Source organism: Gallinula chloropus (genome assembly GCF_964237585.1).
Source record: "Gallinula chloropus genome assembly, chromosome: 4".
NCBI lineage: Eukaryota > Metazoa > Chordata > Aves > Gruiformes > Rallidae > Gallinula > Gallinula chloropus.
Genome location: NC_140088.1, coordinates 83,233,171 through 84,218,221, shown reverse-complemented (window position 1 = coordinate 84,218,221; position 985,051 = coordinate 83,233,171). Strand labels below are relative to the sequence as shown.

The 985,051-nt window shown below is 47.4% G+C and overlaps 15 protein-coding genes across 18 annotated transcripts; 7 read left to right on the top strand and 8 right to left on the bottom strand.

The window, feature by feature from the left end:
• Window positions 1-185,411: 185,411 nt before the first annotated feature.
• Window positions 185,412-213,555, bottom strand: ADAM33 (ADAM metallopeptidase domain 33; the record flags this gene model as incomplete). The annotated part of the gene is made up of 24 exons (XM_084263455.1): window positions 185,412-185,833; window positions 187,104-187,121; window positions 187,816-187,979; window positions 188,277-188,522; window positions 189,264-189,354; window positions 189,966-190,116; window positions 190,442-190,550; window positions 191,669-191,746; window positions 192,685-192,889; window positions 193,378-193,486; window positions 193,951-194,146; window positions 194,492-194,581; window positions 194,959-195,136; window positions 197,010-197,152; window positions 197,730-197,814; window positions 197,919-198,085; window positions 198,549-198,620; window positions 198,722-198,787; window positions 199,188-199,374; window positions 199,850-199,926; window positions 200,433-200,508; window positions 203,574-203,650; window positions 210,530-210,612; window positions 213,432-213,555. The coding sequence occupies 24 exons, from the start codon at window positions 213,553-213,555 to the stop codon at window positions 185,782-185,784; spliced, it is 2,844 nt and encodes a 947-aa protein (XP_084119581.1). The 3' UTR covers window positions 185,412-185,781.
• A 6,802-nt stretch (window positions 213,556-220,357) lies between these two features.
• On the bottom strand, window positions 220,358-291,712 carry ALMS1 (ALMS1 centrosome and basal body associated protein; the record flags this gene model as incomplete). Its single annotated transcript, XM_084263284.1, has 14 exons — window positions 220,358-220,825; window positions 225,461-225,560; window positions 229,159-229,222; window positions 229,416-229,599; window positions 230,663-230,907; window positions 232,628-232,807; window positions 234,182-234,296; window positions 238,328-238,762; window positions 244,026-244,171; window positions 245,988-246,023; window positions 247,144-247,678; window positions 257,050-257,180; window positions 260,770-260,908; window positions 291,653-291,712. 14 exons carry the CDS (start codon window positions 291,710-291,712, stop codon window positions 220,781-220,783), a joined length of 2,415 nt encoding a protein of 804 aa, XP_084119410.1. The 3' UTR covers window positions 220,358-220,780.
• Window positions 291,713-320,845: 29,133 nt separating this feature from the next.
• Window positions 320,846-322,814, top strand: EGR4 (early growth response 4; the record flags this gene model as incomplete). Its single annotated transcript, XM_084262717.1, has 2 exons — window positions 320,846-320,984; window positions 321,333-322,814. 2 exons carry the CDS (start codon window positions 320,846-320,848, stop codon window positions 322,658-322,660), a joined length of 1,467 nt encoding a protein of 488 aa, XP_084118843.1. The 3' UTR covers window positions 322,661-322,814.
• Window positions 322,815-328,880: 6,066 nt separating this feature from the next.
• Window positions 328,881-340,058, top strand: FBXO41 (F-box protein 41; the record flags this gene model as incomplete). The annotated part of the gene is made up of 12 exons (XM_084263351.1): window positions 328,881-329,602; window positions 332,019-332,229; window positions 332,599-332,678; window positions 332,819-333,129; window positions 333,260-333,504; window positions 333,930-334,045; window positions 334,401-334,553; window positions 336,524-336,619; window positions 337,452-337,570; window positions 337,794-337,952; window positions 338,699-338,814; window positions 339,996-340,058. The coding sequence occupies 12 exons, from the start codon at window positions 328,881-328,883 to the stop codon at window positions 340,056-340,058; spliced, it is 2,391 nt and encodes a 796-aa protein (XP_084119477.1).
• A 6,544-nt stretch (window positions 340,059-346,602) lies between these two features.
• CCT7 (chaperonin containing TCP1 subunit 7) lies at window positions 346,603-359,723 on the bottom strand. The gene is made up of 12 exons (XM_084263571.1): window positions 359,678-359,723; window positions 357,643-357,796; window positions 356,271-356,377; window positions 355,696-355,821; window positions 354,983-355,035; window positions 353,784-353,955; window positions 352,131-352,295; window positions 350,897-351,085; window positions 350,200-350,297; window positions 349,368-349,500; window positions 348,058-348,264; window positions 346,603-347,253 (listed from the first exon to the last, which is right to left on the bottom strand). Exons 1-12 carry the CDS (start codon window positions 359,681-359,683, stop codon window positions 347,029-347,031), a joined length of 1,635 nt encoding a protein of 544 aa, XP_084119697.1. The 5' UTR covers window positions 359,684-359,723; the 3' UTR covers window positions 346,603-347,028.
• A 441-nt stretch (window positions 359,724-360,164) lies between these two features.
• Window positions 360,165-363,115, top strand: PRADC1 (protease associated domain containing 1). Its single transcript, XM_084263877.1, has 5 exons — window positions 360,165-360,246; window positions 360,895-360,995; window positions 361,701-361,810; window positions 362,269-362,436; window positions 362,542-363,115. Exons 1-5 carry the CDS (start codon window positions 360,192-360,194, stop codon window positions 362,660-362,662), a joined length of 555 nt encoding a protein of 184 aa, XP_084120003.1. The 5' UTR covers window positions 360,165-360,191; the 3' UTR covers window positions 362,663-363,115.
• A 281-nt stretch (window positions 363,116-363,396) lies between these two features.
• On the bottom strand, window positions 363,397-371,602 carry SMYD5 (SMYD family member 5). The gene is made up of 13 exons (XM_084263876.1): window positions 371,492-371,602; window positions 371,177-371,285; window positions 370,074-370,213; window positions 369,745-369,866; window positions 368,967-369,036; window positions 368,434-368,538; window positions 367,934-367,996; window positions 367,641-367,711; window positions 367,242-367,348; window positions 366,651-366,707; window positions 365,726-365,820; window positions 365,406-365,476; window positions 363,397-364,850 (listed from the first exon to the last, which is right to left on the bottom strand). The coding sequence occupies exons 1-13, from the start codon at window positions 371,585-371,587 to the stop codon at window positions 364,712-364,714; spliced, it is 1,245 nt and encodes a 414-aa protein (XP_084120002.1). The 5' UTR covers window positions 371,588-371,602; the 3' UTR covers window positions 363,397-364,711.
• Window positions 371,603-374,801: 3,199 nt separating this feature from the next.
• LOC311191544 (homeobox protein not2-like) lies at window positions 374,802-375,876 on the bottom strand (the record flags this gene model as incomplete). Its single annotated transcript, XM_084263754.1, has 2 exons — window positions 374,802-374,960; window positions 375,745-375,876. The coding sequence occupies 2 exons, from the start codon at window positions 375,874-375,876 to the stop codon at window positions 374,802-374,804; spliced, it is 291 nt and encodes a 96-aa protein (XP_084119880.1).
• A 13,447-nt stretch (window positions 375,877-389,323) lies between these two features.
• LOC311191184 (uncharacterized protein) lies at window positions 389,324-391,527 on the bottom strand (the record flags this gene model as incomplete). The annotated part of the gene is made up of 3 exons (XM_084263283.1): window positions 389,324-389,554; window positions 390,032-390,216; window positions 391,293-391,527. 3 exons carry the CDS (start codon window positions 391,525-391,527, stop codon window positions 389,324-389,326), a joined length of 651 nt encoding a protein of 216 aa, XP_084119409.1.
• Window positions 391,528-400,924: 9,397 nt separating this feature from the next.
• RAB11FIP5 (RAB11 family interacting protein 5) lies at window positions 400,925-442,196 on the top strand (the record flags this gene model as incomplete). 2 transcript variants are annotated; one of them, XM_084262715.1, is made up of 6 exons in its annotated part: window positions 400,925-401,313; window positions 416,916-417,355; window positions 418,687-419,425; window positions 432,706-435,306; window positions 440,740-440,929; window positions 441,987-442,196. In XM_084262715.1, 6 exons carry the CDS (start codon window positions 400,925-400,927, stop codon window positions 442,194-442,196), a joined length of 4,569 nt encoding a protein of 1,522 aa, XP_084118841.1. The 2 variants fall into 2 exon arrangements, 1 of the variants encoding a protein (XP_084118841.1); XR_014617234.1 differs by lacking the exons at window positions 400,925-401,313; window positions 416,916-417,355; window positions 432,706-435,306; window positions 441,987-442,196 and having other exon boundaries at window positions 419,290-419,425; window positions 440,740-440,876.
• Window positions 442,197-450,502: 8,306 nt separating this feature from the next.
• SFXN5 (sideroflexin 5) lies at window positions 450,503-545,059 on the top strand (the record flags this gene model as incomplete). The annotated part of the gene is made up of 14 exons (XM_084263572.1): window positions 450,503-450,559; window positions 461,648-461,716; window positions 470,398-470,475; window positions 487,737-487,763; window positions 488,997-489,051; window positions 490,918-490,943; window positions 495,325-495,378; window positions 496,878-496,934; window positions 497,801-497,866; window positions 508,892-508,982; window positions 514,239-514,354; window positions 516,583-516,668; window positions 525,737-525,854; window positions 544,958-545,059. The coding sequence occupies 14 exons, from the start codon at window positions 450,503-450,505 to the stop codon at window positions 545,033-545,035; spliced, it is 978 nt and encodes a 325-aa protein (XP_084119698.1). The 3' UTR covers window positions 545,036-545,059.
• An 8,585-nt stretch (window positions 545,060-553,644) lies between these two features.
• Window positions 553,645-562,773, bottom strand: EMX1 (empty spiracles homeobox 1; the record flags this gene model as incomplete). Its single annotated transcript, XM_084262790.1, has 3 exons — window positions 553,645-553,812; window positions 559,811-559,995; window positions 562,413-562,773. The coding sequence occupies 3 exons, from the start codon at window positions 562,771-562,773 to the stop codon at window positions 553,645-553,647; spliced, it is 714 nt and encodes a 237-aa protein (XP_084118916.1).
• A 14,909-nt stretch (window positions 562,774-577,682) lies between these two features.
• Window positions 577,683-580,470, bottom strand: SPR (sepiapterin reductase; the record flags this gene model as incomplete). Its single annotated transcript, XM_084262866.1, has 3 exons — window positions 577,683-578,939; window positions 579,089-579,379; window positions 580,146-580,470. The coding sequence occupies 3 exons, from the start codon at window positions 580,468-580,470 to the stop codon at window positions 578,749-578,751; spliced, it is 807 nt and encodes a 268-aa protein (XP_084118992.1). The 3' UTR covers window positions 577,683-578,748.
• Window positions 580,471-593,100: 12,630 nt separating this feature from the next.
• On the top strand, window positions 593,101-894,049 carry EXOC6B (exocyst complex component 6B; the record flags this gene model as incomplete). Of its 2 annotated transcripts, XM_084263017.1 has the most annotated exons (22): window positions 593,101-593,213; window positions 643,511-643,676; window positions 651,416-651,463; window positions 653,611-653,701; window positions 653,808-653,853; window positions 658,045-658,249; window positions 740,792-740,968; window positions 750,096-750,164; window positions 776,027-776,110; window positions 776,273-776,319; window positions 777,498-777,618; window positions 780,020-780,091; window positions 780,514-780,611; window positions 781,490-781,595; window positions 782,571-782,680; window positions 789,128-789,239; window positions 792,234-792,368; window positions 793,459-793,638; window positions 813,319-813,460; window positions 826,231-826,304; window positions 888,881-888,993; window positions 893,923-894,049. In XM_084263017.1, 22 exons carry the CDS (start codon window positions 593,101-593,103, stop codon window positions 894,047-894,049), a joined length of 2,436 nt encoding a protein of 811 aa, XP_084119143.1. The 2 variants fall into 2 exon arrangements, with proteins under 2 accessions (XP_084119143.1, XP_084119144.1); XM_084263018.1 differs by lacking the exon at window positions 792,234-792,368.
• A 34,835-nt stretch (window positions 894,050-928,884) lies between these two features.
• CYP26B1 (cytochrome P450 family 26 subfamily B member 1) lies at window positions 928,885-948,439 on the top strand (the record flags this gene model as incomplete). 2 transcript variants are annotated; one of them, XM_084263461.1, is made up of 6 exons in its annotated part: window positions 928,885-929,088; window positions 931,301-931,525; window positions 944,477-944,752; window positions 945,775-945,930; window positions 946,823-947,104; window positions 948,047-948,439. In XM_084263461.1, the coding sequence occupies 6 exons, from the start codon at window positions 928,885-928,887 to the stop codon at window positions 948,437-948,439; spliced, it is 1,536 nt and encodes a 511-aa protein (XP_084119587.1). The 2 variants fall into 2 exon arrangements, with proteins under 2 accessions (XP_084119587.1, XP_084119588.1); XM_084263462.1 differs by lacking the exon at window positions 931,301-931,525.
• Window positions 948,440-985,051: the final 36,612 nt, after the last annotated feature.

Here is a 985,051-nt window from a genome sequence, read left to right as displayed (position 1 = left end):
CGCTTCCTCGGGGGGGTTTTAATTGTTTTATTCTCAATTATGATTTGGTTTTTAATTATTTTTTCTTCCCCTTTCCCCCCTCCTCCCGCCGCCTCTTTCGGCAGCAAACTTCTGTCCGCGGGGCGCAGGCTCCGCCGTGCCCGAGCGGCGGGGCAGCCCTCGCCGCCTTCCCCGGGCTGCCTCCGCCGTCGCCCCCGCCTCTCCGCGGCCGCGGCCCCGCGGGGAGGGGCTTGGCGGCCCGGCCCCGCTCCTCCCCGCCTCCCCGGCCCCGCATCCCTGTCCCCGGGGGGGAAGGAAGGGGCGTGTGGGGGTTGTGTGTGTGTTTGTGTCTTCCCCCAAACCGGAGCGGCTTGTGGATCTGTGCCTTGCGCCAGCCCCAAGCACGCCGGGGCATGTGCCCTTTCAGCCACCCTACGATGTCTTCTTTCTTCCCCCGGGGTCCCTGCATCCCGCACCACCATCACCACCACTCCACCCCTCCAACCCCCCATCCCTTTGCAGCCTCAGACAGGGTTCTCGCTCAGGACAGCAGCATCCCCATCCCTTTGAGACTTGTGTGCTGCTCGGGACTGTTCCTTAGCAGAGACACAGTCCTGAAGTCTTTTGGGCTGCATCCTGCCACTCCTTTCAGCCATGACACCTTCCATTAATCGCCTGCAACACAACCAAAAGACACCTCGAAAAAACACCTCTGCAATTCCGTTATGGGCTTCTATAAACCTCCACCCACGTCCCCACACCTCCTGCCCTACGGTGCACTGAGCCCATCCAGTCCCTGAAAGAGGTCCCTCACCACTGTCCCCTGGTGCTGCTCCCACCCCTGCTTTTAATCCCCACGTCCCAGCAGGTGACCCTCTTTTAGGAAGCCAAGCAGAAGTGCCTGGCTCCTTAATCTTTATGATGATGAGTGAGCATCGTTTTCCACTACCTCCATTTCATGCATGGAGAAGCTGAGACACAAAATGTGAAGTGATGTCTTCAGGTTGACCCAATAATTAACTGACCTACAGAGTAAGAAGCCTCATTCCTAAGTCAGTACCCTGTAAACACAGCCACCTCTCTTCCTCTGACTAATGCAGGCTTGTCCTTCCGAAGTTTTCTTTTTCTTCTCTTCTTTGCTTCTTTTTTCCCCTCTACTTCTCCTTTCTCTTTTTCTTCTCTCCATTTCTTTTTCTTCTCTCCATCTCCTCTCTTTCTCCTCTCCATCTCCACTTTCTCCTCTCCTTCTCCTCTTTTGACCTTCCTCCCCTCCTCCCCTGTCTCTCTTTTTTAACACATAGGCTCCTCTGATGATTCAGAGAAGCACTGGGCCACTTTTCCCACGGTGAAAGCTCAGGCAGTGCTTTTGAACATTTGCAGCAAGAGCTTTTCTCGACTGCTGGGTCAGGTGTTTTAGTTAAACAGGTATTTAAACACTTTGGGAAGGGTTTGTTTTTTTTCCTCTGGAGCTGTTCAGGGTTCTTAACTTGTGCTTCCTTGTGGCATCACCTCATTAATCCTCCAGCAAGTTCTCCTACAACACCAGAAGAATTGCACATTTTTATTTTTCATGAGCAAAACAGAGGAGGGAAATAATTCATACAGCCATTTGAAGGTGTTAGATATAAACCACAATGAAGTCAAGAAAATACTTCCTTTCCTTTTTTTTTTTTTTAAAACTTTTTTCCCCTCTTGGCAAATCAAAAGGGAAATGTGAGCCCTGGCCACCTTCTCCTTGTGAAAGTTTCTACTTTGTCCCAGCCTGGAGCTGTTCATTTTGTGAGTTTTCTAGTCCTCTGTCAGAATTGAAAAGTTGTAAATAAATGAATGTCTTTAATAACTGTATTTCACATCCGAAATGAGTATTTGCTGAGCTGCTCAGTGGGGAAAAAGAAAGTGTTAATAACCCCTCATTCAGAGGAAAAAAGCATTACTCTTGAGCTGCTTTTTTTTTTTCTTCTTAAAGAAGAGAATGATTATGTTTAAGCAAATTTCAAAATGAAATTGCAATGAGATGCAATTGAAACATCTAGCTGGGAAACTGGGGAAATGATTGGATTTTTCTGCTTATTATTATTTTTAATTATTTTGCGGGTTCTTTTTTAGTGTTCTATTTTTGAAGCAGCTCTTTGCCCAGGAAAAAAAAAAGTCACAGGAACATATGTGGGGTTTGGTAGGTTTTTAACAAATGAAAAAATATTTTCCTTGGAAAAAGTCTGCACTCCCTTCAGGAATGAGATATTCTGATGTGCTTGGACCAAAAGAGGTGACCCATCACCCTCTGAATTAAAAGATGGGATGGTTTCGCTTCAGCATCTCACCTCACACAAGGATGCTGAGAGCTGGGACTTGTTTCCCTTGGCAGGGTGTCTTGTCACCTTGTTGAGGTCTGAGCTGCAAGAAAACTTTCCTGTTGGTCAAATCAAGGAAGCTGAATCAGCCTCCTTCATCTGCAGAGCTGGAGCTGGAAGACCCAATGCAAAGGCAGCTTTGTTGTCCTGTTTTGGGTAAGGACAAGTTACAACCTCCCCCTCTCTTTGGGGGAAGCTGTCAAGGAATTGGTACAATGAAAATAACATTTTTTTCCTTAGTTTGAAGGAAGAAAAAAAAAATAGCAGGGTGTTTCAAGGATGAGGAAAGTCCAGACATAGATACCCCCCCACATTCCTCCGGATGGGACAGCATTTCCTGCCTTTTTTGTAAATGCTTTCATGGGAGGGGGGGAACTAGGCACTGGGAAAAGCCTCTCAGAGGAGGCATGCTGCAAATACTGTGAAGAGAGAGGGACCATTGTTCTTTGCTGCCTTATTTATCAGATTTAGGCTTTCTCCTAATCACCGTGTGGATGCTGAAATGAAGAGAGTTAAGTAAAAATCACTCCTTCCATGCACATGCACACACCCCTCCTGAAATTACCTGCTACATCACCTTACAAAGGAATCACCATATTGATCAGTCAGGTGTAAAGATATTCCATTGTTGCTCACAGAAGACCTGTCCCAAAAAGCTGCTCCCCAGAGCTCCAGACAACACATTTAGCAAAGGCAATGAAAGAAAGAATTGTTTGGATATGTCCATGGAGAAATCACTGGGCAGGGATGGCACAAAAAATATGCTGATTATGAGAAACTGTGAAAGTGAAACCAGTTACAATGGAAACTGGAACACAGCTTTGGTCTGTCTTCCTTGGGTAAGATTGCTGTGGAGGACCCTAGCATGCTTCTGTGGCAATAGATGGTCTCCTAATCTAAAAATAGTCATAGAAACAAGGGAAGAGAACCGTAGCTGTCTCTTTTTATGGATGGTGATGACTGAGTGATTAAGGGATTCATGCAAATTGGGAAATCTGAAAAACAGCCAGGACCATTCTAAAACATCCATCCATCCATCCATCCATCCATCCATCCATCCATCCATCCATCCATCCATCCATCCATCCATCCATCCCAGAACAGAACCCATCTACAAATATCTCCTGCTTCGAAACATCTCTCATGGAAAGGGCAGTAGATTCTTGGTCCATGACACACAGAGCAGGTAAGACAAACCACTTCCCAGGAGACACGGGGAGGGTTAGGCTGAGGAAGAAGCTGTCTGTTACAGTGGGGTGGGAAATGTGAACATCTGTGAAACCTGCTGCTGGGATGCACCAGGCAGGACAAGGTGGCATAGAAGCTCCATGTACTGACTATCTTGATCTCCAGAACTGGGAAGGACCAGAGTACTCCCTGCCCCAAGCATTTTTAGACCTCAATGTTTAGGACCATTTGGAAAAAATCTCAAAATTAGGACTAAAATAGGCTTAAAAAAAAAGAGGCAACATGCTTTCAGGTCAGCTCTGAAAGCTGCCTTGATGTGACTCCAAAAAAGCCTGCTCATGATGATATGATTGATAGGATTGTGTTAGAATTGCTCAAAGCCTCTGGAAACCCATCCAGCTTCACATTAGCTGTGTATAAACCAAATTACTGCACAAACCCACTCCTTCTTCACTTTAGCAATAGCCTGAGCTTCCAAACTGGATCCTATTTTGCCTCTTGGGGTCAAATCATATGGGCCTTAAGCAAAAGTTTGCTTGTGAAGAGAAATGAAGAAAGCAGAAAAAACCTGCAGAAAAAGACAGGAATACACTAACTGCTGTGCCACAGATGTCCAGAAACAGGAGCAAAAAGGATGAACTGTCACTCCTTCACCAGTAATATTTGGCAGTCCAGCCCAGGAAGAAAGTCCAGTGGAGGCAAATCCAGTTGGACAGCCCTAGGGAAGGAGGAGGGAGTGACGGGCATCAAAGAGAGATGAAGGCAGGTGAAACCTCATTCTATATAAACAAAAATGAGGAGGTCACTCAAAGAAGGCAGAGCCTTCACCCAAAGAAGGCAGAGACTCAGAGCCCAAGGGATGGCTGGCATCTTGACTTCAGACTCAAGAGAATGTTTCTGAGTCAGCTAGCATGGGATGCTCTGCAGTAGGATGGATACTGGACAGGTTCTCAGGTGACACTTCTCCCTATGCACATACACCTGTAGGACCCTCATCTGATGCCCTTCACAGGGACATTGTGGATCAGCAGGATTAATCTGCCATGGTTTGCAATTATTTTAAGGCTGACAAAGGGAGAAGGGAATCTGAGTGGTGTAGTGACCCCAGTCTACCTGTACTCTTCATGTCTTTGGTTTAGCATAGGATGGGAACGGTTGGGCTTGATGATCTTAAAGGTCTTTTCCAACCTTGTGATTCTGTGGTTCTGTGATGTCTATTCATGGGATATTTTGAAAAAAAACCCCACAGAAGATGGGCAGACATTATACAGTGAAATGAGGGAAGAGATTACGGCTGATATCCAGTTATATATTTTCCCATGATGAAGGTAAATTCCCTTGGGGAAAAAAAAATGACAGATTACCTTTGCTTTCAGTTGAGATGAACCATTCAACAGGGTGGCAAAAGCAAAAGGCACTGAGAAAGAAAACACTTGGAGAAACAAGAACTACAGGGAAGCTCTACCCTGAAGAGCACTGTAGCAGGACTGACTGCTCACCATCACCAGATATCCAAGGGCCAGCACACATCACTTCAGATCTGGAGACAAGGACATAAAAAAACCTCTATCAAGACAAGATGCAGCCTCTTGACCGGGGACCAGGAAAACCAGGATTTACATCTGATAGAGAGAGGTAAACCAAGAGACATCAGAGATGCATATTTCTACTCAAAACTTCACTAGGTTTTATAACAATATGAAGGGAGGGGGGCACTGAAGACAACAGGAAGGGGGCACTGAAGACAACAGGAAAGGGTAAGAGATTGTAGTTTGCAAACCTGGTGTTTTCTTGAATAAAATATACTTTTGTAGGAAAAATAATAGGCATGTGAAAAAGCTCCTTTCTTTGGGTTTTAAATGAGAAACTGATGCAGTGCCATGGGGAAACCTTGTTACTCCAGTGGGAGAAGATGGAATTTGATGAGGGAACCATATAAAAAATAAGGAAGTGGCTAAAGGGGAAATTATATTGAACAGTGCTGGATGGGGGAGTCCATCCATTAGTGGAGTTTCTCCTGGGTCTGTCTTGCCATTGATTTGTTTAAGGTTTGCAATAACAATTTTGTCCCTCAAGGTGGAAATGAAATGGTAATGAAGTCTGTTGATGGAACAAAGCTGAGAAACCTCCATGAAATGTAGGAGGAGCTGAATATCACAGAGAAGACCTCGAGAATAAGCAGAAACAGGATGAAACAGTACAGACTATAAAGTCATGAACCTGAAAGTAAAGGTTTCCTTAAACAGGGCACATGTTGAGCCATTTCTCTGTTGGAAATCATCCCAGCTTCACCCATGGCTATATAAACTGGTAATGGACATACACGTGTAGACTGAGGGGCAACATTTCTGGGTGCCTGACTAAGACCAGCCATTCAGCCCAGGTGAAAATGCTGGGGACACCACACCAAGGGTGTAGAAGGTGGCTCGAAGTGGCTCATGAGTATCTCAAAAATCAAACATCCTGCTGCTGGGGGCTTCATGCTCATCATACTCTCACCTCCCTTGCAAAGTGTGGGGGAGGAAGGACTATTTTGGGAAAAATCACTGGATTAGACAGACCCAACTGAGTGTTCTCCCTGCCAGGATGTGACACAGTGTCTGGTCCAGCTTCCGATTCCTGAGATGGAGCCACTTCTCCTAAATCCACTTAAGATGTGCAAACAGCCCTGTCAATAGCAGCTTGCCAAGCTGTGTGCTGAACTGTGGCTTTCTCTGGTCTGCAGTAGCCTTGGTAACTCTCAGGGAAAAAAAAATAACCTAATTTTCTCTTTCATCCATAAGCCGAACCCTTTAATTTGCTTTCAAGTGAATTAAACATAAGCCTCCATTTTTCTAATTCCTTTGTCCTAATTTAAAAGTACTGACATTTATCAAAGGAGTTTTCCAGATTTCCTGTTTTTAGCTCATTGTTTTAGTATTTTTTTTGAAATAAACCATGGATTGACATTTTTATTGCTGAAATGCTTTCCTTTCCTCCTCCTTTTCCTAATAACACGGTGATACCGCGTTCATTTCTAAACTTTCCCTAATGACAAGAAGTGCAGCCTGTGTCCTGCTGCATAATCAGGGTGACCATGTTTTATAATTGAGCTATACTGTAGTTGACTTGTGTAACACAAGATCTTTGAAGGCAAACAACCTCATTCAGGTGTCCTGAATGCCACCTTAGTCCTTTTAATATTCAACACGCTGAATGACCCACGGTTCATCCCATGGAATTGTTAGAGGCACCAGGTACTAGAGAACAACCACGATGCTATGAAAACAGCTCATATGCCAGCACTAGTTTCTTTGCATTTCCAGAAGCAGCAGCTGCCTGAATAACTTTCATCTTGCAGAGTGAGTTTGGTGTCCTTGATCCAGCTGCCCACCTTTTCTGAGAAAGGAATTTCTCTTGTTCAGTGTTTACACAATATTGCTCACGTTGAGGCTGTCTTGTCAGAGTTGGTATGAGCATAAACACAACATAATAAACAAACTTGGACAGAGAATCTTCTTACCTGTGGTTGGGGATCCTCTTGGAAAGTCTGTGCATTTGCTTTCCAGACTTGTTCTTCTTTCAGTAAATCATAGGGCTGGTGGAATGGTCTCAAAGCTGATGGACAGCCCTTGGGGACCAAAGTTCTCTATTTATCCATTGGCATGGAGGGTCGACACTGGAAATATTTCCCACATGGCTTTGCTAGTATGTCTCAGAGCTTTCTCAGAAGGACAAGAGGATGAAGTTCACCCACCTCTAGATGACAGCTCTTCTCCAGACAATTATTCTTCATTCCAGCACCAGGTTGTTTTTTCAGTGGTTCATGACAAATCTCTACTTTCCCTCAGAATTTTTGGTTGGATTTTCTTTTGCTGACAACAATAGCCATTCCACTATGAATTAAGTTCCCTAAGAGCACCTGATCTTCCATCAGTGTCAATTTTGAGCCTTGGCATTTGGGGAAATGACAGGAAGTTCTTAGAACTGGACTTAATTCAATATTTTTCATGATTTGGTCCAGTCAAGGTCAAATTCTGAAGCTCACACTTCAATGAAACTCTCACCTGCTTAGAAAGCTTCCTGTCTTTGCTTAAGGACTAAGACAATCACCATTATAATGAAGGCTATGTAATAATGGATTTATAGTTCCAATAGATGAGGCAGTAGGGATGTTCTAAGCTCAGGAAGGGGAATAGATACCAGCAGGAGATTGGTTGCATGAGGGGAAGAATTAATTTCAAAGCAAGTTTAAAGTACGATTTTCTTACCCTTTTGCTCAGACTTGGGAGCATCTATCATGGAAGCTTCTCCTTGGGACACTGTGTTATCTCTGGCCCAGAATCACAGAATCACAGAATCACAGAATCTTAGGGGTTGGAAGGGACCTCAAGAGATCATCGGGTCCAACCCCCCTGCCAAAGCAGGCTCGCTATCTCATATTACACAGATAGGCATCCAGACGAGACTTGAATATCTCCAGAGAAGGAGACTCAACCACCTCCCTGGGCAGCCTATTCCACTGCTCCGTCACCCTCACTGTGAAAAAGTTCTTCCGCATGTTGGTGCGGAACTTCCTATGCTCCAGCTTACAGCCATTGCCCCTAGTCCTGTCCCCACAGACCACTGAAAAGGGGCTGGCCAAATCCCCCTGCGTCCCAAGTCTAAGATATTTATAAACACTAATTAGGTCTCCCCTAAGCCTTCTTTTCTCCAGGCTGAACAGACCCAGCTTACTCAGCCTTTCCTCATATGGGAGATGTTCCAGGCCCCTAATCATCTTCGTGGCCCTTCTCTGGACTCTCTCCAGGAGATCCCTGTCTTTTTTATACCATGGAGCCCAGAACTGGACACAGTACTCCAGGTGGGGCCTGACCAACGCAGAGTAGAGGGGGAGGATCACTTCCTTCGACCTGCTGGACATACTCTTCCTGATGCATCCCAGGATCCCATTGGCTCTCTTCGCCACCAGTGCGCACTGCTGGCTCATAGCCAACCTGTCATCAACCAGGACCCCCAGGTCCTTCTCCACAGAGCTCCTTTCCAGCAGGTCATCCCCCAGCCTGTACTGATACAGTCGGTTGTTCCTCCCCAGGTGCAAGACTTTACACTTGCTCTTGTTGAACCTCATCTGGTTTCTCCCAGCCCAGCTCTCCAGCCTGTCAAGGTCTCGCTGGATGGCAGCGCAGTGTTCCTGCGTGTCAGCCAATCCTCCCAGCTTTGTATCATCGGCGTACTTGCTGAGGGTGGATGCTATACCCTCATCAAGATCGTCAATGAAGATATTAAACAGGACTGGACCCAACACCGAGCCCTGGGGAACACCACTAGTCACAGGCCTCCATTCAGATTCTACTCCACTGATCACGACCCTCTGAGCCCGGTCCGACAGCCAGTTCTTGACCCACCTCACTGTCCACTCATCTAACCCTTGTTCCCTCAGCTTCTCTATCAGGATGTCGTGGGAGACAGTATCGAAAGCTTTGCTAAAGTCAAGGTAGACGACATCCACTGCTCTCCCTCCGTCCACCCAGTTGGTGATGACATCGTAGAAGGCTATGAGATTGGTCGAGCACGATTTCCCCTTGGTGAATCCATGCTGACTACTCCTCATAACCTTCTTCTCTTCCAGTTGTTTGGAGATGGCATCCAAAACAAACTGTTCCATCACCTTTCCAGGGACAGAAATGAGGCTGACTGGCCTGTAGTTGCTGGGATCCTCCTTCTTGCCTTTTTTAAAGACTGGAGTCACATTGGCTATTCTCCAGTCTTCAGGCACTTCTCCTGTAGTCCAGGACCTATTGAAGATGATAGAGAGTGGCTCCGCAATCACCTCCGCCAGTTCTCTCAGCACACGTGGGTGTATCCCATCTGGACCCATGGATTTGTGTGCATCCAATCCTTTGAGTCGCTCCTGGACTACCCCTACCTCAACTAGAGGTGAGCCGTTCATTCCCCAACCACTGCTACTTTCGTCTGGTATCTGTGGGTCCCGAGAAGCCTTCGGAGTAAAGACCGAGGCAAAGGCGGCATTCAGTATCTCTACCTTCTCATCATCTCCCGTTACCAAGATACCCGCCTCATTTAACAAGGGACCTACATTATCCCTGGTTATCCTTTTACTATTCACATACCTGAAAAAACTCTTTTTATTATCTTTTATGTCCCTTGCCAGCTTAATTTCTAAGCAGGCTTTAGCCTAGAATGGGTGCTCCCTCACAGTCACCCCAGTTTCCCCATGGTGTCCAGCCTTGCACATAGTGCCTCCTGTTTTGGATGGAATGAGAAATGGAATTGGACCAGTATGCATAGGGATGAATTATAGTTAGAGAGTTGGTTAAGACCAGGAGTAAAGGCAGCTGCCCAGAGCCAGGATCTCACACCATAAAACAAACTGGAGAAATATGCTTCAGAGAAAACATAAGTGTTAAAAGTCACAAAATTCTCATAATTTCTTAATTTCCACTGGCAGTAACATGGGTTCAATCCTTCAGTGCAGAGAAATGGAAGAACAGCTGAGCACAGGACCTCTGATTACCAGAGCTCCAGCACAACTGAATCCATCTATGTTGCCTATTGCCAGGAACTGAAATCTAAAAGGAAAAAACATGCATGTTGTTTTTCAGACTCCTGTCCCTCATTCCCTGATGCACATTTTCTGTGGAAAAGCTTTGCAAATAGAATTTTTCTTTATGGCTTTGGAAAATACCCTTTTAAAAGTGAAGATTTCAGTCTCTTCTGGTGCCAATTAGGAATACAAGGTATTGGTGCCTTTGAAAATTGAGCCTGTTACTTAACTGTCTAAATACAGATTTAATTTTCCTCCTTTTGGCACCTAAGCTTGAAAATTTTCTTCTTGCAGATGAAAACAGAACATTATAGAAATTGAGCCTGTGCCATTTTTTTTTCCTGCTTTGTGAGGGATGAAAAAAAAATGAAGAGGATCCTTTATCAGTACCTGCACCTCTTTTATTCTAACCACTTTGAACCAAAACCTCTCACAGATATCAGTTCTGGACCATTCTGGATGTACCAAAAAGATGGAGGGTTTTTTCCTCAAAGCCAGAGTTAGACAACCCAGGGCAAGGGGGCAAGTGTTAGCTGAGCTGTTTCCTCCAGAGATCTCAATTGGGTTTTGCTGGGAAGGTAGCTTTCATATGGGGGAGACATTAAATCTTAGCAGAATCCTGTTAAAACACAGGGTGCTCTACAAAACAGTCTTTGAGAGGTCTGTGCTTCCCTAAGCCTTATTTTCCAGTGCACTTCAGTTCTGGGACTGTCACCTACTCAGCAGAGCTCCATCACCCTTCACAGTGACTGTGCTAGCAGCTGATGTGCTCCTTATAGCACTGGCTGGCACATCAAGTCTTGCAGCCAGCAGCAGCAGTCCACACATCACAACACAGCAACCAATTGAAGCCCAAGTCCTGCAAGCCATTCAGTGACACCTCCTCAGGGGCACGCAGCAGAGACAGAGCAATAGAGGTGGTTTCTCCATACCAGATCTCATAAAGCTCTTCCTGACATCTCCTACACTTGACAGCAAAATTCACTTGTGCCTCAGGAGAAACCGTGGGAGATGGTTCAGAAGAAGGGATCAGAGATGTACTTCTGCCTTTGGACCCAGGGTAAGACAATTTGTCCATGCAGTCCACCTTCCCCATCACTTTTCTCAGATCAGATTATCAGTTCTTTAGAGGAAGTTCTACCCATTTTTTCAATGATGTGCCTAAGAAGGTTTTAATACCAGTAGTAGTCTCTAAACACTCCTGGGATTTGACTAAGAAATAAATTGCAAAGTGGATTTCACATCTGCATCCCCTCAATCCTCCCTCTCCTGTGCAAAGTGCCTTCCCCAGGGTATTCATGGGGCACAGAGGTCCAGCTTCAGAAGCAGAGACTCACAGAATCTTTAAGGTTGCAAAAGACCTCTATGATCAGCAGCTGTCTGGCCAATACCACCGTGTCAACTAAACCAGGTCTTGTTGTGCCACATCTACATATTTTTTGACCACCTCCAGGGGTGGTGACTCCACCACCTCTCTGGGAAACCTGGTCCAATACCTGCTCTTTCAGTGAAGAAATTTTCCCTAGTATCCAATCTAAACCTTTCCCTGGTGCAGCTGGAGGCCATTTCCTCTTTATCTTATTGTGTGTTATTTGGAAGAAGAGACCACCCCCCACCTGGCTACAACCTCCTTCCAGAGAGTTGCAGAGAGGGATCAGGTCTCCCCTCAGCCTCCTCTTCTCCAGGCTAAACCACTCCAATTCCTTCAGCCACTCCCCATCAGACTTGTGCTGCATATCTTTCACCATTTCATTGCCCATCTCTGGATCCACTCCAGCACCTCAATGTCCTTGTAGTGAGGAGCCCAAAGCTGAACACAACACTCAAAGTGCAGCCTCACCAGTGCTGAATACAGGGGGGTGGTCGCTGCTCTGGTCCTGCTGGCCACACTATTGCTGATACAAGCCAGGGTGCTTGACCACCTGGGCACACTGCTGGCTCATGCCCAGCCAGCTGTCATCCAGCATCCCCAGGTCCTTTCCTGCCAGGCAGCTCTGCAGCCACCACTTCCTCAAACCTGTGGCTTTACCTGGGGCAGTGGTGACCCAAGTGCAGGACCCAGCATTTGGCATTGTTAAACTTCATACAGTTGGTCTTGACCCATGGATCCAGCCTGCCCAGATCCCTCTGTATGGCCTTCCTGCCCTCAAGCAGTTGGACACTACCACCCAATCTGGTGTCATTTGCAAACATACTAACAGTACACAATTCTCTCCTCCAGATCATTGATCCAGTCCACCTCCCCTTGGGGGCTGTCACCACAACTGCAGCTCCAGGGATTCTGTATGGTGGATGTTTCTTGGCAGCCAAGCTGTTTGCTTGAGTGAAACAGAATGAGCCATGGGGGACTGAGATCTGCATGTTAGAGAACTCAGAGGAAGATGTCTGTGACAGCTTTGGTGATAATGGGGAAAACAGAGTGGCCAGGGCTGCCTCTGGTAAATGTTTTCCCCAAGGAGTAACAGGCTGCTGTGTTAGTAGGTTTTATTTGGGTTTGTTTCCTGAGGGCTGATTTAGTGAAGAAAAGGAAATGCACGTGCAGAGGGAAATGCCTCTGCTGCAAGCATGGTGGGGAGGGAGGACAGGGTGGTCCTCAGAAGTGCTTCCACATTTCAGGTTAATTGAACAGGTCCAGGCAAGGGAACCTGCCAAAATCATTGATGAGCTGAGCTGAGCTGTGGGGTTCCTCTGAGGTTCCTCCCACACCAACAGCCCTCCAGCCAGGTGGCTCTTGGACCTCAGACCCCTTTTCACTACTTTTTATATAAAGATCTGTCCTCCAGTTGGCCCTTGGCACCTCTCAAAAAGTGCTGGCCTTGCTCTCACCACTACCCAGGGGAGCGAGCCAAACCAGCTCACACACATCAGAGACGGGGACAGTGAGAAGCAATAACAGGTTGGTGTTTTCTGTAATTTTCTCATCTTTCTTTTTCCCACTGCTTTCTCCTGCAGGAGGGGAGCAGAGAGAGGAGAAAAGGTAAAGTGAGAGACAAAGGGCAAGAGAAAAAGAAAAGACAGACATTTCCAAATGTGCCCTTTCCCATTTTCCCATACACTTATGATATCTACCCTCCCTCACCGCTCCCTCTCCCCCCTCCATCTCACTGTTGGTACCTCTTCCCAGCTGTGATTTCATGCCTTGAGGAGCACCCTTCCACCCAGCAGCTCTGCCCTGCATGTGCCACCTAACAAAATCTGTCTGTTTGTCCCCAGAGCCAAACCTTCGGCTTCTCATTCCCGATGAATTCACTGTAATTGCCATAATCTGCTGCCTATTAAATCTGATAGCTCTGTTATCACTGTTAATAACAACTAATTAGTGAGGCTGTCACAGGGAGTGGTTCTGTAAGGGGAGGTTTTCGTCCTTAACTTCACATAAAGGCTCTGTATTAAATCAGAGGAAGGCACGAGACTTCAAGGGCACTGTGGAATTTTTAATCCCTAGCAGTGAAACCAAAATGCTCCATCGTCTCATCCTGACAGGTTGGCTTCCCACATTCACCAAAACAAAACAAAAGAAGTTGCTGGAAAGGAGTTATCAAAACTCCTATAATGTAGGGAAGAAAAAAGAAAAAAAAAAAGGGAAGAAAAAATCCCCCAAAAAAACCCCAAAACCAAACCAAGTGCAAAAAAGCCTGCAGGGCAGGAAAATGGGAGCTGGGACAGAGAAAGTGGCAGGGTGCAAGCAGCTCTGGGGAGATGTGAGGCAGGAGGGGTCAGATGTCATTAGAATGTGGAATAAAATGGAAAGGGACTGTCTTCTCTTGACATTGTTGGAAGTACCAGCCCCCCCCATCCCCTCCACACCTCGAAAGATTTGTTGAGAGCCGACAAAGGTTGCAATGGAAGAGTGAAGGATGTTTTCAGTTTTGATGATGAAATGTGAACACTTTTCCCAGAGTCATTTTTTCCTTGAGAAAACCTGCTCAATAAAAAGAAAAAAATAACCTGCATTTCTCATTTCTAATTCCATGATTTCTTCCATGACCCCAAACATCCATAAACCAGAACCTAAGTAGCTGCTTTGTCTGGAGAAGGGAGATGTTGGAAAGGAGATGATTGCTCACCCCAAGCCCTGACGTGTGTGACTTTGCAATGGGATTGCCTGAGACCTCATTCAGGTTTCTGGTTTTGAGAAACACTCCCAGAGCTGCCACTGCAGGAATGGGGTTTGAGAAGATGAAGATGTTAACAGGAAAATGTAGCAAATAAATACACTCCTGAACACTTTTCATGTGAAAAAACCCCCATATTCAGGGTCTGTTTCACGTTACAGCTAGATGAGAAGTGAGCATCCCCTCCCACAAGCCATTTTTGAAGAAAGGTTAGCAAAAGAAAAGCCTTTCCATGCAGAATCAGGCCTCTTTGCTCCTTGGTAGAAACAATCCTCCATCATCCATCATAGGTGCTTACTGAGTGAAATTCCTACTTAAGAATAGCAACGACGACCTTAATCACTTTGGCAGGGAGTGCCTTTGCTTTCCAATATTTGATAGAAAAAAAAAATCACCCTCCAAATCTTTGCACAGTCTCCCTTTAATTAGAGCAGCAGCAATTTTGTGAGATGATGGATGGTCCCGTGATGACTTTGTTAAGGTGGCCTCACGCTGCTGCCAGGTTCAGGAGGTGAATCTGCCCGTTTGGTTTGTTTTACTGCTGCTGCCACTTCTGGGGTTCTGGCATCTGGTTTCATTTGTAAGACAAAAAAGGGCCAGTCCTAAAAGCTTCCTTAATGGATGCTTGGGACCTTGTAAAGGGAAATGGTTGTGTAAAAGATGCCACGAGGGACAAGCTTTTGGTTCTGTCCTTTAATCTTCCTCCTTTTCCTTTTCCCCTTAAAACTGCTGCTGGCAGGTCACCTGCAGCCAATATTCTCCCTCCCAAGTTGGAGGGGTAGCGATATCACATCCAGGAAGGTACATTTCCTAACGCTCAAAGCTCAAAGCTCAAATATCTGAACGAGATATACAGGTTCATCCCTTTGCTTTGGCACGCAGTGATTAATATCCTTGGAATTGTTCCTTCTGCTACCGCAGCCTGCCCCAGTTTCCCCAGTAATAAAAAATCAATAGTGCTTAGGAGAGGTTCCAGGGACTTAAGAATTATTTGAGGGTAAGAAGCCGTGCTTTTGCAGGAAAATGAAAACTTATCCTGTACAAAATGTCCTGTTGTTTTTGAATCCTTTGTCTTCCCAGGATTCATTGGAGATCTTCCTTTCACATGTCATTGCTGTCGACACATGCAGATGTTTGCGAAGGAGGCAGATGTTGGCAGCCTTCTCAGATGGTGAGCCAACTGGCAGCAAGGTGCCTCATTGCCTGGACTCTTCCTGACATACCTCAGTCTTGCCCTGGCTTGTCTTGGGGGGATGTTTGGTGGTATGTCTTCCCTGGTAAACATAGAAGATCACAGAATCACAGACAAGTGGGGGTTGGAAAGGACCTCTGGAGATCATCTAGTCCACCCCCCAACTCCTACCCCACTTCCCTCCAACCCCCTCACCCTGCACCCCACTGATAAGGATTGTACTCACAATACATGGCAGGCTGATTGCTGAAGACAGTCATTGAGATTTTCCTTAGCATCAGGGGAGAGAAACAGATGTTTTAGGGTGCAGATCTCCTTGTCCCAAGCCACATCTCTATGTCTGCTCATATGAACCATGCCTTCTTGGCTTCACTGAGTCTAAGGAGCCACGTCTGTGAATGCACTGCAGACATCCAAAGGCTGACGAGCCAAGCCTCATTCTCTGGGTCTGTAGCAGCAGCTAATCTCTATTACAAATTAATGCCACTTCTAGAGGACCATCAGACCACATAATGCAACATCACCCCCCACGTTCAATGTCCAGGGCTGTTTGTCCCTATCCTGCCAGGCAAATCCCACGGCAAAAGTTGTTTCTGAACTGTGACGCTTGTTCTGGTCCCAGCTTCAAAACACCACTGGGTCACTGAAAGAGTGAAAAAGGCTGTTGTGTGTCCTGTCCACACAAGGCTAAGAAAAAAAACATCGACTTCAACAGGAACAGGAATTAGCAGAGCCACAGCTCCACTGGTGCTGATTTACAGCCTGCATTTGTATACAGACTCCCCCTCCCTTCCCAAAAAACAGCAGACCAGATTGCTGTCTGAGATGCCAGAATGTAAATTAAGATCAGCTTCCACTGTGATGGAGTTTGCTGCCCCGAGCCCACGAGCCGATGTTTCAGCCCGCAGAGTTAACAGCCGCAGCCAGAACGCTGTTCCTCACACGGCAGCGGGGAAGGAGAGATCTCCCTGGGAAAAGAAACTTCTCCATCCTAATATGGCTAGATATATGCCTTCAATTGCAGACTACAAAGTGAGTGATTTTAGGTTCTGGGGTTTGATATCGTAATGTGCCCCATTTTCCATCTCTCAGGCATGAATAATGGAGCCTTGTGCCTGTGCGTGCCCCAGTCTTTCAGGACGCCGGCAAAGGAAGAGCGAATCTCCAGAGCTCTCCCATGACCGATCTCCTTTCATCTAATCCTGGGGCCAGGCAATTGCTAGAAATGAATTGCTAGAAATGCATTCTGTGGCCAGCAAAGAGCTTGGCTGTATTGCTGGCAGACAGGCTGGGCATGGAGCAGTGTGTAAGTGTAGGGAAGGAGCCATCCAGCTTCACTTCATCCAGCTGTATCTTGTCCAGCTTCACCCCACAGAGAAATCTGCCTGTGGGACTGTGCCTGGGTTTGCAACACACAGAAACACTGCATGTAAATCTGTGGAGGGGCTTGGCTGATGGTGCACACATCTACATGAGGTATTTGCTCTTTGGGAAGCACCAGGTGGATTGTGCAGGGATGAGACCATGGTTCTGCATTTGGATGTGTTCTGGGCTGTTCTGGAGCTTGATCCAGTTGCAATCCCATATCCAGTCTTTGAGATGGGTAGTGGGATGAGCAGGTTCTCAAGCTGGAACCCAAGATTCCTGAAACCCTGGAGTGTATCAGCCCCAAATGCGTCCTTTACAGGGGACAACTGTAACTTGTGAGTCCTGAAACATGTCACAATGACATGAGAACATGTATCAGAGAGCTCTACGCAATGGAGGTTTGAAGCTTGGTTGTCCCCTGTTTGCACAGTTGGCCACATTTCTCCAGCATCAGGGTGGAGGAGCATTGCAGCCTACATCTCAGCTGTGTACTGGGGAGAGATTTGTCTACTCTTTGACAAAGTCAAACAGCAAGGAACCAATCTCTGTTCTCATTTGGATTTCATTCTACACCTGAGGGCTTGCTAGGGTCAGTTCCCTGCCTGGCCTCAATGTTGCCTTCAGTCATTGCAGAGTTTGTCTGTCCTAGCAGCTTTGGCAAGGAGATGCTAAAGGAAACAAAGACCATCTTGAGCAGACAACCTTCTTGTGTACTTGTGTATGGTACTCTTGTCATGGGGCTTGTCCTCTCTCTTGCTAACCAGCAATGAAAAGTAACAAAACCCCTACTCTACTGCACAGGTTGGATTTGTCCTGATTGGATGTTCTGGTGTCTCTGATGCTTTTCAAATGCATTGCTGCATAGGAAGGAGGTGTTTCCAGCAGAATTCAGATCCACACTTCAAACTGAGTTACATTTCAAAGTGCTCAGATCTTGTTTGGATTACAAAGAATTTGGATCTGCCCTTGGCAGCCGTCTACACAGTTTGGAGAATCCAGAGCCAGATACTGGCACCGATTTTAAATCTACCTTTTTTCATGACTCTTCAGGGCCTTGATGTCAGTATCATCCATTGATTCATTATCTCAAATGATGTAAGTACAGCCCAGAGGCAGGTTTGAACTGAAACTTTTGAGACCACTTCCAAGTTTTCTGAGATTTTCCAAGACTTTGACCTTACCAGCCTTGAAGGTGAATGTGGCTGGCAAATGTTTTGTTCTTTCCTGAAAACAGAGATAAAATCAAAACAGAGAAGCTTCTGTTCTTTCAAGGATAAAAAAAAGTCAACCTTTCACTGAACTCAGAGTTTTGTGAGGTTTTGACAAAAAGCTTCCCCGAGTTCAGTCTTTGATGAGAGTTGTGGACACGTTCAAAGGGAACAGACGCTTCCCACAGACAAAAAAATAAATAAAATAAAATTGTTTCAATCACTTTTAAAAATGGTGTAATTGTAAACATTTTAACAGCTATCCCCTAGATGCAATGCCACTTTTTAATGCATTGGATCACCTTCTAGGAGAAATCCTGCCAAACTCTGCTTTTCTTAAATCCTTACTGTCTGGATTGCTTCATCCCTGAATCAGGTGATCGATGGATGTCATATCTACTTCCATTCACACTTAGGTAGCTGGTAGCATTACACACCATGATTGTTCCCTTTGTCACTTCATACTTTCTGCAAAGTCAATGGCCAAATATTTGTTCCTTTTCTGGTCTCTCATCTGACTAGATGGCCTCCCATCTGGGCTAAATATTTCTGCCATGGGGGGTGACCCCTCCTGGAAGATGACTCTTTTCCCTACCTCAGAAGGTACTTTCCAGTTTATTAGATAGGAACCTTCCATTTCATTAACCAGGAAGCTTTTGTGCCTTTTTTAAGCACCATAGGATCCCAGATCTTACTCTGCACCCTCCAATTAGTGTTTCCAATAACCACTCTGCTAGTGAGGGAAAGCATTCTTTTAAAGGCCTATATTGTCTCACATCTTCTCTCACAGCTTTTAAAATTGGGTGCTATTATGACTTTCCTCCAGGGAAGCATTTGAGGATATTCTTTGCTTCCAATCACAATTATAATATATCCCCTTGTAGTTCATCTCCCCACTGGGCTGGAGGATAGGAGTGCAGAAGCACGACTTCCTACCCCAGAGTTTCATCAGCCATGATAACTTTTTATCTACTCCAGGAAGCTGAACGGAAGCAGAGAAGGATGCCAGCAGAAGATCTGCAGTTATTTTTCCTCCCTTGTACTCCTGAAGATCCTTCTGTGGTTCAAAGGGAAAGGCACCTGGTTCTCCACCCAGCCCTCATGGGGCACCACTTATCAAAGAGCCCAAATCTCCAGCATCGTACTCTGGACTGATTGTGGTTTTTCTTCAAAGTGTCTGGTTCCTATCACAGGGGTCTTCCTTCTCCTTAATTTTGCCACTGGTTTTCCAGCCTTGTCAAGATGCATGCTCAGATGGAAAAGCCAGGAGATACCCCTATGTCCACTTAGCTCAGTATCCTATACAAACCATAATGTCTGGCCAAACTAAACCATGTGGCCTGTAGGCTTTGGTTTTCTTCCTGAAATAGGAAAGCCCTGGGTCAATGGTGACAATAACTCTCTTCTGTAAGATGGTTTAGGAGTCCCACATGTTCCATGGCAGCAGTTCCTAAGGATCCTGCCTGGAGTCATGTGTCAATGTGCATTTTCTAAGCTTTGTTGCATGAACAAAGTGTCTGGTTCCCTGTGGGGCTGTATGTCATGGTCAACTGATATTACTGTCTAAGAAGATAGTATCTGGTTTATTATTGCATTTTTTTTAACCATGCTGTGGAATGTGGGAAGATGTCTTTGTATTATACTGTCTTTTATCTAGAAAATGGTAAACTCACCTAAACTTTCCCAGGAAGGCAGTGCCTGCCACTTTCAGATTTCTCTTAACACAGTTTTCCAGTCCTTTTCCACCCCAGAGGCCAGGGTTGAGCTCAGAGCTATCACATTTGCAGGGCCAATCCACAGCTGTGCCAAGAGGCAGCCATGCCACGTTCAAGAGCTCCTGTGACCCAAGAGGAGAGTCCAGAGAAGCTCAGGGTGCATCCCATCTCAAAGCCACACTTTTTGTTTCCTCAAATTGTTGCAGGCATAATAATGGGAGCACTGTAAATTTCCAAGCCAGACCCTTTTGCAAATACATCTCCCACTTGTGTCTGTGTGGGGTTTCGTGTGATCTTTCCTCAACATCACCCTCATCCAATTTCCAGAGCTTGGAGGGTCTTCTTGCAGTCCCATCAGCCATACCATCCCCAGTGGAGGATGAGGACAAGGCAGCCTCCATCCTCTCCAAAAAACTTGGCTTTACCTCCACCACAGTCTCCATGAAAAGGGAGGAAGGACTCCTTTACTCCATCATGGTGTTGAAGGAGAAAGGTGTGCCACAATAAATGAGCTGCTTGTCCTGAAACTTTGGCAGCACCAGTCAACCCCAAATGACTCCCCCCTCTTATTTATCTGTATGTTATGCCATCTGATGCTCCATCTCCCTCCCTTCATTCCTGGGGCAGAATAAATCAGGATTCAGTGTTGTCTGTAGAATGAGAACCCCAGGCCTTGTTTCTCAGCTGTGTAAATGAATGTATATCCACCACACTCAGCGTGAGCACCAACCCTATTGTCCCCCCAGTCCATTTTGGCTCCTCTATGTAATGCTGTAAAATAAAGTGCACAGGCAAAAAAGATGTCTTTCTTTTTCTCCTCTTTTCCCCACAGACCTTACAGAAGAGCAATTTCCCCAAAGTGTTCTCCAGAAGCAGCATAAAGTGTGGCTTGATTAGTTTGCAAGCTGCTTTGCCTGTTATTTTTCGGTGGTGCAGCTGGGCAGAAATCAGGCTGAGAACAAGGGTGGGAAACTCTGCAGCTCACGGCCTCAGTGCTGAGAATTTCTGCTTGCTTAGCTGGTCTTTTGCCTCCAGAGATCCTCTTTTGCTGTGCTTTCCCTCTGTGTGTACAGAAGCAACTGTATCCTTAATGGGTTTTTGGTTTGGGGCTTGGATGGGGTTTTTTTTTTCCTTTTCTTTCTTTTTATACATTATGAAAGTGGTGTGTGGAGAGAGGGAGAGGTGTTGAGCACAGATTCAATGCAGAGTTGACATGAGGCAGAACAGAGTCTTCTCTCAGGAGAATACAAATGTGTCAGGAAAGGAAATCCCAGATTGTTTGAATTTCAGTGCTAACAGCCCCAAGATATGTCTGAGTCTTCAAGGGAGATTTACAGAGGAGATTTGCAATGGGGTGGCTGGAAATTTTCTCTTCCCACCTTCCCACTACCGCTGCTGAGAGCCACCAGCTCCCCATTTGTTTGATGGGGAAGAGTTTACACCATCATCTCACAACAGCAGCATGACAGATCCTGCTTTGGACCTGGTCCACATCTAGAAAACTGTCACAAAAAATCACCTCTGGTGTCAGCAGGGCATCTTGGACATCCTCATGCTTCTTGGGTCCTGAAAATAAAGTAACTGAGGTTTTGTGGAGCTCAGCACTGAAACCTGGCCTGTGCTGTGATATACTGAGCAAGGATGAAGCAAAGTCCAGGACCAGAAAAATCAATATAGCCTGGTTCTCTGGGGAGGACCCTAAAACACATCCTAAGTGCCTGAATACTAGTCTGGGCTGTGTTGTTGAACTGCATGAGCAGGAAAGTACAGAGGCTCAAGGTCATGAGATGTGAACACCTTTCCCCAGTCAATCACATCCCTCTGCAAGTAAATCCCTGTGTTTGAGAACAAAACTCACTTTCTCTCCTTGTTTACAACCATGGAGACCAGGACCTTCTTTCTCATGACATACTGGGTTTTTTCCTGGCTTTGTAATATATTTGAGGTGTCTTGCCTGCTGTGGATTTTTTGGTGTCTAGTACAGGAGCCTGTGTTTCACTCATCCTTTCTGAGTTTATGGGTCTCTGTCCCCAACCTTCCTGCTTTTCCCAAACTTTGTTAACTCTGAGAGCTCTCCCTCTGCTTTGAAGATGGTTGAAAATGATAAATTCAGGATCCAGGAGTTGTTGGGATGGAGGTAGAGAGAAGGAGGGAAAGGAAGACCTAGAAAAATGCACTTCTCTAAGAAAAAGGCTGTGGGTGTATCTGGCTGCAGCAGCCTGGAGTAGGCAACACAGAGGCATAGCAAAGCACAGGAAATCTTCACAGTTGACATGGGACCAGAATTCAGACATTTTGGCTGCTTTTTTGTAGCAATTTTGGATGTGGACTTCCCACCAGACTCTGGGCCAGACCCTGCAGGTCTCAGCAGGAAGCATAGACAGACCTGAGCCTATTTCAATAGAGACTGAATGTCCTTGGAGACACTGGGCACTGTGTTAGACACCCTCAGGGAGCAAACTCAGTTCCTTTTCTGTGCTCACTGCCCCCTTCCTGGGAGAGAAAAACAGGAGGATGAGATCAGATGAAGTGCTACGGGCAGAGGTGCTCTCAACAAAGAACTAATGTAAGCTGAGATCTTTTCTCCCCTGATGCTTCTTCTAGTGTGGGAAGTGAGTAAGCTGGCAGTGACATGATGTCACACTCATTAAAGTGCCCCCAAAGCTCCCTGCTCGTTGCTTTACCCTTTCCATGTCCAGCACCCTGCCACTGTGTTGTCTCCAGCTCTGCCCATCTTCTAAGGACTGACAGGCTTCCAGCTGAAGCTCCAGCAAGGCTGAGGACTGCCAGCATGCAGGAAGCTGTTGAGAAGTTCAGAAAGTTTTTTCTTCTTTTTTCTGGTATTTTTTTTTTACATTTTTTTCTTTTTCTCAAATCTGTATATACTGTCTGTAAGCACAGACTATTTATAATCAAGAGAAGGTACTCCACCCACGCTGCCGAGAGATACAGCATGGTTCAGAGCAAGGTTCAGAGCTTGGGAATCATGCTTCTTCAGGTCCCAGGTTTTACTGGAAAATCAATAAAAAAACCTGATGTAAGTCAATCCCAACTCTTTCCTTCTTCATTTTTGGAGAAGTGAAGGAAAAAAAACCCTACAAGACCTACTGTTTAGGGTCAAGCCAAAATATTTCCCTTGACCACCTAATTTAATTTTTCCCTTCATTTCGAAGTTATTAAAAATAAACAGGTCCATTCTGAGAGAAATTCCACTTTGAAATGACAAATAGAAGCTGAAAGGTTTTGCTTTGAAATCGCTCTGGTGTTTCTGATGTGAAACGTAAGACAGGTTTAAAAGAAACATTTTGACATTTCCCTTCCATCATCCCCATACTTTTCTTTTCAGCTGAAGCCACCGACTTCACTCACCCATATACTCAAATAACACACTGTCCCCAAACCTCCACTCTTAATTGAATTAATTCTTTGTGAAAAATGACTCACTGGGCTCTATACAACATTTGGTCCAAGCCAGTCAACAACTTTTTATTTCTGCTTTCTTCCTTTGTAGTTTTCTGATCATCCAGCAATGGTGAGTACAGTCATGATTGGGTGATTACAGCCCAAAATGAGAGGGAGAAGAGAGGAAATCACTCTCTTTCTGTGTGGGGAATGGGGGAAAAGAGGGGAGAAATGACATAAAAATCTTTCCTCAGTAAAACCCTCATGCAGTGACACGAGGACTGCAGAGCTTTGACCCATCAACATCACAGCACTCAGGTCTAGGAGCAGATGAGCAGCCAGATGCAGGTGGAGATCCAGAGCTGACCACCCTGGCTATTAGACCAACTGTGAGGAAGAAGAGAACAGTAAATTTTCCCAAGGGCTGTCTCAGGGGTAGGTTGTAAAGAGATATTTTTTGTTTCTTTGTGAAAAATCCTCTTTTTTAGCATCCCTCTTCAGCCAGCACTTCCACAGACCACAGTTTAAATTGGATAATCACCTGTGTTAAAGAAAGCCTTCCTCTTGTTACAAACCCTACATTATTCTACTGGTTTTCCTGCTCCTTACACACGTCTCTAACTGCATCAGAGAGAGAGGGCAGTGCATTCATTAGACACAGCTGCAAGGAGATCAAGAAGACATCATGATACACAACATCTACCCACGATGACAGTCTTGCACCTGGGAAGGAATAACTGTTTGTATCAGTACAGGCTGGGGGATGACCTGCTGGAGAGGAGCTCTGTGGAGAAGGACCTGGGGGTCCTGGTAGATGACAGGTTGGCCATGAGCCAGCAGTGTGCCCTGGAGGTTAAGAGAGCCAATGGGATCCTGGGGGGCATCAGGAGGAGTGTGGCCAGCAGGTCACAGGAGGTGATCCTCCCCCTCTACTCTACCCTGGTCAGGCCCCACCTGGAGTGTTGTGTCCAGTTCTGGGCTCCTTGGGATAAAAAAGACAGGGATCTCCTGGAGAGAGTCCAGAGGAGGCCACAGAGATGATTAGAGGAAAGGAGCATCTCCCCTGCTAGGAAAGGCTGAGTGAGCTGAGGCTGTTCAGCCTGGAGAAAAGAAGACTAAGGGGGGGACCTTATTCATGTTTATAAATATCTGAAGCAGGGGATGCAGGGGGAAATGGGCAGCCCCTTTTCAGTGCTCTATGGGGACAGGACAAGGGGCAATGGCTGCAAGTTGGAGCACAGGAAGTTCCACACCAACATGGGGAAGAACTTTTCCCCAGTGAGGGTGCCAGAGCCCTGGGACAGGCTGCCCAGGGGGTGTGGAGTCTCCATCTCTGGAGAGATTCCAGCCCCGTCTGGACGCCGCCCTGTGCAATATGAGCTGGGGAGCTGCTTTGGCAGGGGGGTTGGACCCGATGGGCTCTGGAGGTCGCTTCCAACCCCTATGATTCTGGGATTCAACCCCATGAGCACACACGCCTGTGCCGTGCCCCAGCATAATCCTCTCTAAGGGATTTTAGGTTGAAGTGTATTGCTATGAGGAAGAATTCTCCAGGAGCAGAAACTGATGTTTCCAAGGGCACGTGGAAGTGTCTCTTTGTCGGTCCTGACCCTGCAACAGCCACGGCTTTGCTCAGCTCTCACTTTAAATGAACTGTGATCAATTAAAAGCTCTGCTCACTGCTTATGCAAAGAGCATATAAATCTTCAGAGCCTGATTTTGCGTTTTTGGACTGCCTTCAGGAGACTGAAAATAAAGCCAGTGCCAATTCTAAATATTTCATGTCTCCATGTTCCTAAGCTCAAGCAAGTCTGATGACTTTGGTAAGCTGCAAGGAAACCAGAACAGAAATGTTGGAAAAAAAGAATTCACCTCTTATCACCTCTGAAAGGAAAATATTCCTTTTGTTTTTCTTCCTTTTTTAGGCAAATGTGGACTTTCAGGAGGACAAACTGAAGGGCTCCAATGTTGTTTGTTGTTAGGTTGCTGTTGAAATCCAGCTGTAATGACCCAAAGGAGCTTTTCACTCATCTGAAACTATTTCAGTCTAGAGAGAAGGTATCCCAGCAAGCTACTATGAAGCAGCTGCAAATTGGCTTTAAGAGGTGGGGGATAATATTCTTCTACCTGGCTGTGCATCTTCCCAACTGGTAGCTCCTCATTAACGATGGTGGGCAGAAAATATTAAACATGTGCTGCTTTTTTCTCTCCTGTGCCTCTTTCGAGGGTAAATGCAGGACCATGCTTTCCCAGGCTATCAATGTGGCACTTTGGAACATGTCCCACATTCACTTAAAATAAATAAATCTGTGTCAGACCAACTTTCTCATGCTAATCAAGTCACTGGAAACAGTGAGGACAAATGGTGGGGAGCCCTGCCCATGCTTATCAGGGAGGGAAAAGCACCCCTACTCCATCTAAGGCCAGATTCATAGCATGGTGCCTGCTCCCTTCCCTGAATTAGCACTGCTAGGTGCTCCAGGACCATGTTTAAAACAATCACAGGTCACTGACCAGGCAATTCTACCCTCAAACAAAAACTAGTTGTGGCTAGGGACTGAAACTTGATCTCACCACTGGGTTTGGAAGTGCAACCATGATTTTCTTCCATCTACCCTCCTCCTCTGTTGCAGGGGCACTGATGGCTGCATGGGCTGTTAGATCAGGCAGAGGATGACTCCCCTCCCTTTGTAGTTATGAACTTTTCTCCTGTAGCTAAGAAGGAAAGAATGCTCCTCTTCCTAGACCTTTACTTTGCTGCCACCTCTATCAATGAAAGCTGCTGGACTCAGGATGTAAGAACAGCAGCTCTAGCACCCTGTCTTCAGTGTAACTCTGCTGTCCAGAATCCTACCTGATAGTCCACCTAAGACAGTCAAGGAAAGTGGCTTGATTTACGTCAGGTGATAATCCAGTCTGGTGTCTAAAAGCAGAGGCAAAGTTCCAAAAAAACAGAGGTAGATGCCTGGAAAACTCATTAAAAGGCCTCAAAATACAATGGATAATGAATCCTCAGTGGGCTGTAATGTCTGTGTAACCCAGTGGGCAGCTGACACCATATTTATCTTCCAAATGTTACCTCTGGTCCCTTAAAACACATTATCAGAGCAGATCTGTGTTGCTGGAGGACTGGAAACATAAACACTCCAATTAAAATCTTTATCAGTCAGACAATGCCTGAGAATTAAAGTCCTGCGCCGAGCCTGTCCGTCTCCCACTGATGCCCCCTAAGATACACTGCTGGAAAAGCTTTGCAAAGTAGACTGGGGAAAACACCATCCTTTTGTTGCTTGCCAGCTAATTGTGGGTGGCTGCAGCTTTTTTTTGGTGGCTGCTGTTGTTATTATTGTGTTTTGGGTTTTTTTTTTTTTGTCTATCCCCCAGCATTGAAAATTCCTTAGTCACAGGGGTGTGAGGTTAAACGGCACCACTGCGTGCAAATCACATTTTATTTTAGGTTGCATAAGCTCCACAGAATTTCTGCCTAATGCTTTTGCATTCCCTCATGCCCTCTCCTCCTCCTTTCCATTATTCTTGTCAGCCTAACAACTAACAAGACTGATCTTGCTCACTGCTTTCTGATCCCTGCTCCCCCCTCCCAGCTCTGAGTTTACAGTAGTTTTTATTGTAATACAGCTGAATGGGAAAGATTCAAAGGCACAAAGGACCATGAGGGATTTGCTTCCCATCAGTGTCTGTTGAAGCACAGGTGTCTTTGTGCCCTTGAAATCTCACTAACACTGAGAAACTGTGGGATCTTACACTGATTTTCAATCTAGCCCTCACATTGCTCTTGTTCTACCTCCTACCAGCTTCCTTTTGGCACTCAGGTTCATTGGTCAAGGAGTATGGAAGTTAGAAGAGGTAACAGGTTCCCACCAGCTGGGAAGCTGACCTATGCTGCCTGTTTAATAGCGGAACATGTGGTCTTGGCTCTGTATTTTTATTCTTGTTCCTTATTTCACAAGCATCATAATGATGTTGGAGTGTCTTTCCTTCCTATTTACACTGTAATTATGGTCATTTGGATTCCCATCATTTGAAGTTTTTAAACTTTAAATCTCTAAGACTTGAAATCAGCGCACACAGCTCCATCCAAATCAGCTGCCCACCCTCCACTTCTGATCAAGGGAGCAAAATGGGTACTTCTAGGAATGACTCATCCCCTCCTAAGTAAATTTTTAAAAGAGACCAGATGGCTTGTATCCTGTTTGGCCCCATTGGCTACAAAGGGAGCCCAGGGCACTCGCTCCAGCAGAGACATCTACATTGCAGACCTGTCTACTTGGCCAGAGGAGCCCCACTGTAGACAACTGGTTCAAGAATGGTCATGTACACTGAGGGTGCTTAATATTAGGGAAGATTCAAGCAGAATTAGAGTTTCTGGGATGGACACTAGGTCAGATAAGGCCTACTAGTCTGCATTATAGGTGCCTTAAGAACAGTGATAACACTTCTTTCTGGATAGAAGACCCTTCAGCTATATTCTTGCCTAATGTCTTTGAGAAATCTGCTGTGCTCAAAAGATAAAGGCACAGCTCTGGGTAGGAAACCATGAGGTTTAATGAGGATGCAGGGTGATTTCTACAAGGAAGGAGATGTCAGGGGGAAGTGTTTCTATGGCATATCTCCTAATGGTTTGCTGGTTTTGGTTGTTCAGCTGCAGTTGCCAAAATATCTTGGGAACTGACTGGAGTTATTGTCCTTGAGTGAATTCCTGGACCTTGGGCTGTATTTCCTGCTCATGCCAGGCTGAGAAGTTGGTTATATTTAACACATGCTCAAAAAATACTAAGGAAGGGTGTTGATGTTCTGCCCAACTGTGATGCAGCATTGATGCTGGTGGGAGATGCTGGCTAATGGGACAGAAGTGAGAGCCTACCCTATACAAAGCACAAGGATGTTGAACATACAATACACTTCCAAAGAAGTCTATCCTATGGGCCAAAGTGTCAGACCCTCTCAGGGAACACTTTAACCAGGATCCAATTTTTTTAACACTTATTTTGACCTTGAGCAAACAGGATCAACATACCTCCTGGATTTTCCTGGTGTCCAGCCAGCTTGCTCAACACACACTTCAGGAAAACATTGTCTCCTCTCTAAAGTGATGGGCACCAACCAACATCCCTCCCCCTCCTCAGAGCATAAAAAAGGCTCAGAGACCTGAGCTTTTGTTTTTCAGCAGGAATAAATATTTAGCATAAATTGACCTGGGATTCTACAAACTGTGGAAATTCCCCTTTGGAAAATGTTCTTGAGGAAGCAAATTGGGGAGGGAGATGGATGGGAGAACAGTTAGAGGCCAACCACGCACTCTATCAACCCTAAACGAATGAGCTGTCACATGGATATATAGGGAGAGGGACACAGGTTAGTAAATTAAAGCCCTGACAGCTCTTGACTCCAATCCAACGTGCTAATTGGAAAGACTTCAACTGTTGCTGTCCCCAGAGACCTATACCTCAATCACAGGCCCACCCTCCCCAGGTCAGCCCAAAGAGCTGTTATCGTCTACTGCCCGGTCTTTTCCTGGAAGAGGCTCAGGAGTATGAGAACAGGAAAAAAAACCCTGTTTTCTTTAGTCTTGCATGGCTTTTCTGAGCTCTGCTGTGCCTGGGCAGGAGTGCACAGAGGACCTCCTGATCCTCACCTGGTGGCAAGTCAGTGTCTCAACCACCACAGAGTTGCTATCATCATCCAAGAAGTTGCTCCGTTTTGTGCAGATTGGAGACATTCTGGTGGTGGATCAGTCCTCATTAACGTAATAAACACTGAAATTTCACACTCTTAATTATGGCTGTAACTGATTCCACTATTATTGGTTAAGTACCAATTATGCAGATTTACAATAGCCTGTAGCATTGTCTATATCCAGCGTTTGATATCCTGAAATGACTTGTACAACACAGTATTAAGCATCAAGGGGTATCTGAGACACTCCTCTTCCTTGCTTAACTTGGTGGCAAATAACTTGATTACATGCAAGGAAAATCTGACTTTCTAATGGTGGCTACTTTGACTTTGCTGGTTGGATCCATCTCACCTTGGTTCATAAAATCCTCTGGTTCCCCTCATAGGATACTGAAATCTTTGATCCCCATTGGCTGTATTTCTGGGCAGCCACTTTCCCAACTGGTTTGTCTGTATCTAACTGCCACAGCTGGACCCAGAAACTTTATTACTCTTGCATTATCTTTAGTAGCATGAAACTACATCTTGCTCTCTCCTGTGGATTCTATATTAAAACTTGGCAACGTGCATTTTTTATTTCTTATCATAACATAAATGCACAGATGTTGACTTAGGGACAGGTGTTCTGAAGTTATTGGAAAGGCTGTCCTTCCCAGCAGGCAAAATGTGATCACCTCATTCAAAACTGGCCAAGTAATGTAGACAAATCCTCTACCTCTTCCAAGAGAGCCCCAAGAGCTACAGTTACCTCAAGAAACTAGGACCACAAGTGTTCCCCATGATCTAGTAGTAGCAATTGAAGAAAATATTCCTCTGAATGTCTGCTTCAGTTGAATACCCCTGAGAAATGTAAATTTTTCTCACCAAGCTATTGTAATTCCATCTTATTAAAAAATTTTTCCTGTGTCCTCTTAGAAAATCAGCCTTTTTGGTAAATCCCTCTTCATCTAAATTAGAGAGAGGAGAGACATTTTTGTTGCCATACAATAGGCTACAGAGACACGTGGACAATGCCACCACAGTGGGATGGAGGAGAGGAAGGTTTCCTGCAGGCATAGTTTTCAAACCATCCATTCAAATGTATTGTTGCCAAATAGCCGAGCTGCTCAGAAGTGCATTTGATGAATGGGTGACTGCACAGCTTGGATCTGCTATTTAGGGAGTGTGGAGTAAACACTGCTCCAGAGGAAGTCAGTGGGAGAGCATCTCTGTGAGGGTTCAAAGAGAAGGTGCATCTGGTGTATAACATCGGGATGGAGATAGCTAAAAAGGCAGTTAAATGCCACTGCACCATGTTCTGATCTCACATCAGTTTCACACAGCTGGATTCAGACTTTTTGAAAAAGTCTGGTAGTAAAGGGGGTGAAGGAAAGGAAAGGGGAGGTGAGCCCACTATTTGGGGTATCTCAGTGACCAAGCTGCAGAATAGCTGGGATCCTGGAAATGACCTCCAGCTGACAGCCCTTATGAAAACTATAATTAGACTAATAAAATAGAAGTAATCAAGGAACCCTCATTGCTCAGGAGTTTCCAAAAAGCCTATGAAATACCTTCATGAGGTAAAACATCTGTGAAGCTAATCCTGATTTGGATCTTGAAGTAGGAGAATCAGGTCCAGATCCTACAAAGCTGTGCTGTGTAGCTGTTGCCATCGCACATGTACCAACAGGAGGAAGGCAGATTCTCTGCGGGCTGGTCTCATCCTGGATCACACCCCCTTCTTGTCACAGCTCCCAACATGCCTTCCCAAGGATGGAAGCATCTCAGAATGGAGGTATTGGCTGCCTCTTAGTCCCTGAGCTCTTGCCATGGAGCCACGCAGCCTCTGGGTTCAATATGTGGCCAAGCTGTTGCTACCACATGATTCCAGGTGAAGACCCTGGCTCAGGTCTGAAAGCTGGGCAGCCCTCCCAGCTCAGCACTGCTCCAGAGGCGATTTGTTCTGCAGTGCTGAGAGCTTAGGCACGAGGCACGTCCCCACTCCCGAAACAGCCTGTCTGCTACTGTGCCTGGGACTTCACCCAAGCTGACCCTTGACTGAGTATTCACACTTGGCTTTTAATTACTGTTACAATTAGCATTGATTTCTTGGCTTCCTTTTAATGCAGCTTTGCAGGGAACAGAAGGACTGAAGCCACTGCTGTAAGCTCACTGTGGAGGAAGGGATATGCCCTTAAAGCCCACGATGACTGAATGGCAAGGGGAGAAAGTGAGCTGAGCTGAGAACCAACAAACATGAACATGTAAGAAATGCCAAGGATCCTGTACAGCACCTAGAGAGGAACACCAAAAGTGATTTGAAAGAAAGGTTATGGTCTCCTGAATGCAGCTAGGACCTGAATTAAATGCACCAGATCCATGGTGGAAAGCACTGTCCATTGCTTTCAAATGCCTATCCAATTCTGTGATGAGAAGCACTCAGGATTTCTTCCTTTCCCAGGAAAGACCAGCTCTTACCTCATGAGTTGTGAAGGTCTGATGTCCACAGGTCTCAGATGAGCTGCTGCTGCTGCTGCTACCAGAGTCTGCGAATATAAACAGGGCACATAAGAACTAGAAACCATACCAGCTCTCACCTTGCTCCAGTGATACCAGTTCCAGTATCGCTGATGTTTGCTAATCACTGATGAGCAAATAAAACATGGAATGATCCCAATCTTGATTTGAAGTTGACTACTTTCGTAGTCAACTGACTTGCGAAAGGCCTTGGGAACCTAAAATCTCCCCTGTTCCTCCCACAATAAATCTCATGCATGATTAAGGAATGCTGCTCTTTTCATACAAACCTGCTTCAAGACTCAGCTTTGGAAAGCCACCTGAGTTTGCAATAGGCAGTCAAGCAGTGATAATGCAGTTGTGCTCTTCCCAAGGCCTCCTTAAGGGCATGAAATTTGCATCATGACCCAAAACCATAGCACCATGGGAAACAGCAAAAGAGGATGGTCTTTGGCTATTTTTCTCTGCTTCCATGCTGAATGTCTTCCCAAACTTTCTGACAACTGTGCAGATCTTCTCTGCCATTAACCTGGGCTGCTCTTAGATAGCTCTTGCCAGACACAGTCCCACTGCTGAGGCAACAAAAGCTCCTGCAGAAGAATGCTGCCTTCTGCAAAGCCTGTCTCCCCCACAAAGCCCTGCAGAAGCTGTGTCCACATGCTTAAGGAGGTCTGAAGTTCTGGTTACACATCACTGTTGCCAGATCAGCCATTTAAAAATCATAGAGTCATAGAATGTGTTAGGTTGGAAGGGACTTTTAGAGGTCATCTAGTCAAACCCCCCTGCAGTGAGCAGAGATTTACACCACAGCACTCATGCAAAGAGCTTCAAAGTGAGTAGTGTTGTGGGTGATCTTTCAACTATCAGAATGTTTTTATCGGATCCCACCAGCACCTTTTTTTCTAGGCTTTAAGCACTGTTACTTCATCCAATACAGCCCATGCTCTTGGTCACGGGAGCCCAGACTCTTCCCCATCTCTTCACCATGATGGGTCTAGCTTTGAGACCTTACTGCCATTTGCTGGATGTGTATTCCAGCACACAAAGAGTTACTGTGCAACCAGGAAGTTTGTGGTGTGGCAAGGACATACAAGGAAAGCATTAATCACAAGGAAAAATGTGAGGAATGTCACCCTCTGTAAAATCAAGCCCTTGTTATCAGTTTGAAAGACTACTATTCTGGCACAGGCTGGGTTCGTTTCCCTCTCAGACCTCCATCAAGTCAGCACCACTGACATGAGGCATGATTTACCTTTCACTCCACAGACTTGGGACTTACATGGTCACTAGTCACCCTCTAATTACACTGACAGAGACCTCACTGCCTTGTCAAGCCCTACAGACCTCACAGAACCACAGGAATTTGGATTCCTAAAAATCAGGGTGACACCAAGAGAAAACACCCATGCTTGGGAAGACTGGGTATACCTAGAGTCTGAAGGGCAGAGAGACCATTAGCTCCATGGCTGGGATGGGAGAAGAGCAGGGCACAGCGATGGCAATAAGCTCAGTCAGGTTGTAGGGGAGTTGTTGAGGGAAGGAACAGAGTCTCCAAGGACAGGAAGGAAGGTTGCACCAGTAATGCTGCTCCTGAGTCAATCCCAAAACTTTCCTTTCCCTGAAATGCTAGCTGTTTTCCTATGCTGTATGTCACTTGAGATTATGGGCTGGTTAGACAGGAACATCCCTACAATGCAAGTAGCTTTTCATGGTCCTCTCAGTGAAAAAATATCCCTGAGAAACTTCCAGACATGTGGAGAACCTTCAAAGGGTCACCCCTGCATGTCCCTCCCACATGTTCACACACAGCTTCACATGTTCTCATCCTGAGTGTTTCAGCTTGCACCCAGTGAATTACCCTGTTTGGGCTCCTCTTCCTACTCCAAGTGTCACTGAAGGAGGCTCAGTATGAACATCTGAAACCAAAGTCTCCCTGTGCCCATGTTTCTCAGTCCTTGCAATTAGCTGAAGGGCAAAAAGTAGTTCCCTGTCTGGAAAGGTCCAAACCCCCGTAATTCCGGCTGAGCACCGAGCAAATGAACTGCTGTGACTCCTTCCCCCATTCACCATCAGATGGCAGAAGGAGCTTCTTACTCTCTGAGCTTTAAACTACAGCTCTCATGTCCCTTTACACCTAGAGGACTTGGAGAAGGGTTTCATTTGCTGGTGGAAATGCTTTTTCCTTGTGGTGAGTTTCACCCAGTTACATCATTTCTATAAAACATGGGTTATAGACCTGAGAATAAAGGCATTATGGAATTCAAATTGTGTCCCTTGTCTTCTTTGAAAGTTAGCTAGTCCTAGTTCATACGCAAAGAAGCTGAGACACAGATGGGCTTTCACCCAACCTAAGCCCTCACTCTCATCCCTGGGGCAATCCCCAAGATTATAAAAGTGTCAGCTTCACAGGGACTCCCAAGCACCCAAATATACTTTTCCCTGTTTCTGGTGTTGAATCACAGTTGGTACTTGGCCAAGGGAACAGTAATAATACATTCCACTGTCCATGTTTGCTTTGGAGCAGGGACTAGCAGCACCTCTACACCCAGAGAGAGTTCACAACATGAGCCAGGATCCAGCCCTGGATGCTGGACTGCATCTCCCTGCTCACAGGTGCTGGGACTTTGAAGAGAAGCAGCAAGAGGCAGGATCTAAAGGAAGAAAAGGAGGTGGTTCTTCATGCACACCACAAGCAGTGGTGGTCCTTGCTGCACTATGTGGTGCTCACTGAAAGCTTGCACCTGTTGAGAACTCAATTGGATGAGTTTATGGTGTGAAATCCAGGTCTATTGATTACACAGAGCCAGGAATTACTGCAGGTTGGGGGAGTATTGTGTGGTAGTGTCACTTACGTGGTCCAGTTCATATTCTCCACACAGATTCTGCTCTGGCTGCTCTGAGAATCAGGATAATGGGCTAAGCTGTAGGATAGCTCTTCTATATCTGTGATCCAAGGTTTTGGGTTGGGTTTTTTTAGTGTGGATTTAGGCAAAGCCAACTTTTTTTTTCTTTTTTCTTTTTTTTTTTTGTAACAGCAAGGACTTTTCCAGCCAGACACATGAGGGCAGAAATGCAGCATTACATTCTTCTATGGACCTGCAGTCATAGCCCCAGACTGATCACTTGAGGATTCCTGCACTTTTTAACAGGTGGCAGATAACAGCCACCTATTCCCTAGAGCAGTCTCCTTGAAATAACACTTTCAACACTTTATTTCAAATAACACCTTCACCCAAAATATATGTGAAGCTAGGAGCAAGGACATCATCTTCCAGGACTGAGAAGGGCTGAGACACCACACAGCCTGGTGGTGAAACCTCCATCCTTGGAGGTTTTCAAGACCAGATTGGACAAAGACCTGAGTAACCTGGCCTGATCTTGTATCTGACCCTCCTTTGAGCAGGAGGTTGGACTGGAAAAGACCTGAAGTCTTTCCCAGTCCAAATTAATCTGTGACCCCTTTAGGCTATGAATAGAAAGATGTAATGTGAACAAAAACCTCTCCATTGTATCTTGTAGCCTCATGGACACGGCTGATCCAACAGCCCAACCTTCTCTGTGGTGTGGATCTCTGAAAGATAGGGTGGCTCTCTACAGCATGGTTGTGAGGACCAAAGGGAAGTCAAACCTATCTACAGAGGCTTAACACTTTTTCCCAGGTGCTTCTTCTTGCTTCCCTGTCCCAAGCCACAACTATAACTACAAGCTGGAGGAACCTTTGCCTGCTTTACTTGCTCTGTTGGAGATATGTTGAGCCAAAATAAGAAATCTTTGCAGATCCATTGGCTTCTAGGCTGAGGGAGTTGAGGATGAATTTTACAGAACAACAGTGTGGTGGGAGAAGCTGAGTGGAGCTGGCTACTTTCCTTTTTCACTAACAACAGCAGTATAGCTGGAAGCATGCAAAGAATTTGAAGTGTGGATCCCAAAACTGTGCGTTTACTTAGAGGGTGAATATCATTGCAGATTTCTTTTGGAGAAGAACTTTGCACAGTCACTCCCTTGTGAGGGAGATTTTCACCAAAAAAAATGCAAGTGAAAAATCAAAGGGGCAAAGGCTTCTCTCCTCTGATTTGTCAAATGGAAGTGGTCTTGGAGCATTGCAAACCTGGTCAGTCTTTCCATGTTTCTTGTGTGGTATTGCAGACATTTTGATATTTATTTCAGTAAAGTGAAATTATAAAGAGAAAACCAAATTGACTGTGTGCATTTCCAAATTGTAATGCTTTAAACCTGCACAGATCTTACATACCCAGTGACCCCAAATGGCCACAAGCAGCTTTTACGTCTCATTGGGAATCACGGTGATTCAGAATTAAGAACATTTGATGACAACATTGATTTTAATAGCGTTTTGATGGAGAATAATCCAAACAAACCTTCTCATTTTGCACTGGCACTCATCTCCGGGTCTGCCAGTTACTCGTGGAAGTTACTCTTTTTGCCTCAACAGTAGCTCAAAGACCTGAGCTGCATTTTACCAGCCTGGAGACAATATTTTCTCTCATTGGATCCAAATGTTTTTCAATGTACTGCTTTCCTTGGCTCTGTTCAAGAGGACAACTGTCAAAACCAAGAAAATATTTCTTAAGGTAAAACTTCCCATTTTAAAACCCTCAATAATTAACTTTCCCTTCTGGTTTCTTCCCCAGTGCTGATCTAGTCACCCCCTTGCTTTACTGGGAAGAGCGGATGAGGTCGCAGTCCAATCTGAACGTAAATTCCCACCTCACACCTCTTGTATGTGAAGGAAATGACATATCCAGTGTAGTTCTTTGATCCCAGGGTAGCACAAATCCAACATCAGGACACAGCTTGTTCCTTGAAACTCGACTAAAACAATTATTACTGAAATGTTTCAGGCGTGATTCTTGTTGCTAAGCTCCAGAATCATGATGATTTCTTTGCTCAAATTTGCAGGATCATTTTCTTTCTTTCTTCTCTTTTTTTTTTTTTTTTTAACCTAAGCTGACATTCTTTCCTGTCTCAGGAGAAATTTCTGCATCGCAGTTAGAGCGGCAGCTGCAAGCTGCAAGCTGCACACGCAAAGGGACACTTCAGCAAATCAATCCTCTTTGCTTTTTAAAACAGGGCAATCACTTAACAAGGGAGACAGCAGGATGCGCCTTGAATGCCAGCCTGGTTTGGAAGGCAGCGGGGTTCAGCACTGGACTCTGCTGCTCAGACTCTGCATGACCCCATGGCACGTCACTTTGGACCTCATCCCCAGCTCTTTGTTGTTGGAAAGGTCTCCGTCCAGCAATTCCTCATCAAAGGGGTTCCATCACACTCTCAAGGAGCCCTGTTTTAGTCCCGGCAAAGAATCACAGAATCACAGAATCACAAGGTTGGAAAAGACCTTTCAGATCATCGAGTCCAACCATTCCCATCCTAAGCTAAACCATATCCCTAAGCACCTCATCTACCCCTTTTTTAAACACATCCAGGGAAGGTGACTCAGCCCCTCCCTGGGCACCCTGTTCCAGGCCCTGACAACTCTTTCAGTAAAAGATTTGTCTCTAATATCTAATCTGCCCCTGCCCTGGCCCAGCTTCTTGCCATTTCCCCTTGTCCCATCTCCTGTCCCCTGGCTGAAGAGACCATCGCCCACCTCTCTACACCCTCCCTTCAGGTAGTTGTAGGTGGTGATAAGGTCTCCCCTCAGTTTCCTCTTCTCCAGACTAAACATCCCCAGCTCCCTCAGCCCCTCCTCTTAGGATTTGCCCTCCAGCCCCTTCCCCAGCCTGGTTGCCATTCCCTGGCCTCACTCCAGGACCTCAATGTCCTTCTTATGGTGAGGAGCCCACAACTGGACACAGCACTCGAGGTGCAGCCTCACCAATGCTGAGTACAGGGGCACAATCACTCCCCAGACCTACTGGCCACACTATTTTTGATAGAAGCCAGGATGCCATTGGCCTTCCTGGCTGCCTGGGCACACTGCTGACATATTCAGTTGGCAAGCTCATGCTCATCCAGCAGCTCATGCGTTCCCCTCACTTCTGTACCAGGAGATCCCAGAGGGACGTCACTGTCACACAATAGTGCATTCAAAGGCTGCTGACCTTGGTCATACCTCAAGCAAATCAAACCAAATCTGCTAGCAGATGCTCTTCACAATTTTACTTCTGAGCAGGGGGATTCTGAAACACAGCAATCAGAGTCAAGTGATAAAGAACTTCATCTCATGCTCCCCATTTGAAGAGTGGAGAGGTACCATCCCAGAGACATAAGGTATTGTGGCCTGGCAAACCTCAGACGCGCCTCAGGCCATGCCTCACTCAGCCCAGCTTCCATCCATATGGATAAGACTGACCTCTCCCCTCAGACTAGACCATCCTTGTCTCCACTACATGGTGGAAACCATCTTAGGTCTGCACGAGGCCCTGAACCATGCCTGGAGTGGAAAGCTGACATACCTAGCAGTGGGGATCCTTGGGTAGGCCTGTGAAACAAGAACAGGATGCACCATGCAATAAGGCTGGTGGTCCTTGTTTTCAGAAACGCCTTCCTCTGAGGAGGAGGGTGTCTCCGTCCATTAGAAGAGCCCATATTAGATGGTCTATGCCAAATGGTGCTTAAAGATGTTTCTACCATTGTCTTGCTATGAACAGATGTAACTGGGAGAGAGGTTGACCTGACAGTGAGGTTGATCTTTCATCGTCTGTACAAGGGCGTGGGCATATCCATTAGAACAGCACAATGTTCTTCACTCCCTAAGTCTAAAACCACATTCCTAGGTGAGTGGGGAATTCCCTGGGCCTCCCTCCTGCCTGCAATTGCACCTCTTTAACAAACTGCTAGTAGGCATCCTTGCTCCAATGCTTTGGATGCTTCTAGACGTCCAGGGTAGGCTCACAGATGTAAGAAAGGATCATACGTGGATAGTCCACCTAGTCCTCTAGCCATCCAAAGCCAGAAAAGCAGCAGTTACCCCAACATAGAGAGTGTCTTTGAGATGTGTCCCTTTCAGTTGAAGCAGCCCGAAAGAAATCTGGCCAGGGTTGATTTACTGTCTTTTGCCTCAGAAGAGAAGTCTGGGAAACCCTACACTAAGGCAAGAATTAAACATCTGCCAGGCCATGAAGGATCCCATGAAGCCATCATCCTAGTCAGGTTGGGATGAGTATGGATCATTTCTAAACTTCCAAAAGGAACCAGTTCGGGCTTTTTTGTTTTAATTTGTGGACCTCCTTGGTTCAGCCACCCCCTTGGTAAGGTACGTGGTGTAGAAGGCACAGATGAAATCGTCTTGTTTGTGTTATAGTACTGATCACCTCACCAGCCCGAAGGCCAGGATTGTTCCAAGAGCACTGTGGGAATTAAGTATCCTTGAGAAATTCACATAAGCCTGGCCACGTTTCAATAAGATCTGGACTCCTATATTCCTTTGGTTCCCTTTGAAGATTTCAGCCTTTAACAAATTAATAACAACAGGGTGACAAACATAGCATTTTAAAGCACATTATGTCCAATCCTTAGCAGAAGTCACAGGATGTCTGTCACTTTGCAGCTGCTGAGGATCTGACCCAGAGACAATTTGCTTTGTTTGGGGAAAAATTCCTCCCCGAGCGTTTCAAAGAGGCGAGTGTTGGGCTTTAAATCCACCCAATTACCTCCAGTGCAAACGTCCTTCAACCCCACAGGAACATTAGAAAAAATGTAGGAAAAGTTCCCTAAGTCCAAAATGAATTTAAATAAGCCAAGTGTGGAGCAGCAGACTCATTAGTCTCAAAGCTCTGTGTTGCCTCTTCTTCCTGCCATGGCTTTGCACTTTCCAACAGCTGCTTCTGTCTGGGGAGACACCTCCCTTCCCAGCTGGGCAAGGGGATGGAAATTTGGACACCCATCCCTGCCTGTTCTGACCAGCACACTGTGCTGTAATTGCAATCTGCCATCTCAGGGCAACAGACAGATTTGTTTAAATAAAGACAGCCCCGAAAGCACCTGTCCCCAGATGAAAATGATTCTGTCTCCAAAGCCAGTATGAAAGGTGAAATTTGTGCCCGTGTCTGAGCTTTATTAAAAGCTACCCCAGACTCCCTCATATCATTATCAGAGCAGGTACCATTGCACTTTTCCTCCAGACAAATCAGTATTGCTTCAGGGCTAGAAATAGAAGCAGTTTGAGGGTTATGTAGACCAGTATTTGTGTAAGTTGCATGTACCTGAGAGTTAAAGGTGTGCTCACAGGCTGTTATTTTAGAACAGTCACTTCACAGTTTGCTTTGCTGACATGCTTTTATTCCATCTTCAGGGATTAAATCCTCACCATCTCTCTCTGTCTATTGATTCATCCCAGGAGGAATTGTTTCTGCAACCTTGCTGTGTACTTAAACTGGAGATGCCTTCATGTAGTAACCACTGACTCCTGTATTGAAGGGCAGAAGCTGATTACAAAGCCCAGGAGTGTGCCCTCCCAAGTGGTAGCTCCTCAAGGCACACTGGGGAAGGTCTTCCTCCAGCTCATGGCTTCCCAGTCACACTGCATGGTGTGATATGGAATCTTTGGTAGAGGAGTCATCTTCCCTGCGTCGCTGTTTAGTGCCTTTCTACCAACTTTACAGTGCCCATCCTTGACAAGTTTGAGCTGAACAAATGTGGTTTGCATCTGAAATGACACAGCAAATGCCCACTTGGATCATGGAGCATGTGACCCATGGTGCATGGTCCCTCAGCCCCCCAGAACAGCATGCAGGGGATGCTGCCTGGGAGCACAGTACAGGGCTCAAAAAACCAATAAAAACCCCCAAGTCCCCATTATTTCCTGTGAGGGAAATACCACCATCTCACCCTTCCAGGATGAGCCCTATAGCCCCCAAATGCTTTGTGATCCCATATTTGATCTCTGCTTCATAACTCTTCTCATCTTCTCCCTCTCTACTTCTCTCCCTTCTTTTCTCTTCTCACCCTGGTGGGGTTTTCTCTCTTCTCCCCTCCAATTTCCCCCTCATCTTCCCATGTCACATCTCATTTTGCCTCATAATTTTTTTGTCAAAAAATGGTGGCTAACCAGATAACTACTAAATAAAGCTGTTGACAAACACCTGCTGTCTTAGAGAGAGCAGAGAAACTTGCAAATATTTAAATCTACCCTTGAGCCAAAGAAAGGAAAAGAAAAATAAAGAGGAAAGAGGATGTTGTGGTGGTCAGACATCGATGCAGAATTACACACAGTTTCTGCAAGGGCTTGCTGCTGCATGATGCTGATGTGATGCTGAGGAGCTCAGGAAGTGTGGGTGAGTGCTGGCAGCTGGAGGACATGCCCACATGGGTAATTTGCTGCATCTGCATGTTTCTGATGAGGTCCTTGGCCTCTCATTTTCTTTTCCCATCTTCTCCCAGCCAGTGATGAAGGATGTATGTCATATACTGGCCCAGATGGAAAGTTTTCCCCAGGAGGGTCCATACTGGGAGCAGTGGGCGATGAGGATTTGATGCCGGGCACACAAATGCTGGGGATGTGACAGCTCCAGTCCCTGACATTTGGTACATTTAATAATGCCATTGCCCACCTCCAGCAAATGAGTCCTGGAGGAGCTGCAATTCTGATTGTCAGAGAGGGAGAGAAAGGGTAATTAAATGGCCCAGTGACAGGTAATGAGAAGGATGGAGCTGCATCTTTGCTGAAAGACCTGGTGCTCTCCAAGTCTCCGGCACACTCCCCCGTGCCTATGCAAGAATATCCCTCCACACCTCCCTCTCAGCCTGGGACCAGGACTGACCTTCTCCAGATACACAGACGGAATTGGACATCCTCAGCTCCCACTGCTGAAAGCATCAATTAGCGCTAATTGGACGGTGCTAGGGTGAGTGCACATAGTGGGGGAGGAAGGACAGGAACTTTAAGTCTTAGTAGGTTTCTTGCTTCTTTTGCTTGAAAATGCAGAAAGCTATGTGACAAATGCTTTCCCAGGCAAGTTCCAGCAGGACGTTTTCTCAGGATGGAGCCTTTATTCAAACCGTAAATAGAAAAATCCCCCAACGAGACACTGAGCGAAGTACCCACGGTCAGAGGAGACAGGATGGGAAACTCTGGAGTGCCAAAAATAAGTGAGAATCTCTTACATTAGATAACACAAGCTTTTATTGGTCCTGCAGTCTCATACGACTGGATTCCTCCCCTCTAGCATTTATGACAGCCCTGCTTTGTCTTCTCCTGCTGTCTTACATCTGAATGTCATTTCACTTCTAATGGTGAAGGGTATTAGAAATTTGAGTGAAAAGGACTTGCTTTGTGCGTTGTTGTTATTTTTACTGCCATCAGACAAGTGTTCTGACCTCTAGTGCTTCTACATTTTTATGATCACCTACACTGAAATCTCTCCAGATTTATGTACTGTAAATGGTAAGTGCTTTGTTCTTTAGATCAGGTGCCCAGGATCCAGATGGCCATGTTGTGATGGTCTGTAAAGTTTAAGGGCATTTGGGGAGCTAATAAGAACTTCCGTGCTGTTGCATTCAAAACTCTCCCAGTAGGTAACCTTCATGAACCTCCAGTTGCCAGATTTCATGGGGGTGATGCCTTCTTACATTGGATTTCAAACTTTCTAATATTTTAAGAAATAAGCTCAAGGTTCACAGAGGATGTCTGCTTGAAGATGCTACGGGGGCAGGTCTTGAGCTAGGCAGTTCATCCTTTATGTGGCATAAACAAGACGTTTCCAAAATGCATTTCATTCTCTGGTGGTGGAGTCTCAGTAGGAAGTGGAATGATGGCAGAGGTGACAGGGATGCTGAGCCAGAAATAGCTGAGAGATAAAACTCCTTGTTTTAAATCCATCTGTAATAGCAAAGACAAATTGCAAAGCTGCCTGGAAAAGCAGGAGGGTTATTGATAAAGAGGCGATAAGGGGGTTCTCAGAAACTGTGAACAGACACAGTATAAATCAACCACCCAGTTTTGTACTGCAGAGGATGCTAAGAAAAACCAGTAACAAATTCTTAAACTGGAAATTGCAGAATTTATGAAATAACAGAGGGACAACGATGTGTCCCATCCTAAAGCAAACAGGACAGTGCTAGGAAGGGCCTAATGCTGATGAAAGAGATCTACTTTCTCACTTGCTTTTCCTTTGGCCAGCTCAGGTGTTGTAGAAAGATGCTTCTCAACAGCTGTGAGAAGAGATACAGTATCATAGTGACAGGGATGTGCAGGAACAGCCCAACTGAGCTTCGCAGTTTCGCATGATCACATGAGTGGCACCCCCTTACAGGGAAGTGAAGAGAGGGAAAGGAATTCTAAAGCAAAAATAAAAATACAAAAGTAAATGTAAAAAGAAAAAGACAGTGACTGAAAATGAGAAGTGATGCTGGCAATTGTAGCTGTAACAACTAGAACAAATACTGAGAGAAATCCGTCCATACATAGTGGATAAAGAAAGGGGGGAAAGGCTCAAGCCCACAAGCATATGCCCAAATATATAAAGAGTAAATCTCAGCAGAGAAATTTGTTGCCTATTTTTAGCTGAAACTATTAGTGGATAAAGAGTTTCTGTTTGGATTTTAGTAAAACCCTTGCAACCCTGCTCTCTGAAGGAATTCAAATGCATGTTGCTTAGCCAGGCTGCACTGGAGGGAAACTGGGGTGTGAAATGTATTAACCATCTACGGAGACTTGCAGAGGCAGAATACAGCTCTGCCGTACTTAAGGTGGCGTAAATAGGAGAGCATGGGTGGAAATATAGTGAAGAGAGCTCAGCTGGACTTCAGAGGAAAAGGAAGATCTTCCAGGTTGGAGGAAAAAAAAAAGAGAAGTGGGAATCCAGTTCTTCTGGATAACTTCTGCTAAAGTACCAGAAAGACTACTATCTCTTCTCCAACCTTCAAGTCAACCCTTTCTTTACTTCAGTGCAGCTTTCTGTTCCTAATCACTATTTTAGCTTTTCCTTTCTTAATGTGGAGTCACGTTTTCCTGGTTTAACTAAAGCAAATCCCATGAGCCAAGCCTTGCTTTGCTTTGGAGCAGGAATCCTTCAGCTCTGCTCTCTGCACTCCTTCCCAGTCAGACTATGAGGCTACAGAACGGGATGTTACAAACCTTTAGGTGTATCCTCCAAGACCTGCTTGAGTGGCTTTAAGTGAGCTTTCTCAGCTTATACACCTGGCTGGCTTCAGGAAGGCTATTTCTGTCTGAGCACATCGGCCCGGGGCAGGGTAATGTTTTGTTTTGTGGTGTCTTACCCTATGAGCTGGGTTGAGTCTTCCAGGTAATGTCCTAGGTCTGGAGCTCCCATGAGTCCTGTCTGCCAGAACTGCACAAGTGTCTCAGATACCTCAGGGCTTCTCCAACAGCACCAGACACCTTTACAAGGTGAAACAAAGTGAACTCAAAGTTTGCTAATTTCTCTCTAGATGCCTCAGTCTCCTCCAACCTATAACAGGGACCTGGACACCTCATGTGTAGGCACTTGAATTTCAGTGTCAACACCTGCAAGGTGAATCCCACAGCTAGCACTGGAGAAGATGGATCCTCCTCTTACAGGACTTTTGAACTGGAGGTACCAGACCATACTCAGGTGCCATGATGCTCTGGACACGAGCTTCTACTTCTCTGGGTGGTCTTCTCAATACCCAGCATCCAAGTTCCTAGAAAAACTCACAAGGATTTCTACCACTTGTGGACCACGGCTTTTACCTTTGCTTCAAGCCAGTGTTGTGTTTCTTTAGGTGATTTTCCATGCCCCAGAGCAGTTGAGGGGCTGCAGCCCTTCCCAGCAGCTCTGCCTGCTACTCCAGGAAGAAGCTATGATGGAGTGCCACGGGGCACACGGAAAGATTAAAAGCAGAGGCTCCGACTCAGAGACGTTTTAAAAATGTGTGTGCTCAAGTAAAGGACTTTTTAATGTTTTAATAACAAATATTACAAGATATTTTTCTCCATGCCCAGTGCCTGCTGAGCCATCATGCTGAGCCTATATTTATGGCACTGTAAAGCACAATGAAGGCAACAGTGCTAGGAATACTAATAGCCTCAAGTTTATTACACTAAGGCTGAGTGCTTCATTTTAATTGCATGGAAACATTTAATTTGTTAGATGAGGTGTCATGTAGTTTTCCTCAGGCACCAGTAACTCATATCCACACTGGGACAATCTAACAATCTAGGGGAGGTTTTAAAATTAAATGGATTTTACTATTTCTTACCTCTTTGGTGTGTGCGGGTGGCCAGATTCTCCGGTCCTGTAGAGTTAAAGTATTTCTGCCTCTGTTTTAAGACTTGATTGGGGAAATCTATGTCTCCACAGCTGTCCAATGCCACCAGCCAGCGACCCTTTGCTGTAGCAATGGATGCAACAGGGGTTTTTTTTTGGGGGGGGGAGGTTCAAAGCACACCTGTCCAATGGATCAAAGGCACTGTCATGCTTCTCCTCAGCAGCACTCTCCATCATTTTTCTCATCATTTATAACGGCCACATTTGAGGAGTAAACTGAGCAGTAATGGGTTTATGCTCTGAAGTGATGCCAAACCAGAACATGTCAGAAAACAGGCACCTTATGGGGAAAAAACAAGTTTAAGGGGAAAAAAAATAAAAAGGCAGCTTGCCAGTGCGCCCCACGTGACAAAAGGGATGGAGCAGAGGAAAACCAAGGCCATTTGGAGACAAGCTGGGTCTGTCAAAATAATGATAACAGCTTCAGTTTCCTGCACAGCTCACACGTGCTCAGACAGCGATGATGAAGGTGGAATAAACGCCTGAGTCTGCAAGATTTCATTTACCTCTGGGGTTAGGGGACCTGTAGCTCACATTAGATTTTTTTGTCACCACATGCTGATCTAACACGTTTGGACATTGAAGTTAGAAAACTTCACGTTGGAAATGAAAGGTGATTTATTTTTTTTTTAACTGCACAGAGAAATAATGTCTGCAAAAGCTTTTGCAAAACCAGTGGTAAATACCTTATCACTCCAGGTTTTAAAGCGAGATAGGACTTCGTTCTAAGATATGCTGCAGTTCAGCTCTGACTTTATGGGCTCAATGCTGTCATGTCTCTGCTATAGAAGAATAATTCTCCCAGCAGGAATTACCAGGGAAGAGGAATATTATGCAGAAGAGGAGACTCTCTGGTGTCCTTAATACCCACATTATCTCCTTTGAGGCAACAAAGGAGATACCACAGCAATAAACAAACAGAGCGATGCATGTGCGATGTGAAGCCATGTGGTAATGATGAACATCCTGGCCAAGACCCACATCTTCCATCTACCTTAAGCCCCCTGGAAGCTGGGACTCACGTGTGGCAATAGTCACTGTCCCTGTGCACGGCCGACTACACCCGGTGTGACCGGCTGTCAGGAGATCCGAGGAGCGATGTGAGCAAGCGAGCACAGATGTCAGCATTCAAATCTACTGTGGGCTTTTACCTCCCTTAAATGTCACTGCTGAAGTTGTCACACTTCCTGAGCTCTCCCCTCCATCCAGCCAGCAGTGGAGGCTTTTTTGTAGGAGGTTTGTAGGAGGTGTCCAGGGGAAAACACAGTGCAGGGGGCCAGCGATGTAAAAGCAGGGGACTGCAAGAAAGATTTCCATCCCATTTTCATAATAACACAAAAGAAGGAAGTCTCAGGGTGGGGAATGATCTCCTGAGGGTGGATTTTTTTCCAAGAGGATGGATTTCTAGCAAGTGCTACAGTTAAGAGCCGAGAAAGGCTTTTTCATCAGCGTTTGCTGCAAATTTTTAAATGAACCTCTTCAAACGTGTCAGTGACTCTTTTCCAAGTGTGCATTTTCTGCAAATAGTCCTGGCACTGAGATTGTTGAGGCAACAGCTACAGAAATTGGCTGCGCCCAGCTGGCTTTCAAGAATGGTCACGGGGATGGAGTTTTGAATTGATTTATGAGGCTAAAAGAGGACCTGTATGTAAATGGCTATTGGATTTCAGTCGCTTGCTCCCACACTGAGAGCAATAGCTCATATTTAGTTAGCATACAGTTTCTAGGAACTTGCATTCAAATTCTGAAATTGTCCCAGAAACCTGACATTAAGTTTCTCATCTGACCAGAAGCACAACCTCTGTTACACCACCTCTCTGAATTAATGGCTATGGGTATTTCCACCTTGGCCCTGCAGTGACATTAGCACAGAAGCACCTTGCAGACATGAATAATTTCACCATTATCATCAAAGCAGTCCTTTCCACAGAAGGGAAGGTTGAGCTCAGATGTGGAACTAGTAGCCCAGAGGCTAGTGGCAGAGGTCAGCTGGAGATGCACTGTCCCACATAACTCTCTCGGAGGCCAGACCAACTCCTGAACCTCAGACCTGTCCCTGTTTCAAGACACTATCCTGCTCACAGGCTCCTTGCAAGTAACAGAAGGGATGAGAACGTTCACAATGTCATCAGTGAATAATTTTGAATAATTGGCAACCCTGGGAAAATCACAGGTCACTTGCAGAGAATTCATGAGTGGCCCAAAAAAACTGTAACAATTAATTCATGCCCAGACATCTATCACTGCTTTAGTTTCATTAAAATGAACACAAGGAGATTATATGTCCAAACAATGAATTTATCTTCATTGACAGCACAGAAAAATCTCAGTTTCCAACAATTTTGAATATCAGAGACCTGTAGAAAACTCTGACTCCATGAGTTATCATACTGACTAAACGGTCTGCTGTTGCCAAAAAAAGTGTTGTCTTATTTCTTCTCCTTGCACTTGTTCATGGCCACATGGTCTGACTGCTCTGACCGTGATGCTCATGGACTCTTCTGTGATCTGATTTGGCTCCTCAACATCGCAGAAAACTGATCCCAGGCAGGATGAGTGAACTTGATTGGCTTTCAGATGTTACATTTCCTTTGCTAAATAAAAGGATGCTACAGAACAAACACCATGTCCTGTCACTGCTGCTGTCCCAGATTTAGTTTTGGCCAGCTCAGGATATTGACCTGTGAGGAAATAATTGGGTAGAGTTCAGTGTGGTGTTCACTCCAACAAGCATCTTGGATAGGATGGCTTCCAGCCTACAAGCCCTGCAACACCATCCCTGAAGGCTTTGCATCCCCAAGTAATGCCTCAGGTCCTGTCAGGGTATGCAATGAAGTCAAGTATGTGGCAGCATGGTCCTCCTGTTATTCCACACATGGAGCTGGAAAAGACACATAAAGAGCAATGACACCATTGGTGCAGTGGGGTCCCAGCACAGTCAGTGCATGGCTGGTCTGTTCAGAAGAATTCTTAACCACTCCCAAAAATCTCAGGAATCTGGTTGAGCTCAGAATCACTCCCCTTTGGACCCAATTTGCAAGGTGAGTTGTGGTCAGGCTCTGAATGAACACAGGGACATTCTGGATGTGTCACCAGGTCAGGACACGAGTTCCACCAAATGCCTACAGGTTTTTACCTACAAGGTTTTCTGGAACATCATCTGACTGTGTATTTAAGAATCTAACTATGGGCATCTAATTTGGTAACTCTTGACCAATGGGCCATGCTGATTTGTCATTGTTCTCTTTTCTATTAGTGAATTTATAATAGGACAATAATTTGCCTCTCCATGTATACTCGAGGGGGGGGCGAGCACTCTCTTTTTTCCTTTTTAAGGAGAAGACAAAGGTACTTTGTGCCTGATTTGAATTTCAGACAAACATTTAACAGATCACTTTGCTTTCCCAAACGTACAGTGCAGCCTCTAAGAGCAAGCTAAATTGCTATAAATTAAAGTTAAATGTCAAAAAGGCAAAGATGTGCAGGAATGCAGGAGACAATCTCTGTGCAATTGGGGTTCTTACTGAGCTGCTTTTATCCACTTTGCTTGCATATTGTTAAGTGCTCTTCCTGGAAGGGGGAACTTTTTTTTTTTCTTTCCATTTTTAAATAAGTCCCAACCCCCTGTTCCACTGAAACAGATGTTATAATTTCTTATTTCCAAAGAATTATGATTGTCCACTCATTTTGCTTATCATTTCACTTGGGTTTTGCAGTCTGTTCTCAGAGAAATGCCATCCTTTTGATATAACCTGCTCGGTAAAAGGGAAATTAAGATGCCATTTCTACCTGTGCTGAGCAGTTGGCCTCTGTGGGAGGGAAGTAATGAAATCCCAGCTTCTTCTGTTACTTTAAAATAGAAAATATAAGGGGAAATGCAGTGTGAGCTATACTTGACAGACTAGAAAACATATATCAGTGTTTCAGTAGCTGAACCTCACTTATAAAAAAAAATACTTCTTTACTTCATGAGGTGAGACAGCTCTTGCCCTTTCTACTTTTGGCAGGACCTCCATCCCCAACCCCACAGTGTCCCTGCAGCATAAGCTGGAGGATGGGAAGATGCCTGAGCTGACTCCGCACAGACCAAGCAGGGCTGAGGACCTCCCTGCAAGCCTCATGGCTGGACATTATGCCATCTAAATGCTCCCCCTTGCCCTGCAAACCTCTGCATCTACAAAACCACCAGTACCTACACCTCCAAGGGATGCTTTTGAACTAGTTGTTTTCTTAGCAACACTGAGATCCTCACAGGGAGCTACTTGCTATAGAATGCAGTACACAAGTAGCACAGAAAAGTACATATTGTTAATTAGCCACATTTACCCCATTTGCGTCGGGGGACCTGCTTATCCTCCTAGCCTTGGGTGCAGTTTTGCCAGCAATGGGCTATCATCAGCCCACACCAGGGTGGAGTGTCTCAGTGAAACAGTGCTACCCTGTACAAAGCAGGCACAGCTTTTTTAGGACTCCTTCTCAACCAGTCCTACACCACTCCATTCCATGTTTTTTAGGGAACGCAGTTTTGATCCCCTTTGAGAACTGTGCAACCTGATGGGAGCTGGCACAGCCTCCATGGTTACTTGATATGTTCCTACAATGAACTTTTGATGTGACTTCTTTCATGCTGTGTCAAGCAGTGTTTAAGACATACATATATTATAGGTTGTAACTTCAATGGCCTTAGGTCATGACTTGGCAGAGCAGAGGGTTCCCATGAAACCTCTGTGACCAGTGCTGTTTGTTATTATCCTTGCTGCAAGGCAATATGCAGGTGACTTGGGTAGCCTGCACCCCCAAAGTTTCTCTGGAGCCCAGTTTGGCTCTGAGCTGGAGGGAATTAACCCTGAGACCAAGGGTTTTTATCCCTGGCTCATATATGGTTTGAGGCACTAGACCTCAAAGTTCACTCCACTGAGAGGATTTTAAGATTTAAGGGGTTTTTCCACCTGACTTTCTGGTGGCTCTCCCTCTAGTGCTTGTGCCATGGGGAAATACTTAGGGCTGAAGGCAACAGCACTCTAGATAGTGGGAAACTATTGCCACATTGCATGTCAAGAGGAAGCATGGCTGATTTGATCTATAACTGGGGATAGCCCTGCTTCCAGTGGAAGGTTGGACTAGAGACTTTCAGGCCCTGCTTTGAGCACTTTCTTATTCTGTGAATGCGTGTAGTTACCACTCTCCTAGTCCTCCCTTTGGCCAGTCTGCTCTTTGTACTGTTTGCCTGGTTGTGTCTACTGCATGATCTGTTCTTACAAAGCCTCAAAGTGGTCATAATGCTTATAGCTGCCAACCTCACCGTGCTAGGCATTCCTTTGTGATGAACTGACTATAGCATAGAGGGCTACCTCCAATTTAGCTGTCAAATGTCACTATAGTTAGTACATAACTAGTCAATGCAAACAGGAGAGTGCAGGCCATGATTACTCTGATTTAATACAGATGTCAAGTGGAGGATCTACCTTGTCCACTGACTGAACTGACTGGATTGTACTGATCATCATTAGACACATAATGTCTGTCTCATGTTTGGATACCTTGTACAGGAAGACTGGACCTCAATTCAAATGTCTGATCTTGCTGTTTAGTGATATTCCAGATATGCTAAGTCAGTGATGTCAACCACCAGAGTCTGGGTCATAAGAAGTACAAGAGACACACTAAATCCACGGGTTCACCTAGAGTCTAGAGGAGGTAGATCACCTCTAATGCCAGTGGACTGCTATATTAGGCCCCCTCAGCAAAGCCCTAGATGATTTAAAAGGTCCTTCTCAATAGAAAAGGTAGGGAGAAGCACCCATGAGCCCTGCTTTTTGCTAGTATCTTGTCTGTCTTCATTTGTAATATAACAGAGACACCAAAAGCTGCAGTGTCGTGCATTCCTCTCTACCCACATACCAGCAAGGAGCAAGATTTCTCCTTGCTAGGCAATAAAGTATATACTTACACTCTTTGTGATTGACATCACAGTTACCGTGTGCTAAAAGAGTGAATACTTGGGTAGCCACATGTCCTGTGAGCTTTCCCTGTCCCACCACTTTCCAAGCAGCCAGGAGCCAAGCAGAATAGACTGTACAAGGTTTCTGGAGTGAGTCAGGAGCTTGCCTGGGTGCAAGGCTGCTTATTTCCTGGAGAACACATACCAGCTCTATTTGAGATCTTGTGTGGATAGAGTCAAGGCAGAGGAAATGGGAGCCTTGTGTCAAAGTCACTTGCCACTGCTCATGAGGTTGCTGCGAGTCCTGAGTCTCATGCTACCAGAGTTAAAGCTATAACCAATAAAGTCACTGATAGGGCTTGTTGGTTTGGGCAGGTATGTCTGAAACCCCAAGGAAGAGCAACAGCTGTGGACTGAAGCCCTGTAAGGTGCGAGGTGTCATATTGGCTCTGGGACAGCACACATTTTGGATGGGATAAAAGCTTCCTGCCAGAATCTCGGATTGAGATACTATGGGTGGGAGGATTCCTCTCAACCGAGCATCCTGGATGTGTGCATAGTTCAGACTCATATCTGATAGATCTGTCTACATACATTTTCTGTGAAGGATGCAATTATTTTTCAGGCTGGCTTCCAAAGGAAATGATCCCTATATGCAACTGAAGTATCTGCCTGTCTGAAGACTGTCTTAGTCCTTCCTAACTTTTTAACTCACCTACAAATTTCATCCATTTTTTTCTGGCTCAAACATCTTAAGTGTCTGCAAAATTATGAAGAAATGCATCTGACTTAAATGCACTCTGGTCCTGTCATGGGGCACCACTAAATGCACCCTGGATTAGTGATCTTTGCACCTTCCCTTCACGTATTTGTACATATTAATAAGATGCCCTGAGCCTTCTCCAGCCTGAACAGCCCCAGCTCTCTCATAGCCTTTCTTCATAGCAGAGATGCTCCAAACCCTCCACCATTTTCATGGCCTTTGGCTGGACTATCTCCAGCCTGACCATGTCTTCCAATAGATATCTTCCAACCTTGCCTTCCCCTGGGGCTCTAGTGTTCCATACACATTTATTCCCCCACAAAAATTATGTAAGGTACAAGCCCCAGAGCCCAATGTCCTCTCCTGAGGAAGCAGCTGCTGCCTCAGTTTCTCCATTTAGTTATGCATGCATAGCCTTTTCCTCTGATGCAATAATTTGTTAATCATTTGAAACAGCCAAGAAGCCTCCTTCCTTGATAACCTTTACAAAACCCACAATCAAAATAAATAATGCTCTTTGACATTTTCTCACTCAGTTCCCTCCAAGCATCTTTAATCACTACACAGGGTTTGCTCCAAGTCCGACTTGGAGATGTGTTTAGTAATATTACCTTCAAGGTCTCTGTTTTGAGGTGGAGGTGGAAGTGTAGGGTTGTTGTATTTTTCTGCTGAGTTACATGGATCCTTACACCAGCAGTAGCCAAAATCTGGATGTTCAGAGACCTCTGACCTTCCTATGCAGTAGCCAAACTGAAAACAATGCAGAGAAAATTTGCTCCTGTGCACCAGCAGCAGAGGGTTGATTGATGGCCCATTCATCCATAAGCTGACGGCTCACAAATTTCAGGAATCACTGGCCCAAGAATTTTAGAGCCACAGGAGATGGTGACTGCATCCAAGTCACAAAAAGCAAAACAAAGACAACGACCCTGCTAACTCTCTGAGCTACTTCACCTAGAGGCATTCCTGCCAGGGTTATTCACAACAGCTATTCTCTTCTCCTGACCTGATAGAGCCTGGTGCTGCTTTCAGCACTTTGAGGCTTCATGTTTTTCATTACAGTATTCTCATTTTTGTTTTTCACTGGTTCCCCCAGAAACAAGAATAAATACAGTACTTCCTATATATACATATACATATATATATGTGTGTGTGTGTGTGTGTATATATATATATATGTGCACTCACATATATAAGTTACACTTCATAAAATTCCTAGAGAAGCCACTGGCAGGATTGATTGAAACAGGCAATTTCGTAGCGAGCTGCAAAGTTCTTCCCTGAATCAGTGAGTCATGATGCCCTATAAAACACACACTAAAACGTCATAATGACCTACCACTATTATTTCTTCCTTAAATCTTCACTGTGAGAAGAAAAGGACTTTGCAGAGCGAGGGCAGGAGGAACTGAGCTGACTGCAGCACAACCTGAGGTTCTCCATTGCTGACAGCACTGTGGGTTAGTGGTCAAGAGAAGACAGGACAGGTGTCTGTGGGGTCAGAAATCCCCAGATCTCTTGTTTGCGTTCCTAGGAATAGAACAAGTTGGATGTCAGCAGCATTAGACATTCAAGCTATAATTTAATTGGGTCAGAGGAAAGGTATGAGTGAAATAAATGTGCCTTTCTGCACCCAACTCACTGATGGGTTTTCTCACACTCATCTTCAGGAATATGTGCAAAAAGGCAGCATTTTTTTTTCTTTCTTTCCATTTTTCTAGGACCTTTCTCTACTTCCAAGCCTCCCACACTGCTGTTTCCTTTTTTAATGGATAATCATGACATAAAATGGAAGAAATCATATAAGCTTGAAGAAAAGAGGATTTCTGGGTGGATGGTTTGTTTATTTGCTTTTGGAAAAGAAATGATCAGAAATATTTTCCCAGAAAACAACATGTTTTGCTTGAAAAGACCTCTCCTCTTTGTGAAACATTTTATCATCAGTGTTGCTGCCAGTTCTAGGGTTTTGCTGCCAAATGAATCCTGAAGTGCAAGTGAACTTTGAACAAGTAATCTTAATTTTCTTTCTAGTGAGAACTCAGTAGAAATGGGATAACCACCAATTTATCATTGATTTTCTCTGAAATTAAGAAAGCTCAACCTTCACTTAAATGCCTTGAGGACCATCACACAGAATAACCTGGAGATTCTCATGGTCTGGGAACCATGATACCAATGGTGAAGGCAGCCTGAGGAAAGGTTGTGGGCTACTTCTGATGACCGTTTTACTGAAGAATTCATATCAAGAAGGATAGAAAAGCAGCAGGGTATAATCCATCTCTTCTTTCTATGTAACACTACCGTGCAAGTTCCTTCTTCCCATACACATCTTGTGAAAGACAACCAACAGGCAATGAGAAATTTCAGCCTGTTTTGGTCCAAAACTGGGAGCAAAGCTTTTAAATTTAACCGTGAAGCCCAGTTCATGAAACAAAATATGTGCAGAGACACAACTGCAAACACAAATTAAAAGGAGGTGATTTGCACCTTTGCCCCTGCCCTCGTGCCACACTGAGGGTGTTAAGGTTATAATATTTAGTGTTATAAAACTACTTTCCAGTGGGCTGCAGTGTCGCCTGCACAAGGATATACTCCATAAGCGCATCATGAGTCTTAGGGAAACATGTCCTCAGAGGAGCCCTGGTAAAGCATTGGGTTGTGTGGGCACCAACAGTGCTTTGGATGGTCTGGTCTTTTAGAAGCACGCCCTGCTCTACATGCATGATGGAGATCAGACACTGCATCATTTGGATTTTGGACCAAAGATTGCTCCTTTGCCCCATTTTATTAATTATATTGACATGTCCCACTGGATAATTTCTAATTCATACTTCCACCTATCTTCAGACACAAAGGCTGTTTTGACCATGAATTAGTTGAAGGATGTTATGCTCACTGGATCAGCATCGTGTTTTGAGCCAACAGGGACTGTCATCTATTTTAGGCTGCAATTAATTCCTCCCCCACAGTACTGATCACCTTGCACAGACTAGAGAAAGAGCCTTTTTTTGATGAGTTCAGTCTCCATTCCAAACTTTCTGAGGGCTTATGGGAGATCAGAGGAATGGTAACATAAGAAAGGCCTTACTGGGTCAAACCATATGCCTATTATGGTTTGAAAGTGTGGCTGCAAGCAGCTGCCAACTGAAGAGTTTAAGAACAACCACTTGCATCTTCCAGTTTTCAATCTTTCAAGGCTAAAGAACTTTCAGGACTAGGTGTGGTTTCTATGAGCTTTCATCAGATAGTTCTTTGATGTCCACTGTCCCTTGCAGCAAGGAGTTCCTCTGCTCCTCTTCCCATTGTGCAAAGAAAAAACTAATTTTGTGTTAATTTATTTTCTGAATCCATTTGTCATCAGTTCCCTTCAATGGTCCCTGTTTGATGTTCTGGAAGAGACAGGAAGGAATTAGCCAATCCTATTCATAGTTTCTGTGGTACCCATATTTTGACCTCCAGACTACATTATCCCTTCTCAAATGTCTCTTTTGCAAGGATAAATCCTGACCCTATCATCTTATTTCACTACTGAGTTACACCAGACTCATGCAGGTATCACATCATTGACTTGAGTAGTCATCTGAACTCAGCTATGGCAGTTATTCAGCAATAAGTAAAACACATGTTTCTGGATTATCTTGTGATGCTTCACTGATGTAAATATTTTTATTGACTTCTACTGGATCAATTTTTTATGTCTATATAGGGTTTTTTATAAACAAACACCAGAAAATTTAGTTGGGATTGACAACCTATATGTGTGGAGAGATACAGTAGCATAAATGTCATTGACATGAGGCACAAGGGCACCAAGCCAGAGGAAAGCCTTGTGATATGGAAAGTGAAAAGCATTTTTTAAAAGCTGGGGGTTTTGTATCTAGATGTTGACATGTCAGCATGAGAAAGCAGACTGAAATCCATGAAGGTATTCGTGATGCTGCCAGTTAACTGCATTTGTGAGCCCTCTGAAGGACTGAAGGCTCAGTTAGGAAAAGGAATTTAGGAATACAAATACATTTTTTTAAATATCTTTCTACTCTTTTTTTTTTCCCCAGGTAAGAAGGCTTTACTGTTTTGTTTATCTTGTTTTTGACCAAACTCTGGTTTTGTTGTGATCATTGCTGAACATCTTGAACTTCCTTTGATGAGATTGAAAAGCTATTTCAAAAAGGAGAAAAAAAAAGATGGAAAAACTTTCAAATGCTTTTTTTCTTTTTTTTTATGTCTGACTTTATTACATAGTAAACAAAGCAGATTTATTTCTGTGCACACCTGTATTATTTCTGAAGAGCTCTTGAGCATCTGTGAAATGAACAGATTGGCTCTTTTTTTTTTTTTTTAAATAAAAAAATCCCAAACAAACCTCGTAGAGCTCGAGGCTCCTCTGTGTCATCATCCACATCTCAGCAAAGTGAATGTAGCATCTCTGCTATTCAAATCCAATAGCTCTCCAAACCTCTTCTCCAGTGGTAGAAATGGCAACAGGAAATGTGAGCCAGGGATGAGTCTGTGTCTCAAGGCTTTTAATTATGTTAATAAGTAGTTCTGAGAACGGAGGACCTTATGAAGCTTGAGTAGACTCTCTGGTGTCTAATAGGGTGTTTTAGATCATCCTATGAGTTTCACTAATGAAAAGTCTTTCTGCTGCCCAGCTGTTTGTTTTCGTTAAGAGAGTTGAAAGTATTCATGGTTTAATATATTGAAGACAAATCATTTGATTTAAACTATCCAAATGATTCAAAATTTACTGTCAAAGAAAAAGGGTAGATGTGCAAACCAACACAGAGACAAATGAAGACAGCATAGCTGCCTGAGCTAAATGTGTTAAGGAAACCAGGCCCAAAACAGACAGATGCTGCTCCAGTGTAGGTAATGCACATGAACCTGAACCCCACAGTCAGCTTCCAAACTGCAGAGCATGACTTCACTGGCACATTGCCACGAGCTACACAAGTCTTCTCCCTGAAGAGAAGGACTTGGGGATGTTGGTTGACGAGAAGCTCAGCACTGGCAGCCCAGAAAGCCAACCGTGTCCTGGGCTGCATCCCCACCAGCATGACAGGCAGTTTGAGGGAGGGGATTCGGCCCCTCCGCTCTCAGGAGATCCCCCTACAGTGCTGCATCCAGCTCAGGGATCCCCAGGAAAAGAAGGACATAGAGAGGTTGGAGTGAGTCCAGAGGAAGCCATAGAGATGATCCCAGAGCTGAAGCACCTCTGCTATGGAGACAGGCTGAGAGAGCTGGGCTGGTTCAGCCTGGAGAAGAGAAGGCTCCAGGGAGACCTCAGAGCCCCTTCAAGTCCCTTAAGGGACACCAGGAAAGCTGGTGAGGGCTGGTGACAAGGGCAGGGAGGGACAGGACAAGGGGGAATGGCTTTCAGCTGCAGGAGGGCAGATGCAGAGGAGACATGAGGCAGAAATTCTTCCCAGGGAGGGTAGAGAGACCCTGGCACAGGTTGCCTTGGGAAGCTGTGGCTGCCCCTGGATCCCTGGCAGTGTTCAAGGCCAGGCTGGATGGGGCTTTGGACATCCTGGGCTAGAGGAGGGTTTCCCTGCCCATAGCAGGGGGTGGTACTGGGGGGTGTTTGAGGCACCTTCCCACCCTACCCAAACTAGTCTGGAGTTCTAGGTTCCCATGATTCTACATCAGCTTTCACATCTTATGATGCAAACCTTTCCAATCCCTCAACTACGGCTCTCGGCAAATGCAAGCAACAATATACATTGTCCATCTGGTGATGAAGCTCATTATGCCAGGGATCTACAGCAGAGAAGCTCTTTAGGGCAATGAATTTGCCCATCAGTAGTTTGGGTTAAGCTGTAGAGCATTATTTTCCCTCTCTCCTTGTATCCCCATCAAAGCTGCTGATTATGTTAAGGAAAGTGCTTTATTTAGACCCTTCCCAGGTCATTCTATGCCTCTGCAAAGGCAAATTCATGGCTGCTAGAATGATGATCCAGTGATCCAGCAAAGAGTTAAAGGACATGAAAGCCCTTCCAGAAGCAGCTTAGAGCACACAGGCAAAGCAATTGGGAAGCGGGCACATTACTGCCGCTGAATGAGTGACCCGTAACGTCATGATGACACATCACTATTGTTCCCTCGTAGAATATTTCCTTTAGGAGCAAAATGAGTGAGAAATGAGTTCCCAAATGATTGCTATCAAAAAAGAAAAAAAAGAAAAAAAGAAAAAGAAAAAGAAAAAAGAAAAAGTGAAAAAAAAAAAGGGGGAAAAAAAGGAGGGGGGAATAAAAGTGGGGGAAAAAAAGAGAAAGGCTTCATAGGCTAAGAGCAAATTACTCTGCAATTCAGAGAGTGATTTCATGGACATGCTGCAGGGATAATGTATTCTGAGTGGCTAGAATTTCATTTAATTCCACTTCATTGTTGAGCATCTTTTCCAGTGGTTTTATGACTGAACACTGTGTGCCCATTTTCCTTGTTCTTAATCTGTCTGTTTGACAGTCACTCTGGATATACAGTGTTCATGTTTATTTGCACGACGCCTCTTTACAGTGTATGTCCTGAGACAGAAGTGGTAAAAGGAAAATGTGCACAAATGAACCCTCATTTCACTCCAATTGCTGTTTAGGCTAGCAACTCAAGGGTTTTGTCTCTGCCGTGCATCCAGGGTAACAGATGCTGTCAGCCACTCATGGATCAATGAATTGATCTATTGATCTATTTCTCTATCTTGGGTAAATCCCTGGGATTTCCAGCAATAGCTGAGGGAAGCAGAAAGCTCTGTGAATCTCCCCTTAATCTCATGTGCCTTGGTCCAGAAGGAACTCCAGGACAGTCCCATGCCAAAATCAGGAATATCTCTCCATTCGCTATAGTTTCCCCACAAAGCTGCCTGAACCCTCAAGCACTTTGAGCAGATTAATAGTGAGATCTGATGTTCATTTGAAGCCTGAAAATCAGAATTAAATTCTGACAACACCAACCAAACACAAGCTATGACCAGAGGGATGCCACCAAGCTCTGTGCAGAGAGTTCTTTCTCAGCAGAGCTCTTTGAAAAAGCAAAGCAAGTAGAAAACACAAATGACTTCTTTTTTTTTCCACCCACACAAAGTTCAAAGCTCCCATTTGAGGGGCAAAGGTGCAAAAAAAAAAAAGAGACTGTGACTTAAACCTCCTTCCTGACACACCTGTTCTAAATACATCTTTTTCAGAAGCTCAGCTGTGTGTGCAGAAGGGGGATATTACATTGATAAAAAGCATTTTTCAAGGTGTTCTAGGTGCCAGCAGGCATCTCAACTTGGACCCAAAAATGTACGAAAACTTCCTGGAGGTCCCCAAACTGGTTTGTGCACAGGCTTTCCTAAAAGTCCAGCAGCTGTATAGTAAAACCCCTGCAAATTACTGCTCTGGGTGTGTTTCTCATATGGTTTCAGTTCTTTAATAATAATAATAATAATAATAATAATAATAATAATAATAATAATAATAATAATAATAATAATAATAATAATAAGGTGTCTTGCCTCTTGCCTTTTCTTGAAGGCAAGATGACCAGACAGAGCTCTGGTCCCCCCATTCCTCCTACTTGTTATTCAAAGATGATGATACACTTTTATCTGTAAGCTTTTAATCAGTTACAGCTTTCAATATAATTTCTTGGACCAGTTCTGGACCATTTATATTGGCCATAGTGCCACCAGCTGGAAACATGCAATTATTCCATTTTTTTACCCTTTCTGTTGTTTGGGTTTTTTTCTCTTCTCTCCCCATGGTGGCTGTATCAACCTGGCTTGCTTGGCAGTAGCAATGTGACAGCAAAATTGTCCTAAGTCATTTTTCTCTTGGATATGTTATGTCCTTGGAAGGTCTTTTTATTAGAGCAGAGGATGGAAACCTCCTGGAACACGTTAATTCCTGCTCAGGCAGGGGAAAAAAAAAATCACCTTTGGGAACTGACGTAACCCCTTCCTTCAGCTGTGAAGAGTGGTGGGTGGAGGGAAATGGTGTCACTGGTATTGGATCTTGCGTTCCCTCTGTGGGTAAATGGTTGCAGAGACGATGATGATTTGACCCTGAAGATGGTCAGATTTGGCTGGATGAGAGATTTTTGCAGCTAGGTGCAAGTGGGAATATTTTCAAGTGTTTTCTTGTGCAGCCCCATCTGCTCCGATCCACTGCTCTCTCTTGCTTTATAATTAGCGCTACCGCTGGCGCAAGGGCTGATTTGTCATTCTATCTTTATACAATTTCCAGCACAATGGAGCATTGATACAAGTCACACATAGATGCAAAACCACTATTTGCAGATAAAGAAAAAGGACAGCGTGGCCTAAAATCTCATTTTGGCCCAGTGGTGAAACTAAGGCAACAATTAGACATAAAAACACAATAGAGGAAAAGGAGAGCTAGGAAGATGTTAATTAGCAAAAATGAGATGCTATGAAATTGATGGAGTTGGTTAGGAAAGCCAAAGACACTAGGGAAAGTCTCAGGCTTGAAGAACTGTAGGGCATAGCAAAAACACATGGGATCTCCACAATGATATTTAGCTCATTGCTAGTTGAGGAGAAGCAAGTAATAACCTGCTCCCGGTCCCTCAAGATGCTCTCACCTTCCTCTTCCATTTTAAAAAATTAATATGAAAGAATTATTTGTATTTCATGAATATGATTAGTAATAATTATCAAGGAAGATATTAAGAAACTACTAGGAATGCATTTATTTAAAAAATGTTAGGTCATTATAATGCACTTAAAATGTTGGCTGAGAAGAAATCTGCACAAGCATGTGGTAAGCCCTGCACTGCTTAACATGAGCTTTTACTCAAAGTAAATATATTATTGGCCATGACAGGGATAGGAAGGATTTTAAACAGACAATTGCAAAGTTACCCATAGAGATTTAAGGAATGTAGACCATCCTAGGGAGTAGGGTTAAGGGGTCTTGCAAAGCAAGCGGCTCACCAGAAATTCCCACCATGGTGCTTTAACAAAGAGATGAACAGAGACCCTGAAGGAAACAAAGGAGTTGTAATTAGTAAAGGAGAAATATCTTCTGCTTCTATGTGAGACACCATCAAGACTGAGATGTGTAAACCAGCTGGTTGTGTGCTGTCAATTTTGAAAAGGAGTTTGGGGAAAGATCTGAAGAGAAGGAAAAATAATATAGTGTAAGAAAAATTACTTGAGAGCTGGAGAAAGTGCCGTGCACTGAGACTTTCTGCAATCCAATCTGCTTAGTTTATCAAAAAAAGAAGATAGAGAGGTGACTGATTTGATTAAGGTGTGTAAGTACTTTCATGGGGAGAAAATTGTGGTTAGCAAAGCAATCTTTAATCTTGTGGAGAAAGGTATATTTATGACTGGAAGTGGAATCCTGACATATTCAAATAGAAATAATTTTTAACAGAGTGATGGACCATCCGAACAAAGTGCCATGGAAAGCACTGCATCTCTGCTGCTGAAACCTTTCAAATCAAGACAGAATTTCTTTCTCAAAGAGGATGTCACATTCGTCTTACAGCTCCTAATATGCTGCTAGCCAACTAAGTTCAATAACAAATGAAAGGTCTATTTAAATATCCTTGATGTCTTCGGGCCTTGAAGTTGCTCCATCACCAGTGCAGTGCTCCAGAGTTTTGCTGTTTCACAGGCTTTTTAGTTTATCAGGTTTAGGTACAAATGTTCCCCAGTCACCACCCCTCCCAACCATCCCACCTGACCTCTTGCTGTCATATTAAATGGCTTTGGCAGAGCGCTGGACATCTCAACCGCCACTTCTGGACTCTGTGCCAGCTCACTGAGAGATGACCTACAGCATCTCAAATCACCCTCATGCTCTGGACTTTCTTTTAATACCTTTTTTCTTTCCTTCTGTTTACCATTTCTGGTTCTTTGGAGAGGGATCACTGTAAAAATCAACCTCTCACAGAGCACAAGAAAGCTGGTACACCTCACCCAACATGGTTTTCATCAATCCCATGATTTAGAAGGGAGCCTGTGAGTGTTTTTACTAGATTAAATGGCTTTGCTGGAAGTGCACTGAAGTGGCACATTTCCCAAGACATATATTATTAGTCAGTGTGAGCACAACATCTACCACAGCCTGGCTGCAGCTTCGAAGTCCTGCCATGACACAAACCAGAGTGGATATATGAAGGTCGTAAAGGGGAAACGCAGAAGAGCGAAACTCTTCCTGCCCAGATGACAGAGTTTTGAGGACACCTCAAAGGAAGTGGCAATTAAAAGAAAATATGTTTTGTGCCTCCCTGAATTCGAGGGAGATGCCTGCAGAGCATCCTGCCTTGCACGACGTGGCAGTCTGGGCTGACTCTTCCCTCGCCGCTTCACGATCTGCTCTTGGCAGCCCGCCTGGCACCAGGCTCCGGCAGCATCTCTGAGTGCTGATCTTCTGTCCCTTTGGAAAATGTTAAGGAGGCCTCTGGGGAGCGTCACCCCAACTGAACACCAAGGAGGCTTAATTGCAATACCAATGGTTAGCTGAGCCGCCAGCTGGGACTCAGCGCATGTTGTATCCACAATATGAAAGTCATGTCACTGAAGCAGAAAATAGGAATGTGTTGAGCCATCACGTGGCCTTCTATAAAGATAAAAGTGCTACCAGGGGTTTCTAGGCTATTTGTGTGCATCCCCTCATTTCCTAATTATTATATTTCCCCCCCAGCCCTTTTAGCAATTAATAAATAAATAAATGCATACATACATACATAAGCATTCCCATCCCTGTGATTATAGCTAGAGCTTCTATTTAGCCCACAGCCTTTCACTGGTATTCATAAGTCTCAGGCTGGCACCGGTGACTGTGATTTGAATTAGAAGGATGTAGCAGGGAATTTAAAATCAATGGGCCAGATCATTAGCTGGTGAGAGTCAGTGTGGACCAGTTGAAGCCAACAAAACTGAAATTATTTAGGTTAAGCAGGGATATCTGACTGTATGCATTGGAAACCCTGTCCAACTTGTCCTTACTCATACCTCCAAGCTCTTGCTATTTGCTATCCTCTGCAGAAAAAGAGGTTAATTATCATCATCTGGAAGCACTGGAGTGACATTAAGTAAAGGAGGATTTAGGAGATATGTCAGGAAGCGTTTTCTTGCTGAGCTCTCTGTTAGCGTAGTACATTCCCACAAGGAAGGTGAGGGGTGTCTGATCATTTGCAACACTCAGACTTGGGGTGTTCAAAGTGCTGGGAAAGATGCTATAAGGACCAGCACCCCTCCATCCTAGGAAAGAGATCTGAGATCTAACCAAGTGCCTCCAGTCATCTGATCCCCTGTTTCTGAGTGATCATGTTTCCCAATGAAAGTGCTAAGCAGGGCACAGGCTATCTGAATTATTATCCAAGCAAACACTCTCATTCTCAAAATCTGGGAAGTTTTCCAGCTTAATTAACATTAACATTTGTTTTCACTAAGCCGTCTGTCAATGTGCCACCAGAAGCACTAAATATGAGCTCTGAGTACACACACGGGTAGGTAGCAATTCAGGTGGAGCATGCAGTTTTATTTCCAAGCTTTGTTCCTTACAAGGTTCGTTATTTCTCAGGTCTGTAAATCATCCCCTCTTCGAACTGCAGAGCCCTTTCCCTTGACACACAGTCTCATTGAAAGCTAATGACCAAACATCGTGTTACATCCTCGGCTCATCTATACCCAGACATGAACCCTGATTGCCTTTTGCTGGTACTAATGTTGGTTGTAAGGGGAAGACCAAAAAAAATGATTTTAGAGTAGAATTGTGTCCCTGTTCCCCTCCACAGCTCCATTTAGATACAGTATCCTGCAAACACACAGGCACTAATTCTTCATCTTCTTTCCGTTTGGTGAGCTTGAGAATGATGGGCTCACAGAGGGGATGATGGGAGAGAGGTATAATCCACTGCAGAGGCCAGATTGTAGAATCTTAGGCTGGCTTGGGTGGGAAGGGACCTCAAAGTCCCCTTTGCTGCCTGGGCAGGGACACCCTCCTCTAGCCCAGGGTGCCCAAAGCCCCATCCAGCCTGGCCTTGAACACTGCCAGGGATCCAGAAGCAGCCACAGCTTCTCAGGGTAACCTGTGCCAGGGCCTCACCACCCTCCCTGGGAAGGATTTCTGCCCCATGTCTCCTCTCCATCTTCCCTCCTGCAGCTGGAAGCCATTCCCCTTGTCCTGTCCCTCCCTGCCCTTGTCACCAGCCCTCACCAGCTTTCCTGGAGCTCCTCAAGGGACTGGAAGGGGCTCTGAAGTCTCCTTGGAGCCTTCTCTTCTTCAGGCTGAACTAGCCCAGCTCTCTCAGGGTGTCTCCATAGCAGAGGTGCTTCAGCTCTGGGATCATCTTTGTGGCCTCCTCTGGACTCATTCCAATCTCTCCATGTCCTTCTTTTCCTGGGAACACCTGAGCTGGATGCAGCACTATAGGGGGATCTCACAGGAGCAGAATACATAACAGGTTGAGGAAAGGGGATACAGAGTGAGACAGATTGCAGTCGTGCAGGGTGGCACCCAGGATTTCCCATCTGAGCTGTACTGCACTGACCCAACTAGCTTTAAGCATGCATGACTGACACATAATAACACTGGTCTTACCATCCTAGAGAGTGTTGCAAATGTCATGGTTCTCCCCTGAATTAACTTCTCTCAGGGAAGTTGTATGAGACAAAGAGGTTCTTCCTCATCTCTGATCTTGCTGCATCTTCTGCTTTGCTCTCTTTAGAAGGAAGATCCATTTCTTCTGTCACCAGCAGCCTATAGGAGTTTCCTCTTACTGAGGTGCAAGGACTGATGCTTTGGAGCAGTCCCTGCTTCCACCGATCCCTAATCCTCATTCATCTAATTAAGGCACAGATCCTACAAGCACATATACAGCTCCCACAAGCATAACCACATGTCTGGTACATGATTTCAAGGACAGAGCTCTTCTGGCTCCTCAGAGTCAACCTTTCTATCCTGCTTGAACCTCTTATGTAGAAAAGGCCACAACAACTTGGTCCCATACATGCCTGTGCAAGAGTAAGGAGTTCATCTACAGAAACCAGGTGCATCTGGCCTGGGTTATCTTCAAGTAGACTCACCTAGGACAGGGTTCAATCAGAGGCATTGTACAGATTGAAATCTCTGAGTTTGCTGATGTATTTCTGTGTGGAGGAGATGACTCCCCTTGAGATCTTGTGCCTGGTGCAGAATTGGAAGTGGAGCTATCACTCCATCCTCTGCTTGGCAACAGAAGAAAAGGTTGGCATGGCAACCCTCTGCCAACAAGTAAAAGGTTGTTCTGAAGAGGACAGAGATCAACTGTTGTCATGTCCACTGAGAGAAGGACAAGAAGGACAGCAGCTTAATTTGAATTTTAAAAAAACCCCAAAACCAGGGGTGGGGAGGAAAACCATTTAACCACTCAATAGTGTAATGTAGCACCTGGCTTGTGGGGGAGGCCATGGCAGCCCCCTCACACTAAGGTTTGGCGAAAGCTGTCAAGGCTGCCCTAGATGCACTCAACCCTCTCCAGTGCAAAGCCTTGAATGGGGACATTTCTTGAAGCCATATCAGCTGCAGTCTTCAAGGACTCCTCAGGTGCTTGAGCTCTTCTTGGCTCTTCTCTGCTTCACATGAATGGACAAGAAGCTCGTTGTTTCCCAGTTTCTCCCTGCTTCTGTCATACTGCTGTCAGGTGCCATCAAATATCTGCGTCCGTGCATGTTGCATCCTGCTATAATGACATGCCTGGTCTTAAAACCCTGTTTCTAACTTTGTTTTTCAAATTCCTGATGAACAACTCTAAATGTTCCCCAATTTTCCTAGTTGAATTCACCTCATTTGCCAACTTCTAAACTGATTCAGGACCTGTCTCTCTTCTACCCTGTCATTCCTTCTTTCTCCTTCTCCACTGTGACTACTGACCCCAACTATAATCTGTGTCTGGCTGTTCCTGAAGCTTAAAATATTTCCACTTCACAGTGCCTGGTTTCTGAATGAGAAGTTCAGCTACATCTTTTGAGGATTCAGATAAGACATGAGAATCCAATACACACTTATGGAAGGGGAAACTTAGAGAAAATCAACCCTTTTATCAATCTATTTGGGATCTCAGTGGGTCCTGAGCCTACTTGGCCTCTGTCTTCTATGTAAAATGTCTGTACTGGACAACAGTTATGGAGAAAAAAATAGGGATCCCTTCACTGCAGCTGTAGAGTATCCTTGGTGCTGAATGCATTCTAGATGCTGCTGAAGAAACATGGAGAAACAGTGCAGGGACACTCCAGTAACTGACTTCAACCCAGCATATGCATTCCTTCTACCCTGCTCTGTGAGTCAAACTGCATGAAATGCACTCAACCTCCTAATTTGGCCTACTTACCCTTAAGCTGGGTTTTTCTGGACAGTAAGTTTTGAGTCTGCTACACCTATTCTTAGCCTGTTTCATATCTTCTGTTATATTATATATACCTGTTCTTTATCTTTGCCTGGTTAAAAAAGAGAAGCAGAGCCCACAAAACCACAAGACAGAATCTCAATCCTGCCACAAAATAAATAATAAAACCTCAAGCCTCTCTGATCCCAGCACAGAATCTCAGCCTGCTATAAACGCTGCTGGATTTAAATATCGAGTATGTTCAACGCATCAACAACAACAAAATATAATCCATGTTATTTCATATGACAATGCACAGAGTACAAAAATAGAAAGGCCCGCACCATTAAGCTTGCATCTCAAACTGCACTGAAATTATAATCAACAGCTTCTTCAGGGCAAAGAAAGACAAAACAAAGGAAGGCAGAAGGAAAAAAAAATAGAGAGAGCTTTTTCCATATCACTCAGATGAACCCAGTTCCCACCTTTTTCTGGCTCCCTGGACAAGTGCTCCAGTGTGGTCATCGACACCAGGTTTTGCTAAAATCTGGAGTTTTTACCAAAGCACTCTCCTTTTCCAGTACTGCCCTTGGAGCTGCAAGGCAGGATCCATCAGAAAAGTCCCTAGACCTCCTACTGCTCCACAGCCCTCCTTCCCTGTCCTGCCTCAGCTTCCTTGCAGTTTAGACAAGCCACAAGGAAAGGCAAGAGTGAATCCTATGTGGACCCATCAACGGATCAGAAAGATTCACTGTGGGAGACATTTGGACATGTTTAGGGTGGAGGAGCATGACCTGCAGTCCAGGTTCCTTGCTTTGCTTACTGCCCACTGAGCTCTCTCCTCTCTTGTTGAGGTCATAGTAACATGACATCAGTCCCTTTCGGATGCTTTGCAGTCAGATTTTTCAATATACACTGGAGCATCACACAAAATATTTTCATATTTATTTCCAGAACCGGTTGAGGTCACCATTTAAAAAGTCAAAATTATGTGGAAAGTCAACCAATGAACCAACAAGCATAATGTCAAAAAACACCAAATTTTATTAGTTTTTCCTGGCATGACCTCACCCCTGGGATGTAGAAATGGGAGCTCACTCCTCTGGGCAGGGAAAACAAGAAAAGTTTAGAAAAATCAGTCTCTCCAGTGCTCCTCTCTTTGGAGCATGTCTATGATCGCCAGGCTCCTTCAGGTTCCCCAGGTTCCCTGCAGCTACAGAATCTGATTTCTGTTATTACATTTTTTTTATCATTGATTTATGCAAATTAAATAGTAAGAAATACCAGCACTCCAGCCAAAAGGAGAAATGCTGGTTTTACAGGCTCAATATTTCACACAGATCATTCATTCTTCCTTGTGAGCAACTTCTTTTTTTTCCTCTCACATTATATTTTTACTGATAGCATTAAATGCTGGATGTAGGCAATATCTTTGATATATGGACAATTTACAACACACACAGAGAACCTTGACAGGATTCTTTTTCCCTTCTTTATCATCTTGTTCATAAATCACAGCTGCTCCAAAATGGGGGCTCAGCAATGAAAAATCAGGGCTGTGTTGGAGGGGTGAAAGCATGGTCTATCTGTAACACATGACCAGTCAAGCTACCTTTGATGCATATATCTCCTGAATGCACTAAGGCAGTTTACTTACAGCCTGAGAGTTGTAAATAGTCTCATAGGGCAGTTAATTTATGTATTTTTTTTTTCAGTGCCCTTCTGAGTGCTTTCTTATTTCAGGACAGCTTGGGAAGGGACAGGAGGGGGGAAAGCCAACAGGATGGATTGATACAACAACAGCAACACCAGCACAGACCAAAGGTTCGTCTAGCCCAACTGTAGGGTTACACAGCCCAGTGATGGCCAGAGGTTGCCACCCAAAGAGACCTCAGGAAGGCTATAACAGGCTTGGTGTACCTTGTTAGCCACCAGCAATGTGTCTCACAAATTGTTGGTCTTTTCACCATTGCTCTGGGAGAGTTGCAATGTATTGCAAGCCCACATCTTACATGTTCTGCCCACTCCATGCCACCACAGGGAAGGTTCCAGGCATGTTCTTCTGTATACCTGCTGCTGGGAGGAGCACAGCTGACAGCTTTCCATGGCACAGCAAGTGTTGTGGGGCTCCCTTGGTTTGCATGCAATGAGAGAGGGTTCGGTTCCTGAGTAGCTGTCATGACTCTTACGCGAGGAAGGAGATGACAACTTCTCCATCATTGCTGACAGTAGTCATACCAGCTGGACACAAATTTGAGTCTGGCTCTGAGATTTCTTTATTTTTTGTCCTTGCCAGTTGCCTGTGTAGAGTCCCCATGCCCTATTTTCCCCAACTCCCTTCAAATTCAAAACAGATGCCACCACCGTATTGAGAAAGTTGTTCTCTACTGTTGAAATCCATCAATAACATCCAGGGCTTCCCAAGTTCTGGGTGCTCCATACACTTGGATGAAGGCACCATATAATCACACAGGAGCCCTGGACAAAGAAAATATGACTTCCACAACCTGCTAACCCTGGGTTACAGGTTTAGGTCACAGGCTGTTTATAGAGGATCATTTCAGAGGACAGTGCTATTTGTGTTAGTGGTAAATTGTGTAGGAGCTGCATTAATCTTTACTCTTCATGCATCTGTAGTCATTTTTTGCTGGTTGTAAGCAGCATTTCTCTGTGTAATTGTATACTACTCCCTGGGGTCTGTTACCAACAGAACTTGAGTTTAAAATAGAGTTGTTAATCTGCTTCCCTTTTTTGTTTTTCAAGATATAGGTCAATGCACACCTGTTATAAAACATCTGTATGTAAAGTTACAGCAGCTACCTTCATGCTAGCTGAAGTCATGGTTCCTGCCTGGCTACTGGGCCCAGAGACCTCCTTTGCAGATCAAATCTTCAGGAAGACAGAGTCTCTCCACAGGTTGCTGGTTAGTGAAGATGCACTGGTTTCACCCAGCTAAGAGTTACGGTACTTAAACTGAATCCTAGAGCTGTGGTAAAAGAAGTTTCCTCTTTTGTTCCCTCCCCTTGTCCAATCTGCAGGGTCTGCTGCAACTCCTTTTGCCATCTTCTGCAGGGTGACCCGGAGTCTATCACCTTGTTGCCAATCTGAGCCTAGAGAAGGGCCACCCTCTCTGAGAACTTCACTCTTTGTCACCAGACTGTGCTAACAAAACATACTGCTTCTGTCTACAGACTTGGTCAAGTTTTTCTGTCATGACTGCAACAATGACCTGGCTCTCTTTTTGCCTATTCCTGATGCACATTTGAGTTTCTCTGGACATTTATTCGCTGCCTGTCCTTACCATGAGCCATGTGGAAGCATTTTTCAGCATGTGGAGTTAATGATCTGCCAATCCTCCTGGACTGGTGACAACTTTATGGGTTGCCCACAGTTGTGCAGGTGGACACAGCACAGCATAGCTAGTCTCTCCAGAGCTGTGATTTCTTTATAGTAGCATTATCAAGTTATGCCACAGTTATCTTCTTCCTGTAGGGATAACAGATTTTGAGCAAAGTCAGTAAGATATAATCTGTCTACACAGAGCTACTTGTATATATTGTCTGATTATGAACCTTCCACAGACTGGTCTTGTTTTCTTACAAGTCAAAGAATCAATCAATTAGGATGCAAAGAACCTCTTGAAATCATCTTGTCTACTTGTCCTGTTCAAGCAGAGTCACCAGCTTGGCCAGGACTGTGTCCAGTCATTTTTTTGAGTATCTCCACAGAGACTCCACAAGCTCTTTGGGCAACCTGCTCCAATGTTTCACCACCCTTAGAGTAAAAAAAACCTTTTCCTGCATTCCATGTTTTCCAGTTGACACCCATTTCCTCTTGGCTTGTCACTGGATGTCTTCACCAGCTATCATCAGGTATTTATACATATTGCCTGCATCATTCCATTTATGCACCATTTATGCACAAATGCCTCTGTCATTCATAATTCACTGTACATGAGCAGCACATTTCAGAAGAGATATGAAGGAAAACACTGGCCCAGACAACAGAGTTGACAGCAGTTGAATGAGATTTTCAAATCTGCTCAGAGATGGACAAACATATATGAACCCCATAAACAGCACCAGAAACATTGCTACCATTGTACCCATTTAATCCAACTACACATGTGTTTGAGAGGAGGTACATTTGAGCCCAGGATGTACCTTCCAACACCAATGATGATGATTTTTGGCAGAAGACATCCTGAAATGCAGGACCTGAGCTTAAGATCATAGAATCATAGAATGCATTAGGTTGGAAGAGACCTTTAAAGGTCATCTAGTCCACCCCCCCTTCAGTGAGCAGGGTCATCTTCACTAGACCAGGTCACTCAGAGCCCCATCAAGCCTGACCCTGAATATCTCCACCAATGGGGCCTCCACCACCTCTCTAGGAAACCTGTTCCAGTGATCCACCATGCTCATAGTGAAGAACCTTTTCCTAATATCCAAAATAAATCTCCCCTTTTCGAGTTCAAAACCATTATTTCTCGCCCTACTGCTACATGCCCTTGTGAACAGTCCTTCCCCAGCTTTCTTACAGGCACCTTTCAGGCCACTATAAGGTCCCACAGACCTTTCTCTTCTCCAGGCTGAAAAAGCCCAACTCCCTCAGCCTACCTTCATGGGAGAGGTGTTCCAGCCCTTTGATCATTTCTCTGGCCCTCCTCTGGACATGGTCCGACAGGCCAATGTCCTTCTTGTGTTGAGGGCTCCAAAGCTGGACACAGCACTCCAGGTGAAGTCTCACTAGAGCAGAGTAAAGGGGCAGAATCACCTCTCACAATCGGCTGGCCACACTTCTTTTGAAATGATGGATGCCATTGGCCTTCTGGGCTGCAGATTCACATTGTTGGCTCATGTTCAGCTTCTCATCCACGAGTGCTCTCCAGTCCTTTTTCTGGATACCAGAGATCTAGACAGGGTCGAGTCAAGGAAGTCATCATCTCAGCTTTACAAACCGTGTTCCCTCTAATGTTGCACTGTTTTTTCCTTCATGGTCATCCTCAGCTTTGTTTCCCCAGCTGTGATTCTGCTAAATCAGGGACAGTGGGACAGATTCAGCTTACTTGTCTGGGATCATAGTAGACCAAGCTGCTTCATCACCTGCTATCCACAAATGGGTTTTCCTGAGTCTGAGATCCCTAAATCCACTGTGTCAAAGCAGACAGGCTTAACATGGACCATGTATTTGAAAATTATCCTTCTGATGCTTTCCATGGCAAAGACCCTTTTTAATGTTTCATTTACAGATAACATATACTTTAGCACAGATCTCCCCTGAGCTGCAGACTGCAGTTGATCTTCAGTTTCTCCTGAACAAATATAACTACAAAAGAACAATAACTACAAGCCCTGATACCAATAAAAATATTGCCTAATTCTTTGATCCGTCTCACAGTCCCATCAGATGCTTTTGTTGCCCCTTTTTCCCGCAGAGCTAATGCTTTGGCATGAACCAGAGCCATAATTCATTTAAAAGTAAAAGGCCTTAATTTCATTAGTGCTAAACCCCTGGTAGAAGCAAGCCCAGTAGACAAAAGAGGAGTTGAGAATTGAGAAGCTGGAGATCAGCCTTTGTGGTGACTCATGGGACCCATGACAACCCATCAGCACACAATGAAATGTCACACCATGAAAAATCCTCATTGTCTGGCCATAAATCCTTTTCCCAGCTGGGCCGTCTCCTTGGCTTCTGCCCTGCTAAAGGCCACAGAGCTGCTCAGACTTGCTTGTAGAGGTCCCTGAACAATGTGGATTCCAGGAAGGGAGCTGAGAAGCAGAGTATTATCCAGACACAGAGGCAGAGCAGATGCCTGACTACATGATGTAACAGTGAGGAGGAGACAAGCGTGGTCTGTTCACCAGTTTCTTGTCTTCCATGACGAAGTGGAGTAGCTGCATTGTCAGCAACAGGAAGCTCCTGACGTTGGACCAGTTGCTATCATGTTGTTGGAGCACTTATGAAGGACAAGCAGACTCATGTCATTGCAGGGAAAGGAGATAGGCAGCAGTTACTGATTGCTTCCTGTAGATGCTGTAGGCACCAACCTATAAGCAGTAGGGAAGAAGGTCCCTCTCCAATGCTTCAGCTGCTGTCCGTGCAAGGCCTGTTTTGGATGGTGCAATCCCATGCTGAAACAGGCAAAGCTCTGCCTATTTTGGGGATTCCACTGGCTGGTTAGGAGTGGTTGGTGCTTAGGACTTGGGCCGGAATCATCTCCCCTAACTTTGGGCCCTCTGTCTAATCCAAGAAAGGAGAAGTGCCTCCTGAGGTTTTAGTTATCCCACTTGATCTATACCCAGTGGTCAAAGAGAAAGTGCAGACATCTGCTTTGGAATGCACACATGGCTTTTACACAACCAAAGGTAAAGGAAGTGAATCCTTCCTTGTGAAGTAGCTCTAGAAAGCAAGCAGTCTACAAGATCTACAAGATTAGTGGAGTCAAGCAGACCATGGTGTTTCTAGATCATGGATGTGGGCAGTTAGAGATGAAAGGAGAATGTAAGCATTTCTTATCTTAAATTTAGCTGTACCACATGACAACATGTGTGTCTCAGGAAAACTTCCACAAGGCATGTTGCCTTCACAGGCTGCCCGCAGTGAATGGGGTGCATGCATATGAAATGCCTTGTGCTGACAGAGACCATAAGAGCAGGTAAAACCTGGGTCAGACAGACCCTGCATATGGCCTAGGATAAACCTTCCATAACAGGCAACACCTTTGTTGCCTCTGATGTCAATTCAAGAAGGAATGTGGCCTTTTGCAGCCCATGTTGAGTCAAAACACAAAAGAAAATTTGGGAGTTGTTTTTCTATGCCAAAAGAAGGAGGACATTAGTCAGCAATGTGGTGTTAATATGGCCATTCTCCTCTTCAGAGCAAAGAGCAAGGTAAGCAGTGAAAGGGACAGTCACCTGGCAAGAGCTGAAATCTAACACAGACAAGAAGGGACCTCAGGTCCACTCCCTGCCTGGCAGAGCAGCATTTTAGAGCATTCATGGGTCTTTTTGAAATAATATAATTGGTTCAGATGTTGTCTCCCTGGCCACATAAAACAATCTCCTCCATGCAAGGATGTGCATTGAGACTGGACAGGTGTCCCCAAGCTATGCATTCATACTGGACAGATGGACAGCTACCTCCAGCCATACAGAGAAGCTGCTCTTGGCTTTGGTAGGCACCACTCCAAAGGGTGTGATAAACCACCTGCCAGGCTGTCAGCAAACCTGTTCTCTTTGTCATCCTGAACACTATTAGTGCATTTGCTGTGTGCAAAGAAAACTGTGTATGAAGTATAAGTTTGGTAAGGATTGTTACCACTGGGCAGCTGCAGTTAACAAGTTTGCTGCTTCTCCCATTGAAATCACCCAAAGATTTTCATTGACATTGTAGAAACCAATATCAGACCTTTTTTTCCCTTTGGATGGTTTGAACCCTACAAAAAGATGGGTTGTTCCACCCTACAGGGGTGGAACAGCCCTCAGTTACACAGCTGGGGTCCTGGAGAAGATTGCATTTCCATTTTATAGAGAAGCAATCCTAAAACAGTTCAGGGAACAACCAGAGAAGGGAATTCCCATCTCACCCCAGATGTTCCTCATAATCAGCCCTTGCTCTGGCTGGCTGGTTGCATTCAGCTGCCCAGGAGCAGTGTGTTTGGATGAAGATTGTGTTGTCCATCTGAATTCTTGGTAGCCAAAAAATTTTAGACATGTAGGACTGGACAGTATGATGGGATGACTTCCCCCTGGTACAATCTCCTGTCCTTGACTCTAGTAAGGGCAAATGTGGTCTATCTAATGATCTTAAGACAGGGCTCCTAGAAATACCCACAGCTGGATCCAGAGCTCTGACCTAAACAGAGCTGCTTCTTTTTTTATTATTATTATTCCATACAGCAAATAAAATTGATTTATTTTTCACAGCTTCCCACAGTGGAAAACCCACCACAGTCTACATTGAGTGGATAATTCTTGAAACTGGCCATGGATCTTTCATCCAAACAGGTTTCCCAGGAGGAATTTTTCATGCCATTTAAATTCAGTGTTGGAAAACTTTTGATTTATATGACACAATAATGAAATGTCTCATTTTGTGTCTGACCTTAATTATATTTTTGATATGAAATAATGACTTCATTGTGATTTTGGTCTCAAGTGACATTTTTTTCTTTCCTGTGGGCATTACATTAGGACCTCTGGACTTTAAGCTGAATTCTGAGCTGCCTTTGCTGAAGAATTTTGCCTCTCATAATGTGAAGGGCATCTCTTCGCTGCCTAAACTGCACGATGCACTGTGAGAATCATTGGCTGATCATGATATGGGAGGTATAGTTCAGCCAGGGAGTAAGGCAAATAACACATAGGTGGTAGTGGGCAAAATGTCACTACAGGAAATGTGTCAAAATGAGAAAACATTGATCAACAAAGGACATGACTTCCAGCAGAATATGGGAAACATGGGAATGAGCTCAAGATATGGCATATTTTAGTTTAGTGGGAGCTAGTAGTAATAGGTGAATGGTTGGACTGGATGATCTTTTAGGTCTTTTAGGTCTTTTCCAACCTTGATAATTCTGTGATTTCTGTGATTTCTGTGATTTCTTCTTGAAGTATATTGATTTGGGAATTTATTTAAGCACCTTTTGGGTTAAAATTCCTGAAGCCAAACAGTCAGGCATGTCTGGAACTCTTGGAATTAATTACTAGGCTGCAGAAAATTTTGCATTGTCAATGTTTGCAAGAAAAAAGCCAATGTTGGTATTTTAATGGGGAGGGGGACAAATTCTCCATTCTATTCTGCTGAAATTAGCCTTGTCATTTGAGTGCAGGATCCCTCAGTTAAGGGAAGAGGAGTTTTGTAACCAGTGGAGGTGGAATGTTGGAGCATCTGTTGCTAGCAGTTGCCCTTCCTCCACCCACTCCTTTTGTTATACCTCTGTCTCAGAAAATACACCACCTCACTCCAGCTTTCAGCCTGCGGATCTTGTTATCCTTTTGTGATACAAACTGAAGAGCTCTCTCATTTCAAATTACTGTTCCCAAGCAGGTACTTACAGACAATGAAAAATTACCCCTTAACCTTTTCTCAGTAACACCAGGCAGCATATGCCTCCCATCCTTAGACATGTGTCCTCCCCCTGCTCCTGCCATCCCAAACCCCAAACCTTCAGTTTTTCCTATGATTCTTCCCCGAACTCTCTCTAATTAAACAGCATCCTTCTGCAGCAGAGGCAAAGTGAACCAAACACAGGGGTGCAGAGGTACCCAGCCGATGCAAAGCCCCTGTCTCCACATGGGTGTTGCTGAGCTGACACACGCTCTGCTCCTTGTTGGCAGCAAGACATTGGCAAAGTGCTCTTGCTCATTGTGATTTCAATGCAGTTTGGCATAAAACCCTCCACAGTTCCTCTTTGAACCACACTAATCACTCCTTTCCCAAACATCTAACACACACACACACACACACACACACACACACTTTCATGAGGCATGCCCCCAAGGGAGACATTAACCATAATGACCCAAGGATGAGTGAGGAATTGTCCCAACACCAGGTTGGGAAAAGTTGTTTCTACTTCATGGCAAAACAGCTGAAGATCCCTAATTTCTAAGATATCCTGGGATTTTAACCCTCAGACACTATGTAAATGGAAGGGAGCCCTGTAAAGAGGTAGAGGTCCCCTCCCCTGTGATTATGGAGGCTGCAAAAACCTCAGCAGGTTTCAGCCCTGTCCAAAATAGCATGGAGCTATTTATAACATCCTGCTCTGGTAGTATGTCCTCTGTCTTTTTACTCATCCAGGCAAACATAGAAATGAGCCCACGTCAATCCTTCCAGCTGTTCCTCTGACATACCTGTTACTCACCTACCGCTACCAGGTACAGACAAGCAACATCCACCGGTACCTCATCAATCATCTCCAAATGACGCACCATAACATGTAGGAAGCTTAAAATCAGTGGTTGCCAGGAAGCAGTGTGCTGTTGGGGTAGATGAGACTGGTTTACTTTTTTCTATTACATCTGACAGCTGGACCAGGGCCAGGACAACGTGGTTTCATGATGCGTCTCTGAATTACAGTTGGACTGTACCATACTCCGTCAGTGTTACTTCTACCCACAAGACACTCAGAGGGAGGAGAAAGGTCTCTTTCATTCTGCGTGGGTATTGATCTGAGTGCACGGGACCCTTGGTGGGAAGGAAAAAAAGTGCTGGCATTTATGAAAGGAAAAGGGGCTGCATTGTAGCTGGTGGCTGGGAGAAGAAGAAAAGGCTGCTTGTCAAATTCAATGAGCGGTTTCATATGTAGGGAACTGTTTATGGCCCTTTCTAATTGCTGTAATATTCCTGCTGCAGCCACAACTCTTTTTCTAGCTGCTTCACTTGCTCTGACAAATCAGCTGCCAGGAGAAAAGAAAACAGTAAAGTAAATAATTTAAGCAATGAAAGGAAGGGTGACCAGTCCTGCTGATTTCTCAATCTCTGCTCCCTGCTTGCAGGAAGGTGTACAAATGACATGCAAGGACTAGCCATGCCCCATCAAGTATTGCCCTATTGACCTCTAGCTGTGGCCAATCTGCTACGTACACCTTGAGGGAAAGGCTGCCTCCTTTCATAAAATGCATCTTATAAATTGTGCTTTCTCATCCATAGGAGCTGGCACCAGATGCCCTCTTGAGTCCAGTTCTTTATTGAAGCGTGAGGGGCAGGTTGCCCCTGGTTAAACTTCAGAGCAGGAAACGTACTTTGGAGCATAAAGTTCAACATCACCTTGAATACCATGCACAATCTCAGAGGCAACGTCCTGATCCAATGCCTTTCTTTCAGAGCAGTTTTCACTGGGAATCTTGCTTTGTAGTTGGTTAGCAAAGGACCCGTGAACCTCACCTACAGCCAGACTAAGAGCTCTTCCAGCTGCACAGTTTTCCTGCTGTGCTCTTGCCATGACATGACACATGATTCCAGGGAGGAAAACCAAATTATCCTTCATAATCTCCAAGTGTTCACAAAATAATTCACAAGTCTAGGGGCTTGTTCTAGGTCTCTAAGGCTAGTTTTTGATAGTTTGGATATCAAGATTTGACAAAGTTCTAATTAGTTGGTGGGACTCATTCTCTTGGACTAGTGGTGTCCAAGACATGGATGGGTATCTACAAAAAATATATATGGATAGGTGTGATTGACATGCATGAATCTTTTCCTGGGACATCACACAGCCCTGGATGCTTAGCCTCCAGCAAACCAGCTTGAAACTGTGGAGCAGATGTCCTCCAGCATCAGTTTGACAATTACATCAGGCTACACCACCACAAAGTACTATTTCCACTCCCTGGTTAGGTAGTTGGAAAGGGGAAAAATAAATGTATTTCCTTGAATATACTTTAGTTCTCTCCAACATCTGGGGATTGTTGGGTGCCCAAGTATATCACCACTTTATCCTAAGGAAGAAAGCTCCTCAGCACTTGTGCCTGAGAAGAAAAATTGCAAGTTCATTTCTTTTTATACAAAAATGCACACAGGATTTGTTATATTGGTGGGTTGAAGGAGAAGAGCTCTCAGGAAGCACACACAGCACATTCATAATACTAAGCAGACTGACTGGAGTGCCTAGGTGGGAGTACAAATGCCTTTGAACTTACCTGGTTGCTAATGACATGTAGTTGGCCTATTGTGCTTAACTAGGCTATTGTCTGCAGATTGCTGCTAGTGGTCTTTTGTCATAGGCAGAAAAGTTAACCTGTCTTTTCCACAGAAAAAACACAAGTGCTGACACAATCTGCTGTCTCCATAGCACGAATCACAAGGGTTTGGCTGAACACATCCTTGCCACACGGAACGGAAAGAGCAGGAATAATTTCAATATACTCTAAGCATCCACTGAATTCTTATATCACGATCAATAGCTGCTGCCTTCTTCCTCCTCCTCCCTGTTTTGATGCCAAGGAGAGCTGGGTTAAGAAGTGGCTAAGCCTTTTGGGCAATCCCACCTGGAGAGCTGGTGAAGCAGCTGCTTCGTTCTGTAAAGGCTCTGAGATGCTCATCTCCCTGTGTTGGTGGGGTTTTTTTTTTCAAAGACCTGAGTTTTACATCATATCTGCATCACCCAATGAATGAATTCTTTGCTCCTTGGTCCCTTGGTGGTCCCCAGGGTACATATTTAGTCCATTCTCAGCTCCTTTCAGGAGTAAAAAAACTCAGGCACTAAATATGAGCACTCTTCTGGGCATATTTAACCCTGGGGAGAAAGTTTCATAAGCAGTAGGACCAGATCTCCAGTCATCAGCATCAAGATCTGGACCCCCTGAACTCCCTCTATGCCCATGCTTTCAGACAAGCAAAGCCTGTCTTCAGAGTCATGCAATAAGGCTGGTTACATCACAGGCAATGGGATTTTTTTTCAGGTTCTGTTGATCTGAGGTAATCAAAAATAATTGTGTGCTGGCTAGAGGGGCCTAGAGAAGAGGAACTACTCCAGGGGGTTAGCCTTAGCAGTGTGGACATGACCTGCTGGGCACCAGGTGGTTAGGACAGAGATTTCTCTCTGGTCTGACCATTTCAACACTTCTTGTTTATCTGTAGATTCTCCGGAGCAGCTTTCCTGCAGCACCCAGGAGTCCAAAGAGAGATGCCTGTAGAGATTCTCTAGAACAGGCATTTTGGCAAATCCCAGTAGGCATCTCTGCATCTTTAGGCACCTGAGTGCCTTTAGAAATCCTTGTTTCAGCCTCACCAGTGGAAAAGGAGTTCTGGCACCTCCAGACTACACCAAGTTGTGGGGATGATACATACGAGTTGTTCATACCTATGAGTTTCTTGCAGCTGGTTCAGAGCTGAAGATACAAGCTGTGCCCTTAGGGCAGTTCACTTGCTTTAATCTTTGTTCCTTCCCTCAAGCTGTCAACTGAGAAGTCACCTGGGATCCCCCAGCTATTTACTGTGGGACATTAGATACTGCTGGAAGATTTTCATGGGTGTTTGGATGGAAGGAGGGACTAGAGGCTGTGGATCCCCTGATACTAAACTACGGTGCCAGTGTTCCCTTCTGCCTATGTATATGGGGGTCTAGCTTGGATTATGGGCCACTCAGAAAATGGGCTTTGTCTGATTCCCTTTCAGGGAAAAGGTCCAAATGAAGGAGGAGAGCAGTCCTTCTCCCCACTCTTCATGCAGCAGCTTGTGAAATTGATTAGCAAACACATACTGAGAAGAAAATAGGAAGATTAAGCAATGGAATCACCGTTTCATGACAGAATGGTTGGCTTGATGAGGGGGAAAAGAAAAATTAAAAATTAGAGTCCGTCAGCGGCATGCTGTCTCCAGTGGAGTGTCAGAAGAGGGCTGAAAAACTAGGACAAAGACTGAGATTTAATGTTGTTGTCTCCAATGTACAAAGAGGCAGGGAAGTATGTTGCAATCTTCTCTGCAAATTCCAAGTGTCAGGTAAGCTATGGAAGAACAACACAGCAGAAGACATGTCTCCATGCCCTGAAACTGAGGATAGATGTCTTCCTCTCCAGGTCAGATGACTTCCTAGGATTGAGCTCCTGCCTGTAACTGGTTTTATAGTCTTTTCAGAGACCTGAGCTCTTGCCTTGTGGGGAGTAGGGTTCATGTCCCCCAGCCTGAGACGTGCAGACTGCAAATGTGACTTCCTAAGTTGATGGCTTTTGCCTCATCTGGCAGTTAGCAGCAAGAAATCCACACTGCCAGTGAGGGATCTGTTTCGGCTGATTTTGGTGGGATGAATCATGCCATAGAAGTGCTATTGACTATAAAGAGAGCTGAGGATGAATATTGCTAATGGAGATGTTGCTGTGAGTACTATGCAGTGTAAGGTCAAGAGAGAAGCAATCAGCATAAAGCATCTATTCTGCAAATGCTGGCTCCTTATTTCCCTATAGATAGAAATAACCTCTGGCATCCGTGGGATGTGATCATACATGCCATAGCCACCTCTTTCCCTTGCAGAGAGGCCAAGTCTGGCAATGCTTTGGAGTAGGTGACGTGAATTACTCCTGACAGTCATGACTGTGTTAGGCACAGGAGCAGCATGAGGATCTGGATCCCTCCAGAGCATCTGCTCTGTGTAGGGGTTTTCTTACAGGATGCAGCTCCTTTATCGCTGTCCTAATGCCATGAGAATGATAAGAGTAGCACAGATAAATTGCTACTGTGTGCCTGCTACTCCCTCTCATAGGGATGTCCCTCTTGGAAGGTTCCCAGAACCCAAGGACCAGCGAAGGCAAATCCCAGGGTGTCTGTGGTCTCTGCTGGAGCGATAGGAGGACATAAAGAGATGATTCTGTTGTGTCTTTGACACAGGGTGTGTGTCAAAAGGAAAAAAAAGGAAAAAAAAGATAAAAAAACCATAATAATCAGATGGGAGGAAGTCAATGCTCCCTGTCTTCCCGAAAATACCATTCTGCTGGAGAATGAAGAGAAGGATTGTTTGGGACCTCACAATCCAAAGCACTGGATGGAGTGTGGCACAAACAATCCTTTTAATACCAGACATGCCCTGGCCTGCTCACCCCTCTCTCCCAGTGCAGGGCTTGACATTTCAGGCCAGCCATGTGACGTGCTGCATGAGATCACTCTTCATCTGACCCAGAGCACTTGGTTAGAGAAATACTCACTCATCTCTGCCCAGGAACACTGCAGCGTTCTATTTTGTAAGGCATCAATTGCAACAAATTAGCTGCCAGTCACAGAGGGAAATACTGCTGCTAATGAAAACTTCCCATTTAGTGGTGCAAACCTCATCATTAATGTTATTTTTTTATTATTTTTAATTTATTGCTGTGAGGCATTGAGGTCAGGATCAGGATTTGGTTGTTTGACTTTCCAAAACACAGTCGTGAGTAACAACCCCTGCTTGGTCAAGCTTACATCCTTCATCTGCTCTGCCCAATGTTTCAAAGGTCGTGGGATCACATTGAGAAGATGAGCACAGACCTCCTTTTCCTTATGCTTTGTGGCAATTCTTTTTTCAGCCATGTGGTTGCATCCTCCGTGAGAGGTGGAAACTGCTCTGGCTGTAGTCCAGCCAGCTCTGCAATGGTCACCTCCAGACTCAAGCTGGCCAAGGGCTGTTGCCCAGAGTAGGAATAAAACTCAAGACTACTGAGTTATTTGATGTATTGTTTGCAGAAATTGCACCCATGGCCAACCAGAGCCAACAGGGCTGAGTTCTTGAAGGGCTGCAGCAACTCCAACAGAGTTGGGACCTCTTGTGCTAACATCCAAAACCTCATGCAACGTTCAGTCTTTGCACACTGGCTCCCTCCCACTTTCAGCCTTTCTCAGGTACAAACAATTCCCAGCACACATGGCTGGCCAATGCAGAGGAGAGTCTGTTGAATGACAATAAGCTTATTCTGAGGGATGGGTACTAAAATGTTGTCTTCTATGCCACATCTATGTCTTCCCAGTTCAAGGAGATGAAACCTCCCTCTTGACTCTAGAAAGAGAGGTGTTGTAATTTTAAGGAAGAACAAATAAAGAACACAATAGATTAAGAAAAGGAAACCCTAATGACATGTCAGGGTGTCACTGGTGGTGAGACACAAGCCACAGTTTCAATAAGCAAAGGACGAAACTAACAATACAAGAAGAAACTTTCCAAGTGAATTTGATGTCTGCTGCATTAATTCTCCATATTAATGCAGATGGTGAAGCTATAAACAATATTTACACCCTCACATCATTACCAGCCAACAATGATGGCCCATGGGAGCTCCAAATCAAACAAAGCCTCCCAGTGCTGATGTCTGTGGTGGCTGAAGAAAATCATTGCATTTGGTGGGGTGGAAAAAGGAATGAGAACTGGTGGCTAATGCAGTTTATTAGTGGGTTGGATCAGGTGAATGAGTATGAGGAAGATTTTCTGATGACATGTTCTTCACCCTAAAGATGATGTAGTTATTAAGGGCCCAGTTGGAAAAACTAACTTGAAGGTTCATCCATCCTGCAGTGGAACATCTTGTAGAAGAGGATGGCATACAATAAAGCAGTGGGAAAAAATGGCATTTCTATCCTGGCATAAATTCCCTATTTGCTGCTGTTCTCAGTCAGGATGCAAACCTGAAGTGCTAAAAAAAAAAATAATTAAAAAAAGGTAAACAAATCTCTTAATTACTTTTTTTTCCCTCCAGAAATTACAAAATGTTTCACCTCAGCCTCTCCAGTGAAGTGAAAAGAAGTGACATGCCAGAACTGATGCTCTGTGTTTGTTTGTTGAAATTATCCCAAACATCACTTCCTTCACACACCTGTCATGGGTTTAAGTCTGGATTTATTGGCCAAAGTGCTTTTTTTTAGGTCTACCTGTGGTTAAGTTCAGGTTACCTATACTGTCAGTTGCCTATATGAGTCAGTGGCTCAGATTTGCATGTGTGTGTGTGTCTATATGCAGGAGTGCAGGGAACACAGGTGATGTTCTGTCCCTGGGTGTATTGTACATGTATGTACCTTTTCCCATTGTTTTTCAGATTTGGGTCAGATCGAATCCAGGGCTTCCTCTGCTTGCATCCCAGGCAAACTCCTGTTGAAACAAAGGAGAATTTTGCAAGCTAAAATTGTTTTACAAAAGATAAGGGGGTTTGACTTCATTTCCTTTCCAGCTGTCCTGTCTGGCACCAGAGTGCTGCCAGCTCCAGCTGACAGCACAACATCAGCCTGAAACATCTGAAATACCAAAAGTTACTAAGAATTTCAGTCATTTTGTGTCCTTTTCTAAAGGGATTGCTACTAAAGACAGAGAAATAAAGTAGATCAAGTGACTGAAATGCCCTTTGGAGAGTAAATGAGGTATGTTGGCTTGTCGCTGTCTCTGATCACTTCTTGGACTATTAATGATCTTTCTTCCTCCAGGGAATTTACACACTACAGCAAATTGCTGGCAGTTCTCATATTTGCCACACTTGCTTTTTAATTTAGACTGAGCTATAAATATTTACCTCCTTTTTTATTCCATCTGAGGAACTTCCAGCTCTCTGGTTGTAGATGAAGCTGTTTATTCATAACAGCACAGTACAGTCAGGGCAGCCTCAGCTCACCAAGTCCAGTCCCTGGTTGGCCCAGGTGACCTCAGAGGCTGCTCAATTATCCCCTTGTCCTCATCCCAGCCAATGTTCTTGGCTGTATACCACATTCTTTGTCTTCCTAACACTCCAACCTCCTCTGCTCAGGGGAGGAGTTGCAACCTTGCTCCATCTTGGTCTCTGCTGCCCTACTCAGTATCTTCTTCCTCCAGCTGTTCACCTGGCTTTAAGTACCCCAGAGAGCAATGACATGACTATCAGTCAGTCCTGAGTGCATCTTTGGAAGTTGTGCAAGTCCTTTTTGGCATCACCAGGTGTTTCTGAGATGCCCAGGGACAGATACGAGACTGTCTATGTCTGAACAGTGGTGGATGAGACCAAGACATAAGGTTTGGCAGAGCTGTTCTCAAGCATCTTCATTCCCAGTCATGAAAACCATGGTGGTGGGAGGGCCAAGCCCTCCCACACTGTCTCACAGTGGAAGGTGACACGGTTTTGGGTGGACATTTTGTATCACTGGGCAATGCAGGGCCTGGCAAGGAATCATTTCTCTGAATAAAGTGCAAAACTGCAGCTTCTCCCTTTCTTGTGACTGCACCAGACACAGGTTGTCAGGACGTCAGATCATGCTGTCCAGCCTCATCTGGCCTGTGAATACAGAAGGGGTGGGAAGGAGCCATGACATTTCATTGCTGATAATGGGTGCTGGCTGTGATGAGCAGGACCCTGTTGGAGTAATCCACACTTAATGCAGAAGCCCCCTGTTCCATCATTGCATGGCTGTGTATGGGGAGGTAGGGCTGCAGTCTTGGGTCCCCAAAGCAAGGCTGGAGATGTTTGTAAACCACCACAGGATGGGATATACCAGACTGTAACTCATTGCTGAAGACTTGTGATCCTGGAGGCTGGTGCTACGAGGACAGGAGCTCAGCTCACACTGATGCTCAGCACCTGCAGGGCCTGTTCTGATGCCTGCCACAGCATCACCCAAGTTCTGGAGCCCACTTATTCTGGGTCTTGTGGACATATAAATTTGAGAAGGATGGAGGGGAAGTCGACAGTTGGAGGACCACCCAAGCATGCTTTTCCAAATGTCTCTGTTGTAACACAGTGGTGTGAAACAGCCTGTCTGCCTGGAGAGGCTGTAGGAGTTTGCAGGGAGGAAAAGGGAAGAGGGTAATGAAAGCAGCTCTTGGTAAGGCAGCACATGTGCGAATTTCAAATGTCTCCTTGTGCCTGCAGGGCTGGTATGCTGCTCATTGAACCAGGCTGCTAATTTCCAAATTGATACTTACTCTAATCCTGTCCCTGAAGGCGCCATTATGGTGCATTCAGTAATGGGCTATTATTTGGGCTTGTTGCAGGGGGGCAGGAGAAGGAAAGGAGGAGAGAGAGGTTTTTTGGAAAAGCAGGCTGATGTTGGAACAAATCAGCATCGAGATACTCCTTCCCCAATTTGCAAAGTGATTAGACTGCTTTAGAGCTATTCGCTCTCCTTTGGTTTGTCTACAGCCTTGTTTTGGGGAGGAATTTTATGGAATTTTACTGCCTCATATAACACTTATCCCCGGCAATCAATATTGATTTTAACATAACATTTTGTTTTAAGACTCCTTTTGTTGTTTTGCGTTCACTTGGCATGTTAATAAGGTTTATAAAATCCATGATATTTTCTCATTTCATGAAATCTTATTGGGATAATTACCTTGCTCTGTTGACAGATAGTTGTGCCTGAGTTATATAAAGAACACTACCCTTACCAGCTTTTCTTCTGTCTCTTGAAGAAAGCTTTCCTACTTCGACATACCTTGGGTGTATGAGTAAATAGAGTAAATAATTAAATATGAACAAATAATCATGGCATCCAGTGTAACCTTAGTTACTTTTCTGCCTCATGGAAAAGAAACCCCAAAATGCCACCCAATGCTTTCAGGTAGAGTGACCTTTACTGTAAATAGGAAACCAAAGAAATGAGAAAGAATAATGGCTAAACCTTCAGGACAGAGCATGCACTACATGTGTGCCTGTTCTACTCATCAACACCCAACAGAGTGAGACCAGCCCCTGAGAAAACTCTTCCCAATGGTAGCATTTTCACAAAATCATCTCTAGGAGTTTTGATCCTTCTGTTTTCAGGACATGCATGCTAGACAAAGCACTTTGATCCTATCTTTTCGTGCTCAGGCAGCAGCTTGGCTATGACTATAGTGATGTCTATTGTCGATTTTGGTATCACATCAGCCAAAGCCAGGTGAGGTGCCCCACCTCTACACTGTGCCGCTACCTCTTCTCCTGTGTGTGATACCAAGATGTTTCCCAGACTCCTTTTTAGTGCCTTACAGGAGTTGGACATGAAGCCTCATGTCACCTTCCAGGCAGTTGTAAGATTGTTGAAGTAAAGAACTGGGGTCCTGAGCTGTGTCTCTTTGAGACCTGCATATAAAGATACCCTTCAACCTCAAAGTAGGAGCAGGAAAGGATGGAAGATATGCACTGCATGTAGAGATCTGACCACTACAGTTAAACAGTTGTGAGGTGAGATGGAAAACCAAAAGGAGGACTGTATCTGACAGCCTTAAGGCTCACCCTAATTAACATTGTAGAAAGAGAGCTAGCTGCAGCCAGGAACTCAAGGAGCACCAAGCTTACAACACACTGTGACATGATGCATTAGTCAAACTCATAATTACTTTTTGTTTCCCCCCTTTCTCAGGGTTGATGCCTCCAGACAGTCATCTCCTTATGAATCAGACTAGCAAAGACACTGTTCCTGGGAATCTCTTCTGTGAATGTAGTGCACAGTAAAGGGGAGTGCTTCCTTTTCATCTTCTTGAGACCTTGCATCCCCTACAAATTACCCCTGCTATCTGTCACAGAGTACATTGAACCCATGGGCAGCCTTGTTTGCTGGGCTTGCAAAGCCACACAGTGAGGTAGAAATGCAATAGATAAAGCCATCCTGCTTGTGGACATTCCCCAGCAAACAGTACTTTCCTTAATCCCCCACAGGATGCTTTATTGTATATCTTTGCTTTAACTGGCCTTTCCCAGGCACTTGGGTCTCAGTTATTAAAAACAGACCACCGTTTAAGTGGATGGCCCCTGCACAAAAACAGCCGGTGTGAGACCAGGACTGAATACCACATAGCTCAAAGGTTTCCAGATGTTCCAAGGAAGACCTGAGCATTCCTCTGGGACTAGTCTTTGGAGACCTGGTGTCCCCTTGCCAAAGCTCTGATCTGCCCCTGTGGAGCGGGGTGCTACCAGCTGCAGTCAGAATAAAGCAGGCTGGATGCAAGTGCTGTATGTGTCACATGAACTTTGCAAGAGACTTGTGCTGGAAAAAAAAAAACAAACCACCTTAGGAAAGAGACAGCAAGGAGAAAGGCTGTGTGGATTTGTCTTACTTTAAAGAACATACCTGTCCTGACAGACTGATGTCTGAGCTGCAGGGGACTTACAGATGAACAGACACACAGCCATGGTGATTCAAACAAAAAAGCAATGCCATCACTTCCCTGGGACAGTCACCAGACCAGGAGTTCAAAGGTTCTCAGCTACGACAAGACTGTGCATTTTCTACCAGGGAAACAGCAATGTCCAAGAGGGAATAAAGGCTGAATTGTTGTTCCAAGAGGGCACATAAAAAGGGAGAACAAGTATCACTTCCCCCAACACTTGAAAGAGAGATGGGTCCTGGTGCCTTGTCTCAGGTCTCAGACAGGCAGCAGCCACAAGAGACTGAGTTTGTGTAGACACAAGACACCAAACACACACTAGATAGTCTAGGGAGAGGGAGAGAACAATTAAAGATGTCTCAAAGCGTCTCAGCTAGCATTAACCAGCTGAGAATCCAGCATCCAGTCCATCTGTCCGGGCCCCCTTGGGAATTAAAGGGGACTGATCAGCATGCAGATGATTTCAGCTTTTGAGCTTGCGTCAATATTAGCACGTGAAATGGACAGAACCCATTCTCTAGCCCTAGGGCAAAGCGGCATGACATGGCTCAGGACCACATGGCCAGACTCTACCTCCCTCCCTCCTTAAGAAAAAGTGTGGCTGTGTTAATTTGCCTTCTATGAAGACCTCGTGGCCTGTGGCGCTCCCCATACCTTTCCCTGTTGAGGCTCCACACTAGCTGGAGGGATCACTGAAAGAAGCTGACCCTGTTTGTTTTGCTATGTAGGACTGTCTCGCTTCCTGCAGAGCCTCAGTAGCTTGTACTAGACTCCTGCATTTCAAATGTGAGCAGTAGATATACTGAAAGTTCTCTTTTTCTCATTAATTGGGTCAGTTTGGATATTTAGCTGGGAGGTAAAATACCATATTTAGACATTGACTTTCAGCTTTCCTAGGCATAACAGGATCCTGGCACATCAGAGATGCCCTCTGTCTCACTGTGCATCATGTGAAACTCCTTGGAAAAAACCCAGGCTCCAGAGACTCTTAATAATTTTGATGGCTTTTGTCATCCCTGATTCATGAACCCTGGGACTGTGGGGGGGTCAAGACCCCATAGGTGGCCTTTTCCATCCATGTGTCCCAGCACTCTTAGGTGAACCATTGCAGAGCTCTCTTTGTTATGCCCAGTCAGATGGAAAGAGACACAGGACGCCACAAAGTTCTGACCAAGTACTTTAGGCTCTGTGCAATTTCTGAACACCTGGTCTTTTATTCACGGTGGACTGCAACCAGAACTAGAAATAACTCAAAGCTGCACAGCTGAGTGGAGGATTGTGTCCATCAGAGCCCATCACCACTCTTTTCTACAAAGCCAGGGCAGGGAAGCTTAGCACATCTTATGCAAAGGGCTTGACATGCCTGAGTAACCAGGAACCACCGACCCAGCCAACGTGCAACCCCACAGTATTGTTGGATTTGTTACCTTTGCCCACAGCTGGGACCTCTGGAGAGGAGTTTCTTTTAGCTGCATTTAAACAGGCACAGATGGCAAAGCCAGCTGCTTGTTCTTTTGTCCTCGTTGGCATTGCAGCAGCGGCTCTCAGTCGATTAACAGTTATTGCTGTATGGATGCTGGTTTTCTCAGGCTGACAGACCCCCTAACCATGTAACAGCCATGCCTGAGTTGGAGTAGAGCACCAGAGGCCAGATGAGAGATGGTTCTTGGATGGAAAATCCTTCAAAGTGCTCTGGGCTCTGGCAACAGCTGGTGGCTTCCATTGTTGATGTTTTCCAAACGATGGCAATACTGTAATTGGATGGGTTGTGACAATGGTTCACCAAGACTTCCCTTAGTGGGGAAGTAGAACAAGCAAGAGGGTCGTGTTACCTTGGTCCCACAGTCTCAGGTCCAGAGGGACCTCAACAGGCTGAACAAATGGGCCAACAGGAACCTCATGAAGTTCATCAAGGAGAAATCCAAAGTCCTACACCTGGAGAGGGACAACCTCAAGCACCAATATGTGCTGGGGCCACTCAGATGGAAAGCAACTTGGCAGAAAAAGGACCTGTTGGTCCTCTTGGACACCAAGTTGACCAGCAAAGAGGGTGAGTGAGTATTCTGGGTTGCATTAGACAAAGTCTTGTCAGCAGGTCAAGAGAGGTCATCCTTTCCCTCTGCTCAGTAATGGTGAGGCCACACTTGGAGTACTGTGTCCAGCGCTGGACTCCCCAGTACAAGAGAGACATGGACATACTGGAGGGAGTTCAACAAAGTCCACAGAGATGATGAAAGAACTGGAGCATCTTACATGTGAGGAAAGGCTGAGAGAGACAGGACTGGTCAGCTTGGAGAAGGGGATGATCGGTGTGATCTCATTAATGTAACCTGAAGTGAAGGTGTAAAAAGGATGGAGTCAGGCCCTTTCCAGGGATGCCCTGTGACAGGACCAAAGGCACAAAGTGAAGCACAGAAGTTTCCTTCTGAACATCAGGAGATACTTTTTTACTGTGAGAACTGGCTCAGATTACCTACAGAGGATGTGAGCTCTTCACTCATGGAGATATTTAAAAAGTATCTACACGTGCTCTTGGGTAACTGGGTCTAGGTAGGCCTGCTTGAGCAGAAGTTTGGACCAGATGACTTCCAGAGGTCCCTTCCAGCATCAACAATTCTACAAAGGACCAAAACGTCATTATCAAGCACAGTCTCACCAGTGGATCTGGGAAGTTCTAGGTCATCTCTTCCAGCCACATGTTGTGCTTTGAGAAGTAACCTTTTTTTGGTAACTTTAAGGAGAGTCAGGAGAGAGCAATGGCCAGAGGACACTCACACTGCATTATGAGTCAGCACTGAGGTTTTTCAGTCTTAACAAAGCTCAGTGTGTTTCAGAGGGTCAAGGGCTTGGGCCCATGATAACAACTTCCATAACATTTTCCAAATGCTATTATTCTGATGACAGTTGTGACAGAGGAGAGGAAGGCTACAGAGGAGTTGACTTACCAGGCTGTACCACAGTGGTCCTTGGAGAAAGTGAGAGGGATTAGACTTTCCTTAGAAAAGACAATTTGGGTGTGTCATAAATTTCATTAAGTCTTCCTTGTGGTCTGATTTTCATTATTTTGTCACACCCCAAAACAACCCTAAAACTATTTTGCATGGGGGTTTTGTGTGGTGTTTGTTTCTGGCTGTCTTGTGGAACAAAAGCTGGGGGTAAAAAACTAACTCAACTTGATGAAAAACACTCAGCTGGTAGATACCAAAAGCAAACTTTGCTGATATCTGGTGGCAATCCCTAGCATGCTGGAAGCTCCTTAGCTCAGTTGTGCGTCTGTGTAGCATAGAGGCACCCCCTGAACTCTGCGAAGAAGTCACCAAGCAAAGGTCAAAGACAACTCCAAAACATCCTCCACTAAATGTCACTGCATTCCTGCATGATGGCATTTTAATGAGTACCAACTGTTTGCTTTTTGTCAAGATTTCCAAATAAGTGAGGACAATATGACACTGGAAGGAAAAGAATCATATTTAGGCTGTTTCATAATGTCTATAAATCTTCCTCCCTCCAAAAGTTAATAACTGCAATTAGGAGGAAAAGGAGTCAGCTAAGCTCCAATAGCTGTCAGAAAAGTGTGCTGTAAACTTCCAGAGAATTTAAGGAGGTCTGTAAGTCACCACTAGCAGACACTCTGCTAAGGAAAGGGTTAACAGAAAGCCACAGGCACTGATTTTAATGTCCTATGTATTCACTTTTCTTTGTGCTTTGGAAGACTTTCCATACTGCAGACACCAGATTGGAAACCTTCTTGCTGAAGCCTGCCTGTCAGTATGCAGATAAGGGAAGCCCTCAGGAAGAGTCAACAATGGGTTGAGGGCTTGAGCCAGTACTCTCCTTGGCTTAAATGAGCAGCCCAGCTGGCTGACCTTTGGCAATGTCTTGTCCATAACCTGAAGGTCATCACCCACTCCCAACCTGTACAGATTTGTGAAACAATCTGCACCTACAAAGTTGGAAACGTGTCCTCATTCTTGGGTTTTGACACTCTGATGATTGAGTTTACCATTCTAATGGCTTCCCATAGCATTGCTCAGAGCAATATTCCAATGCTGTTGGCTAGGACAGTGGCTTCATGCATTTGGCATACTTGGTCATTTCCATCCAAGGCAGTAGCAGCATCAAAGCATCGTGTGTCCCTTGACAATACTGTCCCAGGACACTATGATTCTAACTTCACCCATTTTAGGGCAGTAAAGCACACACAGACACACTACAGAACCATACACCTATACCAACTCATGACATCCATCAAAGAGGCAAAGTCCTTTGCTCCACGATGGAACAACTTCTCTGTGCACCACAAGGCATCTGGATTTGATTTTTTCCTTACATTGTATGTGTGAGAGAGGAAAAGGTCACAAAGCAGTTGAGTGGCTTGCTGAAAGTCATGGTGTTCAAATGCTTAGCAGGGCCTTTTACCTGGCATCTAATTCCCAGTCCTGTACATTGCCCTCTTGAAAGGATGTAAAAAAATATCCAAGGTAAGAGGAGAAATCTAGGCAATGCATCTCTAGAATTTAAATCTAGCCCTAGGGCAATATAAGCAATTATTTAGCTACCTTGAAGGGACTGTGTGTTGTGAGGGACCCCACTGTATGTGGTAATTTGAGAGTCTTTCTTCCATACAGAGCTGGAGGAAAGCAGGGTTGTTTGAAACTCAGAACTCACAGCAGTCCAAGAGCAGATACCAGCCCAGCACCCACATCCAACCCAAACATAAGCCCACATCACAGTGAAAGTCTTTTCTACAGCCAGGAACTGAAACCATCTCCTCTCCCCTTAGAAACAAAGTGCAACAAAGCAAAACACCAAAAAAAAAAGTGCCCTCCCTCTTCTTGCAGTTGAAAATCTGCCAGTTTGTAAGTGCTAACTATGATTTCAATTTCTCTCTTCAGTGGATAGAAAGTGCTAATATTTTTGGCTCTATCCCAGCTGACCCGACCTCTCTGACATCCTACATCACATGAAAACCCTCCTGTAGATCTACACTGGCGATAGCGTCATAAAAAGCATAGAAGGGGAGGGAGATGAGGGACTGGGGAAGGAAGGGAAAGGAATGATTAAACAAAGCAATAGCCAGGCATCCACATAAAAATCTATCTAGGTGATGAAGCTGCAATAAATGTGGCACATCAGAGCTTTCGTATAAATGGTCAGGGTAAAATATATTTTTATATATATATGAAAGTGTAGTTTAAAAATTACTCTGAGCCCACATTCCCACCCCCACCAAAAGAAGAAAAAAAAAAGAGATGTCTGAAGCATAGCATGTTATTGATTTTTTATAGAAGTCAGGGCCAAATTTATTGGAGAGAAAGGTTCATTATTTAGTAATCCCACAGCACAATCTGCTCTGCTGGCCATTAACCCTCCACAGTTCCCATGATAAACTCCTTGTGAACTCTCTCCATGTGTTGCCTCAATGAACTGCAGATGAATTTTGCTGAGTGCTCGTTCAGCCTTGCCTGGATATTCATCATGCTTTTTGCTGATGCAGAGCTCAACTCTCCTGGGTACTGTAGCAGTGTCCATACCCACCTTGGCTCCCACACAATACCACTTCTGAGGCATCACTCTCCAAGCCCTCATCACTCATTTATCAACCCTCTGTGGGGCTCATCTGTGCTGACTAACAGCAGAAGACAATAAGGACTGAGCAACCACATATATATGCATTAAATTCACTGACTCCCTTACTTGTCCTACAATTCTTAATTCAGTAGCTATCAACGATTCACAAAGTATAAATACATAGGAAAAGGAGCTCTCTCACAAGCATCATGGCATCATTTGGGGTTGATGGTCATGTGTGAGTACATGTGCACAGTTAAACACAACCACACACAGTTCTGCATTAGTACCAGTTAATCTGAATATACACATCAACATGGAGCTCCATGATGTGGTGCTGTGACAGCCCTATGCAAGGACCTCAACGTTTGTCTGACCCAATTCTATCTATCAGGTAACGTGGGAAATGCTGTGCCACAAGAGTCAAGACAAAATAGTGGTAAATGCTCCTTTTCTTATTCAGCTGCCCAGGCAGAAACCTCTGCCCTGGGTAAAGGTTTGCTGGGAATAAGGCAGGAAGCAGAATTATAAAAAAAAAAGGTCTTGTGAAATTATGAGGGGAGGCGAAATAAATTTGCCTTGTATGTGAAATCTATCTTGGTAACTCATTTGATAGAGTAGATGAATTGCTCATCCGAGGCAGGTTGAAATACAGAGTGTGAAGGGAAGAAATAATTGAAACCAGCCATCGTAAACATCCAGGGTAAGGGAAATCATGCGTTCAGGAAAGGTCCTAATCATCTAGTGACCATGAGGCAGGTTACAAAACACAGGGCAGCATCATGGAAAAGGAACTATTGCTTCACTTACCACTTCAACTCTCGTAAATCAGTGCTCTTTCAGCATTCATGCTTCTCAGAGGCACCAGGCACTGATCCTTCTTGCACTGATATGATGCATTGGCTCGATGGAGAACATCTTGAGTTTCTTTGTCCCACAGATGGGGAACACAGCACTGATGAGGAGAATACACACAGGCGGACAGTCAAATTAATCATTGAGTTATAGCTAATCAGCTGAGATGCAGGTTACATTAGAACAAGAGCACGCACCAGTCAGTTATGGTGTCTCTGCTGATGGGTGGTAATTTATTAATTTGTGCTCATGGATTTTGGTGGGATGCTTTTCAGCAGTGCATCTAAGCAAAAGGAGCAACACTCAACCAGCACTAAGGTGCAGCATGGTTACTACACGTACACAAGCCCTGATTTGAGAGTGGCCCAGGAAATGTTTTTTATGGGAAGCTGGATAGTGTGTAACTCCTTACCCTGCCAATGCAGCAAGCAATTCCACCATGGTCTTAATGTGTGAAGACTTTGTCTTGGAGAAGGCTTTTCTTCCCTGCAGGCATTAGCTAACTAAGAGTTCCCCAATCACCTCCTGAGGGAGAAGTGGGAAAGACCAAGGCATGCTCCTCTAGCCCACCTGTCTGGCTGCTTTCTCCTTCTTCCACACTCACACAGTGGTTTGAATGGTCAACATTGCTGGTAAGTGATGAAGACCTGCAGGATGTCAGGCAAAGTCTTGGACCAGTCCCCAGCCTTGCAGGCTGTGGATGCTTTTTTCCTTTATATCTGTGGACCCTGTTCATCTGCTAGTAGGAGAACCCTCTAAGCTCCCCACAAAGACGGTGTTGACCTGCTTAGCAGAAACTCAAAGGCTCTTTTCTCAGCCGTGAGCTGTCCTGGGATCAGTCAATGGCATGTGCTTGTTGGGAAGCATAAAACCACCTGTATCCAAGCAGGACAAGGAAAGTTTATTACATGTTGTTACTGAGCTTGTGCTTTGTTAGGCACTATCAGATCACCTAAAGGTTCTTTGGATGATGTTATTCCCCAGTCCACCCATCTCCATGGACCTATAGGATATGCCACAAGGAAGAAGCAACAACTTGATCATAGTATTTCCAGAAAAAAAGTCTACAGTGAGAAGCAACATCACATGGTTCTGATAGGCAACCATAATCGAGTGATCAATTTGTTTTGCAAATAGTCTGCACCTTAAAAAATGCATTGTCTCCATTATCTCTGGAGACCTAGATGATCTTAAAGTCACATTTCTGAGGTGGTTCAGGTGTTTTCTTCCTGCACTGAGGAAGTTGAGGTTTGGGGCAGAAAGGGCAACAAAATCCCATTGATGGGGAACCTTCAGTCTGGGGACATGCATGTCACAATGTGAAGAAAATCTTCTAGATCTGGCCAATTGAATAGATTGAGAGGGTTTAAAAACCTCTTCTGTCTCCCTTATCCTTCCTGTCCCATGGCTGGTGTGGAGGGGAAGGGATCAAAACACAGCCAGAGGGAAACACCATCACCAAATAGCCTCTGTCCTTTAATAAAGCATCACGTCATGTGTGAAAACAAATCACTCTTCCCCAGGGTAATGAACTCACTTCCTAAGCACCTGCCAGGAGGTTTCTCAGGTTTAAAAAATAGCAGGGCTTGCTGTTTGGATGTTATTTATTTATGTGTTGGTTAATTCTGAGTCCTGTACACATATAAGAAAAGCCTCCGGGAAAAACTGGGTACGAACAGGTATTTCAGCAGCTCTCTGACAAGCTGGTGCTTTATGCAGCCAAAATTCACATGGAGGCAAAACTCCTTGGCAGAAATCAGCTCACATCATGCCTCCTGTGCATGGTGCCTTCAGATGGCTGCAAAACAAGGGGCAGGAGCGTCCAAGGGAGGAGGCCACATAGGACTGGGACCCTTCCTGCCCTGGTCCATCCAAGCAGCCATTTCCAACCTCCTCTTGTGCTGGGTGGGGGAATAACTGTAGGACCTGATGCCTACATGGGACTCTTCATGGCTGTAGAAATAATGAGCTCTCAGCTATAGTTTCTGGTTCAGATAAATCCAAGAAAGAACCAGGTATAACAAGTGAAGAGAAGTTCAGTCTGGCTATAAAAATGAATAGCACTGGGGTTGGGTTTTCCTAAAAGTAACATTTATTGTTGGCAGGGCTGTTGCTTATGCCTCAGCCTTGCCAAAGACATCTGGTCTTTTCCTCCCTGCTCATGGCACGGATACAGCCCTCTTCTCCAAAGGCTTGGATGCAGCCTTGGACCCGGGAGGCAACTCAGCATCTTAGGTGTGGTGGCTACTGAAAAAAGCCTTTGACATCAGCGAGGCTGGCACTCCAGCTGGACCAGGGCCCCGCTTCATATGCCCTGGCTTGACAAGTTAACAGAGCTTCTTGAATCTGCAGAGACACTCCAGACTTCCAGGACCTCACATTGCTTTATCCAGGTCACTTGCTTTTTAGGTCTGCCAGGGGCCAAAGCAGCTTTTCCTTTGCCTGCAAGTGCTGGCTGTGTTTGCAGTCATCTCCCAGAAGTAAAGAGAAAAGTTTTAAATCCTCTTTTTGCTTCCAGGTGGAACAAAAAAAGTTCTGAAAAGTACCCAGCACTTAGCAAAGGGTAGACAAACTTGGTTTATGAGGGGGAACTCTGGCTGATGAGGTTTTCAAATTAAAAACCTGTTTGCTTTTGGGACTTTTGGACCATAGCATCCAGTATCTGGAAGTGGATCCTGGGCACAATTTAAAGAGGAGTAAGACACACGTGTTTACCTAGAGGAAATATATTGTCATTGACCAAAATTATTGAGTACTATCTTAACATTTGTAGAACAAAATATGTCTTATTTGGTTAATCCACTCCAAGAGCCAATCTATTCCTCAAAGGAGATTTCTTTGTTTGCAGGTGTTCAGCCCCAAATCACAGATGTTAGTCAGCATGTTTGGTGAAAGCTACTTTCCCTTTCCCCCTTCCTGGGACACAACATTGTGCTTGTAGAAGCCTTTTACCAGCCCTTCAGCTTGGGTTAGATTTAAAGAATGAGCAAATCAACACACCCTTGTCTCACAGGAGCAGACTGTCAGCTTTTAAATCTTCTTCAACAGCAGCTAGGGAACTGAGATTAAATGGCATGAAAAGCCAAGATTTGTGGTGCTTGCAACATCAGTGATTTATGGTCCACAGACATAGAAAAAGACTCTTTTCCATCCCACTCCTTATTAAGCTCTTCCATTGACTGCTAGTTGCATTTTGTCTGGGAATTGCTCAGAATAAACATTTAAATCTCCAACAGCATATTGAATAACATCTTTCCAAGAAGTATAAATAAAACAGATCCATGTCTTCAGCCATCTGCATGCAATCACAGACTGCTTGTATATCAAGCTCTGGTCCAGTGAACTTCAAGAGGAAATGTTTTGGAGATGTGCATCAGACACAGAAGTTTCTCCACAACCTGTCTGTGCTGATATGAACTGGAGATTACAATGATGTCTTGTGGTTGATGCAAAAGCCATCATACCTTCGGGGGAAGAAAAGATGTGGCTGGAAGGCAAGTACCTGGCTGGGCATGGAGGAGGTTGTTTATTCATGGAGAAACAAAGGTTCAAAGAACATTTGTCTCCAGAGCCTTTCTAGAGATGGAGTTTGTTCTTTCACTGCAACTTTCACTCCAGAGAAGAATTGTTTCCTATATTTTACTTTCAGCTTATGTTCCCATGGCACCTAGATGATCCTGTCCCGACAGGGAAGCCCTCAATAGAGCTTCCAGCAGGACACATCCCCAGAGCAGAGTCATGGCCTCCAAGGACAAAGCATGAAGGCCCCCAGGGTTGCCTCAAATGCACTGGGCAGGCTCATCCTCAGAGTGCAAGCATCCTACAAGCAGCAGTCCTTCTTTCTCTTTCTCAGCTGCTTGCATCTTTAGTTTTAACTGCTTTTAACTCATCCTATACTTTGGTTTGCTGTCTGTGGCCTGCAGGTCTCTGAAGGCACCAGAAGTTATTTCAGAAGACAACTATAAATCCCATTTTATTGTCAGGAGTCTCTTACCTGTATTCACACAGCTTGGTAGGTTGTCTTCAACAGCAGCAAGGGGTGAATCAAAGAAGGCTTGTGAAGAAATTAGGGAATGACCATATCATATATTATGATGAAGCACCTTTTCAAGATGCATTCCATCAATTGTGTTTGGTGTCCAAAGAATCACTGTGAGAGGTGTTTTATGATTGTCTGCACAGGACAAAGAACATCTTGGTGGTTTATTCTGCCTCACACAGGTTAAAATACATCTCAGACATGATCCTGATTTCCAGCCCAGTAAACAACCATCAAAACACAGCCTCGTTCCAGCCCATCTTGAGGGACAGTCTACAGCAAAACACTCACCAGATGACTAATGCTTGTTCAGATGACTCCAACATTTTTCTTGACCTCTTTCTTAGACAGATAACTGAGAGGTATAATGACTGTATGAGAAGATCTTGGCAGAAGGATCCACTTGCAGCCCTCTCACCTAGATGCTGAAGAGGACAACAGAAGGTTCAAACCCCCTCATGGTGCTGTTACTAGGACTTTCAGCTCCTTGGAGAGGAGGAAATTGTCCTCTGATGTGTGAGATGGACATGCTGCAAAACGGGGCAGCTGTTCTCCAAACTAGCATGGGGCTGCTGTAAAAAAAATAGTTAAAAAATAAAAAGCTACAACTCAAGAGAAAAAATACACTATATTCAGTACACTTACACTGAAAATGCTCAGATGTACACTGTGTGGCACAGTATTTGCATCCACAGCCTTGGACCAACTGATGTTGGCTCATAAAGTGACTGAAAATCCCATAAAATGTCTTGAAATCATGTGTCATGGCTGTCAGGCAGATGAAAAGGCTTTCTGTCCTCCACCCAGCAAAGCTGTGCTGGGCAGCAACAAACACGGCAAATTTGGGCTACTCCAATGGGGGAGCACATAACACCATTTCTCACACTGGCAAGTCTGCTACTTATTGTGGGGACTAAAATAACATGGACACTGGTTTATGTGGCTGCTTGGAGATGGCTTGAAAATAATTTACAGATATATTTGTATACATTTCAGGAACAAATGGACAATCTAGAATGTTCCATGACAAAATTTCCATTTTTTTTTTTTCATCATAGGTTTTCTGTTGTCAACAGGCTGACTACGTGTGGGTGTGTGCTACAGAAAGAGAAAGGACAAAAATTGCTGTGCTTTCAGCAGTTTTTCCAAGTTTGTGATTTTCCATGGTTTATTTTCCTTTCATTTTGAGAAATCAGTCCTTGGGTTTGGAAAATGTACAGAAAAATAACTACTACACCTTTCCCATCTGAATTTTTTTTTTGGCTGAGAGTAGAATTGCAGTGCTGGACTTGATATGGGCTGTGATTGACTAGTCTGCATGGAGTATGGAGAGATAAAAGTATCTTCCTTCCAGTCCACCCACTGCAGGAAGTATCCAAGACCTTTATAACAAGGGAGAGGCCTCATGCCATTCACATAAGACTCTTGTTGCTATCTTGTCATCTGAAGATGAGTTCAAATAAACTTATTGCTTAAATTTTCTTGCATACAGTCCCCTTGATAACTCTTTTGTACTAGCAACCTTGTGAGCATAGTGACTTTGCAGGAGCTGACAGGACTCCACTGGTGCCTCTCTAAGAAAGTCCTTTGGAAAATAGTTCCAGGTCTCTGGTGGCTTCCACATGAGCATTTCCATGTCACTATCTCTATGGTTCAAGGAGGCAGTTAAGGAGATGAGTAATCTGCGTTTGCAATCACAATTTATTATAGATGGAGAGGGCTGGCGTAGAAGATGCTGACTGAAAACCACAGCAGTTGGCCTGAAAAGACATGATGATGATGAGGGGTTTCACAGACTCAAACAGCAAATGGCTTAGAATAATCTTTACATATCTCATATTGGAAAAATATTTGTCTGGTCTGATCTCCAGCTCCCAGAGATGGATTATACACACACACACACCACCACCCCCATTCTCTAAGAATTTTGTCTCAGCCCTCTACATTGTCTACTCTAAAGCTCCCAAATTAGTGTTTGTCTAAATACTTTGCCAAGAATGTTTCATGCCTCTGTAATATCTGGCTCCAATTCAGTCAAAAATATGATGTGAATAGCTTTTCTGATGATGTTATATTGTACACTTTCCTCCTCTTGTTGGACTGAATGAAGAAGCAAAGAGGAAATGGGGACTGGGGAAGAAAATGAAAGCAATGGAATACCTCCAAAACTCAAACCAAATCAAAATGTTTGGGTTTGAGTTCTGGGCATACATTCAGGATGGCTCTGATTTTAGTAAGATGGGGTGGCCCATTTCTATGTTTATTAGGATCACTACACTAATGAAGGCTTAAAGAGAAATGCCGCAAGAGCAAATGCTGGGAAAGTCTTTTATGTATCTAATGACACTTAATTTCCATCGTAAATGCCTAATGTTTAACGAGTATTTTATTCTTTCCCAATTTACATATTTATAGTTAACTTTTGTAGCTGTTCATGAGTAATTAGCCGTCTGTTTAGAAGGAGCCTATGAACTACACAACCACATGCTCGTGGTTTAGAAAAAAACTAAAGCCAACACAACAAAACAAACCTTGGGCACTTATTTTAAGGAAACATTTGATTGCAAGTAGTTGAAAGAAAACCAGGAAAAAAAGAGGAAGGGGTTACATAAGAGGTAAAACACAACAAGGGAAAAAAAGGGACAAAAAGATATTGAGTCTGAATCTGAAGGGATTTTCCCCAGTTGATAATATTTGCAAAAACTGAGAAATCTGGAATAATACTGGTCTCATGTCTGAGATTCATCACCTGTGCCATGGATATAAAACTTGTGGTCAACATTGAAACCTCACAAGGGGACTCAAAATTATGAAGAAAAGAAAGCTTTCTTCAGATACAGAAATTATTATGGAGCTAGAGGAGGGGTCTAGCTCCTGTTGCTGAGGGGAATGGTCCCGAACTGGCCAAACCGCTTCAAGGTACCAAGATCTGCTGGCTTTCATTCAACTATGTTCATGCAGCTTTGTTCAGAAAAAAAATGGGGAGAAACACTGGAATTCAAGGTGCAAATTCAAATCTCCTAAATTCAGAGAGTAAGAAGGTTCTTTGTCACTGGCCATACAGCCTTGCAAAAAATCATAAAATCTAGCCTTTCCATTTGTAATTGGTTAAGAACAAAAACTGAGTTATAAACAAGTGCAAAGAAGGTGCTTTGCAAAAATATTTGTGGAAATACACTCTGAATGTCAGTGCTGATCAGCAGCATTCATGGAAAGGCCAAGTCTGTGTCTAGGAATGGAATTGAGTTTCAAGGCAGATATTAACAAAGTCATTTGTTGTGCAAGCCCATAACCTTGCTTCCAAACACAATAATTGTGTGTTTAACCTTTATCTTGATAGCATAAACTAGTCATGCTCTTCTTTTTTCTCAAGAATTGCCTGTGGCTGAAGACTGTGGAAAATGGCAAATACAATTCATATATATATGTGTATAAAGTCTGGATGTTCATCTAGGCCAGGTATCCATCATTCAGCATAAGACCAATGAATCAGATTCCCCTTAACTCCCACTTATCATGACTGATATCAACAGATTCAGATTATAGTAATCCAGTTCACTGCATGAGCTCATGTTCCCCAGTGGACTAATTGAGTGTTGGTTTGTGTGTTAAGCCTCCCATCTGGATTAGTGTCATTACAGGTCTTATGGAACAAACAGCTCTGAGAGACTTGACACAACTGTCCTTGGGGGTATCTTGGGAAAAGGGCAAGAAAGACCATGCTGAGGCTCAATAGAACCCATAAAGGTATATTTTGTCTTTTCTCAAATTCTCCTCTTGATCAATTTGTTCAACCACTGCCACTTCTGGAGTGTACATTAACCCTGAGCAGGCACAGAGACTGCTTACTAAAGCACCTCAATTGCTCCAGGGGTTGGAAAACTTCTGTGCTTCCCAACACTCTTAGCAACCTTCATCATGAGATCTTGTGCACATTGGATCTGTTGAAGAGCTGAATTAAATCAACAAGAGCTTTTGTGTTCATTTGAATAAACCTTGTTATTTGCCCATGTTGTCCCTACTCCATCATTCCATCCCACATTTTCCATGGATGGAGAGTGCACAAGTGTTCAATTCTGACCTTTCAGGAGCTGTATGGACATCATGTTGAGTAGGTGGAGAGCAGCACTTACAAGAGGTCCTGATGGATGGGAGAGAGACAAACCTGGCAATAGGTCTCCACTCTTCCATGGGGTCTTCTTCTGAATAAAAGTCTCATCTCAAGTTCTCAAGAAATTCTCAAGAAATGTAAATGCATTGTGCTACATTTTCAATCCCTCCTCTAGTGCACCACGTCAGGGCAGTTGAGATTGTGAAGCCACTGACCTCTCAGATCTATGACTTCTTGTGTCTAAGCTCAGGTCTTTGGAATTCACAGCAAAAATAATATTCCAAATTCATCTAGCATTTGACCTAAATTCATCTAGCAGGGAGATTCAGCAGGCCTTTTTCCAATGGCCTGCAGCATGTTGTATTTTTAATATTTCTATTAGGCTCATGCCCCCACACAGTGACTAGATTTTCAAATCAGACACTTGGCAAAGTCCTGGTTAGCTGAAGCAGGAGGACACAGAGGCAGGAGCACCAGGATAGGTGCAATAGAGCACAAGACAGCTCACAAGGAAAGCTGAGTGGAAGTAAACAGAAAGCCCAACAGTATCCAGAATAATCAAGGACATCATCTAGTGACTTCTTATCACCACTGATCCTCCCTCCTTGGGCACTGGCCATATGAGGACATCACCAGAATCCATGCTACTTAGATGAAGACCGTTCAAGACAGAACTTCCACCATATCAAGCAGGGTCATGGTTGAGAAAATAGGGTCACAAAGAAGACCAAGCCATTTTTTTCAATGGACCTCCAGATTATAGCACCACTCAGAGAAAGAAAAGGAACATTTGCATCAGTAAAGGAGAAGAGCTCTTGGAAGTGACAGCATGCCACTCACATTTCTCAAACTTTTTAGTTTTTTGCATTCTGGGGTCTTTACTGGAGGCATTAAGTTGGTGACTTTATAAACATCTGAAAAGGAGAAGTTGAGGAAAGTACAAATGAGTTTCACCTCGGTTTTAATTACTATAATTTTCTCTTGTAACGGTAATTTCGGTAATTAATGGCTGCATTCTTCTATTGTTGCAGTATTTGGAGATGACACAAAATGAGCAAGTGTTTTTGTTTCAGTGACAAAAGGAGAAGATTAGCTGCTTGAATGCTGATAGGAAATGTTTGGTGGGAGGAATAAGCAAGGAAAGACTGATAACAAGTTTAGTGGTATTGTTTCCTTGCTGTATTATCTCTATTTTACTGGAAGGCAATTGCAGCAAATGCAATGATCTGATGGGATGCTGAAAAACTCTTTCTCCTCCAAGACCTCAGTGGCTTCAGTACCTGGATGGACACCTTAGGACAGCTACACCCATCACAAAATACACAAGAAGTGTTATCTCGATTGGGAGCACATCATGGGGCTCATTTAAAAGGTCTTAGATCAAACGAGCTCTTCCTAGATTTTACAACTGATCACTGAGGCTCTCCCTCTGCACCCCATTCCACTAGTGAAGAGTTTCTTCCTTCATGTTTCCACAGAAGATCCCCAGAAGGGCATGTGTTTTCCCTGTGGTTTCAACCAAAACCTGGCCAATAGGAATCTCAGCGCATGGTTTTATATGTTGGGGGTTTTTTTATTTCAAATTAAATCTTCACCATAGTTTGATAGTAGCAATCATCGTCATCATTGTCTCACATGTCACCTTCTTGCATTCCTACCCAGTGATGCAGGAGTTATACGCCCCATGGCAGCTATTGCTTCCCAAATGACACTTTCTGAAATGAGTTTCTGATACCAAGCCATGACTGAACAGGGAGGTGTCCCCTGTGCAGATGGCCTGGCTAGCATTGCTCACACAAGGACTGACTTCCTCTCTTCCCCATAGAGATCTGTAGTTACAAAGTCTTAATGAGCAGTTGGACCTTGCTGTCACCCCCTCTTCACAGGGTTATTTAGGTGAACAGCCAACTTGACAAGAGTTACCTTCTGCATTCAGCTGGCTGGAGGCATGCTAGATGTTTCCAATATAAATTAACTTGTCCCCAAAGATTATCTCATGACTTTGCTTTTGAGGCTAGAGGGCAGAGAGATAATGAAATCCAGACTTCACCTGCAACCTTCCGAGAAGGAAACAGCGATTTCATACATACCTGGTCCCAGAATGGGACCATCATCTCACAGAGGTCCCTCTGGAAGCATAATAAGATTTTCTGCATTTAATATATTCACCACCACATTTCACTGGGGGAGGCTGAGTTTCACCTCATGACAGTGATTCTTTCTTTTTCCCCTTTTTCCTTGCCAACTGATTTCTGTTTGTTCATCACCCTCCATTCGTGCTTTGCCAAGGAGGGAGGATGTTCATGACTGTGTGTCATTGCTGTTCCCACTCTGGGACTAGGGACTTGACTCAATGCTTTCTGTGCATTCCATTGATGCCACTTAAAACCAACTCCAGTAGCTTGCACTGCCAAACTACACCTGTCAGAAAGGTTATAAAAGCCCATCCAGATGTATGTGCCATGTTTTTGGCTCACTCTCCCCATCTTTTACTGCCATATGTTTGTTAGCTGCAGAACTGGGCAAGAGAAGTGTTTGAGCACTGCTTTAGCAACAGGGATTCTTTCCCAGGGCTCAGAGACTAGGCTCAGTCAGTGGCTAAGAAATCAAACCTGAGGAGTTCCCCACCTTAAAGACAGCCCCTTTGGCTTGCTTTTTAAAAGTTTAAAACCCTAAAAAATAAAGAGGCCAATCTATTCTGTCTCTTCTGCTAAGTGCTCCTTTCCTGTGCACAGTAGTCCCTACGGTGCAGCTGCTGGGATGGGAACATGTGAAGGCTTCTAGCCACGCCCATGCAAAATCAGCCTTTTTAATGCAAGCTGGTACTGGAGGTGGTTCAAGTCAGTATGACCTATCTTCCACCAAGGCAGGCAGGACCATGCACATGCTGCTGGTGCCCAGCTCACTCCCTCTGAACCGTGGTGCTCAGCCATTAAGCAGAAAGGTTTACCAAGATAAGTCTCTCCTTTACTGTAGGGAAAAGGATGCTTTTGTTCCAGCCTGCCACTTCTCTGCTTGTTGGCCAATCAAGCCAGGGACTGTTGTTTTCAGACATGTTTTTGCAGCATGGGAGGGCCCCAGGAACTATGTGGCATCCTAGCCATAGCAAATGGCACAAAGATGGGTTTGTGTTAGCTAATGAGAGATTTTCCTGATGTTGGACACTCTCCATTTCTGACTGGGCAACTCATCCTGGCTCCCAACAGTCATCTGCCAGGGCTGCCTCTTCCCATATTCACAGCTGGTTACTGTCACAGTGGAAAAAGCCCTCCAGTCCCATTTCATTCAGTTCCACCTTGTTTGCTGTAGTCACAGGCACTAGCCTTCCTCTTCCAAGGCAGCAACTGAGCTTTACTCTTCCAGAAACATGAAGCAGATGCATGGCTGAAGTGACAGTACGTGCTAGAAGAGCTGTGCTCCTGACTACAGTAGGATGTTTCTTTGCCTTTCCACAACCCTTGGTCCTAACTCCTCATTTTGAGACCAGTCAGGTGGAAATCAGTCATTAATTGTTGTCTTTTCTGCTGAAGATGGAGTTACATGAATCCAGCAAGAGGACATTGGCTTACACCAAAGGCAGAATTTGAAGTGAGAGGAAGGGACTGCACATGTTAACTACAGAGCAGATTTATTTCAAGTCCTTTCTGCACTATATGAAATTCTTTCTTCTTTCCCAAGGTTGTTCTCACCCTTGGACTGAGGATTTGGAAGTCTGAGCCAGAAGATGGAGATCATATTGAAGCCACTTACATATATTGCCTCTGGCTTTCCACTTCTGTTGTGTTTGCTCCATCCCTGTCAGGGATGAGCCTGAAGCCCTTGATTATATCTCACTCCACAGATATGAGGTCGTAGGCATTTCACAGAGGGATTTATAAGAGTGCACCCGTTGCATTGTTTTAATACAGCCAGATCTGGGGTAGAGCATATGTTTGGCAGCATCAGGGCATTGGGAAAGGACAGCGGGGAAGAAGGTGCCACATGTCTGTTTGTTAACAGTAGTGTTGGCTTACTTCTTTGCTTTCCTGACCTAGTTACTCCATCCTTCTCTGCATCATCCTACAAAAATATTTTGGAAGGGGCTTCATGTCCAACTGCCAAGTAAAGATCTGGCTCAGAGTATCGCCTTGGAGCCTGATGAGTGGGCAGAAGGGGGAGTGGGGCAGCTAACTGGGAAGAAGCAGGGAGCTTTGCAGAGGAAAGAGAGAAAGGAGTCCCCTAATCCATCTTCCCTCCACAGACCACATACTGACAGCCACCCAAGGAAGGTGCAAACACGATAGTGTTACTAGCATATGATTTGGGCGAAGGGACTCTGCCATCAACCCACTGTGCAGGACCTGGTATTACTGCAAGGAGACAGAACGTATGGCCAGACCAGTGTGAGAAAAGATCTTGTTTAAATAACTTATTCTTTCCCTTTCCTTTTTCAAGACCACTTTATATATACACATGAAATTATCTTACAGATCCAGCTTAGAGCACAGGGCCCTAAGAGTTCAGCCAGTGCAACAGGGGGTGAAGCCACAGAGTGGGGAAGAATAGGCGGTGCTGGCAGGGTGGACAAATCTCAAGCCATTTCCATCCTCACAATATGACAGTCATATTGCAGTCCCCATGGCAGGCATGGGAGAAAAAAAAAGTGTGGTTTAGACTAAGCTTTTAAAATCAAAATATGCAAAAAATAAAAAAAAAGAATTAAAAAGAAGCATTAAATTGTGGGTTGAACCAAACCTGGAATAAACCCTTTGTTTCCCTGTTTCAGCTTTTTCTAAAAATAGAGGCTAATAGAGGTTAATTTTGAAACATCACTTCAAACCTCCAAAAAGGAAGTATTTTGTGCTGAAATTGGCAATCAAAAACCATTTCACATCCTCTAAGAAAAAAAATCCCAAACTCTTTGTTATGTGCTTTTAACCAAAATGTTTTGCTAAGTCCAGCCAGAATGAGCAAGGATTTCTGGTCAGCCTGGATAGATTTATATCTTTTTTTTCCAGGGAGATAAAATAGTCTACCAAATGTATGCATTTATTTATTATGCATTTTGGCTGTAAATACAAATACTGCTTTATGCCCACAAAATGCACAAGCTATCATTTAAAAAAAATGTTTATATTAACACTGGAAGTTGGGCGTACTGCCTAGCAGAGAAAATAATGTCAATTACCCACACAAATAGCTTTCCAAATCTCTCAGTGCCTGCTTTCTGCATGAGCAGTTAGATTCATAGAAATTAGAGATGGGAAAAGATCTTATTAGCGTATCTCATCTACCTCACTGCTAGCAAAGGTTTGTCCCCTACTGTGTGTTTTCCAGTTAGGTTTGCCCAGCCTAGATTTAAAATGATGGGGGTCTCTAGGGTAGCCTGGCTTTATTTATATATATATATATATATGTATATATATATCTTCATTAGCAAGCAGAAATATTAAAATTCTGCTGTGGAAAACACTCACTTGGAGTCTGGTATCTGTACAAAAGTCTCTCATCTGTAGTCAACACGCAAGAACTGAGAGCAAGTGTTCCCCTGGGCTCTGCTCTGTGGAGGAAATGGGCCCTGGAGACGATGTTTCCATCACACCTTGTTGGCCTGGCAGCGCTGTGATGGACAGGGATGGAAGCTTGGTTAGTTGGGGTTGTTCCTCTTCCTCCAGCCTTTGCTCCCTCTGGATTACTCCGGTACTGACAAATTGTTTTCCCTCTGGTAGCCTGCAGAGCGGTTTCCATCCATGGGCTCCCTGACTGTGTCCCTGCCCAGCCATTATCTTGCAGCCCAGCTGGTTTTGTGGGCAGATGGGTGCTCTCTGACCGACATTGCTTTGGCATAGGCTGGATTCTATGACCTACTGAGTTCCCCAGGCGAGCTGTTCCCATGGTACATTGGCTTCCATGGGCACTGCGTCCAGGTGGAAAGCAAAAACGTCCAGAACAGGGCACACAACCTCCACCAGCACACAGGCCATCTTCAACATGAGAGACATGCAATTTCCAGGGGTCATCTGCATCTGCACTACCCACAGCTCTCTGAGTTCCTCTGCTCAGGAAGGCAATAACATGGATGAGAACAGCTCGAGTAGACTGCAAAGCTCTGGGAAGTCCCAAGTCAATCTCTTGGGCTACTTGTGTAGTTGCTCAGCAAAAGGGGATAATGCTCCTGTGGCTTTTCACAGCAGCTTTCAGCTGCTCCATGGGTTAGTTTCTGGTGTAAGTCCCTTGCTGGCATTCAGCCTAGGGTAGGAAGATTTATGCATATGGAAATATGGTCACCGCTGAGAAAGAAGGTTCCAGATCTGCGATGTGGCTGCAGCAGCTGCTGAAGGCTGCTCCATGCTGCATGTGGCACTAATTCCACAAACTCAGGTGGACACAGCAGCCCTGGTCCTTTTCCACCATGGAGTTTTCCACCCTACCATCCCTGCAAGCAAGACACTGCATGTTGCAACACCTGAGAGGGGAAAAAAACCCCCAAAACAACTACACCAGACCATAGTGCAGCCTCCTGGGACTTTCTTGTCCAAGATCAGCTCAGCAGGTGCCAAGTGGAGAAGAGGGAAAGTGTGCTAAAGCTTTGTTTACCCGCCAGCTCTCTCCAGATCTCAGCAATCAGCTTTTGAATTTGATAGCAACTGCATGCCTGTGGCTCACATCCAGCCAAAACAACTTTGACAGTGAAACCCTGTCATATTCTTTTTAAAGGTCACCATAAGCGAGCTGGGCTCTTTCTATCCACTTATCAGTTCTTTACTTAAACCAGCTTAAAGAGAAACTTCCCGTGGTGAATTATAGTCTAACAGCATGTTACTCTGTGATAAGCACAATCCATGGGACCTGAGACACTCTCTACTCCAGAATGTGCTGATTAGCAGCATGTCTCTTTGGTGAGGTGTGACGTTATCTGCCATAATCATAATGCACCTTCTCCTCCATCTAGAAACTGGGCACATAGGTAACTGCTGGAGCAAACTAAATTTCCTGGGCAGGATTTCTGGGCTTGGCCAAAATGTTTGGTAATTCCTTGCTGCTTTTAGGCAGGCACCTTTAGCAATACCTGTGTATTCTTCAAAGCATAGCTTGTTATCTCAGCCCTGACGATGCTCTGATGTGTCTGTGTGTGCCTTGCTCAGTATCCTCCAAGCTCAACATCAATTCATGTCACATGCAGGTCATGTCTTCTGTCCCACAGACAAAGCGTGGGGTCAGTTCAGCTATTAGCACTAATAAAACCCCAGCAGAATTGAACTCTCTTGGAAGTTGTTCTTCCAAACTCCCTGCTTTCAATGGTTGCAGACATTGCCAAACTTGACAGCTCAGCCTGAAATTTTTGGCATAGTGGGTATCCAGCCCAGGCTGTGTGGTCTTGGAAAGCTTTAACTGATATATGGCAGATATCTCTGGTTAGAGAACATCGGTGTTGTTAAAAACAGTATAAAACAGTGATCCTTCCCACATGGCGTGGGCAGGGATTCCCAGAGCACTTTTGGGAAGCAGGAAACTGGGTTTCACCAGCACCAAGGATGAAAATGCTTTGAAAACATGTAGGCTATGATTTGCTGCTGGCTCTCAGCACTATGGAAACAGCTGGCTTCAGACAGAGATGGATCTGCTACTCAGAAAGTGAACTATCTCTTACCCTTCCCTCCCACTCCCGTCCCCAGGGCATCTCAGCGCCAGCCAGAAATGACAGACTAGATTTCCAAGACACAGAAAAGCCCCAAAAGAGCATCACTAATGTAAGTAAGATGGTGACTTGCACCCAGAGGAACACAGGGCTGACCCATCACTCCCTAAGGAAAAACAGCCCTCTCTGCCTCTGCCTGTCTCTGCTGCTAAATCTGGGTCCCCAAAAGTGGCACCCTCATAGGAGGGGGGAGGTTGATAGAACCACATCTGATATAGTTTCTGCTTGGGAGGGCAACGGGATGATGCCTCCTTATTGCATTGCTGGAAATCCTCTAGGATACAATAATGTCCGTGTCCTATGGCTCAAGCAACGAGTTTTGTCTTCTCCCCAGACATCAGGCTATTCACACAAGAGGCAGTTTGTGCCTTTAGGCATCCTGAAGGCCCTGTTCATGCCAGGAAGAGTTTTGTCATAGAGATATACAAACAGGCCAGCTGTCCCCAGATCAGTTTCCAGACCACTGCAAGCTGGGTTGGGTGTCAGTCTGAGACCCTCCAGTTACAACATTTGTTCAGTTGAAAACCATGTCCTGTCACAGAGATGCCTTCTGCTCCAGGTTGAACCTCAAAAGCAAGATAGTGGCATGTCTTTTGCCAGTCTGTTAAGCAAAGGTAAGAAAGGAGCAGTTACATGGTTCCAGGGAGGCAATAATTTGTCATGTCCTTCAGAACTTCATCTCAAGCTTACTGCTTCCCCTATCTTTTGCTCCAAAAAGCATTCTCAGATCTCACACAATCAATGTCAGTTTGGGCTAATTCTGATGGTCCTGATAACATCACTCGAAGTTTGAATTCAGTGCAAGCAAGTCTTGCATGTCCTGCCTCCCCCACTCAGATGGGAGGACAAGAAACCCACCCTGGCAACAGTGCTCCTCTCAGCCTCTCTGAAACCATCTCACTAACACTCAAAAGATGACAAGTTGTCTATGCAAAGACTGGTGCAGTGTCACTGGGCAATTCTCTGTTAAAAAGATGCAGATTTCCATCATGTTAGTAAGTGTGGAGCAACAGTACAGGTCCTGTCACTCCAGGTTTTTGTGGATGCTGGTCCTCATCTGATCTAAGCTCGGTCCATAACAGGCACTGGCTATTGGAGGTGTTACTTGGCTTCTTCCATATCACACATCCCATTACCCTTCACACTTCTACAGACTGCTGCTTGTGGTCCTACATCACACAATGCTGCACAAGTCCGTACCTGACCTTCACCACAAGGAACATAACAGCTCCTGTCAAATGAGTCATCTGTTCTTAAAGCTTTTGTTACCAAAATACAGTGCAAGAATGACTGACATAAAACTGGAGTCCTTCCCTGGCCCCTTCACATGGTTGCAGTGTGCTTCACCTCCTGCCGTCAGGAAGCATCTCTGGGGCCCAAGGACTGTTCACTCTCCTGGAGCATTTGTTTCTTAACCTTGCTGAAGGCAGAGAGCCATGAGGCTTTAGTTGCCTCATCAGCAGAAGGGTGTTGGATCACCAGGGAGCAGAACCTGTGTAGATCTGATAACTGGGATATTTTAAATAAAAACCAGACCAAACTGGCTTGGTTCCCTGAAGCTCCAGCTCCCCTGCCCTGATCCTAAGTCCTTGTAACACCACCAATGCCCACTCAGCAAAGGCAGTATGTGTCCTTTCCTCCACATCACAGGCTTGGCTTAATCATGATCCAGCTCTTCTCAGAAGCATTAAAAGCCTGAACAGCCCCTGCATTCCAAAGCCAGAAATAAGTACAGCATATCTAATCCTAGGACCTATTCCAGGCTCCCTTTGTCACCTCTCTGCTGCGAAACCTTGGGGAAATAAGTCCTTTCCTCTCTCCCCTCAGCAACTACTCTGACACAGACAAACATTGGTTGGGGTTCTAGGGCTCTTCTGTGGGTAAATGGTGAGTCCCAGATCCCTCAAAAATGTTGATGAATTTAGCATGACCTTGAGGAATGAATCATATAGAGATTTTTCTCAGTGATGGAGCAGATGTTGCCATCAGCTGCAAGGTTACCTTTGCCTTTCTGAACGTCTCTGAATGCTCTATGTCTCTTTGACACCTTGGCAAGGCTGGAGAAGCAAGCATATCCCTTCCCACCTCCTGATCACCTGTCCCTAACATCTCAGTTATTTGCCATTGTTTATACTCCTCTCCAATTAATTCCTATCCCACACCTGGTTTCACTTATTAATTCTCTTGTAATAACTTACAGTCTTACTATAGCAACAGTAATTGGTCAAGGAATTCATGGATAGGGGCTTCTTTTTTAAAAAAAATAATTATTTTTATTACTTCTCTTTGTTTCCTATGATCTTGGTCTTGCTGTACCACCTCTCTGATGTAACCCAGGAGTGGATTTTCTCATTTCCAATCGCTTGCTTGAAGCCAAATTTCATAAGTCTGAGAAGGAAGATTAAAATTGTAATAATAGTAATAGTAGTAATAGTAGTAGTAGTAGTAGTAGTAGTAGTAGTAATAATAATAATAACAAGAAGAGTGGATAAAGATGAAACTGTAGCAGCCTGAAGGCAGATAAGTGATCATTAACACTAGCTAGCACTGAAAGCTAATGTCATGCCATGGATTGATTCAGAGGCTCATAAACATGAACATGCCCCATGGGGCTCTGGAGGGGTCGTTATTGAAGCCTCCAAATTTTAGGCACCTGAGCTCTTCTGCATAGTCGAGTCATCCAGGACCTGATGGGAGAAATTGTGAAGTGTCCAACCATCTGCTTCAAGAATTAGAAAATGGGGACTTGGCCCATGAGCTTTCCATTTGGATTCATACAGTAGAGGAGAACTGATGACTCCCAACCACCCAGTCATTCTCCAGTGCATCATCTTCCTTCAAAACATCTTCTAAATGTCCACACTGACCTGCAAGTCAAGGGACAAAATTCCAGCATGGAAATGTTTGCCATTAACCCACAAATGGAGTGAGACCCAGACCCAGGAGGCTTCTTGCATCTGACCACAACTCAGAAAAAACCTGTCCACAGCTCCTTCCAGATGCAGCACCTTTAAATGCCTTTCTGCAGCTGTGTTTGAGAGTTGTTGGACATCCTTTCCCCTGCTTCTTCCTGCAAGAGCTGCTAACAGGGTTAATGCCTGGGTGGAAAGGAGCCTGAGAACATTTCTGAGAATATCACAGGTACCTCTGTTTTTTATGACTTCTATTATTATGCCCATTATTCTGCTCAAATATGGTTATTGGCTCATTAGTATTTAAATCAGCTGATAATACGTGGAGAGATATTCCTTCTGACACAGGCTTTACAGCTGGTCTCTGTAGTGTGGAGGTTATAATGGTGCCAGTTGATGCCATTTATGTCAAACAAGCTTTGATTTTTAGCCTGCAGTAGTGATAGAGCAGGGCCATGCAATTTGGGGAGATTAGCATTTCGCCGTCCACAAAGGGAGGATTACAGAGCTTATTGTGGACTGCGAAAATGAGTTGTGAGGGAGCAACACCCGCTGGTTTGCTTGCTGTATGGACAATATTGCCCTGTGGCAGTGTCGAGGGAGGAGCAGGGGAGATGTGTTTTAAGCAGCTTTGATGGCTGCAGCATCCCGATTGCTGCCACCATGTAGGCTGAATAATGAGACGCAACTCACAGCTCACGTGGCAAAAAAACAAGGGGCTGTGAGGAGGGGAAGAAGCAGGATAAGGGGGGGGACAACAGAAAGTGGGGAGTTGGGGTTGGTTAGTAAAGGAAGAATCAGAGCTGGGGCAGACAAAGAAGGTGGTTGTTCTCTCCCTCCCCTTTACTTAGACATTTGCTTTGGCCCCTTGCAAGGAGAAAAGAAAACAGCACAATTACAGACTTACGTGTCCTTGGAGACCTTGCTTGTGATTTTGCCACCTTTTGCATGGACTTAGGAACTTTCAGGCCTTTGCTTTGGAGATTAAAAGTTAGCCCAGGTTTTTTTTCTACCTGGCAGGTAGTTGCAACCCCAGGTCCCTTCTTATTTAAGTGATGAATGCACACATGCGTACTGGAGGTATATAAATGTACAGATAAGATGTCTGGCTCTATCCAAGTCTGTCAAATACATGTTTTAGTTTAAGGATCCTTCTGGGGAAGATGGGGACTCTGTAAACTACACCTGGGGGACATCTCTTACCGAGTGCCACAATTCCAAATCCCATATTCATGGTACACTAAAGATGGGGGGTCTGTATTGCTCCCTATCTACCCTTCCCCAACCAGTCAAAGGAACTTGGGAATTTACATGGTTTCCAGGTGGATATTTGGCCCAGGAGGCTCAAACATCCAAAGACTGGATGACACAAAAGTTTTGAACTCACCCCAGAACTGAAGATGCCCATGGGTTCTCATTGAGGGAAGGGAGGGAGGGCGGGGGGTGTAACAGAGGAGAATTGCTGTGTTTTCTCCAGTGGTGTGGCTCCATGAGGGAAAAAAGAAAACTGGCAACAACACCAAAGAAAGAAAGAAAAAAAAAAGAAAGAAAACAAACCCCACACCTCTCAGAAATCCCAACCTCAAACCCTCTGTGCAATTCTTCATTTCAAAACACAAGCTTGTTGTTTTCTTGTGCAGCTCTCACCACGACTTAAACTCAACCATGTCAGGACAGTGAAGACCAGCAGTCTGAATGAGCTACCTCCTCTCAAAAAAAAACCTTTTTTAGTAAAATTAGTCTTAAGGACAGAGGACTATTCTGTTGCTGTCATCAGAGCCTGGAGGCATCATGCTTTTCCAGGCCTTGGCAGCAGAGAGCTGTGCTGCTGTGGTCACAGAACCACTTACACATCTTCATTTATTCTTGCAAGGAAAGGAGTTGTCACAACTAATTATAACTGTTGTGGAAGAGGTGTTCTGCAGCCACTGAAAACACTTTTGGAAAGAGCTTCCACACCAGGAAAGATGATCAGGTATCTGGGCATCTGCCAAAGGACTCAGGAGACAGATTTCTATATCCCAGACACCCTACAGCTTCCTTGGGCATCCTTGGCCAAGCCAGGTGCAGCCTGCCAATGGTGCTGAGCAATGTGCTTCCTCTTCACAACTTGGTCTGTGTCCCCTCAGCAACTTACTTACCAGTTTGTGAAATGGAAAAGGTGGTCTTCTGGTCTCCCAGGGCAGGAGATTTCCCATTTATTGCCAGGGAGACTTCCCACCCATCCTCTCCATTCTGCTGTTTGGTGGCCCTGCCCCAGGGGAGAAAGCCAGATCAAAGGGATGATCAATTCTCTTACCCCAGAATCCTGCCCAAAGCAGGGGTGGCACAGGGTTGAGTCTTCACCTCTTGATGATACTTGAGAGGGAAACAAGCACAGCCTCTTCCAAGCACCCTCCCCACTTCAAACAGTGGAGCAAACGCATCCCAGCCCTGGAGCAGCAGAAGGATGGTACCTACCTTGCACATTCAGCAGCTGTTTTTCCTGAGGCTGGAAGGCAGCTATCAGTCAAAATTAACACTGCATGAATGCCTGCAGTAAGGGTTTGTCACTCCTGAGCAGGACCGGAAAGGAGAAGAGTTAGCTGGAGAGGGAACAGCCTTATGTGGGGAATGAGGGCAAAAGGAGATTTTCATCTGTCTTCTTGGTTGGGGTTTGGGAGCATCTGTGTTTGAAACCCTGCCCTGCCATAGGTTTACTGCATTGGTGTGGACCAGAATCTTACAGCTAGATCGAGATCACGTAGATTCTGTTCCAGAGCATGAGACCCTACATGCTATGCCAGGAGATGTGAGGCATTTGTCCATCTGTCACCAAAATCAGGTATGAAACCCTTGAACACCACGGGAGGATTAGGCAGCAGCAATTCTTTATCACAGTGCTGGCTGCACGGGGGATCGCTCCACTTAACATGCATGCCTACGCTGCTTCTCCTCTAGTGTTTATACAAAAAGTTGTAAGATGGAACACTCACAGCTACAAGGTTCAGTTAGTAATTTACATGTAATTATAATACCTTATGATTCATTCCCGAGTGAGGGTCCTCATCTGAGCAGGGGTCTTTTTGACCTGTGGGCAGGTATTTTAGTGTTACAACGAAGTCAGTTCGCATAAGGACCTTTAACTTTCTACTTCTGGTGCCAAGTCCTTGATTGCATCAAGGGCAATTTAACCAAATCCATGATTCCAGGATACACATCCTGCTAGTTCAGGACTCAGTGTCCTAAGGATACTCAATTTATAGATTTTTTTTCAAGACTTTCTCTTTGATCCAGTTCCTCATGGCTACTCCCATTGCTTTGCAGTTATCTGGATTAGTTATTAACATATAATCTTAGGGTTACATGTTCCTTATAAATGTAAGACTATGGGCTATGGCTGCACATCCATGACACAGAGACCGCTGAGAGCAGGTCTTGCAGAGAGGTCTTCTGGGCATGGATGCACCCATGACACTTCTTTCTTGCTTCCTGACTTCCAAGTGCTTCATTCCAGTTCATATGTAGCTTGTTCTGCAAGGGACCCCTGCAAACTGAGGTGGGGACACCGTCTGCCCTCTCCTGCCAGCACAAGTACACTTTGCTCCCTATCTGCCCCATCATGCGACCAGCATGAGCACACCAGGGATTTTCACCTCTTGCTCCTCCTTAGGATCAGCACATCTCAAAGACCCTTGGTGACCTTCCCCATGGGCAGCCACCCTGTGCCAACCTGAGGTTGAGGACAAGGTGCTCTGCTAGACAAGGGGAGGAGGGGAAACTATATTTCCCTCACGAGGGAGTTAAATCTGAGTCACAATTTATGGTCTTGCATTATTGTCAAATAAAAAAAAAAAAGGATGGTGTTTCCACCACAAACAGACTCTATCCTTCTTTTGCACAGTGGGTCTGGTGCCATGCCCTCTTTCCTAAAGCATTGCTAGGGTCACATCATTCAGGATCTGGCTGACTCTGGATCCACCAAGAGTGGCCCTAGAGAAAGAAAACGAGGTCTCTCAGGGTGACCAACGTGAGAAGAGTTGGCTAGCTTCACTGCTGTTCCCTGCAGAGACAGTCCTCACCTCCTTGCCATCACCAGGCTAATGCTGTGCTGAGGGCACATCATCCCCAAGGTGCCACAAAATCTGTGTGAGCCAAGGCAGAGGCTGCAGGGCTGTTCTCATGGGAGCTGTGCTGCTTTGCTATGACAGGGAGGGGACAGAGACGCCTCTGATGCTTTGGGCTGCACAGAAAATCAGAGTAAGGGTTTCTCTGTGTTCTGTTCTTCAGACTAATGCATGAGGCTGAATCTCTCTCTCTTTTTTTTTTTTTTTTGTTTCTTTTCCATTTGAATCTGGTGATATTTTTTTCCCTTCTGAACTCAGCAGAACATGCTCCCCGCTTCGCTGCACGGCGGGATCGCAGCCCAACATTTCAAAGCTCTTTCCTCTCTCTGGACAGAGCCTTAGCAAACAATATTGATGATCTAAGTTTCTCTCCAAAACGAAAGAGGAATATGCTCCCTGGTGCTCTTGTGTACGGTGTGAAAGCGATACCCACAGAGAAGAGTTTGCAAATGAAAAGTGACAGTCACTTCCCACAATGGCATCGCTTCCCTAATCGCCTTCGGCAGCGCAGGCAGCAGCCCCCCTTCTGTTTCCCTTGCTTATTCTGCTAGGGCAGATGTGGCCCCACAGTCCTCTCATTTCCAAGGCTGGAGGAGGCCACTGGCATTTTGGGGTCTGAGACAGTACCTTGTGAATAGCACATTTTCCCTAGTAAAACCCTAGCCAGGGATGCTCAGTTTACATAACTTCACAGTAAGGGGGCACCCCACATCCAGAAAGAGAGTCACTGCTGGGTGATGTCCTCCACCACCCCCACTCCTTCCATCTTCTCCCATAGGGCTCCCTAGTCAAACCCTGCTGTGCACGGCGTGAAAGGCACATGTCAAATAAGGCAACAGGATATGGACGAGCAAAACCAATGTCTTAGAAGGTGCTTTCACCTCTCACCATGAGACTGGGTGTGCCTCCATCACCAAGCAGCAGAGATCTTCCTCCTGCCATGGATGGTGGCAGTTCTGGGCACATAAAAGGTAGAGGCCACAGCCACAGACCATGGCACATCCCCCTAAGGAGCTCTGGAGCTGAGCCACATTCTCCCTGCAGAGTGAAACATCACTGCATCAGTCAAAATGAGGAAAAATCCTCCAAAAACAACCCCAAACCTATGCCCAAAGCAAATCAGCAATCAGCTTTCAGGCAGGAAACCTATGCATTTTCATAAGAAAGGCTCCTGTTCCTCCTAATTCCTCGTGATTCTATTTGCAGCTTTTTCTATGCTGTGGGAAATAAGCTGTTCCATTTTAATTGGGAGAATCACAGCAATAACTTGTTTAAATGCGTTTTGGGCCCACCCAGAGTAAAACCCAAAGAATAGAACAAAATTCAAAATGCAGCATTACCCCTGCTCCTCCCTTCAAATCAGAGGGAGAAAAAAAAGAATCATTTCCAGATGCACAGTGATAGGATATTATTTTTTTTCCTATCTCAAAGGAAAGGTTTCATTTTGTTGCTTCCTCCCTCCCCCTCCCCGCCCCAACCCCCATTTTACTTATAATCACTGCATTTTGCTAACTTTTGAAATGGGGCAGCACTGGACAAAGAAAAATCAAAATATTCCATGTGACAAAATTATTAAAATTGAACTGCTGCAACTGTTCTACAGCAGAACAATTTTAAAAAGCAACACACCCCCCTCCCCCCCCCCCCCAAAAAAAAATCCTCTAAGTGGCTTTTGACCAAATGACTGGAAAATTAGTTCGCTCAGAGTTTCACTCAAGCCAAATTTGCATTTTCCAGTATAATAAACTATTTGACCAAACATCATTTCATGTGCTAGAGTGGCCTCTCTGCTACACATCAATAGGAAGGCTTTAGGAAGGCGTATGCCCAGCTGGATGCACTGTTAATGGGTCAATTTGCTGCTCATTTTCCATTATCATATGGTATGGGAGACAAGCTTCTCCATGTTAACTGGGAACCCTGCAGGGACAATGGGTTTCAATGGGTTTTATTCCCCCCACCATCCCTGAGCTTGCCTTTGCCTCCTGTTGTTCCAAGAAATCTTTCTGAGCTCACACTGCATGTGCTTATGTCCTCACAGGAGTTTGTGGGGGACAGGGTTGGTGCATCAGGGCTGAGGGTCTGCCACCTCACTTAACCTTGCAACCAGCCCACTCACAACCCACAGCAGCATCCAAAACCTTCCCTGCAGTCGCCTCTTCCCTTCTACCTCACATTTAGATCTCCTGAACATCCCATCTATCTCCACAGGGATGTCTATTTTCTCCTGGAAAAGGGCCAAGGAGCACACGGAAGGCTTGATGAACTTGGAGGAGGTGAGATGCTAGCCCAGGGGAGGGGTGGTGGAGTGGAGCTGCAGAGCAGGGCAGGGAGTTTCCCTTCAAGAGCCACAAGCTGCTGTCACCTCCAGCCTCTCACCCAGAGCAGGCGGGGTGGGTAAATGAGCTCATTTGCCAACAAGCAGGAGCTTTTGATTGCCCAGATTCGTACAGAAAGATAAAGTGGATAAAGTAATGGGTATTTACTCTTCTCTGCCTGTGTACACAACAGAATTGTGTTTCTTTTAATGGGAGCTCTACTCTAATTGCAGTCATTACCGAAGTGAGACTTTAAACTCAACACCATCTTTCTATTACCTCTGTGTGGAATGCCCTGCTTTTCTGGTCCGCTCTCTTCAATGTTCCCCTCCTTTGGCAGGATCTGAGCCACAGTCCTTATAACCCTCCCATAAAGAGGGCTTTTTTTGGCATCCCCTCTGAAGTCTCTCCAGAGCCAGACACGTTCTCGGCTCCCCAGGATCCAAAAGATCCTGGTGACGTGTCATTAATGGAGCTTGTCTACCCGCGGATCCAATTTTGTCTGCTCATCAATGCAGTCGGCATGTCGTGTGAACAGCATATGCCACAGCAGATGGCATGGACTCAATTCCAGTGAACAGCACTGGAGTGAAATCACTCATCTGCTCTCCCCTGCTTCGGATAGACCAGGGGTGCTGGCGGGAGAGAGGTCTGAGCTGAAAGCGGAGAAGGAGCGATGATGGAAAATGAGCTGAACTCTGGGTGGATCATCTCCACCTCCTGGATCCTGCGAAGGACCCACGGCCAATCAGGCCCTGATTCTGCTCTGCAGCAGGTCACCAGCTGCTGCACCACTCTCAGCAGTCAGCAGCAATTCCTTTTCTAATGGCCAACCCCACAGAGGGGGACCTTGAGGGCTCATGAAGGAGGTAGGTACGTGTTTAAACCCCAGCATGGGGCACAAGTTATTGTAGAGATTTTTTGTATTTCACCTTGTAACCTACTGTTGCCTTTCTTACTTGCTAATCTCTGCTCCTGCCTGCCCATGTTGTGTTGTCTCCAAGCTCCTTGGTTGTGCTTTCTCCATACTCTGCCTACATTACACTTGTAGAACTAAAGATTCCCTTGACCATGAGTCCTGCCTGAGAGCAGGCATTTTATGAGGTATCCCAGTTTCTCTCCTTCCTCTGCTTGCTGACTGGGTACCTGTGGGGTAGCTTGTGCTTATTGTTCTCCCACACTAGAGCTTTAAACACAAGCACAATCCTTTCCAGAGCTCAAACAGCTGTCATGTGCCCATGACCATCTATCTGGCTTTGTGGGAGAGCAGGAAGTAAGTTCAGTAGGTGGACATTGAAAACAAACTAATCAGCAGATGGAATAGGCCACTGAATTTTCTAAGTGTCCTCCTTGGATGACTGTGGGTGGTTTGGTCCTACCACCTCCTATGATCCAAAGTCATTGTCTGACTAAAAGTAGCACCTGGCAAATGTAATGGGCATGTAACAACTCTTTGGTGTAGCCATCAATGACCTGCCTCTGAGCACCTCAGAGCTTCCTCAGCCTTCATTTCTAGCAGTCCTTTGCCTCCAGTGCTGAAGAGTCAATCTGGTTTGAGCTTCATACCTACATACTGTCATACCAGGCTTTCTGCTGTCCCAAGTGGATGGTCTTCATTTGAAATGTAGTTTCCCAAGCAAAGCTTTCCCCTGAACTTTCTCCAATGAGCAGACTCACAGCACCTACCCAGCCCTTCAAGCGTTTCCTGCACTAGAGCACTACATCCATCCCCAACAGGCATATGCACTCCCACATGAAGCATAAATTCATCCCTGCATCCCATTGATTGGAAGCATTTCTGTTCTCCTGGTTTGAGCCTTTGTCCCAGCAACCTCTGTACCTCTGCAAAGATAAGCCTGGTGTTGCACAAGGGTTTCCTCTAACTCCAGTTGTCCCTTCTTCACTGACATACCACAGGAGATCGCACCAACTCTTACACCCCTGGTTGGTACTTCCATGTGCAGCTGAGAGAGAAGTAAGGATCTTGCTCCTAGAGCTTAGCCTACAGCAAAGCAAAGCTTTGTAAGTAAACTTTTCTCTGGTTCCTGGGTTTTGTGGAACAGATCATTAACATTCTCCACCATCCTGGTCAAAGCTTTGGATGGTGATCAGACAATAGTTCAATGCATTCAATTTACAATGCAATTACATTTTAATAAGTTGTGACCCTTGAGGCAGGACCTGCCACCTGTCAGCTGAGATCCAGCAGCTGACCTAATCTCAACCATGGATGGATGTGCTGCAGCTGAGTAGGTGGCAGTGTAGTAAAATATAATCTGTGGTAATTGTCCAGGCAGACCCTTGCTGTATGACCTTGGCAAGTAGTGAGAACCAGATGCCTCAATTTCCCCTTTGGTATAGTAGAGGTCTTATTCCTGGCCTCATGAAGATGCTGCAGAGCCTTGGGAAGTCCTTTGGCTTCCCTCACATCAGCTTGGCAGGGAAGTAAGGCTCTTTGGGGAAGGGAGAAAGTGAGCAAAAGCAAAACGTTATCTACCCTCCTCTCTCCCCACACTGAGCTGGGCTGAAAGCAGCTCCAAACAAGCTTTGCCCAACTCTGGCTGCAACAAAAAGGCTGCCACTTGCTGCATCCACTAAAAAAAGTAAAACTCATCCATAATCCCAGATGACAAATTCCAGAGAGGGTCAAATTCCTTTATGAGGACGAGATGAGAGGTTTTATGATCACACAGCCTTCTTATACCCATCTCCCTGTAGTGTCATATGCATCCTAAGAACCAATTTACTATGTATCTCACTCTCTCTCCAGCAACATTAGGAACAAAACAACTTATAAATATCCTTCCACAGCCCTAGCTCTTGTTTTTTCAGTAAACATTTGCTTAGTGGTATTCAGGGACCCAATCCTTGCAGAAGGGCCAAGGCATCCAAGCATCTGTGAGGAGATAAGTGGGTTTTTGTTGTCCTTTCCTGGGAATAAAGGCTCATTTTCTTTGTGATAGAAAAGGGTACAGTCTCCTGATCACGCTGGCTAGAGCAGGGATTACATGAGGTTTTTACTTTACTTTTCTCAAGTGACTTCCATTAGCAGAAGTGAAGAGTCTCTGGCTGAAAGGGAGAAGTCAAATCAGCGGGTCACAAGGGGATTGTCACCTGGAGACAACCCTCCCAGGCCTTTTTTTTTTCTAGCATCTGAGGGTTTGGGGTATTTAGGGGTTGTTTTTTTCTTAAACATGCATGGTGGGTTGTCTGTTCCTTGAGACAGCAGAGTGCATGTCACCTGGAAGAATACCACTGGGGCTGGGTTTAGACACTGTGCTTCGGTTGCTGCTGCAGTTGCAGTGACAGAGCAGCCTCTGCATTCACTGTTAGATGCTTCAGCGCCTATGAAAGTGGCAGCAGCACCCAGACAACCCTGTGACAGCTGGATCCATGCTGCTTAAGCACTGCACCCAAGGTAATGACCCCCTGAAGACATGGCTAATCAGCATGAGTACAGCAGCCTGCAAAACGAGGGGGCTCTGCCTTGTCACGGAGCTGGCAGCTCCACTCCACATCTCCCTGTTGGTGCTTTCCAAGGGAGCTGAGGGTTGCCTACCACAGGCTGTGGAAAGCCTGTCCCTGAAGATCCCAACAGCCTGTGTTTAGGGGAGATCTTGCATAAGAGGGTGGGTGTGGAATAGGACCTTTTTGCATAAAAAACTTTCCCTTTAGGGACTTTCCAAGCCAGATTTTATTCACTGTGCTGTTTTCCACTGCTCTTGAGCATTATTCTTCCCTGGATGTCTTCAGCCCATAGGAAGCAGCACTGCTAAGCTGTTTAGACACTGGAAGCTGCTATGTCAGAACATCTTTGATGTAATCCCTGACTATGGATGTGTAGGGGGTTGTTACAACAGGCTCCAGGGGACTATGTGGTGGAAGGTAATAAGGAGGTTTTTTCCTTTCCAGTCTCTTAAGAAGAGGATAGGTGACCCAGAGTCAAACACGACCATCCCAAAACACTTCAATGCAGCAAATTCAGTTAATCTGTGAACCAGCCACAAAGTCAATGCTCAGAAAGGAGCACGAGCAAAAGCAAGAGCCAGGTGGAAGAGCACTGGAGCGTCTTTCATCCCAGAGACCTTTATTTGAATCATTCAGCCTGTCACGGTTTCACCCCAGCTGGCAACTGAGCACCACACAGCCGCTCTGTCACTCTGCCACAGTGGGACTGGGGAGAGACAATCAGAAGAGTGGAAGTCAGAAAGCTCCTGGGTTGAGATAAAAATGGTTTAATAGCCAGAGCAAAAGCCACACAGAAGCAAAGCAAACCAAGGAGTTCATTCCCCACTCCCCATGGCAGGCAGGTGTCAGCCATCCCCAGGGCAGCAGGGCTCTATCACGTGTTTATGGGGGCTTGGGAAGACAAACACCACCACTCCAAACGCCCCCTCCTTCCTTCTCCCCCTAGTTTTATTGGTGAGGGTGATGCCATGTGTGATGTCCCTTTGGTCCAGTCTGACTCCCAGCCCCAGCCCACTCACTGGTGGGGTGTGAGGAGCAGAACAGCCCTTGGCTCTGTGTGAGCACAGCTCAGCAGGAACAAAACCCTCCCTGTGTTACCAGTACAAATCCAAAACATCCCAGTACCAGGGACTGTGCAGGAAATTAACTCTATCCCAGCCAAAGCAGCCCCACACTTGGAGCTTGCCAGCTAGTTTGCCTTGAAAGGGGAACAAACGGTACATGGGGAAAGGGGGTTCTTCAGAATCACAGAATCACAAGGTTGGAAAAGACCTTTGAAGATCATCGAGTCCAACCATTCCCATCCTATGCTAAACCATATCCCTAAGTACCTCATCTACCCTTTTTTAAACACACCCAGGGAAGGTGACTCAACCTTGGATGTCTTTTGCCAGGAGGGAGCTTCAAACAATAAACTCTGAGCTCTTAAACTGGCCTGGATACATTTCACTTGCCTTCTGTATTCCCTCCCTTTGGCCTTTGGCTTTATTTATTTGTTTTCTCTCCCCTCTTCCTTTCTTGTAGTGATCTCAGTCTCCTCTTTCTTCCTTTTCTTCCTTCTTTTCTAATTCATGCTTTCAGAGACATCCTTTGCAGAAAGGAAGGGGAGAGAGGAGACAATCCCATGGAAACTTTCCTCTTCTTTATTTTCAGTCTTGTTCAGAAAAACCGGGGTGGAGGAGAGAGAAAAAAAAACAGACAGTGTTAAAAACCCTGGAAATATGCTCCTGCTGCTTTCCTGAATGTCAGGGGAGCGTTATCTGGCCTTGCATGCAAGGAAGGAGAACTTGCGCCTTGTGAAGTGTAATAAGGAACACAGAGCCTAATGGAAAAATCATTTGCTTGTGGCATTTAATTAAATATGTAAATTTATGAATGGCCCTGAAATCATCAAATGAAAAGGCAGAGCTGTCGTGAATTTTGATTTGATTTCCTCCACGGGCTTTCCCTCCATCATCCCTCACTCCCTTTCCCTGTAATCAAAGAGGTGGCCCGCGGGGATGGCTGGGTTGCTGCCAGGCCTGTCCTCAGGGTTTCCCCAGGAGTGACGCACACGCAAGGTGGTTGGTTTTATTCCCTGCACATCCACCTCTGCTCCAAGGAGATGGCAGATGGGTACATGTTTTTATTGCTGCAGGAGATCCAATGCACAGAGCATGAAGACACAAGTGGTTCTCAGCACCTGGTCCTGGAGCTTGGTGGGGTGGCACCATGTCCCTGGTGATCTGATACAAGAACCAGTCACTCACAATTTTGGTGTCCACAAACCTGCCTTCCACAAACCCACTCTGCATCTGGAGAACCAGCATTGCCTTGTGCCCTCTGCTATTCCTTGCTTCACCTCCTCCTTGGTGCTGGTCCCCCAGCACAGCCATGTAGAAGAAAGCCCTCTAGTGAAAGGGTTCCAGTCCCTTGCTCTGCTCCAAAATCTAACTGAAACTTGAAGGTACCAGGACTCACATCTTTTAGTGCTACCATGGCCTCAGGACTTCAGACATGGTGAACCCACAGTTTCATCCTTTTCCTATGGATTCAGAGATTTAGGACATTGGCATTTGTGGCATTGCATGCATTTCTCTAGGAGCCCCTTCTTACTTCAGTATGAATCACTGGTCACCCTCCACCCATCCGTTTTCAGAGATGAGATGCCCAGGAATGTGACTTTCTCAGACCAAACCTACTAAACTGGCCTTTTTTGACTTTTAGCTGGCAAGGCCAAATCTGGAGCTGCCTCCACCTTCCCACACCCAGCTCAGCTTTTAGCTTTGACACATGTTCTATAGGGTTTAGAATGAACAGATTCTGCTGATCCTTTTACCTGTGTGCAGGTCCAGTTTTTGTGGTGCATCAAAGGCCCTTTCTCAGCCCCAATCTAGTGACAGCTCATGTTTATTTCTGACCTGTTCTCTGCCAAGCAGCTGCAAGGGGTGTTTGGGTGGCAGGGCAGAATTGCTGTTCCTCAGCCCACTGTGATCACCAGCCTGCTTCATAGGGCCCATGCAGGCAGGGGTGCTGAATTTGTGTCAGTAATACCAGCCAAAACTGGAGAGGGCAGAGCCAAAAATGAGTATTGAGCTTCAGAGGAAAGAAAAACATAGAAAAGGAAAAAAAAAAGGTAAAAGAAGGTGGAGTTTGTGCTGAAAAGGCCATGACTGGATGTTTGTAAGATTGAAGCTACCTCCATGATGACATGGCCACAGCTTTTCCCATCACAGCGAACCTTGCAGAGGGCACAGAGGTCTGAGACTTTCTATGATTTTAGATGAATGGAGAGAAGGATGTGCCTGTAAGGTGGCCTCATTCCCCCAGACACCCCAAAGGCACCTGCATCACCACCACAGTGCCACCTCTGCCTGTGGAATGTGAGCCAGCAGACAAAAAACTACTGAGATTTGAGCAAGTTTATTTTGAAAGACCTCAGTGTTTCATTAAAATCCATTGCACTTTCAGCAAAGTGGTTGCAGGATATCCCTGCAATGAGTCCATCAGGATTTCCACCAGCTCCATGCTCTCCTCTCTATAGCTACAATTCCAAACCCAGACTGGGTGGTCACTTCACAAGACCTACCCCATGTTTCCAGGGAGTAGAACTGAGCTCCTTGTTTGCATACATGTTTTGGAAAGGTTGGACATCTTGTGCTGCTTTAGATCTGGGGTGAACAGGTCTTGAGGTACAAGATCTGTCTCCATTTGCCTCTGACAGCTGCGACATTATGTGAGCACAACCCCCAGAGTGAGAGATGCACCCAGCTCTCCACTCACAGCTCCTTGCAGGAGATGCTGGGAGTGCATTGCCAGCTCCCCAGGTACGCCACCAATTATCCATTCACTTTATTTATCTGTCTGTCTGAAGTGGGGAGAAGAAATCTGTCGTGTGTCATGCAGGGACACATTTATCCTGCAGAGATGCTGCACTGATACACTTGGAAAACAGCAAGCGGTGAAGGGGTGTCCTTTCTTTCAGCCCACTCCTAGCGCTGGTTCTCTGAAGAGATCAGGGACAGCTCCAGCTGTGCAAATGAAATTCAAGAGACTTAATAACATTTTAATGCATGCTCTTAGCATTGAGGGTTGGGTTTTTTTCCCCCCTTCTTGCTTTCCCTTTGATGGTTATAAATGGAGGGGATGTCATTTGCTTGTACAGCTGCAAGGCCGGGTCTTTGGAGAAGGTAGGGAGGATGAGGGGGGTGATTTTATCAAGAACTTGAAAGAAGGCATAAAACAGTAATATGCAGGTGTGCTGATTTCCCAGAGAGCTCTAATCAGCTAATAATCTAATCTGTCAGCCTCTCTCAGCAGTGATAAAAGTCTTCATGGCTCCTGGGATGAAACTGCACTGCCCATTATAGCCGATACGACGTTGCGCTGTTTGGGTTACTGCTGGAGAAGACAGAAACCTGGTCATGAACATCTGTCAAGGAGCTTCCAGTGGGGAATTGTCCACCCAAGGCCTTTATCTTCACATGGTCATGATCTCCAGAAGACATGAAAACCTGTTGAGGCTACAGGAAATGGCTCTGAAGGAGAGCTTGCTCTTTGGCTACGGGAGAGCCAACATCCAGCACCCAGATACTCCCAGGGAGTTGCAGTGCCCCTGAGTTGGTCATCAAGACTGAAAACCCCAGCCTGTGGAGTTCAAAGTCTCACCAAGTGGTGCCTCCCTGTGGTGGCTGATGATCTTTACTGTTGTCCTGTCCAATAGAAGAACTTTCAGGAACTCCAGAGATGTTCACTACGTTCTTGATGGAACAGCCAGGGAGGATGTACAGTTTTTGCAGTCTTTCTTTTGATGAGCACAGAATCATAGAAGGATTGGACTCACTGGTGATATATCCACAGCCACTCATGCTACATTGGCTTCATTATTACCTTATGGATGTCAGGTCAACAGTGCTCAGTGCTAGCTGTCTTAGGATGAAGCATGGGTTCTTAGACTGCTAGCCAAGGCACAGCATTACATGGTCACTTTGTTTACCATGAGTTTTTTCCTCTATAAGCTGTTCATTCCCCATGGAAGAGGAAAAGTAGATTAAGCTGGCAATGGAAAAATGACATAGGAAGATTCCTGGATGCACCTATAGCTGTGGCATCCACGTCTGCTTTTGTCCGTTCCACCCTAGGCAGACAAACCCACAGCTCCCAGAGTGGTGCTGAGCTTCCAGCCTTTCCACCCAATGCACCTGAGGCTGTGGTACCTGTACAGCCTCTCAGATCTAGACACAGAGCACTGAGAGAGGAGCTGGAGTTTTGCTGTGCTTCTTAGTTTGGAGAGTGCAAATCCTCTTTGGACACAGATGTGGGATATAGGCATACTTCAGCCTGGTTTTAAACTGGCTACAGACAGCAGAGCATAGCCAGTAGACCTGTCAGCTCTCCAGGGATCTCTGATCATGAAAGACAGCAAAGTTTTATGAACAAATTTAATTCCTCTCCATAATACAGACCAGACCCTTCCAACTGAACTAAATGGAGTATCTCTGCAGGCCTGTGTCTAGTACATCACGTTAGAAGAATTTCTCTACCTTTTAGATACCACTGACCCCCATGCAAACACACATTTTTCCCTGCATGAGGCTCTTTGAGAGTACATGTTATGTATTATTATATCCCCTTATCCAAATAAAATGCCTTCACTCAGTCAGGCCCATCTTCTCTCCCCTGCACAGTTCATTTTCCAGGCCTCTTGCTGGTTCTGTTTGTTTGGGGAACTGCTGGGTGGTGCCGTCAGGGAAAAGCAACACCACCCACCTTCCACAGACTCAGTAGAAGAGCCCTGAAAATGTGAGCAGCCAGGACAGCCTGCCAGGAAGGGCCTTTGTTTGACTTTGCAGCTGGATCTCTGAATTGCTCTAAGTTCAGCCCAGGAACTGGCTCACAACATTCCTATGTGTTACTGCTTTACTGCTCCTGCCTTGCTCTTTTCACATTTGGGAGCTGCTGCACCTAATGTGTGGGTCTGACCCCAGAGAAATTCTGTGGGGTGTGTTGAAGCTGAAGAAAAACTCAGAACTTTACTGAAGCAAGGTGTGAACATATAGAGCATCTTCATCTCTCTGTTTGGAGCAGCATCTCCCACCAAAACATGCAGGACGTTTGAGAAATCCAAGTACTTTGCAGTCAGGGGATCTCATGGGATCCACCCCAGCCTGTAAAACCCAGCCTGGGGGAAGTCAGGGAGAGCGTGTTAATAAGCTAAGTGACTCCAGGCTTATCCTCAGGGTAAGAATTAAGCTTTAGTCTAGGCTCAGTATTGGACAAATGGCTCCACACAGCTTGCCAGCCCAGCAGCAATGCCCTGCCTGCCTGCCAGGCACCTTGGTGACCTACACCTGCATTGTCTCTGCACCACGTGCTTCCCATCTAAAACCCACCTCACTTATTCTCAGCTTTTCTTCCTTTCCCATAGAGTCCCTCCTGCTTTCCTTCAGCTGCTCTTTCAGTTGCTCTCAGAGGTGTGGAGCAAGGGAGACGGGCACAGTTTAAGGAGTTTCTGTCCGTGACCCTGAGAGAAGTTGGAAGTGGTGATGCATGGAGCACAGCAGGACCTGACAGCCCCACCACAGACTGTAACTTTGGTGTCTAGTTTGATATTGCTGGCATTTCTAGAAGGGATTCTAAAGCCAGGAGAGATGGGAGCAGGAAGGTTTGGGGTGGCAGTGGTGAAGGTCGAGGTCTGGAAGGCACCAAGTCACCTCAAGGAGGTATTTGGGGCAACCACTGCTGTGGCTGCAGCTGCAAAGGTACACAGAGGGAGTGGGCTGAGGAGGAAGACAGGTGGTGGGGCTGAAGAAACCCCTGGTGCAGTGTCATCCTCCTCAAAACCTCCTCTGCCAGCCTCAATCCAGCTCTCTTCAGCCTTCAGAAGGACTCCATGTGGAAAGAAATAAGCTGTGCCAGTTTTTTCCCTTTTACTTTCCCAGCTTTCATCCAATGCTGTCAGGGCTGGCTTGGAGCTCCAGCCTCTTCCCAAAATGAGAATAAGTGTGATGCCACATTCTGAGCTGCTGAGAACTAGTTCTTTCTTCCTCCTGGACTGCCTTTCTCCTAGCTAAGTTTAGCTTAATGTCTACTAAATGTTATAGATGCTTCCCTGAGAGTTTTGGGAACCTAAGCCCCATCCATTCTCTGGGATTTAGGGCAATTAATGTTAAATATCTGAACAGTTTCCTGGTTGCTGAACAGTTTTGCTGCCACTCTTATCCACTCTTCTTCTAAAGCCACTTCTGAAGCCACCAAGAGCTGCAGGTTTTCAAGGTGGTCCCCTAATTTTGGAACCCAAGCTACACTGGAGAAGAGGAGGCTGAGGGGAGACCTTATCACCACCTACAGCTACCTGAAGGGAGGGTGTAGAGAGGTGGGCGATGGTCTCTTCAGCCAGGGGACAGGAGATGGGACAAGGGGAAATGGCAAGAAGCTGGGCCAGGGCAGGGGCAGATTAGATATTAGAGACAAATCTTTCACTGAAAGAGTTGTCAGGGCCTGGAACAGGCTGCCCAGGGAGGGGCTGAGTCACCTTTCCTGGATGTGTTTAAAAAAGGGTAGATGAGGTACTTAGGGATATGGTTTGGCTTAGGATGGGAATGGTTGGACTTGATGATCTTAAAGGTCTTTTCCAACCTTGTGATTCTGTGATTCTGTGGGAAAAAAAAACCCGAAACTAATCACTGTTTGGGTATTTTTTAATCTCTTTCTCTCCAAAAAAAGCTTTCACTGCTTCCAGCAAAGAGAAGGTGGCAGAGGGTTTCTAATTCTAAAGCTGTCAGCTCATTTGTTTCTGTGGCAGCTGGAGCAAGCCAAAACCACGAGGCTCTGGAAATCGGTGTGTCTGAAAGCTGTGCTTGAGCCAGCAGTTTTTATCTGGCTGATAATATTTATAATTGGTTGACCTTTATTAGAGGGAGGGGGAAAAAATCAGAAAGTTGAAATTCTTGTCTGGAGATTTTAATTCTCTCATGTACAAGGCATTCTTCCCTCATGCTTTTATTTTTCTCTTTTCTGTGACCAGCATCATGAATTTCACTGTGTCTTTCTTGAGTGGAGCTGTCTTATGAAATTCCTGCTTGTCTTTCAGTGGGGCACACGGGCACCAGCTTGTTCTTGCAATGGCTCTTGTTCGTTCCATTGATGCTCAGATAGGACCACATTGAAGTGGTTGTTTGGAGAGGAAAAACTCACATTTCATCGTTCCCTAGGGCTAGAAGTGTCCATCAGACCAAACTTCAGTCATGGACCCGCACATCTGGTGAGTGGGGCAGCACAGACCCAGTGGCTGGGGAGACGAAGAAGGTTCCACCTCTGTAGAGACTGGACTGTGGACAGCAGTCTTCTTGAGACTACCTCAAGGGTCCCAATCCTCTCATTTAGACCTCATTCTTGCATCCATGAAATGGTGATGAACTCATAGCATGCTGGGACAGCTGGAGCTTTAGCCCTCAGACCCACACCTCCCCAAGAAACCTGCCCACAGCAGCCAGCTCATGTTTTCCTTTGACTGGTGATGCCTGGATTCCTAGCACAGAGGGAGGTCACCAAAGGCCTGGAGGTCTCAGTGGACACGATTCCCAGACCTCATCCAATATTCCCAGAGCCTGAGGCATACTCCAATGGTGTCTGGCTCTCTAGGCAGGACATTCAGCAGCTTGGGGGATTAGACAGCAAAACTCCAAAGGAAAGATCAGGGACAGACTCCACAACCAACTGGTAGCAGCTCCATGTCCTGGTAGCTCAAGACTTTAGAGGTCAGCAAACCAAAGCTCAAGCTCTCCTGTAAAACCCACAATATTGGCCTTTCAGAGTAACTCAAGCTTCTAAGACGACTCAGTGCAACAGGGTTTTCCTCTCTTTCTGTTCAGTTTGCACCTTGTGATCCTCTTGCTGAAGTGTGAAAGCCTGCAAGGGACCTCCAGCCCAGAGATGAGAAGAGCTGGTGGAGGAGACTGACAAACTCTGCGCCCTGCTTTTCTGCAACCTGAGCTTGTCAGGTGAGGTGAGTTCAAAGCCCACAGCATCTGTTCTGCACCGAGCAGGATGAGCTGCAGGAGTCCTCACTCACCGTCCCAGGAGTCAGAGTGCATTGTCACGGAGGGGAATGGGGCCAGCGCTGCCCAAGCTGGGTCAGGGAGGGATGGGAATCAAAGGATGCTGTGAGCTGGGGAGTCTGGCAGGCATGAAAGCATCCCTTTGAAGAGTATATTTAGGACTTCAAGGATGCCTGGTGTGCTGGTCTCCTTAGCAACAAAGCATCCTTTGCCCCCAGAGAGGACAAAGCCGAGGACTCACCGCACATGCCGTCCTGTGTGCCAGGAACAAGGTAGATGGGTGACCTTGTCCCTGCCTGACTCCTGTCAGCCACAGAGGTGCCTTCCCTCTCCAGATCCCAAACTGCAAATGACACAGAAAGAAACAGAATGGCCACAGTGAAGTACTGGGTTTAGCTAAACATTTTCTTGAGCCAAAACACTGGAAAGGTATGTGGAGAGCCCTCATCCAAACCAATGGGTTCTTCACCCCATATTCCAGTTAGTGAACACCAGCTTTGCAAGCCTTTTCCTCCCTTCTGCTTCTCTGGTGGGTGGCTCCACTCAGAAGACATAGTCAGAGCAAAGCTCACCTCTCCCCTATCTCCATCTGCTGCCAGCAGGGAGATCACTGGGCTTGCTGGGCCACCAGACAAGCTTTACCTGGGCAAGCCCAAAGCCTCCAGAGTTGACCTTGACTTAGCTGGCAGCTAGCAGGCTCAGAGCACAGTGGTTGACTCTTTTCAGTATCCTGGAACCCTTTTGGATGAGATTTTGGGGCTGGTAATTTGTTCTCTCCTTATAGACATAATTCTTTTTTTGAAGGAGCTGAAAGGAGTTGAGGGAGAACTTTTCTTCCCAGAAATCAAGCTGACAATTGTAGGATGCAGTCTGACCCAGGTGATGAGGTTTGTTCTTCATCCCCTGACCTGAAACCCAGACCTATGTCTGGTAGACAGATGCTGTCTGACTGTTTGTAAAGCTGCCAAGATGGACAGACCACCAAGAACAGAGTAGAGGAGACAGTTTATCTGTTGATCCCTATCACTGCAGGGTCCAGGTCTTCAGCTGGTCATCAATGTCCCTCCTATCTACACATTGCTCAGACCAAGGGATATCAGTACCTCCCACTGACCAGGAAATAACCCCTCAAAGGAAAATCAGTCTCCAGGAAGGGGTATGCTGCCACCATGTAGATCAGACACAGTGACTGTCCACAAGGATCAAGTTCGTTATGAGTCCAAAAGCATCTCCCTCCTGAGACAGAGGAAAAATCCCCTGGTAGCTGCAAAACCAACCAAAGGAGGCAACTCTTCCCTCATTACCCAAGTGAGCTGTGAACTCCCTGACACAGGAGACTGCAGATGCTATAGCAGTGGTTCAGAAAGGGCCCAGAAGGAAATGCATCAAGAGCTATTAAATACAAAAAGGCCATCTCTGTCTCTGAAGGGAAGGCTGAAGGTGGCTACTAAGCATGACAATCCTTTCATAGCAAGGAGCTGAGGTGTCTCTGAACATACTCTGAGTCTAGCACAGCAACCCTAAATGTCGTTCTCTGCTTGTTTTAAGCTTCCTCCTTATTCATCTGCTGGTCAGAGGCTCTGCTCTGGAGGCACCTTTGACTGACCCCGAAGGGCTGTTTCACATTCTGTGATTCACTTTCTCAGAGCCCCCCAAATCAATTAAGTAAGAGGATGAAAGCAGGAGAAGCTCTCGGGTGGATCCAGGCTGACCACAAAGCTACCTGTCACGCTGGTTACTGGTGCCTGGGAAAGGCTGGTCATCCTCCACCATGCACTTTGCTGGTCATTATAAAGCCTGCATTTGCTCCAAGGACTGCTTGCTCTTCTCCAGCCTGGAAAAACCATTGTGGTGGGAAGCAAAGGTCAGTGAAGTCCTTCTATCTTCTTGTCTTGCCCCATTCCTACCCAAGCCTCTTCTAGGTACCAGCAAGGACTCATATGGGCTAATTAAACACCAGTTTATTCTTTATCACCGCTTGTCTCTGTCAATGACAGCAGCAGCCTGTGACGGCACAGACTGGGTCACTCTTAATTAGCCATGAGATGAAGTGATAACCTTGAAGGCCATGGCAGACCTAAGCAAGGCTAATACTCCCTGTCAAACCTGCAGCATTTCAAAGGCTGACAGCTGAGATGTGCATGAACGAGGGAAATCAAACCTACTTACTGAGGTCCTGCAACATCTCAGGAGCAGGGAGAGATTATGGAAGGGAGAAGAATGTGCAGCATGATGCCCAGTTCTCTAAAGCAGGGCAAGCTTTGCCTTTGAGCCATCACTGTGAACAGATGTGCAAACAGCTGGCACCAGGCTGATGGGGCAGCTGGGGGAAGGGAACAAAGTGGGACTCCCACCACCCAGCAATAAATGAAGTCTGTCAATTTGAGGCTTTGCCTCACTGGCTCAGAAGCAGCTGTGGGTGGGGTGAGATGAACAATCACACACAGACACATGGAGGATAATCCCCAACACTGGTTTCCTATGGAAAGCAAGCTGTGACAGCTCCAAGTCAAACTGGCTCTGCCTGAGTTCCCACTGCCACAGGAACAGAGCCATGTCCCCACCAGACACTCAGCAGCCCCAAATCCTTCCATTCCCAGCTCAGCCTCTCACTCTGGGAATGGCAGTTCAGCCAGGGATGCCTCTGCTTCACTGCCCTGATGGACAGTCAAGCGGCTCTTTTGGCCTGAGAGCAGGAGATGCCTCCATGAGGATGCTGCTTTAGCACTGTTAAAAAGCATCTGTAAATTCTTGTTGAGCTTAGCAAGCCTTTTTTGCAGGGTCCTGAGCAGACCTCTTGCTGTCCTGGTTCATGAGACTAGCCATGGAAATCGCAGCCACTTCCAGAGACAGCTGTTGAAACTTGCCTCTGGCCATCCTTCTGCTGCTTCCCTCTGTCCTCACAGCCAAATTGCTTCACTGGTACCTCCTTCTGCTTCTCTCACGTGGGGACCTGAATCCCACATGTGAGCTGGGCTCCAGCCTGTCACAGCATCCTCACCTCAAAGTGGAAAGTAGACCGTGACCGTATCTTTTTGGCTCCAGAGCACACACCTGTTTGTTTGCTTCCAGCTCCTTCCCCAAGATCCTGATTTCATATCCACCCACAAATGCCTAGAGCAGCAACATGAAGCACCTGAAGGAGGAATCGCTGTCCTGCATGGTGCAGAGCCAGAGCAGTGTCCCCTTGCTCCAGGCCCAAGCTCTTCCCACAGGCTCTGGCAGCTCAGCAGCACTGAGCCAACCCCAGTGACCATAATGGGAAATAACAAACCAGAACCTGGATGAGGCACATCTTCCTCTGCAAGTCTTCTGATGTTGGGAAATCCAGTGTCCACAAACACAGACCTTGACAAAGCATCTGATGCAAATAGAGCATTTTCCACCTGCCACACCTATGGCATGCAACTAGGATGGCTATTTTAAACTTTAAGGATGCCACCTTTGTACACACACATGAAGACACATAGGCAGGCCCATGACAGCCTCTCCTTTCTCCTGGGCAACTCCATCTGGTTTCATTCATTGGAAACCAGTGTGATGCATAATGTCTTGCCAACCTGGGAGAGATCAGTCTACAATGAGAGGGGAGTAGGGGGCAGCACAGGAGTGTGATGTGCTGTGACAGCTGAGCTAAGAGACAAATTTCCATCCCCACATGGTGCTAAAGAAGGGATCAGGAGCTGGTGCCCACAGATGATTCAGTCTGCTAGGCTGTGCCTCCTGTACACAACCAAGATCCTTATGGACTGGCAGGTGCCACATTCAGCTCAGTTTTCATCATCCAGTTCCACCCCATCCCTTGCAGCTATTCCTGTATGACAGACATATTTACAGCCTTTCATCCATGGTCACATATCCAGGGTGAGGCCATGGGAACATCTTCCAGAATGTTCAGCTCCTGGTATGATTTTGTGTTGTTCCAGCTATCACCCTCCCTGCCAATCCCCTGGTATGCCTGAAACTGCCACAGATGTTCCTCCCCATGGAGGAAGAGATTGCAGTCTCCTTTTTAAAGACATTAAAGATCCCCCTGAAGGAGGACTGCCTTGTGAGAGCAAGACCTTATTATACTTCTGCATTTAAGGAGATGCAAAACAGAAATATAGTCATATTAAAGGACTTTTCCAAAGTGCAAATTGGATGGTCCTAGGAGAACTAGAAATGAGCCCCAAACGTGTGAATTACAGCTCTAACAGTAGCTAGTCCTGGTCAATTGGTGCTTTCACTGCATGAAGCATGCTGTACCCTAGAGAGTCAGACCAGCAGTTCAGTGTCTTGCCTCTCATGGCACCAATGACAGATGCAGTTTAGTGAAATGATGTGAACCAGCATCCTTTTTGTCAATTCTTCTCCCATATTCCTCCAACATTCCCATTTGTTCTATTGCAGATGTTAAGGGGACATCTCTGCCCTTCCTGTATCTCTGCTTATGGACCTGCTGCCCATGAAATTATCAAATACCTTGTGGGTTTGGATGTGCCACATTCCTGACCACGCAGGAAGGAATCTGGGGCATAATCTGGGACTGCAGTGCCAGCCTGGACCAGTCTCTATCCACCAAGCCAGCAGTGTGTTGGGCACTGTGCTCTTCTCACACCCCACAGCAAAGCCCAACAGCAGCTTTCCCTACACAAGCACCTGCAGACCCCTGGTAGACAGAATCCAGCATTTCAACACAGTATATTCCACCTAAATCAATGGTTTTGTCTCTTCTTCTGTGCAGACTTGTACCCTAACCAGGAGCAAATGCTGTTTGTTTACCACATGCTACTTTTCATTTCAAATCAGATCTTATAAACCACTTGGGAGGACAGGGGCAGTTTAAGGCAGGGACTCTGCAATTTACTGGCCTCCTCTGATCATCCCAAAAGTAGAGAGGGGAGGAAAACCCCTCTGCTTGCTGTGCTGCCACTCCAAAGCATTTCCACTACTTCCTAATCACTGCTAATGACTGTCAGGGATGGCTGTGACTGACAAGTGTCACTATCTCTATTCTCACTCCCAAAATCACCAGGACAAATACTATCTGTCTGTCTTACAGCTCTACCCACGTTACCACTTCTCCTGGAGCTGTTAGGAAGCCTGGTCCATCTCAGTCACCACAGGCTGTAAGATGGAGCATTGTGCAGCTCTGCCATTAAGAGGATTAAATGTCTCTATTCACAAAGCAAACAAACTTGCTGATGCTGGGATTAACTGAGGGAAGCCAAGGGACTGAAACAGTTAAGTGAGGGCAGGGGGGTTGTTCCAGGGGTTAATCCGTTTGGGGCTCTGCCAAGTAAATACATGGCCCCAACATTTGACATCTTCCAGACGTGCCTAGTGAGTGGGGAAAGGCAGCAGCACCCCAGCCCTTCCTGCTCCTGGCTCCCAGCACATCTCCTGTGTGTCCAAGCACGTCATGCCACCATCAGGATGCCAGTGTGGTTTCTGATGGAAAACATGTATGGGAAATGCTTTCACACTGACTTGCAGGTGTGAGCTCCTTGGCCCTGCAGAGCCATGAACTCAGACTCATGAGCTGGTTTTGATCCCTATGGGTGGGTCATGGCTGATTCAGCCTCTCCATAGTAGGTCCTTTTCCTGTTGACAAAGACAAAGAGGGATCACATCCAGGCTCCACACTGTTCTGAGTGCAGTCCATCTGCAGGGTAAGACATAGTGGTGTTTAGCAGAGACAGAGGTTGGCATGGGGTTGATGTGTGCCCAGAAAGGGTAGGGCTGAGACCTGCTGCCTTCCCCAGGAAAGGCCCCAGCCAGCTGCTTCTGCACAAACTTCCCTGCAAACATCTGCACAGTCACTGCATGCCAAATCCAGCCAGAAACCAAAGCGGGATGGTGTTCCCCATGGGAATGTCCCACCCTCTGATAAAATGCTTGGCTTCACATCAGGCAGCTCTCCCAGCCATCCCCAGGATGTTCACCTCTGCCAGATGGATCTCTGGAGGGGGGGTAGCTCTTCTGTTTTCCAACTTCTATGACTAAGGTCTTTTTTTCCAATAAAACAAATGCACAAGAGGTCTCAGTATCCACTTCCCAAAACCAACAACATGTGTGAATCACCAGCATTCAGCCTGAAACGTGGCTTTTGTGCAAAAGGGGTGTTGGAACCCACCAGCTCCCAATGCTCTGACAGTGGCAGGAGATGGTGGAAAGCAACTCACATTTCAACAAACCCCCAGACTTCCATCTTCCTTATTGTATTATTATTTTTATCATTGTTATGATTGTAAATAAAAAAGCAAAAGCCCACTCTGGGTCTTACAGGGGTGAGCATCAATTCCTTGTAGAAGCTGTAGGAAGCTGGGGTGGTCATGTAAGAACTGGCACAGGCAATCATAGAATCATCACAGAACGCTTTGGGTTGGAAAGGACTTCAAAGATCCACCCCCCCCACACACACCATGATCCTCCCATGCTGTCACCCCATTCTGAGAACACCTAGCTGGAGATGGTTCAGAGTATGGAAGGAGCCTTTTCTCACTTCATGGGCAGTTTGCAGCCAGAACAAGCCCTGAGAGGAAGTCCAGCTGGAAACACACCGTGTCTCCTGTCTCTACCTCCCAGCAAGTGGCAGGTCTGTGGTGGAGCTGGGAATGGGTTCAAGGTGTCTGCCCCTATCGTGGAGCTTGTGGAGGACGGGGGTGAAGGTGAAGGGCTGTGTTTGATGGGTGCAGCCGCCTGCAGAGCAGCGGTGGGGTCTGCTCTTGACACACAGAGGGGAAGGTTGGGTGCCAGAGCCACCAACCTGAGGCAAAGCAAGTGAGGGATTCAAATGTTTAAGAGATTTTCTGCAAAGGTTTTCACTTCAATTGACCTTTAAAAAGCCAGTTCTGTTGCTTTTGTAGTGAAAGCTGATCAGTGGGGGACATTGTTAGCACTTTTTCTTTATTCCTTTTTTTTTTACCCCCCAGTTTTCCAAAATGACAGTAAACTCTCTAATCCTGGCTTTACTTAACTACCTGGGAGAAACAGGTTAGCAGCTCAGGAGTTTCTTTCATGCATGTGCTCTTGACCCAGCTTGCTTCCATCCCCTTGGACCAACAGAGCTTCAAACACAGACTCCTCAGCCAGTGTCCCTTCCTCACCAGCAGACCACATGCCATGATCATGTCCAGCACTGGCTGGCTCCCAAACCACCACCCCTGAAGCACATGCCCTCCATGAATCACTCAGCTCCTCACCAGGATCCAAAACCACTATCTTGCCAGACAGGTTCAATACAGTGCCAGGACCTGTGTCCTGGTGATGGTAGCATTGCTCCTCAGAGGAGTGGGTTGAAGGGCAGGAGCAACTGATGCCTCTTGATCAAGAATTTAATGTACTTCTCACTTGCAGAATATTAAAATGTGATAGCCCAGTATATGGGACCCAGAGGCTTTACTGCCATTCACAGATTCACAGAATTTTAAGAGTTGGAAGGGACCTCCAGAGTTCATTGAGTCCAACCCACTTGCCCAATCAGGTTCCCTAGAATCATCTCTGCCAGGGCTTCTACAAATGAACTTGCTGGTTCCCCCAGTATTTAAGTACAGTGGTGGCATTAGCTATTGTATTTCAAGTAACAGAAGGACCACCACATCTTCCATCTTTTGCTCTTTGTACTCAGATAACAACCTGTTGGTCTTGAAAATTCACCTCCACACCCATCACCTCCCCTGCCTCTTGCAACATTCTGGTGGCATGAACCATCTCTTGGCTGATGGAGGTCTCTCTGCAAAATTCTCCTTGTAGCATCATCCAGCATGGTTCTGTAGGGTTCAAAACAAAATTGGCACTAGGGCTCTGGTTGAGACCTCTATAGCTGAGGTTAACTGCACCCTGAGGATGGTGCAAGGCATCTGGCAGCATTGTGGTGTTGATCTGAGCCATGGGAGATGCCAGCTCATAGGTACTTAGAAATTTCAGGGGTGTTCAAGCTGAGTTCTTGCCTAATGGCATAAGTCCTTCACCCAGGTGGCTGCAAGTAGTTGGTGGTCACAACTTGTGGAACTTGTATCCCTTTTCAAAGGACTACTCTGGTTTTGTGACAGCACCAGGTCCCCTACTTTGGGTAAAGATAAGATGTGATCTTACTGTTGATGAGGGAGGATATAGAACAGCAGCAAAATCAAGGTAAAACATGGGTTCACCCAGCCCAACGGCCAACAGCTGCTGCCAAAGGAAGAGCATGAAAACCAGCCAACACATACTGATCATCTCTGGATTAATCTTCCCACTCTCTGCATCTCAGGCTCTCCACAGAAACAATGCTTTCATTCAATTTACCACATAAGATACTTTTTCTTCCTTGGTTTTTCTCCCAGTTACTCCTGTGTAACCTCTCGTTATCCACAACATCCTGCAGGAAAGAGTCACCAACTTAACAACCTGTTGCACAGGCCCCCATGCTCTGTCTATGTGAAGGCCATCACCTGTTACATCCTGGTTCTCATCCTGGAGAAGACCCTGAACTGTCAGTGTTATACATCTTTAATGCATGCATCATGATTTCACAGACCACCTTCCTGGTCAGTACAGCCTGTGTGTGTTTGTATGTATATTTATGTATAAAAAGGGCAGGAAAGGTTCCTCCCTTACAGCCTAAAGTGCTCCAAAAATAGCTACTCCCATCCTACTGGCTTGTTCACTTTGTACCTCTGCTAATGAATTAAAGCTTTCACAGACTAAAAGGGCAGAAGTGTTGCCACCAAGTAAATTACCTTAACTTCCCCAGCTGAGAGGCAGTGTAAAGAGAGCACAAAGAACAGGTGAACTGTGGAAAATCATGCAAAAGATGTATTGATTTATTATTTTTTTTAATTCTTCTTCCCACCTCCCAGCTGGTGCCAAAGAGGAGATAAGAACTACCAGGACTTCTAAGGGGGATGAGTCATCTTCTTTCAAGCCCCTGTGACTTGACTTTAAAAAGTCAATGAAGGAAAAGCTTCAGTGAAGTGAAAACTAGAGTCAATGGAAGAGAAACCTTCACTAAGACAAAACTGGAAGATCCACCAACCCAGTGCAAAGGAGGAATTATCCAAGGAGGGTCTGTTAATGGGAGCAGGAAGGAGATGTTTTGTGTGCAGTAGTTTGAAACCTGTGTCTGCCCCAGAGTGCTGCTCCAACCTTGGGCTAGCCTGGTGGGATGAGGCATCCCTTTACCACCCTGTAATCTTGTATTCCTGCAGCCTGAAAGGATGGGCCATGAACTAAAGCCCCAGACAACTCAACTCCTCCTGAGCAGGACCCGGATGATTTCTTTACTAGCTGCAAATGGAAAATGCCCACAGCATGTTCTCTATGGGGAAGCAGCTACCCCAGCCCAGGCATCCCCTGCGAGGTAGAAAGAGCCTTGGGCAAGGATGCTACATGCCTTGTGTCAGGGGGAAAAAAAGAAGGGAGGTGACTAAGAAATCTGTAGGTCATTTCACCTAACAAGAGGAGTTTGAAACGATTTCCAGGCCAGAGAGCTTGTGAAAGAAGCTGCCAGCAGAGAGGACACAGAAAGGGCATTTGTTCCCTTTGCCTTCATCCTCCATCGCTTCAAAGCCTCCCAATCATCAGCTCAGTGGCATGCCTGACTCACAGGAGGCTTCAAGGAGGCATTTTTCCCTCTCTGAGGGCTCTGGTGACTCATGGGGGCCTTCAAGCACACTGGCTTCCTGCCCTGCTTTGGCCCTTGGGAAGGGCAAGGGAAGGATGCTGCCTTCAGCCTTCATTCCCCATGCTGCCCTGGTCCACACATTACATGGTGACCTTCTTGCTTTGGATCATCCTGTTGCCAATTCCTCCTGAGTCTCATCTTGTTTCCTTCAACAGCTGCCCAAAGCAGCAAAGTGCTAGACACGATCGATCCTTGCTCAACATCACCCGACCCTCTGTTGTACCACTGGCAGTTGGACCATGGCTCCTTGTCAGCTGCCCTTGGCTTTCTTAGCCCTGTAGCCTTCTGGTTTCATGGGGTTCAGCATGTCTTTGCTGCTGGATTTTTGCCTGTATGTATATAAGTATGTACACTGTGAGACAGACAGCTCCAGGTATGGGATGATGTGACATTTCCACCTCTGCCCGAGCATCACAGAATAACAGACTGTATTAGGTTGGAAGGGACCTTTAAAGACCATCTAGTCCAACACCCTGCAGTGAGCAGGGACAGCTATAACTAGATCAGGTTTCTCAGAGCTTCATCAAGCCTGACCTTGAATGTCTCCAGGGATGGGGCCTCCACCAATTCTCTGGGCAGCCTGTGCCAGTGTCTCATCACACTCACAGTGAAGAACTTCTTCCTTATGTCTAATCTAGACCTACCCTGCTCTAGTTTAAAACCAACTCCCCTACTCCTATTGCTACCTGCCTTTACAAACAGTCCTTCCCCAGCTTTCCTGTATGTCCCTTCAGGTACTGTCAGGGGCTCTAAGATCTTCCCACAGCCTTCTCTTCTCCAGGCTGAACCAGTCAAACTCTCTCAGTCTGTCTTCGTAGGAGAGATGCTCCAGCCCTTGGATCATCCTCTTGGCCTCCTCTGGACCTGCTCCAAGAGATCCATGTCCTTGTTGTGCTGAGAGCTCCAGAGCTGGATGCAGCACTGCAGGTGGGGTCTCACCAGAGCAGAGTAGAGGGGGAGAATCACCTTTCTAGGTCTGTTGTGCATCACTTCAAGTAATCAAGCTTCCCAGGTGCTCCCCAAGTAAACTTGATGGCTTTGTCTGTCCTTGTGCAGGATGTAGCACCAGAATTTCTCTACCATACACTGTCCAAAACCTGCTGAGGGCACTGAGTCCCAGACCCAGCAGGGCAATTATAAGATATCCACTGAAAATTAAGAATCTCTCTCATACACAGGCATGTCAACATTTTAGGCTGTGGTTTTGGGGAAGGCTCCAATCCATTTCTGAAGCTCAGTACTGAAATCCCCATGCAGGCGACAGCTGAGATGGCCTCAGGGACTGATCCTGTCCCCCAGGTTAGCTATCTAAATAAAATACACTGAACCAGAGCTTTAATCACAGATTTCCTAGCAGTGCTCATTATCACAGCATCAGAGTATGTCACAACCCATTAATTAACTAATCTTTGCATCCTTTGAGTACATTATCCCTACTTACAAATGGAGAATTGAGGTTAAGAGAGCTTAAAACCAGAAGTTTCCAGGAATGCTTATTGCTCCATATCACACATGATGTAGAGCTGCCAGCACTGGCAGAGATTGAGCGATGCAAAGCGAAGGCAGCGCCTCTTTCCACCCTTTGTGGTACCAATTATTGTATTTCCCATTTCTCTGCTTTTCCATTTTCTTTCTGACCTCCTTTCCCATCCATCTCTTTGCCTGCATTAGTTCTCTTAGAAGAAAATACTTCCTGCCTCCTGCATCCTTATGGCGTTTGTGGACTTCAAGCTTGTGTTGAAATACAGAATGTGGCAGGTCCTGGTTGATCCAGGTCCACCAGTGGTCATAGGTGGATACATGCCAGCCTGGGGCAGCCCACAGCCACGTGGGCAATGGACTTCACCATCTTCAGACCTTCATTACCATTCCTTGCCCCTGGGCCTGATGTCTCATCAGCAGGCTGGTTTCTGAAAGGCAAAATTTGCCTCCTTGCAGACTTCATGGAGAGCTACTACTAGCTTAGGAAAAGCAGTCAGAGAGCCAGTAGTGCCATCTCCCCATAAATGCCATGAATACAAGCATGAACCTCTTTATGCCTGCCTGTTTGTGCATACCATCTGCCACACTCCCATGTCAGAGAAGTCCTACAGAGGAGTAATGCCTTTGGCAGTGAAATGAGACCCCCAACTGCTGCATATCAAGAGAGCTGCTCCAAGCTGCCCCCGTTTATCTGAGCAACCCTTCCCCAGGTGATTTTACATCCCATGAAGGTGGCGTTATCCAACAGCAATCATCAGCTATACAGCTTCAATTGACTAAGAAATGGAGAAATTCCCAAATGGGAGTGCAATCTGTGAAGCACTTTTTGATGGATGTTTAATGTGAATATTGACTATCTGGGCTTTTCTGTCTAATAAGTGGAGTGGATTTATGTGAAGGCTCATTGTTCAGCTTTCGGTGTCATCAGGCAGCTCTGTTTTGATTATGGTGATTTATTCTGCTCTGCTGCACTATCTGTAACAGCTTATAACTGATTCAATTCCCTATTACCTCCTCCCTTGAAAAAAAAAAAAAAACCCAACCCAGCAGCATTTGGGACTTCACAGATTTTTCAGAAAAGCATGAAAAAAATCCATTGTGATAATTTTCTCTGCTGGTCAGCCTAGCCCATGAGCTTTGTGCACTAATTCCCACCTCAGATCCAATAACTGTGATCAAAGGAGAATTCTTCCTTTTGAAACACAGCCTGCCTCGGTACAAATATCAGTAGTGATGAAGAATGCAACACAGCCTTTGTCTTCTGCTCTTAGGATCAATTATCCTCATCGTTAAAGAAGAAAAAAAGAAAAAAATACCTTTTTTTCTGGCCTGATTTGTCTAGTTCAAACTTCCAGCCACTCACTCCTGTTTTACTTTTGTCTGCAGGACCAGAAAGCCTCTCTCATTGATTTCTGTTCTCCTCACAGACATCCATGGGCTGGCATAAAGTCACTCCTTAATCCTCTCTTTGTTAAACTAAACACAGTGAGATCCTGGAGCTTCTCACAATAAGCAGGTTCCCAATCCTTTAAGCATGTTCTTGGCTCTCTTTTGAACCTTCTCCAGTCAACTGCTGATCCCAGTCTGGACAAAGTCTTCCTGCAGGTTTTGCAGCGCTGCCAGAAGCAGAGGTGATACATACAGCCTCCTCTTTCCCACTGAAACCTACATTGTTTGTAAGGCCAAGGATGGCATAAGCCTATTTAGCCCCAGGCAGATAAAGCCCCGTCCAACTGCCTATTGTGTCTTTTAGGTCTTTTGCAGCCTCTGCTTCTTGGAAAATGGTCTGGCACTCTGTCAGTATGGACCTGGAGCTTGGATCCTCTCCAGACCCTCAGCAGATCTGGTACCCAGTACATCAGTTTGTGATGAGTGGCTGTATTGTGTTCTGGTCTCTCTATAGGTGCTGTGTGGGCTACGTCTGCCAAGACATTTAGCTGTCTTTCCAGATCCAGAAGTGCCCATATCTCTAACCTGGAGTCCCACATTTGGATTCTACTCCTCCATGGCCAGCAGCAAAGACCACAGCCCTGACACAGCACCCAGTGCTGTGCAGACAAGCACACCAACCCAGACCGAGTCCCACGCAGGGGCACCTCCTCAAAAAAGTCCATACAAAAATCAAGTGAGAAGTAGCCACCACATAATTCCTCTTAGCCAGCAAGTTAAACTGGCTGCACACAAGCCCTCTCACCATTTCACCCTCGCCCCTGCCACCCCAGCCCTGGCAACACTATAGACAGGGAGTTAAACCTCTTGCAAAACTGCCCTTCCTTGCCAAGCCTGGATCAACCAGGCAGTGAGTGACAGTGTTCCCATTCAGCTGTCACATGCCAGATGAGACCATCTTCTGAAACACTGCCAGAGAGCTTTTTTTTTTAAGGGTTCAAGTGCTTTAAAACCTTGGTACACATTTGGTATTGTCATATTTTAAAAGGCCATCAGCAATGCAGGTCAGAGGTTCACTGTGGTTGTAGAGGAGGCCAGGGAATTTTTGATGCAGGAATATCACTTCTTGTATGGTCTAGCTTAGCAAGAAGTCTGGACATCAGCCTGTGGCTCATAAAATGGAGACTCAAACCTACCTGAGAGCAGAGAGAGCACTCAGCCTACTTTTGCCTGTTGTTGCCTACAGAGGTGGTTCCCAGATGTCCAGTCTGTTATCCTTGCATTTATTTCTTAGTCCAGAATCAGTGGCAAGCCAGCAGGTATCTCATTACCAGAATCCATCTGTCTGCCACCTTAAAATACTGTTACTCTTGCCTTCTTCCTGTCTTCTAGAAGCTTCAAGACTTAAGGACAACCAGCTCAAAAGTGAGGGCTCACTTGATCAATTTTTTGCCTCCCAAAAGTCCAGAATACAGTTTAAACTGGTGTGAACTCCCTCTCTAGTCACTGGATGGAGGTCAGCACCTTGAGGAGAGATTGGTAAGGCTGGGTGAGATGAGGTCGGGTCTGGGAATCATCCTGCCTAACACCTTTAAAACTCATCGAGCAATGTTCCTCAACAGCTGGTAGGTACAAGGTACCTTCACCAGCAGATTAAATCTCTGACTCATTTCACTTCCCAAGCCTCTGCTTGGGCAGGACTCATTTCCCCATCTATTGCAGATGAGGCAGTCAGGCCCTTGGAAATCAGTCTTCCCAAGGAAGCATCCTTCAATCACTAGACTTGGGAAGAAGTTTCAAAACTTGGCTCTGTCTCAGGCTGCCCATGTGATTTTTTAACAAGTAAGATCAGGATAGAAATTTCAAAGAGCTCATTTCTTGTTAGAAACCCAAAAAAAAAAACCCAAAGTGCCAGATTTGTTCCTGACCACAAGGCATCTGGCAACTCCCACTGTGACATGAAGAGCCAGATCTTCAAACAGGCTGGTTGAAATCCAGCTTTTATTCACCCCAGGGCTTCTCTTTTTTCATCCAAAAGGAGAATGCTGCCTCAGATCACCGAGGTGTTTCAAGGCCAGACTCGTTAATGTCCATGAGCAGCATGTCATTGAAGGAAGGAAAGGCAGATAAGATGTTTGGCTGGACAGACTGGGTCATTTCCTACTTCTCTGTTACAGTCCTTGTAGAGATGGCAGAAGGATTTTGCTCTGAGCAAGAAATATTCCTCACAACATCTTTCCTCTCAAGGTCTGCACGAACTTGGCAATGCCATGACAAGTCCTCTCCTGGGCACAATCCCAGCGTCCAGCCCCTTATGGCTTCCCAAATCAGGCAGACTTTCCATGCATTTAACAACTCTCACTGCATCTTTTCTCAAGAAACATCTCTAGTTTTCCTCCCCTGATAACTTTTGTCAAGCACCATGCTGAAAGTAAAGGAGGTCTGGTGCACTAGGACCTGCTACATGGAGACATTCTGGTCTTGCTTGTGGCAAAAATGTCATGAGCTAGCCAGCTCCAGGGAACCCTTGGCCACCACAGCATATCAAGGCCATTCCTCTCACTGAACAGGATGGGAAGAGAAAAGAACCTGTCTTAGAAAACAAAAAGTTGCCTTGTAATGCTCCCATTAAGCTAGAGGTTGATGGAAGGCAATCAAAAATCACTTGGTTTCAAGTATCTGATTATGAATTGTGATTTGACCAGTGAAGAGCTGCTTTAATAAATTTTTAAACAGTTGTTGAGGAGACCAAAGGGTTGATCTGTGCTGTGTAAACAGATTTGATGCACAGAGCAAGCACAAATACATACAGTTTAGGCTGCTTGACACTTTCCACTACAAGAGCTTATTTGCAGCAACATAACTTTGCAAAACTAAAACCAGATAGTCTGAAATTTTCTATGCAGGATGCTTTACCTCAGATTGACCTCACCTACAGAAATTGTTCATCTGTTTCCAAGAATAAGGTTAAGGGAATATCTATTGATTCACCTGTATTCATCAATTTGTGGTAAGGCTTTTGTTCTGGAAATCCTCTTGCTGTGGTACCCTGCAATAGGGAATAAACGGGAAAAGCAGTCTGTGATCAGCAGTTAAGAGTTTGCACTGTATGTCTTGGGGTGGGGGGGATGCAGAATACACAGCCAGCCTTGCAGGCAGCAGTTCCCTGCTTTGTGGTTTACAGATTTAGCACCATTTCATCTGGTGCTTACGTCAGGTTTGATTTTTGTCAGGAGAGAGGTGGAAGGGGAAAGGAAGGAGTCCTGTGTAACACAAGAGCCCTCCTGCTGATGTCAGTGTCAGGACCTACAGGGACTGCTCTACCCCTGACCTCTGATGGAATTTACCTCTTCAGATAAAATCTTAGTCCTTTGTTTTGGCAAGTCTAAAATTACTTGCTGGCTTTAACTTCTTTGGATGTGCTGGGGGGTCAGAAAGTTACACAGCACAGGGAGCCAAGTACCCACCATGTGCTTGGCAGCAGCTCAGGATGGGGTTTGGTGACAAACCTGAGCTGAGATGTCCACACTGGCAGCACTGCTTGCCCCAACCTGCCCAAAAAGCCTGGTTGGTGCCCCCTTTTTAGCCCAACAGCTTGGCCACCTCTAGTCATAGTGCTGTTTTGATGGTGTTATACCTTTCCTGCTGGTCAGGTCCTAAATACCAGCCTGGCTTTGGCCCTTCCATACTCTCTGCACACACAATTCTGAACAAGAAACCCTGCTGCTGGTTTTCTCCCTGCACTCCCTGCTTTTTTGACTCATTCTAACTTTCTGCAGCACTTCAACTTCTGGTTTTGCACATCAGCAGCCGTTTCCCAACCTGCTAAACAAGGGCAATGAGTTTTGCCAAGTTTCTGCTGAACTGTTCTCTTCATCCTGCCACTCACACCACCCATATTTATGCTGCAAAGGGGAGAGGCAGGCAGGGTTTTAATGGAAGCAGCCTCTAATCTGTCTGCATGAGGATTTCCAGCTCTGTACTATTCAGCAGTGTGGCTTTCCCTACCACGGGCAGCCCAGTACTCAGCACCTCCCACGCAGAGGCTGAAAGCCAGTATAACTCTTCCAGACGGCCAAATGCCAAGAAATGGGGCATTTGTAATGGGAACAGAGAGGAAAAACTGCTCCTGTCAGAAACAATCCAGCTGCCCTTCCCATCATCAGCCTAGCAAGGACTTCAGCAGCAAAATGAAGGTAGGTGCCCAGAATGAAGTCACCGGTGATGCCTTGCCACAGGTAATTCTCTGTGTATTACTCAGCAGTGACAAAGATCTCACAAAAGGACAGCAGAGCCCAGCTCAAGGTGCTGTGGGTTAATCCATGGTGGCTCGGGAGCATGGTCTTCCCTGGGACTGAGGCAGGACAAGGCAGCATGCTGATGCTACCTCTGTGTACCAGGAAATGGAGACGCTGGTGATGCATGAGTTGGATTTTCAGCTGCGAATGCCTGAAATCAGTGGAAGATGTTTGGTCCAGAATGATCCACTGGCTACCTACTCTGTGTCCCTGATGACACAGGGACCAAACCCCCAACCCCTTATGTGTTCAGCCTCCCAAGTGGAGTTCATCACATCCTCTCTGTCCTTGGGGGTGCCCAGATCAGCTTGGAGTTGGCACACCTTTGCAATGGGTGAGGGAAGAGGGACCCATGGGGCTGAGCCTATCAGGTGCCTACCTGCAGCTACTGTAAAAGTCCCATTAGCTTCCATGGATTAGCCCTACTCCATGTCCTTTGTGTGAGCATCAAATATCTTCACAAGTTCCTGTAGCAGCCTTCAGAATTTCCCAGAGAACTACCCAGGCTATAAACCCAGAAAAAAGCCAGAGACATCTCCAGCCAGTAAGCTAGCAGCATCCACTTTTGATTCTCACAGTAACCTGGACTATCTGCCCTTTGAATGTCACCAAACTCAGCTAATTCTCTAAATTCCAAATTGCTGGATGCTTGGACAGCCTTTGAGGACACACCACTTCTCACCAGCCCTGTTCTGCAAGCCTTTTCAGAGCATCAGCCATCCACTTGGGACAGTGGGTAGGCAGGCTGTTTGGTGTGACCCAGGACACTCATCCTCATGAGAGGCAAGCATAGAACTCCTCTTGTGCCCAAAATGCCCAACCAGCCCACCTATGGAGGAACCTTTGTTACAGGGCAGCTCCACAGGCTTGGGCAAGTAGCTGGGGATTTGGGATGTTATTCAGAAGAAAGCTTTTCAGGTTTTTTTTCCCTGCTATCACACATTACAGCTAATTCAGCAGTACTTTTTCCCATGAAGCACTTACAAAACCAGCAATGACAAAAGATATCCCAACCCAGCCATTTCAAAATCCTGCGCTCTCCCTGCTATTAAATAAATGTCTGAAAGGTCTGAATTGCATGAAGTAAAGAGAATATGGAGACCAGATCCTGGGGTGGCATCCCACCAAGGGAATCAAATGACTCTCACTGATTTTTAGCCCAACCAAACACCTTTAAAACTCAGCAGAGAAGATTGCATTGCTATTGATCAGATACCAGCTATCACCAACGCAGGGGGAGATTTGTGCTTCTTAGGATGCAATAGAACAGACTCCCAGGCCCTGCTGAGAGAAACAGCAATTTAATAAGTGTTGAAACATGCTGTCCACTGAAAGGAAATGGAATAATCATGCAGACTGTTGAGAAGCAGGACATGATTCCTACAGAGGGGAGGTTTCTTTGTAAGAAGAGGATTAGCAGCCAGAGTCCGAATCCCAGCGGCTGGGCTTTGGACCAGTAGCCCCTGTCTTTCACAAATCTCCCTGTAATGGAGAAGGAGTCACTTAAAATAACATTAGGGCAGCAGCATCCACACCAATTTGCCTGATAAAGCCTTTATCCTAATCTTAATAGGAGCTGACAATTGTTGTCATCATGAGTTAGCAGCTCTGAGCTGCAGCCCAAGACCTGCTGAAAGGACTAAGCCACAGCTCCTGGAGGGTTTTATACTGTGTTGGCAGTATGTACAAAATTCAGACTGAGGGCCCAAGTAATTTCTCTCTTTCTCCAGTGTCTGGCTTTTGTGAAGTCCCTGGCAGCATGGAGAGGCTGCAGATGAGACCTTGCCAAGCTCACCTACTCCTGCAACTGCCTGTACACCAGCACCAAGACACAGAGCTCTGGAGAAAAGTTTGGGTGCCAGGCTATGCATAGCCAGAAAAATCATCCAGGAGTCTTCTGGGACTTCTTTGGCACCAAAACAGCATTCAACAGGGACAGGGAAGGCTTGAGGGAGAGCCAAATCTAGCTGGTATGGTGGTGGATGAAGCCGAATCCCTGGGGCCAGAAAGAAGACACAGGGAAACTGGGTGGCTCATGCTCCATGAATTAACCTCTCCAGGCATAATGATGTGAACCACTAGTCTGTGCATGTTCTCTTATCACCATCGTTCCTGTCTCACAGCTCTGGTAATTCAGATATTTACAACACATGTACCCATTTATCCCAGCTGCCTTTCTGGGCTGCAATTCATCTTCGTGCAGGTAGACATCTGAAAGTAGGTCATGTTAATCTGAATGTGGACAGATGAATCCTACCCTAAGTGACAACTTCTGTCGTGTGCAATTCACCCTCCTCCCCTTTTTGTCTCAAGCAAAGTGTGTGGATCCAGCAGACAGTGTGATGCTGCAGGAATTGTTTAGTTCTTTGTTTTGGGCGGGTTTCTTTGCTTGTCACTATGGATGTCATAGACAGGGATCTGCACCAGGAAAGTGTGCTGCCTGATGTTGACAGGCCACAAAAACATCCCTCTCCTACTGTATTTTCAGCCAAACTGAAAGCTTGACTGAGGGTGGCTTTCAAAAGACTTTGAGGGCACTTTAAGCTCTGCAGTTTCAGCAGACTTCTGCCCTACACAGTCCTGGATGTACCTATCTGAGGGCTGGTAAGAGACCTGATGTGTCGATATCTCAGCTGAGAAGACCTAGACCAGTTTGGTCTTACTAATTCTGGCCTGGGAGTCCTACAGGGATTTATCAAGTGTCACATCAGGCTATTTTATTTTCCCATCATATATCCCTGCTGGAAGGGCAGGAATTTGGGAGGTTGTGGGCAGGACCCAGGAAATGGAGAGACCACATACCCTGCCCCAGCCCTCCTTCACAGGTCTTAGTGGCAGACTGTCCTGGGGGACACTAAACACAAGAGGGGAATGATTTTTTCCCCCATCCCTCACAGAAGAGGTGCTGATTTTTGAGTCGAAAGCTCCCATGCCCAGTTCCCAAGATGACAGGTAAGCAGACTGCCAGACACCTTCCACACTTCCTTGCTTCTCACCTCTGTACAGGACTGGCAAAATGCTCAGGGAAGATGCAGCATTACTCTCATTGCCCTCTTAAAAACACCTTTGGTGGCAAAGATTTCTGCTATGTTTTGTCCTCTCTTGAAAGCTTAATTTTTCCTCCTTTTCAGGACAAAAAAATAAACCCCAAAACAACCCAATTTGATATTTTTTTGCTGTGACATTTCCAGGCATTTTCCTGCCTATGAAAACTGAAATCTGACCAGCAGAGATTTAATTGTCTTAGTGGGCAGGTCTGATGTAAAGGCCTGAACGGTCTTCACACTGTGCTTCAAAGGGCTTTGTGGGGGGCACCGTGAGCTTTGCAGAGGGTACTTAAGAGCTTAGTGCTCACTACCCTATTACTGTAGCAAGGGGCAACATCTGGCTTTGCATCACAGCCTGCTCAGAAAACTTCTCCAGGTTCATTTTCTTTTCTTTCTCTGAATTGCTCCCTGAAATCCTTGGTGGTAGGTGCTGTGCAGGACACAGGCGTTATTGAGCTTCAGGATTTTATGGCAACTGCTTTCTGCCTCTGCCCAGCACACAGTTTCTGCTCTTATTAAGGTATTTCTCTAATTGCAGAAATAAACTATTATCACATACATCCTCTTCAAACTGCATAAATGAGACATGATACTGCTGCAACTCCCTTGCTTCCAAACCCATATAAGTGTAGCAGAGGAGCACTTGCATCCTAAAAAGGACTTTTTAATAAAAAAAAACCCTCAAGTTGATTCTGTGCTGGGGAAGACAGTGCCACCAGAGTAAAAACAAGCAGCAGTTTGACCCATCCTCCTCTCCCAAATCACCACCTCTAGGTTGAGCATCTTTTTTAGCAAGGTCCTGATTGTGTGCTTCTGATCAGCCTGCTCATGTTTAAGGGGCTTGAGGTCTTGCTTTTCAGCTTGCCTCCATAACAACAAGAGTTTCTACAAATTAGTTTTAGAAAGGGGAGAAGAAAAATTAGCATAAATCCTGCAAGTCCTGGAACTGGGGCTTTAAAAGTGTCCCACCTGTAATATTTCAGTGCCCTGCTGAAATATTTGTGATAAACTGTACTGCCAGCTGAGGGACTGTTAGAAGTTCCTTATGTCCAACACAACTTTCACATCACCCAGTTTAACATGGGTGATCTCTGCCTCATGACTGTGTACAGACAGGTTTGCCACAAGCCCTTGAATTTGGAGAACAGATTGTTCCAGCTAAAACACACAGCCTTAGTACATTGCACCAGTACCTCCCCCACTTTCCATGTGCCTCACAGCATCCTTCCATATACCCCTCTGGTCAGTACCTGGCCAAGTGGGACACACACACTGTGCTTTCTCCCAGAGGCCATGTTTTCCTTACAATTTTTAATTACAGTTCTAAAGCAACTGTAGGAGTGTTGTGGTGTCCAGATGGCTGGGTGGGCTGCTCCTCCCACCTGCCAGGGATGGATGGACATGGATCTGCAGAGTAGCAGAGTGACCCTGGCACTTCCTTGGAGCCTGATGCACCACTCTTTGCTTCCTGGTGTTGGGGGCTTTACCATAACCATGCAGCTACTGACCAGCCATGGCTGAAGATTGCAGTTCACAGCATCAGATCAGGTAAGACACATCTCCATACCTTCCCACCACGTCTCCACCCTGACACAAGCACACGTCCTGCTGTGCAGCAAGGGATGCCAGGTGTTGCAGATGGCTTATTGAAGGCATTTGCCAACCCTTGGAGGGCAGGAGGGAACAACTCAAGGCAGGGAAATCTGTGCATGCTCACAGATTTTATACTGGGCTGGCAGAGCTCACAGCCAGGATGACACCCAAGGGAGAAGGAGGGTGGGCAGGGATATAAATGCTTTGCTCCAGATCATGCTCTGTTTTGGTAACTGAGTAATTACTAATTTGGTAATTGGTAATTAAAACCAGCTGATGGAGGCACATCTTTTTTGGCAGCTTTCTGTGTATGTATAGGAGAGGTAGGACAGAGCTTGGGAAGCCTTGATTACCACTGTGGTTATTAAGAGTAATGCTGCTTTTTAAGCATCCTCCTGCAAGATACCAGATTTTCCAGCCCACAGCCCTTTGCTGGACAGGTGGGGTGGTCTAAAATGAACTCAGCACATGAAAAAGAGATTCAAAGCCCTTGACTGACCTCAGCTTGTGCTGACAGATGGGAAACACTTGCCAGGAAGGTGTGGTGCCCAAGAGATTGGTGCAATCTCTTTGTACCTATCAGTGGCCCAAAAGGAAACCCCAAGGCCTCATCAGTGATGTCTATAGAAGAAACATGACCCTGGCAGAAGATATTGCTGACACAAGGCAGCCCAGTTGATACAGTGAGAATGACACAAGCAACCGGTGAACATGGTAACACCATGCAAAGTGCAATCAGTCCAGAGGCTCATGGTGTGATGATGGTGTGGGGCTGAGATGCATCAGCCAGGGATTTTTGCAAGGAGAGGGCAAAGTATCACATCTGTACGTAGCAGTAGGGCCACTGTGACTGGGGCACTGCGACTTATTCTGATATTTACATTGAAAACACAAACAGAGGGACAGATGAATGATTGGAAAGTCTGAGTTAACCCAAGAGGACCTGGGAGTTCAAGTTTCTTTGTTATGAAAGAGGAAGACCAAGGGGTGGCTGGAGCAAAGTCTGCAAGACCCCTCATTAAGTGTAGAAATCCAGTATCACTTGTCAGTCTGTCAGACAAAGGGATAACAAGATCCCGAGGCTGTAAGTTGAAGAAGGACAAAAATCAAACAAGAAATTACCTCCAGTTGCTCTTTCACTAGGAAGGGTAAATAAAAGTGGAACTATTTCTCAATGGCTGCACAGTGTTGCCCATTGCTGGGAAAGACTTTAAAAGCAGTCCTATGTGGGTTCTGTTCTTCTCCCAAGAATCTGCTCTCATCCCATTAAATAGGAGGGGGACAAAGCCTTTCCAACCTAACAAATCTCTGAAGTCTGCATGTGAGCTACAGGGCAGTTTCCACATCCCCTGAAAAACCCATGAAGGGAGGGAGCAAGAAATTGCTCCCTTTGGTCCCTTCATTTCTTTTGTGGGATGGAGATGCACTGAGCACATACCCCCTGTTCCTGGGCTGCTGGTTAGTTGTGCTTATGTTCATCCCTCTTGGGGAAGAGCTTGTAACCCTTCCCTGGTCCCACTGGGGCATTGTTGGGAAATTCAGAAGCAGGCAGTGCCACCTTGGGAAATCCAGAGAGGAGAAGGCAAGTAGCTCTTCTTGCCTTGCAATCCATATAAGGATCATCAGGTGGGGGAAACACTTTCCTTTCCCAAATCTCCTCATGCTTTTCTGAAGGTGGGGGAGTTAGACAACACCCTCTTCTCTCTCTAATAACAAGGGGGACAACCCAGGAGACTGCACAAGGCTCAGCACAGCAAAGGGAAATCAGTGTTTGTGGGATGCAGGTGCCTAGGAATCAGCCTGTCACAGCCCTGGGCTGTGAGGTGCTTTCCCATGAAGGAGAATGTATTTCTGTGTCTTTGATTAGCAATAATGATGAAAATGTACAGTAAAAAAAAAAAAAAACAAAAAAGAAATAAAAAAAAAGAGAATGAAAACACAGCAGCCCTTAAAATCAATGAGCCATAAAAGAGGTGATGATCATTTCCAGAGAAGTTTCAAATATTTAATTAGAACAAACTGTGGGGAGGAGGGGGGGAAGGTAAAAATCAAACACCTGTCTGGCTTCCAGACCAGCCCTCAGTGCCATTGCTCCCCACCACTGGGGACAAAAATAACATGTTTCTCTCCAAGGGGGTGAGGATAAGAGGAATGACACAGGCTCCAGGTCCCCATATCAGCTTCTCTCTGCAGGGAACATGGTGAAGAAGAGACCCCAGAGTGGTTTTTCAGCAAATGGTGGTGAGGGGCTGGAACAGGCTGCCCAGAGAGGGGGTGGGTGCCCCATCCCTGGAGGTGTTCAGGGCCAGGTTGGATGGGGCCCTGGGCAACCTTGTGTAGCTCCAGGCCTGGAGGTTGGTGGCCCAGCCTGTAGCAGGGAGGTTGGAACTCTGTGATCCTTGGGGTCCCTTCCAACCCAGACCAGTCTGGGATTCTGTGATTCTATGATGTGACTTGGGTCAGGACTAAGTTGGGGAGACCAGGACTGCTCTTTGATCTCTGCAAGGGTACCGGATAACACCACCACAGGGGACCAACCCTGTCCTTCATGTAATTGATCTGCTGAAGCACTAAAGCCTTTTTGCCATACTTCTGTCTGTGTTGCATTTTTAATCTCTCTCAGCTCACCCAGAATGGTACCCAGCCTATGAGATGGCCAAAGAATAGCATCTGGATTCTTGCATTGGTCCTTGACCTAATTTCAGATCCACTCCAACTAGTCGAGCAAAAACATGACACTCAACCACTTTCCACCTTCTTGGGTTAGTGGATGGGGTACTGCCTGGTCCCTTCTCACCCTATGAGGAAATTCCTTTCTGGCTGGTGAAGACCAGCACTACCAGCAAAAAGGTGCTGACACAATTTTTAAGAACCAGGGGCCTTCAGTAAATCATCTGCAGTGGGTACAGGACCTGGTTGTATTGCTTAGAGTTCTCATCCACAATGTTTTTCACTGAGCTGGTCTAAGAAGTAGGTCAGGACTTGTCTAAGGTCAGATAAATCACCTACCAGAGATGCCAGTCACTCTCTGTTGCCCAACTGTGCAATCTAGATGGCTGTCCTATATCAGATCCATGTGTAGACTGTTAACATTAGACAAGACAAATTGAACCCCAAGGCCTGGAAATGTTTTTTTACATCATCCCACAGATGGTATGAGCTACTGCTCAACTCATAGCCCGTCCCCAGGTCATGATGAATTTTGGCAGCTCTGTGATTGGTCACATCCTGCCTCCTTGCCGTGACCCCAGAAGCAATCCTGAGCAGATCAGTGCTCCTCTATCCCTGCTTGCTTTTAAGGCAAATAAAAAGAAAAGCCCAGGTGCCCATTATTGGAAGCCCAGCCCCAGCCCCCACCAGATCTCAGCACCCTGCCTTCTCATTAACAGCTTGGACATCTCCGGAGAGCTTTTTAAATGCAATTTATTTTCCTTTCAGATGAACACAGGTCTGAATATGGGAACAAGAGGAGGAGGGTGGGAGCGAGCAAGGGGTGTACTCTGCAAGCAAATTCCCATTGGCTCTGGTCGTTATGTTGAATTGGGCTGTATCTCTCACATCTGATTAGATTGTGTTGTCCTTTTTTATCTCCCTGATCTAAGCTATGATTCTTCTGGTTTTATGTGACATTTCCTTGGCAATATAATTGCTTGGATTATATATTCAGAATGTTTCCCAAACCATAAAACATCCAGATTGCAAAGGGTATTTATTTGCACAGTTATGTTTTGCTTTGCTTTTTTGTTGTTGTTGTTGGTTTTGGGGTGTTTTTTTTTAATGTTGTTTTTTGTGTGTGTGCTGATGCTGCTTGTAAAGAGGATCCATCAGGCTTTTTGCATTAAAATGTACTTAAATTTAGAGCAAGGCTATCTGCATCGTAGTTGGGGAAGGATGGGACTCCCCAGTTTCAAGAACTGTGTCTCTTCTGTTGACCTGATGTCAGGGCAGACTAAATCCATTAAGTCTTTTAGGTCAACAAAGGTTTAGGGGAGGCAAGAACCTCCCCCAGAATGATGCTATCGACCCTTGATTTTGCTGGGAAAACTCTCCACTGTATCATCGCCTGTACAAACCATGGTTGCTGGGAACAGTGATTAAAGACAGCGATCAGGGCCTGATGTTTTTCAAGCTGTAAAAAGACCCATTAGTTACACAGGGGGCTGAACTGGGAGCAGAGAAGCCAGTATCCCAGTTAAGTCCCTCTCCAGTTGTGAATATGCCTGCAAGTCTGGGCACAGACAGTGACAAACCAAATCCTTCCATACTCTGAGCTGGAAACAAACCTAGAGCCCAGGCCTTCCACCCAGAAGATCTCATCCACTGCACAGGTTCATCTAGTTTCATCCAGTGCCTTGACCATGAGACAGACACACTGCCTAGGGAGAACAAGAGGACAGGGATGAGGAAACCTTTCTCCTCTCTTCCTCTGTATCAGAGCACCCATCACTACTCACATAGTTGAATGTGCTTCAGGTTGTAATGGGATCTTAAAATCCCTCTGGCCTTCAAGAACCAGCTGCCCCAGAGGGCTAAGGGATTGTGCCTGTTATCAGAGGGTTTTCTTCCACATTTATCTTCTTCCCTGATGGCACTGTCTCATCCCTTCCTTCCACTTCCTCAGAATAGGAGTCAGCCCTACAGCAACTTAACTATACCCATCTCTGACCCTTTCCAAGCCACCCTGGCCCGACCAACTCCACATTCAAGGTTGTTCAAGCCTTGCACAGCCCTCGCAGTTCCTGCAGTCCAGTCCTGACTGCTGGATTGCTAGAATATTTCATGGCTCTAGAAGCTAACTTTTACTCTAATATTTCCCATCAGCACATGAATCACGTTCTCCTCTTCTCCAGGTGGCCCACCCCTTTCATTGTCAGCCTTGTCCAAAGGGCCTTGCATGTCAGAGGCTATTAAAAGCAGATAATAATGACACAGATGCTGACAAGTAGAGATCATGGGTCAGCTCTTCAGCTCTGTCAATAGATTTACTCTTGGAACATGGATAGAGTTACACTTCACTATATCAGCTGAGACCTCCAACAAACTCCTAATCTACAGCTTTTATTTCATTAGAAGTTTTCTTCCAAGACCCTCTCTTCTTGCACACATTTTTAACCTCAGACACCCTACCCCACAAGGCCAGTGGTGGACTGCTTAGTTAACTGACCAGCAGAGTTGGGATTTGATGACTGACTCACTGTGGGAAATGATTAGGAAAAGCTTTTTAGTCCTACCAAATGGATGAGCTGAAGCAAGCCTGGCCCACAAGAACCTCGAGGTAAAGATTGATGCTGGAGGTCCAGCATCATGCAGAAAGGATGCTCAGCTGCAGGAACCCACCAGGTGAGGGCTGTCTTGATGACATACATATTTGAACCTGGTGACCCATGATAAGCCAACACAAAGGTTGGCAGAAGATCAGACAGGGAAGGTTCTATCAGGAGAATCATGGACCCAAATGGACTAAGTCCCCACACAATGCTGCTCACTCAGACTTGCAGACCCCAGGGCCAAATATTGCCCCATGAAAAACACCTGACACATCTCTCCATCAACCTGACCCCATCCCACTAAACCTGGTCACATAATCTCACCTCAGTTTCATCCATTATCAGCAGGGGCTGAGTCCTATTAAAGAGCAACTCTGGGCTTGCACACGTGTGTGTGTGTGTGTGTGTGCTCAGAAGATAAATATAATCACTGGGGCTGATTGATTGACTAATAAACTCCTTTCTAGAGTCTGCTGATTATTCCTATGGAGGCGAAACCATGCTGATGAATTAGCAATGGCTTATTAGAGCAGTCCTGTGTCCTGTCTGCAGGGCTAATTTTCCTGCTGAGGTAACATGTGTTTACCAAGCCAAATATTCCACTGTCTTATCTTTGTCTCCTTGTTTGCAAGAAAATAATTCAACGCTTCTCCACCATACTGTGGTCATGGATAGGGGAATGATTGAAAGGCTGAGCTGGCTTGACAGACTGGGGAAAGAGGTTGTGTAAAGAATTGCATCTAAGCTCAAACACTAGACACCTATTAAATAAACCAATAACAAAGACACACCAGCTCCCACAAAGCTCGAGTGCCATCTTTGGCTCTTGTGTTTACCAAGAGGACATGTAGGTCAGAGGTGTCACCTGGGCATTTGATGCACAGGCAAGGAAGGATGACGGCAGAAGAAGGATGCTTAATTCAGGTGCCAAGGCTGTTGGCAGCCCTGTGACACAGCTAAGGGAACCAAGAACAGGATTCATACATAGGTGAGCCTTTGGGACCAACACAAGTAACATTTTCTTCTGAAAACAGCAGGCTCATACAACTACATACCTCTGCTCTAGGATGATGAGATGGATGGACTGCAGGCAACCAGCCATGAGTGGACAGGAGCAGAATGACTGGCAGGACAAGGCTGGGTAGGGAAGGAACTAATTTGGGAGTGTACAGAATCCATGTGGAGTCAAGCAAAACAACAGGGCAAAGCCCACATCTCCCAAGTTCCTGGTTGCACACAAGCTTGAAGTGGATTTTCTGCTCCAGGACTGAGCACCCCCCTCTCCATTCCCAGGCATGAGCAAACCAGGGGAAATTCAAACACTCTCCTTTGGAAAGACAATTTTTTCTGAGACGTGTCTGGCTCTGAGCTCACTACAGTGGAACTGTTTAATGGATGTTGTGGGTGACTTATTGAGAGATATTTCACAGAGGGGTTTTTTTTCCCCCCTCTCAACAAATTCTCTGCCTTTGTAAGGTCCTAAGTCAGTGCTGAAGCCATTCAGTCTCTTTTCTTGTCTTTCCAAAGTATGTTGAAAGCTTTTCAGGCTGCATCCCTCTCAATCTCAATTCTGCCATTGGTGTTGCCATGCTTGAATGGGCTGTGGCATGTGTGACCACCTGGACCTATCCTCAGTCAAGCAGTTACTTGTGATGGGGGCAGACTCAATGGCTCAGACCACCTATGGTCTGGCATGTGTCTAAGTGCCAAATTCCCCCCTGGCATTTTCCCACAGCCCAATTTCTCAGCTCTGGAGTCAGAGGAGGGTTCCCAAAGCAGGCGGAGAGATCAGAAGACAAAGGATAGAAAATATGATGTGGAGGATAGCTGTATAATCCCACTTGGATCTACCTGGGCTGGCTGTGTGAAAGGACCAGGGATCCAGGATGCCCCAAGCACTGGGCCAGGGGTTGCACCCTCCCCCCACCATCCCATGACCATGACAACATTTGCATTTAGATGGGAACAGCTACGAACTCAAATGGCCTTTTGTCACCACACAGCTGCTACACACTGCTGCTCCTTGATGCAAAAAGGTCCCTTATGGTTGTTACACATCAGAGCCCTGCAGTCCTTTGGTGTCTTCCCTCATTCATCTGAATAAAAACGCTGGGTGGAAATGCCAGAAAGCAGAAAGATTTCCCTGTGGAGTCCTCCCATCGGTCTGTCATCCTTACAGCACTACACCTGCCAACACACCACACTGCACTGGAGAGACTACTCACAGGCTCAGACACCTAAACATAAGCATTTCTGTGTCACCTGGGTGCTTGACTCCGTTGCCTGAACTTGACACATGACATGAAAGATGCTGTAGGTTATCCATAGGGTCACCTTGCTACAAAAGTACAAGTCTTCTGTGGTCTGCAAGCTCCGTGAAGGCATTTCAGACACCTCTGGTCATCTCAAATGCCACTAGATAGCTGTCTTTAGAAAAAAAGCAAGTCAAACCCCTAAAAAATAAACACTTGAGCTTGGAAAGAAATTCAGCTGAGCCTGTGCCTGCTCCAGAGGGAACCAAACTGCTCTCCAGACACCTCGGACTATGCTTAGTACTTCTGCCAAATTACAACATAAGCTCTGTGCCTTGCTCCTAGGAGACATCTTCAAGTAAGTAGCTAAAGCCAGCGTGTGAATATGAAGCTGAACCTCTCCTGGAGTGTCTTTTGGCATTAAAAAAAGGAAATATTATTGGTCTAATGATGGTATAGCAGCAGAAACAGTCTTTTCTGGGAAGTGGGGTGACACTTTGTGGAGACAAAGCCCCCAGAAAGTGCAGACCTGATCTCCCTAACCATCACATCACTCCCTTGATGTCAGTGGCCATGATTTCACATTCACCCACTGTGTTGTCCAGAGGTTTCCAACGAGCAATGTGACTCAACAGGACTTCAGGTTTATTGCCCTCACAAAAGAAAAATCCAAACAACACAACCCACAACACTGATTCACTGAAACTGAAGTGTTTTGCTGAAACACAGTGGTTTGGGGGAGGTCAGTGACTCACAGGTATGTGGGAGCTCAGGCTGCCCACTCTGGGAGCTGGGGCTGGGATAAAAGTTAAACATCTAACACAGACCCATGAACCCTGAGCATCCCCAGTGGCTGTGAAACAAATCTTTCCCCTGGTGAATTCAGGAGGTTTGCATCTCCAACTCAGAGGCAGCAAAGAGGTGGGCTAGCTTAGCAGAGCAAATATTCAAGATACCTGGGCCTTGGGTGATGAGAATCAGGGATTACTTACAAAACTGTAATAAAGTTCTCATCTGACAGTTGAGATTTCTACATATGCAAGTGCAGCTGAAATCATTCTGATCTGGGATGCCTTTCCTTCCTGGAAACTCGAACATTTGTAATGGAAGACTTCCCCTCTCTGGGAAGTGACCCCCTGCCCCTTAAAAACAAACTATTTGTTTACCAACCTGATTTTAGAACTGATGTTAGCCAGTCCTGCTCTCTTGGCAGGGATGGCTTTTTCCCCCTCAATGGTGAAATTGCATGTGAATGCTGAATTTTCCAGTTAACTGAGCGAGCTAAGCACTGGCAACTCAACGGGCCCCTGTAAGGTACATACGCTTTGCTCTGCTTCCCATCAAGGGCTCTAGATCAGAATGCTCACAAGGAAAAGACAAAAAAAGAAAGAAAAATAAAAAGATATTTGCTCTAACTTGCAGGGTCATTTCCTGGAGGTCTCTGAAATCCTTTCCAGCTTATTTTCCTCTGCATCTTGGGGGTTATCACAGGATACCCTAGAAGTAGTGATGCCTCTGGGAGTGGTGGGTTTGAGGTAAAAAAGGGCTCAAACAGAGCTGGAAGGAGCAGAGGTGATGGGAAATGGGATCCTTCTTCAGTGTCAAACACTTGGAAATGGCCATTCTGGGATGGCAAAATTCAGCCTTTCCTGGGAATCTTGAAGTCCCGGGTCAGGTTTGGTAGTCAAAGTGCAATGGTGGCAGCCTTGGCTACAGGAGGGGTGTATGGCAAGCTCAGGGTTCTGACCTGAAATGGTGTAAACCTGGAAAACCCCTTTCCTGCACAACCAAACCACCCCAAAGCCAACCCCATCCCAATGAGAGCTTCAGTCTCGATGGTTGGGGCTTTCCCACCAGGAAAAGGCAGTCCATCAGCTCTACAGTACAAAACCCCTCATCTCCAAGGTGAAGTGTAATTGAGGGCCAGCTCCTTCGCTGGTATAAAGCATTGTGGCTCCACCAACACCCAGCAGCAGAAAGCCGGTGGGACAATGCCAATTTAGAGCCAGCAGGAAGCTGGCCCTGTACCCAAACATGCATTAAATCTCCATTTGGGCGATAGGATTTTATTTAACATATGCTCCTCATTGACACAGTTTGTTTTATGTGAAAAAGGATTCGCATTAGGAGCATTGGTGAGAGCAGCAGATGGATGTAAACAGCAGGCTCAGCAATGGGGCTGCCTCCCCCGTGCTGAAGGGGACAGGACTGGTGAAGTCCCTGGGCTGAATGCAGCTCTGTATATTTGCAGACAGGGCTTGCTTTCTCCTCCAGGTTTGGGACTGAGTTGCCAGTCAAAACACCAGTCAGGTGTGACTTCCACTGTCATTATTAGCGCAGGAAATTCCTTCCCTTTTCACAAAATAAAACATTATTCCCCCCTGTTTGAGCAGGGGCTTTGCAGGACCTCTCCTACCCATGGCTGAAAGCCAGGGATGGAAAGTCCACATGCTCCACCTTCATGGGTTCAGGCTGTCTTTATAACAGACAGGGACTGATTTCCAGCCTGCTATTTTTAGCCCAAATTTTAAGGCCCAAAGAAGAGTTCTTCTTGAAATGCTCCACCTGTTTCCCAAGGCATTTCTCTGTGTCCTTATGGCCACTAAACCCCAAGATTTTAGCCATTTCCAGGTCTCCCCAGTTCCTTTCCTCCCTCATACTGGTTATTTCCGAAACTAACTCTATTTTACCCCTTCCCCATCTTCCCTGTCACCCAGTACCTTTTCTTTCACCACTCCTAACTTGGACATCCCCCCCCAATTCTTTCTTCCTCTTCCCTTGCAAGGGTTAAGAAACAAACCACCTCCAGGCAGCCCAGCCACTTACTCCCAGAAACCTGTTCAAGTGGGACCTGCTGCCAATGCCGGAACATATTTGTATCCCACTGTTCCCAGCCATGTGGCAGGTGATTCTTAGTCACAATGAATTTTCTTTGCTCCTGCAGGACTGTCATCTAGTGTTTACTCCAGGACCGCAGGAAAAGTCGCTGGTCTGAGGCAAGGCTTGAACATGGGAACTACTCATTTACCGTCTTGCACAGGGTGTCATAATTTTATTAAAACCCAGACAAGCCTGACACCTTGATGACAGAATATAATTTGCCTAACCAAATGCCTTGACACCAAAAATTAGGCTAAATTGCATTATTTTAAAGGAGCAGATGGGGATGCTGAGCATTTACCCAGGGAAAAGCTTAGGTTGCCACAGTCCATTACTGCCACAGCATGGCAGGGTACCTAATGGCCTCCATTAGTGAGCGTAGAGCAGAAACCACAGGTAAAAGTCCATCCCTGGGTGGTCATGTTCCTTTTCAAGAAATAGCTTTGCTCCTCCCCAAACACAGCAGGCCTGGGTAGAAGATCAGGTTTATAGTCAGGATGTGAAAGGAAGAGAATAAGGGGTTAAGACATGACCTATGTGGTACTGCTCCTTCCTATCTACATCAGTCCTGTGACTGGAAGTGTCAGAGATGACTTCTTGGCCAGCTGTATCTTCTAAAACCTCTTGCAACTAGTTCCAACAATGGGCAGAATGAAATCCAGGCTATGTTAACCCATGTCTTTCACTGGAAAGCAAATTTGCCACAACTCAGATCCCTCTAGTGGCACTTTTCTGAATGCTTTTCAAATATTCAATGTGCTTTTTGAATCAAGGACTCCATATTCATCCAGTTATGTCAACAGTTTTGGTGAAGGATGGCATGTTCAATCTTCTGGATACTCTTGATACCAATCCAAAGTTCCTCAGGACTTGCTTCCCCCATCAGTGAGCTGAAACACCATCAGCTAGAAGTCTCTGGAAAAATAAAGCAACCCAGAAAACCTAGGGCAATTTCTAGAAATGCAAACCTAAGCTCAAATTTGAGTAGATTGGACAATTTCTGCACACTTTCAAAGCAGATATGTAAGGAGTGTTTAGGAAACAGTTGGGGAGAAATGAATCGAGAGGAGGACAACAACAACAACAACAGCAACAACAACAACAAAAGAAGATGTAGATGTGAGAAAAAAAAAATACCCAACCCCACAAAACTTGGTGTGCTGGAAACAGCAGTGGTTTAGCTGGAAAGAGACCCCCCAGGAGAGCAAACAGATGATGTTGGAGGGGAGGAATCAACATCAGAGAAAAAAAATATAGCAAAGGGACTGAGCTGGGGAAAGCGAGTGAGAGCCACAAAACAAGCAGAGAGAACACAAAGCAATCATTAATTAGAGGAGGAAAAAGAAATAATGTGCAACAAATTGCAGAGAGCATTGGCAATTAGCGGCAAGGAATCCATTCCCTTCTGCACACAATAGACGCCAGATAAGAACATCCATTTCAGGATGTTTTGCTCAAGTATTGCTGGAGGGCAAGTAGCTAATACCAGTTCAGGCATTTGTGCTGCCTGTGTGCAAAGGGAGGAAAGATTTGTCATGAGAGGGAACAGCTGGTTGGGGTGGGGGAGAACCCAGAGAGATTGAAAAAGTCTGGGTGATAAAGGATGTAAGAAAAGCATTCCTGTTTGGTAACACTCTGAGTAAGCTGGAGTATGTTTTTAAGACCCACCACACCACGCCCTTGCTTCCTCAATGGGGATCACACCCAGAGCTGATGCTAGGTGTCCCTAAACTTGCCTTGGCATCTACAGCAGTGACCCTCATTTCCTTGAACCATCCACAGTTAGTTACCCATATTTCCTCCATTGACTCCTTAAATAACTTAAGTGCTTTGTGCTGGAAAGCTCTACAGAGATTGAAGGAACCAATTCTCCACCCCAATGCCTCTTGAACCAATCCAGGGTACGTTTCATGGATACAGAGATCTGTCCAGGTCCATGACTCAGCATGAACAAGCCACCAATGTTCCCCAGCAGCAGAAATCAGCACACCCTAAATTAACATGTGCAAGACCAGTTACCACAATAGCTCAATTAGTTTTGAGTGTGTAGCAAGGTCTTGCTCTGTCCAAGTTTTGCAGAAGACTCCCAGCTCCATCAGTCATTGTGGCCTGCAATGAAAGGTGGACATGATGGAAAGGATGTTTCTGCACTTCCTGCTTAGCAAAGGGATTGCCAAGTTACAGGTCAGGATGTGAGTGTGGACAATCAAGTATGGCTCACCCCCCACTCACTGCAGGTGGGATTTAATTAACTGAACTCAATGCCCACATTTAGATGTTGCCATGCAGGTATCCAAGGGACTGAGTATCTACTGCAGACTTTGGAGCCCCAGCCAACGCAGTCGAGAGATCCTGGAGTGCCATTCTGTTGACAGCTCTACTGTTGGGGACTTGAGTGGCTCTGTAAATCTCCAGATCTGTTTAAATAGGACACAGTTGGGTGCCTACCTAGAGTAGATGGAGGCCAGGCAGGATGCCCTGGGGTATTCAATGGTGGTAGAAATGTTCAGACAGCTGAACCGAGCACTAAATAAGCTCCCTCCCCACCCAGGGCAACCAGTGCTGGTCTTGGATGTTCTATCTTCCCTACAGCACCTCCTCTAAAATGAGTAACCTCGAAGGAAGTGACTGGCTTTCATGGCTGAAGAGCTGTCATGGGGCTCAAGAGGTAACAGGGGCATAAAGAATGGGGGACACATCAGCCAGGTCCCACATGCCAGAGAGTTTGGTAACCCTGAAGCCAGTAGGAAAGGTCAAACTCATTCAGTGCTCCTCCCAGACCTGCTGTCCTCTCCAGGGCAGACATCACTATTAAGAGAAACAAATAATCCACCTCCCTACTTTTACACTCCACAACTCTCAGTTGGATTCAGCATGTTAAACACCACTGAAAGCCATGCAGGCTCTGGAAAAGCCACATAAACCCTTGCCCTGAATAAAGGCAGGAGAGCAAGCACAGGGATGAGAGGTCTCATTAAGGTGATTTGTCAAACATCGTTGAAGACATCACTGCTGCAGTATTGGAAGACAATATCAGTCTGTCATTTTTTCAAACAACATTTCAGAAGGTTTCATCTGTGATCTGAGTGGTTGAAGCAAAGGGTTGTGGAATGAGAGGAAGGAAGGAAGGAAAAACAGAGTCTGGAGCACAAACCAGTAAGAGAATAGGCAAGAAAGCAATGCCATAGGTAGAAACCATTTCAGCTTGGAAACACACCATGGGACAGGCTGTTATGATTTACAATGGGTAGGCCACAAAAGAATGCAATGCACAGAAATGACCTAAGGACCATCAGTGAATGTCTTCTTAAAATAGACATAGGTACCCACAATGTTTTTTTCCTTCAGATTTTAAGGGTCTTTTTCACTAGCTTTAAACAGTGCAGGCACACGCCACAGCACAACCTTTAGCTCCTGCAGTGCTAAAGGCAACCAAACCAAACAAATCAAGCAATCCCTTTGAAACCCATTGGTTTGGGATATAACTGAGTACAGTATTTATCCTCCAAAACAGGAAGAGGGAAGAACAAGCAAAGGGAAAGAAGTGGACACAGGATTTGTTCGTTTGGTAGATCCAAAGAGGATTTCAGATGCAAATACATGGGTGTTCAAAAATTAACATCTCACTCTGTGTTTTCTTGGGAGAGTTCTCCTATTTCATCTTTTCTTATTCTCGTTCTGGGGAATAATGAAACACCCAGGAAAACCCTTGCATTTCAATTACGTGTCCCATCCTTTTCATTTTCAAAAAATAACCCAAGTTTTCAAAAGTTAAAACTGAGGAGAATTCAATCCAAGCCGAACCGAAGAACACGTATTATTTCATTTCTAAATTTCTTGGCAAAAAATCAACTCTTTCCATTTCAAATTTAATTCTACTTTTGTATCAGTATTATTCTGGGGAGAAAGTGTTTGGCAACTAGAGTTTTGTCAAACAGCCCCTGCCACTGGGAAATTATTCCTTTTGCGTAGCAAGAGGAGCACGCCAACACTGAGAAAACCTCCCACGTTAGATATTAGAAAATTAACCTCATGCATGTACTAGATATCTGGTTACCATGCATCTTTCCCCCTCTTTTCTTGAATTTTTTCAACTCCTCTATCAGAGATGCCATTCACTTTTCAGCTGAATATTTCATTCAGGAGCATTGGATTCTTTTTTTGGATAAAGAGATGTCACTGCCTCCTATCAGCAGTAATTAAAGTCATATGATGCAGCCTTCAGCATCACAGGTGATGAGCAGTTCGTGGCTGTTGCTGATGGGTAACAAATTCTTTCAGGGAGGGAGCTGACAGTCACTGTACTGACATATACCACCACCAGCTCCCAGATCCTCCCAGGATGGAGAGGCCACTGGGACCTACCACCATGTTGTTCACGGGATGGAGCAACTCATTCGCTTCAGCAGGAGACGTTGATGCTGGAGCTGGCAATGCAACCTGGCTTACTAAGGTCACCCTCAGCCCCAGGGCCATTGTTCCCCAACCCCAACCTCCTTCACTTAGGACTGAGTACAGAAAAGCTCTGCTTTTTTCTTGTTCCAAGGTCCTGTGACCTTCCAGCTCTGTCTCCCTGACCTTCCACTCTGGACACCTCATGCATCCCCATCCAACACAACCCATCGCCCCCTGCCCAGGTTGCTTGTCCCATCGCTCTAGCTCTGTATTGGAGACATCTAAAAATATCTGACCTATAACATATATACAAAATCATAGAATTACAGAATCTTTAAGTTTGGAAAAGACCTGTAAGATCAAGTCCAACAATCAACCCCACACCACCATGCCCCCTAAACCATGTTCCAAAGTGAATATATAGGACAGATATATATAAGCTTAATTGCCTTACATACTTATGCAGAAGAGAAGGTGGCTGTGACACCCAGCCACTTCACCACAGCTCAGCCCACTTTTTCTGCAAGTCCCCAAAACACCATGTCAAAAGGAAACCTAGGCCCCCCAAAATGTTCCTCACACTGAGATCCCATCCTTCCTCCCTCCTGCTGTAGCCAAACAACTCCAGCACTCAGAAACAGATAGACCTTATCTTCACCCATATCCTGCTCCTGTTGACAGCATAGACCTGCCTTAGGTATGTCCCCAGGTCATGGTAAGGTCTGCTTTTGATGTGAAGGCACGTGAGACTCCTCATCCCCAGGAAACTGAGGGGAAGGAGATGAAGTGACATATCTGCGTCACCCAGCAAACTACATATTGCCACCCCAGCCCTGCCTCCAGAGCTAAGACACACGTCAGAGCATGGAGGCCAAGCAGCAGAGATGGCAGTTCTCATTTTCATTCTAGTTCGCTTCAGCATCCTCAAGCAGCACAGCCACACACAGGCACTGATAGTGGATTTCATACAAAGTAATCAGAATGCAATAATATTCTCCCCAGTAACCGTCCTGGCAGAAGCCTGGGAGATGTTGACATTATTTGCATCTTTATTGTTCCTGAGCAGTAGAGCAATGATGTTGCCGTGTTTTGACTAAATAGATGAAGAGAGATGTTTTGTTGCTTCCTTGAGTGTGGAGAGATTAAGCCCAATTACACATTCGCTCCATATCCCCCCGTTCACACATCGAGATTCCGCCTTCGCCCAAATTGCAGAACCGCCCTGTGAGTTATTTAAGGAGGGCACTAGCAGAGAGAGAGCATCATCTGCATGAAATGGAGAGGAATGCCAACCACCAAGGAGGATTATAACGATTTGGTCTAGATAGGTTGAGAGTGGTGCTTCACAGGAGGTTCGTGCCATCCCAGGAGGTCCCGTGGTCCTGGTCCCAAGCCCATCACAAGTTCAGCATGAGCTCACCCGGTCTTTGGGAGGCCAGCTGAGGGAGCTTGCATGGCTCATTGCAACACCTTTTGCACTGCTGGAGAAGAGAGGACACCCTCTTGTACCCAAGCTGCAGGAGCATCCAAGCGGGGCCCTCAGGATTCCCTGAGCCACTGTCCCATGGAGGTCACGCGTGGGCCTGCAGCATGGCTGCGTCTACAGCACTTCCAGAGAGGACGTGGCAAAAACAGGAGCAGGACTGGTCACCAGGTCTGCTGCCTCTCAGTCCAGAGGGAACCACAGTCCAGCACACACCCTGGGCAGACCAAACCCCTCCTTCCATGATTGGAGAGAGCTTTACAGAGCAAATCCCATCCTTCCTTCCCCCCTTTTTTGCTGCGCATGTCCTCAGACAACCCAGACCTCTGCAGTTCCCTTGCCAAGGAGAAAATTACGATGTCATTTTGGCTGTCAGGCTTCAGGCTTGGCATTGGCAAGTGGCCAGAGGAGGAGGAGGAGGAGGAGGAGGAGGAGGAAGGGTAGGGGGAGCAGGGAGGAGAGGGTGAAGGGAGAGAAGAGGGAGGTGAGCACAGGTTTGTGCAGTAAAGTGGGCGACAGCTGCTACTGCAAAATACAAATGGCAAGGGGCCAGCATGAAGGATAGATGTTGCTCTCTGCCCTTCCCACCTGGAGAAAAGAGGGACTTGTTGGTTGAGGGTCTGGAAGAGAAAATTAAAGTCCAGGTGGCGAGGTTGACAGAAGGCAGCCCACAGTAACTGGGCAAAGGTGCCACTTGGCCTTCATGAGCTTCCTAAGAAAATTATCCATCCTTTGCTACCCTCAAATCTAGTTTTGGGGTTGCTCAGCAGTTAAGTTGGCATCTATCCGCATGCAGCCTAAAGATGGGGCTGCTGGTAGGATCATCCTGGGCTCAGGAAACTGATTACCACCCTGTATGACACCTCTCCATGTTTCTCTAACCCTCCTGGTCAGGCATTTGTGCACTATGGGTCATGCCTCAGACAACACAGATTAAGAGCACAGAAAATACCAAGGGATGGTGCAAACTGGGATGATGACTCCTCATCCTGACCTTTGCAGGGGCTGAGGTACAGTGGTGCAGAGGACCTCCCTTGCTAACCTTTTCCTCCATCTCTCTGCTGATGCCTGACCAAAAACACCTTCCTTACAGTCCCTATAAGCTTCCCCTCCGGCAGCTGCATCTCCCTGGCCTTGCTGAATAGAAATTACTCGTTCTGCCATGTAAACAGTTTTCTCCCACCCACACATCATGAATCTCTCTTACTCTGAGCAGGGTAGAGTACAGTCCCACTTCTTTCCAGCCTTACGGGTGATTTATTTAAGCCCCTGTCACCCCACCAGGAAAGAGGCTTTGCTAAGGCTTAACATATGGCAACAGCTGCTCCTTTTTCCACATTTAGTCTTCTCCTTCCACAATTTGCCCTGCAAGGCTCTCTCCATCCCTCTCTTTGTGTCTTCCAAAGGCTTTCAACTTACAGGTTCCCCGAGGACCTGTGTTTTTCTAGGGATTTGCTCAAGAGGCCCAAGAAAAGTTGGTTTTACTGGAAGGGCCTCATGGGTTTGCCTTTTTATTGTAGCATATTGGAGATTCACAAAGAAAAGGGTTCAGAACCACAGGTGTAAATGATTCCTTCTTGTCTTCTTTCATATACTTCAAAAAATCCAGGTGAAAAGTGAAGTTTCCTGAAGCCATCACAGGGTCCAGCTGCACTCACTTGTCCACAGACAGGTTCACCTTGTCCTCATCCTTCAGGTATCAGCTTGGCCTCTCTCCCTTCCTCTGCCACCATGGTACCCCAGGGAGGTAGGAAATAAAATTCATGTGTCTTCCCCGTGGTACTTCCTCCTGAATATGGTCTGGAGTCACATCCCACCCTTTTTCAAACATCCTGCATAACAATAAGAAACTACATTTTCCATTTGAAAGCTGGTTTTATCTGCTGTGTCCACTCCTTGGTCTGTCCTGACAGGAGAAGTCAAAGACAATTAAGGGTAGTTAATGGCCGTTCAGGCAGTGTGGCCACATGCTGCCATGGTTACTTCATTTTTCTCTCTCCACCTTGGAGGAACTGAGCTGTCACCAATTAGCACTCCTTTTCGCACACTTCCCCCCAGTTTCAGTAAGAGCAGGAACAGACACTGTTGGGTTTGATTTTCCTTTTCAAAGAAAGAATCTGCTAAACTCTCCCAATCACAGACACATCCACAGCTTAGCAAGTTGATCCAATTTTCCCCAAATGGGGCTGAAATTGAAAAGAGAAGTTCACCATCACTTAGCAAGGAGGTACAAAGTCAAGGACCAGCTTCCAGCTTTACTTCCCCACTGCATCAGCTTCTTCATAATTAAAAATAACAGCAGGATGATACTTGTGGGATGGCTTTGGCTTTGGGCCCTCCAAGGGTCTCCATTCATCAAGCAATGTGTTCACTCATAGGGGAGAACCCAGCACCGACATGAATCTGGTGAGGGGCCTGGAAGTGCAGTGGTGATCACTTGATCCAGCTCAGTTGGGGTGACTGCAGTTATATCCTTCCACAGCAGAGGGGAAAATCAGGGACAGGCATATGATGCCCTGTAACAACTCACCCTGCAGGATGGAAGGATTTGAAGAATGGATGGATGGTGAGAAATACAATTTTTTGGAGCACAGAGTAAATTTGACTCACTGTCAGCTTTGGCCATGGGGTGTATGTAGCATCTCTAAAGTTAATGGTAACTGGAAGTTTTCTTCCTTTGGTCCAGTCCCTGAAGAATAACCAGGAGATCAGCCCTAAGCAAGGAGCACTGCAATTTTCTACTCCCATCACCACCACCTCCTCCCAGGATTTGGGAAGGCTTTTAAACAGTCCATTTTTGTCATTAGCCACCAAGAAAGAAAGGTTAGTTGCTCCTCTCCCTGGGTTGCCACTGCTTGAAGGCTGCACAGGGAGGCAGCAGGCACAAAGCCACCATTGACAGTAGCTGCTTTCAAGTGCCACTGCAGCTCAGTGAAAACTGGGCAATGAGACTCACTAATTAGACAGGCAGTTAACTTAAAACCCCCCCACCACCCTGCTTTGTCAGGATGCTTTTTTCCTCTCCGTAGGTGAAGCTCATCCCCAGTGTAAAAGCCTACATCAGGTCTTTGGACAATTTCAACCTGAATTTGAAGGCATAACAAGTACACCAGCTGGTGTGGATTTCCTTTTCTTATCTCCCAGTTTACTAACCCCTTTCCACCTCAGCCAGACCTCTTGCCTCTGCCCTACCATTGCACCCCACCCGACAGTGAATTTTTAAACAGCTATCCCTTTCGATCCAAGGGACAACCACATGCTTCCACTCACTAATGGTTTTGAGTGTGCAAAACCCAGACTGAAAGTTCCCCCTCTCTGGAGTGGGAGTTTTGTGCTTGTGAATCTTAATCTTACTAAGACTCAGTTTTCAGACTTCACGAGGTTTTTAGAGCCTCTGTTTATGATTTCCCTGATGGAGAAGAGCCCCATGCATTCCCCATGCAGACACCGGCATGGGTAGACCTCTCAGCCTATCTCCTCACCTGGCTGGTCTTCTGTACAACTCCAGGGTGGTGTCCACTTATCTCTTCAGCTCTGTCTTCTTCTGAGACCAATCCCAGCAGCAAGTCCAAAGCTGGAACTGGGTTAGACATGCTTACCTACCTGTAATATCACAGAAGCACAGAATGGTTCTTGGGTTGGAAGGGACCTCAGAGCCCATCTAGTTCCAAGCCCCCCCACCATGGGCAGGAACACTCTATACTAGAACGGGGCACCCAAAGCTCCATCCAACCTGGCCTTGAACTTCCAGTGATCCAGGGGTAGACACAGCTTCAATTTGAGGCCTTACAATGGTTTCCTGACTCCATATACTTGATTTGAGTGATGCACATGTATTTCTGCCTCATGAGTTCGAATTCTCTCCTTTTCAAACATCTCCTGTAGCAACAACAGCAAGGCAACCAGGGAAATATGCCCTGTGGCCCCTGTGATCCAGCACGGCCAGACGCCAGCCACCTCCAAACCCTTGGTGTGACACCTCCCACAAGATGCAGCAAGGATGTCTGCCCACCCACCTGCTTGCCAGGGAGTTACAGCATTGCAGTGTCCTATATTTTAGGCTATTGATTTCACAGAGTCACTACTGCACCTACTTGACTGCCAAGATAACTCTCAGCTTCAGGTATCAAGTGCATCAATACCTCAGCTGAGCTGTCTGTGCTCCTGGGGTCATTACTGAAAAGCATCCAGCATGGTTTATCTCAAGCTTTGGTGGACTGAACCAAGGAAAAATAACCACAGACTTGCCTGTTTCTCCCAGGTTGAGATTAATGGGCTCATGACTCCTTGACCTGCTGGAGACAGCAAAAGCAACCACCCACCCATGATCCTGGTTGAAGACACCCCAGAAGAAAGATCTCTCCTTGCATTACAGCTCACCTTCTCCTCATCTCTGGAAAGATATGGCAACAGGAGAACTCCCAAGGCTTTAACACCATCAGTTTGTGGCACAACTAAATCTGTCCCCACCAGACACATCTGTATATCAGTAGGAACCAATGGGATTTAGGTGCATTGGTAAAATCACATCCTTTTTCTTTCTGAACAAAGTTGGGGGGAGGGGGGGCTGTTGTTACCAAAGATTTTTCTTCTGATTATCTTCCAATATGATGTTCTTCAAAATCCATAGGCTACCCTGGGAAAAGTATGCTGAATCTTACTGAATTTGAGTATCAAGCACCTTGCCCCAGGGGACTAACCCTGCTCATGTCTCTAGAAAGCTGGCTTAGTTAACACCAAACAGATCAGAAAATCCATCCCTGCTCAAACAAGGCTTGAACAGCAGCATTTCTTGGTGACGTCGGGGACGGTGATCGTGGGGCAGGAGGGTGGTGAGAAAAGCTCTGTGATTAAGTGATTGAACTGAAGAAAAACATTCTTTTGGACCTATCTGAAAGGTATACTTTTCAATTTTTCACTGGCAAATCATTTGAGCAAAATAAGCCCATTTTGTTTACTTGGGAACTTCTTTCCATTTAAAGTAAATACTTCTGTGTTTTAAGCTGAAGTGAAACAAGTGGTGAAATATTGTTTCAAACGGAGACATCAAACTGTTTGGGAGGGAAAAAAAAATAAATTGAAGCTTTTCTTTTTCAAAATTGTCTGTTTTGGTTATTTCAACCCAAAGAAAGAGCCAAGATTGATAGAAAACCACAGCGTGTTGCAGGTGACCTGAAAGTGTATCTTTCAGCGTAAAAAGTTCCAGGTGAAAATGTTTTCCTGGCTTCAGCAACAATGGATTCATGAGCAGAATTAGGATTTAAAGCTTGGGCCACAAAGTTTAATCCACCTCTCCCTCCTCCCTCCATCCCAAACCCTCCTAAACTCAGTGAAATCTGCTTTGTGAACACAACCTGGGATGGAGGAGAAGGGGAGGGGGGAGCAGAGGATTCTGCAGGGGAACTACAAGAGCAGCAGTAGCAGGTTCTGGCAGCCACTTCACTTGAAAATGAGAAAGCAGGCAGTGTAAGACCATGACAATTAGATCCTGAGCAACACAGACCTTTCCAAAAAGTGAAAGACAGCAGGGGGAATTAACGGGCATAAATGCAACCCAGTAATTAATTGATAAATGGCATTAGAGAGTTTTCTGAAGAGGAAGACTACAACGTGACTTATCTTCCCAAAAGCAGAAGACAATTTCTCCCTCCTTTCACCTTGCAGATAAGGACACAGAACAGGGATCTTTCAGTTTTGAAGCTTAAGAGGAATCTGGAAGCTGAAGACAAAAGAGAAAGGGAAAAGCCCCAAGTGGTAGGAGGGAACAACACTCTCCTTACTGACCGAGCTGCTGAGGCTGCTGAAGAGCAGCCTGCAACTAATCACCACCAAGTCATTCCTCCTGCAAGGGTGGGAGCAAAGTCAGGAGTAAAATGGGAGCAGGAGCAAAGTGAGTCCTGCTGCAAATACCTTGCAGGGAAGAGGGGAAGCCAGGGGCTGGGCTGGTCCACAGCTTTCTGCACCAAGCCCTTCCCCTTCCCCACCAGGAGACGGGGCAGGTCTGCAGTGTGGGACCCCTTCTGTTGGCTGCAGCTGCAACTTCCCAGCCAGCGCCTGAAGCGTGTGCATTGTCCCCCTTGGACAAGACAAAGCCCAGCTGTCAGCTCTCTGTCTCCTTCCCTTGCTGCCTCCATGCCAGCTCTATGGTCTCATCTGTGCTTCACCCCAGCCAAGACGCTCAAGCCAGTGTCCCCACAGCTAATCTGCACCACCTCCTGAGACATCCTGCAAGCAGCTCCATCACTGCAGGTGCCCAACCGTGCAGCAATGATTTTTTCAAGGCTGAATATGCCTAATAAGTGAGACACTTCCCTCCTGCCCTGCTAGACACTTACATTGAATCCCTAGATGGCATTAACTGATAGATGGAAATGCATAAATTTCAATGTCTAAGCGGAGCTGTCTGTGCTCTTGTCACAGCCAGCAGGGACCAAAGGTTCTTTTACCTAAAATCAGGGATCTTGTGTCATCTAAGATGCCCAAAGGTATGAAAGACACCCGTATCCTTCTGGAGAAGCACGTGGAGGACACATGAGTTATACCAGGGTATCAACGTAAGACCCAGATGACCAGTCTCAGGAGACTCCAGCTTCTCAATAGAGAATGGCTATCCCCATCAGTCATTTTAATGTGTGCTGAACAGTAATTCCCATCCATGTGTGCTCCATGAGTTACCCAGCTTCCTTCAAACGAAGGGCCAGCTTAGTTTAAGAAGGAAAGGCAAAATTTGGGCAGAGCAGTAGGAGAAATGGAGCCACTCTTGTTGACAGTCGACCCAAATGCAGTGAGGAGGCACAGATATTTGCTGGGTTCCTCCCAGCCTCAGGGGCAGGAGGGTAAGAGTATGGTGAGGCCACACCAGCTGGGTCAGCAGGCATGGAACAAGAGCCAAATTCCCTGAACAGCTGTACGTATCGTGGTCCAGCTCTGTGCTTTGTGCAAAAGCCCACGGAGGCAGCTCTGCACCACTTCATAAACCACCTTCAGACTGGTCCAGGAGTAAAATCATTTGCTGCCACGGAGTCATCCCAGCAGAGAATTTGGTCCAGTGATTTCAGCAGAGTGGCCAGATGAGACCCAAAGCTTGGTGATTTCCTAGCAGCTTCCAGAACCATCTGTAGGGTATCTCAGACTCTGTCCCTTAAAATACTCTTTTGCACAAGGCAAAGCACAAGCATGAGGGTTGCTGTGTCTTGAGGGTCCGTTCTGCTTGACGTACACAGTTGAGGTGTCTGGCTACTCCTGCCTGTAATTGAGGTCCTCTGCCAATCCTGCAGGCTGTACTCACGTAGGGCTCCCTCATGAAGCATGCAAGCTGCTTCTCTGTCCCTTGAAAGCAAGGTAGAACTGTGAGGTGGCAGAATGCATGCCCAGGTATTGATCCTACATGGACAATAGGATTTATTTAGGGCATATTTCTGGCCCTGGGAACTAGGAGGGCTTTGGCTTTCCCAACCCAAGCACCATCTCTAGTACCATGAACTGCTAATGGTGAAGTAAGGTCTGTGACTGGAAATGCATCGAGTATTTACCAAACACCCTGACTCTTCCCAGAGCAGTTCCCCCATTACCAGTCCTGCTGGGTAGCCTGCAGACTGACCATCTCAGCAGCTATTCATTCTTGTCATGAAAACAGGTGTAATCTCAAGACAACGTGCCAAGCCAATTCAGCAGAAACTTGTACAATTGCCCTGAGCAGAATCAATAGCCACCACCCCCCCCAGCTTCATCGCTGGAGCAGGTCACCCACTTATCAAGGGAGAGCTGAAATCTTTCATAAGACACTTGTGGCTGTGCTGTCCTTGCAATGGCTTTCCTGAACTCTGTCCAAAGCAGAGACATGTCATTTAGACTCTATTAAAACAAAGGTGCACGTCCGCAGGCACGGGAAGAGAAGGAGGGAAGAGAAGAGAAGAGAAGGACGGAGCTGGATGTCCTTGAGGTCATGTAATCTAACAAATCACAGAGAAGCCATTAGCACCACGAAATGACAGGAGGCAAAACAAGGCAGAACGTTAAGCGCCCCGGCGCTACCAAATCCATCAGCTGCCCCCGCGATTCTGATGGTGTGTCGGTGCAGCGTATAATCATCAAAATTGGTATTCTGCTGCAAATCATCCATCTCCTGCTTTCATCCAGCCTGAGTTTTGCTAGTCATTAGGGATCAAGGAGAAAGTACGGAGTCCACCTCGTATCATTGTTTGCGCAAAGCCTGCCCAGCCCTCCCTCGTCAGCAGAGCGAGCACGCAGGCTCCTAAATGCAGTAACTCCTGTTGTGTGCTTGTGAGGAGGGGAAATAGCCAGGAGAGAGGCTTAATCAGCCCTGGAGTCATGGAGACTTCAATTGGGATGTTATTTTGGAGGTGGAGTGTGGCAAAACCAGCGAAGCACTAGACCTTCAAGGCCTCCGGGCTGGGTTGGTGTTTGGGAGAGCCCTTGTGTCATTTGCAGAACTGTGATGGTAAAAAAGTGAATCATCACCATCAGAGCCAGACCAACCCAAGCCAAAAGGTGGTATAACACTCATACACACACACGCACATACAGCTGTCACACTGAGGGCAGCCTTGAGGAGTTTCACGGGAGTAGGACTGGCTCTTACTCAGCATGGGACTGGTCTCTCCATCATAGATCAGGTTTTATAAGACTTCCTTTTTGAGACTGTCAGCACTGACCAGACACTAAGTGCACTCACTGCTGGCTTTTTCCTGGAAGAAGGAAAGGCTCTGAGCAGGCACTGCAGACAGCTATGGTCCTTTCCAACCAGCATCTCTGTGATTCTTGGGAATGAATTAAACTCACATTCTGCAAACCAAGAGAGGACCTTGTCCCACTTGGAGGTTCAGAGAGCTTTGCAGCAATAGGGCATCTCCATCAGAGGTGGCATCTGTCCTGAGGTGATTGCCAGAAACCCCAAGGTCATTTCCTGGCTCTCAAGGAGACACCAGAATTGCAAGCTCTACTTGAGTGACATCCAAAGACCTCTGCTTTCTGCAGAGCTAGCAAGGTCCAGGTAGCAGAGATCAGACCAGGTGTGAAGATACCAAGACAATTTCACAGACAAAAGGGTCAGCAGATCTCATATCTTCTTGCACCAACCCTTTGTCTGAAAGGTGTTGAGTATCCAGCACACGAGCAACCAAAAGAGTGGTCGTACCACTCTTACCTGTGCTCCTCCATCCTCATCCCTGCCACAAGACATTCCCAGTGTGCTGCAGGTCAACTGAACAGGACAGAGTCATTTGGATGTTTGGGATGGCCCAGTTTCTGCTCTGCAAGCCCTGGAAAAGATCCTGACCTCCTGCTGAAAATACAGCAAGAGCTTAATTTAGCTGTACTCAAGGGTCTATTCTCCAACAAGAGAGAGCAGAGAAGAAGAGCAGCCATTTCCCACCCCAGAAAACAATGTGTCTTTTGAAGTTTAATGGAGAAACTTCTCCAGCCAATTGTCTAGAGGGTTTTTTTTTTTAAGTATCGTGCATGTCAGTCAGTGCCAAGGATTTCAAAGTGTGTCATCCCTGATTTTCTTTTGTCATTAACTGCCAGGTTTGGGGGGTGGTTCAGAGCTGCGCCGGAGGAAGATGGGAGGCAAAGCTGACTTGATTAAGACTGTGTTTTGAAACCTTTCTGCATCTTGTTTAAATTGATTTTCTTCTACTTCTGCTCTAAAAGGGGAAGGGAGGAAAAAAAAAAAACCTAAAATAAAAGAAGCTCCATCCAAGGGAACATCAAAGGGAACGGAGCTATTTTCACTGCCGCTATAAAAACGAAAAGCATGTGAAGTCCAAACTGCACCACTGATGCTAATACAGTACCCAAGAACAGAGCCCTGTGGAGACAAAGCACAGGAAGGGACAATAATACCTTCAGTCTGTCCTGAGCTGCTTGCAGTACAAAAGCTTCACGTGTGTAAAACCCTCCTGAGAAGGACACTGTCGAGGAGAGTGTGGGGAGAAAATCATGGCAGGAATGATGGGAAACAAAAAGAATGATTAAACTTTGCCTTCCAGTCCTGTTTTTTCTTTCTGGAAAGGGCAGGCAGGGGGGACAAAACCCAACAAAACAAAGCAGGATTTAAATATATATATAAATATATATATAAATATATAAATATAAAAAACATATAAATATATATATAAAATATATCTATATAAAATATAGATAAATATATATTTTAAATATATATTTATATAAATATATAGATTTATATAAATATAAATATATATATTTATATATATATTCTTCCTCAGGAGAAAATTAGGCTGCTTATCCAAACCGTGGTTCACTTTGGAGTCACTAAGCAAAGCCAGCAGAATGGCTTGGCAGATTGGACTCTGGCCTTTGGGCACCTCAAGAACTATTAGGTATATGGTGGTTGCTTTACTTTAATGGAGACCAAATACCTCCTGTCACATGTTCCCTGGATGACACCTGTGCCTCTGTGTTTGACCTGATGTACATACTCAGCTCAGGTCCTGCCCCAACACTCACATGTACAGCTGGAGATGTTTCCACAGTAGGAACAGTCTTGATTGGGGCCACCATGGGAGAGCAGGTCTCAGGTGCTGAAGACCCTCTTTGCCAGTCCCACCATGGTAGGTCCTGTCCTGCAGCTATAAGCTCTGCCTTGCCCTCCTCTTTGTGCTTTCTGCCCTTCTTCATATTAGCAGAAGCTTGCTGTGAATCCAAAAGGGTGAATTCACACTTTCCTAGAAAATGAGTCCAAAGGCTGTATCAAGTTGGTCCAGCTGGGAATGGGACTCCTCACCTAGACATTCAGAAGTACCTCTGAGATCAGTCCTGTCTAAGGTAACTTGAGAACCCTCTTCTTCTGTCTTCATCCTTGCCTACCAACCACAGCCAGAGCAGGAGAGCCAAAACTGGACCATCCTTTGGTTGAAGAGAGCCACAGAGATGAAATACATTCCTTCTTAGCCTAGACCCCAAAGCTGTGCCTGTACCCATGAGCTGAGCTCAAGCTGCTGAATTGTTAGTCCTTCCTGGCACGTGTTTGGCCTTAGCACAAAGCACTGTGTGATTCTTGCACGGGTCAGACACTTACGTGGCCCATGAGTCATCCCAGCAGACAGTTTGCTGATGGCCACTTCGTTCTGAAGTTAGGAGAATGTAATAACACAGATGGAAGATTGCTCTGTGCTGTTGGCCTCAGGACCCCCAAAACATTCCCAAGCACATTTTAGTCTACAAGCACAGACATGGCCAAAGCTCCTTGCTCTGCAAGCCTAAGGATGACAAAGTGCATGAAGTCCCTCTGTCAGGAGGCTATTTCAGACTGAAACAGCTTCTTCATTTACTTTTATGCAAACCCAATGAAGATAAAATGATCTTGTTATGACAAAAGTTTCATCTTATACCTATTTCTTTAAAGCACCTTTGGGTACCAAAGAAGTGGCAGTAAGAGCAATAAACGGCTTTCTGCCCCTTGGGCACGTGTCCCACCAGCTTACCCTGTCCAGGCTGATGAGCAACGTCCTGACCTTCAGCACTTTGTTCCACGCAAACTCAACCATTCTCCTGGGACCTGTCAGCCCTGTTCAGCCCCTGGCTAGTGGTGATTATCCTCTGCAAGCATCTTGTAGCATATCCTCAGTGGCCACAAAAGACCTCTTAGATGTGTTTCTTGGGGCAGTAATTTGGTGCCTCTCTGCTGATTAGACCAGAACATCTCCTCCTTCACTTACACATCTCATCTGTTGACAAGAGCTGGACACCTGGGTCTCATGCAGCACATCTCAAGCCACACTGCAGTGTTTTCACCCCCATTTCTATCTTCTCAAACTTCCTAATTTTACTTCCTTGGGATGGTTTGGTTTGATTGCCTGAGCTGAAAATCCAGGACCAAAACAGGCATGTGGCACTGGCTCTCTGATATCTAGGTACAGCCCTACCTCCACTCACTGATGCTCTTCAGACCACGGTGGGCAGCAGAAGCATTGCACTGAGATGCCACATCATCATGAAGCCACATGGCAGGGCTTCTCCACAGCTCCAAATGTTGTCCAGACTTGCACTGATTTCCTCATTTATTTCTCTGAGTTCAAGGAGTTAAAGCAGAGAGGAAAGTTGGAGAGGAACAGCCGCACCTTGCTTTGCCACCGCTGACACCAAAGCACTCCACCTCCAAGCTCGCTTTGTACTTCACAGTGCTGGGACTTGAAAGACACTCACTCCTTTAAGAAATCCTTGGAAATTAAGGAGATAAGACATCAGCTTTAGGCAACACTTCAGTGACAGCACTCAACAGGACCTCAGTCTGTAGCATGTGTGTGTGTGTGTGTGTGTGTGTATAATATTATCCATTTATTTCTCTCCTTCTCTCTGTATATAGAGCTGTTGATGCAGGGAATTAAAATCAAGCTGGGCTTTATACTTTCATTTTTAATGGCACCATTCTTGGCTCCAAGGAGAGAGCTATCAGCCCCCAAACGGCAGGAACAGGCTCTGCCAAAGACAAATAAAGCAAAAGGGAAGGAAAGGCACTGGAAGATGATGAATGGTTCAACTTCCTCAGCTGCAGGAGCTCTTCATTAACAGCTTCACTGCCTTGATTTTTTTTCTTTGCCTTTTTTTTTTCCTTCCCTTTGGCTTTGTGCATGTGTGTGTCTGCCCACAGCTCGCTCTGCCCACCAGCGTGTTGCCTGTCTGCAGCTGGTCCCTGTTGAGGTGTCCAGCCCTGTCCCTCATCTCTCCCAGCCCAGGACACAGCATTGAATGAAACAAAAACCGATGGGTTTACATTTTACAGTGTCACCTCATGTCACATCCTAGGGGACAGAGCCTGCCTGGTCCCAGGACACCCACAAAGAACTCGGTGCAGATTTGATACACCTTGAATTTCAAGCTCCAGGGAGCCAAGGAGGACACTTCTTGTCCCAAGGTGACAAGGTGTGCACCAGAACTGCATCCTCCCCCCCATTTCTGAAGCTTGCTGGAAGCCATTCAGTCTCTGGAGAGTCTCCCCTGTCCTCTTCATTGCTTGGTCCTTCCTCCACATCCCACTTCACACCTTAGAAACTCCTGCAGAGCCCATGCAGGCCAGATATCCATAGAGCTGCTGTGGGTTAGGATCTGGCCCCTTGTTCTGGCTCCTGCACCCCAGGGTGACCAGGCAGGATGGGGCACAGGTGGCACAGATGAAGAAACAGTGAGACCAGTTCACAAACTGAGGAAAACCAAGGCACAGGAACAGATGCAATGTCTTGCCCCAAGGTGAGGCCATGCCAGCTTCAACCCCCTGAAATGACTAGGCAATTGCAGTCCTGGGTGCCTTTGCAGCCTGGGCAAGCTTCTGCTCCACAGCGAGAAGCAGCCAATCCCAATGAGGCCATTAAGGTGCTGGAGCATCTCTTCTGAGGCCAGGCATCCACAGAGCATGGTGTTTTCTTCCCAGTGAGCTACATCAGTCCTGCCTCAAATGCAGGACCTAACCCAGGCCCGGTGTCTTGGCCAGGTCTGCCTGTGACCAATAGTCTCAGGGTAGAGTTGACAGCATTGAGATGAGGCCAGCTGTAGTCTCCCCACCACTGCCACTCAAGCTGTTTCCCCCATGGTGTCACATCTCCTCAGCCACATGCAGGACCAGACCGGTCCCAGAGTTATGGCTGTTTAGTTTCAAGGAGCCCACTGTGTTAAAAGGAAGCCTGGGAGATGTTAAAACACATCTAACAAGTTCTAACAAGTCACAGATTAACTCATCTGTAAAGCTCAAAGAAGGAGACCCAGATGGAGAGCTGCACATCTCCTGTGTGGGCAAGTGTGCACACACACACACACTCCTACACACCCTAAGCAGCCCCACTAAGAGTGAGTGTCTAGAAAACCCTAAGACCCCTATTAATTTCATAGCAGGCTAGATCACAAGCTCTTGGGTTTGCTTTTTGCAAAGTACCTGATGTGCAGGGACTTCAAAAGTATTTGAAAGAATGCTGATGGCATGAGACACAGCAAAAGAAGAGCAGCTGGGCAGAGAAAGAGACACCACTGGAAATGCCTCACCAAAGTTACCACAGACTTAACCTCTCCCTCATTTCTTTTGCACAAGACCTGGAGCATCTTGAGGCAGGAGGAAGATGGAGACTGTTAGATCAGAGAGAATGTCTGTACCATGGGGAGGAAAGCACAGGAAGATGCTGTGTGGTGTCAGCTCTCCATTACTGAAAGGCTGAAGAATGTAAGTGCAATTAAATGGGGAAAGAGCAAAGAGCTGGCACCAGGCTCCTCCAGGGACAAGGTGGCTTTCAGGTTAAATTCTGAAAGGAGCTGGGCTTTGCTCCACCTGTCTTCTGAAACTGTCTGGACCTGGTTGCTTTTAAAAATTAGCCAACAGACTAGATGGACCAAGGGGCTGGGTCCATCCTAGCTTTCAAGATGTTGCTGGGAATTAAAGGCATGGTTGCTCCCTCCAGCATGTGCAATGTAAGGCTGTTCAATTTGATACAGCAGCTTTCCCCTGAGCTAGCCAGGAGGTTTTCATCTTCCTCATTTCAATCTCACAAATTCTGCCACATGTTAAGCACAAGTGCCCCTGGATAGATGAAAAATGACATCTCAAACCACCAGTGAACCATTAGCCTGAGCCTCTCAGCCTCAGCCCTTGATCAAGACCTCACTGGAGGTGGAGAGTTTCAGCACACATCTCCATAATCACAGTCTCAGGTTCATCCTTACCTGTCCAGAGGGGAAACAGTGAGGTCCAACCTCCCAGGAGATGCAGCATTCTCTGGACACACCCAAGATCAAGGCCAGAAAATGTAGATGGGCTAAAACAGGTTACACCACTCAGCATACTCACCATGGTGCTGGTCTCCACCTCAAAGTATGTTCAGGGACAGTGTATGTGAATTTGAGGTGTACATGATACATGAGTTTGCCTATACAGCAGCAGAGCTGGAACAAGGTCCCAGAAACACTGAGGTGGTGAAGGTAAAAGTGGTCTGATCCTCTGTCCCACACCCATTCCTGAAAGACATTTAAGCACCAGATGGGACCGTGATGCATGTCCCAGTGCCTCCAGGTTTCAGTGAAATGAGCCAGGAGCTTTCCTCTTTCCTCTTCACCAAACACACGCTGTCTGAGCAAGGCTCCATCAGTCAAGAAGGTGCCTTTGATGCTGAATACTTGCTACAGTAAAGGGCTGTGTTTTTTCAGCTCTCCTGCTGTTATTTTCCAAAGGTACCCAAACCAGCATTGGACCCCTTTACAAAGGGGAAAGCTCTGTTTAGATGTACTTCAGGCTCAACTAGTCATCAGAGGCACTTGGCAGCTTTCATGCCCAGCACACAATTTCAAGGGTTTTGCAGATGATGGACCAGAGAAGAGCAAGAAGAGCCACAATTCAGGATCTGGTCCCTCGAAATCCCAGCAGCAATTCAAAGACAAGGCTGAGCAGAGGATTTCATGGTCAACTGCTGCCATCTAGTGTCACCCGGACACCAAAAAGCCCGCCCTAGATTCATCACTTTCTCTAACCAGGCCTCAAGTCCCACCTGTCCCATGGACTACAGGTCACATCTTACATTTGTGGGTGCATCAGGATGGACATCACCCATCTGCACTCCCTGTGGCCAAATCAGGATCAGGTTAGATAGAACCAGCAAACAGACCGCTGTGTATGACCCCTAAATTACAACAAACACACACACACACACACATGCACCCCCCCCATACCACTTGCTGGTATAAGTTGGTTTGGTCTGGGCATGTGAACTGGGAGGGCTGTACTCAGCATTGCTGCTCTTGCCTAGGGAAAAGGGATGTGATGGGCCATTCTGCATCATGGGGCAACCAGCCTGCCTCAATAAACGTCTGCTGGTGCATCTGAGGACACCTCCCAGGCAGAGACAGGGTCTTTGAGAAGTGCAAAAACATCATTATTGCCTACCTACTTTGCTGCTGAGCAGAGCCCTAGACCAGCACAGCCTAGCAGGATCCCCAAGACCAGAAATTGGCAGTTCTATCAATTCCTTTCCAACCTCAATAGCTTGAATTTAGCTTCCAAATGTGCATGTCCTGGTTCTGCACTGCCTGTGAATTTGGGGTGGGTGGAGATAGAGAGCCATCTCTCTCCACTGGCAACAGGAGATGAAGGGAAGTGTGATGGCCAGGTAGGTGACATTAATGGGCAAGAATCCAAGCCCAGGGATGCTGCCTCACTTTGCCATTAAACTAAATGGTCCAACTCATCGAGAAGTTTTTCCAACCACTTCATCACCCTGGGAAGTGTTCAGGGCCAGTTCATTTATCCTGTCCTCTGTAGGGCACCTGAGGATCATCTCAAGAGGTCCCTTTGAACCTTAACGATCTCTGATTCTGTGACTTGTTACCAGGGTAAAAGGAGACACTACATCCTACATCCACCAACCAAGAAAGATGTGGAGGCACCAGAAATGCTTCAGGGAAGATCCATGTGCATGAACAAAGACTTCAAAAACGAAACCTGATCAGAAGAGAGCAAGGACAGCTTTGGTTAGGGTGGCCTTAACCATAACCTGCAAGAGCCTGTTTCATAGCACTGGGAATAATAAAACACCAGAACCATTTCCTGAGGGTTGCCCCAAGCCTACATTGTGAACAGCCTCTTGTATTTTGTGTATTGTGCTGGGCACATCTCAAAAAGGTTTGTCCTAGGTCAGATGGGATCTACCCCAGGGTAGCTGACATGTCACACACAGCTGAACGAAACAATCCCAGGTTTAAGGGCTAACAGAAGGGGCTCCAGGGATATGTTTGTGGTAGGAGACCCAGAGTCCTTTGTGCCTAAAGGATAAGGGCACTTCTCAGCAAGAAAGGAGCCAGAGGAGCCAAGGGATGGTACAAAGCTTTTGTTCTCATTTCAGACCCTGACAGAGCTGCATGTCAAGTCATAGGAAAGTAGCACGGTATAACACTGTGCAGGTCATCAGCACCGTTCATGTGAGGACTGTAAAGCCCCTTCAAGACACCAGTTTGTCAAACCTCACACCACTCCTGTGAGGTAGGTATTAACCCCCATTTTACAGACAGGGGAACTGAGGCACAGAGAAATGCAACGGCTCTGCCAAGGCCTTTGGGCAAGCCAGTGACACAGGCAGGAGGTGTTTCTGCTCTTCTTCCCGGCTTGTGGCTCCTTCCCCCTTTGGACAGCAGAGTGTTAGCAGCTCACAGAGCCACTGCTGGGCTTGCCCCATGAGCAGGGAACATGCAATGTTTATGGAGGGCTCCTGAGCCCCTCCAACCTTGGTAACCAGTTGCCACCAGCACTTCAGACTTTAAACCAGTTCCCAGACAGGTTCTCCTTCCACGTACAACCCCAGGATTGTCACTGGTTTTTCCTTGTGCAATCAGGCAGGAGGCAAGGAGGAACCTGTGGTCTTGAATCCTTCAGGAAAATGTCCCAGCACTGTATGGCACAGTCCAAACTGGAAACCACTTTTCTTGGATGGCAAATGTCTCCCCGGAGACAATGCCCAGCATTGAACTCTGGTGGCAGTGAGTGGTGGGGGGGGTCTCACCAGGCCTGGAGGAGAAGGAGGAGGTAGCTAGAAGGATATTACACGACTTCCACTGACACTGTTGTCAGCATCTTTCATAAGTGTTGGATGTTCACTTGACCCCAGGACACCCCATCCCAGCCCATGTGCAATGTCAAGAAGAAACTAAAGCTGGGGGATAAACTGACCAGGAAGCGATGCCAGGAGCTGTGGTAGAGCCCCCATCATGGTAACCCCACTGCCAGCCCACCACAACCCTTCGTTATGTCATGGTACCAATTTCCCCTTCTGTCCCCCACCACTACAGTTTTTTTTTTGCTGAATACATATTCTGTCTTATAAAAATAGTCCTCTGGTATCAAAAGACAAATAAAACTAGAGAGAAATAATATAAGACCCCTGTGGCCAGCAGCAGTGCAAATGAGGAGAGCCAGCTCAGGAAGGATGGGCTTAAGGTGTCCTTGGTTTGTCACTTCTTCAAGGGGGAGGAGGTTGATTGGATTTTGATGGCTGGGACTGGCCTAGAGTGAGAAGAAAGAGGAGAAAACTCATTCAAGCGCTGAGACCAAGCATCCACCACCTCCACCACAACCATCCTTCCACAGCTTGGGGATGACAGACTAGTTGTTGTCCCTGAGACCAGAGGGACTCTGGGACTGTCATGATCACCCACATCCTCTCTCAAAAACACAACCATAAATTGTATGAAACACTTTGAGGTGTTTTCCTTCAGTGTATGCAGAGCCCACCAAAGTACGTGGTGGCACCAGGCAGTAAGCACCAGTGAGAACTGGGAGCCCTCCAGCTTGTTCCCCAAGGGTTTACTACTCTTGGCTTCCCAAAGCACTACCAAGCTACCCAGCTACTTCTTGTGCACTACAAAGGGACATCACCAAATCAACCAACCCAGTATGGAACTGGAAATTCACTAAATCTTTCACTTCATCCATCCAGGAAACACATCAGTTCCTGTCCCTCTCTTAGCACATTGGTGGTGTCAAGTAATGAATCAGGACTGGGACACAGACACATCCTGCTCCCTGGCACAAGTCTGTCCCCGACAGTCAACACTGACATAGGGATCATTTCAGGAGAAGATGGGCAGGCATTGCTCCTGGAGGGCAGCCAGGACAAAACCATGCTGTTGTGGAAGTGAGCAAAGTTTGTCTACTGGGATGTGCCAAATCTGTCTCTTTCAAGACCACAGAAAGGCTTGTCTCATCCACGAGAAGAGATGAGCTATAGGGATTGAGTTACACTGAGAAATTTTGGGACATATTCAGCCTCCTTGTGGTGGCAACTACAAAAACACAGGAACCTAAAATGGCCCAAGAGGGTCAAAGCAGTAATTAGCAAAGCAGACTATGTGGGGATGAGCACCAAGTTCAATCCAGAATGGTGCCTTCTCTCCATGGCTGGATACAGCCCACAAGCCTGTCTAGAAGAAGCGGATGCAGGTGTGATCCCCTGAGGCTCCACTGACCTACTGCCAGATGGTTTAGCAACACAGAAGGAGCTGAGAGTAGTAGAAAGATTGCAAAAGATTTGGACTGAATCTCCCAGTTCCAAACTGGAAAACCTGTGTCCTCCATTTCCTTGGACACTGGTGCCCAAGCCCTGCTACTCTTTGGGTATGCAGAGGGTTTATGTCCTGCTCATCTAAAAGCCTCTGGGAAGGGGTACATTTAATCCCCAGTCCCTTGGGTCCCAGCCTCGTGCTTAACCAAAGGCCATGCCCCACAAGCAGCAAAGACCACCACCCTCCAGCCCTGCACAGTGTTTGTGACTCACCTTTGAGGTGGCATCAGTCTGTAGGGAGGAAAAAGGACAGATCATCAATGTACATGCCTTCACCCCACTACCCACCAGCAGCTCACCAACAGCCTTCTCCGTGTTCTAGGACGGGGGCCATAAGCATCCCCAAATGACAGCATCTCCCATAACCCATCAGGACCCTGTAAGCCCTAAAGTCCCAACCTTGGTCAGCACTGGCCAAACCCTTCCAGGTGGAGGCATGGCTGCAGATCCCAGTATCCCACAGGTCAGGTGAGCAGGCTTTTCTCCTGCACCATGCAAGAGGGAGCATGGGCACAGGGCTCTTTATGTATATAGGGTCCCCATCTGGACAAATGCTTTTGTTGTTGCCTACAGGTAGCAGGACTTGGGACACTCTGATTTCCTTTCTACCTGTCTCTGCTGCCCCAAGATGTCCTGTATCAAAGGTTCCCATTGCCCTAGAGGCCGGTTACCCCCAATTTAGTAGCTTCAAAGTCCTCTGTCCACTTGGCATTCCTCCTGCTCCTCAGTGGCCTGACCTGTGTACATCAGCCATAACTGGGAGGAGGGGAAACCCAGGTCACAGTGAAGACACCATGAGGGGTAGACCAGAGCACACCAAAGTGGTATTTGGGACCCAGATATGACCTGTAAGAACCCCCAACTATGTTCACCTGAAGGAACCGCAGCAGTGGTGGGAAGTAGCTCAACTCATCTCTCAACTTACTTTAATGGCCTCGTAGGGTGGCTTATGGCATTTTTACCCGATGCCTTGAAGTTGGTAGGAGGGACCATGACCAGCAGGGTCTGTCCATGTGCAGGAGGCAGCTCTTTGGCCAGAATAGGACTTCCAGGCAGAGGTCGACGGGGAGGCTGGTGCTTTGGGGCGATCTGAGATCACAATGTGGATGGAGAGAGAAGACACCCTTAGAGCAGCATCCAATGACCTCCTACAAACTTCTGCCCCTGCTGCAGAGCTGAGATGCTTCAAAGCATATAACAACACCCAAACTACCTTAAAATATTATCTTTATCTAAGGAGTCTTCCTCAGTATTGCAACAGATAAATCTCTTAGGATGTTATGACAGCTCCTTAATAGAGCCCAACTCAAAAGAGCCACAGTCATGCAAAACCCATGGAATTTTGATGAGTCTGAAAGGAAAGCAGAGCCAACCAGCAAAGCTCACCTGTGGGGTCCTCACTGGGCTGCAGGGAAGAGGTTTCTTGGGAGGCGGCAGCTTAGCCTGGGAGACGACCGTTTTGGTGGGGACCATGGGTGATTTGCTGAGTGGTGGAGGTGGCCTGGCAGGCTTGGGGTCTCTTGGGCGTGGAGGGATGGAGTGGGGAGCCGGGCGAAGAGGGTGGACAACGTTGACAGGCTGAGAGCCGGGCTGGTGAGGGCTGGGTTTGTGGGGGAATGTAGCCTGTGTTGCCTGCAGGGAGCAGAAAAGCAGAAGTATGGAGAAAATCCTTTGGTCCATTTTCCTGAGGGCTAAAAAGCTGATGTCCCCCTCAGGGGTTGGGCCCTAGGGAGTCACAGGAGAAGCACTGGGCATTTATTCCACTCTCTTGGACCAGCACTTTTACCATCCCACCTAAAATTGGAACACATTTGCTCCTCGCTCCTCACACACGTGGCTGAGAAAGGTGCTGGGCTCAGGAGATCTGGACCAGGGCCAGCTCTGGTGAATCCATACCACATTTCCACCAGACTGATTTACAGAGGTGGCAGACATAATCCCTTCTGCCTCAGTCTCAGCCACTGTGGCCATGCTCAAAAAGACCATCACTTTCTACCAAAAATTCAACCCCGGGCTCACTCACCCTAAGGTCACCAGGGCTGATGCAACCAGAAGCATCTGCTTCCCCAGAGACCCAGGACAAAATTTGGGCATTGCAAAGCCCCTGCTAAGTTTTGCCATGGATGGGCAATTTCCCAGCAGAGGCTTCTGGCAATCACTGGGGTCTTTTTGAGCAGGCAGAGCTCAACACACTCACTTTTAGGAGGGACATGTACTATGACCAAGGGCTGACACAGTACAAAACCAGCACAGAAAACCCGTTGCTTGCCCAATTGCTAGAGGGAGATGTGATCACCCAAAAGTCCCAAGGGGTGAAAACAAACCTGGAAAGTGCTTAATTATTATTTCCTTTATTAGTTAATTATTACTTACTTTATTAGTGTGGCTGGAGGTGGAAACGTTCCGCAAGGTGAACGCAGCTTTGGAATGGCCATCGGTTGACTTCCGACTGAAGGTCTTGTTTCTGCCCAGAATCACAAACAGAAGTCACAGATGGCAAAAATAAAGCACCCATTTTTGCAACAGTTGCCTCCCAAAATGCTGTGTGTCAGCAAGATCCTGTCTCTGTCAACAGTTTGTTAACAGACAGTCTTGCAGTGCTGGGTGAGCAGGGATGACAAATCTGTCTTGAGATACTGAGGGTAATGAAGGAGGTTGGCTGGTTCTGGATTTTTTTCTCAAATTACTGCAGGGGAATGTGTGTGCCTGTATCTGTACTGGGAGGGGAAATAATATCTAAACTCAGTGCAACTTTAGAGTCCTTCCAGCCACCTCCTAAGAGTAGATGTCAAGAAAGCTCCTTGGTACCAGACTGCCTTCATCATCTCTGGGGTTGTCCTGTTCAACTGATTGTTCCTGTCCTCTGCTCATGGGAGAGCTGAGAGCCTCAGATTGTTCAGGAGAGGGCTCTTCACATCTCAACCAAGTCTCATAGCAGTTTGAAACAGACCTTGTGCACCACCAGCTCCTCTACAACAGCCCCTACCAGGCTGGATGCTGCTAGTAACAAGGAAACAAGGTTTCAGAATCTCACTGGATCCTCAAGAGAGGAGGCATTTAGCACACATCACCCACCTATATGTCTCCTGGCTCCTCCTCCTCATCTCCTTTATAAATTTGTTCAGGAGCGAGTTCTCCCGCCGGTAACAAAAGTAGATACTCATCACCAGCAGCGGGAGGAAGAGCAGGAAGATGAGTAGAAGGGTTATTAAGATGGCTTCATAATCTGGAAAGGAAAGCACAAAGATGAGTGTGGAGCTGGGAGAGCCAGCAACCTCCAGCTTTACTTGATGGGAACATCAGTCCCATCTGCCCAGGCACCTAGGCTAGAGACATCATTGATGACCACACATCCAAAAAGGCAGCAGTAGCATCTGGTGGCCTCTGCTGAAAACAGATGGTCACCAAGCAACCAGAGCTGGGCACGGTCTGCCTGAACAGACCTGACCGAGAACACCTGGGAGCAGAGCTGTCAGCAGCTTTATCTCCCCGTCTCCCCTCTTGTGGCACCGCTCCAGTCACGAGGCACCAGACAAGAAGTCAGGACTCACTGTCACGCTGCACCGGTCCACTGTCCACGCTGCCGCCCAAGCCTGGCTTCTCGCAGTAGGGGGGAGCCCAGCCGGCATCGCAGTGGCAGTTCTTGTTGCTGTTGCAGACCTGCAGAGAGAGGAGAGTTGGGAGACCACAAGGGATGCATGGAAATGATGGTCTGTACATTGGGGATGAAGGAGCTTAACCCCTGCCAACATTCACCCCTGGAACAGCACTCAGATCACAGAATCACAGAATCACAGGGGTTGGAAGGGACCTCCAGAGCTCATGGGGTCCAACCCCCCTGCCAAAGCAGCTCCCCAGCTCATATTGCACAGGGCAGCGTCCAGACGGGGCTGGAATCTCTCCAGAGATGGAGACTCCACACCCCCTGGGCAGCCTGTCCCAGGGCTCCCTCACCCTCACTGGGGAAAAGTTCTTCCCCTGTTGGTGTGGAACTTCCTGTGCTCCAACTTGCAGCCATTGCCCCTTGTCCTTTCCCCATAGAGCACTGAAAAGGGGCTGGCTGATTCCCCCTGCATCCCATCCTTCAGATATTTATAAACATTAATAAGGTCCCCCCTTAGGCTTCTTTCCTCTAGGCAGAACAGCCCCAGTTCACTCAGCCTTTCCTCACAGGGGAGATGCTCCAGGCCCTTCATCATCTCCGTAGCCTCCTCTGGACTCTCTCCAGGAGATCCCTGTCTTTTTTATCCCAGAGAGCCCAGAACTGGACACAACACTCCAGGTGGGGCCTGACCAGGGCAGAGTAGAGGGGGAGGATCACCTCCTGTGACCTGCTGGCCACACTCCTCCTGATGCACCCCAGGATCCCATTGGCTCTCTCAGCCCCCAGGGCACACTGCTGGCTCATGGCAACCCTGTCGTCTACCAGGACTCCCAGGTCCATGCCTGTGTTGCACTCAAATCTGTGAGTTCAACAGCATTTCTTCTTGCTTATACTTTCATTCCCCTGCTCTCTGCAGAAGACTTAAGGACCTTAAAGTATCTTCCACTCTCAGCTCTGACGCCGCTCGACTCGACAAGCCTGGTGCCCTTAATACTTTGTGTTAGGCTGGAAATTCATTAAACATCTTCCCCTTGATGTTCTGAGAGCACGAGAGAGTTAGGAAAAGCAGATGCCCACTGTATTGCAGGGGTCATCCCTGTGGGAGCCACTTGGCTTTGCTGAAGTATCTGTGCTCATCTCAGAAGCTTGCTGTAGGTCACAGCCAAGAACTCACCCCATGGCTGTTGCACCGGGAAACGCACTTTTCCAGCTCAAAAAGGGAGGCATTCTGGCACCGGCGATCTTTGCAAACCTGAGAGAGAGCCAAGAAGCTGAAGTTAGGGAAAGCCTGAGAGAGGGGAGACAGTGATCTTCTGGCTTCACAGAGGGGAGTCCTCTGGAAGGATGTTGTCCGTTGGAAAATGAAGGTCAGTTAAACTGTACAGTTCCAGGTCAAGGCAATTCACTCCAATTCTCAGCACAGCCCAGGAAACCTCTGCCATTACCCCCATCCAGCACAGCTCATCAAAGACAAGTCACCACCACTCCCCCTCCCCTCCTCTGACAACCCATCTGGCAGCTCCTGGAGAAGGCATTTGCCATCTGGTCCTAAAAGGTAGGCACCAGCCAAAAAAAACAACACTGGATTTCAAAACCAGCCATCCTTTCTCATGAAAATTGTTGACATTCTGGCCTTCCATCCAAAACTGGGTTGAAATTTTTTACAGTTAAAATGCCAAACAGCAAAGGCTGTATCTCCCCAGCCAGCTCTTCTGGCATGCAGCCCTGCTACCATGTTGTCAACCAGGCTTCTGCCCTTTCTCAACTGAACTGACCCTCTGTAAAGCACTTAGAGATCTGGGGGCTGTAAAAAACCCTAATGTTCAGTTAGCAGCATCTGTTTGGATCTGTCGTCGTGATTCCTAACACAGCCTTCCCCTGGGGAACAGTTTACTTATAGGAGAAAGCCTCATCCATCAACATGCTGCAGCATGCAATTCTTGCTGGGGTTGCTCCACTATGCATTAAATCAGTAAAGCATGGAGGCCAAAGAGAAGAATTTGGTGGCCTATACACAAGGACCTGGTGATGTCCAGAAATACCCTGGTCGAGATGTCACTGAGGCAACTGCCAAGTGTGGGGTGAACCACATCCCATGGCCCAGCTGCAATGCAGAGAAGAGCCAAAGTCTACGAGAGCCAATGAGCTGATCTCCTGGAGGACATCCCAACCCCAGGGAGAGGTACTCACCATCCCATCTCCACACTTTGTCCCTGTCATCACCAGCCCAGGGTCAGAGAGGTCTTCCTCATCATCCTTTGCCGTGTACATGTAGGTGCCTCGGCACTTCACCTCCCGCCCATTGAAGCGGATGGTTGTGTCGATGGAGACGGTGTTGGTCCCCTGGGGCTTCTTGGCTGAGCTCTGGCACTGGATCTTGCCACACATAGCATCCCTAGGAGCAGGTGAGAGCAGGAGATGTAGGAAACAGTCACCTCACCCCTCCTGCCCCATCACCCTCTGCCCTGATTCCTGCTGCCTCACCTCCCTCTGAATTTATGGCCGTGTCATGTTGTGATGGGACAGGTTCAGACAGGGCTTGGGTAAAACATGGACAGTGTAGAGGGAGTGGAGGGAACAGGCAGGGAGGGACCTTCTAAGTATATATGGGTATAACTGGGGATACTGGAAAGCACATGCTCTCTAAATAGCATCTCCTGCAGATGCTGCCTTTGCTTTTCCCTTCAGGCTGGTCTGAGAGGTGATCCACTGTGGTACAGTCTCCAAGCAGTGATGAGGACTGATCCCAGGAAGGACCTGGTGGCTCCCTCAGCGCTGGGGTAGGACCCTTCCAGTCCCTTCACAGGGGTGGGCAAAAGGAGGTGGGGAAGTGGGTGTGGGAGGAGGAGATGGGGCACCCGTGGGTGTCAGCACTGCACCTACCTCTTCTCACATTTCACATAGTGCCCTTGGCTGTCTTTGCCACAGTTGCCATAGGTGTTGCCAGCCATGTTCACATCCTGGAAACAGGCATCTGGGGCCGGCCAGGCGCCTGCCGGGAGGAGGAAAGTTCCAGCATGGGATGGAGAAAGCAGCCAGCAAGGAGAAATACCAAATCTGGGAGCAGGAACTGGATGCTCATGGAGAAAACACCATGGAAAAGTCTCCCAGAGAGCTGCTACTGCAGATGCCAGGTCCTTGGGGTAGCAGCACCACTGTGCAAACAGGGACCCATCTGCTCTGCCCAGGGTAGGGTGGGTGTACATGGGCACCATAGCCAGCAAGCAGACAGAGGACAGCAAATGACCAGGTCCCTGTGAGCGCTGAGAACCTCCATCCCTCCATGCCAGCCCCACAGATATTGACCTCAACCCTGGATGGGGACAGTACAACCCCTACAAACCCATGGGAAGGGGGCACAGGCACCTCTCCTACAGGCACAGCGCTGAGACCTGATGTGGCTCCTGCTCTGGAGAGGGGTGGCAAGGAGACAGGGCTGGGGCTGGTGGGACTCACCCGGTCCCCAGAGCTGGATGCACTGCTGGTGGTGGGTCATGCACATGCCGTTGCTGCAGTAAGCCTCGCCGTAGGCACAGGATGAGCCATCCAGCAGGTACACGTTGGCTGGGCAGTAGGGTGAGGCCCCTGTGCAGTATTCAGGAAGGTCACAGGATCCTGCTGCCTCCCTACAGATTGTCCCAGCCACCTTCAGCTGCCACAGGAGGAGAGAGAAACGTCAGCACTGAACAGCAGCAAAGGGGCCAAGCCAGGATCACTGCTGCCTCCCAGTACAGCTTGGGGCAATAAAGCATCTGTAACATCCCCTGTGGGGCTATGTGGGGGTGTCAAGCCAAATTCCTGCACTGGAGCCCAGCCACAGTGCAGCCAGCAGAGACTCCCCTCTGCAGGCACGAGTTTACACATAACCCTCCTCATTTGGCATCTGGTAAGGGGGCTGACCTCAGGGACATGTCAGTCCTGGGAGGAGGGGGGTGGGGGCTGTATCCCCCTGCATAGCCCAGGGGTAGGCAAGTAGGCATCAGGGTGGGGGGCTTACCTTGCAGTTCTGGCAGCAGTCGCCGTGGGCACACTGGGCCCCCGCCTTCAGCGTGCAGTTGTGTGCATTGCAGCAGGGGTTGGTGCACTCCTGTGTGGGGAGAAGGCACCACCAAGGTCAGTGAGTCCACCCCTCCTCGGTTGCTCCCCCCCCAGCCCCTCCTCCAATCAACAGAGCACTGCTCTTCTCACTTTTTACTGGTGAGGTAAAGTGAGGTATGGGGTGGAGGGGTGCAGAAGACCTGAGCACTCCAGGGCAAAGTCAAGAAGAAATCCAGGACTAAGTTAGATGGATTTAGGAAAGGTGGGACTGTGAAGAGCCCTTGTGATGGAGTCCCTGCCTTGAGCAGCAAACCCCTTTCCCTCAGAAATACCCTTTCTCCACGTGGTCCACATCCCACCACCCAGCAGCTGAGCTGAGCTACAAAAGCTCCTTGCAGGAAAGAGCTGCAGCACCCAGCACCGTACCTCTACCTCCCCACAGTCACAGTCTTCTCCTTCTTCCAGAAAGCCATTGCCACATTTCCGTCCCACCACCAGGTCCTTGGTGTCAGGCAGGTTGAAGAGACACATGCCACCTCCCTTCTGGAAGTAGTTCTCCAGCTGCCTCTTGCTGCAGGAGCTGAACACTCGAGGGAAGGGGTGTCTGCGCAGGGGACAGATGGGGAGGGATGGGAACCGGGGCGATCGGGACCAGGAGAAGGTGGAAAACCACAGTCAGAGCTGGGAAATAAGGACAGGGGCGAAGTGGCACAAACCCTTCCAAAAGCAGAAGCCACCATCAGTCAGATGCATCCAGACCATGAACATCCCCCACCCCAACCTGCACGGCTGAGCATCAGATTGACAACCAGGGGACACCACAGTAAATCTAAATACTTTCCAGTATGGGATGGGGTGGACAAGCAGAGCTACTATACACCACCCCCAGACCATCAACAGGAAACCTCATGGAGCCTGGAAACCACATGGTCTGAACCTCAGAGCTCAGGGAACATCCACGCTTGCAGGCTCTGCCAGCTCAATGCTGCTGTTGTCAGCCCTGTGCACCTGAGACACCACATACCCATCCTGACCACAAGGCCAGTCTCTACATCTGCAGTGACTGTGCCTGCTACCACTGACAGGAAAAACCTGTTTGGGGCCATGGTTCTTCTCTAGTTTTGTGTAAGTTTGCAGGGGGTTTTGCATGACATTAGGGAGGAAGCAAAGCCACAGAGCTGGGTGTCAGCTCTGCATTTCAGTGCTGATTTCAGTTCCTCCTACTACAAAAAAAGAAATAAAAATGGTTTATTTCATATTAGAAGATCCCATTTCTGAGACGTCACAGGTGGCTTCTGCTAAAAGCAGTTCTGAAGCCTGAGGGATATCTCTGGAGCTGTGGGCAAAGTGTAAGACCAAGTAAATTACAGGGAGGTGATCAAGTAAGTACACCCATAAGCCAGCACACAAATGTGCAAACAGGGACAGGCTGAAGACAGCCAAAGATACGTTCCCTGCCCATGGAGGGGAAAGATACTTCAGCAAAAGTAAGGGAAAAAATCAGAGGGAGATGTCAGCTGGAGGAGTTTTGCCTGGGGGGGTCAGCAGGGGCACGGCTGAGCTACAGCATCTGCTGCTGTTTTGCACCAGTGCATGCAGCTTCAGTAGGTGGGGAAGGCTCACTAATTAATAGGATAATTAAACAAACGAGTGCACAACTGCCTTGCCTTGGGAAGGCAGCACTCCTCCCTACTGCCTAGGCAGAGACTAAACCCCATGGGGTCAGCACAGCAGTGGGACAGCCCCGAGAGCCAGGGGAACACAAACTGGGGACACCCTGGCACCACACCACGGTTTTAGTGGTGGGAAGAGTGGGTGTGTTCAAATAACAGGGACTGAAGAGCTGCCTTTCCACAGTGCAGGGCAGCCTGAGATCACTGTATGGTTGGAAAACCCAGCAGAAGGACTTTAGGAAGGGAAGTGGAACTAACTGGCTGAGTTTCATGTGGCTGTGGGCTGAACTGAACTGAAGAGTGAAAGCATAGGAAAACCAACCCTGGCGGGATGCCAGACAGCATCCCACAACCAAATTTAGTGGGTTGGGGTGAAGGGTGTGTGATCTCACCCCACTGCAGCTCTGCAGTGCTGTGAGTCCCCACTGGCACGGATGGGGACTGGGCACCCCCTGGCCTTCCAACTTCACAATGAAGATTAATTTCACCATGCTGAGGTGTGGGTTAGCACAGGCAAATGCCTTGGATTCCCATCATGTGTCCAGCAGATAACACCCCTTCTCTTCCATCCTTAGCTCTTTCAGGATGGAGCTGCTACCCCCCTGCTACCCCTCAGAGACCACCAGCCCTGCCTGCTCCCAGGGATGTACCTGCTCCAGCGAATTGGGATGTGCGGGGCAAATAGGGATGAGGGCAACCAGGGATAGGACCCCTTCCCCACTACCCAGCCCACCCAGCTACAAACAGCATCCACAACCTGCTGGGGGGTCTTAGAGGCTGCATCCCATCCATACTGCCACTTACCCAGTGGCTGCTGCCATGACACAGCCACCTTGCTCCGGGGTAGCCTCCACGCAGCAGCCTGTGCTGTCGTGGCTCATGCCAAAGTTGTGGCCAATTTCATGGGCCATGGTGGCAGCTGCTCCAATGGGCTGCTCTGAGTGGTCCTGCAAAAGGACAGGGGATGCATCAGCACAGCAGCCAGGAGAGATGGAGAGTGCTGATCCCACAGAAGGGGCTGGGGCTGGGGTGATGGAGGGACCACAACATCCCTGGGATTGTATCTGCATCCCATGGAAGGGACAGAGGAAGATTTATGGCAGAAATAGGGTTTGGTCTCCTGAAAGTCCCACATGGACCTGTTGGGAAGCATTTTGGTGGGAGCCATCCGCTGGAAACCTGGGGCCTTGGAAGCACATCCCAAAAACCAGAAACCCCAGTGCCCCCAACCACCACCCTGCCTAGAGACCACAAGTCACCAGGGTCACCATCACCTCATCAGGAGGAGAAGAGTCACCTGCAAGGTGGGGGGTGTACATGGGGTGGGAGACCTTTAAAGCAGGTCTTCCTCAACCTCCTTAGTACTTGACCAGCATCTGAGAGGGGTCAGGGGCTAATCAGCATTATCGTTTGCCCTAAGGCTGCACCCCAGGACCAACCCCAGATGGCTGGTCTACCAAGCCCAGCAAGAAAGGGTGGCAGTGGGGTCCCCTAGCCTGGGAGGCGCAGCAGGGACCATCTTACCACACTGACACCTCCGGAGTTATCCGCGCTGCACATCCCCTCCAGCGGGGCCATGCCGATGGTCGTCCCCCTGAACGTCTTCCCTCTGCCCAGGAAGGAAAACCAAGGGGCAGTTAGCAGACATGGGGTGGTCTGGAGACCCTGGGAGCCCCCCTGCCCCAACATGTCGGGGTGCATTTGGGTGCTCACGTCAGCAGCTGGGCGTTGTCATGCTTCTTGCGTGACTTCAGCGCCTTCTTCCACTGCAGGAAGGACCAGAGTGTGGCATTGGCATCGCTGGTGACTTCGCACTGGTCCCGCTCTGTCCACACCTCCAGGCCGATCAGGGCCACCTTGATATTCAGAGACCTGTAAAACTGCAGGGAGAGGACAGAGATGGAGGGGATGGGGACTAGCATTCCCTGTACATCCTCCTGCCACAGCTTTGCATCTGGAGGGTCTCCAGCTTTCCCTCCAGCTGGGTGACTCAGGGACACATTTGTCCCAAATCCACCTGCAAGCATGAGCTCTATAGGCACAGAAGCCAGCCAGGGTGGCAGCTGGACAACACCTAAGTACGTCCCTGCTCTTGTGGAGGATGCCAGCATTGATCCCCATTGGTCAGTGAAGATGGCCCCAGGGCACCCTCACAGCCAGTGGGTGGCAAAGCACTTTCCACTACATGCTCACATCTGCCACCTACAGTCCCAGCCATGGTGACATGGGGACAGTCTCTGAAGGATACTGCCAGGCTGGCACCGGGCTCAGCTGCTTTCACAAGCATCAGGAACAATGAGGGTAGTGGCAAGGGACCAGCAGGTCCCTCTCACCAGCCATTACCTTGTCCACGTAGTTTGCGATCTCCACGATGCGCTGCTTGGTGTGGCCCAGGTTGTGGTTCTGGTTCCTGTACTGCAGAGAGATGGGGATGGGGAAGGGTCACCAGAGGAAGAGCAGGGAGGGAGACAGAGAAGGGTCCTGGATTTTCATAAAGGGACCAGGTTTCTGCTCACCAGTGTGTGATCAGCAACGATGAAGAGCTCCATGTACTTCATGGTCCTCCAGGCATCTCTCTTTGCCTGCAAGACAGACAGCAAGGCTCAGAGGAACAAAGAAGTGGCCAGCCCACCACTCTGGGCATCTCAGGCTTCCCTGACACCACAGAACTCTCAGGAGGGGAAACTGAGGCATGAGGCAACAAAGAAAACCTGAGTGGCTACAGTCACCCAACATCACCTCATATCATGTCCCACTCTCTATGACCCAGCACCGGTACCCACCCCATGCATCCTCCCTTCAAGCTCTGCTGCCCAAACTCAAACCAGGTAAGCTGCCCATCCAGGGCAGATGTCCTACCCTGCCCAGATGCCAGGCTGATGGGCACTCTGCACAAGCTGCAGGCTATTTAGCAGGGGTGCAGACAGCCTCACTCCCCTCCCTCTGCCCCTGCATGAGCCCAGGACTCCAGGAGGGATTTACCCGGTCGTGCACTGGCTGGAAGAGCCGAGCGATGTCAGCAATGGTGCTCCCAAAACCGTCACCGTGGCCGCAGGTCCCAGCTTGGATGGGCAAGTGCTCTGCTCGGTGGATGATGTGGTGGCCCGGCCCAGGGGTCCCCAGGGGTTTCAGGTAGTAGCTCGTGTTGCTGCTCAGCACTATCAGGCCCCTGGCAATGGAGAGCAGCCCCCAATGGTTCCAGCTCCCCCAGCCCTCGCTGAGACCCCACAAACTCACTGCACCTCAGCTTGGTCCATACCCGGGGTGAGGGCAGAGACAAGAGATGGTGTCTCTGTCAGTACAGGCCAATACATCCTTAGCACTGAACCCTCGGTGCCAGCCAGACCACACAGACACAGGACAGCAGCCAGTGGTTGCAAAGCTCAGCTCGCAGGTACCTGCTGCAGGGTGCAGGATCGTGCCTCCTCCAGAGACAGATTTCCTTGAAGGCAGCTCATGCTGCCAGAAAAACGGCCTCTCACCCCCCTGCCCACCCCCATGAAGAATGGGAGAAGGGGAGCCATGGAAAACCAGCCCCATGAAGCACCTAGAAGGGGGCTTGTAGGAACACTGGTGCAGGCAACAGCCAGGTCCTTTCCCCTCTTTGTCAGCCCCACAAGCCCCTGACCCACACGTCTCCGTACCGTACTCCTGAGCAGGTGCTGAGGACAACCCAGGAGCCCCCGTAGCCCTGGACATGCCCATGGTAGTGGCAGTGGTCCTGGGAGAGAGACAACAGAGACCTCAGTTAGACACCACACGCAGGGCTGGGCAGTGACAAACCCCACACTCTCAGCCCAAAAAACCACCCGTTCTGCACTTCCCAGCCTGGTGAGTGGGACGGACAGACGGGATGGACAGAGCCCAGGGGCTGGACGGACAGACGGAGCCCAGGGGCTGCTGGCGCTGGTGGTTCAGCCCAGGACACGGCCAAGCCCCTCGCCGGGCTCGGCAGGCTGGAAGGGTGACAAATGGCCGGTGGGGTGACGCCGGGGAGAGGGAGAGCTGCCCGAGCCCGGCGCTGCTCGTGTTTATTTCCTGAGGTGTTGTACCGCGGCCAAGAGATACAGGAGCCGCGTGCTGCCGCATTCCTCCCGCGACAGGCGCCGGGGATGCTGCCAGCGAAAACACCACACCCCATCCTGCTGGGGTTCTGGACAAGGCACCCCGAAAAATGGAGATGAGCTAGGCCTGCCCCCCCACACACACCCCCTCCCCAGCACCCACCGTGTGGTTGGGAGCCACCGTCACCGGCCGCCCGTCCGTGGTGTAGTGTGTCTCGGTGTAGCCCGGCGCCAGCAGCCTGTGGAGAGAGGAGAGGGGTGAGGACTCCCGGGCTGCTCCTGGCACAGGGACATGCCCAAGCCTCTGTCACCAGCTCTGGGCAGTCGTGGGCTGAGCTGTCTGCATGGTCCCCTTTTCACAGCCCCCTCCTCCTTCTCTTTGCAAAGCTGGCAGTGTGGCCGTCACCGCTGCATCAGGGCTGGCCCCTGAGCAGAGATTGCCAGCGGGTACATGAATCACCATCCAACATCCCACTTTGATGCACTTTGAGGCTGTCCATATTGCTTTGGGGTCCTCCTGGTTTGGGTCAGGTGACCCACGTGAGGGAAGCCTGGCTGCTGACCCACCCTTGCCTCAGGGGCCACCTCGCCACTGCCATGGACAAGCAGCCTGGCAGGGGGACACTTCTCCATAGGGACCAACCCCCCTGTGGAACTCCCAGAGACCCCAGGGAGCAGGGTGTATCCTGATGGGCAAAGAAGGGGTTGACCCCACACTTGGAGTCCAGCCGAGGACGCAGGAGCTTTGGAGTCTCTGACCTTGATCACATCACTTCACCTCTCCCACAGCACAGCAAGGGTGATGCTTCTGACACAGCACCCCAGCAACAGTGCCAGGAGTCCCACCCCCTCTGCCTTCACCCCATGTGCCTCAGCTTCCCCCCAGCTGCTGGCTATCCCCTACTGAGGCCAGTCCTGGAGCCACCTGTGACAGCCCCATCCCGTGCTGAACAACAGCTCCCTGATGTGGGGAAGAGCCAGATCCCAGTTTGCAACCAGTAAGCGCACAGGGCTCAGGGAGCAGACAGGGGCACTGAGACTGAAATCACCCCACAAGGTGGTGGGAAAGAAGAGGAGGGGACAAAGGGTTTTCCCACCATCCAAATCTGTGCCACCCTGCCCAGATGCCACAGTGATGGGCACACCACCGTGAGCTTGGAGCTGCCGTGGGGGTGGCAGGTCCCCCATGAGAAGGGCAGCTTGCACACAGAGGTCTTGGCCACCTGGAGAAGGACAAAGAAAGGCTGGGTTCTCCCTCTCTGACTGTCTGGCCCTCAGCTCGTGGGGTTTGGCCCCATCCCAGGGGTTTATTCTGCTGCAGAAGAAAACAACCGAGCGGTCGGCCCCAGAATAGCCCTCCCGCCTCTTAGTTTCTATTTTGCAACCAGTTTGGCCCCAAAAATGTCGCTGTGGGCATGTTCCTGTCTTCCCAGCCCATCTGTGAGTGGGTGCCTGGCACCAGGAACTCCACTTACATCAGAGAAAGGAGACAGGAGCTCACCCTGGGTCCTGGAAAAAGGGACCCACGGGCTGCCTGGCAAGGCAAGTGCCCGGCCAGCACAAGGGTGGGCAGACAGGCAGCTGCCCACACAGGAAGGGGACAGGGATGGGGACGAGTCAGCTGAGGACAGCAGAGCTACAAAAGCCTCCACACCATTTCTGAGGAATAGGAGGAACTGGGAAGGTTGAGACAACACCCCCTGAACCAGGAGCACAGTGAATCCCATCCAGGGCCACAGTGAGTCCCAGCACAGCTCAGACCACTGGGATGTCCTCTCCAGGGCAGGCCAAGGACCAAGAGCCCCAGGGAAAGAAGGGCAAGGAGATGGGTATTCTCCTCCAGCACAAGGGCAGGACACCACAAGGGATGGTTCTGGGGACCAACCACATCCCAGTACAAGAAGAAAGAAGATTTGAGGTCTGGCATGGCCTCACTGGCCCATGAGCTAGCAGGGCTGAGGTGGCCCTGTCAGCTGGCACAAGACAGCAGTGTAGATAGCCAGGACAGAATTGATCCAACCAGTAGACACAACCAGCAGGTACAGCCAGTCTTGGGTGCTAAGGACTATCCTGGGTGCCATATGGACTGCCTTTGGTGGCACAGATGCTCTTCGCTGCTATGGACTGCCTTGGGGGCCACACATGGTCCTGGGTGCCATGGAAGTTCTTGGTTGCCATGTCTTGGGTGTCAAGGACTGTCCTGGGTGTCATGGGTAGTCCTGAGTCCCACAGATGCTCTTGGATGCCACATATTATCCTGGGTGCCATGGATGATCTTGAGTGCCATGGACTATCTTGGGTGCCACAGACTGTCCCATGTGCCTTGGATCCTCTTTGATGCTATGGAAAGTCCTGGGTGCTACAGGTGGTCCTAGGTGCCACGGACAGTCCTGTATGAGAACACCCCAAGTTCTCTTTCCCACACACCAAAGGACCTGCTGGGACCTGCTGCCTGGCATCAGGGTTGTTCATGGTGGTGGCTTTTGTACCCAAACCGCAGCAAGAAGAGGGTTCTGCCAGGCACAAGCCTCCCACAGCTGCTGGTGAGAAGCAGAAGTGGAAGCAGAAGCTGGTCCTGCAGAGATCAGCATTCTGCCCTACTCCACCATGGGGCCACCGGGCATCAGGAGGGACCAAAACCCACAAAGGAACATATGCCATGAGGTCCTGGGGAGAGGGGCAAAGAGAGCAGGGCAGGAGATGCAGACAATTGCTCTCCCTGCTCCAGCACAAGGGGACTCCAGGCTGGATGAGTGGCATGTGGGACAGATGCTGCTGGCACCGGCATTCAAGCCAAACCAAAGGAGAAACCCAGAAAGGGTTGAGCAAGGCTACAAGGCAAGGACACCCAGGAACAGTGCCAAGCTGCCAACCCCAAGAGCAGCCCAGCAGGAGAGCAGCAGGGGTTTCCAAATCACTGCCAGAAGTCACCATGTGATACCTCCAAAGACCTCACAGGATCAGCCCCACCAGCAGCGTGGCAGCCCAAGAGCACCCCCATCCCACTGAGCCTCTGCCTGGCACATCCCCGTGCTCTAAGCACCCCACACCACCTCTACCCACACTGGATCCTGCTCTGCAGCGTTGAGCCAAAGCTGTTTGTCGTGTGGCATGACTGTGAGCAGTGGAAAAAGGGAACATTTCAGCCCAAACTGCTACATCAGCCGCAGCAGGCAGGAAGCCACGCCTGGCTGTCCCTTCCTCTGCAGGCAGGAGAGCTGGGAGAGGGTGGCTGGGATACTACTGCTCCAGGTGGGACCATGCCAGGGGCACCCCACACCCCTTCCCCAGCTCCAACACTTACTGATTCCTCTCCAGCACCAGGATGAGCTCTCTGCCCTCGGCCATCACAGCCACCTTTGCCTGGGCAGGCGCTGGCACCTATGGAGAAAGCAAAGGAGAGGAGGGGTTAGAAAAGACAGACCTGCTTTTCCAACTCCAAAAAAGCAGCAGGAGCAGCAAGAGCATAGTGTCTCAGGACAGGGGTGGTGGCCAGAAAGCCCCTGAGCATCTCCAGCTCCTCTTCAGAGGACATCCCACTCTGAATCACACCACCTCTCACCTCCAGAAAGCTCAGCCCCTCGATTCAAGCTGCCAATGGACAGTGGGGCACCCTGCCCTGTTCCCACCAGACACCATCTCCTCTGCCCATCCCTGTCCTCAGCACCTTCCTCTGCTCCCCAGCTCGGGGCGCATCCCAGATCCTTCTCCATGGATCCACTCCACCTACTCCACCCCCTGCTACAAGCCCATGGAAGGTGAGAAATAAACCCTCCTGCTCCATTTCCCAGGAATAGCAGCAGATACATGAGGATTCACACCAGGATTCACCCTGCCAGAGCTGGGGGAAAACCAAACCCCAACTCTGCTGGCAGCTCCCCCAGCAAACAGCAGCAAGAGAGAACCAATGTGGGGTACGGGATCAGGAGCACCATCCTGAGCACCCCAACATCCTCTCCCACCAGAGAGAGCTGCTCCAGCAGAGCACTCCATATCACCCTGGCTCCATCCCACTGGAGATCCGGAGCTGGACACTGCAGAGATTGGTCCCTGGGTGGGTTGGCACCTGCGTGCACCCCTGTGGGGTATGGAAATAGGGAGCCACCAGCCAGGCACTGGATAGCTGCACTGCCAAAAACACACCCCCCCTGGCAGGATGGGGAGGAGAATGGGGGCAGAGAGGAGAACGGTCCAGAGTCATCCCCAAACCACATGCCCTTTCCCCACTCATGGTATGGAATACCCCTTTGGGTCACCGTCCTGCCTGTGTGTTGGGTGGTCGTGTACCCCCACACACACACACTCCTTACCCCTCCCTCCCCCAAGCTTCTGGTGAGGATTAACCCTATCCACGCTGAACCCAGGACACCCGGGATGTAGCTGGTCAACTCCCTCCCTTTTGGGGGGCGGGGGGAAGGGGGTGCTGTGTGTGTGTGTTAAAGGGGAACCCTATGTAGGCACCCCCACCAGCATGGCTCATCCACATGTGACACGACGGGCTGGAGCCCTAAGTGCTGCCCTCCCCTGGTGTCCCCACACCCTGTCCCCAACTCCAGAGCATCGCTCTGCCTCTGTTTATGGTCCATGGGCCATGGCTGACTGTCTCCCTTGCTCAGTCCCTCCTCATCCATGGTGGAGTCAGAGAGCCCAACGGTTTGCCAGCCCTCAGACCTGAGGCTTCCCCAGCTCTGGAGGGAAAGAGGAGAGGAAGGATCTGTCCCCTCAGGGCTCTGCCTTGGGCTGCTTTTAGCATCAGGGATTTGCAGCCAGTCAGCAGGAATGCAGCAGGGTGCAATTCCCAGCCTGGGCTAAAACAGAGGCCAAATCCTGCTGTCCCCTCTCATCCCTATGGACACAGCCAGCGAGGCTTTGCTCCTTTTGCAACCTTGCCTCCTCCACCATGCCCTGGGTACCCAGGGCCACCATCCTGGGGACCATCATGCTTACAAGGGGCATGGTGGGACAAAGCATTTCAGGGTTCCACCACTGCTGCTGCATCCCAGGACACGGGGCTTGTGCTCCCAGGATCAGTGTTCCTGTAGATTGCCCCCAAATTGAGCCCTAGGGATGGAGAAGCCCCATTAAGCTGCTCAAACTGGCCTTGGGGATGCTTCTGGTCCCAGGGAGACCTGGGGATCTGAGCCCTTATGGCCCCATTTCCCCAGGACAGCAGCGCAGGGACATGGTGACGGAGCCGGGTTGGCCAAATCCACCCCCAACCCCCCCCCAAACCCGCCCTCCTCTTCCAACACTGTCTTCCCAGCTCCAAAAAAGGAGAGCAGACACAGTGCTTTAAAATAAAAACAACGGCAAAGCGAGGGGAGCCTGAGGCCCCAGCGCTTCCCAGCGAGCCCCTTCGGCACAGCCACGGGCCCAGGCCCGGCCAGGGGCCCTGCGCCATGTGGGGAGGAGGAAGCCCGGGGCAGAGGGCTCCCCTCCTTCAGCAGTGGTGGGAATGGGCTGTATTTTTAGAACATGATCTTATCCAAACATCAACTCCTTGGCCAAACATGGTCTGGACATTTTTCTTGCCGTTTCCCTTCTTTCCCCTGCCTCACACTCCCCATTTTTCAAGCCTGTTTCTCCCCCTCTCTCTGCTCTCCCCTAATGCCCTCTCCCCACAGCCCATCTCCTCTTCTCCTCCTCCCGCTCCACGTCCCTGCCAGCTCCTTCCCAGCTTTGAATTCCCCAGCAATTACTCCCTGCCTTGACTTAAGGGCCTTTCCTGGCAAAATGCTCTTTCCCAGCTGCAGTCTTAAAGGGCCACGTGTGTGCACAGGGTTATCCCAGCACTCACAGCTCCCCCCATGCGAGCACCATCCCATCTCCCAGGCTCACCAAAAGACCAGAGAACAAACCACCAGTGAAGGGATCTGTGTCTGAGCCCTGCCAGGTGATGCCCTGCAAGCTCTGCCCTACCCCGTGCCTCAGTTTCTCCTGAGAGCACAGGGAAAGGTGACAGGAGCAGGGGCTGACTCTGGTTTCAGCTGGGATGGGAGGAAAACAGCTCAGCACCCAAAGGAAGAAATAAATAGCAGTAAAAAAATAAGGGAGAAGGAGGGTGTGAGCACCACAGGAGCCTGGCAGGAGTCAAATAACCGGTCTAAGGCCAGGAAAGGTCATTGCATCAATTAACCGCTGATAATTTTGCCTTGAGCCTAACCAGCAGGCTACTGGGTCCCCAAGAGCTGCCTGCCAAGACATTGTGCCCCAGGAATCAGCAGGGATCAGCATCTTCCTGAGTTCTGGCATCATCCCAGGCTCCAGCATCACCCTGAGCTCCAGCACCACCCTGGGCTCCAGTAACAGCCAGGCTCCAGCACCACATCAGACTCCATCAGCATGCCAGGCTCCAGCACCTTTCTGGTCTCCAGCATTTTCCTCCCTGACCAAAACACCACCACCCTGTTTCTCCAGCAGGAAAGGACACAGCAGTCCCTTCCACAGGCTACAGGAACCATCTTCCCTGGGACCTGGCTGGATGTGGAGGCGGTGGCCCCTCTTCAGGACACCCCAGCAAAGCCAGTCCCACGAGGAGCTGGGCTGGGAGAGGCGAAGAGCAGCTGGGATGAGTCTGCCCTGGCTGGGACCCAGCCCCTGAGCAGCCCAGAAGACCCACTGGGCTGAGCTCAAGTCTTATTTTTCTTTTTCAATCCACTGACCAGAAGAAAACACAGTGATGTTTGCAGAGGAGCTGAGGCCAAGGGCTTTGTGTTGCTTTTTGAAGGGTAAGGTGATCTTTGTTCCCTCACAGCTCCTGGCCATCCACCTAGCCCAGGCTCCCTCCTCCTCCACCCTTGCTGGAAAGCTCCCACTGCCCCACAGAACAGCTCACCCAGGGGGTGGGCTCAGAGAGCTCTGAGCTCCTTGGGAAAATCACTAGTGAAGCCAAAATCCAAAAGCCACGTTCAGGCAGGTCCCACAAACCCCGTTTCCTAAATAAGCACAGGCAAGCCTGGATGCAATGAGGGAGACAGGGATCAGAGTTACCAGGAGGTGGTCCATAGAGGATTTGGGGATGGGTTTTGCAGCTGGAGTATCATTGCTGAGTCAGGTCCTCTCCCCAGGCAGCTGGATCCCAGGAGCAGAGATGGGAACTGAAGAGAGCAGCTTGGGGACTGCACTGCCTTATCTTAAATGCACATGGGGCTGGGGATCTGAGACCTTCAAGGATGAGCCTGTCAGTCCAGCTGCTCACTAGAAAAGCATCCTGGGGACAGGCTGCTCCAGGGGAGTTGGGGAAACCAGGACAATCCAGGCCTTGGAGACAGAGGCAGGATTTTGGTCATGTTGAAGCAAACTTGGCTCAGGGACCATGTCAGGGTTGGCTCAGTTCTGCCACACGTTGCCAAGGGAAAAGGGCTTCCCTGCAGGAAACAGATTGCAGGAGTGCATGTCCTCAGCACCTGCAACTCGCCCCAAACCACAGGTCCCCTCCCTTCCTCCACCCAGAGCAGGGCTGTGACCCCAGAGGGATGTGATGCTCCCAGGGAGGGCCCAGCACTGCAGGGAGGGGCATGGTACTGCACAGCAGGGATGCTGCTCCACCATGTTTGTCAGAGAATGAAGGAAGCAGCCACATCCCAGCACAGACACTGGCAGCTCCAGGGACTCAGCAGATGATCACAGGGTGTGTGGGGAAGGATGCTGCACTGGTGCCAAGGTGTGTTCCTGGACAGTGATGGGGTGCCAGGAGACACCTGGAGAGAGGCTGAAGGGCACTTCTGCCTCAGTCTTTGAGAGTTATAGAATCACAGAACCCCAGACCGGTTTGGGTGGGAAGGGACCTCAAAGCCCCCACCAGTGCCACCCTGTCACTGGCAGGGACACCCTCCACTAGCCCAGGGTGCCCAAAGCCCCATCCAGCCTGGCCTTGAACCCTGCCAGGGACCCAGGGGCAGCCACAGCTGCTCTGGGCAGCCTGTGCCAGTGCCTCCCCACCCTCACACTAAAACATTTCTTCCCTACACCCAACCTAACCCCCTTGGCAGTTTAAAACCACCACAGGGATGAACCATGCTTGGGAAAAAGCCATTACAAAGGCAAGAAGTAGGGCAGGGAATGCCACTGGCAGCACCAGGTGGGTCCCCAGGGAGCTCCCTAGGGCTGGAAAAGTCCGCTGGCAGCTCTGGCAGCCTTCATGCTGTGCCCAAGCCTGGCAGAGGGTGCAGGGAGAGGAAGATGCCAGCAACAGCAGGGCAGGATCCCACCCCAAGCCAGCAGCCATGAGGGAGCTGTTTGCAATCAGGGTCCCCACGACCTCCTGCCCAGCCTCTCCAAAATCACTTCCATGTGTGCCAGGAGCAGAGAAGCCTGCAGGGAGCTCAGCCCCAAACAATAGGAGAAAGGAGGGTGGAGAAGGGGGAAGCAGGGTCCAGCCCCCCCCTCTAAGCCCGCCCACGATGGGACCACAGGGCCACCACCAGCATCCTCCTCTTCCCACTGGTTCAACCTTGCTCCTCCAGGAAGTGGGAAAGGAGACAGGGTGATGTTGCTATGGGACTGAGGCACAGGCCACCCCCACAGCATCCTGACAGTGGAAGAGCAGCCCCCTGGGAAGGGACAGAGGAGCCTCATAGGGGTCACCATGCTCGAACCCATCCTTGCACATGCTCAGATGTTGTCTCATCTCAGGCTCCCACCCCAAAAGCCAGCTGTGCCTGGACAAACAGAGCAGGCTGGTGGCAACCACGCAGCCAAATTTATTTCCAGGATCTTTGCTAGAGGGCAGGAGGAGACAGGGCGTGGATAGGGAGGACTAAATTGGTCCTAAAAATACACAGGTCAGCAGTACCAGGACAAAACAAGCCAGTCTGGGACCACGACTGCAGGTGGGGAGCCCACTAGCCCCTACCCCATCCTTTCTCTGGCTGCCACCATCCTTCCCCCACTCCTGGCTGCGACCACCCTCCCTCTCACCGCCTTCCCCCCCTGCAAGGAACAGGAGCCTCCTTGTTTCGGGCTGGCTGGAGCCAGCCCAGCCAGAGCAATGGCAGGAAACACACCAGGACCTGGCCCAGCTGGTGGCCATCCCAGCCCCACCAGCCCCAGGGTCTCCCAGTGACTGGCAGACCCCCTGCACACCCTGGATCTGCCCCCACCCCGCAGCCTGTTAGTGAGAACATAAATAAACCTCCCGCTGCCACACGTCCCCATCTGAAGTGCCCTCCAACCTAAATATAGACAGATCCAGGGCCACTAGAAAGGGAGGGGACATTTCTGGGGGCTGACCACAGCATCCCAAACACAACAGCTATTTCAGCTATCAGAGAATCACAATTCCCAGCAGCCTGGGATGATGGGAGCGACGCTCCCGATTGCCCTGGGGAAAAGGCATTGTCCAGCCCCTTGGAGGAGGGAGGGCAACAGAAATCCACCCTCAGCTTTCACTGCCAGGAAGTGGGGATGACTTTTCCCCTCCGTATCTCCTGCCTGGACCAAGGAGGTGTCACTTAGAGGCATCTTGGGTAGCTTCAAAGCTGCATCCTCAGCCCCTGCTCCAGGGAGATGCCACTAGAGAAGGTCACTTCCCAGCACTGCATCTTCTCAGTAGTGAATCTGCTCAGCTCCAAAACAGAACCATTTCCCACAACTATCCACACTGGTGCTTGTGCTGAGAAGCTATTCGATCTGCCTCAAAGGAGACCACAGCCCCTGAGACCCTCCCAGCTGCTGGGTACAAGGACCAGCTGCTGTGACCGACAGGCAGCTGTGGAACCAGTTGACCCCAGAGCTGGGCAAGGCGCCAAACCCAGGCAAGGGTCACCACAGGCATCTCATAAAGTGGATTTGGAGATGGCTGGGGCAGAGGAAGGGTGTGATGGCCAGCAGAGCAGCCCCAGGAAGAGCCGTCCTCTCTGCCACGCAGCCCATGCCTAGCTCCTCTGCAGGAGAACATCACTCCTAACTACCACAGCACTTTCCTGCTAGCAAATACTGTTGGTCAGTCTGTCTGTCCTGTCCAAACCATCAGGCTGATGAATTACCTCCACCTCCTCTCTCCAAAGCAACCAACTCCTTTCCTCTCTTGGTCATCCTTCCTACGGCCCAACGCTTAGGACCACGTTTAATTAGTTCACTGTCCAACCCTCTGCTCTCCCTGTTCATCACCCAAAGGGGATAATGGGTCCTCCTGCAAACTCAACAACCTGCTCCTGGGTCCTGCAAACTCCACATCTCCATCGAAGCCCCACCACAAAGACCTCCAGGCGAAGGACCCGGCCGTGCAGTACTGGGGAGAGGAGCCACCTCTGCCCTTACCTTCTCATCCAGGCTGACAGCTCGTCTGGCACGGCCCCTGAGGAGCCAGTGTGGGGTGACCTGTTCTCCATGGGATGGTGGCCCTGGGAAAGAGAAGACGTGGTGAGCACACAAAGAGGCCTCTCAAGTTCCTGAGAGTGGGAGCATCTCTGCAGCCACGTCAAGAGAGAAATGGAGGGAAGGGACAGAGCTGAGGACTCTGGTCAACATCCAGAGCCACCTCTTAGGTGTTTCTTGGGAAGAACACCAGCAGAAAACCAAACCATTGCCCCTCCACAGGCCAGCACCCACATCCCTGACCCAACATTGCTCCTGGAGGCTTCCTAGGGGCATTGCTGCCCACCCAGGTCCCAAAGCAATGGCCTAAATTTCCTGAAACCCACCCTTGAGAAGCAGCTGGTAGATGGGTGGCACCACCCTGGCCCTGCTCACATCCCAGCCATCACCAACCAGCCCCAGCAAACCCCTACAAGCAGCAGGGTGAGGGCAGGGGCTGCGCAGGCAGCAGCACATCCTCCTGCCCACTCCACCTCTCCCCACTCACCCAAACAGCAGTTGGGGTTGGGGTTTTTTTTCTATATTTTTGGCTTTATGCTCTGACACCATCGACTGTCATCATTTAGGGGATGGGGAAGCGTGGTGCCATCACCCAGAAATGGAGCCGTCATCTTTCCAGGCAGAACTGGGCTGGAGCAGGGAGCAGAGAAGCTAAAATAGCTGCAGCACATTATGGGTTTCTCTGAGCCATCCCAACTCCCCCGGGCAGAGCAGCACAAGCAATTCCTTGGCTCGGTTAGAGACGGGCAGACTTTCTAAGATGTTTTTCCTCCTGAACAATGTGGCTGGATTTGATTGCAGCAGGGTGAGCAGCTACTGATGACTTAAGCCCAGGCAACACCAAGGGCAAAACAATGAAATCCAAAGATGCTGAGGAGAGGGGATGAGATCTAGCAACAGTGTCAAGGGCTGGACCACCTTGCCAAGCCAAATGTTGTCAGTGAAAGCTCAAATCTTGTAACCTTCCCCAGCAAAGGGCGAAGTTATTTACTAAGGGAGTGGAATAACAGGGCTTACAGCTTTAGAATTTTATATCCTTGTTTTGGTTCCCCGTGCAACGAGCTGGGGGGTTTGGCTGGAGGAATGATGAAGTTATTGAAATGAAAAAAAATTTTAAAAAGGAATAGAAAAAAAAAAAACCCATGAAGTTACTGGTCAGGAACTGCAGATTGAGTGTTTAAAGTGATGGAGCTCCTCAACCCAGCCCATCTACCCCATGAGGCCCCAGGACATGCCTGGCACTATCACACAGTGGCATTTAATCAGCCTTCATTATATACAGCATTTAATCAGATTCCAGGAATAACTGCAGATAAGGTGGTGGCACGATCCCAGCTCTTTTCTCCTCACCTCCTCCAACAGCATTGGCGAGGACCTCCAACTCCCCAACCATATATAAGCCTCATTTTCCACTGGGGAAACTGAGGCACAGCCACCACACAGTCAGTGGCCAAGCGTGGGCAGCTCTGGCTGGGTTTGCTGCCTTCCCGTTTCAGAGAAAGGGGTAAAATAAAAAGCCCCTGATTTTTCTTCTCTGGCTGCCATGGAGGGAGAAGGGCAGAGAGACCCTGCAGCTCCCAGCTCGCTGGAAGCTCCTCTTTCTCCCATGTTGTCTAGGGAGAGGATGAGACACGAGGGGCGGCTGATCTGCAGGGATCTCTGGACTGGGCTTCAGGCCACATCATAAAACCCTCTTGGTTATTATATTAAGCTTTGTGCTGTTTTGACTATAGCTCTCGCTGGGAATCTGAGACTGAGCATGAGATGGAGCCTTAAAAATCTAAGTCAAATAAACCCACACAGAGCACAGGAGGGGTTTCCCATGAATACCCACCCCCCCCCTCCTTCTTTTTTCCCTAGAAAACACACTCATTCTCGGCCCTGTCTGGGAAATGCTGTGTCGGGAGCGGCGTTGCTTTGGCATCTGGGGTGTTTGCACCACTGCAGCTGGGCAGCCCTGCATTTTGGGGGATGCCCAAGCCCAAAAATGAGCCCTGCATTGGCAGCTTTCCCATCTGATCCCCCTCTCCTCTTCAACCCAAACAGAGGGCTCTGGTTCCCCCCACCCTTCCCGTCCCTCTCCCAAGCACGCAGCCCGCACGGGGCTCTCGGAGTTGCTGGAAAACTTCTCAGCAGCAGCAGGGAACTCAGCAAAGCTCAAGTCAAAAATGTACTAACAGAGAGAGTGCTTTGTGGAGGGGGAAGCATCAGCTCTGGCTTCCTGGGGGGGCCGTGGAAGGAATTAGGAATGGAGAAGAGAAACTACAAGAGGCTGAACCCAACCTGGCAACCCCTCTGCTCCTCCTGTTTGGAAAGCCATAGGAACCTCTAGGGAAACTAATGCATTTCCTCAACAACTGAAAAAGCCAAGTTTCACCCCAAAACACACGTTAGGAGTGCAAACCGCCCTCAGTCCCTTTCAAGGTGCCGCCACCCGGAGCTGGGACGTTGTGGGGACCCAAGGGAGGCAGGGGATGGGGAGACAAGGGGTGCCTGCTGTTCGGGGCGGGGGGGGGGGGCAGCTGGCCCCAGCTCTCCCATCCCAACCAGACCATATAGAGTCATAGCGCAGAGTCTAGCCGGCCTGGCCCAGGCAGTGCTGGGATGGGGCTGGGGGGGCCCCACAGAGAGGGGAGATTTGGGGGACACATCCCCAGCAGGACAATGGGGCTAAAAGGAGGGAGCACTGCCCACAACTTACTCAGCTCCAAGCCCAACAACGCGACAACTCCAGACCCGCACCCCCTCTTTTCCCGCATACTCCGGGGTCCCATCACCACCATCCCTCTCCCCGCAGGCTGAACCTGGGGTGCGCCTCTCCCTCGCCCTCCCCCCTGCCCCTTACCTCGCGGTCCAGAAGCATCCCCCCGTCCGGGAAGCAGCAGCAGCAACCCCAGAAAGATGCGGCTCCCCGATAAGTTACCACAGCCCCCCTGGCCGCAGCGCTTGCGGGGGGCCCGCCCGGCCATGCCGGCTCTCCCCGGGGCTGTCACCGCCTCTGCTCGCCGCCGCCGGCCCTGCCCTCCCCTCTTATGCTGTCGGATCCCCTCCCCTCCGTCCGGCTTCCCCCCGCCAGCTCCATTCACTCGCCCCAGCCGGCCCCGCTCGCCCGCGGCCGGAGCCCCCTTTTCCCAGGCGCCCGGCTGGATGCTGGGCTGGGCGGCGGGAGGGGGCGGCTGGAGGGAGGGGGCCGGCATTGTTCGCCTTTATTTATTGCTGTATTTCTTGGCCCCGGCCGGGCCGCTTAATGAAAACCAGATCGCAGGAGAAGGCGGCTGCTCCCAGGCTCCCCCCGCCGAGGCATCCCGCCGCAGCCGGGGGGGGACGGGCGGGGGACGGGCAAGGGGGTGCTGAGAGGCTGCCTGCGCAGGGCGGAGAGGAGGCAGTTAAAACAACGCCCTGCATCCCATCGGGGCAAGGGCGCAGGGATGTCTCTGCAGCCCTGGCTGCAGGCCGCAGGCATTAATTAAGATGATTTTCTAAGGGGAGATGGGCGCCATCGGGGCGCAGAGCGTGGCACCCCGCTCAGTCTCCTGCCTGCACACACACACCGTGCCCTCCCCTGCTCTGCTTCGGCCCCACTGAGCCCTTTTCTGGGATCATCCAACTCTCCTCCTGAGGCCCAAGGCCAGGATTCATCAATAGTTAACAAAGCACTAGCGTTAATTGATAGTATAATTAGCAATTAATGCTTTACAACTGATTCTACTCTAAAAGTGGGGACAGCTGCAAGGCAAGAGTGCTTTACAGACTCCTGGGCATGCCTGCCCAAGGTGACAGCTCAGGAGAGGAAGGGACGGGGGACTGGTCTTGGGTTCCCAGCACAACAGGCAAATGTAAATGGCAGGAGCATGGTTGGAGCCCTCCTGGCACTCAAAGGTGCATTGATGTCCAGTTACCAGGGCCTAGGGATGCAACCAGCAGATGTAAACATCTGGACACTGTTAGTGAGTCTTGCCCCTTAGCCTCAGATGCAGCATTTCTCAGGTGGGTTAATGGCATTTAGGAACACCTCACTCCCACCACAAGCTCTCCCAAGCATCTTACACCCTGAGTCAAGCTCTGCAAAGCACCAGGAAGGACTCTGTTAGTTTCCAGGTGGTCACCATGGAGGGGCTGTGCAGGTCCCATCACCTCCAAGAGAGGACAATTGCTGAAAAAAAACCTCCAAAAGTCACTGCAAAGAATAAACCTGGGCAAGCATGGCAAGAAACAGAAGGCATTGTCCTCAGACCCGGGCAGCTCCATGGAAGCTCAGCAAAGCAGTTGTAAATCAGCAGCCTGGCACACAACTAGGAGAGGTTCAAACGGGTGTCAGGGCTTTCAGCCATCAGGAAACCATCAGCAGCAAGGGCATGAGGCTGCGCAGAGCTGCAGAAGGCTGCAAATGTCTTTCCAAGAAAGGGCAGTGGGTGGCCAGGACTGCTGCAGAGGGGTGAGCCAGAGGCTGGGATAGAGTCGGGACCGTAAGCCAGAGGAAACCCTGGGCAGCAGTCAGGCTCCACTCTTCCCCAGCAGCCCCTCACCCCAGCATAGTTTCACTGTTACTACACGTTATGTGACGTTTTTCCTCATTCCTTCACTTTCTCATCCAGTGTGAACTGCTCACAGCCTTGGGGGAAGGTGAAGGCAGAAGGCTCTCTGCTTCCCTAAGCGTAACGGTTGGCCACGAAGTACGTGGACCTACACAGGGCCGGGGATTGCAACGGCTGGTGGTTATCCAGAGCAGCTTATAAATGGCTGTTTTGTGCAAAGGAACAGGCGCTCCTCCCCGGTCTGCAGCCTCAATCACTTGATATCTCTGCTGACAAAAGCCTACAGAGGCAGTGGCACCCAACCATGGTCTGCAGCTGGGTCACGCAGCCTGGCAGCTGAGGTTGGGGATTTCTACAGCCCAACGTAAGCCAGGAGCAGCACATGTGAAGCAGGGGCAGGGGATCACTCACAGCCACGGAATTAAAGACAAGGAGAGCCCCTTGGTGTCTATTTTCAGCACACTCCTCTCCTTCCAGGCACTCCTTCTTCATAGGCACAAAGGAGGCAACCAGCACAGAGTCACACAAGCACAGATGTGTTCAGAAGATCCCAGGCACCCACAGTTTGGGTCTTCCACCATGGCGTTGGCAGCATGAACAGCCTTAGCCTGTTAGGAGTCCTTCTGCAAAGGACAGGGACTGATGTAACACAGCAGAACAGCTCTATACCGTTCATAACCTGGCAGACGAAAGAGCAATGTCTCCCTAGACCCAATTTCACATAATCTCCTATTAAAATGACAGTTTGCACACAAGGATCTGAATTCCTGTGGCCTCACACACAGGCATTTTTAGGAGGCCATGGAGCGTAGCTGGCACACCACCTCCTCCAGATCCAACAGGCGAGTCTTGGAGTCCAGGGGACTTACTCTTCTCTGGAGCAAGGCCATTCAGAGATGACTCAACGACCTGGCAGAGGCCAGCAGCCAGCCCCCAGCAGCAGTGATTCACGGGATGTACAGATTCAGTGGGTAGAGGTAGCAGCACAACCACAAGGAAAATGGGCCAGGCTCTCATTCACATCATTAACACAAGCTTGAAGCTGCTTCCAACAAAGCTAGAGACAGGCCTGCAGCACGTGGGGGCATGAGTAAAATCAGATTGCATTTTTTAAAAAAGCATTCTCTTCTCCCCTATCAAGACTTCTTACAACTGTCCTCATCACCGTGGAATCTGAGTGCCTTCCAGAAGTGTATTAATCAACATGGCTTTCATTTGTCACGCCGAGGTCATTCACCCTCCCAGAGGGTCTAATTTGGCCTGGAGAAGTCAGTTTATCTGCTGATGTAGGGAGAAAATTATTAATAAAAAGTTTGACTTTCAAACCTTGCTTGTGTGGAAGAACCGTGCCTTTTCCATTTAGAGCAGGTCAGCTGAATTCCTTCCTCCAGCCTACAAGGAGCGTGTCCAATGACTTCACGTTACGCTTTTAAGCTTGACAGCAGTACAGCCGCCCAGCTGGCCAACTAATAAATACAGCATCAAGGAAGCAGTATATTAAGATCTTCCTTACCAAATTAAAGTTTGATCTGGACTAATGAACAGCCATTCAGGAAGTATTTTCTTCATTAGGCTGTTGTTTCAGGAAAAGTGAATTAAGAACCAGGATGCTCTCACAGACAAGCAGAAGCGATTAGCTTACCTGCTTCTGCAAGGGGGAAACCTCCTACTTCGGTGTCCTCCTCTTCAAAGTCATTCAGTTGTGTTCCTCAAGAGGTACAGCCACTAACAGATTTACCACTGACAAAGGCAGACAGCAAAGTCCTTCAGGGAAGCAGTCCTCCAAGGGTCAAATGCTCTGGGCCAAGGCATATCTAGACAAATGTACAGTTACATGACTGTATTCCATGAGGAATTTCCTTTTTCCAAGTAAATTGTGCACTTCAACTATTTATTTTATTTTACATCACCCTTGCAATTGGTTTCCATGGCAGTCTTTCCAGCTACCAGCAATGAGAGAACACATCCCAGACAGCATCCACTTAAGCTCCTCAGGCGTTACCCCATAACTGCCTGATGCAACAGACCTCTAACTTGAGACTGGTTCTTCATAAGGAGGACTCCAAAAAACCCATCATGAACCAAGAGACTTACATGTTACTGTAAAAGGTCCACTGGGACAGAATATCAAAGGTAGAACTAGCAGAAATGATCACAAGGGGGGAAATGGAAGGTGTTTCTGAAGGGCAAGCAAGCCTCTTGTTTTAAAATATGGAACCTTTCAAAGCACAAGGTGGCTTTTTTACACCCCTTTGCTGCTTCCTTGCCTTGTCCACCTCTACCCACGCATCCATCAGGATTACACTTCAAGCTCAGTTTGTAGACAGTATATCAACAGGCAAGCCAAAGCCAAAGACCAGTCACTGTATTTGATGAACAAATGAACAGTGTTCAAAGCTGCTTTCTGTTTCTACAGACAACTTACTGTCTTTCCCCTTTCACAGTTCTTGTGATAGCAGCTACGATGCTGGCCTCTCAGTGAGGCTCAACCATGCATTTAGCACCCATGCAATAATCATGGTGAGGGGTGAGCACGGCAAACACTGAGTAAAGAACATTTCTGATTAAGAATGAACAAAAGCCTGCTCCCATAGGGTTAAAAAAGAGAGTCTGCTTTCTCTAAACTTCCCAAGATTTGCAGAATTTACCCTAAAAGCCTTGGTGCAGCAGTGGATTAAGGAGAGATGACTCCACTCCGGAATCAACACAAGCATAATTTCCTGAATTTTTTGGAAAGGAGAGCTTTGCACATTGGAACCAATGACTCCAAATGTCAACAATCTCCTCTCAGAGAGTTATAAACATTGGATGCTTCACACCAAGCAGGAGCTGTATCTGACCTGATGACAACGAAAAATGTTGGTGGAATGGGTATGAGTCAGCTTCACTAGTATGCCTCATGATGAAATCAAGAGGACGGGTGATAACACTGACAGAGTTCAGGTCTGAGGAGGAGATCTGTCTCCTTCCAACCTGGCCACACAGGACTTAATTTCTCTTGATTTCATCTGGAACTGTAGGTGCTCAGTCTGCTGGGGAGAAATGTCAAGCCACCTCACACTGTTTGCTTCACGATGTTTCAGAAAGCAGAGTGTAAACTCTCTGAGCAGCCCCAGACCAGCATAAAACACCCAGGCACAATCTTCAGATCACACATCCTGATACATGATGAACAGAGAATCATCAGCACAAGCAAACGCTTCTTTCTCCCTTAGCAAAGGAAACCTGCTACAGCATTACTACCCAGTGAGAAGCTGCAGCTACTCCTCCCTCCATCTCTCTGGCTGCATATCTAACAACTCACAGAATGACAGCAACCACTGACTACCAAAGGTAAGCAAAGTAAAACATTAAAAAAAGCACGTTTAAGAAGCTTTAAAAGAGCACTCACTGAGGCAAGATCACATCATGACTCCAACACAACTGAATTTCTAAGGAAATTTGAAAGGAAAAAGTCTGTTTGTGTGTGTCAGAACCACAAGGCAAATCTCTGTACCAGCAAGTTTTAGCACCTTCTGCAGCACACACAGCTGCTTTCCAGCACCACAAGAGCAAAAGCAAAGCAGCAACTCACAAGCAAATTCATCCCAAGGAAGGGAAAGCAGAAGGAATAGGTAAAACCAAATTTTGAAAAGTGGATTGGTCACAAGAGGTAAGCCATCCCCTGGGCCCATTTACCACAGCGAGGTGACACTGTATTATTTTTAACCTGTGCTCTTAACCTCAGATTTCTAGAACATACGTGGGCTTCTGACATGCTAGACCACAGGTTGGTGGTTTGGTCCTTTGCATGCTATTCTGGTAAGAGCAGATAAATTAAGAATCTTACACTTAGGTATTTTCATACTTAACTCTAGGGTAGAATATAACAACTGCTTTAACAGCACAGAATCACAAGGTTGGAAAAGACCTTTAAAGATGATCAAGTCCAACCATTCCCATCCTAAGCTAAACCACATCCCTAAGTACCTCATCTACCCTTTTTTTAAGCACATCCAGGGAAGGTGACTCAGCCCCTCCCTGGGCAGCCTGTTCCAGGCCCTGACAACTCTTTTAGGGAAGAGATTTTTCCTAACATCTAATCTGCCCCTGCCCTGGCCCAGCTTCTTGCCATTTCCCCTTGTCCCATCTCCTGTCACCTGGCTGAAGAGACCATCGCCCACCTCTCTACAACCTCCCTTCAGGTAGCTGTAGGTGGTGATAAGGTCTCCCCTCAGCCTCCTCTTCTCCAGACTAAACATCCCCAGCTCCCTCAGCCGCTCCTCAGAGGATTTGCCCTCCAGCCCCTTCCCCAGCCTGGCTGCCCTTCTTTGGACTCGCTCCAGGACCTCAATGTCCTTCTTATGGTGAGGAGCCCAGAACTGGACCCAGCACTCGAGGTGCAGCCTCACCAATGCCGAGTACAGGGCCACAATCACCTCCCCACACTATTTTTGATAGAAGCCAGGATGCCATTGGCTTTCCTGGCCACGTGGTACCACAAGCACAGGATGCTGTTTGAAAAACACGACACCAAATCTTTATGCAGTGTAATTTAGTGTAGCTCTACTGACCTTCAAGGGAATCACATTGTTTTATTTGATTCACTACATCCCAATGTGAAGTCCAGGGGTTACTGGCAGAGCAGGACCATCGCCACTGCTGGATGGCTTAGCCAAGGCGTGAAACAACGTCTGTGAAGTTCTTAGCCAAGAGATAAAAGTGTCTGAGCTGTGCCTCATCCTCTGCAGAACCTGCATACCGTTAGAGAATTTCCTTGCACCAGTTAATGCATTCACATAAGAGGAAACCACTGTTCACACCCACTTCAGGTTTCCTCAGGTGTCTTCCTGTTTATACACAATATGAGCTGTGACTGGCAAACGAGATTTCATCTTTTGCCTCTGTGATGGTAGTCAAGTGTACCATCAACTGTCCTGTCAGCATGCAAGCACCTAACCAAGTGAAGGAGACTCTCCCCAGTGAGGCTTGAAGCTTCCCAACATCCTAAAGAAAGTGCTCTGATCAGACTCATGTGGCTCATACAGAGAGCGCAAAGCAAGCACAAGGTCAGTGGAGTCACTATGCTCCCATTCTTTCCCTGCCAGTAACACCCAGTTTGAACAGCCATTCTGGTTGTATATTCTTAAGTTCAGTGCTGGGTAGAGTAAGAGGTGCTTACAGCCAGGTTTCTTCAGATGATGTCCATACAGACAGTGAAGATACATTTCACAACTGCTGCAATAATTACTACAAACTGACTGGGTGTTTTTTATTCAAGGGGTTTTTGCAGTACAAAACATTGCAAGTAGATTTTCTACATCGAGATAGGAAATAAGAATTTGAAAATCATCGTTAAAAACAATTTAAAATAAATAACGTAAAACTGCTATTCCAACCAGGTAATTATAAATATATTATGGACTAGGTACTTCCAAATTATGTTTACTTTTGAGGTCCATAAGACCAGTACAAAAACTACTTCTTTACAAATCTGTAATTCATATCAAATCATTGATTCCTAAATATGGCAAATTATATTAGTACAAAAATGACACAAGTGAATACCACAAAACATACTCTGCACAAGGATTTACTGTATTATCTTTTTAACATCACATTCCCCTTTATGCTGGACGTTTGCTAAGCACAGTACAACCTTCATGTGAACAGATCTGCATCAGTTCCAAGGCACCTTCCTCCCTAAGACACGGTTGGTGATTTTCTGAAAGAGAAAAATAAAGCAAGAGAGATGAGTATTATTTGTATGAGGTTTAACAATGCCAAGTGTTGAGGCCTGCATCTGGGTCACAACCACCCCAGGCAGTGCCACAGGCTTGGGGCAGAGTGGCTGGAAAGCTGCCCAGCAGAAAAGGACCTGGGAGTATTGGTCACCAGCCAGCTGGACACGAGCCAGCAGCGTGCCCAGGTGGCCCAGCCTGTATCAGCACGAGTGTGGCCAGCAGGTCCAGGGCAGTGACCATACCCCTGCAGTGGCCACTGGTGAGGCTGCACCTCAAGTGTTGTGTTCAGGCGTGGGCCCCTCACTACAGGAAAGACACTGAGATGCTGGAGCAGGTTCAGAGACTGAGTGGTGCAAACACTGGGTGGTTCCATCCCACAAAGAAAGCAGACAAGTTAGTGAAAAACAAAGACCAAACCCCACCAATCTGAAGACAGTTCCAAAACCACACTGGACTGCATCTCTGAAGTACTGCTAATGCTGACTCTGTTATGCTGCTCTTCCCCATGCACCTTCTAGTGTGACCCCTTCTTATGGCGATGGGCAATCCACAGAATGAAACTCCACATCATTCTGCTAGCTCAGCCAGCAGATCACTGACATCCCCAAGCACAGAATATGTATGACATGGCTTTACAGGAGTGTACAACGAAGTAAGAGCTTTGAGCAACTCATCTGTTACTAACAGAAGTGGGAACAATACAGCCATTACCTGATGAGACATTTTGCATCACACAAATGCATCACACAGCTCAGCTCTTTATACACACACAGAGGCAGTGTATGTATAAATTACATATACTCTATACAGTGTACATCCCAATACAGAATATACTCTGCTTCCATACACACACATAAAAAGCAAAGCTGCTGATGTGAACCAGCATGGTTTCTGTCCCTAGTACTTCAGGAAGCCTCAGAATGAAGGGTTCACAATACTTCACACCACAAAACCTTTCACAGCCTTACAAGCTCCTTTGCAACCTAACAAGCAGACCCAGCTTGCTCCACACCCAGGAAGCACCTGCAGAACAAAAAAAACCCTGAAACGTTGCTGACAGTAAGGAAAAAGTGTAACCAACGGCAGGAATAACAAAGAAACAAACAAATGACTGTAAAGCAGCAAAGTGCAATTTAGTTTTACACCTCTAGAAGCACTGTGCTTTTCCCGTTGGGGTAGTGACACCGTGTGGCCCCTGTCTTGCATAGGCTCTAAAGGATGTAGCCCACCCAGAAATAAAAGTGTGCAATGCTCCCAAATACCACTATCTTTTTTTCTTTTCTAAGGGGTAGAGGGAAGTACATAACTTAGTAACTTTGCTATCCCCTTTATGGAGGTTTCTCACATGGTCCCAATTTAGAAAAGTTACAGACTCACTCCATCTAATGGAAAAGCCTCAGTAATGGAACAAATTTGTATCTGATAAACTTGCCTGATTAATTTCCAATTCACTGGGGTTGAAAGAGTTCTGAGTTATGCTGCCTTCACATCACAGATCTGTCCCAACTATACAGCTTTCAAAATTAAAGGGCAGGCACCATTCCCTTATCTGACTTGTATAATTTTATGCTCCATTTGAAATCAAAAGTACAAAAGAGCTGCGATACTGGGACAGAACATCAGCCCAGACCCACGTGCATCATGCAATAAAAACAACTTTGCCATCTTCACCTTACAAACTGTTAAATATCTTTATTAAGGATGCCTGTGCAACCCCCAGTCACTTTCTAGCACAGGAATTTTGGGAAGTTTCCAGTTATCTATGAGCCCATACAGGTTCCTCCCAAGGATCCCATCCTCAGTCAGTGCTAACAGAACTGTTACTTCATTTTCTCCTCACCTCCCACTGCAGCACCTAAATGCCTTGAAACAAGCCCTGGCAGCCCTTACTTTTCAGATACCCTGTGTGAGCATTTTCACTTGTACTTTGCAAAAGGTAAGTAAATTTTGTTCACATACATTCCCTAATTCAGGGCTTTATTTTAAGCCAAATAAAGTGTTTCATCTCACCACTCAACCTGGACACTAAGATCATTATTCTTGGTTCCCAACAGCTAATGATGTGAGAGAGACTGCCTCCAGAGAGCAGTATGTCCTACACAGTAGCTGCTGTTGCTCACACTGGAAACATGCAGTTTTGTCTGTCTTATTTTCCTCCCTGCAAGGCATTTCTAAGAAGCTGGTGTTCATTTTTCTTCTGAAGCATCAGCTCATAAAATACATCAAGATGCAGTTCCACCTAACATGCCTTTAAATTCCAGGGTGAGGACGCTTCAGCAGACACTTGCCTGTGTCTATACAGACTGAATTGTGTGGACATGTTTAATTCATTGCTTCCTTGCCCAAATTTTAACAATCTCTAACACATAAGCCTTCAACACCCTGTAGAAAAGGCACACACATGTACTGCTGGATAATCCCATCCCCAGAGCCAGCTGTACTGCTGTTTGTGAGGCGTACACCTCATTTTACTTTCCCCTGTCTACTCCTTCGGTATCGGTGTCAGAAACAGAAGCAACCAGTGTCCCAGCACCATGTAGTAAACCCAGGATATAAGCACACTTTGCTACTACAACAAAGGGTTCAGCTCCATGTGCTGGGAGAGAGCAGAATGCTCATTTAAATGATGCAACCAGGGACTACATGCAGTTTTAGCCTAGCTTTTGTACCAGCTGCTTTCTTCCCCTAATACTGTGTCATCTTTGGAGCTGTTCCACAAAATCTGTGGTTCTTTTTATCAAGCACAATCAGATCCGCTCAGAAACCGATGCCCTCAGCAACACACAAACCAAATTCTAAGCAAGCCATTCACTGTTATTTGCAGCTACTCTCTGGAGCTATTCTGCATCACCAAAGCAGACACAAAGGTGACAATATTTCCTGCAGTAAATCATCAGCCCTCTTCCAGTCAAAACCACACTCACATACAAAACTTCTGAGCCGATTTCCTCTCTGCCTCCAGCTGACTGTGCTATTTCAAGCCAACAACTGCCAGCATTCATTAACTCCTGAGACCTTAGTGGACTGGCATTGGAGATTCTGAGAAAAAAATGTGTCCCAACTACTCTGCAAAAGCATCGCATCAAATTCCGGTAATTCTGGTGGTAAGTACCCACAATCAGATTAGGAAGGTATTCTGGATAATGCATTGTGTTACAAGCCCTGACTTTTAAAATCCAATTACTGCAGTTCCCAACACATAACTAACCCTATTATTCCAGCTCTGGTAGGATAACTCAGAGGGGAAAGAGTTGCAAGGCTAAAAGTAACATGCAACCTTAAGATCCAGAGGGGAAGAGAAAATTATTTTAACTTTTTATCCTGAAATCACTGAGGTTTATAAGACAGTTTCTTGCCTGCTGCCCAAGTTCTCCAGAAGGCCCTTTTATGGTCTATGGGTTAAAGAACAAGGAGGGAAGTCAGGTTAGGACCTCAGTGTACTGCAATCTGTTATTTCTGATAAGTTCTTATTAAGTCTTAAGAGAATGCTTATGCATATTGATGCCTAAAACAGCTCCTTCTCAGAGGGGGCAAACGGGCCTCCTGTTTTATCAGGACACATCACATCACTCTGTATAAACTGATACTGCTTGCAACACAGAAATATTAGATAATTAGATGCAAGCACATGGGAGGGCATAGGGACAGAAAACTCTCCTCCTTGTTACTTAGTGTGCTTACAGGTGAGACTCTAGCACAGGGTTCTTCTATCTTTCTAATATTAATTAAACCAGTGCTTTGTGTCTGTCTGATAAACACGTTACACAACTTGGACAGCCAGGAGGAAGAGGATTAGCGGTAGCTGTTAGCTGGGACAGAAGCAGCATACAACAGATTCTTAGAGTAACCCAGCAAAATGGGCCACACTCACTCCTCCTCCTGCTCACCAAAATCCTGGAGTCCTCAACTCCACTTTTGCTCTGTTGCTGGTTGCAGAACAGAAACTGTTCTCAAACTGCTGGAGAAGTGTTTGTGGTTTCAAGTTACTCACACTCATGTTTAGGAATACTGGTTTATTCTACAGCTTGCCAGAGGAGATGTTAGCCTGATCAATGCCTGTGTGCTAATACCATGCTATCAGCTTAACAAACTGTTAATGATGCAATCCACAGCCCTTTAAATTCACAGATTACTACCAGGACTCCCAATTCTCCACTGGACCAAAATTAAGAATGACAGCCCCAGGCTTTGTTAACCACAGTTGCAAAGTTAGCTGTGAATTGTGTAAGCTAAACCCACCTACAGCAAGGGTACATTAGAGCAAGACCAGCAGCCATGGAATACCTTCTTTAAAATCACTCCAGAATCCCGGTGTTCTGCACCCAAGACTGCACAAGACATTTTTTATATGATTTAATCAAGACTGTGCTTTTTATTTCCCATACATCATGTGTAGGTGAGGGATTTCATGTTAGGAAGGGGAATTTTTTTGTTCCACATTTTGCTAGGCTCAACTGCTTTGACTCCAATTAAATGCCAATATATCCTAACTACCTAGAAGTTGCAAAATACCACCACACAATTAATATTTAGTACATATTACAATAATGCTTGTGACCTGGAGGTCAAAAGAGGCCCAAGGTGTTGCAGTATAAAGAGCTGAGCAGAACACCCACCGTTTTGTAGAGCTGGGCTTTCAGGCGGTACGAGTTGTATTCCATTTTTCTCTTCTCTTCCTCTTGCTTCTTCTGCACCTCTGGCAGCTGCTCATAGATCCTGAAGAATAAATGCAAAAAGTCAGAAATAGGAACTTAGAAGGAATTTATTCATATATTAAAAAAACCCCAAAATAAATTCCTCTGTTTTATCTTCACATTCTGCTAAAGGCTACTGGCCAACCACAACACAGGAAAATAGATTTGGGGGTCACTAGTATCACACAGGGACATGTGGAATATATAGCAGTTGTGATACTGGAAATTCCCACATCCCATAATGCCTTGCCCTTACAAGCAGCACCTTCCTAAAAGCAATATTTATGACATTAAAATGACCACAGAGCTGAGATGCTTATCCAGCTGCAAAAAGCCCCGTTTAGAGACTGCTTCAGGCTGCCACTGCCTTTGCATAATTGCTGTTGGCACTTTATCTATCTACATTCAACTCCCATTATCTGACAATACATGAGCACGCTCCATGTTGGACACTGCAGATCAATACAGCCCACAAGCCAGGAGGGGCACCTTTGGCAGCTGTCTTAGTGCTAATTCCAGCAGGAAAAGAAGGAATACTTCAGCCCAACACGAGAAGTGAGGGAGGCAAACACGGGGTGCATCAGTTCGCACCCATTTGCTATTTAGTCAGTACATGTTGGGTGCCACTTCCATCTTTGAAAGGAGAAAAGGGCAAGAAGTTAACTGGAAAATAAAAAGTAGGAAGCTGTACTAAGCTTCTACTAAGTAGACAGAATCAAGAAAGAAAAAATCAAATCTAAATCTCAATTAGCACTGAATTGTATCTCCTAACTATCTCCTCATTCACCAGCATCAGCTAGGGAGAGCCATGTATATTGGAGCTTCTACAGTCCTCATACAAATCTGTTCACCAGTCCAGACTGCAGTGGAATTGATGAGTGAGCAAACATACTCTAATAACAAACACCAAGGAAAAAAAAAGTCACTGTGGATCCCTATTTTCCTGTCTGCAGCTGCTCTTAGAGGACAACTTTTCTAAAATGTCCCTACCCTCATCACTGCTCCAGAAAAGAGGAAATACATCACATTTTGATGTGTATTTTACTCCCCTAATGCTTTGCTGGAAGGCAGCAGAGAATGGTAGCTCTATGCATGTATTACTGGATGGGAGGAGGGATGCCTCCAAGATTTGGGGTTTTGCTTTATTGCCTTCTCACCACTGCAGAGTCACAGAATGGTTTGGGTTAGAAGGGACCTTAAAGATTATTCTCTGAAGGCTTTTGCCACTTTTGAAAGACCAAGTTTCACTCATCACAAAAAAATCCCACCATAAAGATGTTTAGAACAAAAAAGTGGGCAATGCAGAACCATAGGCAAATTAACTGGCAATTGTTTTCATTACCTCTAGCTAATTTGCCGTGAGAATTCCATTTATATCCTCCCAGAGACAAAGAAAAAGCTGCTGCACTCATTATAGGTGTGGATTGCAAAAGAATGGTACAGAATAAATTACTTCTCGGCTCCAACTGCGAGCTGGAGTATGACAGCAGCAGGAACAAAAAGTCCCCAAGTGTGACTGCCTGAAGGAGTCTCCATACAAGTCCTGATGACTCCAGAGATTATGAAATCAGAGTTTGAGATACATGGATGTCACCATCCAAGCCACCTGAACCCAAATCTTTCTGCTTCAGCTAAGACACATGGATATGCATTCCTTGGGGAACGGGCATTTTACCATCTTGTCAACTTCTGCCACCTCTCTGTTAATGCCCCAAAAATCCTGTGAAATGCCAAAGGCTTTAGACACAAAATGTTATTTTTGAACTCTCCCAGCACATATAGCAAGGGGTCTATTTCATATATTGCATGTTCCAGTAGATATTTTGTGGAATCATGGAGTGACTGAGGCTGGGAAGGACCTCTGCAGGTCACCTGGTCCAACCTGCTGCCTGCAGCAGGGCTAAAGTCAAGGCTAGATCAGGCTGACCAGGCCTCATCCCATCAACTTGTGACTATTCCCATGGACAGAGATTTGACCACCTCTGTGGGCCCTGGTCCAGCACATCACCAGCCTCCTCCTGAAAAACAGATTTCACTGTCTCCAGTTAGAATCTCCTTATCATCACAAGATCTCCATCACTGCTTGTTCACTCACTGGGCACCTCCAAAAAGAGTCTCTCTTTACCTTCTCCAAATCCATCACCTGGCAGAAAGGCACCACTGCCAGAACCTCACCTTCAGCCTCCTCCTCCTCCCCAGGCCAGAAAAAGTCAGCCTCCACAGCTTCTCCTCATGCACCATCTCCTCCAGCCCCATCTTGGTGGCTCCCACCAGACTTAGGCCACTTTGCTGACCTGTCTCTTGTCCTCACAGCCCCGAAGAGGAGAGAGGATCCAGCTGTGGCCCCACGAGTGCCAAGCAGAGGGAATATTACCTTCCCTTCTCCTGTAGGAAATGCACTATGTGGCTGGCCTTCAGCCCTGCAAGAGCACACTGCCAACTAACATTCAACCTGATGGCCACCAGCTGTCAGGCCCGAGGCCCTTTCCAGAAGGGTCACTCCACAGGCAGTCTGTCCTCAGACACTGCCAAGGTGGGTGTGCTTGTAGGAGGTTCTGTCCCAAGGAGAGACCTGGTATTTGTCACTGTTGAACTTTATGACATTACTCTTGGCCCTTTTCTCCAGCCTGCAGAGAGCTCTGCAAAAGACAGGACTGCTCTCCAGCACACTGGTCCTCACAGTTTGGTGTCACCTGCAAACATGTTGAGACACACTCCATCCCATTGCTACTGCTGATGAAGATGCTGTGAAACAGTCCTGGCCCACAGCTTTCTCCTTTTCACACAGCACAAACCCTTCCCTTCAGGTAGCATGTACAGTCCAAAATCTCAGCACAACAAGGCACTTGCATCCCAACCACTTAAACAACCTTTCCCTCAGGATACACTCATGACCTTTGTTTTTCTTTACTCTAAATAACTTAATATCACTGTATTTTTATGGAACTGTACAAGTTATTAAGCAACTTCCTGAGCATTTATGCTGTTTTTCAACTTGTACTCTTCCAAACCACCTCCTCTTGACCCCACTGCTGCTTCAGAATCTAGCTGTAATGAACTCCATTTTTCATTATACCTTCACAGGCTCTCTCTGTAGCACAGCTATTCCAATGTTTAGGACATTGTTAGCATGCTGTGCATTTTATATATTAATTACTTGAGTGAAAAATTTGGCAAATCTATCAGGGTGTGGTTTTCTTCAAGGGTAAAAGCCTCCATATTCTTTTGAAGGTGTTTATTTCTTACATCAAGCTATTTTTGACTGGTGAAATGATGCCTCACTTCCTGCACTACTGACCTAGTTTGTTAATGTTTAAAACTACACAGATGCTCCAGCAGCCCACATCTGACATCTCCTCTCCTTTCAGAGTCCAGCACTGCAGTTTGCTGTAGTGCTTGGATGGCAGATCCTGCTCAGGGTTAGCTACAGAAATCATTTTTCCCAAATTATCCTGTTTCTCAGATTTTCTGAATAGGTGCTTTCTTCCTCTGGTAAGGTGCCTATATCTCACAGTTACCCCCAACAGCCAATTCTTTGGCTGCAGATAGGATTCACCCCTCTTTTCCACCCAGTTACTCAGATCACCGACCTACTTAAAACAAAGTTTCCTAAACCTTACCGTTTAGACCTCTGAAACATTTCACTCTTCGGAATTGTTCTTCTCTTTTCTCTAACCAGAAACCCTAAATGGAAAATTTTGAGATAAAAGAACAATGAAGAAGTCTGCTTCTCACAAAGAATACCACTGCAGCAACTTGACTCCTTTATAAATGATGGATTCTTGTAGAATAATGTTAAATAATTCTAACAGTTTTATTGAACACACACTTAAGTATAAATTCCTGTAGAACATAAAGAGCAGAGCCATGAAGGTACCTCTGTCAGCCAGCATGTGACTTGCACTCCTGTAGCCCTTTCTTTTCTCTGGAGGATTAAACAGCTCCTCTCGCTCAGACTGCAGTACGCTCTGTATCCTCCTTTCCTCCATCACAAGTTTCAGATGCTTCACACGCTCTCCAGAGCGCGAGATGAAATCAGGGCGATGCACTGCCAGAGCTTCCTAAGATGGGATGACACCAGACAAAGGCTGAAGTGGTCAGACTGTCTCCCTACAGCTGGAAGTGAGTAATCAAAATAACTAAAGACCACAGCATGGGAAAAAAAAAGATCCCATCAAAGTAGTGTTTTGTACAGCATACAAAATCTCATATCCTCAGTGCTGGGTAGATCCTCAGAGATCCTTGACAAACTGGTCAACAGCCAGAAAGCTAACTGACCAGAAAGAAAAACAAAAATGCTAAAATAATTAGCATAACTGTCACAAACCTCCAAGCAGCAACTTTAACAAAGTTGAGCTCATGGGACAGATTATTCTGTGAGTTATTACAGCCTCCCTTGCTATATAAATCAGCAGACACTTCAATATTAGCAATTCATTTTGGATCAGAAGTGACATTTCAAAAGCCATCTCCTGATATCTGTTTGCCACACTTCAGTTTCCATCACAGGGGTGTCTCTGATCGAAGGAGCAAATGCAAATTAACTTAATTTCCAAAGCATATCTGAATTGGCTCTTCCTAAATCAGATTTCACTTGCTGCACACAAACCTTTTCAAAAATATTTCATACCTTCCATCTGTATTTTTACACAGATATTAAGTGATTGCACCTGTATATACTGTACATGCATGTGTACACATATATACATATATGTACTGTTTGCTCTGTATGAATTAGAGCTTATTTTAATCACATACTAGGTACTTCTCACAGCATTACTTCTGCATGGAAGTAAGTATGACTTGATGTCACCTCAGCTCAAATCCCGCTAGTTCCTGAAGCCAAATGATTTAAGCCTTAAAATACGAGGTCATTTCAAACCTATTAGTATACTGTGGAAAGCCAGATTACCATAACCAAACAGGACTGACAAATTCCTTGGTGGTCTTGGTTATTTTTTGTTTTTCAAGCAGCACTGATCTGGAACACATTGATTTCTACTGATTATAAAGGTGAAATAACAGACCAAAACAAAGGAACAAATCTGTGTTTCTCCAAGATTAAGCATTACTCCTGAAATCCCACAGATATCCCAGCAGCCTTACAGCAGAGCATGTTGTTACCTGTAGTGTGAGCTTCACAAATGGCCGGGAGGACCTGATCTCAGCATCTCTTTCTGGAACCACTGGCTGAGTAACGTTGTTGCGCTGCCGCTCCTGCCAGTTCTTCTCTCGGAGAGGCTCCCTCCAAGGCTTGTGACTGGTAAGTGGTTCAAACCAAGATGGACCAGGACCAGTAAAGGCACTGGAATGGTTTTCTTTCCTAGATTCAGATTTCAAGTCTTCTGCTTGGACAAACCATGAAAGCCCTGTTTAAAGGCCACAGAAGAGAATAAGGATTTGTAGACAATACATGTGTCTATTTTCTATCCCCACCTACAGCCCGTTATGTCTGTGCTGGCTTTGGCTGGGATAGAGTTAATTTCCTGCACAGTCCCTGGTACTGGAATGGTTTGGATTTGTGCTGCTAACACAGGGAGGGTTTTGTTCCTGCTGAGCTGTGCTCACACAAAGCCAAGGGCTGTTCTGCTCCTCACACCCCACCAGTGAGTGGGCTGGGGGTGGGACTCAGACTGGACCAAAGGGACATCACACATGGCATCACCCTCACCAATAAAACTAGGGGGAGGAGGAAGCAGGGGACGTTTGGAGTGGTGGTGTTTGTCTTCCCAAGCCCCCATTAACACAGTGATAGAGCCCTGCTGCCCTGGGGATGGCTGACACCTGTCTGCCATGGGGAGTGGGGAATGAACTCCTTGGTATGCTTTGCTTCTGCGTGGCTTTTGCCCTGGCTATTAAACTGTTTTTATCTCAACCCAAAATGTCTCTCACTTTTACCCTTCCAATTCTCACCCCCACTGAGGGGGAACTGAGCAAGCAGCTGCACAGGCCTTAGTTGATGGCTGAGGTTAAGCCACAACAATGCCCAAGGTTTGAGCTAAATCCTGGCCTAAAACTGCAATAAAAACTCACTTTGGTTTAATAACAGTGGGACTCTGTATCAGAACTCCTCTGCCAAGTGTCAGAAACCCAGCAAATCTTTATCAACACTTTTTAAAAAGGACAAAATGGCTGAACTTTGCAAGTTCCTCTCTTTATGGAAAGAATAGTTATGTATCAGTAATTACATATTTTTAAGGAGCCTCTGTGCTGTCCCAAGCCCTATGGCTTTTTATAGATATTTCTGAAGATCAGATGTTTTACTTCTTCCACTTGTTAGATATGTATACAAGAATTAGATTACTCACAGTTTACATACATAATGGGATGTGACTACATCAGCCTGTGCTCTGAGCAGTTATCGTACATTTTCTAAATTAAACTGGTATGAGAAAGATTTGTCACTACAACAATGATGACTAAGGAAAACATTTTTAAACATTTAATCATGACATTGTGAAGACTGATGGGAAACTTAAAAAAAAAATTCAGGAGGTTACACCATCAGCCTGAAAATTCAACTCTAGCTAAAAGAGGGGGACTAGTCAGTCAAGTTCTTTTGGTACCACAGTCTTCCCTCCTTCAAGGTACTCCTGAAAAACTACTTGTTCTTTGAAGCCTCAGTACATGAAACAGTGAGTACAACTTCCAGTGACCATTTACACAGAGCCTAAAAAGAGTCTTTTATACACTGAAAATCCAAGTTAAGTGTCGACATGATTCCCATTTCATTCATTTTTCCTTGCCTTTCACCACCTCCTATTTACAAGCTTTAGTGAACAGGTTGCACCTAACAACCTGATTGAAAATGCCATCATAATAGAGTGCTAGAGAGCTCACTTGACACAGTGGTTTTGTTTAAAATTCATTGATTAAAAACAGAGTCAGGAACTGTCTGTACTAGTGACAGACTACTTTATGTCCTAGCTAATCCTCCCCATGTACTTTGCTGGTCGCTGGTCAGATGTACAGCTTTTCTGCTCTGCAGAGAAAGTGCATTTTGGACTGACTGACCTTGTGGTAAATGCAGCCTTCTTTTCATCCTTTTCTCTGCAAAAAAAAAATCACCTGGCTGTTCCTTCTGCTTACCCTTGCTTCCTGCTGCCTGATGATCTGTGACCATACCATCTGACTCTCCAAAAATACCAGCAACACAATGCCAGGGTTCCTGTGGTCGTTGATTTGGCTGGCTAGATCTTGGGGTAGGGAAAGTCACACCAACATCTCGAGTGTTTTTCTTAGTGGCACTGTTCACAATCTCCAAGTCTCCTGTAGTTGAAAATGAAGCAGTAACATCTTACACCAGTGCAGACTGAAATACTTAAATATCAGCCTGTGACATGTACAGTTCAGGGAACAACCTTCAATTTCTATTTTGAAGCTGACAGACCACGTTCTTTGCCCCTCCTTCAGAAGGCAAACTCCCATGCCCACTTTAAATACAAGTACAGCTTACAGTGACTCTGGATTGCTATTATACAATAATCTAAGTAAAATTCAAGTAGTGTAAACCAAATATCCTAAGCATGCATATATATATATGTATATATATGCACACATATATATGTGTGTGCTGAGTTGATTCTATATGCACATATATATATATGCATATGTATATATGTACTGAGTTGATTCTCACAGAATCACAAGGTTGGAAAAGACCTTTGAAGATTACCAAGTCCAACCATTCCCATCCTGTGCTAACCCATACCCCTAAGTGCCTCATCTCTGAACAACCAGCTCCAAATCTGCTGCTGGAAGTCAATGGCAGGTCAACAGACAGCTTTACATTTTGGACAATAGAGCAGCAGGTTTTCTGGACCTGTCACTTTACCCAGCACATCCCATCCCAAGCTATGCTTTAGCTATAGAAGACTGGCTTGCTTGCAGCAATACAAATATTTAACAGTAACACCACCACAAATATTTAACAGAAACATACCACAAGGAAGGTGTCAACTAACATTCAAAAAGTTGTGAGATTGAAAACAAGCCATGAAAATACTTTTCTGATTTGTTCCACTCATGTTAAAAAAAAAACAAACACACAAACCACATTAATAAACAAATATTTGACAGGCCTGATTAAGAAAACAAAGCCAGTTACTCAATCAGATGATGGGAACTTGGCATGTAAATGAAATCAATGAAGACAGTGGTAATTGACACCAAAAAAACCCCAAATGCAGAACTGCGCCAGTCCAGGATCAGCTTGTGTTTTAAATAGAATATAACATCCAAAATATTACCAAGAATATGAAATGCTACAGTTGCCTTCTGAAATAGCATATGCCTACAAAATACGTTCTGTGAGTAGCAGATGTCTTGTGGAGAAAACAATATAAGTATAAAAAAATACAGTTAGTCGACCTTTACTATTAAAAAGGATCAAATGCTTAGGTTAATAAAACCTCCAAGTAAAAAGACTGGCTACTACTCAAACAGGCCAAGAAAGGCAATGAAATGGCTCTTTTTAATTAGAACATAACATCTCTCTCTGAAAGCAGCTGAAGTGAATTTGAAGAATGCTGCGTGTACACACCCATCGCCAGAAACATGCTACAGACTTTGGAGAATGGTTTCCAGAGAGATGAAAGACAGAAGCAAATACAGAAAAGACAAGGCTGGAATTCAACAACTCACCTGCTTGGATACCTTTGTTCAGCATCCGTGTCCGTCGCTTGTTACTAAGAGCAGGGCTTGGCCCCCAGGAGCTGCTGCTTGAGGAAGCTGAGTCTGATGAAAGGGAGATTGCATTCTAGAGAAAGACAAAAAAAAACCCCACATGGAAGAGAGCAGCAATTCCTGAAATACTAGCCAAAGTGAACAGAAAGCAGGTTTTAAAGAGAAAAAACACATTACAGTCATCAGTCTACTTGTTGTACCTTGATTGTATTGGTATTTAGATGTTTATCACAGGTTGATCAGTATCTCATTGCTAGGACACAACAGTCAACCTCCACTTTATCCTCGTGCACCAATGCACTTTTTGCAGCCTGTTCTAGCAAGAGCACACAGTTTCTGTGGGCAAAAGCCTCCCCACGATCAGATTCTGTTCAGTGCTCAGCATCTTCCAATTCATGTGTCCAAAGTTCACAAGCCAAAGCAGCCTGTCAAGGCAGCTTTATAAAAACCCTCTGCTGTGGGGTGAGACCATTTGTTGGCTGCACTTTCATGAGACTGCAAAGTGTGACGTGTTTCTGCTTTGGAAAGAAGGAGAATAAATATCTGAACTGAATGCTGCATCCCTACCCTCACAAACCAAAAGCCTTTCAAGGCTGCTGGGTTTGCTGGTCTTGGAAGATTAACACGTTGATTTGTAAAGTCACGTTGATCTCCAGTTCTTTACTACTGGCATGGAAGAGTCAAGTCCTTTCAGAACAGGGAAGTTGTCTCACCCTGTGATCCTCATTACATAAAGTTCTCCCAGTAGAGAAAGCTAATCTCAGTTAAGAAAAAGGAGACTCAAGGTAGGATCACAGCTTGAACAAAACCCTAGTTTCACATCTTCACCATTCACACAAACAGAAGTTCCAGCTGCAGGGATGCAAGCAGCACAACTTTGTTATAATGGATTCATTTAATTTTATGAAATATTATAACTTTACAGCCACTTAAAAAGATATAGACTCTGTAAATGCAATGCAAGTAGTCCACAAGCATTCTAGTTATACAAAATACAGAGAAGGTAAGTCCTCTATTAACAGCAATTAACTGACAGTGCTTCCCCAGGCTTCCCCAGTGCAGCACAGACCAACTGCCACAGCTCTGCTGAATTTAATTTTTAATTATGAAACAGATTTCTTTTTTTTTCCTTGATCATAGCAATTAGTATCCTATTAGTAACTCATAACACTAGCCATGACGGAAATGAACAGAGGCTTTTTTATCACCTTTTTATTGAACCTCTGCAATCACCACTTCAATGCACAACAATTTCATTTCAATGCTAAAAGGAGGCAATTCTTACTCTCAAGCATACTGCCAAGAAATGTTTTTTAAATGTTTCATAAAGCTATTTCAGCTCTAGTAGAGCACACTAGACAGATGTAGTAGATATGTATCTTCTTTCAGAGAACAGAAGTAAATTTGAATATGTGCTCAAGCAAAAGGGAAGACAGTATAAAGTAAGGATAACAACACCCCAGATAAGCTATTTACATGCACATGTATATCAGCTCACAGAAATAAATGTAAGTGGCCATTCAATCCTGAATATTGACATGCATATTCCTATTTGGACTAGAACAGGCAGTGCAGTGCTTTCAAAGCCCTTCTGCAGTTGAATAGCACAACCTTTAGCTCTGTACCTGCTACCAGATGGCTGCTTGAAGAGCGCTTTAGAAATAACAAACTGGAATAGATAAAAACCTTCTGGGATGGGCTCAGCATCTATAAATAAAAAAAAGCTGTAACCAAGTTTTCTGAAAGCTGAGCTGACAATAGGCTCTCATGAAAAACACTGAGCTACAAAACGCAGCACTTGCCTGAAAGATTTGTACAGGAGTCTCTCTAGGAGTAGGGCTCCTGCTATAAATAAGTATCTGTCTCTGAACCACAGATATTTGCAACCCAGAAAAAAAATAAAAATCTTGATTTCTTTTCTGCCAAGCATGACAGAAATTACCAGCATTTGGATTTTTAAGTGAAGCTTACCATTTTGCCATCAATTTTCCCTCACTCCTTCTTTGAGATGGGTCATGTGTCTCTCTATATGTATTTTTTAAATGAACACTGCACCAGCAGATAGAAGATACCACTTCCTAAAGCCACATGGGTTCAACATAACATCAAGCACCAGGATCAGCAAGCCTTTATTCTCCTGTACGTATTACTGCAGCCTGTTGTCTCCTGAGCAACTGTGACAGGCATAGGGCTAGATGTTGTTTTTAAGATCCAAATAGACATTGAAAGATTAGTCTTATGAACAGAACATTGGATCAAATGATCTCCTAAATCACAGAATCACAAGGATTGGAAGGACCCTCAAGAGCTCATGGGGTCCAACCCCCCTGCCAAAGCAGCTCCCCAGCTCATATTGCACAGGGCGGCGTCCAGATGGGGCTGGAATCTCTCCAGAGATGGAGACTCCACATCCCCTGGGCAGCCTGTCCCAGGGCTCCCTCACCCTCACTGGGGAAAAGTTCTTCCCCATGTTGCTGTGGAACTTCCTGTGCTCCAACTTGCAGCCATTGCCCCTTGTCCTGTCCCCACAGAGCACTGAAAAGGGGCTGGCTGATTCCCCCTGCATCCCATCCTTCAGATATTTATAAACATTAATAAGGTCCCCCCTTAGTCTTCTTTTCTCTGGGCTGAACAGTCCCAGCTCACTCAGCCTTTCCTCACAGGGGAGATGCTCCAGGCCCTTCATCATCTCCATAGCCTCCTCTGGACTCTCTCCAGGAGATCCCTGTCTTTTTTATCCCAGGGAGCCCAGAACTGGACACAACACTCCAGGTGGGGCCTGACCAGGGCAGAGTAGAGGGGGAGGATCCCCTCCTGTGACCTGCTGGCCACACTCCTCTGGATGCCCCCCTGGGATCCCATTGTCTCTCTCAGCCCCCAGGGCACACTGCTGGCTCATGGCCACCCTGTCATCTACCAGGACCCCCAGGTACTTCTCTGCAGAGCTCCTCTCCAGCAGGTCATCCCCCAGCCTGTACTGACTCAAGCACTAATTGTGAAAGAAATGTTGGATCCTAATTTCATGGTTATATGGGCATGGTTATATTTCCTAATGATGGAAAGTTTATGACAGTTTTATTTTACCTTTAAATAAATGTTATTACTATTAATATCATCGTTTTTAAACCATTCTTAGTCTTGGGAAACAGCCTGTTTCTCCCACAAATACACATTCACCAGCTTACTTGACACACAGGGTTATTTTGCATTGTTTCTATTAAAAAACCCTAACTCATTTCAATGAAATCTATTTAGCAGAGATGACAGTACAGATGTCTTCTGGCAATATGAAAATCCCCCCTCAGACATATTTCTCATTTTTTCTTGTAATTTTCAGCATTACTGTACATTAGAGACCGCCAAAGGTCTGTAATTTCTTACTATATTCACCATATCCATGCAAAGACCCCCTTTCAATAAATTAATCTTCATTTCTGAAGGGCAATGGCCAAATTCAACTTAAGTAATCAGAAAGATTTTCTCCACTTTAAACCAGCTTTACTCCAGACTTTTCATCTAGAATCCTTAGGGATGAGACTCGGTCTTAATATGCCTAAACTGCCTAAATTTCTAAATACAGAACTTGAAGAGGCTTACAACCAACACTCAGCAAGGCAAAATAATTCTGACATTATATAAAGAGTAAAAAAACTCAAATAATAATGACAGTTTTTATGAAACTGTATTTATCACTGGCCAGAGATATTCAGGTAGCAGTATGTAGGCTGTTCAAAAGACACAAACTCAACCTACCACCACTGTTTTCAGCATTTTTAAAGCACAGAACCTGCTGGTAACAAGAAATCAGATACAGCAGGAACTTGTTTCCCAAGACAAATAAAGGAAAAGAAAAAAAGACAAGTGGGAACAAAGGGAAAGAAAGCACAATTGATGTTTTCAGATATTTTGATCTCGTCTTTATTCCTGGAAAGGCAGAGAGACTTGTTTGAGCTGCTCAGATCAAAGACAGATGCCTACCATATAAACAAGACACTGAGAAATTTTAAAAGATTCTCCAAATATCTGACTCTACTACTGTAGAGCAGTTTAAAAGTTTCTATGAGGATTAGTTACAATTGTCTTTTGGTTCAACTGACCACATACCTGGATCTCTTTCCTCTTCCTGTGTCTCTCAGAAGTAACCTTTGGATATTCTACATCTGCTGCTTTGCCACTTCCCTTGTCCTGCTTTCCAGAGCGATTTTTTTGGTGGTCAATGGTACAGTAAAGCTGTGAGAGTCTTGGTGACACCCACACTCTTTCATGCCCAAAAGCCCGGATCAGCCTGGCAGTGTCAATGGTGGAAATGGAACTGCTCATCTCAGTCTGAGTAGCAGTTTCCATCTCTGTTTGGGTCACTACATCTGATTCAGAGGTGGTGGAACTGATGGTGGTGCCATGACCTCCACTAAGCCTGGTGTCTGAGGAAGTGTCACTAGGAGTTTCCAAGTATGGCTGGTGTGCCAAACTCTTCTTTGTGTGGCAGATCATTTTTTCTCCTGACCTATTTTTCCTGAGCTCAACAAAGCTGGTTTTACCCTGAGTGACACCATGTGCTGCATTAGACTCAAAGGTACTTTCAGACACGCTCTTTTCCAGCAATCTTATTTTCTCCTGCTCTCTTCCCTTAGGTTTTTTTCCAGAAACATCCTTTTCAAATTTTGTGGGTATCAGTGTATGCCTAATGGGATTCTGAAGGACCCTGGCCAATCGATCAAGGCGTTCAACAAGGGTCAGCTCACTGTTACTCCTACAGCCATGGTGCTGATGTCTTTTCTGGCATTCCAAAAACTTAATCCAAAGTTCATCTAAGCTGCTGCTGGACCTGGTCCTCCGTTCTGGTGGCAGGTCTTTCTCCACATTCTCATTAAGGCAGGTGGTTTGGCTACAGGGAAGGGGGTAACTTCTAGCTGCCTTTTGTTCTGCTTCTCTTCTGCTGTGTTGAAGTAGCTCATTCCCTGAGATTCCATTCCCCAAAGACTTGTTAACATTTGGATCCTGGTGCCTGCTGTAATCTGCTTCAGCAGTGAGTGGAAAGAATTCCTTTTCACCATCTCTATGATTAACACAAGAGACATGTTGATGACGATGTGCTTTCTTCCAGTTCTGCAGGAGAGTCCTTGGGGAAGGTCTAGCCTGTCCATTCCCAGAAGTGCCTTCTGACAGCTCGCTGTTAGACAGGTAGTAGCTCTCACACATGGGCACTGGATGGTGCAGGTAGAACCGTGAAGATCTGAAGGCTGAATGAGTGGTTTTTACAGACTTCAAGGGACCTGCATGTTCTAGAAGAGAAGAAAACACTTTTAAGTGTTGTTTCTTTACAGGGAAGCAAGTAGCAAACAGCACATCTGAAATAGGATGGTTTTCATCCTAACACTTTCCAATCATTTCAAAGGATCAAAAGCAGGGATCATTGTACCCATTCCCAAAATGCAACAGAATCAGAAATGAAGTTTCAGCATTATTAAAATTAAATGGAATCACAAACTCTTTTGGATGGGAAGGTACCTCAAAGCACACACACACACACCCCCCCCCACCCAGTGCCAAGCGCTGGACAGGGGACACCCTCCACTGGGCCCAGGGTGCCCAAAGCCCCATCCAGCCTGGCATTGAACCCTGCCAGGGATCCAGGGGCAGCCACAGCTGCTCTGGGCAGCCTGTGCCAGGGCCTCCCCACCCTCCCTGGGAAGAATTTCTGCTCCACATTAAAACTGCATCTGCCCTCCTGCAGCTGAAGGCCATTCCCCTTGTCCTGTCCCTCCCTGCCCTTGTCACCAGCCCCTCTCCAGCTTTTCTGGAGCCTCTCAAGGAACTGGAAGGGGCTCTGAGGTCTCTCTGAGCCTTCGCCAGGCTGAACCACCCAAAGTCTCCCAGCCTGTCTCCACAGCAGAGGTACTCCAGCCCTCTGTGCATCTTTGTGGTGTCCTCTGCACATCTTTGTGGTGTCCTCTACACTTATATCAATAATATTTTCTATCATTTGCAACTCAGAATCCAAGAGGATATTTAACAGAATCTGAAGGAGGAATACACCACAGGTATACAGCACCAGACCAAAATATGTACTGAGTATTATGTTTATGGAAACTCATGCCAGGCAGCCACAGCTCATTTTGCATTTTATTTAGGCAAATACCATGGGAATGTAGATGTCCCCTAAGGCTATGCCTAAACATTATCTCTTACCTAACTCAGAACAGCACTATATATAAAGACAGCCAACACCACTTCCTGTACAGCTCCTAGAAACATCTCTAATAGCACACCAGGATGCAGCCATACTTTGCTTTCAAGCTCCAATACCACAGTTGAATTCAAAGCAGCAGTGAAGTTCCCCCAGAATATACTATCTGAAATTATGAAGGGCTATGTGCAGAAATCCAATTATAAACTCATTTAGTAATAGGTGTGCATTAAGTATGCATGCAGCAGGTACTAGCAGGAATATATTGCAAAATAATTTTAACACCTCTTGTAATATTTTGGGGCTTTTTTTTAAATCAAATTTTAAGAAGTAAAAATGTGCTTCATGTTATGTTATTTGTGTAATGGACTGAATTATCCAATGATCCATGAAAGCAGAAATTAGATTATAGATGAGACTGTCAGAAGGATTTCCCAAGTCTCTATACTTCCATGCCATTTTAACCAAGTATGTCATTTAAAGATGCCTTGCAGAGTAGTACTGGCTTTAATACAAATACAGTCACTCCAAAAAAGGCACAGCCCATTTACTAATGGTAACAGCAATGACAAGGTAACGGGGATCTGTCAGCAAATGCACATCAAGGTCATTTAATGTCAGGAATCACACTTATAAAAGTTTTACTCTAGGTTTCACAGAATCACAAGGTTGGAAAAGACCTTTGAAGATCATCAAGTCCAACCATTCCCATCCTAAGCTAAACCACATCCCTAAGTACCTCATCTACCCTTTTTTAAACACATCCAGGGAAGGTGACTCAGCCCCTCCCTGGGCAGCCTGTTCCAGGCCCTGACAACTCTTTCAGTGAAAGATTTGTCTCTAATATCTAATCTGCCCCTGCCCTGGGGCAGCTTCTTGCTCTTTCCCCTTGTCAAATGTTTCCAACATTCCTCTCAAATTCGTGGGGCTTTTTTGTTTGCATTTTGTTGTCCTGTTTTAAGCAGTCTTGCTTCCCATGACTGTGATCTATTGATGAGAACAGGTCTGGAAATCAGGTCTTCCTTTCTTCATTTGATAAATCCACAACCAAGCCTCTCTCTACCCCAGGAGGAAAATACCTGCCTACCTCATCAAGAATCACCAGCTATGTTTTTATAAAACCTCAGATCCTTCACCTGGGAAAAGCCATGCAAGACAAGCTCAGGACAGGTTAACAGTGGCATGAATTCATACTTTTAACACTGCCTCATAAACCCTAATTTCATTTAGTCCCTTGTTTTCCTTACCTTTTATACATCTCTTCCCTTCCCAGCACAGAGACACTTCAGTGCAATATCAAGACAGTGAACAGCCTAACCAGACCCATTCTTAAACTCTGAAATTGGAGGAATCTGTCCTTCCATACAAGGTCAATGTTTATATACTCATGTAAGAGCATTTCTCCACATCCTCCTGACAAATGAGATCAGGCTTGGTAATACTATGCAGGATTTTTGCTATTTCTTTTTTTTTTAAGTCACCAACAAATTGAAAGGAATACAAACATGGCAAAAAAAAAAACCCAACCCAAAAATAAATTTAGAGAGAGAAACTTTTTTTAAAAATACCTAACTTGCATAATTTAAACTCTAGACAAGCTCTGTGGGTAATCTTTTATTAGACCATCTAAAAATATAGTTGAAGAAGTCAGAGAATATTTTAGACATGCAAGCCTTTCTTCAGAAAGCTTGTGTAAACTTCCAACTGCACTGGCTAGTTTAAGAAACAATCCTTTCTACTTGCAGTTCCTGTCCTGTGCCGTTAGACCACCACAGCTTCAGAAAAATACTGTTAGATAAGTTCATATTAATACTTGTGTTTCCCTTTCATTTGTCACCCAGGCTCTTCAGCCAGACAGCTATCCCCTTGATCTCTGCTCCAATGTGACATTTTGTTCGTTACTGCAGGTTCTTGCTTGGAGAACTCACTTCTATACACACACTCTTTCTTCAGCTCTACCACCATGACCCACCAGGACAACTCTCTTGAGTTACAGTGTATGAAGAAAAGCTTTTTTTCTGTCTTACTTGACTTGTTTCTGTATCCTTATGATTTATATAAATGCTCACAGAGAATTCTTTATTCCATTAGAAAAAACTAGGTTAAGACAACATTGTCTTTATTGTTGCAGTACTTCAACTCTTGGCCCTAAATACACTTAACAAAAAAGTAAAATGAACATAAAATTATGAAGCTCAGTATGTCTTAGGCAATCAATTTAAATTATCTTCTGGAAATAAACAAGATGTCTCCATGCTGAAGAGAAAACCTTCAAAGAAAACCCCTTTTGGGGGGTTGATTAAAATAATCAGAAGGAATCTCTATCAATACCTCAGCTCAGCTCTGTTGGGTGAACTTACCACAACAATATTGAGCTGCCTGCTTAAAAAGGACAATAACCACTCTGAGGGACTTCATAATAAACTGTTCATTAAATGTCTTCATATAACAAGTTTACATGATACTAAGAAAAACCAACGGGCTCCCAAAAACCATGTATATGTGACTGCCTAGAAGAGAGCAGGAACTCTCCAATTCAGAACCCAGTACACTGTTCATGTTTCAGGTCCCATCCCTCGTTAACAGCCACAATTCTATTACCTCCTTGCAATTTGCTCACTCTCTTTAATACAGCACATTACAAAACACTGTAGCATGCAGTAAACTGCTTCCCTGAGGAAGTAATAGCTGCATTTAGGGAAGATGGGAACCACCCAGTAATCTTCTGTTTGCTGTTACCTCTGTCCAGGAACAAGATGCAATTCTCAAGAACAAAATTCTTCATCCCTACTCAGACTCAAGAAGTTTATCAGCTCCTCAAAATCATTGAGGGAGGCTTTGTACAAAACCAATGTGCACTGGGATTAATTTTAGCTAGTGTCATGAGATACAGTGACAAAATCATCAGTTAGCACAGTGTAATTTCATTTTGTCAGCATTGTCAAGGAATAAAGGCTTAAAATAGGCTACTCTAGGAGTAAAGCCTGACCTTCATACCTCAGAGCATCATCCAACAAGGTTAATAGAGGGGAGGAAGAAAAATAAGTACGTCAAATGGAATTAAAATTCAATTAAATACCAACATGACAGAGATACTTTACATGACATCATAAGACATCAGTGTGTTTGCATGCAGGAACACAACCTCAATCCAGTATATACAGAACCAACCCACCTGCTTTTATCTACCAGGGAATTTCTGGCATTTTCTACCTCCTTTCTACATTTCTACATTTTTCAGCACTTAAAGATTTTGCATTTCACAAACTTAAAATTGCCTTTAAATTTTTTTTTAAAAACCCTACTAAAACCCCAACAAATAAAGTGAAGCCCACAGTCAAACCAGCCTCAATATCTTACAAAGGCTCCATGAGCACTGGGACTCTGCAATGTTAGCAAAGACTCGGCCAGGTAATTGGGTAGATGGGGAGAAGCAGAAAGAAGAGAAAAATGAGTCAAATTCAGCATCTTCAGGCAGACTATCAGCAATATTATGAGACCAGAAAACATAGATCCTGAAATATAATTCTTCTGCTCAACTCTCATGTGCACAGAAACACACGTGAAATTAAAACACAGGATTTAACTACCTGGGGAAGTTTCCAGTGGTATCACTTGCTCCTCAGCCCAGGCTAGCTTGGGCTTGGACCTCTCACTGTAGATTCCACCTTTTTGCTTGAGAGCCATACTGTCTGGAGGATTAGCATCCCTTATACCAAGCACATTTGACGGGAACTTTGGAAGAGCAGCATCATTTGACCCTGCAGAGAAAAAGAGCCGTCATTTGTGAATAAAGAGGAAGCAGGAAAAATAGATAAAGAAATATCACAACAAAGACAAGGTCTGAAAGCAAGCCTGTTACCCAAGTATCACCAACCAACTGCCACAATCCCAAGTGACCAGTTCTAGTGACTAAAACGGGATAGAATTTTTTCCACATATTTCTGATAAGGTTCTTCCCCAAGAGGGAAATAAATTTTACCTCTTCTGCTAATGAGCAGAGAAGAATACAAGAAAATGAGTATTAGACATATCTGCTAAGAAGTCAAACCCTGGACTTGGAATGTCCAGACTCACTCCTGTTCACATTAAAATTCCAGACATTTTCACAGACTGATGTAAATACAGATTTTCCGAGCTCAGAATAGCAATGGAGAAAAACTGGAAGACTAGAGTAGGTCTGTATAACCTCTAAACAAGAATCCAAGACAACAGCAGCAGAGTTCTCTTGCTATCATATCACTGCCTCCTTGTGTTAGAGCCCTAAAATAGCCCCCAACTGATTTATCCCTCCTTGTCAGCACCACCTGGTTACATTCAGTGGACTTACTCAACTCTGTTTCCTTCAGCAAGTGGCTCATGAGTTAAGAATGCTGGGAGTTTGGAAAACAAGACATGTTTTTTAACTCTGCTGTACATTTTGTACAACCTTGTGCTGCCTCCTATGCATACTGAATTTTTATATCTAGCATGGTAGCTCCTGAAATTCAACAGACTTGCATTACATTTGCTTCTCTCATTCTGACCATACTACAACAGACAGACTGGAACACGGTAATGAGTGGAGATGCAGAAACAACTACAAGCACAATTTGTGGCTACAATGAGTAACCTGTGCACTTACTGTCACTGTTCTATCAACCTACTCCCCTGAGGCACACCTGTCAGGAGCTGGACATCTCTGTAACATTAATAAGCTTTGTCTACAAATAACTCTGGACGTCAAAAAGCTCTGACTGAACACGATCTGCACATCAGACCCATAATGCTTAAGTGATGCATTCATTACATACAGGAGAGAACTGGAAAATAACAGCAGGCAAAGCAAAAGAAGTTGATGAATCACAGACCATCCCTTCCTCTGGTAAATGAGAAGTGTGGTGGTTTTTTCTGGGAGATGGCAGGACGTGGGGAAGAGATGGTTATATATTTTAAACCACAGTTACGAATTGCATTGTTTATAGCAAAGCTTTCCACACTGGAATCCCCAAGAAAGAAATTCACTGCTGGGTAAGCTGTTCTCTGAGATGTGTGTTGTATTATGCAGGTATTTCAGAAAGCATACATCCCAAATTAATAAAAAAAAAAAAGGAGGGGGGAGAATGTACACACATACGGGAACTAAAAAGAAGAGAACTGGCAGAGATAAGAACGAGTCCAAACCTGATGAGTAATTCCCAGAGGGAAGCAAAGAATTATCAAGCTGCAAAACATTGAGCCTTGTTTCTTTTTGTTGTCAGATGGCACACAAACACCCCTTCATCAAAACAACTGAAACCATAGCCTTAAGTCAGGACTCATACATCTTTGTATTACAAAGTGTGAACACAAAGACATCTTTCCCTTAAAATCAATGTGCTCACTCTAAACTGGTGGGAAAGAAGAGTTCTGAGCTCAACTGAGACAATTCTGCAAAGGAAACATTTATTGTGATCCATGAACTACAACCATCATTTTGTGTTTCAAAGAACTACGACAAACAAGTACCTGAGCAAGAACTCTCAACTGTGGTTTCTGACCCAACTGGAGAAATTTTGGATCCTGCCTTTAGATAAGGAACGTAATACATCCCAGTACTTCCAGAAGGTTTATATGGCAGCAGCAAGGGCTGATCTGTGGGGATGGAAGACAAAGCAATTAATAGACGTCAGCCTTTAATCCTTCTCAGGACCCAAGGAGACTGCTGAAGTTCAGTGTGATAAACCTGGAGAGAGCACTTACTCTTTAGGAAAAGAAACTGCAATGATTAATTATTTAATACTCACCTAATGCTTAAAGGTTGGTTGTTACTTAGCCAGTAAAAACAATTGACTTACCTATTCAATATTAAACTTGTGACTAAGAGCGACAAACACTGACTTACAGAAGTTACTCACATACCCAAATAGATCCCAGCTGACCCATGTTTCATGAAACCATTTTAAATGAGGACAGATATCTATCTCAATTCAATAAAAACAGTGTGCTGCCATCATAGAATTTCAGAAAATGTTTGGGCCAGAACATTAGCTGACAGCTAATAGCAAAGAGAAGAGGTGATCAGACTGCTGACGGGGGTTTTTTTTGGGGGGTTGGGGTTTTTTTTGGCACTCTGATACAATAAAAGGATCTGCTTTCTCAACTTATAAACACCTTGCAAAGAGATACAAAGCCTGGAGGCCACAAAAAAAATCATGAAAGCTACACAAGTGTACGCACTTCAGTAGTGTAAGACACCACTGCAGGAAACCTCTGCACAGCATTCACATCCTTTCACTGATGGATTTGAGTGCCCTCCGTGCTTTTTTATTCTACAGAAAACTGATTTGCATGTTCTCCTCTTAGCTCTTCTACTGCCTTAAATAGAGTACCCCAGTAATCACCTACATCTCTTGATAAACTCTACCCACTGAACCAAATCAAGTTACCTAGAAACAAATGAGTGAAATTTTTCTTGAACCAGATTTGTACCCAACAAATTCAGTTCCAGAAAGACCTGAACTGAACTACAATTGTATTTATATGACTCCCAACCCACAAGACAGCAGAGTATAAGTTTAAGGGTTGGGCGATTTTCTTCCCCCCTTATAAGCAACTTCAAATATCAAAATCATCTCAAGAATGTTACAGCCACAAAAAAAGGAGGGCTTGGTTTTGGTTTTTTAATACCTATAAATATCTTGAACTTGAATTGACTAAACATCTACATGTAAGATTAGATTAACATCTACATATAAGACACTAATTTGCTCACCACCCTGCATTGGGAAAGAGGAAATCTTGTTAAGAGACAAAGTTGTGCCGCTGGGAAGTTCATGTGCTTTCTGGAGAGATGACTGGTGAACATCATTTTCACTGCCTTGTGAATTAACATAGATTTCTGCTGAAAAGGTTGTTTTTTCAGGACTTTCTGTTGTTATCTGTGTGGCAGCATCAGAAGTACTCTTCCCAGCTTTTGCAGGAACTACAGAGTTGAAGGTATTCTTCAGGTTACACCCCCCTGCACCCAGCACAGTATCTTGGGGTCTCTCACTGCTTTGCAGAGGCAGCTCTTGCCCTGCTGTGCTTGTAACAGAGGAAGGTACTAGGCAGGGATCTGCTGAAGGCACTGGGAAAGATGGAGGTCTTTGATCTTGTGGAATAAAGTCAGCAGCTGATAATTTAGAGACAGCTTCTATTACAGTTTCAGCAGGTTTTGAAGACACTGCTTGAGTACTAGATTCGGGTTTATCCCGCGATCTCATCACATTTTCAGTGTTCAAGTCACTGTGCAGCTCTGAGTTATTACACTTTGAGGAAAGAGTTATGTGGACACAAGACAGGACTTTCTTAGTTGGTGATAAGGGGGATACAACTGTGGTGGATAAAACCTCATCCATAGATGAATGGTGAGACGTACCAATTTGCTCTCTCATAACCTTTTTCTGAATGACAGGTACTTCATCAGAAGGACTTTTCTTCTCTTCTTCCAACAACTTAATATCACCCTTCAGCAGATCAGTTTGTATAGCTGGACCAGAACCTTCTAAGTTCTCACACAATCGGATGTGTCTGGGTGGGCTCCTTTTGTCCTGCTGGCAAGAGCTTAGAGAATGGGGTTCATTAAATCTGTTTGTTTCTTGACTGAATTTTATCTCACAGTCAAACCCCACGAGTCTGGCACTATGCCTGCCCAATTCAGTCACATCAGAATTTTTTGCACTAAGGGTCTGTCTCTTATCAGCATGGATGCTTACAGAATCCTGATCTGACAAACAGTCTGTTTCTTGATAAGCTCCAACTCTTTTACTGTCAGCAGAGACACGATGAAACCTGTCTTTCTCAGCAGTAAAAGAAATCTCATTAGACACTGAGCCAGCAATCATTGGACTTGAAGGAGAGGTCTTCGATCCTTCCCAGCGTTGTCTGTCATGGGTCCCTTCCTCAGTGCTACCTAAGTCCACCTCCAAAGGCATTATACCATCAAGACCATCTCTAGTAGGGCTGCTGCTGAGTACCATGGAAGTCAATGGTGACTGCAAGCGTTTTCGGGATGAAAAGGTGATGGAAGTAATTTGCTTAGCCATCTCATCAGAACCCCCTTCCATAGACAGCCTCTTCTGAGCCCGTACATGGTTTTCTTCTGCTGCAGACCTGTCTCTCTCCCTCTGCATTGGTGGTTGAAGTTCAACACCACCACCTGAATGACTTGTTGCAATTGTCCGATGTTGGTTCCAGAGAGGCGTTTGAGCAGTACTCCAAGACTGAGACTCTGTATCCTTCAGCAGGCAACAATCAGAAGGATCAGCTCTATGTAATGGCATGGCTTGTTGTAAGCTTGACTCTAGAAGCTCCTTAGGCTTGACTGCTTCTGTTTGCCTGTTGGTTTGAAATCTTTTGTCACTCCAAGTTTTGAAGTGCTCTGTGTCCTGTTCCTGATGGTGGCTATGAACAGGAGCAGCTTCCAAACTGCACCGTCGTGAATCCTGAAGAACACAGAAGAATTCACACAGGTTAGATGGACAACTTCCTGCCCTTGCCAAAATCTGGATTGTACAATTCAAAGACAGACTAGCTCTGTCAGTAATCAAGAGTCTGTCATCAGCAGTGAGCACATGCTTTCCCTGGAACTCATCTGCTAATGGAACTAATTAAAAATCTGTCACGTTTTAAAGTGTCAGCAAATTAACTAAGGTGGTTCTGTTGCTGTAACAAACAGCAGCAGTGACATCTAGAATAGAAATCTTTAGCTTTGTGACCTGTAAAGTTGTAACTCTCCTACTTGAGTGGAGTGGTAAATACTGACATCACTCCTCTCTCTGGAAGACAAGACTAAAACTTTGTTCCTTTCTATCAGTTGGCTTCACACACAGTTGGACATTGATCAGAAACATGGTTCATAATGCACTAGGGATAATTACTATCATTTGCATTAATATTTATTCATTAAATTCAAAGAGATTTAGGAAGACAAATACACAACCTGTTTAAATGTTGGGATTTCAGGGATAATTTTATTAATTAAAACAACAGCCAATTAGTCACACAAAGCCACAGAAACACTTCAGTTGGAAGAGAGCTCCTAGAAGTCTCCAATCCCACTTCTTGCCCAAAGTAGGGCTAACTTCAACATGGAAACAGGCTGCTCCAGTCCTTGATGGTGATCTTGTATACAACTTAACTACTTGTGGTCCATAAATTACTAATGAAAGGCATCCCTTCAGAGCTCCACAGAACAATAAGACAATGCAGAAACCCACATTTACTCAATTAAATCCTCAAACTTTAACCAAGTATGTAAAGTTCTGGCAACCTCCAAGAAATCAAGTAGCAGATACACATTAAAACTCTTCTGGTTTGGGACCAGTGTCCAACCAATCTCCACACTATCAAAGCACTACACTACATGGCATTTTAGAGTACAGGAACACTTCTGCATCTGACATTTTTCTGTGCCATAACCGTCACCACATGAAAGAACCTGATATAAAAGGTTTTCCCTTGCTCTTGAGTTGTTTGACTCCAGTGTTTATGAAGCAGAACTAAAAGGAACTCAGTTATGTGGGAACAAGTGGAAAGAAAGCTGTTCTTTACAAAGCATAAGAGAAAATAGTTAATTAAAAAGCTTTCATTTTCCGTAACTGATATTTCTCTTTTCCCCCTAAAACAAGCACTCCAATTTCCCTCTCAGACAAGAACTGTAATAAATCTTCTTATTTTCATGGTCACCACCTACTCCTGACAATAATTTAAAAATGACTGAAAAAAAATCAGAGCTTTGATCTCCTCTTTAAGGTAAATAACTTGCAAAAGCTTCCCAGTTCTTGGGTGTAAACCATTTTCACTCTCCCACTGCAACAGGTACGATGGTTTGGAAAGCTGGGTGACAATGCTGCAAAAAAAGAGAAGGTATTTCTAGCAATAGGTAAAACACTATTCCCACCAAAACAAAAAGGTTCAGTGCCAGCTGCCTTTGCCCATAAGATCTCTTTTAAAATAAGTTACAATTACACCTTGGTCTGATTATGCAAATGGTCCCACATCTGTATCACCCCCCAGGCTCACTCTAGGACCCTGCTATTTGTCTACACACACTCAGGCATCTCTGGAATGTATTTTACACACCAGTATAAAAATGCTGCATCTTAAATTACCTGCCTGTGGTCATTTAGGAACCTGAAACTAATAATTTACTTCAGCACTAACTTTTTTCCTGGTTTCTTTGCCTGATTTCACTAACCATTCCCATTTCCAGTATGGTCTCTGGTCCTCATTACTTCACCTTCTCCTGTACCTCAAAAGCCCTATTTCATCACAAAAAAAAGTCCCAACAGCAATTTATCATAGTAGGTAAATAAAATTATAGGAATAGAGGCTATAGGCTCTCAGCAGAATCACACCCTACTCTCTTTGCCTACTCAGACTGGTGTTGCCTTTTGGCTGCCTATTCATGAGACACATTACTGACACTGCAAGCTCCTGGAAGATTCCCAGAGCTGCAGTCCCTGCTCACTAGGGAACCTACACTTTCTTCTGGCATCTCAAACTGTAACCTAATTTCTGAACACACCTTTTGTAGACAAAGGACTAAGGATAGAGATAAAAGGTACAAAGGGTTCAACAAAAGGTTTTAGTTGCTTGCCAAACCAAGAAGAAATAAATATGTCTAAATCTTCAGTGAAGTTTGGGTTTTCCAAGCATTTTTTTCAACTTATTACAAACAGCAGATACTAATTGTTTGCAGAGATTTACTGAGAACAAGATGACAGGCAAACAAAATGCCATCCTCTCACTGACAGGCTCACCACCCTCATCTGCCTGCTTTCTCCAGCTTCCTGTGCATGTGGAAGGATCAGGACGCAGGGCTGGATGGATAGGATGGATAGGACCTTTGCTTCCAAGAGTTCTCTCATTACAGCAGAACTCCCAAACACTGACAGTTGATCTTAGCAGCAACTTACCTGCCTGGTGTAAGGAGAAGGCAGTTTGGAAGAAAAGAAATGCAAATACCTCTAGACCAAAGATCACACTACAAACAAGTGAATAAAACATCACACTCCCTGGTGCATGCAGAAAGGCTGTTACTCTAACAGCACAAAGAGCCAGCCTTGAAAGCACAACTGGGAAGACCTTAAGCTACTGCTCATGGTAATTTATTACTGTCAGTATTGATCAAAAAGCTGCAACAGGTTTTTCCCTGAAGCAAATTAAGACAACTACTCACCTGATGTGTTAACACTGCACCTCCAACAAGGGGCAATAACAAATCAAGAGAAACACTAACCTTTGGAAGTAGCTGTATTGATTCCAGAGGAATAAACGTTTATCTATGGGCTGAGATTCCCTTCACTTAGATAACACACTAACTAAACCAGGCATCATACTGTTAGATCCACTCCTGACACAGAATACCACACCACACTTCACACACCATGCTAGAAAGCAGCTCCCTCTTACATTACTTCACCCCGGCTCTTTGTGACGGGTCAGTTTAGCATCAGAGGCAGAATCATGGGCAGTGAACACTGGAAATGGAGAAAAAACAAATTACCTCATCAGCATCCAAAACCTTACCTCAAAATCATTAGAGCTCACCTTAGTGCATGTGAGATTGCAAGCCACCAGCATTCTCTAGAGAGAATTTAAGTGTGGAGAGAATTTAAGTGTGGACACCCTTTTATTAATTTATCAGTATCTGCAACCCCTGAATTAATGTGTCATTAAAAATTACAATACTTTCATTGAGGTGCAGGCAGCAAACCTGAGATAAATGTACTGTCATGCACATGGGCCAGATAAGCTTATTTCAAATAGAAATAGAAATCTAGACCCTACTTATTTTTCCTACTGATTGGAACAACTGTGAAAACAGCAGAATCTACTTAACAAAGTGCAATGCAGGTCCCTGGGTGATTACATCCTCAGCAGCTACTTGGAATTTGGAAATAAAAATCAGTCCAAAACATTTCTGGTGTAAATCACAAAGTGTAAACAGATATTCCACAACAGATTTTTTTAATCCTTTCCACATCCCAGATGTCATTAGCAGGAAGCTCTTTCAGCAAGGTCTGGGTTATTATTCCAAAGCAGTACTTTTCTGTGGCCTTATCTATTCTCAGCCAGTAAACCAATTTATTTGGCTTCCTGCATTTCCTATTGCTACAGGGGACAACAAGGGACTGCAGATGAATGCAAGGACACAGAGCAGTCCTGTGCTGGGACAGGGAGGGTCCCAAGACCATCTCTTTCCTACACCATGTACCAGTTCAATGGCCTGAAGTAATACACAGCAACTCCTACTACTGAAAGCAAGCACAGAAGTTGCTATAAACTCATCTTCCCAAGCCGTTCACATGTTTTATTGTGCTTGTTATGTGTCATCTTTCCAAAAAAGATCTGTATGGCATATGATCCACAAGAGATTGCAGTGCAAATTTATAGCTACAACTCCGTGAACTTCCTGAAGAAGTGAGAAAGTACAAGGAGTGGAAAAATACAGCACAGAGTGGAAGAATACAGTATATAAAAGGGAGAATGCTCTTGGGTAAGTCAAGAGATAGCTTGCTGGCACCCATAAAAAATACAGGTGGGGTAAGAAGGTCCTCACTTTAGAAAGAAAATTGTTAAAATTAATATGCTAAATCTTGACTTACATCTATCTCAACTGGGGAACCAAAACAAATGTGCACGTGCAAACAGCACACGAAGGATAAACCTGACAGACAACGTTCCTGGAACAGAAGACCACCTATAATTCTTTGGATTTTCCCTGTTATTGTTGAAATTCTTCTTATCTGGAAAGACTCTAGTGGTTCCAGTGGAAGATCAGCAATTTTCTTAAGAATCCAAACAAATTTCATCTCGTTCTATGGAATATCTTGGCAACCCTCTGCCTCCCTTCATCACAAACAAGTTTCCAGAAGAGCGCCAACAGCTCATCATAAGTTTCATAAGACCCACGTTTGGACAATCTGAAACGTAAGTTTTCTTACCCACATTTATGAAACATTAGCAGTTAATAAATCCACAGCCTTTGTCTCCCTTTCCTCCTAAAGAAGCCAAATGCACTGGATATTTTCTTTCCAGGAATAGCCAATTAAGACCTTTGGGAAGAGTCATTATCAAATGGAGTCAGTATGAAGTTCCAAAAGAAAAACCTCTATGTCAAAAGTTCACCTTTGCAATCTATTCCTAAGCACTTCCACCAAGTTTTAGCCTTTATTGTAGACCTTAACAGTGTGAGTAGACTATTTCTCTCCTTGAGCAATGGAAGAGCTATTAAATCACCAGGAAGAGTCCATGAATTGAGGGTACGTAAGATTTGTCAATTTTACAGCAGAGAAAGCAAAGAAAATAAAATTCCAAGTTACACTGATGAGTATTTTTTGCTATTAGAGATACATCTTCAAAATTACATGTTCATATTGAATGTTCTCTTTTTGGGGGGACGTTTCAGCTGAGTACACGTTTGGAGCCCGTTTACGTGCATATGTCCCAATCACCTCCTTAAACACTCTGCTCAGCTAGAACTTGAGAAATCATTATGATGCTTCTTTTTTAGAGCGTCTGTTAACACATCACCAGTGACAAACAGCTATCAAACAGATATCTGACTATCTCAAAAAGATGGAACGATCTTCAGAAGTAAAAGATCGCTGAGAAGAGCTCTCCCAAGCTGTCCTGCTCTTCAATTGCATTTTCTTTGCTTTTTATAGACAAGCTTCACATGCTTCCTGTGGGAAACAATAACATATCACAGTAGTACATTTTATTTCTTGAGTTGTCACCTACAACAACGAGAGGCAGAGCCTAAGGTTTCTAAAAAGAACACTCATCATGAGCCTGCATCAGTAGCACTAAATAAAGATGACGGTCTGACGAAAGAATTGTTTGCAGGGGTGCTAGGAACAGTTTGTCGCTCTCAGTCTTTAAAGTTTAGTAGAAGGGAAATATCTTCTCATAATCTTTGTTCCATTCTTTAAAGTCAGCACATAGCCAGCTCTGCTCTGCAAATTCAATGGGTGTTTTACAGAACAGTTTCCATTAAATTTATAGTAGATTACTGTCACCAATAAAACTGACTGCAATTTTTTCAGTTAGCTTTCAGCAATCTGTATTTTTCAATGATATATTATTGTGCTTGGAGGGAAAAATACATTTATCTTAAGTACAACAAGACCAAAAACCCAGCCACCTTCTTCCTGCAAATTCAAACTATTTTTTAATCTCAAGTTACAGTCATTGTAGAGCAAAAATACTTTAAAGATCAAAGTAGAAAGCGTTGCAGTTGACCTAAAGCAATTTCTTGGAGTCTTGGTTTACAAAACTATAATTCATTTTTTTCTTATTTTAAATTGGGATAAACAATTCATGGCTGACACTGAATCACTTGGTTCTGGTCTGTAACAAGTTAATGTTGGGGACAAAGCTGTGATCTAATAGAACTTAAAAGTTGGGGAAAAAACAGCTTCAGGGCCTCTACTTTTTGAGGAGTACATGGAAGCAAAAATGTATTTGTGGTTTTGGGTTGGTTTTTTTTTAGAATTGTCTGAAATTCAAAAGAATAAAATCATTCAAATGTAGGGTTTTTTCAGGCTCTCCAAAGATAACATCAAAACATGAATAACTGAGAAGCTTAGTCTGATGGTTTTTGTCTGTATTATCAACATTGTTCGTGCCCAAGGAATTACAAACACAAACACAGCCTACTCTTAAAACACTATTTTTCCTTCTTGCTGATGCAAGGGTTTTAATTAAAACAAACAAGACCCTGATGTTTTTCCTGGGAGGCAAGCAGTCTACAGGAAGAAAGAAAAAAGAAAAAAGGAAGCTACTGCTATATGTTATAGCTAAGGGCATTTATCTGAAACACCAGATTTAGGACAGATAATTCCTGTATTTTCAATTGTAAATTTTCTACATTCTCCTCAAGCTGCTCCATTCTTTAGCTCTGCCTAAGAGACATGGAGAAAATCTCTCTTCTCAGCATGGAGAACCCTGAGTTCTCCAGGCCAGAGACATGAATCCACCTCCTTCTCGTTATACAAACATCTCCACATTTTTCCACTCTGTTCTTTCAATAATCAAAATAGTCTCTATGAATAGTGCACTATCTTGGGACACACAGACAGCCCCTAGAAATCATGACATAATTAGACTGGACACCAGATGAATGTTGAAAATGGCTATTTAAAGTCAAACTGAAGGCAACATTCTCCTGCTTGGACCAATTCCCATTCGGACACACTACATGTTAATACACAAACTAGAAATGCTCCAGAGGAGCATGCAAAACAGAACAATTCAATGTCAAGTTTACACACAAAAATAAAGCTGTAGAAGCTCATCTAGTCTATATCCCTGCCCCAAATCAACAATAACCACACTCAGATTATTCTTTACAGATACTTGCTCAGGCTCCTCTTCTGTCAGGCAGAGAAAGACATGGGGGTGTTGGGCGACTGCAGGAGCCAGCAGTGTGCCCAGGTGGCCAGGAAAGCCAATGGCATCCTGGCTTGTGTCAGAAATAGTGTGGCCAGTAGGTCTGGGGAGGTGATTGTGCCCCTGTACTCGGCATTGGTGAGGCTGCACCTCGAGTGCTGGGTCCAGTTCTGTACTCCTCACCATAAGAAGGACATTGAGATCCATGAGCAAGTGCAGAGAAGGGCAACCAGGCTGGGGAAGGGGCTGGAGGGCAAATCCTATGAGAAGCAGCTGAGGGAGCTGGGGATGTTTAGTCTGGAGAAGAGGAGGCTGTGGTGAGACCTTATCACCATCTACGACTACCTGAAGGGTGTAGAGAGGTGGGTGATGGTCTCTTCATCCAGGAGATGGGACAAGGGGAAATGGCAAGAAGCTGGGCCAGGGCAGGGGCAGATTAGATATTAGAAAAAAATCTTTTACTGAAAGAGTTGTCAGGGCCTGGAACAGGCTGCCCAGGGATGTGGTTGAGTCACCTTCCCTGGATGTGTTTAAAAAAGGGTACATGAGGTACTAAGGGATATGGTTTAGCTTAGGATGGGAATGATTGGACTTGATGATCTTCAAAGGTCTTTTCCAACCTTGTGATTCTGTGAAATACTATGATTAACACTCCATAATCTTCCTCTCCTCATCCTTACCATTAAGGAGTTCCTTTTCTAATAGGATTCTCCCTCACATTTGAAGCCCATTACCTTTCATGTAGTCAACACAAAAGAACAATTTGCTCCCATCTTCCCTGAAGCATCCTTACAAAAATAAATATCATGCTCTTTTATAAATAATAAATAACACAAGGGAAGTAACCCACCAAATATTGCTCTCACCCAGATGATACTGCATTGTACAGTAAACACCACCAATTCTCCCATCGCATCACCACTGACCACATCACTCTCCTTCGTACCTTCAGTCACCCCACGCACCCAAGATATCTAATGATTGCTTGGAATGATACAAAACCAAAAAACCCACAAAGCATGTGCCATGGCTGCTCCTAAAATGTGTAGGAACTGACTGGTGGAAATGCTTGTTTCTGCCTAAACAGAGCTCTCAGTAGTTTGCACCCCCCCTCTCCCTGTCTAGCCACCGATCTTCAAAAATACTGCAGGAATATAATTCATCATTTTAAGATCACAAGCAAGACATTAGCATTTATCCCCTAATTTTCTCTAGAGCAGCTGGTTTGCCTCTTTTGTACCTTGGCTAGTACAGATTTCTTCACACTCAGAAGCAGCTCTGTCTTTATTTCCTCTATTCTTCGTTGGTCCTCTTCATTCAGATCTGACACAGATTCCTGAGATCGGCTGGCAAGTTTTAGTTTCACCCATGCTAGACAAAGGACATAAAGCAGAAAGCAGTTCCCTTTCTGTTTTTTCACATCACATACAATAACAGTTTTATAATGTAACATCAAAACTCTGCTACACATTTCTAGCTATCAGGACTGAGGGAACAAAGACATCTATCAAATGCCAGAGCTGAGAGACTGACCAGGAATACAAAAATGGGCATTTTGAACATTTCTTTGGAGAGATGGCTCCAGACTCCACTGCCTGGTTCTGTCATCTTGACAGTCTGTGACTCAAGTCATAGAATCATAGAATGGTCTGCGTTGGAAGGGACCCCAAAGATCACAGAGTTCCAACCCCCCTGCCACAGGCAGGGCCACCAACCTCCAGGCCTGGAGCTACACAAGTCAACAGATGCTTTTCCACATTACCCCTTCCCTAACTCTCAACCTAGCCTGATGAGGACAAAACAGTTTCTCATGTCAATTTTAGGCAAAAGAAGGTACTCAAACTGGAAAAGTCCAATTGTATCATACTATATAACTTGACTAAAAAACATTGATCATTTAAGCACTGACCCATTAAATCTTATCTAATATAATCTAAATTTTAAAATCAGGGAAACAGCCTCAAGCCCTCTTATATCCATAGCCCTTATTTCAAAGCAAACCCTTAAACATATAGCTAAACACCGATTTGCCATTCTAACTTAACACTTGATAAAAACACAACTGAGACATGCTATTACCTCGTGCTTTCCTCTCCTCTTCATCTGCACTCTTCAGCATTTGTGTTGCCTGTATCACAGGTGATCCATTTCTCAGAAGGCTTTTGACACGGGCAGCTAGTGAACTTCCACTGCTACTGTCACCGCTCTCTTGCATGCTTCCTGTCTTACTTCTCACTGCACCAGGTTTAGACCACACTCTCTGGAAGCCTCCTGCAACATCAGTGACACTGCTTAGAGGCTCTGAGGAAGAAGGATTCCCCAACTCTGAAGCTTTTCCAGCGCTGACTTCACTACTTCCATTGCTTTGTGCAAGACCCACAAAGCCAGGTTGATTTCTATCTGTAGTTGCACTACTACAGCCTTCTGGCTCACACCTTCCTACAGACTTTCCTGTCCGAAACTCTTTGGTCCTTTCCTTCATCACATCTTCAGTGTTGTGCAAACTGACTTCAGAACAGTTTTCCCATCTCAAACTGCCTGTGTTATACCTCACAGGCCCTACTACTGACCCATCCTCTAGCCTACTTCTTTGGGTCGTAGTTTGATCCCGTGACAGTATCTTCTGAAACTGAGGGATGGTGCTTTTTACTGAACTGGAATCTTCAGGGCCATTCTCCATTCTCAGCAGCGCTGGGGAAAACTCACCACTTTCTCTAGAAGAGGCAGTGGAAAGGACAGGTTCACACCACCTGCCAGCTATATCCTCTGCCTCTGCCAAAAGCTTATGGATTTCTCGCAGTGCACCAGATCCAATCAAAGAATCGCTTTCTTGACCCTTACTTCTCCTACTACCTGCACCTGAAGTTTGTGATCCTCTGTCAACTTCCACTTCATCTTTAACTCCAGCCAAAGAACTGGCAGGCCATCCCTGCAAGCTGCTATTCACATCATCTGACTCCTTTCTAGCTAGCAGATCCTGAATGCTTTTTGCAAGAAGCACATGATCCCCTCTGTCAGAATGGCCATCAGGTGAAACAGTCTCCAGCTGCTGGTTTGGTTCAGCTGGTTTGGAGACAGCTGAACACTTGTCCTCCCATTGTGTGGAAAGCGGAGCCACTCTCTCCAGTTGGTGGTATGACATACTGCACTGACTCACTGGTTTGTCTCCAAAAGATCTTGAGAAGCTGGGAGAGAGTTCACGGGGTGACAGAGTATCAAACCCAACTTCTGAATCCATTGGTATGGACATACTGAGAGTGGAAGTGCCAGAGTTAAAACTTGTTTGTTCAATTTCAACTGCTGACAGCAATTCACCTACAAGGAAACAGAAGGTTCATCAAGTCTGGGGCTTCAGAAAACAGCTGCATCACTGAAGACAACTTTTTCTTGCGCTAGAGGGTTTGTAAACGACAGAAGAATTCATATATTAGAAAACATCTAGGAAGCTGGGTGAGGCTTGAACTAAAGACTTCCGTAAGAACTGTCTTCTGAAAGAAGTCTCTTAGGCCATGTTGGATAAATACAGAATGTCAAAGAAACTACAGAACTTGACTGAAATAACTCACTTTTAAATAATTGTTAGAAATCTAGTTTAAGCACATGTTCTTCTATAAATAACACAGTGGTGATGAATGTCCAAGTGAACACTAAAAGTATCCTTGTAAAAAACAGGAGAGCTCTAGGGCAGCATTTCCAAAACATCCCTTTGGAAAAAGACAAAAGACACAGTACAGATGAGCTCATTTCCCAGCAGCTGGCTGGAAAGGTCCAAAAGCAGACAGGGTGCACTTTTAGTATTTGGACAGATAACATCTAATTGCTTTTAGTAAAAAAAAAATGTGCCAAACATAAGTGCAAATGCTGTTCTTAAATCCATGCTGGCAGGTACACAGCAGTGAAGAGCCAGTTCATAACTAGGCCTGCCAACAACTACTTTACTGTTTTCAAATGCATTTCTGTTTCATGGCCCAACCACTGATATTTTCAAGTACACTGAGTAGTCCAGAGCCCAGCTGAACACTAACACTGCTGAGGGTGACTCTGTCCCATACCAATTGCCAAGTTGCTTTAGTTTCCTGGTCTCCCACAATGCTAAAAGAACTACAAAACAAAATTACTACAAACAAACAAAAAGAAACTAACAAGCAAACCCAACAGGCATAAGAAGAGGTGCACTGAATCACTTCTGGTTAGAAAGACAGGTCAGAGCAGGGTTTTTGAAGTCACAGCCATTCAAAGGGTTAGACAGGTGCTTGTTGTGAAGGGCCTTCAGATCTGCTCTTGCCCACTGGGTACAAGATACAAATGCCAAAACTGAATATAAGGAAAATACACGTTTGAAGTAGCTGCAATGCACATTTTCACATTTTAATGACCTACTACATGGCCATGCCACTGAAGAACATCTTAACCCTGAATCCACCCTGTTCCTCACACAGCAATGAGTCAACACTTAAAGGAGTATTTTTTTTTATGTTGAGACAGATCAATTCAGGAACTGATCTGAGCAGTTATAAAATGTGTATGACTGCCACACTGAACACAGCAAGAAGTCTCAGAAAGAAAGAAAACAAGACATTTCTCTCACAGGAAGCAAAAACAAAAAATCTGGTAACATTTCTTTAGCTGTGAGATACAAAGTGTTTCCTTCTTAAGAATTCTTGTAAAATCCTTAAAAAAAAGACTGTAACATATAAAATGCCACCACACGGGGTAGAAGGATGCCACATAGCCATGATTCCTTAGTGAGAAGGCATGTTTTCAAAGGTTTTAAAGCTTATTTTTTAATGCCAAGCACTTCACATTTGAGATGGGAGAAGATCAACTCATATGAATGAAACAGAGCGCTGCACAAGAGGAAACACACTTGAGTCTACCAGGCCAAGAGCAACCTCACAGGTGAGCCTGAGCTTCTGTGCTCTCTCAGGCTTGACCAGCACAAGGTCTTCCTTCCCCATACCTTGTGGCTGTGGAACAGTCCTCATCAGCGTTCTAAGCTCTGATGGGGAAAACTCAACTTCCCTGATGGGTCCTCGGGGTACAAACGGCGTCAGGATAGTTCCAGGTGACTGATCAATGCCCAGGTTGCGAAGATAGATCTGGGAAAAGAAGAAGTAAGTAACATACAGCACTCTCACAGGGCATCAATGGATCCTCAAGTCACATGTTTTAGGTCTTGCTTTAGGACATCTTGAGCCTCACAACTAAACAAACAAACAAAAAAAATATCACACTCAAGACCTGAAATCCTGCAATACACTGGAGAAAAACACACTAAGGATGAGGCCAGCTCTCCCTCTACAACATCCAGGAGACTATCACAGTTCAGATACACATGGCATCATTCCCTGTATTAGTAAATTTTGAAATCTGATGGAATCTCATGGAGGTAAGACCCTACCAACGACCATATAGGATCTCCACAGAAAACAATTTCTTCCCTTTTAATAGAACTTCTAAGTTTACATGCAGATGCTATATGCAGGGAGGAGGAAAAAAAAAAAGAAAAAACCAACAAAGTTTGCCTTGACTTAATCACTTGTAGGGGCAACCATTTCAACTTATCTATGCTACATCCTAAACCAGCCAAAAAAGTTAAATAAATCACCTTACAGATCACAGCCAACTCTATTTCCTTTGATTTTATTGTAAACCTCCATATTAATAGCCATATATGTGACCTAATCTCCTTTCCTTTGTCAGTGATTTATGAGACCAGCGTTCTTCACAACTAAGTCTGGGGAACACACCTAATTATAGTAATTAAAAAAGGAGGTAACAGACAACCTTTACATCTCATTAATCTAAAATATCCTCCCTACAACACCGATATTTGTTTCAACATGTATTTGCAGAGACAACTCAGAAGAGAGTGCTTCTAAAACACAGTTCCAATAACCTAATGATTATAGGAGTCATCTCATGCGAGGAACAGCCACTTACTCAGAAGATAATTACATGTTTATCATTAACATAAATCTGCATTTAATTTTCTCTAACACTCAACAGCTATTAGAATAGTTAACATGACTGCCACAATCTGCCCTCCACTCTTACCAACCATCCTGAAACAGAGATGGGAGGAAAGGAATCTGCATTTGCCAAACAAGATATAGAGGAGTAAAGGTACACTGAGGCTCCCAACACCCTTTATGAGCAACATACAAGGAATCAAGAATTTGTGTCTTAGATACTGGAACGAAGTGAACAAGCAAAAAAGAGTATTTATAGGAAAAGAAAGCAATTTGATTTGCCAAGGAGTTCTGTGTTGATTTTGCTATTATTGCAGATCCGTGGGTGTGTGAAGTTCATCTCTCTTCTGCAGCCTAGCATTTCCTTAGTCAGCAGTTGAGCCTCAACCTCATGTTTGGATAATTATAACCTGATATTTTGAAAGAATCTGTAAGATCAGAAATGGCTCACCAATGCTCTGCTAAAATAGCTATATCCAATTTGTTTACAAGTCCTACCAAACACTTTTCATCACTAACACTATGACCTCTTCCTGTGTCCTTTATGTTCTACCACCATTAGCCAGTCTTTAAATTTCTTGTATATTGCTACCAGGATACTACTATCTATAGCTGATACAAACAAAAGCCTTTTCCATATCCAATCCTTCCTTTGCCCACATTAAATATTATTTAAAAGTTATTTCTGTCACTCTGAATTTAAGTAAGCTGAATTTCATCCACCAGTAGCACAGACCAGGATAAAACTATTTCCTTTAGTCCATAGTGTTGTAGACCCTACCAGAGTCTCCTAAAGAACAGCAAGGAAACAAAAAAGGGGGGATAACTCTGAAACTAGTTTAAAATTAGTATCAGTTAAGAAGGATCTTTTAAGATTATTTGCTTAGGCTTACATGAAACTAATATTTCTACAACATGAACTACTGCATGACTTGTTCCTAGTATGATTGGATATTGGAAACTAACTGTAAGCATGCTAGTGTTTCACTGCTTTGACACCTTCTGTACCCCATCCCACTCACTCTATGACAGCCAAGCGTACTCTGATCTCCTCATAACCCAAAGGTAAAGAAGAGTTAGAAATATTTGTTAGGAACTAACTTACTGGGATCCTTTCTTCAATATTAAGCTCTTCTTTCTCTGGAGTTCCCAAAGAAGTTGCTCCAACGGGGATGAAGTCACCATCTTTTCCAACAGTGAAGAAGTGCCTGGAAACCACTGAAGAGCACCCTGCCGAGCCCAAGCCCTCCTGACTACTTTCCCCAGAACTAACAGGAAGATTCAAACTATCTGGAGAAAAATCACCAAAATCATCCATGCTGACATGGCCAAGAGGAATATTTAAGTTGTGAGACTGTCGTTTATTTTCAAGAACATCACGATTCTTCTGGTCATCAGCTGGACAGTTTCTATCATCTCTAAGGAGCTGAGCAACTCCTTCACCAGAAACTAAAATATTTTGTTCTGAACTTTGACCTGCACTATTATTTTCTGGATCTTCCTCACTAGATCCAGAAACACTCTCAGCTGGAAACTTTTGTATCGTGGAGCATCCTGAACTATTTTCAGATATTCCTAAAACATTATTTTTTTCTTCTAGAGGCTGCAGTTCCTCTGTCAAGTTTGCTGGTGAAGTAGCTTCAACCAAGGATGTGTTCTGACTGGAAAGATTTACCGTGTTGTCAGACTGAGATCTAGTAAGAGGGTGCATAAGCAGGAAGTTTTTGTTATGAACAGGCAAATTTCCCAGGGAACCTGTCTCTCTAGAGGAAGCAGCAACACAGTCTTTGAGGTCTCCACTGCTTTTTTGTATTGACAAAACATTGTTTGTAGAACCAGCAGTCGCACTGTAGGCTTTCCTTCTAGGAGAAGCTCCACCTGGGTCACATGAAGTCAATGCATAATGTAGCCCCTCTGGCTGGCTCACGTTCCAGGCCCCTACCTTCTCCATGAAGCTCAGTGATGGGAGAGATTGAATTCTTCCAGTGTGGGGATATTTCAGTTTTAAGGACTCAAAATGTTCATTGTTTTCTTTCTGAGCACACCGGAGTGAACGTTGCTTCTCTACAGAGACCGGTGTAGTAGCAGATGAGTTCCCTGAAGTTTCCTCATTTAAGCATGAAGGAGAGGCTTGATTATCTGATTTGAACACAAGGACACCAAGTTCTTCTGCCTTAGCACTTTTTTTTAGAAAAATCCCTGGAGTAGACTGATACTTTGGATGAGCTAAGAGTCCAGAGAATGAGCCATCGCCCAAAAGAAGATTAAATGAAGGGGAAATGCCTGTCACTTTATGTCCCCTTTCTATGGAAAAATCTGAAATAGTGAATTCATTCCTGCTTCCTCCAGGTTCTGCCCCCACTGGGGTATTCTCACCACACAAAGGATTTTCTATGTCAGTCACAACTAGTTGTTCAGGTGCACAATCACTGGTGCTTGTCACAGCGGGGATAAACACCTCTTTCTCAGATCCCACTGCAGGAGACAGTTGTTTCTGCTGATGATCTAGGGAAGCTCCCTGGAATTCCTCAGTAACACCCACAAACTTCAAGCTTTCAGAGCCATTCAAATCCTCCCTGTGCTCCTTCAACAGTTTGGCTATTTCAGAAATCTTTGCAGAAACACCACCTCGTTCATCTGAGTTTTTACAACTGTCTGTCCTCAAATCATCAGGTAAATTATTAGACAAACTAAACTTGGGAACCTTCTTTTCTTTTTCCAGCTCTTCCAGCTGCCTCACGCATCCTTCTGACTCACTCTCAGCCATTTTTACCTTTTCCTTTTGCACCCCTCTCTCACTTTTGTCCAAATTATCTGTCAGTGCTGTTTTACAAGAGGAATTTTCTGCAGATGAGAACTCATCATGCCTCAGTAACCCTTCTTCTTTCTCCGAAAGCTCAAAACCAGTAGGTGGTACATTGCTGTCAGGGGAGAAATGTTCCTCTTTCACAGACGTCCTGCAGGTCTGCTTTGCAAGAGAAGCTTCAATTTGCTTCAGACTATTTCCCTTGGTTAGCTTTTCCTCTGACGTGGAGCTTGCTAAATTGCCACTCATTTGAGGAGTCGACACCTTCTCATTAGTATCATTTTCAGTGTCTTCGTTTGCCTCCTTGTTCACACGTAGTTTTCCAGAGAAAGAGGTTTGCTGAGACAAACCAGTACTACAAGTGGCATCACAGAGTTCCACGTGTCCGAACGAAAGGGGATGCTGTGACAAAGCAAAGCAGTCACTGGGTGCATTAAAAGGAAATTCTGAGTCTGGCGCTGACACAGCTTCACAGACGGGCAATGAATGTTCTTCTGACACACCAGAAACATCAGGGACTCCTCTGTAAGAGGCAAGGAAAGCAAGTGAATTTCTCATTATACTTTTGACTTCAGCATCCACATTCGCTGCTTCAATAGAAGCAGCAAAGGTAGAACTGCACTCAACCAATTAACTGCAGTTCAGCAACACACACATAAAAACACCCCTAAACAGGCCAGAAGGTAAAGAAATGTAAAGCAAGTCCAAGCAACATCAAAAAGCCCTACTGCCTGAATATCAGTTTCTAGTCACTATGTCAGTATTTTTCCATCAATGTAGGGTTTCATTATTTTTTACTAAAAGGGTGTTTATTAGTTAAGCTTTATTTTACATTTAAGTAAAACATAAGAGTTGCTTACACACATATACAAATTTGCATCTGGTTTAGGGTTGGGTGTTTTTTTTGAGGGTGGGGGGTGCTTGTTTTGTTTTTTTAATATAAATCACCCACTTTGGTTTCACTCTATCAATTATTTCTTTAAAGGAAATCAGAATCATAGAATGGGTTGGGAGTGACCTCAAAAATCATCTAGTTCCAAACCCCTGCCATGGGCAGGGACACTTTATAAAATAAGGCAGCACTAATTTCCTATGGAATTCAAATATTTTTATTGTAGAGTTTGAGTTAATAGTGAAATCACAGGATCACATTAAGAAACAAATCTGTCTTGTCACACACACAAAAAAAAAAATACAAGGAAGCCCAAACATCGAGAACACTGTGAACAGGTTCTTACTTTTTTCTTTTTCCCCTTTTTTACAGATTCATAGAATAGTTTGGGTGGGAAGGGACCTCAGAGCTCCTCCCAGTACCTCCACCCTGCCATGGGAAGAGACACGCTCCACTAGGCCGAGGGTGCCCAAAGCCCCATCCAGCCTGGTCTTGAACCCTGCCAGGGATCCAGGGGCAGCCATAGCTTCTCTGTACAGCCTGTGCCAGGGCCTCTCCGCCCTCTCCAGGAACGAATTCTGCCCCACATCTCCTCTCCATCTGCCCTCCTGCAGCTGAAGGCCATTCCCCTTGTCCTGTCCCTCCCTGCCCTTGTCACCAGCCCCTCTCCAGCTTTCCTGGAGCCCCTCAAGGGACTGGAAGGGGCTCTGCGGTCTCCCTGGAGCTTTCTCTTCTCCAGGCTGAACCACCCCAACTCTCTCAGTCTGTCTCCAGAGCAGAAGTGCTCCAGCCCTAAGATCATCTCCATGGCCTTCTCTGGACTTGCTCCAACACCTCTGCGTCCTTCTCGTCCTAGGTACCCCAGAGCTGGACACAGCACTGCAAAGGTGCTTTCACCAGAGCAGAGGGGCAGAATCCCCTCTCTTGACCTGGTGATCACACTGGTTTTGATACAGCCCCAGGACACAGCCAGCTTTCTGGGCTGCCAGCGTACATTGCTGGGTCATATTGAGCTTTTCACCAATCAACACCCCCAGGTCCTTCTCCTCAGGGCTGTTCTCCACCCATTCCTCACCCAACCCCATTGTGCTTGTGATTACCCCATCCCAGGTACAGGACCTTGCACTTGGCCTTGCTGAACTTCATGCAGTTCTCATGGGCCCACCTAGCTCACCACTCATCACTTGTCTCAGTAAAAGGCAGAGGATTTTTTGCCTTCTTTGCATAAAAGGAATCATTTGTCAGGCCTTGAAATGAAGGCTCAGAGAAAGACTTTTACCAAATTAATTTATGTATTCATGCTTTATATTAAAATACTACAGATAACATAGATGACTCCAGTATATACAGCCCACAGTATTATATTCAAGTATTCCTATATTTACCACTGCAAATACAAGTTGTATCTGATTTTTATCCCCCAAAGTTGACATTTATTTCAGTCTAAGAAAATAAAAAGCTGTCTCAAAGGGCAGAGCTGCTCATTTTCCCATTTTCTTCAGGGACATCAGGATGACAACTTCAGAAGAGGTTTGTTTTGGTTTTTTTCTGGTTCAAACTCTTTTGAAGGCACAATAAAAACATGAATAGAACTCTGGCAATGCTTTGTCTGTAAGTAAAGCAAAGAGTAACCCACACCTTTGTCTTTTTTCTGTGGCTACTGATCTGTAATTATCTATGAAATGTAGGACAATTGATGGCCAGTAAGGAAAAAAGGTTTGTATTCTGATATCAGGTAATTTTATCCTACCTTAAGGGAATGAAACCCATTTCTAATTGCTGAAGAACCAACCCATCTGGAAATCTCTGGCCTTGCGTTGGATACATCAGCAGCGGAAGACAGGAAGAGGACTGACTGTCCTGAGTATCTGTTAAAAATAACAATAACACAGTAACAAAAGCTTGCCAGGCAATCTCTCTTCAAACTGCCCTGCCAACAAATACAGCCTTCAAAATCCAAAACCATGCCAACCGCAGTGACAATGATGTAATCCCATCGTTTCAAGCCTCTGCTGAAACATGTTCCCTCATGTATTAAACTCTTCTTGCTTATCACATATCAAATGCAGGTTTCTTTCAATGCCATGTGACAGGGACATCTCTAACCTACCCTCTTATCCTTAATCTTCTTGCGCACGTCGCTGTCATTTTCCGCTTATTAGTCAGCGCCCCCCTCATCATTTCCATGCAGCCTGTACCCACCAGAGAAGGTCCACAAGGCTTTTACCCAGCTCACCATTTACTTCTTTAGAAAACAAGCCTTTTCTCCTTTTTTCTATAAATTTTGGTTATGCTGCATAGGGGTTTTTCTTTCAGGTTTCAAGATGTGAGCAGTAATAACACTTAAGACACTACAATTATACTAGAACCACTGCCTGCTACTGTAGTAACAAGTTGTAGTTTCCATCATGCATTTCCCTGTTCTTTGAGGTAGTTGGCACTGCTTTTTTCAGTTCAGCGCTTCCAAAAATGAAGAGGAATGTTTTACTACAAGAGTAAGGACAACTAGAAGCCAGTATCCAAGAAGTATAAATGACTACATACATGTTTAATGGATGCAAAAAACATTACTTCCAATACTTTGATGCTTTTCATCAAGAGCATGATTTCAGAACCAAAATTTCCATTCATTTAATTTAGGTTCATTAGTTTTCAACCCTCTCAGACAAGCTATACTCTGTATCACTTAGAAGCTTAATCATATCAGATAAGATGACTATTACATACAAAGAATCAAGTTTACATTGCATCAGCTTTATCTTGAGGCTTTCCACAGCCTGCATTACATCACCTGATGAGTGGTATCCGACCACAACATGACCTTTCTGATTCACTTTTAATTCAATACTTCCAATTAACATTTTACAATTACTTAGAATTCTATGTAGTGAGAGGATAATTATATGGATAGAAATAATTCTGTATCTCACAGCAAAGCTGGCTCAAGATTTGGATGCCCCCTAGTCCCACCCCATCAGCAGCTAGAAAAATAGTAATGATTGCTATATGGTTTCAAAGATTCCCTCCTATCTCAACAGCTGTCTCCACCACATGGCCAGCCTAATGTCTCCTTAGAGGAAGCCAAATTTATACTTTAGCATCTGTAGTACAGATGGCACAAACATGCTAGAGAAATTTAAGTGGGGAGTCTTTGTTTTTCTAGCACCCAGTACCTCTTCAAAGCTAAACTCTCCCCATTACTTTACTAGATAAATGCATGGCACTAGTCGCCACTCCATTTCATTTTCATCTTAACTATTTGCAATACCAAGAGTGAATGAAGAGTAAAAAAGCCACCTGCTTTTTCTGGAAATGAATAGGAAAGGAAGTTATACACTTCTTCAAAAATAAGTATGAATAGCTACTCCTGAGAAACAAGACAAGAGGCCCCAATGCAGACTGTTAAGCACCTGTGCAAAGCTGGATGAAAAAGCATCACTACTACATGTGGAAGTGTTAAAAACAAAAGCAGAGGAGAAAATGGCAGCATCAGCACAGAGGGAGAAGGAGCCAAGAAAATAAGGAACAAGGTCAGAGATGTCTCATAATATAACAGCACCTCAGGGCTCTGCTGTACTGTAGGGCACAACCAAGACTGTGGTCTAATGTACCAGACTGATTGGTACTTATGTGATTTTAAACACAATTTGAATCACAATTTAAAGTCGTGGGACAGGAAACTAATCTAATTCATTGTAATCTCCTCAGCATTTTTTAAAATGTACTTTACAGAAAACAGAGGCTTGCTTTCAGTGGCTGATACTGACAGAGCCAAACACAGCTTGTGCATTAGATTTCTTATTCCCAGCCACTAACTGGGAATAGACAGCATTTACAATGTGTTTACTCAAACACTGATTCTGTTTTAGTGTACATTCACACTCAAGCAATTTTTTTGTTGTTCTACTTGAAAATATTGAGTACACTAATCATAGTTAGCTTAGATACAGATTTGCACTGAAGATCCAAACCCACATATTTTGGCTTGTATCAAAAACAGCGTGGCCAGTGGGTCTACAGAAGTGATTGTGCCCCTGTACTCAGCGTTGGTGAAGCTGCACCTCGAGTGCTGGGTCCAGTTCTGGGCTCCTCACCATAAGAAGGACATTGAGGTCCTTGAAGGAGTCCAGAGAAGGGCAACCAGGCTGGGGAAGAAGCTGGAGGGCAAATCCTATGAGGAGCGGCTGAGGGAGCTGGGGATGTTCAGCCTGGAGAAGAGGAGGCTGAGGGGAGACCTTATCACCACCTACAGCTACCTGAAGGGAGGTTGTAGAGAGGTGGGCGATGGTCTCTTCAGCCAGGGGACAGGAGATGGGACAAGGGGAAATGGCAAGAAGCTGGGCCAGGGCAGGGGCAGATTAGGTATTAGAGACAAATCTTTTACTGAAAGAGTTGTTGGGGCCTGGAACAGGCTGCCCAGGGAGGTGGCAGATACACCTTCCCTGGATGTGTTTAAAAAAAGGGTAGATGAGGTGCTTAGGGATCTGGTTTAGCTTAGGAGGGGAATGGTTGGACTTGATGATCTTCAAAGGTTTTTTCCAACCTTGTGATTCTGTGATATTTTAATAAATATTAACCCAGCTGTAGCCTAAATTATCTTACTTGTGTTACATGTACTTTCCCCCCCAAAAAAAATCTTGTTTTACACGCAAAGTTGTATTAGTGAACAAAGACAATAGTAATTGCAGTTATTGAATTAGACTTGTCATTTCACATCATGTTATACTTCATGTTTTCAGAACTGGCATCTCATTTTTATTCATACAATAGAAGACAAAAATAAGCTTTCCTGATTTTCAGCTTAACTTCTTCACTTAGAATGAAAATGTGTTTTCATGCTAAACCAAAAGTCAGGAGTGATTAAAGAAAAAGCTTCTCCACACAATAAAGACTGAGTGTACCGTCTTTGTAAATGAAAAAAACAAAAAAAGACTGAGGGAGGGAACCAAAAAGCAATTGAGGAATAAAAAGCTGTCACGTGCTGTCAAAAATAGATCTTGCCAAACAGTTTTAATGTATCTACACAGGTATTGATGAAAATAAATAGGCACATACACACACACAAGTCACAACATTTGGCTGGTATGTCAATGCTTTAAAGATAAGACTATTATCAACATAAATTGAGGTACCACTCAGCATTTGTATCAAGAAAGTCGATGCAGCACTCAAACAGATGAACAATAATGTAGCATTGTCCAAGCAGAATTATAAACAGGAAATCCTCACTGTGTGGGTACGTATCTAGCCAGTCCCTTCAAGAGCCATTCTTGCCCTATTTGAGCCTTCAGAAATCCTTATTTTCTTACAGAGAGGGCACAGAGATGAGGCAGGTATTTGCCAAGCAATAAAAACCCACTGCACTGACAAAGGGCAGTCTGGGCCACCCAGTATCACAGCATAGCAAAGGATACAAGTTTTAGTACAAGAGGAGTCCAGCCACATGCTGCTAGCGGGAACAAAGCACCCCACCAACAAATCCAAGAGAGTCAAAGACTGAAAGCAACAACTCTGATGAGGACTCCCTGCCCAGGGGAGTTGTGGAGTCTCCTTCTCTGGAGATATTCAAGATCCATCTGGACACCGACCTGTGCGACCTGTCCTAGGGAGCTGCTTTGGCAGGGGGGTTGGACCCCATGATCTCTTGAGGTCCCTTCCAACCCCTGTGATTCTGTGACTTCGGGTTGTGACTAAGCAAGCACTGACAGGAGACCAGTGCAATACTGTAACCAAAATGACACATATATCTAGAAAGAACAGCAAATAAGTAGTAACAAGGACTATTCTTTCCAATCTTTTACTGAAACTACTATTGAAACTTGCAGTTCTGATGAATGTAACTCCACCTTCATTAGCATCACAGGAGGATCAGAGAACAGCTAAAAAAGTTTGGAGAAACACAAGAGCCTCCTGGGATTGGATCTGTTTAGCATAATCAAAGATAAGATTGAGGGAAACTCAAGTACATTTGTATACATGTATGTGAAACCAGAAATTCGGTCACTAATAGCATTTCAGTTCAAATAAAATACAACACAAATACAATGCAAAACACTGAAGCTATGCAAACCCAGGTGACAAAGAAGAGACTTCCAATTGCATCACTACGACACAACATAGATGCTCTCCACAAAACCTGCAAGTGAGTTTAAATAGATCATTAATAGCTTCAACAGTTATTTGAGCAGCACAAGTAAGTCCTGCTTCAATTCTATCTTCCCTTCCTCCTCAGCCTCCTAGATGCAGTCATGAAGAACCCATCTCCACTTGAAATAGAAAGACTATACCTCAACAAGAGGGGACAGACCCAGCGGCTCCCTCTCAGCCTAGAGATGTGTTTCCCCCTCTTCCTTTTGCACAGGTAAGAGAACTCTGACCCCAGTGAAGTGTAACGATCTCTATTTCCAACCCTACTGCTCTATTTCAGTCTCAACAGCAAGCTGATCTGATGCACCAATTCACAAAGTGGGTTTAGCAGAGGGAATGCAGCTGGAATAGTTCTGCAGAACAAGGAAAAGGCAGATTCCTCCTTTTCTGTAGCAATCTTTAGCTGAGTAAATACACTGCAAAACTGTACCCTCAGACTAGACTGCATTTTGGACAGTCTTGCTCCCTCAGCTGCTTTGAGGAACATTCTGTTTTTGCCGTGTATCAGAGATCTGCCTTAGGCTGACAGTACCCTACCTTCCCCAGAGCTTTCCAGTTGGAGGAACTGTGGTGGTGAGCACTGACTTGAAGCAGCACATGACTGACAAGGCCAGGAAAGAAGTACAAACCCTCTCTTCCCGCTTGCCCCCTGCAGCAACCTGCTGAGATGATCTATAAAAGCACCTTTATGGAGCTCAACTGACAACATTTAACTGAGGCTACAAAATCAGTTTTTACCTACATATAATATAAAACTCAAACCATGTCACATGTTCGACCTCCTCTGGCTTTTTTGAATGTTTTCTAGTCTTACAGCACATGAACTCCAATGCTTTCTGTAACTGATTTTCTTCAGGAGGCAGAAAGATCACCGCTATCATATCTTGGATGCTTAGGATGATTTAGGGGCCCGTTACACTCAGACATAACCTGGGTTTTACAGGCAGAGAAGCAGGTGCTCGATGCTTAAAGCAGCAAGTGACGTCAGTACAACACACTTCCAGCATCTTGTGTCAAAACAGTAATTCTTCCCGCTGTCGCTCTGAAGGTCAAAAGCTTCCTCACAGTTGAATTCACCGAGCAAGCAAAGCTGGGCATGCTACTTTGTCTTACAGCCTGCTGACAATTCTGAATGCCAGAGTCAAATTGCCATTTGTGGGAGATAAAAAAAGGCAAAACAAAAACAAAACCTTCTTGGCTTTGTCAATCTGTTCCACAATGTAACAGGAGCGATTTCAATACAACTGTCATTGTGATTCCCTGCACCCCGAAAATTAAATTCAAAACACTTTTTGGAGAGAAGGAGGAATAAATTAGTTTTATAGCTTATGTTTCTTCCTTCTCTCTCACCTTTCCTCCCATATCTGGAGATTTAAGTACATATACAAAAAGGCTATAGCTGCTCTCAGTCACTAGAGAGCAACAAGTAAAACACCATCAAGAAACAGAATTCTTACAGCCTTGTATCGTATTAAAAATCCTTATGCTTTCTCAGTTCTCAACTCTAAGTCTAGTTGCACTTAAAAACTAAACTTTGACAAATACCAGGAATATTTTCATGATGAAATGCCTTCTAGTTTTGCAAACCACAACAATGGGGACAAAATGCTGTAAAATACACTAAATACAACGATCCTGTACAGAGGATGCAGGCAAAAACAAAGCATGCCTAATCTACCATGTCCTCCTCCTTTTTGTCTTAAACCTGAATTTCCTAGGTGGCAAAACAAAAAGGGGGTGGGGGGATTATTCAATATTAACCAATTCCAGCTAGACAGCAACTCACTGTGATGCACACATGGCTTTTAATTACAAAGCTGTCTGTGGCCCCAAACACAAGATAGCCAAGAGTGCTTTTTGTTTCAAAAAGAAGAAAATCTCAGAAGTAGCTCCAAATCCACAGCAGCCAGCAATTAATTCAGCCATACCAAGCTCCTCTGCCTGTGGTGTTGTGCTAGAATAAAACCTCACTTCATCTTCCTAATGTGCTGTCAAAATCAAAAAAGGCTTTAGGCAGCAAGGGACAGAGCTTAGTGTTCAGCATAGACTAAAAGCAACATATTAATACAGGCAAATGTTTGAGATTCCCAGTAGATTCTCTCAAGTTTCTAGGAAATAAACACACACAAAAAAGTGGTGGTCCATCCTTTAATGCTTTTGTATCACACACAGGATGTCAGAAGTTTCCTTCAGCAGATGTATTACCTCTGCCAAAGCTAACCTCATTGCAGATTCTCCCTTTACAGATAGAAGTCATCTTCTGTCTCATTTTCCTTCACAGAAATCCATGTATATTCACCACCATAAAGTTAAGAGAGTACTATACACAAGAGAATCACTGAACAAGTAAAACAAGAGGTTCAGGCAGAGAAACAGATTTTTTTCTGAACCAGATAATCCAAGTTACCAAAATTAAATTCAGTCTTTGAAGAAAGTATAAGAGCTGACAGAAGACACAGCTCCAGCCACGCACTGAGACCTGGAGTGGAAGGCACGGAGGGACTCAGTATGAACCAGAACCTCTGGATCCAGATCCACCAGACACCGACGTTCTCTCTCCTCCCCTCACAGGCTCCTTCATAAAGGATGGTTCAAAGCATTATCAAAACAATCACCAAAACTGATGAAAATGAGCAAGAGCTGTATATTGCAATAACAACTGAATTCACAAACCCTGTGGGAGTTGCCATGAATGTTTACCAGGCTCTTCCCCAATGAAGTTTCAACTCCATCTCCTTAAGCTGTTGTTTAACTTCAGAACAATAAATACACCACACAAAAAAAAAAACCTAACCCAAAAAGCAACCTACATACAAGTGATTATGCAAGCAGGTATAAGAACAGCAAATTGCAAGTGGAACTTGCAGTAGCTGGAAGTAAAACAGGTTTACTTAAAAATATCAAAAGTAATCATGTTATTTGCCTATAATAATTTTGTTTGTGCAAAAACCCAGCCCCATGGTGTACTGAAACCAGCATTAGCAGCAGCTTTATTCAGCAATTTCAGTTCCATCCTGGAAAAGTGAGTCACAAACCTAACAACCCAAAAGGCAGGGTAACACTTGATTCTGCAGAGTGATCCTCTAAGGGATATCAATACAAAAAGACACACTCTGGGCTTGGTAACAGCACTGTTAATTTATGCGTTTCCAAGGAAATGTGTGCAAGCACATACATATAAGGAGTCTAGGGGGGGTGTCATGAAAGTAAAAAAGAAAGGAAAGCAAGTGTTATCAGCTGTTAACAATGACATAACAGTAAGCTACAGAATAAATATACTGAGGCTTGCACAGGAAAAATTAACCATTCGATTGGAACTGAGCCAGAACTAACTCTGAAAGTCAGAAGTCAGCATACTGACCCTGATGTTAGAACTAGCATTTGTTTCCAGTACATAGCCCACTAGACTGTGTGGTTGTAATTGTACCTGTGATCCTCTTGAAGGGACCTCTAAGTATTTTTTGCCAGTAGTAAACAGCAAATACGATAAGCAAGATTAGAGGGGCCCTGCCTCCAGCCAGGTGGAGGAAAGGGACAATTGGATCTATTGGACTGTGTGGATGCAATTGCCTGGCACTTCAGATCCACACATCTACCAAGGGTTGGTAGACACCAGTGCCCAGTGTACCTTAACGTCACCCAACTATGAATGGTCAGAGCCCATCTACATTTCTGGAATGACAGGGTGATCCCATGCAGTTGGCTCTACTAGAAGCTGAAGTGAGTCTAACTGGGAATGACTGGGAAAAACACCCCATTGTGACTGGCCCAGAGGCTCCATGCATCCTGGACATAGACTTCCTCCAGAGAGGATACTTCAAAGACCCAAAGGGTATCAGTGGGCTTTTGGGATAGCTGCCTTAGAGACAAAGGAAACTGAACAACTGTGTCTTTTGCTATGACTCTTGGAGGACCCTTCTGTTGTGGAGCTGAAAGGTTGAAGAACAGTGGGTACCAACTGCTACCATGAGGGAGCACAGATGACAACACTGCACCAACAGACCCCCTGACTCCCATTCAGAAACCGATTCATTGGCTGAAGAGTCAGGGAGGGACTGATAGGACCCGCTCACCCTCCAACAGTTCAACCTGGTCAGTGCAGAAGTCCAAGGGAGAGTTGGCCTGGCTAGACCACTTGGGGAGAAAAAAAAAAAAAAAACCAAAACAGAGCTGGTGCTTGTGAGTGCAATAGTAAAAGTGGGTAAATATCAACTTACTTAGACGTTTGTAAGTAATTCCCACCTTCCCCTTCCATGTAGTCTTTGTTACACTAACTTCCTACATAAGCAAATCCCTTTATCTGGATAGTTTGGGTTAAATCTTGCAGTAGTACAGTACTTCTAGCTACAGTTCCTCAGTTTTTCCTCTTATCTGAAAAGGAATACATATACTGGTTAACTAAAGAGCGGTAACGCTGACACCTTTAAAGGACAGCTGAAAAGCTTTTAAAATTGTAATTGGAGATTATTTTGTCTATAAAGAAATCCTCAAGAAGCAGTAGACAGGACTTTGAATCTATGAGAAAGGGGAACAAGCATGTACAACTTCTTATCATCTTTCCATGTTTTCTATCAATACTATTATATTGACTTTACTATTACACCTGCTGTTTTGAAATTAACACAGATTTCTGACTAACAAATCAATAAAGATTTTAAGGACACAGGGGACTATAACCTCACCTAGACAGAGCCCCAAAAATTTCTAGAGTAGGTCATATGTTAAGAGGTCCATGGAAAGTGCACACAAGCCCTCTATCTCATTTTGAAAGGTGGCTTTGACAATAAAACTACACAGAATGTTCACTAAAAGATGCCAAAACCAGGTGAGGGATTGATCTAAAAGGAAAAATAAAGTGCTAATTGTTTAGCAGTTAAACAAACAGCAACTTGGAACATACCCAGCAGCAGACCAGGTGCTGTACCTCCAGCAGACTGCCTTCTCGATGGTTCTGCTGAAGACAACACTCCCTCCTCCAGTGTAGGGAACTCTGACAGGTCATTTCTACTGCAAGTCAGGCCAAGCTTTGTCTCTGAGGCAGCAGTTAAATGGGTGGCATCCACCTCTGCTGGAAGTTCATACCATGACTCAACTCCCTAAGAACAGAAAGAGAAGAGAAAAAAGTGTTCAAGAATCAAGCAAGCTTTATAAGACATATTTCCAAAGGAAGTAAAGACTACATTGCAAAACAACGGAATTATTGCTTCTAAATTGTATTTCCTATACAAATACTCAGGTTTTAATGTAAAAGAATTATGACACACTGTGGACCAGTGAAGTCCACAGTCATTTCTCACCACTGCCTAAATTTTGTCATTGTTCACTATCTGATCCCCAACCTTTCAGAGCTCAGTTTCTGATCAGCAATCTCTCAGACGTTTTCCAACCCAGAATGAAATCTCTCACTTGTAGAAAGAAAAATATTGATAAGGACAAATGTTTCAGTAAGATGGCTAGGTCAGTCTAATTCCTGACACTGCATAGTAAAAATGGTTTGCGTTGTACAACTGGGGAGTAACAAGCAGAACAGGTTCTCATTTCTCTTTAAACAAAGTTTCTAGTTACTGAAATTCTGAGTTCACAGATAATGCCTGCCAACTCTTTGGTATGTATTTATGAAAAAGACTTTCAGTTCATGTTCAAATGGAAAGGAGCATCTTTAGCTCATATAATTCATTAAAAGAATTTGCATTGGGATTACTGGGAAAATAATTAAGCAGATAAATTTTAATTCTAGAAAAAGCACAGACCAGTCTTCAGTGCAGAGAATTCAGAATATCCAGCTTTTATATGGCAAACCATTATCATCAGCATATACAGCTTATAATTGCATACATGTTAATAGAAGTAAGCAAGTGTCCCAGTGAATTGGTGGAAGCACAGTACTCCTGAGTAAGTGCAAGCTCTTCTACATTTTGAAACACAAGTAAGGTATTAACAGCTACTTTTCACATCAGAATTTTGCTGTATGAACTATAATTTTTGCACAAGGTTCTAACAATAATTTAGAAATAGCTTTTTTATCAACTCAGTCTTTACAAAATACCTGTGTTGCTCTCTGCTAACGTGCAGATTGGCTACTTTGAGGAAGAGAGACTTGAAAATTCAAAAGACAGTAGCAGGATGAGGACTGTAGCCAATTAGAAACTGAATACAGACCAAAGAAGAAAATGCCAAACTGGAAAATATACCAGGTTTACAAACAGAAAACAGGAAGGAGGTGGAAGAGAGAGGGAAGAACAATAAATAGAACCACAGACCTACTAGGGATTCAGTTTTGAATGATAAATGACAAAAAGGTTTGTAGCACTTGTAGCACAAGACTAGATCAGATGCCTTGTCAGAGTTTATAACAATCCTACTTTTCTGCAGTTCCAAGATACAGAAACACAGACCATTATGAGGACAGAAGAAGACGACTAAATTACAGAGGTAAAGGACTTTATATTCTTTTCAAAAAGGCAAAGTACAAATACCAAAGTAATGGCAGTTTTTTGACGTATTGCTTCTCCTAGGGAGATCCCACTGGTAACTGATGCCTGGGTTTCGCTACTGCTGCGGCTTAGGGATTCCTCTTCCCAGCCACGGTGAGGTGGAGTTGCTGCAATAGGCTAAAAGAAACAAGACTTATTTTAAAACAAAAAAAATAAACATATACAAATATTGAAATGCCAAGAAATTAAGTAATGGACAGTGAAATACATAAAATACTCAAACCAGAGTGCAAATACATGCCCAGAGCCACAAGTGAGGCATCTACCTCAACGTACTTAAACAGTGACCTAAATTCCATTCAGAGTCCCAAAATTGAACAAAAAGGGACTGGTTCATTTGCCACTTTAGATCCCAAAAAACAGTGAGCATGATTTTCTGCACATTAGCCAATCATCATTCAGACCAGAAATCTCTCATTTCAACATATGTACACACAATTATGAGTAAATCACAAAATACCACAAAGACTCATCACCAGATAAAAGCCAGATCCAGGTTCTGGCTTTTATCCTGTCTGGTTTGTTACCAGTGGTTGTTAGGGCTTTTAATAGGCTGGGGGGTGGTGGTGTTTAACATTTATTATTTTACTAAAATACAGAAGTTCTTTTACTTATACCAACGTCATAAACTACATTTTAAACTGCATCTTATGTAAATAGCTTAAGGCAAGCCTTGGCTGATTTCATGAATTGAAGTTAAATTGGACATCTGCCTAGAAAAGCAGCTGTAACATTTTTTTCCCACGAGGTAACAGAGGAAGCTGTTCTACAGTCAGAATGCAATTTCTTTTCCACAGTATCCCATGTCTGAGGTCACAGCGACTACAACAGCTTTCCCCAGACAAGGCAGGCAGACAGGTTCAAACACAATAGCATATAGTTGTGAAAAGACATTTTCTGGAATACTAAAATTCAGACCAAACAAAATTGTTTCAGGGAAGTAGTTGTCAGCTTACAAAAATAAAAAAAAAAAACACAAACACCCCCCACAACCCAAAAGCCATGACACAAGAGACCAGCAAGTAATATTATTATTAACACAGCAATTTATCATGATGCCTCAAATAGAAGGCAGCCATCAAGCCTCCAACAGAAAAAGAACTTGTAGCTCACTCACCTCTTTAATACCCCTTCCTGCCCTCATCCTTTTCCTTATGTCAACTCTAGTTCCAATTTAACTCACTAATTTATTTCTTTTTTAAAGTCAAGCTGGCCTTGGAGGTATTTTTAGTGACCAAGCCAGCAAACAGTGAGATCTGAAGAATACTGCAGTGAGCACAAGCAGCAGCAAGAAGCAGCTCCCTGCCACCTACTCCTGTACCGTGAATTATACATCTGCTCTCTGCTGGTATCAGGGTGTCACGAGAATTAGGACAACCCATAACGTGGGTAAGTGATGTGTGAAGGGCAAAAGTGAGAGGTGACAGACTGAGAAAAGGAGAGGGTCAATAGAGAGAAGCAAATCATTTCCCAGAAGCCTGCCTTCTGCATGAATTATTATAATACTGTTGGACACATGCCTGAGTTATGAAGTTCTCCAGTGACAACTGTCTGGTTGTTGTTTTTTTTATTTTTTTAAAGATATTTCCTGATAAATTGGAGTAATTATTCATTTGGAAATTTCCATTCAGCAGCATATACTTACCTTGATCACAGAATCCCAGAATGTGTTAGGTTGGAAGGGACCTTTAAAGATCATCTAGTCCAACACCCTGCAGTGAGCAGGGACACTTTAATATACAACCTAAAACCTTTTTGAGTTTAACACCATCACCCCTCATCCTATCACTCCATGCCCTTGGGAACAGTTCTTCCCCAGCTTTCCTACAGGCACCTTTCAGGGACTGAAAGCGACTCTAAGGTCCCGCCTGGAGAAGAGAAGGCTCCGGGGGAACCAGCTCAACTCCCCCAGCCTGGCTTCACAGCAGAGGTGCTCCAGCCCTTGGATCATTTTTGTGGCTTCCTCTGGACATGCTCCAACAGGTCCACGTCCTCCTTGTGCTGAGGGCTCCAGAGCTGGACACAGCGCTGCAGGTGGGGTCTCCCCAGAGCAGAGCAGAGTCGAGGGGCAGAATCCCCTCTCTCCATCTGCTGGCCACACTCCTGGGGATGCAGCCCAGGATGCCACTGGCCTTCTGGGCTGCAGATGCACATTGGTGGCTCATGTCCAGCTTCTCATCCACAAGTCCCCCCAAGTCCTTTTCATAGAATCACAGAATCACAAGGTTGGAAGAGACCTTTGAAGATCATCAAGTCCAACCACTCCCATCCTAAGCTAAACCATATCCCTAAGTACCTCATCTACCCCTTTTTTAAACACACCCAGGGAAGGTGACTCAGCCCCTCCCTGGGCAGCCTGTTCCAGGCCCTGACAACTCTTTCAGTGAAAGATTTTTTTTCTAATATCCAATCTAAACCTGCCCTGGCCCAGCTTCTTGCCATTTCCCCTTGTTCTATCTTCTGTCATGGAAGATGACAGAAGGACTGTGATGGACTGTCTATCACAAAAAAAAGCAAGCCATGAGAGTTTTCAAAAAGACATTAATTAAATTCTAAGCAAAGAGTTCAGACACAAAGTTAAAGTCCAAAACACAAACCTATTTCAATATAGAAGGAACACATAAAATTCAGCATTTGAAATTGTTTCTTTAAATGTGAATATTACCTACTAGCTTAGCTACACTGACACCTGAATAACTTTCACTTTATGTACTGAAAAGCTAGAAAGGATGTGAATAAAAGCTTACTTCTTTTTTCATTTATTACAAGACTGCTAAGCCCATACTGGAATTTAAGAAAGGTAACTTGACTACCTATGGCACTTCAGTTGAATGTGGCTCTTCCATAAAACACAGCAACAGCTTCAATATATCTACAAGAAATAAATTACAGCCATCACAATTGAACCTTTATCCATCTCTTATGTTCCTAAAAAGCCATTAATTCTGCCACAGAGACAACAGATTTACAAATTTCAAATATAAACTGAGGAAAACCTCAATTCTGACTCCCCTGTAGTGGCAGTAGTCACTACCTGGTGGCTGGACTGCCACTAACAGAGGGTTTGGGTCTTCCCTCTAATTCCCAAGCACTGAAAAGCTTACTTTCACCCCTACTAAACCTGAGGACATGCAGAGCTGAAGACAGGCTGGACTTCTCTTGCCTTTAAAGAGTATTTGATCAGGGCACTGCCAAGACCCACTGGCAAAGACAGACTCCAGTTAGCTTCAGTCCATGTTCTGCCTACGAACAACAGGTAACCCTTAAACTCTTCCCTGGAAAAAACAGCCCACTTCACTTTTAAGATGGATTTCCAAGTCAGCCTTTTTCCTTCTACCTCTTAAATGCCAAGGTTTTCCTCCAAAATAAGCCAGTTGCTGAAATGTCCAATTACAAAGTGAAGAACATTATTGAGGTCGCACCTCTGCGTTTTTCAGGCACAGTTACAAGAAACTCAACTCTACAAGGCAACCTCACAAATCTCAGCTTTTGGAAGGACGACAATTTCCAGACTTTCAGTACCATATGCCATCCTAAATCCTTCCAAAAAATAGCATCACTTCAATAAAAACACTGTGTAGCTTTCTATACAGGTCAGCACTGTCAAGTAAATTACTTGGTACAGCAAAAATATTTTTGTCTAAAAAGCCATAGCACTCAAAAGGAAGGTACTCATCATTTGTAAATCACAACTATGAGACTAGGACTCAACCAGACAGAAACTGCTCTTCCAAATTAATTCCCTGCACAAAATAAGTTTGTTTGGGCTCTGTGTTGGAACTAAAGACAATAATTGTAGCCTGTATGCATATATTAAATCCCTATTTCACTCCCCTAGTTCCTATTGTTCATACTAATAAAGTCATTAAAAGAAGCAGTACTGAAGTGTACGTGACCATATCTGTGAAGGCAAAGCATTCCAGTAGCTATTTGGCAATTCAATTAAGGCCTATTACTGAAAATTTGGTTTTACAACATGCATCTTCAGAAAAGGGCAATTTTATTAATCCAACTGGAAGTTAACAGTGTTTGGTATTGGAAATAAATAGCATTAGGCAAGAGACCCATACTGTGATTAGAAAACTAATTCCCCAAAAAAGGTATTGATTTTATTTAGATATTCTGAGCATAGCTAATTAAGTGAGTGTTGTAGAGGATATTAGAGTGGATGACTAATGACAGCATTCAAGATGCAAACAATGAACAAAGGACTAAACGACTGAACCACGTGTTTTATTCTTTATTCTCCTCTTTAAAATGACCTTCTTCAGCCTATGGTGAGCAATTCCTCTCAAAAGCATTTAATTAATTGTATACCTGTCAGCCACAAATTGAAAACCTTTTTTCTATGCTGTAGCATACTTCCCTCACTCTACCCATAAGTGTGCCAGATGAACCACTTTGGATGGGGAGAATTCTTCAGTTCCCTAAGCCTACTGATCAACTCACTTTCAGAGAAAGAGAAAGAAAAAGGTTGACTAGGAACCTAACAAAAATATGACCAAGACAATTTCATTAAACCTTATAGCAGAGCTTTCAATTTGGCCCTTTTTTCATACAGTTACAAAATACCTGTAATGACATATTCTTTGTCATCACACTCAAGAAAAAACACAGAACCCCAGACTGGTTTGGGTGGGGACCTCAAAGCCCATCCATTTCCACCCCCTGCCATGGGCAGGGACACCCTCCAGAAGCCCAGAGCACCCAAAGTCCCATCCAGCCCAGCCTTGAACCCTGCCAGGGACCCACCCTGTGGGGCAACCACAGCTTCTCTGGGCAGCCTGTGTCAGGGCCTCACTGGGACCATTTTTTCCTTATATATAATCTAAATCTACTCTCCTTCAGCTTAAGTAGCACAACATACATCATCTGAACAAGTTTCTTCCACCTGTAATTTGGTATCTTAATCTTTTACAAAAATATCTATTATAGAATAAAGAAAGCACAATTCACATTCAACTGAAGTCAGCCAGAATCTTTCTTGGAGAGTGTGTTTAACTTCATCACCTCTTGGGCAAACAGGGCTAAAATGAGAATGTAGAAGGATAAATTACAACTTTGCAGAAATTTCTTTCCCAGAAGTACTTCCTCGTCCCAAACTCTCCTTTACCACTAACAGTTTTCAAACCCCATTCACTCCACATTACAACTTGGAATAGGTTCAACCAGTCTTATTCTGGGAAAACAGAGCCAGAGATGTATCATATGCAGGCTTTCTCAAGAAGAAATTGGTGGAGAAATGCTAATGAGTTATGATGCAATTACTACAAATAGCAATATTCTAGAAGATTCAGACTACAATTATATTCAGAGCTACCAAAAGCACAAACACTCAGTCACCCAGAAGAGCGGAAAGCAAAGTAGCATTAGTATTGCTAATAGTCCTTACATAGCACCTTCCATGCAAAGGCCCAGGAACGTTTCATAAACACTGATTCACAGCACTGCTTTAGGATGTACATGCTAAATATTTATCCTCCTTTTTCTAGGCACAGAGAACTTAGTGTACAACAACACAGTAGATCAGCTGCGGATTCCCCAAGTAGCCTGATCTGACCACACAACACTGCAAGCATCTCTTATTTGATGCTCTTATGTATCATCTTTCCTTGCCTACAGTTTGAAAGTCAAGAAGTGGTAAACCTACAGCATCACAAGCCAAGAAGATTAAAGCATGAATGAGAACATGATGATATTAAACAAATATTTGTATCACAATTAGATATGATACCCTCTATCTACGTTAATATTTCATGTAAGTGACGGCTGTCATTGTCACAGTGATTCTATAGCACCATGAACAGTGGTCTGCACTGTGGCAGGCTGTGAAATAAAGTGTCAGAACTGTAGAAGATATTTACAGAGTGAATTCCTGCTAAAACGTAATTCAGATGATTTTGCAGTGGGCACCTTCCTCATATAAACATTTTTTGTTGTTGTTTAAGCAAGCAGAGAAAAATACAATGACAGAAAAGCAAGAAACAGAAATATTTAAGTCTCCCAACTCCATCCAGTTTACCAGTTTTGATTTCCAGACCATCTTGTGTTAATGTTTCTTATCAAAATGCCCAGGTGATCAATCGCTCTGCAAAGCTATTAAGGGGTGGGAGAACGAGAGAGAATATTTGAATTGGGGGTGGTAGAAGGGAGATGAAGCAGGACCCCCAAGAAGGAATATACTTATAATTAGTCAGGACTTCTCCACTGAAACATGCTCCTCAGAAAACATCAAACAAATCTCATGTGAAAGAAAAAAAGACACATCAATGACTGACTCTCTCCCAAGGCAGCAATCATCCTGAACAGACACCAAAAAAACCAAGAGCTCTACACATCAAGAACCAATCCTACCACCTCACCTTCAGAGGAGCCCACCTTGCAAAGTGAAACCAAGGCATTTACCCATTCCAATACTGCTATTTCAGCAGTTCAGCTCTTGCACATCATCATCAGAACCAGGTCCATTTCTCTCAAGCTGTATTAGCTGTAACAATGCATTTTATAAAATCTTCCCAGAAAAAAACTAACATTTATTGGGAGTTTGCTCTTTCAACATTTCCTTCAAAGAAAACAAAATTTACACAACTTTGCATATCCAAACGTTATGCTCTGAAATCAAAGAGAATCAAAGGCAATCATGCTTGATATACTTAAGTAACAGGAGGCCTTTCAGGAAAAGTTCATCACTTCCTCAAGTCAGGTTCTTCCCACGCAAGTAAGATTCTCCTGCTAGCACCTGAGCCAGATCTGTGTCTTCACCTGACAAATGCTCCAGCTCCCCATGGCAGGGCTGAAGGCCCACACACTCATCAGCTGTAGTTCTCAGGCTTGCATACGTAAGGCTGTGCTGTGCATTTAACACTGCTCTTTAAAGGAACCTGACATGGCATTAACAAAACACCATCAAGGAAATAATCTCCTTTTCAAAGACAGCCAAGTCACCAGGACCTCATGGCTTAGAGGCTGGAAGGAAAGAGCACGTTCTGTCTCATTATTTCATTTTTAATCCTCATGTTAAAGGAGCAATATTAAAGAAACAGCACAATGGAAGAGATCTGTCACATATTAGCACTGTGCATACCAAGGCACAGGGTATATAACAAAGCCATGGCAAGCAAAGAATAAATTAGGATCTAGGAAATTAGTGTAATCATTTCTGAGGGCTTCCATATAATTAAACTCAAATGAAGAAAATTTAACAAGGTTTTTCTTCCTGAAATGCAATACAACAAAAATTAGCTTTTGCTGCTAAATACATAATGAGAGGAAAAGACAAAAATAAAGCTGAACAACTACAACCACCCCCAGACAACACAGTGCCATTAACTTAAATGGTAGGAACAGCAGATCCCATTTGGCATTCAACTGATGCTGCATTTGAAAGAAAGAAAATTGAACATTTCTTAGTTGTGAGCCACTGAAAGTTCAAATATCCAGGCTTAGCAACCCTTACTTTATTCTGACCTACAGACCACTGGAAATATCCAACAGAACATAACACAGAAAAAGATCTAGAGAGATACAGAAAATAGAACTACCTAGATGAGTAATTCTAACAATCTGATCTTCCCAAAACATCAGAAATACACTGTAATTTCTTCCAAAGATTTTACTCATCTCATTTCTCCCTCCTACAATACATAGAACCACAGAACAGTTTGGGTAGGAAGAAAAGTCTCCACTTTACAAACCCCAGGGACATTTGCTGAGTAACTGGACCCAAAGGGTACAAGACTGAAATCCCCTCACTAGAAGTTTCTTCAGAACTGCACAACTTGTACTACGTACTACAAGATTCTTAGGTTTATTCGTCCATTAGTTCAAGTGGTAATAAAGTTTAAAAAGCTATTTAAAAATTACAACAATACTTAAATCAAGCTTTCTAGCCTGTAGCATGACTTGGACCCCAGCCTGGGTTTCTCTTGCATCAAAGGCGTGAGCTCCCTCCCAGCGCCTGCAAGGACAGTGCAGTGCAGGCCTCATGCCACTTGGAGTCAGCAACCCACTGCTGCAGGGCAATGTCTTCCCAGCTGTGGGGAAGGAACAAGAGAACATGGAGAAACAGGAACATATTTACCTGCTAAAACGTGGCACTGACCACTGCCTCCCCCAAGATTAAACAGACAGTTTTGCCAGGACAAGGACATAGGTCACACCACCTTATTACCTGTACCTGCTCATTTCATGCCACAGCCAGCAGCTGGTAAAGAACAACCAAAGAAAAGCAAAGCAACTGCCATGCAAAAGCACTTCAGAGGCTACATGCAAACTCAGGCCTTCCTTGATGCTACATAAATGCCACTGTATTTCACAATAACCCAATAATTTAACTTCTCATGGCTTTATAGTATCAACCCTACTCTGTGTGTTGGAACACAAACAAACAAAAAAAAGCCCCATTCAAATGCAGAATAAGCCTTTAGCTCAGAGATTCTTCTTTGGCCAGAAATCCAGTACTGCAAGTTCAATGAAAATGGGTAAAATTTAACTCCAGCTATTGAAATCAGTAACAAAATTCTCATTGTCCAGAAACAGTTCAGCACTAGAAGTTCATCTACGATCCTACCAGTAAGTAATTTCAAAAATATGATTCAGAAAAACATAATGATCTGGTACTGTCAGGTGTGAGAAACACAAATAATTTGTGTTTTAAATAATTTAAGTTGCACCTTGTTTTTTCAACACAGACTGGCAGGACTTTCCTGACCCACACCATTCCCTCCTGGCATGAAGGCAGCACCAACCAGTACATCAGGCACTGTGTAAATTCTGAACTGTTCTATTACATCTGTGCAGTGAGTGTTGGGCTTTCAAATTGGCCACTGGGACAGGCTGCCCGGGGGGCTGAATATCTTCTCTGGAGATATTCAAGACCCATCTGGACACCTACCTGTGCAACCTGTGCTAGGGAACCTGCTTTGGCAGGGGGGTTGGACTTGATGATCTCTTGATGTTCCATCCAACCCCTACAATTCTGTGATTCTGTGAATGGCCAAGAGATCAGAACCAGAGCAGCAGATCTCAAATACAAGAAAGGAAGATTCGTGACATGGTAAACTGGAGGGGATGAGCTGAAGGAGTCCCAGAAAGGCAACGTGCATATTTACACAACAGACACTGACATTGCAAAGATCGCTACAGCATCATTTTGAATCTTCTAAAAACAGTAGTTCCCACTGACAAGTTTATAACATCAATAGCGTTATGAAGCGTCCTAAAATGACAAGTGGAAAATTAATCATTGCTGATCTGCAACAAGACTGTCTATTTTTTGCTCAGTTTCCTACGAAAGTGAGGCTGCCAAGGCTGACAGAACTCTGTTCAGTCACACCTCAGCCGTGGGCACTGAAAGGCAAGCTGAAAGCTGATTACTGTAATACACCTTAATGCCTGAAGCACAAGTTTTATTCATGTAATCACCCTGTAACTTATGTTGGAAGGACCTCTGGAGGTCAACTGGTCCAACCTCCTGCCTGGAAAAGGGCTAAAGGCTAGATCAGGCTGATCAGGCCTCATCCCATCACCTTGTGACTAGTCCCATGGACAGAGATTTGACCACCTCTGTGGGCCCTGGTCCAGCACATCACCAGCCTCCTCCTGAAAAACAGATTTCACTGTCTCCAGTTAGAATTTCTCCTTATTACCACACCACCGCCGCTGCTCGTCCTCTCACTGGGCACCTCCAAGAACAGTCTTCCTCTGGCTTCTTCAAATCCCCTGCCCAGCAGAGAAGCATCACTGCCATATCCTCACCTTCAGCCTCCTCATGTCAGACAAAGTCATCTTCCACAGCCTGTGTCTGTCCTGGGGGCCTCCACCAGATTCAGGCCAATTTACTGACCTCTCTGAATGGCAGGTTCTTGTCAGTTAACTCAGCCAATAGCTAAAACAATTACACAGCCACTCACTCACTGTTCCTCACCAAGGGGACAGAGGAGAGAACAAGGGGACAAAAAAGAAGTCAGACTCATGGGTTGAGATAAAAGCAGTTTAATAGGACAGAAAATAATAATAATAAATAGAATTTACAAAACAAGTGATGCACAACACGGTTGCTCACCACTCACTGACCAATGCCCAGCTATTTCCTGAGCCAGGACACTGCAGGGACATCTACCCCCTAGCTTATATACTGAGCACATCCCATGGTATGGAATATCCCTTTGGCCAGTGTGGGTCAGCTTCCTGTCCGTGTGCCATCCCAGCTTCTTCCACAGCTGCCACGGGAGGCTCACACCTCCTGGAAGGGCCTGGGAAGCCAAAAAGTCCTTAACTGTTAGCATTGCTTGGCAACAGCTACATTAGTGTGTTATCAACATTCTTTTCATACTACATCCAAAATGCAGCACTATACATGCTGCCAGGAACAAAATTAACTCTTCAGACTTGTGCTAGAGAGCATAACAACAACCTTTCTGCAGTTATCACAAATATCCCCTGGTCATCACAGAGATGACAAAGAGGGATCTCATGACCACAGCCAGCTCCAGCACCACCCTCAGACACACCCTGTCCAGCCATATAGACTTGAGTATGTATGTCCCCTTTATCTCAGCAGTCAGTTTCTTGAGCTCAGAACTAATTATTTTGAGTTTCACAGAATAGCTCAGTTGGAAGAGACCTCGAAAGATCACCAGGGCCAAGCCCTGATGGGAAAAGGAACCATGATGAGAGCCTAATTTCCAATTATAAGAACATACCAAATTCCTAATGTGTAAACACTGCTACAGCCACTTCAGCACTCTAACAGCTATTATTCAAAACTATCAACTTTTCTCCAAGCATCAACTCATTCTCTACTCATTGAAAAAAAAAGACAAAATTTAGTTTCACACAAGGCAGTTTATCCATCATCATATTTTCATTCCTGTGCAAAAAAAATCCTCAACTGCTTCCTTTCTAAATCATAACTCCACTGTGAACAGTCAACATGCATTCCTGAATGCTTCTACATAATGAGAAGGTCAACTATTTCCTTACATTCTCAGTTTTGGACAACTGAAAAAGTACCAACTATCCCCTGATTTTTAATTATTATTTGTTTTGCTTAGATCATACTTACAAGAGCTACAATTTCTATGGTACTGTCCTGAGTTTTATGAAAACATTCATTCCTTTATATTTATCACAGTAAGTTACCCGTGAAATAAAAGGTACCTCTTTCAGTAGGTGCCTTAGTTTGATGTTTCAACTTAGCTTTAAAAAAAGAAAAAGAAGAAAACAAGTTATTAATGTTGGACTTCCTGGAGTGTAGACATCAATTTGCAGTATTTACGAATGACAACCAAAAACTTGATCCTCAAGGATCTCATTTGTAATACTTATGCTTAACTAAACGTAGAATTAAGAAGTCTGCAAGTCAGGGCTTAAATCATCCTTGTAATAAAAAATAAAATAAGGAGAAAACAAATAGCCTGAACAGTAAAAAACCAGCATTAATTTGATTACAGAATTTCTTCTCACTCTTACAGTCTGATGCCAGAAGTTCCATAATGCCTTGAAGCTATCAGAAACTGGCACTTCGGCTGGCAGACACAGTCCCAGTCTCTCTTCAGTAAGCAAAAAATTCAGGTAGAAGTTGATTAGATGTTTCTTAAGCCAATTAAACCACAGTTAACAGTCCACTGCCCAGCTGCACTGGTTTGCTGTCTATTGGAGTATGTGACAAAACAGCAGAGAGGCAACAAGAAGTAACTAGAGCACAGGTCACCTCTTTTGATGGGGCTTGCCAATTTATATGGCACTGGTGAAATTAGTCTTGCATGTTACTAACACAGGCTTTCAGTGTTATTCCCTCTTCACCAATTTAAATTGCAGCTAAATAATTCCCTGCAACAGAACTAGACCATAAAGGTGTAAGAGTAGCCATACTACAACAGACATATCTGCCTGGCCTACTGTGTATCTGCACCTGCATCCCCTTGACCCAGAAGAACAGCAGTAGACTAGCAACAAGCTTGGCTCAGTTCCATCTGGTATTCCCAGAGCTGAGCTTTGGTTGTCAGAGCAGCAATTAAACCACAGTGCAAAACAAACACAGAGAAGGAGGGAACAGCCACTGCAGAACAACAAAACTTGACACCCAAAAAGGAGTAAAATAAACTGACCTGTGATGAATACCTGGAAGGTAAAACAAGAGGCAGGAGGCAAGTTCACTGATCTGTAACATCACGTACAATTTAGAATCATAAATTTAACTGAGAAATTTGTTTTTAAACCAACATTCAAATGAACTTTGTTTCTACTTAAAAATGCACAAGAATACACAGTAGTGCAAGAACTGTCCCTTTTACTCTGAGTCCAGTGAAAGCATATGGCGAAGGTCCTTCAGCAGGATGCTTTTGGAAACTCAATTAAGGCTATGGAGAGTCCTCATATCCACGTTTGTTAAGGCCAGACTTGCCTTGAACATGTCATATTTACTCACATGCCTGTTTCCTGTCTTTGTTTTAGTTTCTGTTATTTTTCCTGATAAGACTGAAACTTATAACAATCCATGGTTCTTCTCAGTGAAGATCTGTAAAAGTTGACACAGCATCTACCACCAGTCACCATTTGGTTCTTTGCCCCTTCGAGTTCCTTCAAGAGCACTGGGATGAAGCTCTGGAGTGATCAGTGATCCTTTAACTTTTTGTTTTGGGTTGTCATCTTGTACCCCTCCTAATGCAGAATTGCACACGTGATATCTACAAACATCTCCAGACCCAAGTGTCCAGCATCAAACGCTCAAATGCCCTGGACAAAGACGCCTCCCAACAGTTTGCACGAGCCAGAATTTGTGCAGGTTCTATAAGCTCTTTATGCTTCTCTAAACCACCATGAGAAGGGGAAGACAGTTAGAACCATGGGCCTGAACAGTGCAGTATCACAGAAAGGATGCTTCCCAGTGCTATCACAAGCTCAGGAAGATAAGATCCCTGAACACAGTGGCTGCAGCATGTGATGGGACACCCGTGTTCTCCAGAAATCTCCTCTTCCTCTGGCTCCAGCACTGATATGAGGACAGCAAAGTGCACACAGCCACATATGAACCCTCCCAGGGAAGGACTGGTCTCCTTGGGGCCACTCCAGTCCCACTGGCTCCAACTTCCCAGCAGGGTTAGCGACCAAGCCAACTGCACCAGTCAAGCCAACCACACCCACCCCTCTCCAAGGCAAAGTAAACACAAAGGAAAGAGGACAATTACATACACACACCCTTCCCAGCAGAAGAGGGGGAATCAGACCAGTTACAGCCCCCCCCACCCCCCATTTTCTCTGAGGCAGGAGAAGAGGGGCTGGGGGGGCTCAGGTCAGTTGCATCCTCCCTCTTTCTGGGCCAGTGACAGCCCCTTCGCGGGGCAGCAGGCGAAGCCAAGCCTGTTTCCACACACATAAGGAGAGAAAGGGAAGCAGGAGTGAGCCAGCTGGTCACAGCCCACTCCCAAGGCCGGGGACAAGCTGAAGGGCTGCTCAGTGCAGCCACCGGCGACCTACCGCGCTACCCCAAAGGCCGCCTGCCCGAGCCCCTCCGCACAGCCCGTACTCACGGGAACCTCCTCGTTCTCCTCGTCGTCCTCCTTCTTCTCCTCCTCTTCTCCCGGCTCCATGTCAGCAGCCCCCTCCCCGCCACAGACGCCGTCCTGGGACCGCGGGTCGCCACAAGACCGCCCCGCGCTGCCGCGCACGCTCCGGCGCCCGGCGGGCCCGCCCCGTCGTTAAGCACTCGCTCCCGCCCCGCGCATGCGCGGGATCCGCCCCCCCTCCCCCCGCCCTCCCCCGGCACGCGCCGCGAGTGGCCGTTTGGCTGGGCGGGGCGGGGACCGCCGAGCGGCGGCTGCGGGAGCGCGCGCGCGCCGCTGTTTTGGCGGGCAGAGCGGCGCCCGGTACCCGGATGGAGGGTTGGGAGGTGGGGAGTGTGTTGTCACGCAAAGCAGTCCGCAGTCCCCAGCCTTCCCCTTGCGGCACTCAGAGCCTCCCGCTGGGTCACAGTTGTCGGGAAGTAGGTGCACACTGAGGGGAAATTTCCATAAATGAGAGGGTTTTTTTAAGTCAATGTGGCGGTTGCCTTATTTTCTTGTGATAGGGAACCATTTCCCCTTTGTTTCTGTGCCCGTCCACTTGCAGCGAGGCAATACGTGATCATTGCGAGCTCTGGGACCTGGTGATCAACGTATGTTAAAATCCGTCAACAGACATTTTGAGGTAGCATAGCTGTTACTAGGGAATGACATGAGGTTTCCTAAGTGAAAAGTGCATTCAGTTTACTGAAAAGCTCTCTTACAAAAGAGGTTATCCACAACAGTCCATTGGAACCATATTCCCAGTCAGCTTAAAGAAAGGACGGGCATTGAGTTTTGGGGAAAGATACTCTGCAAGGGCCCCTTTAGACCTGGGTAATCAGGATCCCCCAAATTGTTCATTCCTTCCTTTTGGGTGCCACAAAGGAAATAGAAGCTCTGTCAGCCACAATGTTCTCTCCAAGGCATTGAGTACAAGCACTCACTATAACGGCATTTCATGTTTCAGCTGGGCAAGGAAGGAATTTCCTTTTAAAAGTGCAGTGGTCCAGCTATATTTTATTTACTTGTTTTCCTCTAAAGCACCAAGAACAGGTGACAGTTGAAGCCGGAGCAGAAGACGCAGCTCATTGATCTGGTACGGTACCAACAGTCCTTCCCCCCATGGCTCCAGAGATCCAGAGGAGTGAGAAGAGTCTCCAGGGTCATTGACTGCAGCTTCACGATCTGTGTTTCACTGACAGAACATCATTTAATATTTCATAAAGCTATTGAGCCCCCTCTCAAAAGCAATTAAGCTTTTCTGGTGTTGGTATAAGCAATATATCCAGCCATCCGTATGAATATAGCTCCACTGTCCGCCTCTCTACATGTAGGACAATAAATAACTGCACCAGTTTGTATTCTCTTCCTAAGCTGAAGCAGGCTGAAAAATACAAGCGCCTCCGTAACGATTTCTCTTCCCTGAGTTATTTATTCTCCTCACAGCAGTTATCTGCCATGTATCCAACACAACATCTCCCAAAAGGGAGCGGCTGCTCGCTGATTCTGCAGCAAGTCGGGTGTTATTTTTCAGCCCTAGATGAATGCTGAAGTACATCAAGGCAAACATTCCTTAAAATAATTAAAGTGCCGATTAGAAAATGCAGCTTTATATCCGAACCCGCTTCCTATGACAAATGCAAATATATTTGCTGGCCTAGGCCTACCCTAGTCCTCATTTGTACACAACCCCAAAAATCATCATCACCTGACAGTTTACAGGTGAGGCTTAAGTACAACAAATATCATCTGCAAGAAGCTGAGACTCCGCTGCTTTCCCTGGGAAGTGCAAGGAGTAGCCTGCTTAATTCCCGTGCCATTTTCCCCTAATTACAGCGGTGCAAGGGAGAGCAGGATTTGGCCCATGCGTTGTAGCACTAATAACAGTTCCAAATGTCATCTGTGAGAAAGCTTGCCATTTGCTTTTTTTCTCTGCTGCAAGTGACTGAAGGGCTCCTCTTGTCATACAATACAGGAATTCTGTCATTCCCTTTTATTTTTAGCAGAGCGATTCACAGGCAGAGAGGGGAGGAGGAAGGGTTTTCTGAATGTTTATCGCTTACACATCATACAGGAAGCTGTTCACATTCTTTATTAATTTTTCTAACAATATCCAGAGACTTACTCAGTCTGAGATGTAATATGCTAAAATCCTTTCCAATAAAATGTCACTTGAAAGTAAAATGGCAGAGGAATTTTAAAAAAGGCCATCACTGTGGAAGGTTATCAGTGAGAGCTGGACCCGACCAGCCCTGCCTGGCTTGGATTCCCCCAAAACTCTGTAAAGGGCTTTTAAAGGTGAAATACAAGGTATGGAAATGCAGTGATCGATTAATGTGCTAATTCCAGGGGAGAATATAAAAGACAGGTGTCCCTCATGACTGCAGATATCTCGGAAAAAAGGAGTATTTAAAAAAATCAGGACCTGGCTTATGCTGATGACGTGTTAATTGCAAAGCTTTTGACGTAGGGATTCTTTCTATCTAGCACAAAAGCGCCCAGGCAGCGGAGAGCTCTGGATGTGACCTCAGTCAAATACATGAAATAAAAGCAGATAGACAGTAACGTGAATACTGCAACCTGTTAATTAGGAGTCTCTGTCCCTTACCACAGCTGATGGTCCCAGGCAGCCTTTGAGGACAATCTGCAAATGGCTGTGATATCCCCAGCGACTGCACTTCTAAACACACCTCTTGGCACACCAGCAGAATATTAAACTGGTTTTTTTCAATGTGTTGCTGAAGCTCTAATTGAGTTCTCAGGCTGTTGGATTTGGATTCACAGAGGTGGTTGGAAACTCGCTGTGATCTGGTCAACAGGAATCCTTAGCTGGCTCAGAAAGTCTCAGCTATTGCAGTGTTTGGGCATTTCAGTTTTGGGGATCTCAGAATCACAGAATCACAAGGTTGGAAAAGACCTTTGAAAATCATCAAGTCCAACCATTCCCATCCTAAGTTAAACCACATCCCTAAGTACCTCATCTACCCTTTTTTTTAAACACATCCAGGGAAGGTGACTCAGCCCCCTCCCTGGGCAGCCTGTTCCAGGCCCCAACAACTCTTTCAAGAACACTTAAGACCTGACGGAGCCGTCTCCACTCTGTCTTTTTCCTGTTTTGTGACTGAAACAAATGTTGAAAAAATTTAGTGTAGCATGAGAGACCTGGGTGATCTCTACATCAAGTCTTGGTTAAACAAAAATGAGAGGAGAAAAGCAAGGAAGTGAAGATAAAGTCAGTGGGCAGAAGGGCAGGCAGCCAGGAGAAAGAGAGTTGCTCGTACACGAGAAGGCTGATTAGGTGGTTCAGTTGAGTGAAGAGCTGTGGGAGAGCTCCATGAAAAGAAATGTCTATGTATTCGTGCAAGGGAAGGTGGTCAAACTGCAGGTGCAGGACATGAAACCAGGCGTTATGATAATTATGATAATAATGAGCTTCTGAGCTCGTGATTGAAGCACAGACAACAAAGAGGCAGCATTGTTCCGGGAAGATACAAACACACGTATGAAGGAAGAAGCTGCACTACCTGCTGTGGTTTACTGGGCTGGAGAAGTAGGTGCTGCAGTGGGTGGAACAAAACTGCCGTAGGTCAGTGTGAGTTTCAGGAGCACTGAGAGGAGTTTTCTTCTTGGTATTGGCAGTAGCACTAGCAATCTGCCATAGTTACTGAGATACTGACGGAGAAAGCCGGAGGGTTTATTAGTTGATTCTGTTTAAATTAGATTGAGGGATAAACAGAATCTGGGCTTAACTGCTGTTTCCGATCTCAGAAGAGCAAATCAGGATTAAACTGAGAAAACTGTTAGTGAGCTAAAATGATCTGAGGAATTTGGGCCCAGCATCACTCCAGAAAACCTCAGGCACCTAACTGGGGTGTCCAAGTTGAAATGACGGTTCCCTCACAGTCCCTAACAAGGTGTAAAATCCCAGACTGCTTTGGGTGGGAAGAGACCTCAAAATCCCCCCAGTGCTCCCCCTGCTATGGGCAGAGACACCCTCCACTAGCCCAGGTTGCCCAAAGCCCCATCCAGCCTGACCTTGAACCCTACTAGGAATCCAGGGGCAGCCACAGCTTCTCTGGGCAGCCTATGCTAGGGCCTCACCACCCTCGTCTTAAAATATGGTTCAGCATGCCTATGATCCAGTCTCTGAGGGTACGTGGTTCCTTCCAGTGACGACAGAAAGTGCCTAGGATAACTAAACACCTAAGCTAGGTACTCTGGTAAGATGCTCAAAATTAGGTTAAACAGACCCAAGTTTTGAGGACCTGATCATGGAGAAAGCTTGAAAATTCTGTCAGTGGTGTGTGAGTTGTTTAAAGTTTTATTCCATAGACAGGAGGCAAAACCCTGCATCGAAAGGCTCTGGACCCAGGTGACAAACTACCTCAGAGAGGGTACTGAGAATCAGCAGGGACCCTAAGGGAGTGATCAAGAGCACTCGTCACCAAAGAAAGCTTTATCTCGGGGGTGAGAAAGCCTAGGATGCAAGTAGGAGTGTGAAAGGGAAAGCTGGGATGAGAAAAGGAACCCAGATTTCGAGCAAAACCATTTTAGTCCACCTTTCTCCAGTGCCCCAAAGCAGGCTGATGCCACTGCTGCAACGCGTGCCGCTCATTGACACCCCAACCGCCAAGCAGACAGTGCAGCTCCTGCAAGTATCGCAGTCAGGGATTCGGGACTGATGTCTTGACTCACATCTTATGCAATCCTTCTCCTCACCAGGAAGCGAGAAAGAACCTATTAAATCTGCCCACACAGCGCCTCTAATGCCTGAGCTGAAAATGGTAGGAAATTATGATAGATGTATGGAGCTCTTCCCCAGGTTTCAGGCAAATCAGGGGAAAGTTCCTTCGGAAAAAAAATCTACAACTAATTATGGATCTTCCAGCTGCGATAATGTTTGGAGGTCTAAGTCTTCTTTTAATTAAATCAGAGGTTTACGACTGAACGCTTCCATTTCTGGTAGGAGTCTGTAGGGAGTAGCCTTTGAATTGGTAAATCAGCTGCCTGAATAAAACACTTGTCAAGCTAAAACGTTACGTTCTTTGAGTTATGTGCTAAGATTAAACAAGAAAATAAATAAGTGAATTTAGCGGGGATGAAAAATGACAAACTGGCAGTGCTGGAAACTGGAGTCTTTCTTTTACCCACAGGATCAGAATAGCTCCTGCAGTACACTCTCTGTCTGTGCCATCCCATCAGCAAGCTTCTGGTCTGGCAGTGGAATCATTTGCACACCATCACCCATTCAGACCTTCTTTTCTGTGCTGCAAGAGGCTGTCAGAAACACATTAATTTCTGCTTATTATCCTGGTGGCTTTTAGACTTTATGGACCTGGTTGTGCCAGGGCTACCTAGTTCTTCAGACTGATCTCCCTGATAGCATACGGAGTAGCATCAGGGATCTGAGGCTGTGCCTGCGGAAGCCAAGGCATCTGGTTTATGCTTGAAATATTGAGGAGGGTATTGAAGTTTCCCATCTGTTTCCTTCCATAGCATACTCTTAAGTCCTTCCACCACAACAATGCCCTCATATGTTGGCATCCAGGGTATCGGAGTTACAGACCGAGAATGGAGTTTGATTGACAGATTAAAAAAAAAAATCTAAGCTTAAGTCTCTACACAGACGTTTCTACATGTGAATTGTGGGGTATAACCCCTCTGCAATCAGCAGCAATGTGGGATGGGATCCAGTTGCAGCATCTGAATCCCATCTGAGATACTTCCACACCTGCCTGGAGCTGACTGGGGAAGACCCTCACTCTTCTGCAATAACAACTTGCGGTGATTCTTCAGGCATTCAGCTGCCAAAATGTGGGTATCTGCTCTGGGCCAGTTGAATCACTCCTACACTTTACTAAGCTCAAGTCTTACCTACCCACAGACATCCAGTGCCACCTGAGATGTAGTAGGGTGCCCAAGACAGAGCTGATAAATCCGACACCAGACTTATGGGAGACCTATGCCCTCATGGAAATGGAGATGTGATACTGCTGGGCATCTCAGGTAGCACTCGATGCCCATGTTTGGGCAACAGAATTGATTTCAATTGACTGTAAAGGGAGCTTAGACACCTCTTTCAGATGCAGGTGTTCACGTGTTCGTGTTCGCATGCTTCTCTTTCAGAAGCCTTGGTCTTGTGCTTGCAACTCTTAGTCAGCTGTCACACTCTGGAGAGGAGCCACTCAGTACTCACCAGGACTATTCTCTCTGATGGCATTTTCAAGCAACCTGCTCTCTTTCTGCATTGACCATAAACCCACTGACAGTTTTTCCATGACATCCAGATGACCACTATTGATTAATCATCTTCTGTTCTCAGCCATTTCACCTCCATATTGTCTCCACGTTTCAGTCTCTTCTGTCTTTGACTCCTCTGCCATTCTTTCCCACTGCAAGCTGTCCCAGTCTTAGCTCTTCCCTGATACCAGTTCTCTGCTCAGGGTTTGGGGTGGATAGGCAGTCATCTAAAGCTATATTCCTACAGTGAAGACTTCTAATCTGAACTCAGGTGTGTAAGCTCCCTTTATAATCCATAGGGAAAAATCATACTCTTTTAGGGCATGAGTCAGCTGATCTGTTTTAGATCTCTATTTTAGGATGAGATGAAGCATGCCCTCAGAGTTTCTCTTCTTCTGTGTTCACCTTAAAGAGAACCCAGGGTGACTTACCTAAATGGAGCTGTCTGTGCTATGAAAGTCTATCTTTGGTCTGATGAATTGAAACAATGAAGAGCAAGGGTGACTTCATCCATTATATATTCATTCTTTTGAGTGGATTCACTCGATCTCAAGTTCTGGTACCTGGTTAATACACTATTAGACTCTGGCACTGTTCAGTCCTTGAGTTCCCTTTCTTCTTTGCTCTGCTTCTTTCCCAGGACAGGATCTTGCCTAATATTCCCAAGAATTTATGGATAATGTATGTTGCGACCCTACCTCCATGCTTCCCTGCCCTTCATCTGCCATTCTTTCTTTTCCTCCATTGTCATAGATGTAGGAGTTTCTTGACTGTCTCCATGCTTCCCTCAAATATCTCGTGATGTCCCTTTTCACTCCCTCTTATCCCATCCCCTACTCTCTCCTTACACCCTCATTCCTGATTGCTAATTTCTCCTTACAGTAAAATCACGCATTAAGTTCTGTCATCTCCAGAAACTCTCTCTCTGAACCCATTTGCCACCTTCACTCCTGCCACACCTTGCCTTCTCTCTCCACATCTAAGCTCATTGAACACACTGAGCAGTTGCTGCCATGGATTCATAGACTAGTTCAGGGCTGGAAGGGACTTAGCAGACATGAAAAGATCAGGTTGCCTAGGAACAAAATCACCTTGTCCAGTAAACTTCTGAGTATCTCCAAGGATGGACATACCAAGCCTGTATTGGATTCTTCCAGTGTCCATCCCTTTTAATACTTAAGAAGTGTTCATTCCATAGTCCCTCTTGACTTCTTTAAAGTTAAATCTCAAAACCAACACTTCATCCTCTCCTCCTTGACCTGTTAATCAATGCCAGCAGTTACACTGATCTTGCTGAAGTCTTGTCCTGCTCAAGCATCTTCCTATTTCTTCAGTGGATCCTTCAGTATAAACTTCAGAGAGTATTTCTCTTCCTACTCCCAGACTCTGTGTAGATCTCACAGGGGAGGCGCATATATATATATATGTACACACACACACAAGGAGGCCATACAGCACACAGCATATATGTGTGTCTCCCCCCTCCCTGTGTGCTGTATGGCCTCCTTGTTACACCTCCTCTGGGAGAATCTCTAGACACAAACCCAGGTACTGCCTCTGTGCAGGCACAGCCCTTCTCCACCTGCCCACCTCAGCCTGGAGCAGAAGCCCAGCACATGTTTTGTATCCTCACATTACAGATGTCAGTTCAAGCTCCGAATAGCTTCTGCCAGCCCTCCTCTGCTCTTTTTATTAGGCTACCACTCAGACCTTTCATATAGGCCCCATCTTTGCTTCGACTTTCTCTTGGTCCCTTCACTTGAGCTGTCTACATCTGTCTGACTCCACCTGAAGGCTCGGCAATGCAGCCACCCACTCCCAACCATCTCCCATCCCAAATGCTGCAATATCCCCTTCTCTGGACTTCACAGCCTATCCTCACCTTGTACTTACTCAAGGGTCAGCTGCAAAACCTAACATTCCACTTCTGTTGCCCCATATCCTCTGGTTCCTCCCTCTCCAACGCCTCAAACTCAAAAGCTTGCTCTTCAATTCCAAGATCCTTTGTAGTTACGCTGGGCGCGTCCCTCACCTTCCATCAGCATGAGGACACCAGCTCCCTCCGGCAGCAGTGCCAGCCTTTATTACCTCTGTGCTAGTGTGTAGAGAAGCACCTTCATTGCTCATTTTGCTGTGATTCCTGCAAAAAGCTGCCTAGCAGACTACTGGGGTGCTGAGCTGACTTCCTGTCATGCTGGCTGACATTGTATCATTGTTTTCTTGCTTTCCTCCATCTGTCTGTTTCCATCTGTTGTATCTTGCCTTATCCTTAGACCGTAGCCTTTGCGAGACGGAGACTGTCCTTTTTATTTCTGTGTCTGTGCAAGGCGTGGTGCAGGGTGGCCCTTGTCTGTGAGCAGGGCTGAAAGGCATTTCATGGTAAAGGTGTGATAAAGTAATAGCTTCTTTTACTGAACCCCCAGCAATGGGTGCCTAGCCTTGGACTCTCACAAGAAAGAGGAGAGGTCTTGAATTTGTATGACACTTGACCTCACTGAATCCTCTTCATGGCTACTGTGAGGCTACCTCAGCTTTAACCATCTGATCATCCTTAAATTACTTATGTTATAATTATAAACCTCCAAAGTAAGACTAATAACATGCAACTGTAGTTCATTTTCAGACTTGGCTAAGGAAAGGATGTAACCAGACTGAGCAATTTTAATTTAAGCAAATTAAGGATTTAAATTTAGCACGGGAACTAAAATGCTACGAATCATAAACCATCACCTCATGTTAACTGCACGATGTTGTATTGCACCCTTATTGGTTTCTGACCAGTCTAAAATCATCGTTACAGTATTAGTCATGCACCAAACATCTGGGAACTTACAAGGCTTAACATTTTGTTTCTTTCTTACTTCCTGGAAAGGGCTTGGTTTTTTTTCTTTTGTTACTTTACTATTAAAGTACAGTACAGTACTATTCTTGGATGAAAACCTTTAAAAGTAACAGAGTTTTTATACTTTATAAAAATAAGACACCTACATGAGAAGCTGCCTATTTAAATGCTCATTCTTCAGTTTAATATTGAGTACCAGAAGCAGCAAAAGATTTTGCTCTTAATCACATTAATGAAGTTGATTATTTTCGGAATACATGCTGCCAAGCAGGTTATCTATTTTAGAATGTAATAGCATCATAAATTAAATGTAGCAATTAAAAGAAAATGTGCAGCAAATAACAAATATATGAAAGTTTTAACAGATGGGGTGGTTGGACGGGAGGAGAACAGTATAAAGGCAATCTAGTCCCAAGCACGTGTTTTATGGGATCCAGTTGTCCCAGTTGGTCATTCCCAGTACAGTCAAGACAGAAGCAGGATTTTCTTGAACAGAAATTAGAATCATTTTAGCAGCTGATGTTTTCTCCCCAGGCACTCTTTTATTCTTCTTTTTTTTTAAGCCTTCATATGCACCCCAGAAGTTTTCTAACCCTGGAGACAGAATCACTCTCGGCAAATAGAGTAATAAAATAAAATAATTATTTCTTGTCATTTTAGAAGCCCCAGCCAGAAACAAAGTGCTAAGGCACTGTCCAAGCGGAGAAAGGAGATCTTTGCTATACAGATCTACCCACCAAAGTCTGAGACAAGAAGTAATGACAATTACTAAGACCACACTGAGGTTGGCAGTCATCTCTTTGGGGGCTTTGGCTGTTGAAAAGTCCTGTGAACCTTTGCTTCATCACCGACCGACTGGAAGGACCTTCCTCTGGAGTTCCCACCATGAGAGCAGTTGCAAGCTCTTCCCAATCATCCCTACAAACTCTACCCCCAGCTCGTCTTTGCAACAGGCCACCTGTGCATTGGAGACAACAGGTTCTTATAGAGGATGGAGCAGAGCATGATGACTTGGAGCCTCGCCTGTGCTGCTTCCCATCGTGCATGAGCCTGCCTTGAAAAACACGCACCAGTTGGTAACTCTCTGGAAGGACAGTGCCAGTGACTTCCCAACATGTCAAGAAGATAAGAGAGAAAATCAGCCTTCACCATCACAGCAGTTTGACAATTCTAATGAAAAACAATTACTGCTGAGGAATAGTAAATGTTTCCCATTGGCAGGTTTCCTTCTCGCAGCCCACAGCTTCCTGTCAGGGTGGCAGCCACTTGCTTTGCCTAAGCTGAGAGCCAGCCATGGTGCAGGAAATGATATTCAGGTCTCAGCTATCATCAGTTCTAAATCATTTGTGCCTGTTACAACCCACAGATGGATTCTGGATAATTTTACAACATGGTCTCTTCTCTGCCTGGGAAGAGCTCACTTACTCATCTGTGCCATTGAGAGCCATCCGGTGATGCAACGTTCAGCACGCTGTCCATTTAGACTGCATTAGGACTGCCAGCCTCGAGCTGGAGGGTGATAAAAGAAAGATGAGATGAAGTGGTGTGAAGGATGATTGATAAAAATATAATTCCACTGATAATTCCATCTGTCAGTCTAATAGCCCGCTCGTAATGTTTTTTTAATAATAATAACTTGTGCTTACATAACAACTCCTATATGTGGCTTTTTTAGCAGTTTGTAAGTATTAATTAAAGCCCGAAACAGCCGTGCGAGGCAGGTGGGATTTCACATCGAGTATCGCTATCATCACTCCCTCATTCCACAGGCAGAAGCGCTGCAGGCAAAACTCAGTTTGCTCCGCAGGAACTCGTTCCTCTCTGCAATATGCAGAGATGCGGGCAGGGAGCAAGGCGAGGTGAGCAGGCGGAAGGGTTTGGGCCACCTCTTGCCAGCACCACTTCACTCAGTTCTCTGGGGAGAATCTCTACTTTTGTGGAGCAGTATAAGCTGGGCAGAGCTGTGGTTGCTGCTCTGACCTTCAGAATGGTCTTCATCTCACTTCAAGCTCAGCTTCTGCTGCTCTGGGTAGCCACCTGTGTCATCTGTGTCTAAAGACAGTGCTGGCAACTGGTAAGAAGTGTGGGTGATAAACCTGTAGCCAACCCAGAAGAGTGGTGTGTCTTTATAGGCACCCCTGAGTTACAGGTAACCTGCCTCCCCACTGGCATCCTCCGAGACAGGCAAGAAACATCCAGCTGGCCCTGGGGTGGGTGCTTAGACAATCGTCTATCTGTGACTGCCATGCACTTGATTTACATGTCCTGTAAATCCTCACTTGCAGTCCCTGGACTTCCTGTTGTGATTTAGAAATCATGATATGTCACATTATCTGAATCTGTCCTTCATTATTATTCTTTTTTGGCTATTATTGCTGATATTGTTATTTGGCTCCTGGCTGTAGCCCAACAAAGAAATCCCCTTGGGCTCCAGGCTACAGAAGCACAGCTCCAAGGCATTTGATGTAAGCTGAAAGAAAATAGGTATGTAGGATGACTCCATTTGACTTATCTACACATGGGTGCCCACTTATTTGACTGGCATCCAAGCTCCCACATAGTCAATGGAGATCAGGAAATGGAGCCTAAGGAGTGATTCCCATCCCCACGAATGGGTGCTTTTTTGTGTTCTGCTCTTCTTTATATCATTTGAGCAGATCAGGGATGTGTGGGACCACAGGCACAAAGCCTGTTTATACCAGCACAGAACTTCTACTTGCTTACTGAACTGAATGTCTACCACGTGTTCTTTCCCAGGCTTTAAGTTGTAAATTTCAGTTTCAACAACAAAATGAAAACCCACAATGCAGCCTTGGGAGGGGTCACACATCCACTTACATTATGGGGTGGGGGGTTTGTCGCCTCCTTGTTTATATCCCAGAAAGCCTGGCACAGAGATTAAATGTATAGCCCATCCCCACCTATTGACCCTCGCTTTCCTGGTGAATCATGCTACCTCAGGTCCCCACTACCTCAACCTTTCCATGTTCTCCCCAGCTCCTTTCAATATAGAAACAAATCTAAAATGGTGATTGATTTTAGAAGTGCATTTTATTCCCTTTGCTGCCTGTTTGGATGTTACCAGGCTGGTATTTCACACACACACACGCATCGTCAGAGCCTGTTACCAAGAAAGCATGACGTTGACTTTTGTCTGGCAGGTCATTTCTTGTGTGGGGGTTTATGAATCAACACTTCAGAGGTGTAAGATGTCCATCCTAATTCCGTGAGCTATCTCCGACATCTATGAGCCTGGCTTCCTTGGAAACAAGGCATAGGTGACTGTGCATGCATCTGTCTGTCTGTCATCTTCCTGATTTTAATGAAATAACGTAGTAACTGGCTGATAGCCGCTGGGCAGCTTCGAACAAGTGTTGGGAATGTCCCAACCCTGGAAGGAATTTTATAGAGTCTTTTAATAAAGTGCTACAAGACACCAAGAGACCCAATTAAGAGCTACAGCTCTGTGGGAAATCAGGTGCCCACCTTGTTCATTTGGGTGGTTCATCACACTTCATCGGCAAAGCTCACCATATGTGAAGGCCTCACTTTCCCTCTGTTATACTCAACTCTGAGTAAACTTGAGTTACCTGTGAGGCAAAGAAGCCAAGTAATGCTCTGTGCCCCACTGTAGCTCTCTCCCTCCTGTCTGCACACAGTTGTCTATGCTTAGTGTTAGGTGTTGGGCAAACCCCTTTCCAGAAGGAGAGCCTTTGCACCTTTCTGAAGGATCAGTTCATGCTCTCCAAGGAGAATATGAGGCCAAATAGCCAGCTGCCTCCTCAGCAGATACCCCAAACAGGGCTCATCCCATGCTGAAACAGCCATTCATCCTGGGCCATTGCTGCAGTGGGAAAGAAGAGGTGGGAGAGCTTGGTGTGCGTAAGGTTCATTTTTAGCTTCCTTCAGTGTCCGGTGCAGGGGGTTCGGTGATCTACAGTTGCTTGTCATATCTCAGAGGGAAGGGCTTTTTCATGGATTTAGATTCAGAAATGCTTGGGCTGAGGACTCAGGGGAACCCACCTGAAGGCACTGATGTGTTGAGCAAGACACATTCCTCTTTGCCAACTTGCCTTTCTTAGAGGTACTCTTTGTCTGAGCTCAGACACAGGCTACCACCCTGTCCCATCTGTGACCCGCCTGTACTGACGCTACTCTCATCTTCCAGAGTTTTCTTTCTTTGAGAAGTTCCCCCTTCCACCTCCATGTCCTTCTCAGCTTCTCTTCCATTACATTACCCTTTTCCCTACTTGTTTTTCTGTTTCTCCTTGACATGCCCACAATATGCCAACACTAACTTCTTGATCTCTCACAGTGACTAACGCTTCCATTTTGCCAACCCTTCTGAATCATTCTGGCTGGTTCAGCACATATCCACAGAACTGACACACATCATTATTCTTGGACACAAAATGATATGATGGAATTGCATCCCCTCAGGTTGCTTTTCTAGTTGCCGCTTTTGGCTACAGGATCACCAGGAATTTGCATGCAGAAAAAAAGATATGGTAGCCAATGTGTTGTGGGTGTGTTACAGCTTGCAGTAATTTTATCAGCATGATTTCTGTGTCTTTCCATCTGTGAAGCAAGATGCCCTTGGCCTGTAATACTTGTCATCAACTCAGCTTAGATTTTAGAAGCTCCTTTGAAAAGGTGTGCAGCACAAGTTCAAGATTTTCTGTTGCCAGAAGGACCAGGGCAGTGACTGTCCCCCTGAACTGGGCACTGGTGAGGCTGCACCTCGAGTGTTGTGTTCAGGTTTGGGGCCACCTCACTACAAGGACATTGAGGGGCTGGAGTGTGTCCAGAGATGGGCAACAGAGTGGTGAAAGGTCTGGAGCATAAAGTCTGGTGAGGAGCAGCTGAGGGAACTGAGCTTGTTTAGTCTGGAGATGAGGAGGCTGAGAGGAGACCTGATCACTCTCTACAACTACAGCTGCGTGAAAGGAGGTTGTAGCCAGGTGGGGGTTGGTCTCTTCTCCTAACAAGTAATAGGACAAGAGGAAATGGCCTCAAATTGCACCAAGGGAGGTTTAGATTGGAGATTAAGGAAAATTCCTTCATGAAAAGGGTTGTCAAGCACTGGAACAGGCTGCCTGTGGAAGTGGTGGAGTCACCATCCTTGGAGTATTTAAAAGACCTGTAGACATGGTGCTTGGGGACATGGTTTAGTGGTTGGACTTGGGAGTGTGAGGGAAATGGTTGGACCTGATGATTTTAGATGTCTTTTCTATGACTCTAAGAGGTAAGACTGCACACAGAGCAGGCAAAAAGTAAGTGAACTGGTATTCCATTTTCCCAAGGATGGTCTTGCCGGTGTGGAAACCAAATGTTTGAAGTTTGGTTTGTTTCATGGATACAGAGCTAAAGAAACTGTTGCTGTAGATAGCATGAACAGTCCACTGCTGGTTCCTCTCGCTCCAGCTGCTCTGTTCATCCAGGCAGCCCAGCTTTCCCCATCTCCAACACCCGCTTTCAGTTGCTCAGAACTTTTGCCAAACTGTAATTGTTTGGACAAGAATTTTCTGGGACAAATGTCCCTCTCCAGCTGAGATTTTGTGTAAAGTTTCAGATGAAACCGTCCTGTGGTTTTCAGGAATGCAGGAGGAGAAAAATAATGATGCTTTGTCAGATTAGAAAATGTTTTGGAGTGTTACAAAATGTGTTATAAAATGATCAAGGAGATACCCATCCCAGGAAAATCACAGAATGACAAGGTTGGAAAAGACCTTTAAAGATCATCAAGTCCAACCATTCCCATCCTAAGCTAAACCATATCCCTAAGCACCTCATCTACCCTTTTTTTAAACACATCCAGGGAAGGTGACTCAGCCCCTCCCTGGGCAGCCTGTTCCAGGCCCTGACAACTCTTTCAATAAATTTTTTTTCTAATATCTAATCTGCCCCTGCCCTGGCCCAGCTTCTTGCCATTTCCCCTTGTCCCATCTCCTGTCACCTGGCTGAAGAGACCATCGCCCACCTGTCTACACCCTCCCTTCAGGTAGTTGTAGGTGGTGATAAGGTCTCCCCTCAGCCTCCTCTTCTCCAGGCTAAACACCTCAACCACTCCTCATAGGATTTGCCCTCCAGCCCCTTCCCCAGCCTGATTGCCCTTCTCTGGACTCGCTCCAGGACCTCAATGTCCTTCTTATGGTGAGGAGCCCAGAACTGGACACAGCACTCGAGGTGCAGCCTCACCAATGCCGAGTACAGGGGCACAATCACCTCCCTAAAAAAATATCCACCTGAACATGCTCATTTCACATTTGAAAGATCTGGCTTTTTTCTTTGTGTTCAGTGACCTTTATGACAAATTTGCAGGCATGTTCTGTGAACATGGATGAGTCCATCTCAGCCCTCCACAGCTCCTAAATGTGAGCAGCATATGCACTGCTGCCTGCCCCTACAGCACATGCGACATATGTTCGGAATATAGGAGCTCAGGAGAACTTTCTCGGCTGGTGCCAAGTATAATATGGGCAAGAACTGACATGAGTAGCAGGATTCCGTCTGCCTCTTCCCCGGGCACCATGGAGGTGTGAGGTATGTGTTTCTCATGCAGGAGGACCAAAGGAGAAAGGGAAGAGAGGAAAGGGAAGATGAGCTGGTCAGAAAGTGCGTAGGTAATAGAAAAAACTGGGACAGGAAGCAGGAGCATTGGTGTCATGAGAAGGTGTCCTGCTTAAGCTCCACCTGCCACTCCAGGAGGGTCCAGGTTCTTCTGCAGAACATCTGTCATTTCTGGAGGTGCCAGGAGACACCACCAGTAACTCCACACGCTGACGTTTGGGCAGGTTAGTCCTTCTCCAGGAGCAAGCAGCTCAAGTGCATGAGTCACAAAGGAGGTATGGCTCACTGTAGCCTCATCCTTGACACAGCTACTTTGGGGACCAGCACCTCAAGGCGTGCTGTACCAGTTTTAACATGGTCTCATGTCACCCTGCAGAGGACCTCACAGGTGACCTTACTTCTGGCATTCCCAGGTCGGGACAATCTGTTCTCCAAGGTCACGTGCTGCACATGCAGCAGGCAGAGCGTGTTTGCATCGCTGGAGGAAACATCTCTGTGAAGGGTGGAATAAGAGGATTGGAAGCACTTAATGTATGCGCTGCCTACTTTCCCTTCCAAATTCCCCTGCTCTAACGAGTGCTGGGGGTGATGATGAAAAGCGAGCACGGGCTTTCTGGCAAAGAGCAGATAGGATTTTGAACATCGCTGGGGAGCTGAAGCCTCAGCTTTCAGTCTTCTCTGGAAGAGTAATTCAACACCAGCCAATTCCATGAGTCAGCTCCTGGGTTAGTGTCAGTTGGTTGGCTCCAGTGACTGCCTTGGCCCCGTGATTCAATGGAAATCGAAATGCAGTGCCTGTTTTTCATGAACTTAAACATGACAAAGGAGAAGCGAAACCTGACAGTCAGAAACAAACATTCCAGGGCTCAGTTCAGGCAAGAGCCTGACATTTGCAAACCAGCAAGGTGCTTTATTTAACACATCAGAAAAGTATCAAATATTATTAATCACCTTATTCCATGACTGCAAAGGAAGCTGGAGCAATGAAAGGTTATAATCACTGAAGATAACAAGGGAAAAGTGTCTCTGATGTAATACATCTTCAAAGCTTTTTGCCATGGCAAAGTCACAGCAGTGCCAGTGAATCGTGGCCTCATTTCATCTCCTGGAAACAACAGACATGTTTCTTTCTCTGAAACCTTTGAGCTTCCAGTACTTTGTGGTTTTTTAGACCTTTTACTATCACTATTTGAAGGTGAAATCTAAAAGAGGTGGGGGGACATATAAAGAAAATGTCACATGGAACTTAAAATAGAAAATATTAGCTCATTCCATACCAAAGCTAGTGGTGTTTCAGAGCTAAGAGTAAATATTGAGAGCCTGGATTATGCCTAGGACACATCAGGAAATTGCTGTTTCCTGAGAAATCACCTTTATTTGTTTCATCAGGAGAGGAGGAATGGAGAATTCAGACCAAACAGTGATGAAATAAACAAATTTGTATATAGCATCTGTGTATGTCTCTGTGTACGTAAAGTCTGAGGCTGGGACGAAACCTTCAAGAAATGTTGGCACCTTTGAAGTCCACAGCAAAATTCCCACCAGCAGGTTCCTACAGAAACCAGATCTCACTCTTCAAATCCTTTTATAGTTGCAGCTCTGCAGGTGCCTGCCTGCATGCAAGACCTCAGGCAGAGGGTTTTCACCTCATAGTCCCTTCTGAAACACTTCTCAGGCATTAATGAACTAAATGGCACAATATTCCCCTCTGATAGTTCAATCCCCTGGGGCTGCCTAGCAATCACTTCATCCTCTCTACGTTGCAGTAAGCAGGAACATTTCCTAGCCCAGTCTCAGGGGCAGCGTAGGGCTGTAGCTCTGCTCTTTCCTCCTTGAATTTATTAACACAGGAAACAACAGTCAAATGAAGCTTCTTGGTTTTGGCTCCTCTCTGAGTTAGCACAGGTTGGGAGCTGGGCCAGGGACTGTTCCCAGGAGGCAGCTTGCAGGAATCCCCCCTGTTTGGAAGAGTAAGGAGTTTATTAACCAGCTGGCCTCGGTGCCCAAGTTCCCAGGCAAGTTTAAATTCACAAATGTGTGTCATACGAGTTGCCTTTGGAGTCCCCGAGCCTCAGCCAGCTGGACTGGGTAACCTCATGGCTGTGGAACACCTACGTGCACCCATACAGTGCATAACCAGGTCTTTTCCCATTGGGAAATCAAGGTGTGATCAAGGCACAAAATGAACCTGGTCTAATTAGCAGAGACTGAAAGGCTGCAGAGGGAGTGGAGTCCTGACCTGCTGGGAGAGGGATGCACCCCAGCCAACTTCAGGCAATTACATGTTTGATTGGGAGCTCAAATCTCACTACTCTGCCTGTAGGAAAAGCTGCTAATTCCAGGTGACGATTCACAGTGCCCAAATTTGCAGCTGAACTAACTGGATTTGTTATTTTATTTTATCATGGGATCATGATCCCCCACCCCAGTCCTTTCTGCAGTAGCCAGGCTCAGGGAATGAAGAGGACAAGAGGAGTAGGTCAGTGATCACTCAGGGTTCACCGTGATTTGGAGCTGGGATGGACCCAGGCTGGGAGAGACCAGACCCAGCCTGGGAGAGACCAGACCCAGGACTTACAGAGGCTTTCCCAGTTAAAACATCCCCTCTGTTAGGCACATGGGTGCTGTCCAAACCTAGATACTTCCAGTCACAGCGGTCAGAGGCAAGTGTGAGCAAGGCCCAAAGACCCAAAAGCAGAAGGCAAATATTTAAAAAAAAAAAAAAGAAAGAAAGAAAAAAGAACAAGAAATCAACACTTTATCTCCATACACAGATCTAGCAGCCCAGGGAGTCGCCTTTGAGTTTCCTGAACCTTTTTGGGTCTGTAGTTCTGACTGTGTCCTTATCTCTGGGTATTTTTCCTGGCTGCATGGGAATGGTTATTTCTCACAGGGACTCATTGATTTGGTGATTTTTTTTTTTCCAGGCAGAGCTTTAAAGGGAGAGCACAGAAGGAGGTCATCCAGCTTCAGGAATGTCTCCACTCAGGATCATCGCTTTGTATTTGTATTTATCTACTGCCCCACGGTTCCTTGAAGCAGACTCAGCTCCTTCTTCTGCTTATTTTTAGTTGTGAACTGGAGCAGTGAAGGAGAAATCAGTATGAGCTGAGCCTGCATCTGTCATCACTAGCTGTCACAACACCAGAGACACCGTGTCCGTCCCTTGACTTGCCTCCAGTGATTACATCCCACTTTCCTTTAAAAACCCCCAAAACCCAAGGAGATCTCTCAAACGAGGAAGTTTACACCATCAACAGGCGACAGCATTATTCCTGCCATCATTAAATTAGCATCAGGTTCCCTTGTCAGGGTGTTTCTATGGAGACATTGCTCTGTCCTGGCAGGCAGTTTATCCTTCCTGCTGGTTGTATTTATTCCTGTTTGTCAGTGAGGCTTGCTCTGTCCCCTCGGAGTAACGCAGGACTCCCACTGGCCCTGTCCAGCAGAGCTCTGGGCACTGAGAGGAGGCACAATGCTGTTTTCTACTAACACTTTATTTGAGAGATTGAGTCTTTGCATCTGCTGGCCAAGTTGGCCAAGAGAAGAGTTCTCAAAGATCAGCTGGCTGCAGACATGTCCCATAGCAGAGTTACATTTGGTTCTGCGCTGGATGAGTCGGGGCTGAGGGGAGAAGGGGTAGGTGAGTTGTTTGGGATGGTTGGACTTGTCCCATAGGCTGCTTGTGGGATGCCCCTGCTCCAAGCCAACCCAGGAATGTCTCCTCTCAGGATCACTTTGTATTTGTATTTATCTACTGCCCCATGAGCTTTGTGGATGCACACTCTGCCAGCAACTGCCCTCAAACCACGCTGTTACATCTCAGTTTTAGATCAGTTGTTGGGGCCACCATTAAATAGACCGTTCTGTTCCCTGTGGCTTCTTGACAGAGACGGGAGGAGTATTTACTGACGTAAAGGTGTGAGTGCACAGGGCTGACAGATGCTGTCTCCATCTGCCTGTCCATCTCCCTCCACTGCAGACACCCTTCATCTGGGTGAGGGGAATGAGCAGGGAGTGGAGGCAAGGGTGGGCGCACACCGTTGAGTCAGGAGATGTCCATTCAGGAGTACAACTGGTGGGCAAACATAATATTCAGAGTCCAGGATGTGAGCAACTTTGAAAGAAGCTCTCCATGATGTCCTCATCCTGCAGGCTTCTGCATCAAGGTTGGATGAACCAAATCCAAGGGAATGAAAAGACCATCCTTTCATTTCAGAGAGGAGCTCTAAAGAAACCCTGTGAAACCATCCCAAGATGCTTCAACTTTCAACTGCTGCCCCCCACCTTCCAGATCAGAATCATGCTCATACATGGCTTCCCCACCATGTTACTTAATGATCTGTTCCCAGCTCTGGCTGGACCTAGTAAAAAGGTGACTCGTGGCCCAGAAAACACAGGTCAGCCACTGGCACAGGGTTCTCATCTGTGCTCTGCATCCAAAAATTTCCAGGTTCCTCTAGAAGGAGCTGCTGTGGCTTTCTGCTGTCTCCTGCAGAAAGTCTTTTCCCAGCCATCTGTTTGAGTGCAGATACAGCCAGACACAAGGCAAACGGTTTATTCTCCTCAAGACACTCTGGTACACCTTGTCCACATTGTTCACTGATGGTTCAAGCCTTGGATTGGAGAATTACCCTCTTCACAGAGACAAGCAGGACTCAAAGTGGATGATGCAGATCCTGCCAAGTGTGTGACCTCAGCAGGAGGTGCTGGACTGTCACAGAACAACCCAGGGAGGTTCCTTCCTCCTGCACACAGCCATGGGATGGTGCTGGAGCAGGAACACAGGGTTGGTCACTCTGAGGCAACCTGAAGACCAGTCTGGCCAAGTACTACGTCCCTTGAGAGTGACCACTGATGGATGCCTAGAGGAAGGTACAAGTGGACATCCATCCACCTGAGCCCGTATTCCCTTTGCATGTCCTTCCCAGTTCTGGCAGCTTGTGGCAACTGACTGCAAAATGCAACTTAAGACATTTTTAAGAGTGGGTAAAATCCATGTTGTCTTGCCATATTTTGGGGTAAAAAAAGCACTCTAGCACATACATTTCAGAGCAGCCCTTTTCCCATTTATCCCTGAGGTGGGCAGCCTGATTCCTGCACGTGAGATGGCAAATTGTTCTCCTCTCACAGCTGAACTATGGAATAGATATAACTTGTATTAATTTACATATCATACTATATTTAATAGTTTTTCTAATTATATGCCGAGAGACCAGAGCAGTTAATTTGAAGGCTTCCATGAATTTCCAAGCGCTTACAACCTTTGGCATGAATATCATTAAGCTTTATTAGCATAATTAATACTAATGGCAAAAAAAAAGGACTGCTATCATTTCACTCGTGCCTTTGGAATAGGAGTCGAGATCACGATACTGTAACCACAAGCAACAAATCAGAGCTTGATAGATGGATTTGCCTCCGTTAGCAGCTGACGGTGACAGCCTTTAAATTTACTTGGGAGGAAGACTTGATGGCAGAGAAAGCTGACTTCAGAGGCTGATGCTTTTATTTCATGGAGAAGAGAGTTAATAAATCTTCCTGCTGCTCTGATTAATGATTCTGGAGAGCATCTCTCCGGATTCTTGGAAACTTTCCTGAAAAGGAGCAGTGAGCTGGTCAAGGAAGCAAATAATGCTCACAAATGAAAAGCTGGCAGATAAATTCATCTCCGAGCCAGCACTGGGCTGGGGGTGGGTGGATGGGGTGGGGGGGTGTCCCTCTTATCCATCAGAGGGGTAAGTAATTGAGCACAGTTCATGGCCACAGTTTGCAATAGGTGGTCAGAGGAGTAACACAGGCTGCAGGCAGCATGGATTTCACTCTGATCTCTGCAACAGGCTCTCTGCAAGGTCCTTGGCCAAGTCACTTAGCTTGCACTGGCGGGTACAGAACCAGTCCCTTTCACTCCGAGTCTCTTCAGGAAGCGCCCTGCCTGTTCCCAGGGTTGACCCCAGTTCCCAGTAATCCCTGTGGGCATTGGGAAACCGGGTCTCGAAACTGGCCGTCTGCCTGCGGAAGGAGGGATGGGTGGAGGCGAAGCAACCTTGAGGCATTCTTCCTTTCCCCAGGCAAGGAAACACGCTCCTCCCTCTCCAGCCAGCTTACCTTTTCTTCTCAAAAGCAGTTTTATTCTAATGGTTTGTTAATTAATGCCTTTATCTGATGGCAGGGCAGCTCTCTTTCAGGTTGATGACACTGGAGGTAAAGGGACCGAGGTTCGTTTCCGTCTCATTCAGGGCACGGTCCCAGCACACCTCCGCTGTATCACTTGCGAAGCCGGAGCCCCGAGGCAGCTGGGAGCCCTGCCAGTCTCTGCTTGCCCTAACGAAACCTTCCCTGGGCTGTGGGACCACGGTGAGACAAGCAGGAGGGGCCTAGAGAAGACAAACAACCCTCTTGGTTTTCATCTGGGTTGGGGATTGAGATGTCCTGCAGCCCAGCGATGCTCTGGGCTCGTTTCAGAGCTGGAGCTCCCACTCAAAGCCCCCTAGAAACCAAAAAAAAAATGAAGCCCAAATGTTTTGCTTCAGGCTTTTTCTAAATAAAACAGTCTGAACGTTTGGTTTAAAGAATGCTTTACTTTAAAAAGGATACATAGTTGTTTTGGAGGTGATTAAAACCAGTGCAAGAATGAGTGGAGAAAGACTTGCTTGGTGCTCAATGAATCATTTCATTCAAACTGGAAGGCAGGCCTGCTTGGAAATGTTCGCAGCTTCACAGTCAATACATCAAGGCAGACAGACTCTTAGGGAAAAAAAAATAGGAATTTGGAAAGAAGTTGAGAAAATTGTCCCCTCCTGCTGTATTACTTTGTTACAGCCAAACCCTTGTGTCCCCGACAGCCCCGGCCTCAGCCCTGTGCTTACACTGAGCCTGATGAGTCTTCCTGCCCCTGACCAGTGCGTGCAAAAGCACAGGTAAAAATACTGTGATTAGGGCACGTGATGAAGGGGAGAAGAGAAACCACCTCTGCTCTCCACCGGCTTCTTCAAGCACTCACAGGATTAGCGCTGTGCCTTTAGTGTTGGGTTTGGGTTTGTTATTCGGGGGGCAGGGGGGAGCAGGAATGAGATTGTTTCTGACTCCAGCCTATTTTTAGGAGGTGCTGTGATCGCAGGCTCTGCAGCAACCTCTCTGCTTTGGCGAGCTGCTCTGCTGTCCCCACATGCAGTCACTCCCTGGCTGTCATTGCCCTCGGCTACACTGCAGGTAGACACCAAATTCCAGGGATTTTACCCCAAAGCTCAGCTGCTTTGTGACACAAAAAAAAGCAAGGATGCCAGAGAAGCATTCCATAGATTTTTCAGGACAGGAAGAGCTGGCATCACTAGCTGAGCACACAGAGAATGTGGTGATGTGCAGCAACATAAAACCTGGAGCGAGATAGCCATCCGCTCTGACCTCCCGCTGTGCCCAGGCTCTGAAATTCCAGCCAGCGACTCCTCCCTCCTGCTTGGTAATTAAAAACAAAAAATAAATATCCCCTTTTGACAGGCACTTCACAGAGCTTCATGTGCTGCATAAATCTGCTGAGGCTTCCTGGGCACGCCTGGGGGAAAAGATGCTCTTTGGCAAAGGTCCTTGGAGCATCCCTTCGCTGCCGCAGCCGGGGCTGGCAGCATGGCTGGGGGGTGGTGGTGGTCTCCTTCTTGACCTCTCTGGGTTGTCTCCTCTGTCACACGAGTATCCTTTCCACCGCACCAGGAATAGGTACGCGGCGGAGCCGGCGCCACTGGTCGCGTGCCAGTTGCCATGGAAATGCAGAGCGATGTATTCTAGAAGTTTTCCTGGAAGGGGAGGTGGTTGGAGTGATGAGGAGGGGGAGATGGAGGGCAAAGAGATGGGATCCAGCGGCTGGGCTGTGACACACTGATGTGCTCTATCCAGTGGCTGTCCCAGGAGGAATCATTGCTGCATCGCATCGTGCCATCCACTCCTCTGTGAACTCCATTGCCAGCTTCAAGAGTTTGGGATGCTGCTCCCTTCTCCATCTCAGAGGCCCAGTGGAGGGAGTTTGGGTGGTTTATCAAAGAATCTGGGCTTTGTGTTTGGCTTTTGGAGCATTTTTTTTGGTAGGGGGATGTCACAGAATGTAATTTGGGGGTTTTCATGGAGCTCAGAGTGGTACTGGCAGCTCCTGCACACCGAGATGGCATCTTGTGAGCTGTGGTTGCTGTGGAGACAGCTGCCCCTTTGGGTGCCCACCTCAGTCCCTTCCACAGGGGGAAGCAGCAGCCCTTCCCAGGGGGATTTATTAAAAAAACAGCCAATTCTCTCTGCTGCTAAGCCCCATCTGCAGTGCAAACCTGAGCAACAAGCAGAAGATCCAAGGCTGTAAGAGATGGAAATGCTGGGGAGCAACAGGAGACAAGCACTGCTGCAGGGCTGGTGTCTTTTCCAGAGCTTCCAGGGGGAAAAAAAACCCCACGAACACTTTTGAATCACAGAAGCATCGTCTTGAATACTGAGGATCAGCAGCTCAGAGTCAACGAAGCCACTTTCTCACCCATGAGAAAAGCCTTTGTAAGAGGTTAGCATTACTGCAGGGAATTTCCCAGCTCTACCCATCACCACAGAGAGGTTTTGGTCACCAGCACACCCGTTAGCTCAGAGGCTTTTCTGGAGCTGCATGTGCAGAGGCAGTGGTCACTCTCCAAACTAACAGAAAAAGAGATTTCTTTGCCTAAAAAGTGAGCTTGTCTCACAGCACAGAGGGTTCTACGGGTTCAGAAAGGAGTCAGAGAGTGGAGAAATCCCCTGAGCACTGTTAAATATAGGGCATCAGGTCGAATGCAGAAGATGCATGAGCCATGAATACTTGGGGCTTGGAGAAGACACTTGGACATGGCACTTTTCCACAGAGATCTGTCAGTTTTGGGCACACGGGCCCAAGTTTGGCTGCCAAAGCAGTATTTCCATGAACAAATACTCAGCCCATCCTTTTGGAAAAATGAATTCCAGCATCAGATCAGCGTTGACCATCTCTGCCCTTACCAGCCTCTTCTTGCCCAGCCTGTGTGTTGTGGTGGGGAAGGTGCCTCCCAGACCTTCCCCCAGCTCCTTGCTGTCATGTGATGAGGCAAGGCAGGACGAAGAGGATGGTTCACCTCCTTTCAACTGCAACTTGTCCCTTAAATAGTGCTGTGAATTCCAGAAAAATCCAGCCCTACATCAAAATCTCCCCAGACTGCCCTACATCAAAATCTCCCCAGACTATCAGGAAGACCAGAGACCAAGCCCTCAAAGATGAAAACCAAGGGGAAAATCATGAGACAAAGCCAAGAATTAAGGCTTCATTTCCATGCTAAAACCCCAACTGGGAGGACAGACTGGGAAACTGGGGAGAAAGGAAGGCTGAAAGTGCATTGCAATGGACTGCACGCAGTATGGTGGGACAGTGACCCCTGGGACCAAGCTGGCCCCCGGCTCTACAGGGGAAACATCTGGGTGGATCAGCAGGAGCCAGGGAGGAGCTCACCAAGCAAGCTCTAGCCCTGGCTGGCAGCGGCAGGCAAGCACCTGGGGACATTGGCCCGTGCCAGCCAGTTCCAGATGGCAGGTGACCGGGGGAGTCCCGGGCTGGCAGCCTGTTCGCTGCGGCAGGCTGGGAGGGATTCAGTCCTGGGCGAGCTTGGGGGCAGGTTTGGGGCTGAGCAGCCTGCACCCTGCCAGAAAGCTCAGAGACACCTTCCAGGCTCCTGGCATTGCCAGAGCAGAACCACTCCTTCCTTTGGAGGCCTCATTTGCTGCCCCAAAGATGCTCCCACTGCACAGAGGGTGCAGAGAGGGTGCCCGAAGCCCTTCGGCGTGGGTGAACTGCTGCTGCGACATGCCCAGCAGACACACACAGCACTGCCACAGCACCTTTCCAAACCGCCTCAGCTCTTAAAAACCTTCAGCAAAGCTTCCCACAGCATCTCAGGGACCGAAGAAACAGAGAGAGAGGACCCAAAAACTAGGGCAGAGCCTGAGCTGCGGCACCTCCCCGGGGTTCCCGCCTGTGGCAAGGGGAGGGGTGGGGGGGACCTGGCTGCCTCATGGATTTCCTCCCTGTATTTTGATGATGACACGTTTCACTCCAGGAAGGCTATCCCGCCTCCTTGCCAGCCAAGTGTCCCTTCTGGGCAGGGAAATGCTGTGCCAGCACCCGGGCCTGGAGCTTGGCTTCGGTCAGGGTCACGTTTTCCCATTACCTCATGAGTCGTGTCACCTCCACAGTCGGAGCTAACACTACCACGCTCCTCCCATGGAAACTACGATCCAAGAGGGTCACTTCAGACTGGGTTTTTTTTTAATAGAAGTTGGGCTTCTGCTTAAAAGAAAAAAGCATTCATCCAGAGGAGGAGGACACATCAGGCAGCACCTATACAGCCAGCCCTGTACAGTCAGCAGGACTCTCCCAAGCACATATAAACTACACAATATTTGTTCATTTTCTTCTTTGGGGAACTGAAATGTCACCACTATTTTAGGACCACCTCTGAGGATGGAGAAAGGTTCAAGAGAGCTGGCAGTATCAGGGGACCTTCCCGTGGCACATTAGGCTGTCGTCATTTAAAAGGTGGGACAGTTTTTTCCACCTCCAGGAGGAAAGGAGAGCTGCTGGTCCTGGCAGCAGTTGTCCCTGGGATGTGCGCAGCAGCAGGCAAGAATGAGGATCGGGACTCCAGCTCAGAGACTGAGTTCTGTACGCATCCTAAAGCTCATCCTGGTTAAAATATGGCACAGCAAATAAAATAAGAGCCACCGAAGTCAGATGGGTCCATCTAACGCAGCCAAAGACAGGTGAAGAGGCAAGGAGAGGTAAAGAAGAGACCCCAAGGCCCATCCCTGGGTCATATCCCACCCTATGCAGCAGGTTGGGGTTGTATTCAGTAGCCACAGATGGACTATTTTGAATCTTTTTTATCATCTTGGTCCCTGTAATGCCCTGGAGCACTGAGTTTCAGTTTCATCGATCACTGTGGGGCTAAGTATTGCTTTTGGTTTGCCTGCAACCCACTTTCTGGACGTTGCACTGGGCTTCCCCCAGCTCCTGTGAAATGAGAAATGGTGAATAATTGGATCCCACTCACCATTTCCACACTCTGATAATTTTCTGGATCTCTCTTCATCCTCTCCTTTATTTCCAGCCCGAACCTTACAGCTCATTCCCTGACACTCCCTGAATCACCAGCCGGGCTTAATGCTTCTTTGCACCTCTTCGCCAGCGATCTCGGTGCATTTTGTGGTGCCGACGATGAGCAGCCTGCCCCCAACGTGGGGAAGTGCTGCTAGACACGTTTCAGAGTCACTTGCCCAAGGTAAGGCAGTGAGTCATTCCTGGAGACAGGAATAGCACCAGAGCAGGGTCCTGCTTCAGCTGCTGCGCCCCGGCTCGAGCATCACTTGGCCCCATGGATGTGGATGTGGGCACTGCTGCACAGCCCCAGCAGATCCTTCCCCTCCCCATCCAAGCTGTCTCTGTTGGGTGCTGGTGGTGATCCGCTCCCCAAAGCATTGCCACTCATCCAGGATTAGCTCCAAATGGGTGTTGGGAATATGGAAAACTCAACCAAACTTAGTCTGGAGAAGAGGAGGCTGAGGGGAGACCTTATCACCACCTACAGCTACCTGAAGGGAGGTTGTAGAGAGGTGGGCGATGGTCTCTTCAGCCAGGGGACAGGAGATGGGACAAGGGGAAATGGCAAGAAGCTGGGCCAGGGCAGGGGCAGATTAGATATTAGAGACAAATCTTTTACTGAAAGAGTTGTTGGGCCCTGGAACAGGCTGCCCAGGGAGGGGCTGAGTCACCTTCCCTGGATGTGTTTAAAAAAGGGTAGATAAGGTACTTAGAGATATGGTTTAGCACAGCACAGGAAATGGTTGGTCTTGATGATCTTAAAGGTCTTTTCCAACCTTGTGATTCTGTGAAACAACCAAACAGGGAAAGCAACAGCCTCCAGCATTGCTTCACTGGAGGCTTCACCACAGCCTCCAGCCTTGCTTCACTGGAGGCTTCACCCCACTGCAGCAGCTGGAGGGCGTCAAGAGGATGCTCAGGGCACTGTGGCAGGGGTGGAAGCACAGCCAGGATCCTTAGGAATCACTGCTTGTGTTGGTTCCACCCTTAAAACATTCCCTGTCAAAGAGCTGGTGGCATTTGCAGTACAGATCTGCCCTCTCCCAGCACAAACCCATGCCCACCGCACGCCAGCCTGGGTGGGAGCCATGAACTCGGATGACTGAAGCGCGGTGAGGGAGCTGGCCGCAGCGTGTGCCTCCTCTCTTTGGCCGTTTGCTCGGTCGCAGGAGGAGCCGGCATCCACTTCAGGGCTCCTCCGAGTCAGAGCAAACACCTCACGCCAGCAGAAAGTCTTGCAAAATCCGGCACGGGAAGGAGGGGAGGGGCGGGGAGGGGAGGGGGGAATAGCGAACCCAGCACCTTTCACGCTTCTAGAAGGAACAAGAGCAACAAAAGGCATTCACGGGGGGAAAAAAATAGCATAAGGCGAATAAGAGCCTGGGGAGATGTAAATCTGGGAGAACAGCAGCCCACGTTGGGAAGGGAGCCAAAGCCCCAGTGCATTGCTGCGGCGCAAGGGCCAGAACCCGAGGGGTGCCCAGTTTCCTTCCTTTCCCCCCCCATCCCTCTCTCACACACACACACACCCCTCCCCAGCCGTGGGAACTGCAGGGGCAAAGCTGCAGCTGAAGGAAGGCAAAGGCTGCGTGCAGCACGCCTGTTCTTGCACACGCGTGTGTGCACATGCATGTGGATGGGTGTGCTGGTGCAGAAGGTGTGATGGGGGGGTGGGGGGGGCTATGCGGGCAGGATTGCAGGGGGCTGCGGGGTTGGGGGGAGGGGGGGGTTGGTGTTGTGCACACAGAGCAGCAGCAGCCATGGGCCCTGCAGCGATTTGTTAAAAATATCGCGATTATTAGTTAAAAAGAGAGAGATGGAAGGGGGAAAAAAAAACAGAGGGAGAGAAAAGGGGGAGGGGAAGGGAGGGGGAGGGGGAGGGAGGGGGCAGCGCGTCACGGGAGAGATTTCCTTATTGGGACTCCCTAGCCTACATCCTGAGTCCATATATGGGCATTTACGTCACGGCAGCCTCACTGGGGACTCCAGAAATGGCTGCGGCGGAAGGTCGGAGCAGCCCCGCTGCAGCTATAAAGGGGGCGGCGGGGAGGGAGAGCCGGGCGTCCGCACGGGCTGCCGCTGCTGCCTGTCCCTGCCTGCGCCCCCTCCCCCTGGGACCTGCCCCCCCCACCCCAGCCCCCCACACCGGGGCACAGCACCCTCCGGATCGCTCCCGGCACCCAGCCCGAGCATCCCCCGGAGCATCCCCCATCACCCTGGTACCTAACCCCAGCATTTCCCGGTCCGGTCCGGGCATCCCGCAGCATCCCCCGGTCTGGTCCGGGCACCTCGCAGCATTCCCCGGACATCTCCGGGTATCCCTCAGCATCCCCCGGCTCTTTCCCCGGCATCTCCCGGTCCGCCCCAGCCCGGTCCCGCCGCTCCGGCCGTGCCTCCCGCTGAGATGCTCAACGTTATGGATTTCTCCTGCCCGGACCCGCTTTACTCCAAGTACGAGGAGAGCTGCGAGATGAAACCCGGGGACCTGCAGGGCTTGGGGCAGCCTGAGCAGCAACTTCTGGGAGAGGCCGATTTCCTCGGAGGTAAGGGCAGGGGAGAGCTGGGCAGGGATGAGGGACCCCGCTGGGAGCCAGAGCTGCCGCCAGGAATCGGGCATTTTTCCCTCCTCTGCTCCCAGCCCCTGGCTGGGGGTTCAACAGGCCCCTGCTAGCCCATGGTGGGGATCCTGGGGGTCCATCTGGGGAAGGGGGGTGTCGCCCAGGGCTCCCTGTGCGGTCTCGGGGACCCGGCTAGGACGGGGACCTCGCAGTGACGCAATATCAGCCTCCCGCTGTTCCCCCTGTATCCCGCCCCCCTCAACCTCCCCCTCCCCCCCCCCCTTCAATCAGATCCCTTCATACCTCTAACCTCCGTCCCTTCTGTCTCCCCAGGTGAGCTGCTGGGCACCCCGGTGAGCAGCGGGGCGGTGGATTACTCCCTCCTGGGCAGCCAGCCCTCCCCTTCGCTCAGCTACACCGGCAGCTTCTTCATCAAGGCGGTACCGGAGCATCCCCAGGACCAGGAATCCCTCTTCAACCTGATGTCAGGCATCCTGGGCATCTCCCCCTTCGCCTCCTCCGAGGGCCACCAAAGGCACATGGATGCTCTTTACCCCTGTCCCGAGGCAGCTCAGAGCCAGATGGACCTTTACACCGCCTGCCAGCCCGAAATGAATGGACCCACCCAGGCCCCCTTCCCGGAGCAGGGCTACGGCAGCTTTCCCACGGCGGAGGGTGCTCAACCCCTCCCAGCACAGCCCACCTTAGGAAACACCTCCCAGTGCTTCTTCCAGCCCAAGCTCCTGGACAACAAGCAGGACGTCAAGCTGCCCTCTGGTTCCCCACCCCTGGACAAATTTAAAGCCTCCTGTGCCCAGTGGGAGCCCGTCACCCAGCATCAGGCCTACCTGCCTGCCAGCTACCCTTCTCCCGAAGCCTTTCCATCTGGGGAGGGCGGCCAGGGGCTGTTCCACCCACTGGGCTCCAAGATGGAGAGCGTCTTGTCCGTCAGCTGCCAGTCGGAGCTCAGCAGCCTGGCAGAGGACGCTGCCTGCTTTGGCACCCATCTGGGCTTCAGCTGCGAGCCAGAGAACTTCCCGCCCCGCGGGGACTTCGCCGACACCAAGATCCACAACCTTCCTCCTCCCTTAATGCCAGAGTTCGACGCCTCCTTGGCCCAGCCTGAAGTCCTGCCGGGTCTGATGAGCTCTGCCGACCTCCTCCATCCTCACCCTTCACCTTCTGTCCCCCCCACGGACTTTTTGGGCCACCCCACTTCTTCCTCCATCCCTTCCCTGCTTCCCACCAACCCTCCTGCCTTGGCTGAGCCCAAGAAGAAGACCCGCCGGACCAAGTGCTCTTCCAAATGCTTCTGCCCGAAACCCCACGAGAAGGCTTTCGCCTGCCCGGTGGAGAACTGCATCCGGAGCTTCGCCCGCTCCGACGAGCTCAACAGGCACCTCCGCATCCACACGGGCCACAAACCTTTCCAGTGCCGCATTTGCCTGAGGAACTTCAGCCGCAGCGACCACCTCACCACCCACATCCGCACCCACACCGGCGAGAAGCCCTTCTCCTGCGACACCTGCGGCCGCCGCTTCGCCAGGAGCGACGAGAAGAAGCGCCACAGCAAGGTTCACCTGAAGCAGAAAGCCCGGACGGAGGAGAAGCTCAAAGGTTTGGGGTTCTTCTCAGTGGGTCTCTCCTTCGGGACGCTGTGAAACCCCAACCTGAACGCTGGGAGATGACGTTTCCCGAGGTCCCCCGAGCATCTCATGGGAGAGCTCCGGGTGGGAATATCCTCCTAGGGTGGCCCTGGAGAAGATGACAGCAGATCGAGGTGTGTGTGTGTGTGCCAGGGAGGAGAAGGGCACGTGGGACGAGGAGGCGATGCCGCGGCGCTGGACCGCTCGCTGTGGGAGGTGGGACATGGCAGCTCCGGCCGCCCGGAGCCATCTCCAAACTGCAGGGACTGAGTCATTTTATAGCTCCTGTTCCAAGGAGGGGAAGGAAACCCGTGTACAGGAAGAAATCCCCACTGAGGTGGGGTTATTCTACATCCCCAAACCCATGGACGGACACCCCGTGTTCGTAGAGACCCGGCTGTGGTTCCACCTGCCAGCACTTTACATGATGCTTCCAAACTGGTCATTTACTGGGTGGCACAGCCAGGGCTGCAGCTGCACCGGTCCTTTCTCCTGAAGGAGAGAGATGCCACCGGGCTCCGGCAACCGGTGCGTAACAGTCCCTTTGGAAAGGTGATGATGATGTTGTTGTTGTTATTATTATTATTTTCCTGTTTGTATTAAAAAAAAAACCCAAAACCAAACCTAAAACTGAAAAAAAACCCCAAACCTGCCAGAAACATTTGCAAATTGTGTCTATTTTTGTAATTAAAGATTTGAGCTGATCTCAGACCTCGCCGGGGTTGTGCTCTGCTTTCAGACCCATGCTGCAGCTGCCACCAGTGGTGTTTCTGTCGTGTCTCTGGCCTCTAGCTGCTGTGTACAGGGGGGAAAGATGCTTAAATAATTAGCAGGGAGAGGAAAATCAATCACTGCCGCAGTGAGGCTCCTCCTAAGCCCCCAGGGTGGGTGGCTTGTGCTGGGAGAAGGATCTTGACCTGGGACAGAGCAGGGAACGGGGCCCGGCTCCCCACTAGTGAGTTTCCCCTCCCCAAGAAGGGGGACATGGCTCTGGGTTTATTCTGGTGGGGCCAAGCCCTGGAGGGATCTGCCTTACTTGGACCCAGAGCCGAAGGGTTCACTGTGGGCACCCCAAAGCCCAGCCCAAACCCTCATCCCCACCCTGGGCTCCTCATCCCCCCTATGGGGTGTGGATGCACCACCAAAGAAACAAGGTGAAATACAGCCCTGGTCCCCATCTCCAACCTGGCACAGCCCCAGGGCTGGAGGAGATCCAGGCACCATCAGGCAGAGGCAGGCAGGCAGGATGTGGCCCCCTGTGAAGCCGGTGGGGGGCGGGGGCTGTTTTCTCCCTCCCTTTCAGCATTTCAGACGGCCAAGAGATGCCGTTTCCGTTCTCTTGGGACCAGCCAGCAGCCGGGTGGCTCAGGAGAAGATTTTGCAGTCTGAGCATCCCTCCTCCAGCAGTTAAAAGTCCACCAAAACCACATCTCCCCAAAACTGCATCCTCCTGACAGGAGATGCTCTCTCAGATGGGGCATGGCAGTCTTCGGTTTTCCTTAATCAGGAGGAGAAGGTTCCTGTGGGAATGGAGGGAGCTGGGCAGTGGGGACAGGGCAGCACATCCCCAGCTCAGGGCTCGGGGATCGTCCTCGATGCTCAGGAGTTTTGGGGATTATTGGGCTTTTTTACTTGCAGATGGGGAAACTGAGGCAGGGAAGGGGTGCTGAACATGGCTGCAAGATTTCTGCCCTCCACCAGTGCTGCAGAGGGGGAATCTGCTCCCAACTGTATGATGGAGGAGAGAGGTTTCCCTCTCCCTTGTTCGCCCACCCCATCCTTTGCTGACATGTGGGCTGGAGCATCCCAGGGTCAAACCCCAGTTATTCCATTATCCCAACAAAATCCTCTGCCCCACCCTGAGCTTGCCATGCGGTGGTAGGACCCCTTGGAGGTGGGGTGGGAAGTTGGGCAAGGGGATTGGGGTCCCTGAGGACCCCTGGCAGGCATGGGGTCGGGCAAAGGGACAGAAGGAAAGCTGCTTGAGGGGAAAACCCTGTATGTCCCCTCCAGACCTGTGCTCACACCTCTGATGGCACCCAAGGGAGCTTGTGCCCCTCTGGTGGGTACCCACGGCTGCTGGCCCCAGGAGCTGAACTATCCTATGGGGAAGGCGTGAGGGGGGGGAGGTTGATGGGGGGTAAGGGGTGCTGATCCTGAGCTAGCACCACTCTTTTGGGGGCAGATTGCCCCAGGCAGCAGAAAAAAAACCCTTTTCTTCTGGGAGGACACCCCAGATACCCTTAGCAAGGACCTCAGCACCCAGGGTTGCATCAGGAAGCAGCATCTTTTGGGCACCTCTCCACAGCTCTTCGATGGGCACTGAACTGTCCCCCCTGCACCACTGGCCATGTGTGATGCACGAAGGCTTTATGAACGCCCCTCCAAAAGCTCTGAGGAAGCACCCAAGCTTGAGCTTTCACCTTCTGCTCCCTCAGCCAGCGCTGCCAAGGGAAGATGGGAGGGATGGGGCACCCAGCTGGGCATCTGGGTGCATCAGCTTCAGGGGTGGGATGGGACTGAACACACGTGCTTGTGTTTGTAGGACAGGAGAAGCAGTTGCACCCCAAAACCTGGGGTTACTCAGGGATGGGGCAACCATTCACCTCCCAGCCAGCAGCAACCTGGCCCCAGCGCTGCCATCTTGCCCCATGTCCACATGACAGACATGGGAAACACATCAGTGTTGATGTCTTTGGTGCTGGGGATCAAGCCAGGGTGCCCAAGGACCAGCTGGGGACCAAGGTGAGGTGCTCAAGGACCAGACTAGGGCCAAGCCAGGGACCAAAACAGGATGCTTTGGGATTCCCTGGGGACCAAGTCAGGAACTAAGCTGGGCTGTTCAGGGGCTGTGTCAGGACCTTGCAAGGATGGGTCCAGACAGGAGAGGGAAAGAGCGATGTGGGTGTCCACGGTTGGCTGTGCACCCCACGGCAGCTGCCCTGCCCCCCATCCCCTCATCCCCAGGGAGATGCTCCAGGGTGATCCCAGCTGGGAATGTGCCAGGGGCAGAGGCTTTGCTGGTGGGGGGGGGACAGGAGTGGCACTGGGGGGGCTGGGGAGATGCAGGATGAGGCCGGCGGGCTGCCGCATGGCAGCAAGGCCCGGCGGAGGGCCCGCGGTGTTCGTGGGGAGACAGGCAGAGGGAGCTGTGAAGGAGGAAAGCGGCGGAGAGAAACAGTCCGGGCTCTGGCTGCAAAGGAGGAGGAGGAGGAGGCGGCTGCTAGCGCTCGCCCTCCCTCCCTCCTTCCCTCCATCCATCCCTCCCTCCCTCGTCCCTGCCTTCGCCATGCACAGCCCCCCCTGAGCCCCGCCGTCCCCAGGGTGCCCGGCAACCCTCGCCCTCCCGCTACTCCACCGGGGCCTTCAGCCTCTGCTCCTTTTCTCCTCCTCCTCCCCCGCCCGCAGCCACCACCCTCCTTCCTTCCCCAGGGCCTGCCTGGCATGGAGGTGCTGGCCGCAGGGAGCCGGATGCTTCCCGCGGCTCCTGCCTCCTCCCCGGGCTGCATCCCTCCTGCCCGGCATCCCTCCTCCCCGACAAAGCCCTGAGCCGCTCAGCAACCGCCTCCTTTGTGCACCGGAGCGGGTGTGCGTGCTCCATCACACCCCCCACCCCCCCACCCACCACCCCACCCCCCCGTAGCCCCCCGGCTCGCTCCGCGCGGCGGGGCCGGTGGCGGCCGGCGGGGAGGCGGGAGAGATGCCCTGGGCGGAGGAGCCAAGAGCGGGAGGTCGGCGGCGAGAAGCAGGTACGGGGCGAAGCGGGATGCTGCGCTGGGAGGGGGTGGCTTGTCCCCAGGCTGCTCCTCGCCCCCGAGGGAGCTGGGGCGGGGGGACACACACACACACAGCGGGGACAAAGCCACTGAGGGAGGTGAGGAGGGACCCGCTGCTCCATGCTCCGGGTGTTGGGGAGGGGGGGGGGGCTAGATGCACCCCGGCTTTTCATGCCTGCCTTTCACAATTCACCCCCCCATCCCTCCCCCCCGGAACCTCATCCCCAACCACCCTCGCCCACCGCGGTGCCCCCACCCTGCTCCTTCCCTCCCCGCTGCCATTGCAACCTCAGCCGTGGAAGGATGGGGACCAGCGGGCGAGCGGCGCCGGCAGCATCCCACACCCCGGCAGCAACCGCCACCCCTCTTCTGCATCCTCCCCTTCAACCAGGCAGCTGAAACGCCTTTTTATTATTGTGATTATTATTATTATTGGGGGGAAGAGGGGGGGAGAAAAAATGTTAAACAATGTGAAGAAAGGATCCATGATGAATCGCAGGTAGCGGCACCGGAGCACCCGGGGATGGATTTCTCCCGCTGCTGCAGTCTCCCGGCTTCAGCTGCCTCTGGGCTTTATTAGCGCGGCCGCCGTAGTCATGACTTTGCTAATAATTCCCTTAAATCCTGGTCGTTGTTAGGGGAGCGGCAGGGAGGAGAGGTTTGCTGGCCCAGGGTAGGACCTGCCCAGGAGAGGGATCGGGCGATGCGTGCATTCAGACCCCGCCTGGGCCAGATCCTGCCTTGGCTTGTGGTTGGGAAACACAGAGCGCGGCCGATCGGGTACCCTGGGAGATGCAGGCAGGGATCCAGGCCTGAGGTAGGGGTGGCACGATGCTGTGGCCCCCATCCCCACGGTGGAAAAGCGCTATCTCATTCCATCGGCAGCAGCCGAAGTTGCCGGTGGTGCTTTGTGTTCACCAGGTCTTGGCTGGTGCTGGTGGTTGCCCATGTGAGGGTGCGTTTTGTAACCACCCCAAACACAGCCAGGCAGCTCCAGAAAGCCTCCCCACATCTTTTTTTCTACCTTTATTTTTTCTCCCCCACATGGATTTCTTCCCTTCACTGATTTTTCCCTAAAAAAAAATGGTTTCCCAAACCTCGTGGCCTGGTTGTTCCCTGGGAGGGGGGTGGGGGTGTTGAGCTGCAGGGGATGCTGCTGCCGTGGGAACAAGCACAGTTGGAGGGCTCGGTAGTGTTTTGGTGCTCACCAAAGGTTGTGGGGTGCAACAAGGGGCTCAGAGGGTCTTCAGGGTGGTGGGAAGAGCCCTCCTCTGTAGGGTGTTGCAGGGGGGTGAGCAAGTGGTGCTTTAGGATGAAAGCAGCACAAAAATGTGTCCCCTGATGGGTGCTTATGCTCCCCAGGCTGGAGGAGCCCACGAGGACCTCCCAGGCTTATCCCATTTCACAAGGGTGGGGTTCCCCCTTGCTCCCTGATGTCCTGGAGGGTTTTGTGAGTGGGGGATAAATCAGGACCCCACAGGGACCCTCATTTGCCTGGTCGTGGGAAGCCACTGTGTGACCCTGGGACAGCACAGCATGGGTGTCCCACAGCCCTGGACAGGATCAGTGATGAGACCTGATAGCTGGGGTGGTAATGAATCCTGCTGCGAGGCTGCACAGGCTGATCTAGCCTGGAAGCTGGGTCACCCTTTGCTTTGAGGAGGTGGTTCCCAGCCCCAGCATCAGACACAGGGATGCTCCTGAGGCCTGGAGACCCCTGGCACTGCAGGGTCACACTGCACGGTGTCTAGGCAAGAAAGCACACGGGTCACCCCTCTGTGGCCAGCTCAGGGCGGATGGGCAGAGACTTACCATGGGATGTCCACCTGCCCAACAGTTGTACTCCTCTCAAATGGCTGTGAATGTTCTGGATGGTTGTGCACTTTCCCAATGGTTGTGCACCTTCCCAAGGGGTGGGAGACCTTCCCAATGCTTACAGATCTTCCCAAGGGTTGTGGGAGCTTCCCAAGGCTCATGGATATTCACCAAGATTTGTGCATCTTGCTAAGGGTTTAGCATCTTGTCAAAGGTTGGGACTCTTCCTAAAGGCTGTGAAGCTTCCCAAAGCTTATGGGTCTTCCCAAGGGTTGTGCACATTCCCAAGGGTTGCGGAGTGTCCCAAGGGTTGTGCATGAGTGGGAGGAACATGGGAGGAGAGGATGGAAGCAGAGAGGGGACCAAGAAGAAGGATCACAGAGGGACTTCAGGGGGCTCACCCTTCCTGTATCACTAACTCCCCTATCTTTTCCAGTGCTTGGCACCAGCCGATGCTGACATCCCCCCCAGAATTGCTGGACCCCCCCACTTCCATCCCAGGGCTCCCACCCCGCCATGACCTGGCAAAGCCACAGCCCCATCGCCCAGGGCTCCCCAACCCATCCCGTGCACCCCTGGTCCATCCATCCCGCGCCATGAGCGGGGCCGTGCGTTTCCCCTGCATCGGGGCGTGTAGCTGAGGGATGGCCTCGCTGGACCTGCCCTACCGGTGCCCGAGGTGCGGGGAGCACAAGCGCTTCCGCAGCCTCTCCTCGCTGCGGGCGCACCTGGAGTACAACCACACCTATGAGACCCTCTACGTCCTCTCCAAGACCAACAGCATCTGCGATGCTGCCGTCTTCCCCCTGGCCACCGACGGGGCCCTGCTGACGCCGGCCGCCCGGCGGGACTACTTTGAGAGCACCTCCTTCCAAGGCAAGGACCAGCGCTTCTCCTGCGACCTCGTCCCTGCCGAGGAGCTGGAGCCAGCCCCATCCTCCTCCCCCTCGCCCCGCTATGTCCACGAGATCGAGATCCCCCTGACGGAGATCTTCACCCGGGGCAAAGCCGTGGCGCCGGCCCCCGCGCCGCCGGCCACCATGGACGCTGCCTACGAGGAAGGCTTGGCCCGCCTGAAGATCCGCGCCTTTGAGAAGCTGGAAGTGGACAAGCGGCTGGAGAAGCTGACGGAGGAGGTGGAGCAGAAGATCGCCTCACAGGTGGGCCGGCTCCAGGTGGAGCTGGACCGCAAGAGCTCGGAGCTGGAGAAGGCCAAGCAGGAGAGCTTGAGGCTCAGCCGGGAGAAGCAGGAGCTGGAGGACCGGGCGTCCGAACTGTCCCGCCAGGTGGATGTCAGCGTGGAGATGCTGGCCTCTCTCAAGCAGGACCTCGTGCAGAAGGAGCAGGAGCTCACCCGCAAGCAACAGTGAGTCCTTTGCCCCCTCTTCTGGCTGCAGGGTGGGGGGAATCTGTTCCTGATAGCAAGCCCCAGGACCCAGCACCCAACACCATCACCACACCCTCAGACCAAGTGTTAGGGCACAATCCCCCTGGCAGTGCCCATTAGCATCATCACTTGTCAGGTTTTCCCTCTCCTCTCATGTGGGCAGACCTTGTGCCAGAGCCACTGGTGCCCCCAGGACACCAACAGGCTGTGGATGCACATAGCCATCCTGCTGTCCTGCCAAGGAACACGGTGGTGGCCATGCTGCTGCAGCCCATCTCTAACGGCAGAGTGTCCCCCAAAATCAGACCTGGGCCACCCCCTCTGGCTCCACATTTGAATCATCCAGCCCTCTACAACCCGAGCAATCCATTGACCTGCCCAGTGGTCATAAACGTGAGTGAAGCCAGTTTGGCCATGCCTAATTCAGGGGTTTAGTCCCAGGAGGAGGGTGGTATAGCCCAAGCAGTATGACTTCCATCTGCTGTTAGGCCTGTGGCCCTGTCATCTTCATCTTCATCCCATATTCCCCACTCAATGCCCCTTTCTCATCACAGCACTGCTCCTGAGTTTCCTGCCAGTCGAGCATGGAATCATTTTGCCAGTCAATATCCCTCAAGCAAAGTAGACCTTCTTCCTCAGGAGTTTCTTAGCAAAGCTGGAGACCACTATTGAGCCCAGAAAATCAGCAAGGAGCAGGATAATGGGGAGAAGCCATGGTTGTGCTGGGAGCACTGGTGAGATTCCTCAAGGATCTGTCTTGATCCCCACCATCCTCAGCACAGTCAATAATGAATTTGACTCCAAAACAATGACTGCAGCTCAGAAACAAAGTTCACAGGATTTGCTGGTGGTGGGGATGGTTCTGGGGTGAGGAGCGAGATGATGCTGTGGCTAGATAAGGGCAACACCTCTTGGTTTGGATGCATGTGTATGGGGCAGGCAATGGGGAGGTTTAGGGGCTGCCATCAGTGGGCTTGTTGGGTCATCTTGGAGGTGTGTGGTGGCAGGATGAGGACCATCTGGAGATGAGCCTGGGAGAGATGTGAGAGAGGGCAGTCAGAGGGTGACTGATGGTCAAGCACATCTTGTTCCATCCTGGACAGAGCCTGGACACTGGTGCCACCTAAGAAACTGGGTTTATACCCCAAAACTACCTCCTGGACCTCCCTTTCCTTAAAGAAACCCTTCTGCCCCTTGACTGTCCCTATCAGTCCCCAGACTCCTCTGGCCAGAGCAACAAAACCCCTTGCCAGGTTGCAAAGGAAGCACATGAGGGGCAGATGGAGAGAGATCTTTTTTTTCCCCTAGATGTGGGGAAATCATTTCCACCCCTTCCCTGAGAAGGAAGCTTTACCCAGGACCTTTCCCAGCCCTGCCAGCTCTGGAACCCCACGGGGTGGTTGTCCCCACAGGAGGTGTTTTGCTCCTGGGCTCCATTTGCTTTGCTGGGGGTGATTTTCCACCCGGCGGATGGGAATGAGAGAGGTGCCGATAACCATCAGCATCACCTTACAGCTGCCCTGCCAGCGCCCCATCTGCCTTCCAAATCTCCTGGGTCCCAGGAGCCTTCCCAAATCGTTACCGGGGAGCTCCCAGGCTGGTGCCTGTGTGTGTTGGGGTGTACACCTCTAGTTGTGCTTTTCATGGTGCTGGTGCACACGCGGGTGGCTCTGGCTCTGCTGCAGGTGTGTGGTCACGGGCCACACGTGTCTGCAGGGCCCCGTGTGCAGGGCCCAGGCTTTGGGAAGCGGATGAGGCCGGTAGGCAGGGGTGTGCCTGGGCACACAGGTGTGTGGGGTGGGACAGGGCCTCCTTGGGTCGCTGAGCCACCAGCACGCTCCACCCAAAGCCAGACTCATTTTTGGGGATGATGTTCCCTAGTGCCTGATAATTAATGTGTTAATGAGGGAGGCAGGGCCCTGTCACCACTGGGCTTAATGGGGTACAGGGCTGAGCAGGGTTTAAGGACTTCAAGCTGCCCTTAAGGTCTTCCCTTTAAGTCTGCCTCAGATGAGGCAGGGTACCACTGCCCCCTCCTCCATCATCGTGCCACATCACCGTCCTCCTCCTCCCTCCATTCCATTGCGCTCAGGGGCCTGACTTCAGTCCGAAGAGCAATGTACACCCCAAAGAAGGTGCTGGGGGATGTCATCCCTCACAAAACAAGGTGGCCACATCCACCCTGCATGCCCAGCGCACCCTTTGGTCCTCGCTTTGCCCCAGGAGCCATCTGGGCTGGCACAGACCCAAATCTGGTCAATGATGGAATGGTCTGGATGCACACAAGCATCTTTGCCACCACCACCACCCCCAGCTTGCAGACAGGGATGAAGGTGCTTAACAGGGGATGGGGTGGGAAAGGATCCAGATGTCACCCACTGGTCCCTCCATGCAGGGAGGTGCTGCAGATCGACCAGTTCCTGAAGGAGACCGCTGCCCGAGAGGCCAACGCCAAGGTCCGCCTGCAGCACTTCATCGAGGAGCTGCTGGACCGGGCGGACCGGGCTGAGAAGCAGCTCCAGATCATCAGCAGCAGCTGCGGCACCACCCCAAACGGCAGCCTGGGACGCTGCGGCACGCCGGGGGCCAAGGCTGCCGGACGACCGGTACCTCTACGGGCACAGGCACGGGCACCCCAGCGCCTCTGGGCACGCGTCCATGTGGCTTCTTTGATGGCTGCAGAGGGTTGAGCAGAGAGGTGTAGGGAACCCCATCTTGTTCCTGTGGGGAAATGGGTTAATCCAGGGTGTGGCGGGGGAAATCCCAAAGAGAAGTTGCTTCTTGGTGGGTCTGTACTTCCATGGCAAGCATGAACAAGGTGCTGGGTGATGCTGGAGATGCTCTTCTGCACCTTGTTTACTCCAAAATGCAGCTGGTGCTGGGGGTGGGGGTGGTATCAGGGTCAACCCCCTTGGCTGCACCACCCACATTTTGGGTTTTGCCACGTTGGCACCTCTTGTCCCATCTCCCTGCAGAGAGACCGGCACCCAGGGCCAGGGGCAGCCGTACATGGTCCCTACGGAGTGTCCAACCAGCGCTCCTCCTCCAGCACCGGGTGAGTCCCCTATCCACACCGCTGGGTTAGGATTTTAATGGGATGCTCATTTTTGAAGGGGGTGGGGGGGAGCAAAGGGCTGATGGGGAGGGGGACACACAACCAGCGAGTGCTGAGTATTCCCACCCCCACCCCCCCAGTGCCTCAAGCCGGGCAAAGGCTGTGTCGCAGAGCTCAGGCTGCTACGACAGCGACAGCGCAGAGCCGTGCCCCACCGACGACACTGCCGACGGCCACCCCTACTCGGCACGGGACGGTGCCCGGGGCTCGGGGCTGCGCCGACAAGCCATCCAAAACTGGCACCGCCGGCCCTACCGCAACAGCACCGAGGGGGAGGAGGGCGACGTGTCCGACGTGGGTTCCCGAACCACCGAGTCAGAGGCCGAGGGCTGGGAGCCGGAGGCACCAGGATCTGCCGCATCCCGACCCACCGGCAGCTGCCGGCTGACGGGTGAGACCGCACCGGGCTCTTCGGATGGGGAGGGAGGACGGGGAGGATGGAAGGTGGGGGATGGGGATGGCATCCCTTCCCCGCTGACCTCCTCGGCCGCCAGTGACAACTGACGATGGGTGTCCCACAGCCAGGACCGAGGGGCCTGGGGGCAGCAAGGCAGGACGGCTGGAGAGGGGCAGCCCCGGCCACTCCAGCGAGGTGATCAGCCCCGAGATCCTCAAGATGAGGGCAGCTCTCTTCTGCATCTTCACCTACCTGGACACCAAGACCCTGCTGCGGGCGGCCGAGGTGTGCAAGGACTGGAAGTTCGTGGCCCGGCACCCGGCCGTGTGGACACGGGTGCTGCTGGAGAACGCCAGGGTGTCCTCCAAGGTACCAGGGATGGGGATTGGCACTGTTTGGGGTGAGACATGACTTCCAGAACAGTGATGTCCAAGCAGCTTGCTTGTGCTGACTGTCACGCCGCCATGGTCGTGGGAAGGAGGGTGCACACAGTTGTGTGCTCACACAAGCAGCCCGATGCACTGCACGTTCACAGGTGCATGCTCTGGGCATGAGCTCACATGTGCACAAGTTCTCATGTGCTTTTGTGATCACACACGTTTTTGTTGCCCACACTCTTGCATGACCTTGTATGGGCATTTTCACATATTTATGGGGGGTGTGTGCATGCCAAAATGCCTCTCTGTGTGTGCAGTGTGTGCACAGATGTGCCCAGGACAACCAAGGATGGGTAGCATGCAGCATGCTGTAAGCATCCCTCCTTGGTGATGGCCACCCCTGTCCCCCCCTCCCAGTTCCTGGCCATGCTGTCTCAGTGGTGCACCCAGATGCACTCCCTCACCCTCCAAAACCTCAAGCCACGGCAGCGAGGGAAGAAGGAGAGCAAGGAGGACTACATGAAGAGCACACGGTGAGTCCCCACGCCCCAGGCACCCTCCTCCCTTTGCCAGCACTGCTGGTCCTCGGGGATGACAGTGCTCTGTGAGTGCCAACATCGTTTCCACTGATGGGCCTTCATTGCACACTGGCTTCTGCTGTGGTTTTTGGGCATTCAAGACCTGTCTGGACACCTATCTGTGCAATATGAGCTGGGGAGCTGCTTTGGCAGGGGGGTTGGACCTGATGATCTCCTAAGGTTCCTTCCAACCCCTATGACTCTGTGATTCTGGAGCCACAGCCTCCCATGGGACATGTCACCCTCCTGGGGTGGCCCTAGGGTGGCCATGAAGGGTGTCAATGCCTGACTCTGCCTCCATCCCTGGCAGGGGCTGCCTGGAAGCTGGGCTGGAGTCCCTGCTGAAGGCGACGGGCAGCAACCTCCTCATCCTCCGCATCTCTCACTGCCCCAACGTGCTGACAGACCGCTCGCTGTGGCTGGCCAGCTGCTACTGCCGGGCCCTGCAGGCTGTCACTTACCGGTAAGGATGGCCCCTGGCACCCCCCTGTGCCCACGGGGACCGTGTGGTTCACTGGCTGGGGGAAGGCTGGGAACATCCATGGGATGTGCTGGGACTCCCTCGTGCTCATCCCCATTCCTTGTCAGAACACAGTCCATCCAGCCAGGTGCAAATGACCCACATGTTTCCAGCCCAGTGGCAGCCCGTGCCCAGTGTGCCCAGTACAAGCTGTCCTTGAATCTCTCGTTCTCTTCTGGTGTGTTCCCATGCAGATGTTTCCCTTCCAGCTCCATTCCCACCATCCTGTTACCAATCTCACCCCAGCTGGAGGCATGAACAGGGTCTTGGTATGGGGAACGCTTCTTTGTATTACAGAAGGGTTAAGAAGAGGTGTACCGACCCCAGGGTCTACTGAGGGGCCACCTGACTGTCATCCCCTGAAGAAGGCTTCTAACAGGGAGAAAGGACCTCAGGATCCCTCTTGTCATGGGAGGGAAGAACAGCTGCCACAGGTGTATGTCCTGGATGGTGTACGTCCTGGAGGAGGTCACAGGTCCTGGAGGAGATCACTGACTGCCCCTTGGTCTTGGCCACCTTTCAAAGAGGCTCTGCATCCCATGGAGACAGGATTTAGCTTTCCTATGCTCTCAAGAAAGATGATCCTTGCTCTGCTGCACCCTGCAGACAGCCACTTCAGCCTTCTTTCAGCTTCACCTGCAGATGATGGGTGTTGTCATCCAGCACAGGATGGAGAGTCCTTCATGTTGGAAAGCAGAATCAGCCAGCTCCTCCACACTGGACCAAGTGAGCTTGGACAGGACTCTGATCCCCCACCACAAGGCAGCCTGGTGCTGCTGGGTTTCACCCAAAGACTTCTCCATCAGCCCTTCTGAGGGCATTAGAGCAAGCCCAGGCGTTCCTGTCACATCGCTAACCTGTGACTCTGAGTCATGCTCTAATTAACCCGCTGCGCTCGCAAGGGCTCTTGGCAGGCATCTTCAGTGGAAACATGTGAAATGCTCAAGATAACACCCATCACTTATTTTTAGGCTTGCCTGAAGTTTTGAAGTAGGTCGTTTAGAGGTAGGAAATGCAGCCTTGGTCTTCAGGAGGGAGCCCAGTGTGGTGAAATGGCCAGGGGCCTCTATTTGGGCTGGTAGAGTCAGGATGATGCTGTCTGATGTCTCCCCTCCATTGACTCAGCAAAAGCTCCTCCGAGCCAGTGTCACAGAAGTTGGGTGGTGGGCAGTGTGGCTGCACCCCACCAGTGCCATGACTCACAAATAAACCTACACCTCTGCTCTGCCCCTGCACCAATCCAGCAGCATGCCATGAGGTCTGCTTTGGTACCTCTAAAAAGACCAAGGAGAAGCCTGCAGCAAACATCTTCGGTGGCATTTATCCAACAGGCATCTACAGATGTGGTAGCACAACTCCAGAGCTAGTACAGAGGCCACAGAGCAGCCACTTCCCTTGGCTGGAGGTTACGTCGCATCAGCTGAAACATCTTTACCTTCACCATCCAGGCTGGGCAGGTGGCAAGTGAAACCAACCCAATGGGATCTGCAGGGACGTTGCATTTGTTCTGCAAGTGTACACTGCCTGGTGGTCTTAGTTCAACCACTTGCCACCTTTGCACTTGGAAGACTTCTGCCTTCACCTTCAACCATCAATCTCACCTTCAGCCACCAATCTCACCTTCAGCCTTACCTCCAAACTCACCTTCAGTCTCACCTTCAGCCTCACCTTCTGTCATTTCTCTCAACTTCACACATCTGTAGGCACAATTCCAGATAGAAATGCCCTCAGCCCTCCTGCATGGGTTGGTGTTGGGGCTGTCTGGTTCATGGGGAGTTCGTGGGCTATAAATGATGACCAGATTTGTACCTCCAGGTCCAGAGAGATGTAGCAGCAATGGGGACTGCAGGCACAGCCTCTGGGGCAGCATCACTGCTGGAGGGGTCCATCATGTGTCCTCTGTGTTGTTCCAGGAGCTCTACGGACCCTGTGGGTCATGAAGTCATCTGGGCCCTTGGAGCAGGTTGCAGGGACATCATATCCCTCCAGGTTGCACCTCTGCATCCATGGTAAGAGCCACACTAGGACAAGACCAGGCTGAGTCTGGGGCATTGCTGGGCTGGAAAGAAATTGGGTGCTAGATCCAGATTTGCTTGGGGTGGGTCCTTGTGAGATGAGTAGCAATTCTGGGGGCCAGTTTGGGAGAGGGGGAGCTCATCCATATCCCTCCCTGTGAAGGCTGGGAGCTGTTTGGTGTAGGTATCTCCCTGCTGAGTTGTGAATGTTTCCTGGGAAGCTGCTAACATCAGAGATGAAAGGGGAGCCATGATGGGTCTGGTAGGTGACACTGAACATCAAACACTTGTCTAAGCTCCTCACTGTTCGTACAGCAGCAGCCCTGAAGGGCCTGGATGACTTCAAAAGGGTGCTGAGTCACTGCTTAGGGAGATGACTGCAGTTGCTCTTGTTTTGGAAAAGCATTTTGGGGGCATGAAGATGCTGATGGTTCCTCACTCCGCAGCAGCTGGGTGCTCAGGAGTTCATGGCTCATAGAGTGGGTCACTTGGCTCCTCAGCTCTGTACCATGGGACATGACCAGGAGGCACCTGGGCATTTCTTCTTGCCCTGGGAGGTTTGTTGCAATGTCTTGTGTCCCACCAGAGCTGGAGGGTTTGGGGCAGACAGACTCTACTGAGCACACAGATACTCCCTTCTTGGTTGCAGCACAACCCATGGTGGAGGCATCTGCTCTGGAGACACCTCCTTCCAGTGTGGGGACCCCTGGGTTGGTGGGGTGAGAGAGGTACCATCCCCACACCACTCATGGGACTGGTGGTGGGTGGGTGGGGGTGTGAACTTCTCTGCCAGCCCTCCCCATCTCTTTGTTCTTCATCTCCCCAGCCAGCAGCCCACCCGTTTCAGCAACCGCTGCCTTCAGATGATAGGACGGTGCTGGCCACACCTGAGGGCACTGGGCATTGGAGGAGCCGGCTGCGGCGTCCAGGGACTGGCATCCTTAGGTAGGCAGCTCTCCTCTGATGGGACAGCAGGGGACCTGGCTGGAGGCAGGGTACACCCCTAGGAGAAGCCCCACGGGCATCTCAATGGCAACGCTCACTCCAAGGACCATGGGTGCACCTTGCCCCTCCTTTCTGCCACCCATCCCTCCTGCCACCTCATTCCCATCGGTTGGCCTCACCCCACCCCTGTGGGGCACTGACAGCAGGTGCTCTGTCCTTCCAGCCCGAAACTGCATGCGGCTTCAGGTCCTGGAGCTGGACCATGTGGCGGAGATCAACCAGGAGGTTGCAGCAGAGGTTTGTCGAGAGGGGCTGAAGGGGCTGGAGATGCTAGTGCTGACCTCCACACCGGTCACCCCCAAAGCCCTGCTGCACTTCAACAGTGAGTAGCAATGCCAGGGGAGACTGCATATAACATCATACATTGACCAAAAGGCCACCAGATATCCAGATCCATGAACCAGGCTCTGCCTTCCAGCCCCACCCACAGGAACCCATTGCCAACACTGGAAGGTGCAGGAAGGTCCATGGTCCAGGTTTCTGAAAGGGGATCCAACAACTCCTATGTCAAGGGTGGGTTAAGAAGAGCTGATCTTGCCTTGGGCCATAGGAAGGATGGAGACCTTCCCTCCATGCTCCTCTCAGTGTAATCAAGGCCTCAATGTCTGTGGTTCACCTCAGGTTCACCCTGGTGTATCTGAGTTTGGAGTCACACCATTTACTGAAGCCATTTGCCAGGACAGGAGCACTGGGGAAAAAGAGATTTGCAGAAGGGTCTGTTTGTGGTGCCATTCCTGGTAGTCATGGTACATGTAACTATGGTTGGACTTGCTGGGAGCCCACCTGTCTGTGTAGAAGAGTAGAAACCCACCTGTCTGTGTAGAAGAGTAAGTGTTTTCTGAATAAGACTGCTGAATTGGATGGGACAGCTGGGAGCCATCTCCCAGACTGCCATCTTCCCTACAGATGACTTGGTCACCAAGACCAAGTCTCCTCCATTTTCATCATGAGGTTTCTCCAAATGCTTCAGTCTTTGAGGAGCACTGGGTGGGTTTTGGGTCCATCCTAGCTGTGGGAGGCTATTTGCTCCCCAGGTATGGCGATGCCAAGCGATATCTCTGCCCCCAGGTGTGTGCCGGAACCTGAAGTCCATTGTCGTGCAGGTGGGCATTGTGGACTACTTCAAGGAGCCCCACAGCCCTGAAGCCAAGAAGATGTTTGAAGAAATGGTGAACAAACTCCAGGTAAAGTGTGCCATGCCCAGGTCACCCATGTGTCCCCAGCCTTGTGTCCCCACGGGGTCTGAGAACAAACTCTTGCCCACCACTGAAGCTCCTCAGCAGAGAGGAATGAGACATGAGGAAAGAATTCTTCCCCAAAAGGCCTGTTGGGCATTGGGACAGGCTGCCCAGGGAGGTGGGGGAGTCACTGACCCTGGATGAGTTTAAAAGATGGATAGATGAGGAGCTCAGGGATATGGTTCAGTAGAGGACAGGTGGGGTTGGACTCGATGATCTCAAAGGTCTTTTCCAACCTTGTGATTCAGTGAATTTTAGCTCACTAGGGACATCCTGAAGGCTCATTGTCCTTCAGACACACACGTTCCACAGGCTGAAAGAAGATCTAATGCTGTGATTCCTCCTCGTTGCTTTAACCAGGACCATTCCTCTTTGGGCCTCTTCATTTGGGATCGAAAAGGGCTGTTGCCTCCTTTGCAGGGCCACTTACTTGCTGGACACTGTGAAGCCACTTAAAATCCACCCATGAAAGCAGAGCAGAAATAGGGTTAATTTCACTTAGGCTGAGATGATTATCTTCTGATGCTCAGCAGGGCTTGGGCTGTCCTTGATCTGTCCAGGATCTCCAAGGCAAGCATCTCTATCCAAGTCCAAGGGGAAAAACAGGTGCCTCCATTTCACTTTATCCTCTGTTGACTTCATCCTGCAGCAGGTTGGGCTCCCACGGGGGCATGAGGTGAAAATCCCATGAGATGCAAAGCAGGACTTGGGGCCAAAGGTCCACCAGTGAGGTTGGATGGAGTCAGGTGGCTCATGCAGTTCCTTCTGCACCACCAAGCCCTGGCAAGGGACAGTGATACAGACCCACATCCACCTCCAGCCTGAGGCTCACCTTCAGCCCAGAGCCATTTCAGAAGGGCTTTCCTCGCGTGGCCGCCCACCACCCTGCTTAGCAAACCCCACCTGCCCCTGCAGGCTGATGTCACCTACCCCCAACTACTTCTGTCCTCTGGAAACAGCATTTTTAACCAAGCAGAAACCAAATCCAAAGCTAGCTTCAAGGGCATGGGATGAAGAGGCCTTCCCATGGGGGGAATTCAAGATGTCCTCTCCTCTCTCTTGGTCAGCCTGTGAGGCAACAAGCCAGCTAGGCCCTGCACTGCCCAGGCTCTCTGCTTCTCTTCCAGGCCCTGAGGAAGAGACCCGGCTTCTCCAAGATTTTACACATCAAGGTGGAAGGAGGCTGTTAGACCTTCAGGGAACTACAAAGCACATTCCTTCCTCCTCTGCCTGCCGGGCCCGGAGGCCCCGTGAAACCAAACCCACCGTCCGCCTCTCATCTGTTGCCGGGCCTGGAGCACGGAGACACCGGCCCTTGCACAAAGAACCCCCAGACTCTTGCAGGCCTTAGTGACTGGCAGCCGGAGCTCATCCCCGGGGCCAGCTCGCGGGCGAGAAGGTGCTACTTAAGGAGATCTTTCAGTTGCCTGAAGAGGCAGGGCTACACTCTTTCCCAGGAGGGAGGATGTCTTGGAACCCCCTGAGGCTGCTCGTTGCCAAGGATCCTTGTTTGGGGAATGTCTTTTCCTTCAAACTCTTCTTCTGGGTTGTTAGGGGAGGTGGTGCCATTTGGTGGGGTGGAGGATGAGGAGGGTTCAGCCTGTCTCTGTGGGCTCGTTGCGGAGCGCTGGGCTCGGCGCTGTTGCATCATGGCTGGACCATCCCCATCCTCTCTGTGGGCTGGTGGAGGAGGGGTGGGAAAGGGCCATTCCTCCAAAAGAATTGGTGCCCAGCATTCCCATGGGGTTTCTGCTTGTTTTCATTTCACTTGTTTGATAGAGGGGCACCCAAACCCGGGTAAATACTTCCCAGAAACCAGCAGCCACGACAGCACAAGCCCGGATGGCAGAGCCACATCTTGGGGGCTGTGGGAGCCAGAGGACACCAGGAGAGATGGTTACTCTTCCAGAGGTTTACAGCATCACCTGTTCTCCACCCAAACCTTCCAGCAAGGCAATAAACCATCTCCAGACTCTTTGTCCATCAGGAAACACGGGTCATGCTTCTGCTCCCACCAACATCCATCATCTGCTCAGGCTTCCTCCAGAGCAGCTTGTCCCATGCCGAGAGGGGGACTGGCACAGGGCACCCATGGTTGCCATCTCATCACCTTCCCAAGCAGCCTGAAGGAGAAGCCCTGACCATATTGTCCTGAAATATAAAGCTGCTGGTGAAAACACCAACACAACTGCCCTGGTAGATCCTGCATCTATGGCCACGGCCCTTTTTTATAAATTCTGCTTTTTTCTTCTGCCTGCAAGATCATCACCACCCCCAAAAGCCCTTCTTTTTCCAAAGGAAAAGGCCTCTGAAAGGCATCCAGCAGGGTTGAGCATCCTCCACCTGGGGAGAAGGTGCCAGGAGGCACCCATGCCATGTAGGACACCCATCACAGCACTGCCAGCAGCAGGGACACACTGGCCTTAACCACAGCCTCCTGCCACCCTGAGCCCCACCCAGATGTGCTTGGATCCGACATGCTGAGCTGAGAGGAGCCAACTGGGAACAGCAGAGTTTGGGGGAGTTGTCCTCTGGGCCATCACTGGAGGTTTCAGTGTCTGTTGGTCAGTGTGGCTGACAGGAGACAGCCCTTTCCAGGGCATCTCCCCTTCCTCAAGCCCTCCCAGGGTGATGGGCTGCTACGGAGCACCCCCCAGGAGGAAGAAGGCTGCAGACCCATCCTGGCACCACCTTCCTCATCCACATCTTGAGAGATGCAGACCTCATCCAGGGCGTCCCAGCATGCTGACAGCCCACAGGGACCCCAACAGAAAATAAAATCTATTCTAAATTGCTGAAGCTGATGATGGGCTGGAGGAAGTTCCTAGGTCTCCAACCCTAGAAGGAACCTCAGGAGACCATTTCAACCACCCTCATCCCATCTCTCTACACTGTCTCCTCCAAAGCAGGGTTTGGATTTTTGGGCCATAATCCCCCATTGAAAGCACCTCTGTTCCCCTGCTGACTGCAGCTTTCCAGGAGAAGGCTGTTCCTTGTATGCACAAAATGTGGGAACCCCCAAAAAAAATGCCTGCAAGAAACTACTACATCCCACCATGCCCCCCATGGGCAATACTGGACAAGCTCCAAGGCACTGGAGATGAGCTTCCTGCTGTGCCCACCATGGGTTTACCTCCATCTAGGGGAGGCTGGGACATGTAATCTAGGGGCAAGAGGAGCAAGGGATGCCCCAACCAGCAAAAAAAAACCCCACCCAGCAAAGATACAACAACCCCCCCCCATGGCTGCCATCCCACAAGTGTGGTCCCAGCAGAGATGTCATCATTGGAAACAGCTCAGAGACTCATGAAATTCCCATTTAAAAAGAGAAAAGAAAAAAAAAAGTAAGTATTTATTTCTATAAAGAAAAGAAGGAGAAAAAAAACAAAGATTTTAAAGGCAAATTATATACTCAGCATGTTTATACACTCTATGCTTAAAGACTATCGTGGTGGAGAGTCGTGACTGAAGACTGAAGGTGGCTGCTCCGGGTTTGCTGCGTGTTCGTGCCCAGCCCCTCACCTGGCTCCTCCAGGTCATGGGGAAAGCAAGGAGGGGGATGGAAAGCAGGGAGAGATGTCGAAGACTCTGGATGAAACCTTCTGTGCTTACCAGTGGGGCCGGAGCAGCTGCTGGTGCCATCGGTGGCCGTGTCTGCTGGTGGCCGCAGCGGCATGGAGCATGGATGGGTGGGTGACGTCCCCATCCTCGTCCCCCCACTGTGGTACAGGTTTTGTGAGTCACAGCAGGACAACCTCACCCGAATTTGGTGCTTCAGTGCATCGCCAGGACCAGACCAAACCATCCACCTCCCCTTGGGGCATTCCCAAAAAGTCCAACTTCTGGCTTAGCAAAGCCAGGTTTGCCACAGAAATCCTGGGATGACCTGGAGCGGGTTCAAGGACTGGAAGATGGAAAGTGGGGGGGGGGGGAGGGTTCCCCCGTTTTGACTGGAATTGTATTGGGTCTCTGCCTTCTCCTCCTCCTCTTCCTCAGCTGGGGATGAAGGTGGCTGGCACAGTGACACAGGCTTGGTGGTAATGAGAGCCCCATGTCCCCCTGGCCCTCCCGGTGGCTCCTAATTGCCTAAGTTGTTAATGGCAATGAGCTCATTAACAGCTCTGTATTTCTTCTGCTGAAATGTCATATTGATGGTTTCCCTGCTGCTTCCCCTCCCCACCCTCCAGCACGTGGCCCCGTTGGCTCCTCCGCAAACCCCCATCACCCACCCCCATCCCTGTGGGATGCTCAGGCGACGCTGCCTGTGGCTGTGGGACTCACTGCATTGGGCATAGGGTTTCAACTCCCATTTCCTCCAAAAAAAACCCCTAATGGAGGTGCACAGAAATACCAAATTCCCTGGGAAAACCTTGAAATCACACAGTGTGCTTAGGTGCTGGTAGGGAGGGGACAGCTGCAGCATGAGCTCAACCTCATACTAGACCCTAGAGAAGCCCCAGCAGGGCTCTGCAATGACAATCCCCAGCAAAAGCCAGGGTGCAGCCACTCAACCTGGGAGGAGCATCAGCAGTGAGGAGCTTTCCTTTGGGGTTATGGTGATGGCCACACCAGGCAGGGGCTGGATGGACAGTGCTGAGGGTTCCCACAGGACCAGTTTTGGGGGGATTTATTCCTTTTCTAGTGTTTGCCCAAAGTTTCCCCATGGCCAACGCTCACAACATTCCTCTTTTCTTGAATTTGGGTGCTGGTCAGGGATCTCAAGAGGAACAACACCAGCAAAGCCAGCTCGGGGGCCAAATTTATCCCAAATCCATGTTTTTCTGTCTCCCTTGCATGTTGGATTTTGCTCATTGCATCACCCATTGGTCTGAGTCCCCAGGAACTGGGGGATGCTCCAGGGACCCGCTGCCTCCTCCTGCCTTCATCCCTGAGCCCCCAGCTCAGGGGGAGGGGGGGCCCAAGGACATAAGGTCTTGAGGAAAAGGAGAACCCTCAGGTTGGCTCCATCCACAGAGATTTTTAAAGCTCCTTATCAAACAATTAAGTCCACAAAACCAACCCAGAACAACCAACTAGCCCACCTCTTGCTGTGTGTCGTGGTCTCAGCTGCCACCTGAGGCACAACCACGGCTGGGTCTTGGCCAGTTTGTCAGGATCCTCCAAAAGGTTCTGAATTTGGTTAAAACAGAACAAACCCCAAACAAACCAAACCCCCAAGCCCCCTGGAAGTTGTTGATAGAGGCTCTTAAAGCAGTCAGGTATCATTTTCTCTTGGCTCTTAAGAGGAACCCACCCCAGGAGCTGGCACACAGCCTCAACCTCTCATTTTGGGCTGAAAACCTGCAGGTTCGGGTGGAGCGAAAGCATTTGGGAAACGGTGCCAAATGACAAAAGGCTTTAAAAAACCCCCACAAAACAACAACCAAAACCCCAACCCAACAGGGATCAGGGAGATTTCAGCAGCTGGAGATGGGTTGTTGTGACTGAAGCATCGCAAGGCGAGCAGTGGCGATGTGTGACCTTCACCCCTGTGGTGGGTGAAACCGTCCCTCCTGCCCTGAAGAAAAGCTGCTGCACACCCTTCCCTGGTGTGCAGAGACAAGGAGAGGAAGGAAAACTGCCTGAAAGCAGGGAAAAATGGGATTTTCTGTCCAGCCTCGGGATTGAGCCCCGTGGAAAGCGGGAGGGGACGACGAGGCGGGCTGGGGCCGGTGACAAGCAGGTGCAATGGTGCGGGAGGGAGGGATGGCTTTAGGGAAGTGAGAGGGGTAATGCACACTTGCTAAGAGATAATCAGAGGATGTACTCCCCCTGGGGAGAGAAATATATATCCATATAGATATATATATAACTGGGATTTGCAATCGTGTCCCTGAAACAGGCGTTTGCTCCAGCAGCAGCTCAGCCCTGGGTGAGCGGATTCCGAGTGGCTCTGTACAGCGACCTCCCCCCTCCCGGAAGGTAGTGAGTTTGTCTCCCGAGTTATTTTTTTAAATCTCTATAAATTTAGGTCTATTTTAGTCTTTTTTGCAGCGATGTGCCAGTGTCTGGAGAACCAAACAGCCCTTTTCCCTCCCCTCCCCACCCTACTCCCACCCCACGGTCCCTTGATGCTAAACCGGGTCCTCGATGCTTTGTCGGCCAGAGGATGCTGCCCTGGAGGCGGGAGGGAGGAGCGGAGGGGATGGGGTGGGGGGGTCAGGGGGAGGCTCGGGGTGCTTTTGTCGGTAGCAGGGTACAACGGCAGCTGGGGAGAGGGGGTGATGGAGGGAGGGGTTGCCCCTCAGCCGTGGGAGACCGTGGTTTTAGCACTTTGGTTGGTACTATCACCTGTAGACGCACTTTGATGTTGTTGCTTTGAAACTTTGCCGAGTGTAAACAATGTGTATTTAAAGAATTACAAAAAAAAACCTCAAAAAAAGGTGTGCAAAGAGCTATTTTATGATTGGGTGTCAAATAAAGACTCTTAAGATTCAGGTGGGGCTTTCACTCGCCTGGGCAACCAGCTCCAGCACTGAACCAGTGAGACCAGTTGCTGTATGGAGTTGACTGGAAGCATCCCTACCCTGCAAGCATGAGGGTTCGGGCACATGGTCGCCTCCTTTCAGCCCCACGGGGCACAAAGCGGGGTACAGGGACATGGGGGAGCAGCCTCCACTGGGTGTTGGCTGCATAGGAGCACTGGGGAGCCCAGAGGCAGCAGCAGGCAAAGGGAGAGCTCACAGCAGCAGCAAGATGAGATCTCGCATCACTGCAGAGCAGAAAGTCACTGTTTAACAGCCACAGCCAATGATGTCTGAACAGATGTGGAAGGAAAAAAGGCAACTGCTGGTGGAGGATCCTCAGTTCCTAGATTGCAGCCCCAGGAAGCTGGGGAGTGAAAGGCTGGAGTGTCATGGAGGAGCTGGGAACTGAGCTTCCTGGGGCTGTCCAGGGCACGGGGGACAGGATTGCAGGAAGAGCTGTCCCCCTCTGGCTCCCGGCAGCTGGAAGGGGAACCCTCAGCCCCCACTATGCGATCTGCAGGAGCAGCTGCCTGCAGAGGATCAGCTTTCACCTCAAAACACCACTAAAGAACATGGTCTTTACAGGAAAGCTGTAACCACTCACTTTCCTCCACACTGCTCACACTCTGAAAAATCACACCTCGACAAGAGACAATGGGTGATGAAGGGTGACAAGGGTCACACTAAGGGAGGTGCCAGATGCCTCTAACAGGGCTGGTACCAGCTGTTGTGTGACAGCACTTTAATGCAGGGCACAGAAACAACACCTTCTGTGGTGTAACAGACCACTAATGTGCCCAATTACAGGCATCTCAAAGGGCTGATACCAGACACCACCACATTTCTTCCACCACCTTCCTTCAACACTCCAACTCCCCAGACCCACATCTCCCCCAGGGTTTTCATGCCAGTGATGCCCCAAGCGCCAGTGTCTGTTCCTGAAGCACCACCAGCCCCCCACAGCTGGAGATGTCAGACACTGTTGCTGCCCTGAACAAAACCATGAGCGAACAAGATGTAAATGGCCCATGAAGCCAAAGCAGGTGGAAATGCCACTAAGCAAGACCAGAGAGCACCAAGAGAGGTACCAAGCATGGAAGCTGCCTGTCTTGGAAGCAGAGGGAACTGGGGGGCAGTGGGAACCAGCCCTGCTTCCCAGCACAGCGCCCGCTTTAAAACAGGGACAAACCCATTTTGACAGTTTAAGGTCAGGAGTTACCACCCTGCCGAACAAAACCAAGCAGCAGAGAACAGAGGAACATCCCAGTTTGCCACTGGAACAATCATCCTTTTATTGTGTGGGAGCCTGGGTTCAAAAACCCTGGCAGAAACATAATTAAAAAACAAAAAAAACCCCAGAAGTATAAATACAAACCGACCCCACATGCCTGTTGTGCCACCTGCCAGCGCTGGAGAGGGCTCTGACAGCTCAGCTTCCAAGGGGAAGGATGAGGCAAGCCTAAGGGGATCAGTGCTGTGTAGGAAATGTTGGGGCAGGGCATCTCCCAGGAGGCAGCCACTGAGGAGGCCAAGATTTGACTCTAATTAAACAAGGCCAGTGGTTGCCTGAAAGGCCTTGAAACAGCCATCTGGTCAAGGGCCCGTTAATTAAGCTAGAAATCAATTCTTTTTCCACTTTGTACGTCGGAGGAGCACACCAGCCCCTGTCACAGCGCCGCCAGGGCGTGGGGTCTCAGTGGTTGTGGGGTCTGCCTCGGCCCCGGCCCCGCCCACCGGGTGCAGCATCCACGGTGGAACGAGGGTTCTTGATGGTTTCATCCACAGACACAATGAGGCAGGCGGCCTCGGAGGCGGCCGTCAGCGCGTTGATGCGCACGATGGCCGGTTCCCACACGCAGGCCTCGAAGTTATCGGCGATATCCTCATTGTTCACGTCCACGCCGTACCACATGCCTCCCTGGGGAGAGAAGAGGGAAGAGGGTCTTTGTGAAAGGGCTGGTCAGGTCTTTGGGGCCAGCACCCTGGGAAACAGACAAATGCTCTGGGAGAGGCAGACTGGGCCTTGCTGTATGAAGGAGGAGGGAAGCGCAGAGGGTAAAACCCTGCCAAACCCCAAAAGGGTTTGCTGTCAAACAGCGCCAGCAAAGCCTCATCAGACAGGCTGGAAGCCTTGCAGGGCCCCATCACTCCCCTACCACACCCCCATTTTTTACAACCCAAGATACAGCCTCTCATTTCAGGGTTATTTCCCTTAACCCCACAGTCATTAGCAGGATGAAACACTGTGTGGGTGACCCTACAAAGAGGCAGCCGCTTCCTAGAGAAGCCAAGGAGCAACCTCCAACTGCCCGTGCACACGTGCTCCACAAGACCCAAAACAATCACAAGCCATAAGGAGCTTCAGCCTGCAGCTCCTCTGGAAAACACAGAGGCTTGGCCAACTTCTATACTCTAATTACTTTAATGTTTAATATAGAATCCTCCCTCCTGACAAATGATAACAGTTTTAAAAGCAAATCCAAACTCTCAGCTCTCCAAGTCACCCGACAGCTGCGATCAAAGGGAAAACAGATCCTATTTCCTTTTATAGAAGCCTGCACCAAGCCCACACTTGATCTGGAAACAAACCACAGCATTTAACCAAAGGGCACAAGCCTAACATGGGCTTAGCCTGACTACACCGGATCCATTGGGCTCTAGGAAGAACAGGAGGAGCTCACAGGCTCCTGGTTCTCCAGTGGGATCAGAGGCAGGCACCCACCTGTGCGTGTTTGGCTCGGAGCTTGTTCAGGATGTTGGTGGCATCGAAGCCAGCGTTGTCGCAGAGCTGTCGGGGAATGATCTCGAGGGCTTTAGCATAAGCACCTATCAGCAGCTGCTGCTTGCCAGGAATGGTCCTGGAATAGTCCCGGAGGTACTTGGAAAGCTCCATCTCTATCGCACCACCGCCAGCAACTACAGAGTCATTCTGGAAGAAAAGGGGGAAAAACTCTCACTCTTGTTCCAGGAAGGGAAAAGTCTCCTTTCCTGCAAGTGTTGCATGTCAGGGTGATGCAGACACAGCAGGCCTGAGGGAGCTACAGCCCAGGTGGCTGCTGTCCCTGGGAGTGCCTGCCAGCTTGACTGGGAGCATGACAAACAGGCCAGAAACCTCCAGTGGCAGTTGCCAGCAGCTCTTTTGAGTGATGTGCACAATAGAGGGGTGGTTTGGGGATGCTGTACCAGAGGAGGGACAGCAAAACACAGTCCCCAGCACAGATTGCTTCTGTAAAAAATTCAAAACTGAAGATATTTGCAGCACCATTTAGCAGCCAAGTTCTGTTATTGCCCCCCCCCTCCCTATTTGCTTCAGTAGGGAGAGCAGGATGTTCTCTCTGAAAGCAAAACAGTTCCAAAAAATCCTGACATGCTTCTTCCCATCCCCTCAGGGCACTCAGCCTCAAAGCTGTTTTTAACCAGCAACCACCACATTAACACGTTATTATGCATAACCCAGAAACACCCGCAGTCAGGCAGCATCTATCACAGGGGACCAGCAACTCCACAAGCAGAACTCATGCTCACACATGCCTCAGACTTCTCTCCTGGTGCTCCTTCACAGCCAAGGGACAGTTACCCCTCCCACTGGTCACCAAGAGGGGCCAAGTGGCTTTACGAGGTGCTGACAGGCACATGAGATCAACCTCACTGTTCAAATCTATTGAAGACCTACTCCAAACACCCAAAATCTCACGTTCTCTTTAGGATGGGGGTGTTTACAGAACCCACCACAACCTGAGAAGCATGAGTTATGACCGTACTGAGAAGGCAAAAACCAAACATGCCTGAGAAGCACCTGACACCGCTGCAATGACAGTGCTGCTTTGGCCACAGAACAGCACTCAAGTTAGTCAATCAGACACTGCCTGTCTGTGCACTCAGCTCTACTGGCTGAGAGCTCCCAGCCTCTCCCAAGAGGCCTGAGCCAAACACTGGTGTGTGAAAAGGTTTCTAGAAAGAGTTACAGTGGTGCCAGGTTGGATCAGAAACCCAGGGCCAATGTGACAGGGAGGTGTCTCCACTGGTCCTCACCTTGATGGCTCTCCTCACGATCATGATGGCATCGTGCAGGGAGCGTTCCGTCTCCTCCATGAACTGCTCCGCGCCCCCTCGCAGGATTATCGTGCAGGTCTTTGCCTTCGGGCAGCCTGTGAAGAAGTTATACCTGCCAAGCACCACACAAGAGGGGTTAAGGCCACAGAGAAGCAGTGCTACTGCTGAGCAGGCTTTCCACAGACAAAACAGTAGAGGAACAGAGCTCTTCACAGGCCAGGTGCACACCTGCAACTGCCTCACTCTACACAGTGTCCCCATCAGAGCCTGAGCCAAGACGAACCAGAGCCAGGCAATATACAAGCGAAATTCAAGCTGACCCAGGAAAATCCACTCTCCTCCTGTTGCCAGGGCCTCACACTAAAGTGGTGCTCTCCTTTTCACCTGGCAGGAGCACAGCAGATGTCAGTGGACAGCCCCAAAGAGGATTTCTCCTCTAGTGATGGCAAGAACCCCACTATAAAGTACCCAGCTTCATCTGCACCAACACTGAAGCATCACTCTGGGATATCAGACAAGTGCCACAACCACCCCCAAAAGGTGCTGCTTTTGAGCAACAAATAGGAGTATGTCAGTCTGCTTTCTGCCAGGCACTGGGGAATAAATAGGTATTTTTAAAAGTATATAAAAGAGGGAAGATTTGGATGAAAGTTTACTCTTGCCCCCTCCCACAGCAGCAATAACACAATCTTGTTTTCACAACATCAACTTGAAAGATGCTCAAACCTGCCAATGCTCAGACACTAACTTTCCAGATTGTAAGTACCTGAGTGCTTACACAGGACCACAGGTTCACAGCTGGTGTACTTACCTCTCTCCCCCAATCTGAGTCTCCTCAAAGAGTTCACATCTGCCCAGAACATCGTCTGACAGGGCGTTGACACTAGTCTGAATGGAACCGCCGCAGGCCTGCAGAGGAAGGAGATAAAGCACAGCATCACCAGCACTGACAAACAAGACAAATTTGCCCAGCAGGTTCCCACTGTTCAGAGACAAACCAGGCTCTTAGCTGATGCAAAACCACCCCGCAGGCCAGATTCAGGAAAATAAAAAACCCTTCTACTTTCCTCCCATCTCATGCATGTAGACAGGCTACCAACATCAGAAATAATCCTCGACAGCAAAACAAGATTATGCTTCTCTAAGTGCTGACTCACAGGCTCTGGAGTCCAGCAGCTACCAAAAGGAAGCTTAGAAAAAAAACCCAGTCAGGGTGGAGAGGCAAGAGCCAGGGGAAGTAAACCTCTACCAACACTGGGTACAGAGCCTAATGTGTAACAGCATCAGAGAAGCAAAAAAAGCAGTGGAAATACAATTAGTGTGGGATTGTGTGTTTCACCAAGGAACAGCTTCATCAGCATACAGCAATTAACACAACCACCACACTGACAAGAAGTTGTAAGGAACAGTGTGTTCAGTCACAGACTGTTGCCCTGTTTTGGGACTGACCAGCCTGGCAGTGTTAAGGACCAAATCAGAAGTCTTCATTCTGGACCAAGGCAGCTCACCATCATAGTCCGCTTGAGATCTTCTTCTGGGACACGGCCAGCACAAAACATGTCTCGATCTGCAAAGTACTGAGTAGCCACATCACCAATAGGGAGCTTGGACAAGACAACTTTGGCTCCTGACTTGTGGATTTTGTCTAGTTTGTCATACAAGATGCTCCACTCGGCATCCACAATGGCCTGGTAATCCTAGGAGGGACAGGGAGAGAAAGGGGAGAGCGCTCAGGTTACAAAGGATCACAGTCACCATCCCACAGCTCCAGGAAAGGGAGAGCTCTTCTCAAGCAAAGGCAGCAGTGCTGCCAGGCAGCTGCTTTCCAAGACTTGCAGGTGATTTTAGGTCACCCCATTTTATGCCAGAGTCACATCTGTTAAAATGCTTCCAGCAGCAAAACCGAGCTGATGAACTGACAGAGAGGGAGCAACAGCTCAAGAGAGCACAAGGAGGAAGGAGGGATTACACCGATGTCTGAGGTGTCTGCAGAACTGTGTGTGCATGCTGGGGGGAGAGACAGGCTGTATCTGTCACAGGAAAACCACAGTCCTGAGAAGCCTTGTGCTTTACCAGCATGCCCAGGCCTGACAAGCCCCACACACAAGCCTGCCATGTTGTAGCTCTCAGAGAAACACAGCCAGACAGCTTCCAACAGCACAGGGCAACACCACACACAGCAGCCAACTGCAACAGAAGAGATCACTGCGTTCACCACAGCAGAGAGTAACTTTAAGGAAGCAACTGCTGAGATCTCACTGGGGCCAAGCCCCCTAAAGCAAAGCAGCCACAGGTCTTGGGTTACCACAATTACACAGGAACCAAATGCATACATCACAGTACTTTCCAAGGTGTCAGAGAACAACCGTGTTTCAGAAAGGTGTTTTAACAAGATGGAAAGAGAACTGCTGTCTGAATGGCTACCTCACTTAAACACACAGAGGCTCTTTCAGCACCTAAAGCACTGCTTTAAGCTTTCCCTGCATGCAAGGCCACTCGTTAGGCACAAAGAAGTCACCAATGAAGCACAATGACCAAGCAGAAACACACCCTAAACCTGCTGCAATTTCAAGTCTGCCATACCCTTCTCCCCAGCTGGGCAGCATGACCCATCAGCTATTTTCAGGGAGGCAGGGGGGAAGGATGTGCAGAAGGCAATTCCATCTATCCAACCAGCTCTCAAGCAGCCACAATGTCTTGCAGGCACAAGGAAGCAGGCCAGGCTCTGCTCTCAGCTCTTACCTCCACTGTGTTTACTCTGACTTCAGCATTGTCCTTCTCAGCTTTGAGCTCCAGCTCCACATTCAGCAGGGCTATCTTGGGTGACTGGTACTTCTTGGGCTGCATTTCAAACCCAGCATAAGAGAAGGTCTTCTTAAAGGCAACTCCGGCCACCAGCTGAGAGTCCTTGAAGACAGAGGGTTGTGTTAGGTTCAGCCTCACAAGGTTTTTCTCAACAGGGTTAATCACTCCCACAGGAAAGTCCCTGCTTTCTGAGTCCTCATTTACAAAGCATTCACCAACAGCCCTCTCCTTTGGTTAACCCACTTTTAGAGAAGATAAGCAGCAAATATTTTCTCTCTATTCACACAGCCAGCTGCTATCACTTCCTTTCTACCCAAGATGCCACAGCAAAAGATGCTATACACAATCTGAAGATCAAGGGATGGAGCAATCTGTTCTCTCTCTGATGTCTTTCCCATTTCTCCCTTTGAAGATGGATACTTCTCATCCACCACCCCACATTCGAGAGGGGGTGGTTTGCCCTGGTTTGTTCTTTCCAAGCTCCATCACCAGCTGGGGGACTGGTTTGCAGCAGGCTTGCCCTGCCCAACACTGCCCCCTTAAGTGAACTTCTCGACTGGGAGAAAAATCAGCAGCTAAACCTCCTTCCCCTTAAGAATCTAACCACCCACTGCAGACTGGGCTCTGCCCAGCAACAGAGGCCCAGTGGGAACCTGTCCCTCCTGAGCTAGGACAAGCACAGACTTTCTCTGCTCTAGCTGACAAGGTGAGATGACCCAGGATCTCTCACACACCAACACTGAAAATTATTGCACTGATTTATTTGCCTCATCCTCACACAGGTCTCTGAGGAGTCTGACAGCAGGATACAAGGGCAAAACAATATGGAGAGATGCGTTTATCCAGAACAGGAGACACCACCCTCCCCAGGGGACCAATTTCTACAAGCTTCAGAATACCAGCAGGCCCAGACACCACAAAAAACAGATGCTGAAACGTTCCTAATTCACTAAATTAGTTGTCTGGGCAAGATAATGGTGTAATTATACTGTCTCTTCTCAATGAAAATGCTCACACAGAGTGTTTACAGACAGTAACAGTCACAGAATTGTAATTCACAGAGACTGTGGTGGGCTTTACTTTTCAGCTGAAGGGTCCCAGTTAACAGGTCAGACCTACACAGGATACAGGAGAGCATGGACACACCAGCCCAAGAACAACCCTCTACCACACACCTGCCCACCCAGACTGGCTCCTTTGCAACATTTTCTCTGCATTTTTTCCCAACCTGGTACTCCTACATTCAACCACTGCTGTGCTGCTTTTGGTTCAAGAAGTAAAAAAGAGTCCTCACACAAAAAAAGTCATCATCTGCAGACATATAAATGGAATTTGTATCAGTAACAACACTCACAGCAAAGGGCAGTGAGATCAGAGAGTGTTTGGCTCAATAAAACAGATCCTCTAACTACAGAAGAGAAATCCAGCCCTGCTTGCTATGCTTCTTCCTCACATCAACAGCTCTGTTTCACTTTGGTAATTCCCAAACAGGCACAATCAAGCTGGGCTGCACTTCTGCTCGAGTCAAGCCATGAAGGAGCTGTGAGCACTGCCTCCTATCCTAGCAGGACAGGATCTGACACAACTTACTTCCAAAGCACCTCCTTGCACCTTCTTTATTCCAATCATTTTGAGTTGTAACAAGTCATCTAACATCATGACAGCATCTACGACCATCTTGGAGAAGAACTCCTTGCTCTGGGAGATGAGCTTAGAGCTCAGGGCTGTGGCTGCACACTTCTCCAGCAGGCTTCTCTGCTCCCTGCAAGGAATGACAAAACAAAGCCTGGTTTGTTTACTTGTTCTTTTCACAAGCTCCTAAAACATCATGCCTGGTGGGATTAATCCACTCTGGTAGAGGCAAAGATCAGCTCCCTTCTGTTAATGGGGAAAGGTGGCACACAGATGCCCAAGCCCAGACTAGCCAAGCATGACTCTCCCATTTAGAGCCCAAGCAGTGGACCAGCACTGAGACCAGGGCAGTTGGCTTTTAGACACAGCAGTCCTGAGCAAAACCAGCAGGGCTCAGCATCCCTTCCTTCACCCAAAGGCAGAAGGAGGCTTCTTTAATCCCTCTCCAAGTAGCAGAGTCTCTAAAATGTTCATTCAGGTAACACATGCCCTAACAGATGGGATGATGGAAGAGACTCCAGGGAAATAAGGATCCGACTCCCAGGCTCTGCCACCCCAGTTACTGCTGACCATGGGAGCTGCTATTTCCCACTACAGGACAGCAAAAAACTCACCACTCTGTCTTGGAGATGGTTAAGCAACTTGAAATCTTACTGCAGGTAGTAGTAAGGTCAGATCAAATAGACAAGTTCAAAATGCATGGAGAAAATGAACTCTGGGATTCTCACCTCCATTGAAGGGATGGTTTCCTTGCTGCTATCAGCTATCTAATGTCACCTATTCAACAGCTAAAGAGTAATCTGACTTCCAGAGAAGCACTAAGCATTTTACACTGTCACTGATGGCAGCAAAAGGTGCAAGTCTCCACCACCACTGAAAAATTTAATCAGGACACTTATTTTAGTACCTAGCTTCCTCCATGTACACTGGAAGAAACCAGCCTATATTCTTCACTGCAGCCCAAGTGAGTGCACAGCATCTCCCCCAGAGGAGCAGGAAATTCCAACAAAACCTCGAGAATAACCCTGGTGTGGGGCCACAGCTGCTTGAGCCAACCTCAAGACCCCAGCCAGAGCCACAGCAGGAGTCAGTAATACCCTTGCACCAGCTAAGTGAAGCCCAGCTAGACAACCAGGTCATCTGTAAGGGAAACTTACTCTTTATCTTCCTTCTTCACTGTAACAGCAATGTCTTTTATCTTGTTTACAGCCTGTCAAAACACAAGCCAACAGCTGGATTAATGATTCATGCTCACAAGCTGATCAGATCTTCATCTTTTCTCTTTGTATTTTATGTTACTTTTTATTCCCTACTTCAATGTCAGTCAAGTTTCAAGCATTTAAGCTATTCCACCTCTTCTAGCAGAGTAATTCTAAGAAACACACCAACCTAAGATGTAGAGGACTGGGAAGAGGCTTAGAGCTGCTCCACTGCATTCAACAGATATCTGGGGAACCAACAGGCTACTGAAGGAGTTCACCTCCAGAGAAGGTTCAGGTTAAGAGGACTGATCAATACACTTCACAAGACATAATGCTTACCAAGAAGTAGATGAAATGAAGAGAATGGGAAATTAATTTTCCCATTTATTCTTCCTTGGAGCAAAACCAAGGGAAGCAATAGTGCTCAAGAGGTACTGGCTGGTAGTAACAGCTCACTGGCACCAGAAAGGCAGCTGGTGTTTGCAGTAAGACATTATGAGACCTCTACTGTTCACTCCTCAAGCCCATCCTTACTGAATTTCACCTGAAGTGTGTTACTGTTATGGCTCAGAACTGCTCCACCAGATGCTCTGGGGAGAGCCCAGCAAACCCCTCAGACCTGCAGCAGCAGCTGAGCCCTCCCTCGGTCACAAGCAGTGCTGCCTTACCAGCTGCGTGGCTGTGCGGAAGGCACGGATGATGATCTGAGGATGGAGGCCTTCCTCCACGTGGGGCTTCACCTGCTTCAGGAACTCAGCAGCAAGCAGAGTTACAGATGTGGTACCATCACCAACCTGCACGGAGGGGAAACACTGTGTCATTCACACACCATGGAGCTGCTGTGATAGCGGCTTCAAAGCCACACAAGGGCTTAAAGAGGCAACCAGATTTCACAGCTGTGTCTGTTCACAGATTTGCAGCTGGATTCTTAAGTGATTAAAAAGGACTGGGGTCAGATTAAAACCCATTTGAGAGTGAAGGCTCATTTCCCAGTCACCTACAGTCACAAAATGTGACCTTTGTGTCTTTGCAATTTCCAAACTCCCCACCAGCTCTGGCTGAAACGGCGTAAGAGATTGGCAAGTTATCAGCAAAGAGAAGGCATCAATAAAGAAACCAGAACAAATGCCAGCACTCCATGAGGTATTCCCACCCATTAACACAAACTCCACAGAACCACTGACCAGAGCAAACCTACTGCTGCATTTTAACCCCTCTGAGCTGAGCCAGGTTGATGTCCTACCTCTGCATCTTGAGATTTGGCGATGTCCACTAACGTCTTCGCAGCCGGGTGGACGACATCAAGGAGCTTCAGGATGGTGGCCCCATCATTAGAGATGGTGGCTTTGCCTAGGGTTGAGGTAGAAATGGAAGTCAAGCTCGACTGCCAAGCAAAGCCCTGGTCACTGTGAAAGGCACCCAACATGCCAGGGAGCTTTTCAGACCTGGGAGAGGCATTAACACAATAGGAACTGCAGACCAGTCAGCCTCACTGTGCTTCACCGTGTCACCTTTCAAGACACAGGTGGCTCCAACTTATTATGCTGCAGTGTTCCCCACTCAAGCCCTGGTCCTGCTTCACTGTGAGTTTTGTCATGTCTGAACCACCACCCTATGCACAGGGGGAGCCCAGAATAGCTGTTTCGGAGGGTGTCTCAGCAGGTGCCTCCATTCCCTATCAACAGATCTTTTTAGTCTGGCTTTGGAGCAGATTAAGTGAAGTCAACATGAGTTCAGATCAACTTTCCAGATCAATCTCAGTTAACAGGGGCTTTCAATTAGTTAAATTTCCCTTTTTCTTCTCAAAAGCCTTCCCAGACAGATAAAATCAGATATTCTAGGCTGACATTCACATGAAGAAAGAGACTAGAAATCGAGAGAGAGAGAGACTAGAAATCAAGAGAGAGACTAGAAATCAATCATATTAGCTGTTAGGTAAATTTACATACAATTCTCCTTTTTAATAGAAGTTATTACAGTTCCTCCTAGTAAAAAAGAGGATAAAGACAAGACTAAGACCTTCTACTCCACCCTTCAGTACGAGCGATAAAAAACAAATACAGGTGACTTCATATGAGTCTTTTCAGAGGAGGGGGGCACACCTCATCCCTAAATCACACCCTAAAAAACTCCATCAACCCAGTAACATCCACTGGCTTCAAGCTCAGTCACAAATGCTGAGTAACTCTACACATACTGTGAGCCTCACTTAAAAAAAACCCAAAACTGAATAGAGAAGGTGAGGGAACGCTGAAGACCAGGTTCAAGGCACACGTTCTCCTTTCTGGCATGGACCTACTCTTACATAGTCCCATGAACCCTGGATCTACCTGTGCTCACCACAAAGACCACAGCTGCCTTAACTCAGGCTGGCAGGCAGCGAACAGGCAGTTCCTCAGGTGGGTCTGACAATTCTCTTCAACAGCACAGGGCAGAGTCACAGTGTTAAACTGAGCCAGAAACTGAACCTCTACTGTGACAGTTCAGTATGGAGGAAGTTGAAGTCTGCGTGTATGCAACTGCTGGCTCTAACTGAGAGACACAAACTGCCCTTCAAGATTATTTCTGAGTGACTTTTCCACGTGGCTGTGAGGGGCCCACTGCCCAGCGCTTACCCCGGTCATCCACAATGAGCTTGTCCATGCCCCGAGGCCCCAGGGTGGTGCGCACGGCTTCTGCGATCACCTGGCAGGCATTGATGTTACTGACGAGCTGAGGGATCCCCTGCGAGGTGTCCGTGCCCTCCTTCAGCAGGATAACCGGTGTTGGCTGAGGAGAGAGAACCCACAGAACCATTACTCCAGTCCCAACAGCCTGCAGACAACCTGCAGTTAACTCCTCAGCAAACTACCATCACAGACAACAAAAGCCCAAGACCAAAACCTGAGGCCTCAGTAAAATCCCCCAGCCAGCAGTGTGCCCTGGGGGCTGAGAGAGCCAATGGGATCCTGGGGGGCATCCGGAGGAGTGTGGCCAGCAGGTCAAATGAGGTGATTCTCCCCCTCTACTCTGCCCTGCTCAGGCCCCACCTGGAGTATTGTGTCCAGTTCTGGGCTCCCTGGGATAAAAAAGACAGGGATCTCCTGGAGAGAGTCCGGAGGAGGCTACGGAGATGATGAAGGGCCTGGAGCATCTCCCCTGTGAGGAAAGGCTGAGTGAGCTGGGGCTGTTCAGCCCAGAGAAAAGAAGACTGAGGGGGGACCTAATCAAAGTTTATAAATATCTTAAGGATGGGATGCAGGGGGAAATGGGCAGCCCCTTTTCAGTGCTCTGTGGGGACAGGACAAGGGGCAATGGCTGCAAGTTGGAGCACAGGAAGTTCCACACCAACATGGGGAAGAACTTTTCCCCAGTGAGGGTGCCAGAGCCCTGGGACAGGCTGCCCAGGGGGTGTGGAGTCTCCTTCTCTGGAGAGATTCCAGCCCCGTCTGGACGCCTGAGTGATATGTCCTAGGGAGCTGCTTTGGCAGGGGGGTTGGACCCGATGATCTCTCGAGGTCCCTTCCAACCCCTACGATTCTGTGATTCTGATTCACACAACCTAACTGCTTTGTCTCCCCCAGTGTAACTGGAATTCACCCAAGTGCCTCCAGTACACACTCTGGGACCATACTGCAACCGTCCCCAAAAGAAGTGGGATTCCTCTGCCAAGCCAGCAAACTTCTCATTTCGATGCCAGACCGGAGAAGGCAGCACACACAGGAGTTACTAAGACAGCACAGAGAGCTGCAACTGTAGCACTGGGTTTCTTTTACTATGCAGTAAGATGTCCAGCAGAAGAGGTGCAGCGTCCAGCCTCAGATCAGTGTCCAAGCTGCTCCGAGGATGACAATTGCTGGAAGGCGCTTTTACAGCGAGATGGTTACACCTGCCTGGCAGCAAACTGTGCTCAGGCTCAGAGGGTACCCCAGACAGGGGTTTCTCGCTGCCCAGGGCGTGTGGCAGCCCTTTTCGGAAGGCAAGCATGCCTTGCGGGCAAAGCTCACGCAAAGTCCCCACACAGCCAAAGCTCGGGAGGCACCTAAACAGCCACCTGCGGGCAAAGAGCGACATGATACGCCGGCTGCTGCGCTGCGGCGGGCCGGTGTGCGCGGGAGCGCGGCCTGAGCATCACCGCGCGGCTCCCTACACGCCGGGGAAGACTGTGTGGAGGAAGCCGTGCCGAGTTCCCCCACGCCCACCTCGGCTGGGAACCCAACGGAGGAGAAGCCCTGGCGTCCCCGAGGAAGCCGGGGCAGCGGCACACGCCTGCCCGCTCCCGAACGCGGGGCCCCGAGCTGCGGAGCGCCGGAGTCCAAAGGCGGGGCGGAGCGGGGGGCTGTGCTGGGCCGTGCGGCTGACGGGCCGCGGCGGAGGGCGCGGGCCGGGGCTCCAGGAGAGCCAGGCAACTCCCAGCACGCACCGCTCCCACCCAGCGCCTCTCGCCCGGGTCCGGGACTCCAGCGGGAGCCGGAGCCCGTCTTGCCGCCTCACGCCCCTGCAGGCCTCTGCGGCAGGGCGGCCTCTGCCATTCCCGCCCCAGCCCGACCGCGCACCGGGCCCGCCACAACCACGCCGAACGCGGCCCCTGGAAGGCGGCGGAGGCCGAGCGGGCCGCTCCCCGGGCGGCGGGGCGCGGCAGCGGCGAGGATGGCGGCGGATGCCACTCACCATCATCCTGGCGGCGCTCCCGGCTGCTGCCCGCTCAGACAGAGACCACCCCACAATGCACCGCGCCCGCCGAGAAGCTTCCCCGGGGCGGGAGGGGAGGTGCCCGTTGCTAGGAGACCGCTCTGTGGTATGGCCGGACAGAGCGGCCCCCGCGAGGCGCTCTTCCTTCCCGAACAACCACAGAGAGAGGCAGGGAGGTGCAGCCGGCCCGGGTGGGCGGCTCGCCGCCTGCCAGGGGACGAAGCGGGCAACGGGTCTCAGAGCGCACCGGATTGGACGGTGGCGCGTTATTTGGCAGGGCCGGCCGAGGGTACACCGAGACCCCGCCGGCCCGGGAACGGCCCCCGAACTGACATTCACCCCGGCGCTGCGCAGGCCTCCGCACCGTCCCGCCTCCGTGTCTCAGAAGATTGATGGCGGCTCCGACCAATAGGAAGACGCGGAGCGGAGGCGCAGCCAATGGGCGGCCGGCGAGCCGGGCGGGGCGGGGCGGCTGGCGGCGCCGGTCGCAGCCATGCTCCGCCGGTCGCTGTGGCTCTGCCTCTGCCTCTGCTCCTGCCCGGCCCGCGGTGAGTGCGAGCGGCCGCTCCGGCCTCGGCACCCCGTCCGGCCGCTCTTCCGTCCCGCCGTGCAGCCCGGCCCGTTCCCCCGGCGGCAGCGCGCTGGGGTGCATTGCCCCTCCCTGCAGCCGGGCCCCCCCCACCCCCCCACCCCGGTGCGGCGGCGTTTCCCCTCGCGATCCCGGGGCGGCTTCCCCCGGGGCGGCCCGGCCTGGCTGCGGCTCCGCGTCCAGCACCGGGTGCGTTTCCCCCCGGGGCGCTGCGAGTCAGCCCCGGCCTGGGCTCGTTCCCCCTCTCTGTGCACGCCGGCCCCATTCTGTTAACCCCATCCAGCGCCTGGCCCCGGGTGCGGTGCCTCGCAGGACGCCTCATTCCCAGCAGGATTCCCCCCTGCGCACCCCAGTCAGGCGCCGGGCACTACCAGTCCCCCCGTGATCCGGCTGCATTGCCCCCATCCCGCAGCGCACCCCAATCCCAGTGCCCTTCTCCCGCCCACCCAAGCGGAACCTGGCGTTTTGGGCCCTTTGCCCCAGCTCCCCAGGTGTGTTCCTCTCAGCACACGGTGCAGGCCAGGGGCAATGGTTGCACGTTTTCCCTCTTTTCAGGAATTTTCCCTTGTGTTGTCTCTGCCTCTCACCTCTCTCTCTGCACACCCAGGTTTGCGCATCCACGAGTACTTGTACTTCCAAGTGCTGAGCCCTGGGGACATCCGCTACATCTTCACTGCCACTCCAGCCAAGGACTTTGGTGGTGTGTTTGTAAGTATTAAGAACTGAAGTCGTGTTGCCACCCCCTCTGCCCTCATCCTACTGTTTGTCCATTGTGACACCAGGTGATTTGAAGCTTTTTATAAAAACAGAGCTAATATCTCTTCTGTGAACCTTCCCTTAGGAAGGCAGCATGCGTTGGTCCCTACCCTTGGCCTCAGCAGGTTTTTGGAGGGGGAATTTGGCCCCACGTGTTCAGGGAGCATGCGCCCCACTGTTTCCTCCTTTGAGGGCTGAAGTGGGCACAGCCATGTCCCAGGAGGGCTGGTTGGTCTCCTGTGGGGAGCAGCAGAGATAAATCGACCTATCTGCAGATGTAAGACCTTTCCCTGAATAAACCCAGGGTGGGGATGGGGGTGCAGCAGCCTATGTGCTAGAAAGCACGTGGGATGTCAAGCAGCAAAGACACTTTGTGCCTCTGCACGTGTTCCCGAGGAGGACCTGTATGTATAGGTGGTGTCATGCCTCAGTTTCTCCTCCCCACAGTGACAGCAAGAGCTAGGAAGCTGTTGAATGAGCTCAGGATAGCTTGGCAGAGGCTGGACAGGGACAACCCAGGGTTCTAAATCTCCCCAAAAGCACACCCCACACAGGGATGAGCAGCGCACAGGACAGTGGGGGCGTCCTTGGAGTGGCTGGGGATGGGAAATGGCCCCAAAACCCCCTCTCTCACTCCTGCCTGTCTCCTCCTCGGAGAACACAAGGTACGACCAGATCCACCTGGTCCCAGCGGATCCCCCCGAAGCCTGCGGAGAGCTGAACAATGGTGTCTTCATCCAGGACCAGATTGCTTTGGTGGAGAGAGGGTACGTCTGGCATCACAGGAACTGTTGGGGGAGGTGGGGGTGACCCTCAGGCAGGAGGGGAGCTGCTGCGCTGCAGAGGGTGACAAATGCCATGGCCACGTTTCACTGTCGCCTCCAGCTTCTTCCCCAGGACTTGATCTCATCATGTACAGGGAAAACATGACAGTGCTCCTACGCCACAGCCTTTCACGTTGTGTCTCGTAGAAACCAGCCTGCACTAAGTTGGAAAAAGGCCTCCTTTAAATTTTATTTCATTTTTTCTTAAGAGAGAGTGGCAGAGTGTGGGCTGCCTGTGCCTAAAATACAGGCTGAAAGAGGAGCAGGGGTTGAGAGAGGGAAGGAGCTGGGAAGACAGCCCTTGGTTTGGGCAGCTCCAGGCAAACTCTGGCACTTTGCATGTTTTGTACCTGCTGAGGATCTGTCTGCAGCCACCAAAACATTGTCACTCTTTGCCCCAGGGGCTGCTCATTCCTGTCAAAGACACGCATCATCCAGGAGCATGGTGGCCGGGCTGTGATCATCGCCGACAACGCCTACGATAACGACAGCTTTTACATCGAGATGATCCAGGACAGCACCAGGAGGACAGCCGACATCCCCGCGCTCTTCCTGCTGGGCAGGGACGGGTAGGTGCCTTGGCCAAGAGCTGTCTCATCTTCCCGAGCTTGTGGGAAGAGGGCAAGGGACAGCCTTGTCTCCCCAAAACACAGGACGCTTCTTTATCCTTCCAGGTACATGATCAGACGCTCCCTAGAGCAGCACGGGCTCCCCTGGGCTGTCATCTCCATTCCTGTCAATGTCACCAGCATCCCCACGTACGAAATGATGCAGCCCCCTTGGACCTTCTGGTAGCAGCTGGAAGCTGTGGCAGATTGAGGACTTCATGGTGGATTCCAGGAGCTGGCCACAGGAACCAGGTTTAAGGAAAGGGTCCCAACGCACTCCAGATCCCACCGGATTCAGCAACAGGGAAGATCTTTCTGCTGCCACTGGTGTGCGGCTAAAGGGCAACCACCAGCACCTGTGGAGGGAACCTCGATCCTGGCACCAAGCACCCTTTGTAGTGACTTTCTGGGAGGGAGGTGATGGCCCTGAGCAGGCCAGTGCTTCCCTGAGAAACATTTTAACCACGTGTGAAAAACCACCAGTAACTTGTGCTGCTGGTTTAAGGGGATGCAGAGTTACACAGCTGCGGTCCGCCGGGGCTGGGTGGGAGGATGAGGTAGAGGCTTGGTTTGTGCTATCAGGGCTCATCCTACTTCTGTATATTTTTGTCTGAGCTAATGAAGTCTGAACAAATTTTAAGGGAGTGTCCCTTTTTCTTCCTTCCTAAAGGTGCCTCCTGCAGCCAGGGCCCCTACACAGCATGGAGAGGTCAAGCACTGGGGCAGCAAGAGGCTCTTGGGACAACACTGCCTCTGGCCTAAGGTCAGACCCAGAGCCCAGAAGGACCTTGCTGGGCACCTATTCCCTCATCCCCAGGACTCCCTGAGGATCAGCCCCCCCATCACAACCCTTTCTCTGCATTTCTCCCCGCCTCCCACAGTTTACCAGTACAAAACAACACAGCCTACTTCTCACCAGTCTGGATTTATTATGAACACTGAAGGGCAGGCAGCCCCAGGGCGGCTGGGTGGAGAGCAGTGGGGCGCAGGGCTGGTGGTGACAGTAGTGTCAGAGGTGCCCATCTACAGTGTGGCCCTCGGTCCCACAATGCAGCTGTCGTGGGCTCAAAGGAAGCGGCAGTAGGAAAACAGCTCCCCCAAAAATCCAGGGGAGGAGGAAAATACCTCAGGTGCATCCCCACCCTGCTGCCTGTCTTGTTAGGAGCCATCTTCTCCCTCCAGCTGTGTGGGACGCAGATGGGGACAGCCCTCAAGGGTGGCTGGCAGCATGGGATGGATGGCAGTACTCAGCTGCCGGTGACATCTCCATGGTGGGGGTGCAGGGAAGCACAGTACAACGCTACATCCCTAAGCCACAGCAGCTCCCTCTCGGGTGCATCCTCCTGCCCAAGCAGCCGGACAGCCCAGTGGGATGGCTGGCTCCCTGCAAAACCTAAAACATCTTTTGGGTTTTGGATGGTAACTCAGCTTACACAACACTAGCCTGTGTCAGTTCCGGGCTGGCAGCAGCCTGTCCGTTCCACTTCCCCAAACAGCCCAGCAATCACTGCATGGGACTTTGCATTGTGTAAAGGACAGGGCTGAGGTGGGAGGAAGGTGCCTGCCAGTGTTGGCTCTGCTCTTCCCGCTGGACTTGGGCATCTGAGCCACCCATAAAGGTGTCTTTCCCACCTGCAAAATCATTTTGCCCCTTGCTGCTCGCCGAGCCAAGGCATGGGATGGAGTAATTATACAAGGACCCCAGCTCCTTAGTGTGTAGATAGTGCTAATATAGACATTAAATAGTACCCCTCGTGCACACACGTACACACACACACGTTCCCCTCGTCCCTGTGGGGTAGGAAAGGACATGCTCCCCCGCATCCACGGCCAGCACAGACACGGCAGAGCAGCCTTGGAGGCGGCCACAAGGCAACCACTGTGGTGTCCCAGGGGCTGGCTGGACCCTGCTCTTCTCCAGCCTCCCCTGCAAGCACCAGCCAGCCCCTCTGGGACCAGGACGCAGCAAGGGGCCAACGGCCTGTCACAAGTGTCCTCCCTGTAGAGGGAGGACGAGGACAGCCCGACACATGCACACACACACACACATGGACAGGTGGGAGCAGGGCCTGCCTCCGGCTCCCCCACTGCCCTGCTCAGCCAGATCTTCACACCCACCACCGACACGTGGCCTCCCACCCGACCCCACAACACAACCCTGTTTCTAGTATTAAAGCTGCTGCCTGTCAGAGGAACCCCCTCATCCCTTTCCCTTCCCTCTCGCCCGGGGCCAGGATCAAACATCAGTCATCTCATCCTCCAGCTCAGCATCATCCGTCTCCCCTTCACCCTCCTCCTCTTCGTCTGATGTCACGTCGGCATCGTCGGCTTGCACTAGGCACTTGGGACACGAGCAGGTAAACAAGTAGTTCTCCCTAGAAGAAGAGGAAGCAGAAGGAGGAGTGATGGCATCAAGACAGGCACAACCCCAACACTGCTGCTGGGCAAGGGGTCAGGGACAGAGCAGGCAGGAAAGGGCTCAATATGTGTAACTCAGAGTTTGGGGGTTTAATCATGCTGGCTCAGGTGGCACTGAGGTAGTTAAGTGGAGAGAGGGATTTCTTGGCCCTGCAGGGGTGATGAGGCACTGGGATGATGCCCATCAGCAAGAACCTCCACCCTTGAAGGGCAGAGAAGGAAAAGGAAGGTGGATGGGGAGAGGAAGCCCAAATCCTCGGTCCCTGAGGCTACAACACACAAGAAGGGACCACAAGGGGCTCAAAGCACCAAAAGATCCACATGCTACATGTACACCCTGCCACAAGGCCCCAAAGAACCCCCCGTGCTGCGTGTACCTCCTGCCATGAGCACACCAGCCCACGCACAGCCACACACCAGGACATGCACCAGGCCCTGAGGTGGGGACCCAGACTGACTGAGGGTGCAGAGGGGTGCCACATCCCCCCCAGGTTCCTCCAAGCAGCCCCTACCTGAGTATCTTGTTGCGGCTGTGTCTGCTCCGCTCCCTCTGACAACAGTCTAAATAACTGATGCAGATTTCCTGTGAGCAAAGACAAACAGGTTGGGCTGAGCATTGCTTCCCATGGCCCCAAAGCCATCATTTGTACCAGTCCCTCTCGGTCAGCCAGAAACACGGGGTCTGGCAGCCCCTGCATGGGATGAGGCATGAATTCCTCTGCCAGGACAATGTAAGAAACAGGAGGTACAGAGCTGGGGTCAGTGGGGGATGTAGGGGACACAAGAACCCTCTGCCAAGGTGTGATGCCACCCCCGAGCCCTGCTGTCTCACCTCTCCTGCTTCAATGTCCTCCAGAGCCGTCAGGTGCAGGAGGAAGTTGTTTTCTGGGAAAGATGTCTCAGCATTGGGAATGCAGCTGTGGTTACCTACAGGGAAGACAAGCGGTGGCTGTGAGGGCCTCTCCAGAGCAGGCAGAGGCAGTGTGAGAAATCCCACACAGCCCTTCAGTGTGGCCTGGACATATGAGAGCCAGTACCAACTGGGAAGGCCACAGCCTGGCTAAGGCAGCACAATGTTGCAGCCACCCAAGCAGCCTCAGGGACACCAGCAAGACACCCTCCATTCCTGCTGGGAACTGCGGGGTCCAGCAGAACAGGGTGCAGGGCCAAGGCTCCCTCAGGCCCACAAAAACCACTCAGAGAGCACAAGCTGTCCTGGACAATAGCCAGGGATGCACAGCACCACCTCTGCCTTCAGGTGCTGAAGGAAGGATGCACAGGGCAGCACTTATTCCCCACTTCCCAGCTCTCCCAGCAGCCATTCCCAGGCCCTGCTCATCCCCAGTCTGCTGTTAAAACTTTGGAGTGAAAGACGACAGCTCCAGGTGCTGGGACATCCTCTCCTCCATCCCCATGGCCCAGCCAAGAAAGGATCCCTCCCTTAATGGTTTGTTCAGTGCTGCTTCACACAGACACGACTGTAGAACGGTCTCTTTGGTAACTGCACACATGGCTCCCAGAGCCTGCGTTACATCCCAGTTCACTCAAGCCAGGACTGACCATTACACAGCTAGGTGAGGTGCCAGGAGACCCCCAAGAGAGCAGCCAGGCCTCAGGGCAGCACCCATCCCATCCCATCCACATACAGGAAGCACAAACTCCTTTCTCCAGAAGCTTTTAGGAAGAAATGAGCCAGTCTAACCCAGGACATCCCACTCCTCACTACTAGTTCCCCTCCCAGGCCTTGTGTTACTTACAGCAGCTCTGCAGCACGTAGAGACCCGATCCCTCGCAGTTGAGGAACTCTCCTGACTCTGCAGCACAGAGAGGGGGTTAGAGCTTTGCACGGGCCGGTCTGGCTCCTCCACACACCCAGCCAGCACTGCTCAGGGGGCTGGGGGTACAAGGGTGGTTTCCAAAGCACACTCCCCTCCCCACTGGGAAGGGATAGAAGCACATGAAGGTTTGCACACCCCCAGCTCAAGTGTGCTCCCAGCGGCCTGTGTCCGTGCTCACACTGCTACCTCAAGTAAGTGATAAACACATCTTTGAGTGTTCAGTGTCAATGGGACTCTTCTGCACAGGATCCCTCCAGATCAACCCTCCAGCCATCCCAACCTGCCACAGGTCATGCTGCCCACAAACCTGCACTTGGCCCACCCACACACAGTAAGCCAAAGACAGCAGACATGGTTCACAGGGACATGGCTAAGTGGGATTTCCCAGTCCCCAGCAGGAACCTCACCTGGTCCCTGAATGCTAGGAGGAGTCTCCAGCAGCAAAACCCTCTCTCTAAATCCTGCCAACAGCACTGCCTGACACTGCCCACAGTCACTTCAGAGCCTCACCCTTCTCAATGTCCTTGTAGAGCTGGTCGATGAAGGCGTCCAGCTCCTCTCGCTGCAGCATGGGGAGATCCAGTGCATCGCAAGCATGCACCCACTGGCTCAGAGAGCTGTCAGGAAGCAGACAGACACCATCACAGTCCCACAGTGCTGCTGTGAGCACACAGTGGGACCTGGCAGGGGGGAATCTAAGGGTTAAACTCAGTGGCTCAGGGTGGCCGAGGTCTGGCAGAGGGATGCAAAAGGGTTGGACACAGGCAAGGTGGAGGTGTGTTTAGAAGGTCGCCTCTCAATCCCCCTCTCTTACATCTCAACCCAGGCCAACGTGGATTTGCAGACTGCACATTCCCTCCATGCCACACCTCTGCTGCCCTGCAAGGAGCACCCAGACAACCCCATTACCTTGTTCCTATGCCTTGGCCATTCGTCCCAACGAGGGCAAAGAGGGATCGAAAGCCTTCTGGAGTGAACCACTGCAGAAGGGAGATGAGAAAGCAGCTAAGCCCAGGCCAGCCCAAGGCAGCACCCCACTCCGCAAGCATCTCAAATCCCACAGGGAGTTTTGGGAGAAGCAAGGAATGGGCAGAGACCATGGGGAAGCCCTGGCATTTGGGGCAGACATGACCCAGTGGGGCTGGTGCTGAGCAGAGGGTCCTGCCACACTGCTGAAGTAGTCAAGAGGCAGCTCAACTCACCCTGCTGAGATGTTCATCATAAAGGGCTTCAGTGAAGAGCAACCGCAGCAGCTCCAGTTGGCCCTGGCAGGATACAGCAACACCATCAGGCTGGGAGACACTGCTGGGAGTCACAGCCAGGCTGATGGCCAAGGCCAGCACTGGCTAGAAGGCTCAGGAGTCAGGCTCCTCATCCTTCCCTGCAAGGCTGGAAGCTGCTGCCCTCAGAGCAGCGACAGCCACTCATTTTAGCAGCAAAAGCCACCTACTCAGCAGCTAAATATCACCCTGTCCCATCCCACAGCGGAAACATCTCCACCACAGGATTGAGCAGCATGTCCCACTAAAGCAGCACAAGCCCAAAGCCCTCCAAGCAACCCATTTCCTCTCTGTCAGGTCAGCCAGCCCCTAAGGGGATTTCCAATGTCTCCCATCCCAGCTGTAACAGGGTCTCTGTGTGGGGTCACAGACACAGGCAGGGAGAAGGCAAGCTCAGGGATCCAACACATCCAGGCTCTTACCTTAAATTTGTCCCCCAGCAGCTTGTGCACAATCTCCTCTTCCTCATTTGCTGTCTTATTGCAGAACTGGGAGAAGGCTTTGATCCACCACTCCTTGTCTTTCGCCTGACAATGGAATCAAGCAAAAGTGTTGCACCAACACTGCTCCCCTCCCCTGCCAGGAGAGAGGGAGGAGAGGACAAGCCCCACTGAGCTCAGAGGTATCCAGCCTGCTATCAGGAACCACCAGAAGCAGTTGCATGGTGGTAGTTTATTGTCTGAATAAACACTGAGGAAACCAGATCAAAGAAACAGAGCCAAAGGAAAGGTTCAGTTCTGGCTAACTATTTTGGTACAGAAAAAACAACCTGCTTGGCTCAGGACATAGGAACCTCCTCTGCTGCCTGCTGTCTCCATGACCAGGGACCACCAGATGGTGAAATCTATTCAAGCAGGACCCCACCAGTCACTGGAGATCAGTCCCTAGGAATAACAGCCAGAAAGGGATGAGGAAACCACACACCAGCAGCTGTGGCTCCAAACTGCAGACATACCTGTTTGACAGTGGCGACCATGCGGGCCATCAGCATGATGCTGGAAGTCTCTGGTGGATAATGCATGTTTCTGGGGGATAAGAACGAAGAAAAAAATGTGAGCAGATCCGTGCTGGTATGGAAACAAAAAGCTGGAGGGAGGCAGAGGCAGCTGCCATCCATGTGGCCAGGCCCACACTCAACTGTCACACTGGAGCAGCCACCACAGCATCACTGATCCAGCACTGCTCATTGTGAGAAGCAGCCTGCACCCACCTGCCTGCTCTAGACATACAAATAATCCCCCCACCATCCTCCTGAAGTACAGCCTGGGTCTCACACAAAGCCCAGGACTGTGGTGAGAGCTGGGATTTGTGATGAGCTTTGGGTCAGGGACATTGCTTCTCCCCTCTGCACCCATTTTGCCATCTGTAAGCAGGGGCAGCAGTTTATGTACCCGCAGGGGTGCTGTGAGGAGGATCTCCCAGAGGCTGGAGATCCACAGGACCACTATAAAACTGCAGGAATGAGGGATGTGCAGTTCAGTGCTTTCTAGCTCTTTACCAGGAGAAAAACAAGAACTGCTCTGCTGTGTGTCCAAACCCTCGTGCTGCCAACACAAATCACCTGCTGCCCAACAAGCAGGTAGAGCCAGGCAGCATCCCACAGCCACCACCACCCTCCAGCCACCCCATGCAGGGATGCAAAGCAAAGGCAGTTCTCAGCACTGGTCCCAGGCAGCATCACCCAGCCCAGGAGAGCCACCTGTGGAGCAACGGGCAGGTGGTTGGTGCCCTACCTCCATGCTTCCTGCAGCTTGTTGAGGGGGTGCGTGGGGTCATCACGGGACGGGCCAAGGCAGAGGACCTGGTGGTACTGCTCCAAAGCGGCCTGCCTGCATTCAGCACTGCAGTACATCACCTAGAGCACAGCACCCAGCATTGGCTATGGTAGCAGGAAAAGGGGGTCCTAGGCCCATCTGTGTCCCCTCCCCATCCGCGTGAGCCTCAGCTCCTTAGCCATCACGATGCAGAAGGAAAAGGCAGAGACACCCATTCCAGGGCAGCGCAAGTGCCTGCTGTAAAGGAGTCAGCAACCCCAACAAGGTCCCTCCCAGCAGCTCCATACCTGGCACCGGGGACACTGCTGGTGCAGGTCTTTCCGGATGCTGCACTGCTCTGGGTGAGGCAGCACCAGCGAGCTCTTCCCCAGCAGCCGCTGGGCATTTTCCTCTGCTGTCTCCAAAGCTCGCAGGCAGTGATCGCAGGCTGTGGGGAAGACAAGATGGACAGATGCCACAGAGAGACCAAAGACTTAGAAAAGGAGCCAGAACTGGTCTCTTACTGTTCCTACCACTGGAAAGACGCTTTCTGCTGCAATTTAACCCCCTGCCCAGCCTTCATCTGCTGCCCTGTAATGCTGGGAAGCATTTAAAGGGCCACACAATTGGAAGCATCCCCACCTCACTGAATTGTGACAGAGCTCTGCGAACAGCAGAGTCTAGGCAGACCAAAACAAAGTTTAAAATCCTGCTCTTATAATCCTCATTTTTTATTCTGATGCCCCTGGAGACTGCTAGCACCTGTACCCCCAGAATGGTGAGGTGGGGACAGAACCCACACCACTAAAATAAACCAGGGTTCCCCTCACAGACAGGGCCCCAAGGGTGGCATACGGTGGCAGGAAGGGATTCGACTTTTTAAAAGAGCAGATAATGGCAGGACAAGGGGGAATGGACTAAAGCTAAAGGAGGGAAGGTTTAGATTAGATATTAGGGGGAAGTTTTTTACAGAAAGAGTGGTGAGGTGCTGGAACAGGCTGCCCTGAGAGGTAGTGGATTCCCCGTCCCTGGAGGTATTCAAGGCCAGGTTGGATGGGGCCCTGGGCAGCCTTGTGTAGCTCCAGGCCTGGAGGTTGGTGTCCCTGCCTGTGGCAGGGGGGTTGGAGCTCTATGATCCTTGGGGTCCCTTCCAACCCAGACCAGTCTATGATTCTATGATTCTATGATTCTCTCCTCCAGGCTTGATGGAAGTCACCATCCCTCAAACAACCCCGACGTCTCCAACTCGTCAACAGTTTGCTCAAGGCAGAGGCAGAAACAGCAGCAGGGCCACCCTCATGTGCCACACTACGACACTCCCAAACCCTCTCCTTGAAAACCCGGCAGTGCCTTCGAGACCCCACAGTCACCTCAGCGGGGTGATGGGGCCGTGCCACCGCCAGCCGCTCACCTCGGTAGTTGTACAGGGCGTTCCAGAGGAATTGGGACGACACCACCGGCCTCTCCACGAAGACGGTCTCCCCTTTGCGGATGTTCTTGGTGGCGAACAAGCCTTTCCCCTGCCGAGGGAGAGGCGTGGGGCAGGGGACGCACCGAAGGCGACAACCCACCCAGGGGCTGAGGGTACATCATCCCCCCCCACTCAGACCGAGGGGAGGCTGGTCGGCTTTTACCTCCCTTTCCCCCTTAAAATCGGCTCTGTCGCAGCGTGAGGGAAGGGAGGGACCCCCGCCGCGGGGGCACTGGCCGGCACCGCCGGACTCACCTTGGCGCTGCTGATGAACCGCGCCTCCGCTGCGGCCCCGGCCCCGCCGCGGCCCCCCAGCACGGCGCCGCACACGTCCCCCGCCGCGGCGGCCATCTTCGGGCGGCGACTTCCCTGCTCTGACCCGCTGGGGGCGGGCAGCGCCTCTTCCTCTTCCTCCTCCTTCTCCTCCTCCTCCTCCGCCTTCCTCACCCACCGCGAAGCACGAAGATGGCTACTGCACCCACGGCCCAGGGTCCGCGGTCATCACCACCCCCCCCCTCAAGCCCCGGAGCGGCTGGGGGCCGGCAGCCATCTTAGCCCTCCCCTCAGCCCACCGCCACTCTCCAAAAACACCGCCAAAGGCCCCGAAACAGGGCTGTGATGCTTCCACAACCACACAGAAAAAAAACCAGGAGTTTCACTGCCTCTCTCTTATTCATTATTATTTTTTAACGGTACATCCGGGGGGGGATAGTCTTTATATCCCTTTCAGGTGGGACTGCTAGGTGCCCCTTCACAGGGTGAAGAGACAGTCTCCAGCTGCCTTGTGCACCCAAAACTCATCCAGCTTTCAAAGAAAAAAACCCCTTGAACCACAGCAACGTGCTCCCTGCACACTCACTGCCTCCTGCTAGGCTGTCTGCAAAAGCCTAAAACCCACAAAAACGCGTGTTGAGTTGTATTTACTAATTCACACTGGCGCAACCAATGCCGTTATGTATGACTCGGTCCCGCTCTTCGGCAACCAGGTGGCTGAAGTCGATTCTGGGAATGTGGGACGATTTCATAGTCAGGGCGGTTTGGGATATTTTAGAGTCACTAGATGTCACTGTCGGCTCGTGGTGGGGACTCGACACCAGGCGGTAACGCTGCGCTGGGTGGAACATTGGATCGGGCCACTTCCATGCCCAGGCCAGCAGCCCAAGCTGGAGCATGGCCACAGCGCTGGACACCTCCCCGGCCACCCAGCCAGTGACAAGGGACAGACAAACTGCCAGGGACAGCTTCCCCATCTGTATTTCAGGGTCTGGCCCCAGTGAACCCAGCAGGAGGCTATGCAGGGACCTGCTCCGCCATGCAATGCCCATATGAGTGGTCTACAAAGACCTAGACACAGGTGGAGCAATGCTACCTCATGACTCCTATTTCAATTGCATCCTCATACTAATAGTAGAAAGAGTAGTCATCATGGTAGTAACAGCTTTAAACATCCTGTTTGTCCAAGATTTCACTACTAAGTGGTGAGGCGTTTCATCCATCAAACACCAGCTTGAGTTGTGGCTCCAGCCAGCAACACTTCAAAGCGTCCATCATGTCTCTGTACCGGGCCTGGTGCTCACATTAACGTGAAGTATTTGCAAAGCTGGGCCAGGATTGCTTTTGCTTCTGTTTGCAGAGCACAGGGGAACCTTGTCCTGGGCTTCAGTGTGCTGAAGTAGCATCAGAGCAGGGGTTGCACAGGTTTGGCCACATCTGCCTACAGTCAGAGGTTCTCAGGGAGCAGCTGAGCATCGTAGGTTAACCAGATATTACATTTCCTAAAGTAAATGTCTCTGCAGGAACTGGCCCAGAGATAGTAACTCGTGTTACGTACTTTAACCTACGATAATGGAGCTATCAATTTCCAAAACCACTTATTTTTTAGCATTTATTGTGTCCAAAAGCTTGTAAAGACAAAAAAAACACCCCCAACCCCACAACAAAAAACAACCCACACTTTTTTGTGGGTTGTTTTTAAATAATTTAAATTGAAAATTGAAGAGAATAGTTGGAAATGTGTTTCCCTCCTGATTTTTTGACCTAGGTTTTCAGCTGATCTGTTTAAAAGCTGCTTTTGCTCCATTCCAGATGTTAAAGCTTGAGATGAGCACACACGTTTACCAACAAACACACAAGTGTTGAGGGGGGAAAAAACCCAAAACTGCTTTCACATTTGTATTGTCATGTCAGGAATGAACAATCACCCTTTCAAGAAGAAATCATGGTTTTCTGACTTCTGTTGGAAAACAGACTTTACTTTTTGACAACAGGGGTATTACTAGAAGGAGGAAAAGGTGCAATTCTTTTATTTTTTTAAACCCCATTTCCTCAGAAAACTGTACCCAGCAAAAATGATGGATGAGCCATTACTGGCAGCATGTGGGCCAAGAAGCCATTGATTTTTTGAAACAAAGGAGCCCAACACTCCCCTCCTCTCCCACCCCCAGCCAGTCCCGTGTCTTTTAAAAACACACTAGATTTCAATTAAAAAGCAAAGCAAATAAATAAGCAACATTTATTAAGGAGGGGGAAAAGTTATTTCTATAAATAACAGTATTAAAGTGATACACAGTGTTCTGGGTCAGAAAGGGACACAATAAGTTATCCTGAGCTGACAGGACATTGTGCCTGGTATCCTGGCAGACCTTGAAAGCCGAGGTGACAGCCTGAGCCCTGCCAGCCTGGCCTAAAAGCCCTGAGCTGCCAACATGGCTTCCCATGGCACCTGGATGTATAATGAGGAGAGAACATAGCGACTGCTATGGGTCAGGCCAGGACCAGCACATCTGGATGAGGGGCAGGGGGTCATCTGAAGCACTAGAGCTGTTGGGAAAGCTGCTGTAACAGCCCCAATCCCCTCAGCTGACCCGAGTACCCCATTCCCTGCTGCAGCAGCATTGGCAAAGTAAGGCAATGGCAGAGGACCCAGACGCCCACCAGGTTCTGCCCTCTGGGTCTGAGAAGCCAAAACAAAGGCACAAAACCATCAAGGCACAGGATGAGAGAAGGAGGGGCAGAATCAGACCCTGTTCATCTTATTGCAAGAGCAATGATACATTCTGTGAGGGGGAGCAAAGGGCTTTCCAATTTTCTTTTTTTTGTTGGGAGTCAGATTGACCAGGAAAAACAATCAGGACTGATTCTTCTCCCAGAGCAGGTCTCTCTCTTAGGAGCATACAGCCACATGCAAGTTGACCCAATGTACAAGCCTCCTTATGCTCACAGCCAGCAGAGACACATTGTCTGACCATCAGCCCAGCCTCTCTGCTGCAAACTGTCTTGTGTATCCTGCTGCTTCAGGAGCAAACAGGAGATCACATGCCTTGCCACAGCTACGGCACCAGCAAGGACAACAACAGGCCTGGGGATGAAGCCCCAGGAATTACAGCACCGAACAATGTTTGGGGGGTTCCTCCCAGCCAGCTGCAGTTTAGTCCTGTAGCTCAAATTCATAGACTGAGGGTGGAATGTCTCGCTTGGACCAAGGCAGCGCAGACGTGTCTGCATCCCCAGAATCTCCATCCAGCAAACACGGCTCAAAAACCAATCTTATCTTTGAACAAGCTGTTCAAAGCTCAACGTCCACAGTGTCCTCCTCACGGTCCTTCATGTCTGTTGAGTCTGCAGTGGCAGGCTGTATCACCCCAAACTGCGACAGCTTTGCCGCCTTCTGCTCCATGCTCTGCTTCCTCCATTTGATCCTCCGGTTCTGGAACCAGACTTTAACCTAGCAGGGAAATGGCACAGTGGTGAGCATTGCCGTGTGGTTTTGAGCCAGATGTCCCCAAAAAGCAGTTTCTGTAAGAGATAGACGTGCCCTTCTCTGCTGGGGTGACAGTGCGTGTCAGCAGGAGGTGACACTGTGGGAGAAAGGACATGGGGAGAGGGGGTTGCAGCTCCACAGAGGAGGTTCTGGCCAGGAGGAGTCACTGAACTCACCCATCCTCAAGACTATGGCTGGTCTCCATGGGCAGGATGAGACACCCACCTGCCCCTGTGCTGTTCACACCCTGCCTGACCCCCCAGAACCGCTCTTGCATTGCTCTCCCTTCTTCCCAACCAAATTTGGATCCCACCATAGATCATGCCACTCCTCCTTTCCACAATAAATAAGCAGCTTGCAGTGGGAGGGGCAGAAAGATACTGTGAACAGCAGAAAAAAATGTGACCCAGTGTCATAAAGAGACACTTAAAACCATAAACTGCCTCCAGAAGATCACAATGTAGATGCATTAGTCCAACTTAGCTTGAACTCTTAAAGCAAGCAGGACTGTGCTCCTAAAATGCTTTTTGTTCCACTTCCTGGATTAAGGAAAGGATGTTCTTACTCATAAGCCATGCAAACCAATCCTGCATCCCTCCATGCACACGGCTTCAATGTCTTCTTGCAGGAGGGAGTCCCACAGGGCACGTCCTCCTCCTGTTGCCCTTCATGGCACGGGGAATCGCCACAGACTGAACCCAGACACTGGATCTATGCCACTGTTCCCAGCTCCCCCGTTGTTTCTTACCTGAGTCTCTGTGAGGTGCAGAGTTGCAGCCAGGTCTACTCGCTCCGTGCCCACCATGTACTGCTGCTTGAGGAACTCTTGCTCCAGCCGCTCCAGCTGCTCTGGTTTGAAAACTGTGCGGACCCTCTTCATCTTGCAGGGGCCCCCAGACCTCCAAGGCACAGCAGGGCCCAGTGAGTTGGCCCCTACACAGTGAGACAACTCCAGACCTGCAAGAGAAGCGACAGTTAAAGGGGTCTGCATGTTTTGAGGCTGTTCCTCCAGCCCTGTTGATGTGCCAAACCGAGCTTGCTTCAGCTGCAGCTGAAATCCAAGGGGGCTGGAAGGAAGCAACACCAAAAAGAAAAGCAAGGATGTTCCTACCCTGTCCCTACCTAGATAGTCTCACAAAAAGTTGGGCCAGATGATGTTTTGAGGTCCTTACCAACCTATTCTATGATTCTACACATGGGCATGACCTCAGACAGCCCTGGATGTGCAGTCAGACCCAAAGAAGCCAGCATTTGATGAGGAGAGTAGGGTTTGACCTCCATCTGTACAGGACCCTTGAAACAGAGTAAGAAAGTCCATCTAGAGCTGCTGAATGCAAAAACTCCACCTCCATCTAGACAAGCTCCTAATGAAATATCTGAAGGTTGGGCAAGTTCACCCCATGCTGGGCCCTGCTTTTACCCTTCCCTTGGCACCCACAGTCAGCCCACGTCCAGAAGAACACTGAAGCTGTCAGACTGGCTTGGTGAAGAGTCACCAGCCCTCATGCAGGTCCTCATCCTGGACCTTAGGTCTTTGGTCTCAGTGGGTTCAACCCATCCATCCAGTTCCTTGTGTGCAGAGGCTTCAGCAGGGCTGACAAGTGGGTCTGATCCATCTCAGATATAGTGGCCTGATGATAACCACAATTACCTAATTAACACATGATACACCAGGACCAGCTAGCTATGCTGCCTCTGGTTTCTAAGAGCCCTCACTCATCCTGCCAGCAGAGACTCTGATGCAGTCACATCTCCATGTGGCTCTGCAGTTATGACATGCACAGAAACATGAGCACAGACTGCACATCCGAGTGTGAAGTGCTGGGTGGACAGTTGGGCCCCTCCTGCTTGATGTCAGAAGCTTCTGGATCAGGGACCCAGCTCCTGTTCTAAGCCCCAGAAAAACTCCAAGCCATGGGACCTATCTACACCTCCACGTATCAGTGTATGGTCAAGGTATTAGGAACCAGATGATGCCTCTGATGGTACCACAGCTTCTGTCTGGCCAACACCCAGGCTCACAGTTAACTTCAACAGTGCGACACCAGTATGACCAATGGAATTTACCTGGGTGGAAGGCATTGCACCACATGCAGTAGGTGTTTGCAGGACCAGGCCATGAGTGCTCTCCACCCACCCTTGCTGTTCTGAAATCTCAGCCCCAGGCCACGCATTCTGTCTGAGATGAGCAGATCAGCAGGGATCAACTTGCCCTGGGATCAGCAGAGGTCCCTCAGCCGCAGCCATCGCACACCGACACCCAGGTACAGCAGCAGCAGCCACGTGGGAAGTTGGACTGTTGGGATACATCTCAGCAAGCCAAGTTTCCTTAAGCTTTATGGAAATACTTGACATAATGACACTGATTGACACCCACTACTTATGTCTCCTTTCCTGACTGATGTCATGCTCTCCAGGCACAAACAGGCACCTTGACCTACTTCCTTTCATTAATTGGGTGCAAGCTCTGCGCGTGTTTAAGGAGTTGTGGGATGGAGACCTGACAGCTTAACAGCTGTAATCACACTTAAAACTGTTTTCATCATTAAAATAATTTCACCTGTCACTCCTTCCCTCCCCCCCCCAACATTTCAATACCTGGATAATAGCAAGTATCATTTCAAAGATGAAATACTGTGTGGAAATAGCTCTGCCAATTGTTTAACTCTATTTTCATACCTGTGCATTCGATGCAATACCTAGATTAACACAACGATGCAGGTGCTGTCTTTATAAGACATTCAAGATATTAAATTGTAATTGCTAAGTAAGGGGGGGTGTTAAAAACAGTATCAAGTGTAGCAAATATTTTTAGTATCTGGATATTGTAAGGATTGGGGTCAAATCAAGAGTTCCCAGTGAAAGTGAAGTATGTTCTTGGCTCCAGGTTTTGCCGGGGCGACAGCAAGATCTGGCTCTGAATGTTAAGAGATCCTTAAATTTCAAGACAAGTCTGAGGCACTTGGTTAAAGCAAACGAGCTCGTTCTGCTTATACCAAGTTACAGCCCCCCTCGGTGAAAACACGGGGAGCCCGGTGTGTTAGCTGACATCACCCATCACCCACTGGGTACATTTTACCCACGGATCATCCAACAAAAAAAATCCCCTTTTTCCTTGGGTGCTTTTGCACTAAAACTCTGTACAGGTTTTGGGGCCGGGTGATGCCAAACACCCAGCAGCTTGATTTCTGGGAGGGCGGCTGTGGGAGACGGGAGGAGCCCACACACAACAGCAGAGGGGTGCTGGCGTGGTGAGAAACTACGTCTTGGGGGATGAAGCTTGGTGAAATCGCCCCAGGTTTTCGCGGGCACGCTGAAAGCACCGGCATGGTACGGGGAGAGAGAACCAAATGCCCGTGCGTGCAGAGCAGCCCCTGGAAGCGCCAGCCCGGACACGGGGGACTGTCCTTGCCCGGAAACCTTCGGCTACAGCCGAGCCTGAAGGATGCAAGTCATGTCACCTGGGTCCGGCTTCACCCCCTCGCGTTTAACGTTGGCGGCAAATGGCTTAATGTTAATTATCGATCGCTACAGAGGGGAAAGCGACCAGTAGGAAATTCGTCCCTCTCCATTCCCCGCAGCCCCAGGCCAACCCTGCACCCCGGGCTTGGGCGAGAGGCTGCAGGATGTGTGGGGAAAGAAAAATAAAAGGGGGAGGGATTTTTGGTCCCCTATTACCCCCCCCCCGCGTGACCCCCGCCCCACGCCCGGCTGGAAGGTCCCGCACCCCCTGCTCCGACCACAACAGCCACGCTCCCTGCCCGCCCGACACGGTCCCACGTCCCCCCCCCACACACCCACCCACCCGTGACAGACGGGAGCATCCCCGCACCCTCCCCCGCTCACCTGTACCACCCCGCCCGGCCGCGGCACAGCCCCAGCCCCAGCCCCAGGCGCCTGGCAGCGGCACCAGAGCCGCTCCGGGGCCCGGCCCCGCCGCGGACCAGCGCGGGGGCAGCGGAGCGGAGGCGGCGGCGGGGCCGCGGCGCGGCGGCTCCCGGGCGAGGAGCGCTTCGATGTGGAAGGGGGTCTTGGGGGGCGGTGGAGGGTCGGGCCGAGGGCGCGGCGGGCTGTGCAGCATGGCCGGACCGGTGTGGCGACCGCTGGCCCCCGCCGGCTTATATGGAGAGCGCGGTGGGCTGGGATGAGCCGCGCTCCTATGCAAAGCGGCGGGCGGGCGGGGGGCTGCCCCCACCTCCGCTGGCCTGCAGCGGCACCCCCCACGGACACCCCTTCGTCCCCACCGACACCCCCAGGGACTTCTCTCCTTCCAGGCCAGCTCCTCCACTGATGCTCCTCCTGACACCCCCACGGACACCCTTCCTTCCTTGCCAGCTCCTCCACTGACCCTCACCGGGACACCCGCATCTTTCCCTTCGGGCACCCATGCTCCTTCCCCATGCCAACACCTGCTCCATCCCTGTAAACATCCACACTGACACCCACTCCTTCCCCACAGGCACCCATGCTGACACCCACTTCTTCCTCTTCCCCACAGACACCTACACCAACACTCAAAAACCAGGCAAATGCACCTCCACATTGACACCCGTTCCTTTCCCACAGACACCCACACCACTCCTTCTTCTCAGACCCCTACTCCTACTCCATGGACTCCTACACTGACACCCACTCCAGACAGACACCCCCATGGACCTTCCACTACCTTCCCCATGGCCAGCTACACTTTTCCCTCCACAACCTCGCTGGCACCTTCAGCTTCCCACAACAGACACCCGCATGAACACATACAGCACCCAACCCCCCTGGCACCCATGTAGATACCTGCACCTTCCCCCACTGACACCCAACCCCCCTGACACCCCCACCTTACCCCCAGGCCTCACAGGCTCACCTTCCCCACCACCTCCCATCTCCCAGCTGCACTCCTCAGGCCAGCCTAACCCTACCCACAGTCCCAGTACCCTGGGACTGGCTGTGCGAGCCTGTCCTGCCGACATACCCAGGGGAACAACGTGTCTGCATGTACCTGCTCGGGTGTGTGGGAGGCTGTACTCATGTCTGGGATATGGGAAAAACACATCAGGAGTTTGCACAGGCTGAGGAAATTTAACTGTCTATTTTGAGTGGTGTGCCTGTATGATACCCCCAAAGCTGTGCACACACGTGATGTGCCTGTATGATACCCCCAAAGCTGTGCACACACATGATGTGCCTGTACCTGTATGATACCCCAGGAGCTGTACACACACATAATGTGCCTGTACCTGTGTGATACCCCTGGAGCTGTGCACACACATGATGTGCCTATACCTGTGTGATACCCCGGAGCTGTGCACACATTCCTGCTCTGATGGCACAGACACCTTGCCCAGTTGCGAGTGTACTCAGCAAACACAGCGCTGGGGATTCGCAGCCCCCCACACACACAACACGAACGTTCCTGCTCTCACCTCTCTGCAAGCACCAAATTTGCACTGAAAATTCACTCTGGTGTATGCAAACACAGAGAAATTCCCAGACCCGAGTCTCCAGGTTAATAAGCACGGAGCAAAAATCCCCTGTGGCTTAATAACCGGGCACAAAACATCTCTGCATGGACGGGGAGGCCATCCATAGCCAGCAAACCCTGCCTTGAATCGAGGAGTCGTGCAGTTTTCACACCATTAAAGTTTTCTTTTCCACCGCTTGAGCTGTAGAAATAGATCTCGTTATAAACGAGAATCTCTATATTTTTAAGCATTTCAAAGCAAATGGAAATTATGGGAATGCATGGGCAGGATTATCCCGCTCCCGAGGAGGCACCCTGGTGATGGTTACGGGAACCTTGGGGAAGAGGATGCCCCCAGGAGACAAAAGAGTCCCTCAAGTTTGCCTTTAAAATACCTTTTTTTTTGTTTTTTTCCCCTGCCGTTTAGCATCCTGTCTTCCACGGCAGCTTCAAAATAAGTGAATAAATACAGCTGCTGCTTTATTGCTCCTTATCCAAACAGCCAGCCCCAATCCCGCCGCCGCGTAACTATGTGCTTAATTGAAATCACACGTTCAAAGCTGGGCAAGTGCCGAAGCCTCCACACCACCACCCCCAGACCCCCTCTCCATTCCGTCCCCCCCCCCCAAAAAAAGGCTGCCACCGAGAAAAAAAAATCCGGCGATCTTTGCAGCTTCTGGCTCTGCTGGCTCAGAGGTTGTGGGGATTAGAATATGGGTGTCGTTGTACGAGTTTAGGATTTGCTTTATTAAAAGCCTGTTAAATCTCTTAATGACTTTTCCTCTTTATAATAAATCGTGGCTGCCGCTGTAATCCCGCGGCAGAGGTGTCGGAGATGCTGCGGTTATTAAGGGGGCAGGGTTTATGTTGTGCTCGGTGTGAGCTGTCTGTGGGGCGGGGGGTTATGGTGAGGTGCTGTTGGCAGGATGGATAGATGGACAGACGGATGGACAGTGAGCCGGAGGGACCAGCAAAAGCCCCGACTGACTTCTCCCTTTGGCTTCTCCCGCTGCCTAATGACGCGCGTCCTGTTTCCTATTAGTACTGTGTGCTCAGCTAATGCATTTCGGTTCGAAAGCTGGAAATTTTCACTCGCTGGTAATGACTTGGGAAATATAGCACCCAGCAGCCAGGCAGAGGGGGGCTCGGCCCCACCACCACCCCCCCCCGCCCACATCAGGTTGAACCACCCGCTCCATCCCCACCCCATCTGCTCCAGCAAAGGAGCTGGGCAGGGGAGATGAAAGGATGGACCCTGACCCCCTTTTTTTTGGGGGGGGGAGGGGGTGTGTTCGTGTGCGGGGGCTTTTTTATTTATTTTATTCCAGTTTGGTGGTAAATAAAAGGAGAAGGGGGCTTTCTTAAGGGGGTAAAAAAAAATAATCCCAACAACAAAACAACAACCCAAAAAAAGCCCCTAGCCCTTTGTAAACATCGCCCCTGAGCAAAGGGAAGGGGGTGAAAAGCATTTCCTGATAACTCCATTAAAGAATGAGCCTGCATTAACATTCCAAGTACCTCGACAAGAGATGAAAGTGGGGAACTTGAGCTCAGCCTCTCCTTGCTCCAGATGTTATTATGGGCTCCCTGAAAGGTTTTTTATTTCTTTTTTTGCAAAGAGACAAAGATGTTGCCTACTTCAAACGGGGCTAATTGATGCTAATGACTATCAGATAGAGTGGGGGCCCTTATTCCCCCCTGCAAAAGGGAAAGAGAGAGCGCATTTTACAATCCCCTCATAGAAAACGCCCCACTCTTCAAACCAGGTTGCTGCTTTGGGGATTTTTGTTTCTCTCTGGCCGCTGCTTTTTCTCCTCCCTCCACTCCCTCCTCCCACCCCCCTCCTCTTTTCTGACCCCCTTCTTCTGGGCACCCCGCAGCTCTCACTTGTTTGCCCATGAGAAATTTCACACCTCGCCTCCATTGGTGGGGAAGAACCTGGTTCCAATTCCATCCCTCTCCAAGCCTCAAAACCAGCCCAGCGGGCGAAAGAAGTGGCGGAAATTTCCCCAAATCCACAGCAAGCACACGCGAAAACGTGATGGGGGTTTTGTGCATCCGTAATCCGGGGCGTGAGTCCTTCTGCAAGTGGGAAAGCATCTTTGTCAACCGAGAGCATCCTTTCAGTCGCATCTTATTAGGGAGAAGATGGGTCCCAGGGCTTCTGTCACTGATTAGACAGGCGTGTGCTTGTGCTCATTAGGATAACTAGCCCAGCACCACTAACCTAAGGAGTCTGAAATCACAAGATCATGCTTTTTACTCTTAAAAAAACCCCTAAAATTGGCTTAAAAATGGGGTGCTGAACACCAACTTTAGTGTTTAGCTTTCAGGCAATTTTTTCCCAGCCATTTGTCCTATGATAATCCATAATAATAATCTATAATAAAAAGGCAATAGGGAAATGTCCCCCAAATCACCCGGCTTGTGGAGGCCGGTGATTTACCCTTCCCAAACCAGATCCCACCGAATCCCATGGGGAGAGGGGAACAGGGCTTCATCTTTGCTGCAAAAAGAGGAGCCTGGGCTTTCTGTCCATAGGATAACTGATGCGTGTTCGTTCCTCCCAGGGTCCCATTAACAGACCCGAACCGGGGTGAGGACAGGAGTGGTGGCACGGCACTGTCAGCACTTTTGAGGGGATTACACAGCAATGGGAGCCCCGTTTGCAGGCGGCAGGAGCAGCCAGGCAGCTCCATCTATCCCCTTATGAGACCCCAGCACAGGGGCGGCCAGTGGCTCCCGAGAAATGCTGCTCCTGAGACCGTGGTTGCTTTTCAGACGAGCAGTTTGGCACACTCCTCAGTTTGATCTGCTGCCCAAGCACTGGACAGGCTGTGAAAGCCTGTAGCAGCGTGGGGTGGGCATGAGGGCTTGGGAACATCAAGTTTCTTCCGAGATGGGTATGTCTGTGGAGGAGCTAGCCCCGCTCCCCTCTCCTCTCCATCCCTGTCGCCTTACTCCAGCTCCGGCTTGGCAGACCTCTCGGGGAGCTGGTTCGACATCTTGGAGCAATGGAAAACTCGCCCCGCAAAATGCGGGGCCCTTGCTTGCAGCTCAGGGGTGCGGGCAGAGGGAAGGTTGCGCGGGGGAAGGGGAAGGCAGAGAGCAGCATCCTTCTCTCCCCCCAGACCCAGACAGCCAATACACACTCCAGCCGCCCCTCAGACACTGGTGCCGGCTGCATTGTCAGGTTAATTTGGGATAATGGCCTGCAAAGCACCTCAGCCCCATCCAGGTCTCATTAGCACTTGATAATATCAAGCATCCTGAGGAATTGCGACTCGTCGCTCTTCTCCCCAGGGCAAGGAGCTCTGCAGGCAACCAGGGCAGGGTGTCCCTGGGGATTAGGACAGAACCTGCTTCTCCTCTTACTCTCCTGCCAAGCTTCTGGGGCGAAGCACCTTTCCCCCCGCCACAGCCTCGGGGCTTTCCTGATATTTCCAGGCAAGATCCGAGTTAAATCCAGACCGCAGTGAGAATTCCACCCGGGCTTTTTCGTGGGGAGATCTTGTCCCTAATCCAAACGGGGCTGTTCCTCGATGTCACATCTGGCCTCATATCTCAGCCAGATGTGAAACGAGTGAGCAGAACCTGCTGCAACTCACCATCATCACCCTCCCCGGCTGCTGGGAGGCTGTCTGCCTGTCTGGGGCCCCTCTAAATACCGCAGGGGTTGAGTCCACGATGGGGAGGCACCCAAACGAAATCTGGGTTATCATCCCCTACCAAAATCTGGGTAAACACCCCTCACAAATAGAAACAACAAAAAAAAGAAAATTAAAATAAGGTAATGTCCTGCAAGGCCTTGGAGGATGCTCCACGGTCAAGCACAGACCTGAGCGCCGCGTTCACCTTGTTCACAGGGATTGCAATTGTGGGTACTTGAGAGCATCTCGACACCGTACATTTAAAATTAATTGGGAATTATAAACAAACTAAGCATTGCGGCAACCTTGGTACAGTCCTGAGTGCACGATCAGCCCGCTGCTCCCTTCAATTATCTTTTTTTCCCCCCACATTGTTCTCTCCTAATGAGGAGACTAATGACCAAAGGATGGTTCATAAGTGGTTCCCAGACTCTCCTTGCCCAGGGCAAACACCGTCCACAATAGGATCACAAATTGTAGGGAGAAGCCCCGGCTGATCACATCAGAAACGGTGCGGGGATTTATCTCTCTGCCTTAACAATAACAGTATGTTCTTAATCGCCACTCCAAAGGGACAGCTAGCAGGGGATCTGCCCGGCCTCATCATTAAAAGCTGGCAGCATCTTTGCTAGCGCTGCCCCTTTGTTCATCTTTCATTATTCCAATGCTCCGGCCCCCGTTAATTCCTCTCCATCTTATTAAATCAATAGAGATGGAGTGGGGGAAGGATGAGGCAGAGCGAGGGTCAGATCCGGCTCGGCTCTCCGCAGGGGTGCTGAGTGGGAGCGGTATCAGACCCGGCCCGGATAGGCATGAGTCGAGCTGATACCACGCGTGTCCAAGGCTGTGTTTGCCCAGTTCCTGCAGATGGGGAAACTGAGGCACGATAGCATCACAGCTGAAGCCCCAGGAGGAGGTTTTGGCAGAACTGGGGAGCGCTCTATCTGACTGCCAGTCCTGCACCTCCCCTCGAGATCCCCTCAATCATCCCATACCATCAGGGCTCACCTGATTTCATGACTTAAGCAACTTTTTCAAATAAAATCACACCGTTGCAGAGGGTGTCCAGTGCAAGGACCCCAGGACACCCCCAGAGAAAGCCCAACCCAACCATGCCAGGGCAGCAGTGACATAGGGCCAGGGGATTTTGTGCCACAAACCAAAAGGAAGAGACGGTGCCATTTTCATACTTTTCTTTCTCATTTTCTTAACAGCTCCTTGCACCAAAATGAAGCGAACTGGCCCTGCCATGTGTGTGGCTGGGAGCAGAGCCGGGAAGGGATTTCCTCCCAGTCTTCCCACTGTAGAGACTGGGATGGGAAGCGAGGAAGGAGCTGGAAGCAGGGGAGCCTGTGGGGTGAGCACCAGCAGCTGTTTAAAACCTGATGTGCCTCATGGCCAACACAGACAGAGGATGACAGAGTTCCTGAAAGAGACCCCAAACCTCCCATCCAGCCCTACGCAGGATTAGGCACGGCACTGCTTGCTGCTTGCTCCCCCTCCAACGGTGCTGAGCTCAGGGTCATGCTCCACAGCCCCATGCTTCTTGTTGCCAGTGATTCAATGAAATCATCGGGTAAATACCTTTAGAACCTGAGGTTTTTAAACCCGGAGCTTTTGGCCACTGCAAAGCTCAACTAAGGAGACTCCTCCTTAGTTTCCTCACCACATTTCCAGGCAGGTCACCCTGTTTCACCTGTATTTTCATGCAGCCAAGAGCTACTTCCCAGCTGAGAGTTTAATGCAAAGGAGCTGTGCCTTTGGGGTTTCTTTTGGATGAGTGAGGCAGCTCAAGGCAAATTCATCCCAGAAGGACTGCAAAGGATGGGATATTGTGATGTTTCCCCCCATTAGTCACGATGTCTTTTTTAATTTCCACTGAAACCGGCAGCGTGGAGCTGGTGAAACCGCCTGGCAGCCTCGGGAAGCTTTATTTGATGTTTCAATCGGGAATTAAAGGGGAGGGAGAAGCAGGGGGAAATGCTCCCTGACCATTTAACAAGATTACATGATGAGACGGAGCCTGGAAACACGCACGGCCGACCCCGGCGCCCCCGTGTCCTGGCTCGGGCTTTGCCTTGAACCTCTGTTCCCGGCAGATTGCCCGACCCGGCATCCCAGCCTGTTTTCGGCACAGGGTAATCCCATTTAGCAACACACATTCCCCCCCCTTCCCTCCCCCTCCCGTCCCCCCAAACAGAGAGCTCGAGGGGGCAATCAGCTGAGGAGGATGGGGCGGCCAGCTCGGAGAAGGGCTGTAAAAGGTTCCTGAGAAAGCAGTTGGGGGGGGGGGAGGGACTGGGGGGGCTGTAGGAGTCCTGCTGCTTCAGCATCCTAACGCCCCATCCTGCAGACTTCTCCGGGCCTGGGTAAACGTGACTCCTGCAAACAAATCACGTCCGTCGCCATGTGCTCAGCAGGAGTAATCCTGGCAGGAAGGAGGGCAGAGAGGGGGACAGGGAGGACACACGCTTATCCCTTCTCCTATCTTTCTATCCCATCCCATTTACCACGCCACCCATTTGCACCTATTCGACAGTGCCCTGCACTCCTCCCCAATCATCCACTCATCCATTTATCCACATGTTCACCTGGGCAAATAGCCCACCTTAATGCACCCACCCACCGTCTCCTAACCAACCTGTCCTCCTACAAACCACCCATTTATCTCCAGATTTGCTGAGGAAAGCTCAGCACTGCATCTTTAGCACACAACCTTTACCCTCTTAATAAAGCTGCTTAATTCTCACTTCCTCATAATTATCTTTCACTGAAAAACATCTTGCTTTTTTTTTCAGACAGGTGAAAGAAACGCTGTCATCAAGACAGCAGTGTGATAGGTGGCATTGGAAAGGGATTAGTGGATATTTTGGGATGCATGTGAGGTCTGGGTAAGGAAATTCCACTCGTAGTCTGCACAGGCTTTCCTGGGGGATGAGAGAAGCCAAGGCTCTGCCCTAGGTGGGTTGTTCCAAACCAAGACCATGCCAAACTCGTGGAGCATCTCTGTCCCTTATTTTCCACAGTGCCAAATAGCTGTGCCTTGGTTTGATCCCAGTCCATGGGTCGAGCTTCCAGGAGCTGGCTGAGCTGACAGACCTCCTTCCCAGACTAGAGAGGGAGATGTCTTCAATGGGAGAAGGAAACTGCATTTCTACCCCCTTGCTGGGATGCCAGGGCTGGCAGGGCATAAAATGACCCACCTGAATCCAGCTTCTCTGCAAATCCTGAATTCGGTCCCATTATCAGGGGAAGACCAAGGTGTTTGGCTTTTCTCATCCCACATGAGCAGTAATCATCTGCTTTGTCCTGAAGATAAGGTCCCTTCCCCACCCAAAGGAACCTGCAAACTTCCTCCCCAGGAGGGAGGAAGACAGGGGACAGACAGCCTTCCCACCCTGGCACTTGGCTGTCCCCCTGGCAGGTAGAAGAGGGCACCCTGGCATCCTGAGCCCTGGGCAGTCCCAGGGTCCAGCCACCCCCTCAAGGATCATCACCCAGCATGAGACAAACCTCCTGGTCAGCCCAAGGTGCCAGAGGGATGAGTGTGGTTTAATTCATCTCATGAAAAGCCACCTTTTGACAAACTCGATCAAGCCTGGCAGTTTTAATTAAAGTAATTTCTGCCTGCAGAGGGGTCTGAGCCTGGGCAGACCCTGCAGGAGCATCCCTTGGAGTAGGGACAGGTCCCCTGCTGCCCACCCCAGAGGAGCCCAGCACTATGGAGAGGCCAAATCCTGCCCGAGGCTGAGCGCTTCCAGCCCCCAGGGGATTAAAGGTGTCCTGAGAACAACTTAACTCTGGCAATCAGCTCGGCCCCTGGCTGGGCGATATTAAAACATCCCTGTTGTCTCGGGGGCGATTGCAATAAACCCACCGGCATGTGAGATTAGCGGGTTAAACCCGGCGGCGCAGGCTCAGCTCTCAGCAGACAGGGGAAGACGTTAGCACAGTTTGGGCTCTTTGAGACGTGCTGGCTAATCCTGGCTCTGAAAACAGCCGGGACAAAGGGCAGCTTCCCTCACATCGTCCCCTTCTCCTGGCACCATCCTCTTCCCTGTGCATTGTCCCCTTCTCCTGTTGTCCCCTTTTCCTTGCATTGTCCCTCTGCTTGTACCATCCTCTTTTCCCTGTAGTCTCCTTCTCATATTGCCCCCTTCTCCTTCCGCTGTCCCCCTGTCTTGCAGTCTCACTCTCCATGCACCATCCTCTTCTCCTACCCCCTTCTTGCATTGTCTCACTCTCCTTGCACCATCCCGTTCTCAGTTGTCCCCCTTCTCTTTGCATTGTCCCCCCTCTCCTTGCATTGTCTCCCTTCTCTTTGGCTCATCCCCCTCTCCCTTTCTACTTCCATCAGGTTTCACACCAGCTCAAATAAACCCTCCATCTGGGTCCATCTTCCCTCAGCCCCAAGCCCAGGCCACCAGCAAGAGATAGTGCTGCTCCCGTGAGCACTCAGGCATCCTGTGGTGCTCTTGTCTACGGGCCACTGATACCTGCTTGCTTTGCATCCTTGCAAGGAGCTCTCCAGCTCCCCATAGAGTCCACCCCTTGGCTCATCCCCAGGTCCATGTCCAGCCCAAACCTGCTGGATGCGAAACCTCTACATCTGCCTAGGGCAGGACCCAGTGATTATAACTAAAACCTGGCAAATCCTTGTCCAGATGAGGTGCCCAGCCCAAAGTTACAGCCAGCTCTGCTCTCCAGGTAAATTTTCCCTGTTTTTCTCAAACTTTCCTGGCTCTGAAAGCCCAAGAGAGCTGAATGCCATCACTGGGTTGGGAGGTGTGCGCTGTGGGTTACAGTGAAGATACTACTGGCAGGAAGGAAGGTGGATGGACGATGAAATGGAGGTACTCAACAAGGACCTGGGCTCTGTGAAGGTCCTGAACTCCTTTAGAGCACAGGGAGGTGTCCAAGCACCCAGAGCCTTTGCAATGCACCAGGCTATGGGGCAAAGTGTGTGTGTGGGGTGCAGGTGGTCTCCGCCTCCCCCAGACCTCCAGGGTTTGCTCCCATGAAGAAACCCCTGCTGAATGCTTGCTGCCATTGCAGGCAGATGGTCTTGTACCTCTTCCCCCTGCAAAGACCAGCCCAAGAGTTGTATAAATAATTTATTTCCACCCTGCAAAAGCAGCTGGTGCCCAGTATATATTAGATACCCTCACCCTCAGCTATGATACATTCCTATAATACACCTGTAAAACGCAGCCCGGAGGGGCAGTTCAGCAGCTCTTTGCCACAGTCTGTGCAGGTGCTGTCCCTGAGCATGGGGCTGTGTCCTCCTGGCTGTCCTCAGACTCTGCTGTGAAGTCCTTGTCCTCCTCGCTGTGGTGGCTCTGTGAGTCAGGGCTCCTCTGCATGGGGGTCAAACCCATTTTGGCTAGTTTGGCTTGTTGCTGTTCCAGGCTTTGTTTCCTCCACTTGATCCTCCGGTTTTGGAACCAGACTTTCACCTTAGGAAGAAATAAAAGCTTGGCTTTCAAACCCAGCTTCTGCATGGACCATGATCTGCTGAACCCCCATGCCTCAGTCAGCACCCAGACCCTACACACACCTTTAAATGTCCCCAGCCTCACACATGCCCCAGCTGGCCAGGACAGAGGTCCCCTGCCACATTCTGTCCCATGTCAGATGGAAAACTGTCTCAGGCGATCCAGGACCTGAACCTGGTGAGCTGGGACCTGCCTGTGGTGGAGAAGATCTAGCTTTAAGCTGAACATAAGTTCATCCCCTCCAAGTGGCCTTGGGAGTCTCCCAATCTGTGATCCTCCAGCTTTTTAGTGTAAACTATCAGCAATTATTACCCAGCATGGCTCCTGCCCCAGACTGAGGGATATGGCCTAGGTCCTACCCAGCGTCAATACAGGTTTGGGAACCTCCCTGGACCTGCTGGTGGGGGGCAGGTGAAGGTGGAGCATGGTGGAGCTTACCTGCTCTTCAGTGAGGTGCAGAGAAGAGGCGAGCAGGCACCTCTCTGTGCCCACCATGTACTGCTGTCGTGCAAACTCCTTCTCCAGCCGGGCCAGCTGGTCGCTGGTGAAGATGGTCCGGACTCGCTTGGCTTTGCCGATCTTGGCTTTGAAGACAGGGAAGCAGAACTTGGAGACTGTGAAGCCTGGAGTTGAGGGAAAGAGGTGGGATCAGGGTGGAAAGTAGGCCTTGGAGGGGTCTCGTTTGGAATGCAGTTCTCCCATGGAAGGTCCTTCCTTAAGAGAGGCAAAAGGATCTTCCCATTTGGAGGTGCCCCCTTTGGTAAGGCAGAAAGCGTCCCTTTGGAGAGGTGGGAGAGGGTCTTTCATTTAGAGGATCTCCTTGGAGAGGGGAACACAGGTCCCTCTTGGAGATAATCCCTTTAGAGAGGATCAGTATTAAGAGATGGTAGGTGTCCTCCTGAGAGAGGCCAGAGGGTCCCATTTGGAGGGGCAGAAAGGGTCCTTGTTGGAGAGATCCTCTTGGGAAGAGGAGGAGGAAGAGGACATACTCTCTTCCCGTAGAGATCCTCTTGAAAGAGAGGTCCTCCGTTTGGACAGGTGGCCAATGGCCTCCCCTTGGAGAGATGGAAGGAGGTCCACTATTTGGGGGTGTCCCTAGAGAGGATGGCATGGGTCCCCTTGGAAGAGATTCCCTTTGAAGGGGCCTCCCAGGAGGTATGGGTCCCCTACTTGGAGAGGTGAAAGGAGATCCCCATTTGGAGACATCCTCGTGGCAGAAGTGGACAGGGCCCTCCCTAGAAGAAGTCCTCTTGAGAGGGATCCCACAGGAGAAGTGGGCAAGGGTGTGTCGTCCCTGTGTCATCCCCCCCCCCGGATCAGATGGAAAGAGGTCCCCCATTTGAGACATTCCCATGGGATAAGGGGAGAGTGCTCCTCCTGGAAGAGATCCCTGTTTTAGGGGAGGGGTTCCCTTGGAGATGAAAGGAGATCCCCATTTGGAGACATCCTCACGAGGGAAGCAGGCAGCACCCTCCAGAAGAGGTCCCATTGATTGGGGAACCCCATTTGAAGAGGGGGCAGAAGATTCCCCCATCCCCACCCTGCCACCCCCCGCCTCGTTAGAGGGACAGGAGATTCCACCCTTTGGAAACCTCCAACGGGAGAGGTGGGGGTGGGTGCCCGTAGCAGAGACCCCCCCCTCCGGAGGTGCCCCCCCATCTGGGGGCTTCCATCTGGGGAGCTCCCGGGGCGGTGGTACCTGTTGCCCCCAGCCGGGCGGCCCAGGCGGGCGGGACCCCGCAGCAGCCGGCGCAGCGGGGCCGGGGGGCGTCGGGCGGCGGCGGCGGCAGGACCCGGGATGCTGCGGCGGGGCCGGGAGCCAGGAGGGGCTCCCAGAGCGGCGGCGGGGGCGGCGGGGAGGCGCGTCCCAGCAGCGCCGCGATCGTGAAAGCCTGGCCGGGCCGGGCGGGGGGCGGCGGGGCCGGAGCCGGCATGGCGGGGTCCGCTCGGGGCCGCGCCGGCCGCCTTTATACAGCCGCCCCGACCGGCCCCCGCGGGACTCCCGTCCGTCCCATGAAGACCGCGGGGGGCGGAGGGGACGGGGCGGGGTGGGACCGGTGACGGTAGCAAGGTCACAACCGCCCCCATCCTCTGCCACTGCCTCTCAGAGCATCCTTGGTCCTGTCCATTCACCGGTGGCATCGTCCTGAGTTCTGCTAGGGTGGGTGAAGGGGGGCAGGGGTCCCAGGTCCCCTCTGTGTCCCTCTGCCCTCGATGGGGATGTCCCCCCACGCCGGTGTCCCCCTGTCCTCCACTGGTGTATGTGTGTCCCCACCTGCCCCTGAAGTGGAGACCCCCATGTCTTCCCCCAGGGTGGAGACCCCCCCCATGTGTCCTCCCCAGAGTGGCTTTGGCTCTGCAATACTCGGGCAAGAATACCACAGGACAGCCAGTGTCACCCCAAGGCCACCAGAGCCCCCAGGGGAGCTCAGGATCCCCCATGGAATTCTGAGTCCATCACGCTGACACCCCCCCCAACACTGCATGGCTGCTTTTTAGGATGCTCAGAGGCAGTGGTGGTGGTGGTGGGGGGGGGCTGTCTCTGCACCACCTAGTTCACCCCTCTCTGCTGATGGGATTCAGATGGTCATTAGGGTCTGAGATTCTTAAAATCGTGCAGCTTTTCCTAATGAGCTGGGAAAAGTCACACCTCGGGCCCGGCGCGGCGGGGGGACCAGCCCCGGTCAAAGGACTCACTGGGGCTTGGGGGTTTATGGGGAGGAAATGGGGCGTGGGGGCGTTGGGGGGACGGGGTCTACATCTGCACTGCAGTAGCTCCCCCTCATTTGGCTTTCACGTGATCCCTCAGGACCCAACACACATGTGTGTGCAGCCCCCCAAGCTAGGGACCCCCCCACCCCCTCACCAAGGGATCGTTCTGACACTGAAAAAGTCATTACAGGGCTGTGGCCAAGGGGAGCATCCTCTGCTCCACAGCTGCATGGCCACCTCTGCCATGAGGATGGGGACCCCCCTTCCTGGTTCCATGGTATTGGGGCACATCCAAGCCTGGTACTGGCAGGTGAAGGATCCCCTGAGGTGTCTTTATGTTAAAAACCTCTACAAAGCCCACAGTGGGCACCATGGCGGTGGTGATGTCACACTCCCTGACTTATCATGGGGACGTCAGCCCGCAAAGCGCTGTGGTGGGGGCAAATAAAGGCCCTGGGAGGGGGCAAAGATGAAAGGGCAGCAGATTTGGTATTATTAGTTCTTAATTACAGTCTTGAAAAGGTGGAGATAAAAAGGCAGGAGGCTCTCCGTGGGCTCGGGATGTTTGGTTAGAGGGTACTTTCCCTTTCTTTATTCCCTTTTTCCTCTCTGATGGAGCTCAGCAAACAGCTGTGGGTGGCCCCAGGATGGGGTGGGGGGGGGATGTGTGGGGTGTGCCTGACAATCCTGTGCTGGATGGGATGCTAAAGGCATCCATGGGCTTGGGTTCCAAGTGATTTGGGGCCAAAATGGGGATACTGGCTTTGGAAACAGCCAGGTGGGAAAACCCTGATCTGGAGAGCTGGGGAGTGTTGGTGATTCAAAGGGTGTGTGTGTGTGTGTGTGTGTGTGTGAGATGCTGTGCAGGCAAGGAGCATGGGAGGGTTGGAATTTGTGGATTTGCCACCCACAAACTGAGCATCTCCTTTCACCAGGTCGGAGACCTGGACCCAGGGATGGTTCCTGCCTAATTTTGAGGTAAATTTGCCCCAAGGCTCCAGCTCCTGAGCTAATTAATAACAATGCTGCTCATTAGTCAGTGGTTGGGCTGTCTGGGCAGGGTGTGGATTGTTCGTCTGCAGAGGAGTGGGGCCCCCAGAGTCACACCCCCCCCCCCCCCCACCCCCTTCCCCAGACAGCCTCAGGGGTGATCCCAGAGCCCCACCTTGGCCTTGTGTCCATCCCCTGTCTTGCAGCATCCCTCTATCTGGCTGTTGTCTGTCCGTCTGTCCCAGCTCTCAGCCTTTCACCCACAAAATCCCTTTGCCTCTGATTACTGATACGCCGAGCTGATCCTTTGCTGAGGGATGGGGTGGGGGCTGCAAGCCCCCGAAAATTTGCAGCTAAAAGGAGGATTTTCTACCAATTCAGCTGAAATTACTGGAAAAAAGCAAAGTGTTTGGACACCCGCTGCCATCAAGTGGCTGAGGAGGATCCAGGCCTGACCCTCAGTCCCTTGGATCATTTTATCCAAATCCTAGTTTCCCCCCCAATTAAATCAACTCTTTCTTTCCTATTATTAAAGGTCTTGCCACTTGGATTTGGGATGCAGAGTGAAGCCCTCCCTTAAGCATCCTAAGATATGCGGCTCCGCTGCTTCTCTCGATAGACTTGACCCAGCTCTAGGGAGGTTTCCTCAAGCAGGACTTGTAGGTGCACTGTAGGTCACTGCAGGGAAAAAACCACCAAAACAGAAAGAAAAAGATCTTTATTTAAACCCTCTGAGTGGTTGACCCAGGGAACTCCTTGGCCCAGGAGCTCTTGGAGCTTTAACAGAGGAGTTTCTGCATATAATAAGATCCCTAGATGTATGGTACAGGCTGAAATACACCGTGCCCCACACTGAGGGAGTCGTGCAGGAGAGTTGGACATCTCAGGGCTGAGATGGGTCCCTTTGGGACTGGGATGAGTCTGCCCTCTGGTTGACACGTGGGATATGGAACTGGAGCATGAGGGATATGCCTCCTTTAAAGGTTTTGTACCTTTCCATGAACCTAAAGGGAAACTGGCCATTGTTTTGGGTTTTTTTAAAAACAATTTTCCTTATTTCTGTTTCTTTTTAGGGCTGGGGCTCATGGGGTTAGTGGCTGAGGACAATTCCTGCCCTGCCCTGTTCACACCGGTTCAGTCCCACTCCATACCAGAGCTTTTTTGCATGTTGGCAGTGGCAATGAAGCTGCTCCCAGTGAAACATCTGCTGCTCAGAGCATCTGGGACCAATTCCCAAAGGCACCTGAAGTCCTGAACATCTCTGTCCCCCCCAGACTCAAGAGCACATCCCCGTTAGTGGGGATCCCAGTTAGCGAGCACCACTGGTAACGAATGTATCAGTTAACAGGCATCCCAGTTAGTGAGTATCCCAGTTAGTGGAGATCCCAGTCACCGGGCTCCTGGTTAGCAATTAGTGCTAATCAGTGCGGGTCCCAGTTAGGGAGCATCCCCTTTATCAGTAAGCCCAGTTAACAAGCATCCCAGTTAGCACAATTCCAGTCGGCAGACTACCAGCTAAAGAGGTAGTCTTTACCATTACCAACCATCCCAATTAGCAAGCTGCTAATTAGTGGGGATACCAATTAGCGTGGGCCCTACTGAGTGTATTGCTACTCATCACCGATCCCGGGTATTGGGGATCTCCGTTGGAAAAGCCTCCCAGTTAGCAAAGCATCCCAGTTAGCGAGCTCCCAGTTGGTGAGGGACGCAGTTGGGAGGTACCGCAGCGCGCAGGGTCCCAGCCGGGCTCCCGGCGAGCGGCTCCGGGCCGGGCCGTTCCCCCGCCGACCGGCAGAGGCCACTGCCCGACCGCGCTGCGCCCCGGCGGGACCGCGGGGACGGCGGGACGGGACACGCCGGGATGTGGGAAACCGGGACGGGACACACTGGGGAAGGAAAAACAGGGGAGGGACACACCTGAATGGGACATACACTCCAGGGCTGTGACGCACCAGACTGGGAAGCACTGGGAAGGGACACCCGGGGCTGGGACGCGCCAGGTTTGTACACACTGAACAATGGGATGTGTCCAGATGAGACACAAGATGGGACACAAAAGGGATCCCAGACTGGTTTGGGTGGGAAGGGACCTCAAAGCCCCGACCTAACCCCTCCCCAGTGCCACCCCTCACCATGGGCAAGGGACAACCTCCACCAGCCCAGGATGCTCAAAGCCCCATCCAGCCTGGCCTTGAACCCTGCCAGGGATCCAGGGGCAGCCACAGCTGCTCTGGGCAGCCTGTGCCAGGGGCTCGCAACCCTCCCCAGGAAGGATTTCTGCCCCACATCCCCTCTGCACCTGCCCTCCTGCAGCTGAAGGTCATTCCCCTTGTCCTGTCCCTGCCTGTCCTTGCTACCAGCCCCTCTCCAGCTTTCCTGAAGCCCCTCAAGGGACTGGAAGGGGCTCTGAGGTCTCCCCAGAACCTTCTCTTCTCTACCCCAGGCTGGGACACAGCAGGTTGGAACACATTGGGGCTGGCACAGTCCAGAGTCAGGAGGTTTCTCCCAAGATGCTGAGTAGATAAAGGGGGTCTGAGTGGAGGGGGCAGTCTGTCTCCCCTTCATGCATGGGTGCCACCGTTGGTAATGAGAGCTCTGGCTTAATTTTCAGGTGGTACAGTGGTGCTGAGGAGAAAGCCAAGCACAGTCCCACCATGCATCCAAGCAAGCCAAGGGCCGACCAAGGACATCACCACCCTGCTGTGCCCCAGACCACGGGTGCATCTTGGGGTTAAAATCTGCCCTAGAACTTGATCCAAGCTGCTTCACTTCAGTCAAGCTGCGTGGGCAATGGGCTAGTGGAGGGTGTCTCTGCCCATGGTTTATCATTCATCTTGGGAAGGAAAATAGGAGAAATGATTTGCTTTGAAGTCCCTTCTCACCCAAACCAATCTGGGATGATCCTGTGATGCTGTGGACTATGTGGGGATGACTCCATCCACAACATCCCACTTGGTGACCTGGCCCAATTCAGCCCATCGCTAACCAGGAGAACATACGTGGTCTCCAACCAGCCCCCAAACTGCATTAATTGGCCCTAAAAGGCACACCCCCAGGCAGCACTGTAAGGCTGGGCCTGTCCCAAGCAACAGCATCAAGTGGGGGCAATGGGAATGTTGAGGTTTGTCCTTCCCCATATGCTGGCTGTGGGGGCAGCTGGGTCAAACATGCTCCACGACAACATCTCCCCTCTGATACACCCCAAACTGGAACCTGTTTTGGGGGGGTTTGCAGCATCCTCAGGCCCACCAGCATCTCTTTTACGCTACCATCTGCCCCCCAAAATCCGGGAGTAACTCAGAACCCCCCCCCCCATCCATCTGCCCAGACGGGGAAAGTCAAAAGCGGTGTCATTGCCAAATCCAGAGGCACCCGTGGAATTGATGGCGAGGGATTTCCACCTTTATTTGTCAACAAGGCTTGCTGGCCTCCCCCCCAACCCCGCAAAGCCCCGTTAATCTCCGATACAATTGCAGTTTGCTGTGCAAACAGCTTTGGGGAGGGCCAGCTTGGGGTTTGCATGAGAAATGTGTCATTTGGGGGCGGCAGGCAGCCTTGTGGGTAAGCCAGCGAGTGAATCGCAGCATCTCTAACGCCGGATTGAAACGATTCCGAAGCAATTGCCCTTCAATAACTCTAATCCTCGGCCATGAATGGGGGTTTTTAACTCCTGGCCATTATTCCCACCTTATTATCTATTGATTGACTTTTAGAAAGGGTAATAATGTAAATAGATTGATGCTCTGAATCTCCCTCGCTCCAGATCAAATGGAGCCGACGGTGGTTTTTGCCGTGCGGGATCCGGTGGATAAAGCCCTGAGCAGTGATTTTTGCCCTCTGAAGCGGGGATAGGGGTGAAGAGGTGATGGGGGGCAAAGAGGTGGGGAGAAGGGAAGCGGGGCGGGGGAGTGGGGTGGAGGTGGGAGCAGGGAGCAGCAGCCCCCATCCCTTCCCTCTCTGCCGAACAATCAGAATAAAAGCAAATTATTCCTCCTATTTTCCTTCCCGAGATGAACGATAAACTGTCCATCCCCGAAACGAAACTGATAAAGCCTCTAATTTTACTGGAAGGCCTAAAAATGCCATTTCTACGCAAAACAGGGCGCCACTCTCATCCCCCACCAGCCTTTGATAACTGTTGGGTTTTTTTCCTTCAATTTTTTTTTCCTTTTTCGTTTTTTTTTTTGGCCTTTTTATTTTTTTCCTCCTTGGGTTTTGCAGGGGAAATGCCCCCGGAGCTACAAACAATGCACAATAAAGCAAAATAATATTTTAGTCAAAATAGGCAGACGGCGCTTGCAGCCAACTTTCAAATTAGCATTTTGAGGGCAAATATGCAGACAATTTGAGATAATGAGGCCTGATTATTCAATCCAATGAATGTTAAATAGGCAGCGAGGGCGCCCACGTCTTATCTCCCCCGCTTTCGATTTATTTTAGTTTAGTTTAGTTTTAATCGTTTCCCATTTGAACTCTTTATTTGTCTTGGCTCCATCCCTTCCCCCCGCACCCCTCACTCCACCCCCCTCCCCATTCCCGGGCATCCCTGTGCTGCCAGCCTGGATTTTGCAGCAGGAAATCGCCGGCATGGAGCCACCATCCCCTTTGCAAACCAGTTTTGGGGAGCGTTTTGTAGCTCATCACCCCAAAATATTGAAGCCTGGGGAGGGGTGTGGTTGCTGCTGTCAGACCTGGTCCATGTGTCTGTCTCAAACCAGGGGATGTTTGGGGGATATGTTAACAGTGGTGTGAATATGGCAGGGATGTGCATCACCAGCGCAGAGATTTGGGGTGATGCATCCCCAGGGCTGGCTCATCCTTCACCCCCCCATCTGGTTGTGGAGGCGATGGGGTGGCTGCTCCCACCCTGGGGTCTCAGCACCCATCATAAAATGAATACAAAGAGCAAAACAACCCGAGCCCCCAGAGATGGGGTTGTGATGATCCCAGCACCCACTGTCAGCCCAAAGCAAAGCCTGGCTCAGCATCACCCTGTCCTGCAGCCCCCACGAAATTCCAACAGGATTTTGCTTCACTCTTGTGGAAATGAGATTTATTTGCAAGCCCAACGAGGTGCATCCCCAGTCCCTGAGCAGGGAAGGGGCAGCCCCAGGCTGGGGAGCTGCTGGGGTGGGTGCTGCCAGGGCCACCCCCAAGGAGAGTGGCATTTTGCACCAAAAGTGTGTGTGTGTGTGTGGAGGGTGGGGTGGGGGGGGAAGCAAAATCATGTCATGAACATTGTTTCACCAGCCAGGTGAGAGCCCTTGGTGAGGATGCCGTTGCAATGACATTTAGGAGAGCAGCAGGGTGAGCTGGGGTGGGTGCATGGCTGCTGCAGGGGTGGGGGAAGCAAAAATTAAAAGTTAAAGGAAAAAGGAAGGTTGAAGGAAAAAACCAAAGTCGAAGGAAGAATTTAAATTGAAGCAAAAAAAAATTAAAGTTGGGGCAGAAGTTGAAGGAAAACTGAACCCAACCCACACTCGCCAGGGATGGGGTGAGAGGCAGCAGTGAAGCAGGGATGCAGCCCCTGTGCTGCTGTGGAGCTCTGTTCTGCCTGGGAGTCAAGAAAAGATTAAAAAATAAGAAATAAATCATTGATTTCAGGGGTAATTAACCCCCTTTTTTAATGCCTAAAATGCAAAGGTGGCGGTGAAATCAAAGAGATGAATAAATAAGAGCTGGGAAACTGAGCAGGGTGGGGAAGGTGAAGGAAGGGGGAAAAAATACCCCACCCCAATTATGGGGGCAAGGAAGGAAAGCAGCAGAGAGGAGGAGGAACAATGAGAGAGGAGATAATCAGAAAACAATAAAAGAAAAAAAAGGGGGGGGGGAGAAACAATCAAAAGAAGGCAAAATAAAAAGCAGATGCTGAGGAGGGATAAGAGGTGGCTGGTGGAGAGGGGCCGGGCACCGGACCGGAGGGATAATTGGATTTCGGTTCGTCTCCGGGGCGATAAGAAATTCCCTGTGTTGTTGGGGGATTTTTTTTTTTTGCTATATGAAGCACATTTTAATGTGAGATTTGAATACAGCCAGGGCAGCGCATCCCACCTGAGAACATATGGGATGCTTGGGGGGGGGTTTACCCCGTTTTCCCCCAGTTTATGCACTTGCAGGGAGCTTTTTTGGGGAAGAACTCGGCTGTTCCCACACTCAGTGGCTTCGGGCTCGTTAGCAGCATTTTGGGGAGAGGGAGAGTGGTGCAAACCCCCTTTTGGGAGAGGGGATGCAGCTCCCCTCCAAAAACCCAGGCTGTAGCAAATCCCAAAGGGGCCGTTGCACCCATAAAATGCCCCACTACCCCGATGGGACACCCCGTGACCCCGCGGCCGAGTGGAACGGACGGCCCTGTGCCCCAGGGGAGGGGACCTGGGGCAGAAGGAGGCAAGAAACAACCAAATTGCTGCCGATTTGGTACCGGAGATGGGAGCGATAGAGCAGAGCAAGCCCCAGCCCACCATTAACCGAGGTGGCCCTGAACGCCCCTTATCTCGCTGACATCAAAACCCCGGGGCCCAGGTCGTAACCCAGCTGTGAGCACCCGAAATGCCAGCAGAGAGTACAGCGAGCCCCAGCACGGCTTCTTTGGCGTGACCTTGCTTGAGGGGCCGGGGAATGTCGGGTTTGGGCGCGTAAGGAGTGATTAGGGTCAGTGGAGTGGGTTTTAATTGCTTATTAGGGCTGGGGCCCCGTCGGGGACACTGACGTCCCCCTGCCCTGCGCCGTGTGGGAAACGCGGCCGAAGCTGGGGACGGGACGAGGCGCGTGGCTGGGTGCCGCCATGGCCCCCAGGGGATAATCCCGGGCTGGACGGCGGGAATCATCTGGTCCTGGGAATCTTTTCCCTCCCTGTGTCGGTGGCCAAGGGCAAGGTGTGGGTGCTGCGGATGCTGTGCCGGGGTACTCCCCTCCCCGCTCCCCCCCCCCACAACCCCGGTGCCGGGGCCACGGGCCCGGAGCTGGGGGACGGGAAGGAATTAGGAAAGCACTGGGAGGGGGGGACAGGGTGGGCGGGTCACACAGGCGCGTTCCCCCTCTTCCCAGCGCGACAGGGCGCACCGGGGGACATATCGCGACAGTCGGGGGTAGCCGGCCCATCGCGGCTTCGCGGCGGCCCAGCTCGCTGCGTGTGCAGCCCCACCGCCCCCCGCTCCCCGCTCCCCGCCCGTGTCTGGCCCGGCGCAGGAACGGAACGGTGCCGGGCTCGGGACACACCCGACCCGGAGCGGCGGGCGGTGCGCTCCCCGCAGCTCCCCCGCACGCCTCTCCCCCGGTACACGGTGCACGCCCCTCCCAGGGTACCCGCCCAGCCCCCGTTACCCCCCTGGCCGCTGCACGCCCCACCCCGTTGCACGCCCACCCGGTGCCCCCCCCCCCCCCCCCCCGCTCCCTGCGCCCGCCGCTGCCCCGCCCCCTCAGCCCCTCCGTGCCGGCGGGGCGGGGCCGCGGGGCGCGGGGCGGGGCCACGGGGGGCGCGGGGCGGGGCGGCCGGTGGGGCTCGCGCTGCGGGCCGGCTGCGGCAACGGCGGAGGAGCGAGGCCCGGCCCGGTTCGGCTCCGCCCCGCCCGGTTCTGTCCGGCCGAGTCCAGCCCGGCCCGGCCCGGCCCGGCCTCTCCTCAGCGTCCCGCCATGGCGCTGCTGCGGGCGGCCGCGCTTCCCGCCGAGGGGTCTCCGGCCTGGCTGCCCACCCACGTCCAGGTGACGGTGGTGCGGGCCCGCGGGCTGCGGTGCAAGGGCGGCGGCAAGCCGGGCACCGCCGACGCCTACACCATCATCCAGCTGGGCCGCGAGAAGTACAGCACCTCGGTGGCCGAGAAGAGCACCGGCAGCCCCGAGTGGCGGGAGGAGTGCGCCTTCGAGCTGCCCCCCGAGCTGGGGGGTGCCCCGGCAGGCCCGGCCCTCGGTGGCCTGGTGCTCACCGTCATGCACCGGGCCCTGGTGGGCATGGACCGCTTCCTGGGCCAGGCCACCGTGCCCCTGGAGCCCGCCCTGCAGCAGGGCCGAGCGCCCGACGAGCGGTGAGTGGGTCCCGCTGGGCATCACTGGTCACGCCTGGGGGCAGAGCAAGGGGAGAGGCCTCCTGGGGTGGGTGTTGTGGGGTCCCTGCGTAGCCCCGAGGCGTCGAGGGTCCTTGTGAGCCCCAGGAAGGGTGTCGCGGTGGATGTGAGGGTGGCACAGGGTCCCTGCGTGCCCTGGGAATGGTGGCACTGGGAATTGTGGGGGCTGTGTGTGCCTCAGGAAGAGCACTGCAGGGGATGGGGTGTGGCAGGGTTTGTGCCTGCCTCAGGAACGGCCTTGAGGGAGATGGGGTGTTGCAAGGGCTGTGGACACCCTAGGGAGGGTGTCACAGGGTGTCGTGGAGTTCGGGCATGGCCCTGGAAGGGCTTGGCAGGAGGTCATCCGCCATCACAGGGGCCGCGCGTGCTGCAAGGAGGGTGTCATGGGTGACAGGCAATCCAGGGGTTCACGTGTGCCTTGGGAAGGGTGTCACAGAGGGTAGGGTGGCCTGGGGTCCCTGTGCGACCCAGGAAGGGCGTTGCAGGGTACAGGGTATCACAGGGCCTGTGGATGATCCATGAAGGGCATCATGGGGGATAGGGCGTCATGTGTGCTCCAGGAAGGGTGTTGTGGAGGATGGGGTGTCTCAGGGTCCCTCTATTCCCTTTGGGAGTCATGCAGGACAAGGTATCACAGGATCCTTCCTGGATCCTTCCTCCCCCTGGTCAGGGGTCCCAGTGGACAGAGCGCTGCAAGGCCCCTCCACATCCCAGGAGTGTCCCTCAGGGTCTGTTACTCCTGGGAAACCACAGCAATGTCGTGGTGGCTTGTCCTTCCGATGGCTGCTGTGGCTTTGCATCCCCCACCGGCTCCATGGGGCCATCAGTGTGACCTCATTTGTCACGCTGCTGCTGCAGGAGGGTCCCGCAGTTCGGGGGGCTGAGCCCTACCCTTGTGTTGCCTCCTGTATAAATCCCTGCGTGTCAGGGATGTGCTGTTCTTCCTCCTTCACCCAGAAGGGCGTAAAACAATAACGATGTTTTCTAGCCCTTGCCAGGCAGAGAAATGCAGGAATGTGGATGAAATTCCTTTAGGGAAGAAAGGTTTTTCTGAGCTTTGCTCCATGCAGACCTGGCTGGGTTGCTGCATGCCTCCAGGAGCATCCCCTCTGCTTGCTGGCTCCCCAGACCCCAAGAATTTGGCTGGCTCGTTGCCCGAAGCTGCAGGCACAGAGAGGAGCCTCCCTCACCCTCCTACTCAGGAGAGGTGGCAGAGGGAGCACCCCAGTTTGGCAGACAGTTCAGCCTTGCTCCTGGAGAGCAGAATTAGCCCAAAAAGGTGTCAGAAAAAAACTTTTCCCGTGGACAAACATGGCTCGTTTGTTTCTGCAGCCTGTGGAGGCTTCTGCTTGCCCTCAGATGGGAGCGTGGGCACAGAGGAAAAGTGACTAACCCTGGAGTTAGTGTCTGAGTGTTTCCCCCCCAGCGTTTGTTTTGCTTTTATTAGCGCTGCCTGGAGAATGGGCGGCGTTGGAGGAGCTGAATCGGAATCCTTTGGGCCTAATTCAAACCAGCATCGTGCGTGGACTTCAGAGCGAGGGAGCCCGTTGGGTGTGTCGGGAGAGACGTGTTGTTTTGGCAGGGGAGGATGTGAAATAACTTTCCATCCTCTTTGTGGCTTGGGGAGCGATCCCCGCGCCGGGAGCTGGCGGGGGTAGGAGCTTGAGGAGAGCTGCAGTTCTGTTAGCAGGAGTTTTCTCAAGCTGTGCAAAGCAGGGCCCTGTGACTGCCCCACGAAGGTTTCAGGAGGCCAAGCTCGTCTCATCTCAAAGGTCTCAGCGTCAGGGGCTGTTAATCCCATGGGTGCAACGTCCAGGGCGGCTCGACCCCGTGCTGCCTTGTCACAACTGCCGATAACCTCAGTGGCACAGCCTGAGGAGTGGATCTGGGCTGTGAGGCAGATCCCCAGGATTTTTGCTGTCTCTGTCCCTTCCTGTAGCTTTGCTTGCATAAGGAAAATCGACTTCCTCTCATGCTGTTTAGGATCTCAGGAGCTTTCAAGGCTCTTTTCCTTTGCTCGTGGCCGCCGGTGATGGAAGCAAGCACAGAAAATGTGATAGAGAGCTCAAACCCTGTGCCCTAAGCATCTCTGGTCGCTTGAACCCCAGAGTTGGAAGGTGTCTTGATGGTGGGTGGCAGGTCTGCAACGTGGAAAGGGCTCCAGTTATTTCTGGAGGTGGGTGGTCCCAAAGGCCAGAGCGTGTTTAGCCAGCTGGGAGAAAGGTTTCGGGGGGGGAACCCCAGGGGTCTGACTCTGTGAGACAGCTCCACATAAGCTTCCAACTGATTTGGTTCAGCCCTGTTGCAAACAACTTGGTTCAGGAAGAAATTTTGGTCCCAGATTAAAAAATAAGAAAACAAACTTTAGTCGTCCCCCCCACCCACCCTCCTCCAGGACTGCATCACGGTGTGCCCAGGCCTGTGCAGCCGAGATAACCGCTGGCCCCCAAACAAGGATGTTGAGTCTCTGCTAGATGCTGCTTTTCAGGACCCCATCTGTGGTCCTCGCTCCTGGGCAGAATGCTGCTGCCAGCTGGAATGGGATTCTGCTTCAAAAGAAGGCCTTGATTGTCAGCGTGTTGACCTTGCTCTCGTTTTCCTGCTGATGCTTGTTGTACGGAAACGTTACCGGGGATGGGTTTTATACTTGTTTCCAGCTTAATGGAAAATGTTCCGTCAAACTTGGCCTCTTCTCTAGGAACGAGCCCTCAGCTGGCATCCGGGGGGTGTTTATGAGCTGCCTTGTTCACCCACACGTCCCTGTCATTTCAGTGTTTTCTCAAAATCAACTCTTGGAGTTGCACGAGAGCAGCCTGAGAGCTCTCACAACCTTTTTGGGTATCCCAAGGCTTGTCCCACGCTCAGTGAGCTCTGAGGCTTGGGGTTGGCAAGCAAAGCAGCTGTGCTGAGCATCATTTCTCCCTTTCCACTTGGGCTGTGTAGTGCTTTTATTCCCCTCCCCTCCAATTTTTCACTGCCCTGCTGAGCTTGATGTGCATCTCCAGACTCAATACCTTCTGCATCAAAAAACCGCCGTGCCGTGGCCCTGCCTGGGTGGGATGCTCTTGGTCCATTGCTTCTCCCTCCTGTGACCTTGTCCCTGTAGTTCTCTGTCCTCTCTCACTGTTTCAGAGCCCAAAGTCCAGCGCTGTCAGCAGGACAAAACCGTGCAACAAAATACTTGTGCATGGGCATGGTGACTGTCACCACATCTGACTGTAACAGTCTGCTGGGGGGTCCTTCAGTGCTGCTGGCTTGGCACAGGCACGTGTGGGGAGCCGTCGTCCTTCAGTGGAGCGGTCAGTTCCTCCAAAACAAGGGCTGAGCCCAGCAGATGAGGGTTTTTTTTTCCTGTACTCTCAAGGCAACTATCGCTTCTGCTTCCTGACATCCAGGAAATGCTGTTGCAGTCCCCTGCGGGGGCTCATCCTGCCTTCCCTACGGCGTGGCAGCAAGCCGGGGCAGGGGGAGTAACGTCCACATCCACCACTGCCAAAAGAGCGTTGGGGAAGGGTGGAAATGCCTCTGGCTAGATGAGAGCTTCATTCCAACACCCACTGGGCTGTATTTTCCCCTTGGCTGTTGTGGTCTGGTGGGTGGGTGGCATGGTGGTGCTTGGCGTTGCGGAGGACAGGAGGTGTGCAGTAATGCCTGGTGGCGTTGGACCTTGGCAGAGAGGGATGGTGGGCACCTGTAGTTTCCTAGGCTGGGCAAAAAAACCCAACACCCCTAATTGCCATTTCCTCCTCTCTCCCCCTTTGAAATACGGTTTTCATTTGTTCTCTTTCCTCACAGCCCCATGGCAAAGGGGGAAGGTTAAAGCTCTGAGCCTTCTGAGGTGCTGCTGGAGCTCGATCTTGGGAGAGCAAAATTCAGGGCTTTGCAGCACGGGGATCCTGTGGGCAATGGGACAGTAAGTGCAGCAGAGGAGTTGTGATTCCTGGCTCTGGTGTTTTCTTGCAGTGACTTGCAGTTGCGTGCAGGCTGCTGCCTTGGCCAGGGAGCAGCAGCAGCAGCGAGTGGCCTTTGGTGTCCCTGCGACAGGGAACTGGTCTTGCGGAGTCGTAACCAGTGCTAAATTAGCCCAGCTCCAAATTCCCCAAAGCTCTACCTGCCACTTGTTCCTTATACTGGTTCCTGTCCTTCCCCAGCTGCAGAGGGGTCTGGGCTTGCATGCAGCCCTTTCCCCAGGCAGCTGCAGGATCTCCGCCCTGGCAGCAGGAAGGAGACGCTCTCCTTCCCCCTCTCCATCAGTGAAGAAACTACTTGGGTTACAAAACCTTTCCTCTGGGTGCTAAACCAACCAAACAACTGCCCTCAGCCATCACCCTCCCTTGTTAAATTAAAATCAGTGGAGATCATTAGCGGCAGAGCACGTGCATGTGGCCTGCAGGCTCCTGGCTGGGACATCTCTCTGGGATGGTTTGTGCTCGTTGCCATTCCTGCCATGGCCTTGGCTTCTGGCTGCATCTCCTTGAGGAGATGTTTGCATGTAGGGTCAGGGCTCACCTTCTGTTCCCTATCGGACGTGAGCTGAGGCCAGATTGCTGCAGCCGTGTCCTCTGCACAGCTGTCCTTAAGCCTAGGAGGTGAAGAGACCTTGCAGCAGGATGGAGAGGAAATAGCTGCTCTGTGATGGCATTGGGATGGAAAGTTAATATGAGGGGAAACAGAACCCTCTTCCCTGGGGGCTCTGATTGGAGGAGCCTGGCAAGGCTGGTGAAGGTCTTCAGGGTAGCTGAGAGCAGAGGTGAAGCTCCTTGGAGGCTCTGAGCTGTGATGAAATCCTTGTTTTGAGGCTGGAAGGGCAGCTCTGAGGGGTTATTGCATCTCAGCCAAGCCAGGAAATGCCTTGCTGTGTTGAAATGCCACTGAGCAGGGAGAGGAGAGGGTTAGTCCTGCCAAAAAGCAGGTTGAGATGCTGTCTGTGCTGCTGGAGGAAAGATTGGGCAGGAGGCAGCCAGGCCTTGGGGTCAGGTCCTTGGTGGCCAGCTTGTCCCAGACAGATATTTGCCTCTAGCTGGCAGCCCAGGGGAGAGCATCACCAGGGTGGTGAGGTGATGTTGCTGCTTACAAAATAGTGATGGGGCTTAATCTTGCTTTTACCTGCCCAGTTAAGCCCCTTCTCACCCATTTGCCAGCACCGGTTTAAGGCCCTTGCTCTGTTCTGCTCTGGGAAGGCTCTGGGTTGGCTTTCTAAAGGTGTTTGATCCCAGCTTTGCAAGCCTGGGATCACTGGGTTAGGACTGTTGGTGGCCAAGAGGGCTGGCCCATCACCCTCTATCATCTTAAAACTGCAGATTCAGGTTTCTTTCTCTGTTTCACTCTAATGTCCAGAGCCCTCACTGCCTCCAGCTGTCTTTGCCCCTTAGAAGCTGCAGAAAAACCCCACAGCCAGCTCAGAAAATACCTTGAACCTGTTGGTACAAAGCTCTAGATGCGGATGGAGATGGTGCTATTGCACGTGTTGAGTTGAGGCAGCACTCATGCCATGCTTTGGGAGCCTCACTGCCTTGGTTTGTCTTTTCCAAGGTGATTCCCTCCTGTCCTTGCAGAGTCTGGCAAAATATTTCTTGCCAGTCCTCCTTCTCTGGCTGCCAGAAAGACAGGGTGGGCTCTGTTTTCTGCTTCTCTTGCCCTCTGAGGGGATGTGTCATCACGCTGGGCTGATAAAATGACAAAAGCAGCATCCTCAGCAGGATGGGAGCTTTGGGGAGGGGGGGTGTTCTTTGTGGTTCCTGGGGAGATCCACTCAACAGTAGCATTGCCCCAGAGGAGGGCACCTGTGGGCACCCTCACCTGCATCCCTGCAGCGTGGCCCCTTGGAGCGATGTGTTGCAGCTTGGGGCTCTGATGGAGACACCCCTCTGCTTTGTCACTGTCACAGAAGGAGAACATCTATTGGGGTGCAGGGTGTGGCTGTGCCATGGCTGCTGCCAGGGCACAGCCTGGACTGGGTTATTCTGCCTGTCCACTGCAGCCAGCTTGTGAACACGTTCATGTAGGAGACCATCTTCCTGCACGAAGGGAAGATGGGCTCCTTGTCCCCAATGCTGCCATGAGCTCCAGGTGCTCTGGTGTTACCTGGCCTGTTGAAACCCTCTTGCTCTGGCTGCTGCTCCGTTGCAGGCATGCTGGCCTGGGCTGCTGCCTCTGCACGGGGCTTGCTTGGCAACTGGAGTCCAAAAAAGACTTTGTGCCCCTTCTGCATGTGGCCAGTTGAGTGAAAATGGCTTTGAAACCTTTGTCACCACTTCTCTTCACACCTTGGGGCTTGTTGAAGCCTGTGTGAATAACTACCACGGAAATCAGCTTTCCTTGTCAGAAGCTTGGCTGGGGACCTGGGGTTTGGGTTTCCAGCAGGACAGTCTGTCCAGCCTGGCTGGGGTTTGGGAGCAGCATCCCACAGCCTTCCCAGCTGTGCATTTCCAGCACATGGGTCTCTTTGCCAGTGAGTCCACAGAGGATAAAGCTGTGTGTAATTAGAGAAACCTGCTGCTGGGCTTAAGATTTATTCCTTTCTCTTTTTTCCCCCCTTTTGGTGTGTGTGACTCATGCCTGAGAGCCACTTGCAGCGTCTGTTGATGCGATGAATGAACAGTCAACATGTGACCTGTTGCCAGATTGGGTGTAGCCAGTATTTTAAGCTGCATGGAGCCCTTGGGGTTGTTTTCCCCCTTGGAGGTGATGCCTGGGGAAGCCTGAATCAAAACTCAATAGCCTTGGTTTTTATGAAGCAGGTATCCCTTATTGCAGCACCAGGCACACAGGGGATCGCTCCTCCAAATGTGTGTGCCCATTAAAGCCAAATTTCTCATATTTATACAGATTAACCATACAAAGTCATTATAATATCTAATAAAAGGCAGGGTTATGCAAATTATTTCCAGAAAGACATTTACATTTGTCCAGCAGGGACAGGGAGATGATTGTCCCTCTCTACTCTGTACTTGTGAGGCCCCATCTGGAGTCCTGTGTCCAGGTCTGGGGCCCCCAATGCAAGAAAGATGTGGGACTGTTGGAGAGGGTTCAGAGGAGCCACAAAGATGATGAGAGGTCTGGAGCACCTCCCCTGCGAAGAGAGGCTGAGGGAGCTGGGCTGGTTCAGCGTGGAGAAGAGAAGGCTGCGGGGGGACCTCATTGCAGCCTTCCAGTGCCTGAAGGGAGCAGAGAAACAGGAGGGGAATCAGCTTTTTAAAAGGGTAGATAATGGCAGGACAAGGGGGAATGGACTAAAGCTAAAGGAGGGAAGGTTTAGATTAGATATTAGGGGGAAGTTTTTTCCAGAGAGAGTGGTGAGGGGCTGGAACAGGCTGCCCAGAGAGGTGGTGGATGCCCCGTCCCTGGAGGTGTTCAAGGCCAGGTTGGATGGGGCCCTGGGCAACCTTGTGTAGCTCCAGGCCTGGAGGTTGGTGTCCCTGCCTGTGGCAGGGGGGTTGGAGCTCTATGATCCTTGGGGTCCCTTCCAACCCAGACCAGTCTGGGATTCTGTGATTCTACATTAACTCTCCCAGGTAGAGCGTGCGCAGTGACACTCAGGGGGTCTTCCCGTGGTCTTCAGGGATGGAGGCTGGACGTCTTCCTCTCTCTCAGCACATGTTCTTTACGTTTCTTCTCTGTGGTTATCTGAGCTCAAAACCACATTCCTTTTAGCTGAAAACAAGATATACTGTCTCTTAATTGGTCGTCAGTCTCATTATTTATGACTCCCCTATCTCCTCCTGTGGCACTGTTATGGCTGAGTTTTGTAGCTGCTTTCACGAAGCAGCTCACACAGTTACAGCCATATTCCAAAACAAATATATTCTTAAAATACACAAATTAAAGTTCTATTAATTGTCTCAAGCTACATCTACATCAATCTATTCAGCATTATTATATTTCATTGAAGCAGAGGACAGGCACTGCATTCCCAAGCCTTGCATAGCCTCTAGATACTGGGTTCTCCGTGCAAGCCCTGCTGTGATGCTCTTCCCAGCTGGAAGTAGAAAAGGATTTACAGCAAAAACGGGTTTCTCCTGCCTGTCCTGATGTTGAGCTGTGCATTAAGTAGCTCCCCAGAAGCAGATGCAGTGGGGGAACCTGCAGAGCAGCTCCTTGGTGTCAGTTGTGCTTCGCAATCCTGCCGAGTCAGCTCTGGGCTGCTTTTTCTTTTTAACCTTTTTTCGGTGCCCTTGGTTTCCCACACAGTGAGCAGGTTGCTGGATCACCAGTGCTGCCTCTTCTCCCATCCTCACACAGGGACCTTGTGTCTGAGCCTTGCTGTGCCTGGGCAGCGCTGGCCTGGCAGTTCAGGTCATTTGGTGACCACAAATGTGGTTTATTGGCTCATTCACAACTCAGAGGATACAAACCTTGGATGCTCTGGAGCGTAAGCAGATAAATATAGCTGAGGAGATCGCTTTCTGTCTCCTGCTATTACTATCTTCTCTTCATTCATAAATGTTTTATGCTGTTTTACAGCTCCTTAAATCTTCCCTCCTTTCCTTTTCCTACCTGCTCATCCTGTGCTAGAGAGGGGAAAGCCTCTGATCTTAGCCTAAATTGATTTGCAATGAAGTTACCCGCCCTTGCTGTCATGCCAGCATTGTCCTGGTGGTTGATAGCTCTTCTCCATCCCTGATGTCTGTTCTGCTCTTGAACCCACTCCCATCCATGCTGTCACATACCTCTTGTTGCCTCTGTACAGGCAGATTTTGAGGCAGTCCCCCCATAGCCAAGGGGAAGATGCCAGGCAGCCCGGTCCTGTGGGGTACTGCTCTGTTTTTTCCCCTGTTTTTCATGTTGCCTTGCAGGTTTGCAGGTTGTTTCCTGTCATTGAGACCCACTGGAGTGACAGCATCTCTGTTCCTGGCCTGTGAGTCATGGGACAAGCCCTTTGGCAGGGCAGGGATGGGATGGCTTCTCCATCCCAGCACAGGTGGTGGGATTTACTCATGTGGGTTTCACATGGGCTGCAGCAATACATCACATGGAGCACCAGCGCTTGTGCCCTTTGCCACATACAGCTCCTGCTCTTTGTTTCTGACTCTCCTGAGAGCTGAGTTGCTTGTGTCAAAGCCATTAGAAGAGCAGGGTTGAGTTGCTTCATTAGCAGTGAGCTGAATTACCTAACAAATTGGGGCGGGGGGGGTGGTGTTGGTTGGTTCAGGTTTGTTTTCAAACACTTCTCAGAGGAATATTTGGGGAGATGAACTTCTTCCCACCTCAGCTGCTTGAGCCCTTTCCTCCCCTCTCCACAGGGGGAATCAGCCTGTGTTTATTTTCCATCTGGGCTTTTAGTAGCTTGCAGGGATCACCTTGCAAACTGGGCCATTCCAACCCAACACGGAGTGAACCTGCGCTGCGGAACAGCTTCTCGGCCCTGGCAGGGAGGGGGAAGCGGTGGCAGAAACACGAAGCCAGACAAAAAGCAGAACACTCCCCAGGGCTGAGTTGTTTTCCACCCCTATGCTTCCCTTCTCAGCTAGGTGAGCTTCCTCCTGTGCGTGCTTCCTCCTCAGGGCTGCTTCAGCTCTTGCTGAAATGCCTCTGCTGCCTGTGCCATGCCTGTCGAGGGGGGGGCTGTGCCAAGATGGGCTGTGTCCCTTCTGCCAGCGTGTGTCTTTTCCCTGGGCTGCCTTTTCTGCACTCTGTTCTGCTCGTTTTGCTGCTGTAGGGACCCAAGTAGTCTTTAATTAAGGACTTGTGGCTCTTCTCATAAGCAGGGAAGCCCTTGTTGCAGGGGTGCATTGGCAGTAAATGACAGGCTGGTGTGGTCAGGGAGGAGGTATTGGCTCCGTGTTGGGCTGTCTCTTGTTCTGTACTGCAGCTCAGGTGGGTGGGTTGTGTGGGGCCAGGGTGTCCTGGGGACCTTTAAGGTCCCTTCCAACCTAGCTCAATCCCCAGTTCTATAAATTCAAGGTTTGAGGTAAGCCATGGCCACCTTCACTGGGAGACTTCTGGGAAGCCACTGAAGTGCTCTAGAAATGCTCCAGCTGTGTCCCAGTGATTTAACCATCCGAGGAAGCTCTCTTGAACCTGCACTGGGAGTGAAACTGGAGAATCATTGCTGAATGATTCTAGTGTACCTAGGGCACGTTGGACAGGTCTGTCGTGGTGAGGTAGGTCTGGCTGAGCTGGATGATGGAAGAAAACCTCATCGAGACCCCAATCAGACCCAAGGGAGAATGTGGGTGGTCCTTTTGCTTGGAAGGACCCACATCCTCCCCAAAAGTAGGGCAGAATGGTGCCCTGACAGTGCACGCAGCATCTGTGAGAGCCACATTGCACCCACAGCCCTGCTTGCCTGATCTCATCCCAGTGTCACAACTGTAGTAGTCCTATACCAGTGACATAAGCTGGCATCACTGTGGGGTTAACAACCTGCAAAGTTGTGGATGGGATGGGGGCTTGGGATTTGTGCTGAAGGAGTTGCTTGGTCAGGAGGGGGTCGTGGAAGGGACAAAGTGACAGAAAGTCAGATGTCAGTTTCCCCTGGGATCCCCTGTGCCTTTCTGTTAAGGGTTGGCTCTGTGTCTCCCATGTCATCTCAGCAGCTTGGCTTCCCATCAGGGGAGGTGCTGGGACAGCCCACCCACGTAGGGAGGAAAAACTGCCCAAGCACCTTCCTTGCTGTGCTTTGAACACCCAACACAAGGTCTCCAGAAGCGGAGGCTCCCCTTGCACCCCATAAATTGTCACCTGCAGCCTGACAGAAGATGAAGAGCAGAGGGGGGGGGGCAGTGTGAACTGGGTGCTGACCCTGAGCAAATCCATCCTGTCAGCATCCTCCATGGGGCTGCTTTCCCTCCTTTAACAAACAGCTCCTATGCTCTTCTTTCCATGCCAGGCTGGGTTTTATTTTTTTCCCCCTTTGCTCATCACTAGTTGGCATTCTGGGATGGGATGTTCCTGGAGGAAAACACGTGGGTTTTGGGGGCCTGGAGCTACAGAAGCGCATTTTGCTCTGCTCTCTGTGCCTCCCTTGCTGCTCCAATTGATCCTGGCAACAGCAAATGTAAAAATAGATGCCAGGTGCTTTCTCCCTCTGCTCCCAAACCTGCCTTTTGGCGGCCGTGCAGCACGGCTCACCGTTCCCCTTGCCTTGGTGGAGGCGAGTGGGAGGAGAGAGGAGACTTTTCCACAGGAAAGGGTTTTACTGCAACTGTCTGGAGGCAGTTTGGACGTGCTGATGAAACGCGGTGACCTAAATGAGCATGCACAGCCAGGCAGGGGGGGCTGGGGAGCTCTCCTGCCCTACATCAGCACTCACAAGCAGCGCTGCTGCAGCGTCTCCCTTCCCCGGAGCTGCCCGAGACCTCATAGAGGCCTCTGGCTGTTTCCCCTTTCCAGGGCATCTGCAGTGAGTTTTCAGTTTGAGGTTTCCTTTTCCCTTCCTGTCCTTATGTGCTGGGGTAGTTTGGTGTTTCCTTCCCCCTGCCTGCCCCTTCCCTGACACAGCATCTGTGGATGGTGGATCCCAGCGTGATGCTGGGAGAAGCCCTTTGGCTTTTGGGGTGATGTGCACCCAGCGTGGTGCTGTGCTGCAGGCAGGTACCTGATGTGCAGAGGTGCTGGATGTTTGGGGCATAAGAGGGAAGAATATGGTTTGTTGTTCTTTTTTTTAATTAGCAAAACTAATTGAACCTTCAGCTTGTGTCTTCAAGCTGGCTTGAGCTGCATTCCCTGGATGCTGGAGAGATCTCTGAGCAAACTTGGCTCTTTGAGGGTGTCTCAGCAGAAGCATTAACTTGCAGTAGCTGATGGGTCTAAAGGAGCAGATCTCCACGGAGCAGAAGGGCGTTACAGCAGGACCAGCAGGCTGGGAAGCTGGAGGTTTCATCCTCCTGCTCCATGTTTGGGTGGAGACCTGTGTTAGGTTGTAGGGAGCAAGGGAAGGAGCACAGGCTGGGCACGGAGCACATCTTAGCCAGGAGCTGTCCTCACTGACCCCACCAGCTCTGGCACTGGGACAAGAAAGCCTCTTTAATGTAACATTTTTTAACTAGTAAAAGCCATGTTAGACTGTGGCCCCTCCAAACCTTGCTAAGACAGCAGCCCAGGAGTAGGTGGCCAGAGCTGACTGGCTTGTACTGGGTGTCCTGTGCAGCGAGGAGCCCAACCTGAGCTGCACTGAGTAGCACCTTCCTCAAGAGAGGCCTCTAAAACCCCCCCCTGAAGCAGGTCCCTGCATCCTTGCAGACCTGTTCCCCCAGTGCTGGATGTGCTCATCACGTCTTCCTCCAGCTCCTTGGTGTCAGCACCTCTTCCTCAGTCCGATTAACATAACCCAGTTAAATTCAGAGCAATTGTTCTGAGCCTGCAGCTTGCAGCTGCTCTTTTAGACCTGGGAAAGGGTTTCTGTGGGCAGAAGCTGGTTTGTTTTTCTGGGTGTATCATCTAGTCCCATAAGAAAAACTGTGTCCTGCTCTGAGGCTTGGGTATGTGTGGCCCTAATCCAGAAACCCCTTCACCCAGGGTTTCCTCTCTGGGGGCAGCTCATGTAAGAAATGTGGGAAAGCGAGGGGTCTGGGATGGGCTTGATAGTGAGAAGATGCTGTGGGAGTTTGTGTTTAGCTGGGCTGGGACTTGGAAACCCACCCCCAATCCTTCTCTCCTGCTGCATCTCAGACGAGGCAGTGTTTGCTCCTCCTGTTTCCACTGGAACTGATTCATTAAAAAAAAAAACCCTACAAACCTGACATGGAACAACTTAATCCTCACAAACACTCATCTTGTGCCATAAACTTAGAGCTCAGCCTAAAAATAACTGTTCCCTGTTTGAGGTGTAGTCCCAACTGCTGATTAGGTTTTGTGAACCAAAAATAGCTCCTCAATCCAGCGCCAGTGTAAGCAGAGGTTTTTCCTTGAACAGGATGCTTTCTGGAAGCAGATCAGGTCTGAAGGCTTGTTCTGTCACAGGCAGCACCACCAAACCCCCAAATTAATGTTAATGACTGCAACATTATAAGCAGTGGGACAGGAGATGCTGAGAGCATCTCTGAGCTGAGCCAGTGCAGGGCTCTTATGGACTGGTACATCTCATCCTTAAGCTGTGCCTTATGTTGTTCCACCCAGATTTTCTTTTTCTTTTTGTTTTTCCACAGGATGACTAAGATAGAAAAAATACTTAGGAGATTTTTTTTTTTTTTTCTTCCTTTTTCCTTTTCTTGCTGAATGATTCAGCCCCCAAATCTCTCCTCTCCCAGCTGGCAGGCTGCTGCAGCCCTTCCCTCTTGAATTTCTTCCAGGTCTTGCATCAAACAGAGCAACGTAATATTTGATGTGCTGTGGCCACAGCCTGTTCCAAGCAGCCTTTTCCTCACTGCTCCTACGGGAATAGTCTGCCTGACTCACCTGCTCCTACTCCCTGCAGTGGATCAGCCTTTTTGGGTGTCTCTTTGCAGCTGATGACTCACTGGAAGGGGTTAATGCTGTGCTTTTTTTTTTCCCCTGAATGCCTGGATATCTTCAGACTTGCCTGGGGACTGAAAATTTTGTGGTGGGCGTCGTATGGGAGCTGGATAAGCGAGTGGTAGGAGTTGGAATGGGTTTGCTGGGGATTTAACCCAGTGTCTGAGCCCAGCAAAGCCCCAAGCACTGTCCCTTCTGCATCTTTACTGCTTCCAGCAGTACACTGCTGTTATTTTTCCTGGCATCCCAGTAGGGAATAAAGGGGTTTATGCCCCCTTCATGAGGTACAGGGTAGCTTTCCCAGGCTTTTCAGCTCTTCCCTGTGTCCAAGATGCAGTAACTCCCCCAGCAGTAATTCAGGAACTTCTGGAGGATGGGATTCAGGTTTTTTCCTCACACTGGTGATTTCAGCATGGTCCCACCCATCTCCATCCCTTCCCTTCCCATTTTCCTTCTCTTTCTTCTGTTTTTTCTTTTTTTTTCCCTTCTTTTTGATGACTTCACTTTTCAAGTGGGTGTAAAACACTGCCAGGACTTTGATTTTTCTGGGAAATCATTGGGAAATTGTTAACCCAAGTGTAGAAATTTCTTCCAACTGCTGTTGCTGCCTGCTTCACTTGTGAAGCATGTCAGAGAGAAATAGTCTGTCCTGAACATACAGATCTCCTTGTACCTTCTTAAGGGGAATTTTAATACTTTGATTTGGGGGGGGATCAGGGTTGCAAGGGCAGTGACTGTGCTGGACACCCACTTGTCCTGCTATAATCACCTCAGGACTGGGGGGAAAAATGGAAGATGGGACTCTAGTGGGAGGAGAAGGGAGTGAAGGACCGGTGGTTGGCAGTAGTTTTGGGGAAGAAATGGTTCTCTCGTGGCCCATGTTTTGTGCTGCCTGGTTGGAACGTGGTACTGCTGTGAAATGGAAAACTAAGTGTCTCCAGGCATCTTTCACTTCAGTGTCCTCTCATTCACTGTTCATTCCAGCAGGCAGGAGACAAGTCTCCTCTCCCAGTACATACCAGGGGCTGCTCCATGCCCTACCAGTGCACAGGCTGCTCCCTGCAGAGCAGTTGAGCCCTCAGTGGAGGTTGGGAGTTTCTTTCCCCTTCTACATTGAATATTTGAGAGGCTTTTCCTGTGCTCTTTCCATCTCTGTGTGCAAAGCTACGGAGCAAAGTCTGTGCTGTGGGTTTTGTTTGGGGCAGAGCAGTTGGGACCATCCCTCAGGAATGTGCTGCAGAGATGGTTGAAGGTTTTGAGCTGGTGGATACAGCCAGTGTCTCCTTTGGGAGCTCTCACCAGCCTCAGTGGCTGGTGCTGGGCTTTGGTGATTGATGTGAGGGGTGTTAAAATAAAATCCTGTTCCCTCTTCAGCTCAGGCTTCTGGTTGCCTCAAATTTTACAGACAGTAAAGCAGATTTAAGGGATTTGGAGGAGGGGAAGGGGATGGGTGTATGTTTGCTGCATCCTGCACTATTACTGATCACATCAGGTCATGGCAGATCCCAAAGACTGCTGTCAGCAGGCTGTGGGGATGCAGATATTTCCCAGAAATCCAGCAATCTGTGAATGGTTGGGTTGGGTAGGTGATGCACACCAGCTCCTCCTGCCTGTAAAGAACTCCCAGGATATAGCAATGTAGCATCCTCTAAATGCTTGATGGAAGGACACTTCAGCATCTTTATTTAGGGCAAAGCATAGAGGGTCTGGCACAAAGTTATTGTAACGAACACTGTTCAGTGCCTTTGCCACTGTGGTGCTGTGCTGACTGGAAAGGGTTTGTTCTGAGTCACCAGCTCTTAAATATTTAAGACATAAGCACAAAACATCATCTGTTTTTAAACATGGCTTTACTGACCATACAAAAATTGGCCACCAGTAACTTCCCCCTGCAAAACACACAGCAGCATCTGATGCCAGGGTGAGCAAGATGGTGTTTTCCAGAGTATTTAGGGGAAGTGCTTTAGGGCAGAGCTCTTACAAAGTTGCTGTTGTTCAGGGAGAGGTCTGGCTCTGTGTGGCACCTCCGTGTTGGGTGTTTGCCTGTCTCTGCCTTGTGTGGTGGGTGGCACCTGGGGTACTTGTGCTAGCTCCTACCCAGCAGCATCCTCCCCGAGGTCCTCTGGGCTCTTGGAAGTGACAAAGGGACCTTTCCTTTCTGCCTCCAGGTGGCACAAGCTCCACTCCAAGGCTGGGAAGAAAGAGAAGGAGCGTGGTGAGATCCTGGTGAGCATCCAGTTCACACGCAACAGCCTCACAGCCAGCATGTTTGACCTGTCCATGAAAGACAAGCCACGGTCACCCTTTGGCAAGCTGAAGGACAAGGTGAAGGGCAAGAAGAAATATGACTTGGAGTCGGCCTCTGCCATCATCCCCAGCAGCATGGGCGCCCTCGACATGGAGGATGAGTATGACCTTGGGGGTAAGAAGTCCAAAGTCAAGGGCTTCTTCTTGAAGAACAAACTGCGCAAGTCATCCCTGACGCAATCCAACACCTCGCTGGGATCTGACAGCACCATCTCTTCTGCCAGTTTGGTCTTGGCTGCAAATGCTCCTGAGGTAACCAAGTCCCCAAGCAGACACAGCAGCCTGTCCACCGAACGCTCTGGTAAGAGGATAACGGGTTTAATCCCACCCACACCCCCTTCCCTCACTTCTTTTCTTTGTAAGGGGCTGTTGGGGCTTTCCTGTTAACTAATTGCCTGCCCAAGAAGCAGTGTCCTGCCCAAACCCTCTGAGCCCAGCCTGCTGGAAGGGATGTGCTTGCCAGAACAGGAGCCTGTATACAAACAGCCTGACTTACCGCTGATGCCGCATGTGCTCCCTGCAGCACATCATGAGCTGATGGGCTGCAGGGGTTCTTTAGGACCGTTTCTTCCCTGCCCCCTAAAAGCAGATCACTAACCCTGGCTGGTAGCCCTTGGGAGAGGGCTGGGTGAAGCAGAACACACTGCTGCTGCTGTGCTGCTGCCTGGCTGTCTAATGAGCCGCCTCCGGCTTGGAGGCAAAGCTGAAAGGGTGAGCGGTTTGTGGTGATTAAAGCAATCTGAGCTCTTGGCCCGCGGAGAGCGGCGATTTGCAAACAAAAAGGGCCCTTGTAGTGAATTAATTCTTGCTGTCCCTTGAAAACAAAATATATAATTAAATGGTTTAATTGGCTGGAGACAGCAAATTCCCATGTTGGGTGGGAGACCGTGGGTATGTGCTGCTTCTCACTGTGCTGGTGAAGCTGCTGGCATGATGCCTCTCGGGTTTTGCTGGGTGATGTTCTTGTGTGTGGCTGTAGAGCGAGCGGTGGCACCGTTCTGGCCCCATCATCCTCGTGTCACAGTGAAGTTGACAGCATCTCTGGCTGGCAGGGGAGAGCAGCTGCATGACACCCAAAATCCAGGCAGTCCTTCTTGCCAGGATCTCCACCGTAGCCCAGAAATCTGCTGAGCATTAGCAGTAGCCACAGGGTCAGGCAGTGGGAGAGAGAAGGTGGTGCTGGATCCTCCTGGTTTATATCACACAAAGCAGCAGCCTGACCTGTCAGAGCAGAGCTCAGAGGCCTGTCATCTTTCTTTCCATGCATGCTCTTAAATCACATGGAAGCATAAACCCTTTGAGTAGCTTCTCTGTAGTTTCCTGCACTTCTTATTGGTTTCAGATCCTCTCAGACAAGGGGGTGGTTTTCTGCAGACTCCTCTCTGGATCTTGCAGTGGGAGGTGATGTGCTTGGGGAGGATATCGTATAGCTTGTACAGCCACATACCTGTGACCATGCTTTGCATTTCTAGTGATTTAATTAGGATCTGGTAGAGCCTGGGAGGGAGAAAGCTGGTATGATTTCACAGGTCTCCTTAGTGTTTGCAAGTAGAAGATAACGATACTTGTCATACCTCTGCCTGTTACACAGATGGCCTCACCTCTGTTTTGCATTTCATTTCCTCCCCCCAGTGAAAGATTTCCTGCCATCCCCAAAGCTGACCCACAAGAGAGCATTCAGCGACGATGTCTCCCAAGTCAGCCCGGTCCTGGAGCCAAAAGCAATCCAAAACCTGAAGCCAAAGAATGACCCCGTGTCCCGGTCTTCCCTCTGCATCAACGGGAGCCACGTTTACAGCGACGAGCCTGCACCGAAGAGCCCTGTGTCTGTCCCACAGGGTTCTGTGCCACTGGCTGTGCCCAGCATCCCCAGGCGGCAGGAGGAGGGTTTCGGCTTCACTCCCCTCCATCCTGACTCCCACGAGGTGCCTTGGGGGGTCAGCAGCTTTGAGAGGACACAGCAGAGAGACGAGCCCAGGTTCATCCCATCTCCTCCCAGCTTGGCTTTGCAGGAAGAGCTGAAGGTCTCCACGAAAGCCGTCACTCTCAGCAACCACCTGGGCAGAGCCAAGATGGAAGAAAACAGTCGTTTAGAGAACAAGCCGACTCAAGCAGCAACACCCATGGTCTTCTCCACGGAGGTGACAAAGGACAAACAACCTGAAGAAACAAGGAAGGAAGACAGGAAAGCCAAGGGAGGCCTCTTCCACCATGGGGGCAACAAGAGCGACGTGGGGAGCAAAGGCCTTGGGGAGAAAGTGGGATCCTCCCACAGCTCCTCCATCCACGCGACAGCAGGGGGAGAGGAGAGGAATAAAAGCGGTGGCTGGTTTGGTTCAAGGGAGCCCAAAGATTCCCCTCAGAAACCCAGGTCAGTGAAATGGGTGTGTTGACATCTCGGTTGTTAACTAGCTGCCCCAGCCTCTCTCTTCAAGGGCTGTGCAGATAAACGCTCTCCAGCGTCAGCGGAGGACCCATCCCAAGATGACAGTGGAGGAAATGCTTACTTGGTCTTAAATGTCTAAAAGGAGGGTGATTTTGCCTGGAATCTCCCCTGGCTTCTGCCACAAACCAACTCCATTTTCCCTCCTGGGCTGTGTTTCCTCATTGGGGAAAGGTGGCAAATCCCCTTTATGGAGAGGGAGAAGATTCCCTCTGCAGAGGTGAGACTCAGCACAGTCTTGCCAAATGTTTCTGTGGCCTCCAAGTAAAGAACCTTTATGCTTTAATTAGCTAAAAAAGCTTCCCTGGCAGTCAGGGTAGAATGTGGGACACAGTGACATGTCATTGGATTTTTTTATTAACCTCCCACCCCCTCTATGTCACTAGTCTGGCCTAAGGGTGAGGTTCTTGAGGTGATATTAGTATTTCTGAGGTAACTAACCCCAGCCCTACTCTTGCGTCTTCCCATCCCACCCCAGCCTTCCCTCCTCCCAATTCTCAACCTCTGATTGTTCTTGCTTTATGTGATGATTCATCCCTCCAAATCCTCAGCACTGTACTTGTGGCACACAAAACGTGGTGGTTGTGCTGTTTCTGCACGGGCTTTGTCACGACAGCACCTCACCCATGTCCATCCCTGTAGCCCTGGCAGCTGAGCTGAGGGTCCGAAGGTCGACTGAGAGCCCAGTGTGGTGTTATCTTGCTCAGCAAGAGAGAAAACAGAGTTAAAAGCAGCCAGAGAAAATAACCAGCAGTTGAGAGCTGGTTGAATCTGGAGCGTTGATTTATTGAAGGGATTTTCTAATCTGGGCTGACTTTAACCTAATTTGTTAAGCAGAAGGATTTTAATTCAGTCTAAGCCTCCCTTAATGAGGAGGGCACTCACAGTTTACTCAGCCTACCCAGATTCCTACATGGGTTGAACTGCTTTTAGTGTGTTGTGCAGACGTGAGCGAGGGGCTGAGCACATTGCTCGGTGTGGCTTCAGAACAGGGGCAGCCTCCAAAGTTCTCCTTGGCTCACCTCACAAGAAGATGTGCTCCTAGTGGTCTTTAAGGCCAAAGAGGGGCAAGGACTTGGTACCACCCTGCTTCACAAGAATGGAAAGCCACGTGTCCTTGTCCTGCATGCCTTGAGAGGAGAATGTTGCTGTCTGCACGACAGGAGAGGAGCCACAGGGTCCGGTAAGGCTTGATCCTGCCACTGTCAGCTCTCCCAGCTTCATGGGCAGAGCTGGGGACACCGAGGCAGGCAGGAGCTGCATTAGGAATACCCAGAGCTCTTTACCCCAAAGCCTTTTGTTGGGGAGTGAAGCCAGGTTTGCACAGGGGAGGCAATGGGGAAGGGAAGGACCAGGCAGGATGTGGTGTTTCTGTCCTTGAGCTGCTCCAGCAGCAGGAGAGATGAACCTGAGCTCCTGGGACTGCTGAGACTGCCGTTCCTACTTTCACTGGAACCCCAGTAGTTGTCTGGTGTCACGTCCCAGCGTGAGGTTTGTTTCTGGATGGGCTAAAGGATTCGTGTCTCTGAATGCTGTGTTTGAGGCTCTCTTAATTTATTTTTTTAAAAATTTGTGATGATAAATCTGCTGTTTGAGTCCTGGAGTAGAAAGGGCAGAGTATGAAAATACCCCACATTAAAAATCCTGTGTTCAGGCAGTGGCTCCACGAGCTGCCTGAGCCAGGCAGCGGAGTAGTGTGTGAGCCTGTGATGTACGTGTGTGGTGGGATGGGACATGCCCTCTGCATCTGCCTTTTCTTGGACACAGGGGTGAGGAACTCGTGGGTTTACGCCTGCTGACCCGGGCGTGAGTTACACCCTGACGTGTGAGCCCTGCCCTCCTTGTTCCTCTGACAGATGCTGCTGTCTTCAGGGCAGCATGTCTGATCCTGCTGTGAATTGACTCCCAAATGCCTGTAACATCCAACCCACTGGCCAGTCACCCTGAGTGCAGAGGTGCCCTTAAATGCTGCTGGTTGCTAACAACCCTCTGGGTTTTTTTGTTTTTCATTTTAATGACAGCTGCTGGACCCACTCCCAGCCTTTTCTTCTCCCACAGGGTTTTCACTCTCTGGTTTTTGAGGGTGTTTTATATCTACTTCAGTGCTCACAGTGTAATTTCAAGCGAAGCTGAAGCTGAGCTTTGCTTAGAGTCGGTTTGCTGTGGTTGTCTTGTAAGTAGGAACTGGGATGAACCATGCAACAACTCCTCTGGCTGGGGTTTTCTTTCCCAAAAATAGGAATCACTTTGAAGCAGCACAGGCTGGAGAGAGCAAACTCAAGAGAGGCACCACTGGGGTGTTTATAAGCATCTGAATGGGCTTTGGTTGCAGTTTGAGATTTGAAAATGGGAAGTAATGAGCTTAAACTGAAGCAAGGGAGATTTAAAGTGGACGTTATGAGAAGTCTCAGATGGAGGATGGCAGAGTGCTGGAGCTGCCTGGTTTGAGGGAGAAGGCCAGTGTATCAGGCTTCAGGGACTAGCATAGATGAGCATCTTTGGGGAGCATTACAAGAAGGATTTATCCTGGCTAGTGGCCCAGGTTGGGCAGTGGGAGACTGTATGGCTTTTCCATTGTTGTGGATTTGCCCCCAGTGGGGAGCTGAGCACCCTGCAGCCACTCTCTCTGGGGCAGGGGGGAAGAGCAAGAGGGCAAACCACACAGGTTGGGAAAAGGACAGTTTACTGGGACAGCAGAGAGAGAAATAACAATAATAGAACTTTAATAGCAAAATCTACAAAACTGGTGACACACGATGCAGTTCCTCACTGAACTGCACAACTCAGACTGTACAGCTGAGCCTTTCTGTCCCCAGACACTGTGTGTCCTGGATCTGAGCATTCCTCCCCACCAGCCCCACTTGATGTTGAGCATGACACAATTGGTATGGAATACCCTCTTTTTACCAGTTTGGGTTACCTGTCCTGGCTGTGTCCCCTCCCAGCTTCCTGAGTGCTACCCCCCTTCTCATTAGCAGGGCAGCATGAACAAGTGAAAAGTCCTTGAGACTGCTTGGCAACAACTTAAAACATCAAGGTGGTGTCAGCACTGCTCTCATCCCAACTCACAAACAGCATTACACTGGCTGCTAGAAAGAAAATTAACTCTATCCTAGCCAAAACCAGGACATCCACCATCACAGGGAGATGGACTGTCTAGTATGACTTTCCTGGTTCATCACTTCTTTTTGACCATTAATGACAATGTCATTACTTATTCCAATTACACCAGAGCTCTAATTTTTCTGATTTTATTCTTCTTCCTTACACAAAATACCCTTGTGGACTATGCTACTGATTCCAGTCCAAGCTGTTGAAGAGCTTATTAGGTGTTGATGGTGTCAGGTTGAATCAGGTGGTCTGGTGCCACCTCTGTTGTGACAACCAGCTGTGTATGGACTCCAGCATATGCAACTGAAAAGTTTGCAGTGCTTATCTGTGAGTATTTTATGGGTGTCCATTTAAAGCTGGAGGAGCTGTGTAACTTCTAGACCTGAAAGCATATAAACTTTTCCTTTGTAGAGAGAACCAGTTTTTGAATCCAGCAGTTTTAAGTCGTTGACTTACCTGCAGAAAGTATTTTTTGCCCTCCTGCTCTCCTGATTTTGGAAATCCAGCTTTGGGGCTTTTGTCAGCTGAGCAAGCAGCATCTTCTCACCCTTTTTTCCCCACCATGGATAGGTCAAGTTTCACCTGGAGGTGAACATGGGGAAAGAGCAGTCAGTCACCTTTGCACAACCAAAAAACTCAACCTGTAATTAGTTAAAAGGTCTGTAATTAGAAAGATGCTTTACAGTTAAGGTTTAAATTAGCCTGTAGCTAAAATGAGTTTGGCACAGCTTGTCTTTAACCACTTGCTCTTGCAAAACCATACCCTTTCTAAAAGAAGGAAGCTGCTGACCTTCAGCTGGTTTTAACTTCAGCTTTCTAAAAAGGTTTTCCCTTCTGTTGTGGGTGGTTTTTGCTGACCCAGTGTCGTGGTTTATCCCCAGATGGCAACTAAGCACCATGCAGCTGCTTGCTCACTCCAGGTGGGATGGGGGAGAGAATGGGAAGAGTGAAAGAGAGGAAACTCCAGAGTTGAGATCCAAATAGACAATCCTTTGATACAACATGCAGATATCACTCCCTTGGTCTGTAGACCACCCCTGTGAAATGTCTGTAAAAGGTCCATAAATGTGTTCAAAACGTCCACAGAGTTCATTTAGCCTTTGACTTTGGGCTCCAGCTGCTGTGGTGATCGCTCAGGACAGAAGAGGTGGTGTGTTGCATGGAGGTAATAGCACCAAAGCCAGCTCAGGTCAGGTTACCTCTGCACATGCTCTGCTTGGAAGGTTTGTGTTCCAGCAGTTTGGGTGGTTCCTGCTGTAGTAATCCCCATAACATGCAACTCAGATCATGGATTATTTTCACCTGGGATTAAATTCCTTTGAGGTACACATTGGACTCCTCCATCCTCCTGCATTACCCACCAAGTGCACCCAGGTCCTTGAGCAAAAACAATCCCATGAATAGGTTTTCCTTTTCCTGAGGAAGGAGTAACCCAGACTGTTTCTCCCAGCAAGTTCCTTGGATGTACTGTGGGGATCCTGCCTGGTCCACCATCTCATTGTGGTGATGCTCTGCTGTGGCCCAGTTCTTGGGTAGATGGGTGTCTACATGATGTACTTTCACACCCAGCTTCTCCAGCAATGCCTTGCTATAATCATCAGCCTGGATGGGTTTGCCTCTGCGCTGCCAGTTGCTCTGTTTCTCTTGCTGTAACCACCCCACAGAGCACTGGCCACCGTCCAGGAGTCAGTAGAGAGATGGAGCGTTGGCCACTTTTCTCGTTCAGCAGTGTCTAAAGCCAGCTGGATGGCTTTCACCTCTTCAGACTGGCTCAATTCACCTCTTTCAGCAGCTTCTGCAACTCATCCTGTGGGACTCCATACAGCAGCTTTCCACCTCTGATGTTTTCTCACAGTGTGACAGGGCCCATCTGTAAGCAGGGCACATTGCTTCTCATTTTCTGATAGCTTACTATACAGAGGGGCTTCTTCACATAGGTGTCCCCTCCTCTGGTGGCACTCAGAAGTTTCAGCCCTCTGGCCAGTCCATGATCACTTCCAGAATGGGGTTTCCCATTCAAGCTCCCTGTGTGACCAGTGTGACCCACTTACTCCATGTAGCACCAGTTGCATGATGTATAAAGGGGATGCTCCCTTTGAACATCCAGCCCAGCATCAGTAGCTGGGACTGGCCCATGGTATCCTGCAGAACAATCTCCTGTTTAACTTGTTCAAAGGCTTAATGCTGCTCAGGACCCCATTCTTATCAGTTGTTCTTATCACAGAATCATTAAGGTTGGAAGAGACCTCTAAGATCATCCAGTGCAACCATCAACCCAACACCACCATGCCCACTACACAGTGTCCCAGAGGGCCACATCTGCATGGTTTTTGAACACCTCCAGGGACAGTGACTCCACCATTTCCCTGTGCAGCCTGTTCCAGTGCTTGACAGCCCTTTGGGTGAAGAATTTTTCCCTAATATCCAATCTAAACCTCCCCAGTGTAACTTGAGGTCTCTTGTCCCATCACTTGTTACTTAGGAGAAGAGACCAACCCCCACCTGGCTACAAACTCCTTCCAGGTAGCTGGAGAGAGCAATCAGGTCTCTCCTCAGCCTCCTCTCCTCTAGGCTGAACCACCTCAGTACCCTCAGTTTCTCCTCACCAGACTTGTGCTCCAGACCCTTCAACACTTTGTTGCCCTTCTCTGGACATGCTCCAGCCCCTCAGTGTCCTCCTTGTAGTGAGGGGCCCTCACCTTCTTCCAGGTCACTCAATAGAGAGGGCTTAAGGTCAGACTGTAACGTGGAATATGCATTCTCCACAAACCCACTTGTGTTTCTTTTTGCCAGTCGGTGGAGACAGCTGCTGTTTTCTTGACCACATCCACTGGGATACCATGACACCCATCTTGCTGTTTGATTCCTAAAACCTGTACAGGTCCTTTGACCTCACTTTGTTTTATAGCAAAACCAGTTTTCAAAACAATCTGGATTCTTCTTCTTCTTCCCTTCTGAAATGCTTCCTCCTCTTTGTTGTCCCACACAGTGATGTCATCAAGGTAGTGCAGGTGTTCAGGAGCATCACCTTGTTCCAGAGGAGCTTGGATCAGTCCATGGCAAATGGGCTGTGTTTCCCTGTTGATTCCAGGGGTGCTGGACACACCACCAGGTGAAAGCAAACTGTGCCCCACGCTCTGCTGCCAGGGGCATCGGGGGAAACGTATTGGTACTACCAGCTGTGGTGTAACATTTGGCAGCCTTGGACTCCAGTTGGTTTTGAAGCCTCAGCACATGCAGCATTGGCACTGTGACTTCATTCAGGCCTGGACAGTCCCACTGTTACCCTCTGGTCTCTGTTAGATTTTCCCAACTGTTAACAGACATAAATCCCTTGTAATATGTTCTGGTTGATCTGTTGTTACCTCAGACCCTTTGTGCCCTGGGTTGGTGCCCAAAAGGACTGATGTGGTTTAACCCCAGTGAACAACTAAGCCCTACACAGCTGCTCACTGCCCCCCTCAGGGGGTTGAGGGGGAAATCAGAAGTGAGGAGGCTTCTGGCTTGAGGTAGAACCAGTTTAACAGCGAAAGCCACACACAAGGAAAGCAAACCAAGGAGTTCATTCCCCATTCCCCATGGCAGGCAGGTGTCAGCCATCCCCAGGGTAGCAGGGCTCTATCACACATTAATGGGGGCTTGGGAAGACAAACACCACCACTCCAAACGCCCCCCACTTCCTCCTCCCCCTAGTTTTATTGCTGAGGGTGATGCCATGTGTGATGTCCCTTTGGTCCAGTCTGAGTCCCACCCCCAGCCCACTCACTGGTGGGGTGTGAGGAGCAGAACAGCCCTTGGCTCTGTGTGAGCACAGCTCAGCAGGAACAAAACCCTCCCTGTGTTACCAGCACAAATCCAAACCATCCCAGTACCAGGGACTGTGCAGGAAATTAACTCTATCCCAGCCAAAGCCAGCACATGCAGCAGCAAACACACGTGAGCTGGCACTGCCCTGCGAGCTGCAAATCCCCTCACTCTCTTACCCAGGGAGAGGGCTCCACTCCTCTGCCATCAGCCCTTACTCACATGTAGGCTGGCTGATTCTTGAAGAAGCAGGTCCCACAGGCTGTGCTTTCTCTCCAGCTTTGCTAATCCCTGGCAACTACTGGGTCTTTGATACTGGTTTGAATAGAAGCAGTAGGAAGATAACGTGTGCTCTTTGGAGACCTGAATAAAAGACTGTTTGAGGTTTGTTGTTTTTAAGGTTGTGTGGTCAAGGGTTGTATGTAAGGAAGAAGCTCAGCAGGTTTATTTGAGGCAAGGCCTGGGGGTAAAACAATTGGTTTAACTATTTTCAGGGTTTTCTACAATGTTATCAGAGCTCCACAGGTCCTGCTTCCTGCAGCGTGAATTGGGATGATAAAGTGGGGCTACATCTCTTGCCTGGCAATGGGAAAAAATGAGAAATCATGCTCTGTCTTGTAAAAATAATTGCAGTCACACCATTTTATAGGTCAGAGCCCCTTCCCTCTGTCGCTGCTTTCATGGAGGGGAAATGTAAAACCATTCCCTGCCTTGGTTGTCGCTCCTCTTCCCATAGTCTGTAGCCTTATATCCAGCATTGAGACCAAATATTGACTCAAATTCCTCACTCTTCAACATGTTCTCCTAAAATATATATTTCCTAAATGCTGGAAAAGGAAAGAAGGTTCTGTAAGGATTGGAGCACAGTCCTTGGGCAGGCTGGCAGTGAGGAGCAGCACAAGTGGACCAGGTGAGTTTGTTGGTGGGATTGAACACCCATGTGTGTGACAGCCCCTTCAAAGCACCATCAATGGGACTTTTGGAGCAGAACCTGGCAGGCTGCAGAGTTTGATGAAGGGGAACACCGTGCTGTGAGAGCCAGGGCATTGCAGGTGACAGTGACACCACAGAGGAGTCTGTCCCAGGAGCAGTCAGGGTCATGTATCAGTGTGAGCTGCAGAGCTGCACGCCTGCTTTGGATGAGTCACAGGGTAAAAACGATCAGGGATGGAACTGGATGTTTTCCTTCTGGCACTGAGGGGTGCATGGAGCCTACAAGGGTGAAAGATGACCCTTAAAATGCCTCTGCCCCTTCTTTTGTCTGCTGAGCCTGAGTTTCCCAGGAATGGACGTGAAGGATGGTGACTCGAATCCTAAGCTGGCACCAGCTCCGTGCTGGTTAGATGAATCCTTTGTAGCTGTCCAGGTAGAGCATCCCCCCAATCCCACCCCTAGAAGTGGGTATTGGGGTCAGCACTTTACATCAACCTGGCTCTTCCTGCCCAGATCCTATCCTGTGATTTTTGGTTTTGTTTGGTTTGGGGTTTTTTTAATTCTTGTGCTTTGGGGGCAAACCTCTCAAAACAGACAAGTCCTGCTTTAAACTGGGGTGATGGGACATGTGAGGACCAAGGGGAAAGAAGAGATAGCAAAATCCCTTGATCTCACCTCCGAATTTGCTATTTAAAAGCAACATTTGTGTGTATCCTGTGACTCCTTCCCACTTGGGTTCCCACCCTCTACAAAAATGTCCCAGGCAGCTGTACCCATGTCTTCTTCCCAGCTCTTTCCTGCACCAATCCTGCTGTGCCAGCCTTGCTTATGTTGGTGGGAGGAAATTCCTCATCCCTGCCAGGCTTTGAAGCTGCTGCAGGGACCTCCAGCACCCTGGTCCTGCTGGTTTTCCACCCTCCCTGGCTCACTCACTCTCACCGAGCCCAGTCTGTCTGCTTCTCTATGGAGAAATGGTGCAAAACCCAGCTTATAAATGGAAAGGTCACAGTGCTTCCCTGGATCCAGCCCTCTTAGGAGGGATTTTCCACTTGAGCTTCAGCACAGCTCAAACCTGGGTGCATTATGGTTGGATTTGAGCCTTCCCCTCCCCAACCCTGGGCTTTTTCAGCGCATGTGCTGTTTTATATTCACAGTGCAGAGTTACCCACCCTCTTGCAGATGGGCTGCGATGGCTGGGGACGGTGCTCTGTGACTGCAGAGCTGGGGTGGCTGCCTGAAATTCAGGGGGGGGTGTGGAAATAATCTCCCTGCATTAAACAGGCTGTTTCAAATAGACATTCCATCAGGGGGTTGCTCAGCAAGATTTTTTTGGGGTTGTTTTTTTTTCTTTCTCTGCTGAGAGGCTAAAACGCGTCTGGGAAGCTCTGCCAAACAAATAAATGAGGGCAGAAAGGTACCAGCTATTTATTTTGGCTGGCAGAGCTGTGTGCTGGGCTATGGGAGGAGGAGGAGGAGGGTGAGTCAGCGTTTCAGAACAGCAGAGAGCTTCAATCGGGCTGCTGCAAGCGGAGGTTTCCCTCTAGAGGAATACACCATCCTCGGCTCCTTGTTTTGTTGAGCACTTCCAGCATCCTTCATCCAAGAGAGGAAAGGGTTGGGTTTTTTTTTTTGTGGGGTGGGAGAGCAGGGCTCTGCTGCCAGGACTTTGCAGCTGAGAGGGGTTTGTGCAGCCCCCCAGCAAGATCCAGTGAGTCCCAGCAGGAACAGGGATGGGCAGTGAAGCTTCAGTAGGGGGATTTGGAGGAAGAAAACTGTAATCCAGCAAAACAAGGTGGATTTCAGTTTTGTCACATCTTTAGCTTGGCTCTTGCTGCACAAGCTGGGAGGGGATGATATGGGACCACTGCCTGGCAGGGGAGAGATTTGGGTCCTACTGTACTGGAGGGAGCAGCTGCATCGCTTCTGTTTTGCTTCCCTCCAGGAAAAGGTTCAGTGATTTGGGGAAGGAAGACATGGGCATCTTGGGTGGATTCAAAGAGATCTTGAAGCTGTTTCTCCACCCATAGGGGTGAGGTCAGTGCAATTCAGGGCACTGCTCACCCACCACATCTGCCAGGCCTAGTAGCTGCTCTATCATCAGCCATCCCCTGGGGAAGGCACTTCAACCAGTCTTCTGGCAGCTGTGAAGGTCGTTAGCAGCAAGCACTCATTAGGAGCCTGAAGCTGATTAATGCTCTGTAGCCATTTAGAGCTAGAGCCCAGCAGAGCTGGCTGGATCAGGTCTTGGTTGCTCTTACTCAGCACTAAATACTGTTTAAACAGAGTTGTGAATGAGGGATCTTAATGTGGACCAAAGTATTAAAGGAAGTGCTAGTGAGGAGCAATTGCTGGAGCAAGCAGAGGTAGGTGCTGTTTGCAGTTACCCTAAGACTGGGGTGGTTTAAGTTAGACCTTGTTGCCTTCTCCTTCTAGCTGGAAAGGAAAATATGTCATGTTTTGCCCTGTTCTACCACAGATAAAACCCACTTGTGCATCTTGTGAACTGTCCTGACTTCAGTCATGGGCAGCTGTGCTGTTCTGGAGGCCTTAAATTTGATGATGATTAGGGAAAAAAAACTTAATTTGCAGCAAGTGGCAGTGAACAGGAGCCTGTTCTCCAGTGTGTCTGTTCAGTTGAGGAGCCTGGAGCCTCCCCAGCAGCTGCAGGCTTTTGTCAGCACCTTCTGCCTTCAGAAAAGCAGGAGAATTGAGGGACTCTGTTAGTAGAAGCCACGGCCGTGAGGCTTTCAGGATGGCAAACACCAAATAGGGCTGAGATGGGCTGCCTCATCTCCTTGCACAAATACTCATGTGCTGCACTGCTGCTGTGTCATGGATGGTCTTTTACAGGATGAAGATGCCCTGTGGATGGTCTGGAGTGGGTCTTGTGCCGGAGGCAGGGTTCAGGTGCAGAGCACCCCAGCCACATGCCCATCCCCAGGTCTCAGCGTGCCTGGAGAGGTTAGCACCCAAGCAGAGGGCGGCTGCTGGTCTCTGTGGGGTGATTTGTGCCTAAAGGTCCATCACCTTCTCCACCAGCTTCTCCCATCACTTCTCCTGGAGTTTTTCTGTGCTCACCAAGAGCTCAAAGCAGCGGGGAGGAGCTGGGCTGCTCAGAGCTCCCTTCTGTGGAGGTGTGTGCACGGCCGCTGCAACGGGCTTCCCGCGCTGCTGCCCACGGGTGGGCTGAGCGGCGAGAGGGTGCGGAGCAGCGTGGCTGGGCTGTGCAGGGATGGGGATGGGCACCTGCACCGTGGTCACTGCTGCTTAGGGACAGCAGGAGAGGGCACCCACACGCTGTGTCTGCCTGCAGCACCAAGTGAGCTGCAGGTTTGAGTGGAAATGAAGGGGTTTGGGTGGTTTTTTTGTGCCTGTATTACTGGGTTCTGGTAGGATCTGGTGTGGTGTCTGATGGGTGCTGGAGTTGAGGCCGTTGCACTTGGCTGCTTGCTACATGTTGACTCCCTAAAAACTGGGGATGGAGGGGACTTTGGTGGTGTTGATTGCACAAACAGGCACCTTTCCAAGGCTGTGCTCAGAAAGTGACACTTGAGAGCAGCTTTGAAGCTGCCAGGAGTGGGGAGAAGTTGGTCCTATGCCGCTGCTGCAGCGTGCACAGGTTTCTGCCTGTCTGTGCATCGCTCCTTTGCTGGCGCCTAAGCCAGCCTGCTTTAAGAGCAACCAATGCCGACTGCATCTTCACACATCGTTAACTTTTGCCTCAAGGTGGCATTTTTGCGCTTTAAAACGTGTCTAAAGCTTTTTGTGACACTCAGAATAACAGATGAAAATCATTGTCCAAGCAACTTTCCCATTTGACAGCGCAGTGAGTGTCATCTTCTGGTTCTGCCTGTGATCCCTACCAGCAACTCAGGTGAGGCAGGGAAACACTCTGATGCAGCCCCAGGACATACCCTGTGCGTTTTTGGCAAGGTAGTTACTTTATTCATTCCTCATTAAACTTTGATTTGCCCAGTGCTGGCTGATCAATGTCTGTATTTCTCCCAAACCAAGGCTGGGGTCTCTGTGAAGCTCAGCTGTTGTGGCCAATGCAGAAGGAAGTAATCCTGCCAGTTTGGTTATGGGGCAGTGCAGCTGCATGTGCTGAGTGCCCCCATCCTGGGGACAGGGTTTTTCTTGGCAGGGGTGAGTCAAGGGGACAGGGAGGAGGGAGCCAGAGCACCGTTTGGGGCACAGGATGTCCAGACCTCACCCTTTGTGATGTGAAAACCTTCAAGATGGCCAGTTCCGACCTGTCAAGTCTTCCTCAGGGGTGGTGATGCTCATTGCTGGAGGAGTTGCCAAAGGAAGATCAATGAAATCCTAAATGTTGGTGTAGTCCCCTTAAAAAAGCAGCAAAGAATTGACTGTCGAACTCGGGGCGAAGTGCAGGAGGAGTCTGACAGCCTGAAGTCAGGATGTGCTGAGTCCCTTCCCTCCTTTACGGGGTTGCCAGTGGGGGTTCAGACATCTCAGGACCTCAGGCCAGAAGTGATGTGACGAAGGGCACATGAGGAGGCTGGGCAGAGTCAAGAGCTGAGCCAGGGCCACATCCTGGCCACATGCTCCTGCTCGGCTCTTGTTCTTCAGCTGCCAGCAGCCCTGCTACCCTCCCTCCTATGTGAGAGGGAGCACTGAGTCCACTGTCATCCTGACGTGTTGCCAAACAAATAACAAGGTACTGGGGTAAACTGGGAAAGACTCACTCCTTACTGGCTCAGGTAATCCTGATCTGAGTGCTCAGCCTGGCTCCTCATGTGCAGCCTGTCCTGGCCGTGCACTGGCACTGAGCTGAGTCCTTGGGCTGCAGGTGGTGGGAAAAACCTCTCGGGCTCCTGAGTCTTTGGGCTTGGTAAGGCAGAGAGGGGAAAATCAGAGGATTATTCTAGAAGAAGGGCTGCCCTTTGCTTTTTATTGTGCATGCCCTTTCCACGCCTTGACTCCATAATCATTGCTCTGCCTAACAAGAGAGACGAGTCCGTATTTGGTCATTGCATTGCTTTGAACTGAAGCGTTTGGAGTGTGTGTGTGGTGTATGCTTACAGCACTGTCACGGCATTAACCAGGAGGACTGTTTTGTCTTCCCTCCACAGCCTGGAAGTGTCTCCTCAGGTAGAAACCAGCTCAGATGCTCCTTCTCATTTTCCTCCCTGCTCCCCTGCTCAGTTTCCTCCTGCCGCTGTAGCCCATCTCACTAGCATGCCAAGCTCTAACCTCTCTCCCGCTATTGGAGACAGTCAGTCCGGATGCTTGTCCCCTACCAACCCCTTCCTCAACTCCCTGCAGAGCAATCCCTTCTTTGAGGACCTCCTCGCTGACCAGGTACTAAATTCTCCTTCACCTACTCACTTTTTCTCTAGTTTCCCGTCTGGGCCGCATGCTTCAACAGAGGTCGCTGGGAACTCTTATTCCTCTGAGGATTGCAGTCCCTCTGCCTCCCTAAGACATACAGACCCGGAGAGGGAGTCTCCAGCCAAAACCGTTGGTGTCCCCGTTCCAGAAACTACTCCCCCATCACAAGGAGACCTTCCTCCTCTGGATGAGAAACCTGCCGTCCCTCCTCCTCTCTCGGAGTGGGATGACACCTTCGATGCCTTTGCGACCAGCAGGCTCAAACCAGAGCTGAAGAAGGAGAACTTCTTTGCTTCGGTGGTGGCAGAGGGCATGGCTTTCATTGACGATCCTGATGCAGCCAGCCCAACAGAAATACTGGCAGAGCCAGCTCCTGAGAAGGGGGCAAAGATACTTGAAAAGGCTGATTCACAAATCAGCAGTGAAGTGCCCACAGCTCTACGGTCTTGGACGAATTTCTCCAGTTTAGATGTGGGGGCAAACTTGGTGAGCACAACCCAGGAAGCAACCGTGATAGAAGATGTGCTGAGCCCTGTGTCTGTGGGGTCGATGGGAAGGAGGAGGAAAAGCAGCACGCCTGCGATTTGGACAGCTGCGTTTGCATCAGGAAATCCAGGGGAAAAAGAGACTTCAACACTGCTAACTGCTGAAAACAGCGCTAGGGAGGAAGGGGACAGTAATGAAGAGGAGGTCTCTAGCACAGGGACAAACGGCTGGATGACCATAGCCACTGAAACCACTCCTGACCCATCAGAGAGTACCCAGAGCGTGGCAGAGCAGGAGCGCCTGGGTCAGGAGAGCGCGTTCAGCCCGCGGCCGGCCTTCCTCAGCGAGGGCACCTTCGAAGCAAAGAGTGGATCTCACGCTGCTGCTTGCGTGCTGCCCAGAAGCACCTTCGCTCCTGAGCTCGCCTCTGACACGCTGCCAGGCAGCAACGTGGTGGCCATGCCCCCACAGGTGCTCGCAGATGTGGCAGCACGACGGTTCCCTGTGGCTCCTGAGCCAGGGACAGACCCCCAGGGTGCTGGGAGCGAGGAGGAAACATTTGACATACGGACTTCAGTCTACCGGCTCCAGGCCAGCATGCGGCTGGAGGCCAGCGAGAGCCGTGTGAAACTCAGCTCTGACATTTGTGAGAGTCATGTCGTCCTCTCTCCATGGACGGGTACCCAAGAGAGGGAGGAGGTGGCAGACAGCTCAACCACGCCACCCCCCAAACCTCCAAGGTGGTTTACAGCTGCGGGCAGTGGGGGAGATGGTGAGGAGGATGCTCGTGACCCACAGCTGAGGCAGGACGGCAGTGAGGGGCGACGAGAAGACACGGAGGGTCTGAAGGCAGATGTGGAGCTTCCAAGGAGCAGTCTGAGCAGCGAGCCCTCTGTCCTGGCATCTCCCATCCCACCTGCACTGGGAGTGGATGCAGCTGAAGCTGGGAGCAAGTTCCCAGGCTCGCGGGATGCTGAATCTGTTGCTGTGGACTCAGTAGCTGATTTGGAGGCGAGAGCTAGCGAGCTGGGGAAAAAAGAGACCTCTGTGGGGGAAGACTGCTCAGAGATGAGTAAGACAGATGCGGCTGAGCAGTTTGAGACTTGCCCAACAAAGTTGTCCCTGGATGAACTAAGCCAGCCAGGTGCTGAGGAAAGCTGGAGTCAGCCAGGTTTATCTCCTCTGATAGGGGCTGCAGATGATGCCAAGTGGGAGACAGCTTCTCAACAGGAGCCGTTCCCTGAGGAGCCCAGTACGTCGAGACTAAACCCACCTTCCCAGCTAGACTCAGGCCAGCTGGAAAGCTTCTGGACAGCTCTGGAAGAGCAGGAGGCAGACGGCCATCCCATGGGTCTCAGCCTGGCAGTGCGACCCCAAAGGTTAGCGCTTGGGGAGAGCCCACCCCAGCTGGAGCTGGCACGGGGTGGTGGTGAGGGACAGCACAGGCCAGTGGCCAGCCCCACTGGGCAAGAGGACGGCCAGCCTGAGCCTTGTGCCCCTGTGGCAGTGACCAGCCCTCCTTGGGAGGCAGAGCAGGGCAGACCCCCTGCCACTGAGCCTGAGGGGCCGTGGCTCCGATGCTCAGCAGACAGCAGGATAGACTTCAAGAAGGCCGATTTCTGGAAGCCAGATAGGGTGGAGGAGAGGCACGAACAGGACTCTTCAGCCTTGCGAAATCCCTTTGCTCCAGCATTTAGCCCAAATTCCCCAAGCAATCCCTTTGTGGAGAAGCCACCACACTCCCTCCCTGTTCAAGCTGTGCTGCCCAAAAGGCTTGGTCATGGAGGCTTCAGCTTTGCCAACCTCCACCAGGAAGCCCTTGGGCAAGGCTTCCAACCCACTAACCTCCCCGGGGACCCGCTAGGCAAGCCTCCTTTCCTGCATGACATCCAGCCTTTGGCCTTCTCCACCCCTTTCCTTGTGGCTGCAACTAACCCTAAACAGTTTGATTTCCCTTCCCCTGTTGCGTGCCCCGCGAGCAGCGGGGTCCCTGCCGCGACCAGCCACGCAGCCGCCCAGCCCTGCCCTTTGCCGCAGTCCGGTGACACACAAGCTTCAGCGCTCGTGGTTTTGCCCAGGGAGACACAGCCAGCTGAGAAGCCCTTTTTCCAGCAGACGACCAGGTGAGCACTCTGGGGAAGGCGAAGGGATGTGTTATTTGGTAGGGGTGAACCCTGTCTCCCTTCTGCTCTTATTGGGGGGCCGATAAATGGACCCTGGCTCAGTGTCAGCAGCTCATGGTTGACTCCAAGGAGGCTCCAAGTTGCTGCAGGTCCTCTTCCCTCACCTTCCCATGGTCCCAGAGAGTCCAGCTGGAGCAGCTTGAAGCCTCGGCTCTCTCGGATCATAGCAGGGAATGGCCACTGGTGTCCTGTGTTTGCCCTACACGGGGGAAACGGTCTGATGCATCCAAGACCTGCCCTGGCTGAAAATTCAGCCATACCAGAACTGCATCTGCATGTCACTCGGTGCTGATTTTGGGCTACATCATCTTCCCTGTGCTTGCAAAATAGGTGCCTTTTCCATATCTGCCGGGAGAGTTTCCAGCCGTTTATGCTCTCCTGACTTCCCTCATGGCATGTACGCAGCTCTGCCCCTTCCCTTTTCATTAATTCAGCTTTGGTTTCTTTCCTTTTTAAATGACCATCAGGTACTAAAATCCTTCTTCTCTCCATAGCAAAAAAAAACACCCCAAAAGCCCCAGGGTATTGTCACCAGGGTGGTGGCAAAATGCTGTTCTTCCCTCTCCCCTGCTGAGATGGCCATTGGTTATGAAGCAAGTGGGACTTTGCCTTGAGGAGAATGGGAATGGGAAGGGGGGTACGTGGTGGTGCATTGGAGGAAAGAAGGGGGCATTCCTCCTCCTAGGTCAGCATTGGGCTTGTAGAAATGCTGTGAAGCAGAGAGAGATGCTGGGTTTAGGGCATGGCACCTCTCTGCACAGGGCATCAAGGATCACGCTCTTAGGGTTTATGTGGGGACCTGGATCTTCTAGCAGTGATTTAGTTGATCAGCCTCACTTCTGCAACAGAAGGAAAATGGAGCTTCTGGGGGGAACTGAAATGATAAAATCCCATTTAGCCCCAAAATACTACGTCAAGTTCCCTGGGATAGAGAGGGCAGGAGGATAGGGATGGCAGACGTTAGCAGAGCTCCAACCCTTCTGTGGGGGATCCCTCCTTGACTTGAGTGTGGGCTTGACATGTATCATTCTTAATTGGATTGTTTGTCCTCCAACAGATAAACTTGTTAAACTCTGCAGATAAAAGGTATACAGAAACCTACTGATTTTGGTGGCTTGATATGTTTCATGGAAAGAGAAGTGTCCTGCGACCCCAAAGGGTAAAATCAGTCAATGAGAGTGTAGTCCCAGGGCTCTTGTTGTTAGCAGTGTGTGCTCATGGTCATCTTTGGACTCTGTGCATCTATCCAAGGCTTGGCTGGTTCATGGGAGGAATGTAGGTTTGGATTGAGGAGCTGGTTGTCATGTCAGTGCTGGCCTCTGTCATGAGACACATCTGAAGTCCTTGAACATCTCTGCTCTGGTTTCTCTACCTGTAAAAAATGGATGTTTTGAATACTTGCTGCTGTGATTGAAGAACCTCTGAAGAGTTACTGAGGTCTCTGTGGAAACCTCTGAGGATCTGCACTGCTTTATAAGGTTGGGGAGATAGGACTAATTGACATGACAGGAGAGGTGAAAGGGCCCTTTATGGGGTCCCTGTGGTGATGCTTGCTTTTCCTAGAGTCATCTGTTAAGCTGGTCAGAGGCAGGTAGACAAGAAAGGATGTGGAAGGAAAAAGGAAAGGCTTCAAACTTAGAACTGGCATGAAGGCTCATCCAGGACCAAAGCATCTTTCTCTTCCATCAGACAGAGGAGGAGCTGGTACCTGCTGTGGATTATGGAGTTGGGTGTGCTGGGCTATGTGCCCTCCTGTGGAGTGAGGGGAACTGCACATAGGGACCCAGGTGGCCAGAGTGGCTGGTCATCTTGTTCAGGATGGCAAGTTGAATGGTTGATCTGTGCCACCAGCACTGTCTGCCCAGTCTGGCTGGGTCACAGTCTGGTCACCGGGAGCTTGGAGGCTCTGTCCTGGTACAGCTTCTGGTGTGCCACATTTAAAGATGCAGCTGGGGATTCAGAGACCAGAAGAATGTCTTGGGATTGCTTTTGCAGATCCTTCTCTGCTCTCCAAGCTGTCTCCAACTGTTGCTGCTGGGATAAGGTGGGTGCTTGGAGGCTGCAACACTCAAGTGTATGGAGGGTCCCCTTTCTGCCCTTCAGGGAAGGGTGGGATGGTGCCTTCATGACTGGGAAGGTGTCCCTTGTCACATCCCCTGGTACAGGTGGGACCTGAAGGACAGCCCATGACAGTGTTCTGGGGCTCCACAGCCGTGGAGGAGCCCAGCAGCTGTGCAGTTCCTTACCCACTGATCAGAAACCCAGCTTTGTGACTCACAGCATGACATGGCACTTGTAGGTGACAAAGTTGGGGATGTCACAGGTGCCAAGGTGGTATTGGCACACGCTGCTTTGTGCCCTAATGATGTCAGGAGTTCAGCAGAATCATCCTCTTCTGAAAAGGAGGTTTCAGGTTAAATTGCATGCCAGTCTCTGTGATCTCAGTGTATTCCTTGTGGGGCCCTTGGAGCTCAGAAGCCATGTCCACAGATAGACGTGGGTGAAGAGTTGCTGATCCTGAGTCATTCCCTTCCCCCTGCTCCACACAGGTCTGGCCTTCAGGTGCTGTGTGGTGCTGCAGGCACAGCAGCTCACCCACAAGAGACTGATTTCCTTGGACTTGTTGTCTTGTCTGTAAGAAGCATTTTAATGGGTTGATAAAGACTTCATTTCCCAGGTGTTGAAGGTGAATCTCCACAGTTTGTCACTGTGCTCAGCAGTGACCTCAGGAGCATTGGTGAGAGCTGTGCTGGGACACAAAAAGGCTTGCTTAGAGAGAGGGACCAGGGCTGTGCCACCATCACCCCAAGATGTTCTATCTCCAGTGTGTTAACCTTCATCACAGACTGAGGTCCACTGGGAGATGCAGTAGTGGATGGGGCAGGCTGTTGGTGTGAGCAGGTAACTCTACTCTGAAGTTCATGTTCATCAACCAAGCAGGTGGAAACAGGTCTGACTTTTCTGAAGTCCTGGTGGATCAGCTGATGTTGGCTATGAAGTGTGAAGCTATCTCTGCTCTCCTGGAAGTACCTGATGCCAACCATCCCTGGGCAGGATGCAGGTGGAGGAGCACCTCCTGCTTTCAGATCCTCTCAGAATGACAAGCTGAGGGGCAGAGCCCCTGCTGTGCTCAACAGGAGCCTCACACACACTACCCTCTCAGCAGGAAGGAATGGGATAATGACTTCTTTTTTTAAATACCTTTTCCAGCTCTGCAGAAATTCCTGTGTTCCCACTGGCATGGGGACAAGTGGGAAATGTCCCCCTGCTTTCAAAATGTATCCAAGCTATCCCACTGGCATCCCAAGGCTCTTGCTGGTTTCTGTTCTGTAGGGTGGCCCTGGTAAGTTTGGTCCAAAAGAGCTTTAAAATGGTTTGAGTGTTGGTGGCAGGTGGCCATTGCCCTGCAGGCCTGTTTCTTAGGGGTGTCAGTCTCCTGCTTCTGTAGCCATTCTCTGGTCTTGGTCTGGGGGATGCATGAGGCAACGGCAGTATTTGGGGCTGCTTGTCTTCAGATCTGGCTGTGGTGAGCAGTCCTGATGGCCATCTGCCACTCTCCTTCCCAGACACTGTGTTCTGAGGAACAGTGCAAGTGGTAGCAGAGCTGTCCTCCCCACATCCTGCAGTGAACCCCACTCGTTTTGGGGCTAGGCAGGAGGTTCAAGCAAGCAAAGTCATTACCTCTGTGTTTTAAAGGACGTGGGAATGAGCAGTTTTTCAGGATCTGGTCCAGTTCACCCTTACCTCATCTTACATCATAACAGAGAACTGCTCAGCTTCTTGTTGTGCAGTGTCATGGTGTTTGCAGCTCAGCTGGTGAAGGGTGGAGAGTGCTCCAGGCTGACTGGTGACTTCTCCAACCCTGGTGCTGTCAGTGGGTTCCCACTCAGATTTGTGGGTCCCACTCCATCCTTTCAAGCTGTTTGGGAATCCTTGGCTGCATGCTTGGACAGTTCTGACAAGGGATGTTGATCCCTTGGTTTGGTGGAGGTGGTCAGTGGCTGCCATTGCTGTCCTGTCCTAGCAGATGGATGACAGGAGGCATCATCGTGGTTGAAGAGGTGCAGTGTCGGCACAGCAGGGAAAGTGCTTGGTACATCCTGATCCTGTCACCACCAACAAGGCATGAGGACACCAGCCTTGAGGATTTGGGCCATCCACCTGATGCCTTCCATGGTGCTACCTTTCTCCCCAGCCTCACCCATCATCTCTAACCAGGAGCAGGGTTGAAAGCCACCTCCTCGGCTTCCAAAAAGCAAATAAAGCACAGTTGAGCAGTTACAGCACAAGCTGGACTTGAGAGGGGGTCTGTCCCAGCCCAGCTAGCAGCTCAAAGACTGACTGTGGGTCCTTCTACCACAGCCCATCCTAGCAAAGCCCCGAGGTCTTCATTGGTAAAGAGATACTATGCTTTGGCTGCCTTGCTTGGGAGCTCTTGCAAGCAAGACGTCCTCCTTCCCCTGCAGTGGTGTTTGGACCTGCAGCAGGTGGGATTTTCACACTTTGTAGGGTGACAGCTGCATCTGATGAGTGCAGAGGCTCTGCAGAGCTCCTGGGTAGATTTTGGAGATCTTTTCATCCCAAATGTGTTGTACTGGTCTGCCCATTCCTTGCAGGATGGTAGAGTCAGGTCACTTCTCTTTCCATCATGCTGAAAAGCAAACTGGTTTTGTTCAGCCCAGAAACAATCTTTTGGTAAAGAGTGAGGCAAAAAGAAATGGAAGTGGAATTCCCCCTAACTGACAGAGGTGCATTCAGACACCCATCTTCTGCCCTCCCCTTTAGCTAGTGGAGAGGGACGAATCCTGTGGGGTCTTCCAGGCAGGCAGAGTCTGGGCAGGAGGTTGGGCTGAGGCAGTGCAGGAAATGATGCACCGTAGTGCAGGAGCATCCCTGAAGCATCAGTGGTGACTCGAGACAATGATCTGGGGGCTCTTGTGCAGCAAAATGCCCCCCTGGGCAGTGGATGTGGCAGCCCCCAATTACATTGGACCTGGGTTACATTCCCTGGGTTGTGCCAACATCTGGCAGCTGGGAGCTTGGACCCATAGCACTCTCAGTGTGGACAGAGCACTGAGTATGGTTGTGAGAAGCTGTTCTGTATCTCTGCCAAACACATGTCCTGGGGCTCCTTATCTCATCTTGGGGTGGCAGCAGTGGTGGAGAGCACTGGGGTGCCTGCTCTGAAGGACGCCTGCTCTCCCCTCAGAGCTGGCAAGCTTTGAGCAACGCAGACACAAGATGATTTAGCTGTGTGGAGGTGACTAAATTTGATAAGCGGATCCCATCCCCATAAAACTCGTAGGGAGAGGCAGCAGTGTCACTCCCCAGCTCAGCAGGGTGTTAACTGTCCAACCTTCTTGTTCTCCTTAGTCCTCATCCAGTGAAGCCCATCAGCACTGCAGTGCAGGAGGTCTCCAGCGAGAAGAAGCAGCAGCACAGGTCCCCCCTGACGACTGCTCTGAGCAACGGGCTGGAGAAGCTGAAGACGGTCACCACAAGCAGCGTCCAGCCTGTGGCCCCGTCCTCTCACCTGGAGAAAACAGACTCAAAGATGTTAAAGGTAGGATCCTGCCACTGAGGTGAGAGCTGCGTTCCCACCTGCTCGAGATGTTGTGCAGTAGGTGACAAGAGGTACAGGAACCTGATGCTGGAGGAGGTCCTGCCAGGGTGTGAGCAGAACCATGTGTATTTACCCCCTTGATTCTGGTTCCAGCCTCCCGCTGGCCTTCCTCTGTGACCTGGCCTCTGGACCTTCTCATCTCACCGTTGTTCTCTCCTTGCTTGTGTGGTTATCTGCAAGGTATGGGAGGTGGGGGATGTGATAGCAGCCTGATTGAAGGCCTGAAGGGGTGGGGTTTTTTTCTCCTGACACAGACAGAGGGAAGGTGCTTCCTGGAGCCTTGCCCGGATGCCACTTGCCTGGCTGTATTTTAAATTCTGGCACTTTGGGGCAAGCAAAACACCTGTGGGATATGTCTGAGGGTACAATCTCATGGGCTTGCCTTCTCCTTCCCTTCTTCTACTTCTGCTCCTCAACTTGACATGTAAAATGCTGCTGCTGGGCTTCACCTGAGTGGACTCCCCCAGGGCTCTCATCCTCTGGGAGCTACTGAGGTCTGGTCTTCCAGCTCTTAATTTTCTTCTGCTGTTCTCTAGGCCTGCTGCTGGGGGACCAGGGAATGGGGAAGCCTTGGAGAGGTGGAGTAGCTAAGGCTGGGCTAACAGGCTCTCTTGTGCCCATGCCCTTAGTTTCTAACTGCTGGGCAAAAGAGTTTTGACACAGTTTTTGGGGTAAACCAGTTAAATGATTCACTTAGCTGGTGGAAGTGCTGAGCAGTCACCTCTTGCTGTATGGAGAGGGCTGCCTTGGCCTGGGTGTCTGGGCAGTTGTTCTGTCTCCAGCACTTCTGGGTGACTGGCATGTGGGAAGACTGTAAAGCTCTGTAAAGACAGGATGTGATAGCTGCACAGTGGCCCAGGCTCATCGGGCCAGGTCTGGAAAGCAGATGGATATAGAAAATACTGGCTGCTTTGGTTGTTGCTGCTCCTTGCAAATGCTGAAGGGAGCAGGGGTTTTCATTTGATTTGCTGAATGTTCCTCTTGGTTTCTACCACAGGATTCCACTGTACTGGACCAGTCAGCCAAGTATTATCACTTGACCCACGATGAACTCATCCAGCTCCTGCTGCAGAGAGAGAAGGAGCTGAGCAAGAAGGAGGAGCACATCCAGGAACTGGAGAACTACATTGACCAGCTGCTGGTGCGCATCATGGAACAGTCTCCCACGCTCCTCCAGATCCCACTGGGGGAAAGCAAGTCCAAGTAACCTCTCCCCAGAGACCAGTATCACCTGCCTAGAGCACTTCTCCAATACACACGCTGCAAGCATCCCTGCACTCCCCCCTCCTCTTACAAGAGGGCTCCAGTGGCTTCTGTTTGCAGAGTTTAGCAGGAAAGGTTATCTGCTCCTCCCCAGTCCAAGCTTATCCCAGCTCTGGCTCCAGGGAGCTATGGGGTGGTGGGCTGTCACCCACCCGCCCTGTGGGGAGGAGCTGAGTCCTCCAGCAGAGGCAGATGCCTCCTGATGTTCCTGTTGTTGTGACCAAGCAGCATCTTCTCAGGCACTCATCCTACCAATGATTTAAGCGCTCCATGGACATTTGAGGGCTGGAAACCAACCATCTCACACATGCCTTCATCCAGCTCCTGCTGCTCTTCTGCCTGCACTCTTCCACATCTCCTTTCTCTGAAGTGGTGTACCCTGGCTGGTGAATGGTGTTCAGTTGGTTGACGACATCAGGGATCCTTAAACTCAGTAAGGACCGGTGTGTTACTGTCTGCTGAGCCTGCTCAGCAGGGCAGCCAGGGGAAGGGGATGCTCTCAGATGCCTCTTTCCCTGGCTGCCCCATATGTTGTATCCCCAAAAGAAGGGTCTCTGCTTGAAGAGCCAGCTCTGCGTTGTGCCAGTACCTGACCATATGGGAGATGCTCCCCAAAGTGACAGCACCGGCATCAGAGGCCTTAAAGGACTTGAACTGACATCACCACCAGACCATGAGCAGTGTTGTTTCCTTTGATGTGTGTGCACAGAGCTGTGATGCTGCCTCAGTTACCCAGCCCTAAACTGATCTCACAGCATGGGAGAAGGACCAGCGATGCTCCGTGCACCATCAGTACTGCACGCCTCCCAACCCATCCCAGGCTGGCTGGCACCAGCGTGCCCTGAGCAGGGGGACTCCTCTATGTATAAATCACAGCTGAATTTTCTACTCAGCATTACACTCTCCTGCATCCACAGGACTCGCTTGCCACTGGCAGCCCTCCACTATTGCCTTTGTATTGCCTTTCCCCACCCAGCAGGAAAACGCCACTGGGACCGAAGCTCGTGTGCAGAGAAGGGATCTGACCACCCAGCCACCTCTATGCATGACATCCTGCCAGGTCAGGCCCTCCAGTCGTGCTCTGCTAGCAGCTCAGTAAGCCTCGCAGATCGCCCTCAAGCCAGTGTTAGTACCACACACCGCTCCAACCGTATCGCGTCAGCGCTCCAGCGCCGGGTCTCTGGCGGCCTGGGCACACCCGTAGGCGTTGTAGGTCAGCTCTCTGGGGAGCTGAATGCTTCTCCCTGCTCACTGTTGAGTGACTGTCTAAAGGCTTCTGAGATACACCTGGTGTAACAACCATACGGTGTTAGCCTGAGGCTGGTGAGCCATGCTCCCAGCCGCACCGGAGTACAGCACAGCTTTTGATTTGGAGATGCTATGGAAAGGTGTAGAAAGGATGTTGCTCCCTCTCTTGTTCTGCCAGGATTTTGGCTAGAGAAGGTGCTCGTGCAGGCAGAGGGTTAGTCAGTGTGGAACTTGAACTGTCTTTGATGTGAAGGCATCTTCTCTCTCCTGGAGGTCTCCCAAAGTTACTGGATTCTTTTAAAGCCTTCGTGTTCTTTTCTCCTTACTTGTTTCAATGTTCACCATGACTTTGAAAAACCGTGCCTTTTGCAATAGAACAATAGCAGTTTCCTACCAAAAAAAGGCTCTGGAATTCCATTCTCAGTTGAGCACAGCCCGTTGCAGGCAGCCTTCTCTTCCCTTTGCCTGCTGATCTGAACTAGGTGAGTTTATTTCCAACCACAGGCTGCAGAGCCTTCCCACCCCTGTGTGTGGGTCGCTTGTGGTCTTTGGCAGGAGTTTTGCTCGGTCAGCTCACATGGTGTGGAAGGTAGAGATACTGAGATGACACTGGGGGATGAGCAGGCCAAATGTTTCAAGACAAAATGCATCTGGATGAAGTCAGCATTGGGTCAGGCTCAGTCTGAGGTCGGGGTAGGTTGTTGGGGTAAGAGGTATTGGATGGAAAGGAGATTTGGTGGTGTTGTCTTTGATAGCATTTGTCCTATCTAGCCCATAGAGCATCGTAGGAGGAGAGTTTGTTACCTTGGAAGATACTGTCTACGAGCCTTTAGCTCCTACCTGCCTTTGCCCCTTGTAGGAAGTAATCTGGGGTTTTGCACTTCTCTGCCTGCATCTTTGTGTTCCTCCTCCCTCTGTGTGTCTCAGCTGCGGGGACTTTGTTTCTGCTCTAAGTTGTGAAGGTCTGAGGGAAGGTGTTTCCTTACAGAAAAGCACCAGAAACCTCTCTCTGCCTATGTAATCAAAAAATCCTGTGGCCTGAGAGCTGGGTTCCCATTCTGGGTGGATATCTCTGGTGGAAAGGCTCTTCCCTTTTACCTGACAACATGCAGGGATAGTTAGAAAGCAGTCTGGCATCAGAAGAGCATCGGGGAGGAGGGCTGGGAGCAGGGGCAGCCCCGCCATGGGGCAGGGATGCCGGGTAGGGGTGCTGAGCGGTGGAGGTTTATGTCAGTTGGGCACAGAGCCACAGTCTCCCATGAGAGGCAGGGACCTGTGCTGGCTTTCTGCCCCTGAAAAACAGCAGCTTCCTGGGACTTCTTCCCCATCAGCGAGCGGTGTTGTAGGTGCTCCCCACACACAAGTGCCAATGTTTATACGGACCTCGCTGCCCCTCCTCTTCCATCACGTCTCACCGCCTCTCGAACCCCCCTCTGCCTTAGTCAGCTCTGCCTTTTTCCCCCCCACACACACCTCCAAAGCTTGAATGTTTTGCACTTTATATATTCAAGTTAATCTCAGAGCTACATCAGGCTGTATCAGGTGTACGGCCTTTTCAGCAATACGTGTTTCCTCCCGTGATCCACCTCCATCGCAGCGGAGCAACACCCTCCCTGCGCTGCCTTCCGCAGCAGGGGCCGTGCTGTCTCAGATGAGGCTGGAGCAAGCAGGGCTAAAACGTTCCTGCCTTTACTTGGTGACAGCAGCACGTGTCCAAAGGCTGGGGCAGTGGTACAGCACGGGCACCTTGGCATCACCTGTGAGATGGGGGTTTTGGAAAGACTAAGCCATGGCAACAGCCAAGGCTGCCCTGATGTTTCATGTCTGTCCTCGAGCATTTAGAAGTCCAGAGGTATCTACAAATGATGACTTGTGTTTAGGAAAAGGCATCTTAAAGCTGCTGCTGTCTTTGTTCTCTGTTTTCCCTCCCTCCTGTCCTGCAAAGTTTGGGTTTTTCTCACCCACCTCAGTTTTCACTCTCTGCATTAAAGCAAACCAGCTTTGCTGCACCATGCAGCAGCACTGAAGCCAGAGGCTGTAGAATATGTTTTTGTTGAAACCTCTAAGTTACCAGAGAGAAATGGTTTTGAGGTCTAAGATGTTCTCTCATAGAAGGGGGATGAGAAAAAGAATCAGGGGGGGTGAAACAGTCTCAAGTGACTTATGTTGTTATTTCGGGCTTTATTTGCAGGCAGGGAGGGGAGCAGTTCCTCTCAGTGTGCAGGGTAACAGCACGAGGTCTGTCGCTCTTTGCTGAACCGAGCAGCCAAAACAGTTTGAATGGGCTGGCAGCAGCTTTTTGTTCTGTTTTAAACGTTAAGCTTTACCCTGGTTTGCCTCCCCATCCTTCCCTTTCCACCCTCAAGCTGTTTCACAAGGTCTTCCGCAGGGTGCTGTTGCTCACAGCTGCGCTCTGCTTTAGTTGTCAGCCCGCAACTGGGTTTCTTGCTTTTAAAGAACTCTGGTCAAGTGATTTATTTCTGCCTTGACTGGCCCTTCTGGCTCAGTGTTATGGGCCAGAAGAACCACCAAGATAGATCTTTAAAACTGGAACAAACCTGAAGGGATGTGGATATCGAAGTGTCGTGTAGACTCAGCCTTACGAAATGTCTGTGAAGAAACCACCGTGTGTTTCGTGTTGTAAACGTGGGGTGGAAAAAAAACCCATCCCAAAAACAGGGGAGAGAGGCATTGGGGGTTTTTGGAGTTGTTGATTTCCCTGTACTTGGTGTATGCAGGAATTGGGTTCTGTGTGTTTCATGTTTTAATAGTTGCAACTGATGTTTATAAAGAGCTTGTTATTTACGTTTTAAGCACTTTAAAAAAAAATAATAAAAGTTGTTCAAGCTGTTCCTAGATACTTCTGATTTATTGACAACAGCGTCTGTGCTGATAGCACTTGGACAGTGAGTGACATTTATCTGTTTATTTTCTGAAGCAGGATGAGGGTGGCCAACTCCTCCGGCAGCTTTCCCAGCATCGTTAAAGGTCCCCGCGCACCCGCCGCCGCGCGGGGCCTGGGGAGGAAACCTGGTGCTGCTTCCCAATGGAGCGGGCAGCCCTTACCCCCCATCTCAGTGGGCATGAAGCATTTGTGTTCTCCCCTTCTGTGCAGCAGCTCTTGCTTGGTGCAGTACTGAGCCCCAGCCAGGACCTTTGTGTCCCACCTACTTTGTGTTCCACAGCTCAGATGTTCCCCTTCTCAAGGCCTCCTTCCTTCTCCATTCATGCCTTTTTCCTTCCAAAAAACTAACTCCCCTTAAGCTTGGGTAGATGACTTTGCTGCTCCAACAGAAGAGTTTTCCTTAGCTCTAATCCTGGTTTATTTTTTCTTCCAGGCTGTTACAGAGGTCAGCACCTGTCTGGGGGGATCATGTTAGCCCCGAGAGCCTGGATGGGTGCGGTGGGGGGTGTGTGGAAATGTTTGGCACGCTGCTCCACAGGATCAGGGCGCTGAACTGTGACCCTCCGAAATATTATCCGAAGAAAAGGCAGCCTGGTGTGGGTTCCCCTGGCTGCAGGGGGTAGAGTGCAGTGTAGCCTCCCAGAAGGAAGCTGGGTGTAAAAAGAAAAAAAGAGAAAAAACAACAAAAAAGGGATTTTAAGACCTTTTTAGTGCTGCTAAAACTCCTGGATGCGATCGCATCGGGTGTCTCTCCCTGCTTGAAAGCTCGAGCACAGGCTTGGGACTGATGCGAATCGCTCGGTCCCTGCAGGAAGAGCTGGCTGGGTTTGTTGCTCCAAGCCTGAATTTTGCTGCCCGACACAAGTTCTTCTTAAAATCTGGCTTTGCAGATGGAAGCCGACAAGAAATGTTCCTGTGACTTTCTCTCCGAGCCAGCAAGGCAACCCAGCCCTGCAGCCAGCTGTCACGGGTGGGGTGGCCGTCTGAGACCCCCCTAACTCTCCCTCGGTTTCTAGGGGAGTTATCTTGATGTATGGGGGGGCTGTACCTCACCAAAATGGAAAGAAACATCAGTGTGGACTTAACAGTCGTTGATCTGGGGAAGTAAAACTTCCCCCCCCCCCCCCCCCCTTCCCCTTTCTTCCCCAAACCAGGGAAATGCGAGTTGTCAGTCTAAATGGATCTGGTTAGATTGATATCAGCCAAAGAATTGATATTCTTTCTGGTATTTAACCAAAAAAGTGATAGTCTTATGTCACTCCAAATGGGGTTTTAGATAAACAGATTCTCTCCCCTCTGTTGTTACAAAACATTTAGTGTGTCAACATTAGGGATTGTATCAATTATCTGGCTCTAGCTGTAAGGGGAGGGAGGGGGATTTCCCTCGTGTAGAGATGGAGAGATTTGGGTTATCATCCATATTTATGGAGAGCTCTAATGATTGTGCTGCGTTTACTTTTGCAAAGTACAAGATGAAACCTTTAGAAAAAGAAGAGTTGCTTTGCAAAGCATTAGTCAGTCACAGCAAGCCACTTCTATTTTTCCTTTCAAGACCACGTTAAGGGCTCCAAGCAGCCTTAGACCCTGCCTAGAAGAAAGCAAACCCCCGAACAACACACTGTTCTTTGGGATAAAGGCTGACTGCATACTGCACGTGGAGGGGTAAGAAGGGCAGTGGTATAACGTAGCTGGGAGTGCTGTGGTTGTGCTGGGGGCAGGGGTCTCAAAAGGAGGTTTAAGCCATGTGAAACCCAGCCCTGGTTGCGCAGTGCTCTGCACTGCAGCTGCTGTTAAAGCAAGCCAGCTGTCTGCTCTGAGGATGCAGCTTGCTCTGAGGATGCAGCTTGCTCTGGTTAGCAGGGTTTGTTGTTGGGCCAGATCTCTGCTCATCTCCTGGCTGTTCCTGAGGAGGGTCGAGTTTTCATGCCCGTGTACGAGAAGGCAGGGAGAGGGCAGAAGGAGAGGCGATGGCAGGGAGACGGCAGCCTCTCACCCTGAGGGAGTGGAGTGGTGCTGCGCAGGGAGGAACAACTTGGTTTTAACTGTGTATCTAACAAAACCAAGAAAAATGAGAATTTGTCAGTTTTCTGTTTGACCGTGAGCTTTGGGGTGCTGTGTTAGTGTCTGATCCCAGGGCGGGGTAGAGCTCTGGCAAAGCACGATTCACCTCTTCCCAGGTAACCCAAGTGACACCACTGGGCTCCTCATGAAGAAGAAGGGGATGAGGATGTAAACCAGGCGGTGGCCTGCGCCAGGCAGGGCAGCAGCACAACAGCACAGGGCTCAGGGGAAGGCTCGAGGTCCCTGCCTGGGCTCGCAGAGCCCCTCACCAAGCTGCGATGGGCTAATGGCTTTGGACGCAACTGGAGGTGTTACACTTGTGTCAGGCTCTGCGTTGGGACCCTTTTCTGTCCTTTTTCTACCTAAAGCTGCAGGAGATTTGAGATTCAGTGGAGGATCAGCAGTGAGTTAGCCTAAAAGCAGAAATCAGTTTTGCAGGTGGAAAGAGAGCGGAAAAAAGCCCCACAGCATCACCACATCTGTGAAGCAGAGCAGCAGCATCCCCCAGCAAAACATAGTGATGTTCCTATTTCTCCCTGTACAGCAAAAAAACCCCAAGGGATTAATTTTTTTTTTTTCCAGGTATAATTCTTCCTCAGATGGCAAATCTATTTCTGACCTGCTCTGCGATTTGTTGCCTTCTGCTACGCCGAGCCTTCCTCTTCAACAGCCTGCCTTTTCCCTGCTTCCTCCTCATCTCCAGTCTATTTGCTGGCCCTTTGCTCTTCCTCGGAGAATTGATCCTAATCCTCCAAACAATTTCACAGGCATTTGAAGGGCCAGACATTTCTTATTCCACTAATCTAGAGAAGAGGATTCTGGAGATCGCTCCCTTCGCACCCGTCCTGCCCCCAGCCCCGCATGACCTTGCCTTTACCTCCACAAATCCTAACACCGAGGAAGCGGACAAATCGAGCCTGTGCCAAAGTAAACTTATTATTTCCAGGCTTCCTATTCTTTATTCTTAATCCAGTATTTTAAAGGTCAATAGCAATTGTTAGGCTCCCTTCAAAGTAAGAATATCTGTTTCCACAAGGAAATGATCACATTTGAGGTTTTTTTTTCAGAAGCTTTGGAGCTTTTGCCTTTCAACCTGTTACAGTTTAGTGGATTTTGGAATAGAGGCTGTTCTGGTTCTGGCCAGGCCAGGGTTAACCTCCCCAATCAGGCAGCACAGGTGAGCTGAGTGTTGTTTTCCACACCACCTGACATCACTTCCCCAAAAAAGCAGCTGGTTGGGGAAGAATGAGGCTGGAAAGAGTGACTCCCATGGTGATGACCATGGTGGAGCGGGTGTCCCACATCATGTTCCCATGTGTCCTCTTGTCACTGCCCGTGTTCTGGCTGCTGTGTTGGTGCCTCAGAGGAATCGGCCTTAGTGCTGGGGAAAGGAAGGACATTTTGGGGCGAGCTGCATTGGCAGGCACAAGGTGTGGCGGGAAGAACAGCGTGGTGGCCTCAGACACCTCTGTGAGTTGTTGAATGGAACCCTTATTTCACAAGGAGCTCAGCAGGGGTGGAGCGGCAGGGGAAGCCCGGCAGACGCCGCGCACAGCCCTGAGGCAGCACACAGCGCCCTGTGCGGCAGCTGCAGGGGTGCCTGGCTCTCCCCAACCCTTCTGCCTGCTCCCTTGGGGCCACACGCTCCCCTCGAGCACGGGGACCCAGCCGAGGAGACCCTCCCTCCTCATCCCCTTCCCCGCTGCCCCCGGCCTCGGGCTCCCCTCGGCTTCCCGCCAAACCACGTTTCCCGTCGTGCCCCGCGCCCGGCCCCGCCGCGAACTCCATTTCCCATGCTGCCCCGCTCCCTCCCATTGGCTGCCGGGGGCTCGGCCGCTCTGTCCCAGCGGCCCCCTTCGCCCCGGCCCCTCGGACTCCGCCTTCCGCGAGGCGCCGGGCGGCGGCGGACTACATTTCCCGGCGGGGCCCGCGCGGAGCTGCGGTGGGCTGCGGCCAATCAGCGCGGCGGCGCCGCAAGGGGCGGGCCCGGCGGCGGGGGAGGCTGTTTAAAGTGGCGCTTGCGGCGCGCGAAGGGGATGGCGGAACCGGCGGACTACCCCCCGTTCCAGCTGGGGAAGCCCCGCTTCGAGCAGGTACCGCCGGGGGCGGGAGGGGAGGGGGGAAACAAACGACAGGGACCGGCGGCGGGAGCTGTCCCCTCACCCCACGCACGGCGTCGTGCCGTGTTTCGCCCCCCCCCCCCTCCCCGCTTCTCCCCTGAGGAGAGATTCCCCCCCCCCCTTCGCTCTGCGCTCCCTCCGCCCTCTCCCAGGGCTGCGCGCTGATTGGTGCACAGCCCCCCTGCCGTTGGGCCTCGCAGCTGTCGCTCAGAGCCGCCGCCCCCCGCCTCGCGGCGGCTCCCGCGGCGGGCGGTGATTGGCGCGTCCCGCCGTGCCCCTGTGGCTTGGGGCTGGTGGGGGGGAGCTGAGGGGGAGCGAGAGAGAGGCCTGTAGCTCTCAGGCCGCGGGTTCGAGCCCCGTGACCCCCGCCGAGTGCGGCGGGGTTGGGATGGGAGTCCCGGGTGCCGGCGCTCGGGGCGGCTTCGTCCTTTCTGCCCGCTCTGACAGTGTGAGGGCTGGGGCTTGGCCTGGCAGGTCAAGGTCGCAGGGGAGCGGGCTGTCCGTGCGGGGGGTGGCTGGGCTGATGCTGGTGCAGTGGTGGGGTGGCTGCTGAGGAATCGCGCTTTGGGCCCCACAGGGGATGCAAGGGAGCCGCCCCATCCTCCTACTGATGACTGGGGAATGGTGAGGAAGGCCTTGGAGCGGCCCATCCCTGCTGCTGCCCTCCGCAGCCTCCGCTCGTGAGCTGTTGTCCATGGGGTCCCTGACAAAGATGCTCTTCCTTCTCGTGGGGCTGTGTCAGGCTTCCAATACAGCTGACAAGGCTCATACAACCTGTGTCAGTTGCTCTTGAGGTGGGCAGGACCCAGCTGGAGCGGGTGAGCCACTGTAATTATCGATCAGGGATGAGCAGGGGGAATCTGCTCATTAATGGGGGTGTGTGTGTGTGTGTGTGTGTGTCTCCACTATTGGGGCGATCTCCCCACCATCCACACAAAGTCTGTATGGTCCTGCTCTTTGCCACCCATCTTGCTTCCTAATGGCAGCTCGCAGAGCTTGGCCTGGCCGAAGCCCCTGGTTGGGTTGCTGAGAAGTCCGGTTGCAGTTTCCCATGGGGAGGCCAGCTCTCGGCTGCTGGATCTGCCTGTCTCTTTCCCCGCTGCCTTATCCCTGTTTGGGCGGTCGTGGCACAACCTCCTCAGAGCTGCAGATCCCCCGCAGCTCGGAAGGGATGACTTCCCCGCACCGGGAGCCTGCTCAGCTGCGTGAGCTGAGGGATGCTCAGGCTGGGGAGACGGAGCTTTTTAATAAGGAGAGGAGGAGGAGGAGGAGACACTACTCCCTTCTAGACACCACAGATGATTCGAGGCACACTTGGCAGCGAGTCAGGCACAGAATCGGTGCGTTCTGTTCATTAAGGAGCGACTGTCACTTGTAGCAACATTTAGAAAATGTTTCGAGGGGTATGGCAGGATGTTAATGATTGCCTGTGCCTGAGACGTCCTCTCTCCTTGCTGCCATCCGTGGGAGATGAGCTGGGTGCCTTTACGCTGCAGCCAGGGTCTGGGGTGAGGGCTGGCCAGTGATGAACGCAGCCTTGGACCGGAGTGGTTTGGGGGTGCTTTGATGGAGGGACAAACTGAGCAGTGGAACTCATTCTCTTTCTCTGCCATGGTGGTTTTATTCCTTTCCTGTAAAGTTTTCTGCAAAGCAGCATGGAGGTCTGGTGAGAGCTGATGATGGATGAGTCATGGTGCCCATGGCCTGCCAGCTCTTGCCTTGCACTCCCCTCCTTTCTCCTGCTTCGTCTACAGCATGGCTGGATGGCCCAGGTTGGGATCCAGCAGTGTTGTGGGGTCACAGAGCAAGAGAGTTTGGAGTGTTGGTTGGGTTAGGGCACCCAGTCGGATCCTGTGGTCTGCTCTGCCCCATCTGCAGCCATGAGCCCACTCCCATCACACGACCCAGCAGAGCTCAGGCCCCTCATCTCTAGATCAGACAGTTAATGGTCATTTATTTCCCCCATCTTGACCTTGGTGTTTGCTACCAAACTTCAGTCCCCAGTGCTGGGGAAGATCTCCTCCTCCTTGAGCTCAAGGGAGGGATTTGCAGACCTTAAACACCTGAGCCCGTTTGTGTCAGCTGTTCAGTGCTTTTCCCAGTAACTCTCTGCCTTTCCCTTCTTTCAGTGTCCTGTTGCAGGGGTTTTATCTGTTTAGAAGATCTGGGCTTTAGCTATCCAGCCAACAAAGGATGCCTTACTTGTTTGGGAAAGGATTAGTGAGGCTTGGGGTGGTTGTTTAAATTCTAGGCTAGCCCTGTGGGATGACAGCATTTACTTTTTTCCTCTGAAATGCTGGTTGGGAGCAGGTCTGGGGCTGCTTAAGGGGAGATGCGGCTAAAACTGGGGCCAGGAAAGATGCGGGGAGGGAAAACAAGGAAAAGTTGTGTGTTAAGAACAAAAACCTTGGAGAGTGAACTCGGCTGCCTGGGGATTTGCTTCAGAGCGGACACAGTGGCTTCTTTCCCCTGCTGTGACCCACAGCCCCCCAAAAGCATCTGAGCAAAACTTAGGACAGTGGGTGGAAGGTGTCCAGCCCCAGCACCACCTCCGGAGGTTACTTTAGGTCCCTTCTTCCCATCCCTTGTTTTGCAGCTCACTTGGTTTTTCTTGATCTTCGAGCAAGTGGCATTCTGTTGAGTCACCTTTTTTAATTTTTTCTTTCTTTTTGTTTTCTTTCTTTGCTGGAAAGAGCCTCTGCCTCCCGATGGAAACGGGCTATTTTTAGGTAAAAGAAGAAATGAGGACGTTAAGCTCCAGAATGCATGATAAGGGCTTAATTTCCTAATGAGTCCTTCTAATTTGTTAGTCATACTCTTTTTTTTTTTTTTTTTTACCTTTTTCCTTCTTTTTTTTTTCTTTCTCCTTTTTTCTCTAAGGATTTGCAAGTGCTCCTCCTTCACGAGCCAGAGCATTGAATGTCTCTACCCAGATCTCTGGAGTCTTTGCCTCTATCCCAGGCATTTACCCTAGGTGGGAGGAAACCTTTCCAGCAAGGGTTGTAAATAAGGTGTGGGTGCTGCTGTTTGCTAACCAGAGGTGTTGACTGGTGGAGGAAGATAGCACCAGTTAAACCTCAGTGTTTTTATTGGGGTCAGCCTGCTGAAAAGTAAAGCTAGGGCAGGAGGACTGTGAGCACTCCAGGCTGAAGTGGAAGGTGGTCATCTCAACAAGAAGAAATCATGAGTGTGTCTTGTCCTCTCTGCTAAGTAGGAAATAATAATAATAATCATGATGATGTCACAGATTTTAGGGAAAGGAGAGGGGGAAAAGAGATAATAAACCCAAACCAGAACCATAAATGCCTTTTCTATCCCTTGAACAGCTCAGTGAGTATGTAGGGTCACGGAGTACATGATGTGCTTGGGATGTTTTATTCTGTTGGCTGAACATGGCATTTCTATACTGTGATGCTACCAGCAGTGTTAGAGATGTGCTGGCGTCAGAGCTTGACCTTGCAGATATTTTAAATGTAGGAACTCAGCATATGCTAATCTCAAGAAATGGTTTACAAGGACATTAGTGCTAACACTGATTATTTTCTGCTCTCTGTATGCCTTAATCTGGTAAATTTAAAGCACAACCAGAGTTTATTACCCTCCCATAGCAAAACCACGTCTCCCGTGTCTGAGGGAAGCCTTGCAATAACACACAGAGATAAAGATGCTGTTGATTTGATATGCCTCTTGGGAGCTTAGAGGCTTGCTACTCACATACTGAAAAGCCAGAACCCCTGGTACAGAGAGGAGGAACCAGAGCTGTATCCTACACAGTGTAAAGTTAATGCTGAAGTTTCTCGGTGTAATGTTAGTTTCCATTTAAAGAAAGAGAGAATGAAACCCCTCTCCAAAGGGCCAGCATTATGGAGAAGGGGTTTCTTTTAAAAGGTTGTGGAAGGATTTTTATTTTTAAGGTTGTTTTGCAACTGCTTTAAGTCTTGTGTATGTGCAGGTTCAGCCCAGTGTCTACAAAGTGCTTGGGGTGAGGCTGGCATATAGTGAACGGTGTTTGTGGCCACCCAAGGCAGCTTTCACAGCCCTGAAGATGGGCTGAGCCTGTTTGTCCCGTGTGCTCTATCACGTCCCACGAACACAGCACGTGTGTAAAGATGGATTGCAGAGGAGAAGAGGAAATGCAGACACCTTTGGGTTTGATGTTTACCTGTTAACTTCACAGAACCTGCTAAAAAAGCCATCCCTTGGCTTGTCTTGCATCTCCATCAGCCAGAATTGGATTTTAAACAGGGAGTGGGTTTGTTTGCATCTTCTGCTACAAGTTGTCAACCCCTACTACTCCACATAATTCCCATGAAAGGTGTCCAAGTCATGCCCCATCTGGGTTCACGAGCAGATCTGTCTCTGTGGGTAACCAGAGTTGAGATGCTGGAGCTACTCCTGTGCACGCTCTTGGCCATTTCTTATGGTAAAGTCAAACTGCAAATATCTCAGGGCTGAGAGTCTGTAGCTTTAACCTACGTTTGTAGTTGGGGTGGACCATGAGCATGTGTGCAGTCACACAGCTCCTCCAGTGCCCAGCCAGACCTTGCCAGAGCCCCATAGCTCAATGGCTTGAATTTTCTTAATTTTGCTTGGTTTAACTTAAATCTCTTCCTAATTAATTTAAAGCTGACATAAGCCTGATTTTTAGCTCAACCCTCCCCCTCCCCCCCGAAGTCAGCATGCCTTTTGCTCAGGCTTAATTAAATTCTTTTTAAAATACCACTGTAATTAAATTGGTCAGAAGTTGTGCCTGTCTCCCCCTTCTCCCCAGTGCACACTGGGGAGGAACACTCGCCTCTTTGAAGGCGATAAAGCCAAGTGATCGCACGTGGCCACTTACCTGTCTCTCACCTCCCCTCTCCAAATTTCTTGAGCCTGTGAGGAGGAGTAGTTTCCTTCTAGTTCTTGTCTTGGAGTCAGCTGGATCTTGCACAGCCACTTACGTAGTCCTGTGCTCCCTATGAACCGCTCTGCCATGTAAGGGAATTAATATTCTCAGCCGCTTCGCAGAACTTCATCTTGTTTGCAGGCTGGTGAGAAGTGGTCCCAAAATAGCCATGATTAATCACAGGAAATGGGTGTTATTCAGGTTGTTGGGGTTGTTTTTTTCTCTTTCTTTTCCAGATTACTGTTTACTACAACAGATGTCACAGGAATAAAATGGCAAAAAAAGAAAAAAGACCACGGGTGGATATTTGGGAGCTGAAGGTCAAACTTCTGGGTGCCTAGCAGGTTCCATTCTTTGCATGATATATGACATCCAGAGCTGGAAATGATCCTGTTGGAAAGGAACCATCCTGAATTCTCACTTAAATCTGCCATTGCTTGACTGCAGTGTGCTGTAGGGCTGCACTGTGCTGGTGCACTGGAAGGTGCCCGGCTCTTCCTGTGTCCTGGGGCTTGATCCTCTTATCCCGCTCATTCCTCCTAACAACTGTTGGTCTGCTGGATGGATGCAGGGTTGGTGTGTACAGCTCAGTCCCTGGTTTCCCCTTGCTTATTGATAATGGGCATGGAGTGATGGAGAAAGGATGGAGGAGAAAGGGTCAGAAAGTGGCATGGGAAAAGAAAGAGTAGTTGATGTGTGATGTGCAGTGAAAGAAGACATGCTAGAGCAATGAATAACACTTTCAGCACTGAAATGGCATCTAAAAGGCAAATAAAATCAAATTCCTTCCTCTTAGAATTTGTAATAATGGATTAAGAGGTGTCAGAGCCTGGGTCGAGGCAGTGGCTGGCAGGAGAAGGGCTGAGCAGCGCCTTGGCTGGCCAAGCTGCAGGGATAACAGCATGCTCCAGCTTCAGGACTCACAGAAAGCAGTTCCCTAAGTATAAGGATTTACAGTATGGGCTGTGGGCATGTACTTACCACAGTGCTGCTGTCCTGGCACCCCGGGGGTTTGCTGGAGCACTGCTTTGCTGAGGGCACTGCAGGCTGCTTGCTTCACCCTAAAGCCCTTTCACCAACAGAGCTTAAAAAGAAAGTGTCCATAACCAGGGGAAGTACATGCTTGTTGGCAGAGGCAGAACATGGAGCAGTTGCAGAAGGAAAGTATGAAACCCTGAAACTGCAGTGTTGTGAGGTCGGTCTCTTCCCAAGGCTGAGACTTTTGAGGAGGCATCTCTTTGTGGGAGTAACCCCAGTATGATGTGGCAGTGGCTTGTCTGATTTTAAATAGCAGGGTTTTTTGATGATGAAAAGAAAGGAATAAGAAAAAAATGTCTCTTAACTTGTTTCTGGATTTCTTTCTTTCTGTGTTTTTAAGTTAACTTCTTCACTGGGGCTTCTCCATTGACCTTAGAGCCAAAAGGTCCTCTAAGAAAACAGAGCTTTACCTGGCTCTTTGAGGGGCAGCAAAGACAACTGGTAGTGTGCAATGCATTCATGTGGTGCTGGAAAACAATTTGGGAGCTGAATGTATTTTTAAGCTGAAAGAATTTTGTTATGTTCTTCTTTCTTTCTTGCTGCTTTTATGCACAATTAAACATGATAGTCCAACACCCAGAGTGCTGCAGTGCTCAGTAAAGCCTGAGTGGAATTGAGGAGTGTAATTGTCAGTGTGTAAATGAAAATAAAGGTGTTCAGGTCTGTCCCTGGGGTAAGTCCTCCTAGCCCCACTGTGACTTTAGTTTGTAGAGCCAGAGAATCCCTTAGAATCATAGAATGCAATGGGTATTTTTTGCTTGGGGATTTAGAGTCGTTAATACACTTCTGCTTCAGAGGGCTGAGCAGTGAAATACTCAGTGGTGATGTTTGGATGCAGCCTCAAGAAAACAGCTTTGCTCTTGGTTTGAATTTGGTTCCAATGTATGTGTTCCTTGGAGAAAGCACAGAAAGAGAACTTGTGCTGTGGGAAAAACGAGGTTCTCAGTCATTAGAGTTTAAATAAAAACCAATGGAACTTGTTCAAACTCGTACTCCTCTACTTCTTTGTGGGCTGGTGGGTTTGTTTCTTTCTCATGACGCAAGATGCGGCACCCTTGATTGACTTCAAGATGGTTTAGATGTAGAAGTGGGGACTTCCACCCATTCCAGTCTGCCCCTTGTCTGGCTTTGATGTTGCTCTTCCCTGCCCAAGGCTGAGCTTTATTTGGTTTTCCCCTAGGTTTTTTTTGATTGCAAGAGAGAGCCCAGCTTGCACGTGCATGAGAGAGAGAAGCAGGATGGGGAAAGTGCTTTTTTACCAGTTAAAATGTTGTGTTGCTTTGTTGTTTGTTTGTTTTTCCCAGTTGCTTGATTAACAAAGCTGCTCTCTTTAAAATCTTGGCCTGGATAGGGAGATGAATGAGGTTTAATGCAGTTGCAGCATTTGAAGAAACTTGGACTGGAGGCAGGAGAGTGAGAAGTTTGTTAGTGGCTTGTCAACTGTTGGGCTGCCCCTTGGTGCTGGGGAGGGATGTTGAGCTGACCTTTGAGCATACTAAGCTGATCAGGATGTGTTAAAGGATAACACACTGTCGTGGGGCAGGGCTGCAGCTCACCCTGTTTCTTGGGATCTGGGAAAGAGCAGTTAGACTTTGGCTTCAATCACAGCGACGGAGATTGAGCCTCAGGGTGACAACAACCCTTCTGCTGTAAAGGTTGGGTAATCTCCCTTCGTGGGAGACTTTTATAAGAGGGTTTTTTGGTTTCCAGGCAGCTCATAAGAGCAACAAGGAGAAGCATGTTGATGTAATTGCGTTTTAGAGAGCGTGTGGTAATGCAAAAAGAAAGTGGAAACCACAGCCGATGAGTTGGGTCTTGTTGCCTGTCTGTGGGGAGGGAGGATGGGCTCAAGCTCAGGTCTGCACACCTCTTTGTGCATCCCAGAGGGTCACAGATGTTCTTGAGAACTGGCTTCAGCCAAGGGAAGTACATGTGTGCTGTAGCAAGAGGGTCATTTCTTGGGCTTTCTTTTTTTTAAAGCAGGGGTGAAAGAAGCGAGCACTGAGATAGCCCTGTCTGCTGGCAGACAAGCTGTTGGTCTTCATGACCTGGCATTACAAAATGCCTTATGGTATCTGAGGAAAGGGTGCTTTGGCCATCATCTCCTAGCAAGCCCGTAGCACTGTGCCTGATGTTCATCTGTATTAATCTTCTGGGTTCCATGCCTAGCCTGTGTACTCAGATTCTTTTTCTCTTTCCCTGCCCCAGAAAGAAGGCTTGGAGGACAAAGTGGTTTGACTTCTTGGAGAAATCTTTTAGAAAGCCCCAAGACTTTTTCATGCACCTTTTTTTTTCCCCTTTTTTTTTTAAATTTTCATGAGGCTGGAAAAGCACAAAAGCACTTCTTTCTTCCCTTACTGGGTCAAGGTATTTCTGGTTGGTTTTGTGGGCACGTGTACTTAAAGATACAAACGTTGGCCATGAGCACGTGAAGGAATTGGTCAGCATCTCTGCATGGTGGAATTACCTTCTTTAATTTCTATTTCTTTTGCTCTGGGCCTTACTGTGCAGTTCCTTGGGAGCCAGGCTCTTGTCCTGACCTCACTTGAACAGCTCTGCCCTTGCCTTGGGCTTATCCGACTGCAGAACCAATGGGGTCAGGCAGCACCCATCACCACCACCGAAAATGAACCCCTCCTTTAAGGATCAGACTTCTGGCACTCTTAGCTCCCCATCAGACAGTTGCAGCATTGGGTGAGCGTCAGGGCTGGCTCAGGGCAGGAGAGGTGTGGGAACAGGGATGGGTTTGAGCTGCTGAAACATGTTTGTCTTAGCTGGGTGTCGCGGAGGTTGAACCAGGCAAGGAGCAGAGCAGGAGGTCGGTGCTGTACCTCAACCAACCAACCAACAACCCAGAGCTACAGGACAGGCTTCTTAAAAGCCTCCCCAGCTTTGCAAACTTCAATCTGTACTTCTCAAATAAGGTTTATATTGTGCACATCTGAACTCAGGGTCTCATCCCCCCCCTTCCTTGTGCCTTGTACTGTCATTTACACCTTCGTGAAGTGGATGTAAACCACCAGTGTTCTACTTAATTCTATTTCATGGTGCTTTTCTCACTGCAAAATGCATAGCACGCTGATAAAGGCAGTGGAGAAGTCGAGACCACTGAAATTTCAAAATCATCCCTCCCCCCCCCCTTTCTATTCTTGTTTAAACCATGTACATAACAACTGCTCTGAATTCTCTCAGCGCTGAGCGAGTGCAGCAGGACGGGCAGTGGGAGAGGGACCACGGTACGTGGGAGAGCTCAGGATAACGTGATGAGGGACCCAGTGAGTCATACCTTAGTCACGTCACTCCCTGCACCACTGGCAAGTGCTGGGCAGTAGCGATGGGACACACACACACACACACACACACACACACACACAGTGGCATCTGCAGAGATCTTTATACTGAAAATAAAAGGAAGGCAGCAAAATGTCAAGCTCGCAAAAGCTAGAAGGCACCACCAGAATTTGTGTTAATTAAATCAACGCTAATTAAAAAAACATTGGGCTTTTTTTTTTTCTTTTAGGAAGTTAGGTGAAGCTGTTTTGTTTAGTTGTGGGGTTTGCTTTTTAAAATTCTTTTAGTGCAGGATGTGGAAAAACAACAGCAGAGTTTTATATGCAGCTGAAAACGGGGTGTTGCAACGTGAGGTGGTGGACAGCAAGGTGGCCTGAGACTGCCTTTGGAGAGGGATTTCTGCCTGAGTAAGTAGGCAGGATTACTGGTAGTTCTCTGTGCTCGATGGATTCGGCAGAAAAGAACCAGCATGCTTCATAAAATTATGCCAGGCTGTGATTAAATGCCATTCTCACTGCTGCATCCATATCCCAGTCCTTTATTTATAGCACACTTCTGCATTACCAACACAAAAAGAGATTTGCTTGCATGTACGTGGCTGGAGAGCACCCAGGGCAGAAGGGTCTCCACACTGAAGAGGTCTGTGACCCGTGTTCTTCCTGCATCCGTGATGGGCTGCACATCCCTGGTGCAAATTCTGCTGGGCAGAAGGTGCTGGGGGGAGAGCAGGTGCTGGACTGGGCTGGCCTGTGGCCATCTGGCCTTGCTGATGTCCAGATGAAGGGTTTGGCTGGGCATAGGCAGCTCTGGCTCCCAGCCTGCATCTGCATCCTGATGAAAGAATCCAGACTGATGCTCGAGCGATGACGTACGTGTATCCTGACTGCTTTTAGTGTATCAGTATTTCATGGTGCTTTGGGCTCGCCTAAACTGAGTTTTTATAATTTTTTTCTTCTCTAAATACTGAGTCAAACCTGCTCCTTTCCTGGGGGAGCTGCCCATGATCTTCCCAGCCTATTCCACAGACCCCTTCCCCTTGCAGACTCTGTTCCCAGTTCTCTGGATCCCTTCTGGTCCTTCAGACACTTTTACTGCTCCCTGCAAAGGCATCTTCACCAGCCTTTGCACAGTGTTACCCCTACACAAGCACATCTAGAGTGGATTTTTCCAAATGTGCCACCAAGAACTAATCCAAACAGTAAAGTTACTGTTTCTTTTACATATCTTACAGTTCACAGTCTGTCTTACCTTTCTCATCCTTCCTGTCAAGGAGGAAACTACTTGTTCTCCTGTTGAGATTTTTAAACTCTTTTTAGAGCATTTGGAAATACAGTTTCACATACCTTCTATTATTTTTCCCCCCCAGCAGTGTATAGATGCAGGAGTTTCTTCATGCTAGTATCTCCCCAAAGTCAGGGAGCCTGTGGTGCTGCTGGTCCCATGTTAGTGGGGATGAGGACAAGCATCCCAGGGATGGTGTTAAAGACATTGCAGGGTGGGAATTCCTTCAACAGCATCTCTCAGCCTAGGAGGTCTGGACCTGTATGTTGAGTTTTTGTGGTCAAAAGCGTGGGGGGGATAAAAGTAAAGGATATTTTAGCAGCTTGACAGTAATAAAGCATCTATATTGGTATCCTGTTAATGGCAATGCTGCTATTATCAGGGTCTGAGTCCTCATCTTTTCCTTTCAGACTTTCTATCACAAATTACTGGTGAAATAACTTCTATATTACTTCTTTTTAGTTGCTATTTAGTTCTGCAGAGGAAATAAAACATTTCTCTGCAGCCAGTGAAAGGCAGTTTCTAACTGAACACATTTTGTTTCTTTCCTTCTTGTCTTCCAGACTTCATTTTATGGCAGATTCAGGCACTTCTTGGACATCATTGATCCACGCACTCTCTTTGTAACTGAGGTAATGTACACATGCCTTGTTTTTTCAAAGTACTGTTTATTAGGCAGGATTTGAATTAAAAACAATTTCTTCTGTGAATGGCAGAAGTAATGAAGCCAGGCTTCCAGTGGTTTTGTGTCTCACAGTTGATTGACTGCCCAGCTGAGCTCTGTTAAATCATAGCAGAAGACCTTAATTTTTATTAGACATCAGTGAATCCACTCCTGTCAGTCTCCCATCTCCCTCTAAGAACTTGTGAGACCCTGATCTGGTTTCAGTCAAACTTGCCAGTGATGCTTTCTTCCCAGCAGGAAAATTCCCCCAAGAAATTGTAGATGGGTGAGTAGATGAGAGAGCAAATACTAATGCTTTGTGGAGGAAATGAGCTGCAGTAGGAGCTGAGTGTGCTTGCACTGCAGCTTTTCAGTGGCAGCACTCCAGGAGACCTTTTCTGAATGAGGAGTTGTAGTTTCTCCTGTATGTAACAGGCTTTTGGGTTTCTGGCCCATTTATGTCTCACTTAACGTTGTCCAGCATTACTGCCTTTCCCTGCTTTCAGAAAGTGTTGAGCTAGTAGTTGTAGGGAATCCTTTAGAAGAAATATTTCTACTGGTGATCTTAAATTCTGCCCACTGGCCAGAAAACTTGAGATTTAACTTCCAATGCAGGGCAGCTGCCTTTTCCACATGGTGTAACTTCATTTTTCCAGACATGTTTTGATGAGGTTCTTAGAAGGTGAGGCTTGGGGGGTGAAGAGCAAAATCTGAGTGGCCCACTTTTATTCCAGAAACAGCTGTGAAGATCATAGAACGGTTTGGGTGGGAAGGGACCTCAAAGTCACCCCTAGCCCCACCCCTTCCATGGGCAAGGACACCCTCCACTAGCCCAGGATGCCCAAAGCCCCATCCAGCCTGGCCTTGAACCCTGCCAGGGATCCAGGGGCAGCCACAGTTTCTCTGGGCAACCTGTGCCAGGGCCTCCCCACCCTCCCTGGGAAGGATTTCTGCCCCAGATCTCCTCTCCATCTGCCCTCCTCCAGCTGAAGGCCATTCCCCTTGTCCTGCCCCTCCATGCCTTTGTCACCAGCCCCTCTCCAGCCCTCAAGGGACGGGAAGGACCTTGAATTTCTCCCCAGATCTGCAAGCCTTGAGCAATTCTGTATCCAAAACTGAACCTCAACAAGTGAGGGTGGTTTGGCATCCTTCTATGGGATCTAGTAAACATACCTCTGAACTTCATGGTCTTCAGGGATGGCTTGGTGGCTGTCCAAGGAAGGAAATGCCCTCTATCCATTTTCTTTGGGTGCTTGGGTTCTAAGATAGTGATGCTTCAGTAGACCTTCTGCCATGCATTTTGTGAAGTCTACATGAACTCTCTTTCCCTAGAGGAGTGTCTTGGCAAAATAGATATGAACACCTGGGGTCACAGGAAGGACTTCTCCAAGCACAAAAGTGGCTTTGTTGATTGACCCACTTGCTGTGCTCTGTGCATTGGATCTTGTGCTTTATAACCCTTTGTATATATGTGAAACTAAAGGCTCTTTGGTTTCACTTGATAATTTAGGTGGCAAATTAAGATCTAGAAAGGGTTTGATGAGAAAGCAGCCGTTTATGGAGAGCTCCTTCCCGCTGACAGATGGCTGCATCTTTCAGGCCCAGGGTTCCTGGGGAACAAATAAATTGCTGTTTGTCTTGGAGGAGCTCTCTAGCAAATGAAAAAAAAAATGAAAGAAGTAGATAAATGAGCCTGTAATGAGAATAGATGTTAATCCCATGGAAAATGCAATAACATTTTTTTTTCCTACATCCTTTTTTTAATTCCTGAGCGTTACATCATTGCATCCTACTGGTGGCTGTTTCTGGAGGAAGGACGACATGATCCCTCTGAGTGTGTGGGGGGAGGGGAATCAAGCTTAGTGATATCAAGTATAATTAGTCTCAGTGACAGTCCTCTCTTACTCATTTATTTTTTTCACAATAAAGCCGATTCTTACCACAATTAAAAACTTCCACGTCTTTTAGAGGTTCTGGAGTGTTAATCCTCAAAGGATGCATACCGAGTATGGGATTATGTTTGGGCTGTACTTTGCAGCCTGTGAGCCCTCAGAAAGAAAGTGTGTGCTTGTGTCAGCAATGTGGTGGGGGAATTGGAAGCCAGTCACTCCAGTTTTAGCTTTAGTGGGTTCTGATAGAATAATTTTCTGTATCTAACCTACCTCCCAATTTTCCTTACTTTCTGAGTACGTACGATATTGGAACAAGGCACCCACCTTGTGTCAATATTGCATGTAACCTTTAAAGAGAGGGTTCTCTTGTGTGCCAATTCATATAATTACTGGCTTTCTAATGAAATGATTTGGTTTTTGCAGCTGCAAATTTGCAAACTCTTCCAATAAGCAGGAAATGCATCGTTTTGGAGGTCAAGCCCAACAAAGTCCTGTTGCTGAGACCATGAGAAACCCCTCAGTGGGTGTAATGCCTGGTTTTGATAATGTGTGAGGTTAAAATGATTGGAATAATACTTTTAATTGCTCTGTAATTAAGGTCCATCGGGAGAAGCAGTAGGGACCAGCAGATATTTTTGTAAGGCTAACTTATCCCATCTGACATTAGCCTGGACAGACTGTTAACGCTCTGTGGGAAGCTTTTCATGGAGAAAGCCGTGGACCTGAAAATAATTCAAAGGAAAAGTGAAACAAGAATTAAACTGAGCTCAGAGGGGCTGTATGTTATCTGCTTTTGCTTTATCTCATTGTTCAAAGCATAGAACTACACAGCGCTGAGCATCTTGCATTCCCATATTTGGGTTTAAAATGGAAGCAGGATTAGATGTATGTTATTTATATGAACGATACCTTCTTACTCAGCAGATTGACTGTCTGTGTTTATTCAGTGTCACATCTGCTGGCTCTACTTGAACAAAAAGTTTCTGGCTCCTGTTGTCTGTCACTGTAGATCCAATACAATAGGGCCAGCTGGAGTCAAGTCTGCCGTATGTATCATCCGTGGAGTAGTGAGACAGAATGGGAAACTGTTGAGTCGCTGATGGCAGAGCACAGCTGGATTTCCCTACCCCACGTTGGAGTTGTGGTGCTGGGGCCAGAAGATTCTTGCTGTGGATCACGTGCCAGCACCTCACCGGTGGTCCGAACTGGAAAGCAGTGAAACCCGCAGGCACGCAGCAGACCATCGCTGGCCTAATGCCCCCTTGAAACCCTGCTACCAGCCCTGCATGAGCAGTGTGAGGTGTAAACTGTCCCAGTGTGCCCTGTCCCACCAGGGGATTTCTGTCTTAAAAGCCTCGAATGCAAAACTTGACTCTTCCTCTGTTGATTCTGTAACAGTAATGTTGTGCTACTGGCATAATGACTGTTATTACGGTCTGTATGTGCACATATGGGTTTCTGGAGACAGCTCTAAGCCATGTGCAGGCATCTCTTTGAGATCCAAGAGAAGACAAGGCACAGATCTTTGAGACAGAAACGGCGTGCCCTTGAGCAATGAGGACAAGGTGAAAAGTCGGTGCAAAAGCTCACGTGCTGGAGGGAGGCGTCTGATGGCTGTAGATGTGTGTGGTCATTTATGGGACCCAACACAGTTGTCCTCTATCACAGCAGGGTGCTGGAATGATGGCTGTGAGGGACTCAGCGCCAACCAAGGATTTCTGTAGGTGGAATCAGCTCAGTGGCATGTGGGCTACTGTCCTGCTGGCTTCTCTGGTTTTGTTCTTTTTCCTCCTTCCTTTGGCATGCCAATCAAAGCCCCTAATAATGAGATCTTTCAGCAGCTCTTTCTACAAAGACTGAAACATTCACTGAGGTAGTCCTGCAAGTACACTCCAGGTAACGACCTTCTGAGTCAGTGCCTGTTGGCCTGGGTCAGGGCAGACAGTTTACATTAGCTCTGCACTAAAACCTATGGACTAATTCTAAGCCAGTTCAACCAAACTGAGACAGGTACTGGATTTTGGCCATGTCCCCTGCTCATGCGGCTTGTACCATGCAGCAGAACGTTCTTCCTCTCTTCAGAGTGCCTGCAGACAGCTGTCCTGGCTCATGGTATCTCCCAAACTGTGACCAGGAATCCCTTAATGGAGAGCTGGATCACAGAATCATAGACTCACAGAATCTTTTAAGTTTGTAAAAGACCTCTGAGATCATGAAGTCCAACTGTCTGTTGAACACCACCATGTCAACTAAACCATGTCTTGGAGTGCTATGTCTACATGTTTTTTGAATACCTCAGGGATGGTGACTCCACCACCTCTCTGGGCAGCCTGTTCCAGTGCCTTTCAGTGAAGAAATTTTTCCTCATATCCAATCTAAAGCTCCCTTGATGCAACTTTAGACCATTTCCTCTAGTCCTGCTGCTTGTTACTTCTGAGAAGAGACCAACCCACACCTCACTACACCCTCCTTTCGGGTAGCTGTAGAGAACCTTCAGGTCTCAGCCTCCTCCAGGCTAAGGATGGTCTGAGTCAAAACTGTGCCAGAGATCATGCTGTTGCAGGCTCATACTCGGGCTCTGACTTGTTTAATAGTACAACCACGACCATAAAACCCAGGCTTAGGGAGCAGTGGCAGCATACCTCTCACAGGCTTAGTGAACTGAGCTGTAGTTCAAAACCTGGGTGTTTTCCAGCTGAATTCAGCTTTTTTTCCCAAAGCCTTCTCGTTGGGTGTTGTGTTTCCCAGGTGGATGTGGCTTAGGCTGCTGTGGTAGAGCACCACGTGTAGAGTTTGTGTTTCTGAATCACCGAGCCTGGTAGATCCCTGGTGTTGCTTCTGGGCTTAGGTTTGTCAGAACATCCTCCGGGTGCAGATGGTCTGTCTAGCACCCTATTGTGAGAGCTGAGACCCCATCACCCACCACTAGAAGTGCTCTAGTTTCTACAAGGAAAGAGGTATGAAAGAAATGATAGATAGTAGTAAAAACTGTGGTTGCATTTCTTTTTCTTCTCCCCTCTCCACACCCCCCCACGTTGCTGTAAAGTCATGACACTTCTTCCCACAGGCAGTGGTAGAGAAATCAAGCAACAATAGATAGTGCAGCAGTAGCACAACCTTGTAGACAGACCTCATGTGGGTTTTTTTCCCCCTGCTAAAATGGCAGTGAAGTCTAATCTTCCACGTTATCAACTCTCTGAGCAGTGCTGTGTCGTGCTAAAAGCCAGGGAGCGGAGCTGGTTGGCATCTGGAGCTCTTGCACACTGTAAAGTTACTCCTGATTTGTTTGGAGGCTCTGGTTAAAAGAGGGCATTTGACTTCTCTAGAAGGGATATGAAGCAACTGTGTACTGTCACTGACAGAGTTCTGAGGCTGTGGGTCGTTCCCTAAACCTACCTGAAGGCCTCCAAGCCATGTGAAAGGCGCCTTAGTGTGGCCCTTGTGCTTTAACACTTTTGTTCGCTTTCTGTCCCGCTCTTTTTTGTCAACCTCGGGAACCATCAGCAGCCTTGGTCTGGGACTCTTTTTTCCTTGAGAAAGTTCCCTTCTCTTCCCTCAGAGCTGAAAGAGGAAATTCATGAAGACTGCAATTTTAAAAGCAAAACTGGGCTTTTTTGTTTTCTGTTTGTTACCATACTAAATAAGATGGGATCTGGCCAGGGTTGTTATAGTAACTACTAAGATTTCCTCAAGAGAAGGAGAAAAAAATAGAACACAGACCCATTCATCTATTACTTCCAGTTTTTCATTCAGAGTTACATGCTGTTCTGTGGAGATAATTTGCAAGACACACGGTGTAGGTAATTTCAGTGACAAAAACACATACCAATAATGAGCACAAATGGCTCTCCAGAATGTTGTGCTGGCACTCCTGGGTTATTTTCTAGCTTTGGAAGCAAGAAGGGTTGTCTTCCCTGGATCTGCAGTCATCAGTCATTCATCTGTCTGGCTTTTCACCTCTGGTTTACTGGGCTGTCGTACAATTATATTTTATTGATACTCAGGCTAGGTGATAGCTTTTTCCTAATATATTTTTTTAAACAACTGTGAGGTCAATAGGACAAGGAGCTATCAAGAACAACTTAAAGAGGTTGGGATTTTGTGTTATTAGTTTTCTTCACAAGTTGGAAACGCCAGAAACAGCCTAAAAATTGTATTTGTCTCTCATGCTCCCAGTGCTTCTTACTTTCTGGTGATGAGCCAACACTTTTAACTGATTTTTCTTAAAGTTGGTCCTTCCAACTACAAAGCCCTGAGGGTCTTGAAGAGCTCTGAGCCTGCCCAGAAGAGCATGTCCAAGTGCCTGTGCCACTGGATCTCACCCTGTGTGCTCGTTTCTTAGGGTCAGTTTTTCTTCTGCATGACATCCTCAGCCCTTGAGCACATAATCACCACAAAACATTATCCTGACTCATAGCTCTTCCTTTTTGTCCAAAGTCAGGAGGACTTGGCTTAAATAATAAGGACTTGTTTCTCTGTCTTGGATATTGGATTGACATGGAAAACTATGACCAGTGACTGGCTTTATCCATTGAAGTGTTCAGGATGTGGGTTCTTATGCTCCTTGCAGGGAAGGGCTCATGTATTCCCTGTATCACATGCATATTAAATTTTATTAAGAGAGGGTTAAATTTTTAGACAGATTTATCGTGCATATGCGCAAGGGAAGGGGTCTAAGAGTTGAGACACAAGTTTTTGTTGCTATATACAGCTGAGAGCTTCAGCTGGTAACGCTGACCTGGGCACTAGTGCCCAGCACGAACAACCCCCATCTCTGAGCCCACATTTTGCAAGAGTATGTAGGGTTTTTTTTTTTGCAGAGGTCATTCCTGTTGATGCCAAGCCTCATTTGGTGTCTTTGAACAGCCTCCACTTCCTCTGAGTAGCTGCTAATCAGTGCAAGAATATATAAAATATATAAAATGTATAAAATACCAGGGCTGGAATATAATGTGGTGATGGCAGTGTGAGCTCAGTCAGTGTAAAAACGGCCGTGGATCCGATCCCAACCTGCTCCCTCTGCAAAGTGAAGGAATTGCCACTATTCCATTTGTCTTCTGTGTTGAATGTTTTAAGGACAATAGTCATTCATTAATTGCTGCTTTCAGGTTGGCGTAACTGCTGGCGCTTCCAAGGAAACAACAAAGTACTCTTTGATGTTTGCATGAAAGGGAGAAAAGTAGTTTCCCTGCTGCCAATCCCATGGCCATGAGCTCGTAATGAGCTCAGGGACACTCGCCTTATTTACTTGGAGGGTTGTGAGAGCGGGGCACGCGGTGACGACAAGGAGCCTTGACACGGTTACGCTAAAACCAGGGGACTTTAGATGAGCTGCAGTCACACTACATGTTATTTCAGACAAAATCTTCTGTATTTATGAAATGTCCTCCAGCACTCATATCAGAAAAGCTGCCAAAGCAACAAAGCCAGTGCAAAAATGTCAAACTGCAGTCGCTGTTACTCATCTGGATGGCAGATAACCTGCAGGAGGCTTTTGAGAATGTTTGATGACTGATTTGTTTTGCTTCAGAGCCATAACTTGGTGATCTGGTGCTTTCTGCAGGCTTGGATGAGCAGATTTAACCCCACCAAAGCAGCTCTTTGTATCCCGACTTGTTCCTCTTTAGCTTGGACTAATCAAAGACTCTTTCTGCCTGGCTACTTCTGCCCTGTGGGGTTTTTATTTTAAGGAATATATATATTTTATACAGAATGCATTTATATATGCAATAGAAAATACAGTGGCTACATATGCATGCTATATATTTTTTCTTCAAATTGTTATATGTGTAGTTCTCAAAAGTATTATATGTCTATATATTTCTTCAACTGAAAACACTTTTTAATGTGTGTATATATATATGAATAACTTGTGGAAGTAAACATGATCTGACAGGCATCTTAGCTTGTATCAACAACAATGTGGCCAGTAGGTCTAGGGAGGTAATTGTGCCCCTGTATTTGGCATTGGTGAGGCTACACCTCGAGTGCTGTGTCCAGTTCTGGGCTCCTCACCATAAGAAGGACATTGAGGTCCTGGAGCGAGTCCAGAGAAGGGCAGCCAGGCTGGGGAAGGGGCTGGAGGGCAAATCCTATGAGGAGCGGCTGGGGGAGCTGGGGATGTTTACTCTGGAGGAGGCTGAGGGGAGACCTTATCCCCACCTACAGCTACCTGAAGGGAGGTTGTAGAGAGGTGGGCGATGGTCTCTTCAGCCAGGGGACAGGAGATGGGACAAGGGGAAATGGCAAGAAGCTGGGCCAGGGCAGGGGCAGATTAGATATTAGAGACAAATCTTTCACTGAAAGAGTTGTCAGGGCCTGGAACAGGCTGCCCAGGGAGGGGCTGAGTCACCTTCCCTGGATGTGCTTAAAAAAAGGGTAGATGAGGTACTTAGGGATATGGTTTAGCTTAGGATGGGAATGGTTGGACTTGATGATCTTAAAGGTCTTTTCCAACCTTGTGATTCTGTGATTCTATGAAGTTTTTATGATGTCTTCTACAATGCACTGCGAGGGGGAGTTTTATGTATTTTCTGTTGTTTCCTCCTTCATGCTGCTTCCTGGAGACAGCAGGGCTGTGCCAACCAGCAAAACAAGTGTCCATGCATCCTTTTTTCTTTTAATATCATGCAGGTAAAATGCCACAGCACAAAAGAAGGTATAATTCTAGAGCTTGATTTCATCACCTTCAGCAAAAAAAAACCCCTCAGCACAGGACAAGCATTGCAGACCATGTTTCCTCCTGTTCTCTTTGCAGAGTCGTCTGAAGGAAGCCGTGCAGTTGTTGGAGGATTACAAACATGGGACTTTGCCCCCAGGAGTCACCAACAAAGAGGTAAGAGGGAAAAGAACCCCTTTTGTTAAATTTCTACTTCTTCCTGCTGTCTAAAGGAGAGAGGGTGAGGGGGCAGTTTAGGGTGTACATACAGTAAATGCACCACCACAGGGGGTGGGTGTTTTTGTGTTTCTACTGGTAAAATCCCATACCGATGCTCTTCAGCTGTTTCTGACATCTGTAGTGTTGCTCCTGGACCTTTGTGGCTCAAACACCAGTGTCCTCCAGCGAGTTTGGATGGTTGTGATGTTCCCACCTTCTAAATGTCAGACTGGAGAATAAATGTTATGAGGAGTGGCTGAGGGAACCAGGGTTGTTTAGTCTGGAGAAGAGGAGGTTGAGGGGAGATCTAGTTGCTCTCTACAATTGCATGAAAGGAAATTGTGGAGAGGCAGGAACTGACCTGTTCTCCCTGGTGGCAAGTGATAGGACAAGAAGAAATACTAGGGGAGTTTTAGATTGGATATTAGGAAAAACTTCTTCATGTTGAGGGTTGTCAGGCATTAGAACAGGCTGCCCAGGGAAGTGGTAGAGTCTCCATCCCTGGACATATTTTAAAGACAGTTAGATGTGGTGCTGAGGGACATAGTTTAGTAGTGACTGGCACATGTAGGGTGATGGTTGGACTTGATTTAAAGGGTCCCTTCCAACCAAGACAATTCTGTTGATTGGACATGATGCAGCACTCAATCTTTGATTAGATAGCTTTGAACTTTCTAGAGCATATGTATCGAGATAAAATGCCAGTGCAGCTTGCTGGAAGCAACCCTTAACCTCCGTTTTCATGGAGCCAGTAGCCATGTGACTGCAAGTTCTAGCAGGGGACTTGCAATACAAACCTGCAAGGTGTTTTTATTTACAGTAAGTAGAAAGTTTGCAGTTTCTGACCTGCACAGTTACCGATTACCTTTGGCCAGTGCTATTGCTTCTCTTTCCCTTGCAAAGCATGCTTGTACAATTCAAAGGGAAAAAAAGAGAAAAAAGTAATGTTCTGGGGGTTTTTTTTTAGCTGCAGGAAACCTTGCTGTCAGTCCTGTAGGTTCTTGTACCAGCAACTGTGATGCATCAGCCCCCGCTCCTACTCTGTTCCTGTTGGTTATAATATTTGCCATTTCTTCACAGAAATAAATATTGTTTGGGCTATGTAGAACCCTCTGGGTGTCCTGATGTTGTAATTATACCATCACTAGTGGTAGTTTTTGCTGGTGGATGTTCTTACTGTTAGGATGGAAGCTGAAGGAGGTTGTGGAAGCCTCACCAAGGTGAAGGGCTTAGCAGGGCTTAGGCAGTTGCTGAGAAAAGAGTCGTTCTTGGTAGAGCTTGATTCTGCTTTGGGGTGGACTGGGTGATCTCTCCAGGACCCCATCAGTCATGTCTTCTGGACTTTTGTCTGATATTCATCTATATGAATGCATGAAACTTGTGAAAGCAAAATATTACAGAGGGGATAGACTGTTTTGGGGGCCTTTTACCTCCCAATCAGTAGCATGAAACAAAAATCACCAATTTTTTTCCCCTGTGAGCGTTATCTCAAACTCCTTTCCATATCTGTCCATGTGTGAACACCTGACCATAACACCACCACGGGGGCTTTTTGGAATCCCTGTTTGCTCATCTAGCACAAAAGCCTTCAGTCCTATGTAATTTAATGTAATATAAAGAACAGCATGAGTTTGATTGGCAGACCTGCTTCAGGAGCTACAAGCAGCACCCGTGCCAAAGGACTAGTGCACCTCCCAAGTAAACAGGGATGGAAATGGTAGAGAGCCCTTCTCCCACGCCCTGGAGGTCAAATAACCTTTTATTATTTGGTTTTTTTTTCCCCTGTTCACGTGTGTGATGATTTCTTCTCATCAAAGCCAAGTGTAGCAGGTAAATGAGGAAAATTAAAATTTGCATTCACTTTAGAAAGCGGGGACTTGTGTGGTAGGTAGAGAGACATGGCTTCAACAAAAAATAAAGGAGAAATAGCCCCTCCCTGTGTGATGTGTGGTACCAGGCATTGCTCTCCTGGTCTTTTGATGTCACTGCATTCTTTCAACCGTAATCTGATGGTAAGAAAAAAGAAACCAGGGTTGAGGGAAGGAGAAAAGCAGAGAATGATGCAGCAGCAGATGACTCAGTTCCCATCTGCTTACAGGCAGATGAAATACAAGTCATTTGCTGTGGTACACCACGCAGACTTTTGACCTACATTTTGGATTTGGGGAGTGACAAACCTGGGATATACCCTGGGTTCACTCAGAACTGCACTGAGAGAGAGCAAACAAAAGTACCCTGTTTGTGGTTTCCCTCAGTCACGACAACGTGTGCCAGACATGGACCTTGTTATGCAAGCTGGAAGATTCTGAGTGCAAAATAAAGGTGTGGGGCAGAGGAGGAGAGAGGAAATTATGCCAAAAAAGCCTTTCCTAGAGAAATGTTAGCCCATCAGTGTGAGAAATAGTATTTTTGTAGTAAAATTGCGACACGATTCACTTTGATCATGGTGTCAATTATTTTAGGTGGGTTTATGTAGCTTTGCTGACTTAAGGATAAAATTCCTCTCCCAGGAGGAGCCTGGGGTGGAATTGCAGCATGTGCTCGTTACTGTCTTTAGCCATGCTTTGGTGCATTGATTAAACCAAACTGCAGGGAGAGGTGAACAAGCTCCAGCTAGGTCCCCAGAAAGACTATGAGACTTGAATGTTCACCCAGGATAGCACAACCACTCTGAAAAGGTGGAAAGGACCTGAAAGCAGATGATGATCAGTGTGCCCAGGCTGCAGTGGGGTGGGAGCAACCACAATTACAAAGCAGCCTTGTTAACCTGGAGAAAGGATTCATGAAGCCAGCAGTTACAGAATCATAGAATTATAAAATCTTTAAGGTTGGAAAAGACCTTTAAGATCATCAGTTCCAACCATCTGTTCAATACCATCATGTCAACTAAACTGTGTCCTGGACTGCCAGGTCTGCATGTTTTTTTGAACACCTCCATGGATGATGAGCCCACCACCTCTCTGAGCAGCCTGTTCCAGTGCCTGACCACTCTTCCAGTGAAGAAAGTTTTCCTAATATCCAATCTAAACCTCCCCTGATGCAACTTGAGACCATTTCCTCTCATCCTATTGCTAGTTACTTTGGAAAAGAGACCAACCCGCACCTCACTACTCCCTCCTTTTGGGTAGTTGTAGAGAGTGATCAGGTCTCCCCTCAGCCTCCTCCAGACTAAACAACACCAGTTCCTTCAGCTGCTCCTCATAAAACTTGTGCTTCAGGTGCTTCTTTACTCCTGGAGCTGGCTGGTCTGAGACAGGAGGTAAATTGAGCAAGAAAGTCTCAAATGCTGTTTGGCAGTCTTATGGTCCAGCTGGGTGAAGGTGAATGGGAACTTCTAACTGGGTTAATTGGGAGCTTCTCATGGCATGATCGGCTGGCCAGCTCTTGGGCCATGTGTCATTCCTTGAGAGACATCTGAAAACCCTGAGTCCCCTTTGTCTGAGTGCTCTTCTCCCAAGTGTGCCTTTCAGTGGACTTGAATAAACTACTTGCCTGGTAGTGTTAGTTGTTTCCATCCCCTGGGGCACCTTCTTGTCGGGCAGCTCAGCTGGTATCATTCTGCCTTTGCGTCTGCTGCTGTGCTGCCATCACAAAATGATGATGAACTTTCAGCTTGGACAGCAATGGACATTTCTCCCAAAGAACTAAACAGCCCAGATGATCTGTATGGAAATAGTGTTTCATTGACTGCTGAGGTTGTAGTGACATCAGCCGTTGGGTACTTCTCGTATTGATTAGCCAGATACTCTCCTTTCCTTCTCTTAGACAGAGGGGAAGATCTGCTAGTAACTGTGATGGGAACAGGGCTGTGGTTGCTGTCTCTGTGTGGAGGATGTAAGGCTGGGTGCTGCTCTCAGTGTGTGCCTCAGAGGTTGCACCCCAAGCATCTGGGTGGAGGGGAGCGTGCAGGGGGATCTGGGTAGCTGGCAAGCTTGCCAGTGCCGAATTAAACACAAGTGTGCCAGATACATACAGCTGTAATGTCTCACTAATTACTGGTGCATTTGCAGAACATATGACATGCCAGTTGATCGCTTTGGGGGAGGGGAAGCATCTCACTTCCATAGGTATCACCCCAAATTTTCTACTGGTGAACCAAAGGCACCTGGAGAATTCATTTTTGCTTTCCTCAAGATGTGATGTACCATTTTGGGGGCTTTTCCTGTGCATCAGGATCTGCAGAATGGCCCCTGGCTACAAAGCACTAACAATTTGCAGTTGTTCCAGTGCTAATTTGGGAAAGGGATTCGATGCTGCTCTGGAGAGGTGCCTGCTTTGAGGCTCGTGTCTATGGGTTGACGTTGGAAGAAAAGGCTGAGCTGTCTTGATGTTTTACGTAGTTGATAACTGAGTGTCACACACACCTCTGCTGCACTGATGAAGTTGCCACATGCTGGCTGAGAGGCAATTTGATTTTTGGCTGGGTTTTTTTTTTTAATTTTTACCTCTCTCTGACTGTGAACAGAGCTAAATGTCTTCACTGTGGGCAAGAAGCATATATTGGAGCAGTGACTTGACTCATCTGATGTGGTAACGCCATTGTATCTCAGAGAGGCTAATTTGCTATGGTTGCTCAATGAAAAGGCTGGTAGAACTTCAGGTGATGCTCGAGAGAGAAGCATTCAACTTAATCTTCTTTTTTTTAGAGCCAATTCAGATTTAGTTATAGACTCTCTTGGAGATGCAATTGCTACCCTTATAGCAGGCTCTTTGAGCATCGATTGGGTACAGCGTGTGCTTAGAAGAGATGCCTGAATGGTCTTCTAGGCTTCATAATCGGAATTAAAATCGTGATCACCTTAGAAGCCTTTAAAAATAACAGTTTGGGCAGAGTTTTAATGCATTAGCTTTCTAAGACACACACACACACGCACCACACCACCCTCCCAAATATCAGCTTGGAGATCAAGAAGACAAGTTGTTTTGACAGAGTTGTTTCACTAATCTCCTGACTGATCCACTTTTGTGGTACTGTGTGTTTGACAGTGTTCAAATTCCTTTTTTTTTTTTGCTTTCCCCCCTCATTCAGAAATTCATGGTTCTCATGAAGGATGGCAGGCAGTAGCTGAAAGCATAACAACAGCTCAGCACAATCTATATCGCTTGCTGAAATGGTTTCACCACGTGAAAAATGGAAAATATAAAAGCCTAAAGCTATGTAACGTCAAGTATCTCCTCCACACTTATCTTCTTGACAGGGCTCTTGTAGAGCGTGTCTTTCTATTCTGCATTTTCAGAGCAGATTTTTCAAAATGAGCTGAAACAGAACAATTATGGACTATATAAAGGGAAAAAAAACCCTCTGAAGAACCATAATCGTACTTTGCTCCAGTTCCCCATGACCATCCCTAAGCCAGCTTCTAGAATAAATGCTCCAGTTTCTCTCTCTGAGATGATTCATGGACATGTACACAGCCAACATCTACATCTCTTCCACTTCCAGGTCTCTCACACTCATCCAATAGCTCTTGTACTTTCTCTTGAAGTGACTTCACCAATTGGGAAAATGACCATTAACTCAAGGTGGTAAAAACCTATTTCTCAGGCATCATTAGCAAAAATGAAGAATTGATCTCTCAAATGTCAATAGCTGCTAGACTGCTGATAGCTTTTTATTGAGGGGAAGCTATAGGGCTTTTTCCTACATTAGAAAAATGTTTTAAACCTAAGATTTGTATCTTAGATATATCAATTATGTACTCAGCAAAACAGAGAACAAATAGCTGCTTGATAAGTATTTTATTCGGTGCTACGTGTTTGAGCAAGAAAATGTGTCCCAGTCTCATCTTCTTCAGCTTTGCTTGCTTACCAGAGTTTTTCTTTGAATGTTTGAGAGCCAGACTTCGGTTTTATTATATATGAAAACTTAGGCTTTGATAGATATGAAGCTGAGTGTTCCAAATTCCACTCATTAAAACCCCAACAAGCAAAACCATGCCATGTAGTGGAAGAAACCCCACATTGTAATTAAGCTCCCCCCCTCCCCGCCCTGGCTTTTACAATTTCATAATTTTTCTCAAAAATCAAAAGATATAATTGGTAATGCACCCATTTGAGGTATATTTCTGGTCTTTTGGTTGTTTGGATTAGATATTAGATATTTAAAGAGGATTGGAGAACATGCTTGGAGAACAAATGCCCTGAAAGCTTTGGAGAGTTTTGGTCTCATGGTGGGAGGCCTCGAGTGGTTGCATGTCTTGGCGTTGGGTCATTGATCTCCATGGATCCAGAGGTGTCTGATGGAGGAAACAGTTGTTTCTTATAATAGCTTAGAAGTACAAAATCTTGCTCTGAAAACTTGAAGAGAACTGGTGAGTTTAGTCAACTTCCTATTGCTTGGTTCTTTTCGGTGACTACGCCCATCAAGGTCCTTCGTTTGGCTCTTTCTCCAGAGGGTAAGTGCATTCAAAGTGCTGACGGCATGTATCCCCTTTCATCTCCCCATCCCAGAGGGAGCCAAGAACCAGTAGGATCCTTAGAAGAAGGGGAAAAATCAGAAATGTGTGGGTTTCATATTGATGGGAGAAAGCGGTTCAGTTGTCATCCATGTCCCATCTTTGCCAGCTCCCCACGTACTGTCGTGTTCTTGCCCTTCAATGAGGATTCCTTCCTCTTCATTCATATGCTCTTTGCACTTTGTCCTTCTCGTTGAAGTGGTCCCTTGTGACACTTAAGCAACCCTTTTAGCTTGCATTCCTTACAGACTGCAAGAGAGAAACGTGGTAAAAGGCCCACTGCTGCCAGCCATTTTTAATGGCGGTTTCCACCAGCGGCTCCCAGGGTTGGCAGGATCCGGCCCTTCGCACGAAGCTCCGGTGGCTGGTGCGATCTGCGAGTGGGTAGGTGAAAATGACACACACAAGTGCACTGGAAGCCAATTTGCAGCAGAAGGTATAGACTGTAACATATCCAATTCTAAACAGGGCAGGCAATTCCCCAAACTGCCTCCTGGAGGGAATCTCCGCTGGAGTAAAAAGGTTTCATTTGAGGGAATACTTTCTCCTATAAAAACAGGGGTGGTAAAATATCAGCCTGATAAACAAGGACGAAGAGCCAGCTTGCTGAAAAGCAGACGTTTTCTCTAGCTCGGGAGTGTCAAGTGCTGAGGTTTAGCCTCAAACCAAAAGGCTGCACCAACTGCAGGGCATAATGATGTGGCTTTTGTCCTTTATCCTCAGGCTTCTTTCACTAATTTGTAGGATTGCATCTGTGTCCTCTGTGTGTGTGAGTCCCTTTCCCAACCTGTCCAACAGACCAGCACAGATTGGAGGAACAGATTGATGCTGGCATGTCAGCAGTGGTAAAAGTTAAGAGAAGCAGCACTCGGCGGCTATCAGACACGGAGAGATTTAAATTGCTCCCGGTTTACGACACAGCTGCTTTTCACTGTGTGATTTTGTATGTGTGTGTGTGTGTGTGTGTGTGCTCAGCACTGCAGACATGTGCATGGCAGAAAAACCCTCTGAAACATCAATGAACGTCAGATGTGGACCGAGATTTTGAGGCACCGAAGATCTGCCTTGGAAAGGCTGCAGTGAGGTGTCAGTGCTGGGCAGATTTTATTAGGAACTTCAGGCTGCTTCTGTCCCAAAGCACTTTATACTTTGATTTTCTTTGCTAGAATTCCCTGCAGTAATTCAGTGCTTGAACTACGCTGCTGGCATGCCCAGCACAATGTGTCCTTTCTGTTGTGTGTGGAATTGGTTTTGCCTTTGAAATTGGGGTAGAAATAGCTGCTAAGCTAGGAGCCTCATAACACTTGCTCATCAGCTTAATATCGTAGCAACTGTCCAGTCTGGAGCGATATTAGGCTGATGAGCAAGTTAAGATCAGACCCCTGATTTGCCTCATTTGTAGATTCATTCCACTCTGTCCTAAAAACTTTGTATCTAAATAAGAAGTCGAATACGGTCTTAAGAAATACAGCGTTGAAGGTTCATTGTACTCTTCTACCTCTCTTCAGTCCCAATCTCATGCTGGGACCCCAGTTTCTCCCCGTGGTCCTGCCAGCAGAGAGAGGTAAAGAGCCACAGAATAGCAGAAGTGTCTGAGGGCGCTTCATGTGCACTGAACAAGGACTCTGAGGAGTGAGTGATGCTTTTTCTCTGCAAGGTTTTATTTTTTTTTAATGCCAGCATGGGCCAAATAAGAGGTTTAAAAACCTGTTAACTAAATGCATCCCTTGGACATATGCAGCCGTTAGTCTTACAGAGATGACTCTGTCCTTAAATGTGCACCCACAATCAAGATGGCACCTATTAAATTTCTCATTCCTTGAACTCTATATGTGAACCAGTGCAAATTTGTTCTGTGCCCAGCATATTGCAAGGGAAAGTGCGATGCCATGGCAGCCTGAGCTGATCTAAGTCAGCAGTGCCATGTCTCTGCCTCCTCTCCTCCCGGCCATGTGTTCCCACCTCCTTGCTGGCTTGCACTGGAACAGCTGGTTCAGAGAGCTGATCTTAATAAAAACTAAAGCTCCCTTCCCCCATCCCCAAAATGCTCCAATTTTTTGACTTGAGCAGCTCTCTGTCTGCTCAGTGTTGTCTGTACAGTGTAGGGGATGGAGTAGATGCCTAGGATGGAGAGGGACGGTGGGGCTGTGGTACCATCAACATATATCAGCTTGAGCTGCTGAAGATAAGTCTGTGATGGAGGTAGGAAATTAATCCAGGCTTTCATAAGAACAAAACTAAACATCTTGAGCTGTGGACCTTTTGCTCACTGAAAGTCCTTGCAGCTCCAAGATACCTGGTGTTTAGATTTTTTGATCCATCTGGAGCTTCCTCTTGGACTACTGTAGGATTGTAGGCTAAGTCAGGCTGGAGGGGACCTCAGGAGATCATCTAGTCCAATATAGGTCCTGGAATTTGCTGTTGGAAATCTTTCTGTTCGTGTGACTTCATGTTTGCTTACATGTGATGGTTAAGAGGTGTAAATACCTGTTTGTTAGAGACCAGGACAGTAGCGAGACAGCTCTATTACCTGATCTTGTAGCCTTAGAAACTCCACCCTGAAAGCTTCACCCCTTCAGCAGAAGGAGTGGTTGGAGAAAAATAAAAGTAAAAATAACCCCTGAAGTGAATAATCTGTAGGGAGAGGGGGGAAAAAAAAATGCAGCTTTTTGAAATTGTCCCTTGGAGACAGACACTTGCTATTCTCCAGCCAGCCCCTTCCTGCGCGCGTTGGCGGAGCATGAACTGTGGTGTGTCAGTTGTGACTTCTCACTCTTCAGCCTTTCCAAATGCAGTTTTGGCAACTTGCTGTTTTGAAACTGTTTCATTTCTTCCCCATTAGTATCAGTGAAGTGAAAAGAGGCTCACCGGCTTAATGGGCATATATTTATTACTGTGTTCTTCCTTCAATCATGTTAGCAGCGGGAAGAGCCGCTCATGCTGTCCCAGACACAGCAGAGAACAATGAATCTATCAGAGTCTAAACAGCATCCCTTTTGGACAATAATAGCTTTTCTTAACAGTGTTGATGAAGAGCGAAGAGGTCCATTTGCAGTAAACTGTACTTTTTTTTCTTTCCACCCCTCCTCTGGTCTCTTGCGGGATGCGGTAACAAACGTAGAAATATCACTTGTCCTGCTGCTTCCTTTTCTTCAGAGAAAGCAGCCTGTTTGCTGAACTTGGAGCTTCTCTCTTCCATGATCTAAATATTCTCTGTGCTGCTAAGGTGGTCTAAAATGGGTCAGGCACTTTAGGTATCATTGCCAGAGTGTTAGAGGGCAAAAGGCACTTAGGGAGTTTGGGCAGAAGTGGTGTAGGTTGACACACCTTAAAGAAACCATGCTAAAAGCTATTGTGGATGCTCTTGGTTACAAACTGGCTGTGCTTCATCTCATCATATGAGGATTAAGAGAGTTTATCTAGTCATGTCTCGATTACAAATCAGATTAGTTTTGCAAGCACTGTGTGGATTAAAGAAGATGAAACGAATCTGATCTTGAGCAACCTAGCTGGATTAGCAAGCCTGGTTTCCAAAGCTGTGTTTTAAGCCACGCAGTGGCATCTAAGTCCTTCTCCAACCCTGCTGCAAGTAGTGGTTTTCAGTGGGTGTTGCTTATTCTGCTTAAGTCTTTCCAGTAGAACTCTGTGAGGATTAATTAGTTAATGTTTATTGAGTCCTGTGAAGCTGCAAAGTGTTATTTAAGTACTGTCTTTTTATATCAGTCAGGACGTGGTTCTGGTTCCACCTACACTTGGTTTTGTATCTGTGTTAATCCATGTATTTCAGTGGAATTGCTCGTGGTTTCCAGTCCGGCTCCCAAGGCCGAGGCGCTTGCCTTGCCATGCTGCCATATAGGAAGGTATCTCAACTGATGCAGCTTTGTGATTCCACAGAGGAGCAGCAGCAGCTCGTGGTACTGTGACTCAACACGATGCTTAGGACAAGGAAGGAGTTTTCCATTGGCACCAAGAGCTTTTGGTGCCTCTTGCTAACATATTTCAGTGCCAGATGCAGGGCAGAAGATGTGTAACTACCCTTTGTAGCATGGGTACCCCGTGCATCAGGTCCTTTGAGCTTTATCTCCCTAGAGCTAAAGCCTGTTGAAGATGAAGATTTTCAGGAGCAGGGTTGTAAAGGGTCCATTGGTGAGATGTCCTACTGCAGAGCAAGTGTAGACAGTGGTTTGTGTTACCTTGTTTTTCTGTTAGTTATTAAAGCCAGAGATCAGATTTCATGTAAAATCACGGGTAAGGTTGGGCACATCAAGTTTACAGACATTCAGGTGACATGAACTGTGGAACCAAAAGGTCTGGCATTCCACCATGGTAAATCTATAAATCTTGGTAGAGCTATTCAGCCCTATCCAAATGCTTTGGCTGGAGCTCCTGATGTGTGTTTGTCTCTATGTGAAGTATCGCTTTTCAGGAAGTGGGATTTTGGGACTGAAGCTGAGGAGAAGTGGGAGAAAGCCGTGCAAAGCATGAGTGTTCACACTCCTGGGGGAGAAAGCACTGGTGGAGAACGAAGCAGAACACATCGTAGCACTGTTGGGCTGCATCAAACTGCCTTGAGTTTGGCGCTGGTGTTTAGTTTTAGTGGAATGATAAAAATAGGTCGATACTTACTTGTTTTCATGTTGCATGCTGAGAGGTTCTGGGGGTGCTACTTGGAGTGGACTGAGCACTATACATGTCTTTAAGAACAAAGAAAACAGTAGAGAGAAATGTGGTGATGTAAGAGAGGATGATGTGTTGGAGAGTGCAGTGCGGTGGGAGATCTTCATCTGTAACCACGTAAACTTAAAACCAATACAAAAATCTCAGAGGCATGGTGAAATAAAAGTGAAATAATATCAATGAGAAGCACCTGTTGTCTGGCATGGACCTCCTGTTTCAGCAAGTGGGGCTTCGGCAGTGAAGCTGTGGATGAATGTTCTTCTCTAGCAGCAGTTTCTGCAGACTCTACCTTCTTACCAAAAGGGCTGTGAGGAGCATAGAATCACAGAACCTTTAAGGTTAGAAAAGACCACTGAGATCATCAAGTCCAACTGCCTGTCAACTAAACCGTGGCCTGGAGTGCTACGTCTACACATTTTTTGAACATCTTCAGGGATGGTCACTCCACCACCTCTCTGGGCGGCCTGTTCCAGTGCCTGACCCCTCTTTCAGTGAAGAGAATTTCCCTAATCTCCAATCCAAACCTCCCTTGATGCAACTTGAGACCATTTCGTCTCATCCTATTGCTAGTTACTTGGGAGAAAGCACCAACTCCTACCTGACTACAACCTCCTTCCAGATTGCTGTAGAGAGTGATCAGGTCTCCCCCTCAGCCTCCTCTTCTCCAGACTAAACAACCCCAGTTCCTTCAGCTGCTCCTCATAACACTTGTGCTCCAAATCCTTCACCAGCTTCATTGCCCTTTGAGCAGTTTCAAATGGAAATGCCCCATGGTACTGCTGGCAAAAGGGATTGTGTGAGTATTGCAGTATGTTCAGTCTTATAATGAAGATTAATATGAGATAACCCTGCTGATGGGAGCTGCTACTGAGTGCTTCTGGTTCAAGCTGGTGGCCCTTGGGAAGGACCAGGTCTTCCTACCTAGATTTGTGGGATGTCTGGAAAAGATGTAGTGCTTAAGTCCAGGATTCCTAAATGTTCTAATGTAAAACCTTCAACTTTCATCAAATTCCTATTGAAATCCAAAGAAACCTCGACTCTACAAGCTGTGCTGAAGTCAGTACATGCTACGGGTGCTTGACGCTTTGGGATGTTTTTACACCTCAAACCAAACTTAATTTGAGATGGTACTAATCATATAGGTCCCATCTTAAAGTCAATGGAGAGAAGCAAGGAATGTTGGAGTGCAGGTTGTCCAGCCTGTACCGATCATCTAGTTGTGATGAGTTGAACTGCCTGTTTTCTGTGTGTGGACATAAAGAAAGGGCAGCGAATTTGCTGCGCTAGGTATTTCTTATGCTGTAGATGCCTGTTAGAGGGGACGTGTCCCACCTCCAGTGTCTTACTCTGGCCATTTGACTACTGGTTATGGTGTCTAGATTGAAGTTAAAACTTACTCAGAGTCATCACGATCACTTGACACTAATGTGATACCACATCCCTGTTGTTGGTCTGAAGTGTTCCTTGGAGAAGTTTCACCTTCTGAGCAAGGTTTTCTTTTTCTTTCTTTCTTTTATCTCCTTCTTTTCTTCCCCTGATTTTTATATGATTTAAACAATTGGGATTATCAGAAAGCCCAGCTGGTTTTGGAGGTTGTCCTTCCGAATGACCACACAAGAAAACAACTTGCTCGTCTTCGGAATGAGCTTTGCTGCATCACACATTCTGCTTCTGACGCCCAGTGTTTGGAATTCAGTGTGGGATGGATAATCCAAGCTTTGCTTTAATAAACCTTGCAGCTCCTAGAGTGTGAAGCTACTGGCAATTTCTGATGGGGTGCAAACTCCAGCCTGTTACCTTATTAAAATCAAGATTTTGTGGGTGCAGGCAGGGTCTTGTGAAAGGGTGAGAACCTCCCTGACAGAGTGGGAGGGGGACGAACAGGTTTTGAGATGGAACACTGTCTCCACTTGAGTGGACAGATGAAATAATTAACTAAAAATACTCCTCCTTCTGAGGATTTCCTCTTCAACTTTGTCTTTACTAGGGGAGTTTTGCAAACTATGTGAGTGATGACAGTGCAAAGTCTAACTCAGGCAAACCACTTAGTCTTTGCAGACCTTGAACTTCTGTGTTTTACACCTAGGGCTCATCTACCAAGTGACTCTTCATTAGCTCTTTGAAAATAACCATGCCTTGTCATTATTCATGGTTAATCAGTACAGGCTTTTCTTCATAGTTCTTCCTGGTGTGGTATATCCAGAGCACGCACCCATGGGTTTAAGATAATTTCAATGTCTTCTACTGCACTGTGCAAGCGACTTGGATCTTGTTGGTGCATATGGTCGAGGGAAGGAAGCATTGGAGCATCTACTGCAGATTCCACCTTTGTGTCTCCACTTACTGTAGGGAGGTGGTTGCTGGCAACACAAGGGAGTAGGTGGTGTGAATCTGTCCATGCTCTCCTGACCTTAGACACCTGAGGCCAGCTTCAACGAGGTAGTTGGTGGTCTGGATACAGCCAACCGCCCTTATGTAGGGTGGAACAGGCCACTTGTGTTAGCAGTGTTGGAGTAAACAAGGGTGAATCGTTTGTGAACTAGGTGTAACTTTTTACAGAGGGGGAAAAAAACCCCACAACAATCCTAACTTTGAGTCCAGAACTATGAAATCTCATTGTATTTAATAGGAGGGAAGTTAATGTTTTAAGAATAACTGGTACCCTTTGTACTGTTCTTGCAGTGGCAGGTGTTAGCTAATAGATTTGGGCTGGATACGTTCCTTAAATAAATACTTTTTTTTTGAAAGCTATCTCCAAGCTGCGATTCTGCTGCTAAATAAGGAATGCTAATGAATGTCCTGTCAACCAAAGATCATATCTATTCCCCAAGAGTTATTCCAGTCTCTAGCTCCTTACCGCAGCTTTGGTTCTTTTCAGATCGTGGCAGCCTTTGATACCCTTCCTTAAAAGTCATTAGCACGTAATGTTTCTGCCTAACTGAGTTCAGTTCCTGAGTTTAGGGTTTTAAAGCTCTCTGCTGTAGGTGGTGAGGAAAGGGACGAGTATCTCTTCCTTGGGAAAAATTTAGTAAAAGCAGAGTCCTGGGAAGGACTCATGGATGTTTTGTCCATGAATCTGGTGTGCTGGGAGTGCTTGGGAATGATCCTGGACCTGATTCCTCCATGACCATGAAGGACATCTCCATGAAGCAGAGCCTGATCAGTCCTGGTGGAAGGTTGCAATGTCCACAGGCTGGAGAAACTCATCCACTACTGACTGCTTAGTGAAACATGTCAATAGTGCTCCAACTCTCCTGCCCTCTTGATTTCTAAGTTTCTTTGGTGTGAACCCATGTATGAGTTTTGCCACCACTTAAATTTGCACCCAAATTTAAGTGGTGGCAAAACTCCTTTGTGCCTTTAAGCAAGTAGTATACTGCAAAGCAGATGTAAAGGAAGATCAGAGGAGGTTGGTGGCCTTGCCTGTGACAGGGGGGTTGGAACTCTATGATCCTTGGGGTCCCTTCCAACCCATGGCATTCTATGATTCTATGATCATCTATTACAGAAGGCCCACCCAGTATAGGCTGACTATATTTAGAGATCACAGACCTAGATGTAACAAATTGAGCACGAACCTGGAGTCATTCCCTGTGTTCCAGTGAAGGAGAAAGATGCTTTGGATTCACGCTAGCGTAAATGAGATCAAAATCTGGCTGCTTCTTGAAGGTGGCCGGAGAGAGCGTGAATGAAATCCCCAGCAAAAAGAGAGACTTGCTCTCAGAAACGAGCCCCCCAGCTGGCAAGACTCGTTGGAGTACTGGAGCTATTGAAAAATGCTGCAGACAGAAAATGAATTAGAGGATAAAAAAAAGTGAAAATGAGCTGGCAGAATCTTTAGGTGACTCATCAGGTGCATCTTGTAAAGTCTCTTTCTGAGAAGTAATGAAATCGCATGTTCTAACAATATTTGCACTGCAGCAGGGAAATGCATAAATATTGGGATCAATTAATGAAATTAGATAATTTGACCAAAAAAGCCATAGCGCTGGCTCAGAAACCATACCTCTTCCTTTTTGCTAGTCTTGGTGCTTGCAGTTGGAGACAAAAATCCCATGGTTTCGTTTCACATCTAAGGTACACGAGACCTGGGCAGCCACAGGGTTAGTGGCTTTGGGTAGTCACCTGCAGCTCAAGGACCTCCACTTTCACCCCATGGAAGTTCTTGAGCTGGTGGGTAGGCAGATGGAGAGAAGCCCTGGCAGCTGCCTGGGCATCGTGCAACCTCCCACCCTTTGGATTTTAGATTTGGTGAGGGTAGACACATCACATCCCATCCAACCACAGAGACTGTCTCTTGGTGTCCTTCAACCTCTATTTTCCAACTGTGAAATGGGGAATAGTGGTTTTCCTTAACAATGGAAGTTTTCCTCAGGAAAGAGCCCTGTGGATCTGTGCATCAGCTGGTGACATTTAGATAGTCCAGTAACTCATCACACGTGGTGGAGTTCATCTTGGAGCTTCTGTTCTGGAGAGAGAGAGAGCTGAATTTGGAGTGAAACACTGGGTTGCTGGTATCAGTGGGCCAACAGTATTTTAATGGACCTATATTTGGGGAAGACACTTAACTGTGGCTGTAGAAGAATGGCAGAACAGGGCTCAATTTATGCCATAATGATAATAAAATCTTAAGCATGAATGCCCGGATTGTAGAATGTGTGCACAGCGCTTGGGTAGGTATTCTGGTGGGTAACTGTGAGCTCTCCAAGCCAAAAGAGCTATCGCTGCCTTTGGATCTATCAACAGCAAGAGCAGAACTCATCAGGTTAGCCTACCCTTGGTTTGGCACCAGTACAACTGTTGTTGGAATAATTTGTCTGGTTTCTGGCGTCCTCGATTCAAAGAGGATGTTGACAAATTGGAAAGATGTAAAAGAGCCACAAGGGTGGTTAAAAGATTGGCAAACGTGCCTTGCCAATGAAACAGCCAGTCTCTTGGCTCAGCTGAATTTTGTATTTTATATTTTTAATTTTTTAAAATTTTTTTTAAATATTTTTTTTTTAGTTCAAGTGAAGGTTAAAGGGTGGCTTTAGCAGCTCCAAGTACCTGCGTGAAGAACAAAAATAGACAGTGCTAGAGGCTGTCAGACAGAGGTGTAACACAAGCTGCTGCCTTGAAGTCGAAGCCAGACTTGAGCTGAACAGAACAGTTTTTAATAGTAAAAGCGATGATCTGTTGTGATATTTTACAGGAGCCCTGGTTTTTCATCCATCTCTAGAATTACATACATCAAAAATCGGGTTTTTTTTGGTTGGTGGTGGGATTATCATTTGCATTTAGGTGTAATTAATGAAGGAAAGCCCTCTGGCTTTATTAAATGGGGCAAACGATGGGTTTATGTATATGCCAGAGCATCTCTTGATGTTGTGCCACCTACTCATTGGCTCTACCTAAACCTTACTTAGGATGGTTGTTCTCCTATGCTCATGGATCTCCCCTGGCTGAGCCTGATTTGAGGCATTTCAATGCTGCTGAATTGCAGTCAGTAAATAACAGTAGGTGCCCATGAGAGTTTTAAATGAGGCTTCTTTTTTCTTAAAATGCTTGCTCTTCACAAGCATTTTTTGGTGCAAATGTTTCCCTTCTAGTGAAAAATGAAGAAACCAGTGGCTGGTTTATTCTGAATCCAGGTTTTATTTGAAGAAGTACTTCTTTTCTTTCCCTGCAGGGCTTGCTCCACCTTTGTTCCCCAGCAAGCCTCGATTTCTGCAGGAAGCTGGTCTGAGGAGAGGCTGTGCTAAATTTACCTTGAGATTTATCTGCAACAGGGTTGCTGAGATAATTCTCCATTTGTAAAGCTTATAGCAGAGCATGAAGTCTGGCTGTTGTTATTCTTTCTTAACCATTCAAGATAAGAAAGAATATCTTCCTGCCTTGCTGGTCTCACTGGACATGCAGATTTGGAGAGGAGCTCAGTGCCTGTAAAGGATCTTTAAATACAACCTGGAAAGATGCAGGAAATGAGTCTGTTTAAAAGCAGTTCCCTCCGTTCATTTACTACAGCAGCTGAAAGATGAATGTTTGTGGTTTGGTATAAAACTACACTGCTTGTTTTCTTAAATGCAATGTTCTCTTTTATTTTTCTAGCTGTGGGGAGCTCAAAAAATCAAACAGGTAATCCGCTTTTAAAAATATTTTATTATTCTTTTCAACTATTGCTGCTTTTTTCCCCTTTTTTTCCCCTGAGCAATGCTGTCCTCTTCTCCATTATTGACTTTGCCAGTTGCTGTTTTGTCTTGCCACAGAAATGTAAATGCAGAGAACACTGTTGCCACCGAAGAGTCTGATTTTGTGTGTGTGTGTGTGTGTATTTATATATTTTGATGTCTTCATTTTCTCCTTCCTGTCTAGTCAAGAGATTTCTTGTCTCCAGTCTTTTGAAAATAGTTTGACAGTTCTTTGGTAAGGCTTGTAACTGTGTCGTACCTTCCTCCTCTGCAGCCCCACAGCACTTGGGGATTGATCTTTCAGCCCCAGCTGGTTGATGCCAGGGCAACCTCCTGGGCTCCTTGTAAACTTTGGTAAAAATGGGCCAAGTGAGCTTCATTTTCTGCTTATTGGTAAAGCAGATTTAGGATTCCATGGAGGCTGGGCTGTCCACAGCAGCCAGCGTTGGCCGAGAAGCTGTGGATACATGTAAAGGTTGAATTATCTGGAAAAAACAAATCCCATGGCACGTGAGGGGATTTGGTTTTATTTGACAACTGGATCTGACTGTGCCTGCACTTCTTTTATCCCAACTCAGCCAGATCCTGAAGCAGCGTTTCAGGTCTCCTGTGATGTGGCTTGTGCAGAGACACCAGTGAATAGGGAAGATGTTCCTCTGTCTGATCCCGTCCGCTATGACTAAGCCACACAAGTCCTTAAGAGGGTCTCTTGTGATCTGTTCACTTCACGACTGGCATGAAGTGATTTAGAGCCTTGTTCCCTTCCAAGCAGGCAGTCCTGCCCTCACTGTCTCTCTGCTCCAGTGAGGGCCCTTCCCCCTCCCCTTCCCTTTCCCCTTCCCTTTCCCTTTTTCCCCTTCCCCTTCCCCAAGAATGAGCCACTTTCTGTATTTCAGATTAAACTATTTACTTCTAAATTATTGATTTATGTTGAATTATTTCAGGAGAAAGGGCAATTTATTATTTAGGGGAAAGCAGTGGGAGGAGGGGGTTTGTGGAGGTTGATGAGCAATAACTGCCCCTGATCTGAGCTGCAGAGGCAAGGAAGGTGCAGAGACACCCAGACTCCCCTGTACTCTCTGGTGAGAGGTGCTTTTTATGGTGGCTGGGTGCTGGCTTCACTGTGTCTTGCCAACTGCTGCCGTGCCTTCACCATGTCTGTTTGCTCACTGTTTTACAGGCCATCATCCATCCCGACACCAACGAGACCATCTTCATGCCTTTCCGAATGTCAGGTACAGTGTGTCCCAATCCTTAATTTTACTGGGGATTTGTACATTTTATTTTCTCCTGAGTTTTCAATTGCAATTTGTAATTGTTTAAACCAAGAGGGGGAAGTGACTTAAGTGCTTCAGTCCCTTTGCAGTGAAGGAGAATTAGGATCCTAAATGTCTGTGTGAGGTCTAGTGCTTAAGATTCTCCCCAGATATCTTAATGTGGAGTCAAGCTAGTATCCTCTCTGGCATTTTTGAGATAGCCATCACTATGATAGGCATTTTAACCTTGTAGTAGACAATGAAGCTTGATGTGCAATGAGCACCTTAGAGTTTTACTCTTCCAGAGAGAGTGGGATGAGCCCTATTTTTCCGTGTGCAGTGGTATCTAAAGAGCCATGGCATTGGCAGCCCAGGAAGGATCAACTTATCTGTGACTGAACTGGCTTAATTGTTAAATTTCAGGTTGTCCCTCTGTCATGCACAGATCCACAGCTACCTCTGCTGTGGGTTGAATAGCAGCTCTCCCTCAGTCCTTTCCCAAAGGATCTATTTAAGTATATTGGACCTTTTCCATATTTTTGGGGGGAACATCTTCACCTGAATGCTGGGCACGGGGGAAAAATAACAGGGTTGGTGGGTTTTGTTCTCCATTTCTTTGAAGAAGGGTGATTTTGAGGGTGAGGTGGAGAGGGAAAAAAGCCAGGATCCACTCCCTTGCTGCCTTGTTCTGTAATTCTTTTTTTTTTTTTAAGATGTTTCTTCCTCTCAGGTCTCTGCCCTTTCCAACTGAAAATTGGATCCATGAGGCTTAATTCAGTAATGTTGGTAAAATGCTCTGAGACCTTCTAGTGGAAGTCATAGAGATGAATTATAATTAGCACAGAAATTGGCAGACTTAGCAAGGGAAAAATGTGAAGCATTTGATTTTTGTGGCGCTCAATAGGATTTGGGGTAACGGCTTATCTCTAATATAGAGATAACTTAGACCTATGATCAAAATAGTCACTCTCACCTCCATGATGAGAATATGCTTTCTTCAGCTTATACCCTGTTCTTTTTTCTACTGACCTCCAAATAATGAGCTCTCCTCATAGAAAATGACTACTGGAGAGGTTGATAAAGCAGGTGGTGTAAGAGGAAGGTCCCACTTAGGGTGACACGGTCCTGCTCCTTAACTGTAGCTTGAGAGATGGCTTCATGAGCATCTTCAGCGTGGTAACCTGGTAGGACCAGGCTCTCCAAGAGGGGAACGGGCACAAAAAGATGGAGAGCTTTCTCCTGGGTTAGCAAGGGTAGGTTGTAGGAGGGTCTGATGAGCAACAGAGCTGGCACGAGGGAGGGAACAGATTGCATGACTGAGCCTGGGAAGGGGGAGGGCAGGATCTCCCCCTTTCTGTGGCAGCGAGCCACTAGGTCATCTCAGCACCACTGCGGCAGCATCCAGCTCCGCCTAGTCTGGACCGAGCAGCTCTTGGTCTGAGCTGTCATCCCTTTGCTTCTGCTGGTTTGAGTTTCTGCTGGCTGCCTAGCCTGGCTCAACAACACGATGCCCTCGTAACACATACTGGCATAGACTGGGTTTACTGGAGTAAAATATTAGAAGTTTCAGGCAGCTTCTTAGACCACAAACCCAAGGAAAGCAAATAGAGGGTGGAAAGGAGATCAGGCAGAAATCAGAAACCTCCTCTGGTTGATGCTTGGTGCATCAGGGGTAGGTCCACAGATGTTCCCACCATGGTATGGAGCTCGTGGATGTGAGTATAGCCCATCCTGCCACGTGTGGCTTCTAGCCTAAACTGAGAGATGTCTTAGATGTCATTGTTTTCCCATCCCCAAACTGTGTATTGCAATTCACGCATCTCTTTTTTCTTTCTTGTTTAATAGGTTACATTCCCTTTGGAACACCCATCGTAAGTATTTTAACATCTCTCCCCGCTTTGTTTGCGAGTACCAAGAGATGCATTTTTTAGCACTTACAGACAATTCTCCAAATTCCACCTTACCGCCGCGCGAGGCGTTCGCACAGGGTTCCCACCTTTCCCCTGGCACGTTAGAGAGGGCTTCATTACGTAAAACCTGCCCTGTGGACATTGTGCCTGAGGTTATTTATCTATTTAACATCCTTCTCCCAGCATCTTGCAACATCTTCAGCCTTATCTTTCCCTCCTGGAAAGGGGGAAACCAAGATGAGCTCATTGCCTGCAAAATGCAACATAGAGTCATATAGAATGCTTTGGGTTGGAAGGGACTGCAAAGATCATCTATTTCCAACGCCACTGCCATGGGCAGGGACAGTGTCCTCAACTCTCAGATTTGATCTTTGGATGCTTCACACCCCCCCACCCTTCCATTTACATGCTTTGCAAGTCGTTTCCTAAACGTGAGGAGCTACAGCACGGTGAGGCTGGTGTCGTGCGCTCTAGTCTTTGATTAATTAAGGCGGCGAGTGCTTTCCGTGGAGTCATTGCTGAGGGTGTTTTAGTTTGTGCTTGTGATCGTGCAATTTGTAAGCATTTGGGTGCTCTAGACAGCAGAAGCTGGAAGGGAGATAATTCTGCCTGTCTTCCTTAGCGCTGAAACTTCAGCTCCTCTTCAGGATTGGGAACGATTAATTAACCCCATTTTGTGAATGGGGAAACCGAGGCACGGAGTTTTGCCCTGAGTTGCTTCCAGAAGGGTTGTCGCTCCTCCCAGCCACCAGCTCCCTGCTCAGCACACTACATCACATGTATTAAAATGGTTGAAGGAGCAAAATCTGCTAAATTTAATCTTCCTAAACCCAATAGACCGGGGCATAGCACTTGCTTAAAGGTAACAATTCTTTCCCCAGTGGGGATGGCAAGGTTGCTAGCACCTAAAAGCAGCAATCATCACGGCTCTTACTATTTGTTGTCGTGGGTAAGGGTTTGGTGGTAACTTTGTGTGGGGCATTTTAAAAGAAAAGGTTAAACAAAAATGAGTTAACGATCAATTTGACAATGAAATCGGCCCCAATCCAGAGCTGTCAGAGGAGCCGAGAGCTGTCAGATGAGCCCAATTTCACTAGCTGTAAAGGATAAACTGGAACCTCTTGTCATTTAAAAAAAAAAAAAAAGAAGAAAAAAAAAAAAAGAAGAAGGAAAAAAAACCCAAACGTTTCAAATGTTAAAATTAAAATGTAACATTTATGCCAATCGATCTGTGAAATTTAGTGACAAAATTGGCAGCCTGCTCTAGCATAAAAACAGTTTGAGTCTTGCATTTCACATAGGGGGGATGGGATTTCCTCAAGAGAGACTTAATGTGCCTGCGGTGGGCTCTGGCTGAGCGAGCGCGGCCGTCCTCGCCCGCAAAGCCGGGCCGGCGTGCCATTGCAGCCACGCTAATTGTCCCCACGTTTGGGGGTCAATTAAACACCCTGTGTGGGTACCGGCAGCGAGGCGATCAGATTATGTATGAGCAGGTTTACTGCCTCTCAGTCAATACACGATGCTGCCTATAGACATGTTGGGTTTGGTTTTTTTCCCCCTATACCTAATGCAAAATAATTCAGCATGGTTTTGCTCATTGTGGAAGAGATTAAGGTCTGGCTGAAAAGAATCGTTCCTTTTCTGGACGAAGCAGTTCCTCCCCTGACAGGACCAAATCCTGCAGCTGTTTGTTCTTTCCCTGAGTTGCAATCGTTTGCTTCTCTTTTTAGCCTCCGTCCTTTCCCTGCTCAGGTTTATGGCTTGACCCCAGAATTGGCTCAAGTGGCAGAGTGAGGACAGGATGGAGGATGTGGAAGTGTAGGCAGAGTTTGTGTTTGCCCACCTTGACCTCAGCCTGGGATGGAGCAAATCCAGCTGCTGGCATTATCTCTCTTCGCTGTCAGGGTGAGACGTACAGGGCGGCTGCTGGGCTGCAGCCTTTTACCCTGGGCTTGTGTTTCATCCCAGGGGCAAAAGGCTCCAAGGAGGAAGATTTATCTGCGTTTAGGAAATTCAGCCCAAGCCATGGGTAATGAGGATGGAGCAGAAGCCATGCCACTGTTCCCAGCTGCCACCCACAACTTTAAGCACCTCATTTTCTCCAGCCCTTTAGAAATCAGAGAGTCTTGGTGGGGTTTCAAAGTGCACAGAGAAGACCCGGGAGTTGATGTGGGGTTGCAGACGACTCTCTTGCTGATGCCTAAGGCAGGGCTTGGGGCTTGCAAGAGGGAGCACTCATAATGCAAATGTGCCATGAGGCTGCTCAGAGCCAGCAGATGTCCAAGCAGTGGCTTTAGTCTGGCTTTGAGGCCACAAAGGTCCTTTCACACCTGATAGGCAATTAAATTTTGTAGCTGGTACTTTTCTAGTGTTTAGAAGCTTTTTTTATTTTGTTTTCCTTCTTAGTTATTTTTTCCCCTGACAGTAATTAAAAGTGAAACTGTACATTTCTTGACAGACTCTTGCACATATGGAGAGTTTGCATTTAAACGTGCCTCTTTCAGTCATACAGATTTTGGGTGCTCTTTTTTTTTATTTATTTATTTTCCTCTCATTTTTTCTCGGCGCTCGGCTTCAGCTGACAATGTAAGTAGCTGCCTTGCAGTCTTCCCCCCCCACTTCTCCTCCAAGAGCCTCATTAGACCGCTGGCTTCAGGGCCAGAAGTCAGTCCTGGGGTGAAGGAGGTTTATCGCCTATTGAATCCGTTTGGTTAAGAGCGGCGGTGGATTAATTAATGACAAGATCCCCATACTGAATGGAAGCGGTAAATTAGTGTAACTTGCACAGGCTGGCGCTCGGCCAGCGTACGAAGTAGCTGTAACTTCACGAAAGGCTGTAGGAGGAAAAGCTGGAGGAGGAGGAGGAAGAGAAAGGAAAGATGATGTAAATGAAATCAGGCCTCCCAACCCTATTACCCTTTTGTTTGTTGTTATTTCTCTCATGTCCTGAAGCGTAGAAGTTGCCTCCTCTTCAACTGATGCTGCTGCAGATGTGCAGGGATGGCTTTAGCTTATCCCTCCTTGCGGCAGGCTCTCTGCTCTATCAGGGAAGTTTGCTTCCTTCTGAGCTGCTGGAGGAATAAACTTAGAGAAAATGGGGCAGAGGAGAGTCTGAGTTTGTTAAGAAACTCAGAGCCTTTTTGCCCAGATGCCTTGGAAAATGTTTCAGTTCACACGAGTGTTTGAAAAGTCTTTAGAAGTAAAAGGAGTTGTTTAGTCTTTATACTCTTAACAAAGGCACCAGGCTGGTTTTGCAGCAAGAAGACCATCTTTTTCAGAAACTGTCAGGCATTTGAGGTGCAGGAGGGGAGATGACAAGCGATGTTAGGAAGTGTCTCATCTTGCCTGTTTCTTCCCCAAGAACTCATCTCCCTGCCCATGTTTGCTGGGTTTATTGTGAAGAGTTACCTTGCTTTGCATCCCTTTCCTCTTATGGTTTAAGAGGAAAGATTGCCACAAAACGAGATAGGAAGGAGTCTGGTAGTGCTGTGTTGTGTGTAAGAAATGGAGATGTTGAAGAAATGCACAGGGTGTGCCTGTGTGCTGTATTGAGGCATGTCCCAAGGATGCTCTCAGGGCTGTGCAGGCAACATACACGTGTGTGACCTGAGGTGCTGTGATGGCTGACCTTGTACAGCCCATGGCATCTCAGATTCACGCAGCAGTAGGCAGCACCTCACCAGATGTGCTGGGACAGGCTACTGTAAACCTCTGGGAGATGGTGATTGTCAGCCTGAGCTCATAACCCAAGCAGGAGTTTTCACAGCTCGGAGTATGACACATCAACAATTCTCTTTTCTTAAAACAAAACTCAGGCTCCCAAACAGGAGCACATGTGCTTCCAGGTGGCACTCCTGTCTTCAGATGTTCAGATCGGATTTCTTTCTTGTGCTTGAAAGGGAGAATGTGCCAAAGGAAAATAAGAAAACCCCCCTTCACTGCCAATAGTAGCAACTTTGAACTCTTGCATTCATGCAATGTTTGTGTTATAAATCAGAAATACCTGGATTAAACAATCAATTACATTTTAATTAACCAATCTTTGGATGGTATATGCTGCCAGACTCTTTTCAAGGTATGTTGCAAGCAATAATTGAAGATGCAAAGCCTTCATGGGCAGCTACCTTACTCTGTTTCACCACTGGAAAATTGAGAGAAGCTCAAGAAGCTTTGTAGAAGCTTGGAAATTGTCAGGAAGCTCAAGAACTATAATGAAATAAACCCACAAAAGAGGTTAATTTGTTCAAGTCATTAGAAAGAAGCTTGCTGTTTGCATGCCTAGAAGAACACCAAGAGCAAAGCAACAACACATTTACTGATAAGAAAATCTCTTCTCTTGCAGGTTGTTGGTCTTCTCCTGCCCAACCAGACACTGGCATCCACGGTGTTTTGGCAGGTAACACTGGTCGGAATGGGTGGAGAATGTGATGGAAAGGAAAGCAGCAGTTGACTTGTGTCTTGAGGACAAACTGATGCATGTGGCATTTCTGTGCTGGCAGTGCATTGGGTAATGGAGAGGTGATGTGGCTGGGTATAATTAGGGAATGGTTTGGTAGGTCTGGAAGGGGCTAATATTGGGTCTTCTTTTCAGCACCCAGCTATTTATGCCATCTCAAGGGAGATGCAAAATAGACCAGCATCTCAAAGAAGACCCATCATCTAGAGGTGTAAATCACAGAATCACAAAATGATCAGGGCTGGAAGGGACCTCTGGAGATCATCTAGTCCACCTGCTACAGCAGGATCATCTAGAGCACAATGATGCACAGTGTGCACTTCCATGAAGATGTAAACCCTTAAGCTCATACATCTGATGTTTTGGAGACAGCCTGTCAGGTTGTTGGGATCTTCCTTGGTGAATACCCATTGGAAGTGCAGTGTGTGCACAGGGCTGGGGGCAGGGGGAGGCCCCATGCCCAGGAATTTCAGAGGTAGCTGTGCTGTGCAAAGGCAGGGACCTCTGTGTTCAATGTGCTAAAAAACAACCCACCCAAACCTCACATCTGGAAAATTGAGGCAGATTTCCAGCACATACTGGCAAACTGAGTTTGTATTTAGTTTTTTCTTCTAAGAATTATTTAAAGAACACAAAGAGAGCAAGGTTTGCTAGGTCCAAAGCTCCAGGCTAGAGACCTGGTCCATAGGAAAAACATGCTCTTGGAGTGTGAACTTGGCAACAACTGGGCCAGTCCCTGCATTTTAGTGCCTTGCTTCACTCTCCTGACCCTTACTTCATTCCTCCTCATCCATCTTAGCTCTGGCCACTGTTGGAGAGGAGTCCAGGTCTCACACTAGGAACATGGTGTTTTGGGGATGAAATCTACAGCTTTCTTTACATTGCCAGTAGTTGCTGCAGGTAAAACCTGCAGTGCCACACTGCTTTAGTGACAAATTGTGCTCCAAAAAGTTGAGGACAGAAATACCAGTTCAGTGTCATCTGTCAGCTTATCTCCTGTTCCTCAGCTGAAGCCTCCAGTGACCCTCTGTTTGAGAACTGTGAAGTTTAATAAGTGACTGACACAATGGCTGCTGGGTTTATGCTTCTTCCTAACAGCATCATGGATTTGGTGCTGATGAAAACAAAGACTACCAGCACTGAGGTGTTGTGTGGAGGTGGATTGGGCTGGTAGAAGAGTTGTACATTGGGTGTACCAGGAAGCAGAACTGCCCTTTGGGCACTGGGTGCCTTGGAATTCCTATCCCTCTCTTTGAAGGGCATTAAATCAGATGTGGGGCGTGCACGAGCCTTTGAAAAGAGGTGACGAGTTGCAAAGGGAGATGATTTTTCCTGCAGCGCTCCCATGTTTGTCGATGATTTTCTGGGGGGTGTTTTTTTTTTTCTCCCAGTCTTTGTGAAGTTCTGTTTATGCCTGTCTCTTCTTGTTTCCTCTTCAGTGGTTGAATCAGAGCCACAACGCCTGCGTCAACTATGCAAACCGCAACGCGACAAAGGTGAGGAGACCCAACATATGTGGCGTGCGCAGCGCCTCAGGTCTGTTTTGACACGGAGACATAATTCCTGTCTCTTTGCTGTTAATAGAAACTCCAGGGTCGGTGCTGTGATGATGAATTTAGAGATTGGCCGTTCTCCTGGTGTAGGCTTCCATTTTCAATCTCGGCTGCAAACGGCGTGAGGAGCTCAGAATCACTCGAGGCACATAAGTAACGCTCAGTGCCTTTGAGCTGAACCCAGTGTAGAGTTCTAACTGGTACGAGCGGGTTTGATTTGAGATGTAAATGAGCACAAACCAAACTGGAATCTGGGGTTTTGGAGAGCAGGAGGCAGCTCCGTGCTCATGCTGCCGTCTCCTGAGGACTTTACGGGTGCTACCAGCACTGGTGCCAGAAAGCGGTTGGGCTGTTGGGTCTCTTCCTTCGCTTTAGCCTTCATTCATCCTGTGTTGGGATGTGGGAAGTTCAGGATGGGAAGCTGAGTTGGAAACCATCCAGCTCATTGAGATAACATGTCAAAGACAAATATTTAATGTGGAGAGTTTGGGGTTCATCGCTAGGGTGTAAGAATGCTAATTTTGTACCATTTGCTGAATTTCATTCGCATACTTCCTTTAAGCTGCTATTATTATAATTTTCTGATGCCAATTAATTTTCCATTCCCTTTAACCTTGCTCGTGAGGCTACAATTTTCCTTGCTTTTGCCGCTGCTAGACGACAGACCATGTGTCACAGAACAATATGACAAACCTGTCTCTGGTTTAAAACAAATAAACCGAAAACAAAACAAACAAAAAAAGCTCGGTTGCATTTTTAATAACCAGAAGTTTGTTTATTGAAAATATGTTTTGTTTTTCTTTCCAAAGCCTTCTCCGACATCCAAGTTCATCCAGGGCTACTTGGGAGCTGTCATAAGTGCTGTCTCAATAGCAGTGGGTAACGCTTTATATCTATATATTTCCCGACAAAGTAACTGCTCCCTTGCAGTAGTACCACAGTGCTTTTGAGATGTTTGTTTGAATTGCCAAGCGTGTTTATCTCTTAATTGACAGAATTCAGTCTACATAACCAGGGAATATTTTAACCATGAGGTGTCTCTGTCCGTGCATGCCCAAACTTTCCGACAGAAGGAGACTTTCTACCGCTAATTGCTTCCAGCTTATCCTGCTTTGTGCATGGCCTGGGTCCCTGCAGTGTGGCTTTGCTGCTGGCAACAGTGTTCAAGTCATATCTGAAGTAATCTGTAAACAAGGAGCTTTTAAAGTTGCTAGAATTGTGACCTCATGGTGCAGGCATCAGGCTCTTAGTACTCAGATTCCCCAGAAGCACAACTTGACATCATTAGTCACGTCAGCTAATTCCCAAGGAGATGGGTACATTTTTCAGGAGCAACTTACAGAAGTTATTTCTGATGTTGGGTTTTCAAATAAGCCTCTGAAATGTGCAGTTGTGCCTTTTCTGCTGGAACATGAAAGACCCCACAGCAGTTTGTATTTTTTTTAACTTTGGCTAAGACTTTTGCCCTTTTTCTCAAGCCACAGACATCCTTTCCCAGCTTTTTTTTCTGCAAATAAACTGCCCTGTGCTCACCATGCCATGTGTACCAGGTTCCTCTCAGGGAACTCACCTTCAGGGGAAAAAAGCTGCATAGGCTTATTTAATCTTTTTTTTAAAGGTAAAATATTTGTCTAGAACAGGCATTATGAGAAGTATGGAGGCAGGAGCTCCTGCCTGGGAACTGAGGACAGTAAACAGTCTGCACAAAGTTTATCTCCATGTTCTGCAGCTGCCTGACAGCTTTGCACCACTGGTAGCAAAGGGTGTAGAGTCAGTGCCTTGCAGGTTCGAGTGGGCACTGTGCTTCTGCTTGACAGTATTTTGTGTCTCTGGCTCTGTGATGCCTGTGTTACCTCTTCACTGCTGGGTGAGCCCATGGAACTTGTAGGTGCATCTTCAGCAGGAGCCCTGGTGCCTGGTTGGCTTGCACACCTCGGCTGTCCGTCACAGGGACAGCTTCAAAAGCACCATGAGGAAAGAGGACGCTATGGTATTCTGTACTTACAGCATTACAAACTTGTGGAAGAGGAAATCTTCCCTCAGCAGGTGTTGCTGCCTTCTTGTGTCAGTGCCACCATGGCCCCACCAGCCTGGGCTTCTGCTGGGATGTCCTTAGCATGTGCGAAGAGTACAGTGAGCTCTCTAATAGCAGTGGTTTTGTAGCTCTGGTGCACTGAGGGGCAGGATATTGTTATGAGGAAGTGGGAGCCTTTCCTTAGATCTATCGATGTACTTGGGGGAGTGGGGAAGGGCTTTCATGGATACTTTCTTCTTCCTGATGTTGGAAGGTCTCCTTCCAAAGTGGAGCACACTGCGGCACACAGGGTATGTGAGAAGTGAGAGAAGTTGCTTAAGACACCAATGTCCCCATGCAGACAAGCAGCTGGGGACACTACTGATGTGTGTATTACCACAGAATAGCTCATGTCCTTATAACCCATAGCACCACTTACTGCGTGCTCAATTTCTACATAGAGCAGCCTAGAGAAAACCCTGCTGAGCCAACAGCATTTTTATATTGTAAATATCTGGATTAATAGCCAGGATCTCCTTGAGGAGTTTGTTGCTTTGAGGTTTTCATTGGTTGTTTTGTTTTTCAAATGATGATGACAGATAATATAGAAACAGCCCTGAGGTTCATTCTGTTGAATTGTAAGGCCTCAGCCCTCATTAACTGATCTCTGCTGTCAGTTAGCAACAAATCACCTCCCAGTGTGAGCCTATTAGGACCAGATGACCTGAAAACAAGTGCCACTGCCTCCAGTGGTCTGCTGAGACCCGGTATTAATTAAAACGAGCCCCTTCCATGTTTGCAGTTGGCGAGCGGCGCAGGGAGAAGGCTCACAAAACAGCAGATCACTTGACTCGTGATTGTGCTTCCCATCGTCTTCACCCTCCGTGTCTTTTATCTAATGAGCAGGACAAACAAACTGCTTTCTCACATGAAAGGAAAGAGCAGATTTTGGCTTTGTGCTTCTTGCAATTAATCTTTGCAAATCACCCGATTCCTTTCCCATGGCAGAGAGAGGGGAACTGCTGTCAGCGAGAGGCAGCGCTTCTCTGGCACATCCAGTGCTACACACGGGACTCCTGATTTGCAGCCCTTCAGGATGAGGATTTTTTGAGGAACCAATATCCTTTTTTACAATTTTTTTGAGCATTTCAATATTTTGTCCCCAATATTCCTTCCCCCTGCCCACCTACTCCCAGCTCAATACAAGTCACAGTGTAGCTTCAGGTGAGGAAAGCAGTGGCAGGCCCAGAACTTCCTCTCTTCTCCCGTGTGGTACTCAGCTGAAGAAGTCACTTGAAGGAAGGCTAGAAAAGACACCAGAAAGGATAATTTTAAGACTAAGTGTGGGGAAAGAGTTGAAAAGACTGATAGAACAGATCTCTTGCATCTCTAAATTCTTATGTAATTCTTCTGCACCATCTCTACTGCTGGCACATGCCGAGACCTGGGCCTACCCGCTCCGCACGTGTGTGTGACGTCTCCCAGCTTGTCTTGCAGCAGACAGTACGTTTAGAGGAGTCTGATTTACCATGAAGTAGCCTAGATTTCTGTTTCTCCTTCTGTGATTGTAGTTTATTTTTAATGCACGCTTCATACAGCAGCCTCCTTCCTGCCTTTTCTTTTGATTGCTTGCATTTTACTGCTTTTCGGAATGCTGAGCAGTAATTGTTGTATTTTTATAAAAAAAACCAATTAAAATTCCTGTGATTAGGCCTTATTTTCTGATATCTGGCCGCTGTTCATGATGGTGGTGTACGAAGCGCAATTAGTACCAGTTGGTTTTCCTAAGCAAGGCAAACAAGGGCAGGGAGTAGTAAAAGGACTTGAGAGAGACCAAGGGTATTTTAAATGTTGGGGGTGTTTTTTCCCCCAAAAGAGCTATGCTGATTGCAGAGCCTGTAGTAACACAGGAACCCTTTCCAGCAGACACACATGGACATGCACCCTCTTGCTCTCTGCTAGTTTTGTCATGCTTTTAAAATGTTAAAAAAGTCACCTAATCACACTGAGCTTATTGTTGTAACTGCTTTATACATACAAGTAGGTTTTTGAATCCAAACTCAATTTGCCACTGTACTGTTAATCCCTTCCAGCACTGGGATCAGCCCTATCAGTACGTTGGCCTTAGACTGTAACTTCAGTTTGACATCAGAAGGGATTCCTAGAGCTGCAATTAGAAGCCTGCAAATTAAACCAGTTCAGGACAAGGGCTGTGAGCAGGTGCTCTCTGATTTCTGGGTTGTCACTGGTGCTGAGACCTGCAGCCTGGAGACCCAGTGGGGTTAGCCTAGGGCTTCCCTGGCTTGGAGCCTGTAGTGGTGAGGCATTGGGTCGCCCCATACACTCCCCTTGAAGCATCTCATGGCACTGGTGGTGTTGTCACTGGTTTCTGTAGTCTTTGGACCAGAGCTTTATACACATCATGCTTTTAGTTTCTGCATCATAGCTTCAGGTTCTGCCAAAGCTGGCTCCAAATATTGCCCCTTGTGATACTGAAGACCCTGTGTGACATCTCCAAAGGGTTTATCTCTTCTGCCAGTATGATTTGGCTGTGTATCTGACATCTCCCAGTAGCAGAGTGCTGTCACTCATCTCAGTGCCCAGGTGATTAGCTTGTTGTCCATCTGTTGTCCACCTCTTGTACCCTGGAGGTGCCACATACGTCGGTGCTGCTGGCATTGTCCTCCCCTGTTGACAGGATGGGCTCTAATTAGACTGCAGAGAGTCTGGCAGGCATAAAGAGTGTCTTACATATATAGATGTCTGTAACTTAACCAGGGAATGTCTATTGTCACCACCTAGGCTTCTGATAGGGGTTTTATTCTCCCCTGATGAACACGTATTTGAGATCAAGCACCTCTTAAGTGGAGGGACAGTGGGGTTTTCCCCGGTTAGTGGAGTAGCTGGATTCCCTCCTTCCCCTTTCAGATATACTGGGGTTTGCAACTTCTAACAAGGTTTTTTATTAAGTGCAAGTTTGGGGTTTATGGTCTTGTCAGCATAGAGGCAAATAAATATGTTGTTCTCACTTAGCAACCTGAGCTAAATTCTGACAAAAGTAGGTGTTTTGTCTTCTTTTGTATAAAAGACAGAGATGCAATGTCACGTAACCATGACTGCCAGCCAGGCTGCATATTTTGTAGTGATCTGTACAGTTAAAATGTACCTTCCCAGATCTTGAATGTGTCCTTTTGGCTCACCTTATTGGGTAAATCTGGGTTAAAAAAGTCAGGTGATTAATGCCATTAATAACTTTGGTGCTATCAGCTACTAATGACTCACCTTGGAGTCACTGCCGGTTGCAGCGTACAGGGGGTGTTTCGAGCAGCTCTTCACAGACAGATCCAGGCCTTTTAATTTTAACGGTGCCTCCTTGCTTCCTGACCCTAAATCCTGACTCCAAACAAGCTGGTAGAGGTAGGGAACCAATGCCAGAGTGGTTTAGCTGGGCATGTTGTGTGGGAACCCCTGCAGATCTCTGGGGTGCTCCTGGAAGGTCGGACTTGGCTCTCAGCTCTGTTGCACAGTTGGGAAGTGGAGACAAGCTATATGACTTGGTGTTGGGACCAATGTAGGAAGCTCTCCAGAGCAGAAACTCAAACTTAGACACTCCAGCACTCAAATTCCTGCTCTTGCAGTGGGAAATTACTCCTCTCTGGTGTGGGTGTCTTAGTAAGTCATCTTGGGGCAGCTTTATTCTGTATAGAAGCCTTGGTGAGGTTGCTTCCAGGAAAATTCAGCTTTCTGGAGACTCTTATAGTTGCTGTAGGGTTTCTACAGAGCTGGACTCTTGAGTTTTGTGGGTGTATTCCCACAGGATTTGTAGATTATAATCCGTGCAGGAATCTCAGCCACAGTTGGAACTGGTCGAGCACAGAGGTTACACAAAAATTGTAACTCCTACATTTTTTATTTCACTTTTTCAGAAAAAAATAAATAAGCTGTGTAGGAGTCCATCAGCAAAACCTAGTGTGGGTCTGAGAGATCAGATGAAAGCAGAGGCTGCCTCTGCACAAATGGACACAGCAAAAATGATGTTTTCAAGCAAGATGGATTCCATGTGTTATGTGTCCATCCCCTCCCAAAGTTAGCATTTTGCAAAATCGAAGTGTGCGTTGTCTTGAAAACATCCCTTACAACCCCAGGCAACCTCACAACCACATAGGATTTCAGCAGAAAGATCTTTTCCTTCTCCTAAGGAAGCTGAGAGGTGAAGTCTGTTTAAGCCTGAGATGATGGCTGTAAAATAACGCTGGCATTGTAAAGGCTGCATCACAGGTGGCTTTGGCCATACCTGCCCTTGCAGCCTGGACTCCCACAGCACAGTGGACTGTGCCGCTGGAACCATTTACAAGGATGCTTGGGCTCTGATATACAGGTTTACAAATCTTCTGATTTTGGGGAGTGAGAGTAACAAAAAGTTATGTTTACAGCTCTGTGCTTTAAAATAAAGCCAGGTAATGTTTGAGGGTGTCTAACCAGAGCTCGAAGGAGACTCTAAGGTATTTAATTAGATGAATTAGAGCTGAGCTGGCTCATTACACCTATAAAATTAGTGAGAGGAAAAAATAAGATCTTGATTTTTTTCCCCCTGCCCCATGTTCAGGAAGGGTGGGAGCTTGTTGGGCCAAGTTTTCAGTGCCATTGGTGCTGCCAGACATGGGTTGTTCATCCTTCCCCACTCCCATCGCACACTTAACTCACACACACACACACACACACACACACACAGAGACACACATGCAATTTTTCACTCTCCTCTCTAGGTGGAGGTGCCCCTGTGGATTTTTCTAATCCCAGCTCCTTCTTCTTGATAATTGTTTGTGAGCCGTGTGGAGCGGCTGCATTGACAGCCTGTGAATTTGGTGTGATGCCCGTAATCAGCTTGTGAGACGGCGCGGGGAGGCCACCCACTGCCCTCAGGACTATCCGCCACTTAGGGCGGTAAAGAAACACTTAGAAGCCAAAGGAAGTCGGTGGGAAGCAGGGAGAGGGATGGGAGGGGATGGAGCGTGGCCCGGTGCCTCCTTGGAGATGAACGGTTGTGGGGTGCCAGGAGCAGGAGATTGGGTGGGGGGGGAAGCTAGGAATAAACTTCTGATTGCTGCTTAAAGTTTATAAATGAAGCTGTGCCCGGCTCTAACACCTGGATACCTGTGCTCAGTAGCTCCTGTTCCTGCACCTCCTCTTTAATGACCCACAGATACTGAGTCCAGATACCAGATAAGCATGGTATCATCAGTCAGCCTGGAAACCCAGCCTGGTGTTTCCTCCATCAGCCTGTAAATCCTTGCAGCTGTAGCAGCCATTTCCCAAAGGTGCAGCCTTAAGGCTTTGATGTAAGGGAAGCAAAAACATGGTATGGTCTGGGGAGGCACCCAGTGCCTGTCACCCTGAAAGCCTCTGGGCTTAGGCAAGCTCTAGGTCCTTGTCAACTGCCTCCTTCCAAATTCCTTGCTCTTCTCTGCAGCGTTTTTGCTTTTGTTTCATTGGTGTGTCTGTTTTTCATCTGTGCCCTTTCCTTCTGCCCCAGCCCAGCCCCAGGTGTGGTGTTGCCTTTTTAAAGGATCCAGATGCCTGGAAAACTTGATGTTAAAGCGACAACGTCTTGGGCACACAACCCTGACATCCTCCTTTCTTCATCATCTGCCAAATCAAGTTTGTCTAATTATCAGCATTAATTCCCTGTTTCCCACTCATACTTCTCCTGGAATCTTGCTTGTTTTTCAAGACTACACCATTTTCTTCCGTTGAAGCACCCAACTGTGGGGCTACTATGGTCATCATCCCTTCTGCAGTCATCTTGGTGTGACTCAAGTTACCTCCTTTCCTTACTCCTGCTCCTCTCTAACTTCCTTCCCTTCTCAGATTGTTATTGCTTTCCCTTCCCTTATACTCCTCCATGCTGTTCTCCTTGACTTGGTAAAGCTCCAGTTGGTAAACAGCCCAGTTTTCCATCTCTCTGCCTCCATCTTCACCTCTCAGCCCTAATGAATGATTTTTTTCCTTCCTTTTCCTAATGCTCTTTTCTTCAGTTTGGCTGTATGGGACTCATCAGATCCAATTAGTGTTTCATTTCAGCAATCTGGTGATTTGGGAGCTGAGGAATAAGTTTCTTTGGAGCCAGTCCCTTCTTCCAAGTTGACTTACTAGGTCAGTTGGAACAGCCAGCTCCAACTGCCATGGTCAGGGTTGCCCCAGCGCTGCTGGAACCCAGGAAAGTTGAATCCCTTAAATCAGCAGAGATCTCACCAACATGGTTAGTGAAGGCTAGAGAGCTGTTCAGCAACATTTAGGTGGTGGCATCTACCAAACTATTCCCAGCTTGCTCACTGGGATCCTAATATTCCTTTTATTTTATAAAACTTCGTGCTTAAAATTAAGTGAAATAACTTCTTGAACTGTGGGTGTATTTACTGCTCTGGAACTGGTTTAGGGAGGTAGTAGGGTTAGACCTGTATCAAATGGCTTGAGGCTTGATCGTTGCCAACTTCAGGCATTTAAAAAGCATCCCTCAGGCTTCAAAAATCCTAATAGTCATAAGGGAAAATTATAAAAAAGCAAGATTTTTTTTTTCCCCAAAATTCCTGTCCTTCTAAAATTCATGTCTTGGTGGATGTGAGTCCAGAACTTTTTGAGAAAAGAAGGAAAAGGGATCAGAAATACTAGGTTATTATTACACAGTCGTTTGGTGACGGTGTCTGGTGCTAATGGCTTCAAGTAGGGCAACACTGAAAACTGTCCTTCTGCTGACATAATGTTGTTGATGCTGAAAACAAGACTGGCAGCAGAATAAATAGCAGGAATTCTTGGCACTTGAAGAAGAGGAAAGGAGGAAGGGCAGAGTGCTGCCCGAGGCATGGTAGAGCCCCAAGTAAGGTTGCTGCCCCATTGCCCTGTTCGGCTGGGTTTCATGTTGCAGGACATCAGGAGTTGTGATGTCATGTATCCCCCATGCCCAGCTTGTCAGGGTGCTTTGTCAGCCAGATCAAAGAAGTGCTCTGGAGGAGGAAATCTCACAAAATAGACAGTTAGGGGAAAAAAACGTCTGGATTTGTCCCCTAATCTAGGTCCCAGTGCAGGAATATCCCTAACCAGTACTGCACTGGAACCAGTATGGCAAATCCACACCCAGCGCTCACAGCTGCAAGGAGGAGCACTTGTCTTGCCAGAGTTGAGACATCACTAGCATAGATATCTTCATCTCAGTTGTGTTCCTGGACTCCTTTGATTGTCAGCAGAGACAAATGGGCACTGTTGGGGATGTTTCACATGAGCACCCACAAGCGTCTGTCTTGGGAGGAGAATAAACCCCCTTAAAAAGGCTCATTCCTCTGTGCTGGGCTGCAAAGGCCCATCTGGAGGTACCACATTGGGTGTGATGATTCCCACCTGACTCTGTTACGTGTTTCTACAGCACCAGTGTTGTAGATCTCAGATCTGTGACTCAGGCTGTAGGCAGGGTGATGATAATAATAATACTCCTGCAGTTGTCAGGGATGAATTTGCCTCAATAGTCAGTGTTCTTTGGCCACCCCCTAGGAATTAAACTCATTAAGCTTTACTTGTTGATGGCCCTTTTGCTTACGGTGGCCTGAGCTTGAAGAGTACCTGCTTGTGGATGCCCTCTTTGACCTGTTTACCCTCATCCCACTTTGTGACCTGCAGGAAAGAGTTCGCAGATTGGCTAAAGCAATTTCAAAACTGTAAAAAACAATCCCTCATTAGTTTCCTAAATCTAGTCCTCGTGTTGGGAATTTGGAAGATTGGATTTAAATCTATAGCAACATTTAATTTCATATTCACAGCGGGGTGGTTGCTGTAAGTGGAGGAGCGAGTTCATCTGCAGCAACAAATTGAATCTGAAAGTAAAATGCTTTTATTACCACTAGCCTCACAGCAGTGTCTCTCCCAGGCTCTGCTGCATCTTTTCTGTTTCAAAAGCTGCTGCTCTTCCACTTTGTGGTCAAATCCTTCCATCAAACCTACAGTCAGAGGCTGGAAACCCAACCAAATTTGTTATCTATGCAGATGAACTGTATCCAGGCTCTAAGTAACCCAAATCCATGGGGCAGCACCAGCTCAGCCAGGCTTAAGGCTGTCTTAGCTTCATTCTTAGAGCCACCTGTTTTACACGGCTTCAGTTTCTGGAAGCATTCAGGTTTTGTAAATACACATCCCAGCACTTGGAAAATGAAAGAAAAAAATAATTATTCAGTCATTTTTAAGGATGAAGAAGTTGAAGGCAAAACCCTCGCTCTTGCCCTGACTAAGAAGAGCTGTTGTGGCTCTGTTGGGCTCAGCACTCAAGAGTTGTGGTGGCTGAGGAGGAGAGGAAGGGTTCCTGATGAAAGCCTCCTGGGGCTCTGGAAATGCATCATTGGGTTTTGAAAGCCCCCACTCTGCTTATGCAGGGCTTACCCAGCAGTTGTGCTTCTCAACATCTTCCTCTCAGCCTCCAAAAAGACGAGATGCGCTGCGGGTGCATGTATAATGTAGCAGCTTGCAAAGTATGTTCTCCCATGCTTTTTTTTTTTTGGCTTTTTTTTTTTTCTTTAAAGCCCCCAAATCAGTATTTGCTGGCAGGTTTTTGGCTTTGGCTGGTTTTTGTGGTTTCTGTGGGGGTTTTTTTTATAATTTTGCTGCATTTTTGGCTGAAAACCTTTTGGCCAGGCATTGCACAAGACTTCCATTTTCGGCCCTAAAATTCCCAGTTTGGGGCTGTTGGGTTTTGTTTGCACGTTTGGCTTTTTTTTTGGATGGAAAAAGAGAAAATATTGTGAGGGAGAGTAATTTGAAGACAGAAGTCATTCCCTGCGAATAGGTTTTGTTTAATTAATAACCCCAGTTTCTGCTTGAAACAATTTTTGATGGAAATTCTCTGACTATCACTACTATCCAACCACGCAGAGGCTGACGAGGCAGCGACTGTCCTCCGTGCTGTTTATATTAACATAGGCAATGATTTAGATCCCTGCAAAACTCTGGAGAGCTCTGCATTATTCAAGTGTTGGAGGAGGCAACAAAAAAAACCCGATCCATGGTTATAATAAACTGCCTGCTATCTCTTGTTTCTATTAATAGCTTCTTTATAGCCCAAATGTTTGCATTGGAGTGGGGTGGTGTAGTTTGCACAGGCCCTGGGAAGACAAATGAGTTGTGTTGGGCTGCTGATATTTGGCTTTTTCTTAGCTGGGTGAGGACTCCCAGTGATTTTTTTCTAGATGGGGAAAATACCAGTGAACTGGGTAAAAATGCAGCCAGGGGCATTTCCAGAAGGACTGAATGGCACTGCAGTGGTTTCCAGCTTGTCTTTTAGTTGGGAAGGGTTTGAACCCAATGGTTACATTCAACCTTTCATTTAAATCCAACAGGTGAATTCACAGAATCACAGAATCAGAATCACAAGGTTGGAAAAGACCTTTGAAGACCATCAAGTCCAACCGTTCCCATCCCATGCTAAACCATATCCCTAAGTACCTCATCAACCCTTTTCTTGAACACATCCAGGGAAGGTGACTCAACCACATCCCTGGGCAGCCTGTTCCAGGCCCTGACAACTCTTTCAGTTGAGTTCAACTCTTCATTTAAACTCACTGATTCAGTTCAACTCAATGGATGAGTTCAACCCTCAACTTAAACTCAGCAGTTGGGTTCAGCCCTTCATTTAAACCCAACAGTTGGGTTGAACCCAACACATCTAAACCCTGCAGTGAGGGTGGCATTTAGTTCTCAAACACTTCTGCATGGGGAAAGACTCCAGTCTGTCCCCATGAAGAACTCTGCGGCTATCTGCAAGTTGTGGCATCTGCCCTGCTCCTTGTAGCTAAATGTTTCTGCTTCTCTGTTGTTTGATTTGTTTTGGTTTGTTTTTCTCTGTTCAAAGGTGGGCCTTAATGTTCTGATTCAGAGAGCAAACAAGTTTACCCCCGCCACTCGTCTCCTGATCCAGAGGTTTGTGCCATTCCCGGCTGTCGGTAAGAAATGACACCTTTTCTTTGTATTAAAGGCATTGGCTGTAAAACTTCTGGTAGCTAAAAGCCTCTGGGATGGACACCTAATTCCTGCCTTCCTGCTTTATGCCATCACTGCCATGTCCCCTCTGCAGAGGGTCCCTGAGTCGGTGCAGACAGTGACAGGATTGTGCAAAGCAGCATTTCAGCAGGGAGGTGATGCAAAGCTCCTGGCGGAAGCAGCTCACAAGGCTTCATCAAGCTGCACTTTCCACTCTCAAGCAGTTTAAAAAATGGTCGTTGTGGACTGGTCCATGACTATCCACATTCAAGAGCATTTAATTTGCAAGATCTGGTTTGACTCATGTCAGACCCCAATCTTCAAATTAGCAGTAGTCCTAAGATATTTTTTTTAATAATAAAAATATAATTAAATGCTCCTACTCTGAATATACAGATTTATAAGAGTCACTGATTATAAAAAAAGACCTAAGTGTGTGAAGAATTAAGGCTGCCTCTGACTTGTTGGAACACAAAATAAACCCTTCAGCATTTTATCAGCTAACTGCCTGGTGTTTGAGGGAGGGGATGTGCTGGACACTCAGCCTTTGCTGAAGCCTGTAGTTAGAACATTTAGCAAACAAGAAGTAATTTTATCTGGGAAAAAAAATCACCAGCAGCATTATGGTAATTGCTTATATAAGCTTATTTATTTATAAAGATGGTGCAAAAATTGTCCAGGCATGGAGAAAATTGGTAAGTAAAGGGGATTTGCTCACTGTTACAGGTCCTTTCTCAGCTGTCTTAATGCAAAACTTTCCTTGAAGCTTTTTCCTTTGCTGTGCAAGTGCAAAGGAAAAAGCTTCTCTCAAGGATGCTGAGCCTCTTTATCTAGCTCCTGCTTTCACAGTTTCTCTGATCTTTCTTCTCCTTTTACTACTGAAGGCTCGTTGCTTTGACCCTCCAGCCTTCAGTTTCTGAGCTGGGTTGGGGTTTTTTTTTTTCCCCCTTTCTGCCAGAAAACAGGTGTTTGCCCTTCCTGCAAAGCAGGGGGTGACAGGCATCTGTAGGTTCCACTTGATTCTCTTTCTGAGCACTTTGTTTGTACGTAGGGGATCTGTGGACATTGTTATTGCTTTCCTGGAATTCTCCTGGAATATGTTCATAGAGGCTTTCAGCTTTCTTTTGATTTTTATAACCAGGAGGGCAGTAGAGGTGAGTGCAAGAGCCAGGAGGCAGCTCCGAGGCTGGGTTTGAGTCAGAGATGCACGCGGGAAGTCTTTGCCGCTGGGTTGATCTATTTTCATTCCAAGGTGTAAGGAGAAAGAGGTTACACTTGTGTCAGCATTGATTGAGGACCCATAATTAAATCGTTTAGCCTGTAATTAATTCTCTAGTTCTTATTTTATTTGTGTACTGTCATGCTTCATTATGTGCCAGGACATCAGGAGCCCTCCCACTAATTGCTGTTTTGTGGTTTTGAAAGCTGCAAGTTACTGGTTTGCAGACCTGGGCAAACTGTTTAATTAAGATGCGTCTTCCCGATGCTTTTGAACTGCCAGCCCCCAGCAGAAGGGTAGAACTTTTACCTTTTCTATGTGAAAAGCCAGGGGCAGGTGAAAAGCTCTTGCTCCACTAGTATTAAACTGTTTTCCTTGCCTCCCTCTCCCACCGACTTTGGCTGAGCTGTACTGGTTGATAGCAGCTGGAAAACTAGAGATATGGATCACAGCTTTATGGTCTCCCATCCCAAGGGGGCATGAGAGGTGGAGACTTGGGCAAGTGCATCTACTGCTCAGTTGAAAGACAGACAAAGACCCTGAAAAGGTGGCAGTAGGAGTCTGGTAAAGCCCTGGAAAGCTGAGATAGGCACTGGGAAAACTGATCTGTGGGACTTACAGCCCTCAGAGATGCTCCACATGTTGTATCTGTCTTTGCCCAATAAACTAAGCCATATGCTGCCTATAGGGTATATTTAACACAAGTAGTTCCTCCTTGAAATCCACCTTCACAGTGGGACCCCAAGACAAGTACAGGCCATGGGGATGTATCTGCAGGGGCCTTCAGACTCCACTTGTGACAACACAGACCACAGGCAGTTAGGAAAGTACCCTGGTAGCTAATGCAAGCTCTGTGTGGCTCTGATCCCCACATCATGGCTGGTGGCACTGGAGCAGAGTGCCAGGAGGTCGGGCTGTGCTGTCATTCTCTGCCAAAATTAATTTGTAGTAGCTGAAAATCTCAAGTTGTTCAAAATATCCTCCCCAGCCCTGGGGGATGGGTCCAGGAAACCAACCCAGGTAGAACACATCATGGAAATGGCCAAGGCTCTGTATTGCCTGAGGCTGGCTTGATGTAAAAGGGGGTTGTGCTTGATGTTGGCCACCCTGCACCATCATCTGGGTGATGAAGTTGTTGTCTGTGAAGGTTTTTGGTGCAGGAGAAGGGAAGGAGTGTGTCAGCACTGTCTTGTGGAGAGCCATGAATCCCAAATTTGAGCGAGAAGGGGCTTGACCCTTTCTCAGAGATGTAGGTGATGAAGTGTATCAATGCCAAGGGTTATTGCAAGGAACACAATATACCTGCTTCTTCCCAGGTACTGGCTGTGGATTGCTGTCTTGAAGGTAAGGGGTGTCACTGGCATTGGTGTGCTTTACACCAGAGAGATGTATGTGGCTAAAAACCCACAGAAGACCCCAAAGGCTGCATCCCAAACCTCGTATGAAGGAAGTTAAAGCTGGTGGAAAGACACCCATTGGAGGGCAGGGAGGTGAGGAGCATGAAGGATTTCTTCTCCTTGACCTTGTACATTGTTAAATGTGTTTAGGTGGCACATGGTCGTATTTAGCATGTGGAGAGCACCCTGGGTTAGAATACACACACACACACACACACACACACACAGAAATAGAGTAGGGGGCTGCTTTTGTATGTGGACCCAGCTTCCACTAAGTATTTTTACAGAAGTAGTTTCCAGGCTATTATCACAATTTCTTTCCACCTCCTGAAAATCAAATTGTTTATACATTTCTCTATTTATTTCTCATTCCCTCTGTGTGTGAGATGTCCATAAGATCCATTTTTCCCCATAATTTGCAGCATTTTCTGCTTCCTTGGAAAGCAGAGCAAAAGCAACTGACAGTTGCTTGTCTCAGACGGATGGGCTGGGTTCAGGTTTTGAATTTGGGACTTGGTCAGTGAAACCTTAACAGGTTCCATGAAACCCTGGGGTTCTAATGGAGAAGCATCTAGCTGTGGTGGGAGCTTCAGACCTGAACACCCCATCATAAGTCTCGCAAAAACCTTGTGCTGGTGCATCCTGGCTTGGGCAGAACATCTCTGCTGGCGTGATTTGTTTATGTTCAGTCTTGACTGAAAGCTAGAAGGACAGTGTTAGAATCACAGAATCACAAGTTTGGAAAAGACCTTTAAGATCATCAAGTCCAACCATTCCCATCCTAAGCTAAACCATATCCCTAAGCAACTCATCTACCCTTTTTTTTTGACACATCCAGGGAAGGTGATTCAGCCCCTCCCTGGGCAGCCTGTTCCAGGCCCTGACAACTCTTTCAGTGAAAGATTTGTCTCTAATATCTAATCTGCCCCTGCCCTGGCCCAGCTTCTTGCCATTTCCCCTTGTTCCATCTCCTGCCCCCTGGCTGAAGAGACCATCGCCCACCTCTCTACACCCTCCCTTCAGGTAGTTGTAGGTGGTGAGAAGGTCTCCCCTCAGCCTCCTCTTCTCCAGACTAAACACCCCCAGCTCCCTCAGCTGCTCCTCATAGGATTTGCCCTCCAGCCCCTTCCCCAGCCTGGTTGCCCTTCTCTGGACTCCTTCAAGGATCTCAATGTCCTTGAAAAAAGGAAAAAAAGAAAAAAAAGAGGAAAAAAAAAATCAGAAAAGGGGGGAAAAAAGAGGGTCTAAACTTGCTTTAAATGAAATGCCTGGGTTCTTTCAGATCTTGGATTAAGGAGCTGTTATCTGTGGCAACACAGATATTTTGATAGATGGGAAGAGTGGTCCGGTAGTTTGAATATTAAAGAGAGAGACAGAGTGTGCGTGTGTGTATGTTCCTCTTCTTCTTGAGTGTAAGGAGCATTTGTCACCACAAATCATCTTTGATTGCAGAGAGCTGCATTCGTATAGGGCTCACCCACCCACCACCCTCAAAAAATTAGACATTTGTTATATGACATGAATTGAGATTAATTAGCGAATATTAACCCATCAAGCAGTACAGAAACACATTTTTGGAAAGCAGTGGTACTGTGCAGCAACAGTGGGTTTGTGTTAGTTCTGGTTGGAAAGTTTGCAACAAAATGTGGTGGTGGGGGGGTTGCTGGAAAATGCCAGTTTATCAAAACCAAAACTTTTACAGGAATTAGAAGCTGTTCTTTGGAAAAATATAAGAAGTGCCTGTGCCCCGGAGAGGAGCTGTGCCTACCAAGGATGTTTCTCAACACAAACCCACCCCCACCTCCACCATGAATGCAGGGCTGTGGTTTGTGAAACGTCAGTGGTGAACCAGAGTCCTCTAAAGTGCTGCTGGTTTGTTTTGCAGTTTGGAAAAATATTGTTAGAGCAAACAAGTGGGTCTCTAACAGAAAATAATTCCACAGAGCCATTTTTCCCACTAAAGCATGTAAAATAAGGGCAAATAGTCTGCAGGACACGTACTAATGGAATATTGGTCCATGGAAACAACCCAACCTTGTCTTATTTGATTAGAAAAACAATTTATCCTCCTTGAGAGCTCAGATCTAGGCTGTCCTTCATAGCACAGTGAAGTGTCTTGCAGCGTATTTCCATCATACCTTTTCAAATCCGTTATATTTAAGGAAGAATTTGTCATCTGGCTTAGTAAGGGCAGTTAAGACCAGCTCTGGGATGTGCCATCAGAAGAGGCAGCTGTCAATCACTTCTGCCTGGTGGCACTACTACTGGCAGCCCAGTGCAAGGATCTGCCTTGACTTAGTAGATTGGGTGAAGCATCTCTGTGGGAGCTGGGAGCATGTGTGAACACCAACATCTGGAAATGCTGCTACGTCTTTGCATCAATAGCTTCCTGGTTGTGGAAGCAGATCCCTTTGCAAGTAAAAGGAAATGACCTGGTTATTACTCTCCTCTTAAGAATCACACCTTTGTCTTGGTATAAGAGTGGTTCCTGGGCTTGCAGAAACTTCGTGGCAGGTTGGTGCAAGCAGAGGTGAAGGGCTGTGACGGCAAACATTTGGTATTGACCAGGGTCATAGCTAATCATCTGCTTTTCTCATCCTCAGCTAGTGCCAATATCTGCAATGTTGTCCTGATGAGGCACACGGAGCTGGAAGAAGGAATTGATGTTTTGGACAGTAATGGAAACATTGTCGGGTCTTCCAGAATCGCTGCCAAACACGTATGTACCTGTGATGTTCCGGGTGAACACTTGGATGAGCTTGCACACAACTGGCCTTCAGGCTTTATGAATCCCACAGCAGTAGGAATCAATGACTTGAAAGACCTAGAAATAGATGAGCTCTACCCATCATGCAGGAAAAATGAAGTGGCAAAACTCAACGTCTGCTTTATATCCACACATGCAGTTGCACAGCCACAAAAGGGAAGGTTGAGTCACCTTCCCTGGATGTGTTTAAAAAAAGGGTAGATGAGGTACTTAGGGACATGGTTTAGCTTAAGATGGGAATGGTTGGACTTGGTGATCTTAAAGGTCTTTTCCAACCTTGTGATTCTGTGAAAACCGCGTGTGCTGATGGATGCAGGCTCATGTCATGCAGGTGAATTCGGTGGCTGACCTTGATGGTTTGGAAGGGTGCAGGTTGGCATCAGGAAGACCCAGAACAACTGATACATTCACAGCCTTAGGATTTCTTTGTGGAAACTTGTAAGCAGTTCGCGTTGAATACGAAGGAAAGATAACTTACACCTTTTTCTAAATGAGGAAGACTTCATTTTCGAGCTGAGGAGCTTTTTAACCCTTACCATGTCAAAGCTGCATTAACAATTGCCATCCAAAGCTTTGTGAGGGTAGCCAGATGTCTCTATCCTCATCCTAACACCTGGTTTGCTTTTTCCCCTGTAACCTTCTACTCTCTGCCATCTGCCTGCAATTATTCCCTTTGCTTCCCTTCTTACATAGTTTTGTCTTCTGAGCATCATCTGATTGTCTGAGGCATGTTGTTTCCAAGTGGGCTTTAATCTGAAATGTAAAGCATGTACTGAAGCACACGCCCAGGCAGAGGAGTTAATAATATAATGCTTGGCATTTCTCTCGCTCCTTCTGTCCAAGGCTCTTAAGGCACTTCATAGACAGCAATTAATGTACAGATTTACAGTCCTAGGCAAGAAATGGGAGATCTCTAATACATCTCCATATTGTTGTTTAACAGGGATCTTAAAACAATCTGTTGAAGGGCTTGGAGATACTTATTTGAGTCAGTTTTCCTCACTTGCATTAACTGCCTTCAGGCCCCAGCTTCTCTTCTCCATCCTAATGGTCGAGGTGGAGGCAGAGAACATAGAAAATACGTATTAAAAGTGAAGGTACTGTGGGTGTGATTTAGGTGGAGTTTAAACAACAAATTTGGGACTTCTGAGAACTTTTGCTCAGCTGCCATTTAATCCCAATGCTTCTTCCTGAATCATTTAGTACTGGCTTTTGTCATGTAAAATTTAGCAGACCCCTTGCATGATGTATCACCTTTCTGAGACCTCCTCCCGTTTGGAAGGAGTGAGTACACCCAAGCCTACCTATATACATAAGTCCAGTCCATCAAAAATCTATAGTATCTTCTGCCTGGGTCTGCCATGCATGGTCACAGTGCTTGGGGCATCCCAGGTGGGTGCTGGCAAAAGTAGTTGGAAGAGATACATGAAGACACGGTGGTGCTTAAACACCTTGCTAAGCATCTATGATCTTCTCTAGGTCTCATTTCAGGGTAATTTATATGCATCATGCTCCCAAGCTGTTCTCTTTGCTGCTTCCCAGTGAATTTTGCCAGTGAGAAAGCACCAGTGGAGGGACAACTGTAGCTCTGTGGCTGGGTGTCTTCCTGGGAGAGGAGAGCCCTGTGTGTTGCCATACATTGCAGCAAACCACTAGCGATTAACAAATAGAAACCACTCTTGGAGCAGTTGATAAGGCACTGTGTTCCCCCAGCATGTATGTGATATTGAAAGTCAGTTAAGAGAGGAAGTGTTGAAGCTGCTGCTCAGTCCTTATGGAGGTATTTCACCTTACAGCATCTTTCAGGCTGCTGTTTTGCCTCTCTTTCTTCCTGCAGGCAGCACTAACATGTTTGCATAGGAATCTGACAAGCTGTTGGAGCACCGTTGGTCACTCAGAGTGAAATCATGGAAGCTATCAGGTGTTTCCATTTATTCCACTGGACTTGTGACCAACCACGGGGTCCAGCCCATTGTTTGTAGCCATGGGGCCAAAAATAGGTTGTATACAAATAGTTGATAGCTAAGTTGAAAGTGTGTGTTGATACATTCATTCACATATGCAATAGAAGAAAGGCCAGCCAAACCGCTCTGTGCCCATGCCTTGGTTGCTCAGTGCAGGTGCCTCCTAAGATTGGGTTTAAATGTCTGGGATTTGTTTGTTTGTTTTTCCCTTTCCAGGCACTGCTAGAAACAGCCCTGACTAGAGTGGTCCTGCCAATGCCTATACTGGTTCTACCTCCAATTATTATGTCCATACTGGAAAAGTAAGTGTTGGGTACTACGGGGAGCTGGGGTTGCGGAGGGGGTGGGTTCAAGGGGATGGGAGAAAAGATCCTCAGTAGGTGCTAATCATTGATATTTCTTAGCATTGATCCATGAAAGACCTTTTTTGCTTATTAAAATATTCATGTTCCATAATTTTTGACCATTGTAGGCAGTTAAAGTGTTATATTGATGTGTTTATATATTGATATGGGTATTTTAAACAATTTTTGGAGATCCCAGCAGTTTGACTAACCCTATTCTGTAGGTCAGCATGAGCCAAAACTCTCAGAATTCGGTGGAAGAATGTTCATAACTTTTCAGTCCACCCTTCAGCCAACATTAGAGCTGCCATATGGGGTCGGGCTAAAGGTCTTGGCTCATGTTCTACCAGCAGTCGGGACTGTAGGAACTTGCTGATCACTCACCACATCCAGACTGCCTTGGACTTGCTTGTGCCCTGTTTGAACTCACTTGTACTTTCTTTCAGTAATACCCTGTAGCTTTGACTTCTCCAGGAGAATGTTTCATATATTTTGCAGAAATTTGCTTTCCATCACTGTTTAAGCCAGAATCTCTCCTGGCAGACGTCTCCATTGAGCCTCAGTGTTAGGAGAGCTGGCAGGAAAGGGCAGAGTTATTATTTCATGTCCAATTGTCTCCTAACAGAGTTCTTAATAGCAAAAAAACCCTAAACTGCCCTATCCAATGGCTGCAATTCCACATTGGTTTCTAACACCTCTGCTTTTTCTTCTGCCCAGAGGTACTGTGAGCCTGTTTGGAGCTGTTGGATGCCTGTGGCTCCTTAGGACACACATGAGCTACTCATTCGGATCACCTTCCCCACCTCTGGAGACTGATTAGTGCGTTGAAAGATGGGGTTGCTAAAGGGCTTGCTACCTTTGTCCAGACAGCCAAGCTGGAAGCACTCTTTAAACAAATCTGTTGATAATGGCTGCTCTAAAGCACTCCACCGACAAAGTAAATAGCAATTAGTATGATTAGGGATTGACCCATAGCTTTGGTTAGCCTTGTTTACCTTTGTAGAAACACCCCTGGGCAATTTTCTCTCCTCAACGGAAGGATCCGGGCTGCTTCTGTGACTTTGGAGTCAACTTTTTAACATCTAAATTTCAAAAACAGCTACAGTCTGGTATCCCTGTAGAACCTCGAGGGTCTCACCAGGCTTGCTTCTTCCCATGGCTTGGGTGTGGGTAGAAACAGGGCAATAAACTCTGTTTAGGGACCCGTGAAGTAAACTCTTTTAGCCCTTTTTGGCTGAAATATATTGCTTTTCCTCTCTTTTTCAAAGGGATTTTGGTGGTTCCCTGCTGCGGGGCACAGTCTTGGTAACACTTTCTGCAAGCCACTGTTTGGAGATGGATGCTGGAGACAAACGTGGACATGGGGTAGATTCCAGTCCCCCTAATTTTGTGCAGAGCATGTGATTTTCACTGCACAGTCCTCTTTGATGAAAGGTCTGCAGCCTCTTCCCTGCTCCAAGACCCCCTGTCACCCACATGGTCCTCCAGCCCATGATCTACCTGCAGGAGATGTGCTTAGGAGTAACCATCTCTTACTCTGGAGTACATACCTCACTCTGGAGTCCCTTTCTCAGGGCTTACTCAAAGTTCTGTGTAAGAACAGGGATTGTCACTTCTCTTTGTACCCTGGTGTCTTGGCAGCTTCCCTGCTTCAGATTCAGACGCGTGATTCTAGCCTTTATAATCCCATCAAAGCTGCTTTGCTGTTGTCAGCCGAGAGGACTTCTGTTTTCATCTGTCCACATGCCAGACACTTCAGAAATGCCACCGATTTGTGATGTTCTTACTACAGAGCTCTTTCTTTTTGCCTGTCACACAGAGGCATTGCAGCAAAGGGGCTCTGTGCGTGGCTGTTGGTTTAACAGGGGCACTGGTGCCTCTCTAACCCTGCTTTGGTGATGAGCTCATCCAGGAGGGATCACCTCAGAGGACAAATGATTTTATCCCTGTAATGCAGAGGATCTTTGCCATTCTGATTGTCAGCATGGATGGACAAAAGTCATTATGTGCAAAAATTCAAAGTTTACAGAAAGCTGGTGTATAAATTACTGTCTCCAACAGGAAGCACCAAGGATCATCATGGGTCTTGCTAAGCACCCAAAAGCTAAAACAAATAGTAAAGCTCACTTCATACTTGGGGTAACATAACTTCTTGTATTGGTGGAATGAGTTTTACTACATGCACCAGTGCTCTGCACAAGGCTTACCAATACTGATTTTATCTGTCAAGCAAAGTGGACATACAGGAGACTGTCTTCAAAAAAAACCATCATTTTAATTACTAGGAAGACTTAATTCAGGTTTGTGGGAAAATATTTTCCTTCCCACCACCCCCAAATGAAACTCAGTAGATATAAAAATACCTGGGCACTGCTTTTGTCTGCCTAAATTCCCCTTAAAGCTTTGTGCCTACAGTTTCATTTTCCATTGGGTATCTTCGTATCGTCTTTGGATGGGGGCCTGTGAGTGAGAAGGAGCAGGGGCAGAGAGTGGGGTGCAGTATGGCCATGCAGCTAGAAGTGGTGGTGGTATCAGTGTAGGACACAGAAGCATCACCCTGACGTGGGGAGTATCCCTTTCCATAGCTGAGGGATTTGCAGTCCAGGCCTTGACTCACAGACCTTTCAAAGTGGTGACTGAAGGACACGCTTGGAGGTGGGACCTCATTTTGGAAAAACAGCCTTGGAGCATTTGGTGACAAGTTGTAACTTCTTCAGTTTAGTAGACCTTTAGTTAGACTAGGGTGTTTTTAACGGGAGCCACATCAAGGCAAGCATTATCAATTTATTTATAGAAAGCTTACAGTGTCTATAAATGAGAAAGACGAGAGTGACGGCTTCTTATTTGGAGGCTGGAGAGCTGGAATCAGAAGGTGCAATCTGGATCCTCTACTAAGTTTTCTGCATTCGGGGTTGTGGCGAAGGGGGAGCACGATTCTTCTGCCTCGCATTTCAATCTGGGTGGTGCAAGTGGGTGACAGTGCTGCTGTTGGGTGGGAATTGCACCCCCCCCACCCCCACCCAGGAGCAAGCTACGTGCTCCCAGCAGCGGTTTTCAGATTCATAGAAAACTGACTCCCTCATTTTCATCTCAGTATTTGAAAAGTTTATTTTAAGTGGCCAGTTCCCGGTCGTCGTCTTTCCACTTGGATCCAGGTCTTTCCTCTCTCTCAGCCATCTCTCCATCTGCATGTTTTAACTCCTCCAGCTGCCTCTCTCGTCTCTTGTGCCATTTTTTTCAGCTCTCTTGGCTTCTCTCATCTCTTTGCCTGCTGTGTATTTTAACTCCCAGGGCCGCCTTCTCTGCTCTCCAAGTAATTCAATGTTACCTCCCACTGCTGAGCTCCGCAGCTCGCCATTCTTTCCCCATGTTTCATGCATTTCCTGCTGCTTGGACGCTCTGTTGAAGCAGCTAACATATAGAATCAATGTTTATTTTGAGACTGCATATGCCATGCGGGGAACACGGTGTCAGTTATTTTGTGCAGATGTATTCTCATTTAAGTTTTATAAATAATATCTATGTTGGCAACTTTAATACGGAAAAATATTGGTTTCACATCGTCTATTGAGACAAAGACGACTCAGCTATGGGATGTAGCTGACTCTGGAACAGACAATGGAAGGCCCAGGGAGGTGGTTGAGTCACCTTCCCTGGATCTGTTTAAAAAAGGGGTAGATGAGGTACTTAGGGATATGGTTTAGCTTAGGATGGGAGTGGTTGGACTTGATGATCTTAAAGGTCTTTTCCAACCTTGTGATTCTGTGAAACTTTGTTATTACCTCCACAGCGTGGATGTGAGGGGACAACTACATCCACTGCATGAAGTTGGACTGTTAGTCCCTCAGACCATTCCCTTTATTCAGATGCTCCTGTGAATCCTTTCATCTGGTAGTTAGGGTGAAATCTGGGAAACAGTGCTGGTTTTTTCCAGAAAGCATGAGACTTCTCCAGTAGTCTTTCTCCAACTCCCAACTCCTTGCAGAGCTGAAGCCACAGCTGGTCTATGAGTAGACCATCTAGGTCTGTGTATAAGTGCAAACTCAGGTTCCCCCATAGGCTGAGCTCTGTGGTGAGAGACCTGTAAACCCAGTGCTTCATGCAGTGGACAAGTAGACCACAGCTTATTCCACCAGTCTTGGACACTTTGAACTATTAGCTGGCAATGGAGAGTGAAGAATGGAAGAATGTAAGCTCCTCTTATCTCCTTATCCTAAAGCCTCTTCTCTGCCTCACAGTACAAGCCACCTCAGAGGGTCTGAAGCACAACAGAAGGTCTGAGGATGGGCTCCAAGAGCCCTTGTATGTCAGGCTTGACAAGAGGAGACCCTGGAGCTGACTGTGCAGCATTGATGAAGGGGAGAGAAAGCTGGAACTGTGGGCAATGGGCAAGAGCTGAGAGAGAAGTGAGGAGCAGAATAGTTATGTCTATGGAAAAGGAATGTTTCTACTCTTTCTTTATTTCTGCACCATCTGATCCTGTGTCCAGCATACCAGCATCTTCACGCAGCAGTTAACAGGGCTGTTTTCCTGTAAAGCTCATACAGTGAGGATGCTCCCAAACTGGATCAGCATTACAGAGCTGCTCTGTCTTAGCTAAGTGAGCCTAACCATGAAAAATGGATTATCTTGATGGATAGCCAGTGCTCAGCCCATGTTTTTCTGATGCTGGAAGGGAGTTTTCAGCTGCTTAAACTGTGTTTTTCACTGCAGAAGTGTGTGTGAGGCAGGAGGCCCTCCTGGACTTTGTGTTGGTGGCCTTTAGCTGGAGATATTCTCCTTCTGACAGCGTGTGCTGAACGTCTCCTGCAGGTGCTCTTCTTCCCCTGAAGTGCAAAGTCTCTCCGTCCAGCTAAACCCTCGCTGAAGTTTGTTTTAAACTAAACAGCTGCCAGCAGTGACACCTTAAACTGCTGTGGCTGTTTCTAGAGTAAACATTGAAACTGCTCCTTTAATTATGTCAATCAAGCATAAAAATTCCCCCAGCCTCCCTCTGTTTGAATCTGCTTCGTCCTCTGGAGGGGGCACTGGGTCTGTAGCCAAGAGCAGGAGATGCTCCTTGGCAAGGACAGTGGTGGCCTGGCTGGACAGGACAGCAGATAGAGCTACAGGTTGCTGGAAGAGTTTGGGATTCCCAAAATGACCCCAAAAGCTGAGAAAAGCTCAGAAACACCTTCTGCAGATAGCAGAGACTTAATGGGCTCTCTGAAGCAGAGATGTGGTTCAGTGCCTGCTCTGGGAGGTCCTCAGCAGAACTGGGATCTGGGGTAGGACAACAAGCCACTCCCAAGTTCGTTTGCACATCAGCAGGGTGCTTCAAGCCCCAGGCTCTGAGGAACCTGGGGTGCCTCAGGATACCCAGAGCTTCAGCCTCCAGCACTTTTCTTACCCCCGCCGGCTTCCTCAGTGTCTTGCAATGTATGTATTAGCTTTGAACCTGTTTATACCAAACACTACAGAAACCCCACAGAATCTGTCAGCTGGGAGACTTTGGTTAACTCCTGTCATATTTAGTTTAGCATCTGACACCTCCTTCTAGACAAATACAGCTCTGGTTCACTGAACCTGATAACTCCTTTTTAGTACAGCAACTGACTTCCATATGGAATAAATTACAGTACCTCTTGAAAAACGCCAGAGGCAGCTGCCAAATTATGCAAAATTTAAACCACTAATGAACAATGTGATGAAAGTTGAATGAAGGTGTATTTACAAGATCTACAACACACTGTCTCTGCGGAGCAGATGTACTGTCTGTACAAGTATGTGTGTGTCTGTGTGTGTACCTACGTACATGCACGCTCATGCATATTGAAATGTTATCCCTGAGGTCTAGCTGGTTTAGGTATATCTGTTAGCACTGAGCACTACCTAGGATCAGGGAGCCAGAAGCTCCCCAGTGTGTTACTGCCTTTTCTCTGTCTGCCAGGCAAATTTTAGGAAAGGGAATTGCAGAAGGAATAGGAGTTGGGGGGTTGAAAGGGAGGTAAAGAAACAAATCTTTTTAAAAAAAACCCCAAAACCAAAACACCCCCAATAAAAAAAGGAAAGGAAAAAATAGAAAGAAGAGGGAAGTACTACAAGAACACATGTTCTTTGCCACCCAAAGGCTGGTGTGTAAACACGGATCACTGATACTAGCAAGGCAGAGTGTTGGTGACAAAAATTTGGCTTATGAAATGGTAGCAATGAGGGATGTGTATTGTGGTCTTCCTGCAGATTCCTAATGTGAGACCTGCTCTCAGTGCAAACTTTTCAACCCTATGTTGTCTAATCTGAGCACCAAGGGTTAGTTCACCAGAACCTGGCTGGTCCTGGTCTGTGTACATGGTGACAGTCTGTAAATCGGCCCTTCTCATAGGAGAGTAGCTTCAAGTACTTCTGCAGAATTACTGGTTGGGTGAGATGCTCTTTGCTCTTGTGACTATAGCAGCCTGCTTCAGAAGATGCCAATGGCAAAGTTGGGCTGTCAGGAGGATTAAAAGCCCAGACCTCTACTTCCCTGGTCGAACCCCTTGGCAGAATGCACATGACACTGTTGTAAACTGATCACTCTTCAACGAAAGGATATTCATTTTATTTATTTTTAATCTGCTATAATACTCTGCACTTAAACTCTTTGACAACATTTAATCATTCACTTTGGATGGGGGGCTAAGGGGTGAAAAGAGGGGTTTGATTGCTTTTGACAGCTAACAAAATGCAGTGAGCAATATTTAAGTTAATATTCTTCTGAGATCTGTGTTGAGAGCAAAGATCCCAGGGACAGAAGAAGACTGGACCTCTCGACTAATTATGAGTCATTTATTCTGAACCACACAAATTTTAGAATCTGAATCCCAATTAAGACATTACACTACATGTGTTAATTAGTCCCCTCTCCTTTTTAAATCGAGCCATAACTCTTCTTAATTAGGAGGTTAGCCATTGTAATTTGAACTGGTCTGAGTTTGAAGCACTCCTGGAAGTCACACCTGAGGGCTGTACCGGGGATCATTTTAAATTGGTTGGGTTTTTACTTGGGTGATTACAAGGTCCCCGACAGGGCAGTAATTAAAGAGGGTGCAGCTTCCAAATTAAGGTGTCAGGGGTGGTATAAGCAGTGATGTCTTGGTTCTAAACTGTGCTCCAGGGATGCTGGTCATATGATTTTCTCAGCGAGGGCTCTCATGGATCATGACAGCTTAAGCAGGAGACTAAATCAGTTCCAGCAGTTGCCCCTCTGCATCCCAGGGACTAGTTATCACAGCTCATTGATGGCAATGCTTGAACAGTGCATTTGTTAAAGAGCCTGGAGCAAAGTAACCTGCTTTCCTGACTCAGACACAACATTTGTGGACTTCTGCAGGAGTCTCTTAGGTTAGATCGTGCTCTATGCAGAATGAAGCAGCTAAATATTGGAGAACAGAAGCTTAGTTTTCACAGCACAAATTGATAGGATCAACTCTGTCTCGATAGCTTATTAGTGAGGAGCTGAGATATTGGAGGAGTTAAAGCTCTGGATCTTGTTTTCCTTCCCCACTTCCCCCAAACCTTCTCAAGATGAAGACAGCTTTTAGCAAGCTTTGCTAGCGAAGGGTGAAGAGTCTGAATGTTCAGACACACAGACAACGTACAGCAGGGTAACAAGTTCCCACACATCAGCTGCTCCGTTATAATTCATCAGGTGCGTGTTTGTAGCCTGCAGGAAACGTGGAGTAGATGGGGGTTGAGGTAATCTGTTATCTTGCATTGGCTGCAGGCACGGGCTGCACGGGTAGATGTGCCTGTGAAAACACTTGTGCCAGTGCCAGAGCAGGCTAGCAGCATGCCCTGATGTGGGAAGGGTTGCCTGTCTTGGTTTTGATGGGCACCTTGTGAATGGTGCACATCAGGATCAAAATGCTTTTTTAACCCCCTGGTGATGGTGACCACAGTGATGTTCAGCAGTTAGTGTAATCTGTTTGCACCTGTTGACCAAAAGAGAGCTCCTCTGTTATCACCCTGGTGGAAAGGCATTAGCTAGCAGGTCTTAGCTCATGTTCAATGGCAGGATGCCATGAGTCAAGGGCACCCTCAAGATCTGGATGGACAGAGGAGAGATGCACGTTGGGACTAAGGCCATAGTGATGACCTAGTAGCCAATCTGCTGACTCTACATTGCTAATATGCACTGAATATTCAAACAAAACTCACCATCAGGTTGCTGGTTTATATTCCCAGTTGGTTTCGATTGGAAGAAAAAAGTTGAATGGCAGATGTCATTTTGGTGTAAATAGCTCCAGAACAAACCCCTCAAGAATTAACATTCTTCCCCTTAACATTTGTAAACTGTCTGAGGTCCTGTATCCTGGAGTATACTTAACATACCACCTTCTACCAGCAAAATGTTGTCCCCCTCGTTTGGTGTTAATTGCATCAGAAGGGTCACTTGATGAGTCATTATCAGAATCTGACCTTGCACTGTTTGCTGTTAACAAATCTTGAACTCATAAATATCCCTTGAGGACAGCAAGTGTTAAAAAATCCTTATCACCCACTCTGCAGATGTTTGATTTTTTACAAATTAGGGTATTGTCAAGTTCATGATTTTATTAACCCATTAACAAAGTTGTGTGTCTTTTTCAGTACTTGCAAAGTTCACAGTACCTCTCAATAATCTAATTTCCTTCTGCTCACTCAACATAGTCTCCAAAGCTTTAATGTGGGTGACACCTATGTGTCCAGATGACCTTGGGTGCTGTTTACTCCAGTGTGTTGCGGTTTGAAATTGAGAGGGGGAGTGTGTGAAGTGATCCTGCTGTAATTTAGGAGTAGTGAGCAGTTAGGTTGGCGTGGACTGTGTGTAACCCCAGCAGGTGCAGGAGCACAGTGTACAGGGCTCGGGATCTTTTGTGGGTGAACTTGATGATGATGTATGAAGAAGGAACCTAGACCAGTTAGGGAGAAGAAGACCAGTGGATCTGGTTGAGCACCAGTGTCTGGTTTGATGATGGCATCCACTCATCTTGCCTACAAAATGGTCTAACAGAGCCTTTTCTTTCCAGAACGTCGCTCCTGAGGTCCCGTCCCCGGATGATTCTCCCAGTCCAAAGCCTTGTGTGCCTCGCTGCCTTTGGCCTGGCCCTTCCCTTGGCCATCAGCCTCTTCCCGCAGATGTCTGAGGTCAGTACATGTCTGGTCACTGCAGTGGGATATCTCAGGGACTTACCAATGCCACTGCTTCTTGGCCTTCCTGGGTAATAGTCTCACTCCTATGAGGCCTCCACCATTCTTGGATGAAGTTGGTTGCTGTCTTCTTCACTTTAACAACTGGAGAGTCACTGGGCAGGTGATGATTCTGTCTGTCTCTCATATGTTTGATGTGGATGTACTCTCCCAGATGCATGCTAGTAAAGCACAGATTAATATCACATGGCTTTTCCATACTTCTAACCAGTGTTTGGACCATGTGGTGGGATGTACCTTCCAAGCGAACAGAGGAAGAACTGAGCAGAGGAAGCTTTGTTCCACCTGGAAAACACACCTTTTACAGACAAGGGATGCGATCCTCCTCCCTTTCATTGCACCCATTGTTCTCTCAAGGAGGTGGTCTTCTCCAGGCCTCTCCCTTGTGAAAGATATTTAGTAATCAAAGAGATCAGGAGGACACCCAGGTTGGAATAAGGCGGGTTTTGGAATGTGTGAGAATAATCTGCTTGATCACCAGTCAGAGGAGGGTGTCAGCTAGCACAGTGGGTATGCTGTCCCTCTTTAATGATAGCCAGGTCAGGTCTGGTCAGACCACAAGTCAAGAGGTGATGGTGTTTCTGGCTGATGACTTCTGATCTAAGACTCCACCTGGGTTTGTCCTGTCTTGCTGCGGATGTGAGCTTAGTCAGAGCTGAGCTTCACAGAGGAGAACACAGTTCAGCTCTCCCTCTCCCATGACAGTGGTGTTTCCTTGGTGTTAACATAGTGACAAGTCTTTGTCAGCTAAGCAAAGAGCCTGGGATATATGTTTGATGTGGATGTACTTTCCCAGAGCTTCTTTCAGGGTTTCTGCCTTTTCATCTTCTAGCCTGGGGGGTGAACAGAAGAAAACTTGCCAAGAAAACGGGCAGAATGACTAACAAACTCACTCATACCCAAGTTAGTTGAACAAATTCCAAAGGTGTATTTATTTGTAAGTCATTATTTTTGACTGTTGGGTGTTTGGAGCTTATAGATCTGCAGAGTGTAAAGTTGTACATTTGCAGGGAAGGTCACTGTGATGAAGTGATAAAACCTATATTGAACTGAGTGAGGGATTTACTGGGGTTCTTTTTGTGTCATCTAGAACAGTTGACCAGAAACCGGTGTATCACAGTCTCTACTGGTTAATACATTTTTGGTTTGGTCTGGATGGGTTTATCCATGACTTCTAGCCAGGGAATCTCGTTGTACACTTCTCTGCTAGACTGAAAAACGTGTTACAATTTTTTTGTTGTCCTTTGAGCTGTTTACAGGCTGAGATAAAACTGTCCCTTAATCTTCTCTTTAAAAACCGGAATATATCTCAATCTTGGAGTCTCTTACTAAAAGACGTGTTTTCTGAAGCTTTAATGATTCATATGGCTCTTTCCTTAAACTTTTTCTAATTAGTCAACATCCTTTTTGGAGCAGTTCCATAAGAACCAGACACAGTATTCCAGTAAGAAGTTGCACAAGTACCAGTTGCAAGAGCAATGTGATTTGCCTGCTTTTACTTGAATTCATACATCCACAGAGCATGTTAGTCATTTTGGCATGTGCTCAACCTTAGCTCTTCGTCCATCAAATTTTTGCTGTCATCCTAAGTTCTGCTCAGAGGTTTTGGTTGTGAAAGGCTGAGGAGGAGTATTTCCAAATTTTGCACCTCTTCAAGGTACATCCTGAGTATGTTTCAAGTTCCTGTTGGAAGGAGACTTGGACATTGGAGCATCCCTTATGCTCCTATTTCCAGGGAAAGGAGCTTCTCTCACCAGCAGGTAGCCTTGACCTTTCTTTCATGGGAGGTCTTCTTTCTAGATAATCAGGGAAACAAGACCACAGGAGTTACCACCGACCACATTTACCCCAGTGGTGACATTGCCACCGTTCCCCCAGAAGGGTACCCCATGCCATAGGTACACTATTTGCATCCAGAGGCAATTTTATGTTTTACCTTAGTACTTTTCACATTGACTTCTTTCCCACATATCTAGAGGTCTCTGTATCAGTGACCAGGGCTCTTGATTAATTGCCACTTTGATTAATTACCAGACTTTGTGTCGTCTCAAGCCTGATGTGGAGATAGTTGTGTATTTTCTCCCTTTTGCTGGTGACACCCACATTTGATAGCGTTGGCCAAACCTAACCATTCTTTCAACAGAGACAGGAAGTTCACCCTAAAATTTTATTTTGAAATGTAGCATTTTGCAGATTTCCAGGAGTTTCAGCAGGCATGGCTTAGCCTGGGCTTCTCTGAAATACCAAGTGCCTGCTAAGGTCAGTGGGAACTCAAGTTTTGATACCAGAATGTGAGGCATTCAAAGTATGACACTTAAGGCTCTACAGAAATAATTATTCATTGCCATAGTTTCTTTATCTAAAAAGCCAAGCTCACAAGGTCTTTTTGCCTTTTGTATTTTAGCTTTACGGGTGACAGATAATTTGTAACGTATAGTATCTGATATTGCAGCATGAAAAAATTGTGTTGATGCTAACAGCTGAATGAATTCTAGCCCACAAGGAGAATTAAGGTCTGGCTTCCTTCAGAGGATATTCGAATTGCAGGCATCAGGCAATACTGAAACCATACAGCATCACTTGAAAATGACCTTCTAAAAGCAGATGAAATGTTATCTGCAGTGTAAACATGAATCAGCGCTGATTAGTAGATCAAACAGAATGACGTGCTCTCTGCCCACGCTCCATGTCAATGAAAAGACACCATTACAGCTGGTGGTATAGCTCATTACCTACTGGGCTCTCTGCTCCAATCAACTGGAGTTAGCTCCATGCACACAGCTGGAACTCACATCTGTTGACTCCAAGGAATTGGATTCTCCAGAGCAGCCTAGTCTGATCAGTCTTCCAGTTACATTTGCATTCATTATAACTCTGTGTGTGTGTGGAAAGGGTGTTCCTCCTGTTCTGCAAAATCTCGTCAGTGGTGACTGTGAGGATGCTCAAGTGAGCAGGGCAAGTGATTTATCTGAAACAATCTCTCCAGAGCCATTCCTTCATAGTTTTGGATAGGAAATCTGAGTTTCCTTGCAAAGAGCATTTCTCAGAATGGGTGACTTCTTGGTCACTCATCACTGGTCCATGAACTCGTCGGATAACTAAGTTAATAGACTGTGAGTGTTTGAACATTGACCTCTCTTTGTATGTGAATGCATGTGCCTTATATGTATGCATGTGTCTATATGCATGTGTGTATTATTTGCTTTGTCTCATAACCACAGTAGGTGAAGCAGTGATGAACATAACACGGCTGAGATGATGCTGTTGTAATGAGCACTACCCAGGGAGTAAATTATTAACAACAAGATGTAATAGGTGTGTTCTGTTCCAAAAATATGATTATGGTCTGGGAAGCAACCCTTTCAGGAATTGTAAATGAGCCAAATTCTGCCCTTAATCACACATTCACAGTCCTTCTTCTTTAGTCAGAGAGCAAACACAGAAGCTGATGTGTTATTTAAGCGCTTGGTTTAGCATGGGAGCTTGACTTGGCCGCCTTTGATCCACTCTTCTAAAGGGACTCAAACTTACAATTAGTCTTCAAGCAGAATTGAAGCCTGGCAATAGATTTAATGTGCTAGATAAATGCAGCCACCTTATCACATCAGCTGTAGCTGCTTCAGAGTTATACCTGTTGTAAAGTAACATAAGAGAAAACAGTGTTCAGCTTAGGTTGGATACAGAAACACCAGTATCAGGTGAATGATAATTCTGGAGCTGAACAACTTTCTTGTGCTGGGGAGGATAATGCATCCAGATCTTCTCTTGGGTCAGTATTTAGTCTACCTACGACCTTATGCCTTCCTTCATTTTGTACAGATGGAATCCACTTTGAAGTCTGCAGGAGTGCTCCACAATTACAACTTGTTTCTAGATGTTATGGTTCTGAAGATCACCTTATAACAATAAAACCCCAATGTCAGCCAGAAAGACATGGGTTCTTGCAACTAAGCGTGCTTAAGCTGCTGAGAAAGACACTTTTCATCCCAATACAGTGTTAACTCCGGTACCTAAATGCATCAATATGCATTAAGTAATTCACTGCTGTTAAGTTTAGGAGAAACATCTAGTTAATGCATTTAGCCCACAACCTCCCATGCCCCCCGGGGAATCTCTTTTCTAACCGCCTATCCTACAGCATCCCCACTGACAACTCCTACTCAGCTATGCATTGCCAATAGAAACAGCTGTGACAGTTCCAAACTGAAAATGGGACTTGTGCAAATGAAATTCAGTGTAGCAGCAAAAGAACTAACCATGGGGTTGCTCCACTGATTTTCCACCCTTTGGTCCCTGCTCATCCAGATCATTCATTTTTTTCAGCATCCAAGAGGATGCTGTTGAACTTCCAGGGTGCTGCGAACCCACCGAAACTTGCCTCATCCCATGCCCGGTGTGCTGGATTGTGCTGATAAAGGACAAACCCAGGTGAGAAATGGAGCTGAAACTAGAGCTGATGGCAGAGAAAACCCTTTCACCAGTCATAATACACATGCCCTCACCACAGGTTAAGTTTAAAGGACCTTGGTTGCTGGTTGGGGCAAAACAAGCCATCTTCCGGAATTAGGCTGATTTCAGCTGAAAGCCTTTTCTTAAAAATAATCTTCCTTTTGGATCTCCAGGACAAGGGGAATAAACAGCCTAAAATCCAAGGCTGAGCTATTGTTTTCCAATCTGTTTTAGCCTTCATCTTGTTGGCAGGCTGCTTTAGAAAAGCAAAAGGTTAATGAGCCAATGTGCAGTGGGATTATTGCAGTAAAGATGACAGTGAACCAGTAATTACTAATTAGATGCAGTTTAACAGGAGGAACAAGTGAAATCTCCTCTTCACCAACTGTCAATAATTAGCAGATTTGGTGAGGTTGAAATGTGTCCACAGTTAAAAGGCTGATTTTTTAATGAAATGGCACTTGACAAAAGAGCTGTATGGAGGTCACAGCCATAGCCCTCGAGACGCTTCCCTATACCATACTTAGGAGGGAAATCAGATGCAAGACAGCAGGGGGTCCCCATGAAACCATTTCTCCCTTGGGATTACATTGCACGGGGGGAGGGGAGCAGGAGGGATTCTCTGCAGTAATTTTGTCCAACTTGGATGAGAAGCAAAGGAAAGGATTTGCCAGCTGCCATGGGGAAAAAAATGTTTGAGAAGTGAGAAGTTCTGTGGTATTTCTTTGCTTCTGGGTCTGAGGAACAGCTTCCCAAGAGTCTGGTAACCTGAGCCTGCTGGTCAATCTACCCTTGGGATGGAGGTTGATCTTGGAAGGAGCTCCTTTTAGAAAAGAAGTGGCACAAGGTCCTTAAGAACAGGCAGGAGGCTGGAAGCTCAGTGGGTTGTGTCTCCCAAAGATGGTAAAAGATGCAAGCTGTGCCCCAGAGCATTGGTTTCACACTGACACACAGGTGATGCTCCATCGCTGACTTCTGTAACATTAAGAATTTCACCTGAGGTTCCTCTCCTACGTACTGACCTGGTTTCTTCTGGCAAAGTGGCTGTTGACATAGGCAAGGGCATCTTTATTTTCCACATGAACCTAAAAGAGGTGAACTGTGTGAGCTTCATTAATGTCTGTGAACCTTTTTACTTGAGGAGAAAACCCTGGGAATTATGTGATACTGAGTCTTTGAATGCTGATGTGGTTCAAGTAGGGCAGGAAAGAAAAGCTATGGGATTTGGAAATGTCTTGAGCCCGAAGGATGGTGCTTAACAAGGTGTTTTTTGGTAAGGATGGATACATTCCTGTCAGAGGTTGGAGGACCCCTTTCATAGCACAGTCCTGTGCCTGAAAGGGAAAGTGATAGGAGAGGAGGTGTTGTTTGGGGAACAGCCATGACTACACACGAAGGTTGGAAACGGTTGCACAAAACTCAAATATAAGTTGCTGACCTCTCTTTTACAAGAAATAGTAGCCCAAGGAAGTCATAAACTAAGTCTATACTTGTGAACCCAACAGGGCCCAAGCACAAGCTGGGTTACTGACCCATGGTGTCCAGCTGTATGGATGTGAGCTGTGCCATACCAGTTGTCCCCTGCATCTGAGACTGGCTTCTGGTTCATGTTCTTTCACACAGCTGTAGCCTTGCCTGTACCACTGCAAGTACTCAGGAAGTTGTGTTGTGATAATTTTAGTTGGGGACCTCTCTAGGTTAATTTGATTTATGACTTACAGGACTTATTTGAGCTGAGCTTTGTCATCAGAAGACCATAAGTCTTCCATTACAAGACTGTTACGTCTTCCTGCACCATGACAGGACCATGCCCAGCTGTGCAGTGGAAAGGCAAAGATCTCTTCAGCCTTTGGTTTCAGTGTCTGAAACTGTTGCACACACTAAGGGTGCATCTGTCCTGTACCTCTGCCCTTGCTGTCAGCCTGAGCATGGACCTGAAATCTGGAGACCAAAGGCCTTGGTCATCAGCTCGTTTTGTGACAAATCCTTCCCTGCTTCAAATCAAATGACAACCCTGGCCATGAATCTTCCTGAAGTCACCAGAGGAGCGGTACTGGGACCAGTCCTCAGTACTCAGCCATGATTTCAGCCCTGGGCAGTAGCTTGTGCAGAGATGGGTCCTTAGTCATGGGGCACAACAGGATCCTCACCTGCATGTCTCAGGAAGGCTATGGCACTGTAACTGCAAACTGCTGAGTGGGAAAGGTTGGTCAGAGACTGCACACTGAGGGTCAGTAGTGCTCAGTCACTCTGTGCTAACCAGCCAGGTTTTTTGCAAGGTTTCATTCTCCCTTGGTTTGAGGCAGGATTGCTTCTACCATTTGCTTCTCTGACATCTCCCTTCCTTCCCTGCTCTCACTAGCCCCCTCTGGTTGAGAGCATCAAGAAAAGAAGACAATGTGTTTCCCCTTAGCCCCCCCTTCTCAGCCCCTAGCTCAGGTTTTCCTTCACCTGTGTCAGCTGTCAGGGCAGGGTTTGCAGACCTTGTGTTTCCCAAGGAGCCAGACTTCACACACTGCTTCCCCCTTGGCCCTACCCTTTGGCTTTCCCTTTACACCTCCACTGCTCTCCCCCTCGCCCCCCTTGGCAGCCTGGCATCTGCAGAACACCTTTCCTGTCAAAGCAACCAGGAAAAAAGATAATAATCACAGTAGCTTGTTTCCTGTGCCACAGATTCCCTGAATTCCCTCAATAATTCTTCCTTTCCTTTTAATTGGGTTGCACAGGAAAGCTGCTGCTCAGGAGCCTGCTGGTACAGAGGAGTCTCTTTGTGACTGGAAGTACTTAGGTGCCCTACGATGGTTTGGCTGGGTTGGAGGTTGTTCTTAGGCTTGCAGAGAGACACGCTGGGAGCTAGAAAGGTCTTTCCAGAGGATGGTGACAAGCTCTTGTCTTTAACTATTGCAGTAATGGTTGGTGTTATTCCTGCACTATATAAATGCCCATGGACTCTTCCCAACCCATCATAGCTTCTGTCAGGAGCAACCTGGGCTAGTGGAGGGTGTCTTTGTCCATGGCAAGGGGATTGGCACTAGATGGGCTTTGAGGTCCCTTCCAACAAAAACCAGTCTGGGATTCTATGAGTTGCCCTTAGCTGCAGAGATCTGCCCTGGTTCCTGTCCCATCTTGAGTTTCTGTCTCTCTGCCATTGTCTCCAGTGTGACAGAGACAGAAAGAAGCCCAGAGCTTTTGCTATATTTGCTTTGGAGTTTGCTTGCAAGGTCAGACCCACCCTCCATACTGGAAGTTTCCAAGTCAGAGTGGCAGGAAAGATTTTGGGGAGGTCAGGCATATTCAGGACAAGGACAGAGGCAGGATCACATGCTCCAAACCCCCTTTTTGAGCACATCTCCCAGGTGAAGGTATTCATAAACACACGAGGATGCTTCAGGCTTACTAGTCCTCTCCTCTGCTTCCAGTGGTGCTTTAGCCTGAGTTGCAACCAACAGCCACAAGCCCTTTCCTGCTTCAGAAAGGGCTTCAGTTCAGTGGTTGATGTTTCTGCAGAGAGCTTCTAAAACCAAAACAGACCAGAATTTCCAAATTCTACATGACCATGACATCCTTCTCCCCGTGCCCAGGTCATTAAAAGACCCACATTCTCATTACTGTGTTGTAACTCCCCATCGCTACTACACTGGGAGGTCTCAGTCACTTCTTCTGGGAGCAAATGTAATGTCCTTCTTTCCAAGAGGCAAAGAAGGATCTGGACTTCAGGGGCATCAGCTCCACCATCGCTCTTTGCAAGCCTGTAGGAAAGGTGAGGGTGGTTAGATTTACAACTGCTCGGCCTGTTTGCACCTCGCGGTGTAGTTATTAGGCTCAATGACATCTCTCCTCTGGGGAAGGTCATGAGTGAGCAGTGCCCTGATTGATTTGGAGCCTGTGTCTTTGTTCTCAGGTTCCCCTGTCCGAGAGGCTTTGATTTGTGACGGAGCTGGTTTTTGAAGTCTGCTCCTGAGAGTGGTCCTTTGTTTCATGACCAGCGCTCGCAGGAGCCAAAGGTGGTGAAAACTTTACAGGATCTGGCCCTAAAATCCTAACCTGGACCAGCAGAGCTTGTTCCTGCTGGGAAGCAATGCCTTGAACCAAACTGTTATTTGTGGTCATTTGAGGTGGGTGTGGGAGAAAGGACCCCTTTGTACTGCCCAGGGGCTTCAGCAGCGGTGTCAGACAGGATCTGGTTTCATGTTTATATCTCTGTCCCTGGGATACAGGTTCAAGTATGTAAACTATCTATCGTGCAAGCACAGGCTCCTGCAGGTGTGTGGGTGCTACTGGGCATAAAAAAACATTCCTGACACCGTCTCTTTTGAGGAGTCTTCACCTCCTGATGGCTATAAGCCATTAGGAGTCAAAAGAAAGAGCTGACATCCGACAACTCCGGATAAACAGCTAAACATTAACCCTTAAAGTGGCTGGAAAAACATACTTAAAAGGCACTTTGTGGAAAGAAGCCATTTTTTTCCAGGCCTGTTAATTGCTGTCTTTCTTCAGGACACCTTTCAGCAGCACCTACAGTAAACAGCATGGCTCCTCCTGAAGCACTTCCCCCAAGGATTCCTGCCCTGCTTGCCAGGTAGCCTGCGGAGATGGTTGTCCCCATCTCCTGCCCTGTGCAGTCCTTCAGGTCTTTGGTTTTGCTTGTTTCTTCTTGGCCTGACAGCCAAGATCTTTCCTCTCTTTCTGCCACCCCAAGCTGAAAACTTGGTCCCATTTCTTGGTCACCAACACACTCTTTATTTGGTACAACCAGGTTCAGCCCCAGCGTTTCCCTGACTGTTGCCTGGCTTACTCCTCTCTCACTGCACAGGGTTGGATACATCCTTTGTGGTGCTCACTCCAAGCAAGACATTAAGTATAGAAGCTAAAGAAGGCGGCCAGTTGTCCAGACTTGCCTGCTGTAAGCATGCTTGCTTACTGCAGAGTGCTGTTGTTAATCATATTTCCCAAGCACAGGTATTTATAATTATCTATAGCTGCTTTTTAAATCATTTGGATCTAGCAGGCTGTTCCTAGTGAGGCTGTTGGTCCTTCCAGAGAAGGAAATATGATGGAGGTTGGGATCCTGAAGGAACTTGCTTAGCTTCTAGAAAGCAACAAGGGCATCCCTAAATCCTACAGTGCTCATAGTGCTCTTCCTCTGTAATAGCTAGAGAATTGCAGGGTTTCACACGCTCACCAAACAGCAACAAATGCTCTTTTCCTTGACAGAACTGCTGGAGGGATTCTATCAGAAAGGACCTAATAGTTTGTTTTCATCAAAAGGGAAAGTTGCTACATTCATAATGTCAGTATTCAAAAGGGTTTTTTTTTTTCTTCCAAAGGGAGAGAGATGACTGATTCTTTTTGTGAATGTCTTTTGTTCCAGTAAAGAGCAGGAACCCTCAACTCTGCAACTTTGGTGTTCTCAGGATCGTATTTTTGGTGGGTTACTGACTTTTCTACCCATCAGTTGGCTTGAATGTTCCCCAATGAAGTCTACATCATGTGATGTGAGGCTTCTCTCGTGAGGCCAGGAAGAAGTTTCTTTTGCCCTGCACACTGTAGACTGACTGCCCTGTGCAGGCAATTTTGGGAGAAAGTCCTCTCCCAAAGAAGGGTCCTTACCTCACAAAGCCAGATGGCCTGAGATCAGAAAACACGTACTTCTGCTGTGGTACCATCCACCTTTCCAGAGCTCCTGTAGAAATTAATTTAGTGTGGAAAACCCAGAGTTTACCTCATGAGCACTTATCTCCTATACATGAGCAGACCAACTTCTCCAGAGTAAGGGAGAAAAGGCATCTTAGCCCCTGCAAAGGCCTTTTGTGTGGTTCTTCATGTCATGGAAGACACATCATACTGTGGTCTTAGCTTCTCTCCATCACAAGTTCACTTCAAGTCTTTGTTCAGCCTCGTGCCTGGCCTTCTAAATTTCTGTACACGGGTGGTGAGTTGGTGTTACTTGTGTCTTAGCCCTTGGTGCTTTGCAAAGCATTGCAGAACAAGGTGCCCTGCTAACTGGGGATGGAGGCTGGAACCTCCTGGATAGCAGCCACTGGGTAAAAGGCAGGAAAACCCTTCATCTTCTTGTTAGAGAGAACTGGAAATGTCTCTTTTCTCTGGAAGACAGACAGAAAGAACTTACTTTTTTAATCTTGCTGTTTGAAACCTTATGGTTTCAGAGCCTTCATTTGGTTTTGAGGGTTTTTTTTTAAATACTTCAGGTTTCTGGTGCTGTGGACAACCCCCCCATTTTCCCAGAAGACTCAAACCCACAATTTTGCAGTGGGAGACAGTGTCATGCGGAGGGTTTTGGGTGGTGGGGTGTTGGCATTTCAATCTATTGATAGAGCTGGAAGACTTGAGAGGGTCTGAGAGCCAACTGAGCCCAAACCCAGCTCCTAGGAGTAGCTTTCGTTCATCTCACCACGTCTGTTCATCACTGATGTCATCTTGAGACACTAGAAGAGGGACTGGAAGGTTAGAGATGGTATTGTAGTGGTGGAGTGGTTCTAGGCAGGGAATGAACACGGGGGTCAGAGCACAGGAGTGAAATGCGTCCGCTGAGCCGCTCTGCTGCAGGACAGGCAGGGACACGCCGAGCAATTGAAGCTACCTTGCAGCCCTAGGTGCCTGCTGTCATATATTATTATCCCACCTGCTGACACTGTTACCATCAGTCATTTCTAGAGCACCGGAAACAAGCGTGCTGCTGGGCAAGGGGAGCTCATTGCCACGTGAGGAGTTGTGCTCTGCTCCAGCCCAGTTGGGCAACAGCCTCAAATGCCACATTTTTCTTCTTCCCAGCTGATAACAATGATTTTTTTTTTTTGGTATTATTTTTCTTTAGAGAAGCCCCGATACACTAATTTGCAACTTCTGAAGCTGAAGTTAAAAACAACCCTTAATGATGATGCCCCATCCCTGGAAACATTCAGGTTCTGAGCAACCTGATCTAGTTGAAGATGTTCCTGCTCGTTGCAGGAGGTTGGAACAGATGACCTTCAAGGTCCCTTCCAACCCAAACTATTCTGTCATTCTATCAAGCAGTTGTCCCATAAATGACCCATAAATCCTGCAAACTCTTCTTCTCTGCTTTGGGGCAGTCAGTTGTTCCCATTTAAGGTGAGGGCAGAACCATCTTAAGCCTTGCAGCTGTCTCAAAAGCAATGACACATCCCTATACAAACATCTGTTGAGCAAGAGGAATATTCCTGCTTGTCTCGATACGGAAACTTGATGGCACCCAAGGTGCTGCTGACACTTTGCAGTTCGTGCTTTGCTAAAAGCAGTGACGTTTGCAGGGGACGGTGCAGAGGTGTCAGCAGATGTGATAGGGTGTGAATAGCTTGTGGCACTAACACCGTCACTGATATACTTTATATATAACGGATGTCATAGCCGGGTGTGCGTGGTGCCACAGTCAGACCTTTTCCAGCCTGGCCTGAGAAGAGCTTCTGTTTCCTGCCCTGTCCTGCAAACAGCTGGAGGTGGATGCTGGTGGTCAAAGCCTCCATGGCAGAAACCACGAAAAGCTTCTGAAATGGACAGCCCTCAATAGCCAGAACAGCCAAATATTTCTCTTTTCCTCCTTTTTGTTGTATGTGCTGGCCATGGGTCCTGTCAGAGACAATGGATCTCATGTTCTTATCTGCTTATTCCTGAGCTGTCCTCAGGAATCTGCTACTGGCTTTGCTATGCTTTCAAGCACATAAGAGAGCATCCACTTACTCCATGCGTGGGTCTGCTCTCCTGGCATGGCACATTGGGGCTTTAGTTGTATCCATGGCTGTAGGCTCTGATTGCTTGGGTTTGGGTAGGCCTCATCAGAAATACAAGCCTGGCACTAACAGTAGTGGTTGTCTTGGTGCAGGAGTACGTGGCAGATTTTAATCTGTTTCCTATGTAGGGGTGCAGAGCACCAAAGAGTTTTAATGGATCTGCATGTGCAGCAGCTTCCAGTCCTCAGTCTCTTCTCCTTCCAAAGCCACCATGTTCTCAGAACATCTTCTGGTGGTCTCTTCTTTGCCCCAGACCACACCGTTGCATGCTGCAGGTTGTGTGGACCTCTGCAGTGCTCTGCATGCAGCATGCCCAGGCTCTGCCCAACAGGCAAGGCTGCTTCTTTGGCTCAGCCTCAGCTGGAAAAGCACATCTGCCCTACTCCATGTGGTGGGGTGGCCAGGGAGGGTTGCAGGCTCTCAGGGAATGTCATTCCCTGGGTGCAGTTGCATACCTTGTCGTGTCAGACAAAAGGAGAGGATCAAAGCTTGGATGGCAAGAAAGGAGGCTCTAAGCCCTCACTGTGCTCGGTGCCTCTGTGACAGCAGGTGCACAGTTCTTTGATCCCTGTGTTTTGGGGGGGTCTGTCCTCCCCTCCCTGTACCAACCCCAAAGTTGGCATTTTAGGGGGAAAGTGAATGGTGACAAACCCTTGAGTGGGCTCCCACTGAACCATGGGGCTCTGGCTAGTGGGGGCCGGATTCAAACACATTGTGACCAGTGACGGCTGGAGGGGCAGTGGTGGCTTCCCAGCCTCTGGTTACATCTACTTGACACCTTAGCCATCATCAAGTATGGAAACTGAATCAAATAACTTGTTTCCATGTTTTTGAGGAAAGCGTTTTGACCAGATAAGGTGGTTTTTATGAAAACTGAGCATTTCTTTAAAAGGGTGGGGTCTAAAAGACTTGAGAGAAGCAAAAAATGAAGAGAACTGTACAGTCAAATCTTAAGTTCAATTTTTGTTTTATTATTTCTTGTAAGGAAAACATAACAAAATTCAAGTTTATCTCAAAATTGGTTTTGCCAGCTTTGTGATTTGGCCAGCAAAATGAGTATCAGCTATTTATGAAGTTATTTGTTGCCATGTACATTGGTCATGAGACTGTCTTTCAACCAGCGTGTCCAGTTTTGGGGTACAGGGGATTTTTTAACTATGTAGAAAAATATGCAAATGGTCAGAAAAAAGCTTTAACACCAGTATTTCAACAAGTAATTGGTCTTGCAAAGAAGCATCATATAGATAAATCTATAAAATCGAATGAAGGTGATTTAATAATCTTTGAAACATTTGTGGGAATAAAATTTCTGGCAGAGCAGAGCTCCTCAGTGCAGCAGGTAGATGAATGGAAAGCTGGAAGTCTGGATTTAGAAAAACACAAACTGTGTGGAGGGCTGGTGCCCTTTAAAGTGGGAATCTGAGAGGTCTGGTAGATGCACTGTGGCTTGGACTCCTTAACCAGAGCTGGGTATCTTTTGAAAAACGCCTTCTGTGATTTAACCAGAAGGTTTTTGTATGAGATGGGGCACCTCCTGAATTCTCTCACCTGTCAGGTCACCTTCGGTTGGCCATAGGTCCACAGCATTTCCAAGAGATGCTCCCGAGCAATCACTGATTTGCTCTTCTCATTCCTTAGTGAGTGGATGCATGGAGAGCATTTTAAATTTTTTTGGTGTCTGGGAAAAAAGCTTTGGAAAGAGTTTATGTGAACAGAGGAGGAAAAAAATCTCGCTGTCTTTAAATCATTCAGTATACATTTTCCAATTTTGGAAAGCCTTATAAAATTAAGCATGGGTTCAGATTTGTGATTTTGGCCTATCAGCATCCTTTCAGCTACTGTCAATTAAAAGAAGAAAAGAAGATCTGATATATCTGAAAGAAGAAAGTTTAGGCAGTCTTGCCATGGGAACAAGACCATCGAACACCCAATCAAGTTGAGTTTTGACCCCAAGATGAGCACGCTAAAACAAATTTAATGAGCTTCTGCTCCCCAGCAGAGTTGCATTAGGTGACCACAGGTTGAAGATGAAAGGAAGTCTTGGTAGACCTGTACAGAGGTGCTTTCACATCGTGGCTGTACCAAGCCACAAGCAGAGGTACCTGGTGACCCCAGCATGGCTGGTGAGCAGTAGCTTATTTATCCAGGGAAAAACATGATCTTTTTTTGATCGTGTCTGCAGACACTGAGGACAAAGAAGAATGAGTTAGCGGTGCTGGATGTGCAAAGCCACCAGCATGGAAGCAGCAGCTACTGGTCCTTCATGGTGCTTCATGGTCCCATTTATTAACCGTAGACCTTTCTGCACCTCACTGAGCTTCGCTAGGGCTCGGTTCTCTGGGTGCTGCCCTCAGACATTACTCTGATGTCTCATGGCCCTGGGGGAGGGACAGGAAAGGGCTGCTGGAAGGACCAGGAGAGCCCTCCTGGGCTCTGAACCAGGGCCACCACCCAGCCACCTTGCTGGCACTGCTGAGGCAGCAGCAGAAGATGCGGTGGCCACCCTGATCCTCCCTTCCCCCACCTGCCGGTGCAGCATCCGTCAGTCCGTATGACCCTCCCCCTACCAAAATTGGCTGCTTTCTTCATTCTTCTCCCCCCACCCTCCCCTTTTTTTTTTTTTTTTTTTTTGGCTGAGTGATGAGCTGTATGCCAAATCCATCTGCTCCTGTCTCCCCTAGCTGCCTTCCATATCATTACAGGATCCCTGGCAGCGAGCCTAGACCTATCTCTCTCCCTGCACTCTTAGGAGCACATTCCTTTCTACACCTTTTCCCGAGCTGGGATAGAAATGAGTATCAACCCCAAACAAAAAGCATCTGCTTTCTGCCTGCTTCTGCTTCACCGGACGCGCATGTACGCTACACCCGTGTCAGCAGCGAATGCAAAACACACACAACCCCCCACCTCGCCGCCCCGCATCCAACATGGGCTGACGAAACTTTGGGCGCCGGGAGCCTGCCTCACACCCTCTCCCTCTCCCGTCTCCGCAGCACCAGCTGTGACCACCGCACCATTTGTTCCTCCAGCCCACGCCAGCACTCGGAGCCAGTTCTTTATCACCCCAATTAGCCTTGTCTGTGCTGATGAGAGGAGAGAGGCTTCCACTGCAAGGCAGAGACAGGGGGAAGAGAGCTGGCGCGCGGTGGGCACGGCGAGAGGCGATTCCCTTCGTGGTGGCTTTGTTCCCCGGGAGGGATGGATTTCACTGGGTCAGGAGCACCGCTGAAAACAGCAGCGCTGTCATCCCACCTGCATTACCTGGGTGATGCTGGTTTATAAACAGTTGATTGAATAGGGTCAGGGGAGAGACAGTTTCTTGGGGTTTTTTCCCCTTTTTTCTTCATGCACTTGATTATCTGCTAGAGGGAAGAGGAGTGTCCTCCAGTCACACCAGCTCCCGGGTGTTGCGCGGGCCTTGGTTAGCACTGGCCACAGTTCTGAATGAGCCTGGAGATGCACCTTGGCTGTGTCCCCAGGGAAGATCATGATCCCTGCATCTATAGCAAAGTTCCTGGCAGCCTCACAAGGGGCTGAAGCAATTCCTCTTTTTCCCCACTGCCTCATCATAATGTCTCCTGTGCTGGTATCTCATGATATCAAGTGGTCGTTGCTGCACTGATATTCATGCACCCATCAGCCTGAAAGCCTGTTTTCCCCCCACCAAACCTTGTAGCACTCTTTAGGAGTGGTACTTCTACATCATGCTTCCCTGAGTGTTGGTTGTGACCTTGCATCCCTTCTGGAGTTCTTTTCTCCCAGATTCATTGCTGAAGATCCTTTACTGGTAGGCAACTTGGTGCTATCATTCTGGAGCCAGGAAGGCAATCGATCTATCCTTTCCCTTGGCACAAGTAGATCTACCCCATCAGGATGAAGAGGATGAACACAATTCAAACCCAGTCCCATAGTGGGCACGCAGTTTAGGAGGACAAAGTTGCCCCATATGGAGTGGGCAGGTCCCATCAGTGTAGTCCCAACAGGATAGATCCTATTCCTCAGAGCACCCTCCCATGGCAGTGCTCCCTGTTAGAAAGGTTCCCAGCCTGTGCATGATGAAGAAAGAGCTTTCTGAGGGGGAGGGGTCTTCTTTGAATCTGAAACACAAGAAACTTGGCAAGAAACTCTGTGGTGTCCAGATCTATTTGTTATGCCATGTCTAGTGAATGGTTGGCTGAGCAGGTCCAGGGTGCTGAGCAGCTAGAGTAGCAGTCTACACCAAAACAGGTGAACTTCCACTTTTCAAGAAAACCCCCTGAGAGATTCAGAGTAGAACCAATACACAATAAGGTTGTGTCTTAATGTTGTCTTAATATCTGTAGCCCACCACCCAAATGCTTCTCCCTGTTCTGCATCTGACTTCCCAGTGAGAGGAGTATGTTACTCCTGATGCATTTCCAAACGGCTTTGCCAAGCGCTGCTGTGGAGTACGTCCCTCCTGTACCTGCCTCCTCAGTGTGGATGTACTCCTTGGAGCTCCTGTACCTGAAGCTCTAGAGCAGTTTTTAGATATCTGCTTTATTAAAATCACTGAGAAGGAAATGTGCAGACATTGCTCCAGTTCAACCAGCAAATTGATTTCACATCTTCCCAGGCTTCAGAAAGGGGCTTAAGCGAGCTCTGTAATACACAGCTCTCTTCTGTCTCCTTCCACCAAGACAAGATTCATTCTGCTTAAGCTGTTCTTGATGGATTTCACGAAATTTGTGCTGAAAAATTCCCACCACCGAGACACCACACCTTCCCCATGTATTTGATGGCAACACTTTGCTCCTTCCCACTAGGATACTCTTCCTGCTGTTCAGCTTGGATCATACCCGACGCTTCTTGAATTGTGTCCCAAGAGAGGATGAACAAAACATCACTCCTTTCTTCTGTGCCACAGCCTCTTGCACACGCAAATACCACTGTGCCTGCTTTAAACTTCTTCTCTTCTAGACTCAGCACATCCAAGTCCTCAGTGTTTCCCCGTAGCTCTTGCTTTCAGACCACTAATGTGGGGTCCGCCGAGGTAGACGTGGCTTTCCTTGGAGCTCCCACCTCCTCCTTGGAGCTTCTCCTTGGAGAGGAAAGGACTGTTGCTGGCTCCCCATTAGCTTTCTGCAGAGGTGTCCCAGTAGTAGGTTGGTTTTTGCTCCATCCGAGCTGCCCCATATCCCCAAGTCCTACTGACAGCACCGTAGATGGTCAGAGTTGAACCACCCGATCCCAGGTCGTTCTAAAGCACTGCCCACCTGGATATTTTCATACCAGAGGGTGAAACCAGCCGTGGAGCTTTTCTTTCTGTCTCTGGGAGCAAAGTAAGAAAACAATGGGAAGAAAAGCTGCGTCAGAGCCAGGCGGATCGGAGTTAATCCTCCCTCAAAATGGATCCCGTCAGCGCCGGTGTACGTGAGAATCGCCTCCCCTGCACCTTTGCTGGGTACTCTTCCCAGCACAATGCTTCACTTTGTGTTTCAGCACAGAAAGAAATGGTGAAGTTGCTAATAATGGCACTAAAAGAAAATATGCTACATCTGTTATGGATAGCAGTACAAAATTAGCTGATCACACCTCTGACACCCAAGATGTCTTCACTTAAAATACTCGTTGGCTTACTTTACATAATTTGCTGATTATATTTAAAAGAAATACAATTTTGCAATTACTGTTCTTTCTGGTGTGCTATCTATGCATCATTTTCTTTTTATGTTTATATATTTCTCCTTCATTAGTGCAGTCTGAAGGGTGATTAGATCCCTTCAAACATTTTACAGAGGTTAAACGTTGATTAAGATTTAATTATTACTGTAAATAGCTTGGAATGACATATGGTGCAAAAACCTGACATATGTGCATTTGAATAAATGAAGTGCTATTTCCCATGATGCTTCAGTAGCTGTTTAACAGCTTTGCTGAAGGGTTATGTTGCACCTCATGTTAAGATTGCTTTGATGTTATATTTTGTTGGGTTTTTGCAGCTGAAAGCTAAGAACAGTTTTTCCAGTTTTTAAAAACATTGAATATTTTAAATACCTAAATTGTTTTGCACAAATTTTTGCTAATTTGTCTAACTAGGTTAAACATTTTCAAAAGCATTTCGATTTTAACGTGGGTTCCTAGCATTGTGTCAGCAACAGCATCAATTCAATGTATAGGATTTCTAAAAGTCTGGTCTTGCAAAGTGCCCTGTCCCGGTTGGGAGCGGGATCTTTCCTTGCTGCAGGATCTGGGACCACCACGGATCCCTCACGGGGATGCAAAGGTTTGGAGTTATTTCAGAGCAAGGGAAAGCTTCTTGCAAAGCTGGTGAAAAGGAAAGAAATTAGGAAAGGGATGGAGATTTTATAGAGGTGGAGAGAGGGGTAGGTAGATTTTAGCTGTGATCCATCCTCGTTGGAGCATATAGAGCCCTGGTCCAGGAGGTAAATGAAGTTGTGTTGTCCCCATGTGTCACCAAGCAGCCCATGGTTTTGCTGGGACCCAGCTTTGGGGACTGGATTCCTTCTAGCATCATGCAGGGGGACCTTGGCTGTGGGAACAGGAAGGGATCTCTCCTGGAAAACGAGGGGCGGGATCCGTTCGGTTCGCAGAGACACCCTGTAATCCACTGAATCTCGCAAGGCAGCGGGCGCGCATCATGTCATGTCATACAAGTCAATCCAGGCAGGGCTGTCCTGAGCCTTGAGCAGAGCAAAGCACACTAAAACGACATGGAAAAGGCATGACTGACATTGTATTACTGACATTTTATACTTCTCCACATTCATTTATTGATCTGTCCAGCTCCTGCTGCAGCACGACGTGGTACCAATTCTGATCTCGCCCCCTCTTGTGATTTTGCAGATCGAGACATCGCGGCTGGAGCCAGAGATCGCGATGGCCACCACCAGTAAGACTGTCATCTACAATAAAGGATTGTAAGTGGAAGCAGACAACCTCAGCCCGGAAGATCTGGGGAGGGAAAGGGGGAAACTCGAGATCCTGACTGAGAGAAAGAAAACAACAACAAGAGACAACAAATAATAGACCTCAGCGATAGTGAAGTATTTACCGCTCCCGGTGACCTGGGAGTAAATTAACACTTTCAGAGAACTGACACCTCACACCAGTCAAAAAGATTAATATTAAAAGTTTTAAATTAGCAACGGGAGCAGCAACAACAAGAGTTACATCCAAACACTTTAGAGAAGTAGCTAAAGAATAATTTCAGAACTTAACTAGCACTGCATGGAGGGATGTTTAGTGGCGTGTTTACATGGCTATACCTAACTACATGAAAGTAGGCTTCACCCAGCAAATTTTGTTTGCAACGTGAATTAAATCTCCACACTGATGCTGCACAAAAATAACTCTGTAGAGATGAACGGGTGCGTGAATGGGAGGCACTTGGTAGGGTGTTTGGTAAATGTCCTGTATCGATTTCATGGCCATCCTGCCCCAGTGATCATGCACAAAGCAGCCTTCCATGGTTCTGACCTGCAACGTCAGCACAACGAAGGTCGTGGCCTCTGTGCCCTTCCTCCTTCTGCAGATGGTCCTGGTGACATCCTGCCATTCATTGCACTTGCAGGACTTGGTGTCATGGGAGCCCATCACCGGGTGTATCTGCAAGGGCTTTTGCCTGGGGTTCAAGATACTGGAAAGCCAACGTGCCCATACCTTGAGTAGGAAGGAACCTTATAGCAAAAATACATCAGTCCGCTCTTTTCCACATGAAAAACGCAGTTTGTCCCACCTAACATAGACCCTTCTAAGAGTAAAGCTGTTAAAGTAATTGGTTAAGTGATGTGTTGTGGATAAGTTGTCTGAGGACATGATGTACATTAACATCTGGTGAGCCCTGAAGTGGTCAGGCAGTTGGACTAGATGATCACTGCAGAGCCTTTTGAACTGGAACTTTTCTCTTTTCTCTTTTCTCTTCTCTTCTCTTCTCTTCTCTTCTCTTCTCTTCTCTTCTCTTCTCTTCTCTTCTCTTCTCTTCTCTTCTCTTCTCTTCTCTTCTCTTCTCTTCTCTTCTCTTCTCTTCTCTTCTCTTCTCTTCCTCTTCCTCTTCCTCTTCCTCTTCCTCTTCCTCTTCCTCTTCCTTTTTTCTCTCTTTTCTCTTTTACCTCTTTCCTCTTCTCTCCCCTTCTCCCCCCTTCTTTCCCCTTCTCCCCCCTTCTTTCCCCTTCTCCCCCCTTCTTTCCCCTTCCCTTCCCTTCCCTTCCCTTCCCTTCCCTTCCCTTCCCTTCCCTTCCCTTCCCTTCCCTTCCCTTCCCTTCCCTTCCCTTCCCTTCCCTTCCCTTCCCTTCCCTTCCCTTCCCTTCCCTTCCCTTCCCTTCCCTTCCCTTCCCTTCCCTTCCCTTCCCTTCCCTTCCCTTCCCTTCCCTTCCCTTCCCTTCCCTTCCCTTCCCTTCCCTTCCCTTCCTTCCCTCTTTATTTTTTTTTCTCATCTCCATCATCTGTCTTCTTTGTCTCCTTCTCCTCCCTGTTCTTTCCCACACCCTCAGACTGGCCAGCACCATCCAAAGCCTCCTGGCAGTGCATGGGAGGATCCAAAGCAGAAAGCAGTGGGTGTCAGGACAACTTTGCCTGTCAGCCATGCCAAACTGATGGCTTTGCAAGAGTAGTGAACTGCCCTCTGGAGATGGGTGTCTGTCTGTCTGTCTGTCTTTTGAACTATTCCACTTTGGGGTGCTCAAAGTAAGGTGGGGCAAGTGCCCCCTACACTGCACTGAATCCTGCCTTTGCATGGGTTTGGGGCTACAATTTGGCTTTCTGGTAGCTTGTACCCAAGGGTAAAGCCTGAGTGACTCCCTGGGGACCAGAGGAGTTAATGCAGATTCTGAATGTGGCCAGCAGCAGAAGACCATGCCAACAGCAAGGTCTGCCTCTGGAATCGTTGTAGGGATGGAGCTGTGGTGGTGATGGACACAGCCACAGCACAGGCTGTCGTACTTCAGATGCCAGTTCGCTGGGGTCTTTGGGAAGGAGGGTGGGAGGGGAAGAGAAACCAAATCACCACTGACACAGAATGTATTTGGAAGTTTTACTGCAATGCTTGAAGTCGGGAGGCCTGAGCCCCCTGTGTGCTCCTCTACTGCTGGCTGCTCCCATTCCCCACTGGAGTCAGACCAGTAGGAACTGGAATCACACAATGGTCAGGCTGGCTCAGGAAGACTGATTGTGTCCCCACACTAATGTGAATCAGAATAATTGCACAAAACAAATCAATTTTGTGGATCTACATGCCAGCATGCAGGGGAGGAGAGGCTGACTCTGGGCTCTCCATAGCTGCTATTGACGGGCCAGCTCCTGGTCCCTGACACTGGTGGAAACACGGAGTGGGTCCAGTTACACTCATTGGACCCCTTTGGATTTACACCAGAGTAAGGGACTGAATTTGACCCAGTGAAGTTCTTCTAATGCACTAGATGAGATGAATGTACATTCCGGAGGAAGTCAGGCCACCCCATCTGCTCCAGTTGGGGTTTGTAGAGGCTACAAGGAGGTGGCATCTATCCTATGGACATTTCCATAGGCATCTGCCCCACAGGCAGCGCAGCGCAGAATCAGGTCCCATGGTTTGCCCTGGGGGTGAGTAACTCCCTGTGGCAGTGGAAGAGGGAATCAGGCCCCTCCAGTCCTGGGAAGGGGAGTGGGGATGCTGGCAATCCCTGAACAGCAGCCTGCCGACAGGAACCGCCACAGCAAGGCTTCGGAGAGCCAGCTGGGATGAGCTGTGTGCCTGAACAAGGGCAGGACATGGGAGGAGATGAGGACCGGTGTCGGATGCTGAGGGTACAGGTACCCCCTTATCAAGGGGAAAAAGCTACTCTGAGCCTAAAACTTCAGTTTACAGCTCTGCTGAGCCCGCAGGAGTTAGGAGCCAAGCCACGTCGTGTTGCACGGAGGCACAACTTGCCTTCTTCCTCCTCCTGAATGGAAATGCAAGGCTGAGACAGAAACAGCCTCTTGTGTTGACAGCGAGAAGCCTCCTGGCTCTGTCGTCTGTCTGGGTGGATCGTTTCCCCTTCCCTGGTGGGTTTTTGTCACTGCCTGAACCATTCTGCTGCAAAGCTTGTTCATCCCAGGCTTTTCTCTGGGGAGGGAGGAGAGGAAGACGTGGCGGAGACTGCCCTTTGCCTCCAGGTTTTGGAGAGGTGGAGCAAGGAGGGGGACAGCGATTTGGTTTTGCCTCATGACCGCCAATCCAAGATCTCGGTGGCTGGGAGCTCCGGCTACCTGCCGGGCCCGCAGATAGAGCGAGGAATTCGCAGCAGAGGCAAGGAGTCAGGGCTTCACTTGCTGTATTCCTTTAGAGGAGGGACCCAAGGAAAAGCACGGATTGAGCAAGTTCTGCCTCGGGAATGATTCCCAGTCTCCCCCATGATGTAGTGAGTACAGATGCTTTCCCTGCACACACATCACCTGCAGAGTTTCAGCTGCACGAGCTGCTAATTAGCAGGGGATGCTCATCATGTTAATCCAGCGATGCTCGATAAAAACCGTGTTGGTTTGGAGGAGGACAGACTTGGGGCTTTTTAAGCCACGTGGCTCCTGTAAATCACAGGGGCCTGATCCTGCTGGAGCGGCGAGGACCAGCTTGGGGGATGTCAGAGGAGTGGCGCTGCGAGATTATGGCTCGGCTGAAAAGCAGCTGCACAGTCGAGCAAGTGACAATCAAACGGTCTAAATGAGTCTGGATTTATCATCTCCCCGTACAAACCCCGTCAAACTTGTTTCGCTTTATGTGTCATGAAAATGGGTCTCAGTCAACTCGGCAGAGCTTGTGCTGAGAAGTAAATACATCTTGGGGTCCTGAGTCAGGCGTTTGTTCGCTGGTGTTTATCCCGCAGAGCCGATCGCAGCCTCTGGCAGGTTGGCGGCAACATTTGCTCTCGCATTTTGTCCAAGCGCAGCGCAAAATGTTGTGCCCTCCCCACCCCACCACCCCCACGAAGCACTGGGAAGATGCTCCTGCTTGGAGCTGGGAAGGGAGAGCCACCACCTCATGGGGTTCAGTTCCCTTTTCTAATGTCTTCTGAAAACATCTGTGGGTCTTGCATTGTTGAGGTAGTTCTGGCAGCAGCGGTGCCCAAGAGTTTGGAGACCTGAGTTCTTGAGCCCACCTCTCCCAAACCCACGTGTGTCCCCTTCCTCCCAGCAGTCAGGACGGTGGAAACCTGTCTTTGCTGCTCTTCCCCTCACTGTCCCCTGGCTCAGTGGTGAGCAGGGCAAGGTGCCTGTATGAGTAGAACATTTTTTGGTAGACCCGTGGTCCCAAAGTCTTGAGGAACACAAGATCTCCGTGCCCCCACTGAAGCCAGCTGATGTGGCTCAGCTTCAGAGCCCATCACTCTCCAAACACAGGGGTGTTGAGATGCGATAAAAGCAGCAGGATGGCTCAGCAGGCACAAACCTGACCCTTACAGGTCTTCAAAGACCGTTTCACTTGCAAGCAGCTCAAGGTTGGGCTCCCTCATGCAGCAGTTCCAGGACCGGTTGCTGCCAGCCATGGTGGGATTGCCAGCGAGCACCAAAATACCACGCTCAGCTCTTCCTACAGCATCAGAAATGAAAAGCATGGAGCGGGGAAGGCAGTAGCACATTAGTACTGTTTATTAGGACAGCAAATTGTGCCAGAAAAGACTACACACAACAGCTAATGATAACATTATGCACATTCACTTAATAGCTAATTAATCTCTCCGACTTTCCTAATGTACAAAAAGGAGCCTTCGGTTTGTGAGAACAACCCAACCATTTGCATTTCTTATTTCCTATAATTGGGGAAGTGGAAGAAATGGGGAGCGAGAAACCCACCACACACATCAAGTTGTTCACCTCACCAGATAATAATAATGAGATGATCATCTCCTGTAGTATTTAATTAGAAATGTTGCAGTTAATTGATTTCTTGGATATGTTAATTAAGAAATAATGAGGACCAGGTTGCAGCAAAAGGTGCCAGCAAGAAGTTTGGAGTCCCTCCTGGAAGATGTGTCTGTTGGCCGCTCTCGAAGCCAGCTGGAGGACAAACAGGGGACAGCCCTGGGGTTGTGTCACCCATGTCCTGAACCCACCTTTAAGCTTGGGCACAGCTCAGTGCCTTCCATTTTGGCTTGTTGCTCATTTTCCTGCTCTGCGTCCTTGCACATGCCCAGTGCTCGGCTGGCCACGCAGCAGGTTGCCCCATTTGCTGCCCATCCAGCGCCAGACATCACTGGGATGTGGGATGACCTGGCAGATGCTGGACCCTGCCACCCTGGGACAAGCATTGCTGGTAGATCTCAGGGCTATACCGATGCCACGTAGCCAAGAGATGTAGGTGTCCTTCTGCCTTGGTTGGCTCCTCTTGAAGGGCTGTGATGGAGATCCGGAGCCTGGGATGACCTTCAGCCACGCAGAGGGAGTACAGCTGCTGCCAGGACATTCCAGCAGGACCCCAGTGGCCTTTGAGCAAAGATTTTTAGGGTACAAATGAGCTAACCTGAGCCAACCTGAGAAGCTGGCCTGGCTCTGAGAGCGTTCCCAGTGTTGGTGTGCAGATGGTGGAGGCTTGAAGTGGTCCTGATGGTGGTAGATACCCCCACCCCGGGTATCTCCCCGGGTCGCTTTAGGAAACGCCCACTTCTGGCTTTCCCCCCCCCTTTTTTATGGCTTGTTCTGCACCCAGCACCCTCAGCTGCCCCTTCTCATGCAGTCACCCTCCGGAACCTGATCTGAATGCACCTTATAAATGCGTCGATGGCAAGTCCCTTGGGACGGGGCAAGGAGGTCACCCGCCAGCACCGGCACGTCTTCCAGCGGTCCCTCCGCCGGACAACCGCGGGTGTATGTACCCCTGTCTGTCTCCCACAGGTACCCCTGTCTCCCACAGGTACCCCTGCCACCCACGGGCACCCTGCCACGCGCCCCTGTCTCTTTTTAACCTTCTCGATAGCGTGACCGACCGCGACACTTTGTGTAACACTCGGATGCGTCCGGAATAAAAGCGTTTCAAGACTCGGCGGCGTGGTGCGGCCCCTGCGCGGACATCCCATGCGGGGGGCGAGGCGGGTGGTGGGGCTGGAGGGCTGGGCTGGAAAGGGGAATTTCCTAGGGGAGAAGCTGCCAGGGATGGGGCTTTTCACCTGCTGCATGAGGGGACATGGGGAGGGGGCTTTCCCAACAGCAGGAATTCTATTTGTGTGCGTGTGTATATATAATATATACTATACCATATACACTACGTACATATACACTATGCACATATATACATAGACAGTATATAATACATATATATTACATGATATATAGATAATATATCATGTAATATATATAGATAATATATGTATTTTATTTCTAATATGTGTTATCATGTAATTAATATATGATGTATGGTCTGGAATATATATATCAAATATACATATAATATATGTATATAATATATATATAATATATGTTATATTTGGGTTCAGAGGAGGCCACGAAGATGATTAAAGGGCTGTTGCACCTCCCCGATGAAAAGAGGCTGAGGGAGCTGGGCTTGTTCAGCCTAGAGAAGAGAAGGCTGTGGGGGGACCTCATTGCAGCCTCCCAGTCCCTGAAGGGAGCAGAGAAACAGGAGGGGAATCAACTTTTTAAAAGGGTAGATAATGGCAGGACAAGGGGGGATGGAACAAAGCTAAAGGAGGGAAGGTTTAAATTAGATATTAGGGGGAAGTTCTTTACAGAGAGAGTGGTGAGGGGCTGGAACAGGCTGCCCAGATAGGGGGTGGATGCCCCGTCCCTGGAGGTGTTCTAGGCCAGGTTGGATGGGGCCCTGGGCAACCTTGTGTAGCTCCAGGCCTGGAGGTTGGTGGCCCTGCCTGTGGCAGGGGGGGTTGGAGCTCTGTGATCCTTGGGGTCCCTTCCAACCCAGACTATTCTATGATTCTGTGATTCTATAACACATCATGTATAGAATGTATAACAGGGAATAATATGGAATATATAATACAGAATACAGATATAGCACAGGTATAGTATATATAGTATATAAGTACATAGTAATTATGCATATAGTATATATATAATCTATAATATATAATGTATACTATGTAAATATAAATATATATAGTATACAGTATAAAATACAATACATATACATATTATATACACAAATATATGTGTATATAGTGTGCATGCATATACACGTATGTGTATAGTGTATGTATATAATTAGTATATTTGTGTGTGTGTGTGAATGTACTCTTTCTTTTATATATATATAATCACAGAACCCCAAACTGGTTTGAGTGGGAAGGGCCCTCAGAGCCCCCCAGTGCCCCCCCCACCATGGGCAGGGACAGTCTCCACTAGCCCAGGGTGCCCAAAGCCCCATCCAGCCTGGCCTTGAGCCCTGCCAGGGATCCAGGGGCAGCCCCCACTTCCTCAAACAACCTGAAGACAGTGTGATATGGGAAGGATGCCTGACCCATGTCCTGTGAGACCCCCTGGCCAAGCCCCTCACTGCTGGGGTCCCTTTGCTAGCACCAGCACCCCACATCTGAGGGCTCTCCAGAGGGGACCATTCCCTGGGGAGCAGGAGGGATGCAGAGCCCTTTGGTTCCTGCCTTTCCCCGACATTCAATCCCTGGCCAGGTGTGAAGCTGTCGGCCCCGAAGCCGCCGCATACCTCTCATACCTGTGACCACCCCAGCAGTGGGCCCACTCTGCTGGGGACCCCCAAGGGAGACCCCCTTCATCACAGCCATCTTCATCACCCCAACTCCCACTGCGGCGGTACCACCAAACTCTCCTGGCTCCATTGCTCCCATGGAACCCGTCCCTCCCTGGTGACAACCAGTCTTCCCCCCCAGCCCCAGCCAGGACATCGGCATCCCCACAGCTGTTCAGCCAGCAATGGGAGAGGTCTCCTTGCCCCCCTCCCTGCCTTCCATGGAGGCAATCAGACAAGTTTCCAGCGCATTTTGCTCTTTATTACCACGCAGTAACACACACTACAGCTGCTGACTACCTACGACAGGGAACGCACGCACACAGGCACAAAAATAAATGAATAAATTAAAATAAAACTGTGTAAAAAAACCCAAATAACGGAGGAAAGGAGGGAGGCTGGGGGGGGGGGTGGGGGGGTGGGGAGAGAGGGGGGAGGGAAGCGGAAAATAAAAGGAAAATGAAGAAGGGGTTGGGTACATTGAGCTTCTAGGTAGGACGTTTTTATTTGATCTCATGGCTGACGGACGGCTTCCAGCGCGGAGGAGGATGCGCGGTCGTGTCCCGGGGCCGCAGGCACCCTGGCAGCCTCCTCTTCCTCCTCGGCTTGGCGGCGGGAGCTTCCCGAAAAGCACCTCCGAGGGACACCCCGGGCTGCGGGGGAGGGGGGACGGGGTGCAGGTCCCCCCCGGTCAGGCTGGGCGCCCCGGAGGAAAGGCAGCGGGCGGCAGGTGGCGGCGCTGGCTTCGGCGACGTCCCTAGAGTTCATTTGGGGATGCCGCCTGTGTCCCCCCCTTCCTCCCCCGGGTTCCTCTCCATGGTGGCTGCACCAGGAGCCTGTCCCTGCCTTAGTCGTTGGAGGTGACGTCGATGTCTTCTCCGCTCGACTGCTTGGTGGCGAGGCGCCATCGGTTGATGTGGTGGGAGCCTTTCTTCTTCTGATCCGAGTCGGGTCCTTCCTCCTCCAGCTTCTGCCGTTTGTATTTCGTCCTCCTGTTCTGGAACCACACTTTCACCTGGGGGAGAGGGAGAGATGGGTGCTCATGGTGGGGGGTCCTGGCACAGCCGGCCCTGGCAAAGGATGGTGTTGCAGCCAGGCAACAATGCAGTTTCCCTCAGAGATCAGCGACAAGAAGTCCCTGTCCCCCCCTCCCCCAGGAGAGCCCCCGTGGCCACCCTGCCCTGCCTCAGTTTCCCTTCTGTCTGCGGCAAGGTGGGATGGAGGGGGATACAAACACAGGAGGGTGGAGGGTGCAGCATGCTGCTACCTCCCAGCTCTGCTCCTGGCCTTGTAGAAACTCAAATGGGTGAAGGACACTCAGTCACACCTCAGACACGGGGCTGGCCGGCGCACAGGACTGTCCTTACAGCCCCCTAACCCGGTGCCCATCACCTTGGTGCCTGGCCTATGCCCTGACTGTCACAGCATGACAGGAGCAGCTAAACCCAGCACCCAGCTAAACCCACACCTCCAGTGTGTATCCCAGGGCCAGAGTGGCATCATTAGGCTTGGACCGTACTGTACATAACCAGGTAACTAATTATAGATGGATTGTAATTACAATTATGGATCATTAATTCACCACATCCCAGTTTAAGGAAACCTTTTCCACCATGACAGTGGCCAAACACTGTTGTAGGAGCCCAAAGAGGCAGCGAGGTCTCCACCCTTGGAGATAATGCCTTCCCTGCCTGCCCAAGGCCCCGAGCATCCAGCGCTGGGAGCACGGCCCGTGGTTGGGGCTGGACACAGCAGCACGGACATGGTGGTTGGTTTGGGATGCTGAAAGCACCCACCTGGTCAGCGGTGTGGGATGCTGTGGGCACCCAGGTGGCTGGTGCAGGACGCCGGGCAGCCAGGGATAGGGGATGCTGCAGGTGGGGTGCAGGATGATGCAGGTGGGGGTGTGGGATGCTGCAGGCAGCAGCCTTGGATGCTGCACTGGGGGGCTGTGAGATGTTGTGGGCAGCTGCATGGCATGCTGCAAACAGGGGTGCAGGACGCCGCAGGCAGGGATGCAGGATGCCGCAAACAGGGATGCAGGGATGCCGCAGATAGGGATGCAGGACGCCGCAGGCAGGGATGCAGGGATGCCCGGCTTCCCAGGCCCGCAGGACACTAGGTGCCGCTGCTCGGCCGCCGCTGCCAGCCCAGCCCAGGCCAGGCTGAAGCGTTCACCCATTCCCAGGTGGTGCGGTGCCTGCAGCCCTCCAACAGCCAGTGCCGCCCCGCATCCCTCGCGCCTGTCACCCCCTTTCCCCCTTCTCGTTCAGCATGAATTGCCGGCACTGCCTGCGTTCTGAGAGCCTTTCACACCTCGCTGCATTCCCCGGGCGAGCAAAACCCTTGCAGGGTGCTGCACAGCCGGTGCCATACGAGCCCTTGACTTTAAGGCATGCTTAGGCTATTGAAACAGCTGCTTTATGGCCCCGGTACATATTATAACCCCCCCGCCCTGGACTCAAACCATTTGCTTTCCTAGCTTTGGGGCATTTCTGGAACAATACCGAGCTGGTGCCTTTCATTCAACAACTGCAAAGCACTTTGCAAACTTTAATTAAAGCTCTTGGCCCTCTGGGAGCAGGGAAGTTGCCTTATCCCTAAATTATAGAAGGGGAAACTAAGGCATAAAGCAATTAAGATGTTTGAGCAAGGCTCTGTGGAAATCAGGGGTGGGTGTGAAGCAGCTCCCACACGAAAAGCCTTTCCGCCCCAGCTGGTTCAAGGCTGAGAGGCACAGCCAGGTACAGCTGTCTTCTGCAGGATGAGTCTCCCCTGCACTTCCTACCTGGTTCAGGTGCGGGAATGGGGATGTTTCCAGGCTGGATGGGCTCCCTGACCCCTTCAATACTGTCTCTCTTGCTCCAACAAGCCAGAAGCCACAAGGAGAGAAGTGTGAGAACCTCGCAGTGGGCAACGGGGGGATAAGCTGCCCCCTACGATGCCTCATCCTGACTCCAAGAGTAATTGGTTTAAACCCCCAAGCTCAGGGGGTTTTATCCCTTCCCAAACCCTCACTGCATTAACTGTTGTCATGCCGGGTGTTTGTGCATCCGGCCGGTGTGATGCTCCCAGGGTCACTGCCAACCCATTCCCTGGGACTGGCCCCCCTCTCACCAGCATCCCTGTGCTCCTGCTGCGGGATGGGGATGGTCTGTGGATGGCTCCTGTGTCCTGGTCCTGCCACTACACACAGCTCCCATCCACGGCTTTGCCTGCACACTCGATGTGCTCCCACCCGTGCAACAGCCTGTGGGGTCATTGCAGCCACTGAGAAATCACTCTCTGCTTCAGGGATGCCCACAGCACCCCGGGAAGCTGCTCTGGCTGAAGGTGACACTGCCACCACCAAGCTGAGGACAGTTAAAATCCAGTAGCTTTACGTGCAGCTCCCCTGCACAACGGCCCGGTGAGCCAAACCCTGCTGAAGGCTGAGGGCACCAGGATGGCTCTGGGTGGTGGCTGAGAGGAACCAGCTCCACCATCACTTCAGGCCAGACACGGTGACACTGCTTGGGCTGTGTTGTCACCCAAATGTGCCCCCACCTCAGCAGGCAGCAGAGCTCCCCTGGGCATCAGCTCTGCATCCTCACCTATGCCTGCACTCCCAGGCAGCCGCTTTCTTCTCAAAACACCCCAAAACTTTTAAGAACTTGTTTCTGGGGACAGTCCACAGCCAGGGACCACTTCCAGCCCTGGCAGAGCACAGGGTGACCTGGTTTTGCAGCATGGCCGCTCTCCGGCTGTATCTGCGATGCGCATCTTTCTCCTCCTGTGAGTCCCAGGCATTTGCTCAGTTAATTATTACTGCTCTGACCAGCGTGGCTGCAATGCCCAGCTGGCCCCGACCCACAGGCTGCTGCACCTCCATCCCTGCGCTCACGATGCTGGGAGGGGATGGGGGGATATCCCGTGTCTCCCTAATCTCCCCGATCCCCCCACTCAGCAGGACTCAGTGTGAGGCCCTTTGCTTTGGGATGGCAGATTCAAGACCCTGAGTGGGTTTTGCTCCATGTAGTGCCCGGGGTGGTGGGGAGGCTCTGCCCAGACAGCCAGGCTGCGTCGTGCAAAATTAACTCACGGGAATTATTTCCCAGCCCAGCACATTTCCCCAGGAGGTGACGCGACCTGACGCCACCAGCAACGGGCACAGCAGTGCGACCTCCTATGATGCCCGGCCCAGCATGATTGCAGCACACAGCTTGGTACCCCAACCTCCTCCCTGCTCCCCACCTACCCAGTACACGCATCCCACCCCCGGCACACCAGCCCCAGTGCACCCACGCTGCCTGGCACCCCCGCGGCACGCCGACCACGGGGCTCATGATGCCATTCGGCTCAAATACACCATATCCCCCTCACATCATCCCCCCACAGAGCCCTCCCTACGCACACTCCAGCCTCATGCCACTCACTAAATGCTTGCATTTGCTTCAGGACCCCGCACTGCTGCTGGATTGTCTCCCATTCCCTTGTATTATTATTTATTTTTGGTGGTGTTGCACGGGCCTGTATTAACCCCACAAACGCAGCATCCCGGTAGGAGAAAGGATGGGAAGGGGTTAAACATCTCCACCCTTCCCCACCCTATATCCCAAGGCATTTCCTGATGCTGGGCAGGTTCCCTTCCCCTTTTCACCTTCCCCCTGGGCTGCTCCAGGTGTTGCTCCCTGGCTGGGGGACCCTGAGACCGCACAGCCCAAAGGGCAAAACTCCCTTTTCTAGGGAAAAAAATCAGCTGGGAGACAGGGCCAGGCACAGCCACCACCAGCAGCCCCTCCAAAAATAATAAAACCCACTAGAGAATAATAAAACACACCCAGGCATGGGTTTGGACATGGGGCTGGGTGTCTGCCACGGGTGAAAACACACCTGGCTCACCCCGCATCACACCGGGGATGTGTGTCACCGAGAGCACAGGGGGTGGTTTTCCACAGGAGGTTTGTGCATATATAAGATTCATCACTGCAGTAGTAGTAGCAGCAATAATAATAGTAATAATAACAATAATAATCATAATAATGATGTGACACCAACAATAATAACAACACCTGGTTTTGGCACATCCACGGGTCAGGCTGGCTTTCCCACCCTGCCAGTCCTGGTCCTTTGATGCCCATCCCATATGGCATCCTTCTCCTTGTTGGGGTTATTTCCTTTCAGGTAATTAAAAGAAGATTTTTTTAATTTTTAAGGTCCTTTTTTTTTTTTAAAACAATGAAGCCGAAGGGGAAAGAATCTTTCCTGACACCCCACAGGTCTCCCTGCAGACCTCTGCCGCTGCTGGTCCGGATGCTCTTTTCTCGCCCGCAGTGCCCGGCTGGAGCCGTGGGGCTACGGGAAGGATGGAACCAGCCCCGGCCTCCCAAACGCCTCCTGCTGGGACCTGCACTCGCTCCCTGCCCGTAAGTGATGAGTTGCCAAGCGGCTGCAGCAGCTTTCCAGACCCATGGAAATACCACACAACAAAATGCGCTGCAGTGCATTAAAAAATCAAAATATCTCTGTTGCTGCTCTCCATTTCTAAATGCTCAGCCAGGTTTGGGGATGGATGCCTCTGCTTTCCCCCCCCGCCAAAAATTGCATTACTGCGTTTAAACTCAGGGCAACGATGCAAAATCTGAGCTCCCCCTCGGGCATCTCGCAGCTGCCCTTTCCGCCCGGGCAAGTTGCTGTTTGTTCTTTGACCTTTTGGTTGTTTTTCATGGTTTGTTGTTGTTTGGGTTTTGGGGGGTTTGGGGTTGGGGTTGGGGTGGGTTTTTTTGTTTGTTTATTTTGTTTTTTTCCTTTAACATCATTTTCATCCCAGAAAGGTGACAGATGCAGCAAGGAAAGGACCTGAGCTGGGGTGGCAGCTATTGCTCCCTGAGAGCTGCAGGACTTGTTGGGGAAGGTGGGGAGAAAGGGAGGATGGAGGTGTCAGGATAGCATCAGCGTACAAACGGCCTCTGGATTTTGTGAGCTCGGTCCATCCTCCCTGATACCCGCAACTTTCAGTTCCCTCCTGTCCCCATGACAGTGACATTTTCCTCCCAGTAACCTCCCTCTCACAGAGATGCATTTGGGGGTTTTGCTTGGCAGAGTCTGGGGAAGGTTGAGCCGGTCTGGTACCAGGAAAACCCACAGCTCCAGCTGTATTTTCCAATTGAATTAAAGGATATAAATTCAATTAATTCAGAATATAGGCCAAATTACCTAAGCAGAATTTGGAGAAAACTTTCTCCATCGACTCAGTTTCTGAATATGACTGGAAATAGCATCCCTTTGCCCAGAGCATTTGTCAACAGCTGCTCTCCAGGACATGAGGCTTGGACACACACACACAGAGATGCTCAGCTCCGACCTCCCTGTTTTCTCCCAGCACCGTACACTCCGCTGTTTCCTTTCATCCCCACGGTCCTCCTGGGCCTTGTCATTTCTAAATGCCTGTGAAATATCCTTTCTAAAAAAATCAGAAAGTTGCAGCTGAAATAAATGCCCTGCATCAGACACCCATCTTTGCACCCACCCTGATTTTAGGGCACCGCGGCGTTTGTGCACGACACCAAAGCAGCACAAATTGAGGCGCGTTTTTGCAGCTCTCCAAGCAAGGATATCATGCTGCTGCTCTGGTTTTAACTGGATTTTAAAAGCCATATATTGCTCTCAGGGAAAAAAAAACCAACCCCAAACAAACAAGAAATACCACTGGAAAACCGCTCTGGAGAGTGGCACGACGCGAGACCTGCATTCCCAGACACGAGCCCTGGCAAGGCTGACCGACCGCAAGGACCAAACACTGCAGCAAGATAAAAAAGCCCAAAGCCATCCTTGAGCCCAAGAGAATCTGCACTGTTTGGCCACCGTTTCCACACGGGATTCCTGGACAAACCCAGCTGGGATTTTGCAAAGCGCAGCCCCCGGCCCTGCCATGGGGTCGGTGCTGTCTCTGCCGCCCAGTGCTGAGCTGGTTCCACCGGCGGATGGGCAGATGGACGGTGGGACTGGCGGCTGTGAGGTGGGCAGAAGAGTACCTGGGTCTCGGAGAGGCTGAGGCTGCTGGCCAGCTGCTTGCGCTCGGCGCCCACCACGTAGTGGTTCTTCTCAAAGGCCCGTTCCAGCCGCAAGAGCTGCGACGGAGAGAAGGCGGTGCGGATGCGCTTGGGTTTCCGGGCGAAGGGGCCGTGGAGGAGCAGGCTCTCCTGGGACACCTCGCTCCCTGCGGACAGAGAGAGGAGTCATGGTCCTGTGCTGGCACCCCTGGTCCCCCTGCAGCTCCCTCTCTGTGGGACTGGGGGGTGTTGGGGAGGCCAGAGAGGATAGCTAAGGGAGGACTGGGGGGCCCTGGGCATTTTGCTGATCCAAACTTGCTGCATTCATCCCCCCCCCAGACACCGCAGTGCCGTGGCCATGCTCCCTCCCTGTCTGTCCTCATTCGCGTGGTGGGGTTGGACACAGGGCAACCGGAGGGGAAGGGAAAGGAGGGATAATGAAGGAGAGGGAGAGGGGGCAGGCAGAGAAAAAACAAAGAGTAAGAAAGGATAAAAAATAGGAGATGGCAAGTGACAGGGGAAAAAGGAGACAGAAAGGGGAAAGTGAGAAAGAAAGGTAAGAAAGGAAAGAAAGGGGGGGAAGGAAAAAGAGAGAAAGAAAAGAAAAGAAAAGAAAAGAAAAGAAAAGAAAAGAAAAGAAAAGAAAAGAAAAGAAAAGAAAAGAAAAGAAAAGAAAAGAAAAGAAAAGAAAAGAAAAGAAAAGAAAAGAAAAGAAAAGAAAAGAAAAGAAAAGAAAAGAAAAGAAAAGAAAAGAAAAGAAAAGAAAAGAGAGAAAAAGAGAAAAAGAAGAGGTAGAAATAAACGAAAGAAAGAGCGGCAGAAAAGCCGAAGAAAGGCGGGCAGGGAAGAGGGAATGCAGGGTCAAGCAGGGCAGGCAGCTGGAGGGGCTGGGAGCGGCGCAGGCAGCGCAGTCCCGGAGCTGCTCCAGGACGGGCCGGTCCCGGGATGGGCCCGGTCGGGGCGGCGGGGGCCGGGCCGGAGCCGTGTCCCAGCGGGCCGGTGCCCCCGGGCGCCGCCGGTAACGGCCTCAATCACCGGCCGAGCTGCCGTAGCCCGGAGCCAGGCGAGGGGTTGGTGCTGAGCAGATAACCCTAATCTGGGTCCTCCGGCCCGGCCCGGCCCCCGGGACCCCCCGGGCACCGCGGCGGGGCAGCGGGGCCAGCGAAGGGACAGGGGAAGGACGGGCATGGAGAGGAAAGAAAATGGGAAAGGAGAAACGAAAGAAGGAAACGAAAAAGGAAAAAGAGGGAAAAGGAAAGGAAAGGAAAGGAAAGGAAAGGAAAGGAAAGGAAAGGAAAGGAAAGGAAAGGAAAGGAAAGGAAAGGAAAGGAAAGGAAAGGAAAGGAAAGGAAAGGAAAGGAAAGGAAAGGAAAGGAAAGGAAAGGAAAGGAAAGGAAAGGAAAGGAAAGGAAAGGAAAGGAAAGGAAAGGAAAGGAAAGGAAAATACAACAGAGAAAAAGAAAAAGAAAAAGAAAAAGAAAAAGAAAAAGGAAAAAGAAAAAGAGAAAGAAAAAAGAAAAAGAAAAAGAGAAAGAGAAAGAAAAAAAATAGGAAGAAAGAAAGAAAGAGAAAGAGAGAGAGAAAGAGAAAGAGAGAAAGAGAGAGAGAAAGAAAGAGAGAAAGAAAGAGAGAAAGAAAGAAAGAGAAAGAAAGAAAGAAAGAAAGAAAGAAAGAAAGAAAGAAAGAAAGAAAGAAAGAAAGAAAGAAAGAAAGAAAGAAAGAAAGAAAGAAAGAAAGAAAGAAAGAAAGAAAGAAAGAAAGAAAGAAAGAAAGAAAGAAAGAAAGAAAGAAAGAAAGAAAGAAAGAAAGAAAGAAAGAAAGAAAGAAAGAAAGAAAGAAAGAAAGAAGAGAAAAGAAAAAATGTAAAGGAAAGGAAAAGGAAAAAAAAAAACAAAAGGAAAGAAAAGAAAATAAAAGAACGAAAAGCAATTCTGTACAATCAGTAAGAGTGCTGCCGTGCAGTCGAGATCCACCGCATCTTCCCCGTCGTTCCCGAGCAGGCGAAACCCAAACTCCCGGCTCCGCCAGCCGCGGGGCCGCATAGGGAGCCGGCAGCGCCGGTCCCGTCCCCGGGAGCCCCGTGATGCCCGGCCGGGACCCCGCGACGGCCGAGGCGGAGCTGCCGCGGGGCTGCCCCGGCCACCCCCCGCCCATCCCCCGCCCGCGGACGGCGGCGATGCCCGGGCGCGGCACCGGCACCGGGGCTGCGGGGCGGCCGCACGCCGGCTCCAGGGCTGCGGCTGCGAGAGCGCACCGGCACCGGGCGTGCAAACGCGCCGAGCACCGGGTGTGCAAATGCATCGGCGCTGGGGCGTGCAAAGGCGCCCCGGCACCGGTGTGCAAGTGCGCTGGGCGCCGGTGTGTAACGGCAGCCGGCGCCGGTGTGTAAACCCCCGGAGCACCGGCCGTGCGTGCAGGCACCGAGCAACAGGTTTTGCCTCCGGGTCTCCCTCGGCCTCCCCGGTTAACGGGCCCCGGTGCCGGGCAGGGCGGGCAGCAGCCCTCGCTCCGCGCCTCTCCGCGCCCTCTCCGCGCCCCGGGAGGACCGAGCCCCGGTCCCGGTTTGGCGCTGCCCGCAGCTCACCTTGGAAGCGGTGCCCGAAGAAGCGGTTCCGCAGCACCCAGGGGTAGAAGTTCAGCGGGTCGCGGTGTTGCGGCCCGAAGAAGGAGTGGGGGTGCGGCAGCGCCGAGCCCCCCAGCTGGTGCGGACCGACGGGCAGCGCCGGGTGCCCCACGGCCTCGGGGAAGACGAGCTCGGCGCTGCCGTAGAGAGCCCGACCGGCGGCGGCAGCGCCCTGGAAGCCGGGGGCGAAGGCGGCGGCGTCGGCGGCGGGGCCGGGGTAGCCGAGGGCGGCGGGACGCGGGGGGTCCTCGGGGCTGAGGTGGGTGTCCTTGCCCACCAGAGACTCGATGGTGAAGCAGCGCTTCGCAGACGGCTGGAACATGGTTTGAGCCGAGAGGGAGGGGAGGGGGGGCCGGAGCGGGGCTGTTCCTCCGGGTGCGTGTGTGTGTGTGTGTGTGTGTGCGTGTGCAAGAAACCTCCCCCTGGGCAGCGCACACACACACGCGCGCACACACACACACACACACACACACACACACACACGCCCGGTCGCCCACCCGCGGGCGCCCACGCACCCGCAGAGCCCCGGGCAGCCGGTACAAATACGGCCGGTACCTGGCGGGGCCCGGAGGAGGGGGCGGCCTCACCTGCTCGGGCCGGGGCCGGGGCCGGGCGGGCAGGGGGAGGCAGGGGCAGGCAGGGGGAGGTAGGGCAGGCAGGGGGAGGCAGAGGAGGCAGAGAGCGCCCGAAAAACTGGACTGGAGCCGCTCCCGCAGGCGCGCCGCGAAGTTGTGGGAGAGGGGCTCCGGCTGCGGGTTTGGTTTTTTTCTTCTTAAAAAAAATGTTAAATTTTTTTTTTTTTAAAAAATCCCCTCTCTTTTTTTTTCCTTTCTTTCTCTTTTATTTTTTGCTTTCTTTTTTTTTCTCCCCTCTTTTTTTTTTCGCTTTTTAATTAAATAATAAAAAAAAATAACATCCGCAGCGACGGTGTGTAACTCCGCGGCTCGGGGAGCTGCGGGCCGGGTGGGAGGGAGCGAGAGGAGGTGAAATCCTCCCCCGCGCCCCACCGCAGCTCCCCGCCTCCCGCGCAAGCTCCGCTCCCCTCCGCGTACCCCCTCACCCCTCTCCAAGGCAGGACCTTGCCCCCGGACAGAAGCCCGCTCTTCCCACGGGTCCGATCATGCCCTGGAAAAGGAAAAAAATAAATTAATTTAAAAAAACCCAAAAAACCCAAACCAAATAAGTCGCGATTTCGGTTGGGTTTTCCCCGGCGCGCCGGGGGAGAGGGATGCGCGGGGTGCGCAGCCCCTACGCGGGCCGGTCCCGAGTTCACTCCGCAGTTTGGCTCTGCTCTGAGTTTTGTTGGCCCGCGGAGGCGGGGGCCAGCCCTCCCCTCCCTCACAAAAGGGGTTGAAAGTCTATTTTCCACTTGGCTGGGTTGAAATACTCCGCGCGGGCACCCGCGGATCCTTCCCCCCGAGGAGAGCAGAGCGCTGTTGCGCGCCCGCGGGCTTTCCGCGGACACGCTCCCGCAAGAAGCGGGGATGGGGATGAGGTGGGGGGGGGAAGAAAAAACCCCAAACGTGAATCCCCACAGAAATTAAAAGCCTAAAAACGAGGCGAGCGCGTCGCCAGAGCCCTTTTATTTGTATTTTTAATTTTTATTTCCGACGGAGAGGAGAAATAATCTACGTGTAAAATATATAAACCATAGATTTATATAAAATATGGAAAACAAGAAGCGGGGCTAGGGCAGCCGGCTGGCCGAGAGGGCACCCGGGCGCGAAGCGGGGCGCACCAGCGGAGGGAAGGGGAAGGGAAGAGGGATGCGGGGATAGCGCTCGTCTCAGGCGCGGAAGCCGTGCCCGGCTCCGGACCATTGGTGGAATTTAACTTAAATCAATTGATTATCATTTAATTCAATTCAATTTAATTTAATATATATATTTTTCTGGCTCTTTTCTTTGCTCCCCAGCCCGGGCCGGGGGTGGGCGAGGCGGGGGCGCGGACCTTCCGTCCCCGTTCTCCCGCAACCTCCCGTTGGGGCCGGGCGGTGGCAGAGCCGCGGGCCGCGGAGCTCTGCGCGGGGCAGGGATTTCGTTTCGTGCGGATCTCGCCGGCTTTCAGCATCTTCTGCGGGGGGAAAAAGAAAAAGCCGGCCGGGCGCTGGCTGCTCGCTGCAGGAATCCCCGCCGCAGCATCACCCCTCCGCGCCCCATCTCTGCAGGAGCCTTTTTTTTGGAGGGGGAACTGCTTTGATTTGGGGGATAAATCGCCTTCTCGGAAAATTACAAACCTTTAAGCTGATTTATTCTTTTTTTTTATTATTCCCCCTATTCGCCCCGGTGCTTTTCAGTCCCGGCTCGGTGTCCAGGCGAGGCTCCCTGGATGCTCCGGAGGAAGCCAGAGCTCTTTGGGAGCCGGGAAGCTGCTACGCTGAAACCAGGAGAGAAACCCAAATTTATCTTCACATTTCTTTTTCCCCCTGCCGCTCCCAGGCCTGCTCCCACCTCCAGGATAATTCAGGCAGGACCTTTATCCCCCCGTGGGAATAAATCCCAGCCCCCCAGGCGGGTGCCTTGCTCCAGCCCCCAGTGTCCCCAGCTTATTAGGAGGAAAACTTTAGCGCCTGCATCCCCGGGAGGAGGTGATCTGGGAGCAGCCAGCCTTCCCGCTGGATTTCTGGCCAGAAGGAGCTCTGGGTGGAGGAGAAAGACATTTTCTTTCTAACGAAAGAGCGGCAGAGCGTGCCAGCGCAGCAGAGGGACGTGGCCGGCAGCAGTGGTGGGCAGGCAGGGCTGGGCAAGGGGGGTGCTGCACCAGGATTAGAGGGTGCTGGTGGGGGAAAAAGGAGGATCTGATGCTTGTTAAAATACAATAGTGAGGAATTTCCAAAGAGCAAACGAAAGGGGAAAGAAGGAGAGGGCGAGGGGGACAGGACAGGCACCAAAAACTGGCCTTGGGGTTGGGGGTAGACAGTCTGCTCCGGGGGTGCTTGGGGACGGGCAGATGGGCAGCGGGTCCATCCCCGTCCATCTACATCCCCCTGCCCTAGCCACTGCTCCACTGCTTGCCTGCCTGGGCTCAAATCCCTGCCTGCACCCTTTCCTCTCTCCACAGCAGCCCGGCAGGAGCAGGAAGGCTTCCCCGGGGCTGGACCCGGCACACTGCAGCAGGTGCAGCCCGTCCACCCGCCTTGTTAATCTGTAACACGTCGGCCTCCAGCATCAAAGGGCAGAATGTGGAAAATCAGGCCCCGGCCCCGGAGCGTGGCCACAGGCACAGCTTGCCGGGATGTTAAAAGTTGACCAGACTTCAAAGTGCTGGATCATTTCCTCCTAACCTCTCCCACCTGCTCTTCCCATGGGCTCAGCTCCTTGTCTGGCCTGCATTTCTTCTCCTCATCCTTCAAGTGTGGCCCCAAAGTGAAGAAGGGAGGAATGGGACTGTATTTTGGGCTGGGGGCATAAGGAGCTCCCAGGCTTCTCCCCCTTTCCTGCTTCTTCAGGTTTTGTTTATTTTATTTCGCTCAGTTCAGGGATATGCTGGATGGAATAAACTGACCCTACACAACCCAGTGGGCTTTAGTGACTTATTCATCTCATCTCCCCCAGTATCCCTTTTCTCAGGTGTTTTTGTCAACTGGTCCTTCAGTGGTGGATGGGTGGGTGGGTGGATGGAAGGATGGATGGATGGATGGATGGATGGATGGATGGATGGATGGATGGATAGAGAAGAGATGGGAATGGTGGAGATGATGGTAAATATGTCCATGGGACTGGATGGATGTGAGTTAGCTGTAGTCTGTGCAGTCAGGCTGATGTTGAGAGAGCATGTCACCACCAAGTCTGGGAATGGGAAGCCACCATAGCTGTGGGCTGGAAGAGGTCAGTCCAGCAAGAGGAAATGCTGCCAGGTCCTCACCTACCTACATAATGGTCACACTGGCTTTTCCATGAGATCTGCATCCACCCTCTCCAATCCAGTATCCAATCCAGTATGGTCTGACTGCTATGTTGGTACAGAAACCCTGGGTTCTGGGTTGATGGGTCCTGATGGGCTTCCAACAGACCCAAACTGGGAGATGAGGTGTGAGAGGCACAAAAGCCAAAGGGCTTGTGCAAAACCACACAGAAGCTGATGAGAAAAGATCCCCCCAACCCATGTCCTTCTCATGCCTTGTCTCCTGTGTTGGGTGAGCTCTCAGAGGTGAGACATCCTGAAGGGCATTTGATGTGGACACAGCTGTGGCTTTGGTGGCTTGCACTTGCAAAGCAAACAGGGTCTTGCATCCATCTCCTTGTAGACACTTAAAACCCCAGCTCTTGAAAGAGTCATCTCCAAAGTCTGAAACATCTCCAGATGATCATGTGGGTGCACATAGCCTTCACTAAGCTTTTCAGAAAGCTGCAGCACCCTTGGCCATCTGTGAAAATGCCCATCCTGCTGTTGAGGCTGCACCTGCACCTGGGACCGAGATTGCTCTGGTCATTTCTGCTGGGAAAGGTGGTGCTACAGGACTGTGGGTGTGAGGAAAGTCATTGCAACTTGTTAGTTGAAAGTGATGTGCAGAGGTTGGGCACTTGGGGACCTTTCCCCTGACCTTGTGCCTGACCTTGGGGACCCAATTTTCCCTGTTATGTCCTGAGTGAGTGGGGTGATGGACTGGTTCTCCCACACCAAAGCCCATGGAGAGCAATGGCACTGAAACATGGAGGTTTTGGGCAGGGGCACTGAAATACACAGGTTTTGGGCAGCATCTGCATCTCCTGCTTGTGACAGGACTTGTCAGAGCAGCGCTGATGCTTCAGGCACCAGCAGCATGCCCAGCTCCACAGGTGGCATCACCTGCCATGCCTACCTAAGGGATGCGGTTCTCCTTGGGGACCTGCTGAGGTGACAGCAGGTAGGGTATCAGGGGACAGAGCTGGGAGCATCCTGGCAGTCTCCAAGTCCTTCTTCACAGCAAGAGGTGCAATCCTGCTTCCCCAGCCACCAGGAGCAAACTGAAGCTCCTGATCTTGATTTGTCATCCTGGTCCCTGGGGTGGCAGCAGAGGTGGATGCATTGTTCTTCCATGTCCTGCCTGGGAGCAGACATCCTCATCATCTCTGATAGCAGACTTTGAACATCCTTAGGATGCCTGGCCAGGAGGTCTGTCCTTTAGTACTGTGATTTCTGCAGACATTTTTGAGACTATACTATAGACATCTGAAAGAAGAGCCCAGCTGCAGTGTTAGGCTTCAGCCAGCTCTTCCCACTGGTTCTGGGGGTGAAGTCTGGTCTCCCATTTGATGCCCCACCACGTACCTTGCTTCAAGGGTATAAGATGTTGCCCTTAAAAATCCTTTTCCATGCACAGCAGTGTCATCACTGCAGCAAAATTGTCTTTCTAGGAGAGCTTGGGGAATTTTGATACAGGAAATTACACCTCCAGCCCCACGGAGGGTGTGAGTCCTCCCTCAGACGGTGCTGAACTGTGACACACCCCAACATCAGACCCCCCCCAGGCTCAAGTCGGTTTATTCCCCATGGGCAAAGACAGCAAGATCCCCTGCACCATCACAGGGGTAGGGAATGGTGTGGAGACTTTAGTGCCACATCAGGGAGAGGAGCCTTCTTCACTGGTATGCTGGGAGAGTCCCCCCCCAAAAAAACCCTGCAGGGACTGCGCAGCGTTATATTAGGGGAGACCGGCAGACTTGGCTCCCACTTACCTCCGCAACATACTGTTAAATGGCATCAAGACGGTGTATCAGCCACTTACATATGTTGCTTATAGACGCCAAACTTATTAACACAATAAAACTGCTGCTAAGAAGCTTTCCTGCCTCCTTTTCCACGCAGAGAGCATCAGTGTTGGAAGCACCTAGCCGCTTCGTATGGAAACACCCAGGGTTGCCTTTCATATGGCACCCAGGAAAATAAATACATGACTCACCCAGGGTCCCCCTTCCAGTGCTTGTGGACCTTGGCTGAGAGGACAGGGAGCTGGGGACACCTCAGAGTGGAGGGTGTTGAAGCCAGTCTCGGGGTGAAGCCCTCCCACCCCAACCGGGAGCCTGTCCGGAGGCAGAGTACCTTTTTTGGGGGGAGGGGGGGCTTGCAGGGTGCTGCTGGGTGGGCTGGGCTGCTGGTGGTTCCCTCCGATGCACAGCGCTCTGAATCAATGAATCTTCCTCCCGCTTTGCTTTGTGGTCGGAGGGGGACCCTGGGTGAGTCAGATATTTATTTTCCTGGGTGCCATATGAAAGGCAGCCCCGGGTGTTTCCATACGAGGAAGGTAGGTGCTTCCAACACTGACATTCTCCAGGAGAAAAATAGGCAGGAAAGCTTCTTAGCAGCAGTTTTATTGTGTTAATAAGTTTGGCGTCTATAAGCAACATATGTAAATGACTGATATACTGTCTTGATGCCATTTAACATTATGTTGCGGAGGTGAGCGGGAGCCAAGTCTGCAGCATTCCGACTAATACGTGAGGAGCTGCCAATTCTGGTGGGTTTTTTCCCTTCTTCCTTTCCCCCTTTAAAGAAAAAACCCAATAAATAACTGAACAAGTTAGCAATCTGCACGTGCCAAAATAATGACTCGGACCCTTCCGTCTCCCTTCCTTGGAAAATGGGTAAATATTGTGTTCATTTAGCCCCCGGCAGCAGCTCGAGTCTCTCGAGCTGGGGATGGAAAATCCCAGCTCCTCGGGTATCCTGGTCCCCATGGTTGGGGATGGGGAGAGGGGACGGTGAGGAGAGAGGGGAGCCGGTGCCAAATGTGGCCATGGCTGTTGGTAGAGGAGATGCCAATGTCTCTGCATTTCCCCCTTCCCTGGCAAAGGGGGAGGGGGGAAAAAAAGACAAGGGGAAGGGAAAAAAAAATAAATATAAAATGCTGTGAGTTTCTCCCTCTTGCAAGTAATTTTCAGTTAATTTATGTTGAATCAATGGTTCCTTGCAGTCATATGGATGGCAGGCTCCCAGCCATTATTAGTGTAAACAGATTTGTGAGCAGTATATTTAGCTGTTCCATATTGCTTTTAGGAAATGTGCACATTTCAATGGCGTATACTTAGAGAGGGCCATACCCTGCCACCACTCTGCAGGTGGGGACCGTGCTCTTACCGAGGTGCCTGTGCTCCCGGCCTCCTCTTCCTCACCTGAGAGGAAGCCTCAAGCTGGTGTGAGGGGGTTCGGTTGCCCTTTGAGGCAGCAGGAACCATCGGCTCCTGTACGTCCCGTCTGTATTTCACCTGGAATAAACCCCCCTGCAACACTGGGGTTTTACTGGTGGGGATGGTGTGGCTGAGGATGCACCTTGAGACCATACTGGGATGCAGGAGGCATGTTACCTAGGGACAACATCAGGATGTAGGTGGCACATCTGCCAGCCACACCGTGGGTGTGGGGTCCAGCAGCTGCATCCCTACCTTGTGGGGAGGGATCTGGTCACCCCATCCTCTGCCTGAGTGGCCAGTTTAAGGGAAGTTGCTGTGCTGCAGAGAAGTGTCAATCTTAAAAGGGTGGGGGCCAAAACGTGCTAAAATAGAAATCCCTGGGTATCAGCAGAAGGGGTGCAAAAGCCCAGCCAGCAGCACTGTGAGGAGCCCCCCAAGTGCAGCGGGATGGATTCTGTCCCAGAGCATCTTTCTGCAACCCCCACTTTTTCTAGGCCCTCCTGCCACCGAGGGATGCTCAGAAGGAGCAAGCAGGATCATGTCCTTTCCTACATCCCCGCCAGCTTCCCCTGCTCCCTCCATGCCACGTGCGTGCCTCGCCCACCACCAAAATAACCCAGCAATGCCGAATCCGGAACCCGCTGCTGGTTCACACGTGCCAGGGTGGCACAAAGCGTGGGTGCGGCCCCTCCACCAAGGAACCAGGGCAGGATACAGCCCGGGGGGCTTCTGCTATTTTAATTTTTCCTGTCGGCTTTGCCTGCGTGCCCGAAAATAGCTGCCGCGAGCGGGCTGGCACGGGCGGTGCGGAGCATTGCCAGGCTCCAGCGGCACGGCGGTGGCGGTGAAAGGATTTGGGCAATGCCTCACCATGGCTACCCGGGCCGGGGAGAAGTATGTCGGCTGGGGAGGGAGGGTGCCGGCCCCTTTCATGGAGGAGAAAGCCGCGACATCAGGGCTCTGTTGTTGGATGTCACCGTCTCCCTCCCGCCAGTGTGAAAAATCAATTAGGAAGAATTAGCAACGTGTCAACGGGTGTTGCGCGGGGAGAATTACCGGCCCCATTCTGCACACCGCTTACCAGGGTTCACCCTGGAGTAGGTGTCAGTGTGCCACCTCTCACCCGGCCATCCCCACTGTCCTGGAACTATTACAACCCCAAAAGCACGACACCCAGGCGTCCAGGGTGCTCACATCCAGAATGGGTGCCTCTCTGAGCCTGGGGAGATGCGCGGCACCTCAGCACTCCCTGCCTCAGTTTCCCCATCCCTGTCATGGGGCTTGGCGGGACTGCAGACCCCACCCTTTGGCCCAAGACCCCACTGGAGCCCATCCCTGTGGCTTCGGGACTGCAAGTGGTTCAGAGGGAGTGTAACTTGCCCCATGCTGCCACTTCGCTCTTCCCTCCTCTTTCTGCATGTGTGTGTATATGTATAAATAAGAAGGGGGAAAAAAAATCCCAAACTCTGATTAAAATCGCTTTTTTTATTCACCTGCCCATCTTTCCTCTGTCTCCATCTCCCATTCTATCCAAACTCATAATTAATCGCTCAAGGCAAAAGTAATGAATGTTAATTGGCCATCTGTACAAAGACTAATTAAAATCTACCATGCTGGGGATTAAAACATACCTATAGCAACTGCCTGAATTGAGAATGAGACAGAGGAGAGATTGAGAAAACAGCTGAAAGGCTTGTGCAAAACGCAATCTCGCTTAGGTGTGAGATGAGTTGCAACTCAGAGATCTGAGATGCTTTATTATTAAATTAAAAAAAAAAAAAAAGGGGTGGGGGGTGGGGTGGGGAAGAAACTTCTGAGCTGAGCCGGGAGATGGTTTAATGGGAAGAAAGGCCGCGGGAGATTTCAAAGGCGAAGCGGCACCCTTTGGACCCCAACATTTCGGGGCTGGGTTGGATGAGGATAATAGCAGCCCGCTCCCCTCCCCACTGGTAGAAAATATTTCGTGGTGGTTTTGGCTTCTTAGGGTTTCTGAGTGTGAAGAAATCATGTTGGACATTGGGCAGCTGCTGGGCTGGAGTGGGGAAAGACGGATCCCCTGGATTTGAAGTTTGGGATGGAGCGTGCGGTCTGGTTGAGGGTATCAGCGCCCAGTCAGGCGCTGGTGCAGTGGGGTCTGCATCCTGCTCTGCCCTGAAGCCACGTCGTGCCCTCAGCTGCTCCACTCCGCTCCCAACCCCTTCTTTGTCCTAAATCCTTGGCTTTTCAGGCTGGCCAGCTCTTTGTTGCAGGGAGAGTTTAAGAATTGGAGGAATAGTGCAAAACGAATAAGCCAGCGTTAATTATACACGGGGCCACTTCTCCTCCTCCTCCTCCTCGACACAGCCCTGATGAGCCCCTGGCCCCTGTGCAAACACCCCCTGACCCACCCTGTGCTGTGCATCAGGGCCAACACGGAGCCTGGATCCATCCTACCCAGCTGAGGTGTCCCCTCCAGCTCTGGTGACATGGCTGGAGGTGGCAGGAGGTGCATGGGATGGATGCTGATCAGAGCATGGCAAGGAGGCTGGATCCGAATGGGTTCCCCCAGACTCAGGACAGCTCTGTCTCATGCAAATTGACATTTTTTATTTATTTAAAAGAAAAAAAAAAAGAAAAGAAAAAAAAAGAAGAAGAAAAAAGTGCTTTTCCTCCAGCCAAAGGTGGGAGTGTGTTTCAGCTAGAAATCCCCAACCTGCAGCTCCATCGCCTCGTGTTCCCGAGCAGCTCAAGGCCAGGGCTGTCCCACTCACCAGCTCTAGTGTCACCCAACAACCTGGTTTTTGAATCCCGGGTCCCCAGCTTTTTCTCCCAGAGGCAGCCCACTGCATCTCCATACCCTTGCAATGCCGGCGACCGCTGCAGAGCATCCTGCCCAGGGGTTTATTTGGGGTTCACAGCAGGGGTGTGATGGGGAAGCAGTGGGGGGAGCTGGGCATCCCCCCCACCCCCCCGCCTCCCGAGTGTGCTGGTACTTTCCAGCCTTGCTGGAAGCACCCGGGCTCGGCTCTGCTCTTGTTTTCTCAGATTCGGCTGTGTTTACTCCCAACACGAGTGACCGCCGTGGCCCTATTACAGGAGCGGCTGACAGCTCGGCTGACAAGTGTGCTCGCGGCAGGAATGTGAATGCGGCTCCCGGCCTCGACGCGGTGCCTCGGCGGCAGCTTTGCCTGCGGTGGCGTGGGCAGGGTGAGGCCCCTCTGCCGGCTGGGGTGATGCGAGACCCCCAGGGAAGGAGCTGCTCTGGGTTCCCCACGGGATCCTGCATGGCACTGGGTGCTGCGAGCGATGGTTGCTGCGTGACTCAACTTGTCCTTTCTGGTCTAAACTCCCGTGCTGAGCATCTGCCAGAGTCCCCAGCCATCCTCAAGGGAAGGACCAGGATCTGTCGGGATCATTCAGCGCTGAGCCATCGACACAGGAGGTTTTTAAAAGCCACATGGAGGATGACGGGCAGCAATGGTAGTGCAGGATGGATGCTTTGATCTGCACTGACAGCACCGCTGAAGGAAAGGGAGACAGGGAGCACCCAGGTTTGGGACTGGCCAGTGTCCCCAGATCCCAGGGGAGCCACAGGGGGCAGCTCAGCACTCAATGTTAAGGGAAGGATGCTTGAAATACACCAGGCTGCATCCTATGCAGGCCGGCAGCAAACACGACACAATCTGCCTTTGGGGTGGTGCCTAAAAAAATGGCATTAAACCTCTTATTTCTGGCAGCTCCTTCCCACTGGGCTGGAGGTGGCTGTGGGTCTGCAGGGCCCGATTTGACAGCTGGTCAATTCAGTGGGTGCAAGGTAGTGACAGGAATAATGCCCAAGTCAGGGATCTGACTGGTCCCAGCTTAGTGCCCAGCCTAGTGAGACTGGGCCCACGCTGGATAAAGATGGTTTAATTAATCACAGATCATTTCTGCAATGCCCCCCCATTAACCTCCATAGCAGACTAAATAATAACTCATTAAAGGCATTTGAAGCTCAAAGGAACAGGACAGTTTACCAGAAAACCCACTGCTCTTTGGCTCTAAACTGGGTTAATCTGTCATCTCTCCTTGCTGGACCAAGGGGTCCCTTGTTACACATTAAATAGCTACACCAGGGAACATGGCCAGCATGGAGTTGGTCCTTCTCCTTTCTTAATGCTAAGGCCACCAAAAGCAGGGGACAGCACAGAGGGGAGAAGAATAAAAGCAGGTGAGCAGGCTGAGAGTGAGGAGTGTGAAGGGTTACAGAGAGGAAGATGTGCAAGTAAGTGTTCAGTCTCTTGGAGAAGAGTCGGTGAGAAACATGCCAGCTCAGCAGAAAGATGTTTGTTGTTCTAACCCTCTGGGGCTCGGTGAACATCCACCAAATCCTACCAACAGCCCTGAGAAGACCCTGCAAAGCTCCTGACTTGTCGCATAGAGAGCTGGGAGGCTTTGGGATGGCTGGTTATGTGTCCTGGAGACATGGAGTTAATACAGCAGGTGCCTAGAATGGAGGGGGAACCACCCTATCCCAGGCATCCCCCATATTGACTCCATGACATGGGTGTCTCAGGGGCCTCTGCACACAAGATGGGGGGTCCCTGGGTGAGAAGCGTGGGCACTGCCAGACCTTTCCCCCTCTTTGGGAACACCTTTGCCAGAGGAACAGCTCATTCACCTTTGGCCTCGTGGCCAGAGGCAGCTGCTTGTTTGTGAGCAAGGGGCTTGCTGGGCACTCAGCGTCCTGGCTGAAAGGTCCATACTCAGCACTTCTGGCCACCGGATGGGAAAATAAAGGTCTCCCTTCTGCTGAGAAACCTTTAATAAGGGGCAGAGGAACCTAGCTGCAGCCTATGGCCACACTGAGCCAGGGGCAGCCCAGGGCAGTAGCCAAGATTTGGGAGGTCGTTGGGTGCATGCTGGTTTTAATTTGTGAGGCTTTGAGGGGGATTTAGGGGTCTCACCCTCACCACTGTTCCAGGGACCCGGTGATACACATGGAAACAAAACCCCAGCAGTAACTTTGACTCCTTTATAACCCAGTTCCATGCATTTCACCATGGGCACAAAGAGCACAGTGTCTCCTGGCATGGGGAGGTGGCTGGGGCCTGTCCCCTGGGGACCTGGGACCTGTCACTCAGGCCATGTCACCCCTGAGCACCTCACATATGCTGCCCTTCATGCCCTAAACTAGTTTCAAGGCCATGTTGGGGGGGGGGGGGGGGTTCTGTCATGCTTTAATAGGAACCTCACACAGGGAGGCATCTGCACAGCTTGTGCCCCAGCTCTGTCTCTTCCCTGTTTACCAGGGCTCAGGGAGACATCAGACCTTCACCAACATCCATCCGTTACAGAAACGAGCCAGGAAGGGCTCAGAAAAATGGGGGGGAAAGGGGGAAAACACCCAGAACAGTATTTTGCTGCATGAGACAGGCAGGGGAGGCTGGTAGGGCCCCCCCCCACTGTGCTAGGCAGGACTTTGGATTTGACAAGCCCCACTTTACCCCTGCCAGGGAGAACAGAGCCTGGGGCTCCTGTCTGGGATGCAGGAGGTGATGGCTCCCTTTGGGGTGACTCCCTTCAGCTGCAGGGTTCACGTTTATCCTGGGGGGAGAGAACTGCCCAAATATTGGGGTTCCCCATAGGGTCGGGTACTTTAGCCCCATCGGACACACTCTGCCAGGTGGGCTGTGAGCTTGTATCTTGGAAATCAGGAGAGCTCAAAACTTCTTTTAAATACCCTTTTTCCTCCTTAATTGCGATTCTGGACACAGAGCCTTAATGAAACAAAATATCAGTCATCGTAGGGAGCTGTGATGAGACAGGGCAGAGGCGGGAGGGGACCCCGAATTTGCATCCCGCTCCAACCGCACGGAACTGCCCGATGCGGTCCCACCGCCCAGGCTCCCCGCGCCGCCGTTACCCGGTCTCGGCACGCCCTCAGCTGGTCACAGGCACCGGTAAGAAAGGGAAAGGGGAAAAAAATAGTTCTATCCTTCTGCCATTGCATCTCACAGCACCCATGGGTGCACGGGTGTCAGCTGGACTTACGGGGCACAAGAACACAGGGGATGCTGGTAGCCAGGGGATGCCCTGAAAGCACCACTGGCATTTCTACTTGGTCAGGGGATGTTGGTACCCAAGGGATGCCCTGAAAGCACCACTGGCATTTCTCCCTGGTCAGGGGATGCTGGTACCCAAGGGATGCCCTGAAAGCACCACTGGCATTTCTACCTGGTCAAGGGATGTTGGTACCCAAGGGATGCCCTGAAAGCACCACTGGCATTTCTACCTGGTCAGGGGATGCCCTGAAAGCACCACTGGCATTTCTCCCCAGGCAGAGCTCTCTGCTCCTGGGGCAGGAGTCACAAGCTTATCGTGTCCTTGGGGAGGTTACAGAGCGATGTCAAACACTTAAACCTACATATAGTGAGTCAAAGAGGATGAAACCCCTGAAAAGAAAACTTCCAGGCTACAGCTCAGAGCAGTCAAGTGAGGAGTGACTCTGCTGAGGCAAACTTACTCCACTGAAGTGCTAGCATGAGGTTGCTTCACCAGTAAAACTCAGCAGTGAGCTGCAGCACACTGATGTAGCCATAGGACTCACTCTTGGCATGTGCTGATGTTGGTAACAGTTTTCCTCTTCAAGCAGACAGAGTTTCTGATTTTTGCTCCTGCTGCTCCTTGGCACCAGGAAAGAGTGGAAAGTAACCCAGGTCCCAGCACAAGACAGATATGGACCTGTTAGAGCAGGTTCAGTGGAGGCTGTGGAGATGATGCAAGGGCTGGAGCACCTCTGCTCTGAAGACAGGCTGAGAGAGTTGGGCTGGCTCAGTCTGGAGAAGAGAAGGCTGTGGGGAGACCTGAGCACCTTCCAGTCCCTCCAGGGGCACCAGGAAAGCTGGAGAGGGGCTGGTGACATGGGCAGGGAGGGACAAGACAAGGGGAATGGCCTTCAGCTGCAGGAGGGCAGATGGAGAGGAGATGGGAGGCAGAAACCCTTCCTGGGGAGCGTGGGGAGGCCCTGGCACAGGCTGCCCAGAGCAGCTGTGGCTGCCCCTGGATCTCTGGCAGGATTCAAGGCCAGGCTGGATGGGGCTTTGGGCACCCTGGGCTAGTGGAAGCTGTCCCTGACCATGGCAGAGGGTGGCAATAGGGGGACACTTTGAGGTCCCTTCCCACCCAAACCATGCTATGAATCAAATCCAGCAATTCACACATTAACATTGTGTGTAGCAAGACACAAGCACCCCACTATTTAAAGCCAGTGTTCCCTGCCTACATACACTCCCGGGTGGGAGAAGTTTGGTTTGAAGTGTCCAGTTCCAAGTGGTGCCTCTGTGTTACCCCAACCCCTCATATGCAGATGCCCCTAAAGACACAGAGGTGTTGATACAGCCCCAGACACCTGAGGGTGGTCAGACTTCACAGTCCAGAAATACACCTTTCCTCTGGGCTATCCCAGTTTTTAATGCCAAAGAACCCATCTGCATCTCCCACCTCACTAGTACCAGGTGGCCCTGTGCCTAGGGCAGCCCTGTCCCCCACTACCAACCCAGCACACTTCCTGAGATTTGAGGCTCCTTGAGCCTTTCTGGGGCAGGGAAGGAGCTTATCTACCTTCAGCCAGCCCCTCACAAGTCAGGGTCCAAGCCTCTATCAAAGCAGGTCCTGGCACCCCCAGCTCTGAGCACTGGGGTTATTTTTCAGAGTGCCAGGTCACAAACCCCAATTTCTGCCCAAGAGGGGATGGGACAAGCCCACACAGCTACAACGTTGGCAGCAGCAGGTCTGTCCAGGCTTCACAGATCACATTCAACACCTCAACCACGAGGTGCTAAACCCCCAAAAAGCCACCCCATCACCAGGGTAACAAGCAGCACAGGGGGGTTTTGCCAATGACTTTCACAGGCATAGACAGAAGATGAAGCCAAAGAGCAGACTCACTAGACCTTGCTAGAAAGGGTTAGGTTTGGGGTTTTTTTTTGAGCTGTGCAGGATTAAATTAACACAGAGTTAATGAAGTAATTCAGGGAAGAACAGGACTCCAGGTGGGCACATGTGGTGCCTTGTTGGATGAAGACAACACTTAACCCAGGCTCCCTCCTTCCACCCACCCAAAAATTTACCCATTTTTAAAGATGCAGCAGTAGACCTGGACTAGACATGAAACTTTTAATGACGGTAGATCCAAGCAGAGAAAGTTTGAATGACAGGGTTGAGACAACTGCAGGAAACCTGTTCTCACCGAGCACAGGGAGATGCCACACATTTCCAGGGCACACAGGTGGTGCCACTGTGCTTCACAGCAGCTCTTCCACATCAACGCATGCTTCAGATCAGCTGCTTTCTAGATGGGCACAACTTTAAAGGCCCATCCCTCCTGAAACCTGATGAAAAAGTAAGGATAAACACCCATAAAAATGAAAAGAACCCAGGGGGAATTGGTCCCAGACCCTGCAAACAAGAGCATGGCATGAACTCAGGGCTGAGGTGTGCATGTAACCCATGCTGCTTGTGCACACCAACCTAAATATTCATTCATATTCCCTTGCCAGCTCCCCCTCCTGGTGATTTGTGGAAAAAAAACTGCAACAAGAACAGGCTTTCCATCTTAAGGCACAAAACTCACAGAGAAAACAATCCCAGAGCTGTGGGAGCCTAGACAAGCCACTGGTGAGACGGGGATGGAATGGGAAGGCAGGGCTTTGAAGTGACAGCCACCACCTCCAGCCCCAGGAATGGCTCTTTCAGTCTTTGGTGACTTGCTGAGCATGCAGCTCCTGTGGGGCAAAGGGCACAAACATGGGAACACTCAGCTCTAAACTGACTGCTGGCTTCTCTGAGACCTTCTGGGGTGGCTTTCTGACCTGGTCTCAGACGCCTCGGTACCTTCTTGGCTCACACACGCTCAGGAGAGCTTTAAGAATTCCACACTTGTGTCCTTGAAAAAGGTCACCTCTGCTCCCCCATGCTGAGCAGCTGAGAAATCCCCACTCCTGACAGCAGGTGCCCGGGAGGGCGCAACAGCTACAGCACATCAAAGCAAAAACTTCCCTCCATCCCCACTGGGGCACTAGGGGTATTTATAAGGCACCCAGAGGTCTTCTCTTAAAAAACCAGACAGCTCCCAGGACTCAAACACAGTCTTGAAAGACACTCAAGGCTGCCAAGCCATGGCTCAGCAGAAAGGAAAGCAGGAAGGCAAAGGGGGAGGTGAGAACAACTCAGATGTCATAGAAATCCACATGGGCACCAGAGCAGAAGGTGTCCTCTTCCAGGAGATTCACCAGCTTCTGGGCTGACACGGTACAGTCTATCAGCTGCTTGTTCTCCTGCAGACTTTGGAAATATTGACGCATCTCAGCATCTCCAGTCTTAGTCCGGGCCAAGAGCTGCATGTCTGTGTCCATAGGACCTGGAGAAAGAGCAACCAAAAAGAAATCACACGCTGAGAAAGCAAAACCTGGGGCTCATTTTCCCTCTGCACCTGGCTGAGCTGCAAGAATCTTTCCTCCACAAAGCCAAGGAGAGAATTTATAGCAACTAGTGAGCAACCTTCCTCACCTGGGGCATAGTTGAGCACACGGACATCAGGCTCCTCCAGTGCCAGCACCCGGAACATCATGTCCCGGGAAGCCTTCCCGCTGCAGTAGAGCGTCCAGTTCTTGAAGGGCTTCATGGCACAGAGTGAGGAGATGTTCACCACTGTCTTCCTCGAGCTGGGCCGCTTCCCAAAAGCTTGCAGGGCGGTAGAGGTGAGGCAAAGCGCCGAGGTGACGTTGAAGGCAAAGTAGCTGTTGACCTCCTCTGGGCTGGTGAGGTCGAGGAAGGATTTGGAGATGTCTCCCAGGGAGCCTGGGGAGGATAAAGGAGTTTAGGGTAGTTAAAGATATATTCAGCAACATGGCAGATCCCTTTTGTTCCTACATGTCCACGTGCAGCACTCTTACAGACAAGAGCGATTGGCTTTGATGGCCCAGCCTCTAGCAGGGTCTTACAGCAGAGTGAGGAGCTCAGCACAGCCCAGCTCTGCACAACCCAGCTCTGCTCATCGCCTGTGGCTGCCCTCTGAACCAACAGTGATGACATGGGACACAGACCTGCCCTGCCAAAACAAACAGCTCCCAACCTCCAGCCTGAAGCCCCACGTCCCCATGGGCCACCACGTGCTCTCCCATACCTGGAGCCAGAGGCACCACTCCTGTAGCACCTACTGGAACACCTCGTGTCATTTCGGGTGGGAAGAAGGCAGACGTTAAAGCCTGCAACAGACGCACCCACAAAGCCGGGCGAGGTGCTCTGACGGCTCCTACTGGGGGAGCATCGTGGCAAGAGGGCGCGGGGCTGCAGCAGGGTGCCCAGCTGGCCCTGCACCTCCACTGAGAGGCACAACGCCGCGAGAAACAAAGCGCTGCGGGCCCAGCAGCAACCCGCCCCGGGCTGCTCCCCGGGCTCGTTACTTCTGTAAGCCCCGGGCAGGGCACAGCCCCCACGGTCTATGCGCTGGCACCTGATCAAGCCTCGGCCCATCGGCTGCAGAACCAAGGGGAAGGCTCTCTGGGGCTGAACCCCGCTCTCCCGGGGAGGGGACGGGGATTGCCGGTGCGGCCACGGTTATTACCAGCGTTGTTGACGAGGAGAAGGCGGCCGGCGGAGGCGGCGGGCAGGACCTCCCGCAGGGCGGCAGCCGCCCGCCGCAGCCCCTCCTCGCAGCCCAGGTCGGCGGCCACACATTCCACCCGCAGCCCGGTGCCGCCGCCCCGCAGCTCGGCCGCCAGCTCGGCCAGCGGAGCCGCCGACCGCGCCACCAGCAGCAGCACCGAGCCCTGCCCGAGCCGCGGGGCCAGCAGCCGCGCCAGGCTGCGCCCGAAGCCGCGGGAGGCGCCAGTCAACACGCAGGCGGTGGCGCCCCAGGGCCCGGACACCGGCTGCGACGCCGACTCCATCCCGAGCCCGGCCGGAAGAGCCGCACCGCGTGACTCGCCCCATTTATTCCCACCCCCCCCCACCGCCGCTTTGTGAATGGCCGCTGGGAACGCGCCGACACCGCGGCTGGATCCTGATTGGTCGCCGCCGTCGGCGCGGGCCGCTGACGTATGCTGGTGGGCGTGGCCGGAGCGGGGCGGTCGGGCCTCCGGCTGCTGCCCCGGGGCATCGCCGCCCGGTTCGGGGCCGGGGGCCGGGGCACGCTGCGCTCTGCCCCGCCTGCAGCGTGTCCCGCACGGCGGCTGCCCGGGGCTGCCTCAGGGGGTGTGTAACGCGGTTGTGCTGTCGCGCGTGTTCCAGCCTGGATGTAAATCACGGAATCGTCACCAGGGATCCAGGGGCAGCCACAGCTTCTCCGGGCAGCCTCTGCCAGGGCCTCCCCACCCTGCCCGGGAAGGATTTCTGCCCCACATCTCCTCTCCATCTGCCCTCCTGCAGCTGAAGGCCGTTCCCCTTGTCCCGTCCCTCCCTGCCCTTGTCACCAGCCCCTCTCCTGCTTTCCTGGAGCCCCTCGAGTGAGTGGAAGGGGCTCTGAGCTCTCCCTGGAGCTTTCTCTTCTCCAGGCTGAACCAGCCCAACTCTCTCAGTCTGTCTCCAGAACAGAGCTGCTCCAGTCTTCAGATCATTTCTGTGGCTTCCTCTGGGCGCTCTCCAACAGCTCTGCATCCTCCTTTTCCTCGGGACCCCTGAGCTGGATGCAACATTGCAGGGGGTGTCCCCAGAGCAGAGCAGAGGGGCAGAATCCCCTTAACCTGCTGGTCATGCTGCTGGGGATGCAGCCCAGGACACGGTTGGCTTTCTGGGCTGCCAGCACACACTGATGGGTCATGGTTGAATTTTGTATCAATCAACACCCCCACATCCTTCTCAGGGCTGCTCTTCATCCATTCCCCTGGCATCCTGTGGATGTGCAGGGGCTTGCCCTGCCCATGTGCAGGACCTTGGACTTGTTGAACTTCATGTGATTCACACAGTCCCACCTCTCAACCTGTCCAAATCCCTCTGATGACATCCCTTCCCTCCAGCACGCCAACCACATCACTCAGCTTGGTGCCAGCAGAAAACAGAGGGTGTACTTGATCCCACTGTCCATGCCTTCAACAAAGATGTTGAAGATCACCAGTCACAGTTAAACAGTGCTGGTCCCTTCCCTTGTAAGAGTATGTGTGTCCCCAGCACCTCCTCAGCCTCAGAGCTTTGCTGGCTGCCACTACTACAACCTTCCTCCTGGAAGGCACGCTGGCAAAGCCTTTGCACACCTCCTTCCCCTGCAGTCTCTGCTTTTGGCAGTTAGATCTGGTGGTTCATTAGGTTGCCAAATAACATTAGAGCCCTAAACCCCCTTCAACAAAACACCTTGGTGCAGGAACGTGCAGAGAGCTTTCAAAGAGGGTTTTTGCAAGGGGTGCCTGGTTACTGGGGAATTAGCTGGCAGTTGGGCTTGGCTTCCCAGCTGTTACATCCTGAGGACAGATGGACCCCTGCGGTGCGTGAGCAGGTAATGAAGTGGGGGTTCACTCTCCTGGGCTGAAACCATGCAGCGTTCTAATAAAGCATTAAAAATTCATAGTATGGCAAGAACCCAAGGGTGATATTTGTTTTGCTAAAGCAAATCTTACACATTCAGTAAAATAAAGCTCGTCACACACACAAAATAAAAAGGCAGCAAACGAGTATTTTTTTCACAAGTAGCTTCTTAATAGCAGAACTTGCTTTAGTGACTGCCAGTTCCCCCCTTCCCAGTGTGGCAGCTCTGATCTCCTGCATCCATCATGCTACTTGCCCTGGTTCCCAACTACACCCTGTCCCATGTACCTGTACTCAAAGCAGAACTAGGCCAGCTGGAAATGACCATTGTTTTGGCTGGACTTTCCTCCCAGCAGACCATTTCCTCTGCCTGACCTGTTACCACGCTGCACCAAAGGGTGTAGGAGTGAAGGTCTGGGAAGTGGGGTTTTTAAGCTGATAGAAGTTGTTTGTGCTAATAATATTCAGTAAAAGTAAAAAACCAGAGGGAGGGACTGGTGACTGAATCAGCCCAGAGCTGATCTGTAAGTTACCTCCTGATATCTCCATCTCTCCTTTGCGCTCCTCAGGAAACAAACAGCTTCGTGCCAAGGACCCACCTTGCCCTGTGCAAATTTAGGCAAATTGAGGGTGAAGTGATGTATGTTTTTGGCTCCTTGTCATTGCAGCCTCAGCAAAACGACTTCCCGAGCTGGCGGTGCTGCTCTTGCACAGATGACCTGTGAAACCACCTAACCTCCTGGTGTGTCTGAGCCCCAGACAGCTACAGCTGCCTGTAGAAAAAGAACAAAAGCTCATTGTATTTTCTATCACCGCCCACTCCTTGGGGAAGCCCCACTGCTGTGTTTGCTGCTCTGGCTCAGACACATCATTTACTGAGGCCAGACGCTGTGGTTGGCTTGAGCAGGTGGACTTGTTATCTGTGACTTCATCGGTGCCAGTAACATCATCAGCATTCCCCATCCCAAGGGAGCAACCCTTCTCCTCCCCCCCCTCCCCATCCAATTATTAATTGTAGTAAAATTTTGCACAGCAACTGGATTTTTGCAGCATTCTTGCTGCTTCTCTATCGATGCAGATGTCCCTGGAATCAGTCATGCTGGAGTTACTCATCTATGATGCCAGATGATGCTGGGAGGGTTTCAGAGATGTGTCAGAGGGGCTGCGTTGCTCATGTTATCTTGGCTATCCTGGGGTATCCTTTATCCTTCACAGACAGCTCTAAGTTTTCAAGAAGCAAAGCCCTTCTCTCCAGGGATGGTCTGTCCTTTAGTTCTACACAAGCATGAACAATACCAAAGTCTCCACTAAAATTCCACTACCTGATTACATTACAGAGCATAAAGTGAACTAATATATAGACATGAACACGTAGCAACTGGCTGAGATAATAGGTAGGGAAGGGAGTTTTCATGACCCATGGGAGCTATGAAATACCCCCTCAGATCAATTCGTTTCTCATTCCCTGGGTTCCTTTTTCAGTTGGTTGTTTTGAGGATTTGTTGAATTTCACTGACCCCAAGTAGGGGCTTGTGGGGTGACGTGGTGTGAGTTGAAAGCAAGAGAAGAAGAAAGTAAGATGAAAACAAGAAGGTTCTGGCAAATCCGTGAGCAAAATCTGATTTATGGCCCAATTTGTTAAGACTGTATCCAAGATGTATTCCTCTGGACTGTGTCCTGATGGACAGAGTGGATGGTGGAGACCCTCCATAAGCAGCTTGGTGAGGGTGAGCATGATGTTGGGAGCTCTGCTTGCTTAGTTATAAAGGTTAAACTTTATTCCTGGTGTTCCTATGATCTTACACTAGATGCCTTCTGTCTCCTGAGACAGCAGCTTGCTTCTTCCACTGGATTTTCACTCAACACAATCATGCTGGTAGTGACTATTCCACTTTTCTCAGAGAATGTTAGATCCTAAGCATTGCTAGCAATTTCAGAGCCTGCTGGGATCTCACATGTTGTGTGTTTAAGGGCAGGAAGGTACCAACACTCCATATCCTTCCCTGACCACCCTGAGGTGCTGCTGGGAGAGCAGCTCTGGGGTAAAAGGAGATGGTTTGCAGTTTTGCAGTAAGGGTAGGGAACTTCTCATCAGGAGTTTTGGACAAACAACAAATCCAGTAAAGGATGTAGATAGTGCCCTGGGACATACTCTTCTTCCCCATTTTATTTGGGCTGCTCTGGTGCTCAGGAATATGTTTTAAAATAGAAATGTTTGCTGTTGGCTGGGGATTTGGATAGTACCTCAAGAAATACAACACAAAGCACTGACTGCATGGAATAAGGCAGGCAGAACGGGCTGTGCATGGCAGAAAGGTGATCGCTGGGCTCTCAGAAGGGATCTAAGTTGGGCTGAGAAGGTGGTAGAGCTGGGAAAGCCCCTGAGCGTGACCTATTGTATAGGTGTGACTATACCAGTTAGTGAAAGCGTTTTCCTGAGCAGCATTAGGTGAATGCTGAGGGGAAACCACATGCTCCAGGGAGGGTTTTTCTCCTGAGCAATATGAACATCACCTCCTCTCCAGATGAGCAGGGAGGTGCTGGAGGATGAGCAGGTTGTCACAGACCCTCCCAGGGCATCAGGAGCAGCTCAGATGAGGTCTCAGCATGCATGCTAGGACCTCACCCTGGCAGCAGGAGGGTTGGAACTCTTTGCAGGATGTTGGTTGGGAAGATGAAGTCATACACCAGAACCAGGGAGATCGATGGCCATTCTCTTAAAAGATGGCAGATACTCTGCTTCCCTCCCACCCCATGCACTGGGCCTCTTGGTCTTCACAAGGCAGTAGGATCCAAATGAAGGCAGCAGGATCCAGATGAAGCTGGATCCAAAGAGCAAGCATCACGAAATCACACACACCATGAAGCCCCCAGCTCTTCATCCCCCAGCTTTAGGGCTTCCTTCCCTCGCAGCTCAGGCTGTAGTTGAGAGAACCATCACTAGGTGTCAGCGACATTTAAATTCTGGAGGGTGCTGTGGACAACCCCAGAAACCCGGGGCCCCAGGAGGGCAGCAGGGTGTGTGCTGGAGGCTTCGCTCCTGGGCAGCGCAGTGCAGGGAGAGCCAGAGTCACTGCTGCAAGCCAGCAGGGATATGCCAGGGGAACAGATTTCTTTTGGTGCTTTTGATTTTAAATAGCTACTGGGGTATTATCAGAATTGCCCAAATTTTCCATCACTTGAGATTGTACCTATTGGATTTGCCTGGAGAAGCCACCCAAGCCACGTTTTTGTTGTGGCACGGATCCCGTTGGCACTGGGCTATTGTGTGTGTGATTGTAATGCTCAGTGAGGGGCATAACAGGGCTCTCCCCAATCCAGGGAAAGGCAGGAGGACTTCCAGGGGGGAAACCCACCCCACATGCTGCAGAGGTGGTGGGAATGCCATGGAGCTGGTACTCCCAAGCAGCAGCTGCCGTAACACTGCCAGGGCTCACGCGTGTTGGAGAGGAAGTGCTGAATTCCTTCTGCAAAGGACTCTTAACAATTGCTTTCAGGAAAAGCCCTGGGTATTTCTGCTCTGCGTTACCACCCAAGAAGGGCAGGGCTCAAAGCCATACAAGGTGGCCCAGGGCTGTAGTCATCATCACCATGATGACCCACGGGCTGCTGGAAGGGAGGACTGTGGTTTCGCTCCTGGGCTCTGCTTGTTGTTTTTAGTAGCCCAAAGGCCACCCCAACTCTGGGATCTCATCGTTCAGAAGCTAATTGTGTGACCTCCTGAGGACAAGATGCCTCAGATGACAGGAGATTGCTTGCCCCATACAGTTGTGCTGCTATTTGGCTGGGTTTCACACCAGCAAGGAAAATGAGGATGTGCTGAGCAGCACAGCGGGAACCTCACTCCTGCAGCTATCCAGGGATCACGCAGAGAAGAAATACCCTCTCATTATGGGCTAGGTGGTAGAGTCTCCCTCCTACTCATAAATGATGCTCCCTTCTGCTGCTGGCATGGGTGAGCCATGGCAGAGGGCAGAACTCAACGCTCACTACGGTGCGACGTACGTGGAACGAAAATATATCACACACTGCTTGAGCCTAAGGGTCAATGTGTTTGTCCTTCTGCTTCTAAACAAAGACAGGGAGACCAGCCCTTTCCTTCTCTGCGCTGCTCCCTGCCAGCACGGGCTTCCCAGGTTCAGCTATACAGTCCAGAGCTAAGGAGAAGCTGAAGTGGGGACCCACCTCTTCAGGCTTCAAACCTTGTCAAGGTGAATTGGCAGGGCTTTGGTCATCCCAGTGCAGCTTGCCAAAAGATTTTCACTCCAGCATTTTGAGCAGTGATCCCTGTCCCTATATTTAATTAATCCAGAAACTCAGGCTTGAAAAGTCCTCCAAAAAGGTTGAAAGCCAGAACTTCATAGCTCAAGTCCATCCCTCCAGTGTTTCAGTCTGATGGAGCTATTAATTCAGAAAACAAGGTATAATGAAAGGCACAAGAAAATGAGAGTCATGATTAGAAGTGCCAAGGTATGTCTCAGGCAGGGATTTGTGAAGCAGCATGGTAATATTAGAGAGGCTTTAACATTTATTTCCATCCTGGAATGTAAAGCAGAGCAGGATTTTAAGCACGGAGCCTAGTGGCTGGAAAAGGGAGATTTATCCTCAGGAAATATCTTGTGGAAGACTGGATTATTTTGTGGTTATTGATATGTGCAGATGAATGCACCCAGGGGCAATAAAACACACCGAGGCAGGTCTAGACAAGGGCACCTGCCCGAGAGCAGCAGGACCACAGTGGAATCATCGTACTGAGCCTCTGGCAAACTGGTCTGGTGGTTGCTGCTGCTGCTGTGGGTGGCATCAAAGTGTGTGGGATGGTGGCAATCAGTGCAGAGGGAGCTGGGGCCCTTCTGGAGAAGTGGCAGCTGCTGACAGCCCTTCTCCCTTCTCCCACCCTCCATACAACCAGGAGCACAGCCAGCCTGGCTCCCCGTGGCTCCTTGCTTCCTCTGGTTCTCCCTCCCAGCTGCAGCCCTTTCCCCTTCGCCCCACGAAAGGGCAGCCAAGTCCCAAGCTCTCTCCTCCCTTGAAAGGGCAAGATTGCATTTCAGGGGTGCACGGGGGGGTATGTACTTTCAGTTGGTATTGTGTGACAAAAACACGGATGGCAGCTGAGGGAGGGGGGTAAATGAAATGCAGGCACCTCTCTGGGCAGCAGAGATTTATTTATTGCCTTGGGGTTGAAGCAGAGAGTGCTAAAGGTCAGCCTTTAAGAAGGAAACCAGGCTGCTGCACCCCCAGAGCAAACAGGACTGGCTGACTTGTGTGGTTAGTCAGCACCCACACTGCTCCTGCTGCTTTAGCCAATACCCTGTGCCTTTCCTTGTCTGGCTTCAAGAGGTTGGGTAGGAGAAAGCCAATGATGAGGACTCCCAGCCTACCTGAGAGAGGTGTCATGGCCAAAGGGGTTTGGTGAAGGTGGAAGGAGCAGGTGGAGGCTGGGGATGCAGGAGGTGAACATGGAGGCAACTAACAGGGGCTTCACCATGCCAGTCCATACCCCAGAGACAGGAACCTGCTTGAGATTATTTGAGTGTCTAACGATGTGTGTGTGTGTTTGTGGCGGAAGCATCTAGCCTTGTTTGTTCTTTTATTTCTACTTTTAATTCCTGGGTCTGTTTGTGAGCCCCCCTCATTACACAGTGAAACGTTTTCCTGAGTAACACTGGTGAGACCAAATATAAGAGTAGCTTGGCATTGTGCCTGCCCAGCGTTGTTTGAATGTAGGTGTGGTGAGAAGAGCACGGAGCTGACTGGAAGGGGAGAAGCCAGCAGCAAGAGGGGGGAGTGGGTAAGGAGGCAGAGTGTCCTGGTTTTGGGCAGGAGATGTAACAGCCCAGAATGAAAACCCCAAATAGGCACAATCAGAATGAGATTGTTAGGTTAAAGAAAAGACATGAATTCTAATGGTGGTATCACTGTGTTGAGCTGGCAGAATTAAAGCTGGTCCTGAATTTGGGAAGATCCCAGGTGCCACAGTAATTTGTAGGCAGTGATGGTATCATTTGAGCAGTGATGGAATGACTGAGCCCTTGCAGGCAGAGGCAAACTGTTGAACCTGCAGCCCCAGGAAACCTGCACATGAGGCTATGTGAAGGCTGCTCAAGGTTTCTGACCTGTTACCTTGATTTTTAAGGAAGTTTTGGACCACTGGAAAGCACTAATGAGAGCTCAGTAATTAAAAGGGAGAGTTTTTAAAGCTCCATCAGGCTGTCAGTCCCATAAAAATAATTATATGGAACTTCATTAGTAGGACATTGAGGGAGTGTAGAAGAGTTAACATCAGCCAGCGTGGTTTTAAGGGAAACAGAATCTGTCAGGCAAACTTGATATCATTTTTCAGTGAGATTATGAGCTGGCAACAGACATCTTTGATGCATTTGTGTTGGTACTGCATGGTGATTTGATTAATAAGTGAGAACAATACGAATTCAGCGGGTTTATGTCAGTGACTGGCAAGAATAAATAGCAAGAATAAATAAACCTCTTGTGGACAGGCTTTCAAATGGTACAAAGTTTGTGTGGCAGCCAATAATAAGGGCAAGTCCCAGGCTGCTTGGTAAGCCAGATGCAAGCAATGAATATTCATGTGAAGGTGACCAAATGCCATGTGTCTAGGGACAAAGAATGTGGCTTTTCTTACAGAATGGAAAGTTTCATCCTAGATGGCAGTGACCTGAAAAGAATTGAAGGTGACAGTGGGTAATCAGCTGGACATCAGCCTTGGTGTGACCCTGCGGCCAAGGGGACTGGCTGATGGTGCCTGTGATGCTACCAACAAAGCCTTGAGGAGGAGCAGATGGATTATGTTCTCTGTGCACCACAGCCACTGCCGTATCCACTTCTGGCACCCACAGACTAAGGGAAATCTTGAAATAGTGTAGGGTTTTGGTTTTTTTTGCGGGGGGAAAAATACTGGAAAAGGTGCCTTCGAGTGGAAGGCTCCAAGAACTTTGTTCAGTTGATCAAAGAAGAGGTTGGGTGATCCCAGAGCTTAGGACCATACATGAACACTATAAATGTGGTAACAGCAGATTTGTGACTTTACCAGGCATCACAAACCAAACAGAGAGATCTGCAGCTGAAAGGAAGTTGGAGGGTGGGTGGGATTTGCTATGGCATCACAAACATCACCAAGTTTTCCTCTTAAAAATGTGCACAGACTTCACCATAGCTTTAGAAGCCAGTTGACACATGGAAAATATATGGTTGGTGCTCCTTGAAAGATCCTCCTATTTGATGTGAATATTTATGACTCCATGGAAATGGTTTTGGTGCTCTTCTCCCCATGAGAAAAATGTGATGTTTTGGCGGACACATTTTTTAAAAATACTATTTATTTTGATTCCATTCAAACCTAAAGTCTTCTTTTTAGTCAGACTGTTGGAGTGCCTCACAGCACCTGCCCACGTTGCTCTGTGGAGGTTTATGCTCTGCTTTTCTTCAGGATGTGGTCTTGCTGGATGAGTCACACCATGCTCCATGTGTTGGTCTCCTCTTCTTGCTGGAACACTACACTGCAGTGTTGAAAAAAGTAGTCCTCATTCTTTCTGGTGCTGCAGGGGAGTGAGACTAAAGTAAGACTAAAGGCAACATCAGAATTTGATGACTACTTGATATTTAAGTTCCCTTCTCTATGTTTAACCCCCATGTATTCCAAGCAATGTCCTCATACCAGAGAAAGCTAAACCCTGTATCCGAGACCCTTATTTGTGATAATACCATTGTCTAACTAAGTGTTCAGGAGGACACCTGGCATCAGTGGCACTTGTAGCAGTTCTCATCTGGTAACTAAAACCAGTGAGGATTGTTGCCAGCCACTCACTCTTTGACTGCTGGTTTTTAATCCTGTTTCTAAAGCTCAGCGAAGACAATGTGCTAGTTACCACTGGCTTCAGGACTACTGGCTCAGTCCCCAACAGCACAAGCCCCTACTAATTTGAAGGAAAACAGTAATAATCTTAGCCACTAACAGCAGTAGACGGTGGTATCTATGGATTTTTACATAGTTTTTACTGGAGCTGGGTATGTATCACACACTGAGCAGTGCATTATGTATTTCCCGTAGCCACAGGCAGCTCATTTCAACAGTCTGAAGGCCAAAGCACTTGAAATCACAAATTATCTGCTCCTTGCAGCAGCCCTCACAGTGTTTTCCCATGTGGGACCGCCCCTGTAAGCTGCTGTGCTGGAAGCACCAGACTTCTGCTGCGGATGCCCTGGCTTGCCTGCAGCACTGGCCTCTGCAGAGCAACTGAGGAGGCAGGGACAAGATCACAAAATCATAGAATCACAGGGGTTGGAAGGGACCTTCAGAGATCATGGGGTCCAACCCCCCTGCCAAAGCAGCTCCCCAGCTCATATTGCACAGGGCGGCGTCCAGACGGGGCTGGAATCTCTCCAGAGATGGAGACTCCACACCCCCTGGTGTGCCTGTCCCAGGGCTCTGGCACCCTCACTGGGGAAAAGTTCTTCCCCATGTTGGTGTGGAACTTCCTGTGCTCCAACTTGCAGCCATTGCCCCTTGTCCTGTCCCCACAGAGCACTGAAAAGGGGCTGCCCATTTCTCCCTGTGTCCCAAAGATGCACAGTGCTTCCTCCCAGTACAGCTCCTGACCCAGCCCTGTCGGAAGGCAGTGCCAGGCTGCTGGGCTCAGAAACTGCCCTGCTATTTTTATCCCCTTTCCTTCCACTGTTGATGTGTCTCTTTGCTTCTTGGTCCTCGGAATGCTTCTATCAGATCTCCATGGTGATTGCTGTCGGAGGACAGATTTCCTCACTGGTGTTAACACATCCCAAGCGACATCCATCTGGTCTTGCTCGACACCGTGTTTGGCAACCACAGGCATGGTGTACAAGGGCTGGTGAACTTCATGTGAACTAATGAAGGTTTTGTGAGGCTGTCCTTGTCCCTTCTGCATTGTTCCAGTCATGGTGCATTGTGTTTTGGGAAGTTTTTTTTATCCCCTTCTCATTTAATTAAGTGATGATACAGGGATATTCAGATCAGCAGCCTTCAGCCTTAGGAGGTAGTGGTGAAGGAAGCCAGAGGTGTGCTTGCACACCTCTTACTGTAGTTTATTTATATCTCAGAAGATGAAACAGCAAAAGCAGAAACACTCAGTGGTATGCATAGTCTGGTCTTGGTCTTGCTCTTCATCCCAGCAGCTGTGGCCCTCCCCACCATGCCTATGTCTGAGCGTGGGATCTCCATGCAAGGACAGCTCCACCACACCAGTAATACATAGCTGGGAACGGGACCCTGCCAGTGCCATTTTCACTACACAAAATAATAACAATAATAACCATCTGCTTCCAAAGGAGGGAGCTGTATGGACACCTGCAGCGTTAAACCTCAAGAAGACCTTGACTTTCGAGCATGTCTCTGGGAGCTGGTGCTGTTTTCTGAAGGAAGCTTCGCTGTGTCCTTGGGTGAAGATGTTTCTTGGGTTGTGTAACTGGAGGGGGGGGATGTGTTGCAACACAGCAGCTGGTGGGACGTTCTAGGATCAAGCTGAAAACTGGTTTGATGTCAGCAGGAAGCTTTATTTGGGACCACACACAACAGCATCTTTGCAGGGTGGGGGTGATATTTTTCATCGGGCTGATGGACAGAATGATGCTGGAGAAGTAGAGGTTCATGAGGCAGGGGGATGTCTCTGTTTGGGGCAGTGACACACGTTTCTTTTCCTTGTGGAAAGACCTGGGGGAGTTTTTTGACAGCCAGGTGAATATGAGCCAGTGGTGTGCCCAGGTGGTCAAGAAGACCAACAGCATCCTGGCTCGTATCAGCACTAGTGTGGCCAGCAGGACCAGGGCAGTGACCATCCCCTCTGAGTACTGTGTAAGGAGGACACTGAGCTGCTGGAGCAGGTCCAGAATTGGGGAATGAATTGGTAAAGGGTCTGGACCATTGGTCTGGTGATGAGCCGCTGAGGGAACTGAGGTTGTTTAGCCTGGAGAAAAGGAAGCTGACAAGAGACCTTCTTCCTCTCCACAACTGCCTGGAAGGTCTCTTCTCCCAAGTGACAAGTGATAGGACAAGAGGAAATGTCCTTAAGTTTCGTCAGGGGAGGTTAGGTTCGTAATTAGGGAAAAAGTCTTCACCCAAAGGGTTGTCAAACACTGGGCCAGGCTGCCCTGGGAGGTGGTGGAGTCACCATCCCTGGACTATTTATAAGATTAGACATGGCACTTTGGGATGTGGTTTAGCAGATATGAAGGTGTTGGGCTGACTGTTGGACTTCATGATTTCAGAGGTCTTTCCAACCTAAAAGATTCTGCAATTCTATGACTCTATTCTCTGATTCCTGCTGGGACCACAACAATGTCACTGCCATGGGGCTGTGTACAGGCTGCCCAGAGAGGTGGTGGATTCCCCGTCCCTGGAGGTGTTCAAGGCCAGGTTGGATGGGGCCCTGGGCAGCCTTGTGTAGCTCCAGGCCTGGAGGTTGGTGGCCCTGCCTGTGGCAGGGGGGTTGGAGCTCTGTGATCCTTGGGGTCCCTTCCAACCCAGACCAGTCTGTGATTCTATGATTCTACCCTCCCAGGGGAGCACGTGGGGTCACTGCCATGGGACAGCTTACTCTCATGGGTAAACTGCCACGGGGCTGTGTCCCTGGAGGCGGATGCCGTGGTGGCTGTGTCTCCTCAGAGGAGGACATCAGGTCACTGCCACAGGACTGCGTCCCCTCCTGGCAGAGGGACGTGGGGATCCCGCTACGGGGCTGTGCCCCTCAGGGACGCGTCAAAACCACGGAGGGGGGAGGTCGGCAGCCGCTACCAGGGCAGACACCTCCCCTCCGGGCAGCCGGGACCATAAGCGCCACCGCCCCTCCGACGACAGAGCCTCCGGGGCCGCTCCCCGCCGCCGGGCTCTCCCCGCCCCTCGGCAGCCGGGCGTCTCGCCGCGCCGGCGCCCTCCGCCCGCACTACATTTCCCGGCGTGCCGGGCGCGGTGGGGCTGGGTCGGGCTCCACGGAACGGAGCGGGCGGCCCCGGCGGTGGTGCTGCCCGGGGTGAGGAGGGCCGGGCAGGGCAGGTGTGGTCGGCGCAGCCCTATGGATCGGGGAAAGATGGCGGAGCTGGAGAGCCTGGAGACGGCGGCGGAGCACGAGCGGATCCTGCGGGAGATCGAGAGCACCGACACGGCCTGCATCGGCCCCACGCTCAGGTGCGGCTGGGGCGGGGCGGCGGGAGCCGGGGCGGCCAGCCCGGGGTGGGGGGCTTGGGCCGGCTTCTCCCTGCAGCCCCCGTTTCCAGAAACTTTGGCGAAATGAGGAAGCGTTGATGATTATGGTTGGCGTTTTATAACGGCCGCGTCCGAGAAGTGCCCGCAGCCCCCTCGCATCCCCCTGCCCGGCTCTCCCGGCAGGGCTGCGAGGAGCTCCCCGCCGGGTACGGTGGAAGCGCCGTGCTGTGCGGGACGAGCCTCGGCCTGTGCCCGGCCCCGGCTGTGCACCCTGGGCCTGGGCCGTGGGGCGGCTTCTCCCGCCGTGTCAGCTCCGGCGGCGGGCGCTGCCCCTCCGGTCAGATCCTGCGCGGGGGCCTGTGCCTCATCAGCCCCTCGGGGCTCCCGCTGTCGCCTTCCCACACGGGGTAACTGCTGAAGAGGGGAGGGAAGGGCATGTTCCTGCCCCTTAGCTGGGGATCTGTCAAAGTTATCCTTGCAAACCATTGCCTTGCCCTTCTTGGCGATTCTATTTCACAACCACACCCCCCCCCCCCCCCCCAACACCCTCCCCCCCTCCGGTTAATTGTGAAGCCGTGGCTATGGGTACAATTACCGTCCTGACGATGATATGAGTTAATGCCTCTGTTTGCTTAATGGATCCTTTGTTCTCCTATTAAGCATCTTTTCCCAGTGGTTCTTGCAGTATCCTTCAGCTGGGAGAACCCGGTGCTGCTTCATCCGCGTTAACAGCTGAGCTCTCCTCCTGCCCGAGGAGCGCAGATGGGCACGGAGCTGCGTGCCCAGGAGTGCTGCCCGTTCGATTTGCCTTGCTCTCCCTTCTGCGAGCCTGGTGTCTTTCTTTCAGCCTTTTAGGTATTTCTTTGAGATGCTGGTGAGGGTTTTGCAGCAGCGGCTTCTGCTGTGTTGTTAAGGTGAGCGGTGCGGTAGCTGGCTATTGAACAGAAGCTTGTGTCTCAGGAGAAATCACCTGATTCTTTTTTAAAAAAAACCCCAACATTTAGATAAATTATATGCATCTAAACCTGTCCTTGTTACCCAGACCATGTAGTGTTAGCATCGGTGTCCTGTAATGGATTTGGTTCCATGTAATGGGTTTGGTGAACTGAGATGCCTCATCCGTCCTTTCCCCTCTTTGTAGTAAAATGTAAGTTCCCCAAAGAACTTTGTATCAAAGCCAAAGTGTGTTACTCCCAACCCTGAACACAAGCATGTGTGTTGTCCCCTGGAAGGTTGATGGGGCAAATGGGTAGAGGCTATTTATAGCTCATTGTAACCAAATTGATCGGGCTGAGAGCTCGGGAAAGGTAGAGGTGTGTTACCAGAAATACTTGGCTTCAAAATCTAAATAGTGGCACTACTGCAGCCTTAAGTTTGGTGCCAAGCTTTGCTGCTTTCCATGGCAAGGAGAACGCAGTGCCCTTTCCTGGGGCAGCACAGCTGGTTTCACTGTCTTCTTTCAGCTGCTTTGCATCAGCCCAGGAGCTGCTGAACTGGAAATCACGGTGCCAGGTGGGAGCATTTGTTTATAAACAGGAGCCTCCAAAGTATTGCCTTTAGTTTCTTGTCAATGTTTTAAGTTTTACGGAGTCAGTGTTTTAAAGGACTTGTGTGACTGTCTTTGAAAATAAATGGGTTTAAGCCGTTTGACTTGTAGTGACACCGCAGTGCGGGCTCAGCCTTAAGATGGAAAAGCTTTATGTTTGTGGAGCAATAGGACATGGGGTTTGGCTTGCTTATTTGTTTGGGGTTTTTTGGGGGTTTTTCTTTGACTTTTTGCAGTCCTTAAGTTTCTCCTGTGAAACCTTTTAAAGGTAAACTGCATGGTGGGGGGATGCTAAGATTAAGATTTATTAACAAAACTGAAAGAACTGGTTTGAATGTCTGGGAACTGCCAGAGTGATGAGTGTGGGTGTTTTTTTTCCATTTCATAGAACTAAGTGCAGTTGATCTTGTTTCTTAATATTAAGCTTAGATGAGGAGTTGAGCTTAATGTCTATCTTTGCATACCTCCAGAAGAAATACTAATAAGCATTTGGGCAAAAAAAGGTTTGTGCTTTGCTAGCTTTTTAAAATGGGAGAGGAAAAAAAAAAAAAACCCTCAAAGGTGACTCACTTTTTGTAGGCATCATGGAAGAAATGTGGCTTCAGGAGCCAGGCTGGCTTCCCTTCTAGGAACAGCAGTCCCAGAATATAGTTCAGAAATAGGTTGGGTGTTGGGCTGCTGGGCTTCTGCTGCTGGCCAGGGCTTGTTTGGAGATTCATGTTTTTATCAGTTTCTGCCTCAGCAGAGTGAGATATTCAGATTACAGGTGCTCTGTGTTGTCCTGTGGAGTGCTCAAGGCTGAAATGCTATTATCAAAAGGTGATGGAGGGGTTAAGATGTTACATTTAAGGTTCAGCTAATTCATCTGTCTGGGTGGGTTTGTGTCCCACCCATCAGGCAGAGCGTTTTCTGTTAGGAAAATAGCAAGTGTAGTAATTCTTGCCCTGGGGCAGGGGAAGGACGAGATGCCTTCTTGAAGTCCCTTCCAGCTCTATTTTTCTGTTCTGTTCTCCCTGTGACTTTGGGAGTCAGCGACATGGGCCGGGACTGCATTGTGCCGGGCGCTGTGCAGATGTGGGACAAGTCCTGCCCCTCCTCAAGGAGAGGGATTTCATTCGAAATATAAAACGGGAGACGAGGGCATGCGAGGAAGCCTTGCAACAGCCTTGCTCTGTGTGACGAGCCGTGCCCCTCTCATGTCTTGCTACGTTGGTGGCTCTGATGCCATCGAGGTCTCTTCTCTTTTTTTAATTCCTAACAGTGAATGTCATTGTATTTGAAGGAGGACACCGAGCAAGCTCAGTGAGTCTTCATGGGCATCCCTTCGCGTCTACGATGCTCCTGGAATCAAAATAATCCACTTCAGGATGTCTTTCCTGCTATTCAGCCTCTACTAATTATATCCATTGCTCCTAATTCCACTTCCTTCTGCTGTTCTAGTTCTTTTTTTTCTCTCTCTCAAGTTACACTTCATGATTTTGCAGGGTATTTTTGGATCTCCTCTCTGTATCTAGGTTTCTAAGAATTGCTTAGTTCTGCAGGATCAGATAACATTCCAGAGGAAAAGAAACTCTTTCTTGCTTAAACCCACCTCATGGTTAAGCTGTGACACACGCCTGCTCTAATTTTTAATATGCTTGATTGACTGATCAAGTTTATCCCTTTTTGGTGAGCTTTCTGTCAACTTCAGCTTTTATTTGGTTGCTTTTTAAGTGATGAGAAGGTAGTGATGGACTGTAATATTCTAGCCATGATCACTGGAAATGAGTGAGGATAGATGACTCCGTGGTTTCTATTCGAAGTTGCTCTTAGGGAAAAGAGTAGTCACTCTGCAAGCTTGTACAGCATCTGCTTGTCCTGAAATACTTTGGTTTTGATGTGTAGAGATTATTTATTGTGTGGCTGATGCTGCCTTACTTTCTTCTATAATTCACTTATTTTTTCCCTTTGACTTCCCCCTAGCTCTTTGCATGAAATGCCCTGTGTTTTTGTGCTGTGCTCCCAGACTATAAAATGATATTGACAAAACGGGTACAGAATGGCAGGAGAAAAGGTGGGATGATCCTGTAGGACATCCCATAAATGCGGGCTGTATAACTTCACCTGCTTTTCCCTCCGCTCAGCCTGTTGTCTAAGGATGGATCTGAGTGATTATCTGGATTGTCAGTCACTTTAAGGTCTCTGTTTCTGCCTGCGGACGTCTTGTGCTGTGCTGCTGTGTCCTTTAACACCAGGTGTCCTCTCACGGTTTAAAACACAGGCTTGTGTTTTCAAATCCCTTCTTCTAGCTTATACAGCTGGAGCTGTGGAGGTCTGTTGCTCTTGAAAACCCTTTTCCTGCTCTCAAGCTGCATTTGTAGGTTTTTTTTTAAATCGGTGGAGGCTTTTTAAACAGTGTTTGATAAATTAAGAAAGACCTGCCTGGCCAACTAGATGTAGTTACAGTATTCCTGCCGTCTCCTTGCTGCTTTAGAGGAGATAAAATTACATTGATACCGTAGCAGTCTCCTGGAGAGATTGGAGAAGCTCTCTTTCCCTCCCTCCCCTCCTCCCAATGTTGGAATGGGAATTATACTTAACACAGAGTGACTTTTCTTGGGAGCACATCTGTTTGTAGCTGTGGATCGTGCTCCTCATCGCTGGGTCTGCACCTTTGCGCTTGGTGGTTCTCCTGCAGTTCGGGGTGCAGGGAAGCATCAAGACTTCCAAGTGATTGTTCTCTCTCCGGCTGCCTGATTTCATGGGTTGTTGTTCTGCCAGCTTCTGGTTCATCTGCACGTTATATCATCAGCCTTTCTTCTTTTTTTGGATATATATTTGCTTTCTAGATTGTTCATTAGGGGTTGAGGTTCTCAGTGATGTTGGGACTAGTACTTACAAGTGCTCCTTGAGAAAACTAAGAAGTAACTCGGACAGCAAGTCATCATCCAGTTTGGGCTTTTATATAGAAACATATTCTTAATAGGAGCTTTGTATATGTCTGCTAATTATTGGAGAGATTACAATGCTGTTTAACTGAAGAATGAAAGGAACAACACTTGATAGGGAGGTGTTTCTACTAAGCTGCTCTTGACTGAGATTAAAGTAGGACTGTAAGTAAGCTCTGCTACTGAAATCCTTTATCAGCTCTTCCATGACTATGCCTGGGATAAGTGTTTCTCTGGCTGACCTAGAACTACCTGTCCAATCTATTTACCATCCTGGCAGCCTGCTGTGTTTATCCCCTGCCTGTAACCTGCCCCTGTGCCCAGATTCATCTTTAATAATGGAGCCAGAGGTTCACAGCTGTGGTGGTTTTTAGGATTCCGGGTCTTCTGGCTTGAATGCTCAAGAAATAATGTTCTCATTTGGGACTAATGGATATAATTAACTTTATCTCCCATAGGGACATCGCCTTAAGTTTTTCTTGGTGCCCTCAGGCTCTGTCTGGCTGTATGGAGAGAGTGTTGAAACTCTTGAGCTTGATGTCTGGGAAACAGAAGTCTTATTGCTGCAGCCTGTCTTGTTGGCATTGGTTGGTGCTACCTGGTTCAGGCTAGAACAATGTGACAGAGCAAATAGCAGCAGCTTGTCTGACACCCCAACACCTGAGCCTGATCTGGAAGGATGATGTTCTCTGGTTTATTTTCTAGAGCTTCAAATGGAGTTGGGCTGGAACCATTACAGTTGTGTTCCTGTGTCATTCAGGTTTCTGGTTCTGAACTTGGAAAATTTGGGCTTTGCTTGTTGATGTAAAATTACGCTCTGTGGCAAACCTGGTTGGAAAATGGATCTGGAGAGGAAAAATAAACCGGTTAAAAAATACTTTGGTGTAATACACCCCTGCTTCAAAGTGTTTTGCTGTGTGGCAGCACAAATACTGTTTCCAGCCCAGGGATGAGGTGTTGTGGGGGGGTGGGAGTAAAGAACTTGGTGGTGGCAAAAGTCACCTTCAGTGTTGCCAGACTTCTAAAAGCTCAGTGAGTTTGTCTAACTGGATGCTCACCTGCTGTGTCCTACTGATGTGAGCTTGGTCAAGCTGCCTGCAGTTAAGCATGTGTTGCCTCTCTCAGTTGGGGCTGTGGGGTGTATTTTGATCATAGAATCATAGGGGGTTGAAAGGGACCTCTAGAGATCATTGGGTCCACTCCCCCTGCCAAAGCAGCTCCCCAGCTCATATTGCACAGGTCTGTGTCCAGGCAGGTCTTGAATCTCTCCAGAGCAGGAGACTCCACATCCCCTGGGCAGCCTGTCCCAGGGCTCTGGCACCCTCACTGGGGAAAAGTTCTTCCCCATGTTGGTGTGGAACTTCCTGTGCTCCAACTTGCAGCCATTGCCCCTTGTCCTGTCCCCACAGAGCACTGAAAAGGGGCTGCCCATTTCCCCCTGCATCCCATCCTTAAGATGAGCCTGTATTGGCTTAAGCGTTTTCCCAATCTTCCGTTTGCTCCTTCCAAATGCTGGTGTGGCACAGCATTTGTGTGGGTGCTGGAACACAACCCTTCCCTTTCTTCCCTTTCTTCGCTTTTTTTTTTCCCAGCTGGATCTATTCACCCCCACTTCATCTTGGGCTTGTTTTGTGGCTTCCCAGTGTCTAGACTGGCACAGGGGATTTGGTGGTGGGGTACTGGGTCAGGGGGCCAGCTGTACTATTAGCCATCTGACATCCATGAACTTGGATTATTCCTCTTCCATGAGCTGCCTGCAGTCTCTGTATCTGGTAGAGACTGTTTTACCTGGTTGAGGAGCGTAACTGGTTTACAGTGGGTTGGATGAGCATGGAAACAGCAGTTGGAGTCTTCTGGGTTGGGTGCTAAGAATGAAGGCTGGCCAAGCTGGTCCTAATCTTTGCTCCAGTGGGTGAGATGAGGATAACTGTCTGTGTTACAGATGTGAAGCAAGGAGTAATGACAGGCGGCTGGCATAACAGCTTCTCTATTTGTATTTTGAAGTGGAGGAGGGAAGATGGTTCAGTGTCCTGATTGTTCTTGGGACTACCTTTACTGGGGCTGTGATTGCTGCAGTTTGTCCTTCATCAGGGTCTGCCTTGGGTGAGGAGAGAGGAAGGAGACCCTGGATTAGCTTCAGAAGGAAGTGGACCTTTTCTTGAATGTGCTGGGGTGGGCTGAGAAGCACCTTGTCAAGGTCCCACGCACAGTATGAACTGAAGAGGATCTGAAAATCATACACAGTACCTGTAAAAATCCCCAGAGGCTGAATACTGAGAGAGCTTACATGTAACAGAGCTAAAACTATACTGAGGTGTTGTCCTGGTGTTGTGCTGTGTGCCACGCTTCGCCTTGGCTCCACAAGTCCCATCTCTGAGCTCCATCCCTTGCTTTACATAGAGGAATTTGTGAAATGCCAGCTGCCATGAAGAAATAGCACAGGCCATCTAGATGCTAACTGTTGGCCACAGAGCTTGCTCAGGAAGCTGCTTGTAACAACTGTAAATTGTCTGCTAATAAAAGCCTCGCAGGATCTTTTGAAGCATCTTTCAGCCCATTCTCCTGCCACCCAGACAGGAAAACTGCAATCTCCTGAAAATGAGCCTGGTCCTCTGTTCATATGTACATAATTAAGCGTCTTTTAAAAGGCAGTTCATTGCAATACTGTTTGAATTATATTAGCATTCCCTTCTGGTCAGGCTGGTGCTGTTCAGCTCCAAGTTTTCTGTTGCAGAGGAAAAAGTATGAGCAGCTTCTCCAGTGAAGTAATTTGCTATCAGCATTCCTGCTCTGCCTGGAGATGGGCTGGTGTAGAGCATCGGTGAGATCTGCCTGAAGGTACGCTTTACTTATCTCAGCTTTTATGGATCCTTTCATGTTTACAGTGCTGAGGTTCTGCAAACAACTTTGAGAGGGTGAATCCTTGTAATTCCTGTAACCCTTTTTATTTTGGTCTGCACCCTGATGCAATCTGAAGAGAACAGCTTGCAAGAACCTACCGCTCAATTATTTATAGACCGTGTTTTCTTGGTTTTTCTCACAGAAGTACGTTCCTTTCTGGAATTTAATGAATCACTGTCAAAAGACAGATTATCAAATGCCTGTTCCTATTCTGTGGGATGTGGTCATGTGTCTGGGCTCTGAGTAGCTCGCTGAATCTATTTTCCTGCTTACCCTCCAAGCACGTAGTCTGCAATAGCAGTGTGTGAGGTAGTAAGTTAAAAGGGGATATTTCCCTTAAATCTTTAGGGAAAGGCGGCTCTGTTGATCTGTCTTGGTGTCTTTTGGAGTTGTCACTGCATATGACTTAGCAGTATTTCATCTCGAGCTGGCAGCTGAGCTCATCCCTAGAGCTCTCTGCTGTCCTGCCTGGAGGGGACTGCAGAAACATAGTAGTTTGGAGGCTCCAGTGATCACCTCTCTAGGCAGAGTCCTGTGGCTTTTAAAAATGTACCTCCACTGTCCTTTGTCAAACTCTTTCTGATTCTGCTTCTAATGGTTTAAAGGAATCTGTCTTTTTTATATATACAATATAAATGAAATGGACATTTATTCCATGGCTGCATGATCTGAATAATACTGCCTTTCTTTTTCCCAAAGGAAAATGAACACAACTTTGAGGGGGGGAAAAAGCCCCCCAAACCTGAAATAACTGGGGTTGCTTAATTCAGAGAAGGCAACACGAGCACACAATTCATCTTCAGATGCAGAATAGATTGCTCAGAAGATGAAGTAAAGCTGCTCTTTCATGACTGTGTGGGCTGTGGGAGCTGGACTATGATTGCAGCAGTGGGGATTTAGGATAGATGCAAGGGAATGCTTCCGAACTGATAGTTGAGAAAGTCATAAAATATTTCTACTGGTCGCATGAAAAGCTTTTCTTCTTCATCTTCTGGTCTCTGAGGGTAGAGAGGAGTGGGTGCTTATCAAATGAGACACAGCAAATAGAGACACATGATTCTAGTGTCTTGCAGCCTGCATTTCAGAGACTTTGGGCACAGATTGTACCAGCATTTCTCTGAGAGCTTCCCGTAGATCTCCTCTCCATGATGGTCTCATCGGTGTTTTAGACTGCTAATGCTCTCACTTAGAAACAGTTTGCAGTGAGTTCTGCAGTTTAATTGTGCATTGTGTTATTCCTTTAGGGTTTAAAATTGGGGTGTGTTTTTGTTAGGGCAAGGTTTAGGCTGTACAAATGATTACAATAAATAGTAATTTTTTATGCATGTTCCAAGCTGAAGGTTCTTAATTTCTGGTAAAGCTGTTTTGAATTGCTCATTATCCTGGCTGCATTTTTTGGTATCTTTCCTCATGTAGCTATTGCTTTTTTTGCAATGATGCTGGAAAGATCAGAGCTGCACCTAGTGTTCAAGATGCAGATTCATGCCTTGAGATGTTAAATGGCACAGTTGATGCTTTATCCTTTATTTTCTCTCTGTTTCTTGCAGTCTTAGTGCTCTAAGCCAACTCTTCTGACTGTACAGCCACAATAAATGCTGGTGTCTCTACTCATCAGAGCTAGTTTATTCTGAGTCTCTTGCTGTCAGTGTACAGGGAGGGGTTTGTCCCCTCTTCCTCCCCTGCAAGTGTTCTGCTTTATAGTGCTGACACTGGGAGTTATTTGTCATTTCATCACCTGATACTTGGTGCTGTAAGATCCTTCGCAGCTTTTTGTTTTGGAGCTAGTCCAAGTGAATAGTTCTGTGTCCTCTACAAAATGTCATCTTGATATTCATCCCCGTCTCTAAACCACTGTGAAACTCACTGGACTAGAGGAACATTGACCCTCTGTTTTTCCTTTGAATTTTCACAATGTTTGTAACTTTGGAGTGGGTAAGATTGACCAGATGCCCTTTGTTAACAGGTCTGGCTCCTTCAAAGAGCACTAGGGAACAAGGTGTGTGAATGCCACCAAAAGAAGCTGTTGTCTCCTCTGCTGTATTGTACTACTTACATGTTTGCAAAGTATTTAATAAAAAAAGACTTTGCCCAGTCAGGGTTAGTGCTCCACAGTTTGCAGGACTCTTTATGTGCTGCTGAAGCCACTAAAAAGATCGATAATCACCTCTTCCATCTGCCACTTCCTCAGGGTAACCACAGTATTAGTGATAGGTTATTGCCAGCCTGATGTTTGTGGCCCAGCAGTTTGATGAGCAAACATAAGTGTTTGTTTTACTGAGCTAGTCTAAGCATCTTCTGTTACCATCTTGGACTGTGGCAGCAAGGCAAGTTTCAGGGTGGAAGCTCCTCAGCCCCATCAGTGGTGCCAGCAAAACCATTTCTCCAGCCTTTCTACTACAGAAAAGTTTTTCTGAAAACCTCACACTCCTTCTGGTGTTTGCAGAAGCTACTAGTTTTTTTCATGTATTAACTCATTAGCTATTCACTTGGGTCTTTTCTTTTTTTCCCATTGTTCTGGTTCTGCCCAGGCCAGAATCAACCTCCCCAAGCAGCCAGCCCAGGTGAGCTGAGTTAGCCCAGGTGAGCTGAGTTAGCCCAGGTGAGCTGAGTTAGGCTGGGCTGTTCTCCACACCACCTGACACCACTCCCCCATAAAAGCAGCTGGGTGGGGAAGGGTATGGGCTTGTTGCCTCCAGAACAGTCTGAGTGTGGCCAGGGCATCGGGTCGGTCAGTCCTTGCTGTCGGGCAGCACTCTGTGATCATCAGGTCAGTAAGGTACTCTTGTGTTAGCACTGGGTGTGAGTATAATTGGCCATTACTGTTCTACATTCCCAGTGATTCTTGTCAGTAACCTGTCCTTATCCCAACCCACAGAGGCTCTCTCTGTCTTTTGAGGGAGTGGTGCGTGTTGCTCAGCCACTCTCTGGGGCCGAACCACTGTGCCCGTAGACTGCTTTGCATGTGCACTTAGCTTACTGGGATCTGTGCTCTTTAATTTTCCAGGGTTGGAAAATTTTTCTTCTATTCCTTGAAATTCTCCTCTGCCCCTGTTTAACCTTGGTGGCTGGGGGTGTGTGTGTGCCCCCAGTTTAAGGCCATTTTGTGTAGTTAGTATACCACTGCCTTTGAGTGCATAAATGTGTTTTAAGCAGTTTCACTGCCACCCACGAGCATTTAATATTTCTAACTGTTCCTTTTCAACTTCCTTTTTGGGCAGGGAAGAAATGAAGCAGCACACTGTTTTTCTTCTTCATAGTGATATGTGATGGTAATGTTTTTCATCCTGCTCCCACAAAGGTGCTTGATTCATGTGTTTTACCCCAACTGTTGCAGAGTGCCCATCGTTCATTCTGAGTGCTTCAAAGTGTTGCGGCAGAAGTACTTTCTTCTCTAGGTTGTCCTGACACTCTGCTATCAAAATCCTTGGCAAACTTAAAACATTAATCTTATTATGGCTCCCTCATTTGCCTACAGAGTGTTTTATCTGAAGGGTTTGTAAAACAGGGTACAAATATGTCTGTTAGTAGCAGGCTAGGGAAGGCTGACCTTGTGATGGGGACCGAAGTGGAGTTGCTGGCTTCTGGAAATCCCTTCCCCTGTGAATCAGTAAGGTGATTGACTTTGATCCATGAGCAATGAGTCTGGTCCAAGAGCAGCAGCTAGGCTGGCCTTGATGTCCTTTCAGTAATAGGTCATGTCATGCAATATGCTCCTCTGCTCAGCACAGGTTCAGTATGGTAGTTTTTGGGGGCAAGTCATTATGTCTCTAGCTTCCTCCTGAAGCTTTGCTTGCTCTGTACAGATCAGCTACCTTGTGTGTGTGACATTCAGGGTGTTTCAAGAGTTGAGGAGCCACTAGAACAGCACTTCTCAGGAGCATGCTGCCATTGGAGTGGATCCTTCAGCCTGGCTTTGGCTGCCATCCTTCCCCAGCCCTTGTGAGAGTGGTGAGCCTTGTGCTGAGCTAATGGTGTAGCTGGATGCCGTCTTGTCAAGGTGGTCCCATCTCCAGTGTTGTAGGGTAGTGGCCACAGCTCTTTGAAAAATGTAAAAGCAGGAGTTCAGGCTGTTTGTTTTCCTGTGGCTGTACCTTAGGAAGCACCATCCTTTAGTAAAATTTCTAGGCATAGTTTTAGGTGATGATAAAGAATTGTTTCTCTCTAATACCAAGCCTGTTTTCCAGGTGCTGCTTGCTGAAGTGAGGATGCATGGTGTGCCTGTCTGCAGGAACTTCCTCTCTCTGTTTCTGAATCTGTTTTGGTTTTGAAAATTAGTGTATGGATAATTAGCTGTCCTGCTGGGCTGGCCTTAGGGCTGTTAATTTTCTCAGGCAAGGTACACACACTCACACTGGTTTGTACTCTTCTGGTCACTTAGATACAAAGGGGCTGAGCAGTGTTAGCTGGGGCAGAGCAGCAGGTGAGCAAATCTTCACTATCTGCTGCTTCTCAGCCAGACCTATTAAGAAAGCTAAGGTTGAAGCTAGTTATAATCTTGTTTTTTGAGGTGAACCAGCGCCTCTGGGATTGTAAACTGCAGGCAGCAGTGATGGAAAGGGCCAGACAGATCTGTGAAGGTGACTGTTTTCTTCCTGAAATCCCTGTGCACACAAGGGTTTTGTTTAGCACCCCATTATCTGACCATTTTTTTTTAATAACTTGCTTCTGGCCTGAGCATGGTTTTGGGCTTTTGGTGATTTGTCATTTTTCCTTTTTTTTTTTTCCCTTTTATATCCATCCAAGAGGAAGAGAAAGGGAATTAGATGAGTGTCAGTGTTGTGAATGTGCCCAGCATTGTCACTGGTGTGGCAGAAGCACGTGGAATGAGGGCACCCTGTGCTCGGGGGAGGCTTCTAAGTGTGCTCTGACCTGTCTGCCTGACACCCCTGTGTCAGAACAGGACTGTCACCGAGCTGATTTCAGTTTGCTTGGCCCGTGCTGGGTGTGGTGACATGTCCTGCACAATAGATAGCTGTGCTGTGAGGGCACATGTCCTTGCATGCCCTGGCTGGGAGAGGAAGAAGCCTGAGGATCTGCCCTTGTGTGTATTAATAGATGAGGATTTAGCTCAGCCGTTGTGCGATGAGCTGTGCCTTGGGTGTCTTAGACACATCAGCAGCCAATGTCACAGCACAATGAAGTGTTTCCTGTCCTCTTGAAAATCCAGAGCTGACGTAGGGGACCAAAGCATGGTTGATGCTGCTCATTTTGGACATACTGTCCTTGAGCCCTTGTGTCAAGAGGGTGAGGATGCTGGTAGAGCTGCAGTAACTTCATCCCTCCTCTGCCTAGGCCAGCACACTTAATGATTCATGTGTGTCCCAGAGTAGCTTTTTTTTTCTCCATTTCAGTATTTAAATAATTCCCTGCTTCCTTTTCTGCCACAAATAAAGCTCCAGAAGTCTCTCCCAAGCTGCAAGCTGGCTGCACTCCCCCCGTGCAGTACCTTCTGTGAATGTCAGGGCTGAGAACACTGACGCAGCAGAGCAGGGTGTGTGGCTGTGGCTGATACTTAGCTCTGTGTTTGCTTAGAGTTTCAGCCCTGCAAGAGCAAGCAAATGGGATCTCCTCCTTAAAATCTGCCAGTGATGTGAAAATATTTGCTAGGTCTTCTATAAAAGGTTGACTCAGAAGCCAAGGGTTTTGGTTGAGATTTTTTTCTTTTTTTTCTTCCCCCTTTTATGGCCATCCAAGAGGAACCAAAAGGGAAAAGATAAATGCCAGGAGTATATTTTTTTCTCATTTTTGCAGAGTAATGAAGAGCTCAGAAGTAAGAAGTTGCTGGAAGTGCAGTGGCAGCTTTTGGTATCTTTTTGTGTGATGGAAATGGTTGTAGACTTTCTTTTCAGGCTCATGTCTCAAAGCTCAAGTTGATGTGAACTTTCTTAGTAGATAAATGTACCAGAAGATGGTGCCCCTTGCCAGACTGTTTTCCAGATACCACCATTCCTAAGCTGCCTTGTGCTTTCCTTCTGTGTGGATGGTTATTAGAGGTTAGAGGGAGTACAGATGGTTGAACCATCTCATGGATCAGTTTCCTTCTTTGGCCAGTTTGGAGAGAATTGGACACAAAAGTTACAATGTGACTTTCAAGAAGGGCATAGTTTCTCTATTGGAAGCTATTAAATATTTAGATATATTTTTCAGCTTGCCTTTTCCTCTCAGTGAACTTAATCTGATGTTTCTTTTATAAGCTGGGATGGTGAAGCTGAGCTGGGTGGCACATGTGGGTGTGAAGACAACTGGAGCTTGTACCCTGCAGTGGGAAACTGCTGGAGGACGTGGAGCTGGTGATATGGGTATGATTGTGTGTGAGTAGGAAAGGTTTGTCCAGGGCTGGGGCAAGGTCTGGGAGTGGAGAACTGGTGTGGGTTGTGGGATATTGGGTGAGTGATCTGGTCTCAGGGTGGGAATGGAAGAAGCTGTTGGCTTTTAAATTCAGAACAAATTTACACATGGCCTTGGCTTAGATATCAGCTTTGTAGTATCTTCCTTCATGAGTGAGGAGTTAACCTTCATTAGAAATAGAAACTCCATGCTCAGCTGCTTTGGTGAGGATGTGTGATCCTAGATTAACCCTTAAAGGATATGGACCTCATTGCTAATCACTTGAGAGGAGTCTGGAGATCTGCTGACTGTGAAATCTTTCTGAATCTTCTGGAGCCATTTTTCTCTGTTCAGTCAGTTTCCATTTGTTCAGAATGAGGTGTGAGTGTGGAGACTTTCTGGCTCTGTGGCTTCAAGGATGAAGTACAATGTGTTTATGGGGCTTTTTAATGTTAGAATCACCTTCCCATGCAGGAAAGACACAGGACTGGGAACAAAGCATGTTCCACTGGAGCCAAAAACCCCAAAGGGGGGACCGAGAGCCCTGCTGTGCACTGTCATAAGGACAGTCTCTGTGCTGATGGACAGAGACAAAGACTTTGGTGTCTTGTGATTTTTTTCTTGTGTATATTAAAGTATTTTTAAGTTTAATGCCACACTTCTGAAGCAGTGGAAAAACATGTAATTGGTAGGTGATGTCCATGTTCTCTCATAAAGAACTGAGATCAGTCTTGTCCTGGTACTTGGCCAAGCAACTTTTAGCTGAAGCATCTTTCCTGGAAAGCTGTCTCGCCTTGGAAAGGTGCAGCCTGTGTTACTGGTTTGTCTTCTGCCTTGGGTGCTCTCACAGGAATTCCATCCTTCAGTTTTAGGTGGAGTCCTTGGGAAGTGTTACATGTTAGTGGACCTCCTTTACATCAGGGAAACCCCAGTTGGAGCTTTTCCTTGGACTGTGCCCTTCCACGCAGGACTACATCAAACTTCTTTTTGGCCTTTCAAAATGTAAAGGGGCTTATGTGAAAGGTGAGAGATAAGAAAGAAGAGTGTGGTCAGCAGGTTGAGGGAGGTTCTCCTTTCCCTCTCCTCTGCCCTGGTGAGGCCACAGCTGGAGTATCCAGCTGGACATGATCCTGTATAACCTGCTCAAGGTGATCCTGCTTTGGTGGGGAGTGGGACTAGATGACCTCCAGAAGTCCATTCCAAACCTCTACTGTTCTGTGAGAGACTTTTTGCCAGGGCCTGTAGTGCCTGGTCAAAGGGAATGGCCTTCAGCTGCAGGAGGGCAGATGGAGAGGAGATGACACATAGAAATCCTTCCTGAGGAGGGTGGGGAGGCCCTGGCACACGTTGCCTGGAGAAGCTGTGGCTGCCCCTGGATCCCTAGCAGGGTTCAAGGCCAGGCTGGATGGGGCTTTGGGCACCCTGGGATAGTTGAGAGTGACCCTGCCTATGGCAAGGGGTGGCACTGGGAGGGCTTTGGGCTCCCTTCCCACCCAAACAGTGCTGTGAGTCCTTGAAACACAGCAGTAGAAGCTAAAGCCACGTAGTGGTGGTTGTCTTTGTGCTTGCTCCTCTTGAGCTGGTCACACAGCCAGACCACAGCAGTTTATGGTTTCAGTAAGATGTTACTTTGCTGCACAAACTGGCAGTGCTGTAGCTGGGTTAGGAAGTGTGTGTGGTATTGGCCTGAATAGAGGGGGATGTTTGTTTGGCACAAGAAAAACTGTCTTGTACTTGTGGTCTTTGCTGCAGGTGTGGATTTATCTCAAGGTCCCTGGGAGTCTGTGTGACACCCTCCAGTGACCAAAAATGCCTGTTGTGGTGGTCAAGACTTCTTCCTAACACAGGCAGGATAAAAATAAAATAATAAATAACTGGTGCAACTGTTTTGTTCATAAGTCAAAGCAGGCTTGGGGCTGTGCAGTACTTGTGCCTAGATGGTTCCTTGGTGTCTGCCTGCTCCTGTCTGCTAGCAATATTTTTGTAGTGAAATTATGTTATGAGGTACAAGGTTTTGCTTTTGAATTTATCCATTGATCAAAAAAACCAACCCCAAACCACCAAACAACTTCCCTCTGTGTACTCTGTGATGTGTTGGTCTGGCTTGTTTGCTTCTTGGTTCGGAAGCAGCAACTAAAAATGACCATCACTTGTTGGTACCCTGCCATGAATTGTTGCGTGCCAGACAGCCTTGCGTGCGCTTTAGTTTGGAGAGAATTCCAAAATAGGTGCTGGAAAGGAACTTGATACATGACACATCCAGGGATTGCAGTAAAATGTCAGGGGTGTTTGTGTTTTTATAAAAAGCCTCAAATACCACCGAGCGTCTTAAGGGGAGTTAACTCTTTGGCCACAAATAGCTGTAACAGGAAAAAACCCATCAGCTCTTTTATTATCACTTCATGGACCTGCTGCCCGTTTATTTGTCTGCACTTAATCTTCATTTGTCTATTTGTTTGTTTTTTATTGTTTAACTACATGAAAGCCTGAAGTTAATAACAAAGTATTCTCTCCTGGGAAGCGCGGTCTAATTTCACTCCTCTCTGATTCTCCCATATAACAGAAATCTGTGTTTGCCATTCCTGAAGGGATCTCTGTGTCTTGTCCAGGACAGGACTTCAGTTCTGCAGGTTAAAAGTACAATCACAGTTTCTTTTTTTTTTTATACTTGGACTGTTTTTAGTGCTGATGCTCAGATGTGGGTCTGGTACAGATTCATCAAAGTGTACTACGCAGGATGCTCAGACTCTGAGATTGACTAATCCAAGTTGGGCTAATTAGGCAGTGCTTTCATTTTTATTGGAAACTGGAATGAGAATAAATGACAAGTTAGAAGGGCAAAATAAGAGCACTTAGGTGTTGTGAGTGCCTGCTATGCTGATTGACTCTACTTGGTCTTTAAGAGATAAAGGTAACAAAACCATATTTAATTACACGTGGTAAAACTGTAGTGCAGAGGCTGCCAGCAGTGGTGAGGGCAGAAAAATAAATGGAAGCTGGAAATAAAAGCAGGAAGTGCAAGTTGAGATTCAACCTGGCTCAACCCAAGTCAGGTTTATTTGAAAAATAACTTGCCTTTGAGCGTCTGGCAGTGTACACAGAAATTATTCTCTTCTTGACAGGGAGTTTTTAATCCAAAACAAAGAGCCTTGGTGGGAACAGACTACTTGAAAGTTACTGCCAGTGGGAATTTCTGGTAGAAAACCAGTTGCTTTTGTGCTTGCACCCTCTGTAGCTGGTGGTGTGTACTGGGTCTAAGGACGAGCAGTGTGTCCGTGGGCTGTGTGGCTCAGTGTGCTCAGAGCTGCCTCTTGCTTTGTGGGGCAGGCAGGAGGCTTGGAGGAGAGGACTAGAGGAGAAGGGAAGGCAGTGCTGAAAGGTGGGGTGGGGAAGAGGTCCAGTTGAAGGAAACCATCCTCAGAGATTGAGATTCTTTTATCGTTTCACCTGCTGGCTGAATGCCACAAAGTTTCCAGCCCCCCCCCCAAATGCTGGTAACTATTTCCTTGTGCTTCCAGGTCTTGCCTGAGAAGATGCTTCCTATGAGCTCCACACGTGAGCTGAACCTCAGCGATGGAGTTTGTGATGAGAGCAGTGAGACAGGCCCAGCCTCCCAAAGCAACAAAATGTGAAGCTGAGGGAGCAGAAGCAAGCTCCAACTCCTGTTCAGATTGAATTGCCCCCAGCTTAGTTTATCTTTTCTCTATGTGTGGTACACATGCATAAATTCAAACACAGGTGTGCTCTGCTAGAAGGCTCTACCTTTTTTCATGTTGGAATGGGATAAACTCGTCTGAGTTACAGGTCATGAGGTGAGGCTGTAAGGAGCAATCCTGCAAAGGCCAGTTCAAAAGTCAGGGTGCTTGCATCCTCCTGCATAATCTATGTGACGTTTAGGAGTGCTTTAAGAGGTCTTTTTTCATTTCTGATGTCTGTGACTTGGTCTTCCTGGGGGACCACCCCCTTCCACAGGGCTTGCAACAGCTGCTCTGCTGAATGAATTGACAGATGCAACACTCTCCTCTCCCCAAACAGTGCAAATATCCCCATTTTGTTTCTCAGGAGGGCTAGCTAAGTGTGTGAAGAGTCATGGGACTACCAAGTATCATTGAATGGTGTAGGTTGGAAGGGACCCCAAGGATCATCGTCACAAGCCAGTTATCCCTGTGGTAACTTTTTCTGGCTTTCTGAGTGTCAGAAGATCTTGAGGTCCTGCTTTCATGGTCTGTATCCAAACTGAAAATCAAGATCTCTGAAGCATTTCTTCAGTTGTTGCATATCAACATATTTTCTTTCAGTCCTCTGTATGAGTTTGATGAAGGTTTGGTCCCTGCAGTCTGCAACCCTCTCCTTGTCTAAATGCAACCAGGCAGGGACTGTGCAGATGCTCCAGCCTCACCGCATCGGTGCAAAGACTGAAGACAGTCCCAGGGGTGCTGGTAACAGTTTTGGTTGGTCTGAAATCACCAGCAATTACCCTGTCCAGCAAGGGGGTTTTGTGACCAGACCATCTGGGGACTGGACTGAAAACCTAATAAACCATGTGATAACTGCTCTCACACATGAAACATGTGAGCCCAGTCAGGAAAGCAGCTCATGTCCTATTTTCAGTTGAGGGAACTGTTGCCCAAGTATGGCATTCTCAATAAAATCTGGTTTTTTCAGTATTTCCTTCTTGATTTTCTTTTGTCTGTAACCCTTGGCCACTGCTTGTAGTATGTGAACGGGGTGTTTGCATCCAGTCCTTCAGCTGGTATCACTGTAGTGCACTGGATGTTATGCTCTTCCAGCAGGAGCACATTACTGTGTGTCAAAGCTTTAGTGTTTTATACTGTGTCTGCTCAGAAAAGGTACAATAAAGGAGCAATTTGTTTAATTTTGGTGCGTGTTTGGCCAGGAGTTTGAGTAGAAGCTAGATCTCCTAGGTGGGGAGAAATAATACAAACAGATAAATTCTCATCCAGAAGTTGAAAAATGCCATGAGAAAAAACAGCATCTTAGTGTTGGCAGAGATGCAGAATAAAAATGAGCTGGGTTTAGGGTAATTGTATTTTGGAATGTTTTCTCTGAAATGTCTCTCTTTTTTTAAGTTTTAATATGAGATTTATGGTCTGCTTGCCCACTGTCTGGCAGGAGGGAAAGAAGTAGGTGTGTTTCTGGAAGCTTGCAGGCTGGTCTGCGTGTTCATTCTGGCAAGGTTGGTAATTACTGGGCTGTTAATTTGCCACTGAAGCAGAGCAAAAAGAACGTTCAAAGCTAAAGCAGTTCTGCTTGGGAGGTGTCACAGGGACGTCTAGGTGGGTACTTGGGACCCTGTGCTTACAACAAGCCCTCCCAAATCTGTCTGTTGTGGGACTTTTTTGTACTGTCTAGCATCTCTGTGGTCTGTGTACAAGATGAGATGGACTGAGTCTTCTGTGCTGTGGCACATGAAAGCTGTTTCATGTTCTGAAACCTTTCTGGAGCCAATTGGTTTGACACCACTAAACCAAAAGTTGAGACTGGTAGTGGAACAATTTACTGGATCATAAGGACAAACAAGTTACTCTTATTTGTTGTTGTTGTTGTTGGTTTTTTTTAAGTGCATTTACATCTTTCAGATAATGAGGCATTACAAGTATTTCCCTGTTCCTGGTGGATTGTTTCCTCTCCTGTTAATAGGATTTGGACACAACAGGAACTGTTTGATTCTGGCATCATGACTCATGGCCTCCCTCTGCTATCTAGCTGTATATATGGTTAAGGAGTTGCTGCAAGCCCTTCATGTGAATCCATCTCCTCCCTCTTTCCCCTTCTCTTTCCTGTGTGATAGCAGTTTTGGTTTTTTCTTGAGGTTGTGGTAGAGATGATTCATTACATTAATCCATAGTGTAACCTCCTTGTTCATCCTGTTGCTTGTTTAATGCAGACACAGGTTTTACACCCTCTTAAAGTCCTGTGGCTTCCAGCTGTTAGATACAAACTTCCTAACTACGTGTGTGTGTGTGCATGTGTGCATATATGTGTTTTGACCTTTGCAAGCCCTGCAGAGGCTGGCCCTGCTCTTGGCTCCAGAGCTGTTCTTTCCCTATGTGAAATTTTCATAGACTGTCTGTTACTCTGAAGTTCTCCCCAGCCTTGTTTTCAGGCTGGAGCACAAGCTGGAAGGCTGTTTTTCACATAGACAGACTTTCTGCTGCTCTTTAATGAGCTCTTGGCATGCTTTTTTTGAGTCTCCTTAATGTGGATTATATTTTTAGTGCAGCTCATGCTTGAAGTACCTACAGCCACGTAAAGATAATTCCTCAGTCGTGAGCTTTGCTGTCTGAACTAGCTGAAAATAGCTGTTCCCAAGGGGTGGGTGGAGGAGCCCATGTGTGTGAGCGGCCAGCTCCATGCAACTGCCCCAGTGACCTGTGTCTCCATTCACTTGCATGTTTGGGAACTATGTGGGGAAAGATGATAAGGGGAGTTTGAAGTTTCTTTGGCTTTCTCTTCCCAGCATCCCCACCCCCCCCAACCCCGTCCTCGCTCCCCATACCTGGGGTGGAGAAGGCAGGCTAGGAAAATCCAGGGATCATCCGGGGACCTGATTCAGGTTTAAAGCTCCTTGATTTTATTGCTGAGTGTCTGATGTGTGTATACCATACCATCTCTCCCTGAGCCACATTGGGGTTACACATCTGTCCTATGGCACAGGGAGGGGTGGGATTTGCTGTAGCTAGTGCCTCTCTACTACCTCATATGGCCATAGGTAGGTTTGATTGGCAGACTGCCTCACTGGGATGTCAGTCCAAACCCAAGGTCTCCAGGAAAAATAGGACCTGCAGTAATTTGTCTTCAGTTGGCATCAAACAGATCTTAGCTAAGCCAGCGTGTCTGTTTAAAGCTTCCTGTAGCTAAAGGCTGCAAGGCACACATTTCAACTTGCTTTCTCATGTGGAGTGTGCGAGCCTGAGTGGCCACTGCCACAGGGCAGGTGAGAGGGACAAGTCCCTCCACAAGTTGAGAAGGTGGGACTCATAAATAGTTGATTGTCCCGATCTAATCGTGAGCCCTATTTTTACACATCCTGTGCCGTGTGTGGTTTTTTAAATCACACTGGTGTGCTGGTGTTTTTCCCCTTGCCCACTTCCCAAACAGGAAAAGTCAGAGCTTTATTTTTTCCTCTCAAGGAAGACATCTAAACTGCTGCTTAATGACACCCATATTTTGACGAGCTGAAGGTGTAAGTGTATGAGAGATGGGATTTAGCTCTCTAATCCCATGTAGGATGGGGCTTAGAGAAATCTCTTCTGCAAGATGCAGTTCATGAAACTCTGTCAGTGGCTGCTGACTGCCAACACCTTTGCCACGTGTTGGCTCTGAGGTGAAGTAACTTTGCAAGCTCATCTTTCTGAGGAAAATACCTTGGCATAAGAGGGTTCACTTGCTGCATAGGGTGATGACATTTGTCTGGCAAACTGCTCTTCTGTTGGGGCACTGCTGGGTTATCACAACAAAAATCATTCTTGCCCAAAAGCGTCCTGAACCAAATGTGTGAAAGGTGTGTTGGGAGGTGATAGAGCCAGAGAGCACCCCTTGCCTTTTGCTTTCCTGCCAAAAACCTCAATAGAGTTGCAAACTTTATTTACATCTCGCTGAGGAAATGGTTTGTGTGCCCCCTGTGCAGGCTGGGTTAGGTATTTGTGGATGTAGTACCTTCAGAATGATGCTGTCTGCTTTGGGAATCACTGAGCTGCTCTATAGCCTGTGTTTATGACTGAGATCTGATGGCCACGATAGCCCTTCCTGGCCTGGAAACGCCTGGGTCTGGTGATAACGAGCAGCTCGGCAGCCCCGGGGCTGATGAGCAGATTTAAGAGCACAGCACTGCACAGGGTCCATGGTGGAACTGCTCATCGCTGGAGGCAAAGCTCCCTGCAACATAGAAGAGCTTCGTGCAGAATTTCTTTGTTTTCTATGTGTGTGGGGTATTTTTTTCTTAATTTTCCCTTTGGGGACACAGAGGTCCTTTGAAGCAAATTGGCTTCAGGCCTGAGACATTACATGTTGCCTTTTTAAAATTCCTTTTGCACTATCAGTTGGACACAGCATCCTTTGCTTCCTGTCCTAAATAGCTGCAGAGAGTTGCTTTGTTCTGCCTTTCGCGATTGCTGTCCTCTGAGCAGCACATGGAGGCTGAAAACTCTCTAGGAACCCTTGAGAGGTGCTCTCTGTTGTTTGGGGTGCTTAGTGTCACTCTGTGAAATGAACTCAGGATGTTTAGAGTTACTCTATTAACTGTACTTGAGGGAAAAAAATTGCTGCTGGTGTTTTGACATAACTTGGTGGTTTTGAAATCTCTTGCTGGGGTTTTACATCTGTGCAGGCTCAGAGTGATGAGCAAGTGGTGCTTCTTCCTCTGTGATGCTTGTTGTATAAAGTCTGAGCGTGGGTCTGGCTTAATTTTCCACCTCTTGTCACGTGCTGGGGAGCTGTGGGTGGATTTGCAGCCTTTGGATTGTTGCTCTGTGTGGAAGAGTGATGCCTGGGAAAGCTGGAATCAAAACTCAGTAGCCTGTGTGACTATGAAGCAGGTATCCCTTATTGCAGTGCTGGGCACACAGGGGATGGCTCCTTCAAATGTGTGTGCCCATTAAAGACAAATTTCTCATTTATACAGATTATATATATTAGTTATAATTTCTAAGAAAAGGCACAGTTATGCAAATTGTTTTCAGGAAGTCATTTACATTAACTCCTCACAGATAGAGCATGCTCAGTGACACTCAGGGGGGTCTTCTGGTCTTTAGGGATGAAGGCTGGATGTCTTCCTCTCTCTCAGTGCATGCTCCTTATGCTTTTCTCTATAGTTACCAAAACACATTCCTGCACAAACTAGTTAGGAACCCCTTTTAGCTGAAAACCAGATATACTCTGTCTCTTAATTGGTCGTTGGTCTCATTATTTATGACTCCCCAATTTTCACTTTCTTTACCTTTAAGGTTGTTGCACTGTTATGGCTAAATTTTGTAGCCACTTTCTTGAAGCAGCTCACACAGTTACAGCCATATTCTGCTAAAATCCAAACCAAATCTATTCTTAAAAACATGAAAATTCTTATATTAAAGTTATATTAATTGTCTCTTAAGCTACATCTACATCAGTCTATTCAGCATTATTACATTTCATTGAATCATAGAATGGTCTGGGTTGGAAGGGACCCCAAGGATCACAGAGTTCCAACCCCCCTGCCACAGGCAGGGACACCAACCTCCAGGCCTGGAGCTACACAAGGTTGCCCAGGGCTTCATCCAGCCTGGCCCTGAACATGTCCAGGGACTCTTGAATCAAGAGGCCTTTCATAACTTTTGTTTCCTTATGTTTCTGGAATAAATTTTATGAGATAAATATTTCAACAGCCTTCAGAGGTCCGGAAAAAATAAATCCCTCAATAAGTCTCCATTATCTTTGCTGTGCATGAGATACTTATATTAGTTGCTGATGTTAAATATGGATATTTAAATTTTATTTCGCTGTTTTTCTCCCTGGCTCCTGGAAGGCTGCACTGCAGCATTGAAAGAGGTGACCCCAGTGTGGTAGCTGACCCATCAGTGGTTGCAAATCCTCCTTTTCCACAACTGTCTGGAAATGATGTGCTGGGCTCTTCCCTTTCCCAAAATGTGGCTTTGGCTCCAGGTCTTTTCCTTGTAGGCAGCAAAGGCAGATTTCCCTTTGGGGTGTTGTCTGTGGGAGCCTGGCCTGCTTTACTTGACTTTCTAAAGCCACAGTGCAGTCTGACTCAGCTGTGGAGAGGAGGGAAGCTTACGGAGTTTTGGGCTTGCTGCTGTGTGGTCCTGGATGCTGCTTGATTCAGCAGAACCCCAGGACTTGCTGCTCTCCTGACCAAGCATTGCCTGGCTTACAACCATTCAGATAGTGCTGTTCAAGGTGGGTTGGACCAAAGTTTTGTGGCTGTATTAAGCCTCCCATCCTAAGTAGTTGAGCCATTGCCAGTGTTATAAGCTTGCTTGTTTCATTTTTTTTAAAGGTGAATTTATCTACTCTGACTTTTGTACTATACAGATCATAAATTCATGAGTCAAGACTGTGACCTTCATCTGAGCCAGAGTACAACTTTAAGTTGAGATTAGGTGTATTTGTAAAAGATGCTGTGATGGAAAGTTTGTCTTGATTCTTTATTATCAACAAATTACTCTTCCTGCCTTGTTTCTAATGGGAATTTGCCTAGTTCTGTTCCTGGGTAGACTGAGTCCTGCCACTGGAAGCACTCCCATTGAGTAATATTAGTGATTAAATAGTAAATTATCTTAACAGATCAAGTTACTCTACGCATAGACTCCTTTATTTTTCTCTTCAAACCAAATAGATGGTATTTCTTAGGTCTCTTAGGTCACTTGGAGGGTATTTTATCAAAGCCTTAAATCAGTGTTTCTGATCCTGTTTCAACTTCTCTCTCCAGTTTTTTGAGTAAATGTTGCACCAGTCAGTGCCACCATACAAACGTTAACCAGCAGAGACATACTGTTTTAGGCTGTGTTCATGGCATGAGTGTTAGTCTTGAATGGAAATCAAAAGCAGCTCGTTATAAGCAAAGGTGGTTACACTGATCTTCTGAGGTGATTTACATATACTCATAGAATCATCTGGGTGGGAAGGGGCCTCAAAGCCCTCCACTTCCAGTAGCCTTCCCTGCCATGGGCAGAGACACCCTCCACTAGCCCAGGGTGGCCACCAAAGCCCCATCCAGCCTGGCCTTGAACCCTGCCAGGGATGCAGGGGCAGCCACAGCTGCTCCAGGCAGCCTGTGCCAGGGCCTCACCACCCTCCCCACAAAGGATTTCTGCCCCACATCTCCTCTCTATCTGCCCTCCTCCATTCTATGATTCTATGATTCCTGCAGCTGAAGGCCATTCCCCTTGGCCTGTTCCTCCCTGCCCTTGTCACCAGCCCCTCTCCAGCTTTTCTTGAAGCTCCTTGAGAGCTTCAAAGGTTCTCAAAGGTCTCCTTGGAGCCGCCTCATCTCCAGGATGAAGTCTCCCTGCAACTCTCTCCTCCTGTTTTCATAGGAGAGGTACTCAGCTGTTGATTGATGAGAAGCTCAGCATGACCCATCAGTGTGTGCTTGGTAGCCCAGAAAGCCAACCCTGCCCTAGGCTGCATCCCCAGCAGTGTGACCAGCAGGGTGAGGGAGGGGATTCTGCCCCTCTGCTCTGGGACAGGGAAGCCCCTGCAGTGCTGCATCCAGCTCGGGTGTTCCCAGGACAAGGAGGATGTGGAGCTGTTAGAGTGGGTCCAGAGGAGGCCATGGAGATGACCTGAGGGCCAGAGCACCTCTGCTGTGCGACACTGGAACAGGTTACCCAGAGCAGTTGTGGCTGCCCCTGGATCCCTGGCAGTATTCAAGGCCAGGCTGGATGGGGCTTTGGGCACCCTGGGCTAGTGGAGGGTGTCCCTGCCCCTGGCAGGGGGAGCACTTGGGGGGCTTGGAGGTCCCTTCCCACCAGTCTGGGATTTCTAACAAAAACAAAACCTAGTGTTTCAGTATTGATCTTGTTAGCATCACGTGCAGCACTCTGCATGCACCTCGCTTTTTAAACTCAACATTCCCTCCCTATTCATACTGTGCCCTGTTTTCTGTCTATCAAATGTGCCAGTGCACTGCATTGTATTAAATTTATTTTTTGTAGTTCTGTGTTCCCAAATTGTTTCTGAGCAGCTAAAAGCGACCTGCATTCCCATGGAGCTCACGCTATTAAAGCTTTCATACACTTCCTGAGCACCAGTGCACTGAGCAGTCAGTCTCTGCTGTGGTAAAGCCAATTTGTCCTGATGGGGTTTTTGTTTTTGCTTGCACAAGATAGTTTTATTTTTCTGGCTGCCCTGCCTGCTGGATGGCTCTGGAGATGAATGTCTGTGGTGGGTTCTGTCCGACGTTGAGAACAAGCTCGCTTTGTGTTTTTGGTTTTAACTTTCAGCATGGGCTTTTAATTAAGATTTCATGCAGCTATAATGTAGAAGGCTGTCTAGTCTAATAACAACAGAGATAAATTTGAGGTAAGATCTTTCATGGTTTTGAGACCAGTGCTTCTCAGTAGGTCCTTTTAACCAACTAGTAAATACTTCTTTCTTGGCTGTCTGGCACAAGTGGAAACATCTCAGATGTTTTCTGAAATAGGCTATATTTTAAAAACACTCAAGCTTGCTTTTTATTTTTTTAAAAACTTCCCCCCCCCCCCCCCTTTTATCCAGTTCAGGCTAGTAATTCCTCAAAATCAAGAGGTGCTCTGGGAAAAGCAGTAATAAATGTTGATGTGGTTCCCACAGGTTCTCATTATGGCTGTATTCTGCAGAGAATGCTCAAACATTCTGGTAATGGGTGCAAATGAAAAGCAGTAACTCTCTGAATTGCCCACAGGGCAGCAAGTAACAGGAGGGTAATCAAGGCTGGCTGTAGCAGAGGAGTTTCCTCCACTGTGCAGCAGGTGAGTGCTCAGCTCTGGCTCCAGGCAAGGGGAGAACCGTCCTTCACTCCAGCTGGACCCAGGGATGGATGAGGTCCTGAGTCTCCACATCCCAGGACTGCTTTTGTATACTGAATGAAGACACTTTGGGTAATCTGGTACCCTGGTGTTGTGATTGACACATTATTAACTCTGTGCAGTTTTAATTGGATTGTGGATTTGTCTTGTCATCCTTTGGCTTGGCAGAGGGTGAGCTGGGGCTGCCAGGCTTGGTGTGCTCAGGGTTGGCTTTCACTTGGTTTTCCCAGGTGCTGAGTGGTAAACCCCAGTTCTGGAGCTGGTTCCTTGCTGCTCTGACCTAGTCCTCTGAGGTGAAGTCTGAAGAGCAGCAGTCAGCCAGGATCTAAGAGCACTGATGTGCATATTGGCATCTTTCAAGCTCCAGGCTCCCAGGATGAATAACTGGTGCCAGTATTTTGTCACCAGCTGATGTTGGTGGATTTGTGTCTTTTCAGAGTTGCTTGTTTAGGTCGCGTGTGACCGAACCTATGAAAAAGGCTGTGCTTGTAGATGTCTGTTGCTGCAGTTTGGATGCAGGAATATTATGATCTGGGAGACAGTTATTTTCTGTTGTTCATATGCAAAGCCTGTATGTAGATGTAGACTTTCCTTTATGATGTAGACTCTTTCTGATTTGCAAATCTGGTTTGGTCATATGAAAATTAAGGATTTTCCTTTAGTGCCATCAAGTGGCAGACTACAGTATTGTTACTTGGTGGAGATGATTCTCTGGAGTAGAGGCTGCAGTTAGGAAACAAGTTACTTTGCTTAAGGGTGCTGTGAGATTACTTAGGATGTGCCTTGTGTTGGGAAAGGTACAACAGGGGATGTCAGGAATAGCTTTACCTCATCAAAGAGCGAGGCTACTGAGGATCTAATGGATTGCCTTTTATTTTCCTCTCCTTCCTGCCCTGCTGATTTAATCTCAGTTGGATTTTACATGGTTTACATTGCTTGCTCCTAAGGAGCCTCTGGACACTTGATTCTTACATTAACTTTGAAGAACCACTTGGATGTTTGAGCAGTGAGTAGGAAGGACGAGTAGTGCTCAGTAGCACAGACTGAACCCAGCAGTGCTGAGGATGAAGGATATGGCCACACATGCCATGTTTTACCCTACAGAGGACATCCCAGATTCTGAACCTTTTGTTTTTTTCCACTCTGTGAAACTACCTCAATATATAAAAGCACTGCTGGAAGCAGCAAAGCTCACTTATTCCACAGGAGGGCTGAAGGCAGGATTTGCAGGGTACATTTGCCACTGAGTAAATTTGATTTTGCTGCTTCTAATAAAGCAAACCCATGTTTTCTAATCCCAGTTCTCTTAATTTGAAGGTATGGGCTTGTTGCAAAGCATAGTTTTTGGTTGTTGGGAGCGTTATTAGCTGAATATGTGCTTTCACTGAGGCTTTCTTGTTGATCCTTCCCCTATTTCTTCTTGCTCTAATGAGCTGAAACGGATGCACAGGTTGCACCTTAATAAGTGGAGGTGATGTTTTAAGCCTCAATGGTATATTATCAATTGTTGGAGTGTGGCCTGATAGTATGAAAGGTGTGTTGCAAGTGCCCAGCTTTCCCTTGGTGGTGCGACACTGATTGTGGGATCAGACTTGGGCTGGGGACAGTCCCTGAGCACTACCTACCTCATCCTTTGCAGTGCTGACCTCCAGCCTGGCCGATCACGAAGTGTTGCTGGAAAGTAACTCACTTCTAGGCACAGATGCCAGACTTCACATGTCAAATCCTGAGGAGGATTCCAGGAGAGGGTTAGCAAAATTTAAGGTGCTGAAAAATCCTTTTTTCTTTTTTTCCTTAACTCTGAACTGTGGAAGTGGCTGAGTTGTTTTTATAGGTGTAAAATGAGAAACGTCGTAAGGGGAAAGAGAACCACCTGGAAGCAGATACTTGATTGTATAAAGCTTCAGCCCCAAGTACTATTTCTATATAATGCAAGACCAGTTAAGAGTGCAGGGGTGGTCCATATGTTTCCCAGAGAGCAGAGCAGCAGGTACTTCAAGTATAACTTCAAGAGTATAATTTTGTCCTGGTTCTGGTTACTCATGTATACGTTCTCCTGCTTCAAATCCTCAAGAGATCCAGGATCTTCCTGAGCTGGAGCTATTCCATTTGAGTCTGTGTTTACTGTCCATGGATTATAAGCAAAGGACTGTTCAACACAGAGCTGTTGCTGAAGGGATGCTCAGCAGCTCTAGGACAAGCAGGACCATTAGTTTCAGTTGTGTAGCCTTTGTGATGAATATTTACCCTAAGGGGTCAGCCAAAAAACTCACACACAAGTGGGACTCTGCTACTTGGAAGCTGTATTCCCCAGAATGGCATTGAAAACCCCAAAAAATTACTCCCTGGCCCCTCAGCCCCACCTGGCAGTCCAGGTTCCCTTCCTCCTGTGAAGAGAGAGAGGCTTAAACATATGAATGTCAGCACTTGACCTCATCCACTGGTTTCAGAATAACCTAATTAGCCTTAATCCGCTTACGGCTTGAACTGTGCACCAGCGTCGTGATCCTGAGATGGATCAGGTTTGATGTTCACCTTGCCTATGAGTTTCCCTCTGCTAAACCCATGTACTTTGTGCTTCCACCCCTCACAGCAGCCATGGCCATGCTGGCTTGGGCAGGTTGGCAGGTTTGGAGCAGTGTGGTCCTTCCTGTCTGGGCCAGGATGGGAAAGTGCAGTGTATGTATTCTGATGCATGGTTATCATAGTGCCTGAGGAGGATTAGTTAAGACTCCATCAATTGCTAAATAGGATTTTTGGACAAGAGAGCCTTTCCCTGATGCAGAAATGCTTGCTTGCTGCTGGAGTACCACTTGTTTTTTTGGCAAATAAAGCAGTTTAAAGATGTCATGACTTAATACCTTCAGTTTTCAGGTAAAACCCGTTGCTGCTTTGCCTTGTGTCCCTTGAGGCTGGGCTCGTGTGGGGCCTGTTTAGTTTATACAGCAGCTGAAATAAAAGGCTGTTCTGCCTCTGAGTGGGAAGGCTGAAGAGCAATGCAGAGCGTGGGGTGCTTGGTTTGCCACCGAAGTGGGTCTGGTCTTTGCCCAGGAGCTGCAGCGTGTTCCTGTGCTGCCATCTGGAGTGTGCAGAGCGTGTGTCCGGCCTTGCTCGCAGCCTGGGCCCTGCGCTTGCACACCCGCCATTGCGCTTGCACGCTTGCCTAGGCCTACCCATGGCCTGGGAACTCCGTGCTGCTTTCTGCTGGCTGGTGCTTTCGGTGGTAAATGTTCCTGAGTGGGAGCAAATGGTTTGAGATCCCAAACACCCTCTTGGGGAAAAGGGAAGTTGCTTCTGGTGGCTGGAAATACAGTTAGAAAATGCAAAATAGACTGCATCTTAATGCTGTTGGGAGCAATAGTCATGTATTTCTCTTAAACGTTTCTGTGGTACATGGAATTGTGTATCCCAAACCACCCCTCAGATTTAGGGAGCAGGTTATGGCACTGCATGTACCTTTATTTCCTCATGGAATAGGGGACGAACTCCCAGGTGCCAGTTCCTATACTTCTGTGCAGAGATGGGTACAAGATTTAGGGACATGGTACCTGTTGGTTTATCTGCCTGACCACTTGTTTTCCCTCATCTTCCATCCTTTTTCTAGGTAAAAATAAGTTTCCAGTGATACCGATGTGTTTTAACTGCGAAATCTACTGTTTAAATTGTTTAAAGGTCCTGACTCTGCTAGCCCTGTCCCTTGCCTCCCTTTGAAGCTAGTGGAGTGCTGCTCCAGGACTAAGCTCAGCCTGTGCCCTCAGACTGCCAGGCTTCAGTAGTATCAACTGCTGACAGATTAACCACCTCCTTGATTTAAGAAGTAGCCGATTTGGTTTAATTGCAGTACACAGCCTTAAAATGAGAAATGTTTCACATCTGAGCTTCGGTTTGGCTTTCTCCAACAGCATGTTCAGGATGGCTTTAGCTGTGAAGGGACAAGAAGGGAAATGAGATTTTCTTGATAGTTCAGGAACAGATAATAGTGTGCTCCCTTCATTGTGTCTGCTGTACTTTCAGGTGGGGATCTGTAAAGTTTGGCTTGGGTGGTGCTGAGTTTTGCTTTGGTTATCTGTTACTTTTGCCTATCTGCCAGGAGTTCAGGAAGACCTTAAATTGCAGCTCTTTCACCTTTGCCCACAGAAGTGAGGTGTTGTTCCCCACCCCCAGCTTTCTTGCTGCAGTTTTGGGACTGTTGGTGGTGGGCTTTTCCTCCCCAGTGGGATTGCTTTCTTTCTGTACTCTATTTGCTACCCATTCCCCCTAGTTCAACGTTGCCAAACTCATAGCTTTATTGGCCTTTGAGTAAGCACCTGGATCTGCTCAGGTCCTCTAATATTAACCTTCTTAAGAAAAGGTAAGGTTTTCAAATCACAAGGGGAAAAAAAAGAGGTTGTGGGGGAGAAGAAACACCACGTTAAATTAATTAGATTAAAAACTGGCCTAATTACTGCCTTTAAATAGATTAAGGCAACTAAGAAAGACATCAGACAAGCTGGATGAAGTCAAGTTCACAAGCAGGGACATGTAGGATGTAAAAGGCAGCAGCAAAGCTTGGTTGAGACCTTTGTGGTTCTATTTAGTGTGGCAATGAATGCTGCCCAGTCCCCAGGTTGCCTGGGAAGCATTCCCCACCTGTCCAGTGTCTGGCTGCTCCTTGCCATAGGTATCCAGCTCTGGTCTGCCTTGCCAAGCTGCTGAACCAGGAATCTTAATAAAGCAGCATGAAGGTCTGCTGTATTAGAGGCAGTAAACATGGTGAGTGATAGTTGTATTCTTAAAATTTTGGGGACCCACCGTGGCTGTTGTCAGGTGTCGTGTGTCCTCCTTTCCTTGTGCATGCAGAGCTGTGACAGCCCAAGTGATCCAGCCTGTACAAACAGGAGTCACCATCCCTTTGCTCATCTCAGAGGGAACCATGGCCTGGTGGGAATGACCCACTTTGGCCCTTATTTCCATATAGATGTTAACAAATGTGTTTGCCCAACATGTGGCTTAGTGTTTCGGAGGTTCTCATCAGCGCAGTCACTGTCTGTATGCTGAAGCTGTGCTCTCAGGGTTCTCCTAAGGAGAAGCTTGGAAATTCTTCTAAAATAACCCCCTAAAATTAGTAAGTATGGAGTGAAGCCCTTCTGGTGGGAGTTACTTGTTGCCTTGGTGTTTGGGTGCTCTCTACAGCATCTGCCTCTTGGATGCTGAGCATCCACAGCTGCCTGGACATCGATCGGATCCTGTTACCTCATCTGGGAGTAGTGAGCGTAGGAGGGGAAAAATAGTCTTATGGCCTCATTATACGTGGGTCAAGTGCCACTTAAGGCTTGCTGTGCTTTGAAACGACTTCATGCTCTGTGAATGAAAGTATATTTAAACTGAAATGTGTGCTCAGCTCAACTTGAAGCCTAAACAAGCACATATCCTGCTTCTCACTGCGATTTTTGTGAAGTGGATTCAGAACAAATGTTATTTCTCCCCAACCCAGCAGAGACAGCTTGTTTTTGTGCATGACTGAGAGCTCCCTTCTCTGGTAACTATGTGGGATTGCTGCTGCTGTAGCTTTTTTAGCTCCAAACTGCTCACTTTCTTGTAAAACAATTTTTCATGTATTTGCAGTGATCAGACAAGGTTGATATATGCTGTTGAGTCATCAGCGCTTTTAAAAGCCACAGGATGAACAGATCCCTCACTACAAGACTGATTGTGCTGTTCTGCTTAGATGTTTACATGTAAATATTAAGTCATTTTCCTAATTTTTCCTATCCTGTCATGCTGTTATTGTAGTAATTAAAGTAACAAAGACCAGCATCCTTAAACAACTTGCTGTAAAGCAATGGTGCTGCTTGATGTCTTTCCTCCCCAAAACTCTTGGTTAAAAGTATAAGTCTTCTTTGCACGTCACAAACTGCTTGGTTGCCAGTGAAGAAAAAGCCCAACCTGAAGTTAACTCAAAGGCATAGTAATGAGTGTGGTTATTTGAAATGGAGAAATGTCTTGAGCGGAGGAGGAGGAGGGTGAGAGTGTGACTCAGCTCCACAGTGACAATTGCCATCAGATGGTGATGGGTGGTGGTGGATGAGTGCGTTCAGCTCCTGAGCAACCATTGCAGTTGGGAGCACACGAGGGAATTTCCCTGCTGCTGAAAACAATTGCTGGCAACTGGCTCCTGCAAACAGGGGAAGAAGAAAGGATGAAACCCTTTGAACAACTTGGGCTTAGGGGTGTTTTTGTGCTGTTGAGGGGGTGTGTGTGGCCCTGTATGTCTCCAGGGTCATTCCTCCATCAGTTTTATAGTGCACTTTAGTCTTGCACAAGGGCACTTGCACCTTTACCTGTGCTGATGGCAGCTGACAATGGTGATCTTTTAGTTAGTGAATCTGCCCAGGCAGCTTGTGCTTGCTACAAAAGCACCACTTTTAGCAATAAGTATTTGGGCAACTTGTCTGTGTGTTGTGGCTGGCTGTCCCCTATTTCAAAGCTGCTTTCACTGTTGCTTGGAGGCTGTTTATGTTTGGGGATAGAAGTGGAATGAAGATCGTAGTCATGGCATGGTTTGGGTGATAAGGGAGCTCAGAGCCCACCAAGTCTCACCTTAGGCAGAGACACCTTTCACTACCCCAGGCTGCCCAAAACCCCATCCAGCCTGGCCTTGAATGCAGATGATGAGATTATGGGGGAGAAGGAACTTCTTATAAGAGATGTTGGAGACTGAATGGCAGAAGCAGTCTGGGATAAACTCCTTGTTTGCTATTCCCTCCTTTTGAGGGGCTTGCATAGCTCAAGCATGCAATATGTATCACAGCTGGTGGATGCAGCAGCTTGTGCTGCTCCAACATCATCATGCTCCAATTCTTCATGCTTGATGCTGGCAAGTTTTCTGACTTGCTATGGAGGCTGGAATAACTGGGTGCTGAGTATCTGTGTTTCTTAGGTGCATTGGAGGAGAACTGGCTTGGGTTATGATCGGAAATTTTAGGTGCCTTCATGTGGTGAAGTTAAAGCTTCTTTGGCTTTGCTTTGCTCTTGGGGAGAGGCCTGGTGTCTGGAAACACTTTCTTTTTGGTGCAGCTGTGGCTGTTGTGTGGCCACAGGCATTGTGCTTCATTCTGCTGTGCCTGTATTTGCCAGGCTGTCAGATATGCACAATAATTCCCTTCAAAGGGAAGTGGGGGCAGGTTAGTGTTTGTAAGGTGTTCTGGTGGCTTCTGATGAGAGATAGTATTTAAGGGTAAGTGGTTGGCTCAAGTTCTTACTTTAACATACACATGATTCAAGGAGGATTGCGCTGGTCCCAAAATAAACACAAACACTCAGAGATATCCTTCATAATGTCATACTTCCAGGAATGCTGTAGAATGCCGGCCTTGGATGTGCCTTGACAAGCAGGAACCAAAGCTACCCGGCTGCCATCCTCACTGTCAGTGCAGTAAAGGGCGTGTAAAAATAAGCTGAGCTTATTCAACCAGGAGGTGATGCGCTATTTCCAAATTGCTTTTGGTAATTCTGCTCTTCAGGTTTCAGTTGTCTGAGTGAATTTTCCTCTTGCTGATTCTGTGTCTGGCTTCGGCTCTTACGAAACCCGCTGCAGTTGGAGTCTGGATTGCGCATCAGCGTGAAATGCTTGGCTTCGGCCTCTCCGCGTGTAGAGTTCAACGCGAGGCCTTCCAGATAATGGAGCTGGCCTCCCTTGAGCTGCCTTCGCGCTGCAGAGCGTATTACATACACATTGTTTGACAGTTGCTGTGCTTTTGGGGGAAAAAGCTAAACCTCAGTGCAGTTCAGCCCTCGCAACACAGGGTGGCGGTGCCACTTAAAGGTCTGGTCGCCTGGAGGTTGGGATATAATCTCAGTGTTTAGTTTCCTGTCGTCAGGACTGTGTCCCTTTTGGCTCTTAATTACCTTACTCTGTGCGTCTACTTCTTCACAAGCCCCCTCCTCTGTGGTCTGTAAAGCACAAGCTACTGGTTAGCGTTTGTGGAAGAACTGGTGAGAAAGCTTGAACATTAGCAGTCGTCTCGTGGCCTAAGGAGCCCCCAGAACTTCAGGCAGTAGTTAAATCGCCCCCATACCTGGCACATGCAAGTTCACCTTCTCTGTCCCTTAATCCATGTTTTTGGTCTTCCTCTTGACTTAAATCTGCTTTCCAGACTCTGCTGGCTGAACAACTTTAGTTGACTATGTGTTGGCATGGCCAAAACTTTGCATGGTTCTGCCTCTGAGGCGTGTGTGCTTCTGTGTGTGTAGCTTGTTTTAAACAAGCTCTGCCCTAAGAACAACCTTATTTCCCACACTTTCCAGTGTGTCCCAACCTCACTCCAGTTCTCCTATTGTCTTGTCTTCGTCTCTGTGACCCAGAGCTGTCGTGACTCCTAAACCGCATTGCCTTAGAGCCCTTTCAGGGATCACACAAGTTCAGGAGTAAAATGCTTCTTGGTGTCTCTTCTCAGTAGTCTATAGCCCTCAGTAATTGGGGACATCTATGGGCCATCTCTGTTGCTTACTTGGCTTTGGTAAGGTCAGCTTTGGTGTTGGCAGAGGGTTCTTCCTTCCAGCTCCTGGCCCAGAGCCGCTGTTCTGTTTAGTGTCTGGTGTGTTAAGCTCTTGTCAGCACATCTTGCATGGGATTTGTTTTCTTTGTGTTGCTCTTTGATAAATAGTAGAGCGTGCTCCTGCATGACTGGTTCACCCCTTCCTACACTGCTGACCCCGTGGCCTTTCTTCTGGGTGTCCTCTGCAGCTTGTGTGTCAGTTGACTTGCAGGTCTCCGTGTGGAACTAATCCATGTCCTCCGCTATAGAAACATCTTGTATCCTGTAGCTCTCTCCTGAAGTAAAGCGTGGCAGGAGAACAGCTATCCCAGCCCAGCTTTTCCAGGCTCAGAGGACTTGTCTGACTCGGCTGAGTCCGTTCGAATCATTTATCAGTCTGTGACCAGACAAGCAGGAGGAGTTGGAGAAGTGCCTACGCGATCTCTCTCGGGCAAGGTTGAATCTATCTTGTTTTGAAAGGCAAGCCAGCCTGTGAAAATCAACACTGCAGAAGAATTGCTGACAAAACTACCTCCCACTGCGTGTTTGTTTTTTTGTCTGCTCGTGGTGGTCACTTGAAGTAATCCTTCTGTGAAGCCTTTATATAGGGTACATAGGGAGCCTGGATTACTGACCTCCTCTATAAAGCTGTATACCAAACCCACAGGATGTCTGGTTCCAAGGGAAAATACATTACAGGATGGTATCTGTGAGGCATTCAGGAAACATCTTAATTTATTTTTTCAGTTCTTTAACTGAACTGTAACATGCTAGTAGGCAAGTTACTCGTGATCCTGTTACCCAGCTCTGTGGAGCTCTCCCTCGTGTTGGAGTTGCAAAGCCTTTGTGTAATAAGGGTCAAATAAGTGCATGAAATACTGAAGGTGAAGACAGTCTTCCAGTGTAAGCTTTCTGTTAGAGAAGTTCTTATCAGTGGCATGATGAGAAATCACTTCCCAGTGACTGAATGTCTTCTGATGTTTTATTGTGCTAAAATGTTATAGCTCAGGCATGAATAAGTGAACTATATGCCAGAATAAACAAAACTACATCTCATCACCCCTTGCTGCAGTTCCTTCCAAGTGGTTAAAGGCAGTAATATTAGCTCTTTCCTCCTGTGTTAGAGGAGGTGTGACCTGCCTAGACCCGGGGACTGTAGACGCTTGTGTGAAGAAAATGTAGGAAGCCTGAAGTTTGTGACAGTCCCAAAGGTGCAGCAGGTTTTGTGGTTATCTCTCTGTGGTCATAGGAGGTGTGCCAAGAGAGGTGAAGGATGCCAGTACCAGTTCTGTTGCTATCCTGTTTACCTCCCCTTAGGTGGTGCCTCTCTGATTGTTCATGTTGCAAGATGATATAGTGGTGAAGATAATGCCCTTTAGCCTGTGTTCCCAAAGTGGTTCCTAAACTGAATCTGGTCTTGATGCCTCTGGGTCCCCCCTACTTGGGTTTGGCTGCCTTTGGACAGGAATTACCTGAACTAGTTAATCTTAATTTCTGGTGTCTGTGATGATTAGTAATGGCATCCTCATCCTCCTGTAGTATAAACTAGTGTTTTGTAGATGTGATTGTAAGATGTGATATGTATCTTTGAGGCATAGATAATGTGACTGAGATAACTTGGGGTATTGTTGCCTGGGGGGCTTTCCTGGCACTTAGGAATAAAGGAATAAGGCACTCAATTTACTTCAGCCAGTTATTCTTCTTTCTCCTTGAAACAATCCTATCATGACCATTAGAAGTAGCTTTCTCATTATATTGCATTAAATTTTCATATAATTTTTCAAGATACAGCCATTAAAATGCCAGACTGATTAGAAACATTTTCTATTTCAATCTTAGAAGTAATATTTTACTTCAACAACTTCATTTCTCTTTGGCAGTATTTCTTCTTGGATAAGAATCTGAAGGAATCTCTGTTAAACGGTGATGTTTCATCATCAGCTGAACAATTTGCTGGGACCCTTTGAATGATGAAATGTTTTTCTTTGGAGCTTTTTTGAGGTGTGGAGAGAAAGAAATGCCTGGTGACTTATCTCTGATGAAATAGTCACAGAATCATGGCATACTTGAGGTTGACTGGGACCTCTGGAGATCATCTAGTCCCACTTCCCTGTTCAAGGAAGGACCATGGCCAGTGTGGTTTTGGGGATGGAGGCTTTGTAGCCTCTCTGGGAAATCTATTCCAGAATTGGTTGACACTTGTGCGAACATGAGTCAACGGTGTGCCCAGGTGGCCAAGAAGGCCAATAGCATCCTGGCTTGCATCAGGAATAGTATAGTCAGCAGGACCAGGGAGGTGATTGTTCCCCTGTACTCAGCTCTGTCAAGGCCAAACCTCGAATACTGAGCTCAGTTTTGGGTCCCTTGCTACAAGAAAGACATAGAGGCCCTGGAACATGTCTAGAGAAGGGCAGTGGAGCTGGTGAAGTGTCTGGAACACAAGTCCAGACTTGTGTCTGAGAGAACTGGGACTTTAGCCTGGAGAAGAGGTGGCTCAGGGGAGACCTTATTGCTTGTGAGCTACCTGAAAGGAGGTTGTGGTGAGCTGGGAGTCAGCCTCTTCTTGCAGATAAGTAGCGACCAGACAAGATGGAATGGCTACAAGTTGCACCAGGGGAGGTTCAGGTTAGAAATGAGGAGAAACCTCTTCTCAGAAAGAGTGGTCAGGAATTGGAACAGGTTGCCCAGGGAGGCAGTGGAGTCACTGTCCCTTGGGGTACGCAGGGAAAGGCTGGATGAGATACTTAAGGACATGGCTTAGTTAGTAATATAGGTGGTGGGGGATGGTTTGACCAGATGATCTTGGAGGGCTTTTCCAACCTTAATGATTCTGTGTTTGATCACCTTCACAGTAAAAAAGCGGGGGTTTATTATGGTTTTTTACCTTCTCCGGTTTAATGGAATTTTCCATGTGTTGCTGCTTGTCCTGTCAGTGGACACCAAGTAGAAGAGTCTGTCTCTGTCTTTTTACCCTCCTAGGTAGAACAATCCTTGCCTTGTCAATTCCAGGCAGAACAATCCCAGCTCTCTCCGCCTTCCCTTGCATGAGGGATGCTCCAGTTGCTTTATCACATTAGTGGCCCTGGACACTCTCCAGTAGTTGTGTATTTCCCTTGTAGTGGGGAGCCCAGACTAGGACCCAGCTCACCAGTGCTGATCAGAGGGGAGGGATTGCCTTGCTTGACCTGCTGTTTAATGATTTTCCTAACACAGTCTGGGAGTCTGTTGGCTGCCTCTGCTGCAGTGGCACAGTGCTGACTCGTCGTCATCTTGGTGGCCAGCAGGACATCGAGGTCATTTTCTGCAGAGCTGCTTTCTAGGTGGTCAGGCCCAGCATGTACAAGTTGTTCCTCTCCAGGGGCAGGACGTGGCCTTTGTTGAACTTGGGGGTTGGAACTAGATGATCTCTGAGTCCTGTTTTATGGTTCTGTGAACTCTGTGAGGTTCCTGTTGGGCCATTTCTCCAGCCTGCCCAGGTCCCTGTGAATAGCAGCACACTCCTCTGCTCTGTCAGTCGCTCCTCCTGGTTTTGTATCCTTTGCAAACTCATTGAGGGTGCAATCTGTCTCCACATCCCTGTCATTAATGAGGAGTTTAAACAGTATTGGACCCAGTCTTGACCCTTCTCTAGATCTTCTTTGTTGTGTTCCAAAACATCTGAGCTGCAGTTTCTGCTCTTTCCTAATTTGGGTAAGCTGTACAGTTTTGTCCTGGTAAAGAGAGGACTGTATGTACCCTTTTGCATGGCAAGATGTATTTAAGGAGGTACTGCATGATGTATCTGTGTGCTGCAGGCTGTAAATTTTCACTCTTACACCTGTGTTGAGTAAGACAACACACCTGGTTAGTGCATGTTACGCTGAGCAGTGGCCAGCTTGGAAGGTACTGGATGGAGAGGTTGACTTAGCTTCCCTTCCTGGTTCTTAGCAATGGCTCTGAAAGCATGCAAATATAAATTCAAAGCAGAAAGGAGGCATAATATTTATCTGGTTTAACAGCATAAAAATCACTGTCATCTTAAGATTTTCTTCACTGAATTAAACAGCTCCTTGGGGCAGTTCTTCTAAAAAGGATATACTCACACCTTGTAATTGAATTGCCTCTCAGTCTCCCTCTGAACAAACTGAGAGGCCTTTCAATGGCCTGCCACATCTGAGGCTCTTTGTCCAGTCCTCAGTCTTTTGTAGTTGTGGTTCTTTTGGTGTGCTCTGGGACTGGTGTAGTACTGGGACTTGCTTATTCGATGCTCTGGTGTTGACATTTCCTTCACATCTGATTTCCAGATAAAGGTAAACCACATCATCATGGATTCAGATACATTGTTTTCCCCCTTTAGAAATCCATGATTCACTAAAGGTCAGAGTGAGAATCAGCCAGAGACAGAATGCAGATGACTCCATTGAGCTTTCTGTCTCTCGTTATAAATAGTACATCTGATACACATCTTCTCTGTTACTCTGAGTGTGCCCTCTCCCCCTCCAGCCTCTGCCTGTCGCAGAGGATTAGACGTGCTGGAACGCCATTGCAGACAGAGCAGAAGGGAGATTAGAACACTTGTGGTGGGCTTTACGTCCACATCCTCCGATTCTTGTGGGTTTGGGTCTGCCCCCTTATTTCCACACTCTTCCTAACGATAGTGCATATGGTATAAACGTTCAGAAACTGCCTGCAAAGTAAGTGTGACTAGGGTGCCTCGTTAAGAGTCCTTCCTTTTTTTAAACAGCGTTGTTTACAGGCATTGTAAAGATGATTCATCTCTGTCTTAATGTTAACCAGCTTGGATGGGATGAAATTTATCTCGCTTGGTTCTAGCGAGCATTCCTATCCTACACATGGTGTGAATCAACTGTCCTTCCAACTTGAAAGAGCTTGAGAGAGTAGGGCCTGCTGACGCATCGCTTTTGTTCTTGGGGGAATTGTTTCCATTGTGCTCACAAAAAGAGGAGGGAAGTTGAAAGCTCCGCTCGTGGCCAGCTCTCTCCATACTTGCCTCGGTTGGGGGCATTCGTGTTTGTTGTAGCTGTTCTGGCTTCCCTGGCTCTGGGTTGTTCCTTACGTTTCCTGGCTCATCTGGAGGCCGAACGCTAATTTGTTCAAGCTCTCTCTCTCTCTCTCTCTCTCTTAATGTCTTTTATGGTCTGAATTTCATTATTTTTTTTAATAGGGACATTATAACCAAGACGTTCCATTATATTTTCAATTAGGGTAATTGTTCTTCGTTTCCTTCAGAATCTTGTCTGGCAGAGAATAACAACATTCCGCCCCGGAGATGGCTGTGGCTTTATGGTGCCTCTATTTTTCCAGGAATGTATAGTCTAAAAGTGCTTTGCTGTCATGAGCATGTACTTCAGATGGCTTTAGAGTATTTTATAACTAAAGACCCGATCTTGTGCAAATGAAGGAAATGGGAGTTTGTCTGTTGCCATCAGTGAAAGTTGAGTTGGGTTCTTTGAAACCCTTGTAAAAACTTGGAAGGATTTAGTACCCGGGGTCAGAGACACGGTTTCTTTCAGCTTCAGGGCTTAGTACAGCTTTGGTTAAAATCGGGTGGTATCCAAAGAGCTTCAGCTATTCTGTAGGTTGGACCCCTTGAAAACAGGGCTTCAGGGGGTCTTAAGAAGCTTGTCTGAGGAGGTGTTTGGTCTCTCCAGCAGCAAATGCATCAAAGCTGCTGCTGCTCAATGTTTTTCTTACTCTTGGAAATGACCAATTTAAATAGCCTCCATAACATGCCCTGATGATCCTTTTTGGTCTTCTGCCACTCTTACAGTTAGAAGACTTTGTCTGACGTTTAACCTCATTCTCCTATGCAATTTAAGGCCATTACTATTTTTCCTTTCCTTGATAGACACGAAACTTCGCATGGGAATGAGAGTCTGGGCCTCCTCTGGTAGTCATACATGCCTGATGTTGCCTTTTTAATTCAGCTTTCTTCCCTGAGGATGTTGCTGCTGTTGTGCCTTGTGTCCTCCAGATGAGTTTGCCAGGGTAGGCATCTACAGTTAGAAAGAGGATGGGCTTTCAACGACAGCACTGCAGTTACGAAGTGAGCAGCAGTTTGGGGATGAAGTGAAGATTTGTTGCCAAGGAGGGGTTTAGTCATCCAGAACATGGCATTGGAGTCTCAAACCTCAACCTTCAGTCAGTTGAGACAAGAGGCTTTAGGCAGGGTTAATGACATTCTTCTACAGAGGTCTTCTGGTTGGTTTTGTTGGAGTTCAGCATGCTGCTCTTGTTGAGCATGCCCAGCTCAGCAGGACTAGCTCAGCTATTTCTGGTTTTGATAGCAAACCCATGCCAGAGATTGAGCTCCCAAGTCCCAGTAGATATTCTCTGAGCTTCTGTGTCTGGATTCTCCTCTTTAAGCTAGTTCTGACCTGTTGTATTGCCTTAAAGTCATATCACTTCCCTCCTCAATTGAAACACAATCTGTTAAATACCTTTTGGATGAAGCTTTTGCGAAACTTAATTGAAAATTCATCATCATTTTGAGACTCCTGTGCATCACTTATGTCTTATTTTGACTGTGTAGGTCCTGGGGATGTTGTGGAGTGTATACATGGATAAATGAAAATAACAGAGAACTTCAAGAGCAGAGCAAAATGCAATTCTTATCTTTTGGGGAAGCCCCTTCGTGCATATCCATCCAGTCAGATTGATTTCTGTGCATGTCTCCTACAGAACCCCTCTCTTTTGGCATGTAACTGGGTTTGTGATCTGAGTTTTTTTCAAACTGAACAACAAAGGGCTTCTCATTCTTAAACTGAGCTAACACAACTAGGGAGCAACATAGCACTCAGTACCTGTTTCTGTGGCCGCTTGCAACGCTGCAGTATATTTTGTATGGCCACCAGTGGCCCCTTTATACAAAACCACTGGTGCTTTGTAGGTCCTGTGCCAGGCTGATGTGCCCTAGGCGGGTGTCCCAGAGGGAGTTAGGCATCAATGCTTAGCCTGAAGCCTACGTGTTGTATAATCTGAGACTTGCATGTGAGTATCAGAAAGCAATTATTATGCTGTGAGTGAAAATGAGCCTCCTCAAGCTTGGACTGTGCTGATGGGAGAAACTGGATCTTGTCATTGCCAGAAGTCCCTGTTACATAAAGTTTCCTTCTGGAGCCATGTGTGTAATGCTTCCTAATGTGGCTTCATTGAACTGATCAAGGTTACAAGGAAGTTTAGAAGCAGCCTCATTCTGTTTGGGGTGCTAATGGTGTGGGAGAGGGTTGGAGGGTTGAAGGGGGAAGGCAGTAGTTGTTGGTGGGGCTGGAGTGCAGGAGCTGGCAGAGAGCTTTTCCCCACTGACAAAGCTGTGTGTGGAGTGTGGATCTGCTGCTGAAAGTCAGGAACTCCTCAACACAATGAACTGGCAGCGAAGAGCTGACTTGTGCCATCTCCGTCAACTTCTGCCTGCGAGTGAGACCTTGAGTTGACCTTGATAATGAACCACGCTCTTCTGCAAGAGGCAAGGAGCTGGAGGCTGGTGCTGCTGAGCACATCATGCTGCCAGGCAAGGGATGCCTGTGCCAAGTGCTGTTTTGTTGTAGGCTGTACTGTACACCCGCAGAGGGTGATGGAAGCAGCAAAGCTGCTGCTTTGATCTGAAAGCCCGTGGGCAATGCGTAAGGCTGTGTGTCATGCTCATGGTGTTGCCCCCCTGGCTTGCGGAGACGCCGGTACGCACGCTTTGAGCGTGGAAGTTATCAATCAGGCTGCTGTCAGCCTGAGTGTGCTTTGTGTGGTTTTTCTAATGCAGTGTTTTTAACATCATGCCTGTCTCGAGGATTTGTTGTGCCTCTGTTGGATGTTATGACAACATTGCTTCACAGCAGAAAGGAGGGTCCAAGACTTAAAGCCCAGAATGCACCAGAAAAAAAAGGGGGGGGGAAGAGAAAAATCAGCATGTTTAAACAATGCATAAAGCAACAAAATGAACTTTGTTAGTAGGAAAAAACTTTTATTGGACAATAACACAGCAAGTACAGGCATTAAAAGTTTTCTGTGGTAATCTAATCGGCTTTTATAGATGTAATGGCTAAAATATTAATTCCGTAAAGTTTATAAAAATAAAGTTCTATTATCAGTAATCTGTTTTGTGGATGCTTTGGGAGGGTGCCTTTCTTCTTCACTGTCAAGCATTCATTTTCTCCTCTTTCTTGTGCTGCTGGTGGGGTAAGTACCACAGCGAGAGCAGAGTGGTGTCCAGTAGACAGTGGTTGTCTCCAAAAGCAGATAGTCTTTATCCTTCAGTGCTTGGGGAGTGGCCAAACTGCAGTCCTGTGTATCCTCTCTGAAAAAGGTGGGACAAGGTGTGTGGTGTTAAACTTGATGTCCTAGCTTTTACACTGATCAGTGAGAGGGTATTAAAAGGGGCAGTTTGCACCAAAAAATATTGGTGTCTTGTATTTAGTTCTTCCCCTCTCTTCTTCCTCCAGCAATCTATAGTTATGTACTGAAACACAGAAGTTGACCATTTCTGGAGTTTGGTGGTGGCTCAGTAGGGTGATTTGTGCCTTGTCCTGGAATTCAGGTCTTCAGGTTTTTAATCACTACACTACACAACATAGTCATGTTCTGTAAGTAGAGCACCTGGCCTCAGGTGTGACTAGAGCTTGTGTATGGTGTGGTGCTGAGAAAATATATTTTAGATTACAGCATTTTCAGATGATGAGGATTTTGCTTATTAGTATTATTCCTACTTGGTTTTCACACAATGCTCCTTTAATTTCTGTTTTATGATCTTATACCCATAGATTTGCTGTGGTGTCTTCCAGGGCACTGCTGTAGCAGGTATGTTCACATCTGTGTGATAAATCCTGACTTAATTTGGTGTTTTCTCAGGCTGCTTGGCTATCTTCTGTTCATGTCTGGAATGTATGGTGTATTTCTCTGCCCTAAAAATACCTGGGTGATGCTGAAACTGTGTTGTATGAGGAAGATGGAGGTTGCAATGACTGAGGCTCCGGGCTGTGCTCTGCTCAAGTTTGTCACAGTTCAGTGTGGAGTAGGGATAGGAGCTGAGGCTCTGTGAGTTTTGAATGGCTTGACCCTACTTTAAAAAAAGAAATAAAAATGATGGCCAGAAGGTATTTTAGCCATTGCTGAACTGCTCTGCTGCTCCAGACTGGTACTGCCTGAGGTTCTGCAGCACATTCTCCCTGAAGGAACATCAAATCTTTTCTCTACCTCTCAACAAACATCTGTTCGGTCTATTTTTAAACTCTGATGAATGAGCTTTCCAGTGTCCTAGTGTGCAAAAACGGATTTGCAAATTGATCTGCTCTCTTGTCTTGAGCTCTGTGGAGCTCCTCGCCTTTGTCCCTCTTTAACGTAGTAGAGGACTTCTTTTTCCATGGCTCTGAGCTCCCTGTGTCCTCACCAGTCCTTTATGTTTCAGTCGAAACCCAAGTGCTCTTCATGGACCAATAAATAAGGTGCCATGGTAAGTGGCTTGTGTGGAGTTGTCAGTCTTTTGTGCCTCTCCCCTGATCCCATTGTACTTGTGCTGCTGATTTCTGACCCTTCTGTAGACTTCTGCCTGCCTTTACTGACCTTCATTATTCTTGATTTAGAATTGTTTTGATTGGAAAAGACCTTTAAGATCATTGACTGCAACTATTAACCCAGCACTGCCAAGTCCACCACTAAACCATGTCCCTCAGCGTTACATCTACACATCTTTTAAACACCCCCAGGGATGGTGACTCCACTGCTTTTCCTGGGCAGCCTGGTCCAGTGCTTGACAACCCTTTGGGTGAAGAAATTCTCCCTAATATCCAAACTAAATCTCCCCAGCACAACTTGAGGCCATTTCCTCTTGTCCTGTCTCTTCTTGCTTGGGAGAAGAGACCAACCCCCACCTGGCTACAACTTTTTCCAGGTAGTTGTAGAGATCAGGTCTTCCCTCAGCCTCTTACTCTCCAGGCTAAAGCAGCCCAGTTCCTTCAGCTGCTCCTCACCAGACTTGTGCTCCAGACCCTTCACAACTCTCTTGCCCATCTTTGGACCTGGTCCAGCACCTCAATGAAAAATTCTGGAAACACTTCCAGTTTCTTGAGGTCTTTGGCTGCCACTTTCCAGAAGGCTTGCAACTCCCTCCACTTTGGTGTTACCAACATATTTCGAAAGTACAGCTTGCATGATATTTTCCAATTTGCTAATAAAACCACTGAAGAAAACCAGGCCCAGAACAAATGCATGTGGAAGCTCTGTTGAAAAGCTCCTTCTGGTTGAGACCAGTCATTGACAAGTAACATGGTTTTTAGGATGGGTTTTGTGTAGCACACACATGTGGTTTATAGTCACTTCTTGTGCAGCGTTTTTCGTGGAGTGCTTGTGAGAATACCCGCTGGGGCCATGGCAGGACCTTGCTGAAATCAAGGTGTTCCCAGCTATGAAACCAGTGTTATCCTGCCAAATAGTGTAGTGGTGCTTTTCAGAAACTGCTTTGTCTTCTACTCCAGACTCTTTTGATAATGGGATATTGCTGATAGATTGCTGGATTTTAGCGATAGGAATGATGTCTGTAGCAAACTGAAAATATGATGGTGGTGTGTGTGGGATAAGTGGGTCTGGGGGGGAAAGTGTTTTCAAGTATAAGAATGAAAATTCTTATTTGAATTTGAGTAAACATGTTATACTTCTCTAAAGTGGAAAAAAAAATAGCTTTTTCCTGTGTAGTTGTGATATAAGTGTAAACCAACATGGGTGATAGAGCAAGACAGAGTGGATTCATTCTGCTGGTTAAACAGAGTTTAAAAAGAAGCCAGTTCTACACTTGCTCTTCCACTGAGATAACTTCAGGTGTAAAACTCTGAGTAAGTGGGGTGTCTTCGGAGTACATCTTGCTAATTCTGTGTCTCAGTATAGGGACAAACTCTGCCAACCTTGAAGCAACGAACTCTGACAGTTGGATATTAAACAGGTATTCGCCTTGCAAACTTACTTTGACCTTTTTTCCTTGGAGCTCTTGCACCACTCTTGAAACTGGGTTTTTTTTTCGTATTGCTCAGTAGTTAATTTGTTTATTACAAAAGTTAGAATAAGATTAAACAAACTGCTAATGCTTTTATGTAGCTTAATGAGAAGAAAATGTTTCTGAGGGATTAAAACCACTACAGAAGTTTTAAAGGGGGGAAAAAAATAAAATTGAAGTCCACAACAGACTCAGGAATTTGTTCCACTTATTAATTGAAAACAAAAGCAAGTCACTTCTGTTCCACTGTCCCCAGAATGTCCTCCTTGCATTGTTCCAGATCTCTTTCATTTCACCCCCAGAGATTTCCCTCTGTTCTTTCAGCTGAATTTATTTAGGTTACTTCTGGGTCCCTGTCCTGCAGGCAGCTCTTGTAGAGAATGAAGCTGCAGGGTCAGCCTTGTGGCTTGGCCCTCTCCGAGACTGCCTGAAGCCCTCTTGTTGAGCATGAGGCATAGGAAGGACCTGCAAAGCTAGTTCCTAAATACTTCCTAGAATTAATTTATACATGTGTAATAGCTTTAAACTCATCTGGTTTTTTTTCAGTGTGTATATAAGCTCCTCTGGCGTTTTTTCAGTGTGTATATGGTGTCTGGTACAGGACCAGCTAGATGAAGTGTTTGTAGCATAGCTGGAGTGAATGTGGGTGATGTTGGTGCTTGGTGGCAGGACCCACGGACCTCTGACCCTGTATTAAGGAGACTTGTGGAGAGACAGCATGCTCAGTCTTTCCCAAACCTCTGCTTTGTCCCTACTTTTTTGCTTTTTGTGGGTGATGAAGTGATTGAGAATGCAGTAGGTATGAATAAGGGTGTTGAGTACAGGCAGCTGAGTGGGACTCTGGGATGTGAGGGGCAGGATGAGGGTGTGAAAGGTTCACCATCGACTTGGTGCTTTTGATTTGAGCTGCTGCTTGCTTTCTGCTGCTGGGGAAATTGAAAAGGTGCCCGAGCATCGTCTGTGCCCCGAGTCCTTGTCTGTGGCATCCCCCTCATTAATGGTTAGGGCACCCACTGAGGGTGAGGTTTGGTTGCCCCTGTTTTGGTGGATAAAATCTCAAGGTTGCAGATGGGAACTCCTGATGCAGCTGCCTGTTAACAGCTTTCCTGGAAAGATTTTTCCAGCTGACCTTTTGAAACGAGAAAAAGTGGATTTTTTTTTTCTTTAATGAATGCAGAAATTGTGAAACTCAACAATAGAATCCAAAAGCTTCTTAAAAATCATCTTAAATGGCTTTGTTTAGTGAGTGTACTTTAAAAAACGTAAACCAGACCGATCTGTCACTGGGCAGTCTTCAGTCAGAGAATTACAGCCTGCTCCAGAGTTAGAAGATAAGTGTGTGTGGGGCAGGCTGCTCTCTTTCAGACTTCTTTAATCAAAAAGCTTTTTGTGGGGGGAGACTTATTACTAAAGCTATCTGACCAGCAATTTTTTATAGCAAAGGAAAAACCCAAACAAAAGCAGCCTCGAGGATCATTTTCTGTAGCACTGTCACAGTGCCTTGTTGTTTACAACCAAGAGAATGAAAAGCCCCAACCAATTCAGACTTTTAAATTTTTTTTTGTTTGTTTTTCTTGCTTTATTTTGGCATCTTGGGCTGTTGTGATTATTAGCAGGTATAAGTATACAGGCAAGGCTTTCTAGTTTTTTTTCTAGTTCTTTTTTTTTTTTTCTCCTGTCTTCTGAATGACTTCAGGTCAACTAACAGAAAATCTGGATCAGGTCATAATTAGTGTCTGAACTAGGACTGATGTTCTAAGAGAAGAGTGTATGTGCAGAAAAAATGAGTTGGGGGGAGTAGTTGGGCAGACCTGTAGATGCAGAGCAAGGTAATGGGTGTCAGGCAGGTTTGGTAGGCAAGGAGTGGGAATTATTTTGCCTCAGGTGTGGTGAGCACAGAAAGGAAGAAATACAGTTGAGTGGGTCGTGTGAGAACCAGAATTGGACTTGAGAAAGCTGGCCATTGCTGGCTAGCCAACTGCAAAATGTCACAGCTGCAGGGTCACAGGGATGGCTTTGCAAGAGTGATGCTAGGAAATGGCAGAAAAAGCTGAGGAAGGTGGATCTCTACCAGAGACAGGGGAACAAAGATGATGATGGCAGAGTCTGGGACTTGAGGGGTGTTTTAATTTGTTCTTCATGCAAACTGAATCCCTTTGAGCTGAGAGGCACTGCAGAGCCACTGTGATCTGCTTACACGGTGATATTCAAGAGCAAGATCTTGACATCACATAACTTTGGAGTTGACGTGCCTCAACTTTAGAGAGCCTTGGGGTTTGGTCCGGGCCTGTTTGTGTGTTAGAGGGAGGATGGGAGTTAAGGGTGCTGGGTCTGAGTTTCAGGGAGGGTTGTGGATGAACAGAAGACTTCAAAGGGGAGATAAAGACTTTGTTTAATTTTCAATTTAAAGCTGACCCCTGAGATGCTGGACTTTCATTGCTGCCTGTCACCACCTATTTTTTTTTACACTGTAGTTTGACTTGGGGGGGCAAAAAGGAGAGGAAAAAAGACAAGGATTTTAATCATCAGACCCTTGTCTTAAGTTATCCATCTCCAAAGGAACCTTTGCCTGGAGTTTGTATGTCACTTCAAGATTTCCCCCCTCTTGTTGATAAATGTCTGTGAACGCTGATATGTTTTTCCTTTGAATACCCGTGTGTGTGTTTGGTACCCGTAAGTACTGTGTGGCTGTGGTGAGGGGGGGTCTTCTTAATTTATACTTGAATGAAAACACAATTTGCCTAACTTCTTGAAGTTTGAGAGCTGGTCAGAGCAGAGGTGCGGGGCTGTTCCGGGAGCCCCTGCGAGGAGGCTGTGCAGCACTAGATGGCACTGTGTCCCCAACTTTCACGCTTAACCAGCAAAACCCCACTCAGCTGGTGGGAAAACCCACTGGCGTCGTGCTAGTGGTGGCATTCCTACTGTTTTAGGAAGTTACGTCCCTTTTTTCACCTTCAGCAGCAAACAGCTTCTACCTTGCAATAAAGAAGGCACCACGGTCAGCTTTGGAGACCTCTACTCTTGGGGACTGCATTATTTTACCTAGAGTTTTAAATAGGCTTAATAAAGGTTTGACATTCTTGTTTTTTGCCATTAAAAATGGTTTATGGAAACTAGTAATTCAGTTTGCTAGGGTAGGTTTGAAAGAATCATGATCAAATAGATTTCTTCTAGCTTTTAATTGTGTCTTGGTATCCTTTTTTAGTTACTATTTGAGACCTGTGGGTTGTGGAGGTGGGATTCTCCAGAATGACTTGTGAGCACAGCTCCCACCAAAGGATCACATCATTTTCTGCAGGCAGAAAAATTTCATGTGTCCAGTTGGATTTGTCTGGTTCTGGTGTTTTCTGAAGTGTTGCTTGTCACTGCTGTGATTAGTAACTTTTATTTTTTAATTCTAATAGAATGTTGCAGCTCTGTCATTCCCCATCTTTTATCTCCAATTGCCGTGTGGAGTCCAGTGTGTAATTAATTTCGCCTTACTCTCTGACACAGTACAAGCTCTGACTCCATAAAGCTCGCTGCATACTTAATTTCTTTGTTTTGATTGGGAGAGAGTTGAGTTTGAGGAGTCAGCACTGCTCCTCAAACTGCTAAAACTTCACAGAGACAAGTCTAAGGGTGGGATTTCCTCACTCCCTAGAAAAATATCTGTTTACTATAAAAACCCAAGAAAGCAACCCCCTGAAAATGCCATACCATTTCAGTGTGATGCAATCCTTCTGCTTTCTAGAACAGCTCTTGCTTGGTGTGTAGTCATGATCTCCTGCTTTTGCACAGCAGCTCTTTCTGTGGATGAGGGAGTCGCCTTCTGGGCCATCTTACACGATTGGAAACAATCATCGTTACTGGCCAGCATGTGTTGGTAATGGACGGAACAAAAAGTGTTTTAACGTGGCAATTCAAGTCTCTCTTCCCAGTTGGATCCAATCTAAGACAATATAATGATAGATATTTCCTTTTTTTTAAAACCTCCAACCTTAAATTTAACTCTGACATTTTTGGTTGGTTGTAGCAAAGATAACTCATTGCCTACAGCTTACACTGCAGTCTTGGATTGGCATGTCCCCATCAGTTTGGGTGTCTTCATCTGCACTGTCCTTTTAGCAACAGGGCTGGCAAAATTAGAGGTGAGCTGGAAAATTGATTTTGGCAGCTGTAGAGGTGATACTTTTCCATTGTAGCTTTTGCTCTTGAGACCCAAGGAACATCCAGAAAATGATCCAAGAAGAGTGCTGAGTGTTGCAGCATGAGATAGCAGGTAGTGATCAGAGGTGGCTGAGCTCAAAGGCTTTGTTTTGGAACATTCAGTGCAGGGTTGGCCACGTTGTGATCTCTGAGGGAACATCAACCTGATGTTTGTGTGGAAAAGAGGGGGGAAAAAAAGAGCTGGGATAGAAGGATTTTCAAACCTGAGTTTCGTGGCTGATGTATGCAAGGAAAAAGCAGAACTGTACTTTTATCACAGGAGGTTTTTTAAAACCTCATATTTTGGCTATTTCTTGGTAGTAAGGCCAGTAACAGATATTGAAATCTTGACTAATGGTGGCATCTTCTTTCCAGGTCTGTCTATGATGGAGAAGAACACAGTCGTTTTATGGAGAAACTGGAAGCGCGAATCCGAAACCACGATCGTGAGATTGAGAAAATGTGCAACTTCCACTACCAGGGCTTTGTGGACTCCATCACAGAGCTGCTGAAAGTTAGAGGGGAAGCTCAAAAACTGAAGGTAAGAAAAGGCCACCTAGATATCTAGATGGAGGTGGCCCTGCTTGAGCGGGGATGCTTTGAATCAGGTGACCTCAGGTTGGACCTTTCATCCTCAGCCACTCTGGGATTCTGTGAAACCATGTGAATGTCTCCCCATTTGGTCTACAGCATCTCTTCTTTATTTAAAAATGTAAAAATTAAATACACTTATCTTCATTCTTCTTGTAGCAGTAGGTTAGCCATTTGATGTTTGACAGTAATTGGGCAAACTCGAACAGCGTGGTACATTAAAAGCACAAGAAAGCTTAAAGCTAAACCTGTTTCCCATTAGGAAATGGGCTTTTCTTGCTGTACCTCATACCAATTTCTTAAGCAAAAATAATCTCTATAGTCAGAAGTGTGTCTGCTCTAGCAGCATCTGCTCCAGTGCCCTGTCTGACATTGAGTTCTCATTACAGGTAGAGTTGTGGCTGAGACAAAGCAACAGATCAGATTGCAGTCAGGAGGTGTCTGCCCAGTGTTGGCAAGTGAAATGTTAATATTTCAAAAACAAATGAAGATCAGAGCATTTTAAGATGTTCAGGTGTAAGCAGGAACAGTAGTGAGAAATAACTACTAATTTCACAAATAATGAAAGGCAGTGTAAACAAACACATAGCTTTATTCTTTTTCAGTAGCATCTCCAGGTTTGGTTGGCTTAACTATAGAAGATAAACTGGTTGGAGCTGGGAATGGAGAAAGTAAAACAGCTGCAGCTAGGAATGGGCTTTCCAAGCATTGTGGCATTTAAAACTGTGCAGAAAGATGAGAGGAAGGTGGAATTTACCTATTTATTGAAAAACTGTGTTTAGTAGTATGTGAAGAAAGCCATTTGTAGGTTCAGAATATGGATAAGTGGTGGGAAGGAAACTAAACAAATTTCTGGGGAGAAAAAGAACCTAAAGGTCAGAGGCCTTCCTATGTGTAGGGGTCAGGTGGGCTGGTAGCTGAAGCTTGGCTTTTTATGCCTTACAATATGAGTATTCCACAATTTGGGGCATATAAAAAAGCCCAGGAGTGACTCAGTCAGTGTCAGAAGACTTTCATTTTCCTATGTGAATTAGAAAAGGGGCTCTGCAGCAAGGTGTGACCTTGATTTGAAAAGCAAAAGCAACCTTCCAGAACAGCCACTGAGTTGTGTGGCACCCAGAAAGGTATGGGCTGTCTCTGAAGAGCAGCATAGCAAGTCCTTCCCACTGAGTGGAGCTTGACCTGTTGAGAGAGACTTTCCTGGGACTCTAGGGGTGTGGGAGACCCGTTCAGTGGGCATTCAGAAAGATGAAGTTATAAATACAGTGTGTGTGGGGGAATAAATCTCAGGAAAGTAAGTTTTCTGGAGAAGAAGGCAGAACTCTAAACCTTCATAGTGCTGACTGCTGCTCTTCATGCATGTATTCATTCATTTATTCATTCAAAGCTACCTCTGGCACTTCCTAGCAGGCATCCAGCTTTACACAGACAGGTCTCCATTCAAAACGATGTGTCCTTGCAGGGACACCTTCATGGCAGGGGTGTCCTGACACCAGGAGCACCCATATCATTCCAATAACACTTTCCACAGCAAGGATTCATCCGGCAGTTGATTGCAGGATAAGGAAATACCATGAAAGAAGCTTGCTTTTTTCTCTCTCTTTTTTTTTTTAAGCTATTGTTTCTAGCCAAGAATTCCACATTGTTTGTTTGCAAAGGCTTGTTGCTGTTTCCCATTCTACAAACAGCTACTTTGGTGGTGGCACACTGTGAAGTCCATCTTTGTACCCTCAGGATCTCTCTTGATTTCCATTACTTATGTGATCTATAAAACGGCACATGGGAAAAATACACACAGAAACTCATTTGGGAAGTACTGAGCCCTCTTTGTAAGGGTTTCCCCAGGGAAACATCCATGGGTCCGGTGGTGAGAGTGTGTTTTGTTCCAGTTATTCATTCTCTTTTTGATCCTGATCTTTTTCTCAATGGCACTGGTCTTTGAACATACGTGCAAGCAGCTATGAAATAAACACCCTCGCTTCTGCCTCTCTAGTGTGTGTCTTCACTTGTGTGCTTCCTTCTAGCTTTGGGGTGTTTAGCAGAAATACCAGTGTTCACTGTTTTTAAGGGTGCACATGCTAAATATGAGGTGGGTGCACCATGTCTTCCCTCTGTACTATGACACTGTATTTCGGGTGGCACCAAGTCAGCTTCAAACCCTATCAGGACTGTCTGGCTAAACTTAGTCTTGCTTTTTTTTTCCCCCCCCTGAAAAGAACTAGCATTGAATCAGGAGCTTTATCTTCTCCATCAGTGGCAGATCTCCTGCGCAGTGAATTTCTGCACTAGGCAGCGTTGTGTTGTTTTTCAAGAGATGATGGGTCCGATTTAATTATCTATATATGGATTAAAAAGTAAGTTAATTGAAAGTATGTGGGATACATTTTCAAAAAGACATGTCCTTAATTTGGGTGGTATTTAAGCCATAATATTTTTTTAAACTAAAAATTTTTCCCCTTTTTGTTACTATGTAGCTTCAGCATGGCAATGCTCTTCATTTTTCCTTGAAAACCATGTAAGAAATCAAAATCTTGTTGCTTTGGGTTTTTTGGGGTTGGTTTTTTTTTTTGGGTGTGTTACTTCAGCACTTTGGCTGTGCAGTACAAGACACAATTCTGCCTCGTTAGGAAATGAGCAGGGTTGTGTTGGCCTGCTCTCAAACCAGTAAATGCACAGTACTACTGGTTTTGGGAAACCATGTACCGGTCTGGCTGTTCCATCTCATAAAGGTTCCAGTGGAAATTAAAAAGTCAGAGATAGATTATATGTTAGGATAGTTCAACTTGGAAAACCTGACTTGAAGTGCTGAGGGAAGGGACCACAGAGTCACAGGGCTTGTGGCAGCCTCAAGAGATCACCTAGTTTATCTTCTTATTTCTCTTAAACAAGTTCTTCAGATGTGTCATTCCTGATGTAGATTTTAATCTAACATCTTCTATAATGTTGGCCCTCACCCACAAACTGCTCTCCTTTCTCTGGGAAACTCAGGTGACATAGTTGAAAAGTCTTTTTTTAGGTCATCTACTTTTTGAGCTGTCAGGCACAAAAGTATTCCTTCTTGGTTTTGCAGCAGCCTTCTACAGGCTGGGGGTTGTAGGAAAGTTCTTCTCTGGTCTTGTCCTCTGTAAGATCTGTAGCCCCAGTCCATCGTGAAGGGTCGTGCCTTCCAGGTATGTCACCACTTTGACTTTCCTACCCCAAAGCCCTTCCAGTTGATGGGGTCTGGGGTGGTTTTTTTGTGATAAAAGTGTTTTCTAGGGTGGGACAGGCAATCAGTCACCAGTGAAATGGTGTAGAAGGGTTATTTCAGGTGAGTTGTAGGCTTTTGTTCGTGCATGCTCCTGTGACACTTGTGTTGTTGGTGACACCATAGCACTGTCTGTCTTCAGTTTGATGTCCTGCCATCATTGGGTCTGTTTTTGAAGTGCTACTGTTGACTTGTCCTGTTTGGCAGAGATCACCAGTCACATCAAAGTTTAGCACTACTTACAGGCCACTGTTGAATAGCAATTAATAATAAAAAAAGGCTTTTACTTGAAAACACACCATCAATTCTCATCTCTTCCAAGATGCACAGGACTGTTCTGTGCACTTGTAGGATCCATGTAGTTATGATTACCTGTGTGTGTGGGAGAAGATGGATAGGAAGCAATTTTTATTGCTTAGTGCATTCAGGTTAAAGTAGATGGAATAAAACTGAGGCAGCTGGCTTAAAGTGAAGGGAAGCTCACCAAACTGGGGGATCTCCCTGCCCTGGGGTGTGGAGATACCCTAAGAATGTAAGAGCTGTACAGTGCATTGCTGTAGGGGCTGGATAAATGGAGGGAGAATGGCTGCTTGGGTGGATAAAGAACCCAGATTTTGGGTGCACCCTTCAGACTGGGAAGTTCATAAGTTGCTGACTTGAAGGATTGCTCCACAGTCACCCTCTGCTGTTTAGGGAGGGTGAAAATCAGCAGTAGGGGGTGGTTTTGGATGGAGGATGGAGTCAGCACAGCTATGCAGGGTCACGGTGGTGCCCTTTGGGTCCATTCCCAGGATTCCTCTCTGGCGCCCTTTGCTCCTCTCTCTCATCACACTGACACTCTCTAAATGATAGCAGTGTGATGGTTAAACCCCCCCCCCCAAACCCAAGCCCTGCTTTGTACCACATGTTCTCTACAGAGATGAATGAACTAACGACTTGAGCATCCCCCAAGTGCCTCGTGTGATCCCATCATCTTGTTCTTCACGTGTGCCCACCTGTTGTCTGTGTGTCCCCCCCCCCCACCCCCTTGCTGTGTGTCTGTCTTGGATTATCAGATCTCTTCTTCTGAAAAGCTTCAGTGTGTCTGCAGAGAGTCTGTATAAATAATCATCTCTATGTAAATAATCATCTCTCCTTTTTTTTTAATGTATGGATATAGACCTTAAGAAGAAAACAAAACACCTCCCCACCCCCTGAAAGCCCTTGGTGTGCGAGGGCAGAATATATTCTTACTCTTTGCTTTAGCTGGGATTGATATGTAATTTTAATAGAAGACTAGTACAGCCTTGGCATTATTTTAGGAGCAGTTTTAAATTACCCTACACGGGTTCTTTTTTCCTGGTGGGATTTTCAGGATATAAGCAAATAAAATAATCTTTGGAAGAGATGCTGTGCTCCTGCTCATAAAATCTCAATACATCATAAAGGAAATGAGCAGTTTTTGCACAGGGCAAGCAGCCAGGAGAGCTGAAGCTACTGCAGAAGGGGGAGCAATGTGATGCAGATGCTGTAGAGAAGTTGTGTGCGGGGAGATCATGGGATGACTCCTCTTCTTACATCATGGTAGGCTTGAAAGTCAGCGTGGCCAGTGTTAAACCAAAAGGAAGCCTGTGAAGCTGGATGGCTCTGCTTGTCAAAGCAACACCAACCTCTCTGTGTGAGACCTCCTGTGGAAATTTGGACCAGTCTGGGAGATCATTGTGGCCCAGTATCTTTCAGTAGTCAGCAAGAAGCAAATTGGATCCTGAATCAATTTTGTAAGCATTAAACCAAAACTCCCCTCCTGTCTGAACTGGTTGCCTCATAGTGAGCTCAAAAAGGAAAGAGGCAGCTGTCTTATCTTCAGAGCCCACATCAAAACTTGCCCTGCTCTGCTGTGACTGCTGCTCTGTGCACCATCCACGCTTTGTTTGATAATTGGAGAGCATCAGCCTGTCTTCCTTTGCTAGTGATAAATTAATTAGAAATTCAGCTTGTTTCTGCAATTGCTGAAAAATATCAGGGAAGCAAAGGTCAGAAGTTGGTTTGTGTAATCTTAATGCTGCTGAATACACTTTGAGAGCTCAGTGTTGCAGCTCGTGCTGTTGTCCAAGTGCTGTTACTCGTTTTGCTTATAGAATGAATAGAACTTGTGAAACACACAGGAACTTAGTTCATAAAACTTGATGATGCCGGCTGAAATCCAGCAGCAGCTTCCACTGTACAGTCAGCCTGAGTAAAAGGAGAAACCTTTGAGACATCTTACAGAGACAAGCCTGGAAATGAATATTTACAACTTTAGTAGCTGTGAAAGAGAGGATTCTATGGGAAAAAAAAAAAAGGAGTTTTATGGCATGTGTCATGGTTCAAGCCAGCAGACAGCTAAAACAACCCACACTCCTCACACAGTGGGGAAGACAGTTGGAAAAAGGAAAATTCATGGGCTGAGATAAAGTCAGTTTAACAGGACAGAAAAGGAAGAGAATAATGATGATAAAAGAGTGTGCAAGACCAGTGATCCACAGCACAGTTCCTCACCCCCCGCAGACCACTGCTGCCCAGCCAGTTCTTAAGCCCCAACCCTTTTCTAAACCCCTGGCCAGCTTCACCCAGGTGATACTTGAACATGAAGTTGTATGCCACAGAACATCCCCCTGGGATCAGCTGTGCCCTGGCTGTGCCCCCTCCTGTCTTCTCACAGAATCACAGATCTGTTGGGGCTGAAAGGGACCTCTGGAGATCATCAGGTCCATCCCCCCTGCCAGAGCAGGATCACCTTGAACAGGCTGCACTTGGCAGCGTCCAGGTGGGTTTTGAATGTCTCCAGAGATGGAGACTCCACAGCCTCTCTGGGCAGCCTCTCCCAGGGCTCTACCACCCTCCCAGTAAAGAGATTCCTTCTCATGTTTGAGTGACACTTCCTATATTCAAGTTTGTGCCTGTGGCCTCTTGTCCTAGTCCTGGGAACCACTGAAAAGAGACTGACCCCATCCTCCTGACACCCACCCCTCAAGTATTTATAAGCACTGATAAGATCCCCCCTCGGTTTTCTCTAGGCTAAAACATCCCAAGTCCCTCAGAGGGATGTTATAGTCCCCTTGTCATCTCCATAGCCCTTTTTTGTACCATCTCCAGTTGCTGCCTGTCCTTAACCCAGGAAGCCCAGCACTGCACTCAGTATTCCTGATGAGGCCTCACCAGGGCAGAGTAGAGGGGGAGGAGAACCTCCCTCAACCTGCTGGCCATGCTTTTCTTGATAGCCCCCCAGAATGCCTGGGGTGCACCCCAGGCTTCTTGCTGGTGGGGGCAGTACATGAAGCTGAAAAATCCTTGCCTTGGTGTGAAAATTACCTAGCAATAACCAAAATACTGGTGTGTTACCAACACTATTCTCATCCTAATTCCAAAGCACAGCATCCTAACAGCTACTAGAAAGAAAAGGAATTGAATCCCAGCTGAAACCAGGGCAGTGTGTGTCATGTTAATCTGACTGATGTGAGGCACGAGCAGCCCTTCTCTGATGGTACTTACCTTTGTAATTGGCTACTTCTGCTAAAGACCTGAAGCTGGGCATGTTGACTTGAAAGTTTGTGTAATTGTTTTTCCAGCTGTCCCAGTTGGTTTGTAGAAGATGGTATCTCTGTTTACAAACCTTCTCCTGTCTGAACTTGAAGGAGTGTTCAGGAGAATTCCCAAAGTCATCTTTCTGCTTGTTGTCTAAATAATCTGTAAGCTGCTGCTTTTCTGTTCCCATGACTCTAAAAATTAACTTTGTGTGATTTTACTGAGTCAAATTGATGCCTGAGGCTGTAAAGAGCTGAACTGCTGTGATCTTGCTAGTCCAGGGAACCTGCAGGTTTGGAAACTGGGAAAATATTGAACTGAGAACCCCAGCTTGATAGGATAATGCAAAAAGATGGTTTAGTAAATAAAATACTTACTCTTTTTAAAATAAAGGGATATGGGAGTCAGAAGGAGGGATCCAGTGGGAGATGCATCTGAAGATCTAAAATAAAATGTTTGAACTTCATGTGTAAAGCCCACGTCTAAGAGCTCATACTATGATAGTGAGGAGTTAAAACTGAGTTATTACCTACTTGGTCTTGGGGAGGGGAGATTTCCTTCTGTGACACTGATGTCCCACCTCTTCCACTCGCATAAGAAGAGCTTTTAAGATGAGAAGCCATGTGACTATCTGCTACAAAACGGGATCTGTTGAGACTGCAGGTTTTGAGGATGCCATACCACAGGACTACCTCCTGTTGCTTCTTACTTTGCTCTAGAAGCAGGGAAGGAGATCCTTGGTAATTGCTGCGTCGCTGTTGGCATCCCATGTACCAGATTAAATCAACTAATAAACAGTTTTATGCAGGAGATTGTGAAAAGTGGTGGTGAAAAACATTGTTTCAATTTACATGTAGATGTGACTTGTGTCTCTTTCTCTTTCTTCCCTGTCCCCACAGAATCAAGTGACAGATACCAACCGAAAGCTGCAGAATGAAGGGAAAGAAGTGAGTGATACATTCATTCATTCTGTCTTGTCTTTGCTTTTCCATTTAGCTGTGGCAAATTAGGCTGAGCATCAAAACCTGCTCAGAATTCACTGGTAACATTGCACAGTGTTGGTATTAAAGAGTACATGGACTCTCTTTCCTGTAGCTTGGGTTCCTGAATGAAAGGTGAGTTGTGTAAGTGGTGGGGAAGTGATCTTTTTCTTTTTTCTTTCTATTTTTTACTGCTTGTGCATTGAAAGCTATTCAAAGGCAAAGCCTGGGAAGCTTGAGGGATTTGAATCAACAGTAATCAAGTTGTAGGCTTGCTCCTGCAGCCCTGAGTGGTGAGAATGGGATCTTTCATAACAATGCTGCATCCCCAGCAGTGTGACCAGCAGGTTGAGGGAAGGGATTCTGCCCCTCTGCTCTGCGACAGAGAAGCCCCTGCAGTGCTGCATCTAGCTTGGGGGATCCCAGGACAAGAAAAACATGGAGCTGTTGGAGTAAGTCCAGAGGAAGGTATGGAGATGCTCCGAGGGCTGGAGCAGCTTGGCTCTGGAGACAGGCTGAGAGTGTTGGGGTGGTTCAGCCTGGAGAAGGCTGTGGGGAGACCTTTCACCCCTTCCAGTCCCTCAAGGGGCTCCAGGAAAGCTGGAGAGGGGCTGCTGACAAGGGCAGGGAATGACAGGACAAGGGGAGTGGCCTTTAGCTGCAGGAGGACAGATGCAGAGGAGATGGGAGACAGAAATCCTTCCCGGGGAGGGTTGTGAGGCCCTGGCACAGGCTGCCCAGAGAAATTGTGACTGCTCCTGGGTATTTGACAGTGTTCAAGGGCCGGCTGGATGGGGCTTTGGGCACTCTGGGCTAGTGGAGGGTGTCCCTGACCATGGTGGGGGTGGCACTGGGGAAGCTTTAAGGTCCTTTTCCACCCAAACCAGTCTCTGATGCTTCAAATATGAGCTGGAGTGCCTGGCCTCTGCTTCCCAGTGCAGTACAGCAGTAACTGAAGTCAGGGTGGTTTTTGAACTGCATGGCTGGGGACATCAAGGCATAGACAGAAAAGAATTGATTAAGCATGTCTTGGTTACAAGGTGCCTCTGACTGCATTCATCTTCCTGCCCCTTCACATAAGGGAATATTTGCAGACTGGGGACACTGCATAACTGGAGGTGTTAATTCTTGAGGGTTTTCAGGTGCCCAAGATGGGGATGTGTGAGACATCCTAGGAATGGTCCTTCCTGTATTGCTCTACACATATTCCCTGTAAATCTTGTACTCTCTGCACCCTTTCTGTTTTACTGCTTAACCAGGCTGTCACACACCCAGACCTCATTTTGTAACACAGGTGTTATTCTCTGTCAGCTGTGTTTTGTTTGAAAAACAAACTAGAAAATCCCCACCTTGGCCTGTGTCAGAACAATTATTCTAACACAGATTAAAGATAAAAATGCCCTTTGGGGAGGAGGTGTTGCAGCTTCTCTCCTGAGTCAAAGAAACCTCTGTGTTACCTTGAACAGAGGATTCACCTCCAAGTGTAGAAGAACCTGGAAGACTTTGCAGACTAGGAGTGGAGATAAGTCCCATACTCTAGAGGACAGAGCCATGACCTGTCCCTTTTGAAAAGAAGAAACCAAAGGGTTTACTCTTGTAGGCAATGGCCTGTCCTTGTTTTGCCCTTGTCCAGCTGCACAGGTTTTTCTGTTGGAAGCTGAACATTTACAGGTCCCTGTTAGTTTGTGATGGTAAGAATGCCCCTGGGAGCAAGGGGCCACATCTTATCTTTGAGAGGAACTAGAAAAGAGAAGCTTGAGGAGGGTACAGGGAAGAGATCAATAAAATGGGAAGGGGTTAAATAACTTTTGGAATCTGTAGGATGCACTACAAGGCTGGTGTTTTGATGGCTTTGGTTTTGCTGCTTGCTTATTTGAAATAGGCTAGGGAGTGCTGCTGCTACTCAACTGAACAACCCTGGAGCTGCCTGTCCTCCCTCTTTCTGCAACACTCTGCAGTGCTTGCCGAGCTCTCTGCTTATCAGAGTAGGCTTTGTTGTCAGCCTACTGTTTGAATGGTTGTGACAAGTGCAAAGTGGTTTATATCTTCTCTGGTCTGTTTACTATTCTTAGTGAACCTTTCTTTATTGTTTGTGTGTTTTTTCCTTGCTGAAGCTGATACTAGCAATGGAAGAGCTGAAGCAATGCCGATTACAACAGAGGAATATTTCAGCGACGGTTGATAAGCTGACACTGTGTCTTCCTGGTGAGGAATCTGAAATTGCTCTTTATTTGTACAGCTGTTTATTTTAATTCACTTCTCTGCTTTGTGCTTGTCTCTCAATGCTTGTGTGTTTTCCTTCTCTTTCCAGTCCTGGAGATGTACAGCAAACTACGAGAGCAAATGAAATCTAAAAGGTAAATTTTGTATAGGTTGGTGTTTGTGTTGGAAGAGTTGCAAAGCACCTGTTTGGTGATGAATAAATTAAAGAGGTTCTTAAGACTTAAAGATCAGCCTTTCTAGTTAACCTGAGTCCTGGCTGGTATCTTCACAGTCTGTGGTAGAGCCTAAAGCTCCAGTTATGTTTTGTTGGGCTTTTTGATTATGGTGGATGTTCCCTTTTTCTCCTGGAAGCTCACTGTTGTCATGCATGCAATCAAGGTATGACCTGGTATTTAAATGTTACTAACTAAATGTTATTCTGTGAATGTTGTGATACAAACCCTGATATAACTTGAGATAATCTGATGAATGGAAGCCAAGCACCTGGGAAATGCGATGTGTGATGAGGGGTGTTGGTGAGAGGGCATATCCACAGAATCACAGAGCTGTAGGGGTCTGAAGGGACCTCCAGAGATTGTAGAGTCCAACACCCCTACCAAAGCAGGTTCCCTAGGACAGGTTGCACAGGTATGACTTGTTTTGTGGCAGAAGTGGAAACAGTTGTTCAGAAGAGTGAGTTGATCTAAAAGGGCTTTGTGGCTCAGAAGTCACGAGCTGTAAATCTGGGATCTTTCCTACTCTGCATCTGTTGTGATGCTGAAGGGTGAAACCATGGTCCAGAATACTTGTGTGCCTGGGATCCTGGGGGATGGCTTGTTTTAAGGACCTGGGGGAGCTTTGGAGGCATGTTGGAGCTGTGGGGGTGGCAAATTGGGAGAAGAGCAGCTGCTGGAAGGAGGGCAGCCAAACATGACACAGGGAGAGCAGTTGGATCCGATGCCTGGCCTGTGCCTGCCATCCATCAGAGAAACAATACAGAAGAAACCAGATGTTTTGAACAAGGTGATAACTAATTGGATGGGTGTATTTTTACACTTCTCCTCCTGCCTCCCCTGATCTCTGTGGTCCCTGGACCCAGGAGGCTTGGATAAACAGATAGGCATTGCTCCTGGAAGCTGGGCTGGCCAGAGGTGTCAGAGCCAGCCGCAAAGCTCGCTCTTTCTCAGGATGCCTCAGCACAGAGCAGGGCAGCCTGTAGTTTGTCCAACTGTTTTCACTCTGTTTATAGGAACAGTGAGGGGCTTATCCGTTGACAGATGTGGGGTGGGGAACTGGAGCTGATCACAGCGGTGGGAACTTCTGAAGGGAATCCACATGCTGCTCCATTCCCTCGCTCTGGAGAGCGTTGCCCGGGCCTCCTTCTAAGAATTGCATCTTGCCCCCCCTCCCCTTTGGATTGCTTCATTTTGAAACAAATAGAAGTTGAAAACCACATTTAAGGAAAATAAGAACCTTGTCTTTGCCCCCCCTCTTCTTTCTTTGTCTGGATTTGATGGCTTCATTCACCAAATGCAGCACAGCATATTAAGTGTTTTTGTGTCTGCACCCAGTCTGGTTGATGTATCATTTCATTCTAGCCAGCAAAGGGCCTGGTTACTAGTGTGAGCCTTGGGGTTTGGGTACAGAGTCTCAGAGGAGTGATAGGTTTTGCCTTCTGGATGAATAAACAGCTCTCCCAAGGTAGACTAAGTGAATTATAACCTGTTAGCTGTAGCTGTCAACTGAAGGTGGGGAGCAAAGCACGGTCCAACCCTGGAGGCGTGACTGCAGCCAGCAGAGAGAAGAGATGGAGAGAAATGTTTCATCTGTTGTTGTCCAGAATTTAAGGAAGGGACAGAAAGAGCTTTTCCCCAATAACTGGGGCAGTGTGGCTGCTTTTTGGAGAGCCATGAGAGAGCCCCCCAGCTTTCTGCAGGACTCTGGAGGGATGTTTTCTTTACTTTTTTCTGGTGTTTTCTTTTTTTACACTGTGTCACTTGCCAGAGCCACATGGTCTCCATGGTAAGAATTGAGAATGCTTCATACTCCTTGTAGGCAGAAAGCTTCTGTGGAGCTGTACCCACACAATCAGGCCCTGGGTATTTTCATCTTGTGCCAAGAACAGTGCTGAGCTTTCCTCTGCCCCCATGTGTTTTACAGTCTGTGTTCAGCAGGCAGATGAGGATCCCACTGATGACACCCCCCTTCCCCACAGCCACCTTTTTGCTGGTTCTAGTTAAATAAACAATGCCCGAAAATACACCCACCCCCCTGCAGCGTGCATTTATTCCTCTGGTTTAGTTTCTGGCTTTCTGTGCACTCCTTAAGTTGCTCTCCAGAGACGTTTGCATTTTATTGCAAATAGTTTTTCATACCCCAGCATGGTGTAAACACCAGCTGGGTTACAGGGTTAATCTGTTTGACTGCTGGTGTTGGGAAGAGGACAGGCCACTTCTGGTTAAAATAACTTCCCTGTGGACCTGTGTGGAGTTCAGGCAGGAATTAGTTTGAATGGAGATGTGAGTGTCAGGCTGTTTCCCCTCCTCCTGGTGGTGCTAATATGGTTCTTACAACTAAAAGCTTTTTCTCCCCCTTAAAATTCGGTGTACATGGCAGGTGCTTGTTGGCAGCCCGAACCATGGGTGTAGGCAGCTGAAGTTGCCTTAATCCACCCTAGAGGTGACTGTGACCTGGTATTAGTCTGAAATGTATTTTTCTAGACCCTGCTAATGCTTCCTAGGTGGTTCCCTGATAATTATTTTTTAACCTTTACCCAGCACTGTGGTCAGACCAGGAGGAGGACAGTCTTGCCTTTTACATCAGTGCTATTTGAGGGGGGATGGAGGGGCTCTGAATTCCAGTAAATAGGCAAATCCTATGGCTTCTCACTTCACAAAGGGAAAAGAGGAGGGGTGTTTAAGAAAAATGATTTGCTTAGAATAATTTCCCATTTAGCATCTTCTCCAAGGCTGTGAAGGTTGCTTTTTATGCAGAAAGGTAGGATAAAATTTACAGTACTTTCCCTAAAGCCATTGGGCACAACCAAAGTATAAAGGCACACATTGTGCACAGGGGAAGAAACGTTGGGGTTCTCAGAGCTGAAAACTTGATCTTAACTGATTTCCCAACTCTTTAAAAAACAGGCAGCAACCATAGAATTTTATTTTTAACATTGTAAAGGTCACATACCCCAGTGGTACAGCAGGAGTTGCTGGAGAGCCAGGGGCTTTGAAGAACACATATCTGTTGGACCCCTCATCTGGGGGTTGTTTCCTGGTGGTTTTCACCTCTATCTAAAGAAAAAAGTACTTTGTTTTTAATGGCGTTGAGCAGTGTTCAAAGAGCTGGGGGTGAAGGTGGGGGTCTGAGTCTTGGTGTGCATGGGGAAAGTCAGGGACCTCTTGTGTTTGGGATCTGTGCAGCAGAGTAATGAGTATCTGTGCTTGTAGCACATACTGGATATTAACCAGTGTCAGACAGTAGATCATCAGTCTGTGGTGTGTTACTGTATATTCCTGTCTCCATGCTTCTCTAGGGCTTGCTGAATCTGGCAGCCCCATGGAGGCAAATTCCAGTGCCTGGGTCCAAGCAGGAGGGAAGCTGAGTGCCTGCTCCAAGCAGGGATGTATACACCAGCCCACACAAACAGGCACCCTCCTATACACATGGCTGGTTGCACAGATCAAGAGGCAGAAACACTCTGCACTTGACAGCAGCCTCATTCTGTCCCCCTCTGTGGTCAGGATGAAGGTGATGTGCACCTTCATGCACCCAGAATTGAGTCCTGCACCCAGGAAAACAGTTAGAGATGCAATCCCAAAATGCTCTTCCCTTGCATCCTGTAATACCTGACATAGACCCCTTGGAGTCCCTCTCACCTCAATGGGTGTCACCTCCATCCACGGGGCTGGATGCTCTCCTGGGGAGACCAGTGCATGATCTTTCTGGGGTTCCTCCAGGAGCCTCCGTGCTCCTCCATGTGCCTGAGCTGAGCTTTTTCCTCCTGTGACCTAACGGTACTGGTGGTGGCTGCCAGCTTTTCCTTTGCTCTCTGATATGATGCCCTAAATGGCTTCAGCATGGGGGAGAGCTGCCACTGAGCTTAACTGATGCTGGTCACTTGTGACAGGTCAGAGCTCTGAGTAAAGAGCTGCTGCCTGTCTTTGTGTTCCTCTGCTTCTCTGTTTCAAAAAGAAAATGATGCTTTTATGGATGCTAAAGTCTGTGCTTCCTTGGACAGAGCTGAGATTCTTGGATATATCAAATTATTGACAGTTAATAGACATTTTAGAGGGGAAGCAGGATGGAAATAGCCTTTCTTTCTGTACATGCCTTGCTTTCCCCAGACACTACCCTGCGCTGAAGACCCTGGAGCACCTTGAACACACGTACCTGCCCCAAGTGAGCCACTACCGCTTCTGCAAGATCATGGTGGATAATATTCCCAAGCTGCGTGAGGAGATCAAAGAAGTTTCCATGTCAGACCTCAAGGATTTCCTGGAGAGCATCCGTAAGCACTCTGACAAGATTGGAGAGACAGCAATGAAACAGGTAGGATGACTTCTGTGTGCACACACGTGGATGCTTTTTGGGAGAAGGAAGATGGTTCACAGTCATGTTACAAAGCAAGTTCTGCTTTTGCCATCCCAAGGCAGTAAGCTTAGCTTTAAATATTGCACTAGCTTTGTTGTGATGTGAGGCAATGATTCTTCATGTTGTGGTGGATATTAGAATTTATCTTCTGGTTTTTATACTGTTGAAAAGCAACGGACCTTTTTTGTTGTCTTCTGCAGTCAGGGTGTGTAACTTGTATTTTCCACTTAGCAGGACAGGAGCATTTGTGCTGCTGTGCCTGGTGGCATCTGGAGGACCTGGAGACAACAGTGTTGATTTCCCAGGTTTAGGGTAAAGCAGGAGAAATTTGTGCACTGACCAAGTTAATTTCTTTTGCACCTTTAAACTGATTTTCAAATCCTGGGTAAGCTTCCATTGTCGTTTGTGTGCATCTGATGTCTGTAAGAGATGAACCTGACTAACTGAACCATCCCTGTGTGGGTATTAAAGCAGGATTGCCTTTTCCCTCTCTTCTTTAATGTTCTAGTTTTGAATTTCAACACAGTTTTTCTTATCACAGCAGGGGAGCATTGCTCACAGTGGCTCTTAAAAAGAACTTTGTTACTTTGATGAAATTCAAATCCACTAGTAATGAAACGTTACCTCTCGTGAGCAGTAGGCTACATCCTCCAATAGTGATTGATGGGTTGGACATGTTGATTTGTGGGAAGGACCCTGGCTATAGATTTTTTCACGAGATCTTGCTGTTATTTATGGTTAGAGGCACAGGCAAGTTCAAATTTCTGTCTTACAAATACCATCTTTCTGTGAAATGGTCTAGCTTGAGGATTTCTATTAATTAATTAATAATATATCCTCTGCCTTACTGTCTTCTTGTCGACTTCTTGGTGTTTTGGGAAAACAAACTAAGCTTTATGTTGTGCAGTAGAGCTGTGGAGATGTGCCATGCATCAACCCAAAGCAGGCTTTCTGAACCAGCAGAAAGCACGCTGTGACCTGGAGGTCCTGTTGTGGAGCCAGATGTGCGTGGTGGCGATGTTGGGGAAGGCTCTGGGTGCTGAACTTACCTGATATGGAGGTTTCTAGATCAGTAATTGTTTACAAAAACATCTATGAGCATTACAACAGCCAAACTGCTTAAAAGATTCTTTCTTTGTTCCTGTGGCTGGAAAGGAATGGGGGTTTCATTGGTTTTTTGGTGCCTAATTGATGCAGCAAGTACACTACTCTGAATAGCTGCTTCATATCCTATTAAGGATATTTACCAGTTAGAGACTTAAGAGGATGCACATGTTACATCCCTGTAGTTTCCAGCTTTGTCATCATGATGCTGGGGGGTATTTAAACCTCCTGGCACTGTGCCTGATGGCTCAGATGGGTAGGGAGAGATGTGCATGTCCAGCCACATGTCCTTGGCAGCATAGGCTGGGAAGTTGCCCATCGTTTCCAACATCTTTCTTTGCTGTCTTCAGTCTGAGGTATTTTTTTGAGCTCTGTCTGTTCTGTTCCTTTCAGTTCCACAGTGCACTTACATACTTCTTGTTTGAATCACAGAACATTTGGGTTGGAAAAGACCTTGAAGGTCATCTACTCCAACCATTAACTTAGCAATGCCAAGTCCACCTCTGAGCCATGTCACCAACACCTCCAGGGATGATGTTTCCACCACTTCCCTGGGCAGCCTGTTCCAGTGCTTGACAGCTCTTTGGGGGAAGACATTCTTGTGACCCTCCCTCCTGTCCCTTCTCCTCCTAGGGAGAACTCAATACCCTGCCTGATGTTCTATTGATTCTTCATCTCTTTCTCTAAAGAAATCTGGCTCTTTACAGCAAAGCTAAAATCAGGAGAGGCACTGGAGGAGGCTGTAGGGACTGTCTGCTCCCACCCATCCCAATACAATAACTGCAAAAGAAAGCAGCAGGGCCAGGTATGTTGGAAGTAAGGGGGGGGGTGTGTGGAAGTTAGTTCTTCATTTTGTGGGTGATGGACCCATGGAGCTCCTTGTGCACAATTTTCCATGCCTTCAAGGACAAACTGACAAAGTGCTTGTGCTGGGTTGTCTCTGGGTTGCTGAGTAGATTGTTTGGATTCCAGAAGTACCTGATCTGACAGCAGTGAGAAGCTGGGGGAAGACCTGGGAGGAGGAACTGTAGTTACTCACTGTTTTCATCGTCCTTTGGTGGAGTTGGGTGTTTGATTTTTGTAATATTGGATTATCTAAGCTCCACCTGTGAGCCAGTGAGCAGCTGTGCATCTGAACAAAACTCCAAAGAGTGTTTTCTTCCTTCCAACTCTCCTACTTTTTCCTCTCGGTGTGTTAGGCTCTTTCTCATCACCTTTGTCCCTCAGTGCCAAGGTTTTGAACTTCCCTGGAGCTCATTTTGTTCTCCAGCTCCAGAAAGCCTCTCAACCAGTGCTGCAGCCCCTACTTTGACCTGAGCTGAGCACTCTGTTCCTTTTCCTTTCTCCTTTTCCTACCTTATACACTGGAAAACGTTTGTTCCCACCTTCTGCTCAGACCTGGCTATTTTGGACTTGAAAGTTTTCTAAGCTGAGGTTTCTGGGTTGGAGTAATTTTTTTTTCCCCTTTTGCCTGTTTAAGTTGCAAGGATCTGTAATGGGTGTGTCGGAGCTTCAGCATTCCCATGTGTCCAACAGAAAAGTACTCAGGTGGAAAGGATGGGGGTTTTTTTTCTTTCCACCTAGAGGCTAATTGAGCTGTTGCAAGGGAGTGTCAAAACAAAATGGACCAAGAGGGTAACATTAGATGTTTTTAGCTTGCCTACAGATGATACAGTGAAATGTCCATCTTAAGCCTCCTCCAAATCTTATAAGCCCAGACTGGCTTGAGTGGGAAGGGACCTCAAGACCCCTGTATTCTCACCCCTTGCTATGGGCAGGGACACCCTCTGCTAGCCCAGGGTGTCCAAAGTCCCATCCAGCCTGGCCTTGAACCCTGCCAGGGATGCAGGGGCAGCCACAGCTGCTCTGGGCAGCCTGTGCCAAGGTCTCAGCCACCTCCCCGGGAAGGATTTCTGTTCCACATCTCCTCTGCATCTGCCTTCCTGCAGCTGAAGGCCATTCCCCTTGGCCTGTCCCTCCCTGCCCTTGTCACCAGCCCCTCTCCAGCTTCCCTGGAGCCCCTTGAGGGACTGTAAGGGACTGAAAGGTCTCCCCACAGCCTTCTCTTCTCCAGGCTGAACCACCCCAGCTCTCTTAGCCTGTCTCCAGAGCAGAGGTGTTCCAGCCTTCAGAGCATCTCTGTGGCCTCCTCTGGATTTACTCCAACAACTCTGTGTCCTCCTTGTCCTGGGGACTCCCAAGCTGGATGCAGCACTGCAGGGTCTTCTCTCTTCCAGAGCAGAGCAGAGGGGCAGAATCCCCTCCCTCGGCCTTCTGGTCACACTGTTGGGGATGCAGCCTAGGGCAGGGTTGGCTTTCTGGCCTCCAGCGCACATTGCTGGGTCAGTCTAAGCTTCTTGCCCTCCAGCACCCTTAAGTCCTTCTCCTCAGGGCTGCTTTCCATCCATTCTCCACCCAGCCTGTACCGATACTGGGGACCACCCCAACCCATGAGCAGGACCTTGCATGAGGCCTTCTTGAACCTCATGTGGTTCACATGGGCCCACCTCTCAAGCCTGTCCAGATCCTCCTGGACGACATCCCTTTCCTCCAGTGCAGAGAAGAGGTTCCTTCACCCATCGTGTGCAGAGTTACCTATGATGTTGGTCTCAATGGCTTTCCAGCAGTAAAGGTGTGGAGCTTCCCACACGGTGGCTAGGGGAAGGAAGGTCAACTTGCCACTTCCACTTGCAAGAGCTGAGTTGAAAGTGATGCCAGAGGAAGCAGCACACTAGGTTTGCTCCTGCAAAATGTATCACGGGTTCCTTCACCAAGGAGGAGCACTGAGAAGCTTTCAGAGCCTCCCGTTGCGTGGGGGGTCACTTCACAAACGTTTTGTCAAGAGCAAAGGGCAGGATTTCCCCTGCCAGAATTATCAGTATCACTTTGTGCAGCGCTGGGCCTTTTTTCCTCAGTCTGTTGGCCATGATTGATAGCTGCTCTGGAACGGAGCAGAGCTGGCAGGAGGCCTGGGAGAGTCAGGGAATTGCGATTGGCAGCTAAATGCATTCGGTTTAAATTAGCATCATATAAATTCTTTTTCAAATTGTTTGATTTCACCAGCGGGAATGGAAGAGGGCTTGATACAATGGGGAAAGGAAACCCTGTTTTTGTAACGTTACAAATCTGAGGCTGATGATGACAAGAGCTGAAAATTTCATTTTGTGATAATCAGAAGGATCTGTCTTGGAGCGCTCGGAGCCGTTGCTGCGTTTCTGGCCCTCGGTCAAGGATGCGGGGAGCTTGCTGGCCCCTCTCTTGGAGAGGAAGCCCGTGGTGGGATGAAGTCAAGTGAGACGTTCCTGGGGTCACCCGTATGCAGGAGCTGGAGGGATCTCACAGCACGTGGAGAAACCTTATAGTCTCCCTGTACAAATGATGAGCTTTCATTGACTCCTTTCTTTGTCCTTTTTCCCCCCCCCCCTTTTTTTTTTTTTAAATCTGAATTTTATTACCTGTGGTTCTGGGGGAATTTTCTCCTTCCAGATATTGTTCTTAATTGGATAGTGCTTGAGCAGATGAAAGTAGCTCTGAGCATTTGAACTCCTTTTGGACTTTGGCCCTGTGAACCTGTGTGTATGTGTTGTGTGGTTGGTTTTTGGTATTTTTCTTTCTAAAAATCTGAATTTTGGGCTTGCCAGGAATGAATTACATCTTATTAACGCTTGCTGATATCCGGTATGTGGTTTTATTATCTAGCTTAATGTCCAAAATATGCACAGCATGTGGAGGAGGTCACTTAGGATGGTGCTGCATGCAAAGCCTCCAGGGTGAGTGCAGTGAATGCTGCTGTGCTGGAGGCCAAGAACAACCCATCCGAAAGCCATTATCGGATCAAGTTTGTCAGGACAGCCAAGATGTTTGAATACATGGAGACAAACCAGCACTTGTGTTGTGCTTTTCTTTTTTTTTTCCTTCTCTTTTAGCATCACTTGGATGCACTGTGAGAGCTGATTGCTTAATAGGTAGTGATCTAGTACGAGTTTGAATGGGTTGGTATTTTGGCTCTGCTTCTTTTTTTTTTTTTAGGGTGATGTTTACTCTTCTTGTCAACAGATCCTGGTGTCTCTGTCGTTTCTGAAGTGTATGTGAGGTTTGTATAAGTCTGTTTTCCCACAGTGGCAGAAAATATCACCTTGGTGATGTGAGCGTGTATGTGCACTTAAAAAAAATGAGGCAAAACGTCGCACAACGATGTGCACAGCTACATTGCTGATCTGGTTGTGGTAGGAAGGTGGTTCTGACTATCAGCTGGAGAAGGTGAAGCACTACAGAGTGTGGATTAACAGCAGCTCTGTAGAGGGACAATGACATCTCTGAAATCAGTGCTGTAGATCTGGGGTCTGGATGACTTCCCTCACTACGCATGCAGGTCAGACCTGTGGGTCAGTGCCAACACATCCACTGGTGTACAGCAGTCCTGGCTTAGTTTCCAGCACACCTCCTCTCCCATGTAACGGGGCCTCTTGTGCTCTTGGGACAAAGACACCTAAACAGGATTCGGGTATGTGCAGCCACCATGGTGCCAATATGCTTTTCTACAGCATAGAAATTTCCAGTGGCTCAGGATCCAAATGCAGCTGGCCTTGGACAGGGGAAAAAAAAATCTTATGGATGAGAAGTGGAGAAGATTTACTTCTCCCCTTCCTCCCCAATTACTTGAACTGGAAATGACAGCTGCTAATAGGCATCCCCCATGACTGCGGGGATGCTGTGCCGCACGATTACGCAGCTGTGCCAAGGCTGTTGAGCACCCAGCTGTGTGCTTCAATATTTTAGGTATGTTTGTCTGGATTTAAAGTTAATTCTGACCTTGAGTTGCCTGGATTTATGATGATTGGTTTGGGGATGCGAGTTTCTTTGCATCGTTTGCTCTGTGCTACCGGTTTGCTCTTACTGTCTGTAAGAGCATCTCAATGTGCTTTTTTACAAGGAATAAAGAGAGGTAGCTACATGTTGGTCATGAGTCCTGAGTGTCTGTCTGTTGGGTGTTTTAAATACTTTTAAAAGTCATTTTGAATACGTTGGTATTGTAATAAAAATTCCACCATGTAATTTTTAAAGGATTAAATTGAAAGCTTGCATTTTTATTTCTTTTTTTAAAGAAAAAATGTGGCTTGAGTGGAAGCTGCCCTGCCTGCTTCTCTGCACAATGGCCATGGAAAAAAACTGGGTGTGCTCCACTTGCCAGCACCTGGAGCCTGTTTCCTTGGCTTGCCCCAAGTGCGGTTTCAAGCACTTCCCTTGGTTTTTGGATCCCTGAGTGCTATTTCGCAACAGCAGATACTGTCCTGCCCAGCAGTGCTTGGTTTGCACCTCTGTTGCCCTCCCTGAAGCTTATCCTTTTGACTTCTTTTGGGATTTTTCTGAAAGGATGATGGTAGTGGTGGGATTACATGGGCAGTGGAGAGTTAGAGGGTGTGTCTGCACCCCAGAAACATGTGAGAAACGTGGGGCTGCTGTAGGAATCTTACAGAATCAAGGTGGGTGAAGCGGGGGTGGTGGGTGGCGTGGAAAGCAGCAGATTGCTCATTCTGCAGAGGCTGCACATCGTGGCAAATGCACCCTGGTTGTGTGGAATTGCTTTGCTGGTGATCCCTGTCCAGAAAGGTGAGGTGAGGCTGGTCCCTGTGCCCTGTGCTGGGCGATCTCCTGCTATCAGCAGGTCCTTGGGAGGGACTGTGTCTCTCCCAGTCAGCATGGGCTCTGGCACCTGCTCCTTACACGCAGGGATCTCCTCTTGCAGGTGGCTTTAACTGAGCTGCAGAAACACAAGGTGTTCTCTTGAGCAGCTTATTTGAAATGATGGTGATAAGTAGAGACGTGGCATGTGATGATGTCAGGGCTACTGGGAAACCCTGTCCCCTCCCTGTGCTTCATTTTAAATGCAAACACATGCCCCTCACCTCAAGCCACATGAGCAAGCGGTTCCCTGCGCGGCAGGGGACAGAAGGACACTTTCTCAGTCCTCAGATGCTGCCCGGTGGCCTTTTGATGGCCTGAAAAGATATTTAAAAATGCAGTTTGTATGGTGTTCTTAATTATCCTCATTCCTGACATTTCTTAACTCTTATGTAATCTTCTGCAGTGCACATGGAAATTGCTTTTGCTTTGTGTGTGTATTGTAGAGCAAATTTTGCTGCCTTTCTCTGGATGTGCCATGCAGGGAATGTCCTTCTGCTGGGTGTCAGTGCTCCTGCAGCCCTTGATACCTTCCCAAGGTCACAGGAGCCCCGTTTAAGACTTCTTCAGCCCCTGCCACGTGGACTGGATCTGCTGGTGCCAAGTCTGAGCTTACACATAGTGTTTGGAAGATCCCCTTGTCCGCTTGCTCTGCAGGGGCTGTATTTTATCGCCATGCCCCAGGACTTCCAAAACCACTCTTGCATCTGAACTCCCCACTGGTTTAAGTGGTGTCTCAAATTCCACAGCTTTTCTTTAACAAGCACAAAAAGTAAAAAAATAATGTTGTTCATTAAAAGCAAGGAAATTTATAGGCTCGGATGCAGGCAGGAGAGCCTTCTGGAAAGGTCAGTGGTGGCTGGGTACACAGTGGCTGTTTACACAAGAGAGTGGGGATAAAGGAGATGGGTTTTTCCCCTTCTGGCCAGGTTTGTAAAGCAGAAACTTATTTTCCAGTAAAATTTAGTAACGAAACCTTCATAATCTGTAATACTGCTGCCTGTCTACTACTTATATTAAAGTATTATGAAAGGAAATACATCTTCTGGGGCTGTTTAGATGAGAAATCTGATGGCCAGCCACAGTCTCAGCTTGCAGGTCTTGAGGAAGAGACTGCAAAGGGCATAGACCACTTGGAGCGGGTATAGAGAAGGCCACGAGGGTGATTCAAAGGCTGGAGCATCTCTCCTACAAAGACAGGCTGAGAGAGTTGGGGTTGTTCAGCCTGGAGAAGAGGAGGCTCTAGGGAGACCTTGGGACCCCCATGAGTGCCTTAAGAGGCCTACAGGAAAGTGGAGAGGGATGTTTGTAAGGGCAGGTAGCGATAGGTTGAGGGGCAATGGATTTAAACTGGAGCAGGGGAGGTTTAGATTAGGCATTAGGAAGAAGCTCTTCACTGTGAGTGTGATGAGACATTGGCACAGGCTGCCTAGAGAGTTGTTGGAAGCCTCCTCCCTGGAGATATCCGAGGTCAGGCTTGATGAAGCTCTGAGCGTCCTCATCTAGCTATAGCTGTCCCTGCTCACTGCAAGGGGGTTGGACTAGATGGCCTTTAAAGGTCCCTGCCAACTGAATGCAGTCTGTGATTTGGTGATTATTGATTAATGGGTTATTGAAGAGGGTGTTGTTGTTAGACCTGCATGAGCTCTGAGAGGCATGTAAGTGCCTTGGTAAAAATGCTTGTCCAAAGTTTCTAATGTGTTTACACCTGCTGTCCTCTCCTTGCCAGGAAAGAGATGTTTGAACAGCCATGACTTCTCTTGGTTGTTTATTCTCACCATCCTTTGCTTGACTGTCTTTGAAAACTGGTAAAAATATTTTCTTTTTTTGCACTGGATTAAAATTGCAGCCTTTAATACTCCCTAATAACTCTCTGCTTTTTCATTAAGACTGGGCACTGAAAGCTGTTGAACACTGTCTCAATGGTGAGTGGGCTAATCACTTGACACTTGCTGTTTAATTTGGAGGCTTTGAGACAAATCCTTGTGAAGTGCCTACATTTGTTGACTCAATCTCATCCTCTCCTCGCTTGACTCAGTGACAACCATGATGGCTTTTGAAGATGAGATGTGAGATTTCCCAATGCCATTTAGGTAGAGCCAGTGTGCCAGCTTTGTGTGCTGGTTTCCTGCTGTCTTTCATGCTCTGCTTTGCATGTTCAGGCTGGAGCTCACCTGCAGGCACCGGAGTGGTACCCAGTGAGGTCTCTCATGCCATAGGATGTTTTGCTGCTTCAGCAGGGATGAAAACGAGGGAAAGAAGGAAGAGGAGGAGATGCAAATGGTTTTGAGAACTGGAAATGGTTTTTTTTTTTTTTTTTGAAGTGGCTCCTGAAGGGAATTGTCAAGCCAGGAGCTTGAGGTTAAATGTGATCCCTTGGCTTCCCAGCGGGCGTGGGAACGGAGAGGCTGTGGCAGCCGGACAAGTTTGGGTTTAGCGTCTTGGGTCAGGGTGGATGGGGCAGCCGCTTGATGGGAAAAGCAGACGAAGGCATCGCTGAGAACGTCTGTAGGGGTGGACTGGAGGCCAACGGTGCATATGGGCCACGCTGGGGAGGTGGTGATTAGGGGTATGTGCAGATGTAAGCATGTTTCTGTTCCCCAGTGCACGTTGTTTGAGGTCTTTGTACTTCCTTCTGCTTAACTCTCCTTCTTCCCACATCACATAATTTGAGTGCAAATGTGCTTATTATCATAAAAGAACTTTTTATTCTATCGTTTCCTGGCTTTCTGGGGAAGGTTTCTCTGTTTATTTAAGAGGAATTCTGTGCCTTTAAGTCTGCATTTAAAATTTATACTCCATAGGAACTTTATTAATAAATGGGTATTCCTCTGAATTCTTTTTATGACCTCAAAAATGAAACTGCTAAATCATGAGCCTTTTTTATTTCAGCATATGCATGACTAATGGCCACAGGGACCGCGGTATCCCCAGTAGCGTATCCAGCATGTTCTGTGGACGTGGCTGCATCATAAAATCAAAAGTTTAACTACAGGGCAGCCATATGCTGGACCAGCTTTTTGTGTGGTTGCCTTTCAGACCCTTTTAAACTTGGAAATTATTGAAAGAAATCCTTTATCTTCCAGCTGTCGTGATAGACAGTGTCATTCACAAGACTTTAAAAAGCCTGGGGAAAGGCAGTGCTGAGTGGAGGCACAAGCACCCCCTGCCCCTTCTTTTGAGCTGTTCGTAACTGCTGTTACACTTCTCCTGTTGTAGCTGGGGAAAGAGGTGCCGTTAAATTATTCATCCTGGACTGCAGGCGTTCAGCGCTGTAATTTTTCCCTGGTTCTGCCTCTACTGGTTTTAATTATGTAGACTGTTAAGTTGTTTAAAGGAAGGCGCTGCCTGGTGCACCGGTCTCCCGCAGACGTGCCAGCTTTGGAGGTGAGACAGCGCGGATAGACCTCAGACTCATAAACCGGGTTGCGTGCCTGCTTTGGCGTACCACGTGTGGGAAAGGATGTGGAGGAGCATGGGGGTCTGGACAGGATGGCCGTGTCGGGAGAGGTGATGGAAATAAGGCTTGCTCAAAAAAAAAAAAAAGTGCTGAGAATTGCTCCCATCAGGATGCTGCTGCCCGGGATGATAAATTCTTCAGTTTTCATTTGGATGTCTCGGGCTTATTGTAATGTAGCTAATAAACCTTTTAAATTAACTGATTTTTTCCTTATTTTTTCTTTGTAAAAATTCCTTGAGTGGTTTTGGTAACGGATTCTTGTGCTGCTCGCAGGGTGGTTTGTTCTCTCTGTGCTTCCTCCAGCTGGTGAATACTGTTGCCCTGTGGTTGGCCAACGGATGTGGGAGAGAAGCCGAGGAGGTTTTGGGAGCCGGGGTGCTCCTGGTGTAACACAGCCACGTAAGAGTCTTCACAGACCTTCACCTGATGATGCAAACCAGTTTGTGGATGTGGCAAATTGTTAATACCGCTGTCAAAATCATATCAGCACTTGGTCCAGGGTAAAAGCCTGTCTTGCTGGGACTTGATCTTCCATGCTTGTGAGCGCTGTGGCCCTTTCAGTGCCAGCACCAGTTCTTGGAAACAGCCACTGCCAGTTTAGTCAGGATTTTTATTATTCTTATTTTACCCAGGTGAAGTTTTCATATCTACTATTTGCAAGAAGCATAATGCCTCTTGCTGCATGTCACAGGTTGCACAAACCACCCCTTTAGAGGGATGTTATTGCCATGTAATTTCTAGGGAGCTTTGGGAACAGCAGCCGTGGCTTTTCAGCTGATGGGCTGTGACCGATTCGCGAGCGACGGGGAAGGGAACGGCTCCTGTGAAACGATGTCAGGTCACCGGGGAGTTCTGGTCTCTGGGTTGCTAATGAGATGAAAATGGGTTAGCATTAGTAGGGCTATATTATTTTACAGTAGGGGTACAATGGCTTAGTTTTCAGGGAGAGGACTCGAGAGCTGTGCTGTGCAGTGTGCCCTTTGTATGACACTCCGGTACAAATTGCAAACGGGTGTATGCAGAAATCACCGAGTGAAATCCTTCAGCAACCCAAGACTTCTCTTACTTCTCTTTCCTTGTTTTTTTTTAAAAAACTCCAAGCTCTGTTGACAGTCTCAGGTCATTTAAGCCTCTCGACATACTCTTCTAATTCGCATATATAGCAAATTTAGAACAGCTTTCATTTGTGGGGAAAAACGCACTTAAGTTACTCCAGGACAGCTCAGCTTTGTTTCTCTTGCCTGTCTCCTCCTTGAGTTGGGCAAGTTGCTGGGGGTGGGCAGGGAGGGGATGGCTCAGACACACCATTGCATTTATTTAACTTCAGGGGTCTCCATCTGCTGTGATCTGAACACGGTTCATCACTGCAGATGGAGAATCCCATATTTGCACTGTTGACATATTTCAAAGGCTCGATTTTTGTGAGGGGGGGAAAAAAAACATGGCACCTTAAAAATAAAGGGGACTCTCAGTTGCCTCACTGTCATTTGTAATTATTTTTTTTAAGGACCCAGCAGTATTTTGATGTTTGTGTAGTAAGTCCAGATGTTCTACTAAAGAAAAAAAACCACCCGTGTTTTCCAGGGAATCCATGACTTCAGGATTTGGCTTCTGGGGCACTTGCTGCTCAGACTAGATTTTCAAAGGGGATAGTGCTGAATCCCTAAGCAAGATTTAGCTGTCATTGATGGCTTATTTTGGGTGGAAAATGCAGCAGTTAAATAATCTCTTTGCACTGTTGGGAATGGAAACTAAAGACACAACACGTGTCTGCTTCAGACCCTCGAGACTGGAAAGAGAATGAGGGAGAATATGGTTTTCTTTCTCCTTGCCAGTTTGATGGCACTTTAAACCAGGAAAATATATTCCCCTGATATCCAAGTGGGTTTTTTTTTTAAACAGAATGGAGAACCTAGTGCTGGTAGTTATGTTTAGACATAGGCACTCCAAGGAGAATCGTGGTTTCGTTGTCACAGACTGGGGAAAAATGTCAATTTAAGGGCTGTAGCATTGCATGAGAATTGCAGCAGACAGTCTGCTCACCCTAGTCAGCTGGTCTGGGAAGGGAAACCTCCATGCAAATCATTGCAAGTCCTTTCTCCAAGTTGCTGGCTGTGGTGAGTGTAGGGCCGTGGCTGTAATAAATACCATTGAAGAGCTGGGGAAGAGGTAATTTTGATGCTGTTGGTGTGTTTGAGGAGGCTTGCTAACTTCTGGCAATGGAAGATGCAGTGTGTAGAATCATAGAATTGAGTCTAACCATTACCTTAACCTGCCAAACACCACTAAACAATGTGCCTCAGCTCCACATCTAACTGCCTTTTAAATACCTCCAGGGATGGAGACTCCACCGCTTCCCTGGGCAGCCTGGTCCAGTGCCTGATAACCCTCTCTGAAGAAGTTTTTCCTAATGTCCAGTCTAAACCTCTCCTGGCATAACTTGATGCTGTTTCCTCTTGTCCCATCACTTGTCATTAGGGAGATCTCAGTCTATGACAAGATGACCTGCTTAGTGGACAAAGGAAAAGCTATGGATGTTGTCTATCTGGATTTTGACACTGTTTCCCACATCATTCTCCTAGAGAAACTGGCTGCTCTTGGCTTAGGCAGGTGCACTCTTCACTGGGTAAAACAACTGGCTGGATGGCTGGGTCCGGAGAGTGGAGTGGTGGTGAATGGAGTTACTTCCAGTTGGTGGCCAGTCACCAGTGGTGTTCCTCAGGGCTCTGTGCTGGGGCCAGTTCTCTTAATATCTTTATGGACCATAGTAAATTAAAAAAAAATCTGCTGGAAATAGCTGATTTTTGTATTATTGTTTTCTACTGTGCAAATAGGATAGAAGTAAATCACACCAGTGCTCATAAAAGACAGCTTGTGATAATCTTTGCATGGGAACTGAACTCAGGCTGGGCATCACATTGTGGGTTTCAAACACACCTGAGTGGTTTGTGTCACTGGGATTGATGGTGGGAGACCTCTGGCCCCTCAAGAATTCCAGAGACTGTGGTTTATCTGCCAGCTCACTTACCAAAGACTGAGCTGGCACAGATAGGGAGAGCAGTGTTAGTTTTGTGTTATTCTCATAAAATTGCAATTCGTGCACGAGTGGGTGGCACATACTGAAGCAGGTGCTTGGCAGGCACCCAGGTGCTGTGCAGAGGGTGCATGTGTAAGGCTGAGGGTACCCGTATTTGGGTGAGAATGGGGACCTCCCCCTTACCTTGAAATAAATAATGAAAGCTGTGGCATGTGGTGCTAAAACAGGAGTGCAGCAGCCTGGTTTTGTCCCTTCTCCTGGTGACTTGCCTGGCTGTTGAACTTTTTTTCTTGCAGCTGGATGTGCATTGTATGTAATGTGCAAAAGGGTCAGGGAGGAGGGGGGGAAAGCCCCCACCTGACCTTAAATTGTTCTGTTTTTGTCAACCTTGAAGCCTGAAACATCAGAGGAATGTGGGTGCTATGTGTGTCCTGATGCTTTCATCCCGTGCCTGGGTAGCAGGCTGTGTGGGACATCTCCCTTCTGCAGGAAGGTGGAAAATGGGCTTCAAGCTCGTGGAAGTGTCTGAGGGATGTGGATGCTTGATGGTAACTGCCTTTCCAGCCATAACTCACTGCAATTGAATGGCTGCTTGTTGCATCAGCTGCCTGGGGTCCTGCCTGTGGCTGCTTGGGACATTTGACTGGGCTTCAGGGCTTGTTTTAAGATGGGTAATGGGGACAGGGAGGGTAAATGTGGCTGCTTTGCAAGCCACTTTGGTTTCCAACAGCCCTAATTCTTAGTCTAATCCCAGAAGGACAATACAGATTGCAGGTCTGAATTAATTCACCCTTGAGAGGCCCAGCTGCATTTCTGTAACTGTTGTAGGGTGAGTTTCCCAGCCTGTTGCATCTGATGGTTGTCTGAGCTTGCTGTGGATCCTGGCTTTCAGCTTTTCCTCCCTCACTTGTAACTTCTGCCATCAGTGAGAATTTGTAGTAGGAAACCCACAGCAGTAGCAGTTTAGCCTGAAAGACAGATGAATAAATTCCTTGGCTTTGCAATTACTTTAACATGGAGAAAGCAATGCCTTCCCTTCTGCTGTGCCTCAGACGGCTGCTTTTTAGCATCCCCACGGCTGGAAGAAGCTGTAGGAAGAGATGTGTGGGTTTGTCTGCAACGTTCGGCTGCTCTGGTGCCACCATCCCTGCTGGGATGAGGAAGACCAATGCAACTTGGCACTTCTCTGAAGAATTATTCTCTCTGCTTGACATGGGAATAACTGAGTGGGAGCATCGTGCCATCCTGCTGAAGAAGCTGAGCCAGAGCTTGTGTTTGAGGCCAGGTGCTGCTGCTGGCATCAGGCACAGGGGTTGCGGTCCTGCTTCTGAGCAGGGACCTGCCCCTCAGCTGACAGATGGGAGGAGGCTGCAGAAAGGCAGTAGCAAGCAGGTTGTCCAGGGGTTTATGCAGTTGTAGTGGAGTCCTCTTTGTAATCACTTTTCGAGAGCAGGATTTAGCTTAGCTGTGCTGACCCCATAGGAGCTGGTTTGGAAATCGTGGTGAGCTGAACCCCCTGTGTGTGTCTGTCCTCCTCTTCCTTCCAGTTCCATTAAAATCTTAATAGTGACAGTGATTCTTGCACTTCCTAATCCTTCCTTCCTTCCTTCCTACCTTCCTAGTGCTTTGCCTGTGGCAGTCAGGCGAGGGAGGTGTGTGCCATCCCCCACAGCCAGATGCTCTTACATGGGTCGACTCAGAGGTCTGGGATTTGAGATAAGATGCTTGTGGCTCTGGTGGAGCTGGAAGGATGCCGCTGGTTACGAGGTGCAAACAACCTTAGTCCTCCTTCCAAGGCAGAGAGGGAGGCAGCAGATGCTGATGCTCCTTTTCATTGCTAACCTTTTTTTTTTTAAAAAAAATAAAATAAAATATATGTTTTTTCAGCCCCTCTTAACGCTGTTTGTAGTTCTGCTAAGTCATAAAACAAGCACACTGGGAGTTCTCCTTATAAGCAGACAGCAGTATAAACAAACACCCCATACCGTTCGCCTGGCTCTCCAGCCTTGAGGAGTCTTGTTTTCAGCTCTGACCCCACAACCTTTCCTCTGGTTGGCAGCGTGCTGGCGTTGACAGTTGGAATGGTTCAGCCAGAGTTGAAAGATAATTGCTGGAGGAGCAGCGGCCGGGATGGTATGCGTTATTCAGCAGGACCCCCTTGAGGCGAAGCTTTGAATCTGGTGCATGTTTCAAAGCATGTGTTAAACTCGATGTGATACTGATTAAAAGGGAGGGCTTCGGGGTGAATTGGCCAGGGCCCTGCGATCGCATCTGCCAAATGACATGCGAAGAAATGTCTCGCTGCAGCACAGGGTTTGAGGACTTGTCTCGGCACAATCAGGCTCTGAACGGAGGGAAGCCTTGCTGGGGCGTTCTTCCTATATAGTTGCACACACACGAGCGCTTATAGGTCCTGTGTGAGCCCCTCTGCTCATATGGTATTTTCATTTCGAGCCTTTTTAGTTGCAAACCCATATGGAAATAATACTGCCTCCCCCTGCCCTGTCATGTCCTTCAACTTTGTGTTTCCACAGAGCAGATGGAAAAAAGCGAGGGAGTAAATGAAGGCAGGTAACTGCCAGCCCCTGGCTCGGCTGAGCGAGCGGGATGCACTGCGCAGCAACGCTGGGTGCCCTGTGACTGCGGGCAGCAGGCAATGAGCTCTGACAGCACCAGCCTTAGGGAGGATGTAGCTTAGTATATTATCTGATACAGGTTTTTATCTGTCCATCTCAGAGGTGCTCTGATAACCTTTCTGAGCACCTCATGGAGAGCTGACTTTATTTTGTAGAATCCCTGACTGGTTTGGGTGGGAAGGGATCTCAAGGCCTCCCCAGTGTCACATCTGCCAGGAGCAGGGACACTCTCTGCCTAGTCCAGGGTGCCCAAAGCCCCATCCAGCCTGGCCTTGAACCCTGCCAGGGATCCAGGGGAAGTCACAGGTGCTCTGGGCAACCTGTGCCAGGGCCTCCCTGACCTCCCTGGGAAGGATTTCTGCATCACATCTCCTCTGCATCTGCCCTTCTGCAGCTGAAGGTCATTCCCTTTGGCCTGTCCCTCCCTGTCGTTGTCACAAGTCCCTCTCCAGCTTTTCTGGAGCCCCTTGAGGGACCAAAGGTCCTATATTTTCAAGAAGACACTGGGTTACAGGACATTAACTTGGACCGAGTTTACCCATGCCTTAAGTTGCAGAATTGGGAAGAAAAATGTGGACCTGAGATGTTTTCTTCCTATTCCTGCTATTTTATGCATCTTTGTGTGTGCACAGCACATGAAACTCAGTAATTAGCTAAAAACCACTCAAAAAATAGATATTCTAGATCATTAGTGGGAGCAGCCTGGTGGAACCTTTTTGACATAAGCTCTCTGGGGTGCATGAATTTCCTGTGGTTCTGCCAAGTGTGCAGAACTTCAGCCGAAGTGGTAGGAGAGTGCGAGGAGCCTTCCAGTGCCTCAGGCAAGTTTTGGGAAGGGTTTAGGAAGCAATTGTGTGTGTGAGAAACCAAAGATACTGTGGAAATGAAGAGGAAAACCCATGAAATTGAGCGTGTCAGAATGTGTTTCTCATCTGCGATGCATTGGGTTGGTGATAAAGTGCCCATAGATTTTTGGGGCACCATCTGCTGCCCTCTGTATGTGATGAAGTAGGCAAAGATGTGCCAGTAGATGCTATTGCTTAAAATGTTTCTCTAAATCAGAGAGGTCAAGGGAGTTGCCTCTAGTGAACCTTACAGTACTTTTGTGTTCAGGTAAAACTTGCTTTCCAGCTGCTTTTCCATTTGTACACTGATTAACATACATCCTATGCCAGCTTGCTCCTTTGTTTGCCTGTTAAAAATAAACAGAGCCTTCCTTTTCGGAGCATCTTCTGCTCCAGGGTTGTGTGTTTGGTTTCTTTTTGTTGTTGTTCTTTTTTAGCTCCCAATAGCTTTTTCTGAAGCAGTTCAGAAACTGTTCCCCTTTGGCATTTAGGCGTCAGTGTTTCCAGTCAGTGATAGAAACGCTTTCCAGTAAGAACAAACGCCGAGTGTTTGGGGGTTGCTGGAGATTGTCAGCATCTTCAGTGCCTAGTCCTTGGGTATTTCTGGTGATAGCTGCTTTGGACATCCCTATTGTTGTGACTTTGAGCAACTGTGTCATTCTCCTAAAGGAGAAGATTGCCAAGAAGTTTTAGAAAGGCCCAGATTACGGAAAGGATGGGCAGTTATAGTCAGTAACAGTTTTTACCCTGTGAGTTGTGTTGGAGTTGTTTAAGATGGGGTTGTATAAAATGGGGTGTGCGAACACCCGCTGATGTGGCACATTAAGTGGAACTGTATTTATTCTTCAAATAACTTGTTATCCCTCCTGTTAACTTCTCCTCTGCCAGCCAATACAATCTTCTGTGTTGGCTGATGCATCTGTGAATGTTCATGTCTTCTGGTTTCTTCTTGTTTCCAGCACTGTTTTTCTTTATTTCTTTCCAGCAGAATGCTGATCAGCTTTTTGCTATCCTTTTTTTTTTATGCTTTGCCTACTTCTAGCCTGTTTTGTTTCTTTTTGGCCGTGTTTCATTAACATTTGCAGAATTAATTGCTGTCTTGTCGTCTTCACAACAGAGAACTTGATGAACTTAGTGGTGGTGAAAGCGTGACGGCAATGTGAATCTTCTATTTCTGTACTTTGGTTAACTTTATTCTGCTGTGTCCACAACTGGAGAGGGCTGACATCTGCCTGTGAAGCTACTGAGGACTGCTCAACCTCCCAGGTGTATTTCTCTTTTGGCAGCAAGTGCTGGTTTGTCTCCTGTTTTGTGGTTGACTACAGCTGAGAAGATGGCCACATCAACTCTCTGTGCACCTGGTGGTAGCCTAATTTAATGCTACATTGTGCTCAGCACTCTCCTTCCACCCTACAACATCCTAATTTAATGCTGCGTTGTCCTCAGCACTCTCCTTCCACCCTACAGCATTGCAGATGTTGTGTAGAGGAAGAAAATAGCAACAACAACAAAAAAAATTCATGAGTTTTGGGCCAACCTACATGGTGATCATCTGGGCACAAGGACTGTCCTTGTTTTGCACGCTGGGCAGTGTGTGTGGTGTCTCTTCCCTGCCCTTCCAGGTCACAGCCTGTTTGCAAGGTCTGTCTGGTCTGTCACAGGTTATTCTGTGGCAGTTGGTTGAGGAAAACTGCTGACCTTGCATTAACTCACTGATGTGCGTGAGCCTCGTGATCCATAGATCCCTGTCTTGTCATGCACTGGATCAGAGCCAGATCCCTATCTTGGGGATGCTCCAAGAAAACGGTGTAGCCATTCTATTTTGTACCTGTGTCTCTGAATCACACAGAATCACAAGGTTGGGAAAGACCTTTAAGATCAAGTCCAACCATTCCCATCCTAAGCTAAACGATATCCCTAAGTACCTCATCTACCCTTTTTTTAGACACATCCAGGCAAGGTGACTCAGCCCCTCCCTGGGCAGCCTGTTCCAGGCCCTGACAATTCTTTCAGTAAAAAATGTTTTTCTAACATCTAATCTGCCCCTGCCCTGGCCCAGCTTCTTGCCATTTCCCCTTGTCCCAATCCTGTCACGTGGCTAAAGAGACCATCACCCACGTCTCTACAACCTCCCTTCAGGTAGTTGTAGGTGGTGATAAGGTCTCCCCTCAGCCTCCTCTTCTCCAGACTAAACATCCCCAGCTCCCTCAGCCGTTCCTCATAGGATTCGCCCTCCAGCCCCTGAAATGTTGTGTGTGGGGGGTGTTGAGGCATATTTAACATGTAGACCTGTGGCTGCCTTACATGGGAGCTCTGTGGAGCATCCTGCTGCTGCTGTTCTCCATCAGCCTCTCATATGAACTTCCCAGAAGCCCCTTGGCAGAGTAAAAGCCAAGATGCTTTCTGTTACTTGAAATATTTTCCTTATAAAATGCTGGCAAGTGTAGTGACACAAGTGGACCATTGAAATGTTAATGAACAGATTTGTAGGGAAAGGGAATTCACGTCCTCTGGATCAAAGGAATTTGTTGTATATTGATTTGACGTATTTACAAGTTCAAATGCTTTCTGAATGTCTTCTTGTACTGTTTCTCTGTTAGCAACGAACGTGAATGTTTTTAATAGCCTTTTATTTGTAACAAAGGCAGCAGAAATGTTTTCTGGGTTACTTCAGAGTCGGTGGCATTCCCTTCAAGCGGTCTCTGGCCTTGGAGGTCGAGTTAACCCCTTAGCATCCGATAGGATTGCACCCACCACCAGACATGTAATATCTAGAAGCACTTGGCACCGGCTGCAAGAAATCTGGTTTAGTTCTTGAGCCCAATATTTGACATGCAATTAAAAGGCTATGAGCTTTGCTAACTCTTATAAATTTCTTTTGCAAGTGTGGCTGTTAAAGTCCAGTTTTATTAGCCACCTGTGCGCGCTTTATTTTTTAAATAGGGACGTTGGCCCCGTAAATCTGACTTTTTAAAATTTAATGCATCAGATGTTATTGAAGTATCTTTACAGCACTGTGCTGTTGTTGCAGCTGCAGCTTTGATAGCTTATATTTGCAGCTACTGCGGATCTAATTTTGTAGGTGAGCGTGTGTGGGGGGCAGAGCATCCCAAACAGAAATGCGTTTTGTGATAACTCGTGGTGAAGTATCTACAGGCAGACCTGGACAAGGCATGGTGTTGAAGCATGAAGGCATCCCCTGAGTTTCAGGAACTGTACACAAATTGAGGGTTGGAGCAGCCTTTACCCCTTGAACTGAGCTGTTTTCAGACATCTCATAGCCTGGAACAAACCCAAACCAAGCCTCTGTGATGATGTAGTCCCATTTGTTGCAATGAAACTTCAACTAAGGTGATCTCCAGGGAATGGAAGATTATTTTGGTTGAAAGGGACATCCAGGGAGGTTTCTAGTCCAAACTCCTGTTCAAAACAGGTCAGGCTTTTAGGTCAGGCCAGGTATCTCAGGGTTTTATCTTGAAAACCTCAGAGGGTGGAGGCTACAGAAACTCTTGGCAATATAATTATTATATTCAGTAAGAACCACTCTTGTTTTGTTTATGGTTGTCATCTTCTCAATGACATTTTTACAGGGATTGAATGGGGCAGTCAGGTCACCCTGAAGCCTTCTCCAGGCTGCCTAGGCCTGGCTCCCCCAGGGGTGTGCTCCAGCCCCTGACCATGTTAGTGGTCTCCACCCAACACATCTGATTGATGTCATCCTTGTTCCAGGGGTTGCCCAACTGGGCATGCTCTTCACCGATGCAGTGTAATGAGCACTGAGGTCCTTGATTGGGGTGACTAGGACCTTCTGGTGATGTTTCCAAGAAATGTATTGTGTAGCTGCTGCCCCTGGCTCTGAGTCCCCACTCAAGGGATACTCAGGGTTTTGTTATGCTTTTAGTATTTTCTCAGCTTTTGGTGCAGTTAGCTTTGTCTTCTTGCTCTTTTGGCATTAACAGCTTGTAGACTGAGGAGTTTTTGAGTGCTTGGGGAACATGTGAATGTAGGAGACTCCATGTGAACCTCATGCAGGACAGGTACTTTGCTTCGTGCTGCTGGGGTGAAGCTCATGTGAAGCACTGGGACTTGCCTGCCACCATCACTGTCAAGGATGAGGGACACATGGTGAGGAACTTATTAGCAAGAGTGATGGAAATCACATTTGCTCATCCCATGAGCTTTGTGTGCTGAGCCTCAGAAGGCATCCTTACATGATATCATTGTCCTGGAATGCAAATTTACCCAATCCAGTGAGACTTGGATCAGCTCTCCCTCTGGCACAAACAATAAAAATCGGTCTCCTGTGGAGAGATAATGGGATTTATTGTGGGTGCATGTGGCCCAGGTCTGGTCTTTGCTCGCCTGTTTTATGGAAACCTCTCAAATGTAAGAGCAGTACCAGGTGTCCTGAGGCATTCAGTCTTAATTCTAAACTTTTCTGTGGTTCTGTGGCCAAGGACTGGACACCACACTGGGGACAATCTCATAAGCATCATTTTTATATAATAAAGCACAGGTAACTGCATTCTGCATTGTCTTCTGCTGCTGTCCACGTATGATGTGGCACTTAGGGCAGATTTTTGCAGACCAGCGCAGATCTTTGAGTCATTTTGAGGTGTGTATATATATATTTTAAATATAAATAAAGACATGACTAGTTTGGTGTTGCAGCTGACTTGGATGTTTTTTGTCGTACTTTTAAAAGCATGGTGGCTCCTGTCTAGTAGTGCTTTTACAGGGCTTTATTATCTAAGCTGTCTCTCCATAGTTTGTTTCATATATATATATATATTAAGCAGCTTGCTTTTTTGGGGGAGTTTTTCCTCAGAACTACAAATTTTGGGTATCACATCCTCTTCTCTTCCCATACCAGTAATAAAACCCGCTTGTGTGATGTGGTTTTTAAATACTAATAATTTCTTCTTAGTCAGAGACCTTCTGTATGAAGCATCAACCAGGCTGGGGAAAATTAGCTTTTTTGCCTTATAAACCCCTGTGAACAGTTGTTGCTGATAGAAATGTTGACAGACCCCCTTGCTTGGCGGTCTGCGCGGTGCCACTGGAATGAGATGTCGATAGTCTGTGTATGGGTGGGACAGCTTGTATACAGCTGAGCCTTGCAGTCTTTATCACAAACAAGTCTTTGGAAGCGTTCAGTGATTTTTATCCCTCCCCTCTGCCCACCACCCCCCCCCCCCCCAAAGTATTTATTTGCGTTTTTCCCTTCGAAGCCGAATTCTTGTCATTTGCTACTTCTGGATCCAGTGATTTCTGATAGACTTAAAAAATAATAATAATAATAGAAAAAAATTCCCTGTGTAGATTAAGCTGCTGAAATGCCTGCAAGGCATTGTTTATAGGTCCATGTTCTTTCTTTGGTGAGAGAAAGTGAGTACTTTAATGTCTTCCATATTTTGCAAATCTCTCCAGCTTGGATACAAAGTGCTGTGGCATTTGAAGATGCTTTTTGCTGCTTTTAGGGAGAGACTGATGGAAGTGTTGGCAGACACAGCTGTGATTCTGCCTCTTAAGGTAAGTGTAACGTGTCTGAAAGGTCCAAGAGCAGCCCTGTTGGAAGCTAGAAGACCTTAGAGCTGCAGAAGGTGCTGTAGATGAGTTATGCTCTGGAAGGAGTGTTTCTTTGGGTGAATGGTGGGTGAGGAAGAACAAGCTTTGCAGCCTGGCCAGGCACCAGGAGACCAGCTATTTCTGAAGCCTTAGAAACATTCTCCAGCTCTACTTTACCTTATAGAGCTCTACTGCAGTGTGCAGATCACTGGTGCTCCAGCTATAACCTTTGGAAATCTCCACGGGCAAGTAGGAAACACGTGCTACAGTGGAGCTGCTGGTAACGTCTTGTCAGGCCTCAGATTTGCCCTGTGAATGGAGACTTCTTGAGCATCTCATCCTTGGATCTCTATAAGTTTTCTCTGTTGCTGAAGGTCATGGTGTAATTAAAGTTTCTGGCCACTTAAAATTTCAAAGTGGATGGTGGTTGAAGGTGAATTTTTAACCTTCTCTGCAGAGCCTTGGAAGTGAAACTGCCATTTATCGACCTCTTAGAAGATCACCACTCCTACTGTTTATTTAGCTGTCCTCCTACAGCCAACTGAAGTGCTATTTTGGAACAGAGGCCACCTTAGTTGCTGTCCTCTCATCCTTTCTTCTTCATCATCCCCCTGGCACCTACAAGAAGCCAGTCTTTGAGGGCCACATCAGTATCCTTTGTGGTCAGGTGTGCTAATACGACATTGACCTGGTGGGTTACTCATATACCATTTGGGTTTTTTCTAACCCTGTGGAATATTTTGGCTTTGGTCATAGTCTTTTTTGTGGGAAACAAATGAGGTAATGATAATATTGACCTCCTAATAGCCCCTTTCCTTGTTTTTCCACTTAATTGGATGCTATGTAGTGGCCGTAGGCTACAGATGATAAAGGGAATCCAGCGTTTGCTTCCTTTTTGCATCCATTTGGTTCTCTCTTTAATGACTTTGCTTGGCAGTGAGGTGAGATTGGGATATGAGAAAGCCTGGTCAGTGGCAGAGGAGTGGCAGGTGATTAATGGCAGAGATTTGGTAAAGGTATAGTGGACCACAATGGCTCGAGAATAGTTTAAGGTCTGATTTTTTTATTGTTGTCAATTGACAATTTTTTTTCTTTCTATCTGACCTATTCTCTACACAGAGAGAGACAGAGGAAGAGTTTGAAGAGAAGTGGCAGGTGATAAATTCTGTGTTTTGCTGTTCTGTGTTTCTTTGCTTTAGGAAACCTGAGGAAGGATTCTTTATAGTCTAAGCATGTGTCTTAGTGTGTGTAGGTTGGACTTAGTGTGTGGTTCCCCCTTACAGAGTGCTTCTGGTGGGCACTGGTTTATCTCAAGGCCATTCTGGGTCATTGGAGAGTAGTAGGTAATTCCATGAACAGAATCATAGAACCATTGGAAAAGACCTTTAAGGTCATCACCTCTAACCATCTGTCCAGTACTGCTGTGTCAACTAAGCCATGTCCTGGGGTGCCATGTCTACACATTTTTCAAACAGCTCTAGGACTGGTGGCTCCACCACCTCCCTGGGCAGCCTGTTCCAATGCCTGACCACCCTTTCAGTGAAGAAATTTTCCCTAATATCCAATCCAAACCTTCCCTGGCACAACTTAAGGCCATTTCCTCTTGTCCTGTTGCTTGTTACTTGGGACAAGAGACCAATCCCCCACCTGACGACAACCTCCTTCAAGGCAGTTGGAGAGTGTGATCAAATTTCCCCTTAGCCTCCTCTTCTCCAGACTAAACCACCTCAGTTCCCTCAGCTGCTCCTCACCAGACGTGTGCTTCAGACCCTTTACAAGCTTTGTTGCCTGTCTCTGGACATGCTCCAGCCCCTCAATGTCCTCCCTGTAGTGAGGGGCCCAAGACAAGCACAAGGTGGGTCGAGTTCCTTAATGGTCAGTAAATGAGCATTGATTTCTTTAGTCACTTTGAATCCTGCAGGTACTCAGACACGATGGCTAGCCTCCTGGAGAACTATCATCTCCCATGCTCTGCTGATGCCTTGCTGTCTTACCATGGACAAGTAGCCAGCATCCAGAAGCTCAGAAGGATGTCATGGTCCGATGTGCAGATGAGGAGCTGATGTGATTTCAGTGTTCGTAATGTCTCCAAAGCCAATGCAGATGGAGGCTATGTAAGGATTTAAAAGAGTCTGTTGACAGAACTTCTCTGTCAGATTTACATAGCAGTTATGTAGCTCCAGAATAATGAAGACAGCTCGTAAATTAAAATATACCTGTCACTTACCATATCTGCATGCAAGTACGTATCAGCTCCTGGTGAACCTCCCTTCAATGCAGCTGTTATATAAGAGTTGATCTAAGGATTCTTGTGTGGGTTTGGGTTCACTCCATAGTGTGTTTCTGTGCACAGCACAGGTGTGTTCTGTGCAGTATGTGTGCTGCCACTACAGGGACAGAAATGATCTCAGTGAGAAGCATTTGGTTTTATAACAGTCTTTAGGCTTTATTTCTATGTGCTGTAGAGGTGCTTTTTTATTTCAAGTTTCAGGGAACTCCCATTACACCAATAAAGAAAAAAATTTCTTTTTAACTGGTGATCACTTTATGGAATAACAGAAGGAAAATCTGGAGAAAGGCAACATGTAGGGTTGTGTCTGGAACTGAGGCTGAAATTGTAAGAGCTGCTGTAATAGCAGCTTTGGGAAAGGATTTTGCAATAATGGCTCTTTTGGAATTCAGATTTCTGGTTAATTTTCTGTAAATGTGACAGTTGTACATACAAGTTCAGCCTTGTAGCATCCAGTACCTGGACAAGGGGGTGGGGGAGTAGGTATGGGAGAGGTGAGGAGTTCCACAGCTAATTTCCCATTGGACTGGATCCTAAAGAAAAACCCCTTTGAATTAAGGAAATCCCTTTTTGGCTAATTTGCCTTGAGCAGAAATGTGAGGGCACTCCAGGATTGTGTGGCTCAGAGTTCTTCTTACCCACCGAGGGGTCTCTGCAGATTATTTATGCTCCTAGTCAAGAATCTTGGGTTTGTATAGCCCAGTAAACTAACATGGTAACACTTCCTTTATATTTTACATTCTAGAAATCACCAGTCTGAAATCCTCTCGTTAAGAAATTCCACTTGAGAGAAGTACAGGAGTTACCAGAGCTAGAACCAACCCACTCTGAGCTTGTGGTCTTGTGACAGTGCCTGGAGCTGTTCCCACAAAGTGCTTTGACCTTGTTCCTGTGATGAAGAAGAGTGATTAGATAGATGAATTTTGGCCCAAAAATATGTCTCTGGCAAAGCAAGTAAACATTGTTCCCATCACAGATGAGGATGTCCTGCTGTAGGACTTCAGAGTCTACACAGAGCATTAATGAGGATCCAGCTGCTGTAAAAGCACACAGGGTGGGTTTTTCTTTGGGGTGATAATTAGCTCTGCTAATCATACCCGATTCTTCAGACTTTCCGAGTCAGCTTTGTGCAGGTAGCCAGATGCTGATTGCTGTTGACTTCTGATCCCATAAAACCTTGATCAAACAGCTGGAAACAATTGAAAGAAAGTCCATGTTCTTTTGTTTAACGAGACAAAGCCTATTGTGTGTTAGAGCAGCACATGAAGGATGGTTTCTGCTCTACTGTACCCAGGGACAAAGGGCTGAGCACTTCATTTGAAAAATTACTTTCCCAGACAAAAGAACAAACCATTGAACCAAATGTGACGTGCAAGTTGAAATTGTTCTCTGGTATGCAGGGGATCCAGCCTACGACATTTTGCTGACATCTGCATCCAACAGGGTAATGCTTGAATAGGTACTGAAAGTGCTTTTCTCTAAGGAAAGTACTTTGTGCTGTTGGAGCCATCCTTTTAGTGCCTGCTTGAAAGGTATGCTCCGGGTGCACGGTGCCCAGCTATCCTTTTGGGAGGAACAGTGTGAGCTGTAATATGCTAAAAATTAGCAGTGTGTTCCTCTCTGCTCTGAGTCAGGGAGCAGAGCAAATGCCTGTCAGAGAGGTTTCCCATTTTTGGATCTCCTTAAAAAAAAAAAAAAAAGCCTAGAAATAAAAATGAATAAAAAAGGCATGTCTGCATCTCTGCCCTTTACTTGTTCTCTGCTTGCACAAAGCTGCTTTGCCTGCAGGAGCATTGTGCTTGTCCCATTTTGCCCAACATATTTCTGCAGGATTCACCTCTTTTTGCATGCTAACTATTTTGATACTCCTTTGCATCTCTCCCAAAGCTCTTGTTTTCACCAGGAATCCTTCCTAAATTGATCTTGTTGCTGGCAGTGTCCTTTCTTTGTCCTGTACAGCATCCAGACCTTATGTGTGGGACATGGAAAGAAGGTCATAGAGGTGTCTGTCTGTCTTCTGAGTCACTTGGTGGACCCACTTTCTACCTGGAACCAGGCAGCTCCATTACCAGGATGCTGTTTCTCAGTGGTGGGATGTGATCTGGCTGGGCCATAACACCATAAGGTCAGAACCGTGCATCTTCTGGGGTGAACAGAGTGAACACAGGAATCTGGAGCCATCCATGTGACTTTCTGAGTTTCCTTGTACTGAGATGTAGACTTCTGGGCACTTAAGACTCCAAGGTTTTGGGTGACATCGTGTTTGGCCTCCCCTAAGAAACACCTTTTGATCCCTGTTTTGCTATGGGAATCCCATACTTTGTAGGCTGGACGGCCGTCACAGCCATACGATTCTTTGATTCTTAAGTGCATTTAGGGAGTGAAAAAACCACAATTTCACCAGAAACTTGCATTTGTGCTGAGATGTAACTGGAAGAGAAGGGGCTGTGATGAAGTTCTGCTGTGGGGACTTTGCTAGGGAAGAGGTTGTATAAAAGCAGAGCGTGAGACTGCCACTGTGCATTATTAATTTGGTGTGCGCACGCTCTTGGGTTTGAAGGGCAGAGTTACACTTCCAGCATTTTTGCTCTTTTGCTCTGACTTTACTAGTCCCAGTGTTTGACAGGCTGATCTGAGGCTTTAGCTCTTGGAAACCACTTCAATGGCTCCTGTGAGCTATAAAGATTATCTAAGTAAGGGCTCAAGGAACTCTCAAACTTGAGCAATCAATCCCTTATGTAGCCTTTCACTGGAGATGGAGGACTAAAGCCTTCCCTTCACTGACTTCTCAGAGTGAACCAAACTATTTTTAATTTTTTTTAAAAACCATTCTTTAAGCTGTTATTCCTTTTAAGTTAAGGGCCTAGTGAAGGGGGCAGGGGATGGAAAGCCTCAAGACCTGGAACTGGAGGCAAACACAGGCTTTGTATATGAGACACAATATGTCTGATGAACTCGACTGCCTTGCTCGTAGGTTTTACACCCATCTGACGGCTGTTTTTTTTATCGTGGTTTTTCTTCCCCTCCTTGTGTTTCCGGGATGTCAGCTCATTTCTCTCTTGTTTTCCCAAACTCGTCAAGGAGCATTCCTCTAACCTTGGCTCCCATGGTTTTGGCTGTTGCAAAACGAGGGAGCAGCCGTGGCAGAGGGGGCCAGAGGTCTCTTAATTGCAGCTTCCACTGGTCATAAGCTTCATATTAAGATAAGCTGCAAAAAACTGTTGTTATTTATATTCCAAAAACGTGTTTTATCAGCCAAGTTATTTGGAGCTGTTAACTGCAGGGACAGTGTGGAGTACCAAGGGGAGGGGAGGTCTTTCTTGCTGTTATACACTTGCTGTGCTCATGAGCACAGAAGGCAGGAAAGCACGAAAGCCAAGAGTGCATCTGCTGGGGCAAGGGCTCTTCTGCTGAGTGCAGAATGCAAATTTTGCAATCAAATGACTTTGGTGGCTTTTGGAGTCACTTGTAAAGCTGTTGCATGTGATTCACAGAAATTTGGGTTGGAAGGGACCTCTGGAGATTATATAGTCTACCCTCCTGCCAGAGCAGGATCACCTTGAGCAGGCTGCACTTGGCAGCATCCAGGTGGGTTTTGAATGTCTCCAGGGATGGAGACTCTGCAGCCTCTCTGGGCAGCCTGTCCCAGTGCTCTGCCACCCTCCCAGGAAAGAGATGCCTTCTCAGGTTTAGGTGGAATTTCCTATATTCAAGTTTGTGCCCATGACCTCTTGTACTGTCCCTGGAAACCACTGAAAAGAGACTGACCCCATCCTCCTGGCACCCACCCCTCAAGTATTTATAAGCATTGCTAAGTTCCCCCCCTCAGTGTTCTCTAGGATAGAAGGTCCCAAGTCCCTCAACCTCTCTTTCTAAGAGAGATGTTCTACTCCCCTCATCATCTCCACAGCCCTTTTCTGTTAACCCTCTCCAGTAGCTGCCTGTCCTCCTTGACCCAGGAAGCCCAGCACTGCACTCAATATTCGTGATGAGGCCTCACCAGGGCAGAGCAGAGGGGGAGGAGAACCTCCCTCGACCTGCTGGCCATGCTTTTCTTGATACACCCTGGGGTGCCACTGGCTTTCTTGGCCATGAGGGCACACTGCTGGCTCATGGTCAGCCTCTTGTCCACCAGGACTCCCAGGTCTTTTTCCATAGAGCTGCTTCCAAGCAGGACAACCCCTACTTTGTACTGGTGCATGGGGTTATTCTTCCTTAGGGGCAGGAGCCTACACTTGTCCTTGTTGAATGTCATCAGAGCACTCTCTGCCCAACTCTCCAGCCTGTCCAGATCTGGCTGGACGGCAGCACAGGCTTCTGGTGTGTCAGCCATTCCTCCCAGTTTGGTATCATCACAGACTGGCTGAGGGCACACTCTGTCCCTTCATCCAAGTCATTGATGAGTATGTTGAACAGTGCCAGAGCCAGGACTGACCCCTGAGGAACACCACTTGTTACAGGCCTCCAACTAGACTATGTGCCACTGATCACCACCCTCTGGGCTCTGTCTTTAAGCCAAAACCAGTTTGGCCATGTTTCAATTCTTGGAAGGCTTAATTGCAAGGAATAAATGGAGATGGGTACCCAAGGAGAGCCTTTGGCAGTGCTGTAGCTGCCACGAAAAGCTGCAGAGTAAGTTTGTGTTATTGGAGGCTGGAGAACCCGTGGGCTGGGATCTCTGCCGTTACGCTGCTGGGACTTGTCCTGCTTAGAGACCAAAATCCATAAGCTGTGACACTAAAATCCTTTAGAAACTGTCTCACTAGCTCTGATAGTCACCACATTCCTTGCCTATTTTTTCATCCTTATTAATTTCTTTAGAGACTTCTTAGAGATTTCATTTCTGAAGGAGGCGGTTTGATATCTCTTCCACGTTTCCCTTACTTTGGCATGTCTTGTGTCTTCTCCGTGACCTTGCTGCAGTAACACATCCTTTCCACGTTTCTGCAGAGAACAGAGGCCACCACTTTCCTGTTTAGATGATGGAGGTGAAAAAAAGCTTTATAAGAGCATTTTTACCCATTAAGCCTCAACTAATTGGTGAGGGGCAGTGTTTTGTAGTGCCTGGCTAAATCTGTTTCAGGACTGTGCCCAGGAGTGTGTTTATTTTTTAAATTTTCTTATATTTGGGGAGTTCTGATCCATGGAAAAACAAACTAATGAAAGTGGGGGTTTTTTTCTTTTATAATTTTTTTTCTTCTTTCTCTCATAAATTAAAAACATTCACTTTCAGAATAATTTTTTTTTTCAAAGTTAAAGGCAAAATTATGGCATTTATTATCTTGAATTTCCATGACTAGTTAATTTTGACTGTGTGTGGGTGGCTAAATAATCCTTCTGTTTCCGAAATCTTCCTGAGGAATTCTTTGTTACTGCAGGGAGACAGACACCCACTGTGGAAAGTTGAAATGGTCAACCTAAACTCTTCCCTGATGCTGGGCGCTGGGTTGGCTGCAGGGATGGCAGATAATAAGTATTTACCAAAGGGGTTTTTCATTTCCAGCGTGTTAATTCTCATCAGGGCTACATGTCTGCTCATGTTTCCAACTTTCCCGGGGAGGGAAGGGAGAGACACGTGCTGGGGATGCTGCTTTTGTAGGGTCAAGGCTCCTTCCTGCTTTATGGTGACAGTAGAGAGCGTCTTCTCTGCAGGTGGTGGTGGAAGAACCACTTGTAGAAACCTGCAGAAATCCCTACCAACCCGTGCAAGCCTATTTTGAATCATTTTTCTCTGGTTGCAACCTGAATGGCTTGTATTTTCCAGATTTATTGCTTTCTCCTGGTAATTGGATTTAGATTTTTATCCAGAGCCCGAAGGAGTTGCTTAGCTCTTTGCTGATCTCCGCTCCTCTCTGCAGCAGACCTGGTAGCAGTTGGGTAGCAGGACAACGATGCTGTTAGGAGGCACAGTCCTTTTGCTGTCCTCCCCCAGAGCAAAGGTTTGGAGGGAGACCAGAGGTGAAGAAGTGTGAAATTCCTCCCTGGAGACCGGGAGAGCCACTGTAAGGTCATGATGGCTGAAACCAAGCTGGAGGGACAGCGGCCACTGGCCACCCAGACAGCATCCTGATAGCACGATCTGAATGGGGGCTTGAAGCACGCTGCAGCCTGATTTGGAGGCAGCTTCGAGCCATTTAATTGTTTTGATTTTTCTGTTAAGGGGTGGGTGGGGTGGGGGCAAGTGCCATCCTTTATTTGGGAGTTCATTCTGGCTAAAACAATAGCGCTGGGGAAGGCGAGCTCTCCAGCCTTCTGCGCGGTCCTTTTGAAAAACCCAGGGCTTTTAGGAGTTTAACGTTATGAATACCTTGGGCTCAGTGGCATATGCAGAACAAATGTGAATCAAACACAAAAATAATTCCTTCAAGAATTTTATTTATTGATGTGGTAGCGCAATACTACACTGTTTACAATAGAGAGTTAAGTGGGATTTTGCGTTTGCTGGGAAGTTGACAGCTTGCGGTCCCAAGCAAAATTTCTGCCTTTTGTGGGATGAAAGAAGAAAAGCTATGTTCTTGAAATGGTTATTTATAAATGATTTGAAAGTTTGTTCCCTTTCCAGGCAGGGGAGAGCCTGCCAGGATTGCGGTTACTGCAATGGTGAAATTTTGGATGTGAAAAAAAAATCACAGAAGTCTGTTTGCATTAGAATAACAAGATAAAGAACCTCGTGGAGGCTTGCGGGGGGACTCAAATGAAATGCAGTTGTGAACAGATTTCTCTTGCTCCCTTTCTCACGGGTAAGACGTTGGGGATCTCAAACTGAGTCTTTGAGCAGAGGAATCGCTGGAGGAACAGAAATGTTTGGGGATGCAGAGCTTGGCCACGGCTTTGGGAAGGAGACAGGAGATGCCGGCAGGAAACCTGAGCAGGGCAAACCAGTGGAAATGGCCGTTTTCTTCTCTTTTCAGGTTACTTTGCAGGCACTGCAGTCTCAATTCTGTTCCAGCCTATGTGGTTTTCTCTCCTGTCTCCTTGGTCACCCTTGGTGTTTGCTTGCTGGCTTCCAGCCCACTTGGCCATGCTTGGAGGTGGTACGTGTGAACGTGCAGTGCTGGCACTCGGGGCACAGGGATGACATCTGTGCCTGAAAGGAAACACTGATTGATTGATCTTTCATTCTGTGTTGGAGTCTTTTGGTGTAGTGCAAATTCGATGGAGAAAGAGAGCTGCTGGGCAGTGGTTGCTGCCTTCTTTATAAGACTGGGCATGGGGAATAGTGTGCACTGTGGGAAATCAGCTGCTGCTGCTGTCACATCCAGAACAGCTCCCCATGCCCAGTGTGTCCCCTTACCTACTCTGCCATGATAAACCTGATCCTGCTATGGCATCAGTGAAGTTAACCCCACTTTTGGCTCATGATGCAATGCAGAAGAATAAAAGCCTGGGTTATCTCTGAGGGCATTGGTAGGGAATGACCTGTGATAACATGGACATGTGTGGAGCTCCCTTTGTGGTGTAAGGGCTGTGGAAAAGGGCTGAGTGGGTTGAGGAACAGTTTATTGGCAATCAGTGGTTTTATGCAGGAAGCGTTTTGCTTTCGTCCAGCTGTTGAAGGAGTAGGTGGCCTCCTCCAGATGTTCATGCTACAAGAGACAAACCTAAAGGTGAACTATATTTTTGTGTTCAGTACATACCATGTGTTAATTCTTCAAGGTGCTGTGGTTTGCATTTGTAATGCTGACAGTCAGGAGCTGGATCCCACTGAATGGGAACGTGCTTGCTCTGTGGCAGAGATCCCTGCCTGAGATAGAGCAGGGAGCAGCAAAATCCCATAAGCCTGGGCAGAGTTTTGACTAATTTTTGGAGTTTGTGGCTTGTCCAAGTGTTTGGACTTGGCAGAGAGGTCATGGTGTTGGTTTGCTGCCCTTGGTACTTTTTTCTTCTGAAGCATTAATAATTATGCCCTCTTAGAGGGTGGCATGATTATTTTTCTCGTGGGTGGCTCTCAAAGCTCAGGTGGGTTTCAACACCAATTTCTCACAGTATGTAAAGGCTTTTGCAGCTTTTAGTTTACAAATGAAACATTATCTGCTCCTTAGTCCTCTGGTGCACGTCAGCCATGATGTCCCAGGAGACGACCCAGATGCCTGCATGAAGGTGCAGCTTTCCACCCACAAGCTGGAGCCCCGTCAGCTTGGTGGGATGAAGGGGGACACATCTGTCTCCCCGATGTTGCAGTGTGGGGGGTGTCAGCCTTCCTGGAAAGCTCCTCCTCACTCTGCTCATGTCTGCATTCAGAGTAGACTGAGATGGGTTTGTTTCTGGTGCTGATTGGGGTTTTTGGATCACCAGACCTAACGGAAAAGCTGCTGACCCCAGCCCAACTGGGCTGTTTATTTGCTGCTGTTTTGCTTTAGGCTGTGTGAGTTTGGGTTGGTTTTTTTTTTTTTTCTGTTCTTTTCCCCTGGATCTGTTTTGTTAGAAGCCTTGAGACTTGTATAAAATACAATGAAATGAGGAAAACCCTACTTGAAAAGAGGAGGAAAGGGTTGAGGTTTGGGTCCTGTGTGTGCCACTGCCCTCTCCTGGGGAGTGCTTTGCTGCTCAGCAGCATGCTGGACTTGCTTGGATCTTGCATAAATTGCTACTGAATATTGGGATATTTGACCAAAAAGCCTCTTATTGTGGCGTTTCCTATCTCTGACTGCCTTGATCTCAGTGGGAGGTGTGACCGGTGCCAAGAGGACTTCATGGTGGCAGGCTTGGTGGAGCAGCACTGGCATCTGCCTTTTCTGCCCATACTGTTCCCAGCTATGGGATTGCCTGGGCCAACGTGGTGTGTCCCCCAACCTGCTCCCCCCCCATGCTTGCTTTCCTGGGATTAGGCTGCTCCTCTCCCCTAGCCCCTTCCTCTTGGTGGGTGCTGAGCATCTCTGCTGGTGGCAATGCAGGCAGGGACAGAGGGCAGCACGTGCTGGGGCTGGCAGCACTGTATGGATGAGCTGGGTGCCACAAGCAGGATCACAGGGCTCCTCAGCGCCTATGTGTGTGTGATGGCATCCGGAAACCTTCCTTGTATTTGGATGCTGCCCTATCCAAGCATCACCGTGGCTTGTCTGAACTGACATCACTCATCACTAGAGTCTCCTCTTGCTCAGAGCAGGAGGAGCCCCTCATTTCCTTGCTGCCATGTGTGTCTCTGGGGGCATGTTGAACGAGCAGCGAGGCGGGCAGCGCGACTTCCAAGTGGCATGGGTTTGTTTTAAGTTGTGCAAGAAAGCAGCGGAGTCGGGTGCCAAATATTTGTTTACTTCTTTTAAGATCTAACATAATGAGTTTGTTTACAAGGCTTCAGATAGACCAGAAGGAACCCATCTGATTATTTGGAGAACATAATCTCTCAAACCATGTCTTACACAACAGAATGACACAGGTAGCTTTTGCACCCTGGGTTTTTTTTTTTATTTTTAATTTTTATTTTATTAAACCTTAGTCTTCCAGTCCCTAAGAATAATTGTGTTGTCTCATCATTTGTTGCTGATTCTCTCTCTAATTCTTGTGGATTGTTTTAAGTGCATAGTTTGTGTCAGTGCTCTGTGTTGTGGTGAACCAGGTTAGACCTTAGTAACAGTACATGTGCGGTCACTGAGCTGAACAACCTGTGAAATGGGTTCACAGTCTGGGCCAGGTGTGGAGAAAAAGGGCTTTGGACAGGTTCAAGGTCAAGAGCTGCTGTGAGTAGAGGTCCTTGTGTTTTCTTTTAAATGCTGAAGTGTGTAACTGAATTGAAAACCCAAACCTGTTCCCTGTAATTTGGGCTGTTGTATCATTGGGTAGAGTGAGCATGAAAATCACCCTTTCTGCTCTTCATACAGGAATATATATTGTGTTTCGTATTTAAAACATAAGGACACCAGGGATGTGCTGCTGGCAGTAACTGCATCTTTGCTCCCAGTTTCTGATCACTGCCTGACTGTGGTTTCAACAGAAGCTATAAAAATCCTTATAAAAGCCAGGTAGAGGATAATCCTTGTGAGTACTGAAACGGTTTTCAGCCCTGATGTTCTCACATCTCCTAAGTTGTCTGCATACAACTGGATTCCCCTGTCATACACACTTCCCTGAAATCTTTTTAAGGATTTATTTCCATCAAGTAAAACTGAGTGAGTCTGCAATGTGTAGCTTGTTGTGTATTTTATTATAATAATTTATTTTAAAAAATTAATGTCTGTTTGTAAGGGCAGGTAGCGATAGGATGAGGGGCAGTGGTTTTAAACTGGAGCAGGGGAGGTTTAGATTAGACATAAGGAAGAAGCTCTTCGCTCTGAGGGTGGTGAGACACTGGCACAGGTTCCCCAGAGAGTTGGTGGAGGCCCCATCCCTGGAGACATCCAAGGTCAGGCTTGATGAAGCTTTGAGTGTCCTCATCTAGCTAAAGGTGTCCCTGCTCACTTCAGGGGGAGTTGGACTAGGTGGCCTTTAAATGTCCCTGTCAACCCAATGCAGTCTGTGATTCTGTGAAACTTCTTCTGTTTGTAAAGAATTTGACACCTCTCAGATTAAGGGAAAACTGTCCTTGAGTTTGGGGAATTTGGAAGTTACTTTAACTCCTGCTGTGTTTATATTGGTGCCCATCCTGGATTTTGTAGGGTGCTTTGGCCATCTCCATTCTTCTATATCTGGGGCCAGATATTGCCAGTATTATTAGATCCATGGGATAAGATGGACACCTGTCCTTTGGTATTTTTTAGGGTCTTGTCTTACACTTCTCACTTGCCTCCTGGAACCAAGCAGTGCTTCTTGCATGGTCTCTACTACAGCTGCTGGCTTGGGTGCATGGAAGAATATGTCTCCTCCTCCCTCCTGACTGAGGTTGCCCCTGTCTTCCTTGGGAGTGTGTCAGAATGGAGTTGTGGTGTGTGTGTCTTCACTGGGGAATCTGTCCTTTGCTGATCATACCTTGTACAGTGGTGGATTAGAGTAGGTCACCTATAGACCTCAACGCTCCTATGATCTGTGGTTTGCAGGAGAGCATTATGGGTGGTTTGTCCCTCTGCTGATGGGCAATGGATGGGTTAGACCATGTGGCACTTGGTGGAAAGGGCTGGACTGCACAGGGCATCATACAGGAGATCCGAGGGTGTTGTGATGGGGTTGGCAGCTGCTTGGTATCACATTCGTGGAGACTTAGGATCCTACCATATTGTCTTTGCATGTCCTGTGGCTGCTTTCTGAAGACAGTGTGTGTTGGGAGGAAGAGATTCCACTGCCAAACCCTGCAGACCCTGGGTCCAGAAGAATCTTGAGTTGATAGACATCTTTGAAATGCAGCTATTGCAAGACACTGAAGCACTCCTGCCCGTTGTTGTCTTGCACTCTGTTTATCCCTTTCCCGTGGCTTTTAAAAACTCATCATCTCATTAAACTGTCTGACCCTTTACTTCTCCCTTGTTCTGTTCTTCTTTCAGTCCTCATGGGAGGAAGCTGGAAAGCCAATCTTTTGACTTTTTATCATGTTACTTCACTGATTATTGTTTATTTCTCTTTATTTTTTTTGCTTGTTAATGTTTCCTTATTGCAGCTGCCTCTTAAATGCAGAAAGTTTCTTTAAGCCTTTAAATTCCTAATTGGTGGCAGGGTTCTGCTGCTATAAACTGTTGTTCTGGGGGAGCTGGCCAGTGTCCCGACGGTAGTGCAAAACTTGACTTTAGAAGAGTTGGAATTATGAACAGAGACTTCCCTGATATTTATGAGACTTCCCTGGTATTTATGAGATGAAAGCACTTTTTTTTTGGGGGGGGGGAGGGGAGAGTTTGCTTAAGTGATGGGAGACTAGAGATTAGTATTTACCACTCATCCTGTATTGAATTGTTAAGATTATAAACCAGAAAATATTCATAGATGTCCTTGTGTTTCTGGTGGTCTGTGCTGAGTCAGCAGAGGTAGAGGTGGGTGCTGTGTGAAGGTGCCGGTTTGAAGAGCACCTTTGAAGACGTTTCCATCAGGAACCAGCTGCTGACCTGAAGGATCAGGACATCCCCTCTCCTGGGGAGTTTGATTTAGTTTCAAACAAAGCAACACGTGGTGGGAAACGCTGAGACAGAGAGGGAGGTGGCAGTAATGTCAAACCGGATTAGTTACGCGGACACCTCTCGGCTGCTCCAGTTTCTTTTTTAGGAGCCAATGTCTGTTTCTGTTTTTAATAATCCCTCCTATTGCATAACTTGAAATGTTTTCCTGTTTTGATGTCTATTAAAATTATAAATTGCAGAAAACGACCCGGTGCAGCAGTTTGTGCGCAGAGCACAAACCTCCTTCCAGTTACGTAACTGCACATAGTTATAGGTAAAATCACTCAACTGTTCTGGGTTTCTGTGTTCCCAGCAGGATTTGCCAAGGAGAGGCAAGGAGAGGTGGCAGACAGGGGAATGAGGAGTCTTTATTTAGGGAGGGAAAGGTCAAGGGAAGACGGCAGAAAGGAGGCCAGAACAGAAGAAACCACGGCGGAGTAAAGTAAAATAAGGAGGAAGGCTGCCGTATGTTTTTAGGGAGCTGGTGCCAAACCCCAGTGTCTGTATCACCTTTGTTGGAAGCCAAGAGAATCTGTGTTATAAATGAAAAACATTGATGCTGTCTTTATGTTTGTCTTGGGAAAGCAATCCAAGAAAGGTTCGTTATTGTACCTTCTGTCTTGCACCCTGCTGCTTCTGATGACTTTTAGTAGCTCAGACCTTATACCTCCGGCTTGGAAAGCAACTTCATCTCTGGCTTTCCTGGGGATTTTAACCATCTTAATTCCTCTTCCCCCCTGCCCCTCTCTTTACACCACTTTTTTCTTATACCTTTAAAAATTCTTACTGCAGTCTTGCAGCAAGAATTGAATTTAAATTGTAACTTTTAACCTTCTTGGAGGTGGACCAGGCAGCTGTTAATATTTACTACGGCTGTGTCTGCAGCAAATGTTGCTGCAGAAATTTCTGTAGCATTTTTTGTTATCTCCTGTGGTGATCAAACTTTGCACTGGAGTAGAGGCAGGATGCTCACACACTTTTCCAGCAGGCTCTGCAGTGGGGCTGTGCCCTTCAGCACAGTAAAGTAGTTTCCTAATGTCTTTGGCTACATCTACAAGACCACAGGTCTCAGCATTTTTGTAGAGGATCTTCCCATCTCAGGAGCTGCAGAAGTGGTGCAGAACCTCTTTAGAGTTTACACTGCAGGTTTGAAAATGGACTTTTCTGAGCAGAGCACTGCTGAAGACAGTGAGACCATAAAGACTCTCTTGGAAGACTGAGACCTAGCAGCCTGGCATGGTGCTACAGGAGGAATATCCTACTGCTCTTTGGTTCTGAACCTGCAACATCCATGGCCTTGTAATCTTGCTGAGGGGAGATTTGTGGCTTGAGCATTTATTGGGAACCTGGTATGTGGGTGATGACAGCTGTGGAGGATTATATTGGAGGGACTTGAGAATTTTAAAACAGCTTTGACAAAAATGTGTGGCCAGAGAAAAGGCCCTCACATCCTCCTGCAGCCTTGTTGCTCAGCATTTATCCCTTTTAGTATTCCAAAAGGATAAAAAAAAGAAGCTGTTCATTTAATTTCCTTCCTTTGAAGAGCCAAAAACAACAGTGTAAAACCAGACACATGTCAGGAAAGAAGTCTTTTCAACCCCTTGCCCCCCTCTAGGAAAGACGTGATTGCTGACATTTTCCTTTGGGTTTCTGCTGTTAACCTAGCTAATCCTAAACAAGAGCAAAATTAACAAATTAACCTCAGGACATGTTATACACATGTGTCTTACCATTGGGGAAATAGAAGGCATTCTCTGCAGAAGTGCTATTTTGAAGAGCAGCATGCAGAGTGACACAGCTGGGGAAAAGTTGTTCTTTGCTGGCTGGGGTGGGCAAGCTGGCAGTGATAAGTTGTCAGGAGGCATGTGGGAAGTTTGCCTTCAACTGGACCCAAGTGCTCCTCATGATGGCTGTTTTTCCTCTCATGACCCTCTTGACCCTCCTTTGTGATCCCTCAACTTCTCCATGGAAATTACAGCCATGGTGAGTGTCTTGGGACATTGTTGGCTGTTGCCTGAACCGTTGAAGTGAAGCTGAAGAGGACAGGATGGTTAAGAACATGGAAGTGCAACCACATGGGCTTGCTGGCTTGATGTGGGCATCACCACTGGAAAGAAGTGGTGGTACCTTTGTCCTTCTATTTGTTCCCCTTGTGTTATGTCGTTGTGGGTAAATCAAGTGAATTTGACTAAAAATGGACTTGGGGAGGAGGAAGCTCACTATGAATTAGGTGGTGTCTTTGGTCAGGTTCATCATGTGAAGCTGCCCAGCTTTGGTGGGAGTGGAGGGATCCCCACTGCTCTGGTTTGGGTTTTTTTTGACTTTCAAGCTGAAGCCTGAGCAACCACTGATCTGTCTGGGGCGTGTGGTCAAGTCTGGAAATGTCCTTCCAAAACCCTGCCTTTCCCACAGAGCATTTCTACCCTTGGATTGTCTTCTGTTGGCAATGATAGGTGATTTTTTGTTTTAAAATCAAGCCTGTCTTTGGAAGTAGTAAGAGTTTTTGGGCTACCAGGCAATGTGTCAGAAGGCTTGGAAGAAGGGAAGAAGTCTGTAGCAATGTATTGTGAGTGTCTAGGGACATTATATAAGTGCTTGAACTCTTGATCGATGAGTTGCTTCCTTTTTTCTCTGTGTTTTGGGAGCTTAAAAATGATTGGGGAAGGGCAAAACCAGCATGTGAGCATGGAATTGCTAAGATGAGTAATTGGGAAGGAATAACTTCAGTGATTACTGATCTTACAGAATGATTAGGCTTGCTTTTATGGCAGAACATGTTGTGACTTGTCTTAGAGAAAGGAAACCGTGTAAGTCTTCTCTTCTCACCTAGGTGGAACCAGGAGTGTAGGGCTGTGCAGCAACACCCGCTTCACAGTCCTGAGCCAAGTGCTGTGCTTAGTCTGCCAGTGAAATTAATTATATTTAGTCCTGCAAATTTGAAGGCAAGAGTAGAGTCTGTGCTTAAGCTACGACTCCACTGTCACCAGGAGGCTTTTATAAAAAGCTTAATGTTTCCAACATTTGTTGTGTGGACCTTAAGTCAGGGTAAGTAGCGTGATGTGGATGGTCTTTGAGAAAGCTGGTTTTGTCCATAAATAATGGGCAAATAAATAATGGTTTTATTTCAAGAGTTCCAGTTTGCTGATGCCTTCTTAGATATTAGACCTGTGAACTGCTGCATCCAAACCTTCATGTTTTCTGGAAGCCAGTGGTGGTGCTTCTGAAGTTGGGGAGCCTGGGCATGAGAGACTGAAAAAAAAAAAAGTTAAAAATTAATCTCAGATCAATTCAACCTTTGCAGAATTCACTTGTACAGAATAAATACCTGTAAATCCCCTCAGATTCCTGAAAAGGAGTCGCCATTGTCCAAAAATTAAATGAATGTCTGAATCATACAGGATAAACTGGGACTAGTTCAGCTGAACAAATAATGCTTCTCTATAAAACGCAGTGCAATAACATGCAGAGGATTGGAAAAACATGTCAGTGACCAAGAAAAATACTATTGCATCCATATTAATTTTTCATTTTTAGTTAGAAGAGAAACTGTAAGTCACTATTAAACTGTATTTCAAAACTTTATATTCTTTTTAATGCCTTGATACAGCAAACCATGACTATTTAGGAAAGTGCTTCAGCATGCTTAAGTCACCTTTCAGGGAAATTAAGCCCGTGCTTTGAGTTGAATTTGCTCTGAAGCGAATTGCTGATTCCAACATCCCAAATTACTGAGGCTTGCTGGAAAATAGCTTAAATTTGGCAATAGCTTGAAATTTTGTTTTAGAAAACAGTAAGAGCAGCAGAAATATTTCCACTCTGTTCTTAAAATATGGAAGAATATTGTTTTATAGAGAGCTTTTATTGCATTGTCTGCAGCCTGAGAAAATCCAGAACAGCAAAATCACAAATAAGCAGCATCCATGTAGCTCGCTAGCAGTTGGGTTTTTATAATTCTTCATGTCAGTCTCAGCATAATATATAGAGTGCACACAGTATGGTTTTAAAAACAAGGTCCCTCGCAGCTTTAAATAATTATTGGGGGGGGAAAAAAATTCCACAAAAAAAGAGAAATTAAACTGACTTTCTTCCATCTCACTCAGTCTGTGTGCTCGCTTGCTGTCCCTGGGCGGGCAGCGGGGATCAGTGGTGCAGGGTGCGTTACTGAGGACGAAGCTCTCGCTCCGCTCTTCTTGCCCAGGATTAAAGTATTCAAGCTTCCCTAGTGGGTTTTTCCTCACTTAAAAATAAATAAATAAATAAATGAAACAATTTCTCTGTAATAGGGACTTGTTTACAGGAACCCTGCGTGGGAGACTTCGGGGCTCTAATTCGGGCTGTCAGAAGATGGGAAGCATCGGCGTTTGCAGTGGGGTTGGGAGCAGCGAGAGCCTGGAGGTCCTCTGGTCGAAGATTGAAACGTTGCAGAACTGTTGAGAAGCTTTGAGGGGAGAGGAATTGATGAGAAATTTTTGGAGATTTGGGGAGGGGAGTGTTTAGTGGATGGGTTTGATGGGTTTTATTGTGCTGAGCTCCCTAGGTCTGCTAGCAGGAGTCCACTTGGCAGTGTAGGGGGCAGAGGCAGAGCTGCAGGATGCTGGCAGCGGGTGAGTCTCCTGCTGCCTCAAATTCCCTCCAGGATTTTCCTGCCTTGACAGTGGCCGATGGCCCAAGTCTCTGTGCTGCCGAGATGTGTCTGGAGGGAGAGTTCAAACCCTTGATTCCCATCTGGTTCGGTGGCAGGGGACCCGGAGCAGAGGGTTGAACCACTCATGGGAGTGGTAATGAGATCTGGGTTCATCGGTCCTGCTCCTGCCTTTCAGACTGGCTCACCAAAGGGGTTCTGTCAAGGCAGCACACTGGATCATCCAGGGGCGATGGCCCCATCTGGGACACGCAGCTGGTATGCAGTGAGAATCTTAGGTTTTGGAGCAGTGTCAGGGCTTAGTGGTGCCTCTGCCTTTGACCTGGGATGAGGGGCGAAAATCTTCTGCAGGGAAAACAGAATCAGGGCTGCTCCCTGTTCCTCAGCATTGAGTGTGGCACACAGGATCTATCCCAGAGCAGCCAGAGTGCATGCACACAGGCACTTCTCAGGGCTGCTGTGGGAGAAAGCACCCCTCCAGATTGCCCTTGAAGAAGCATCTTTATGTATTTATGGAGCCACACACAGACCAGCAAAGAGCCTTTTCTTGGCGGTGCTGAGGGCTTGGTTGTCTGCAGCTGTCATAGCAATAAGCATTGTTGTCCCTTAATCTCTGTTCTCTGGAAATGCACAAGCAGAGATACCGAGTTCATCGTACCAAACCCAAATGTCAGGGTTTTGCTCGCTGTTCCCACAGTCTCTGCTGCCTCTGGCTACAAAGTGATGAGCGAGACAGTAGCCTTGCTGTGAAAGAGCACCAAGGTGTTGAGCAGATTTCTGGCACTCTGCTTCTTTCCAGGCTGCTTGGCTGCCTTTCTTAGTCAAAAGGTTTGTGGGTTTTATTTTGCACCCCCCAGTCCATTCCAGGCATGTGTCTGAACTCAACTTGATATTGCTCCCGCCAGCAAATGTTACTGTGTTCCCAATTGCTTGGGAATTTGGTATTTATCAGTCGTGGACATGTTTATCTTGCTCTTTATCTAGACAGCACATAGGTGACTGCGTCCTCTCCTTCTCTGCAGCTGTCACATGGAAGACTAGCAGTAGAGGAGCTCTCCATCCTGTAAGACGAAGTATCTTCTTAAATCTCAAGCATCTTGGCTTTGCAAACATGAGTGAGTGAGAGATCCAGCAGCTGAGCTTCTTAACTACAAACCTTTCCTGCCCTAGGAGCTCTCTAGAATTGTTCTCTCATGGGGTGATGGGAAGCTTGGGCAGGTGGGCTTTTTTCCTGGGGACTTCAGGAGAGCTTTGCATGGCTTGAATTTGCCTGCAAGCCTCCTGGTTATAGACAGACAACCTAAAAACCACTGGAGATGGTTGGTAAAGAGATGTTTTAACGTGGCTGCAAACAGACCTGAACAAAATGAAGTCAAGGCGCTCTGGGAGGGTGTTAATTTGGGTGTGCTGGGGAAAGCACTTTGCAGCTCGTGATTTCTGCAGGGGTCTGGAGCCATAGCTCGCTCTCACGTGAAGCAGCTTCTGGGAATGCAGAGATATGAAAGCTGCCGTCCAACATCTACATCAGATTGCAATAAATTTTTATTCCTCCTCCTATTTCTCACTTCTGAAGTTGGGAACAAAAACAACTTTGTATAAATTATGTTCCTAAAGGAGACTTAACTTCCTACTTTGCTATTTATAGATGGCTCTTTCTTCATGCATATGGATAGCAGCTTTATTTCCTCATCTTCAGTAGCTTCTGTTTGATCTCGTGGGTGCTCCTTGTGCATCTTCAAGGAATGCAGCTGAATATTTTATCCGTTCAAGACTCTGAGCAGAAAGTTTAAAATTGGAGTACCTTAGATACATGTGTATATGAGGCTTCAGAAGTTCAGGGTCTACATGGAAGACTAGTGCCAACTGGTTTTGTCGTTGTCTTCAAAGAACATTAAGGACCCAGAAGGCTGATCGTGAAAGGGTAGGAATAATCCCAGTAGTATTGGAGCCGGTTGGGAATGTTCACTTCCCACCATAAAATATGTTTCTCCGTGCTACGGATTGAAACCAGTTTGGATATTCCTGTTACCCTCAGCATATTTCACCCTCGTATCCATCGGTGCAGCTTGGGATTTTTTCTTTCCCCCAACTAATTGACCAAAACCCAACTAAATTTGGTTTGAATCTTCACAGCTGTAGTGACACAGGCTGAGTGACCTCATTGCCAGATGCCAGCTTGGAAGAACAGTAGACTCATACAGGGCTTGGCTTAGTCTGGAAGATGATGCCATGGATATTTGTTGGCTTTGAACAGCAGTGTTCATTTTTTGGGTAACTTCTGTCCTGCTGGTGACTGACTGATGTAATGGCATTTGGGTATTTGTGTACAAGGACAAGTTAGGCATTCTAGAGGGAAACTCCTCTCCTGCAATGAATGGAGCTCCAGCCCTTGCTCACCTGATACTTGCCCTTCACTGCCTCTGTCCCAGGGTGTATCATCTGGGTTCTTGCCATAGACCGAATGTCTTTGCAGCACGCTTGAGGCCAGATGAATTCGAAACCGATGTTGCAGAAGAAATAACCTCTCCCAGGGGCCAGGGAAAGGAATCAGCCTTGTTGGCCATTTGATCTTTTTGCTGACATCTAGGAGAAATGTGGAACAGCTTGGATCCCCTCCTAGAGCAGAACGGTGTGTCCAGCCAAAGGGTTGAGCCTGCAATACCCCGTTAGCGTGCTCAAGAAGATTTGGGAAATGTTTCCCTACCCAACGACTGTTATTATCACCTCTCAGGCATTAAAACTTCCTCATGCTTCTCAGTTTTACCCAGACTGAACTCTTGCAGGAGGGATTGGTTTCCTTCCCATGCTAGGGGAGGTCTCCTGATGATTTCCTTGTCAGTGAAGAGGTGGTTTTATGATTTGAAGCTTTTCTAGATCATTATATCATTATTTTTTAAAGAAACAAAGACGATACTTCTGTCAGCAATTATAGTGTCAGCTTCCAGCATGTATTTGGAAAATAGTCCATCTGTTGTTAAAATGTCATCAGAACCTGGTCTGTGGGAGCACTGGCTGGCTCAGAGCAAGGAAGCTGCATCTCTGATGCCATCCAGCACAGCTCTACGTGTTCATCTGCTGGACACGTGTGCCTAAATTCAGAGAAAACTGCCCCAAGTAGGAATGATAGTTTTTTCAGCAGAAGCCTCGTTGATACCTTAATGCCTTGAGGGAGATGCTTGCCCTGGAGTATCTTGCTTTGGACTCCTGCACTCAAGGACAGATTCTCTGTCGAACAGTAAAAGAGTGAAAAAAATTGACATTTTATTTCTTCAGATAAAGCCCTTGATGGAGAAGGTTCTTTTTATGTAGATCAGAGATGACCCCAAGACCTTTGGTTTCTTTCATTAAGAGAATTCCCTTGTTGTGTGGTGCAGTGGGTTGTTACAGCTTTTCTTTTGTGTGTCTCATGAACACTGTGCTTGAGGGAAGTAGATTTAATCTAACTCAGTGGAATGGAGCTGTGTTGATTCTTTCCCCATCAACAATGTGTGGATTTGATGTGGTCTGTAGGCTGCCGAGAGGATGAGGTGACAGTGCTCTGACTTGGTGAACAAAAGGTACGTTTTTGGAGATGGGAGCTGTGCTTTGTGGGGCAGCCCCTGCATGTGGAGATATGGGGACCTTTGGGGGTTTGAAGTGTGTCTTTCTACTGTGGTTTTCTGTGAGCTCATTGGCTTCTGTGATTTTTTTCAACTTTCATAGACTTCAAGATAGACTCCATCTCTGAGAAGAGGAATAAAAAGTGGAACGGTTTGATCTAAAATTGAAACATTTTGCAGAGCCTAATTAAACAAAGTCATGATTATTATGTAAAACCCTGTCGCAGGCCTTCAAACAACTTCTTAAATACCAGCTTCACTTGAGAGCCGTGCCTAATCACCCCTTGAAAGGAGCAGGGAGCGATGGGTGTTGAAAGGCAACGGCTCGAGCTTGGCGAGGGAACCCAGCGACCACAAGTGTTGAAATTTGCACGGAACACGAGGAGGGCTTTGATCAAAACACAGCCCAAATTTCTACAGCTTGGGTCTCGACCAAGAGCACTAAGCTAGCAACAGTGAAAGAAGGTTTTGGAGAGACTTCAGAGGTTACAACGGCAGTGTCGCAGCCTGTAATCTCAATAGAAAACTGGCTCGATGTAATTAACAACATAGCAATGTAATCCATGTCAGGACAATCCCTTCCCTCTCCTCCTGAGAACCTCTGGGTTCTTTGGGTTCTTTAGTTTCTTCCAAACTGGGTCACACGTTGAACACAGAAGAAGAGGTTGAGATGTGGCCAGGGGAATGTGGAAAGGATTTTGGCCTGAGCTTTCCGGATGGAAGATCTTGACATACCCGTAATTTTCTCCTAAGAAAGATGGTGTGGATTAAAGGGAAATAAATGTCATTTTAAGTGCCCTGCACTTTTTTGAGACAGACTTGAGATGGTGCTCTGAACTTGGTACAGATTGACGAGAGCTGAAAGAGCAAGTAATAAAGTATTTTGCAGCTGCACCAGTGGCTGCTTGGATTAATTGATAGAACCAAGTACGTAAAAGTGATGATCAAGTCTTGATTCTAATTCATCATGCTCTTTAGTTGAGGTAGCATGGCTTTTCAAGGAGTGACACTCAGCCCCGTTAGGTAACCTACAGCAAGATTTCAGAGATGTAAAGTCCAGTCCTTTGATCTGCTGTTACCTGCTGCTCAAGTGGACTGTAAATAGGATTAGCAATAGATAAACATTAGAAAAATGATGGGTGGCTAAAGAAACATCAGTTTATTCCTGAGGCTGGGCCCAGGGCATGTGACGGTGGGGAAACAGCTGGGCTTGGGCCACCTCATCGTGAGAGATAACTGCTGTGCTTATGCTGAAGCTCATAGAATCCCAGACTGGTTTAGGTGGGAAGTTCCATTCAGCCTGGCTTTGAACACTGCCAGGAATCGAGGGGGCAGCCACAGCTTCTCTGGGTAGCCTGTGTCAGGGCCTCACCACCTTCACAGGGAAGGATATATTTCCTGATGTCTAATCTAAATCCTCCCCTCCTTTAGTTTAAAACGCATTACCACTCATGCTGTCTCTACACTCCATGAGAAACAGTCCTCTCCAGCTTTCCTGGAGCCCCTAGAGGGACTGGAAGGGGCTCAGGGGTCTCTTCGCACTCTTCACTAGGCTGAGCCAGCCCAACTCTCTCAGCCTGTCTCCAGAGCAGAAGTGCTCCAGCCCTCAGATCATCTCCGTGGCCTCCTCTTGACTTGCTTTAGCAGCCCGTGTCCTCCTTGTCCTGCACAGCCCCAAGCTGGACGCAGCATTACCAGGGGCTCTCCCTAGAGCAGAACCAAGGGGCAGAGTCCACCCCCGCAGACCTGCTGGCCAAGGGCACTGTTGGATTTCTGGGCTGCCAGTGCATGTTGCTGGGTCATATTGAGGTTTACATCAAGCAACACCCACAAGTCAGAGTTGAAGGGATGACAGCCATTGGCTAAGCATCTCCTAGCTGTGACTGCAGCAGTTGGCTGCACTCAAGGACAGTCCTTCTGCATTGCCCTGAGCAGAGCTTTAAGTAAGTGGTGCAGAGCTTTTCTCCTGGTGGCTCTGGCAGCTGTGGGACTGGAAGGCCTTTGCACCCTCAGCTGAGAAATATTTCTCTGCTGGTGAATTTGCTGACACAAGATGTAAGAGAAGTGAGTGTGTGGGTAGTGACTCCAGCACCAAATGCTTTGCTTGAGTAGGTGGTGGGGTGGTTCTCCCCCTGCCCATGTTTTAACTGTTTTGAGGGTGTAAAAAGTCATGCTTATAATGGCCTTCATATTTCTGAAACAGGTATTCAGGCTTTTAGACTCTAAGAAGTTAATGTTTAGTGTTCAGCAGACAGACCTATCTAGTGGTTGTGCTGTGCCCACTGACTCAGGAGAAGCATAGACTATGCAATCAGTAAATTATCCACGTGAGCTTTCTCTGCAGCTGCAGAAAGGAACATTTAATTAATACTGAAGCAATTATCTTGACAAGTAAGTCAAACTCAGAACAATAACATTTTCCCAGTTACTGTGTGGTAGCCAGATGGTAATGCAGACTGTTATTAAGGGCTTGGCTTGCCATTCTTGAGGTTACTGGCAGGTAATCAGTATATTTTTCCTATTTGGGGGTTTGGATTTCAGTGTTCTGGGAATTAGGCCCACTGGGATGTCCAGTAGATGTTTCAGTGTGAATGGAAGAGGTTTTTTTTATTCCTGCTAGGAAATAGTTCTTCCTGTTGCCAGATACCAGGATGCAAATAGAAATCGATGTGCCATGGGGTCTGTTTGGCAACAGATGGAACACTAAACCAGGCAGGAAGCTTTCCAGTAGTTAGGCTCTCATGATTTGGTAAAACATGCTGTGTTGGTAACCTCACTGCTGCCTTCCACTATTCCTGCTGCTTTTGGTTACCTCTCCCTGTGCACAAGCCTGCCATGCTGGTAGCTGTTGACAGTGGTGATCTATGCTGGGTTCAAAAGGTGGGTCTGATGTGCTGAGGATCTGTGGTGTCCAAAACCTGAGGTAATAAGTTGCAGATGGTGAATGAAATCTTGTCCTGCCAATGTCCCTCATCTTCTGTGTACATTGCAGCTTGCATCTGAAGCTTTTTTCTTTTCCTTCTCTGGCATGTTGATTCTTGGTGAGGAATTGTTCACAGGGACCTAATGAAAAGTTCCTCTGTGGGTCTGTGGTGTTGGACCTGTGAAGGCAGAAACTGCTGGTAGAGCAAACCCACAGGGACTGTTGTAAATGGGAAAGCCAAAGGAAGCTACTCCAGGGGTGACGTGGGGGTTGTGGATGTGAGCACGGTGGCAAGAGTGGGAATTAGTCAGCTGTGGTTATAAGCAAGCACCAGATGCAAAATCTAATGGCTGGAGAAGCAATGAAAGAACAAAATTTGGTCCCTGGCACGGCCAGGAAGGTCCAACAACCATGGCCCACACTTTAGTACCTCCTTATGGGAGAAATACAGGAGGAATACTCTGTTGGGCAGAGGCTATGTCTCTGTGCTACTGGTTGTGTGAGGCCTTTGTTCAAAGCTTGGTGTAAGCAAGGTGAACCTTTCCCATGTCAAAATTTTTGTCAGTGTTTGCCCCAATAGGCTGAGGCAAACAATAGGTTCTTCCTGGGTAGTGGGAGAAAGAACTTCAAGGCTGGTCCCTGCTGCTGGAGCACTGGGTATCCATAGACAGTTTGGGCTTTTTTTCTCCAAAGAGCATGATGCAGATGGGAATGAGGAGAGGAGGGAGGGAGCTGCCATGTGCTCAGATGGGTGATGGCTGCCTGTGTCTCATGGCAGCTTAGTGGTGGTACCAGTTCATCCATGTGTTCTGCCTGTGCTTGGTGCCTTTTCAGCAGGCTTTACTCCGTTTCCTGACTTTCCTGCTTGATGATGGGACACCACAAGTAAAAGGTGCTTCTTTTTCTTTCCTATCCACTGTGTTCTGTCTCCCTGGGATTTGTCTTTGACCCAGCAGAACCCTTCAGGAACAACCTGAACATGGCAAGAGTTGCAGGGTCTGTGAACCCCTCTCTGATCTACCTGAGTGCTCTCCAGTGAAATTCTCATGCGTCAGATTCCTGGTGGGGGTAGGCCAGATGGTGGATCTTGTTTAAATGAAAGCACTGGAAAATACCCAATGTCCAGTTTAGCTTGCAAAATTATAGCAAATTGCCTTTTTTTGTTGTTGTTGTTTCCCCACTTTGCCTTTTCTTCTTCCTCCTCTGTTCCCCCTTCCCTGAAGTCTGATTTTAATACAGGACTTTAATGAGTGTTGAAATTTTGAGCACTAAGGAGATGCCCTTTAGTGTTCTGAAGTATTTTTTTCTGTTAGAATAGCCCCCAGATTTTAGGAAGGGAGGTGTGCTGGAGGTTTGTAATAATCTGTCTTTTACTGTGCACGTATTAGTGCTGATGGTAGGATAGAATCCCTCAGTTGGAGCACTACAAAGCCTGGTGATGGGACCAGACCTTCCAGAGCAGCCTTTTGAGATCTGGGAAAGAGCTTCTGTTGGGAGGATTCAACCTCTGGCACATGTAACTTGGCAGGATTTTGAGACTGGGATCCTGTTTGCTGATTAAATCACAGTCACTGCTTGGGAGAGCTTTGTTCATCCACACATTTGAATAAAATACCTACTTTATTTCTCTCAATGACCCATGACGACCTTAGAGACTCTTGAGAAGTGTTTAAAATGGAAGCACCAAGAGTTATTTTTACCAGTAAATCTTAGTAATTACTTGTCCACATCTGATGCACTCCTCATTTTCCCAGTGATCAAACTGGGCAGACAAAAAGAGTTTTGTATTTGTAGCTGAGTCTTAGAGCATCTCTGTCTTTTGTCTACAGCTTTGAGGTCAGTCAGTCAGGGTAAAATGAAATAGTGATACCATGTCTAAGGATGTGTCTCTAGGGAGTCATTGCTATGTGAGTTTTTATTTAAGCCCTCAAAGTGTAAACTGACAGCTTGGGGCTCCTCTGCTAAGGCTGTACAGGAGTTTTTAATGGCTTGGTATCTTCAAAAGACTTCTCATGGTCTATCAGTGCTCAGAAACAACTCTACTCTGCTGTAAGTGCTCTGAACTTCATCTTCTCTGAGACTCCTGTGCATGTACATACCCTAGGATGGCCAGACAGCCACCAGATGAGACCTGTTGTAGTATTTGAAGACTGTCATCTTTGTGGAAGTCTAAGGTTCAGGAACTAGGTGATAGGAAGTGGGATGAAATCACTGCAAGTTACTTTTTGGTTGAGTTGCAAAAATGGCATCTGGCAGAGCCACCTCTTGTGTAGCTTGTGAAAGCAGCTCCATCCATAACAGGTCAGTTATTTTGTTCTGCATTTGTTGTATGTTTTGTGGTTAGCTGTTTGTCTTCCCTCTCTTTCCCTTCAATTTGTGCTTTAAATCAAAGATCCCAGCACTGTGGTTGCAGGGTTTGGGGAAGGACTAGATAGATAGTATAAAGGATGTTTCTGTGTTGCATCTCCTCTTGGTTGTTCTCTCCAGAGAAAACCCGTGCCTTGAAATTCCTCAGACAAAAATGAGTGAAATGGGTGATTATAGCCTCTTGACTCCCATGCACACTGCAAGGGCAGGGTCCCATAAGTGAAATGATTTTTATGCAATCATTTTCTCTGGAGGTAGTTGAATGTTTGCTTGTTAGAAGGGTCAGAGCAGTCATGGCACCTGTATTTCACTCCTCTGCTTCATTCATTTCCCTGACCAGTCCCTGGAGTGTTAGTATTGGATGTTTATTATCTGAATAGATGTTGATAGAATCATAAAATGGCCTGGGTTGGAAGGGACCCCAAGGGTCACAGAGCTCCACCCCCCCTGCCACAGGCAGGGCCACCAACCTCCAGGCCTGGAGCTACACAAGGTTGCCCAGGGCCCCATCCAACCTGGCCTTGAACACCTCCAGGGACGGGGCACCCACCCCCTCTCTGGGCAGCCTGTTCCAGCCCCTCCCCACTCTCTCTGTAAAAAACTTCCCCCTAATATCTAATATAAACCTTCCTTCCTTTAGTTGTAATCCATTCCCCTTGTCCTGCCATTATCTACCCTTATAAAAAGCTGATTCTCCTCCTGTTTCTCTGCTCCTTTTAGGTACTGGAAGGCTGCAATGAGGTTGCAATGAGGTTCCCCCACAGCCTTCTCTTCTCTAGGCTGAACAAGGACTGGGTACAGTTAATGCTACATATAATAGTGTAGGTATGACATTTATGTGATGGACAGATGACCACTGGCTGTGATTAGTGCACTGCCACTGATGCTTGCAATAGTTATGTATTAACTAATACAGCAGTGAGTGATTTTGATGATGTGCAGATATTAGGTGCCACTTGGCTGCCATTGCTACGACTAATGAGGAAAAAGGAAGAATAACCTATATCCAAAGTGAGCTTCTGTTGGGGAGGGGTCATAAGCACCTGGGACCTGTTTAGGAGCTGAAGGCAGCAGTGCTTGAAAAGTGATGTCTTACTGTAGAAACTGGCATGGCAATGAGCAGTGTCTGTGCTGGATGCCCTCTTCTTTGTAGCAGTTTGGAGCCAGCTTCTCCAGCATCCTGCAGAATTGCACCTTGGATGTGAATTTTACGCTGGGAAAGCCCAGAATTGGCAGAGTTGGAAGGTGCAGAGCAGCAGGAAATGGTACTTGGGGGGGTGGGACACCAAAGGGAACCTAAGGAAAATAATTAGGAATAGCTATTTAAAATCAAAACAAACAAAAAAAAAACCTGCCACGTGGACAAGTGCTGGAGTTGGGATACTTCAAATGTTTGAAGGTAAAATTAGCTGTATTGAAATTCTGTAGTGTTTGAGCCACAATTGCCTTGCAGATGGCTCCATCAGGCAGTGGATGCGAAGAGAAAGTTCTGAGGGAAATTGTGGGTTTTTTCCCTTGTTCTGGGGTTTCTAGCTATACCTTTGACTTTCACACATCTTTCTGTTTTTCTTTGACCAAAATGATTTATTTATAGGGTTGGCCTAACTTGCTAACATTTGTAGATGACTGGCATTATTCCACTATAGATTAAAACTTGATGTATTTAATGTCCTTCTGTCTAACTGTGCCCTTGTGTGCTGTGATTCCTTAACATCAACAGTCATTTTGGGTAGACAGATAGGAGATTTGAGATTGTAATAACCACTACTGACATTACATTCTTCTCTGTATTTGGAGGGAAGCACCAATGTGACTCAGAAATAAGAGAATTTGTCTCGTGGCCACTAAAGACCTGTTGATACTTATCAATTTAATTTGTCTCTTCCTAAATTACCATCCAAATATTTGCTTTCTGGCTGGCAGAATTTATGGTGTGGTGAGTAGGGACAAGAAACAGCCTGGGGAAATGCAAAGCTTCCAAACTGTAGAAGGTAAAGGTTACTCATACCAGGTTCAGAAATGTTTTCTACATCTGGCATAAAAGATGGCAATAATATAATCTCTAGAAATACTGTCTTAGGTTGCCAGGCATATAGAAGTGCTCTTGAAGATTCCAAAAATCAGGCAGAACTGAAAACTCATTAATTTCTTCTTGAATAGGCTTCCAGGTCCTGAAGACCGGCGGTGGCTCCGATGTCAGTGGTGCTGAGTTGAGCCCCATTTTGCTGTGGGTTGTAGCAAAGGACCTGCTTTCTCTCTGTGTAGTCACTTTGTCTTCAGCCATTGGACCTGGGTGTAGGTTTACAGGGTAAGGTTTAGTACTTCAGTGGGTTTGTTGTTAAAGATTCAGGAGCACCTTGCCAAGGGGTGCGCTCGCTCCAGAGAGTCCTGTGCTTAATATACAAACCTTAATGGTGTTACTAAAGGTTTTTTATTTATTGGCTGTGAGGTTGAAGCTCCTGATGGCGGTGTAGCCCAGTGAGCAAGGAATGAGGATAATTAGCAGGAAACTATTATGTGGCCTTCAGCAAAACGACTCTCCCTTCTTGGCTGGAAGAGAGAAATTGCAGAGTAAGCGTTTTCCTGTATGGAGGCTGCTGGCGTGTGTGCGAAGGGGTGGGTGTGCAGGAGCTGCCTTAACTGGACATGACTCAAAAGTCCTTCTGGACCTTTAGGCTTGTTGCTTTTTCTTTCATTCTAGTGAGCCACAGTAAGTAGTGATGTGACACAGGGCGTGTTTATTGCTTCCATAAGACAACTGTAAACTACTTGAGCAAAAAAGTGATGTTCGACTGAAACGTCTAATGTAGGAGGTGGCCTGGGGTCCTGCATATCCCAGCATATCCCAGCAGCAAGCAGGGGAGATGTGGCACTTGAGAGGGACTGGAAAAGAAGTATCAGATTGTCACCAATACTTGATGTATCTGCTATCTTGGAAGAGCACCAGGAATTAAAAAAAAAAACCCTGATCAGACAATAGGGTTTGTTTCAGATGAATATCTGAGTTCTTTTAAGGGGTAAAGTTCTGTTCTTGATTTTATTAATTGCATGTCATTAATATGTTGCAAATCAGAAGTCTAGTCTGGCAGGTGCTCCTTGTGTCTTGTGACTCTTCATCTTTTCTCTCTCTTCATTTCACTGTGTGTAGGAGGGTTTTTCTGGTTTATTTGCTGCTAGGAATATTTCCTGACACACAGTCTGAGTGCAGCATTCAGCACTTCAGCTCTCTCTTAAGGCACCCTTAAAGAAAACCCAACCAAAAGCCAATAACCCCCAACACTCTTATTTGAAATACATTCCTGCACTGTTCTGATTAGACATCGTGGTCTACTTGATTTCTAGATATTTGTTTTACTCTTACAACCAATATTACTCCTGTGTGGTTTAGTCTGGGTGATCCTGCTCTGGCAGGGGGGTTGGACTAGATGATCTTCTGAGGTCCTTTTTCACTCCTAACGTTCTGTGGTTCTGTGATTAGACAGAGTTAGGAATTCTTGATTTTGTCTAACAAGTTTTCTTCTTCCCAGTCTTCTTGTATTAATTATAGGTAGTAACTTTTTAATTGTAGGTAGTAACTTTTAAGTTCGCTGCAGCTCATTTTACTAAAAATCGTGGTAGAAAAATAATCCCCTTTCACCTTAGGAGGAGGAGTAATGTAAGAGAGTGTGGAAATAAAATTGAATAAAAACTTTGAAGGCCATCCAGGATGCAGAGAAGGGTTAGTTTCTTTGAAGATGTGGAAAATTACAGTTTAACTGGAAGCCTCAGTGAAAACCAGTTGGAAAGTTTTGTTTATCAGAAGTGCTGACCAAAAGTGAACTGCAGGTCAGGTTGCTGAATGCTGGGTGGTAGCTCCCGAAAATCGTAGAATCACAATCATAGGGGTTGGAAGGGACCTCCAGAGCTCTTCGGGTCCAGTCCCCCTGCCAAAGCAGCTCCCCAGCTCATACTGTACAGGTCGGCGTCCAGATGGGGCTGGAATATCTCCAGAGATGGAGACTCCACAACCCCCCTGGGCAGCCTGTCCCAGGGCTCTGGCACCCTCACTGGGGAAAAGTTCTTCCCCATGTTGGTGTGGAACTTCCTGTGCTCCAACTTGCAGCCATTGCCCCTTGTCCTGTCCCCACAGAGCACTGAAAAGGGGCTGGCCATTTCCCCCTGCATCCCATCCTTCAGATATTTATAAACATTAATAGGGTCCCCTCTTAGTCTTCTTTTCTCCAGGCTGAACAGTCCCAGCTCACTCAGCCTTTCCTCACAGGAAAATCATGCAGCAGGATTAGTGGCAGAATTGAGTTGGAAGCTTCACTTTTGATGAGTTTTGGTGGGGGCTCTGTTTGTATTGTGCAGATATATGGGAGTGTGGATGTGATTGGTGATATGTGAAATATATTCTCAACACATGCTTGGGAAAAATCATCCAGACTTAACGTGAAGCAGAGGTGTGTGATTTGGGGGTGTCTTCTAACTTGGAGATATGGAAAGAAGGAAACTGAGCAGGGAAAATAAAAATTGATTTCTTGTTAACCTGAGGTGCATTCTGTGTACAAGATATTAAGCTGTCTGAAAACTGTGAGCACTTTTTCAAAGGTTATTGATTGGGTGCAATTATATTTTATGGTTATTCTTTCCTTTAATGATGGATATAGCCTTGTCCACTTCCCATAGTCATACTCATCTAGAGTCTCTTGAGGCTCAGGAAGATCTTCATGTGTGTCTCCTTTTGGGTTTAGGCTTGGTGGTGTTTGTTTTTGCTGCATCTTCTCTATAAAACTATAGGATTGCTTAGTTCACGTTCAGCTCATTTTCCCCTTCTTAAATGTTTTGTTGTGATGGCTAATCTGCTGCTCATTTTACTGTAAGAAAGAACATCTTCTGCAGATTGGTAATCTTTCACATGACATGGTTATTAAAGCCTTCTGGTCATGTATAGCTCTTAAATGTCTTGCTTGTGATAGAATGACTGATGGAGAGCAATTTTCAGCCAGGTTTGATTATCCTTGTAGCTTTGAAGAACCTGACAGACAAGTTGATGTGAGCTGCAAAAGGGCACAGTAGACTTGTTTTATAGATATGCTGTGGAAAGGGTGGAAGTTTGCTACCAAGGGTCTTTTGGAGAAGTCCCTGGGTATGTAGGGTGTCTGGGTAGGATGGAGGAAAGAAAAAACTTTGAGATAAAATCAATTCCAGTGAACCTCAGGGTGTCCTAAAGGAATGAGCTTGCTTATGGCCAAAATTCATAGGGGAATGGAGCGACCTAGGGTTTTTTCTCTGAAAAATGAGAGGACAACACCTCTGCTTGAAGTGTTATCTTTGTTATCTTCTAAATAAAAATGCCTTGCGGGACATGGAATAGTACAGTTCAGGCAAAAATTGCGAGCGAGCCACACCATGGGAATCACTGAACATGCTTGTGGCAAGTGTTAAGCTTTATTTCACTGAAAAAGCATTACTTTATGTAACACAGTATTTGCCTTTGTGGAACACAAGGGGTTTTATACAGAGGTTGTCCTAACATTGCTAGAGGTATTCACGACTTTTGCTGTATGGCTTGTTCTACAAAGATGTGACAGTTTGAACCTTCGTGGGGGTAAGGGTTAGGAAACAGGAACTTAATATCTTTAATTTATAAAAGAAGAGGATTGCAACCTCTACTTTTCTGGATGTCTGTTAGGAAATGCTGATAGTAGTTACTGCTCTAATGTAAGCAGCCAAAGGTTTGATAAGATGCAATGATAAAGTTCAAAGCTGGGTAAAAGACATGGGAGTGGAGGTAGTAAAATACTGGAAGAATCCATCAAGATCTGTGGTGGACATTGCATCATCCCTGGAAAACCTTTAAAATCAGAATGACCTGCTTTTTCTAAAAGCTTTATGTTCTAGTTCAACCACAGCGACTGACCTTGACGTTGGTGCTAATTAGTGGATGACTCCTCATCTCTATTGTTCCAGGTGTCGGACTACCTGATGACTGTGATGTCTTAAAATTTCAGATTCATTCTTCATGTTTTATTTTCATGTGGCAAAGACCAAATTAAACAAGAAAAAAAAAAAAGAGAAAAAAAGAGAAGAGTTTAAAGAAAAAGTAAGTTGAGCACAGCTGTGGCAGCCAAGGATTTTGGTATTCTGATTTTGACTGATAGTGCTCGTTGTGTGGCCTTGAGCAGCTTATTGACCCACGTGTGCCTCAGTTTGCCAATTTGTCCGATACGGATAACTTCACTCACCTAATAGGATGATGGCACCTTTTTAACGTGCTGTTAATGTAAATGTGGCATAATTACGACCTTTTTACTGCTGTTTTGTTTATGACAAAGGAGAATATTTGTATTTAGAGTAGATGCCCATTTTCCAGACCTGCTTCATTTAACTCCTGGGAGATGTTTTGACTCTTCAAAAGCGGATTTTTCTTGACTTGGGGCCACCGCTGTGGTACTCTGTCCCGCCAAGTTCAATGTTCTTCTGGATAGAATAAAATGTGTTTATGGATTTTGATGAAACTTGAAAATTCTTGGATTGTTAAACTTGCTGTGTTACGGGAAAATGAATTGAGTTCTGACTCATGGAGAAGGACTGACCTGGGGGGAAAAAGGGCAGCACTGTACATGCCATGGTTTGGCTTACCAGGAAAGCATTTCTTTGCTTGTTTCTGGCATATGTTTATTCTTGTCATTACCATTGCCTGGTAGCAGGTATCATGTGGTACCATTAAGGATGAGACATGGTCTTGGTGTCCCTCTCTGAATGTTCACTCTTTATTAATATATATATGCACATTTTTTCACCCCAAACCAAGAAATTCCAGCCTTAAGGGTTATCCGCTTGTTCTCAGCCCAAAGGTGTTTGGGGAACACAAAGGACAACAGTTTGCTTGAAGGACAACAGGTTCTTTTCTATACAAAAAATTAATTTTAAGCAAGAAGATTGCCATTTACATTTAAATGTTTAGGAAATCCGAAAGACCAACAGACCAAACCCATACAATTCACAGGGGGTGTTGACTCATCTCCGGATATATTTGCTAAAGGTGGTAAAAAACCCTAAAGGTCCAATGCTGTTGATTTTCTCATCCCCCAGGCTTTGGAAGTCTGGCATTTCTGGAGTTGTAGTTGAACGTTTTGAAGTTTTAGCTAACACAGCTCCTAAGAGAAATTCCCCCCGTGCTCCATCTCCCATTGGGTCCATGCGCTGTGCTGATCCCATTCTGGTGGCCCATGTTTTTGGTAATTTGTGGGTAGGTGCTAATGGATTTCCATGGTCCTTGTAGGGCTGGGCAGCTCGTTCTGTCTCTTCTAACCCTTCAGCTGTCATAGCTCTCCACCAGCCATTTCCTGGACGCTTGGGTTGTGCTCTGCTGTCGTCTCTCCTGACTGCAGCTCCTTCAGCTTATGCTGCTTTCACTGCTCTGGTGCCTTTCTGTCCACTCCCAACCTTTCAGTCTTTCCCAGATGTGTCCCCTATATACCCTTCCAGGTATATTAGTTGTGCATTTTACTTCCCTTAAAATTTGTTGTCTTCTCTTGTGCAAATACCTTAATCCAGTGTTGTTGACAGGTTTCTGTGCTGTTTACTTCGACTCTTACAGAATATTTGTTGCCTGTCTGCTCTCTGTCTTCTGTGCTTTGTTGTTATTTCCTCTTTTTTTTTAATGTTTGTTCCCTTCATTTCCTCAAGGATTGCAGATACAATCAGTGGAAAATAATTGCCAAGATATTCTTCAGTCTTCTGCTCTCTCCAAACATTAAGGTACTTTGCACTTGATGTGTCTATTCCCTTAATCACTCTCCTTGATAATAACACGGACCCAATTTCTAGTCTACCTTTGGCTTTCTTGGAAGTATTCGGATTGACTTTGTGGCGCTAAACTGCAAACCTGAATTCCCTGGCTGAGTACTTACAGCACACTAACCTTTGCTGCAGTGGAAGAAATCGGTCAAGTTCTGCTTCCCAATGGAAAAACCTCCCACATTTTTCAGTCGGATCATCTGCTGGGGTATGAAACCAGAGCAGTTTTTCACCAACCTTCTTGAATTTGGACACCAGAACTAAATCCAGTATCTCAGGAGAAGTTATGACACTATTTCCATGCTTGCACATCTGAATTGTGCTTTCTGTTGAGCTGGAAACGTCTCGCTATCCTGCCTGCCGTTTCACTGTGCAGCAGTGCAAGAGGAGGGTTTTGCACAGCTGTGCTATGATGACCTTCCCTTAGCAGTGCAATCCAATTGTACATTTCCACAGGAAAAATCTCTTCCTTTCACTAGAGGGGCAATCCCTTGGACTGTTTTACCCTTAATGTGCTTTAAATAAAAAATAAATCATTGATAAACTGAACCAGCCATTAATATCTTTGATTCCTCTAGCTTCCCGTATCAGCTCTCTACACATCCTAATACCAGATCTTTGTTTTTCAGCATGAGCTTTTCTCTTTATTTCATTTGTCATGTTCTCCCCCTCCTTACTTCCCCCCCTGCCTTTATAGCCTCCTTAACTTCCGTCTGAGCCAGGTTGCCTTTTAACTAGCATGGCTGCCTTTTTCAGTTGTGGGATTGTGGCTTTTGGAGCATCTAGTTAAAATGTTCTTAAACAATTTTCAATTAGTCTTCATATTTTTCTGATTACATTCTTTTTCCCAACTGATTTGGCTCCTAATTGTTTTCAGCTTGATGAAACTGGCCCTTTTTAAAAGCGTGTGCATATTTATGTGTGCATGTATACATATGTGTATGAGTGTACTATTGCTTGTGCTATTTTATTCCTAATTTAGATGGGGTTTGAATGCATATAGAACTTTGATCTCATCATGGTGCTTTGCATTTTAGCTGTCAAAAAAGTGGGATAAAACATGGCTGTTGCTTAAAAGGTCTTTCCAAGTGAGCACTAGCACAGGGGATACTGTTTTAGGGGTTTATTGGCATTTAGTGGACAGTGTTTCTGTAGTGATGGGACATCATTTTTCAGCCCTTTGATGTCTGAACAACCTCAGCTCCTGCTGAATTTAGCGTGTGGTGTGTTACATCCCCAAGGTTAGTGCCACCTTAGCTCGGGAGTGATTTAATAAGATAAATGCTGCCTTCACATCAGCGTTGGAGGTGAATTCCCAGGTGAGACAGGAGAAAATGGTGTTGCCTTGTGTGTGCTCTGCAAAGGGGGTGGAGGAAGGACTGCCTGTAGTGGGAAGGTGGAAATTTCGTGTGACTGAACTGGAAAAATGGAGGAAAGCCCGTGTTAGTGTAGAATATCAAACAATGTGACTGCAGGCTGGTCCCAAGTTCAGTTAGGGTTGCTTGGAGATCCTTTCTGTTACCTTCACAGCAACATGAAACCATACTGGGATAATGTCTGTGTTAGAGCGAGCACGAGAGGGCTGCTACACTGAACATGAGGCAAGGAAACCCTACAAGAGAACCAGCATGCAACAACCATGCATGGGAGAAGGACCTGAACCTGTCTTCCACCAGCACAGCCCTAGTGACATGTCCTGTGCTGGGAGCCGATGAGACGTCCTGCACAGGGCCAGCATCTCTCCCCAGAGCTGTGCACTGTGGATAACTCTTTGGCTGGACCAAGCCTGCAGCGCTGGGGATGCATTTGGAGGCTCTGATGGGAGGGCCCGTCCCAGATTACCCCCCAGCTGACCTTTTTCTTGAGCTGGATGGAAATGATCAGCGCTACGAATGTAAATGATCAGCAGTTGGGCTCCATCTGCAGCTGGTTAATTACCCGTTCACACAATATGTTGTTAGGGGTCATCTGGTTCCAGTTTCACCATAAACAGAAGTAAATGTTGAGAACATACTTTTCTACATCCAGTTTCACTTGTTGTGGATACTTGAAATAGTTTGCAACCCACATCTTTTGGTTTTTGAGGAGGGCTTTTGGCCAGGGCGCCCTGTGACCATTTCAGATTTTTTTTTTTTTTCTTTAAAAAGTGCCCTGGAGGTTGCATTGTAGGGAATTTCCTTATGCAAAACATAAAAGTGCTGTTTTTTTTTTTAAAAAAATCATAACCATATTTTTCATTAAAATCAGTTGGAGTCCCAATAAACAATCGACTCAGAAAATTTTCCAAATGTTTGCTGCAGCGCTGTTTCTATTTTTAATTATTATTTTTTTTTTTTTTTGAAAAGTGTTTTTCTTCAAAACACAGCTTGGCTTACAATTTAAAGAAGTGATCTAGTAAATTAGAAAAAATGCCCATGTATATAGCTCTTTATTGCAATATAATTCAAACCTACTGCATGTTTGAACGTAAGAATACTTCTGTAGCAGTGTCCGATGATTTCTGCCATTTGGCTTATCGTGAGAACGTCTTTTTTTGTTACCAACCCTTCTCAAAGACTCTTTCAGTGTGTTTATACGTTTGTTTTATAGAAATTGAGAACTGTGTGCCTATGGAGATGTTGAAAACTTTGCATAGTAACTGTGAGGCACAGAAATGCCAGGCTCCTAGGCACTAAGGCACGGTTTCTACCCTGCATCAGTCTTCGTTATTGTTGTTTTCAGACCTTACTCAGAGTTTTATTGTTTCCTTGTTACCTGGTACAAGATTTACTTGCTGTCATTAAAAAAACCCCTGAACAACTCACAAATAAACAATGGAAAATCCAAGTTTGGCATCAAAAGTTGTCACATCTGCTTTATACAGAACACGAAGTGATATCTTTGTAAAATATTTAGGGTTAAATTTTTTTACTGCAAGCTGGAAGTTGAAGAGTATTCTGAGATGTTCTGGCACTGCTTTTGTAAAATGCCAAGTGTCTGATGGAAATACACCTTTCTAGAAAGAACCAGGTGCTGGGAGAAAAAGCCATAGTGATGTGGGACCTCTCCCTGCTGGAAAGGAAAATGGGGTGAGAAGAGGAAATTGGGAGTTTACCCATTTTTGCTCTGCTTTAGCCTTCCCTACCAGTCATTGCTGCATCTGCTCAGCTCAGGATCTGAGCCAGGAAACCTATTTGAACTGATCAAACCCCTGCAGCAGCCAGCTTGGACGGTTAGATGTCCAGCTTCTACCAGATGTATGGGATGTAGAGGTTGAATAGGAGGAGTTACTTGACAGGGGTCTGTTAAAGATAGCAGCTGAGCTTGTGGATTTGTTAATTTTTATTATCTCTGCCCACCGAACACCTTGGCAGTGCCTAATAATGGGTCTACTTTTGGGTGTGAAGCTTCTGTTGCCTGCTTGTTTCACATGGTTCAAATCATCCTGTGTAACCAAGCAAACGGTTGCTGTGCTTCTGGCTTTTGGCTTAGCAAAGTGGAGTGTGCCCAAGCCCAAGGAATTCATGGAGCTAGTGCCCAGTGCTGGAGTTTGGTAATTTTCACCATAAAAATATTGCCTTCTTGCATCTTGCCTTCAAAGGCAAGGAAAAGAGGGAAAGTGAGTTTGCTGAAGTAGTTTCCGTGTTGCTCAAAGCCTGTTGTGCTTGCAGTGATTAATGGAAACCATGAGTGCTGGTGAGATAAATCCACATAATGATTTTGCTTTTCATGTGTTCCAGGGTAATTTCTGCTGCAGGACTTGTTTGAAAGCGATATAAAATGTCTTGTTTTCCATGGCCTCATGGACATTCAGTGGTAGTGTGCAGCAGATGCAGTATGTGCAGATAAGGATGTGAAATTTCTGCTTCATGTTAACGCGTTTTCAGGTTTCTTGAGGGACATGAACAACAAAGTGAAGTTCCTGGTCTGAGTCCTCAGCTGAATACAACACATGTCAACTTGTGGTTAGGGCTTCTTGCTTAAGAATGATGCCTTTAATCTACTTAGTGTGTGTAAGTATCAACAGATCCTTAACATCCCTTTGAATGGGGTCCAGCAGAATCCATTTTGGTTTTCTGCTGAGGACCAAACACCTTTTGTGATAGGAAATTTCTTGGGTGGGTTTGAATACACTATGCATAACTTCCCATACCTCACAATGCCCAGTCTTGCTAGTGGCCAGTAGGTCTTCTTGGAGTTTTCCTACTTCCTGAGCTAGGTAGAGGACCTTAAGCATTGAAGTAGCACCAGGCTAAGCTGCCTCTGGCTGTAAATGGGTGGAAGGAATTTTGCCCTTGTCCTTTCTGTTCCAAAGACAATTGCTTTTCTTGGGCGATCCTGCTAAGCAGCTTATCTTCCTCCCAGCTCTGTAAGTCCTGGCACTGAGAGTTTTCACTGGACCTCCCACAAGGATGGCTGTTGTGTCACAGCCACTGAAATGCCTTTCTTGGTGGGTCCATTCAGAAGATGAATGGTTTTCTGAAGTTTGCGTGAGCAATAGTTGGGTGACTTGTTAGACTCTGAACTGCCTTAACTTCTTCCCCTTTCCTTTTATTGTTTTTTCTTTAAAGCCTTTACAGTGGGCAATCTTGACAAAGCTAGGAAAGAAATCTCTGCCGAAAGCCCTTCAGAGAACAGAGATTCATTTTGCTAAAAGGGCTTGGGAGGAACCTGAGATGGCTTTTCTGTCAAGATTGGTATCTCTTTCAACACATCTTCATTACTTGTTGCTGAGTTCTTAATCATGCTTTGCTGAGGAGGCTAAACAATTTTGTAAGAACATCATGATGCTCAGTATCCATTTCACATTTTTGCTATTGACTTCTGTAGAGGATAAGCATCCATCAAGAGAACTAGAATTTGTCATTGTTTCATGAAAAAGGCAGTAGCATTGTTAAAGCCTGATGGGAACCCATTGGTACTAAGAGCCTCCAGGGATAAATGCAAATTTATATTGGCTTTTAAGACAGACATAGCCCAGAAGTCCCTTTTAAATCAGAAGATGGAAAGATTGTTTTATCTATGGTAACTTTTTGCAGAAGACCTACAAAGCTAATATGTGAGCCACAGCTTGTCTGTATCTGGGGTTAGTGTCTGTAGTCACTTGTTTTCTATGGCTTTGTGATGGAGGTGGAGGGTCTATCTTAAGACGTGGGTACTAGGGGCCTTTAGTTGGTATGATTGGTCATTTTGAATGGCAGTTGCCACCTTTTCTGGAGGGAGGGCTGAGAAGAGTTTTGTATTGCTATTGAGAAAGCATATTGGTCCCAGATACGGTGGCCTTAGGATTATGGGGAAAAAAGACTTTCTTTATGGTAGAAGCAAATTGCAAAGAATTGCTTCATCGGTCATCCCATGAGAGGCTGGCTTGGGGCATGGGAATGGTTTTGGTCATGGACCAGATATAATACCCCAACTATGTTCCTTCTCCTGCTTCAAGATCTGTTCTTAATACAGATCCACAGAACTTGTTTACCAAAGTCACAGCTTGTGTTTAACAGAGGACACTGCCCTGTAAAGTCCTGGTATCCCATCAGACTTGTGTTCCACTTTGCCCATAGCAGGGCAAATACCAGTTCTGAAATTTCACTGTAAAGAGGATCAGGCCATTGTATCCTCATAAATAAGTATTTTTCCCAAATATTCAGGAAGTCATCTTCTCTGGAGCATAAAATTGCAGTATCTACTCAGACATTAAGTTGACCATCTTTCTATGGGGCTCCTGAAGTCCTGGAATAAATGGATGATGTTTGGGCATTCCTTCTGAGGGAGACTGCTGTAGCACTGGGGTTATGGATGAGTCCCTGTTGCACTCTTTCTTCTGGCATTCACTGCTCAGTGTTGCTTAGGTCTTGCCCAGTTTTTTTCATCTTTCAGTACAAAATTCTGATGTTGTGTTCACAGACCTTGCGTCGGCTCCTCAGCTCAGCTTGCCTGTCCCTCCTGTCTTTTCTTTCCTTGTAGAAAGCAGTGCTTATGTTGGTGGTCCATTTGTCTTCCTGAACTATAGTTATCATTCCAGGCTTTCCCGGTGATCTTCTGGAACCAGCCTGTTGACATGTGATGTGTGGGTTCACTTAGCACCACTTAAAATTTCCAGTTGTTTGCAGCCTATCTCTCTTGAGTAGCTCAGTTTTGTGTCTTATAGTGGGCAGTAGCCCTGGTCAGTGAAACTTGCTTTAAATTGGGCTGTTGCCTTTACCCTTGAGGAGAATTTATTGATAACTTCCCACAGTAGCACCTCATAAGCACGAGGGCTCTCGTTTTTCCTTCTGTTTCACATTTAGCATGCTGGAATAGAAATTTCCTTCCCCCAATTAGGAGAGCAGCCAACTTCCTTTTTGCACATTGCGTTGCAGCATCTCTCAAGGTTATTTTTAAAACCTTGTTTTACTCTGGCTCTTGGCTGGCAGGAGGTGATTGCTGACTCCAGGCTGGGCAGTGCAGGAGCTGCAATTGAGAGACAGAAGTCCTGCCTGGTGTCTGACATACCTGCTTGGAAGAAAGCCTTCCACATCACTTGGGACTAGTGAGGGGACTGAGTCCTCTTTTGTCTATCCAATTTGTTACAAGACTTTAATCCCCTATTGAATTAGGTGGTGTTTCATCCCGTCCCCGTGTCCCAGGAGTCACATTTTTGCATAACTGATCAAGCCCAGCCAAGACCAATGCTGCTAAATGGCTGAAGGACATGAAGAAGTTTGGATGAGGTAACATACATGGCCTAATTATCTGATTCACAGGTCTAGTTCTAGTTTTGGTCTTCTAACAGCATAAGATGAGGGTATGCAGTTGGGTCGCCTGCTAGGTGGACTGATCCTATGTTTGTGCATTGTGTTACTTTAATCAGTCTTGTTAATGCATGTGGCCATCAGCATTTAAACTTGTGTGTGCAAAACACTAAGAATCATAGAATCATAGGGGTTGGAAGGAACCTTGAGAGATCATCGGGTCCAACCCCCAAGAAATGGCTTTAGAATTTAAAAAAAACTTTATTTGGTTCAGTCAAAACTTGGACTTTTGTCTTTGGAATCATTTGGCTTTTCCATTTGTAAATTAATTGGCCAGTAGTATTTTTCAGGTAAGCGAGCTGCAGGAACTTTTTTGTTGGTGTATGTCATCCTACGTGCTGGGTGGTTCTCCTCTTGGCTCAACAAAATAGCCCGTGGCCCAGTCATGGGGATCTTCCTGCAATGAGGGTGAGCTGCAAACCTCTCCTTACAAGGGTAGATCTCTGAATTCTGGTATGTGAAATTGTTTTCAAAACAAATTACGTGTGACTGCCCTAAACACTGAAAATAAGTGTTGGAAGAAGAGATTTCTTTGAGATGTTTTAGGTAAAGGTTTCTGTGTTAAGGTTTTGAGAAAGCTTTCCTTTTTCTAATGTCTGTCTGTCTGGAAGGAATAAACTGGTGCAACAAATCACCCTTCCAACCCAAACCATTCTGTGATTCTGTGAAAGCAAGGTATTCTTGAACATACTAAAAACAGTGAGGTTAGTGGATTTGATTGCCTCATGCCTTTAGATAATACCAGGGTGAGGGAAAATCCCGTGCTATTGAGTATTGGCTGGGACATTTTTAGCCGTAGAAAGAATGTAGAATCCAGTTAGAGGATTGTTTCTTCTCCTTCTCCCTTTTGTCCCACCAGCTGAAGAAATGCTCACGTTTTGCATTCTTCTCTCTGTGGGTAACTGTCTAGAAAAGTCCTGACTACTAACAAGACAAGGCTGATTTTGAATTCTTTTTTCCTTATTTCATTATAACATTTCACCCTGAACTGTGAAAATCGTAAGACTTCCTCATCTGAGGCTTCAGAAGCTTTTTGCTTGTAATAAAAAATTGCTAATCTAGGAGACAAGTCTGTCTCTCTTCAGGCTTAATGATTTACTGCTTTGCATTAGTCCTTTGTCCTGATGGGAAAGCAAATCCCTGCTTCCCTTTCCGTTGCTGGAGTGAATGCTCACTATAATACATTAATAGCCACCTCTTATGCTGCAAACTCTTATTTTTTTTCCTGTAATGCAATGCTGTACTCTTATTTCAGTAGTGCAGCCTTGTGGTTCTGTAAATCATCAAGTTGATGTCAAGAAAAATGTCTGAAAGTAATTCAGGGCTCTCAGTACCATCACTCAGGTCATTAATTTGAGTAATTTTCCATTTTGGTGGAAATGCCTTAGGACTGAGGTAGCTGTTGTGCAGGTACCTGGTGTGGATTTGGGATGGGATGGCAAGTATCTCCAGGGATGCAAAGCCTTCTGGCAGGTATAATCAGCCACAGTTCCCCAGCACCCAAGGGAGAGTGTTTGGCTCACTGTACTAGGAGGTGGTGTAGAAGATGAAAAAGGAGGGTCCAGAGACCTTGAAGTCACCTCTGGAAGCCCCAAGGTTGTTTCAGGGTAAGAACTGATCTCTGAACTGTGGCAGATCTAACCTAATAAGACTTTTACTTTTTGAGCCCTGAAACATCATGAAGTGCTTGAAGTCTTCTACAGAATTATGCAGGTTACACTTCCCTTCATCTTTCTCCACTCTCCTAAGGAGGACTAAACTGAACATCTCTTTACCATTCCTTGCTCTTTCTTTCCTGGGGGGCAAGAGCAGAGCCTGAGCCTAGTTTCCAATGTGAACTTGGGAAATCCATATTTTGTGTGTAAGGTGCTTTCTTCTGAAGTTAAGTGTATGCAAAAGGCTACCCAAGGTGTATGGTTCAACTTAATGAAAAAAGAATCGGTGTAGAAATCACCCCAGTCTTTCTGGGCGTATTTCTGTAGCGTGATGCTAACTTTTATAATGTGTTTTTAAAACCTTGCTGGAAAAAAAGGAAAAGAATCAGACTTTTTACTAGCTGCACGCTAAGTTAACTTTGGGTTGAGGAGTACTTCAATTAGCAGAGCAGTAACTGAAGTCAGCGTCTGCATCCTTTGAGTTGGACAGAGTTTGAGTCTTTCACTTAATCATTTATAACTAATTGCAGTAGTTCTACAAAGTCAACGCGAATTTGGAGTGTGCTTATACTAAGCAAGAAATTAGCAGCATATTTTTGCTGTTTTTCAGTGTCTCCCATTGCAGCTGGGCTCAGATGTACTTCTTTTTTCATTAGAGTTGGACTTGCAAGCCTGCTTCAGGAGCTGGAAGTCAAGCTCTGTGAGCTCTTAAGCTTTATGGTTGGTAGTGATGCATTATGCAGGGAGAGGCAAATTTTACTTTATTTTTCCTCAGTGTTCTTCTGTGATCGCAGAGAACCTGTGATTCAGCTCACTGGGTAATTAAAATATGAGGGAGGGAGTTTTGTATGAACTCTGTAGCATAAGACTGGCAGGGCTGTTGAGGTTTCTAAGATAAGATAACCTCTGGAGCACCCAAATGTCCATCACCTTAAATGAGAAGTAATTCAGCAAAAAGACTTGAATGCAGCCATGGATCTGGCCTTTAAGTGGCGTACAAGGCTTTAGGATGAAACTTTATTTAATATTTCTTCAGTGATTTCTATTGAAGTACCTCCAAAGTGTTTTAAGAACAACACTATTAAGAGTTTGGGAGAGTTTCCACTTGACTTGGAAAGGGAAAAAAAGGCAGTTTGGAATTTATTTGGAGGATGAGCAGGTTCCAGATTCTTGAAGATTTTCTGATTATTTGCAGCAGCAAATCTTTGGGGCTGTTCTAATGCGGGCTCTGCCAGTCACTGCGCTAGTAGAAAAATAAAGGTTCTTTTGAGGTGTGATTTTCCTTTGCATCCACCCTTGGGACCTCTGGGCATCCTACCCATGTCTAGTGCTGCTGCACATGGGTGAGGAAGGCAAAAAGGTTTCTTCCTGGGTTTTGGGAGGGTTGCCCACAGTTCTGTCTCCCATCATTTTTCTTGCTCAACTGTCCTGATTGCATTAAAAAAAAAAAAATCCAGTTTTGTGGTTCTGAGATGAACATGAGAAACTGCCCTGTTTTAAGGGAACAAAATCTGTAACAAAATGAGGGAGCTAAGAGAAGCGTTCTCTTTTCTTCCAATAAGTAAATGAAAATTAGAAGACTAGACATGACTTGGAAATTCATTTGAGCTCAGGTTCCTCGTTTCCCTCCCCATTGCACAAAGCTCTAACCAGTAGCTTAGTTGTTGGTTTTACTGGTTTTGGAAAATGTAGCTCAGATATTGTAGCACATTCATATAGGTCCTGGTCCTGTCTTGTAAAAATGTATGTACATCCTGGATCAGGAAAGGAAAGGCAAAGCTGAGTTGGAAATCAGTTGTAGGCTCAGATGTTACAGCCACACTGAAAACTCATGGTCCAGGGAGTGTTTTGAAAGAAAAACATGTGCTGGCAATGCCTTTCTTTTTTTGGCATTTGATCCATGCCCCAGTGCTGGAACTGATGACACGCTTCTGCCCCATGCAGACCGTTGTTCTCAAAGATGTTCCTATAAATAACCCTATGGCCACGTTGTCATCCTCTACTACCCCGACCAGTCCCGTGGAGTTACTCAGTCCCATGTGCAGACCAGATTGGTTCTGTGGTGAGGAAGGTTTCCCAGCAGCTTCTGAGGTTGTGAAGTCCCCAAAGGAGAGCAATGGCCAAGTCAGCCATGAGCTGAAGCACAGCTAAACCTGCTTCCCTGGCTGCTCCGGTGCTCGTTGTCCAGACTCTTCCTTGTTGCTGTTGGAGCTGTTGATCAGCAAATTCAGTTGGGTTTTCAGTAGCACAAAGTTTTACTGATGCTGGAAGAAAACGGTAACGGTTGGTTGTGTTGACTTCTAGCGACTTTTTCTTAATCTAATGTGTTCCCTGTGATGTGCAGTTATGTTTTGTTTCCTAACCTTATAATTCATGGAGATCCCTCCCTACTATTAGCTTGGTTCCAGGCTGTACCAGTACCTCACTTGAGCACTTTGGGGGTCACATTCACACCTTATGAAAAGCAGGTGCAACCCTGTTAACTCCAGATGGAGGCATAATGGTTGAAAACCTATTGCATTTTGTCTTTCAGCTTCCCTTAGCAACCTCATATTGGAGCTAGATGATAATATCCACCAAAAAATGTTTTTCCCCTCTTTTTATCGATAGCAGTGGAATTCGTTACCTGTGAAAGAGTGATGAGTCAATTAAGCTGTGTGTTGCTGAGGTATGAAAACAATGCCACACATATACCAGTTGCTGGGGACTAAGGGAAGACCTCCCAGCTCAATTGAGAGGCGCTTTTTCTTTTAAAAGGTATATAAATTAAAATTGGAAAGGGCTGGAGGGAAGGTGTGAGATTTTTCTTGTGTTTTTTCTTTTTTCAGAGTTATGTTTTTTATCCTTAATAGATTTATAATATGCAGGTCCCTTTATTTGTTTCTATAAAATTAACTAGTAAATTTAAAATGGAAAAAGGCTAGCAATAGGAACCAGGCCTTCTCTGCCAACACTGAAATGTTGCTATATTTATGAAAGGTAGACAAGGGCATTTTTCCTCCTGCCAGGTTTTATGCTGGAGTGCCACATGTTGGAAGGTTATAAAACTTTTACTAACGAGAAGTTGGAGGAATGCTAACTTTCTAATTGCCCCCCTCCCCTTTTTTTTTTTCTTTTCTTTTTTTTTTTTTTTGGTACAAGCTGCTGTTTATTTTGGTCTTTTAAAAAAAAATGTGATTGTAATTTTGAAGTCTGTGAGTTTTAAATGTAGGACAAGCGAGGCCTGGCAGTGTGAGAAGGTTGCCCTATCTGGTGGCCAGAAGAAGAACTTGTAGGTAGCAGTGCCTACTCTTGCTCTGCTGATTCTGATGCCCTGGAAAAACTCCTGAAGCATTTCAGTCCTGCAAATCCTGTCCCTTTCAGTGTTTGGGGTTCTTTGTCACTGAGATTTAAGTTTTTGGGTAGTTTTTTTTTCAGCAAGGATTTCTTTACCACGTTCATAAAACAGTGACAGCATGTTCCTGCAGGGAGACCCATTGGTGTCTTTGGATGAAACCCCTACCTAAACATTGATATATTACTGGCAGTGTGTGTTATATTAGACATCACAGACTCACAGAATCACAGGGGTTGGAAGGGACCTCCAGAGCTCATGGGGTCCAACCCCCCTGCCAAAGCAGCTCCCCAGCTCATATTGCACAGGGCAGCGTCCAGACGGGGCTGGAATCTCTCCAGAGCAGGAGACTCCACACCCCCTGGGCAGCCTGTCCCAGGGCTCTGGCACCCTCACTGGGGAAAAGTTCTTCCCCATGTTGGTGTGGAACTTCCTGTGCTCCAACTTGCAGCCATTGCCCCTTGTCCTGTCCCCACAGAGCACTGAAAAGGGGCTGGCCATTTCCCCCTGCATCCCATGCTTAAGATATTTATAAACATTATTAAGGTACCCCCTTAGTCTTCTTTCCTCTGGGCTGAACAGCCCCAGCTCACTGAGTCTTTCCTTACAGGGGAGATGCTCCAGGCCCTTCATCATCTTCCTAACCCTCCTCTGGACTCTTTCCAGGACATCTCTGTCTTTTTTATACATAGGTTTCCATAGCATTTTCTTGAGAACAGGTTTTTAGGGAAGAGTGATTAAATTAAATGGATTAGTTGACTGTAATGGTCGAAAAGGGATTAAAGTGCAAAAGAGCTTCATGGAAGCTTATGGGAGTTGTTTGGTGCTTGAGGGATTGAAGCTTGTTTGTGTGGAAATGGTGGTTGCCTATTCCAGCTCATTTTAATGTGTGCTTCCCTCCCTCTCTCTCTTCTTTTTTCTCATTGTCATGTTTTGCTATTACTTCCATGCTGTTGGAAGTGTGGCAGTGGTGAAATGGTTTGAAATTTCAGTCTTTAAATCTAAACCATCATAAAGAGCTTTATGAGGGTAAGAAATGACGCCCTGGAAACTGGGTGTTTTCTTTTTCTTCGTGAATATTCTTAAAAAAATGTATTTGGTGGTGGGGGGGAGAAGCAAAATTAGAGCTTTGAAAAAATGCCTCCAGGTTGGGCTCCTCTCTTGTGCACCACATGTTGCTCTGAAGGAAGTTTGTCACCAAAGAGTCCTAATGATTTATAAACCCCAATGATGACTTCAGTGAATTCAGCTGAAATTCAACAGAACATCCTTTTCCAGCGCTGTGTCTGCAGGCAAGATGGGCTAGTGTCATACATCACATCGTCTTTGGCAGGTACTTTGGCCAAAATTTTTAATCCAGAAGAGGGGATTATTCTAATCCTTACTAAGGTACCCTAATGAAAACAACCTGTTTGGAAAGTATGTAACACTTGTGAATGCCGTTAATGTCAATTTAGGATATTAACATCCAAGCTCCCATTTAGGATCCTTGTTCAGGGAATTCAGAGAAAGAACTAAACATGTGGCTTTGAAGATGTCTAGATCAAAAAAACCCACTCCTGGCCTTACAAAAGTGGTATGGTTGTTATAATGATTGCACACAAAGTGAGATTACAGGTTTCCAAGCCAGCAGTGTATTTGCTTGGCAAATTCCTGTGCCAGTGTTGCAGTGATGACTTCTAGGTGACCACGGTCTTCTCATAGCTCTTCTTTTGCTCTGTGTTGTCCTGGTAGTGAGCACTGCTGTGTAAAGGCACAGCGTGCAATACTAAAAACATTTATTCTATGAAACATGCATTTAATTTGTGTAAATACTTTGTGTGAGATCATACTTTCTGAATTTATAAGCAGAAGTTATGAAGTAATACATAATGGGAACAAAAGATGCCTATACAGCTCTAGTGAGTGACGGCGCTGAGCTTTTCCACCTCTTGCTTTTTCGCTGGGATGTTGAGGACGAGCATGTTTTGATTGAGAGGAGCTGTTGTGCTACAGGGGATGTTATTGAGGCCTGCCAGTCTGGAAGAGCTGATGGCTCTGGGGATTGGAATGGCTTGTTGTGTATATTGTTCCTTTTGAAACGAAGAGTAGAAAGCCAGCACTATCAGCCTCCCGTCTTCCAGCTGCAGCTGACTCCTTGTTTAAGATGGAAACATCAATTGTATTGAGGTCAAAGACTTATTTGTAGGATTATTTTTTTTTTGAATGGTTGAGCCAAACGTTATGTAAATTGTTAGCAAAGTGGTAGGATCATACTGCAGCGTTGATGCCGTTGTCCTGACCGGTGACTTGCAAAATTATATCGGACCTTAAAATAGATGGGATTCAGACTAGTGTCTGATCAAATGTTATCTATGCCTAATACTCATCTCTTTTTAAGCACTGAAAAAAACCTGTACCTATAGGGGTAAGATCCTGGCTTTATCAGGGCAACAGGGGGGCTTTTTTTGAGTTTAACGAGGCCAGGATTGTCACTGTGTGGTTTGGGCTCAAGCAGGTGTTGGTCAAGTACAGACATTGAACAATAGGTTGTGGGGTTAAGGGCAGGGAAGAAGAAAATAGGATGTGTAGCAGTTTTGGGTCTCTAGCCCTAGCTGCCAAGTTCTCTGCAGTTTCCATGTTAGCCTTTAGAGGGCAGATCACGTCCAGTAAATACATTTAGGGCTTTGCCTGATTTTTCTGGTTGTGAATTCTGAAAATTTAGAGATAGATTTTTTTTTTTAAATGCTTAATTTTAATTAATTCAGAAATAGCTTCTGATGTTTTAACAGATCAGTGTTATGTCAACTTACGGAAGCGAGATGAGATCAGGTTTTGATTTATCTGTGTATTTACAGTCTTTCTAGTTTCAGTGCTTAAAACATTGTGATACAAGCAAAATAGTACTTATCGATGTGGGGAAAAAACCTCCTTGGGAACATACTGTGGTAGAGAAGAGTTATGCAATATGTTGACTAAATTCATTTTTATGTTAAAAAAAGACCACAAAAACTCATTTGTGTTTGGAAAGTGGGGTTTAGAGAGCAATACTGTGTGATGAATGTGTAATTCCATTCCTTTCTCCTGTAATATCTTCTCTAAATCCCCAAGCCTCATGCCCAGCAGTCTTACCATAGAAGCGTAGAATGGTTTGGGTTGGAAGGGACCTTAAAGATCATTATTTTTGGTGAACAACTGCTTAGAAAAAAGTTGTTTATCAACAGAATATTCTGCAGTGTCAGAGGAAATCTATGTGAAATGAAGGAAGCCAAATGAAATTGAAGCTGTTCTGTAAAGTTGTTTTCAGCAAAACTTTTCATATGGAGATTAGATACCCCTTATAGTCATCATGCTTGGAGAAACAGTGGCTATTTAATTCTCTGATTAATTAAAACCAGAAATAACAAAATAATGTTTTGCTTTCTTCTGCTACTATCCTAAAGCTCGTGGATCAGGGAGAAAACGATTATGCTTGGAAAAGCCATTTAGTTCTTAACAAGAAAATCTAGTCTTCCATGGCTCAGCCCTCTTGGCATCTGCTTTGTGGGTTTCTCATCAAAAAAACCATAGGGGTTATTCCTAGATATAATGAAATATTCTTTGTTCCAAGAAGGATTTATGCGCTCTCCCTCCCTCCCTGCCTCCCTCCCTTTCTCTCTGTTGGCTTTTTTTTTGGTATTTTTAAAACATCTTCCAAAAGTGGAGGTGCTGCTGCTTCGTGTGTTCCTCAAGAGATATGAACTAGATAGTAGGAGTTTCTTTAGGTTTTGGGGTTTAGTCTTTAACTTCTGTGACTGTTCTTCTCTCTTGCCATTTAACTCTTTGATATGTTGGTACATAGCTCTGAAGTTGTCCTTATAACACTGCCCACTGAAGTGCACAGCGGTTTGGGTAAGCACTTTTAGCCTACCCCTGGAAAGACATTCCTCCATCATAAAAACAGGATGGTAAGGCTCTCAAGACGTCTTCTACTCCAGCAGGATCTTTCTAGACATGACTGATGTTACTGAGCCCATCTTTAGCATGCAGTCTTTGAAGATGTTCTTAGGTCTCTGGTGATGGAGCGTGTCCTGTTAGGTGGTTCATTTGCTGTCCCTAATGCTTCTGCCCCATCTAACCCAGCTCTCATCTTGGCTTGATACCTTACATGGGCATGAAGTTCAGTGCCCGTAAGAGTCTGTGAAAGTGCCTTTGGGTGCATCTCAGAACAGATGAGTCATCAGTGCTGCTGCCTTGGATGGCATTTCTTTGAACTGTTGCCAAAAATGTCTTAGTACAGATTGAGACTCATCGAATAAGGCTGGAAGAGAAGATCTGTGCCATTGCTTGAGTTGGTGGAAGGCTGTCCTGCTTCTTTGATGCAGTTGAGGACCAGCTGTGGAACCTGTTATCTCAGATTATCAGTACAGAATGCTTTCTGATTGCAGATCTGGATGGCAAGTTAGATCCTAAGGGTATCTGCTGTGCAGATCTTCTCAGATCTGATTGAAAAGATTTAACAAGCTGCCTTGCAAAAGAGCAAAACCAAAAGTTTTGTCCTGGACTCGCCACTCAGGGCTTTATCCTTGTATTTAGATGAATCTCTGTGTGTTCCAGGATAATCAGGACCATCTAAGATAGGTGCTTTGAACATTGCTGGTTTCTCAGAATCTTGAAAAAAAAAAACAAGAACCAAAACCAGACTGATATGTGGAAACAAAAGCAGAATCTTGAAAGGAAACTTATCGCCAAAATGCTTGACAAGGCCCAGAGAGAGGGTGTGTGAAACAGCAGTTTGGGAACTCCCACAGAGAATGAAATACAAGGGTTTAATCTGAGGCCAGGCTACGAAGGCTAGTGCTCTTTTTTCACTGTGTAACTTTTTGAGGGTCAGTGTAGTCAAGATAAGTAAAAGTGGAGCAGAAACTCAAGCACCAATGAGCTATAATCCTTGTTTGCTGTCCTGGATGAGGGAGGAATCCATCCTTGGCTGCAATTCTTGACATGTAAGATGGGGCTGTTAAGCAGCATGGTCCTTAGTTATATCAGTAGCTTTAAATGGCTTGAACCCCCTGGAGAGTGGGAAGGGAAAAAGAGTAAAACCATTGAGAAACTTTGGAAACAGTGTAAGGAAACTTTTTCATTTGCCTTACTGTGGTTTCTGAGGGTGCGTGAGGGCCCTGTAGCGTGTCAGACCTTGGGCAGTGGTACCTCCAAGCTGAAGCAGCAGTCGTAAGCACTCTCTAATTGTTTTTCCAGAATTACCTATGGATCAAACCCTGAAAAGCTTCACAGTCCAACACACCTTCAACCTTTTGTGAGATCTAATCCACAACTTCTTTTTACTCTTTAAGTTGCCATAGGTGTGATAGGTGCATCTTCCTTGGGCAAGGTCGGAGGTTTAGGACAACAGCTGGAGAGTTGCCCAAGTCGATTGGAAGAGAGGTGAGGATTGGCGTGCAGTCACTTGCTGCTGGAGCTGCCTGCAGGCTTCAGTTATTGAGCTGGGAATATTCTTATGTTAGGGGCTGGAGACCTCTTTGAGCTGAGCATGCTCAGATGGAGGAGGATATTGCCTTGGCTGCTTGCTGCAAGCTCCCCAGTGCTTCGCTGTGGTTCTCTTTAATGGAAACACTGGGCCAGGGCAAGCGTGGGACATGATGTGTGTTAAAGTCAAAGCCTGAGACTGTCCCTTTACTTTGTCCCTCCCTTCTCCATCTGCATCCTCTTCTGATATTAGTCTCTGTGAAAGTAAGCCTTTGGTCTGGATTTTTCTTTTTTAATAGTTTCAGTGAAAAAAACACCCTATTACCTCCGTCATGCCCTGATCATCAGAGGACGTGTTGAAACAAACCCTTGCTTAGAAAATAATTACTAGTCCCTGATGCCTGAGAGAGTTCTTAAAGCTGAGGCTTGGTCCTGTAAGGTTGTGTGTGCCTGAGTCATTCTGGGATAGGGAGGGTGAGAACTGGACCCTCTCACCTGTGACTGGTTTTGGTTGCAATTACCTTGCTGCTCCCTCTCTTACTCGGCAGGGTTTGGTTCAGTTGCAATTAGGCTAACGAGAGGTTAAACCAAAGTGTGGGAGTTTCCACTTGGGCTTTGAGTCATAATTAAGTCTCGTCAGGGAGAGAGATGCCTCTTCAATGTTGTATGAAAAGGCAGCATTGAAAAAAAAAACCCCAACATCAGAGCGTGGTTTATAGCGCTGCGTATAGCAGGAGATTTTGTATGAAGGCACTCAGCATTTAAAAAGGAATTTTAAATTGTTGGTAAAAGTTAATCAAAGAATATTCATCCCATTGCTTAACAGTGAGCAGTAAACTACCTCAGCCTGGCTCGTGAAGTGCTTGGGACTGATTAAACAGAGGCCCAAGCTGTGGAGCTGTCAGGGCCACGGTCTTTTAATGTGTTTGAAATACTCTGTAGAACACCCGTCCTCCTACTGCTTTTAGTCCACTTATCTAATTTTCAGCTTCTTCACTCTGTGTAAATGTGATAAATAAACTTTGTAATCTTGTAACTGAGCTACTTTTGATGCCTGCCTGCAGCTATCTTGTTCTTGAGGCTAGATCACACAGAAGTGTAAATCAACACTTTGCTCAATAAAGGACTTCTTAAAAAATGGCTTTTGGTCATTTATTGTACAGCTGACCTGGAGGACTTGGTTGCCTAAGTCTTTTTATCAGTGCTAATGTGATAAACTTCTTTTTACAGCTCCTAGGAACAGAGAGTCTTGATCATTCCTTTCTCAAAGTACTGTACTGCAGGAGCTTCCCAAAGAACAGTTGAGGTTTAATGGGTTTTGTATAAAATGCTGAATTAACCAAGTTACTCTAAGGATATAAATAATACTGACCTCATCTTGTGGGTGAGGAAGAGGAGCAAGAGTATAGAGACGAGGATAAGTCACTGGGTGATGGCAAAAGCAAAGGGAGAATTGCATGTTCCCCAATGCACACTTGATGCTAGAATTTTATCTTTGAGCAAAATTGATATTTGGCAATATCAGTATCATGAGCTGCATTTTAGCACCAGTGGGCTAGGAGTAAGTCATTTTTAAGGAGCAGGAGTGGGAGCAAAGTCTGCGCAGAGTGTTGTGGACAGCAAACTTGTTGAATGCTGCATTTCTGAGCTTATTTGTTTTAATGACCAGGAATGGAGTTTAAAAATAAAATAAATCAGACTCTTGGGCCCCATTTCCTGTGCTGATGGTGAACTTTGTCAGACAAACCTCCGACAAATTGTTTTCTCTGATAACCAGTTAACACCGAGAAAGGAGATAGGCAAAAAAACTCTTATCATCTTGACAAGCAACGGGTATTTTGTTAAAACTCAAACCAGAAGCTGTGTCAGTGTGTTGAGTTTACACCTTGCAATAATAATCCATGCTTTTATCTGATTGGAGGGGGATTTTATAACTTTCAAATGGGTCTTTGGCAGGGAGCCAGCCCTACTGTCATTTTTTATTAACTTTCTTTTTTTTTTGCTTCCCCTGTAGCCAGTCTACTTTTTTTTTTGAGGGAATATTATTTGAGGAATATATATCCCATTCCTAGGGATATTGGGAAACAATATTTTTAAGTTCTGTGTCTCAGCCCATTAGAGGGGTCTATAAAACAATTGCCGCAGCAAATGCACAGTAACTAATCAAAACCACCAAAGCTAACCACGGCAGCACTTTATTCCCTTTAAATCATCAAACCTTTTTATTTTCTCCCCTGTACCTTATCTACTGTCTCATCAGGAAAGAGCTAATTAGATTCTTCTTAAAAAGTAAATATTGTCAGTTCACTGGTGGGTGGAGGTGACGGGAGGTAAGACACGCTCACACATTGGCAAACCAATGTGGAAAACAAAGTAAAGTTATAAAAACCCTATAAAAAGCTACTTGAGTTTTAAAGGCGCTCGTTCCCAGTGTAGGTGGTATAACAACTTTCCCTGATGGTGAGTATGGCTTCTGTAGGCAGGTCTTGGAGCTCTGCTACTCCATGTCATTCCCTCTGCAGGTTGGGGTTGCGTGTTTGGGACCATGTTTGCTTGATCATAAGCAGTCAAGTTACTTTGAAAAACTGAACTATGAAAAATTCAGCTACTACTTGTTACTGGTGTTTTAAGCCAATACATTTAATTTCTCATGCAGAAAGTTGTGTCTGCGTGCTTGGTTGGTTAAGTTTGCTTGGTTGAGTTGCGATGGGTGGTGGATGGGGAGTCACAGTTCTAAAGTTTGTGGCATCCATGTCAGGATGGACTTGTGTTGAGGACTTGTACTTAGGACCCTTCTATGACAATCTTGAAAGGAAAACCCCTACAGCTGTGTCCTGCAAGGTTGAGCACTTGGAGGAGTGGCACACAGGTAGGATAAAACAAGCAGATGGCTGGGGAGAGAAAACATTTAGTAAAGGTAAAAGTGCTTTTTTTCCCTTGTTCCTTCAGTGCTCTGTTTCTCAAGGAAAAGCAGCAAAGGAGATCAGTTTTTCTGGTTGCATTCAGCCAAAAAAACCCAACAACTTCTCAGCTGTGGAGATGGTCTCCTAGACTGCCTGATGGCCAACCTCGGTCTGCTTGTGACAGCAAACACAGGTCACAGACCCAAAAGCTGAAGGTGTAAAGCTGCCTTTGCTTCTCATATCAACCAGCCTGGAAATAGCGTTGCTGTCAGGGGGACTGGGGTTTCTGCCATGTCAGAGCAGCATAGGGTGTTCTGTGCTGCAAGGAGGCTGCCAGACACGTGGATGAAGAAAGTAGCTGTTCTTGGAGGGAGTTTCAGCTACGTGAACCAAACGCTTTGTGTGTTATGGCTAAATGTAACGTTAGCTACGAACAGACGCTCGGTTTCTTACCCTTTTTTTTATTGTCACATTAAACAGAGAGTCAAAAGATTGATAGTCTTGTATAATAGAGGCAATTTTACAGAATAATACAAAAATGCACTTGCTTTCATGTAAACCACACCAAAAGGTAAGGGGATTTTCTGTTTGATTTTTGTCCCTCGAGGGCTTTTCGCCTCCCCCGTAGGCCCAGGTCCCTCCGTTTTCAGAGGGCACGCTGGAGTGTCGCCTGCACTTTGATGTGGTTTCTAAAGTGTGCCTCTTCATTGGGCTCCCTACAGATGCCTTTATGTGAAACAGAACATTAAAATCCAAATGTGCCTGCTCTGCAGGTCATTTTTCATCCTTTATGTGCGACGTCAAATCCATTGCAGAGTTGTTCTGCTGCACCCCCGGCCTGAGAAGGTGCGGGTAACGAGATGGGGGTAGGAGCGGGGAGTTCCTTGGCGGTTAAGCCCAAATTTCTCCGTAGTTGCTTCCTCTGGGCCTCTCCCCAGCTCTCTCTTTCTCTCAAGGTGAAACTGAAACCTCAGTGACTTCACCCAAGCCTGCCGAAGTTAAAGAAAATTTGATATTTCTCACTTATAGGTCACTTCAGTCCAGATTGTTTCCTGCCAAGAGTGGGGGCAGGGGAAATGCCCTCCTGTTAATGGAAAAGCAATTACTGTTTTTTCTGGCGTGGATGTTGCGTCGTTCAGCGTAACACCTAGGTTATGGGCTCTGCTCATATCACACCGACTCCTCAGGCTCCCAGCTGGCTGTTGATGGGCTGTGCCCATCGTGCAACGAAGCAGCGGCTGTGTGAGATGGGGTTACATGTTTTGAGGTGCACCAGTGTGCTGGAAGGGAATAAACTTAGACTGGGTTACTGTGGGGTCATTTGTCCGTCTTTAAGGTCAAAATCCATGGAAGCTGTCATCTAATTTAGAACTTCCCCCTCTACCTCCCAAATTCCTAAAGGTAAACATAGCTCTCAGTGGGCTGAAAACCTTTTGAGCCATTGGGAGCATCTCTCTGTCTGCTTTTTGATGATGTCTGGGAGGTGGTATATAAATTTTTTCCCTCTTTTTTTTTTCTTTTTAATTTTAAATTTTATTTTTTCCTAGTGGGTACCTGGACTTCAGGTCAAAATTCCTTTGTCTATAAACTACAGATTATTTGCATTAAAAGTATGCAAAATGTAGTGTTTGAATTTGGATATCAAGCTCCTTGGCCTAGAGTGGTGACCTTTTTCTAGGATAGATTTTCTTGACTGGGTTTTTTTTCAATACCAGTATTTATCAGGTCTTACCATTATTTAATTTGGATCATATCCCTATTGACATCTGTTCAATAGATAAACCATGTACTCCTGTGCCTCTCTTGTGAAAGAAGCTGAAACTGAAGGAAAACATCACAATCTCTTGTTTGAAAAGAGATGGGGGGTGAATTGTCTTCTGGGAACTAGCCTACGAGGTCTTCTGTTGAGACTAATTCTGTGTTCAGCCTAAAATATTGAATGTTACATGCTTAGGGCTTCAGCAATGAAGTTCAGAGCCAGCAACAGCATCCTTAAGCTTTTTAGCCCAGATTTTTCCTCTCCCATGACCGTTTTTTCTGCTGTGATCTTGCTACGCCCTGTTTAATGATCCATTTCAAGAACAATGTTTTATCCAAAAGTTTGCATTTTCCCATTCTTTGATTTCTTCCCTTTCCAGAGGAAGAAAGATTACATAAATTTGAGAGATTTTAATGAGTACACTGGGCTTGCTTTTGGTGTAATTTACAGTGGATTCACTGTTATAACTTCACTGTGCTTCAGTTGAGTAACTTATGTCATAAATGGGCGTATCTGAGAGTGGAATCGAGCCTCGAATTTCTTTGTTGTGTGGGCTTCAGAACGACCAAACGCTCACTCCCCTTTTTTGAAGTCCTAATTCTCTTTATATGATGTTGCAATGTCTTTCTATAGCGTTGTGCCTCTGAAGTTTGAGATTTCTAATGCAAAAAATACCACTTTTCCCCCAACTGCTTCAAGTACTGATGTTGCTAGCAAAATTTGTCTTCAGCAGTGTTCACACATAACATTTCCTGTGGCTTTGCTGAAAAAAAATCACTATTGTTGAGATTCATCCCATAAGAGATCTTTTTAATAAGCTTGGTTGGTACTTCTCTTGCTCAGCTATTCTCTTGTAAGAGTGCTTGTAGTCAACGTCAAGGATACTACTGCTTTCCAACCGCTAGAGGTCAAGATTGTGCTATGACATAGCACGGGGCTGCACCTCATGTAATGAACTCCAGTTCCTGGTGCGACCACGTCCAGATAACTTAATTATCAATTGTCGTGTTTGATAATTAAGATGAAATGGATGGTATGTGCACAGTGTGAAGGGCACTTTGCATTCTGCAAGGGTAGAGCCTGCTGGATGTTGCAAAGTTTGGGATATCCGTATCATGCCTGGTTTTTAATATTCTTCAGATCTAGAAACTCCCCAAGTGATCAGTCTCTTACGGGGTCTTTCTTCAAAAGGGAGTTGAGATATGACTGGCTGTCAAAATAAAACTTGCTCGTAAATTACTTTAGTGTGATACTAATAGTTTTAAGTGTTGAAATAATTGTGAAGCTTTGCACTCTAGACAGAGCTTTCTGCAGTTCAGGTAAGAAAAGTAACCAGTTGGGTGATTTTTTAAATAGGTTCCACTTGTTTTAATTCTCTGTTGTTTTTCTAGCACAGTTGGTTTCACTGACAACAGTATCTTCAGTATGGTTTTGACTATTTCTTGCTTCTAAAGACAGACTGTCATGTTGCCGTGAGGCAAGGCATGGTCCCTCTCACCACCTTGTTTGTCTCCGGTTGTAAGGGAGCAGTAAAATACTGAGAGGCAGGTTTGATTTGGGTTGTACGACTAATTGCTAGGAACAGAGTTTATATTAATAACTGAAATATATTAAAAACTCATTACTTTTTAAAAAGAAGCCTGCCATCTAAAATAACACTTTTAGAGAGACATCTGGATGATTTCCATACACCTTTTTTTCTTATATATAAAAATTTATAGAAAAAATACAAGGCAGGGAGGTTCCTATAAAGCTGTGTGTATATATCCACATAAAGTTCAGGTTTTCAGAGTGTTTAGTTTCTGGTTACACCAGAGCATAAGCCCACATGTGCACAACCATTGCATTCATTGGCTTAGTGTTTTCCCCTTGTTTTGGCCATGATTTGGCACTTGTGTGAACAGTGTCTCTGCGTCCTTCAGTGTGAAGTTCTTGGTTAACTCTGTTGAACAGTTGGGGCCAAGCTATTGTCAAATACTGTGCTAGGTAACAAAGAGGAAACCAAGTGAGTTTTTGCAGCATAGCACATGCATTAACCTCCACTGCAAACAAACTCCAAAGCCCCAGGAACATGTACAAGGGTACAGGAGAGCTCCATTGAGTCCATATGTTCTGTTCCCTGAATCGTGTGGTGCTTCTCCCAGTGAGCAAATTTTGGTTCAGTACCTTTTACAGCTCATTCTGTACATCAGCAACGTACAATTAAGCTCTCCTGGGGTACCACAAAAATGCTTTCAGGAACCTCTGGGGTCCAGATGTGGAATGTTTTGTGCTGACATGGGTTGAAAAGAGGAACAAATCCAACAGTTAAGTACGTCCTTTAATTTAGCCTGTGACAGTCACCACATGGCCTATGGACTAATATTTCTGCATCTGTGCTGTAAATAGATCAATATGGGAGTATGATGGGTTTGGCAGTTTGATTTGTGAAGAGTCAGAATATTGTTTGTATTGTTGCATAATCCCTGGAATGGTTTTGAAATGAATCTTCTGTTTCTTTGGAATATCTGGGTTAGGAAAACCATAACATTTCTAAGTTCCATTAAGCGTGTGTTTTATTTTGTCTCATTTGTCGTATTTCATGACTGATTCCATCTTTTGGCTGGGGAAAAAAAAAAGTATAAAATCTGAAGATGCTATTGTAAAAGGTGGAATCTGTTTTGTTTTTTTTTTTTTCCTTAGGCACAGCAGCAAAGAAACCTGGACACTATTGTATCACAGCATCCCAGGATAAGCGGGGGGAAGAAGTCCAAGAAAGAAGTCTGCGCAAGCTCAGATCTGGAGGTAAAAAACACTAGCCCCATGTCTGAGCAGGATTCGGGTATCCTGGATGTTGAAGATGAGGATGAGGATGAAGAGGTAACTGTATAACATCAAATCCAGGAGACTGGGCAGTTTGGGGGTGATCAGTAGTGTCTCAAACAGTGTTTGCACCTTGCTTTTGTGTTGCTGTGCAGTGTGTCATAAATCTGTAGAGTAGGTTGTACAACACGGGATGTGCTTCACTATTGGGTTGTTCTGCTCTCTTGTCCCTATTCTTATTTGCAGGTTCAGCAGAAGGGTCAAGTATTGTGTGAGACCTGAACAGCCCAGGTCTTTTGTCCCCGAAGGTCAAGTGTTGCACTTCTGTGCTTACTTGGGAAGGCAGTTTGGCATCTGTCCTTCATTTTTTTTTAAAAAAAAAGATAATTTGCTGCAGGACACACAAGATACTTAGCCTTTTTATAGGACATGTTTCTAGGTGGCACATACTTTGTGTTGAAAAGGATTGCATCGGGACAGAATTTTCTAAATGCAGTTTTAATTCCTTGATGTGCTCCCTTCTTTTTGTCTCCTTTGCTGCTGCTGCTTCTGCAGACCAGCAGTCTTGTTAGCAATCTTGTCTTTACTAACCACAAAGCGTAACCTTGCTGATAGTGTTGGTGGTTCTTTGCTCCCTGTGCTACAGGGTAGCACGTGGAGTGGAACATCTTTGATTTGCGGTGCTTTAAGGCTCCCTCTGTGTTTCAGGAAAGCTTGGAGATACCTACTTGGAGTGTAGGTCATGAGCTGCTGAGCTTTCTGGTGTATTCATTTCTCATGATGCAGTCTTGCGTTGGACCATTCGGCAAGTCTTACCTGCCATGCTGGATGCTCTTACTGCTGAAGCCTCTCTTAAATCAAGAAAATGATATTTTCAGCTGCAACCTGCAATGGAATTGGGTAGTGTCTGTTGCCCTGACCTTGACAGTCCGTGACCAGCAAGAGAAGAGGATTAAGAACAAGTTTAAGTAGTGTGGATGGGTCAAGTGGTTCTGTGCCTGTGCTTTGCCTTTTTTCCCCCTGCACAGTTCAATTCTCTTCATCTCTGCTGCACTTCCAAAGCAGTCCAAAGAGATCACGCTTACTTCACAGGGACCAGACCGTAGGGTATGACCTAGAGCCCCCAGTGCTACACTGAGCCAACTGGGCAGGCTGTTTACTCCTGCATCGAAATGGAAATAGAGCAGAAGTTCAACAGAAGAAAAATGAGTGGGAAGGGCACCTTTTGTGAAAACAAACATTGATTTGAATAGACCTATTTTTGTATTTCCCTGTTAAAAAAAGACAAACTTGGTCCTTCAGTAGTTTGCATTCCAGCTCACTCAAAACCTCTCATGTGCTGGTGAATAAGTGCTTGCAAAACCAGGAGGCAGCGTGGAAGGTGGTGATACTTGGGTTGTGTGTGGAGTTTGAGTCAACTGGAGTGAGGAATTGGAATCGAATTTCGGTGGGAATTAAAGGGTACAAGGAAGAGTGTAAGGAACACACTGGAGGGAGAATTTAAAGAGTAATTTGTATAGAGCAGTTGAGGAAATCTCTTAATTGCGTCCATCGGACTGGTTCAGCTCCTCTTGAGACCCGTGCGGGTGCGGGAGGGCCAGGCTGGCAGCCAGCGCTGGAGCCTGGGGGGCTCTGGCCGGAGGGGCCGGGGGCGGCGGCGGGGCCGGGCCGGGCCGGGCAGCCGTGGCGGCCGCTGTCCGTGGTGATGAAACGGGGCGCGGCGGAGCGGCACCCGCAGGAGCCCCCGCGGCTTCGGGAGCCCTGTGTGGCACCGGCTTCTCTGCGTGGTGTTCCCAGGGCTGGCTTGGGGGGGTGAAAGGGAAGGAGGGAGCTTTGAGGCCTGGTGAGTTTCGCTCATCCCCAGGATCCTGCCTCTGGGGAGGGGGGGTGTGGGGTGTGTGTCTTTTCCTTTTGGGAAAGAAAATGTGTTTGTTGGTGCAAATGGTTCTCTGCTCTGGAAATAGAACCATCACATTCTTGGGCCCCTTGCTACAAGAAGGACATTGAGGTGCTGGAACATGTCCAGAGATGGGCAACAAAGTGGTAAAGGGTCTGGAGCACAAGTCTGGTGAGGAGCAGGCTGGGGTGATGTAGCCTGGAGAAGAGGAGTCTGAGCTGACCTGACCACTCTCTACAACTGCCTGGAAGGAGGTTGTAGCCAGGTGAGGGTTGGTCTCATCTCCAAAGTAACAAGCTGTTGGACAAGAGGAGGCCAAGTTATGCCAGAGGAGGTTTGGGTTAGGTGCTAGGGAAAATATCTTCACCCAAAGGGTTGTCAAGCACTGGACCAGGCTGCCCAGGGCGGTGGTGAAGTTGCCATCCCTTTTTACAAGATGTGTAAATGTGATGCTTAGGGATGTGGGTGAGTGGTGGAGTTGGCAGTGTGAGCGTAATGGTTGGACTTGATGATCTTAAATGGCTTTTCCTAGCAAAATTATTCTATGATTCTATATCCAAAGGGGTGTCTGGTTTGTGTAGTGGTGGAGAGCCCCCACCCAGAGTCTCACTCATCCCCTATACCCCAGAAGAATTGAGGACAGAGTGTGAAGGGCAAACGCAAGAAAACTCATGGGTTGAGGTAAAGACAGTTTAGTAAGTAAAGGGGTAGAAAAAACCCGTCCCACCAAGCAATGCAAAGGCAATCGCTGTCTGAGCAACTTCTGCTTTTGAGAAAAGCCTCCAGCTCCAGTTTCATTGCTGAGCATGGTGTTACACAGTATGGAGTATCTCTGGTCAGTTTGGGTCAGCTGTCCCTGCAATGTCCCCTCTCAGCCTCTTGCTCAGCGCCTACCTACTTTCTGGGGGTGCAGAGTGAGTAGCAGAGAAAGGTCGTGATGCTGTGTAAGCACTGTTCAGCAGTAGCTACAGGTGTGTTACCATGCTGGTCCAGTCACACATCCAAACCGTAGCACCATATAGGCTGCAATAAAGGAAATGAACCCCATCCCACCCAAAACCAGTACAATGGGTAAAGTGTTAATGGGAGGTTCTTTGGTAAGGGATCTGTAAAGTTACAGGCCAACTGCAGAATTGTTTTTCTTCTGGTGGAATTCTTTCTCCTTATGATTATCTTCTCTCTGCAGGAATTTCCGTCCAAAATGATTCTGTGGTGTAGTCACCTTCCCTGGAGATATTTAAAATGCACATAGCTGCAGTGCTTAGGGACATGGTTTAGTAGTGGACTTGGCAGTGCTAGGGTAATGGTTGGACTTGGTGATCTAAAAAGTCTTTTCCTACCAAAACAATTTTCTGATTCTACTGTTATCACAGACTTTGAGTCTCTAAGGTTAATCCTAATTGCTTAAAATTGTTAGTGTTAAGTGCCCTAAGTGCAGGTGACCCTCATCTCCTTTCCTGCACTGCTTCCATGTTCTGGAGCAATGGAAAATGGACAGTGCTACAACAAGTGGACCCATGCAATTTGCTGTGCTCTGCCCCTCACCAAGATTACTGAGGGTTTACACTTCTCTAGTCAACATAGAATACTGATAACAAAACCTGGAAAAAGAAAAGTGACTCTTGTTAGAACAAAGTCACAGGGAAATAAATGATCCTGAAGCATCTGAAGACTGCACTGATGGTAGTTTCTGCTCTTGACCTGTCACAGCCAATAAAGCCAACCAGTAACTGCAGGTTTCTGTTTAGAAGGCAGCCAGTGATGACTGCTTGAATATGTGAAGGGAGGAGTGAAGGCCACCTTGCACCCAGTTCTGCACGGAATTGAAACAGTCCTATGTAGTTCTGATTAAGTTTGGGCAGCAGAGCTCCTGATCCTGGTGCATAGGTGAGAAGAAGTGAGGTAAATGCATTTATATTCATCTTCCTCTAGGAAATGTTTGAGGCCTTTTAGCAGGTGGTGCTACTGAGTTCACCCAGGCTGGATGAACAGTTCTCCTCCTTACACATAAGGAGCAGTCCCTTCGCCCCATGGTTCCTCTACCGTGCAGAGCAATCCCTTCACCCCTGCAGTAAAATTTATAGGAAAAGCTTTGAAAGGGAAGAAAAAGCCCAAGAGTTTTGCTTGTACTTTTGCATCTATTCCAGTGTAGATCATTCTGCCTCGTGGAGTTGAAGGAGCTCTGCCAGCAGCCTTCAGGAGGACAAATACAAGATGTGGTTCCCCACTCCTTTAGCATTCTCCAGTTTGGAGGCATTATGGTCTAGACTTAAGTGCAGATACCTCACTGAGGAGGAAGCTTCCACTAGAATCAGAGTGAGGGAGAGGATGCAGCAGTGAAGTGAGCTGGGAGAAGGCTCAAATCCAGTTTTTATGAATGTCGAGTTGCAGAAGGAGAATTGGCGTTTCACAGTGAGCAGCTCCACAGTCTGTTCAGCTTGTGCCAGCTGTTCCCTTTGTAGTAAAAAGCATCCAGAAAACTACAAAGCCTGTCCAGATTCTTTTAGTTTTCAGTGACTTTTCTTTTGCAATCTTGTTGAATACAGCAGGCCCAACTTGCCTGCGTCATGCCTTATTTCTTTCTGTCCTCAGAAAAGACTAATCAGGTGTCTGTGAAGTGGTTGGGTTGAATTGGACTCCCTGGTCCTTCTTTGTATGAGAAGGGGAAATGTTAAGGATGAACACTATGCTTCAGAATAACAGCCACTCAACTGTCTTTGAAGAACAAGTCAACAAATTCCAGACAGGTTTTTTTATTTGGAGAAGGATTTTGGCACTCAGGACATCAGCAGGTGTGAGGTATAGCCAAAATTTATCACACTTCTGGCATTCTTTCAGGTTGACCTGGCTGCAGGAGTAAGCTGTGATTCTCTAAGTGAATGTGATAGATTTCTTACAAAGTTTTGGGAGCTAGAGCTGAGACCCCAGAGAGTTCTCTTGACTTTCCCTGATAAATGGCTCTGTTAGATGCCATTGACCTCCACCTTTTGTTTGCTTCTACTAGTCATTGTGCAAGGAACATCTTGGCCACTGAGTGAAGCCTCTCTATTTCCAGACAGAGCGGTCTCCCTGTTGTCCACAACATGAGCCAGTGAAATCAGTTTGCAGAACCATCCTTCCACTTCCAATATCACAATATCCTGAGCATCTTCCTGACTGTGCAAATGCATTCAGGCTTTTTTCCCTAAGGTTAAGCTGTGGGACACTCTGGGGCAGTCAAAGAACATCAAGACCATACAAGATGTAGCAGATCTACAGCACAGTTTGTTCTGTACCTCCGTTCAGTGTAGGGTAAAGTGTTTCATGGCTGCTGGTACCTGAAGAAATATGTGATTTGTTGAATCACAGAAGGGTTTGGGTTGGAAGGGGCATTTAAAGGTTATATAGCCCAAGTCCCTGCAGGGAGCAGGAACATCTTCGACAAGGTCAGATTGCTCAGAGCCCCATCAAACCTGACCTTGAATGTTTACACTGTATTTCCCGTCTCTCTGGGCAACCACCTCTCCACACTCATCACAAAATATTTCTTCCTTACATCTAGACTGAGTCTCCCCACTGTTTAAGACCATTGCTACATACCCTACTAAAAAGTCTGCTCCCATCTTTCTTATAAGACCCCTTTATGGCTACAATAAGGTCTTCCCGAAGCCTTCTGTTCTCCAGGCTGAACATCCCCAACTCTCTCAGCCTTTCCTCACAGCAGAGGTACTCCAGCTCTTTGACCATTTCCATGTTCTCCCCTGGACCATCTCCCACAGCTCCATGTCTTTCCTGTGCTGAGGACTCCAGAGCTGGATGCAGTGCAGACCCAACACTACTTTTAGCAGTCAAGTTTTACTTCTTAAGTTGAATGGCGTCTGCAACACGTCTGTCATGTGAGGACACCCCGTCTGCTCAGTGTCCTCTACTGGACTTGAGCTCTGCATCAGCACATCCATTTATGTGGATCAGTGAGCCTATGAGATGGTTCATAAAATGTGTCTCTTGAATTCCTTGTGTTTAAGTCTGGAGTTTTTCCCTCAGTGACAGACAGGCACGTGTATCTGTGCTTATGTCATGTCTTTACATCAAAAACCAACAAGGATCAGAGAGTCAAGCCTTGTATCACAAATCTTTCTGAAGCCAGATCAGAGCATCCCTTAACTCTGTGCCAATCTTGTGTTGGTGGCAGCTACCATTGAACAATTCCCTTGAAAACTTGGCTTCCATGGGTTAAATTTTCTCCAGTCAGTGTTTAACCCAAATGAAAATGTCCTTGCAAAAAGAGGAGGTTTGGCTGTTGACAGAGACTGACAGGTCTGCCTCTGCTCCCAGCACCGGGAACGTGCTGGTTGCAGGGTTTGAGAATGAAGGTTGTGAAGCTGATGTTTTGTGGACTGGGAAAATTTTGGACAAGATGAATAAATTCTTTGTTCTGCAAATCAAAAGGGGGAAAAAAAAAAGATTCAGCTGAAGGGGAAATGTCAGGGGAGTAATCAGTCTTGTTGTTGAGGCGGCTCTAGTTCTCATTTCATCATCAAGTTTCAAAAACCAAAGATTTATTTATTTTTGGGGCACTGGTAGTGCAGCTTTGGCTAAGAAAAATCAAGTCACTGCTAAAGGGGATGTGCTAAGCTTGAATTTTTAGCTGTATCAAAATATTAGAGAAATACCTAAATATGTAAATATTAGATAAGTTTAAATTGTATGACATGTTAAACTAGCCACTGAGCTAATTTCATGTGTTCTGTATGTTCAGAGCCTGTATCAGTCTGGAAAGGTTTCAAATGATAGGATTATTATTTCTTCTGTTGTAGGGCTAGATGTGGAAGAGGTGGTCTGCTCTTTTCCTTAAAATATAGCATAGGTTTATACCCTGCAGAAAATCCAAACACAGTTTTGGGTCCGTGTCTTTCTGTCCACAAAAAAATTCACTTGAGGTCCAGGACTTGAGCTTCCACATCTGATAGTGTTCTACCTAGATGAAGAATTTTAAAGCTGTTCCTGGCTCAGAGATGCTAACTCTGGTGAATAGTCCAGCATTTTAGGGTTGGTTTTTTTTTTTTGGTGAGTGTGTGTGGGCTTAAAAGTTTTCACAGAAGATCAGAGACTGTGAAAATGCTGCAGTCTGCTTTGAAAGAATTTCTCTGGGGGAGTAAACTCCGTTTTTTTGGCAATATCCCGATTTCACAAATCTTTATCAGAAATATTTCTCAGTGGACCATGTTCAACTAGTGCCCCAAATCCAAGAGGAGCAAAACCGTTTGATCCTGAATTGAAATTCATAGAAAAACATCGCCTGCTTTGATGATGATGTGAAGGGATGACAGATTTCTCCTCCCTTAGAAAAACACAGGGTGGACTCCGGTCCATTCAGCCCAGCTTCCCCACGCTGATGGTGGTCGCCGGAGGATGGCTGGGTTGAGCGAGTACCGATGCTTCCCTGTCTGCTTTGGGGCTCTCCAGCAGTCGTTTTTTTTGCAATGGGGGATTTCTGAGCCAGAAGCATTTTACTGTTTTACCAACTGGAGACCAATTACACTTAATGCTGGAGGGATACAGCAAGGCAAAGTCTGTATCCACAAAAGCTGAAATCTGGATTTGGGAGCTATTTAGGGAGCATTAGAAGGCCCGGGAGACTACAAATGGAAAATAAATGACCAGGAAGACATGATAAAATTGGCATTAACACAATAAAACTGCTGCCTAGTGTTTGCAGTTGTCAAATATGGGCTTATAAAAAGCAAAAACCAGAGATATTATTGAGACTGGAGAGCTGTGCTTCACAGCTGCTCGCCCTTGGTTCAGCTCAAACCCTTCTGCTGGGGCATGTTGAACATCTGGGTTCAATGAGGACAGGGTCACACAGGTGATGCCAGTGCTTGGAAACCTTCCCCTGTCCCAATGGTCCAACTGTGCCCGTCTGTAATTGCTGCTCAAATGGCACGATGCAGCGCTCAGCGCAAGGGAGGGCAGGAAAGCCCAGCAAGATGGATGAGTAGACCCCAATAAAACTCCTTCTGATGAGCCAGCCAGCTGCTTCCCCTCCCTTGCACCACCAGCTTGGGACTGTCAAGAATTTTTGGGTCTTGGAGCGAGGCTGGATGTGCAGGGTGGGATGCTCCTATGCCGTGTGTTGCCGCTCTGGTTGTAGCTTCTTTCATTGTTTCAGCTCTTAGCAAGAACCTTGAGGATGGAGTTTCTTTGCACGGAGGAGAGTCTTTAACAGCTCCAGTTCCACATGATGCACAAGGCTGTTTAACAAAATCCCCTGTTTTCCATTTCCAGCCCATAACTTCTGACCTTGCTTTAGATGAGGAGGACCACTTGCCCCAGGCGCTTTGGGAAGCATTGGTTGAGGCTTGCAAGCCCTCATCCAGCTAGAAACTTTGCTCTTCTTCATCCTACCTCCTTTTTAGCAGAAATGCCTCTTAAGCTTAATTAAAAAGATAGAAAATAAACATGTTTCCCAGGCCTGTCCATTCGTCCCTTTCATCTTTCTCCCCTTTTTTCCACCACATGTCAACAGAACACTCCCCTCCTCTCTGGATTTTGGGGGAGAAGGAGGGTTGCCTTAGCTTTAAGCCTTGGCCAACAAACTTAATACTGTGTTGGCTTGAACATATCTGAAGGACACAAGCTTCTTGTATGCAAATTTCTTCTCTGATCTTCCTTCTCGCCTTCCCTCCCTCTGTCCCACCCTTCAAAAATGTGCTTCCTTGTCCCTGTGCAAGACTCACTATGTTGTTGAAAGGTGCTGGAGCCTGTGTGGGGTATGTTGTTTAAGAAAAAAGAAATAAAGAGAATTTATGCTTTTAAACAAATCAAACTAGAAATCTAGAGAATAAGGGGTTTTTTTGGTTTTGGCTTTTTTTTCCCCCCTCTTGTTTCCCCCCTGCTGTTGCATAAGTACCAGAACGGCTGTGCCACAATGCTTAAACTTGTATTTAAACCTATGGTCTAAATTAAAACTCTGCTGAGCTGGCTGAGAGAGGGCTGAATGCTGTGATGTGATTTCTGAGAGGAGTGCAGATGGAGCGAGAGCGATATTCAATGAAATATCCTAAAATCTGTGAATTTTAAAAACCTGTAAATATACTCTGATGTAGGTAGATACTGATGATCAGTCTGTTCCATACCTGAAGTCTCAGTGTCACTCTGTTGAACCTGCATGCACTGGAGTTGCACTTACCTATGTTATATATTATATGTCTCTCTATTTTTTATATATATATATATAAATATAGAAGAGATTTGTGCTTGCCTTTGTGTTCTACGTATTTCTCACTGATCTCCTGCTGTTTTCAGGTACCTGGAGCACAGGACTTGGTGGACTTCTCACCAGTTTATCGATGCCTGCATATATATTCTGTCCTGGTAAGTAAATGTGCTGCCCCTGAGACTGGTGCTGATGCTGGGCTGTGGTTTAAAGATGATGGGGTGCTGCTCCTGCTGCTGGAAGGAGCTGGTTGCAAAACATTTAGTAACGCTTACCTAGGTAGGAAGTACGTTACCTGAAGTAGAAAGTAGGCCATTGCTGGATGGGTTTGGGTAAAAACTACCCAGTTATTTCATGCAGGTCACAGAAATATAAAGGGATTTATTTTCTCCAACTGTCACAGATTCTTGGTTTATAATATACATGTTTTCCTCCAAAAAGTCTTTGACTACAGTAGCTTCATTATTCCATACAAATGGAGGAGTTTGGGGGGTGGAGGGTGGGGTGGCAGTGGGATTGGTTTTAATTGCAATGTTTGCTGTGTTCAGGAGAACTTTGCTGGTCTTCAGACATTGTTTGGCAGAGGCAGTTTTGTTGCTGGGCCACCAAATCCACCATTTGACTGTATCCCTCCCAGTTTCCCCGTAGTTAGGCTTCGCAGGCACTGACAAGTCGGGCCAAACTATAAAACTAGTTTGAGCTGAAACTACACAAGTGTTTAGTTATTGGCTAAAATGTGCTGCTCTGAACTGCACTGTCAGGTTCTTGAGAACTTGTCAAGAGAGCTCCCAGCTCTGCAGATATAGGCTGCTGGCTGAGCTGAGTTTTCTCCTAGGCGTTAGGAGTAAGGTATTGATTTTTCCCGTATTTATTTATAATGAGGGCAGATAAGATGCTCTTTGTAGCTTATCCTTCAACCTTTAATTTCCATGATGCTTCAAGCAGCATACGACCAAACCTTGCAAGTGTGGACCCAAAGAACCTGCGGTGGATGCATCCATTCTTTAATGTCCTTTGGAGAGAGGGAGCTTTCGGAGGGCTCTTCTCCTGTGGTTGAGCAATCTGAAGCCCAGGCAGCAGATGAAAGGAGCACACTGTTCACAGCTTTCCTCCCTTTCCACGGTGGAGCCGGGCTTGAGAGAGAGAATTGTTTTTAAGGCGCTTCTGAAGCCAGTTCCTTCAGCAGTACATACGAATGAATTTGCGAAAGGAAAAGAATTGTCATAGAAAACATTTATATAAAATCTTTTTTGTGCCCTCATCTGTTAATAATTATGCAATTTGGCTCCATTGCCATGATATTTTATTGGAATGAAAAAGTTAGCCTACCCAAAATGTGTTACTCTGTTTATCTTGGACAAAACCCTCCTCCTCAAACCTGGCGCTGGGAGCCCGTTTCAGGGAGTGTGCTAATTGAAGATTACAACTGGTCTGAAACACTTTGTGGATTTCAGTGTGTCACTTTATTTGGAGAAACTTCAATGAATAATATGTATAATGAAAACAGGATTAGGAATCCTATTTGTGTAGCTTATGTACATTTGTTTAATGCGGGTGTATTTATTGTGTATTTATACATAAAGGGTGAGGAGCTTTGAGTGGTAGATAGAAGAGTTCTGCACATTTGAAATGGTTTGGTTTCTGTGTTGGGGCTTTTGTTGTCTCGTTGCTTTGCTTTTTCATTGGAAATAGCAGTGGACTCCTGAAGCATAGTAGGGAGATGCTGTTTCTAGAAGACAGGTTTCTTCACTCTGAGGGTGATGAGACACTGGCACAGGCTGCCCAGAGAGGTGATAGAGCCCCCATACCTGGAGACATTCAAGGTCAGGCTTGATGAAGCTTTGAGCCACCTAATCTAGTTGAAGGTGTCCCTGCTCACTGAAGGGGAATTGGACTCGATGGCCTTTAAAGATACCTTCCAACCATTCTGTGATTCATGGCTAGCATGCTGAGGTGGATCCAGATGGGATTGTCTTCTGCTGGGAATAGTACTTCTACGGTGGACTTGGTGATAGTAGCATTAGACCTGGTGCAGGGGCTTCATGGTGGTAGGTTAGTTAGCATCCTCTGGCCCCATCCTGAGCTGAGATTGTTTGGTCCTTCTCCCCCTGCTCCTTCTCTTATTTCAGCCAAAAGCCCTAGTAAGGAGAAAAAGTAGACAGCAGAGCTCTAAAGAAGGTGTGTTGGTGATATAGAAGCAAGAGAACAAGGTAACCAAGCATAGTAAAGGCTCCTCAAAAGAAAATTGCCCTTTTCTTGACCCGTGATTGGAGCCTGCCCTGGCTTTCTAGGCCCAACATGAGTTGAACAATGTCAGAGATCCAGCAAGCGTCGAGGGAAACGGCCACATCAGTGTCAGACGGAAGGATCATAATGTAATAGTTACCAAAAAATCCTAATATTTGTCATTTACAATAGCGTTATCTAAATGCTTGGCCTGCAGTTAAAAAGGCCCACGTTGAATAAACATTGAGATATTTATTATTTTTAGTGAAATCGACCTTCCAGTCACCTCGGTTTTATGGCTGTGCTGCTTATAAATTCCCAAAGGATTATTTGAAAAATCCTACTCATATCTGCCAGCCTTATCAGCAGGGCAGAAGTTCACATATTGTACCGGGAGGTCAGCCTTCGGTCATGGTCTTACAGAGGGGGCCAGGCACCTGTAAATCCTTCCTTCAGCAACCAAGGCGAAGTACAATATCAAACAGGCAAGGAGACTTTTCCAGGAAACGCTGAACTTTCTCAGGAAGGGCAGAGGAGGGGGAAAGAAAGTGAAGGAAGGTCAGGCGGGGGTTAATTGAGAGTTGGACCTTGGCATGGTGGCGGCTCTGGGAGGACATGCTCTGCTTGGGATGCTTTATGGGACTATTCATCGAGCAATTCCTTTTCTTGTGAGAAACGGCCTGGCTGAGAGTGTTTTGAGGAAGAACTGGGTGTAAGGGAGGTTTTGGATTTCTGCAGCTATTGAACAAAACATCACCAGGATGTTTTGTGTGTTATATGTAGAGATGTATGTATGGATAAGCCGTCTCTGCTCAAATAACCCCTTGATTTGAGATTTGGGTTTATGTTCCTAGGACAAGTCCTTACCCTGCCTGTGGTTTCTGCATGCAGCAAATATGCTCCAAATTGCATGAAAAAAGGCTTTTCAGCTGACGGGTTCGGTTGCAAGTTGGTAGGAATGGGTAACCACTGAGCAACCTCAGTGTCTCAGTGGGAATCCTGGTAGTGTCAGACTAATGCATACTGTCCTTTTCCTAGGAAAATTAAAAAAACCCAACCCAAACCACCAACAGCCACTAGCTGGAGCCGTGGATATGGTGGTTATTCAGCTGTTGTGAGCGTTGTGTAAAAGCATTAATGGGGGGGAGGCAGCAGCAGAGCCAGGAGACATGAGTTTTGGGGCCCATCCTGGTCTCCCTGGTCAGTTGGCCGAAGTCTGTGCCTAGGCTTAGCTGGTCTTAAGCACTTGGATTCTGTTGAGCAGTGTTGTGCTATTTAAGGACATTCATCTGCAGCGTGGTTAGTCTGCTAGGGTGTTGGTATTAGGTTATATCTTTTCCTTGAGTTAATAGAGAAGTTTGTTGAAAATTCTAATATTATTATATAAAGAAGAAACAAGAGTATTTCAGAGAAGTGATTTTGCCATTGACTTTTTTATCTTTTATGTTGTCTTTGACCAAAGTCTATGTAATGCTCGAGTTGCTTTGATCGATATCCAAAATAAATTAGGAAAGGTGAGGTTTGGGCCAGATGGTTTATCTGCCGGAGCATCTGAACAGCTGTTGGGAGCCTTGTATTTCAAGGCCAAGACATGGAATTGCTTTGCTTTACATAACATAAAATGAAAAGCAGTTTTTGTTTTATGTTTCCCGTAAGCTGCAGCAAGGCAGAAAGCAAAGGGTGAACGAAGAGCAGAAAGGAATTACCAAAAAAACCCCCAATAATCTGAGGAGTTTGCACAGAGGGTGCTCCCAAGAAGTTGTCTCAAAAGCAGCTGACCGTGATTTAAGTCTCTTAAGCTCCTGTTGCCTGTTAGTACTCATTTAGGGTTTGCCTTAGCTAGGTGGGTTTTTTTAGCTTTATGCTAATTGGTTACCAATTACTTTGAGGTTCTTAACATGTTCATGAAGACACTGGTATTGACACTCCCAGCTCTTTGATCCGAGCTACAAAGGGGTCATTTTAGGGTAAAGAACAAGTGTCCAAAAAAAAAAAAAGAAGAAAAAGAGAGCAGATTCTGATGTAAATATGGTCTTAAAACTGTAGCTGCCTCCTTGTTGGTGAAGTATTTCTGGAGAATCCCTGAGCTGGATAATTTAGATAAATAGCAGTTGACAGGTATTTACTATAAATTTGTCGTATCTCGCCACTGACGTTTTTATCTGCTGCATGGCTTTTACTCCAACCCTCTGTAGCCCTAAAGCTGCTTTGATGCACAACATACATTAGGAAAAGTAAAAAAAAAAAAAGGTAAAGCAAATAATAAAACCCCCACTTTAGTAAAAATAATCAATGTATCAATGTCTTTGGATTTCTCTATTAAAATGCACCCATTGTGCGTGCACAGTATCCACTGTGCTATCCAAGGTTTTAGCTTGCCTGTTTCAGTGAGGAATATAATGTTTTGTGTCTCCTAGCTGTGAGGAGCCTTGGGAGGAGAAACAAGGGTTTATTTTTGTTTATCACTCAAATTGCTACCTTGTGATTACAGAAGCGGACGGCGGTGGGGGGGGGATTCGTTGGCTCAGGGGTTCGAGGTGAACTGTGGGGTTGAGGATGGGAAACACCACCTTGTATCTCCAAGCCGAGCAGATTCCGCTTGAAGTGGGAGATGCCTCAAATCGGATCATTCGTCTCCTCCCAGCCCTCTGCTTAAAGAATTTTTGTATTATTATGACTTGGGTTTTTTTTAATTCTCCTTAGAAGTGTGCTAGCAATTGTGCTGCCTGCATTAATCCTCCTTTTTCTGCCCTTGAGGGCTAATAAATTGGCAGGCTGGCTGCTCATCCGCTTGCCGTGTTGGCTGTGACGCAGCCGGTCGGTTTTGCCCCCTCCCCACCTCTCTAGGGGGGCTCCAGCATTTCTTTGGTAGCGGGGCGAAACAATTGAAGTTCTTCTTTCAAGGGATGAGAAAGGCTCTTATAGGAACCACAATTCAAATAATAAGAGCTACCCAACCCTCTCTTTCATATGAAAACGTCTCTTTTCTCTTTGTAACCCTAGTTGTTTCTTTTATTTGATACTGAAACACAAACTGTACCATGGAAAGTCTGTGGTTTACTTCTATTTTTGAGATCAGGGTTGTAAAGTTTTTCCTTGCTGTCCTTGGGAACTTCAAAACTTTTCTTTTTTTTTTTTCTTATTTGGGGTGGGGGCAGTGGAAAAAATTTCCTTCTGCAGTCTCTGGTAACTCCTTGTTCATCTCAGACACTTTGCAGATTGTCCCATCGTTGTGTCCTGGCATATCTCACTGTCTGCTGACTTGGCTGACCCACTGGTGCCTGGTGGAGTTAGATAGCTATAAACACAGCACTGAGATCATAGGGAAAGGCTGAGGGTGAGACACTTTGTGCACTGGATTGATAAGGACACAGGAAAAGCCATTAGAGTGAACTGGTGTCAGTGACCTGTGATAACCATTCTGTACTACGTGCTAATGGACCCTGGGTAGTGTGTCTGTCTGTAGTGGCAATAGATTTAACTTTTGTAATTGTCATATTGCTCTTTTAACCCTGTGACCTTATTACCCATGAGAAAACCACTTGGCTTCGATCAAAGAAGCAGCAAAGAAATCAGTGTTCATTCTGAGCTGGCTAGATATGATCACAGGCAGCCTTGATTCTTAAAATATTCAGCTTGGAAAACAGACATGTTAGGGGGGAGGGGAAAAAAACAAAAAAGAGGGAGGTTTACTACAATAGCCCGGATGCAGACTTCTTGTCACCTGAGGTTAGGAACAGCAGCCCAGCTTTCCCAGGGCTTTGCAAGACCCTGCACAGTCACTCACTGGAAATAGAGTGATAGTTTACATTTAATACTGATTTTCATTCAATCCTGTTCCCTGCTCTTAGTGCCTAATGTAAGAGGCTGACTCTCAGTCCTGACCATGGGAAACATGTTGCACCCATTCAGTCTCTCATCAAATCACTCCGGCTGGAAGGGACCTGAAGTGGCCTCTGGCCCAACCTCCTGCCCAGAGTAGCTGCAACTCTGACATAGAACTAGGTTACTTGGGTCTGTACCCAGTCCTGAAAACCTCTCAAGACCAAGACTGCAGAATCTTTCAGAGCAGCTTATTCTGCTCCACGACCTCCTTGTAGCTATTGAAGGTGACTGGTAGGTTCCCCTGAAGCAGTCACTCCTCCAGACTGAACAAGCTTCACTAACCTGCTGTGGGGCAAGTGTTCCAGCCCCAACTGACTTGGTGGCCTCCAGTGAACTCTCTCTGGTTTATTGGTGTCTTTCCTGTATTTGGGAGGCCCAAAACTGGATGCAGGGTATAGATATAGTCTTAACAACTGCTGCGTAGAGGGGGATAATCGCTTCCCTCAATCTACTGGCTTTACTCCCATTAATACAGCCCAGGAGGCTGTTGGCTGCCTCTGCTGCCAGGGCAGACGGCTGGCCCATGTTCAGCTTGCTGCCTGCCAAGGCTCTTGGTCCTTATCCGCAGAGCTTCTCCCCAGGCAGTCAGTCCCCAGCCTGTGGTGTTGTTGCAAGGGGTTCTTCCTTCCCAGGTGCAGGACTTGGCATCTCTCCTTCCTTGTTTTCATCAGGTTGTTGTCAGCCCATTCCCCCAGCCTGTTGAGACCCTCTGAATGGTGGCGCTGCTCTTGAGTGTCCTAACTTTTCCCTGCAATTTGATGTCCTCAGCAAAGTGTAGGCGTGTGCTCTGTTGCCTCTTCATTGTCACTGTTGTTAATCAGGACAGATCCCAGGAAGACCCTGTGGTGGTCCTTACTTGTTGGGTACAAGTTGTTAATCATGATCTGCAACCAACCAATTTTTACCCATCCAGTTCATCACTCAGTCAGTCTGGGTGATCCAAACTGAGATGCAGGAATAGTGTGGAAGAACATGTCAAAAGCCTTGCTAAAGGCTAGTTAGTGACACCCACCGCTTTCCCCTTGTCCATGAATCCTGTCATGCTGTTGTGGAAAGCAATCAGGTTGTTGGCTACTCCTTGTTAAATTCATGCTGCTTGTCCCCAGTCCCTTTCTCCTCCATATTCTTGGAATGTATTCCAGGAGAACTGGGTTCATAGCATCCCCAGGGGCTGAAACAAGGTTGAGTGTGCTGTGTGGTTCCTCAGAACATCTTTTCAGCCTTTATTACAACATTTACTACCTTCTACTTGTTTGGAGTATTTATTTTTTTTAAAGTATTTTAACTACTGCAGGTCCTTGGGTTCTAGGGATGTCTAAGACTGATTTTTTAATGCAATATTCACCTTGAGTGGTGCAGGATACAGGCCAGCTGAAGGACCCTAAAAGACCAACATCAGTATTTGTACTGTGTAAGTGTGGCAAGTGCTTGTCCTAGATTTCCTCTGTTTCTGGGTGCTGGGGCTCAGAAGTGTCCCAGGAATGTGTGGAAAAAGCCTCAGCTACCCTGGAGAACTTTGTGGAAGTGTCCAGAAGCAGTGATATCTCAAAAATAACAAGTCATAGAGACAGAAGTGCACAGATTTTGCAAAGACCTTTGAGTTTTCTAAGGTAAAACTCAGTTATAACAGAAAGGGAAGTATCTAAAAACCATTCTCATTACATCTTTTCTCATCCTCTGATTACGCTATAGATTTAAAATTATTTAGACTGGAAGAGACTGATGGAGGACTTGGTCCAGCACTTCACTTAGGGCTAAATCTGAAGTTATATTGGGGGTCTCTGAGCCTTGTCCAGTTGACTTTTGAGGATATCCAAGGGTCAAAACTTCCCAGGCTCTCTGGGTCCTTGTTCCAGTGTTTGACCACCCTTACTGTATGACTTTCTTCCTGTTAAATTAATTTGAATATTTTTTGTATTTTTTTATGTTGCCTTTTGTTTTGCTGTGCACTTCCAGTACCAGATTTGCTTCTCTGTCCTTCTCCTTCCCCTTCCCCACTCTTCCTCGTGTGTCATGTGCTGCAGCTCCATCAATTACATTGGTGGCCACTGCTGGCCTTGCTTCAATGTGTAGTACACCAGGATCTCTACACCTGATCTTCTGTAACACATGTTTAGAGCCTTTCTTCCATTGCAACTGGATTTTAAGTGACACTGTTCCATTGGACAGGTGCTACTCTTCAGTATTTAGGACTTATTTTTGCTCCTAAAAATAAATAAATGGTGCTCTCAGTGCCAGTTGATAGAGACAAGTGAAAGATACTGCAACATAACATAACCCACTGGCTCTTGTGAACCAGATCCAGATTATCTTGACTATTCCCAAAATCAGAGGGAGAACAGAGTCCCAGGAACCCCTCCTAGAAGTGAAGAGTCTTGCCTGGGAGCTGCCTGTGTGGCAGTGTCTCCCCATACCATGCATGGAAATCACTGCAAAGTACAAAGATGTGTGTGGAAGCAAAGTTGTGAGCTATACCAGCCCTGTCTTTAAGTTGTAAAGTATTTTAGTCACCCTGGGCTTCAAAGTGGATCTCAGCTGAGTAAGTGTAGGGTGTGGACTCTCAAAGACCACTAGGAAAAGAGGCATTAGGAGGATCCTCCTGCACAAGGGCTGCTGAGCTATTTGTGTTAGTGAGGCTGTGTATTTTATGCAGAAATTAATCCCCAGGGAATTATCATGTGCTGACCAGAAACTTTGCATTTCATTTTTCTTTTTAAAGAGGAGAGTGTGTTTGTGGGGGAGGAGGGGGGCTGTAAAATAATAAGCCACCGTGTTTTATGCAGCTCAGAAAATGGCTTGGTGCACAGCTGCGGCTGCTGTTTTCCTGCTCTGGACGTTGTTTCTCATCTTAAAGGCCTATATGCAGAGTATCTGGGAAATGATTGCCATCCTGTTTTCAATAAAACCCTCTTTTTATGGAGGGTCTTGAGTTGGCTGGACATTAATTCTCGATCTGTTTACAAATATTTGTGCAGGAAAGGGCGAGCAGTGTTCAGGACGGGCCGTATGACGCATATACTCCCTGTTTCAGTCCTTTGTTCAGGAAAGTGTGGAAACAAGGCAGCCGTGGCACAATGAACAAACGCTGCCCTCGCATTCCAGGAGCGCGGCGCGGGAGCCGGTTGCTGCGGGGCAGCCGTAGTCTCACAGTGGGAAGATGAGAAGCTCACAGACCGCCATCCCAATACAAAAAAAAAAGAAAGTTGTTTCAGCTTGGAGATCAACAGCCAGCTTGGGTTGTATTTTATGAAGGGTGTTGGAAAAGCTCAGATTCAGGGGGTTGATAATTGCTGTATACAAAAGCAGGGAGATGCGCAACATGTTCAGAAGGTGAGCGTTGGTTGCCCTCAGAGAGCTTTTTCCTTGGCTCTGCTCTCCTCAGTGCCTTGGAATGAGAAGTTTGGCTTTTGAGAATAATGGTGTCTCATCTCTTTTATCTTTTGAAGCTGGTACCTGGAGGTCTGGATGACTGACGATCTTCTAGTTTCCTCACTCTGCGGAGAGTTAATCATCTACTCACAGACACTGAGCAACCCGCAAGAGCTGTTTTGAGAGCAGGGATTTGCCTCTTGCCTTTAAATCTTCTTTCCTGGCTTTACTACCTCCAGTTTATCTTGCCCCAGCCACGGTTGTACAGTGTTGAAATCCCTTGGTACCTTCCAGGAGAGAAAAAAAATTGTAAGGAATAACGTGGTCTAAAATGTGCCTGTTCCTTTTTGTTATTATTTCAAGTATTAACCAGAGGACATCCATGGAGCTATATAGCAAACTCTTTATTGTACTTATAGCTTGGGTGTGCCACAGAGCATGTTTTCTACAGCTGCTCTGGATAGGAAGCGTCATGATATTATTGTGTATAGACCCTATAATTAAACAGTGCACATGGACTCAGCCGGGTGGCCACATGTATTGGTCATTGGCAGTACATTGGCAATGGCATATATCATCACCCTCTAGGGAAGCTGCTGTTGTGTCCACCTTCCCAGCATCACACACAGAGGTTGCAGGGGACCTCTGAAGATTGCTCTGTCCAGCTACCCACTGAAGCAGGGTCAGCTATCATGGTGTTGCTCCGGACCATGTACAGTTGGGATAGAGACTCCACAGCTGCTCTGGGCAGCATATTCCAGTGTTTGATCACCCTCACAGTAAAAAATGTTTCCTTACGTTCAATGGAAATTGCTGTTTTTCAGTTGGTCTTGTCACCAGGGATCTGGCTCCTACCCTTTGAGATCTTGATAGCACTTTGCTGGGCTTGCACTGGTGTTGTCAGTCTCTGTTGTGCCAGAGATCCCAGACCTGGACCTGGCTGTGTCCCACCAGTGCTGAGCAGAGGGGAAGGATCATCTCAGCCAAACATGGCCCAGCACTCAGTTGTCTGCCTTTGCTGCAAGGGCATGGTGCTGGCTCATAGTCAACTTGGTCATGGCTTATGGTCAACTTAATGTCCACCAGGACCTCCAGGTCCTTTACTGCCAAGCTACTTCACAGTTTGTACTGGTGCCTGGGGCCGTTCCTCCCCAGGTGGCAGGACTTGGCCTTCATTGGACTCCATGAGGTTCCTGTTGGGCCATTTCTCCAGCCTACCCAGGTCCCTCTGAATGGCAGTGCACCCTTCTGGTCTGTCTGTGTCTCCCTCTGGTTTTGTCACCCGCATTTTGAGGGAGTAGAAGAACCAAAGGCATATTTCACCCAACAGCCCCTCCACGGATGGTGGGTAGGAAGGAGCTCTTCTGCTCAAATGAGCTGAGGGCTGGTGCTCATGCTTACATCTCCTTGTGTGAGACAGCTGTTTTGCTGCCTGATCATTTTGGTTTCTAGACTTAGCTGGTTCTATAAGCCCATAATTATTACATACGTGTTGGCTTAGGTGGATAGAGCTGAGAACTGGTTGACCAGAGGTCACGCTGGTCCACTTCTGGTTGGGATTACACTGTACAGCATCCTGCCTGCATGTTTGAATTAGGTTTATGTGGAGCTTTGCTTTGAAGGGCAAAAAAGTAGCTGTCAAATGTGGAAATGGGCTGTTAGGACATGACTTTTTTCCCAGTACAGAGGGTGTAGCTAGTGCTGGATGTGCTGCTCCTTGGCAGAGCTTGGATCTGAAAGTCTATTTATTAGCCTGTCTTGGTTTTATTTCTCTGTGCTCCCTGATGATTCCCTCACATTCTGTGATAGAAGAACAAAAAAAACCCACCAAATATGCAAATGTAATTTTCCAACCCAAACATTTTACAGCAGAGATTTAGGAGTGAGTTGCACTTTTCAGTTGAAATGTGGTGTTCAGGACTGATGCGTTGCTGCTCCTTCCCAAGTGCCAGCTTGGATTGGAGGAGGAGGAGAGTGAAGAGCTTTGAACTCAGATCATCTATGGGTGCAGTACTGTCTCCTCTATGAAAATGTCCCATTAAAGGAATTTTTTCCCCTGTGTGTCTCTGTAGTTGATACAGACCCTGTCTGCCAGTGATGATTAGCTCTCTGGTAGAAGACACATGGCTTAAAACCCACATTATTAAGCAGGTTGTGAAAAATGAGTGATATTTGTTGCAAACTGCACTCAGTAGATTTTGCCTCCTGTCCTTTCACCTTTTTCTTCCCCTTGCCTCTTTTGCCCCCCTCCAGACCTGTCCTTCATCTTTCCCAAGGACTCAACTCTGTGCTCATCTTAACTTGAGGGCTTTTTTCCTTAATGGATGGGACCCCTGACAAGAGCTGATTAACTACTGGGGATGCATCCTTCCTTGTAAACCTTGTGACTGGTTTCCACCGTTTCCTTCCTTCCTTGAGACAGGAGAGCAAGCTTTCTTCTATGTACAGACAGTTCCCTCCCAGAGGTTTTATGCACAGTGGCCTCACGTGGAAGACTCTGTGGGCTTGTCCTGAATATATTCTTTTCCCTGGCATCTCATTCATTATAAAGTCTTAATGAATTTTAAATATATTATGTAAAGAGCACGTGGTTAGAAACCATCTCTTTTCATTTTTACACTGGGAAGTGTTGGCTTGTGCTTTTCTTTGCAGGGAGGGTGGATTGGAAGTGAGTGGAGGAGAAAGGCATGTCTCCGTGCGCTTAACCTTGCAGGTCACCTGGAACGGGAGGAGATCGCCAAAAATGCAACCTGAAAATGTTTAGCTGCTGCTGTTTATAATGAGGAAATATCTGTCTACATCATCGCTTTGTAACTTTTCAAAAGTATGACTTAAAAAGGAGGGGGGGGCTGGGGGGTGGGGTGGGTGGAGAGGGAGCTGTGCCGCTGTATTTTCCAGAATGAGAAACACAGGCTACTTGTTCAGTCGATTCAGTTTAGGTCAAATGTAGTTATGAAAAACAGATGATTGCTGGTGATCAAGCTGTACTTTGACAAATATCCCATTGTTTGAGCGTGCAGTGATTTCTTCAGAGCGTTACCTGGTGCGGGGCTTGGCGATTGCCTTCCTCCAGCTCGGAGCCTGTCAGCGACACGGGGCTTGGTGTTCCAGACCCAAGGGTTTGGCTTTGGAGGAGGAGGGAGGGATAGCACAGAAAGAAAGGCTCCATGCAAAACGGGTGAAGTTTCCACACTCTGGCTATTAAAATATGAGCTTACTTGGGGCTCTCAAAAAGGCTTGAATGGAGCCTTCCTTTGTACGTATTGTATCCTACGCTGCAGAGCAAAGGTGTGTTTGGGGGGATGTGGATATCTGAGAGAAGCACTATAATGTTAGTGTGTCTTAGCCCTGTGTTACTTTCATTTATTACATAGTCTTTCATGGTTTCCCCTAGAAAATATTCACCTACAAATTGTATCTGTGGGACAAGAAGCCTGTTATTTCTGTTTCAGTGTCAGGGCTACTCGGAGCCAAGATAAACATATGTGTCCCTGTGTGCGTCTGACACAGGGAAAGGCTGAGCCCTGCTCAGACACTTGCTGGGTTTTATGCTCATCAGCTTTGGAGCAGAGTGATGGTGCTTTGGTGGAATTCCTCTGCAAGGTGGCTTTCCTTAATCTGAAATGTCAAAATGTCTCATATTCTGTGAGTGTATTTTCAAATTTATAAGGTTGAAAAGCAATGTGGACATATGTAGGCTACATGATTGTTTTTGGGTGGGTGATGCAAAGGCTGTGAAGTACTCAGGAAATTTGTAATCCTTTCTAGGAACTTTGTCTGAAATCAGTATACCTTGGCTTGGGAAGCCATTCATGTCTGGGATGCAAGGGGCTAATTCTGGGTAACTTCAACTCAGACAACTTGGGGGACAAACTTTTTGTTCTGTGTCTTGCGGCATTTTGCACCACCTAAAAGGTTCAGAAGAAATCATCGCCCTTCTCTCAAGTTGGTTTCATGATCCAGCATGGACCAGCTTGTGTCCGTGAGGATACTGGGGAGGAGATTGGGGTGACCAGTGTGTGAGCCAGGTGGATTGGATGTGCAGGACCTATATGCAGATGGCTGGGAAGTCTAAAAGCAGAAATAGAATATTCTGCTGTAGGATGGTAAAAAGCCTTTTCGTGGTGAGAGAAGATCTATTGTGTGTCTGTCCTTGGGGAAATTACAGGAGATATACTATTAGACACTGGGAAGAGTGAAGGGGTAGGTTTATGTATGATCCTGGTTGTTGGCATAACTTTTAGAAATGCACACTGTTACTTGAAGTATTTTATCTTCTGAAAACAAAATCAAAGCTCTTAAAAATATGGAAAAACGGTTTGTGCTTGGCTTCGTATTGGTGTCATTGATCCTGAGGTATGAACACACGTTGGATCCTCTGGTGCACTGCTACCACTCAGAGATAAACTTTTGATTATTAATTATGGGAAGAGATTAGACTTTCCAACAAATCTTAATTTGTGCTTGCTACTTTCTATTCCTTTGGATCAGCATTCGCTCCGAGGAACTGTGAAAGCTTGAGCTGTCATCTCAGAAAAGTTTAATGTCCTTCTCACCTTTTACAGCTCTGCGTGCTCTGTGCTTCACTTCATTTGTCAGACACAGCAACTCCAGATTGGAGGAGTACTTCTTTCTAGCTATTAAGTAGAATTCTAAAGATCAGAAAAGGCCCCCAAAGGAAATATTTTAAAGTATTTGAGTCTTGTGTTCCTTCTGGATGAACATCTCTCTCTTTAATATCAAGAATTGATTTGATAAACACAAACCCACGGTTTTAAAAGGTTGACCATGTGTTCAGTGTTTCTACAGGCAAACCGACTCTCTGTAACTGGGGTGGTGTGATGTTAAATGGTATGTTGGACTGAGGCAGCAGTCTTTGGCTTGGTCTAATTTAAGGGAAAGTTGTGGTACCCAGCCTGGGCTAAGCAGAATGACAAAACAAATGAATTCTGAATTAATGTAGTCAACCAGTAAGTACATTTTGGGATTTTAAATAAAAAGGACATTGAATCCAGGTGGACTCTGGTCAGCAGAATCCTCCCCTTGCACCCGTAAAGGTGAGGAGCATTTCTGCCTATCTTGTATTTTCCTGTGTGAAAGAGTTTTGCATTTCCTTGGAGAGCTTCTGTCCTAGTACTTGTCCAAGAAACTGCTTCACCTCAGGAAACTGAAGAGTCACAGGATCTGTTGCTGTATTTGAAATGTGAAATTTCTAATTTAAAACTTTGATCAAGCCAGGGAGGAGAGGCAGGTCTTAACATCCCCATTCTCTCCCCTGGTTGCTGTCCACTGTCTTTTCTGCTTTCAAAGCAAGCGATGAATATACATGTGAAAATGCTTTTTCTCATGGAAAGTCTTCCTCAGCTTGTGCAGAGGTTAAATTCTTAACAGGGGAATAATTTTCAAGGGGAGATGCTGTCCCTCTTCCCCTTGCAAAGCTCACTAAAAGCTATGATGCTATGGGAAATGTGAAATGAGTTGCTGAAGGCAAGTTCTTGACACAAGCGTGCTTGAAACCAGGCGTGCTGGTAGTGATTTTGCTTTAAAATTTATTTGCAGGAAAGAATCCATCTATTTTCTACAAGGATATTTGTTCTCTCTATCTTCTTCAATAGACTTGCTGCGGGGTTTGTGCATGGAGCATCAGTTCTTCATCTGATCCTTCCCCTCTGCTTGTGTTTGGGAAGGGATGAGGTTTTGAGTGGGTGTAATTCCTTCCAGAACTGCATTTTGCAGCCTGACAGACCTCTGCAAAGAGTCTGCTGGCTGCAGAAATAAACTTTACTGGTGGGAGAGGGAGATCCGATGCATAGATAGAGCCAAGTTGTTGATGCCTTCTTTGTCCCGTAGCTTTAGGAGGAGACATTTTTCTGTGTGCTCCCTCCAGCCTGTTGAGTGCTTTGAAGATAAGAAGACCTGAGCCCCAATTCTCTGTGGTTAGCTGCGGCACGGGGGAGGCTTTGGCTGTGCTGATCGCCTGTGTTGCCACAATGACCCCCAGATTTGGGCTTGCTTGCAGGGTTTTGGTGGCTTTTGGCCATGCAGCACAAGTCACTTCATTCAGCTTTGTCATGCAAGCTGGTTAAGTTCAGATTTTATTTAGTTATCTGTATCACCCACCTGAACCCTGGGCAGGGAGGACATGAGGTGTTTGCTGATGGCTCTTAGTCTCTGCTGTGTGCCTGCATGGAACACCTCATGCCTTTGGTCTTGTAAAGGGTTTGAGAGTTACTATGTTTTTCTGATCTTTTTATGATTTGAATGAGGTTAAAATACTTGTGGCTGCTTGGCAGAACAGAGGTTACTGCTTTTTTAAACCCGTGAGTTCCTGATTTTTTCTGGTTATACCAGTGTAGGTAAACATGGATGAGGTGAGAGAACTTAGGGCATTTGTAAAAATATACCTGTTGTGGGAAGAAGCTGGCTTTTCTGATCCAGACAGAGGTGATGTTCATCTCTGGACTTCTGTCGATTCAGCTGAGCCTGTTGCATCCCTATGAGCTGCCAGGCTCTTTTGGGATGGAAACTCCTCCTTTTGCAAGTGTGGCCCCGCCGTTTGTCATCCGGGGTCAGAGGTTTCGAAAACCAGTAGTCAATTAAAGCTTTATTAGATGTAGTTAGTAATGCTCTGAAAGGAGCCAGCCAAACTAAGGCCACTAATAAAGGCCCTTTGTTAAGGTATTTAATAAATTAACACTCTGCTGTGGCGGGGAGGGTGGGAGGCGATTACAAAAGCCAGGCTCGTTAATCAGCATGTTTACCCTCTTCAAACACCCGGGCTGTGCAGCTCCCTAATCTTTACCCACCAGATTTGTTGGGAGCTGTGCGGGCAGCTGCCGGCCCGGGGACGGGAAGCGCCTCCGTGGGTCACGCCTGGGCCATGGCGCAGAGGACGCGCCAAGACAAACACGGGTTACCAGGGCCATCGCGCTAATCACCGGAGCCCCGTGCTAAACAGGGACAGTCCTCGATGTGGGACCGTGATGACAAAGCAGTGGGGTTCCTTAAAACACCACTGTTTGTCTCATCCCTACTCTGCTCATCTTCAGATAGTATTTGTTTAACAAACCATCCAGCGCATCATGCTGGCTGTGCTGCCGAGCTCGAACATTAGAGGGCATCTCCTCCTCACTCTTCTTTATTTTCTCCTCCTTTTTTTTTGGTGTGTTTTGTTTTAGTGCAGCTTAATCTATAGGGCTGTCTTTAAAAAGCAAATAGAGCATTTGACCTGCTGTGCAAATTAGCCATATGGTGAAGTGTAATATCCCGCTGACCCTCATTACCGTGCAGTATGAAAAGCTCTCCCCTTTTCACAAGCAAGCATATTAAAGTGGCCTTTTCAGCATTTTCTTCCATATAAAACTGTCTTCACTCCCGTGGCCAAGCAGTTAAAAGGGAACTCCAGCTGCAGCCAGGAGGGTGAAATTAAAGGCTTTACCCCCGTCTAAATGGAAAATAGATATTACTTCCTATAGACAAGGCTGGGGAACAATGCTGCGCCGCCGGCTCCGGCGGTGGTATGGGGTTGGGGGGGTGGGGGAATGGCCTTATTTTCTGGGAGGAAGGAGCCTGGCTCCTTTGAGAGAGGAGCTGTTGGGCGTCTGCTGTGGAGGAACGGGGAAAAAGGGAGAAATCTTACCTATTTTCCTCTGGAGTTAACTATTTCATGGCCAAGTTGGTGGGAAGCAATGAAGAGCTGTGCCAGGACCTGCTGTGGGACCCAAAGTTTTCTCAAGGACAAGTGGTAGTTCTTGTCCTGCTTTGTATCAGTGTTAAAGGAGATCCATGTGCATCTTCACCCTGTAGACAATTAGCTTTAAAACCAGTTCTCTGATGCACTGATGCCCAAATATTGCTTGTTTGCCAGACTGGGGCTGGCTGGGAGCTCACCTGGATCTCCAGAGGGATCAGGAGGATATTTCTCTCCCATCATCTTCATCTCAGCTGATGGAGATGGCCCAGGTAGCACTGCTAGCGTCTGCTAACCGCTGGTTGGTGGAGCAGGAGGGAGGTAACTTTATCTGTTAGACCCAGACTTCAGGCTTTGCTTTCTTCTTGCTTTTGCTTTGTAAATTTCTTTTTTCCTTCCAAACTTTGCTTTAAATGAACTTACCATACCAGTGATGGGGGAGAGGGAAGGAAGCACTAGAGCTCTTATGGACCCTTCTGGTTGACCCTTCTTGTGGCTCTCGCTAGTTCTGGGTAGAGTTTCTTTCAGCTGACTAGCTGAAGACCTTGGTACTATGTGATCTCTGGAGCATTCCTTTCCTTTGGGATGCCCTTTTGTCATGCTCCTTGGGCTTCTTCCACTTTGCTAGGTCTCAATTTATTTATTTTTTTAAGTGCTTGAGTACAAGTCTGTTAAGCCAGGCAGTTCCTATCAGTGCACTGTTGTTAGATACAAACCCTGAAGCATCTGAAACATGAAATTCACTTTGAAATTTGGGATTTAGCAACTTAAAGAAGAAATGGGATACTGTCTTCCATCTGGGGTACATGTTGGAGACAGGACTGGGTGGAGCAGAGATCAAGGATTTGGGCTGAACTGGTAAGAAGGAGATGGCTCAGTGCATGTGTGTCCATGGCAGGTAGAGATGCACAGCGTAGGGAGATACTGCCCAGCAAAGCAACACAGAAAATTACTGCAGCCAGGATGATGGAGGCACCCCTGGTCAAGACAAGGTGGGGCTGTGCCCGTTCTCCACTTGCATGTGCTTGTTTAGCCGTACAGGACACGTGGAGGTGAGCGTGGCCTCTTGTGAGCATGCAGGGCTTTGCAGACCTGGGAGGGAGAGGCTCACCTCAAAAGCGGCACTTGCCGTACCACCACTCTCTCTTCCCCCCACGCAGTTTTCTGGTTAGCTTTATCTTTTTGTTTTCAGTATCTAGGTGGTGTTTACAGTCAACAAGTGGTTCCACAGGGCTGAGCTGGAGCCTCCCTTTTGATCCTGATTCAGCAAAGTGCTTACATACTCCGTGCTGAGCACCTGCATGCTACCTGTGTTGCCTCCCTGATGTTATTTGGGAATATTTAAATTTTTAAAGTTAAGTATCAGCCTAAGAGTTGGACTTTTGTGTTTCCTTGGTGGCTACTGGTGTTCTCTTGTCTTCAGAGATTTTTCAGGGCACGTTAAATTTATTTTCTAAGCTCCGTCTCTTACAACTTACCTTTCACTAGTGTATGAGCTCCTGTAGGTTTCTTTACGTGCTGGACAATCACAGCTCCTTAAAACAGACTGCCCCTTTTAGGTAATTTTTGGGGTAAAAAGTAGTTATTTTCAGGATTTTGACACTTTTGTGCTGCATCCAAACCACTGCAGTGAGCAGTTGAGGCACTGGGGCAGGGACTGGATGTGTGGGTCTGGTGTTGGGTAAGCCCATGCAACTCTGGGGTTACAAGAGTGGAGTAGAAATGGGATCCCATCCAGTGTCTCTTCAGCACTGATACAATGCTGAGGGTTGTTTGGCACTTGTAGGCAAATTAAAATGAAACACTATCTATAGGTGCCGTTTCAGCCAGGTGAGGGGTGACACATCACAGCACTCTTGCTCAGTGACGTGGAGGAAAAGGAATATACTGTTACTTGTTGAAATGAGACTGAGATTGGCTAAACTCTGAATATAACCAACCCCCTGCCCTGAAATGGGACTTCTGGCCCTAGTTCTGGCCTTTCCTCCTCACAGAACATGACATATGGGAAATGGCTGGTGATCAGGATATCTGGAGCCCAGGCTGGGAAATAAACCGTGGAAAAAATATCTGGAGGCTTCAAAATATCTGCATAGTCTGTAAAGTGTGTTTCTCACAGGATAGGGTCATCCAGGTGGGAAGGGAGCTCCAGAGTCTAACCTCCTGCTCACAGTGAGGCAGCTGTGAAATCAGACCAGGTTTCTCAGGGCTTTATCCAGTCTGTTCTTGAAAGCTTCCAAGAACAGAGACTGTGAAACACATCTATGCACCTTTCTGCTGCCTGACAGTTCTTGTGAAAAACCTTTTTGTTACAACCACTCAAAATGCCACTGTTTCATTTCTATCTGTTGTCTCATGCTGTGTACCAGTGTGAAGAGTTGGCCTGGCTTCATCTTCTCAGTGACCTCCTTGTAGATAGTAGGGTTAGATCTCCAGATGCTTCTGGCTGCCTTTGCTGTGAGGATGCTGGTGTATGCCCAGCGTGCTGTCTACCAAAACTCATGGTTCTTGCCCACAGAGGTGCTCCCAGAGCAGTGGTTCTTGGTCTGTGTTGCTACAGAGTTCAGGGGTTCTTCCTTCTCATATGCCATGTTTGACATTTGTCCATATTGAATTTCGTCATGTTCATGATGGCCCATTGCTCCAGCAGGCCAGGACCCCTCCAGATGAAGGCAGGTAGCCCTGTCTTTGAGTGTATTGTGTTTTCCTCCAATCTGGGATCACCTGCAAAGTGGATGAGACCAGATCTATTGCCTCCTCCAGGTCATCGATGAAGGTGTTAAGCAAGGCGTGTCCCTGAACCCCTGCTGTCATAATCTACTTGTTGTGGGCCTCCATGTACAGCACGAACTGCTAACTCACAACCTGCTGAACCCAACCAGCCATATGCACATTGAGCTGATCAGTCTTCCACTTGGGTACAATGTTTTAGAGTTTGGGAGCTCCACAGGAAACTCTCTGTGTGACAAAGAAATCATTTGAAGCCAGACTTTAATAGGTGGTGAATACTGGTCTGGTTTTGGGAAACAGTTGTGCAAGCCCCTGAGATGGTCTCTATAGTAGTGGAGTTGTGCTTTAGTGAGATGCAGTGTGAGCCTTTCTTAAAGGTGAGAGAATTCCCAAAATGTGTGCCTCAGAGTTTTTGTGGACTAAAGTCAAAGGAGGGTGAAGAGCCAGTGAAGGGCAGAGATAAATCTAAGAGAAGCCTAGATCATGCAGCAGCTAGTGGTAACACATTAGTAAATAATACATATAAAATTATATATATTGTGTATATGTGTTATATATAATATCATAGCACATCACCTTACAGTCATTGTACTGATATTTTCATGTAAGAGCTCAGAAGATAACACTCAATTTTAGTGAATGGATTAATGATGTTGCAAGTACAAAGTCCTTCAGATGGCTCAGCCAATGATGTCACCATAGGAGCGATGGGTTATTGATGGCATGTGCTACCCACTAGTATACAGCTAGTAAATTATCATTACATGAAGTTCATGGGGTGCATTTCTACTGCCAGGTAAGCAGAAACATAGTAATCCAGAATATTGTCATCTACATGTCCTGGATCCACAAAGTCCTGTTTTACCAGACATTTTAATTATTTGCTGAGGACAACAGCAGAATAAACGTTAGAGCATGCTTTTCCTAACATAATTCACAGTTTGATTTGCTTTCAGCTCTCTGCTGCTCCTGAATTACGAAACTTTTTTGCTTCTTTTCAGCTGTTGTTTTTTGCATTCTTGTGATTATATTCTGTGTTCCCTTATGTGGTGTTCATCTACAATCTTAATTATCTGCCGCTCATTGCCAACTCTGTGAACTCTGAAGCTAATTTGAGAAACTTCTGCCCAGTAATTTTAAAAATATGAGGCATTATTGAGGGTTTTTCCTGGACCAGTGATTAAGATAAATGTGTAGTTTGGGAGCATAGTTTTGGACTTTCCTGGTTGCTTGAAAAGATTGAGAATTGGGTGGAACCTATTCTGATTCGATCTGAATAGATGGATAAGAAAGGGACCTTGTCCTCTCTCCACCATTTGATTTCCCTTAGTTGTGGGTTGAGCTTGCAAGAAACCCAGAAGGTACAAGGATGCTGCTTTTCTGACAATATGTATTAGCAGTGTCTTGCTTCTGCAGAAGATCAGTGGTGGATTTGGAAGTTCATGAGAGGTTGGGGCTGGGAATTGGGAAAGTAGCCTTTCCCAGGTGGTGTCTTCATTCTTGGACCTGCTGTGTGTGCAATCTGGGTTTTGTTGAGAAAGCATCACAGATGTACCACATCTTTACAGAGTAAAGCCTTGAGAAAAGAAGGCTAAGAGGGGATCTTATTAATGTTTATAAATACCTCAAGTGTGGGACACAGGGGGAGGTGGCCAGCCTCTTTTCTATGGTCTGTGGAGACAGGACAAGGGGCAGTGGCTTCAAGTTGAAGCACAGGAAGTTCTGCATCAACATGTGGAAGAACTTTTTCACCGTGAGGGTGACAGAGCCCTGGGACAGGCTGCCCAGGGAGGGTGTGGACTCTCCTTCTCTGGAGATATTCAAGACCCATCTGGATGCTGATCTGTGTGATATGTCCTAGGGAACCTGCTTTGGCAGGGGGGTTGGACCTGATGATCTCTCAAGGTCCCTTCCAACCCCTGTGATTCTGTGAAAACAGCTGCTTTTAGGAGAAAGGAAAGGAAAAAGTTGGAGTGGTTACCACTGAGGCGATGAGAGCAGAAATAGGGTGTGTGTGCACAGGTCTGCTCTCAGCTTACGTGTTCTGGTCTCTTATGTCATTGAAGTGTTGGTTGATGAGCTGGTGTTCAGCTTGGATGCCTTGCCATGCTGAAGCACTCAGGAAGTTTTGAAGTAGATCTTATATTCATTCAGGCAGCTTGCTGTCCAGACGGGGGTGAGCATACCTCCCTGGATCAGGAGGCTCACCCTGGACGGCCTGAGTGATGCTCACAAAATCACTTCTCTTGTGTGCAGCATTTAGGTCCCAAAATACTGTCTTTGGAAACGGGAGGTAAGGAAGAGATTGGTGAAGTGTGAAAAACCACTAGGCTTGGGGCTGGGAGAGAATGGGATTGAAGTATAAATACTGTGCAGTGTTTCAGATGAGCAGTCTATGAAACATGGTGTCTTGTATTCTGCTCTGGGTTCTTTTTTGGTGTGGTTTCTTTCTGTTTGTTTGTTTCTTTGCCTTTTACCCAGAGGAAAACACTATTAAAAAATAGAGTACAGAGGAGTAATATTATCTGAAGACCTGATAAGTTGAATAGTCTTAAATAGGTCTGATGGAGGAAGCTGGGTGGTCTAAGCTGAAACTGCCACCAAGGGGAAGAAGGACTTCCTGGCTACTACTCAAGGGATGAAAAGGTATAGGGAGATGCTGGAGGGATGCAACTATAAGGATGAATCTGTGAGCAGGGAAAATGTGGATAGAGAGATTTTTTTGGTTGAGAATTTTTTTGTTTGAGTAGCCTCTCATGAGAGAGTCCATAGTTCTTGAAGCAGTCAAAAAAGGCTCAGGGACGAAACCCAAGGAACAGTGCATTGGGAGGGAGATGTTTTAGGTCAAATCGGCAGTTCTCTGGGCCTTAAATTTGGGAACTGTGAAAATGTGAATATAATCTCATATTTTTGGGGGGAATGTTTTCAAAAGTGTTTGCTTTTCCTTCTCTTCTACTACAGTTAAAGCCATGTTGGGTTGGAAGAAGGACGATCTGGCATCTAAAACCTTCTGAGCTCCCTGTGAGGTTGAATCATTGAAAGGAAGGCTTTAGAGTCAATCCTTCTGCAATATCTCCAGCCCAGCTCAAATCACTCTTGCTTTTTGTGTATGTGGAAAACATTTTTTTACATTTGAAAGTGCAATCCCCAATAATTCAATTTTCAGAGAATATTATGAAGTTGATCCAGATGCTTCATCCTCCTCAAAGCCATTGGTAAAATAGGGATAGAAACTGGGCTTGTGGTTTGTCCCCAGTGGTGAAGGAGCTTGAATGGTGGGATCAGGGATTTTGGCTCTTAACTGTAGGAACACATGCTTCCTGCAGACCTGTCCACCACGAGCTGGTGGCTTCTGCCTCTCCCAGCACATGGTGACCTCCAGCATCCTGAGGAGCTGGTGAGAAAGTTGACATATCAAATGGAGAATCTTTTTAATGAGGTGAATGGCTGCAGGATGAGGCATGCAGCATTGCAGAGTGATGGAAGAGTTGTGCTAGAAGCAGAGCTGCATGTGAGAAAACTTGGTGTTTCTTTCCCAAAGAAATGCATGGCAAGGGTGGGGTGAGCAGGGAGGATCTCTTCTCCGAGCTTGGTTCAGAGGGATGAGGGAAAGTGATTTCAGCTGCACTGAATGGCTGTGGTGTAGTCTTAGCAGAAATCTTCAAAATCTGATATTAAAAGTGCTGATTGGTTTCAGACCGGCCTCCTCCTCCTGATGAACTTCTTTCCAAGTTTCCAGTAAATCTTCAAGGTCACCACAAAATCTGGCCTGTGTAGCTTGGGGAGATGGAGCTTATGTGTGTTCAGTAACAGGGAATTAATTACCCACCGACTTCCATATGATGTTGGAAAAAGCTAAACGCAATGGTTGGCGTGAACGACCGACCACCACGGCGGCAGCTGTGCTGGAGGTTGTGGCTCAACATCAGTTTGCTCTTGCCTCTGATGGTGCCAAACATAAATTTATTAAAGCAACGGGGGGGAAAACACCTTTAGTTTTGAATTTACACCACAAATTCATTGGTAACAGTGGGCTGCTCTAAGTTAGTGAGTAGCTTTGCTCGGAGATCTCAGTGATGTGACGAAAGATGAGTTGCTGTCACAGTCAGGATAGAGATGATCCAGGGTTTTTTGAGCTACTTGTGTAGGTTTTGAGAGATCCTGCACAGCAGGATTTAACAACTATTTAAATCCAGAACCATCAGTGGTGAGGTGGTAGCAGGACAGCCTGTTTTGTCTTGGTTCTCCTGTGGCAGTCTCAAAATCAAAAGGAGATGGGTACCACCAGCATCCTGAGAAGCACCACCTCCCAGGCCTGGGAGACAAGCTTGAAGGGAGGTCAGTGCTCCTTGCTTGTACATCCTCTGAAGGGGGCTGGTGCTTAGCTTGATAAAAATTTTAATAATTCTCCCTCTTCTGGGCCTGACCTGTAGATCACTGATTTATGGCTTATGACCCTTCCTTTTCCGGGGGGGAGAAACTTTTGAGAGCATTGAGAAAACATGATGTGGAAATGCTGGTTCCCAGATAGTTTCTGTTTCTGAAAAGCTTCCTTGAAATACCAGAATACTTGCAGGTTCAAGATGATGCTTAGCTCAGTTGCAGGGGAGAGGCTTGGGTGTATACCTGATCTGGGTTTGTCCCTTGCTGGGGCATTGGCACTGCTGATGGCTGGGTGGATGTGCCAAGAGCTGCTCATCCTATGCACCCCGATCAGCTCAGATATAAAGTACAATTCAGAGACAAAATCCACAACATAAATCTGCATAAGCTTTGCAATGAATGTGTATGATTGTGAGAAGGTTTTTTGATTGAGTTTAGCATCGTTGGGAAGGGCAGGACTGGGTGGGAATGCTCCTGGGCACGTTGACAAGGCTCAATTTGTGCATCAGCTTTGAGCTTCAGCTTGGAGAGGGCAAGGAGCAAGTCAGGCTACAACTCCTCAAGGGTTCATTGCAGACATTTCATAAGGCACCTTAAGTTGAGGGCATCCTAAGGCAGCCTGGTTGTATAATGCCATAGTAGCTGGAGAATCATTAAATTAGCATCAAGTTCTTCTTTTAATTAATTTATTTTTTTGTAGTAGAGAAGGTTGACAGCTGGTGCCTTGCTGAGGTGAGACTTGTTGTTGTGCATTGTTTGTTTTGTGAATTCCAAATGAGATTTTTTTTAATTTTCTTTTTTATTTTTTTGGCTTGGAACAGTTCAAAGCAAGACCTTGTCCCTTCTCTGAAGTGTTTATAATCTAGTTTCAGACATAAAACAGCACGGGCGTGGAGGAGGGAGGAACAGGCAAGGATGAAACAGCAGGGTTTTACATAGCCTAGGGGACCAGGGCAGGAGGCCGACATCTGAACGCTTCGGCAGGTCGGTGGCATTTGAGGATCCTCATGGGTTTGTTGCCTGGGTGGGGATGCTCAGATGCAGCCTGGCTTGGCAAAACAAGCCACCTACGGACGGAGCCCCCTGAGGTTCAGGTCCCTGCCGCAGTGCCCAGTGTGGGTGGGTGATGCCCTGTGCAGGAGAGCTTGGCTTTCAGGACTAACCATCTCTTCTCTAGGAGTTCAGACCCACATTAAAATTGGGACAAAATGAGCTGAAAACCCTATTTCAGTTTTCCTACCTATATGGACTGGTGTCAGAAATTGTTAACAATCCACACGAGCTCGTTCTTCTGGAATTCCCTGATGTTTGTGGCTTCGTGTCACTCTGTGCCCATGAATCAGTGGAAGAATTTCTGGCATTGCCTGTCCCCTCTTTCTTTTTGATAACACCAGGAAATTGGTTGGTTTGCTTCCCCCATGTTAAATAAATCTGATGTTTGTCCATGTTATGGTCTGGTAAAGATGCTGGTTGTGCACCTCTATGATACTGTGATACTGGAAAATGGCTACAGAAGAGTTTGTCTGATAGAATTGTTTTTTTGACTCAGCATTTGGAGTAAAATTTCTTTATCTTCTGATATTTGGATTGCATTTTGCAGGAAAGCATTGCACAGCTGTGCTGGAGGAACATGAGATTTGCATCTCAAATGCAGCACGTTGCTGGTTAACAGCAAATGCAGTTAACATTTATTGCAAACCCTTATAATTACTTGAATTAATCTTTTCTGTTTTCCAGGGTGCCCGAGAAACCTTTGAGAACTACTACAGGAAGCAGAGGAGAAAACAAGCCAGATTGGTCCTGCAACCTCCATCAAACATGGTACGATGGTCCTCCCCTTGCCATGCCCAAGCTTGCTCTGCCGGTAAAGGAGTGGAAGGTTATCTCTGGGCGCACTGTTGTGGGTGGGTGGTCTCTTCATTTATTTCCAGTTGCCCTTGGTCACCTTTGTTTTAATCTTTGCTCGTTTTTTCTTTGTTGCAGCACGAAACTTTAGATGGCTACAGGAAGTATTTTAATCAAATTGTAGGGTATGTATTGTTTTTATAGACATCCTTGCTAAATATGTGTGTGCTGTGGTGTTGAGGAGAAAGAGAGAGAGAGGAGGGAATGTTGATCTTTTTGAGGGTCCTTTAAAAGGAACCAAACCAGGAAAATAAAGAAAGGTGGCTTGGGCTTTTAAAGTGTTTTAGAGTGCATTTTGTACATCCATGAACTTTGCCGTGTCACTGGTGGGAGCACAGAGGAACCTGCCAGCTCTTGTACCAGCAAGCACATTTCTGGGAATTTCAGGATAAATAATCTTTGTGGACTATGTGTATCTACTTGCCCTGCTAATGAGATGAATAGGCCCTCTGCCTTAATTATTATTTAATATTTGGTAATTATTCTTTGATTATTTTCCTGGTAAAGGAGGTGATTCTCAAGCCTGTATTCCTATGAGCTTCTGACTATTGCACTGAGATTTGACAAGAGTCTTCCAGAACCAGCTGAGCTCTAAGAGCAGGCAACTCAAGACCTCTAATCTTCCAAACATGGGGCATGATGTTGAAATTCCTTCTGCTAACGTTAATAATTTCAATATCTAATTGTGACCATCACGAATGCAATGTGTGCTGCTTGCCTTCTCATGCAGCTCCATGCTCCTGGGCTGGATTTCCCTGACAAAACACAACTGAGATTTTGCTCATTGCTGTTTAAAATGTACAGTGCCATGCTCACTCCCTGAAAAATACAGTTTCTTTTTGGCCAGTGTGTTTGATAACTGGAGAGTGGAGTGAACTGATTGCCTTTAAATGGTGGTAGGCACATAGTGTCTCTGGGTGCACGAGAGTGCTTTTCCCTGCAGTTAACCAATTGTAGTGCAATTGCTGCTGGCTGGAGCAGAGTTTAATTGATAGTTGTTGTGCAAATAACGGGGTGGAGAACTTTGAGAGGGGAAATTCTGCCTTTGTACATACACAAGGTTGCAACAGTGCTTTAGCTCACTTCTATAATGCACTGAAACATCATATAAAATACTGGGATATTAGAAATACATGAATAAAGAGCTTAGCATTGGCTATTTTTGATATAGGTATCTGAGCTTGTTCTGGAGATCTGTGGATATGCAGATGTCATGTATCCCTCACTCGGTGTTTACAGATCCCTTTTGATGTCTCAAAACCTGTAACTTTTGATAACAGTGCCATTTTCTCCTCTCCATTAGGTTTTTTGTAGTTGAAGATCACATCTTGCATACAACGCAGGGCTTGGTAAATAGAGCCTATATTGATGAGCTGTGGGAGATGGCGTTATCAAAAACTATTGCGGCACTAAGAACACATTCAGTAAGTAAAAGCCCCAGATTGCTCAGCTGTTGCTTGAGTATGACTTGACATACTGGCTTTTACAGCTGTAATCTTTGTTTTCCCTCTTTTCCAATGGCCATGTTTAAAACAATCACATGAAAATGCACAGCAGTTTCCCCAAAAGCTTTCTCCAGCTTTTCTGGCCTCTTGATACACTGTGTTTCCCCGTCTCCCTAATATTTTGGGGGACTGAAGAGAAGAAGATAGCAGTTCGGTATTTTTGCTGTTGCTTTGCTGATCACTTTTTGAAAAACACCAGCAGAGGGAGTCGGTTTGTCCTGGAAAACTGGGGGGAAAAAAGCTTCACTTTGGCACACCGAAGTATGACCCTGTTTGATATTCAACAAATACGCTGTAAAGTTCATGGCAGAGAATGGGCTGCTATCAAACTGCAAATCATTCGTGGATAAAAAGACACTAAATAGATTTCTTTTTCTTTAGTACTGAAAGAAATATGGGAAAATTGTTGCTTCAGTATTCTTCTTCTTGAGCAAAAATACCCAAAGCCAGTTGCAAAGAAATTACTTCCCCCCCCCTCCCATATTTCTGTGACCTGATATAATGTTGTGCTTGTTCAGCTGGGATCACTGCAGTTTTTTGAAAGCTCTGCTGGTTAAAGGGATGGAAAAAATTGCATTTGACCCTAAAAGGAAAGGCATTAATGACCTGCCACAAGTCCATCTTCAAATTGTTGGGCCGTTTTCTCTGGGAAAACCAAAATATTAAATCACTGATATCCTAGTACTGCTCCTGGAAGGCAGTGCCATCCGAAAGCACAAGGATGCAGCAGGGTGGTGTCAGTGCAGGCATGCTTCTGCTGTGATGCCACACGTGCATGATGGTCCTATAGTGATAACGGTGTCACTGCCCTTTGCTGAGAAAACCCTCAAATTTCTGTCTGAAGACAGAACATGCTGCTCGCTCCAAAGTACGCAGAGTTGTACACTTACATGCCAGAGACTTAAGTCTTGGCTGGTCCCTCATTGGTATGAGGGACCTCCAAGGTTTCCCCCAGCACTCTGTCTCCATCCAGCAAGGCAGTTGTGTGGAAAGCTGGTGCCTTTCACTTAAACTTCTGTGTTATGGATGGGAATAAACACAGAGAGGTACACCCCACGAGGTTGTAAACCTGTGTTTATTTTCTTTTCAAGTGGGGTTTTTGGCTAGGTGAAAGCCATGAGAGTAAGCCAGGTACAAACATGGGGTTTTTCAATTTTGCCAGCTTTGTTGCCGTGATAAGTTGTTTTAAGTGATGCCAAACTTAACGCGTGAAGTAGCTGCCAAGCGAGGGTTGTTGGGGTGGTTTTATTTTTCAGTAATCATGAAAATGTTACCTGAATTCTCAACACTCTTACTGTGGTCGTCACTGTCATCTCTAAGCACTGCTCAGCCTACAGGTCCCATCCCACAGTGCCATTGAGACTTGATGGAGGGCTCTCACGTCGGTGAGGCTGTTTCAGTTCTTCCCGTTTAGCCAAACTTATCCCTGGATTGTCTTCCTTGCTGCAGACAGGGACATCTTTTATCACTTCTGATAGCTTTAGGGCATTATCTTTCTTTCTGACTTTATTTTTTGGACAGTGAAATGGAAAATGTGTCTCTTCCAGTCTTTCACATTGATTAATGGAGTCATTCCTCTTTGAGTTTCCAGTGAGCTTTAAATCTGTTTCTCTTTCCAGCTTATGATCACTGATTCTATATTTGGTAAGAATCTGTCTGAAACTTTACATATTTCAGGATAGGGAGATTGTCTGCTGTGTCCAGAGAGTGCACGAAGCCTGTGGGTGACGTGAGGTGGCTCTGGGGGGACGACCGGTGCTGTCACTGGGCTGAGTTGTATCTTTAGGGTTTTGAGCAGTGCCCTGACCAGCAATAAATACTCGTTGTGTAGCTCTGACCGCTAACTTTGCTGAAATATAGGTATGCAGTGTGTTTTTCCTCAGCCTGAACCACTTAGCAATGCAGCCTTCGCGCGGGGCTTGGGGATGCCTCTCTGCGATGCTTCATTACCGTCAGACACAACACACTAAATATTAAATGAGAGGCGCTGCTGTCGTCTTGGTATGACAGCACGCTGATTTGCTTCATCTCCTCTCGCTTCCCCAGCAGCTCCTGGGTAATCTTAGAGACACTTCAGGTATCTTGAGAGCAACTGAAATCCTTATTCATCATGGAGAGCCTCAAGAGCAGCGTGTTATGAGGGGAGATACCCTTATCAGTGTGCCTTCCCTTTCCCTGTTCAGCGTTAGGGCATGGGCTGACTGCACAGCGTGCCTGTGCAGTTATTATCACTCAGTTGATAATGCACTAAGGCTGAGGGCAATATTTTTTCTGTGTGCTGCAGTTAAGACCGTGTTTTAATTTCCCCCTTTCTTTGCAGTCCTACTGCTCGGACCCGAGCCTGGTGTTAGACTTGAAGAACCTCATTGTCCTCTTTGCAGATACACTCCAGGTAGGTGACTGCCAGTGACTGCTCTTGAACTCACTCAGTGGTCGCACTGCTTGCAGATCACATCCATCAGCAGGGTTAAAGGGCTGATGTGGGCTCACTGTGGCAGCCCAGCTTCTTTTTTCACATTGCAGCACCCTTGTTGGCTCTGCATGTGGGGTGGCCAGCCTGCAGGCAAGGACTAAACCTTGGCTGCCTTCCCAAGTCCTTGTGCTTCCTGCCTGCACCCAGCCTTTAATGGCCCTTGATGTTGCCACCTCAGTAAATCACTGCCTAAACCTCCCCGCCAGCACCACGCACCTCTGCAGTGGTGGCAGGGGAAAATTTGCCCCCATCCTCCCCATTAAATAGAGAAAATAATCTTCAGTTGCCTGTTGGTGACTTTTTCCTGCCTGAAGTTGCTGTCTTTCCCCACCCTGCTGCAGGGATATGGCTTCCCGGTGAACCAGCTCTTTGACATGCTGCTGGAGATCCAAGACCAGTATAGTGAAACCCTGCTGAAGAAGTGGTCAGGAGTTTTCAGGTAAGAAGCAATTTAAGTGAGCTCATGAGACATTCCTTACAGAGTAGCTGAGACATTAGTAGCAAGCTCGTGTTTAAAATGCAGGCAACAATAAGCTTCATACTGTGCTCTCCTTGGATCAGAGTGAGACAATGTAAATAGAGTTGTGAAGATGCTGTGTGTGGTGAGAACTGCACAATAAATTGCTGTAGGCCAGAGGTTTTACAGCCCAGAGGGACAAGGTTGTGGTTTCATTATGGAGCTTGCTTTGATAGGTGGAAGGATGCAAAAATCTGGTGCTGCAGTAGCTTTCCTGTGCCCTCGCTCCAGCACTGAGCCATGTGTGCCTTGGGACATGGGTGGCATATCCTGATGCTGCTGTTATAGGTACACCTGTGAGCTGAGCAGTTGCCTGCAGGTAGGGCACACGATACCTTATCCAGCATCTCATGCTGCACTTAGGAGCCACCAGCTCATGCTGCCATGGTCCTCCAGGATATCCCAGGAAGATTGAGGTGTTTCAGAGCATGGAGCATTGGAAAGAGGTGCTGGAGGATTGAGAGTGCCCTGGTAACTCAGCCTTGATCTTCCTGGAGTCAGGCAGGACCAGAGCTCACTTGGACTTTACCAGGGCCTGCTGCTGAAGCTCCCCCTTGCTACACCTTGGTTGTGCCTTTATGCACACTGAAGACTTGAAGCTGGGAGAGCTCCTTGTGCCTAGCCACAGGAAGGATGATTTCAACAGTCACAAATCCAGGAGGAACTTTATCCCCATGAGATCAAGTCTTTGACTGGCACCTCCTTCTTAAGAGCTTCCCAAATGAGCAGTAAATCTGCAAAGTTGTGGTTGGTCTGTTGGCATAGAGCTGTCTTTCTAACTTTCTTTTTTTTTTGCTTAGAAATATACTTGATTCAGATAACTACAGTCCCATCCCAGTGACAAATGAAGAAGTTTATAAGAAAATAGTTGGACAGTTCCCATTCCAGGATGCAGAACTTGAAAAGGTAATCTGGAAATGGGGAAAGCAACACAGCGTGTCTGCTGGTGCAAGAAACCCCTGCACCCTTGTTAGTGGTACTGAGAACTGCAAATGAAAGGGTCCACAAAAGCCCAAAACAACCACCAAATCCGCCCCCTTCCCCCTGAACCAAGTAATCATCAGAAAAAAGCAAAACAGGGGAAAGAACAAATATATTTTCCACGCATTACATTTCTCCTTGCATGGATAAGTGGTATCTCTTGACTTTTGTAGAAGTATGTAGCCAAATTTGACCTAGCCAGTGTCCCTTAAAAGCCTGTTTGGTCTTCTACTCCACATCTGGCATCCAGTGAGCTCTGAGCGTGGTGAACTTAACTGGGACTGGGGTGGGGATTTCAATCCAAGTCAAGTGTTTAGATTTCAGAAAGCCTGTGTCCTTCCCCCACTACTATACTTGAGGGGTCCATCTTCTTACTAGGAATGTTCTGTGCTCCCAGCCACATGTGTGCTAAGGATAAAAACTAACTAGGAAAAAATTTGGTAGAGGACATCTGTTTCCTCTTGGCTGTTGTGAGCAAGTGTTCACCTTGGGCACCAGCTGTGGGAGGTGACCCAGCAAAACACTTTGTGAATGGTGGGAGATAAAAGTAAAAAAATTCTCCAGTGGGTTTTTTTTTTTTTCCATATGAGTTAAGGAATAGGGAGAGGGAATGAGGGTTGTGTTGTGCTGCCTGCTCCCTCCTAGCTGCAGGTTTCCTTCCAGCCAGTTTCAGACTCCAAATCCCTTATGCACCCGTGTGCTGTTTGTACGTGATTATCTGGTCTTTCACTTGGCTGTAATGTTTGTGTAATATACAATAATTGCTGGCTTGTTGTTTCATTGCTGGATTTAGCTAAATACTAGAATTAATTTAACTGCTTGGAACACGTTGCTGGAAAGCGGTCGTCACTCCTGTTAAATATCTGCTCTCTGATTTGAAGTCTCTCCTGTATTTTACAGCAACCCTTTCCAAAGAAGTTCCCCTTTTCTGAGTTTGTGCCTAAAGTTTACAATCAGATTAAGGAATTCATCTATGCCTGTCTGAAGTTTTCTGAAGACCTTCATCTGAGGTAGGGAATGAGTCTGCTGGTGGTTGTAATATAGAGGATTTGTCTGCACTGAAAGATCTGAATGGGATTAAAATATGAATTCTCTTCTTCCACCCTCCGTGCTTGGATTATACTCTGTCTAAACTGGAGGTGGCTGGTGGTCTCCTTGGAGTGGTGGCATCCTTTGTGTACAAAGGGCTGGTCAAGTCCTTAAAAAGAGCTGCCTCACAGAGGGAAAGACCATGATAGCTGTATAAAAAGTGAGGGGGCTGTTTCATCTAAGGAGTCACATGTACTAAATAGTTGAATCTGGTTGTCTCAAGAAAGACAGTGATGCTCATTTGTCATCAGGTCAGTACCTGATGTCACATCTACTGGAATTTCACTGGAACAGGCTGCCCAGGTGAGTTGTGGAGTCTCCTTCTCTGGGGATACTCAAGACCCATCTGGACGCCTATCTGTGTGAACCTGCTTTGGTAGGGGGGTTGGACCCAATGATCTCTGGAAGTCCCTTCCAACCCCTACAATTCTGTGAATCTACAACCTCCACGTGGCCTCTCAGAACTGTCCTTCAAGGAGCACGTTGGTGGGAAAACTCTTGAGGTTTTGATTTGCCCTGTATGTTAATGAGTTTCAGCTTCTGGTTTAGGGGGTTTGTTTTTCTTATTTCCCATGAGAGTTTAAATACAAATAATGTGATTTTTAAAAAATTATTTTTAAAGTCTCCAAAATATTCCATGTGTTTACCCTCCCTTCTCCATCCCAAGGTGCCCTGATCCTGCTTTTGTGCATGTATATGTGTTTGTGATTAAAAAACAACTATATTTGCCAGGAACTGCAAGTTGGTGCTTTTTATTTTTGCACCCAGTAATGTCTTCAACTTGGTAAAGATATATAAATGCATGAAGAGACTTTTACTGGAAGGAGGGATCCTTCTTCCCTGCCACTTGCAGCACCGTAATAGTGAGAGGTTGGACAGGGGTGGGGGGAATAGGATTCCCCCCCATCTTGGCAGCTTCATATCCTGACACTGGGCATTGCCCCAGTGCTGATGTGAAGATCACCAGATGTTTCACTGCCTGCACAAGGCTCTTCAGGGTTTTAATTCTGCTCCTTTGTGCAGGGTTTAATAATCTGGAGAGGCACTTTATCTCCATCTTCTGCTAGAAGACGTGGTAGCTCTTTGGTTGATGTGGCAGCGCAGGACGTTTCTCACCCCACGTTTAATCTCAGCCTTCCACTGGTGGCAGGTTGTTCTCTTTGGTGGCTCCCAGGGCTCTTAACCTGTGGGTCACCATTAAACATCTCGGTTTCTAAAGCCGACGGAGTGGTCTGATTTCACATGGATGCTGGTTTCACCAAACCCCTCCGTTGGCACTTCCCTTGCGAATTTTGTGCCCCTCACCATTATGGAGATTATTGGGTTTGTCAGGGAAGGGAAGAAAAGTGTCCCCTTGGGTCCCTCCTCAGGGGTCCCCCCGGACACGTTATTAAAATTCCTTTCGACATTGGATTTTCCAGCCCTTTTTGAGGAGCAGCGTTGGGCTGGGGGAAGGGAACTGAGCTCTTGGCTTTTCTAGCTAAACATTTGGAATATTTCTCTGAAAACCCCTGTTGACACTTTCTTCATTTCACCCTGACAGCTTGAATTAGGTTTTATTAGGAAGCTTGGCTACAAAGCCGGCAGCAAGTTTTCTTTCTCTTCTCTTTCTTTTTCTTCTTTGGTTGTCATTTACCTTGCACCCTGGAGTGATTGGGGTCAGCCCGTCAGTCATGGGAGGCCTGAAGGTCATGACTACTGCTATGGGATACGGGACATCAGCTGTCATTAACCCAGACAGCTCGCTTAAATACTCTGCAGTCTTTTCCTGAAGAACAGAGCCCTGTGGCAGAAAAATTTAACTTGTTTTCTTTTTTTTTCTCCTAATTATTTTTTTTTAACTAGCTTCTTGTATTTGTTGGACGGGTGTGTTTTCCTTTATATTGCTATGCTTGTGAAAGTTATTTTGCTTTTCAAGTATTTGAAGAAAATTTGGAGCTTACTATGCATTTATAGGGGTTGTGGTGTTTTTTTTTTTGTTTGTTTGGCTCTATTAATTTGCTCAGGAGAAAGAAAAGCTCGTTTATATTTTCATCAGTTCTGCCTTTGTTAAAAAGTGTGTATTTAAGCTCATTGAGGAGATGTCTTTAAAAGTGTCCACTCACTGGAAGGCTTCCACTGGCTCTGGTGGAATTTCCCATTTGAAAGATAGGGAATATCTTTGGAAAACAGTGAGTGGAAGGCTGAGATGTCAGTTCTAATCTACCAGGACTTTTGACTGTTTGGATTTGGGTTTTTTTTTTTTCCAAACAAAGCACCCATCCTGAAAGCACTTGGGATACAATTTTCCAAGTGCTAAAAATAATTTCAGTACATGAAAATTATTAAAAATAAAGTAAAATAAAAACAAATCAGAGGCTTGGATAGTCAAATCAGGTTGAACCTTTGGACACCTGCTTTAGGAGAGAGGAGATAAATGGGATTTCTTTGATAGCTCGTGTTGTTGCGTGTGTGTTACCTAGAGGTCTGTGGTTGTAGTCCAAGCCTGGTAATGAAGTTGGTAGATCAGATTGACATCAGACATGTGTCGTGAGCAGCCCACATTAAAAAACACTCAACATTTGGCAGGATTTGTTTTCTTCTTGCATATTGAGAACTGGGGTGTGACCTTGCTGTACAGCCAAGACTCAACCTCTACTTCATAGTCAAAAGTTGGCGTCATACAACTGATTGGCACCATTTCTCTTTGTTAACAGACCCCACTGGTCTGGACACTGCGATGAGCTGTTGGTGGGAGCTACTACTTGGCTCATCATTTGAACGGTGAGAGTGCTGGGCAAGGTAACAGCTAATGCCCATCGCCACCCTCACTTACCTCTTCTCTTGCAACAAGGAAGATTTGGGGAATCACGGTCCAGCACCTGGTCAAATCCTGCCTGATCTTTTTTTCCCCAAAAAATGTTTCCATTTTTTCCCCTCAGCCTGTGGACCTCATGGGAGATGTTGCAGATCCTCCTGCTCCAATGGAATCCAACCACAGGGGTTACCAAGCTGCTTGACCCACCATGTAACTCAAGTTACAACCTGATTTTCTAGCTTACACAGATAAAATGAGAAGAGGAAACCTTTGTAACTGGTGCTTGTACACAGAGACAGCTCAGTTAGAAGTGCTTTGAAGAAGCAAAAGCAGCTTGGAAGTGCTAAGCAGTATTATTAAGCACTACTTGTTTATTATGCCCTGGAGGCCATCACGCTTGAGATGTTCCTGCAGCTGAAGTGAGCGATTAAAGCAACCCCTCAGTTTGCAAAGCATTTGGTGATATGGCAACCTTGTGCCGTCAGCACTGGCTGCAGCGTCGGGCAGAGGCCAGCAGCATCCCGCTCCTGCCAACAGCATGACTGTCTTGGGGCGTACACGCAGCCAGACAGTAACTGGTTTGTTTAATTTTGACGCCCTGATGACAGGTTGACATTTGAATGAAAAAAAAAACCCACGAGCTTTTCCAGTGCGACCTCATTGGCTGCTGTGTTGGTTTAGTGGGAAAAGCTGACACCATGTCCAAAGCCCCGTGTTTTTCATCTGAGCTTTCTGGGTTCCACTAGATGCTGGAAGCTCCAGTCACCAGTTCCTCTTTCAACTTTAGCTGTTCTGTACCTCCACCATCCCTAGGGATGGGCTCTGTGACTCCTTATGTTTTTCATTTCAGGATTTCCCAGGACAAATCCCCAAAGTGCTTGTACAAAGATACAGTGTTGTAGACTGTATGTTCCCTAGACAATTATTTCTTTCCCCCTCTGTGTGTGGTTCCAGCCCTTGCTGTCCCCCCAACCCTCTTCCCCAGTTCCCACACCACTGGCAGCAGCAGGCAGCTGCTGCCCCTGCTGTAATGGGGTTTCTTTATACCACCCCTTTGCTTTAAATCTCCTTTTTACCATCTGTAGATCATCACAGGGTTAGATTTTATTGCACCTGCTGTATTTAACCATGTTATTGTCAGGTGGAGGGGCCTGAGGACAAACTGGTTCTTCCTGGGGGATTGATGAGACCTTCTCACTCTCTACAACTACCTGAAATGAGGGAGTAGTGAGATGTGGATTGGTCTCTTTTCCAAATTAACTAGCAATAGGAAAAGAGGAAATGGTCTCAAGTTGCATCAGGGGAGGTTTAGAATGGATATTAAGGAAAAATTGTTCACTGGAAGAGTGGTCAGGCATTGGAACAGGCTGCCCAGGGAGAGGTGGTGGAGTCATGGTCCCTGGAGGTGTTCAGAAAACCTGTAGACATGACACTCCAGTATGTGGTGGTAATGGACAGATGATTGGACTTCATGGTCTTAGATATCATCTTGATGATTCTCTGGAAGGTGTGGAGGTGGATGTGTTGTGCATACATGTGTGCTGGGTTTGGGTTGTTTTTTTTTTAAATCTTTAAGTAAAACGGTATTTGAGGATCCCAAGCATGGTACAAAGACCAGGGGAAATAATTAGCTGGCTTCTTTTCCCCACACATGTTGATTTCTGCTCCACACTTTTAAAAACCCTGATGCATCACCTTGGACCTCACAACCAAACTCTGCGAGAAGGCACCAAAGGGACCACCTGGGATGTGGAGTGGGCTAGCCCCAGTCATCATTAACACAAGATGTGCTTCCCCACTAAGTGGGAGGAAAGTAAATTTGGAGGGATTAGCAGTGATTATCTAGAAGAGACCTACACCAAGACTTTAGTTGATGACATTGAATTTAAATTATCCTGCCAAGCTGCTGGTCCTCCTTGTGACCAAATAGGAAGGGGACACTGGTCAGCCTTTGGCAGGCATGTAGTTCAGAAAAGCAGATTTCTGAACATCAGGGAAAAGGAAATATTAGAGGGACCTGTTGAGGAGCTCAGCCACTTGGACGTACAGGGAGTTGTGCAGCTGGGTTTTCCTTGGGAAAGCTGCATCAAGGCACGGCTTTCTCAGCCTCTCAGAAATACAAGCATGGCTTTGCTCAGAGATGCAAGAAGAGAGAAATATTTGCTGCTTCTCTTGGGAATTTGGGAGATTTCAGTGCAACTCTCTTGTAGCAGTGCTAGAAAAGTCCTGAATTTATTTAAAAATGGAGTTGATGAAAGCTTCAGAGTGCTTGGGGAAGATGAGCAGGTCCAGGAGGCTGCTGTGGCTGCAGGGTTGTGGTTGGAGAAAGCTCAGTCTTGTTTTTCCAAGCATCAGGCACTGATGGACCAGTGTCTCAGTGCATCTGCTCTAATGTTAAATACATAAATCAGGGAGGCATGAGCTGGGCAAGGGCTGGCAGCACCCATCCCTGCACCAGCAGACACCCCAATAGCAGCCTCTGACATCTCCCATCTCACACACCAGCAGTAACTGCAGGGTACTGCAGGGTTTGCTTTGGCTTCTCATGTCCAACCCTGCTTTGTCATCTGGCCCTTTTGTCAAGTAAAACAGGAGAAGGAGCAAAAGGTCACAAGCTTGATTTACAGGGGAGCCTTAAAGTTATTAATGCTTCTCAGCTTTCCAGTTGGAAATTCTCTTTGCCCTCAGCTGCCTGTCACTGTGCTGCCAGAGATAAAGCCCCGTGGTGTCAGGGCTAATGCAGGGCCAACAACAGATCAAAGGAGCCTGTGCTGGGGTGGGTTTCCAAAACCTCCTTCAGAAAGAAGAGGTTGCACCTTGCTGGTGTGCATGTTGGAGGGGCAGCAAAGACCTGTGAGCATGTTGGAAAAACCTCCAGTCTGATGTAATTAAAGAAAAAGCCATGAGAAGGCTGGTGGGGGTGGTTGTGGGGTTGGTTTGAGCTTTTCCCCCCCCCCATTGCATGTCTTTGATGTCTTTCTCCTTGCGTACCTGTGGTGATTTGACCCTGGCTGGAGGCCAGATGCCCACTGAAGTTGCTCTATCGCTCCCCTTTTCAGCTGGCCAGGGGAGAAAATATATATTGAGAGGCTCAGGAGTTGAGATAAGGACAAGGAGCCATCACTCTGCAATTGGTGTCATGGGCAAAACAGACTCAACACAGAATAAAGGAAAGAAAACTCTCCTTTACCACACTACACTGCACACACAGTGACACCAGAGTCGGGTAATGAGAAGTGTCACCAGATCTTAAAGCACCACTGTGGCACAGGGATGGGCAGGGAATGGGGGTTTTGGTCAGCTCCTCATGAGTTTTTTTCCTTCTTAACTGGTGGGGTGTGGGGGGGCATTCCTCACACCCTTCCCCTGCTGCACTGTGGGGTCCCACCTATGGGAGACAGTCCTCCATGAACTTTTCCATGAGCCCTTTCCCAAGAGGCTTCAGCTCTTCACCAACTGCCACACTATGGTTCCTTTCCAAGGGGTGCAGGAGACTGGGCGATGAGGGCTCCGAGTGATTTTCCTTTCTTAGAACGCTTTGCCAATCTCTCTTTTAAATTCTACTTTCCAGCTCCACTGAAGTTGATGATATGATTAGAAAATCTACGAATCTGCTGCTGACCAGGACGCTGAGTAACTGTTTACAGAATGTCATTAAGAGGAAAAATGTCGGGCTGACAGAGGTAGGTCGTGGTTTTGAGGAGACCTGTTCCCAGGGCAGGGTGATGGAAGGGGCTTTGTCCCTTGGAGCTCCTTACATCATCTTCAGAGATGCTGGCTTGGAGCATTATTATAAAATAATTGGTTGGAAAACAATAATGGAACCATGCAAGAAAAAAAAGTGTTGTATTTTTGGAGATAGGAAGCTTGTAATGTGTCCTGCTCTCTGGACACTGTAAATGCCCTTTGGAGGGGAGCTTTGGAGAGTTTGGTGCATTTACAGCAGTGTGTGTTTACCTATGAAGCTTCCTCAGCCCTTTATCTCACAGTCTGGAATCTCTGTGCTCCCTGGGGGCAAATTCCTCTTCCCTCCTGCTCCTCTCAAGGCTCTCTCCACATACAGGAATGCAACAGGATCCCTGCATTGTCCACCCCCCAAAATTATCTTTTTTGAAACGTTCCCACAGAGTGATGGAGCGTAGGAAGGGCATATTTGAGCGTGATGGTCCCCTCAGCTGCTTTTGCCCAGTTTAGGCAGTGGAGATGTTCCTTGGCTCTTCCACGTTGAGTGAAGGTGATGCCTTTCTTTGGGCAGAGAGGGGCTGCTTCTGTGTTTCAGAGCTGAAGAGGATTTGTGCAAGGAAAGCATATGCAGTACAAGTTTAAAATAAAGGTGTAGTATGTCCTGAAGCTGGTGTACATCTCTGAATCTTTTATCATATTTTCACCCTCATGTTCTTTACCACCTACCAAGTGCCTACCTCTCCAGTTATCTCTACCATCATTTTCTTCTAATTTGGTTGAAAAAAACCCAGGACTTTGAGCATCTTCACCCCCTCCCACCCCTTTTCTTTGTGTAACCATTGACCTGTTTGTCCAAGTGGAAGCACACTGCATTTTTCTCCAAAATTTCTCAAGTCCTTCCCACTTTAAAAGACGTTGGTGTGACTGCATGGAGCACAGGACTTAGAGGAGGCGTTGAAGAGTCTGAGATCATATGTAGGCAGGGGCCTGGCATCAAAAGTGATCGCAAAAGGTATTTAAGTACCTTGCATAACTATCACTTCCCAGGTTTAATTTGTGCACAAAACAACACTGTCTGTTTCTGGCCACTCCAGATGTCATCTTCCAAGTGGTGGAAAAGGCTCTGTGCCAGCCTTTCTGGTCTGGTAGCCTCTCTGCTTTTCATCGCTGTTTTCTGAGGCTGCCTCTTAGCAGTGAATTTTCAAGTTGGTTACCAAGTCTGCTCCAGATAATCATGATGTTTGGAAGATGCTGCTGTTTTTTTTTTTCATTTGAATACCCCAACAAGAAGATCTTACCCTCTGAGTTCAGGAGAAGATCAGAACTTGAAGAAGCCAGCGAGGGAGCAGAAAAGCTCAGAAGGTGTGGTGGAAGAGAATCAAAGCAGCCATGGCCTTCAAGTTCGATATCTGAGCAGGGAAGAGGTTTAGGAGGAATTTTGCACAGTTGGAAATACCTAATATTTAATTAACTTGAAGCTATAGGAAAACAGATCATGGTCATGATGTCACAGCTGTCTGACAGAGAAAAGGAAACACATGAGTGCTTGTTTGAAGGCAAAATTCAAGAATGGAATTAACCCAAGGAATTTAGAAGTGAGAAATCACACCCCACCCCACATCCCCACCCCCCACCCATGTTATCTTCATAATACGTTTTAGGGACAAAACAAGAGGAGTTCAGATAAGATGGAATTTGATTTCTTTAGAACAAAAATGTGACTGAAATCACAGAAGCATTGGATGGAAGTGACCTCTGGAGGTAGCTAGCCCAGCTTTGCAGTGAAAGTGGGATTATTACTTGCTCAGATTACGTCAACCATTGCTTTCTTTGTCTGAGTTTTAATTTCTTCAAAACACAGATTCCACAGCTTCTCCAGGGACCCTGTTCCAGTTCTGCACTACCTTCCTAATGACTCTTTTGCTTCCAATATCCAAGATGAACGTCCCAAACTCTGACCATCGCCTCTTCTCATGTCATATGGCACTAACATTGGTTGGGTGCTATAGTATTTGTGGAATTCCCTCAGTATTTCTGTGCCTGCAACACTCAATTTGGTGATTAATCCATCTCACTCAGAAGATTTGTGAGTGTTTCCATGTAATTTTGTTGTGACTGCAGTGTCACAATTAAATTGTAGCAGTTAAATTGTATCAGTCTGGAGCACTGTAATGCCTTCTGTGTCTGTAAGAGAACTGTTTTGGCATAACAGCTGAACTAGATGTTATTTGGAAAGGTTTTGTTATAGCTTATGTTGCACCCTGAAAACATTTGTGTCAGTCTGCTTGGAAAGAAAGGGGATATACTTATGGAATTCATGGTTCTTCCAAGTCAGTGATCCTAAAAGTCGGGATTGGTTTGCTCTGGATTGTAAATGTTCGTGTTGGTTGACATTAGCAGAGGCTTTTAACTCTGCAGTTGCCCTTAATGTCCTGAAATGGTGCTATGTGAAGGCAGCTGAGAAGTCAGCATTAAGAAAATTGCAGATAGTGGTGGGTATGGTAATCAAACAGATACCCAGGTGAGATCTGCTGTTCACCCACACCACCCGCAGGAAAGTAAAGCCTTGTGGTTTCTTTGTTACATGCTTTTGGATGATGCTGTTTGGTGTCACTCAAGATACCGGTTACTTAGGGTTCATTAGCAGACAGAATACTCATGACTTGACATGGCATTTTTTGGTAAGCCTGTTGTGTTTGAACTGCATTGAAACTAGCCCTGACTGACAGCTGAATGTAGGAAAGTCATTACAAAAAAAAAATCTTCTGTAGTATTAGCGGCTGTCATGGGAAATGCTTTTCCCCCAAAATTATCTTTTATTTAAGTTTCTGATGCTGTTAAAGGAGGAGAGCTTTTGAGTGTGTAGGGAAGCTTACTATGTTTTTACAATGTCAGCTTTTCATGTCAGAAGTTCTTAGGAATTGGCATCCATTTACCTGGCACATCCCTGGTGTCAGGAACATGATGGTTGAATACCTTTTTTGCCTTTGCAGCTTGTACAGATTATTATAAATACGACCCATTTGGAGAAATCCTGCAAGTTCCTAGAGGAATTCATAACCAATATCACTAATGTACTTCCAGAAACTGTGCACACTACGAAACTCTATGGGACCACGACCTTCAAGGTGAGAAGGCTGGTAGATCCACCTCTAGGGAGTTGCTCTTGATGCTTGTTGGAGAATATCTGCTTTCAAAGTGTGTGTGTGTGTGGATGTAGGGAGCTAAACTGAGCTGACAGGTAATTTTATCATATCCTGGGAAGCTTACACCATCGGACTAGATTCTGGGTTTGTCCCAGGGAGCATGAGCCTTTGTAGCCCTAATTTACAGGCTGTGACTATGGCACTTATTATGTAAAGGATTAAGCAAAAGTCTGATTTGAAAAAAAATTTTAAATGAATTTTTATTTTGCTGTTTGAGCACTGTACAGCGTTACACATGTCTGGCCATGAATGCAAGCTCTCCTCTTTCACCCAAGAGGAGAATAGATTTTTCAGAACCTGTATTTCTGTATCTTTCCACTCCTTTTAGCATTATCCCCTAGAATCAGGGCTGGCAGAAACTGCTAGACTTCCTAGTCTTTAAATCTTTAAATCATAACCCAGGAATGTGCACCCAGATACTTGGTATGAAATCTTAAGGCCATAATTGGGTCAACTGGGGGTTGCCTGAATTGTGTCCTGCAGCCGATGGGAAGGAGATGGGAACAGCACTGAGGACTTGAGTGACAGTAGGGGATTGGTTGGGTGGGATTTGCCCTTGGGATAACTCAGAAGGAAACTAAGACACCAGGTCCTCAGGGAAGTCCGTTCATTGTCCCTGCTGATATCACCTACCTATTTGGCCAAAGGGAGAGTTTTCCAACCCTTATTCTGTCAGGGAGGCTCTTCTGTGCCTCATACCTCCACACAGTTTGGTTGATCTCAACCGTTTTTAATATGGGACGTTCTGCTTCCATCTCTTTCTCTCTCTCTTCCATCCTGTACTAGATTTGTCCTCCTGGTCCCAGGTTGCATTAAAAGCAGAGACCAGCTTGATCTTGTCTACCACTGTCCTGGTGGCATGTGTCCCACCAGTCTGAGCTAACCTGAAGCTGTAGCAGCCATGTAGTTGCCTACAGGCACTTTTCCCTGCGCTGCTTTTGGGGCTAAAAGTTACTTGTGTAGACTTGTGGTGTGGAGAATCCATCCCAGGTAACGTTGTCGTGTTTCCCAGGACGCCCGCCATGCTGCTGAGGAGGAGATTTACACTAACTTGAACCAGAAGATAGACCAGTTCTTGCAGCTGGCAGACTACGACTGGATGGCCATGGAGCCAGGCAGCAAGGCCAGTGACTACCTTGTAGATCTCATTGGCTTTCTACGCAGCACGTTTGCCGTGTTCACCCACCTCCCGGTAAGAGACCCCCACTGATTTGCTTTCTTTTTCTGTCTGGTGAGCACATGGGCATCTGATGGTGCTGTTGAAGCTCACAGTTGCTCAGACTTTATGGAAGTGGGGCCTTGTACTGTTGAGTGTTACAAAACAGTTTGCTTTATAAATTAATGTCTTATTTCATGTATTGCCAGCAGTTGGGCTTCAGCGAGAGTGTCTCTAAGTATTTGCAAGTCTACTTATACAAGAATGAGGGAAGTATTGCAATCCACCATGTAGAAGTGGGATCATAACTCAGTAGCCACCTATATTTTTGATATATTAACTTTCAGCTTAATGGGCATTCAAGATTTTTTTCAGAGAGGTCCCAGTATCAGAGTGTCTGTTATTTAAATGCAGACACATTTCCAAATGTTTGTCAAGTCACTGGGTGCCTTACATCAAAATACTGCTCTGCGTTGGAAGGTAGCATATGTTTCTTTCTTTTCTCTGCTGTCTAAAATATGCCTCTGTTTATGCTGTTATTGCAATCAAAGTGTGTTTTATGTTGTTTTTTGCAGTTGGCTGAGTCGTGTCCCATTGAATAGGAAAAATATAATCATGAGGGAGTTTTATTTTTTTGCTCAAACAGCTTTTTTTTTCCCCCTTTAAATAAGATTTGTTCTGAGGTGTCTGGTTATATACTTACAGGTATCTTCAATCAGCAGGTATTTTGAAATAGTAAATCCACTGAATGCTCTATTTGTCCTAACAGCAATTTCAGATCTTTCTTCCTTACTGGACTGTTATTTGTTGTTAGTGGGTGCTCAGGGTTATAGTACACTGGTGGCACCTTTCACAAGCTTGGATGTAAACAGGAAGTCAAGACTAATTGTACACAATGGCAGTTTCCTTAACTCCATTCTGCCTGTTTACGCTGCTGTGATTGCTCTTCTGGAAGGATGTTCAAGCACTTCAGAGCTGTTTTGGGAGGCGTGACAGCCCCAAAGCTTTAGTCTTCTGCGTGGCTCATGCCTTGGGCCTTCACTATAATGGCAGGAAGGTTTGGTAGTGGGAACATTAGGACTGATCTGCTGTGGATGGAGAAGCCACCAACAGACAAGTGAAAATGGTTTTCCCAGTTCTCTGTACCTGGAGGTGCTGTTGAGGAGAAGGTTCTGTCTTGGTTCAGCTGTTACTGGAACGAACTTCTAAATAAAGCATTGCCTCCTGTGCAGAGAGGTTAAAAGGGCAAAGCATCCCCTCTGTTGGCAGCCCTGAGCAGCGAGGCTGGTAACCATGTGCACTGCATGGGGTAGATGCCCTCTGGACTTGGGAGGTACTTGGAGATGGCTGGACTCCTCAAGTACTGGCTTTCTCCTAAAACAAAGGAGATGTAGCAGCACCAGTATGGGCTGTTACCGGGAAACCACTTCTGCAACTCATATTGGGAGTACTTATGCAAGAAAGTAACGGAGTTTGACAGGGAGATTGGTCTCTGCACCAGAGCATGAAGCATGGCTAGCAAGAGAGATGAGGATGGGGAGAGATGCCCACAATGATTTATGAGATGCACCTTAAGTGATTTATCTTCCTTAAATATTAATATTTCCCTTTTGAATGAATCAAAATTGGTTTGGGGACTAAGAGGGCAGCTACTTGGTCTAAAAAGGACCAAAATAGATTTAAGCAGCCTTTGTCTTCCAGACTGGATTAGGAAGAACCCAGCTGAGAAGAAGGCTGGCTGCAGTTTGCTGTGGTGGAGGTGTTTGCTAACAAGCTGGTGCTGTTCAACCAGCACATGTGTAGCACCTTATCTTGAAAGCATTGCAGGGCTATGATCCTTCCAACAGCCCTGCAAGATAGGGGAGGCAAGTCAATCACATGCTGTGATCTGATTTGTGAAGCTGTGAATCTGGTTAAAAGGTTTGTAGGAGACATAGGTCTGGGATTTTCCTTTAGAGGAGGGCTGTGAAGATGCTGTCATTGAATGTTGCTGGTGGGGTCCTCACATACCCTTGCAAGCAGTGGTGGGTGAGACCAAGGTCAGAAAAAAGTCAGGGTACATCATAAAGGCACACAGATTCCTTGGTGGCTCTAATGGTTTGTTCTTGTGGGCCTCAAGAGCTGCTTTTTTTTCTTCTTCAGTGGCTTATTTAGAAAAACACAAAAGGTTTCACTTTACTAAATGAAGTGTAGATGAGGCATGTAGAAGCCCACATCTGCCTCAATTAATGCAGCAGAATGACATAGATGTTCATGAGAGCACCCAGGATGTGGGATGAGCTTCATTTGTAAAAGGAAAGAATGAGAGGGATTCAAGAGGGAAAGGTACTATCTCCCAAAATTGTGAATTTTAAGTAAGAGGATGTTGCAGGCTTGCAGGGTAGAGCTCTCTGAATCCAGCCCAAATTACTAGCACCATAGCATTATGATTTGCCCCATTTGAAATGGGTTTGCAGCCTTTTCCAGGTATAAAATAAAGGATTTCCACACTGTGAGTATCTCATGAGGAAAAGCAAGTGACTCTGCACCATCCTGGGAAAATGGAGCATCTTCTTGTCCCTAGAAGTGGTCTCCATGTGACGTGGTCCCTTGCTGTTCTCATGTCCTTACCTGGTTTGGAAATGCCCCTGCCTCCCAGAGCGGGTATCTTCATGTTGACTGAATTTGCATGATTTTAAAAGAAGGGAGAAGCTCTCTCCTAGGATCTGAACTTGCAGCAGGGTTGTTGTTTTTTTTTTGTGGAACAAAAGAGATGACTAAGTGGCAGGAGCACAGCTACTCACCTGCCTTTTGTCACGACAGTAATAACACTGAGAAAAACCTTCACCTGATGATCAAAGAAACTCAGCCTGGGCATGTTGCCGGTTACTGTGCTAAAATTACACCAACAAAAAGCTCTGTCCTGTAATAAAACGGAGCCGAAAGTCCTGAGCCTGCAAAAATGCAGGGTGTGAGTAATCCCATTGTCTCAGATGGGGCTGCTCATCTGCAGGAAACCTTTCTGGGGTCAAGGCTCCAGCTTGCTGCAAGGCAGATCTTAACGGCCTTGAAGGGTCCGGTTGAGTCAAGTCAAAGTTTGGAAGAGGGGTTGAAGAGGTGCAGAGATGCTGAGTGAGCTAAAAGGTGTCTGTAAGCCAAGATTCAGGCATGAGTATTTGTGCTTCCCATTTTGGATACACGAGGCTGAAATTTTATTGTATTTATTGGGGGGAATCTCAGAATGGTTGAGGTTGGAAGGGACCTCTGGAGGTCATTGGATCATAGAATGGTTTGGGTAGAAAGGGGACATCTTCAAGTAGACCAGGTTGCTCAGAACCCTGTCCAACCTGACTGTGAATGTTTCCAGGGATGGGGCATCTACCCCCTCTCTAGGCAAAGAGGTCATCTGGTCCAACCTCCCCTGCACAAGCAGGAAAAGTAACCCAAATCAAAGCTAGTCCTGGCTCATGGAGTTGCATAAAGAGTCTCCACTTTCTCTAGGGTCCAAGCAGGAGTTGCAATCCCTAATTTTTCCTTTAGAGCATCAGAGTAGATATTGTGGGACATGATGGAAACCACTTTGTAATCGATCTGTCTTCTCCAGCTTTGCTTTGGGACACCCTGCCCCTGGCTGCAAAGACACATTGGGTACAGTGTGTGTGTGGGGGGCTGAAGTTCCCAGTGAAATTATTTGGGTTTTGGTGCATACTGCCACTGCACAAAACTTTCATGGTGGTTTAGACCCACAGTTTGAAAATTCTCTGCTAAGTGCCCAAAACGTCTCAAAGCAAATAAGATGCTGGTGGAAATCAAAGCATAATTAACATTTGGCTTCAAGGCTGCCCTCTTCCTGCACTAACCAGGGAGAGCCAGTTACTGCTGCTGCTGAGCTTATTAACACGGGATGCTTGGGCCTCCTTTAAAAGAAGTTTGGGGTTTTTTAAGGAAAAAAAAAAAGAAGTCAACTTTAAAAAAGAATTTTAGGAAAAGGGAAAAAAAAAAGGTGGTTTCTGGTTTTCAGCAAGTAAAGAGCCATGGCCTCAAAAATTAACAATTCCAGCATAATACTTTTAAAAGAATGACTGAAAAAGCCTTTTGTCTTTGATGGCTGATTGTTGTTTTTATTTCTTGTTAGACAAGTTAATGTAAATCGCATTGACAGGGCTACTCCAAACACACTGATTTGTTGACATTAAGCTTCTCAAAGATGGAGGGTTGTGTCAACACCTACAGTGAACTGTCAGGTTAACAAAGCAAGGATGTTTTCTTGGGGGAGGGGAGCCGAGTTGGGGGAAAGGGGGGTTGTTTTGTTTTTATTTTAAGTTTCCTTTAATCCTCTGTTAGTCTTGTATCTTGATAACCTCCTTTGGAAGGTAATCAGGGCAGGTCAAGAGGTGATGCTGACCTGGGAAGGGGAAGCAATCTTTCAGCGATCGAACAAACTCTAACCTCTGCCGACTTGAGCAGTTCAGCATGAACTCTCTGCAAAAGGGGGTTTGGGTTGGGTTTTTTTTTTCCCTTTTGTGCTTATTTTTGCCAGATGGCAGGCACAGATTTCAGCTGGAGCTGCGTGAATGCTGCAGCCTCTCTGCCTGCAATGTTTTTTGCCTTATTCACCATATTGGCATCTCTTCCCAGTTGCAAATAAATACATCGGCCACGGCAGCTCTTACTTTGGTAGAAACAGCTTTGGTGGTGTTTATTTTCTTTTTAAAGAGAATGATTACCTATGTTTTCATTTAAAAAGCCAAATCCCTCTGTAATATTTTAAAAGCCAAGGCACTGTGCATGGAAGTAAAATGCCTTGAACTTTGCACCAACCACAGCCTTGACCACGTTGGGAGGGACCCAAGTGGAAAATAACCATCATGAAAACATCATATGAGCACCAAAGACACCTTCTTTAGATTTATACAAGCTCTCTCTGTGCTTTGACAGTGTCCCCTTGCCCTCAGAAGAGCTGAGTAAGTTTTGTTTGAGCTGATCCCTGCGAGGGTTTGATATCCATCACCTCCATCTTACAGGTGGGGAAGCTGAGGATGTGGATGTTGACTTGCAGAGCATACTTAATAGCAATAAAACTGGTGTTGAGGCATTTCTATTTCCTCCTCATCCTCCTTAAACCAGGTTCAAGGAACCTACGTTTTGTTTTTCTAATACTCTGCTAACTGCTGAGCAGCCAGTGCCTCAGTTGGAGCATTGATGGGTAGTAGGGACCTATGGGCGATGACCGATTTGTACCTCTCTGCCTTTCTCGCTTGTTGCTTTGCTCTCTTCTGCATTTGACTTTAAACTCCCTGTATTGTCCTCTGTAGGGGGATGTAGATGTCCACTCTACAATGTCGGTGAGTACAAGACTGCGTGTCACACGCGTTTGGTCTGCTCTGCTTGCACCTCAAATGTTAGAGGGTGAGTTGAAACAGAAAAGGTCCTTAGACTCGGAAAGGAGGAAAGGAAAAGACTTAAGTAGAAGTTTAAATCATTAAGACAGAGACCAGCAGAAAGGGCTTCCTTCCAGACAGGTCACCCACAGATGCCCTGTTGCAGTAGCCTTACTAAATTGTTGCTTTTAAAGCACATTGCATTTAACTGGCTCCTTTTAATCCCCCATGCATCCCTGAATGTGTGGGGAATTAGGAGAAATGCCTGTCATTAGGGAAAGCATGATGGGACCTTCAACCATTGCATGAAAGAGAAAAGATCTTTGTAAAATGCCCCCTTGCTCCCTCTGTTTTTTTTCAGACAAGTCCCCCATGGGGATTTCTGCCTGATGTTCCTCCTGGTCTAAGTGCTTTGACCCAGGGCTTGGACCACTAAGCCTTCCCTCTGGCTAGAGTGGTAGAATAATATTTTCTCCAGAAAATCACGTGGGTTCTTGACGTTTTCTCTCGTCCTCTTTGGATTAGAGCAGTTAGCACAAAGAAAGCGAAGGAGACCTTTTGGACCTGCCTTCTGTTTCAACAAACCCCTCTAATTGTTGTCATTTCTGCCTGTTTCATGTGTGGGAGAGAAAAGCTGCAGCGTTTCAGTGGATAGATCGCAAACAAAGTGCTCTCCAGGCACCTTGTTTCCTCTATTCCCATGTCTGAAAGCCAAGGCACGTGCCAGGAAAAGCGTGCCTCCTTTTTTTTTTGTCAGTGCAGCCCTGCTCGACGCAGTTGTGCAGTGTGAGATGTGGCCGGCGCAGAGGCGTAGCCTCTACCCCAGCTTCTGCTTTTCTGCCTTTAATCCATGCTCTTCGTTTTAATGCTGAGCTGCCACGGTAGTATTGATATTTCACGCCGCGGTTGGGTGCTTGTACCCCTTTTCCTGGAAACTGAGCATAGCTAAGCCTTGAGTATTTGCAGGCTCTGGGCACCTGGGGGTTTCTAAGTCAACATCGAGGTCTCAAATCAACGCCAGCTTCTGGAAAGAAAGAGCCTTGTTAAAGCAATTTGAGGCCAGCTTCCATCAAAGCTGTGGCTGGGTTGCTGGCAGAGCTGCCGACGCTGCCCGCGCTGCCGGGGAGCAGGCAGGGATGCTTTGGGCATCCCCCCGCGGCTGCGGGTTTCCAGGAGCGGTGTTGAATGTCGACCATCCCGCGTGGTGTCCTCAGGGCGTACCCTAAGAGAGACAGATGCAAAATGTGGTATTGCCTCTGGCTTTGCAAGACTTTCAACCATTTAGAAGCCAGATGTATTTATTTCTCTAATTGAATCCAGTGCCTAGACAGCTATGGAGTCAGCTTCCTATGGAGAGGGGTGCATTAGTTTAATTAAGGTAAATCAATGAAAAATAATACCTGGAGGTCCCCTGGAAAGGGTCAGGAATGGAGTAATCCCTTTATATGGTGGGACTTTGCTAGCCTGCTCTTAGTTGGTTTTGTTCTTAACTGCAACAGATTCTAATTTTCCTTTTAACCCTTCTAATTTTCTGTTCTCTAGGTAGTTGGTATTAATTGGTGGAAATAAATCACTAATCTGTGTGTCTAAAAGATTGAAAAATAAAAGTCTGGTTGCACAAAATAACAGGACAAAGGAGTAATTGTAAAGGAGTTTAAAACGGGCGGTGGGAAGTTGTTGTGGCTAATCCTGGATGTTCCTTGCTGTTGTAGGTACAGACACACAGTTTTTTAAAGAAAAAAAACTAAAGGCAAGTTGCTAGGAGTGCAGACATGGACAGGACAGCATCCAAAATCCTCCCTGTATAGTCCTTGGGGGGCTTCCTCTGCTCTCCAGAGGTGATCCCAGTCTCTGGGGGGGTTGTTTGGATCAGCTTGCCCTGCAGGTTGGGCAAAATACCCTTAAACTGCGGGTGCTTTGGTGGGGAGAAGATGGGCTGGTTACTGGAGCAACGCTTGCATGGCTGTGTGGTCCCGTGCTGCCCGCCTTGCTGTGGTCTGGGGGTTGTGCTTTACTCTCCTGGTCTTCTCAAGCATCTCCAAAATCCTGAATACTTCCCAAAACGAAAGGCTCGAACCAAGAAATAATGGTTGCTTTAAAGCAAGGAGCAAAACATTCAAATACAGTGGATTTAGCTTTGTTGGCTGGAGAGAAGGCTGACCTCTGATTAACCCAGGAGCGCTAGTTAACTCGAATCCGGGTAAGCCAAGTTATCTTGTAATTACATGGTTTCTTGTCTGCTTTCAGCACTTTGAAAATTAATTGAAGCTAAAATGCCCAGTCCCATAAATCCTTTAAACCAGGGTGTGCACGCTTCCCTAGGTACTGCTTCCCTTTGTGTAGTCACTTTGGCATGTCTGGCTTATTTTACAAACTTAGATTTATAAAGCTATTTTGTGCTTACTTTTGCATGCACGTACATTCACAAAGAATCAGATGTGTGGTACAGGGAATTTGGCAGCAGAAAATCCATCCTCAGCGTAAGAAATCCAAATGTGCCTGCTGCTTCCTGCACCAAAGCCCCAGCCTGTACCTTCCAAAAACCCAAACAGAAGTTAAAGGGGGGGGGTTTATTGGCTTTTCTTTTCCCCCTGTAGCGATTTTAAGTGAAACAATAGACTTTGCAGTTATATATTTCCTCTTATTTCATCCACTGGCAACCTGAAATCTTGTAAGGCTTCTCTTAACTTGTGAACGTGCAAAGGAACACCGGTGAAGACCACATCTGCTCCCAAAACTCCCAGATATCTTTCTTAACTTGCCCATGGGAGGAGACCCACCTGCCCTAGAGGAGCCCAACCTGTCCATGCAATGTCCTTTGGGGTCCCTGTGAAGAAATCACTCCAATTGAGGTTGCGTGGAGAAGCACTGGGAGCTCGTGCCCATCATTCGGAGCCGAGAGCCCCCTGTGCATGGTTGAGTGCTGTTGGTATGGTTGAAGTAGCTGCAGATACATGTCATTCATGACTGTCATAGGGATGTCTTCACAGGGAAGGGGGTGTCTTCACAGGGAAGACACCTCTATGACCCATGTTCCCTTGGGTCTTGGAGCCTAGGTTAGATGTAAGAGCAAGAGAGTGCAGGAAAAGCATTTAAAAGTGCAGAACCATATGGATTTCTCGTGATTGCTGTGGCCTTTCTTGATCACCTTCATGAGTGGCAGTAAATAACGACAACCCGATGGGTTAATTAAAAAGCAAGGTAACGGTAATTTCTACAGCTTTCCCCATCTATCATTTTTGTCCCTCTTGTTTCTCAGCTATGACATCTAAATATGGGAAATGGAAATTTAATGTATGATTAAGTTTTTGGAAGAGTGGAAAAGGAGCTGGAGTTTCATAGACCAGCTTGTGTTGGTCATTCAGTAATCAGCACTGCTTGGAAAAAAAAATAAATCGTCCAAGTTGGGCGTTGATGGCTCATGGGGTAGAAATGGAGTGGGTGGCTGGCTTTTTTTTTAAGTTTGGTTTTGTTTTGAGCTCATCCTTTTTTCCAGTCTGTTCAACATCTGGGCTTTAAGTCATGTATTAGTTACGTTTCCAACACGCAGCCGTACGTCACGGCAACGTGCCGACCCTTCCTTTGGCATCTCAGGGGGATTCAGGAGCATCTGTGTGTGTGAAGGGAGAAAAACCCCTTGGTGTTGGTGTGCTGTGCTCTCCAAGTTTCGAGATCTTTCTCCTTATAATTATAATTGGATGTTATAAGTAAAAAATTATACAGCAAGGGTGAAGCAATTCAGTTCACTCCCTTTAAGTCTTCCTCCTGCTGTAAGTGGCAGATGCTTTGCCCTGATAAATCAGCAGAAGGAAGTGTGGTTCTAGCTCTTCATCTGCTAGGGGAAAAAATGGAAAAAAGAAATAAAAGATCTGCCTTTAATCAACTTTTTGTTTCCAAAATGGCAGCTGCTTTGTATTTAATGGAAAATCAGGCTCTTCCCAATGGAAAGAATGTTATTCCCAAAGCGAATACAAAAGAAAATAAAAGCCACAAAAGAGGAGGATGAAATGTGTATTTTTATTTTTTTGGGGGGGTTGGTTTTTTTTAGTCTTTTTTTTTTGGTTCTCGTTCGTTCCAGTTGTGGAGCCGTGAGCTTCGATCATGGTCAGGCCACGGCTCTGGTTTGTGTCAAGTAGCTCAGAGAGTCTCAGACCGTGGACACAGGGACTGGGAGAGAGCATTGCTCTCTGTTAGGAGGCACAAATAAGAAAAATTAGGGGTACTTCATGCTTCTTGTGTGTGTAGAGGGACCCATTAAGCACAGGTTTGTTCTGGGTTTAATTTCTTTGCAGACGGAGGCGTCTCCAGTGTTGGAGTACCACGTTCTTCCTTTGACGCCTCTTGTTACAGAGCCTTGGCATGTTCTCAGAAGTGAATGATCTCCATGGAGAGATGAGCATGAGAGGAGGAGAAAATTGAGGAACATCAAGCCCATGTCTTGTCCAAGCCCACCCAATAGGTCCACATGTCGCTGTCCTCTCCCAAGGGTTGCTGTGAATCTACAGCAACATCCTTTCTTAGTCTGCTGCTTGTGTTTACTTGCAATATTTGCATTTAAATGTCAAAAAACAACAACTCAGTGCTGGTGGGGAGGCTGCCGAGCTGCTGACCGAGGCAAGTCAGCCATGGTGTGGAAATACCCTCTGGGGCAAGGAGAAGCAGTTTGAGCTGTGTTGCCATGTCCATGTATTTTGGGTTTTGGGGGGGGGGTTTGTAGCTGCTTCCTTGCTGGCCCCTGCCTCTCCCTGTCTTGTGATGCTGCTTCTCTGCACAAGAAGGCAGCACAGGCATTTGCAGTGCAGCTTGTAGCAGCGTGAAATGTTAAGAGAGCAGGTAGATAGGACTTCTTTAGCTTTTATTGCTTGAAAAAAGGGTGGTGTAAAGAAAGCAGAAGGCAGCAGATGTGGAATGGGAGTCTGGTGCTATGGGCTGAACCTCCAGGTTGATGGGAGAATTGGGGTCAGGTGGTTATTTGATTAATGAGAGTGTCTGCAGTTAAATCAGGTGGCTAACAAGGATAAAGCATGTAATTCCTAGTGTTTCTCAAAGCATAATACCATCATATGCCTGACCCAGACTGACAGGAGTGCTTCCCCACCCGTGTCCAGTGTGAAGGTCCTTACATACATCTCTGAAGCATCTCAGGAGTCCTGACAACAGCTGGATGCTCCAACACGGGCACTGCTTATTGAGGTGCACCAGACTCCCCACACAACTGTTTCCATGCTATAGACTTTAAAAAGGTGGCTAATTAAAAATGTCTTGCCATGCATTTGGATGGTGTGCAGAGAAAAACATGAGGGTCTTGGAATCCTCTATTTTTATTGAGGTTTTCTGCATATGTGCATATCTAAGACACCCCCCCTCCAGCAGCTTTCAAGTTTGCCACAAACTACTGAACATCTACAAAAAGACTTCTGCCTGATTGTGTGTTGGTGTGCCCCCATAAGGCTTCAGAGAAACTGTCCAGTGCTCAGCTGCAACAGCTGCATCCCGAGGTACTTCCCTTCACCACCCCCTGCCCTTCCTCCTGTTTATTTATTTTCCTATTTTTTTTTAAAAAAAAAAGTAGATGTTGCTTGTTGACTCTGACAGCACAGTCAGAGCAAGGGGAAAATCTTGTGTTCCTGTGAGTGCTTTTATCGTGGGTCCTGTTCCAGCCTGGATCCTGTGATAATGTGTGGTTACAAAATCCTTGAGTTGTGCTTTTGCTGTTGGATGTATTTGCTTGTGCTTGTAAGCAAATAGATGTGTCAAGACTCCTTGATGCCTGCATAGGAAAAACCTTGCCATAGAACTGGTTACTCCACACATCAAGTGTCATGTGGTGAAGGACCTAAAAAAACCCCAAATGAAACAAAAATCAGAATAAAATAACATTATCAAAACAAGCCAAGGACTTTGAGATCTGCCTGTGGGAGCTGGTTGTGACCATCACCCCCTGATGTCATTACTGCTGTGCTGCTCTGTGTTTGAGCCTTGAGACTCCCACCAGCTCCAGCCAAAATAGCCTCCAGCTGCTGACCTTGGGCATCTTCGACACAACCAAACTGTTACAGTTTTTCCTCTCTTATTGGAATGTGAGGGGTTTTGTATCAGGCTGCAGTGGTTGGCGTAACTGTCTGGTTTATTTTTTGTGTGGTGAGGATAATTGCTGTATTTGCCTTTTTTCCCCTCTTTTTTTTATTTGTCTGGTTGCATCTAAGCTTCTGTTGGGAGCTCAGCGTTGCCATGTGTTTGTCTTGGTGCTGTTTCTGTGACAGCTTGTTTTCCCTTTAATGCTCAAAATAGAATATAAAGTGGTAAATGTTGACTTCTGAAAATGACACCCCACTGATTTTTTTCAATACCTCTGGAAGACAGCCACTTAAACATGGGCTTGTGCTCAGCTTTTGCATGGTTCTGAAAGCAATCCTGCTTTGGTCAGATGATGGTGGCCTTCCAGGTTGGTTGGAGCAACTGCTCTTTTTTACTCTCTAGATGCTGTCAGCTTTCCAGATGAGTGGGCTTTTGCACGAGACAAATTTAACTCTAAATTGTATGAGCTGGCATTGCTTTAAGGTGTTGCTCCTCATAGGTTTGCTCTAGGGAACCTGAGATACTTCAGTGGTGGAAGGCTGTCTCTTGAGCCAAACAATTGTGTGACAGGAATGGTCCAAGCCATGGGAAGATCAAAATCCCAGTTTCACTTGGAAAAAGGTGTGACAGCACTTCAGTGGTGATAATCTGTTTAAATTGTGGATTTGCTATTGGAAGTGAATCTTAGGGACTAAAACTTGTCCTGCTCCCAGCCCAAGTAATCAGGTATAGAGGGAAGAGAGCAATGCCTGCATGTCACTCTGTGCAGAGCATCCATCCTTCTTCTAAACCTGTTGTTCATTGGGTTGTTTCTGGGGCAGATCCTGGGGAGAAAGAGGTTTGTCTTGCTCCTGGTAAAGCAGGGTGTAGGTGCCTGACCTATTCATTCACTGTGAGGAGCAGGATTAATTTTGTGGCTGTGGCTGTTGACATGAAGGTGATGTCTGTGACTGTTCCGGTCAGTCCCTGCTGTACCTTCAATCAGAAATGCCTTCCTCAAACGTATGTGCTGTCATTGCTGCTCCTTTCATAAGTCTGAGCATCAGGATTCCTTTAGCTTTGTAACTGCTAAGTAATGCCAACCTGATGGGGGTCCGAGACCTTGAAGCATCCCTCTCCCCAACAGACATTGCTCTGTGTTCAGGAGCTCTGGCCCACAAACGTTGCTCATCACCAACCTTATCTTGTTGAATGGAAGCTTTCTTCTTCTTTACCTTGGCAAATTTGAAACCTCCTTGTTGCTTGGGGCCAGTCACCTTTTTCCAAGTCCAGCAGTCGACCTACTGGCTTCAGTGTTTAACTCCTGGGAAGACTTCACAGAGGCAGAGGGTCTCTTCAGAGACCAGTCTGCTCAGGGTGGGTATTGCTGCGACAGCCTGCAGCCTTGGGTAATGCAGAGAGCGATGCCTCTTCTTGACTATCTGTTTTGCTTGGGGCTTTCACGTGTTGCTCTTGGACTACTTAACCCTGGACACACTTGTTTTTATTTGCAGGATGTTGGGTGCAGATCCACAACTTTTTTTTCTTTCTATTTTTAATAGTAAGAAACCCCCAACAAATCAAACCCAGTACCCCAAACCTAAGAAAAAACTCAACGCCCCACCCCAAACCCCACTTTGTAAAATCTGAAAATGGATTTCAAGGCAATTAATGGGGTTTTTTTAAGTAAACCTCTTAAAGCAATCAGCCTACTCATTGTACATTTGTTTTCACTCTTTGGGAAATGTTAATGTATCTGGGTTTCTGCCATCTTTAATGACTGCAGAACAATTGTTTCAAAAACAAAACACAACAAAAAGCAATTTAAGAAATGCATCAGGGTGGTGTTAAGAACCTGTTAAATCAGGATGGCATGGGCAACCCAGGAAAGTTTCCTCTTCAGACTTAGCAGAGCTGATTTACTGATTTTGCCAGTGATTTAGTGAGCTTTGGGGCTGTGGTGCTTCTGGCAGCAAGGACAGTCCAGAGGGATCCTGGGGGTCTGAAGTCTTCATCCATGTCTGCACAGAAAGTATCTGCTGAGATTGATGGCAGTTTTATGTCGCCAAACAACTGCTCATTATTACAGCATCACGTTTCCTTCTTCTGCAAAATACTCCACCAGTATTGCTTTATGAATTAGAAATGTCAGCAAAATCAATGCTGAAGTTGTTGGGGCAACTTGTGGTGTTTATAGAAGAGGGGACATTCAATATTGAGGAATTCACATTTTTTGGCCCACTTTTCTGTTGTATGAAGACTCTGGATTTGTGTATCTCAATACACTGAATCACATCAATCCCAAGCTTGTTCCTGATTGAAAAAGAAATTCTGTTATTAGCAAAAAATATAGTTGGAAATTTTGAGACCATCTGAAACCTGTCAGGCTTTGTTTTTCATGGAAATGCTGCATTAATTCTGTGTTGAGTTGGTGGAGGTGGTCTTGGTGCTGCAGCACGACTTTTGTTTGCATTTCAGTGACCACATTGCACCTAATTTTGGCTGAGAAAAGAAGCAGGAGGCACTGGCAGGTTCTTCCTTGATGAAGCCTGCAGGGTGATGGGATGGGGGCCCCTTGGACAACCTGCTTGGGTCTCTTCTGGGACACTGGTTGGTGGCCATTGCTAGCTCTGCCAGCAGTAGGTGTGTGCCGAGGAGCCCCCTCTCCCCCTGCCACGAGGTGGGTAGTGGCAGCATATTCCTGATTGCACTTTAAGATTAATGGGTATTTATTTTAACAACCATTCCGTTTCAGTAGCTTTTAATGAGCCCTTTGATAGCAAGTTCCTTAATTAACAAGGCAGCCTTTGAGCGTTTCCTTTCCCTAATTGTTAACATATTTGCTATTTTCAAACAAATGTGCTACCGTGAGCAGTGCTGGCTCTGTAGCCTCTGTGGTGACCTTCCCTGCGGTGGCTGCATGTCCTCCTGGGAACCTGGAGACTTCCATCTGCTGCCCAAGGATGAAATGCAGCTGCAAGAGATGATTTCACAGCTGATGTCCTGAAGAGTGATTGATTTGTTGGGGTCCATGGGGAGTAGCCTATGGTAATGTGCTCTAGTAGGTGCCCCTTGGTTGCATCTTTGTGAGACCTTCAGAGGTTTGGCTCTACCCTTTGACTGCTTGGCAGTCAAGGGGTTCCACAAGGAACCTCTTTAGATGTCCTTACTGCATCCCCAGAGGAAGCCTTGATGGGACAGGGAGAGCAGCATCACCTTGAGAAGTGGTGTGGAAACCTCAACTGCAGATGCCAGCTGCAAAGAGGTTGCATCAAAGGCTGTGGACAGAGGGATTCATACGGTTACAAACTGATTTAAGCCTCAAATAAAAACCCCAAGGCTTTTCTTTAGATAATATGCTCAGAATTGCTTGATTTCACTGAATGTTGGGCCAAGCTGGAGCTTGGTGGGGGTGGCTGGGGAGGTGCTTGGGCATCTCAGACATTAAGATATGGCAACTTTCACCCATAACCCCTATTCTCCCTGATGCAAATCCAGTTTACTTCTAATGGGTTTTGCAAAGGGCTTGAATAAACAAGTGGTAATATAGAGGTGTTCCTGGAATTGCTTCATGAGATTTTAAGCTCCTCAGTTTCCTGTCAAGTTGATAAATGAGCTATTGGTGACTTATAGGTGTTTGTTTCCCCCCTTCTCTGCAGACAGCTTAGGTCATGGTTGCGTTCCTCCTCCTTTGCCTGTCTCTCCAAATCTCATCTTGCCTTTTAGATAAATTGCTCCTGATCTGGAGGGACTGCGGTGTTCGGGCAGGTAAAGTGTTTCTGAAATACAGGCAGGGACCAAGCAGGATCAGGATGTAATCATGTGATTCCTTGGGGCAATGGCACAGGAAAAACCTTTGGGAGTGCCACTGGTTCCGCCACGCGCTCACAAAAATCATCAGGGTAATTAGTGCATGGTCTGAGCCGTCCCTGCTGAGCACGGCGGCTCCTCTGAACCGTGGGGTATTCTAGGAGCAGCGACGTCTAGGGATGACATCTCGGAGACATCCAGCTCAATCTCCATGCCAAGGCACATGTCCTGACACTACTGCTGTGGGTGGTGCAGTTAATGATTTTGGGAGGGGGGTGAGGCTGGTGGAAAACACGTCCATCACAGACTCGGCACCCTGGGGCAAGCAGGGGCTCTTTCTCCCAGCACTGCAGGAAAGCTGAGAAATGAACTGGTGAGACAAAAAGATAATGCTGTGAAGTGAACCTTTATGGTTAATAAGTGCCAAAGAACCAAGGTGGGCATGTTGTGGTATGAGGATGTGCTTACTGTCTGCCAGCGTGCAGCCCAAACCATCCCAAGTGTGAATACAAGCAGCTTCACTTGTGGCAGCAGCTTATTAGTAGTGATATATCAGTGTCCTGGTGCTGTTTTTTCTCCTGTCAGCAACAGCTGCTTATCAAGCAGATATTGCACTGTATTTCTGGGGAAGTAGTCTAAAATTGATGCTTGCAAGCCATTGCTGATCGTAAGGAGCTGCTGTAAGTGGGCATCTGTTGCACTGAATGTAGGGGTGAGGCAGAAAAGGATTAGGTTGGATCTTATTTATAAAGTTAGGCTCAGCCTTTTTTATAAGGCTAGGATCAGTCTTACTTATAAGAGTGAAAAGCATAAATTCTGGAAGGGTTTTAAATCTTGATGCCCAGGGAGTGAGATGCTGGTCACCCCTGGTGGTACCATCTTTTTTCTTAGCCAGACATTTGGCATAATGATTGAAACCCCTGTGGCCAGTCCAAGCCCTCTGATAGTAAATATAAGGAAAAATGGATTCATGCTTAAGAGATGGAAAAAAACCCCACTTCTATATACTTTTGTCTTTCATCTAGTAATATTGGATCTGAACTGTCAGGCATCTGTATGTTCTTAAATCCAAGATGAAAGACCAAGACTTTTTTAAAGCAGAATGTTTTTTAGGTGCTTAAGCCTTAAGAATAATGGAAATAAAAGGTCAGCTTCTCAGCTTGCGTGAGACGATTCAGCTTCAGAGTTTTCAAAGATGCAGTGCACATTTGCACCTGAAAAAAGTTTTAGGCTTGGCCAAATCCTGTGTGAAAAAGGAAAGAGAGGGAAGGCTAAGCTAGAAGCTACTCCTGGTCTTGTTGGCTGGATCCCTTTTACCATCTCTGCAACAAGCTGCAGGAGAAAGTATTCACAAAGAATGTCTCAAATTGCCACTTAGATCCTGCTTTCATGGTGAAGACCCAGCAGAGTTGTGCTTTCAAGCCCTGATGATTAAATTACTTTTTCCATCCCATCTTCCTCACATTTGGCTAATTAACTTGACGTTTCATCTCAATTATTTGCTCTTCTTCGTGTTTCACCAGTGTCTCTTGTCATTCCCTCTTTATTTGACTAAGTCAGGCTGGCTGGAGGAATACCTGTGTCGGGTCAGGATTGTTTGTTGTGGCTGCTGTAGGTGCAGGTAACCCTTTAGGTACTTCACATGCTGATCTGACCCTTACTCAGCATGCAAGAAAGAGGTTGTTCCTCTTAAATTTTTGTCAGCGGGGCAAAAAACCTTTCTGGGGGTTTTCCCTTTTTACTTCACCTGGAGATGAACATCCCCAAGGCTGCAACCCTCAATGCAAACTCTTGCTGATGTTTGAGCATAGGCTGCTTACTGGGATTTTCTCAAGCTCTTCCAAGAAGGGTGGAGAGCCCAGTCCCTCGTGCCCAGCTCGGGTTGGGGTCCCAGGGCATGGCTGCAGAGCTTTGCTTTCTCATCCTCCGCTTCTCTCTGGGTCTTCTACTCAATAACACATGAAAACTACTCGGTCATAGCGAAAACACAAGTGTCTGTTGAAAGTAATGAAGAAAAATCACAGTCAGGTAGCTGTGTGCGTCCCACCATGGTCAGGGATGAGGAATTGGCACGAGTGGTGTTTTAAATAACCAAATGTGTCGGGAAGGCACAAGTAAATGATGAAAAGCAAAAAACCCAACCCCTACAACCCCAGAGCTGTGCAAAACTTTATGGTTGCCATGCTTCATCTTAATTTTAGTGAAGGTGTTTGTTTGGAGGTGAGTAATGAATGCTTCTGGAGCCTGGGAATGGCAGTGAACAGCAGAGATGAAGTACCCTGCCCCAGAATGCATGGGGCTGCTCTTTTTTTTCCCTCTTTTTAAATAAAAAATGATATCTTCTTTTCCCTTCTGCTGAAGATGAATATGCCCCTAAGATCCAAAACAAGTTTGCAAAGCTAGTAAAACCACTTCCCAGCACATGCATCAAACATTTGCTCATCTATCCGTGCCATGGTAATGAAACTTGTGATCCTTTGCTTGAAACACCACGTATACCCTCTACTTTAATCCCAGTTTAAATGCAATTTGTAAAGTGCTTGTAAAAATCTGTGTGATCTCCTATGAAGCCGCTCCTTGTTTGCAAGGAAGCGTGTTAAGTGCTTTTGTGTGCATTTGAAAACATAATCTCCAGCTGGAAGCTGTTTTCGTGGTAGCATCATTATCCAGAAATATCATGGTAGGGTTACGCATGCAGGCATCAGGATCATTCTGTGCAGCATTGGCTGATGGGTTGGTGCAAGTCTGTGCTCTTGGGCCAGAGGTTTCCCCATTTTTAGAGGTTTAATATATGAATCATAGAATCTTTAAACTTGGAAAAGATCCCTGAGATCATCAAGTCCAACTGTCTGCCCAGTACCACCATCTCAGCTAAACCCTGTGCTGGAGTGTCCTGTCTACAAGTTTTTTAAACACCTCCAGGGATGGTGACCCTACCACCTCCCTGGGCAGCCTGTTCCAATGCCTGACCACTCTTCCAGTGAAGAAATTTTCCCTGATATCCAATCTAAACCTCCCTGATGCAAATTGAGGGCATTTCCTCTTGTCCTGTTGCTTGTCACTTGTGAGACAAGACCAGTACCCCCCTGGATGCACCCTCCTTTCAGGTAGTTGTAGCGAGCGATCATGTCTCCCCTCAGCCTCCTCTTCCCCAGACTGAACAACCCCAGTTCCTTCATGTGCTCCTCATCAGACTTGTGATTCAATGGGAGGTAAATCTTTTGAAATGAAGGAGAAATTTGGGTAGGTTGGGGAAAGAAAAAAAAGAATAGCCCCTTAATGGTGCTTGGCTTTAGTTCACCAAGAGCATGGTACCTCTCACCTGTGAGACGTACTGCATGGTGCAAAATAGATTCAGTAAGAATAAAGAAGCTTTGGCTTTACAAGCACTGTGTGTGTGAGATGGTCTTGGTCTGAGTTTAATGGCCTTATGGGTGCTTTAGTTTTCCTTTTATGCTTCTGGTCAGTCATCTTTTCTGAAGCATGTGGCTAAATGCTTCCTGGGCCTAGTCCTCAGGAGAATGGGACTCCTGTGAAGCAGAGCATCTGTGTAGGTCTTCTCCTCCTCTGTTTCCTCTTGGCAAACTGGTGATGTTTCATTATAAGTATGACCATTTCAAGGATTGAAGTTTCCTTTTGCGCATCAGCCTTGGCTGCAGCTTCTTCCCTGTAGATCCCCTGTTTAATCACCAGGAATTAGGGGTGGCTTGGGAGAAGGCAAGTGTTGATACCTGCCTTCCCTACGGGACAGGCAGACCCAGGATGTATCCGGGTGTCTGAGGCTATTGCCCACCACCCAGCCTTGGGGAGAAATTGTGTCCATGTAAACACAACTGACTTCTTCAGTCATATCCTTGCCTTGATATTCCATTCTCCTTGGTCCCTGTTGGCATCTGGAAGGTGCTGTATAGTGGTAGAAGTGGTCTGAAGAGCATCAATGTGCTAGAGATACTGTTTGGTTAATGGTGTGGCCACAGCTCACTGCTCCCTGGTAGCCAAGGCTAATCCTTGGAATGTGAGCTTCTGCTGTTGGAAAGGGATTTTGAAATTCCTGTCTTGAAATGCATCTAGACACTGTTGTAGGTGCAGGCTGGAGTTTGGAATTGTCATCAGCACTATTTTGACCTATCCACAAGGTTATTTCAGGTAATTTATGCAGGATGTCAAATAAAAAATGCTGTGTTGTCTCACCCATGTTAAGACACGATAATGAGAGATGCTTAGAGCTCTGAACATCCCAAAGTTCTCCTGGGTTTGACCTGCTCCCAGGCACTCTGCACCTGACAAGGTCTGATCCTCTAGTAGCAATGGGGAGTCCTAGCAGGTGATTCCCTTGGAAAGATGGTGGTTGTGAGATTGAGCACTACATGAAGATCCCAAAGGACATGGGACACATTAAGGAGGCTGGGCTGGCCAGTCTTGGTCTAAAGAAGGTCCTCTTGCTTTTTTGTTCTCTGTGATCTTAGTAAGTCTTGCTTTTCTCTTGCAGGGGAAGGTGGCACAGACGGCTTGCATGTCAGCATGCAAACACCTCTCCACCTCACTGATGCAGCTGCTGCTGGAAGCCGAAGTGCGGCAGCTGACGCTGGGCGCCCTGCAGCAGTTCAACCTGGACGTGGAGGAGTGTGAACGTAAGATGCAAAGTCATCCTCTTTTCTATGTCTTTCTTTGCCTGTTTGTGTGTCAGGACCCAAGCCAGGGCTTTTAGTGATGCCAAGTGTTTGGGACTGGTAAATGCTTGCAGAGATCACTGGTGCTGTCCACGATGACACTTGGCAATATCTTCAGGACAGAAGAAGCCTAGCAAATTCTAAGAGATCAAAGCTTTACTCTTCCTTTTTCTCTTTAATGCTGCTTGATGCTTTCCAGACTATCCCTGCCTTTAGAGATGGACTATTTTAAAAATAGGAAGGATTAGAGTGGGTAAAACATGAGGATAGCTAACAAAAATCAGTTTACTTACAACTGTTTCTGAAAACAGTAACTGGCTTATGTTCTTAAGAAGTTCTGGTCCTCTCCTGACCTCAGCTGTTTGTCTTCTCCTTCTGCTGCAGGGAATTTTTTCTCAAAGTGAAGCCTTTTTGCAAAATTAACTGTTATGGAAGACATGTCTTGTGATAAAATAACTACATCTATTCCGAGGTGTGCATGGAGCATCGTAGGTGCCAGCACCATGGCTTTGCTGTTGACCCTGCTCATTTCCTTTCATCTGTCTTACACTTGAATTAGCTCTGAAACCTTAAGGTTTCCCTCAAATTGCTTATTATCCTGCTTAGCAGAAGGGTTAAGAAAATATAGCCCAAAGCTGACAAAATGCTTGCTTTCTTCCTATTTCAATAATGAAGCTGAAGCGTGGTGAACACACTGCTGTGTAGGAACCCCCCTCTCTCATGTAGGGTGGGGATTTATTTGGATTAATATTGGGATGGATTAGTGACAGTGGCTATGGAAAATGCAGAGCTCTGTATGGTTGATAAAGAGATCAGGAAATCTTTGAATTTCAGGGAGGACAAAGTATTTTGGTGAAGGTTTTTTTTCCAAATACCTACTTCTTTGGCTTTCTTGGTTGAGCTGGAGATTGGGATGTATCTTGTTTAGAACACGATAAACCTCTTTCCTGCAGCGACTCCCGAAATGTTCTTTGGCCCATTAAATCCCTGACCTCAGCATGAATAGTATTCGAGCCTAAACAGTGGTGGATTTGCTTTTCCTATCTCTGATAACTCCATGAAATCAATTGTGTTGGTTTCATCATCCTCTGACACGTAATACTGTCACAAGATATTCTCCTACCCCTTATAAAACATTTTGCTGATCGTGTTTTAATTCAGCCCCACCCATCAATAATGAGATTAAATTCATTCCTTTTTTGCAAAAAAAATCACCCAAGAAGATTTTTGGTGTTTGGAGGGAGTATATGGGGGGGGTTTAACATTCTTCACCTACTTTCCAGCACTCAACTGATTAGTTGGGGAGAAAGATCCCTGCTTAATGAATCGTATCCAAAATTTGCCACTATACCGTGTGTGGTAATGCAGGCAGTACCTGATTTTTCTTTCAGAAGTGCCTTCAGCCCTAAATTCTGGCTAATTTGTGTCCCATCAGTGTGTGGGGGCTGCTCCAGCAGCAGCTGTGTTCCCAGTCGGTGTCCGCAGAGGGACCAGGCGGTGGTGCTGAGAATAATAAGAAGCATTTGTCATTAATAATAGTTTCCTCCTTTCTCTTTTGGCTGCAAACAGACTTGTAACCCTGCAGTTTTCCGCCCCATCAGTAACGTGGGTCACTAAGCAGCGTCTCTTCCCTAAAAGCCCCCGATGCTAAGTAAAACAGATGACATTTAATATCAGGTTTAAAAGCACGATTCCTTAATTCCATTGTTTTGCAAGACAAAACCAGGAGCACTCAGACATTCAAGAGCAGGTGACGCCAACCTGAGCAGTGAGGCTGGCGACCTGCTCCCCCCAACCCCAGTCCCAGCTTGAGATGCCGTCTCGGGCTGGGGAATGGAGACAGATGCTGGTGCTGTAACCTTCCTATCCATCACTGTCAGCCTTCAGAGCAGTTAAACCCAGAGAAAGTCCTTTTCTTCCTTTTTGGCAGCAAAAACGCATTGCCCCATCCCTGTGGGTCTGTCGGATGGCTCTGCTAACACCAGGAATAATTTTAGGTTTGTTTTTGAGAAGCAATGCAACAAGATTTTAATTTTAGGAAAACAGTGATCAGGTGTGTTCAGAAAATATGTTTCAATTTGCAAGGGGTTTATTTGGTTGTTTTTTTCTATTTTATCTTTTACCTGAAAGCGCGGGTGCAAATCTCAGCATCCTTGTTATACCAGTTGCACATTTGACTTTATGTCTCTGCCTCCATTCTTCCTCTTCTCCCCAGACCCCCAATTCTTATGTAGTTTAGCAGCTTTATTGTGTACTTACCATATTAAAATAGGATTTTATAGCTGTTTGGAGCACTTCCAATGAGTTTTGTGATGTGGGAACGGGGCTTCAGACTTTCGATCCCAGAGTTTATTAGGCTTTTGTGTAAGTCTCTTGTGAATGCCAAAGGAATAAGCTGGTTAAGCGAGTGCAGAGGCAAATTAATGAAAGGACTTAGTAATATATTAAACATGGTTTGAAGGTGCTGCAGATAATTTGCTCTATATTAGAGTAGATATAATACACATTACAAGAAAATGGGTTTATATACACAATAGATAACAACTGTAGAGGTGAAAGAGATGGTGGCTTAGGCTTAAAACAAGAGACTGGTCAATTAATTGTCCAGACTTACAGGTTTGTAAGGTATTTCTGAGTTATAAATAATTTTCTCAGCATGAAAAGGGAATGGCTGCATGAACCGTTGCATCAGGCTAAGGTTTGGCACCAGGTAGGTGAGAGCTCAGATGGTGCCCAGGAGAAGAATGAGGTTGTGAGGGGACCCCTCACCTGCCCCCTCTTTAGAAACATGCTTATTTTGCATGATCAAAGCACCGAATATACAGTGTATTAATTTTGCAACCTTCAAAAAGAAAGCTTTCAGAGGACTGGAGAGAAATAGTAAATTAAATTCAGAGCCAAATCTTGCATGTTTTGGTCATATGAACAGTCCAGTATTCGTCAGCTCTATTTTCGGTGTGAAAGAGGCAAGAGAAAGGGGAGCTGCAAGGCTGTAAAAGTCCTATTAGGTTGCTTCTGATGTGAGAAACCTGAGAAAAATGCAAGTTATTTTCCTGTGGCATTTTCCCCCATTGAGACCGTGGTGCTGGACAAAGCCCTTGCAGAGACATAAGGCACCGGTCCTGCCCATCGAGGTGGATGTCCTCTTTCTTTTTTCCTAGTAAAATGCTGTTTTCCAAGATGTGTGTTAGAGGTTTGAAACTCTGTTGGCGCAGATTTACAACCATCTGTGTGTGTGGATGGCACGGCTGATGTCCAGGGAAGGGCAAAAGTCATTTTTAAAGGATTTGTTGCTGGCCAGGTATTAGTTGCAACTCTTGTTCTTACTGCTTGGCATGACAAAGCTCTTTTTTTAATCATTCCAGTGAGATTCTCTCACCTCCCTTTTAAGCCCGAAGTGAAACAAGGCATAGAGGTTAAATGACTTGCCCAGAAAGACACAGTAGGACACGTCTAATTATGTCTCAATTTAGGAGTGAGTTCTGGCTCCAGCCCAACGAGCCAACTTGAAAAGTGGAAAAGAAAAAACAAAACCAACTCTGGAGAGGGGGGAAAAAAAAAAACCCTAACACAAATATTTATGTGAACCTTTAAATAGAGGAGGTGATGCTTTTTTTTCAGGACAGTCATTTGCTTTTTAGAATGGATTTGCTGTCTTCCAGAATAAGTCTGTAACCCAACATTTAACAGCACATGCTACGTGCTTGTTGTACTTTTTACATGCTTTGTAACCCAGTTCCCTGCTGCTCTGCTCTTTTTTGGAACTCCTGGTGCTGGTATATATGGGTTTTTTTCCGTGTCTCCTGTACTTCAGAGGTAGCAGGAATCAAATGTAACAATCCAGATTTGGAGATTATGACTGAAAAAGCTAAAGAAAGGGGATTGCTCTCAACTCTGACAAAAGTGTTTCCCATCTATGTAACCGGTTCCAGCAGCGGCTGAGGCAGATTGTTTTTACAATACTTAGATCATAAAATAAGCAGTTCCATAATCTCTAAAGTCTTTTAACTGCTGCTTTATGAGAAATTAAAAGCGCCGTAAAAATTATATTTAAAATTTCATTAAAGTCCCAATTTTTCAGTCAGCCCACTCCTGGGGGCAGTCAATAAGGAACACAGATGTCTCCGCTGGTTTGAGGAATCTTCCAGCCCGACACCCGAGCGTGCCAAAATGTGCCGATACTGGTCCCAGTGCAGCCGTTCACCACCTCCTCCTTGGCCGTGTTTTCTGGCTCTGAGGACTTCCTCACTGGGAAACCCTGTTATTTGTGTAAGACACTGGGGTTTGCCCACCACACCAGAGGAGTCCTCTCTGCAAGGTTGGCACCATTCAGACTTGTGCCTGATGCTCTTCCAACCTGCAGCCCGTTGGGGATTGGTATGCACAGTGCAAGAGGTGAACACGGTGGTTTTTGAGGACAAACTCCTTGATTTTTAGAGGGCTGGAACACCTCCCTTACAAAGAGAGTCTGGGGAAACTGGGCTTGTTCAGCCTGGAGAAGAGAAGGCTGCTGGGGGACCTCATTGCAGCCTTCCAGTCCCTGAAGGGAGCAGAGAAACAGGAGGGGAATCAACTTTTTAAAAGGGTAGACAATGGCAGGACAAGGGGGAATGGATTAAAGCTAAAGGAGGGAAGGTTTAGATTAGATATTAGGGGGAAGTTTTTTTGCAGAGAGAGTGGTGAGGGGCTGGAACAGGCTGCCCAGAGAGGTGGTGGATGCCCCGTCCCTGGAGGTGTTCAGGGCCAGGCTGGATGTGTCCCTGGGCAGCCTTGTGTAGCTCCAGGCCTGGAGGTTGGTGTCCCTTTCTGTGGCAGGGGGGATGGAGCTCTGTGATCCTTGGGGTCCCTTCCAACCCAGACCATTCTATGATTTTAGGAAATTGCACTGTGTGCTTGTTTGTATCCATCCCTCTGTGATGCACCGGCAAAAGCTCATATTTGGGGGGAGAAAAGGAGATGTTGCAGTGAACAGATGGAAAAGTTTGAGCAGATTGTATCAGGAGAGAAAACAGAGAGAAATCAGGAGAGAAATCAGAGCAGCCACTGCTGCTCATCTCTCCATGCACCTCAAGTACTGCATTTGGATTTGGGACAGTGAGGTGCTGGAGCATGTCCAGAGGCAGGCAACAAAGCCGGTGAAGTGTCTAGAGGACAAGTCATTTGAGGAATAGCTGAGTGAACTGGGGTGGTTTAGCCTGGAGAAGAGGAGGCTGAGGGGAAACTTGATTACTCTCTGGTTGTAGCCAGATGGGGGTTGGTCTCTTATCCCAAGTCACAAGCACTGTGATTGCCCTCAAGTTGTGCCGGAAGAGGTTTGGATTAGATTCTAGGGAAAGTGCCTTCACCCAAAGGGTTGTCAAGCACTGGACCAGGCTGCCCAGGGCAGTGGTGAAGTCACCATCTCTGGGGGTGTTTATAAGACATACAGATGTGGTGCTTACGGACATGGTTTAGTAGTGGGCTTGACAGGGCTGTGTTAACAGTTGGACTTGATGATCTTAAAGGTCTTTTCCAATGTAAATGATTCTATGATTCTTCAGACCCTCCAATACCTGATAGCTTTTTTTATATTAGTGGCTCACAGCCTCAGTCAAGTGCCTCGCTGTGCCACTCAGTTGTATAGTGAAAAAGAAAACAGAAGTTAAAGAAATTAAAGCTCAAGGTCCCCTGAGACACAGGAGTCATACAAAGGATTCTGCTACTGCAGCTGGTGATAGTTCTGTGCTGGCTGAGTTGGTGGTAACTGAGTGTGTGAGCTCCTTACCCATGGTAAGAGCCAAGGAGGAGGACCTACATTATTTCATGATGAAGGACAAAGCTACATCCTGTGTCCTGGGTTTTGATGACGTGAAAGGCCCGTGGCTGTGCTTTGGGTGGTTGGTGGAAACTCCTTGCACTGCAGTATGGGAGCTGTAAGAGTTTGCAGGCTGGGGTGACAGTGGTGGATGATGGCAGAAGACACTGATGGAGGATCAGAGAAGAGGCACACTAGGTAGGGGGTTAGCTTGCCACCTGCTTTGCAGTGCCTGAAGGCAGTGTCCTCTAAGCCAGGGGTTTCTAACCTTTGTTTCAGAGCCAAACCTTGCTCAGAAAATACACCATGTCTCCCCTGTTCTGGCTCCAGTGCCTGCCATGCCCTGGGACACTCACTTCAACGCTGCTCCTTCACCACAGGCTGGGACTGCTGTTCCTCTGGCTCCCGCTGCTGGGAGATACAGAGGTCTGTCTGCTCCACAGCTTGTTCTGGAGATGCTCTGCTCCATGGCATAGGCTGCTTCCCTTTCCCATGTTCAGATACTCCCTCTCTTCCAGCATCCCTGTGTCCTGTCCTGGAGACTTGCCTAAATTTCAACTCATTGTAGCACTTGATAACAGCTTGTTGTGGAGATCAGGAATAAACACAGCTCCTTCCCGTGCATTTCTTCTGTAGGGCTGGCTTTGGGTAAGGCCCTGGCATCCTGGAACATTGCAACCTGGAGTGGGGCTGAGCAGCAAAACCCCAGCAGTTCTGTCCAAAGGGTACTGAGCTTGGACAGTATGCAGGTGTAATTAGTCTGTGGGCACATAACTGAACCAGATGATGGATTTTTTCAGCTTAGAAAGCTACTACCCGTTGATTAGAGAGACCTTAGTGTCTCAGACTTGCCCAGCCATAAGGTTGAGCACAGTTTGTATGAGCTGCCTGCATGGATGGTTTGAAAGAACACCTTTTTATCACAGAGCAAGCAGATCCTGATGCCATACAAGCACATAGTTCGGCTTATCCTTGGGAACTTGCAGACCCTCTGTTTGCCCAGTCTTTTACTCAGACCTGCCTCTTGCTTAGGATGCTGGTGATCTGCACCCTTCCCTTGAGGTTGAGCGGAGTGGATCAGTTCCCTCCCACCTCTTCACATGTCAAAACTCAGCCCTCATTAGGAAACAAAACTTTGCATTTCCTGCTGTTAACAGTGGAGTGGGGTGATTTGTATCGACAGCAGAGCTGTCTTCCAGGCACTGCTGTACGTGCTTTCTGAAATTGGAAGGGTAAATTATTGGTGGGCTGAGTGACAGAGGACATGGAAGTAGGAGCCTCTGGTCCACGCCTGCAATGCTTTCCTACATTTAGATTTATCCTCCCTTATTTCTCCCTGAGTTTGTTCCCCTGGGTGTATCATTAATGTATAGTGCTGCCTTCATTTCCCTGAGCTGACCTTTCATAGAGGTTGCAAAGTACTTGCAGTGGCAAAGAAAGGGATGCCTGGTGAATTAGTGCCTATAAATATGCATGGAGGAGAAGGGGGTGACACCCCATCAATGAGTTACCTGAAAATGCACCCTTTGTGTTTAGATGCCGATGGAAAGTACTTGGACAGTTCTTTTTACTTTAAATGGTCTTTGCAAGTCTGATGAGCAAATCCTGTTTGCATTATGTCAAAAAGAAATCAACTTCTCTCCAGCCATTTTACTTTGCCTCTGAACTGAGACCTCCTGCCTGCTTCTGCCACCTGTAACCATAACCTGATTTTTGCCTTCTTTTCTCCCTTCATCTGTCCTATAATCCATCACCTTCAGCATCTTAGCTTCAATATTTCTATCTATGACCTCTTCTTCTCTCTCCTTTGTAAACCTCTTACTAATCTCTTGGTGTCATCTCAGGCTCTCCTCTCCTTTTGTCTCCAACTTCTTCTGTTTGCTATAACATTTTGGATATCCTCCATCTCCAATACTTTCTGTCATCTTTGTTACCAGGATACCCTCTGGTGTTTATTAACCCATCCTTGTAGTCCTTTGGAACTCAAGGAAGAAGAGACACCTCTGTCCACACTTAATTTTGTTTAAGCAGTTTTAAGAGTGCACTCACCTTCCCTTGGAAGGGCACCTTCCTTCTCTCTGTTACGGACACACACTGTTGATGCTTGTCAACCTTCACAGCTCAGGTGAGATGGGTAGATTCCACTTCTCATAGTATTAGTATTTTGATCGAGCTGAGAACATCACAACTGTTGTGAGAATCCATTTTACATTATGGTTTATGAGTTTGGGGACCTATATACATCTATAACCTGATTCTGTAGACCTATCCCACAGATTGGCAGGAACCAATTTTCTTGGCACTCATCTTGTACAATTTCTTCTGAAGACCTTCCTTTTCTTCTACTTAAGAAATCTAGTGGTCCAGCAGTGAAGAGCTGCTCTCTGGGGCTGGAGATGCTCCTCAGCCCTGTTTGTAGACCATCATGGCCACTGGGATCACTCATCTCTGTGCAATAAGTGGAATCCAGGCTCATCTTAGTTCCATAAAGGAACAAATTCAGAGAGGGCTGGGGATTTGTATTTAATCTAACCCAGTTCAATATATTTTGGATAACTACTCCTCCTCCCCACAGTTCTCTGGAATTCCCCAGATGAGGATGAGCTTTGATTGTTTGGCCTTTAATGGGGAACAGCTTCAAAGCAGGGCTGTGTGAGTGAAGTATAAGCTCAATGTGGAAATTGAGATCTTGTCTCTGTTCCTCTTGCCTGAATCCTACCTATCATTTCTCACTTTTTCCCTCCTTGTGAGCTTCTCCAGAGTCCACATATTTTTCAGCTTGAGTATCCTCAAGGTCTTATTTTGTGACTCAGGGTAAGGTGCAAGAGGTCCTGTCACTTGGCTTTTCTGAGATAATCTTCCAAAGGTTTGTCTGGGGAAGAAGAGTTTGAGACTTTGAGGTTCTTGACTGGGGAATGCTGAGATGGTTGTTTCCTCATATACAAAGTCTTGTTCATGGCTGATGCAACCACAAACGGGTTGTCCAGGTTCACCTCCCCAGGAGCTGCTGTAACCTCGATCCTGCAGGTCTGCTGTAATGAATTCTGGCGGTGGCGTGTAATTTAGAGAAAATCTTACCTTCAAAATGATGTTTTTGAGGAATGCAGTCACCAGCTGTGTTTATTTGAACCTCACAATACGTGTAAGACGCTGTCCCTGTGTGCGTAGCCGTGTACAGTGTACAGAAAGAGATTCTCCTGCTCTGTATAATTAATTTACAGTGGATGTCTCTTTCTCTGGTGTGCGTTTGAACTCTTTATTCTTTGTTCATTGTAAAGGGCTTAACGGTTCCTGTTCCTTGATTCTTTCATTGGTGAAATGTTTTGGAAGAGAGGTTAGAGTCCCCCTGTGACCTGCCCTGGGTGGCCCAAGCCTGCAGACCTTGCAAAGACATTACTTTTTTGGCCTGAACACAAGTCTCTCAAACCTTTAGCCTGGCTAAATGCTTTGTACAAACAGCCGCATACTGATCTGCTCTATTCTCTTGTGATTTTCTGCTCAAGGGGCTGTACTGTAGGTGGCTTGCTATGTTTGCCACTTGCCTTGGTAGTGGAGACAGTACAATAAACGAATCCGACAGTACTGAGGCCAGCACTGTGCTTGGTTGTTCCGAGAAAATTATCCTGAAATCTGGTTGAAGAGATTAAAACCAAGAAGAACTGGCTGTGTCTTTCCTCTAAAGCTCTGTTCTCTTCTTTGTTTCTTTTTTTCTTTAAGACTTTGTTCATTCCTCCTTCAAAATAAGTTTGTGGCATTGGTATGTAAAATGTGACCTACGATTACAGAAGGTACGGCTATTTTTATAACAACCATGGGGTGAAGCATTGCATTCATTCCTCTTCAGGCTGCTTACAGCCAAGTCCTATAGCAGCTTTCTTCTAGCATCTGAGCCCATATTCTCCCTCTCATTTCTTCTGTAATACAAATAATATGATCTCCTATATCATTTCACTTCATGGATGACAAGTGCATTGTTGTTGCAGCAGAGGCTCCAATCTGTTCTTTTGATGAGAATTACTGCTGAATGTAGTGAGTGGTCCAGTGTGCTACTGTTGTTGTAATGTGTGGTGTTAAAGGGTAGTGTCACTCCATACCATTCCCAGCCTTCCTCTTTAGTAAGGGACAGCTAAAGGTGAGCTGCTAATGAGCAACCACACCTTGGAATGAAATCTGTCTTAAGTTGCTCATAAGCAGATGACAGTAGTGATAAATTCACAAGTCTTGTGAAAATATTCAATACCCAGTAACAGGCATTTTCTCATGAGGATTTGAAATTCATGCTTTCGGGAAGATCTTAAATTTCACAACTCCATGTGTGCTTCTAAATAGATTCCTTGCAGCTGCAAAGCCTTTAAATCCAAAATAGAAATTTTCTTTCATTGCAGTCCTTTCAGGGTTTCTGTTTTCCAGTGTTTCTTCAAATATAATTAGCAACATGCTGTGACCCCATCCTTAGAGGGAAGGATGTAGTGATTCAGCCAGTGTTTTGGGTACCTCAACCCAGAGACATCTGCAACACTGAGCCGCCCAGGGCAGTTTCATCTCTTGAGAGGATGCTCAAATGCTCTTTCTTGCATCTCAGAGTTCTTGCTTCTCAGGTACATGCTTTTCCAAAGTGGGGGTGTTTTAGGATTGATGTGGCTTTTGGGATAATTTTTCCAGATGAGACAGTGGGGTGTGCAGCGAGTGAGTAAAGATGATTTATGCCTTGCAGATCAGAGTCAGAAAGCTTGTGCTAGTCCTCTCTTGCGTGTGTGTGCTGGCACAGGCAAGCTATAGTCAAATTTTATAGCAAATGTACATTAAAATGCCTTTACAGTTAGAATTAATTAAACCGGTTTTTGAGGGTTAAATGTAAACTCAGTTTGGACTATTTGCAGCCTAAATATTGCACCATTGGTCAGTGGAACAGGCTGGAAGCTGAGAAGCGCCTGTCTGTCGAGTCCCACCCTGTGCAAAAGTTGTAAGCAATACATTGCTCAGCCATAGATGGTTTCTTCTGGCTTCTAGTCATGTTTTTCCTATCCAGAATCTAAACGTGAACAGTCACATATATTCTTTTTATTTTTTATTATTCATTTCTAGTGGTAGTGGTGGATAAAAGTAATGGTTTCTGCAGCCAAGTTTGTTATTGTCCTGCAACAGTTGTCACTTGAGTGATCATTGCAAAGGTGAACAATTGTTTCAGTCTTAGAGCTCTTCTGACATGTGAAAACATTAAAGAGCGAAGCTGTGGATGTCGGAAAACTGGCCGCTGTGTCCCTGTGGGTACCTGTGTTCTGCTATGAAGGACGTTCTCCATCCCAAGATTTTAATGGAAGGTGGAACAAGAAAACTTAATAAATAACCCCTCTTTTATTTCTAAAAATAAGCTGGTTGACAAACAGGGCTGAATACCAATTCATCAGTCTCTTCTTGTTAGAGCCGTGGGGACTGCTCATATAGCTGCTATTGGAGGTCCTTAGAAATAGGACTGTGATGATTTCTTTTCCTTCTTTTGTGGCATTTTCTTGAAAATTAGATAATTTTTGGAAGGAGAAACGTTTGAGGAGAAGACCGTTTGTCATGAAATGACTCTGCTTAGCATTTAAGGACAGGACATGTTTTGTCCTTTAATACCTCTGTGCAGTCATGGAGACATGAGGCAAAATCCACCTTCCTTACTGCTGAGGCATCCTAGTCCGCAGCTTTGTGGGGCTGCAGGAGCTGTTTGGGGGTTTGTTCTTGGGTAAAAAACAGAATAAATGGGCAATAATGTGCCATGCACAACTTAAAAAGCTGTAGTTGTTGTATATTCTTCCTTTCTGCCCATCACACTTGGTTGCATCTCAAGAGAAGGTTTCCTTATAGCGTGCAGCATCTTCAGTGCCTTGAGGAGTAGCAAAGTTCAGCTGAAGGCCGAAACTCCCTTTTGAGTCTTTCATGATACTGAGTTGTAGCTTCACAAATTAGGTCCCCTTGGTGATAAAAAGTTGCGTGGAGAGAGGAGATAAAGCTGTTACTTCTGTAACCAAAGAGGGTGGAAATTATGTGAAGTTGGGCAAAGTCAACCTCAGGTGCATCTTCAAAAGACACACTTGAATATGTTGGAGTCGTTGGCCTCATGAGCACCACCAAGTAAAAGCTGTTAAATGACACAGAAGAGCTAAGTTCCTCCAAAGTGGATTCATTCAAGTGCCCCTCAGTGGTTTTAGACTTGGTTTAAATAATGGATTCGAAGAAAAATAAATGACTTAAGTATGACATTTTGGCCAGGTTACACTGGAAGGAGGTAAATGTGGCCTTGGAAATACTCTCTTTTCCTTTAGAAGCCAGTGTTATTCAGTTGTCAGATGTCTTCATCCACCATAAATAAATATGCCACATAATGGCCGCGATTCTTCCCATTTGGGGTGACTGTACACGGGCGATCGTGCGCCATACCAGATACTGCAAATAATTGCTGCCGAATAATTAATGATGCGACTGGGCATATTTTTTTGATGAATGCTTATGGGCCCTGGTGACAGGCGTGAAATTAGAAAATTCCTTCAGCGCCCTAAAATATAAATAGCTTTCGGAACTGAAAAGGGTTTCACAGCTGAAGATTTTATTGTGTTGAGAGGAAAAACTTTTCCACCCCCATCCCCCCCTTTCTTCTCGGCAAGTTGTTTGTCCATTCACAAAACAAATACTCTGAAGCCCAGTACGGCTCATGGGAATAAATTTCAGGTCGAATTAGTACAGTTTCCTTGCTGTCAGGACGGTGGAATTAATGGTGTTTTGATGACACGAATTTTGAAGGGCGAACAAAGACGCTGAAGGGAGGGAGACATGACTCCTTAGAAGCGCGGTCCTCCTCTCCCCCAGCCTCTCTTGTCTTCCCTGTCATCCGTCTGCCAATCTCCCTGTCCATGGTTAGTTAAAGGCGCTTTTTATCCTCTTTTCTTTCCCACAGAGTTTGCCAGATCCGGCCCAGTGCCTGGGTTCCAAGGGGACACGCTGCAGTTGGCCTTCATCGACTTGAGACAAGTAAGTCTTTGTGTTTTTGTTTTTTGTTTTTCTTTTAAGATGTGTGACTGAAGACCATCAGGTCTTAAGGAAAGAGAGAGGAGGGGAAACGCCGTTGGTGATTTACGCCAGAGACCTATATTTCCCCCCTCCTCCTCCTCCCTGTGCTTGAAGCCACCTCCTTATTGAGCGCTCCGGGGTCCTGGAGATGGTGGAGGTGAAAAGGGCTGGTGGTACGGGGGCGAGAAAGAAAGCCATGCCTGACCCTGGCCGATGGGGTCCATTGTGCTCCCGTTGGCTTCTGCAGACGCGGCAAAAAGATAGCTCGGCGACTCTCCGGGCTGACGCCAAGCAGGTGGTGCTAACAGAGAGAGCAGTGATGCAGAGACCGCCCGCCTCGAGGACTTTTGTTCACAGATAATGCCCGCAGAGGCGTTTTGCGAGGACGAAGGAATTTGCATTTGGGCTTGTGTGGGGAGGGTACGCCTGTGTGCGCGCCCGTTTGTGTCCGTCTTTGGCTCCGCTCCCCCCTCCCTGGTCCCCTCTTCCGCAGATGGTCCCCAGCCATGAATGACAAAGTGGCTGTTGGGGAAGAAGATTGGGGAAGGCTCCACCCATCAGTGCCCACCTCTCGAGGGGGCCCTGTTAGAGCCAAGTTGACCATAGCAGGTACTGAGGCATTTGTGGGGCTTGGCAAGCCAATTTAGGGAAAAGGGCCATTCTAGCAAGTCATTTGTTTGGGGTAGAAATGGGCATTATTGATATCCTAGGCTGGGGGGAAAAAGTGAGGTGGTCCTGTCATCTCTTGGCACTGAAGATGGATGAGTTGGATAGAAAGTCTGAATGAAGTAAGACTCAATGACTGATGCTTCTCTCCTATTAAAACAATCTTTTTTTGTCTGTTAAACCCCCCTGGCTTTGTCCCTCCTGCCATCATGATGCAGTGCCTCTTGTTTTCAGGGTTGACGTAGTTTGCATTCTGAAAACTTTCGGGTGCCGAGGGTATTTCTTAAATCTGCATAATCCCTTGTATCGATGATCTCCTTACCACTGGGACTCTGATTCATGCTGGAGCCGCTTTTAACCCGTAAGGGTTTGAGAACTTCTCTGAATCCAATTGATGTGCAGGGAGCAATCTGTCATCCCATGACACTTCTGTGGAGCAGCAATAAGCTTAATAATGTTGAGATGGTGCCTGTTCACTTCTCGGACTTGGGCGTCCAAGTACCTGCCAAATTTGCTTGCAGAATGGCTGTTCCAGCTACGTGGGAAAGGTGCGTGTTATCACTGCTCCATGTTGACACTTTTATCTTCATTAGCTTCTTGGCACTTTGTTGACTGCAGTATGCAATGTACTTGCAATCTCCTGGGTATAAGGAAATGTGAAGGCTTTGGTCCTTTTCCAAGCACGAAGACTTGAATGCAGGGATTTTGAAGAGGAAAGCTGTGGCTGTTTGAAGAATGAAATGCCTTAAAAATGCTCGGTGAGGTTTAGCTGGTCTGAGCCAGTGCATTAGCAATGAAATGTTTGTACGGTTCATAAGTGCAAAACACAGCCAAATGAACTCAGCTAGGGTGAGGAGAAAGCTGAACAGTAGCCCTCTACAATGCTTCCTCCTTTGTCAAATGGTCTTGTTTGTACATGACATTTTCTTCTTTGTTTTGGAAGGTAGTCCCAACATTTTTTCATTGCATTTAAAAATAATAGCTTTTCTGAATGTTGTGAGGTGAAAGGAGAGATGTTTGACCTTTTGAGGACAACCAATCCTAGGTCATCTTCTAGATAATGAAAGTTTGTTGATGCCAAGTATTCTACAAATAGTGGGCAACATGTCATTGCTCCAAGTAGAGAAGAATACACCTACCACTGGCTTACTGAGATTAGCAGTAGTATGCTAAGGTGAGATAGTCAATGATGGGGGTTGGACCTGATGATCTCTTGAGGTCCCTTCCAACCCCTATGATTCTGTGATTCTATGATTCTATGTAATCCTGTGACATGTAATGTTCACCCAACTCCATTTATCTGAAGCTCCATTGGGTGGTCCAGGGCCATCACAGTTTGGGTGCTCCCACTATCGTGATGCTTCATGTTGGGCTGCAGCTCCAGCCGCAAGACCTGGGAGCAGGCGATGGCTGGAAGGGTGGGTGGATGAAGGCACAGGAAAGAGAGGTCTTTAATTTGTTCTTCAACTTGTTTGTAATTTGCTCTTTTGGGACATTGCATTCTTTCTCTTTTAAGCCGCTAAATGTTAACACAATATTGACTTAAGGCTGTGAACAGGGGAAAAAGATACTGCCGGAAAGTATTTGTGTTTCTGGCTGTTTTCCTTCGCCCCGGAAGGAACTCTGGTGTAGCTGGTGAAATGATGTTTCCAACCCGAAACCCAGACTGGCTTCTCAAAATGTTAAAAGTAATTTCAGGTTTGTATTTCAGGTAGGGTTATACTTACTTTGGGTCTGTCCTGTCAATTAGTGTGGATTTGCGTGAGCAGGCAGAAGCGTTCTGGCTGGGTATATAGGGAGGAGAAATGACTGGGCAAAAAGTGCACAGAGCAAGTAGAGAGATTTAAAGAGATTTCCATCTCCCATCCAAACATATTTCAATAGTAGCTGTTACCAAGCAATTGTAGAGGAGAGAAAATGTTCAAAGTAACGTGGGATGATTAAGTCACTTCAAGAGAATGACCAAAATGAAACCTTAGTACAATAAATTCTAAAATGATATAAAAATGGATTGATTTGGTTTGTGTCTTGAATACAGGTCTCTGCAGTGGAAAATAAGTCCTATAAAAATGTCATAGTGTAGGAGCATCAGAGTTGAGTGCAGTGGACTCCAGTGTAAGATCCCCCTCTACATTGTAAACCTGATTTTCTCCTTGTGTTCAAAGAAATTGGGAGTAACTCCATCTCAGTATGGTAAAGAAGAAAAAGATTCAAGCCCAGAGAATCACAATTACTGTTCTGAGCAGACAGTAAGTTGAAAAGTGACTTTTCTTCCCTCCCTGGGACAATTCTGAAGCTATAAATACCCTTAATGAAGTGATAAAGTAAACCAAGTCGCATCTCAAATCCTTCTTTAAGAGCCCTTTTATAATAAGGGTCTGACAGTGTAACACAAATATTTAAGGCTTTACAAGGAAGCAGTAGTTACTTCTCCCTGTTAAGGTTAAAGTTTGCTCAGATTCTCTTGGTGCTTTATGTTAGAAGTCCGAAATAAGTTTGGTTCCATAACTAACCTTGCAAAAATATGAAAGGTTCCTAAATGATTTAGTTTTCTGCATCTTTCTTTCAAAAGTGACTTAGGCACTTCTATCTGAATACCATTGAATGTCGAAATACCACTATAGATCTCCAGGAGACTTCTAATCAGCCCCAAGCCTGCACATTCAATAAGTTCACTTTTCCCTCTGCAGCTTCTGGCCAGCTGGAAATGTTTTAGCTTTTCATTTTCATGGGTTTATTATAAGAAAGTTGGTTGAAGAGGAAGGTTTTATGTTTGTCTGTGAAGTCGCTGCAATCCACAGCCATGCTGATCTCTCCGAGAAGCCAGATTGACACTCGTGGCTGCCCGCCAAGGAAAATCTGTCTCCAGCACTTGAAGAATTTCACTCTGGGCTGTAGTGAGGGAACATCCTCGATGGATTAGAGATCCTTACCCTAGGCCTCTCTGTCTGTCCAGTGAATTATAAATCCTGTGCGTTGAATTTCCTCTGCAAGTGCAAGCTTCAGCATCCAGGGAGATTTAGAAATTGTCATGCAGGACCCCATCATTTTTGGAGGCATGGGGACGTGCAAGGGGTAAGGACAGGGAGGTTCCAGTCTTCTGTCCCATCATCCTTCTGTTTTACTTTATGGTTGTGATTTGATGGTGGTTATGAATTTGAGCAATGGTTCTTCAAACCCTGTCAACAAGGTAAGACGGACCTCACTGGGTGTGGAACAGCTCTTCTGCTTGTCCAATAGCAAATGTTTTGTGCATCTTTTTACTGTGTTCGAAAGCAGGTTGTGGTTATTGTGGGTTCATGCTGGATGCCAGCCAGCAGGGTAATGAGCAGTCTCCCTCTGCTGCATTAATTTTACCTCTGATAGAGATGCTTAACAAAAGAGGGTTCCTCTCAGGAACACGATTCCTTTCCATCCCTGCTCTGTGTTCTGTTCTTCCCTTCATATGGTTTTCCTATCTCTTCTACAAATTTGCATAGTTATTGTAGGGGGTTTCTTTTGAGTTTTTCTCATTTAGAAGACATGAAATACAAAGTTAGGCAGAAGCTCTTTGTGTCCATCTTAGTTTCTCCCAGTGACTTCTGAAACTTCTGGCCCATTTGAGCCATATTTGGTTGGTGGGTCTCAGAAGTGTAACAGCCCTACAAAGCTGTTTTGTTTTGGGGTTTTTTTGGAAAAAAGAGCCAAGATAGAGGAGAAGAGCTGCAGCATGAACTCATCCTGTAGACTCAGCCTTGAGAGAAACCCATCAGGAAACATGGATTTCTTTGTTATGTGCTTGGTTTTAAGGAACCACCTGGTCCATTGAAGGGAACAGCAAACTGTGAAGTTGAGTTGAGGGATGTGGTAATGCTGGCAATTGTGGAGGTCCAACTCTGTTTCTTATCAAAACATCAGATCATAGAATCATAGAGTCACAGACTCTTTAAGGTTGGAAAAGGACACTAAGATCATCAAGTCCAACTGCCTGTCAAATACCACCATGTCAACTAAGCCATGTCCTGGAGTGCCACGTCTATGCATTTTTTGAACACCTCCAGGGAAGGTGACTTCAGCACCTCTCTGGGCAGCCTGTTCCAATGCCTAACCACTCTTCCAGTGAAGAAAATTCCCCTAATATCCAATCTAAACCTCTGACATAACTTGAGACCATTAAATGATAAATAAGGTTTTTAAAACTCTGTTTTGGTTGTTGGCTGCTTTAAAGGCACTTGAAGTCTTGGACTTGCAGAAGGTGAGGCTGTATCAAGTAAGATGTAGCCCTGTCTTCTACGGCCACTGTGTGGTCCCAGGCTTCCAGCCTTGAGCACTGTGACTGAGGGAAGCCCTTCCAAATTTGGGCTGAAGAACCAAGGTCCCGTGGATCTTGACATGACACTGTAAGGCTCTGGCCATCTCTCTACTCTGTTACCTGAGGTAGTTCAGTAATAGAAAGACAGAAACGATCCCTCTATGAGCTCTGAGGCAGCATCCAGGACAGCGTGCAAGTTCGTTCCCACCAGGCAGGAAGTGCTGGGTTGTTTTTTATAACTTGTTTTCATATTTTGTGGTTAAATGCGGTTTCCCTGCCCTGCAAAGTCAAATTATCTGATGAACAGTGTGAAAACAAGACATTGGGTGAGCCTTGGAACCAGTCCTGAGCCTGCTGAGAGAGAGACTGCCAGTGCCATGAGTGTTCAGTGGCATGGCTTGTTAGATGGGAAACTGGTTTGGCTTATTTTTCCTCAGTTGTTTTGCTGGTAGATGCAATAGAAGTTGAAAATCACGTTAGCAGGAGGATCATTTAAGTTAACCATCTCAGCAAGGTGTCTCCACTTCACATGTACTTGCTTGTGTCTTTGAAGCACAAGTTTCTGTCGTAAGAGAAGCTGCAGACAGAGTAGCTGCTGTGTTAATCATTGGATGCAGCAAGGCAGAGATGAAAAGGTGACTCATGGGTTTCAGCTCATCGGTTTCCTTGCCAGTTGCTATTTTCCCCTCTCTAGATTGTTCTTTAGACTGCCATCCTTCTCACCCTACCTTGGCCATCTTCGACCTCACAGCTCAGCTGGCTCTCCCAAATGCCTGTTGCACTGCTCTGGCCAAGGACTGCAGCATAGGGGATCCATACACAGTGTTTTTTGAGAAGAACTCTTGTGTGTTTTAGTTTCTGGTCATCTTTGGTGTTAAATGCCCTCTCCAAGGGGACTTTTGCCATAGAAAGACAACATTTACATTTTACATTTCACTTAACTTACATTCTCTCCTCTCTTTTTAACTGCATCCCTTTTACTCCTGTGTTTACCCTACATTCTGTCCTGGCTTAATAATGCTTCCTTTACTTATTTAGCCGTTGCTGCATGGCCTCTGCCACATTCTGTTGTCCACCTCAGCTATCTGAAGCCCTTTGCTGGCCCTCAAGAGTGCTTGTGTGTGCCCTGCTGACAGCTGCCTCCCAAGCAGTGTCAAACACAATGTTGAATTCTATTAATCTTTCATTGCAAATATTCTTCTGCACTAAGGAAGCAAGAGGTGCGAAGACATATGTTCCAGCTGCAGCCTTAATAACCTGGCAGTGATAAGCTTGAGCTCGTTTTACCATTACCCTTAAATATAGGGTTTTGCTGTTAAGATTGTATCTCAGGGCTGTTAATTACTTCTGTTGCTCCTCTCCAAGTTGCTTCCACTGATTGGTATCTCTTGGATAATGCATCAACCGTTGTTAATCATGTTCATTATAGTAGTGCCTACAGGCCAACTAGTAACTACCCATTTTGCTGGGTCTTGTGGAAACACGAAGACCTGAAGAGTCTAAACAGATGATGGAGACCAGAAATCTCATGCCAAATGTGTCTGACTTACAGCTGAACACATTACTGCCAATGAAATGGTATTTGGCTCCCTAATGACTATGAATGTGATAGATGCTTCTTTTCTAGGCATCCAAAAGCCATAGCCACATCAGCTTCCCAGAAGTGGAGATGCTATCACCTTTATCCTTTGTCTCTACTTCCAAAGATCCACATTATGTGGTTTTTTTCCAAATGCTAAATTGCTAAACTGGGAAACTAGTTTCAAAGATGGAATCCGGTGGTAATTTATGGTGGACCTCAGTGGTGTGAGGGCCACTCCAGCATCATGCTGAGGTTCATCTCAAAATGTATCTGCATGGAGTAAAACAATTTTGTTAACAAAAAAGAGACTTGTGTGTTAGCGGTCAGTCTCAAGAAATGGTGCCTGGATTTGTGTTCTGTGTTCATGTTTGGGATGAAATTACCTTTTGAAAATGTTTGCTGCAGTTGCTTGGTGGGAGGTAACAGTTTGCATAGAGTCATACATTTATTACGATCTTTTTAAAACCTTATAGAATTTGTGTACTCGTATTAGTCATCTACTCTTTGGAAGGTGGAGCTGAACCCTTCAGGTTATAGAAACCTGCTGTGGTGAGAGCACAGCTCCATTTCACCTGCAAATAAGATGTGCCTGAGGTCCCAAATACTGCATTTCACAAGAGTGTGTGGGACCTATTCCCATGTCACCCTTTGTGCTTCAAATGCCCTTTTGCTTTCCATTAGTCAAGGTAGGTGTCTCCATCTAGCTCCCACTTCATGTCTCCCTTGTAAATTGGGAAGAGGTGAAGAAACTGAAAGGTAAGATGGAGAGAATGATCTATAAATCGCATGAAACTAACAAACAAAACTCCACAGATGTTTAATGATGGGTCTTTTTTGCCTTATTTCATGCTCTTAATATCCTTATCCTTCTGCCTTGAAATTAGCACCATCCACTTTAATGCCTGTTGGAAACATCACAGGAGAGCAAGATGCTTTCTCTTTTTTGGAAACCATTTGGACCTTGATTAAAAGCTCTCTGAGACCAGTTATGACACATTTAAGAAGTAGTAAGAGATGCTTTGCAAGCTGTGTTGGAACCTCCATAAGGTCAGGCTGAACTCCAATATATGGGCATGCTTTTCCAGGCATCTTGTGCCGCTGGTGGTGCTCAACCTACCTGGAGTACATCAGGAAAGGTACTCCATGGTGGAGACCCATCATGGATGAGAGAGGCATTTTTCTCCACTCCGATGCATCTTTAGGCCAATGCCCATGGAGATGTGCTCAGACTTGGATCGCTGGGCAAGTATTTCCCAGTGAACCATGCAGGATTCCCCTGGGCTGTGGCTAACCCTAGTATGCTGGCAAGGGTGTTCCAGGGTCTTGGCCAAACCACTGTGTTTCTTGCTTGTTAGGTTCAGGGTATGGGGTTCAGGGCACATGTAGTTTATTTATTTTAAATCAGTGTTAACTGTTTGTCTTGTAAAGGAAGCTTCAGAGTTTGTGCTGAAAATCCAAGCTGCTGTTCACTGTGCTTTGCAGAAAGGAATGGGAGAGGAAAAGGCACACAAAGGCATGAGCTCAGAGCAGATTTAGAGCTTTAACTCCGATTTTTCTTGCTTTGGTGGGTTTAAGCTAGTCTTAGCATTACTTTAAACATAGCCTTTTGTAGTTCAATTATATTAAAATCACACCGATCCCTAGTCCATTCCTCTGCTTGGACTCAATCAGAATCCATCACTCTTGATCCAGGAAGGATGTATTGGCATGGTGAGGAGTTAAAAGTGCCTGGATGCTCCCCAGAGCTTTCAAACAAATAAAAAATCAAGAGTGCAAACATATTCTGTTAGCACTTCTCTTAGGCAGGGAGTGCTGCCTGGGTTTCTTTCGTTAGGGCATGGCAATGGAAATTGTGGAGTCTGTCGACACTTTATAGACTGGAACAATAAAAACAAACAAACAGTGAAATCCTCTTTCATTGGGAGATTTTTGGGCTAGACAAAAGAAATAAAGGGAGGAAATGAGGAATTTGAAAGGGAGAAGTAGGCTTTTCTACCTCGTGGTTGGGTGCTGAATTCCTCGAGATGTCATGTAAACAGCACACTGAGCTTGTTTAGATGTTGAAATCAGAAGATGGTGGGGTGGGAGTTACTTGTTCTGAGCTTAATCCGTGCTTTTGGCTGACCCTTGGCGCTTTCTGGATCAACTAGGTCTGAAGTTTGGTCCCATACACACTGCACCACTGTGTCCATTTCCTGCAGTTAACTCAGAAATGACATTTTTCTTTCCATGTCTGTACGCTGAGAGTGATTCAGTAAAAAAGTCTGCACCCTTTATTATTCCTTTCTCTTGTTTTCATATATATTTTATGGAAAAACAAGTAGGGCAGGCACTTTTTACTTGATGAAGAATGTCAGCAAAAGGGAACCAGAACAGGAACATGTTTTAGTTGGGATTTATTCCTCCAAGGCTCAGCTGTACATCCTGCATCCTCCTGCATTCTCCTGAGCACCCTCAGCTCTGGCTGCTCATGGTCCATCTGCCCTGCAGCAGGTTGCTGTTACTTCAGGCATCTGCCTCAGGGCATGAATGGCAGGAACTGGCCTGTGCTGGTGGGAGGAGAGCTCTCCTCCCTGCTGTGCCCTCTAATTGCAGGAGGCTGTGAGACAGCCATCCGACCGGGGAAATGGACACCGCTGGAGTTATAAGGCCTGCTTTCACCTTTAACCTGCTGATTGAGGCAGGATTGATGGGGAATAAAGAGAGACAGAGGTGGTTGCCCTTCACCTCAACATCCCCGCCTGTGAAACCGAATCCACTTCGGTGATCTGTGCACGCATGGGAGCTGTCACTCTTGAGCTGCTGAGGAAGAGCCGTCCATAAAGAAGCCTTTATGGAGCTGCCTTTCATGACATCCTAGCTGCACCTTGTGCAACATGGGGTCCCCCCCCCCTGCCCCGAGTGCTCCTGTTGCTGCTGTGAAAGTGAAGAGTCTCTCAGCTCAGCTGCTGGGTCTCCCTGGAAGGCATCAGCTGGACCTCAGTGGGTGGTAAAGTCAGTTTTGCAGAGCAGTCTTGTCTTTGAAGCTGTAGGGAAACAGTATCCCATGCATCCGTGTAATTCTTCTTGGGATCTCTCAAGTGCAGCCAGATTGCTGAGTTGTTGTTTCAGACCAAGGAACAGCTCTTGGAAAGTCTATTGTGATACTTTGCCAGTCGAGCAGTCAACCTTTGGAAATAATGTGCAAATCAAAAAGCCAACAGTGGTGTGATGGACATCTGGGGAAAGTATGCAAGACAGGACCACTGGTGCTTTTATCCATCAAGGTGACTTCAATTGCAGTGTGGATGTTTTGAGAAGCCTTCAGTACCCTGTATCCTTCAGGAACGAGCTATTAATTACCTCTTAGACGTCCAGCCCCAGAGCAGTCTATTGTCAGACTCTTGCATTGATTTTTTTTCCCCATTTATTTCAAGAGTAGACATATTGACTGGCATTTATGTGGTGCTGTACATGTGGATTAAGAGGTTAATAAATGAGATAAGGTTTGTGGGGAAAGGCAAGCCACTCTGATGTGTAAGAAACCTTTGAAGGAGAGAAGACGGAGGAGAAGGGAATGTGACCTCTTCAGCGCTTCAAGCTAAAGCAGATGAGAGCAGCTGCAGGAATAGCAACATTGCTGGAGATGCAGAAGAAACCAGCAAGAGGAGATATATTCTCCAGATAAGTTGAGAGTTGGTGTCTCAGGATTGTGACTTTAATATTTATATCATCCAGCAATTCCTTCACAAAGCTAGGTCACTTGAGGTTAACGTGCTGCCCATCTCACAAGCATCGGTCCTTCGCACTTGTCATTTTTATTGATGAATCGACAGCAAGGTGGCACTATACAGCAAGGAACATTGCAGTATGATTTATTTCAACTTTTCTTTTAGTTTACCCCCATCCCATGATAAAAACAGTAATTTGCATTCCTGTAGATTCTGTTGGTTCCAGGGCACACATGTTGTTACTGTTAGATGTATAAATGGTTTATTTTCTAGGTTGGCTCTCTTAGGAGAGTTTGCAGATTGATCTAGTGACAGAGAAAGTTTTGTGCTCTTGCTCAAAATTGGTGCTTTAGTCTTTAAGTGAAGTTTTCCTCTAGAATGGGTGAGTGGTGCAGGTGTCTAAATGTAGATGTTTACTGCTGTAGTGGAAGCCCAGAATCTCAGAGGTGTCCTAGATGTTCACAAGAGGGAGGTAGATAGGACATAGGCATTCAAGAGACATGTATAGTAGCTGTAGACTGAGGCAGAAGATGCTGTATGCCCTTATATCCCTCAAATGGCACCAGATATCTCTGTTTAGGGCCTGAAGCTGCTTTGTGTGACTGTTGGTTTGTTTATTAGATGTTTGTCAACATCTGTTGTCGTGACAAAATCGAACTTAGAGGTAACAGCTCTGCTATTAGTAGAAGGAATGGAAGATGTGGTGGGTTTTGTTCTAGCCCATGGCTGGTCACGTTCCAGGTGAACGTGCTAATGCAGTTTCAGTTTTTGAAATGTTCCTTAAATGTACCAATGCAATTTGAAGGACACCAGAACATGATCTCAAAAAGGCAGTTATTTTGGAGGACAAGAGGAAATGACCTCAAGTTGTGCCAAGTGAGGTTTAGATGGAATATTAAGGAAAATTTCTTCACCCAGAAGAGATGTTAAGCACTGGAACAGGCTGCCCAGAGAGGTGGAGTCACCATCTCTGGAGTTACTTGAAAGACATGTAAATGTGGTGCTGAGAGATGTGGTTTAGTGATGGACTTGGCAGTGTTGGTTTTGGTGTTGGAGCTTATGATTTTAAGGGTCTTTTCCAACCTAGATTGATTCTCTAATCCTTCACACTGTGTGTTAAACTGAAGAAACAAGAAGTGTCCTCAGTTGACTTGCTAGTTTTCAGGTTGAATTTGCATTTCTGCCCATTAGTAAAACGAACACTTGATCCTAGAAAAGTAACAAACTTCATCAAGGGCCAGAGATTTAACAAATGTGGTGTGGAATAAGTACCTTTATTATTGCCTATTTTCATACATAACCAAAAGAGTAATGTGTGACTTCCAGGATGGTATGTGATACCAGCAGAGTGCAATGATACATAGGCAGGAAGAGAGCACTTAGGCTAATGGTCTTTAATTGGTAAAGATTGAGGTGGTCTGACCACTGGCGCAGAGGAGTGGCAGTTTTCTGCTGTGGGGTGGTTTTCTGGCTCAAGGTAGAACCAATCTAACACACAGATTTTCTACTTGGACCCAAGAGCAGGCATGAAAGCTAAACAGAGTAAGGACAAGTTCCTTCCGGACCAGGAGGATCTCCTGAACTTTCAGGACTGTCAATGCAATGTTGAGAAGAGTAAATAAGGGCAAGAGGAACAATGCATCTGTGTGTATGGCATTAGAAGTGGCCCGCTGAGGATTTTCTGCTTTGCAGGAGGGTGTGTTAATTGTGTGCTGTAATGGTTCGTGGTGCATTACATGTTGATTGCAGTATAACACCTGAGATAAAGTGAAGCTGAATGACTGAACTCAGCGGCCTTCCAGTCCTCAGGGGTCCTCAGGACTGGGGAGGGACTTATTAGAAGAACATGTTAGTGATAGGACAAGGGGGAATGGTTTTAAATAGGAAGGGGTAGATTTAGATTCTTCACTGCAAGGGTGGTGAGGCACTGGAACAGGTTGCCTAGGGATGTGGTGGGTGCCCCCTCCCTGAAGGTGTTCAGGGCTAGGTTGGATGTGGCCTTGAGTAGCCTGGTCTAGTGAGAGGTGTCCCTGCCCGTGGCACAGGTGTTGGAATTATATGATCTTTGAGGTCTCTTCCAGCCCTAACCATTCTATGAACTCCACTTTGAGGGTTATGCCAGTGAGAGGGGTTGACGTATCTCCAAGGGTACTGAGGTTCCAAATGAGATGAGCTGTCCTCTGGAAGTGGTTGTGCCATCCCTATGGCTTCTGACAGGTCCAAGCAGAAAACATGCATCTCACTTGGCTCAGTTGAGGTTAAGCAGTGGAAAATCCATGAAGTCTTCTCCTCCACCTCCCACTCCCTTTCTTTCAATTGCTAATGGCAAGACGCAAATGCCTTTCAGACCATGTATCTACAAAGCCTTCTGCAGGAGGCTGTTCCAATGCACACAGAGATGTTGGCTGATGCTCCTCTTTTTAAAGAAAAACGTGTTGTGTAATGGATTTGAACCTCTGACTCCCCTACATGAAATATCTGGCTGCTTCCCACAGCGGTGAGGAGCGGTGTGGTTTCCACCAAGGGCTGCATCTTCCTGTGCTTGCAGGCAGGTCAACCCCAAAAGTGAAGGAAGAGAGGCGGGGGAAGGGAGTCTTATAACTCCAGACAGTGTTTATTATATTTAGGTGTAATCTGTTCATTTAGTGCCTGTCATTGCTGGATGCTTTAACGCGTTCTTGGGCACCGTGTCTGCATCAGCGGGGCTGCTTCGAGATGCCAGACAGGTTTCTGCTGCAGAGACCCATCACCAGCTTACAGTCATTTTTCACATGGCTCTCTTGGATAATCCCTCTTTCTAACAAATCTGACAAACCACACGAAGTGCAGCATTTATTCAGGTCACATGCTCATGCATATTAATCTCTCCAGCCAGCTTCTCCTTCATTCATTTAGATTCTCCTTCCCTATCAGGCCCCGCTGGAGGCAGTTCCCTGGGGATGTATGTTCGGGTAACAGCGAGCTGGCGTCAAGTCTCGCGGATCGATACTCTGCATGCTTTCAGCGTTTAAATTACCACCATGGTCTGTTGGTCTTGGCTTAGGCAAAAGAATCCCGGTGATGAAATGACACTCGATCTGGAGTTTGCCAGATAGTGTAAACAAGCACATTAGTTGGACCGGATAGGCATGATAATTGCAGAGCCAGGCTGTTGCTTGAATGGATCCATTAAAGTCGGCTTCAGGGAACTGCATCATCCTTTTAGATTGCTACAAAGAAAGGACTGAAGAAATAGCCGTGGCTGGAAGGTCTTGCTGCAGAACGTGAAGCACTGAATCTATTCTTAACTCTTCGTTGCTGAGTTTGTGCTGCTTCCTCGGTGCAAATTCGGGATCTTAGATCTCTTGGGCATCCTCTTTTTCTGTGCTTCGTGTTGCAGGAGAGTTGTGGTTAAACGGGGTCAAATGAGCAACCACATGCTGCAGAAAATAGGTATTTTTATGTCGTCCTGTTCCAGGGCTCAGGTCCTTCATTGATCCCATCAGAGAGGAAAAACATCCACCTTTTCCATTCTCCAAAGCAGTTGTGGCTGTTTGCAGAGGGCGGGCGGTGGAGTTTTTACTTGCTTTAAGAATTTCTGTGCTTTGGAGCCAAGCAAGTACCAGAAACGCTGCAATTTCGAGGGAGTGTCCCCTGGGAAAAGCAGCACATGGTGTGAATTTGCAAAGCTCTGACAGAGGAAGTGATGGGGAGATCCTGACATTTGTTCCCCAATACCCACTCATGTTGCTTGAAGAAACAGCTCTGTCAAGAGGAGGAAGGTTTTCAGGGGACGTTGGAGTTATTTTGACTGAAGTTTGAAAATTCAGCTGTAAGAATGCATTCACAATGTTAAGAGCTGTGGGCCAGCTCTGACATATAAAAAAAAATATAAATACTGTAATACTAGATGTTAGCTGGCCTGACTTTGTTGACCCAAGTTGTGCTTACTGGGGTAATCTGCCGGGATGGCGACGGTTGGATTCTGTGCGTCACCAAGAGCCTTCATCTTGCGTGAGCAAATCCTGAGTTCATTAAGTAGGATAATTTAGCTCTGTGACTCAGTTCTTGTCCTTTTTTTGATTAATCACTCAGCTGTGGTGGTTGGCCAGTCAATGTTTGGCCCATAGCTTGGTTTTATCAGATGCAGAGGTTTGCAGAGCTTTCGTTTCCGGTGTGTAGTTGAGAGTTTTGTGTCTTGGGATGAGACTGCTTGTGATGATTGTTTAATTTCTGTGATTTAATTTTTTTTGTAGCTTCCCATGAACTGTCTGCTTCTGTCTTCCCTGGTGCATGCTGGGTAGGGTGAGGCTGGGAGTTCCTGGCGTTGTAAATTCAGGTTGTTCTGGGTGTATGCATGTGTCTGAATTTTATTTAAAGAGTGTTTTGAGCATGGGCTGGAGCATCCTGACATGCTGAAAATCATTTAAGAAAAAAAAAAAGAAAGAAAAGATCTGGCTTTTGTATTATGTGGTTTCAACCAAGCAGACAGAGAAGGAGCAGTAGGTGTGTACCACGCCGAGACTCACTTGGCATCTCCCCATCCTCCTGTTCACAGCAGTCGCATCTGCCCAAGTGGAAGAGTAAATACTCCTCCGATCTAATCACGTTAAATGTTCCAAAGTGTAATACCTTAATTTGATTGCTGACATGAGGGCTGATGGGGAAATGATGTGGTAATCAGGAATGACAGCGATGGTAGATAGGAATCTTTTGTTTCAAAGATTAAGCGAACCTGAGTAGATAGTCTTGTCGGGTGTGCCGCGTAACCAGAAATAGTCCTCACACACTGAGTCAGAGCACAAAGCCACTCAGGAAAGTGAAGTCTTTCTGCAAATGGCTTGATTTGTTCTCATCTAAACCTGTTGTTGGCCTCCAGGATATCCCGTCCAAGGTCAGAGGCAGCTGTGGTTGGACTCAGTGATCTTAAAGGTCTTTTCCAACCTAAATGATTCTCTGATTTTATGATTCGATGTGGTATTAAGTTGTTGTGGGTACACTGTAAAGGAAAAAAAAAAACCCAACCAAAAAATGATGCATCTTTTCTTCTTTTTTGTGGCAACGTGGAACCATAGTGCACGAAGGCTTTTATTGCTCTGCTCCTCTTAATGTCTAAAATCTGGAGGGGGGAGGGAATCCTCCCTGGAATGCACACCCTATGCAGAATTGCTTTTCAGAACTGTTTGAAAACAATCGCTTCTGCAGGAGTAGGAGCTAATTTGAACAGCCAGTTCTGTCCATGAGATGTACATTCCTGGATGCCAGAGGAAAATAGCAGGCTGGAATTTGCTTCATGTTTGAGGTTAGTTTGAAAAGAGTCCGGCACTTTTATTGAGGGTGGTTTTATATAGCAGCTCTCAGTGGAAACAGTTTGTCTTTTATATTTTTAGGTTAAGGGATTTCTTTAAGGTCAACCTGAGTTCACACAATTTTCTCTTCTGCCTTGATGGAGGTGGGCATTATTATTTGAAATTATTTATTATTAAACTTGCTGTATAACCTCTTGGGGTTGTTATTCTGTACGGTTGTGGAAGCAGGTTGATGGAATGAATGTGCACATGCCGTTACCTGTGAGATCTGTCCTAGGGAACCTGCTTTGGCAGGGGGGTTAGACTCCGTGATCTCTTGAGGTCCCTTCCAACCCCTACAATTCTGTTATTTCCCAGTCTGTGGAGAAATGCTGCTTTCACAAACGGGTGGAAGTTTTCTGTGAGCATCACCTGGCATCCCAGACACTTACTGCCTTGAAGAGGAGTGTTGCTTGTGGCCTTAATTGCGGACTCTATAATTTATGGCATTTACACTTCCTCTGCCTTCTAGCCACTCTGAAGGCAGAGGAAGCCTCCAGCAACAAATTTCTGTCCACTGGTGTATTTTTCCTATAGATTATCCTTTAATGTACATGACGAGAATATTCTGCTCTCACAAAGAGATAGAACAGCCTGTGTGGGGCTGTATGGATAAATCTGTATGAAGTTACAAAGTTTTCCAAGAGGAAAAGGTGATGTAATGGACTGTGGAAATAATATTTTTTTTTGTTCTTTCTCTCATCCCATCACACGTACAATATAAATAGTGGAAAAAGACACAAACCCATTGAAATGTAAACCGCTCCAGTAAAGCTCCCCCATCTCTGCCTGCTGGTTTCAGGCAGCAAGCATCAGCCATCGGTGGTTTCCAGCACATTAGCAGCTATGTGTGAAGCCATCTGTCATGGCTTGGAGGTGTCGAACCAATTCAGCAGTTCATGAGGTAAGGCCAGAAGAAAAAAAAAAAAAGGCCTAGAAAATCAGTGTATAGATGGGAGAAGGGGAGGCTGAAAAGCTGGAGGAAACAGTCTGTGCAATGCTGTAATTTACTCAGTCATTTGCCATCACATCCTGTTGTGGGGTCAGGGCTGTTCATTGCCCACCTCTGCAAGGGGATTTGGAGTTGGTCTTGGTAGGTTAAGGCATGGTCAGCTGCAGCACCAGCACTTCAATGTCTGGCACTTGTCCTCCCCAAAACCACCCTCAGACATGTCCCAGCACCATGCTTGAGAGGCACCCTCCTGGTGGATACATCTCAGTCTGGATTAAGTTTGAATGAGAACTCCAGGCCATGTTGTTTGCTGTTTTTAGTGCTAAGGTTCAAGTTTTAATTGGTTTGTTCTAATAAAATTCGTCAGCAGCAGGATGACTTGAAGGAACAAATGCTTTGTTGCATCTGCAAGGCAGGTCTGCTCCATGGGAACCTTGTTCCATGAGAACCTGCATTCAACCGTCCTCCATGGACCCTCTAGAGAAGTTTGCAGAAAGCCTTTTTGGGCCTGAACTGTTAGCCATCCATGACCACTACAGAAAGCAGAGATTCACTGCTTTGTTTCATCCAGAATCCTCTGTCTGGTTGGTGTACAAGAAGATCTGGTCTTTATCTTTTCACCCTTTCACTCCCTGTTGGAATTGGTCATTGCTTTGCTGACAGTGGGTACAGCTGGCCAAGCAGTTACATGCACCATACACAGGACACTGGCTTTAGGGCAGCTGAAGCTCTGTCTTCACTTTCTTCCCCTTTTTCAACAAGTCTGGCTCTGGATAACATCAGGTTTTTGTTTCTGTTTGGTGTTTGCATTGTCTTAATGGATTTCTTCTCTTTCTGGTATGTTCAAAGACCAGTTTCTGTATCTTAATAGGTTGCATTGCTACAGTGACTGTAGAGCTATCTATGTGAACTGGGAAAGTTTTGGGTTAATTTTCTCATTTCTCCTCCTCAGCCTGTCTCTTTGCAGGTCTGTGTCTCTGCTCTGATGCTCTGCTTAACGCTTTGCTGCATTCAGGCACCCAAGAGTTTGCTTGAAGGGAAGCTTTGTGCTTTGCAGTCACAGTGAGACTTGAGATGTGCTTGTTTGACTCAGGTGATCAACTCACAACCGTATTGATTGGCTTTATTTCTAGACGAGCATCACAGAGACGTGGTACCTACCAATTTACTGTACAAGCTGTGTTTCATTGCAAACAAGAGAGCTCCATCAGGGAATACCTTTCTCTGCATTTGGAAACTGCAAAACAAGTTCAGCTGGTGTAAAATGTATGGGAATAATGTTGTAACTGCTTTCCCTGGAGCAGCCTGCTCTGTAAGCAACTTGCAGACCCTGCTTCCCCAGCAAGTAAGGGGAAGGAGATTCCCACGTGGGTTTTGTTTGTTGACACCTTGGTTCAGGGTCTGAGTGGAGCAGTGCAGTGAGTTGATGCAGAAGTGGAGCCTTGAGTTAAAGTTTTGGGGTTGCTGATGTCCCATTAAAGGCCAGTTTGAAGGACACGTGCAGAGTGTTTGCACAACTGTTCTACAAGGCAAAACTGTTTACATACAGTGCCAAGGTTGCAAAGCTCTCTTTCTATTTTCATACTGGATCTGTTTGCAGAGTTTACATAATTTGGTGTAGTTTTCCTTTGAAGAAGTACTTTAATATTAATTTTAATTAGAATCTAAGACCTCGTCCAGTGGTGAAAGGTACATGATGCCTCCAGAAAGGGCATTGCAACCCTCAGCTGGCACAGCACGTTCCCTTTTAGCTGGACAGATAGAAATACAAGTTTCTTTAGAAACTTATTCAGAAATGTGTTTCTGAAGGTTTTCTCACCTTCAGTCTCCTCTGAAGCCTGGATGTGGTGACAGCAAGCGAGATGGATGGTAGACTTTGGGTCTTTCCTTAAAGATGGAGCTTTAATAGACTGCTAAGTAGAATATTTTTCAAATTAAGCCAATGGCAAATTTGCTGAAGTCTTGGGCAAGATCTGGCCCTTATGGAGTAACTAAATTCTTGGTGACTTCCCACAGCTATGCTTAATGGGAAATTTGTGCCAGTTAGGACCACTCGTACATTTTCCCCATTGTTGGCAGCATCTGATGCCTTTCTGCATGCAGATCTATACCTGTCTATATGTGTATTAGTTCTTGTTATGTCTTTTAAAATAATTTCCTTCCCCTTCTAGATCTACTTTCCATACTCTGTACTTCTCATACCCACCCTGCTCCCTCCCATTTGTAATCCTTGGTGTTTCCTGAAATGCAGTAGATTCAGACGTTCTATAAGATGTCTTAAGGTAGGATATCTAAAATAATTTTTTTTTTTTTTTTAAAAAAAGTCATTCCAGAGCATGACCATGTAGCATGGAATATTAGAAGAGTATTAGGAAGAGACCCCTAGACATCTTTCCCCCAGTCTCCCTTCCAGACCAGGGCTTAGGTCAAAGGTAGGCCAAGTTTCTCAGGACCTTGTTCAGGGATCACCCAGCTTCCAGCCTCTTTGGACCTCTTTTCCACCTCTCTTTCTGGCAAATGCATGTTTTTTCCTTGTAATGCCATTGTGATTTCTCTTGTTGCAGCCTGTGCATCTTGTCCTTTTGCTGGTTGCCTTGAGAAGGCTCTAATTCTTTTTTCTCTGCCTTTTAGGTTTGTAGGTACCAAAAATCTTGCCCTCAGCTTTTAGTTTGGGACCATTGTAGTTGTGAAAATATAAATGCATCTATTTTTTTTTCCCTTAAACAAAACTGGTGTGAAGTTGAAAGAAGAGCATTAGTTTTGGGGAGAAAACCATCCTCCCATGTGTCACAGAAGAATGGGATTCATCTGCCCTTTGCTTTCTGGGTCATTTTGAGGGTAATTGTCTTTAATTTAAAAAGTTTTCAAAAAACATTGCAGTCCTGCTGGCTGGCCAACCTTTTCCTTCTTGGGCTGAGTACTCCTGTATTTCAGGATGAATCTCCACCTGGTTTAGAGTCCAAAAACCTTGAAAAGTAAATCCTCAGGGTTTCTGATAATCACTTCTTTAAAGCAATGGCTGCCCATCTCCCAGCATCCCATCGCTCCTCTTCCTCGGAGGTTCCCAAAACTCTGCGCTTGGCCCCAGCAGCCCCACTGGGATGGAAACTGAATCACGATGCAGGAAAGTCCCGCTGTTTGAGTCGCAGGAGTCATTCACATGAGCAAAGCACTGGCCCAAAGGCTTTGCCAAAGCCACTAATAGGATCCAGCTTTCTTGGGTTGGGGACAGAGTCGGTAAGGACTGGAGTGAAGTGGTGTGCTGGGGCTGCAGCTCTGCACCCTGTGCTGTCATTAGGTTTTGGACAGAGTCCTCGTGCCTCAGTTTCCTCCTCTCCTCCATTAAAACCTTTCATAATATGTGGATATTGAGAAATAGCCAAGTAGTACTGGGGAAAAAAAGAGGAATTTTTTTTTTTTTCCCTCCAGGGAAACTGTCTTCTCACAAACTCCTGTGGGACCCAAAGCTCCTCTTGTAAAACATACTTTAAAGTTTAAGATGGAAGAGGGTCATTTTAGTTCTTTGTGGTCAGCAGTCAGTCTTGTACCAGAAGTGTGATAGGTGGTTCGCAAAGAGTGGCAGAGACACGATTATTGCTCCTGTCAGCCTGGTCTAAATGGAAAACACACAGAGAGTGGCTGGAGGCTGGAGCTGACAGTGAGCTGAGTGATCGAGCCCTGAAACTCAGCACAGATCTCATTAATGCCATCACTTTTATTTGGATTTTTATTCATATATTTTCCACTGTCTTTTTGAGCAGCATTTTGTGCAAGTTATTGAAACTGTTTGTGGCTAGTGCTGTAACTAATGAGCTGGCTGGATCCAGCATAACTGAAACTTGTCAAAACACTCAAGGACAACTGACTCCTGCTCCCTCTTCTCAAAATTCATGGGAGCACTGTGCACAGATATAACAGACTCTAGCAGCTATAATAACCTACAAATGAGATTTAGTTTTTAAAGTAGATTATGCTAAGAGGATTTTTGTGTGTGTGTATGTAAATGATAGGGTTGCAATTGGATCTTTTGATGAAATCAGCTATTTAGGGGAGCGGGGAAGCATTTGGATACAGCAACCTGGCTCTTGCTTAGGAGCTTAAATCTGTCTTCCATCAATGGGGCTGGAAATCACCATGTGTGTGATGCCATTTAGTTTCTCAAGAATGTCTGTCCATGGAGCAGCTGCTGCCCATAGAAAGGCTCCAGTTGAGCTCAGAACCCTGAGCTACCCTCCATGGCGCTGCTTTGCCCTGAGATCTCTGGATCTTCTGCTGCCTTTCATACTTGGGAATCAAGTCCTTGGAGGAGGATGAGCTGCACAAGGAGCTGGAGACCTTGAGCACCCACCAGCCAGCAGTGTAAGGGGAAAAGCCGGATCTGGGACGTCGACAAGGCTCCCAGCATCCTTCCTCCACCACTCCCACACGTGGTTCACTTAAAAATGAGATGTCAAGTTTCCACACTCGCTGCCTGCCGCCCTTTTGGCTTTAAAATAAAATGAGCAAACTCAACAGTAGCGCAATGTTTTTAAAAGTAAAGGGCAGCAAAACCGGGCTGCCTTCCAGATAAATGAACAACCTTGGAAATTACATGTTGAAAACACATGAAAAATGGTTGACGGGTTGGAGTATTTGTTTTGAAGATAACATATCCCACCCTGCATCCTCCTGCTTTGCTCCATTTTTTGTGTGTGTGTGTCATGTGGCTGTAGCAAAGAAGAGCTTTACTGTGCTTGCAAAATTTATGTCATGCACACATTCATCCTCCCGTGGGCTACAGCCTTTAACATGTTTCAGTCAGTTTTGCAGTTGTTATAGTGACATAATAAAATTTGTCAAGACTCTATTGAATTATGTTTTCCCACTGCCTTTTGCCCTATGAAGGTGCAAACAGCATCTCTGCAAAGAGATGACATCGAGAGCAGTTTCCTTCTGGTTGAAATGGTCCTGGATCTTAAAGTTGCTTTGCCAGTGTCTTAAAGAAGTCTGGTAGCATGTTAAAACCCAGCACATGTACTCTAGTCTTTAAAATTGCAAGCTTTTGCCTTAAAGGTGAATGAATTAAATGTAGGCTTGTGTTGTTCTTTTGCTTTTGGTGGCCTTGATACCCTTGTATTCCCCTGGCTTCAACATCCAGGCAGCCACAACCTGAATCATGACCGTGTTTCCAAAGGCATGGATGCAGCATGGGCTGCAGGAGCTGCTTCCTGCGCTTCTTCCCCATGTAATTACTGACAAAAGGCTTAAAAAAGAAGCACAGCAGAAGCAGAGAGTAGGACTTTGCTGTGTTGCATGGCAGCAGAGAAAGCTCTTGGTCTGCTGGTTGGGAGTCTTGGCGGTGCTCTGCCAACACCTCTTAGCTTGGCCATGTCTCTAAGGGGGTTAAATAGGTACACCTTTGCTTAAGCCATCCAGTTATATGATCGAACGGTGTTCCCAGGGGATCAAAGCTATGTATCATCAATTTTGCTTCAGCGAAGATGGTTTTACTTGACACCTAATCAAATGATATTTACTTGCTGCCGCTCCGACTCCGAACTGTCATCTCATAGTTGTGTGATTTTTCACGAGCGCGGTGCCAGTGGAGTTGAGGAGACTGTGGTTTGGTTATAGCTTTAGGCTAAACTAAGCCAGATGTTAAGGCCTTTATTTGAAGTCATTAGTTCTTTGCCAGTCGTTCTGCGCACATTCCTTTCATTGCTGGAGCGCTTTGCTTTTCTGAGAATATCGCCTTCTGCAGGGAATCCTGGTCATTGTTAATAAATTACTTCTGGGCATTTCAGGAAAAATTAAGTAAAGATGTAATTTACAGAAAACAAACAACGGGCTGGCTTTGTTCCCACAGTGGATAAAGAGCCAAGGGACCCACAGCCACCCCAGAAGATGCAGTAGATCCAAAGAGGAGAAGAAATGTTGGAGAAACCTTTCTTCAACCTTGTTTCCAAGACTTTGTTCCAGGGGTAGTTGGAGGAAGGAAGGAAGGGAATTTCCATAGATAGTTTTGGGAGTTGGGAGGCCCTAGGTTTGGCTTTCCCAGTTGATCTTGATGATATTGAGCAATTTGTGTTCTTGACTTTTCCACAGCTGTTGAATGGATGTATTTTATCTAATGTGGGGCTCGTGGCTTTATTCAGGTTCATACAATGATAGTAAAATGCCATAATGAGGCCAGTCAATGCCAACCAGTACGTTTCCATTTCATGGTCAATATAAAAATGTTAAGAAATGTGTGTTTGTCTCCTGTGAGCAAAGAACTGTGAGCTTCAGCAGTGCTCTGAGCCTGCAATAATTGATCGAGGATATTGCTTAAGCAGCTCATTGTTTTCTTTCATAGGGGTTATGCTTCTGAGCTTGAAAATCCAAGCATTCATTGATTCTTACTGTCATTATTATTATTATCATCATCATGTTGATTGCAGTTTGAGCTGTCTCTGAAAATAAAAGCTGTTGCCTGAGCTGTTGCCCCCTTGGCCTCTGAGTTTTGTGGGGAAATGTAACGAGTTAAAAATTGCTGCGTTTTTCATATGCCTTTGATTTATCTTAGGGCTGCAGTTCTCAGAAGTTAGTTTTAATTGTTGAATAAGCTCCGTGACATTCGTGATGAGTGACAATACAATTACAGCGGTGGAACTGCACCGCTAAGGAATTTGGCTGCAGAAGTTACCTGCGTTTCCCACAGCTGAAACCTTACCTCATTTAACTAACATTTCGTTGTCTGGTTAAGGTTAAGGAGAAAAAGTTGAGCAACAGTTCTGGTCTGAGCGAAACGGGTGGATGAAGCGAGAGCTGGAATTTGTGGCAGGTCTGTCGTTTCCTCCATGCCATCAAGCTGAGCACCAGGACATCCCTGGTTTGAATTAGCTTTTCCGAATAAGCGGCACCCTATGACGCCAGCAGCATGATCCATAACCCTAGCCTGAGTTACATGTGTCCGTGGTAGAACGGTTATGTCACTTCCTTCTTTTAAAATGGCCAAGATATATATATTTTTTGCATGCCAAGAAAAATGTCTTGCCAGCATTTTAAAACATCTTTCTGGGTTTGTTATGCTCAGTCAAGACTGCAGCTGCTTGGTTGGTTGTAGGCTGATTCGGTGGTGGAAGCACTCCATCAAACAAGTTCAGAGTCAGGATTTACTCCCAAGCAGTAAAATCCTAAGGACCACTAAGCTGGGTTTAAGCACTGAAAAGATAAATGAGCCTTGTCTTCTGAGAGATGAGAGTTACTCCCAGTGATAAACTTTGCCCGGTAAGGTACTGAATTCGCAAAATAATCAGGAGTATTTCTATCTCAGCTTTCATTCAGAAGTGTCTCAGGTCATTAAAAGCACAAATTAAACTTGCAGGCAGCCCTACCTAAGAGGGAGGGGAAGCGTTGCGCTGGTTTAACAGTCTAGGAGCTCACATGGAGGTGCTGTTGTAAGGCAGCAGAGCTCCTCAGTCTCAATTCCCACCACTCACCTCTTGGTCCAGGCTGGCACACTGCTCTTTGCAGCTACAGTTTGCACATACAAACGGATTTTTGCATCCTAGATGTGGTGCAAATCAAGGTTTCTCTTCACCTGGAAAGATGGTTAGAGCCACCCCTAAGTCCCAGGCTTGGATTCAAGCTCTAGTGTTCGTCTGTAGCATTTGCCCGACTTGGATGTTGGATGTGGATTTAGGTCCTGGAGTTGAGGTGTGAGGCCATGCTTTGCTGGCAGGCCAGAGCTGTAACCTGATTAATCTGAACAGGTAAAAAGTAACACGATCCATCAGCAGCACAACTGGCAGCGCAGCCCGGCGAGTAGTGAATTTTTCATCAGGGGGCCCTTAGAGAGGAGGTGTATGTTACCGAGGGTGGTAGAAAGAAGAGAAACATAGCCAGGCTTTCATCCGGAGGGATATTGCCTAACCAGCGAGGAATCCTTTCATCAATAAATTATGAGAAGAATGGGAGAGTTTCGAAAGATCAGCCTGTTAACGTGCTCTCATCCGACAAATATAAGGAACATTATATTTTGGCCTGGGATGCCTTGCAGGAGCTGAGCGGTGACAGTGTGCAGCGGGGCAAACAGAGGAAGGTGAGACCCCGTTGCATGTGTTGGAGCTGGGACGGGCACTGAGCATCCATCAGCAGAGCGGAGAGGAGGCAAATGTGGTGTGACCGCTAAGCCCCGGTATTGAATAACAGGAGGAAAAACCAAGCAGGCGCCCTTTTGTTCCTCCACCTGGCTCCCTTCCACGCCACGGATCCTCCCTTGGAAGGGTGGCTGCAGCAGAGCAGACATCTGGTCGGCTTTCTTACAGCTCCTGCTTGGCACTGGTGGGGATCCCCATCTCTTCCCATGTGCATTGAGCCATGGTCCTGCTGCTGGGAGGAACAGGCATGGTTTTATCCATCCAGAGTGACCAAAACACATTTTGAGAAAGTAATGTTTTAAATGCTCATTTCAGCTCGATTTTACATGCTCATGTGCTTAATTTCCCATAACCTCTGTTTGACTCGGAGCTCAGTGAATAACAAAAGATACTTTTAGTGCCTTTACGGGAAGATGTCAGGATGTTCCGCGGGTTGTGAAGGATGATAGCTTGAGCAAGAGCCTCTGCTCCCTGGAGAGACCATCTCGTTGCCTGGGTGATACCCAAGGAGAGGAGGTGGCGATTGCAGTGGAGCAAAATGGCTTCTTGATTGCACCTACACATCCCCGTCCTTCGTTCCACGCTCTAACGATGGAGCCATGCTCCCTTGCTTATGTAAGCTGGCACATGAACAAGCACTAAGTTATAACAGAAAGCAAAAGAATTCGGAGCCTTGATCGAACTCCCATGGTGTTTACAGGGTGGAAACTTACCCAGAAATGCAGTTTTCCAAGTGCTTCTTACTGTCAAAGGTTTTTTTTTTGTTGCTGGCTTTTTACTAATTCGGAGTGAGCAGCTCTGCACCAGCAAAATGCTTCTGATGCTGACAATTAGGCAAATTATTTTAATGTCAATGAAAGGGGCTGTGTCTGTGGGGAGATGAGCAGGGAGCAAACCAGAGTTGGAATTTACAGTGTATTTGCTCCCATCCTGCCTTAATTTCCTTGTATTTACTGCGTACGAAGATTTCTGTAAGTCTAACCTGAAGTGCGTTGTCTTCTCTAGCAGGCAGCTTGGAGCAACAGGATAGGGAGCCTTAGATCTCAAATCTTTGGGTGCCTTGTGATTCCCTCATGCTGGTTGCTAACTGGCCCCACTAACTACCTCTTTGTGAACTTCCAGAGCCAGTTCTTCTACATCTGTGCATCATGTGCCCAGCAAAGGCTCTCCAGGGAGAGTTACTGCATAGTAGCTGCTGGAGAAAATGTCCCAACAAAGCAAATTTCTCATGACCCACCTATCTGAAGGTCACAAATAGAGAGTTTTCATATGACCAAGTTGGTTTCCCCCAGGAGAGAGAAAATTTCAGATCTTTCCCTGTAGAATCTGCTCTGTTTGGATGTTGGCAAAGAGTAGATGCTTTAGAGACTTGCTCATAAAATGTTTTTCCAAAGCAGTTAGTTTGTGGTGCACAGTGAGTTGCTGAATTACAACCTGGAGGAATTGATGTTGTCAGCTTGGAGTGGCTCAAGATGACTCTGGAGGACAAGATACAGGAGGAAATTAAGTTCTTCAGTGTTTTGACTGGCAGGTTTTACCTTATTTTGATCCTTGTCACTACAATCCCAGCAACTGATGCTACAAGAATTAGTAATTAGTATCCCAGTGTCCGCTCCTGTGCGAGAAGGGAAATGCTTCTACAATATGTTAGCAGCTTTTAGTAGTCTTTCCATTAAATGACTCCTCCAGCAAGGAAGGGTTTGTCTTCCAGAAGCATCCCAGATCTCCAATCAGCCTGCATAAGAAAGTTCAGGTGGTAAAACCTCCTGTATAAATAAATCCACTCTTTTCCCCTTCTCCTTTGTCCTGGGTTTCAAACGAGTATGTCCAGGTCCCTGCCATAGAGTGGCATGTGGGAATGGGTCCATATGGACAGTCCGATGCATAAAGTGTATCAGGTCTCTGAATGATGGGGTATATGGTTTCTGAGTGTTTTGGCCATCCAGTTTCTTACAAACATAGGCAAACAAGTCTCTTGTTTGGACTGAACCACTGACTTGCTCTTCTGCCTTTGCATTGAGAAATGTCACTTAAACCTTTTTAGCCTATCCACCTTAAGGGATGATGAGAAAAATTAATCATGTCTAGCAAAGTCCTCCTAAAAGCTAAAGTAGACCAAATGAAATTAATTCTGATGTTGGGAAAAGTATAAAGCCGTAGTTGTTGTCCTCCATGTTGGAAGGGATCTTCCCTTCAGAGAAGCAGCCAATGTTTTGTTGTAGGTTTTGTGGGGATGAATTGATATGGGAGAGGTTTGTGAGGGTCCTCGGGTGTTCAGTGTAACACACTGGCAAAACTCGAACCCGCAAGGTGTAGCAGCTGCTCAAGGTTGTTAAGTCAGAGGCAACACCGACGGCGTGTCTTTGGTCCTGTCCTTCCGGAGCAAGAGCTTAACAGGATCAGAAAACCCATGGACACGTTGGGGCAAAGAAATAGAGGAAGCCAGAGATCCCTTATCGAAACAAATCCTGCCTCGAAGGTGCTTCCAACTGTTAGGAGTGGAGCCAAGCTTGTCTTCGATGCTTCCCTGCCAAAATTCCCGCAAGGACTTATCTGATGAGCAAGGAAACAGAGCGGCCCCCAGTCCTCCCAGCACAGCGGGGTGTCTCCAAGGAAAGGCTGGGCTCACACCTGCCTGGAGGAATGGAGAAGCCAAAAATAGGAGCCAACATATTTTGGCCGAGGTGGAGTGCGTATCCCCACCTCTGCAGAATGGCTGCGTCTCCGGCTCTGCAGTCAGCTGGCGCGTGTGGCGTCTGGTACTGTTTGCAAGCTGATTTTTTTTTTTCTTAAGGTTGGCTTACATGTTTGTGTTGGGGAAGATCAAACATCATCTCAGAAATGCCCTGTGGTGACAATTCCTGGAGCATCCAAGGGTTCTGTGGGGGTTATTTCTGCACAGTGGGCTCCTCCCTGCAGTATCGTAAACCTCCTTTCAGCATTCGGCAGTGAAAATGTCACTAAAAATGCTTAAATCAGACTGAAAGAGAAGAGGATTTCCCAAGGTAGCCTATGGTGATCTGCAAATGGAGCAGCAGCCTCTGAACAGTGAGTTTCTTCACTGGTACCACAGTGTCTCTATTGGATGGCATGTCCTGAAAATGGGCAAAGTGAAGGGAGAATTAGTACCGTTTGTGGCAGTGCAATTATTTCCTTGCTTTTCTGGTGGGAAGAACAACAGGGATCATGCAAGAACATATAGAAATTGTGTTGGAAAACAACTCTCTGAGTTGGGGGAGGACCTCTAGAAATGCACGCCCACCTGTCCACAAAGCTCTCAGGCTTGCAAGTGGCTCAGTCCAACAAACAAACAAAAAGCTTAGGAGATTTCTTGTATTTCACTATATTTCCTGACATTGCCCAAGTCAACATGGTTCCTGCATGCCCCAGGCAGAGTTATGGGCACAGGGTGAGCGTGGGCTGGAAGCCGTGGCAAGAATCTTGGGACAGGACTTTCTGACCTCTGCTGTGAAGATGCACATCAATGCCAAGATGGTAAGAGCCAGATTGGTGAACTGGGGAAGGAAAGAAAATACTGCTTGTGTGTCAAGCATCATGTTTACCAGATAAAATTTGATAGTGGAGAATGACTGCAAGCAGTTCGGACAGGGGTGCTCTTGGGGTTTTTCACACTGCTCACTCTCCCAGCAGGTGTATTTTTTTACACCTCTAAACAAACTGTAAGTTCCAGTGTAAATGCTAAAAACACCTTACGTACGCCCTTGTGTGCAGATTGTGACTGATTAAAAATACCAGCCTTACTCACCAGATTTTATCGAGACTTTCCATGTCCTAAAGGGCCTCACACAGGCTCCAGATACCATCACCTGAACTGTGGCTGCAGGTTCAATCTTAGCATGATGTAATTCCAAGGAACCCTACATTTTTGTTTTGAGATGTCAGCTCTTAGGTGTGTGCCTCGCTTGTAGGTACTTTGCCTTTTGGAGTCTGCTCACAAAACCACCTCTCAATAAATCTAAAAAACATAATCATAAAAAATGTAGAGAAAGAAGTAGGAAGAGATGCATAACCATGTGGGTTGTGCTTACCCATGTCCACTCTGAACTGTTTCAGGTCAGGTTCTTTGTTGCCTCAAGCCAACTGAGGGTTTTAACAGCTTAGAAACACTTGATGAGCTTTATCAGCCAGAGGTTTTCAGATGAAGTCTGGACTCCACAGTGGTCTGATGCCAGCAATCAGAATAATTTGTGTTTCTACTGCTGCCAGCTCTGAGGTTTTCTTATTTAACATGGTAAATGGTGACAGGACCCTTCTGTCTTTGCTGTAATAAAGTAGGAAAATGTAATCGTGGGGCTGTAAAACTGCATTGACTGGTGAGCTTAACTCTGTAACAACAGGTAGACAGACCATCAAGAAGGTCTAGAGGCTGGTCCAGCAAGGTCTTGGTGGGGAGAAGGAGACTTGACTTGGTTCCCCTGGTTTTGCTCATGCATCTTCTGGTTGAGCAGAGAGTGCTCTTCTGGAAGACATGCCCTGGTCTAATTTGAATTATTGTGCTCAGTGCATAAGTAATGGTCAACCAGAGCTGAAGTTAATTAAACTGGGGACTGCTTTGTTATTACCTGCTTCCATCCAAGTAGAGACACATGAGCCAGCTGTGTCCCCCGTGCTGTAGCAGAAAATGCAACTGCTCTCTAGGAAATTGGGGAAAGCATGAGAAATACTGTCCTAGGAAAGGTAGAGATGTGTTACTGTCTACCAGCAGACAAGAAAAGCTTTGACCTAGCCAGGACCTGGACTAGAGTGTGCACTGAACAGTGAATATTAGCTATTAATTAATAAAAAGAAATCCATTTTGTCAGTAATACAGTATCTGTGGATATATATTTCACCATACAAAGGTGGGGCACTACCGGAGCTTCCAGGGGAGAAGTGATAAGGATAGTGAGCACAAAGTGCTCTGGGGTTTTTGGGCTGAGCCACAGGCTTGGCTTTTCCTTGCTGCTTTTCTCTAGCCATGCTTTGTGGGCTTCTGAATCGGTGAGCAAAGAGCAAGATCAGCCGAACGTGTTCTCTGTGTTTTCTTTAATAAAGCTATGAACCCATCCAAATTCCCCTTCATCTGCTCAGGGAGTGGAAGGGTTGTTGGGGGTTGGTTTTTTTTTCCTATGACTGTCGTTCCCGACTGGATGTATTTTTATTAAAAAAAAAAAGAAGAGGAAAAATCAGAAAATCAATTGAGACCAGTGCCTCTTCATGCCGAGAGTGCTTCCATTAATATCAGATGGGAAAGTCAGTCCAAACACTGAAAGTGGATATAGTTTGCATTTGAAGGAAGGTTTTGTGTATGAAACTGAGAAATGCTTCCCAGTCTGACACCGGTGATTGATTGCAGTTCTGCTAAAGATTAGCCAGACGTTTTAAGCACCGCAATTATTCATGTTTTCATAGTTAGATGCTATATTTAAACTGTGTCTAACAACGTATGTACACTGGGTTATGCTGCTATACAGACCCCACTCCTGAGCGGGGAAGGAAAATGCAAATTTTTTTTTTATTATTTCATTTTTCCAGATATATTTTGTGCCATGTGTGCTCTTACCACCACTAGCCTGACACACACATGATGTCAATTATAGCTGCGCTGCCCTTGGCACTGGCACCTTCACAAGGACGGGGGGTGAGAGATGTCCAGTGAGGAGAGGGGGAACATGGTGGGGGGGGTGTCCAAGCATCGTGGAGTGCAGCTTCTGGTGGGGGTCCCTGTCCCTCACTTCAAGGCAAAGTGTTCTCAGTAATAATGAAAAGCCCTGGGACCTCGTGGGGATGTCTGGAACCAATGGCACAGTATTTGGGAAGAATTTTGGTAGTGTTTTGGTGGAAAGAAACTGTAGAATACATATTTTTTCTTTATTTATTTTATTGTTGCTAGTGGTAATAAAAACCCAAGGCAGGAGCTGATTACAGGGTTGATTTCTGGTGATTTCTGTAGATGGGCAACTTTCTTAGCCACCAGTCTAGAACACAAGCTAAGGTGCCTGTTGTGTGATTGTGCTCTTGAATGGTGCATCTCAAGTGATGCTTTGCATGTAGATCTTCAGCCACATCCTCATCTCAGTCTGTACCCCAAAATGTGCAAGGACACCTTGCAGACATCAAAATTGCCTCACTTCCAAATGTTTTTGATTTTTTTTTAGTTGAACAGCACCATCTCAGTGCTCTTCCTCATAAGCTTTCACTTGCTCACAATGATTTCCCACCAACAAGAGCAAGCAGACTGTAGCTCACAGAATCTGGTTTTCTTGAAGGCTTGTCCTGGAGATTTTGTAGGTGAAAGGATTGAGTTTGAGTCTCTGGATGACTTCTGAGGGGTGCACAAAAGGTAACTCGGACAGACAAGCCTCTTGCCAGTAAGCCTTGATTAATTATTGAGCACTCCACATCTCTCTGCTGAATTTGGAGAGCTCAGCAGATCAAAAAGACATTGAGACCCCCTGGCTTAGGGGGAGAGAGAACGTGAAACACCGGGAAACCTGGTGGAAAACCCGACCTTATGATGTGTTTCATTTTAGGAAGGATGGATGACAGCGTGTTTACTGCTGCGAGGTACTGGCTTGGAAATTTGTCGGAGCATTTATCATCCGCCGCTCGTTTAGATTTGTAGCTTATGGCGGAGCCTTGAGTCAACATTCGAACTCCTACCGTTTCCGCTCAAGAATAGTATTTACCACTTTTCCATTACTTTCTAGTGCCTTGAAAACTCAGAAGACAAATGAAACCTGCAAAACAGATGATGACGATGCTGGTAATGCGTACAGCTAACGCGAGGCGCGGCGGTGGCTGGTCTGACCCGCTGTGAAAGGGTTAATTTGGCGTGCTCCTGCTCTGCCCTGTCAGTGAAATTCCTTGATGGAGTTGATGGTGTAATTGAGTACAGGTGATTTTTTTTTTTAAAAAAATATGGATATGTATTGTTTTTATTCCATTTTTGGATGATTTATAACTTTGGAGCGTTACAGCTGTTTAGACTATAGAAAAGTTTGGCTTCACATGCGCTCACCTCCCATATGTTACGGTATTAATAACCTTCTGTGTTACTAAGTGTAATTCATTTTTTTCCCCCCCAAAAAAACCCCAGTGCTCTGCAGATGACAAGCCACACAAAACAACTGTCAGGTATCCCAGAGCCTCATACTCCCACCGTGGGTTTGCAAAGGGGTGAAACGAAGCCCAAAAAGCTGATGGCAAAGGGGAATGTGAAGCATAAGAGCGACTCAGACCTATCAGCCTCAGTGCGCTGCAGAGGTCATTAAGCCGCAATGACAGGCTTGGCATCGCTCAGGCATCTTTTGTGGGAATTGCTCCTGGGCTCTGGTAATACCCTCAGCTGTAGGGATCTCCTTGTGCTGTTACATCTTGCTTCCCTGGAGAAAGAGAGGAAATAAAAGAAAAAAGAGAGGGGGGAAAAGGAGGAAAAAAAACAACCAATAAGGAGAGGGAAAAAAGAAAAAGAGGGGAAAAGATAGGTAAGAAAAAAGAGAGGAAAAAAGAAAACAGAGGGAAAAAGAAAAAAGAAAGAAAAATGGGAAAAAAAGCAAGGAAAAAAGAAGAAAAAGAAAAGAGAATTGATAAAACCAAGAGAAAATGTAAAAAATAAAAAGGATAAGGGGAAAAAGGAAAAAATGCAAAATAGTGTGGTAGTGAAGATAAAAGAAGAGCAAAAAGGAAAAAAAAATTAAGATGAAGGAAAACCCAGGAAAAACCTGGGGGGGAGAATGCAGCATAATGTGTCAGCGTCCTACAGCAGCCGCAGGCTCGACCCTGCCGGGAGCGTTGGAACCCTCGCGTTGCTCACTATTCACTATGGCTTGTCAAAAGAAATCTCTTGAAGGGGGGCAGAGGGATATTGTGGAGCCTGTCACGCTGGGCTGTCACAGGCGACGGGCAGCCCCGAGGCCACGAGTCCCGTTCTGTTGGCCATTTATTACCGTTCCTGAAAAGGAGCTTTGAGCCTACCTTAATGCCATTGTGCGACTGCAGATTAATAATTTCCTATTTAAATAGGGTTTTGTGACTTACGGTTACAGGTAACAGGATCAGCACTGCCGAGCTGTTTGCAGAGGATAACATTTGGCTTTACCATGCTTTCTAAAATCAGTTTAACCTTCCTTGTGTGGACAGCAGCGTGGCAAACTTAACTCCAGCCTTGCCGTGACTCTAGCCGGCCAGGCTTTCCTTGGGAAGGGGCTAATCCCATTGTAGCTTGTGCTAATTCAGTTCTCAGTGCTGTGGTACAGGGAGCATCACCTTGTGCTCAGGGGCAGCAACTGGGCAGGAGGTGCTTGGCATCTTTCTGCTAGTGATACCCAAGTCATCAAACTAATCCCTATATTCTTTGCTATAAAACCTTATATTCTTTCCTATAACTATATTCTTTCCTGTAAATCCCTATATTCAGACCCAGACCCGCAGATGAAGGTGGTACCTCATACCATGCTGCCTGCAGCCGCCGTAACGCTGCCAGCCAGCGAGCTGCCAGAAAGAAACTTCAGATCCACGTGTTGCTTTGGCTCCACAAAGGGGACAAGTGTAATTTATGGTGCTGAGAGCCACCATTGTCAGGATTTCAAAATGCAGCATATGTTAGGCTTGGAAAGTTGTTTTTGTTCTTGCAATTAAAGCACCACATAAATATCCGACAGATGAGGTGCTCCAGGCTCGCTGAGTTATGGCCACGGATTGTAGAAATCAGTCCAGCAGGCATTGATATACTGGTATTTTCTATGCTAGGATTTATATTTCTTGGTTTCTTAAAGCTACTGTATATCCATGTTTAAGGTTAGGGTTTCGTTCTGGGAAACCTGCTAAGAAATGTGAATTGTTACCGTGAACTCTACTTGGCCTTTCAGCTTTGTTGACAGAAATTTAGTCCACATAGACAAAAGGGGGGGGGGGAAGAAAAAATTAAGCAGGTGAGGTCATTTGGAGTTGAAAGGAGCCTGAAGCATGCCTGTGTTGGGAACAAAGCTGTGATGAGCCTGGCAACGGCTGAGGCCTTTTTGCTCACAAAAAGAAGTTTGGAGCTATTCCTGCTGGTGGTGTCCCCGTTGTGAGATGCCATCACAGGGAACCCCCAAGGTGAAGGTGCCCCATGTGATAATGTGGCTGAGGTTTGGTTGCAAACCATCGCGGTGTGTGCACAGGCACACTGGAGGGGACAGAGAAAGCCAAGCCCATACCCTGGTGTGATGTTGATGCTGGAAGGGACCTGCCAGTATCACGCTGGCTCTCACCCTGCTGCCATTGAAGCTCAAAGGTAGGTCTCTGAGTGCTGGCAGTTGCAGGTCAGGCTTTTGCTGGGGATGCACAAGGAGCTGGAGTAAAATCAATCCTGACCTGAGTACTCCAGCAAAGCTTTGGATGTCACTGTGGGACTGTCACCATGAGGGTGTCACCTGCTGCTGGGATGCAGGATGGAGCTTCATGCTACCTGGTCCTAAATCAAAGGGATACATCAGGCAGCATCAATTTGTAGCCAGGAGGGGGAAGGAGCTGGAAAACTGAGCCGGAATTGGCTGCTTCATGGCCATATCATGTTGTTTCAGTGTTTGGTGTCTCAGAGCAGACCTGACACCCCCAGTATTGCTTCCAAGAAGGTGCAAGAAACCTGTCAGGGAAAAAACATCTCCCACACCCCCAGCTCTGGGAGGGTGATCTGTGCCCTGTAGCAGAAGGTTTTGTAATCCTTTAAAAACCATGTATTTTGCATTGCTGTGATACATTGTGCCCTGCTGTGGTTCGTATGGCATCACATGAGAGCTAATGAGAATGCAAAGAGGTATTTATCTAAAATATGGTTATGAAAAATCACATGCTGAAAGTCACTGCTTTTCATGTATTGTAAAATATTCTGTAAAACTAAAGCAGGGTTTAGGTGATTTGATCCAAGCCCTGTAAACTTCAGTTGAGGGCTCTAATGATAAACTGCCACGGATCCCGGGTTTTTGCCAGAATTTCACAGATGAAAACGTGGTTTCGTGCTGTATTTCAGATCCTTGTCTGTGTCATAGCAGAGCACTGAGGTTTGGGGTGAAGTTTTCCTGGGAACTGATTTTTAAGTAATAATTTTAGCTGTTACTTTGAGTGCTATCAGTGTGCTTGTTGCTGGAGCAGTGGAGTGGTGAGATCCCTGCTGTTGCTCAGGTCCATGGTGGTTTCCCATAATGATCCATAGGTCCTGGGATCACCTGGCCAGTAAAACCTCATGAAACCACCCTGTACCTCTTGCTGGATGCATGATGATGGGAATGCTCGGTGCAAACTATGGATGTGTCTTCTCAGTGCTCTTGTATCTACCCCTTGAGCCTCAGGTTCACCTTGTAGGGCTTCCTTAACAGGAGGTGGGACCCAAAGTCTCCATGTCTTTATACACCTGTGACACATGGCACAAACACTGTTTTTTCTATTAGTTTTGCATGTAAAGAAGTTTCTGCACCCTCAGTGTTACCCAGCATCTCCTCCTGCCTTGCTCTTTGATTGCTTGTAGGGTAAAATACTTGGGTTGTCCATCAGTAGTTGCCTTTTGCACTGCATCAGGTGGTTGCTGGAGACTTTGCTTTGTATGGAAAGAGGATGTTTCAGTTGTGTTTTCAGGTTTCTTTAAAACAGAAAAAAGAACTTGGTGTCTTATGGAGGCTACTTGTGAGTTTTTTATGGTTTTGGTACTTTGAGCTGGATGAAACCTCTTCTGAGGTTCTCACATGTGGCAGCTTAACAGAATACTGGTGTACCACATCACTTTGGGGATCTTTCCCCTTGCATTTGAGATCTAGGGAGAATGGCTGGCTGACTGAGCTGCTGTGCTACAGAAGCAGGTCTAGAAGGGATGTGGAGAGATCCCTCTGACAAGAGATAGTCATCACAGTGAGTCAGGGGCTCCCCTGCACTCGCTGTCCTAGCTCTTGCTGCTCCTTGCTGCTCCCAAAGCATTTCCAAGTGTTGAATGTCAACTTGAATTGGTTTTAAGTGTGTCATACCCTGGTCCTCCTTGGAGCAGATATATTTACCCTCTTCATTTGTATAGCTGGTTTTTTCTGTATCTACTTGGCCCTGGTGCTGTCCCTGACTGCACACCAGTACATCCCCATCCATTTTGCATCCCTGTCTCCAAACCTGGATGCATGACATCAGCTGAGGAAGATGTGTGAACAACTCCCATGTGCCTCACAGGCCTTTTGCTTATCACAGACATCTCACTTTTAATTTGTGAATCGTTACAGTCTTTAGAGAGAGACTGTTCCTGTGCCCATCAATGGGATGGTTCTGCTCCTGGCACATTCCTCCCTGGCAAGTCCTTTGGGTGCTGCTGAATATTTTTTTCTCCTTATTTTGCTGGGTTAAGGGAGCACAAAGTGCAGTCTCTTCCAGGCAAGGGTTTCTACTAATTTGTTCCCTGTGCTCAGGGGAGGGACTGATGCTTGTCTAAGTAGGGATTGCAAGGCTTGCAGAGCTTGACACCTTGTTAAAGCACAAATCCTGCCTCAAACTTGCTGCTCTGGAGCTGAATTAAAACCCAAAACACTTTACTTGCTTGAGGACCTTTTACAAATGCTGAGATAGATGTGCAGGTTGCAGTGCGGACTGGACCACAGCCTTCTGCTCCCGTTTGAGCATCCAGCTGCCATGTAATCCTGGGGAATTTTTTTTGAGGAAGCTGAAGCAGCAGCAGGAGTGGGGTTGAACAGATTTCAGGATGTCTGAGAACAGCATGTTCCCTGCACTCAGGGGAGATTTTTGGAGTCCTATTAAAGTGATAAAGAAGATGTTAGCCAGTCCCCCTTTTGCACAGAGCTGTGGGACATCCCTCCCTTTGCTATTTCTTGTTTGCACTGACCAAGCAGGACCAAGCGTGTCCTTCCCTTTACCAAGCTCAAAAAGATGCAGCGTTGGTTCTCCTGCTGGTTTTGGCCCGTGTTGGTTCCAGTTAGTTTGACACCTCTCTCTTCCTCCATCCTCATCTTCCTGATCCACACTCTCTGCTGGAGCCTCTCAGAGCTGCCACCGCTCTTCTGAGCCCCCCGAGAGAGAAATAAATTGTGCAGAAACAAATTCCCTGCATATGAGATCCCCTTGGAAACCCGCCTGCCTGGTTTATAATTAATGCTGCTATTGTTCTCCTCTTTTTGTATATTTAGATGGCCTTTTTGTTTAAAGTTGATTACTTGCTGCTCCTTTGAGTATCTCTCAGGGGAGGGAAATGGATGATATTTCAACAGCAGATCAGCCACAATATGTACTAAATAAACAGACTTGCTAAAAACACCATAAAGGCCCCTTTGTCCTGTTGGATAGCAAAAGGTGGTGGTGGGGGGGGGGGAGAAATCTCCCAGAAGGATGCTGGCGAGTGTAACTTATCTATGAGATCTCCTATTGCTATGATTGTACCGGAAAGTGTCCTAAATTAAACACTTCCACCCTTCACCGGTCACCTAAAATGTCACCCCAGCTTTAAAGGCTTAGCAGATGGTATCGTCTAAGTATTCCCAGTGGCAGCCAAGCCTGTGCTGGGCCAGGTCTCCATGTTCGTCCGTGTTAACGCACCGTGCGAGAGCTTATGTCAAGCATCAGAATAATAGGTTGCACATGGCTATCGATTAAATGACAGTTTTCTCTCCTAACAAAATTGATCTTGGCTTTGGATTTAGCAGTCTGTGGCCCCGGCTGCGAGTTTGTTCAGTTATCTAATTTTAATGATCAAGTTTCCATTTCTTCTGTGAAAGTAATTTATATTTCAGAGGCTTTGGAGAGGGAAAGGGGGAATACGTGAACACCCAGCGATGCAGGGGGGGGAAAGGCTGAGCGACCTTCAGTCATCCTGGATGTGTCCCTGGTACAAGGAGGCTAGAAAAGTAATTCAAACCCAGATTTTTTAGGAAGTCAGAGGGGTCACCGGTGTTTGAACCCCCAGGTGATCTGGACCACACAGAGTACATCCACATGAACTTTGAGTCACGAGACTGGTTTGCAATGTAAGTGCCCTGCAAACTCCCTAATGTCTATGAGAAGCTCAGCTGGCGTGGGACTGGTTATACTTTAATTTCTCCTTGACCTCCCTGTTTGAGTGGAAACGCATTGTGGAACTGTTAGGCGGAGGCAACGACCTGGGTTCAGCCCTGCCGTTGGCTCCCGACGCAAACGATGTGCTCAGATAGATGTGATGGGTGTCAGATGGTGGCACTTCCATCGGCGAGGCTCTTTGAAGCTTATCAACCCAGAGGACCCAGCCAGCCTGCTCAGGAGCAATCTCAATTTATTATTAACGACTGGGTAAAACAATATCATGAATGACTGCAAAAATCTCGCGTCCAGTCGGACACACGATTATATGCTGCTGCTTTTCGGAACTGAGGTTCAACGCTGGGTTAATTGCTTTTGGTCTGTAGTTATCTCTGGAACATCCTATCAGTGTTATGTGATCAATAAATAAACTCGGAGGAAAATTTAAGACATCTGTATGGACAAAAATATTGGGTATGAAATCATAGCAAACTCTACTTGGCAAAAGGAGCTGCTGAAGCCAGATTAGTTTTCATAAACAACATCACGGTGTGTTGTGAAATGCTTGGTTAGGCTGAGCAGAAGGAGAGTGGACAAGGGAGTTGAGGTGAGGAGGGGACTGTTGAATAAAGCTGCATGTTGTGTGTTGGCCCTGACTGGGGGCCAGAGGCCCCCCAAAGCCACTTGATGACCCCTTCTCTCAGCAGGACAGGGGAGAGAAGATAAAATGAAAGGTTGGTGGGTTGAGAGATTCCTGTCACAGGCAAAACAGACTCAACTTGGGGAAAATTTATTTATTAGTAATAAAAATCAGAGCAGGATAATAAGAAATAAAATCTGTCCCTCCCACCCCTCTCTTCTTCCTGGTCTCAAGTTTATTCCCCATTTCTCTCTCTTCCCCTGCCCCCAGTGGCAAAGGGGGATGGGAATGGGGGTTGGGGTCAGTCCATCACATGTTGTATCTCCTACTCCTTCCTCCTCAGAACAGGAGTCTTCACACTCCTTCCCTGCTACCAAACCCATCCCATACAAACCACTATAGTCGAGCATCCCAGGACAGGTCAAGGTGCCTTAACCTGGTAAATTCAAGTGTAAATTCATGGTAGGCCAACTGTAAAACCAGGACCTGGGCTTATGCCACCAGAAACAATGTAGCCTCCTGAGGTTCAGACCTCCTCCTTCAACAGCCCACAGATTAAACACTGGAGTTACATTCCGGGACAAGGGCATTGTGCAAAGCAGCCTCACCGGCAGTGTGGCATGGAGGATGCTGCCATTGTTCTCTATCTCTGTTTCTTGCCAGACTTCTTGGGCTTGAAGGGTTTTTCTTTGAGAGCAAAAGCCCTATTTTAACCTCCTCTCTAACTGAGTTATCATCTCTGTTTACTTAATGGCATGTGGAAGTGCCGCAAACCAGTTGTCGATGGGGAGAGGGAGCTTTGAATTGTAATGCAGAACAGAAGGGGAAAGTGTTGTAGGCAGAGATTAGTAGCTGAGGCCCTGCAAAACCAGAGAGAATAGTGATGCTTCCCTTGGTGGTGAGAGGATGAACGAGCTGAAAAACAGTAGGAAAAAAAAGCCAGGAGAGAAAAACCCATTCAGTCCTGGTTTTTATTTTGTCCCATCCAGTGAGACCAAGGTAATGGAGTTAAAGACTCTTAAATTGAAAGGGATGGGAACTTGAATCCTGACAGTTTGCTTTTCTTTTTAATAAATAGCAATTCGCTGCCATAGTTAATCAAAGCTGATGTGGCTGAATTTAAAACACAGGCTGGCTAACTCTTCTGAAGGGGAGTTTGGGAAGGACCATATGAGGAAAAAGGTTGCTTCAATGGTAACACAAAATGTGTTTTCCTCCCAGGTGTTGCAGCTTTCCCTTCCTTTCTCTTTAAGGATTCCAAAGTTTGCAGTGTTCAGGTCAGAACTTTGAAAGTCGTGGTTGTCTCTCAGTGTTATGTGTGTGCTTTATGCTGGGTAAAAATACCTTTAAATGTTTGGGGGTCTCTATCAGGGCAATAGCAATGCTGCGAGTATGAGGTTTCTTCCCCGCTGGGATACCGTCCCTTGTGCCCTCCGTGTAGCTCCCATTGAAAGTGATACACCATATTTCCAAGATGCTGAGAGAACAATTAATAAATTGCATTGAATAGAATTACACGAGCCCTGCAACAGAAAAAATGGATTGCTTACGGCCCTGCCAGCCTCCCTCCCCGGTCCCTCTTGCGGCCGTAACCTTGGAGGAGCACTCACTTTACAGTTCACGCCGCAATGAGGTCAGATCCAGTGTTGAAACAGGATTAAGTACCAAAGGCAATCTCAAAATAATGTTAGTCTGAGTGAACCCTGATAAAAATCAAGGAAACTCAGAGCTCAAACCTCTCCCAGCCTGAAACTGTTCCAGTGCAGTTTGCGTCGGCGTTGCTGGGGGACCGCGTCTCCCGAGGTGTTCACCCTGAGAGGCATGTGGGTGATAAGGTTAAATGAGATTTTTTTTTTTTAACTTCAGAAAGATTAGGGATGAATTCAAGCCCTACACCTCGGGAAGTGTGTTGAATCATTAGCTCCGTGCCTCAATTGTCTGTCTTCACATGGATGCTGACTTTTTTATCTTACAAGTGGGATCAGGGTGGATGTAGCTGCCTATAAATAAACCTCATGGTGGCTGTGCACAGGCTGCAGTGGTCATGGCTGTTGTCTCAATCATGATGCTGGGTTGATAGCTACATATTTGCCCTCCTCCATCTTCATCTCTTGTTTCTGTCCCTTTCTATCAGGAATTCACCTTTGCATTTGGTATTGCTTAGTGGAGGAGAGTCTAGTTGCACCAGCTGGCTCTTCTCCAGCATTGGGAAGGTATTGAATCAGTTGAGGAAAAAAGATGGAATATAATTACAATTCTAGAGGAGGTGGTGGAGAGATGATGGTTGAATTTGGGGTGCTTAGACTGTGTTAGCAGATGGGATAACCATTCTAGGAAAATGGAAGCCTTGTTATTTAATATCCTCAGATGCTCTTTTTAGGAGAAAAAGCATTTTCTTTTAAGTGGAGACCAGAAGAGCTGGGTTTGTCCGTTCCTAGACCCTTATAATGCAATGTGTGTGTGATAGGTGGATTAGTATAAATCCCAAGTGAGCTGTCGGTGCAGAGGAGGATGCTTAAAGGAACAGCTTGTCCCCAGCTTGGGACGCTGGCTGAGGTCATGGTAGGTGCTTTCCAGATATACATGGGTAAGCTTGTGTGGCTAGTGATAGATGTCCTTCACAATGACATTTTAATGATAGATGTTCAAGATTCAGATGGAAATGCCATCTTTCCCCCAGCTTTAAACACTGCAGACTCACTACAATGGCTTAACTGATGCTTTTGAGGAATTTGGTAGCTACTAAAAGTGTAATGGCTTTTCTGGGATGTTTCTGCCATGTCTCTGAGTGTAGCTGAGGATTTCCAAAGGCCAAGGCGAGTGCTGGGAGGTATTTCCACAGAAAATTGCAAAACTAAATCAACTCTGCATGCTGGTAGCTCTATTATGATGAAATTCATTGAACCAAAAAGTTCAGCATTCTTGGAGGCTTTTCTTGTGGTCAGTGCCAGAGATTTCTGATTAATAAAGAAAACAGGATGACTTCCTCCCTCTGAGGTGCTGGGATTAAAAAAATGAAGCAATAGAGATGAGGCAAAGCCTGGAGCCAGAGGACATAATGGTAGCAAAAGAAAGGAGCATAAGAATAAAAAGTGTATAAAAAAAAATAAGAAGGGGGGTGTTTTCAAAAAGGCAGTTGGGAGCCTTCTCAGAGGAGGTTGGTTTGATGCCCTCTTGAAGATGTGCAGTTGATTTGTTGCGTGTCTCTTCCAATTCTGATAAATATGTTAAATGGGAAACACCACTGGCCTGGGAGCGGCATCGTTAGGAAGTTTGGTTTTGATGGTTTGTCTTGTTTGGATTTTTTAGTGTCTAATAGAGATGAGATTTTCTCTTGTATGGTCTTGTCTTCTTCAGGTGGCTATCTGCTTTGGGTAAACAGGGGAGGTAATTGCCCCAAGGAGTTGTGGAGTCTGCATCTCTGCTGATACCTAAAACCCAACTGATGATGTCCTGAGCAACCCGCTCCAGCTCCCATGCCTTGAGCAGGAAACAAGTGACATTCAGGGATCCCTCCAGCACCAGATACTCTGTGGTACTCCATGTTCTCCATGGGAGTGCTTCACAGCTGTGCCAGGGAAAGTTTAGACAGGACATTCAAGAGCGTTTCTTTACCGAGAGAGTGATCAAACACTGGAACAGGCTTCCTAGAGAGGTGCTTGATGCCCCAAGCCTGGTGGTGTTTCAGAGGCATTTGGACAATGCCCTTAACAACATACTTTAACTTTTGGTCAGCCCTGAACTGGTCAGGCAGTTGGACTAGATGATCACCAGAGGTGTCTTCCAACTGAAATAGCTCAGTTCTGGTCTAGTCTAGTCTAGTTTGGTTTGCAACAGTGAGGTCTCTACATGCCAGTTTGTATTTTAGAAAGATTAAGGATGTCTTAAGGATTGACTCTCATAAGACTAAATTGAATGAAGAATAACAAAATTCCAGACTGCTTTGCATTGGAAGGGACCTCAAAGCCCATCCAGTCCACCCCCTGCCATGGGCAGGGATACTCTCCACTAGACTAGAGCCACATAAGCCTCATTTTCTTGAGGAACACTTCCATAAAGGAAGGATTTGGAAAGGTAAGAGAGAAAAGCAGAGCTGCTTATTCAATAGATCCACATTTCATATATTGTCTGCAGGAGAGTGAATCATGGGGTTGGCACCAGGCAGGGTTGGGGGACAAGGGGAGGAGGCTGAGAAGTGGCCAGAGGATGCAGAAGCAGCCGGGGCATCAAGCTCTGAGTTATGGAGGGGTTTTATTAACTTGAGCAAGAACAAAGTTGTACCCAAAGGCGTTTTGATGTTGTGCAGACATTTATGTAAGGATATCTATGTTTTCTGACTGTCCTGTGTCTCTGCCAACTGAATCTGATCACCTTCTGCTAGAGTATTTTTTGCTTTATAAATGTAGTTCGATAATGAAACAGAAACACATGGGTTTTTTTCCAAATACCACGTTAATTTAAAAAAGGCCTTTTTCATTAGACATTATATACACAAGGGCTACAGATTACAAATGCAGAAAATTAAATTGTAAACTCTAGAGCGAGGCCTTGGGGGGGAGAGTAATGAGAGACGCGAGCCTTCCCCTTTCCCAGCCTCCATGAGGACGCTCGCGTGGAGGCAGACTGGGGAAGACTACCTCCCTTCAAACTCCATAAACCACAAAGGATGGGTCAGATCCTTATCAGCTTTAAATTATACTCATAACTCCAGGCTTGCTCAGTTTCCCAGAGTTAAATGACTTTTTGTGCCTGGATTTGAGATGAATTAGGGATTTTGCCTTTTTTTTCCCCCTGCTGTTTCCACATGAGTTATCACTACAAAAAAAAAAATTAAAAAATCAGAATGACCCCATTTCTGATCCTGGATCTTAATTAATATTAATTATCACAGTAAATCTGTCTCCGTTGAATCCCCTCAGTGGCTGAAGTCCATGACTGCAGCTGTGGCAACAGGTCCAGGTACAGCAGCATCCTTCTTGGTCCTCTTACAGCTTTCAGGAGCTGCACGTAGTTCCTCTCCCATTACCTGTGCTGTGCACCCATTGTCCCAACACTGTAATCTTCCCTCGTCCCCTTTTTCTTAAAAAATGTCTTGAGCTGAAAACACTCTGTGCCCTTCACTACTTGATTTCTCCTCTCAGTTACAGCTTCTCACACTGCCCATCCTGAACCTTTTCTTTTTTTGTTTGATGCCCCTTATCAAGAAGGATGCTGAATTACTCACAAAGTTTGCCTGGGGTGTATAATATGATATAAGAAATGATATGAATAATATATAACAGGTAATAGCTATATAGTATATAGTGTATAAGTATGTAATATGTAACAAATACAACGTTTAGCATATAATTAGAGAATATAATATGAAATCATGCATAATTTGTGAAATTCATAATATAATATAACATAATCCTCTATCTAGTCTAATCCTTTCCAAACAAGCTCAAGATGCAAGCAATCATGGACTCTTGCAAGTTTTCCTCACATGTGTCCCCCTCCACTCCTCCCAGAGCTTTTTGAACTTGTCACAAGAGTTTGCTAAAATTTCACGCGGGGTGGAGGGTTATTAAATTACTACAAATTTCATGGAAATAGGATAAGAGGGGAAGTCCAGCAAGTACAGTCCCTAGCGTGGGGCTGTGCCGAGAGCTCACGCTTCGTTGCACCCAGATAATCCGTCAGAAACAGGGTTTATAGATGGGTTGAGGTTCAGACAAGGTTGGCCCATTCTCATGTCAACATCTATTGATCACAAAACATAAATGTATATAAAGCTATGCTTGTTTAATTCAGTGCTGGCTGAAACACTTGGGATGGGGTCCTTTATGTGAGCACCTGTTTTGACTTTGTAAATGACTTGATCTTGTCATCTAATTAACTATATTTTTTAAAGAAGCTGCCAGTTTTCAGCATCTCTGAAGCCATGCCTGGGCTTTGCTTTTCCCCCTTTATTTCCTGGAGCATTTTAGGGTTTAGTTCACCCACTATAGTGTGATCCCTATGTATGATAATGACTGTTCTGTAGTATTTCCCATGACTCCTCTGTATTCCTGCAGCCCCATTGCAGACACTTCTCCCCTATGGTGTCTTCATCACCCAAGGGTTTTGCAGTGGGAGGCACAGACACTTCCTCAAACTCTGCAGAAAACTGAGGTTTTCTCCCCCCTTTAGTTTCTGCAGCCTCCCTGGCAAGCTCCAAAATCTGTGCTGCCCTGCATGGAGCAGCTGTGACCACAAGGTCACTTCAGGTAAGGAGGAGGAGGAGGAGAATTTCTGCCAGAGCCCTTCTGGTGGCTCCCTCCCAGGGGCAGGTTGGACATACAGCACAGTATTTAGCATTGTACATGTCCATGGTGCAAGAGGAGGAGAATATCAAATGCTCAAGGTTCTCAGGGCTGCTGAAAGCAGTGCTGTTTTCCTTCTTGCACATCGCATCATCTTTTCACTTCTGGTTTAGGCATTAGGTCAAGCCTTCGAGCAGGCAGATGATTAATAACCCATATGATTTCCATCTCCGCTGGCATTTCTTTCTAAATCTTCTCAATCTACACAGACTTTATTTTTTTTCTTTTCATTTTCACTCAACTCAGTAGTCCCGTAGATCAATGGTACGATCAACTCTTTGAGTGTGTTTTCTTTCAAGCTGGAGACAGGGTTTTCTGGAGCTTTGCCATCTCTTCTGGGGCTGGGTGAGAGTGTAGATGGGCAGAGGTGTTACTCATCTATCGGCAGAGTACGGAGAGATGCAGAAGGCCACGGACCCACAGGCTAAATAAGTGATGAGATGTCATGAAAAATTCGTGTTTGAGCACAAGGAAAGTTCAGCACATGCCATGAGCTCGCTTGGCTTTTATTTATTTTTAATTTTTTCTTTCTTTTTGAATTCACTGTCTAATTTATTCATGTTTCCATCTCAGGAGACTGAGGGTTTTCTGGGCTGCTCAGAAAGCAAGCCTTTCTTTTTTAAAGAGAAAAGAGTATCAGACGCAGCTGGTGGCTCAGAGAAGAAAATCTTGAAGCAAGAGGAAGAAATGTGAGAGAAAGCATTAAGCCAGGAATGAAAAATGAGGCTTGCAGGGAGGCTTGTTAGCAGTACAGAGAGATGAACAGCCACATATAAACGGAATTTCTTTGCAGAGTTTTGATGTTGTGTGAAGGTTTTGGGAGTGCAAGAAGTGCAGAGTACCCAACTTCTCTTATTCTGGGGTCGTACATCCAGGTTGTCTCTGCTGGATCTGCTGTAGGTGAGGGTGAATTGCGCCAGAGATGGATCCTGCTCTTCATGTATGATTTACAGCAAACCTCTGGGGAGAGAGCAACTGTGGGCTGGTTCTCCAAAACTATGAAGTTCACCAAAGGGTGAGAGCAATCCCGCTGAGTGGAAATTGTAGTACCGCTGGCAATTGGAAATGAAACCCTGCATGCAATTGCCTCCGGGGATGTGCGGGTAATTCTATCCCATATGGATCAAGAGATGGGAAGAGGTTGGGTGTAGAGACAGCCAGCCAGACTCTTCTTTCTGGCTGTAAATTTTCAGGTTAAGAGGCCTCTCTGCCTTTTCTCTTGCAACGTGCTTATATCCCATCCTTCCCTTTTGTCTGAATTTATTGATATTCATATATTGCCTTTGAGAGGGTCACTCTGGCTTTGATGAACACCCTGTTAGTGATTTATTTCCTTCCCATAATAACGAGGTCGGCATTCCTTCCCTTCCCTTTCCCAGCCCCCGGTCCTTACGACCACTCTGTGCTTTAACCGTGTGGTGCCTGCTGCCGTGGATGCAGTGGGTGTGGGTGGAAGTTTTTCCTGCAAATAAACATATCCTGAAGGAGTTGGGTGGAAGATGGCTGAAGGCATCAGCTTTATCTCCTGCAGACAGCACACAAATGCACTTAAATTATTTTCATACTGATCAGACCATGTCTTCCTAAGTTGCAAAATTCCCTTCCTTCTGGACCTAAAGCTTTGCAGTTCTTGGGAAGTGTTAAAATATCCCATCCACTGACAGCAAGAGCCTCCACTTGCAAAACTCTGTATCTGCCAGTGGGAAACCTTGGGGCAGTATTGGCTCAGGAATTGAGATGCTTTGCTGCCAGCAGCCCTGCTCGGTGCCTTGGATGTGTCCTTGGGATGATGTATGGCTCTTGAAAAGTTCCTCCTAATGAGTAAGAAGTCAATGTTTTCAGTATAAATTTTTTTTGGAAAAAAAGTCCTTTGCATCCCTGATATAAGTGATTATGAGATCCATGATTGTCACACCTATGCTGCTTTGCGAAGTGTTTTACTGAACAAGCTTGAATGGAGGACAAAGCATCTCAAGAACCATCTGCTGACTGTCCAGTTCTGTCTTCTGGCACTGGAAGGGTGGGATTGCTCTTACCTTCTGAAACTGTGCCAGGAGAATGGAAAGAATGGCATTACTGTCACCAAAAGTTCCTGTTCTCCGGGCTGTGACCTTCAGAATCGGGGTTGAGATCTCAAAAATATGGTGTGCTTTCTGAGTGCAGGTTTTTGTCATCTTAATAACGTGGAGACAGTGGCTTGGACTGGCAAATGGAAAGTGTGTGCAAGACCCGTGATTCTTTGATGGTTTTGCCATGAATTTTGCCGTGCACCATCTCAGCTCCCTTTTCTGCAGAGCAGCTTCCACCCTGGCTGTAACATTAGTCTTGCTTTTTTAATTCTTTAAATAGTGTTGTCTTTTTTTTTCTTTCTTTCTTTGTTTTTTTTTTTCTTTTAGCTAACAATGACCTCAGGTGTTTGTTTAAGAAGTTCATAACCCCACAAAAAATTTTACAGCAACCAAAAGGAAGTTTGCAAGAAGCCCTTTGGTTGGGAGCCTCTGGCATTGATCTGCTGGGCTTCTGCTTTCTGTCCCTATCAAACAATAATAAAATAAAAAAGAAAGAAGAAAGTAAACAGCTTGGTGTAAATAAGGACAAATCCATGTTGGTTTGCCCTTCTTCAAACACTGCTGTTTCAAGCACAGGAAAGAGTGAGCAGACGGCTTGGCCAGGCTGCCTGCTCCTGCCTGCCGGGCTGGGCGGGCAGCAGGATAACGCGGCGGAAGAAAGTGAATGAGGCAGCAAAACGGTGAAGGAAATGTGTGTACCCACGGTGAACCCTGACGTCTGGGAAACCTTGAGAAAAAGCAGCGCTTTCAATAGAAGGAAATCACCCAGCGTGGTGTTGTATAGAGCCAGTGCCCCCTCGGTTGTGGGTTGAAATTGCCTAGAAATAGGGATGCTGGGCTTCGTAAGCAGGACTGGTAAGGCTGGGCTTAAAGCTGAGCTGTGTTTAGTTATGGCTTGAGTGCCCTGACGTGGTGTGAGCTGGCCAGATTCTCAGGGGTCTCACTGAGTTTGGAGAGTTGTCACCATCTGTGGCCACATTGAAATAGTCAGGAGTTGATGGGTCTGTCAGGCTTGGAACCAAAAGTCTGGTGCCAAAATCTGCACGGCAGTTCACCAGGCAGATGTGGGTTCGATATACGAGGGTTTATCTCCTCTGGCAAATCCCCCCACTCTGAAGTTACTTCTACACCAAATTTCTCTTATTTTATTTTTCTGTCTTCCTTATTTTTCTTTTTCTCTTTTTTATTTTCCTTTTTTCTTTTTTCTTTCATTTTTTTCCTTTTTTCCCCTTTTTCTTTTTTCCTCATTTTTCTAGATTTACTTCAAACTCGTTGGAGCAGTTTCCTCCTGACTCATTTAAAATTCCCTTTGAAATGCTGTCAATCCTTGGGACCGGCTGCTGCAGGGTAGGGGGAAGCATTAGGTCTGGGCAATACACTGCACAACATGTCCTTAAATAGGACAGCACCTTTTAGGGCCTCATCTCATCCATCAGGAACCAGTTACCTAACCCCCTTCTTTTGCAGTCCTACCAGTATGCTTAAGCATACCTAACCCCAAAAGGGACTTTCTGCTCTTTCCTCCAGCCCTTTGCAGAGCTTTGTGTTACCTCCCCATCGCTGCCTGGATGTGGGTGTCAAATTCCCCACTTATCCTCTGCTGTTGCCTTTTTTTACCCCTTGAATTGCTTTACAACAGGGCGATAACTCTGCGTGCACATCGTAAAACATCTCTTCCCTGGATTTATACCCGTGATGTCAGTGCAAAGGTGATTTTGCAGCAGCAGTGCCTCTCCTTTCTCTCCTAACCCGACTCTTGGCATCCGAAATCTGCCTTTGTTTATACCTTTCCAAGGCTGTGACAATAAGTGCGAGGCCATCCAGAGGTTAGTGTGACACTGAGTAAGGAAAAGCCTTTGCTTTTGTTTGCATGTTCTTCTGAAGGTTGGGAGCAGGGGGGGTTTATCTACAACAAACAGGCATAAATCCTGCTGGTCCTCCCTGTGCCCAGGGCTGCCCAGCTGCAGCACAAGCCCAGCAGATGCAATAACAGGGTGAAATGCTGCTTCAGCTGGGATCCCTCTTGATGTTCAGCCTCTTCATTGCATCGCATTTCGTTGCAGGACAGCGTGCCCTGCAAAGTTTTGAGGGGTTAATTAATTGGAAGCTGGACTTTGGTCACTATAGGTATTTTCAGGATGCCAAAAGCAAGCATTACATGCTTTCTGCACAAGAACACTGTATTTCCCCCCCGCCCCAAACATTAGCCTCCTGCAAACCTGAAGTTCCTAAAATGGTTGACACCCACCAAAACCACAACAGGTATGAAAAAGCTCAGTATTTTTCTTGAGAGAGTTTTTATAGGTTAAGAGGAGCTAGCCAGGATCCCAAAAAAATACTTTTTCAGTCCTCCTCTTTTAACCCTTCCTGGAAGCATTTTTTTGGGGGGGGGGGCTTCACTAAAAGTCTGGGGTCTAGAATGCACAGCCCCCCCTAAAGCATCAGCTTGTCCATTGTCGACAACTGGAGCCCAGTGATGGCACAGCCTCTGTGTGTAATACCTGCTTTATTCTATGGATGCTAAGGAGTGATGAGCTGTCCCAAAGGGAAATTTGGTGGTGTCCACTCAATCAAAACAGATTTTTTTTCAGTGTGGATGCAAAATACAAGGTGAAATAATAGGCTTGATTTTTAAATTTTCCATGGTAATTTATTAGTCTCTAGAAGCTGAAAAAATACAATTCTTTTATCCCCAAAGTCTGGCGTTACCAAATTTGCTGCTTTCTAACCTTCTGCAGAGTTATTTTATTTCTGTGTTTGCTTTTAGCCAAATGTTTCCTACCAGCCTTGTCTTCACAGCTGTTATAAATATCCATGTGCTGGTGCGTCTGCCTTTCTGTAGAATATGCTGAGTGGCTCTAAATGGCTCTCACTGTTTTCCAAACACTATTTCAGACCCTGGAAATGTATATTCCGTGGTCTTATAAAAATAGTTCTCATCAGCCACCCAAATTTGGGTTACTTCACAGGCCAAATTAGTTTTGCAGGTGACACCGCTAGATAGAAGGAACATCACCTTTTGGAGGATCATCTCTGGATGTCGGTGCATTTGCACAGCTGAGCAAACCTTTTTGGTGGAAACTGGTAGCATCCAAAGCCACCTCCTCCACCCCTTCATCCTTGTCCTTTGCATCCCCTGCCTTGAGCAGAAAACCCAATGTCACCGGCGTCTTCTGCACTGATTCTGGATCCATCTCCTACGGACAAGCTGCTGAAAGCTGTGCTGGAGCAGGTCTTCTTCCACACCTTGGGTGCTGTGTTTAGGTTTGGCCATTCACTACAAGGAGGACATTGAAGTGCTGGAGCAAATCCAAAGACAGGCGACAGGGTGGGGAAGGGTCTGGAGCACAAGTCTGATGGGGAGCAGCTGAGGGAACTGGGGTGGTTTAGCCTGGAGAAGAAGAGGCTGTGGGGAGACCTGTTTGCTCTCTACAACTAGCTGGAAAGAGGTTGTAGTCAGGTGGGGGTTGGTCTCCCAAGTAACAATTGACAGGACAAGAGGAAATGGCCTCAAGTTGCACCAGGGGAGGTTTAGCTTGGAGATTAGGGAAATTTTCTTCACTGAAAGATTTCTCAAGCACTGGACCAGGCTGTCCAGGGAAGTGGTGGAATCACCGTCCTTGGAGGGATTTAGAAGACATGTAGGTGTAACGCTGAGGGACATGGTTTAGTGGTTGGACTTGGCAGTGCTGGTTGGACTCGGTGATCTTAAAGGTCTTTTCCAATGTAATCATTCTGTGATTCTCCTGGGAGGCTGGTGTGGTAACTTGAAGGAAGGGACAGGAGGTCAACACATGGGGGAAAAAACTGCTTTAGCAAGAGCAGGTTTTGCATCCCCTAAGCTCCTCCTCTGCTGTCTGCTGGGACAAGGATGTTTCTCTCAGTACAGATGAAACCTATGACAAGTAAATGATGAGAAGTATGAAACTGCATCTTGGTGCTCCCATTACCCACCCTTCCCAAATCCCCATCTCCTGTTGTGTTCCTTGAACCATCCGAGATGCTTTCCCTGCTTCAAAAGTTTTGTTTTCATTTTATATTTGTTCCCCACATGCCACCCCATTGAGGGAGATGCTCTCCTGTGGCTGTATACTTTGCCCTGAGCACCTCTAAAAACCTCATGCCACCTCCAAACGATGCTGCTTACCTCCTTGGCCCCTGCCCCTGATGAACATTAAAGATGTCTGTAAGTAGGCAAGTGGTGTGTTTTCAGCCTTGAAAGCAGAAAAAAAAAAAAAGTCCATTTATCCAGCAAAGCAACAGCAGAGCCAGTGCTGGAGCCACATGGCCCCCGCTCTGAGCCCAGACCACCCGCGGGTACCGGCAGCCGTCCTCCCGCATCCCACAGGTGTTTGAATCCTTGAAGCAAGACCAGTCCTTTTGTTTCTCATATTAAAAAAAAAACCCAAAAAGAAGTAGTTCCAGGTCTGAGCCTGCCTCCTGCAAAGCCAGGCAAAGGCACTGCAGTGTGTTTTCTGTTTACAGTAGAGCTTAAAGAAATAAGCATCAGTTACATAGGGGGGAAAAATGAGAACACAGTCAAATTGGACCCCAGGGCAAGGCTCGCTGAGAACAATAGATCTGCTAAACAAAACCGACGCGGATAAGGAGGAAGTTATCATGAAAAGCAGGGGATATATTAGTTTAGCTTTGAGTGTGTGGTGCTTTTTTTTTTTCTTGGGGGAAAAAAAAAAAAAAAGAGAGAGGAAAGTATTTCAAGCACTTGAACTTGAGTGTATCTATTTCACCGCCCAGACGCTCTCCCCTCGAACGGCCGAGTGACCTCTGCGGCAGGAATCGCCGCTGCCAGCACGGATGCTGAGCTCTCCCTTACGTGTCAGCTGGGAGATGAAGAGGCGGCTGCCTCTGCCTCCCGTCACACGTGTGTCTTGAAAATAAGTGGGAGGACGGGCGACGGGTTGCAGCGCTTTGAGAGAAGAGGGCAGCCAGAGTTTAGGAGGCCGTGGCCTGAGAAAGGTTTCCTGCTGGGTGATGGGACCGCTAGACCTGTCACCACTCCTTGTTGCTCTTTTCTTTTTGCTTTTTCTTGGGTCTTCCAAGCAGAAAACCATGCAGAGCCCCTGCAGGTTGTCCCTGCTCGTGGTGGGTACCAGGACCCACTCGGTCCTGCAGGAACTTGCCGCAGAGGCCGTACGCAACTCATTGCATGCGCAAGAGGAGATGACAGCACATGAGCTGCTCCTTCTCTCTCCTATTCCCTCAAATAGCTGCTTCTCCATCCCCTGCCCGTGCACCCGGTGCACTCCAGGCTGGTTCCTGATGGCTCTCGGCATTTCCATCGCTCCCCCCAGCCCGAGGACAGCGGGAGGAAGCGCGCCGATAATGCTCATTAAATTTATAGCCGCGTTGCGCTGTAATGTTTAATCAAGGTTACGTGACTGTGTGCTGCCGCACAGGGTACAAGTTCAATGCAAGGTGAATCTTGTCTGAGATAATCTGAAAGTTCATTCGGAGGTGAAGGCAGCGGCAGCTTCTCATAGACTGGCTGGGGTTAGCGAGAGGTCACCTCTTTTTATTTTTTTTATTATTTTTTTTTTATCCCCTTTTTAAATCTGTAAACAAAAGAAAAATGCAACTTTGCAGAGGACCTGACATCAGCTGAGCAACAGGAAAAATTATCGGGGCGTGCTGGCCCCGTGGTGAGGTTTGGGATCTGTCAAGCGCCTGGCTGCAGGGAAGGTGATGCCGGTGCCTTTAGGGATGGCAGGAGAGGTCTAATTCATACATCACGTCGCGCTTGGACTGGGGAAAAGAGGGATGACCCTAATTGTGACCCTAATAGTTAAGCTCAGACATCACTGACTTGCTTGTCCTTGCTCCCTGCTGACAGTGGGACCTCCCAAATGGGGAAAACAGCACTTAGTGCCCCTCACCAGGGTATCTGGGCACCATGTCCTGGCTGCCATGGTACCAAGCGGGGCTGTATTTGTCCAAAGACCTGGCCCAGTTGTCCTCTGGGCAGATCCTGATGACTCTGCAGGTACCTGGAGTTGCTGCTGAACTGTCAGCAGATAGAGAAGCATTAACCCCTCCTGGCCCAAAATCTGGCTGCAAATACCTGCTTGGACAATGAATTTGGAACATGTTCCCCTTAAAAAGGTGATATTTAAAGTAATTTCCACCCCCACGCCCTGATACTATAAGGTCGATGATGGCATAGGTGATTTTTCATGTAAGTTTATTTGGGGAACTGCTGCTTTTCTCCTCTTTCAACACATGTCCCTGTGTTTAGGGGTGTTTCTGCTTTGTTTTCTGCTTTTGTTAACTCTTCTCCTCCCTCACTAAAGCATCCTGACCTGATGCTGAGGTGCGGGGATTTTTAACATTAGTTCTTAGTGTTTTCTACAGAGCTACTAATTTTGAAGTGTGGGTCAGGCAGGGTGAGTCAGATAAATGCCCAAGGCTGCATACACCTGACCTGTAGCAGCCAAGAAGGTATTTCTGTGTGCAAGAGGTACCTGAATGCGTGGTGCCATCACCTCCTGACCATGGTGTAGGGGGTCTTTCACCATCATCAAATCCAGAACCTCCCTGTAACAGCTTTGATAAGGCTTCTGAGAATAATTAGGTACAAGCCAAGGACTTTCCAAGCGCTGCATCCCAAATTTGGTACCTGCAAATTCGGATGCTGGGACCCCGAGCATTTAGCCAGGCTTCATCCTTGCTGGGCAAAGCAATGGATGCACCAAAGGTCTGAGCCAGAGAGGCTACCAGGGGGATGCTTCTAAAGGAGACATCTTTGCTTTGGGAATGAATCCCCCTTTGTGATGGTTAAATGGAAAGGCAAAGTGTTATTCAATAGCGGTCCCTGGAGAATGGTCTTCCGAGGCTCTTTCATTCCTTTTGGCTGCTGCCCAGTATTGTCTCTTTGTCTTACACAGATTGTAGGATCTGGAGGGTAGAAATACAGTCATCTTCTCGGGGCGGAAAGCACCATGCAAACTTGTGAACCTGCGTGGAGAATTGGATGAGTCTAAATAATTATTTTTCATGAGTGCAAATTGGCTACAAATCCAGCAGGACAGAATTTCCTTTTGGGTTTTTGACCATTCATAAAATCCCCTGTCTGGGTGGTTGTCGCTCGAACGGATTGATTTTATTCTGAAACACTGAAATCCCAGTGGCATTGTACCAAATAATTTTCATGCCTTGGTGGTGGTGGGTTTTTTTTTTTTCTCCAGGCAGCACTGCACAGTGCTTTGCCGTGGTCAGAGAAACTTGGGATTTCCCTAGAATTCAGTTTAGCCTTCCTTGCAGGCAAGCCTCCAGCAAATGACTAAGCCACGATCCTGCATCATCAAAGTCAGTAGGAGGGTTGAACGAAGCCGGTAGGGACTTTCCACCCGTCTTTGAGACTGTCACCGTAAGGAGATGTGCTAATTCTCAGCGTCCCCACCCTTCACTCTCGGGCTGCTTTGCATCACTTCTCTTGAAGCCCAACAACCTTTCGTGGTTCCTTCATGTGGTTTTGTGTCGCAGGCTGGGAGGAGAAGGCGGATTCCTCAAAGCCACATTTAACCCAAAAGGGAGGGTTTTTTCTCTGTAAGTGCGGAAGTGAGCTACAATCAGAAATGCAACATTTTTTAGGGTAAAATTGTGTTTGTTAAGATTTTAATGAGACCCTTGGAATAAATACCTTCTGAAGCAGTAGAAAAGGCAACCCGTATAATTGCAGCATTACTTCAAAGCAGGTGGAAAGCCAGAGGTTTTCCTCCTAATAAACGATGAACATTTGCAGATGGAAAAACAGAAGGCCTTTCTGCACACATAATGCAGGCAAAAAGCTTTCTGGAGACCTTCCCCTGGAAATCTGATGTAAGAAATACAAAAACCTATAAACAGGCAATAATACAAATCTGACAATAATCCAGACTGGACAGATTAGGGCTTTGTTGGTCTCAAACCTTTCTCTGTTACATACTGTCTCGTCTGCCATAAACCTTTCCAGGTTCTTCTCACATTTTTTCCCAGAACTGTTTCTTTTTTGCAGATACATAAGTATGCAGAGGACAAAAAAGAAAAAGAGATAAAATTACTGCTTTAACTTGCAAAATCAATCCAGTTAAAGTGTGAGATGAGCAGCTTGGAATCAGTTTTCCCCCCTCTGGTGTGAGTCTTCAGGAGGAAGGACAGTCCCAGGTGGGACATCTGCCCAGGAGACCTGAAGGGGCCACCTGAGTGTAGCTTACAGAGTGGTCCAAGCAAGACATCACTCTGTCGTCTAAATGAACTCCTAGAAGTTCATCTTTGTCTTGCAGGCAGGTCTGGTGAGCACCTAAAATCAGACTGACCTTTCCTGAGTTCTGTGTGCATCGATCCCTTGGCTTGCACATCACTTTGTCTTGTGCAGTGTCAAGTTGCTGTAGGTGTTACCCACCCCCTTGCGCAAAGTACATTCGATACATAGAGAAAATCTTGGTTTCCAGTGAAATTGGTGACAAATTATAGAATCACAGACCAGTTCAAGTTGAAAGGAACCTTGAAGTTCATCTAGTTTCAAGGCCCCCATGCCATGGACTGGGACACCTTCCACTAGACTGAATCTTCTGCTTTCATTTATACCATGATTCTACCCTCCACGTCTGTCACAAGTAGACGAACAAAGATTATGTTCCAATTTCTGGAGCCTTTTTGTCTTAGTAATGCTATTGTCCAAACCCACGTCTCCCCATGGGTTAGAATATTTCTTTCTCCTTCAGTATTACTTTCCCACGAGGCATAATTGAAACCTCACCAAAATAAATTATTTTGAATGTACTTGTCTGTGGCTGCTGATCTTGGAAAGTCTTCGGGCCTTTGAGCTTCGTAACAATTACCCGCTGGCTGGCAGTAGGGGCTGCTCAACTGGTGGTGGGGATGGGTTGAGGGCAAGCTTAGGCATGGTCATACTGGGAATTGATATTGGTTTGGATTCTGTAGCTTCTGGGGCTTTTATGGAGGTACCCAGCAGGACCAGGTCTTACCTGGGTGTTTTCTGGTCCTGCTGAAAGCATCTTATCCCTTTCCAAAGGTGGGTTTAAGGTGGGATGATGGTAGTACCCAAGTGATTCCTTCCTTATCACCTTTATCAAAAGAGCTGTGGGGTTAAATTACCAAAATGAGCTTTTTAAGGAAAAGACCTCACAAGGTCTGTTAGCCGTTGACATGATCTCTTGCAAACGTAAGCGTGGCTGGTTTGTAGAAGGTGTCAGGTCAGGTCAAAGGCTGTTCATTCTGTGTGCTGCCCACAACAAGAATTGGAGCCTCAGACTTAGTGGTTATAAGGAAGGATTGTAGAGCTTTTTGGAGCCAGGTTTGGCTTGGTTCTGAAAATATTCCCTCCTGCCCCCAGGGAGAAAGACCAGTAGGTCATGAACATGACCCTCAGCAGATTTCAGGGCAGGAGTGGTGTCTCCAGCTGTGAAACTCCCAAATCCACCTTAATTAGCTGATCATGAAAGCCTGACTGTAACCCTGTGGCACAGCTGTCCCTTCAGCGTTCATCTGAACCTCCCCAAAAAACCCACTGTAAGTAAGATCCCACACAGCCCCTGTTGACACCACCTAGACCCAGGCCAGACTCCTCCGGACACCTGGTTGCCTCCTACTTTGAGACACAGCAAATTAACTCTGAATTCCCTTAGCTCGGTTGGATGTGAGAAATCTGGTATAATTGCTTTTAAATTTGTTGAAACAGGTTGAAAGATTTGCCAGCTAATGGTCTGGAGTCGTTCTTCCCTCTTCATCCTTTGGGGGCTGTGTGCACGCGTGCTGATGGTGTTTGGTTTGGGTTGTTTAATAGTAGTTGGTGCTTTGCAGAAGCTGTGTCAGGCAGTAACGCCTGGCAGCCCATCCCCAGCCAACTCCAACGTGTGGTCCCTGAGCACCACAGAAAGCCAACAACTCCTAGTTGGAGTTGCCTGCCTGGATGAGACGTATGCTTGGAGGAAAAAGAACTTAAAGGGTAATTAACAGCTGGAGGTACATGAGAATTCTCTAATTTCCATTTCTATCAAAGGGAGGGTTTATCAGAGGTTCTTTATCAGATATTTCCCATCAGCTCTCATGATGTCTTGTTGCTGGTGGTTCTGCTGATACTCTGATGGTGTTGGCAAAGGAAAGCCCTTTTCAAGCCACCTTGATGCTCTTTCTCGTCACCAAGAGTAAATATCGTGGTGGGTAAAAGAAGGAGGGGTGTTTGTTTCTGGGACAGAATCACAGAACCATAGAACAGCCCAGGTTAGAAGGGACCTTGAAAGATTATCTGGCCCAACCTTCCATGGGAAAGGGAGCCTACATGAGGTGGTGTAACACCTTGCTGAATTGCATCTTGAAAAATTCTAGCAATGGATACTCCAGCACATCCCAGGGGGAGTTGATCAAGTGAACAGTTCTTCTCATTGTAAAAAATTTCTTTCTTCTATTGAAATGAAACCTCTCCTAGTGCCACTTATAACTGTTACCCCTTGTTTTCTCCATGTTGCTCCTTGTAAAGGGAGAGCCATCATCCCCCCTGTACCCACCCTATAAGTGATGAATTTTGGGGACAAGAGTCCCTGAGAGCTTTCAGTTCTCCAGGAAGAGACCTAGACCTTGAGATAAAGCAGGAGTTAGTCTTCAGGATGGGGTTGTTTCTTCTTTCACCATCCAGATACTGTGTAGCCATGAGGCTTTTGTGCTAGATTAGATCTGGTGGAGCTTTTTTATAAATACCAGTAGCTCATGTATGAATTTGGCCCTGCAAACTCATGATATTCAAAAGCAAAAGGGCTGGGCCAGAGGAGAAGACAGGAATGTGAGTGCAGAGGTGATGATAGCTTTTTTGACTTTAACAGGACCAGGGCATGTGTCCCTTACACAGCCCAATCTCTTCAGCAGGGACTGAAAAATGCGAAATGTTTTTTTGCCAGGGAGCAGAAAGATGTGGTTTCCATTTCTGACCAGGCTGCAGGCTGCTCTTGTGTCTTGGAGGAGCTACTGTTTCAGACAGTGTCTCTTTGCTGTTAATTCAGACAAATATGCTTCCTGCTCCAATGGATGCAACATCGAGTCCAGCATTGTAGTAATTCTGTTCTAGGAAACTCTTCCCTCTGCTAACAGGGAGAGATCACACTCCTCTTCCAGTAGACTTGTCCATGAACCCAAAGCATTTGCTGTGTCTTAAATTTCCTGCTGGTCAAAGTATTTGGGTGCAAATCCCTGGTTGTGGATGCTCAGAGTGGCACCACATCAGGTTAGAAGAGGGTGAAGAGGAAAAAAAGAAGAGACAGATGTTGCATGAAGGTTGGGAATTCAGGATTGCATCAGTCCTGCAATAACGATGACCATCTCGTAGGCTTGAGGAGGAGAGCTCCTTGAGGCTGAGAGGATCCTGTATGTAGAGTTATCCCTACAACATCATCCTGACTTCTCGTGAGATAGGTCAAGGGGATTCTGCATGGGTTTATTTTCATCTTTCAAAACATAGGTCTCCCTTTCCTGCCATCTTCTTTATCTCTAGCCACCACTCACCACCTCCCAGGTTTGTGCAGAGCTGGTGCTTGCTTCGATCTTGTTCCAGGGGTGCTGGCAGAGCTTATGAACTGAGTTTTGAACCCGTTCGGATTCACATCACATTATTTCTGGCTTGGCTGAAAGAATTTTATCCAGAGAGAGATGGTGTCAGACAGAACATACTGTCCCTCTTCACTATACATCTGGAGGGAGAAATCACTGTGATGTCCCCGTTTCCTTTGCCATCAGCGTGCAATGAAGTTGCAACCATCCTTTCCCTGTACATGATGTGAGGGCCAGAAAAACATGCCTTTGCTTTGAAAAAAATAACATATTTGAAGAGTCTGAGATGGTGATATAGCAAGGGAAATGTTCCAAGGTGGAACTGGGGGAAAATGGGGAGAATGTGCTTCTCAATCCCTGCCAAGAGGAGCCTGGGGCAGGGCTGGGAACTGGTTCCCAGTTTAATTCTTTCCTTGCAGGGCTGCCTTCTCTTGAATCGCCCTCTGAGTGAGAACTCATGTATATGTATTATAAAGACAATTTTTATTTATTTTCCAGGGATGTTTCTATTGGAGTCATACTCAAACCATTCTCCATTCCTTGATTTTCACAAATATATACAGAAAGCTCTCCCTGCTCTTGCAGCAAAGATGCCCTGGGAAGCTGCAGGTTCACAGCCCTGCTCTGTGTGCGCGCCACACACACACACACACACGTCTGCAGCTTTCTGAGCTTAATCCACTTTCATATCGGCATGGTAAAAGCTCCTTCCCCCGCCCCCTTTTCCTTTCCCCCCAGTGTATGTGCTGTCAAGTTTGATTTATAGCCTTGAAAAGGAGACTCTAGTTTGAAGAATTAATGGTATTTGCATATTTTATTTGGAATCTCCCCCGGCAGGCCCGCCGCGGCCCAGTGCCGCTGCGCAGGCCGGTTCTTCCTTTCCTTTTTCTTTCTTTCTTATTTTTTTTTTCCCCTTTTCAGTCGTTCAGATTTAGCTGCAGAGGTGAAAAGTTTAAACAGTAAAACCAATAAAACCACATTTATGTGACAGATAAATCGTTTCGAGACAGCTTGCCATGAGCCGTCAGGCTTCCTCCTGCACGACCTCTCTCCTGCAGAGCACGACCCGTGGCAGAGCCCTGCAAGAGCCGGTGATGCCCTGCACTGCGCAGCAGCCAGGGGCCAAAGGTGCCGGCCCCGGCTATCCTCGGACCTGCCTCGCTGGCAAGATTGATGTGGGCAAACAGTTGTAATATACACAGGCTATCCGTCACTGTCGTGAGCCGGCCGGGGGGATTCTGGCTCTCCCAGTGCTCGGGGAAGGTCCAGTCCAGGATGGGAGTGCATTTAGGATGGGGCTTGTTTGGAGTTATAGAGTCATTTAAGTTGGAAGAGACCCTTAAGATCATCGAGTCCAGCTATTAAGCCAGCACTGCCAAGTCCAACCACTAAACCATGTCCCTAAGCAACACAGCTGCAGGTCTTTTAAAAGTCTTCAGGGATGGTGACTCCACCACTGCCCTGATGAAGTCCAGTCCAATGTCCTGTTGTGGACAGGGACACCATACCCCCCACTAGCCCAGGTTGCCCAAAGCCCCATCCAACCTGGCCTTGAACACTGCCAGGGACCCAGGGGTATCCACAACCTCCCTGAGGAAGCTATGCCAGGGCCTCCCCAACCTCACTGTAAAACTTTTCTTCCTGATGTCCAACCTGAATCTACCTGCTTTCAGTTTAAAACCATTGCTGTTTCTCATGTCACTGCAGGCCCTGGTAAAAAGTCTCTCTCCAACTTTCATATTAGCCCCCTTTAAGTATTGCAAGGCCACAATATAAGATGGCCTCAGAGCCTCTTCTCCAGGGCTCAACAACCCGAACTCCTTCAGTCTATCCCCGAAGCAGAGGTGCTCTGGCTGTTGGGCCTCTTGGCCTCCTCTGGACATGCTCCAACAGGTCTCTAAAATAACTTCCTCTGACTATCTCATCATGTTGATGCTAATGCAACAGAAGGTATGGTGGTGCACCTTCAACCCCAGCAAAGGGAGAACTGCATTGCTTCAATTGTTTGAGTTGAATTGAGTTAGTTGGAGGAGAGTTGAAGCAAAGCTGTGGGACAGGGATGGCTGATAGGTCAAGAACCATGTGCCATCCCCACTGCTCATCACCTGACCCTGGTGGAAATGGCAATTGCTGTGCAGGCTCACAAGCTGGATAGCAAGGGCTGAGCTGCCCTGGGTAGCCACTCATCCGACTTTTGCTTAAAAATCTCTTTCTGCTGGATTTGCCACGCTCTTTTACAGATGTACGTGGGTGGTTTCTCCAAGCTCTCTCCTTACCCATCCTCTGAGCTACTGCCTGGTTCCCCAAGCCTCTGCTGTTTCCCCAGGCCTCCTGTTTTAACACTTCCCAACACTTTTTATTTTATCTTCCCCTAGCCCACTTCTAATCGTCACCTTTTGATTTCACTGCTTCTTTTGTCCCTTTCTCCTGGGGCTTTATTTCCACCTCCCATGAATGGCTACCTGGCCCCTCAGCAGGCTGGACATGCACTTTCTATGGCAGTAACTCGTGCTGCTTTGTTTGTGGTTTGCCCAAGGCACGTTCAGCTCCCGCCGGGGCCACCAGCAAGAGGATTTTGGTGTGTTGGTGGGGGGATCCGATTTAGGCTGTATAACCATACAGTTTCCCGCAGCAGTCGGCAAACCTGGTAGAAGAGTTTTGGGCCTGCTGTGCTGTATGAAAAGAGCCTGTGAAATCATATTTAAAGTTGTCTCTTGAAGGTGCCCTTTGGAAAAAAAAAACCCCACACTCCTGCCGATGATGTTCAACTGGGGTTTGTAGTTAACACAATGGACCCGCCGCACAAAGCCGCGCGGGACCGCAGGCTGGAAAAGCCCTCTTAGGTCCCGGCTAATCCGTCCCCCCCGCTAGCCCGGGGGATTGTTCCCGACAGCTTGTTTTCTTTGCCCTGACCTACATAGTCAAAAAGAATCTTGTTGCACATTTTCGTTTTGTACCTTGAGGTCTCAGAAGAGCCAAATCCCCTTGGCGGGGTGGGATGTGTTGTTAAACAGTGCTGGAGTCTCCCAAGAAAACCATGGAGACGCAGGGACAATGAGCCCTCTATGGTCCTTGCTTGGCTGTGGGATGGTCCTTCTTCTCTAAGCTTCGGTGGTGAGCGCCGGGACATGCAGACCCGAGCGATGAAGATGTCCGTGTGCTTGGCAGCCTGTCCTGCAATAGAGCGGTCACAGCAGCTCTCCAAGGCAGAAGGTTGCGGGGGGGGAACTTCACCCACTCTTAATTAACCTGTTTTAGATGATGGAGATGACGGCTGCATCTTCTACATCCTCTTATATGTGCTCTTTTGGGTGGGTGGGGAGGTAAGTCCTCTTCAGGGCAAGATGTTCCTTGTGTGGGGAAAGATGTGGGGATCCTGTTTGGGTTTTAAGGATACAGAAAGTGAGGTGGGAGAGGGCATTCAGGATACCTGCATTTGCTCATCCCTCACACAGATCAACTGGGAGGGATGGGCGGGGGGAGTACCCAGGGGGTCCTCTGTGGAGGTGAAGGGCTTCAGGTGTGAATTTTGCAGGTCTGAATCAGGGTTTGTCATGGATGCCTGAATTAATCTAGGTTCCCTTACCCTGCTGCTGAGGTCAGTGTGGTTTCTCTAACAAACAGCTGGAAACCACCTGGGACTCCCAGTCTCCTCTGGTAGCTGTGTTCACCCAAGATAAATCCCCAGGCTTCTAGATGGCTCCCACTCCTCCCCAGGGAGCTCCTGTCATTAGAGACATTTAGAAAGCGCTTGCCAGACACTGAGATGGAGCAAACAGGATGAGAAACCCTTGTGGCATCATTCTAACCAAGATGGGGGTTCTTTGGGGACATAATAAATTTGTAGTGCCTTTGACCCCAAAAGTGCTCTCCTGACATAGCTAGGAGCTTCACAGTGCCGGGACTCTCTCCCACTCACCTCCTCAGAGCATCTCAATCCTGATATCCCCTGTACTGCTAATTTACGCCAAAAATAGAGAGAATGTAGTAGGAGTGAACTATGGCTAAATTAATATAGTCCTAGATACATTCATATTATTAAATAATTAATATTAATGAATTGATGATTAGAGCTATATAAGTTAATAATGAAATATTGCCAGAATAACATTGCATAAATTAGTAAAGTCAGCAAACCATTTTTTGTGGTTAATGCCACCTGCCCAGGATTTTTGCCAGCTTCCAGCTAAACCACCTCCTCTCACGATGGCTCTTTCAATTCTTCTATTTCTGTTTACTTTTCTCTCCCTGTGGCTGCTACAGCTCCTAGACCTCTTCATCCAGTGGGACTGGTCAACGTATTTGGCTGACTACGGACAACCTACGTGCAAGTATCTTCGCGTGAACCCGACAACAGCCCTCATCCTGCTGGAAAAGTGAGTGTGGGTCTGGGCACCCGGGACCGTTTTCACCCCTATCTCGCTTTGGGCAAGTGTGTGTTTTAGCCAGCTCATTCCATCATGTGTGGTGCCTGGATGAAGCAGCCTGTGCAGCAGGAGGCTGGTTGTGATCCAAGGAGCAAAGATTTCACCCATGGGTGGACGGTGGGAGCACAAATAGAAGACGTGTATCTCTCTTCTGTTGGATCCCAGGAGGGGATCAAGCACTAAAAGCCCAGATACGGGCAGGGTCTTTAGGTGGTTGTGTGCTCCAGGGCTTGCACTCTTTGGTAAGGCTGAACCTCTGAAGCCTGTAGTTCATGCGCTTTGCACAGCTTCATCCCAAGCCCTGGAGCTGTGCCGAGGAGCAGCACCAGGCATCTTCAGGGCTTTGGGGTCTCTTCTGAAGCAAGGTGGCTTCTGCTGATCCTGCAAGCCAGCAGCAAGGAGGTAAAACCCATTCATGTGCTACAGACCCAAAGAGAGGGGGATTTGCTTTGCTTGTAGCCCTTCTAGCATGTGCGAAACAAGTGCCACCAGTAACCCATTCTGCTCCTGTTAGGAGGTGACCCAGATGACCCTTTCACTGGTAGACCTTGTCGTGGTTTAGCCCCAGCTGGTAGCTGAGCACCTCATGGCCACTCACTTCACTCCTTTTCCCCTTGTGGGATGGGGACAAGTGCAATAAAAAGGTAAAACTTGTGGGTTGGGATAAGGACAGTTCAAGCACAATGACAGGCTGGGGGGAATTGATGGAGAGCAGCCCTTGGGAGAAGGACTTGGGGGTGCTGATTGATACAAAGCTCAACCTGATACAGCAACAGGCACTTGCAGCCCAGAAAGCCAACCGTGTCCTGGGCTGCATCCCCAGCAGCATGACCAGCTGGTTGAGGGAGTGGATTCTGCCCTCTCTGCTCCCCTCTGGGGAGAACCCCCTGCAATGCTGCTGGGGGAGCATGCAGCTGTTCCCTGCTGTTCCATGCAGCTCGTGGCATGGACACTCCACTACTAAGGCTTGCATGGAGCAGGCAGGAGAAGCCAGTTATGTTTGGTTAGGTTTACTGTGAAATCAGACCCTGAGGAGGAGTTTGAGTTGGATTTTGGAGTACCTCTCTTTTTCCATTACTTGCAGAGGTGGATCTGACTAGTTTAGAGTTGGGACTTCGTTTTTATATCAACCTCAGTGTCCTCAGCTTTGGAGTTGTGTCTGTGTTATCTGTGGTCCAAAGGAGGACAGCACAGGAAAATGGCTAATTTCACCGAAGCTCATGACATCCAAATGTCATCAGTATGGTACACAGGGATTAAATTTTGGTAGTTGCTGGGTGTAAAGCACTTCTATTCATTATAGCATTGTTTTATACACGTATTTGTAAGCATTATATAATACGCAGTGTTATTCGCAACCCAACAACCATGGTACAGTTTGGGGTGTATCAGAGCTATCAATAACTGTAAAAAATCTGAGAGCTTGGACATGAAGTTGTCAGAGCCAGGGAATCAGGACCAGGCAGTCGGCCAGGATCCGTGGCAGCTGCTAGGACAGTAGTGGCAGAGCAGGAGGGCAGCTCTGTGCTCCTGGTCATTTTACCCAGGTAATTCTTGAGCGTGCAGCATCCATGCTCGGTGCTGTTATACAATAGCCACAGAACCTGGCTTGGCTTGCCAACCTTCTCCCTGAAAGGGATCTCATGTGGAGTGCAATCTTCACATCCCGAGGTGCTTTCTAGAGGCAGCCCCAGTGGAGTCGCCGGGCTGGTGTTTGCATCTCCCACATCCCCATGCATGGCATCACCTATGTGGTATCACCTACCTGGCATCACTGCATGCTCCAGTGGGCTCTACCCTGTCCTCACTCAGGCTTCAGGCCCTTTGGAGAGTCTCCACACATCCTCCATCAGCTCCCCTGAGACTCTGCACAGACCTGGCCAGAGCTTCAGGCACATCCACTCCCCCCACACTGTGAGCCCACCTCCCCAGCCAGCTCTGGCTGAGCTTTGCTGACAAGGCGACGTGAAATTCTGATCCGCCGGTTCGTTTTGTAACCTGTTTTCATCATTATCTCTTTTCCTAATCACACCTCTCTCGTAGGATATCACGAGTGTAAGTATGCTGCTTGCTTGGGCTTTTACCCTCACCTCGCAGTGACTTTATTGTTTGATTTAAATGGAGCACTAAATGATCTAAATGCAAGCTGTCTTTGAAACGGTTCCCTCCGGTAACTTTATCGTCTCAAATGCACTAATTAGAGCTAAAAGAGGAGCTTTTACTCCATTGCTTTTTTTTTTTTTTTTTCTTATAGATTAATTTAAACAAAGCTTGGCTTTATTAAAGGTGGTGTTTGTTGACAGGGGTGGGGACAGTGCTGAGCTCTCTCCCTTCCTCTTTTAATTCTTGCGCTAATGCACAGGGACCACGTTACAAAGCTGGGCTTGGTTGTCCCAGGGCTCTGCAGGCACATGCTTTAAGAAATAAAAGTGTCTGTCCTCCAAAGAGCTGCTCAGCTGCTCGAAAGCATTGCCTCCCTCTTTCAAACCTGGTCTTCTTGGTGTCTGGATGACCCAGTAGATCAAGGGCCAAGTGTTTCCTCCAGCCAAGGGCTGGCAAAGAAACAAGCTGCTGTTTCTGAACGCATTTGACACTGAGCACATCGCGTCGGCTCGATGCCTTTCTGCAGGGCTCCAATGGCAGGATTGGAGCCACTGTGGTCTCCTTGAGCAGATCTGCAATCTCAGCCTCTCCTGAGGATGCAGCCGCCCCTGACGCTGCCTGGTCCCTGGCACAGCACCCCGAAGTTCTGCAGGATTTTGAGTCCTGTAGACAATTTAATTCATTAATAATACTTAACAGTGTAGTGCCTCTGCCTTCACATGATGTCTGAAAGTACCAGCAGCTTCCATCACCCCCAGACACTCATCCTCAGTTTTATAGATCCACCTGCATGGGTTGGTTGTGGGATCAGTGCTCTGACTGCTTTTTCATCCCAAGCCGTTAGCTTTATCCATGCAACTCCTTTCTAATCCTTCAAACACCTGCAAAGGTTTTCTTGTATCCAACATGAGTTACTTCAAAAACATTTCATGGGCCTGAAGAGGTCCTGCAGGATCAGAGATGGCTCCAAGGATGTCCAGGTTGAGAGGCTTCATAGCACAGAGGATGCTTTGAAGTAAATTCCCTGTGCATTGCCTGGGGGTAACTGTAGCAGGCAGTGATGGAGAGCTACGGGTGCAGCTCTGGGTGGAGGTCTCTGATGGTAGTGGTTTACTTTCAGTCCACATGTAGTCTGTGAAATAGAGACAGAGCTCTCATAGTATAGTGCTCCAAACCCCTCTGGAGCCATACAGCGCTGTCAGAGGGATGGATGTCCCACAGGAATACAGTTATTTCCAAAATTCAGGGTACTGGCACCTCTGACCTGTGCGACTCAAAATCCCTGCTTCCCGTTGGTGCAGTCGCTCCCTGGTTCTTGTGGTGGAGCAGCTGGCAACCTGCTTTGGTTAAAAAAAATAGAGAGAAAAAAATGAATGCTCAGTTTGCTGAATTAAAGCACTCCAAGCTATCCTGTTACTGTTGGGAAAGCAGCTTGGTTGTAATCCCATGTCTTTGGGCACTTACAACTTTAGCAAATTAGCCTTTGGGATAGAGTTGCTATCCTTGTTTCCAGTTCCAAGATGGATGTTTTTGGGAACATTTCAGATTCCCTTTGGCTCTTTTTAGGAAGATTGAAGCATGAAAAACCTTAGATTTTTTTTGTTTGTTTGTTTCTTTGTTTAATCAGTTAAATAAGTTTCAAGAGATTTGATTTGTGCTTGGTTAACTCAACACCCACCCCCCCAGCCCCCATTTGATAAAATGCCAATTTCCTGGGGACCATCAGCACCACATCCCAGCCACTTTAATGCTTCATTTAGGTCTCCAAAGCTGAAAATAGGCTTGTGTGACTGGTCCAAAGCCATCTGCCTCTGCCAGATCTGATTTACCAAGAAAATAATTTACAAATTATGTTGTTATAAAAGAGCGGTTGCCGGCTGAGAACCAGCAGGTTGGATATGGGGAGCCTGATACCTCCAGGAGCAGTCCAAGGGTTGACCTTTGTGGGTTGATTTCCCTTCCCAGCATATGACCTGCTTGCGTGAAGCTCACGCTTGGACCGTGCAACAGGACCTGACCCCCTCTGCTCCCCAAAATATGCCTTCTTGAATGCAAACTTGCATGAAACCCCAGCTTTGCATGGAGGAGAGAGACAGAGCTGCACCAGCTTCTCCTTCAGATCCCACCCTACCACCTGCTCTTCTTGTCCCTGGCTATTTGGAGACCAATGTGCTGCTTCATGTATTCAATGTCATTTTTTTTAAGAACATCAAGAAGTTGTTTAAAGTGAGGAAACCAGTGCTGGATTCCTTCCTTTAATATAAATTACATAATGCTATATAATATTTCAGGTTCACAACTCCGAACCTTTCTGGCTGCCCCAAAAGCTGCATCTCTTGGCCGCATGCAATGCTCCATTTCAGATAAGAAGCCTTAATGCAGTGGGTTTGATGCTAATTTTTTTTTAGGTTTCTTCCTCATTTTAAGGTGCTGCCGTTTACCACTTCAGAAGGCGACATGAGGACGTAGCAAAAGCTGCTTGGGAGAATGAGAAACTTGAGGGTTTCGTGCATTTTGGCATTAGAAATAGACCCTTTGGTGACATGGATTGCTATTTGTGGGGGTTTAAAGCAAAAATGTAAACTGTGTAAAGGCTGCACATGGCTTGGAATGCCCGTCTTTACACAAATACATGATAAAAATTGGGGTAAAGCCCTTAGATGCAGTCACCTCCTCTATCAGAGCCTGCATACGGGCACTTGACATGCGATTCCTTCGTGGGGCTTGGCTGGAACGTTGAATCCCCGTGCCATAACCTGTTTCTGCTCTGTGCAGGATGAGAGACACGAGCAGGAAAAACAATGTTTTTGCCCAGTTTCGGAAAAACGAGAGGGACAAGCAGAAGCTGATAGACACCGTGGCCAAGCAGCTCCGCAGCCTGATCAACAGCCATCACTCATGAGGGACTCAGGGACCTCCTGCCCGCGCCGGTCCCTGCACCGCAGCCTTCCACATGCCTGGACTTGGGATTCTTGTTCAAAGAGAATATATGTATTTTTTTATTCACCTGTATAGTACTCATGAAACCTACCCTGATGACAAAACGTTCCTTGTTAAACAATCCCGGGGAAAATAGGTGAAACTGCTTCTAAGGTGGTGTCAGGAGTCTCCTATTATAAACTCCTATTTTCAGGGGTTTATAAAGGGACAGTAAATCCTGAAGCCTGAGAGAGAAGTTCACACCCAGACTATTTTCTTTTCTCGTTTGTTTTTTTGTTGGTTTGGGTTTGGTGTTGTTTTTTTTTAATAAGCCACGTTGAAAGAGTTGATCTGACTTCCTTTTGTTAACTTATTCCGTTGCAGAACAAATGAATACAAAACCTATAGGGAGGAGTTGTGTGTTTGGGGTCCGGTAGAAGGAGCAGGCGTTTAAAGAGGGTCACACGTTGGTTTGGCTTGCCATGGTGTGGATTTAGGTAGGAAAAGAGGCTAAACTGCTTTCACAAGGTTTCTCCTCTTTTTCCTGGAAGGGATGATTTCCACCTTAGGCTGCAGATAGCTGGAGCGTGTCCATGTTCAGAATAGCCACCCCCTGAGCTCTGTTTCTAGGACCTGGCGGTGTCTTTGGGACCTGCACTGACTGTAGAAGGACTTCAAGAGCTGCCTTGTTAATTAGATTTGGAAAGGGAGAGCCAGAGGCAATCTGACTTGGTGTTCTGCTTGCATCCAGCATGGTGGGGTAGCAGGAGAGAAGGGATGCTCATCAGGGACAGTGCAAAGGCAGACTGGGCTCTCCTGATGTCCAGGACACTCCATTAAGGTTTGGGGTTTTTTCCTCTCCTCCAACCTCTTTCCCATGCTGGTATCCTGTCTTCCCTCTCCTCCTGATACAAGCCAGTGGCATAAAGTCCCTCTGCTTCCCAGGAGCTTTGACTTGCGCCATGTGAGGAGCAGCCCTGAAAACCTGACAGTGCCCAGGACGATGAGAAGGAACTTTCTGGAGGTCCCCGAAGTGGAGGAGATGCCCTGTGGAGCAGCATTGCTCATCCCCAACCCCGGCTCAGAAGTGCCTATGGACAAAATTCCCCTCTCTGCTCTTAGAGGTGCCCAAACAGCCTCAGCTCAAATCCAGATAGCCTGTGGGGAGGATGTAAAGCTACCAACAGGACTTTAATCCAGGGTTCAGGTTACAGAGAGAGGGGACTTTCGCCCTTATCTTCTTACCCTTTTGACTCTAATTACTGCAGGTGAAAGCTTATCCAGCCAGTCCCCCCACCTCCCAAAGGCTGATTCTAAAGGGAATGAATTAAAATCTTCTTGGTGGGTGTTACAGCCCTGATGGCTTGAAGCCCTGGGTGCTCAGTCCTCAGAGCACTGCTGGAAGCAGGGAGGCTGCTTTGCTTCCTTCTCCTTCCCCTCCCTTGATGCAGAATGCAAAGCTATGGAGGAGCACGACTCATTCTGGCATGTGCAGAAGGACAGCAGCACTTTTTTGGTGCGGTCAGACCCTTTGCTCTCTGACCAGACACATGTTTTGCTCTGTGTTTCTTGCCTGGGGAGCTCTTCTGACACTCAAGCTCTGGATGCACAAAGGGGACAGTGCTTTATCTTCCCTCCTTGTTCCTCAGCAATAATTCTTTTTAAATTATTTTATTTTAGATAAGGGTACGTGTTAATTAACCCTGAAAGGAAATAGGCATGTTGTCAGCAGTAACCTTCTGGGGCTGTTGCCCTGTCCCAGCAGTCCCCAGCCACGAGGACCATTTTCATTAATAGGAACCAAAAGCCAAACTTGGCTTTATGGTTTTTGGCGGGGTGAATCAGAGGTTACTTTCTTCTTAATGCCTCTTTGAAGTACATGTAAGAAGGATGGAGGAAAAAGGAAGCAGCTGAGTGAAAGTTGGTGCTAGCATGCACAGAAGGGGATCATCTTCGGAGATCAGTCAACAAGTAACCCAGCAAAGGCTTGCAGAGGGACAAGTGAAAATTAACTTGGATCATTCCCTGCTGGCAGCCTTTTTCCTGCTCTCCAAAATGCTGGACCTAAGCATGAACCAGCCTGGGAAAGGGCCCCAGCTCCATCTGCATCCCAAATCTGACACAACCAAGATGGAAAAATTGCCCAACTGGCTGGCCTCCAATAGGAAGCTCTTCCTTACCAAATTTCTGGAGAAATGAAGCAGACCAGTCCTTGTGGTCCTGGCAGCAATGGGAGGGCATTCAGCCCTCAGCCTGCGAACCACAAGGCCATGGGATAATTTATTCCTCCTCCCCATCTCTTGGCTGTGCCACTGTGGTGATGTGGGGACAAGAGCATGGAGGAGGTTGGCGAAAGTAGGTGGGATCAGCTGGTTGAAGCATCAGACATGAGCTCCTACCCAGGGGATGGAGATTGAACAAAAATCCAGCTGCCCAACAGTGGTACTAACAGGGAAGCTTCAATCTGCAGGGCACTTCAGTCAAGGGCCATTAAATAGCAACAAGCACTTTAAAATCCTTCAGAATCAAGCTGCTACAGATGCTGGCAACGGTGTCATTGAGCATCAGCAAGCATGACCAATAAGCCACTCTGGCATTTCCAGTTTTTATTAGTGGGAGGATAGACTGTCAAACACAATTTTTAATTGCTTTTTTCAGCCACTGGCTTTGCAGCCTGGATGATTTTTCCTCCCCTCTGTGCTAGGTGTGGGATGAAGGGAGGAGGAGCAGGCAGTGCTGGGCAGCAGCACCTCTGGTCCCTGGGGCAGGGAAGGGACTTTGTGCTGCCATCAGTGGGAGCAGAAAAAAGCATCCAGCTCCTCCCACCGCTTTGAAACTCCTTTTTTTCCCCCTCCATTGCATTGGATGCCCACATAAAAACCCCAAAGCAGATGGATCTTGGGTCAAAATCTTGTTTGAAATGCTCCAGCCAGCTCCCAGCCTTCCTCATTCCCCCATTTGGGCGCTTCTCCCCATCTCCACCGAGCTTTAGTTAAAAGAGGAGTGGGGCAGCATTGCTATGCCTGCCTGCCATGGATTTCCTTGCTCCTTTAAGCTCAGCTCAGAGAGGCCAGGACTGTGACCCTGCAAAGTGACTTCTGGCGCTCAGGACTCGCTGCTGGGAAAGTCAAGCTCGGCCAAGGGAGAGAATTCAGCGAGTTTCTGATTTCAGGAGGTCAAGAGCCTAACCGCAAGTCACAGAATGGGATGAAAAATAGCATTTTGGTGCTCTGGTCCTAATTAACTTTTTGTTCCAAGAGATGCAGTTCCATCCCTTCAAAATAAAATTAATCTTTTAAACAGATTGCTTAAAAGCCCTGCAAGACATTTAAAATCCCCTCTAAATCTCTTACTAATGATTGGTATCCTCCGATACGGATGGTATTGCTTATGAGGGAAAGGTTGTTGCTATAAATTTATAAGGGGGTGGGAAAATGGGGAGGGGGGTGGGGCAGAACCCTCTGCTGTAATCAAGATTTGCAACCCCCAAAACAAATAACGCTGTTATTAACACCTCTGTGTACATACATCGACACCCTTTGGGGTTTTTTTTAAGCAGTGGCAGTAGAAAATATTCAGTTATCCCCCTCCTCTTCCCTCACCAGGCAAACATTTTGGCACCAGTGGGGGAAAAAAAAAAGTTAAAAAAAAAATACAAGTTTGGCTTCTCAAGAAGCATCTGCTCATCTTCTTTATGACTTTCAGTGGTTGCACAGCAGCCCAGGGATTGGGAATAATTTTATATGAGGTCTCTAACTTGCAGCCCAAACCCTACCTATACATTAGGGGGTGGCTGCATGCACATGAGAGAGAGGAGGAGGTTTTTCTGGATGTTTTTTGTTTTTATTCCTAGGACTGGGGTTCAAGTCAGATGCTCTTAGTAAATTTGCACTTTGTTCTACATCCAACCACAACTCCAGGCTCTGGTGGGGGGCGTGGGGGACAAGCTGGATGGTGCTTTGTTTGAGGGGCTGGTTTGGTTTAGTTTTCTTTAAAATTAGCTGGTTTTGTGCTGCTGCAAAGATGGGATGTTTGGGTAGAAGGCGAGGGTGTTGTCATGCTGGCCCTAAACTGTTTGGAGGATGCAGGGAGGCAGCATGGAAAGCAGGGGCTGAGATGGAGCCAGGACCACTCCAATGGCATCAACTACCATCAGCACATAGACTTGTGCTGAAGCCCTTTTTAGGGTAAAATGTTCTCTCCCCTGAGGCAGCGATGATGGGAAGGGGCAGGTGGGGCAAGTCTGTGGTAGCTGTCCCTCCAGCATCCCTTCACCCCAGTATTCAAACCCCAGGCAGACCCATCCTTGCCCAGGCATGGTTCCTACCTCCCGCCACACCTCCGTTTGCCTTTTGCTTTTAATTCTGGGTTGGCTTTGGTGTGGGTTTTGAGCATCAAGTGGTTTGGAGGAGCAAACCACCCTACCCTCCCCTGGCTGGATGCAGCCCAGATACTGTGGGGATTTGGGGGAGGGAGCAGAATCTCTGCACAGAATTTCCTATGGCTCCATGGTGCCCAGAAACCCCACGTGTCCACCCCCCTGTCCCAGCACAACTCCAGTGTTTATCACACTGCTGGGGACCTCAAAGGGAATATACAAATGACTCTCACTACAGATGACTTCAAGATAGGTAGCAAAGTTGTGCGTTTGAGGGAAGTGACCCAAACACACCATGTTCTGGGCAGGATTCACCCAAAAAAACGGGGGCAGAACTCAGATTGTGACCCGGGGATGGGTTGATGTGCTTCATCTCTAAAGCTGCTGCTGCAGTTCTGGTCTCAAGGTCCTCTCTTGGCCCCAGGGCTGCACTGGGTCCTCGGGGCTGTGCTGGGGGACATCCATCCCACCTGCAGCTCCTCTGGCCCAGGGGTCAGCACCCCAAAACCTCCACAGACAACTCGGGGTCATGCTTCTGGTATCAGGCTGCGCCGAGTCGCTTGCTACCTTGGTCATCCCTCTGGTTTTATTTTGACATGAAAACACTCCCTCGGCCCCATCCCCATCCCTCCCTGTCCACTGGCTGCTTGTGTTGCCTTTTATTTTTTGGGGGGAGGGTGGTAGGGGGGGTGGGGAAGGACATGATTTCATAAACTAATGTGATGAAAGCAGCTTTTTTTGCACAAGTCGTTGCACAATAAGGGGAAAAATTAGTAAATTAGGTTTAACTTTAAAGGGAACTTTTCTTTTTTTCCTTAAAACTCACTAGCAGAGCTACTGATTAAAAGAAAAAAAAAAAGAGATGGACTGATTTAAAAAAAAGGACTGCATGGTTTACAGGTTAAATTGCGTTAGAAATTAGCATGTTGATTTTGACTGTACATTTATCCTATTGTAACTTCTATTAAACAATACAGCATATAACTGTTTAAATAAGTGCCTGTGGCTGTGTGCATCGCTGCAAAGGCACTGCCTTTGCCTTCACCTCACTGGGAAAATAATCCTAAATCCCACAAAGGACAAAATCCCAACATCCTTTTCCTACAACCAGCAAAGATTTGCTGCTGAAACACCCAGATTGACTTCTTGTCCCATGGGAAAATGACCCCTTGTAACGAGTGCACCACGTGCTGCATTGTCACACCGTGAGCTAAAACTGAGTTTTGCCTGATTTGGGGGCTATTTTAATCAGTTTCTGCCATAAACAAGTGTGATTAACCCCAAGCCTGGATTTGAAGACATAACCACCTTGTTCTCATTGATTGCACCTAGGTTTGCAGATGGGGAAGGCAATCCTGAGCAGGAATTCCAGCCTTGGAGGGCAGAACAGAGAGGTTGGGCAGCTCATCGAGGCAGGGTGGGGGTTAACATTGGCTTTCCATGGAGAATCTTTTTGCCTGCTCTCATTGCACATTTCTTTTTTGTGCTATTGATCATATTTTGAAGTTGGGTGGTTATATTAGGGGGGTTTGGTTTGTTTTTCTGGCCCATACTTCCTTTGGGTGTTAGATTCCCCAGACACCTCCCAGCCCTGGCACTGCACGTGCAGAGTAGACTTTGGCTTCTGTAAGATGTTTGACTAGGTACCACACAGCACCTTGATTAGGAAATGAAAATTATACACAATAGACATGACACACACTAATTAAAAACTGGCTAACTGGATTATCTCAATATGTAATCGTAAACAGAGGTGCAGCACTGGGACATCTCCATGGGGCCAGGAGATGCTGAGCACACCAGGCTGGGGAGGGACTTAGAGGTCCTGGCCCCTAGCAGGGGCGATGGGGGGAGCTCAGGCAAGTGATGGGGTTCAGTGTGTAGGTGTGAAGGATTTAGGTAATGTTCCTGGGCTGGGGAACACCCTTCTGGAAAGCTGCAGCTGTGTAAAAGGAACGTGGATGGATTGGATTGTACACCATGAATTCCTCTGAAACCTCTTTTTTTAAGCTCTTTATCCCTTTTCGCTTCCATCATGTCCTGGGGCAGAGAGTTTTCATGTTTATTTGGTGCAGTGGGGAGGAAAAGTGCTTCCAGGTGCTTGTTTCTAACTAAACCTTGGCCAGGGATGCTTGCATGTGCACAAAGGGCAGAAGAGGATGGGAACCTCCTGGATTTAATCTGTCCACCTCAGAATATTCTTGAGTGCCCACCTCAGAATATTCTTGAGTGCTATCTGGTAATGGCAATCATGAGCAAAGGGGGAAGTGCCATCTCCTCTGATAGTGGTCTGTGTGGGACTCCAAATATGCATGAAGCTCCCCCAGGCCAGAGTAGCCCACCCTGGGACCCAGCACCATGGACCAGCCTGATGTCTGCTCCAGCGGGGCAGGTCCATGCAAGATGCCTGGGTTAAGGGCTTTAATGTTAACCCACATCCCTCCCCATCCCTTGGGCTGGTGTGTTTTGAGTGCTGAGCCATACTAAGAGGAGACTGGATGCTCCAGGCTCAGGATGGTGGTGCAGGGGATGAGCAGCCCTGGGTGGGAGAGCCGGAGATGTCTTGCAGCACCCGCAGGGCTGAGACCTGTGCCAGCACCATGGGGCTCTGGTGGGAGATGGCAGGCAGAGATGTCCTCTGACCATCCTGGACAGCAGATAAGCGAGCTGCAACCACAGGTACGTTTTGGGGCACAGATGTGGGATGCTGCAGTGCACAGCGATGACACATCAAAGACCGAGTGCTGCGGTGTGGAGGGGCTCTGCCTGCACCTAAATCAGTGCACAAAGCAGGACCAAACCTCATGGTGTCTCCTGGCCAACAAGCCTTTCACCCTGGGTGTCCTCAGGACTTCTTGTGAACCCATCAGCCTGTGCAGGGAACAGACAGAGCAGTGAGTCTGTTGTCCCAGCCCTGGGGACCTGCTGCAAGCCCAGTGTTGGAGGATGGTGTCAGGTGTAGCCCCATCCATCTGAGGAGCAGTCCCTGGAGCAAACCCTCCCCAGGAACATGCCCAGGCATCTCTAAAGAAGAGCAAGTTGGGACAGTGCAGCTGAGGGGTGAACCGCAGCCCCACACCTCCGCCTGCACCCTGGCCTGATGCCGTGTCGCTGGGTGGATGCAGGGAGCATGCCCTGAGCCCTTGCATTGTTCCTTGCCTTGGCTTTCTCATTTTCAAAGTACAAGTTTCCCATTCTGACATCTTCTGGGGTGTGCTGAGTACCTTCACCAGGATTTAACATCTCTGTGCAGTGGCTCACTGCCTTGCATTTCCCACACAGATGGGATAGAGGCCAAACAGTGAGTCTGGCTGGGTTGCCACCATTGGTGTAGCTTTGTGGGGTCTCCAGGATGCTGTGAGAAAGAAGCAGCAGGGGAGCCTTCCCATGTTTGAACCTGAAGATGTTCCTGCCCTCTCCAGTGGGACATGACCTCTGGAGGTCTCTAGGTGAGTCCTCAAAGCAGGACTGCTGCTGACACTAGACCAGATTCTGTGAGACCACGTCTTGAAAAACCTCCAAGGATGGACATCCCCCACCTCTCTGGTGGCCTGTCCCAGGGCTGTACCACCCTCCCAGTGAAGACCTTCCTAATGTCCAACCTGAACACAGCTCCCAGAGCTGTTTTCCTGTGCTCACAGGAAGAGTGACCATGGGTTTATATTCAGCCTGGCTGTCAGTGTCACCCCAAGGTCTGGTACAACAGAGATGATAATCAACCACCCTGTGACTGCTTTCTAGGCTGGCACCAGACAGACTGGGGGTGATGAAGATGCAGACAGATGATTGTTCTGTGCATGAAGAGATAGCAAACCCACAGCTTGTCACAAGCATCTTCCAGTCCAAAGACATTACTCTGTCCCGTTGCATTGCCACACCATTCCTGGATCTGCTGAACCTGTCTCCCCCTAAGGAGGAAAATCCCATGGGCTTGGAGACAGGCTCATCTGACAACTTCACTTTCCTGCAACCTCAGCCAATCTCATCAAGGAAGGAGGTTAAGAGGTAAATCAAGGTGAAGGCAAGAAGGGACAGAGACAGGAGGAAATAAATGCTCAGGAATATCTGCTGAAATGTGTTTGTCTCAACTGCTTCGAAGAAAATGAGGAAAAAAACTCCCTGCTTGTGGTTGCTTGTGGGTTTGGGATTCAGATCTTTGGAAAACAGCTAGAGCAAATGCAACAAGAAAGAAAACCTTGTTGGGTGATCACTGAACTCTGAGTCAGGGTGATGGCTGCAGGCAGAAGACTGCATGGGAGCCAAAACCTTCCCAGCCAACCCAAAATCAGTTGAGAACCATATAATGGTGGTCCAGACATCCCCTTCTCCTCAGTGGTTCCAGTGGTTGGCTGGGTCAGATGTAGGTCCCTGCACACAGGCAGGGAAATGCTGCTCACACTACCTGGGCTCACATCAGACCTCAAAGCCTCTGTCTGGGAGTCTGCTTCTCAGAGGTGTTGGGCTGATCTCATTAGGTCTTGTGGTGGTAAATTGATTTTAGTTGTGTTTAAACCCCACATACACTCTTTGAACAAGTGATGGGTTTTGTTCCCAGGCACCTATTTGGCAGCCTTTCCAGTGTCTTACTCCTCAGATGCTCTGTCCCACATCCCAACAGTATTTATCTGAGACCAGTTCACACTTGCTTACTCTTGTGTCAGCTCTTGCTCTTCAACTTCATTAGCTCTGTTCCCTCCTTGGTGTTGTGTTTCTTGATATGAGCAGAAAGAGAATTCACACTGTCTTATCAGCTGGGGTTTTCCCTGGCCAGCAAAGCCCAAGGGCTTTAGGCTCCCCATCACTCTCCATTTTCTGGTTCCCACCTCCCATACATGTTTCTATCTGAGCATCTCTTTCAACATGGTGGACTAAAAAGGTACCAGGACTGAGACATACAAAGACATTAATGCATCACTGTCTCAACTGGAAATGTCTCACCAGATACTAAATATCATCTTTCAGTGCTATGACAGAATTGCTTTGTTGTAAGCAGCAACCATCACATCCAGGTCTTTCTTTTCATTGGCCATTTTGAGATGAAATATTCTTTGCTTGGTGCATGACCCTACTCTAACAACTCACCCTCCAGTCTTAGCTCTGCTCATCGTGGTTATTTGGTTCTTCTCAGTTGACATCACCATGACATTGTTGCTGTGTGGAGTTTTTGAGAGATTTCTTCTGCCATGGGTCAAAATCGGTTATGGCAGGAGGAGGAAGATTGTGTGGGACCAAGGAACAAATGGGCAGATGGACACTGGACCAGAAGGACCACCAAAGCTTGCAGGACTGAAGAGTTAAAAGCAAAAGTGGAGGAAGAAAGCTGATAAAGACAGCTGTCATCACATGCCCAAAGAGCACAGGTGAAGGAGGTTGTTAAAACAGATAAACAAATAAGAGAAGGGAGAGGAACAGATAACCCAGAGATAGTGTGGCCTGTGATAAGGCTGGGTGAGGGAGTTGAAGCAGCTAGGGAAGGGATTGTACCTCTCCTGGCAAGAAGACTGGATGAACTCCAAGAGGAATAAGCACAGAGTATTACATACAAGGGAAGAAATGTAGGCAGGGAGGCGCAGGAGGTGGAGCAACCAGATTTGGGATGTGAAACTGGGTCACACAGGGAGCAATGTGGTAGAGCAGTCACAGTGCCAAGAGAGGCCAAGGACAGTCAAGCTGGATGGCGACAAAGGTGCAGGTGGGGGAAGCGTTGTGTGGTGTTACTGTGCAATGGGGGAGAAGCAAGATAAGACTGCTTGGGATTAGTGGGACTTCTCATCTTTCCTCCTTGGTGATTCCCCAGTGTTTTGCCCAAAAGCACCACAGTGCCTCTGATCCCCAGGTGGGACCGAGCGGCGTTCCTCCTGGTGACAGCCCCTTCATCTTCTCTCTGTGCTGCGATTATGAGGCCCACGTGGCTTCGTGGCACTGCTAATTGCATTCTGCGGGGCAGTAATTGAATGAAGGCTCACGAGAGCCATGGATCAAAGGCAGGAGCCCATCAATATCTGCCTGCCCCAGAATCCGATTAGCAGGGAGAAGGCATAAATCACAGCTGCCCCTCCCTGACCCAGCAATACTTAATGCAGGTACGGCGCCCAGGCCGGTGTCAGGGAAACCTGATTTGCTCACGAAAGGTTAAGCAACACTGGGGATGAAAAATTATCGGGATGCCGTGTCTTCTCAGCAGTCATTCATCTCCGCCCCGCGTGCCGTGGGATGGGATGGAGGGGCTGCCTGAGCCGGCTTTGGGAGATGATTACTCAACGTCGCTGAGATGTGTGAAGTGTTAAAGACCCCCCGGCGGGGCACGGGGCAGTCGTTTGTATTCATTAGCCGGCCCGCTGCAGATGTCGGCTCCCTCTTTGAGGGGGCACGGAGATGCTGCCTGGGTCCTCACCGTCCTTGGTGAAGCGGCGGGACCTGATTTCCTCTCCCTTGGTGGCCCTGGGCACGTGTTGCTTCACCATGCAGGGGGCTCCCATGTGAGGAAGGCCATCCTGCTTCTCTTCCATCTACAGTCCTGGTAACAAAACCATCCCAGTGAGGCCAGACAGCTGCTGCCATGGGGAAAGGGATGTGTGGGGACCTGGAAAGAACCTTAACTTCAGTCTTTTTCACTACTGTCCCCTTTTTAGGCTCAAGCTGTGATGGCCCCCCAGGACCATGCAGAATATAGGGGATTCTCTACAGCCCCATCCCACCACCATTTACAGCTCTGGAAGTGTTTCTTCACCATGAGGTGTTAAAGTCCTGGCTGACGGCAGCACTTGGCTCTTGTCTTCTCCAAATCTTTGGCACTGAGCTCTCACTCTGCCCTACCAAGTTTTTAACAAGCCAAAGCTGCGGGTTTTCCAGGGCAAAGCCTGGTGGGTGACTGGATCTCTAGGTATGTTTCTGTTCCCATCTGTCTAAGAAAGAATGGGCAACAGCACCCTATCTGTCATGTTTGGACAGGTCTTCCCTACCTTCCTGCCATAAGCTCTTCCACTTCTACACAGCATCGTGATTCCGATTAGAAGAAACCCACTGAAGAGGGGAAGAGTGTCCTTCAGGTGAATATCCTTAGTATTGCCCACCCTGAGAGAGAGGCACTCTGCAAGCCAGCTGAAAGTGGTTTGCATCAGTGGGTCTTCCTCCTTCACCACACCCAGCACCACCTGAAGCTGCTTTGGGGGTTTTTGAGGCAGTGTGGTTTGCTTTGTAAGGGAGACATCACTGGGAACCTAATATTTATTGTCCAGATTTACTTTTGGTGGGTATTAGTCACATATCAATGGACTATGAAGAGGAAAATCCTTAATGGTGTTTTCCCCAGCGTTGACTTATGAGTGTAATGTTACCTCAGCAGGGTCTTTCCCTGACCTCAGCTCCACTGGCTTGTGAGAAAGCAGAAAGATATGTGAAGAGCCTGCAGCAGCTGCTGGCAGGGTATGCCTGGAGCAGCTTCTGTTGAAACCATGAACCCATTGGAGGTCAAAATCCCAAGGTTGTTGAGCACCTGTTTCTGGCCTCAGCTTTGCAGCTTGTGCTATCAACGCCCCCCAACTCCTCTTTCAAGGTATGGATTGGGTTTGTGTCAGCTTGGAGGGCTGAGGGCAGGATCTAAGGTAGCCTGCAGTTGCTGTGGTTGGAAAAACGTGGGTTTGCATCAGACCACTGACAGGAGGTGGAACAGAGCGTGGTTGCTTTCAGGCCCTGAGCTAAGCACTCACTGTGTGTCTAAGATACTCACCCTTGTCCTCACCATCCCATCATGGTCTGTCCTGTCCCGCTGGGAGATAACCCACTCCAAGCAATCTTCCTGTCTCACTATGGAAAGGTAATTGCTTTAGAGATGCAAAATGTGGCTGGGAATTAATGGCCTTAGTAGGACTTGTAGGCAGTCTTGTTGCCTGATGGGACTGACAAGGTGATCAAAGCACCTTTGTGCCTGGTGCATGGGTCTGGATCCCTTTGGATACTTATGGCTAAAGTGACTGAGAAAATACCTCAGAGGTGGTAGAAGGAGGGAGGGATCTCAATAGCATTTACAGGTAGGAGGTTTCAATAGCTTCAGGTTACATGCATGGTCAGAAGCATGAGGGTATTCTCAGGTTAAAGGGAAAGTGGAGGCAGCCAGGGGTGACACAGACCTGTGACCTGTATTTTGTTACTAGAAAGCCTGGTCAAAATTACCTCAGAGCTGCAGAGCAGCATGGAGCAAGCCCTTGGTGTGCAGAAGTGATGTGGACAGCATTGGTCAGGATGCCCTTCAATCTCTGCAGCAACCACCAGCTTCTCTGGAAGTGATGTCTGCAGAGCTGCAGTAAGGTTTAACTTCCCACCCTCCTGAGCTGTTTTGCCTTACCAGGAGACCCAGGAGAAATGAAGCAGCTCATTGGCTCAGCCACACACTGTGCAGTAGTTTCTGCACAAAGATTTAACCTTCTTTGGCATTGCTTGGGAGAAGACAACTCCACTAACAACTTGGGAGGGATGTAGAGACAGCTCATCCCTAAGGGCAGACTGAGCTACACAAGGTAGTCCTGTCCTGGACATCTCAGCATCAAAAGCTCTACTGTGGCCACTTACACAGGCAGAAAATCCCCATGAAGAAGCAGTCCTGGGGATGATTCTGCACATCCAGACCCTGGGAGTGATAAAGTCTCAGCTTTCTCGCCTGGCTCCAGTGTTCCCTGGCTTCAGGAGAGGTTTGTGGGCTTTGCCAGACCAGGCCAGGGCTGATGCACACGTGTGGTGGCATGCTGGGACAGATAGCATCTCTCCAGGGCTTGACCCCAAGGTTCTGGAAGGAGCACATGAGGGTGCTGGCTTCATCAAAAACTCAGCCTGCTGCTGGACACTGACCTCAGCATCTGTCAGGACTGGCCTTTTGGGGTTACTGGGGCAAGATTTCCCCACCACCTTCAGCTTAAGACCAAACCCTTAGTCTTAACCCAGGAAAACATTTCACACCTGCTCGAATGGTTTCAAGCCTGTGGGATGCTTTCCCGGGGTAGAGCTGCAGCGAGAGCCCTGGGGCTGTGTCTATACCAGCAAATTAAACAGTTCCTGGGTTCAGACACCAATTATCCTCACTGTTAAATCATTAGCACTCACCCAGGTGATTCTCAGGCATGCTTCGTGAGTGTGTGAGGACCCAGACCCCCCCGGTAGACAGGCTGGATGTGGGCACCCTGTTGTGGCAGGTAGGGGCCAAATTTTGCCCAATTCACTGGGCAGAAGTTGGTCCCTGCCAGGTAGCCCTGGGGCCAGAGGATGGTCCCAGATGTGTCCATTGTGCAGATGCTTTGTCAGTGCAGACATGGTCAGCCAGGCTCTCATTTAACGAAGTTACAGCTAGAGACTTTATGGCCTGGCTGGTTACCAAGCATGCAGCTATGAATACCTAGGTGATGGTAATTAATTATAATTGTTTCAAACATTCATGTTAATTTACAGTGGCATCTAATTTTTTGCCAGGGTGCATATTTTTTGCTGATGAAGCCACATCTGCAGCAGCTGTTATTGTCACCAGGAAAATCCGAATTCCTGGCAGCAGAGGCAAGAAGAAGCCCTCCACCTTTCCACACAGCCGTATCCTGCTGTGCCTCCTGGGGGGGAAAGTCACTTCCCCCCCTCCCCCCCCTCCCCGAAACTGGGACCCAGCAGTGCATGTATCAGCCAGCACTGGAGAAATCACCATCACCATCCAAGTCTTCCCAAGCTGCCTGCTCCTGCTCTCCATGTACCTCCTAAAACCTTCGTACTTCCCTGGCACTTCTGACCTGCCCGTCTGCCAGGGAGCTGGGATGGGCAGGTGAGATTTGCATGCTGGAATTTCAACAAGGAAGTTCCCCAGTGCAGAGGGGACTGACTTCTCCCTTGCTTTTTGGCTTATTATATTTGTATTTGTTTTTCTAGTGGACAATCTTTTATTATATTTCCCCCCCCCCCCAAGGACTACTAGAAAGCGGGTGAATGTGACGTGGGACATCCTTAACCCCAGAGTCACCCTGACTCCGTTCCCATATATAGATAAGCTGATGACTAAAGTAGGTCTTGGACTTCCTGAGGCACACCTAGTTGCTTGGCTCCCTTCTAAATATTTTTTTTTACAGCCACTCTCCCCACCCTGCTGGGAAATTGCACCCAAGGAAAGCTGAGTGCATCAACGTCTGGGTAATGCTGTGCCCACACAGAGCTGGGGAGAAATGATGCTCAGGGAAACCATGAAAAAATGATGGAAGAGGCAAGGTGTGAGCTTGGTTCTGCTGGGCATGCTCCAAGCATTCAGTCTGCCTCTCTGGCTTCATTACTACTGAGACCTCTGAGCCCAAATTTGTGGGCTACAGTGCTGGAGGGACATGAACTGGTTTGAAACAGTTGGGAGCTGGGCTGCAAAAGAGGCCAGGGGACTGGAAATCATGGCCAAGGAAGGAAGATCAAAAGGCTTGTAGTTGTTTAGTTTAGGAAAACTTTATAACAGCCTACAAATACGTAACAGGCTTCTGCAAGGAGGAAGGGAATGAACTGTTCTCCTTGTTCACCAAGAGTGGGATGGGAGGTAACTGGCTTAAATTGCATCCAGAGAGGTTGAAATTAGGAGGAATATTTTTCTAGGCATTTGTATTGGGGGCTGTGGTGAGGCAGTGCCTCCATCTGTGGAGGTCTGTGAAGAGAGAAGGCTGATGTGTGTTGGGAGCAGTTTTTGCTAGAACAGATGCTGCATGGGGACCCTTGCACAAATCTGGGGCCAGCGATGGGCTGAATGCCATGGTGTGCCACACCATGCCAGAAAAAAAATACATCAGGAGGGATTCTGAGTCGTGTTTAGCACTGCAGAGCCCCATGGGGAGGAGGCAGCTCAGGTCCCACCACCTTTGGTGGTGATAGCAAGGATGCTTGTTGATAGCAAGGATGCAGGCTGGACCGCCAAAACAATCTGGTAACAGAGTGTTGGAATGCTGTGTTCAGTTTTCTTTCTTGTTTGTTCATACCCAGATCTTTTCAATAATCCTGTGGCTAAGTCAGCTGGGAACAGGGCTTCTTAAAGCAGTTTTACTGCTGCAGACAAAGCAGCAGCATCACCCTGCTTCCCTTGAGCCTCCAACATGCGTTTTTCTTTTGCAAAATGAGAAACTAAGCCATTCACTGCACCACTTAGGAAATCTGGGGCTCCCTGAGTGAGATTGCCTTTGAGGTCCTTCCAGCCTTATCTCAGAGATATAAATGAGGATTTCGCCTGTCCCCAGTAGATGGGTTCTGGACACTGGGCAAGATTCAGCTTTCAGACTCCCACACCTAAATTTAGAGGTGAAATTCAGTTATAGACATCATATCAGTGCCAATTTTAGAGACCTGGGGAGCCCACTTGGCCTGCAGTTATTCACTCAGGGAGGATGCAGTTCTCCCAAAGGTGCTGAGCTTTTATCATCAGCTCCATATGGACAACTTGGATACCCTGAGCACATTCAAATGCCAATTTGTACCTCTGTGTGGGCAAATCAGAGGTCTTAAGGTCCAGCCTTAAAGATCTAGTTGGTGTAGTCAATGCAACAGAGAGCTATCCAAGAGTAAGTTGCCATGAGCTGAAGCCCTCCATTGATTAGAAAATACCTCAGGAAGTAGAACAAGAAGGAAATTGTTCTTTTCTGCTGCAGTGCCCATGACTATGCTGACCCATGAAGCAGCAGGACCTCAACATGGGGTGTAGGAGAGCCCTCCCAGGTGGTGTGTAGTACATGGAGCATCACCACAGAGCATGTTGGTTTTCTAAGTAAGGTGCAGATGTACAGGCATGGAGAAGCACCATGTTTGGAGAGGTTGCTGGGGCTGCCAGCATGACCAGGAAGACAGGGCTAAGGTCGCTCTTGGTCATATAGCTACTCCTAGCTCTTTATGTATTGTCTACAAGGCAAATGCCTTGTTCAAACATGCTCCTCCATTGGCAAACAGGAAAAGAAAAGCAACAAAATAATGCTGCTTGGGGCTGGGAGTGGAAAGCTTCTATGGCTTGACAGAATTGAACTGCTCTAATCTGAGATGGGAGGGAAGACAGCAAAAAAGAATAAGCCTTCAGTTGCCTTGAGCAGTGGCTGGCATGGAAGTAGCTATACATCCTTGTGCCTCTGTCCATTGTTTCCCTTTTAGGAGGAAGTCCTTCCTAGGGAGGGTGGGGAGGCCCTGGCACATGGTGCCCAGGGAAGCTGTGGCTGCCCCTGGATCCCTGGCAGGGTTCAAGGCCAGGCTGGATGGGGCTTTGGGCACCCAGGGCTAGTGGAGGGTGTCCCAGCCCATGGGGGGGGGGGGGTGGCACTGGGAGGGCTTTGACATCCTTTCCCACTCAAGCCATTCTGTGACTCTAGCAGTCTATCTCCCCTCCTTCCTTGAACCACACATGGTTGCAAAAGTCTTTGTTTTTGTGAAAAGAGTCTGTGGTGTGTCCTTGTCTCTCCTGCAGGACTTTGTGAAGCAGAGAGATTCTCGAGCTAGCTCCCTTCACAAGAGCTGTGAGAGAAAGGAGTTCTTTGGTTCTGTCCCATTTCTGAAGCTCTGAGGTGGAGCTTTAGGTAGAAACAGTATTTTCTGCAAGTATCTCCTCTGAGTTGGACATGTTTCCATGGAACCCCATCCTCACATATGCTCCTTTCTGTGGGTCCAGAGTAGAGCACACTTCAAGCCAAGTCCTGGCCAAGGATGACTGACTGTGGCTTAATGATGTCAGTTGGTCAATTAGGCAAAAAAGGTTGTTGTCAGGCAGAACAGTAGGTTAAGAAGGACAGAGGTGATATGGTCGTTAATTCCATAAAACAGAGAAAATAGAGGCAATAATTACCTGTGAAGCAGAGAAGCTGCTGTTGGGGAAGCCTGTAAAATGCTGTGAGAGCAATACTGCTCTTCAATCCATCATCTTTACTGCCCACTAGTCACAAGCTGTATTCTTGGCGTTTGTTTTTTCCTTTCCAGGGCATTTTTGCTGGTGGTTGGCGTTTAGTTGGGGCGGTGGGGCAGAGGGGACAGTGACACTTCTTATGGTGGCTGGGGCTGATCCTCATCAGGTCCCCCAGCTGTACCCAGATGATAGGTATCACTCTGAGTACAGAGGAAGCCTGGGCAGATGCTCTTGGGTGAAATGTCTCTGTTCAACCAGAAGAAACACAAGTGCTGTGACTCTTAATGTCTTTCCAGTGAATGTGCTTGACAGACCAGAGAGTATTCCAGTCTCCTATCACACTTCCCACCCCAGAGCATATTGGCCATCTCCCTTTCCCCTTATGTTCTTGTTAGTGCCTTCTTTCCTCTTGCTGAAGTGGGGCTGTGCCAGGCCATAAGGCACTTCCCAGGAGAGATTCATCCCATCCAAACATTAGCGGTCGCAGTCACGAAGAATTTATCTACCCAAAGCAGATAAGCAGGCACTTCTTTAGATATAGAACTGTTGGAGAGGGTTCAGAGGAGCCACAAAGATGATTAGAGGGCTGGAGCACTTCCCCTACAAAGAGAGGCTGAGGAAGCTGGGCTTGTTCAGCCTGGAGAAGAGAAGGCTGCAGGGGGACCTCATTGCAGCCTTCCAGTGCCTGAAGGGAGCAGAGAAACAGGAGGGGAATCAACTTTTTAAAAGGGTAGATAATGGCAGGACAAGGGGGAATGGATTAAAGCTAAAGGAGGGAAGGTTTAAATTAGATATTAGGGGGAAGTTTTTTACAGAGAGAGTGGTGAGGTGCTGGAACAGGCTGCCCAGAGAGGTGGTGGATGCCCCGTGCCTGGGGGTGTTCAAGGCCAGGTTGGATGGGGCCCTGGGCAGCCTTGTGTAACTCCAGGCCTGGAGGTTGGTGTCCCTGCCTGCGGCAGGGGGGGGGTTGGAGCTTTATGATCCTTGGGGTCCCTTCCAACCCGAATCATTCTATGATTCTATGATTTTTTTATTCCAGCACTGGGGAACACAGGGGATAGCTCCTCCAAAGGCGTGTTCGCCAACAGGTACAAAACACAATGTATTTATCCACTTTTTTTAGCAGAGTCCGTGTTCCAAATGGCATAGAATGCTTGCTTCTTAATTTGACCTTTATGACTGTTGGCTTTCAGTTACCTCACCTTACTTATATTCTTATTCTACAGAAATCATTGGTTAACTTTACTGATTGCTTTGAACACAAAGAGGGGAGGGTAATGATTAGCGTATTTATGTTATTTCCTGGGAGTCGTTATCATGTGCAAATGTCCCCAACACGTGCGTAGTTCCGTTGAGCAGAGATCCTCTGGTGGTCATCAATAGTCTTCCTCACCGTGTCCGCTGCTTGAACCCCATCCTCACACATGCTCCTTTCATCTTTGGCTGATCTCCCAAACCACAGCCAGCTTTCTTCTGGTACTGATTGTTTCGACTCAAGGTCCATAACCAGTACCCATTGTTTTAATTCAGAGCCCATAACGATTCCCATAGTGATCAAGGTGCACACCGTCCTAGTTACCCATTCCTAAGGATCTTAATATGCTTTATATTCTAATAGCTGCTATAATTCCTCTAAAATAAAAATCATATTCTAAACTGAAATCAAAATAGCCTCAAAAATTCAAGCTATTTTATTAGGGTGACTAACACTAAGACATGGGCACTTCCATGGCAGGGCAAGCCCTGCCCCACCAGTACTGGGGGGAGATGCCTCCACCTCCAAAAATACCTGGGGACCTCTGAGAGCAAGCCTGGAGCAGATGCTTTGCTTGTCAACAGCTCCACATAGGTGGGATGACCCATACCCACTGTCAGCAGTGGATTCCCAATGCGACTTTTCCATTGCAGAGTGATTTTCCCAGCTCATGAAACGTGTCCTGTGGCTTCCCTCCCATTTCAGAGCATGTCTTTTAGATGCCAAGAGGACTGCTTTGATGGACTTTGGAAGAAAGCTTACAAAGGCTAGAAATAACTGATGGAAAACGAGATTTGATTTTTAAGCATGATATTCTTGCCATGGACCTCCATCCCCAGGAATGTCAGTGAGAACTTACACACAGAAATGCTGGACACCAGGCAGCATGAAGCCATGTAAAGAGTTTTTAAAAGTTTAATCTTTTACTGTGGCAGTGTGAAAGGGTAAGCTAAATTTGACATCTGACATCTCTTAAAGGCCTGGTCCTGTGGCTATCAGAGCGTTACTGGACAGTGGACCTTGTCTCTGGAAGCCGCCTTGGCTCAAAAATTTATTGAGGGTGAAAGAAGAACCAGGTGTGTCTCAAGGTCACCAGGAAGAGACCTGGGAGAGCTGGTGGTGCATTTCAGTAGGGGACTTCAGAGAGCTGCTGATGAGTTTCAGAAGGGATACAGAGGTCTCCATTTTCTCCATAAGGACTTGACTGCCAGTACTTGGCTCCCAAGTACAAGGAGAGCATCCTTCATGGGAAGAGCGTCCATTGACAAGTGTGTGATGACCCTGAGCACAGCAGGAGGTAGCTCTGTTCCTCAGCATTCCAGCAAGGTTTGTAGAGGGCTTTGAAGGAGGGATCCTTTCAGCATGTCTGTGGGAGGAAACCTTGAGCAGCGCAGGGAGGGCGAAGTGCCTCTTCAAAAAGGATCTCCCTTGTTCCAAAGCAGGAGTGGACCCCTAAACAGCTAATGCAAGTAGGCAACATGGAGGCTGGCAGTGAGAGTTGAGATTTTGGGCCAGATACCACCCCTTTAAGATACTCAGGTAAGATATCACCCATCCAATCTTCTGCCTGTCTAATAGGATTCCTCTCCTCCTTAGTCTGCCCCCAGTGATGGGTATCTCATGTCATTCATTCACTTCTTCCTTCACCCTCCCCTCACTGCCCACTCTTCTCCTGCTGCTTGGCTTCTGCAAAGGAGCAGAGAAAAAGGGAATACTTCCCAAAACTCCATTTTTCCCTTGGTGCTGAGCGGGGTCCCACCGCCCCGAGATGCTTGCGAGCCCGGTGCTGGGGTGTGCGTGTGCGGGCAGGGAAGCCGGGGAAAGGAACAGTAGCTTTTTCTCTTCCCGGCGACTCCGACGTGGTGATCAGAGGAGCTGGCCAGAGTCCTAATGAAGATAAATGAATATCCCCTTCTCCTCCGCTCCTCCAGCTTTTATTGATGGGCTGTGGGGTGAAAGGCGAGAGCCTGAATGTTCATTTAAGCAGACGTCACGAGTTTCTTTGGAGGGGAAGGTGTAAGAAAAACCGCCTTGTGCTTGAAAGTTACTCCAAGATGAGCACGCTCGGCTTTACAAGCCTTTCTCCATTCCTTCCCCATCCATCACTTCCCAGGACCCCTTTGTAAATGCAAATTGCACTTTGATAGAAATAATGCACTGAGCCTCTATTAGTGTCTGTGTAATGGAGAGGGCTATTTTAATGCAATCATTCTTAAAAGAAGCTCCTCTGTGCCTTATTTTAGGCTGTGTATCAAAAACCAATCTGAAAACACGCTCCTCCCCTGCCCTCCGCTCCCTCCCCTCTCTGGCCTTTGCAGGCGCTGGGATAGTTTTTATTTCAGGTTTGGGATTCGTGGGGCAGCCTGGAGGCTTGGTCGTGTGAATGAGAGCTCAGGCAGACACCCCGTCCGACCTGGTCCCCAGGACAAGGCTTGGTGTCACAGCCTGGGATGCCTGGACCATGGGATGGTGAATGTAGTGGTGGGATGACCTGCAACCCTCAGAACTTGCCATCCATAGAAGGTCTAGCTGTGATTTTAAGGGGATGAGATGTCTTATCCCCTGGAGCTATTTCTTCCCAGAGTCTAGCGTGAGGTTTCTAGAAGGAGGGAGCTTGTTCAATCCCAGCTGTGAACATCTCATAGCATGATGGAGAGTGTGGATATGCAGAGCAGCCCCTGAGATCCCTGATCTACGCTCAGCTGAGTTTCTTGTGTCCCAGCTTGATCTCTCCCTCCCAGGGTGTGCAGCAGCAGCTCCAGCACTGAAATCAGTTTAAGCTGCTTTAAAAAAAGAAAAACATTTTAAACCATTGAGATCGCCCTCTGCACACACACTTTGGGAGGTCAGAAAAAACCGGCTTTGAACTGTTTAAAAACAAATCTGAGGCATCATTCATCTTCATTAATGAGATATTTAACCAGTTCCTTTTAATAACTTTTTGATGCGTATGCCAACTGAAAAAAACCCAAACCATATTTTGGGCTCATTTTCTGCTTAAAAGGCCATTATTTTGGTCTCATTTTCTGATTAAAAGACCATTATGCTGCATGCCCCTTCCCACCTTGACCCCTAAATCCTGGCATCATCATCACACTCTCTTGGAATGACAGAGGGTCCTTCTCACATCCTCCATGTGCACCACTGTGATTTGTGCCAGCAAGGGTCTGCCTCCAGCTCAGGGGAGGGAGGGGACATTTAACAAGTGAGAGGACCTTTACCATCTCTCCTGGGTCTTCTACAGCCCTGCTGTGCATGATTTAACCTCCAGGAGAGGTTAGTCTGGGCAGATTGGTCTGTCTGCCTCCTCCTACCTGTCTGGGTATGGATGATACTGGGGGCTGGAGTGGATTTTCTTCCATCCCTGGAAATCAGAGCCATTTGGTAGCATAAACATGAAGCCCCCTCCCAAAGGAAAGCTTCAAAGGGTTGGTTCTCCAGCACCTTCCCAGCAGAGATGAAATATTTAGTGTCACTCAGAAACATCAGAGCTCTTCTGAACTCAGGGGTGGGGACCACCACTTTTTGGGGGTCCTCAAGTCCCAACAAGAAAGATACAGAGAGAAAAAAAATCCTTTCATAAATCAGAGAAGCGGCGTGGAGAACAAAGGGAGGAAACATAGAAAGCAAAGGGGGCACTTTCCTGTTTCTTGAAGAGCAGAAGAAGAGGACTGGGGAAGACAGCATCGTTAAAGTGAAATCCCCGACTGGAATGACAAAAGGAAAAGAAATTAAAGCCAGATTTGTTCCCCTGGGCCGAAGGAAGGAGGATCCCTTTTGGTTTGTTCCTTCTTTCTTGTTTCCTTTAAAGACAGGAGATCAATTGCGGGCCTTAATGAGAACCGTCTAGTGCTAGAGGTAGACAATGCAAGACGGAGAAGGATGTCCCAGCGCCCTGGAGATTTTACAGCAGCTTTGAGCATCAGGATCTGTCCCTGTAAGTCACAGCCCATCTCCAGGCCGTGGCATTGTGCAATGTGAGCTTCGTGTGGCACTGAGCCCGAGTGGGTACTGACAGTGGCAATCCCAGTCCCTCATTCTGGGGGAGCATCACGTCCATGAGTCCGTTCTCCAGTGCACACCCACGTTGTGAGCAGAGGTGCTCATGGCTGGTGGTGTTCCAGGATGCTTTGGGGCTGAGGTGACAGTGACAGCACTCACAGGCAGCTGCCTGTAACATCGCTGCCCATGCATGATCCCTCATCAGGATTCTTCTTGTTCACCTGGTCAGGAGAATGTGTCTAATTAGGCTCCAAATACAGGAGGTTTTGGGACACTGGTGTCATGGTGAAGGTAACCTTCGGTACAGGGTTTTACCAAGAACTAAGGAGGACTTGCTGGGATGCTACTGTGAGAGCTCCTCCTGGGAAAACCATCTCCTGGAGACCCTCAAGGATGTCCACAGGAGGCAGAAACAAACAAACCTCTTTGCGTGCTAAACCCACACCAATGTGGATACCCGCCTTTCCTAGGTTTAAGTCCCATTCCCCATTAGAAGGCAGGGAAGGATGCAGCGAGGGGAACAAAATCCCTGGTCATTCCACCCCCGGCCCACCTCATCCCAGGAATGGCCATCCCTGTCCCCAGCTCTATGGGCAGCAGCAAGAGCTGGAAGCACTCGGACACATCCGCGCCTCTCCCGGCAGAGCAAAGCCTCCCACATCGGTGTGGAGCCGCCTCTTTGGAGGCCTCAGCGCCCGGCCCTGGGGATGCATCCTCTTTCAGAGCAAATTATTTTCTCGGTCACTTGATAGGTCTCAAGCCCAGCAGGATCCCTTGAGCTTCAGCCGGAGAGAGGGACCTTTCACGGGGCAGGTAAGGGGGACGGAGAGGAGGGGGAGCAGGTTTGTGGTAATAGCTCTGAACTTGGCTCGGGACTGTTAATGAATGCAAATGAGCTTTTAGCTACTGGGTCACTCTGCGGTGTTTTGTGCAAAGGTTTTGTGCTCTTAACCGTAACTGTTCACGTGCCCGGCTTGAATGGCGAGGGGCACGGCGGAGGCTGAAAGGATGAGCAGGTACCTTCTCACACCAAAATGTTAACAACTTCCTCCCCACGCTGCTTGCCAGCTCTGGAGATTTGATACGGTTTCATCCAGGCTTCAAAAAAACCCTTTGCAAGGGTTTGTGTGTGTGGTTTGGGTTTTTTTCCTGGAGCCTCGTCACCCGGGGTATTTAAGACTCATTTATGGGTTGGCTCAGCGTCATGCAAACGAGAGGAGGGGATGCAGAAAGGGGGCAATGCCTCCCACTTATCCTCCACCCATGCTCCCAAACCATCACCTGGTTATCAATGAAGCCGCTAATTTCTGTTCCCATTATAAATCCAGGCTCTTTGATGCAGGAAGATGGGAGTTGCCTTCTCAGAAAACCTGAATGCGGCTCAAACTGGATATGAATTTCTTTCCCTGGTTTTTTTTTTTGACTGGGAGCATGGATTGATTTGGGGTTTAAGGAGGTTTTCCTTAAAACAAAACCGAATTCTGGAAGGAGAATGGGAAAACCTCCTTGTAATTCAACAGTCCTAAAGATGGGCTGGGGAAACCATCGTTGCATATTTCAGGAGATGAAGAAATACTCGGAGCCAGCGTCACCCTGCCTCGTCCACAAGTGAAATACTGATTTATTCTGTGGGTTTCAGTAGGGACTTTGTGTTTCCTTTTAGTTATAAGGTCACGTAAGTGGTTTGCAAGATTCAGGCTGGCGCTGCTTGAAAGGGGATGAAGCATTTTTGCAAGAAAATGACCCCATGTTGCTTTCAGCTTCATTCCACGTGTCCTTGAGGGAAGTAGAAAGCTTCCCAAACTTCCTAAAACTAGTAAGACTAGATCTGTAAAATGGTGATTTCTTCCTCTTCCCCAATACCTTTCCTCACTCACAAACCTTCCTCATATTTTCTGGACACAAAGATGTTCCTTCCTCTTGCTTTGCTTTTTTTTTTTTTAAAAAAAAAGTAGTAAATTGAAAATTGTTGAATTCTGATGGAAAAATAACCAAACCATAGGACCACAGAATATACTGAGTTGGGAGTGACCCATAAGGATCATAGAGTTCAACTCCTGAAAAAAAAAATGGTTTATGGCTTTTTTTTTTCCTTGAAAAAAATCAACTATCACTTGTGCCTGACTGGGATGCCAGCCTGGTGTTATCCCACCCACCCCTCCCCTATCCAGCTTGCAGTGCTACCTCTTGTCGCCAAGGTTGGGTGAGCTCCAAGCACCGTCCTTTGGCCTGAGGGCACCATCCTGTACCCGTGTGCACTTGCCTGGGAGCAGGTTGCAAATGCAGGAACTCCAAGTGGTGTTTCCCACCCCAGGGTCCTCCTCTGTGCCCCCTCGTGTGCTTCACCCCGTAACTCTGCAGCAAAGAGGTGACCCCATCGCAGCACATCTTCCTTCTCTTTAAGGTTTCTTGGCCTGAAGGGGTGATGGTGCTGCAGGCTTCAGGGGGGTGCAGGGTCAGTGTGTGTGTGGGGGGGGGCATCCCTAACCTGATGTGGGCTCTGCTGGGTACTCTAAATGCCCTCAATTCTGGGTGCCCCAACGGGCACCCTAAATACCCTCCCCTGCCATGGGTGAGCTCTGGAGCTGGCTGCCACCCTCTGCTTTTTGAGCCAAAAGAAAACAATTTTTTTAAAGGTATGGATGAGAAAAGGGCTTGGGCTTTTTTTGGGGGGCACCTTTAGGAAAGCATCTCCTCAGCAGGGAGCCCCTCTCCGCTGCTGGGCCATGTCTCTGGAGGGCAGTGTGTGCCCAGCACAAGCCAAGCCCTCGGTTTCGGCGCTCAGGGAGACAATGAGTCCCACGCTGAACTTCCTCTCGTTTGAGGCTTGATGTGTTTTTCATTTGGGTCTTGTTTTGTTTTCTTTCTTTCCTTTTTCTCCCCCTCTTCTTCCCTATTTTTTCCCAGAGGGATTCAATAAGCAGAGCGGGCAGGACTCGAGGGACGGGAGGCGGCAGTAGGGCATCACCATGGGTAGGTTAACGTGCGTGTTGGCTTCAGCCCTTAAAATCACGAGCTGACAGGCAAAAAACTGATGGGCTCCACTGCTCTCTTCCTATGAATTCTTTTAACTCTTTTTTGAAGGGTTTTGGAAGACTCTGGGGGGAGAAGAGGAGATGGTGGGAAATTTTAGCGTGGAGAGGGGGGTGAAAGTCCAGATAACAGCATAAATACCAGCCCCCTTCACATGCACACATTTTCAGCAAGGAAAATCTGGTCTCAGAAAGAAGTTCCTGAGCAAACTTTGAATTATCCCCACTCAGCGTGTCCTTGAAGTCGCCTCTTCAGCAGTGTTTTGTATTAAAAGGTCTGGGATATAAATAGTGTTTCAGCAGCATCTTCAAAGTCTCCTCACTTGAAAATATATACATGCACACATGTACCCCTCACTCCCTCCTTCCCTCCCAGCCGGTCCCTGTCTCGGATTACCCTGGCATTTTCTTTTTGAGATGAACGAAGAAACTTCAACGTAGTTTATTTTTCCTTCAGAGCAGGGTAAGATGTTTCTCGTTATGCCTTTTTAATTTTCTAAAAGGCTGCATGGCATGTAGAATAATAGTGGCTGTATTCTTGCAATGATGCAAAAATCCTTCGCAGCCCACCCTTTCGAGTAATTATCTGCCGCTCGCAGAAGACCCAGGCAGGGGAAAAGCCAGATGGTTCTCTCTCAAAAAAAAAAAAAGAGAAGGGCTGAGATTTTGGAGAATGGGTTTGCTGGTAGCAGAATAAGAAGGGAAGTTTGTTGGGAAAAAGAGAATACATACCAGCAAGGGCTGGCGGGTTGGGTTTTTCAGAAAGGCATTTAAACCAGACTGCTTTTTATTTTTCTTTTTTTAGGGCAATGTTTTGCAGAGACACTAGAAAGGGAGATAAAATAGGAATAAAATAGGAGATAATCCAGAAAGCAAGAAAGAAATTTAAAAGAAGGGCGACGCTGGTGAAAAGAATCTCTTCTTCCTGAGAAGAAATTTCAAACCAGGAGGCATTAAAGAAAGACTCGGGATACCTGAAATTATTCACAAGGTACAGACACTGTTGCCAGCTTGCAGGGCTGAACAGTTGCATCCCCAATTATCTGACCCAGCGAGGAGCTTAAATCTTCCTGTTTTCAGAAGCGAAGGGGAGGGGGGTGGGAAACCCACTAGATGTTCCTAATTGAGGAAAAAAACCCCAACAGTAACAGAAGCTCAAAACTTGCTGTGTGCAGCTCCTGTCGATGCCCCCGAGCCGGGCTCCCATGGGGATGCCAGCTCGGAATTTGGGATGCTCAGAAAGGGCATTGAAGAATTTGGCCACCGGCTTATTGCCCTGGCATTCAGTTTTGAAGGATGGGATGGCTTTTGGGGAGGTGGAAAGGGGCCGAAAGGAATCACAAAACACTGGTATAAAGCAGGAGGACACCTGGGGGAAGAAAATCAAGTGTGGCTGGGAATAAGACTTCGGGTGGGAGAAGCCTGAGGGGCTGCATGGGTGTCCCTGGAGCATCTTCCCAAGGGACTGTCCAGGGCTCAGCCCTGAGCGCTGGTTATGAGCAGACCCAGACACCCCTGTTCCCGCTTTGTAAGATGTAAAAAAAAAGATGAGTTGAGGGTTTATATTGTTATTTTATTTGTGTGTCTCACTGTAGCCACCCTCTGTAATAACGCCTGGAGCGGGACCAAGCCGCGTTTCTTTTCCTTGGGAGAAGGTATATGCACAAAAAGGGGAATATCAAAATGATCTCGTTCCTGTCTCTCTTCGGTCTCTAATTGAACAAAGGACAGATGGGAACAAGAAAAGAAGAAAAAAATATCACCTGTTCCCATCCAGTCTTAGCGAGATCGCAGTCATTATCTCGGCAGCTTCACATTTCTAAAGGGGCTTCATTTTTCTTTTAAACACTGGCATCTTGTTAAAAAATCGAGAGGAGAAATCCCCCATTTAAGTCCGTGTCCCATCCCTGTGTTGTGTCCGTGTGTCTCCCCCCCACCCCTGAAACCAAATGGCTTTTCCTTGCCTTTCCCTGCCCTCCCCACAGCCCCAACTTTAACACCTGGGAAAAGAAAATCGAAAGGAAATCCAACCAAAACAAAAATAAAGGCCCCCCCCACCCCCCCAAACCCTGGCTTTTCTCGATGGCGTTTCTCCATCTGACAAAAGCCTTTGGTTTTCTGTCATTCTTTTCATTTCCTTGATGGCTCCCCAATTGTCAAGCCTTCAAGAAAATGCACTTTAGCTCTTTGTCCCCAAATGTAATTTGATAAACTCTTTGCAGAAACATTCTGGTTTCCAAGGCTTTTCAGAAAAAAAAAAAAAAAAGAAAAAAAAAAAAGAAGAAAAAGGAAAAAACCCCACAAGCTGCTCCTGCAAGGGGTGCAAGTGGGGGAGAAGATATTTGAGACCCTATTAGAGCATTTTTAAATAAAAATCGGGGGTGTTTGCAGCGGGGTGATGGAGGAGAGGGAGAAGCGGGGCGGAGGGGGCCTGAACGGCGATGCAGGCGGGCGGGCAGCAGCCAGGGCTTGGGGGGGAGCAGAGAGGAAGCTTTACATTGTCATCGTCCCTAAATGCTTATGAATACTCATTTTCAAGCAGCACCCTGTGGGCGGGGACCACCCCAGCTTTCACGCTATAAAATGCTCCAGGTTTCCCTGACGTGGGGAGCGGTCCGTGGGACCTACGCCTTCGGGGTGGCTGAAGTCAACTTGGGACTTCAAGGCTTGGTAAGTGGCAAAAAAATAATACAGATTTTTTTATTATTATTATTTACTGTTAACCCCCCCTCCCTGGGTTGGAAGCTGGTTGTTGAGCGGGGTTTTCAGTACTGGGGAGCTGCACCCAGACACTCACGAAATATCTGTTGCCTTTCCTTCACTCCCCTCGTTTTTTATTGAGCCGCTGCCGCCCAAGGGGTTTGTTGTTGTTTTCTTTCATCTGAGGGGTGAAAAAAACAGTGATGACAACTTCAAAATTTCATTGCAGGGCTTTAAAGTCATCTGGTTAAATAAAATAATAATTTAAAAAAAAAACAAAAAACAAACCAAACCAAAACAAGCAAAGCAAAACAAAGCCCTAAGCCAGAACCGGGGGCCTATTCCCAGGTGGGGGAAGTGGTGTAACTCCTCTCCAAGCAGGGCAAGCTGGGCTGCTGGGCACCGGCTTCTGGGACCCCCTCCCTGGGACTCTGGCCCCATTTGGGCTTGGTTTTGGGGTTGGGGTTTTTTTTTGGGGGGGTGAGGAGAATGTCAAAGCTGATCAAGAAGCAAAAAATTAAATGGGTGAATTGATTGCTAAAGAATTAAAATGAAATGGGAGGTTTGGTTGCAAGAAGTGACGTTGTGGAGTTGGTTGCACAAATTAAATCGGAGATTTGGTGGCAAAAATTAAATGGCAGACTTGGCTGCTAAAACTAAACTGCTAAAATTAATTGGCTCCCCCCCCCACCCCATCCCACCCCTCCCATTAATAACCTGGCAGGGACAGCAGTTAAATTGCAAGGGAGCTGGAGATGGCTTTTCTCTGAAAGGTAAAGCATCCGTAGGTTCTGTCTGCCCTGCTGGCTGTACAGGTGGTTGAGCGGTCGGGCAGCACGTTGTGGGCCATCACAGAGAAGTTATCAAATCAGCTATAAATCCTTGTCAGGGGGAGAAAATTAACACCCGTGAGGAAAAGAGGAAAAACACCACAATGCACCAACAGACCAAACCCAAGTGGTAGTGGTTGCAGCAGGCTGTTAGCAGGGAGCCCTGGCTCAAAACTAAAATACAGTTATTATTTGGGTGAATTGGATTTTTTTTTTTAAAAAAGCAAATGGAAAGGGCGTCGCACCCCACACCCCGTGGGAGAGCAGCGTGCTGAAGCCGGTCTTTGAATGGGACATGGAAACTGAAAACTGCACTTGTGCATTTCCAGTTCCTCCCCAGTCTCCTTTCGGTGGGCTCTGCCCGTGCCGGCCGTGGTACGGACAGGAAGAATCGGTGCGTTAAGAGAAGGGATGGGACGTGAGCAACCATTCAACAGGGAGGAAAAAAAAACCACCAAAAAAAACAAAGGCCAGTTTCAGAAACAACCACTCCCTTGGGAAAATAAAAATGAAAATAATAAGATATTACCTAGATGTGCCTCCGGGAATATTTCAGGACATCCACTCCATCCGAGACGGATGCGACTCGCGCTGCTGGGGACGGCAGCGAGCATGAAAGAGGGGAAGGAGAATGCACGTAGGGAGGTTATGTGTGCAGGGAGCAAATCAAGCACCTCTTTCTACCCTCCCGTAACGGAGGAGCCAGGGATGACCTGGAAAGGCAGAGCACCCCCCACTTTCACTAATAATGAGGACTGCCGAGCCCGTGCGGCATTGCATTTAACCTACGGGACTCTCTGCTGCTCTCTCCAGATGAAATTTAACAGCGCTGGAGTTTTTCAGGAGCTGCAGGGAGAGCATCGCTCACTCTGGGGAAGTAAAAGCCCATTAAATTCGGAAAAAGAGGGGAAAAAAATCTGCTTTAGGGTACAAGAGCAGCATCTGTCAGTGGGGGAGTGGGGGGAGCCTGGAGGGAGCTTTTCCTGGGAAAGGGTGTTCCCTCCTTGCACTGATTTTTCCTGCTTTTTTGAGAAACATTCATGATCCCATTTGTATTGTAAAATTGGGCTCTGTGGATGTGACCTCATGGGGAAAGCAGGAGAGAGTCCCAGGATATGGGAGTTGATAGCATCAAGCACCAAATCCGCTGCTGCTTTTGGGCTCAGCCTCATCCCTGGGTGCTGAATTCCTCACCTTTGCTCATTCCTGAACGTTCCTTGGGGCTGGTTATATCAAACCTGTTGCTTTCTGGTGCCATCACCCCTCTCTTCTTCATGAATTACTGCTACCCCATTGCTTTCTCCACCCCATTTGCAATTTCACAGGCTTTTGGGCTTTATTTGCGGGTGATGATAAAATTATGCAGATTGCAGTAAAAGTTGGGGGAGTGCCTGGGCAGAGCCATGGCTGCGCCCTGGTGACCTGGTTTCAGCTCTGCTGTTGACCTTGGGAAAGACATTTTCCCTCTGAACTCTCAAGAAGGGGGAATTCTGAAAAAAAACCAAAACCCCAAACCCAACCCAAACCACCAAACAAAAAACCAAACAAAAGGGACCCCCTAAAAAAATATATCTATTTATTTTTAGGCTTCTCCCCTTTACCTCTGAATTTCCACCAGTGGGGAAAAAAAAGATTTTTAGGAAAAAAGAGGTGCTGGTGGGTTATTTCTGTCCCTCTCCCTGCCCCTCACAGGGGGCATTTTCACACACTTAGAGAGAAGCGGGAGACATTGCAGAGCATGAGCTCCACATCAGGGGGGTGGCCGTAAGAGCATCTTGGGGATGTTTTTTTGCTTGGGAAGGGGAGAAGGAGGGTGAGGCAGACAAGGCCTCATGGCTGGGCATGTCTGTGGCTGGCCACACAGTTTGGGGGTTCCTGGCACTGGGGGTTCAGGAGCCAAAGTGAGACTGTTGGGGTGAATGTGCTTCTCTTAAGCGTCTTTTTGAGACTCTGAGCCCCTGACCCAGCCCTGGTCTGACGATGAGCCCGGTGTCATGCCGGCTGTCACCACCCCGGGAGGTGTGGGGTGGACGGACAAGGAGTGAATTGAATCCCCTGCCCCTATTTTCCCTGTTTAGCAAGGGGGTCTCTGTGGTGTTCATCATTGAGGTGTGCAGGCTGGCTGGCCCAGGGGGGCTGGTGGGATCCAGGGATGAGGCTGGGGTTGCCAGCCCCAGGGAAAGGGAAGTTAGGGGAGTGTCCCAGCCTTGTGGGCAGGCAGGGAGCACCGGGGAGTGCGGCAGGAGGAACTGGGGGAAGGTGCGTTTGGAAGGTGCTTGGGTAGGTATTTAGGGAAGATGTTCGGGGGGGGGGCGGCGGGGGGGGAGGAGTGGCACTTTGAGAAAGTGCTTTAGGAAGATGCTTTGGGAAGATATTTTAGGAAGGTGCTTTGGGGAGGCGCTTCGGGCCGAGCCGGAGGGGCACCCGGCAGGGAGGACGGGGCTTCCGCGGAGCGGTGCGGACACCTGCGCGCCGCCGCCTGCAGTGCCGCCGGCCGCCACCGGGTGGGGCGGCAGGGCAAAGAGTGAGCGCGGCGGCGGGGGAGGGGGCGGGATGCCGGTCCGCACCCGGGGGCAGGGAGCCTCCCTGCACCGGGGGGGGAGCTCCCTGCAGCCTGGTGCGCGGAGAAGGGGCTCCTGCACCTGAGCGCACGGGGACCGGAGTGGCGGGCTCCCTGCGGCGGGGCTCACCGGGAGGCGCGGGGGACGGTGCGGGGGTCCTTCTTCCACCGGGATGCACCGGCGGGTGGTGGAAATTCCCTTCGCCGGGGTATACGGGGATGCGGGGGGGGGGAGGGGGAATGCTCTGCACCGGGATGCACAGAGAAAGGGGGGGTGAGCAGCGAGTCCACGGGGATGCACGGATGTGAGGACCCCCTGTCTAGAGCTGTGCCCCCGCTGCGGGCGGGTGCTGCACCGGGAGGGGGGTAGCGGAGCTCCCTGTGCCGGGGGTGCCTAAGGATGCTGGGAGGGGAGGATCGCTGCATCCACCCGGGGGTGCTCCGGGTGGATCCCCATACCCCAGGTCCATCTCCACACTGGGACGAGGAGTCCCAGAGAAGAGACTCTAGTCCCGGGTCACCCCAAAGGAAGGGGGACACCCCCACACTCCCCCGAGCCGCAGCCATGGGAGAGACCCGCAGCCCCTCTCACGCTCCGCAGCCCCATCGGGCACCAGACTCAAACCAGCTGGGGAGGCTACAGGGGGACGCGAGGCAGGGGGGGGTGGCGAAGGAGAAGTGGGGAACTCAATGAACTTTTGTTTTTCCTGTAATCTGAAGCAAATGCTTTGCAAAACTGCCTGTAACCAGGCAGCCCGGATACCTGCCTTTGCTTCCATCGCTGCTGTGGCTGGGCGGGGGGGGGGAGGAGTGGGTTGGGGGGTGAGGGAGATGTATTGCAGCCTCCTGAGCAAGGCAGTGTCTGGGTTAGAAACGCACCTTGGTTAGAGCGGGAGTGAGTTTCCCCCCAACACACACACCCCAGACCTGATCTCTCCTGTCCTGGAAAGCACTGGAAAGGAGGGGAGAGGGGGGGTCGGGACAATCACAGGGAATATAGTAAACCCGCAAAATATAGTGGGGGTGAAGAGTCAGTCATTGCAAGGGACAAATCACTGGGAGCGAATACTTGGTGGTGGGAAATCAATGCAAGTGGGCAAACAGTTGGGGCGGGGGGGGACAGGTCGTTGCAAGAGGGCACATCATTGCAGGCGGTAAATCCTTGGGCGGGGGAGCGGAAATCACTGAAGGGTCAAATCATTGCAGTGGGGTAAATCATTTGAAGCAGGGTAGTTATGGGAGGAGAGCAAGGAGTTGCAAGTGGGGAAATGGTGTGCGTGTGGGTCTGAATCATTATGGGGTGGGTAAATCATTGCAAGGGGTAAGTAATGAAAGAGGGGCAAATTAATAGAGGGGATAAATTATTGAGGAGGGGGAGAATCATTGCCTGGGGCAAATATTGTGGGGGAATCACTGAAAAGGAAGAATCATTGGGGGATATCACTGGTGGGGAAGAATTATTGCGGGGGGGTCATTGTAGGGGGTAGATCTTGGGAGAGGGAATCATTATGAGGGGGAAGTCATTTAGGGTTAAATATTGGGGTGGTATTGTAAGGGAAAAACATTTAGGGTTAAATATAGAGTGGGGATCATCGTGGGGGAGGGGCATGGTTAAGGATTAGATATTGGGGATATTAGATATTGCAAGGGGGAAGTCATTAAGAAATAGTGGGGGGACCTTCACAAGGGGGAGAATCATCAAGGGGGGTTGGGAGTCACTGTGGGGGGAACATGATGGAGAGGGGAATCATTCCAAGGAAGGCATCCTTAAGGGTTAAATATTTGGGGGTGGGGGGGTGTGATTGGTGGGGAATTATTTGGGGACGGATATGACTTGGGGAGGGGGATTAATTGGGGGAGGAGGGATATGACTTGAGGAGTGGGAATCAGCCCGGGGGAGGGGGGTGCGCACCGCGGCTGACCCGCGCTTGTCTCTCCGCAGGCCGAAGGTACGAACGGCGAAGGAGGAGGAGGAGGAGGAGAAGAAGGAGGAGGAAGATGAGGCCGAGGAGCGCGGCGTGACCGTGCGGCGGGCGGCGGGCCAGGGCTCGCACGCTCCAGCGCCGCGTCCGCCCGGCTCGGCCCGCCTCCCCCCCCCCCCCCTCCTTTCCCCGGAGCCCTCTGAAGTGAGGGTGGGTGTGCGGGGGGGAGCAGCCGTGCTGGCGGCCAGCCCAGCCCCGGCTTCCCCGCCTCTATATAAACACACATTGACTTTCTTTTTTTACTCAAACTCAACATTGAGAGGGGCAGCAGCCCTGCTTCCCTCTTACAGAAGTCTGGTGAAAAGTCTGGGGCTAACAAATAACCGGCATATAGATATAGATATATATATATATTTATAGAGATATATTTATATAGAGAGATAGAGATATAAACCGATCCGTCTCGCTCCGTATATATAGATACATATATATAGCTATTTAATTCTTCCATCTCTCCAGGTCGTGGCTGAATTATTTTATGATTTTTTAATATTTTTTAAATTCTCGCTCCATTTTTTTTTCTTTTTTTCCTTTTTTTTTTTTTTTTTCCCCTTCTGGTGTGTGTGACTGCCTTGAAAGCGAGCGAGAGCCAGAGCATCTGCATTTGGACTTTTTGGGGTCTTTTTTTATTTTTTTCTTTTTGCACTTTTTTTTCTCCTCTTTATTTTTTCTATTTTTTTTTCCCCTCGAGTTTTTGGCTACTCAGTCGCGTGTGTGTGAGTCCCCCCTTTTTTGGGGGTCTTGTTGGTTGGGTGGTTTTTTCCTCTCTTTTTCTTTTTCCCCTCTCTTTTTGTGTGTGGGGTGTTTTGGTTGGGGTTTTTTTTTCTCTTTTTATTTTTTTCCTTCGCCTGTGTCACTCCATCAAGTTTATTCCAAGCAAGAGCAAAGTTTTCAGAGAGGGACAGAGGAGAAACTGCTTTTAGTACCCTCTTATTTTTCTCAGATCTTTTTTTCTTTTTCCTCTCCCCCCACCCCTCCTTTTTCCCCCCTCCCTGTTGTTTTTCTAACCTGCCAGCGACAGGGGGGCGAGCCCAGCCCCCCTCCCTCCCCCAAAAAAAAGACCCCCCAGGCAGCCTTTAGCGTGCGCTCCGCAATCGCCCTCTTTCCGTGCGTGCGTGTGTGTGTGTGTGTGTGTGTGTGGGTGCGAGTGTGGTGCCTGTCAAGGGGCTGTTTCTCTCCCCACCCTCCTCCTCCTCCTTCTTCCAAATATGCTTTTTGCAAGTTTTGATCTCGTCTCGGCACTGGCTACCCTCGCGGCGTGCTTGGTGTCACTGACTTTGCTGCTGGCCGTGTCCCAACAGCTGTGGCAGCTCCGCTGGGCTGCCACCCGCGACAAAACCTGCAAGCTACCAATCCCTAAAGGCTCTATGGGATTCCCTTTAATCGGAGAAACCTTCCACTGGCTCCTGCAGGTAAGGAGGATTCCCTTCCCTCCCCTCCCTGGAAGGTGGGCTGGGACCGGTGGTTTTTTATTATTTTTTCAGGGCTTTTTTTTTTTAAAAAAAAACTTCTTTTTTTCCCCCCCTTTTCCTTTCGATTGCATCATGCGGGTTACCGGCGAGCTGGGGATGGTAGTTGAGGCAAGGGGTTGGTAGCGGCTGGTGGAAGGGAAGATGGGTTTTTGCGGGGTGGTGGGGGGGGCGTGTTGGAGACCGCGGGAGCCCCGGCCCGGCTGGGTTAGCCCCGGAGTGGCCGCCACGCCGCGCTCCCCGGTTGCCGGGCTTCCCCGGCGGGAGCTGCTCGGTGCCGGGGAGGAGGCTTGGGGTGTCCCCCGGCGCTGCCGAAAAAAGCTCCTTTTTTTAACCCCCTCCCTACCCTCAGCCGAAATCCTCGAGGCAAAAGGAAAATAAAGGGGGTGGGGGGGAAAGCCGAGAGTGGGAGGTAGCCCCGGGGCGAGGGTGGATGGGCGCCCGCTCGCCACCCCACGCCGGTGCGATGGGCTCCCGTCGCCGGGGCTGTTGCCGTCGGGTTTGTAACCCGCCCGGCTCGGGTCCGGTGTTGGGGGAAGCCCGCGGAGGTAATCGGTAGATTAACCCGGGATTAACCTTGCTAAATGCTGAACAGCGGCGGGCGGAGCGGGATCCCCTCGGACCGCGTTGCGAGAGGGTGACTGCCAAAAAAAAGAGAGAGAGGGGAAAAAAAAAAAATTAAAGAGAAAAAGGAGGAGGAGAGGAGGCAGGAGGCGGCCGAGGGGTGCCCCGCTGCGGGGGGGGGGGAGCCCCGGGCCGGGCTGGGGGCACCCCGCGGCTCGCAGCATCCCAGGAAGGAACCTCCGAGGAAAATTAGCCGGAGGATTTCCCACCCCCTCCTCCCAGGGCAAAATAAAATTGAGAATAAGCAAACGAGAGCCCGGAGAGGATGCTCCCGCCGGCGAAGGTCGCGTTTCATTGACGGGACCGCCGAGGGACGGCAGAGCCGGCGGCGGGGCAGGGCAGCTCGGTCCCGGCTGCGAGGGCTGCGGAGTTTCCCGGTTCCCCTGGCCGGCCGTTTCCCTCCCCCCTCTCCCCGCTACCGGGGAAGCCCTGAGATGGGAGCCCGACGCGGCGGCCCCGCTCCCCGGCCGGCCCCCTCCCCGCCAGCGGCGCCGAAGGGGTTAACCGCACGCTCTCAATAGGGCTTTATTTTTTAAAGAAATTTATCAGATTTTTACAGGGGGACCAGAAAAGGGTTCTCGCTTTTCCACAGGCTCCGTCCAAACAGAGTCCAGGGCTAAAAATACAAAATTTTGTATAAATTGGACTCCATTCGAAACTTCTCCCACATAAAGGTCCTCTTTGTGCTGCCCTGGAAATGGTGTACAAATAACTCTTTATTAATGCCACAAAAAGGACTTTAATTATATTTACGCAGATCAAGAAACAGGGTCACCTGAACATCTGAAAATCACAACCGCGCTTTTGTTTCAAAATAAACACACGCACTCACAACCCGGCACCGGGGCGCGGAGCTGCAGCGCTCCCAGCTACTCTCCCCCACTCGGGATGGGGGCTTTTTTTTTGGGGGGGGGGGGGGAAACGACGGGACACCCCCCACCCCCGCGGCTCCATCCGCCTCCTCGCCGACAAAAGCCTCCCCCCCCCCACTCCCGCCTCCCGGAGCATGTGGGAAAGTTATTAAATTCTCCTAAATCTGGAGATTTACTTAGGCAAATTGCAGCCTTTCGAGTAAATTCAGTCGGGGGGGTGAGGGGGGGGGGAGGAGAGGGGGGAGAGCATGGGGGGCGGGGGGAAGAAAGAGAGAAAAGGGGAAAAAAGAAAGGTTAAAAAGTGCCAGGGGAAGTAAAGGTAGAAGTAAGAGGGAGGAGGAGGAGGAGGAGGAAGGGGGTGGAGGGCATCGACCCCCGCCGGGGCAGCGGGAGGAGAGGGCGCGCCGCGGGCAGCGCCGGATTCCCCCTCGGAGGGAGCCGGGGGGGGGCTACCCCGCTTCCCCCCTCCTCCACTTCAGGCTGGGTTTCCCTCAGACCTTCAAGCGCTAACATACCCCTCCTTTCCCTTCCCCCCCCCCCCCCAAACTGCTCTGTGGGGATCCCCGCGCGTGGGTGCGGCTGCGCGGGCATTAGAGATGTAACCTGCCCCCCCCCCTCGTATTTCCCCCCCACTCCTGCTTCCCCCCCTTCCCCCGCAGGGCTCCTGCTTCCAGTCTTCGCGGCGGGAGAAGTACGGGAACGTTTTCAAGACGCACTTGCTGGGGCGGCCGCTGGTGCGGGTGACGGGGGCGGAAAACGTGCGGAAGATCTTGATGGGGGAGCATCACCTGGTGAGCACCGAGTGGCCGCGCAGCACCCGCATGCTGCTGGGGCCCAACACCGTGGCCAACTCCATCGGCGACATCCACCGTCACAAGAGGAAGGTGAGGTTCCCACGCGAGACGAGGCGGGGGGCGGGGGAACCCCCTTCTCTTCTTCTCCATCGCCCTCCTCTCCTTTCCGTACCCCCTCCCCCATCTCTCCGCGGACCTCCCCGTGCTTTGGAGGTCCCGCGTGGGCGCCCCGGTACCCCCCTCGTCCCATCCCATCTCTGTCCGGGCTCGATGCCTTTGAGGAATTTAAAAGGGCGATGGGGAGGGCGAGGGGAAGTTGTTAGGCGCGGGGCTGCCCCGCAGGTTGCTGCTGAGAACGGAGGTGTTCTCACTCTCCCCTGTCACCCCATCACCACCCCACTAGCCGCCCCCCCTCCGCCCCCCCCGTAACCGGTGGCCCGTGTGCCGGGGGCTACCGTGAACCGAGTGGTGAGCGCGGTCCCGGAGGGCCCTTAAAAGGGCAATGCGGGCAGCGGGAGGGCAGTGGGGGGCAAGGAGTGGGACACCATCCCCCGCCGCCCTCCTCATTTCCAGGCTTGACAGAGAGGTGTTGCAGGGAGATGTCGTGAGGGTTGTACTTGCTGGGGAGGTGGGGTTCTCTGTGCGTTTTATTTCAGCGAAATTGGGGTGCTGATGGGGTCCTGAGATGAAGTGCAGGCAGGGACCTAGCTTCTTGGGGGCGTGCTGAGACCCTCCTGGGGTCTTGCCTTGCCTCACCCCCTTGGGATCCCAGGATGAAACCCTCCTTACAGGCTGGCGGGTAGCGCAGGGCACACTGGTTTTGGGGCGTTGAGTCTGAGCAGATGTGGGGGATCACCCTCATGCTCCCCCCACCAGCAGAGTTCCCTCAGGCAAAGGCGGTGGCAGAGGTGACAGCCTGTGTAGGCTGGTGCTGCAGTGTGGGTGCTGGCATTCCCATCCTGTCCTTCACAGGACTCAGATGGGTTGGAGCAGGCAGCAGATTTGGGGTGAAGGTAGTGTGTCCCTCCCAAGAGACAGAACTGCTGGGAAGAGCCAGCACCCTACCGAGCGACAAGAGGCTGCCCCAATCCCTGCCCTGAGGCAAGGCCGGCTCTCCTCTCCCTGCTCCAGTAGGATTTCCTATTTTGGCATGTGTATTTCTGTAAAATCCTCCCCAAACCCAATTGCTTGCTCTTTTCTCCTGGGGGAGTTGAGGAAACAAACACCCCATGACACTCATTAGTCACATTTCTTAATGCGGGCAGCCGGGACTTGAGCGACGCCACAAGCGATGAGGTGACAACCCCTACCCAAAGCCTGGGCAAACTCTGTGTTTCCAATTACACCCCCATTTGCTTGGGTTACAACTATTTTTCTTCTTAAGGGGGGGGAGATGATTTTTCTAACCTTGCTGTTGAAGAGGGAGTGCTATAGTTCATGGGCCTCCCTGCATGATTTGCAGCAGGAGATGGTGCAGGGAAACGGGGAGCGATGTGCTTTCCTGCGGTGTCGGGAAGAAGGCAGTCGCTTTGGCTCCTATTCATGTCCTGTTAAGGGAGGGTTAAACGTCGGCAGCTGGAGATTTTGAAGGTGCTCTGTGCTCCTTTGCTGCTTCTTTTATCTTCTGCATGGCAAGATAATTTTTGCTACTGAAAAGCGGGTAGCTGAAGGCCTTTGGTTGCGATTCGCCTTAATAAAACCGCGGAATTCAGACCTCAGGCCCAGGCACTGGGGGAGGCGAGGAGAGCGTGGGTTATGAGAACAGGGTCATGGAAAAGGGAGGCCTGACCTCTGTGGTATCCTGATGGACTTGTAATGTGTACCACAGCTCGGATGGGGAGTGCCAGCAGCAGCAAGGAGCAATACCAGCACCGTGGAAAGAGGAAAGATTCAGTATTTATACCCAATGTTTTCACTTTTGTGTTTTTAACTAATGGGAAATATATGTCACACCCTACACTGTGAATCCCAGTGCTTTCGGATTTTTCTAAGCCTGAAGTCAGGTCTGCATCCCCTTTCTCCTCCTCCAAACCCTTTTGCATTCCCATTTTTTGGCATCCTGCACAATCCCAAATTGGCGAGGATCCTAATTCCTCCTTGAGGGATGGCTAAAGCCTCCTGAGAACAGGTAGTCTGGCAGAACACTATCCTGGGATGACCCTTCCCAGCTCTGCCTGCTCCTGCTCGCACACCTTGCCTCAGCTTCCAGCTCTTGCATACCCAAGAGCGAACGCTTTCCCCATATCATCAGGACGCCAGAGTAGCTAATTATTTTTTAAGCTTTCTCTTTCAGCGGCATGGGGTTGGGTACGCTGGGCTCAGCGGTTTCCCTTCCCTTTGAAAACAGGAGGTTATTCTGATTCCTTCACTTGGTCTCCTCTTAATTACTGTTTTCATGGAGCTGAGCACCTTGTGCGTCACGCACCCCTGAGCCCAGCGACCAGAATTGCCTTCTCCCCTACGCAAACCATCCCTCGCCTTGGACTGGGTTGTGCACGCCAAGATAAGGCAAACCAATAGAAAAATAGATCATTTTGTTCTTGGTGAGATTGCAATGACCAGATTAAAGTCTTTTTCCAGGTCAGGTGCCTTCTATCAGCAGAAATTACCTGCGTCTTTTGAGTTCATTAGCCCTGAGGTTTTGTTGCTGTTAAACAGTGTTGATTTTTAACTCTCCCCACCCAGCTGCTGAGACCATGAGAGGTCCAAGGTACAAGAGGTACAAGATTTAAACTTGCTCCTTCTCAGTAGAAGTTTTTCTCCTAGGTGCCCAGTCTGTACCTTCCTCTTGACCCTCCGGGGAACCGAGCAAAGAACCTGGTTGGCAGAAGACAGCGTTTTTCATGGGCTTCAGTGACCTTTGTAGTAAGGATGCTAGTAAGCACAGAAATATTAAAAGAATCAGAGCAGTCTGAAAGCTCCATGGAAAAGAGTAGTAGCATTTCCTGGGAAACCTTTTAGGTTCTTGATAATTCAATTTAAAGCATTCTGGGGCTTTCTGGAGCAGTAGCTCCATCCACTTCTCATGATATTTTCTCCGTCATCTCTGAGTTTGAGCCTTCACCTGCTTTTAGGTATTTTCTCCCCTGGTCTTGCCACAAATCGTCTGTGAGGTACAATTTCTCATGAAGCTGTTTGTGGTCTAGGGTGGTAGCCAACACAAGGAAAGGTGGAGCGTAATACCCCATGTGCTCACCCTCTGCTGCAACTCCAACCATTGGGGTCATCTCTAACTCTTGTTCCTCCGACCCTTACATGATCACCACCTGCAATAAGTCTTCATCATCTTCTAAAAGCCAGTGGAATTGCACTTATTTGCAGCAGCACTGGCAGATACTCTTTCATCATTCCCTGGCAATCGTGCCATGGTATCTTCTTGGTGGGACAGATTGTCACTGAGATGTGAAGACAAGTGCTAGCAAAGACTTTTAAACCCAACATGTTCTTGCACGATGTTTCTGGTAGCTTGCCATTGAAATCATCTGTTTCGCTGGCCATGTGTTGTGAAGCTTTCCAAAGAGTTTTAGCTCTTCAGTGTAACTCCAAGATCAGCGAATTGCAGCTATTGCTACTGGCTCTGCAGTGGGACGCTTTGCTCATGATGGTGATGGGATAAAAGGTGGGTTGTGCAACTCTGTCCCTGGAGCTCTTCTCTCAGGTCTGTTGTTTCCCTGTCTCTGCTTCTCTTCAGGATTTTTCATGGATTCAGCATCCTCTTCCATAAAGTGAGTGAAAATCCACTTCTCCATCCCAAAGGTTTTAATCTCGCAAGGTGTTGATAAAAGACTCCAAGATGCACGTGCAAAAGGGGCTCGGGAGGAACAAAGCCATATTAACAAGCTGGTAGCTATGGCAGCTCTCTGCTCTCCCATCCCCTATTTATTAAAGCTCCCCTGCAGGAAGCTGTCAAAGTTAATATAAATTGGAGAAAACTTCCCCCTTTTGGGGAATGAACTCTCCAGTTATTGGAGAGGGGCTCTCTGGGGACAAAGTCAACTTTGCCCAGGGACGTGACAGCTTATGGGGAGAGATGGATGGGGAGAGCAGGGCTGGGAGCAGGTCTTGCCCACGACAGGGGTATCACTTTATTGCAGATGTCATCAGTGCTGGCTCTGTCCTTGGCCTGAGATGAAGCTGGTCGATAAGAACGGTTTACAAGTAGTAAACAAAAGCAACCCAAAACTCCTCAGCCTCCCTCCGGAGATGAATATCTACTGACAGGCTGTTAATGCTGTTGAGTCAGGGAGTTTATGTTGATTTTGGAGAAGGATCTGGGTAACCTGCACTACAGCCCATTCCTCCGTGGTGGCATTTTGCCTCAAAATTACCTTGGGGGTTACTGGCAAGAGTAGCCACGCTTCTCTCATGTCTGCCTGATCACAGACATAGGCATGGGCTCTGGCTTTTTGGTGACAGATCCATGTCCCTCCCCATCACGTGAAAGATGCACATCATTCCTTAAGGATGTCATACGTGATGTGTCCTGGTGAAGGGAAGCCCTTGTTCTCCTACAGTAACTCATCTGGAAGGGGTGACTGGGTCAGTGCCCAGCTGAGGGTATTCCTTGTGCCACACTTCTGTCTCCAGTGCTCTCCCCATCCTGCCTTTGTTTTGGTGGCACAGCCATGCAACATCTGCCATAGTCTGTCCCAGCCTGCCTGTTCACTCGGTCCTTTTCATGTCTCACTCTAGATCTGTTCTTGTAGACATCTTCAGTTCCCATTTCTACTCATGAGGTCTCATTTCTACCTGTGAAACCCCAGTGAAATCAGTGCAGTCACTCCGGATTTACCCTGTGTGTCTTTTGGGAGTGTTGATCCTTGGGTCAATATGAGCTGTAACGAAGGCAAAGCAAATCTGCTCTTAGGCAGGGCAATAGCATGGGCTCTATTTTTATGGGATATAAGGCCAGTGGGAAGTTGAAGTTCAGCAAACAGAGAGGGAGGCATTCCTGTGCCTCTGCCTGTGAGGGACCCCGGCATCTTGGCGGAGAAGGAAATGGGAATTGGAAGCGGTCAGGACGCATGGCTCTCTGCTTTTAGGTCGAGACTGAGCAGAGCCTGGGGCCAGGAAGGAGTTTCCTTGTGCAGGATACGCACTGCTGGCGCGGGTGTGCTACGGTGCACGGGGAAGGTGGGACTCAGACTTTCCTCGGAAGCATCCAGCCTTGGCAGGAGAGCGCTGGACTTGCCGGGCCTGTGCTCTGTTCCAGCATAGTAATCCCAAAATAGGCACAGCTGGCTTAAAAAAGGAAAAGAAAGAATAAAATAAAAGCAGTCCGTGGGCTGGGTAGACATCCTAGACCCAGAGACTCGAGGAGGAAGCAGACAGTGGTGCAGAGAAATGGCCTGTTTTGTCTCACTGTCCAAAACTACATCATTCATTAACACACCACAATTAATGTTCTGCCTTGGAGGCATACAAGTGTTGAGCTTATTAGCACCAAGTAGAAAGGTCTGAGGCTTTAATATAGTTTGCAAGAGGATTAAGAACACAAAAGGGGCCATAAATTTACAACCAAATATAAACCAGCTGCTGTGGGCTGGACTGGGGGGAGGGAGGGAAGGAGGAAGATGGGGGGGGAGAAGGGTGGGAGGAGGAAGGAGGGATGGGAGGCAGCAGGAACATACCTTTCACACTACAAAACCCCTTGATCCCAGTTGTTAAGAGGGTTTTTTTTAGATTTTCTGGGTTTTTTTTGGTTTTTTTTCCTTGCATTTCCACCCAATCCCAATGCCCTCCTCTGTGTAGCTTGTAAATCCCACAGTGGAAAGGAAACCACCCCCTTCTATACAATCCCCCAACCCCCCCAAGTTGTATCGGTCAGCTCAAGCAGGCTGGATTCCAGCTGCCCCAGCCCCTTCTCAGTGTGTACGTGTCGGGCTGCTGCCCTGTGAGCTTTAACCCACGGGATAACACCACTGGAGCCAGAGAAAAGGCTTTCATTGATGGAGGAGGGCTCCTGCTCGCGGTCTCGGGGAAGAATTTGTCAGCTAGGTTGGCTCGTTGACTTTAGACCAAGTAGTGCTGTCATCTCCAGTGGTGTAAATCCAGAGTCATTCCAATGGATTAAAAAGGAAAAAAAAGAAAAAAAAGCAGAGCACAGGCACTCCTGGCTGAAAGACAAATTTAATGTGTTTTTCATAGAGCCTTCCACCCAAAAATTCCCTGCAAGCTCTGACCTGGCTTTGAGAAGCTGTGCTGAGTCGGAGCATGGATACAGCACAGGAGCTGTATGGGTATAGCCTATGAGCTGAACCTCTTTAATGTAGACTGCTCTCCCTTTCTGTGCCATCCAGGATGGAAGCTGTGGGATGTCCTGTGGGGCATGGAGAAGACAAAGCCCCTCTTTGGGCTGCAATGCTCTGTGCTGGCTGGAAGTCTACAGCCTGTAGCTCTGCGTGGGTCAAGGTTCGAATTTAGGGTGGGAATGGGGGATGCCAGGAACTAATTCCAGGGATGGAAGAGGGTTTTTCAGACTCAGGATCAGTTCTACGTTTTCTTTGGGTGGATTTGTTTGTTTACTGCATCATAGTCCATCCTTCCAAGCAGCTCAAGCAACCTGCAGAGCTGTGGTTCATAATATCCCACTCATCCCCCTGGGGACCGAGTGCTTAGTTTCAGATTAATGATGCTCTTCATTACTTCTTAGGTGGCACTTCTACCACTAAATGTAAAGCCCTTCTAGTTCCAACCTCCCTGCCATGGGAGAAACACTAGACCAGGTTGCCCAAAACCCCATCCAACCTGGCTTCATAGTGAAGAATTTCCTCCTAATATCTTGTTTAAAATCTACCTGGCTTCAGTTTAAAGCCATTATTCCTTGTCCTATCAATTTCTCCTTTAGGATGGAGAGGGCTGCATCATGAAGTGAGGGTTTCCCTCTCATCCCCTCCCCGAATGTGGCTGCCCTTTGTCCTCTGCTCTGCTCCCAGCCTGTGGAGCACTTGGCAGGACAGAGGTCTAAGTGCTCCCACAGAAGAGCACTTGAGACTAGTTTCTTTGCCAAGTCTGGCTTTGTCTCTAGGAGAGTCTGTGCTCTGGGTTACTTAAACACGTGGGGACCCTTTCCTTTTGTCCACCCTCTGTGTTCCAGGAAGATGTAGGAGGTCAGCAAAAAGGGGTCTTTTCTGCATTGGCTCTGCAGTAGTGCACAGGGCACTATCCTTGCTACCTGGGCAAGCTGCTCTGCTTCTCTTTAGCTCTGGGTAAGCACTTATCTTCATGTCACAGATTGAGGATTTAGTACATGGCCAAAACCGGAACAGGACAGCCCATCCCAGCTCAGCCCAGCCATCTGACACTTGTGAATGGATGCTGTGATGAGCTCTGTGCCTGGTGGGTTTCCAGGGTTCTCTTTCTCCACAGCTCCAGGCAAAGACACCAGTCACAGGCAGCAGGTGGTTGGCCCATTGGACATCTTCTTCACCCAACCTTTCTTATTTTTCTTTCTGGCTGGACACAGCTTCTGTTTGTTTCCTGTTTCTTTGCTCCACTGTGGATGCTCCAAGTGCTGGAGCACCTCTGTTCTGGAGACAGGCTGAGAGAGTTGGGCTGGTTCAGCCTGGAGAAGAGAAGGCTCCAGGAAGACCTCAGAGCCCCTTCCAGTCCCTCAAGGGACTCCAGGAAAGCTGGAGAGAGGCTGGTGACAAGGGCAGGAAGGGACAAGATACGGGGAATGAACTTCAGCTGCAGGAGGGCAGATGGAGAAGAGATGTGGGACAGAAATCCTTCCCAGGGAGGGTGGGGAGGCCCTGGCACAGGCTGCCCAGAGAAGTTGTGGCTGCCCCTGGATCCTTGGCAATGTTCAAGGCCAGGCTGGATGGGGCTTTGGGCACCTTGGGCTAGCAGAGGGTGTCTCTGCCCATGGCAGGGGGGGCACTTGGATGTCCCTTCCCACCCAAACCAGTCTGGTGTTGTGTGAGTTCATGACTTTGTGATGTGATGTATTATTTCTCTTCCTCTCTTGTGTTTGATTTCCTCTTTGATGGGTGGCTACAGTATGCAAGGTGAATTTTTCTCCCCTCAGATGCACTGATGGCCCATGAATAAATGGGGGGTGGGCACTTGAAGCAGCTCTTCAGAGGTGGTGTAGGTACACAGATGCTGGAGAGCTGAGCACGTTTAGGTATCCCCATGAAGTGGGCTAATATCCCTAACTTTCTCAGCATAGCTGGTTGCATTTTGCTGGTAACAATGTTGGATTTTTTGAGACCTGAGGCAGCTTTGCAGATGTGGATGCTGAGACAGATGTAGGGTGTCCTGCTTGTTCTTGCTCTACTCCCAGCCTGTGCATCACAACCCCTTTGGTCTGTTCAAGGGTTCTGGATTGAAAGCTAGTCTCTGATGCCATGTGGAGGGTTTGTGGGAGAGATACTCAGACACAGAGATTTTTGGGCCGTGGGGAAATGGCTCAATTTATTTGGCTTGTTTTTATTGCAAACTCAAGTCAAAATAAAAAAATGCTAGAGTTTCTTTCAGCCCTAGAGGGTTTTTTTTAAAAAAATAGGGCTACTGGCCACCCTGAAAGATGTGTGATCATCGTGACATGGCCCAAGGATGCCAAAATGATCTTTACAGGGTTTTTTTTCAGCATATTTTTTAAAGAAACATTTGAATTTCAGTGAAACTGCTCTTTGCAAAGGCACTCCATTCCTTTTCTTCATCTGGGTGCTTTGGAGACTCCAGCTACTGCAACCAGATGGCCTTTGGAGACACCTTGCAGCATTCATGGGGCTCTTGCATATCTCCCTTGGATAGGTTGCTGCCTTCAGCTCCCCCAGGACCCCCACACTCACCTGTGCTCTGCATGCAGCACTACGCTTCGATGGGCAAACCCATCCTTGCTCATTTTGGGTGGTCTGGAGCTGATGCTCTTGGCTTCTCAGTGGCCCTGCATTCCTCACACGATGGAACGGAGCAAAAGCCCTTGGAGCAGTCTATCTCCCAGTTACAGCATGGGGAGAAAAAGCATCAGCTCTTTGCTGTGTGCCTGCAAAAGGCAAGCCCCTTTAAAAATAGCAGTGTGTCAGGGCAGCAGAGGGGTTTTGGGGAGGTCCTCTTCACTTTGCGGTGCCTTGCATAGTTTTCACAAGTTTTTTTGCTGTGTTTTCGCTTTGCTTGTGCTCCTGATGCCAGGGCAGCCTCTTGCCCATGAGCCTTCTCATCCCACTCCAAAAATATCACAGTTTACAATCCCGCTGGAGCATGGCAGTGGGCTCCATGTCTGGCAGCCCCATGCCTGATGCCAAAAGAGAGGCAGACATCCATTAGAACGTGGCGACAGGACAGGGTTGGGACAAACACCGCCTGGCCTTTGAAATGTAAGAAGAAATAGTACGTCTCCAGGTTGAGACGCTGCTTTGGATGCTTCCTGACACATCCCGCCGGCCAAGCTGCTGGTGGGTGCCAAATTGGTTTGTGAAAATGTCTCCACGCTCATTGTGCCTTCGTGCTGTCAGGCCAGCAGCTCTGGCCAGCGTGGGCTGGATGAGTTGCAGGTGTCTGATCCCAAATGGTAAGTTTTCCTCCTGGTGAGGAGGAAGGTAAAGCTCTGTTCCCTTTCTGCTGAGCCGATGTGCAGCCGGTGGGAGCCGGGGACCTGCAGGTCATGGTCAGCAAAAAGGCAGGGGCTGAAAGTGGTGCTTGAGTGGGGAGGCTTGGCCAGTGTCAAGGAGGGGAAACACAATGAAAAGCATCATCCCCACTAATGCCTCACTACCCCAGCCTTTGCTATGCATGAAAAAGCTGTGGATCAATGCTCAGGGTTCTTCACTTGAATGTCCTCTTCTTTTTGGTGTGGTCGAAGCATGGGACTGGGGTATTCTCTGGCTGGGATCAGGAGCAGTTCGCTGTCACATGGAGCTGGACCACTCTGGGACATCCTGGAGCTGAGACTTTGAGAAGGAATTTTCTGCCTTAGGAAAACCATAAATCTTTAAATATCCTGTTTCCACTATGAGATATATTCAGAAGTTTCCAGCCAGGCTCTCTGGGTGGTGGTGTCGCCCTCTGTGTGGGGTGATCACCTGTGTATAAATGAATGCCCCCAGACAGAGAAAATCCCCAGATATGGTTCTTTTAGGACAAGCAAAATGTGAGAAAAGGGGGACACTTCCCAGCATCCCTGAAAACTCCTGGCCACTGCCCCAGCACTGCTGCCAAAGCCACCCGGCCAGACCCCCACGACAACTGGGCTGTCACATCTTGATGTTAGCACAGCCGAGCATCCCCTTAGTGCTGATTTTGCCTCTTGGCAACTCTGGAACAACGTGGGTTTGGGGTATTTTTTTTTGCACCGATGCTCCTTGGCTTTGCCTGGTCTTGCTCCAGCGAGCGGCCAAGACGTTTGGTTCAGCTTCACTAGAGGGCGCAGGAATTTTAGGCTAGAAGCGCGGAGGTTTGTCGGGGAAAGTTGGCTGCCTTTTCCTCCTTTTTAATCAACTGGAAAGATGCAGGGTTGAACTGGAGGTGACTGGAAGGGGATCCAGACTTGTGTCTGGCTAGGGAAGGATCTGCTGACATCTGGGATTAGGCGGCGTGGAGCGCAGCGGCGGCGAGCGGACGGGATGTCGCAGCGAGCTGGCAGCGTGGTCGGGGCTCACAACGTCGGCCGGCACAGGGACAGGGAGCTGCGGGTCTGTCAGACTTGAGGTGCAGCCGGCTGGGGCTGGAGGAGCCTGGTAGCAAAAGGGCAGCTAAAAAAAGAGATGAAAACAAAGAAAAAAGTCCCTCTATTCTCCCAGTGCTAAATGCTCCCTCTTTTTCAGGCTGGGCAGGTGGTGTGGTGACATCCACAGGGGCTTAGTCTTCTCCTAAGGGTCCCTTTCTCTGTGCCTTTGCTGAGCATCACTCTTTGGGATGGCCTTTCTCCTCATCAGAGTCTGGCTTGGTCTGCAGGGTGTAGATCTAGCCCCGGGCTTGTTCATGGAACCGCCACAACGATTTTGTATCACTGGTCCAGAGCATTTTCTTGGCTGCTGCATTTTTTGTGGGCTGCAGGGGGATGTTCCTAAATCCCTTGCCTGTGGGAGATGCTGGGCAGAGCTGGAGGAAGACAGGATTTGCCCCAGATTGTGACCTCCAGGGGCCACCTCCTTTGGGATGGTGGCTCCAAGTGGGACTCTAGCCTTGGTGCTCCTTAAGCAAGGGCTGTCCCCTCACTGCCTCTGTTTTCAGTTGGAGAAACTGAGTCACGGGAAACATTTGGGGAGAGTAGGGTAATTCCCTGTGAATCTCTGTTCTTACCCCAAACCTCACAGTGTGGGGGCAGAAAAGTGGCTGGATGGGCAGATGTGGGGTCCCTTCACTGGCACCACTTGGGAGCTCCTGTCCCATCCCTGTGGCACAGCTCATGGCTGCTAGCACTCCTCTGCATCAAAGCCTGGTGTCCTGCTCATGGGCACCAGGAATCAGGTCAGCTCCCTCTGTACCTTCCCCAGGTGCTCAGCTTTAGCACTTCCAGCCTTTTGTATCCCACTCACCCCCCACCCATCCCAAGCATTGCTGCCCTTTCCAGGCTCAAAAATAGTTTGTGAAGCATGGAAAGGCAGCAGAAAGCAGCAGCCACACTGTCTCGTGCCCTCACCATGATCTCACCAGAGCCCTGCTGCTGGTTCATTCATTCCTTCGCTCCCTTCATTCATGTCCCCGCCCTGCATAGCCATCTGGGGACAGCTGTCTGTCTGTCTGCAGGCAGATCTGTCTGTCAGTAGGCTTGCATTTTCCCCACCCAGCCCTCCTCCTACCACCCTCTTTGCATGCTGGTATTTCCACAGGGAGCCTCTGAGAGTCCCGCCGTGCATTGTGTGATGAGTTTGACTCAGGGCTCAGCCCAAGTACAGCTCGTTATGAAGCGATTCTTAACGAGCCTCCCGACCGGGGCTGCGAGGGGACAGAGGTGTTATTTCAGCAAACAAACTCCCAGCGAACGATGTGCATTAGCAATGAGGGGTCGCAGCCAGGAAAATGTTACCTTTCCCTTTGAGTGCTGACTGCGGAGGAAATTCTCACATTTACAGCTCCAGCGAGCCCAGTGCTCATGGAAAGAGGGGAGGCTTTGATTTCTCGCCTCTTGTTGGTTTGATAACTCTGCAGCCCCCCCACCTTGCCTTGAGCCCCCCCTGGGGAACTGGCCACCAGTGGAGGCTATGCAGGCTTTGCAGCTCCCTCCTTGGGAGCCTGTTTTAATTTGATTTTCCCGGAGGCCTGGCATGTGGTGTGCGTGCTGCCCTCTCTCTCTCTCTCTCTCTCTGTGTCTGTAGGTTAATAAAAAATAAACAAACAGTACTTTTTCCTCCGGTACACTCTGGGAGGGATGCGGCGGGGATGCCGAATGAAAGCGTGTGCTGTGGGCTGCACCGGGGAGGGCTGGAGGGACATTCCTGGCATTGCTGAGCTCCTCGTGCAACGCAACGCGTGGGCCCTGGCCCAAATTGGAGTAAAGGAGCCGTTAGCATGGGGGACCTGGGGAGGCCCACTCCCGCGCAGTGTTTACTCGCAGAGCTTTAAATTAATACTGTCTGCTGACATCAGGGGTTTTTTGCCCAGTTTCCCAAGGAAATGAGCCGTGCGTGATCGCGGCCTCTGTGTACGTGCGTGCCTCTCTTCCCTGCTTGAACTCCTGTCTAAGTTCAAGCAGATTTCACAGAGATCTGAAATGCCTCAAAAATAATTGGTTTACTTAATTTTTTTTTGCATACATTAAACCAGGACCGTTGCTAGGTGGTGGAAACCACTGATGCTTCTTCCCATGGAGAGGAAAGCTTGCCTGTTCCTGTGTGTGTGCACAGCCGTGGTGTTGTGATGCTTGTGGTGGGAATTGGCCTGAGAAGGATCTGTCAGATGATATTTCTCCATTGACCCTTTCTGGCTACTGTTTTAGAAATTGGTGGTGCTGGATGATGAAATCTGGGTGATAATGACCCTTCTGCTAAGTGGAGCTGTGATGCCCCATTTTTACGGGCAGAAGCTGGTTGCTAGCGAAGGAGAAGAGGGGAGTGTTGTGACTGGTTAGAAATCTCTGCTCACTCTCTTTTGTAGGTTTTCTCTAAAATCTTCAGCCATGAGGCACTGGAGAGTTATCTCCCCAAGATCCAGCTGGTGATCAAAGACACCCTTCGGGCCTGGAGCAGCAACCCTGAGTCCATCAACGTCTACCATGAGACCCAGAAGCTCACTTTCCGCATGGCCATCCGCGTCCTGCTGGGCTTCCGTATCCCCGATGAGGAACTCAACCGCCTCTTTGAGGTCTACCAGCAGTTTGTGGAGAATGTCTTCTCCTTGCCTGTGGATCTGCCCTTCAGCGGCTACAGGAGGGTAAGAGATTTGGGCTGAGTCCTCCACCAGCCAATAGCACCAATCTGGAATTAATGGGGAGGTGGCTAATCCTCACCTCTGTGGTTTCTCAGTGGGACGTCTTCTCACCCTCTGACTTCTAGAAGTGAGTCCATTTTGGGCTACAAAGTCCTGTTTTGGTGGACCAGAGGGGAAGATCCCTTCAGAGGTTCTTAGAGCACTAGGGACTCTGTGGTTCCATGTGAGGGAGAACAGTCAGGGCTCCCCAGATTTAATGTGGGATTTTTCCTTCCTTGCAACTATCAGTTTTGCTGTATGTTTTTGCTTGTGGGACCTTTCTCCTGTTAATTTCCTCCTGTCCCCAGGTGAAGCAGGTCAGTGGACCTCCTCATTTGAAGAACTCTTCCAGTTCTTTGATGAACGAGGCAAAATGAAAACATAACAAAAAGCATAGACAACATTTTGTATGTTTTTCACAGGGAAAGTATGTAACAGAAATATGGGGGTTATGGTTTTTTTTCTTTGGCTATCGCTGCAAATTTGTCGTTGTGTGAACAAGCCCAACTGTTTGCAGCCCAGAAGCATCTGCAGCAGCAGGTTAGCTTGGTGCAGCTGCATACAGACAGGAATTGCTTTACTAGGCCCGGTGATAAAATTGCTCAGAAAGCCCATTATAGCCCTGGGAAGAGGATCCTTTTGGATGAACTGACTTTCCTTTGAGAGCCAGTTTTCCCAGGGGCTGCCATACATCTCAGGGTGAGCCAGAGGCCTGTGAACCGGTGCAGTACTGGGGCTCCCACATCAGACCTGTCATTTGCACATAGGTGCTGATTACTCTTGCCTGTAATCTTGCCCGCTCAGGTCTTGCTCCTTCTGCCCAGGGAACAACTTCAGCATCTTTATTCTTCTCTTTGACCCCATCTACAATTGCAGTTGTATTACTTGGACATTACTGAGCGCATCTGCAGCTCTGGGGATGATGGGCTGGTGATAATGATGCTGGCTTTGTGTCCTGCATGGTCTGATGGCTTCTCACCTTGCAGGGCATCCGGGCACGTGAGACGCTGCAGAAGGGGCTGGAGAAAGCCATTCAGGAGAAACTGCAGAACACGCAGGGCAAGGACTACGCTGATGCACTGGACATCCTGATAGAGAGCGGCAAAGAACACGGCAAGGAGCTCACCATGCAGGAGCTGAAGGTAAAGATCTTCCCCAAGGCCACCTTGTCCTTGCTGTGCGCAGGGAAGGGAGTCTCAAAGAACAAAGAATAAAGAATGAGCTGGTGTGAGGAGCATTTTTTTGGGAAGACTTGAAATGGTCAGTGAGAGTTAGGGGACCACAAAGTGGTCTTGGAGATGGGGGTGAATCTGGTGGGTTATGGTGCCAAGAATCCAGCTGCTTTCCTATGGGCCACGTTTATTTGCAGTTCACACTCATCTTTTTCTAAAAAGCATTCCCAGGGAATACCAAAAGACTGTACAGGTTTGCTGAAGCTTTCAGCCTTGACCAGCTTCATCCCTTGATCTATCCAGTTTTATGGTGCCTCCTTTGCAGGGCAGATGGGCCCTAGGCAGGTTTTTATCTTCAGCAGTGTTGTGGCATAACTTGTACTTCATGTGCTATCAAGACCTGTCCCCAGTTTGTTTTATACCTGCCTGTCTGGCCCTCAGCATCCTCCAAGGCTCTGCAGGAAGCTCCCTGTGGCAGGTGTCCAAGACCAATGCCTGCACAATGAGAGACATTGCACTTAGACATGATCAGGCTGGAGAGCTGTTGGGTGTGGGTGAAATCTCTGCAGCGTCATCTGAAAGGGGCAAGGAAAACATCTCGGGGTGGGGGGGAGTGATTCTGCCCTCCTCCTCCCATCAGTAGCAGCAGACACACCCCAGCAGCCAGAGAACTTGTCCATGCAGAGGGCAAGGAGGGGGAATTGTCCCTTTGCCCCATGGTGCTACATGCTATGATATGGAGGGGAAAGAAATGACATGCGTGCCTGTCCCTTGACATGCCATGGTTGCTGCTCTGTCTGTCTGTCTATCTGTCTGTCCATCCATCCTTGTGTCTTACCCCAGCTTTGCTCATGTCTTTCAGGATGGCACCCTGGAACTCATCTTCGCTGCCTACGCCACCACCGCCAGTGCCAGCACCTCTCTGATCATGCAGCTCCTCAAACACCCCCGGGTCCTGGAGAAGCTGCGTGAGGAGCTGCGCAGCAAAGGCATCCTCCACAACGGCTGCATTTGTGAGGGCTCCCTGCGGCTTGACAACATCAACAGCCTCCACTACCTGGACTGCGTCATCAAGGAGGTGCTTCGCCTCTTCACCCCCATCTCTGGGGGGTACCGGACGGTGCTGCAAACTTTCGAGCTGGATGTGAGTACTGCTGTCTCTCTGGGGTGAGGCTGCACCGCGAGCTCCCCTAAACAGTCTTCTGCATGTTGTTGCAAGGCTTACTTGAGCCCGGCTTAGATGAGACCTCAGGGAGGACAGATTAGGTGCCAATGATGCTGGGGTGTGGACTTGCTTTGGATTCAGAAGAGGGTGGTGGGATCTGGCCCATGGCAGGGAAGGGACGCACTTGAGCTGTAAAAGAGGAGACAGGCGTGATGCTTCAAAGTGCAACTTGTGGCAGCGTTTGACGCCAAAAACTAAATTGAGGTGTGACAAGGGAAAAGTTTAGTGCACAGGGCATCTCGAGCTGCTGGATGACATGTGGATTACTCACCACAACGGCTGGAACTTCCTATTGGCAAAACAAAAAATCTTGAGACCTGGGTTGTCGCTGTAAATCCTACTGATGTAATGATTTGAGTCGGAAACCTTTTAAAGTGCTCAGGGGATGATAAATCCACCCTGTTTCTCATCGCCCAGCCCCTGACATGTGCATTGGGTGTGTGGGGCTGACAGGCGGCAGTGTGTGAGCAAAGCCATGGGATGCTCTGGGGAGGGCTGGCTGGTGTGCAAGGCACGGCACAGGCACAAGAAAAGCTGCTTCCCTTTGCCCAGCAGCAGTTGAGCACCGCGGGGTTCCTGGTAGGGGACTTCTGCCAGCAACCACAAAGTAAATAAATAGCAACGGATCATCCGTCGGGTCCCTGAGACAGAGGCAGGAACAAACCCAGGAGTCCCATCTCCCAGCCCTGTGTGCTGCTGTTTTTCTTTTAAATCTGGATAACATTTGAATAAGAGACCCAAAGAAAATGGGGAAAAATCAGAGAAAGTAAAACAATTCTATCTTGTCTTCCTGCTCCTTCCCTCTTTACAGTAGGATTGATTCCTCTGGTTTTCTCTCCACCCCTTCCCTTTTCTCTGCAGGGTTTCCAAATCCCCAAAGGCTGGAGTGTGATGTACAGCATCCGGGACACCCACGACACCGCTCCCGTCTTCAAGGACGTGGATGTCTTTGACCCAGACCGTTTCGGGCAGGGTCGAAGCGAAGACAAGGATGGCAGGTTCCACTACCTCCCCTTTGGAGGAGGTGTACGGACCTGTCTGGGCAAGCACCTGGCCAAGCTCTTCCTCAAGGCATTGGCCATCGAGTTGGCCAGCACCAGCCGCTTTGAGCTCGCCACCAGGACTTTCCCCAAAATCACCCTGGTGCCCGTGGTCCACCCAGTTGACGGACTCAAGGTCAAATTTTTTGGACTGGATTCCAACCAGAATGAGATCCTGACGGGGACAGATGCCATGCTAGGGGCGACGGTGTAAAGCCCCATGCCGGCGGTGCGAGGGACGGGCGGCCGGGGGATGGAGGGGTGGGGTGGGGGCAGGGGGATGAACAGGAGGGGAGGAGAGAGGGACGAGAAGCTTCTCCATGACGCTCGTTTCACAGAGCCTCCGGATCAGGACTGCTTTCTCCACCGGTGAAGTTGCCAAAACCGTTTTGCTCTTCCCGCGGGACGCGGAGAAGTTCGGGATGGTGTCATGCGTCTCGTTTGGCTTGAAAGGAGGAAGACTTGCAAAACCTGAGTCGAGCTGGGATGTCTGAGACCATACACAGTATCTAAATATTATAAATATATATATATAAATATCTATAAAACACTTCTGCTGCGAGGAGGAGCGCTGCAAAGGCCTGACTGTGGGAAAGGCTTTGGAAATCAGCCGGTAATCAGAGGTCCCAGGGCAGCTCTTGGGTGGCCTCTGATCTTTTTTTTTTTTTTTTTTTTAACAGTGTTAAATTAGCTGGTGATAACAGTGTTTTGTCTTTGGGTTGGTTTTTTTCGTTTGTTTTGGTCATTTTTTTGGTTGTGTATTTTGTTTTGGGGCGTTGGAGGTTTTCCTTGGCGAGGGGGAGATGAGCGATGCCCGTTCCTGTCCCCTTTCCCGCTGGTGCCTGGGCAGGCTGGGGAGGAGTGGTGCTGCCGTTTCACCTCTGCTATGGGACCGAAAATCCCTGTGGTGCCTCATGTGGGGCTGAACAGATGCTAAGCCGTCCCTCCGAGGTCTCGGATGAGTGCATATTTGCATTTTGCATTTGAGGCTCTGGGGGGTGTGTATGTGAGGGGGTGTCCTTTTTTTTTCTTGTTGAGTTTCCTGCTGCTGCTACACAGCCTGTGTGCACCCATTCCCCCGCCGCAGCCCCTCACCGCCCCTTTCCATGTGCAGAGGCACCCATTTTGGGGGCATTTCGGTGCCTTTGCTCTCTCTCAAGGTGCAGGCACCAGCCTCTGGCCTGCATGGCCCCAACAAGCCACCATGGTTCTGCGAGCACCAGGGTGCTGAGGAAAGCCGCCCCACTCAGAGCTGCTCGTTTCAGTGCACCCTCTTCCATGGGAGGCATTTGCATTAAAGGTGATCTCTATAAATAAGCCAACGTATGCATTGTTTGTCTCATGTTTGGGTTTTGTCTGGCAATGGGAGAGCTCAGCAGGAAGGAGAGCAAGCGGCAGGCTCCTTGCAAGCTGTCCACCCCATCCTACCACTAACCTGGGAGAGGGACCCTGCCCAAATCTTCTCCAGCACAAACAAGCACCCACCAAGGTATCTTATGTTTGGTTTGCTGGGTGGGTTTCTGTTCTTTTTTTTTTCTTCTGCATGCAAGAGGCTTCTGGGTTGAGGTTGAGATGGGTGGGTTCTGTTGAAAGTGGACTTGCCCTCGCATGCAGGTGCAAAGTAAAAGCTCCCTGAGCGTTTGGTTCAGACCAGAGCCACGCTCCATGTTGTGAGTTCCCTCTCTGACTTGAGGCTTCTCTGCCCAGCCCCACTCTTCTCCCATCTTCTGCATTCTGAGGTGGAACGAACAAGACAAGGACCATGGCTGAGACCTCACCTAACCATGATGGGGAAAGATCTCATGTTTGGGTGGTCAGCTTGGCTTTCTGCTTTAAGGGTGTCCAGATAAGTCAGAGGGGCTGAAATAAGAAAGGAGAAGGGGCAGATGTGGCTTACCAGGTTGCTTTGCAGGTTGTGCTTTTGATGAGCAGGTGCCTCTTTGGAAGGTTGAAGGATGTGTGAAGCGAGCGATGGTGATGGCTGCCTTTGCCAGCCTGTCGTCTGGTGGGGGCAAGGAGGAGGGAGGCAGATTTTTAGCCAGGAGAAGCACTTGAGGTCAGATTGCCGTCAGCCAAGCTGCCAGAAACCCTTCCAGGACCATTTTGGTGGATGGTCTCCACTCATGCTAGTGTTCACATCTTGCTTTTCAGGTCAATTTAACCTACAATAAAACTCCAGATATCTAGGAGATGCTGTTCAGATCCAGACCTTGCCTTTGGTTGGTAAATGCTGTACCAAACCCAAAAGCAAGGTCAGGTGATGCATACCATGTCCCTGAAACAGAGGCTAAGCTACTTTGCCAACCTGGAAATTTTGAATGAAACACTGCTAGCTCAGGCACTGTTGAGATTTCAGGTATTTTACTTGTGATGGAGAGAAAACTTTAGTAGTGATAATCTTAATTGTAATCAAAATCCCAAAGGGCAAAGAAGCAAAGGAGAACATAAACCTGAATGCAGTGGGAAGGTGTGAATCTCCCAGGGGCAAACATTTGGGGAAAGGTAAGTGGTACATGAGGGTGTCCATGGTCTTTGTAGATGTTGGGCCCCTGTAGGATATGGGGACAGAAGCTGGAGGTGGAAGATGTGCTGCCTCGGGGGGAGCTGCAGGGCAAAAACCCATCAGAGACTCACCAACGGGTGCTATCGAGGACCTCTTGTTTCCATCTGAGACTTTTTGGGGGAATAAAACTGTGCTGGGGAGAAAGGAGGCTGAAAAAAGGGAAAGCTGGAGAGGAGAATGTCCAGGGGTGGAAGGTCCAGTTGAAGCTCATGGGTGGGTGGCTTCCCGTCATGCTGAGGTGAGCAAAATACCTTGGGCAGGTTTTTTCTGAAAGGGCTCAGTCCCGCTGGTGCTTCAGGAAATCAGTGAAGGGTCTTGCTTAAGTTTTTATTTTAACTTCCAATGTCGCTACAACATGAAAACCAAACATGCTTTTGAGTGAGTGGTTGATTGGAGAGCGTTAATGTAAGATGCATACATCCATTATATATATATGCTTACGTCATGTGTATATATAATGTTTGTGTGTGTATTTAATCTAGGCATAAGTAAGTCATGCTTTTGTTTTTCCATTCCTAACTAATATAACTTGACTAAAAAAGTTGCTGCAGTGGTTTGCAGAATAAAGCACTTTGAATCTCAGAATTGTTTGTTGTTTTTTTTTATTATTATTTAGCACAGTCCAATTTGCTATAATATTATTTTATACACGAATTTTTTTTTTTTGGTCTGTCTTTATAAACTATTATAAGTACTATTTTTGTTATAATTCAAAATAGATATTTAGTATAAAGTTTTGCTGTTAAATATTTGTTATTTAGTAAAATATGATTTTTTCCCTCTATTGTAAACATTGTCTGAAAAAATATTAATAAGTTTTATCACAGTTGTTTTTAATATTAAAAAAAAAGAAAAAAGCACTTGTGGGGTTTTTCGTTATGAAATTGGTGCCGTGTGAACATGTGTTTCAGTCATGTGGTTTTTAGTATGTATATAATATTATGTGTTGCATATTAAAATGAATGTTGTGTATTTTGTGATCTTTAAAAAAAAAATAAAAAATCCATGTGGCTATTTTATAGACTTCCATAATAAAAAGAGTTGAATCTCCAAACTTTTCGTTTCATATTCATCTGTAACACCCCCATTGAGGGGGCTGGGGCACCCCACTAAATGGGATTTTTGCACCCAACTGGAGATCTGTTGGTCTCCATGGCCAGGGTGAGGCCTTGCTGGCTGGGATGGATCGAAATACGGGACATTCCACTTAAATATAAGAAAAAGGGTGGGTTTTTTTGTGGGGTAGATGACAAAATGTTGAACCAAGTTGCCCAAAGTTGTTGTGAAGTCTCCATCCCTGGAGGTACCTGGAACCTGGTTGGATGTGGTCCTGAGAAACCTGATCAAGGTCTCCCTGCTCTGAGTGAAGTCCAGGACATCTACTTTCTGCCCAAAATTTTTACCTTTCCCCAGCGAGAGACAGAGGCTGGGCAAAACAAGCAAGAGTGAAGCAAATGGTGCTTTTAATGTTTCCCTGGCCTCTGCTGCTGGCTCTTTCAGGAGTTTACACTATAGTGAGATGGTCCAGGAGGCCACTATGGGTTGAAGAACCCAAGAACTGATGGCATTGACAGGCTGGAAGATGGGCAGGATGCATGGGATGGATCAGATGAGGCAGGACATGCTTCCCAAGGGTAGCTCAGGTGGGAAGGATCTTGTGATGGGCAGCAGCAAAGCTGAAGGATGGGTGTGTGCAATCAGGTTGTCCCCAGCCCTCCTATCATCTCCCATTTGGGGTACTGAGGGATTGACTGCTACAGTAATCAGGTCCTCAGCAAATCTGTGTCCCAGAGTTTTCTGTAAACCAGGCATGCTTTGAGTTTTCTAAACCCAAAATGTTCTAGAAACTTGGCCCTGGGGGGTGGGACGAAGCAATTAGCAAGTGATGTGGTAACCTGTGAATGAGCTACTGGTGGGAGTTTCAGCTGCAGCCTTCTCAAAGTGGAGATGGGATGCTTTGAGAGTCCTTAGTGAGTAATTAGGTAATTATTTAAGTAATTAGCTTCTGTCTCCTTGTTCTTCTCCCCACTACAAAATAAGAAAAAAAGAAAAAGCAGTGGTGGGAGTGTTGGAGAACAGGATGTTGCTGCTCTGCAAACCTTTCCTGTAATTGCATTCAAAGGCAAGTAAAGGCTGAAGGAATTAATATAGCTCTTTGCAGTTTGCTGGAAAATATGACCATACAACCCAAATCTGTGTCCCTTCGGTGCAGCCAGAGGATCTGAGGCTCCTTTCCCTCCCTTCAGTGCTTTGTGGCTGCTCTCTTTTCCTGGTTGTTGTTCTGGATGTGTCCTGCCAACAGTGGTTTTACCGTGTCTGACCCGGCTGTCGCCAAAAAGCCATCGTGCGGTTGGGCTTGTTCATGGTCCTGTCCCCTTCCTGGCTTCTCCTTGAGCCAGAGGGGCCGATGTGTCACCTCCTGGCCCTCCCTTTCCCTTCCAACCCGCGATGGGTTTATAATACCTGTCTGTCACCTATTTAAGGCCGTTTCCTTCTGGCCTTTTCTCTTTGGGATTTCTCTCCACCTCCTGGTTCCCTTCCCTTTGCTGCACCACCCCTGGTGGGAGATGATGTGTCTCTCTCTCAGCTCCAACAGAAGCAGGGAGCTTTTTTCGGGTGGTCTCGCGGGAGCCGCTGGACGGCAGCGCAGGTCAGTCAGACTCCATGTACTTTCCATTCCGCTCCGGCGCTGAGGCTCATGTTACTCACTTTGTTTTAACTTTAGCTGAACTCTTGGAAAGTTTCTTTCTAAAGGTTGTGTGTGAGAGCGTAGAAAAGGTGTGGGAGTGTGTGTGCATGCATAGGTGGGCTTTCTTTCTGAATAATATTTTAATTCCCCTCCCTTCCTCACCCCCCACCCCTTCCGAACATAGCCCCATGTTTCTTGCAGAGTCAAGTGAGCTGCTGGAGCCGGCTTGTATCCTCTCTGTCTGGCTGAAGCATGGCTTTAATCTGCAAGACTCGGGCCCTTCTGTGGGGATGGTGAGGCAGCATTTAGGTAAAAGGAACAGTACAAAGTGTTGAAGTGTTCCTAAGACAAGAATTATTAAAAAAGACAGAGGTGGGAGAAGGCAATGAATTTCTAGGTGGTGTAGGTGTCTTCTTGGCATCGCTTTTCCCCAGACAATTTTAGGAGCCCTGGGAGAATCCCAGTTCTGGTCTCAGCTGGTATTTATACACCATCAGTGCCTGACACATGCTGCTTCATGAGCAGAATAGAATATTTGAGTTGGAAGGGACCTACAATGATCATCATACCTGCTGGGGGATGCTGCTGCAGCAAATGGCTTGGGGTTTGCTCATGGCTTCTTCTGTCCATGTTCCTCTTGTGCTGGAGGCTTCACACACTAATTTTAGACTCTGGAAGTGAAATAGCAAGGTTGGTATGCTGCACACATCCAGACCCCTCTGGTATCCTGCTAGAAACCGTCTGACACCCCATCCCCCAGATAAAATCTACTATGTCTTTCCAAATGTTGTGATAATGAATTATAGTACCTGGATAGCCTTGTGATATCTTATAAATGTCCAATCCATACATTTAAAAATGATTGACTGCGACAGCAAAAAGCATGCAAAGTAGCAGAATGGCAAATGGCTTTCTGGTAAATATTTCTTTTTGAAGATCTCCCTCATCTGTGGCACAAGAGATTTCCAGTTTATCCTAGCTGGAGATGAAAATTTTCCTCTATAACAGGCAATCAGACCCCAATCTTGTGGTATGTTAGTGATTTAACTACTGATGTGGGATTTTGAGATGATAATATACAAATGGTAAAGTTTTGCATGAAAAAGTGTGGGAAAGGGAAGGACAGGGAGGCTTTGAGGCTGTGTCTCATATCTTCAGTGAATCAGTACGTGTTTTGCTTAAACAAAGGATCTGCAATACAGAGGCACAAAACTAGGGGCTGAAGAGTGGCTTCAGCCGACACATCCTTGTGAGGCTTCACACTTGTTCCCTCTGGGTAGTTTCAGGAGAGGAGTGCTGTGTTAATCAATGCCAGGAAGTGGTCCTTCCACAGTGGCTTTATCTTCCCAGTGGCAATGAAGCTCAGAAAGGGCAGGCAGCAGTGCCCAGGGTGAGGGCTCTGTGATGGAGACCTTGAGGAAGGTCTCTGTCAGGGTAGACTTGTCTCAAACAATTTCCCAAAGCCACCATGATATGAAATCAAATGAAGGTAATGTTGAACACAACCTTGAATGTTATACTAATGCTAAGGAGTATGAACTCCAAACCCAAATATTTCTGACGTATTTCAGGCAGAACTTGAACAATCAATTCACTCACACTAAGAAAATTTCTTTTTAATGGTCTAAGACCAACATTCAAATGACCTTACCTGCGTCCTCCAGTTCGTTTTACTGTTTCACATCCTCCTCCAGAACCTGGAAAAGTCAATGGTTGTCTTTCTTTTGAATGCGTTGGAAGCTGGATCAGGCTTTTATATGCTTTTTCAACATTATAAATATAGATGCAGTATATATGTATATTTGTTCTGAAGTATCGTGTTTGACCGTTTGTTATGGCATGAACAGTTTCTCTTTCAGCGTAATGAACACAGTTTTTTCTGGCATAAGAGCTATGTTTAGTCTACATTCACGTATAGCTTTTCCTTTAACAATATTTGTCTAATTATGGCTACACAGATTCATTTTGCTTGGTAGGAAAGGTTGTTTTTTGGATGTGCTTGTGTGAGATGGTGGTGGATTGCATTGAGTAACTCCAGCCAATCACAGATGTGCTCCTTGGGTGCTTATGAAATATAAGAGCAGCTCTTGTGCCCTGCTGTACTGTATACCTGTCTATGACCATGGCTAGTAACATATATGAAGTGAAGGGTTGAAAAGAATGGGGTTTTTGCTTAGGTTAGGCTCTATGGATTGATTAGGGACCTCCTGGCCTGCTGGAGCTTCAGGGTTATTTTATAGTCATCAGTGGAGATACTCTATATCAACTTGTCTTGTCTCTTCTGGAAGTCTCAAAATAGAGCTCTCTGTGTTGTGGGGTGTGAAGCACTTAGGGAAGGGGGGTGTGGGTTGAAAAGGTGAGGGAGCAATGATGCTGGTTAAGCTTGGCTGACACCAAGGGGTTGGGCTGAGGACCACCAAAACAGAGTGTCATGCTAAGCCCACTGGTGGATGTCATGGGTGTCCCAAGGCTCCCATCTCATCATAGTACCAGACACTATGGCAGAACTTCATATCCCACAAATCACCTGCCCAAAGCTCACTCTGTGTCTGGTCTGATCCACCAGCTGCTTCTGCAGAGGTTCGTTTAAAAACAGAAGAAGCCCATGAGTACTAGAATTGCTCTTGCAGGACTCTCATTAAGACAGATGTTATTGCATCTATTAATAAAGCAGAACATTTCCAGGCTGGATATTATTCACTGGGTGGATATGCTCAAAGAACCAGTGAAGGGGCCTTGTGGACAAATCTGGATTGAGTAAATTATCATGTCAGATTACTCTCATAAAATTAACCAGTGTTTGTCCACAAAAAGCTGGAAAAATGGACCCAGAGAGACCACAGAGCCATCCTTTTCAAGCTGAGGAGCTGAGTAAGGTCAATTTATAGGAAAGTCCCCTCAAGGTTAATTCATTAAGGTTTACAGGACTTGAAATGTTGGACTCAAGTGAGTCACCCAGCAGAGTTTCAGCAAACGTGCCATTATCAGCTAGTGCTGATAAGGCAGCTAAGAGACTCCAAGGAGTAATTAAGCAGTGAACCTATCAGCTTTTCCCTCAACTCGCCAAGTTCACCATCTTCTAATGGCCCTCCTGATTAGAACAAGTGGCAGGCTGGGTGAGGTGACCACCACAGGTCCCTTCAACTCTGTGTGATTCCTTCAAAATGAAGTTTGAGTTGCTAACGGTTGCTCTTTGTCTCTCCTGCTGGGTTTCTTCTAAACTGTCTCTAATTTTGTGTAGATGACCTCCACATCCATGTGACCATGGATGGATCTAATTTAGCCTACCACAAGGCAGGAACCAAATCTGCATGCAAGTGCAAGGATGTGCCCGTGTCTCCCTTGCACCTGCATGGTGGATGTGACACAATCCTACCGGTCAGGATTTGCCTAGACACTACTGAGTTGCTTAGTGACTCAGTTTCCCTCTTTGTCCTGTAGGATAGACCAGCAGTTCCCTGCTCCTGAAGGAGCTCATTTGCAGGGGATGGAGAAGATCTAGGAAGGGAGAAAGTGCCATAACTGGTGACTCCTAGCAGCGGTTTGGGATCAAGCCCTCCCTCTCTTGCTTTGTGTTAAGTGGATTAACATTCCTCTCTGCTAATGTTTGACTCTGAAAGTCAACAGCATGAAATTTAGATGTTTTGACTTTGAACCCGCAAATAAACTTGAAATCCATGAAGTCTATTGTGGGCTGTTTCTACTTTTAAGATGACAAAATTGGGAAGGGACTGGGCAGGTGGGTTTGAAGCCCTCCCAGACCTGCTCTGTAAGTTCTGTATAAGCAGAGGTGGTGTTTATATCAACCTGTTGTCAATTTTCATTTTAATTCCCACTGTAGAGTATTCCATTATGGAAAATATAAAAAACAATCAGAGCAATGTATTCCAAGTGGATGCAGAAGAACCCCACAGTTGGTTTCTGGATCATCCCTCAGTCCTTTTGAAGATGGGTAGCCCAGGAGAAAGCAAAGCATCTTGCTCTCAAGGTGTAATTCCAGAATTACTGGGAGCTAATGCTGATTTCCTTTTTTCAGCAGGGTTTTATCAAGTCACTTTAGAGACATGTTCATCTAGCCTCACTTCTCAGAGGAAATCATCCTTGTGCTACAGGCAAAGAAGAGATTACGCCTCACAACCTAGCACAAGGTTTTCAGGGGACTCTTTACAGAGCACAAGTTACGGGAATTTCACCCAAGTGAGTTAAAACTTCCCCCAAAACCCCTTTTTTGTTGAGTAATGTGAAGATAAAAGGAAATAATTTGGTAGGTGGGGGTATAGAAAGCTTTGTCAAAGTGAATTCCTGTGCTCAGCAGAGATGGTTTGTTGCATCTGGTGTATGGATGGCACAACTCCACAATGGCGTTGTGCTTGCTGAAACCTCAGTCACACTCTGTAAATCTGACTCGCTCTTGCCCAGTTTTGGTCTGAGGGTTACACTGCTGCAAGGGACTGACACCTTTGCCTCAGTACCTTCTCTCCCCAGAATTGTTTCCACAAAGATGCAAATCAATCCTCTGATGTTCATGATGCTGAACCAGCCTGAGATAAGACCAGACATCGTTTTATATATATATAAACATATAACGATGTCTGGTCTTATCTCAGGCTGGTTCAGCATCATGAACATCAGAGGATATATATATATAAATATATATATATATTTATTTAAGGGGTTGTGTTCACTGCCCAGGGAAAGGTAAGTGGCCTTTTTCACTTTTGTAGTTTAGCTGTTCTCTCCTGTTGTTCATGGGGCTGTCAGTCCCTATTATCAATGGTGCTAGCTCCTGAATCACCCACTGATTTACCTCAAACAGCAGAAATCTGTGTTTTGGCTAAACGAACTGGGATGGCACTCTGCCGATGTCTGGTGATGAGGTTTTTCCCCTTTATTTTTGCTTTTATCTTTTTCCTGTTTTGTTTTTCTTAGCAGAAAGAGGAATAAGTAGTTTTCAGTCTCAAGTGGGTTCCCTAGGCTGGTCTCATCTGAGACATCACACTGGTTTTTTGGGGGGGCAATTGGTATATGAAGAAGGGATTTGTCACTGTTCAGGCAATGTCTGCTCTTGAAAGAACTGCTGTCACAGAAAATTAGTGAGATGTTTTTAATAGGAGGTTTTATTAAATCGAGCAAGCATTACATGTGCAGGGGTGGACTGGGGAAATGCGTCTCTGCCAACTTTCACAGACTTTTAGATCCATCATGTTTATGACCAAGAAGGGACATTAGATCATCCTGTCTCATCTCCTGAATAGAGGCCTTAAATTTCATCCTTTTACCTGTGCGTCGTGCCCTGCCATGTGAATCCAGCAAGAGCCCATCTTCCAGGAAAGCATCCCATCTTGAAGAAATCAGGCGGCGGAGAATCCACCGCTTCCCTCAGTGGTTCGTCTGGTTAATCGCTCTCACTGTTTATTTCCACTTGTAATTTGTCTGACTCTCAGCTATTAATTCTTGTCCTGCCTTTCACCACCACACAAAAGAGCCCTTTAGGACCCAGATTTTGCTCCTTGTGAAGAGGCTTATGCCATGCAATCAAATCAGCTCTCTGTCTTCTTTGTGATATGCTCAGCAAAAGTTATTAGGAGTGTGAAGCTTCTTGCTGCTTCAGCCTCTGTGTCTTTTCCTCACATTCATTAATGTGCTATCCTTTTAAAAATATGGGATGCAAAACCTCTTCTCAGATTTCCCCTATCCTGTGTGTTGGTGGAGAAATCACTGAGGAGAGCTCATCTTCCTCACCAATGTCTGCATTCACAGATGACACTCAATTTTTCCCTTCCTTTCACAGCTTTGTGATGGGACCCATCATCAGATAACTTGGCCCCTTTGGACATTAAATCTTTGGTGGGAGTGACTGTTTTGGAGATGTGTCTGTGGAATAATTGCTGGAGGAGACTTAGAAATTAAACTTAGGCTTGTGCTTTAACAAAAGGTTCAACATTGAAGAAACTTCCAGGGTGGAGGAAGGGTGAAGAGCAGCTGATAGGCTGAGACCCCATTCCATAAAAGTTTCCTAGGCAGTCTTGGAGGTTGGTAATGTCAGGGGAGCTTGATGTGTTAACCCTGAGAGAACACTACACAGAGGGTAGGGTAGAGCAGAGTGGAGACACTGTGGCTGTCCTCTGTGATCTATGGGGACCTGGCATACTGTGGTATCAAGAAGCTGCATTGTTTCTGCCCTGAGTAAGAACTGAACCAGAACTGAGCTAGCAGTTCATTATCTTTCTGTCAAGATCATGTCCTTTAGGTAAACTTTGCTTATTATAATAGCATTATAATACAAAAGACACCTCCATCCCAAAAGCTACCTTCCTTCAAGGTGTGAACACCCCTCACTGAGCCCCCACTCTGAATTTCTGCTAGTCTATACCTTTAAACACAGAGTGAGGAAAATTTATGCCAATCACAGCAAAGATACATGTGACTAGAGTCACTCAAGCTCTGCCTGATAGGTGAAAATAGCATAAAAGCAGCCCAAGAACAGAGGTATGTTAGGGAAGTTAGGAAGATACCACTGCAACAAGTCAAGAAGATACTGTCATGAACTGTCGCTGATTTCTTGGACCAGTCAGTTGGCTGAGCCTCCCTTTCCCCCTGCAGGGATGCCTTGGGTGAGATTTGGACACTTGGTTATCCAAGGAAACTTACAGATCTCTCTATAGAGTTTTTAATGCTGCTGTATTTCCTCAAGTAGTTTTATGTTGCTTTCTGTGTAGTTTTATGCTGGTTTGTGTTGCTATGTTATTTGCACCTGCTATTGCAGACAGTGCATCATCAATGGCAACCCAAAGAATCTGCACTTCATTGTCCCAGTAAATGGCACTATTCACTAATCCAGCTGTGGTAGTTCCTATTGAACATGACCAAATTGTTTGGCCATGCTAGTTCATTGAAGGTGACTAGATGGAAGGGTGTCTTGCACTACTTGTGCATCCATAATTGTGATAGGTCCATATATTGAAAGCGACTGGATTTACAGAACTGAATTGGGAATCACTCAATCTAATCCCAGCTGCACCCAGCCCCCCTGATATTTGAGGACAAGATGGAATGCAAGGAGGTTTATTTCTGCCAAATTCCTTTACCTTTTTAACAACAGTGTCCAACACCCCTACTTTGTGGGGAGAGATGTGGGAGCTGGGCAAAAAGACTCATTAAATAATGAGATTCTTTACAAGATTATTTACAAATTGAGATTACTAACAGCTCCATCTTGCTCCATGTGCTGCCTCGTTCTTGTTGTAATTTGTGCTTCTTCCAGGCCTTTGAGTTATCTGAACTGGTTTTTAATGTTATGGGATGTTGAGGGATATTAGTTGTTTAATGTAAATAAGTAGGCTTTAATTAGAATCAATTACTTGGGATTATAATAGGATGGGATTTGTGCTGTTTGCTTAGCTTTACTTAGCACGAGTGACTAGATTTTCTGAAGCCTTCAGGCCATGATAGAGGTGTGTTTCTCAGCAATTTTCCTAAGAGTTTTCCTAACAGCTTGTGTAGTGCTGTGTTTAGTCTTTTAGTATAGGAAAGTATTTTGATATCACACTAATGTCGTGGTAGTGTTTTTCCATGTCTGTGACTCTTCAGGTCTCCATGTTCCACCAGCAAGGACAGTTGCACAAGGAATGTAAACCAGAAGATTAGGAGGCTCCAACCTTCAGTGAAAACTGTAGAAACTGCAAGTCAACAAGATAAGAGCCTGCCTGCCTGGATGCAGAAAAAGAACCCAGTTAGATGTTAGAAGACCCCAGACCCAAAATCACCATTGGACTAAAGGATGTGCAGACAGTGTGTGAAAGTGTATGGGTCCTGAGGGTATAATTGCTCTGGGATTTCTTTGTGCTGGGTCCCTCTCTTTGGAAGAATGCAGCCTGGGATGATCCTGCTGCTGTGACTTTCAATTAAATTAATTATGTTATAAAATCAACACCTGAGACTCTGCTATGGGAAACCTAGGGTTGAGCTGGTGGAAATCCAGGAGAGGAATACTGAATAGATTAATATATATATAGTTTAAGAATCAATCAATTAATATAGATATAGTATAAGGAGAATAGAAAATATTTACGTAAAGAGTTTTAGATTTCAGTAGAATATAGCTGTTTGGGCTGTTTTGCTAGAGTAGCTACAAAATTTAGCCATAACAATGGAACAGCCCTGAGGATAAAGGAAGTGAAGATAAGGAAGAAACAAACTGTGAAACCAACAAGCAATCAAGAGAAAAAAGTATATCTTGGTTTTGGCTAAATGGGGTTCTTTTTAGTTGAAGCAGTAATGTGTCTTTGAGGCTATGGAGAAAATCATATAGAGCATGCACTGAAGGAAAATGTGAAAAGTTCACTGAGAGGAATATGTCTAGCCTTCATCCCTGAAGACCACCAGAAGACCACCTGAGCACCACTGCACATTCTCTGTCTGGAAGGAGTTAAGGTACATGATTTACTGGAGATACTTTGCATAGCCCTGCCTTTTCTCAGAAATATAATTCACAGATTCACAGAATTGGAGGGGTTGGAAGGGACCTCCAGAGGTTGAGTCCATCCCCACAGCCAAAGCAGGTTCCGTAGGACAGGTTGCACAGGTCTGTATAACTGATCTGTATAAATATAAGAAATTTTGCTTTATCAGTGCACACATTAGGAGTAATCCCCTGGGTGCCCAGTGCTGCAATAAAGAATAGCTGCTTAATAACCTGCCTGGTTATTGAGTTTTGATTCTGACTTTACAAGGCTTCAAAACCAATGCAGCTGATGGATTCTCCCAGCAGCCAAGGTATGTCCTGATGCACTAGCTCCTGTTTGAGGGCCTGACCAGTACCACAGTACCCCACAGTTTAGTCACCAGAACTTGCACAAACACATAGAATCGTAGAATGGTCTGGGTTGTAAGGGACCCCAAGGATCATAGAGCTCCAACCCCCCTGCCACAGGTAGGGACACCAACCTCAGGCCTGGATCTACACAAGGTTGCCCAGGGCCCCATCCAACCTGGCCTTGAACACCTCCAGGGATGGGGCATCCACCCCCTCTCTGGGCAGCCCGTTACAGCACCTCACCACTCTCTCTGTAAAGAACTTCCCCCTAATATCTAATCTAAACCTTCCCTCCTTTAGCTTCAATCCATTCCCCCTTGTCCTGCCATTGTCCACCCTTTAAAAAAAGTTGGTTCCTCTCCTGTTTATTAGAAATGGCTTTCCAGCAGGCTGTGAACTCCCATTTTTTCCCTTAATACAGCTCTGCAGACTAACCTATGCCAAGGACCTGCCTCTGTGCTTGGGACAGATTACAACAGGACAGATTAAATTCACTAATCTTGGACAAAACAATGGTTTAATGGCTGAATCTTGATGTTGTGTTTGCACCTGAGGGTGACTTAGCCAAGTGCAACATGTTCACCAAGGTCTGTGTTTTGCATGAGCCCATGATGTAGCCAGGGAAAGTGCTGAGCCCTGGGCACACATTCCCAGCTCTTTACATTCAGCTCTGAGACGGGGAAAGGAGCAGGCAGCAGGAGACAGTGGTGGCCAGAGGAGCTCTGTGGAGGGTCCGATAGTCTAGGCAGGTTCACTGGGCCAGGTGGTTTCTCTGTCTATTAAAAGAGAGAGGAAACCAGACATTAGACGTGGTTAATGCAATAGTGTAGACACCTAAACATACAGTGGTGTTTCCATGACCCCAAAACACCAGCTGAGCTCTCCTGGCTGCCCAATGTGGAAGTGCCAGTCGTCCCTCTACCGTGACTCCGGGGTTGGCTCTTACTTTGCAGTTTGTGGTTTATTTACTGTCTGGGTGCTACTGTTGAGTTGGGAAAATATTCCTGGGCTGGCTGAACCACACACTTGGAAAGAGAAGGCCACACCAGCTCTGACAGTGTTTTTATGGATCTCCAGCTATGGGATGGGGTCAGCCTCAGGAGTTAATGCAAGTGGCAAAGCCAAATATCTGCATTTATGAAGGGTACTGTTGCAGCAGCAGTTCCTATCAGGACATTGAAAATGGAAGGGAAGAACCTGAATCCAGTTTCTTTTCTTTACAAGACAGAGAGGTGATGATGCAATGAGGGCTTCTCCTTCTCCTGACAGCATAAACATGCAGAGGGTCTCATTTGGTCCCTTTGGTGGAACAACACCATTAATTGTGTTTATACCCCCGTAAGTAAAACTGAAACCCAGCTACTGGCTTCAGTGCTCTTCAGTTCAAGTGCTAAATGAAATACTCTGGATAGGAGCTTGCCTCTAGATTGAGATATCATAGCTTAATTGTAAGCACAAAGATCCAACACAGTGTGAACAGGAGCAACCACTGGAACAAAGGTGCATAAACTTCTATTTCCTTATTTATGCTATTTCTAACAAGGTTTTCTCTGGGTTTGCCCTGCTGCTATTTTCCTTGTCCAAATGCCTTTGGACCTTCTTGTCAGTGCCCAAGGAGATTGCAGCCAGCCCTCCACCTCCAAAGTCACCTGCTTTGCCCTTCCTTTCAGATACTGAGTGCCCTGTGACCATGGACCCACCTGGCCATGAACCCACCTCGGTCCTCTCTGGTGTGGGTCTCCTAATTGTCCCCCCCTGTCACAGCTCAGTGCAATTCCATGAACCAAGCAATGGTCCTGAGTCCTGTCTATGAGCCTGGGGAATATAATGGTGTCCCAACATTTTCCAAGTTGTTTGTTTTTTAGGAAATCAAACCTCTCAGAGGCATGTTAAAATAAGGTGTTACTGTTTGCTCCCAAGTCCAGCCTGCAAAAGCTGGGAAACCCCAAGCTGAACTGTGGTTGTGTGGCATGAATTTTGCTCCTCTTGGTGTGTAAATGATGCTCCTGTCTTAAATGACATGGTTGCAGGTACAGTAGTATCACTACACTTTGTGGATCAAAGGGATGATGTTCACTTCATGAACAACTCTCTAATAACTGGTTTTCTTTTTGTTGACCAAGAGCAGCTGTGGGTTGTTGGTTTCAGACCACTGGTTGGTCCCAGCTCTGTCTACATGGGCCTCCAAGAGTGACCCTGACCCATAGGGATTGTACAGTTTTGGACAAACTCCTCACTGCAGCACTGGGTGTCAGCAGCATTTTGCAGAGGGGAAATGAGGATGCAGTTGGCACATCCACCTGTGCCTGAAGTGGATGATCATAGATGTGATCCCACATCCAAGGCATTTGCAGAACCTGCTGTCTCTGTGGGCAACCATGGCCACACAGGGGTGAGCTCGAGGTATTTGGGAATAAGCCATGCCCTCCTCTGCCTGTGCAGACATTGCCAAACCCTGTGTGTACCCTTCATTTACATGGCTGAATTTCTGTGCAGGGATGTTCAGGGGTGCTGCTGCACCCAGGAGGGAACTGCACCTGAGGAGTCAGCAATGGATGGGCAGCATGGCTGCCAAAGGTGCCTTGGGGATGCTCCTTCTCCTATGATGTAGACAGAGCAAGAGAACAGAGGTCCCAGCATGCCCCTTGTTGGCAGAATCAAGATGCCTTCAGGGCTTTATAGAGCAGTGTTTGCACATTACCTAGTCAACAGGACATGTGTGGAAATTTCTCGTGGCAGACCTAGATGGCTTTGGGGCCACTCATCCCTGTGTGATGCTGGGAGCCAGAGCTGATAGAATGTCACTGTGCTTCTGTGCTGCAGACGTGCTTGGGCACTGCTGGCATCCTCAAGGAAGCTGCTCGTTAGCTTGGTGCTCGTGGTCTCTCTCAGCACAGCAACCCTGTTCAGGCTCTTTCCTCCTCTCCAGCCACCTGCTTCTCTATCTGGGGCTGTGGTGGGGCACGTGGGGCTGTGTTTACCCACTCACAGCTGAGTACACAAGCCCTGACAAGCCGACACCCAATATAGCTCTCAGCTCCAAGCTGGGATCTTCCTTCCCGGATGCTTCTCTGCGTGTGGTCGGTTTGGATGTGGGAGATGCCAGTGATTCCTGATCAGCCCTGCAGGTAGGTAGGAAGGGAGATGATGATGCTCCTGCACCAAAGCTGGGATCTCCATGAGGACCAGAGCTGCTCCACCTTCAATCCTTTTGCCTGGCCTGCACCCTCCTCTCTCCGTCCCCTCTTCTTGTGCACCTGCAGCTGTGGGGCTTCAGGCTTGGGGAAAGCTGTGCCAAATTCACCACCTTCTGACTTACAGCCTCCCTCAAATGTTTATAATCAACTGAATTCTGATTCCCAATGCCAGGGGCTAGGGTTGGCAAGCATCAAGCCTCTCCTTGTATGTCCTTAAACTTCGAGTTCTTTGCCAGGATTAATTTTCTTCCCTCCCTACCCCCTTTCCCAAACCCCTCCCATTTAGGCAGGGCTTGCAAGAGTTGCACTGAGTGTGACTGTGATGAATAAATCCCCTCACCCTCTCCTGGAGCTTGGGGTCCCAATGTAGCCAAGCACGTGCTCATACATTTGGATTTAAGTGCCTGAGAAGGCTGTGCTGGCTCTGGTCTCTGGTGTGCTAGCACCTTCTGTGGACCTGACTTCCCCCCCTCACGCAGCTGGAAGTGTGGGGTGGGTGTGTCTGTGTGTCTGGTTTGCATTTGAGGGCTGGCAGGGTCTGGAGCTCTCTGCCAGGGTCCCTCACTACAGAGTGGGGAGGAGATAACTGCTCTCCACAAAAATCCTGCATGGGCTGGTCACATCGCTGTGTTTACTGCAGGAGGATGCACAGTGGGAGCTGTGCAGGCAACTTTCTGCATGCCTGTTTGGTTACACAGGCTGTGATCAAGCTGTGTGAAATGCCAGGTCAGCCTTCCTTGAATGGGTGGCCCCTGCCCTCTTCCCCTGAAAAGCTGTTTGGCAGGGGTTGAGCAGTACAAAGGCACCGAGCTGTGCCTTGGGCTTGGAGGGCATGACTGTGCTCAGCAGCAGGTGTCATGTCCTGATACACCCTAGGGCTGTCACTAAAAGGGTTATCCAGTTTGTGCCAGGCTGGGATGCAATGGTGGCTGGTGCTTGAGGGTGATAGGGCAGGTCGGGGTCTGCAGGGAGAGGAGTCTGAGCATGGCTCAGGATGTAGCCCCATCTCCTCTCCATGGCCCAGGTGGACAGACCATGCTGCTGCTGAACCCTGTGAGCTCATTTCATGCTTCACCAGTGCAGCCTTGCATCAACCTTCTGTTGCTGGTTGTGCATCTGCATGTGGGGTCAGCTCGGCGTGGGCAGCAGTACAGCCGTGTGGGGGGCTGTGGGAGCTGTGTCCTGGCACACCTCCCGTGTGCACAGGCCAGGCTTGTTGGGGTGTATAGGCACACTTGTACCAGATACGCTTGGTGTTTTGGGGTGAGGAGTTCCCTGGGTACCCATATGCTGCGGGATGGTATTTTAATGATGCTTCTCTGGATGATGCCTTTTGGTGTTGGTGCAAATCCAAGTGCAAGGGACCAAGGGCTGCCCAGCATGATAGCACATGTTGCTGAGGGTGCCAGTGAGAACACACCCATGCACATGCCAGCGAACATGTAAAGCTGAACATGCTTGTGTGTGCTCTGCAAGGTGGGTGCACATGTCTGTTGAGTGTGCATGGCTCTTTGAGGGGGGGGTTGCAGAATGGGACAGGGGACATGTGTACCCTAATCTCGATCACACCCATCCAAGGACTGTTGGAGCTGGACTCCAGCGCTGGACATCAGACTCCGGCACAGCACTTGGCTGTGCTCCCTTGCTGCCCTCTGCAGGCAATCGCCCCTTGTCCATGGCTACGCAGAGCAGACAGCCCGTCCTGCAGCACCTGAGAAACATCCCTGGCCTGCTCGCCGTGCTTTCCCCCACCCTGTACCCCAAAGCCACCACGTGCTGTTGAAAATGCAGCCACAGTCCAAGGGGTGCTGGGCACTGGAGGAGCTTCACGTGCTCGCTCAGGGATTTTGGCTGCAGCCGCTGCTGGAGGAGAAATGTGAGTCAGTCCCAGGAGCTTCACATGCAAGGGGCTGCACTGAGATGCTTGGCAGCTCCTCCTGGAGGGGTGCTACGTGCATGGTGGGATGCATGCACTCAGGTGTATCGACCCAGCTGCAAAGATGCCCTTGGATGGGGAGAGGTCATGGAGAAACACAGTTCTCACCACAGTTGTCTCTGTTTTCTTTCTAAAGCTGGGGGCAGTTCAGAGGATTGCTTTGGGAAGCTGCTTTTTGTGTGCACAGATTGGATTTCTGTACCATGGCTGCACCTGAAGTTTTTGCTTTCCTTCCCTCTGCCCTTCGTCTGCTGAGAAAATCAAGGTTGCAGCCAATTTGCAGGGGCTGCATCCTGCTCCCATGCTGCAGGCCTGTATGGACCACCCTCACTCTCTCTCCATGGTCTCTTCTAGCCCAAGATCCAGACCTGGAATAATTTGCCTTCAGTCTGAAACCTGGATTTCAACCCAGGTTGAAACGAAGATGTCTGTAAGTCTGTCTGTGACCTGAAGCTGCACCGTGTCAAGAACCTGGACCTGTAGCACCAGGATATTTATTAGCACTGGCTCCAGAAGCTGTGATCTGATGGGATCCAGAGGACCCCCAAACAAAACTCAGATTGGGTTCTGCATGCGCTGAGGAAATAAAAACAGAAAAAAGGGAGGAAGAACTTGAAACCACCCTGGTTCTGCAACACTTCATTTTTCAGTTTCTGGGCAGGATTTATATTTGGCATCTAATTAATCTCAAAACACACAAAAATCACGCAGTTTTGCAATTCCACAGTGCCTTTTACCTGGGAATTTTGAAACACCTTGTTAGGAAAACAGGCTTTACAATTATCCTAAGTGTCCAGATGGAAAAATTGAGCTAGGCTATGTGATTTTGCCAAGGCTACCCAGACAGTCAGTGGCAGAGGTGCGAATGAGATAGTAAAGGCACTTTCTTGTTGACAGCAAGTCCAAGCTAAAGGCAAAGAGCAAGCCAGGATCATTGCTGAGCTTTCTGAGCACAAGCCCAGCTCCAACCCTGTTTCCCAGAGCCCGTACTCAGCCCAACACTCCATAGCTGTTGCAAATGGAGCTTGGGGACCCTGATGGATGGTACCTCACTCTGGCCACCAGACCCCACCGCCCTTTACAATGAGAACATAACTTGCACAGTACCTGGGACCTGGAAGCAGCTTTGGTCTCCAGCAGGATGAGAAGGTCCCACCTTAAGGCTTGGGGGGACCACTTTCCAGGACCTGGAGTTCAGCTTTTGTTACAGGAGTTGCCAGATTTTATATGTATGGTGCTTTTTGGGGCTAAGTATCAAAGATTCATTCATTGGGGTGTGGATGCTGCTCTATAGTTGCATTTGCAATGTGGGAGGTGATAGGACTGCAACCTGCCTCAACTTCATGCTGGAGACGCTAAAAAGGAGGAGCAGGTGGGTCAGGAGAACCAGGATGGTGAATTTGTTTGCTGTTCATTCATAGATCAAGAACAGCAGAGAATGTCTGGGGTTTAGGCATGACTTAAAAATTGCTGTTAATGGGATGAGGGAAGCAGCCAGGCTCTGTTGCTTGTTGGGTTAAAATGGGGGAATGGACATCCTTATGGTTAGGGGGCTAGGAGATGTGGTTTTGTTCCCCACCTTGCTATCTTGTGCATGCTGCCATTGGTTTGGGGCAAGGGGCAGAGACGGCATATGGGTCTCCAAGATGGTGGTTGAGGAGACCTGCTGCTCCACACTGCTTGGGTCTGGAGTGCTTGTTTTCAGCTGATGGCTGTGGTTTAGGTCACCCATTCTCTGAATTGTCCTGCAGTTACCTATCAGGCTTTGCAGTGTTCTGGCTGATCCTTGAGACTGGTGCTGTGAACGGCTGCCTCTGCACAAGGGGTGCTAGAGCCGTGCTTGAACTCATCAATATCCCATGAAGCTGGGCACCTAGGTACCGCAGTGAGATGCTGTTGATGGGGAAGCAAATAAGGACCCAGAAAATTAATAAAACCTCTACTTAAATAAGAAAGGATAAAGGCTGCAGAAAGGAGGGACAGCACAAGAAAGGATCTCACAGTGGCTGGAACGCTGGATCTGAAGCAGTGTATCTGGGACGAAGTGTGGGCTTGGCATGAGAGGCAGAGGAGGCAGTAGATGTGGTGAGACTCCCGGGGGCAATGCCTATCTCGTGGCTTGCTGGTACCTTAGCACAGGTAAGAGGTCATTTGAGCTTTGGCAGCAGCTAAAGGGAGAGCCAATTGGAACCAGATGTCAGGAAGTGCAAGGCACCACAAACGTGTGGAAGGGCCTCCCAGCCATGGCGGCAGAGGCCCTAACACTGGGGTCATTCACGAAGCAATTATTTGGTATCCTGCGGTTTTGGCCTGTTAAAAACGGGAATCAACCTTCAGGAGCTAAGTGGGACTGCAAGGAGCTTTCCCAGCGCAATGGGAAGTGCTGGCATGGAGAATTAGAGTGAGCTTTCTGGATGGTAGGTGACGGGAGGTTGGATGAATGGACCTACGGTGACCGTGGAAAGACTCCTGTTGAGTTCAGAGGGCTGGGCCTCAGGCTGAGTGTCACAGCTTTGGGGGGGTTGGGGGGGGGGAGGGGGGGGGGGAAGAGGGGAAAAAAAAGAAAAAAGGGAGTCCAGGACCTCTACCTCTCATTCAGCTTTCCTACCAGTGCATCCATGAGAGCCTCTATGGGTCATGTCTTCTGCATTCAGTCTTGGGGAGCTGTTGTCTGTTGAACTGTTGAAGCAATAAGCCTAAGGTCACGGTGGGTCCACAAGTGCTTCAGGTCTTTAAAACAGGTTTGGAAGACTTTGTTAAGCATAAATCATCTGAAAGTTATGGTTGAAGCAGGAATACATGGGTGAGATCTTCTTGCCTGGTTTTTGTAAGAGGTCAGACTGTTTGAATTTACAGAGTTCTTCATGCTTCTATGATCATGACAGTGCACCCAGATTTTTTTCCCCCTTTGCTACCACACATTCCTCTAATTTGCATCAGTTTCTTTGCATTCCACAGAGAGTCTGTGGGGATGTATTGCAAAAAGACTCCTATTTACTCTCATGCATAAACCTCAAAGAAAACTGGGAAAAACAGTTGAGTTCTTTTCATTATTTCTTTTCTTCTCCACTATTTCTACTCTACAGAAACCCCCATGGAACCTCAGCAGGCATCTTATACCAGCTCCATTTTGCAAGCTCAAGAGGGCCAAATGGGTGTCTGCTTTTCCATCTGCACGCATATTGCATCCCTCTGGTACCCCTTGAGTTTTCCATATTTGTCGTTTACTGCAAGAGGAGAAAGGCTGACATACAAAGTCATCCCACATTGGCCATGGAGAAACATTTATGCAGGTGAGTACTTGGAGAGCCACCAGCTCTCACCAGTAGGCAGGTGCTGCTGTAGATCTGAAGAAAGATGTCCCGGCCTCAGCTTGCTGAGGTCTGAGCGCTGCTACATTAAGTCAGGGTCTGAAAAGTCAATGGATGCTGCTCTACTGAGCTCAATAAGCTATAGGATACACCCAGAGGGAGATGATCTTCAATGGAGTCATGATTTATTAGTGTGACTATGGAAGCCTATTCTCTCAGGAACTACATTGCTGGGTAATATGACATGAAGAGACAGCAGTACATCACAGGACACCAGCTAACGAAGCAGCCAGAGCCTAGATCAGCCTGTTACAGGTATCCCTGTACAAGGAGGCCCCTTCTCAGGGCAAGTGTCCCAGAGGCTTGATGTGAGGAAGTTGTGCAAGGTTGTGGCTGGGGTCTGCCAGGCAAATGTTTAAAGCCAGATCAGACCATCTGCCCCTTACCACTTTTACGCACCCCTGGAGCGTGATGCTCCCTCCCAGATGGGACTGGGACTGGTGGGACTGGATGGCTGAGCAGGTTGGACTAACACCTCATTCCGAAATGGCTTGAAGAAGGTGAGAGGGTTCCCAGCAAGGGGATACATTGTGCAGCTTATTTCATTAGCCATCCTGAGAGGCACAGCTTTAACTGCTTTAACTGCTCTCCCAGCATCTTTCCTTTCCCCAGTGCAGGAGACTGCAAACTGTCTTTATAACCACTGACTTAGGATCGGAACGACTTACTAACTGTTCCTATCTGAACAAAAATAACACCAAAACATTCTCTTTTCTGCCCCCGCCTCCCAGGCCTCATGACTTTAAAAGGATTTGTGACAGGCCATGAGCCTTGAGAAAATAAACCATGATGAATTCCCATCCAGAGAGACAATTCTGAAGGTATGTGTCCCCTCCTCCCTGTTCACTGGAAAACCACAGGCTTGGCCAGGACTGGAAGAGGAGCCATTCATTCAAGCTCAATTTCCCAAACTATCACAAGAAATGGTCTCTTAAATGAGCTCTGTGGGGATTTTGCTTCCCCTTATGTGCCAGGTTAGCTCTGTAGAGCGTGCGGGGATGGTTGATGTGCTTAGCACATGGGATGGGAAGGCAGTACATGGGAGCAAGCACATAACTGATGGGTGGCTGGGGAGAAGATAGATAGGCTAATCAGTGGGCTAATCACCCTCTGGAAATACCCAGCTCCTCCTGACTTTGTTCTGAGGTGATTAGCTCGAGAGAGGGACATAAAAGCAGAAGACACTGCCTTATATTTTTCTAAACAGTTATTTGGTTTAGAGTTCTATGCTTCATATTTGCAAAAGGATCATTTTCTGGGAGGCTGGTGTGGCTTTTGGATTTCAGTGAGGGCATGGAGGATGCAGACTTTGCCCCATTTGCTGCCTGCCCTTATGGAGGTGATCTGGACAAATGTCACTGACTCAATGCTCACCAGTGTGCTAACCAACATGGAATCATAGAATCAATTAAATTAGAAAAGACCTTTAAGATCATCAAGTCCCACTGTTGCCCTAGTAAAGTCCTCCATTAAACCACGTGCCTAAGTGCCACATCTACAGATCTTTTAAATACCTCCAGGGACCTTTTAAATACCTACCACTTCCCTGGGCAGCCTGTTCCAGTGCTTGACAACCCTTTGGGTGAAGACATTTTCCCTAATATCCAATCTAAACTTGAGCCCATTTCCCCTTGTCCTGTCTACTATGTGGTGCAAAAAGATTGATGCCCCATGCAGCTTTGAGCTATCAGGTAGCAAATCAAATAGCCACCTGTGGCCTTAAATCAGAGACTTGACCCTGGTTCAGGTCCAGGAAAAAAGTAATCTCTGCTTGATTCCCTGATGCACGTGAGTTTCTTGCCTGTGCTGGCTGAGCCAGTGCTTTGTGGGGAGCAGAGCTGCAGCTCTGGGTGCTTCCTGCCCACCTGAGTGGGAGGAGGAGTGTTGGGTGCTTAGAAGCTACTGGTTTCCCTTGCACTGGTTCCCACAAGACAAGACTTTTCTCCTCTGAATGAACACATGAGAGGATTTACATTGGAATATGCCATTGGGAGGGATGAGGTTAGCACAGGGCAGTCTATGTGCTACGTAAAGCTCTGTGGGATGCCTGTAAAATACTGTGGTTTGAGCTCATCAGAAGGATGAGGTTTTGCATGCAGGAATTAGAAAGGTCATTTACTCTCTGTGCACCAGGAATCATCTGTTTGTTTGGTTTCATTGAAAACACTGGCAGAGATGTGAAAAAAGAGTTCTAGTTGACAGCATGGTGTTTTGTATTTTGTTGTCAAGGTTTGTAACTGTTAAACTTGTGCTGATTTTCTTTCAGTCTCCTTTTGCACTTTGACGTTTTATTGGGATCTTAGTGAAAAACTGGAAGCAGAAATACACTTCTTTGGGCAATCACTATTTTGGGAAAAGACTGTTTTCAACTCTTTCCTCAGTTAAAATGATCCCCAATTCCAAGATACAGTTGTAGAGATGAGCAAAATGATTTTTGATGACCAATACCCATTCCTGCCACAGACTGGGCAAATTTTCCTGCCTTTTCTGCCCCACCTGCCTTTGCATACGTGGTTCCATCTTATTTTATGAGAGAGAAAAGATAGAGGTCTTCTTTTTGTGTGAGCACATACCAAACTTTGCATAAGGAGGCCCTATACTACCGTAGCAAGGCTAACCAGGGTGGGCAGGGAGGGGGAAGGACCATGCAGGCATGAAGTTCACTGGGAAATTCTCTTGTGATGGGTAGGGAGTAGTGACATGTCAGAAGAGATGAGGAGAAGCAAACCCTGTGATATCAAACACATGGCAAGATGAACCACCTACTGTTTAATGAGAGAATTAGGGCACATGAATGTTTTTTCTCAGGCTACTTCAATCTGTTTCTAATCCTGGCCTAGGGAAGAGTGGATGAGAAGCAGGAGGCCAATATATATATATATTTTAATGTTTCTCATCTTTAGCAAGTGTGTGTGTATTTATATTTACCATAATTGCTCACAAAGACATGTTTGACACTGTTATTTCTGGTGTTCTTTGGCAGCAAGAGGCTTTTTACCACCAACCTATTGATACCACATGGTGGGAGAGAGCACCTCTTATTCTACCTCCTCACTTTGCTCCAGACTGAAAAAACACTGGGTTGTCTCAGCTTGGCAGAAAAAAACCCCCAAAATAATACAAAAGGGACAAGCCAAGTTACGGGTTCAGCTCCAGAGCCCCGACTGTTTCTTATGAAATGTGGGTCCCTTGTTCCAGCAAGGGTATGTGTGTATGCTATAAAACATTCCCATGGCAGAGCTTTCACAGCTCTCATTTATTTTTGCTGGATTCTTGCTCAGGTCAACCACGATACTCTGAAGTGTGGTGCTTTGGACTTGGAGACTGATCATGTGGTCTCCATTATTGAAGATCATCGTTTAAAAGCCAGCCTTGCCAAGGCAGACCAGAGACTCTCCTTATCTGACAGCTTTGCCTAAAGTCAGATGAACTTGGAGCCTTCTAGGAGAAGGGTCTTCCTGGTCAATGTAGATAATGCAGAAGTGCCTGTAGGATAAAGGATGAAAAAGAAAAAAGTTCCTTATTTTGCCAGTGGTAAAAAAGGTCTATAATTGATGGGGAGTTTTGCTTAAATAGATTGTCCACCAACAGGTCCTTGTTTCTCTTGGGAAGTCACTATAAGTAAAGACAATTTATAGTTGTGGAGGCTGGTGGCCCATCAAAGGGGCTTGTAGTATGGAGAGCATGACATCATGTATTAAGTAAATTTATAAAATCTGGTTTTCTTGAATGAGTACTCTGTTGTGAGAGCACTTCAGAGCTTTGGAAGTTGAAGTCAGAAATGGTTATCTGATCCCGTCAGAGAACTGCTCTTCCTCTCAAGATGACCTGCTATTTGAAAATGACACTCACTTTCCATTGATTCTGAAGGAAGCAAAATGTCCAGCCTGGGCTACCTTGGGTCTTTTAAAACCCCAAATGCGGGTGGTATGAATCCCACTCTTAAAATCTTAATCCTCTGTAATTAGATTGAGGACCTTTCAAAGTCTTCTACCACAGCATTTTCTCTTGCTCTCAGATAGTTTCTGTGTCATTTTCTTTAGCTCTACCATCTTTTAAACATCTTTTCTACAAACTGTACATAGTATTTCTGTATTTGTTTGTTTGTGGTTTCTGCAGACATAGAAACTCTGCCTTTCTCCTATTCACCATTACATTTTAGGGAAATCAAGTTGAGTTTCTTGCCCATTCTGATATTCAAGTCCTTCTCAAAAAAAAAAAAAAAATCAGTCTTTCAGGTCACAATTCTGTGCTTTATGGGTATGGTGGATGGATGCTCCTTGTCATGTGCATGTAACATTGCATTTTGCTAACCAAACTATTTATCTGAGCTGAAGCATGCCAGCAACTTCATAGTCTTGATGGAGCTAAGTGCCCTGCCCTCCTCATGACTTAGCACGTTGCCAGCTTCTGTGACCTAAACAGCTTACATCAGCTGCAAGTAATATATTTACTTTCATGAAAGATGATGACAATGTTGACTACCTCTGGGCAAGGCAGTAGATCCTGACAATGAGTGGTGATGCTTTCTCACTGAATAATCCCTCCCAGCTTCCACAAGCTAGCCAGTCCCAATCTATTGAATGTATGTTTTATTTCTATAGCCCAGAAGAAACTTTTCCAACAGAAGGTTGTGCAATGTTAAGTCATGCACCACATGAAAGTTTGTATGATGCCTGTAAGAGAGTCTTTGATGAACTGAACTCATCATTTTGTCAGAAAATGAGATCAGGTCTATTTCCCATGAAAAATCTTGACTGACATTTGTTGTAAATGTAATTATTTTGTAAGGTGGAGCGTTGTCACCTGGCCTAATTTTAACCAAATAACAGTTTGCTGTCTGATCCAAAGTAGCTGCCAAGGTTTGCTCTGTAGTCAATGGAGTGAGATCAGCCCTCCAGCAGCTGAATCATCTAATCTATGTTAGACATCTGTCTTACAGTAGGATGATTGCTGTTTGGAAGTGCCTGCCTGTCTCCATTAACTGAAGAAAAGGAGCAAGGATTAATTTTGAGCTAGCCTGTGTATAGCTACCTGAGTGAAATCACTTCTCCTGTTAAAATACTGGCATGGCTGTACCATGCCTTTCTCCAAATGTTGGGAAATGCATTGTTCCCCTTCAGGACTCTCATGACTCATAGTCTGGGGAGTTTCAGGTAAGTCATAGCATGAGTCCTCAACACAGAAGTCCAAGATCCCCTCCCTGCCCCTTTCCTTTATCCAGAAAGAGGGTTAGGCTTTGTCTAAGAGGTTAATGGGGCAGCATCTGCTAGACTACTCCCTGTTTGCCAGCTAGCCACAGGCTTTGATCCCTGAGCTCTCTGCGTCATCCCAGCTATGTTTCCCCCAGAAAATGCCTTGGAAACAAGGGATGGATATGCACATGTGATGCCTTGACACTGCCTTAGGGGAAGAGGACAAGGCCAGCCTGGACTGGATGGTCAGAACTAGTCTAAATGATCTTGTGAGTTGTACCAACATAGGACAGCCATTGAGTACAGGAGCAGTGGGCCTTTTTGTCAGCAGAGCTGGGCCAGGAAACACTGATCTGCTGTGGGCACTTAATGATGGGCTGGATGAGGTCTCTGGACACCCAGGTCTTCAGGTGTGTGGGAACTGAAGATTACTCCTGGGTGATTGAGGTGGCTCACTCACAGCTCATGCCCAGCAGCTATTCCATGTCTGACAGTGTCATAGCACTCTTGGAAGGCCCCAGCTGGGTTAAGGAGGGAATCCATTGTTTTATGAACATGAGTCCTCAGAGATGAAAGGAGAAGAGATGAGGAGAAGGTGACTAAAGAGGATGGGAAGTAGGGTGAGAGGATTTTCCCCCCCCAGTCAGAAGGTAATCAGTACTGTCCATGCAACACTGTGTAGCAATGCCTCAAACCAGATCACAGTGAGATTGGTATCTATCCCTTAATAGTGCAGCTTTTGTCCCAGTGAGGAGTGCCAGGATTGGAGCCCATGCTTCCAGAACCTGCTGTCATGGGTGACAGAGGAGGCCACAGAGATGCTCCAAGGGCTGGAGCACCTCTGCTATGGAGACAGGCTGAGACAGTTGTGGTGGTTCAGCCTGGAGAAGACAAGGCTGCAGGAAGACCTTTCAGCCCCTTCCAGTCCCTCAAGGGGCTCCAGAAAAGCTGGAGAGGGACTGGTGGCAAGGGCAGGGAGGGACAGGACAAGGTGAATGGCCTTCAGCTGCAGGAGGGCAGATAAAGAGGAGATGTGAGGTAGAAATCCTTCCCAGCACAGGCTGCCCAGGAAGCTGTGGCTGCCCCTGGATCCCTGGCAGTGTTCAAGGCCAGGATAGATGGAGCTTTGGGCATCCTGGGCTGGTAGAGGGTGTCCCTGCCCATGGCAAGGGGGTCACTGAGGATGGGGTTCTGAGGTCCCTTCCCACTCAAATCTTTCTAAGATCCATTATAGTGTTATCACGTGGTGGTAAGTTACTGCAGCATTTACCAGATCAGAAAAAACATGCCCAAGGAATGGCAAGTGGGTTGGGGGGTGTTGTCAGCAAAAATAAATGTATATAAAATTGTTTTTTAATCCTGGTTATCCCTAGATTCCTCCATGTTCAGTGTGTATTGATCCAAGGAGGCCAGAATAGTGCTGGAAGTGCCCAGATGTACAGCTGTAATTATGCAGTGCTGAAAACAGCCAAGGATTTAGAAGCTATTAATTACAAATAAAACAAATGAGTGCATTTCATGACCTACTAATTTGTAAGTGGAGAGAGAAAAGCAAAACAAATCAAATTGTTGTTTGCAGCAAATTGTTTTCTTTGCTCTAATAATAAACATGACTAAAGAGAAATGCCAGTGCTCTGCCAAGGCAAAAAATGTGTCTGCATTTGAGTGTAATTCTTCTCCTGTTAAGCACTTCAAATGAGTGAAGCTGAAAGGATTACAGAAATCTCATGTTTCATCCTTTAAGCTCTTTGTTCATTTTTGCATTTCATTGATTCCGTGGAGGACAGACTAGATTGCTGTAATGTGATTAATCACTAATTAGTGTCAATGGGAGCAATTTTGTTGTCTTTAATAGATGGGTTCCTTTTGGGGAATCAGCCTCTATTCTAAGAACAATTCTTGTTATTGGTTAAGGGAAGTGGAAACATCTTTTTAGTTGTATTGATTTTATTTTAATTTCTTTTCCCACCTAGCATGCAGGTCAGCTTCTGCAGCTGCAGGGCTTGGCATCAAGGAGGACACGTTTTAAGACGTTCTTGAAACAGAGAGATTTATTTGGGTACAGCAGTATTCTCTTCTTTCCACCCCAACAAGTCCTGCAACAACATGGAGCTGGAAAGTCACCCAGCTGTGCTGTGCTTTGAAGACCTGTAGCCAGGAAGGGTTTCTCCTCCATCTTTCTTTGGTGTCCAGGACTGGGTCTCAAGTACTTTAGTGTTTCAGATATTTGCATTCCGGACATGGTCCCTTGTGGGAACAGCAGAGCCATCCTAAGCACAGAGGAAATGTGGATTCGGAACCATATCCAGACTTAGTAACTTAAACCTTCCTCTCTAATGGTCTGAACTGAGATCTCTGATCTGAGAAGTCCCAAAAGGCTTCAGCTGGAGCCCATGTGTCCGGTGCAAGGCATTTTGAGATAGATGAAGGCCAACTGGATAAGGTCCAGGGAAGAGCAGCAAGAATGATCAGAGGTCCAGAAAACATGACCCCTAAGGAAGGACTGAAAGAGTTGGGATTGTTTAGTCTAGAGAGGAGATGACTGCAGAGAGATTTGCAGGGAGACTGCAAGTATGTAAAAGGGTACTGTGGAAAGGAAGAGAAGAACCTGCTCCTTGAGTCCATTGCAGGAGAACATTCATCACTACATTTAAATCAGTTTTGGGTGGATATATTGCAAGGAGCTGGTGTTAGATGTCTCTGAACCTGATGCCTAACATACTCCTTGAATTAGCATTTGTTAGACCTCATTTAGAGAATGTGTTCAGTTTTGGTGCTCTCCTGGCACAGGAAAGATATTGATAAGCTGGAGTGAGTTCAAGAGAGGCCACCAAGATGGTTTGGGACTGGAGCACTTGCTGCACAGGGAGAGGATACTACACAGGGGTTGGTTTGTTCACCATTGAAAGTTTTGAAGATCAGACTTTATAAATCCCTGAGCAACCTGGTCTGATCTAGCTGATGATGCTTTGAGCAAGAGGATGGACTAGAGACCTCTGGAGGTCCCTTCCAACCTAGATTATACCATGTTTCTGTGATTCTAAAATTTGCTCTTCTATCTGTCAAAACCCAGTGCTTCTACTGATGGCAGGATACACTTTGTATCTGCTGCCAAGAGGCAACTAAAGCATCACACTACGTTGTTAGTGTTAGTACCTCTGCCTTAACAACCATCACATTTTCATATTATTTTCTATGCAGATGACACACGTCTAAATGTCCTCAGATTCCCAAGAAAACATGGACCAAGCTAAGACTGGAACTGCTTCAGACTCATATCAATGTGGCATGAGAAGAAAAGTTTATGAACTCTGGCACAATGGCTATGAACTTCTTCGTTCCTACCTGTCACCTTGTCAAGGTACTCTATACTCCTTGCTGAGTGCACCAGTCTGCCTTAGCTCAAAGTACACCTATCTCTGTGATGTCCACTATGTTCTGGGCTATTAAAGCCTTTGTAGCAGCTGAGGTCCTGCTCCAGGTGAATAAGGAAAGGTTAAGATAGTTGCTGTTGTTTAGTATCATGTTGGTGTGTTTCAGTTTTACTCCAGTTCCTTGCAGAGGAGTTCTCATTTTTTGTTTTGTTTTTTTGGTTTGTTTGTTTGTGTTTTGGAGGGGTTTATTTGGGTTTTTTTTATGTTTGGTGTTTGGTTTGGGTTTTTGTTTAATGAGATCTGAGATGTCACAGTCTCCTGGCATGGACTTTTAAGTTATTTATAAATTCTACAGCCAGTTTGAAGCTCAGTCCAGTCCACCATACATGATAATTTGCTGTGAATCACAGACTTAGAGTCTCCCTGATAATGAAGACCTATGGTGCTGTTTCTACAGTTTGCCAGTTACCTGGAAGAGATGGGTGTCCAAACCCCAAACACAGCATAAAGGTCCTGTTACTGTGGAGTAACAGTGTTCCACAGACAAAGTGCTCACCCTTACATCTTGAATTTCCCTCATTTTCAAGTGCTTGGGAAAGAAAGATGGAGGTGAGCAAGTTGTTTTGCCAACTCTCACAGTGGGCTCCTCCCAGCCATGAAAAGCAGATTTTAATGCCTGGTCCACGCCTGGATTTTCTTGGATTCGGGCAAAGGGCTTGTCTGTGCTCTTTGAGTATCTTCCCATGGTGCATGCGTGCTCAGCATCACATGATGTTCCTCTTGCAGGGAACACCCTGCCCAGATCTAGTCCATCTCTACTGAAAGGATTATTCCCAACAGACTGAGCTTTAGTTCATTTTTAACTGTCTTAAAGAGCAGGGTTTCCACCACAGTCCCTGAGGAGGATGTTCCACAGTCCAGTAGGTTAGATCTCACTGCTAAGAATGTTTCCCCTGATATTCAGAGTGCATTTTCCATTTCTTAATCTCATCTTGTGATTCCTGGTTATTCCCCTGTTGGGCTAACCTAAACAATTCCTCCCCCTCCCCGACATTTATGCCTCTCAACTAGTCAGCAGACAGTTGTCCTCCTTTGCTGTCCTCCAGCCAAACTATACATATTTAGCTCCTTGATTTCTTTTCCTCATAAGTCAATCCTTCCAGCCACTTAATCATCCACATTATCTTACTGTGACTTCTCCCCAGCTTGAAGCATTCCATTGCTGCTGAGGTGCCTATTCAAATCAAGTCCTCAGTGTCCTCAGCCCAAGGAGGAGGTTGGCAGAGAAAACCTTGTTTATGAGGAAATCCCCCTTTGGTGTGAGGCAGAAGCAGGGTTTTGGTGCTACTCCTGCAACCTGGTTGGAGAAAAGCTGCCACTTTCATTCAACCAAGAAGTGATGTCCTGCTGTATTATTTTCATTCATTTCATTATAAACTACTGATATGGGGTCTGAAGGACATGAGGAGGAAGGGTTGTCCCAAGCAAGTGCTTCTGCCTGAAAGAGCTTGCTATCAAGTGCCACAGCCTGTCCATGCCAAGGTCATGCCATGACAGAGGAAAAGTCCAGAGTACCTCTTCCATTTCCCTCAAGCCCCTTTACTGTCTAAACACAAAAGAGAGGAAGTTGCTTTCTGTTTGCCATCTGTCTTGAGCCAAGGTTGATGCTTACCTGATTTCTGTGGGTATTAATACATGCTTGCAAAGGCAGGCCAGAAAACATAAAATCTCTGTTTTTTATTTGGAAAGTGGGAAGAACAAGCTGGCAGCACATGCAAATGGTCCTTGGCCACTGAAGAGTTTTGGTGTCCATTTAGGGTAAATTAAGCATGAAGGAGTGACGGGTGATTTTACTCTGTGGAGCCTGGCTTGCTAATTTCTAGAGCCCCTCAAACTCTTCATCCTCTTCCCAATGAAAATAAAAGCAATTGGAAGTGGTGATTTAACCAGTGCTTACTGGAGCAGGGGTCAGGGCTCTTTTTGAAGCTCTGGATTCCTCCCAGGACAGCAGTAATGTCTCAGTCTTAATTAGAGCCCAAGGTGGCATTGGGTTATGAGAAGGTGCTGTGGTGATGTAGCTATTGCCTCTGCCCATGGCATAAAACTAAGTCCCAGACTGCTTATTCACATCCAAGATTCTCTGCCATGATTGAAATTCATTACTGTGTTGGCGTCTGTTATTTGTAGTAGAGCATCGTCTGCCGCCTTAGACAAGAGAGTGCACCAGATGACAGAAGATTTAATGACATTGGGAGGAAAAAAATGACTGTGCCATCAAAACAGACAAGTCAGAGTGAGGAAGGAAATTTCTCCCCTCTGATTTTTCAGTGCTAAAGGAACATAAATGTGAGGCTAGAGAGGAAAGTGTACTCATCTTCCTCTGCTGGGGCAGGCATTCTCAGGAGCTCATTCCCAGCTGAAGCACCTTTTTGAAGAGTGCAGGTTGTAGGGTGCTTCAGCTCTTGTCCAGAGATGAGGTTATGTTTGTAGCTAAATTGCTTGAAATTGCTCTTGAAAGATCTTTTAACACAAGATCATCCTTCCAACATACTACTATGTGTGACAGAGACTTAAAGCATTGACAATCCCTGATGATGACTAAACTGCATTTTTTTGAATCAATCCTGCACTTGTTTCATACAAATATCAAGTAGTGAATGGATTTAAACCATGGCAAGGTTACTGGAGCTGAAAGAGCTTCATGCCCAAACTGCGGATTACTGTAGGTCAACCCATCAGAAAATTCCTCTTCAGATTTAGAACACAACCTCTAATTTTGCTCCTCCAGCCTATTTTAAAAATAGGAAAACAACAGTCTCTTTTAAAAATAGGAAAACAAACACTTTGCTAAAAACATCAGCTTTTTTTTTTCTTTTTCTTATTTTATTTTGCAGGCTGCATACGCCCTGACTCAGCAAGGCATCTCTCCTTTGTGTGTATCCTATGCTTTGTGTAGCACATCCCACCTCTGTTTTCATCTCTTCATGCCTCCAAGAAGTTGGCTTCTGGGTTAAGACCAGCTAGTGGAAACTCGATCCTTGTGAAAAGCTGAAAGAGCAAGAGGAAAGCTTGGATGAAAATTAAGGCACATCGCAGTGAAACATCCCAAATCCTCTTTCTACAGAGCTCATAGATGTGAAGCAAAAGGCAGTGTGATAACACCAGGTCCTTCTGGATGATGCTGTCAGAATAAGAAAGAGAACAAGCCTTGGTGCTGATCCTGATTGAGGGAATGACCAAATTCATGTGCTGTATTCAAGACCATGTTGGTCACCCCCACCCACCGAAGTGGATAAGAAGTGTTTGAGCTTCTGTGAGATGCCTTGCTGGTCTTGAAAGAGCAAGGAGTGATAATGAGGAAACATAGGTTTGTTTCTTTAGGTCATGCTAGGAAACTGTCTCTTACTTTCAGAGACACATCTGACCATACTGCCCTACCTGTTCTTTACTTGTGGGCTAGGTTATTGCATTCTCCTGTGTTTGAAGTTGAATGTGATCATAACGCACTTGTCTGGGTCCAGCCTCCCTTTGGGATGGAGGAGGGTAATGTCCATGCTAGAACATCAGGTTGGAGAAAGGATGAAATGCTGACCTTGACATCCAGGCACTCCAACCATTGACTGATGGCTGGAAAATTAAAATTATATTTGTTTTTTGTTTCCTGTGTGCAAAGGGAAGACTGTGTCTCAGATGACACATGTCTTTCTTCCAACTTTTCATTGCTGTTTGTCAGGTCTTTGCAGTGCTCAAAGTCAGCTTAGAAGCCCAAATCTTACATGCTTTAAAATGTTGCTATTATCATCCCTCTCCCTGTTAGCATTTATGGCAATCCCCATTACATACCAGGCCAGTTCTAAACACTTCAGGAAGTTTCCAGGACTCTAGATGCCTCTTAAGGTCCAGCTCAGATGACCAGTGTCCAGGACACTTGTTGCAGTGAATGGCAGGGTGATCTCAACCGTTCTTCATTCCTCCACTACTCTTTAAAACTTGTTGAGGCAAAATGCACAAGAAAATATAAACAATTTCACAAAATGCTTTCTAAGGGTGAGGGGTTGATTTGTATCCTGGCTTTATATCATGACATTCAGGCTACTGTGGATACCATGAATGGGTACTGTGGATACAGGATTCAAAGAGTAAATAATAACACCAGCCACGCTCTTGAAACATGTGAGCCACTGACATTTAAAGTTTATTTACTGCTTTAATCTCTCCCCCCCCTTCTCTTATCTTTAATGACACTGTAAAAATAGTTTTTCACGCTAAAAGCATGGGAAATTCCAAAACCCTCTCTGCATTCCCACTAAAACACCATCAGTTCCCACAAATTGGAGATTTCCCTCCCTCCTCCCCAACTTTTCTCTTTTTCTTTTTTTTTTTTTTTTCACTGGATAGAAATTGTTGGATTCAGGGTGACTGTACAGGAATTAGGGTTGGAAAGGAAGAGAGTGGGGAAGGGGGGGGGGAGTGGGGAAGCAGGGTAAAGCAAATGGAAAAAAATACACCACAGTAGTAGCCACAGAATTCTTCTCTGCTCCAGCTTCTCCTTTGAACTGGATACGCCATCCCCCACCCCCACCCCCTTCTCTTTAATAAGGAACAAATTTTCAGTGCTCTATGGGAAAGTTTGAATGCAACATATTTCTGACAGGTCACTGTCAGTTCACACTAAAGAGTTTTTTGCTTTTTCTTTCTTGCCCCCACCTCCTTTTCTTTCTCTTCTTTCTATCTTTCTTTCTCTTTTTCAGGATGGAAGTGGTACCTGGAATATGCTGGCTCTGAAGCTGCCAGGCACATCATTTTGTAGTGGCATTTGGGGTAAGGGATGTCCTGCAGATGCCACTTGTTGCTCCTGGGTGAAAAACAGTGGTACTTTCTTTGGCCACAGCAGGGCTTTGCCACACTCCTGGCACGTGGTGGGAGCTTAGGTGTTTGGACCTGGGCTTGGCCATCTGGCCTCTGAGCCTCAAGCCACCTCTGGTGCAACTGAAAATTGCTTGGGTGATGTGTTGGGGGACAGGATGAATTTCCCTGGGGCAACTGTGCATGTTACTGGACAGCTCAGTGCTAAATTTCTCCTCCTGGCAAATGTACTAATATTTGCAAAGAGTTGAGGAGGGGGAGAACCAGACTTCAATATGTCTGAGACAGAGAAAGTGGGAGGCTTCCTCACACTAACAGTCTCTGCTCACAGACCTCTGCCCAACCCTCTCTGACAGAGAGACAGCCTCTGTGTTGAGCTGCATGTGAAACTTTGGACACCTGAAGGCCCAACACAGCTTGCTGAAGTAAAGTTTGTGTGACAAAACTCTTGATAGTCATCCAGATTCCTCTACAGCCTGGCTGATGGTGCTCAAGCTCTGGTTCCTTGCCCAAATGTAATGACAGTTTTCAGCCCTGGCTTGAGGCCGCGCTTGCAATGCCCAGAGTTGGTTTTCTGGAGGACAGAAGCTGGTGCAGACTGGTACAGCTACGGCTGTCCTGGGAGCAGGCAGAGGAAATGATTTTTAGGGAAAGCCAAGAAAATAAGGAAGTCCTTTTTCCCCAGTCTGCTGCAAAGCTATGGTGGCTGCTGCTGGGGTATGGCTTGGGGCTGCTGGGTTGAAATTGGAGGTGCTTTCCTCCATTTCCCTTTCCCTTCCCCTTCCTCTCCACAGCAGTGGCATTTAGGGGTTCTCCCAAG

Excerpts from the sequence above, each read along its gene's own strand:
- CCT7 (XM_084263571.1), bottom strand. Across the intron at positions 356,378-357,642 it reads GCTCATTGTGGATGACCGGG|GCAAAGCCACCATCTCTAAT; the intron begins GTAAGCGCTGGG and ends CCTCAACCCTAG. Across the intron at positions 347,254-348,057 it reads TCCGAGCCAAACACGCACAG|GGAGGCATGTGGTACGGCGT; the intron begins GTGGGTGCCTGC and ends TTCTCTCCCCAG.
- PRADC1 (XM_084263877.1), top strand. The coding sequence starts at position 360,192 with ATGCTCCGCCGGTCGCTGTGGCTCTGCCTCTGCCTCTGCTCCTGCCCG. Across the intron at positions 360,996-361,700 it reads AGGACTTTGGTGGTGTGTTT|AACACAAGGTACGACCAGAT; the intron begins GTAAGTATTAAG and ends TCCTCCTCGGAG. Across the intron at positions 361,811-362,268 it reads ATTGCTTTGGTGGAGAGAGG|GGGCTGCTCATTCCTGTCAA; the intron begins GTACGTCTGGCA and ends TCTTTGCCCCAG.
- SMYD5 (XM_084263876.1), bottom strand. The coding sequence starts at position 371,587 with ATGGCCGCCGCGGCGGGGGACGTGTGCGGCGCCGTGCTGGGGGGCCGC. Across the intron at positions 367,997-368,433 it reads TGCTGGGGGACAAATTTAAG|GGCCAACTGGAGCTGCTGCG; the intron begins GTAAGAGCCTGG and ends GTATCCTGCCAG. Across the intron at positions 367,349-367,640 it reads GGCCAAGGCATAGGAACAAG|CTCTCTGAGCCAGTGGGTGC; the intron begins GTAATGGGGTTG and ends GCTTCCTGACAG.